The sequence below is a fragment of the Rhinolophus sinicus genome, linkage group LG02, assembly GCF_036562045.2.
Source record: "Rhinolophus sinicus isolate RSC01 linkage group LG02, ASM3656204v1, whole genome shotgun sequence".
Taxonomy (NCBI): domain Eukaryota; kingdom Metazoa; phylum Chordata; class Mammalia; order Chiroptera; family Rhinolophidae; genus Rhinolophus; species Rhinolophus sinicus.
In genome coordinates, this window is record NC_133752.1 from 50,240,580 (window position 1) to 51,179,494 (window position 938,915).

The following is a 938,915-nucleotide window of genomic DNA, read 5'->3' on the forward strand; positions in this document are numbered from 1 at the left end:
TTTGGAATAATAAACCTTTTTTCGTTGACTCTCAAAAATCGCAGGACACTATGATTCTCTACTTATATTCATGTTTGATCAATCTGTTTTCCTTTTCACGTCTACACCTCAGTTTTTCCCACCTTGTTCTGTGTCCTGGCAGTTGGACTACTTTACCAGGCTACCTCACCCTCATAGGTTGGTTTGGCTGGCGGGAGCTCCAACAGGGATTAGAGCGGGGAGGAGAATGAGGCCTGTGCTTGCCCCTCCCCTCTCTTTGTGGTATCCAGTGCCTTGGCTGAATTTCTGGACTAGTTTCAGTTTCTGTAACATGTCTCTCTCCACACAGCCTCTTTCTTTCCAAAGTCCAGCAGCCCCCGTGCCCTTTTGGGCTTACGGGTATTAACAGGGACCACTGATCCCAACTGCATTGTCCCTTGAGGTTTCCCTGCTCTCTGCCCACCTCATTCTAGACAGGCCCTTTATTAAAGTTTCCTCAAGTTCTGTAGTTGGAATGTGCCGTCTGTTTTCTTTTGGGGCCTTGACGCCTAAAATAATACAATGACTTCTTCTGTTGCTGGGAAGAAGTATGTATAATGGTTCTTTTTCATTTGGTGTCAGATTGATCTAGGTTTGAGTACAGCCCCATCACTTGATTATTTAACCACCCCACGCCTCCTTTTTCTCAAATTTAAAGTGGGGATAATATTACCTACTTCCAGAATTGTTACAAGAATATGAGGACTCAAAAATGTTTAAATGTAAATATATGTGTGTGTTTGTATACACATGCATGTATATATAAATGTTTTTCATTTCCTCTCAATTTACACTGAATAACTTCCTCACTGGTAAGGCCTGAGCAATTACAAAGCAGTAATTTTTAGTTCCTCTACACTTCGTGCTGTTGATCTTTGTGTTTTAAGTTATGTGGACCCCCTGCCTCTTTGTATTCCACAAGTTCCTGCTTATCTAAATGACATTTTATTTCCCATTGATGGTCCTGGCTGCTCTGGTTATCTTACCTCAAGTCTGAAATTTCCTCAGATGGAGAGTGCTAGAAGCAGGGGGTCCCTAGTGAAGTGAGAATTTTTTGCTGGCCTTTTGACTCTGAGGGTTGGCTGCTGACTGCTCAGGTGCTATGCATCATTGGGTAATCCGGCTGCTTTTTTGTTTCTGTTTTTTTTAGAAAATGCTCGTATCTCTAAACTGTTATGAGAGCATTGGCTAAGCCCAAGAGGTGCTGCAAGGATTAGCTAATTGATTCTTTTAAATGCTTTCACACTGGCAGAGTTTAGTAAGAGGGATGGGCTAAATAATTTTAGCAGGCTCAGTGGGAGTACAAACTCTATCAAACGACTCTTGTAATTTGCTTTGGAATCTAGTAGGACTTGCTTATTGTACAATATGTCCCATTAAAATGAGTTATACATGTTTTATTAAGATTTTTACTAAAAATATAGTGAACATACAATATTATGTTAGTTTCAAGGTACACCATAGTTACTTAACATTTATATACCTAAAGAAGTGATCACCATAAGTCCAGAAACCATCTGGTACCATAACAGGCTATCATAACATTATTGACTATATTCCTTATGCTGTACATTACATCCTCATGACTTATTTGTTTTATACCTGGGAATTTGGACCTCTTATTCCCCTTCCTCTTCCCCCCGCCCTTTTAAATTTATCAATTACAGTTGACATTCAATGTTATTTTATATTACTGCATTTCCCTGAAAATAAGACCTAGTTGGACAATCAGCTCTAATGTGTCTTTTGGAGCAAAAATTAATATAAGACCAGGTATAATATAATATAATATAATATAATATAATATAATATAATATAATATAATATAATATAATATAATACCAGGTCTTATTTTACTATAAGACTGGGTATAATATAATATAATACCGGGTCTTACATTAATCTTTGCTCCAAAAGACGCATTAGAGCTGATAGTCCAGCTAGGTCTTATTTTCGGGAAAACAGGGTAGTTTCAGGTGTACAGATAGCGGTAGACATTTATATCATTTAAGAAGCGATCCACCTGACTAGTCTAGTACCCACCTAGCACTATGCATAGCTATTACCATTACCATTGACTATATTCCCTATGCTTTAGTATACATCCCCATGACTGTTTTTTAACTACCAATTTGTGCTTTTTATCCCTTCGCCTTTTCCATCCTGCCCCCAACCCCCTCCCATCTATCATCCAAACAAATCTAGTACCCATCTGACACCACACATAGTTATTACAATATCATTGACTATATCCCTTATGCTATACCCTACATCCCCATGACTACTTTTTAACAACCAATTTGTACTTCTTAATCCTGTCCCCTTCTTTCACCCACACCTCCAACCCCCTCCCATCTGGCAACCATCAAAATATTTTCTGTATCTATGAGTTTGTTTCTGTTTTATTTGTTAATTTTGTTCTTAGATCCCACATATAAGTGAAATCACATTGCATCTGTCTTTGTCTGACATACTCCTCTCAGCACAATACCCTCCAGGTCCATCCATGCTGCCACAGGTGGCAAGCACCCATTTCCTTCCTGGCCGAGCAATATTTCATTGTATATACGTACCATGCTGTTTTGATTGGGTGTTTTCTGCTACCTTGTCTTCTAAATTGCTGATTTGATCCTCTGCTTCATCTAGTCTGCTGGTGCTTTCTTCTAGTACATTCTTCATTTCTGTTACTGTATTCTTCACTTCTGACTGGTTCTTTTTTATAGTTTCTATATCCTTTTTTGTGCTTGCTCTTTCTTTGTTGAAGTTCTCACTAAGTTCCTTGAGCATCCTTATAACCATTGTTTTGAACTCTGTCTCTGGTAGGTTGCTTGCCTCCATTTTGTTTAGTTCTTTTTCTGGATTTTTCTCCTGTTCTTTCATTTGGGATGCAATTCTTTGCTTCCTCATTTTGGCTACCTCTGTGTTTATTTCTTTGTATTAGTTAGATCTGCTATGTCTCCTCATCTTGGCTGGGTGGCTTTGTGTAGTAAATGGCCTGTGGGACCCAGTGGACAGTGTCCTTGGTCACCTGAGTCATGTGCTCCATGAGTGTTAACTTGTGTGGATTGTGTATGCTTTTCTATTATAGTTAAGCCTTAATTGCTATTTGGCTTATCATTGTGTGGGATTGATCCTCAGGCTGACTGGCCTCGTCCACAGCTTATGGGCTGCTGTGTGGGAGGCTTACCCCACTGAATGGGATTTGCCCCAGTGCGCTCTGTTTCCTGTTGAGGCCACCCTTTATGTGTGCCACTCGTGAGGCTAATTAGGCAGTTCTCCACTATGGACTGAAGCTAACCTCCAAGTATGTTGGTTCTGGGGGCTTTTGGGAGGGGCTCCAGTGCAGGCCCAAGTCAGCCACTGCCTGTGACTGGCCAGGGGCTACCTGGTAGGAGCTATAAAGGGATCCATATGCTAAAACTGGAGGTGCGTAAGAGAGGCCATGCTGCGAACTGAGGATGTCTGCCACCAGTACCAGGCCTGGGGTAACTTTGCAAAAATCTAGGACACCTGGAGGCCTGTTGCCATCTTCCAGCTCCCATAAGGTTCAGCCACTGATAAATCCTCATGCAGTAAGCAAGTTAAATGAGGCAGGATCTCAGGGAATCATTAGTGTAGTCACCAGGTTAATGTAGACTCTGGTTTGATGCCAGTGCTGAGCCTGGAGTGACTCAGCAAAGGTCTCCGAGCACACTGAGGCCAGTTGCCGCCCACTTGGGGCCCATGGACTCTGATAATTTTACAAGAAAGAGTGTAATTTGTGAGGAGCTGACTGCTCTCAGAGAAAGTGCCTCAGGTGGTGTGCGAATCAGATGGGGCGGGGTCCCAGTGAGTCAGGAAGATGGAGCAGCTGAGCTCACCTGGCCAATCAGATTCAGATTTGGTCTGTGGGGACAGGCTCAGCACAGGAAAGATGGCTCCTGCCTGCTGGCTGCACAGGATGAGGATCCCTCACCAGAAAATGCAGCTGTCCTCCAGTCCTCCCTGAAGCCACACTCCTCAGTCTGTCCCTTATATGTCTCCGAGGCCCCCGAGTCACCATCCCTATGCTGCAGCCCAAGGTAAGTGCCTGAGAGCGAGTGAGTCTGTGTGCAGGCAGTTTAAGAGGATGTGTGGGTTTCCCGCAGCCTTCCGTACCAGCCAGATGGTCAGAATGCCCACTGTTTTTCACAGTCAGATGTTGTGGGGGCTCCTCTTCCTGGTACCAGTACTCTTGGCTGGGGAGACTGGTGTGGGGGGCTGGAGTTCCTCTCTCCTCCTGGAGGAACCTCCTTGGCTGATTCTCAGGTTTGGGCCTGTTCTGCATCTCCATCCCTCCTCCTACCAGTCTCGACATGGCTCCTTTATCTTTTTAGTTATAGGACTTCTCTTTGGCTTGATTTCAGGTGGTTCTCCAGGTTGATTGTTCTATAATTTAGTTGTAATTTAATGTGTTCATGGAAGATGCAGACAGTGTTTATATACTCTGCAATCTTGGATCTCTCTGAGTTATATATGTTACTGCATTTACAACATGACCTGGGGAAATGCTTTAAGATAAGAAGAGGTGTCTGGAAAATACACAAAGCTTTTGTCAAATGCAGTTGTAGGTACTGAAGCTACTTGGGTTTTTCTGACTCAAGCTTTGTGAAGCATGGTTTGGTAACATTTATTTTAAGGGCCTGCTGTGTGTCAGGGTTAGATTAGGTCACCATGTTTCTCTGCCTCAAAGCCCCATAAACTAGAAAAGGAGACAGATACATACAGTCAAGACCCTTTGATAGGGTGCAATAAGGGCTAACATGGAAGAATATACAAGGTACAGAGTGATAAAAAAATCAGGTGGCAATTAGCTCAATATGAGGGAAATCAGGAATGATTCATAAAAGAGGAGAGGCTTGAGTTGGTCTTCAAGAATAAGAGAAGTTTGCCACATGATAAAGGGGTTAAGGATATTCCAGAGAGGGAACAACATATGAAAAGTCTCTCTCTCTCTCTCTCTCTCTCTCTCCCCCTCTCTCCCTCCTTCCCCTTCCCTCCCTTTCTCTCTCTCTCTCTTTTACTTAAACACTTGTTTTTTTAAAACTTTTATTTATTTTAAGTATGTTTTTCCAGGACCCATCAGCTCCAAGTCAAGTAGTTGTTTCAATCTAGTTGTGAAGGGCGCAGCTCACAGTGGCCCATGTGGTGATCGAACCAGCAACCTTGGTGTTAATAGGACCATGCTCTAACCAACTGAGCTAACTAGCCGCCCCTCATTTAAACACCTTTAAGAATTTCTACTTCCTCTGTATCTAGCTCTTGGCACATAGTGGATATTCAATTATTAATAATACCAGTAAATGGTTAGTAGTAGGTGATAGGATTATAGGTAATGATTTCAATATTATTCATTAGTTTTTTAATTAATTTTCTATAATAAACATGTTTTCCTTTTGTTTTGTTTTTTTTGTTTGTTTTTTTTTAAATTAAATTTATTGGGGTGACAATTGTTAGTAAAATTACATAGATTTCAGGTGTACAATTCTGTATTACATCATCTATAAATCCCATTGTATGTTCATCACCCAGAGTCAGTTCTTCCATCACTATATATTCGATCCCCCTTACCCTCACCTCCCCCCCACCCCCCTTACCCTCTGGCAACCACTAAACTATTGTCCGTGTCTATGAGTTTCTGTTTTCCTTTTGTAATTAGAACATCCTAAAACATTCAGAGAGTGTTTATCAGAGTCTGTGGCTGCATTGGGGTTAAAGACTGTTGTAAAAAATGTCAGTGAATTTTGGGATTTGGCAACAGTTGTTAACCTGGTGGGGCAAAGTTTGAAGATTGGGGGGTTATCACTGGAAATGGAGGTGGAATGATATAGGTTGGGGACACAAATTTGGACTTTATGTTGGGGACAGTGGGAAACCGTTGAAATTATTGGGCAGGGGAGTGCCATGGTCAGAGTCCTCTGGCAATATTGTAGAGTATGAATTGGCTTCAGGAGAGACTGGAGGGTGTGGGGACAGAGTCCCAGTGTGGGGGCAGAGCCCCAGAAAGTAGTTTTCAGGCTCTCAGCCTCACATAGACAGGTGCCTGGCTCAGGTAGTAAATGGCCATCAACTGTGATTGCATGGCCATCAGCTGTGGCTAGTTGGCCGTCAGCTGTAACCAGTGAGCCATTGGCCACTAATATAACTGCTGTGGCTACGCTAGGAGAGAGAGGAGAGGAGAGAGAAAGAATGGGGCTAGCAAGAAGATGGCGGCTGGGCTGGCAAGTGTGGATGGCGGTTTGCGGACAGTGTGGATCCAGCCTCCAGTGAGAGTATAGTGCCGCCAGAGAGAATATAGTGGTATGACTCCCCCATCTATGGCTCCGTGGGTGTTCCTTTTTGGCCTCACCATATCCTGCGTTCTTGTGCGGGGAGCTGGAGCTGAGACCCCGCAGGCCTCCCAGCACGACAAATGGCGCAGCGAGCAGGGTCTCCCGCATGACACCCAGTGAGCAGTTTCCAGGCTCTTGGCCTCACATGGAAAGGTGCTGGCTCGGGTAGTAGATGGCCATCAGATGTGACTGGGTGGCCAGCAGCTGTTACCGGTGAGCCATTAGGCACTGCTATAACTGCCGTGGCTGCACTGGCAGATTGCGCATCGTGCGGCTCCTGCTCCCTGTGTCTCCAACCAGCCGCCAGCGAGAATATAGTGGTCTGACTCCCCTATCTATGGCTCCGTGGGTGTTCCTTTTTGGCCTCACCATGTCCTGTGTTCTTGTGCGGGGAGCGGGACCAGAGTCCCTGCATGACAGAGGGAAAAGGACCAATTGTGACACTTATAATCCAGGTGGAAGGTATTGAGGGTTGGGGAGAAGATAATGAGTTTGGTGTTAGGATAAATTTGAAGTGTCTGTGGGATAGTCTGTGGGAAGTCTAGTAAGTACTTGGAACGGCCCATGGGGAAGATTCAGCCCCTAAAGCATCACTACCGCCAGGGAGGGTGGAGAACTGGAGGCGAGGAGGCTCTCTGGACACCCCAGGAAGCAGCGAGGAGCATGGACAGCGCGGTCACAAAGGCAAGAGAAAAACAGAAGAAAACGGTGCTGTCAAAATTGTGGGAGAAAAGGAGGGAGAGCTGGTTCATAAATGAGCAAATTATCTAGTCAGGAAGTACACTATTTTCCTTTCTCCAGACATTTCTTCTCCTCCCTGCTTCGGGTTTCTTCTCAAAAGACATTTCTTCAGAAGTGCCTTCCCAGACCACCTATTTAAAACAGCAACCTTAATCACTCCATATCACCTTCCCTGAGCACTGTTTTAAAACATAGATTTTATCATTATTCAGCTAGAGTGAGGCCAACAGATCAGCTGATTGCTGTTGAACAACAGCTTGTTATTTGCTGTTTCCAAGAGGAGGGGGCAGACCATGCCATGCAGGGCCACATGGTGAAGCACCAGGGTCCGCCAGGGGGCAGAAGGCGATGGGGAACATGGGCAAGGGCCCTTATTGTGGTTTCCATGGGAAGGAATGGGCAAGGCAGGATAAGCAGGTGTAGGATTGGCTAGTTTGAAGAATTTTGGTGAGCTCTAGAGCATAGGGGCTGCTCCTAGTTGTCTGGTACCTGGCCCTGGAGTGACCAGGGCAGGGGAGTGAGGTGGTTGGGGTATGGGTTTCAGATTGGTTGGTTTGCATATGAAAGACTCACTGGAAGGCAAATTCCTTTCTATCTCTAGGAATTGGCTTATCCTGGGAGGTTCAGTCTCCTCACGGTCAGTAAGGCCCCAGATGTGAAAGCATCAGACTAGAAAGATATGTTTCATCCAAGCAACACCTGACATAATACTGCATGTGGATTTGTTTATGGTGCAGTGCCCCGGCTGGGACTAGGGTTAGGTGGATGAGGTATTCATCTTGGGCACAAAATGTAAAGGGGGTGCCAAAAAACTCGCTAATCAAGGTAAATAATATGCTAATGCAGTATTTTAAAAAATCAAAATCGATGCAAAAATATACCTGATGAATAAAACAAAATTTTAAAAATAAAGACAGGATCAGTAACAGTGCTGTGAGGAGTCATATTAGAGCCTGAAACAACAGGAAAAGTCAGTAATTTGATTTTTTTTTAAACTATTGCATTAAAATTACTCAGCCTTAATGAGGAAGAGAATTCTGACACATGCTACACATGCTACAATATGGATGAATCTTGAGGCTAAGTGAAATGAGCCAGTTATGAAAAGACAAGTAGTGTATGGTTCCAATTACATGAGACACTTAGAGTAGTCGAAATCATAAAGACAAGGGCTGGGGGAGAAGGGAATGGGATTTATTGTTTAATGCACGCAGTTTCGGAAGATGAAAAGAGCTTGGGAGATAGATGCTAGTGATGCTTGTACAACATTATGAATGTTTTTAATACCATTGAAATGTACACTTAAACATGGGTAAGATGGTAAATTTTATGTGTATTTTGCCACAATTAAAAAAAACGAAAAAAAAAAAAAACTATTGCATTAAAATATTGCTTATCTTGATTACTGTTTTTTTCTTTTTTCTTTTTGTTTTTTGCATCCCTGTATGTTTTGCACTTGCCCCATCCTTGTCCCAGACCTGGAGAGCCCTGTGGGAGGAGCTGTGTGTAGGGAGGCAGGTAGGGAGGGGAATCGGGAGCCAAGGTTTGGCTGTCTTCCTTCAGGGGAGGTGTGCCTTTTCCACTTACCACAGGCTTAGAATCCTTTAGATTAAAGGAGAAGAGGAACTGTTTTAGTTAAGAATGTGTTTGGCTACAAATAACAGAATACTCTGGCTTAACCATAGTATTATTTTTCTCACACTGCCAAAACTTTGGAGGTGACCACTGCTGGGGAGGTTCAGTGACAGTGTGGTTGGATCCAATGTCTCTCTGGGTTGTTTTGTTGTTTTGTTTTAAGGAGAAGGAACAGATATGCATCTGTCCTTTACATCAAGGAAGCTCAGACCTTTTCAGAAACACACCTCCCAGTAACTTCTTTTTATGCTTCATTGCTCAATCCTGAGTCAAATGGCCCCCACCCCCACCAGCCATACCTGCAAAGGAGTCTGGGAAAGCGAGGATAGGATTGTTAAGACTGACTAGGACAATCCTGATTCACTGTATGTGTCTGGGCACAGTGCCCTTTGCACAAGATTGGACTTCTGTTAGCAAGGAAGCAAGGGGAATGGACACAGCGAAGGCAATTAACTATGTCTGCCACGGGGTTCTTGATTATGGACATCTTTCCACAGAAACAGGGATCTCGGTACCTTGGCATATTTACCTATAGTTTTGATCTTGTAAGTTTAGTAAGCATTTTCTCCATTGTACTGCATGGCATCCAGACCATTGGTTTTTATGGGTTTAAAACCCTGAGCTACTAAAGGGTGAGCTTATGGTATTGCTGGGGGATTTATCACTCTAGCCTTGACGATTGAGTAACACACAAAGCATTAAAAGATGGCCCATTTTCTTTTTAAATAACTTAGAATTGTCTGAGTGTTTAATTCGTTTACTCTGCTGGGCCTTCTGTCCAGTGTCCTCACCTCATCACTGGAGATGGATGACTTTCTGGGGGTAGAAAGCCAGGGAAATGAATCATTACATTTTTCTCTTTAACTACACACCGGACAAGTAGTCCGCGATTTATTGATTTAGAAAACTTCCTGTCTTGGATTTAAGATGCAGTCAAATGGGATGGAGATATCTGAGGTTCTGATAAGATCTCATTAAAATAAAGATTATACCAATTCCCTGGTCTAGATGTATCAAGGTCAAACCTGTATCTGGCTACCCTCCAAATATTTAATGTGGAAGAAATAGGTTCAATAAAACTGGAAGGGGAAGAGAAATGGAGAAAATACCCCAAAGAAGTAACATGTAAGTTGAGAGTGTATATGGAAAGGGAACCCTGCCTGCGTGGTTTGCAAGGAAAAGTCCATGCTGTGGGTGGACAAACGTCTTGGGTCTCCATATCAGTGTGGATTGCTACTTGTTTCTTTGCTTTTTTTCTCTACTTGTCCGAGTCACAGTGAATCCAGAGCCTCCATTCCTGGTTCCCATGGTTGCCCTTTCTAGTAAGTTTGCAGGGAAGGGTCTTCGTTTTATGCCCATAGAGCACAGCTGTAAGTTGTACCATGTTTTCCTATAGTTCCCTAACGTTAGATGCATCATAAAGAAGTAACTTAGTCTAGAACTTCTTGCCTGATCCTTTGAAAGATTCCTCCCAGAGACGGATGGTGTCTTTCTATGAACAGTCAGAGACTTTGGCAGTGCTAATCCTAACTACATTCACTGCAAAGTAAATTTAAAAGCCCTGATAAATGTATAATTGCACATGGTAGTTTTTTTTTGGTAAAATTCAAAGAAAGAGGTCCAGACCTGTCCTCTGGATACTTAAAATTCTAAGATAAAAAAGTCTGGAATAATTTATGGGAGTGACTTTTAGTTCTTGTCTACAGTGCACAGACTTTTATGATTATGATTCAAGAGAGAGAATGCCTTGCTTCTTGCTCAGACCGTTTCTTTTTTGACCTTCATCTTAAGAAATCAACCAATCCAAAGATGCATCTGTTTATGATATCCTAAGAAATCTAAAATCTGACCTGCAAACTAAGAAACACACTCACTTCCGCCTAATGAGACCCTATTTCAGAATCTGTGTGGTGTTCTCTCTTGCTTCAGTAATTCAAAAAAACTGAAAATAATTAAAAAAACAAAAAACTGAAAATAAAAGTTTGCTTATATCCTTATAGGGGCTTCCCTACATAGCCAAATTTAAACAAATGCATCTTTTGAGGATCTGGAGGAAGGTTGCTGGTGAGGGTGAAGGAGGAAGAGCAAGTTTACAGAAGTTCAGATCCAGTCTGGATCTGCTGACCCGGCAGCATGATTGGGTGCTTTGGAATGCCTAGCCTTCCTTAACTGGGGCACCTACTTCTCCAGGTTCTCCCTGGTGTCCCCAAGGGAACTCCTTCCAGTTTTTTTTTTTTTTTTCAGTATAGTTTCATAGTTCTGGGCATAAATATTTGTTGGATGATCAAATGCCTGAATGCCAAGATTCTTTGAGCCTATAGAGGACCCTTAACATTCTTGAGGTATTTAGGAATCCCCAGATTTGCAAACACCTCTGTAGCATATAATTCCTTAACAAAATGGTTGTTTTTTCTCCACTGGCCGGAGCAGTCACTGAAATAGTTTCAGGATTCCCTTCCCGCCTGTTTTCACGTAGAGCATATGGTGAACTCTTTCAAGACCTAGATCCAAGTTCATTGACAAATTTAACATTCTACCCTTTAATGTATCCAAAGTTCGTGTGGCAACTCAAGCCTCATTCCAATACCTTTAAGGAATCCCCAGGTAATTCCAAATCATGCACCAAGTACTAGGTCTCTTTCATTCGTCTTGTGGCATTTCCTCTGATGACATAAGATGGCACCTCGTCTAGCGTGTGGCACCCGCTCGGGTCCACTGCGGCAATGTTCCTTTTGCAGCTTGTCCTGGGAGTGGCTCCTATAGGGCTGATGGCCACTGAACGCACTGCTGGAGGTAGTACCTCTGTTGCAGATGCCAGCCAATACCTGTGCCCAGGATGCCAATGCCTGGTGGTGGGGCCCTGTTATCTATACCAGGAACGCTGGGTCCCAGGCCACAGAGCTGCTGCCATCAGCCCTGGGATGCCTTGGGATGATGCCCATCTCAGAGATTATAATTGTGTTGTTTTTCCTTTTCTCATGCACCCTTCCAAACCGAAATACAAAATGATTCAAGATAGAAGAGTCAGAAACTCTTGTCGTATAAAAATGCACAGGAAAAATGTTAAGGAGAGGTCCACGTGGGTCAATGTGATAGGTCTGGTGGTCTTTATAATCACCATGTCTCCAATACAGCAAACTTGGGGAGTTTACTGCTTCTTTGATTTTAAGAAGGAAGTGTGGCTTTCACAGGAATTCTATACTGCGGCTAAATTCTAAAGCCAGCATGTAAAAAAAAGAAAATAGATGAAGTGCCTCTTGAAATTCCCTTAAATTGTTCATAGACTAAGTATACATGGCCGTATTTACACTTACAGTGAAGACTGGCGTGCTATCTCTAAATAAATGTAACACAGCTGGTTTTTCTCCGAGTATTGAAACAAACCATTATTTCTTTGTCTGATGGCTAAGAGTAGTGGACTTGTGTTTAGGGGCCATGTTGTATCAAAAATATGGATCTTTAAATCCTGGAATCCCATGGAATCCTGTAAGATTTCACAATGTGAGAGGCATAAACATTAAAGTCAACTAAGGGGGAAAATGGGGTGTGTCCACTCCTTTAATGGACTAATAAAAATCACATTTATTGAAGACGTATGCTGTATCAGGCACTTTTTAAAACACTTTTACATGTATTAACTCATTTAATCCCTACAACAATCCCAGAAAGTGTTTGCTATTATTATACCTATTTTTCAAAAAAGTAAAACCAAGGTCCAAAGAGGGAAGTGACTTGTATAGTTAGTAAGTAGCTGAGCCAGAATGTGAACTCAGGCAGTCGGCTGAGTGTTTTTGCTCTTAACTACTGTGCTCTACACTTTTAAACATGATTGCACTATTGACAATCCTTTCTCTTTTCACTCTGGGCAGGGGTGGAATTTAACAATTTAAATGGCTTATTTTTATTTTTAAAATTTATTTTTTAAATTGAGGTGTAATTCACATATAACATTATGTTAATTTCAGGTGTTCATTAAATGTCTCACTAAATCTTTTTAATGATGTGACTCCATTGTACTTTCTTGCTGTAGTAAAAATTCAAACTATCCTGAAAAGCATAAAGGATATGAAAACATAGTGTTCCATATTCTCATCTCTAGATAGAGCAAATGTTAATGGTTTGTGCATTCTCTCACTACCCCACCCCCCGCCAGGATTTCTGTTATGCACGCATTCATAGACATATTTTGTATTTTTTTAACACATACTTTTATTTCGTTTTCTACTTTTCAATGTCATAGGCATCTTTCTATGTCAGAATATAGCATTTCACCTCCTCCTTTTTTTTTATAAGTATATATATAGAGAGAAATATTTTTTTATTGGGTAATATTGGGGAACAGTGTATTTTTCCAAGACCCATCAGCTCCTAGTCAAATTGTTTTCAATCTACGATGTTTCCCCGAAAATAAGACCTGGCTGGACAATCAGCTCTAAGGCGTCTTTTAGAGCAAAAATTAATATAAGACCCGGTCTTATTTTACTATAAGACTGGGTCATATAATATAATATAATTCTGGGTCTTATATTAATTTTTGTTCCAAAAGACGCATTAGGGCTGATGGTCCAGCTAGGTCTTATTTTTGGGGAAACACGGTAGTTGTGGAGGGTGCAGCTCCTTGTGGGAATTGAATTGGTGACCCTTGTGTTATGAGCACCGTGCTCTAACCAGCTGAGCCAACCGGCCACCCCTCACCTCCTCCTTTTAAAGAGCTGTTTTAGTAGCCACGTATTATGCTACTGCATGACTAAACCATAATTTATGTTTGCATATTCCCTTCCGGGTGGATACTCAGGTTTTAAAAATTTTTGCCAGGATTTTACTATTATAAACTCTGTGGCAGATATACTCATTTGTTCATGTATTTTGTGGATTTATTTTTTAGCTTTAAATCTTTAATCCACATGGAATTTATTTTGTGCAGGAGGTGCGATGGGAATTACAGTGATTTCTGGACTTTCCTCATTCAAATGATTACCCACCTGAAGAGATTCAGTCTCCAGGCCCCCAAGTAAACACGTTGCATCTGTTGTATAAATATATTGAAAATTGTAATAAGGGGAATCTCTATGGTGGAAAATAGTACTTAGTGTGCTGGGGAGAGGTAGCAGGTACAGCAGGCTAGACCAGTGTGGACTAGAGCAGGGAGCTCTGCCTTCAGGATGGAATGCTGCATTTTAAATAGTGGTATTACTCTCAAATGTTTAGCTGCAACAGTGGGGGGATTAGAGACCCCTGCTTGCTCATCATAATTCAGAACCTGCACATCAGAGTGTCTAATTAGATCTTCTTTCTTTTGAAAGGTCAGTCAATAAAATTGTCATGTTGTGTCATTCAAGGTCTAGAAGTTCCTCTGCTATAAGCTTGATGGAGTTTTGATTTTTTAAGTTAAAAATTGTCTGTTCGTGTCTAATGTCTTTTAGCAACATTTGCTAGACTAAGATTCTGGCACGCCATCATGCAAAGGATCTTTGAAATCTTTCAGCCACTCAGAACAATTTTTGTTCTTTGTATTTTTTTTCTTTATCGCTTTGGACAATATGCCAGAGAAAGTCTGTATCTTAAGTCCTTTGGTATATTTTCCTGTTCACCAGGAAAACAATACTCAATTCAGTCTTTGTTTTGGGTCTTGGATTCTGTAATTGAATGTTACTTTCAATTAATTTTCATGGGAAAAAAATAAGCTGTGCTGTTTTGAGGATGTCTTCATACAGATATTAATGAAGCTAGATCTTTTTCATTTTTATTATTTGTCTATAAGTGAAATAAGTTAGGGAACTATCTTAATTCTTTTAAGCCAGTATGATCTTAATTAGAATTCTGTATGGGGTGACAAGTTCAGGGGGGGAAACATGAATTATGGGCAACCCTTTTATATGACAGTTGCTGCTGTTTCGCTTCACTTACTTGGCCCCTATGAGTGGGGCCACCTCCTGCGTTCATCAGACCTCACACCAGCTTTCCTAATACTCAGAGCTGTTGGGCTTTTAACCTAGGGATCTGAGACTAGGAGGAGGGGCTATGCAAAGCTGAAAATACATTACTCCTATTTCAGTTACAGTTTGGGTCAAATTAGCTTTAGTGGGATATCAAGAAAATCTTATCACTACTGACAGTATTTTCCAAAGTGCAGTTGTATCAGAATCACATGAGTATTTAATCAAAATGCTGCTTGTTGGATTCTATCCCAGAATCAGAATCTCTGGTGGTAGAGCTCAGAGAATCTATTTTTAACAAGACTCCTATACTATTCATTTGTACACTAACGTTTGAGAACATATGATTTACAGCATTACTTCTATGGGAAAAATGTACTCCTGATTCCAACCAATTGGCTTTAAAGTATACCTTTGGAATTTAGTATGTGGGTGTGCCGGGGCTTGCCTGTGTGTGAAATCAGTGGTCTAGATGACAATGACATTTTAAAAGTGTAGTGCTAACAACTGCTAAGCAGATTATGGCTCAGGATATTCAGGTTAATTAAGTTCTACGGTCTGGAGCTGGGGACTACACAAAGGGAGAATTCTTGCCAGAATTAAAGCGTAGAATGGATATGCAGCTAGAAGATGAAGCTACAAGAATAGTTTAAACATCTGCACCCAGATGTCAGCTGGTTACTCTGCCCTTTGAGATTTGGAGAAGATTGCTCAAACCCTTTTCTACATCCTCTGGAATGTCGAATGCCCTTTCCAAGATTTCCACAAACCCTGGGGGACTTACTTTCCCAGAGCTCCCTTTTTCCTGCTTTGCATTTTGTGATGGTCCTTTATCTCTGTCCAGTATGGCAGGTCCTTCCTGATCCCTCCAGCAACAAAGAGTGATTTCATTAGAACCCTTACAGAAGATTGTGGAATCAAAGAGCAAGAGTCACATTGCCACATCACACATCACAGAATACAACTTACAATCATGTCTTAAACATCTCTGTCCTTAAAGGTGTTTTTGGCCACACTGTCACAGGAGTATGTCTCGCTGGTCAAGCCACTTCATCTCATATCCTGGTCTCTCTCCATCGTGCTGGCTCCTCTGTCTCCTTGGTCTCAGCCATCTCTCCAGTCTTGCTCAGAACTCCAAGTTCTTCCCTTTTATTTAGAAAATGTCAACTTTCTTGAACCTCTTTTCCTAAACTCAACCCCCTGCCCCAGGACAACACCAACCAAGGTGCTTGGCTGGGCAAAAGGGTCACCCAGTCTTTTCTTTAACAGCACCCATCCTGGTTAGAATACAATTTTGGGAGAATTTCCCTAAGATCTATTATATATTTCTTCTGTGGAAAAAACGAATTCTATCTAGCTGTCCTGAATGCATAAAAGCTGAGAAAGAATCTATTCTTCCTGCATCACTAAAGAATCTTTTTTTTTTTGTTGGGAGATGCTTATCTGGAAAAAGTGAAGCAGGATTTTTATAACGTTTTAGAAGGCAGGTGCATCCCAGTGTGCTCCCATTACGTAACCTCACCGGTCTTTTCAACACGTTTGCTAACGTATTTAGGAAGAGATCATCCGTATTTATAGCCAAGTAAATGCAAGCAGAATTATGTCCCACTTGCCAGCAAAAAGTGCTACTGACGCCAGGTGAATGGCATCTGTAAGGCCACTTAGGGCATTCTGTGTCATAACTCACATTTTGAGACTAAAGCAACAGAAATTGTTTTCAGGATGGTTTACTCTCTTGCTGTCTTATCTTTTGTAATATGTCTGAGAGCTTTTTGTTTTGCTTGAAATGGAAAGTCATTTCCCAGATGAGAGATTATTTCATTTAGTGCTCTTATTTTCTTGGTAAGTATTCTGAATTTTTTTCCTATTAATTTCTATTTTTATGCATAGTAAATTCTCAATTGGTGAGAAAATTATGATCTCCTAATCTCTTTTTCCTTGTACTTGCTGAATGATTAGCCTCATTTGCTGTGTGAGTTCCACTTCACGGTTGTGAAATGACTCTCCCTGACTCTGGCTAAGCATGCCAGCTTGAGGGCTTTGACCTTTTCCATGAAAACAAGGGAGATGAAAAGATGTGACATGTGTGTAAATTGTCACTCAGATGAGGTTATTTTGGCTAACAGCTCAAAATACATGCTTTGCTAAACTCCTAGAAGGTACCAGTGGAAGGTTTTGTGTTTGGGGTTTTCTAGGGCCTTCGAGAGTTATTTTTAAGCAATGAGAAAAAAAATTCTGTTGGCTGTTAAATACAAACAATAAGTTTACATCATGAATCACAAGCTATGTGAATAAATGCATTATAGATTCCCAAGGAAAACCCTGTTTTCAAATGGTACAGTTAAATTCGCTTCATCTGCTCTGTGATAGATGTTACTTCCACTGCACTCAATTGGGATCACTGACAAATTTAGATTCAGAGCTTTTCAGTGACTCCAAGGGATGTATAAATATCTCACCAAATCCATTTAAATGGTCTTCTGGATTTGGTCAGGGGTCTCACTATAGTAATTTGCAGGTGTGACCGATATTAACTTATAAATTTCCCATGACTGGTCCTTTGTTGATTTCAGGCTCCCCCCCGGTTCAGTAATGATTGCTCAGCAAGCATATTTTACCTTCCTTCTCTGCAGGCCCTTTATTGCTTTGAGACATGCCTGTGCGTGTGCGTGTGCATGTGTGTGTGTCTGTGTGTGTGTGCATGTTTTTAATAGTAATATATGAGACAATGTTTCCCACTAGAGCATATTCATACAAACGTGTGGAGCCGTTTCTTACCTGACATATTTCTCTCTTCATGTGGCTGTGCTTTTAGTTCAGGGGACTTGGACTCTGGTTGACTGGATAAGCAATGATGAAACAATAGGGATGGTGTAGAAATATACACGTGCTCTAATGATCTGTACAATATCACACTTGGTTACTGACCCTGTGATACGGTTTTTAGTAATCACCATCAGAGCGGGTTTGAAGTCCCGCATAATAACCCTAATGTGTTGCTGTAATGGAGCTGATAAATTTACATATGGGTGAAAATGAGTAATTTTTAAAACTTGTTTTCTTTTTCACTTTTGAAAAATGAGACTCTCATTCCTTGGCATTAGAACATAATCTTTCTATCATTGGTCTGTTTTTCTATCACTAAAATTTTGAACTGTATTGTATAGGGTTGAATTTCTCAACGGTTAGTTTTTTGCTCCTTTCGGAGACTTGAAAAAAAATGAATTGTGCTACAAACATGTCAGATTATATCATGCGGGACTGTTTGGCTTGTGTTATTAGTGATCATTGTCCTCAGCTAGCATATCTCTGTTTAAACAAAGAACTTTAGCGTATTTCTTATTAATTACTTCAGCTGGATTTGAACCATGTCTTTCATTAATTCATTCAAAATATATTTGTTTATAATCAACTTTATCTTTTTCAGCTTTACTGAGGAATGACAAAAATTGTATATATTTAGGTTGTACAATGTGACATTTTATGGTGTATAATGTGATGATTTAATATATATATATGTATATATATATATATATACACACACACTTTGTGAAATGATTACCACAATTAAGTTAATACATCTGTCACCTACCCTTGTTTTTTTTAAGAAAGAGTTTAGTCATTTTGGGTAAAGTGAATTAGCAGTAGAAGAGGTACTTGCATGGTTCTGTACATACGGATGTATCTTTTTTGTTAATAATGAAGGAAAAAGACATTTATAACAGTCAGTATTATTGATTAACATTAAGATGGGCGTAAAATCTATATTAATGAGATGAGCATTAAGATCAGGATAAAATTAATAATAATAATAATAATAGCTATTATGTAGCAACAGTAGTTAATGTTGAGAATTTATTATATGACAATCAATGTTATAAGTGCTTTGTGTGTGTATGGACTCTTTTAATCTCCATAACAATCCTATGAGGTAGATTTTTATTAGCCCACTTTCAAAACAAGAAACCAAAGGACAGAGAGGTTAATTAACTTGTTTGAGGTCACACAGCCAGGAAGCCTCAGAACCGAGGTTTAAACCTACGTGGAATACTGGGTGGAATTACTAGGTAGGACTTACTATCTTTGATAGTGAGACTATGTAAGTTAGCACATACGTACTTTTAATTTACTCTATGTTCAGCATTGTGTCAAAGATTAATGTGACTTGGTTTTGCCGCTAAGAAAGCGCACAACCTAGTAGATGAGATGGATATGTGAAAGGCTAATTCTGTTACCATAGAATAATAGCTTTGTTGGACTAAGAGCTGTTAACTGTCCCCAGGAAATATGGGGAAAGCATCAGAGAGTAGGGAGCATTTGAATTGGTCCTTGAAGGATGAATAAGAGTTCATAAGGAAAGAAACTATGGGTAGGAAGGAAACAATGTGAGAAAAGGCAAAGCTATGTGAAAGTACATGGTGGAATCATGTGTTTTAAACGTAAGGTACATGTGCTCTGCCTGGTAGTGGATGATGAGAATTGGAGAGTAGGGTATGGATGTGTCTTCAAGGACTTCAGTGCTCTACTCGGAAATCTTATTCTAGACAACTGGGAGCCAGTGAAGATTTTTAAACAGAGAAGTGATGTGATCAGAGGTCCTTGAGGGTTCCTAGGGTCTGCAAGAGGGTATGGCCTAGCATGGCACTGGACAAATTAACCAAATGCTTAATCCACTGCCATCTGAGTCTTGGTCTGAGTCTTAGTACCTTAGTGTGTAAATATTATTTTGTTAGAGGTGAAATAAAATTAGAGAAAATATGAAAAAACAAGTGGAAGGTAGTTCAGGAATGTATATTTTAGGGTATGTCTTATAAATCTGGGAAGCAAAACAAGCTGCATAAGCAAACATATGGAAGGAAAGATCTGGATTTGTCAATAAAATAAAGACATTGTATGAAAACTAAACACCCATTCGTTTCATCACATGATATTAGAATATGCAGAGGGATTATATAACATAGGCATTGAGTAGAAAACAAATATATGTGAAACATTTTGCAAACTATGCCATCCTATGTAAATGGAAGTTATTACAATAGTAACCCTACTTCTTAATATTATACAATGATTAGGATACTCCGTCTCCTTCTGCTTTCCAACTTTAATTCTTTTAAGGAAAAACAGGAGGGCCATTTCTTGATCAAAGTAGGAGGGCTTAAATTTAATCTCATTTGCTACAAGGACTTTATGACCTCCTGCATTACCTTATAACTTAATGCTTCTGTGAGATGTAGGACATAGAATGCTTTAGCTCTTGAAAGGAAATCTGAAGTACATTCTAAACATCACATTTTGATCCTGATAGTGATAAATTTTGAATTTTTTGGATAAGAGGATCTGAAAGCATTGTGAATAGAATAAGCACAGAGAAGGTCAAGTAAAAATTATCGCCCTGCCATCTTAAACACATGGAGGCCTTAAAGGCATACGTTATCCACTCCTGTAGCTCTTCTCAGTGGAGCTTCATTCCACCCCGCCTGGTAGAAAAGGAAGTAGGAGCTCTGGGTCCCAAAGCCAGTGCACATAAAACTGGGACTACAATCCAGCTCTCCTAACTTGCACTTGATGATTGGCTGTCCCAGCTGTCACTCCACAACTCTAATGGGAAGTTTTGCAAGCATGTTGAGGGAGAATGAATCCAAGAGCCTGGGGCACTCTGCCATTGGTCTCTTAAAATTTTGTGACTTGCGGCTGGTTAGAAAGAGTTAATTTGGCAACAGAGCCACCATAGGTTATATTCATCTGAGAACCATGTCGCTGGAATCCGACCCAGTGTTATAAGGACCAGACCCAACAGGCTTCCTATCTGGATGTCGGAGCAGAGGATAGATGTTGCATTCAGAGGAGGAAAGCTGATTTACAGCCAGTGTCTCTCTCTCCCCCGCTCTCTAGTTTGTTTTCTTAACTTTTGCCATCAATTCAGCTGTATTTGTATTTGATAAATTGACTCTTACTACTTTAAAGTGCTTCAAATGATCAAACCATTATTTTGACCTCTCCTTGGAAATCTTCTGTAAACAAACAGAACTCCCAGACCCAAATGAATACTAGTACTCAGTTGTGACATCTGATATGGCGAAACTAACAATTATAGCAACACTGCCATCCAACTCAAGTGAATCAATAGCTTCCCAGTTGCATCTGTACTCGAATATCATGGTGGCAGTGGCAAAAGTGCTGCTATAAACTTGAACTGTGAAGAATGAATTCCAATGGCATAGTACGTTATAGATGCAGCTCTGGTCGCCCAGCTGGAGTAGGATAAGATGCTCCGGTGCGTTTTCATGGTGAATGCAAATTAGCCAATAGTTGTGGGAATAAAGTTCTCTTCTTGATCTATGGCGGGAGATAGATACTCTGCAAGAGTTCATTTCAGGCTGTAATTAGTTTATTCATTAAGGTTGGGGAATTCAATGACACAGCTGCATGAGGTACCATTGAAAACTACCTGAACATATGGCAGAAGGATAATGTAAATTTAGTTCCTAAAAGAAAAAAGCAAAATGGTACAGCTTTGTGCCTTTATTTTACATCCTGCTGTGATTTCCTGAAGGGGGGTGGTGAGTTGATTACACTCCAAACCTTCTAATATGTATTGATTTTAGATGCTACATGTAGTATATATAAATGCATATAACACATCCCCACACACATCGCTAGACATCTAGATAAATGCACAAAAGAAAATGCTATTCTTTGGTTCCTAGCAAGAAAGACTAATACCTACATCTATTAATAGTATTTCTAGCTCCCCTTATGTTTTTAGAGTTAATTATTAATCTAACGAGGTTTTAAGTCTAATTAGATGTGCATATACAGGGGTGAAATCAAACTATTGGCCACATCTGACTTCTGTAAGACTTATGGATATTCATACATAGATATAAAATTCAAGTTTGCTTGTGAAATGCAAGCACTGAATACAAGAGATTCTCTTAAATTTATTTTTCGTACTGAAAGACTAATCTGACTTTAGACACAGCCATAATTCTGGAAGGTTTAGAATCCATATAGTACTTAACTTACAAAAAGTAAGGCCTGTGATTCAAGTAGGTGATAGAAAGAATCCAATATGCGTTGTTAGGAAGAAGGCCCAATAGGTTGAAAAAATTGATTGGAGCAAAGCAAAACTTGATTTGAATCATTACACCCAACCATTCTTATGTCTCTCTTCATAGTCTTCACATGTCACCTGTAAACATTCTACGTGAGCATGTTATTAAGTCAAAGCGTTCAACCCGGGGAATAAACAGGTGTGGAATTGTGACAGATCCCTCATACCTTTGTTCTTGGCAATTGATTTACTCTGTAATTAGTGCCAACAGCTATTATTGACTACATCACGGACTCATAACACTATGGTCTCTTCTTCTCGTGACTCTCAATCCAAAGAAATGGATAACCCAGATGCAACAAAATTCTTCTGCCAAAACTAAGGTGTTGAATTAGGAAGGAACTCACAGGAATGCAGTGAGATGATGCTAGTGATTGTTCTGTGGGTGTCTGATAATAAGGAAGCTTTGCATTCTATTTTGTGGTTTTCTGTATGATATAAGTTTTGTTAAAATGTGCGTTGTGTGTTACTTTCATAATAATTGAAAGCCTTTTATTTTCAGGAGTGTGTGAATAAGTTTACTTCTGTGCAGAACCTAGTGTTTGTGACTGTGGCTCTGTGAGAGGTGGTGTGCAAGGCAGATGGTTATAGGTACATGGACAGGAAGGGGAAGACCACAGCTGTAAGTGGGAGGTTAGGAATCAGAGTGAGGACGGCGTCTGAAACTAATATGCCTGTCAGAGCAAACCCAGAAGCCAATTCAGCCAAATAATGGATCGAATTTAGTGAACATATTAAGAATCAAGTGATGATAAAATCAAGGTGTCAGGCCAGTAGTATAATCCAGGATCGAGTCTGATGGCGGTTAATAAGAGGTGCATTTTGAAATGAATCAGGAGTCAGATGGTACAGTGCTGGAATCAGGAGATCCTCCTAGGTAATGCAGTTTTCTACCTCATCCCCCCAAACTTCCATATCTTTAGATAAAATAATCCCCATGACAGAGAGAAATCTACTCAAATACCTGGATAGATTAGGGAGCACAGGCCTTGACCCCAATTACATTTATAGTCCCTGGTGTTAACCCTGTGCATAGATTACCGTGGAGAATAACAAGACATTTCTCTGACAGTCAATGGAAAATTCTGCCTTTTTTTTAAATTTAATTTTTATTTTTCAATTACAGGTGACATTCAGTATTAGTTTATATTAATTTCTGGTGTACAGCATAACGGTTAGACATTTCTATAATTTATGAAGTGATCCCCCCAATTAGTCTAGTACCTACCTGGCACAATACATAGTTATTATTACAGTATTATTGACTATATTCCCTATGCTGTACTTTACCTCCCCTTGAGTGTTTTGTGATTGCAATTTGTACTTCTTAATCCCTTTACTTTTTTCACTCAGCCCCCCAACACCCCTCCTATACTTTTTCCTATGGGAGTGAAGGGAGAAGCCTTCTGGAATCACACTAATTTAGCGAGGTTGTGTTGTGTGTTTAGCGTCTGGACTGTTCTGTTGTTTGTAATGGGGGTTGGTGAAAGCTGTTCTTCCCCAGAAAATGTGTTGGTTAAGTACTACCTACTGACAGATTCCTAACTTCTCAACCCTCTCTTGATGTTTTGTGTATGAAGAAGAAATAAAAATTACAATGTTTGAGAATTTTATAGCGCTTTTGAGGAAACAAAAGGTACAATTGTTCATTCATTTTTACATTCATTCACGCAGTAGCTATGCTAGACGCCATGCCTGTAACAATACATGTGGTAGAAACATCATTGCCTTCATGGAGATTACAGTCAAATGAATGAAATGATGTAAAACTTTAATCTTGCCTGCTCTATATGCCCTACCTTCTTGCTAAATCACTTTTTATTTTGCAAATGCAGAATAGAATTAAACAAGGCCTTGCAGTGTTAAAGCTTTGTTAATTTTATAGGATGGTTTCAGCACATTTACTAGTGTCTGGTGAAGAATTGTGATAATTAAAATTCAGCTATACTAATTAAAACAAGCGAACAAAGTCTGTTTAATGTCCTTTTCCTCACAATTTTTAATTTCCTTTTTGCTTACTCCTGACTTTGCAGAATTCTGTAATTCTCACTGGGGTTTTCCTGTCGTTAGAGAAATTTATGAAGTCACACAGCTTAGGAAACCTGAAGGAATTGTATAACAGTAATATTTGAATAAGTTTAGGTTCCTTTAGGTCAACTCTTTTAAATCGATTAATTTAAACCTATACGCATTTTGAAAGTCAACCTTTCATAAAAATTTCTGACCAGTTTACTGTTTTAATATGCTAAGGTTAAAACTGAATCCCCACATGCTTTCCAAATCTCCTCAGAAGTTAAAAACTATTTGCGATATGAAATCAACTAAATAAGAACTGCAGAGAAAACAGGAAGAAGGAAATTATGCAAAATACTAGTAGGAGTTGTCTCTGGGTGCCAAGATCAAGAGGTTTTTATTTGTTTATGTTTTTCCTAAATTTCTCTGTAAGTGGGAGGTTAAAATTTAGCATATAAGATATTTTAAAAAACTGCAATACTAACAAGTGCTAAATGCTCTCACGGATTGAGATTTCTGCTATAGATAGGACTTTTCTTTCAAAGGCAGGTCTCAACTTCCTTTCAAACAATCCATTCACTCTTAAGATGGAGGTATGGAGGTATCCTTTGATTCATTTTATAAATTGGTGTTTATTTCTTTAGAATGCTAACTCATCAGCTCCTTTCTGAGTTCATTTGATCCAATGGAGAACTCAGCTTCATCCTTTGAATCTAGTTCAACTTTGAAAATATGGTGCTGCCGTGTGATTTAGTGGAATAGTAATAATGATAATACTACTACTAATAATAATAATAATAAAAATAGTGCCTTTACAAAGTGGGGCAGGGGGTTGAGGGAAATCAGATTTCTTTCTGTCAATAAAATTCCCAATCTCATTCCCCACTCCAAGACTCCAAGAATAGTGAAAGTGTTTCCAAATGAAATGAAAGAGTTTTCAAGCCTGACTTGATGAGTGTGGGATGGTTTCAGGCCATGAGATTTGTACCCAATATGGTCAGAGGCTTTTGAATCTAAGAGCTATTGCCAGTTCCTGTCTCTGCCACTGGATAGCTGTGTGACCTTTGACAAATTATTTGACTTCTCTGAGCTTCCTACTTTGTACAATGTAGAAAGTCATTTCTACTTTTCAAGGTTGCTTTGAGCAGGTAATGTGCATAAAATATTTACCATTGTGCTCGGCACATGTAGTTACTGTTGGACCAAGGGGAAACATGCCTGTGAGTGGAAAAGTCCTCATGGAAGTTAATATCCCTGACTATCTTTTTTTGGGAAAATCAACCTTTCTCAACAATAATTGTCAACTCTGACAGGGAGTTATAGACTTTTGTAATACAGGCTGTATTACCAAACACTACTGGCGTTTAGAATCTTGTTAATGACACTGAGTGGTTTGCAAGCCAGGAATCAGTACTGTTGCCCACACACCAGTTAACCTCGCCCCTCATTAGTAATGTGTGCCGGCAGACATTATTTCTTTTGCTCTATCTTATCTCACTAGGACGCCATCCAAGAGAACACTTAAATAAAAATCCAGTTGTTGTGTCTTGCTGCTAGCTGAGCAAGTGTAGGGTAAACACCATTAAGGTTAAATGTATTACACTAGCTTCAGTTGAATGAGTTACTAGAGAGCCAGGAAACAGTCCCTCAGCGTGGAGGAGCAGCCAAGTTTGAAGGATACAACGGAACCTTCTAAACTTAGACATGGGTGTAATTAGGGGTGTTAGGCAGTCTTACCTGAAATCACAAGAGGAAAACTGTTGAACGTTTTTCCTTCATTTGGGGCCAGTTTATTACCTATAATTATTCTCCCTATTCAAGATTACAATCGAGGATGGTTTATATCCTTTTCTTGTTCCTTTTCCTTTTTAATTCTCATTAAGAATTATTTACTGAGCATTATGGCCAAAACACTAAGTTAAATTTTGAGAGAGCTAAATGTGTAAGACAGAATTTATGCCATCCATATGTGTTTGGGCAGTTTACTTACATACAGAAGGGACAGAACAGCCATAGTAGAAGGTAGTTTTTGAGGATGAATGTCAGATGAGTTTCTATATAAAATAGTCTGTGTTGACAGTTTAGTAAAAGTAGCCATTGAGCCGTTAGTTCCCTCCAGCCCTAATAGATGAAAACACTTTATTTACCTCCAATTTTCCCAGATTGCAGCTGGTGCTCCTGCCTTGATCTACCTTTTCTACTGGCAGTAAAATTCCTAGGTGTCATCTGGAATTTGAGGGCCACGCTCCATTAACACTGATGAGTGACTTATGGTTAAATCTTCATGGATCAGGCTGAACATGTCCCTGTAGGTTCTGGTTCACATTTCATTTCTATGGGCATCACACCAGCCTGCACTAAAATTGCTTGCATCATTTAACCCGTAAGGGTGCACAACAAACGTATGATTTATGGTTTGGAAAGTAGTCAGCTTGTTATCGAAAATTTCCTGGTTTCTTGGTACAGTTTTATATTCAGTTCAAATACAATTATAGATTTCCAGGCCCTCATCATTTCCTGTAGGACTTGGGTCCATTTACTTTATATGTGGAATAATAAAGACTTTAAAATGACTATTCTAACAATAATGGAATCATATAAATTTACTTCTGAAAGCTAGAGGTTTATGTTAAGCATCCATGACAATTGAGTTGCCAGACTGTGTGTCTTTGTCATTGTAATGATTTGTAAAATAACCTTCAGATTCACAGGCATGTGAGTGACCAATTTTTAAAATATTTTTATGAAAAACCCAAGGGACCAAAAAATCCCCCATATTTCTATTTTCTGTATAACTCTGAATAGTTGTTTATTGTATCTACCTTGATTGCAAATTTAATGTCAGGAAACATTGTTGAGATGTATAATTCAAGGTTAATGAGAAGGTTTCTGTTACATGATTTAGTCATGAGCCACAGCTTGAAGCCTCACCCTTCCACCACTAATAGTCTCCTCTACATTTTCCTCTAAAGCTAAAAGATTCTGAACCTCTGAACTTCTCTCTCTCTCTCTCTCTCTCTCTCTCTCTCTCTCTCTCTTCTTTTTGCCTGTGTGTTTGCCCTTTCATTTAGGGAACTGGTCTTCACCAGCATTTCTTAACAAATCGTGTCTCTGTTGCAGTCTGGCTGTTAGATTGAAAGCCATTAATAATTGGCAATTTATAGCTGTCATAATGATGCTGGGGATTTTCCAGATGGCTCTTCTTTTTCTCTTGAGAAGGGCTAAGACTTATACTTGTTTGCTTTGATGGGGTTTTAATCAAGCAGACATTGGTCATGCCCCTTGACCCACAATAGGGGCAGGACTTGGTTGGTTCCTCTCTGGCCCGAGGACAGGCCTGTGTCTTGTTTTATCTAGGACAGTCTAGCGAGTTTATTAGAGCTTTGGCTTTCTGATAAAGGGATAAGGCTTCAGGAGGGTAAGAATAGGGTGGATTAGGATGGAGGTGGTAGAAGTGCTGGGGTGTTGCAAGTATAAATTGAAAAAGAGAAAAGAAAAAAGATATGCCTGTTTGAATTTTTAAAATAACTAAGCTAGTTGTTGAAGGAATAGAAAGTAGGTAGATGAGAGCATTATGTTTCTTTTGGGTCTATCTCAGTGCTAATTGTAGGCCACACACTTAACACAAGTTTAAATTAGGAACGAAATGGTGGTATCTGCTATTAAGCCTTATAGCAAGTAATTTTCTTACCTCCAACTTTGTTCCCCTTCTTGTCCCACTACACTTCTCACTAACCTTAAGAAAAGGAGAAAAAAGTGGACTTTTCTGTAAGGTGTTATAGTTAACGTCATCTGTGCAGCATTTTGTTTTAGAGTGGGGAGAGTGATAGTTGGGAACTATCTGTCCTGTGGAACTAATGAATGATCCAGCATCAAGCTTCTTTCTGCCTCACGGTCCTTGGGGTCAGGCTGCCCTTTGTCTAAAATCCTGTTCTTTTTGCCTTCACTGAAATCTCTGCATCAACATTTCCTCCTGACAAACCTGCTCTGACCTGCTTGCAATCCTCAGTCTCCTTACTCTACTTTCTTCTTCCTCATGGCCCTCATCACTCCCCAGCTGACTGGTTACTGTCTGCCTCTCTCACCAGAAAGTGAGCTCCATGCAGGCAGGGACTGTGTCTCTTACTGCTGTACGCTCGGGGTCTAGTACCTGGTAGAGATTCAGAAAACATTTACTGAATTCGTGTATTCATTTCTCACCTTACACTCTGCGTGTAGAGCCCGAGCCTCTATAGAAACGCAGCTCTGCTATGCTTGTTGCATTATCATAGATGCTGTATTCTGAGATGGGCAACTTTTTACATTTTAACATTTCTGAAATCAGGATACACGTTAAAAAAATATACATTTAATGAGGTTGTGGTTATCACCCGTCAAAGCTGCTACTAAATTGATGTACATCTTACAAGGAAATGTGCCTTAGAATCAAGGACATTGTGGTAGATGGAATGGCCCCCTCACCCCGCAAAGATGCCCATGTCCTTATCCCTGAAACCTGTGAATATGTTACCTTACATGACACAAGGGACTTTGCACATGTGATTCAGTTACAGATTTAAATTGGAGAGCTTATTCCGGATTATTCAGGTTGGCCCAATGTCATCCCAAGAGTCAGTATACGAGGGAGTAGGAAAGTCAGAGTCAGAGAGGAAGATTTGATGATGGAAGCAGAAGTTGGAGTGATGTGGGACCACACGCCAATGAATGTTAGAAGCTAGAAGCTGGAAAAGGCAAGGAAATGGGTTCTCTCTGGAGCCTCCAGAAGGAATGCAGCACTACCGACCATTTCAGACTTCTACCTCCAGAATTATAAGATAATAAATTTGTATTGTTTTAAGCCACTAATTTGAATTGATTTGTTATAGCAGCCATAGGAAACTAATACAGGCTTGTTATTATAGGCAATAGCATGTATTACATTCTGGAAAGTTTCATAATCTTCTTGGGCATTGCTAAGGTATGTCATTCACTCTAGCTTTCTGGTAACAAAATGCCATTGATATTTCAGGATTTAGATAAGGTATAGTTGTAGAATCTTTTGATGCCATTTTGCAAATACTGTCACTGCTTCCATATCCCTTTGACCTACTCCGGAGGTCAGCTGCAGATAGTTCCTATATTAGAGTGACCAGTCACCTCAGTATGCCCAAGACTTAGGGAGTTCCCAGGATGCAAGACTTTCAGTGCTAAAATTAGGAAATTCCTGGGCAGGCCACGATGGGTTGTTTACCTATCCATGGGGCTTCTATCTGCATACGATGAGGACATTCTCTGACCATAGATCCCCTCCTCATCTTATATACGTGGTGGGAGTTAACACTGCAGAGGCACCTGTCAATCAATGAGGGGTGAGAGTTGGCAGATGTGTGTCCAGCTTCCCCACCTTCCAGTGGGAATTTTCTGAGGCATGTTCCACACAATCTCCCAGTGGGTCCCCTCTAGGATAGAGCCCTAATTGTCCACCATGCTCACTAGTGACTTTCCTGTCAGCTTTCCTGTTACCTTGTCTTCAGCCCTTACCAAGCTTCCTAGATAAACCTTTTTTGCACCCAGTCTTTGCTTCAGTGTCTGCTTTTGGATGCGTTCAAACTGGGACATCACCCTAGGCTCAAGAAGAGTCATATGTGGTAAACTCCGAAATCTCTCACATGGCCTCAAACATCTGGACACTGTCTTCCCCTCTGGCTTTATCCCTGTTTCCTTCTGTCTTGCTCACCAGCATCCAACCACACCAGCCGTTATTCAGAATCTGTTCCAAATTCCTTCCTCACAGAACTCACTTGCACTTGTTCCTCCTGCCTGAATGCACAGAAGTTGCGTTCGTTCTTTAGGTCCCCCACTCAAATGTCACTTCCTCATGGAGGTTTTCCTGTCTCTCTTGCACTTTTCCTTCATGGCACTTACTACAAATGACATGAGTTATTTTATTGGAGGAGATGATCTGTTTGTATATGGGTCTCACAAAGGACTTGGACACACTAGTATCACAGGGTGTGGGTGTACAGTAAGGTTTACGGGAAACATCTCAGGCAGAAGTGTCAGTGGAATGCGTGTGTCCCCGTCCTCTGGCCAGCTAGCTGAGAGGTGGTGTAGCCTTGACACAGCTGGACCAATTGTGGAAGTGCTCCACGAGAAGGACCCTGCTGTGTACCACTGTGTATACTTATACGTCAACTGGGTGGAGGCAGGGGACATCTGGTCAACCCACGATAGTGGCAGCTTCCCGAACAGAGCGTTAGCCTTATTAGACCAGAGCTTAGCTAGAAGTAGCATCTCAACTTTTAAAACTTTTAAATGGGAAACCCCATCAGTTAAAAACCTCTTGAGTCCACACTTCCAACATATGTATATTTATTTATAAGTCTGTACAAGTGCCACTGTCAAGCTAAATATCAAATAGTAGAGAAACTGAATTTCTTTTTTGAGATAATCATAAACAAAAATAAAATAAACAAAACTTGAAAAATAGGATTTGTAAATTTTCTTTGTGCACCTTAATAGGTCATTTTGTGTGTGCCCTGAAGTGCACACACTTCTCAGTGGAGATGAGTGCTCTAGACGCAGTGCTTTCCTGAGCAAACTAATGTCCTGGGGGAGCTGGTTACTAGGCAGACTCTGCGTCAGTAGGTCTGAGTGGGGCCTGGGAGTCTGTATTCCTAATCAGCTCCCAGGTGGTGCCATTGGAACTGGTTTGTGAACCATACTTTGAGTATCCAGGCTCTCAAGCATCTTGCTGTTCAAATATTCATAAGCCGCTGAGATTTAGATGCTCAGGTTAAACAGAGTGATACGGCATTTCTGTTTTTTGGAATAATTATCTTCTGTCTCATGGTTTGCCATTTCCAGATGGAATCAGTAGAATGTATGTGACCTTCACCTTGTTGTTGAATGATTGCCTATTGGAAAATACAAAAAGTGAAGGACAACTGGGCAAGGCAAATGTTTGTTCATTTCTCCTGGCCTTTATAATTGAACGATCTGTTGTCATTCCTCTGACAAGATGGAAAAAAACACATTGAGCCCCATGCACAGTCTCTATGCTGGGTGCTTTTCATGTGCTACGTATTTCATTTCATATCTGGCTCTAATGGCAGAAACCAGTCTGAATACAAAGAGATGCACTGTGTGTGTATGTGTGTGTGTGTGTGTGTGTGTGTGTGTGTGTGTGTATGTGTATGTGTGTGTGTGAGAGAGAGAGAGAGAGAGAGAGAGAGAGAGAGACTCAGCCTTCTCTTCTGCCCCATCTGACCTGCTGTGAGGGGCGGGGCAAACCTTGCTCCCTGTGCTCAGGGATGGGGTGAGGATTTCCCAGTGTGAGACAAAATCTGAGTGATTTGTAGGCATTTTTGTGTTGATTGTCTTGCCCTCTAGGCATGAGCCATGTTGTATCTGGAGGGCAAAAGGGTTCCAAATAGATTTAATATTCCTTGAATGAGCTTCAACCATCTGCCTGCCAGCTCTCAGTGTGAGCATAATATATGTTTCCAAAATCAAACACAAAGGGCCTGTTTTTTTCTCTTCTTTCTTTTTCCTTTTTTCAAAGGCTTTTAGTTTTGATCATTTGTGTTTTCCTTATCTTTAGAGTGGGTTACTAGGGTCACCCTCTCTACAATTTTATTTACTTTCATTTTGTTTTCTGATACCTCTGGCGTATTTAAATAAATGGTTTCCCCGTTCCTGATCTCCATGTACCTCCTACAAAATAGTATCCTTGAAATTAACAAATATGGATGAAATCCTGTGATGCACCCATGAGGTGGTTGGGATTAAACTGTAGGCCTTCCCACTGGGCGCAGGTTAGACCCTGGACATCTGACAGTTTTTCCCAGGTTAAATCCAAATGCTGTTTTCTGGAATGATGAATTTTTTTTTTTTATTAAATTTATTGGAATGATGAAATTTTAATGTCTATTCCCCCTTCAAGATCTTGTGGCTATTGATGGGCCTGGCCTAGCGGCCAAAGTTATTCGGGTGTTGTGTGTCTTTGACCTGGAACCCTGTGTCACTTAAGGTAATTGACATCTTAAGCTCTGAAAGAGATGAAAATAAGTTAAGCCAATCAAATGGAATTCTTAACTTAAAATCTCACTAAAGTTTTAGAAATTTGGCAGGAGATTTGGAAAGCTCTTTAATGTACATGAAAATTGGGTGTGATCACAACTGGAACTCTCTTAGCATTACTCAGCAGTCAAGTGTTGGGCAGGAGGTGGCTCATGGAAGATGAACTTGGAAGACACTGTGAAGGCTTGGGGGCAGAGGGGTCAAAATTCTTCAGTTCGGCTCATTTTTATTTACTCATCAAACTTTGCATTGTGTTGTATTGGACAGTGTATATTTAAAAACTGCTTCCTCTTTAAACTCATTTCGCGTTCAGTTCTCCCCACAGCGGGAGGCTGAAAGAGCCCAATCCCTTGCTGCCCTCCTGGTCTAACGACGATGGGAGGTAGGGGAAGGATGTGGGCTCGGGAGGACTGTCTGGATGCCGGGCCAGGCTCCATCTCTTTCTATGAGGTTGGTGCAAACATAATTGTGGTTTAAAAAGTTAAAAAATTACAAAAACCGCATCACGTTTGCACCAACCTAATAGCTGCATGACCTTGGGAAGGTAATAAGCATCTCCACGCTGTATATTCCTCAATTGTAAAGTAGGAATTCAGACAGGGTTACCTGAAAGAGTTGAAAAAATGATGAAATGTAATAATGTATAATGATATATGCAATGTGCTTGGCGACGTGCCTCCCACCAACTATCCAGTTGGCTATTGTTACTGTCATCACCACAGGAATGAAGGATGGAGAAAAATGGGAGTGTGGATGCCACATCATGACTTGTGCCGTTTGGCTGTGGAAGATGTTTCTGACACATACCTCTGCCCGTAGAGAATGGAGAGGGCAGGGCTGACCGGGGAAGAAACAAAGAAAATGGAAATAACATTTTTTTTTAAAGCTTTGGTTTAAATATGTTGTTTTTGGTTTACACATGTCACATAAAACGCATGGAGGTATTTGGTTGGATAGGAATTGTCCCTTCCTTTCAGGGTGGTGCAGGATTAGCCTTGCTCGCTCCTCCCCACCTCCCCACCCCAACCTCCAGGTGTTGGGATTTGGTCTGACTTTGAGTGTCTTTTGAACGTACTGGTTGTGAGACTGATGGAGCCCTAGGGGGTGACTTTGTCTAGAACTCTTTAATCTCACTCGGTACCTAATGCAGAGCAGATCTGGGCCTCTGTGGATTGTTAGAACAGAAGCAGCCTTTGGGGAACGGCATGCTTCTGGCCAGAGCCAAGAGCCTGTCCATTCACTTGCCCCAGCTGTCTTTCATGTGGGTTTTCACAGATGTGGGCCACACCGATTAGGATGGCAGACCAGCCAAAGGAGGGGTGGGAAGCAATGAAATGCAAACAGAAATGGTATTTGCCTCAAGCCCCTCCCGGGGTATCTTTTGGATCTTTAGCAGTCTCTCTGTTTGCTATAGAGTATCCAGGCTGTTACTTGTTCAGCTCTCTCCCTGTAGCAGCGTTGCTTTTTAGTGCTGGCTCCCTCTCTCCGCTCCATTGTTTGTGGCCTCTGTGGCCACCCTTGCCCACCGGGTGGTGCCATGGTCCTCGCCCTAACGTTCCCCTGCCTGGCATTAGCTCCAGCGGTATTTGCTGCTGCCCATTGGTGCACTTGGCTCCAAGGGCTCCATACTGGTGCCCCACTTCTTTCCCAAGTGACGTCGGCTCTCTACCCTGAGCCATCGTTCCTGGGGGTGTGGATAGCCTTGATGCCACTGTGGGATGTGTTGTTGTGTAGTCTCAGTCCCTTCATTGTCATCCGTGTTGACCTAGGCATTCCCACCATCACCACGAAGAAGCAGGTCCTTTCCCACAAGCAGAATGACTCTTATATTAAGACCCAAACAGGGAGGTGTAGCTTATTCTCTTAGTCTCTTATACCTATAATATTGCAACTTTTCCATTTATTGATTCAATTTCTCCAGGCTGCATCTCTCTCATGAGGCATAATGCAAGTTCCCTCCAGGGCTGGGTTGGAAGATTGATATCATACTGAATGACTTACCCCTTAAACGGCCTAACTTCATTTTGTACTGACCATCAACCAATCATATTGGCCCAAACCTTGACTCTTTCCCACATTAGAATATGTCTCCTTCCCATTCTGAACAATCAGGGCTGGGCTGGGAGTGTCAGGTGTTGTCTCTTTATTCATTAAAGAGCCTCTGGCCATCAGCTTTAAATATCCTGATTCTGCCAGGGAGCCCCATTATAGCTTTTCAACTAAGTAAACCTTGGCAGCTCACTGTGCCAGGACCGAAACCTGAAAATCCTGCATCAGGGTAGTAAGCTTGGCTGTGATGTGGGAGTGGTTCCTCAAGGACTTGATGCTGGGTTCTTCTCCCTCCAAATCCTACCCTCTCTCCCTCCGTCCTCCCTCCCTCCCTCCTCTCTTCTTCCATTTTGCACCAAGCTGAAATGCTTTTTTTCAGGCAGAATCTCAGCCCTCGCACGATTTAGAGAAGATGTGGTTTCACACAATGGATATTGAGGAAATGACTCAATGAAAACAGCAATGAGCCATCAGGAGACTTAAAATCTGGCCCCAGCTCTACCATTATACTCGCTATGTAAACTTGGGTAAAAACCTTAACTTCTCTGCGCCTCTGATTCTGTAAAGTGGGGTGTGGGGAGGGAGAGTGGTAGATTGGACTAAATTTTTAAAAACACTCTTGTGGGGACAGAGTCCCAGAGAGCAGTTTCCAGGCTCTCGGCCTCACGTGGAAAGGTGCTGGCTCGGTTATTAGATGGCCATCAGTAGTAATAGAATGGCCATCCGCTGTGGCTGGGTGACCATCAGCTGTTACTGGTTAGCCATTAGCTACTAATATAACTGCCGTGGCTACGCTAGGGGGTTGGTTGGTTGGCAGAGAAGTGGACTGCGGATTGCAGCTAGCGAGTGGGGTTGGTTGGTTGGCAGAGAAGCAGATGGCAGATTGCGGCTCCTGCTTCCTATGTCTCCAACCCAGCCTCCAGCGAGAATATAGCGGTATGACTCCCCTATCTATGGCTCCGTGGGTGTTCCTTTTTGGCCTGACCATGTCTTGCCTTCTTGTGCAAGGAGCGGGACCAGAGACCCTGCATGACAGCTTTCTTTTTGATGGAAATGGGCTTCTAGCAAATTGTGATGGGAAAGGCCTGGTATATATTATGCTTTCCTGCCCACTTTCTTGGTGAGGTAGAATGGGGGGCCCAGACTGAAGCCATGTGCTCACTTGTTGTACCAAGAAAGAAGTGAGGCAAATATTGAGTTAAGTCAATAGCACTACTTGAACACAGAAGATGGAACTATTTTCCTTCAAATTGTTTTGATTGCTGCCAGTAGCTGTGATTTGGTATGAAATCCATTCAGATCATCAGAAGCCAAAGGAATACATAGTGCATGAAAACATGCAATTGGCGTCATTGTAACTCTGTGCGGTGTCTGATCTTACCGGGGAGGAGGGAGTTTGTAGGATAACTTGTAATCTAGTTTTCTTTGTTATAAAATAGATTGTTACCATTGTATTCCTGTGGAATAATAATTATAACATCTCAGACAAATAGAGTGCCTTTCTCAGGAGGTGCTTAAAAAGCTCAACAGACACTCAGTCAGCCTTGTAAACATAGTAAAACCTGGCTGGCTTACATTTCTCTCAACTGAAAATTCCTATTAACCAGTGTCTGCCCTCATCTGTCCTATCAGGATAAATGATTTTTATGCTAGTGAATCTGACAACCTGAGAGACATTGAAGGGCCTCTGAATCACCAAAGAATTATGAAATCTTCAGTAGAGTTTCAGTGCTAATCGCAATTTATGACAGCCTAATTTTTTGAGAAGTGGTAATTCATGTGTTGTACAGACTATAATTAGTTGGAATAGTTGATTAAACAGCGCACTTTGTTTTCTGACCATGCTGAAATACAGTATTTACAGTTATTGCAACACTGGCTCTCCCTGAGACCACAAAGGAAGCCAGGTAAATGAGAGTAGTTTTCCTTATGGGTTGGCATAGAAAAATTATCACTCACTCTGGGTGAATGATCATTTCCAGAGCTTTATTCTTCAACTTCTGCATTAGCTTCTAAATTAGATGAAAAGATAGGTAAGTTTTAAAAATAGGTCATTTGCTTTTTATGACTGCCATTCCCAAGGTCATGGCTATTGTTGATAACTAGACATTCAGCTCTTATAGCAAAGATGAGTGTCTGTAAAATCAAATTTTGGATGATAGTAGAGTGTCTTCATGAACAGATTTTTTAAAGGAGAGTATCAGTGCAGATTTAGTTGTGTTCATTGGTCCATTTTAAATGTTTTATTAAAGGGACAGATCTTAAATCAGTTAAGATTAATTTGATACCTATTTTTTTAATGTGCAAGTTCTTAGTGATGGGATCTTAAAAAGCAAAGAATTAGAATTGGTGTTTTGCTCAGGTTCGCTTCAAAGAATAGAACATTTAGGAATATGTGAAGAAGAAAATAAAAATAATCCATTCTGTTACCAAAAGAAAACTATTAACTGCCTTTTCACGTTTCCCTCCACTTTCTTCCTGTATATATGTACATGAGCATTTTACAAAGTTAGCCTGTACTATATGTACTGTGTGCTGTCCCCCACCAACATTACATAAAGGAAATATTCTAGGTCAGTAAATATTCTTTTGGAAGCTACTGAGAGCTGACTGTACTTAGGAGCCATAATGTTAAAACAACTTGTTTTAACAATAACAACTTGTTATTGTAGAACTTTAGATGGTTTATAATTTTTGGTATATAATGCTGCAACAAGGCTCTTTGCTCATTTGTTTGTCTATCTATCCATTTTTTTCAATCAGTTTTTACCGAGTGCTGTGTGCCAGGCTCTGGGCCAGCAGTTGAGGATATATCATTAATCATAATCCTCCTACTACTTACCGTGTTTCTCGGAAAATAAGACCTAGCCGGACAATCAGCAATAATGCATCTTTTGGAGCAAACATTAATATAAGACCCGGTCTTATTTTAATATAAGACCGGGTATAATATAATACTGGGTCTTATATTAATGTTTGCTCTAAAAGATGCATTAGAGCTGATTGTCCGGCTAGGTCTTATTTTCAAGGAAACACAGTAGCATTTGTTACTAGTACTTACTAGGGACTAGGTACTTTATTCATATTAGTATATTAATTATATGAATATATATTAGTATAATTATCATTCTAATAAGTTAGTATAATATAGCATTAACTAATTCGAATCTTATGAGGTAGGTATTTTTATCATTCCTATTTTCCAAATAAGGAAACAGAGGTTTAGATAATTGAAGTGACTTGCCCAAGAGCACTCAGCAGGTGTGTGGAAGAGCCAGAATTCAAACCCAGGCAGCCTGACTCCAGTGCTGCTTTTTTAACCATGGTGGTTATTGTTTCAGTAAAAAAGACACTCAGTTGCCCCTATGGGCATGAAACAATTTTAAATGTAATCATCTTCCAATGATTCTCTGATTATTTTCTTAGGATAAATTCTAGAAATGGGAATATTAAGTCGAAGAGTATGAACACCTTTCCTGGTGAATAACACTGTGGTCAAAGTCCTAAAGCGGGGAGGATGAGATTATTTATTTATTTGTTTGCTTTTTTTTTTTTTTTTGCCTGGGTTTCTGTCCTTGCTCTACCAGAAAGGTGGAGCAAATAGGCGTGGTAGTGGCAGGTCCTGGAGAAGATCTGGGCAATGTTCTTGCTCTCAAGGCTGGGTCAGTGGGTGGCTGCCTTCAGAAATGTTTATTTCCTCTCGACACTGCAAGATCCAAGGTGGCAGAGGGAGGAGGGATGGAGAGGAAGAGCTCATCAAAGGAAAGAGTCTAGGTGGCAAGTTGGCAAGTGAATGTATCACCTCTTACGATGAATATCACCACAAGAAAATGTCTCTGCTCACTAAAAATCACCAGTTCAGCTAGATTTTCTCATTTCAGTCAGTATTTAGGACAGCTTCTTTTGCACCTAAACCATCAATTATTCACATGTGGCAAGTGACTATCTGTAAATTATTGCCACACTCCTTCTCAAGTCCCACTTCTTCAAATGAACATTACCTGTCCTTTGCCACCTTTCTATGATGCAGTATCATGTAATAACAAAAGCACAGACTTCGTTGGTGGCTGTCTTAGGGTTGCTTCCTGGATCTGCCACTAGCCTGCTATGTGGTATTGGACAATCTTTTTGATTCTCAGTGGTCCCACCTTTAAAATAATGCAGAGCTGTAACGACAATCAAATCAGGTGACATGAGTAGAAAAGAGTAACAACTAACCATTAAATTCTTCATATAAAAATAACAAAATAAAACACTGCTCTAAGTGCTTAAAATGCACAAATTTACTTACTCCTCAAAACAATCATGGTAAGCCTGATTCTAGATAGCTCTCATGGCTTTCATCCCTGGCGTTAGTGCTGTGATTATGTTACACTGTGCAGCCAAAGGGACTTTGAAGATATAATTAAGGTGACTAATCAGTTCACCTTAAGCTAGGTAGATTATCCAGGTGGGCCTGGATATTACACTTATATAATCACACGAACCCCTTAAAAGCAAGAAGTTTCTCTCTGGCTGTTGGCAAAAGAGGAGGTCAGAGAGGTTGGAAGCATGAGAAGGACTCAGTGCAGTTGCTGCTTTGAAGATGGAGCGAGGGGGTCACATGAGAAGGAGCCTGGGCAACTTCTAGGTGCAGAGGCTAGTCCTCAGCTGACAACCAACGAGGAAACTAGGGCCTCAGATCTACAGCTGCAAGGATCCTGCCAACAACCTGAATGAGCTTGGAAGGGGATTCTTCCCTGAGCCTCCAGATCAGAACCTAGTTGGCTGTTATCTTGGCTTCAGCCTTGTGAGTCCATAAGCAGAGAACCCAGGTGAACCCACCCAGACTTCTAACACACAGAACTGTGAGATAATAAATGAATGTTGCTTCAAGATGCTAAGTTGTGACAGCAATAGAAAATGAATACAAGCCACATATAGTAGCTTCCTTTATTATTATGTGCACTTTGCAAATGAGGAAACTGAAGCACAGAGAAGTGAAGTCACTTGCCTTTAAGAAGTGGGATTTAAATCGAGGTAGTCTGTCCCCAGAGCCCATGCTCTAACCTAGGGATACAATGCCGGAGACATTTGTAGGTACTCATTGCGTATTAGTTTCCTTTCCCTTTTTAGTGAGGTCCAGAGGGCACCGAGCAGCCACTTTTTTAGATTTTGCTGCTGAGGGTTATCTGGTGCTGTGGCAGGGGGTTCTGGATAAAGATAGCATACTGGGAACATTAGTTTTCCTCATGCGAGGAGGTCTTTACATATTATCACAAACCTAAATATTTCATAGCCTAGAATGCAAAAGATAATACCAGACATTTCAAAGAAACTTGGGTTTTGATAATCTCTTCACTGCAAAAAATCCTTGACTGAAAAAAGTTTGAAAAGCACTGAACTGATACATTCAAACTAATTTAACACCCTTCATTCCCAATTTATTCTCTAAATTCATAGTGAGTTTGCTGTACCAGCTAGAATTCTGAACAGAATCAGGAAATCTGGACCCGACTATTCATCACCATCTATCCAACCATCATCCATCTTCTATTCATTCAGTCAAACAAGCATTTATAGAATGCTCCTATATGCCTCGAGTGTCTCTAATACAATCTGACTTGATGAAGTATTATGAACTTTTCCAGTTCTGTTTCCTTGCCTATGAAATAAGATGATTTGACAAAACGTTCTCTAGGGTCTCTGTCACCAATCTAATGCTTCCAGAGTTTTTTGTATGGGCCGACCTCTGGATTTGACAAGGTAGGGCACTGTTTCTCAATTCCAGCTTGGTACTGCCTGCATCAGAATCTCTTGGGGTGCCTTACAGAAAAGCAGATCTGGTTTTAAACAAGCTCTCTAGGACTTCGGCTTTTAAACAAGCTATCCAGGTTATTCTCATGCACACTAAAGTTTGAGATGCACAACTATAGGGATGCAGCATAAATATATACCATAGGTCTTGTGTCCCAGAAGTACCTCCCTTATTGAAACACAAGCCTTACAGGTTCGGAAAGAACAACAGGGCTACGCTGGTCTGTATCAGTCTCCTGGCCACACCCATCCTCCCCCACCACAGCCAAGGCCAGGGAGGGAGCTGTGACAGTGCTTATGGAGCACACCTGGCCTAGCCCCTGTGCCTACAAAGTCACCTTGCCCCTTCTGGGGCTCACCTGTGCCTACCCTTTTCAATAACAGGGGTTAATGTGAGAACAGAAGTGGGAGTTCTTCCTCCCTAGCTTCAGGAGCCTTTTCCCTTCGAAAGGGAGGGTGGCGCTGGTGCAGGCTGGTGGGGGAGCCCCTCTGGGCAGCTGGCACCTTGCAGCAGTAACTCGCCTGGATTAGGCAGCGGCCCGAGGCAGCACCTTTCCCACCTCCATCAGCACCGAGCAGGGGAAACTGGGTGAGTGGGTCAGCCCCACCGGCCGGCAGGAACAGACCCGCCCCCGCCTTCGCTTGCCCATCTCCCGCTGAACATAAGGCCTCGGCTCCGACCGAGCGGTGTCGCTGGAGTGTCGGTGCCCAGGGTTGGGCCGGCCTGTTCCTGCGCCCCGGCGCTCTGCCCGCCCGCTGCCCTTGCCCCAGCACGGCCGTCAGTCCTGCGGCGCCGTTGGCCCTCCCACCACCCCCTCGGCGGGGCCCTTCCCTTACTATGGTAATAGTGACATTCAGCGCGAAAGGCTAGCGCTGACGGCGGCGCGGCGGCTCCCGCAGCGCGGGAGGCTTGGTCGGCGGACGGGGCTGCGCGCACCTCGCACCCCAGAGCTGCGGTGCCAGGCAGCAGGCGTGCTCACGCCGCCGCCCTCGGCCCGGCTGCTGCCGGGCAGCCCCCTGTCACCCTCGCGCTGGCCCGTGAGCCGAGGGCAAGACCTCGCGGCTCGGGCTCCTACGCGGGGAAAGGACCGATCCAGCGCTTCTGGAGGGACCCCGCCTCACTACTCGTATATGGCAAAGTTTCTCGCCGAGCTCCTGGGCTGCACATTGCCGAGCAAGGGCGCCTCTCCCATGTTTGAGGTAGGTGGAGGGTGTGTCCCCGCAGCGACGGCTGTCGGCGGGCATCCCCTGACCGGGGCCCTGGGGGTCCCCAGGAATTGACAAGCGTGCAGTCTCGCTTGCCTGGTTTCCACCTGGATGTCTGGGGTGGGGCAGGGAGAGGATGGCGAGAACAGAAGCCTGCATTCCTGCGTCCCTGAACCTCATTGAATCTGTTTTTTTCTTTTTCTTCCCTAGTTGACAGGCGAGCACATTTTCTGTCAATCTGGATGAGGTTTTAGAGTTGATCTTTCCCTAAAATGCCAGGAATGTCTGAAAATGAGCAGTCTCTTGCGGTCCCTCTCTGTTGCCTACTCTGTTCCTTCCTTTTCTCTTTTAATCTGAAAACATAACAATAAAATCATTAGGTCAGAAGGTTTCTACCTTTCTGCCTCCTCCAACTACTGCCCTCTCCTAACCTCCAGCACACCGCAAACTCAAGAAGTTTAACTCATTTCTTCTGTGAGTGAGACACGTTGGGGATGAGAAGGGTTAAAGTAGGATTTGACAAATCAGGTGAACAAGTCACAGTTCTGAAGGGGCCTTCTAATTGCTCACGTCTGCACGAGATGGCAGTGATCTGATGTAAGCATCTTGGCAAGCAGTTGTTTATGAGAAGGCTGACTTGCTGTCCTCTTGGGGGCAATGGTGGCATCAACTTTTAAAGTAGGAAATCTATATTGGTCAGTCAGTAGGGACAGCTTTACACTATGCACAGTCCCTCCTTTACCTCTACAGTGTGAACTGTGTTTTGTCTCTGCCCACGGCTCTTCTCCAGTAGGCTGCCTGATACTATAGTGAGGCCTGGACCAGAGGGTTTTGGCCGCAGCCCTGGCCAGCTTACCCAGTGCTGCAGTGTGTGCTTGCACAGCACTCACTCAGTCCAGGGCCTGACACCTTTCCCTGCCAGCCACAGGGCTACTCCAGGAGCCGCCCCAGCCCTGTCTGTCTGCAGTTTCCCCACTGGCCAGAGAGAGCAGAACTTGGTCTCTTCTCTCCTGGGTGCAGGATCTTGTCCTTCTGTAAAGCAGCTCTTGAGGATTCAAACTCTTAGTCTCTTCCCTGACTGCTTGGGAGTCTCTCCTCACCTTTGGTAACTGTAGGTGTTCTTACCTTCTGAGATCCTATGGTCATATTCCTTTGATTTTTGGAGCTCAGATTGCTCAACCCATAATCTCTGCTATGTGACAAATTGGTTTTTAAGCAGGGAGATCCCCATAGGAGGTGATGAAGAGGAGCTGGGAAAACAAGAACAGACTGGGAGAAACCAGACTGAAATGCCTGAGCACATGGTAGCCTGGAATCTAAAAAATAATGAGGAGCCGGAAAAGCAAAGTTTTCCAGGCCTGCAGCTAAAATTAGCTGTCTCCTTTGGTGTGTAACATCTCTGCCCCTTTGCTTCTCCGTAATGTAAATATTAGGCAGCATTTGGGAGGTCATTCCAGACACCTGAGGTACTTCTTTATAATTGTTTTTCTCTCTGTCTTACTCTTCACTTGTATTTGGATTTATGTTCTTAAATGACCAAGACCCATGCCAAGTGGTTTTGGTTGTATGCACTGCCTTTTGGTTGTATATTTCTGATTGTTTTATCTTCCAGTTAATAGACAGCCCACCTTTGTTTCTTAGAATGATTAGCTCTCAATCATTGCTTGTTGGAAGGAGCCTTAAACACTAGTCAGAGACATATTTAGACAACTAAGAAAATGAGTGGCTGTTTCGTCTTTGAAGAGCTCCAGGGAAAGGGAATTCCCTCAGTCCTTGGTAGCTCTATCTTGCTTTGTGTTATTTTCTAGGCATCTAGAGGCAGTAGTTGCTGTAGCATTTGCTCTCTCCTTTCTACAAATGATTGATACAGTGTTAACTCAAACATTCAAAAACATTCCGCCAAGGTATCACTTTTAATCAGTGTTGCTGGAGAAGTTAAGTGGTCTTCCCTTTCCTACTTAAGGGGGAAAATCTGCACCCAAAGAGGTGAATAATTGAGTCAGGAATGTGTTTTGAGGATGTTTTCTTCTCAGGTAAGAACCCCTTTAAAACACTCTCACTCATAAATGAAGAGGCAGTTGCTGAGCTTTCTACATCTGAGGGAGAGAAATGTGCAGGAAAGATATTCTTAAACCTTTCTAAACATTCATTTCCTAAAAGTGAAAGTGCTAGGATGCAAGAAATTTTAGGCAGCTTTTCATTTCCACCAAATGCTCTAATTCTAACTTTGGAGGTTACCTTTAGTTTCAGGAAGGTCAAGGGAAGAGAGGAATGTTTCATAATGATTGGCCTTTGGTTTCATTTTGGTTAGGAGTGGCCAAGAATGCAGTTTCTTCCTACATAGGCCAATTAGATTTGCACCAAGGAGCTTCTCCCCGAAAGAGTATTGAATCCTGACAGGACGACTTGTGTGTTTGCAGTTGTCCGACAAGGGAGAATGGGTGATAGCATGTGGAAAACACAGGGCAAAAAGTCACTGGTTGAAAACCAATTCCAACCGGTGCCTTGCTGTATCATCTTCAGAGGCTAAGGACAGAGGGTGTGCATTTCAAATGAGTGTCTTCATGATCATTTTGTTAAACTTTCCTTTCCTTTTTCTTAGTAAAGTACTTAAGTTTACAAACCAAGTCCTTGAGAAACAATTTTGAAATTTCAGGAAAAACAAATATGAAGTTTACCGTAACCATGGCAGTGCCTGAGCACTGGGCTAGATTTTTGGAATAATGTGTGGGCCACACCAAGGCAGAGCTCCTGCAGAAAGTGGGCTTGTTGTGGATGCTGACAGCTACAAAGGCAGGACATTCTAAGCACACAGATTCATGGTTTAAGACCAAGCAGGTCGTACTTATATGTGTCCTTTGAGCTTGGGCGGATGGTTGTGTGGCCCTGGCATCCATTCCTTCCCCCTTTAAGCTCTGATATATTATGAACCTGGCCCCACTTCCAGCCTCAGTGTTGTTTTACACTATGTCTTGGTGAGAGTGATATAAGTCTCCTGTCACTCCAGGACAGGAAGTGGCAGGAGAATTATATTGTCAGAGGCGATTGCTTTTTGTTCTTCCAGGCCCCTCTTCTCTTAGTCCACAAACCTGCATTTTTAATACTGCCATCCTTCGTCATCTAACCTGGTGGGGTAAGTTTCAGGAGTCATATCCATTGGGCAGAACACGCCTGGTTCTGTAGAAAAGGGATGTTCAATCCATGCCAGTGTTCATGGATGTGGTCTGTAGAATTGTCACACCTCATGTATATTCTACTCATTTCCGCATTCTGTGTCCCATCTCTACCAGTATTGCTGCCTAACTGTAACTATAGCTTAATTTTAATTTATATGTAATAACTATCATTTATTGCCTACTCTGGGTTAGGCATTGTTCGAAGGGCATAATATACATGACCTTAACTGTCCTCCCAGTAGCTCTAAGACATAAATGTTAACAACCATGTTTTATAGATGAGAAAATTAAGGGTTAGAGAGTTTTAAGTAATTTGCTTAAGGTCATTCCAGTAATGTGTGCTAGAGTGAGGGTCTCAGAGTTCATCTACCTCTCTCAACTATGGTTACTTGGTATTTTGTTTTTTTTGTTTTGTTATATTTGTTTTCTGCCCCAACTTCACTCCTCGGTACATTCTTTCCCTTTGAAAATAGGGAAGGGAAACCCCACTATTTGACATTTTCTTTTATTCTTTCACCCTCACTATATTACCACCGGAATGGTGTGAGTACCGTACTCCCGGGAATGTTCAATCAAAGGCTGATTGAACTCAGAGGAATTGTCAAGGGAAAGATTCAAGTTCAGTTGCCATGACTCTTTACAGAGAACGTCCGTTTGCAGAGCATTTCCTATATGGTGTCCTGTTTTGTTCCCCAGTCACATTATGAGGTAAGTCATGTTTTCATCCCTGTTTTAGAAGCAAGGAAGCCAAGGCTTAGAGTCATTACACGAGTTGTCCAAGGTCACTCACTTACTAAGGGTCTGATCTGGGAGATAAATCCTGGACTCTGATTCCACAGTGCTTCGCTAGCCAGATACATTGGCTTACCTGATCTTTTCCTGGCCTCTGATCTCTGTCTCATCCATTCTGTCTTTTGGACTATTGCCAAAGCCATCTCCCTTAATAGCCCAACTTAACACAGTACACATTTATACACCTCACATTCTTTGGTGGTTCACTGTTGCATGCGGATTCAGCAGGTATGCAATTCCTCTTGACAGTGCTGTCGCTGCCTAATTTTCTTGTCCAGTCTTTCCTTCTTTCTACTATATTCCTAGTATTCCAGCAATTACTCCCATTTCTTGATCATGTGCTCTCACCTCCAAGCTGTTCCTCTGCCTAATATTCTATTGATGTTCAGCTCCAATCTCACCTCCAGATCCATGCCCTCGGACGACAACTAGCCCACTGAATATTATTTGCGTTTGTTTCTATATGAGACTGTGGACAACTTTCTCTTATGACTTCTCTATGCTTCCATTTTCTGTCCTCAGTGGGGATAATAGTGCCAAATACAGAGCAGTTAATGCCTAGAATGAACTTAGACTAGTGCTCAGTACATGGTTACTGCTGAGGCCCTTTCCTGTGTGTCTCTGACCTCTTCTGCCTCAAGAAGTAAGTATGCTTTCCTTCTACACCACCTAGCGCTGTATTTTATACCTAGCACAGTAGTTTTGCATCAAACAGATGTCTGATGGATGGAGTTGATATTCCAACCCTGATGGTTCATTATTTTATTTGCCTCTAGATTATTTGTTATCTGAAATTTGTGTTTTTCACTTGCTAAATCTGGCTGTCCTATCTTCTATCTTACCTTCCTCCTGTTCCCTCAGAAACCAGCTCCTAGAGTCCAGTTCCATTCAGCTGTGAAAGCCTTGTCTCCATCCTTCCCTCTTTCTAGCCCCTAATGTGTCAGAAATCCTGTCCCAGGCCACAGGAGCCACCTACAGGGAATTGCAGCTGGACCACTGTCTGTCCCCACTGCCTCACTGGTATGGAAATGCTCGAGTGAGCAAGCTTCCCACTTCAAGTGCAGGGCTGTGACTGAGAGAGGCATATTACTGGCCTCCTATTTATTCATTCTTTATGTGTTCACCAGCTCATTGAATTGTTCATTCATTTAACAAATGTTATTAAGCACTGGCTTAGAGCTAGGAGCCCCATGGAAGCCTTGCTAAGAAACATTCAAACTATTTTGACCCACAGTAAGAAATATATTTTACATTGCAACCCTGAATCCACATAGCTACTTATACCCATATAACACTGAAATAAAGTTTCAAGAATAACACTTTTCTTTATCATAGAGGATGTATTCCAATCTTTGCAATTCCGTTCTTTCCTTTCCATTCCATTTCTTCCATTCTGTGGAAGAATTAAATGGGGGGAAAGACCCATTGAATTGATTTCGTGAGTTGTGACTCAATTTGAAAAGCACTGCCATATAGGATGGTAAGATTCTCTTTTAACAGACCAATTTGTATTACCTCACTATCCCAGTACTATACTTCCACCTTGTAATAGTATACATTAGGAGATTTTTGTGCTCTATCTTGGGAAGTCAATCACCATGCATAACATTATTTTTAGGTCGAAAATATTTTCAGGGTTTCAAACAACTAACTTACCAAATAACTTTTGATACATGTCCTCCCTCTAAATTGGGTAAAAGGTTTGGTTGTTATCTGAACGTGTTTTATGACATGGTTTTTTATTTTGGACACTGTTCTCAAATTTCAATGTATTTCTCTCTTTGCATCCACTAATAACACATGTGCTCCACCGGTTGAATTGGCCCCCTGGGCTACATTTTATGGATCTTTCCAGTTTTATATTTTAATTGGCCCTATCCCTTGTCTTGTGATGGAAGTTATACTTTCAAGCAGTTTTTCTCCCTCTAATTTTCCTGATAAAGATCTTGATTTTATCCATTACAATGAGCTCCTTTGTCTGTTTAAATGAATCTTACTACACACTTTCATCTCATCATTCTGATAGGCTTCAAGCATCTAAAGAATGAACCATGTGGTCAGGCTGTTTTGAAGGCAGATAACTTGGACGCATATGGCTGTATCTTCAGTGATTGGATATTGGTGGATGATCATAAGAGAGAAGTTGACTTTGAGAATAATAGCTCCTGTTGCCACAGCTGGGCTTTCTGTGGGGGCCATTTGAATTATAAGCTAATGGATGCTGAGTTTGTCTTGTAAATTCACAATTCAGTTTGTTTGAGGGCCAACTGAATGACTCTACCACATCTGAGCCATTGTATATACACTGTCAACTCTATTTCCCTTTGTGTTAGCTGCTTTTAAACTCTGTGTGTGGTCCTAAATGCACGCATTTCATTTATAGGAATATTTGGTCCCATTATGATTACATCTCTCTAATGGCTTCTTGCTGAGAAACTGTTACATGATTTTTTTCCTTTTTATATTTTGATAAGAAAAGGCTGGTGTTTTCTATCTGTCAAATGGCTAGTGCTGGCTGCATGTCATAGGGAGCAGGGATAGGAGCTTAACTCTTTGATTTATTTCCTTTTGCTTAGTTCTTTTCAATTTGTAACAGTGTTTTTGTATATTGTGAATTTCTTTACTTTGCAAATCTTTGATGAAATACATTTGGTCCAGTAGTCACGTTTATATTAGAAAAGTTGTACCTACTTAGAGTTACCTATGAAAGCAGCCCATAAATAAAAAGACAACTTTTATTTATCTGAATTTTGTGAACATAGGACTGTGCCTTCTACCTTTGGAGAGTCTTAAATATATTCTAGGCCTATTTCTCCAAATACCTATAATATATTACAGTATTTTATGTCCCTTTCAAACTTCTACATTTTTTCAAACCAAAATGGGGGACTCATCACCCTCCCTGCAACCACCTGGAACCCACTTCTTTCCAACTCTATCATCAGCCAAAGCACCACACGTCTTCTTTTGACCTAGTAGCACCGCGGTGCTTTCTTTCTTTCCTTTTTCCTTCATGAACAACCTGTCTGTGACTCCTGCAGATTCTGTTTTGGTTTTGTACTTTTCTTTTTTTATCCCTACTAGTCTTTATCCACTGGTCTGACAAACATTTATTGAGTTTACTGACCAAGGGGCAGTAAGGTCTGTAGGAATTTCACAATAGGACACTAATTGGTTCACTTCCCTGCGGTCCCCCTCCTCTCCATTTGTCCTGAATCTGCTGCAGTATATATACCACAACGCCTTTTCATCGTCACTTTCCTACAGAAGAGTCTCCCTGACTTTCTACTTCCAAAGGCTCACATCTCTAAATTCTGCATAAGTTATTTCTAAGGTTTTCTCTGAGGGTCTCCCGGTGCCTAGCCAACTTTGCTTCTTGCCATTGATTTTTTTCCGTTGATCCTTACATGTCAAATGCAAATTCTTGCCCCTGTGTCTTTGTTGTTTATGCTACTCGTCTATCCTATAATATGATGACCTATCCTTATTCTTTCCATTTTTCCTAACTAAACACTACCTAACCTTCAGGGCCATAGTGAAAACCCACCCAGCCTTTTCGGAAACTCTCCTCAAAGCCACAGCAGAGACTAAGAGTACAGAGGCTGGAGAATCAGGTATTTGGCTTCAAATCCTGGCTCTCCCACTTCTTAGCTGTGTGACCTTGAATAAATTATTTCTTTGTGTCTCATTTTTATTTTCTGTAAAATTAGTATAATAACAGTAGCTACCTCATTGAGTTGTTATGAGGATTAAATAAGAATTCAAATAAAATACTTAGCATGGAATGTGGCATGCAGTAATTGACAAATAATATATAATAATATTATTGTTATTGTTGTTATTATTATATACTTTCACCTTGATCCCAATAACCCTGACTTTTCTCTCTTCTCTGAGTATCTTAGAAATACCTTATACTTTCCTGAATTCGCCACAGTGTGAAGCACAACGTTAGGTACTCAATCAATACTTATTAATTTTGAATACATGCCATATGCTGTTTTAGCAAAATCTGGGAACCAATTTATTTCTGGATATATTTAATTGTATTTCATGGAACTGTGACAGCCTCTGTCCTTTAGTGACTTTCCCTTAATCTATGGGACATATATTGATGCTAACTTAGGCTACAGTCGTAAAAACGATGATAATGTACTTTTACATACAACTCTGGCAGAGGCAGTACTCGAAAAATGTGCCAATTATAAATGCCATTTCAATGAAATTTAACTTTAGATTGCAATGTAATTAAACAGAGTTTTTTTTTCTTTCTAATTTTTCATTTGGTTTGCAAACATGTATCCTCAAAGCAAGTCAAATGAAGCAAATTCATGTCATAAGTCAAAATGTGACTGGTCAGACCTTTGTGTTCCATGCTGTCGGTAGAGAATTCCAGCTGGATGTCAGCCAGATTATTCCAAAATTAATTTACTCTGAAGAACACTTACCCGGTGGGCTTCCTTATTATATTTCCAGTGGGAAAGAGGGAGTAATGATGCCCTGCTTCTCTGGAAACTCTGTTGGACGGCCTGAAAGCCTGGGAATTTACTTTCATGGAGATTATTTGAACTTGGCTGGAAGTCAAGTGAGGGTGCCTACAGAGAGACAGAAAACTGAAGAGCAGCAGTGTTATGAATTGCAAAGCACCTGCACCAGGGGTCTTAAGATCTGAATTCTGAGCCTGGCCGAATCCTCACTGGCTGAATGCTACTGAAGGAAATCACCTTACCTCTGTGAGTGTCAATTTTCATAGCTCTAAAATGAAAGTATCAATATTCGATTTGCTTTACTCACAGAAATGCTGTGAGGTTCTGTTGTGGTAATAAACATGAAAGTCCTTTATAAAATGTCAAGCCTTACACAAATGTGAGTTGCCATTACCGATGCTGGAGTGAAGAGGACAGAAATGTAAGGTGCACACTTGGCATCCTGGGCCTGCAGGAGCCTGCTGGCGGACGGACTGTTGGGGATGGCATGAATGTGTAGAATAGAAATGCTTCTATTTGAAAGGTAACAGAAGGAAATATAAAACAGTCATAATTTACAACTAGAGCTTTAGCCCCTGTGCCATAACCCCTGGAATCTATTTTTAGAGATTTACTTAGGGAATAAAGCACTTAAAAACTAAACTAGAATTAGGTATATGAATGAAATTCTATCACCATGGGGAGGTGGAGGTAGGGTAGGCATGCAGGTATCAGCGACTGAAGGCAAATTGCAAGGAGGGTCTGCTGGGTCAGACTCAGAAAGCGGGTCTGAGAGGCTAGGATTGTAGATTGTGAAAACATATAGTGGCCATTGTTTGAACTCCCTCCTTTTCCCCTCTGTTCCCCTGAGCCTAGCCACCCTGTGCTAGAGAAAAGAGCTTGATGTATGATGACTGATGCAGATTTGCCATGGGGCCATTTCAGAGAGCAGAACTCAGGGGAGGGAGCCTTTTCAATGCATGGGGAGCAGTAATGTCCTGGCAGAGCAGTCATGGGTAGTTTGCTGCAGGAGCAGTACAAGCACACGGGTAACCTGGAGCCAGCACGATGTCGTGGTTGCTCTGACTGGTTCATGCGCTCACATGATATAAGTTTCCCCAGAGGACGCCAGCTGACCAAAGCAAGGAGAGATCCTTGGAAGAGAATCTGATGTCCTCAGGGTGGGGGTGGGTTAGATGGCTATACAATTTGGGTATAAGTGATAAGATGACTTCATCGATAACCACATTTGGGTACATAAAATGTGTTCATATAATCTTGTCCATTTTCTTCTTTTCTGTTTTACTCTTGAATCAGTGTGCAATCTAACCCACCAAGCCTTTTTTTTTGTTTGTTTTTGGTGTTTTTTTTTGGCCCAACAAGCTTGCTCTTGATGTTCATTTTAACCAAATTTCATACACATTAAAATGTGTTGTTGTGTCTGTGAGGAGCAAGTGGGGTAGTATGGGAGAGGTCAGATGGACATACAGAGCCACACACAGACAGAAAGACATACAGACACACAGTGACTCGCTCCTGGAAGGACCATAATGATCAGACCACCACATCATGGTCAGTGCTTAAAATGAGTCCAGAAATATCACTGATTTTATTTATCAACTTTGCTCCAAAATCTTACATGTGTTTGTATATGTGAAGCCAAGTGCATGGGACACTTCTCAGGGGTTAACAAATTGAGCTCACTTCCTTTCCTTGCCCTCCTCCAGCTTAGGGAGGTCCTTTCTAAGAGTCTGTAACATAGCTGTGTGCGATTTTCAGTTTTTCATCTCATTCTGCAAATAGAAACTGATTTCATTTTTTTTTTGTCATGTATAAAGAAATAGTGCATCTGATTTCACAGGCCAGAAATAAATGATTGGCAAGCATCCAGCCAGGCCCTGGGGAAGCCCCTAAAATTATCCTCTACCTTATGGACTGTCCAGATTGTATGTGTCGCTGGGGAAGATGCGGGAAGGAAAGTGGGATTTGGGAAATAAAATTTTCTTAGGCCCAGATGCTATGAATAAGTCAGAGGGCTGGATGTGTACCCTGACGCCTACTGTGATTTTTAGGGGTTCATTTGCTCGGTGCCAGGTTTGGCTGTCCAAGCAGCTGGGCAGACCCTCTGGGGTTTCTAGTTAATGCCCCTCCCTCACTCTGCATGTTGTATGAACTTCCGTTACATGTGAATTATGCCTAGATAAATAGAGGGACTTCTCTTGGCTTACCTTGCATTGCATCTTTGGTTTGGGATTGCTGTGGGTTACAGTGACTCACACATATGCCCTCACTTAGCAGAGTTGATGAATAATAGACAATAATAACAGTTCTTTAGAATTTACCAAAATACCTTACATACAGAATTTTATTAGAAATCAAGAAACAGTATGGGGTTATTTTACTCTATTTACAGATGAAAAAACTAAGGAACAGGGAATGAAAAATATTAGCTATTAGAAAACAGCTTGGGTCTAAAATTGTCCAATGGCCTTGGCAGATAATAAAAATAATTTATCACCTTTTTCTACATATATGTCTTCCTCCTTAATAGAATTAAGAAGATAGCACTATAAAAACTCCATCAACAGAAATCAACAATATGAAATTCTTTGGAAATTGTAAAGTGGTACAATAAAAGGGAAGTTATCTTACCTCAAATGCAGTTTGGAACAACAATGCAGGGTGTACCTAAATAGTATAAAATAGTATTACTATTTAAATGAAATATCCCATCCTTAAGATCCTTCCTGTTTCTGGCCTTGCAGATGAACATGGGAACAGCCTTGATGCTCTGTTTTCATAGGGATTTCCAAGCCCTTCTTTGTTCCACAAAATTAGCGTAAATCCCACCTGCCATCTCTCACCATTGCCATCTCTTCCTTTGAGTTTCTTATATCACTAGATAAAGAGCTCCCAAGCTGTGCACTATAGAAAACGCATAGATTTTTCTCTCTAGACCAAGCGCTCCTAAGATACAGCACGTTGGGGTGATTGCACAGGATTGTGTTATGAGGTCTCCTGTCCTGCTGGTGGCCGAGAGTATTATCAGTAGAAGAGAATAAGCGACACATTTCGTGGCATGGTGCTTTATCAATGTTGAAGCACCTTGACTGGATCCTCTTCAGCGGCTTTTGAAGCATCATCCTCCCCATTTGACAGATTTGGAAGCTGGAGTTCAGAGAGAGAAAGCGAATGTCCCAAGATAACCACAACCAACAAGTGATGGAGCTAGGACTGCAGCTCTAGGTCTTCTGTTCCCAAGTTCCCTCACACTTTGCAGGGCAAGCTGGCTGCTAACTGTGATGCCCTCACCAATGTAAGGAAGCAGTTGAGTCTCATACATTAGTTATCTCTATAGGGACTCACTCCACCATCACCAAACCCAAGACATAGCACTTCCCACTCCCTGTATCTTTGGTGATGTTAAAGTCTGCCCTTTAATGATTATCTTCTAAAGTTTAAATTACATCTCTACTCTGTCACTTGTCACTTATTATTTGTGTGACCATAGGCAAATTACTAAACTTTGCAGATCTTCAGCATCTTCATCTGTAACATGAGGGGAGGGTGGTTATTATGAGGATGAAATGAGAAAACACGTGTAAAGTGTTAAGCGTTTTGCTGGTATCTAGTTAACATTAGATATAACATTTCTTCTTTTCGTTTCACTTTTCACTTGATTTACATTTAGCCTGATTTTTCCTGCATTAATGTTTTTAGAGTGAGGTGGGCATTAAATGGACATGTGATAGCAGTGGAAAAGGCCTAAGAGAAAGCACCTACTATATACTTGGTCGCTGGCCCACATGAAAATGAACCTAGATGCCATAGCACTAGTGCTGATAAAAGATTGGTCTGCTTATTTTTTATGGGTAAATAAATCAGTGTTTACTCTTTTTCTAAAGTCTCTTGCCTAATGCATACTGCGCTGTGCTCACTACTCATTGAATAAGTATTTAATCCCAATCATGTGTCCTATTCCTGTGTTTGGTGCTGGAAAGATTACAAAAGGAACAACACGCAGTTTCTGCCCCAAGTTTACTTGAAGAGGCTTGATTTCTAAGCACAAAAACAGAGGACTATTCAGAGCAGAGGTCTGGTAGGAAACCACTATTCCTATTCTAGGGAAAAGATTTCACCGGCTAACTCTTTTGTCTAAGATGCTTCCAAGCACTGTGACAACCATTTAAAATATTTTCCAAAAGAAGGAGTTGATTTCAGGAGAAATTCTGTTTTTCCAGATTGATGCTATAAAAAGGCAGAATAAGTTATCATTTGTGGAAAGCTGACACTTTCCAAGACACAAGCAATGATTAAAAATGGTGAAAAGGTGGGATTATGTTTGAGGTCACATCCGATGTAAAACCTTTTGAAAACTATGCCTCTTTATTGGACTTTCTGATTTTGTTTTGTAGTGCTTTAGGCAAGTTACATTCCTCATATGTAAAATGCTCTAAATAAAGATATCTCACTGGGCTTTCATGCAGATTGCATGAAATATGATGAGAAAGCACTTAGCATAGTGGCTGGTACATGGCAACAAGTATCCAATTAGCAATATGTTTTTTCCTACATTGATGAATATACTCCTCGCCTTTTCTAGACTTGAGGTTTAATTTAAGTCCTGCTTTGAAGCGCCTACTCCTGTTATCCACTTTTATTTTGCTGTCCCCTGGGCATGTCAATGTTTCAGCAGCTCAGTGTGGCTTTATATGCATAACCCATCAACATGTTAATAATACTGGGCTCCGCGTTTCTGGTTTGCTGGAGCTACTTAATCAGACAAATCACTGTGGCTCTTTTTGTGCAACTCGTTGATGTCCAAAGTGACTAATTAGAGAGAGGGAGTAAAGAAAATCAATCTTTACTAACATTGACATTTCTTCCCATTTAAGCAATTTACATTCCTTGTGAAAACCTGTTGAGATCTAAACTTCTCCCAGATGACTACAGTAGAGGGTTCTAATAAGTTCCTAGTGTTAGAATAAAGAGTATTGGAACATTAAATAGTCAGAATTTGGAAGGGATCCAGTACATTTCAGGAACTCACTGAACAAGTAGTTTGTATGCATGATACCACTAAAGAAAGTACAACTCTGAGAATCTAGCCTGCTTAGAGGGAAGAGGATTGTGTTAGATATTTCCCTTTGTACCTCCTCCAGTTCTTGCTCTTTCTCTACTCTGTACTCTAGGAAGCCAACCTATATGAAATATATCTATGCTGACGGTCCCATGGCCTCAGCTTCTAACTGGGTTTGGTCAATTAGGAGCACTGGTGAGAGACTGGAGGGAGTGGAGATTGTGAGAACAAGACGTTTATCACTCCAATTCCCTATTTGCAAGGTCACTATAAACTGGCTGTGTCCCTTTGCCTGAGATCACAGCTCTTATAAAGTCAAGTGGTCCTCTCCACACAGCCTGTCTCTAGCTTCCTGTGACTTTCGCTTCTTCTACTACTTTAGTGGGGGTAATGGGGCATGTTACTAATCCCAAGATATTGTACCATGCTTGTGGTTTTTCTGATACCCTTCTTGTAGCTTTGTAAATATTTACAAACCTTTCTTAATTACCCAATTTGAATATGTTACCTGTTTCCTACCAGAACTGGAATGATAGAGGAGCAATAGCAACTTCTTCATGAAAGATCAAAGTGACCATCTGAATTATTGGTTTGTAAAAAGTTCTGTCAATTCATAAAAATGCTGTGTGCCTCATTACATATTCAGGTAAAAGGGCATGAATTCACAAGAAGGGTATGTAACGATGTAACTTGTGTTGGTTGTGATTTGTGGTTACATGGAATGTCATTGGGGTCAAATGAGGGTATTATTAGCACATCAATAAATGCCAACATCTTAAAAGAGTAGTCTACAGAGATGGAGTAGGATGCTGAATGCACTTCAGCTCAACTTTTTGATTTGCAGGTGACGAATCTGAATCGGCAACAAGTTAGATGAGTTGCCCAAAGTTAGACGATTAGTATTTGGCAAAGCTGCGTCTTGAACCACAAAAGTGACTGACTCTAAGGCGAGTGCTTGTTTTAGTACATTGAATTGTGGAAAACAGTTAAATTTAGTTTCCATAAAACAAAATACATGGATTTGACTTTAATTGGTCAGCTTGCAATGAGCTAGAAATGTGCTTGAGAGTGGTGTTGTGGGTTTTGATTTGTTTTTAAACAGAAAATTAAATACAAGTGAGGAATTTCACTTTACAATAATTCATCTGTTGCATCAGCCTAGCCAAATAGAACAATGTTATGAAGATGTTCATACTATAGGAAATGAACCTTAGAATTTGTTTATTCATAAGGAAAGTTTTTGCTGTATAGAACTATTAGTTTTATAAAATATGATTTATACTTGGGCTGAGTGATGAATTAATTATACGAGTGCTCAGAAAACAATCCTAATCCCTGAATATATTTCATTATTAAAAGAGTTTTTGGGGAACTGATCTGTTCTCACTGTTTCATACCAGACATATACTTGATTTTCTATTGTGTATGTGGTGTGTACCCTGAGAATGGGAGTAGTTGTTACATGGAAGGTGTCACTGTTTCTGTCCTTAAGATAATGATGGCCTAATGCAAGGTATATGGGATAGAGATTATATCCAACTTGGAAAATAGACAGGATAAAATTTTCTGCTTAAGTCAACTATTAGGAGGACCTACAAGATAAACCCTTCAATTAAAGTGTAAGCCCCTGAAGTCGAGGGTGAAAACTTACATTTCTTTTATAGTCTCTTCTACCTCTTTGTATGGTAGACAGGGAAAATAATAATTACTTAGTAAATATTTGACAAATAAATAAATGAACTCACAATAGATGTTCTTATAGTATTTCAGGAATAAGAAAGGGTGTTTGGTCTAATCTGTTGTTTTATCCAGTTTGTGGTTGCTGGGCTAGATGGCTCACACATTGGGAATATTACTTTGCTATACATTGTGTGTGAGTGTGGTGACAATTATTTTTTCTATTTAGGTTTGCATGTAGAAAAATTGGGTTGTCAATTCAATATTATCTTTTTAATAAATTAAAAAGTGAAACAGTTTAGTGAAATCGATAACAGGATGATTTAAATCAATGTTACTATGAAACATCATCAATTTTCTTGTACATAAAACCTTGAAAGTTAGTAAGTATAAGCTGTTTATTGGCTTCAGTTTTTGTGCTTTGATACTGATCCATAAAAGCAGTGATGCACACCGGCTAGATGTGTTAGTTTTCCTGGCACTTTTATAATGCACTAAGGTGCTCTTTGCTCTAATTCTGCTTTCCTGGAAAATGCTGTACATTACTACATTACATGCATATTTTAGAATTTGGGACTATTAGTTTTTCTTCTGTGTATGCAAATGTATGCCATTCTCTTTAAAATGTCATAAAATGGGTCCTTGTTTTCTAAATACCAAAACTGGCTTAATCATCTTTTGAATGGTGGAGTTTTCAGAAAAACAGATCCGTTGAAAAGATAATCGTTAACTATATGCTGACTAAGATGTAAAAATTATATTTTTATAGTGACATTTCCTTCATATAGAAAGTTACACCATAATCCTCTAGGACATGTACTCAATGCTCCTTTATTACCTATCCCATCAAAGTAGTTATTTTCCTCATTGGATCCCAAGGTGGAGGAGTACAATCTGACTGGTTTCCGGACTCAGAATGGGCCATAACTGTGAGTGGGTAGAGTCTCTGTGTGCATACATCTGTTGCCTTTTCCTTCTTTCTTTCAAAATAGTAGGACCAGGGAAAACTTCCACTTGTGAAAAGCTACAGCTACTTGTTTTTTATTTTTATTTTTGTGTTTTCTCTATTTCCCTTCTAAATTGTGAGAGTAGAAAGCTGTTCCTCAGAAGAGGTTCCACAAGCTTTCTTACCATCTCAAGATTCATTCTCTTCATTCCACACTGCAAAAAATGTGGAGTTACTGTCCTAGCTAGAAGTTGAATATTATTACACAGTGGATAGAACTATGTTTATGTCTTCACTATTATTTGCCCAGAACATAGCAATGTTTCCCAAATAGCAGGCTTGTAGGATTAACACATGAATGAATAAATGCATAAAATCACACCATACCTTTTCACAGACCTTTCTCTTCCCCTATGACGAGGTAAACTTGGAAAGCATGGTATTCCACAGGTGTACATACTTAACGGATATAAGATACTTTTTTTTTTTTTGATGGACTCCTTTTACCTGCCTTGAAGGCTTGAGGATTTGACTTTCATATTAACCTGACTACATTTGCTTTCAAATATTGAGAGTGGATAGGAAGAGATGTTAGCACCACTTAATATGATTTGCCCCTCGTTGGGGAAGGCACAGGACCCTAAAATATTTTAGGATGACATTGATTGTAAATTCTAAAATATATTATGATAGCAATTTTAAAGTTGTTTAAATTGATTAAAATATTTATATGTGACTGCCATTTTTAGTTGATATAGTTGAAAAGTTCATTCTTTTCAAGTTACTAGTATAATTTAATTGAAGAACCACAGTAGAAGCATAAATTTAATGTACTTCTTCACTTTTGGTAATTTTTTGTGTGTTCATATACATATTTTGAAGTATTTTTTGTATAAATCTTCAATCATTGTTAATTGGAACATTCACATGATATAGAGATTTTTCTTTACAAGGCAAATTGTTATATTCCAAGATGTTCACCATGCAGAAAAGTGGTTATAAAAAAATGAAAATGGAAGGTCTCATTACTATAAACACCAGATTAACTTGAAAGACTAGAACTATCTGTGGATATTTTGTATGACCACTTAAAAACCACTATTGGCTTTTCTACTGGTGTCCTTTTCCTACTTGCAACTGTCCATGGTGCTGAAAGCATGCTGTCAAAATGATGGCGACATGAGAAATCTTTAGATTAATCCCCCCATTTTTAATGAAGAATTGTGGAGAGCTGAACTCATTTACCTAATTTGATACAGTTTGCACTGTCTGATCAGGACAAGTATGCATGTGTTTTTCCCATTATACCAGGCTGGCAAGCCTGGCTTAAAACCTAGAGGACTCCTAGTAGAGTTAAATGAACAGAACTCTAGGGTTCAATTTGAAAAAAAACAAAACACTTTCTGTATTATGAGTCTTAATAAACCATTTGGATACAGAAGAATATATAGAGTTTTTTTTCCTTGTTGGATACACTGATGAAATTTCATCAGCTTGTAATAATCCTATTGGTGAGGGCTTTAAATCCTGTTTTTTTGTTTTGTTTTTTTAACATTCTGAATCATTTCTTGCCTTTGAGTCTTTTGAAATCCTTCTCAAAATTCTCACTGACTTTGGAGTACTTTCCAAAGATGAACAACTACCTCATTATCTTAGGGCTAACTATTTAAATTCAGTATCCACTCATGGTTTTAAAAAAATATTTGGGAAAGGTAGGAAGATTTAGAAGACCAAATCTTGAGACTACTAGGTAAAAGTTCTGAGATAAAATATGAGCCACCCTTATAAATTATGCTTAGAAGAGTTTTATTTGGTAAGACTTTATTTCTCTTCCCTGAGATGCTGCTTAGTATATTCTTGCACATTGGATTGCTGATTTTATTTTCCCTATGATTTTTTTGTCTTGGTTTGACTGTCTTTCAGAAACATTTGAAATCTGTTTTGGTACGTCCTTTGGAAAAGTTAATAAGACTACTTATATTTTCTTTAGAATATGGGGGAAAATTTTTAGAATAACTTGTATGTATCTATAGGGAACATAGCAAAAATCACCCCTTAAATCTATGCATTCATTTTATTATGTAAGTGTGTACTATTTGCTCATAACTGTACTAGGAAAAATTAACTTATGACATTGTCCTAGCTTACCCTTCTTATCTTGTTAGTTTAAAAATGAACACTCATTATTTTAAAAAAGCTTTATTGGAGCACGCTTGGCATATAATAATTTGCTGTGAAAGTGTACAGTTGCTGTAAGGTATACCACTTGATAGGTTTTGACATATGCATACATATGTGAAATTATAATCACGATAATGAACATATACAGCACTCCCACAAGCTTTCTTGTGCCCCGTTATAATCTCTCCACCTATCCCACACCTCTACCCTCAGGCAACTGCAGACTTGTCTTCTGTCCTTAGGGGTTAGTTTGCATTTTCCAGAATTTTATATCAGTGGAGCCACACAGTTTGTACTAATTTTTCTGAGGTTTTATCTTGTTTCTGGGTTCCTTTGTTTCTTAATTTTCTTTTACTTTGTGTTGGTTTCTGTGCATTAAATAAAACAGCTATCTCTCTGAATATTGAAGGAATGGCCTCATGTAGGAGATGAATGTTATCATTTAACCCTGCCCTACTTCTTGGTTGTCTCTCAAACCTTTGTGATTGTCCAAGCAGCCTACTATTAATATGTTCTTAGTGGCTCCCCAGTAGTTGAGAGTGTTCCAAGACTAGTCAGTGTTCCGAAGGGGAGGATTTCAGTCAGCACCTACATGCAGGCTGAATAGAAGCTAGACCCTCCAGCAGCAGCTTTTAAAGTTTGCAAATATACTCTTTCAGGGAAAAACTGGGAGATGGGTATTTCTGTCTTCTCTCTCTGCAATGAGTTTGTACCCTATTTTTTGGTTTGCTTCTTTCTCTCATGATTTTGTAATTAATCCATTTTATTGGTGTATAGTCATTCTTTATTTTTCTGAGTATTTTATTATATGGACATGCCATAGCTGGTTTATTTATTCACCTGTTGATGGACATTTGGATTGTTTTACAGTTTTTGGCTCTTACAAATAAAATTGCCATGTATATTGATGTACAAGCAGACATATACTTTCATTTCTCTTGGGCAATACCTGGAAGTAGAATGGCTGGATCATATGATATTGTATGTTTATTGTCCAAGAAATTGCCAGTGTTTTCCAAAGTGGTTGGCCCATGTTTACATTTCCATTAGTAGTGTATAACTGTTCCAGTTTCTCCACATCCTGATTAGAACATGGTATAGTCAGCTTTTTAAATTTTAGCCATTCTAATAGGTGTGTAGAGGTATCTTATTGTGGCTTTAATTTATAGTTCCCTGATGACCAAGGATGGTGAACAGCCAATCATGGACTTATTTTCCATCCATATATCTCCTTTGGTGAAGTATCCAAATCATTGCCCATTTTGACTTTTTTTTTTTTAATTGAGATTTGAGAGTTCCTTATTTGTTCTGGATACAAGTACTTTATAAGATAGATAAATGATTTACAAGTGTTTTCTCCCAGTCTGTGGCTTGTCTTTTCATCTTCCTAACAGTGTCTTTTGGAATTTTTATGAATTTCAATTTATCCTTTTTCCTTTTATTGATCCTACATTTGATGTCATACCTAAGAAATATTTATTTAATCCAAAATCACAAATATTTTCTTCTCCATTTTCTTGTAGAAATTTTCCAGTTTTTTATTTTACATTGATCCATTTTGAATTAGTTGTTGCACAGTTTGAGGTGGATCAAAGTTGTTTTTCTTTTTTTCTTTGCTGCGTACATATATACAATTATTCCCACCATTTATTGATGATCCATTGTCCACTAAATTACCTTTTTAACTTTGTCAAAAATCAGTTGTCTATAGGAACTCTATGTACGTTTTACTCACTTTTGCTGTGAATCTAAATCTGCTCTATACAAAGTCTATTTAAAATAAAAAGAAAGAGAGAAGGGGCAAAAGCGAAAAAAGGAAAAATCAGTTCACATAATGTAAGTCTAATTCTGGACTCTTTACTGTGTTCCATTGACTTGTCTGGCTTTGCACCAATACCACACTATCATGACAATGGTGGCTTTATGATAAGTCTTGAAATCAGATTCTCTCTTTGGTATTTTTTTTCAAAGTTGTTTTGGCTGGTTTAGGTTTCTTCCATTCCCATATACATTTTAGAATCAACTTACCAATTTCTTTTAAAAAGCATGCTGGGATTTTGTTTGGGATCTGTTGATAATTTGGGGGATAATTGACCTCACAACAATATTGTATCTTCTGACCCATAAGCACAATGTATTATTCCATTCATTGAGGTCTTTTAAAATTTTTCTCAGAAATATTTAATAGTTTTCAGTGTATAGCTTTTGTACATCTTTTGCCAGATTTATCTCTAAATTTTTCATATATCTAATGCTATTGTAAATTGCATTGTTTTTTGAATTTTAATTTTGGTTGTTCATTGGTAGTATATAAAAATACAATTGGTTTTTGTATATTGATCTTTGATCCTGCAACATTGCAAACCTCACTTCTTAGTTCTAAGTGCTTTTCCATAGATTCCATTATATTGTCTACTTAGGTAATCATATTGACATATTTTTATTTCTTTAAAGATATTGCTCCATTATCTTCTCCTGTGTCTTGTTTCCAATGAGAAATCTGTTGTTATCCTTATATTTGTTCTTGTGTATGTAATGTGTCTTTTTTCTTTTTAAGTTGATTGGGGTGACAGTGGTTAGTAAAATTACATAGGTTTCAGGTGTACAATTCTGTAATACATCATCTATATCTCACATTGTGTGCTCACCACCCAGATTCAGTTCTCCTTCCATCACCATATGTTTGAGTAATGTGTCTTTTTTTTCTGGCTGCTTACAAATTTTTTTCTATCACTTTTTTGAATAATTTGGTTATGGTGTGTTTTGGTGTCATTTTCTCATGTTTCTTGTGCTTGATGTTAGTGTACTTCTTAGTTAATTTTCATTAAATTTGTAATATTTTCATCAATTATTTATTCAAAAATTTTCGCTCCCTAACTCCTCTTCTTCGCGACTCCCAGCACACACATATTAGACCTCTTGAAGTTGTCCCATTACTCACTGATTCCCCATTCATTTTAAAAATTATTTTTCTCTCTGTTTCATTTTGGAAAGTTTCTATTAGTATGTCTTCAATTTAATAATATTTTCTTTTACAATATCTAATCTGCCATTAGTGCCTTCCAGTGCATTTTTCATTTTAGGTATTGTAGTTTTCATTTCTAGAAGTTTGACTGGGTCTTTTTCATGTCTTCCCTGTCTCTATTAAAGTTTTTGAAAATATGAAATATAGTTATAATAACTATTGTAATGTCCTTGTGTGTTAATTCTAACATTTGTGTCAGTTCTATGTCACTTTTAGTTGATTAATTTTTTTTCTTTATTAACGTTCATATTTTCATGCTTCTTTGAATGCTTGGTAATTTTTGATTGGATGCCAGACATTATAAATTTTGCCTTTTTGATTGCTGGACATTTTTCTATTCCTATGAATATTTTTGTGCTTTATTTTGGAATGCAGTTAAGCTATTTAGAAACAGATTATTTCTTCCAGGTCTTATTTTAAAGATTTGTTAGGCTCACCTCGGCGTGTACTTTGTTAGGGCTAATTATTCCCCATTTCTGAGGCAGCACTCATTTGAGTACCTATTCAGTGACCCATGCATTACGGTGTTTTTCTGTCTGCCCTGTGGGAACAGGCACTATTCCCAGTCCTAGGTGAACTCTCAGTTTTGTTCTTTCTAATCCTTTCAGGTGGTTCTTTCCCCAGACTCAGATGTTTCCTGTCATTTGTGTGCAAATCAGTAAGTACCCCTGTCACGTTGTTTAGAGAGATCCTCTGTAGATCTCTGGAGTCCTCTCTCTGAAAATCTCTCTTTGGTACTCTGTTGTGCAAGTTCTAGCTGCATTCATTGGTCTCTCCAGGCTCTCAGCTCTGTCTTTTCAACCCAGGGAGTCAGCTGGATTCCCCTGATTCCTCTCCCTGGGCTGAGACCTAGAAACTATCTCAAGTCATATACTGGCACAAATGTAAGCCTCTCCTTGTTTGTTTCTTGTCTCTCAGCAATCACTATTTTTTATTGCCTGCTATCCAGTGTCTTGAGAACCATTGTTTCATATATTTTGTTTATTTTTTTGATGTTTTCAGGCAGGAGGGTAAATGTGGTCTCGGTTATTTTAAATACCCCTGTTATAATTGGGGAATAATTATATGCTAAACTATGTGTTAGATACAATAACTATAGTTGTAGGAATCAGGTAGAAGTAATTTCCAGAGTGATAGGAAAAAGACACCTGGAAGAAGGGAACTGATATTTGAAGGTTAAGTAGGATTTAGATACATACAGTAGAAGTCTCAGTCCCTGCAGTCAGAAGTCGTCCTCCTCTTGTCACAGAAAGAATTATGGAGACATAAATGAGTAACATCTTTCTTGTTGACTATTTTAGGGGACCAGTCTACATATTTATCTCAGGGAATTTTTTTTTTTTTTGCTTATCTATGTCTTTGGGATGGAAACTATTAAGAGATACAGTAAAATGTGAGGTTTGCACATTTGGGAATATGTTGTTTATTAATCTGAGGTCTTAATTTTCAATATCAAGTCATTTTACTATATGAGATTTTATTGTAAATAATAAACAAATGTTAAATAAATGGGTTTTTGGAACCAAGCAGATCTGGATTTGAATCCTGGGTCTCATTTATTAGCTGTGTTTCTTTAGACCAGTTACTTCTCTTAGTTTCCTCATTTTAAAATAGGGGTATGATAGTTGTTAATCAGGATTAAGTGAGATCATTCATATAAAGTACTTGGAACAGTGCCTGGAATGGATTGAACCTTCAATAAATGTTGGTTGCCATCATATGTTACACTAAGAAAGTGGAATGGCAGTTGCATTAAAATATTTTGTGGTATTCAGCTTTATGACGTAAACTATCTGTTTGTTTTTCTCTTAGACTCTTATAGCTAAAAACAAAACAGAACAAACAAAAAACAATATTCAGGTGTAATATTCCACAATTTATTTCTTAAGTTTCATTTTATTTAGTGCCTCAGTCTGCCCACATGATAACAAACATCTGGATAAAAATTGAAAAAGCATTAGATTTGGATGACTGGGTTCACATCAGTGGCCATGCTGGATTGACCAGATGACCTTGACTGAGTTAACTGTATTTATGAGCTTCCCTCCCCAACTTTTTTTCTGGATAATTTCTTTCTTTGTCTCTGCTTAACTTGGCATATCCTTCCAGAAGTTGATCCTTTGTGGGTTTTGTTCTGGCAGGGAGCTTTGGCTGGTTACTTTGTTTTTAAATTATTATTATTATTATTATTATTAGTTTCAAGTGTACAAAACAATGTATAGTTAGACATTTATACCCCTCACAAAGTGATAACTCCCCTCCTGACATCATATATTTCCACTGACTCTATTCTTTATGCTGTACTCTACATCCTGTGACCATATATCTATATCTATATCTATATCTATATCTATATCTATATAGATATATATGAAATTATAGTTGGCATTCATTATTATTCAGCTTCAGCTTCAGGTGTACATTGCAGTGGACAGGCACCTAGTTTTGAGAGTTTGTAGGAACCAAGCTCCCCCAGCCCCTTCAGACCTTACTGAGAACCTCTTGCACTACAAATGGGAATGGTCTAAGTTCTGATATTCCAGCCATTGTCCTCACATTGCCCCCCCCACCCCGTGCTTTCCAGTGAGCACTTGTTGGCAATTTTTGGGTGTTCCTGTTCTCAGATCCATTGTACACTCTTTGCTTCTTTCTCTTTCCTCCTATATGGCAGGGAGATGATAACACATGGGTCTTGTGGCTGCTGGTGGTTTATCTCCATCTGCTCATATTTTCAGGTTCTTGGGGAAATCTTATCACTTAATTGTCACCATTCGATGTAAATATTGTTCCTGAGTTTTTGGTTTTGATATCCTAGTTGTTCTGTTTTAATGGGGGGACTTCAGCAGATTTAAATGCTAGATTGTGGCTGCCGTTATTTTCCCAGAACTCCCTCCCTGATCAGTCTGTTTTTCACATTTATCACCCCATTTGAGATAGAGCCAACAGTTTTCTGGAAGCTCTGACCTAAAGGTTAATTAAATGGAAACTAGATTGTGATAAAAGAAACTAGTCTAGCTGGAGGTGGCTTGCTAGTGGGATTTTTTTAATACAGGCATTTAATTTTTCTGGATCTGTCTCTCTCTGACTTAGGATCCATTACTTCCTTATTAATTAATTTGCAAATACGATAGTGTGTATAACTTTTTTATGCATTTCATATATGCCATGAGTCAATTTCTGTACTGCTGCCCTATAAACATGAGAATTACTACAAAAATTTTGATACAGCCACCATTAGCTTAAAATTCAGGTAAAGGTTCTGTTCCCTGGAGATTTTACTTCTTGCCATGTTGAGCATTTCAAAAAAATTTTTATTGGGGAATATTAGGGAACAGTGTGTTTCTCCAGGGCCCGTCAGCTCCAAGTCATTGTCCTTCAATCTAGTTGTGGAGGGCGCAGCTCAGCTCCAAGTCCAGTTGGTTGTTGAGAGCTCATGTTCTAACCGACTAAGCCATCTGGCCTCCCCTCAGAGGCAGCTTGGTGTCTTCAATCTAGTAGTTGTGGAGGGCGCAGCTCACTGGCCCATGTGGGAATCGAACCAGCAATGCCGTTGTTCAGAGCACGCGCTCTAACCAACTGAGCCATCCTGCTGCTCTTTGAGCATTTTTTTAGTCTTACTGGTAAGCTGTGGTTGCTTTCTTTTCTTTCCCTAACCTCTTGTTTTTCTTAGTTTTAAAAATCATTCAGGTTGGAAATGCAGGACATGAAAATTTGTTTAGGATTTTTATTGGCTTCAAACCTAGAGTGTATCAATTAACCCAATCCAATTTCTTTTGGAACTTTGCCTTTTTTTTTTTTTTGAGGAAATTAATCACTGCAGAAATAAACATGTCATCTGGTCATTTGAAACCTTATGGATTTTTGTTCAAGTTTAAAATTGATTAGAAGTCATGCTGGTCGTAGTCTGGGGAGAGTGAGAAAGGAAGGAAGCAGAATTAATTAGCCCCCAAAATCTATCACACTCCAAGGGCATTTTCTGCAGAATCATTATTATGAGTGTATTGTTAGACCTCACCAGCAAAGGTGAGTGTATTAGCAGTTTTACTGGATCTACAGGAGAGGAAAATAGGAATGTGAGAAATTCTTGAAAGTCCAAGAAGATATAATTAATTCCCCAACTTCCTCCTTGCGTTCTATGTTCTGCTACAGAAATAGCTGAGCTTTTAACAGCATTCGTAACTGACACTTTATCTAGTAATAACAATTTTCACTTAATTTTCAGAGAGGTTGAGAAAGCTCTCGTTTTGGAAACAGTAGAGATTACTACTTATCATACACAGTTTTGTGGACAAGTGGGCTTCGAAGTGCTTGAATGATTTACAGCGAGAGGCTTTCTCCTCATCTGATCTCACTTCTTTGTCCCTGGTACAGACCATCTGCTCCTCTCTCAGGTCTTGCTGTGTGCGATACCCAGTTCATGACAATTTAATTCCCAGTTCCCCACCCTTTCCAGGCCTTGTCTGCTGTCTGAAAAGCCTCCCAGCATCAGCTCCGTTAGTAAGAGTTAATCTCTATTCTTATCTACCTCAAAACTCAATTCCTGTAGGAAGTCTTCTCCTATTAAATGCTATTTATTCTCTCTGATGGTGCCATTGGGGCAATATCCCCTCAGCATATATATATATATATATATATTTGATTTGAATAATAATGCTTCTCACTGCACTTAATGTAGTTTTCAGTCCAAACTTAGCTCTTAATAAATGACTACCATAGTTTCCCTTTATCCACGATTTCACTTTGCTTGGTTTCCTTTACCTGTGGTCAACCGTTGTCTGAACATATTAAATGGAAAATTCCAGAAATATACAATTCATAAATTTTAAATTGCACGCCATTCTGGGTAGCGCGATGAAATCTTGCACCATCCCGATCTGTCCAACCCAGAGGTGGAATCATCCCTTTGTCCATTGTCTCCACACTGTGCACACTACCTGCCCATGAGTCACTTAGTAGCTGTCTCGGTTATCAGATCAGCTATCATGGTATCACAGTGCTTGTGTTCACGTAACCCTGTTTTACTTAGTAATTGCCCCAAAGTGCAAGAGTAGTGATGCTGGCAATTTGGGTGTGAAAAGGTGAGTATAATACAATAAGATATTTTGAAAGACAGAGAGAGAGAGAGAGAGAGAGAGTGAGAGAGAGAGTGTTAGATCACATTCACGTAACTTTTATTACAGTATATTGTTATATTTAATAATTATTCAATATAACTATTATTATATTTTGTCATTCGTTATTATTAGTTGTTAATCTCTTACTATGGCTAATTTATAAATTAAACTTTGTTATAGGTATGTATGTATGTGAAAAATACAGGTTCAGTACTATCCATAGATTCAGGCATCCATTCCCCATGGGTAAGGGGGGACTAGTGTGTTAACTAACTTGTCACCTTTGCATGTAGGAAAACCAGTAAGTGAGCCTCATGTATCAAAAGCCTGTATTTATTCAAGCTTTGAGTATTTGAGAGTAAAACAAATGTCCTATGAAAACAAATGTTCTATGAAAACAAGGAGGATGAGTTTAGATGAATTGGGTTGTCTACTAAAATTTGGTTATTTGCATACCAACACTTAAATATAGCATGTAGTAATAACTATAAATGGTTTTCGAATTCTAAAAACAGCTACTTGATATTACTATGTACTGGGCACTCTGCTGAGGAACCTACATTATTTTGTCTGATCCTCCCCATGCTATGATTCTACTTGTTTTACAGGTGGTGAGTTTAATGCTTAAAGAAACTGGGTAACTTGCCCAAGATATCCAGGTAATAAATGGCAGAGATGTGGTTTTGTTATAGGCAATCTGCCTCTAGAATTTACGTTTTTAACCAATCCTTTCAACTCCTAATGCCAAGAATAAGAACACGATAGTGAATTATTTTTTTCCTATCCATTTTACCATACCTAGGCAAATTAAAGTAGAGCAGTGTTTTTCAAAAACTTTTTCCACACAACCTGTGTGATAATCACTATATTGTATAACCAATTCACTGACTAAGCATTTCGTGGGGGATGTAATCTAAGTGCAGCTTTAGTTTTTTTCTAGCATTACTCTGATTTCATTCAGAGGTCCACTCCACACAGTTCTTGCTTTAAGAGGTCTTCTTGGGCAAAACCTAAAACAATTTGAGGCCTGCTCTTTCACCTGTGTAGCCTAAAGGAAACACACATACATCCTTTGTCCCTATGAATTCTGGGAGCACAAACTTGTTTTAGCTCACCTGCCAGCTAGATTCTGCTGCCTCAGGGCACTTGCACTTTTTCAGAAAAAAAGTCTAGCCTGCTGTCTTTTAATGACCGGGAACATATTTCAGGCTCTGGGAGTGAGCTCATGAGAGCCCCCTCACTCTTTTCACACTCTGATCCTTTTTTATTTCCTTGTTCAGATAAGGCATTTGATGTCATGGAGCTGGCTTGAAACATTTTGTTTGTAAATTCTGCACATGAAGGTGTGGGAGTGTGGGTGTCTTTTACACTCACTTTGATATCTACTGTCTTGGCGCCTGTGCAAGATATCTTCATTTTGCTCCTTCAGAATCACTGTTCGTTCTTATCCATTTACTTGTTTGGCCCAAGAGATTGACCTGTGTGAACTTCTCCAATGGACTTCCTTGCCTCTGGCTTCTTGTAGAGTTTGGTCACTGGAGAGTATGGGAAGAAGCTAGGAAGAAGGGAGCAGTAAGGTTGGGTTAGTAATTCTCTGGCCCCCTTTCCCCTGGGCTTCCTTGCGCTGCCTGCATCCCTCAACAACGGCCACAGCTTTTATCAAGGAGTCCTCTTCAGCCAATTCTTCCCTCTGATTCTGGTAGCAATTCTCTTGTCTTACAGGTCTAGGGATGTTAATATACACCTCGCTGCTATTAGACCTGGGCACTGCATTACCCCTTGTGGTTTCCCTACACTCTACCCACACCGTTTGTAAATACTCCCTTTGTTAAACGTTCTTCATGTTACCCAGCTTCAGTGTGCCACCCGTTTCCTGCTGGGATCCTGTGACACCTCAGTTGAAATTGACATAGGAATGCTGCCATTTTAACATCCTGTTACATGCATTAAAAATATAGATTCCTTGGATCCCCACTAGCTAGACCTATTGAATCACAATCTCTGGTGATGGCTTTTGGGATTCTGCATTTTTAACAAGTGTCTCAGGTGATTCCAATGTTCATGAAACATTCAGATTTAACAGTTTACCATCACTTAAGGAAGTAGAAATCAAGTTTTGAGTGAGGCCCAACCTTTAGGGATTGAACCATTTTGCCAGCCTAGAAGGCTTCCTGAGTTCCAATTGGCAACATGCTTAAAGATTCAGTAAGGGAAAAATCCTGTGTTCATACTATGCATGTAGCATTTGTTTTCTTATATTTTCCCTAAAAGCTGGCTTAATTCTTTTAAGTGCATTGATTAATATTTTATGCCACACATAGCCCTATGCGTGGTTATTTTTTATACTTTTGTTGAGATTATAGACAGGGTTTACCAGTATCAATTTAATCTTAGCCTAATACATAGATTTTATACTACTTATTAATACTTCAATTTAATAAACCAGTGTTTGAAATAACTATTACTGCTACATGCTTTCAAGAACCACATTTTTTAAAAAGGAGAGTTTTGGAATTTTAATAAGGATGTGGCAGGCATAATAACGGAACAACAAAAAAGCCTATGTCCTAGTTCCTGGAACCTGTGAATGTGTTAGGTTACATGGCAAAGCGGATTTAAGATTGCAGATGGAATTCAAGTTAGTAATCAGATTTCCTTGAGATTATACTGGAATATCTGGGTGGTCTCAGTGTAATCACAAGGGTCCTTAACAGTGACCGAGGGAAGCAGAAGTCAGAGTGATATGATCTGAGAAGGCCTAGACCTGTTGTTGGCTTTGAAGATAGAGAGGGGACCATGGGCCAAAGAATGAAGACTGCCTCTAGAAGCTGGAATAGATAAGGAAATGGATTCTCCCCTACAGCTCCTGGGTAGGAACATAGCCCTGATGACACCTTGATTTTAACCCTGTGAGAATCACGCTGCACATCTAACCTATAGAAATGTAACACGATACATGCATTTACACGGTGGGAAGTTCACAAACTTAATTGTCCGACCTTTTGTATATTGTTTTAAGCCACTAAATTGGTGGTAATTTGTTACAGAAGCAATAGAAAACTGATGCAAAGGGTTAAAAGAAATAAGGGGAAGGACATTTCAAATAATAAATCAATACTTTAACTAGGGTCATTTCCCCTGCAAACCTTGAAGCATACAAAGGCTGTAACTGTCATGTCTGAATGTTGGAAAATTGAATTCATTCCTTTGGAGATTTAGTGGGTGACATCATGACTTTTTGATATTTTAATTATGAGGTTGGCACGGGAGCAAATTATACACAGAGAATGAGAACTGGGAACTTCATTCTAAATCAGGGCTCGACTACCTAGAATGTAGCTGATTTTCAATGAATGGAAGACCAGCCCCCGAGAGACAATAGTTCTACAGAAACTCGCTCTTTTGTGTCTCTGGGAACCTGTCCGCCTATCACTGTGCAGGTAAAGGGCAAGGAGCAGGGACACCTGTGTCTGATTACCTTTCTTTTCATTTTCTATTGTGTTTTTTGTTTTACGTATCTCCCAATTCTCATATTAAAATGTTTACATTTGCTATCATATATTTAATTCCCAAGAATTAGTTTTTGATTTCTGAATGATGACAAGGGCTCCCTCACTGACCAAACATTAGTCAGGCTCCTGCTGACCTCTCTTCTTGACTATTCCTCTCCTTGGCCTGCCAGCCCAGATTTAGCAAGAATCCTGCTAAACCAGTTTAGTGAGAATCCCCCCACCCTTGATATCCAATCAAGTTTCTCATCTCCTTACCTTAGATACCTAAAAAATTTCCTTAGTAATTTTTAATTTGATGCCTCCTCCATCCAGCCCATTGCCTGTAAATCTCTAGTTGTCCCCATTGTATTCAGAGTTTAATCACTCTCTCCTATTGTAAGTAGTCTTGACCCCTAGTGCAATAGTCTTGAATAAAGTCTTCCTTGCCTGTTCAACTTGTCCAATATAATTTCTCTTTGACAAAGCTTCTTTTATATAGACTGTTTTCCTTATTTTGTTTTTTTAAATTCAGTATTTTCTCTTAGCAATCAGAGAACATTAGTGATGGCTTTATTTTTTTTTTCTGAAGTTTTTTTTTTTTTTCCTACAAATTTAGAAGCACACCTCCAGCCCATTTTTTTCTTTCTGTTTTTCATATTTAAGAATGGGGCACTAAAGTTCTGAATGGAAGTTCTGTGTGTGACTTGGCAACTGAAGGGTTTTAGTGTAGAATGACTGGACTAGGCCATTTCATTGCCTCTGCCTCTTCCTGCAATCCCCCGTTAGTATCTGTGGGTTCTTTCTCTTGAGCTGGTGAGTTTTTCCAGAGAGAAATTCCCCAAGCTACTGCCAGTTGGGAGAAATATAAGTATGAGGCTACCTATGTGAGTTCTGGAAGCAAGGGTGAGAAATTGGGATTCTCACTTTTCAGTATGTGGTGTTTTTTGTTTGTTTGTTTGTTTTGTTTTGTTTTTATGTAATACCCCTATTTTTAGTGTGATACCCCTTACTCTGTGTCACTGGTGTTCCCCAGCCCATAATCCCTTCTATTTGCCATCTCCAGAGAGGAAATCGAGAGTCTCCTGCAGGTTGAGGAGGACAGCTAGATGCCTTATGCAGTCTAATGCAGACTCCTAGCCAATCTTGCTGTTTTAAACCCTGCCCAATTTCCCACTCTTTTGGAGGTACATAGTAACCCTAATTACTGAGTGTTGTCATCATTCTAAGGAAGTAATTGGTTGACTTCTTTCCCTGCTGGTTTAGGATTACATTTTCTCAGGTATGCTAAGTCAGAATCCCTTATCTCTCTGCTTTCCACTTCCCAATATTTTGTTTCTGTCTTCTAACTTTGTCTTTCCTAAAAGTGGAGTATCAAAAGGTGTTCAATACATCATATCTAACTGGAAGTACATGTGTACATTTTAGAAAGGTTTTCAAGGTATTAGCTGATAATCTTTCAGTTTTCTCGGTCAGTAAGAAATTAAATTCACCTCACTGTCCCAGTCCCTCCCTACAAACTCAGAATTAATAAATGGTGATGGAACTATTGATTTATTATGTAAATAGATACACCATATTTTCCTGAACTTTTTCCCCCTGACACTTTTTAAAGAATATAAAGCAATACTATAGTAAATCTAATTGAGCAAAAGAATTCACAACAGAGAATAAATTATATAAGTGAAAACTACCTCATCCACCATATTGCATTAGAGCTGAGGATTAGCTCAGTAATCACCTAACCGTTGGGGTCCATATTGATTTTAACTGCTAATTATGTCAGGGATGTGCCCTGAGTTAGAATCTGAAATCTAATTCTGTTTAATCTGAAAGTACTTCCTGAACTCTGAGTTGTAATCTGAACAGAAAAAAATTACAGACCATGGCAAAACAACCACTCTGAATAGCTTATCCCGCGTGAACTGATTAAAGGCTTTTTCTTCATCTTTTATCATGGTAGGGTCTGGCCTTGTATTTTCAATCAAGGAGTCATAAATTGGGATATGTAAGGCCAATCCAAGTGGAATAAAACTCCCCCAAAACTCAGAATTAATAAATGATGATGGAACTATTCAGCCACTAAGATTGGGTCTTTCACTTGTTTCTCAAGGGCATTAAAACCTGATTAGAATTTAAGGAGGCAAGTAAAGAAAAGAAGAATCAGGAGTAAACATGGAGGAATATAATGAGTTTCTGTTTGGTAAACTCCAGGATTCATCTTACTCTGGAACAATGCCTTAAGTCTCTATCTTCCTTTTAAAGGGTATCGAAGTAAACACTGATGACAGCTTTTTCTCAAAGCAAAGAATAATTCTTGGATCAATCTTGGTCATGTTCTTCACTTATATAAATTGAATTTGGTGATGGCTGAGGTGTTTTAGATCATTATTGATCAGGTCAGCCACCAAGGAGTCCTGTTTAGAGTAGAGTCCTGAAACGTCACATGAATAGTACATTTTCTTGGGTGTTTGGATCCAACACAGGGTTTAAAATGCCTTCTTAGTAGACATATATGCATTTTTGGCTGTCAAAGAGATGTAGATTAGCTGATTTGACTCCAAGTTTACTCCATTCCAAACTCATGTTCTAGAACATTCCCAATTAAAAAAAATTGCTTCTTATTGAAAGCATAGCTCAATAACTTGATGCCAGGTGGTGAGGAGAACGAATTTCCAAAGAATCCTTTGGCACATTTCTGTTTCGATGAGTAACATAACTTTTAAAAATTTTATTTCCATAAACCTCTTCTACCTGTAAAATAAGATTTATGTTCAGATACTCTTCTAATAGAGTGAAATAGTTTTCCATACAAGGAAAGGGATACTAGATAGGTCTTCATGCTATGCTTTACTTTCAATACAATTAAAGAGATTAAAAAAAATTTTTTTTGAACTATTTTTGTCAAATATCCAGTTAAACTATTGTATTATCAATTTTTCAATCTGTAAGCATACATTTATTATATGTTTTAGCATATCCTGGACTACAGAAAAATGTTTTTGTTTAATTTTATGAAAGCATCTACCACAGTGAGTGTTACATGATAGATATCTATTAAACATTTTCTGGACTTCAATACCTGTTAAATTCGTTGACTACACACTGTAAAATAAAGGGTCTTCAGAAGTAAATTATTAAGCCTGACTTAAGCCTTTTAGGCAAATGAAGACATGTTCAAATGATAATATTAAAGTAAATAAGTTACTTATCACTTACCAATAGGCACAGTTGATATTAATACTGGATAGAAAATATAAATGGTACCAGTTGGTATATAGGCACTTTTTTGAGTACCTACTCCTCCCATTGCTATCAGCACCCTAGACCTCCCTACAATTTAACGATTAATGAATTAAAGCCTGACACAACAGGAGGTCTCCGGGGACCAGAGTTCATTCTGATTGACAAATGTGTAGGATATACTGTTGTTAAATATATTGACTATCACCCTTCTCCACTCACCAGGTGATATGTGCTAGGGAATGCAAATAAATTTCAGTATTATCTGGATACAGATTTTATTAGTAAAAAAAAAAAATTAGTTTTTTGGGGTGGAGGGAATAAAATGCAACATTTCCCAAGCTTTCTTTCATGGAAATATTGTTCATTTACTTTAAAAATGCTGGATTGAACACAGGACTTTTCAGAGTTTTTATTATATGACTTTATATTTTAACTCTCTAGGAAGGGATATCTATACTTCGTAAACTTACTTGACTCTGGAACAATTTCCCCTACCCCATGGGACAATTGATATAATGCGTACTAAAATCCCAAATATTTGGAATAGTCCTTCTCATTTATATAAAAAAGTAGCATTATTCACTCTAATTTTGAATTATCAATTTTCTGGCAAGGCAAAAGAAAAGTTAGAGTTGATTAAGGCAAAAAAAGTTAGAGTTGACTATTGTTTTAGTCAGACTGGGCGAGTTTACGCTGTGGGAAGACACGACTCCTAAATCTTAGGGGTTTAACACAACAGTTGCTCATGCAAAGGCTGGGTGGAGACACACAAGTGGTGACTCAGAGATTGGGCTGCTTTTTCCTCATGTTGGGGAGCAGATGGAATGTTTGTGAGGCCTACTGTCTCCATCAAAATTGTATTGCAAAATCAAGAGTATGTAGTTCAGTATGTTGATTGTTCTTCATTTTTATTTTGGTAAATAAATAACAAGGTATATGTATTTCACCTCCCTCTGAAAATCTTTTCTTTTTCTTTCTTTCTTTTTTTAACACCATTCTTCAACTTTACCATTGAAAAATATCCATAGGCTTTGCTTAGCTCAGTCATGTAGTGTATATCATTTTTACCATTACATGTTCAGGCATTTAGTTCAAGTTTTTAAATAGTCAATTTATGCTGTAAAACTACAGAGTTCAGAATTTGGTTATCAGATGTCTGTGCTTTCTGGCATCTTGTTTACACATCAATATTATTCATTTCAGTGTTTCTTATTTTGTGTGTCTGTTTAGTTAATTTGTGTGTAGCTACTCAAATAAGAACTCTACATTTTTTTTCTAAATATCCAAGTTACTGTCTTTTTACCGTGATTATTTCCTAAAAGACACTTGCCAAGTGAGAAATCTTCCCTGATTTTGTCACAACTGACAGTCTCTATTGAAGAGAGAGATACTTGTTGTCAAGGGGATAGTGGAAAAGATGTGAACACCAACAGAACTTCACACGAGCAGCTTAATGTAGTATCTGGTGGTGTCTGGTTTAAATCAGTTGTTATTAATTTTTCAGTTTTGTGAGTCGCACATTCACTCACATTTATTCAGATGTAAAAGCCTCCAGGAGTCCCTCCTGCGCCTTGGCTCTGAATTATCTCCCTGTGTTTGAAGACATTATTGGAAGGAGATGTGCTACCTTAACCTGGCGTAGACCAATGCTGACGGATGCTGTGATAAGGGAAGGAATGAGTCCCTTCTACTCATGCCTTAAACATTTTTCCAAAATTATTTGGACTTAAAATGGTCCGCAAAAATAGTTTTTCTTCAAGATGCTGTGGTGGGGGAAAAATATCTTTTCCTTTCTTTTACCCTTCTAAGTTCTCAGCTCGGGGCCTTATAACAAGACACATTAATAAGAGAAAAGCATGCAAATGTATTTAATATAATTTTTACATGACATGGAGTCTTGATAAGGAAATAGAGACCTGAAGAAGCGATTAAACCTGAGTGTTTCTTTGCTAAGTTTGATGAACAGTGTCAAGTCATGGAAAAATGTGATAGGACGAAGAAGAGTCTGAGGGAAGTGTGGTAAACTGGGGAACCAGCAAGGCCTGTTTGTCCAGCTTCCTCCTAGCATCTCCTTACCTTGGAGATAAGGACGTTCCTTTCCTCCCAGTATAGGGAGGACACCTTTCACACGAGAGCTTATGACATGCTTCAGGGGAAGACCAGAAAGCCCTTCCTGCACGTGACACTTCTCATGTTCCAGCAGCTTAAAATACTCAGTATGTCAACGTGCCATACTTTGTAGCAGCGTGTTCTGAACCCCATCAATGATATGAGTAAACACCCAGGAAAAATCAGTGGCCCCATCTGTACCTGATACTGTCCTTGGGTTCCCTTATTCTTTCTTTTTCTTCCCAAGTTGTCCTGAGCAGGTATGGCCTGTGCCAATTTAAGAAATTCATAATGAACAAGTACTGGGGAGCAGATAGACTGAGCCCTTCTTGGTGGTGTTTTCTCCTGGCCTTATGAGTGCAGTGCTTTGAGAAAATAATTTTCTCTACAAAAAAATTGGAGATGGGGTTTAGAGCCTTCAGCCGCTTGGCTTTTTAAAATTTCTTTTCAAAATTTTAATTAAATTAAAAAGCAAGATGTGCTCCTTGTAAAAATATTAGGAATGACAGAAAAAGAAGAAAAAGAGAAAAATCCACCCATAACTGCTACCACTCTTCTGCACAAAAATAACTATTATCCTCATATCTGTGTATATGATGGTCTTTTATGAACTTTTCTCCATAGATATAAATAATTTCTCAAGGTGGCAATAATGGTATAGATACCATTCCATGTTTCCTTTTGCTTTTACATTTTATAGATCTTTTCCATGTTTTTTTCATAATCTTCATCTTGTATTTATCATTTTAGTGCCTGTTTAACAGTTTACTGAATTAACACACCATCATTTGAAAATAAGTTATGGTTAGAAAAACCAGATTCTTTGAGCAACATTGTCCCTTCTTATCCTTTTTGTTTGATGAAAGTTCTGGAATAGATGGGCCATTCTCCGCTCCCCCTGGAGCATATGCTCACTGGCTCCCTTATTGTCCCTATTGCCTCCTTTTACTTAATACCAGAAACATTTTTTCATCTGGGTATGTGAATAATATTAGCAATTTATTTGGAAAGAAACGCTAAGTGAAAGAAGTATTCTCAGAGGAAGATTGTTTTGGGTAGAGGTGAAGATGGGGGCTTTTCATTTTTTCTGACATTGGCCTCCAAATGAAAATAGAAGGAACTGCAGCTGCATTTTAAGGACAGAATTGTGTATATACATGTTTGTGTCTGAGGAAGTTTACGGAACAGCTTAGGAAATGACCATCAATGCCTGGAATCGATTCATTACAGTGTGTGTACTTGTTTGAGCATATTCTTGGGTTCTCTGCATTCAAATGGCCTGATTTGTAATATATGCTGTTCCTTCCCATGGTTTACATATCAGAGATGATGCTTTTTTTTTTTCCCTCCCCTACTGCTGCTGTCCTCTACCTGGGATTATGCAGATTCTGGCTAAACCTCTTTATTCTCTTTCTTCTGCAAGTGCACAGCATGGTGTGCTTCATTTCTGCGTCTAAATGATAATGGCTTTCAGCCATCACCAGTGACATTTGGAAACTACATGACTTAAATAATATTATGTGCCACACAATAGAGTGGTCACCCTGTCCCAGTGATGTGAAAATATAAATAAAAGAGGACTGCTGTGAATAGTAGAGGCCAAATGCTAAACGGAGGTGGGAGTGTCCTAAGTGTTTTAACGGAGCCAATTTTATGGTTTTGCAAACTGGATGTAGAGGACAAATCTTACTGATAGTGGGTACTTGGGAGAATCAAGAAAAGGCACTTAGAATGAGTCTAATTTATTCTGTTAGACATTCAAGGATATAAAACATTTCAACAAATCAAAGCCATCGTTGGAGAAATAAGAAAGATTAAAAGCCAGTTTGCATCCTTCCTGCCCTTTAATCTTAGTGCCAGTTTTTTTAAATTAAATCATATTTATCATTGATTAGCATTTATATCTATCTCATTGGGTGCATGGTGTTTTTTGATGCTCTAGATGTTTGTTTATAAAGTTAAACATCATGTGTGAAGGGCAGGAAGAGTTTTGATATATCTGTCAGATCTGGGTGTTAGGGCTGTTGTCTGTGGATGGAGGAGACAGAAGGCCACAGAAAAGGGCTTTTGGGGCAGGGTGTTTGAATAGAGCAGAGGTATTTGTCTAAAGAGCAGTGACCTTGAGGATAAGATTATTGAAACCTCAAATCCCAGTTCTGGTTCTTGAGGCAAAAAACCCTTTGCCTTACTTACCTCCTCACTCCTCTTTACCTATTCCCATTTCCCACCAGCAGAAAATCGGAATCACTTTCCTGCCCGAAGAAAACATTTTATTGAGCTTCTCACTTCCATGCTCCCTATTCTGGGAGAGACAGGAGGAGGCTTTTCTGCTGGGAATGCCCAGGGAGGGCCCTTCTTCATTTCATATTCCCGCATCATCTAGGCGCTTGCACTCGCTGTATCGACTTGTGGCAGTGACACCTCCACCTCTGTGTAATATGTCTTTCAAGTGAGAAGTCTTTCCTGGTCAATACTGAATCAATTTGCTCTGGCAGTCTAATTGAATGCCTCCCTGAGACAAATGGGTCGCAGGGGAAAGGGTAAAACCGTGATATGCAGATCTGCGTCGAAGCCCTGAGGAAGGCTGTTTTTAAAATGTCTGTTCCTCGTTTGAAGTCGTGTGTAACGAAAGCAGTGATTTGCTAGTTATTTGCTCAGCAAAATGAACAGAAATTAACCTATTTACATCCTCCTTTTTGTTGCACTGCTATTTTACTTTGACTTGATCCCTGCAGAGAGAGGGAGGGAAGACAGGGAGGGATGGAGAGAGACACCAAAACTCCAGAATAACCCCAGGGTAAGAAATTTCTTGCTTTAAAATTTTACTTATGTAGATTTCTTTTTAAAAATGCCACACCATTTCTGTTTAGCAAATTACATTGATGTTTAAATTATTTGATATCCTTAATATTCATAAAATACAGCTGTTTTCTAAGATGAGCTTGTTTTTTCTCAGTGTTCCCTTAGGGGGTCATGAGATGAAAGGGACAGAAAACATCCTGTGAGTACTCAGCATGGTGTTAGCTTCTTTCTGAAAGCTCTGTCAGTCCTTACTGCAGCCCTATGAGATGTAATAGTCCATGATGTACAGAGGAGGAAACTCAGAGAGCTTGGAGAGCTTGCCCAAGGTAAGGTAATTTAGTTACTTGTTGGTATGAACCACATTGCAACTTCAAGACCAAAGCTTCTTTTCTGATAGGGTTAGATTTTATCACTTAAATATGGTATCCTGGGGACAGCTCCTTTTATTCATCTTTCTACCTAAATGATGTGAAAATCTATACATACTCTGTATATGTTTCCCATTGTTGCTACAGCAACAAATTGCCCCAAACTTAGTAGCTGAAATAAATTTATTATTTTTAAGTTCTGGAGGCCAGAAGTCCAAAAAATGGGATTCACTGGGCTATAGTCAAGGTGCCAGCAAACTTGCATTCCTTTCTGGAGGTTGTAGGAGAGGATCTGCTTTCTTGCCTTTTCCAGCTTTTAGAAGCTGCCCTCATTGCTTGGCTCATGGCCGCTCGTTTCATCTTGAAAGCCAGCAATGGCCAGTTGCGTCTTTCTCACATTGCATCATGCTGACTTCTGCTTCGGTCGTTGCTGTGGCTACACCGGTCCCGAGTGGACAGTCCAGGGTAATCTTCACATCTCAAGGTCAACTGATGAGGACTTCTAATTCTGTCAGCAGCCTTAATTCTCCTTTGCAATGTAACCTAACATAGTCACAGGTTCAGAGGTATAGGATGTGGACCTTTAGGGGACCGCTCTTCTGCCTACCGTCTGCTATGCAATGTTTTAACAGAATAATACAGAAGTGAAAGACCTGGGGTTTGAAGCCAGATTGGCTGATTCAGGTCCTAAACTGCTTTCTCACTGTGTCATTTAGGGCAAGTCAGTTGCATTCTCTGTGCCTTGGCACCCTCATCTATAAGACGGGAGTAATAATTTGTGGTGGAGATGGAAATAATGTACACAAAATGCTCAGCATGTACCAGCACATGCATATAATAGACGTCCAATAAATGTTGGATATTATTTTTTACAAAACATTACATGCATATATGGTGCTTTGTGCCACACAAAAGGTTTCACCGATGTTATTTTGTTAGCTTTTTTACCACTGTGGCATTTACTTTGAATACATTTCTAGTTTATTGTAAAGTTCTTTTAAATCAAAGTTGTAATTGTATACAAATGGACTTAAAATTAAAAGAAATTTAGGGGGAAAGCCACCATATTAATACATTATCATAATCATTTCATTTTTCAGTACTTCAAAGTCTTTGCCTACATGCATTCTGTAGTTATTTACAAGCTTCTAGAGAGTAGAGACACTGTTTTTGTTCCTTTTAGAGGGCTGGCTTAAACATAATTAGCATGCGCTGAATACAGATACATGTTGGAAGGAATCCAAGAGGCTGAGCTGTCTAGAGGTGAGGGCAGAGGCTGGGAAGTGGTGAGGCTTTTGCATTCTCTCACTTCTTTTGCTGCATTGAAAGTTTCCTAGTGGGTCCCTTAACCTTGATGTGTTTACATCATTTTAACTCAGTGAGGACATAGCAACTTACTCAGAGCTGACTTGATTAATTCAGTGAGTTTGGCTTTAGCTATGGGCAAGTAACAGAAAACTGGTCTCAAATTGGCTAAAACAATGAGGCATTTATCAGGTCTTGTAACTGAGAAGTCACCGGAGGTAGGTCAAGCTTTAGGTCAGTCTGGAGCCAGTGGTTCACTGATGCCATCATTTTGTCTCAATCTTTCTCTATTTTCACTAGCACAAGTTTAGCCTAAGGCTGGCTTCCCCGGTGGTCACAAGACAGCTGCCAACAGTTTCAGGGCTTCATGCTTTCTTGCTTATGTCCTGTGGGAGGAGATAGCACGACTCTCAGTAGCAGTTGCAGAAGAGTAAAGAACTGTCTTTCTTAGATGCCCCCAAGACACACATTTCACTGGCTGAGATGCAGTCTCAGCCTCCAAGGGAGAGGGATGTGCTGATCCGCTTATGCCAGTTAGACTTCCTCTGAGTGCGTGTGCGTGTTCATGCATAGCTTTTCCCCACCCAAAGTGGAGTTCCCAGGTAAACTATAGGGGGAGAGGTGGATTCTGAATGGCTAGGCCCAGGCAATAATGAATTACATCCTCAGCATATCTGGGGACGTAAAAGAAACTCTTTTCCTAGGTAATGAAATCTGGCTGAGTTGGGGTCCTAGTCACTTACACATTTATGAGCAGGTCTCTTTCATCATCCTTCTTGCTTATCATGTTGTTAATTTATGGAACATTTCTTAAAGGTTTCAATGCAGAGCTTTCCTTGTAAAGCGTGAAGCACTTCATTTATTAATTTGCAAAGATTTATCAAACACTTGTGCCAGCTGCTCTTCTAAGCACTGGGGATTCAGAAGTGAACAAAACACAGCGCCACACTTTAAGGTCATGCCACCAAGTAGAACCCCTTAACTGCCAGGGTTCTTGGTTAGTTTCAAGGGTTAATCCACATAGATTCTCAGTCTGACTGTCATTGGGTCAAGAAAACTAAGTTTTCCCATCTGTACAATGAGCATAAAGAACCCTACTCATTTATCTCAGAGGGAGTGATTTTGGAAAAGACAACAAGTAGTCTGGATGGAAGGTGTACAATCAGTAAGAGAGATTGACACAATTTAAGCTTCTCATATTAAAGTTGTAAACATAGGGTGCTTGGAAGGTGGGGCAGAGTATTTGGATTGGGAAAGAAAATGAGGTGGTAGCCTGGAATTCATTTCATAGGAGCCTGGTGTGAACTGAATTGAAAGTGGTTTGAAACCATGCAGTTACTACATCACAGTTCGTGACTGTATGGGGAGGCCCTAGAGAGGAACTGGGGATCGAATCTGTCAATTAAAATCCTATTTTCTGTCCAAGAAGGAGGCCTTCTGGGTCACCCTGAGAGCTTCAATGATGATGAACTTAACATTTTAACTGCTCTCTCTCTAAATAACTACCTCCCTAGGGTGGAAGGCACAGGTCCCTTGGTACGTATAAAACTTACTTATTCAATGAATCAACTTCCTACAGATCAGTGAAAGAAATCCTCCAGGGCAAGGGTCTAGGCTAGGGGCAAGGACTAGGGTTAAACCAAGTTGCTTGAACTGTATCCACCCATGGTTGCCATTCTCTCTCAATTTTCTAATGTTTGAGTGCTAGAAGTCCAGAGGAAGCCTAAGTATATTGAAATACATTTAGCATTGTAATTAAATAAAATTTCAAAGAAAAATAAGATGACCCACATTAATGATATTTTTAGTAGTTATTGTATATGACAATTAGTCATAATGATATTTTCTGCCAGTTATACTAATCAATATTACTTTGACATAGCCAGACAAGTTTTGAGTTTTCCCTTTGCTTTGTTAATATTCCAGTATCCATAAATAGCATAAGGCTTGTTGGGATCCCTGAAGTGGGGGCCCATTAAATAAATCCCTCTGTCTTGCCTGAGGGCTAAGAAAGGCAAGAAGTAAGAAACGGAGTAGAACAGATGAGAGTTCAAAATACCACTTTTATTACTCATAAAAGCTCAGTTGGAAGATACACTTAATCATACTTTCCCGCCCAGTATGGCTGTGCTGGGCCAAGTCTGACTCTCTTGGGTGGGGGAGGCTTAGGGGTAGAAGATACCAGGGGATGACTTGGGGTTACCCCGGAGGAACACAAAAGAACGAAGAGGTAAAAAGGAAGAGCCGCGGGGAGCACGTTCAGTTTATTCCTCCAAATTTATCCATCAGATAGGGCGCTCCCAGAGAGAAGCCATGGGTGTTACACGAAATGAGCTCCCTTCATCAAGTGTAGAGAAATGTTCCCTTTAACTGTGTAAACAGTTTTTCTAAATGTCTTATACAATTTATCTATATACTGGATCAACTGTACTGTCATACAGACAAGCTCTTGGATTCAGCACAACTATAGGACTTCCTTTATTTTCTGTCATGCCCTCTTCTACCCTGTTCCGCCTCGTCACAGACTAAATCTGGCCCTTGGGCTCAGGCTGTTTGAGGTCCTCTTCTATATTTATTTAAATTATTTAATTATATTAAATGCCATATTTAATCCTACTCAGTAGGCTCATAGCTCATCATGTGCTCGATTATATACTTTATCCCATTTAATCCACAGTACAACTGTGGAATCGGATTTATTCTCATTTCTAGATGCTGAAACTGTCTCAGGATGGGTAATTCAAGGCTAAAGAGAGAGTTAAGTAGTAAAAAGAGAATTCAAACCCGTGCTCCTTCACTCCAATGCTTATACCAAGGTCATGGCTGGGAGAAGTTGATAACCGCGAGCACTTATTTTTCCAGTTTTGGCAGTAGTGAAGAGTCGGTTTGAATCGGGATGGAATGCATCCACCGTGACCTGTGAAATGAGCCAATTCACGTAGGTCTTTGATGGAGGTGGGTATGGGAAAGAGCACCGTTGGATAAGGAACTCAGGGAAGGTCAGAGAAGAGTAGCTCACACGTTTAATATGGGCATCTGTCCTCCTAGCTCCACTCTGCATGGAGAGAGGTTAAAGCCAGGTGGGCTGCAGGGTTAATTTTTGTAGCTTCCCTGTATACCTTAGGACATGGACGTGGGAAGGGCTCGGTTTGCCTTTGGGTGGGAGCCCAGGAGCCGAGAGGTGGTCTGGTATGTAACCAGCTGAATAGTTTCTTGAACTGCTGTTCCCAGGCGGGCACCTGTTGTCAACTGTTGGCCCACAAAAGCCTCCTTTCTTCTAGGTCACCTCTTCCCTTTCCTTCTCCCTTTCCCCAGTCCAGGGAGCTGGCCGGAGTGGAGCGCATAGCAACCTGCACTGCAAAGAACTCTTGTGGTTCCATGGTCAACAAGGGCTTCTCTGTTGTTGATGAGCAGAAAAAAAAGAAAGTGTGTTTTCTATTTTTCTTTCTTGGGGCGCGGGCATCTGTGCCTAAGCTTGCCTGTTCTTGAGGATCCATGACTTGCTGACCATCTTTGTCTCTGGAGCAGAATGTTTTCCTTCACTTTCTTCGTGGGGGTAATGTTGTAAACCTAGTCTTGCTTTCTTCTCTGGGAGTGCTGTGTGTGCCTCTCGCCCTCCCAACCTATTAATCTGTTAGGTTGGTGCAAAAGTAATTGCAGTTGAAAAGGTTAAAAATAATTGCAAAACTCGCAATTACTTTTGCACCAACCTAATATTAAGACAACCAGTCATTTGAATCCCATCTACCTATAGAGGACACTAGAATTAGTCATCAGATCGATGTTTAGTACCTATGTTTAGTGACTTGCTTTTTTGATTTAAGAAAAACTTGGAAATCTTACAGCTCAGGAATAGTGTGCTGGTACATTTATAGTGACTAGTTTTCTTATTTCCCACTTATCTGAATACCTGATAAGCATAATAAACAGCTCACCCAGAACTATGGGCAAACCCCCAAGCCTATGATGTGTGAATGACTAAATATTTGGCTGAGACTTGTAGGATCTAGTAGTGATTTATTGGCCTATTATGTGGTGTGGGTCTGAATTATATCATGAAATCCTTAGTTGCAGAGGACTGGCAAAAAGAGATTTTAGAACATTATTAATAACGTTTCTGAAATACTTAGGATTTCCTGTAGCAGGGTGTCATATGGTCAGATCTCTGGTCCGTTGGTAATTTACTCATTTCTTTATTAATACTAAAAAGTAAAATAAATGAAGTAAAGCAATACAAATCCATTCTCGTCATTTCTGCACTGCTCAAGCAGACTACACAATAAGTACTTGAAGAAACGTAACTTGATTTTAAATTCTATCAGTAAATGTGAAAAAGGAAAAGAAAACCATGTTTGATTGATTTCTCTTGCTCTGCGTTTATCTCCTTTACAAAGAGACTAGAAACTGACAAGATTCTATTCCATTGATTTCTTTCTTGTTTGGGTTGATGAGAGAGTCCATTAGTCATGTATTTAAAATTGTGCTTTTGAGATATATGTATTGTTCATGGAGTTCTTAAGAGTTGTCTTTGAATTGATTCCCAAGCAGGGACTCATGTACAGACTTTAACAAAAATCTGTAACCCTGTGTTCTTGAGGTTGGCAGGATCACTGAAAACGTTCTCTCGTGTTATGTACAATATATTTTTTATAAGGCATCTTAGTGCCATGTCAGAGATTGAAATGGGGACAGGGTAATTCGGGCCAAGAACATATAGATTGTTGAAGTTAGCTAAGGGTAGGGAAATTTGGTTTATGTTAAGCTTGGAGTTTCTCCATCACCAAAAAGTAATTTGACTCAATTTTTGTGTAATTGCAAAGAGTTGTTCTCGGTGAGGAAAAGTTGGGGGAAACTCTTTAATTTGCCAGAAGGTTCCTTCATCACTTTTTCCATGAATAATAGCTCTTATTTCTTGAGCATTTACTATGGGCTAGCCCTTATGCTAAATGCAGTGGTACACTGGTAAATGTCAAATAATCAGCTCTCCAAAACAAAGCAGAGCGAAACAAAATGAAACAAAACAAAACACCAGTTCTAATTTGTAGCATCTGCCAATTTCTGTGGTTTAAATACTCCACTCCCACCATGGCCGATTACAAGCCCTTGAATATGATGTCACTGGAGGGGGAGTTGGGAAGAGATGCTAACAACAGGCGCCTGTGAGCCAATAGGAGTCAACTCTAGCACCCTACTGGCTAAAAGATTTATATGTACTAAACTTCACAATAACTCTATGATTTAGGTATTGTCATAGCATCCCTGCTAAAATGAGAACACTGAAGCATGGAGAGGTGAATTAACTTACCCTACTTACGTAGCTAGTCAGTAGGACAGCCAGAATGTGCATACAATAATCTGGCCCTCGACCCCATGGCACTTAACCACAATGTCATATTACCTATGTAGTGCTTTCACCTTTAGTCCAGAAATTTGGTGGAAATACTGTTTAGGAATATGAGGTTGTTGAGTGTGAAAATTATAAAGTAGAAAATATTTGTGTTAATGTATATATTTATGTCTTTGTAAGTTCATCTCTGTCAATTACTTAAGATAATGGCTATGAGGGGCCACCAGTTGGGGGCTAAGATAGTGTCCACATGGGGAAGTATCACTAAGAGTAAGTAAAAACCATCTCAAGCAGAATGCTTGAGTAGAAAGATGGTGGATGGGGGGACCCTGTGGACGCATGGTGACAACAGGGAGCAGAGCTCTGTCAGCAGCGACACATAACCCAGGCACCTGGCTGTGAGTAATATGCCACAGGCAGCTTCCTGGACCACTTCCATCTGGACTTCTTAGAGGTCTTAGAGGACTTCTACTTGTCTGCTCATCTGCCAGTGAGCTCCAGAGAGTGGCTTGGACTTAACATATCATAAGTGTGGGTTTCTCTGTTATTCGATCTATGAACTCAAAGAAAAGCTAACATGCCCCCTCAGTAACCCCTCTTTGGCTCCTTGATGTTGCAGTTTTTTCTCTGGGTATAGTTATATATGTAGGAATAAATGATCTTTTTAAAAAGAAGCCTAAAAGGAAACACTGCTTCTATATTCACAAGATTTCTGGCACCAGATGTGTGTTTTTTCCCCCACAGCTTGCATTAGTCCAGTCCTCGGAGGACACTAAGCAGGTATCCTGCAATTTAACTCAATTCTGACACTAACTGCCTAGAATTAGCAGACCCCACAGGTTACAGACTCAGTCCCACAAGACTGCCCCTGTTTTGGATGCCAGTCGCAAGTCCCAAGTTGTCACCTGTACTTCTGACCAAGGGGCTCTAAATTGGGAGTACCCATAACCCCCTCCTCAGGTTTGGTAATTTGTTAATGGCTCACAGAACTCAGGGAAGTGCTTTACTTACTATTTCGAATTTATGATAAAGACTACAACACAGGAACAGCCAAATGGAAGAGATGCATAGGGTAAGGTCTGGGGCAGGGGTCCGTGGAGCTTCCATGTCCTCTCTGGGCGTGCCATCATCCCCGTACGTGAATGTGGTCACCAACCCGGAAGCACTCTGAATCTCTTCAATTAGGGTTTTTATGTAGGCTCATTACATAGGCATAATTGAATATGTCTTTGGCCATTGATTAACTCAACCTCTAGACCCTTTCCCCTCCCTGTAGGTCAAGGGGTGGGGCAGCCAACCCCAATCCTCCAAGAGTCACCTCCTTAGCATAAACTCAGGCATGGTTGACAGGGGCTTATTATGAATAACAAAGACACTCCTCTCATTTCTATCACTAGGGAAATTTCAAGGGTTTTAGGAGCGTTGTGCCAGGAATAGAGGATGAAGACTAAATGTATATTTCTTATTATGTCACAATATCACACAGAATCTTTTCTCTGATTTAGGCAAACACATTTGTAACAAAGAAAATTATTACTAATTATAATTACTATTTTTAACATTTAAAATTAATGCACCCACATTGGTATTATCCACATGTCCCTTGAGGGAGGTTGTTTCCTGGTCACCTCTGGCTTCTAGTTCTGTTTCTCAATCAGCTCACCCTTTCACATGTGCTATCCAGTACTGCAGAATCAACACAAACAGAAAACAAAAAATACCTTTTTTGATAATTCCTCACCCCATATCCCACCATCCTCAATGTCTAACAAACAAACAAACACCAAACACACCAAAACCAGTCACCTGAGATCATTGTGTATAAAGAAGACCTTAGAGAGAGTCAAAGAGGGTTTACATTCTGCAACACCGCTAATAATCTGAAATTTAATTTTGATATTCCCTTTCACAAAAGGCCTCTTGGCCATTTTCTTCAACTCCAGTTTTCTTTCATTTTCTTGGATTTTTGTTTCTCAATTCTGTACTGGCCCTAGCTACTCTAAAAAGCGCTCGCATTTCTTTGTCTGGTTTCCTTTACCTACTACCTTCAAAGTCAGTTCTAGGCCTCTTTCGGCAAATTAAAGCCCCATTAATATACTCTGAAAAACTTGGACCTCTCTTCCTCCTTCAGTCACGTTTAACAGAGGGACGATAGCTTCACTGGTGTGAAACGTACACCCCTGCAAAAACCGCACCACCTCTACCCCCTGAGTGGAACTGACTCACTCAGTTTTGTTTCAGGTAACATTTAATTTGATTTTTCGTTTTCACATAGGACAAATAAAATTCTAGAATTTGCTCAAATGCATTTGGTGTAGAATAAGTAGTAACAACATGGCAAGTGAAATCATTGTTTAGTATGATTTTTTTTAAAGATTTTGATTAAAAATTAGCTAACATGCAATATTATATCAGTTTCAGGAGTATGTCATAATTATTCAACATTTATATATTTAAAGAAGTGATCACCATGATAAGTTGAGCACCCATCTGACACTGTACCACACTATCACAGTATTATTGACTGTATTCCCTCTGCTGTATATTACATCCCCATGACTTACCTGTTTCATATCTGGAAATTTGGACCTCTTATTCCCATTCACCTTTTTCCCTCTTTTTAAATTTATCAATTGCAATTGACATTCAATATTATTTTTTATTAATTTCAGGTGTACAGTTTAGTGGTTAGACACTTATATAATTTAAGAAATAATCCCCCTGACTAGTCTAGTACCCACCTGGCACTATACATAGTTATTGCCATTTCATTGACTATATTCCCTATGCTTTACTTTATATCCCCATGACTGTTTTGTAACTACCAATTGTACTTTTTAATCCCTTCACCTTTTTCACCCTGTGCCCAATCCCCTCACATCTATCACCCCAACAAACCTAATATCCATCTGACACCATACATAATTATTAGGGTGGTGCAAAAGTAATTGTGGTTTTTGCAATTATTTTTAACCTTTTAAACCACAATTATTTTTGCACCAACCTAATATTACAATACTATTGACTATATTCCTTATGCTATACCTTGCATCCCCATGATACTGTGTAACAACCAATTTGCAATTTGTATTTCTTAATCTCTTCCCCTTTTTTTCACCTATATTCCCAACCCCCCCTTCCCCGTCTGGCAACTATCAAAGTGTTTTCTGTATCTGTGAGTCTGTTTCTGTTTTGTTTGTTTGTTTGTTTGTTTATCTAGTTCTTTAGTGTCTACATATAAGTGAAATCACATTGCATCTGTCTGACTTACCCCGTTCACCACAATACTCTTCAGGTCCATCTGTGCCACTGCAAATGGCAAGACCCCAATCCCTTCCATGCCTGAGCAATATTTCATTGTATATATGTACCACCTACTCTTTATCCATTCATCCATTGACAGACACCCAGGCTGCCTCCACATTTTGGCCATTGTAAAGAATGCTGCAATGAACATACGGATGCACATGTCCCCTTGAAGTAGCATTTTGGATTTCTTCAGACAAATACTCTGAAGTGGGATTGTTGGGTCCTTCCTTGTCTCTTGGTATAGCCTTTGTTTTAAAGTCTATTTTGTATGGTATAAATATTGCTACCCCAGCTTTTTTTTTTTTAATTTCCATTTTAATGAAATATCTTTTCCATCCCTTTACTTTTCATCTGTGTGTGTCCTTCAATCTGAAGTGAATCTCTTATAGGCAGCATATGTAAGGGTTTTATTTTCTATCCATTCAGGCCTCTAGTGTCTTTTTTTTTTTTTAAGGAGGGCACAGATCAGTGACCCATGTGGGGATCGAACCCACAACCTTGGTGTTATTAGCACCACACTCTAACCAACTGAGCTAACTCCCCCTCAGATGTCTTTTGATTGCAACATTTAATCTATTTACATTTAAAGTAATTGTTTATAGGTTTGTAGCTATTGCCATTTTACTATTCATAACTTTGATCTTTTCCCCCTCCCCCCCATCTTAAAGAAGTCCCTCTAACATTCCTTGTAATACTCCTTCCTTTGGGTGTGCTGTTTGTGGTCCTGTGGTGATGAGCTCCTTTAGCTTTTTCTTGTCTGGGAAGTTCTTTATCTGTCCTTTGATTTGTAATGATAGCCTTGCTGTGCAGAGTATTGGTTGTAGGACTTTACTTCTCATCATATTGAATATTTCCTGCCAATCCCTTCTAGCCTGCAAAGTTTCTGTTGAGAAATAAACTGACAATCTTATGGGAGCTCCCTTATAAGTTACTAGTTGCCTTTCTGTTGCTGCTTTTAGGATTCTCTCCTTGTCTTTCACCTTTGCCATTCTAATTAGAATGTGCCTTGGTGTGAGCCTGTTTGGGTTTACCTTGTTTGGGACTCTCTGCCTTTCCTGGACTTGTAGGTCATTTCCTACATCAGGTTAGGAAAATTTCCACTAATTATTTCTCAAATAGGTTCCCAATACCTTGCTTTCTCTTTTCTTTTCTGGTACCTCTATGATGCGAGTGTTGTTACACTTGATGCTGTCACAGAGGTCTCTTAAACTCTACTCATGTTTCGGTTTCTTTTTTCTTTTTGCTGTTATGATTGGGTGTTTTCTGCTACCCTGTCTTCCAAATTGCTGATTTGATCTTCTGCTTCATCCAGTCTGCTAGTGATTCCTTTTAGTGCATTCTTCATTTCAGTTACTGTATTCTTCCCTTCTGACTGGTTCCTTTTTATGGTTTCTATGTCCTTTTTTATGCTTGATAGCTCTTGAAGTTCTTGAAGTTTAAGTTGTCACTAAGTTCCTTGAGCATCTTTATAACCATTGTTTTGAATTCTGTTTCTGGTAGGTTGCTTGCATCCATTTTGTTTAGTTCTTTTTCTGGAGTTTTCTCCTGTTCTTTCATTTGGGATGCATTTCTTTGTTTCCTCATTTTGGCTGCCTCTCTGTGTTTGTTTTTATGTATTAGGTAGATCTGCTATGTCTCCCAGTCTTGGCCAGATGGCCTTATGTAGTAGGTGCCCTGTGGGGTCCAGTGGACAGTCTCCCTGGTCACCTGTGCCTGGTGCTCCAGGAGTATCCCTTATGTGGGTTGTGTGTGCTGTCCTGTTGTATTTCATCCTTGATTGCTATTGGCACATCAGTGAGTGGGATTGACCCTCAGGCTGATTTGCTGTGGGGTTTGGCCACATCCACAGTTTACATAAGGCTTCTGTGTGAGGTGCTTACCCCACTGAGTAAGATTCATCCCAGCAGGCTCTGCTGCCTGTGAGACTGCCCTTTGGGTCTGCTGCTTGTGGGATTAATTGGGCAGTGCTTTGCTGTGGTCTGAATTCAACCTCCAAGTATGTTAGTTCTGGGGCCTCCTGGGAGGAATTCTGGTGCAGGCCCAGGTCACCAACTGTCTGAGACCAGCTGGGGACTACTTGGTAGGAGCTACAAAGCAATCCATAGTTGTTCACTGCCTGTGCTAAACCTAGAGGCACGTGGGAGAGGCCATGCTGCAAACTGAGGCTGTTTGCCACCAGTTCTGGGGCTGGTGTAGCTCTGCAAAAAGCCAGGTCAACCCAAGGTCTGCTGTCACCTGCTGGTTCCCTTAAGGTATCAGCCACTGATAAAGCCTTATACGATATGCAAGTTGGGTGGGGTAGGGTCTCAGGGAGTCACTAGAATGGGAAGAGTTGTGGCTACCAGGTTAATATATATTCTGGTTCGGTGCCAGTGCTGAGCCTGGAGCTACTCAGGAAAAGTCTCAGAGAACACTGAGGCTAGTGTCCCCCCATCTGGGGTCCATGCATTCACATAGTTTTCCAAGAAAGAATGTAATGAGGGCATGGCTGACTGCTTTCAGAGAAAGTTCCTCCAACAGTGGGGGAGTTGGGTATGGTACGTTCCTAGTGAGTCAGCAGGGTGGAGCAGCAGAGCTCACCAGACCAATTCAGATTCAGATTTGGTCCTGGAGGGGGGGGGGGTGCGGGCAGGGCTCAACACAGGAGAGATGGTGCCTGTCTGCTGGCTGCATGGAAGGAGGACTCTTCACAGAGAAAATGGTGACTGTCTTCCAGCCTTCGTCCCATAGCCACACATCTCAGTCTGCTTCCTGTATGCCTCTGATGGCCACCAAGTCACCATCCCTCTGCCTGAGTCTAGGGTGAGTTTCTGTGAGTGAGTGAGTTTGTGTGTGGGCCCCTTAAGAGAATGTCTGGGTTTCCCCAAGACTTCTGTCCCACCCAGTCTGAATTACCACTGTTTTTCACAGCCAGATGTTGGGAGGCTCCTCTTCCCAGCATCAGTACTCCAGGCTGGGGAGCCTCGTTGGGTCTGGGGTCCCTCACTCCTCTGGGGGGAACCTCTGTGGCTGAGATATCCCTCCTGATTCTCAAGCACCTCACAGAGGTTTGGGGCCAGCCTATTTCACGTCTTTACCCCTCCTACCAGTCTCGTCGTGGCTTCTTCTTTATATCCTTGGATATAAAACTTCTGTTCAGCTAGACTTGAGATGATTCTCCAAGTTGATTATTCTACAATTTAGCTATAATTTTAATGTGTTCATGGAAGGAAGCAGGCACAGTGTTTATCTGCTCTGCCATCTTGGATCTCTCTAGTGTGATTGTTAAACTGGAGAGTCTGTTATGCCCCCTGGGGTTCAATCTCCTTTGTGTCTTCTTATCTCATTATTGGGTTTTTCCTTTAAATCCACCCCATTAGTGTAAGGGTGGATTTTGTGGAATAGAGACTATAGAATAGTCTGGCAACAAGCAGGGCGTCCAGGTGTGTTTGGAGGATGGGTGCCTTATGTAAACAGGACTAAGCCAATTTGGATATGCCTTTGTCAGTCTCAGTAGTCCCCACTAGTTAGAGGGGTATGATGATTAATTACCCCTCCACCCCCACACACCCCTAACACACACACACACACACACACACATTTTTGGTGTCAGGTTATAATGAAAGCAAGTCTTAGTCCAAATTTCTCCCCTCATGAAGATGTTTGTTAGCAAGCACAGTCATATAACTTGTTCTGCAGGTGGCTGAAGCCCTAACTCTTTCCTTTTTGATCTCCTAAAAACATCTGGCAAGAAAGGTTCACATGAGGCAAATGTGGCACTATTCCAGTGTCGGGATTCAGTGAACTACTGGAAAACCAAGAGTCCTCAGACCCACTGGCTGGGCACAGGATGTTTAGAGATTAGGCTACAACTACAGTGCACTTTATATTATTGTACTGTTTTCATGTACATCTAGAAGAGTGTCTCAATCCACGTATTTTGAATATCCCTAATTTCACCAATGGTAATTTATTTCTAGCATCTATTATGCTAATTAACAAGCAACTAATTTAATCAATGAAAACCCTTTTCAACATTTATTAAGCCAATTGTCAAAACCTCTGGTGTTGATCAGAGATAAGAATAGCTGAAGGCTTTTGTAGTAGTTGCCTCTGATTAAATAATGGTGGTTGACTACCCTAGAGTATGAATTTCCATTTAGGGCAACTGTAGTCAGATTGTAGTTTAAATTAATAATGATGTAATACCATACCGCAACCAAACAGGAGTTGTGAAGAGAATATCTTTTGTCTGAAGACATTTCAGTATTTTAAATGTTCTTTCTAATCATAGGGCATCCTTACTCCTCCCTTCCAAAAAGTATCTTCAAGATTACAGAGACAAACAACAGCTTTTTTTTCTCTGTGATGCAAGATTACAAACAAGAGCAGAATGCACTGTTCAATAGATATGAATAGATGCAGTCTGATTTGGTAGAAATACATTTTGCTTTCATTGTGATAGGTTAAACCGTAGAACTTTCTAACGGGGTAGATATCCATTTTTCTGGTGCGTAACCTTTGTTTCAAAAAAAAAGGAAAGCAATGCTAGAAAAATGCAAAAAGAAATCCTCAGAAACCTCTATGCACATTCTTGTTTTTCATTTCTTTGAAATTCAGTGTGGTAAATATTGTTCATGACTTGCAGACCAAACAAAATGCATAGCAACGCAAAACTCTGCCCACCGTTGTCTGTTTTTTTTTTTCTCCCTAGTAATTTTGTGTGTCAATTCAGACAAATTGATGGTTTGTCCCATTAAGGAGAAAAAGACAAATAAAGGGAATAGACAATTAACCTTCCTAACCAACATACAGAATAAAATATTCATGGAAACTAGGCTTCTTAATTAGCCAAGGGGCCATGGAAAAATGAATTTATGAAACGCCACTTGAAAATTGGGATTGCAAACATGTGAATGTTTACATTGTTCAGGGTAGATGGCAAATTAATCTCCCTAATTAGGATCTCAGATATCTCATTGATAAAAATCTTATATCAAGTTCCTTGGGAGGATTTAGATATGAGGTAATGATTTTGTTGATACCTCTATTCTAGAGACCAGGGTGAAAACTTTGATGTGCAATATTTTAAAGACAGATTTGAATGAATAGGTACTCTTACGTATGATGGACTGCTCATACTGGAAATAATTCTACACTTCCTGGCTGTCACATCTTTGAATTTATTTCCCCTAGTCTTCACTCTCCTCTTCTTGCTCTCAACCCTGACCTCTCCAGTCTGAACTCCATCATTTTTATTGTGCTAAGTCTGGGATTTCTTTAGCAGTAGGAGAATGAAGCCAGAGACTTGGATGTGGATCTGGGTGCATTCTGGGTCTTTGAGGTGGGGTCAGAAAGACAGATCCAACTGCCAGTGCTAGGAAGTAAATAAGTGTGGGAAGTTAAACATGGTACCTAGTGAGGAGGGTAATTAAAAGATAATGGCCCGTGAAATGGGTAGGAAGGATGCAGGCGCTGTGCCCACCAGGCCTATCCTTCCACGCCAAAGATAGTCATCACTAACTGATCATGACATCTTCAGATCTTAGATAAGACCTTGGACTTGTTTTCAACAAGGTATTCTAGGCAGCCAGTACAAAATTTATGGTTTAATTGGGTGACCCATCTGGGGGATAAGAAATCACAGAGCAGGCAATATCAGGAACAGCAGTTGAACAGGCCACAGCCATTGTTGGAGCAGGCCCTTAGCTGCTAAATGGCCTGAAACTCTAGTCCTTTGGAGAATGCCAAGCAAAAGCAAGGTATGAAGCACTTAGTTGTGAAGGGACTGGGATGTGGGCAGCTTACGAAGATGGGGAATAGGACAGAGCTCCAGAACTGGACTATCAAGTGGGGACTAGGGCTCCAAAAGAAAGAAGTCCTGTATCAGGAATGGGGAGCAAAGTTGAAGCTGGGTTGACTGGAGGGAGAGATTGATGCTGTTCCCTGGAATAATGGGACAGAAAGGGGAGACAGAAAAAAACAGTCTTCATTGGGTACCTGCCGTGTGACAGGTACTGTTTGGTGCTGTACAGACTTGATCTTATTTCAGAGGCAGCTGGTATAATCCCTTCTGTCTAAGAGTAGATTTGTTTCTGGGTTGGATCCAGGCCAAGCTGCAGAGGCCTCATGCTGGGCCACAACCATCACTTGCCACCTACTCTCATTACTTGTCTTTTTAAATCCCCAACTGGATTTTCAGCTCTTGAGGCAAGACACTTGAGGCAAGAGCCTCCTGCTTCTTTGTATTCTCCTCAGGGTCCTACTTGCCTTAGGTACTCAGTAAATATTTGTTAATTGATTGCAATATCCTGGTACATGCAGCATCTGCTTTAGAAGAAATATGTTTCTGGGGATTGTGTCTCAAAGCAGATCTCTTTGTGATACCAAATCCTGATTGTCCTTCAGTCTTGTGTTGTCTTTAAATGAGCAGATAACAAGAGTAGAAGTAAAGTCTAGATCTAAATATGTCATCAATGATTGTGAGGTATGTAAATGTCTAATCACTATGTTGTTTTGTACACCTCAAACTAATAAAAAAATTAGAAAAACAGTATAAGTGACTGGACAGAGTTCACTTAGTAGGATGCTCTCCACACTGAACCTCTATGTGAGGAAGAGTCTGGGTGAAAGCTCTGAAAGCCATGAAAGGGAACAGTACAGAATTTTTACAACCTCTCTCGGATGGACTTCGCGAGTCCCAGGATATGTCTTCCAGAACCCGCTATTCAGCTCAGTGTGCCTTTCATGTGGTCTGGAACTCCCATAATAGTTAACCTGCATCTCTTAGTCAGGTCCATGAGAGTGTATGTTACTATACAGTCAGCATCTGGAAGATTGAAATTAAGTCGATATCAGGTCTCTGTTTTGCACAATTTAGGGCTGCCAGTTTAAGCTTGATATAGCAAAATAATTTGAGAGGAAACTTGTGTCTAAATTAAAAATAGCCCTGAAAGACAGGCCCAGTCACTATTTCTCAATACAGGTTATCTACCTCCCTTTAGATTTTAGATGTTCATGTTGGATGCTGAGTCATGCAAGTGAAATAACTTGGGCTTTGGGGTTAGATGTTATTTTTACTCTGTTACTTACTTATTTGGGCAAGGTAATAAACCTCTCTGGTTCTCAGTCTCTTCCTCTGTAACATGAGGACAACGATGCCCGCATACACAATTTTTATAAGGACTTAGGAGAATGTTCATAAGCCATGCAACAAGGAGTAGATGCCCAATCAAGTATGGATGTTAGTATTACTAATGTTTTGTTTGGTTTTTGGAAAGTAGGAGATGAACCTATTCTTATCTGTTTTTAATCTTTTCTGACTTTTCATTTATCCAATAAGCAAACCAACAAAACCCAAAGTCATTGTGATGCATCACTTTATTTTTGGTAATTTTATTCATTAGATATGGAAGCGTTTGACATTTATTATTTTATCACTCAGGCAGCAGATACCGTAATGTATATGCAAATGCAAACATTCAAGTACATGCATGTTTGCATAAGAGCATTTTATACAAACCATTATGGAATTCACAATATAGAGACGAGAGCAAAGTGACTCTTTGATCTACAGGCACTGCTGAAAGAATCAAACATGAATTCCAAAATGTAAACACTGAGGATGTCTCCCCACCACACCCCGCTCCCCGCCTGTTCTTCTTTCAACATTATAGTTTGGGGTATTTGTTCTAGTTATCTTTCAATCCTAAGTAATATTCTTATTTGGGAGCTGTCTCTCATATCTCTTAAGCAGCGTGGCGAATCAGAGTGAGATATACTAAGGCAATTCTAACCCAATAACAGCTTGGTGCACATTTTTAACTTAAGGAAAAACATTTAAACTCATGATAAAAGGGAGCTTACTACGTTATATGTATGTATGTGTGGCCCTAGTCACTATAGAACTGTTTAATATTCTGCAAAAATATTTTTACAAGCTCAGTTTCAGTGTCTACGATCATGACAATAATTTTTCACACGCTGGCACCTATTAAATTAGCGACCAAGTTGTATTTCTGAGCCATTATTCAAATGGATTCCATCTGCATTTAAATTAATCTCAAGATCATAGAAATTAACAATGGGAAAGGTACATTAAATCACCTAGTCCATTCCTTTGCTGGGGGAGAATTGATCTTTACATCATAATCTCTAGTGCTCTTTTCTAGTCCATTTTTAAATGTCTTGAATAAGTGTTATTCTGATTCCGGGTGGTCATCTCATCAGATTCCAGGGGAAATTCAATTCACAGCCTACTGGAATATATATGGATTTTCTGATGCTGTACAATTTGCCAGTGCTCAGAGCTGCCAGGAATCGGGCAGTGAATTTTCCAGAGTGTGTGTGCTCGTGCACGTGCACGTGCATTGACAAGAGCTGGGTAGGTCACACAAGGGAGAGAGAAAGACAGAAAGAGGGCAACTTGAGAACTATATGTGTGATTGTATTTGAGATTTCACTGTTGTTTGCTTTCATTTTGTAATGCTCTGAGTGGCTTGGGGAATTGAAAGGAGAAATACGCATAATCACTAAGTCAGGAGAGAGGCAATGAAAAATGTGGGTGAGTCTGATGCCAATATGAGTAGTAATTACGAAATTTTTATGAGGTCAAATGTCTAGAAGCTAAGTAAAACATTCTTTAACTTAAGTTTATATGTTATTAATCTTGCATATAGATAAGTTAAGTTATAGGCTCTAAAGTAGAAAGTCAGTCTAGGCATTCTAATGTTAGCTATTTTTCTTTCTTTTTAATTCAGTTGCAGCATTCCAGTTAGACAAATTGGGTAGGTAGGCAGATAGGTAGCTAGATAGATAAATAGACAGGTAAGTACAATATGCATCTATAAACACCATCCAGCTCAAGAGACAGAACATTATTAATCTGATGAGCCCTTTGATTGCTGTTTAATTTAACTCAAATGATCCTCATTTTCTTTTTTTATAAAATGAGATAAACAGAAGGCATGAATCAAATCCTTCATATATGTTAAGGTACCACAAAAGTAAAGCAAATTTTATGATCTTATTACAACATATTTGTTACTCAAATTAAACATGTTTAATAGAAGATGGACATGAAGTTGGTGCTTTAGAACCGATGTGAAAGCGTAAGGATCCCTTCTCTCAGAATCTCATGGAAAATGAGGCTCATAAAGGACTTTACATTCATTCACCCTCTGTGGTGCTGCTTGAATCCCCATTTTTACCTCCAGAACAAGTATTTGTTCAACCTCTGTTTGAATACCTCTGTGTTGAAAAAATTATTAGCACACAAGTCTTCAATAGTAACGGGATGAAGGCTTTTATTTCCACTGAGACCCAAACTCTACCTCCTCACCACTTCCACCCTTGGATCCTACACTTAAGGGCTGTGCAGAATGAGTTTCATCTGCTGTAACAGCTCTTCACACATTTGAACACAGTTGTCATTGCCCCTTGCCTTAACCCTCTAAGTGCTCCCAACCTCAGTTTATTAAGATAATTCACTTTTCCCAGACACCATCACTCCTTCTGCTTCGTTTGCACATGACTGTCAGAAGTAGTAGCTTCAGGCAAACCCATTCTTCACCGCCTTCCTGAAATACATTCCTTCAGTGTCTGGAACATAACAGGGCTTAACATATATATTTGCTAACTGGACGAGCATAGTCTAGCCCACCCTGCTGCATAGTTACGTAGTATTGTAAACCTTGTCTAGAAGAAAAATTTTCTTCAATACCTCCCATATCGTTCTCTTCCCAAGTCTCAGTCTTCATGAGAAGGAAAGGTGAAAACATTACCTTTGCTTCCAAATCCGGCAATCTCTCAGGAACTGATCCATATTTTTTGATAAGCCAAAACATAGGGAGAATTACTTTAAGCCTTTCTCTCTTACACCTGTTCTTCAAAAAACAAACAAACAAACAAACAACCTCAAAAACAAAAAAAACCCAGCTTGCATTTAACACATACAGAATTCTCTCATTTGCCAGCTAAAATGTATTGAGTCTGTACTATGTGCAAACTGCAGCGCTGCCTATATCCTCTAGAGGACGTGGCATAGATTTTACAGCAGTGGCAGGGTTGTGTCACTCGGTCTACTGCTGGTGTTACGTGAAGTCCTTGTGCAAAGTAGGAAAAGGAGAGGAGCCCTCTCTGATGGGCCTGTCGGCAAAGCCTCTGTGTGCTCTCGCAACCCCACTCCTTTCTCCACCAAGTACTTCTGGGGGCCAGCACACTTAGACAAGCGAGCAAGTCAGATGACTGATAATAGAAAAGCTCTTGGAAATTCTTGTTGGTTGAAAGATGATGTTATGAAAATAAAGAAACCAAATACTAATGATTACTTTAAGGGGACTGAGCCAAATGAATTTGTTTAAATTTGGCCATGCCTGCAAACCAAGTCCACTTTGCTCAGGTATGTGCAATTTTATAGACAGATATTAATAGAGCCCGTAAGAGTGAGGAAGGCTTGTAATGTGCAAGTAGACTGGCTGTGGTTCCGGATGTTTTTGAGTCCACCGACTACCTAACTGTTCATTAGCTTTGCCTGTTGCGTGGTGCTGCCCAGACAGAAGGTGGAGAAACCACCCCAGCAGGTTACCTGATGCTTGCTGGTCCCAACTCTGAAGCCTAGATATTTGGTGATGAAAAGCTGAGCTCATAGGAGGTAGAGTGTGCTGGAAGAAAAGAATTAGCACTTCCCTCCTAGGGAGGTCAACTGTTCCATCAGTCATGTCCTCTAGCCAGTGTAGGGACTGCAGCGGATGAGATGTTAATTTATGTGCATTGCCATTAGAAGCCTAGGAAGTGATTCTATAATCTGAGTCTCAAGCCACCAAGCTGCTACTCTGTAGCCTTTGGGCTCCAGTCAGTTGCAGACCCCTCTGCTCCAGTGGTCACCTATGGGATCAGCACATCAGGCCGTATTTCTTAACTTCCTCTTCCTCCCTGCACCCCCTACTCTTTCTTCCTACTTTCTGTACAAGTCTGAGATGCCCTGGTAGAAGGACAGTAAGGAAAACTTTGCACCTACAAAGAACAGTTGGTGACTGGTTGAAAATGCTTTTCTACAACCCTCAGGGAAACAGTGATACGTGTAAAAATGAAATAGGTTTATTTCATGTGTTTTTGGAGAGGCCATTTTAAGCCATGGAAAATAACACCTCCTCTGCAGTACTGGCAAGTTGACTTTGCAGTTTGTTTATGATTTTTTCCCCCCAAGAAAGCCCACAGTGTGTCTTTTTTTGGGAGGAGGATGGAGAAGAGGTAATGGAGCCGTCAGCAGGAAAAACAGAATTCACCCCCAGCAATATGAATAATTGGAAGTTCTTAAGTGGAAATTGTCATGGTTACAGATGACATAACATTTGTTGATGTAAAATGGGATGTCCCCTGAGGCATCGATAGCTTTAATTGTTCCTATCCCAGAGCTTTTATGAATCCAGGAATAAGCTAGATTTTATAGTGTCTTTGGGGCAGGTGCCCTGAATTGCAACAAAGATGTGTTTAATAAAGTTACCTTTCTAGACAGAGCCAGAGGACTCACAGAGCAGTACTTTATAATGCATTGCAAGTATATATGCTGGAATTAATGTCCATTTGCTTTCTGTTTGTGTTCTGTCACGTATAGGACATCAGTAAGATTTAGCCATGTGTTTAACCTTGATGAAGTTCTCTATTCGTTTTCTAATTCATTTCCTCATCTTTGAGAGTGTTTTTATTCGGAGGTGCTGGGAGGAAAGATGACATGATGGGCTTTTGGAGAGGAGAACGGGAGGTGTTTTTGGTCCAGCATGTAGGTAGAAAGATGAGACTGAGCAGACTGAGTGAGGGAACTCCTTCTGATGGACCTCTTATACTGATGGCTCCTGCTGCCCTCCAAGAGCTTGGAAAAAATGTTATAGCACTGGGTCTTGGAGAAGAGGTTTGTGCCATTATGTCTGAGGCTGGTTCGTTCTTGATGTCAGCCTGCTGTGGTTCACTGATTATTCACAGAATCCCAGATGAAAAAGGCCAACTTCAAGGGACTGTCGCTGCCAATGTGTCCAAGTTCATATTCACTGATTTCTAAGCCTTCCACAGACCATGTCTCCATTGTAGTTGTCTTTGAGCATACTGTATCCATTTTACTGTGCATTTGTCTTCTCAGAAACGTGTTTTACACAGCTCTGGCACAGCAGCGAAAACATTCCTGGGTTGCGAGAAGTGCAACCTACTTCCTTGGCTCTACCCTGGGCACAGACTGCAGTGAGGACTGATCCGTCTCTGAGGCCTGGACACCATACGTTTCACTTTTACCCACTTGCTTTGCATTGCTCTAAATCTCACCATCTTGGCTCTTTGATCTCACTGAGATACTATGGTCTTTCTGCCACTGTTCTCCACTGCTTACTCTATCCAGGCCCTATTTCATGGCTTGTCCCTTCATTCAGCACTGTTCTAAAAACAGGCGAAGACATCCCTGCCCTTATTGAGCGTACATTCTAGTTGGGAGAGAGAAAGTAAAAAACTGAAAAACAAAACTATAGTCCTATCTATCTATCTATCTATCTATCTATCTATCTATCTATCTATCTATCTATCTATCATCATCATCTATGAAGGTATATGGGAGTGTTGGTGGCAGGGTTAGATCTTGTGATTCTAGGTAGCTAGGGAGCCATAGAACTTGCCTTCCTTATCCCTGTGGGCGTTCTTTTATGAGCCCCATAGACATTGGGTTAAGGGGGAAGTGGTGCTGAAGGTGCACCTGCTTGAGCAATGGCACGGAAACAGACCCAGTGGAGTCATCAGTTAATGTGGGGCTTTGACTTCATCTAAGTCCAAGTATTTTATTTGTGTTGATTGACCTAATTAATTGTAGCGCTGAAATGTTGTACTCATTACTGCTTATTTCCAAAAGAAATGGACGTACATATAAAAAAGATATATATGGTACTTTGCTGTTTAAATAAAATGTTCTTACAAATACAATCTCATTTTACTTTCAAGGGTCTTGGGAGACAGAGCAGATACCATCTTCCCCCGACAGCATCATACCCATAAACTGCAGTCCTACTATGTTTCCCGGAGCCAGTTCCTTAAATTCACAAAGCCTGTTTCTTCATCTCCAAAATGGGGATAATACTACCTTGCACCATTTTGGTGAGATTTTAATGAAAAAAACAATGTAGGTTAGGTACCTAGTTAGTGCCTGACAAATCACAGGAATGCTAAATGACAGCTATAGTTCATAATTATTACTATTTACAGTTGAGGAAACTCAGGCTCACAGAGGAAAGCAACTTGCTCAAGTCTATTAATGATGGGCTGGAACCCAGACTCAGTGGCTTGTCATTTCCCCCTCTAGCAGTAGTGTCTGTGAGTCTGTCTGTGCGACATCCACATTAAATTTCAGACAAATGGACTTTTACGCTCACCAAATAATTAGGGCTGTCGATCTTGTGACATGAGGCTCATTTCAGGGGGAAATGAAATCTGTACTCAGGGACAATGATTTTGTGGGATTGAGGTCGTCTCTTTAGGTCCCCAAGCCTCATCATGGACTTGGGTGAAGAAAACGCCGGGATAAAGGAAGGAAGAGGGTGTGAAAGCTCCCGCTAAACTGGGAGGTGAGGAAAGTGACCCGATGCCTTTTCAATTCATTGGGAGCATCATTTATTTGCTCCCAGAGGATATTTTTCTAAGCTGGGGTCTTCCATCTCAGGCATCTAAATGAATTGATTCCCTAAGTGTGAATGATTGAGATGTATTCCCCTGGGCTCCTCTGCGAAAAAATCATTGGAATGGATATACTGCTTGACCAAAATTAGAATTAAGAAGTATTTTAAAACCACGGCAACAACCAGATTTTATCTATCTTCAGACAAAACTGTTGTCTCCAATAGAGCATATATATGGACATGAAAAAATAAGGCTTAAATGTCCTGTGTTTCAAGTAATCTGTCTTGTTTTGTAGTACTTTATGATTTATGAAGTACTTTTACAAACATGACCTCCTGTGAACCAAACAATTTAGCCGAGTTGAAGGGCATATGTTCTTCTGCCTGCTTTAATGGTGGGCTGAGACCCAGGCAGGGTGATGGGGGTTGCAAACTCAAAGCCCATCAGACGTGAGACAATAGGGAGTAGGAGACAATGGAACACTGCCTGGTCTGAAAGTATTTACATGTAAAACTTTAAAAAACCCTGTGCTGGCCTATTTCAGCATGTCTATGGGGTTGGTGTGTCTTGTGGCTTGTCTCTTATTCACATTATTTATAAAACTTATAAGTGGCAGAGTTTAGGCCACTATCTCTATGTCTGCTTTCAGTGCTCTTTCTGTAGAACCTCATCACTTCATCACTTCATATGTTTATATTAAGTCCCTTGTGTTTCTTTAATCACAATGGCTAATATATGTGTGTGTGTGTGTGTGTGTGTATTTAAAGATTTTATTGGCAAAGAGGAACAGGACTTTACTGGGGAACAGTGTGTTTTTCCCAGGACCCATCAGCTCCAAGTCCAGTTGTTGTCCTTTCAATCTTAGTTGTGGGGGGCGCAGCTCAGCTCCAAGTCCAGTTGCCATTGTTCAATCTTAGTTGCAGGGGGCACAGCCCACCATCCCATGGATGGAAGTCGAACTGGTAACCTTGTGGTTGAGAGCACGCACTCTAACAAACTGAGCCATCCAGCCGCCCAGGAGCTCAGTGGCAGCTCAGCGGCAGCTCGTTGTCTTCATTCTAGTTGCAGAGGGTTCAGCACGCTGGCCCATGTGGGAATCGAACCAGCAACCCTGTTGCCCAGTGCTCATGCTCTAACCAACTGAACCACTCATCTGCCCAACAATAGTTAATATTTATTAAGCATGTTACAGTTGCTAGGCCCTGCTCTCCCACCTCTTATTTAAATCTCTCAACAATCCTACGAGGTGGGTACCAGGTTGCACCCCTACTGCAGAGGATGACAGTGAAGTCTTGAGAAGAGCAGTGACCTGTCCAGCAACCTCACATAGCTCAGAAGCTCAGGCCAGCCCTGGAAAGCAGGCAGTCTGGCTGTAAAATGAATGCCATGTGCTTTTAACCACTGCATAGCATTAGATCCCTAATTCATTCTCTGAAAATCAAAAAACAAAAATTTGTTAACCAGAGTCACAGGCACAACATCCTCTTAGTAAAAATATGCTGTTTTTGAGAAATCTCTTTTGGGTCTAAAAGGCAAAGTAGAGACTAAGCACCTTTCTCAGAGCCCTGCTGGCTACTCAGGCATTGGCAAGCCGAGCGTCTGGAAGTCAGGATTGTCTGCAGTAAGAGAAGCCTTATGTAGCAGGGCTGGAAAGGAGGCAGAGAGCCCTGAGAGGTACACGCTTCTCTCTTTGGCAGGAAATGTGATGAGGGTGTAATGGATAAATGTCCTCAAATTAATTACATATTTTTTCCTATCTTTCCCCTCTCGATCAAATGTTCCACTTTGCTTTTTACAAAAAAGCATTAAAAAAAATGGTTCCACCGCTTATTTGCTGTGATTAGCTATGTGGTCTAGTCTCCCTGTGGCTTTCCCCCTCTGTAATGATAAACCTACATCAGAAATAATGTGAGGCATAAACGAGTGTATGCAAAGCACTTAGCATAGTTTTTGGCAAATCCATTATAAAGACCCAATAAATGTTAGCCATCATCATCATTATTGTTTTAAGAAGTGATGGAAAAATCCTATGACTGGTATATTTCAACATCATCCAAGTTAGAAACACATAAACTGATCACTTGGGTTAGAGATTTATTTTGTTCCAATTTAAAAATGTAAACAAAACGTTTGTTGAGCTTCACCGTACATCAGGCCCTCTGCTGGAAGTTTACGGATACCCGTTGTTGACTTTATCCTAGTGTCAAGCCCATGGGACAGCTAATGACTAATTTGTTTCCATTTGGTGTATGTGGAAACTGAGGCTCAGCGAGAATCAGTGATTTTCAAAACCATTCAGCTAATAAAAGGCAGATCAGGACTAAAATCCAGGTCTTCTGACTGCAAACCCAGTGCTTTCTCCATAGCACCCCTTAGTCTCTCTCCCCTGACCTGCTTCTGTCCATCTCTGCTGATTGCCGTGCTTCCCCCGAATTCTGGCTTGTCATATTGGCAACCCAGATTCCTTGCAGTCTTCAGGATCTGCTTTCACTTTCCTTGCTTTACAAAAATTTTTAATGATTAGAAAACCTTTTTTTCTTTTATGAGACATTTTAAATTTCCTGTCTTGCAATTTCCCAAATCCACAAAATCAGTGTCCTACATCCTATATCTCCTTAAAGAATTGGCTGATGGCTCTATTGAGTAATCTTCAGAGCTTATGCTGAGTAACTTGAAAATGATCATATTAGGAGGAAGATAAATTCAGCACTGTACCATCTGTGAGAAAGACTCAGAACCATCGTACCTAGATGTGTGTTTTAATTAATGAGTGAAAATTTGCCGAGTTATTCAGTTGACTGTAGGAAAAGAGTCAATGGGATAATGTTTCTTTGTAAAACCAGCACTTAGTTTTGTTTGGTTTTCAGCTTGGTTTTAATTTCGTCCTTGCCTTTTCCCCTTCTCTAGATCACTGCTTCATCCACTGTAATTCCCATTGTCTCAGTCTCTCTGACAGTCTACTTGAATGAATACTGCAGAGCCCGAGCAGGTCCAGTGGCAGTTTGCATCCACTCTGCCGGTGCTGTGTGCTGCATGGCTACACAGGCTGCAGAAATGCAACAGCTTAAAGGAGACTCCATGTCAATTGGGTCCTGAGTGGATGGGATTAAGCCCCTCACATCCCCTTGCCATAGGCTGAAGCCAGAGAATTATTTAGTAAGCTGGACGGTTGACAGTTTCTAGCCTGTTTCTGTGGGGAACAATGCCAAGGATCAGATAACATAAGTGAGTCGTTCATATGTTCATCCATTCGTCAAGTTTATTGAGACCTTCTATGTGTTTTTCTCTAGAACGTCAGCTCCCAATACGCAGCACGGTGCCTTACATGATAATTTTCTCTTCAGTCAATGAATGAATGAATGAATACGTAAGTGAATGAAGGAAGGAAGGAAAACACTGTGCTAGGCTAGCTTGTACAAGGGAGACTTAATTCCTCAGAGAAGACTCCAGGAGGAAGAGATATGTAAGAGGAGACCTGAAGGATGGGCAGGCATGAATTGTGAGGGAAAGAAAAATATTTATTTGAGGATCTGAACCCAACAGGTGTTCTCCAGAGTCCTGATCATAAGAGAGGACAGAAGGCAGCAAGGATGGGCACAGCCAAGCACAGAGGGAGACACGCCAGAGTAAGAGCTACTGGCAACACAAGAATATAACTGGACGTGGGGAAGGCGCTAGCTTGATCTATTTTTATTGGTTTATTCAAGACATATTTACCAGCACTGACTATGCAGTGGGTACTATTCTCCATGCTTTATAAATTCATCTTCATAACAAAGCTATTTCCATTTTACAGATGGGACACTGAGTGGAAGTTAAATAGCTTACCCACGGTCGTAGGGTAAGAGGTAGGTAGAGCCAGGGTCCAAACCTGGCAGCCCAGCCTCAGGGCCCAGTCTCTGAATCCCATCAGCATGTTGACTCCCGGTGATGAGAAAAAGGTGGTCCGAGACTTGGTCTTTAAAGGCAGGAAAGGCGCAACTACACCTGGATGCCTAGAGGCTATATGTTTATACCCTGGAAAGGAGGCCTCCTCTACCAAAGCACAGAGATACTTTGCTTTGTGATGATACAGTAACCTACATTCTTGTTATATTTAAAGAACAAAAGGTTCTTCTTAACCTTTTCTGACCTTTGCTGTTGTGTGTGAAAAGAAGGAATAAGTAGGGAGAGAGAGAGGGAGACTGGGCCTATAAATGCGGAAATTCTAGTTCTGCATTTTGGGTATTTAGCCAGACTCTCTTCATTCCCAGAAGGTGATCACTGCCAAAGCTGCTCCTGTGGGCGCAAATCTGCTTATTACTAAGTCCAGACGGTTACTATTGCTCTACATCGTTTCAGACAACAGTCAGAATCTCCAAATAATTTTTTATTGTATTGTGGTAAGAACACTTAATATGACATCAACCCTCTTAACAAATTTTCAAGTGTGCAGTCAGTATTGTTAACTATAGTTACAATGTTATATAGCAAACCTCTACAACTTATTCACCTTACATAATGGAAACTATTTCCATTGAACAGCAACTCCCCATTTCTCCCTTCTCCAGCCCCTGGCGCCCATTACCCAAATAATTTCAAGTATCTGAAATGGTGATGAGCAGAGTCTAATACAGAGATAATGTGGGATTTCCTTCTCCAAATTACCTAGATAAAAGTTTGGTGGACATACTTGAAAAGTTTTAATAGATATAGTTGTAATTATTACCCAAAATAAAGAGTGTATATATTTCTGACATTAGAAAGATATTAAAATGATTTCTATGTTTAAATAAAAAAAAAAAAAAACCAAAAGAACTGATGGCCGATTTCTGTTACAAACTTTTCCACACGGAGCTCTTCTGGTGTCCTGTGTTTGCCAGTGAATATAATGCCTGTGATGGGGTCAGGCGGAATCCATGAAAGGCCAGTGTGGATAAGATTCGTGATATGAGCCAGTTGATGGAGCACTGGCAGGTCAGATTTGCTAGGCTGGATGGACAGAAATGACCTCGGTGAGAACAGTGTGTAGCTATTGTTTCCCATAGATTTTGCTTCTAACCCGTATTTAGTGAGACGTCCCCACAGCCAGTTGTATATGGGCTTGTGGACCCAGGAGCTCAAGCTCATTTTTCTCTCCCTAAAAGCACTATCGTTTCTGGAGGGCACTGCATGTCTGAAACCTGTTCCTGGGGCTGCTTTGTCAGGAGAGGGAGATATAGTAAGAGGCTGTCGGGAACAAACAAAGACATCCTTGACAATGGCGATTTATCTTGCTACCTGCAACATGCCCTTTGGTTTGATAGCTGCCTGGGCAGGCTGGGATTATTCATCTTGAGTGCACGCTGATATATGGAAGTGTGCCCCTGGCAGGCTTCCTTCCTTTCCTGCCTGGCCAGTCTCCTCCATTTACTCTTCCATATCAGAGGGCTGTCAGCCAGCGTTGTCCTGGGGAATAAGAGGGGAGGGCAAGTGCCTAGAAATATCTTAGGAGAAATGATCTTCTTTGCAGGCAAGAATTGATCCAGTTTCTTTTTCCCTGTCAGGTAAGCCTTGGGAAATCAGAGATGCCTAGGAGAGTATCTGGCAGGTGCAAGGAATGTGGGACTGTGCTTCTTTCCAGCAGGGATCTCTTTTAAGCACATCCTCCCTCATCTTCTGCCTCAAAGAAAGGCTTCCTTCTTGCTTCTGTCTGCTGCTTGGGCTTGTTCCAGGCCAGGCTAACATGTGACAGTGGCAGGAGAACCTCTGGCAGCAGCTCCCCCCTATTTCTGCCTTGGAAAATGCTGCGTCCTCTGTTAAGAATCTTGCCTCCCCTGACCCCTGACTTCCTGGGCTAACTCCTGCTGTTTATTTACACATTCAGCTCAGGCATGACCTTTTCTCAACATCCCTGGCCCAGTTTCCTATCTTAGACTGTGCGGAGAGGTTTTCAGGGACATGGAAAGCCAGAGAAAGAGTTATTGTTCAGGGTCCCTGGCACTGCCTCTGTTATTTTCCCCCACTCCCAACACAAGTGTACAGTACACACACACACACACACACACACACACACACACACTCACACACTCACACACACACACACACAATCACACACTTGCACTCTGCCCCCACCCACCCACCCACAGAGCATGTAGTCATATCCTTAGTTCACAAATTAGGTGAGCCCAGTGTCTGTAAACGGAGTCAGCCTGGCAAGAAATGGAAGTTGTTCTCCAAAGACTTTAGCTGAGAACTTAATGATTGTTTCCAGCAGGGTGGGCAAGTTAAGGAACCAACAATGGGTAATACTCAGGGACTAGCAACAGCAGGAAGGAAGGGACACGACTCAGGAATAAAGCTCCTGGGGCCTTCAGACGGAGCCGTGGAGCAATGCTGACCCATGAGAGCTGTGGCCACGAAGCAATGCAGCCTCTACTGGAAGCCTAGTGAGGCAGTCTGGGAAAGGGAAATCCCTCCAACTCCGTGCTGGACGGACAGAGGGAAGCCTGAATTACGCGTCCGTAGAGGTCATAGTCCTGGGGCCCAGAGCAAGGCAGAGGGGTAATAGTGCAGGCATGTGGGATAGGGGTGTGTGTGGGGGGGGAAAGGATGGGGGCTGGGGGGGCCGTGTAGATGGCAAATAGTCAGCATATGAACATTCCTTTTGTTCTGTCAACCCCTTTGGCAATCTGGAAAGCTAACAGATCCTTTTTCAAAAATATTGTTTCTAAATACAGAAATAGAACACATAGGATTACAAAGGAAACCAATGATGTTAAAATACAGTTATCAAAACACTAGAAATACAAAATTGGGATAAAATAATATATGAGCTTATTTATTAACACGTAGGGCTACAAAATCGAGTGGCAGATTTAACAATTACCACACTTTCTAAATAATGATAGTGTAAATGATTTTTCAAGGTACCTGCAACAGCAGAAATGAACATGAAAATATCTGTGATGTTTTTATTGATGACCAAGTCAGATACTTCTAATACTGCTATGCTCTGTTGCCTACATTCATCGTTGAGGGAAATGCTAAATTTCAGTTGAGTGGAGTTTAGTGATATAGGTCAATATAAAATTTTCCCCATTTAAGTTCACGGACCTCTGAATTGTACCCAAGGACCTATCATGACCCCAGGTTAAGAACACGTGCCTTAAATATAAGTGCAGGGGTGTTATGTCCCAGTGCAGTGGTGGTGTAAGCCTGAGTGTGACAGGGCACCAGGAGCCAGAATCCACTTCCTTACCAGTAGTGGACCCTTCCTGCATCCTGCTCCAGGGCCCTGGAAGATCCATGCTAACAAATGATGCATTTGCGTAACTCTCTGGTCGCCATCTACTTCTGTTAAGTTTTATATCCTTGGCTATGGTGGAATGTAAACTTCATGAGGACATGAGTTTTTAAAAACTTGTTTTTGAAGTATATTACACACACACACACACACACACAGACACACACACATACACATATCGAGTGTATGGCTTGAATTTTTATGAACTGAACATACTGGTGTAAGCAAAACCTGGATTATTACCAGTATCTTTGATGCCTCCTTCAGGTCCCATTTCCTGACACCTCATCTACCCCAAGGCTTAGCCACTATCCTGATTTCTAACAACATAGAGTCATTTTGCCTGTTTTTGTCCTTTTCATAAATAGAATAATGCACCATATACTCCTTTGTGGCTGGTTTCTTTCTCTCAACATGTACTTGTGACATTCACTCCTATGGTTCCCTGTAGATGTAGATTATTCATGCTCATTGCTGTAGAGCGTCCCATCGTGTGAATACACCGTAAGTTATCAATTCTGCTGTTAATGGGGATTTGGATAGTTTTGAATTTTGGGCTCTTACTTGTTATAAATATTCTAGTACATGCCTTCTGGTGAACATATTGAAATATTTCTATTGAGTATATATTTAGGAGTGGAATTGCAAGGTCATAGATCTGAGTATTTTCAGCCTCAGTAGATATTGTTAGTTTTCCAAAGCTATTGTTTTGGTTTATTTGTCTACCAGTTCCAGTTGCCCCAGATCCTCTCTGGCTTTCTCATTTTAGTCCCCTGGTGGTTATGTAGTGGTAGCTCCTTGTGGTTTTCATTGGCATTTTCCTGGTGACTAAGGAAGAAGAGCACCTTTTCACCCAGGTTTTGGCCATTGGATATCCTCTTTTATGAAGTGTCTGTGTAAGTCTTTTGATCGTTTTTCTCATGTCTGTCTTTCGATATCTTGAACAAATTATTTAATCACTCTCAGTTTTCTCATCTGTTAAATTAGGGTACTAATTGAACCAATTCATAAGGGTTGTCATGAGGATTAAGAGAGCTAGGCATATAAAATGTTTAGCCTAGCATCCCGCATCTGGCCCACGTTAAGTGCTAAATAATTTGTACCAGTTGTTATTAGTTAATTACTAATGCAGTGCACAGCACGGGTGCTCCATCTATGTTTGCTGCAAAACTGAATTTTAAGCATATCATTATAACAGCACTGTACTGAGACTTAATATTGGCCAAGTCTGTCTGGGACCCTCAGTGGCTTGAGGATGGGATGAAGGAGACTTACTTTTTATTCTCTTTTGAATTTTGTACTATGTGTTTCTTATTAAAAACACACAAAGTTGAAGTCCAAAAAGAATAGCTGAAATAGACATGGAAATAATCTGGAGTTAAATTGCATTTTGAGCTCTATTACCTATGTGGCCACATATGCCCAGGATGTATATGGAGATTCTGTGAGACAGTGAAGGGAAACCTTTGAAAGAAACAGACTTAGCCAGAAAGGTGTGGTGTCAATGTATTCATGTAAAAGTCGTGAGAAGGGACTGACAAGTAAGTTGTTCATATCTGATTAGTATTGGAGTGTTCCCAGAACTTAGTGAGATGGGATGTGAATTTAATATTGAGGAACAAAAAATATCAGAAGACAGAAGGGAAATGAATGGAATGCTTTAGTCGTGCTCAGTCCAGCCCCTCAAGGTCTCAAGGAGTTTGAGAGGAAATATTTTGGTCTAGGGTTCCTGAGGATGGAGGTAAACATCTGCAAGTTTCTTGGAGCTTTGTTATTTAAAAAAAGGCATTGGCCTCTCTTGGTGAATTTTATGTTGCATTTTTCTAGGTGAGTCACTTTTGGGTGACCTAAAAGGAGAAGTAGCAGAGTTCTGTCTGTGTGTCTTTTTAAATTATTATTATTAATAACTGTACTAATAGTCTTAATTTGCCCAATTTTTCCCCCAGTATCCCAAGCACTGTTAAATACATGCTGTTATCTTCTCTTCACACTGACTCCTGAGCAGGTTAGCTATGCTCGTATTGTTATCTCCATTTTAAGGGTGGAAGGACTAAGGCTCAGAGGGGCTAAAGGAAATGAGGGAGCCGGGACTAAAAGGCAGTTTGTACTGGAAAAAACCCAGAATACAACCCACGTGGTGACTGTTATGCCTCTGACAGATACAAGGTCTGAGATGAGAAGGAGCATTGATGAGATGTTTGAATGGAGAATAGTGACTGGAGCGTCATGAATGGAGATGTTTGACATGGAGAGTTCCACGACTGCCACCACCCGGGGAGTGCTAGCCGTGTCATGTCACGTGGCATGCCGCTAGGTTGTGTCAGTTCTCAGCTTTGATAATGTCTCAGGACAATGGCTTTGCAACAACATTCAAGTTAGTGACTTTTTTACATGGTTCTGTTCTCTGGTTAGATGGTATTTGTGTGCGTGTGATTATTCTTAAAATGTATCATTTTGATCACCATTCGTGGAATCTTCCTTTCCTTTCAGATTCTGTCAATTATAACATCCCCCCTTAAAAGGTAATCACATTTCTTGCGACTTGAGTCCTGAGACCATTTACTTAGACTTATTAAATGGTGGACCTGAGAAACAGCTTTAGTGTCACCTAGAACAACCTCCTCATAATTTTACAAATGAGGGAACTCAGACCCAGAGAGGCAAAGTGACTTGTCCAGTGTCACAAAGCTGATTAATATGGAACATAGCGCGACATAAGCTGGAGGAGAGTTAGAGGGCAGAGCTGACTTTCAACAGGGAAGATTTGTAGAAGGTGATTAAGTTGAGTTTTAAGGGAGGTGAAAGTTTTGAAAGTTCTGTGGAAAGAGAAGGCTTGCTTTTTAGACTACCAAGAATTTTACTTATTTAGCTGTTGGGCAATGGCAGACGGCAGCCACAGGGTCACTGTAGCTGTGCACCCATAGAACCTTCAGTCATGGTGCTGACTGATACACCTTCAACTCACTAGTTCAATCCCGAGCCAGTGCTGAAAATGGAAACTCATTCTGAAAGGACATAGCACATGTGGGCAGAACACTGAGAAGGCCCCCCAATCACCCCCTTTGTGCACACTCTTTATAATCCCCTCCCCCTTGAATATGGACAGATGGGTGAATATGACAGATTTCACTCCCATGATTAAGTTACATTGCATGACAAAAATGAAGGGATTTTGCATTTGTACACTCAAGTCAGTTGAGTTTGAGTGAGTCAAAAGGGAGATTATCCTGGATGGGCCTGACTTAATCAGGGAAGAGTTATTCAGAAGGGACTGAGATTCAAAGTAAAAGAGCTTCTCCTGCTGGCTTTCAAGACGGAAGCCTTATGTTGTGAGAGACCCACATAGCTGGGAACCAAGACAGCTCCTCTGAGAGCAGACACTGACCTCTGGCTGCAGCCAGCAAGGAGACAGGGACCTCAGGCCCACAATCATAAGGAAGTGGATTCTGCTAATGACCTGAATGAACTTGGAAGGAGGCCTCAAGCTCCCGGTAGGACCACAGACCCAGCTAACATCTTAAGACCCAGTGAGCAGAGGACCCAGTGAGGCTGTGTCTAGACTTCTTTCTAAAGTACAGAAACTGTGAGATAATCAATTTTTGTTATTAAAAAAAATTTTACCTATCTACGAACCACTTTCTTGGAATGCCCCCAAGTTCAGGAGCATAAATTCAGGCAGAACAGCCCTTTTGAGGATACTTTATTTCCTCTTGTGCTTCAGGGCTTGTGTGTTTCTTCATAGATAACCTATTAGTTATGCAGGCCAATAACAGCAAATTTTCAGAGAACTGGCTCATAATAATTTCTGTGAATCATTTGACAGAAAAACAGTTTTCTAGGGAGTCCATTTAAGCTTTATTAAAAGCTTTACTTTAGGGAAAATCATAGCCCTGGAAGCCTGTCAGAGATTCAAACTAGGTCTTCCTTTCTCCTAGATAACAGCTTTTCTTCATTTTAGGCAAATCTACACTTACTTGAAGAAAAAAGTCTTTCTGATATACGAGAGGGCACAGTGGTTTTTTCTTCTCTGTTACTTTGTTTTCTAGCCTACCTCTTCATTCTTTCCTGTTAAATGCTAAACAGTCCTCACTTCTGTTTGGTGTAGGACCTCCTGGGGAGAAGAGGACATGGATGTTTAAAAGGGACCAGCATCTTTCTTCCCTTGAGAAAATCCCCCCTTGTTGAATGAGGCTCAACTGCATTTAAACTTAATCAACTGCGTTTCTGGTGGTTCCCCTGCGGTGCAGCTTCCATGCCACAGCATTGGGGCTTCTCTGTTGTGAGGGGAAAAGTGGAGTTGGCAAAATTCTTGCTGAGGAAGAGCCACTTGGTGGAATTTACTTGTGACACTTCTAGTACACAGATTCAGAACCATAATTCTTTATTTCAGCTTTCAGTCATGCCTGAACACTTGTGAAGAAAAGATTGTCCTAATAATGTTCAGCTGTATCCTTCAAATTACTCTAGATTTTGCAGATATTCAGTTCAGATCAGAATGGCTGACAAACTTCCCACTTTGTGGGTAGCACAGAAAGGGGCTTTAAGGGGCTTTAAGGCATCATGTCTGTAATCAAGGGATCCCGAAGATGTGGGGGCACTACATGTTTCTACAGCTAGCGTATGCAGGCTCCCCTGAGAGCTGCAAGGGATAAGGGGCAAAGGGATGAAGTGACATCGCCTCTGAGTAAATATGCCAGATGAGTTCGAGCACTTTCTAAATTCAGAAATAAATCTCTGACAGAGCTTTTGCAAGTGACTGAGGAAAGCAGAAAGAGCTCTGGACTGACTCGGACTCCGTTCCTTGCTCTGTGACCAACCAACTGTGTAACTGTGGCTAACTCATAGAACTGTCCCAATCCTCAGCATCCTCAGATGTACAAGCAGATACTCCCATTAGAGTTCTTAGTCTACAAGGAGGAGAAATGCACTCGTAACCACTTTAAGCAGAAGATGATTGTTTGCAGGGTGCTGGGCTGCTCACAGGACCTGCAGAGGCTCGAGACCCAGGCTGGGGAAGGGCAGGAAGCAGAGCAGTGTGAGTTCTGTGGCAGATGTGACTGTGCTCAGCTGTGGTGGGTTTTTGTTAGAGGCATACTTCTTTCCCTGGTGAATACAGACAGTCCTGGGCCGGTATGCAGGCTTCAGGATCATCGTGGGTCCTCCTGGCTGAGTCCCTGGCCTTTGGCAGAACTTTGGATTCATAATAGGAATATTTAGTTTAAAATAAAAAAGTGATGGGCATTTCCAGGCTTCCTCTTCTGGAACAGTTTCTCTTCTGGAATATATGCATTTATTCAGCAGGATTTTGATTTGATTGAAGTTAATACACTTGCTACTGACCTGAAGCTTGAAACATTTAATTTTACCATTTAATAATATAAATGAGGTGGAGAAGGCTCTCATCTTGACATACTTGACATTTAAATCGAACTTTGCAAAACAATTTACTGGGTGAGAAAAGTATTTGCTATGCTTCCTCAGTCTACCTGCTTATATTGTTATAGGAGAATAATGAGCATCCCTAGAAGGGGTGCAATGCATATTTGCAGTTGCATTTTTATTTTCTATTTCATTGAAATAGAGTCTCTAGGCCAAAAGCCTTTCAACTTATGTTTTTCTCTGTGCTGGCCACACATTAAGCCATAGTTAGGATAAGAATTAAGATTTGGGAACTATTTATATGGAAATACACTGTCATTGAATACATTAGAGCCCCCCCCCTTCTGAAAGTCATTTGGAACTCAATTTAGAGAAGTGCCAGTTTTAAAGAACCAAAATTCATCAGTTTAGTGCATTTTAATCACTTAATTGGGAGCTTAACCATTTTAGAACTTTTTCTTCATCTAAAAATGACAGAATGTTTTGTGCTGCTGCAGAGATATTTTTAATCAGCATAATCAGATACTTTAATCAGCAAGTATTAACTAAACACAAACTATTGACCCTGTGTGGGTTTTTTTTCATGCTAGGAGATAGGTGAGGATTGCAAGAAAGAGCCTCAATCTTGGCTATACAGTCAAATTTGGAGAACATGACCTATCTATGCTCATATATCTAGCACTCAAGCACAGCTGCCCTTCCCATCATCAGTGACAAGAAGGAAGTGTGGAAACGGGTCCTATTGTTCTTGGAGAGCATCTTCCATAGGCACAGACGGTCATGTATACCTGAGTGATGGAGAAGCTCACACAGTCCCCTGGGAAGAATGTGGCAGAGGTGGCTAGCTGTACCCCGAAGTTCATGCTCTCCTTTCTACACTACTGCTTGTCCATGGGAACTAGCTACTCAGCTGGGGCTAGATTGACCAGCCCTTCTAGTATCTATGTATGGCCATGTAACTATTTCTTGCTATTGGAATGTGCATGGAGATGATGTGTGTTACTTCCTGGCCACAGCGATTCAGAAGCATGTTCTTTCTTTCCTCCTCTACTGGCTGGATGCAGATGACTACACCTGGGTCTGGTGGAGCCACAGGATGAAATCATGGTGAGGAGGAGTTCTACCTGTGAATTAGGAATATCCGCCTTGTATTCTTACCTGAACAAGAAATACATTTTCATTGTGTGTGAGGTTTTGTACATCCGTAGATCTATTTATTATATCAACTAGTATTCCCATATTATATGGAATACATTCCCTTGAATAAGCCTCTGATTTTGCTACTCTGTTTATTGTATCTTTGAAATTCTTTGTCAGTCTGAACGTATAGTGGAAAGAAAATATTAGTCTGCATTACCTTGTTTATCAGATCTACAAGAGGATGAGAATATATGATGGAAAAATTGACACTCCTTAGATTTATAAATCACCTTCCTAAATTCTTCTCCTACATTTTTAGCCTACTGAGAGATGGTATGACCTACTGGTTAAGTATATAAGCTATGGAGCCAGAAGGCCTTGGTGTAAATATTGCCTGTGCTTCTTATTATCTCTGTGAACTTGAGCAAGTTGCTTTACCTTTCTGTATCTCTGTCTTCACATCTGCAAAATAGGGGTAATGACACCATGCACATCAGAGGGTTGTTATGAGGATTTAAAACACAGCTAAGCACTTACAGTGTTTTCTAACTTGTAGTAAGCACACAATGAATGCCATTTTAAAATAATTATTCAGGGATCTTGTTGTGGTTTAGCTTAGGACTTCTAAGGACCTTTGAATTTGCGTTCTTTCATATTAGTGTCAGGAGAATACAAAATGCTTTTCCACAAAGGGCGATTCCATTGTTAATGGGACAGAGGCAAACCTAATATTAAATAAAATGAACTACAAATACTAGGTACTTTGTGGGTTAGAAGATGTAAGATGATGATGATGATGATGACAATGGGTTATACTTTCCATTACTATGTGCAAGGCATTGTTTTAACTTACATATATATTAGCTCATTTAATCAGCACAATGGCCCTATGAAGTAGGTAGTATCTATGATTTTCCCTCTTTAACTGATGGGGAAAATGAGGTTAAATTACCCCAGGTCACACAACTAGTAAGTGTCAGGGCTGTTGCTTCAAATACAGTCAGTCTGGCTGCAGAGGGCATGCACAGGAAATACCTAGTCATCTTTAACACCTAGTCAAGGTCCCCTCTTCTGGGAAGTCTTTCCTTTTCTGTTCAGGAGGGTTGTTCACTGCTTTCTGTGCCAGACACCACTCTAACTTGGACTAGTTTGAGTGCAGCTGGAAACATGCAGTATTGTAGTTATTTGTTCATGTTTCTGTGAGATCCTTGCACACATAGAGTAGGCTAGTGCTTTTCAAACTTCAATGTGCGTATGAAACACCCGTGAAACTTATTAAAATGCACATTTCAGTTTAGTAAGTGTGATGGTTAATTTTATGTGTCAGCTTGGCTGGGTGACCAGATATGTGGTCAAACATTATTCCTGGGTGTGTCTCTGAGGGTGTTTTTGGATGAGGTTCACTTTTAAATATGTATACTGAGCGAAGCAGATTGCTCTCCCTAATGTGGGTGGGACACATCCAATCAGTTGAAGGCCTGAAAAGAACAAAAAGGCTGACCCTTCCTCAAGTAAGAGAGAATTCCTTCTGCCTGAGTGTCTTCAAACTTGGCTTCTTCCTGCCTTTGGACTTGAGTGGAAAAAATCAGCTCTTCTGGGTCTTGAGCCTGACAGCCTTGGACTGGAATTACATCCTTAGCTCTCCTGGGTTTCCAGTTCTCTGACTCACACTGTAGATTTTGGGACTTGTTAGCCTCCATAATCAGGTGAGCCAATTCCTTAGAACAAATCTCTTTATATGCATGTGTATTTATGTATCTCTCCCTCTCTTCATCTCTGTCTCTATCTCTTATCGGTTCTGTTTCTTTGGAGAACCTTGACTAATGCAGTAGATTAGGGGTGGGACCTGAGATTCTGTATTTCTAGCAAGTTTTCAGGAGACGCTGATGCTCCCAGGCAGTGGGCTACACTTTGAGAAGCAAAAACCAGACTATCTCATTCACCTTTTTGTCCTTGGCCTCTAACACAGTGTGGGAACCAGCGAATTACTTTGGAATGTTTTAGATGAAGTTTTCTTACCAGGTGGAAACTTTTCTAAGAGAAGAGTCAAGGAAATAATGATAAGAAGTGATTTTGAAAACTAACTTTGACTTTAACGTAGACCAAATTTGACCTAAAAGAGAAGTGAGAAGAGAAAATCAGGAAAACAACAGATTGTAAGAGCTAAACATACAGGAAATGGAAAGTAAGATTAATGAGACTGATTGGGACTGACTGGATCTATCAGTGATTAAATATAGAGAAGATGAAATTAGTTTTAGCACTTATGGTTTTAATAACATGGATTTGAAACTATGCACTGCCTATGTATCTTAATGTTAATATAAAATTTAGTTCCACACATTCATGCATCGAAAGTCATTTTAATCATTTGTAAGTATGATAATGTATCCATGAAGTTGGAGCCAGATAACCTTCAGTTAGTTTCATGGGTCATTATTTTTTGCTACAGAGATGGTGTGGTTCATTTGCTGTTTCCTCTTGGAACTTTGTTCCGGGAGTTTGGTTATACTATAATCAGCTCAACAAATTCAGGGTTTAATTTCTGTATGGCGAGTGTTGACAGTATGTTTCATCATTGACTTGGCTTGTTTTCTCCTAGTGACTAAGGTTTATTTACCAGATTTATAAACCTGTGACTCTAAGATGAAAACTATCTCAGGAAACACATAAAAGATAAAAGTGCTAAAACAATAACAACAAAAGAAGACAGTAGCAATAAGACACACACAGAGACATACACATGCAATCTAAAATATTGTTGATTGTAAGATGTATCATTAAGATATGTACTGCAAAAATTGAGGAAAAATGCCACACTATAACAGTTATATTATTATGTTACAATAATGTCACATTATTAGATTATAAGATGCATCCCAATTTCAGAGCTGTTAACGTGAAAAAATTTGCATTTTAGAATTTATGAAACACATTGTATATTTATGTATAAGTGTGTATGTATATATGTAAATAAATTAATACATATATTTATTAATTCATACTCAGATATATAGGCAATATTAAAAGCTGTGTCTCTAGCTTTTAATATTGACTCTGAAAGGCTGCAAATATTCTATACAGAGTGTAGAAGAAAAATATGTTTTTTCTGGTTCTCTAAAACTAGAATATGAGACAACTAGTGATATTTTTAGCTTGTTTTAAACATTGGGAATGATTGAAACAGAGTCCCACTGTAATGTTTCTAGGGCTTAAGCTATTTCAGGCTTCAAAAAGAATACTTATTATGACCTGTGAAGTTGAGGATTTCTCATTAACAAAGAAAGTGATAATTAAAATAAAAGCTATTTGGTTATTCATATTTGCCATATGAAATATATGCTCTGTAATATGTCTTCATGGTATCTTGATTTTTTCCCAGTTTAGTTCAGATCTGCTGCTTTTTAAAATCTTATTTGATCTGAGGTCTCACTCAAATTGACCCTGTTAATCAAACCAATTGGCCAAGACTTTTACTTGCATGACCTTGGTTAAAATTGCATGGCAAGTTCAGAATTGCTTCATACATCCGGAGCTCCCCAAAGTTCAATAATGATCTTTAGTGTATGTGGGCTTTGTGACGAGTAGCAATGGACTTTATGTGAGAAACAATTAAAATAGCATCAACACCTACTAATGTCTTGCACTGAGGGATCAGAATGGTGAAAAAGTTATGAACCCCAGGAGCATGATGGATATCGTAGGCCAACCACAGTTGTCATGGAAAAGCTAATGATCGTTATTTTTCATGGATAAAACTTTCACACTGCTAATAAAACCTTTCAAGTGGATGGACATGTATCCCTCAGGAAAAATGTTTAGGCATTGCTAAAATCTGTTTTCTATCCTCCCGCTCCCCAAAGTACCTTTAAGAGATTGATTATTTAGTGTTGAGCCTTGTTTTATTTCGCGTTGCTTTCCTGTTGATATCTTATACTAGAACTAAGAAGCCTGGCTTATTCACTGCTAAGGCAGGAGCCAGAAGAGGAACATTAAGGGGCTACCAAGATCGCAAGACTATAGTGGTTAATAACAATAAAATCTCATTTTAAAGGAGAGAACAACCATGAGCATTCTGTAAAATATTATTATTATGCATAGTAAAGGGCCTTTTTTCTTTTTCTGTCTTGAAAAAAGTTTCCACGCTATTTAAATAGTGATAGGAGATACAGTATACTTGCAGTTAACAGAAATTGAGAGTTTCTTGTGAGCCAGACACTCTGGCAACAATACTATAAGGCAGATCCTCTTTACTAGACTGGTTTTATAGATGCAGACACTGAATCACAGCAGTGTTAGATAACTTGCCTAAGTGTGTCAGTCAAGGTCCTGGCAAGAAACATTCAAATTGGGTATTTGGAAGAGAGTTTGTTAAAGGGACTACTTATCAGAGTATTGGCAGGGTTTAGGGAAACCAACACAGAGTTAGCAACATTGGGGACTATTTCTACTCCAAGGATTGAGGAGATTGAGGAGGGAACAGTTCCTGGATCCAAAGCTATATAGTGAGGACTGCCTGACAGGATCTGCATATTTTGGGGACAATATGTTGCCAGACTCAGAGACTTTGCACGAAGGGAACTGGGGGAATAAAAACCCAAACTCACTCTCCTTCTACCCTCGGATATCCTGCTGGTGGCTTCTCCCATTGACTGAATCCCACTGGAAGTCAGAGGGCAAAAGAGCCCATGGGTACAGTCCCTATGGCCCAGCCTCCTGGGGCCCAGAATAGGATGGTCCAGTTCCAGCCTAATGTCCCCAGCCACTGCCTCATGCCAGATGCCTTCAGTTCACCTCCAGAATGAGTCCAGGATTTAAATAAAATTCCATAGAAATGTCTTAACAGACCCAAACATCATTTATTTGTTCTTTATTATTCACTTAAAATGTCACTAAACTTCCATTTCTAGTATTACATAGTTCTGGAAGAACATCTTGTCTTTCTTTCCCTGGGCTGCATGAAGTTCAGGTTTATGTTTGGCTCTTGATGACTATGTGTTTTGTTACTTCACCACTCTGTGTAGAGTGTTCTTTTATTTTTGGAAGTGCTTCTGCTATAATTGTTTTACTTGAGAAGAAATAAGTTCTTATCTTAAAGTGCTCTTTAAGCCAGGTAGATTTGGGAGTATTTTGTGGTGTCAAGAAAGTATCTGTTTCCAAAAAGGACAAGGAAATTGCCTTTTAGTGTCTGTGTCAAAAAGCCAAATTGTCTGGAGAAAAAGAATCCTTCTTGTGAACAGGCAGATAAATGAATAAGTGATTATCTGTTTTTATATGGAAATGTAGTTATTTCCATGGATACATGATTCATAAGGATTAATTATTCAGTTGTGTTTCCCAAAGTCTATTTGAATTATATATAGCCATGATATAATAAGCTTCTTATTCAAATACTTTAAATTTTTCTTTCAAAAATTGTTGATGTTCAGTGCCTTAAATAAAGATTAATGTAATAGATCAGCTTCTCATTTTTATATTCACTGTTACAAGATATATTTTGGAAATATATTAGAGCTTATCAGTTATACTGATCTTGATTTTTAATTTTTTGTTGAATAAGTCTATGTTAAAAATGGGGTGGTATTATGATGATATTTTGATCATAGCAAGCTATTCTTTGTAGGGAGGAGGGAACCCCAGTTTTCCAGAAGTTTACACCCGGCCATGGGGGGTGTGGTGGTCATAGAGCTTAGCATGGCTACTAGTGGCCCCGGTGGACAGTTTGTTGAATATCCCATTTGATTATGGTAACAACTAACATTTATATACAGCTTTACATGTATACATTATTTGATCTGGCCTTCGGCCTTATGAGGAAGTTATTTCTCTTTATCATCAACACACAAACAAAAAAAAATCAGTATTTAGTTTCACAGCTAGTAGATAGTAAAGCCAGAATCCAAACACGTTTTCTGACTCCTAAGTGTGGATTTCTTTCTGATTGTCTAATGCCAGCTCACAAGGTCTCAGCAACTGAACCAACTGACAACACAGAGCTGATTGTTTGCTTACCACAGTGAAGGAGGACACCATCTCAACAGAGCCCTGGCAGAGTCTTAGGGAGACAAGGCTGGATTTTACTGAGAATTGGAAGTTTGGTTTAAGATGGTTCTTCCAATGAGGGGATCTGACTAAGATTGAGTAAGGATGGCAATATAAGTTTAGGATTGCTAAAACAGTGAGATGAGCGGATTCCAAGAGTGTTGATACTGAAGAGTTGATGATCTTTTTGGAAGTGTCTACTGGGGTATTATAGTAAAATAATACTAATGAAGACTGTGTGTGTGTGTGAGAAAGTGGGTCATTCCAGGGTAGTTCCTTGCTGGTGTCCAAGCTGTGTATGGAAGAAGATGGTTTAGGTTCCTAGTGTCCCCCTTGTGGCCGTTTTCAGCCTGAACTGAAGGGTAGATCATTGATATCTGGGATTATGATCAATTCAGATCGTCACCAGATTTGAGCTGTCACAGTTGCATATCAGGTACCCGAGGATGGTTGTTTCGACCTCTGTAAGTATCAAGTTTTCCTGCTCTTTTTGCTCAATGATTTCTTGTTAGATCATTTGATGGGACAGGGGCTGCACAGCACCATTTGAGACCGGAGATCATACATCTGAACACTGTGACACAAATTCTAAGAGAAGGATTATGATCAGAGTTTACAGTCAGCTCCTCGGCCAGAAGCGGGGAGTGCCCAGATTAAACCTAGAGATTCCATCCCGTACCAAGTGTGAGGAGGCCACAGAATCAGATATGGGGTAACCACATTAGCCAACTTTCTTTGTTTGCTTCCTGGATCATTTTAGTGCCTTTAAAGATCTAAGAGAAGTCTGTGGGGATATAAGTACAAGTTCCTCTAGCACAGCACACGACCTTCTTGAGAGCAATATTGTATCTCAGGCAGCTCTATTCTGAACTATTGTCTGTCCAATTTGTTCTGTATTCTTGGTGTCATTGTCTGACTCACCTGCCAGTCCCTGCAGCATGGCATCTAGGATTCTTCTTCCTTTCCTGGCGTCTTGTAAAGCATGACCTAAAGAGGTTTGTGAAGAGAAGAAAACAATTAAAAATTTCCCTGAGCAGTTTTGATTTTGATTCTCATATCGGGGTCCAGTTTTTCTCCTTTTTCTTACAACACAAAATGATGGGTCAGAACGGGCCTTGGGTGACATCAGGAACAAACCTGAAGCAGGCATTCACTTACCAAAGAAAGACTCTCCTTTCGGTTATGGGTAGTATTCAGGAGGCTTTTCCTCCACCAACTCAATACCAGTCATTAGAGGCTCCACAATGATCTAGTTTGGCCAAAATACTCCTATCGGATTGTTGAATAGTATTATAACATTTTGGTGCCACTCATCAGGTAGAGTTTAGCATCACACAATGCAATTGAACTATTGAGATCATTAGGCAGGTCTGAAAGAAAAAAAAGTAATGTGTCATATTTATAAAATCTGTGAAAGGGAGACAGCTTCCAAATACACCCAATTTAATAAACCAGAACTATCTGTCCAACTAGTGAATACTTTCTTAGAAAATGAAGTAATTTTCCCCCTGAGAATTCACTTATGCTTTCAATTAATTTGGGGCTTTTTGAAATGAGTCAGGCATTGCATATGTTGCAAAAATAATCATTGAGATCTTTTCTTTTTTTTATCATACTGTAAATAAGTAGTATATCTAGTGAACCCTGCATCTAATGCAAGATGCCTCATGGCCACTTCTGCTGATTTTGGGGATCCTGATACATCCTCCTCTCCCAGCCCCGTTTGTTCCTATGGCTGCGCATGTACTTCAGAATCCTGGAGAATACTTGTGTGGGTCTCTGACCTGTGAAGCTGTATGCATTTTCTTATACATGTTGATAATTATTTGGGAAATGGAATTAACAGGGACGGAAAAGAGTATCAAATGAAAACCAGTGAGGTGTTAGATGTTTTCACAATACAGCACTGAGTCATAGAAAGGAAACAGAGGTTTTGGGACAGTATTCTGCCTTTTAGGACATAGCCCACAGAAAGCAACCCATTGAATATCTTGCTGTATTTTGATGTGGTCTTAGATGAAAGTATCTTGGGCTGAGTTACAGCTAGAAAACCTTGTGTATTGAAGAGTTGGCAGAAGAAATATCATGAGGGCATATGAAGATGATGCCTTAGCTAATAATCACCACCACCACCACCACTATCACCTCCACCTTAACAACTAGCATTTCTTGTCTGCTTGCTCTATGCCAGGAAATGTGTTAAGTGATTCATGGCATTTTCTCATTTAACCCTATAGCAACCCTATGAAGTGGCTATTATTAGAACCACCATTTTATAGATGAAGAGATCGAGGTTTAGAAAGCTTAAGTAAACATGGGTAAGCACATACAAGTAGAAATATGGTAGAGCTTGTGTTTGAAGACAGGTTTCTCTGACTCAGTAAAATATGTTAATAAAATTCAAATTTGAGCATCCAAGTGATTATATGTGGGAGAAGCCCCTATGAGATGTGAATCTCAATAACTTGACATAACTAAACTCATAGCACGCCTACAGTGGTGTTATAGAAGCACCAGGGGGGCCTTCTGGGAAAAGAGAGGTTTTAAATATACATAATTGAGGAATTTCCATTAGGGGCTAAAATTCCTCTGGGAGTCCTTTAAAGAACTGATGTCTAAATGGGGATGGATAAAGGATAATTGTGACCCCAAAGCCAAGTTAACATTTTGAATCCAGGAAAAGTAGAATCATTTTTTTAGGCCCTTGGAATAGACCAATAAGCAGAATTTGTAGGAAGTGATGGACACACATCAGTCTTAGAAAACTGCCATGTAGGTAGGAGTGGAGGTCTCCTGATAGTGAGACTTACCATTGGAGAAATCCAGTTTGACATTTTACAAATATAACAGAGTAGATAGCAGAGCATGGGATGTATTCAGACCATCAGGAATTTATACTACTTTGGAGGTCTCCAAGCCCATTTTGTGAAGTTTATGGGGTGACTATGACTTAGGAAAAGATCTTGTGAAGAACATGAGGTGTCTCTTATTAGATATTTTCAGAGTCTAGACTTCCTATGTGTTTCTTTCCATCATCTTGAGAGTGGGAAGGGGGAACCAAAGTAGCAAGGACATGGAAATACTGGCCCTAACCTTTTATGCCATCTATCATTTAAAAAAAGCGTAGGTTTTTATTATTTGGTACTCATATTCTCCAACTAATTAAATAGGCAAATTAGAAGATCAATAACTACATTACAAAGGATCCTGTACTTTAAAGAAAAGATTCACTGTAGGATTTTGTTTTTTATACAGTTATTCCCTGGGCCTTAAAGTACACATTTCTATAGCATTAATTAAGTCAAAGTGACTAAGGAGAAAAAGAACATAAATGTGAAGAGTTAGGAGCCATATAAAATCAGGAAAAAGATAAACTTCTCTTAAGGCAAAATGTGAGTCAACAGGAAAACTGGGTTTGATTTACAAGAATTCTACTCACAGACATAGGTTATCAAGCATACTTGTGCTGGCTTTGTGTAATGCTGTTGCTGACAACCTTTTTTTGTCTTGGTGTTTTTATATGGTTGATTCCACAAACTATTGTTGTCAGGCATGGGAAATCAGCTTTCAGTGAGAATTATTACTATGAGAATCTCCTCCTTCAGCAAGGAGACTGTTCCTAAGATAGTCGTAGATCTGTCATATGTTTTTATAATTTCAGGTCAGCATTCATTATTGACAACCTCTGGAGTAGAAAAATAATGGTGCTTTACTACTATATAATCTACATTTATAAAATTTCTACTTAGGATTCTCTGTAGATGAGTTCAGTGTTGTATTTGGAACTTTGTATTTTTATATTTTAGTGATTAATAAATAACAGAGAAAGTGATAGTCACTTGTAAATAATACAGAAGCTATCCATGAACTTATTTCTTTTTATTACAGTTATCCCTATTTGGAACATTATAATATACATTTGAATGAGAAATGAAATTAGTCCCTAGATTTTTGAATGCCTTTTATTTATTAAATGTCACAAGGGAAGACATGAAAAACAAAGATAAGGGCTGAAATAGCCTTAACCATTTAAGAAACAAATGAAATAACTAGACAGTGAGGCAAGCGGCCATCTGTTTACCAAACATTATGTTCAAAAGGTAATCTGCCTGCTTAACTTACCCCCTGAGATGACTCACAAACATCTCAAAAGGAGCATATCCTAAATGGAACTCTTTATTTTCTTCTACAAACTTATCCCTTTAGTATCTCCAGTTTCCCCCATTTCCACAGATGGCGCCTCTGTCTACCCAACTATTCATTCCAGAACTCTATGAATTGTTCCTGATATACTTCACCTACAATCTATAAGCAAGTCAGTCCTGTGGATTCTGAAATACCCTGAATCCATCCACTTTATCCTGGACATTGCTGTTTTCTTAGTTTAAGACATTCTTATCATTCACCCGTACTATTTCAGTAATATACTACCTGGTCTCTCTTCTTCCACTCTTGGCTCCTCCCATCCATCATCCACCCAGAAATAGGAATGATTTTCAAAAAAAATTTGTCAGACCATTTTATTCCTCTGGTTATAATTCATCAATAGCTTCCCATTGTACTTGGAGTAAAGTCCAACATCCTTATAATGGGCTACCAAGTCTTGCATGATAGATCTCCTGCTTCCCTCCTCAACCGCTTGCGTTCTGTTCCTCAGCCAACACTCTTCAGCTTCTTAAACACCCAGTACACTCTCTGCCGTAGGGCTCTGCTGTATCTTTGCATGCACAGGTTCACATGGCTCGCTGCTTCCCATCCTGTAGTTCTGGCTCAGATATCACCTCTTTAGAGAGGCCTTGCCTCATGTTTCTCTGGTTGTTCTCTTCCTCAATTTCTTGCTTGTTTTATTTATAACACATAACACAAATTTGTAATTATTTGTCTGTTTGCTTATATATTTCTCTCTTCCCAACCAGTTTGTCAACTCCATGAGAACAGAGACAATTACTCTTGAACAAGTTCCTTTCTCAGTGTCTTACACACAGTAGGTCACCAGTAAATTTTTGTTGAGTGAATCATCTTGGAATTCACTGTTCCACAGAAATGTTAAACATAATGGTTGGTTTCCCAAGTACCCCATAAAAGTCTATTTATTTTAAGGATGTAATTTAACTTCGGCTCTAGGATTAGCAGCTTGAGTTATGGGTTCTGAGAGTAGGGACACAGAGTGGGAATCAAGAAAGGGAGAAGGAATAATTTGCTCTCACTTACATACAGATTTAGCTGTCAGCAAATTATAAAACTGATAATGTTTGTCTTCAGCATCTTTATACTTCCTTTCCTGTAGCGTTTTTTATTTTATTTCGATTATTGTAGGAGACAGAGATCCATTCAGCAAAGGCCAAGAAAAAGGAGATTATGGGTTACCAAGGACAGGAACTAGATCTCACAGAAATAGGAACTGGGACGCCATTGAGAATAAATATAGTAGATCTCTCTCTCTCTCTCTTTTCCTTTTCCTTTTCCCTGCCCCCTTTACCTTTTTTTCCCCCTTTTCCCTTTCTCTGTCGCTGTCTCTCTGTCTTTCTCACTAAAGAACCACGTGATTTCTCTCCTGAAGTTTCTGCTGTTCTATCATATGTCCTATTCTCTGCTGTCTGGTTTACTCATTGGATCACTTATCTATCCTTGACCCAACCATCTGTGCCTGAGGTGAGGAGTGAGGTGATGGGACATGGTCATGGAGGCAGCAGGTGAGTGGGTTGCATTGCCTTAGAAAGAAATACGTATAGGCAACAAAGATCTACGTCTCTAGTACCATGTTTCAGTTCATGATACTTTCTACTTAACTTGCCAGCTCCCTCACTCTGGCCCAAGCATCCATTCCAAGCCCCCAACTTAAAATCTGCACAACACATTCCATAAGTACCCACCATTTTTTTGTTGTTGTTCAGTTAAAGCCCTTTACTAAAGGGAGTGGTTACAACCCCTACATGTCAGGCACTGTGTTAGTCACTTGAGATACAAAATTGAGTAGAATATGGTCACTACTTTCAAGGTGTTGCAGTCTAGTTAAAGAGATGGACCAGTATACCATCACTAATTTTTAGTGTATTCAATGCTATTACAGGTTGGTATAACTAAAGTGTGTTCAGAGTCCAGTGGTAAGGTTAATAATTCTGTTTGAGTAGAAAGAGAGCTGGATAAGACTTCAGAGAAGATCTGACATTGTGAGTGGGTTTTAGAAGATGAATTAGAGTTGAGAAGAGAGTGAAGGCGTTAGCAAAGCCATAGGGCTATGTCACAGTCTATCAGACAACTGCTCTGTCTGATGCTTGACATACCTGGGAACAGGGTTCTGCTGAGATATGGGCTGGAAAAGTAGGGTGACACCTGGTCTTTTCCAGGTGTCACCTGGTCTTTTGCAACTACTGGTCATAGTGCAGCAATGGGTAGATAGGGATTCATATAGTTATGGAGAAAAGGGTGAGACAGAAAGACATGGAAGAGATGAACTAGGCAGTAACACATTCCATACACATTCTTACTTAAACTTCATATTAGAAGAACACAGCCATTTTATGTTCAACTCAATTTCATAAGCATTTACTGAACATCTCACATGTGGCAAAAAAGAGCTCAAAAGAGAGCTATATTTATGTGGCATCATAGTTAAACCCATGGGTGTGGATGATAATCTCCTAGGAAGACCACACAGAGATAAAAAGACCTGGTGGTTGGAGGTCGGCTGAGGGACTGACTTAAAAGATACCTCCAAATAGTATGATTGATAAAGTAGGAGGAGAGCCAGGGGAGAGTAGAAGTAGAGGCCAAGGGAAGAGATACAGGAAAATTGGAGTGGTTAGCAGTGTCCCAAGCGGCAGAATGGTCAGATAAAATGAAGACTGCAATTTGGCATGTAGGAACGTTATTTTGAGTGAGATATACAGCAAGGTGACAGTGGGGGTTGTGGGGGTAGAGGGTAGCCGATGGTCACCTCCCAATTTCACCTAGAGCTGAGTCTGCACAAAGGAGTCTCATTTAAGTCAGTTTGAATATTTTGTTAGCAGCGCTTGGAAAACATTTGTTGAGGAAGAAGATCGGAGCTCTTCCTTAAATGAAGGTTCTGGATTATTCATGGATTTAATTTATCCCTGTGATCCATGTCCCCAGTTGACATAGGCTACCAAGAGTTAGTTGCATTTTACTCTTCTTGAAAAAGTAGGAGGAATATTTAATCGTAACTGAGTTGCCCTAATAGAGATTTTAATAGAATTGGGCTGAGCTCGGACTGGGAGGTTGAATAAGCAATTGGCAAGTGAACGTTCCCTCTGGGGGCTCTCTGTGCACTGGCATCATTCTTAGGACTGAAATGTAGTATTTAATCCAAAGAACGCACAGGTTTACATAAATGCAGTTTAAAGTCTATGCAAACAGATGCAGTCCATAAATAGAAATTTCTGGGAATTTTAAGCCTCTCTGTAACTTAGAAAAAACTTAAAAAGAAAATCTTTGATAAATTTGATGGCATGTTCATTTAAATTCGTTTCCCTTCCATGGAAATTAAGGTAAAGACTGAAATGCTCACCCTACATACTCAGCCTTTCCTTGGGGGTGAGAGGGCCTGAACAATTACCATCACCTGGAACCTAGAGAGCATCTTGTACAGCTTCTTTGTTTTGCAGTGAGGAAACGGAGGGCCACAGAAACCATTTGTCCAAGGTGCCTGTTTCATGCCAGAGCTAGGAAAGGAGCTGAGTTTAGGGTACTTGCTAAGGGGAAAATGCACATTACAACTAATGCTAGCAATAAAAAGCAACACAACTAATCCAACCAACTCTTCTAACTCTGCTCTAGACCTCTTTAATCCTACCAGAGTTTTCTTTCTAAAAACAAATCTGATGATGCCATTCCTTCCATGTAAAAGTCTTCAATGGCCTGCTATTGCCTATGGTGTAAAGTCCAGATCCCTTTGGATAATAACCAGAGCTCTGCCTATTTCTCTGGTCCTATGTCTCCACCTCCTGCCCCTCACGCTCTACCTTGCAGACATACTTACCCACATGTAGTCCCAGACTCATGTTCTCACAGCTTTTCACTCTTTCTTCCTGGGATTCCCGTCCCTCCTCCCAGCACTTAACAATGCCCGTTCATCCTCCAAACTCAGCCTCAGCATAACCACCTTCAAAAAGCCTTCCCACTCCTCCTCCCTTTTTGCTCTCATTTTAGGAGGCTGCACTCTCTGTTATAATATCTGCCACATTGATTGGCAGTCATTTGTTTATATGTCTGAATATTCGATCCTTCAGTTCAGAGAGACTGTTACTCAGGTTTACATCCTGACCGCACGATGCCTGCCGTGTATAGATGCTCAGTAAGTGCTTATGGAATTGAATCGAACAACAACAAGTCCAGATAGTTATGAGCCCCTAATAGAAAATGTAGATGAAATCATTCATGAGCCCTTACCAGTTTGAAACTGCCCTCTTGGTCAGCCTCTTCCTTTTGTCATCTATAACCTTATGGAGAAATTGTTCGAGGCGTTGTTCCTTGAGGACACTATCCATGTTTATTCCTCCCACTGTGCCGCTGTCAATGGCTTTAACCCTGCCTGGCAAGCCCTTCCTCCTTGTTTATTTAGAAGCGATGGACAACCTAGATATCTGACATTGTGCTGGGCTCATATCTTTACCTGTCTGCACAGGACGCCGCCATTCCAGGCCCCTTCAAGTCCTACTCACACTGGCCTCCTCGTCTAAGGAACACTCTCAGCTCTCTGGATCACGTTAGCACTTCCTGTAGGTAATGCACACTGGAATATTTAGTATGTACTGCCTTTTGTGGTTATTTTTCATTCCAGGCATATTATACACTGATCCGACTAAATTATAAGACTCCTGAGGATAGGGACTGTCTCTTCGGCTACTTAGGAAGTGCCTTAATAAATGTTGGCCAATGATCGAAAGGACTCGGAAGACTTTTTCATGTTGAGGCTCTGTGATTTTGCTACTGAATCAGCCGAGTATGTTATTTGTGGTAGTACATCAGGCTGGCTGTGGTCAGGGATTCTGGAATTAAAGAGTTGGAAGTGTAATTGTCCAAGTTCATTAAAAGTAAATATCTCCCAGATGGGATCATGTAAAGATTTCCCCAAATTGCAGTGATTTATAGATTTAATACAATAGCAATTAAAATCTGATGTTCCCCCCCAGTCAGTGTTTAATGAATGAGTAAATAATGTCTCATTGAAAAGGCCCCCACCCCAATGAAAGGCCCCCTGCAGTAACACTTCAGGGTTTCAGCCTTGGTTCCTTCCTGCTGGGAGGTGCCATGTCATTTATTGAAAGAAGAGAAAACAAAGTAAAACAGGGCAAACACATGTCTTAATAAGTGCAATTTGTTAAAATCCTGTTAAAACAGATGGGTCAAGGGGAATTTAAAAATAATCAGAGGATCACTGTAGGGAAAACCTTTAGGTGTGGTGTCTGGGAGACCTCTGGAGAAGAGACAGTGGGAGAAACTTCATGTTCTGAAGGGAAGGAGCCCTTCGCCTCCCCTTCTTCCTTCTCCCCTGCTTAATACCACCAGAAACTACCAAGATATCCAGAGTAAAAGTTTTCACGTTCAGTAGTCACACTCTCTACAAATACAGAAAACAGTTACAGTTCAACTCAACACAGAAGCTTGTGTGCAAAGTTGCTGAGACATTGTATATACAAAGTTAGGTTAAAGATGATTCTGTGGGAATTTGTGTGTGTGTATGTGTTTTGTTTTGTTTCAAGGTTATCTGAAAGTGTATTTTGAGAGGCTATCCCTATTAGATTTCAAAGCATAAAAAGCTATAATAGTTAAAATATTTCAGTACTCCTCCACAGATCGAAAAATGTCATTTTTTTGTCGTTTTATGTATGTATGTCTCATATTAAGCTATACTGCATATGTAAATAGTGCCTGTAACCAGTATCATTTTTCTCTCAGTCTTCACTGGAGCTAGTGGTGGAAAAAGCCTTTAAATATGCCTTAAATATGCCTTTCCCTTGTCCCTTCCCAGGGACAGCTGGGAAAAAACTGGATTACCCTCAAACAAAAGGCATTTGGAAGTGTTTCAAAAAACCATGGTGCTTGCACATGAAAAATCAATTATATGATTACACGATTCCAGAGATAATACAAAACAGTGGCAAAGAGCAGATTTTTTCCCCCTATAAATATTGTTGAGATTACTAGTTAGCAATTTGGGGAGAAAATCAATCTAAGCTTCTAATAAATAAATACCAAAATAAATAAATACCAAATCTGAAGTGTAAAATTCAACCACAGTCTAGCATGAAGATTTATCAAACTTTAGAGGCGGTGTACTTTGCATGCTTGCGGTTTAGCCAGGGCTTAATGATGACTTTGTAGCACATAGAGATTTACAGTGACTGTACTGATTGTATAGCACAGTCCCTAACAGCATCTGGCACATAGTGGTTTCAGTAACTCCTTGTAGAATATAAGGATGCATGGGTGCCTGACCCTTCAGTCTGATAGGCGTGGAGAGTCTTCTGTGTGTGTGGGCATATCTTGGCCGTCTTTGAACCTGGAGAAAGGAGATGAAAAGACCTGAAGGGGCCATCAGGTGCCACTTCTGACACTTCAGGGCTATGCTAGTCTTCATGTTTTATGGGAAGAAGGTACAGAAGAAGATGAAATCTCAGACCCAAAAGAGAAAAATACAAAGTTATTTCAAGGGTGTAGGATTGGGGAATGCGTGTGTGGAGGGGTGGAGCGGGGGTGAATTTCTAAATGTTTTTTGAGTAATTTTAATCCTCTTCCGCTTTTGGTGGTGGCAAATAAAATGGCTGCCTGGCCTGCTTCATGTCCCTTTCTCTAGCTAAAAAGTAGCTAATAGAGAGTTGGAAGCTGAAAAAGAAGTTCCTTCATCTGGATTATTATTAATTTCACATTATTCGTGCCTACTATGTACCTTCAGAGATCTGTGGAGAACTGTAAGACATAAAACCCTTGCCTTGGAGTTTATCATGTGAAGATATCTGGTCTTTATTAGTGTTTTCCTGTGGCATTGTGTTTTCAGACAATGCTCAATATTAGATTTCTGCACACTAATAGCCTTAGAGACATACAGATCCAGAATACATTATAGTCATTTGTCTTGGCCTTGTTCGTGCACTGAGTTTTATTTTCAGCACAGCTCCTCCCCCCCCCCCCTTTACTGCGGAGTTATTAATAGTAATAGGAGCTTCCCGGCTTTAGTTAGCGGCATGTCTGAGAGGGATGTTCAAAAGAGATGGGAAGGTTTCATCTCCCAAGTAATTTGTATGCCGGGGAGTACCACTCCCTAGAAACCATGTTCTTTATAGCTGATGTGGCTCATAATAGGGCTGGCATGGAAGGGTGAAGCAGGGCAACTGGGACAGACGGGGAGAGACTGGAGCCGAGAACTAACGTCCTCCTCCTCCCCCCCAGGGCTAGATACGTGCTAAGGGAGGGCCAGGTGGAGGCACCAGCCAGCAGGGGGAGGAAAGAACAGGCAGGTAGGCAGAGCACAGCACCTAATCAGTCACGGAGCCGTCCTGGAAGAGGGTCTGAATATAGAGAGCTGAGAGCAAGGCATATGGGACATGATTCAGTGTAGTGGTGAAGAACGGCAGCTTTTGGAAACAACCCGTGTTCGTCAACAGACGAATGGATGGGTAACGAAGTGCAGTATATACATACAATGGAATATTATCCAGCCTTAAAAAGGAAGGAAATCTTGCAAATGCTGTAATATGGATGAACCTCGAGGATGTTATACTAAGCAAAATGTGCCCGTCACAAAAAAAACCCAAATACTGTGTGATTCTACTTATATGAGGTTCCTAGATTAGTCAAATTCATAGAGACAGAAAGTAGAAGGGTGGTTGCCAGGGGCTGGGGGAAGGGGAGATGGGGAGATGTTTAATGGGTATAGAGTTTTAAATTTTGCAAGATGAGAAAATTCTGAAGATGGGTTGTGCAACAATGTGAATGCACTCAACATTACGGAAATGTATACTTAAAAATGGGTACTATGGTAAACTTTATGTTATGTGTATTTTACCAACAATGAAAAATGTTTTTAAAAATCAGAGATGTTCTTAAAAAAATAGAAAAGAAAGGAAAGAAAAGAAAGGCAGTTTTAAAGATAGGCTCTCTCAGTTCAAATCCTGGCAGACACTGGATAGAGGGTACTTTTGGGCAAATCAGGTAACTTCTCTGAGCTTTGATTTTCTTTCTATTATGGGAGTGACAATAGCATTGTAGTGAGGATTAAATGAGATACTATAATATATGCAAAGCCCAAAGCACTTAGAAGAGCACAATAATGTTAGTTTTTACCATTGTTACCAAGAGACTATGTAGCATTTCCAGTATACAAGTAGGTGATTTGCCTTAAGATGTTTGTGAGCATTTTAAGGGGATAGGGTCCCAGATATCATCCTCAGATTGAGGGACATGACCTCAGTTCTCAGTGGGGTCTGTAAAGAGCAAGGTGTGGCCTTACAGCAGATGTCCGGCAGGAACTCATGCTGACCCACCACTGCTTCCAGATTAGAACATCCAGTCATCTCTCCTACAGATGGGATTGGGCCCATAGCCGTCAAATGACCCAAGGTGAGTAGAGAATAAAATCAGACAAAGGGAATCTAAAAGGGCCTGACAGCAGCTTAGTGACCAGAGAGGAATGTGTCCCAGTTATTTATACAGATACTCCTCTAAAAGGAAGGCCTCTTTGCGTGTCTGCTGGAGAGTCAGATACTTTCCCTCTCTTTTAGTCAGAAGGTGGTGGCCCTACATTATGAAAGAATTGCAGTTCAGAACATCAGAGGCCTTTTAAATTAAATTGCCTTCTTGATTTCTTCCAAAGATGATCAGATTAAAAAACAACCACAGGTCAGGGGAATATCTTCTTTCAATGTAGTGCAGTCTGTTATCACCCGACAAATCATTAAATGGCAGACACTCTTGTTTCTGGAACCTTTGCATTGCAGCCATTTCTTCTTGTGTCATTTGGAAAGCAGGCACAGGCAAGGACATGAAGTAGACAGCTTTCTTAATGTCCTATCAGCTCAGAGGGGTCCCTTGTTCCAGTGTCTGAACATGGGGTGACACGTCTAAGTATAGCCTGCTAAGAGAATGGGCAAGTACTCCCATGAGTTATTGGGTTGCTAATCACCCCATTTGCAGAGTGATCCCATTAAATTACCCCGTAGCTCCAATTAAGGGAACTCAGACCAGAGCCCATATATAAGAGCTCTCCTTGTCAGTTTCATCCTGAGGGTTTAAATAGAATTTTTAATGTCGGTAGAGCAAACCGAAACATTTCCTAATTCTGCTGAAAGTAGCAGAGCAATTAAAGACTAGGGCTCCCCCCTGAGCCTCCCCCACGCACCTTCCGATGTGGGCAGGATCAGTGGTGGGGAAAATGGGTGATATTTGCTGGGAGAGGTCACTTTTAAATTCCCTTTTGGTTTCCATTAAAGTCCTGCATGCAATGTATTCAATCACAACTGCAGACTTAGATGTCAGAATGCTCATTTTCATAAATAGGTCTGGAAAACGTAATCACATTCACCCCTTGCTGTTTTCAACTTTGGAGTAACTTTTCAGAACACACTGTTTTAATTAACCCTGACTTATAAGAGCTAAGGTCAGAATTCCAAGGAAGCTTGGCATCATTTGATTATAGAAGAAAATCATGAATTTTTAAAATACTGTTTTCTGCTGCTGCCTCTTTTTTGTGTGTATGTGTATGTGGGGGTGGAGGGGTAGCTTTGTTAGGTGGACTATTTGTATTTGAATGCCTTGAAGCCTACAATTAAATACCATGCAGGTATTCCCCTGCACCTGATTTGAGAATGTTCTTGGCTACATGGTGCCGGTGACATAAGAACTCTCCCCCACCTGCCTTATTGCAAAGCCACTCAGCTTTCTTTCCCCTCCCACCATTTGCTGCCCTCAGAGAAAGCCTTGGGGTTCCTTGGCCACTGATGATGCCAGCTCAAATCTGACTTGGGGGAATTTCCGATCTGCTATTCTTTTCCATGACTTCTTTTCTTTATCTTGAAGCAATTATTTGTGCAACACAGTTTCTGTGTATTCCCCGATTTTCATTGCTCTGGACTCTGCTAATTCTTTCTTGGGCAATTTTTCTCACATAAATAGTATAGTGTTTAAGACCCTGGGCTTTGAATCAGAGGGACTGGTTCAAGTCTTAGTTGTACCATTTATCAGCAGTGTGACTTTGCGCAAATTATTTTGCTTTCCATGTCTCAATCATCCCATCTATAAAGTTGAGATAATAGTACAATTATACTTATCTCTTAGCCAAGTTATAAGGATCACGTAAAACAATGTAAGTTGGATGGTGTGGTGGGAACCCATTCTGTAAGCGCTCAAAAAAATGTGAGTTGTTGTTGTTTGTTATTATTTTTTATTTTAGTTTCTTCTTTATTTGTCTCCCTTGCCTTACCTTTGCTCTTTTTTTTTCTAATTTTTACTCAGTTGCTTAAGGAAAAACAAGTTTTTGTTTTCTTTTGATTATCTCCTCCCATTTCTGTGTTTTTCAAGCTGGGACACAGGTGACAATAGGCAGTGGCCCATCCTCAGTGAGGGCTAGCCTGGGCACAGTGTGCCACAGGGAGCAGCTGCCTCACAACTGGCTTTGTTCTCCTGCTATCCTCCATTTAATAGTCCTAAGCGACCCTATTTATAGCTGCTAAAGATCAGAGTAATGCAGGGGATGCACTTGAATCAAGAAAGGCAAAACCATCTGCTTGGGAGGGAAGGGTGAGGGGCATCAGTGGTATTAGCAGTGAATACCATGTCCTGAGAATTTTTAACAAGACCTCTTCAGAATTCCAGATTTTCTACCTTCGACTCCATCCTCTTCAAATTAAAAATGTTTTTTGATTGACATTATTGTTCAAGATATATGGAAAAAGCAAAATGGTTTCTTAGTTGATTTTATTATTTTTCTGCTTTATATAATTGTTAGCATTGTGATAGCATACTATATTTTTATTGAAATTGCATAGCATTTCAGTTATATCAGAGGTTAAATAGGCTTTTGTGTTGATAAAATTATTTCTATGAGAAAAATACGCTCTACGTCCTTAACACCTAACTAATGAGAGAAATGTTTAGAAGGCTACAGGTTTGTAAGTTGGGGGCTGAATGCATAGCATGCTATGTAAGATGTAGGTGACCTTTTACTAGGCCCAACCGCCGTTCTGTCTAGATAAGATGTTTACCAGGAGACATACAAGAACTCATTTAATGTCAAATGCAAATGGTATTTCTCTGGAATTGGATTGGCTTTTCTATTAGTCCGGGTTCTCCAGAGAAACAGACCCAAAATGATGTATATAGATACATATGATAAGAGATTTATTATAGGATTGACTCATGTGGTTATGGAGGCTGAGAAGTCCTACAATCTGCTGTCTGAAAGCTGGAGACTCAGGAAAGCTAGTGATATGATTCAGCCTGAATCTGAAGGCCTGAGAACCAGGGGACCAGTGGTGTAAGTCCTGGAGTCCAAAGGTCTGAGAACCAGGCCCTCCGAGGTCTAGGGCAGGAAATGATGGATGTCCCAACTCAAGAAGAGAGAGAATTTGCCCTCCCTTGGCTTTTTTGTTCCATTTGGGCCCCCAAGGGATTGGATGATGCCCGCCCACATCAGTGAGGATGGATCTTTTGACTAAGTAGTCTAGTGATGCAAACGCTAATCTCTTCCCGAAACGCCCTCGCAGACACATCCAGAAATAATGCTTTACCAGCTCTCTGGGCATCCCTTAGTCCAGTCAAGTGAACACCTGAAATTAATTATCACAGCTTTTAATCTCCTTTGTAAGTGGAAGTCTTGTCCTTTAGGTCATATTTGCTATAATGACTTTAAGTTGAATACAAAGGCTATATCCACGGATGTTATGGCACTTACAATGGTATTGAAACCCAGTTGAATTTCTACAAATATAAATAGATACAGAATTTGTGTGCTTGTTTTTAAATGGAAAAGTTAAAGAACTGTTGCAGATCTGCTTTTGGACTACTTTGAGTAATTTGCCAACATTCATTCTGTTTCAGTTATCCTGGCCCATCCACTGGTTCAGTCAAATTAAGAATTTTAACACCAGGCATTTAAAAGGGACAGGAAAGAGATTTATTTGGATTCTTCAAAGAGAAAGAGAGAGAGACTTATAATGTGTTTTCATATCGTCCTACTTCTCATCCTGTTACCACTGTGCTTCACAGGCAAGTGGTCCTCAAATTGTCGTTCTTGGACCATATATGTATCTGTTTGAATTCCTTGAGAGGCTTGTTAACATGCACATTTCTGGGAGCCACTCTAGACCTCCTGACTTGGAATTTCTGGAATTGGGGTTTGGCAGTTTGCATGGTTAACAGCCCCCTAAATGATCTTTATGACCTCTGAAGTCTGAGAATCACCGATCCAGACATTCTTCCTGGGGATGTATGTGATTGACAATGAGTATGACGGTAATGGCCCCTTTTGATTCAGGACTTGGTTTTGCTGGACCTGTATTTTTTAGATTATTGACTTATTTGGGGTGGATTTGTCAGGGTCTGTGTAATATTAGTTTGTTAGGGCTGCCATAGTAAAATGTCACAGATTGGGTGGCTAAAACAACAGAAATTAATTTTGCGCACAATTCTGTGGGCTAGAAGTCCAACATCAAGGTGTCAGCAGGGCTGGTTTCTGGTGAGATCTCTGTTTTTGGCTTGCAGATAGCCATCTTCTTTGTCTTCACATGGTTTTTACTCCTTGCATGTCTGTTGTCTATGTTTTATGTGTTACTCTCCTCTTCTTATAAAGATACTGGTTGTACTAATTAGGGCCCATCCATATAACCTCATTTTACCTTATTTACCTATTTTAAAGACCCTATCTCCAAATAGAGTCAAATTCTAAGGCACTGGGAGTGAAGACTTCAACATAGGAATGTGGGCGGCAGGGGTCAATTCAGCCCATAACAGTCTAAATGGATCTCAAAATATCATGAGTAAGTGCAAGATGAACATTGCAGGTTTCTTATAAAATTCCTTTCGCCATCCCAGCTTCTTTCCAACAGTAGGAACCTACCCCTCATTGGTCTCTTGGTCTCTCTCCTCTAAGGCAGCAGACAGGAGGTAAGGATGATGACAACTTGCTTTTCATTGGTTCTATTCCTTGTAAGCTCCATTTCTTTGAAGGTAGGACAGTCTAATTGCTGTTGACTCAACTGCTTTCAGTACTTGCGAGTGATGGTTCTTGAAGGGAATCTGAGAAGCCAAAACTCTTTTCATAATTAATATTAACAAGATATTTTTTTGCTTTTTTACTGAATGACATCCGCACCGATTTTGCAAGAGCAATGGTTGCTAAAACTGTGGGTGCTTCAGCATGAGTTAAGACAATAGCTGCAGCCTGTACTAGCAGTAGTCCTTATAATTTTACCACTGTGTTTTTGGATTGCAGAAGAAAATGCCAGTTTCACTTAAAAATGCCCTTGATAAAAGAGCAAAAATTAAGTTTATGAGATCTCAACCCTTGAATACACAACTTCCCAGTATTCTAGTTGACAAAATGGGAGGTGTGCAAACAGCATTTCTGCACATAAACATTCAGTGGCTGTTTTGAAGAAAAGCACTTATGCGATTGAATTGTGAGCCAAACTAGCCTTTTTCCCCCCATGAAACCCCATTTTAACTTCAAAGTACAAGTGATAAATGAGCTACGATTATTCAGACTCATAGCTTGTAGACATATTTGCAAAAATGAAGTAAGCCTATTGCTTTCAGGAAAGCAACTGCCAGTATTTGCTGCTCATAATAAAATTCAAGCTTTCAAGTGAAAATTAGAATTTTTGAAAACTTGTATTTGTTACTGTGAACTTGATAGCTTACTAACTGTTGAAATTTTTTTCTAGTGAGGTTGGTTGTTAATAAATGTGATTTAAAAAATATTATCCAGAGAATGTGTCAGTATTTGTAAAAGCTCGATAACTCACTGTACCATGTTCTAAATGACCAATGAGGATGCTATAAAATCGTGTATGAGTAAAAAGATCCTTTCGAAGTACAAGATAAACTAACAAATTTTTATGTAGCAGAGTATAAAAAATTCATTGACAGGATTTCAGATTCTACATTGCAGCTAACGTTTAAGGAATTACCAATTGTCAACTTTTGGCATATTATTAGAGAAGATATCCACAATTATCTGAAAGGATTATTATAAACTCATTCCTTGTCCAGCTGCATATCTGAATAAAGCTGAATTTTCTTCCTTCACCCAAAAATATATCATAGCAAAATAGATTAAATGCAGAAGCAGATAGGAAGATCTATCTATCTTCAATTTAAACGAACCATTAGAGATTTGCAAAAATTTGAAAAAAACAGCATCTTCTCACTAATTTTTTTCTGTTTAGGAGTGTACACAAAATACATAATATGTTATTTAACATATTATTATGTTAAATAACATGTTATTTTAAACATATGTTAAATAACATGTTATTTTAAACATGTTAACATGTTATTTAACATATTATTTAAATAACAATATTTAACTAATATGTTATGTTTATTATTGATATTTTAAAATGAATTAATATATACATATTTTTTAGATTTCTCAGTTCTAATTTTTGTTTTTAGCTGCTTAGTCAATAAGTTTATTATTTGTCTTTATATAAAAATCTTCATAGAAAATTGTGGTTTGGTTTATTAGCTCTCGGCAGCCTGTTTCTGAGCTTGGAGGCAGCTTGCCTTCTTCTGAGCTACCCAGTCCTTTTTTTTGGGCAAGAGATGTTTTGGGACAGTTCCGTCTCTTCTTTCTTTCTTTCTTTTTTTTTCACAGTGAAAAAATTTTATATTTAGAATTAGCCAGCTGGACTCAGTTTAGATGATCCCAATTTTGTTGCAACATCCAAAGCATCTTAGTCAGGAGCCAGTAGAACATATGCCTTCTTCTCTCCATCGGGCCTGATCAGGGTATTGACCTTGGCCACATCAATGTCATAGAGCTTCTTCACAGCTTGTTTGATCTGGTGCTTGTTGGCTTTGATGTCTACCATGAACACAAGTGTATTGTTGTCTTCTTCTATCTTCTTCATGGCTGACTCAGTAGTTGGGGGGAATTTGATGATGGCTAGTGGTCAAGCTTGTTTCTCCTGGGGGCGCTCTTCCGAGGATATTTAGTCTGCCTTTGGAGCCGCAGTGTCCTGGGCCTTTAGAAGGTGAGTGATGTGCAGATCTTCTTTTTTTTTTTGTGGTTGTGGATGCCTTGCAGGACTACTTGCTTTGCCTTCAAAGCCTTTGCTTTGGCTTTGGGAGGGGCGGGGGCTTCCTTCTTCGCTTTCGGCACCATCTTTGGGAAAAGATGCCTCTTGTTTTTAACTTCTTTTATAGGCTTCTTCTCATAGACTGAGAAGAAGTATACATCTCCTCCATGTCTGGAGTTACGAGGTTCTTTATATATTTAGAGAATTGTTCTTATAAGCGTCTTCATCTTCTTCCGTTAGCTAATGCATATGCTCTGCAATGTTCTGACCCATGAGGTACGTCCGATGTACTTATGCACTGAATTCCCTGCTTTCTGAATCATAACCAGGGAATCCTTTGGAACTGTGAGCGCTAGACAAACCTCCTTCCACAACTCCCTTCAGGTCCACCAAAACTTTATTTCTGGTCATAATTCTGGCAAGCCCTACATCCAAATAGCAGGTGAAGGCGCCAGGTTTTGCCATCAATGGTTTTCACATTGTATTCATCTCCAGTCACCTCCACCTGACCTTCATAGATCTTGTCCATGCCAAGCCTATTGAGAAGCCTGCCAGCCAGCAGCAGGCCAGTACACTATGCGGCACCATAATTTGTCAGGCCAACCTTCACTCCATACTTTGGGAGTTCATGAGTGTAAGCTGCACAAACTGTTATATCTCCTATATGAGCATAAGCAATCTGACAAATGATATCTCTGCTGGTTACATGAGTTATCGTCCTATATTTGGGTGTGTTATACTTATTTTTATCCTAGACTACCAAGCGTTTCTAGCCATAGTAATCAGTTTTACCCTCTCGTCATCTTCTAAATTTCACTTGGTATCTCTTGAAGTAGGCCTTATTCTTGACAACTTTAACAAACCCCATCCTGTGGAACAGAGACCTCTTAGTTCTAATTTTTAATAGTGGATGTCAGTGGATATAAGCCACATAAACAAAAGCTCTTTAGGGGCCCCAGTAATTTTTAAGAGTGTAAAGGGATCCTGGAAACGAACCATTTGAGGACTGCTGATTTAGGGAGACATTTTCCTGGCTACGTTGTAGTAATTGGATGAGTTAACTTTGATTCATGCTGCACTTAAAGCCAAATACATTCACTACCTGAATGCTAAGCATAGTAAGCTTGACTGTTGCTTTTTTCTCATTGGGAGAAAAGTCATAATGGTAGTCTATACCAAAACATTCTCATGCATGCATTAATGCCTGTTTTACCTTTCCTAATTCCAAACAAGTTTAGGTAATCATGAATAAACTGGAAAACAAAAAAGCCCCCTATAAGAACTCATGCTTCTGAGAGATTGGTTTCAATCCAATGAAAATATATTTAAATCAGCAGAGGTTAAAATCCACCCTATAGAAAGACACTTGGAAATCTTGTCGTAACAGTGCCCCTATTTTCTTGTTGTCCAATTTATAGAACACTTGTTTCTTTCCTTCTTTTCTTTCTTCCTCACCTCTTCTTTTATTCATTTCCTTCTTCTTTCCTTTTGCCTTATTATAGCTGGAAGTATTTCCTCATGTTTGCAGTTTTCAGTTTCTGCTAGTGTCCTCTAAGAAAGATGCTGAATCGGTACATATGAGCAAGACATTGACAAAGTGTAGGTGTGTCTTTGTGTTCTCAGCTCTAGGCTTAAGCAGACTTCCATTCGGTATGTAAAATTCAACACTGGAGTCTGTGCTGGGCTTCTATTCTTAGATTTCTAGAGGCTGCGAAGTAGGATTAGGGGGAAGATTTTAAGATTTATACCTTCTAGAATAAATGACTCCAAAATAAGTGCTACTGTTATATTGTGTTCTTCATAGATTTCTTTCTCATTTTTCCTCTAGTCCAAGAGTCACTCCCGAGTTGGCCTCAAATCAAGCACAAAGCAAAAGGTATGTTTTAACCCTTTGTGCATTGTTTCTTTAAAAAAAGTTGTTTTGGTAGGTGCTTTAATTTTTGTTCCAGAAGAGAATGACTTGAGAGGCAAAGATACACCCAGAAACAAGGTATTTTTGGATTTTCATTTACTTTGCCTACATAATAGCAAAACTGAATTTGGAGAGAAATCCTTGAACTGAAATGGAACAAGATAGTCTGGAAACCCAAGGACAGAATCTGAGAGTTTCCCATGGCTTATAACCAATTTTGAAAGCAAAGTCAGAAGATATTCTTCCAGATTCAGCTCTTTTATTTTCTAAGCCCTTCAAAGTAAAGGCATTTCTTCCGATTTCAGTTCATATTTTCACTAAACTTTATTTTCTTATCATCTTCTATGGAGAATAACCCTCACCTGTGACCTGTAGTAAGTTGGCTGAAGCATGAGCTTTGAGAGTCAGAATGAGTTGGTTTCAATTCCTGGTTCTGTCACTTTACTAGATATATGATCTTGAACATATTTGCATTAAAAAGATGATTGTAACTACTAGTATAATTTATTTTAGGGCTAAAATGAGATAATACGTGTGAAAGCACTTGTATCCTAGTGCCTAGCACAAAATAGGTGCTTAATAATAGGGGCTTTAAATTCTACAATATTCTGTTGATACTTTAGATATATAAGACAATAGGATTTTGAAATTCCAAAATCTCAAAATCTCAATCTTCAGACAGGCACGCACACACACACACACACACACACACGCGCGCACACACACACTTAAATTATGCGCATTCCTGGTGATACACAGGGCAATATAGATTTATTATATAGATTTATTATAATTTGGAGTTCATGTTAAAATTATTCTTCTAATGTAGATGTTTGAACTGTGTGAAGTACTTGTCTAATTTCAGGATGATGGGCATATTAACTCAGAATACCATTCTTGATGTCAATTGTTAAGGAAATAACACTTCAAGAATGCAAAGCATCAAAGAGATGCTTCAGAAGATTAAAAGATGTAACACCTATGAGAGTACTAAGCCCAGTGCTTAAGTAGGCAGTAGTTATTTTGATTAGCGAAATATTATGTTGTTTGAAAAGAAGATGGACAGACCTGGTTTCCAACCCAGCTTCAACACTTACCAGAGGATGAGCTAACATTGATATAGCAAGCACTGTGCTCCAAGTACAGTTATGAGCACTTAACGACCATCAACTCATTTAATATTCTCAGTAGCCCTCTGAGGTAAGTGTTCTTTTATCCCTCAGGGTCCGTCAGGAGAATGAGATCACATCAATAATTTCAACAGAGAGAATTTAATATCATGAATTGTTAGCTGGTTATAAAGTTGTTAACTAGGTAAAGGAAAGAATAAAAAGAGAACTTTAGGATATCACACGAGTAGCAATTGCAGGCAGTAGCTACCACCCCCAGGACTGAGGGAAGATAGGAGAGTGGGATTATTAAAACTTCTTAGATACTTAGAGGAAAGGCCCACAGAGTTGAAATTCAGACTTCTGAGGGGAGGGTTCTGGCCAGCACACTGTGAGGCTGATTCTGCAAGTACTGGGAGAGAATTGCAAACTGGCTGGGCAGGAAGGTGGGAAGGGTGGTGCTACTGAGGTGAGGCTCAGAGGAAGCTCTCAAGAAGCAGCCAGTTCCTTCTTGCTCCACCAGCTCTGCAGCCCCTCTAGCGCCCCCTACTGGCAGATCTAGCAAGACACCGGCTGACTAAGCAGGGATGTGTTTTGCAGAGTCCCAGGCTTAGCATTACAAAGCTGGTTCCAGAAAGATAGGTTTATAGGTGAGAGAGAATAATTTAATTGGTATAATTATTAACTCCATTTTGTAGACAAGGAAACTGCGGCAGAGATGTGATAAGCTGTGTTTGCCTAGTGCTGCGGTCTGAATATTTGTGTTTCCCCCAAATTCAATCATTAGTAACCCCCAGAGGTAATGGGATTAGGAGGTGGGCTCTTATGAATGGGCACTTCCACCATGTTAGACACAGTGAGAAGTCTGCAACCCTCACCCGACCGTTCTGACACCCTGAGCTCGGGCTTTCAGCCTCCAGACTGTGAGGAATAAATTTCTGTTGTTTAGAAGCTACCTAGTGTGAGGTATTTTGTTATATAGTCACCCTCCCTTAGCTGCAGTTTTGCTTTATGTGGTTTCAGTTATTCCTGGTCAACTGTGGTCTGAAAATATTAAATGGGAAATTTCAGAAATAAACAATTTATAAGTTTCAAGTTGTGCGCTATTCTGAGCAGCGTGATGAAATCTTATTGTTTTGCTGTATCCCACCTGGAACGTGAATCATCTTTTTGTCAGCATCTCCATGCTGTACATGCTCCCCACCTGTTAGTCACTTGGTAGCCATCTTGGTTATCAGATTCACTGTCATGATAGTGTAGGACTTGTGTTTAGGTAACCCTTATTTTACTTACTAATGGCCCCAAAGCGCAAGAGTAGTGATGCTGGCCAAAGAGAGTAGGATATGCCAAAGAGAAGCTATAAAGTGCTTCCTTTAAGTGAAATGGTGAGTACAGTACAATAAGATATTGAGAGAGAAAAAGAGAGACCACATTCACATAACTTTCATGACAGTACATTGTTATAATTGTTCTATTTTATTATTAGTCATTCTTGTTGATCTCTTACTGTGCCTAATTTATAAATTAAACTTTATCATATGTATGTATGTACAGAAAAACATGGTATATGTAGGGTTCAGTACTGTCTGCGGTTTCAGGCATCCACTAGGGATCTTGGGACATGCTCTGTATATGGGGGGCAGGGGCTGTAGTAGCCTGAACAGACTAAGATACCCATCTAGAAAAAGGCAGGATCAGAATTTAAACTTAGATAACCTGGCTCCAAAGTTCAAACTCTTAACTTTTTGAACCAGTGACCATGGGCAAAAACACTTCTGTATGCCTGACTTTTAAAATCTGCAAAATGAGGATGGTAATTCCTAACTTGTTGGGTTGTTCTAAGGATTAAATAAACTAAGGATCCTTATAAATGATGTGCCTATCATATTTCCTGGTACATAGTAAATTCCTAATAAATAGTAGCTCTTACTCAATATAGCATTTTTCTTGTTTTGAGTACAGATAGGAACTTCATTTTGCCTCAGTGACTCTATGTGTTTAGAAAGTATTGCCTTTGCCTTGGGGTTGCTTATTTAGTTGATGAGTCTCTCTCCAGCTTAGCATATTTAAGCATTTATGTTGGAAAGTGAACAGTAGAGAGAATATAATGCTGTGGCTTGATCAATGGAGGCTTTATTGATGATGTCCTTAAAATCAGAATTTATCAGGGGCTGCATCAGAGCACTAAGTCTTTCACTTCAGACTGTAAGTGGTGGGGGAATCATTGTGTTAATTCATTCCTCCTTTAGCACAACAATTATTTATTGGGTACCTAATTGCACCAGACACTGTGCTATGCATCAGGGATGATATAAACAGACGTACGGACCCTGGCATAGAGACTGTTTCTTTCAATCTAGGGGGAGAACATGATGCAAACACCCAGCTGCGTCTTCTCCCTCCCTCCTCCTTGACCTTGACACGTAGGCATGTTTCTTGCTACACAGATATAATGTTATCCTATAGATAAAATATCTACTTGGCCTACTATGGAGTCAACCCATATCTAAGGGAGATTGTATGGGAGGGAGTAGAGAGGTCTGTGAGAATGGCAACTGCTTCTCCTGAAGAACAAAGGCATTGATTAAATGGGGAAGAGGCAAGGCTCGAGCAGATACTGGGAACAAGTGGGAAAAGGCCGAAAGGCAGCAGCCCTGGAAAGCTCTTGTGTCCCTGGTGGTAGGTAGGTCAGAGACGTTTGTGTACAGGGATGTGAGAGCACAGCTGGGTGCTGTGATACTGTTGGGCCCTTTTGCTCTTGCATGGTCAGTGGATTGGGATACAGAGCCTGCAAGAGGCAGGGCCTTACAGCCATGGAGGTAGCTAACTGTGATAGGGTCAGGGACATCTTCTGTATAAATCAGACTGTTTTATGCTTTATTTCCCCTCTGTGTTTACTCTCCTTTTGCTTAAAAGTGTCAAATATCCCAGTATCCTTAAGGAAACTAAGGGAAAGGCTTTATGTATGTGCTTTGGCCAGGACCTTAAGAAGAAGTTGGCCTTAGAGACTAGCATGGTAGTGGTGGCATCCAGGATGCTCATGAGAGAACTCCAAGGTCATAGAAATGTGGTCAATATCATACTAAGTCTTGTCGATCTTTGTAGAAATTCTGGTAAAAATTAAGGAGGTTAGGTTATATTGAAGTCTTATTTTGTAGGACATGGGGATACCCAAAACCCATTCTTGACCACCCTCAGCTCAAGGGAATCAGAAGAAAAGAAATGCAGAGAAAAACAAAGACAGGCAGATGACTGTTCTATTACCGCAACGCAGAACTTCAGTGAGTGATTCTGAAATAAATAGAAGACTCTTTTGTCTCTTTGCCACAAAACCCACTTTCAACTCCCTAAGTATCTTTTCAATATTAATAGCAATATTATTCATAAAAATAGCATGCAATCACTGTTCTGGTTGCTTTGCAAGCATTCAGCGCATTGTACTGTTTTCATTTGATTTCAATCAGAATGAAATTAAATCACCAAAGCCTTCAGTTAACGGACTATTTTAAATATTCCTAGTCTCCTGCCCAAACATTTCTTGGTGTTCAGTAATCTTGAGTTTATTATATCCTTTCTTTTATCAAAGCCATCTTCTTAGATCTGGTAAATAAATTCACAGTAAGTTACACTTGAATTATGTGGTTTGAAGTTTAATCTCTCCTAAAGGTATTTGCATTTTAATAGGTGACAGAAGCTAATGAAATTGATTTGAAGGGGTGGAATTTCTTGTGTTAGCAAGCCGGGAACAATTTTTGGTTAGTAGAAAGATCTTATCCTTGCTCCTAAAATTACATTTTTATCTGTAAGATCAATTCAGATGAAATATTAACTGATTAGGTGACCCAGGGTCACAAATGTATATAGTTAGTTGGTAGGGAGCCAGTACCCAGTTTGGAGTACTGAGCTGACACTTTTCTATTCAGCCCACCATCATCTCCTCCCCGTCCATTTCCCATCAGCCTCCTTGTTTATGAGTGTAATGTCCCTCTTTCCCACAGAACTACAAGCATTCTTCCAAACAGAAATTGTGTTTTATTTTCTCTCTGGCACCCAGTATCTGAGACCTTCCTAAATATTGATAAGTATATTGAAAAAATACCCCATGCCCCCTTTACACCTAAGCAAATCATGCCATGGATGGTAATGGAGCCCAATGTTAGTCTCAGGTCTCTGGAGAAGTAGCTTTTAGTTTTTCCTGCTAAAGACTATAAAAGGCTCTTGAACGTTTCCTGTGGTTTTATTTTTATTTGTTAATTCTATCCTTGTGCTCCATCAGTAGTGTTCTTCTGCTCTTCTGATCGCTCCGTTCAATTTTTTTCCCCACTCCCGCAGCCTCCCCCACTGTCAACAACCCCGACCAGAGTGATGCATTTGTTATGATTGATGAACCTACATTGATGCCTCATTGTCACCCCAAGTCCACAGCTCGACATTATAGTTGCCATGCAGAACAGTTTCACTTAAAATCCTCTGTGCTCCACCTGTTATTCACGCCTCCCTCTTCCTAAGCCCTGATCTTTTTACCTTCTCCATAGTTTTACCTTTTCCAGAATGTCTTATGATTGGAATCATACAGTATGTAGCCTCTTCAGATTGGTTTCCTTCACAAAGCAATATGCATTTAAAGTTCCTCCACATCTTTTCATGGCTTGATACCTCAGTTCCTTTTAGCACCGAACACTTTTCCATTGTCTGGAGGTACCACGGTTTATTTATCCATTCACCTACTGAAGGATATCTTGGTTGCTTCCAAGTTTTGGCAATTATGAATAAAGCTGCTATAATCATCCATGTGCAGGTTTTTGTGTGAATATAAGCTGTCCAGTCATTTGTGTAAATAACAAAGAGTGTGACTGCTGGATCAATTTTTCTGTTTTCATTTTCTTCCCATAAATGACTCAGAGCCTTTGCTTGCTTGTCAAGTAGCTGCTGCAACTCGTGTGTTTTCCCACGTGTGTTTCATGTTCTTGGCCATTTGCTTCCTGCATGGGGCCTCTAGAGTCTCCAAGAATGATCTACGCCCCGTTTGGGGGAATATAAGGAAAGAGAGAAACACGATGTGACCACAGTACACTGAAGTTTTAATGTAGCAGCCAGGTATGGGCAAGTGAGGAAGTAGAAAAGAGGTGTTTATAGCACCCAAGAGTTAAATTCTGTCCACTCATGCAGTTCCTACTGACATGAAAAAAGTCATTTGGGCCTCTTCCATCGCTGTGAGGATCTGAATCTAGCTTAAGGGAAATTAAAAGTCACTGCTTTCTGGTAGTGACAATTCCCCTTGAAGTTCCTGACAGGAGATGGCGAGGAAATCAGACTCCCTGAAGTGGAGTCCATATTATCTTTCATCCACGTTATCTTTTCATGGCTTAGGAAAGATGCCTAGTGGCTTTCTGGAAGATGCAGCCTGAATAAAAAATGACAGAACCATCAAGATTAATTTAGAGGAGATGGAGATCCCAACAGGGATTCTAGGAGAGCCTGCTAGTTTATTCCAGAAGCAAACTAACAAACCTGAATTATCAGTTTTATATTTTCTCTTTTAAAAAATACTATTAAGTTTTTCTAGAAAGAAGGAAGCTTTTGACACAAATATTGTTCAAAGGATCAAAGGCTGTGCGTCAGAAACACTGATGATAAAAGTTTTACAATCATCTCATTGCTGAATTTTAACCATAAAAGATCCAGAAACATAAACTGGGCATTTCAGCAATGTAGGTCAAATTCTGTTGCCATGAGCTCCAGGGACTGGCTGTCTAGTGCTTTTTTGCCCTTTAAAACTTGTGTTATATTAAACACTACTTGGAAAATAGGAGCCTTGGGCTGAGGCTTTGGGAGAGTACCATGGATTTTTAATGTGATGGCATTTGTTACATGAGTATGGGAGTCATTTTACTTTTCACTTACTCCTTTTCTTTTCCCTTGCCTTGGTGGAGGGCAACCTCAGTGTTACCAAAGCTGGTAGCCCCTCTGCATCTCATTCCCCTGTGGCTCTGGTCAAAGTCGCCATTGTTCCTGTCTTTTCTCCCCTAGTTTCCCAACACCCTGAGACATTCCAGAGATAGAATGCATGCTCACTTAAGTTACAGCCTAGCATCTCAAACTCAAAAGAGTTGGCTTCAAGGGTGGTGTGGACCAGCGGTTTTAAGAACCCCCTTCATCAAAGAGCAAATGGATTTGTATAAATCCTGTGGGAGGTGAGGTCTGAGCTGGATTGCTCAAAGCATCCACCTTGTATTTCTGAATTGAAGGAAAAATAATCATGCCTCCGAATACAGCTCTCCTTGTTCAATATTAAATATTGTCATGGCTCAATTCCCCTGTGGTTCTTCGAGTTTCAGTAGGTTTCTTCGAGCTGATCCTCTAATGGGCGTTTCTGGCCTGAGTTGAACCAGCATTTCGGAATGACAAGGAGAACCAGTGCACTAGGAGATGGAGACTAATTGAGGTTTTGCTGGGACATGTCACAAAGGATCTATAAAGCAATCCAAATACAATGCAATTTCTTCTATCCTCTCTTCCCTCTCCTCATTTTTTTTTTTTTTTTGGTTTATATTTCATGCTAAACAGTTGAGCTTCTGTCTTGTTTTGAGGTCTCCTTGCCTATGGCTTTGCCTACCCCTTGCAGAGTAGCCTTTCAAGAAGTTTTCTGCAAAGACTGTTTCCTCCCTAAGGCTCTGGCTATTAACATTCTTGTTCAAGCCATTCTTCCTTCAGCCTAAAATGACCTTCAACCGCCAATCCCTCGGTTTGATTGATGCATGGTGATCCATCAAACCTCATATTTCCAAGCAGCTTCTTTGACCTCCGCTGTCGTGGGTAGGTTCTTCTCTTGGGTTTTCACTGGTCTCCAAACTTACTTAGCTTTCACCTATCACCTGTTTTGTTTTATCTGTGTGCAGACACTGTGCTAAGCACTTCATATGTATTTTGTCACTTACATCATATATCAATCACATGTGTTAGTTATTATTTAGCTCCATTTTACAGATGGGGAAATTGGGACTCAGAGAGTAAATATTCAAAATCTAAAGACAAAAACAAAAAAGGATTCTTTTTCTTAGAATCCTTTATGTTCACAAAAGATTAAATTTCGATGGATTGCATTTTAAAGAGTTAAATATTCATAACTTTTTATACTTACATGTAGTATATAGAGAAAAGTTAGAGACTATGCCGCAAACTCTTCAGGATGCCTGCTTTTAGAACCGATTACTCCTGACTGAACACAAATATGCTGATGGTATTTGTGCTAGTGGGATTATGACATTTTGGGTGTTTTCCAAGTTTTCTGCTTTCCACAAATCTCAATCATTCGTAACAGTTTCTGATTATATTTCAGTTTCCGATGATATTATCTTTGAAATTAAAACAAACAGGAAAAGTAATGTTTCAAAGAAATCATTGTACTGATCACATTAATGAGTGCTTGTTCGGTTTGTACAATAGATTTTTCTCTGCCAAATTTAATTTTTTGCTTCAAAGATTTCATGCTTGAATCAACTTTTTCTTTTCTCTTAATGATGAGTATCATTGCAAGCATTAATTATAATATCTAGTGCTCACACTATGATTTTCAGCCCCAAATGTAGAAACACATTTTTGAATTCAGTGATCCTTTCAATTTAAGCCTCTCATAGGAGAGAGGCAGCAAATATTTACATTTTGTAGAAGGGCTTGGAGGTTAGGTGACTAACACAATAGCCACAACAACAAACTGGATACATTTTTCTTTGATCTGATTGGAAATATACTTTATTGCCAAGCTGCCTAGTCTGTCCCCAGAGCTGTTTCCAAGGCTGCTAGTGAGGTTTGGGAAACAGCCTACATGCTGCTCCAAGCCTGAGTCAGAAGGCTTTCCCTGTGGTTTTGATTTCTAATTTCGTCAGCTGCAAAAGCAAAGACTTGATTCCCCCTTGCTTTGTTCTTTGGTGTTAGACTTGCAGGCAGTGTGTGATCTTGGTAAGCTATTTCTCACACAGGGACCTTGGATGGTTCTGTTGCAGTGTGCGGGGTGTGGATGTGCTGGTCCTGACCCTGTGGAAGGTCCTGCCGTGCCTGTCTTGCCCTCGCTCTGCTCAGGCACCAGTGATGGGGATGGAACCTGGCATGTTGCATTGATTCCCAGGATCCTCATTGTCCGTTGGTCTCCGGCAGGGGTCAACCAATGCGGGGGCACTGAAGGGTCGGAGGGTGGAGGAAGCCAGGGCACCAGGTCCCCCAGGGGGCCCCAGCTGTTGCTTCCTGCCTTCTTCCTCTGGCCTAGGGCTGTCGTGCCTTTCTGCTGTTGCTAATTTCTGAGCGGTGTCACTTTCCTGTTAGGCTTCTCAACAGCTCTTCCTTCGCTTGGGCCACTAATTCTCTGTTACTAAAACCCCTCTTTTAGGTGTGTGAAGTGGCTTCTGATTTCCTAGTTAGACCCTGACTGATACAGGTGTCACTTCTCAGGGGTGATTGCCAACAGAATGAACCATTGTCTTTGTAAGAATTTTTGGAAAATTAAATTTTACAAAATTTGCCTCATTATAAGCCTCAAGAAACAGAATAATGTGCGAAAACAGGTAATAACTTTATCATTTTATAGGCAGGTATTTCTGTGCTGATGGATTGTTTTCATGTAGTGCTATAAAATGAGACATGTTGTTTACATAGATCTTTGAATTTCTTTGTATATCTTGGATTTCTAGCATTTTGTAATTACCCAATGATATAATGTTACTAGTAATATAGTATATAAAATTGCTAGTTATATATACTAGTTACTAGTGAGTAATATAGTAATATAAAATTACCATAAGTTAGGCTGTGAAGTAAGGTTACATGATTTTCCTGGATGGAGGAAAAGTGTCTATTCTGGACGAGTTACTGGCATTAATAAGTAAGGGGCTAGTATGTAGTAGCTCCTGCATTTCTTTAACCACATGGCATTCTGCAGTGGGGAAACCACAGGACTAGGAATCGGAAAGCATAGATCTTATCTTAATTTGGGTTCACTAGAGACAGGGATGCACAAGTGATTTATTGAGGGAAGGACCTGTAAGAAAGTGAGGGAACAGGACCGGGCGGGGGAAGGAGCTAAGCAAAGATGTGTTGCCACTGAAGTCTAGCTTAAGTTTGATGACATGGGGAGCTCTGGAGCATGAATGACGTCCTACCGTGAGACAGGGAGGCTGGGCTTTGGTACCTGTGTCGGTCAGTCATTCACTGTGGGTTGCCCCTGGTGGGGTAGAAGCACATACCTTCCCAGGCATTCGTATCCATGGGACGGCAATTCTCTGGAGAAACGTATGGCTAGGAGCTCTTAGCGGCAACACTTATAGCAGCAGAGAGATAGATAAAGGAGATATGTGTGCACCCATAGCATCTACTACAGATATCAGCACACGGCTTACAAACCCTTCGGCGCTGGACAAGACACATAACTGCTCTAAGCCTCAGGTTTCTTATCTGTTTAAATAATGACAGAGACAGGGAGTTGGTAATAACAACCAGCCTATCACTTTTTCTATCACTCACAAATGTGCTTTCAAAGAACTAAAGTGCTGTGGCAGTAAGTGGCTAGTCTGTTGGGAGAGAGGGCCATGCAAAGTTATAAAGCTAGTGTGAACACTCCAGTTTCGGCACGATTTCAGTCTCCCCTTGGATTCCTCTGAAAACATCGTCCGAGAAAAGGTGAAGGCAGTTTATTTGGGAAGTGATCCTAGCAGGCAGGGTTGCAGCAGTGGGAGAGTGAGGCAGGGGTGAGGGAAGGCTAGTGTACTGCTATACCATTGAGGTCTCTGCAGGGTGTGGGCAGGGCTCCGGCAGGTGCATCGAGGCACTTGAGTCAGGGCCTGCGTGGCACTGCCGGCATGGCACCCCAGGGCCTGAAGTGTGCCCTTTGCTCCACTACACTCTTGGCACTGCTCAGATGCATCGATGCTCTTCATTCATTCCATTCCATTCCATCACTGATTCTTCAAAGGGTAGGCTGACCCCTGCCTCTAAGAAAAGATTTAGCAGTGCCATAAGCTACAGTCCCCCTTGCTGCAGCAGATTCCGAGGCCACAGTTGATATCCATCACTTCTCTCCTCCACAGCCCATTCTAGACTTCCCTCCACCTCAGCCAGAACTTCTGGAGTCACTTGGTCAGTAGGTGACCTTGATCCTCACCCTGAGGGGTCTGAGACTGGGTTGACTGACTTCCTGCAATTGCCCGTTCCCTGTGATCAGTGGATATGGAACCACCAAGAGAGGCGCCAGCGAATCCCCTGAGATCCAGACTTACTCCTCCTTTCCCCCCATTGTGTAGCAGCAACCTCCAATATGAGGCCATTTAAATATCTATCAGGCAGGGTCCTTCTGGATGATGTCATATACAATAGGAGCAGTGGATCATGGGCCCATTGTTGCATCTTCTCTAGGAGAGAGGTCGTTACCATAAAGTAAGTCTAACTCACACAATTGTCCATCCCTGCCATGGCAGAAATCAGAGGTGAGCCCCACACAATCTCAGTTGGGGTACCAGGTGTGTCTGCTACAGTTACTATCACAGACCTTTTGTGAGAGTCCTCTTTGCATGGGATGCTGGCCTAGGAGCTGTGCCCAAGAAGTACACAGATACTGGTTCTGCCCTCTTTGATCTTCTGTACACATATTATTCAGGAAACTGGGTAGCTGTTATGTGCCACGTTCTGTGTTAGAGATACAAATAAGAGTAAGTTTCTGTCTTTTGGGAACTCACCACCTAGCACAGGAAATAGATACATAAACAACGAAATAACTGTATTTCGTAATTGATGCTTTTAATATAGGGAGCACAAAAAAGAGAGTAATAATCCTGCGTGAAAAAGTCTGGAAAGGCTTCATATTGGAGGTGATATTGGGGTTGACCATTCAATGATGAAGATGAGTTTTCAAAATAAGTACTCGTAGATAGAAGGCATGCTCGGTAGAGAAAACACCATCAGCAAAGGCATTGAGACATGAAGGAATCGGGCATGATTAGGGAATGACAGGAGCTTCAGGGACGAAAGCAAAAGATGTGTGCAGCATGGGAGGAGGAAGAAATGGTTGAACCAGATCACACTGAAAAACCCCGTATAATATTCTAAGGAATTTGGACCTGACAGACATCTCCAACATCGACATATGTGTACAGACCCTGCAGTCAGCATCATGGAAATATTAAACTTGGAGTGAAGCTCTCAGAGCCTATGCCACGGCACTACCAGAAAGCTGAAGCTGGAAGTAACTTCCTCCGCCAGCTTCGAATGTGTTTCATATGAAATCCTACAATGGAAACCAGCATGATCTAATAAAGTCAGAGCTGTTCTGATTGAAGCAGTGAAGGCAGTGCGCTCAGGGGAGTCTGAAGGGAAGGGGCCCTGAGACTTACCTTACTATCTCTCCTTGCTTTCTTTGTTTACCATGTGAAAGAAGAAAAAAACCCAAAAAGTCATGTGAAATCATGTATGTCTTATCTTAGGCTAGAACATGAATCTTTGATAGAGACTGAAACCCTTTCTTCTTATGGTTATATTCAGAAATGTTATGCTATGAACAGAATCTCAAATGACGTAAGTGAAATTTTATTTCATAAAATGTTGGGTGGTAGTAAGAGTCTGAGCGATGTTGGCTATTCTTATTATTTTAATTGTTAAACAAAGCACTCAAACAAGTGTATTTTGGAAGCAGGAAGGGGAAAGGTGAGGAAGAGATGGGGTAAGAATGTGCTGAAGTCCTTATTGGATTAGGACTGGGGAAGGAGTCCCATGTCTGGCCTAGTGATGGGAAAGTTGTCTTTGATGTGCCACATTCCTGCCTTCTGAAATTATTCTACAGTCTCAACAGTAAGCTTGGGAAATTAGCAAAAGACTTGGAACTGGAGGTGGTGGAGGCAAGTTACAAAAGATTCTGTCTCCAGGTTGCTCTGAGCTCTTATCTTTTGTACTATGATAACACCTATAGTCTTCTTAATGTGATCCCTAACTGAGTTATTTCTGTTGGATGAGAGGATCAAAGTTGGGTGCAAAAGCTGGGAGTAGGAAACACACCTATGAATAGAGGGTAGCAGGACCTAGGGGCCTGGTAGAAGTATCTATGGAATTTTTTCTAACTACCCTCCTCTCTTCTTCTACTAGTAGAAATGCTCATATGTCCCTCTGTGGAAGAGGGGAGGTGACTGGTGAGTCACAACAGTATGTCCTGTCCCTTGGGCATGTTGGGGAGAAGATGTTCAGAACCCCTGATTTAACCTTTGCTTTTGCCTCATCTTTTGAAGTTTGAAGAGAATCATTTCTAATTTCATGTTCTTCACGACATCAGAAAATTGCTAGTTCCCAGTATTTGTTTATTGCAGCCCTTAGAGTTGATAATAAATCCTAATTAATGTTAGCATAATAAAAAGGGTAACTATCACTGCTCAAAGTCTTAGGCACATATGGTAGATAGTTCAGGACAAATGTCCAGATTTCTTTCCTGTTTTAGCAATGGGGAATGGAGTAAGGGAAGAGGTTTCATATGTGTCCATTGTGATACTCTGTCTTAAAGACATTCCCAGGGTTTGGAGTCACTTGTCACTTCCAAACACTTCCAGTTTGGAGTGAGTAGTAATGATATGAAAAAGAAAAATGAGTGCAAAGAGCTTTGTTTTTTGGTAATTTGGAGGCCATAGGATGGATGAGGGGGAGGAATGAATACTTTATAACCAAATCTTCTAAATGAAGTAAGTTTAGTACAAATGCGTAGCTTAGTTCTGTTAACAGAAAAGATTTCTTATTTCCTCGTATTTTAGAAATATTTAAGTTGTAAAGAGAAAGGGTACTGGGTTAACTGTATTGTAATTTCATCCAATTGTTTTTACATATAAGTATCACATGAGTACATACATGTGTTTTTAAAAGTCAAATGATGCTAAAAGACTTGTATATATTTAAATAAGTAGCTGTCATCCCCTCCCTTGCACAATGCTATTCTCCAGAGCCATTTAACTGCTTACAACTCCTTTCTTGTTATATGGCTTCCTATTTTGTGAAGCCAGAACTTTCAGTCTCATCCCCTGTATTCTCACCTGCTGTATCCTTTCAATATCGTTATTTCACAGTTTTTGATTAATTCAATTTTTGTGGTTTTTATTTTTACTAAGTAAACATTATTTTTGCTGAGCCAAATAGTAGGCTATGATTATATTTGCTTGATTTTATAATCTTTTATTTTTCCTGAAATTAAAAATTGCCTCATTCATTGTTTTTATTTTCTTCACTGCCTTCAAATCTCTGCTCAACTCTTCCCTTACCCTGCAACAGCTTTGTAAAATGTCTTTCTTAAAAGTTTTCTCATCTCAAACCTATCAAATAATCTATCATATCTGCCCCTACCCTTTTTTTGAGAAATATCTTCTTTAGCCTCAGTTCTTCTGTTCGGCCCAGATTGGTTGCTCCCAGGGCCTGCTACAGAACTGCCGTCCTTTGCCTCATTCACTTTGCTTCTCTGTTTTGTGTCCAGAATTAATGTCATCTTCTTTCTTAGTTTAGTTCTTCATTCTCCTTCGCTTCCTGAAAAACCATGGGAGGTAAATTTTCTGAGACTTTACATATTTGAAAAAGAGCATTTATCTTACTTTGTGAGAGTTTGGCTAAATCTAGAATCCTTGGTTGCAATTTTTTTTTCTTCAGAATTTTGAAGATAATACTACATTGACTTCTAGCTTATAATGTTGCTTTTGAGAAGATGAATGCTTTTCTTATATCTGATCCTTTGCCTGTGACCTGTTTTTCCATGCTGGAAAACTTTAAGATCTCATCTTTGTTATTCTCAAATTTTACAATGCTATCCTCAATACAGGTTCATTTTTCATTCATTTTGCTATGTCTTTTAAGCAAGAAATTCATGTTATTTAGTTCTGGTAAATTTCCTTGAATTGTTTCTTTGAGAGCTTCTTCAATGATTTCTCTGTTCTCTCTTTCTGGAGCTCCTGTTGGTTGGCTTGAACCTGTTACTAATCTTAAGTTTTTTTGTCCTATTTTCCATCTCTTTGTCCTTTTGTCCTACTTTCTGGTTGAATTCCTTGGCTTAATCTTGCTGCCCTCTTACTGTTTCTTATTTTAAAATTGTAACAATACTTTTATATCTAAAAGAATTTTTTAATGTTTCTTTTTATAATATTTTTTTAAAATTTCATAGACGTAGTTTAAACAATATTTTAAAACTACCTATTTCTTTTTTTCCACCAGTAAAAATGCTAATATGTCCCTCCTGCCACTCCCAAGAGAGTAAGGGACTATTGAGCCTCGTACACACAAGTATGTCATATCCCTTGGGCATGTTAAGACACTCCAGAGAATAGAGTGTCTTTGTAGTTTTCTTTTCCTTCCTGCATTGTATCTGTTTCTCCTGAGTTCCTTTTATTTTCTCATTATTTGTTTGTCTCACTTTAATGTTATAGACTTTCCTCAAATGCCTGCAGTCCTTGGCTGTCCATTCATGTTTATGAATGAATCTTTAGAAAGCTGATTGGAAGTTCTGTGTCTATCGGACTTTTCAACTGGTGAACTTCACTGTAGGGTCATTAAGATGACAGGGCTTTTTCACAGGGGACCTTCACATGTCAGAATCTGCAATATTTTGTGTGGGGGTGGTTCAGTTTTTCTATCTTCTGGGTGTTCTCTCTGTTCAGTCTACAGACTTTCACTTAATCTCCCCATTTTCATTTGCCTGCCTTACTTCCACTATCCCTTTACCTCTTGTCTCTGAGTCTGGACCCCCACTTCCTCCTGCAGAGGTGGGGGAGGAGTAGTCAGACCCAGCTTTACCCCACCTTCAGAGTTACTGGTGCTCTTTGTCTGGATTCTGTAGGTATTTTTAATTTGCTTCTCATCATTATCTTCCTTTGCAAGCACTTAGTTGTACCCTTCCTCTCTGGCAGATCATTTACTTCTCTATTCCTGCTCATCATCTTACCTTTTAGTTCAGAATTAAAATTGTCTCCAAGGCTGATCAAAGGTTGAATTTGTGTTTTTAATTCTTGTTTCTGTTACCGGAGAGTGGGCTCTCCATTGCGCAGTGTCCAGGTTCTTGGTGTCTCCAGCAAAGAATTGAACAAGATACTGAGGTAAAGTAGTGAAAGAGCAGTTTATTAGAAGAAAAAGTACACTTCAAAGGGACAGAGGTAGGCCTGAGCAGAAAACAGTGGCTCAAGGGCCATTATTAGAAGAGAAAGTATACTCCAAAGGGATTGGAGTGGGTCCAGAGCAAAGGAAAAGCTAAAAAAGGCACTGACTGGTGAGGACTTGGAGTTTTTATCTCTTTTTCTCTCATATGGGCTGTTTCTTTACATGGCATGGGACCACTTGATTGACACCTGTGATTGACAAGAGGCTATTACCTCATTTTTTTTTTTTAATTTTTTATACGGAAATATTGGGGGACAGTGTGTTTCTCCAGGGCCCTTCAGCTCTAAGTCGTTGTCCTTCAATCTAGTTGTGGAGGGTGCAACTCAGCTCCAAGTCCAGTCACCGTTTTCAATCTTTAGTTGCAGGGAGCGCAGCCCACCATCCCATGTGGGAATTGAACCGGCAACCTTGTTGTTGAAAGCTGGCACTCTAACCAACTGAGCCATCCGGCCACCCCTCTGGAGGCTCAGTGGCAGCTTGTTGTTTTCAATCTAGTCACGGAGGGCACAGCTCACTGGCCCACGTGGGAATCGAACTGGCAACCCTGTTGTTCAGAGCTTGCCCTCTAACCAACTGAGCCATCTGGCCGCCCTTATTACCTCATCTTTTTAAACTGTGCATATTCCTTCCCAGAATTCAGTCTGTTGTGATGATATTGATGAAATTCCATGCATATGCATATTATAATGATAGTATAATGAGGCCCAGGTGAAATGAAGGTCGTTGTGGCCTTTGCTGCGCAGGTGTGAGTGACTGGTTTAACCTAGTTGGGTATTTTGTACCCATTTGTTTCCTCATAGGGGTAGATAATTGCAGTGAAAGGGGTAAGTTTTGGGCAGAGAGGGGAGGTCTTTCGGGCGGTTGCATTCTATGGGCTGTGTTGGACATGCAGGAATGCAGAGACCCAATGCCTGTCTCTAACTGCCTGCCCTGTTTTTCCCTTGAGAGACGTGATCCACATAAAATCTCTATGGGAAGTTGAGGGACAGGTCTTTTCTTATGTATCTGCTTCCTGCTGGTTAGGGACGTAGAGCTGTCCCTACCTATTGAGGGATTCACGGAATTCTTGCCCTAACTGATCTTAGATAAGAGGAAGGGATTGGCTGTGTTGGCTTCTTTGGTTGGAACTAGTAATCTTGCTGGGGTATCATCTGTATCCCCAATGCCCCTGAATGAGGAAAAATAGGTTTCGGTTAAATAGAGTTAAAAGTGTTGGCCCAAGAAGTAAGACCCAAAGTCATCGACATAAGGTGGCTGTGTGATAGAAATTCTGTTTAGCTTCCTGGAACCTGTGGTGTTTTCCTCTGGTTAATCCGGTCATTCTGGTGGTGGTGTTCACCCAGGAGCTGGGCCCGGAATGGCCTAGAGCAAGAGGCAGGGGACTTCTATGATTCAGGCTAGGAACAATCTTCTGTTTAAGATTAAAAAGCTGATTTGAAAGGTCATTAAGATCAGGAACTAGGGAACTAAGAAACTGGGGGAAAGGAACTTAAGGAAAGGGAAACTTAAAATCCCAATAGGAAAGAAAACTTAAAGTTTTTCAGTGGGGGGCTACTTGTTGGCCTGTATCATTTCCATGAGTATTAGAGTGATTTTAAGATGAGAGCAGTTGGAAAGATCTACCATCTTGAAACTGAAAATCCAGTAATCTGATGATCTTTAATTATAATGGGGAATACTTAGGGTAGTTAAATAAGTTGCTACATGGAACTTCTTTTTTTTCTTCTTCAGTTTCCCTTCTGACAAAAGCTGAAACACTGATCTTATGAAAACATATATTGTTCTTAAATTTGTTAGGTTAGATGGAGAAACAATCAAATTGATTATGGCTGAAAATCACATTGCAGCATTTTTTCCCATCATTGATAGGATTGGGATTTCTTCCTTTCTTTTCATACAACCTCATATTTTCACACCCATGTTAGAATACAGTGGAAGGAAATTGTGAATTTTCCAGGTGGCCTGTGTACTCTGCATTTTTGTACAGAAGTTCCAAGGACAATCCTAACCTGTGGCAATAGTGCTCAGTATTCTGATATCATCTGAACTGATACATCATGTTTCAATTAACAGAGAGAATAGAAAAATAGTCAGATGACTGGATTAGGTTGGGAGAAGGATGTTAAAGTGTTTCCTGAGAGAGTGATTTTGTGGGAGTAATGCAAACAGGAACCAGGGTATAGGTGGTCAGAGGGCAGTTGGTGATAATTGACATTGAACACTTACTATGTGGCAGGGACTCGGACATGCTTCACCTACATTGCCATGTAATCCTCTTACAACCCTATGTGGAAAGTACTGCTACCTCTATTTCACAGGTTAGGAAGCAGAGACTGAAGTGACTTGTCCACATTTACACAGAACCAAGATTCAATCCCTGGCAGTCTGACCCTGGAGTCTTTGCCACTAACCTACTCCTTAGTGATGAAGAGACCTTGAAGATAGTGCGTATAAAGAAGGGAGGCAGTGATCAGGCATCTACATCTTTCCTGAGGTGGTCTCCCTAATAAGACAAATGTCCATTGGATACCCTACAAAATCTTTACAACATTATTGATTATACTGCACTGTACACCTGAAGCTGAAGCTGAACAATAATGAATGTCAACTACAACTTTATACACACACACACACACACACACACACACACACACACACACACACACACATATATACTTACAAGAAGCGGAGTACAGCATTAGGAATAGAGACAGTGGAAATGTAATGGCTCTGTGTGTGCGATGTCAGAGGGATAGTGGATGGGGCGAGAGGGATTGACACAGTGTGAGGGATATAAATGATAAACGTCTAAGTATTACTTTGTTTTATGCACCTGAAACTAATAAAAAAAAAAGTAAAAACCAAACAAAAAAAAGAAGGGAGGCAGAGGTATAGACGAAGCAGGCAGCCTGTATTGACAACATTAAAGGAAACTGTGCCCCAGGGGTCTTGTGAGTATTGCTGAGAAGAGGGGGTGAGGAAAAGAACTGTGTAAACATTTGCTTCTGCTTGAATACGTACCCCCCAGTGCCCCACCACCAATTAGGAGAGCCTTCTTGAAGAATGCTGCCTCAGCTTCTGAAAAGGAGACTCCAGGGCATGCATTAATGAGAGGAGGGGAGTTACAGCTGACAGAAAAATAAAGCTCTCAGCGGGAGCCCTTGGGTCCCTAGTGAGGCCTGGAGCAAGTTGACAGAGCAGCAAGAAACCCCTGCTGTTGGGCTCACCATGACTCCTCAGCCTCCCTGCTGCATCTTGGAACAGAGCTCTCTCCCCCATGAGTCACCTTATATGGGACAATTAATGAGTAGTGTGATGACAGGAGACACCTCCCCTGATTGTTCATATCTTGGGGTTGTGACCAGATAATTCGCCATTGCCCTCCTGGTTCCATTAGAGGAGAAGTGCCTTTTCAGCAGTTTGCAGAATTAGGATGCAAAAGCAAAGGGCACAGAGTTAACTGCACACATCTTTCATTTACTGAGTCAATTGCTTTTGGAAGAAGCGTGGATTTAGAAGGGTGTCCTCTTTTGTTCCGAGATGCAGTCCCTCTTTAATCAGCATTAGGACGCTTATTAGAATCACTTTGAGCAAGAGTGACTGGACGCTGTTATCCACTAATTCAACACAAATGGAACTCCCTGAAAGTAGAGTTTTTGAAGGGGCTTTCTTGTACTTAATCTGATTCCCTTTCTAAAAGTGAGGAAACTGAGACTCAGAGATGTTTACCTAATGCCCAGGGCCACGCAGGAGTTGACACAGAAGTGGAACTACAGTTGACTTGCTCCCAATCCTGTGCTCTTTCCTCAGCACCACTTGGGTAGAGTTCCCTGTAGCGCAAAGTTTGCTAAAGCCAGTAACTCCTCAAGGCTTTAAAACACCTCTTGTCATGAGGACCCAGGAGATCATGCAGGAAGGTCATGTTAGTCAGTTGCTTATTAGCCATTTCTTTTTTGACTATGAAAGTGCTCAGTACATTTCTAGGCACATGGAGAAAAAAAAAAATAGGTCCTGCTTTATGTCTTTAAGTTTTCAGTCACATTGGAAGATGAGTAAGATAAACAAAAAACTTAATTACAACTTAGAGATAAATGCAGAGTTGCTCAAAAAAAGGAAAGGGATGGAGTAGGCTGGAATACTTGGGGAATGGAGAGGGTGGTATATGAGTGCATATGGAAGGGTGGGTAAGGATGGAAAGATGGAGGAGACATAGGAGGGCAAGAAAAGGGTTTTTTTGTACCAAGGGAAACATAGACTTAGAGTAGAAAAGAGAATGTTCTGGGCCAGCTTCAGAGTGTGAGGTAATGGTGAGGGATGTGTGTGTAGACACACATTTCTTTGATCCCTTTTGCTCTACTTGGTTTTCTTCCTCTCACAAGAATGCATAATTTAAAGTGAGACCAAAAAAGAAAAAAAGTGAGACCAAGAAAGAAAAAAGCCACTTTTTCTTGCACCTATACTTATTGTATTTCTTCATCTATCCATTTACCAACTACTTTTTGAAGGCAGAGGACAAAAATGGCCAACATTCAAAAAATTATTTTTAGGAGAGTTACTAGGAATCACTGAATATATTATCGACTAAATTCTAACCATCCCTCTCCAGAATTGATTTCAGGGATTTTTGTTTTTGTCAAAACAGTCCTCTATGTTTATCAGAATATCCACGTGGGAAGAATTTGTATTAATCTAATAAATTTAGAAAAGATAAGTGAAAATAAGATTAGCATGTATATGTCAATACCTACACAGGGGAGAAACTCCATAAATAAGGACAGGCAGAAGCAGTCATTTCCCCCTCAGCATTGCCCTAGTGTTGTGAACAATCTCTCTTATTCACCGCATCATGAATTCCTAGAAGGAAGGGACTATGTCATGTGCACATCGCCAGTGTGTCTCATATACACCTACCTGGTAGAGGTTAATAAAACAACCTCTACCGTTCATTTAGTTGAATGAATAAGTGAATATATAAATGTAAATCTAGCTTTCATCCTATGTACTAATTAGGGTAATGCTAGCTGCTGCAATAAGTAAGCCCGTAAACTTTAGTGGCTTTGCACAACAAAATTGTAGTTATCACTTATAATAGTCTAATGTGGTATCCATAGTTGATGGGTGGCTTTTTTCTAACTGGTGAATCAGGGCCTCAGACTCCTTCTATCACATGGCTCGGCTTTGCACGGGGCTTCAGAGCCCTGTGCAGGTGGTGGGCAGACAGGGAAGAGACCAAAAATAGGGCACAAGTAACACATATCACTTATGCTCACATTCATTGAACTAGAACTACATGACCCTACCTAGGGGCAGGAACCTGGGCAGCTTTCTCAAAGAGAGACTCAACATCAAGGATGAGAAGTATGGATTTTAGTGCACAGTGGCCATCTCTACCACGTCTGGCCTTTAGCACTTCCTAGCTGTGTGATCTTAGGTAACTTCATAGCCTTTCCAGGCCTTAGTGCCTTCTTATAAATGGGCATAATATATTTATCCTGTAAGGTGGTTGCAAATATTAAATGGCACATGTATTTGAAATAGCTAGCTTTAGTGCTAAGCATATGCTTAATAGATGAGCTATTATAATACTGTTACTTTTCATATTTCAATTCAATTAAGATACTTATTGTGTTAACATTTATTTTTCTTCAACCATGATCATGGCACATGCAAAACTAGGGCAACTCAAGGAGAATGTGTAGCTGCATGTCTTAAGGTAGAAGAAGAGGTAGAGATTTCTAGTAATAACTCCTGCAGGGGTCATGGCACATACTAAATCTAGGGTAACATATGGTACCCATTTGGCAGTGGACTTTAGATAAGAAGGAGAATTTTCTCTTGAAAACTTACTCCAGATTTGCTAAGCGAAGGTACATATTGTCAGTGTAAAAGGCAGATTGTCCCTTAGACACTCACCTCATCCTAGTGGAGGTAGATGGAATGGGATTATTAATGGATAAACCTGTCCCATAAGTGAAAGAGAATAAGAGACAAGACCCTGGGAAAGGGGAGCAGAGGGGTGTAAGGACTCAGGGCCATGGGCAGAGAAGAGGAGGGAAGAAAAGAGAAGGGTAAAGAGAGGAAGGGAAGGGAAGTGGCACTGTGGTGGGCCACCTGGATCTCCTCTTCAGGACTGAGTTACTCATTCCTGGGTTGCTGGGAGCATATTTTCTGCTGAGGGCTCATAGCTGAGACCTCACCTAGAAACTGTCCTTGTTTGAAGGGCGCTTCCTAGCCCAAGGTTACAACCTCCCTTCTCCCTCAGTCAAGGTGACACTACCAACCTGTCGTAGACCCTCTGTAGGAACATCCCAGCTTTGCCGTTCCCAGTGGGGTTGGCTGAGGCCTCTGTTGCGATTGAGTTCAACTGCTCCTTTTGCCCAGTTCTGCTGCCCAAATCCCTTCACAGCTGTGGTACCCAGAGCACTTCCCGGCAAAGTTTCTCATAGGACTCTCCACTTCAGAGTCTGTTTCCTGGAGAACTGTATCTACTAGAGTAGAGAAGAAAAGGGGAATGATGGAAAGCAAACAGAAGAGGAGAGGACCCACAGGAGAGGGAATTTTTCCTTATGGATTGTCATATGCAGCAGTCCCAGAAGGCATCCATATGAAAGGCCTGCTCCTTGTTTACCTCCAGGAAAACTCAGTGCAGTTAGACAATATGACTGCAACTGGAAGTAAAGGGCTCTTCGTACATTCTTCCAAAGTGCCTCCATATGCTTTCCCAGCTAACAGTGAGTTTGCTTAATAATGGCTCATCCTGCTCACCTTTCACTGTCAATGGCCTGTACTCGTGTTATATTCTGTACACAGAATGCTTCTTACAAAATCTGTTTTCTCCCTTGCTCCCTATTCCCCACCAAATCTAGTCTAACTTATCCAGCTCTGCTCTGAAAAGAGCAGCAATGTGCCTTGCAAGTTCATTTGTTAGGTGAAAAGGGGAAATGTCTCTATGGCTTCTGTAGTGAGGGGTTTTGACCAAAAGGGCTTATGTTGCTTTACTCTTCTTGCCGGTGGGGTGTGGCAGCGGGTTTCATGGTCTTCAGTGCCAAGCACACAGTGGGCCTGCAACAAGTACATTTTAAAATGAATTGCATTGCGCCTGTAATCGGTGTGATTTCACTAGCTGAGGTGATAAAGGATTCCCTAGAAACCTGACCTCCCGGACTGCCATTCACCTTCAGGTATTCTCAGTTAGAATTATATGTTTGCGGCCTCTTTGTGGACTTGTTCCCTAACAAGAATGCTACTTTAAGGGTACTGTGAATATTCTAAAGTTTCCCTCTATTTCAAGGGGTTCTATTTTCTCTGTGGGTGGGTTTGCCAGTATGAGATTCAATTTCCCTAATAGAAGTGTGTTTTCAGGCTTCCATTGTGATTAATTCAGAGGGTGCATTTATCTGTTGTGATCTAAATGTGTATTTGTTTTACCCTTAGCCAACAAGACAATTACAAATGTTGTCTTGCCTGCAACTATAGGTTAGGAAATGCAGTTGTCACTGTGAAACCCACAGAGTCTATGAGTTCCAGGCTCTGTGCTGACACGTGACTAGCTGAATCCATGTAGGAGCCAGAAAGTGGAAACATGTTTTATGGGCTTTTCTGCCCTACAGGATTGGCCCTGGGCTTAGCTTAAGCCTCAGCCTGACACACAGTCGTCCCTGAGTGTCCAGAGTGACATGACTCACTTCCCACCACTGTATGCCCATGGGCACTCCAAGAATATTACTGTGTGGAAGTGCCCTGCCTTCCTCCTGCCTCACACATGGGAACACTCTAGGATGGAGCATTCTCCACTGTTCTCCTGAAGAAGGTGGAGCCCATGAGGCCATCAATCCACGTCTTCCATGCTAATTGACCTAAAAGCATTAGTCCTGCACTGTCATGTGCTTAGCATTCAGAATAAATACTTTTTTGCCCATAGTCCTAAAGACAGAGATGGTAATGAAAATATACTGATAACTGGATCATTTTTGTTAGTAAAGCTGAAAAAAAAAATAGGACTTTGTGCACTTCCTAGTGAAAAGCCAGAGTATCTGATGCTATCTTGGGATGGTTCCTTAGGGAGCAGTTTCATGTCAGTTTCTTGTAACTGTCACTCTAATGTGCTGAAGGGAAGTTTTATTGTCATTTGCATATTCTGAAAGTTTACAGAATTTTAAAAGAGTGTGCCTGAGAAATAACTTGTCTTAGTATATTTGAGAATTTGGATTTTTTTTCCTGGTTGGAACTGCCAAACCTGGCTGTGACTCTGATCATTTATTTAGTATAGCTGCAGGTGGATTTAATCCCAGCACTTGGGATTTAAAGAGGTATGAGCCGTGATTCCCGTACATAGTAAAATGAGTCAGATACGTAAGCAAATACTTCGAGTCCAGACCCTTCCGTAGAGCTATCTACCAAGTACTTTGAGAGTCGCGAGGAAGGAGGAGGGAAGAACTGACCAAGTCAGCTTGGGGTACTTTCACAGTGGAAATGGCATTTGAACTGGGTTTAGAAGAATAAGTAGGAATGTGGAGGATGGGGAAAGATAATGGAAACCACCCAGCAAGGGGCAAAACATGAAGATGCAAAGGGCTACAACACAATGGGGGAGGCTTGTGGATTTGCACAGTGTTCTGTGGGCAAAAAGGCACATACGGATTATGTATAAGCTTTATGTGATAGTCTGAGGGCATTGGAACTGGGACAGATGGAGCCATGGAAGCTTCTGGTCAGGAGAATGAGAGCAAGAAGTGGCAAGAGTCAAATACTACATGGAGGCGACTAAGATGAGAATTGAGATGATGCTGTAAACAGGTCCGTCAAGGGCCCTGGTAGCGTTTGAGGGAGCAGTTTCAGTAGAGTGGTGCTAATGGAACCAGGATGCAAGGATTTACAGAGTAGGTTGAAGGTCAAGAATATTAACACTAATGGGAAAGGGAGAGTGTGGACTGGTAGACACGATGAAAGATGGTTGGGGAAGATGTATTGGTTAGGATGCAGAAGATTGTGTAAGAGTTGCCACCTTTATGAATAATTTCTTATTTGTATGTTCTTCTGGATTTATTTATTATGTTTGACCCCCTTAACTCCCCAGGTAGAAATGAGCATTGCTTGGACTGTCTTCCTGGCTTCTGAAATACTAGAGAAAACTTGGCTGCTTATGCATTTGACTTCCCTTGCTAGATCATAAGCAGTTTGAGGGCAGGGATTGTGTTTTATTAATATTTGTATTCCCCGTACCTGACACTTAGTAGGTGTTCAATTGGGGTTTGTTGAAGAGTGATTGAATGATGACATAAATATTATAGTTTGAAGGGAAGGAAACCATAGCAGTGGAGATGTTGAACATAACAGAGAGAAGAAGGGAGATACTGATAAGAGGAAACTTCAGAGGTTAGAAAGAGATGGGTCCTCCAGAATAGGAATCATCACACTTTTCTATAAAGGGTTGAATAGTAAATATTTTAGACTCTGTTGCTCAACTATGGCATCACGGTGTGAGAGCGGCCACACACATTGGGTAAAAGGATGGGCTTGGCTGTGTTCCATGATAACTTTGCTTGGGAAAATAGGCCCTGAATCATACTCTAGAATATTTAGAAGGGGGGAGAGACTGGTACTACTTTAAAAAAGTGTAGGAAACTTCCCCAGAGAAGGTGGGAGAAGAGGGAAAAGAGTTATAAGTGGGAGGACAGAGTTTTACGGAGAATGGAAACCTTTCTAAACAAATTACCTGACTAATCCTGTAGGCAATAGACCAGGAAAATGTTAGGGCAGCCGTGGAACCAGGTATAGAGGATACCACGGTCTCAGCGAGCATGGCCATGTAAGTTTCCCCACTTTAATATGAGTGTCCACCTTCCCCTTCCCTCTGTTTAGTGTGCACCTGAGTCAGGCTATGGATACGGATTTTTCCAGGCCATGGGGCATCAGTTGCCATCCATAGCTCATGTGAAGGTCAAGGGAATTAATGAATGCCTCTCCTGCAGTGGGCAGCCTGGTGAGTGCTGACATCAAAGTAGCAGTTTGCTTGGGTTCTCATTTCTCGCATTAGGGTTAGGAATTCACCATTTTAAGAACCAAGAGTCCTGATTCTTTCCCAAGAGGTCTGGCATCTCCAATTGTTTTTTTAATTTTTTTAAATTGGGGAATATTGGGGAACAGTGTGTTTTTCCAGGACCCATCAGTCGTTGTCCTTCAATCTAGTTGTGGAGGGCGCAGCTCAGCTCCAAGTCCAGTAGCCATTTTCAATCTTAGTTGCAGGGGCGCAGCCCACCATCCCATGTGGGAATAGAACCGGCAACCTTGTTGTTAAGAGCTCGCGCTCTAACGAACTAAGCCATCCGGCAGCCCCACCAGGCACTAAGTGGCAGCTCGTTGTCTTCAATCTAGTTGTGGAGGGCGCAGCTCACTGGCCCATGTGGGAATCAAACTGGCAACCCTGTTGTTAAGAGTTCGCGCTCTAACCAACTGAGCCATCCACCCGCCCCTGGCATGTCCAATGTTTTGACCCTTGGATGTAAGGGATTTACTACATCACGTCTCAGGGAATAGAGTATTCCACTTGCCCACCTTATCAAGAGGAGCTACTAGGATAGTCTTCAAGTGATCTCTGTACCTTCTCTTCTTTGACCTAGAAATGTCCATTACATTTCCAATACCAGACATTTGCACTAACTGCCTATTTTTCCACTGGTGACTATTCTGATTTTGTCTTCAGAGCTTTAAAGCTTCTCACTAAAAACAGAACAGTAATTACAGTAAGAACCGCACAGGTTTAATCCCTGGCAGGGGTTGTGTGGTGTTCACTGTGGACCGCTGTGCGGGGCCTCCTCCATTCCAGCCTCTCTCTCATCTGCCCTCCACAGAAGGAGAGGCCGGAAGGTTAAAACCTTCAGAGATTCTCTTCCAGGGGTGATCCGGATTCCACACATAGGACCACTAGTAAGAGACATGATGGCAAAGGAGCCAGAGGCAAGGTGTGAGGTTGTAACTTCTTAATTCATTGTCTCCTGCGGCCTCAGTGCGCTCCCCATCCTGGTGGAGGAGGCTGCTGCCATCAGCAGCTGCCTGATGGGCTGTGCTTCAGCACTGGTGACCGGGGAGTTTCAGGTCAGCAACAGAGGCGGTATGATTCTGGTTGCTGTGCGTGGAGGCTTCACTTAGTCTATTTGTCTGTTTCTTCTAATGATTTGGTTAAACACCTAATACCTGGCAGTAAAATATTTTTTTGATCAAACCCGTTACAGGATACCTGTTGTCTGCAGCTGGCCCTAACTGGTGCAGCATCCCCCCAGGCCTGTAGGCCAAGCTAGGAAGTCAAGAAAGAGATGGCTGAGTTTTTGTCAGGGTTGATGAGTGGGAGATGGGATTCAGTGGGGAGGGGGCAGGCGCTGGGACATGGAGATGCACATTGAAATGGTGAAGCGAGGTGGAGACTTCCCCCAGAAGCTCATGAGCAGGAAAGGAGGGAAGCCTCCCAGCACTGGGAGTCTTCATGAAGGTGAGGACTGCTGTCACTTGGTGGCCACAGGTGAGGTATACCTTGGCTTTAATAAGGAAAACACACCAGTACTTTTGTGAATTTCCCAATATGCTATTTCTAGGGTAACATTTAAATTTGGTCACAGAGTGCAGCAAAGTGTGAATGAAAAATGACCCTCTTTTAAACACTTAGTAAAAATTTGTGTGTGTGGATGCATGGAGAATGATAAAACTGTGGTGAGAGGCACATGCGAGACAGCTGCTCGGTTCACTCACCAAGTTCATCCTCAACAAACTGATGGATCTTTGCACGTCATGGCCCATTAGGGGTCACTGCAAATGGTGAAACCACAAATACTAATGGCTTTTGTTTTGTATGTTAGTTTCTTAAGCTCCTTTTTAAGTAAAACTAATAGATTAGGTAGTAAGTATGCCAACCACAGCTTTACTTTGCTTTTTAAATTCTTCATATGTTGACCAGAATCTTGTGGTTATTTAATGAACACCCGATAACTGAATTATTGCCCATACAAATGTAATTGAGACATTACGAGTCTACAGATAGCAGTGAAATCATCTTATCTTGAATGTCCCATTTATAAAACCTTTAGCCATTATCTTATGTGGGAATCTCAGATTTTCCTCTGAGTTTCCCTCAGTTATAACTAACAAAGACCTGGGTTTGTGTAGATAGCCAATATTTTCATGGAATTTGGTCAGATGATTAGAAACTAGATCTACTTCTTCTGCCCTTCCAGTGGGTTTTAATTTGAATAATTCATAAGCGATCACAAACTGAAGGCTAATGGTGGCTGCAAATATGTTTTGTTTGCATGGCTTTTATAAAAGGTTTGAATTTGTTGCCCATGATAAAAATCAAGAGCTCTTACAAGAAAAACCCAGGTTTCCTAACAGCATAGGTGCTCATCCTAGCTGAAGCTGAGTGGCTGCAGTCCCAATGGGGGGAGCGTGGCGGCCGTCTCCAGGCAGCCCCGACCTGACTTCCCTCATCCCTCATTGCTTGCCTGACTCCCATGGGCATTTAAGTTTATGACCCATGTAATAGCTTATGATTGAATGAATAAAAATTGTCATGTAGCACTGGAACATGGGTCCTCTGAAAAAAAATCATGATGTTAAGAATATTTAATCATTGGTCATAAAAATTGTGTTAGTAATGTCATCTTCCTTGAGAAAAAAATTATTTGGATTTCTGTTCCGGGCTATGCCAGTTTTGAAGATTCACCACTTAATTTGTATACTACACTGTCATTAACCTCTTTATCCAGCATCCATTGAGCACCTCCTCTTGCTAAGTTATTATTTATGCAACGTACAAAACATTTTTGCAACCATTTGTCTGCTCCCTCTTTGTGATCCTCCTAGATCGCTCATTTATGCCATCATTTAGGAGTATCTATCTCTGCCATGTTCCTGGGGGAACTGGTTCTGCTCTATTTCCTTCGCTTTCCTCCAGTGCATTGTTTTGTGCACTAATATCTGTATCATCTTTTTTCTCTTTTAGCTTGAAAAATGTATCACTTAATAATGAAACATATGCCTAGAAAATGAACATAGACCTACAGTCACTATTTTGATAAAACACACAGAAAGTGAATATAGCTACTTTAATATATGTCAAGGAATTAAATTGATTCATTTATTCATTCAGTCACTCACTCAGCAGATACTTCTTGAGCACCTAATGTGTGCCTGATGTTTCCAGATCCTAAGGATGAAATAGTGAACCAAAGAGAACATTTAGCCAATTCTAGGGGAGAGGCAGGCACTAAACATCTTATACCATCTTGTCAGAGAGTCCAGTGCTATGAAGAACCATGCAGGAGGGGAGGTGATCCAGTCATGTGGTGGCTGTTCTATGAGAAGATGGCAAGGCAAGTAAGGCCTCTCTGAAGAGGTGACGTTTGAGCAGAGCCCTGAATGAAGCAAGGGGACAAGCCATGTGGATGTTTGTTGGATCCTTTCCTGGCTGTAGAACAGCTCTTGCAAAGGCCCTGAGGAAAGAAGGTGCTTGCTGTGTTTCTGGAAGAGCCCGAAGGCCGGTGTGGCTGGAATGGAGTACCTGAGAGAACCGGTAGGAAAGCTTCTGGGTTCAGGTTAAGTAGGCTTTGTAGGCCATGAGAAAGAACTTGGGTTTTATTTTCATTGTGATGGGAAACCATGTAAAGATTTGTTTGTTTGTTTCTTTTCAAGATGGGAGAGCCTTGAGCATCCATCTATATGCACAGTGGAACTGGCCATGGATAATGCCTGATCACTCGTGGGTTCGTTCCCAGAATCAAGTTCGGGTTTCACATGACTGTGGCAGTACACAGAGCTTGACTGTTTAACTCGGTGTCATTGCTCTTGCTCTGCCAGTGCCCCTGGGCTCCTTTTCCTCTCTCTGACCCCCTCCTGGTGCAGGGTACACCCTGCAGTATTGCACAATGTGAAAGCGGTGCATGCAGGCTTCTCATCATTTTTGATTTGCCGTGTACCTGCATCTGTGTTCACTGGAGTCTTCTGGGAGAACACGGATTCCGGGAACGATGGTCTCCATTACTTTTTGGATATGTGATGAATGTTTACTGAGGGACATACGTGCCTATGTTTATTGGAACTGACAGTGGAAGCTCTGGCAGCTTTCTGTACAAAATCCCCCAGAAGCACATTTGGATGGATATACATTTAGGCAGGTGCATCCATTAGGAAGGATCATTTTGATAGACAAACTAATTTGTGATACCCCATTGATCAAATGACAAAAGCATTCACTTTCCCATACTCCAGTGCACCTTAGTAATTACTTAACTGTTTGGAATTATCATTCTCATGTTAAAAACCTTATTACTTTTCCTCTTGTAATGCTTGTCAGAAGAACACTGATTTACCTGTTTTTCTAGTAGAGGCTGGTCCACCAGTGAAGCACTAAAGCCCACTGATAATAAGCGTTCCTTCCCCTTGTCAAAAGTTCATTTTCATCATATGTTAGAATAATTTTTATAGTATTGTTTTTTTCCTGTTTTCACTTTGGCATGATTTTAACTCAACCCTGCAGTGCTACTTAAAATGTTACCTCGTCTCTTACTGCTCTGCCCCTTGCTCTTGATATCCAGGACCCTGGCTTTCTTATTTTCAGCTGCAGTTTTTGAGCTTGCTGTTTACTCTGCCTTGAACACTCTTCTGCAACATACCCACATAGCCCTGTCCCCAGTAAGGTTTCTGTGCAAATGTCAGCTTATTATTGAGGCCTTTACTGACCACCTTTTGTTAAATAAATACCCCACTACGGTACTCATCTCTTTTGATCAGTGTTATTTTTCTGTACAACATCATCACCCCCTGGCGTGCTGTTTATTTACTTGTTTATTTGTTTATTACCTCCCTCACTAGAGTGTAAAGTCTGTAAATGTAAGGACTTTGTTTTGATCACTGCTTATATCCTGAGTTCCAAGGACAGTGTTGCATAGAGAGTCAATCAATATAAAAATGAACTATGGTGATTAATGGTTGGTGAAGTCAAATTTGAGTTCTAGACCTCCATTCTCACCAACAGAGCCACTTTCCATAGAGATATTGAAAGCCCGAAGTAAGTAATTTTTCTAGCCAAGGATTTCTACAGGCCTGTTTTCTTTGGATGTTGGGTTGTTTTCTCTTAGGACAGAGCAATCGGCACGTGTGACTGACAGACCATATGGGAGTGGGTCTTTGAATCCTTCCTCTTCAAAGTGCGGTCTGCCAACCAGCATCATGGGATGGCCACAAGCTTGCAGGATCTCCAGGCCCACCCAAGCTGCTCAATCAGAACTGGCATTTAGTGCAGGCGATTCCTATGTATAAGTAAAGTTTGAGAAATACAGCTCTAAATCACCTGACTTTGACCTAGAAACCAGAAGAGATCTTCTAGAATTTGGTTACTAAACTTGGTTTTGGAAATCATCATTAGTAAAGGGGCCATTTCAAGTACTCACATTCTTGGTTTTTCTTTTTAAGTTGAAAACAGATATGGAATTGTTAAATATGGAGGGGCTCACTTAATCTCTCTGTCCTCAAGTTCTTTCTCTTTATGAGGAGGTGGTCGATCTAAGTGTGTGTGTGTGTGTGTGTGTGTGTGTGTGTGTGTGTGTAGACCTGGGTATATCTTCACTTCCACTTCCCCCTCCCTGTTTCCTATGTCTATCCTTCTCATAATCTGTAGAGCCACAGATGGAGAAATTGACTTATTGAGGAAAATGGTAACCACATTCTATTTGAAGAGAGCAGTCCGCTGTCCTGATCCCTAGAAAGAATCCAACTGAGGTGTTAGTTAGATTGGGGAAGAAATGCTTATTTGAACTCTTACTCTGTGTCAGGCACTACCTATGAGTATGTGCCTTACATCATAAACTCACGTAATCCTAGCAACAACGCGGTAAGATGAAAGTGCTGCTATGTTGTTTCCATTTAAAGTTGTGGAAACCAAAGCCTGGAAGGGGTCAGTACTTTGTCAAGTTCACACAGTTACTAAGTGAAATAGCTCGGAATCTAATCCAGGTGGTCTGGCCATCATAGTGCTTCACTATTTTGGGGGGAGAATCTTGCAAATTTACTAATATCTATTAGAGAAAAATGTGGAGTAAATGTTGCTGAAAAGCAATTGTAAGCAATTCAGTGGGACTCATTTGAAAGGCAAAAGTATGAAATCCTGAATTTTCAGCCGAGTGATCAAGCTTTCTTTCTTTTGAGGCTCATGTTTAAACCTTTTGTTATGCAGAACTGATAATGTGATTTTTCCAAAGCACAAACTGTCTGGAATGATGAACAAGTGATATATATTATTCATTGTAACTACTAACAAGTAGCATAACTTGAAATTGTTAAAATTGCTCCCAATCCACCTTCAGGCAATCATTAGCATGCGAGTGGAGTCTGCACAAGGGCAATTCCACCATGACTTGGTGAGGGGGAGGGGAGGAGCGAGTGAGAAGGAACCCATATGTGTGCTAACGCCTTCTACCCTTCTACGTGTGAGGTCTATGCTGGTGTCTTACATACATTATCTTATTTAATCTTCATAACACACTGATGGGTAGACTCATTTCCTCCATTTTATGAAAGAGGAAATCCAAGGTTTAGAGCTAAGTACTTGCTCTGAATCGAACAACTAACTGCTAACTGATGGGGGCAGGATTTGAATCAGGTTTACGTGATCTCAAAGCTCATCTTCTTCCCAACTTGGCACTTTGGAGAAAACCTGGGAGGTACATATGGTGATATCTTTAAATTATTAGAAATACAGATTTTGGGTCAACATATTTATCTAAAAATAGATGTTGCCCGATCCTAATTAAAATGATGCTATTCCCACTGCCTCTCAGCTCAGATTACTTGACAACAGTAAATTAAAAAAAGAATAAATAAACAAACAAACAAAAAACAATTGGTTTCCAAAGACCTCCCTGAAGGTCTAACAGTAAACAAGAGTAGTGAACAATTGGTCTACCTGTATGTAGTCAGGCACATTATCTGTTTTATCTCCAATCCTGGTAAATTATCCATTTGTTCATTTTATTTGAGGGAGAGGTTGGCTTTGCTTAGAGTTAGTTGAAACTATAAATATATACATGTCTCCAGCCAGCTGCTTAGCATTGCACATCACAGCTGGCGTGCATTGATGTGTGCTGTCAACACGCTTGGCTGGAGATCTACCCCAAGTCTTCATCCTAGTGATTTGCTTCACTGGATGCAGTTGCCCTAATGCTGGCGAATTCTCCAAATTAAAAATCCATGCTGATTTTACCTATCCTTGTTCTCAGCTCCCACGAAGACATAAAAGACTTGGATGCAAACAGGTCAGCACAGCCATCTCTGTGAGGCAGAATTTCTTGACGTATTTCCTGGCCTGTTGAAGGCAAAGCCTGCAAAGAAGAAGAGAATCTCTTTTTACTGACAATGCATGGTGATTTTGACCTTCCAAATGGAAGGCAGCTGAGCTTCTCAGTCACCGTGGAAACAGGCTGGCTGTCTTGATTCTGCGAAGTGGCTGTTGTAGCCTTTAATGAGGTAGCAGCCCCAGAAATTGCTGGGAATCAAGCCTATTTCCCCATGTCCAGTGTAAGTGATTTCTCCCCCTTAAAATCAAAGACTGGCTGGAAGTCCTCAAAACAGCTCATTCTTATGCTGCACCTTCTTGTGGCCTTTCTTACGTAGAGCTCTTAAGTTTAGTAATTCGGGGGAATCGTTTTTTTTGAATGTAGAGTTATCAAAGCTTACAGAGTGATCGTTCCAATTTGAGTGACCCTTGCAATATCTGGTGCACAATGAAAGGGGAGGCCAGTCATGTCGCCTGTGCCTTTCCCTGGCTGGGGTTTCTTAAAACCCTCCCAGTGATTCTCTAGTAACAGTATATTTCAGCTTCCTGCGGCAGCCAGCAAAATTCTGATGTAAAAGGATTTGTCATTTTGATTCTAGTCGAAATGAAGCATTTTGTACAGTACATGAAAAAGTATAGAAGTCTTTTCAGTGGATGAACAGCCTATTATCCATAGCAAAACTGCTGTGTTTTATGTCTGTCTGAGAATTACTGATTACAGCGACAGCCCAGGCAGAAAGCAACTAAGCTGCTGCTGAATTGTCGTGGCCTGGAAATGGATGGGAGCTGTATTTTTTTTAAAGCACTTTCAATTGGTGCCATAGTCTCCATTTTCTAAACTACAAATGAGCTCTTTGGTTAGAAATCCTGAGGGTAAAAGGCAGCTGCCTAAATGGAGGAGACATTCTCTGACTGCCCGGTTGGTTTTCGAGTTGGAGGAGAATGATGGATAACCAATTCATTCCAATGATGACAAAGCCTGCCTCTTTGAAGCCTGTTTACTTTTGTAAGATGATCTGTCAGCATTTCCCAGTTGCATCTGTGATGATCAATTTGAGAGGAAGATCAGTACCTTTTATGACTAATGTGCCTTGATTTTGGCAAGAGTAGAAAACAGTCTTTTTCGGAGACTTACTACAGCTTCACTCTTCAAGCGTCATGACCAAGGTTTGAACTTGCCATTTGTGCTTCTTGGATATAAAACCCTCCAGGAGGGGGAGACAGGAAAAAAAATCTCCACAGAGGGTTGTTTGATGTTTTGAGGAATTTGTGGCAATCCTAATCATACCTAGCACATTTTGTTCTTCTACTCAGGGTCCACTGTATGGGTGGGCAGCCCACGTGGCTGCACAGGGCAAGATCTCCGAAGAGCCCTGTGCTTTGTTTAATGCTCTGCTGTCACCTTCTTGAAATTCTTAAAAGTTTTTTGAGCAAGGAATCCTTTATGTTTATTTTGCACTAAGCTCCATAAATTATGTAGCCAGTCCTGCTTGTAGTTTACTCTTAAAAGATGGTAAAATAAACAAACAAAACAAAACAAACATCCACAAAGACTGCACAAGGACATAGTTCTGCTTCTAGGTTGATGAGCATGTGGAAATTTGGGGAGAGTGACTTGCCTAGAGAGGGCAGCTCCATGCCCTTTCCCCACACCTTACTCTATGCATCTCTTCCATCGGGCTGTTCCTGAGATTTATCCTTTTATAATAAACCAGTGAGCTAGTTAAAAGAAAAAAAAAAGATGTTGAAGCAAGGGCTCTGACCAAATATTGCTATCTCTTGTTTATTAACAGTTGAACTTGCTTTTCTTTTTGACTTTGTTCTGTTTCTTCTCCTTCTGTTTCTTCCACATAGAGAGGAAATTTGTATAATGTATAGTTAAAAAACAGACTGAGCTGAAGTCATTTCTCATTTACTTGCTGTGTGACCTTGGGCAAGTAACTTTATTTCTTTAAGCCTTAGGCTAATTACTTGTAAAATGGGAGTGATCACAGCATCTAACTCAGCATGGTTATAAGGATTAAATTAGATAACGCTTCTGAAACATCTAGCATAGTACCTGGCAATGGTAAGCACTCCGTAAATTAGAGGTGTACATTTTATTTTTTACTGACTTTCTTCAACTTTTTATTATGAAAATTATCAAATATGCCGAACAATTAAAGAATTTTGTAGTGAACTCGCATATCCATGTCATATATTCTATCGTTAACATTTTACTATATTTACTTTCTCATATCTCTTTCCATCTATCCATCTCCATCCATTCACCAGTCCGTCTTATTTTCGTAATGAATTTCAAAGGAAGTTGCTGACATGAGTATACTTGCCCTAAATGTTTCAGTAAGTGAATCCTTAACTGGAGTTCATTATTTATTTACTTGCTTTTTCTTTTGAGGTGATATACATAGAGTGAAACACCCAAATCTTAAGTGTGTATTTACTGAGTTTTGACAAATGCTTGTAGTTGTTTAGCCCAAATCTCTCTTAAGTTATAGAACTTCACCCCAGAAAGTACCCTCATGCACCTTCCCAGTCAGTCCCTGCTCCCGTCCTCCTCCCCAGAGGGAACCTCTGTTTCGTATTTTTTAAAACATTAAATTAGTTTTATCACTAATAATGTTATATAACTTTATATAAAGGTAACCATACAGTATATACTCTTATGTAAGGTTTCTTGCTCTCAGCATAATACTTTTCAGATTTATCTATGTTAGTGTTCATTTGTTTGTCTTGCTGAGAACTATTCCATTTATGACTATACCATAGTTTGTTTATCATTCTCCTCTCAATGAACACCTGGGACGTTTCAGGTTTTAGCTACGTATTATGAATGAAGCTGTTATGAACATTCCTGTAGACATCCTCTTTTTGTGGAATTGCTAGGTCAGGGAGTAAGTATATATTTAGTTTTATAAGAAATTGTCATAAATGACCCCAAAGTGGCTGTAGCCAGTGGTGTGCTGATACATTTTTATCAACTGGGTTTCCAAAAAAAGGAGAAAAATGATAAGGAGGAGGGAGGGAAAAGAAGGGGGGGGAAGGGAGAGGGAAAGGGAGACAGAGACGGAGCAGGAGAAAGAAGATAAAGAAGGCAAGGAGAGAAAGGAGGGGGAAGGAAGCAGGAGGAGGGGGAGGAGGGGCAGGAGAGGAAGGAGAAGAGGACCACCCAAAACCACAAGTGCAAAATTGTCAATTCCATGTGAATACTCCCATCACGGCCAATTTCAAGCTACCAATGTGAAGTCATTGAGGACTAAGATAGGAAGAGAGATGTACACAGTCGGCTCTTGTGAGCCAGTGAAAGCTAGCTCCTGTACACCACCAGTTGTACTATTTCATTCTCACCAACACTATAGGAGAGTTTCAGTTGCTCCACATCCTTGTCAACATTTGGTGTTGTCAGTCTTTTTAATTTCAGCCATCTTGGTGGATATTAGTGGTGTGTCATTGGGGTTTTAAGTTCTCATTCTCTGATGAGAGGGCAAATGTGCCTATTGAGCTTTCATATAACTGCTTTAATGATGGATCTGTTGGAATCTACCTGGTTGTTGTTTTTTATTGGGAAGATTCATTTACCTACCTCCAAGTGTTGAAGATCTTCTCTACCTTTTCTTATAAAAGCTTTATTATTTAACTTTTATAAGAAGTGTATAATTAATTTTAAGTTGTATTTAGTATGAGTAGAGGTCAAAGTTCATTTTTTTGCATATGGATATTCAGTTCTTGTGGCAACATTTGCAGTGACTTTTCTTTCCCTGTGAGATTGTGTTTGTCAAAAATTAGAGTGTTTCCATTTCTTCTTTCTATACTGTTACAGTGCTTTGTTTGTTGACAGCTATGCTTGTAACACATTATCTTGATTGCTATAGCTTAATAGTTTTGAAGTCAGGTAGTGTAAGTCCTCCAACTTTATTTTTCTTTTTCAAGATGTCTTTGCATCTGAAACTAATTAAAAAAACCCCCAAAAGACAAACAAAAATGAGGATCAATTATATTTATATGTGTACGTATATACTAAATTAGATTGATGATATAGATAGATACAGATACAGATGTACATATAGATAATGATAACCTACTGGTTTTGTTTCTCTGGTAGAACCATGACTGTCAGAGGCAGTATATTGCTTATTCTGGATATGTCTAAAATATCTGAGGTATTTTTTATGGAATTCATAATTGCATCTGATTAGTAGGTATTAAATATAAATAAATGTTTGTACAATTGAAAAAAAAAGATGTCTTTGGGTATTCTAGATTCATTACATGTGTTTTACTATATTTTCCACTAATCTTAGTCTGAGAACATAGCAAATTATTATTTTTTTACAATAACCTTACTTTTAGAAGTTAAATTTTCCCTTAAGCATTTAGCATATTATTAATATTTTATAAATACTGAGTTATCTGATCGGCAGTTCTCCAACACTGTAATAAAACATTGTCATTATTCATTTCAGGCAAAGAGTGCTGGGGCAAAGGGGTTAATTGATAAGTTCCTTATGGCTGGTGGAGTAGAAATCAAGTTTTCTGCCTTTAAGGACAGTGAATTCCATTAAATCACGCTGCTGAGGCAAATAGTGTCAATTCTCAATAAAAGAAAGATGCTACATTTTCTAATAATCTGCCATCACATAAAAGTCTCAGGCTATTTCTGAAGAATAAATATGTGCCAGTAATTACTGGCTATTTTCAGTGATCTTTTTTTGCCTTATATAACTAGTGTAATAGTTTGGAAGGAAGTCTAGTGGACTGTTCCAAACAACACCCTCATTCCAACACCATTTCTAGTCCATGTAGGAATCCCTTCTAAAAAACGTTAGAGTTTAGGGGAGCCAGGTAACCACACTTCCCTTCCTTTCAAATTTTGAACCACTTGAGAAACACATATAGAAGTTAAGTAAGAATCAAACACTGATGCTAGTGCTGGTGAAGTTGGTTCAGAATCATTGGTCAAAGTGGGCTTCTTGTTATCTCCTGGAGTGAGCCCTCCGCCCAGATGCAGACTATACAGCTGGGGTTCTCTCCACCACCATAGAGTCAGGATCCGTCCTGGGAGCTTTCCCATAAAGAGGAGGCAGAAATGGGGAGGAGAGTTCATATGAACCAAGTACAGGCAGCTCTGAAAGGGAGAGAGTCCAGCGAGAGCCTTGGTTAAACTTGAGCATGGAGTCTGTCCTCTGCCTATGGGGAAGAAGAGCATAAAAGGGTGATTACAGAAGGCAGAGCAGAAGGTTTTCCCTAAAAATGAGAAAGGTGGGCCCAAGGCAGGAATGTTGGAAGGATCTCTACTTGTTTTTTTCAGTCATGGGAACATTCGCATTCTCAGAGCAGCCTACTTATTTTTAAACATCTCTTATGATAAAGTTCTTCTTTATTTTAAATTGAAGCCACCTCTTTATAGTTCCGCCTTTTGGTTCTAGTTCCATTCTCTTGACACTCATGGATAAATCTGCATATCATTGCAGCAGACTGGAAGTACTCGAGGTGCTTGGTGATACATCTTTACTCCTTGGCCTACATTTAGCAGTTCCTAACTTTCTCAGATTCTGAAATGTACACCAGATGTTTTCACCAGCATCCATCCTTCCATCCTCTCTTCTTCTGGTAAATCCCTCCAATTTTTCTTTAGGGAACCTCCTCTTTCTTGCCTGAACTATTTAATTGGATGGGAGGAACCCTGCCTGCCTCCATTCCCTTTGCCCTTAGCTCCATGAGTGGGTCATTGATCCCATGGCCAGTCAGTGGATTTGAAATCACCAAAACCAAGAGCTCACAAGAACCTTGACTTTCAGGGAATTAGCTGCATGCCTACAGCATTTATCTTCTGGTATAGTACAACATCAAAGAATTACGGGTACTCTAAATATTTGATTGATGCCAAGTTTAGCATCTCGTCAATTTTCAGGAAGAATTAGACATTAGCTGAATATTTCTTCGTTTCCATCAGTTTGCCATTATTGGAGCGACTTCTAAAATGGCTGGAGAGACAGTCCTTGGCAGTTTATATCTGGATCCACTGTACCTTGATTGCACACATCACTATGAATATGCAGGCAAGACCCTTTCTGCTGGATGAGCTTATCTAGTGAAGCTGAACTGTTCTGTTCCATAAAATAAAAATAAATAATCAGTACTTCCCTTTGGATTCCTATAACGTACAGTGAATGATGACATTTCTTTTTATTTTGCCCTCCTTATTTTCCATAATTAAGAATGAAATTTATTTAGTGAACTGTACTGGCTACTTAGCGTTTCTGCATTACCCGAGGTAATTGTTACTCAGAGTGAGTTCTTTATTGCCTGCATTTAAAGGTTTATTTGTTGTTGTTGTTGTTGTGGTTTCTTGGCTTTGCTCCTGGCAGTGCTGACAAATTAATAGGCATCAGGTACTAAAAGTATTTGCAATTAAAGCAAAGTGGTAATAAAGGTTACCTGTTCCAAGAAAGCTTTTATTTAAAAAAAAACCCCTGCTTAAATCAATGCACATTGTGAATGGATTGTTCTCTTTGCTGCAACCCTGTGTCCACAGTCAGGTTTTAAATATTTTCTCCTACTTTAAAAAGGGATGATAATTGCAAATGTTAATCTTTAGCTTTAGTGCAATTCCTTGATTATTGTCGGTTGTATTTTATATCTCTCCGATATAAACAGAGTCAGAAACAATGACATCTACTGTAGCCTCTATTCCATTCACTTATTCAAAAAATATTGAGTATATTTCTTATGTGCTCATAGCTGGGGATGTAAAGATGTAAGGCTATAGACTGTCCCCCTGACATGTCACAGTCCCGTGGAGAGATAGAGGCATAAGGGCTAAGCAGTGTGGTTAGCTCAGCAACAGAGAAATGTTGTAAGGGGAGGCTGTGATTAGTTTCATCTTGAAAGTAGAACGGGTAGTCTTTAGGACAGAAGTATGTTTTAAGGGATGAGTAGGAGTTCTTGAAAATGCTCTCCCTTAAAAAGAGGGAGAGCATGTCAGGTGGAGGGAGGAGCCTGTGCAAAGCAAAGCAGTGTCAAACAGTCTTTCTCCTTTTGAGAACCAGAAACAATTTGATGTTTCTGGAATATAAGGTCTGAGGTGGGAAATCTAGAAGACTGAGCTGGGAGATTTGCTGCATAAGAGCCTATGTTCTATCTGTATTGAATTTTACCCTTTAGGGATAAAAAGATTTTTAAAGCAGGGGAATGACATGATTACCATTAAATTTGGTTAAGATCCTCAACAAGCAATCTCTGAGTAGAAGTTACTTGCTAATTTTAATGGAACGTGCAGTCAGCAGCCAACTATTTAAGATAATATGGGTATAGGAAAGCATAAATAATGGAAATCCTTGGATGAAAATTATTTGGATTATTAAGTAAAAAATAGATATCAGGCTGGGTACCATTCCAATGACAATAAGTAACTGTGTGACTTCAAGAAATTTATTTAATGTTTCTTGATCTTGGCTTCCTTCTCTTTCTTCATCTGACCAATGAGGCAATTGAACAAGTTTTCTGGTCTCCTCCAGTTCTAATGCTTTATGGATATCACCCAGTGAATTTACTTCCCTTCCTCACCATACCTTTTAAGAGAGCTTAAGGGGTAAAGGAGACTGGATCGCCTGCTTTGTACTGTGCATAAAAGATAGGGCATGTTATATTCAGTAGTAATAGCATAGATTACTTTGATTAACAGACAATTGCTGGGCCTCATTTATGATTTTTTGTGCTTTGATAAATGTGAAATTTCATATCCTGGGTTCCAACTAGACGTTAAAAAATTTGAGAATAATAAAGGCAGAAATCGTGTTTTATTTTTCTTAGTATCTCCACAGTTACTTTCTAAAGAGGTAACTGGTAGAAATCTTTTTGAGCCCTTTTAATTGGCTTTTTCCATGCTCATCATATTTTCTGTGCATCTACTTTTCTATTTCTTCTTTGTTTGAGGAATTATATTTTCATTTATCTCAACGGTTACAGATTCAACAGAAAAGGTAGTGAAACAGCTGTTCATTGTTACTGGAACAGATCGAAGAGTAGGCTTTCTCATGTAATGGTCTTCATCCAAAGTCGAAATAATATGGTGTCAAATGGTTGTTCCCAATTAAAGGAGTTAGTCAATGCCAATGACCTCAGAGAATGAAATACAGTTTGTTAGAAACCAGTTCATTGGTGTGTAGGTTAGGCTATATTTGTGGTCAGATTGAGTCTTTTCACCTGTATGATACCAATTCTGGTGTGACATACTTAACTTTTGATGTAAGTGATACTTCTGTCTCGCAGTACTGGTGCAAAAGGGAGATGATATACTTTATGAAAGCAGAGATCTGGAAATAGAAAGAATCCTAGAATGGACTTAAAAGTCATTTTTAAATAACCATAGTGATAAAGGGATTCTGACATTTTCTATAGCATTTACCTTTTTGAATATGTAGTTAATTCAGTTTTCTATGAGCTAGACTTAAAGTACTTAGAAAAATCATATTATTGTGAAATTTGCATTCAATACCCTCATTATTCATTTCAGAAGGTGTTTATATAAGGCTTAAAAAGAGAAAGACAATTTCCAGTCAAGATGGCAGAGTAGGTAAACGCTGTGCTTACCTACTCTCACAACGACATCAAAATTACAAGTAAACTACAGAACAGCCATCATTGAGAATCACGTGAAGTCTAGCTGAACCAAAGCCCTGAAATTAGTACGTACAAAGAAGCCATCTTGAGACTGGTGGGAGGGGTAGAGACTCGGAATGGGCTGGTCTCACACCCGTGTATGACCATTAAAAATCGGGAGGGATATCTCAGTTACAGAGGTCTCCCTTGGAGAAGCAAGGGATCCCAGCTTGACACCAGCCTCCCCAGCCCAGGACTTCAGTGCTGGGGAGAGAAGTCCCTATAACTTATGATTGTGAAACCCAGGGGAGATTGTGGTTGTGTGAGATGGAGGGCAGCTGCAGCACCATTCATTCCTCTTAAAGGGCTACACACAGACTAACTCGCTGACAGACTCACTCACTCTGAGCTCCAGCACTGGGGCAGCAGCTCAAAAGATGCTAGGGACATGTGGTGAGGAACTGAGCTGTCTGGGTTCAGAGAGAGGGCTGGAGGGGCAGCTTTCTCCTGGAAGGAGGAACTGAAAGAATCCAGTGTTTCTCTGTTGAGCCCTCCCCCTTTTCCACCTGCAGATGAAAGTGGCCACCATATCTGAGTCTCCATCAACCTTACTAACATCCTTCGTTCACCCTTCCCTGGTGATTCTGAGATTTTGCCCACCCAACTTGCAGGCCTATCCAAGCAATTTTCCATACAAATCGTCTGCCTTGGCTCATGCTGCAGACATTCCTAAAATCTCTCAAAGGTTCACAGAGCCCAACCAAGTAGCTTCTGGCTTCAGCATATCCCATACCTCTGGCTGAGCAGCCCTAAACCCAGCACTAGCAACAGTCACCCTTGGTTAAGGCTTGGGCTCTCAAAGCACAGAGTGGGCAGTGGCTATTTTCAGATTGCTTTGTGGCTCATGGCAGGTGGCCCCATGTAGAGCACATGCTGTGGTTGAACTTGGCCTATAGCGGGTCCCCACCCATCAGGCCCTGGGCTGGCACGTCCAGTGGCCAGCATCGGACTGAGCCAGAGCATCACCAGGCCACCTTCAAGGATGACACACCCAAGGACAGAGTGGGCAGGCACCAGAGCCCCACTAAAGCCAATCCTGCTCCATAGGTTCAGCTCCTGCACAACAGCTCCTCCACTATATTCACCGCCATTCCTCACAACCAATGAGCCCAAGGGTCAATCCCTCCCATTGACATGCAGACAGCAACCAAGGCTCAACTACAACAGGAAGACACACATAACCTACACAAGAGACACACTTGGAAGACCCTACTCTGGTGACTATGGAGACTCTACCAGTTGGCACCACAGGACACCTACCACATAAGGCCACTCTACTAAGACCCAGAGACATAGCAGCCCTACCTAATACATATAAACAAACACAGGAGGCAGCCAAAATGGGGAGACAAAGAAACATGTCCCAAATGACAGAACAGGACCAAGCTGCAGAAAAACAACTAAATAAAATGGAGACAAGCAATCTACCAGACACAGAGTTCAAAACACTGGTTAGCTCAGTGATCTCAAGGACAAAGAGATCTCTTCAGCAAAGAGATAGGAAACATAAAAATGAACATAGAAAACTTAAAAAAAAGAACCAGTCAGAAATAAAGAATACAATAACTGAAATGAAGAATCATTAAAGGGAATCAATAGTAGATTAGATGAAGCAGAGGATCAAATCAGCGATTTAGAAGATAATGTAGTAGAGAACACCCAATCAGAACAGCAAAAAAAAAAAAAAAAAAAAAAAAAAAGAATAAAAAAATGAGGACAGTTAAGGGGCCTCTCAAACACCATCAAGTGTACCAACATTTGCATCATAGGGGTACCAGAAGGAGAAGAGAGAGAGTGAGGAATTGAAAACCTATTTGAAGAAATAATGACATAAAACTTCCCTCACCTCGTGAAGGAAATATATATTCAAGCCCAGGAAGCACAGAGAGTCCCAAACAAGATGAGCCCAAAGAGGCCCGCACCAAGACACATCATAATTAAAATGGCAAAGTTTAAAGACAGAGAAAATCTTGAAAGAAGCAAGAGAAAAGCAATTAGCTGCCTACAAGGGAACTACAATAAGTCTGTCAACTGATTTCTCAATAGAAACTTTGCAGTCTAGAAAGGATTGGCATGAAATAGTCAAAGTGATGAAAAGTAAAGACCTATGACCAAGATTACTCTATCCAGCAAAGCTATAATTTAGAATCAAAAGACAGATAAAGAGTTTCCCAGATGAGTAAAAGCTTAAAGAGTTTATCACCACCAAACCAGTATTACAAAGAATCTTAGAGGGACTTTTTCAAGACAAAAAAACACACACACAAAAAATCAAAAATATGAAAAATAAAATGGCAAGAACTGCACATCTATCAATAATTGCTTTCAATGTAAGTGAATTAAATGCCCCAATTACAAACATAGAGTGGCTTATGGGGATATGAAAGACAGTTGGGGGAATATAATCAATAATATTGTAAAGATTTTGTAGGGTATCCGATGGACACTTGTCTTACTAGGGAGACCACTTCATGGACTGTGTGGGTACCTGACCACTGCACTGCACACCTGAAGCTAAAGCTGAACAATAATAAATGTCAACTATAATTTTATATATACATATATATATTTATATCTAGATATATATACTTATACTTACATATATATATATATATATATATATATATATATATATATATATATGGTCACAGGATGTGGAATACAGCATAAGGAATAGAGTCAATGGAACTGTAACAGCTATACGATGTCAGAGGGGTGGTAGACTGGGGAGGGGGCTTATCATTTTGTGAGGGGGATAAATGTCTAAGTTACATTGTTTTGTACACCTGAAACTAAAAAAAAAAAAAAAAAGTGGCTAACTGGATAAGAAAACAAAACCCTTACATATGCATATATGCTGCCTATAAGAGACTCACTTCAGATTGAAAGACATGCACAGACTGAAAGTAAAGGGGTGGAAAAACTTATTTCATGAAAATGGAAATTAAAAAAAAAAAGTTGGGGTAGCAGTACTTATACCAGACAAAACAGACTTTAAAACAAAGGCTATAACAAGAAACAAAGGACAGTAATCCCACTTCTGGGTATTTATCTGAAGAAACCCAAAACACTATTTCAAGGGGACGTGTGCATCCATATATTCATTGCAGCATTGTTTACAATGGTCAAATGTGGAGGCAGCCTGGGTGTCCATTGATAGAAGAATGGATAAAGAGGAGGTGGTACATATATACAATGGAATATTACTAAGCCATTAAAAAAAGAATAAAATCTTGCCATTTGCAACAACATGGGTGGACTTAGAGGGTATTGTACTGAGGGTAGTAAGTCAGACAGAGAAAGACAAATGTCATATGATTTCTCTTATGAATGGAATCTAAAGAACAAAATAAACAAAGCAGAAATGAACTCATAGATACAGAGCACATTTTGGTGGTTGCCAGATGGGAGAGGGGTTGAAGGGCAGGGTGAAAAAGCTGAAGGGATAAAGAAATACAAATTGGTAGTTACAAAATAATCATGGAGATGTAAAGTAAAGCATAGAGAATATAGTCAATATGGTAATAACTATGTATAGTGCTAGGTGGGTACTAGACTAGTCAGGGGATCACTTCTTAAATTATGTAAATGTCTAACCACTATATTATACCCCTTACATTAATATAATATGATATTGAATGTGAAGTTTAATTGAAACATTTAAAAAGGGGGGAAAGGTATAGGGTAATAAGAGGTTCAAATTTCCAGTTATAAAACAAATAAGTCAGGGGGATGTAATGTACAGCCTTAGGGATTATAGGTAATAATATTGTCATAGCATGGTATGGTGTCAGATGGTTGTTTGGCTTATGGCGATCACTTCTTTAGGTATATAAATGTTGAATAACTATGGTGTACACCTGAAACTGATATAATATTGTATGTTAGTTATATTTTAATACAAATCCTTAAAAAGTAGTAAAAATAATAAAGACAAAAATAAATAAAAACCCATCTCCTTGTGCAAAAAAGAAAGACAGCCAGAGCTTCTCTTTATTTTCATGCAGATTTGCATAGTTTGCATATGATTTACATAATTTAATGTCAAAATGAGCAGAATCTTCTTAAATCTTTTCAATTTTCTCATCAGTGTCTTTCAGTCTTTACTTTGTTTTTTAAAATAACTTAAACTTTGTTTCTTGATTACATATACTTGCTCTTTATTTTCTATAAAAGGATAAAATACCTATAGCTGTTGGAAATCCAGTCTTCACTTTGTCTAATAGTAGTCTTTTTATCTGTGCAAGTTTCAGTTATCAGTTTACTTAGGACTGACTTGTTTCCTCATTATCCCAGGCTTTTGGGTGTATATCTGCCGACTGAAATAGACTACATAAAAACAGCATGATTGGTTTCATTCACGTGGAAGAGTAATAAATGGCTTCCATTTAGGGAAAACATGTACTGTATCTTAACAGCATGAGGCAGTGGAATATGGCAGTTAACAACCTGGGCACTAGATCTCAACTGCCTGGATGTGAACCCCAGCTCTGCCACTTATTATAAGGTTATATAAACTTGAGGAATTATTTAAACTCTCTGTGCCTTAATAGAGATCATAAACTGTATCTGTCTTACAATTTGTCTTGAAAAGTCAACGAGTTGATTAATTTTAAAAGCTTAGATCAAAGTGTTAAAATATTAACTATTATCTTTATTTGAGGTGTTACTCATTCCTTTTCAACTTGGTACTAGAAAGGGATATGGGAAGAGGAATCTGAAAACTCTGTATTTTTTAATGTTAAAAACTGCTCTACACAGTTAAATGTAACTATATGAAGCTTAGCTGCCTTTAAGTTGATCTCTGAACTATGTCACTTAAAACAAGAAAAAAAAAAAAAGCAAAGCACTCGTCCAGCATTGCATTAAAAAGTGCTAAAAATAATTAAAAATTTTAAGTGTGTCACAGTGCCTATACTCTCCTTTATATAGTGCAAAGAAAGAAATAAAAACCCTTTACATACTCATGTTTTTCTTTCAATTCTATATTATCAATATATACAGTAATGATTTCCTTTATGAGCAATAGCATCTTACAGTTAATGAAATAGAATATCTCACATGGCATAGCACATGTTCCTAAAACTCCTTTCCTCAGGATACTTTTCTGCAAATATTTTGCAATGGTTTTTGTCTCTCTCATTGTCTTCTTTGAATTTTTGGATCTCGTCTTCTCTCCTCTCCTCCCCTCTTCTCTCTTTTTCTCTCCTGATACCGTGTTTCCCCGAACATAAGACCAAGCTGGATCATCAGCTCTCATGCGTCTTTTGGAGCAAAAAATAATATGTAAAATAAGACCAGGTCTTTACAATAATATAATATAATATAATATAATATAATATAATATAATATAATATAATATAATATAATATATAATATAGTATAATACCGGGTCTTATATTAATTTTTGCTCCAAAAGACGCATTAGAGCTGATGCTCCTTCTAGGTCTTATTTTTGGGAAAACAATGGTACAAATCACTTTAGCTGTTCTGACTCTTTCTGTTCTCCTATTCAGCCTGTATCTTGAGTCATTGTAACAAAAAATCAAGGCTTGGTAGCTGTCTTAGCTACAAAGACCCATTTCTCTGGTAAAGTGGAGGAAAGGAAAGTGTTATGACTACATTCATTTTGGGGCCATTGTTTTACAAATATAACTGAAGAAGCATGTTTCCAATCTGATAATCACCTCTCAACAAGATTTATCTGAGCCCATTACCACTTATCTCTACTCCCATTTCTTACATATCATGAAGTTAGAGAACTTGACCGCAATCTACTCTTGATGGAGAGTGTGACTCAATAGATTTACATGATGGCAGGTCTTGGTGTTCCTCAGATTTCTTTTGGAGTTGAAATGACTTATGATTTTCTGCAGCCTTTTTGCCCATATGGTTGTAATGCTATTCTCTACTTCATTGCTAAAGTGTTTGGAACATGTAGGGGTCAGTGAGAAGTCACAGGAGGAGTGGCCATCTATCTGAGTGGGGAAAGGATTAACAAAGAGGTAATACTTGAAATTTTTCTTGAGAGATGAGTGAGTGTTGAATCGACCTGTGGCTGGGGGAAGAATTAGGACGGGATTGGATAATAGAATTAGGAGGGGATGATAGAATTAGTTTAGGCAAAGATATAAACAAATACATAGAGTCAAGAGACGTTCAGAAGTGCCCATTCAGTGGACAACGAGTAGTTTGGTTTGTGTGGAGCATGGCTCAAAGAGAAGGCAGGGTTCATGGGGAAGTGTGATGAATTTAATTTAGATGAGCTGTGTTTATATGTCTGTAAATTACCCCGTCAAAGAAATCTAAGAGGATTATATGCAAGTTTGGCATACTAGTGAGTCTATGAATGGAAATACAGATTTGGGAGTTTTGAACGTTTGAAAGAACAGGAATTGTTTGGAGAATTGAAATCCCAAAGATGAATGGACAAATAGTTGTGGTCAGAGATCATTATATTACAGTTTAGGACTTTTAGAAGTAGAGCAAACCTTTTATAACTCTTCAAATTATAGTTATAGCAACCCCTAGGATGAGAAAATTAAAATGATGCAAAATAGGATATATTATAACTTGGTTGTTTACAGAGTTGTTTTCAAGTAAAATAACAAGGGGCATCATAATGAAAACACTAGGGATCAGTAGTGAATGTTAATATGTCCCAATGTAGGAAAGGTAATCAACCAGACAGGTCTTGAAGTGGTTGTAACTACAGATGGGATTGGGCCTTCTAAGAACTGCTCCCAGGTTCTGTTCCTACTCATGGTGAAGTTCACTTGGGTCATAGGTGACTTCGGTACCTGATTGTCATCCTCTTGAAGGTATGTGTGAACTTTATGCTACTGCTTGTTCAGAGACTGTATGTACTCTTATCTTGTTCTCAGGTCTAGTTTGCACCCTCTCCCCCATTTTACTCAGTTTTACAGTGATGCCCTATAAATGTTATATTGTGTTCACCTTTCTGAGGTCTTTTGGAGCAGTAATGGATTCATCCCATTTATTTCAAACTATTCTTAAATATTCTATATTTATGTGTTAATTATGTCAAGATGACTTTGACCACAATCAAGCACTTTAAATGCTTAGCTAACCATTTACCAGAAATTAAGAAGCTATAAAGACAGACATATCAATAAAAATCTTTATCGATATATGTTTATACATAAAGATATATAGGTGTATATTATTTAGATATATAATCCTCATATATCTCTCTATATAAATCTCTATCTATCTATCTATCTATCTATCTATCTATCTATCTATCTATCTATCAGTTTTTGCAAAAGTTAAGGCCAGACAAATGTATTCTCCTTATTACGGTCTGAGGTGTTAGGTCACAAGCCATCCTGTAGTCTCCAGTTCTATAGCACAGAAGTATGCATGACGCCTTTCCCCAAAATAGGTATGAGGCTCAGACTGAAAAATGTGCACTGTTTTTATCTCGGCCTCTTTTCTTGAGTTTCACTCTGGACCATTGTGTCCACCCTGGTGGTTAGAGGAAGCAAGGAAAGAGGACTAAAGAAAAAGGAGGACACATCTCTGCCAGCACACCAAAGAAGGACTAAGGCAGCTTCTGTAGAACTTATTTTTCCTGGGTCTAACCCTACTTTCGGCTTGCCTTTCTAAAGAGAGGATATGAAGTGATGAAGGAAGAGAACAAAAAGGAGGAGGGTGGAATGGCACTCTCTGCTGTGGGGCAGGAGTTGGGAATCAATCTAACAAGAAGCGGGCAGGAGGGGAAATCCTAAAAGTGAGGATTCTAAATTACCCGGAAGGCAGACCTTTAACCCTTGTCATACCCAAAACTTCACCTTCTGTGACCTAATACTGTCCTTGCCTCCACCATCCCCATTACATGTTCTTTTAGGAGTAGAAATAGGAAAATGAGGAAAGAGCCTTGGGCTCCTTCTAGAGAACAAATTTGTTTATTTGTTCATTCAACATATATTAACATTGAGTACTTATTTGTGCAGGCATTTTTCTGGATGCTGTGCACAAATACTCATACATGGCGAGTGAGAAACAGAGAGATTGAGAAAGAAAAACTGAAATTTTATATTGTCTCTGAATTTAAACTGAAGAACAAATGCTTTCAGTCACTCTGATATATTTAATCTTCGTTTTGAAAAGTATTATATAGCATGTGGGTGGGTAGCTTCTATACTACTAACCTATAAGATTTTAGTGTCTATTACTTTTTTCCTTTTATATATTATAAAAGAATTTATTAACATATTGAATTACAGAAGATTGGAAAATTATCCAAGCCTATTTTCATTCTGCGTTAAGAAATTATTTGGGAGACATACCAATTTATTGTCTTGGCAGTTTGCTTGAAATGGCTCGATGGTCTTTAGTCTTCTGAAAGCCAAGATGAAGAGTGCCAGGTTATTTGGCAAGATTTCTGTCCCACTGTGCAGTCAGACAGATATATTCTGAACTGTGGAATAAACCCAAACATTTTTTGAACTGGGGACATATGGACCCTGTGAAGATGCAGGTTATGGACACGAACATATAGAGCTTTACATTGAAGACCTGCCAGTACATTGTTGAGATAGTGAATTTGTGGCTTTCTGTTGGTTGGGAGCAGACATGAGCCATTCTGACTGAACATGGAGTTTCTGGACTGCTGGTAAATTAGCTAGAGATTACCAACACAGAGATGTCTCCATGCTGATATTTGGCCAGAAAAGTTTGGCACCAAAGAAGACTTCCTTGGCCAGCACCCCCATGAACAAACTGGCCTAGAGTCTGACGGTGGGAGTTGACAATAATCCAAGGCTAAGGTATATCTTTTGGATAACATATGAAGTCCTATTTTCACTCATCTTATTTTTATTTCTTTTCATAATTTCTCTGTAAATAATTGAGTAGAATTAAGTAAAATTTATTTTCTTTATGAACTTGTCTATTAATAATTATATTTGAATTTAGGTAATCTGTTCTACTACTGTAACACTTTCTAAGTGCAATCATCAGCTATTTGTAAAGAGAGAATTGATACAGTGTTCCCTTTATTTTTAGTTAAGTTTAAGAAGTTAAACTCTATATCTTTGGGTAATTTAGGAGGGTCCATACATTTCTGATGATGGGGTTTGGAAACCTCTTTCTAAGTACTAGGGAATAAAGAATCTGGTAGTTATAACTGGATATAAAAATGTAAAGTTAATAACCAAATTTATCATCTTTTAACAAGCTTGTTTCCCCTTGTGGTGAAACTCTCTGGTCCTTAACCTTTTTTTGGTGAAAATGGGGAGATTTTCAACAGGAGAGCAAGGTCTGCAATGTTGGTGTGGAATGCTGGAAGCTGGGCAGCCTGACCAACCAGAATTACCTGGTCTAACCTTTTTGCTACTTGTTCCATGTTTTGAATAGATTAGTGTCCCTCTTGAGTGCATATGTAGTTAATCATCCATTCGTATTTGACTTTCTTCCTCTAGGTCTTCATTTTTGTCTTGTTTATTTCAGGTTTTCATAGTATTGCTTTACATGGAAACATGATTTCGATGCATCTTGTTTAAATTTTTTCTCCAGTTACAAATTCTGTTTTCTCTAGCAGACATCACTGAATTTTGCTCTAAATTTCAAATGATGGCTTTTATATTTTAGTAACTAGCCATGAGCTTTATAACATTGGTGTACTCTTGTAAGTTATGTCCTCATTTGACTACCTTCCTTTACCACTGTGTTAATATATGATAAAAAGCTCTGAATTAGTATGATTGCCTCTTTTCAGACAATGCATTCTTGAAAATATGCATGAAGCTGAATGCATCAAAGATGATCAATGGACTTTAAAATTTCAAGGTGTCATAGGGTAGGATGGACAGCTAGAATATACTTAAAATATATTCTAATATCCTAATTACTCCTAGCCTTTTAGATACTATTCTCATTGGTTTATCTTATTTCATGCACATTCTGTATTTTTTTCTTTCTCATTGAACACACAATCGACAAGCTTAAGTTCCATCATGGCCCGACTGAAAGCTGGGATTTGTCACTTTTGATAGAGCTAAAATTTGCTTCTGTTTCTTTTTTTTCAGGAACATGAAATTTATTGCCATTGATTCTTATGACCTTCATTGAAGTTCAGTAGTTTACTTCATATACATCAGACATATTTCTTGTTAGATTTACTTTTTTTTATAACTAATTTTTTTAAAAGATTTTATTGGACTTTATTGGGGAACAGTGTGTACTTCCAGGACTTTTTTCCAAGTCAACTTGTTGTCCTTTCAATCTTAGTTGTGGAGGGTGCCGTTCAGCTTCAAGTTGTTACCCTTTCAGTCTTAGTTGTGGAGGGCGCAGCTCAGCTCCAGATTCAGTTGCCGTTTCTAGTTGCAGGGGGCACAGCCCACCATCTCTTGTGGGAGTCGAACTGGCAACCTTGTGGTTGAGAGGACGCGCTCCAACCAACTGAGCAGTTCAGGAGCTCAGCCGCAGCTCAGCTCAAGGTGCTGTGTTCAATCTTAGTTGCAGGGGGCGCTGCCCACCATCCCTTGCAGAAGTCGAGGAATCGAACTGGCAACCTTGTGGTTGAGAGCCCACTGGCCCATGTGGGAATCGAACCAGCAGCCTTCGGAGTTAGGAGCATGGAGCTCTAACCGCCTGAGCCACTGGGCCAGCCCTAGATTTACTTTTAAGAATTTGTCTATTTCAGTAATTTCTAGGATATAAGAAATCTATTGATTTTTATACATTGATCTTTAGTTAGTTACTTTAACAAATTCTCTTACTAGTTCATAGAGCTATTGAGTTTTTGAGCACATCATATTACTAATCATGTGGTCTGTAAACAATGACACTTTGTCTCTGATTTCATTCCATGTATCATTCTCATTTCTTTTCCTTTCATATTACATTGGCTTTTAGTAACATAAACAGTAGTTATATGGACATTTTATCTCATCTCTCTTTTGTGTCATGATTTTGATGAGATTTTTGTTTCTTAATTTTAACACATGAATGAATTAATTTGTGTTTCATTTTGGTTAAAAACGGGGGGACAGAAAAAGAAATGATATATTGAAAGAATTGTACATAAAAGATACTATGACACAGGAAAAGATGGTGTCACTGCTGGAATTAAACTGACGGCCAGCTGGCAGCATCACCGTGCAATAGTCTGAAACAGTCTCTGAAACTACTTCAGGATAGAAAAAGTTTGTTTTGGGGTATATTTATATGTGTGAGTTGTATCAAAGTCCAAAGTTATAAACATAACATCTTCATATAATAAATATGGCTGTGACTGTTAAAAATATGGTCAGGATTTGAACAAAAATTGATTGCTGGGATTAGATTGCTAATTTTCAGGAGTGGAAGAAGGTATAACTCCCCTTCTCATTACCTCATAAGCAAAAAGTAGAACATGTTTTTTTTTAACAGTCTATGAATTTAGGCTGAAGTACATAAAAATATAAAATAAAAAGGAGGGTACTTCATTCACAGAGAATTAAATTAGTTTCATTCAGTTAGATTATGAAGCTCTCTGAGTAAAACTTAATAAACTTAGAAATACAGATAACCAAGCATTAAGATATTCTCTATAAGAAATCATCTTATAATGGTAAAAAAAATTACCATCTTATAATGGTAAAAAAATACAATGGTAAAAAAAAAATATATAATGGTAAAAAAAAAAAAAAATTTCTAGAAATACTAAAAGATAACTTCATAGAAATTTAGCTGATAAAAAGTTTAAAACTTTTTTCCTGGGGAGGTTCTTTTTGTTGTTGTTGTTTTAACTACCATGTTTCTCCAAAAATAAGACCTAGCTGGACCATCAGCTCTAATGCATCTTATGGGACAAAAATTAATATGAGACCCAGTCTTATTTTACTATAAGACTGGGTATAATATAATATAATGTAACGTAATATAATATAATACCGGGTCTTATATAAATTTTTGCTCCAAAAGACACATTAAAGCTGATGGTCCATGTAGGTTTTATTTTCGGGGAAACACGGTATAATGCAATAGTATAGTAAAAGTAACTCTTTGAAAGAGGTTTGAGAATCCCTCTGGGACATCTGTAAGGGGTCAATGGAAAAGCAAATGCATCTGTAGTGGATAGGGGCCCCCAGCATTCCTTATGACATATCCAGAGTTGTATGATGATCTCTGGCAAGGTCAAAGTTACTGTCCCTATCCTAGGGTGTCTTATTTGGAGGGTGTAACAGAACAGGAAAATGTGCTTCCAGGTGAGTTTGCCATTCCAGCATTGACTTCATTAATCCTTTTTATACATCCAATGCTCCAGTCCAACTAGATCAGCACTGTTCCTCAACGACTGCCACCACCCTCTACACCTCTGAGCCTTTACTCTTGTCTGTAACATTGTCTGAAATTACTTTCCTACCTTTTCATCAACCAAACTACAACCCAGTGTTAAAAGACTAGCTGATCTTCAGTAGCTTACGCAGGAAATTGTAACACCCTTCATCCGCCTTCTCCTCTCTCTTTCCACTTTTCTTCCACCAACCAAACTCAAAACCAGCAAAATTATCTTTTCTCTGAACTTCCACAGTACTTTATACTTCTTTGTTATATTCTAATTTGTACAGCAATTATTGTACATTTTGATCTTTCTACCAAATTATAAACTCATCAAGGAGAGAAGCATGTCTTATTCATTGTGTCTTCTCTTCTGCCCTCCCTCTTCTCACTTTTCACTGTACTTTGCACATAGTAGATATTCAAACAAGATATTTAATTATCTTGAAGATGAATTTCATTATTAAGATGAAATAAGGTTAATGTACATGGCATGCACCATTTAAAACTCTCTGAAAAGGGAAGTTAAATAAAATAAGGAAAAAGAGTTAAGGGACTTTGTCTTTAAAGTCTCTTAAACCAAAATAATGATAGGAATGTATCTAGCAGAATAGTAAGAGGGCTCTTATTTGGCTCTTATGTCAGATTCCCTGGCAACACACTCTGACACAAAAACTTGTATGTAGGGAATTTATTGGGGAGTGTCACCAGGATAGGACCAGCACCTGTGGGAGGGTGGTGGGAAGGAAGCAGGACTGGGCAGTTCCAACATAGTCCTTGACTGATCCTTCGGAGAGCTCTGGATCTGGATGTCACTTCAGGATCAGTGGGCATTTGGTCCTGTTCTAAAGGTCCGTGGAGACATTTGGTCCATGCCAAAAGGTCCTTGAAATTTGGTTCTATCCAAAATATTCATGAGCATATTTGGTTCACACCAAATGGTCCTTGATATTTGATCCTGTCAAAAATGTCCATGCTTATACAGAATTGTACACCTGAAATCTTTGTAACTTTACTAACAATTGTCACCCTAATAAACTTTAATTAAAAATAAAAAAAAATGTCCATGCTTAGAAAACTGGGATCTCTTGGTCTCGGGATTCAAATAGCCCATAACATTTGTTTCTACTTTTGGTTTACAGGATTAACACATGAAAAATACTATCATGTTTTATTAGCCCGATAATTGTGTTGTGGCTGTATTGCCAATAATAACCCTTCCTGCCTTGGTAGCCTCGCTGATAATGGCACATGGGGTTAGGTAGATGGGTTGGCATGGATCAAATGTCTCTGTGGACATTTTGGACAGGACCAAATGTCCTACAAAGCACTTGAGAGTTGTCCCATCTCGAGTCAAAAGGGCCGAGTCTTTATACCTCCATGTTGACCATTATTGGAAAAAGATGAGCTAGGTAGCGCTTTTTGCCTGAAGGTAATCACTACAGAGTGATTCAGCTGAGAACCATCAGCTGACACTCGCAGTAGCTGGGGCCAGTGAGAGCCTCAGTTCTGAAGAGGGGATCTGGGCGTCATACCACAGCACCCGCTAATGTGACTGAGATACTGGTTAGTTAATTCAAAAACTTATTTAAAGAGGAGAATCACTAAAAAAACAATACATACACCCACAAATACTTTATTTCAACTTAAAATATATCAATGTGTATTTATTTGCCAATCTTTTAGTTATAGGAATAAGGTTTTTATTTGAGCATGTGTGGGGACAGAGCCAGGAGTACAGTTTCCAGGCTCTCGGCCTCACATGGAAAGGTGCTGGCTCAGGTAGTAAATGGCCATCAACTGTGATTGGATGGCTATCAGCTGTGGCTAGTTGGCCGTCAGCTATAACCAGTGAGCCATTGGCCACTAATATAACTGCTGTGGCTACGCTAGCACCAAATGGGGGCTGGCAAGAAGATGGTGGCTGAGCCACCAAGCAGTGGAATGAGGGTTGCGGATCGTGTGGTTCCCGTTTCCTATTTCTCCAACCCAGCCTCCAGTGAGAGTATAGTGGTATGACTCCCCCATCTATGGCTCCGTGGGTGTTCCATTTTGGCCTCACCATATCCTGCGTTATGTGGGGAGCGGGAACTGAGACCCTGCAGGCTGCCCCCCACGACAACACCTTATAATTAAAAACAGTACTCCATCACCCCCCCTTTGAGCCTACTCTCCATAGGCGACTACTTCAACTCTCTTTTATCTTTTTCATCTTACCTCCATATAAATATTTCTGCGTTGTTTTTGTTTTAATTTTTCAGTGTAGATAATTTCTATTGATGTCTACTACAGAAATTGATGATTTAGTATTCTTAAATCCCATATCTCTGCCTCCTTGGCCCCATTCTTCAACATACGTGTCCCTTCTTGTCTTCCAGATATGGTTATTGTGGGGGCAGAGCCCCAGAAAGTAGTTTACAGGCTCTCGGCCTCACGTGGAGGAGTGCTGGCTCGGGTAGTAGATGGCCGTCAGCTGTGGCTGATTGGCCGTCAGCTGTGGCCAGTTAGCCAATTAGCCGCTAATATAACTGCTGTGGCTACGCTAGCAAAAAGAAGAGAAAAGAATGGGGGCTAGCAAGAAGATGGTGGCTGGGCTGGCAAGTGTGGATGGCGGTTTGCGGACAGTGTGGATCCAGCCTCCAGTGAGAGTATAGTGCCGCCAGAGAGAATATAGTGGTATGACTCCCCTACCTATGGCTCCGTGGGTGTTCCTTTTTGGCCTCACCATGTCCTGCGTTCTCGTATGGGGAGTGGGAGCAGAGACCCCACAGGTCTCCCGCACGACAAATGGCGCAGCGAGCAGGGTCTCCCGCATGACAAATGGCGCAGCGAGCAGGGTCTCCCGCACGACAAATGGCGCAGCGAGCAGGGTATGGTGCCGGCCAAAGCTCCCCGAAGGGCGGTGGAGCAGTTTGTGTGTATGAACACTCAGTCTCAGGAAGACCAGGAGGAGCAGCTGCCGGAGAGCTGGACCCCCGTGGAGGGGTGGGAGGATGTGGACGGTTCTCCCACCAGCACAGGAAAAGCCATGCAGCTGCTGCAGAGATGGAGCCCCGTGGAGAGGTGGAAAGATGTGGACGGTTCCCCAACCAGCACAGGCCGGAGAAAGAAAAGGTCGTTGCAGCCCTGTGGGCCGGGAAGTTCCTGCTCAGGCAGCCCGGATGCGGGACTTGTCCCAGGAGGTAACACTTGCTGAGTCCTCCATGGGAGATAAGGGTGAGGTCAAGGTCGTCCCTCACCCCCAGGACAGCCCTGGCGAATGACTATGGACTATGGGGAATTGCCTTCCATCCCTAATTTAATGGACCGCTCGACTGTTTGTTTGGGAACTGTTGTTAGTGGAACTGGGGGGATATTTGCTTTTGTCTCTTGACTGGCCGCCATTGAGAATATGTAAGCACCTTGATTGTGAGTCGCTGTTGTTCCAGCAGGGTACCCTGAGAGGCACAGAGAGAGTGGCAGTGCCCTGAGAGCCCTGGCTGAGTCCAGGAAGCGTGGCTGTGCCCAGGAAGTGTGGCTGTGCCCACAGAAAGTGGCAGTGCCCTGAGAGCCCTGGCTGAGTCCAGGAAGTCTGGCTGAGCCCTGAAGATACCCTGGCTGTGCCCAGGAAGTCGGGCTGTTCCCAGAGAGAGTGGCAGTGCCCTGAGAGCCCTGGCTGTGTCCAGGAAGTGTGGCTGTGCCCACAGAGAGTGGCAGTGCCCTGAGAGCCCTGGCTGTGTCCAGGAAGTGTGGCTGTGCCCACAGAGAGTGGCAGTGCCCTGAGAAATCCTAGCTGTGTCCGGGAAGACAGGTGGTACCCTAAGAAGTCCAGGAAGTCTGGCCGTGCCCAGAAGTACTGGTGGTGCCCTGAGAAACCCTGGCTGTGCCCAGAGAGCCTGGCTGTGTCCAGGATATTGCATTCACCTTCAGGCTCCTCGCACAGGGCCCCTCGCGGAAGACGCTTGTCGCGTAGATTGTGAGGCGAGAGCCTGTAGGGGTGGAGTGTGGGGGCAGAGCCCCAGAAAGTAGTTTACAGGCTCTCGGCCTCACGTGGAGGAGTGCTGGCTCGGGTAGTAGATGGCCATCAACTGTGACTAGTTGGCCATCAGCTGTTACCCGTTAGCCATTAGCCACTGATATAACTGCTGTGGCTACGGAGGAGAGAAGAGAGAGAATGGGGGCTAGCAAGAAGATGGTGGCTGGGCTGGCAAGCGTGGATGGCGGTTTGCGGACAGTGTGGATCCAGCCTCCAGTGAGAGTATAGTGCCGCCAGAGAGAATATAGTGGTATGACTCCCCTACCTATGGCTCCGTGGGTGTTCCTTTTTGGCCTCACCATGTCCTGTGTTCTCATGTGGGGAGCGGGAGCAGAGACCCCGCAGGTCTCCCGCGCGACAAATGGCACAGCGAGCAGGGTCTCCCGCACGACAGTTATGTTCTAAAGTTGTGGTTTATATTATTGAGCCTACGGTATGGTACTATCATTTACAGCTGAACCATGTAATACGTTATGATTGCATTTACTTTTCTGTGTAACTTTTAGGTTTGTTTTTTTACTTAGTAATTACCAGAAATTCTCTGTGCCTCAATTTCTTTAACTGTAAAATGGGAATAATAGGGTAGTCAGAGCTATGTAAGTGTTAATTATTAGTTTCTATTAACTTTGTTTCCTAGGTATGAGTCCCTAATTCATCTCAGACTTTCTAACAGAACTGTAAATATCCTTTCAAAATATTTCATCACATGCGAAATGCTTACTGAATAAGTGTTGAAAAATATCCATAGCGAGTATTCTAATCTGCATTTTATTAATGGCCAAGTAGTTTAATTGAGAGAGCAATGCATTTGGAGTGGGAGTCCTGGTGAAGGCCTGGACCACCCCTACTGAGCGTTATGACCCTGCGCCAATCAATTTTATAATCTGCAAATGAGAGAATTGGATTCCGTGACCCCTAGGGTCTCTTCCAGCCCTGTGATTCTATTATGAAGTAAAGGTATGCATGAAACACCAAACTATAAAATATAAGATTGCAATGGTATTAGCTGCCACCACTGCTAGCACCACATACAGAAGACGTTGTAATAACCTCTGTCAGGCAACATTATGGAGATACCACTCACACTGTCTTAAAGGAGAATTTTGCTTAGTCATTCCATTTGAACAATTGTCCTACCCGTTGGACACTGGGTTGTAATTTGAGGGAGCCACCACTAAATGTCGCTATAGGTTACATAACTAGTGGTCAGGACAGCTCTAGGGTAGTGGCATTCCACAAGCCTCAAAACTACTGTGTAGTCTTCTTGTAGATTTGGAACTACACACTTTAAATACTTCAATTCACACATAAAAAACACTAAGATGGTTTTAAAAGAAAGGTAATAAAACCTTCTAAAATGCTCTTCTTCCATTTGCCTTTTCCTTCAAAGGCTGTTTCTGCCTATCTAGTTACGGGTGTAAACTGGGTAAACTGGTATTTAAAGGAACTCTCAAGTGAGCAATTGCTTGACTCTCTGGCCTACATCTTTATAATTTTGTCCCCCTCAAGATAAGGAGATTAAGTCACTGAAGGAAATATGGATCTCTTTGTTTCCTGGTTTTGTCTCCAAACTTATCCGGAATCCTAGACACTTATTTACTGTATCTCACTGGTTTTGTGAGAATATGTGCATGTTGGCGTATTTTAACATTTCTGAAATTGTGATGCTTCGTGTAATTGATGGTGACATACCATTATAATTAGCAGCACTTTTTCTTTGTTAGTGGTATCTTATAATCTATGATGTTTTATGTGATAAAACACTGTACCTGGTATTGCGGTATATTCATCCATCTTAATTTATTAGAGTTCAGTCTGTGTTGAAAGTCGTTTGACAGATTAACCTCCTTTTCTTCCTCTCATTTTTTTAAGGATCTCAGGTGGAAGAGAAAGTACTATTTACTGAATGTCCACCAGGTGTTTGAGCGATGTGCTTTGCATAGTATATGATCGTATTCATCCTCATCACTCTGTGAAGTGCCCTTTTTTATTTCCATTTTATAATTGAGGGAACGAAAGCCCGGAAAGCTCAGTAACTTGTACGAAGATATTTTGCTAGTATGAGTCACTGTTGAAAACAGTGTTTTTATGTATTTTAACCACAAATCTCATACTTTTTCTACTCTGTTACTTTGATATTTTAGGGTACCTGACTTCTCTTTAACACTAGAAAGTTTTTCTAACTTAGCCCTCTTTGAACAATGTACAGTTGGTTTCTGAGAGCCCTTTAAAAATGTTAGGATCTCCAATTAATCAATATGGAAATGTTTTTTTTCCTGTACTCCAGCCTCAATCTTTGTGATTGAAAGAATGGAGTGAGACTAGATGTCCCCGATACGTGGACTGCTTCTCTGTGGGGCGTGGGCTCTTGAGAGTAAACTGCTCCCCCAAAGGCAGCCTGGGGCATGGCACAGCTCACTCAGGGCTTGTGTGTTCCCTTAGTCTTCTGGCAGACCAATCTAGGAAATAGCTTCAAAATGCCTATAATTAAAAATAAAAAATAAAAAAAGAAAATATTTTCTTCAGGTCTCTAACTTACAGAAAGCTGGTTTATCAACTTCAGAACCTGGTTCCAATCAGAGTTTACAAGCGCCCTGGAGATCCAGGCTGTATGCAAGACGTCTTTTATAGGAAGGATTTGGTTGACCTCCCTTAACTTGCCAACGGGCAAGGCTGAGAAAGGAAGAGCAGATTCCTCTCATACATCTTCCTTGTTTGACAGTCCCCTGTATGCAAATGACACTCACTGGCAAAGTCAAGAAGGGCTGAGAGGGAAGACGGCAGTTTACTGATCGTCATTGTGTTTGTACAGACCCAGGGTAGCTCAATTTCAATTCCCAGTAAATCTCAGAAATTGCTGAAATACATTTCCTTCTAATTCCCCACTTCATGTCCTGAAGGGCATTTGTTGTCCGCAGGCTGTACTTATGTTTCCATTTCCAATCCTCTTTATTTCAGGTTTTCCTCACTTGTAAATCTAAAAACAAAACATTAGCAATCTGTCAGAGGTTCTGTTTCATTCATTTGTCTAGGAATTTATTATCAAATTACTCCTTTTATATCAGCAACTTGGGGTTTTATGATGATAAATAATCTGTTGTCCTATTTTGCAAGAATTCCTCAAATAGAGGGCATATGATGATAACTTGTATGGGATATAATAGCCAAAAATTCAAGGTCACTAAGAGATGCATTGATTACAATTGTTTAAAGTTTTCTTGGCTTGAAGAGAATACTCTTTGCTGAAGCAATTTTGAAATGATGTATTTAACTTTCCATCTTTTCCATCCTTTCCCCCCATATATCTGGGTGAAAACCGTGGATAAAACCTAGTTGCACCTCTTCAGAGCCATCCATCTTCATAGTGATAGCTCTGAGAGGGAAGGACAAGTGACAACCATGAGGCTTTTCATTATATCTTCAATTCTAGAACCTTCTGACATGAAACCAGTGAGAATTATATGGGTATATGTGGTAAAACACAAGACTAGAAGTCACCCAGGATAACCTGAATACTAAAATTAGGAGGTATCTTTTAATCTTTATCTTATGTGATTTCTTGACTGCGTTTCACTCATTTATTTAACCATTCATCCCTTCAATTGTTCAGCACTGGCTATGTGTCATGCACTGTGCCGTACACTGTCCAAAAGGCAGCGTCCCTGCCCTCTATGAGGGTTGCAGTAGGTAGTGTCCTGTGATAAGCCTTCTGATAGGGGTAAGTATGGCAAGAGGTGGGAGCACATAGAAGGGGATTCTAGTTCTGATCTGGGAGATCAGGGAGAGTTTACTTGACGAAGTGCTATCCTAGGTTTCTCTAAGGCAGTGCTATTCTGCGGCAACTCTTCTACTGCTCGGATTGCTTTTTCTTAATTTCCTTAAATGATTCTTCTTTCTCTTCATAAACATCTATGCTCCCTAGAGGTTTGTCCTGGGCCCTTATTTCTTTTTCTTTTTCTGTTTTTAAGTAAATTTTATTGGGGAATATTGGGGAACAGTGCGCCTCTTCAGAGCCCATCCAAGTTTTTGTCCTTCAGTCTCAGTTGCAGGGGGCGCAGCCCACCATCCCATATGAGAATTGAACCGGCAACCTTGTTGTTAAGAGCTTGCGCTCTAACCAGCTGAGCCATCCATCCGATCCTCTGGAGGCTCAGTGGCAGTTCGTTGTCTTCAATCTAGTTGTGGAGGGCACAGCTCACTGCCGATGTGGGAATCGAAATGGCAACCCTGTTGTTCAGAGCTCGTGCTCTAACCAACTGAGCCATCCAGCCACCCTCAGGCTCTTATTTCCTATAACTGTACATTTTCCTAGGCACTCTCAATCATAACCGTGGCTTCAACTACCCTTCTACACAGTTGGTGCCTAACTATATCTCCAGCTAGCCTTAGATGATCAAATTAGTGATGCATTTATTATTTTATGAAACATTCACTGACTGTCTGCCATGCACCAGGCCATGTCTGGGGTACTAGAGATTAACGAAGCTGACTTCTTTAGCACCTACTGAATTTTCAGTCTAACTAGCAAGAACTCCAAGCTAGACTGAAAACTCAGTCTATAAAACTATGAAATATATGAGAATTAAGGACTTTAGGAGCACAGATAGGGAAATAGGGAAACCACCAACTACTTTTCAGGGGTAGAGAGAGGGAGAGAAGTCTTTGCAAAGGTAAGTAGGAACTAGCCAGGTGATTAGGGGAAGGGGTTTCAGGCAGAAGGAATATAATGGTAAAGGAGATCTGACAATTAAGTTGGTAAACTTGTTGCAACAACGTTGCTAACCTTTTTTGCTCTCAGAGGGATAATTCATTATGAATTTGTACTAAGTGGGCAAACAGTTAACCAAGTTTACTATTTGGAAGTGCTGAAAAGGCTGCGTGTAAAAGTTAGACAACCTGAACTTTTCGCCAACAATTCATGGCTCTTGCATCACGACAATGCACCAGCTCACAGGGCACTGTCTGTGAGGGATTTTTTAGCCAGTAAACAAATAACTGTACTGGAACACCCTCCTTACTCACCTGATCTGGCCCCCAGTGACTTCTTTATCAGAAGATAAAGGAAATACTGAAAGGAAGACATTTGGATGACATTCAGGACATCAAGGGTAATACAATGACAGCTCTGATGGCCATTCCAGAAAAAGAGTTCCAAAATTGCTTTGAAGGGAGGACTCGGCACTGGCATCGGTGCATAGCTTCCCAAGGGGAGTACTTCTAAGGTGACTGTATCAATCATCAATGAGGTATGTGGCACTTTTTCAAGGATGAGTTCGTGAACTTAATTGTCAGACCTCATATGCAAAGACTTGGAGGTCTCCCTGGCTTGTCTAGAGAACAACCAAGCATGTAGTTAGTTGGTTGGCTTATCAGATATGTAATGGAAAGCATCAGAATCTTATCCAATGAAATAAGGTGTAGTTAGATTGTCAACAGGTATCATGCTCAGAAGCAAGGACATTCTCGTGTAGGCATGGAGGAGCCAGCGAAGATATTGAAACTGCCAACTTGCGGAATCAAATGTGTTTTAGGTGGATATTCCAGTGGCAGTGTAGAGGATGGATGGGGGCATGGAAATGCCCCCAGGAATGAACATACGCATTTAGAATAATCATTGTATAGCAGGTGTTTAAAGCTATAGAAGTGGATGGATTATGTTCATATTCAACAAATTAAAAAAAAAGGTGTCTACTGTGTACCAGCCATTGTGACATTTAGGATGGGAGTGTGAGTTTGGCTTGGCCTATGCTTCCAAAGAGTAGTGTGGAAATAGGTCGCGTGCAGTATAGGTAGTGTGGAAAAGGTTATAGGAACAAGTACAAGGTGCAACAGTGGCACAAAGGAAACAGAGGCCGCACAGGAAGAATGGAAGACACAGAAGAGAAGAAAACCAGGCCAAGAATTCCGTAGATGTTCTCTAAAGAATATGGGAAGCTTCACAGATTTGCTTGTCATCTCTTCAAGGCAAGTGTCATATCTCATTCATCTCTATACCCAGAGCAGAACCTGGCTTAACGCCTGCAATGTAAATGCTCAGTAATGTTTGTTGAGTAAATGGGCCCAGGGCAGTAGGAAAGAAATGCAAGGGAAAAAAAAATAAATTAAAAAATAAATAAATAAATAAAGCATGGGATTTCCCCAAGCCCTGGGGAATACTTTAATCATCTCTTATTAGCCTTTCACTTGGAGAGCTTGTGCAGGTGGAACTCAAAATAAACTGAAGAAATGAAGATGTAGCAATTTAGAACTAGGATAACGACTACATCTGTCAGTGCTCTAATTATGAAATGTGCTTATGGCAAACTAGATCTTTTATTTTTACTTCTGGTGTTCAGTAAAATTGTGTAGCCATCGATTTTCTGCCAAGCCATCACTTAGAGTGTCTCAGATAATGGCACATCACCATTCATTTAGTAATGACAGTACTGGACTTTAAACAGAAACGCATCACACTGGGCCTTGCAGCTTCCATTCTTGTGCGTTCATTTAAATGATTTATAATAGCCAGTCATTATGAAAATGTCTTTCTTCCTTGACTTTCTTCCTCCCTACCTACCAAATTTGCATGTTAGTATTTCATCAGCTTGAATTACAAATTAACATAGTTGGTGTTTTTTAAAGATGGATCTGTTTAGGTATATAGTAGTACATGGAATTATTATAAAAAAGGAAAAGAAAAATATTGTGTTAAAGCCTTATGATAAAAGATATTCCCAGCACTCCAAGAGTAAAACTCCCCCCAAGGGCTAAGCGCTTTCAAGTTTGTTGCCCAAGGCGGGTCTTCAGTTTCATTCCCATCTTTCCTGAGAAGCTTGAAAAAGGGAATCTGATCATCAAGCACAGATAGCGATGCTTGAGACTAACATACTTTTTAATTCCCCCCCAAGTAACTGTGGGTATGTGTCATGTTTTCATTGTCTTATCTGGCTGACATGCAGTTTTTCAAGTTAAAAATTTTTTTGTTGTTGTTCCTGATTGTATTCTCTCTCTTGCTGTAGGAAAGGTCATGCTTTTCTGGACGGTGAGCTATGGAATCTCCTGGAATGCTTTTTCAATAATTCAGATTTGCAAGCATCTCTCTCTCTCTCTCTCTGTTTGTGTGTTGAAAATGATCATTCATACCACTTGTATTTCCTCTCAGGTACTGCGTAGTATTCACAGTATACGCCCTCATCCATCTAGTTTAATGAGGAGCATGACAAGTTGCCAGTATATAATAATCTGAGGATCATTCAAGGGAGGGAAAGGCTCAACCCCTCTTTCTGCTCCTAGATACTTGCTCTTCTACAGCCCAGGCTTCAAGGAATCCTGTAGCCTTTTCCTTGCATCTCCATCTACTAGAATGGGCTTTAGTGGCTCGGATATATTCCTGTAAATAGGCATTTGTGAAGTCTGTCGAGTGATGTGGTTGGAGACAGAGGTGGAGAAGAAGTTCATAATTCTCAGAAGCAATAATAATAGTTACTATTTATTGAGCACACACCCTCTTACAAAGTACTCTAAGGTAAATGGTCTTCCCATTTTACAGATAACAAATTGAGGCTCAGATAATTTAAGTGATGAGTCCCAGTCCACATAACAAGGGGCAGAGCTTGGATTGGAGCCCAGGCCTTTTTTCATTAAGTTACCTGCTCCCAAGAGAGACATCTTTGGCCTGTTTATGTAAACAAGAGTTCGAGTAAGGGTGTCAAGTTGATAAGAGATATTCAGCAGCCATGGTTTTTTACTCTGTTCTCTTGCAGGCGGGTGGAGATGATGTGCCAGGGTGGAGGTGGGAGTGGGGAGGAGGGCAACACATGGGGAGGATGAGACTCCAAGCACTGGGAGCAGCCAGGAGCTGGCGAAGGATATGGACGCTCTTCTGTGCACCTGAAACATAAGTGTGAGGACTCAGGAGCTGAGAATAAGTTTAGTGACGTCACGTTTGTCGACCTCCAGGAAATGCACAGTCTTATGGATGAAAGAGAGATGGAGTAATTAATTTGGAGTAAAAATTCCTACTTACTAAGGACTTAGGACCGTGGTGGGTTATGCTAGTAATTTGGAAGGGTCCGTTCTCAGTTACTTCAGGGCACAAGTCAGTTCCAGGGAGGTCTGTACCGTTCTGCGGTTTGAGCAAAATGACATTCCCTCCTGTGAACTGGTCTCTTTATTCCCTGGTGCTTTCTCTGGCTTTACCTTGTGCTAGACCTGAAAATCTGGAGCTGTCAGCTCAAGTGCAGCCCCCAGAGAGCACTCACGGTGGCAGTGTTCCAATTCCTTATGGCGATCAGTGTGAAGAGGTTCTGTATGCGGGGTAGTAGTTGTGGCTTTGTCAGCTGTTGGCACCGTGGAAATGGGCTCAGGATGGCCAAAAGAGCTTTAGTGATTGATGAATGCGTGTTGAGAACAATGATCCAGGGAGCTGAGTTGCAGTACAGACTCCCAGCAGCAGGCCCGTCCTCGTCCAGGACATTCCCTAAAAGAAATTCTTGCTTCTGCAGTAGCCCACGGTCAAATGTGACCAAAGAGATGAACATTTTCCTTGGAGTTCCTGTTTATGTCAGGAAGCCCTCTGTCTGCCCACAGTTTTATCTGTGGCATGTATCTCCTGGTCCTCTGTCCTGATCCACCTGAAGATGTGGGTGATTAAAGGGGCGTCTGTGTTTGTTTCCCCGCTGCCCTGGCTCTGTGACTCACAGTCCATTGATCAGCACCCTGGCCTCAGTGTTATTATAATACTTATTTCTGGGCATAAGACAGAGCTCGATATATCAAAGTATCAATACCATTACCATATACAAAGTATTTTAAAGTGTATGATTTTCTTATTATGCTCATAATAACCTTCCAGGTGAGCAGGGAAATGTTTATTATGCTCTTTTGAAGACGGAAGCCAGTGATTTAATCAAGGTTACAAGGATAATAATTAGTGGACCCAGGATGAGAGCCAGGATGTTTCTGATTCCTAGATCTGTACCCAACGCTAGACAAACTATAGCTTGTAGGCCAGATCTGGCCCACTGTCTTGTTTTGTTTGGTATGGCCTGTAAGCTAAGAGTAGTTTTTACATTTTTAAATAGTTGGGGGGAAGAAAGCAAAAGAAGAGTAATATTTTATGACATGAAAATTATATGGAATTCAAATTTCAGTGTCTATAAAATAAAGTTTTATTGGAACACAGCCACACTTATTCATCTATGTATGGTCAACAACTTTTGTGGGACAATGACAGAGTTCAGTTGTTGAGACAGAGACCTTATGGCTCTCAAATCTTAAAATGTTTACTTTCTGTCCTTGTACAGGAAAAGATTGTCAACCCCTGTAGTAGATGATTAGTAAATAGAGACCCCTGGTACATATTCTTTGTATTAGTTTGATAGGCCTTCCATAAAAAGTACCACAAGCTGCATGGCTTAAAACAACCGATATTTACTGTCTCACTGTTCTGGAGGCTAGAAGTCCAAGATTAAGGTGTGAGCAGAGCTGTGCTCCCTCTGAGACTCCAGGTAGAAGCCTTCCTTGCTTCTTCCTCGCTGCTGGGGGCGGCCTCCAATCCTTGGTGTTCCTTTGTTGCAGATGCATCTGTCCAATCTCTGCCTCCATTATCAGATGGCTGTCTTCACCCCATCTTCCCTTTGTGACTGTCTGTGACAAATTCCCCCTTTTAAATAGGGACACCATTAAATAGGGACACCTAATCCAATTAAGATTGGATTAGGACCCATCTTAATAATTTCATCTTAACTAGATCATCTGCAAAGACCCTATTCCAAATATGGTCACATTCACAGGTCCTGGGGTTTAGGCCAGCAACGTCTCTTTTTAGGGGACACAATTCAACTCATAACACTTTCCCACGTTGTCATGCGAGGCGGCTTGTAGGGTATCTGGTCCCGCTCCCCACATAAGAACGCAGGACATGGTGAGGCCAAAAAGGAACACCCACGGAGCCATAGATAGGGGAGTCATACCACTATAGTCTCGCTGGCAGCTGGATTGGAGACACAGGAGGCAGGAGCCACACGATCCGCAATCCACACTCTGCCATACTAGGCGCTTGCCAGCCACCATTTTCTTGCCAGCCCCCATTTGCTGCTAGTGTAGCCATGGCAGTTATATTAGTGGCCAATGGCTCACTGGTTACAGCTGATGGCCAACTACCTGAGCTAGCCATTTACTACCTGAGCTAGTACCTTTTCACGTGAGGCCGAGAGCCTGGAAACTGCACTCCTGGCTCTGTTCCCACACAAATATTATGTTGTCCCCACATTACCATCACTCTTTCTTCTTTTCCTGCTTTTCCCCTTTGTACCTCCTTCCTCCTTTTTCCTCCCTACCTCCTTCACTATATCTTCAATAAATATTTATTGAGTCCCTACTGTGTCCTCACCCCTATGACCATCATTGTGCTCACATATAGGGTACAAAAATGACTAAGAATAATTTTTTGCAAAATTTGCTATGAATGCAACGGCTCCTTAGCTTTTATAAATGATGCTGAGTAAGAAGAAATTAACAGTAATTTGTTAGTAAAGCACCTTTAACAAGGATATTATGAGACTAATGCAAACTCACACTGTTAGTTTTTACCTGAACTGTACTCTGATGCTACCAGAGTACAATTCTCATAGCACATTCTACCCTGGAAATACTTCTGAAGGCAACAGCCTGAGTCTCGGCCTGACCACTTACTAGTTAAGAAAACTGGCAAGCCACTTAACCTCTCTGTTTCTTAGTGTTATAAAATGAGTATAACAAATACTTTGTAGGGTTGTTTGGAAGCTCAAGTAAAATAATGTGTTCAAGGCGCTCTAGAAATTGGAAGTTTTACATAAATGTCAGTAGGTATTATTAGTATTGTTACTAATTAAAATTATGCTGTGAAAATTCCAATCTTTTGTGAGGTCAGAAAAGTGTTAATACTGTCACTTGCTTTGGGTAGACCTGAGACCATTGGTCCTCAAGGTATGACTCTCAGACCAGGTGCATCACCCTTACCTCCAAATGTGTTAGAAATGCAAATTCTTGGGCCCCACCCCATGCTTCCTGAATCAGAACTTTGGGGGAGTTTAACAAGACCCCCGTGATGCTCGTGCCTCTATCATTTGTGACCCACTGGTTTTGATAGTTATGCTCAAGTGGGTATGTGTCGCTCTGATTTTGCTGATGATTTTTTACCTGGCCTTCCTTTCAGACATGGAAGTGATTCTGAAAGACACAAATATGTGCACCTAAGATGGAGTTGTCACCACCATCATTCGTCGTCCCACAACATGCCTGCCAGATAGGTGTGCCATTTTCAGCATTGACATAGATCCTAGGTTTGCAGCTCTTTGAAGCATCACCACTGTTAAACACAAACTTGTTGGAGATTATGGTGGGAGTCCAGAGAGTGGGTTTTAAGGTGCTCCCTACGTAAGTGGGATAATAACAGTTGAAGGACATGACTGGTGAACAATCCAGTGAGATGCAGTAGAGCTGCACTGAACTTGATGTCTGTTCTGGCTACCTGATCATTAGGTGTTGTCTTTCCTCTAACAGTCTTTAGTTTTTGTTATGTGAACACCCACCTATTAAGGAATCTGAGGCTCACCCCATAGGTGCTCTGCCAGGTCTCAGGATAAGCCAGGAGCCCTGTTTCACACCCTGTCCTTGCTTGTCATGCCCTGGATTGCAGCTCCGCCATGGCTGTCATAACAGACAGGTGGATGGCAGTTACTTGGGGAAAGTGAAACCCAGAGCTGTAAATTTAATTAAGGTGGAAGACGGAAAGTGGTGGGAAAAACATTAGGGAAATCATGGTGCTGTCATGTTGATTTACAGCGCAGAGGCACATGGTAGGAGTTCAGTAAGTATTTATTAAATGAATGAATGAATGAATGAATGAATGAATGAATGAATGAGTGAATGAGGAATGAATTTTGTGTTTTGGGAGCTAACCTGCCTACTTTGCTTATGAGCATCAATCTTATCCCAAATGAACAGACATTATGCCTTGATTGAGTGCACTATTAGATATGTTTAGTTTTAAATGCAGACATAAATAGATTTGATCTTTCCATGGTTCAAATTTCCTCCCATCAGCTTTCCCTTAATTATCCACAAGTGTTCCAAACCTTCATTATCTAAATAGGATGCAGATGATGGTCATTAGTCTGGGATATAAATCCTGCTGGCACACTCAATGGCTTTTCACTAGGTTAATTGAAATTTTCAGTGTTCGTGGGCTACAAGAAAACACTATAATTTTATCATTTATTCAGGGGTATAATTTTTTTCTTGACCCGGTTATATTTTATAATTATGCAGTTTTAAAAAAATAAATATGAATTCCACACTTTGCCTGGAGGGATGCCACTCTTTCCAGGGTACCTATATCAATACGAATCTACTACATATGAAGACCAAATGGAAATTCATACTAGACATCCTAAAATTGGCTGACTAAAATGTCTAAGAAAGCATCCAAGTAGTATGCACTTTTGGGACCCATCGATTCTAGTGTAAGAGACTTCCAAATTGTTAGTAATATGAGTAGGTTCACTCCTGACATCTATCAATGCGTAAGAAATCATCCACTGTGTCTGTGGGGTGCAAATTGCAGGTATCAAATGAAAATGCTTTACGCAGGCATCATTCCTTTACATGGTTCTTAGCTTTCAACTGCATTCAACCATTTATCAAAACTAGCTGGCTACTGTTTGGTGGTATCTGGCTGAGAGTGAAACACACACATACACATACACACACACTGGAACAACTGGTGCTTGAAATAAAATTTTATAATATTACCATCTATCTCAGAGATTCAGTTTCTGCATTCCTTTTTATAACCCAATACTTAACTTAAGCAATTCTCTTCATTTGTACCCTGCTTTGTTCCAGTTTAATCAAGTAAGTGTCATATGTTTGCTGTTTTTAAAATATAAATCTTAGTTATAGACATTACATGGCAGAGATTGGCTCAATAGACATAGGGTGTATCTATTTCTGCTTCTTTTTTAAACCTAACTTAGTAGGAACAAAACAACATTGTAATAACTCTCAGAGGTAAACTCTCCCTTAAAAAGGAGTATAGAACATATGGAGTCTCTTTTCAGTGCACAATCACTTTGCAAAACACTCCCACCGGTGAGACTTGGGTAAGCATCTGCCCTTCCAGAACTTTCTTTCTGTAGACTGGACTGGATGAACCGTCAATTACTGACCCTCCATCTGGGTTCTCTGACCAAGGCCGTATCAGTGTCAGTTGTTATCCCACATCACTCTTCCTTCTGGGTTGCTTTGGCCTTTCTGCTCACTTGGAGTATTTCTACAAATGGTTGTTAGTATTAAATTAAGGGAAACATGTTTAAGCACCTGAGTCTTCTTTTTTGCCATTATTTAATGTAAAAACATCTTATAAGTTACAGTTTTGTGGATTGTCTGTAAAACTCTCTACCTCTGAAAATAATCAAGAGCTGACCACATCAGTCAGTCAAATTTTCTTTCTGCGTAGGATGGCGGGAAGAAGTAGGTGGTATACTCACTGGTTTTCCAAATGTGTACCTGATAAAATTAGGCCCATTTTCTTCAAATTAGCCAGGACTCTCATGACCTAAAAGGAAATGTATATAGGTTTCCTCCTTTCATAATGAAGTGCGATCCATCTTAAGCTCACAAGGAGGTCTATTAAGAAGCAATAAAAATTAAACACCCAGATTCCTGAGCAAGTGGTCCATTTGTTTATCTGTCCAACTACTCTATCATAAAGTCCAGCAAGATTTTAAGTTATAATAAGGGGTCCAGTTCAACTGGAGTAAACCAGCCACAGCCAGTATCTGCCCGTGACAAGGCTGTGTCAAAGTGAAGTATGTTGTAGTGGATGCAGTACTGCTCCACACAGATCTCCCTGTTGCTTGGCGTGCTACCTGCCAACCGCCCTCAGCTGTCAGCCCGCTCAGGAAGTTGCCTTTGGCTGAAAAGAGTCATCTTGCCAAGTGTCATGCCCACTCCCCAGGGCAGTCCTTCCTCTCACCCCAGCTTGGGACAAGTCTATCCCAGATTCAGATTTCCCTGTTTGGTTGGCTGAGAGCTTTGTTGAATTTGTACCATAGCCCAATTTCTTCTTTTGCTCAGACCTGCACCCTTCCCTTTCCTTCTACACTGGAGATCCCAAGAGCACTCCCTAACAAACCTCCTACCAGCCCATCTCCATCTCACAGTCTGCTTTATAGGGAGCCTAACCCTCAATCTGTGTCTTTGATCTATTCCCATCACCACCGAGTGTCCAGTAAACCTCATGGTGTAAATCTTCATTTCATTAAATCTGCTTTTAAAATTATTAAAAAACACACAAAAAATGTCTTCTTGTAGGAAAGGATTTGATAAACTCATTCCTTCTAAGGTGTAACAGACCAATGGATTATAATGCATGAAATTTCTAGTTTTCCTCGAGGGTTTGTCTATTATGTTTCAAAGCCTTATGCTAAAAACAGAGCTCTAATAAGTGAAATTTCAGGCATCAATACATAAGTGGATGACAGTGGAGCCTCACCTTTCTATATTCATTTTGAGAAACTGTGACAACTGTCCATGTGTAATACTGTTCAACTTGTGCTGGTCACCCTGGCAACAGGGTTAGAAGCCAGTGTTCTAAAAATGTCCTGTGCGTCATTGTGCTTGTGCTTCTGTGACAAATGGAGAATCCAACAACTTTGGTGGAGGGGCCTCATGAGGAGTTTCCTCTTTAGTAGAAAAATATTGATGCAACAATCAAGAAGGTCACAGCGTGGGTAAGTCATCGTCCTCTGAGTCTTTCATTTTCAGTAATTAAAGTGAACATGTTATGGAAGGTTTAGAAAGCCCACCCAAAGTCATTCACAATTGCTGCAATTAGAAAACTGGAATGCCAGTTAAAGTCTTTAGACAGGAACGAAATGAGACTGACCAAGCATGTAAGTAAAATCCCCTTAGAAAATGGCCAAATTACGGTTATGGACTCTCACTGACCCATGCCATGCCTCTTTTACACTCATTCGAGGTATGGAGATTTCACCGTACATTTGTTACTTGGCTCAAGTGGTTCCTTTCTGCAAATGTTACATTTAGAGCTAATAATCATATTAATTTTTTTTAGGGAGGACAATTTCACCCATCTCTGACTCTCATTTCTCCTTCAACATGTTTTCTCAGATTCCCTGTCGCTGTTCTTGAAGGTAGAACGATATTGTTTAATTTCAAAGACCATTTCCCCTGGGGCTATAGCCCAGTAATGTCTGACTTCTTAGACATGTTCCTTAATTTACTCTCCCCAGTGGTGTATCTTAAGCTTAGTTAAAAATGCAGTTAAAGTTTCTCAAGTTGCCCCCACACAGTCTTCAGTTGTCGGAATTTAGGTCCTCCCTGTATTTTCACGTCCATTTAGGACAGAGAATGGGACTTGAAATCATGGACAAGAAGAGAAATTCCACCATTAGACTTTGGTTTCCTGGAGAAAAATGTGTTGCATTAGACAGGGAATTAGGATCATTTCCATAACTAGCTCCTTTAGAGTTGAGACCACTTGTTCTCAACTGGGGGTGATTTTGCCTCCCCCCACCCCCAGGGATTTTTTGGCAATATCTGGAGACATTTTTGGTTGTCACAATTGACATGGGGAAGCGTATGATCTATTGGCATCTGGAGGGCAGAGACCAGGGATGCTGAGAACATCCTGAAGTGCACAGCACAATACACACAACCCCACAACAAAGAATTATCCAGTCCAGAATGTTCATAGACCTGACATTGATTTAGCCAAACCAGGTGGATAATGGAAAATAGACATATGCTAAATACAAAGAAAATGTATTTTACTACCATCCAGGATTCTTTTGTCTCACTCTCTTGGCTTTACTTTGTAATGCTGTTACATGTGAGGCTGCTTTTCCATCATCATGCTTCCAGAAGAGTGTTTTGAGATAAGAACTGCAGTTTTACATGGTGTCATTTTTTTTATTGCATTCATTCAATGCATATTCATTGGCTATCGTGTTTATCTCAGGCACGGGGCTAGGTACTGGGGCCAAGGCTTGTTGGGTGTTTACCTCCCTGGAGCAGAACTCTGAGAGTGAACATTGAGGAGGGCTATTTTATGCCATGATGCGCAGGTGGACAAATGTGTAAAGTGAAAGGTCATGAAGAAGGCATTTGATGCGAAGATTGCAGGTGGGGTGGTTCACTGTAGCATGTGAGAGCTGCCTGCTTCTTTGGTTTTTCTCTCTCTCCTACTGACCCAATGTTTGAACAACAAGCAAGAATATCTTTCTTTACATCTCCAAGGAATGAGAGAAACTAAGATACTCCTGGCAACCGCAAAGACAAGATGGCATGGACCTTCTAGGACTATACCTGGTCCTGTCAACAAGGGCAGATGTTTGTCAAGGTTGAAATTAGGTTGGTGGGATCGATTATGATAAAAATGAGTCACGTGCCCTCATTCTCTTTGTGTAAAGATGGCTGTTTGTTTATGGGAATCATTTTCTTCCTTTCCTTGAGAATTCTGCTGTGTCTGTTCTTATGAACTTCTTTTCCTTCTTTGTTTGAACTTTGCCTTTCCTCTTTTTTCCAACACCAAAATTCTTCCTTCCTTTCTCATTTTTTCTTTTTAATCCAAACATTCTGCATAACACGTATCCTTCTCTCATAAAAAAAAAATGAAAACACAAATAAAAATTTCCAGCAAACCAAATTTAAAGATCACACCCAACCTAAACTTTACACTTACTTTTTCTTCATTAAAGATGCTTTTTTTGGGATATGTATATCCACACCTGTGTTTTCTTTAATACTGAATATTATTTTGAGCCAGAAGGCCGGAATATGTGTTGGCTCAGATTCTTTTTTTTTTTTTTTTAACAGCTTGGTATTGTTTATTGATTAACAAATTTTATAGTGGAAAATTGCAACTAAGCTTTACAGTTACATAATTGTTTACTTTTATTCTCTTATAAAGATAGCAACAGGATCATTAACTCAACGGAATGATTGATAGGGAAAAAAATCTTAGTATTTATCCTATTTTGAAGAAATAGGCAATAGTTTTTTATAAAACACACATTGGCTCAGATTCTTAACTTTCTTGTCCCCAAACAAAACAAAAGTCTAGGTGAGGTGATAAATATTTTTATGATATATTAGGAGAGAGTGGGATAAAGTTTATGTGTATATATACACACGTACAAGGATATTTATTGCAGCATGGTTTGTAACAAAAAAACAAAACAAAAGAAAGCAAACAAAACCAACAAAAAAGAATCAAATCCTGGAAAGCACCAAATATCCATCAATAAAGGAAAGCATACATGAAGTATGGGATATCCATATTATGGAATGCTGTGCAGCTAAGAAGAATGAATCAATCTGTATGAACTGACCTGGAAGGATGTTGATAATATAGTCTTAGTAGAGTGGTATGATCTCAAGAAAGAAAGAAACTGTGTAATATAATACATATAATTAATATGTAATACATTTAATTACATATATATATATATATATATATATATATATTTCATAAAAATAGAGAAAACATAGAAGGATAAGTATAAATTATTACTGGTTACCTCAAGAGGGTAGGTTTAAATGGGGAATAACTCATTAAGAATATGTATTAGTTTTGTAATTAAAGAAAAAGAAAGGTTTACTGAAAAATATTTCAATACTACTGGAGGTGCCAAAAAAATGTATACAAGTGGACACTTTGGTCAACGTTGCTCCAGCAGTAGTTCCTCGCAATCAGAAGTATCTGGATGCTGATGGTAACCACTTTGAGCACCTCTTGTAATTGCAGAAGTCAAACCTGACTTGTATTCATCTTTTGTTATCAGCATATATTGAGTATTATAATTTTAATAGTTTTCTTAAAATGTATATGTATTTTTTTGGCACCCTCTGTATTTATGTGGCTGGCCATGGATAGTTCCATTGAACTCTTTATAGGATAATCCAAAAGAAACAAATTGCTTGTAAATTTCAGGTGGACTTACATGCCAGAATAACTTTTTAGCGGTGTATGAGGCCAACAAAACACACACACAAATATGTCAATCAGAGGGAGGCTGAGAAAGCTAAAGAAAGTAGAGATGAGGTGGCCAGCCCAGGTACTGCTGTTCAGACTCACAAACCTTTTGAATGGGGAGAAGCTCCACTACCTCACTCAGGCTCATAAAAAGGTGTCATTTGAAAGATTTTGGCGTTTCACATTTTGGACATATTTCTTCAAGATAAAGAGAGTACCATGTGTGATTGTCAAGGTGGGTTTTGGAGTCAGACTATTTGTCTTTGATTCCTGATCTAATTATTTCCACGGTATATGATCTTTGACAGTTAACCCAACTGTGCTATATCGTGTTTCCCTGAAAGTAAGACCGGGTCTTATATTTATTTTTGCTCCAAAAGACACATTAGGGCTTATGTTCAGGGGATGTCATCCTGAAAAATCATGCTAGGGCTTATTTTCCGGTTGGGTCTTTTTTTTCGGGGCAACATGGTAGTTACCTTCTTTGTGAAACGAAGATAAATAAATAAGTCTTTACCTCGCTGGATCATTGTTGACTCATATTAAATGTTCCAACTTGTGCTGGGTGGCAGTGGGAACAGTGAAGGGCAGACACTTTCTAAAATTCAGAGAAATCAGTGGGGTCACAAGAAGTGGTACCCACCTTGGATTGGAGATGCACAGGGCCAGGTCAATGTCATTACACTTTGGTGGTTCTAACGTGTATCTACCTTTCTGTTTTACAGACCACTGTTTTCAGCACATTGGCCAGTGAGAAGTCCTTTTCTGACTGCAAAAAGGTAAGTCAGCCTCTGAGAATTCCAGGCTGTTATTAGAGTAGTAAAAGCTTCAGTGTTGATGACATTCAATTGAAAAGCTGTGGCACCAATGAGAATGTTCTGATGGCATATTGTCACCCTCTTTTTTCAGAGATGGAAATTTGAATGGTTCTGTTTAAGGAGTGTTATCATTTGACAGCCTTTTTTATACAGAAGCTCTGGTTCCATATATTTCTATCTTGCTGTTTTATCTGACATTTTATTCTACAAGATGAGCCTCAAGGGAGTCCAAGGACAGCTGCACTGCAGGGATCTATAACTTTGTTTGCAAATTTAAATCTAATAAACTTAACACCCAATACAATATAAACATGATTTTGTATTATTTGGAAAGAAAACTGATCATCTAGCATAACAATATGGTTTGGATTCATCACAGTCAAGTTTGAGAAGCTGTCATGCTTTGCAGAAGGATTAGCCTCGCTAGCATCTGATGGAAGATGGCCCTGCAGTGGCTCACTTCTGAAGATTGCCTACTGTAGCAGCAGTAGTGTGTCAAATTCCTGGCCTTTACCATCCAGGGGGTACTTTCATTCACCTTTTTGATCTCAGGTTTAACTAGATCTCCTTCTTGAGGGGAAAGAAGTGATTTCACAACCCAAACAACTCAAATAAATTCTTTGACACTATCTATTGATATAGCAAACCAGGTGCGTAACGAGTTGACCAGTGCCTCATATATTAGTTACTTGGCTTTTCTTAGGATTTTATGTTATGACATTGTTTGCTATGCTGTTTCCGTTCCTGAATTTTCTTGAGAGAGAACTAGGTAGCAGGGATATTCATCTTGAAAGTGGTGTGAGGGCCCACTGTTCTAAGTGCCATCCATTTTATTATCTTGATAGTTTTATTTTTATTGCTTACTAAATCTCCATCTTGATTGAGTTCTGCTGTGTTTGTCTTGTTCTCGGCTCCCCTAGAGTGAGGACCATGTAGTGCCCTTAGAACGAAGGGACTTCACGGATTCTCTAGTCTCACCTTTCCCCAGAGTGGCACTGCCATTGGTATCATTTGTAGATGGACTTCTAGCCTTTCCCTGCGTATTTTATTGACAGGAGACTTAGAGCCTAAGTGTTCACTAGTGAAACAGTGTTAGAGTTCTTCATTTTACTGAGCCAGTATCTGTCTCCTTTTGATTTCTACCTATTTATTTAAGTATGAAGTCAGTTAAATATGTTCTTCTGAAACTTCTCCCCACTCCACCACTAAGCTAATGATTTTCCTTCTTAACAGGACATTGATATGGTTGATTTCCCAAAGCATGGACTGTTAGGCACTGGCTGTGTGGTTTCGAAACGTGGCTCTGCCACTTACTACTTACGTGACTTTTGTCATCTGTAAAATTAGGATAGTAATTTTACTTACCTCATATGGTGGATGAGTTAATGTACTTAAAGTCTTAGAACAATGCCCAACACAGTGAGTGCTATGCTAACTATTATCATTGTTATTGCTTCTAGACCAAGTTATCTTTTTTTCCCCACAGTCTTTATTACCAAAGTCAAGAATTATGTATCATTCTCCACGTTTTCCACTTGGCAAAAGCTCTGTGGGACTTTTTCCTCGTCATTCAACAAACTTTGTCTACATACTTGACATATACCAGGCACAGTACAAAGCATGGGCTATGATGAAAGCTGTAGACTTTCTTGAGTATAGTGCTAATATTCTAATATTCTAGTAAGATGGCATCAGTTTCTATTCATAAGCCATAACCTTCTGTTGGCCATGTGAAGTCTAAAGTCCTTTTACATGCCCTTTAGACATTTTTGCATGAGTTGCTGTTAAAACATGATCCACTTTTCAATTTATGTAAATAACTCTTTGAGTATGAATGTAGGCCATTATGTTTATTTTTATTCATTTAAAATTTTTGATGAATCAAGGTAATTTATAAACCCTGTTGTATCATCCAGTGTATTTACTACCTCTCTCAGTTGTATGTCATGTACAAATTAGAGCAGCATAGTCAGTCTCCATGACTTCACTTCCATGCATCCATTCATCCCCCCAGTCAGTTAACAAATGTTCACTGAGTACCTGCTATGTGACATATAAAATCAGCAGCGTGTGGTAATAGTTTGGATATATGGGAGAGGAAGGAATTAAGGATGATGCCCTGGAATATCATGGTGAACAAATCACGTATCGTCGTACCCTCATAGAACTTACAGTCGTTAAACATGTAAATTCTGATGAATGATATTCTGATTGTGATAGCAAAATTGTAATGAATAATACGATAGTTTTAAGTTGGGAGTTTATGAGACCATATCCTAGGAGACTCTCACCTAATCTATAGTTCATGGAAAACTTCCCTGAAGAAGTGACCTCCTGCATATACCCAAGGAATGAATAGGATTGGGCCAAGGTGGAGATGGTGGAGGCAGAAAAACAGCAAGTGTGAAAGTCTGGAGGTGAGAGGTGGAGAACTATAAAATGTTCAGAATGTCTGGAAATTAATTTGAAATAGAGAACGGCGAACAGCGAGGCTAAAGGAAGCCTGATCGTGGAGGGCCTTTTAAAACCACATTAAAAGTTTAGATTTATTGTAAAAGTAACATGAAATTTTTAAAGGACTTTGAATTTAGGAAGGTAGGTGTGTGTGACATGGTATGATTTTCATTTTATGATTACTTGGCTACTGGAGGACAGAAGAAGCAAGATTTTAAATATGAAGTCTAGGTGTAAGGCTATAATCTGGGTGAGAGATGGTAGTGGCCAGGATAATAATGGCAATGAGAGCAATTGATATTTAGGTGAGAAAATCAATAGCATCTATGGTAATAGTTTGGATATATGGGAGAGGAAGTAGCTAAGGATGATTCCCTGATTTCTGACAAGGGCCACCAACAGTGCTATTTTCTGAGATAAACAGGTTTAGGGAGGAAGTTGATGAGTTTAGACTGATACATGTCCAATTTGTGGTGTCCGTAAAACCTCCTAGTAAGGATGGCCAGCAGGCATCTGAGCATGTAGATTTATAGTTCAGGAAAGCTGTCGGGGCTGGAGATATGAATATAGGAGGAATATGCATATAGAGAGTGACTGAAAGAGTAGGAATGGATGAGATCACGCAGGGACAGTGTGTAGAATGAAGAAGAGGAGGGTTTGTAAGAATCCTGAGGAGCACTGATCGATAAGGGCTGGGTAAAGGCTATGAACCTGTGATAGAAAGTGGGAAGATAGAGCCACAGAGGTTGGAAGAAATCAGAAGAATGTGATGTCACAGAAGTGAAGTCAATAAAAAATAGTCAGTAGTATCAAAACTGTTGCTGAGACGTTAAGTAAAATAAGGATTGAAGTACATCCATGGGGTTTATCAATATCGTAGGTCATTGTTGGCTTTAGTGAGATCAAAGTGATGGGTGCAGAAGCCAGACTGCAGTGGTTTTAGGATTGAGTGAGGAAGGAAACAGAAATGGTAGAATAGAGTCTTCTTTAAAGTAATTTGTTTCAAAAGGAAGGAAACAGATGAGTATCTGGAAGGGGGTGAGGGGATTGAGGAAGGGTCCTTAGGATGGGATAGATTTGAGCACGTTTGTTTAAATGCTGTTAGAAATAAGACAATAGAAAGGGAGGGGGTAAGGATCCAAGAAAAGAGAGGGGACAATCCCTTGAGTGAAGTCCTTAAGAAGTCTTTAAGAAGATTGAAGACTTTGGATTAACCTGAGATGGAGAGATACATCTTGCTCAATAATAGAAGGGAAGGAAGAAAGGATAGAATTCATATGGGAAAGAGTGGTGGAAGCAGGGAGCCAGAACCGGGCCATGCCATTAGATAACTTTGGTCAACTCATCCACCTTCCCTTTTTTAAAATTTTTTTTCTTTTTTTTGTGTTGGGGATGTGGGGTGATTATTCAACTAACTCTGAGTCCACACACTATACTATTTCAACAGTATTTATTTACAGATACTCCCCCACAATATTTTGTATGTGTAGGTCCACACATATGATCAGCAACCTCTGGGCAGTCTCTCCTGTTCATCCTCAAATTTGTGTCCCAAGTAATGAAGTCTCTTCTGAGCTCTAAGTCCGTGATGCTGACTGACTAGAGGTCTTTTCCACCTTGGTGTCTCACAGACCATCTCTAAAAGTGAACAGACCTTTTTCACATATTCTCTCCTATCTTGAACTTTTTTTCCTTATGTTCACCACCTCAGTTAATGGCTTCATCATTCTAAGCTAGTAATCTCAGTGTCATCCTTGATTTCCCCCTTTCCTTTACGTTCTACATCCAGCTAGCTATCAAATCCTATAAATTCCGTTTTGAAATGCCCCTAGAATCTGTCCATCATGTCTTTCCTTCCATCCTTATCCCTCCTTTGGAAGGTTGTAGCAACTCTTTCCTTGTTCTTTCCTCATACCAAGTTTTCCCTTCTCCACTCTATTTTCCAAAACACTATTAGAGTTACTTTCCAGAAAACGAACAACAGACATCTGTTCCTGTCAGACCCTTGCTTAATAACATCTAAGGGATTTCAGTTTTATTCAGACTTGACCCCAAACGCCTCTATATAACTTGAGAAGTCATCCTTGTTATCTCCTTCCTCATCTCCTGGCATTCTGCTAGGTGCTGGAGTCTGGAGACCTTGAGCAGACTGCTCCTGAATGCGAAACTCTTTGATAACTTTGTGCCTGTGTACAAACTGTTTCCTCTTCCTAGAGTGCTCTTCTCCCCCTCCTGTTGGCTTGGGAAACTTCCCCTTCCATGGAGAAACCCCTTCCAAAGGAAGAGACATTGTCACTTCCTTTTCAAAGACTTCCTTGGTTTCTCCAGGAAGGATGAATGGTTTTACCTCCTGGGTTCATTACATGTCGTACTCCAAGTGTAACACCTAACAGCAACCACACAACTCATCAAATGTTGACAATGTTCTCAGCCCTGTGAGAAGGGCTTTACATAGATTATTTCCTTCCATTTTTATAACAGCTCCACAGGTAGGTAACATTATTACCACCATTTACAGATAAATCATTAAAGCACTTGCTTGAGGACACTCCAGCAGTAGGTGTTTGAGCCTGGATGTGACTCCAGGCAGTCGCCACCAGTACCACGGCTTTTAGGGTTTTGCCGTCTCCTTCTGACGTTAGATTTGGATACTTATGGGTTCAGCTTCCCCCTAAACTGGAAGCTCTTGGAGGGGAGGAACAATGACTGATTCTGTCAGGAATAGTAAAACAATATGCCTCAGTTAGTGAGAACTCAATAAAGGTTTATTTAATAAATGGATTTGCTGCATACATGATTGTTCATTAGTATAATATCATTATGGCACACTTTTGTTCTAAAAAACGGCTTTTTTCCTTTTCATAGGAGTTGAGAAAAGAATATTTATATTCAGGTTTTATTTATGAAGGTAAATTTCTACACTACATTAAGGTGTTAATGGCTAGTGGGGGTTGGGGAGGGGAGCAATTGAAGTGTTTAGCCAAATGTGCAAATATCCTAAGGCCTACTTCCTAAGTACCACCTTATGCAGGTGTCAGAACCCCTGTTCTTATTTTCAGCCAGCAACCAGTTCACTCCTTAATTTGGAAAACCTAAAAACATCTAGAGGATGTACCTGAATTCATTCATGATTATTTATTGAGTGACTCCTATGGCAAGGCAGTTGTTATTGTTAATATGTTACAGACGACGAAAAGCGAGTATGCCCAGGCATGAAATGACTTACTCTAGGACACACAATCAGCTCAAGGCAGACTCATAGGGGATAGGCCCATTGCACATCTTTTGATTTTCTTCCTCTGTAACCTCTCCAGTCCGCACTATTTAAGTAGAGTTGACACGTGGGGGATGTGTATTGGGTGGATGAGCAGCAGAGAATGAGCCTCAGTCATGCTCTGTGACGTTTCCTACCACCTATTTTATGTCCTTTGATATTTATATCTTTGTGTCTTGATACTTTCCCATCTCTCAGTGCGAGATATTTGGACTCTGGTATGTTGGCTCAGCACTTTGTGTAGGGACAGTCTGACACAGCATATTGAACTTCCAGCATTTTAATTTGAAGGTAATGTGCAAAACAGATATATCCTCATCTCTTCCCCAAGGCTCCTTGCTCTGACCCTGACTCCCACCCCTGGGGCACAGGTCAGAGATGGGCTGGGGCTGATGGACAGGTGAGGGTGATGGATGGAGTGAGGGTCAGGGATAAGTTGAATCCCAGGGATGGGTTAAAAGTTAGCTATTTCTGTTTCACAAATTACTTGGAAATGAAAAACAGTGGTTTTCCAGTTTGCCATCAAAATGCCCTGCTTCATCCTGCTGTAACTTCCATGTACATATGGTCACCTAGAGCCCCATTTGAAATCCTTGTCTGTCATAGAAACAGGTTTCTCAGATTGGAGAGATTATTTAAAAAATTCAACTACCGTTTTGATGGTTTATTGTACCTTGGTTTGGTGGGGTGACAGCTCTGTTTTCCTCTCTTTATTTCTCTCTCTATTCTCTCACCTTGGACTTCTGATATCTTAACCCATGTAAATGACAACTTTTAAAAATGAGGGTATTTAGGAAATATATCCCTATTATCTAAAAAGTACTGGTTTTAGAATATGTAGGAACCTAAAAGAGATCCACTGATGGTAGCTGTAATTTCTGGGATTTTTTTTTGTGTGTGTGGCCATGTTGACTTCTGTCTCTTCCATCTAACCGTTGGCTTTGACTTGGTCCTCTCTACCGTTACCAGTGATGTATGAGTGTACAGAGCATGTGCTTGTGTCGTCTCAGCCCACTTGATGGCATTTTATTTTTTAATAGACATAAGTGATGCTTCACTCACATAGACAAGGTCATTTTCCTTCAGGAAAGGGTGATTAAGAATATAGAATATAATGGGCTTCTGGAAGAGTCAAGTTTTTCATCAGTATTGGGTAAACACAGCCAGAGAGAGTATATCAGCGGTTAAGATATTTACTCACATTTGGTTCCTCAGCCTTTTGAAACTATGTCATATCTGGCTTCCTCTTTTAAAGACCAAGACTTCATGTCTCCATGGCGTTCATTGACCTCCACGCAGCTGGCTGGGCAAATTCCCATGACTCTCAGCCTCTTGGCAGAATTTTCAGGCTGGTAGGTCACGGTGGCTTCTTCCCATGCCCTGAGAAAGGGCAAAAAGTCCAAATCAACCCAGTCAGCATTGAGGAAATTCCTCAGTTCCCCCTAGAAGGACAGAATGCCATGTTCCGGAGCAGTCACAGTAAGGAGTATCATTTCAAGTAAATTTTAATGCTGTTTACTTTTTAAGCAGATTTTTTGGAAGCTATGAAAGTTCATTTTTGGCAGAGTGCTGTTTTTGCTGACTTGCTGTAGGGCTCTTTGGGGATAAAGGAGGATATATACACATTTGAAAATTTTATCCTGTTTCCATACGTGCCAACACAGGCCACTGATTTATGGAAAGGAAAGTTGTATCTCTTTCAATGGAGGGGACGCCCTGTATTCCTCCCTCCCTCCTCCTCTCAGTCCCCCAGCAAAGCTCTTAACACTCACTTGCAACATTAGGGATAAGGAGAGATGGTTCTGGATCCCACACACTCTCCTTTTAGCTCTTATTGCCCAGTTTTGGGTTTTATTGTTGCAGTTTCCAATCCCACTCTCCTGAGAGGCAGTGTGGGTAAGAGCACAGGCTCTGGAGACCAATTTCTGGGACTGGAGTCCCAGCTCCACCGCCCATGAGCTCTACAACTTTGCCCAAGTTTCTCAGCCTCTCTATGCCTCACTTGTCTCCTGTAAAATGAGACAAATAATGGTGTCAGGCTGTAGAATTGTTGTGAGGATTGCACAGGTGGATCTATGTAAAGTTCTTAGAACAATGTCTCAGTAAGAGATGTTCATTCTTATTCCACCCCTGTGTTTGTAGAGAATAATTTGGGCCTTGGTGCTGTGAGTCCCACTTTACCTCTTTGCTCTAAAAGAGGAACAATATCAAGGAAAGCACATCAGTTGACTTGGGCTAACGTCAGCATTTAGAAAAAAGCAATCTGCAGTTGCATAGGAGAAGTACCCTTGTATAGGTCTCTAATTCTTAGTAATTCTAAATCTTAATAATTAGAATGCACTCAAGTTCAATATTGTTATAGGGTCTAGCTCCGTAGGAGCAAAGCATTTCTTCATAAATGAAACCTAAAACCTTCCTAATAGTATAATAAACATTTCTGTATCCCTAGCATCTGACACAATTTTAAGCTCATAGTGGACATTTAATGATGCTTGTTAATTCATAAGCTTGGCATAATATTAATCCTCCAAAAGTTTCCAGAAGAAGGCTTGAGGTAGAAAAGAAAGGAAGAGCGAGAGTCTACCCTTGGTATGTTTTGTTATGCCAATGCCTAGAACATTCCCAGGTAGGGAAAAATAACTTATTACAGGCTTAGAGGTACAGAATAAAATGTAAAATATACCTGTCCCTCAAATAAATATATATTCATTGCCTTTTCTAAATGTGAATATGAGCCCCGTTTGACCGTTAGCATGATCACTATTGGGGGAAGTATCCCTTATAATTGTGATTTGGGCCAGATGAAGTGAGTACTGTGGGTCGAATGAGTTTGTGGCTTTTCTCTTCCTTGAAAGGAGGCATCTCAATGGATGGGTTGGTGAATACAAAGTGCTATGGAAATGTGGACTTCCTTGCTTTCAGTGCAGTGGCTGTAAAAATAATTAAATAGAGTGAATATTGGTGATTCCTCCACAATGTTATTGTGTTATATCCCTAGTCTGGGAATTCTTTTATTCTTTGACTTGTGATTTTGAGGTTTTCAAAGGGAAAGACACAGACACCCAAGGTCAAACCAAGTAGTCATAGTTTACAGGATTAAAATTGGTTGTGGCAAAGAGTCTCTAGACCAGGAGAAATGTATTTCCTGGTTTTGTGTCTCTCCTACCCCAAGTAAGAATCAAAGAATACATTATAATTATTTTGTTGTTGTTGAGGTATAATTTACAGCAAGTAAAATGTCTTAATTTTATAGTAGTGATAAACATTTTTAAAATCTAGTAACAGAATCCCATCAGTAGCATTACCTCATGCCTTTTGGAGAGTATTTTCATGAATTGGGCCTCACTGATAACTACACCACTGCCAATGCTAGAACACCCATTCTTCTCTCCAGCAGCTGCTATAGTTGTCACTGTCACTTCAGAATAAACAGCACATTTAGATCCATAGATTGCATAAGAAGGTCATTGCCTGCTGAAGTAACACTGCTAATACGGAGGAAGGTAGTTAAGGGCAAATGTCATGAAATACGTTGCTTTAATCCCCTTTGAGCTCTAATTACCCCAGCTGCGTCTGCATGAAAACAAGTTTCTAGAAGATGACCTTCGTAGTCTGTGGTTCAGGCATAACCGCCCATGTAATGCACATTGTAGGATATATTTGAAACAGTAATAATTAGCAGCAGCCCCCCACAAATGCACACATGTACACCTGAAAAAAAAAGAAGCTACTTTGAGCTGCAAATAAAGCATGGATTTTTGTCACAGCAATTCTAGACTGCCAAAATAGTTTAATGGAGTAGCAGAAATAAAGGGACGTTGACAAATATTGCAAATTATACATGCAAAGGGACATTTAAGAATCATACTATATATACTTTTTCTTTCTTTTTTTGTGTGGGTAAATGCCACACACTGTACTCTGTTCAGCTATATAATTACTACCTTGATTTCACTATTTTTTTTCAAGTACTAAAGATATTATCGTGAACTTTTGGCTGTAAATTGTGTTTGCCTTGTGATTCTAGAGCATTTTCTTCTTGGCTCTTATGTTACTGAGTTTCAAGGGCACCGTGGCCACTTTTTCTCCCTTTGTAACCCATTTTCCTTTCAGATTTTCCAGTCTTAACGTAATCAAGGCTGGACTATAGTTATTTAAACATAGACTGTTGTGTTCATGCGTACATAAGTACACATTTAATTTTGCATAATGTGTTCTGAAAGATGAGCTTTCAGAGATAGTTATCTTGTTTTCTTAGTCTACAGAGAAGTGTGCTGGATGTGAAAAGAAGCAGAAAAAAAATTAAAAGATTAATCAATAGGAAGAATGGAGAAGAGTTCCTGTAATTTGGATCTCTGTAGTGGCGTACAACTTTTTATAAAATTGGAGTCCTCAGAATACTTAATTTGCCTCAATTAAGAGTGAGTACTCTTGTTATTGTTGCTCAGAATGGGGCCAAGTCACTCTACAATTGAGCTAATTGCAACCTCTGATTTAGCAGCTTAACTCTGCTTTTCCTTTGTTTTCATAAATGATCCTCACAAGCTAAATAATCCCTCCCCTCTCTTCTCCCATATGGATTGCTTTTCTTTATTATTTTAATTCTACACTCTGATGCTGGCTATAATCTTCTGAAATCATTGCTTAGGCCAAGCACTAAATAAGGCAGCTGTGGAAATGGTGAGGGTAGGGAAGTCAGTCAGGGAGCCAGTGTGGTCCAGAATCAGCTTTGCGGCACTGCTCCAAGAATTTTACATGCCTCCCCCCATTCAGTCCTCACCACAATCCTATGGGTTGTTTTCAAAAACAAAATTCAACTGAGTAAAATTTAAAGCTCATTCTAGCTTTATTTAACCATTCATGAATCAGACAGCATCTCTTCTAGCAAAGAGAAAGGAGTTTCGGAGGGCTGGACAAAATGAAAGCCTCTTATAGGCAGAAGGGGGTGGGAAAAAGGAAGTTGATAGCAGAGTGGATTGTTTCAGGCAAGGTCACCTTCCTATGGGGGACAGAAGGAGTCTGTCGGGCAGATTACCTCACTAGTGCTGACCGTGTAATTCCAGATTCCAGGTTATGCATTACTGGGAGAGGCTGAAACTGCAATTAGGTTAGATATTAAGTCTTGTTTTGCTGACATGGGGCTTAGCAGAAGGGACTCCGTTTTGGGTCTGTGGTCTCTTTTTTAGTAGTCGATACCACTATTTGTCTCATTTTACGCAGGAGACAAGTGAGGCACAGAGAGGCTGAGTAACTTGGGCAAAGTTGTGTAGAGCTCATGGGCGGTGAAGCTGGGACTCCAGCCCTAGAAATTGGTCTCCAGAGCCCGTGCTCTTTCCTCCTGCACCTCACTGCCTCACAGGCGAGTGGGATTGGAAATTGCAATGATAAAACCCCAAACTGGTCAGTAAGAGCTGAAAGGAGAGTCTTTGGAATCCAGAACTACCTATCCTCATCCTAATCGTTACAGAGGAGTGCTAAGAGCTCTTTCTTTGCTGGGCGAGTGAGAGGAGGTGGGGGGACGGGAAGGCGGCACCTCCTTTCCTCGGTTCAGTAAGGATTCGACTATATCATCTTATCAACACTTTCTCAGGGACGCCCCTATTTAAAATTGCAATCTGCTCCTGCCCCAAGCACCTCCAAACTGCCTATTTTTTCACCTCACATTCTATGATACTATATAATTTATTTTATGTATTATTATCTCTTTTTTTATTTGCATCTCAATAACTTTCCATACATTTCTTTTCCTTTTCACTTCCTTCTACTTTCTGTTTTCTTCATTTCTCTATTTAGTTTTCTCTCCCTTCATTCCTCCATTTCCTCCTTCCCTTCATTCCTTCTTTCCTTGACCTAATATATCAGATAACAAAGGTCGTAAGTTACTAATGTAAGTTGTTTCCATCGTCCACCCTACTCCCCACAGGCACATCGAATTTATTCAAATCTTTACCCTGACTGAGAAGGTAGTTTTGACTCACTTAGACCCGATTAATTAATTACTTAATACATATTCAAAGTCTCCCATGATTATTCGGATGATAAAAGACAAATGAATCCCTGTCGTAAATGAGCTCATGGTTTAGTGGTGGTGGGGAAGCAATATTATACTTGAATAAATCACAACAGGGTAAGTTCTATAGTAATTGCATAAACAAAATGCTTTGAGAGCAGAGAAAAGGCTGTAAATAACCATCCCTGGGAGAGCCACTAACCCAGTGTACCCTTCCCATTCTAAACTCTTACCAGGGCCGTGTCTAAATGGACCTCTGGGTTCTCTCACTTGATGGCCAGAGTTATTTACCTCCTGAATTAGGGGCTGGAGGATGGTCTTCTCAAAGATGTACCTGCCCCATGAAAATGAGTGGGGTAACCCTCCCACGTTGCTAACACTTTAAATATTGCCATGGGAGACCGTGTGCTCTGTCCTGTTCTGAGTTTGAGCCTAAGTTGAATGATATTTAAAACCACAGACCGTGCAAGCTTGCGGAACTGCCTACATATGTTGAAATAAAGAATGGTGCTGCTGCTGTGGAATTGCAACATAAGCAAAGAACCCTGTAAATGACTCAGTGGGAGTTTTCCCCAAGAGAAGTATAAAGAAAAGAGTGCACTGTTTTTTGGCAAAGGAAACTGGCACTTAACATGATTATTGCCACTCCAGGCACTTGGTTTTTCCCGCTGGGGAGATCAAACGTGATAAAAGCAGAGCTGCTCTTCCAAAGCTGAACCTTCATGAGCTCCAGTCTCCAACTGAAATGTCAAAATGGCCAATATTCTTGGCAAGAAGAGCCCTTTAATTAATTAGATACTTGAGCTGGCAGCTTGCCACAAAAGCACCTGAGTATGGTTGGCTGTGCAAGCAGAGGGCCACTGCAGGTGACTTGCTGCCCTCCCCCCAGAAGCCTGCCACAAGTGTCCACCTGTCTCTGTGGGAAAGACGGGTGCCATGTCCTCCCAATGAGGGGTCTGTTTCCACTTTGCGTTCCTTAAAGAGCGGTTCCCAGCAAAGTCTTTCCTCTCAAGGAGTTCTAGAGGTGGGACAAAGACGAAAAGGAAAGAGCTGTTTCCTATTTCTGTTTGGAGAGCCTTGAAAGTTGGCATCTGGAGCAGAAGATGTCTAATGAGAGGTCGCACTTCTGGCTGAATCAGAGCTTGTCATCTTGCATTAGCTCTGGAAATCCCAAGCTTATTCAAGTAGGAAGAAGTCTTGAGGCTCCCTGGTGTCATCAAGGTGATCTGGTATAGTTTTGAAGGCCATCCCCCTGTTATCTCTTAAGGGGATTTGGGACTCCGTTGTCAAAAGCAGCGTTGCCAGGTGTCTCAGAGGAAGCATCCTGGCTGCTTGCAAATGTTTGCATGCCCTTGATGTGCTTCCATGCAGCACCTTCTGCTCATGTGCTACAAGGGATGGGATGCCCTTTGGAAGACTTGTTTTGGTTAATTTAGAAAGGACAGATGTACTGGAGGTGAGCTGTGCTCACCTTTCCTTGCAGAACTGTGCTGAGGGAGAAGTCATATGACTGTAATGAAGACCTCGGATTGTGCCACTTATGGTCCTGATTTACCCAGGGCTTCTGGCTTCCTTCTTCTGGTTTTAGTCCGGGGCCCTCATAATCTTGCTGTGGGAAATGTGTTGTATGCCTTTTTCCTCTCTGCTCCTCCTAGCTCTCTAAAGTATTTCTAAAAATCTTTTAAGCCTCTAAAGAATGCAATAATGTACGTTCACACATCAAATGGAGTTATTTATTTACTGGTAAATGTAGGTGGGGTAATATGTAGAATAATAGCATCAGGAAATATAATTTGCAATTTATATGTAACTGCTAAATGACTCTGGAGCCAAACTGCCCAAATTGAAATGCTATTTCCAGCATTCATTAGCCCTGTGATACTTACCAAGTTACTAAGCCTCTCTGTGACTCCATTTCTCCTTTTCTTTTTCGGCAGTCGTTTGTACTTTAATAATTTAGAAAGGTCTGTATCTTTCATTGTAATCAAAAGTCAATAACAAACTTGCAGACTGTGCTCAAGAACAGCTCAAAAAGCATTTTATACCATATATTACTATTATAAGTCAGACTGAAATCCAGTGTTTACATGTGCTTTGTTTTCAAACTAGAAAATACAAAAATATGAATTACAATTAAAATATTGTGTTACTCAGTACCTCAGCAAATTGTTTTCTTCTGAGGGAGAAAATAAAATCTGGCGATACGTGGGTTTTGTGTTTGTTTTCCTTATGATCTCTTTTTAAAATCAACATTTTTGTCTACTTTAGTGTTGCTATTAAAGTAATACTAAAGTCGACAAAAATGTTGATTACTATTAAAGTAATACGAAACTAATACTACTAAAGTATTAGCATAGTACACTATACTGCAGTGGTACTACTTTAAATTTAGACATGGGAGTGACCAACTAAGGATATGGTTATTAAAGCCTTAAAAGTAAATGTAAACCCTTAGACAGACTGTAAAGAGCAAGGTAAGAAATGAAGTGAAAGGCGAAAATTGGGGGAACACTACAATTTTGGGGTCAAACAAAACAAAAGGCAGAAGAGAAGAGAGGTAATGAGCCAGGAGAGAGGGCCAGAGCATTTGAAGATGTTGAGAAAAAAGGAATCAATTGTTGCAGGAATGTCTTGGAGATGGAGAGGAAAGGGAGACAGGGGATACGTACAGAAAATAACCTCCACTGGAAGGAGAAACACCTCACCTGCACAGAGAACATTTCACTATGAATGGATTTGGATGCGGCATTTCTTCATTTTTCAAATGGCGATAATAACAGTGATGACATTAAACTCACAGTCCAGGACCTTATGGGAGTCTTGATGTCTTTTTTGGATGTTGCTTCTCTTAATCTACTGACAGATCTACACACCCCCTCTATGACAAATTATCTACCCCCACACATGCAACAGAAAGTGCTGAAACAGAAATAAGATAACCACAGTAATTCCTCCATCAGAAAGAGGAAACTTACACTCACAACAGCCGTTGCTTGTGCGATCCTCACATCCGTGCAGGCCGCATACCCTGGGGAAGGCCTCCCCTCTGTTTCCAGGAGATAATTTCCCAGGCTCGGCCTCTCCCTTTGAGAGGGTTTTCTTTAACTGTTATTCTCGTTGGCCGCAAGTGAAGATGTCATTACAGAATGTGCCCTCCTTGGAGAAGGAGCTGCTTTCTTAGCCTACTACAGCCACAGCCCCTTTTAGTCCCAGGCTCTTTAACTGGCTCAAAAACTTACTTGGCTTCTTATTTGATTCCGTCAGTTTCGTGTGCTAATAGGCAGGCCTATAATTATTTAATTAAAAAAAATACATCCACCCTGCTTCTTTTCTTTTTATTGAAGTATGACTTACATATAGAAAATGCACATATTTTAAGTACACCAGCTTAGTTCATCTGGTTGATTCCCATGTGTCCACCATTCATATAGGACTTTCCAGCACCCTAGTCGACTCTTTCATGCCCCCCACTAGGACCTCTGTCACCATAGGTAAGTTTTGCCTGTTATTGAACTTTACATAAATGGAATCATGCAGTATTTACTCTTTTGTTTCTGGTTTCTTTTGTCCTACATTGTATCTGTGAGAGTCATCTCTGGTATTGCATAGAGCAGCCGCTGTTTTCCTTTCCAATGCCATTTAATGTTGTATTGCAAGAACCCACCACAACTTATTAATCCATTCAACTGTTGGTGCACTTTTTAGTTGCTGCCTCTTTTAGGCTGTTGTGAATAAAAGTACCATGATTATTCCTGTATGTGTTTTGTTTGGTGTCCACAAGCACTCTTTCACCTGGGCGCACACACAGGGGTAGAATTTCTGGGCCATGGGACATGCATATTTATGCTTGGCTTTAGTAGAGACTTCCTAATCTTTTCCTAAGTGGTATACCGCTTCTTTCCGTAGTTTGTAAGAGATAAGTTATTCTAATCTAAAGCTCTGTGAGGTTGCAAGCTCTATATCACTTATAAGGTTTGCCCCATCCTCCAGTGTTGTTCACAGAAGTGGGTTGAGGAATCTTTTTGACCACATGAGCTGCTTTAAATCCTTCTGTGCCTCTTCCATTCAGGGGATGGAAAGGCAGAGTCTGCTTAGGGTCCCATGAAGTGTGTTGGTTCCTGGTCCTCTTTCTTAGGGTCTCGATTGAGCTGCCTCTCCTCAAGGGCCATCATCCACCTCTTGGACTGGCGCCTTCCCTCAAGCCCAGAAGGACCACCAGCTCTCCTTGCACACCCTAAACATCGTCAGTGAGATCCTGGGAGTCTCTCTTCTACCTGAACAGTGATTCTAGAATTTCCATAAGAACACTGTTTACAGATCAGCGGTCCCTTTGTTCAGAGACCCCATGGGGGAGGAGGGACACCATGTTCTCTCATCCTTGGAGCTTGTTTCCTGTTGGGATGTAGAGGAACCAGCAGCACTGACTTTGTGCCCAGGAAGCAACTAGAACCTCACCTCATCCTTCTCATCTATTCAGTGTTTCCTCCCCCAGGAAATACTGCCTAGAGTGACTGTCAGAGCACTTCATTCACCCTCCAGTTTACTCTCATGAAGCACTGGATTGACTGAATTTAGCTCCAAGGTCAGAGTCTGAGAAATCCTGGCTAGGATTCTGGCCTTGGCTTGTGCTCAGGGTTTGGGAGTCCTGGGGAGGGAACTGGATGAGGGAAGGAGCAGACTGTGCTTGGTGGACTTTAGTCTACCTGGGGCTTTAAAAATTGTTGCTTCAGTTTTGTGTGATATGATTGGGTTTAACTGACTTAAAGGCAGAAAGAGTAGACAAAAAGAGGAAAGTCAGAACCCAGAATCTTCATGCTCAAGCTGGATTACATTTATTCCTTTCACTCACTATCCTTTTATTTCAGTTGAATTCTTCCTATTAAAACATTAAAACCATCAACTATAGAATTATTTGCTTTATCCATTACCTTTTGCCTGAATGTCCCAGGTCTTACCAGGCTATGAGTACAAATGTCAACCTTGAACACTATACTTTTCCAGCTCCTGGCACCCACCTGCTGACATAGACAACTCAATTCTTGGCTAAGTTTCTCTCACCATGTGTTCCTGGAAGTTCCTAAGAGTTTTTCTCATGAACTTCTCAGGTTTCCTAATGGAAGTCTGCTAAGTACAATCACCTGAGGGAAGCTTGTGACTGCCTTCCTGGCTGTCAATCTGGTGGGTATGTGGGCACCACTGCTGTATACCTCTGCTCCATACCCTGTAGGGGGGCTGCTATGCTTCAGTGATGAAATGGGAGAACGCCCCTCTCCCCAGTTCTTGCAAAGGACTTGGGCCCTTAGGCTTCAAAACAACATTGCTTGTTCTCAGAGTTTCACAAAGTCTTTCCTGAACCAATACCTTAAGGTTCTGGTGTTACCACCCTCCCCACGGGGCTCAAGACCTGTTCCTAACTCTAAGAGGAAAGGTACACGCCACAGTATTCCCCATCCATTATGCTCATCTGCCTCCTCCTCGTCTGTATCTTCCCTTTCTTCTTGCTTGCACCAAAATGTCTGCCCTCTCTTTTATCCAGCAATAGCCCCTGAATGTCTTTGTCTGAAAACATATGTGCTCAGATGGTTGCCAACCCAGCTGCATATACAGAGAACCTTAGAATCCCAGTCTAGATAGCTAGGATGTTCTGATAATCTAGTTTTTCAAGCTGGTGAGTAGCCCAAAGTCTATGCTCCCATGACTTCTAGTTCTAGAAAAGCATGAAGGTTAATTAAGCAAAATATTAGTCTCTTTGTTTCTGCAGACACCAATCAGTTGCTAGAGGAAATCCATGTTTATGTTTCTAATGCTCCTTATCTCTGTGACGTGCATTTCAGTGGTGTCTAGATTTAGAGGATTGAGAGAGCCACAGTGTCTGTAGATTCTTATCTTGACCTCCATTCATAAATAAAGGAAGCTAAACCACTTATTGAACAACCCCTTCAACATCCGTAGAACCACACTTGCTACCTCAGCATTTTAAACGTTGTCTTTTGTCTGTAAACTCTTTCTAGTAGGATCAGTGAACACCTGGTAAAGTCATAACCTGGTCAGGAAAACCTGCCAGTTTGGTTTCAACTTAATGTTATTTTATTGCCATTTCTAATTGTGAAGTAAAAAAAAAAAAAAAAAAAAAAATATTTTACATGAAGGAATAGGCATAATTCCAGGAATAAAGGAAAACTGAAATTAGATTGATTTTATGTATGCTCTTGGAGGATAATAGTGATTGATTCAGGGGAGATTATGTTGGAGTTAGCATGATGTAGTGAAAAGATGTAGATCTTAGATCTGGTTTCATCATGGATTTGTGTGGTTTGAGGGCAATATCTTAATTTCAGCATCTATTTCCTCATTTTAAAAATGGTTCCAGTAGCATTTAGGCCCAATATACAAAGTGTCTGTAAGGATGAACTATATACCTCCTGGAATGGCACGAACATGGATCCCTTGTGTGAGGGTGGAGAAGAGGAGAAAAAGGAGGGGAACAGAAAGAAGACCATCTTTGCTGTCTGTAAGGTCCAAGGGAGAACAGGAGGGGAAGGTTTTAAAAATTGTGCAGTTTTTATGAAGGGAAGAAGAGAGAGAAAGATCCAGTTAGGGGAAAGTTTGTTATGATGTTTCAAGCCTCACTAATGAGAGAAGCTGGGGCAGTGCCACTCTTTATGAATCTAACTGTGGTGAGCCCTGTATACTTTTGGCTTCTCAAGGGCAGGGACCACTATGTATCATTTCTGTCATCCTAGTACATCCAGATCAGTTGCTGGAACAGAGCAGTTTTCAATAAATGACTGTTGAATGATGAATAAATGAATGAAGGGATCCAGGGTACAAGTCAACTACGTGAGGACACAAAGCCATCTCCAGATAAATGTGTTGCATGAATGAGTAAGTGACAACTCATATGTGACAATTGTGCACTCAGGTTAATTTGAAGGCTGTGAAGGATACAAATGGGTGAGTACCGAACAGTTCAAGTGCAACCCCCAGTGAAACAGCGGGACATTTAAAGAACATTTTTAATCCCTGCTGCTGCTGCTGTTAGGGCTAGTTTAGGAATTTATTCATATGATAGAGGAAGTGGCCATGTAAACACAGTTTGGGGACTTCCAAGTGATAAAGGAATCTCTTTTGTACTTTGATTCTAAAGATTTGCCTTCCAAAAAACGAGGGCCATTTGTAAAACCTTTATCACCAAAGTGATCTGCAAAACATGCACTGGAAAGTAGCAGCAGGCGAATTTGTACGATGTTTCCCCGAAAATAAGACCTAGCCAGACAATCAGCTCTAATGTGTCTTTTGGAGCAAAAATTAATATAAGACCCAGTCTTATTTTACCATAATATAAGACTGGGTGTTATCTAACATAATATAAGACCGGGTCTTATATTAATTTTTGCTCCAAAAGACACATTAGAGCTGATTGTCCAGCTAGGTCTTATTTTCAGGGAAACAGTAGATACACGCAGAGCTATGTTAAGAAAGTACTGAAAAGTCTGACCTTGAGGCATTTGCCACAAATTTAGACTTTAAAGAACTGTGAACCCACCAGGGCCTCCTTCATACACTGTCAATGCTCTCTTTACATTTGTTGCATGAATGAAGGAGTCAAGGGAAGTTGGATCAGAACTTCTAGCACCTTCTGTTCTTCTCTGTAGCTTACCAAAACACAAACTCCTAAAGAGATTGGAAAAATAGTGGATTGAGTTCATGGAAGATTGTGATATTTAAACAGCTCCATTCACAGATATGTTTAGGACATGGCATGGGAGAATGAGGTTATCTGCAGGCCTGTATTTTTTATTTGGGAACAAGGAAGGACTTTAGCCAGTTTACGGAACAGCCAGCGATAAGCAGGATATAGATATAACTCTAGAAATCATGTAAGTAAGCATATGAAGTCATGAGCTATGCTTTAGGGGTAAAGAATGAGAATAGTTGCATTTCTTGGGTTATCTCTGAGGGAGGATATTTTTTATGCCAGTTGACAAGAAGAGTTTGCCATATTGCTGTATTACTAAACGGGTTGACCTTTAAAAGCCATTCAAGATCTCAAGCACAGCTATACGGACTTCTGATAGTTATGACGATGACAGAAACTATTCCTGCATCCACGGGTTGGAACACTTGCGCTTGGGCCTGATACGCCTACAATTCCAAAGGGGAAAATAGATCTGCTCTTAATCGACAGGAGGGATAGACTGCTATTACTAAGGATTTCCTCATGGAGCTGCCCCCCTCCCATGGCTGCAATGAAGGTTGTTACCCTCACCAAGATGGCAGGCCACGGAGTGCATAATGGCCAGCCCTACTAAGTTCATTAAGGAATTTCTTGCCTCCACAATTAATAAAACCTGACTTCTGATTTCAGGTATCAATTTATATCATGAATCTAGAAGACATAATGCAAAGTCCATCTGCCCTCTGCATCCTGTCCTCACACTAATGGTACAATAGAACATGCTGCAGCCCTTTCTACATGAAACCTGACATGCTATGTATCTTAACACTGCCAACTAATTCTGTGTCTAATAATTTACCACAATCCTCCCTTCAGGAAACCCTACAGCTTCTCTCCCTATTTTTTTTCTTATTGCACCTCCAAATACTACCACAACCCCAATATCTGGCAGGTATCTGGAAAAGCTACCAGTTACTTAAGAAGATCTGCAAGGTACCCTTTTCTAAGTCAATAAGCAACTCAGTGCCAATTCTTATAGACTCACCTATCAAGAAAACATCTGAATGGAAGAAACTTTATATTCCCAGATACAGATTCCCAAATACAGAACCTGTCCCAGGCAAAATTGGGAGGACCGCTCTTTGGAACTATTTAAAAGCAAGAAAAATAATGACATTTCATTGCCGCCATCCTGTGCCTGTGGACCCATCCTGGCTTTCACTGCTCACTGTCACATATGGCCCTCAGAATCTTTGCTCCCACTCGCCATTCTCAATCTAGCCGTCAGAGCCTATGGTAGAGAAACAAAGTATACGGGAGCAGACTTTGCCACCACAGAGAGCAGCAATACCTTCCAAAACTAGATTCCAGGGGTTGATATGGGCCACAGCCCACCACTCATCTCAGTAATTCCTCAGTCATGCCAGTGTGTGCCATCTAGCAAATCCAGGGTGGTCTCAAGACCCACTGCCCAGAGAAGGGTCATGGGAGAAAGGCATGCAACAACTTTCACCCCATCTAGCCTTTTAAAATAGAGCCAACTATGAACAAAAGGAACAAAGGCTAGCAGGTGGTGTTCAGGATTTCCACTGGCACCCTCCTCAGATTCTGACCACTTGCCTTCACTCTGTCTCCAAAATCTGCCTCAGATCTGATTTCAACAACCACCTGCACCCCTTTCCAGATTTGTCATGCTTTCTACCTGTTCCACCAGGATTTTGGACTTCTGTCTTTTAAGTCTTCCAGCTTCACTCACCCACCCCACTTGTCTTAGTCCACTTGGGTTGCCATTAGGTTGGTGGAAAAGTAATTGCAGTCTCGGGCCGTGAATTTTAAATCATTATGACTAGGCTCAAACACATCTTTATTAATCAAAATAGGAACTATTACAATCAACACATTTTTGCCAACGAGAAATAAGTTTGTTTATTCCTATAGTGTAAAAATCTGTGCTTCGGGATTTGATGAACTCTTGGAAAGCATTTTCTGCATCCTGCTGGTTGTGGAAGTGTTTTCCCTGCAAAAAGTTGTCGAGATGCTTGAAGAAATGGTAGTTGGTTGGCAAGAAGTCAGGTGACTATGGCGGATGAGGCAAAACTTTGTAGCCCAATTTGTTCAACTTTTGAAGCATTGGTTGTGCAATGTGCAGTCAGGTGTTATGGAGAAGAATTGGGCCCTTTCTGTTGACCAATGCCAGCTGCAGGCATTGCAGTTTTCAGTGCATCTCATCTATTTGCTGAGCATACTTCTCAGATGTAATGTTTTCACTGCGATTCAGAAAGCTGTAGTGGATCAGGCTGGCAGCAGACCACCAAACAGTGACCATGACCATTTTTGGTGGAAGTTTGGCTTTGGGAAGAGCTTTGGAGCTTCTTCTCGGTCCAACCACTGAGCTGGTTGTCAGCAGTTGTTGTATAAAATCCACTTTTTGTTGCATGTCACAATGCAATCAAGAAATGGTTTGTTGCGTAGAATAAGAGAAGATGACACTTCAAAACAACGATTTTTTTTATTTTCGGTCAGCTCATGAGGCACCTACTTATCGAGCTTTTTCACCTTTCCAATTTGCTCTAAGTGCCAAATGACCATAGAACGGTTGACGTTGAGTTCTTCGGCAACTTCCTGTGTAGTTGTAAGAGGATCAGCTTCGTTGCTTGCTCTCTATTGGCCGTTGTCAACTTCCCGTGGCGGCCACTGCGCTCCTGTCTTCAAGGCTCTCGTCTCCTTTGCAAAGCTTCTTGAACAACCACTGCACTGTATGGTCATTAGCAGTTCCTGGGCCAAATGAGTTGTTGATGTTGTGAGTTGTCTCTGCTGCTTTATGACCCATTTTGAACTCAGATAAGAAAATTGCTCGAATTTGCTTTTTGTCTAACATCACTTCCATGGTCTAAAATAAATATAAAACAAATAGCAAGTAATAAATCATTAGCAAAAAACCATAAAGCGAGAAATCTGCATTAAAAGGATGTATAGCATAACCTCATTTTAAAAAGAATGTATTCCAATATCAAATGGCAAATTTCAACAATGCAAAAACTGCAATTATGTTTGCACCAACCTAATATAATGAAAATACCATAGGTTGCGTGGCTTAACCAACATTTATTTCTCATGGTTCTGGAAGCTGGGAAGTCCAAGATCAAGGCACTGGCCGGTTCCATATCTGGTGAGGGCCCATTTCCTGGTTGATAGACAGTGGTTTTCTTGATGTGTTATCACGTGGCAGAATGAAGGTAAGAGAATTCTCTGGAGTCCCTTTTATAAGGGCACTCATCCCATTCATGAGGGCTTCACCTTCATGACCTAGTCACCTCCCCAAAGGCTCCACCTAGAAATACCACCCAATGGGGGTTAGGATTTCAACATATGAATTGAGGGGTGGGGTGCACAAACCCTGTTGTCCATTGCAGCTCTTGCCCACACAGACCTGTACATGCATGCACAGGCGTGCACATAGCACATATATTCACATGCATACACAGGTACAGGCCAATAGAATTATGATGCAAGATGAAGCAGGAGTGGAAATCAGGGGTCAGATGATGAATGACCTCCTAAGTAGTTTGGGTTTCAACCTTCAGACTGTGAAGAGTCACTGAAGAATTTTAAGCAGGAGACTGATCTGATGTGCATTTTAGAAAGATCTCCTTTTGTAAATGCAGCGTGGAAGATGATTTAGAGCCCATTAACACTAGAAGCAAATGCTACTGTATTAGCCCAAGCCTCTCCTTATTACCTGACTTTCAGCTCTTTAATTTACAAAACACTGTCTGCCTACCTCTGCATTCTGTATGCCATATACTTGTTGCTCAATCACCATTTAAAAAACTAAGCCAAGAAAGCAAGCTGGATCTGAACAATGGATGTAAATAAGATGTTTGGAACCATTAGAGAAGGAAGAGGAAAACAGGACCAAGAAAGGGGGTGGGGTAATAAGAAGATGGGCCTTTACTTGGGACAAGGATAGATGAGAGTGGATAAAACATAAAGTTGCTTGGGAAAAGTAAATGCTAGTTAGAGTAGGCACATATGACACAAAAAGAGTAAAGTGAGGGAGAAAGACAATGCAGATTATGTGGCTGGAGAGAAGAGCAACTTGATGTACATTTAGTTCTAACAGTCAAGCTGAGTACAAAGGGGAAAGGCGTTGTTCATAAGGGAGGACAGGTGAGCTGTACCAAGGTGAAATTTCTCTTGCATGGTGAGTGGGAAGATGTAGTTCATGAGAAAGAAGAGATTTCTGAGTTTATGTCTTCCTCAAAAGATACCTAAAATGAAAAGTTATTTAAGGGCACGCACCTTTCTACACTGTAAGAATGACAGTCTGGGGGAAGAAGTTAATTTATACCTTGTGAAAACATGGTGTCACCCAAAGCAACCAGTATCTGACATATGAAGCCAGCGACTTAGAACAAATTGGCCAGAATATGGGATTGAAGCACATCATTCAAATAGAATTTAAAATATGAACATGAAACGAGAAAGGTGATTAGTGGAATCCACAAGAGTTATATGCTACAAGTTAACAATAGATGTGAAACGTCAAGTGAGTAAAATACCTTTTGAAACTTTAGCTATGGAAACAATTGATTTTTTTTCCCCCTAAAGACATGAAGGAAAGTTGGCAGGTAAAAATTTGAACACAATAGAATTATTATAACAATGGCGATAAGGGATAGTCAGCTTATGAAATGAAAGGGAACAATCCAGGTGACACTGAGGAAAAGCTGTGAAGCTAGAAATTTATATTGTGGAACTGTCTCATGGGCAAGGAAAGTGATAAAAATGGAAAAGTGCAAACAAAGCTAAGGCACCAAATATGAAGAAAAAATATTTAACAGCAGACATAGTAGCTCAGGAAATGAATAGCACAATCAAGTTTTGAAGAGTGTGAACACACTAAGGTGTATGAATTCACTGTTGTGCTATTCAAAGCTTTTGGAGGACTATATGGGAGAACCTTTGGCAAGTAGGGTGAATGAGAAATAGAGAAATGAGTGTGAAAGAGTAAGAAAGATATTAAAAATAAGAGGCCACTGCCGTTACTGAAAATTTATTACAGCAAATTTTCCCTGCAGTGGTTGGCTAGATTAACAAACAGCATGTCACAAGCATTATGTGCTGGGGAAAATATGAACTGAAGGAAAACCCCAGAATGTTCCAAAGGAAAAGACAGAATGTATGTTATATTTGAATTAATGATAGCTTTTGTTTGATCCAACAGATTATGATTACTTTCCTTTAAGACCATGCAAAAATTTATGATGCTGGTAAGATGTGTTGATATATCTTTAAGTTATCCCCAGCCTATGTGGCCAGTTCATGTGGCCATTTCTAAAACCACTGGTTAGAAAGGGTAGGGAATGAAAACAGGAGGGCAATGAAACATGGTAGCCAGTATATAGCTTTAATTCTGTGCGTGGTCTATTGGTAATCATTCTGTTAGTGGGGGTCACCCAGTGAATCAGAACAGGTAGGAGACACATATCAAGAAATGTATTTCAAGGACTTGGGCACACAGTTGTGGGGCTGGTTAGGCAAGTCCAGAATCACAGGGCAAACGCTCGGGAAAGGAAGACAAGAACTCGCAGACAGGTGCTGAAGCTGCCGACCATGCTGGCATTTCTTCCTCTGAGAAGCCTTAGTTCTGCGCTGACGGCCTCTCAACTGACAGACTCAGGCCCACCTTGATTATCTAGGATGATCTCCCCAATAGTCAACTGACATGGACTTGAATCACATCTACAAAATACCTTCACAATAGTAGCTACATTCGTGTTTGAATGACTGGGGTGTTGGCCTGGCCAAGAGACTATCAAACTCTCTTAAGGAAATTTGATGAGAATGAGGTGTTAAAAGAAAAGGGATATCATTATAGGAACTCAGCCAAGAGGCCTGCTGGGCACTTATTCTGACAATAAAAGAAGGGCAGAATGCATTTAAAATATATGACTAGAATAGGGAAATGCCTGGATGGAGCAGAGTCATTAATTCAATCATTTACTTAATCATTCCGTTGCTCATTCATCAAACATTTGTTTCTAGCTGATGGATGAGACACTGCAGTTCTAACAATAAGGCACAGCCTCTTCCAATACGTAGCTCCCAGCCTAATGAGAAAGATGCAGAAGTAAAAAGTCATTTACAGCATGTATGTTTTAGAATACAAAATGATGGACGTATGTATATCCTATGGGAACAGCAAGGAAGAGCAATGAGGATGGTAGATTGACATGAACTTATACTGAAGGTGTAGATGTGGGTGATAGGCCAGTGAGAATTCTTAGCATGTATGAGAAGAAGATGAATAAAGAAAATGGGAATAAAAATAGAGGCATAAAAAAAGTTACCAAGCATGAGAGGGTGACATTTCTTATGCTAATTTTCCTCTTACATATTCATGACGTGGCTCTCCCCAAGAGTATGTGTGAACCCACCAACAGTAATGAAGATCCTTTTAGGGCCTGTGGAAAAGTAGCACAATCTCAGAGGGCAGCTGTGCGTCTGCTAGTCTAGAGGGGAAAGAACATGCTGTATAGCATTTTTTCACACTTCAAGGTTACTGAATTTCAACTTGAAGAAGCCAGAAGAAAAGAAGGATCATTCAGTAGGCTAACTGAAATACCAAATGCCTGAGTCAGCTCAGAAGGCTCCACTGGAAAGAAATATTTTTATAGTCACTATATCTATCCCTGAAGGCACCAGGTTATATCCTCCTTTCTCCCCTGCCCTCCAAAATAGATCCCCATTGTATTAACTTGGACTCTTGTTTGTAAATAACAGAAATCAATTTAAACAGGCTGAACAAAAGATGATTACTTGTAAGAATGCAGGAATAAATCATAGGATCAAGGGATGGTGGGGATGTAGCCAGATCTCAGAAAGGGTCTGGGCCTGGGACTTTCACCCTGTTCCGCCTTCTCTCCTTTCTGCTTGTTAGCTTCGTTCTTTCTGGGGACCAGCTGTCTTTGGTCTCCAGTCCACATGGTGGACTGTCTGCTGTGTGTGGAATATCTGCTCCAGAGTTAACGATTATAGCTGCAGCCACACAGAGACTTTCCCAGTTCCAAATCTGATTGGCTTGCTTTGGATCAGGTATCTGTCCCGTTCACCGGTTATGGCTCAAGGCTGGGAGTAGAGAGACTGGTCTGTAGTGAGAGATGCGTCATGGGCTAGTTAGATCTCTCCAGGGAGACGTCTAAGTGAAAGGAGATAGGAACAACATTGTACACTTTTAGTTCGACCTGTGAAGTTCTTGACTCCTATATTTATTCTTTTTCATCATGACCTGTGGGTGGTCAGGATAATGGGTGGGCCTTATTTTCGTAGCCCTAGAAAATTATGATGCCTGAGATCCATAGTGAAATCTTCAGGAAACAACAGCCAATGGGCTTCATTTGTTTTTCCATTTTAGTAAAACCGTAATAATGTAATGACGTAAACAGCAACCCTTTCCTCCTCTCGACTTCAGACCACCTACAACAGGAATTAAAAAACAAAACCCAATAGATTGTTATGTTTTCACTTAGCTCGTCCTATGTGCTCGGCATTGTGGAGCTCACTGCCAGGGATACAGAGGAAGCGTAAGACATGAGCCTTGCGAAATAAAAGGCTTATTATCTATTGTAAGACTAAAAGGAAGGATTGAGAATAAGGCTGTATTCTATCACATTCACATTCTAATATAACATGTTACTATGATACGTATATTATCACTAAGTACTAGGGGAATAAAATACTGGGGACACTGTTCTCCCCAGGCCTCATGTGTACCTGCTGGATCATTCTTCCAGGCACAGAAAGGAAACGCTCCCCCTGTGCACCCCTCCTCCTTCCTCAGGGAGCGGAGAAAGCCTGGCGGGGGAGCCCTGAGAAATGCCTGGGTGGGAAGAAGGTGATTGTGAATGCTGAAATATTTCTGAACCTGACTAGTGGGTTTTGAAATCAAATTTATTAGACTTCTCTTTCCATTACGCCATAGTGCCTCTCCATAGATCTGTAAGTGATGGTAATTACTCTATTTTTCTGAGCTTTAGCCCTTGTTATAGTCTTATAATGATAATATATTTCACAGGGTAATACCCTTAATAAGAATACTCCATATAAGATTAGGTGAATTGTCTTTGACAAATTTGATTTTGAAAAGCCAACAGGAAAAACCACAGCCCAATGAGATTAAACGCTGACTTAAGTCCTCAAAGCGGGAAATTGCTAGAAGGTTAATTTTGCCTTTATCGCTGCTCCCCTCCCTACGCCCAGAGCCCTTTGCAGCCGCTCTCAGAGCCTGCATGCAGAGCCTCTGAAGAACCTACGGGCTCCTGGGTGAATGGCGGCGAATTCCAAAGTGAGTTTTTTCCACTTACTGTTATTATCTCTCAATGGTCCTTATGAAGATCAGTTAAGGAGATGAAATTTAAGTGAATGAATTTAGCGTTTTGTGGGGAAAGATGATCAATAGATTTAAAAATAATTTAGTGTCTCCTGGCTCTGGATCATTTTTCTTCTTTTACAAATAGTTCAATAGAGCAAAATCTCTATTAATTTTTGGCAGGAAGAGGCTGTTCTAAATTTTTGGTGTATCAGTAGTTTCAGAAGTGTGGTGTTGCAAAAAAATTATCTCAAAAATGCCGTTAAATTTTTCAAGCTCAATTTGAGGTTTAAAAACAAACCTGTCACATCATACTTTTAGGGAAATGGAATGAAGTCTCCCTCAGAAATAGTTCCAGAAAGGCAGATGGATCTGATTGTGGTTGCTTCCTTAGCGTGTGAAGGAAGCAACTTTTGTTATATGGACTCACTGGAAAAATAGCCACAATTATATTATAATGAAGTAAATATAAAATATAAATTTAATGGTAATAGAAAATGCAGTGTTTTCCCTCTTGTCTACAGTTGTACCCAATGTAGTACATATAATATTCTGTCTGAGGTTATAATGGTTAATTTTATGTGTCCACTTGGTTAGGCTACAGTACCCAGACATATGGTCAAACATGGCTCTGGATGCCTCTGAGAGGGTGTTTTTGGATGGTATTAACATTTAAATTGGTGGACTTTTGAATAAAGCAGATTGCCCTACATCTAATCATTTGAAGTCCTGAAAAGAACAAAGATTGACCTTTCTCGAGCAAGAGGGAATTGTGACAGCAGACGGCTTTTGAACTTGAACTGCAACACTGGCTCTTACCTGGGTCTCTAGCTTGTGGCACCCCCGGCAGATTTTAGAATTATCAGCCTTCATATTTGCATGAGCCAATTTCCTAAAATAAATAATCTCTCTCTGTCTCTGTCTCTGTCTCTGTCTCTGTCTCTGTGTCTCTGTGTCTCTCTGTCTCTGTCTCTGTCTCTCTCTCTCTCTCTCTCTCTCTCTCTCTCTGTCTCTCTCTCTCTCCTTCCCTCTGTCTCTCTCAGACACACACACACACACACACACACACTCCTATTGGTTCTGTTTCTTGGAAGAATCCAGACATACAAAGGTTGAGTTCCATTATTTTTTTTTGAAAACAGGAAGAGAGAAAATGAAAATGAGGGGAAAAAAAAGGCAGCTCTCTTTAAGAGTAGCACCCCTTAAGAATGTATCTGAATAGTATAGACTCTATTACTTCCTTTAAAACACTGCCTCTTGAATACGTAACTTTATAAATCATTTAAAAGGTGCTTTATTTAAGCAAGCACTTAATGAATTGGAACAAAAGCTGCAATAAGAAGTAGATTATGTGGGGAACATTTTAACAAGTATTAGATAGTGAACTCACGGAAGACAAGGTCATTTGCATCATATCGGGTTCAATCTCTGATCCATTGTATTGAAATTGCTGATATTTGAGTGTGTCTGACCTATAAAAAAGCAATTAAATGTGGTTCAATCTAATAGAAGTACATTTTTTATATGATAATGGCCAGAAAAGAGCATTTCTAGATGATTTCCCATATAAATAATTTCCTTGATTTAGAAGCAGGTTTGTTTGTTTTTTAGGACCAGTAAGGTAAGTATAAGATGGAGATAAATATTTTATGTGAAGAATACACAAACTTGGGCAGGATGATTGATTCTTTTAAATATTTTTCACCAAACATTGAAATTTCAGCTCTCTCTTGAGTACACTGCAACGCCTCTGAAGTCATGGATGCAATCTAGTCCCCCTCTTAATGTAGCTTCTCATCACCTAAGGCACCGTTTGGTGCAAGTGGACTGGCTGTGTGCCAGGTGCTCATGTTGGTTCTGTTGAAGTGCCAGTTGATGCTCAGTGTGTCTCTTAGGTGGTACTGATATATCTGCACAAGGATCATTTATGACATCCCCGGTGATCCCTAGTAGGGCAAGATCCATAACAGTCCCTTACATTGGGGTTGCACTTGAGAGTTTAGAAAGCTCATTCTCCTTTCATCTTCACATAAACATCATAGATTGAATACATCATCTTCCCCATATTTATAATGGAGAAGATGCACCCCAGACAGCTGAACTCACCTGCTGAGGTTCCATGACTTAATGGAAAGAGCTGAAACGATCAATCACTCTGGGCACTGTTGCTTTTCCACCTAGAGATTGATTTCCAACTTGCCTGCAACTTGCTCTCCTCCTTCCACTTTGGTTCTACCCATTATGTGGATGAGTTTGCCACCTGATCCTACTTATGTAACAGGATCATGTGAACATTTTCAAGGCCATGTTTCCAAGGAAAGTCTCAGCAGTTTCCTGCTGCATTCTGGCGAATGGCCTCAGCTTGTTCTTCTTCCAACATACATCATCTGCTGACTGTGCAGACTTCCCGTAAAGCATGTGCACTTTGAAAGCGCAGCCATCTGCATGCAGCAGAGCTGGAAATGTGGCATGGAAGCAGTCGGCTGTTTGCAGTAGCATCTCACTTGCCTAGTGTATTCAAGGAAGAGACAACAACAGGATATCCAGGTAACTGTTGTGCAGTCAGCTGAATTCAGAAGCTGCAGAAAATGTGGGAAGAAAAATTTGTGGGGGACTCCTTAAGGCCCTGCCTCACGTGCTAGGGAACAGCAGGGAGTCAGTGGGAAAATGTGGCCGTAGTCCAGCCTGGCCGAATGGAAGAGTCCTCCACCGGAGAAGGTGCTGAGGGATGGCTAGTCTCAGCAAGAGCTGTGCCTAACTCTGCCTTGTGTCTGCCGGCGGATTTTGCATAGGGCCCAGACACACACACACACACACACACACACACACACACACACACACTCGTGCACGTTAGAATCAGCAGCGTGTTCTTTGTGGTCACAGAATAACACTGAATCTCTAGCTAAGAAATAGTTATCTTCTTCTTTCTTTCAATATGTTTTAGCACCCTTGCTGGGCGCTTTAATTCTTTAAATTAAAAAAAAAATTGCTGTTCTCTTTTGCTATTAGTTTATCTAAATCTGTTTTCACTACTGTATAAGCTCACAGAGTTTGTGAATATACCTTTAAATTTAATTCACAATACCCTTAATAATAGATTTTCTTTCTTGTGAATTTATTTTTCAGGCTTTTACCTAGACGTTTATAGTTGCTGTATTATTTCTGGCTGAGTGCCACAGGGAAAATTCTGGCACAAAACAGACATTAGCCAACTAGAATACAAGGTCAATCTCTTATCTTCCTAATTACCACCCATTCCCACTGACAAAATAGTCAGATCTTCAAGAAAAAACAATCTACCTGAAAAGTAGAGGTAGTGTTACCTGGCTGGGTGTGCTCTGTCAGAGGAACTTTCAGTGCCGACTTTCTGGTCGGTACAGCTGCAATGATAAAGTGACCTCTGGCCTTGAGTCTCACAGCTAGTAAATTGAGTCTTGGTTCCCCCATCTGCAAAATTGTGATGATCACAGCTACTTCATAGTGTTCCAAGATCAAATGAGATAATGAATGAGAAATGGTTTGTAAGCTGTAAAATGCCGTAAGAGCTTCAGTTGTGATGATGATGCTGGGTACAGTTTTTGGAAGTTAGAGTCTCTGCACTATCAATTTTAAGTTGTTCTTTCCTCGTTTTGTTTTCTTAAGATGAATGAACTTGTTGATAGGTATTTGAATAAGAACACACACACACACACACACACACACACACGCACTCACACACTATGGGTTCTTGCAGATTTCTTTCTATGAATTGTCAGAAGATTAGTTTTAAAAATCATGACTACGCAGAGTATTGAGAGGGGCTGGCAAACTGTGACCCATGGACAAAATCTGGCCAGCTGACTGTTTGTGAGTGAAGTTTTACTAGAATACAGCCTGCCCATTTGTTTACAAATTGGCTATGGTTTCTTTTGAGCTATAGCAGTGCAGTTTCCTTGCAATAGACTGTATGGCCTGAGCAACCTAGAATATTCACTCATTGGCCCTTTACAGAAAATGTTTGGTGACCTCTGAATTGGGTTAAAGGATTTAGCAAAATAAAAGAAATTTTAACTTCTCAGTGTGAACATACCCTTTAATATCCTCAGTGGTTCAGTGAAATGGACATTTTGATACACTGGTGGTGAGAATGTAAAATACAACAGGTGTAGACTTTCTAAAAGGCAATTTGGCAATAGGTATCAAGAGTTTGAAAAACTCTCATCCAATTTTAGTCACTGAATACAAATACAATGAATATTAACAGCATTTACTTCTGAGATATGGCACTTCAAATGCTTTTAAAAACACACAAACAGAAGCTCTTCTAACTTAAAATTCTCTGCTGTGATTTTAGAATCTTCATAAGAATCAGATAAGGAAACAAACATACCAAGGTGTTGCGGGGAAAATATGCCCCTAGTTCAATGCCATTTTAGTGGTTGTTGTTTAAGGAGCTATAGAGTGAAGATTTTTGGTTGGTGGATAGGCAGCCTGTGTTTTACTTTGCAAGTTTGAAACTTTTCTTAGGTTTCATTTTAGGCTCTAAGTTCCTCTACTTACCCTTGATCAAATGTTTCAGCTTCTCTTGTAATTGGTACACACACACACACACACACACACACACACACACACACAAGTACACACATATACACTCCCAAAAGGACAATTCAGTATTAGTAACAAAAATATTATTATCTGTGTTTTCAACTTCTCTTTTAGGGGGGAGCAATTAATTTAATGTGAAACCTCCTTATGTTTAACCAACAATCTTTTTATTTTTTTTGGTAGAAAGGAGTTACAATGGTTGAATATCTTATTTTAAAGATTCATTTAAAAAACTGATGTTTCTGATAGGACAGCTAGAGTTGCAATAGCAAAACTTTGCCCTCTAAAAGGAAAAAGAAGCAGAAGTGGAATACAAGTTTAGTCTTTGCTATGGTTTAAAATGACTTTCTACTGGAATCTGTTTGCATTTATTATTGTCTTGTAGTCAGTGGTAGTTCCATACATTGGTATCTTACATTTTTCTTCCAGTGATAAATGCATCAGAGAAGGTGGTAACCCATGGCAACCAGTCACTGTGTGAGGGGGCAAACTAACTTAATTGCACTTAATATTTTCTTGGTGAGGAAACCTTGTGGAAATGATTTTCCTTTTCCCTATTTTCATAATTCACAAGGAATGCACTGCGGAATGTCATAATGAATGCGGTATGAGATATGCTACTTGTGGATAGAACCTAGTTAACAAGTTCTGAAGTTCAGATTCAAGGCTGTGTAACTGTATTAGAAGGTCTGGGGGTTCCTAAAGTACACATGCAAAAGCTAAATGAGTGCTTATCAAAAGCATGTGTATTCTCACACTTAGAGGTCCAATTTTAATGATTACAAAGTGAATTTTGCTTTAAGAAAGAGCCAAAAACCTGGCTCATGAAAAAAAATAGACTGTCTTCTGTGAGTATATTGATTGAAATAAGCATGCATGCACAACTATGATTCATCGATAAACATACCCCTGAGTAGAAATGGAGTGCTACTTTCTTGGAAGGACTAGATATCCTGATGAAAAATTCTAAGAAAGACCTGTCCTTTGGCACTTACATACATAAACACACTACAAGGTGTAATTATTATTTTTTGTATGAAAAAGGAATGAGTATTGTTTCTATTGTTGTTAGTATATTTTTCTAAAAAGTAGGAAAACTTGACAAACTGATTATTAAATCCAAGGTTATAAACAAAAGCATGAAATAGGATGTAGGGGAAAGGGCTCATTGTACTTCACTCTCTAGAACAAAACTTAGTGATAACTCTTCTCAAATAAAAATAAACTATGAAAACTAAAGAAATCAATGGTGATTCTTTGCATTTGCAGAATGTACCGCCTTCATTCCAAGAACTTTATTAATTGCATTTTGCCTTGTGAATTAAGTAGCAGAGCAGTTTTACCACAGGGGAAAAATATTATAACACCTATAAGGGTATATTTGCGATATGTGTGTTGTGAGATATATGTGTGTGTATGTGTGATATATGTATGTGTGTATACATTTGTGTCATATGTGCATACATGTATATGCAGCAGCATTATTTGCTATAGCAGAAAACCCTAGAAACAATCAACTTTAATGTGTATGAAATGAGAATGGGCTAAATAAATAATGATTTTATGAAGCAGCCTTTAAAAAGAATGAAGTAAATCTCTCTGTGCTGCTGTGAATGTTCTCCAAGATATAAAATTAAGTATAAAGAAAGTAATGCTAAATAGTGTGAATGATCTCTTTTACATAATTAAAATGATACACACTTGGATACAATACACTAATCAATTATAACTTTTTCTTTTGGAAGAATGCACACAAAACTATTAATAGTTCGAGTTGGAGAGAAGGAGTGGGATTTGGAGGACAGCATCTTTATATCTCATGTCTTTCTAAACTGCATGAAAATGTTCCTGTGTGTATAATAATTTTATCATTTAAAAGTGTTAAGATTTCTCTAAAAGAGGGTAGAAGTTTTGTTTTGTTTTATATGCCTTTCAGCATTTGAAAATATCTGTTATTGAAAACAATATTTGTTAGCAGTAATGGCAGCTGACAGCCTATTTAGCTATATTGAATATGAAGAGAACTTTAGAACCTTTGTTGCCTTTTGTTCATTATTAACTAATAATGAAGTCAAGTAGAATCTAGTGTCATTCCCATCCCTCAGGTTGTTTCCACTACCCACCTGCCTCTTGTAGAGAGGAACCTCAGCCGAGGATACCCTCTGCATTCATGTCTGAGACATGTGTTTAACTACCCCGGTTGCAGTTATAATTTCACATCCTGACAATGCACAAAGTTGAACAGACCTAATAGCTGATATTCTGTTAATTGAAAACATCAGGGCTTATAATTTAGGGTTTAAGTCTTCTAGTGGTTCCAAATTCAATAATCACAAGAGATCAGATTTCTGAGCTGTGAACCCTCTTACATAGAAGAAACCAGAGAAGGGATAGAGAGATCAATCCAGTGAGGACCATAAATCTGTATTATCACCTGTAGTGTCTGATTTCTAAAATTTATGTAGATAGTATGTCTCCAGTAAATATACAAGTACAGCTTTCATCAGTGTATAAACATTTATTTGAAATCATACTTTGAAACAAATCAGGGAAGATATCACTAATACCTCTAACTTAGGGACTTGTGATGCAGGTTACTTGGGAGTTAGCCCTCTTTAGGTTCATTTATGGAATCAATATTGTAAGAGAGAGTAACCTCGAATCCATGCATATTAAATAAACGGAGGGAATTATCGACGCCCCCATCAGGGAAGTCCAACGGTAGACTGCAGATGTAGGTAGATGGCTACATCAAGGGACTCAAACAGTGTTACCTTTATCATATTTCTCTTCTAATTTGCTTGTTGGTATAATTCTCTCCTACTGCCTACTTGCCTTTTTTCTATATAGCAGAAAAGATTGTTCCTGGAAACACTCAGCTCATAGGGTTTTACTTCTCTATATACTAGGATAAAGACAGTCGTTTTCCTAATGTCCGTTATTAAAATAGTCAAAGGAGGACTCCTGTTGGCCTCTTGAGGATAATGTGCCAGTTTCGTAGCCCGCCATTGGTTCTAGAAGCATGTATTTCTGGGATTGGTATGGCTTGCTTCATCTGCCCACTTCTGTAGCTGGGGCTGGTGATTGAGGGGATATCATGATTGGAAGCCCCAATAATGTTCTCCCAAGGAAACCAGCATAAACATGATGGAGAGCATTTTGGAAGTGAAAAAATGACATCTTTTGTAGTATAGGTGGCATCAAACGCCCTCACTTCCCTTTCATGTTTACCCTAAATATAACTCTGTTCAGTCCTGCTAATATCCACAAGCGGACTGAGGCGAGGGATTAAGATGGAGTTTGGGCACTACAATTTTCAAGTATCTTTCATTAATAAAAGACATTCTTTTTTTTTTTTTTTTTTTTAAATTAAATTTATTGGGGTGACAATTGTTAGTAAAATTACATAGATTTCAGGTGTACAATTCTGTATTACATCATCTATAAATCCCATTGTATGTTCATCACCCAGAGTCAGTTCTTCCATCACCATATATTCGATCCCCCTTACCCTCACCTCCCCCCCACCCCCCTTACCCTCTGGCAACCACTAAACTATTGTCCGTGTCTATGAGTTTCTGTTTCTCATTTGTTTGTCTTGTTCTTTTGTTGTTTTTGGTTTATATACCACATATCAGTGAAATCACATGGTTCTCTGCTTTTTCTGTCTGACTTGTTTCGCTCAGCATTACTCTCTCAAGATCCATCCATGTTGTCACAAATGTTCCTATATCATCTTTTCTCACTGCGAATAGTATTCCATTGTGTATATGTACCACAACTTCTTTATCCATTCATCTATCGAAGGACATTTTGGTTGTTTCCATGTCTTGGCCACCGTAAACAAAGCTGCAATGAACATTGGAGCACACGTGTCTTTATCTCTAAATGTTTTCAGATTTTTTGGGTAGATACCCAGGAGAGGGATTGCTGGGTCATACGGCAATTCTATTCATAATTCTTTGAGGAACCTCCACACTGCCTTCCATAACGGCTGCACCAGTCTGCATTCCCACCAACAGTGTATGAGGGTTCCTTTTTCTCCACAACCTCTCCAACATTTGTTACTATTTGTCTTGTTGATGATAGCCATTCTGACTGGGGTGAGGTGATATCTCATTGTGGTTTTGATTTGCATTTCTCTGATGATTAGTGATGTTGAGCATTTTTTCATATGTTTATTTGCCATTTGTATGTCCTCTTTGGAGAAATGTCTCTTCAAGTCCTCTGCCCATTTTTCAATTGGGTTGTTTGTTTTTTTGTTGTTGAGTTGCATGAGTTCCTTGTATATTCTGGATACTAGCCCTTATCGGAGGCACTGTTAGCAAAAATCTTCTCCCATTCAGTTGGTGGCCTCTTTATTTTGTCAATGGTTTCTTTTGCTGTGCAGAAGCTTTTAAGTTTCATATAGTCCCATTCACTTATTTTAGCTTTTACTTCCATTGCCTTTGGAGTCAAGTTCATAAAATGCTCTTTGAACCCAAGGTCCATAAGTTTAGTACCTATGTTTTCTTCTATGCAGTTTATTGTGTCAGGTCTTATGCTTAAGTCTTTGATCCATTTTGAATTAACTTTGGTACATGGTGACAAATAGCAGTCCAGTTTCATTCTTTTGCACGTGGCTATCCAATTCTCCCAGCACCATTTATTGAAGAGGCTGTCTTTGCTCCATTGTATGTTTTAGCTTCTTTGTCAAAAATTATCTGTCCATATTTATGTGGTTTTATTTCTGGGTTCTCAATTCTATTCCATTGGTCTATGTGTCTGTTTTTCTGCCAATACCATGCTGTTTTGATTATTGTGGCCCTGTAGTACAGGCCAAAGTCAGGAAGTGTGATACCTCCATTATAGTTCTTTTTTCTTAAGATTGCTTTGGCTATTTGGGGTCTTTTGTGGTTCCAAACAAATCTGATGATTTTTTGTTCTATTTCTTTAAAATATGCCATTGGGATTTTGATGGGGATTGCATTGAATCTGTATATTGCTTTGGGTAATATGGCCATTTTAACTATGTTGATTCTTCCAATCCATGAGCACGGAATGTCTTTCCATTTCTTTGTGTCTTCTTCAATTTCTTTCAAAAATGTCTTATAGTTTTCAGCATATAGGTCTTTCACATCCTTGGTTAAGTTTATTCCTAGGTATTTTATTCTTTTTGCTGCAATTGCAAAAGGAATTGTTTTTGTATTTCTTTTTCTGCGATTTCATTGTTAGTATATAGGAAGGCAATGGACTTTTGTGCGTTGATTTTGTAGCCGGCAACTTTACTGTATTCGTTGATTGTTTCTAATAGCTTTTTGGTGGAGTCTTTAGGGTTTTCTATATATAGCATCATGTCATCTGCAAAGAGTGATAATTTAACTTCTTCATTCCCAATTTGGATGCCTTTTATTTCTTTCTCTTGCCTGATTGCTCTGGCAAGGACTTCCAACACTATGTTGAAAAGCAGAGGTGATAGGGGACATCCCTGTCGTGTTCCTGAACGTAGAGCAAAGGGCTTCAGTTTTTCTCCATTAATTATGAGATTAGCAGAGGGCTTGTCATATATGGCCTTTATTATGTTAAGGTATTTTCCTTCTATACCCATTTTATTAAGTGTTTTAATCATAAATGGATGTTGTATCTTGTCAAATGCTTTTTCTGCATCAATTGATATAATCATATGATTTTTGTCCTTTATTTTGTTTATGTGATGGATCACATTGATGGATTTGCGTATGTTGAACCATCCTTGTGCCCCGGGGATGAACCCCACTTGGTCGTGATGAATAATCTTTTTAATGCATTGTTGTATTCGATTTGCTAGAATTTTATTTAGGATTTTTGCATTGGTGTTCATTAGAGATATTGGTCTGTAGTTTTCTTTTTTTGTGCTGTCCTTACTAGGTGTTGGTATCAGGGTAATGTTGGCCTCATAAAATGAGTTAGGGAGTACTGTCTCTTCTTCAATTTTTTGGAAGAGTTTGTGCAGAATTGGTATTAGATCCTCTTTGAAGGTTTGGTAGAATTCACTAGTGAAGCCATCTGGTCCCGGACTTTTGCTTTTGGGAAGGTTTTGGATGACTGATTCAATTTCGTTACTGGTGATCGGTCTGTTTAGATTTTCCAGTTCTTCATGGTTCAGCCTTGGAAGGCTATATGTTTCTAAGAACTTGTCCATTTCTTCTAGGTTGTTGAATTTGGTGGCATATAGTCCTTCATAGTATTCTTGGATGATCCTTTGTATTTCTGTGGTGTCCGTGATAACTTCCCCTTTTACGTTTCTGATTTTGTTAATCAGTGTCTTCTCTTTTTATCTTAGTAAGTCTAGCCAAGGGTTTGTCAATTTTGTTAATCTTTTCAAAGAACCAGCTCTTTGTCACATTAATTTTTTCTATTGTCTTTTTGTTCTCTATTTCATTTATTTCTGCTTTAATTTTTATTATTTCCTTTCTTCTGCTGACCTTGGGTTTTACTTGTTCTTCTTTTTCTAGTTCTTTAAGGTGTAACATGAGGTTATTTATTTGGGAGTTTTCTTGTTTCTTGAGATAGGCCTGTAATGAGATAAATTTCCCTCTTAAAACTGCTTTCGCTGCATCCCAGAAATTTTGGTAGGATGTATTTTCATTGTCATTTGTTTCTATGTATCTTTTGATCTCTCCTCTAATTTCTTCTTTGACCCAGTCCTTCTTTAAAAGTATGTTGTTTAATCTCCATGTATTTGTGTTTTTCCGCTTTCTTTTTACAGTTGATATCCAATTTCAAAGCCTTGTGATCAGAGAATATGCATGGTATGATTTCAATCTTCTTAAATTTGTTGAGACTGATTTTATGTCCCAATATATGGTCTATCCTTGAGAATGTTCCGTGTACACCAGAAAAGAATGTATAGTCTGATGTTTTAGGATGAAGTGCTCTATAAATGTCAATTATGTCCATTTCATCTAATGTGTCATTTAGGGCTACTATTTCGTTATTTATTTTCTGTTTGGATGATCTATCCATAGCTGTCAATGATGTATTTAAGTCCCCTAGTATAATTGTGTTTTGGTCAATTTCTCCCTTTAGTTCTGTTAGTAGTTGCTTGGTGTATTTGTGCTCCCTGATTGGGGGCATAAATATTGATGACTGTTATGTCTTCTTGTTGTACAGTCCCTTCACCATTATGAAATGTCCATCTTTATCTCTTGTTATCTTTTTCACCTTGAAGTCTGTTTCATCTGATATCATTATGGCTACACCTGATTTTCTCTGGGTACCATTTGCTTGGAGTGTCAATTTCCACCCTTTCACTTTGAGTCTATGCTTGTCCTTGTAGCTGAGATGTGTCTCTTGGAGACAGCATATGGTTGGGTTTAGTTTTTTGATCCAATCTGCTACTCTGTGCCTTTTTATTGGTGAGTTCAGTCCATTTACATTTAGGGTGATTATTGATATGTGAGGATTTCCTGTCATTCTATCTTTAGTTTTCTGGTAAGGCTGTGTCTCCATTGTTTCTTTGCCTTTTTGTTGTTGTCTATTATTTCTGTGTGGTGGTATTCTATGATGTTTCCCTCTGTTTCTTCTTTTATTTCAGTATATATTTCAATTCTGGATTTATTTTGAGTGGTTACCCTTAAGTTTATGTAAAAGAAAGTTTGATATTTAGAGTATTCCATTTTCTTCAGCACGCTTACTTTCTCCATTCCCAGATTCCGGTTCAGGCCTTTACTCTCCCCCTTTCTGAGTTTTGGTTGCCACAAATTGTCCCTGTTGATGGTGGTCGAATAGCCTCCTTTAGTATTTCTGGTAGTGCAGGTCGTGTATTAGAAAATTCCCTCAGCTTCTGTATGTCTGGAAAGGTCTTTATTCCTCCTTCATATCTAAAGGATATCTTTGCTGGATATATTATTCTTGGCTCATGATTTCTCTCTTTCAATAGTTTGAATATTTGGTTCCACTCCCTCCTGGCTTGTAGAGTTTCTGCTGAAAAATCTGATGATAATCTAATGGGCTTTCCTTTGTAAGTTACCGTCTTCTTTTCCCTGGCTGCCTTGAGGATTCTTTCTTTGTCGTTGATTTTAGACAGCTTCAATACAATGTGCCTTGGAGAAGGCCTGTTGGGATTGAGGTAACTAGGTGTTCTATTTGCTTCTTGGATTCGAGGGTCCAGTTCTGTCCACAAATTTGGGAAGTTCTCATCGACAATTTGTTTGAATATATTCTCTGTTCCTTCTCTCTTTCTTCTCCTTCTGGTATGCCCATTATTCTTATATTGCTCTTTCTGATGGAGTCAGAAAGTTCTTGTAGAGTTCTTTCATTTCTTTTAAGTCTCAAGTCTCTTTCTTCTTCTCTCTGTGTCATTTCCAGGTTTCTATCTTCGATGTCACTGACTCTTTCCTCCATCTGGTCAACTCTACTACCTAAGCTGGTTATTTCATTCTTAATTTCTTCTATTGAGTTCTTAATCTCCAGAAATTCTATTTGGTTCTTTTTTAAGATTTCAATCTCTTTCGTAAAATGCTCATGCTGTTCTTTGATTGAGTTTCTGAGTTCCTTTAACTGCCTATCTGTGTTTTCTTGTATCTCGTTGAGTTTTTCAGAACTGCAATCTTGAATTCTCTGTCATTTAAGTCACATATTTCTGTATCTTTAAGTGCCTTCTCTGGAGATTTTTCACTTTCTTTCTGAGTTATCTTGTTGCCTTGGTTATTCATGGCGATTACTGGTTTACTATTTCTCTTCCTAGACATCTACAGGAGTGGCTTCTGCAACAGGTTGATAGAAAGCGGTCTTTCTTTTGTTTGCCAGTACTTGTTGGTAGAATGTTTTATTATTTCTCCAACTGCAACTTATTTTCCTTCTCCCACACAGTAGTGCTATGTTTTCTCTGCACTATTCCAACTTCTCACACAATGGGGGGATTCCCTGGGAGACGGGCTTCTCCTCTGTTAATAGTTCGTCTAGGTCACAGGGCGCAGTGTCCCGGTGGGTATGCGGAGAGCTTTTGATGTTCCAAAGCTCTTCCAGCTCCTGATTCAGAGCCCGTAGGTTTCAGCAGTTCTGTTTACTCCTGCAGGGATCCGCCCAGATAGGTGGGGTCAGAGGCGGGGTGAGTTGTGAGAGGTGGCCCAGAGCAATGGCGGCAACCACCACCACAGCCGGTCCTGCTTCCACAGCTCTCTCCCCTTTGCTGGAACTAGTTGGGCTGTGAAATTGTGTTTGCAGTCCACAGTTCTCAAAACAGCAAATTTTCTGTTGTTTTGATCTGACACTGCTACTGTTTCGCTTCTAGCACCGGGCAGGTGGGGGCGGGGCGAGCTCTGGGAGGGGAGGGAGGGGGCGGCTAGTCTCAGTGCCTAAGGCTCCGTTCTCTGCTCGGCAGTGCGGGCTTAAACCACCGTTTTCAGCCTTTTTCCCTCAGTCTTTTCTCCGAGGTCTCTGCCGTGAGCGTTGGGTTCAGCCGTGTTATATGCTGTCCCCTCAGCCCTGTGGAGCCCTGGCGGAGCCCTAGCAGTCCGAGTTCTTCCCTCACTCGCAGCTGCGGTAGTTCCGGGAAGCAGCGAGCTCGGAGCACTGAGCTAGGTCTGCGTCCTCCGCCCGCGCGTCTCCGTCTCCGCGCACTTCTCCTCCCTTTCCTCCTCCCTCCACTCGCGCGAATCTCCCACCTGTAGGTGATTTCAGTCGGTAGTGGGCCTCTTCGTGTTGCCTGTGTGCTGTGCAGGGAGTCCTTTGTGGAGTTTTTGTTGTTCGATTCGTTGTAAATTCCAGGGGAGCTTTACAGAGGCTCACCTCACGCCGCCATTTTTCCGGAAGTCGAAAACATACCAATAAAAGACATTCTTAAATACGCTTGTAATGGCCTAACCAGAAATTTTTTCTCATATTTTCAATGAAGTATTGAAAAATTTAAAAGCCATGACTATTCTGTGTTAATTAATTTAAATAAAGTCTTTGTCTTCCTAACCCCTGAATTAATAAAGATTGTTGAAAAATCATACCAAAACAAAAGTAGGCTTAATACTGTTTTTCCCTGAAAATAAGACCTAGCCGGACAATCAGCTCTAATGCGTCTTTTGGAGCAAAATTAATATAGGACCCAGTCTTATTTTATTATAATATAAGACGAGGTCTTATATAACATAAGACCCGGTATAATATAATATAATATAATATAATATAATATAATATAATATAATATAGTATAATATAATAATATAATATTGTAAGACCAGGTCTATAATATAATATAATATAATACCAGATCTTACAGTAATTTTTGCTCCAAAAGGCTCTTTAGAGCTGATTGTCCGGCTAGGGCTTATTTTTGGGGAAACACGGTAAATTATCTGGGTGGCACGTCAAGCGAAAGTCAGAAGTTAAGTAGCATGACTGAATAAGATGTCCCTCGTTCGAATCCTTCCCTCAGCAGTAACAACTTGGCATCTATCCATGGACAGAAGTGCCTCTGTGGGAGCTGTGGGACCCAGCACCATACATCAAGGGACCAGGGAGGAGTCTCACCCACGGGCATAGGCTGACAGGCTGACAGACCTTGGTCAGGGCTGTGGACCACGAAACGGCTCCAGCTCTCCTTGACTGCGGCATGGCAGTCCCTGGAAAACCCTGCCTTAGACGATCACCCACACATGAGAGGGCTTTTGTGGAAGCCCAGGTTTCCAGCAGAGAAGTTCCAGCACACTGTTGGAGCCAAAACCAATACAAGTTTGGATGCACTCTGGAGGGTAAGAGATGCAGATTGCCTTTACCAGAACCCTCCCTCCCCCCAGGCAGGACATTTTAGTGCCAAGAGAGCTCTTCTCAGCCATGATTTCTTTTGCAGGGTGGAAAGTGAGAGTGTGAGAGTGAGTGTCTGGCTTCTCCAGCTGTGCAGGAGGCTGCCAAAAAGGCCCATTTCTCACATCCAGACTCTGAGTCATGAGCGGAATGGCTGAGGGGTGAAAAGAGGCTGGGAGAGTGGCAGATAGGATTCTCTGGAGGTATCAAAGGAATGTGGATCATACTAACTGCATCTCAAACTCCATCAAGAAGCCCACCCACGAGTTGCTGGGCAAACCTTGCCCATGGAGCCTCTCAAATGGCCCATGGCCACGCCCAGTGCTCTGTTAGCCTCACGCACACACCTCCTCACCCTGTGGCCCACTCTCTGTGCACACTCCTGATGGTGGTGAGAGCGAGCTTTGGCAGATGGCTAGTGAGCATAGACAGATGGCCAATAGGTATATGAAAACATCACTAATCAGCAGGGAAATGCAAATCAAACACTAATCAGCAGGGAAATGGAAATCAAAACCACAATGAAATATCTATCACCTCACACCTGTTAGAATGGTTGTTACCAAAGGTAACAAGAGGTAAGTTTGCGAGGATATGGAAACAAGGAAAACCTTGTGCACTGCTGGTGGGAGTGTGAATTCGTACAGCCACTATGGAAAACAGTATGGAGATTCCTCAAAAAAATTAAAAACAGAATTACCAGATGACCCAGCAGTCCCACTTCTGGGTATATGTGCAAAGGAAATAAAATCAGGATGTTGAAAGATATCTGCACACCTATGTTCATTGCAGCATTGTTCACAACAGGCAAGATATACAGACAACCCAAGAATTCACTGATGAATGAACGGGTAAGAAAATGTGGTATATATAATGAACGGAATACTATCTGGCCACAAGAAAGAAGGAAGTCCTGCTATTTGCACCTACATGGATGGACTTTGAGGGCATCAGCTAAGAGAAGTAAGTCAGACAGAAAAATACAAATACTGTATTATCTCACTTATACGCATATGTGGAATCTAAAAGAGCCAAACTCATTGAAACAGAGTAAAATAATGATTGCCAAGGGCTGCAGGGTGGGGGAAATGGGAGATATTGGTCAAAGAGTAGAAACTTCCAGTTATAAGATAAACAAGTTTGGGGGAATCTAAGGTACAGCATTAGATTCCATTAGACTGTAGTTAATAATACTGTATTACATACTTGAAAGTTGCTAAGAGAGTAGATCTTAAATGTGCTCATCACAAAAAAGAAATGGTAATCATGTGAGATGATAGAGGTGTTAGCTAACCCTACTATGTAACCATTTTACAATAGATAAGTGTTTCAGATCAACACGTACACCATAATCTTACACAGTGTTACATGTTGATTATATCTCAATAAAGTTGGGGAGAAAAGAAGTTAATCATGAATATAAAGTTTATATCTTACTATGCATACTTTTATTACTTTAGGGATAAACCCCTCAATTCGAGTATAGCAAATCCCTGTGGGAGACATGGCTTTTAGGACCAATAGTGATGTAATCAGGGAACCATCATTACTTTATGGCATAGCAATGGTTAGAGATGATGTGGAAGACATCTGAAAAGTCTATTTCTTACCAGAGAAATCATTAAGATTTCATACACACTGGGTTCTTTTCTGAATGGAACTTTGTAATCAGCTCTTTGATACAGCAATTCAGCTAATAAGCTGCCTGGAGCTTTAGGGGAATATTTATTCCAAAATCGTTTCAAGGCTTATTCTAACTAGGAAGCTCTGATTCACAACAAGTTCCTTCAAGTAATTTTTCAGGTATGATATCCTCTAAATGGCCTCAAAGTATAGTTTAGACAATAAATTGTAGAACATTAAAGCTGTAGAATCATCACTTTCCTAAATATACTTTCAAAGTTTATTTGAAATACATATTTGAGTCTGTTGGCCCAGTATTTTACATGGAAAAACAAGTGGGTTTCAGGCAAAACTGTGTTTACTAAGGGAGGCAGGAAGGAACAGAGGTTACAATTATAATAGTTTGGAGTCAAGGAATCCTGAGATTTAATTTTCACTTTGCTGCATAATGAGTTTCTTGGACGAAGTTTCTTTACCTTTCTGAGTCTTGATTTTCTTTTTACTAAACATCAGAAATACTTATTAGTATTCCAACAACATTTGCAGTGTTGTTGGAAATGTTAATGACATAATATTGGCAAGGGACTTAGTCCAGAATCAGGTATATGGTAAATGCACATGAATGTATGTTTGTTTAAATTGTTGATATTGCTTTTGACTAATATCATACATTTTTAATATTATGGGGGGAAAAAATCTGTCAATATCTATGCAAGATTGGATGTCCCCTTTATTGATTTCTGATTCTGTGTACTCATTTATGGACCAACCTGTGTGCACCTAAAGTTTTCTTGCTAAGTAAGATGACTATTTAACTGTTGCTTAAACCTCATCAGGTGCCCTCTTTTTGGATGTTTCTGCATTGGCCCTGAAATTATAAAGATTGTCCATTACGTCACACAAGGATCCCTGCTTCCTCCTTACATGAGAAGTTTCTAACAGAGCTTGGTCTAGGAAAAGCTTTATCTCCCTTGGGAAAGTAGTCAGTTTCCTTTTCTCAGATCAAAATGACTTATGTGACTTATCACCTTTTCCTCTTTGTCTTGTTTGTCAGGAAGATTATAAATGGTCTTTTCACTCAATCACAACTACTTGATTCATTGTTATATTTTAAGTATTTACTTTTCTCCTCCTGTTTCCCATTAAAAATCTTAGTTTATTGATTCATTTCATCTTTCTTGTACCAAGTGCCTCATACCCTTTCGGAAAAGAGGAGAGGAAGAAATGTGTGTGTGTATATATATATATATATATGTCTTTATGCAGAAATATTTTCTTACTAATTTTTACTTGGAAGTTTAATGCCCAAGTTTAAGTATTGCAAGTTTGACAACCAAGTTTAAGTGTTGATAGTAGCAGCTTCTTTGATCCAACCAGTGCTCTCTTCACCGTTTGTTCATTTTATTTACATGTTTGTCCAACAAATAATTCCTGGTGTCCAATGTATTGAATTTTTATGTAGGGAAGTCTCTATGAAAATGAATCAAATTGTCATCAGCAAGCATGTGTCCTTCTAGGATACGTGGACTCCTGAGAGAAACAACAGGGCTAATGAAGTCAGAGCTGCTTTCCACGAAAAAAATTTGAGATTTGAATACCATGTTAATTCTGATATAAAATGATTTCCCTGACATTATTATTGAATCTAATGGGATTCTACTAGTTTGCCCGGAGCCTCAGGTGTACTTGTTTTTTTTTTTTTTGTTCATTTTCTTGATACCTTTCCTACAATACCTACAAATAAAATATTCTTTCATATCTGTGAGGAAAGAAAATGAATTTTGTTTTGTCACATCCCTGATTGTGCTCTTACAGACAGGGAGAAAATATGGCTTAAAAGGCCCTGGTTGTTGAAGCTCATTTTCTTGTGATTTTATGCTATACTTTTTTCTCAGGGCAACTTAACTACCCTTGCTTAATGTTGCCACATTTTTCTTTCTGTGGATGTTTAAGGCAACAAGAGAACTTTTATCCTATTTCATGAGGAAATTCAATGTGTTATTAATCATGATCATTTTATTCATAAGTCAACACTACCTCAGCAGAGCCTGGATCACACCAAGGAGAACTCTTCCTGTGTGAAGGGACACTTTCAGGTCATGGGCCTCTTCAGGGATGTTTCTTTCATCTCAGAGTATGTTTTTTGACTTTAACATAATGGTACATGTCATTTAGGAGAGCTGCTCCCCTCTGTTAGGGATAATGATACTCATTTTGGACTTATTTTCTCAATGCCTAGTGAAATACCATTGTGAGTTTTATGCCATGTTGGGACCTGGACTGGACATAACTGTGATATTCTGTAGCTAAAGCTTGGAAGTTAAGACTGTAATGTAGCTTGTAGGCATATAATTTTTGTTGGGCTTCTCTCAAACTTGGATTCTGAGAACACCATATAAAACACTGGATATGGCAGGGATTTTATGAATTTGGTATAGACCATGAATTTGGTATGAAGTTGGGGTGACCAGTGGTCCTAGTTTTTAACACTGAAAGTCCTGACTCCCAGGAAACCCCTCAATCTCAGGCAAACTACCAGGTTTCTCCCAAAATAAGACCAGGTCTTATATTAATTTTTGCTCCAAAAGACACATTAGGGCATATGTTCAGGGGATGTCATCCTGAAAAATCATGCTCGGGCTTGTTTTCCTGTTAGGTCTTATTTTCAGGAAAACACGTAGGACAGTTGGTCACACTAAATTTAAAGCTCAGACAGAAGCTGTACCATAATATGACCATAATTGGTTTGTACTCTAAGTTTTTTAATTTCTACTAAGGCTATCTTAAACACAGAATTTTATTTGCAAGGAAATTACACTGACTTATTAGTTTATAGTAAAGAGGGTTTATTATAAGGATTCTTGTGGAAATCAAGGAAAAACTGAGCAACCAGGCTTCAGGAAAGATGAGACTCAGGTAGCTCGGAGGACCTCAGCAGCTCAAATTCAAGGAATTTTATTCTAGTATGCTGCCATTCTTATGAGCTAGTTTTCAATTCCTTGAGGCTTTATGCCCCTTCAAATTTTTGAGAACAAGACTCTAAGTGACTCAACTGTAGATTGATTTCTCTTTGGTCTTGTGTCCAAGCCTGGTCTATCTAGCAGTGGCCCAGGACCCAGGTAAAGATTATTGCACCTGACTACCCAACATTCATCCCACCCCAGATCATGGTAATTCTGGTCCACTTGTCTGTGGTTCACTTAGGAATGGATATGTTACCCAATTCTGGTCAATGAGACCTAAGGAGACTCTTCTGGAGGGCTTCTGAGAATGGCTCATGAAAACTCAGAAGGAGACACAATGTCTTCTGTGTACTGTTGTGTCTGTTTTTTTTGCTTGGAACTAAGGCAGCCATTTTGCTACTGGCCTGAGGATGAGGGCAACACAAGAAGGACAGAGCAGGGAGGAAATTCCAGAGTCTTTGATGATATCTTTGAGTCAGTGAATCAACCTAGAATGTGCCCTACCTCCAGACTTCCTGTAATTAGAGAGTTAAAAAATTCTTTCTTTGTGTAAGCCATTTGAGAAATGTGTAATGTATTCTGTATCTTAGGGTGCATAATGCATCCTAGGATAATAATAAAGCATAATAATAGTAATAAAACAATAATAATAATAATAATAATAATATCAACAAACATCAACTGGGTCAGCAGGCAGAAGCTGGTAGAGCTGCTCCTATGGGTGAAATATGTTTTTAAAGAAAGCATCAGAGGAAAGAAAATGAGGGCTACCATCTCTACATAGGTAAATCAGAGATATACTGCTCATCCTCTTCTTGTTAAACTTCTGCCTAATCACTTGATTTCTGTTTTGAGTGTGCTGGATGCATGCTCCCTCTCTCTTTAAAGAAAATGAAAGATTCTACATCTTTTGACTTAGAAATGTAGTGACTCTAGTCACAATCTAAGAAGGGCCTCGATAAGCAAAGAGCTGGCTACCTATTAATTGCTAGAAGGAAGTATTTCAAAAATAGAGTCATCACGATAGGTGAGACATCTTCTAATATTAACTCTATTATAATTAACTCTATTCAGGAAAATATATTATCTAGTTACCCAGGATACACCTTGTAAGCAGTTCGTTTTGGAATGTGTAGAAGGAAGTTTCATTTCTCAAAGGTAAATATTGTTATGCTACACACACACACACACACGCACGCACGCACGCACGCACACACACACACAACCCTACATACAGAGGGTGCCAAAAAAATATACACACATTTTAATAAAGGAAAAAAACTATTAAAATTATGCTCAACCACTTTGAGCACATCTTGTGATTGCAGAAGTCAAATGTGACTGTATTTATCGGTTGTTATTGGTATATATTGAGTATTACAGTTTTAATATAGTTTTTTCCTTTCTTAAAATGTGTATACATTTTTTTGGTACCCTCTGTATGTGTGTACATATATATTATATATATACATATATATGTATATATCTCTATCTATCTGTCTATCTATCTATCTATCTATCTATCTATCTATCTATCTATCTATCCATCCATCCATCCATCCATCCATCCATCCATCCATCCATCCATCCATCCATCCATCCATCTATCCATCCACACATATAAATGGTCAAGCTAGCTAGGCATTTCATAATATCTATTTTTATAATTGTCCAAGCTTATAATGTTGCCATGTTTGTGTCATTGAACTCTGGATGTCACAGTTGTTGATTCATCTGTGAGTTAGACTGGAAGAATCTTGGATTTCTCCATGGTAAGAAGGACACTCCGTGGGAAGGACAGTATTCCTTTCAGGCCACCCAAGTGAATATCTTAGACTAACCTGACTGGCTGTTAAAGGATATGGTCAGATCTGGCATCACAGGTGTGTATTTATGCAATTACACAGTGCCCTGCCTTCGGGAGGATCTTGTGCTTGGTTTAAAATTCTGCTGTCGCCATCTTGAAATTTCTAATAATTTTGATCCAGGGACTCCGCAGTTTCATCTTGCATGGGTTCCTGCATATGATTCTGCACTCATCTGGATCTGGTACCACCAAATAGTTATATTTTTGGTCCTGATCAGAGAACAGAATTTTGAACACACCCCTTAGTTCTTCTCAAAAGCTCATAGAACAGTGTTTGTGGAGACTGGCTGAAGGGTGTGTGGCTTTTCTACTTTTTTAAACATGCTAAAATCAATTTCTGGATTAAGCCACTGATCTCAGTGACTGGATTCATCATTTGCTGCTCATTCTCTTGGCCCCCATTACTTTATTGAATTGGTCTTTGGTAGTGAGCCCCCATATTAAAGGATGTCTAAAATGTCCATATGGCACTCATCATTGTATTTACCAGAGGCATTGTTGAGAATGTTGTTTATAACGTTATGCACTATCCTTATTATGAGGATAAATAAAATATATCTCTCTTTTGTTCTTAGCACCAAGAATGCTTTTCCTGACCAGTTTAACTGGTTTGCCTTTTGGATATAGAATCACACGGTTGTGTTTCCCTATTTGTCTTGGTTGCAAGAAATCTTAGAAGTGACTAAGAATTAAATGCACAAACCTCATAATTTTCATTTTGTGTAGTAACTTTTCTTTGCTTTCATTGTATCTTCCATACCTCAGTTTACCTCTGCCTTCATTTTCTCACACATTTATTTATTTTTTAAATAGCAATCTATTGTTGTAACGTGTTCAATATTGTAAATTGCCTTAAATTCTTCTGGAATATGGTGAATAATAACTATTAACAAAAATTATTTCTTATATATACTGTGTTTCCAACTGGGACCATATAAGGGAAACATTTTTAAGGAGTAGCAAGATTTGAGGGATAAAGAACAATGACTATTTTTTACTATATAGAGATACAAAGGAGTCATTTTAAAATGGTGTCAATGAAAAGAATGATAAGGAAAATGGTAATAATAAAATATGGCTTTGAAATAGAAAGACTCTTACCCTGAAAATCAATTGTATTTGAGTATTTACTTCATGGTGACTCTTGAAAGATCCTTCATTCTCTGTGTTTCATTCTTATCTCTGAAGGGTGGATATTACATACTATACGTTTCCAAATATTTAGGAGAGGGATTCATCTTACCAGAGTTAAAAGAAAACAGAATTGCCTTTAATATAGGTGTTTTATAAGCAGAAATAATTTATCATTGTGGAATTTTAGTAAAGCTACTTTTATATCAGTGCTCTTTCTTCTAGGTATTTATTTATTTTTTTGTAAAGAGTAGAAAATTGCTAACATGCTGAATATGAAACAAGTTTAGGAAGAAATACTTGAAATTGTAATACATTGCTATGTTTTCTCATTTCACAACTTGCAGTCTCATGTTTTTCTCATGACATTTTTGATCTAATAATTCATTCAGTATTCTTTCACAAATGTTTACTAAGGATCTATCATACTCATATACCAGGCATTGTTCTAGGTGATAGAAATATATCAATGAACAAAAAGCGCCCTGTCTCCATGGTGCTCACATTCTAGTGATTTCCCTCAAATTGTTTTCATGTATTTCTTGACTTTCTGCCCCTTTTCCAAAATGCTTTATTTTATTTTCTTATTGTCATGTTAAAATCAACTTTGCCTGAGGTACAATATCTACCAATGTTCTGGGTTTTTCTCTTTCTTTTTTTACTGATCAAATAGCTGGAAATTTCACTTGATTTGCTCGTGAACTACATATTTTGCTGATTATGGAAGTTATATGATGTACTTGATTTGGGCTAATTTACATAATTTTCTGATTAAGCTATATATTAGCCTTTTGACCTTTGCACCTCTTCAAAGGTAGTGAATAATTAGCCTGCACAATTTGATAGAAAGAATTCACATCTGCTAATTTTTTGTTCTTTTGCCTCAATTAGCAGGCATTTCTTATATAGATTTTCTTCCAGCTAAATATGAATGTTACTTTCATTCTGTTACAGACTATACCACGGAACATTGTCCATATTTTAAAAAATACTATGCCATTTCTTGTTCAAAGCAAGTAGAAAAAAAATCAAGGAATTTGTCAATGGAGGACAGCAATTTCTTAGACCCATAGCTTCCTTATATTACCAATTTAGAATGAACAAAAAGGGTGATGCTATTTGCAAAAACAGGCGACTTTGTACTTAGCCCTCAAATGAACATGTAGTACAATACCTAGTTAGCAGAGGGTTTGAAATTTCTTTTCTGGAAGGAATGCCATTTAATTCTTCAAGTCAGTTCTCTGACTAGATGAAGAAAACCCACCTTGAAATAACTTTGTCCTGAGGATAATTATTCTGGAGAAAAGGAATAACATGACCTTTTTTGTATTGTTTGACAAAGGCCAAGGAGACTGTAAACTGTAACCCTATACTTTTTGAGGCTCACTGTTATCAGAAGCTCTCCAGGAGATTATGGTGGATTACATTGGCTCTGGGATGTTACTCTCCCTTCCCTAGCCCAAGGGAAACTTGTCATGAAGAAAAGGGAAGTCTCAACGGGCAATGCGATTTCAGCATTAGGATACAGGTCTGGGTGAAGGGCTGATATTAGCCACAAAGTTCACTCTAGGTACCCATGTTGGCATTGCTTTAGGTACACAGGTTGCTTTAGGTATACTGCAGCTAAAGAACAAAGACCTTGGAAGTCAAGGGGTTAAGCTTGAGAGACCAGAATCTCCTTCTCTTAGTAAACCAGCTTGGGTTGTGCAAGGATGTGAGCCCCACTGGAGCCATACACAACAGGCCTTTTGGGCTGTGAGATTTTTAGTGTGACTTTGTGTGTCAGCCATGAAAGCAACATCCATTGAAAAATGGAAATCACTGGTGGGCTGAGCAGAGTTTCCAATATTCTCAATTCGAGGCTTTTGGAATAAGGATTTTTTAGTAAACTTCCAAGGCTCTGAAACAAATCGGGGGAGGGGGATTCTTTCTGCTAATCTGTCATACTGGAGTGGGTGGTGGTGGCTAGAGGTGGTTATTTTTACATTTGAAAACAAAAGAAATGAAATGGGATAATCTAATTACATATATAATATTAGGCCATGTCAAGATGTTTGCAAGTGGATTGCCTGTGACTGCCTTTCTAAAGCGACGAAGCTGCCTGTGGACACTGTACCACGGAGCGTGTCAGCCAAGCAGCACGTGCTGATCACATGGTGAAATAACTAGTTGGGCCTTTCCTGTAGGTAATGTCAGTAGTATCATTTCCAGTGAAATGGTTCCCACGTCGCTGTATCCATGAATCTTCAAGTGGGCCTCCTTACTATTGGAGAAGAAGACTGTTCTATCATTTAACAATGCCTCATGAGCCAGAGAAGATGGAGTGAATTTTGTCTCTTTTCTAGAACTACCTCAAACCACTTCAGTCTATGACACTTTTCTATTCTTCTTGGTACATAGAAATACTTTTCTTAGGTGCTAGAAGGAACTTTATTTGATTCTCTCACCAAGCATAGTCTCCTCATAGGGCTAGAGTATGGAGCTTTCGTTTTTTTCCTCTTCCCAACACTGCAGTAGACATTATCTCTTTTTCTGTGTTAAGACTGGTTGGAATGCCCGCAAGACCCAGCAAAGCTCCCCAAAGGCACGTTGCACAATAGTAGTTCAGCAGAGTGTGAGCATTGGTTTCTCACAGATCTCAAATATGTCATAGATCACATTTCTCTTTGTCATTTCAGGAATGGTATTTTAAACCCTCAACATGTAATGGCCATGTAAAGCTATGGCAGGAGTAACAGGTCTCATATTGCCTAGCACAATGTCTAGCATGTAACAGACACACAGTAAATACCCTTTGAAAAATAAATCAATAACTGTTTATGAAGAAAATACCATCTTTTTGGAAGGAGGCACAAATGAGCAATATTGACAAGTCACTGTCACATTTGCTAACTTACATAAAATCCCAAAGAATCACTATTTAAAAGAATCCTGACTAATGATACTTAGGAAGAGTGTGTGGCCTTTTTACAGACTATCTTCTATCTGATTGGTGAACATAAGCAGGGTGAGCCATCACAGAAACTAATCACTAATTTTGTTGCTCAGGAATAAGGATTGTACACCTTCAAATTTTTGTCAACTTTCAAGGCTCTTGAACAAGTCATGGGAAGCAGAAACCTGAAATGTATATTGTACTTTCTGCAGGCCCAAGGTACAAGATTATTTCAGTAGTCCCCCCAAAACCCTAAATCACCCTGTACAAATTGCTCATATAACCACTTTTATGACATATAACAGGGTAGAAAGAGGATTTCTCAAGATACCAATTAATTATGAGCACAGTAACTTTGGTTTCAAAGTAGTAATGTCAAGCCAGAGATAACAGATACACAAACATATTTGATGTCTTCAAAACAGATGCAGACTCTATGAGTACTGCATTATACCTTCTCTGTATAAAACAGTCATGGCTAAACTACTACTTAAATTGGAAGCTTCACCATGAATAAAAGATGCCCAACTCAGGCAGTGATTCCAGACCATCAGTTGGTGGATCAGCTGCATTAGAGGGAGCTCAGGAACTTGCCGAAAGACTGATTTGGGGGCCACACTCTTGACATTATGACTTAGTAGATCTTGGGGAGGCTCAATTATGTGTGTGCAATAAGGATTTTTTATTTCTAGTGATAGAATGAATTCAATGATTAGAGAAACTTTTCCTGATGTACATCTAAAAATGCCCAGTAAGGTATTTTACACACACACACACACACACACACACACACACACACACTTTGTATGTAGCTAAGTTGGAGGCAGATTAATGGGATTCTTTGTGTTCTGGTGTGATAAGGAAGTTTGACTCTATAGAATGAAACAGTTACCAAACCTGGCATTGACCTGACATAGCACGTGGTCTTCAGCCTGGGTGTTAGTAGGGCACGTGAGCCCTGAAGGAGAAAACAAAGCTTAGAGCCCCAGGCAGACTGGGAAGTCAGATCAGAGTTTGCCCACAAACCCAGGACTCCCAGGGATAGTCTACTCAGTGGGTGTGCCAGAATGTTGTCTGCCCCAGGATAATGGGGATATGTACCTGCTTTAGTTTTGGCTCTGATTGAACAAAGAAATAAGGAAATTTCCTCCTCTGAGAATACCCGAAGACAAGGTCACACTCATGCAGGATTGTGGCTTGAATTCACACTGTCTTGTAGGTGCCAGAACACTCTGAGCTATATATTTAATGTGAGATGGCCCTGGTTGGTGTGGACTCCAGGTGCAAAGCAGAAGCCAGACAAATCCTCCCTGAACGTATACACTTTAAACAGGGCCTCAGAAAATCCCACAAGTTATGTACCAAGTAAATGTACTTATAATTTTAAAAATCCCTATAGACATGAGGAAATAAGCTACTCTAAAATAGAAATAGCAGTAATGACCGCAGAAATAGATATGCAGAAACTATAGATATTGAAATTATCAGATAGCAAATACAAAGTGTGATAAAAAACTATGGGGAATGTTTAAATAAAAAAATTATTATAGTAAAAGATACATTGCCATTAATCCTCTCAAAATAGCTCCCCTCGCTTTCAACACACTTATCCCATTGTTCTTGCCACTTTCTGAAGCAGTTCTGGAAGTCCTTTTTCATGAGTGTCTTTAGTTGCACTGTGGTGGCTGCCTCGATATCCTGAATCATTTTGACTTTGAGGAAGAGCCGGAAGTTGCACGGTGCCAGACTTGGTGAATAAGGTGGATAATTTTTTTTTAAGACCAATATTTATTTTTATTTTTATGGGGAATATTGGGGAACAGTGTGTTTTTCCAGGACCCATCAGTCATTGTCCTTCAATCTAGTTGTGAAGGACGCAGCTCAGCTCCAAGTCCAGTCACCATTTTCAATCTTAGTTGCAAGGGGCACAGCCCACCATCCCATGCGGTAATTGAACCTGCAACCTTATTGTTAAGAGCTCACGTTCTAACCAACTTAACCATCCTGCTGCCCCTGTGATGTTTTTATTGGACAGAAATTGCTGTACCAGAAGCGATGTGTGACACAGTGTTGTCATGATGGAGGATGATTTACAGCACACTTTAAAACACACCTTCACTCAACTATAGCTCACACCCGATTGACTGCACTGAATAAGTTGAAACCTGTCACACACTGTTACTAAGGTTCGACACGCCACTTCCCGTATTGAAGATCCCTGCCTTTCTGTTGGATGGCACTCAGCAGCAGCATTCACCGTAGTTTTTGATCACACTTCATATAATATATAATAATAAAAAGTTGAAGGTATTCATTTTGCAATCAAGAATAAGAAGATACCTACTATCATTCCTTTATATACTCCACTAGGGCTGAAATGAATCAATGAACTGTGGTTTATGCTTGTATTTTTCTGACTAAACAACAGAAATATATGTCTGCATTAGTTTGCTAGGGCTGTCATAACAAAGGCACAGACTGGGTGGCTTAAACAACAGAAATGATTTTCTCAGAATTCTAAAGACCTGGAGTCAGGAATCAAGGTGTTGGCAGGGTTAGTTTCTTCGGAGGCCTCTCTCCTTGGCTGGTATACAGCCATCTTCTTGTATCTTTACATGTCATCCCCCTGTGCAGCACTGTGTCCAGATGTCCTCGTCTCATAAGGATATCACTCATCTGGGATTAGGCCCTATTCTAATGGTCTCGTTTTAACATAATTATCTCTTTAAAGACCCTGTCTCCAAATGTAGTCACATTTTGAGGTACTGGAGGATTCGGATGTCAGCATATGAATTTGGGGTAGGAGCATAATTCAGCCCATCGCAATGTGCAAGGGTGGTAAGTGCAATAGGGAAAAATAAGTGAGAAAGGTGGAAATACCTAGAGGCTGCAGTTTTAAATTGGGTTGTCAGGGAAAGCCTTGCTGAGAAAGTGACACAAGCAACGACCTCCAGGAGGTGAGGAAGCAGGCCGCACATATGTCAGTAGGTGTCTGGTGTGTTCCAGAAAAAGCAACAAAATACCATTTTGTAATATCTGTACCCAGGGTGTTAGCAATAACTAACAGGTCTGAGGATACCAGTTTTTGGCGAGGTTGTGGAGAAATGGGAATTTTTATATACGCTGGTGGGACAGATATAGATTGATGTAAACATTTTGGAAAATATGTACACATCTCCAAATAAGATAAAAAACGCCTATGTTCTATGATTTAGCAATGGCATTTGTAGGTATGCTCACAAAGAAACTTGTACCTGAATATCAGGAGAGGAACATAAGAATATTCATGGTAACATTCATAGCAGCAAAAAGTTGGAAACAGCACAATGCTCATCAACAGAAGAATTAATAAATTTCACGTATTAATAAATGAAATACTGTGTAACAGTGGAAGTGGATGAAATATAGCTCTGTGTCAACGTGCATGACTATCCAAAAGTAATGTTAAGCATATATATAGCAAGCTTCTGCGTAAGTAAAGTTCATAAACAATCAAAACTAAATTATTTATTTTAGGGATATGCTCGTGCGCGCGCGCGCACACACACACACACACACATCTATCTGTGGTAAAGTCACAGAAAAGCCAAAGGATGATTAACAAGCCTTCAAGCAAGGAAATCATTAATAAATATTGACGTTGGAGTTGACCTCTGGTGGAGAGGGAAGGAGATTGGGTTGGGAAAGAGTACACAGAGGAACATAAAGGTGTTTTTGTTTTATATGTTAAACTGGTTTATTATTACATAGGCATTTAGATATTCAAATGCAAAAACCTTGACATGTGAAAGTTAGTATAGATAAAGTATATAAATCACAAATTAACAATAGAAGATGGATTAATAACAGATTATTTTTCCCCATATGTCATTTTATCTGGTAATCAGGATTGTATATTCCTGCTTAAATCAGTGCTAGAAAATAATGTTTTCTTTAAATACAGCCTTAAGTCTTTCATAGTGGGTTTTTGGGTTTTTTTTCCATTTAAGCAGACATTTTCTGTGAGAGTTGGGATAATTCTACATAATCCTTTATGACAACATTAACACTATATTTATTAATGTGTTTTTTTCTTTTCACACATTAAAAAAAACACTAATTTTCTATTTCTTAAAATGGTGAAGCAGATTTAGCACTAGGTAGAGTCAGGACTACAATCTAATTCAAAACAGGCAATGCTTTACTTAAAGCACTGAACAAGCATGATTAACCCTTATTTAAACATTCACTTCCTTTTTCTCGACTGACAGGACCACAGGGCTGTTTAGCTTGTCTGACTAGGTACTCCTTTGGATGACCCAAATAAACTACCAAGGGAGGGAATGTAAAATAAATTAAATGAATATTCCCCGCATTGGAATATTGAATTTGTATGATTAAATTTGAAATCATTTTCCTTCGTAGCACGTCTTTAATCATATTGCTACATAAGCTTTAGAGTGTATTTGTCAGCATGTCCACTAGTTGCCTGATTTGAGCCTTAAACAGCCCTAAGAAGTAGGTAAATAATTGGAACTAAGGAGGAAACAAATGATCTTAATGCCATTAAGTTCTCTTGTTAATAAATGGAAGGATCAGAATTTGAGTCCAGATCTTTTGACTTCTAATCTTGCACCTTTTCTCTTATAACATGTTGCCTTTTGTTAGTCCCCCAGTTTTCAGTTTGTGAAATATATCAGTTAGGAAGGGTTTTTGTTAGAAATAAAACAATAACTGTGGCTTACATAAAGAGTGGTTTATTCTTCTCATAAGTACAGGGCAGAGGTAGGCACTGCTGATATTGGTTTAAACGTTCAAAACTACTCTCACTAATGTCTCTGTTCTCTCATAATCACAAGATAGTTGTGACAGTTTCAGATGCTATGTCTATATTCAAGACCAAAAAAAGACAAACATCGGAATGGTGGTGCCAACAGATTTCCATTTATGTCCATTTTGCCCAGAGTTGTCACATAATACATTTCTCTCATTGAAAGAGGTGTTAGGGGATTATTTTTTATTTTGTTTTGTTTTCAATCTCTGTATGTATCTACCCTGTTTCCCCCAAAATAAGACCTAGCCGGACAATCAGCTCTAATGCGTCTTTTGGAGCAAAAATTAATAGAAGGCCCAGTGTTATATTACATTATATTATTGTATTGTATTGTATTGTATTGTATTGTATTGTATTGTATTGTATTGTATTGTATTGTATTGTATTGTATTGTATTGTATTATATTATTATTATACCGGGTCTTATAGTAAAATAAGACTGGGTCTTGTATTAATTTTTGCTCCAAAAGACGCATTAGAGCTGATTGTCTGGTTAGGTCTTATTTTCGGGGAAACAAGGTAGAAGCAGGCAAAGGAGAATGGGGTTGAGATTGAGTTGGGTTTTGCATAGTTTTGCCACAAGAAATTGGAGGCATAGCTCAGATGCTGATGTTGAGTACTTTGATTAATCAATATCTGCACAGCCATTTAGTTTTTAAGTTTAGGAAATTCTTTGAAAGCCCTTCTTTATGGGTTGCTCCACAGTGGACCATACGTAATTACTCTGTCTATTAATGAAAAAGCAGATTACTGGGAAAGTTAACACAACCATTAGCAGTGGTCATGTGGCTTCCTAATCAATCTCTTGTAATTGTAGCAGCTGGTCTTGCCCTTGGGCACTCATAACTTTGCCTTTTGCTTCCACATAGCTCCAGACAACTGAGACTCAAGAGATAAAACCAGGGTCCAGATGCTAAGGGCTGTTGTTTTGTTCTTGTTCTTGTTTAATTCAGGAAAACACAACTATAAAGAGTCATCATTACTCTCTTTATACACATTTATCTAAACCCATGGCATATGCTCTAAAATAGGGGCTGGCAAACTTTCTGTAAAGAGCCAGATAGTACATATTTTAAGCTTTGTCGGCATTGCCTTTCTGTTGCAACTAATCAACTCAACTCCACCATTATCGAGAAAGAACAGCCATAGACAATATGTAAGTGAATGGGCATGGCTTGTTGCTCCAATAAAACTTTATTTACAAAAAAAGAGGTGGAGGGCTGGATTTGAACCTGGGCCTAAGTTTGCGTACTCTTACTCTAGAGAGGAGCTCTCGAATAATGATAATAATACCAAATAATAGCCAAACTTACACAGTAGTAATTATGTGCGTGACCTTGTTCTAAGTCCTTTTTAAATATTATTCCATTTCATTCTCATAATAATCCTATGAGGGAGATACTTTTATTAGCTCATTTCACATATGAGAAAACAGGCATAGAATTTATTTTATCTTGCCCAAGATCCCCAGCTAGTAATGAATCTTCAAAGTCAAAGTCAGAGAGTTTGGCTTTACTGTGTACATACTTCAATGATGAGTTTTGTACTGGCGTAGAATTAACCGCGGTCATTCGCAGAAGGTGAAGGAATTCACAGGACTCAGAAAAGTAGGAAAGCACAGAAAGTTTTACTGAAGGTTGGGCGGAGAGACTACCCATGGTGGTGTCTAAAGAAGACCGCTACCACGGGTAGTAAGGACCGAAACACTGGCAGGGGGGTTTGCCGAGGGCAGAGTCTCTAATGGACAGCTGTAGCGGGTTGCTATTTAGCTGGCGTTTTATATTTTTCGATGCATGATGCAGGGGGCTAGTCATTTTGCAGTTGTTTACCGTTGCTGCTGGCCCCTTTTGAGAACTGTTATCGCAGTTGGCTTCCTCTGAAAATTGTCCTGGTGTTTGTCAGCCTGCAACTGTAGTGCTAGCCAGGAGACACTGAGCAAAATTAATCTTTAAACCTATTCTTTTTAGCTCCCAGACTCATTCTTATTAACTCTTTCTGACTTCATCAGTTAATCTTTAGGCTTATCCTGTTAGCTCCCAGACTTGCTTTCATTAACTTTTTCTGACTCATTAATTTTTGTAAATGTCTTTTGAGGAAAATTAGATAATAAGGCAAAAGAGTGTTTTTCCATAATCCAACTGTCCACCCTTTGATCCATCCATCCACCCATTCAGCCAATTAACAAATATTTATTTATTACCTCTCGTGTGGTAGGCACCATTCTAGGAAGTGATGACACAGCAGCAAGCAAGACTTATAAAATCCCTGTTCTCATAAAGTGAAGCCGGACACATAATCAAGTAAGCCAGGAAATGAAGAAGATGGGCCAGAAAGTGGAGAAGAAAAGCCTGGATGAGGTGACAGTGACTGGTCTGAACAGTGAAAGGCTCCCTGAGGAGATACTGAGACACAAATAATGAAACCAGCCACATGAAGATTTTGGACAAAAGAAATTCCTGGCAGAGAAAAACTAGTACAATATGCTGAGGTGGGAATGAGCGGCTTTCTGCACAGAAGGGTGCAGAAAGGGTCTTACAAATAAGTGGTGTGAGGGGAGGTTGGAGAGTTAGGGGGCAGAGCACATAGATAGGGCCTTTTAGGCAAGATGAAAAATTTAAGTCTTATTCTAGGTTTTGTTTTGTTTTTCTTTACCTGGCTTTTTTTTTTTTTTTAGTTTTAGGTACACAAGACAAAGTAATACTTAGATGTTTATCATTTATATCCCTCACACTGTGTGAGCCCCCCTCCCCCATCCACTATCCCTCTGACATTGCACAGAGCCATTACATTTCCACTGTCTCTATTCCTAATGCTGTACTCCGCTTCTTGTAAGTATATACATACATATATATACACATATATATGTATATATATATATATATATGTAAATTATAGTTGGCATTCATTATTGTTCAGCTTCAGGTGTACAGTGCAGTGATCAGGCATCTACATCATCCCTGAGGTGGTCTCCCAAATGGGACAAGTGTCCATCGGATACCATACAAAATCTTTACAACATTATTGATTACATTCCCCAAATTAACTTTCGTAACCCTGTGGCCATCTTGTGGTTACCGACTGTTTTCTAATCCCCTCACCTTCCCCCTTGTCCCCACCCCCCTGCCCATCTAGCAACCCTCAGTTTTTCTTCTATGTCTCCAAAACTGTTTCTGATTAGTTCATTCACTTATTCTTTTCTTTAGATTCCACATATAAGTGAGATCATATGGTATTTGTCTTTCTCTGTCTGACTTATTTCACTTAACATAATGTTCTCTAGGTCCATCCATGTTGTTGCAAATGGTAAGATTTCTTTCTTCTTTATGGCTGCATAATACTCCAGTGTATAAATGTACCACAGTTTCTTAATCCAGTCATCTACCGATGGGCATGTCAGTTGTTTCCATGTCTTGGCTATTGTGTATAATGCTGCAATAAACATAGGAGTGCATACATTTTTTTGAATTAGAATTTTGGATTTCTCCAGATAGATACCTAGGAGTGGAATTGCTGGATCATAAAGTAGTTCCATTTTCAGATTTTTGAGGTACCTCTATACTGTTTTCCATAGTGGCTGCACCAGTCTGCAATCCCACCAACAGTGCACAAGCGTTCCCTTTTCTCCACATCCGCGCCAGCACTTGTTGTTTGTTGATTTATTGATGATAGCCATTTTAACTGGGGTGAGATGGTATCTCATTGTTGTTCTTATTTGCATTTCTCTGATGGTTAGTGAGGTTGAGCATTTCTTCATATGTCTGTTTGCCATCTGTATGTCCTTTTTAGAAAAATGTCTCTTCATGTCCTCTGCCCATTTTTTAATTGGGTTGTTTTTTTTGGAGTTGAGTTGAGTGAGTTTTTTATAAATTTGTGATATGAAGCCCTTATCAGATATATCATTGGCAAATATCTTTTCCCATTCAGTAGGATCCCTTTTTGTTTTATTGATGGTTTCCTTTTCTGTGAAAAAACTTTTAGTTTGATGTAATCCCACATGTTTATTTTTTGTCTTACTTCCCTCGCGCGAGGGGATATATCAGTAAAAATCTTACTCCAGGTAATGTCTGTGAAGTTTCTTCCTATATTTTCTTCTAGGAATTTTATGGTTTCAGATCTTACATTTAAGTCTTTAAGCCATTTTGAATTTATTTTTGTATATGGTATAAGTAGGTGGTCCAGCTTCATTATTTTGCATGTGTCTGTCCAGGTTTCCCAGCACCATTTATTGAATAGACTGTCTTTATCCCACCGTACATTCTTGCTTCCATTGTCGTAGATTAAATGGCCATATAGGCATGGATTTATTTCTGGACTCTCTATTCTGTTATATTGATCTATCTGTCTGTTTTTATGCCAGTACCATGCTATTTTGATTACTGTAGCCTTGTAGTATAATTTGATGTCAGGTATTGTTATACCTCCCACTTTGTTCTTATTTCTCAAGATTGCTGAGGATATCCGGGGTATTTTATGGTCCCATATAAATTTTAGGATTATGTGTTCTATTTCTGTGAAAAACATTGTTGGTAGTTTGATAGGAATTGCGTTGAATATGGATATTGCCTTAGGCAGTATGGACATTTTAACTATATTAATTCTTCCAATCCATGAAAATGGTATGTGTTTCCATCTATTTGTATCTTCTTTCATTTCTTTCTTCAGTGTCTTATAATTTTCTGAGTACAGATCTTTTACTTCTTTGGTTAAATTTATTCCCAGGTATTTTATAGTCTTTGGAGCAATTGTAAATGGGATTGTTTTTTTAATTTCTCCTTCTGATGTTTTATTATTGGTATATACAAATGCAACTGATTTCTGAATATTAATTTTGTATCCTGCTACTTTACTAAATTCATCTATCAGCTCTAATAGTTTCTTGGTGGAGTCTTTAGGGTTCTCTATATATAGTATCATGTCATCTGCATATAATGACAATTTTACTTCCTCCTTACCGATTTGGATGCCTTTTATTTCTTTTTCTTGTCTGATTGCTGTGGCTAGAACTTCCAGCACTATGTTGAATAGAAGTGGAGAAAGTGGGCAACCTTGCCTTGTTCCTGATCTTAAGGGGAATGGTTTTAGCTTTTCCCCATTGAGTATGATGTTAGCTGTGGGTTTATCATATATGGCCTTTATTATGTTGAGATATGATCCCACTATCCCACTTTCTTAAGGGTTTTTATCATAAGTTGCTGCTGGATTTTATCAAATGCTTTTCCTGCATCTATTGATATGATCATGTGATTTTTATTTTTCATTTTGTTAATGCGGTGTATCACATTAATTGATTTGTGGATGTTGAACCACCGTGCATACCAGGGACGAATCCCACTTGATCATGTTGTATGATCTTTTTAATGCACTGCTGAATTCTGTTCGCTAATATTTTGTTGAGGATTTTTGCATCTATATTCATTAGCGATATCGGCCTGTAGTTTTCTTTTTTTGTGGTGTCTTTGTCTGATTTTGGGATCAGGGTGATAGTGGCTTTGTAAAAAGTGTTTGGGAGTCTTCTTTCCTTCTGGATTTTTTGGAAGAGCTTGAGGAGAACAGATGATAATTCTTTTTTGGACGTTTTGTAAAATTCACTTGTAAAGCCATCTGGTTTAGGGCTTTTGTTTGTTAGGAGATTGTTGATTACTGATTCAGTTTCTCTGGTGGTAATCAGTCTATTCAGGTTTTCTGTTTTCTTCTTGAGTTAGCCTTGGAAGGTTGTATGCCTCTAGAAAATTGTCCATTTCTTCCAGATTGTCAAATTTGTTGGCATATAGTTGCTAGTTGCTCACAGTAATTTCTTAAAATTTTTTGTATTTCTGCGATGTCTGTTTTCACTTCTCCTCTTTCATTTCTGGTTTTATTAATTTGGGTCCTCTCTTTTTTTTAATGAGTCTGGCTAAAGGTTTGTCAATTTTGTTTATCTTCTCTAAGAACCAACTCTTGGATTCATTGATCTTTTGTATTGTTTTTCTGGTTTCTATTTCATTTATTTCCGCTCTGATCTTTATTATCTCCTTCTTTGTACTCCCTTTGGGCTTATTTTTCTGTTCTTTTTCCAGGTCCCTTAAGTGTGAAGATAAACTGTTGATTAGTGATGTTTCTTGTTTCTTTAGGTAGGCCTGCAGTGCTATAAATTTCCCTCTTAGGACTGCTTTCGTGGCATCCCATAGATTTTGGGTCATTGTGTTTTCATTTTCGTTTGTCTCAAGATATCTTTTTATTTCTTCCTTGATCCCCTTGTTGACCCATTCATTATTTAGTAACATGTTATTCAGCCTCCATGAATTGGTGTGTCTTCCAGTTTATTTCCTGTAGTTCATTTCGAATTTCATAGCACTGTGGTCAGAGAAGACAATTGGTATGATTTCAATTTTCTTAAATTTATCAAGACTTGTTTTGTGGCCTAACATATGGTCTATCTTGGAAAATGTTCCATGTGCACTTGAGAAGAACGTGTGTTCTGCAGCTTTGGGGTGAAATGCTCTGAAAATATTGGTTAAATCCAAATCACAGTGTATGATTTAACGCTGTTGTTTCCATATTGATTTTCTATCTGGAAGACTCCCAGTTATGGAGTTTGTGTCCTTTGTCTAGCCTAGGGCCCAACTGGAGGTCTCACTGAGGTTATTGCCTCAAATGCTGGATATGCTGCCCCCTCGGCGGGAGAGATAGCTGTGGGATGCAGGGAAAGAGCCCACCTCCTGGCTTTTGTGTTCTCTGTTCCATCCTGGGATCCCCTGCATCTCTGAAGCTGCAGATGCGGGCTGCGTTTCCACAGCCACTGGTGCAGACCGCGTTTCCACAGCCGCAGATATGGACCGCATTTCCACCGCCACAGATGCAAGCCGTGTCTCCACTCTGCTCCCTTCCCTCTTCCCCTGCTCGCCTAATTTGCCCACCTTCAAGTAATCCTTGCACGAGTCTCTTAGCTGTTCTGCGTGATGAGCAGAGAGTCCTTTGATGGGTTACAGATGTCCCGTTTGTGATAAGATCCAGAGAACTCAAAAAGTGCACCCTGCTGCCGCCATTCCTATGACGTCCTCAAGTCTTATTCTAGGTTTGATGAGAGGTCATTGAGGGTTTGAAGCAGGACAGTGAATGATCTGATTTGCTGTTTGCTATATTGTTATTTATAAGAAATATATATTTGGTCATTCAGATGTCCAAAATATATTTGTCTTATATATTTGGACTTCACCCACAGTTCCTGGCTTGCAGTTCCTGGAACTCTTGGAATTTCCTAAGCATTGAGAGTGGGGGGAAAAAAAGGTATCTTTTGTTATGTTAATGAGGTGACTTTTGGGAAGCACCTAAGGATGGGAACTGGTTGCCAGGAGACCCCACCTTATGATTAGAGGGTTGGAGCTTTCAGTCACACGCCCACCAACATCCCCTCGCCACCCCCCACATACTCCTGGGGAAGAGGAGAGGGGCTAGAGCTTGAATCAGTCACTACTGGCCAGTGATTTAATCAATGAAACCTCTGTAACAACTGAAGAAGACAGGGATTCAGGGAGCTTCTGGACTGGTGAACATGTGAAGATGTGGAAAGAGGGGAGCGCCTGGAGAGACCATGGAAGCCCATGCCCTTCCCAGAGAGCTTGCCCTATCTCTTCCATCTGGCTGTTCCTGAGTCATATCCTTGTACAATAAACCAGTGATTTAGTAACATTGCTCTCAGTTCTCTGAGCCATTCTAGCAAATTAATCGAACCTGAGGAAGGGGTCGTGGGAATCTCTGATTTATAGCCAGTTGGTCAGAAGTGAAGAGAGCCTGGGTTTACAGCTAATATTTGAAGTGTGTGTGTGTGTGTGTGTGTGTGTGTGAGAGAGAGAGAGAGAGAGAGAGAGAGAGAGAGAGAGAGAGAGAGAGAGAGAGACTTCTTCACTTAACCTGTGGAATCTGAAGCTATCACCGGGTAGATAGTGTCAGAATTAAGCTGAATTCTAGGATACCCTGCTGGTTGGGAATTGTTTATGGGTATGGAGGGAGCTGGGTCTGAGAACCCAATTTACTGTTTGATGTAATTAATTGGCTGCTCTAAAGAGATTATCAGAGGAAGTAGGAGGGTGATGAGGAGGACAGTGCATGAGTCCAAGTGAGAGAAGGTGATTATTTGGGGTTAGAAGCAAAGAGGAGAAACATACAAAGTTTGGGGATTTTTATTTTTGTAGGTAGGGTGAGTAGGTAACTGGTGGGTAGATTGGCTATGGGGCCAGGGGAATGGGTCATCCAAGACAACACCTGTAGTTGGGCTTGAGCATGGTAACATTTACAAAGGTAAGGAAGCCTATGGGAGAGATGATTTGGAAGGGAAAAGGGTAATCAGGAGCAATTTTTTTGGACATGTTAGTTTTATATGACTATTCCATGTCTAAGTAGATAGAGCTATCAAGTGGGAAGTTATATATATGAATCTGGATTATAGGGCAGATGTGATGGCCGAGATAAAAATTTCAGAGTTGTGTGCGTATAGATGATTGTATCAATTAGAATATTTCCTGCTACATGTAACAGGAAACCCAAACAGAACTAGGTTAAATAATAATTACTCATAAGAGTTAGCCGAGATGTAGGTCAGGCACCTGGCTTCGTTCCAACACTTCAATGATGTCTTCAAAGACCAAAGTATTTACTTCTCTTTATTGTGCTGTACCAGTGTCTTCTGTATGCCAAAATTGTTTTTTGTACAGTTGACATCAGAGGTACGGGCTTCCCCATTCATATGTGAAGGGGGTGGGGGTGGGGGCCCAGAGAGAGACAGGGAGACACATACACTGACTGACAAACTATGTATGCCTCTCAAGAATAAAATGGTGCTTGCCAAGGAGCCCTCAACAAGCCTTTGCTCATATCTTATTGGTCCAAATGAACTTAGGCTCGCCCAACCCCGAAGCAGTCACTGCAGCCATCACAGGATTGCTACTGCTGAAACAGAACACCTGAATGGGAACCAATTTGGGAAGTTCACTTCAATGACCATTATTTAGACCCATGAAATCACATCAGGAAAAAGTAGAGATACAGGATTGAAGAGAACCCAGGTCTGTACCCCATGGAATTCTAATATTTAGAAGCTGACCTGAGAAGTCGGAGGAGACAGCAAAGGAGACTAAAGAGCAGTGGCCAGTGAGGGAATAAGAAAACCAGGACAGCATGTCCCAAAGATTGAGAGGAGAAAGTGGGGGCAACTGCGCAAAATGCTACTGAGGGAAAATAAAATGAGGCAGAAAAGTGATTTTTGGATTTTATTACAGTCAGGTAAGGCCATTGTACTGTAGAGTATTCATTCTCTATTGGGTTGGAGCTGGAAGCAAGGTGCTAACTCCAAATTCATAAAATTCCAACATTGCAAAGTTATTGTTTCTGGAAGAAGGGTAAAGAGTGGTAAGAGTGTATGGTTCTTTTTCCCACTAATTATGAATTGGCAGTCATTAGGAATAGTTCTTGCCCATAATTGGTCTTGTTATGCAGGTCAAAATGTCTCTTTTTCAGACCTTGAAAAATAGACCGAAGATCATGTTTCACACACCAGTGTCCAGGTTTATGATCTTTTAATATGCTGTAAGCTGAAAAAAACAAAAGAATATGAAAGTGTTAAAATCTGATCTCTTTATCCTCCCTTTTGGATTTCTGCACATTCTTTTTTATTTGTACATGCTGGAGCAGACCACAGCTGTGCAGAGGACAGGTGGGTCAGATTACCTGTGATTACATATGTGAAATTTGCATGGATGTCAGTGATAATTTCATGTTCCCTTATGCTGAGAAATAAAATCATGAATACATGGATGAGGGATAGATGGAATGCTGGAATGCTTCATGTTCAAAATCATTTAATTAAGCCTAGGGTGAGATGAAGTCAGAAGTCATGGAGATGAGGTGAGGGTCCAAAAGGAAAAGGAATACTGTGTTTCCCCGAAAATAATACCTAGCCGGACCATCAGCTCTAATGCGTCTTTTGGAGCAAAAATTAATATAAGACCTGGTCTTATTTTACTATAATATAAGACCAGGTCATATAATATAATATAATATAATATAATATAAGACTGGGTCTTATATTAATTTTTGCTCCAAAAGATGCATTAAAGCTGATTGTCTGGCTAGGTCATATTTTCAGGGAAACACGGTATTACATTATGTTATATTATATTTTATATTAATTATATTATATTATATTATAAAGACCTAGTCTTATAGTAAAATATGACTGAGTCTTATAGTAAAATATGACTGAGTCTTATATTAATTTTTGCTCCAAAAGACGCATTAGAGCTGATTGTCTGACTGTCTTATTTTCGGGGAAACAATATGGAAAAATGATAACATAGAGAGTTTTTCATGGCATTTGAACTTTCTTGTATCTATTTGTTTAAAAGACTGTTTCCACTGCGAATTTCTGAACACCTTCAGGAAAAGGACTGTGTTTTATTTTTTTTGTTTTGTTTTCAGGGCTTAAATCGAGTGCTATTTCTGTAGAAATGTGAAGTAAATGTAAGGAGGAAGGTTGGATGGAATGGGATACGTTGGCATAGAATTAACGTTACTTAAAGGAAATCAATAGTTTCGCATCTTTGTGTGATGCTATTAAATTATGCTGTGAAACCTGACAAGAAGATCTCCATGTTAAGGAATAAAAAGTTTCCTAAAGGCCCCATCAGTCCAATTAAGCCAGTGGTTCAACCAGGGGAGATTCTGCTCCTCAAGGCACATTTGGAAACATCTGGAGGCATTTGGTGCAGTCTTCTGCACACTAAACTGTGCATTTACTTCCTATTCCCTTGTAGAATAGAGCTTATAATTGTCCAGGTAATGCTACCTGGGGAAGACCAGAACCAAGCCTAGATTCTGTGGTTATGTGGAGCTTTTAAAAATATTCCATGTGATGTGTTTGTGCAGAATTTTGAGATAGACACCTTGGTTGTAGAGAAGTTGAGCTTCACTGGCTTTTATCATTTCTCTGGATCATTCTTTACATAAGAACCTAATCAAGCACGCCTAGAGTGCTCAGCAAAGATTAACCAATGATCAAATGAATGGCAGGGTGTGTAATGAGACGAGCCATGTTTTGCATCTCCACATTTCCCACCCTGCTCTCAAATGGCACAGCACTAAAACATGTAACAATGCTGCTGTGTCCACTCTGAGTTTCTCATTTGGCACTGAACAGCAGGTGGTGTCTGACAAGCTGAAGGATGCTGAATAAAGGCTCCACACAGCTGTAAATAGTAGGGAGCTCCCCAGGATAAGGCAGGGAGTGTTTGGACCCTTCCAAATCTGGCAGGCTTCTGTGCAATCACATCTGCCTGCATAGTTGTGATGTCTGTCATTATAATTTTAAATGATGAGCTTGTTTTTAACGCACATAAATTGCCTTCAATAGACGTAGTGATTGAACACAGTAAATATTTTTCTGTGGCGCTAAATATAGTAAGAACTCTGGAAAGTGTTTCTCTTTCTTTTTCTGTGAACTCTTGCCTTCCTGTAGAATATGGGCACTTGAACACCATCGTTTCCACACGCCCTTCTCACTGCATCTTTTGCCATCTCCTTTACTAGAGTGAGCTCTGTCAGCACTCCGTCAAATCCCCTGCCCTTAATAAAGCTGAGCTGGCCTGGGGAATGTGTTGCCCTTGGTGTGCGTGACTGTGGGGAGGGAGTAGGGCAATGGCTTTGGGAGAAGCTGCTGGATTTGGGACAGAAAGGGCCCTTTTCCAACTGGCTGCCTTGTCACATGTCTGGGCTGCTGCACCTCTGTTCCTTATGGCAAAAACCCAGCTTGCTCTTTCTGCACATTTTCAAGGGCTTGCCGTCCCCTGAGGAGCTGCTCATGCAAATGATGTGTGGCAAAGCTTGTCCTTCCCTGTCTTGTGTTTTCTGTGAGCACTCATCCTTACGTTGCTGTGTTAGTAGGTTTGATGTCAGACTAAGGGGTCTCCACAATCCAGGCCCCAAGAATGTGTTTCTGTAAAATGCTGTTGGTGTGGGGGAGGGAATTTGTATTAAAAAAATGCTTATGGTTCCAAATATCACTGCCTAGGCAAGTACTGAATAAAATAGCTTTTCTTCAAATTCATGTAAAGTACAAGTGGATTGAAATGAAAAATAAAAATCTACAGCCCAGGGCAGAGTTCACAGCTATGCAGAGGGATAGCCTTCAGACATTTCACTTTAAGGTCGCTCCGTATTTCCAGAAGCTGGTGCATTTCTATCTTGCCTAATAGTTTCATAAAAATAAAGTAAGCTACGGTGCAGGAAGAATGGGTTTCTATTGATTCTGCCACTTTCTCATGTTATCCCCTAAAGTCAGTATTTTATATTTTGGTAATCCTATAGAGAAAATTATTGCTAGTATCTTCACTTAACATTTGAGAAAGTTCTCATTACATCTATAAATCGACTTTTGGGGGCCTGGAAGGTGCCACTTGGATGAGCCATCCCAGGTCAATGGAAAGAACTGAGCACAGGAAGTGGATACCAGCTCTGCCTGAGTCTCTAGGCGTCAGTCTTCCTTTGACTCCTAATACTCTGCTGAGTTACTTCACTTATAAAAAGAGGAAAGCATGATCTGTTCTGCCACTCCTTCTACTTGTAGTCCCCGGGCTCCTGAACTGTTTATTGGTGAAGATGCAGTAGGCATGTTTTCCTGATAACACTAATTATTTGTCTCAGTTGACTCCATCCAAAATGAGAAGGGAGATGCTTTTAAAGTCGCAGAGAAACTGGAGTGTCTGTTCTTTGAGGGCAAGACACTGGGTGTTCTTTCCTGTCTGATGTGTATGTGTGTGCATTTGTGTGTGTATGGTATTTTGTGAATGTACATGCACATGTTGTATGTGTGTGTGTCCATATGTATGGATGTGTGTGTGTGTGTCAATGTGTATATGTAGAGGTCACTGAAAGCTGCTGGAAGGGAGCAGATCCTGGGCGCAAGTGACAGACCATAGGAGCAGGGTAAGGGCTTTTGGTCTTTCAGCTCTAAGGTGTGGTTCTCACCACTGTGTTACAGTGCCAGCAGGCAAGGGGGTGCCTCAAATAAGCTGCTTGGAGACCAAAGGGGGTTCTTGCCAGAGACACTGCTGCTTGACAATGAGAGAAGAGCTGTGAGTCTGTCACCCTGTTGGCAGCGGGCCTGCTGGTTACAAAGGAGCAGGCTTGATGCACAAAGCAGAGGGGCCTCTGGCCATGATTTCTGAGTGGACCCCTTCTGGCAGCCCTCCCTCGAGCTTGAGCTGCAGGAATGACATAAATGCTCAAGTCTCTTGTGAAAACAGGTCTACGATTAGTACACGCACAAATAAGATGAACGTATTCATCAGATTGCTAGGAAAATGACATCCACATGGTTACATTTTATTTTCTAGTAAATATGTAAAACACTCCATTGTGGTTTTTTTTTTTTTCTTTTAATTTCAGGACTTTTTATAGTGTTAGATTAAGACTACAGGTTTAGAAACTAGCTCACTTGAAATACATCCTTCAGGGATTATTGTGAGGAATGCAAATAAGGATGCTTCTCAAGAAAGGGAAAGGGTGGAATGTGTGATTCCTAGCATACAGCTCTACATATTTACCTACTGTTGTGGGCTGAATTGGGGGTCCCCGCCCCAAATTCATATGTTGAGGTCCTAACACCCAATAACTTAGAAATGACTATATTTGGAGATAGGTCTTTAAAGAGGTAATTAAATTAAAATAAAATTATTAGGGTGGGCCCTAATCCTATGTGAGTGGTGTCCTTGTAATAAGCGAAATTGGACACAAGCACAGAGGAAAGACCATGTGAAAACAGAGGGAAAAGATGGCCATCTATAAGCCAAGAGAGAGACTTCAGGAGAAGCCAACACTGCTGGCAGCTTGAAGTTGGATTCCTAGTCCTCAGAGCTGTGAAAAAGTAAATTCCTGTTGTTTAAGCCATCTAGTCTGTGGTATGTTAAGGCAGCTCTAGCAAACTAAGATGCCTACCAATTCAGTTGAGAGTGATGTGAAATAGGCTGCAAATCTTAGCCCAAAGAGTCTTCCTTTGCCCCTTATGTAAAAGAAAATATGATTAGAAGGTGGTTTTTCTAACCCACTCCGGCCAGCAAAGCAAAGAAGCAGGATGAGAAATACTAGCTAAAAGAGTGTTCCTCTCAGTAAAGAAGAGCAGCTATACTGTGGTCTGTCAGCTAGTCCTCTGAGCATTTTCCTCTCCCTCTCTGTCCTCTCCTCTCCTTCTCCTTGCTCTTCATCCAACCAACCATACATGATCTTTAGGCCTGGGTGGGAGGGAACATTCCACTTCATTGGAGAACTGAAGGAGGCCTGTGTGCCTGGAGTGTTTGAGAACAAGGGAGACATGCAATGAGGTGGGAGAGGGAGGCAGGGAATAAACAGATGATTGTGGACAATGACAGGAATTTTTATCTTAGCCTAACAGCAACAAACAACCATTGAAAGGTTTTAATTTGGGAAGTAATCAAATTTATATTTAAAATAATAGCTCATCTAGAGTGTGGACAATGGGTAAGTGGTACTGTCATTAGTTAAATGCCAAAATTTAGGAGGCAGACAGGAGGTAGAAAGGCATTATACGTTTTGAACCTGTTGAACATGAGGTATTTATGGCAAAATCAAAGTTGAGACACGTAACAGGCAGTCAGATAATTAGTCTGTGTCTCTGTCAGGAGCTCTGTTTACAGAGACAGATCTGGAAATCAACAGTGTATAGGTGATAATGGAAGCTGTGGGAATGAGCTGTATAGACCAAAAGAACTGTAGAAAACAGGAAGGCTGAATACAGGACCCTGGGGACACTGACAGGGAGAAAGGAAACCCAAAAGGAGAGTAAAATTAGAGTAGAATGAGGTAAGAATATTATTATAGAATTCAAGGGAGAGTTTAAGAAAGAGGGGGCTGCAGATTGCTGGAACATTGGGTACAGCAAGGCTAGAGCGTTTGCAATTGGGAAATGTCAGTAGACTGGACAATAAAGATTCCCTTGGTTAACCTGAATAAGAATAGTTTCAGGAAAGTGGTAAAGGACTGCAACAGTTTTAAGTGGATAGAAAAATGAATTTACAGTAAAGAAATGGAGGTAGGATCTATAGATTATTCTTTCTAGAGGTTGGCTAGAAGGAGGGGAGAGTGAGGGAATTGGCTAGAGGAAGACACTGATTTAAAGGAAGGTTTGTATTCATCTTAGAAAGTGATGTGAAAATTTGTTGACTGAGAGGAAGGAGCTATTGAAAACAAAGGTTAAAATACAGGAGGAAAAGTCATGGGGAAGCCCCAAAGAATATGGAAAAAAATACAATTGATGCACAGAAAAGGCGATGTCTAGTCTTCCACTATGACAGGAAGTGAGGCCAGGAGAAGCATCAACTACTGCTAAATTTGGTGAGAGTGAGGAGGAGAAAGTTAAGGGGATTCATGCCTGGTTGCCTCTATTTTTCTGTGAAGTGAGAGGCAAGCTCACTTCCTGAGAGCAGTAAATAGGGGCTGGGATAAGGGGCCCCAAGGTAGGGATGAAATATTGAAATAGTCTCTTTGTGAAATGCAAGACGCAGTTTACTAGCTCAGGCCAAGGAATTGCTGGGTGATACTATAGTCTAGCAGAGCTTGGAAACCATAAACTTTTAGTGGACCCAATTGATATGATGGTGTCACCTTTTTTCCAAAGTGGTCCATGGCCTGGGTAGGGAAACACGAAGGACAGATTGGTCCATGGGTTAAGGAATTTGAAGGGCAGGTGCAAAGAAATAGTTTAAGTTTGAAGATGCAAAGGAAAAGGTTAAGGTGAAGATGCTAGTCAGTGATGAGATCAAGTAATGGCTTATGGAGTCAGTCCTGCAAGAAGGAAATGAAGCCAGGAGGAGAAAAGTGAGAAGTCAAGTCACATGAAATCTAACGGCAAAGGTATTTAGAGATAGGGATTTGAGAGCTGGAGTGATGATATTTTGTGGTTAGAAAGTAAAATTTTGGAGTATAAGATTTTTGAGTTGGAGCAGTAACCAGGTGAAGAAAAGATCATGACCCGGAGAAGGAATTATTCAATTAAGTGTAGGCAAGAGTCACTGAAGGTTAAAACAAACAAACAACAAACAAGCAAATACATAAAAATAAGGCAGAGTTTCATTTTCATCACAATTTATCACAAAAAATAAAACAAGGTAAACTCTCTGTGAGGCGTGAGCAGCCAGGGCTGGGGTGGCAGAAGATATGCTTAATGATGATTAATCATGAGACCTTTTCCCCTTCGGAAAGAGCATTTGCTTGCTTATTTATTTTTGTGCATGCTTATTTAACTAGAGGGAGTAGGCAGGCTGGGTTTTTTCCATTTTGAATGTCAAATAAATCCCTAGAAGCTGGAGAAAAAGCAACACAGATGTGATTGATGCTCTAAATAATGAATTCTCCCTCAATGCCATGAAATTGCAAATGAGTTGTGATATGCTCATAATTATTTCTTTAATGAAAATGTGGCATTCAGCTATTCTAGCAACATAGTAAACTTCTGCTTGCTGATACACTTAGCTTTTCATTAACCTTTTCACACACTCCATAGGATCCATTTTCTGTTCATAAAAGCTTTACATTCAAATCCCTTATAAATGTTATAAGAGTACAAATGAACTTGGAGAGTTTTCCTTTTTAGCACATGAAAGAAGAGAGTAAGAAGCTCTACTTTCCAGTCCTACAAGCACCAAAGATACTAAAACCAAGTTTGATGACTGGAACAAATTGAAATCTTGATTGACAGTTGTCACAGAAAGTTTAAAATCCCTGTAAAGTTCTCAGTGAAATTCTGTTATCTGACTAGCTCAGATTTAGCCTTTGCGTTTTATGTTATATGTTATTATATTATATTTTATATTATTTCTTGTTCGTTGCTTTGAGACCAAAGTTGATAGAGATGTAGAAAAGAGGTAAGATAAGTTGAAAAAAATGTATAAAGGTTAAGAAAAGTCCACAAGGCAGATCTGTTTGGGTTATAAGACTCAATTTCTCACTTTTAAGTGATTTGTTAAGCGTATCAAGTCTCAGGCTGTGCCCTGTAAATTGTCCATCAAGAGCGTTCCAAATTATGTATCGTGCAGTTTTATTCTTCATAGCTGTATCTTAAACTGCTGCATAGAAAAAGCTATAGCAAATTTACCTGAGCATGGCTTACATCAGCCGGTAAGCCTCGACACAGCCAGGGTGCTGTGAAACACGCATTTCTCATGCTTCATTTTAAAGGGCTGTGATACTCAGTGCTGTTGTTTTCTTCTGCGCAGTTTCATGCTCTATGTTGTCAGTGATGCCTCTGTCAGGAAGTTAATTGTGCTGGTCTGGATCAAAGAGCTTAGTCAAACACTGTGGGCAGGAAAAGCACTGGAAAGACACTGAAATGGTATTTGACAAAGCCAGAAATGAGTGGTCGACAGCAAGCAAGATTGTTCAGCTGTGCCATGGGCTGCTAAGGGGGCAGGTAGCCCAGCGCAGGCTCTGTAAGCTAAGTGGAACTTTCCTCTGCCCAGTGCCCCCCTCCCAGGTATCTGAGAGTCTGGAATATTTCCAAATGGAGTCATATTCTTGATGGCTATTTCAATATTTTCCTGAAGCTGGCTCTTAGTCTCACGCCCATCCAGGCCACGGGCCAATGTCAAAGCTTGTGGATGCGCTTTTAAACAACGTCACAGATTGTCTAAACTTGACTACTTGATCTTTTTCTGATCCAATCCCTATCAAAATCTTGATTATGAGGCATCATAATTACAAAGGGGCATTTGCAGATGTCACAGTCCACCCACGCTATATCAAATTTTCTTTTGAAGAAGACCATTGGACATGAGTCTATCTTGGTCCTCACTATTGGTCCTTTGTTGAAGTGCTTTAACTGAATTGCACTTCAGAATTTGAACTATTCTTGGCTTGCAGTGCAGGTTTTCATCAGCAACAGCTAAGCGTCCTTTGTTATTGACTTTACTATGGGATGTGTTTCTTCCATTGCCCACCACATCCCATAATGTCCCCTGTAGGAGATCCCAGGACACATTACTCTCCGGTCTCAGTACCAGGAAAAATCCTGTTACTACTAGGTAGTTGGTTTGTTTTCCTCTTAATGACGATTCATCTTGTAACATGTTTTTCCCTCTTTGCTTCAGCCATTAGAAAGTTTGAGTTCAATTTGGGACATAGGTCTAAGAAGTGTCATGCTAATTTTACCATTAGCTTTATTATATCCCCATCCATTTCACCTTATGTACTATCTCCATCAGGGATTTTTGTATCCTTTTGTGATTGGTGTATTGAGAATTACATAAAGTTTCTACCAATTTGAAGAAATTAAGATACACAGTTTCAAGGGTTTACAAGTAAAATAGTAAAAATATAGCTCTTGATGCTCAACGAAAAAGAAAGTAATGAGCCCACAATGAGGGAGCCCATGAGAGGAACAGGCTCAGTTCAAAGTATATGAGTATGCAATACTGCAAAGAACATCTGCCATGCAGCTTCACGTTACTTAAGTCTAAAAGGTATGGCTAGAATCAGTGTTCCCTAAAGTGCGTTCAGTAGGACATTAGTTCTTAATGGATTCTATGTTCAAATATGTTTGTGACATTCAAGAAATATATTTAAATTCTTTGAACCTAAACTGCAGTATTTATAGAAGTTCTTAATATACGTTCATTGTGAATCTTCAGGAGGCAAACTGTGTGATTCAGAGTTTCTAAATTTATTTGACCATTTATTTTTCCTGGAGCATGTCCAAGAGCTAATCTTTCTTGAGAAATGCTAGGTAGAATAATACCATTATAATTATTATTATTAGAAAGGATGTTCTGTTTTCTCATAAAAAGTATAGGGCAAAGGCTTAGATATTTATTGCTAGTAATCTTAATTTTTATTTTATTTTAAAATTTAAAGTGGCAGTGGCTAAAAACAAAAGTAATAAAAATCTTTATAAGCCATGTCTGGTGTTTTGTGGATTTATTTAGTGGAGACTTTTATATTTAGATTTTTTCTTCTTAATTTAATGTTTAAGTTTCTTAATTATAGGGTAATGTGATGTTGAGGTGAAATCCTTGGCGACGGGTTGACTTTATGACATAATTATACTTAAGGAAGGCACAATAGTGAACTGGTAGGAGTCTAGAATAAGACATCGTTTCCATTTATATCTCTATCACTTACTGAATATGTGACTTACTACATCTGTGACCTTGGGAAAGTTACTTAAATTCTATAAGCCTTGATTTCATTGTTTGTAACATGGGTATTATAATATACCTACCTTACAGACTTGTTGTGAGGATTAAATTTGTGTGTGTGTGTGTGTGTGTGTGTGTGTGTGTGTGTGTAGCATAGTGATTTTCATATGGTAAGTACCTAATACATTGTAACTTATAATTTTTTGTTTATTCAGCAGGCATTTATTGAGCAACTGCTAGATAATGGGTACTGTGTTATATGTGTGGATATAAATACGAATGAATCACAGTCCCTGCCCTTGAAAATCAGTCAAGTAGACAAATAACAGTTATATAAATGTGTAAAGTGAAAGATTTATGGATTCATTATAAATATAAATACAGAAAGAGAAATGAGAAATGCTAGGGTAGAATAATGCCATTATAACTATTAGATAATTAAATAATTAAAGAGTGGAGTCATAGAAGAGAGAGTTGTCAGTTTTGGGGGACAAGGTGGAAAGGTGCCTTACATGGGGATCCATAGGTACATGAGAGATGAGTTATAAACTGTGATTTGGTGTTTGTGGTGGTGGGGGTGGGGGTGGCGGGGGTGGCGGGGGGACGGGTGACAGCGAGGCCAGGGGTGCTGGCAAGAGGGGCACCAGGGTGGCTTATGAGAATGAACAAAGGAGGCAGAGTAAATTCAGGAAGCTGCGGGTAGCTCAGAATAGTTGTGAATGGCATGTGCAGGGCAGAGGTGTGACTGAGAAGCACGGTGGCCAAAGTCAGCAGTGACTACGTCACCAGGGTCTTAAATCCCAAAGGGAAGCGTTTGCAAGTTACACTGTAAGCTATGGAGAAGCACTGAGGTACTTCAGTAGGGGAGTAACTGCTGATTCGTTTTTGATCAGCTGCTCCAAGTGTGGCCTGTGTACTTGCTGCATTAACATCAGAGGGGAGCTTTATTAGAAAAGTGAATTTCCAGGCCTCACCCAGGGCTACTGAATCAGAGTCTGAGCAGTTCATGTTTTGGCAAGCTCTCTAGATGATTCGCTTGTGACATTAGAGTTGAAGCACTGTTTTAGATAGATAACCCCGTGTGCTTTATAGAGGCTAGACTGGACCCTCTCCAGTCTATAAGGTAGGTACATTCTAATACCCAAGTTATAGACGAGGAAACCAAGGCTTATAGAATTAGGGTACCTTTCCCAAGGTCACAGATCTAGTAAGTCACGTATCCAGCAAATGATAGAGCCACAAATTGAAACGATGTCTTATTCCAGCCTCCTACCACTTCACTACTATGCCTTCCTGAAGTGTAATTATGTCATCAAGTCAGCATGTTGCCAAGGATTCCACCTCAACATCACATTATCCTATATTTAAACATTAAATTAAGAAGAAATAACCTAAATATAAAAGACTCCACTAAATAAGCAGGAAGATTAATGAGTGAAGAACCATTTCCAGGTAAGGAATGATGGCGGGGTCTGAACTAAATCAGAAGTGGAGAGAGAAGAGCAAGAGATATATAATAGAAATGTTAATGACATTTATGTTATGGAACCTTAGTTACTGCCTGGAGTCTGTGTTAGGAAAAGGAATGATTCAGGGGTAACTCCTAGGTTTCTTGCTTTATTTATAGACTGATGTTATGCGTTGAGATAGGGACTATCGGAATAGTATATTTTGTGTCTGTGTGTGTTTTGTCGTATTTTGTTTTGTTGGCAGTGAGAGCAATGTGCACACCAGTCAAACTAAACCACTTGAGGTTCTCTGAACACACATGTGATCTTAACTCCAAGGCCTTGGTAAATGCTGTTCCTTTGCCAAGAACATCCCCTGCCTCATTCCCTTGCTCAACTCTCTGCATCTAGCAAACTCCTATTCATCCCTCAAGACCTGCCTCCAAAGAAATCTTCTCCTCAGAAAAGTGCTCCTTCTAAATGTTTCTTAGGGTTACTACACTAAGTAAAATGGACTCTTCGTTTCTCTGTTTGTTTGTGTTTAGGTCCTGATGGTAAGTTCTGTGTCTGATTCAACATTTTACCCTCGTCCCTGGCAGGATACCAGGTGCTTAATAACGAATTGATAAATTTTGAAAGAAGGGTCAGAGGAAGAGGAGTTGTCAAAGGAGGACTAAGAAAGCGCTGTATTACAGTAGGAGTGCGGGGAGGAAGTGGTGGTATGGAAACCAATGAAGGAAATGTTAGAAAGGAGTGATCAATCGTGTCCAAAGCTTCCAAGCAGTCACATAAGGTAAACACTGAAAATGTCCTTGGGATTTTATAAGCAGGGCAGTGGTACCCCTTGCCAGTGTGGTTTCAGGGAGTGAGCACTCATAGTAGAAAGCAGATTGCAGTGTTTGAAGAACAGCTGGTAGGTAAAAGAATGGAAGCTGAAATAATGAGGAATTGGATAGAAAAGATGGGAGGAGACATGGGGTTAAAGGAAGGCTCTTTGAAATGAGAGATGATTAAAAAAAAAGAAATGAGAGATGATTTCATATATATGTGCTGTTGAATAGGAGCCTGGTATATTGAGGAATCTCCAGGAATGAAGGAAGGGAAAGAATGATAACCAACCATATTCCAGCTTAGAGGAAGGGACCAAACTTCATGTGGAAGGAGTAATTTTAAACTGGCAGAAGTCCTGAACAGGAATGGAAGTGGGTGTGGACATAGACACGTTTATAGGGATGGGGAAGGAAGCTTTAAGAGTTGAGGATTGGTAGCTTAATGTTCTCACTGACATAGGGGACAAACCAGAAGTTCCTGTTTAGGAGTACGTGCGTGTGCGCGCACAGGTGGTGGTTTGGACAGGCCTGGGGTTGTGATCCTGGAGACGAATGCAGGTTCCAAGAAGTCATGTAAGACCTGACAGAGTGAGCTGTCCAGAAATATGTTATAGTTTTCTTAGAAAAGGAAGTCCTATCATGTTGAGGTTAGTGCCTCTTAGGAATTTTAAGAGTTTATTGATTTAAATGAGAACTTTTCATTGAGTATATAGGGAGCATTGTAAGGTCCGTATTGATGTATGATATTATGCTTGAGAGACTATCACTGAGGAAATAATCTCTTTAAAGGGCTACCCTTCCATAATTCAAAGAATCTTATTTGACTCACCACCTATATTTACACAGTATATTTATATTCTATGTAAATGACCTGAACTTTTAATAACAGTGTGATCCATGTGAACCTCCCACATTACAAAAGGGAAAAGGAAGAATCCAACCATGTTATTACTCTGGTTGAGTTTGTCATACCCTTAGTTAAATGCATGAGCAAACCATGCTGTGCTGCCTTGAATAAGCTATTAATCTGTATAAAAGTATAAATATATGCACCTTAAAATCATGGTTTTATGTCCCAAATGGCTCTGTAATATTAAACATGAACATTTATTGACTTTTTACGTAGCACCATAAATTATGCTACAAGCTTTCCCAGTATAATCTCATTTAAATGTCATAATAATTCCAGGAGGCAGGAAATATTTTATATATGAAGAAATGGAGGCTTAAAAATAGGTACCTTGCTTCTCTTTTAGCTTGCCATTCAGAGGGGAATATGTAAAGTTCAGAAGGCCTGGCTTTAGTCAGTTTAGAGTTCTGTATTTAAGCTGCAATTTTACAACTTTTCTAATTTTACAATTTTACAACATTGAGTAGCCTAGGTAGGGAAGTTTAAAAGTCCAGGCTAGCCTGGACTAGCCTCTGTGCTCATGATGAGCATATACATGGCATATATGTCTTCCCATCCCCTCTGTGCCCATTGCAGACATTGATAATCAATCACAGCACACTTTTCTCAAGGCCCAGACTTGGTCTCAGAAACCCTTACGAGACAGTGATCCAGGCAACTGCTACTAACTGATTTGTCATCCAGAGCCTAATATACTCAGTTATTTTGTGAAACACATCTCATGGACAGGAGTGTCAGTTCAGGTCTTCCGAGAAGCAGCCAACATGGGATAAGAACTACAAGAGCTTCATGGAGAAAATGCTTGTGGAGTAAAGGGTCTTCAGACCACAGTGCAGGTTTGATACCTGTGAAAGGACACAAGGAAGAAGGATGGGGTAGGTAGGACCTCTGACTGTAGTGCAGTTCTGAGAAGGTCTCAGCCAGGATGATAGATTTCCTGAGTAAAGGTGTCTTAGGAGAATCCCCCATTGGACATGAATGGGCTAGCTCTCATTTCTGCCCCCTTACCATGCTCAGTCCCTGGCTGTGAGCAGCCTGGGGGAAGCATGGCCTTGGAGCTGGAAGCCACAAGTCAGCTAAACCTTTGATGAGGATTTGAGGGCACACTTCCATGGCAGCCATGACAAGTATCCCTGGACACTTCTTAGCTGATTCCTATAGATCATCTGGGAACTATGTTTGTGCTACCAATGCTGTCTATTCACAAAGCCACTGAAAGTTTCTTAGCAGCTAGAAGGTTAGAACTCTATTTCTCTTCCCTGGAGTTGTGTCTCATCTTCCTGACTTTTTAGGAGTTGTATGTGGAAGAAGTTTCTGTGTGTTTGTGGAGCCCTGGTTCCTCCCCTCACCATCAAACTCTGGGGAGGAAGAGGAACTGGAAGCCACCATTTTTTTTATTTTCATTTGCCAACTGATCCCTCGTCTTATCACTTCATACAGTTGGAAATTATGTTTTATTTTTACTGGTGAAAGACATTCCTCTTTGTTACAAGGGTTATGAAATAATAACATATGATTTATAAAGTATTGTAAAACATTGGTATCTACAGAGAATATGTTTGAGATCTTCAAATATTCCCTGAAATTACAAATATAGAAATGTTTATACAGTTGATTGGTTTCCTCCCAAATTATATTTTCACTGAAAAATATGCATTTATCTTTTTTTTTTTTTTTTTCATTTTATTGGGGAATATTGGGGAAGAGTGTGTTTCTCCAGAGCCCCTCAGATCCAAATTGTTGTCCCGTTGTGGAGGACGCAGCTCAGCTCCAAGTCCAGTTGCCGTTTTCAATCCTTAGTTGCAGGGGGCACAGCCCACCATCCCTCGTGGGTGTCGAACTAGCAACCTTGTGGTTGAGAGGACACACTCCAACTGAGCCATCCAGGAGTTCAGTGGCAGCTCAGCTCAAGGTGCAGTGTTCAATCTTAGTTGCAGGGGGCGCTTGCCCACCATCCCTTGTGGGACTCGAGAAATTGAACTGGCAGCCTTGTGGTTGAGAGCCCACTGCTCCAACCAACTGAGCCACCTGGGAGGCAGCTCAGCTCAAGGTGCCATGTTCAATCTTAGTTGCAGGGGGCGCTGCCCACCATCCCTTGCGGGACTCAAGGAATTGAACTGGCAACCTTGTGGTTGAGAGCCCACTGGCCCATGTGGGAATCGAACTGGCAGCCTTCGGAGTTACGAGCATGGAGCTCTAACCACCTGAGCCACCGGGCCGGCCCTGCATTTATCTTTCTTGTATGGTGGACATTTCTTTTTTCCTTAACAAAGAAACAAAGATTCTGACACTTCAAGAGTTACTAACAATAAGTTCCACCTCAGCAAAACCGCTGGACTGGTGACTAAATTTATTCAACAGGTCAGTGAACTGGTCTGCACACCACTCTTAGAGCATGTGAGTGTACTTAGAAGGTGTACTTCTATAAAATTATACATTATCACACGTAACAATGACATCAATCACAGTAATTACCTAACATGTATTGATTGTCCATTGCTAAGGCACTGAGTCTGAAATACATCAATATCAGATATTTATAACAACCTCATGAGGTGGATCGTATTATCCCTTTTAGAGAAGACAGGAAAATAAAAGGATCAGAGAAGTTAATGAGGTCACCAAAGTCAAAGAGCAAGTGGCAGAACTAATATTTAAAGCCACACACCCTTTGGCTCCAAATCCCAAGCTCTTAAGTACTATTTGGGGTTACTCTCAATGAGTCAGAAACTGTAGGTCAAATCAATTTACACCAGGAGTCTGCTGCATATACTACTATACCCTCTTCCCCCCACCCCCCGACCCCCGCCATTTGATCTGATTTGCCTTTAGGGCTAGATGCAAACATTATTAAATGCCTGTAGTACATATCCAGTTAGTAAGGCAACCCTTATCTAAATATATTAATCATGCCTCACACCTTAAGGCTAGCTTGAGAAAAAGGAGCTTAGTACAGGGATTTTCTAACGCACATTAAAAATAGAGAACGATCTTCTCAAAGTTATGAGGAGACCAAGGATAGTGTTCTAAGCTATGGGTGAACAGAGGCCACGTCCGGCTTCTCCCTAGTTCCTGGCCCTGTAACTGGAACATAAAGGAAGCTCTGTACAGACATTGCATGAAGGATGGCTGGCATATTTGGCTGCTGAAAAATGTGATATTCGTCGAATAGCAGATCACAAGCAGGAAAATAATATTGTAAGTTCACTTAAATTAAGATGGAAAGCCATCTAGAATGTTGTGTGCTCCAAGTCTAGTCAGTAGCCTACTCTTCTTTGAGGTTGAAGGTGGTTCTTTGTGGACCTGATTTTCCTAGAAGACACAAAAAGGGGCAGCCATTGAGAAGAGAAAATAAAAAGGAACATCTGACCACCATTTCTTTTTTTAATGCCTTATTACAAGTCCTGAGAAAATCTGTGCCACAGATCAAAACAGCCAGGTGTTTGAATAACAGCCCTGTGGGGCCAGCTGGCAGAGGGCAGCTGGTCATCAGAGTAGATGGGGGGAAAAACATCTAAGAGATGAAGAGTTAGCCCCAGACAGGTCACAGGAAAGCACCCAGTATGGGAGAGGCTATGGACGGACCATAAACTATGTAGATGAAGAAGGATTAAGGAACATATTTTAGAAGGTACCAGTGTCTAATAAAAGGTCTCTAATGAGCCGAGGCAGATGTCCAGCTAGGAAGTCAGTCGTCTCATCAGATGTTGGCTGGTCAGAAGACATGCGCAGCATTCAGGAGCTGCAGAGACTTACTTCAACGCATGCTCTGATGAACCAGCAAGCTCAGGGGTCTAAATGACAAGGCAAGTCTCTTCAGGTGAAAGGCAGGGGATGAAATCCTCCCCAAATTTGGACACGTACCATGTCATTAATGGCCTTATGGGGAAGCAACCCAAAATATATATGCCTTGGATTTTGAATTTCTCGTCTAATGAAATGATGGACTGTATTTATAAGGGAAACATGCAAAGTGTTGCTGTAGTCTCCACCTGCCACTCTCCTCTGACCCCATTCATATTTCCAAGCCAATGATATATTGTAAATAACAACAACTAACACTGTTTGGCACTTGCCACATATAGGCACTACTCCAGATGTAAATTAATTTGTTCCTCCTCACAGTCTCCCTCTAAGGTGAGACTTTTATTATCCCTGTTGTACAGATGAGGAAACTGAGTCAGAGAGAGAGACTTGCTGAAAAAAAAAAAAAAAAGAGTGCCTAATACCCAATAGGGTAGGAAAACATAGTCCGACCATTGTTAAAACAAGCTGCTGGTTAAAGTAACCGAGAGCTGGAGATGAAAAGTAGAAAGGGCAGGTAGGAGAAATGGGCGAGAAACTAGCCCACCTTTTTAAGGGGTTGGGGGAGGTGAGGGTGGGGGTGAGGGGAGAGGCTTGTCTTAAAAGACGAAGGTAAGAAATAGGCCTAAAGCCTATACAATTAGAGCAATATTTATTTATTAAAGGGACTTTAGAGCTGAAGCATGATCTCTAAATCTTGAAAATAAACCATTTGGTCTATATCCTCAAGTCGGCCTAATGATTGCAAACCTTGAAAAAGCACTGGAAATAAAAGGAAGCAGAAGCGAGGGGAGGCAACTGCAGCCGAGGAGATGCAGGAAGACACAGAACAGTGCTTGTTGCCTGGACAGTGATGGCCATCTGACACTGTCCAGAAACCCTCAGGGCTTTGGCTTCCAAACCCCACAACTCTCGTGTCTCCCATGGGATCCCTGGAGAACAATTAAGCAGGCTCTACCTCCCCTGGCACAGCAGCCTGTTGTTATACGTATGTTCAAACGGAGAGCCTGTCTTCCAACAGAAGCTGGTTTTCACGTATGCGTACATAAGCGGAATCAGCCAACTAACCAGTAGAGGTCCAAGGCCATGCTTACCTGGTGTCTTTACTTGACCGCACTTACCTGCCCCCCACCCTGGCTTCCATGCTGACTTCGAAGCAGATACCCAGACCCTGAGTCCTAGAAGCTGAAAGAGTTAATGTCCAGGGACTGTTTCTGCCTCGTGAAGCTCAGCTTGTCAGCAAGAGACACTGTTCCAACAACTAACCAGAGAAAATACAAAGATGTTTTCAACCAGGCAAAAATAGGCCAACAGCCTGGTCTGAAGGCAAATCCAGAGTCTTAGCTTCTGAGCTGGAGCAGAGCAAGAACAAAGGAATTAATGCAACTGTCCGTGGCTCAGAAGTAGAAATGTAGAGATTCCATTGCTTTCAGTATTCTTGTTGAGTCTGAAAGCTGAAAAATGAAACATGAGTACTCCAAACTTTATTATCAGATTGGAGTCCTCAGAACACAAGATTAGATTAAAATCTCTCTTCTCTCATTTTATAAGACCCCTGATGTTGTTTATTTGAAGTCTTCCCATAGCAAATATGGAATGGGTTTGCTTTCCTTCTAATTTCCTCTCTGCTCTGATGTGACTTGTGGAGTCCCTAGTTCCGGGCCACTCAGCCCCTCATCTACTGTAGTCAGGAGAAAATTCCCTCCCTGACTATTTTTCTGTATCTCAAAAGTTACTATCTCTTCTGTGAGGATTCACTTAGTCTCCTAAGCCATCCTGTAAAGGGTTTGAGGTGGTGCAAACAGTGAACTACTTGAGAGGCGAGAAAGACAGGAATTCCTCTCCCAGCTGGAAATCATAGCAGCCTGGGCAGGCAGAAGGTTGTGTGTATTTGTTTGCCTGTGTGTTCTTTGGGATTAACTGATTATGCCTCTATTTAGGCTCACTTACCCTGTTTCCCCGAAAATAAGACCTAGCCGGACAATCAGCTGTAAAAGACCCGGTATTATATTATATTATATTATACCTAGTCTTATATAAGACTTGGTATTATATTATATAAGATTCAGTATTATGTTATATAAGATTCAGTATTACATTGTTTTGTATTGTATTGTATTATATTACATTACATTATAATATATTATATGAGACAGGGTCTTATATTAATTTTTGCTCCAAAAGATGCATTAGAGCTGATTGTCCAGCTAGGTCTTATTTTCAGGGAAACACAGGACTTGTTTTCTCAATGTGCTACTACACATAGGGCTATCTACCCTGTTTAGTCCAACAGTGGTGCTTAGCATTGGCTGTCTACTGTCATTATGTGGGGAGCTTTCAAAGCTCAGATTCAGTTTGGTCTGGGTGTGGCCTGTGCATCAGGACTCTTAGAAGCTCTCCAGATGATTCTAATTTGCAGACAAGGCTAAGAACCAAAGGTGTAGAGTTACATCCTAATAAGAAGCCTGAGTATTCCTCAGCCTACTTGGCTAGATGGAAGGATGGTTAGAGTGACACCATTAGTTAAAAGAAGGAAAAGACACTGAAAATAAGTAACAAAATGCAGGTCTTTCTGTTTACAAAACAGCAGCACCAGCAGCTATGAGTCAGCAGGTGAGGCCACAGAAAACACTTGCTGTCTTCTGAGTTTCATTCTTGTTGTTAATCCATTGGCATCAAGGTATGCTATGGCTCCCCTCTCTTAAACACTGATAGATGTTCAAGAAGCCTGGAGGCCAAAAGGACAGTTTTGTTAGCAATGTGTCCACTGCTTCTCCCAGGAGTTCAAGTCGCAGAATAATCTCTACAAAGGAAAACCACTGTTTTTGGTACATATCAAGATAGACACCAAATCAAGTCATTCAGATCTGTCACCCTGATCTCCAGATGACTAGACTATGAACAAGAAAATTATGCTGCTGGGGGTTGGGAAAAGAGAATGTCAGTCAGATTCACATTGTCTTTCTACATCTTGGACACCCAGACAACTTTCAAGATGTGACTTGATTTTTAGTCAAGGAATTCTTTTCCTTATTTTGTCAAATGCTATCAGTGATAACGTGTGACCTTCACTGAGCACTTCTGTGGACCAGCCATTCTGCTAAGGACTTTCTATGGATTATCTCATTTCATCCTCATATTCTCTGCAGGAGGAGATGCTGTTTTTCTCATTTTACAGGTGAAGAAATGGAGCCTTAATGTGGCCTTATGATGTGGTCATTATCTGGTGGCTACTAAATGACAGAGCAAGGATTTCAACTAGATCTGTGACTTCAGAATCCAAGCCTTTATCACTGAGTTTTTGCCCTTGGTTTATAGGCTTCCAGGATCAAGCAATTCAGTTTGGCTTGTTTTTCCATCTCTTGCTTTATTATTCCTCCTAGAAGCTGAACCCTCATAATTGTAATGATGAGTAATCTTTTTTGTTATTGATTTATTTAAAAACGAGTCTCGAAGAGTTTGCCAATGCATGCATGGACTTCAAACAATAGCTGACTTTATAACTGAGGGTTGAGATGTTTCTCCATGCAATCTGATTAATCATAAGAAGGAAGCAACCAACAGTAAGGATTGAATGAAGAGCTGCTGAATATGCTTCCGTGCTGACTCATTCCATCGGTGCCGCTATGTTGTCAGCATTGAAAATTGGATTTTATCCTTTTATACTGCTCCTTTTCTGCTGTCGCTAATGGTTGTTATAACATTTTGCTCAGTCTGCCAGAGATACTTGAAAACCTTCCCAAAGCTATCATTAGCAAGTAATGAAACAGGGCCAGCCAGGGTTTCTGTGCCTACCTGTACATGGATACGTGGATGGAGATGTAAGGCTTGATGATGCCTGAGCTTTCCTAACACTGACTGTATTGCTACAAAGTAATAAACAGAGAAAAAAACAAATGACGGTTTGGTGAACCTGCATTTGAATGTGTATATATGTAGGGATCCCCATGTACATACATGTCTTCTTCTAATGTCTGTCCTGCACATGTAGTGGGATGCCAGCTTCTGAGAAGGCCTGTAGAGGATGCTGAGTGACTAGCTTAGGCTTAACTACTGTCTGAGCTTGCACTCCTCTTCGGAGGGCATAAATGGAATGGCTTTTCTCTGATAGGGACATTCCAGGGGCTCTTCACTTGAGCTCACAATGTCAGTGGGCGAGGGCTGTCCGTGTGCATTTAAGGAATCTCTAGCCCCTCTAAAATCTGTTGTAACTTCTCAGAGTCTTCTGAGGCCAGAAAGCCTAGAATAAATAAATCTCAAAGATTGGTTTAATTTCTTTTAAAGATTTTATGAGGCCAAGACTGTATTTTTTACCTCCCTAAATAAAGCATGTTAACACTTTTTTTTTTTTAATGCTGTGGGCTCCTCTATCTTCTGGACTCAAGGACAGAATGGAGTTGAGGAGGTGAGGGGAAGAGGTGATGCTCTTCCTCGTTCACTGGCAGAATAGACTGTGCATTGTCTCCTTGAACCATGGGAAAGAGGCTCATGGCAGAACATTGGAGATGGGGAGACCAGGTTTTGCTTTCTTCTGATTATAATATATATTACAATTTATATAATTATGTACATATAATGACGTATATTTATACTATGATATAAATTTTAACTACAGTGAGTTTTGGAAACAATGCAAAGCTATACTCATATGCAAAACCTCGAACGGTCAGAAAGACATTGTGAGCTTCACAAGGCTCTCCACAGCTCTCTTGCCTTCCAGGCCCGCAGTAGGATTTCACTTCCCCATCATCCCCTTGAAGTAGAGGTGGCCTTGTGACTGCTTTGGCCAACCAAGTGTGCATGGAGGGGAAGCACTTCACTTCCAGGTGGAGCTTTAAAGCCAATGTGTGTTTTCAAGGCTCACCTTTGCTGCATGGTGGATGGCTGCTCCATCAGACCTGGTTCCTGATGGGATCTTCTTAGGGATCCACTATGGACATGTAGACAGAACAAGAAATATTCTTTTGTAATTTTGAAGCTACTGAATTTTTTGACGGGGAGGGTTATTTGGATTGGCAATATAGTCTGACTGATAAGAACATCATCATGTAAAAGCCACCATGTTGAGGGGTAATAAAAATAGGACACAGGAAATTGCTCAAGAACAAAGGACTTGAAAATTGTTTCTTTGTTTTGAACCTTAGGAACTGCTGGCCAACAAATGTAGGAAAGGATTGAAAAGAGAATAAATTGCCCAGGCCAAGCCCTACAAAGCTTCTGTATTTTAAAAATTGTAATAAAATATACATAACATAATATTTACCATTTTAATCATTTTTATAAGTACAGTTCAGGGGCATTAAGTCCATTCACATTGTTGTACAGTCATCACTACCATCCATCTCCGGAACTTTTTCATCTTCCCAACCAAAACTCTGTACCCATTAAACAATAACTGCCCATTTTCCCTTCCCTGGCCTTTGGCAACCACCATTCTATTTTCTGTCTCTATGAATTTGACGACTGTAGGTACCTCATATAAGTGGAATCATACAGCTTTTGTCCTTTTGTGTCTGGCTTATTTAAAGCCCCCCCTCCCTTTTGTAAAAAGATAACATTCATTTTAGTTTTTGCTAACAACCCTCATATCTGGTGATTTCTAAGACAGTCTTTGCTCAAAGAAAAGAGAGGGATGACAGGAATCTGCCCTAATCACTGACTCTGGCAGTGGCTGGAGGTGGCCACATGCTCTCCAGGCCAGAGGTCAGCAACCTCTCCAAACTGGAATGCCAGAGTCCCAGCCCAGTGCTTCCCTTGGGTCAGAGGTCAGGAATGGCTTCCAACCCGGAGTGACCAAGGTCTGCCTCCTGCTGATACAGGAAAGGCAGATTGCTGCATCCTGCAAAGTGAGGCGGAGAGACAGCTTTGATTTCTTTCAGTTGTAAAGTTTTAGCCCAGTGACAGCTTTCAGAAGGGGCTGTGACACAGGTGACAGGCCCCAATGACATAGGAAACCATCCACTGTACCATCAAAGAAGGAGGGAGCTTTTTTTGAATCATTCTTTTTACCTGAATAAAAGTAAGTTGTCAGAAGTTATCTGGGGAAGTTATTATGTTACCCTTTTTGGTAATTGCCTTTTTTTCCAGAATTACACTTGTTAGACATGTGTGGATAAGGTGAACATTGGAGGGGTGAGGGATGATGGTGGGAGTGGGTCAAACAACTTAAATTTGGAGGATGCAAAATCCACTGCATTGATGTGGCCCCTGAGTGCCTATTCAGGGAGGTGGGCCAACCTTGGAGGACACCGGTGAGCCAGCAAGACCACCTCTGAAATCTAGCTTCTGCACGCTCCCTTAGAGGGCCACATAGCCAGAGTGGTGAAATCCCTGTATTCTGGTCATAGTGAACGTTTTGTTTGGAAATCAGCAGAATCAGAGGTTTATTTCTGTTAAAGAGTGGTCGGAAATTTCAGTAATTGCCATAGAGATAATTAAACAGTGCTCTGGTTTATGTATTTGCTCAGTAGGTATCTCTGTGTGTCAAGCATTTAACTGGGTGCTGAGGATACAACAGAAACAGAAACACACATGGTCTCCCCCTTCATGGAGCTCCCAGTTTAGGGAGCAGACCAATATTATTCAATACATAAGTCAGCCAATAAGTATTTATTGAGCATGCTTTATGTTCCAGATACTGGATACTCCAGGAAGCTACGCGTATTCAGACGCAAATCACGTAAACGAGATGTCAGGTTGTAACTTTAATGAGGGCTGGAAAAGAGAGGTGTTCTCACCATGAGGACCTACAATCAGAGTTTAAGATAACTAGGGAGAGCTCATTCAGAGATCTGAGGGACCGAAGAGCTTCTCCAGGTAAAAGGGGACAAAAGTGCATTCCAGGTGGAGGGAATAGCACGTGCAAGCGTCCTGTGGGAGGGAGTTTGGTGAGGAAAGATGGAGGCCATTTGTGATTAGAGTGGGAAGAGAGGATTGGTAGACAAGTTAAGTTTGGAGGGATAGGCGAGAGCCAGTCAGGAAAGGCTTCCTCATAGAGTGAGCGGAGTCTGGCTTGTCATTTTCCTTGTTAGAATGTGCATACCCTCTTCTTTTCCTCCTCAGCGTAGTAGCATGGCTAAGAGCATGGATTCTGGAATCAGACTCCCAGGGTGGATCCTTGCTCTCCCACTCACAAGCGTTATGACCATAAGCAAGCTACTTAACTACTCTGTGCTTCAGTTTCCTTCTCTGTGAAATGGTGACTATAATAGAACCTGCCTCATGAAAATGAAATGGGTTTATAGATGTAAAGTGTTCAGAGCAATGTCAGGCACTGAGTATAAATGCCACATACATAAGACCTATTATTATTACTCTATATGGGAGAGAGCACACTATTCACCAGATGCTCCCCAGTCAGTTTATGAGCAAGAAATCCACACCGAATAATATCCAGAATGTGTAAATGTTTGCATCACAAACAGAAAAACCTAAAACCAAAATGTGTGTCTATTCAATGTCTATTGATGATATGGAAAAAATGAATTTTCAAGTAAACCATCTTGGAAGAGTTCTCTGTCAAAGGTGAGGGAATTAAAATGCCTCCTACTTTGCCCAACATGTATTTGAGATTTTTGATACTGCTTCAAGTGATGCTTGGAACTAAGGGCAGAACTCACCTCAAATCCTTTCATCATTTTCTCATTGATGTAACTGAGCAATCTTTGGATGGTAGAGCCAGAGTGACCTTAGAGATCAACTAGTCATTTGTTCTGATTTAATTGGCTGTTGGTTTCTGCATGAAGTGATCACATTAGAAAAAAGAGCTGCCAGCTTAAGACGTTAATAGACAAGTAATTAATTTAACTAGGATGCTTCTGTGAAAATCATCAGTCATTTGCAGCTTCTCCTTTGGAAGCTAGTAATGCATTTTTGCCAAACTTAAAAAAACAAAAAAACAAACAAAAAAAACTATTTCTGAAAAATAAAAATAATGAATAGCCTTACTTTGAACCTATAGGTTTGGTAACCTTGTAAGTCACTAGACCCGCCTGTGTAGGGTATTATATTATTAAACAAACAAACTTTTATGGAAAGCTCACTATGTCGGGGGCCTTGTGATAGATACTTGTATATGATGTCTGGTTTAATCCTCACAGTAATTATATGGAGTCTTGAGCGGGTCTTGGGCCCACTGGCTCTTAGATCCCATCTCACCCTTCCTCTGCTCTGCTCTGCATTTCAGGAGACTGACTCCTGCATCTGCCTTTCCTAGCCTCTCCTGCCCACTGGTTCCTCTCTCAGGTTGGGTATTGGGAGACACTAGTGGAGATGCAGGGTGGAGTGGAGAGGGAAGCCAGGGTTTCTCTCTCTCTCTCTCTCTCTCTCTCTCTCTCTCTCTTGCTCTCACTCTCGCTCTCGCTCTCTGTGTCTCCAGCTCCCATGGGACTGACAGGAGATGGTTCAACTTCCACTGCATGACTACACCTCTAGGCTCCCATAATATTGTCTCCTCCCCCGGTCTCTCCAGCCAATGGATGGTAGAACTTCCTGCTCTCACTCATCTCTGGAATTACCCCACTGTCTGCTGTTTGGCTTGTAGCCTCCATCACCGGTATAACCAGTTCCCTGCATTGAAGTCCCTCTATTAAAAATATGTGAAGTAATATTTGTTTTCCTATTTAGTCCCTAACTAATAGACTTCAGTATAATTATACCTGTTTTTTTTTTTAATGTATGAGGAAACTGAGAACCATATAAGCCGTATATCACAATATTAAGCTGCCAGTTTCGTCAATATCCATATCATAAATGTACTAGTTAAACCAAAGTCCTTGCACTCCTAAGGTCACATATGCGTTTTCTACTATTATACTGTAGTGCCTTCATAACTCTCTAGGAAAGGGAACCCTTATTTATAGGGGAGACCCTTCTTGGATTACCAGTATCATGGGTTTCACCACAGTCCTGTTTCAGTTCGGTTGGATTGACGGCTTACTGCAGGATGAATCTGAGGGTGAGCATCTTACATCTCCCCAGAGACAGAATAATTAGGCCCTCCAGCAGCAGATCAGAAAGACATCTTTTTATGTGTCCCTAAATCTTGGTTCTTTGTGAAATCCTCCACAGATCCATGAAGCCACCAAGCTCTTCTAGGCCAGATGATGAATTCTGTTTGTTTCAGTTCAAATAGAAAGTTGAGAATTTTTTTTAATTCCTTACCTTGAATTTACCCAGAATCACAATCAAGATACCCTTAAATTATTGTTAAGTCCCACACAAGATCAAAGACTTCAGACTTTACCATAATTTTAGACTTAATTTTTAGATTCTTTTCATATGAATAAATCATAGGCTAAAATGTTTGTGGTCTGAAAACATTGAAGGGATCTTAGGATAGCATCGATTTACGTGTAGAGACTTCTCTTTTGAAGAAGCTGGCATTCTAAAAAGGACAAATAAAATGCTAAAGCAGCAGTAGAAAAACAGCCTGTGCATTTTCTCCTTCTGTTAAATAGTAAGAATAGATAGGTGGGACCAAGTAGCGGAGAGTGTTGAAGTGTGTGTGTGTGTGTTTGTGTGTGTGTGTAGGTAGGTAGGTAGGAGGAAGGTTGAGATGCCAAGCTGTCAAAACAGTAAAGCAGTGAGTGATTGGACTATGTGTTTAGGAAAATAGGTAAAATTGTGGTGGTTGAGCTTAGAAATAGGGAAGAGGGTCTGGATGGAGGGTATTATTATGTTATTGTAGAATACACGCACACACACACATAGGAGTATGTATACTGGGAATGCCAAAAAATGTATATAAGTGGACACTTTGGTCAACGTTGCTCAAGCAATAGTTCGCCATCATCAGAAGTGTCTGGATGCTTATGGTAGCCACTTTGAGCACCTCTTACAATTGTAGAAGTCGAACGTGACTTGTATTCATCTTTTATTGTCGGTGTATATTGAGTATTACAATTTTAATACAGTTTTCCTTTCTTAAAATGTGTATACACTTTTTTGGCACCCTGTATATGTGTGTGTGCGTGTGTGTGTGTGTGTGTGTAACATATAATATATGTTATAATGCTATTATGATAGCTAAGAAGAAAACTAACGAAGATTTGAACTAACTGACTTGGAAATAGAAGCCACAGGTGATATGATGTGCAGAAAGAATTGGTAAGATCTGATTACTGGTTGGGGTAGGAGATGAGGGAGGAGAGAAAACTTGAGGATTCCGTTTGGAGTCTTCATGACTGTTCTTTATTTTCATATAATATCCAACCCAAATCACTTTTCATCCTACTGTGGAACTTTCGTATTACTATGGAAACTGGTTGGTAGTCATTCTTCCTTGATGAGGACAGAGAAGCGTGCCAGGTGGCTTAGCACAGCGCTGCACTTCCGGGGGAGGCAAAATGAGAGCAACTAAGAGATTCTGAAGTTATCAGTACTGCTGACCATGGACTGAGATCGTGGGATGTAAAGTAAACGGGGCACTTTCCAGTTACTCATCACAGAGACGGGAACTGAGAATCCCTAGGGTTTCACAGTATTTTTAGATCCCTAGAACATCCTTATAAGGCAAGAATTTTGCACAGGGTCCGGCAAGGTATGAGGTAATTATGTACCTCAGATTCACTTGAAGTCAGAAGTAAACCTTGAAGGGAAGTCCCCATACCTAGCACACCCCTCCGCTCCTCGCGGGCTGGTCTCCGCACTGCTGATGACGCCTTTTCTCATCGTTGTGTCCTTGCTTCTGCTGGTCCTCTTACCTGCAGGACCCATAACTTGCCACCATTCAAATCCTCCCCATCCTTCAGAGCCCGAGTGCCTCCTGTTGCCTCATCCCCTCCTAAATCATTTGTTTTCCTTTACACTATTGCAGTGTGCCTATTTCACATTATTTTGTACTTCACGATATATTGCACTTTTAAATTACCTTTTAGTATCTCCCATTGTGTTAGCCTTGTCTTTCTAAGGAGATCACAAACTCCTTGAGGAAGAACTTACTCTTCATCATCCTCTCCAACACCTGGTACAGAGTGAGTATTGGTTGATAATTGATTTAGTATGAAACACTTGCCCCTGTCTCCTCCAACCCACCTCGTCTCCTTAGTTACTTACTGCTTCCCTCTTCAGCTGTTGGGCTGCCACCACACACACGAACAGGCGGTACAAATTCTGAACGCTAAAATATTTCTTCCACGCAAAAGAGTACTGAAACAGAGAGAGCTCCAGACACGGTGGTGTGGAAGGAGGGGGGAGGGGGAGGAAAGAGGGAAATGTATTTAGAAACAGCTTGTTCTTTGACCAGGGAGAACTTATGAGCTGGAAGTTACTGAAAAGCAAAGCTGCTCAAACAATTATCAGTCCACCTTCAGACTCTGGTTTGTCTTAAAACAGCAATACAATAAGAATGACAGAAGCCATGAAATTCTTGGTGGGATATTTGGATAAAAAAGGTTTTCTGCTTTAAGAACATTAGCTTCTATACCAGTAGGAAAAACCAGCAGGTCATGTTTCAGTAACTATTGAGCTGGGACTATTATGTCAACTTATATCAAGATGTTAAATTTTTCACCATAAATGCACATAAATGTACATAAATGTATTCTAAATTGCACTAAAAAATGAGAAAACTGAGATCCAGGGAGTTTAAGGAATTGAACATCAATAAATTACCTCCTCCAGGAAGCCTTTCCTGCACCTTCAGGATGGGTTAAGCACCCCTACATCTCCCATAGCAATCTGTGGCTATTTTTATCATAGCCCCTCTGTATTATTTTATATGGTAAATACAATAATCTGCTTTATATAGCTTTCTCCTCTATGAGATTGCAGCCTCCTTGAGAATAAAGTTCAGTTTCTAAGTCCAGTGCTTTTTCTCTCTGTACACTGCCATTTTAATGCATGCCATAGACCTTGGGGTTTTAAAACACAGAATGCCCTTCAGTTACTGAGAATAATTACTAGCTTTATTATATAGTCAAGGTTACTCCGTGTGCCTTCCTTCTCTGAGGAAGGGAGTACTTAGAATGTTTTTTTTCTTATGAGACCCTCCCCACCCCCACTGCATTTCTGTGGCCAGGGAGGCTCTGTTTCTGGAAGTTAACATCAAAAGAGGATAGCTGATGGTTATAATTGCTCCCTGGCAGAAAGGTTGCTACGGACACTAGAGAACATTCACGGTTAATTTTGTAGAACCATGGCTAATGGGACAAATCACTCGGCCATGGAGACTCCTCCAGCTGAAAGAGCATAAAGAGATGCAGAGGGGGAAGCAGGTCATGGGCTCTGCCCCGGGCTTCTGAGGGGTTCATGGCAAAGAGAAAGCAAGCAGATATGACTCACTGGGGCAGCCATGGGTGGCATTGGACTCAGCTGTCACAGCTGGGCTGACATCAGCAGCACATGATTGACACCAGTGCAAAGACAGCACCAGCCACCCAGGGGTGTGTGGTGGGGACAACTAGGGTTTGAATCCTCTAGAAGAAAATATGTAGGGGGACACCAAATAGCAGCAGTGAGCCCTCTCTTGCTGTCCGAAGTCTCGCGAGGCTCAGCTGACTTGGAGAACTTGTCTAGGAGGTGCTGTGACTTGGCTTAGATTGCACAGAACATTAGAGGCCAGACCGGGGCTAGCATCTGGATGGTCAGACTCCCAGGCTGGTGCTCTTGCCATAGACCACACAGAAAGGGAGACATTCGCACATTTTTAAGAAGTTGTGAAGTTGGGTTAGGAATAACCTGACTCTTAGACAGCTTGTCTCTTCAAAGCACAAAAGGTCTTCCGGGTGTTCCGTGACTATAGTGATTTGACAGAGCAGCTTGTCGTTATTTTCTGGAAGTGATTCTTGTAGATTAACCTGGAGAAAAGCTACAGTCATGCAGTCATCATGCACGTACTGATCCTGATGGATATATATGAAGCAACAACACGGACGCGTGATGCGTGCAAGAAAGAGATGCTGGGGATCCCATCCTGTACAGGCAACACTGTACTTTTCAAACAGGAAGCCATAAACCATAATTACAACTATAATAATCTTTAAAATAATTTTTAAAAGATAACAAACAACTTGAATTTGCTAAACACTTCACTTATTCAAAATGCTTTGATGAATCCCATCTCATTTGATCTTCACATCTACTTCTGCATAACTGAGCAGGCAGTAGCAGTCACCCCCTTTGTAGAAGAATCTGAAACGAGGGATGTCTGGTGATGACTATTTGCCCAAGATCACAGAGTCATTACAGTCAGAACCAGGATGAGAACTTGGTTGTGTATCTAGTGTTTTTGTGTAGTCACGTTCACAATACCTTTTCTGAAATTCTGAAATCCAAACAAGAACAACATAAGACTATTTTTTCTTTCCTAACTTGTTTGGTGGCAAAACGTTACCTGCCCTGACGTGCTTTGGCAACAAAACCCATTTTGAGATGATGTGAAGCTCTTTATTGTTCTCTTTAGGGAGAATATCCATGTATTTTATTGCAGAGATTTTGATGTGTTCAATAACTGCCTGAAACTGGTGTGTTCTATTTGTTGCATGAGCTGTATTGTCTTTATAAAGGCCAAGAAAAATTCTGATTACAAAGCACATCTAAACAGAAGAGTTTTGGATAATAATTGTAATCCTGAAGTAGACTGCTTCTGCCATCTTAAGAGAGTCAGGAAATGAAGTGTTTACATTGACCAAATATTCTGGTTAATTACCAGTAGAGGTGCCATACATGTGGTGCTAATGTTGAACAAATTAGACTATAATGAACTACACTTAACATCGATTCAGCAGTTGTGAGGGCTAAATAAGTTATTTCCAGTAAATCACTTGGTAGAATGTCTGGCTCATAGGACACATTGCAGAACTAGAGTATTGTCTATTTCCTTTTAAAATAAACTTTGTATCCCTATGTTGCCGAGGAAACAATGACAGGGTGAAAGGTTAGGACAGTTGTCCAAGGTCACATGGCTAGGCTGGCAAGTGGCCGCCAGGACTGGACACCCAGACTGTCTCTTCCACTCACAGCATATGAATAACCAGTAGGGTAGGTATCATTCTTGGATCTTCAGGGGTCTTTAGAAATTCTTCCAGATCATCATTATGAAAATTAATTATGGAATCATTGGACTGTAGCATGTGGAAGTGCTGTTTAATAGCCTGCTGGTTAAGCCAGGTTTTGTTGGCTAGAGCCAGGGTGGGGGAGGGGTGGGAGGGAGAAAATGACTGTGGACGGGGAAACCTCTATTCCAGAGAACTATTACAAGTCCCTGCTCCCTTGGATGCATTAGATGAGGTCTTTCCGGGAATTAGAGCAAGAAAAAGGCACTCCCAGGACTTTCTCCCAAATTCTGTGAATCAGGCCAATGAAACCTATGGTTTGGGGGGAAAATAATCGCGCCTTGTGTTGTGCATCTATTAAGAGATTTCACTCCGCTCCTATTCTCCTCCCAACTCCCCTCACAGTGGCTATTTTGCCTTCTTGATTTCCTTACTTTGAATGTAGGACTTTTCATTTTCAGTGCCTGCTGGAGGGTGGGGGAAGGTGAGTGGGCCGAGAGCGAAGCCTGCAGTGCAAATACCAGAGAGGAGAGGAGAGCAAGGCTTGGTGCTCATCCCGCAGCTCCCTCCCTCTCATAACTCACATCCCAGATGGTGCGAGGGGAGCCCCAGCACTTCATCCTTGTGGTCTGTCAGGACAGGCTGGCAAGAAAGTGAGCGCTGGGCAGCTAAGCCTGAGATTAGGAGGCCCTCCTTACGGGTGTGCAGCAGCTGCTCCCACTCACCGTGGGCCGGGAGGCGTCGGCACATGTCTGCCGGATTTGCTATTTGGGATGCGGCACTTGAAAGGTGCCCCCTCCCCCAGCCTCCTTGACATTTGTCCAGAGATTAATTGGGCTAATCCCCTTCTTGGAAGAATGGGTTGGAGCGTATGTGTTCCGGGGAGGGGGAGGAGGCCATCCGGGACTGAAGAGGCCAGCATTCAGGACGGCGCCGGGGCTCGCTGGAGCCTTTGAAGGAAGAAATGAGCAAATTTCTCTGCTGTTCCTGGACAAGGCTGACAGGTGGGCAGGGAGACTGAGGCTCTTCTGTTCTGCCTGGCTTTGCCAGAAGGTCTGTGCACACCAGCAGTAACGACTTTTGACAGCGCCAGCTGTCACTCCGGGAGGAAGTGCTCCCAGCACACCTAGGCCTGCCATTCTCCCGTCTCTTGTACTGAGGGCAGAAGGTGAGACAGAGCCCCAAGAAAAGCCATCCTGACTGGAGAACAGATATTGCATGGGTACTCATCTGAGATACTTACAAAAGTACTTTCCAATTTTGTTTGGAATCAGGCATTCAAAATAAACATTTATTATTTGAGATTTTTGGTCAGTGGAAGGCAGGGGACCATGGACTGTGTTTTCTTGTACTACATGCGGCTGTCCCTATTTGGGAGGGAACACGAAGCTTCACCTTCTTGTCGAATAAAAATAGCTAGCGTTTATTGGCACTTACTATGTGCCAAGGCACTGTTTTAAACATTTTACATGTATTAATTAATTTACTCTTCTTAACAACCCATATGAAGTAGGTGCTAATACTGTCTCCATTTTATAGCAGTAGTAAGCTGCTCAGGGTCATTTGTAAAAGGTGGCACCAAGATTCAAACTCCTATAGTCTAGTTCTTGGCCCCAACCCTCATAACCACTGTACGAGGCTGCATTGCTAACAGAGAAATATTTTCGAGTAAGCATTTTGCCTGGGCCATTCCCCCGATTAGAACGTGACTTCAGTGAGATTGAACAATTAATTGAAGATAATGCATCCCAGGAGAACTGAGGATAAAGAGCCATGGCAATACTTTGAGGTCCCTGGGAACCTCTGGTATGTGCCTAATTGTACTATAGGTGGAAGATTTTCCTCCAGCTAACAGGATTCTAATCACGTGCTGTGTTTCTTTGTAAATTACTGCAGACACTGGCATAACAAATATGAAAGGACTGGTGGGTAATAAAATGAACTTACAGGAAGAGAGTTCTTCAGGTGGGATTTATATTGATGCCCATTATAAAAACTAATAGTGAGGAACTTTTAAAATGTCATTCATTGCAAGGTGAAAGGAAATTTGCAAAGGTATGAATATCTGTTCATCTTTTATCAGAGGTAAGGTAACTAGGTCACAGCATTTGCTTTAGGGGAACTGAAATGGCAGAAGATACGTCAAAGTAATGGTTGGAGAATTTTTGGCACATCTTTGTGATTTTTGAGCAGAACAAGCAGTCTTGGACTTAGGAGCATCTAATTTAAATTGGTTTCTCCCTTCTATGTAACCTCTGTCCACCTGGCAGGAAGCACAAGCACACACAGCCTCTTTTCTTCCAGCTATGTCTTTTTCTGTTGTGAAGATTGCTCTCCCGACCCTCGAAGTAGTACAATTTCTCAAGTGGGGTAACTCATCTTGTATTTGATCTTCAAAACCAAGCTAAGAAGGAATGCCGTCTTTACTTTATCACTTTATCGTGAGGAAACTAAACATCAAAGCAGTTGCTAACCCAAGACCACACCATAAGTAAGTGGCCAAGCTGGATTTGTGCCCAGGCAGTGATATCCAGAACAGTGCTTTCCACATTGTGTACACTCGTACTCCTCACCACGTCTCCAGCACAAGGCGGTAAAGGTGGTGAAGGAAGGGACAGGAAAACTTCATCCCGCTGCTGCCTTGGTGCCAGCCCCCTTCTCTTCTCTGCTTTGTGGCCAGAGTGTTTTGCCACACCCTGCTATAGAAAGGCAAGGGGGGAAGGGAATGAAGATAGGCAGGCATCCCATTTTGCACCTTTCTCCCAGTTTAACAACAAGGGCCCTCTCCCCTCCTAACTCTGCTCTCATCCCATGCGGGTCCTCACAGCTCTGTTGGAAAGGAGGGCAGCTACCCTGCTCTTGACTCTTTAAGATACAAGATGACTTTGGTAATCTTCATTAAACTCCTCAGCCTGACAAATCTGAGGGGTAACTCTTCTGTGCACTTGGGAAGTTGTTTCTCAGTATTCATCACCAGTACAGGGTTACACCTGAAAGTTCACTCACCCAGAAAAAAATTGAGAGTTTATCAGAAGAGAACCTGTTCCAAACCAGATTTCCAAGCAAACTATTGAAACAGGCTCTTTTTACAAGTTGTTGATCGCTGCAAAATTTTTTTGCTCCTTTGTATAGACTCTTCAGTTTCTGAGAAAATGCTCAGTGGTTTTCAAGTCATGCTACTTTCAGCATGATCAATGTATTAATTATACCAGGTCATGCCATCTATATCCATCTCACTTTATTTTAACATGGCGTAATATGATAGGTGACAGGATCAAAGGCAGTGTTTTCTTCTTGGTGCTGCGATAGCACCTTGGGCACAAACACCCACTGCATGCACTGAACCATTGTCATACCCTCATAATTTCTTCACTTGTCTTTGCCTCACATGGATGTGAACTCCTTGGTTGCACACACAATGTGTTAATTTAAATCTTAATGTAATGTCCTTCCACTCTTACCCTGTCCTATCCATTTTTCACACAGTGGCCAAAAAGAGCTTTTGAAAACATGAATCAGATTGGGTCTTTTTTTTTTTTTTTTTTTGCTTAAAACCCTTCAAAGTCTTCCATTGCCTTCAAACACAACATGCATGTCTGACTGGGCCTGACCACCGCTCCCTGGCCTGCCTCTCCTCTCCAGCTTTCTCCAGGCCTTCTGGCTTTTGCTCAGTGCTCTGCTGCCTCCGGGCCTGGGAGCTTGCTCTTCCCTCCTTCTGGGATGCCCTCCCCCTGGCTTTTGCGGAGTTGGTGCCTTCTCATGCCTTAAGTCTTAAATGCTTAAATGTCACCTTGAATGTCAGAGAGACCTTTTTCTGAACACTCCATCTGAAGTGAGTCTTGCTTGTTACTTTCTATCTCTGTACTCTGTTTAATTTCTTTATGGTATATATCACAATTGGCAATTACTTTGTTTATTGACTCCTTTTGGGTTCTCTATTTCTCTTATTAGTATGCAGGCATCCTGAGGACAGGGTCCTCATCTGCTCACAGATATATCTTCAGCACATAGAGCAGGCTTGGCATGGAGCAGTGCTCCATGTATATGCATTTAATAAATGAATGCATGAATGAACAAAGGAACAATCAAAGAGATTTTCTTACGATCATTACCCAAAAGGAATTATGTGTAAAGATTCTACCAATGGTTTGTATCTTTTGCATTTACCCAATTGGGTGGTGTGAGCCCTCTCACCTGTGAACACATCAACCACAAGGAACCAAGAAAAAGTCAGCTTTTATTATCCTAGAGCACAGCCTGAGGGTCGAAATGAGGTCCACGGGTCCCAATGCTATTCTGCATGCCTGCTGCTCACGTTCCGTCTGCCCACCTTCTCCTGCTGAATCCTGTATCTTTCTGAGCCAGAGATGGCCAAACTGCCTTTGGACACTAAGGAGGAATAAGGAGGAAGTGAGAGGTTCTCAGTCCTGAATTTGGGAGATTCTTATTCATAGCTCTTTAAATAAGTACCTGTGTTTACAAGAAGCTTTGAAATAAATGATAGTGGATAATTTGGATCTAACCACTCTTAAGACTGCTCCCCTGAAGACAGCATCACTCCCTCTGGGAGCTGACCGTCCTCAGAAACAGGTTCTTGGAATGGCCATATCAAAGCCTTGTGCCTCTTTTTTGGGTCTTGTTTTAGCATCCTGAGGAGCGAGGGAGTGAGTCTCACCAACTCTACAAGGATTTAGGGTTACTTATTTTTTGGCTCAACTTGACAATCCCCAAATTTATCTTAAAACAAAGGAAAGGTGACCAGACCCCAACAGACCAGGCTGTTCCCAGTACCTCTGTTGCTCCTCAATTTATGCAATAAGGTCCTGGGGGCACATGGTCGAAAATAACTCCTCCAAGCATCCATGTTCTATAGGTCATTTGAAATATATTTTGTTAGACAAAGATGCAGATTTGCTTTACAGTTTCTATTTGTTTATATTTACAAATCGAAATCTATTTATATTTACAAATATATTTATGCTGACTAGGATTTCCAGTGTGGCATTTTGGTTAAGTTCCTGTAGCACTGTTAATGATAATGTGGATTCAAAATAGAAACCGACAGGGATTGTTCTAATACTATTCAGGAAACAATTATTTCATCCCTGCATTATCAGCTCTTTTGAGATTAAAAAAATAATTTCCTGAATTGTGGCCTAAGGTGATAATCTCCTAAACACAGTCTCCTCTCTCCGTGAAAGGTTTGGAGTCCTTGTTTTGTTTCTTGCCTTTGAATCATTTATGGATTTAAAGCCACCCCACTGAGCACCAACTCATCTCTGCCAGGTGCATTGGGCCTCAATGAGTTGGAAGTGAAATGTGGGTCCCAAGCAGGGAAAGAGATGAAAACCACATTCACAGTTTATTTGCTCACAGATGTTCACATAATAGGAGCCGAAATTTAAGAAGTAGCTTCCTTCTCTTTGTATTTGACAAGAGACAAAGAACAACAGTTGTGTGGGGGTTGGGAAGGCAAGGGGCAATGAAACTAGGAGAAGAATTAGGAATACTCATGTTGATCAGCCCTGGAGAGAGAATACATTCATTGACAAGAGTATTGATTTTTATTCCCAGGACACAGACTAGGGCATTTGGCTCTTGATGAATCATCAGCAAGTGACTTTTACGTGAGGAAGGAACCAGGGCTTGATCCTGGATAAGGCCTCGAAGACCTGACATTGATTTCTCTCCTCTTCCAATACCTTTAAGAGCTGTGAGGGAATCATTATGCAGTGTCAGGGCCACGACAACTCCTAGTGCTTTGTGAGGCTGCTAAGGTATCAGGCACAAATTTCCCTTCTGCCTGTGTTAGTGCAGTCACTTTTGTCTGTGTTTATTGCAATGACTTGTCACCTTGTGTTTTCTGTTCTCTCATGCAAAAAAAAAGGTGGGACAGTGTCAGTGAAAGAGAGACGTTTGCTGTGACTTTCTAAGCTAGAAGTTTAGAAGCTGCTCTGTTTCCTTCTTTGTTCGGTGCTCCTTTAAATCATCACCAATGGCCAAATGAATAATCGCTTCTGAATTTTGATTTTTATGGTCTGAACAGCTAGATGGTGTTTTTTTATTTTATTTTTTTTGTTGTTTTGTTTTTAACTTTTATTTATTTTAAGTGTGTGTTTCCAGGACCCATCAGCTCCAAGTCAAGTAGTTGTTTCAATCTAGTTGTGGATGACACAGCTCACAGTGGCCCATGTGGGGATTGAACTGGCGACCTTGTTATTGAGAGCACTGTGCTCTAACCAACTGAGCTAACCGGCCGCCCCTGTGTTTTTTTTTTATATTTTTTTTAGGTTTTATTAAGTGAGTCAATGTTTAAGATATATTATGATATTATGATTCTTTGAAAACTTATATTTATTACATCATATTTTAAATTCATGTTACTCTGAGTTGTCAGATTGGGAAGTATTTTACCTCTCCCTTACCCTAGAAATCTGTGCTTATCTCGATGGAAACAGCAATACAGATAGGATGATGTGAGATTTTCCAGATCAATAGATATTATTTTACTGATATCTCCAAGTATCTTATTTTTACCAGTATGAAACTTGAACTTACATATGTAATTTATATCATATCCCTCACTTTCTCTAAAACATTCACTTTATGAGTAGTAATAATGATAATACTTATTAGTCAGGGCACACTAACTGCTGTATGAAGCAGCCACCACATTCCAGTGGCTCAGCACAATGCAATTTATTTTTTATTCAGATGGGAGGGTGGGGAGATGTTCCATTCAGCCCTTCAGAGGCTCAGTTTCCTTCCATCTTGTGGCTCCACCTTTGTCTAGAGCCTTGATGTCTTGTTTGTTCAGCTGGTGGTGGGAGGAGAGAGCGAGCAGTATGCATTGGAGATGTTTATGGGTCAGACCTGGAGGAGTCCACATTACATCCACTTGATTTTATGGACTGGAATTAGGTCGCACAACCACACCTTAGTGAGAGGGAGGTTAAAAATATAGTCTAGGCTTGACAGCTGGGTGAAAAAAGAACACAGATATTGGTAAATACTAGCAGTTTTTGTCTTATCAAAAAACTAAAACAAACAAACAAAGAACTTTAAAAGCAAACAATTGTTCATTGTTTAATGTAAGGTACTACAGGCAACCCCCATATAACACGACACTTCTATAACACGGTTTCGCCCTAACATGGTTCAAAAATTGGGGGGAACCCTCGTATAACTTGGCATCCTAGAACATGGTTTCACTCTAACATGGTTTGACAATTAGAGAAATCCCCTAACAACACAGAATGTAATAAAAGCTTTTAAGAGCAAAGGATCTCATTTGAAATTTTTCATTCCAGTGTGGGTGTCATATCAGATTTGACTGCAGAATTTTAAAATTTATTAGAATTTTAAATCTGCAAAGTTTAAGGGAGAACTTCACAAGTGCTTAGCACCATATAACAGAATTTATAAAAATCTCTCAGCTAAAAGTAAGCAATCTAAAATAACAGATTTTTTTTGCAAAAAGTACAGAATAGAAGTCAAGATAATGCTGAAGAAAGTTCAGAGGATGAAGATATCTTATCAAAAAGAAAATGCCCTCGGTTAGTGGTGGTTACTAATGATGAAGAAAACATTATTTAATACATATTATTATGTTACACTTTTGGCGAAATTGCTTTAATAAAGATGTTTCTCTTAATTATAAAAATATAGTATGTTTTTTAAACTTTTGGAACCTAACCCCCTTTTTTGTACTAGTTCTTTATTTCATATAACATGGATTCGCATAACGGCATTTTAAGGAACCTAACAACTGTATTATACGGGGGTTACCTGTACACACATTTTTTTGAAAAGATGATGTCAAATTACTGTACATTCTATAAATTTGGTTATAGCTGCATCTGCCATTGGAACATTAACTACAAGATCAGATTGTGCAGAGTAAATGCTTGCTGAGTGAGCACACGTGTCGGCATTATCTCCCCCAGCATCTCCGTCCAGAGTTGACTGGGAACACACAAAGGTGAAGCAGTAGCCAATACAGATGTTGTAGGAGAGTGTTTTATTCCTTCTCGATGTTGTTCTGACATCTGCTTCTTTTGGAAGTCGGTTTAACAAATAGCTATTTTGTTGATTGGCTCATAACATTGAATATGTAAGTTAGCGATAGATTAATTTACTTAGCATTTTCTTCTCACTTGCCTATTTCTTGAGAGGTTTCTGAGTTAATGATAGGTTTACTTGACGGATTAAAGAAATTCATCCTAACAATCTTCTCGTGACTACCAAGGTCTGAGGACATTAGGATGTTCTTTATTACTCTACCTTTGACTGAACCATCAGGGTATCCAGGTAGCTGGATCGTCAGACATTTGCTCTATAGTAAAATGATCTGGATTACATCGTTTTGGCCTACTAGACTTTCTCACCAATTAGCTCCTTGAGGCCTGGGACTCGGTTTGTGCATATTGCACCCTGGGCTCCTGGCTCATTGTCTGTGACATAGTAGGCCTTCAAGAAATATTCTGCAGTGGTTCTCAAAGTGTGGCCGCTGGACCAGGAACACTAGCATTACACAGAACCTGTTAGAAATGCAAATTCTTGGGCTGACTGCAGACCTACTGGGGACAGAGCCCGCAATCTGTGTTTTAGCAAGCTTTTAAGGGTTCTGATACACGCTGAAGTCTGAGAACCTCTCCTTTACTAAACTGAAATGGAAGATCTTAACAATTATATGTACATATTGACAATATTGGGTACTTCATTGTTGTTCACTGTTCTCAATCATGTTTAATCTATTCTTCGTTTTAGCACAAGTTTAAGTAAAATACGTTGAGAACCTTTTCTAAAATTGGACATTTCTGGGATTTATCTAGAATAATCAAACTTTATTCAGTTTCACCAGATGTCCCATAAAATCCCAGCTGATGCCTTGACTTTGGCCTGGTGATGCTGACTTTGGGCTTTTGGCCCCCAGGACTATGAGAGAATAAATTTCTCTGTTTATGTCACCAAGTTTTTGGTAATTTGTTATAACAGCCACTGAAAGCTAATATAAGTAGCATTCTCCAAATGTTTTGTTTTTGTACCTATTGGTAAAATATTTTGAGCCTATCATCCAAAATATGTTTACTCATAAATATTTGCACATAACATTATATATCATACACATTATAATATATACAACATAAGAATTTAAAATGATGCACAAAGGAGGGAAATAAATAATATCTTAAAGGTTATTTTATATTACAAATGGTATAAAGATCTTGTATTCCAACTAAGATTAATTATGTTTTAGTGAAAGCAATGTGATTGAATATGCTTCATTAGTTTGAAAAACTTGTTTTTACCACTTTGTTAAAGATCTGGTTCAAAAGTTCAGTTTATTTAGATATTTATTAGAATAAGTGGTTATTGTAGCTGAAAAATAGCTCATAAGAATATGCAGATTAAAAAGGAAGAAGTACTCCTTGACTGTACTTACTAAATCAGAGCATTTTTTCCAATCCCATTTACTATTTATTTAGATAATTTTTTTTAATCTCATTCAGCTAATACACACCCACCTTACCCTTGTGCAGCACTTGCTCTTATAAGCTAATCAGATGATGTCAAGTCCCTAAACTTTTAACAAATAGGTTCAAACCCCGCTGAATGTCTGTATTTGGATGATTTAAAAATCAATGCAAGTCTTTAAAGAGAGCAGCTAAAAGAATATTTTCGGTGAGACATAGTGTTTTCAGGCAACAAGTTCACATAATCATGGAAATTTTTCCAGACATCTGTTTTCAAAATGTTCTCTTTTTTAAAAAGCAGTTTTTAAAATTCATTGTTAAAACATTCCTTTACCATGGAGGGGCAGAGTAAAAAGAGAAAAAAAAGAATTAAATCTTTAGAAAGTTAATTAATGGATATATTGTTTAAAATATATATATATATATCTTCTAGATACCTACCAGAGTTAACAATCTCTTATATTACAGAAAATTTGAACACTTGCATTTTTGTCAAAAAGGAATATGAAATTTATCTTTAAGTTTGGCAGCTCTTTATTATTGCTGTGAGATAGTTTCATGGATACTGCCATCCCATTGCAAAATACTCTAGACAATTAATGAATAGTAATTTTGTGCGTGGGGTGGGGGATGGGGGACAGGGGAGTACTCTGAATATTTTTATTAAAATTCATAGAATTCAGGCCAAGAAAGACATATGCAGGAAGAGAAGGTTTCCCAGAGAAAACCCAGAGATCTTAAGAAAAGCCGTTTTCCTCCCATAACCTTTAGGTTCTTTCAAACTCTAAGGCATTTGTAAATCAAAGCTTGCATCTTCTCTATGCTGCTGGTGATCAGTCTTAAAGGGGCAGGTGGCCCCTTGTTTATCAAAGCACTGGGGTGGTAATATCCATTTTCTATTAAGGAGAAGGAACTCAGGGACCAGAGGAGACACTCAAGCCACCAAAGGTCACATGAGTCAATGACAGTTTAGGACCTAGAACATTAACTGGAGTTTTATTCACTTGAACACCCAATTTTCTAAGACAGAAAGCAAGCTGGTTTCCCCTCAGAGATGGATACTTTTTCTGTGGCAGCTGACACTCCATTTTTCTTAATTATGTAGTTGTGGTGCTCGAGAAGGTATGAGTATGTCTTTGTGGGACTAAAACAGAAACATCAGACTGTTCAAATATGAAACATTGTGTCAACTGAAAGGGACACCTTATGATCAACAAACTGTCAGAAGAAATCACAATGAAAAATTTCATTCAAAGAAAACGAAATTCTTTATTGAAAGGAATCAGAGTTTCCAAAGACTGTGCCATGCTGCCTATGAACTAGACTGGGCCTTAACCCATACCTTCCAAAGGGGCATGAATTACACACACCACCTTGAATTGTATGGTACAGAAGTCCTGGTCCCCCATGAGGGTAGTGCCAAGCACTTAGAGGTTACTCCATAAATATCTGATGGATGGATAAGTGCGCTGACTGCTCTCTTCAACTTCCAGAATCATTTTCCTGCTAGACTCTACCAAACCCTCTTTGAGTCTTCCTTGTTGGGATGTTGAAACACAGGTGGGGTGACGTGACCTACTGTGTTCACGATAGGTACCATTATCATCCTCCTTTTGAGGTAAGTGTGTGAATGGCTAGTGTGCTGAGGGTCACTTTTGTCCTATAGCCCTCAGTTGCTCTATTGTCAAATAATAGAGAATTGGCCTGCACCTACAGAATAGTGGCCATCCAACTAGCCATTCAGCAGGCAATTTTTGGAAACCTACTGTGGCCAAGCACTAGGCTATACTGAGAGGTACAAAGATAAATGATACAGACTCTGCTGTCAGTTAGTTCATTAGTTTGTACGTCGCAGTCCCTAGAAGATTGGGGTTTGCTGCCAAGGTATTAGGTTGGTGCAAAAGTAATTGCAGTTTTTGCAATTATTTTTAGCCTTTTAAACTGAAATTACTTTTGCACCAACCTAATATTTTCCCTTGAAAGAAGGCGGTGCTGTTGTCATATTCTGCGGGATCTCTGGGTAATGGTTTAAGATGGAGATGTCAAAATTGAATCTTAATGATATTCAGAAAAGAGGAAAAAGATGGATCTTCTGTGGCTCACTCTTACCCTTAGCCTTTACTGTGGCAGCCATATGAGAATGGCAAGGAGGGTGCAGGTGAAGTTTGAAAAAACACAAGGCTGACTTGGAGGCTATGGTAGTTAATTCGAAAAGACTGTGTATAAAGATGTAATTAATAGTAACTAACGTTTATTGAGTGTTCACCATTCGTCAGGCACTATTCTCAGCACTCTGCATTCATTATTTCATTGAATCTTTACAACAAACTTGCGGTTGATATTATTATGGTGTTTTTCAGATGAAGAAACTGAGGCATGGAGTTGTTAGGGACACAGCTCAAAGACACACAGTTAGTAAGTGTTAAAGGTAGATTCTGAACTCTTACCCGCCACTCTGTGCTCCACTGTACTTGACAGGTTGCATGTGAGAAGGGTGACACTCAGGTTTTTGGTTTTGGAACCATTCCTGGTGATGTTCTCGCTATGATGAGAAAGAGCAGCTGAAGAGCAGATTTGGGACCAGGGAAGAGTGGGATTTGGGACAATTTGGGATTGAGGCATCTTTGGGACCTTCAGGTGGAGATGTTGGTTTAGCCAATGGTACGTGGTTCTGCAATTCAGGAGAGAAATCTGAGCCTAAAAGAATTGCAGTTAGATCTAAACAAACAAGCAAAAACAAAGAAACACAAAAAACCACACAGAGTAGGAAACTGAAACCAAACATTGTTAATAATACTTGAAAATTTGACCTGGTATTTTGAGCAGCTGATACCCAGAGTCACTAGATATTCAAACTAGGCCTTCTGCAAACTAGGCCTTCATATGTAAAGTTGATTTCTATGGCTCTTCTCATTAGGAGACCAAGCTTTGAGTGACAATAGCAGTGATGATTTGTAATTATTCACCCAGAGTCTTTCACTCAGCTTTTGTGACACCATTGGCGTCTTTGGTACAGTTTGTGTTCATGGAACTAGTTGACATATACGGACATGAGATGCACGTTATTGGTCCCAGTGGCACCTTATACCCACCAGAGGAGCTGACTGAGAGAAATACCGAGAGAAGAGAGATGCTGCTGACAGTCTTATGAATCCGTAAAAATAATGTTTTCGGACTTACGTATTCAATAAGTCAACTTGCAAAAGTGACGGGATGCTCTATATCATGGGGAGGAAAACTTAGCCTAATGCTTTGCAGTTCTGTGTTCTCTGTTCAACAAAAGAGGGCTGCCCACCTATAGCTGTTGCTCACAGGAAACTGTGTTTCCGTTTTTAATGAAAGATGTCCTTCCTGGGCAACAAGTGCACCCTCTCCAACCCCAAATCATAGTGTGCCCCATTTTCTGACCTTTGTTGAATGCCTACCAGGGAATCAGTTTCGTGGAGATCTTAGGTGATGAGAGGTTTAAAACCAAAGGTCTTGGGCGGTAGATTAGTGATGGCTTCCGGTGGCACAAAGTCATTTTCCATAAACTCACAAAGCTCGTTCTCTTCGTCTTTCCGTGGGGTGGGGCGGTGGATAGTTCTGTTCCACATGAGAACTTGGAGTCTGCTGAGGTCTTACTAGTTAGAAAATGAGCAGAAAATACAAAGAGAAAGAAAAATGGCAACCAATACACGAAGCTCTGCAAAGTCACTCTGAAGAAAAGCTGGGTAGGCAGATTTCTGAATAAGCAGAATGGTGGGTGCCCCAGGACACACCTCTAATTTTCCCTCTCTAATAGGAATTGCCTAAAGGACCCTTCCTTCTATTCGCTGTGCCCAGGACAGCTGTTGCTAAGTTTTCTTGAAAGGGGCTTAACATTATTCTCCCTTCTCTCTTTAAACTTTTTCAATTGTCTTCCCTAATTGATAGAAAAAATTTGAGTAAAGACTGTCAATAAATGTATGTATTCTTAAGTGTGTGTGTGTGTGTGTGTGTGTGTGTATGCACATGTGTTACTGGCTGTTAAATTATGAACATTATAAAATTATATTCCTTGCCCACTCAAGTTAAACATCTTGGAATGTACATGAGTGAGAATGGCATTATTATTTCAGTTATTTATTATTAGTTAAAAAGGAAACCTTTGTTGTAATGCAATATGTCCATATATCTCTCTGTATCCCAAACTGAGAAAGCCTGGAATGAAGGAAGAAAAGACTAGAAGAAACTTCTGCTAGAGTCCAGCAGTGAAGTGGTTATGGAAATCAGCACATTTGTCCATTTAACAGTTATGCATTGAACACCTACTTTGTGCCTTTGAACAAAGCAAGTGCCTAATTAATGAGCTTCTGTTCTTCTGAGGGAGCCCAGCTGCCCTGTTGCTCAACTCAAGTGGGTGCCATTTACATAGGCTACATAGAGGCCTTGCAGGGGTGGTGCTGGTGAGGGAGATAAACATGTCTGCTGGGTCAGGTGGAGATAAGTGCAATGCGAGAGAATACTGTAGAGAAAGGGGTAGAGAGTGAGAGGGGCTGCCCTTTCTGATGGGAGGAATCTGCTTTTGAGAAGGTGGAATTGAAGCTCGACCCGACTGCAGGGGGGCATCCAGTTCTGTGAATACCGGAGGAAGAGCATTCATCCTGGGTCCCATCCTTGCATCCCTGGTTACAGAGGACCACATCCCAGTGGGCCCAAAAATGACCTCCTGAGGGGCTTGCCAGCTCCTGGGGAGCAGGAGGCCCATCCTCAGCAGCTGTGAGCTGCCACATAAATAAGGTACCAGAGCTTTGTTACAAGAGTCTGCTCCCTGTCAAGCCTGACAAGGCAGCACCCTTTGTGCTCGCAATAATGGATGTCCTTTCTGAGGCACCATCAGGTTTGAAACTGTGAATTGGCAAGCCCAGCTCCTTTTCCCTCACTTCTCCCTCTATAAGGTGGGAACTCAGAAGCTTTTAGACTTTTATGAACATGGATTGCCATTGTCTTATATATTATAAAATGAGTGTCCAAGCTATGCAAGCAGTCTAATCACCCGCTGGCTAGACCTTAGCCTGTAGTTACCACATATTTTAGAAAACTGGGACTACAGGACACACTGCTTGTGAGAAGAGGCTGAGGTAGGATGTGTGAATGTATGTTTTAAAGACAGTTGGGAGTCTTTGCAGCCTCTTCTCCCTATGTTTCTACTGAACTGCTTTTTAAATTATAGAAATAACACATTTCTTAATAGGTCTGACAATATAGTCATATAAAAGATTAACAATCTTTAACCCTATTCTTCTCTAATAACTTGTAGAGTAGAATAGTGCAGAGGTCTAGAGTGTGGGCTGTCAGCCAGGCTGCGTAGTATACATCCTGCCAGCCACTTGCTAGCTATGTGACCTTGTATAGGTTAATCTATTTTGGCCTCAGTTTCCTTATCTGTAAAATGGGAGTGATAACAGTCTTTTACTTGCCTTATGAGATTGTTGTCAGTATTGAATGAGTAGTACCTAGTGCACCTAATAATACCTGGTAAAGGGTAAGTGCTATATTCACATTAGCTATTATTAGTATAGCTATTATGAGATGTCACTCTTTTCTTTCTTGTAGCTCATCATATGAACTTGGCAACTCGTTTTTATTTTTCTCTTAATCTATCACAAATACCTTTCTAGATCCAAATCCAAACATATGTAGGTATTATTATCAATTTGTAACAGCTGCATACTACTACTTAAAATGGATAGCCCTTTATCTGTTTAAACATTTTAGTAGGCATTTGATTGCTTCTAAGTTTTCACTCTTACAAACAATGTAGCAATAAAGACTCTTGTGTATATATCCTTTTGTACTGTTGCTTTGTTTCTAAAATATTCTTAAAAGTGAGATTGGTGGATCAAACAAAAGTCATGAGATTTTAAAATGGTAATACATGTCCCAAAATATCGTAGCAGTTTGCACTCCTACCAGAGATATATGTGTGCTCATTTCCCCATGTGCTTACCAGCAGTGGGTGTTATCAATCTTTAATTTTTTTCCAGGCCAGCAGGCAAAAAATAGAATCTCATTGTCCTTTCAAATGATATTTCTCTGACTACCAGTGAGATTGGGTACATTGAAGGGTTCCATGCTGGGGCATTAAATAGGAAGATGTCTAGTGTAAAAAAGTCACTGGGGCTATAACATGGAGAACTGATTAGGGTGGGGGTGGGGAAGGCTGATCTGGAACTCAGGAGGATGGTTAGGAGGCTGTTTCTGTTCTCCTACCTTTCCCATTATTTTGGCAATAACCTCTACTGCCAGATGTCAACCTCTAACCCTTGGTCTTTGTCCTGGATTTCAGCACCATGTTTGTTTTTCTGCATTAGACGTTACCACACGGATGTCAGTGGTAGAGACAACTCAAACTCCAAATGTCTACAACAGTTCCTATCTTCTGTTTCCCAAACCTAGCCTTTCTCTTCTTCTTCCTTTTTTTTTTTTTTTTTGATTTAGTTAATGGCCTCACTATCTCCCTAACTAAATATAAGATTGGGTTCAGGTAGTCTTGCCTGAACTACAAAACTTGGAGTCACTTTTCAGTCCTTACCCGTTACCCCCCACAGCCAATTCATCAACGAGTCTGTGATTTCACCTGTCTCTGGTCATTCAAGTGTTCTCTGCCTGTCATTCTTTCTGCAGCTGCCATTGGATCGCACCTTCATCATAGTTTTCTCAATTATTGCACACTGTCATCATCTTTTTCTCAATTGTACCTTCATGAGTTCCCAGCCTGATCATGTTCCTTCATTCTGTTCTCTCAGCGTGGAATTTTCTTCCATCATTTACCCTAGACAGTGAGGTGAAACATTCTCCTAAGCTCAGCTTGAGTGTTCCCTTTTCTGTGAAGTCCCCTGTTATTCACACTCTACTCCAGGCAGAACTCAGGACTCCTGGTCTCGTGCTCCTACTGTTGTACTCTCTATATGCTTAGGTTGCAGCATTTACCCCATCACCACCACTTGAATCCATAGCACCCTCCTTCTCCCTCAGTGATCTGTGACTCTTTGACAACATGGGCCATTGACTTTCTCATCTTTTTATCCAACAATCTACCTGGCAAAGGGAGCGGTTAACAGTTTGTTGAAACAAGGGAGGCACACTGATTTAAACTTTTGCTGCTGAGAATTAAGTTATTAGTAAAATAAATGTCTTATCTTTTTAACAAAAATTAAGTTGTTAAACAACACTTGTTCCTTCTGTCACATTTGGAGAAAATAATTGAAAAGTAGAAGTGAAAAGTTATAACAAATCATCTGTGTTCCCATTTATAATTATATCTTGCCTTTCCCCCTCTTAGTCTAATGATTCCGTAATAATCTATAGTGGGGGGAGTTCCCCTCCCGCCTCTATGTCCCCACTCCTAAAGTCTGGAAACTTAGACTTAACTAAGAAGAAGGGGGGCTGCTGTAATGTTAGTTAATACTGGGAAGAGAGGGGCAATCTAATATAGATAAAAAGATAAAATAAAAGATAAAAAGTACGTTAGCAGAAGGTTCTTCTTCACAGTGTTTTGATAGACGTAGTATTTTCCAGTGGGTGCCATGGAATCTAGAGTGAAGTTCTTGGATGCACTGAGCCTGGGATGAATTGAATAAATTATGGAGGCTTAACTTGAACCCCTCCCACATAATGCATACTTTATCACTCGTCATCATCTAGTTTTTGTCTTAACAGTAGAGTTTCTCTGGTGAGATTCTGCTTCTCTCCCTACTTTATTATCAGTGACCAACTCAAGCAAAGAGCAAACTAGGATTTGTTGTCTACTTTATAATAGGGCTTGAAAAAAGCCATGGGAGATAGAACAAATCTCACCCCACCAGATCTCTGTATCATTAGTCTCAGAAACAAACAAACAAAGCAGTTGAACTTCCTTTGGGATTTCTGTTGTGTGCTTCATCAGCTATGACAGTAAATCTGTTTTGTAACTGACTCTTCTCCCTCTCGCTTCCAGGATGAGGGATGTGGTTGCAATTTCCATTTCTTCAATATAATATCATAATTTACATACTCAATCCCGTGATGCCGGGCATTTATGTTTTTCCCTTTTTTACCATTATAATAATTATAGTTAACAAATATTTGAGGCACTAAACATTTTGCTGTACTCAGCTTTATATCCTTAAGCCAGTTTTAGATATAGAATTACTAAATCAAAGGATAAGAACAATTTGAGGTTCTTGATATATTTCGCACAATTTTTTCCAAGAGTCTTTCAAATTTATCCTCTCTCCTGTAATATATGAAAGTAGCATTTTGGACACATCATTTCCAAGAGTAAGTGTTGAAAATCAAAAAGTAAATCCCTGCTAATTTGCTAGGTGATAGGCTGTTACAGAACTTTTATAGATTGTGTCCTCACTGTTTCAGGAAATCTTTAGATTGAACAAGACTGTTCATCTGTTTGTAAACATTTTAGCTCCATTAAAAGTCTGTTATAGATCATGTTAAATGTTCTGATAGCCCATAATTCTTGTCAACACTGAGCATTACTCCCATTTACAAAGTGTACAGTTGCACTGCAAAAATGGATAGTTATAAATAACATGGGCTGTGCCATCTTTGTGCCATCTTACTCCTTATGAGAGAGATGGCAGCTGGGGACCCCACGAAGAAAGGAAAGGAAAGAAGATGTTTGATCAGGGTTAGGTTGGGTAATCTGGGAAAGGATGAGCTCACTAAAATTTGCTCACCATAAATCATAGTTTTAAGACCAAAGGACTGTTTGACAATGTAACTAGGGCCTTGCTTTCTTTTGCAGTTAAAGGAACTACACACATATTCCTCTAGGTGCAGGCAGGAGATGGGGAAGAAAGAAAGACATAAAAAATCTTGTGAGTCTTGCCTACCTTTAAATGGACACTGAACACTCACTGGGGTTCATTGAGAGTCCCAGTCTTTTAGGCTATTTGGTTTCCTTTCTATAGCTGTATGCCCTTCCTGGGCTTATAAAATGCAAAACACAAGGTTTGGATTTCGAATCGCCACTTAGAAACCATAATTTCAAAGTCCCCAGAGTAGGAAGTTGTTATTTGTGGTAAATGCTTCTCAAACTATTTCTAGCAGTTCATAGATATTTTCTCACTAATCACCATGTATTTTTGTTGCTGTTCCTTACTAGGAAAGGGGGTCTGGTGAGATGAGATTCTGCTGCTCCCCCTTATTCATTCTTAATGCCCAACTAAGGCAATGTTGGGCATTAAATGTGTATTGTTGCCTACTTTCTGCTGTGTCTTGAAAAGGACCAAGAAACTCAGCCAGATCTCATTCCTCCAGATCCTTCTGTTTAGGGAAAAAAAACTTTAGGTGATTAATAACTAAGGTCTGCTTTCAAATCAGTTACAGTCAAGTTTGGTAGAGATACATGTGCACCAAAATGGAATTGTTTGAGTGAGTAATAGTTAGGTGCCAGATGCGGGGGTATAAGTGTGAATGCAGACCAAGATTAATAAATAGCTGAACTTTTCTAGAGCCTAACAATTTAGAAAGAACTTGAAAATAAATTATTCTTATTTGAGCTTCACCAAAACAGAACTCCACAAAGCCCCCATTTTATAGTTAAAGTAACTGAGGCTCAGAGATATTAAATAAATATCTTGTCAAGCAGAACCCCGTGAGTCAGGACACAGACAGGAATAAACATTACAAGTTCCTGACTCAGTGAGAAGATTTGCCTGTCTGGACTAGAGGATTCTGCACAGTGATTTGTAGCAAATATGATTTCAGAGGAAGGGTGGAGCTTTGGAGCTAAATTTGATATCTTTGATTTTTTTTTTCTTGAAAAGTTTTGAGCAGGAATATGATGTATTAAACGTGATGCCTGGCATAGGTACACAGGTTGAATTGGGATGGGGAGAAGCTGATTTATAGAGGTTGGCTAAATCGCATTGTAATAGCCAATGTATGATACACTAGACTTAGTTTGGGATGGGAAGACGGAGTAGGATGGGGAGAAGACCCAAATGAAGGACATGTCAGAAGAAAAACATGGAGGTCTCAGTAATGAAATGGACATGGTTGATGACAAAGAAGGGAGAATAAAGGGTGATTTGGTTTTGAGATTGGGGGCAGTTCAGTTCACGCAAACCTGATTCCTTGAATTCCCAGGCAGGTAAGCAGTTCTCTGAAAGCATTTCCAGTGCTAGGGGAACACAGGGTTGGAGGGGAGTTACGTAGCAAGGGTTTTCTGGCTTGTTTATAATCATCAAGTAAATTCAGTGAGGAAACTCTCCAATGAGCAATAGGGAGAAGTAACTTTCATCAAAATGTTTCCAGTGTTAATAAGTGGGTTTCTCTGCTACAAAAGCGCACTTTAAACCACTTTATCCAGTTTCCTGCCTTGTTTGAGGATGGTGTTTCTTCAAGGTGCAATATGGGACAGGTAGAAACTAGAGTTCTTTAATAACAAGGTTGCCATTTGTGAAGATTTGTAAAGTTTTCAATCTCCTTGCAGAAAAATAGATATTATTATAACAATTTATATGTCTCTGGCTTCCCTGATTATCACAGCTTCTGAATGCACCTCTGGAAGAACATTACTGCTATTTTAGTAATGTGGGCATTTGAACAAGTCAGTGATAACAGAGGTGTCCTAAGCAGATGTCAATATAATTAGTAGCTCATGGAATAATTATATTCTTATATTCCAGAGTTTTCCTTATTTCAATGATAAGGAATATTATATAAGAGGAATATTATATAACCAGATCTCACAGCTTTGGGTCATAAGTGAGAGGAGGCTAGGTTAGGCATCTTTCATGGACATAGAAGAATCAGAATTATTTAATGGCCTTTTAATTTACCTGAGTTTCTGTGTGAATGAGGCAATAAACCATATGTTAATAGTTTTCAAGTCCTTTTGTTCCAAACCTTTTTTTGAGTGTAAGACCTTGAGCCAACAGCTGTAATCAGTGGCTTCCAGATGTGGACTCTGATCTGAAATGAAAAAGAAGAGAGTGTGACCAATGGCCTTTCAGGGTCTGGAATGTTTCCTGCATGTTCCTAACTTTGTTAGGTTATCTATATGGATTTTCTACTCAGCAAGTTGTCATACCTTGTGTCCTAAAAATTATTCCAGGCTTTTTGCAGCAAGTTGTCAAACATTTCCTGAAAATCTATTCTATGCCCTGTGCTAGTTCCTGTGCAAAGCAATTTCCTCCATGTTGACTGAGTCTGACTCTTTGTCTCAGTGGTGACCTTAGTAGAAAGCGAAGTAATACTCCCAGTTGGATGCCATTCGGTTTGGGATTTGCACAATGTTGGGACAAGAGCTCCTTAGTGAATTAGTATCAGATGTTACTGAGATGTCTCAATGCTAAATTCCTTTCAGCAAATAAGCCTTCTCTGAGATATAATGTCTACAGGATGTAGTGAAAAGAGACCTGAATTGAGGATTTCTAAACTGGAATTTTCTCAACCTGCAATGAGGCTTTGCCCTGGTTGTCTGACTTTGGAAAAATCCTTTGGTTTCTCTCTACCTCAGTTTCCTCAACTGTAAAATAAATGGTTAAGCTAGAGGCTGCTTGTACTCTATACTGTTTCCCCCCAGCTCTAACATGCCACTGTCATATTTTATTTAACTTTTGTTAGGAAAAAGTGGTAACTTCTCTACCCTCAGAGTGCTCAGTAAGCTGATAAAAATTATATTAAATTGATAATTTTAATATAAGATGCTTTGCTTGCCATTCAGAAACACACTTTTTTCCATCATTGGAAAATAAATTGACTTGAATGGATTATTTGTGTAACGTTACTGTCAAGCTTCTTTTAACTTGGGTGTTTCATATGGAAAATAAGTGTAACTTTTTTCAAAAGGCATAAAGCCTCCGAGTTTTATCAGACCATTTTACTGCCTCTGCTGTCTGGAGGCAATATTTCTTTAATGGAAAAATGACTTTTTTTTCAGCACATTACAGTGAAAGCACACCATATTTCCATGGTGGGAATGAGGAAAGGAGTTGGGATCTAGAGTTGGAAGAATATAGAGGAGAGAGAAATAGGTCGAAACAAAATAGATCCTCATAAAGTCTGTGTTTCCTTTAGAAAAGAACAAAGGACACAGCTGCTCCTGTGAATCTAAAATAAGTGAATAAAGACGTGTTGTTTAATTATTCAGTTACATACTCCCTGTTAAGTGATGAGAGCGAAGGGAACTGAATCGTCTGTTTAAATTAAACTGTCACAGGCGTTCTTTTGGGCCTCAGCTACTTCTCTGGCTCACCCTGGGAAGTTTGCTTTCTGGGCTGGCATCAGCCCAATCGTGATGGTTTGTTGTCCTTGACAGCAGTAGAAATTAAGGGGTGGGGTGTAAGTGGGGTGCAGGGAAGGAGCGAAACTTGGGACAGCTGAGCTGTGCTTTTCCTCCCCGACACAATCAGGGAAACACATGCCCTGTGAGAAGGCAAACCCTGCCTGCCCCTGTGATTTTTGTGCCCTGTAATTCTAGGGCAAATCTTTGGTTGCTTTTAAGACGTGTGCTTTTGAACCACAGTTGGACTCTTCCACAAGATTCCCTACCCAGAGTTTAAAGCTCACTCTGATCTATTCCCAATTCACTGCAAGCTTTTGTTCCGTTGCCAAGGTTCTGTAGCCCTCAGTTACAGGACCCAGGTGCCATCTTGCTAGCAGCTAAATCTGGTCCCTTGATAACTACCAAAGGCAGTGGCTTTAGCAGAGGCCACGCTGGCCTTGGGCTGTTGTGTGGTCAGACTACTAATTGCTGCCTCTGATGTTTGTCACAAATGCCTAGGAATGAAGATGTTGTAAGATTCTTTTTTTTTTTCTATCCCTCATGTGAATTTGAAGTCGCACCTGGATGGTCCTAAAGGGGCTGACAAGTAGTTTGCCTGAAGTCATGGTTCCGCTCTGCGTCTCACCTTCCCCCTCTGATAAAAGAGAGGATTGTCTGAGGTCATTGCCAGCTCGAACACATCAAGATATCACAACATCCACGTCTTTATTACTGTTTTCCTACCAAGTTCCTGCTCAAATCCCATTCACTCTGGGAAGCCTTTTTGTCCAGGCTCCCCTGCCTCCATCAAAATTAATTTCTCTCTTTGCAATATTGTCTCACTATGTTCTGTAACCTTCACCACAGCCCACTCTGCCTTGTAGTGCTTGGATTGGTGGCTGCCTCCCTGACTGCACTGTTGACTCCTGGGAATTCGGCCTGCTCATGTATTATTTATCTTTCCATTTCTCATAGTGCTTTCTGCATGGCAGGCACTTGAGAAATGTCGGAGTTGAACAGAACTTCTCACGTGCAGTCAGTCCCAAGCAACCCATCTGTAAGCAAGTCCGTAGGAATACAACAGGTAAAGTCTCAGTTCCTATCAGCCCCTTCAGAAGCATAGCAGTTGAGGAGATAGATAGCTCCTTGAGTGCAGAACCAAGTTTATTCAAAGGACAGCTACCTCCAAGAATTCTAGTCCCCTAATGCATTTTTAAACTTCTGTAGCAAACACGGTGATTTCGGTTCCTGCCAGATTAACGACCCCACACAGAAGCAGCCTGTACACATATTCCAGAGATAACAAGTCTTGGAATCCACTGAAAACTGAGACCAGTCCGAGCTCTTTTTCACCCCGAGGAGGCAGAAAATCAAAACAGTATCATTTCAGTGTATTCCTCAAAGATGTATTGAGTCCATAGTATGGCCAATGTATTGCAGGACATACTAAAGCTGAAGAGAATGCAGCTTTCGCAATTAGAAGCTTGCAGCTTTATAAAAGGTTATAAGAAATGTAATGCAGGGCTGAGTTTAATATGTGCAATTAGCAAGTGGGAAAGTACCAGTTATGGTATTCAGAGTAGAAAAAACTCACATCTGAATTGCATAATTAAAAAACAGCTTCTTGGACAGTGTAGAGTTTGAGAATGGCATTGAAGGATAAATCCAATTTTAGTAGGTAGGGGAACTGTATGACAAAGGTAAGGAAGTGGGAAAACCTGGAGCACAGAAATAGTAGTCCATCTTATTCAGAATGGAGATGACGTATGTCAGAGCAATGGGAGACAAGACGGGAGGCAGGGGATTCATGCTGTGGAGGATATTGAATCTTCTAAATGAATGGCTTGTTCTTAAATTGGTAAGCAGTAGGGTGCTAGGAAAGGATTTTGATCAGGGGAGCGAATATTTTAAATCAGAGGTTGGCAAACTCCTGCCAGTAGGCCACATCCAGCCTGCTGGCCTATTTTATGAGAACATGGCTATGCCCCATGTGTTTATGTGCTGTCTGTGGTTGCCTTCGGGCTACAGGGGAGGCTTGAGTAGTTGTGACAGAGACACATGGCCATATGGCCCTAAAGTCTTAGCTATTTACTATCTGATCTTTTATAGAAAAAGTTTGCCCGCCCCTGATATAAACATCATTCACTTGTTCAGCCATTCATTCATTGACTCACTTATTGACTAATTCAGCAAACATTCAGCATTCATAGAATACTAGGGATATGCCCTGGTATTCTTTCCCATTATTCAATTTAAAGTTGAATCCTTATTCAAATTGTCCTTCAAAGAATTTAAATTCTTGTGTAATTCATTATTCGATATGCAGTTTCTTCAGATGTCATAAAAATGTTCCTTTTCTCAAGCATTCTTGGCTAATCTTATCAGGGCTAAAGTTCAAGCAATATTTATATCAATCATGCGGGTGGAAAGTGATCATATAAGATTATAAATTAAATAACGCAGCAGAGAAGGTTACTATAATGTAAGTAAAAGACAGGGAGGCCTCCTGTACTATATAAGTATAATTAGTTTGACCTCTTTGTTGATAACTGCTTAACTTTTCCTCTAAGGAAAGACAGCAGCAGAAGGGACAAGTGTGGACCAGTTTTGACACAGCCTCACCAGCACCACCACCTCTGCAGCTGTTACCACCACTGTCTCTGCCAGTTCTGCTATTACTTCTTGTGGTGCTCAGCTATGGAACATGAAAGTAACCTTATGATGGCTGCGTTAGTTTGCTGGGGCTGCCATAACTAATACTAGAGACTGGGTGGCTTAAACAACAGAAATTTATTTCCTTACAAATTTATTTCCTCTGGAGGCTGGAAGTCTGAGATCAATGTGTCTGCAGGGTCGGTTTCATTTAGAGACCTCTCTCCTTGGCATGTAGATGACCACCTTCTCTTTCTGTCTTCACATGGTCTTTTCTCTGTGTGCCCACATGTCTGTGTCCTAATCTTTCCATTTCTTGTAAGGACACTGGACACATTGGGTTAGGGCCCACCCTAATGAGCTCATTTTACATTAATCACCTCTTTAAAGATTATCTCCAAATACAATCAAATTCTGAATCACTGGGAGTTAGGACTTCAGTAAATGAATGGGGGTGGGGGAGTGTCTCAACTCACCACATAACAATGACCATTTTATTAGATAAGTGCTTTGTTTATATTTTTGAATTTAATTCCAATGATCACTATTTATGAGAAACTATTACATTTTAGGAAGTTCACTAATTTCTGTTCCATGTATAAGCAAAAATTGTGACACTGTGGCTGTGGAACAGAGAGAAGTCAGTCTATGCATGTATTAAGCCATGATTTCCATCTCTTTCGTACCATCTTTGCCCAGCTGACCTCCAGCAGAGAGACCTCCAGTCTTCCTCATACCAATGATTCCTCTTTCTAAAGGGCAACTCTGATCATGTCTCTCCCACTCCTGTGAGCATTTTAAGGGAGGGGATTGTGTCTGATTCACCTATGAACCTTAGGAACCTAGCCCATTGCCTGATGGATAGCGGATACTCAATAAATGTTTATGGAAATGAAAGTGAGATCCTACATGCAAAATATAGGTGCTGTTTTGGTTACTTATGTGGTGTAATCAGTGACTCCAAAATGTGGTTATTCAAAACAGCAACCGTTTTATTATTCATGGATTCTGTGGGTCAGAAATTTGAACAAAGCACAGCAGAGATAGGTTGTATTTGCCCCATGTGTCTGGAACCCTGGCTGAAGAGATTTGAAGGCTTGGAATGACTGAATAGGTGGGACTTCTTCACTCACATACCTTCCACCTGGGCAGGGCTGAGTAGACAATCCCACCTAGACCACCTATTTGTGGGTTTTCTATGTGCTTTGAGGGTAATCACAGCTGCAGGGTAATCAGACTTCTTACCTGCTGGCTGGGGGTACCAACCACGACTGTTCCAATGAACAGGGCAGAAGCTACATCTCCTTTTATTACCCAGCCTCTGACATCACACAGCATCATATCCACCATACCCTATTGGTCAATGTGTCACAGGCCTGCCTAAATTCAAGGACAGGACCACTTGATGAGGAGTGTACTGTTACATAACATAAAAATATGTGGGATGGGAGTTATTGTGGTCATCTTAGAAAAGGAAATCTGCCATTAAAACAACATCAAACCTATCTAATAAACAGATAGTATACAGAATTCTTCGTAGTCACCAAATGTCAAAGAGACTTGGGGATGAATACTAAATTACACATTTACTGTGAACAATAGAGAAATGGTTGAATAAACCCTCTCATTTGGTTTTATACACCTATTGAAAAAAAAAACTATTCACAAAGATATATAATAACATGGAAATGTTAGTTTCATTCCTGGTTAAGCTAGATTAGAGAAAGCAACTTGACTCATGTCCACTATCAGGTTTCCTATTAATTCCCTTCCTCAATTAAACTCTTTCATCCAGAATTATAAGCCATCCTGCTCCAGGATAGAGGAGTCAGAATATATACTTATGTACTTATGCAGATCCTAGAGGAAGATTAATTGTGTGTTGAGGTTTTTAACCCATTAACTCCACCCAAATGGATATGTGCAATGCAACAATGGATGTCAGATTCACCAGCTCACCAACCAGACACATCTCTCCTGCCCTCGAGGTGGAGAGTAAGACTGGAAGTGTATCTCCTACGTTTTCCCCATCACAGAGAACTTTCCCCCTCTCTGAAATTACTTATGTAATAAGCACATAACAAAAATATGTGATTATAATTGTATATATAACATGCCTCTGTTATATATAACTCTGTATCTGTATATATAGTTATATATATAAACTAGATACAACACATACCTGCACATACGCACGCACACCTACACATTTAAGCCCTATGTATATAAAAAGGAGACTGAAAGAAAAGATACCAAAATAATAAACTAGTTATCTTTTAGTTGTGGGATTATGGATACCTCCTTTCTTTTCTCCATGTTTTAGTATTTATCACGTTGTCTGTAATTAATATGAATTACTTTTTAATGAAAAAGTATACTTTCTAAAATTTAAAATGTAAATTATGAAATTATTAACCTCTAGACATGTTATTTATACAAAACAGTTGACACTTACCACAATCTTTTTTGGGATAAGCTCAGCCATAGAATTATTGCAAGAATTAATGAAACATTTTGAGAAGGAATATTCTTTTTTTTTTTTCTTTTTAGTTTCAGGTGTACAAAACAATGTAATAGTTAGACATTTCATCCCTCAAAAAGTGATAACCCCCCTCCTCCAATCTATTACCCCTCTGATATCGTATATAGCTATTACAATTCCATTGACTCTATTCTCTACGCTATACTCCATATCCCGTGACTATATATATATATATATATATATATATATATATATATTAAATTATAGTTGACATACAGTATTATTCAGCTTCTATTCAGCTTCAGGTGTACAGTGCAGTGGTCAAGCATCTACACCGTCCATGAAGTGGTCTCCCTAATAAGACATGTGACCATCTGGCACCCTACAAAATCTTTACAACATTGTTGCTTCTATTTTCCAAACTCTTTTTCATATCCCCAAGGCAATATTGCAGTTATCAATTTATGCTGTCTAATCCCTTCCCCTTCGCCCTCATCCCCACCCTCCTCCCACCTAGCAACTATCATGTTTTCCTCTATATCTCTGAGACTATTTCTATTTACTTTGCCCATTTATTCAATTCTTTAGATTCCAAATATAAGTGAGATCATATTGTATTTGTCTCTCTACGACTGACTTATTTCAATTAGCATAATGTTCTCTAGGTCCATCCATATCATTGCAAATGGTAAGATTTCATTCTTCTTTATAGCTGAGTAATACTCCATTGTATAAATATACCACAGTTTCTTAATCCAGTCATCTACTGATGGGCATTTTGGTTGTTTCCAAGTATTGGCTATTGTAAATAGTGCTGCAATAAACATAGGGGTACATATATTTTTTTTGAATTAGCATCTTGGATTTCTCTGGATACCTAAGAGTGGAATTTCTGGGTCATAAGGTGATTCTATTTTCAGTTTTTTTACATAACCTCCATATTGATTTCCAAAGTGGCTGCACCAATCTGCAATCCCTCCAACAGTGCACCATGGTTCCCTTTTCTCCACAGCCTCACTAGCACTTGTTGTTTGTTGATTTATTGATAATAGCCATTCTGACCAGAGTGAGATGTTATCTCTTGGTAGTTTTTATTTGCATTTCTCTAATGATTAGTGAGGTTGAGCACTTTTTCATATGTCTGTTGACCATCTGTATGTCCTCTTTAGAGAAATGTCTCTTTATGTCCTCTGCCCATTTTTTAATTGGGTTGTTTGTTGTTGGTCTTGAGTTGAATGAGTGTTTTTTAAAATTTGGATATTAACCCCTTATCAGATGTATCATTGACAAATATCTTCTCCCATTCAGTAGGCTGCTTTTTATTTTATTGATGGTTTCCTTTGCTGCGAAAATACTTTTAAGTTTGATGTAATCCCATATGTTTATTTTTTCTTTTACTTCCCTTGCCCGAGGGGATATTTCAGTAAAACTATTACTCAGGGTAATGTCTGCAAATTTACTTCCTATATTTTCTTCTAGGAGTTTTACGGTTTCGGATCTTACATTTAAGTCTTTAATCCAGTTTGAATTTGTTCACGTACATAGCATAAGGAGGTGGTCCCGTTTCATTTTTTTGCATGTGTTAATCTAGTTTTCCCAGCACCATTTATTAAGTAGACTGTCTTTACCCCAACGTAAATTCTGGTTTCCATTGTCATAGATTAAATGACCATATATAAATGGATTTATTTCTGGGCTCTCTATTCTGTTCCATTGATCTATGTGTCTGTTTTTATGTATACTGTTTTGATTACTGTAACCTTGTAGTATGATTTGATGTTGGGTAGAGTGATACCTCCCACTTTGTTCTTATTTCTCAAGATTGCCGTGGCTATTTGGGGTCTTTTATGGTTCCATATAAATTTTAGGATTATACATTCTATTTCTGAGAAAAATATCATTGGTAGTTTGATAGGAATTGCATTGAATCTATATATTGCCTTTGATAGTATTGACATTTTAACAATACTAATTCTTCCTATCCATGAACATGGCCTGTGTTTCCATTTATTTGTATCTTCTTTGATTTCTCTCTTCAGTGTCTTCTAATTTTCTGAGTACAGGCCTTTTACTTCTTTCTTATTATTATTTGTTTTTTTAATTTATTGGTGTGACAGTTCTTAGTAAAATTACATAGATTTCAGGTGTACAATTCTGTATTACATCATCTATAAATCCCATTGTGTGTTCACCACCCAGAGTCAGTTCTCCTTCCATCACCATATATTTGATCCCCCTTACCCTCATCTCCCACCCCCCATGCCCCTTACCCTCTGGTAACCACTAAACTATTGTCTATGTCTATGAGTTTTTGTTTCTCATTTGTTTCTCTTATTCTTTTGTTGTTTTTGGTTTATATACCACATATCAGTGAAATCATGTTTCTTTGCTTTTTCTGTCTGTCTTATTTCGCTTAGCATTATACTCTCAAGATCCATCCATGTTGTCACAAATGTTCCTATCGCATCTTTTCTTACCGCCAAATAGTATTCCATTGTGTATATATACCACAACTTCTTTATCCATTCATCTATTGAAGGACATTTTGTTTGTTTCCATGTCTTGGCCACCGTAAACAAAGCTGCAGTGAACATTGGAGCACACGTGTCTTTATGTATAAATGTTTTCAGATTTTTTGGGTAGATACCCAGGAGAGGGATTGCTGGGTCATATGGTAATTCTATTCGTAAATTTTTGAGGAATCTCCAAACTGCCTTCCATAGTGGCTGCACCATTCTGCATTCCCACCAACAGTGTATGAGGGTTCCTTTTTCTCCACAGCCTCTCCAACACTTGTTACTATTTGTCTTGTTGATGATAGCCATTCTGACTGGGGTGAGGTGATATCTCATTGTGGTTTTTATTTGCATTTCTCTGATGATTAGTGATGTTGAGCATTTTTTCATATGTCTATTTGCCATTTGTATGTCCTCTTTGGAGAAATGTCTCTTCAGGTCCTCTGCCCATTTTTCAATTGGGTTGTTTGTTTTTTTGTTGTTGAGTTGCATGAGTTCCTTGTATATTTTGGATATTAGCCCCTTATCGGAGGCACTGTTTGCAAAAATCTTCTCCCATTCAGTTGGTTGCCTCTTTATTTTGTCGATGGTTTCTTTTGCTGTGCAGAAGCTTTTAAGTTTCATATAGTCCCTTTCGTTTATTTTAGCTTTTACTTCCATTGCCTTTGGAGTCAAATTCATAAAATGCTCTTTGAACCCAAGGTCCATAAGTTTAGTACCTATGTTTTCTTCTATGCAGTTTATTGTGTCAGGACTTATGCTTAAGACTTTGATCCATTTTGAATTAATTTTGGTACATGGTGACAGATAGCAGTCCAGTTTCATTCTTTTGCATGTGGCTGTCCAATTCTCCCAGCACCATTTATTGAAGAGGGTGTCTTTTCTCCATTGTATGTTTTTTGCTTCTTTGTCAAAAATTATCTGTCCGTATTTATGTGGTTTTATTTCTGGGTTCTCAATTCTATTCCATTGGTCTATTTGTCTCTTTTTCTGCCAGTACCAAGCTGTTTTGATTATTGTAGCCCTGTAGTACAAGCTAAAGTCAGGGAGTGTGATACCTCCAGCATTGTTTTTTTTTTTTCTTAAGATTGCTTTGGCTATTCAGGGTCTTTTGTGGTTCCAAACAAATCTGATGATTTTTTGTTCTATTTCTTTAAAAAATGCCATTGGGATTTTGATGGGATTGCATTAAATCTGTATATTGCTTTGGGTAATATGGCCATTTTAACTATGTTGATTCTTCCAATCCATGAGCACGGAATGTCTTTCCATTTCTTTGTGTCTTCTTCAATTTCTTTCAAAAATGTCTTATAGTTTTCAGCATATAGGTCTTTCACATCCTTGGTTAAGTTTATTCCTAGGTATTTTATTCTTTTTGCTGCAATTGCAAAAGGAATTGTTTTCTGTATTTCTTTTTCTGAGATTTCATTGTTAGTATATAGGAATGCAACGGACTTTTGTACGTTGATTTTGTAGCCGGCTACTTTACTGTATTTGTTGATTGTTTCTAATAGCTTTTTGGTGGAATCTTTAGGGTTTACTATATATAGCATCATGTCATCTGCAAAGAGTGACAATTTAAGTTCTTCATTCCCAATTTGGATGCTTTTTATTTCTTTCTCTTGCCTGATTGCTCTGGCAAGGACTTCCAACACTATGTTGAAAAGCAGAGGTAATAGGGGACAGCCCCGTCGTGTTCCTGAACGTAGAGCAAAGGGCTTCAGTTTTTCACCATTAATTATGAGATTGGCTGAGGGTTTGTCATATATGGCCTTTATTATGTTAAGGTATTTTCTTTCTATACCTATTTTATTAAGTGTTTTAATAATAAATGGATGTTGTATCTTGTCAAATGCTTTTTCTGTATCAATTGATATAATCATATGATTTTTGTCCTTTATTTTGTTTATGTGCTGTATCACGTTGATGGATTTACGGATGTTGAACCATTTTGTGCCCCAGGGATGAATACCACTTGGTCGTGATGAATAATCTTTTTAATGCATTGTTGTATTCAATTTGCTAGAATTTTGTTTAGGATTTTTGCATCTGTATTGATCAGAGATATTGGTCTGTAGTTTTCTTTTTTTGTGTTGTCCTTACCACGTTTTGGTATCAGGGTAATGTTGGCCTCATAAAATGCATTAGGGAGTACTGTCTCTTCTTCAATTTTTTGGAAGAGTTTGAGCAAGATTGGTATTAGATCCTCTTTGAAGGTTTGGTAGAATTCACTAGTGAAGCCATCTGGTCCCAGACTTTTGCTTTTGGGAAGGTTTGATTCAATTTCGTTTTTCGCTTTTGGGATGACTGATTCAATTTCGTTACTGGTGATCGGTCTGTTTAGATTTTCCAGTTCTTCATGGTTCAGCCTGGGAAGACTATATGTTTCTAAGAACTTGTCCATTTCTTCTAGGTTATTGAATTTGGTGGCATATAGTTCTTCATAGTATTCTTGGATGATCCTTTGTGTTTCTGTGGTGTCGGTGATAACTTCCCCTTTTTCATTTCTGATTTTGTTAATTAGTGTCTTCTCTCTTTTTATCTTAGTGAGTCTAGCCAAGGGCTTGTCAATTTTGTTAATCTTTTCAAAGAACCAGCTCTTTGTCACATTTATTTTTTCTATTGTCTTTTTGTTCTCTATTTCATTTAGTTCTGCTCTGATTTTTGTTATTTCCTTTCTTCTGCTGACCTTGGGTTTCATTTGTTCTTCTTTTTCTAGTTCTTTAAGGTGTAACATGAGGTTATTTATTTGGGATTTTTATTGTTTCTTGAGATAGGCCTTTAATGATATAAATTTCCCTCTTAAAACTGCTTTTGCTGCATCCCAAAAATTTTGGTAGGATGTATTTTCATTGTCATTTGTTTCTATGTATCTTTTGATTTCTCCTCTAATTTCTTCTTTGACCCAGTCGTTCTTTAAAAGTATGTTGTTTGGTCTCAATGTATTTGTGTTTTTTCCTGCTTTCTTTTTGCAGTTGATATCCAATTTCAAAGCCTTGTGATCAGAATATAAGCTTGGTATGATTTCAATCTTCTTAAATTTGCTGAGGCTGATTTTATGTCCCAATATAGGTCTATCCTTGAGAATGTTCCATGTACACTACAAACAATGTATAGTCTGATGTTTTAGGATGAAGTGCTCTATATATGTCAATTATCCATTTCATATAAGGTGTCATTTAGGGCTGCTATTTCTTTATTTACTTTCTGTTTGCATGATCTATCCATAGCTGTCAATGATGTATTTAAGTTCCTTAGTATAATTGTGTTTTGGTCATTTCTCCCTTTAGTTCTGTTGGTAGTTGCTTGGTATATTTCAGTGCTCCCTGATTGGGGGCATAAATATTGATGACTGTTATGTCTTCTTGTTGTATAGTCGACTTTACCATTATGAAATGTCCATCTTTATCTCTTGTTACCTTTTTCACCCTGAAGTTTGTTTCATCTGATATCAGTATGGCTACACCTGATTTTCTCTGGATACCAACCTTTTACTTCTATGGTTAAATTTATCTCTAGGTGTTTTATTGTTTTTGAAGCAATTGTAAATAGGATTGATTTCTTGATTTCTCCTACTGATAGTTTATTATTGGTGTATACAAATACAACTGATTTCTGAATATTAATTTTATGTCCTGTTACTTTACTAAATTCATTTATCACTTCTAATAGTTTTTTGGTTGAGTCTTTGGGGTTCTCTCTATATAGTATCATGTCATCTGCATATAATGACAATTTTACTTCCTCCTTTCCAATTTGGATGCCTTTTATTTCTTTGTCTTGTCTGATTGCTGTGGCTAGAACTTCCAGAACTATGTTGAATAAAAGTGGAGACAGTGAGCAGCATTGTCTTTTTCCTGATCTTAAGGGGAAAGATTTTAACCTTTCCCCATTGAGTAGGATGTTAGCTGTGGGTTTATGATATATGGCCTTTATTATGTTGAGATATCCTTCTATTCTCACTTTGCTCAGAGTTTTTATCATAAATGGCTGCTGGATTTTGTCAAATGCTTTTTCTGCATCTATTGATATGATCATATGATTTTCATTTTTCATGTTGTTAATGTGGTATATCACGTTAATTGATTTGTGGATATTGAACCAACCTTGCATACCGGGAATGAATCCTACTTGATTGTGGTGTATGATCTTTTTAATGTGTTGCTGAATCCAGTTTGCTAGTATTTTGTTGAGGATTTTTGTGTCTATGTTCATTAGGGATGTCGGCCTGTAGTTTTCTTTTTTGGTAATGTCTTTGGTTTTGGGATCAGAGTAATAGTGGCCTCGTAAAATGTGCTTGGGAGCCTTCCTCCTTCTGGATTTTTTGGAATAGTTTGAAAAGAATATGTGTTCATTCTTTTTTGAATGTTTTGTAAAATTCACCCGAGCAGCTATCTGGTCCAGTACTTTTATTTTTTGGGAGCTTGTTGATTACTGATTCAGTTTCTTTGGTAGTAATGTTCAGAGTTTCTGTTTCTTCTTGATTTAGTCTTGGAAGATTGTATGCTTCTAGAAATTTATCCATTTCTTCCAGATTGTCTAATTTGTTGGCATATAGTTGCTCGTGAGAGGGAAAATTATAAGAAAAATTTTTCTTTCTGGAAACTGAAAAAAAAATTCAAAATTAAAAACTTGACTAGTCTATGAAGAAATGATAAACCAGTAAGGAAAAATCAGAATACAGAACAGGTAAAAATATGAAGTTCTAAACAAATGTATTTTAAACTTTATTTCTAGAAAGATTATGCTAATGTGTTGCTGTATTACTTTAATAAAGTGTATTACTCTAATAATTAGGGGGAATAAAAGAGACCGAGTGAGTTCAAGAGCTAGTGTGCCAGTGACAGAGAGGTCAAATCTGTGTACTGATTTGAACTTGGCTTTGGTTAGCATAATTTTTGCTAGCAAACTAAGGAAATTTCTTCCAACAAGAAAGGTAGCCACACTGAACATTTTTCCCCCAAACTGAGCTTTGTCCCTGGCCTGGGTTGGTACTCTGCAGCCTGGGGATTCTTGAAAGTGGAAAACAGCCATTGTCCCCACAAGGCATAAAACAAGGTGGGCATGATGAATGCAGCCCACCCATGTTTTCTTTGGTGTAGGTAGTGTTTAAAAAAAATTGAGAGATTCAACATAAGATCTAGAATTCTGGCTTTTAAAAAAATCTGAAAATATTTGGTATGCATTCCACTATGGACACCAGCTATTGGTGTAAGGTAAGGGGGTTGTAGCTGCCACTCATCCTTGTTTTCTACCCAACACCAGTCAGAGCTATGGTTGCAATTCATTATCACATGTATATTGCTCCTTTGAATAGAAAGCCAGGCCATGAGCACTTTATATTTCAAAAAAAAGAGTTTTACAGAGGGAGAGGCATGAAGCTTATAAACGTTTGATATGAATGTGTTAGCCTGTTTATTCATTAGGTCACCTGCGTGGCCCTGGAATCATTTGAAGTGGTAACCTTCCTGTGGACGCTGGAAGTAGAGTTGAAATCTCTTGAGTGATAATAGAACCCAAAGAAAACAGGTGTCACAGCCTAGCACCAGGCTGAGTGAGACTGAGAGAGAGTGAAATTGTAGGAATTCTACACATATCCCTCTCTCGTCCTCCCAGAAGTGCTAAGGAGATCTTTACCCTGGTGAAAAGCTGAGCCAGAAAGCCTTGGTTATGCTATGGAAACAAATAGCACCCAAAGCTCAGTTCTTAAGGCAGTGGGATTTATTTCTTCCTCATACTACACATGTCCATTGTGTGTGAACTGGCGGCTCTGTTTCATGCCATTATCACTTTGGCACCTCAGCTGACACTGCAGACATTGCCTAGAACATTGCCAATAGCTGTGGTAGAAGGAAAAGAGAACTGTGGCAGATCGTTCACAGACCCTTCAAACTTCCACTTCGAAATAACACACGTTATTTCTGCTCCCATTTCATTGGCCAAAGTAAATCACATGGCTATGCTTAACTACAAAGATTATAATTCATACAATCCTACCATACCCAGAAGTCAGAGAGTTGACAAATGTTTCGTGGATAGCACTAAGGACTACAACATAAACCTCTAGAATCTCTGAATTTATTAGTACTGCAAAGGAGTTTGAATCAGTCCATCTTAAAGTGAACTTTAGAAAAGAATGACAAGTACATACTCACATGACTGGTCATTTTGACAGCCAAGGAATCAGAGACTATGTGCTTGGACATGAACTTTCAGGAGATGCACCCTGTTTGTCTAGTCAGAGTTGCCCTTTGGCAGACTGAGTCTAGTGAGATTTTTAAGAGTTTCTGACCCAAAGCATTAAAAACCAGTCCCACTCTGACAGCATAGCAGAAGAACTGAAGCTTTTGTTTTCTTTCAGAAAGGAAAAAAATAAAATAAAACCATTACCTTGGCCCTTCATTGCTATCTTTCCCATCCCACCCTCAAAATGAATTTCAGCATGCTGTATATACTTGGATATGACATGACTTGAATGTACAGAAAATTTAGTGTGTTCTTTTAAAATTCCATAAAACCTACACAGCTATGTTTGTATAGTGGTGCATAGTGGTAGTGAACAACTTGCTAAGCATTTAAAGTTAGATAATCAAATAACCAAGTATGATTTGAGAAAACTCTTAGGATGTCTAATCACTGAGTTAGTGCACTTGAATGATTTCTATTTTCCTAAGCGAATGCATCGGTGTTATTCCCTGAAAGATTTTGGTGGTACAGAGGGATTCAAACAGACATCTGAATCTTTTAGGGGAATTTTAGCTACTAAAAAATCACATCTACTGTCATTAAGATTAATACTACTTTTTATTTTTGAAGTACCTCCATATGATTTGTCTCTGTGGAGAAAGGAAGGTTAATTATTGAAAATGTTCATACAGAAATAGAAGTACACTGTCCCCAAAATGTGACCAGCAGCTGGGAGTAGTGTGGTCTGACTGGACATTATTTTGTTTAATCAAGGAGGGATGATGAAGAATATTTCTGTATATTAATGAAACAGAAGATATAGAAGAGGCAGATAACTGAAGTTCCACATGTTTGGGGGAAATAACTGCCAGAAAAGCTCTATATTGTTCAGGTATGATTTGAAGTTCTTTTTTTTTTTTTTTTCTCATCAAGGAATCAAAAACCTTTTTGTGGATCTCTTTTTGTTTTACTTAGTCTGTTGAAAAGGAGAAACGAAAAATGTAGTTAGAATTTTTTCTTACAAAGACCTTCTCTTCTAAAGCATGTAATCCCAATGACATAATTATTTGATTTCCCCAACTCAGGATCCATGAAAGACCCAGTCTCAGGGCTCAGAAAGCAAGATCACACAGCTCATTTTGTTTGGTTATCTCATAATACATAAAAGGTCATAGTTTGAATTGCATGTATCAATGGATTTCTAATGACTGGCTTTGTGTAAGTATCAACCCTTTGGCTTAAAAGCAGGAATGAAGATGCCCTCAATAAAAAAGACAGTAGAATGAACTGACCCTCTGAGAGACTGGAATGTAACCACGCTGAACGCTGAACGCAAACAAACCCCCAAAAGTCCTCATGTAGCATCTTGGCTTCCTGCAGACTGGCTATTCTCAGTCTCTCCTTCTGCAGGGCCAGGTGACATCTGGCACTCTAATTTACCCCAGAGAAAAGCTATTCCATTCATCCCAGCAGCAGGAGGGTGCATTTCTTTTTCTCATAGCAATGTGTACCGCCTTTTCATCTCAGGATCCCTGAAGGGCTTTGCAAAGAATAAAGAAATACTTGCAGATTCTGGAAAGCATGTCATCCCATTTTGCAGGTAGGGACGATGAGCCAGAAAAAACTTAAAAATGAAAAAAGGCCATTTTTTCAAGTATAGCAGAAGCCAGAAGGCATCAGTCATGACTGTGATTCTAATGGAGCGGTCTGATTAAATCACAATTCATAGGCTCCTCTTTTTTTTTTTTTTTTTTTTTTCCCGCTTCTTCAAAATCAACCCTGCAATTAAAATGTAATTATGCTTTACTCTTTCATGGTACCTTTCACCCAGGGAACAGAAAGTGCTTTACAAACATTAATTAAGCAGCACAACACCCCTGTGAGGAAGGTAGGAATTATCCTACTCTGTGATGGCATGGAAACTGAAGAGTTTAGTACTTTATCTGTGATTACATTGGGAATTTTGTCCAAGGTTCCATATGGCTGAAGTCTCTCTGTGGTCTTATCATTCAGTTAGACGTTCTTTGAAATCCATTAATAATCTTTTGTGAAAAGTATTTTCAACTGCTTATTGTTATTAGCATTTTATATTATTTTTTTATTTGTGCTTTTGTGAGTCCTTTTCATTATGTATCTGTTTTAAATTTTAAGTCGGAGCTTAAAATTACAGATTAATTTTGCCTATTTTTGTAAGGAGCTTTTTGGTGTTTTTATTGGTTACTCTAAACATCTAGGTCTCACCTGAATTTGAAAGGCATTTTCAATATTTTTATCTTCTAGGAAACTTTTTGTTGAACTATATTGAAATAATACCTAGATAGATACAGAAAAGTGCAAAAATCATTAAGTACGAGGCTTCATGAATTTTCGCACAGTGAATACGCCTGTGTAGCAGCCCAAAGCGTTAACAGCACCCAAACCCCCTTGCCCGCTTCTAGTCTCTGTCCTTCCAAAGTCACCAGTTGCATGCGTTTTAACAGCACAGATTAGTTTTGCCTATTTTGTACTTGAGATACATGGAATCATACTGTAGTTATTTATTTGTGCCTGTCGTCTTTCATTAAGCATTATGTTTGTGAGATTCAGCCATGTTGCTGCTTGCAGTTAGACTTAAGTTCATTCTCATTGCTGTCGAGTCTTCAATTGTTTCCAACACCACAACTTATCTATTCTACTATTGATGAATAATTGGGTTGTTTCCAGTTTGAGGCAACAGAAGTATGCTTTTAAAGATATGTTGCTGTACACATTCTTCTTCAGTTAGGTTGAAATAAATCAAAGATGTCCTTTTCACGTGCTTTGCCACGAAGGCATTGAGATACATGAGTGATATATACTAAGCAGTTGCTAGATATTATTCATATAAAGAGGACTGAGAGTCTTAAGAACTTGTTTCCCAACTGAGGGAATGGTAGTCTGACTGACCTGGAGTATAGTTTTGGATTATTGAGAATATGTACTAGAAAGATTCAATAAATAACTGTGCAGTGAGTGTAGAAACATCTGTATTCAAAGGTACCTCCACTGTGAAGGATCTCTGTATGTCTTCCTGAAAAATACTAATGATGAACTACAGTGTGCAAATGATTCAGTCTTAGCCTCCCTGAAAGAGTGTAGCATAGATATAATAAAAAAGCAGGTCAAAAGTCATTACAGACATACTCTGTAAACAGCTTGATTTAATGTATGGTTTAGATTGGAAAATAGTTGGCTTTAAGCTCAGAATTCTGTGGAAGTGGAAGTTTGGGCAGAAAATTACTGTGGGACTTTCCATTTGTGGGATCCTAGATCAAGGAGCTTCATGTTAAATGATATTTTAGAAATAACAATTGGAGTGAACTGAATGGAAGGGGTGAGTTGTTGTGGTTTCTTTTGTTTTGATTTGTTTTGTTTTGTTTTGTTTTGTGTGCACGATTCTCATGTGGCTAGCTGTCAATTAAATACATTTCTCAAATTCTTGAATTTCCACTACAGAGTGATTTATCAGATCGCTACCTTGTCCTCATCTACCTTTTTTCCATCTGAGTAAATGGGACCCAGTTGTTCAAGCTAGAGCCCAACCAATCCAACAGTTCTGCCCGTCTACCTCCTAAATGTTCTGTGAATCCATGCACTTGTCTCTGCCCCATTGACACTACCACAGTCCAGTCTGCCAGTATCCTACCTGGATCACTTCAGGAGGCTTATACCTGCTCTCCCAGCATCCATTTTTGCCCTTTTATGTTTCTATCCCTATGTTGCAGCGAGAAGTGATCAGTTCAACACATCAGTTCTGTCTTCTGCTTCAAACCCTTTAATAGTCTCACATTGAATTTAGGGTAAAGTCCATAATTCTTTCTTTCTTTATATTTTATCTATTTATTTTTAATTAAAGTTTATTGGGGTGACAATTATTAGTAAAGTTACATGGATTTCAGTTGTACAACTGTGTAATACATCATCTATATCTCACATTGTGTGTTCACCACCCAGAGTCAGTTCTCTCTCCATCACTGTATATTAGACCCCGTTTAACCTCTTCTAGAATCGCCCTCCCCCCTTACCCTCTGGTAACCCCTAAACTATTGTCTATGTCTATGAGTTTTTGTTCTTTCAGTTGTTTGTCTTGTTCTTTTGTTGTTTTCAGTTTTATATACCACAATTCACTGAAATCATATGGTTCTTTACTTTTTCTGACTTACTTCACTTAGCATTATAATCTGAAGATCCATCCATGTTGTCACAAATGGTACTATTTCATCTTTTCTTACCGCCAAATAGTATTCCATTGTGTATATACACCACAACTTCTTTATCATTCATCTATTGAAGGACATTTTGGTTGTTTCCATGTCTTGGCCACTGTAAATAAAGCTGCAATGAACACTGGAGCACACATGTCTTTATGGATAAATGTTTTCAGATTGTTTGGGTAGATACCCAGGAGAGGGATTGCTGGGTCATATGGTAATTCTATTCGTAATTTTTTGAGGAACCTCCACACTGCCTTCCATAATGGCTGCACCAGTCTGCATTGCCACCAACAGTGTATGAGGGTTCCTTTTTCTCCACAGCCTCTCCAACACTTGTTACTATTTGTCTTGTTGATGATAGTCATTCTAACAGGTGAAGTGATATCTCATTGTGGTTTTTATTTGTATTTCTCTGATGATTAGTGATGTTGAGCATTTTTTCATATGTCTATTTGCCATTTGTATGTCCTCTTTGGAGAAATGTCTCTTCAGGTCCTCTGCCCATTTTTCAATTGGGTTGTTCGTCTTTTTTGTTGTTGAGTTGTATGAGTTCCTTGTATATTTTGGATATTATCCCCTTATCGGAGGCGCTATTTGCAAAAATCTTCTCCCATTCAGTTGGTTGCCTCTTTATTTTGTCGATGGTTTCTTTTACTGTGCAGAAGCTTTTAAGTTTCATATAGTCCCTTTCATTTATTTTAGCTTTTACTTCCCCTGCCTTTGGAGTCAAATTCATAAAATGCTCTTTGAATCCAAGGTCCAGAAGTTTAGTACCTATGTTTTCTTCTATGCAGTTTATTATTTCAGGTCTTACGCTTAGGGCTTTGATCCATTTTGAATTAATTTTGGTACATGGTGACATATAGCCGTCCCATTTCATTCTTTTGCACATGGCTTTCCGATTCTGCCAGCATCATTTATTGAAGAGACTGTCTTTTCTCCATTGTGTGTTTTTTGCTTCTTTGTAAACAATTATCTGTCCATATTTATGTGGGTTTATTTCTGGGTTCTCAATTTTATTCTGTTGGTCTATGTGTCTATTTTTCTTCCAATACCATGCTGTTTTGATTATTGTTGCCCTGTAATACAAGCTAAAGTCAGGGAGTGTGATACCGCCAACATTGTTCTTTTTTCTTAAGATTGCTTTGGCCATTCGGGGTCTTTTGTGGTTCCATGCAAATATGATGAGTTTTTGTTCTATTTCTTTAAAAAAATGCCTTTGGGATTTTGATGGGGATTGCATTAAACCTTTATATTGCTTTGGGTAATATAGCCATTTTGACTATGTTGATTCTTCAAATCCATGAGCACAGAATGTATTACCATTTCTTTGTGTCTTCTTCAATTTCTTTTGAAAATGTCTTAGAGTTTTCAGCATATGGGTGTTTCACATCTTTGGGTACGTTTATTCCTAGGTATTTTATTTTTTTTGTTGCAATTGCAAAAGGAATTTTCTTTTTCTGAGATTTCATTGTTAGTGTATAGGAATGCAATGGACTTTTGTACATTGATTTTCTAGCCAGCAACTTTAGTGTATTCGTTGATTATTTCTAATAGTTTTTTGGTGGAGTCTTTAGGGTTTTCTATATATAGCATCATGTCATCTGCAAAGAGTGACAATTTTACTTCTTCATTCCCAATTTGGATGCCTTTTATTTCTTTCTCTTGCCTGATTGCTCTGACAAGGACTTTCAACACTATGTTGAAAAGCAGAGGTGATAGGGGACAGCCCCGTCGTGTTCCTGAATGTAGAGCAAAGGGCTTCAGTTTTTCACCATTAATTATGAGATTAGCTGATGGTTTGTCATATATGTCCTTTATTATGTTAAGGTATTTTCCTTCTATGTCTATTTTATTAAGTGTTTTAATAATAAGTTGGTATTGTATCTTGTCAAACACTTTTTCTGCATCAATTGATATAATCATATGATTTTTGTCTTTTATTTTGTTTATGTGATGTATCACATTGATGGATTTGCGTATGTTGGACCGTCCTTGTGCCCCCAGGATGAACCCCACTTAGTCGTGATGAATAATTTTTTTAATGCATTGTTGTATTCAATTTGCTAGAATTTTGTTTAGGACTTTTGCATCAGTATTCATCAGAGATATTGGTCTGTAATTTTCTTTTTTGTGTTGTCCTTATCAGGTTTTGGTATCAGGGTAATGTTGGCCTCATAAAATGAGTTAGCGAATATTGTCTCTTCTTCAATTTTTTGGAAGTGTTTGTGTAGGACAGATATTAGATCCTCTTTGAAGGTTTGGTAGATTTCACTAATGAGGACATCTGATCCTGGACTTTTGCTTTTGGGAAGGTTTCGGGTGACTGATTCAGTTTCCTTACTGGTGATCAGTCTATTGAGATTTTCCAATTCTTCATAATTCAACCTAGGAAGGCTATATGTTTCTAAGAACTTGTCCTTTTCTTCTAGGTTATTGAATTTGGTGGCATATAGTCCTTCATAGTATTCTTGGGTGACCCTTTGCATATCTGTGGCATCAGTGTTAACTTCCCCTCTTTCATTTCTGATTTTATTAGTGTCTTTTTTTTTTTTAATCTTAGTGAGTCTTGCCAAGGGTTTGTCAATTTTATTAATCTTCAAAGAACCAGCTCTTTGTCACATTAGTTTTTTCTATTGTCTTTTTGTTCATTATTTCATTTAGTTCTGCTTTGATTTTTATTATTTCCTTTCTTCTGCTGACCTTGGGTTTAATTTGTTCTTCTTTTTCTAGTTCTTTAAGGTGTAACATGAGGTAATTTACTGAGATTTTTCTTGTTTCTTGAGATAGGCCTGTAATGATATAAATTTTCCTCTTAAAACTACTTGCGCTGCATCCCCAAAATTTTGGTAGGATGTATTTTCATTGTCATTTGTTTCTATGTATCTTTTGCTCTCTCCTCTTATTGCATCTTTGACCTGGTCGTTCTTTAAAAGTATGTTGTTTAATCTCCACGTATTTGTGGTTTTTCCTGCTGTCTTTTTACAGTTGATATCAGATTTCAAAGCCTTGTGATCAGAGAATATGCTTGGTATGATTTCAATCTTCTTAAATTTGCTGAGGCTTGTTTTAGGTCCCAATATATGGTCTATCCTTGAGAATGTTCCATGGACACTAGAAAAAAATGTATAGTCTGATGTTCTAGAATGAATTGCTCTATAAATGTCAATTATATGCATTTCATCTAATGTATCATTTAGGGCTGATATTTCTTTATTTATTTTCTGTTTGGATGATCTATCCATAGCTGTCAATGATGTATTTAGGTCCCCTACTATAATTGTGTTTTGGTCAATTTCTCCCTTTAGTTCTGTTAGTAGTTGCTTGGTATATTTCAGTGCTCCCTGATTGGGTGCATAAATATTGATGACTGTTATGTTTTCTTGTTGTATAGTCCCCTTTATCATTATGAAATGTCCATCTTAGTATCTTATTACCTTTTTTATCCTGAAGTCTGTTTCATCTGACATCAGTATGGCTACACCTGATTTTCTCTGGATACTGTTTGCTTGGAGTGTCAATTTCCACCCTTTCACTTTGAGTCTATATTTGTCCTTGTAGCTGAGATGTGTCTCTTGGAGGCAGCGTATGGTTGGGTTTAGTTGTTTGATCCAGTCTGCTATTCTGTGCCTTTTTATTGGTGAATTCAGTCCATTTACATTTAGGGTGATTATTGATATGTGAGGATTTCCTATCATTCTGTCTTTGGTTTTCTGGTAAGACTGTGTCTCCATTATTGCTTTGCCTTGTTGTTGTCTATTGTTTCTGTGTGGTGGTATTCTATGATTTTTCCCTCTGTTTCTTCTTTCATTACGTTATATATTTCAGCTCTGAGTTTTTGTGTTTTTTTTTTTGAGTCTTGACCATTAAGTTTATGTAAAAGAAGGTTTCATATTTAGAGTATTCCATTTTCTCCAGTACACTTACTTTCTCCATTCCCATATTCCGGTTCAGGCCTTTAGTCTCCCCCCTTTTATGTTTTGGTTGCCACAAATTATCCCTGTTGATGGTGGTCGAATAGCCTCCTTCAGTATTCCTTGTAGTGCAGGTCGTGTATTAGAAAATTCCCTCAGCTTCTGTATGTTTGGAAATGTCTTTATTCCTCCTTCATATCTAAAGGTTATCTTTGCTGGATATACTATTCTTTGCTCATAATTTCTCTCTTTCAATAGTTTGAATATTTGGCTCCACTTCCTCCTGGCTTGTAGAGTTTCTGCTGAAAAATCTGATGATAATCTAACGGGCTTTCCTTTGTAGGTTGCCGTCTTCTTTTCCCTGGCTGCCTTGAGGATTCTTTCTCTGTCGTTGATTTTAGACAGCTTCAATACAATGTGCCTTGGAGAAGGCCTGTTGGGGTTGAAGTAATTAGGTGTTCTATTTGCTTCTTGGATTCGAGGATCCAGTTCTTCCCACAAGTTTGGGAAGTTCTCAGCGACTATTTGTTTGAATATACTCTCTGTTTCCTTCTCTCTTTCTTCTCCTTCTGGTATGCCCATTATTCTTATATTGCTTTTTCTGATAGAGTCAGAAAGTTCTTGTAGAGTTCTTTCATTTCTTTTAAGTCTCAAGTCTCTTTCTTCTTCCATCTGTGTCATTTCCAGATTTCTATCTTCGATGTCACTGATTCTTTCCTCCATCTGGTCAATTCTACTACCTAAGCTGGCTATTTCATTCTTCATTTCTTTTATTGAGTTCTTAATCTCCAGAAATTCTATTTGGTTCTTTTTTAAAATTTCAATCTCTTTGGTAAAATGTTCATTTTGTTCTTTGATTGTGTTTCTGAGTTCATTAAACTGCCTGTCTGTGCTTTCTTGCATCTCGTTGAGTTTTTTAAGAACAGCAATCTTGAATTCTCTGTCATTTAAGTCACATATTTCTGTGTCTTTAAGTTCATTTTCTGGAGACTTTTCATTTTCTTCCTGAGCTGTCTTGTTACCTTGGTTATTCATGGCAATTATTGATTTATTATTTCTCTTCCTAGACATCTATAGGAGTGGCTTCTGCAACAGGTTGATAGAAAGAGGTCTTTCTTTTGTTTTCCAGTAGGTATTGGTAGAATGTTTTATTTTTTCTCCAACTGCAGCCTTTTATTATGTCTCACACTGTAGTGTTATATTTTCTCTGCATTATTCCAGCTTCTCACAAAATGGGGGGATTCCCTGGAAGGCGGGCTTCTCCTCTGTGAACAGTTCACCTGGGTCATAGGGCGCCGTCTCATAGGGGGATGTGGAGAGCTTCTAAAGTTCCACAGCTCTTTCTGCACCAGATTCAGAGCCCATGTGTTTCAGCAGCTCTGTTTACCCCTTCAGGGATCCGCCCAGATATGTGGGGACAGGGTCATGGTGGGTTGTCAGAGGTGGCCCAGAGCAATGGCGGTGACCACCACCACAGCCATTTCTGCTCTCATGGCTCCCTCCCCTTTGCCGGAACTAGTTGGGCTGTGAATCTGTGTCTGTGGACCATAGTTCTCAGAATTGCAAATATTCTGTTCTTTTGATCTGACACCGCTACTGTTCTGCTTCTAGCACTGGGCAGGTGGGGGCAGGGCGAGCTCTGGGAGGGTCAAAAGGGGGCGGCTAGTCTCAGTAACTACGGCTTCCATTCTCTGATTGGCAGTGAGAGCTTAAACCACCGTTTTCAGCCTTCTTCCCTCAGTCTTTTCTCCAATGTCTCTGCCGTGAGCGTTGGGTTCAGCCATGTTATATGCTGTCCGCTCAGCCCTGTGGGCCATAAACGGAGCCCTAGCAGTCCAATTTCTTCCCTCTCCCGCAGCTGTGGTAGTTCCGGAATGCAGTGAGCTCACAGCACTGACCTAGGTCTGTGTCCTGCACCCCCACGTCCCCGTGTCTGCATTTCTCCCTTCCCTCTTCCCCCGCTCGCATAATTTGCCCACCTTTAGATGATTTCAGTAGTGTGCCCCTTAGTCTTGCCTGTTTGCAGTGCAGGTAGTCCTTTGTGAAATTATAATTGTTCAATTTGTTGTAAATTCCAGGGGAGATTTCAAGAGGGGTCACCTCACGCTGCCATTTTTATGATGTCAAGCATTCGACTTCAAGTCCATAATTCTTAACCTAAAAATTGGCCCTTTTCTCCTTTCCTGCCCTGCTGTAGAGATTTAATGCTACAGCCACACAGACCTTCTTTCTCATCCTTAATTGTCATGCATCCTTCCTTCATATGCTTTTCTCTGTACCCTCTCTTTTGCCAGCAAACTCCTACTAATTCTTCAGGTCTCAGATTTAGTGTATTTCTTCAGGAAAACACTGCCTGATTCAGGCATTAAATTGTTAAGTCCCTCCACTGTATACTTCCATAGCACCTTCTACTTGTATTTATAATATTGGTCATCCTTAGAATTTGCATTTAATGCTTCCTTTCCCTCTAGTCTATAAGCTGTACGAGAGTAGGGATTCTGTCTGCTTTGTTTACATAAGTGTCACTGTTGCTGAGTGCTCAGTAAACATTATAGACTGATTGAGTCATATATTTCTATAGGGTAGGATTAGGATGTTAATAACTCTATAGGAAAAAGTGGACAAATTTTTGTCTCTTCAGAAATGTTGAAATGATATTTTAAAACAGTGAAGGAAATTGTCAGTGTCGTTTGTGAAACTAAAGAGAGTGAAGTATGCTGATACTTATTTTGACCATTTTTAAAATTTATTTTGTTAACAATAAATAGGAATTCACTTCATAATGTAAGTTAAATAACAACAAAATACAATGTATATGGTCTTTGATGTCTCAGTAATAAAATACAACAGCTAATACACCTCGAAGGAGCTCCTTTTCCAGCCGACCTTTTTTAAGTTGACTACTTTTCTTCTCCATGCATTCAGCATCTGCAACAAGGCTATCTGCAAGCTCAGAGATGATGTCTCTTTCTCTTCTGTTATATCAGCTGAGCACTGTGATAGTTCCTCAGACCAGAGAATAAGAACTATTTCATTTAGAATCACCTGGGGTTTTAACTACAAGTGCAGATTCCCGCTCCCATCACAAACCTGGGAATTAAAATCTCTGGAGGATGAGACCTAGGGAACTACATCTTTACCAAAAACCCAATGTCAGAAAACTTTTGGCCTAGTGCCCACATACTCAATACAGGTTTAGGAACTGACAACAGGCATATATGATGCTAACTTTGGGGAACAGAGAATTACAATTTTTGCATGCCTTTGTCAGTAAGGTCACTCTGTCAGCCTTAACCTTGAAAAAGCCTGAATCTCTAGCACGAATGATAAAAGGACCTTAAAAGACCATTTGGTTAAACTTTGTGCATCAGGTATATTTATAATCAAAGCACATAGGACTGCTAATGGTCTGTTTCATTACTAGAGATATTTAAGACCAGAGAATCCATGAATATATCTGGGGTTTATCAGTGAGACAATCAGATAATCTTAGATGATCGTTAAAAATTTCTTTTTGCCTGGGGTCCATTTTTTTCTTGTGTGGGACTTAGTAAACATGGAGAAAATCTGACATAGTCACCATCTTAAAATATTTACATATAGACATGTCATCGTCCATCAGGACTAGAGCTCAACAGCACCTCCAACACAGACTCATTGAGTTGGAAGCAATCTGAGTCACTACTTAAGTTCAATCTCCTTGTTTTATAGATATATAAACAAATGCAGGGATTAGACGTCATTCAGTTATAAATCTGACAGAATAATGAGTATATTTCAACACCTTGAATTAATTTTTCTCTTGGGTTATATTTTTCCATGGTGTAGTTGGAAAGCATCTGGTCCATCTAAATTCAGATCTGGTTCAAATCCTTCTCTATCACTTACTACCTGTATGATTTCAGCACATTATTTGACACACCTGAGCTTCATTTGCATCACATGGTATATGAAGATAAAATCTACTTGATATAATTGTATTGAGAATTAAATGAGATACAACTGGGTGCCTGGTACATGGTAGGTGCTCCATTAAAAAATTCATGTGTTTGTTGTTGATACAACTTTTGGAAGGCAGGTTAGCACTATGTTTCAAAATATAAGATATGCATGCCTTGTGACTTGGCAATTCCAGTTATCATAGTGAAATCAAGCACCGTGTGCAATGTTCAGAAACCTGTAAATTAGCTAGCTCACTGTTACAGGGCTTTAGTTATATAGTGGGTCAGAGCTTATTTTCTTAAACAAAGATCCATAATAAAATATTGAAATGACCCAAATATCCTAGAACAGTGATGCTGTTTTCTGACAGCCTTCTAGAAGAATTTAACTGTACCCACTTTAGTCATAGGAAGAAAAATCATTATGATAAATAATAAGAGTTAACTGTTTATTTAATATATTATATGTCAGCCCTAAGCTTATTTACTTAATCTTTGTCATACCCTTTGATGCAGATACAATATTATTCATATTTTAATAAGAGTAAGTAACTTGTGCATCTTGTGGGGAACGGTAGAGTGGCAGGGGTTGTTATGTATTTGGTGATTGAATCAGGATTTGAACAGAAGTTGCTTTGATTTCATAGCCATGTGCTCAACTCTGTAAGTCTTATCTGTCAAGATTCAAACAAACAGCAAACAAACAAACAAATCCAGTAGTGTGAGGGTCCCTTTTCAGAGTTTCTGAGCTACAAAAGTATAAGACAGGCGTGGTTGAGGACAACCTTAATAACCAATTACTTTCATTTTTTTCATGTGCCATGTATATGGTCTGATTATTAAAAAGAAAACATACTACTATACATGTGATTACCTTAATCACTTATTGTGACCCCATTTTCACCTATCAAACCCTTCCTACAGAGTCTTTGAATTGCCTCAGGGAGTGGGGTTCGCATTTGAAAGATCTTGATGAAAAAACCTAATTAAGTACAGATGCACTTGAATGTTTGTTTTACTTACTAATGGTTGGGTGTAGGTTTCCTTCTTTTCCCTCTTCAAGGAAGCTGAGGTTCTGAGACAGCCACAGACGACAACATAAATATGGGGAGGAAGGGAGGAAAAAATCTTGGAAAACTCAAAGCCTGATATTTCCCAGACATGCCCCAATCTGCTTTTGACCTCGCTCCAAAAGGAGTGGTTTCGATAACAGAATGTGTGTAACATAATGTAACCCTACAGGAGCAGTTCTCTATTAGACATTAGCCTTTGCTTTCTTGTACCTGGGACTCTATTCTTTGCTTTTAGTTGCTCAGAGAGGGACTGGTGCTTGGGCCCTGCTGTCTAAACACCTCCGTGGCAGCTCTGGTCTCAATGCTGCTTCCTTCTCTATCACCATCGCCAGGTTGGGTGGAAATAATTTGTGCTCCAGGTTATATATGTAGTTGCCAAGGGTTCATTAATTACTTCCGATTACTTCTAACCAGCCCTGCCTAGCAAGTAATCCAAAATCTAAAACAGTTTCTCCTTACATTTGATAGCAGAAAAGATTGGGAAAGATCTGGGAGGTGATAGAATCTGCCCAAAGTGACATGGGGATAGAAACAGAGCCAGACAGAACTCAACTCTGAGCGTTTCCAATCTATTAGGCAAGATCACCTCCCAGTCTGACATGTGGGCCGTCTCATTCTCTTTGTATCTTATGACCCGAGTTTTCCTTCTGAGACTAACAACAAGGTTAGAAGAAGGGTCAGCTGTCTGGGTGACTTGGCGATGGCTTCCATTAGGACCGCTTCTTTCTCCATAATGATGAAATTTAATCTCACAGTTTAAATGCTTGGCCCAAAATATTTCAAAATGTGAAATGCATGCAAGCCAAATGACAAAAATGTTTTTTCAAAAAACAAAAACATGGGCTTCTTGTCATCCACCACACTGGCTGTTTCAGTGTCTGTTCAGTCAGTAAATTATTCTTTCTGATCTTCATTTCTGATGACATCCAGATGGTCTAAAAGTCAATCTTTTCTGCGAGAGAGAAATTCTCTGTGAAGTGAGTAGCCGTCATGTTCAGATAGTGTGAGCAGGAATTAAATGGAGTGACATAAGATTGTTTGTACCCAATTAACAGTAATAATTGATATTTAAATAATCACAGTGCTTATATATTCAACTTGGGGTTGAGTTTAATTATTAAAGTTTTAACTCTTAAAGGGAGACGTATCTTTTTCCCTAAATTATAGGACACTTTGTAAAAGCCAAAATTGCTAATGTTAACTTTTCTATTTCCTCTAAATCTTCTAGAATTAAAATTCTGTTTTGATGGGTTTTAAGATGTTCTGTAGTCAGCCTTCCACAGGTAGATTCTGAGAGCTCAGAATGGTTCTTGCTGTGGATTATAGTGTTTAAGTTTTATTCTGGTTTTAAATGTAATCTTAAAATGACTAATTAATAATAAAGACATAATGGTAATGTAGTTTTTAAGTCACCATTGTTTATGTGACTTTGAAAAGAAAATGATAATATTCTTTTTCAGAATGAAAAGAGCAATGTTAGCTTCTATTTGTTGAGTCTCTATCCCTTGCTAAACACTGTAGTAGATGCTTTCATTTGTTGTCTCATTTTTAAAGCCCAGAAGATGGACATAATCATCCCCATTTTATAGATGCAGAAACAGAGGCTCAGAGATTATCAGTGATTTTCCCAAACTGCAAAGGACAGAAAACCAGTAATGTTAGGCTGAAAATTTATGCACTTTCTACTTTGCTAGATGGTTTACCAAATTAAAAACGTCCACAGACTATGTTCACATACAATGAATGAAAGCTAAGCTTTGTTACACCAGTTGCCCATTACTGCTAGAAGCCAGATGAAAATAGATGATACTGCATTTCCCCTTTCTCACACACAGATATGTTCACAGTGGGTTCTAGAATTCATGTTAGTGGTCATTGATAGTCTTATTGGCTGTGGTTGTTAGGAGAGAATCCTACATAATTGGACATTATATGGAAAATACTTAGATACAGACCTTCAAAAATGTGTTTAGTTGTAAAAATCAAATAATAAAGTATAAGGCCTTGAAAAATACTCTGGGGGGAAGAAAAATGCAAAGTGGGTGTTCTTATACAAAACTGAAAATTCAAAGAATGTAAAAGACCTAAAAACTCCCACTTTTCCTTTGTTTCTTCCCTCTCCCTCTCTCTCTCTCTTTCTCTTGCATTTGTATTTATTCTCATTCTCATGCTTCCTGATTATAAACAATTTTCTTCTCTAACTCACTATCACTGTAAATGGAGGTAGCCTTGGGTGTTTGAAGTGGCTCCCTAGATCTTTGCTACCCATTGTGTAATCTGTGAACCAGCAGCATTTGGCTTTACCTGGGATTCTGTTAGAAATGCAGAATCTTGGGCCCTATCTCAGACCTAAAGAATCAGAACCTACCTTTTAACAAGATCCTTACAGAATTTATATGCTCAGAAAGTTTGAGAAGCACTGGCCTAGAAGAGTGTAATAGGTCTTTCCCTCCAGAGCAGAATCACCGCCCTAAAAGGAAAGGGGATGGTGAGAGAATATTGCTTCCAGGCTCCTTCTACAGTGACTGTAGTTAGGACCAGGGCTCTTCTGTGGGTGGGGAGACACGTGTTACTGCAGGTAACAGGTTAGGACAACCCTGCATAGGTAACGAAATGTCCATTGGGAATTCCGGTTCCCATTTTCCTACCGCCATTGATAAGGTTGCCACAGTGCAGGTCCTTTAGGGCACCACTATCAGCAAATACACACATACACACAGGCATGATGAGTGCTGCCACCCACATGAGAATCAACCATGTATGCACCTGTGTGCCACACATTGCAGTAGGTGCTTTCATCTTAAAGAATAGACAGCATATAGAAAATCAGGTTATCGTGAGCACACCTTCAATTACTAGCCAAACTTCATTAACCAGAGCCGCCACACATTAAATAGATCTATTTAAAATAAAACTTGTGTTTTTTAATGATGACCTTGTTAAATGATTAAATAAGATCCTAAAAATCTAAATCATAAAAGAATAATTAAATTAATTAGAGTTCTCATCTTAAAAGTCAGTTTCCAATGACTCCACATACAAAAAATATATTCTAGACTAAATATTATACACTTAACCCCAGATGCTAGTCGTTTGAAAGGGACCCTCTTTCCCAAGAGTAACTTTCTGGAGTTGTAGACTATAATGTGAGTACTGTAATTTAAACAGTTGTTCCCTTACCAATCTTCAGGAAGCTTGTCTTGTACAACATTCCTTTTGTTTATAGCACCTAAAAGTTCCTTAGAGTTTACCTGCCACAAAGATCAATGTTCCTAGCATGGGAATATGCAAAGAATCCTTGAATGGAATTCTAGTCCTGTTACTGCTCTGATTGGCCGGGAGATTTGGGGCTGTCACTGAATCCCTTTGGCTCTCAGGTTTGTCCTCTGTAAAAAGTTGTGAGCTTGACGGAACTCTGAGATCCCTTCCATTCCACATGAATATTCGACAGTCCATAGACAGAATATTGTAAATTTGAACTTGTCAATGAGTTAAAACCATTCAGTTGCGTCTCATAACATGCTTCCAGAGTTTCCAGACATCCAGAGTGCATCTCCCACACCACATGTCTTGTCACAGGCTGGCTTTTCTGTCCAATGGTAGCTCAGCTACTGGGCAAGAGGCAAGATAGCTGATGGCCAGGTACTAACTGGTGATCACTGAACAAAGAATCTTGGTCTTCTGAGTATATATACCATGGCTTCAGAAAAGGCTTTGAGGCTGTGTAATCAATTCATGGGTTGCATGTTTAACATTTTCTTTTCTTTTTGAAATTTTCACCATAAAGTCAAGACAATGCAGAATATTCTAATGCCTTGAAAATTATCAGCCCATTGATAGCTTAAGGGGTAAGTCTCTACAGAATCAATTTTTTGATTGGCAACCTATACAAGAGAAAGAACATCAACTTTGAAGTTAGTAGGACCTGTGTTTGTATAGTGCCCCTTACGGGCTGGGTGACTCTGGTCATGGTAATTAAATTCTCTGAAACTCAAATTTCTAATCTCTTAAATGGGGGTAATTATATTTATTTTGTAGAATTGTTATAAGGATTCGAGATAATGTACACAACACTTCTGACATATGGTAGATGATCAATAAATGTCACTACTATCTGAGACTAGAATAATCGTTCCCAAATGCCTGATTGTAAATCAGTGTGATCTTTGACATCCTTTTCACCATTCCATGACAAACAGTATAAAATAATTACAGTGGAAGCAGTTTTCCACAAATTTAAATTTAGATGGTGTTTCTTTTTATAAAACGATGTTTACAGTAGACAATAATTAGTTTTTAATTTAGCAAAATAAAAAACAACAACCACGTGCTAATTCTAAGCTAACAGCCCATATTTCTTTGTCTACTTTGTCTAATCTACAAATCCAAAATAATAGGACTCACTGAATTAAGACATCCTAATCAGACTGAATATTAGGGTCAATTGAATCAAATGATTTTCACTTTCAACTCATTTTAATTGGGGCAGTGGGATTCTGGGCATTCCCTAGCCACTTCATGCCACAACCACTTACTATCTCCTGAATTCTTATGATACCTCTCATCAGGATAACTCAACTTACACCCAGTGTGTGTGTGTGTGTGTGTGTGTGTGTGTGTGTGTGTGTGTGTTCTTAGCATCAGTGTTCGATATAGTCTCGGTGTGTCTTGTATCTTTCCTAAAAGATTTTGGAGTCAGACACAGCAATGCGAGGAGGCCATATACTGTTGTGGTAGAGTCTGGGTTCTGCAATCAAACTGCCTTGGTTCAAGTTCTAGGTTTACTGGGTAGGTATAAACTCAGTAACTTACCTTTCCTGTGCCTCAGTTGCATGATCTATCAGATTTCAAAATTAACATCACCTCCGTAACAGGGTTGTTCTGAAGATTTACTGAAATAATCCATGTAAGCATTTAGCATAATGTCCGATACATCGTACGTTCTCAATAAATAATAACAAAGCCAACAAACAGACAGAGAACAAGCAAACAAAAACCTCTTGGGAGTCAGATAAGCTTGAGATCTGATACACGCCCTTCAATCACCAACCCCTCCTCGATTTCATCACATAGCTTTAGGCAAGTTACTTAGCATCTCCGCACCTTATTTTCCTCATGCATTTGTTATCAGTATCAAATAAGTTATTATATGTATTTAATTATTATATGTATTTAATATTGCGCTTGACTCATTGTAGTTGCACAATAAATGTTTTATCCACTCCTTCCCCTTTTTACAAAGCTGTGCACACAGCCCTACCGCTGCACTTTGCACATAATTATAATTAGTAAGCATTTATTGCAGCTCTGTTCCTACCTCTTATTTTACTGCCTCTCACCTGCATGGTCAGTTTACTCTACAAGGAATTTCTGACTGACACCAGTGCACTGGAAACACAGAACAAGAAATCTTATTGGTTGGGAATCGGGTTACCTAGACCTTTGGCCGTTCCTCTGCTTTGGCTAAGAGTGCCTCCTGAGAGACTTCTCTGGCGACAAGAGAACTTATCAGGAAGGACACTAGATTGGGACATTTTGTGATATCTTATCACAGTTGGAAGGGTTATGGACCCACCACATTGTTTTAAAAACATGCTCTACCTTAAGTTTGTGGTTGGATGTCTTTCTCTTTCCTGAGTGCTCCAACTGTAGCCCCTTCCCTTATGTGGTTCTTGCATTGTCAGCTCATGGGGCAAAGGTGGACTGCCTTGTTGGACTATACCACAACGCCTGGCACGCACGGGGGACACTTGTGAGAAATATTTTTGGATTACACTGATATGTCCCTCAAGTTAGATAAATTCCATTGCTTTTAAAAAAAGAAGGCAACACCCTTTTAAGAACCATTTTGGAGTGCGATAATGTTTATTTTCACTGTTGGAATGAGGAAATGAGGGAATGAATTTATAGAATGAATCATTAAAGTAGATTTTAAATATATATATTTTAAAACCTGCTTTGACATTAATGTTTTAATGTATGAGCATGCAATGCTCCTTGCAATAAGTCCTGGACCCTTTTTCTCAACCTTTATTCACCTGGAACATGTTTCTTTTCCTTTTAACTTTTTTTTTCCCCCAATGAATGCAGCATTTTAGGAGAGACTCCTTCTAAGAGTGAGAGTTTAGAAGGAATGGTTAAAATGCTGACTTTTCATGATTTGAAGATGTACTCTAAAAATGAGGGGGTTATAAAGTGGAGGGTGTGTTCTGCAGTGGGGCTTCTGATCAGACAGCAGATGGCCGGGAACAGGAAGGAAAGCAGTGTGACTCAAATGTTCACTTTGGGTGCATTTATTGCCATGTGTTCTCAGGTGTCTGCCATTTCCACTGCTCAGAATAGAATGTTCCTTTACTACAATTCGAGCACCTACACGGCTCCAAAAACAGTACTATTTGCAGCTGTCGGGGAAGAGGCTTTGTAAAACCTCATTACATATTTACACTCTTGTTCTGCTTTGTCACAAGAATGAATTTAGACTCATTCCCTGGCACACTTTTTAACATATCTTTTTTTTTTTTTTTTTTTTAACTGCATAACACTGTCTTGAGTAAAACAGCATTAGGATCTTGAAGAAATCACCCCCTATTAGGGGGCCAAAGGGGCAAGAAAACAAACATATGTTAACATTAACCAAGACTAGATCAGCTTTTCCCAAATTTAAGTTATTCAAAGACTGTTCATGATTTTTTTCCTTACCTATCTATCACTTCTCTAATTACTTTGTAGCATTTTTTCCTTTAAATTGATGCAGTTTTCAAAATATAGCTTTGTCATAAGAAATAATATATATGAAATTATAGGTTTTTGCTCTAGTTTTCTAACATATATGAAAATAAATCCATGACAACTAAAATTAAAGTTTAAAATGCCTGTATTACCTAAAATCAGCCCCATGTAACAGTAGAGATAAGCATACAAAGCTTTGGGAAACTTTGAACTGGGTTGTCCCACAGTAGAAGTTGCAATCAGAAATCAAGACCACATTCCTAATATGTGATTGGGAATGTAGGAGGTCAATTGCAAAGCCAAGGTAGGTGGAAATACCTGAGGTGTACCCAGGTATTTAAGGCCTCCTTCCCTCTCTTGTCTGCTCTCAACCTACTCTATTCTAATCCTGTGTACCTGAATGTTAGGACTCTCCCTCTTCCTCTTTTGGGTTCTTGACCTCCATCTGAATCACTACCTCTGCTTCACCACTAATTCTTTTTTTTTTTTAATTTATTTTTAAAATTTATTGGGGTGACAATTGTTAGCAAAATTACATAGATTTCATGTGTACAATTCTGTATTACATCATCTATAAGTCCCATTGTGTGTTCACCACCCAGAGTCAGTTCTCCTTCCATCACCATATATTTGATCCCCTTTACCCTCATCTCCCACCCCCGTCCCCCCTTACTGATTCTGATACGTGAGTTGCCAGCCTCAGACTGAAGACTTGATGCAAACATGTAGAGGCCCCTTTGCTTTGGTTTCATTTTGGTCTTTTTGTCTGTGGGATTTTCCCCAATTTCTATTATTATGGAGTTAGTAGCAGCATATCAGTACAAAACAGCAAAGGCGAGCTGAGAGTGCTCAGAGTGGAACCTGATCTGGAAGGACTCGGTAAGACTAGGAATGGGGCCATTACCAATTAAAAAATAAAATCTTGTGAGAAGAGAATTTATGAGAAGCTTAAAGGAAAAATAGTGTGTCTGCCTATATTTCTCATAAATATTTTATATCTTAACTGTGAAAAATGCAGACCACCCTCACTGGTTCTCTCATTATTTCCTGAGACAAAATGGTGTTCATTGCTGCAAGAGTAATTCCCCAAAATTCTTTTTTTCCCAAAAAAATTATTAAATGTGATTTCACCATTCTTCACATGTGGGATATCTCCTGAGACCATTAACTGTTTTAGAGCTGGAGGAATAGAAGTTCAAAGACACAGGAAATTCACTAGGGTTAAACTCAATCTTTTGCCTCCTGATTGAGGATTCTCTTCACTGATCTGTGTTTCCTCATTTGTTTGAGCTGAAAATATGTATAATTTGGCATCAAATTAAAAAATACCTAAGACTTTTCCTTTAGCAAGATATTCTGGAATGAGATGAGGTTTTTTCTTTTAAGGGACAAAGTCTGTAAATAGCACTGCTAAGTAATATTACTACTGTAATTGGTATATTAAATTCACAAGAACGCCTTTGATAAAAATACCAGCTGAATGCTGTACTTTTGGTAGATGGGATCAAGTTCTGGGGTCATGAGATTCCGCTATCTACATTAATAGTTTTTATCTGGAATCTTATTTATACTGAGGCAATTTTGCAAGTCACCTTTTGGGCAAAGAAGGGTCACACCATCTGCTGAAACACTAAAATGGAGGAATATATAGAGACCCCAACATTTCTGAAATCTTCTTTCTCTAAAATATTTGAATTTTAACTAGATTTTGCAAATAGGAAATTCCTGAGTCATACTGACCAACGTATGCAAATTTCAGATCAAAGTGACACAACCAAAAGACGCCTATTGCCCAGCGTGGAGGCAGAAAACAGGTCAGTGTACAGGGTATTATTCCTGTTGTGTGGGCAGCTGTTACATTAGGCGTCCTCTCTGAGACAGCAGAAAGTGCTGTGCCTGTGATACTGACTGCATTTCTCTGTCCCAACCTCATAGTTGCGTGTATCTGATAGTTGCAAGCCCTTTGTGATAATATCTACAAATGATGGCTCTTGGTTTGCTGGACACGTTCATCAACATCTGAATGTCTTCAAACCTAAAACAGCTGAAAAGCACAGAGAGGGGGAAGCAGAAATAGCAAGTTCTCGCCAAGTGTTTCTAATGATTGTTTGAGAATTGTTAACAATACTGAAAGTGTTTACTAACACAGCAGCATTAAAAATGGCACTGTAGATTAAAAATCTCAGCATCACAGAGAGTTGGACTTGACTGATGAGACCCACCCCAAAATGAACAGAGTGCTTCCAAGGAAAGCTAAGCCAAATTTCCCTGTTTACTAGTCTGCATTTCTGTCTCTCCTCTGTGATATTTCTTCCAAATTCCCTGTATATCTACCTTTTGTCTCCACAGTGTGTAAGGCAAAGACGAAGCCCTTTAAGATTAAAATGGTTTGCTTATTCATAATTCAATTCATAACTCTCCTGAAGTAAATAAACTAAAAGGTAATTGCAGAGTTCCTTAATCCTGGAACTCTATCTTTGGCATATTTTGTTTCTTCACTGACTTTTATAACATAAACACTGATATTTCATGTGTGGAAAGAAAATGACTAAAGTTTTTTTTTTGCTGAGCAGTAATTCATAAGCAACTCTGTTTACTGCATGTCTGTCGGTGCCTTTCAGAAAGAGTCTGCCCCATCAACTGGGTCTTAGACTTATGGGTGGGAATTCCAGGTGCATCATAGACCAAAGCCTTTGTGGTTTAAATCGAGTAATACATCACAGTGGAAAGAGCACTAGAAACCTGGTTTCAAATACTGCTTTTGCTACGAATTAGTTTCGTGACTTTAAGCAAGTTATTTATCCTCTCTGGCCCTAATTGTCAACAAAACGCAAATGTTAGATCAGACATGAGCTTGTCTCAAGTGCCAATTCAGATTCATTGCTAGTGGTATCTGGAGAGTGCTGGAAATGATTGTAAGACTATATCCAGACACAGTGGGAACGAATATCCTCATTGATTGGTTCAGATTCAGGCTTATCCTGATCAGTAATGACAGGAGGGCCTCATACTTGTTAACCCTATCCAGGAATGCACTCTAAAGTGCGTTTCGTCTCTGTTTGACAGCGGTGTAACACATTTTAGAAGGAGCAAGGTTATTTTATAATTTTCAGAACCAGAAGGAGAAAATTCTCTTGAACAAGACCGAATTTTTAGAGACTTGATTCTTTCTAATGCCTTGGCGGAGCCACTCATATTTTCCTTTTGACCATTAATAACCAGTTGGAACAAATAGAGAGATGATACATCCTGTTTGCGGAATGAATGAAAACACCCAGAAAGTTCTTCCTCACTCATGTTCATCAGGCAGGACTTGGAAGGTTTAGTTTGCTTACCAGTCAATCAACTCATAATATGTTAGTATGCAGTGCTTAGAGCTAGTTGTAAACCGGAGACTTTGTATAATTTTCATTTGATGGGATCCACTCCAAGAGGCCTTGAAATCAGCCAGAAATCACAGAATTATTCAAGCCTGCACAGAAGTTTGCTTTATAATTAATTGTGATGTTGACTTCTATACTTTGGAATTTATGGTAACTGGCCCAAACAGCTTCATACACACAAGCCTGTCTTTTCTTTGTTTATTTAATGATTTTCCTTTTTCCTAAAAACCTCAAAATTTGAAGGAGACTTGGATCACTGTTTATTTATCCATTAGAGTAATTCACTTGAATTACAGCTGAGGCTTTGGAATCACCATTCGTTACCATCTGGCAGCATACTTTGTATTAGACTATGAATCAGAGTTTGGGGGTTCTGGTCCTTCTTTGTTTTATTGGATCTATTCCTAAATTTAGGAAAATTGTTGAAGCACGTATGTCTGTTTCCCTCTTCATACAATTGGATATTTGCTTTTTCCCTTTGCCTGTACCTCAGGGATATTCGAGGAATCAAAGAAGGTCCAGGAGGTCTTGAGGCTGTTTGGTGGAAGTCAGTCTTGCCAGAACCATTGATTATTGGCTAGGTTGTTACTTACCCTGTGCCTTCCTGTTACATAGCTCTGCATGTTCGCTTAAGCATAGAGATGCCGTTTACATGCCATTTGTAGTGCAGAGGCTCAGAAGACATAATTTTGACTATGAAATACTAATATAATTTTTACCATAGCCAGAAAACAAGTTCATCTACTTTTTGATTTCTCAAATGTCTGGGAGAACTTATGCAACCAAATCTGCTACCAGGGCGTATGGGCGTGTTGGCAGATGGCCCACGCAGGTTTTATGCCCTCAGACTGCTGTAGTCTCTGCTCTCACAGTCACTTGTTCTGTGAAAGGCAGAAAGGATAGGCGTAACATGTTATGGCTTTATTGTCCTTAAAAATCTGTTAACTTGGAGAGGATAGATGCATACATCTTCAGAGAATATGAAGAATATGATTTTATTCCAACCAATCTGCTTTTAGGGTACAGAGCAAGTAGCAACCCAGCCAGTAACGACAGTGATAATGGTGAGAGGAACTTTCACCAGAGGGCCTGTCCTAGACTAGACTACTGTCTCCTAGACAACTGGATCTCTGAAGGGAAAAAAAGGAGTCCTGCTTTGTAACATCTACCGATTCTGTGGTGTTAATACTCCATCATGGCCATTGTCAAGTTACCAACATGACATCACTGAACACAGAGTTCAGAAGAGATGCATAGCAGCACACCATTATATAGTATTACCATCACCCCAAAACAATAGATGTACATGAACTTGAGAGTATAGAGGATAGTAAAATGTAGTAAAATAATTGGGAAGTAGTGAGTTTTGAGTGTATAGTACCCTTGTTTTAAACATTATTTGTTGGTGCATATAAGTGAATATTTAATAACAGCTGTATTTAACCACTGGCTCACAAAGTTCCTGAAAATGTAATAGTCGGTTCTTGTGAGCAGGTATAGACTGGTTCCAGCTCACCATTACAAATGAGATATGTAGAGACTAAAGTTTATTAATTCCCTGGGGATGCTAAAAAACCCGGGCAGGGAAATGTGAGTGATTCTAAACTCCCATCCTAAGCAGAGCAAATTAAAGAGCAGAGATATGTCCATTTAACATGCTTTATTCGGTGCCCGCACAAAGGCCGGGCCATTTGTGCACTTAATGCATAGATCGTATCAACAGCAATGAGTGGGGAGACCAGGCTTGCCAGATAGGCCACTCCCACAAACATCAAAAAGACTCTTTTAAAATTTGAAAGTAATATAAACACAACTGAACATGAAACCAGAAGAACGTGGAGAGATATATTTTTACAAAGTTAGTTTAATCTAGACAATATAAACACTTAGAGATAGTATTAAATCTGTCTGGGAAGGCAATACTGTAGATATCATTGTTCATTGTGTATGAAATGAAGGAAGTAAAGAAGACAGGCCAAAAGGAAACAGAGACTTAGAGTTTGATGTATGTAGGTAGATTAAGAAAATATCATTTGTAGTTGCTTTGGCTACATGGGAATGGATCTGAGACCACCAGAAGTCAGTCTTCAAAGCTTGGCTGCTTACTTAGACTAGCTAAAGGTGCCAGGAGGAGGGAATATGAATCCTACTGGATCTAGCAATAGTGGGGGAAGGAAGTGAAAATGTTCCTCTGTTCTACAGATCTTTCTTCTCCTTTTCCAGAAATTGCCTCCAAGCATCCCACTCCCTCACTCCCCACATCTTGTTGATTCTACTTTACCAACTTTTGCCAGGCATTTACCTGGAAATCTCTTTATCAATGTCTTGCCTAGTCTCGATTCCTATCTCCTCCCAACTTCTGCTGTTCTTGGAATTGCAGTTTGAGTGTCAGTTCAGGGAAACCTTCCCTGAGCCCCAAGTCATCACTGGAAGACACACTGAGATAAAATTACTTATTGGTATGTCTTACCCCATAAACTTAAAACTGTTCAAGGATGGAAATGGGTCTTATTCTATTGTATACCACATGCTTAGAGTAAGTCCTAATTATGTAATAGGTGCTCAATACATACTTTTATCTGAATGAGTAAAATAAATGAATCAGTCACCACAGAGGAGACAGAACCCAAAGGAATTTCGGAGGCTTTCATTGCTTAATACACATAGTAACAACTGTATTACTAGATGATTACACTGCCTTTACCACCCTCTCTGAATAAATGAGCAGAACAAAGTCAATTAAGAATTTTCCTTCGATGAACATGCCTCCTGTTGCCCTTCTTCATGTCAGTCCCTGTTATTCTCCCATCAGCTACGTTAATAGCCTTGTCCCTTCTCCCCCTAATTGCCCTCTGGGGCTCTTTGCTCCTGGTACCAAGTATAATAGATGGTCTGTAATTACCTGGGATGAAATGAAGGAGGATAGTAGAGTCTAATGCTAGGGACTGTCCACCTTTGAGCACCTGTATTACTTCTCACCTCTCTTTCCCTCTACCTGAATCATCAAATGCATGCTTCTTTGTCTTGCTCTTCAGTGCTCTGGCAACCACTGCTCTCTGCATATTCATGGAGACAAAATAAAATGGAGTAAGGAAAAATTACAGGTTAGACAAGTGTCTGGTGATAGCCTAAATTATTATCTTGGCAGAAAGCTAAAGGTTGACATAGGCCTTTTACACACCTCTAAAGACATGAAATTCAGGTTCTAAATTAGAGGAAGAATTACATTGTGTAGCTTGCTATTTTATTCTCAGGTGCATAGGAGATGTCTGGAAGTAAATGGCTTTAGCCCCTGTAGACTGGGGCTATTTCAGTTACTATTTATGTCATATTCATGCTTTTTAATAGGCAGATCCATATGACCTGCACTTTGACTTTTCAGAGATTCCCTCCTTTTAGTTGAGTAGAGTTAATATGGATTTTATTCACTGCCCTCAAAGCCATTTAGGCACAACTGATAACAATCTGTCAACAGTAAGAACTTTTACTTCCTTTGTGACCATGAAATTATGGGTCCTTACCTGCCCCTTTTCTGCTTGATCTACCAGGTATGAGAGGCTCAGTCACTCTCATTACTCCTTCAAAGGCATCCAGAGCACCGTGAACCAGCCTTCAGCACTGTGGTTTAGTTATCTCCTTCGCCACTGGAAATGGCCCCTTTGGAGCTCTGGGGATCTGTTAATGATCTCTTCTTTCTGTTGAATTAAATAACAGCTTTTGTAACTGGCAATACTTTAAAACCTTGACGTTCCAAAAGATATTTATATTCAACCTTTTTAAAGGATCCAAAATAGTAACTCTCCCTCCTAATTTGCTTACTGTAGAACTTTGTCCCTGTCATTCCTTTAGGACTCCACCAAAAAGTTCAGAAGAGTACACATATTGTCACATATTATTTCCAATGAATTACGTCTCAGGAGTATTGGTTCAAGATATTTTATCTGCATGAAAGTCATCAAGAAAACGTAAAGTGGTACATTTTCAATACAGTCTTTAAAACATTGTTTCTCAAAGTGTGGACTAGTCTTCTTGCATCTTATTGGAGAACTTGTTTAAAAGGCAGATTTCCTAGGCCTCACACTAGATATTCCAAATTAGAATATGTGAGGGTGGGACCCAGGAATCTGAATATTTAACAGATTCCCAGGTGATACTGATATACTTTAAAGACTAATGACTATCAATTTAGAACATTAAAAAAAATAAAATATAATGCAAGAAATACTCTGTCATTTCTCTTTAAACACAATGAAAATGGCATCTTCCTCATTACTGCTGTGAGTTGATAAATGTATATTATAGGGCAGCCATGTAGGTGAGTGTGTATGGCAGAACCTGAGCTGTGGTGGGTAGAAGTTTGGTGTCAGCTCTAAAAATTGGTAGCCTCATGAAACAACAGTAGATGGCCTGTGATTGAACATTATACATTGTGCATGAAATGGCCTATGTAGAACAATCACACTCAATAATTCAGGTGGGACTGAACGAGTAAGTTTCCTGGGCCCCAAATAATGAATACATTTCTCCTGAGGATGTCTGTAAATTAGGTGAGACAGAACAATGATTTCTTAGGCTCATTCATACATTCATTCATTTATTCATTCATCCATCCATTTGACATAATTATTGGGCAATTACTTTGTCTTAGGCACTGTGCTAGATTCTGGGACTATAAATGTGAACAAAACTGATGTGGTTCCCTGCACTCATGGGACTTATAGCAGAGTGGAGGGAAGATATTAAATAATCCTAGAACCACAGAAACAAGTATAATGTTACAATTTGTTGTAAAGGTTTTGGTCCAAGAAGGGTTCCCACCATGTCTTGGCTTCTAGAGCACTGGAACAAGATGTTAAGAGCAAAGCTCTCTCTCTCTCTCTCTCTCTCTCTCTCTCTCTCTCTCTCTCTCTCTCTTTCTCTTCCTCCCTCCCTCCCTCCTGCTTGTGGAAAGAGGAAAGAAGCAAATAGTAGGTGGGAAAGATTGGACCATGGGAGAGAAGCTTGGGAAGCTAGGAACTTTTGAGATGTGAAGGGTATGAAACAAACTGTTATAACAAGATCAAGGTTACTCTTCCATCTTACTGCTTCCTTTCAAACACTAATTTGTAAAATGTTAAGGAAACAATTGGGATATGATATTTTTCTCCCCCAGACATTTTGCTTTAAATGTAGTCTCTATTTTCTTCACATCTGTTGCAAGACTGATATTATTTGTGATGTTGGGATGAGAAAGTACATTGTACCAGAACTAGTGAGACTTAGATTTTGCCTTAAATTTGAACTCTGATTTTCTGGTTTATTTTCCCACTTCCTGTTTCCAAGACCAAGAGCTTTAAAAAGATCAGAAAATAATTATCACACAACATTAGGCCCATAGGAAAAAATGTTTTTATGAGTCAAGTGCAAATTCATCAGAATTATATAGCTTAAAATATCTTCAGCAGGCTATATATAAGTTTATAGACAAAAAAAAATAATAAAAACACACACACACACACATAAAAAAACACACCCTTGGATTCAATTCATTCAAGCTATGAAAACTCTACTGTCGGTTGATAAAACCAGCCAACAAATTCCTATATTCTGTATGCATTATGCTTGTAAATGCCCTTCCCCATACACCCATAGTGCACAAAGGCCAAAACAACCATTCTGTAGAGATCCACCTGCAGTCTAGTTGTTCCAGGGAAGAAGTTAAGAGGGGGCAATTGCTCTAAAGATACGGATTTTATTCACAACATAGAAGAGTGTTGAGCTTGGCTGCTGGCCAGGAGGAAGTAGATAGAATGAATTTCAGACCCTCCTCCAGAAAAGATATTCTACCCACCTCTGTTCTATCCCAGTTGACACCCAGCTCACTCCACTGAAATCTCACCACACTCCTTGGGAGCTAGAAGATAAAGGTTCCGTATCACCTACTCTATAGAGAAGACAATTTCCTGGTCACTGTCTAAAAACCAGCAACATCTCTACATGTTAATGGATTAAACATATAAGGAGTTTTAACATCTTGGTACTTTTTAAAGAATTTGTAATGTTATTTCTAAAAGTAAAAATACCTAAGAGAAATAAGAACCTCCCACATTTGCCCATGGTTCTGTCACACCCCTTGCTCCAATATACGTCTCAGGGCCTCTTCTCATTGTACCTTTTGAGAATATTCAGAGACACCTCTCCCTTTGAGGAATCAGAAAAGGTAGAGGTGACAAAGCTCTCAGAAAAGCTTACATTTTTTCCTTCCCTGTCGAACATCTCTGAACATTGCATCACTCCCAGATCTATCATGGTAAATTCTTGCCTAGTTTGAAGGTGTCATTGGCTGGCCTGCTTTGGAGAGAAGCTCCACTGATCATCTCCGCTGTGTATGACCAAAGCCGAGAGGAAGGAAAATGCTGACAATTTTGATTAAAGATAGAGATGGCCTGAACTGGATGCCCCCAATTCTCAGGACTAAAAGCAGAGGGCAGTGAATCATAGTTGCTTCAGAGATGTCATAAGTGGGGCCTTAGGAACTTGTTTTGCTTTGTGGCACCAGGATAAAATGAAAAGAGAAGATATTGAAGGGATCCTAACAAGTACCTTTGAGCATCAGCTTCCAAAGAAACTTCTGGGTATTTGATTTTCAAACAGTAAAGAATTTACATAATTTTCCTTTTCTAATCAATTGACTGTCATTTTATAGACACAATCACAATTAGGAATGTTTGTTTTCATAACATGTACTTTCAGGTGACAACCATCAGGGCAGAGGGTTAATACTATGAATTAACTAAGATCAAGAGCATTCGGCATGTGGGATGAATTTTTGTTGCCTGTCTCCCTTTCAGTAGGAGAGGGAAGTTTAGAATCTGAGGCTAAGTGCAGGCTTTCCTGAGACTCTTCGTAGCCTTGGGCAGTTATCGCCAGATTGTGGTATGTGGAGCATTTCTTCATTCCACAAATATTTATTAAGCCAGGCACTATGCTAGTAATTGGGAGAAAACAGAAGAGGCAAGTCCCTGCCCTCACGGAATTTATAGTCTAACAGGAGAGAGGCACATCAAATATTTCCATGGGAAGCTGGAACCCCAGACCTCCCATGGCCCCCACCAGCTTCAGTAAGTACTTTGGTTTCTCAGTTCTCTCTCAAGAGTATCCTTCAAGTCTGGCCCATGACCTGGTACATCATTGTCTCCTGGGGAGTCTGTTTATAATACATATTTCTGAGATTTACCCCAGTCTTACAGAATAAAAATCTCTGGCTGTTAACAAGCATCCCAAACTGTTTCTGAGGTCATGAATTATCTGCACATTTTAACAGCGATGAGGTTTTACCATGTTTCTGTAAGAGGGAACACATGACAGGCATGTTGGTTTGTGGTGGGATGAGCACTAAATTTGTGGCTTTCAGACACGACTTTAAATGTTGGTTCCCTCATTTACAACTTTGCTTTTGAGTCTCAGTTTCTTTATCCCTCAGCCTACTAAGGAATTATATGTGACAATACCAAGTCCACAGTCTGCGATCACTTCTTTAGGCTGTTTTACCTAATTAGCAATAAGTTACTCGTAAACACTAGCCATGGATGGGGAAGGATAGTTGTAATATTTATATATAATACGTAAAGTTCTGAATATATATTAAAAAAACAATTCCTACAGATCAGTAGACAAAAGACAAATAAAAGCATAGAAAATTGGCAAAGGATGTGAATAAGCAATTCACAAGAAAGAAACTGAATCAGAAAAAACTCATAATCAGTTACAAGGAAATGTGAATTAAATACATGAAGCATCTTCTGCTGTAGTCTGCCATTAGCTAAAACTAAGAAGTCTGACATTACTAAGAGTTGTCATAATGTGAGTGAAATGGCACTTTCCTCCATTGGTTTTGAGAATAGAATTTGATACACCCACTCTCAAGATATAGTGACAGCATCTAGTAAAATGCAAGATATAATACGTAGGCCTCAATAATTCCACGTCTGTGTATATATCCAACAGATTTCTGGTGTATGTGCAGTCATGTCATGCAATAGAATGAGTATTGCAGCATTGCTTGTAAGAGTAAGAAATATTGGAAAGAATCTAAATGTCCATTTATAAATGGATAAATAAAATGAACAGTTAAAAGTGATCATCTAAATTAAATGGTCAGTTCTCAAGAACTTTATGTTGAGTGAAAGCAAGAAGCACAAAACACTTAATATAAATAATTTATATTAAAAAAAAACCCCAAAATATTGTATCTTGTTTTATATCTAATGCAAGTTTATGCATGTAAAATTTAAAAAAATTGATTAGGAATCAAACCTCATGAGTTGTTGCCTGAGAAAAATAATGGGCCAGGGGATAGGTGGCTCAAAAAAGATAATTGACTATAGTTGTCATTTAATTCCATAAACACAAAATAGTAAAACCTGGAAGAGGTATAGCCAAATGTTAACAGTTGCTAAATCTGGATCGTAGGACTATGAGTGCTTGTTGTTATATATTCTTTATAGTTTTCTGCAACATTAGTGTTTCTGAAAATTAACAAATGAAAGCGATTACTCTTCAATATCTCATAGTTGAAGAAACAATTTGGATAGACAAGAGGTAGTTGCTAAGCACCTGAGATGCAGTGAGGGGTCCTGGTATTGCTATACCTACCAGCTGAAGGATCTGGGATTGGCTGGGGAGTGCTGGAGATCCCCAAAAGAATTTCAGGCTCCCACATGGAGGCCCCAAGAATGTGAACTATGTTTGTAGTATAATTGTATTTGTTTGTTTTTAATGCTCTCACCTACACTTTATGTAGACAGTGAAATTACCACTCAGAGATTCAGAGAATAAATAGCTCTCTTTCTTCTCTTCCACCCCACCCCCCCGCCCCCACCCCCACCTGCGGTTTGGCAGCCACGCTTAACTGCCTTAAAATTGCCCTCTCCTCTCTATTTCTATTTTATCTTCCTGTCTGGTAGGTGGCTGCTGTGGGCGTATGAAGGAGACAAGGCAAGGCGAAAGCAGAGAGGGAGGATGTAATTGACTTTGGATAAAGGAAGAACATCTTTTGGTTTGTCATCCAAAGGGTCAAGTTCCATGGCCTGCTTTTCCACACGTGATTTTAGAGATGAGGGCACCTGGGATTCTAACTTCCAGGCCCCTCAGCAATTCTCTAGTGACCCTTAAGTTTCTTGCAGCCTGTCCTCCAGAAATGTGGCAGACACATACAAATACAGAGACACACACTCGTACATTCAAACCCCACCTCTACCTCCCATACTTTGGTAAAACCTCCAGCTTGTTTGAGCAGCCCCTAGTCCCATGAAAAGAAATCAGCGTATTCCAGAGAGTGGAACACAAGGCCATCACGTTCATTTTAATGTGCTTCCCCGTGTATGCATTCAACTTGCAAGATCCAAATGATACAAATCAAAGGAAAAGAGGGTTTACTTTTCTTTACAAATAGTGTGTCATCATTTAGCTTTGATATACCATCTAGGATTTTGTCTTCTTGGAAAGAGGATAGATATTTGTTGGTTCTGTCCTGCTAGGAAAGAACTGCCTTGGCATAGTAGCAAGCAATGATTTCCAAAATGTGTGGTCCCAGTACCAGCAGCATCAGCATTACCTGGAAACTTGTTAGAAATGCAAATTCTTGGGCCCTACCCAGACCTACTACTGCGTGAAGGCCCAACAGTCTGTCTTCTTTTTTTTTTTTAATTAAAGTTTATTGGGGTGACAATTGTTAGTAAAGTTACATAGATTTCAGGTGTACAATCCTGTATTACATCATCTATAAATCCCATTTATCAGTCTGTCTTTTAACAGTTCCTCCAGTTGATTCTGATGCACTAAACTTCTAGGATCTCTGTTACCCAGAAACAGCGCTGAACCAGACGTTCAGAGATAAGAGTTCAGGTCTCAACTCCTTTTCTTACCAGCTCTGCCACCTCTGGCAAATAATTCATTAGGATCGAAATGTTCTTAATAAAATATAAACAGAAACTATTTACTGTTGAATGAATAATGTCCATAAAAGTTCTCTAAAAACTGTGAAAGATCATATAACTTAATTGTGGTGATCTCATCTCGGGAGTGATTTTATTTGCTAAATCAGATGCTCTGATTTAAGCGTCTGTTCTGCTTCTCTTAGAAGCTGCTTATCACTATTCCTGAAGAGTTGCCAGATTTAGCAAATAAAAATACAAGACATCCAGGTAAATTTGAATTTCTATTGAACCACAAGTATTTTTTTTAATATTAAGTATGTCCCAAATATTGAATGGACATACTTATGCTGAAAAATTGCTCATTGTTTTTAACAAGTCCTATATTTAATCTGTATTTACTCCAGCAAACCTTATTTGTAAGGGCTCTTTTTTAAGGTTAGGGACCAGTTTATATTGATTTCAAAATGGTCATGAATAAGAAGGAATGCTTTAAGCTTCAATTAACAGAAACCCCAATGTTTTTAACAAAGAGTTTGTCTTACAAAGCAGGTAGTCAGAGAGAGGTGATTCTCGGAAAGGTTGAATGGCTCAGAGACATCTGGGATCTGGTCCTGGGTTCCTGAGATTCTTTTGGTCTTTCCTTCATCATCACAGAGTAACGGCCGTAGCATCCTATCCTCACAGAGCCTTCTGGTCAGACAACTTTGTAGTGTCAGGAAGAGAAATGTCTTTCCCAGAATCTTTGGAAAACTGGAATGTCACCTCGCTTTTCCAGTCTCTAGAGTGGAGGTAACCAAGGAGGGGTGGGTGAGGGAAGCATTTGGGGTAGCTACATGGAGGGGTCTGCTAGTGATGAGCAAACACTTACTGAGTGTCTACTCTACGCCAACCTCTGTACCTAGTGTTAGAGACACAGGGATGGATAAGACAAAGTTTCTGCGCTCCAGGAGCTTATACCCTATTCAGGAAGGCAGCTATGAGTCACATGAATTTCTATTCCTAGCTGTGTGCTTGGTTAGAGACATGTGCCAGGCGTCCTCACAGGAGGACCTCGCACTCGGGCCAGGTCACAAAAGGCCTCCTGACGAGGTTCTCCTCAGCTGGTAGAAGATGCTTGGGTTTGTGAGGATTAAATCAGTTTATATATGTACAAATTTTGTGGTTTCTGGCACATAATAAGGATACAGTAGATGTTAGCTCTTATAATGATTATTATACTAGTGGGAGCCGGTGGTTGGTCTGTCCCATGGGTGCCCACCTTTCATTGGCTGATCTAAAATAGTGGGTGGGAGCTGCCTTACCTGATACAGGGTTAGGAAGTTGAACAAGGAGTCGTGAAAATGAGCAGAAACTAAGCAGATGGCAGAACCAGGGAAATGAAAATTCATAGATCTACAGAGCTACCTAATCAATGTTTCTCAAAATTTTTACAGCCTTTGTTCCTTTATGTATAGGACTGTGCTATCGTCATAAGATTATTGATGTTAATTGAAATTTAAAATAAATTCAAAATTGTAACTAAACACAAAGCAAAACAATGGGACAACCTGCTGCTCTATTTTTAAGCTGTATCACATGTACTCTTGCCTCACCAGTGCCATTCAGATACCCTTCCTTCTGCCTACCCTGTTCATAAATTATTGCTTTGAAGATCATATGGACGGGTGGCTTTTCATTCTGTGATTCTCCAGGTCCCTGGACAGTGCCATAGGGCTGCCTCACTGACGAAAGAGAAGGCCAACTTTTCTGGACTCTGTTGTATTAACAATTTTACATATTGTTATACACACACTCACACACACACACACACACACACACACACACACACACACACACACACACACATTTCCTGCCCTCTACTGGCTGTGAAACCCCTTGGGAAAGTTTCTTAACTTCTCTGTGCCTCAGTTACCTCATCTATAAAACAGGTAATGACAATAAAATTTCCTAGCTTATAGCGTAAAAGTGAGAATTAAATGAAGTAATCTACTTGGAGTGCTTAGTACAAAGCATGGAAGATTCTAAGTATACAATAATAATGAATTAGTAGTACCATTTTTATTATTAGTTATTGAAGGTTTGAATATGATTTATCTCAACAGAGAGTTCCACTGCTTTAAAAAAAAAAAAAAGTCACTGTTGTCATCAAACAATCAAACCCCCTTCTATAGCTGCAGACACTGGGGTCTAGAGAAGTTGACTTGTCTGAGGTTGTTCAGTTAGTGGTAGATTTGGATCCAGATATCAGGTCCCCAGACTGTCACTGCAGAACTCGTATAGAAACACAGTTCACAAGGTTTTGACAGCTCAAAAGAATTTTACTTGAATTATTGTAAAACTGGCAGCAGATAACAAGAGTCCTTATGAATAGATTTCAAACACTGGCTTCCATGCTTCAAGGTCTGATGCAACAGCTGATATACATATCTTCACAGCAAGTGTTAGCATCCACTTGGGTCACTGATAGGATTCCCTCCCAAATCGCCTTTCAGTTGCTACCGCCAACTTTTCTGGACTCTGTTGTTCCACCTGGGACTCTGGACCCAGTTCCACCTTCAGCAGTTTCAGAGAACAACCTTTCTTCCGAAGCCTGAATCCTCACTGAACTATTAAGCAAACTCAGACAGATGGCCGTAGAAAACTAAGTTCTTCCATCTGGAGGAGAAGGTTATCCACACTCCTTATAGATATCCCCCATTCTCATGAGCTCCCAGTCTACAAACCTAGAATCTACTTTAATTCTTGTTTCTCCTCCCCTCATGCTTCTGCTCATTTCTACAAAATCTTCAAAGGCCTTTTCCCAAAAACCTGGGTCTACATGGTCTCACTAACGTAATCTCTTTCATTAGCCAGGTCATTCTCCTCACTGGACCCAGCAAATAATAAATCTAATTTAAAAGGGCTTAGACAATAGGAATCATTGTCTTACATGACAAGAAATCTAAGGAAGGCAGTTAAAGAGTTAAGGCAGTGGCTCAATATTGTCAAGGGTGCTGGGGCAGGTTCTTTGTAATTTTCTTGTGTTCATCTCATAGTACAAGATGGCTACCACAATGCCAGCTGTAATGTCCTTTCAGGACAGCATCCTAGGCAAGATTTGCCCCCCTGCCTGTCTCTCCTTTTTATGACAGAAGAAAACCTTCCCCACAGTCCCTGAGTAGCCTTTCCCTTCCGTGCCAGGATGGGTTCCGTTATCCATACCCTCGCTGCAAAGGCAGTTGGATGACTAAGGTTGGCTGGGCTTTGCCCGGTAGGAAGAATGGGGTGGGGGTGGATGGCTGTGTGGTAGGTGTATTATTTTGCTAAGGCTGCCCTAACAGAATACAACAAATTGGGTGGCTTAAACAACAGAAATTTGTTTTTTCACAGTGCTGGAGGCTGGAAGTTTATGATCAATGCACTGCCAGGGATGATTTCTCCTGAGGCCTCTCTCCTTGGCTTGCAGATGGCCACCTTCTCACTGTGTCCTCATATGGTCTTTTCTTGGTGTTCACATCCCTGGTGTCTCATCTGTGTCCAAATCTCCTCCTCTTATAAGGACACCAGGCATATTGGATTAGAGCCCACCCTAACGGCCTTATTTTCCTTAATCACCGTTTTAAAGGCCCCTTCTCCAAATACAGTCACATTCTGAGATACTAGGGTTAGGACTTTAGGACTTCAATGTATGAATTTGAGGGGGGCGGGGGCACTATTTAGCCCAGGCAAACAATGGTACCTGTCATATAGCTAGTGATAGGTTTCTTTCTACTTACCCATGAACTTTTGCTTGTTCTGTCCCTCTTATTCAGAATCACTTTTTCCTCTCCAGATATCCAAAACACTCATTTCCCTAAGCAAATCCGAAGCCCACGTCTCCCAGGATTCCCTTTACTCTGTGCTTGTTCATCTTCCCAGCCCACTTCCAGTGAACTCTGCCTCCATTCTCATGTATGCATATTTATCATTGAAGATGCGTCAGCCTGGGAATAACTTGATTAGCGCTGAAGAAATATTATAAACAAGTCATGACATCACTCACTGTGAATGCTTGTTTTGACATAACCTGGGTTATAATGAACTTTGGCTGAAGTAGGGGAAAGAGTTATTTTGCTGAGATGGGAACAGCTCCGAAATCTTTTCTAAAATTTTCATGTTAGTTCATCAGTGTCACATGTTGAAGTGGGAATTTGAGAAGAACTTGGAGTTCAATCTGGGATCTTTCAAGGGGACTTTAGAATAAGAAACTGAAAAATGAGATTTTTTTTTTTTTTTTTTTTACAAAAGGGAAATTTTTTGGGTACTGTTTTAGATACTGTTGAATTTCTGATCAGGAGATTGTTGACAGAATTATAGTCTCATGCTGTATACTTTCTCCTCTCTAGCTATTATCCTTATTATAATGTGTTAGTGTGGAGATGGGAGAATGGCAATTTCAAGATTAAAAATCTCAGCTCATCGACTTTTATAGCAGCAGCCATACCTCAATTTGACTTGGAAATGTGCAATTAACTTCTTAGTCCTCCATAAAAAGAGTGTATTTCTCAGAGGAGGGATCTGGAGTCCCTTATTGATAAGATCCTCCTGGGTGTGGAATTCTTATTTGTCACAGTTTCTCTGGGTGCTTTTAAATGGACTATTGCAAGATTATTTTGAATCTAGAATTTAAAAAGGAGAACTGTTACGACATGGGCCTGCTTAAAGCATTATACTTTCAAGTTTGCTCCCCTCGGTCAATGCCAATGTCTTTTTAGTCATCTCTGAGTAGTGACGGACTTCAAAAAGAAGGAAACGTTTTGCACATCTTGCCTCTCTACCAGTTCCTTTTTTTTTTTTGGTAAATTTTATTGAAAGGAAAGCAGCACACACCTACACCCATGACATGTGCACAAAATCACAGGTGTCCTGAGCCAGAGCCTTCCAAAGGCCAGCCCTGCCCGTGAGGTTAGGAGCCATGAAAACAGCACTCTGTTGTCAGGCTCATAAGGAATATACAGCATCAGAAGTTCGGTTTATGTTTGAATAATCCACTGTTTTGTCACATGCACGTTTGCCATGCTTTCTTATTTAAAAGCAGGGGAGGCCTACCAACTCTCATGCATTATGATATGTTCTAAATGACTGGTATGACACTAAATAAAGTGCAGTAGGACCATGAAGGAAGATACTATTAGTTCTGTCTGACAAGGGAAGAATCATAGACAAGTTGATAAAGAAGGAAGCCTTGAAAATGAATCAAGTTGTATTTTGCCAGATGGGAGAGTAAAGAACTCTGGGCAGAGGCAAGAGCCTGGGGGTATGAAAAACGCAGGGTCTGTTGAAGAAATGGAGAGTAGAGGCACAGAAGCTGGGCACCAGGACAAGGATGGACAGACAAGATGCTTGAATGAGGGAACAGATACACAAGTTTGGTATTAAAGCTGCAAGGTACTGAGAAATCAGAAAAGGGAACATCAGTGGAAATACAGAGTATACAGGAAAAGATCTTGGCACTAATGTTTTACACAATTGGAGGGACTATAGACCAATACTTGTAGTTGAAGAGTAAGAAAAAGTATTATATGATCATGTTTTCAACTACACTGTCTGGTCTGTAAGTGCATATTTAGATACGGGGTTTGTTCAGAGGTCAGCATATTCAAGGACCTCTTCCTGGAGTGGGTAGAGACGGGCCAAAGTCTGGCAGGTGAGGGAGACTTGAATTGTCAGAGAGCAGAGGAGAAGGCATCCTCCTGAGTCAATGAGCAGACTGTGGGAGCAGAAGAGGTAGATGTGAAGGACTGGAAAGAGATGAGCCTCGTAGAGAGGGGGGAGGTGTAGCTATGGAGTCAGTTCAATGCTTCCCAATGTGCTTGACTGCACATTGAATCACCTAGGGAGATTTGAAAGCTATTGATGACGAGGTCCCGTACGCAGGAATTCTGACTTAATCGGTGTGGAGGGTGGCCTGAGCAATACGACTTTTAAAAGCTCCCAGTGCTTCTAGGGTAGAGCCAGATTTAGTATGGAGACCCACACATTCCAGGTTGAGGGATTTGGATTTGGTTCCCCAGGCACTGCATGTTCTTAAGTGGTGGGGAAATAGAAATAGTCTGTTAGAGGATGCTGGTGACTGAAAAGTAAGATTGGAGAGAGGGTGACTCTCATAGAAATGAGTCCAGCCAGAAATTCATAGAAAAGTGAGTTCTCAGAGCAGCAGACTAGCATTGTATCTGTGGGAAAGGAAGGAACAGGGAAGACTCCAGAGATGCATTAAAAGATTATCCTGAGAACCTGATGACAGGGACATCATGATTTAGCAGAAAGAATGGTAATTCTGGGAGTGGATGGACCTGGGTTCAAATTGCAGCTATTCCCAGTTTCCAGTATTAGGAAGTGGATACGGCCTTTAACTCCTCCTTTGGCTCATCTCTCCACTTTAGAGATAGAAATAATAATACCGACTTAGCAGAGGTGGGGCGAAGAGCAGTAAGATAATGTGTACAAAGTACCTGGCATGGAGCAACTATTCATTAAAAGCAATCTGTGGTGTCATTCTATAGGGAATAAAGAACCCTGTAGACAGACCAAGGAGCTAAACCTAGCTCAGCCCTGGAATATTGTGTGGCTTTGAATATGGGATGCAAGAACTCTAAACTTAAATTTTCCTGTCTGTAAAGTCAGCACTTCCTTTTTATGCTGAGTAATATTCCATTGAATGAATATGCTACATTTTATTTATCCGTTCCTCAGCTGATGGACATTTGGGTTGTTTCCACTTTTTTGGCTCTTAGGAATAATGCTGCTTTGAACATCTTTGTATAATTTTTTGTTTGGACGTATGTGTTCACTTCTTTTGGATATATACCTAAGAATGGAATGGCTGGATCATATGTTAACTCTGTATTTATCATTTTGTTTTCTGCAGCATCTGTCCTATTTTACATTCTTATCAATGCATGAGGGTCCCAATTTCTCGACACCCTTGCCAACACTTGTTTTTAATCTGTGTTTTTTATTATTGCCTTTCTAGTGGGTGTGAATGGTATCTTACTATGGTTTTGACTTGCGTTTTTCTAATAGCTAACAATGTTGAACATCTCATCATGTTCTTTTTAAATTTAAGCTTAGAGATATTGCATTCTTGGCCATTTGTAAATCTTCTTTGGAGAACTGTCTACTCAAATCCGATGCCTAGTTTTAAATTGGGTTATTTGTCTTTTATTTTTGAGTTGTATGAGTTCTTTATATGTTATGGATGTAAATCCCTTATCAGACATGAAATCTGCAAAAAATTTTTTTCCCATTCTGTAGTTCATCTTTTCACTTTTTAAATTTTTTTTTATATTAGTTTCAGGTATACAAAACAACATAATGATTAGACATCTTTTCACTTTCTTGATGGTATCCTTTGAAGCATAAAAGTTTTTAATTTTGATAAAGTCCAATTTATCTATTTTTTTTTGTCCCCTATGCTTTTGATGTATCCAAGAAGACTTTACTTAACCAAAAGTCATGAAAATTAACTTTCGTGCTTTCTTCTAAGACCTTTATAGTTTTAGTTCTTACATTTAGGTCTGTGATTTATTTCCGAGTTAATTTTTATCTACGGTGTGAGGAAGGAGTCCAATTTTATTCTTTTGCAAATGGATATGCACCATTTGTTGAAAAGACCATTCTTTCCCCCATTGAATCGTTTTGGCACCCTTGTCAAGAATTTATATGTCTAGCCTTATGTTGCCTTATTGTTTGAATGAGAAAATAATCCAAGTTTGGGAAAGCTTATAGGACATACTGCTACTATTCTCTGTTGTTAGATTTATTTTATGTTATTGAAACATTTAAAATTATCTACCATTGTCTTTTTAGAAATTGATTGATCGGATTGAGACTTTATTCTATATGTCACATTTTAAAAATGGTGGTGAGGAAATTATCAGTTTTTTTGTTGTTGTTTGTTTTTTCATTTTTCTGAAAAAAAGGAAAGAAAGAAAGCAAAGCTTGGAGAGCTGGCTTGAGGTCACAGCTGTGGTGCACACACTGTTCACTGTCACACATTTCCCCAAACACATCTCTCAGTTGGCATTCTTTCCTTACTGCATAACCCGTCGGCACCAACTGTAGGTTTTGTGGCTAGGTAACCGTACTTAATTCTTTCTTTATGTTCATCACTGTGATTTTCAATACAACTCTAGCAGTCTTGTGTATCTTCCCCAAATATCTCAAAAATCCTTTTAAAAACGTGCATTGTTTCTCTGCCCTGAAGGTAAAACACAGCAACCTTGTTTCACAGTAAATCTCACGTGGCCTGTAGTTTAGAAACAGAAGGATTGATTGTCCTCCCTCCTGGTCTCGGGTCTCATCCTCATTTGTTCAGCTAAAGGATGAGGAGCAGAGCTGAAAAGGCGCGAGCAGACGGGCCAGTCAGAGTGGCTCTCTATTGAAGAGTAAGCCAGCATATGGAGCTGCCTTTCACAGGATATTCTGCTTGCAGAGTGTGTGAGAGGCAGACGGTGGGCAGCAGGGAGATAATCTGTATCCTCAAGGGCATAGATGATTTCCAGTTCTTCAAGCTGCCCAGGTAGTGATCTCGGGATGCCAGACTAATAAAGCAGTGGGTGATTTGGATCCAAAATGGACAGTAGAAAGTGATTCTGTAATGGAATTTAGAATCTACCGATCCCTCTGTGGCCTGGTGTCTCAGTGATTATCTCCTACATGACATATGCTACGGTATTTTGTCTTACCCTTGTATGGAGGAGCAAGGTGGACATATGGAGAAATGGCGTTTCAATGCACCCAGTAGTAACACTGAAAAGACAGAACTGATCAGCCTTGAATCTTTTTTGTGAGATGATGGAAGGAATTCATGCTAGGTTTTGTTTTCTCTAAAGCCAGTGCCTGGAAAACTCTTTAAAACAGCCTGAGAAATTAATTTGCTGACAATTCTGAAACATAATCATAATTATGCCATTCATATAATTTGTACCAACTTCTGCTTCATTCTGTGTGTTTGCCAGAGATATATAATTGGTCTAGTCTACATCAGAAATGAGAACTTGCTGTCGTTACTGAGGTTATTTTTTCTTTGTGAGTGAATATAGGATAGAAAGTTACAAGTAACATGAATATTATTTACTTACTTTGGATTTTCCATTGAAGAACTGTGTATTTATCAATTTGTAATATATATGTGTTCTGAAGCACTTACCTTCAATACAGCCTATTCTTTGACGTTCTAGATAACCTCTGTAAACCTTGTCTAGGCTAAGAGTTTCCAATCTTCCTTGACTAAGAACTATTTTCATATTCAGAATACTCGTGGTTAAAAAGCTGGCTGTGAATGGCGGGCCATCTAACATGGAGGGTGATTAGAAGTGTTGTTTTCACAGAGAGTAGGGACAATTGGAATATAGTGGATGGGGCAAGAGATGCTAAACGTCTTGCAATGTGAGGGACAGTCCTGCACAACAAAGAATTTTCCCTCCCAGAATGTGAATAGAGTCCCCCCACCTCCACCCCCACATTGAGAAACTGATCCACTCACTTGAGCCTGAGTTTCATTCCTGTGCTTTTGAGTGGACTGTGTACTTATCATCCTGAGCTGATAACCAAAGGTGCAGCCACAGAAAGATCTGATGTGGTAATAAGAAAAAAATTCTGAGATGTTCTAAATTAATTTACAGTGGCTGGAGAGTGAGAGAAAAATACAGAGCTGCTAGTTTGTTAATGGCTGCTGACCCATTAACAAAAGATTTCTCATATCCTTGTTTTGCCTGTTGGAACTTCAGATTGATTTCCACAGATTATTTTAGCCGGACACCGTCAAACTCCAGGAGCTTCCCCTTGTTTACACGTGGGCTTCCAGGACCGTAGCCCCAGCCAATCTACAGGAGTGAATATTTCTTTATGCAGATTCTGGGGCCTATCCCAGAGCTGGCCCCACTTCATCTTCTCCACCCCTTGTCTATAGCTCATGCAAATTCTTTCAGGCTACCCCTTTCTTCCCCCTCCCCCCACTTGATGTATAAAAACGTTTGCAAAACTCTGGGGCAGTGGACATGCTGTCTTTCCCACCTAGCCATGCTGCTGGTGGTTTAGACTCCATGCCCCAGGACCAGTCTTTGGGCTACCATGTTTGGCTCACTAAAACCTTACTTACAAAAAGACTTCCAGTTAAAAACTTTAGTTTAACAGCAGTGATAGCATCACCTGGGCCTATGGAGCTCATTTCCCTTCCTGCTTCCCCTGTGATCTAGACTCAGCCAAACCATCACAGCCTCATTCCTGCTGTCGGAAGCTACTATTCATCTTGTTATTCTTATTAATAGTAACAACAACTAACACGTACTGAGTATTTACTTGGTATCAGAGAAGATGGCTGGATCATTTTTTTATGTATTATTTCATTTTGTCACCACAATAATCCCAAGAGGAGGATATAATATCCTTCAAACAAATGAAACTGATGTTTTGAGGGGTTCAGAAATTTGCTTAAAGTCGTATAGGGGGACAGAGAAGATTATGGAGCTGGCATCTGACCCCAGGTCGATCCACTTACAAAGCCATGTCCTTGGGGCAGCTGCACTGCACTGCCTCCCCTGGCCTTTGTCTCCTGGCTGACGGACTCTGCGTTGGCTCCTCTGTCAGCTCATTCGCCTTATACTCTGTTCCCTTGCTAGGAAACTTCTTCCTTGCTCATCCTCATCCCAGCCTCCTTGGCCTGGCTGATGCTCCTTAGTCTTCCATCTCATTTCCTTGGGGAAGCTCTGGGTGACTTTCCCCACTGTAGGCTAGGGGCTTCACCTGCATGCACCCTCTATTTTCCCAGTCATGGGCAATACCGACAATGTTATACATTCACGTGTCTATACCCACTATTAGACACTAGGGTGTGACTTGTTCAGCACTCTGTCCCTGGTGCCTAGCCCTGGACCTGGCACAACTCAAGTACTACACAGATGTTTGTGGAATGTGGAGAAGGTGGCCTGGGCTCACCCACTGGCTCTTGTCATTCCAAGAGTTGTTCAAGTGGGTTTTTCCTCCAGCCCCAGCATTCTGGTCACAGCTAGCATTCCTGATTGGGACCCTCTGCCAGGCCAACTCTAAGGGGGGAGCATAAGCAGAGCTTGGGTGGGAAGACCAGAACTTGTGCAGTATGGAGGCAGGGGTTTTCAGGAGAAAGCTGGCTGGGGATTTGCAGTCCTATAGTAGGACCTATCAGACAAGTGGGACAAACTGTCATCATGTGGACTCCCTGGGCCACATGAGAAATTAGAAATGGCTTCCTGATCCACTAATTTTCTCTATCTTAGTGCAATTAAATGAGAATCAATCTAGATCTACTGGGATCCCCACCCCAAAAATTCTCCAAGCAACTTGAGAGGAGAAAAAGTCGTGGGTTTTATGATAAAAACAATAAAAAAGGAACGTTTCTTGAGTTATGCTTTTGGCACTTAACATTCAATAAAACTAGTTCATTACTTAGAAGTCAACAACTCAGGCACATTTTTATAGGATTATCTAGATCCTCAATACAACGATTACATTATGATGGTTCTACTATGTGCCAGGGACATTCAGCATGTGTATGTGTGGGTCCATTTGTTTGTTTATTTTTTCCCCTCTAGTGTTTACCACCATCCTAAGACTTGGGTACTGTGTTCCCTGTTTACACATGGTAAACAAAGTAATGTAACTTGCCCAAGGTCATGCGCCCTGTGAGCAGCTGAGATGGAATTTGAACTCAGTTCTGTCTGAATCCAAAATCTGGTGAATTGCTGGTTGTCTCATGTAAAAGCATCACCGCTCTTCCTCCACACGGTCCTTTCACTTCCTCATTCTTACAGAGGCGATGTTCTCTGTCACCTGGGAGAGACAGGTAGCCCAAGAAAGCCACCTGAGGAGAAGACTCAGGTATGACAGGGAGGGTGAGTGAAGAGGAAAATACTTGGTCTTTCTTTGCCAAAAAACGAGATAAAACTTCTGCCAAGTTGCAGGTGTAAATGATCTGTGATATAAATGGGAAGTTTTTCTTTTCCTTTAGGACTGCTTTTCATCAGGCAGAAATGATTGAAAATGCTCCAGGTCAAAGAATTTACCTAAGTTTGTGTATTCGTATCCAAATTTTATTTTTGAAACCCAGAAAAATATTCAGTCTGACTCAACCAGGAAACCTGTACTCATAAATAGATCCTCTAGAACATAATCAAAATGATAATTTCCTCCTCTGGGCTAGACCAACCCTGGTCGCCCGACTGCAATCATCATCGACCTGCCAGTCTACTGTGCTATTTCATTTTGTCAATCCATCCTCATTTCCAGGCAGTGCAAAGACTTGGGTGTTTTTTTTTTTTTCCTGCAGCTGAAATCCTCCCAGTCTCCAGAGGCCAGTGTGGCTGCTGTAAGTCAAATGGAATTTGCAATTCCCAGGGTAGCCTTTATGACTGTTGTGCAAACACCATCCTCCTAAAAGCCTGTCTGAGGAGCAGCATTTGACACTTCTGTCTCACCTGACTCCATGAGGCCAAAGTTAGAAAGCTTGCTTTTCTCTGCACATATTCTTGTCAGACCAGCAGGGATCAGGCCTAGTCATATATGAAATAGCTGCTCATTTCTGAAGGGCTCCCCATATCCAGCTTCATTAACAGGGTAGGTCATTAGTAAATAAAAGAAATGAGTGGGGAGCGGTAGGGGGGATATACTTGTTCCCTGGAGGTTAAACATTTTAAGTGTGTACATGTGTGTTCATTTATGACCGGGTCACTTCCTGTCTTGGATCGCCTCCGGAGACATAGGAAAATGTCACGCGGTGTATGACGTAGATAATTACATGGCGGGCTGCAGAGACATGTTTAGAGCTTGTTATCAAGAGGACTTTTGATGATAGGCAGATGAGGACTCTATTTCCATTGTCCAGAGAGAGAAGCTGACGAGAGTGAGATTTCAGCATCGCAGCCTGTGTCTGTCAGCAAAGATGTAATCAGCTTTTGATAATTTAGAGGCTGTTTTTCTGCTCAGTGAATGATTTAGGGGCTTTTATTCTGTGATTGCTAGCACTTCTTTTACTAAAAAGGGCAGTGGGAGGGGAAACGAGATGAAAGTCAAACACGTCCATTTTCCAACTCTTTGGCAGCTTGGCTGAAGGGCATCCTGTGGGGTGGCGAGCATAACACTAGAAGCTGTGATGCCTTGGGATGGTTTTTATTTTTTATATTAAAAAAATTTTTTTAACTACAGTTGACTTTCAATGTTATATTAGTTTCAGGTGTATAACATAGTGATGAGACACATATAACGTACATAGTCATTACCCCATAAGTCTAGTAACTATCTGACACCATATATAGTTATTATGGTTGTCATGCGGGGACTCCGCTCCCCACATAAGAACGCAGGACATGGTGAGGCCAAAAAGGAACAACGGAGCCATAGACAGGGGAGTCACACCACTATATTCTCAATGGCGGCTGGTTGAGACACAAAAGGAAATGTCTGCCAGTACCCAACACAGAGTCTTCCTGCACCCCAGTCTCGCTGGTGGCCTGGTGAGACACAGGAAGTAGGATCCACATGGTCCACAATCCACCATCCGCACTTGATAACCGCACTTGCTAGCAGCAATCCGCAGTCCACTTCTCTGCCAAACCACCCAACTCTACTTGCTAGCATAGCCACAGCAGTTATATTAATGGCTACTGGCTAACTGGTTACAGCTAATGGCCAACTAGTCACAGCTGATGACCATCTACTACCCGAGCCAGCACCTTTCCACGTGAGGCCAAGAGCCTGGAAACTGCTCTCCTGGCTCTGTCCCGACAATGGTATTATTGACTATATCTCCTATGGCTTTGGGATGGATTTTAGAGGAAGGCATAGTATCTGTATCACTCTACTCCTTAAAGGTGACACAAATGAAATTAAAAGAAAAAAACCCAGGAAGTTGGAATTCACATTTCTGTGCCCCAACTCTTAAGATAGAAGAAGAGACATCCAGGTCACTGATTAAAGATCTTGCCCTGCATCTACACCATTGTCCACACCGTGCTTCTCGAAACTGCCTCTTCCTCTCGTTTCCCTTAGTCTGCACTCTTTTTGCTTCTCCCCTACCCCTTAACGCATTCTCAACCTCCTTTGCTAATTCCTAATTTTTCCACTGAGCTCTGTGATGGGGGAACTACCTTAGGATCCATGTCATCCCTTCTCTGCTGCGTTTTCTTCCTCGGAGCAATTCCGTCCACTCCTGTGTCCTCACTCATACTGAGACCATTTAGTGCCAGAGCTAAGCGTCTCACTGCCTGCTGGGTATCAGCATACAGCTGTTCAGTAGGCATGTCAGATTTAATTAGCTGAAAATCAAACTAAACGGCTATTCCCTTCCTTCCCCTGCACCACCCAGGACCCCAATTCTCACAGTTGCTCATCATCACCAAGGATTTCCATTTATTGCTGGTAGAGCAAAAATTGCTTCACATTGCTTGAAAAGACATTTGGAAGACTCAGTTACAATGAAAAGTACATATACCCTTTTACCCAGCAATTCCACTTTTGGGTTCTATTTTATTGAAATCAAAGCACCTTTCCATACAAGAGTATATATGTAAGGATGGTTATTGTTTGTAGTGGTGAAAACTTGGGAACAACCTAAATGCTGATTAAGGGAGAATAGATGACAGTGACTTACAGCCATTATGCAGCTCTTTGATGTGACAAGATATATCCTCGATATATTCTGAAGTCAATAAGCAACTTACAAAGTAATGTACATAATATTTTCTCATTATTGTACAAGAAATCACAAAAACAACAAAAAACCCTATATGGATCTATATATATATATGGATGTGGGAAAGAAGTGGAAGGTTGCTGAGCAGACTGTTAGCATTGTCTCCCTGGGTGGGGCCATGGCGAGGAGGAGTGAATACTTGTTGCTTTTATAATATTTGAAAAAAGATATTTAATTGCTCATCCTCATGTATTTCTTGCTAGTCACTCAAGTAAGAATCTTAGCATCATCTTAGGCACCTCCCCCCTACTTCCTCTTTCCAATGATTCATTATTTTTGTGTTTGCATTGTCCACCTGACTACAGAGTCATCGAGGCCAAGAACCTTCTGCATAGCACATTGCACGTTTCTCAATATGTGATTATTGACGTGAAATGTGCCATCGCTGCATATTTCTACTACAGGTATATCTCTAATCTTTTATTTCTAACTCAGAGGAGTACCAGCGCTTTCACCTAAACCCACCAATACACATTGCCTCCCCCCACAGTGCTTTGGCGAATATGCCCTTGGAATGTGTACTCTTCCACCCCAGGTTTTCTTACACAGATGATTCTCTTGCACATATTTTTACTCAACTGGGCATCCTGCTTTTAGTATCATGTAGAGTGTTTTGGTCAGGAGGCAGGTAAAGGCGGTAAACAGCATCCTGAAAGGCTGTGTGCATCCGTGCACTGAAATGAGCAAAGAAACATAATAATGAAGAAGGTAGTCAAACCCCCAGGGGTCTCCCAGTGTCAAATATTTGGCAATATGAAACCACAATATTCAGACATTTTAAAATCAATTCTTAAAATAGTCCAATCTCTATACTAGAGATGAAGTAAGGAACATTTTGCCACACCCAAGGGAAACTTTCAGCACACTCACAACCTTCTTCCACACACCCCCCCCCATACACACACAGACACACACACACTGCATTGAACTTTACCTGAACCCCAACTTGCTGAATCATGATTTCACTGGCTTTGCTCCCAAGGCTTTCCAGGACTGATGGTTAATGTCTGAGTGGCCTGAACGGGGCGTGGTACATGTTCAATCAGATTTGATGGATGAATTGCTCCACCAGTCTTTCAACCAGTCCTGCCTACACTATTCAGGTGTGCATTCCAGAACCTTAAACAAATTCTGATGCAAACATATTCAGCTGGCCACCCTCATAGTTTGTGGGATTGCACAGCACATTGAATGACCAGGCATAGTGTTGTTTTCATGCAAATAAATCACTGAACGAAGATTGAGTAATATCATCAACATGCTATTTATATGCCCAACACTTTTCAGGCTGAGAGCTCAGCATAATAGCAGCCATCAATCACAATGTTCCTTTATTCCTGGAAGTTGCTATATATCACTATTGCCATTTTACTAATCGTGGAAGTGGGGACACTGTGAGATATACCCATAAAAATACTGCTCGTAGGAGATAGAATTTGGCATGCCATTAAAGAATAAAAACTCTGCAAGTAGTAAGACTCAAGTAGTTAAAAATAACGGACATGAAACAAATTGTGGTTGCTACAGAATGCCACCCTTTGTGATCATATCTGCACACAGGTAGGACGTATCATTAGGGTCTAAGCCTAACATAGCCAGCGGATAGAATGCCAGGCAGAAGTTATGCTTCTTGAACCCTACTGTGTGTGTTCTGCATTTTTTAAGGATAGATGTCAAACTAGTACCTATTAGGGGGCTGCGTTTTCCTCTGTTGGTACAGAATTCTGAATGTAGCCTCCTCACTTCAATCCGTTGACTATTCTGATTGGAGTCAATTCCTCGGAAAGATATTCTTACACATCTTGGCTCTTTATTGAGCCCTCTTTCTCTGCCTCTGTTCTCCCGCAAGCAGCACAATGTTCTCTGAATAAGCATAATCTCTCAGCATCAGAAGTTAGTGAGAGCTCTGCCCAGGGAGAGGAATTAGAAATCAGCCCATAAAAATAAATGAATCTGTTTCCATAGTGACGAGAATCTTTCTCTCCATAGTTTTTACCCTGTGTTCCCCCACAGATCCCTTAGGCAGAATAACAATAAACTCGAAGAAAACATTTTATTATCTTAATGGATTCTTAATTTAAAGCCAAAAGCCTTTAAATTATCTTCCCAAGGATACTGTTGGCCATAACTTTTGGATTTGAATATCTGAGCAGCACTGCAGGAGGAATATCACCTCCCAGAACCCCCAGCCAAGCGGGAGGAAGGGAATGGGGAAGACCTTATGGGTTACACATGCATTTTGTATGCAGCTCTCCTGATGGGTAATGCACCTGTCATGTTTAATATTTCATTGGTGGAAGAAACGTGCATCTGTCTGTGTTCATCTGCCGAGTGAGATTTTATACTGATGAAACCTGCATGTGGTGAGCACGACAGCCCTCCCTCATTATGCCCCTAAATCGTATTCAACGGCAATCAGGAGGAAGAATCCATACTAGCAGCAAAACCTGAGCCACTGCTCTTTCCCCACCAGCCAGCTCCAGGGGACCTTTACCTTTTCCTGCAGCTGGGCCTGGACCAGCCTCTGTCATTCACACTGAAGAGGTATAGAGAAGACCAGCAGCTGAAGTGTCAGACCGTGGTTGCAGAGACAAAGGACCCATCGGAGCAAATTCCTGGGCAGAAATATTTTAGGGTGCAGGTGAGAAACTGGCAGCCACCCCAGGAAGGCAGAACTGGTGGTAATGTCCGGACATAAACCTGGAAAACTCCTAAGACAGGTGACCCATGTGTGGAATGGGGCAAAGGACATGAATGGAAATTATTTCAGCATTGTTGCAAAATCGTGAAAGGGCTGAATAAATAAATACCTTTGACTTTTTGCGAAGTCATCTCCGTAGGAAAAACATCTTGACTCCCTTCCTTAATCCCTTATGAAGGTAATTATATATCCCAGTTTTCTTGGAAGGTTTAGGGTTCATGCCTATTGTCTGAGGATAACTATTAATGCCACCCCTTTCCATTCTGTCTGCATGACTTAATTTAAACTTAAGAGACAGAGAACTTAGTTGTCCCAGCTCATCTTTTTTTTAATACGTACTAGCAAAGCAAAGGATTAGCTTAGGTCAGGTGCTCACCATTAGTTAAATTACCTGAAGCCTGGATGGGGGTAGGTGGAGAGAAATAAAGAAAAGGGATTATGTGGTCTAAAATGTAGTTGCTTAGATATCAGGGGATGAGGATGAGAAAATTTCCTTCAAATTTTCCCCCAAATGATGAACAGATATCAATTGACATCTCCAATTCAGTGAATGAGTCAAGTTCTTGAGGGGGAATTGAGAATTACCTGGGGAGTTTAAATATCATTACTAAGTTTCGAGAATCAAGAGTAGGCTTATAAGGGAAAAGTGAAACCAACATTCAGCACACAGACCAGTTTGGACAGGAGAAAACAGTGAGCAATCAGAGAAGGAGTCTAAAGAACATCTCTAATGGAGGCTGATCTATTTCTTTTCAGAGGTTAGCACCTGTCATTTGTACTTACTGGGCAATGGAGGAAATAGGGCAAGTCCTTAAAGAGAGATGTGTAAGACTAATCCAAGAAAGGAAGCTGAGAGTTCATATAATTATACCATGTTTCCCCGAAAATAAGACCTAACCAGAAAATAAACCCTAACATGATTTTTCAGGATGACATCCCCTGAACTTATGTTAGACACCCTAATGTGTCTTTTGGAGCAAAAATTAATACCAGACCCGGTTTTATTTTCAGGGAAACATGGTAGTGAGTATGCTCCAGTGCTCAGGCCCTCATTCACTGCAGACTTACTTGGTGCCAGACATTGTCACAAATACTGGGAATGTAGCAGCCCTTCCCCACCCTTGATACTCCCTATCCTTCTTCCCTGACTTATTCTTTTTTTAGTAACGCTTTTAACTTTTATTTACTTATTTTGTTTTGCCCCTGGAATCTAAACTCCATGGAATCTAAGAGCAGGAATGTTCTCTGTTTTATTCAGTGCTATATTTGCAACATCCAAAAAGTGCCTTTCTCAAACATAACTTGTTGAATAGATTAATGAATTCCATCATCTATCTGTGTTACCTGAGCAAAAGAAAAGAGGGGTCATATTCATAAGTCAGAAATTATCTGAGTGTTCCATGGAACAAATGATGAAGCATGTACGTGTTTCTGTATTTGAGGATTTTCCTCTCTTATTGGGCATAAATGTCTTCAATATCTTTGCCAGCATATTAGTCAGTATAGGCTACATGATGCTGCTGTAACAAATTAGCTCCTGAATCTCAGTGGTTTAACACAACAGATGCCCACGCTGACAAAGTCTCCACCATCACCTCAGCATGACACTTTACTATTGCCTACTGCGAGATAATAGAGAACAGGGATAATTCATAACTCTGCTCATGTTTGCTCAGAGCTTGCTCCTTTTTCCAATATGACCCAATCTTTCTCTATCATCACCTCAAGGGAGACTAGGAAGACTACCCATGTATTCAGGAAGGAGAGGAGAACCAGTTGTAGTAAGCACACTCACCTCTATCATAACCAAAGACGAATGCTGTGGAACTATACTAATATTTAACATGAAAAGCTCTTGGAAAACACAGAATTGACTTTTGGGTTGAAATGTTTGGTTTAATAAGGTTTGAAATACAGGTTTAGAACTAGATAATGATAATTATATGAATGTTATTGCAAATGTATGCAACATTTTTTCAGTAAATTAAAAGAAAAGAAAACCCACACAAGTGATTACTGATGTACTCATTCAAGTGATTCAATCAGGACCCTGGCCTGTCCTGAAAATTTGTATCTGAATCAGTACTTCTGTAGTCTTTCCCCTCACTGGGAGGGAATTTATTTATTGTTACCTATTAGTGTGAAATTGCTGCAGCAGAATCCATCTTTCTGAATGGAGATGTCTATTTGGACCTGATCTTCAAGGCCCTATTAAGCAGGAAAAGCAAGTGCTTACTGTCTTCTAAACACAGCAGATTCTGGCTTTTTATCTTATTATGAAGGAAATGCCATCATCCCAGCTCAGTCACTGACCTTGAACACTCAACTTGGCAGAAGAAGTTGTGTGCAGTGTCAACAAGCCTAGTTTTCAAAAATTCACCATCCTCCTCGTGGGAAATGTTTGCAGAAAGTGGTTGTGTGAGCAGGCAAGAAAAAGCAACCTATTCCTCTTAAATTCTTCTAATTTTTGTGTGGGCTAGTTGACAAATTGGCTCATGGAAGTAAATATTAAGCATTATAAAAATAACATTTATTTTCATTATTATAAATGTATGTTCATTGTAAAACAAATTTAGAAAATGCAAAAATGTGTGGGGACAGAGTCCCAGAGAGCAGTTTCTGGGCTCGGCCTCACATGGAAAGGTGCTGGCTCAGTTATTAGGTGGCCATTGGCTATAATTGGATGGCCATCGCTGTGGCTGGGTGGCCATCAGCTGTTACCCATTAGCCATTAGCTACTAATATAACTGCCATGGCTATGTTAGGGGGTTGGTTGGCTGGCTGAGAAGTGGAGAGCGGATTGCGGCTAGCAAGTGCCGTTAGCAAGTGGATTGTGTATCATGTTGATCCTATTTCCTGTGTCTCATCCCGCTGCCAGCAGGACTGGGGTGCAGGAGGACCCCTCGTTGGGGCACTGGCAGATGTTTGCTTTTGTTTCTCGACCGTCTGCCATCGAGAGTGTAGTGGTATGACTCTCCTGTTTGTGGCTCCATTGTTGTTCCTTTTGGGCCTCACCATACTCTGTGTCCACCAGCCGAAAGCCGGGCCGGAGACCCTGCATGACATAGGTTCATAGCAAAATTGAGAGTAACTTACAGAGATTTCCCATGTACACCCCCTGTCCCCATGCAGAGCCTCCCCCACTATCATCACCCACCACCAGATTGTTGCATTTGTTACTATTGATGAACTTGTGTTTACACATCATAATAACCTAAAGTACATAGTTTACCTTAGAGCTCACTCTTGGTGTTCTACCTTCTATGGGTTTGTACAAGTGTATAATAACATGATAACATGTATCCACCATCATATAGTATCATCGTATAGAGTAGTTTCACTGCCCTAAAAATCCTGTGTGCTCTGCCTATTTATCCCTTCCCCCAGCAACTGGCAACTATTGATCTTTTTACTGTCTCCGTAGTTTTGCCTTTTCCAGAATGTGATAGAGTTGGAATCATACAGTTTGTAGCCTTTTCAGATTGGTTTCTTTCACTCTGTAATATGCGTTTAAGGTTCTTCCATGTATTTTCATGGCATCATAGCTCATTTCTCTTTAGTGCTAAATGATATTCCTTCATCTGGATGTACCATAGTTTATTTACCCATTCACCTACTGCAAGACATCTTTGTTGATTTCAAGTTTTGGCACTCATGAATGAAGCTGCTATAAACATTGGTGTGCAGGTTTTTGTGTGGACATAAGTTTTCAGTTCCCTTGGGTAAATACCAAGGAACACAATTGCAGGATCATATAGTAAGAATATATTTTGTTTTGCAAGAAGTTGCCAAACTATCTTTGAAAGAGTCTATATTATTTTCCATTCCCACCAGCAATGAATGAGAGTTTCTGTTGCTCCACATTCTCACCAGCATTGAGTGTTGTCAGGTGTTCCAGATTTTGGTCAGTCTACTAGGTGTGTAGTGGTATCGCATTGTTTTCATTGCATTCCCCTGATGACATATAATGTGGAGCATTTTTTCGTGTGCTTATTTGCCATCTGTAAATCTTCTGTAGGGAGGTGTCTGTTAAGGTCTTTGGCCCATTTTTAAAACGGATTGTTTGTTTTCTTATTGTTGAGTTTTAAGTGTTCTTTGTATTTTTTAAATAACAATCCTTTATCAGATATGTCTTTTACAAATACATTCTCCCAGTCTGTGGCTTGTCTTCTCATTCTCTTGCCATTGTCTTTCACAAGATGGAAGTTTTTAATTTTAATGAAGTCCAGCTTATCAATTATTTTTTTCATGGATTGTGCCTTTGGTGGTATATCTAAAAAGTCATCACCCCACCCAAGGTTATCTAAGTTTTCTCCTATGTTATTTTCTTGGAATTTTATAGTTTTGTGTTTTACCTTTAGGTTTGTGATCCATTTTGAGTTAATTTTTGTGAAGGGTATAAGGTCTGTGTCTATATTCATCTTTTTTTTTTTTTTTTGCATGTAGATGTCCTATTGTTCTAGCATTGTCTGTTGAGAAGATTATCTTTACTTCATTGTATTGTCTTTGCTTCTTTGTCAAAGATCAATTGAGTATATTTGCGTGGGTCTATTTCTGAGCTCTCTATTCTGTCCTATTGATTTATTATTATTTTTTTATTCTTTTGCCAATATCAGACTGTCTTGATTACTTTAGCTTCCGTCTAGTCATTTTCATTTTTATTTGTACACACACACACACACTCATACACACTTACTCACTCTTCAGGAGACTGGAGCAAATGGGCATGGCCACAGTTTATAGCTGCTTTGAGTGTAACCTACTTTAAAATCAAAGTCATTCTCAGAGTGTATGAGAATTCTCAGGCACATGCATTGGACTAACATTGTAGATTACAAAAAGCAAGTAAACATCTGCGTCTGACACATGATTTTCACTAAATTAACACAATTCAGAGCTACATTTCAAATGTGTGACTGGCACTTTAAAAAAGAAACTAAGCAAATGAATCCTCTCCGTCCATTACAAGGTTTAATATTAAGCTGAATGCTTAATGTTAAGACTAACACTGACCTTAGCTTGGTTCCAAATTTCAGCCAAAAAATAGATTTTCTAGAGACTTGGAATTTAAATTCAGCCAAAGTTAGTGGCGGGAGTCTCCTGAATAAAATTGGTAAAACATCTCTTTCTTACTGTATGAATTCTGTCATAATACTTTCTGTTACACTGTCATTTATTTGGTGTTCAGATACTAATAGTTCTAACTTCTTAACCTGCCAGGTCACGTACAGTCCAGATATCGATGAAATGTAACAATAAATTAAGGTGAATCAACTTTTGTTTTCCTTTTCTTTTTATTATGTATATACATACACTAATATTAAAGGGTAAACCCTGAAGTTAAAAAGAGAATGCTAAGAAGAAGGTAGTAGCTGTGTTGCCATGTTTTATTTGTATTTTTGACATTTGCTAAGACTTTAAGTAAAGAAAGTCCATTAAAATCATACATTTAGGAATAAGAAATAAAAGAGAGGGTGACTCAGAGAAACTAAACACCAGGTTGGCAGGTGAAGCACCTAAAGACCAGGTTCCAAACCAACCCTGGTGGCTCAATCTCTGAGTTTCTTAGGCGGATTTTTTTTTTTTTTTTTAATTTAGACCAGGCGTGTCCAAACTTTTTTGCACGTTTTTCACCAAGGGCCATATGCGGTAAAATACACAAACAGCCGGGCCACTCACTCGAGGTGAAGTACGTATTGCCTCACCTTGTTTATTTAAGTAAACTAAATATATTTTTGGAATTTGCTGTGGGCCAATTAACAATAGATTGCGGGCCGCAGTTGGCCCGCGGGCCCCTGATTTAGACCCTAAATGGATTTTTCTCCACCAAAGAGCTCAGTTCTTCTTCAGTTTATCTTTAACTACCAAGTACATTTTCACGTTTCAGAAGTCATCTTTTTTTTTAATGATCATAAATTAAATGGTGGAGAGACTCAGAAAGAATAAACTGTCCATTCAGAATACTGAGGATTGGAAAGAGTGTTACTTGAATACTATTAGTGCGGTTTCCATTTTCCTGGTGTTGTGCAAGTGGACTCTGCACCTGCTGTGTGTCTGCCCTTCTCTGAAAGAGGTTTCCTTTCCCTGCCTGTGAATATGACCGAGGATGAAGTGCATAAAGGTGTTACATCACCTGGTGTAATGTATGAAGGACTCAGCTGCCCGCATTCTGAAGGTGAAGTGGCCCCAGTGGGAGTAACAGCTGGTATGCATGTGCTCCCATCAGCCCAAGCTCCAAAAATAGAAAGCACCAACACTAAAATGATCTGTGCATTTGGATGGAGGGCACAGTTTTCACTTCTCTTCAAGGCTGATTAATTAGACAATTTTCATCTAGCAAATTTTCATCTAGCAATCACTTGTCAGTTATAAGCAGCAGGCAGCAGATGATACTGTAAAATCTCTGCTCAATAGTAATTTTTAGGAAGGAGGGTTCAGAATAGAATCGGTTTAGGAAACAATGTAATTAAATAAGCAGCCAAGAGAAAATATTTCAACTCTTATTATTGTCCTACTCTGTCCCCTATTTGGCTAAGGGAAATCTTTTCTTAGGGGTTCATTGTTACTAAATACCCATTTCTAAGTGGATTCCAATGTTGCCTTTTGATGTGACATGACTTTATATCTGCAGCTACATGATATGCAGAAATGCCCTTAATGTGTGCCAAATCTATTCAATTTTTAAATTTAGAGAAATTTTAGAAAAATAGAAACCTAAACAAAGAATTGAGGGAAAGTCCGCCAAATGGAGGAATCCCCTTTATTTGAATAAAATGTCCCTGAAGCATTTATCAGGGGCCAAGGACCAGTAACACTTTATGCCAATCAAACATCAAGAAACTATCGTCAATGAAGCAGCAGCAACAGGCCAACCAACCAACCAACCAACCAACCAAAACATATCTGTCTTACAATCTGTAAAATTCTTGCAGATTAAATCAGTTCAGTGTTTTGATAAGCTGGTTCCAATTTAGTATATAGCTGTAAGAATGAAATAAAATGAAACACAACAAAAAACAAAATTATATTCCTTCTCTACTCTGCATTGACCCTGAAAAACACGGCATATTTTAAAGAAAGACATGAGTGTAATAATGAAGAAACATCGCTCTTTATGACCTAACAACATTATGACCTATAATGTTTTAGGGATGCAAAACATTTTATAAATATGAGTTACCATTATTACCTGTGACTCTCCTTTTAGCATAGTTGGAATGCAGCATCAGTGGCCACCTGTAACTGAAGAATATTGGCAAACAATTTGTCATGCCCTCCATTCCCTACAATGTTCCTTTCCTTCCATGACACATCTACCATTTTGCCCGGCATACTCTACACAGATACTGGGAAAATAAAGAACGCCGGGAGATGGTTGGTGCTGTTTGGTGTCATTTCGAGTTGACAGAATTTGCTCTAAATACTCTTCATAAATTAACTCTTTCCTTAGCTTTAAAAAGAGGCAATATCAGTGTGGTATACTGGTGAACAGCATAGTTTTTGGAGCCAGAAATCCTTGGGTTCAAATCCTGCTGTCATTATATGTTGATGATCTTAACCAATTTATCTCAATTTATTAAATGTTAGTTTCCCAATCTGCATAAATATAAATCAGACTTCATAGGATTTTTCATAACAGTGCCTGACACACAACTGCCAAGTAAGAATAATTAACTGAACTATTTCTGGCTGGCTGGCTGGCTGGCTGTCTATCTATCTATCTATCTATCTATCTATCTATCTATCTATCTATCTATCTATCTATCTATCGATGTAGCTATGTAAACACTTAGGCACAATGTTCGCTTAGTAAATAGGCAATACACGGTAGTTATATAATGGCCTCAGGGACTTTCTCCTTGCTATTCTCAACCTGTAATATTCCTCTGCAGGTTTTTCACATGTCTTGTGAAGTTCTTATTTGCAAGCAGCAGTAACCAGCTCTGGCTAATATAAACAGAAAAACACATTATTAATAGATACTGCTGGAGGATAAATTTGGTGGAGTACATATTGGTACAACCACTATGGAAAACTAATAGGCATTATCTATTAAAATGGAATATTGTATATGCAGAGTCTGTGATCTAGCAATTCTGCTCCCAGCTACATGCCACGTAGAAAGAATACACATCTGTGCACCAAAAGGCATGGATAAAGGTGTTCATAGCAGTATTATGTGTAACAGCCCCAAACTGGAAACAATACAGAGGTTCAGCAGCGGTAAAATGGATAAATTGTTACAAATGGAGAAATTGAATGGACTACTACACAGCAGTGAAAGTGAACCACTTACAGCCATACACATTGGCATGACGAATCTCAAAGGCAGAATGTTAAGGAAAAGAATGCAGATCCAAAAGGATGTGTTTTGTATAAATTCATTTATATGCACTTCAAGATTGTGGTGGTTGGGACCTTTGGTGTTAGGAAACAGGACCGTGGCTTCCTTTAGAGCAATGACTATGCACAGTTTCCACCTGGACGTGGCCTTGTTTGGCCTCCAGGTTGCCAAGCAGGAGACCATCTGTCCTAAAGGACGTATAGAAAACTTGTATCCTCCTTGACCTGAGAGGTCTGGGAAGCCCCAGTCTGTCTTGACTAGGGATGGGAAAGGAAGGTCAGACCCACTAAGAGACAAGGGACAGAGGTGACTCTGTGTCCTAAAACATATCTGCTTTTTTATTTTTACCTTGTATACGGTGATTTCAGATAAAAATGTCGTTGTCATGCATCCTTTGTAGTAAAATAATTAATATGACTATAAATGCTTTTCTTTGTTTTTGTTTGAGAGAACCTAACAATTGTGTGGTACTGTATGTTCTGCTTTGTAAATCATGCTCGTGGGCCTCATCTTGCATGGAGTTTTGCCCTGAGAATGAAAGACAATGTCAGAAATGCTTCTATCATGGTCTCTGATCCGAGTGGTCATTCCTAGCAAAGCTGAGGTGGGTAGGGCAGGGAAGAGGAAAGGTAGCAGGGCCTTTACTTTCTTGTTGAAGGAATCAAAAAGAAAAATGTCTTAAATCCAGGTCTTTTGACACTAAATTCTGTTCTCTTCAATCTGAATACCGTTTGGATCATGGCTCACATCTAATAACGAAAATCAGCTGATTTAACAATTGAAATGTAATGAGCACACAATGCTGTGCCATGAACCCCACACCAGAGGCTTCCTTGGGCACATCCAGGAAGGAGTCACCTCTGGTTTTGTTCTAAAGTCCAAGCCAGAGTGGACTCTCCTGTCAGCAGGAGGAGCTCATCTATTGGTGAGTCAGTAACTGCTTTCATAAGACACCATTCCTGTGTCTGAGAATTATAACCATAATCCCATTTCAATACCTAAAATTATGTAGATAACATAGTGTGGAATCTACAATGTGGACAATATTTTTAGGAATGAATATATATATATATATATATATATATATATATATATATATATTCATATATATTTATATTCATATATATTTATATATATTCATATATATATGAATATGTTCATATATATATGAATATAATATATTCATTCATTTATTTATTTTTGCCCTATTACAGTGGAGAATAAAATGGGGAGGACTGCTTTTGGCTCATATATCACTGTAGCATAGAACATGTGATCCAGGAACCCCCAAACCCAGTGATGGGGCAGATGCCATATCGTGTACCTCACTGTACATCCCCCCATTTCAGTTGCAACCATTGGTTACTCCCCTTGGCTCCATTTCCTATCAAATCCTCATCTTAAGATATTATTCTCCCTCAGTCATTTTCCCCCTTACTATGAATTAAAACCAACATTCCATCTCTCCCAAGGAATTTTGCACATTGAGCTTTTTTTCTAATTTTTAAAATCGTTTTTTATATTTAAAACAATTGTTTTTAGTTACAGGTGACATACAATATTATTTTAGTTTCAGGTGTACAACTTGTGATTAGACATTTATGTACCTTATGAAGTGATCACCCTGGTAAGTGTGTTAAGTGTAGAATGAATGTTTTTTCACCAGGAAAGAAATTTCAGGTGCAGATAATCAGTGGGTGGGGCATCCTTAACCTTTGCACTTGAAATGCACCACCTCTGCTGTCTGGGAGAATTATGACCATGGGTTATTGCTCCTTTGGTCATCTGCCAGCTGACCTTACTTAATTTCTAGTAATACAAGAAATTTTGGGGATAACTAGTTAAGGGCTATGTTGTTGGGAAATTTTATGACTGTACATACTTAGAAATGTTAGAGTACCTCTGTGCAGTCTTTTAGCTTCCAGGAGAGAAAATTAAGGTATCTTTCACTTTACTATGTTCTTCATGGAATAAAAGCACACTTTACTCTAGAAGTTAAGGTGAGACTCCGCATCCCCAATCAATGTGCAAGTTTTTAAACCTTTTGAATGACCCTTTCCTTTTCTATTCCCCACCAAAACTCTAGGGGCACTTTCACTCCCTTCCTCTTTTATTTAGGAACACAAAGACACAATGCTACCGTGTTTCCCTGAAAATAAGACCTAGCTGGACAATCAGCTCTAATGCATCTTTTGGAGCAAAAATTAATATAAGATCCGGTCTTATTTTACTACAATATAAGATTGGGTCTTATCTAACATAATATAATATAAGACCCGGTCTTATTTTACTACAATATAAGACTGGGTCTTATCTAACATAGTATAATATAAGACCCGGTCTTATATTAATTTTTGTTCCAAAAGATGCATTAGAGCTGATTGTCCGGCTAGGTCTTATTTTCGGGGAAACACGGTAATTCAATATCAAGACACACACACACACACACACACACACACACACACACGATGGAGTGAGGGCATTGCATAGCACAGGCAAAGAGCCAAGTAATATAACAATTATGGTGTCAGATGGGTATTAGATTTGTTAGGGTGATAGATAGGAGGGGGTTGGGGGGGCAGGGTGTAAAAGGTGACGGCATAAGAAGTACAAATTGGTAGTTATAAAATAATCATGGGGATGTAAAGTAAAGCATAGGGAATATAGTCAATAATATGGTAATAACTATGTGTGGTGCCAAGTGGGTACTAGACTAGTTAGAGGTATAACGTCATAAAGTATATAAATGTCTCACCACTATGCTGTATACCTGAAATTAATATAAAATAATATGAAATGTCAAGTGTAATTGAAAATTTTTAAAAAAGGTGGAAAAAAGTGAAGGGGAATAAGAGGTCTAAATTCCCAGATATAAAACAAATAAGTCATGAGGATATAATGTACAGCATAGGGAATGTAGTCAATAATATTTTGATAGCGTGATACAGTGTCAGATGGTTGGTTGCTGGACTTATCATGGTGATCACTTCTTTAGGTATATAAATATTGAATAACTATGGTATACACCTGAAACTAATATAATATTGTACATCATTATATCATATATTTTATATGTTATATATTTTAATATTTTTCATAAAAATGTTAAAAATAAATACATAAAAAAAGAAAAAAATAAGAATTTTCAAAAAGCTTTACTATTCTTCAACAGTTGTCTGTGATGAGGGCGATAGATTGATCCTCTTAAATCCAGTTCTTCATATCCCCAAATGTCACCACCTTGTTTCAGCTCCAGGATCTGGCCTGATCTCTGGGCCTTCAGTCTCACACTCTTCTACCACATTCTTCGCTATGACAACAAAGTTATTTTTATAGAGCATATAGCCAGTCCCAGTGCTCCTTGCCTAAAATGTTTTGCTGGCTCCTTCATATCTTCATGGTAATCAGGGTCCTTCGTGGCTTGGCCCTGCTCATCTCTCCAGTCTCCTAGGAACCCTGTGACCTCTCAGACAATATGCAGTTATTCAAATACATTTGCTCTCTCATCTTGCTATATATGTATATTAACCTACTGCCTGGAAAACTCTACCCCATTTTCTTTGCCTGTCCCTCTCTTGTCTTTTAAGAATTATCTTAGGAATTCACCCATGTGTTCATTTACCTATTTATTTATTCACTCAGTAAATACTTGTTAATGCCAGGTACTGCGCTGGAGTTTGGGGACATAGTGATGGATGTGAATAGTGAAGGTCCTGCCCCTTGGGGAGCTTAGAGACATAGGGAGTGGAGACAAACAATAGGTGCTTTCTTATTAAAAATCACACAAATACCAGGGGTGCCAAATAAATGTATACACATGACTTGTATTCATCTTTCTTTATCGGTATATATTGAGTATTACAATTTTAATACAGTTTTTTTCCCTTTCTTAAAATGTGTATACAATTTTTGGCACCCTCTGTATATGTACAAGAATGCCTAAATCAATGACAACATGATAAGGGCTACACAGAAGAACTGCTTTGTAGGATGAGAATATTGAAGGAGGTGACTATAGCCCAGTGGAAATTACAACTGCGCTGTATACTGAAGGGAGCATTGGAGTAACGGAGAAAGAGTAGTGAGGAGGTTGGGTGGGATGCCAGGAGGTGGGTACCGTATCATTCTGTGGCAGAAGAGAATCTGATATTCAAGATACCAAAAGGAGGGAAAAGGTGCGACTGAGTCAGGAGAGGCAGGAAGAGGCTTGACCAAGAAGGGCTTTGTAGTCCCAAATGAAATTTTAGTTTGCATCTAACAGCCATAGGAAACCTCTGAAGCATTTGATTTAAGAAGGAAAGGAGTAGAGCAGGAGGATCACAATTCAATTTATTTTTTAAAAGATCTCTCAAACTCTCATGTATAGTGTGGAGAGCAGGTATGAAAAGAACAAAAATGGAGAATCTTCTAGAAGTCCAAGGAAGAGATGTTCATGAGTGAAAGTAGATAGACCTGAGGTTACCACTTTTGTGAACATTTCCTGATTTCCCTAACCCTCACCCCCTCTCCATCCTCAAGCCTGGGTTAGAGCTTCTTTCCTTGCATTTCCCTGGGATCCTGTGGGTTTTGTTTTTGTTTTTGTTTTTCACTTAATCTACACAACAACTTTGTTGTGGTGGCATCTTGTTCACCTGAGTATCCCCAGGGCCTGCTCAGTACTGATGTACAGAATGCTACCTATCCTGAGGTACTGGAAATTAGGACTTCAGCATATGAATTTGGGGAGGACACAGTTCAGCCCATAACATGCCTCGTACCCATTGGTATCTTTCCCCCAATTTGCTGCAGGTCTCCAAGCAGGCCCCACCTGAAGAGATAGGGATTACAGCATCCCAGCTCCCTCCCTCTCTCTCGTTGAAAGTTCCATTGTGATCACTTTAGATTTGGACCTCTTTGAGCCCATATTTCTGGGGTCATTTGAGGTATGAGGTTGACCTCCAGTGATGTATGGCAACTGTGGAGTACTATTTCTTCTCCGATGTGGTGTTTTTTCAGGTTTGAATAGGTGACTTCCCATTTTCCTTCCTATATTTTCTGAACTTCTGGAAAATTTAGAAAACAGACCATTGTGTGGTGTAACTATCACGTCTTGTTTTGATGGTCCAAAGAGATGTATATTTTTTGTGTATTTTTTATTGTTTTCAGGTACATTGCTTTATTGGATCTTCTTTTTTAAAAAAAGCAAATTATATACTATACTTTTTATTGGTAAAGAAATGAGACCCCAAAGAGCTCACATATCAAGTGTCAAAACCATTCTCAAATTCAAGTCTTCAGAATAGGCGGCCAGGGCTCTTTCCACTACATTGCGATCTTATTTACAAGGTCCTTGGAGCCAGACATACACTTAACTGTAAAAGCATTTACTTTTATGAGTCTATTGACAGCCTTGCAAGCAGAAGGTACTTTAGGGCTATTTCGGGCCCAATTTAAAGTAAAAGAAAAGGTACAGAGGTTAAGTGCTACTCTTTCTTCCTCTCAAAAGAGAATTACAGAACTGGAAGAGCAATTGGTTCATCTTCAGAAGGAAGCTGCCAAGAAGGTAGGTGAAATTGAAGATAAAATGAAGAGAGAATTAAAGCATCTTCATCAGGATGCAGGGATAATGCGAAATAAAATGGAAACAGTGGAAGGGAGGATGGCAGAGCTGGCAAGAGACCTGGTGGAGATGGAACAGAAATTACTCATGGTCACCAAAGAAAATAAAGATCTCACAGCACAAAGCTCATAGGTCTATGAATGCCCTATAAAACAGTAGAGATTGTGCCAGTGAGGAGCTTAACGAACTGAAAAGAAAATATGATGCCTGCCTGAGGAAGTTGTCACCGCTGAAAGAAGAACAGGGCCTCATAAGCAGAGATAGAGAAATGTTCTTGGGTCTGAAGCTGCCTTTCCAGTGAATTCCACTGAGGATAACAACTTGCCTCCCCTTGAGAAACTTAACCAACAACTTCTATCTAAAGATAAGCAACTGCTTCTCTTGACTTCACAATTCGAAGATTCTTATAACCAAGTGTGGCTATTGGCCAGTCTACAGAATGAGAGATCACCTGTTGAATGAACTGGAGAAATTCCACAAGTCACAGGAAGGGAAGGAGAGGTCTGCAGCCCAGTCTGCAACCAGCCCAGCTAAAGTACAGAGTTTGAAAAAAAGCTACGTCATCACTCCAAAATGACAGAGACCAACTACTAAAGGAAATGAAGAATTTTCAGCAGCAATATGTACAGATTAACCAAGAGATCACGGAGTAATCTCCACTGACGGCTCAACTTCAGGAGTATCAAGGTAAGACCAAAACATTTCAGATTATGCAAGAAAAGCTCAGGCAGGAAAACCTCTCCTGACAGCGTCAGCTCAGGATACAGAAGAGTTCCTGGGAAATTCCCGAGAGGAGAACAAAGGAGCAGTACCTTCCAGCTGTCTTAGAGAGAGGTCAGCATCTGCAGAATATTATGAGGGAATAGAGATATTCTTCCTCCCAAACTGAGACCCTCAAAGTATAGTAGTACCAAAGACAGCCATCCCCAGAGACACCAGCTTCCTCACATGGGTCACAAAACTTAGTTTATGAGACAGTATTTCTTAGGATTCAGCTCAACGAAAGGAAATCCATCAAAAGGAATTAAGAATTCAGCAACTGAACAGCAAGTTTTCTCAACTACTTGAAGAGAAAAATACCCTTTTGGTTCAGCTCTGCGATAGCAGCCAGAGCCTTCGTGAGAACAAGCAGCATGACCGTGACCTTTTCAGTCACCGTGCAGTCTTGGAGAAGCAGGTTCAAGAGCTACAAGCAGGATGGCTGAATATACAGATGTTGCTCCAGGAGCTCTCCAGGAACAGAATGGAGCTCACAGGAAGTCTGACCCTGAATAGCTGAGGCAACCACAGCTAAGCTTTTCGGAAGCCCAGTGGCCCTGTCTACACCACATAGGAGGTGAACTAGTTGAGGAAGCTGCTGGAAGGAGAAGGTGACCAAAGAGTGGCTGTTGAGACTGCCCTGTCCATGGCCGAGGGGCAGGTCAGGCAATTGGAGCACAGTGACCTGGACCCTGCTGCACTCCTGTCATTGGCTGCCGTGGCACTCAGGAGCAGACACTGCTAACAGGCAGCAGTTGTCCAAGGTCGCAGAGTGGTGATGGATGGAAGCGGGTACAGTGTCCACTCTGTCATTCCCGGACCCGAGTGCCACTGCTAGCAGCCATCTACTTTCTAGGTTCATGTCCTACTGGTTCTGTGTTTCAGGGACCATCTATAAATTTACTTCTCACCTTTTGGACCACTCCTCTCGGAACTTAGAATTCTCTCACCTCTAATGTCAAAACCATCAATTCTAATGGAACAGTCTTCCCACTTGTAGGTCCTCTCTCCAACTCTCCAAGGAAGGTGTCTGCAAAACAGAGTGAATGTGAGCACAGGTGAGAGCTGCAAGCACCAGTGAGTCTGCTTTCTTCTACTGCCCGGCACCTGAACACTGTTGGGTAACCTGAGGAGGCCCCACAGTTGGTTGTTGAGCTACAGATTTGTTCAGATTTTATAGGTCCTGTGAAAGATGCTGAGGAATGTTTTTCAGCCAGGAGGCTGGTTCCAATAAACCTAACAATCTGGAAAAAAAAAAAGCATTTACTTTTATGAGCCTATGCTTATTTTGTTAACTCACAATTAATTACTCTTTAAAAATATTTAAAATATTTGCTTATTTTAAAGACTTTAATTGTATGAGTTATTTTAAGTAAAATTAAATTTATAATTATGATTTATAATGGAAAGTTTTCAATATATTGTACATAATAAATATACCTATTTAAACTTATGTAATATACTTCTAAATAACTTATTTGTACCTTTTATGATTGTTACAATCTATAATTATTATAATTTTTATTGAAACATTTTTATAAACCTTTATATTACTTACCAATGTTTTTATATAAAAATTCTTATAAACTTAGCACAGAGCTAAGTAATAGTACTCAGAGGATAATTTTTTGATTGACGGTAGGGAGGAAATTTATTTATTAAATCATAATATTCATAGATGTCTGATATTTCATTCTGGAAAGGGCACCAAGGAAGAATAACAATAAAACATTTGTCGTTAACATGAAACATAATATTAGTGCTTTTTATGTAAGTGTCTTTGGCTAAGCCAAATTTTAATTTAAATCCTGCAGATGAACCTATGATGTCAGTATTATCCCATTTTACATTTGGGGAAACTGAGGTCTAGCAAGATTCAGAAGCTTACTTGAGATTTCAAAGCGAGAAAGGGCTGGAATTGGATCCCATGCCTCTGACTCTATGCTTATTGTTTCACTGTGACACAAGCTGAAAAAATTACAGGATAGAGACATAGTCAGCAATTACTCATTGAAACCAGGGACATATTGGGTACAAACACTTTAAGCCAATAAAGTCCATAAAAAGGGCGTCACATTGTTTTGGTTGGTCATCTGACACTGAGTTACTTAACCTCTGTGGCCCTGTTTTTCTTCTATAAATAGATGACATCTTCCTCATAAGTTTGCTATAAAGAGAAAAGGGTTGTACGTGTGTACATACACGCATGCATACATGATATGTATATGTGGTAGCTATATAAACCAGTCCAATCCTTTTGAAAAGCAATAATTGGATACTAAGTAAGAACAGCCATAAAAATGTCCATATCTTTGGCACAGGAACCCTACTCCTGGAAAAATATTCTAAAGAAATGATTCAAAAGACCAAAAAAAAAAAAAAAAAAGAAAAAAGAAAGAAAGAAAGGTATTAATTGCAAGGAAAAAGAGTTTGGTAGTTCCTCAAAATGTGAAGCATAGAGTTAGTTACCTTATGATCTAGCATTTACACCCCTGTATGTATAAGCAAGAGAAATGAAAACATATATCCCCCACAAAAACTTGTACATGAATGTTCATAGGTGCTTTACTCATAATAGCCCCAAAGTGGAAACAACTCAAATGGATGAACAGATTTTAGCCATTCAATGGAACATGTTTGGCAATGAAAAAGGATGAAGTAATGATACGTGCTACAACATGGATTAACTTTGAAAATATTATGCCAAATGAAAGTCATAAAAGACCACATATTGTATGGTTCTGTTTATATAAAATATCCAGAAGGCAAAAATATAGAGATAGAAAATGGGCTAGTGGTTGCTTAGAGCTGGGGGAAGGGGCAGGACGGATGATGAATGACTACAATAGGGAAAGGGTTTCTTTTGGCGGAGGACAAAGCTGTTCTAACATTACACTGTGGGGGGTGGCTGCACAACCCCGTGAGTATACTAAGGAACACTGAAGCATTTGGATGAAGGCTGGCAGGAAACTCAGACAAGAGAGTATGGTGAAGGGAATGTACTTCCTACTTTCAGAAGTCCCATTAATGCTCATGAATGTTTCGAAAGCACTTGTTTTAATGTTCTTTGTAATGATAGCCTTGTGGTAGGGGCAGGTGGTACTGAAGGCGCATAAAACATAAGGAAGGAAGGAAAAAGCACAAGGGACATTTTTAAAACCAGCATGTAAAAATCCAAGAAATGGAAATTTAAATGCAAATATCGAGTGGAGCATTTAAGGGAAATGAGTATGGAGGGAGATGCTAAGAATGCATAGGTCGGGCTCTAACAGCATTCTGCCCAGAAAACTGAAACATCGGAATGCTTGTGAGTATGCTCTTTCCTGTGACCTGCTCTCTGCTTACAAGTTTTGAGGGCAGGGGATTTTAATATACCGGAGCTCGTGCAGGTCTGTGATAATAACCCAAAAGGAAATAGGAAAGCTTAGCAGTATGCACAGTTTACTTAAGTTCACCAAAATTGTACTGGAGTGTGAAAGAAGGGAGGAAGTCTAGTCAAGCCTGAGTGAGTCAACATTTAATGGCCCTCCACCCAGGTCTCCTCCCTTTCCAGAGCCACCTCACCTCCCTGTCTGTGTGCTTGACCCTTGCAAGGAAGGAACTATGGCTGCAATGGGTGGGGCAACCCCAAAACCCTGTTGGTTGGCCTCCATCAATAGGTTGGGGGGAGAGAGGGAGCAGGGGCCAGAGCAGTGGCGATGATCCATATCACATTCTTTTCCAGGAACTTCTTCCTTCCTTGGTTCCCACTGAAGCTTTGAAACATTCCAGCTCCTTTACATCCTAGGTCCCAGAACCAGCTTGTGGCTTTTGTGAGGGGTAACCCCAGTGCCATGTTAACAGTTCTTGAAAAGCACGCCACAGACGAACGTGCAGTTATTTATCTGGATAAATAATGAGTCACAGGCTGAGGTTGGATAGAGGGATGGCAATCTTCAAGGCAGTGTCTGCTTTTGCTTCTATTTCAAAACAGAACACGTTGTCCCTAGCTCCAAGGTGTGGGGAGGAGGAGCCGGCATCATCCATGTGTTCTGTGGAGCACTAAAATCAAGATTTCTGAGGGAGGACGCATTCTTTCCTTCAGAGTTGTTAGGAATGTTTGAGCTGCCCAGTGGTGCGCCCTTGAGCAGATGCCAATCTGATGGATCCCACGGCTCAGTCAGTTAGCTGAGTCTGCCAGAGGATCGCTGCATCTGTCCTTCTTCACCCTGGATTATTTCTGACCCTAGATTATTTCTGTCCTTTTGCACCAGGAGCTGCTCTTATAGTTCAGGCACCAGAATAGACACTGAGGGCTGCAATTATAGTTCAAGGCCTTCACCACTTCTTTGTTCTCCTTTTAGGAATCCAGTCTTAGAAAAGTAACCCCAGGTATCTTTTATGAGGAGATCTCTGAGCAGTTCTGTAGCTTCTCAGGAGTGCTCTAAAGTGATCGCATGAAAGAAGATAAGGCGGGGGCGGGGGGGGGGGCGGGACAATATTACCCTCATTTTGCAGACAGCTGGAGAGGATGGCTGACTTGCCTTTTCTCTAATTCTCTGTAATTGCACTCTGTCCAGTCCATCCTCAGCTCCCCCACCCCACATTTAGCAAATGGAGAGTTAGATGGGAACAGTAGTTAACACCAGCCACCCAGCCACTTGGCCACCCAGACAAGTGACAAAACCATATGTGAAAAGCCTGAAACGAGGAAAAGCGATAGGAAAAGGGAAACCCTATTTAGTAATAATTATATGCCCTTCACTATTCTGTGTTTTATATTTGAACCCATTTTTTCAGAAAGGCCCTTTTCATGGATGGCCCAGAAGTATCACATATTTCCCACTTAAAAAAAAATCTAGATGAGAAATCTCTGTTTTGCAGCTGCTGGGTTGTTTTAGTCTTAAGGACACCCAGTGCAAATGTAGGAAGGGAATCTTTAGTCTAAAGAAAATCAGGCTGCCCAACAACCTAAGAAAACTAGTTACACGTTGCCATAGCAACCAGACCAGCCTCAGAGTGAAGGGCAGAGTTCTTTAGATTCATCTGCTACGTCTGCGGATTGACTTCCTCAAAACAGAATCATGTGTCCTGATCACCAACACGGAACCTTGTATTTTCATTAAAAAAAAAAAAAAATGTTGCTGTCTCAAGTGGATCTATTTTAGTCTTTATCCTGGTGCCATTCAATGTCTTTTTTATCTCAGAGAGGTGGGATTTGGTAACTGGATCCTTTGGAACTTGTATTCATGCATTCACTAATATGTTAAGGACCTGAGCCAATGTGGTTTGATAGTAATTACACTTTGATGGCTGGAACATGACCTGTGAAATGAGTTGCTAGTCTCAATTTAACTCCTAATGGACAGAAATCCACATCACTCAGAATTCAGCCATAACCCCTGTTTTCAGACCATGGGAAGAAGGGAGAGGTTTAAATGGCTTCTCTTGAAGGTAAACTGCAGGGTCTCGTCCCCAGGAAATATATTTTGCCTTTGTAGGCCGCAGATATCTTCACAATTAGTCTCAAAATACCCTGCAACATGTGTGTAAATAACACAGACCACATTTACAGGCAGGGCCACCCTGGTGGAAAGGCCAAGTAATTTGCCCAGGGTAAGATAATTAGTAACAGCAAGGTAGAGATTCCAGAGGGTCATACTCCATTCCTTTGCTAAGACCACTGGGAAAAATCTTTCTTTCACTCAAGAAACATGGCAATTAATGGACAGCAGGAGGTGGGGATGGGTCAATACTAGCCAATTCATTTTTTAAAGGTCATTTTCATTCTATGGGGTTATTGGTACCTACAGTTAATTTTTTTTCCAATAACAAGTCTCTTGCTGTCTCCTCTAACAAGACTGAGAGTAAAAAAATGTGTGTAGTGAGAATGAGAGTTGGGGGTTGGAGACAGCTAGATCTGGTGAGGTGTTGGAAATTAGTGACTACATAAAGATTCAGCTGACAAAAGCAAAGAGTCTTCCAATAAAAAGCACCTACATGTATGTCTTAGTGCATTCCAGCTACTATAACAAAATACCCCGGACTGGGTGGCTTAGAAACAACAGAAATGTATTTCTTGCAGTTCTAAAGATTGGAAGTCTGAGGTCAGGGTGCCGGTATGGTTGGGTGAGGACCCTTTTCATTGTATCCTCACTTCTCATTGAATCCTCATGGGAAAGGGGGGAAGAAAGCTCTCTGGGACCTCTTTCATAAGACACTAATCCCATTCAGGAGGGCTCTGCCATCAGGGCCTAACCACTTCCCAAAGGCTCTTCTCCTAACACCGTCACCTTGGGTGGGGATTAGGATTCTAACGTACGGACTTTGCAGGGATACAAACATTCAGACCATAGCAATATGTGAGACGTGTGTTGGATTGTGAAAGATACAAAGATAACTAAGACCTGAGTCCTGTCCTCAGCTGCTCACATTCCCAGCAGAGAGTGGCAAGGACTCTAATAATCGTACATGGATCCTGTGGTAGGAAGAAAGCGATTCTGACTCGAGTCAGAAGTGGAGAAAATTAGCCAAGTGTTTCTTAGGGAATCTGAGCTGGGCTTTTATAGCACAGGTAAGAAATCATAGGCACATACTGAGGACAGGATATTTTAGGAACCAGGAACAACAAAAACAAAAACATAGACTAGAGTCTGTTCAAGAAAAACACACTGACCAGATATGGCTTGAGGTTTAGAATTGTGGGACAGAATTGGAGCCGACACTGAAAACGTGGAGAAGAGCCACGTTTTTCAGGGTTCTGAAAAACAGGTACAGAACTTTGGATATTATCCCATATAGAATCAAATATTTGAAAACCAGAAGTTTAACTGGTCAGTTACATGCAATGAGATATTAGGAAAGTTATTTCTTAAAAAAAAAAAAAAAAAAAGATTCACATAACCTGATCTATCTGTGTTGTATGAAGATACGTTAACAGATTAGGCTGAAAATATTCTACATTTATGTCAACATGAGTATATAAATCCCTTCAACATGTCATAAATGGTTTTGTAATATGTCCCTGCACAAGGTTAAATGAGTTTGCACAGACGGCAAAAATGCTGACTCGGGTATTTCAAGTGACAACTATTAAGTTTAAGTGCTTGAGGCACTATTGTGAGAAACAAGGCAATGGCTCCACACAGCAGGAAAGCCAGCCACATCCCTGAAATCTCTCTGTGTTTCCTTTCTTATAGGAACAGCAATGGAAAACTTCAATGTACAGCAGCATAACTCCAGTCTGCTTTACAAGCCCTCTGATTGAGAAGCCAATTGGCAAAGTAAGAATGAATCCATTTCTTGTTGAATGGTATGATTTGAGCCTGTTAGCTGTTATTTCTTTTTGTCTTAGCTGTTTGGGTGAAATAATCGAATAAATCTCATGAAAGTGGCTGGTAAAATCCCAATTTTGAACTATTTGGTTGGCGCTGGTGGCTTTTGCCCTGGGCAAAAGGTTGAGCTGAGAGATGTTGATCCCAGAGTCTCTTGTTTCAGCTTCTGCTTCCACTTCCATCCCAACGATGTGGTCCCCAACCCCCATAACATCCTGGTTTCTCAGCTCTTTGACTCATCATCTTCCATTGCCTATCAGAATTTGTTAGAAGGAAAGAAGGACTTTTAGTCTTTTATACTGTAGGGGAGGAAAACAACCTTTTTCCTCTCTCTCAGGTTCAGTACCTGGGGCAATGCAAATTAAACTGCAAAACAAAACAACAGATAAACAGGAGAAAAGGTTTATTGCAGTGAGTAGGAGGCCTTAATAGAAAAGAAGTAAAGACCCAAAGAAGCAGTTATATTTGAGGCTTACTAAAGACTGATAAACTTTGGAGAAGTGACAAGCGAAAGGAAAATGAGCTTGGGCTTCTCAGGGCCTTAAACTGTGAGAAGGTGAATATGTGGGGGAAGTTAATGGAAGATGCGAGTTACTTAGTAACGTTTGTTATGCAGACGCAAGTTGGTACCTTTTCTGTTGATAAGAGTCATCTTCAGTGATTGAGGCCTCCTCCTGGTGCTGGAGAGAAGAGACCTTTACACATTTATGTTACCTTCACAAAGGGAAATGTATTCCCGGCTTTTAGACAGAATGGGGGAGTGCAGAGAGTTTTCCCTGTATCGGCTGCTTCTCTGTTGCCTTTGTTACCAAGCAAGGGCCTGCTGCCCAATGCGCATAGGAGCCAAAACTATGACACTGACCTTCAAGAGAAGAAAAAGCTTTTTATTATTGCTGAGTTGACTTGCAGGAGACAAGAGGCACCTCCCAAATCTGTCTCCCTGATCTGGGGTCTGGACACGTTTTAAGAGTTAGGGAGAACATGAGGTAATGCTGGCAGGGCAAGTTTTGATTGGAGGGTTTTGGAACTCGGCCAATGATGGTGTAGGGTCGAGGGTCAAGAGAAAGCACAAAGGAATTCCAATCTGGCAGTTTGATTGGTCAGTCCTATATTTGTCCATATTTGGTTTCGACACTGGATCATCCTTACTGAAGGATCTCTCGCTTCCTAAAGGGCTCCAGTAGCCACACTTCTGTTACTTGAGTCCCATAGACTGAAGAGTCTTGGTTCCAGGTCTGTCCTGAGGACAAGGGTGGCACATGCACAGTGCTGTCCGTAAAATAACTCAAAGATTGTATTAATCACCAATCTGCTTTAAGGAAGCAGAACCGGTTTTAAGCTGGTCAATGTGATCTGTGTGCTGTTGCACCTTCATCTCGAAATAATCCTTATGCCAAAGTGGCATATTTTGGGGTGGTATATGCTGATCCCCTTTAACATATTGGTATGAAATTCAGCCACAATACGACCTCTTTCAAACATATTAGTTATATAAACTACCTTGTGGAAGAATGACTTTGCCTCTGGAAGAGAAATTACAGGTTTTTGCCTGAACCACTACTCTCCTGAACCTGAAATCACACCCAGTGGTCCCACCAGGGAGTGTAGAGCTGGATGGTTGAAAGTGTGAGCATTATGGAAGCAGGCTGCCTGGGTTCAAATCCCAGCCCTACCGCTGACTGGTTATGTGACTTTGGACAAGTCACCTGTAAAAAAAGGGCATCATAATAGTACCTGCCTCATAGGACTATGATCAGGATTAAATAATTCCATATCCATTCACAAGAGCAAGAATTTTTTTAAACATGTTTTTTTTTACTATGTATCTAAGCACTCAACAAATTTAATGAATTTAATGAATGAATAAATGAAAAGCAATGCACATACCGTGTTTCCCCCAAAATAAGACCTAGCCAGACCATGAGCTCTAATGCATCTTTTGGAATAAAAATTAGTATAAGACCCAGTATTATTATATTATATTATATTATACCCAGTATTATATATTATGTTATGTTATGTTATATTATATTATATTTTACCCGGTCTTATATTATAGTATAATAAGACTGGGTCTTATATTAATTTTTGCTCCAAAAGATGCATTAGAACTAATGGTCAGCTAGGTCTTATTTTTGGGGAAACGTGGTAGTGAGCTTAGAAACACATCCTCAATTTGCTTATCTCAAGACATAGGAGTTGCAGAAGGCAGTGTTATATATTAGGAAGAGAAGTAAAACTCCGGTGAGTATATCAAGGACACTTCCCAGGCACACCTTAACAGAAGGACCACAGTCTACCTGGGATACCCACTCCCTTCCTGTTCTTTGCAACAGCAGTGCATCTCCAAGCCACGCAATCCATCAACTAGGATAACAAATAGTCACTGTCAGGACAAGTCAAAAATGCTTTCAATAGGGCTTTTCTCTCCAACTTATCCATAGATGTGGGCAGAACCAGAGATTTTAAAAGGAAATTAATCTATTTTCCTGGCAATTCCTGGTAACATTGCCTTGGCGGCAAGTCCTGCCAAGGCAGTTATGTGCAGAGTGTGAAATCCTGGCGGAACAGGAAGCCTCCTACCCACGCTGTCAGCACGCTGACGTTTTGCAGGCGTAGCAGGGGAACAACCAAAGCTTCTTGGGACCGAGTTTCTGTGAGGTCTGCACTTCCCCTTTGCTGACTTCAGTTCATGGGAGAGGAGTATCATTTGGCCCAAAGATTAAAACAACAAATAAAATACACCCTGAACATCTCGAAGCATGTTGGCAACTGCTGCAGCATTCACTGTCTTGCCCCTGCCTCTGGCCCCTCCAGCCTCATTTATTTTATTTATTTATATAGGTTCTAAAGAGACCAGCACTTTGTCTGTGGGGACAGAAAGAAGGCCTTTCAAAGGCTGACGTCAGGAATCGATGAACCCCAGAGGGTCTCTTTTGACTAAATTTCATTTAAATCCAATAGACAGCCCTGAGTTTACACAATGTTTTCCTAAACCTGATCAGAACCACTAACAATAGTATAAAAACCGGTAGAGAGTGACTTTTGGGAATGCTTTTTAGAGAGTAGAAGAGAATCAAGTGTGGTATGATCATTCTTGATTTGGTGATATTTTGCTCTGGGATTCTCAGATCTCTCTCTCCAGGCTGGGCAGAGTCAGCAGTAAGTGTCTGGACAGTGACACAAGGACTGTCTTGGTTTGAGTGGGATGACTCCCAAAGGATATTCTTGCTCTCTTTCCATATCTCTGGCTTCTGGGCTTAATACTCTTGCTGTCAAATATGCTAATGAACTCACTTTGCAATCTGCTATTATCCATTCACCTGGAGGGGAAAAATGATGTTGAAACTGTAAGCAAAGTCAAGCTTTAATTATAGGGGTCAATGGAAAGCAGCATTTGGGGTGGATAATTGAAACCTGTGGTTAATCTGCCCAGAATTAAAACTCTCTTCCTCACTGCCAAAAACCTTAACTGTTGGGCGAAAGGCTGTAAGCTGGACCCAGAGGTGATTTCTACTGCCCAAATTATGGTGCCTCATGTGGACCAGGGACCGATGTTTCCTTGCTACCGGGAGTGGAAAGGTGTTGTGAAAACCCTGGCTGAAAAACAGGATTCCAATGTGAGCTCATATTACAAAAAAAGAATATTTGAGAACCAACTCCAATTTTACAACTAAATGATAACTCTTTTCATTAATGGTTATGATTCGTGGATAAGAATAAATGAAGGAAACTTCATGGAACAAAGAGGGAGAAGCTGGAGAAATCACTGGGCAGCAGACAGGCAAGCAAGCCTGGAATGTATGGTGATCAAGAGCAGTTGTGTGTTTTATTTTACACAATTGGAGTCAGCACCTTTTGAAGGGAGCATACAAATTTATGTAAATCAGAATGCAAATGTTAAAAATATGTATCATGGCATTTCCAAGAGATGACCTGGCAGCTCTGATTTCCTCGCCTTTGCAGCTACAAAATATTGGGTTGTGAAAGAAAACTTGAGATGAACCTATTTCCCCAAATCCCACAACGTTATAACCAGAAGAATTTCTTTGTAATTTATAGGAGGAGGCACTCTGGAGAATGAATTAAGACAGAATGTATATTTGACAAGAAATGTGTTACCCCCAAGAGGATAACTATAGTTGCAACAGAGATTTCAAGATTTCAGTAAATTCAGGGCAGATCCAAAGTGGACTACTGAAATGTAATTAGACAGCAATGATGGAGACAAAAGCAGGGATTTACAGAGATAGGTAACATTAGACGATGACATTAAATTCAACTACCAGGCTCTCCCACAAAATTCTCTTTGGTGCTACTGGCAAAACAAGAGACTGGGCTGAAAGAAGCATGATTTCAACTCAGCAAAGCATTGTGCAGATCATGCCAACGCAGAACAACCCAGTAAAGTGCCGTGGCCTTGCCCAACTGCACAGAATCCACAAGTAGATGGAGTTATTTTAGATTAGGAGCTGCCCATGACCATGGCTATGCTGACCCACCTTTCTCAAAAGAATTTAGGTGACAAGTAAACTTGTCCTCAATAAAAAGAGGTGTAACTTTAACATATTATTGGATTTAACCATAAGGAAATACAGAGATAAATTGCCTTGAACGATAGCAGTGTTATTAAATGGAAGGGTGGATAAGAAAGTAAACAAGGCCTTCTGTATTTCTGGGTGAGTGAAAGGGAAACTGGAGGAGCTAGGTGGAAGTAACTGGATAAACAACAGATAACAAAGGAACTGGTGAACTCAGAATCAACAAAATATAGAGCTGCTTTATTTCAAAGTTGGGAGGCATCTGTGGGAAGAAAAGAAATGGAGATGGCCCTTTTTGCAGATTAATTGTTAGCTCCTTTTAGCACTGGAGAATTTTTCTTACCAAAGGAAAGTTTAGCCTAGCAAACATGCCATTTTAGGGATCGTCTTCTAAGTGGCGGCCCGTTGAGATGATTGAATGTTCCATCATTACATTGTGGCTGGGTCTGGGAGACAGCGCCAATTCTATGAGAAATACCTTGGAACTTAACACTCAGTATTTAGGGCTCTCAGGGACCCAAGAAGATGAAGAAGCCAACCTATAAACTTGTCTGTGACCTATTTCTACTTCCAAAAAAACACCGAAAGTCAGTAATGGGATAATCAGAAGATAATAATAATTCTGAGTAAAGCAAGCCATTATAATTACTACAGTTGTAGGTAAACATAACTTTAATTTTTTTAGTGTGAGTGCCCTTGATTTAGCTGAATCTCTTTCTCTGTATAGTTAGCTTCTGGTCACTGAGAGAAAATGCATGAAGCCAAGTATTTTTCTTCTAAGGATTTTAGTAATAAGGTGAAAGAAACTGTCAAGTTAAGGGGTCAATTTTCTTCTTCTAAGATAGTGGAGGTTTTAGTGGGGCATATGTCCGCACGGCTAAAGAGAACATTTTGCAGCTAGATCTGGCTGTATGCCGAGATTATGGCTGATGGGATATGAGTGGAAGTGATGTATGCAATTTCTGAGTCATATCCTCCATAGGAAAGGCAGGTCCCTCTTGCTGGCTGGAATGCCGATATGGTAACAGAAGCTGGAATAGCTACGTTAGATCAAGAGAGGATGACAGAGAAACAGCAATGAAGAGTTGGGGTCTCTGAGTCTATGGAATTGTTGATTGCTTCAGACCACTATCCCCTGAGATAGAAACCAGCTTCCATCTTGTCTACATCACTGCTATTTGGCCATTGGTACAGTAGCGGCAGTAGTACCCTAGTGCACAGTTAGAGCACTGGGAGACAGTGGACCACGTGCTCTGTGGGAAGTCACTTAGAATCCAGTGAAGTTGGAAGACAGAGGCTGGTACGATAATTATCAGTGAATGGAATTAAAATGCTGAGTCATGACACCTACCTCCCAAATCAAGTCTGAATGAGGAAGGAGAGATACAGAGGCTAACTTCTGACTCTGTGAACAAGGTGATGAGCAGAACTCTAATGCTTAGCAGAGAACCCTACCTTTGAGTTCTGAACGTAGTAAACCCAGATGTCTATCATATACTGAATTTTGATGAAGTTCTCCTTAGAACTGAGGCAAACACATTTTTACTGAAAATACTCAAACTCAGCACTGTAGTGGAACCCATTATCTTGTCAAATAACATTTCTATTGATAATTATTGTATATAGGAGGTGTCATTAGTTTGAAAATATTTATAAATGTATTTATGCATATATTTGGCATTATATTCCATGCTTTCATTACCTGAAGCAGGTTTAGATTTCCTGGGGCAAACATCTTGGGGTCCAGCTTTTGTTATAACTCTATCTCACAAGAATTTATGGGATGAGTGAATTGTTACCTCATACCTCATCCTAGATCCATTATCCTTTTATTCAACATAAAATAACACGTATTATTTTGGCTTATTAAGTTAACCCTCTAAAACATCAACTGCTGCACCTATTAGAGTCCATATCATTTTTTCCCATCATCTCTTTTCTCAAACTGCATAACACAATGACAAGCACATAGTGGTGGTGCTTGTCCATTGATGGTTAAACGAATACGGATATTTAGTTTGTTATTCAGTCAGCTATTTTCATTTTTTATCCTTGTTCATAATGTTATTGAAATAGTAGTCTATTAGGTTGGTGCAAAAGCAATTGCAATTTAAGAGGTTAAAAATAATTGCAAAAACTGCAATTATTTTTGCACCAACCTAATATGTGAGTGGCCTACTATATTTACTAAAGACAAAGAATTTTTAAAATCAATATCATTAGCACTCTCCTGTCAATATTAAATAACAAGAGGTGGGAATATATATCCCTAACATTTAGATTCCTGGATTCTCACTACCACTGAAGCACAATGTAGGCTGAAGTTTCTACATTTGCTCCATTTGGGTAAGAAATGCAGTCTGATGCACCAGGACAAGAAGTCTACCCATCCCAACATTTCTAAGAGGCTAGAAGGCTCCATCAGCATGCTTTCTAAGCTCCAAAGAGTTGTAATGATTTGACAAATATACTTATACCACTGGCAGTTCATTGTATGTCCTCTTATAAGCATAGAAAAATATTCAACAACTGCCCTCAAAACCTACAGAAAATAAATGAAATACGAACAATTAATATAATATATTTTATTAGGTTTATAAAATTCATTAATTCACAAACAAGAAGATGCCTATACAGTATCAAAAGGAGAAACAACAAACTTTAAAAACTATTTTTGCTCTTTTGATCTTGCTTTACAACTTATCTGTAAAGGCTAATATAGATGGTGCATGTATGTCCTAAATGTATAGACACATCACAATGTACTTGATGTTTAAACATGAGATAAATGTTTTGTTAACAGTGCAAACACACACACACACACACACACACACACACACACACACACACCGTGCATGCACACACATAATCTCCAGACCCTTACTGTTGAGGACTCTGCACCATATCAAAGGTCATGGAGTCATATTTGCATTACAGAACTATTGTTTATTCTTTTCCTGTTTCAGTATGCTGACATTTTCCCATTAATACTGCCCCAGTTTCTCTCCCAGAACCTAGCTGAAAAATATCAAGTAGAACTTCTGCTGGAAAAATGCTGAGTAAAAATATGGCCTGCTCTGTTATTGACTAAAAGAGAAACTTTACTTTTGTCCCATCTGGGACTAAGACTAGCATAGTACACATATAGTCTCTATTCACATAGATCAGAAAAAAATAATATCACTAACTTCTGAGAAAGAGCACAACAGAATTATCAGCAGAATCAATACAGAATTTATGGTTTTACTACCTTCCCAATACTCTGGGTACCCTTGAGAAAAACCAAAGGAAGCCCTTCTTAGAAATATTGCATTCTAAGCATTCTATCCCAGCAAGCATCCACTCAGAAATAAACAGACATTGAATGCCTTCCATGTGTGAGGCAGTGTGCTATAAACAGCAATCCAGGGCAATTTGGTACAAATGATAACAGCAATAGTAATTATTATAATACTACCATTGTTTGAGAATTCTGTGCCAAGCACTAACATAAGTTCTTCATATCCAGTCTCTCATTTAATCGTTTTACAGATGAAACCTAGAGAGGATAAAGAACTTGTCCAAGGTCACAGACTAATAAATGGTAGAGTTGGCATCCCAAACCAGGTATGCTTGACTCAAGAACCTATGCCCCGACCACCTGCTGGAGAGATTTTTTTGTGTGTGGATGCTCTCTTTTCTATTCCTAGTTGAAATATAATCAAAGTTTCTTGAGAAGAAACAGAAGGATGCCCAAAAAAGTATGACCTGGCTTATACTCTGGGCCTCTCTGGCTACAGTTTTTTATTTTCATTTTCCAAAAGGCCCCAGTTATAAATAGCAGCCCTGCACAAGTGGGAAATATGTGTGAGCATGCAGCATTGTCCCTTTAAAGGCAGTTTCAAAGAACATTAAAAGGGCCGTGAACTGTGAAGATACCACCATGAGGTTACTCAGATCAAAACAGTATTCCTTAGAAGCCATTCTGGATAATTTGGTGTCCCAGTTTATCTCCTCTGGGAGAAAGATGCTTAGGGCTCATCTAATCCATGAGGCTACGCATTTAATTTTAAGAACTGTGACACTTTCAATGAAAAGAGTCAAAGGGGTATTATTAAGTTCAGTTTAACAAAAGAATCAGAATAAAGCTTAGGGTACAGCTGAAATCTCCACTCTCCGCCAGTGCCTGTTAAGTTTTTCATATAGGCAATCTGGTGAAATAAAGAAGGACAAATGAAGTTGAACAGAGAGCAGATTGCATAAAAGTTTATGGTCTGAAGAGTAGGGAGGTAATTAGTGGTGCGATGAACTCCCCAATTGTGTCTATGTTTTTAAAGGTCATTTCCTGCATTTTATGAGAGATGGGAAATTACATTTGGGCCCCCATAGAACTTTGCTTTTACTATTACGAACATTTACTTTAACCTGCCTCTCTTTAGGTTTGGCTGAGTGCATGTCTGTCTTTTGCAGGTTCTTGTAATCAGCTTGGTGGAGCAGGATTGTGCCTTATTCATTATTTATGTCCCCAAAGCACCAAGCATAATTCTTTCCATATTGAAGCTGCCTATTACGAAGGAGAGGGAAGTGGTAGAAAACGAAAGGGAAGGAAATTCTCATAGTGTTGTATCTGTGATTGCCATTTTCTGATCACCTGGGTTCAAGCTGCTTTTCTTTAAATGTCTTTTGAAACCTTTCTAGTGAATAGCTTAGTGAATAAATTCAACTTTAAAAGATATTTGCTTACAGAATAACTCTTAGAAGGCTCTATTCATTTGCAAAAGGCAGAAACTGCAATTTTTACACTAAGAGCTTTCAAAGATAATCAGCAATAAGAGACAGACATGTTGAGATTAAAACGAGAGAGAGAGAGAGAGAGAGAGAGAGAGAGAGAGAGAGAGAGATATTTTCATGCATTGTGGCATGGAAGTTGTTTCCTTCATTCGCTACACCAGTGAAAGTGGTAAGTGATCTTGCCAAGGTCAGTAGGAAAATCCTAACTGCTAAACCCAGAATGCATTTCAATTCTTCTCTAACTCGATGCAATTGACCTCTTCTTGAAAGTTGTTCCTCTCTTGGCTTTTATGAGAGCTGACTTCTAATTTTCATCTGACCTCAGTCTCTTTTGCTAGTTCATCTTCCCTCAATAATACCTCCAATTTTGTATTTCCCAGTGTTCCATTCTTGGTACAGTTTTTTCTTCCCCCCTCTTTTTTTTTTTTTAAATCAACCCTCTGTTACTGAAAAATTTTCTTTATTCTCTCTTTTCATTTGTTCAACATGTTCAAACCTAAATGTAGTTAGCTTTTCTTTCCCTTCTTTGGATACTCTTGCTCTACAAATGTTTCCTTCTTTCATTGAAAGTTCCTACTTTCCACCTAACAATTCAAGCCAGGTACTTGGGCATGGTCCATAATTCTTCCCACTCCTTCCTCCATTCAGTCAACCACCCAGTTGAGATGACTCTAAAGCCTTAACATTCAACCTCTCCTTCCCCATTGTGATGGCTGTAATTAAGGCCTTTGTGATGTCTCATCTGGTTACTGATAAACCCTCTAACTGGTTTCCCTAGCTTCACACTCACTTTCTTTTCCCAATCCCTCACCAATGCCCCTAACAGAGTTATCCTTTCGAGTTGCAGTGATCAAATTACTTACTTGACTAAGAGGTAGAGTGACTTCCCATTGACTACTGAGTTAGTCTGAATCTCTGAATGGTAGAGTGAGGCATGCGCGATGTGCCTACCCCTCAACCCCAGCCTCCGCTCCCATTGTTCATGTCCTCGATTCCTGCACTCTGCGACTTCGTGCCATGGTGCATGCTGTTTCTTCTACTTAAATCCTGCCTAAATCTCTTCTCTTCTTCAAGTCACTTCCATTTCCACTTCACTTCCTCTCTTCTTCCACCCCTCCTACAACCTCTCCTCTAAGTTAAAACGGTACTTTGTATGCTATTATAGCATTGCTCTTACTTTGTTGAAATTGTTTGCTTCTCTGTCTGTCTCCTCTTACTAATGCAGCACGTTTCTTATCTTTGTGTTCCTCAATGTGTGGTGCAGTGTGTGGCATGCCTTAGGTGCTGAGTGGTCTGGAAATCCTGTTTGTGCTGCTGAATGCCTTGTCTGTTCATTTCACCACACAGCCAGAATTCAGAGCTTGCGCACACCCACAATTTAGAACTCTTCTCCCCACTTACGCATTTTAGGATTCTCTTGGCCAGTGTACCTGACTCTAAACTTTCATTGATGAAGAAAGTAGAATATTCCTCACAGATGATTAATGCCCATTATTGGTTTGGACTGCATCATAAGAAAAGGAAAGATTTTTTATCAGTCAGAGACCAAGAAGACAGCACCCTGGCCAATGTGAATTCCTCCTCACTGATAACAATGAGATAATTGAGGCAGATAGGAGTGTTACCATTTAGGTCGTTCTACTAGATCTATTTTATTAAAGAGAATTGCAGGGGGAGTTAGAACTGCCTCTGTGCCTGTAGGAGCAGAGTGATCATGGGCGCTGTTTTCAGATGCTGTCTGTCCAGGGGGAAGAAAAAATGGTGCTGACTCCAGCTTGGGCTTTTGATAAGAGGTCAGTCATGAAATTAAAGATCAACCCTTTGCCCTTGAAAATGTCAGACCAGCTTAAAATTAGACATTCTGATAGTGAAATACTAAGTATGAAAAGATGAGCACTTTGTACACGCAAATTTAAATCTCCCACAAGAAGCGTTTGTAGCAATAAAATTTATATTCTTTAGTTTTAGTCAATACTGGTAATTATAAAAATAAAAGTTTGTGGTGTACTCCTTTTAGAGGAGATGAGATACAAAAAAATCAAGAATCCTCACACAACTTCTTACTATGAGAAAAATATACATTTATAATTACATAATTGAAGATTTTTATTAAATATAGTAGATGAACATCATTTGATCAATAGTAGTAAGTATTCTGGGCGATATTAAAGAAGTGGTTTTTGTCTTAAGGGATATAGAATGACTTACTCAGCATCAGAAGGTAATTTAAATGTTATCGAGTCCAGTGTCTCATGTGATGCTTAAATCTATGTTACAAACACCTACCAAACCTCCTGTGGATATCTCCAATTAGAGGGAGCTTTCTACCTCCTGAGGCAGTTCATTTTGTATTTATATTGTTCTTACTATTAATGATAGTAAATAAAATTTATTCAGCGCTTACTATCTGCCAGACACTGGGCTAAGCAATTTATCTTCAAAATGCTTGTGTAATCTTTAATCATAACCTTATAAAATGGTACTGTTCTTATTTCCATTTTATAGATGAGGGGGAAACTGAGGCTTAGTGAGGTTGGTCAACTGCCCAACATGACACAGCTGGTAAACAGGGGACCCGGCTTTGAATACATAGTTTGCATTCATTTTTAAAATATTTTTTAAAATTTTTCAATACAGTTGACATAATATTATATTAGTTTCAGGTGTACAACATAGTGGTTAGACATTTGTATAACTTACGATGTGGTCACCCCATTAAATCTAGTACCCAATGGAAACCATACATAGTTATTACAATATTATTGACCATATTCCTTATGCTATACCCTACATCTCCATGACTGTTTTGTAACTACCAATTTGTTCTTCTTAATCCCATCCCCCTTTCACCCATCTGCCCAACATCCCTCCCATCCAGCAACCGTCAAAATGTTCTGCGTCTGAGTTTGTTTCTGTTTCGTTGGTCCATTTTTTCTTTAGATTCCACTTATATGTGAAATCATATGGCATTTGTCTTTGTCTGACTTAATCCACTCAGCACAATACCCTCTAGGTCCATCCACGTTGTAACAGATGGCAATATTTCATTTTTTATGGCTGAGTAATATTCCATTGTATATATGTACCAACTCTTCTTTATCCTGTAATCCATTTATGGACACCCAAGTTGCCTCCATATCTTGGCTATTGTAAATAATACTGCAATTAACATATGGATGCACATGGCCCTTCAAAGTAGTGTTTTGTGTTTCTTCAGATAAATACCCAGAAGTGAGATTACTGGGTCTGTTTTTTCCTCTTGTTTGTCTTGTTTTAAAGTCTATTTTATCTCGTATAAGTATCTCTACTCCAGCTTTTCTTTTTTCTTTTTTGTTTCCATTTTCATGAAATATCTTTTTCCATTTCTTTACTTTCAGTCTGTGTGTGTCTTTCAATTTAAATGGGGTCTCTTATAGGCAGCATGTATAAGGGTCTTGTTTTCTTTTCTGTTCAGCCACCTATGTCTTCTCATTGAAGCATTTAATCTATTTACATTTAAAGTAGTTACTTAAAGGGACTCTAACTCAAACTCTTCTCTATATTGACCTGAAATCCACTTTCTTATAGCTTCTATTCATGGGTCCTCATTTTTAATGAGATGACACTAAATGCATCCATTTTTTCCCACATGATAGCTTTTCAAATAGTTGAAGATAGTAGTTTTATCCACTTTACCCCCTCAATCTTTCTACCGAATACACAATTATGTTGCCTTGCATTTTTTCTTGTGTGAGATGGTTTCTAGGCCCCCTAGCATCATGGTCATTGTCCTTTGGACAAACTCTACTTTGGGGTCTTATACATTTAGCATAGCATAAAGACATAGCTTTGTTGGAAGAGTGGAAACACAAGGTTGAGTCATATGCTTGTGTTTTGCATATATGTTGGTAAGCTACATCTCTGCTATCTTATATTCACAGTTGGTTTTTTGAACTTGAATTATTTCCTTTGTATTTACCTCAGTTATATTTTATCTTAATAGTATAGTTTATAGTTCTAGAATGCTAAAATATTTTAAGATCAAGTTTCTGCCATCTAAAAATTTTTTTCCCTTTGCATTCATTAATGTTTGCCATGCATTAAGCCATCCCAAACTTAGTGGATTAAAAATAACAAATTGGCTCCTAATTCTGTGTGTCAGGACTTAGGTTGGGCTCACCTTAGTTGTTCTTTTGGATTTGATGGGCTTATCATACATCTGTGGTAAGCTGCTAGGTTAGCTGGGGGCTGGCGGGTAGAAGAACCTCAGCTGGGATGGCTAGTCTCTCCTCTACATGGTTTCTCATCCTCTTACAGGATAGCCCAAGCTTGTCCAAATGTTGGAAGAGGGGGTCCCAAGATGCAAATGAAACTGAGAAAGACTCCATCGTTCTTTCTATTTATTTATTTATTTAATTATTTATTTAGTTTCAGGTGCACCAAACAATGTAATAATTAGACAAAGCTCAGGACAGTGACACCATCATTTTCATTCTATTGGCCAAACAATTCCCAAAGCCAGCAACCTTCAAAAGCTAGGGAAATAGACTCCATCTGTTGATGGGAGGAGCTTCAAAGTAACTTTACAAGGGCATACATACAAGAAAACATGACAATTGTGTCCATTTTAAAAATCTGTCACACTCTTAGGGTTGTGCCATTTGTGGATTTTATAAATACATAATCAAAACTGTCCTTTAAAAAAGTCATAGGAATTTCAATTTAATAAGGTCTAAGAATAAAGTTCTATATAGCATAGTACTTTTGCTCTTACAATCTAGTAAGACAACCATATCAAATACAGTGTAAACAGTGAAAGAAAGATTTACATGCTAAACTATACCATTCTATTTCTAAAGAGGCGGAATTTAAAGAACAAAGATCTACAAGGGCCACCTCCAGGAAAATGTTTGTAGATGTGTTTAAACTCAATCTGGATTTGAAAAATAAAAATAAATAAGGCTAGAATCTGTATTGGGCAAGAGAAATGAGAAAGCATTCAGATTAGAGGTTAGCATGTGCAAGAGCACACAGAGTCAGAGAGTAAACTAGAATGACAATATTGAACAGTTACTGAGAAGAATGAGTGGTAAGAGCAAGGATGGCTGGATGGTGGGGGATCTGTAATGAAATTCAGAACGTGAAAGTAGAAAGTTGAATTTTTAATCAGCATTGAACTATATATAAATGGTTCTTGAGCAGAAAGATAATGTGATTAAAATTTTTGCACAACCAGACCAACATTAGTTTGAATGGGACACTTTTGGAATCAGTGAAATCACTGAGAAGAGCCTTTCAGCTTTTTTATTCCTGATTAAAACCAAACCAAAACAAAACAAAACAAAAAAACACGACTTAAATAATTACCCTGTCAATAAGTTTCATTTCTGCCAATTTAAGGAGCAGACAGAAGGTGCCAACATCTGGAAAGAGGTAACTTTTTTTTTTCTCTTAAAGAAGAAAAGGAAATATAACGATTTCTGCTTAAATTTGAGTCGTGTACAAATTTTTCAAGGTTACTTCCCTCAATGGCAAAATGATTGTTTGCAGAAATAAAAAGTTGACATTTTCAAGATCAAAAACTTAGTAATTGAATAGAACCTTGAGTAGTTACAAAAGTCTTAGTTTTCCATTCTAGTGTAGAAGTATGACTTCTGTAAAAGGACAGAACAAACACTCCAATATTCTTCAATATTCTTAGTCTGAGTCCTGCTATACGGTCTCTGTAAATAATGAAATCTTTCTCTAATTAATGTTCCAATGCCAGGTCACCAGAGAGTGTCGGGAATGCCAATGTCAATGCCAGAGAGTGTTGGGAAAATTATCAACTGTTGGACAACAGTTTGGGATCCCAGTCAGAATTCCATTGTTAGGTGTGTGATGTAATAAAGTCCATCTTGACTACTTGTCTGGAGACCTTGGAATACATCCTTTCTAGAAGAAATCAATTTAAATTCTCATTTCCCTTGTATACTGAATTGTATTCCAGATTCATCTAAGATATCAATGCTTTAAAAAACAAGCACAATAAAATCCTAGGAAAATATTTAATGATCTGCTATTGTAATAGAGTAAGACTTTCTAAGCTTAAAAGTACATATGGAATACCAGTGCTCTAATGAATCTAGGAAACAATTATCAATGACCGTGAAAACTGTTAGCTCAAACATAAATTTATGAAGGAGAGATTGGGCTGACAATACTTGCAACCACTAATTAATTTTAATATCACTAAAAGTGGCACACTCAGACATTATGTGTTTCATGACATGATGCAAGAGGAGGTTCACAGCACCACCTATGAAGTATTCTGACCCCCAAAATTAAAACAGAAGTTCATCCAATCTGTGGCTCTAAATATCACTTGGTAGAAAATTCAGGGGATAGAGGAACATGGAAAATGACATCACAAGGATGCAGCCATCCAAATCTAGAAAGTGGGAGATTCCATCGGACAAATGACCCAGTTTCTTCGAAAATAAATGGCATGGAATATAAAAGGAATGGGAAACCTCAGTTAAATGTCAGCTAAATATCTTATATAGGCCCTATTTGAATCTGGATTCAAAATCCAATTATGAAATGACATTTTTTTAAAAATAAGAGAAAACAACCTGATTGGATATTAGATAATAAAGAGTTATTATAAATGTGGATAGGTGTGTTATTATTTGAAAAGCTCTTATCAGCTGGAGATATATTCTGAAGTACTGATATGTGGCATGGATTATATCTGAGGTTTACTTTAAAATACTTCAGCAAAGGAACAGTGGGGGATGGGAGAGAATAGATGAAACAGGAATTGCACAGTGTTGATATTTAGTGTGCTGCCTGATGAGTACATGTGGGTTCATTATAATATTCCCGTTGTTTTTGTGTATGTTTGGAAATCTCTGTTCAAGTTATTTGAAAGTTATTGGTAAAAAGGTTACCAACAACCTTTGGTAAAGGTTACCAAAGGAAAAGATTAATATAATCTACTACATAAACAAAATTAAGAATTGCTATGCCTTCTTAAACAACAGGCTGGGGAAAATATTTGTTACAAATATGGCAGAGTTAACATCTATTTTCATATACACACACGCATATACATATACGTATACAAGCTGATAGAGAAAAGACTAAGAACCCAATAGCTAAATGATATAAACATAGAATTCAAAAGGGAAAATGCAAATTGCTTAAAATATCCCTTTAGACATAATCATAAAAAAGCAAGTTGAAATTGTTTTGAACTGTGAAAGCAAGCTATTCTCCAGAACATACATGCCTTTTATGTACTGGAAAACAGTCATTTCCTCTGATCAATAAAGACATTTTTAAAAATAGTAGCAGCCTTTTACTTAAATGCCAAAAAAGTGTCATGTGCTGTACAGTAGGGACTATTTTTGGAAAGTCTTTTTAACACTTCTCCTGTGTTGATAAAATCCTTGCCAAGAATCCTCGCTCAGGCTGAAGAGGGAGTGCGTCAAAAAAACAAACTCAGGGAGGGAGATGTGACAAGGAAGGGCTCTACAAGGTGCTTCTAGGGCTGTTGACAATGTTCTTAATTTGGTTGACAGCCATATGAGTGTTTCTTTCTAACTGTGTCCTAAGTCGTACATATGTGTTTCATGTCCTTTTAATAAGTACGTTATATTTTATAATGCAAGTTTTTTTCTTAAGTAAACTCCCAACAAGTGTGGTCGCCCACGTGCCTTGAGTTGCTTTATGAGGTTGTTGGCCTAAAACCACCCTGAGTGAACAAAGAGAAATATAACTGCCTTGGAAGGGGGTTCAGCATGGGAGTGGACTGGAGGATCTATAGTGGTAGAAGCTATTTCCCAAGGGGAAGTGCTAACTCACGTTTCACTATAGGGGCTCCCCGGAGGTATAATTGGCTACTGAGGGAATGTTCAGGTCTGGAACTACCCTAAAATTGGAATACCACAGGAAAACCCAAGAATCCCCTGAGGTTTTTTTTGTGTGTTTTTTTTCCTTTTTTTAATCCCGTTTACATGGAGTGTTTTTAACAACCAGAAGAGCTCCATGTATATTATACATGAAGATACTTGGCATCAGAACTTTCTAAGAATGGGCAAACTCTAAGATGGTTTTCTAATAGTGAAAATGGATTTATCCTTAATTATTTTAATTTTTTACCTAGTTCCCCTAGGTGACTAACCCCACATGTTTGCTAGATGGAAAGCGGGGTAAAGAAGTGGATGATTGGTTAAGCTATAATCTTATAAAATCAACCAAGTTTATTCTCCATTGTTAACCTTTCAACTGTCAGATGCTGTGCACATTTTGTAATTAATGTGTTCAGAAGGCTTTTGTGTTAAGCAATGATATCTGGTCACTATGAAATCTTATTCTTAGCATCAGGTGCTCAAGCATGATTTATTTGTGGTCATGTAATTTTAAAAAGATAAATAATAAAAACAACCCCAAAACATCAAAGAAAGCTGTGACCATTTGTTGATCAAATTGTAGAGATGATACATTAAAAAGTGCTTTTTAAAAAAAACCTATTGTCTCAGACAAATGGGAAAATGTAAATTCAACAGTAATTCATCTTTAATGGCTTATATTACTTCATTGCCTTTATCATTTGGAACAAAAAACTAAGGCTTTTCATAAAACCATGCAATGGATATTTTGCTCTATAATTCTCCCCACTTCTCTTCCTAGTTCCCTCCAACTTTATCAAATTACCTGAATGTTATACCTGAATGTTATACCCTAGCCTCAAGAAAGTCTCTCTCAGGGACAAGGGAGTTAGTCTTTAAATTTCATCCATGAGTTTGAAATGTTAATTAATGAGAAATAGGAGTGGCGTTTGATTATTTACAATTGATTTTGGGTGTCTTTTCTTGGTTCTAAAAACAAAAATCCTCTTTTTCTGATTATGGAAGTAATACTCTGTCATTCTTCCTCTTTACGGGTAATTTGGAAATGTCAGGGAAGGTCCAAAGGAAACAAAAATTTCCACAATCCAAAGATAACCACAGTTGACATTTTGGTGTATTTTCTTCCTACTTATGCATACAGCTGTGTTAGGTAACTGAGATTATTCAACATATGCAGTTTTCTATTCAATAGTTTTAACCTCACACTATTACAGGAGTATTTTTCAATGTCATTACATATATAGATTCCAAAAATCTCAATAATAATAATATCTGACTGTATCACTATAGCTTAAATTTTTTTTACCAACAAACCAAGTCTGGACATTTTGGTTGTTTCTAACTTTCGTCATTATAAACAATGCTAAAATAAATAATGAATCTACTTATACATAGATCTGTGTATGTTTCTCTGATTATTTCTTTATAATTATTCCTAGAAATGGCAAAGATTAGAAACTTTTATATTTTCACAATATTTACTACCTAATTGCATTTCAAAAAGATTCTTCAATCTATATTTCTACTCGTATTACGTAAGAATGCCAATCTCATTATGCCTCCATCAGCATTGAATTATATATTTTTTATTTTTGATAGGTTAAATCATGCTATGTCGTTGTTTTGATTTGCTGTTGTTTGCTAGCGGGGTTGATTTTTTTCCCTATGTCCATTTGTTATTATCGTGAATGTTCATATATTTGATCCATTGTTCTATGAGAACTTTAGTATTTTTATACAAAATTTTTAATGTGTAACAGGGATAAGAACAAATTATTTTAAGCCACAAATGTTTGTAATCCCTCCACCTTTCTCCTTCTCTCTTTTTCATTTCCCATTTTTCTACTCATATGAAGGCATTTTGAGCCTTTAGTTCTGCTAATTGGAGTGAAGTGTGGTTGGGAGACTACAGGCTAAATTTATGTACCTAAGAAAAGTCAGGAAATATATAAAAAATATGTAGAAATAAGGAGATAATTGGTGGAGGGTAGTTATGAAAATAGGAAAAAGTTGGAGACACTTGGTAGGAGACACTTAGGAGGAGGAAGAAGAGAAAGACAAGAACAAAGATCAGAATGGGCCACAGTTTGGGGACAAGATTCGGGGTCTGAGCAACTGTTCTGGTTGATGAGGCTTCGATGAGAAGGATAGGCAAAAAGAATTTTTAGTAAATTCTACTGTGTTTAATGCAGTGAAGCCTTGTGTTTGCTACCTCTGCCCCTCAAAACAAAATAAAACCATCTTGCATAAAGTATCTACATTATTCTTCAAGGTCATGGAGTTGGGTTTGTGTTTCTTTTGGCTGTGTCCCTGGACTAGGATGAGCTTTAATAGAGAATAAGATAACCCAGGTTCATTATTAAGGTAAAACTCACATGATCCTGTTATAGTTTTAAACAAATCTTTTTCCCTGTTGGCTGTTTCATTTTGTTTGTGAAAATTTGTGCAGACGTTCTACAAGTAGAAGGTGGAAATAGCAACTTCTAAAACTCTGACTGGAAAACAGTCCTCTCCTATCTGGGCAAGGTATTTTCTTTAACCAAATGTGTATGTAATTCTAGGCTCACATACACTGCAGTAACGTCAGAGAGAACATCCTCCTGACTAAGCAGATAACTTGGCCCCACCTAGGTGACCAGTTGTCACAGTCAGGGAGTCTTCTCACCTCCGGTTGTATTATTATGATACCTTTTGAAATTTAAGTATCTATAGTAGCTATATATCTCTGTCCCTCTGTGGTTACTTTTACAAGTGTGTGTGTGCGTGTGTGTGTGTGTGTGTGTGTGTGTGAATATCATCACTTTCTAGTTTTTCTGTAGCATCAGTGCTTACATTTAACACAAGTAATTATGGGATGAGAGACTTTTGACGTAAGGATGAGATGAGGATCTAGGCTGATTTTTAAAATTATCCAGTTTATTCTAGTATCATCATTGGAGAGTTAATTCCTTCCTTGTTAGTATGTACCATCTAGGACCTGATATTATTTATTTATTTATTTATTTATTTATTTATTTATTTATTTATTTATTTTTACTAAAGACAATCATGACATTTCATGTTCTTTTAATCTTTCCATTAGAAAGAAAATGTAGGTTTAAGGTTTAGGTACATGTGTTGTTTCTGTGTGCCGAACCTGTTTGTCTGGACTTCACAATGGCCGTTGTCCCAGATTTTCTTGTCCCGTGACTAAGATCAGGTTAGGGTAGGGCTATGCCTGCCTTATTCTGAGTTACACTGACGGGCAAGCTGAAAAATACCCACTGTGTCTTCATAACAACATTTGTAACTGGTTCAGTTAGGAAAACAGTAGTTAAGGGATTTTTTTTTTTTTTTTTTAAATCAGGTTAGATTTCTCCATACTAAATTCTACTAAGCTGGTGTGTATATGTGTGTGTGAGGTGTGTGTGCTGCCACTTCTGGTAGATAGAAGGATTCTTGAGAGAATATTGGAGCTCTTCCTGAATCATTTTCATTTGGGCAACCACAGGGCTTAGATTTCTTAATACCCAGGGAATAATCTTAGTAGTATTAACAATAATCAATTTTGTTGTCATTTAGGTATTTTATACAGTATAGCTATACTATGAAATATTATTTAGCCATTAAAAATGAAATATTTAAAGTATACATAGTAACTTGGAAATATTTTATAATAGTTAATAAAATGTGTCAATTAAAATTTGAATTGTTTGAGTCAAGTCTCTTTTGGTTTTCTATAACATTGATCCAGCTCAGATAAAAGGGGCTTGAAGTATATTCTAGAAGTCTCCTGAGAATCAAAGCATAGGAATCAAGGATAGACAGATCTCCTGGAAATTGAATCTGGAAAATCACTGAGCATAAGGCTCCTCTGTAGGACTCCTGGATTTCCATGTTGAGCTTTCTCCCTGCAAACCTGCTCCATATTTCTCTCTCTACCATACCGACTTCCTTTCCTTAAACATAGTTTTGCTGTCTTACAACCTCAGCTTACACAGAGTCCAAAATGTTTTCCTTAGCTTCTATTACATCTCGTATGTATTCATCTTCATTACTCTGTCAGGGACAGAAAGCTGCTCCCTCGCCCCTTTAGTTCTCCTGGCTGGTCAAATAATTCAAACAACATACAGCACATTAACAGGAGAAAATCAAATTTTAATGCATGCACATGGGGAATTCACAAAAGCATGAAAATTCTAAAGACAGTGAGGCAAAGTGAGGTATATAATGTCATTTTGGAATAAGAAGGGAAGGTAGGCAATTCACAGTAGATGACAAAGAGCAAACATTTGGTTTGGTTGCATGGACACTTAGAAACAACGGGACAAAGGGGAGTCTAGAGGAACAGGCTGTTTCTTCCACACACCCTGTCTGCCACACTTAATTCATACGTGCTCAGGTGAATATGCTAACGTTCCTTTCCTGAAGCAGGTCTTTCTATCTGAATATCTTTAGACAGCAAAGAGGGAGGTATAAACTCTTCCTGTGTTTTTTGGGCTCTAATTGTTTTCAGCTCGAAATAATCTGCGTGCCAGTGTGGACATTGAGGGGAGACTCACTCTCAACCCCCACAACTCCCTGGCTTCACCTTTCAGTCTCCCAATTCCAAATTCCTAAACGGATTGTCTCAGTTTGTCTTTCTTAGTCGGACCACAGCTCATAGGCCCTTAGTCAATCTAAGAATGGGTCATCTTGTGTCTGGGGGCCAGAAAGATCAGATGACTTAAGCATGAGCTACATGCATTTAGTCTAGAGAAGTTCTAGGTCAGAAGCGTTATAAATGTGTCTGGTACTTAAATATTATGTAGACACATGTATGAATAGAAAAAGAATTAGGGAAATCAGCCAAAATAGTAATGGCAGTTATCTTTGGGTAGCGATATTGTAAAGATTTGTTTGTCTTCATTTTGTCTAATATTCCTTCAATAAGCACATTATTTATTTTATTATCACAAACATAATAAACTTCAAAATAATAAAAAGAATATGCTTAGAAGAATGATGATTTAAAGTGAAACGAGACTTCACTTCAGGGTGCTGTAATTCAACATCACTTCAATTTACAGAAGTTGAAACAGGCCCACGTAGTAAAGTGATTTACCCATACCCACAGAACATGGGAGTGAGTGACAGCCAAGTCTCCTGACTTATTCCTGAATGAGCTCAGCCACACATGGTACTGCCTAGTCTGAACCAAATGAGATAAATGCTTCTGATTGCAAGCCAGAGCCTGTAGGTAACGTATCTCTAAGTGTGACATCTAACTGTAAATCATGCTGTAAATCTTTAGGACTTGGGCAAGTTTGTTAAAATAATACCCACCTGACTTGAACTCTAATTTCCAGGTTTCATTAAACCATCATTTTGCTATGAGCTGTATTTGTCTAAGAGCTTCTATTTACACACTTTAAATTGTCAGCTCTGCTTTATGTTAAAATAATACCAACAGTAGGGAAGTAAAAGAGGAATTAGGAAATTTCCAGACATGAAGTACAGTCTCCCTCTACACTTGTGTTTGTCTCTCCACTCTGGTGGTTTTGGCTTTCTTCCCTCCAGTGTGTTTTCTCTTGGTGGATTAACATGATCTCTTAAGAACAAAATAAAGCCTTTGTAGAGGGGGAGAGGAGGGGTTGCAGGGTGAGAGAGAAGTAGTCACTAGGAGGGGCATAACATCAGATTTACGTAAGGGAGAACAGGAAAGAAAAGTAAGAAATCTCTTAAGGTTTCATCTAAAAACAGGCCTTCAGTCTGAAATGAAATACCATGCCTGGCAGGAAAAGGTTCCCACACAGTTTGAAACTGGCTCCTGCTTAACCTGGAGGAAACAAACGTCCTGAAGGATTTAGTCAGTTCTGGGCATCAAAATGCTCAGAGGTAATCCCAGCTCTAATGCACTTACAGTGTATAAATTCCTCCTGCATCGAGCCTCAGAGAGGCTCATGATGTGATTCAGATAGGAGTCCCTGGTCCAGTTAGTATTTCTTTCACTGTTGGCTTAGAAGAGGATGAGCTAATATGATATATGTCACATGAATGACAGACTCAAGATTCAAAAAGACTCAATAGTCTATAATGGTAGCTTGAAAACTCATTCCTAAAAAATGAGATGAAAAAATGTACAAAGCCCTAAACTCAGAAACAAAGAAAAATTAACCACACAAATAAAAGATAAGCCCGTGTTGCTTCTTTGACACAAAAATGGAGGTGTCAATTTTAAGTTTAATATGAGTGAAATGTATCCAAGACAATATAGAAAAAAATCCAAAAAAAATTGTTTTAGGTTTTAGTATTTTATGGTAGAAAAATGGCACAAGCAGACTGGAACATGCCCAACGTAAGAAGGACGTCCTGCAAACCATGTCTTAGGGAATCAGGGATATTTATCTTGGATAAGAATATTCAGTTTGGGGGAGGGAGGAGGAAGAATTTATAATAATGGTTTTCAAGTGCTTGAAGGATCCTCATGGAGTTAGAGGTCTTTGATAAAGGACCAAAGCATTGAGTTTACAGGAGGCAGAATTCAGTTCAAAATGAGGAGGGTCTTTCTAATGGTCTGAGCTATCCCCAAGCTGGAGAGAGTGCCTTGTGAGGTACTGTGTGCTCTGTTATTAGAAGAATTTAAACAGAGGTTAAAGAATGTGCCAAATGTTGATGGGGATTCTCCTAAGACTAATTATATGAATCTGTATATTAAAAAATTGAATTCATGTTAAATTACATGAAATGATATTTAAAAATTAAGTCATTTAAATTATTTTTTCTGTTTTCACACCATCCTGTGCATTAACTTAGTGCTGTCCTGCCCTTGTTATTTCAAGGTAGAAATTGAGAAAATTAGGATGTTAAAATGACTTAAAATAACAGCAAAACACCAGCAGTCAAGGTTGCCCCACGCATTCTTTAAGCACTGTTCTTAAAATTCTCTTTACAAGCATTTATTGAGCATCTACCATGTGCTAGGCAGGCACTGTACTAGGGTCCAAGATACAAACATGAAAAAGACATGGTTCCCCGGGACGCAGCTATAGTTGGGGTTACAACTACAACTATAATGTGCAGGGTGATATTTTCTTAATGCCAGAATGATCTTCTTCTGTTTCACACTCTTGACTTAATGCTCCCCCATTTTGTTAGGTTCTTTCAATGTATGCAAGCTACGAAACTGGTTTTATAACAGTCTGTTTAAGTGAAGTAGAAAACATATAAGTGTGTATTTGTTTTAAGGATCTTCCTTTATGCTACTGTCCTTGAATGCCTGGCAGTTTCATTCAATACTTATACCTAAGGTACCTTTTTATCTTGCAAGTTGAGCTGGTGAAATTTAAGTTCTGAAGAAATTCTATAATTAGAGGCCCTTTGATCTGGAGTATTCCACAGTTAATGTGTGAGCAGATGTTGACCCACATTAAGCATTAAGATAAAAAAAGAGTTAAATGGGAGGTTAATTTTGCAGAAGTCTTCAGTCGTTTCCAACAGTTCTTTGGACTTCTGCTTAGACATGAGGCAACTGGCAAATTAGGTTCCAGTGTTACTTGCTTCTTGACTGCTTTTCAACTAGCTGCTTTCTTTGTATTTTTTACAAATTTATAAAGTTGTTTACAATAAGAAAAAAAGCAACCTCTAAAGTTGCATTCAATTTGCTAAAACCACCACAATCCACTTGTGTGTATAGGTGAGGAGGGTGGGGAGAGGGGATCCTTGATCAAGCCTGTATTACTTTGGCGACTGAAATGTGATCCTTTTCTACAGAAATAAAAGGCAGATTAATTCCCCGAATAGAGACCAGCCAAGACACTTAGCAAGCTGACCACATCTTTATCATTGCTTGTTGCTTAGGTTCGGTTGTCTCATGAGTCTCTATTCTGAGGACTTAAGTGTAAGAGTCATGTTCTTAGAAAGACTCATATCCCCTTTTCAGAATACACAGTTCCTTACACAGATAGGACAGCACAGTTGAGGGGAGGTTACTTTACTTCAGAATGTCCAGCTATTTTAAAACAATAATGATAACCTATGACTGTTTTTGTTTTAACATGTGCCAGCACTGAAACAGAGCCACTCTTGGTGAAACCCACACTGAGTCACCAAAGGTACAGTTGTAAGAAATCAGATGGAGCATAATAATAATAGTGAACCACAGTATCGCCAGATTATCTGACACCCCCCTTCCTGCTTAGTTCATACACTCTCATGAAATGCAGGAAGGAGCCCTTTTCAAAATTGTTTCTGTATGTACTAGTGGGAATGGAAATATTAGACGTCTTCAGCAGTTGCTGGGATCTGAGAATCACGGATCTGTATCTTACCCATCCTGGTGATCCTTAAGCAGAGGTGGCTGAAATATCCATGCCTGGTGGCCTGGTGACCCTGAAAAGAGCACATTCACAGGACTCCCTGCTGTCACATTGGACCCTGGCCCTTGTAATCCTGTGACTTTTCTCATAGTAGCAGGAACTCATATAATGATCTGCCCATGGTTCCTTATAATATGTTTTAATAATTTTTTTTTTATTTTTCAATTACAGTTGACAATAAATATTATGAGTTTCAGTTGTACAACATAGAGATTAGAGATTTATATGCCTTATAAAGTGATCACCCTGATAAGTCTAGAAGCCACCTGACACCATACATAGTCATTACAGTATTATTGACTATATTCCCTATGACTAACTATGTAACTGGCAGTTTGCACTTCTTAATTCCTTCACTTTTTTTACCCGTCTCCTCAACCTCCTTCCCAATTTGTTCTCTGTATCTGCGAGTTTGTTTCTGTTTTATTTATTAATTTATTTTGTTTTTTAGATTCCACATATAAGAAATCATATGGTACTTGCCTTTCTCTGCCTGACTTATTTCACTCAGCATAATACCCTCAAGATCAGGGGTGTCCAAACTTTTTTCAACGTTTTTCACCAAGGGCCATATGCGGTAAACAGCGGGGCCACTCACTCAAGGTGAAGTATGTGTTGCCTCACCTGGTTTGTTTAAGTAAACTAAATATATTTTTGGAATTTGTTGTGGGCCAATGAAAAATGGATCACGGGCCGCAGTTTGTACATCCCTGCTCTAGATCAATTTGTGTTGTGGCAGATGGCAAGATTTCATTCTTTTTTAAGGCTGAGTAATATTCCATTGTATATATGTACCACTTCTTTATCCATTCATCTATCTATGGACACTAAGGTTGCTTCCATATCTTGGCTGTTGTAAACCATGCTGCAAAGGACACAGGGCGCATATGTCTTTTCGAGTTGATGTTTTGGGTTTCTTTGGATAAATACCCCAAAGTGGAATAGCTGGGTCCTTCTTTAGCTCTTTTTATAGCCTTTGTTTTAAAGTTTATTTTGTCTAATATAATTATTCCTACCGCTTTTTTTTTCTATTTCTATTTGCATGAAATATCTTTTTTCCATCGCTTTACTTTCAGTCTGTCTGTGTCTTTTAATCTGAAGTGAATCTCTTGTAGGCAGCATATGTAAGGGTCTTGTTTTCTTATCCATTCAGCCACCCTATGTCTTTTGATTGGAGCATTTCATCTATTTACATTTAAAGTAACTGTTGATAGATATCGTAATTATTGCCATTTTATTATTCATATTTTTATCTTTTTTGTTTTTTTCTATTCTTCTTAAGGCAGTCCCTTCAACATTCCTTGTAATACCGGTTTGGTGGTGATGAACCCCTTTAGCTTTTTCTTGTGTGGGATCCTTGTGATGTCTAACAGTTGGGTCGTAAATGAGCAGAGAGGAAGAGCAGACTCAAAAGCAGCCATTTTACCTTTATTTGTTTTACAAGCTTTTATCTAAGATCACTTAAATAAGTCTCCAAGACTGACTTGTCTTTTTCAGAGTGTAATGAAGCATGTTCACTGTTGATATCCTTACCAGGCCATTTCATTCTTTCAGCATGCTTTCATGCTCATATCATAGAGCGTGATACTGTCGACCCAGGCAAGTTTCAATTGGCCACACATACCTGAAAGCCAGCAGATCTACAAAAGTCATTACCAGAAATTCCCATGTACCACTGCTATATATATAGTTGTGACTGTTAATGTGAAGGATGGAGTGAAAAATACTGATGCTATTTTGCATCATAATTAAGAAAGTTCTACAATCCTGCAAAATTAGTATAGGTTTCTGTCTAATGATTCTTAATCACTTTCTATGGCTTTACTATAGCCCCGGCCTTTATATTTTTTTCTCAAATTCTATTCCAGACTACTAGACATCAATTCTGTCCAAAACATTTTCTTCTTTTAATAGTTTTCAGGTATTCTGCATATAGTGTGGCTAAGATAAAATATGAACTGTTCACAAGCCATCAGTATAAATGCCTTGCTCATAGATGATGCATTTTAGGGAGGAAATCATGCTATTATTTTAAGAGGCTCTGACTTCTCTCGTCTCCCAGTTTGACAGGAATCAATCTGAACTCCTACAAATTAAATGTGCATTCTTATTCTAATAACAAGGTGAATCAGAGAAGGTTTCAAACATCAAAATATCAGTTGGAGCTGGCATACAATAAATTAAAGTCCACTTTAGTAGATAGTTTAGGATATCAACATTGGGTATAATAGTTCTCCCAGCTTCAATAAAGCATTCAACAAAAGACTGCCACTTAACATCCTAGACAATGAATCCAAGTAAGCCATTGATCATGGCCTAAGAAAAAGGCACCAGCTCTGAGACTATATTAAAATATACAAATGACTTAATAACTATTAATGGTCGTGTTCCATTTAAACTCCACCGAGGCCCCAGGCCAATGAGAGCCAGAGGGGTGTTGTGTGTCCCCTCATCCCTGCAGCCTAGTGCCCTTGTGTGCCCTGAGGCACAGACTCCCTTTCACTTTTTTTTTTCCCATTTTTTAAAAACTGATTTATATTTTCTGCTCTCGTGATGCAAGTTTTATTAATAATGAACTAAGAATTCCAGATGTGGAATTGCTGAGTCACAAGGTAGTTCTATTTTTAATTTTTTGAGAAACTTCCATACTATTTTCTATAGTGGTTACACCACTTTGCAATCCCACCAGCAGTGCACATGGATGCCCTTTTCTCCACACCCTCACCAACACTTGTTTGTTGATTCACTGATGATGGCTATTCGGACAGATGTAAGGTGATATCTCATTGTGGCTTTAATTTGTATTTCCCTGATAATGATGAGTGACATTGAGTATCTTTTCATATGTCTATTGGCCATCTATTTCTCTTCTTTGGAAAAATGTATATTCAGGTCGTCTGCCCGTTTTCCAACTGGATTGTTAGTTATTTTGGGTGTTGAGTTGTGTGCAGACTCCCTTAAATTTTATGAGCATGGTGACTCTGCATGCTTGGACAATCTCCTAGGTCCCTGGAACCTAGTTAACTCCTTTAACTCTTTAGCTCTAGATAACTTGCTCACCAAGTTTCTATATGACCATTTTCTGTGGAACTGGGCCTTGCTTCTCACCTCCCTTACTGGTCTCATTCTGGGCTTCCACGGTTAACCGAACATTCATACCATGATCAGCTAGAGCCAAATACTTCAAAACCCAGACAAGATGATCTCATAAAGCCCCTCAGATCTGTCTGCTCTTTGACCGCTGAGCCTGACCCAGGTTGGGTTGGGGTTCCTCACCTTCTCTCAGCACTTGTTTTGATGCGGCAACCCTTCCCAGCTTTTCCAACTTGGTACTGGTCTTTTCTCCCAGGCAAAAGCTTCTATCACAGCATGGCGTTGGCTAAACCACGTTTGAGATCTAGAATTCCAGTGCATGAGTATTGCATAACCCAAAGGAAAGGGAGCTTTTCAAGAGCATTGACGATCTAGGGAATTTCAGATATTCTTACTGATGAGAGACTACAATAGGTAACCACTAACATTCTGTACGCAGACTCAAAGGCGTTGCAAGCTTAAGAAACTATGCCTTTCAAAATCCATTAAATTGTGAACAAGGAGGGTGTTGTTGAATTCACATCACATGGAATTAGTTGATCTTTATTATCTCTATAATAAACTATATAAATTGGATGTATTCAGCTGGTATAGAGTAATACATGTCAAAAAAATTTAGTAATAGCCATTAAATGATTCTATTGCAATGAGTGCCAGATGAATTTCATTTTAGTTACAGTTTATTAATCATCAGGAAAATAATTTACCCTAAGGCCCTTTTCTAAAGTTGAGAGACTATATAACCACAATTGACATTGCTGAAAACGCTATGAAACATAGAGAATGACTTTTTCACTAAAAAGCTTCCACCTAATCTTGTGAGAGGCCTAGGAAAAACTCTCAAAAAGGGAAACAGTTCACAGAGAGAATGAATGGTCAATGTAATCATCATTGTACAACTGTACAAAGTTGCCAACATATGAGTTCTGACAATTAAGTTTGCGAACGTGTTGCAACGATGTTGCTAACCTTTTGTTAATATTAGAGTGATTATTTATTATGAATTTGTACCAAGTGGACAAACAGTTAACCAAGTTTACTACTTGGAAATGCTGAAAGGCTGCGTGAAAAAGTTAGACGACCTGAACTTTTCGCCAGTAATTCATGGCTCTTGCATCATGACAATGCACCAGCTCACATGGCACTGTCTGTGAGGGAGTTTTTAGCCAGTAAACAAATACCTGTATTGGAACACCTTCCCCTACTCACCTGATCTGGCCCCCAATGACTTCTTTCTTTACCCGAAGATAAAGGAAATATTGAAAGGAAAACATTTTGATGAAATTCAAGACATCAAGGATAATACAATGACAGCTCCAATGGCCATTCCAGAAAAAGAGTTCCAAAATTGCTTTGAAGGGTGTACCTGGCACTGGTGTCGACTCATAGCTTCCCAAGGGGAGCACTTCGAAAGTGACCATAGTGATATTCAGCAATGAGGTAGGTACCACTTTTTCTAGGATGAGTTCGTGAACTTCATTGTCAGAGCTCACATATACCTGATTATTATCTAAGAAAAATGAAGCTTACTAGTAAGATCTGTGCTGGTTTTTTTGGATCCCACTACTTCATTTGAATATTGCAAAGGCATATTCTTTTGTTTGAAGAAATAATTGATGGCTGAGCTCTGAAGGTAGTAAAATCTAAAACAGTGGTCTTCAAGTGTTCCAATGCATGAGAATTACCTAATGAGTTATTAAAATGGTAGATATACAGGCCTTACTGCAAGAGATTCTGGTTCAGTAGTTTTGGGGTGAGGCTCAGTAATCTGCATTCAAAATAAGCACTCAGGTGATTTTGATGCTGGTTCCATGAAACGTACTTTGAAAAATAGAGGAAAGAACATGGATTTTGAAATTAGATAGAAGTTTTCAAATACTAATTCAACCATTTATTTGTTAGTAGACTTAGGCAAGTTATTGTGCTCTCTGAGTCTCAGTTTTCTCATCTGAAAGAGGAGGATAGACAGTAATACTCTCATAGGATTGTTGGAAATATAGAATGAAATGTGTATAGAAAACACATGGAACATATACTACCGTGTTTCCCCAAAAATAAGACCTAGGCAATCAGCTCTAATGCGTCTTTTGGAGCAAAAATTAATATAAGACCCAGTCTTACATTACATTATATTATATTATACCCAGTCTTATATTACAGTAAAATAAGACTGGGTCTTATATTAAATTTTGCTCCAAAAGACGCATTAGAGCTGATTGCCTAGGTCTTATTTTCGGAGAAACATGGTAGGTGCTCAAAAAATGTTCGTTTTCTACCTAAGGTCCTTGGTGGATTATATCAAAGATCTAATCATAAGGTGAGACTTTGAGGGGAACTCTAAGTCCACTATTCATAGCTGACAATGAAAACTATTGCCCAAATCTGGACCTTTTTGAAAGTGAAAGGAGGTGCTATTATTAATTACACTGAGACAATAGTATTAACCCAGGACTGTATAATCACCCTATTAGTTAGATAAAAGACCACATTTTTGCATTGCCTTTCCCAATCTACTCTACATTCTTACACAGAGTTGGATGTGGTCTTTGTAGTTGTTTTCTCGGCAAAAGCTTTTCAACCACTGTTGGTAATCTTCCGATCAGAATCTGCCCTTAATACATTTTTACTGTCGTTGCAATGCCTGGTGTTAGTACCATTTACTTAACATAGTAGGTACCTCAGAAAATAATTTTGAATGATTAAATGATATAGTTTCTCTGTTAATACAATTATCCCCAAATATAAACCATTCTAAGTCAATTCCCATTTTCTACTGTGTCTGAAAAATTCCAAAGAACCAAAATAATGAGGATCATAGCATAGTTCTATTAAAATTCCTCTATGGTTTTCATTCTATATAAAATATATAGAATAAAATTGTCTCAGTTTATGAATCTCAGAGTACAGGTCAGCTGGCATCTTCATATACCCAAGGGTGCCATTTTAACAACAGAAGGTGTTTGACCTTCCATTTTAACAAGATCTCATAATAGCTGCCAGTAGATACTTTGGTATTTGTAAGAGAGACAGAAAATAAGGAATTTTTAGCTCGTTTAATACTGTTGGAGCTTAAATCATTTTACAAATGGGATATCGAAAAATGCTATTTGAGGGTATTTATTATACAACAATTTGTATTAACATAGGACTAGAAAAAAAGCTAAATGTCCAACTGGTTAAATAAGTAATGGCAGCAGTTCCCAAAGTGTGACCACAGATCCATGGGATTGTCTGTGAGGTCAAAGCTATTTTCTTAATAATACTAAGACGTTATTCATCTTTTTCGTTATTTTAACATTTTCACTGATAGTGTAAAAGCAATGGCAGGTAAAAATGCTGGTGCCTTGGCCTGAACCAAGGCAGTGGCACCAAACTGTGCTAGCGGTCATTATATTCTTCACAACCGTGTGTGTCCATTATAAAGAAAAGAAAAGAAAAAGCCAGTTTTACTTAAGAATGTCCGTGATGAAACAGTACAAATTACCAAGTTCATTAAATCTTGACGACCCTTAAATACTTGTCTTTTAATATTCTGTGTGACAAAATGGGAAGCATACAAAAAGCATCACTGCATACTAAAGTATGAGGTTTATCTCAAAGAAAAGCACTTATGCAATTGTTTGAGTTGTAAGTTGAACCATAATGGAACACTTTACTTGAAAAATTGACTGACAGGTAAAATGTAGTTATTCAGAATTGGGTATTTGGCAGCTACTTCCTCAAAAATAAATGAAGTGAACTTATCACTTTAAGGAAAACAATGGACCACAGTTCTTGCCAATGGTAAAATTTAAGCTTTCAAGAGAAAATTAGAATTTTAACAAGCTCCCAGGAACTTGACAAGTTCTCAATACTTAAAGACTGTTCTGGAGAGATTGGTAGTGATGTTATGAATATGAATATTATTGAAATTATTTTTTGATGTGACAAAATAAAATATGTCAACATTTGCAAGATCTGCATAACTCAGTGAATTCTATTTTCCAAATATTAATAATTAATGCATCACACTACAAAATCCTGCACAGATAAATGATCCAGTTAAAGTGTGGGATTGACCAATAGTTAATAGTACTGTATTGCATATTTGAAAATTGCTAAGAGAGTAGATCTTAAAAGTTCTTATCATAAAAAAAAATTCTGTAACTATGTGTGGTGTCATATATTAACTAGACTTATTGTGTAGATTTCACAATATATACAAATATTGAACTATTGTGTTGTACACCCAAAACTAATATATTGTTGTATGTCAATTATTGCTTAATTTCAAAAAACTGTAAGCTAGACCAATAGATTTTAATGTAACAAAGAAGGAAAAGTTTATTAATGTGGTTTCAGATTTTATATTATAATTAACCTTTAAGAAAATCCCACTTTGTTGAGTTTCAATGTAGTCAGAGAATAGTCACAATTATCTGAAATGGTTATGAAAGCATACATTCCTTTTCCAACTACATACCTATGTGAGGCCAAATTTTCTTTTTATGTTTCAACCAAAACAACATTTTGCAACAGATTGAATGTAAAAGGAAATATGAGAATATGTTTGTTTTAAAACACTAAAGAGATTTACAAAGTTATAAAGCAATGCAATTTTTCACACTAAATCTGGAAAATATAATTAATTTTCACAAAATGCATTTATGTTAATATGCAGTGGGCTTATAACTCATTTTAAATTAGTTTATATTTAACACTTTTCAGAATTAATTTCTAAAAAATAGACACTCATATAATAAGTATTACATAAGTATCAATAAAATAAGAAGTCTTTGGACTCTTCAGTAATTTTTAAGAGTGTAAAGTTTCCAGAGACCAAAAGTTTGAGAATTGCTGAGTTATGGTATATTAATAAAATGTAGTTCTATGCAACAGTGGAATTTATAAGTGCTTACTGGAATTCACTCCATTGTATATTGTTAAGTGAATGAAGTGAGTTGTATTATAATATATATATATATATAATGCTTCCATTTGTATTAAAATGGAATAAAAATGTATAGTAATGCAACTTCATATATATGTATATATGTATATACATGTGTATATGTATATATGTATATATACATGTATATACGTATATATACGTATATATATGTGTATACGTATATATACATATATATGTGCACACACACCAGGGGTGCCAAAAAAATGTATGTGCATGATTTGTATTCATCTTTTGTTATTGGTATATATTGAGTATTACAATTTTAATACAGTTTTTTCCTTTCTTAAAATGTGTATACATTTTTTGGCACCCTCTGTATATATGACAATAATACACATTATTATTTATGAATGGAGATTTCTTATATATCCTAAACTGTGGTAACATCTGGGACTGTGGCCTGGGGGTTGCGTAAATGGGAGAATAACTTTTCATGGTATATCCTTTTGTATTTAAAAGAAAATTTTACAATGGACTTCTGTTATTAAGAAAGCTCCTTAATAATTTAAAAAACAGAAATCTTATGAAGAAATGGTAAATTGTCCAATATTAGATAAAAATACTCAATAGGACAGAATTGGTAATAGACCCTCAGTATATTAACATTGAGTTTATCAACGTTGGCTCATTATCTATTAAAGAAATGTCTCCTTTTGAGTTAACAGTTTCAAATTTTAACTTCAACCATTGCAAATGAGTACTTTTTGTCCTGTTCCCTATCTTTCTGCAAATATTTATTTTTCATTAATGTTAAGCAATTTTACTGGCAGTGCTTATTTTTGTTAAAGTGGAATGGCAGAATTTCACAGGCAGGAAATGTCTTTTCTTCTCTCCAGATTCAGTTTATTGGAAGAGGAAAAGAAAGACAAAGAACATGAAGGACAGAAAAGATAAGAATCACGGGTGGAAATTACCAAAAAGAATAAGGGAAAAGATTAAGATGAGAAGGGGAATCGGTTACAAAGGGAGGTGGATGAGGCTAGAGAAAGTGACCTGGGAAAACGAGTAAAGAACATCATGGAAAGAAACCAGAAGAGGAGGAGACAGAATTAGTCCAAGGTCAGAGAGCAAGCACTTAGAGATAAGTGTAAAGAGGAGAGAAAAATAGAAATCGAAACAAGGAGGAACTGAGTTGAAAATAAAAAAAACAGTTTACTGAAGAGAAATGGCCCCCTCCCTCAGCAAATAATTAAGGGAGGGCTGACTTTGGCTCTAAGAGAAATGGGAGTGAAAATCACTGGACAGAAATTCAGTGGAAATTGAGAAATTAAATAGGACATGACCCTTGACAAGAGGGGATCCAGAGTATTTTGATTGATTTAGAGGACACTTTTTTTTTTTTAAAGGTATAAATTCTGGGTAACTAATTTCCAGGTGCAAATAAATAAATGATGGGTCGCCTCAAGATTCTATGTGGGTAAAAAGGCAGAAATGGTGAAACTTCTGTGATTCCTTATCCTGTGAGGAGGAGCAAGAGAGCGGGTGCTGAAAGAGTCCTTTATCCACTGGGCGTGCAGCTGGAGCTGGCCTCCGTGTCTCCAGCTCGGTGTCAGCCCCGTCACTTCTGACCCAGACAGTCCCTGACAAGCAGTGTTTCACCCACCAGTCTCGGGCTGTGGTCAAAGTTGTGGGAGGCGGGGAGTAAGCACAGCAACCTCTAGAATATTAGGGAACTGGAAACTCTGAGAGAGAAGAGGAAAGAGGGGATTGGTGTTAGCAAGAGTGAAACCGTCTCAGTAGAGAAACTTGGGTGCTGAAATTGGGGAACAAAGCTAAGAAGAGGAGCACTAAACAAACAAGTATAGAATACACTCAACTGGATTTTGATTTAAAGGTGTGCTTCTTATTCATTTTAAGGACTATTCTTTATTCTGTGATGATGAAGAATTTGGGGGGTTTGGGTCAGCCATTTGTTGGTGTTGTTACCTACCGTGTCCTGGATCCTACATCCCCCGATTTTATCTTTTAGGCTGAGCTTTGGACATCAGATTATTCTAACCATGATCTGCACGTTGCAAGCAGCTGTTTATGTCAAAGGGAATGCTATAGCAAGTTACACGACGCACCAAAAGTACTAGCCACACAGAAGCAGTTTACTGAAGTACTAGTCTAAAACGTTTTGTTAGCCTACAATAGATATCAGGATTAACATCCATAGGAAGCAAGGATGGGACAGTTTAGTCACATTTTTGTCTTTAGGTGCAGCTCCTTCCTGTCTAGATGCTATCAGTCTGTATAGGAGCTAGTCATGTAATCGTCTTAATAATGGGCCAACACTTGCCAAGAAGAAAGTGTTCCCAACTAATGAGAAAATGGAGCCAAAGGTTAAAACATTACAATGAAAATAAGTCATTCAGAAACACCTGAGATGAGTCATTCAATATAGTTGACAGTTCGTCCTTTGAAGCATGAGCATATTTTTATTATAGTTGTTTTATATGGAAATCATATTAATATAATTCAGTCTACTCTTTCTCAAAGAGTATATTCAGCTCTATTTTTGCCTTTCTTTTATTACTCAGTGTTAATTATTGTTAAAATTAAGTTACTTTCCTCTACAACTATATAGTGATCATCTGGATCCCATGAAAGAATGTAAGCTTTTTGCCCTTATGCTCAGTCTTTAGATCAACTGGGGGTTTCAAGGTTCTCTCTTGAGTTTCCTTTCTATCCCTTTCCTTGTTGCCAGGCTGTCAGCAGCTTCTCCACTGTCCTCTTCAAACTTATTGTCTGTAATCTAGTAAGGGCTTGAAAGTCAAATAGCTACATGTACCAAAATTATGGATAAGGTACCAGGAAATAGGTTCTGAATCAGTACAGGAAATAGTCTCTGAACTCCAGTGTATCAAATTTGTCAGTCTGTTGGTTTTAGTGTGTGAACTTTGTGACATTGTTTGGATGCTCATACTTATTTTTGTTTTATTTTATATTCTTATCTATGATCTTGTTAACAGAGACTGCCAGGCAAATTCAGGGAAATGAAGTACTTTGAACATACATTGAAGAAGCCCCAGTTAATTGTTAAAGCTTTATTGAGCACAAACTGACAGTGAAAATAATATTTATGGAAAGAGAGGACAGATTCCTCCTCCCCAAATAATCAAAACACATTTATTGCTCTCAAAACTTACATTCATGGTTATGTTACAAAATTTCAAAAGTATAGAAAAAGGAAAAAAACAAGTATCTCAAAAAAAAACCCCACTATATTGATTATGCAAAGATACCTACTATTAATAGTAAGACCTTTCAAGAACTACCATACCATTTAAATAACTGCTAGTTTTCTTTTCCATAGGAATAATTAGACAAAGGAGTATATTGCTTCCCAGCCTCCAAATGGACCAAGGAAATTGTTATTATAAAATGTATATGCTGCGGGGAAATCTGCTCATTATTATTTTTCTTCACAGATATCTTGGGAAAGGAAGTATAGCTTTTACTTCTCTGCTTCTGAAATACATGAAAAAAATTGCAAGGAATTTAAAATCAAATAAGAGGACTTACCAAATTCATTAGAATTTATTATTTTTAACAGTCTAGCATGAAGTTCTACAAGAGGATAAACTTCCATTTGGAAACTCAATAATAGATTTAAAATACTTAAGTCAGGCATTACACCTCTCCCAAAGATTTACAGTATCCTTGAGAAAGAGTCTAAATACAGTAAGTGAAAGTAACTTATCTTCTGTGGGACATTTTAGCCATCTCAGGTCTGCCAGTAACAGGCTTTCTGACCTTGGGCTAGTCACTAGTTTCCTTATAAAATGAACTGGCTACAGGAGGAGATCTCAGAGAATCTCAGGAGGCTATACCTGAATGGAATCTCAGAAGAAAGTCAGCATTAGAATCTGATCCATCTGAAAAGCTAAGCTAAGGATGTCCTTCAGTTAAGACACTGGCTCAACCACTTACAGAGGTTGTAGGGAAAAAAAAACACACACACAATATTTTCCCACTGTCATTGTCACAGCTGCTGGTTTCATTTCTTTGTAGGAACCCCCTACTGTGACATACAGGAAGGATGCTTGAAATGGCCCCAAAAGCAGAAACTCCAGGCAATATAGGAAACACCCAGTGAAACCTATATACCTGCAAAGGGGCCCTGGCTATTTATTGTTCTGAATACTTTGGCAGAAAAAGAATTTAACAATATCCACTTCTTCAAATAATACCTTCCTTAATTGAATGATCTCCCTACACGTAATAAACATATGAGTGAAAATTTCCAATGTGGAACCTCCTTAACAATTTTCTTACAATAGAAATAAATGTTGTCGCCAACTGTCAGAGGTCAATTGGAATTTTTTTTTATTATAAATGCCTGTGAATGTACTAATCAAACAAAACAGGAAGCTATCAAGTAGAAAAAACTCTTGAATAAGGATGGTCATAAAGATAGCTTGCAAAGAGAATTGATTCATCACCGACTTACGGCTAGTTCAAGGCCATCCAAAGTATGTGATTGGGATGGATAGAGACATGCCGTTCCTGAGGGCCAAAGATACTGCCCCAAATTCAGCATTTCTCTGCTGGGTTGCTCATGCTTCAAGCTATTTTCAACAGAATCTGGCTGGGTCTAGATTAGCATTTTCAGATCTTTTTTGACCACAATCCACAATAGAAATACATTTCTTTGATATAAACCATGAACTCACGTATGAACTCACATGTGCATGTATGTATATAAGTAAATACATCCAAAAAGAGTCTCAGGAAATGATACACTCACCATATGGGATGTACTCTGAGACTTTCTATTTTAGACTCTGCTGTTTGATTTGTGAAAATGCTATGGCAACCCACTATATTGACTGCAATCTACAAATAGGTTACAGTCCACAGTCTGGCCTAGATTAATGATAATGATAATGATGATGACAAATATTATAATGGTACATAATAACAATACAATAAAAGCATCAACCAACAGAACCCTGAGCCATATTTAGAAGAAGCAGAGTTATTTAGAGAAGGAGAAGATGTGGAGGAACTCTCTTACATACAGTTCAGGAGAATTTTCTAAGATACAGTTGACAACAACTTTGGAGACTCTGTCCCATTCCACCTGTGTTTCTGACTCATCTAAATAGTGTGGCTATAGATGTTTGGAAGATCTACTTCTATATATACTATAACATTAGCCGGATTTGGGAGTTAGAAGAACATTCAATTGTATAACACGCCATTATTCCATGAACTGCTAAGAAAGAAAAAATGACTTTTCAATTATGACTGTAAAATGCCATCAGTTATGTGACATAGGTCAATTTCAGAGATGTTAAAATATGAAAAAAATACATTTCAAAATCAACACTGGACTAATCATTCACGCGGAGGACCCTCCTTAAGCCATTTAGCTCCCCTGTTTTCCCCTTGATTGAACCAACAGGAGTTTTCTTATCCATGGGGAAAATTGGCAGGATTGAATTTTATTAATTTTATGCAATTTCATAGAACTCTAAAGTTGCAAGGTATCCTCGGTGATCATCTGGATTGTACCGCCTCAGGACGTTACAGTTGAAGAATCTGATACCCAGGGAGTTGAGGTGACTTGCCTCAGATAACATACCAAAGTAGAGATGAAAAGAGGTGAAAAACAAACAAACAAACAAACAAACAAACAAATAAAAGATCTAGGCTGTCAGGCTGGAAAGGAGACATAGTAGCACAGAGAAAACTAGGTTTGAACCAAAACACTCTGGTCCATTCTGTCTCCTCAGCTCTTGGTATGGAATTGATCATATCAACACAAAGAGACCATAGGTCCCTTGTGTCTTATACGTCTCCATTCTGTGGAGAGAGGTAAATTGTTGCCAGACGCTGTCTTCCTCAAACATCTGTTCAGTCATGATATTTTTCCCTTGTCAAAAACTCAGGAGCTACGTTGGTTTCAATTCAATTATTTATTTTCTGTCCGACCATCAGATCTTACACTATAACTTAATTTGTTTGTTTATATTTTATAACCACCCATTTTCCATAAGTATTAGTTAGATCAGCCTTTTCACCTAGTTAACTTAATCCAGTCATACTGTCTTCCTTCTCATTGATTCCCGACAAGTCCCAATCTACTGTGTAAGTAAATCTACGTGCCATCATCCACTCGTGGTGTGAGGCTTCCCACTTCTATTACTTTATAAATAAATGTTCGTCATGCCAATTCCTGGCAATCTTTTTTTAAAATCCAACATCCTCCCACCCCACCAGAAGCATTCTTTAATGAATGTGCTTTCATGCTCCCTGTGTGCTTAAAACATATTCTGCATTCCTTACAGTTTCACTCAGCAATTTACTTGAAAGATACTTCCTAATTTATCTCAATTTTTACATGTTGTGTTCCTTTAAAGGGACCACCTTTACACCCCCTATAACTTTGAGGATGATGCTCAGCCTGGAACTTTCCCTGAATTCATATGGCCCCTATCTTCAAGGAAATAACTAACCACTTAGTAGGAAGGAATATTCAAGTACAAACACACACTCCAAACCGAGATACAGGAAGGAACATATGAACAAAACAGCAAAGCTGTATTAATGTTTATTCTTCAAGAGTTAGTTCATCACCTAATGAATAGCCAAAGGTACAGAATATTTGACCAAATTAGAAACGCTGACCTCCTCTCTCATCATTTACGATCTGTATCATAAGCCTTCATCCATTCTTAACTATTTCTAGTTCCTCAAGGATGCTTGGTCACACCTCTATGCCTGTATTTGTAGCCTCCTTAACCGAGAACACTCCTCACCGCTTTCTTTACCTGGACCACATGTGTCCTTACTGACCTCTCTCAAGAGTTATTTTTGACCACTGCTCTGTCCATGTTCTCCTACACTGTGCATCCGGGGAGCCACAGAGCCCTGAGTGACTATGGCCATCCTAGCAGCTGCCATTGTATCATAATTGTCTGCTTACATCTTTCCATCCTCGACTAGCCTGAGACGTACTTAAGGTGCCAAGGATCCTCTTTGAACCTTTGGCATCTAGAATAGTGCTGACAACTACAATTTGTGGACGATTCATAGTGTCCCAGGAAAACAAGAAGAAAATAAATTTGATAGAAAGGCTATCCCTCCACCACTGGAGAGAATGACCCTTTCTGAGGTTAGTGTGCAAACAGCACCACAGTTAGTCCTCCTAGAGACGAGATGTTATTTTTTGAGTCAGGTTGCTCTGTGGAGTTCATCTTTGATGTGGAATGAGTCACAGAAGCTTGTTAGCAATATGTTAGGGGAAAAAAATCAGCTTCTAAAAGGTTAGAGCCAGCTGGACTTGTGTTCAATGACTCATCGGGCAGCATTAGAAATGCCTTTTTCTCTTTATGCTGCAGCAGTTTTATCGCTGCCATAGTATTGTCTGGGTCAGATAATGCACGTTATATCAATTTGCTTGTTTTCTCTTGAATCGTGGTTTTCTTTACCCTTTAAAACTAGTTATATGTGTACTAGCTTTAATAGCATTCTATTAATTTACTTTAGTTCACTTTATTTTCTGCTATTACTGCCACTGCATTTACAGTGTGTTCAGAGATACTCTTAAGGAAGGAGATGGCTATTGAAGTTTATTTTCAAGTACTCAGTAAAAGACCTGAATATCAGGCCATTGGTATTCTGGGATTCATAATCTGACAGGTATGCCTTTTACCTTGAACCTCACAAGAAGGGCATCTCTGGACAGCCCATTGATGGGATTCAAATATGAATCATATTAGAGTTTCTCACTTCCTTGCTTTGCTGGTTGTCAAGAAGTTTAGCCCAGTGGAAATGTAATAGACTCTGGAGTCATACAAACGTCTGTGGAATGCGACATGCATTGTAGTGATGATGCAAAGGGCATCTGAGTCACATAAAGCTTGATTTACACTCCTCTGCCATTTGCTACCTGGGCGATGTTGGGCAGCCTGCTTAACCTCTGTGCCTCTCATAACTCATCTGTAAAATGGGATTTAAAACACCTGCCTCATAGAGTTGTGAAACATGTATGTGAAATACTACATTTAAGACTCGTATATATTTAATGTCAGATACATATCAAATCTTTAAAATGTTGGTTATTACTAGTATAATCAATTTCGAGTTATTTTATAAAATTGTTACCTGATAAATAATTTTTAATTAGTAGCTCATGTTAGTCAAAGATTTAAATGTGAAAAACACAGTCAATAACCTATGGGGCTTGGGCACCAACCAGCATTGACATTGTAAATGTAGGATTTCTTATGTAGCTTCTTCTGTTTTGTTTATCATTGGTACTTACTGCTGGCTTGCCCTGTGTCAGGCCCGAATATTATAAAGTCAATCATTCACGGACCTAGATGACCATTATAGATATTCATCAGAGTTCCTTATATGTGGAGTCCTTGGTAAAGCTCTCTGGTTGTTCCTCATGGCTGAATCAATTACTTTGGAAATTTTCATGGACCCAGGAAAAGCCTGAGGTGGGGAGGCAGCATCATAAAATGACACATAAATCCAAACAGCAGCTTCCAAATTATTTCTTCCATGATATGTAGGAAGACAGCTCTTGGTAAGTCAGCAGAAAACAAAAGGAACTTATTCCAAAAATATAGCCATGCCTACTTAGGCCATGAGGGATTACCTCAGAGTTCTGCTTATAGATTCAAGGTTGTGAGGTACATTCTGTAAGCAGCAAGTCTATTTAAAAGAAAATGGCATTTTGGAAAGTTGTTCACAATTTAGTTTTAAGTGAAAAGACAGATTCCAAAATACAGAAAATCTAGATATGTAAACATTAAAATGCAAAGAGACAGTGGTGGGATTGCAGGTGGATTTTCTTTTATTTATGTGTCTTTCCAATTTTTAAACAGTAAGCATATAAGGTGTAATAAAAAAATATGGTGAATGTTTAAATAACACAATTTTATTGCAGTAAGAGACACATTGCCATTAATTCTCCTCAAAATACTCCCCCTCACTTTGAACCCATTTATCCCATCATTCTTGCCACTTTCTGAAGCAGTTCTGGAAGTCCTCTTTTGTGAGTGTCTTTAGTTGTGCTGTAGTGACTGCCTCGATGTCCTGAATGGATTCAAAACATTTACCTTTCATGGTCATTTTGACTTTGGGGAAGAGCCAGAAGTCACATGGTGCCAGATCTGGTGAATAAGGAGGATGAGGACACACTGTAATATTTTTATTTGACAGAAATTGCCAAACCAGAAGTGATGTGTGACACGGAGCCTTTCCTATTGTGATCAATAAATTCAGTGAATGCTGCTGCCAAATGCCATCCAACAGAAAGCCAGGGATCTTCAATACGAGAAGCAGTATGTGAAACCTTAGTAACAGTATGTGACAAGTTTCAACTTGTTTGGCGCAGTCAGTTGGGTGTGAGCTACTGTTGAGAGAAGGTGTGTTTTAAAGTGTGACATAAATCATCCTCCATCATGACAATGCTCCGTGTCACACATCATTTCTGGTATGGTAATTTCTGTCAAATAAAAACATTATGGTGTGTCTTCATCCACTTTTTTCACCGGATCTGGCACCATGCGACTTCTGGCTCTTCTCCAAAGTCAAAACTTCAGGATATTCAGGATATTCGAGGCAGCCATGACAGCACAAGTAAAGACATTCACGCAAGAGGACTTCTAGAACTGCTTCAGAGAGTGGCAAGCATGGTGGGATAAGTGTGTTCAAAGCGAAGGGGATTATTTTGAAGGGATTAATGGCAATGTGTCTTTTACTGTAATAAATATTTTAAAATTTAAACATTGACCATATTGTTTGATCACACCTTGTACACATCTTAAGTAATAAGATAAAAGTCATGTGAAAAAGAAAGTGAATGTGGTTCAAAATTTATCTGCATGAAGTTCAAGGGCTTCCACAGCAGTTCATATTACCTGGTAACACATCATTTAAGTATTCATATAACAGTGAAAGCAGAGCTATATTATATTTAAAGGATTAAGGCTTGAAGCAATACCCAAGAATACAAGATAAGTGTCTACATTTGTTTCCTATTCCTATGGGTAAGAGCACCTTCCACAAAATATTTTCAAAGGCACTTTTGCCAGGAACATTGAGACCAACATGTATCCTACAATATTTCAGAAAAGATAGTTGTTGGAAACTGTTACTTATTTAGTAAAATTATGATCCCATCATAAAAAAGAGGAGTCTTCTTGTCATTGCAAGAGAGTAAAGCAGAAGCCTCTTGGTAAAGAATTGGTTTATTCTACTAGTAATAAACTTGCAGAGCTTATTCTAAACCCAGAGGATTAAGAGGAACTGAACAAGCAAATCGAATTTTATTAAAAAAAAACAAACACCTATATTCATAAAAATCAATGTTAACCATATGAAGCAGAGACTTTCAATAAAAAAGTAAGCTTGTCTTGCCTTAGTAATTAGACTTCAGAAAACAGACAATACCAAGAATTGGCTGTATAATTGCTCACCACTAAAGAACAGAGATGCCAAACGTCACACCACAGAATCTCACAGAACTCAACCTTTTCCTAAACCAGGAAGGATAAAGGCAGTCATAAAATAAAGAAGGCTTTGTGTTTTCAATTTTGGTTTAGATATGAGGTAGCAAGATAAAAAGTGTCTCTTTTCTAAAATGAAGTCAAACAATCTTGAAGGTGAACTCTGTTGGCAAGAAGCCATTAGACAGTGAACTTTCTGCTGGACCTCAGTTAAAACAGAACTCCAAGTTAGAGAAATAAAACCTAGAAGCAGCCACCTTGAGAGAGACAGCCAATAATTCCACACCTTCTAGTGGGTGAATCTCACCCTCTTTTTGACTAAAAGCTCATGTTGGTTGAGGGCAAGGTGATCTGAGGGAGAGGAAAGATACTGGGTGATCCTGCGAAATATGGTATAATGTTGGTTTGTTCGTTTTTGTATGGCTGTTCCTTTCACATTTGAGTGTTTCATGATTGAGGAAGTGGAGTGTAGGTTAATTACATACTTCTTCATTCTAATAATGCTGTATGATTAGCCTTTCCTTTTTTCCTGCCACTCTCAACACTGCTGATCTTGAATGACAAATTATGTGTTCTGTGAGTCATTGATCTTTCTTAGTTATTAATGCTTATTTATCCAGAAATCCATGGATATGTAGACCCCTCCAGTAGACTGTCCAAATAGAGACAGGTAGTGATATTTCTAGTCTTCCATTTGTAGACTGTTCAGGGGTGGAACGTAAGGGGAAGTTTCAAATTGTTAAATACATATTTAGTTGAATAAAGGATGATTTCTACCATTATGTTATAGTTATCACCACCCTAACAGAGTTAAGGAGAATAAAGTAAAGCTATATGTCAGGATTCTTATATATTACATAATTTTGCAATGTATTTATTAGGCAGGCACAGTAGGAAGTAGATTGTGGAACTCCATGCAAGTATCTATTCAGTCTGTGCTTATAATACTAGTAACTTTAGTTACAATAGAAAGTGTTGGTTCTCGCCACATATGTATTTTTTTTGCAATTCCATAGCAGAAATTTTGCAATTCCATAAGCAGAAATAAAGTGTTTCCCCAGCATTTTTATACCAAGTACTATCCCATTTCCTGCCTAGAACATAGTAATTTGGTCATTATAAAATCTATAGCTGTGTGATTTTTATTTTAAGGATAGATTCTGACTTGTTCATTAAAGAAAAAATTGAGCATCTGTTATTTGCCAGGCAGTAGGGAATTTTTATCTCCAGGCATTTACAATTTAGTGGAGGAAACAGAGAAGAGACAACAAGAATTCAGTGTGATAAATGTGAACTTTAGGCATAAGGACAATATGCTACAATAAATTTAGTAATTTATTTACTCCCTTGTCTAAAACATATAAGGTTATACTAGACTCAGTGCCAGCTAGATCTAGGGGCTCAAACAATATTATCAGGACCAGGGTGTCTTTCTCTCTCACCATCTTTCGTCATTTTGTTTTGTGACAGTGTCAATCTTAGGCAGCAGGTTGGCTCCAACAGCTCCAAGCTTACTCCCACCAAAACAGAAACCCCATCATTAGTTCCTGCTAAAGTCCCAGGGTTGGCTCTGATTAACCCTTCTTGAGTCACATGTCCACTTCTGATGTAAGCACTATGGTCCTGTGATATACCATTCTCAGCGGCTTCCTAATTGTATGGACTGAGTTAGGGATGGGTGAGTCTCCAAGGAAAAATCAGGGTGCTACTAGCTGGAGAAACACCAGATATCCACCATATATGATCATCAATTATATTACATGAGCTCCCATAAGCACTAGATTTCATGACTCTATGCGATTACAATTTCTACCTTACACAAAATATATCTATTCTGCATTTGAATATAATCTTTAAGGAGAGTTCTGTACTAAGTTATTCAAGATAAACACATAGAATTACTTCCTAAAACAGGTCCATCAAAGAGCTGAAAAATATTCAAATGTACTACTCAGAAGCCTGAGGCATGAACAAACAAGGTTAAAAACAAGAAACTATACTGGAAAGTAAGATGAAATAAAGAAAAGGAAAGGAAAGCAATGCAAAAATAAAAGAAGTATGGTGGAGTCAATAGAGTGTACTCCCAAATCCTTCAATCCATTGATATTTAGAAGCTGCCTGTATGAATGGTTTTAGAGATTTATCCCACCAGCCCAGAGAGATAATATAGATCAAGTGAGCTAGAATGGCTTCCAAGTAATTTAAAATTCCAAACTGAAAGAAATGCTTTTTAAATCTTTAATTTTTTCTAAGATAACTGAACAAAAGCGAGAAGCAAACCAAAACACTTGAAATCAATCCTTTCTTTATGGGGAAGGATATTTGTTTGATTTTTCCAAAATGTTGCTTTAATGTGGCAGGTCAGTTACATAAGCAGGAAATAATTTATCAGTAAACACATAACTGTGTTTTTCCACAGGACCAAGATGTGCCAATGGTTTTCCAGTAAATGAGTTTACTTTATTAAAGATCTATTTTCATAAGCAAAAGTTCATTAGTGGTCATTGCTACCATGAGTATATCATAAATAAATCAAAAATATAATCTCATTACACAAATACTATCATAAAAACCCAGGCCTGGGAATAGTCATTATCAAACAATTAAGTATAAGGATTTATCATCTTTTATATGTTCACAAATATTCTCAATTTAGAGAAGGCCTAATGATTATATGAAATTAGTTGTCCCTTGCTCTGTACTTCACAGGACTTCATGTGTCTGTTATATCATTTCTCGTGTTGCATTTTTATTAAATATGCTGGGCCCGCCTTTGTATGGACAGGATTTATGACAGATGTCATGTGCCTCTTTGCATGTCTGCCTTTATATCTGGACTGTGAGCTCTTAAGGACAGGGACTAAATATTGATCTTTTTGTCTCCAGACGTTGTGTTTGGCACCTACATTATTACTAAATAAATGCTCAGTAAAACAAAGAATGAATAGATCAAATAATGGACTCTTCCATTTAAATGACGTTCTGAACTCCTGTTTATCATTGTCTTTATTAGTTTCATGTTTTAAGTGCCTCAAAACTCAATTCTATGTAAGTTAGCCAGTTCCCAAGTAGATTATGACTTAAACGGAAAGTGGGGAATGACAGCTTGGGCCTGGTCAGGTCCGCTGCTGGAGTACAGGCAGGGTTGGCAGGGTCTGGTTCACTCACAGGACAGACCAGCAGTTGCCTTTTTGTGTTGAGTGAAGAAAAGACTCTTGGTGAAAATACTCTTACTACGTTTACTGCTGGGATTAGATACATGTCGGTATGTTTGGCAAATTCTTGAGTCTTTTCCAAAGAAGATTTTCAGGTTGGGGGAGGAGGGTGATACCTTCTGGAAGAGAATTAATTTTAAGGAAAAGTGGCCAAGCATGACAAGCCAAGCCAATGGCACACCTTTCCTTACTTTGGAAGGAAAGGGAGATTTTGTGCTCAGGCAGGTCTGGCACTTAGGTTGTCTTCTCTGCCTGCCCATTTGACCCAGGGAACCCAGGGTGATAAGCCAAAGCGGGAAGAACTCTCTTCAGACACTAACATTTGGGAGTACTTTGAGACCCCTCAAATAGAGTGCAACACAAAGTAGGGTCAGGCATTCTCCCTCTGCTCCTTAATTACCCACACTTTATCACGTTCTACTACATAGTCTTACGGGAAGAAATTTCATCTCCCATCTTCATGTTTCCTTCCCATCAGGCTGTGGCTCTGAAAGAAAGCATGTAGCTTCTCTTCCCATCCTGTACTTGCTTCCCCACAAAGGAGGAAGGGTAGCTCATTTCCGGGAGAATGTCCCTGTGTTGAGAGTGACTGCTGCTACACAAGTCCCTTGCTCTCTAGGACCAGCATAGGAGCAGTGGGCACTCGGTTCTCTAGCTCTCTGTTTCTGTAGGAGAAAGCCCAAGGGGAGAGAGTGAACTTCCGACTTTTCACTCTTAATTTTCCCATCAGCCAGTAACAGGGTTAATGACACAGACCTGTGATCTTCCAGGCCTGAAGACTTCTCTCTCCCTAGTGTGCCCAGCCTGCCCGAGGCTCCAGATGGCCCCCGGCCTGCATTTAGGTAAGGATGGGATAAAACACTTTGGCTTTAGATCCAAATTGCTTTCTCCAATCCAAAATTTATCAGAGTTTATAGAGCATCTTGGGCATTTGCCGAGTTCATTAATAATTCTGGTTCATTAATAAACCCACAAGTAGTCATCAATTCCCTATCAGTTCCTAGAGTCTGTACGTCCTCCATTGAACTCTGGTGTGGAATCAGGGTGGAGTCTGGTGTGGAGTCAGTATCCTCTCCCATACACCCGAGATACTGCCCTGACGCTGTCAAGATCCAGGGAATCAGTGCCCAGCAGGGAGTGGCAGAGGCGTGACATGTGCCCCAGAAAAGCCAGCATAGTGAGACTGATGAAGCACTGGTGAAGCATGCCAGGAATGGCTGGGCCTGGGGGAACAGCAGGAGACGCTGAGCATTGGTGGAGGGGCTGCAGTGCCCAACAGGAGTCTATTCATAATTATACATGAAAATACGAGACACTGACTGGTGGCTTCCAGAAATGTTTGAGGATGAGGAAGCTTTATATGGCGATTGAGGACCTACATGGTGTAGGTGAAGCCATTGAAAATTAAATCACTATTTTAGGTGATCTCATTCATATTCACAAACTGATGGCTGCTGGGAAAATCATGGTTATTCTCATTTTTCTCTCCATCTGAGCAGTCATTCATCAGAGCACCTCGTCCAAAATGGGTGATCATAGTAGGGACATGAATTGATTAATTCACTTGAAATGCTGACCATTTCATTTCATATGTTACTATTTAAAGAATTACCAGTTGAAATGAGAAAGCCACTATTGTTATGAAATGTTAATGTGCTAATTCAACAATTTGACATTATTTTTTGTTCATTTCTCTGTGCCCTGACTTTGGAATATGGTGAAAAAGCAAGCCTGCAAACAGAAAATGAGGTTTTATTCCTTACAATTTTTTTTTTTCAAAACTGATTCTCTGTCCTAAAGAACTCCCTTTCTTGCCACCTCAAAACCATCTTGCACATCAAAACTGTTTGGTTTCAAAGTACATTTCTTTCAGCTAAGTTATTATTTCAAAAGATAATGCCAAATCTGCATACAGATATACATTTGAAAACTGTTCCAACAAGTAGATTAATACATTTTAAAAGTTTTGTTTTTGACTTAGCACTGAAATGTATACATATATACACATGCATATACAAAACTGTACTTTGCTATAAAATGCATCTTTTCATCTACAAATATTAGGGTTATAATTTTAAACATTCCCCCAATTTTATGACTTTTTTGCTTTTTCTATCATAAACAATTACTTATTCTCTTCCGGGTAGTGGCAATATTTGTTTCCTATTTTCACTGAAATGGAAACTAATATAATTGTGAAACTATAGAAATACTTTTATTCGTGTTATAATAGTCATAGGATTTCTATTCTTAATCCTCTCAAGAATAACATTTATATCAGTTAATCTCTGTAGCCTGGATCAGTATTAGGGTTTGGGTTTTTCAAATGGCAAATTCGTATCTGAATTGAGTTTCGTAAACTTTCACATCATTAATCTACTCCATGTATTTAAGGGATTAGTTATAACATGACATTTGTTCTCAATATTCTCACCAATTAGGCAATCCTTAGAATGTTTTCCCTTCGGATGTTGACAAATTGACAAGTAGATATTTTTTCTGCAATCCTGCCCCAGTAGCTTTATCTCAAAGGTAACAATAACAATGGTCTGATCATCAAAGGTAGTTCGATGTGGTGGAGGACAGGAGTGGACTTTTGACAAAAGTCTCTCTGGGCGCTGACCTCAGCTCTACTGCTTACTAGCTGTGTGATTTTGAGTAAGTTACTGCATGTCTCTGGACCTCCGAACGGATTAACCAAGACAATGTTTGTTGAGTACTTGTAACATAGTAGGCTCTGAAAACTGCCAGTTTTGTTAGCAAGTAACATATTTCTCCCTGCAAGCTCAGCTATCTGGGTTTAATATAACATGTTCTTAATGGTTATAAAGTCATAAGACATTGAGGCTAGATGTTACCTTACCGATCAGTTAGTGGTATTTCGCAGATGGGGAAATCATGGCATTGGAAAGTTCAATGGCGTAAAGAGTCTTTTTTTCTATATGTTTTGTATAATAAAGAACTTGGAGGCAGAATCATTACTTGCTCACGTTTCTATCTGAAAATGGTAGGTAAAACCAACTCTCAAAAAGGTGGTAACAGGAATGAGGCAAGCCTCAATGACAGTTCACACCTAAAGTAAGACAAACCCAGCCTGTTTTGAGAGAGGGGCTTCTTCACTTTACTGTCAGCATGCGTCTGAATTCTTTAGCATCCTGAACATTGTGCATAGAATTAGTTGTCCAACATCTGGGGAGGCAGACATTCACTGCGATCGATAGCTCTACATCCCAAAGATGTTGCAGATACACTTCAGGCACTTTTATCTGAGAGACTCTTCCTATCACTATCAACTTGATTCTGAGAAGTAAGAAATTCTAGTCTCTAATTCCCATGAACTTACCACATATAGAGGGCTTCATAATTATCAGCAGCACAAAAAGAGTCGATTAGGGGAGCATCTCCCACATTGCAATCCTTTATATTGCCACAGTCACAATGTTTATTGTATACACACCTGTAATATTATTTGCTTTTTTAAAAAAGGCCTTACCTTTTCAACTTAACCTCATCCTAAATGGTTGTATCTAAGAAGTGGCACATTTGCTCTACTGATTCTATTTTTTCTAACATAAAGGTAATTTCATGACTCCAAAATAAAAGATGTCTGTATATAACCACCTAAAATTGTCTCATGTACACTCTGGCTTCCTTTCAGTCCTACTAGTAGCTTGCACCTTCTCATCCCCTAGGTCGGTCAGAATAAAGGAAGATTTGCAATAGCAAAGCTCTTTCTGTTCTCAAGTGTATAGTCACTGGGATAACATTGAAAAAGAGCCACCATCCTGGATCCATGCAGTTGTTTTCGGTGCGGGGAGGGCAGGGTCGGGTAGCATGCATGTCCTTTTGGATAGGCAGAAGAGCACACGATGCCAAATCCAGTGAAATTTCCTGTGTAAAATATTGTTTACAGGATTAAGCCACCACCATTAGGAAGTGTTATTTTTTTTCAAACTTCCAGTAACATCAAATTAAGTCCAGATCTTTCATGTCAGTCTGTACATACTCAAGAAAACTTCATCTAAAAGCTAACATTCTTTAATAACATTCCTAAGAGCCTCTGGAAATGGTAACAGCCCCCAAAACAACATTCCTTCAAAAATAAAATATTTGAATAGGAACAAGTGGAAGAAAGTGCATAAAAAATTAGCCCTCATTAATAAAGAATGTATATTTTGGAAAAGATCTTGGAGAGTGGAAGGAAATCCCAGCCCCGTATCAATGTCCCCCATAGACACTGACCTCTTGATTGAACTGGTTCATTTTCACAAAGTTCCTTCTCTTCACTAAGAGCTTAACATTGCATTCCACCGTTTCTTTCTAATCTAAGTCCATTTTCCTTTTTGTTTTCATTAATGTATAAATAGAATTATAGTTATTTTCTATTGCATAGATAGGTGTGTAGCTAGATAGATACACATATACATATGTATGCATATTTAGATTTATGTAATTAACACAGACAAAGAATGCTTTATTTGGATGGACTTTGGTGTTCATTCAGCTCATTATCACCCAAACTGTGTTTCACAATTTCCATGTGATGTTAATTGGGTGTCCTTTGAAAAGGGGATCCATAATCCAGTAACTTTCGTAAACATTTGATTAAACAAAATTTAGCAAGTTCTAACACCATATACATTTTAATTTCCAAGAATAGCATATAGCACTGGTCCTCAAACTTTAATGTGCATATGAAATTACATATTGATGTGACGTTTATGGTCCAAAGATTACATTTTGAATAGAAAGAGTGTCTTTCATCAAATCTTATTTTACCAGTGAACTATGGCCCTTTACACACAGTTGGTATTTTGAGACTTTTGGTTGGTTGGCTGTCTGGCTTGTTGGTTGGTGTTTGTTAGTTTTGAAAATAAACATCAGTGATCTACAATTTTTGAAACTGTTAATATAGCTGAATCTCCTCATTTATAGGATGGTGGGTGTCATTTTTTTAAACCACCCTAAATTTACCTAATTAATTTTTACCTTGTCAGTGGCTTTGCCCTGTTTCACTCAAGTTACACTTGGGAAAACTTAAAGTCCTATATCATTACAGGAAAGGATAAAAGAAATGAAAGAACACATCTCTTGAGTTGTATTCCTGTGTGCAATGAAGGATGTGTTCACTTTGCATGCACACTAAATGTGTACTTGACTCCAATAGCCAGAATAAAATTTACTAGCAAACAATTGTTTGGATTTATATTATTGACATTTTTTTGTCAGCTGTCAAACACTTAATCATGAAATCATACAGCAAATCATCCAACTGCTTTAGGTATTGAGCAAGCCAGCCACTCAGTATTCTTCCACCTACTCATCCACCCACTACCGTTCACCTATCCATCCCCCTGACTCACTATGCCCTCATCCACTCACACATCCAATCTCCACCCACCCATTCTGCCACATGTCTAGCACATGTCCACCTACCTACAACCACCCACCCATTCTTACACATTAATTTGTTCAACAATATTTATGTCACATTGTTTCTTTGCAAACAGGAAGTAAAAGCAAAACTAATCTGTGCATTTAAAGTAGGTAAAGAGTCAATGAGATATTATTTTACAATCTCCTAATATATTTTCTTATGTGCTAAACACTCAATCTGTGAAAAAGAATTACAGATGGTCCCAGAATTGCGATGGTTTGACTTATGATTTTTCGACTATTCAATGGTACGAAAGCAATATGCATTCAGTACAGATGGTGCTTTGGATTTTGATCTTTTCCTGGGCTAGCAATATGTGGAACAGTGCTCTCTCCTGATGCTGGACAGTGGCAGAAGCCTAGCTCTCAGTCAGCCATGTGATCACAAGAGAAAACAACACTCTATAGTGCACTGTGTTGCCAGCATGTTGGAGGTGTTGTGTTTTGTGTTTTCCCATCCCATCGCGTGTACAAAACACCCATCTGTCTCTCCTACTTCTGATGAGAAGAAGAAGGCAATTGCTCTTGACATGCAACTCAAGATAATTGCTCAACTGTAGGCTAACATACGTGTTCTGAAAACATTTCACGTAAGCTAGGGTAAGCTTGGGGTTCTGTAGGTTAGGTGTATTAAATGTATTTTCGACTTACAATATTTTCAACTTAGAGTGGGTTTATTGGGATGTACCCCATTGTAAGTGGAGGAGCTTCTGTATTTCAGTGGTAAATTTTTGAACAATGTCTGAGACACTGCTGGCATAGGAAGCTTCCTGTGAGCTGCAATCTGAGCTGTCCAACATAGCTCCTTAACCTGAAATTCCTAATCCTTCATTTCATGAAATTGCCCAAAGCATGCCTTTGATTATGCTTTTCCCTCACCTGGACTATGCTTCCTGTTCACCCTAGATGTCCAGTACATCTCTTTTCTCCTTAAGTATTCCCAGATCTGCTCTCTGCTCTGTCACCTGCAATTCCCCTGTGACATTCACCACTTTTCCCCTTATATTCTAGTTATTTGTGGGTATTTTCTTATATTCTAGTTGTCTGATCTCACCTATCCAGCCACCTGTCTTTATGCCTATAAAGCTCCCTAGAAAAACGTGGTCTATATCCGATTTACCTTTGCATCCTTCAGAGAATCTCAAGCAGAGCCACTCAGTAACTGTTTCTTGAATGAATCAATCAAACCATTTACACTTCTGATTGAATGAAGACTTTGAGTGTGCTGATTTCATGAGTAACTGAAGAGTGTGAGGCTAAGAAATATCCTGGTGCCTATAAAATTCTTAGTTAACTCTATTAGTGGGTTGGTATTGCTGAATCTTTTGTAAAGTACTTTAACATGCCTTTACCTGAGCATGTTTGCATGTTTCAAAGTGCTGGTATAGTCTTGATTTAGTTAAAGTATTGACTTTCTGGCGAATAAGCTATTAAAATAATATATCCTCACTTATAGATGTATTAATTATTATACTATTTATTTTTCCCTCAAAAGCTTTTCTTCGATTAATAGTTAATTCAATATCAAACTTGTAAAGAATCACATGAAGTTGTAGTTTGGAACTTATTAATCAATGATAGTTTCTACTGTTTCTTTGGGTTTTCAGATCACCTTGGAGACGCACAGTCTCTTTACAATCAGCAAAATTCTTACCTACTCTGTTCCATTCAAGAAAATGGTTTTAACTTTTCTTATTGTTGCTATTCATCCCTTTACATTGTCCCCAACACTGTATGAATTCTCAATAACTATTATATGAAAGAAAGAGAGCGAGAAAGAAGAAAAGGAAACAATGCAGTTGGTAGCTCAAAATAATAGTCCACAGAATAGTCACAAGGCCCGAGACGAAAGGGAATTGGTGTTAAAACTCTTACTTTCCTACAAACAGGTTTCTTTAAAATGTATCTAACACATCAGGTCCTAATTTTAGTTTCTTTGCTAATTTGTATGATTGTGTTGAGATAGACTTAGATTATCTCTTGAGGGTTTTTTTCCCCTTTACTATTAAACCTTTGAATTTTAGAATGCCAATTTTGAAAATTATCTAATATATCTATTTTTACTTTGACTAGTGGGAGGAAAATACAAAAAGGGTTTCATCAACATTGATTCAGTTGTCGATGAAAATCTACCTGGACCATTTCGGATGAAACCGGCAAACTCTGAGGGACGAGCTGCTTCCCAAATGCCCGGGATCCCCGGGCATTGTCACTCAGTGGTCATATGCATCAGGCCTGCCAACTAAATGAACTCATTAGTTGGGAAGAAATCGTTTCCTTTTGGTGACAATGAAGACTAGTATTGAATGCACATACAAAGTCTCCATGGCCTGTCGGTCTTCTCCCTGGGGTCCCCTGCCAGTGTCACTCTGGTCTCCCTACTACTGCCATGCTTCCATCTGCCTCTAGGTTAGGCCTGTGGCCTTCAGCTGTCTGACCACCAGGAATGGAGTTGTTGTGGCATTAGACACACAGGATATTTGTCCCTTCATTAAAGAGGAGCAAAAGGAAAACGGATAAGAAAAGTCCTCAGCCAATCATAATAGTTTTCCCTCTCTCTGAGCCCTGAACAGTTTAGTAGACAAACATTTGGGCATACTTTTTAATTTCCAACACTCCTGAAGTTTGCTTTGTCTTTAATATGTACACATGGGTCCTCTATATGCCTGTTGGAAGTCCCATCTGGCCTGCGTCTCTTTGAAAGCCTCCCTTGATGCTGGCATCTCTCACTGCAAGGCCCTCCCTTCCTTATCCCACCCCACGGTCACTGTCAGCTGCCCAGGATAGAGCGTCACTGAGAAGGGGGACCCTCCCCAACCTGCCATCCAACAGATTCTCCCTGTTGGATGTTTCTGCTGATTCTACAGTCCTGCCCCTCAGTGTTTCCTCACCAAACACTTCATGCTTGACCCTCACCTTGGAGGCAAGAAGGACCAGGGGAGCTTTCAGTACTTTCTCCTTTAGAGACCTGAAGAGAGAGCCACTCCGTCGTTTCTAACATGGTCTCCTTTTGAACGGATAATTTAAATTCCAAACAATCAAGTTGCCAATGAACTGGGAACATAGACTATGTACATACTTGTATTGAGGAAGTGAAGTGAGGTTGCGGATACAAACTACTGTCTGACTGCTGAATGAGCACTTAACATTTTTTTATAATTTAATTCTCTAAAGACAGATAACTGCACGCAGCTGGTTTCCTGCCCATTCAGGAAGCACTTTGCTCCTTTATAGCAAAAGAGCTGAACTATGAAATGAACTGTGCCGTCTGAGTTGGGCCTAGATATTTTGGCAGCCATTCAACAGTCTTTTTTGATGGTGTGTGTATCAAATAGCAAGTTTGTGAAGTATTGCTTAGAAATACTTGGTCTTATTTTTTGAAGATTAGAGCATGATAGAGAGGGAGTGGGAATCCAGAGTTATACGTATTTTCTTCTTTGTAGCTGGAGAAACTGAGGCAATGAAAAAAGAACATTATGCAGGGTCACAGAGGGGAGCCTCCAATTTTGAGAAAATGATCTTCATTTATTCTGACATTTCCAGGCAGCTGGTTGAGAGCTAATCTTACTTTTAGATAAGCTTAGTTGTCTGGATAGTGTTGGCTACTCCATCATTGGGAAAGGTGGTGTGTTTTAGGAATAAAGTTAGTTATCAGAAGTCTCCCAAAGACAAAATGTAAGAAAAAATACTTTATTTTCTTATAAAACTATTGTAACAAGTTCACTTTCTATTGCATACAAGCAAAAAAAAAATTAACGTAATACAAATTGAGTAATATATTTAAGTTATGAAACATGACAAGCTCGAACCCCAGCTTAAGAACTAGAATGTTAACATCACCTTTTGAAATAATAGAAACTTCTTGTATGTTCTTCCCCAGCCTCTTCCACTGTCCTCCACCCTTCACACAGCGGTAACCATGCTCCCAGATTTTATGTTTGCTTTGTGGCTTTATTTTAACAGTTTTATTATGTAAACATATATCACTAGACACTATAAAATTGAATTTTGCTTGGTGTTTTGGACTTCATAGAAATGGTATTGTATGCATCTTTCTGCATCTTAGTATTTCTTTCCAATACTATGTTTTTAAGATTCATCTGTACTGTTGCTTAAAGCTGTGGTTTACTCATATTCACTGCTGTATAATATTCATTGTGTAACTATATCAAAATTTAGCTAGTCACTTGTGACAGTGGATTTTGGGGTTTATGAGTAAAGAACAATCAGAACTGGGCTTGTCCAACCGTCTCTCCAGATTACTGGCTTTAAAAAAATTATTATCAAAAGCAAGTACATTTAATACTGTATCTCAGTACACATACACATATGTATAATTGAAACAAAGTTTCATGAAATAATACTATTTTTACCATCTGTGATGTACTCTACTATTTCTATTCTAGTCCATTTGGTTTCATTTTTACTTTTTAATGCTTAAGTAGCCTTTGATGAGGCCTACCAAATTGATTTCATTATCCTGTGTTGCAGATCACAATTTATAAATCACTGCTCAAAGCCTTACAGTGAAGAATGAACTAGTAGGTCAAAATGTATAGCATGCTTATGTTTAACATTATGAATTTTATTGGGGTCAGGAAAACAATGTGACAAAATCCATAATTTTGTCATTAGAAAAAGCAAAATACTTTTTCCTTTCCTTTGTCATAGTAGGTAATAGATGGTTTTCCAGATTAGGAGCCAGAAAGCTAAGCACCCACAGACCTTGGGCATCTCCCCTGGACATTTCTAACTCTAAGCAGCAGGCAAGAGATACCAATATCATGAGGTCTACACCTGTCTCTCTTTGACAGCATAAAGACACGAGGAGAAATTCTGTACTTTAACCTTTGCAGGGAACATTGGAGAAGAGTCTCTTCAAATGCAAAGCAGCCCTAAAAATACTCCATTTTATACTTTATCAGAGCTGATGGGATTTGTCATTTTCCACTCCAAATTACAAATATCTTCAAATCTCAAGGGATAAAGTTTCCTTCCTGTTACAAGAGAATTCTGGAAAGCTGGGTTGGCCTACATGCCAGGTATCCTCACCCCCAAAGAGGACAAAGTCAAAAGATCAATTCTTTTGTCACCTTCCCCGTTGCACCTCTCACATCCAGTGTAAGGAATGGGTTAAAGAGTTTGGGATATTCAATGAGGTACCAAGATTTCAGAATATTGTTTGTCTCTACACCTCTCTTGCTTGGTAATGGAATTATTCTATATCAGAAGAACTACTAGTGTCCTCTCCAAGTAAAGCAGGAAATATTTCTAGAAAGGATTAAAACCATATTTTTGTAATTAGGGTAACATTGGGTTATTCATGGATCATAAGTTAGTCTCTTCCTTCTTAACCTTCCTTTCTCTTTCTTCAGAGACTAGTCAAAAAGTTAGAAATATTTCAATTTCTAATTCTTTAAGCAGATTTTTTTTTCATTATTTTTCTTCCTTTCTATATAATTCTGTTAAGGAGTTTTGATTAGCATTCACAGTAGTGCCTATTACTTTTTTCCCATTATTTCTCTTTGTAAGTCACTGGCTGTTTCACAATTCTTATTTAAGAAATAATGTTCATAAAAGAGACAATTTACATTTTGGAAAGAGTCTTTAATGATTAAGAGGGAGAGCGCTGGAGCCAGACTTTTTGGGTTCAAAGCCTGGCTCTTCCACTTACAAGGTGTGTGACGTTGGCAAGTTACTTAAACACTTGTGCCTCAGTTTCCTCATCTATAATATGGAAATAACAATAGCATCTTCTTCATGTACTAGGTACATAGCAAAGGCCCAAACCACGTTATTCTTATCACTGTCATCATTACTACATTATTACGCATGTATTATATTATTGGCAACCCATGACCTCCTTCTTACTACTGCCTAAGAAGTGTAGGCTAATTTTTTTGTTTCTAAATTTGTTAAAGCCAACACATGTTTTCCTCTTTGGGGAACTACATATCCAACATAATTTACTGATGAAAGTTTAGCTTTGCATAGTTACCAAATTAGATAAAGTATATAAAGTACTTTGCAAATCATAACCTACTATTCAAATGTCAGTTATTATAATACCTTCTGCCAAAAAAAAATTCTATTTTACAGACGCCATTATTTAAGAAAGGTCTTATCTTTCCTTTTGGAAATAAACATGAGGTGATTTTTTTCCCATGAAGAATAATTTTTATGGAGCCTCAAAGGTTTTAGAGTAAGATTTGTTGATGGCATTTTTCATTAGTGGGATAAGGATTTAGATTGTATCAGATTTAAACGTATTTGCAACTTCAGCTTTTCCTTCAGCAAAGATATGAACAGATTACTGTCCGTTGTCTATCAGAAAAAAGTAAAGCACTCTTGGTTGCAGGAATTTCAAAAATAAATGTTAAATAAAATAGGTTCCCAGAAACGTCAACTCTCAGACCATTTAATATGTACTTCATTTAGCTAACTGTAATTAATTTCGTATCTTAAGAAATTTCCTGGGAAAAAGACTTCCAATCTTCAGCTGCTGGAATTTCTTAGACCATCACCACACAGTATTCTCTCCTTCTTCAGTCTCCTGTTGTACACACAATGCAAGTCTCCCTTAAATAAGACCTTATCATGATATATATTATCCTTTCTCTGTTTGTCAGCCATACAGTGTCTGGCATTTTGTTATCAGCATATAATGTTATCACATGTAAAATTATTTCCTGAGTGTGTTTGCCTCCTCAACTAAATTTTAAGCCTCTGAAATCAAGGGTCATATTTTATACTATGTATAATCTTTTTTATAATGGCCAGCAAGATACTAAGTGCAGAATAATTTCTCAGGGAGTGCTGATTGATTGATTAATTGAAACTCACGTGAGTCAATGTGATTCTAGAATCCAATGTGACAAAGCCTGTATTTTCCCAAAATGAAACAAGACCTCATAACAGAATTTTTTTCTTTTTTCCTCAACCCCTTCTAAAGGCTTCTCTGTTGCTTCTTTGATACAACAGTACAAAAGAGAAAGAGCTCCAGTTGAAGTTAAAAATGTCAGGGTTTTGAGTACTGAATGTAAAGCAAGATATTTAACTTCCCAACCCTCAGTTTTCTCATCAATAAAATGAGAAGAATAATGTCTGCCTTGGTAGTTTGAAGATTGCAGAAAATATTGTATATACAATGGCTAGCACAGTGCCTTGCTGGGGTGCGATGGAAGTAGGCTGTAGACACCTACGTAAGTGTGGGTGCCGATTTGACACTTAACAGCTGGTGTTCTCAAAGACAGGATGTCCAAAATCAAGCTCAAGGTTTTTTCCAACTCCAAAACCTGGCCATCTTTCCGTGCGTGGCACCACTACCCATCCACTTATGCAAACCAAAATCTAGAATTGATCTCTAACACCTCTCACATGCTATTCTGCACCTCCCATGTCCAAACCCACACAAACTCCTCCTTACCTCCTGAGTCATCCCTGACCCCCCACCCCCACCTTCACAACCACCACATCAGTAGTTGCTACCGTCATCTCTCCCTGGGTCCACCACAACACCTCCAACCCAGCTTCCTGCATCCTTCACGAGTGGCTCCAATCTGCTCATTTTGTATGAGTGACCTTCCTTTGTGAATACACATCTGATCACATCTTTCCCTTGCTGTCTGTCACTTTAAGAAAAACAAATACCCAAGTCCTTCACTTGGCACGACCTGGCCCATACTCTGCAGGATGTATTCCATTTGCCTCTCTAGATCCACTTTATCCTTCTCCATCCCGCTCTGTGCCCAGGGAGCTGACATTCATTGGCTGCATCAAAGGGCTCCCTCACCATCTGACTTACAGTTCATTCAATAAAGAAAGGTGGGAGATGGGAAGGTGGCCGGAGATGGCAGGACAGTATTTATTCCTCTGAATCTCTCCCTGCTGTGTAGCCTCAGAATGGCTGCACAAAGCTACTGTAAGGTCTCTCCTGTAGCTGTTTTCCCTGATAAATATAGGCACAGGAGCAGCTTCTGATTCTTGGATACTGTACATCCCTTGTTGATTTTCCTTAACCATTATACACCATTGTAAAGAGTCCCTTTATTAAATTGTCCTCAACGGCCCCATTTGAGTGTGCCCAGTTTTCTGCTAGAACCTCGACTGAATCTCTTCCCTCCTTAAGCCACTGGCTTTTCAGTTCTCAGATATTCCATGCGTTCTTCCACCTCTGCCCACAGGACTCATTCCCTTGTCCTAGTTAACACTGGCTCATCCCTCAGATTTCAGCTCAAATATCACTTCCTGTCTTCCAAAGTCGTTCCAGTAAACTCTATAGTACACTATGTTACTTCTGTGTAATTTTCCACAGCACTGATAGTAAGATAGCAAATATGTCATTTAATTAAAGTACATCTCTGCCAAAAATGTAGGAATCCCATCTCCTTTGCTCATTACTGTACTCCAACTCCTAACACAGTGTCTGGATATGTGATTCTCAGAACATAAATCATAAAAGAATGACTGCATTCGATTTCCTAACCACTAACTAAAAATATGCTGATCTTTAGGTGTGTACAAGTGGACCATATTTATCTGTTTATTTTGTAGATCCATGTCGAATATGCTAATCATATTTGGGACAAAGAGATTATTTTTTATTATTTCTTCCAATCACAATTTCCAAAGCCAAGCATTTCAAAGTTACATTATGTTAGGAATTTCCTAGCTGCCTACTTGCCTCAAATGACTGTCCCTTTCTTCTTCTTTGCATATTCTGCTCTTTCTATTTTCCTCAATGAACAGTTTCCCCTTTCTGTTATCTGTAGTTTGTGGCCTGGAATGTCCTTGTCCCCCACCTACCCATATCCATGTGACTAACTCCTTCCCCTTCATTAAGGCTGCACTTAGAAGATTCCTTAATGGAGCCTCCCCTAACCACACGATTTAGCATTTCTGAAGCAACAGTCTCCAAATTTTCCTGTGCCCTGCTCTATTTTTAAATAACTTTTATCATTATCTAGCATCGTTTATGTTTTTATGATGCTTATTGTTTATTGTCTGTCTCCCCGAGTACAATCCATGTATCTCAAGTGCCTAGAACATAGTAGGCCTTCAGAAATATTTGTTGAATGAGTTAAACTGGTGTCCTTTTGTCAACCTTTGATTGGCCTGTACCTTTTCATTCAAATCTACTCTTTTCCCATAAACCAAAAAGGCAATTATAGATTTAAAGCTTCTCCCTGTCCCTTACTTCTACCTAGACAAAACTTTATGAGGCAGAATTTTAAAAGAAGTCTCATGCGATTTGAAGGACATGCCTTTCTCATACATCCTTTTTAAATTATTAATTAAGCAATGTGAACACAGGAATCATGCTTTTTGGATTAAATGTCCCACACTCAGTAAATATTTTGTTATGAGAGCAATAAAAATGAAAGCAGGTGTTAATGAAAGTCCATAAAGGTGTGAGTACTAATCTCTATTTGCTAAGCAATTAATTTCTATCTCCAGTTTATCTGTCAGTTGCTTTAGAAATATTGCATGAAAAGCAAATTTGTCGTATAATCTAGCAAAAGAAATTCCTTATGAATTTGTACTTTTATCATTCTGTTATATCTGTCATTAATATTCAAAATAATTAGTCAAGGGCCTACAAGATCCCAAAGTGTCTTCTGAATCATTAAACATTAAATCTTCAATAGCATTTTAGGCTCATCTTATTTACTGAATATTGGTTATTCATGCCCGTTACATAGTTATCCTCTAGTGACTAGAATATACCAACCAATCAATCTGACAAGAAGTAGCTATTGAATGACTAACATGTGCTCATCCTAGCAGTGGTTTATTACCCAAGAACACTGCCTCTGCGTATGCTCAATGCTAAAAATGTACTGTATCGCTAACAACTACAAATATCTGTTTGTCTGAAATGACTTTTACTCAAGAAGCTGCTAAATGGCTGAAGAAGAGAGGAGAAGGCTGGCTGACATTCGTGTCACTTCTCTTCATGACACTCACTGCCTCTTCTCTGAGGTCTAGACCTCCTACTTGATTGATCACGTTGGAACTCTAATTGGTGTTTCTCCTTTAAGGGAAACATGGTAGAACATTTTATTTGAAATATTTCATGTCTTTTTTTCTCCCTTTTACGTTGCATTTTAATAAAAGAGCAATTAGGAAGTACAGGGGGGAAACAAGGAAAAATTAATTCCCAGTTCCCATATTTCATCACTAAAGGTAACTATGATTAATTTGGGGATATATTTTTATGGTTTTTACACACAAACTCACACACACACACACACACACAGTGATCTGAAACATGTCAGTAGTGGTGAGCTAGAAAAAGAACAGCCCAACCCTATAAAAGTGACATCTATAAAAAACATACCTACAAGAAAAAAGGAATGAAAACCTAGCCTCTAGGGTAAAGGTTAACAGCTCAACTGTCATTTAGAGTTGATGATTTGCTTTCCCCTAAGCTTGGAGCTTTCTGGGAATTAGTTTATGATCCCAGGCAGCTTTCTTGGTAGGGGGGAGGGTTCCCAGTTAACCCTAATTATTACATTTTGTTTCACATTCCCACTTAAACAGCTAACCTTTTTTTCTAATGTGTCTGGACTCTGGCAGCCACAGCTTGAAATGACTGAGCTGTTCTTTCTCTAAATGGCCTTTTGTGTGTGGATAATGACCCCACTCTCTTGAATAGGGTTTTTCTCTACTTACTGTAGCTAAATGCATCATTGGAAAAAACAAAACAAAGAGAAATTGCAGTAAAATGGTACATAATGGCCCTTTGGGTTGGGGGGTAGGCTTGGCTCTCAGACTTTCACACTTTCCTTCTTCTAAAGTTTCATACAGAATAACTATTATACCTCAGAACGGGGTAGCCAGGGGGAACTGTGGTAGACTGAACCCTTTGGGATTTGAGCCTTTTTCTGGGCTGTGATTTGAGAAAACAAGCTGTCACTGAATCAAGGGGTGCCTGGGATCTCTCAGTAGAAATACTGCTCTGCTTCTTGACCCAGCTTAGAGTCAGAGCCTGTCGCAGAATAATTGCTCAGAAAAATGAATTTCTTCCTGGTCAACCTCAGGTTTCTGAGGGACGGCGATCATTCTTGTCCTTATATTGTGTTTCCCCGAAAATAAGACCTAGCTGGACAATCAGCTCTAATGCGTCTTTTGGAGCAAAAATTAATATAAGACCTGGTATTATATTATATTATGTTATATTGTATTATATTGTATTAAATTATTATAAAGATATAATATAAATATATTGTATTAATTTTTTATCAAAAAGACGCATTAGAGCTGATTGTCTTGCTAGGTCTTTTTTTGGGGGAAACAGTACTACAGTTCTATTGTGATACCTGAATTTAGCATGTCCATGATATGGGGGAACCTTGTGAAACAGATGCATGAAAGCTCTTGGAAACCCCCTTTATGTACCAGGATTTAGAATTATAAAAATTAAATTTCCTTGTCATAGAAAGAGTAATGATATCAAAGTTCACAAAATTTTAAGGCAGATTTTGATTCACCTAGTTTACATTTAAAATTAATTAAGGGTTATCCAGATTTCTCTGTAGTCCCAATATGTCTTATTACCTCTTTGTAACTTAAAATCACAATACAGCAATTTTAAGGTCTAATGATTGTATGTGTTAGTGGAGCCTCCCTACCCATACTAGTTCACTACCCTCTTCTCCACTCCTTCATTTCTTATCCTCTTGTTTGTAAATTACCAGACATTATACAAATACCAGTCAGTGTGATCTAATCTCTTACCCTTCTCTCCTGCACTGAATTCCCTCCATTGCACCTTATTTACTTGGTACTTACTAATTCTGACCAATCCACTTCTCCCACTTCATCCCTTGGGTATGTTAATAGTTTCATTTAATAAAGTAATAACCCATAATGGGTTAATAAAGGGCAGTTAGGGATGCTAGGGTGCAGCCCTTTCAAGATCTGTAAGGTACTTCCCTAAGGTGATTCATTCACTCCCACTTCTGGGTGCTTTAGGTACCTTATCTTAAAAGGGGGGAGTAGTCATATAATACATTTCTTCTTTACTCAAACAAGGGGAGATACAGGTGTGCCATGGGTATGTGTGCTTAACATTTTTAAAGTTCGACCTCTGCATAAGCAAGAGGGCAGGAAAAAGGACTGGACCTGTGGAGAGAAGGAGCTGAGGCGGTTGTTTCCTACCAATGACTAACTTTGAAGAGCGACAAATATTAGCAATCACAACATCTATTAACTGAACATGATCATTTTTGTTTCATCACAAGAAATTCTGAATAGGTTTTAAGCATGTAACACTTTTGTAAAATACTATCAGTTTTAAAAATCCAGTGAGGTTTGGAGAAAATTCAGGCACACTCATAGTGTATGAAGGTGTAGTCCCACCATTTATGTATATTCCTACTCTTCCCAGAAAATTTTTGAGGCAAATGCACCTTTTCCCAATAGCTTTGAGCTGCAGTTGCTGAAAAGGAGAGTGATATCAAAGAGAAATACTGATTGGTTTATAAACCTTATCTTTACACATGCATGGACTAAATGCCTTTTGACTCTATCAAACTTACACTTTAGCTGTGACCTAGTCTTAGATGTGACCTAGAAAAGTGACTAAAGTTTCTAACACTAGGAAGGCTGTTATGTTGCATGTAGAGTACCACTCTCCTTAAGTCCTCTTTGTTGGTCTGTACGTGTGTCATCATGAGTGAAACCATTCGCTAGAGACCTGGATCAGTGCACACAGGCTTGGGATACTTCCAGAGCAGATGCTCGACAGTGACAACCCAAATAAAGGTCATAGACTAGGGGTAGAACGATTCCAATTAGATCATTACTGATGAAATAATGGCATTCGATGTCACTTTATACTACATGTGAAATTCTTTCATTCATCTATCCACAAATCTTTATTGAGCATCTCTTATTTGCTAGACATGGTATTAAGGTCCAAGGATACAGAAGATAAGTAAAGCAGGATTATCACTGCCCTCAGTAGGTCAGACCTACTTGAAGAGTTTGAATATAAATAACAAAATAGTAGGTCTCACTTATGTATCCCAAGTGAGTTCCAGCTACTGTTCTAACTGATTTACATGAACTCTCTCAAACTCACAACTATATAGGGTAAATATTATTATCCCTTTTCTACAGATGATTGAACTGAGGCACAGAGGTTTTTGTACTTGTGCCCAGACATGCAGTTGCAAGTAATGAAGCCAGATTTAACCCAGACCCCATGTTTTTCACCACTGCCGCCAATACGATATTCTTAAAGAAAGGTGAAAAAAGAGTGTAAGATCAGATTGGGAATCCCTGGGAAGGGGTTAGTACTGTTTTCAAATCTTTGTTTTATCTCTTTCTCCCGTATATAACTACTGTCAAGAGTTTGGCGCATTTCCTTTCATCTTTCTATGCCACTGGTTTTGCTATGTTGTTTTTTTTTTTAAACACCGTTGTAATTATATTGTATGTACAATGTTTAACATGTAATTCTGAAGTGTGTGGCCTTGAATATTATTAAGCAATCACAGGAAGTCCTTGAAAGTCTTTGCTGAAGGGCTTTCAAGGCTTTCGTGACCCATTTTTTTAGGTACATTTAAGAAACTTAACTCCCTGGGAAAGTAGTCATTTACTTGTATGATGTGCATATTATACTAATAAGCAATTTATATTTAGGAGTCATCATGAAAGCTTACCTACATATTGAAATAACTAGAAGTCTCAAGTTCAAAATGATATTTAAATACTTTTACATGCTCTTGTTAATTACCTATGCAAGTAAGTTGCTGCATCAGAATTGTAAATGAATTTACAATTTTAGAAATTTCCACAAGTATTCATCAAGAACTCAGTAAGAATAACGTTTCTTTTATAACGATGCTAAACATTAAAAATGGGGAGGGGATTGAAAAGTCATGATTATAGCGAGTCTTTGCCTAAAGTGTATGTCTGTTTAAACTTGTATGATAGTCTAAGCAGGAGTGTGTTGCACACCAGGGGTTACACCTCTCACCTATTAAGAAGGCACATGACACTCTTGTTAGAAAAATAAGGAAGTGGGTGGGGGAAAGGGTAGAAAATGTGCTTCAGACATTTTAATTGTAGCTACCGCCTTTCATATCAGAAGCTAATTCTTACATTTGAAACCCCAACTGATTTAAGCATATTTTTACCTTGCCAACTAGTGAGTTTAAAAACAGAGCTCTCCTGTTGTTGCTTGATTTTCTTTCTGCTTCAGTTTTTTCCAAATAAAACGCTGAAATGCCAAGGAAGCAATTTTCAGAAATGCATTGGTAGCTACATCAGAATTCTGTGTTTCACATGTGGCTGAATTTCACTGATGTTACTTGAAGCCACAGTAACACTCTCATATTGTCTAAAGGCAGAAAAACCGGAACCTATGGAAGGGAACTTCTTAGCCTGAGTTGACAGAAGCAGAGTAAAATTGCTTAGTCATGAAGTCATAAAAAGAATCTAGTCTTTTTTTTCTGATTGCCAAATTCACTAAAGCCTGACTCTAGCATCGATTTGGTAGTAAATTCCTCAGTATGAGGCATATTTGCTTAAACCTGATCCAAGATAGGCTTTTAAAATACAGTAGTGTTCGACCGAAGCACATTACCTAGATTGCCCTATTTGATCTTCATAAAAACCTTATGAAATAGCTACCATAATTTCTGTCATTTTATAGATAAGGAAATTGAGGCACAGAGATTTTAAGTAGCCCATGTTTACAGTTAAGGAGTGGCAAGGCTGGAATGTGAACATAGATAAGGCTTTCCAAAGCCTTGTATTATGCCACTTCCTCATCCAAAATCTTCAGTGGCAACTAATAGCCTATCAATCCAATTGACGAGAGATGAATGGGCCAGGATATATATTTGGAGAGTAGGGAATGAACGAAGGCATAGGGAAGTGAAGACACGAAAATTTTTAAAACGAGATTTCTGTTTCAGTTCACATTATGAGCTGGTGATTCTGTTTGCCCCCCATTCCCAGATCTATTCTCCAAGCTTCTCCATAGCCACTCTCGTGCTCTCTCACTTCTAGTTCAGTACGGCCAGTAGGAGGCACTGGCAGGAAAATGGAGGGCTGGAGGAAAGAGAGTTCAGTGGATTTCTTCCTCGTGCCCTCCCTACTTCAGTGCTTGTCTCAGGTAATAATTTAACTGCATCTTTTCTGCCAAGCTCCTGCCATTTCAGCCATAGTGCTGCTGTCACTTTGTTGTTGCTAGTCTCTGGGTTACTTTAACATCCCTTATTTCTTCCTTTTACCATATCTCTTTAAGTCAACCCTTCATTAAAGTCACACTTGAATTATCTGGGGAATTATGTTTCCCACTGAGACCTGACTGATAGACTGTCTTTTCTAGTTTTATTCCTCCCCCCATCTACATAAATCCATTTATTCATTAGTCCAATATTCACTGAGCCAGGTACTCTTCCACAGGCTGGCGGTGAAGGACGTCAAGGTGAATAAGACAGACAAGGTCCTTGCTTTCTTGGAGCTTAAAATATCTCATGCCTTCATTTCCCTATGCGTTGTTTATTTCCTACTCCCCGCACATCTCTTACTAATTGTAATTCTTTAAGACCCTATTTAAATATTTCTTCTTCAAAATTCCCACATTTAGGCTTCTTTTGATGACTGTGAAGGGCTAGGTTTTGTGCTAAAAACAAAGAACCTAAAAAGAACTCTAAAAACATTCACTGGTCAGCCCAGCAGCCCAGGTCTCCTTTCCAAGAGTCTGTAACTCTGAAAAATCCACAGGAGCCAACAGAATTTTCCTGCGTGGACTGCAACTGACTATTTGCCCCTTTGAAATGGTTGGCTTCCCAAGATGATAAAGAGATGCTTGTGTCACAGGATAATTTCTGGGATTATGGGAAATATTTTTCCCTGACCATTTTCAGTTAGCAGAGCTTTTGGACTCCTTTGCCTTAGGATAAGTGTATGTTGCAGAAAGCAAAAGTTTTCCACAATCTGCCTTCTTGACTTTTGTTTCCTCAGCCTGAGCTCCTGAGGCAATCAGGGTGGTGGGAGGGGAGAGAAGAATGTGGGTGGAGGCAGGAGATGGAGAGGTAACTGCTGAAATCTCAAGAAGGGGCAGAGGCTGCTGCACAGCATCCCAGAGAGGTAGTACTGGCTGGATGTGTCCCGGAGAAGCCTGACTTCCAGGCTCCCATCCAGGACAAAGACCCAGGGAGTTTCTGAGCTCCCCGCATCCACCGCCCAAACAGGCACTGCAGTGCAGAACCTTCTGCGTACAAAGGACACAGGTAGCAAGATGCAAGAAAACCTTAATCTCCTCTAAGATTTGACTTCAAATAAAGATTACACACATTCAGGTCCAATGCTGCATAGTTTCTTAGCAGCTGGATATACTGTCTACTATTGGTTTTCCAGTATTAAGTTCATGTTTCGTTGACATCATATATCTAAATTTGTATATGAGTCATTAGATTGTATTTACAAAACCCTAAGCTGCTTATGAGAGAAATAAAATTGTAGCTCCCTGGGTGAGTAGTTTTCATCCAAAAGGGCCTTTTGTTTTCTCTGTTGGCCTGTTCCTCCCTGTGGGGGGAGAGGGAAGGGAAGAATGAGAGAGAGAGATTCAAGAGATATTTTATCAAATCATAGTCATGTATGCTAGGAGTTGACAAACTATGTACCACAGGCCAAATCCAGCCCACCACCTGTTTTTTTATGGCCCATGAGCTAATTTTAATATTTTTAATATTAAATATTTTTAAATAGTTGAAGAAAATCAAAAGGTAATTTTAATATTTATAAATAGTTGTAGAAAATCAAAAGAAGAGAAATATTTTGTGGCACTTGTAAGTTATATGAAATTCAAATGTTGGTGTCCATGATAAAGATTTATTGGAATATAGCTATACCAATTCATTTATGTGGCTGCTTTGGTGATACGAGGTCTACAATTACATTCACAAACTTGTTGCAATGACGTTGTTAACCTTTTTTGATATCGGAGGGATTATTCATTATGAATTTGTACCAACTGGACAAACAGTTAACCAAGTTTACTATTTGGAAGTGCTGAAAAGGCTGCATGAAAAAGTCAGACGACCTGAACTTTTCACCAACAATTCATGGCTCTTTCATCACGACAATGCACCAGCTCACATGGCAATGTTTGTGAGGGAGTTTTTAGCCATTAAACAAATAACTATATTGGAACACCCTCCCTACTCATCTGATCTGGCCCCCAATGACTTCTTTCTTTACCTGAAGGTAAAGGAAATATTGAAAGGAAGACATTTTGATGACACTCAGGATGTTAAGGTTAATAACGTGATTCCCTGAAAATAAAACCTAGCTGGACAATCAGCTCTAATGCATCTTTTGGAGCAGAAATTAATATAAGACCCAGTATTATATAATATTATAATATAATTTACTATAAGACTAGGTCTTATAGTAAAATAAGACCCGGCATATATTATATTATATTATATTATATTATATTATATTATATTATATTACATTATATTAAAGACTGGGTCTTATATTATAGTAAAATAAGACCAGGCCTTATATTAAGTTTTGCTCCAAAATACGCATTAGAACTGATTGTTCGGCTAGGTCTTATTTTCAGGAAAACACGGTATGATGACAGCTCTGATGGCCATTCCAGAAAAAGAGTTCCAAAATTGTTTTGAAGGGTGGACTTGGCACTGGTGTTAGTGCATAGCTTTCCAAGAGGAGTACTTTGAATGTGACCGTAGTGATATTCAGCAATGAGGTATGTAGCACGTTTTCTAGGATGAATTCGCAAACATAATTGTCTGACCTCATACAATGCAGAGCGGAGTAGTTGCAACAAAGACCCAAAAAGCCAAAAATATTTACTACCTGGACCTTTATAGAAGTTTGCTGACACTTGATGTAGAGTAAATGTTGTAATTCTTGTTCACAGGCTTTAAACTTGGCTGCCCAGGAGAATATCTAGTCACCTAAAACCTAGATTTATTTCTATTACATAAGGAATAGACAAAGGTTATTACTCACTCAGGGAGATGGTCAGCATCACAACAAACTAAATCCGAAAAGGGGGCCTTCTGTATGAGTTAAACAGAAATCAGTACATTTTTAATGAGGTTATCCTGACAGAGAAAGTTCTCTCAGAGGCATTATAATAACAGCTTCCATTCACATCATTAACAACTTCGTTTAATCCTCAAAACCACCCTGAAAGGTAGGTATTTTTAAATTGTTATGAAGGTGGGGCAGTGAATTGAAATTTAAAACTCAAAAGGTGTGTTTAATCCATATAAAACACTGGAGGTTGGAGAGTAAAGAGAAAGTACAAAGCAAAGAGCTGGGTTTTCTGCCCACCTGACATGAGGTCTGGCCTTGAGGTTGATTAAAAGACCAACTTTACAGACTTGTTACAAGGAATTAGTGACCTAACTTATGGAAAAACACCTACCAGTGTCTGGCAAGTAGTGGTTGCCCAGTAAAGATCGGTTTATTTTCTTCCTCTTTTTTTTTTTTTCTAAGTACATTTCACATTTATCAAAGTGTACGTGGATTATGCATGAAGAAAGTGAGAGAGTACAAGCAGGAATTAATAAAAATGGTGAAAATGGTAAGGGCTGGAGAGTGGTTATGGGGTAGATAGAAACAGGAGTGGGAATGTTGCTTCTCTATATATTATTTTCATTTTGTTTTGATTTTGAAACATGTAAATATATTAGCTGCCAAAAATTAAATTAAAAATCTATAATGAGGCTTCATTTGAGACCTATAGATTTTAAAGCTACCCTAGTAGACAAGCCTACCCAATTTTATGATAGTAGTTTTCCCCCACATATTGATTTTATTCCATTCTGTTCTTTTTTAAATCTACTTTGGAATTAATTTATTCCTTGATTTACACACATAATAAGTATCCCAATTTCTTTGTTTATACAGATAACGCCTACAAATAACAGTAATTCTTCAGCCAGTGGTTCATTTTTATAACCAAAACTTAGCTTCTGAGACCTTGTTCTACCTGGTTTTCATTTACTTGTTTATCTACTATTGTTTCAGTCCAGTAGCATTATTGGTACAAACACATGTATTCTGTAGTAGGCAAAATACTATTTACGAATGCTATATCAAACTAAATAATGCGTACTTAGAAGTTAAAAGAATTGTTTCAAAACTTACCAAACACTTCAATGGTACATGCCTGTACAGAGAATCAAGGCCTAGCTTTTTAGCAGAAAGCATACGGCCGTCTGGAGACACCCTTCCCGTCTCCCGACACCCTCTAACATCACTAAACCATGTGCAGGTCTGTGTTTCCATGCTTTTTCTTGTTTAAGTGTCTCTCACTTAGTAGATGCTTACTAAATGTTTCATACATTGATGAATGTATACCAATAAACTTCCTGATATTGATTTAATTTTCCAGAATGCTGTTCCTATTAGAGAGGAACTGGATAGGCTAAATTGCCTGACATACACACACCCCATTCTTCTTAATAAGCATCTGTAGCTTTCTAAATTATTACACTGGTTCTTTATGAATCATCTCTCCTGAGTTTAGTTAATATGGATCAAATCACCTATGGGTAAATTGGTGAAAACAAGTTTCAAAACTTACTGAGTCTGTGGCTTGGAAGAACACTCCAGAAAAAAGCACTTGTGAAGCACACTTTCTTCACCTGCACTCACATGACTCTAACACTGTTCCTGTGGCTAAACTGTGTCCCCAGTTTATCCTGAATAGAAATAACGACTCAGAACTCTGCTTTCATTTTCTTTCTGAAGACCGCATAGATGAGACTCTATTCTAATAGTTGGGAAAATATTCAAGGCTCCTAATCAATTGGTCCCAATTTACTCTTTTTGAACCATTTTTCCCAGTCAAGCTTTCTGTTCCAGGTCCGTCAGTGTCCTGAAGACATATTCTCTGTTCATTTCTACCTTCAAATCTTAAACCATATTCTTCCCATTAAAAAAAAAAAATCCCCTAGGTTTGTTTGTTTTTAAAGTGGCTTGTTTTGTTTACGCCAATTAAAATTCTATATGTCATAAAAGCTTAACTCAAACTCATCTCTTTCCCATAATCTTTCTTCACACCTGCTGTTTATATCATTACATCTAGTACTTGTCTATGTGTGCCCTAATTGCTTCCCAGTTACATTTTATTTATACATCTTGTCTCTTCAACTAAAAGGAATGTTCTTGGTTTTCTACTACTTTACTGTTTCTCATAATGCCTTCCACAGAGCTAGCTGGACTGAGTAGGTGTTATAAGGGGACCAATTAAATGGGATCTTCAGAAAGCATTTTTAAATTGGGAGGAAGAGAATAAATAAAAGGAATACATAAAATCTGCCATTGTAGATGTTTATTCTTTAATGTAATCGTCACAAAATGCTGCCAAGTGTATATTATTAGCCTTATCTTTTAGAGATGAAGCAATAGATGTTCACAAATATTTAGTGACTGACCTAACCTCACACAGCTAGTATGTGGCAGCACTGGAATTTGAAAACACATCTACGTGCTCCTCTCTCTCTCTTTCCATGCAGTATTTTACTAGTAGCTAACTGTAGTAACAGTCTTTAAGACAGGAGAATATAAAATTTAGTATGCATTCTTAGTGGGTAATTTGATGAAAATTTTTAATTTTGCCTATAAATTTTTATCTTTTTTATCTTTCTATTAAAAGTAAAATTACATAGGGGACAAGCTTCTCTTTATCAAATAAAATACAGAAACAATGGAGAATCATTAGAGAAACAAAGTCAATAGTGAAATAAAGCCTTACCCATCTTAGTTACTCAACCAAAATATTCAGAGTTTAGACAAACATCAGGCTCCCCAATTTCTTGGAGAGACAGCAAGAATATCAAGGAATGGCAAAGACCCAGATTTTTCCTTCCCCTCTCTCTCTCTCGTGTAACTTTAGAAAACAAAGATAGTAGTACATGTTTAATTGTAAAACTTTCTAAAATAAAATCTAGGCCCAGTATGTCAAGAAGGCAAAATGATTGGGAAAAGAAAAAAAGATTCTGTCTTGAAACTCAGATCCTCTTTCCACCTCTAAACCTCAACCCTATTACCCGCTTTCCCTGCTCCTGGGCCCCACCACCTACCTTGGAAACAGAGTATGTGTTTGTTTTTATCAGTTTTTCTTTGTTGGGTTTTTTGTTTCTCTTGTGGTTCTCACTAAATGGGAGACACAGGTGCTCTGTAGTGGGCATGCTGGGTGAAAGTCAACTGTGCCTCCAGAAGCTGCCAGACCCAGGCAGGATGGTATATCGCAGACAGAAGGAAGGACTCAGCCCATCTCACTGCAGGGCAACCCCCCTGAGAAACCTTCAAGCCCCTTTTGTGAGATAACTACAGAAAAATACATTTTATTGGCATCTCTCATTTCCGATTGTTCCCACTGCCTTTCCTTCCGGTGAGATCTGGCAACTCATGTGATAAGTCATACCACTGGAAGTCCTCTGGCTGACAGATATCATTCTGAGGCTGGATAGAGAAGAGGAAGAGAAGGCTGAGGGGGAGGGAAGGGACTTTTTTGAGGAGTTTGATGCTTTCCTTATATAGAAAACCCATTTCCTTTTATTCTAACCCCGGGCTTGTTTTAATTTTAAGCTATTAATTTGAAATAGCTAATCAGTTGCCCCAGGCATACACACATTGCCAAGGCTGCAAGATACTTGCCCTTTTCTAATCAACCCCAAAGCGATAATGATTTATATGTATGATGTACACTTGGCCTGCAAAGCCCAGGCACTTTCTACAGGATGATTTGCGGGGCTTATTCAGTAGGACTGTCTAATTCATACTAATGGCAGAGAGGCCTATGGAGGGTTGCAGCGTTTTCACAATTGAACAAGAGAGCAAGAGAGTGAATACACATTTTTTATTTTTTTCAAAAACACAAACTCTAGGAGGACATTTCACAAAGCTTATTTTCCCCATTTATTTGAACAAATGTCATTGTGTTTTGAATATTTTTCATTTTCAATGGGGTACTAGTGGAAGTGTCCTAGGAGTCCCTAGAGAGAAGAAAGGTTTACGTAGCATAGGCTTTCATTGCTGCTCTGATACCAAATATTTACTGGGAAGCAGAATGGCTTTCTTTATTTAAATGAGAATTATTTGGTTTGTCTTTAATGAAGCAAGAATTAACTGCTAGCTGTATCACTTAACCCACTGCTGTGCTGTATCTGTCTTTATTAAGGAAACCTATACATGCTTAGCAGGTCACAGCAACACTACCCATTTGAGGGAACTGGTAAGAAAGAAGACCACGGATTTTCATTGAAATGGCAGCAGGAATTTGGGCCGAATGCAATAGTCTGCACTGATGTTACCGCCATCCCAGTTAGAGTCTGTGTTCTGTCTTCTACCCAAATGGCCAACCAGATCTTCACTGACCTTGCAAAGCAATGTCTTCACCACCTTTAATCCTACTCTGGGGATTCCATTTCCATAATGGGGTGCTCTCTCAAGGGAAAGCTGCCCAACTCCAGCATCATTAAGTGCCAAACTTCCCTTGGAGTTCCGCCCTTCGAGCCAACTGCAGTGTTGACCCAATTGAGATTATGAAACATCTTGGGAACATTATAATCTTAGGGGACATGGTGGCAAAAAAAAAAAAAAAAAAATTGGTTTACACTTAATTGAATTTGACTCTTTTCCAAAAAAGCATTTCTTAAAGTATATTCAATATCATAATTAAAATATATTTTACATTCAAATGAGTATATTTCTGAGGCAAAATACTTTTATTATTGGGGTCATTATAATATTAGAGATAGGGAGTCATGAGAAAAGAGACTGTGGGAAACAAGAGAAGTAACTGAAGATGTCTTTTTCAAATAGAAATTCTACTTGATGTGCTACTTCACAGTAGTGCTATTTTATTTTAGTGCCTGCTTCTCAAAGATCTCAATATGTTTTACCAAAAATATCCTTTTATATGTGTGTCTTATTTTCTAAATCGTGCACCTTCAGAAATATACCTTTTCCCATTAGTAACAGAGAATCCTTCTATTTTTTAAATAGCAGATCCTTGAAACATCATTTTCATAGAATAATTTTTCTGCCCTTTCTATGGATCCTTATTGATGTTTCCTAACCTAGTATTTCAAGAATGAATAGCAACATGAACATCATCAGGCCGCATTCTCTTTACAGAGTTTGTTTTCAATTCAGTATTGGAAACAGGGAAAAAGAAGCGGAGTACTTAATTAATTTGTTGTATTGTCACGAAGGTGGCCAGTTTATAAAATGAATCAGTGGGACCTCTGATCCAATACTTGCCCAATACTATTTGGATAGTTAGAGATTGAGCAATTATTTGGTGACGATATGTTTGCACAACACATAGATACCTTGGGAAGAAGTATCAATAGTTCAATGTTCCCCCGCCATCTTTGAACGAATCCCTGTATATGCTATTAAAGGAACTGAGCATGTTCCTTAAATATTCCCTGTAGTTCTTCTCTCCTTGTTATCACAATCATATTCTAACTGAGGTAATTCCATCCTCATGTACCTATTACCTATCAATATGGATGTCATCGCACATTTCCTCACAAGAGATAGCTTCTGTGGATCAGCAAGGAACAGATATCTGGAATGTCACATATTCTAGAAACCCATTGGGTTTAAGCTTATGGCTGCTCGTTTTAGGATGTATGAATAAGTGGGACACTGTCAATGAAAAATGGAGCTTAACATTTACTGTGACTTTGGATAGTGAGGTACGATTCCTTTTTTTCCTTTGCTGTAAATCAGAAATCGAGTGGCATAAGTCAATTAAAACATTAATGACTTAATACTTTTCAGCTACTGATAGTTTCCAGTTAGCACTTCTCTGGAGCATTCTTTGTTATTGTGAAGCTCATCTGCAGCCAGTAGAGAGAGTCTTTAAAAAACAAAATAATTGCTTCTAAGCTCTTTCTGCCCTCTTTGTTAAGATCTGAAGGCAACAATTTGTGAACTGTTCAGTAACCCTTTAACCCCTCTATGATATCATGGAAGTATGGGGGGACCATCACATTTTATAAGCACATTTCTAGATAATAGCTTTATTAGCAGGCATCAGCTTTTCTTTACCTGTGCACAGACGTTGAACAGTCTGCCCACCAGAAATCAGCTGAATCCTGAGGAATAAATAACAACAAAATCCTTCATAGGTTTTTAAAGTTGTTTTTGGCCCTTGATGTCCCAGATATAGAAATACACAGAAAGAGATTTATTTCTATGTTGAACTCTGCTCTGTGTGGAATTATTTGAAGAATTATTTTAAAACTAAAACATTTTACTATACAAGGAATGAGAATACAATCATGGAATGTTCCTCTTTCAAAAGTTGCTAACTGTGGCCTACAGGCCACATCCAGCCTGCTGACATACTTTTTGTGGTCTATGTGTTTTGTTTTGTTATTAATTGACTTCAGAGCCATTTTATGTGAACTGGAAATTTCACATAGAAAGAGATTTCAGGATTAAAAATAAAAAAGAAAGGAAAAATCGGGGCTGGCCCAGTGGCTCAGGTGGTTGGAGCTCCCTGCTCCTAACTCCGAAGGCTGCTGGTTCGATTCCCACATGGGCCAGTGGGCTCAACTCCTCAAGTTCCGCAAGGGATGGTGGGCAGTGCCCCCTGTAACTAAGATTGAACACGGCACCTGGCATCTTGAACTGAACTGCCGCTGAGCCCTGGATGTCTGGCTCAGTTGGTTCGAGAGCGTCCTGTCAACCACAAGGTTGCCGGTTGGACTCCCGCAAGGGATGGTGGGCAGCGCCCCCTCCAACTAGCAACAGCAACTGGACCTGGAGCTGAGCTGCGCCTTCCACAACTAAGACTGAAAGGACAACAACTTGAAGCTGAATGGCACCCTCCACAACCAAGATTGAAAGGACTACAACTTGACTTGGAAAAAAAGTCCTGGAAGTACACACTGTTCCCCAATAAAGTCCTGTTTAAAAAAAAAAATCAAAAAGAAAATCTGAATACTGGGTCTTCACTACCCCTATGTAGGAGTTAAGTAGCAACTGCTCCCTTTAGATGGGGCTAAGGTCCTCCAGTAGATGTGGGTGGACCCCTTTATTTCAGGCATAAATCCTTTAGTTGCCCCCTTCAGACGGGACATGGGCCTTCCGGTCACGCCCTTTAGATAGGCATGGGCCCTTCAGTTTGCCAGAGTTCTCTACAAATCATAAATCCAATCCTACTATAAGTTTACCAAAGGCATGTGCTTTTGTGATCACTGCTTTTGACAAAGAATTTTTTGATATCATAATCTTTGTTATCAGTAACAAGAGAGACCCTATGATAATTGCTTTTTTGAGTTCCTTAAGTAACTAACTTTCCAAGAAGATAAACCATCATTCATTAAGCACCTATCACGTGTCAGGCACCTTTCTTACTACATCTCATGTGATCATCACAACTTCAGCAAGTATTTTACAGAAAAGGAAATTGGAGCTCAGAGAGACTGAGTAACTTGCCTAAGACCTCACAGCTCGTAACTCACAGAACTAAATTGTATTTCTAGGCCTACCTGGTTAAAAGGCCAGGTTCCTCCACTAAACCTTCCAGAGACTTCAGATGACTCCATATAATTTCTCATTTATCTTACCACATCCCTGTTGAGAGTAAGAAGTTGAGTCAGAGAAGTGGAAAAGAAAAGGGAAATTTTAAGCTTTTATTACTCAATTGCTACGTCATCATTTCCTTCTTAGAACCACAACAAAATTACCGATTTGACTTTTGTAATTGCTCAAAACAAGGTGTAAAACTTATGTACAGCTCTCATAGGGTGCTAGAAGGGTGGCATCCACGTGGCTTTATTTTTTCATGGGCCGTGTATTTTCCCCCCTCGATTGCTGCACAGCTGTACAGAGCTCAAATTGCAATAAAAGTGGTTTAGAGCAAACCATACATATATAATGGTCTTTGATTTCCCCCTAGGCTTTGAAAATCTCTCTTAATTATCTGCCTGGAGGCTTGGAATTTCTTTGCCAAGTCTATCTTCATTTACTGAAGTATCTCCAGAGCACCACTTTTAGAGGAATTTCTTCAGAAGTGGAAACTGGCCCCAAGCCCTCATGCTGATGAAGGTCAGTACAAGTGATACAGTTGACTTAAAAACCTACCTAGTGAGGAAGTCACTTAAGAAAAGACACTCTAAGAAAAGTTGTAAAAATGGGAGTAAGAGAAGCAAAGAACACTCCACAACCCAGAGCTGGGGGAAATAACAGTTTAATTGAGCTGATTCCCTGGGTGGAGGAGGAAGCCTTCCTTCTATTCTGTGTAGCTCCAAATTCCTGCTTGCCCCAAACCTCCCTGATAACTTCATTCACAGTCTTTCATCCATTCCATTACCCATCTCTGAGCACCTGTGTAAAATGATACCTCTCCATCCCTCTCTATCCTCTCACCTGCTTTATTCTTCCCTTTTCACACTTATCACTGCCACATTATATTATATATTCAATTGTTTTATATATTGTTTGTCTCACCTAAATGGAAGCTCTCTGAGCACGAAGACCTGGTTTTTTTTTCACTGCTATACCAATAGCACCTTATGCATGGCACATAGTAGGAACTCAATAAGTATAAGTTATTGAATTTCCTCTATGTACTGAGGCTCTAACAATGAATAAGCCATGGTTTCCCCTTCAAGGCATTCATAGACTTTTAGAGAGACAGATATAAATATAAATGCAACTCATACCATGAGAACTTGACTTGTATTCATGACTTTTTAGCAAAAGTGATTTAACTGATTAGCTGTTGGACTCCACGGGTTGATGGCTAATTTTCTGTGTCAACTTGACTGGGCCACAGAGTGCATTGATATTTGGTTAAACATTATTCTGGGTATGTCTGTGTGGGTATTTCTGGAAGAGATTAACATTTGAATCAGTAGACTGAATAAAGCAGATTGCCCTCACCAATGTGGGTGGGCCACATCCAATCAACTGAAGGCCTGAACAGAACAAAAAGGCTGACACCACACCACCACCACCACCCAGGTGTACGAGGGAACTCCTCCTGCCTGACGAGTTTGACATTGGTCTTTCCATTCCTCAAACTCAGACTGAAACATCAGCTCTTCTTGGGTCTCAAGCCTGCCAGCTTTCCAACTGGAGCTTTATCATCGGCTCCAGGGCTTCAGATTCCAACTGGAACTACACATTGGCTCCCCTGAGTCTGTAGCTTGCCAACTGTAGACCTTGGGGCTTCTCAGACTATATGATCACATGAACCAATTCCTCATAATAACGTATATATCTATATAGCTGTATCTGTGTATACTTATATATGTGTGTATATATAGAATATATCCTATTGGTTCTGTTTCTCTGGAGAACCTTGATAACAGTGTGCCAGGCACAGAAACTTTTGAAAGTGTCATGCCCTGCTTCTCTTAGAAACAGATGCCAAGTGGAATTAATTGTGCCAGAGCTTTACTGAGGGAAGTGCCTGTGAAGGATAAGGGATAAAGTGGGAAGGAGCAGGAGTAGGCACGTGGAGCCTTCAGCCCATGATGCAAGCCTGAGATCTGTGAAAAGAAAGGGGGAGGGAAGGATTGAGTAGGAAGAGTTTCAGACCACAGCACAGTTCTGAGAAAATTTTGGCCATCCTGATGGAGAGTCCCCAAGCCATGAGTGTCATTCTAAGAAATCCCCTTTGAGACAGGAATGGCCCAGCGCTAGTCTCCCCAGTGTGCCCAGTCCTTGGCTGGGAGGAGCCCTGGGGAAGTGTGGCCTGGAGTGAATGCTTCAGTAGATCCAAAACACAGCAGCCGGAGGCTACCAATCAACTATGCTCCACAACAGCTTCTCTGAGCAGGGTACCTTCATGACCTATTCTTCAGGAATGCCCTTCTGAGACTAGGGGTGGGCTTTCACAGGTTTTCGTAATCATAGAATCTATGTGGGAGGGACAAAATGTTTTTATGGGGGTATGCTAGGGACTTAACTTAGAGCACACGGTCTTACTTAGAGTGTATATTTACCAAAGTCAATCTTGGCACCATCTCTGCCCAAGAGCAGGCATGGGATGGGCTGACAGAGGATGGTGGTGGGAATCTAGGGGAAGGGGGGCATGGAAGCTGGACTATCTGCCAGCTCTGCCAAGGCCAGCAGCATGAGAACAGTAGACACCTGCCATCCCAAGTGATGGGAGGAGGACCCGGTTTTTGAAACCAATAATACATCAATCAATGGACCAGCTTTGGTACCCACACTCTACTTGACAGACCTTGGCTGAGACTTTGAGGATCTGGATACATTTCAGTAGAGCTGGGAAGAATATGGCAGAGATGAGCTTTCCTTTGTTGGAGCAGAAAAATCTCCTGTAAGTGGGCAGAAAAAGATAGTAAGCCACCTGTTCTTCTGGCAAACCAAATAGTGCTTCTTTTGTTAAATGATTATAAATCAGGTTCTTTTATTTCTCCTTTAGGATAAAAATTTATTAGCAATTCAGAAGATTTACGTGGGTTGAGCTTCCCCTGTAAACATTTCCCTTCCTTAGTGTATTTCCCCATCTCTGCAAATTAAGAAAATTGCCACTTAAAGCTTGTAAAAAAACAACCTTGCCAATTAATTTTGATGGAATCATAGTGATAAAACATTAGCAGGAATTTGGAGATCCTGTATTGTTACATATAGGAGACTTGAAACCCAGAGAAATGAGTGATTCCCCAAGGTCACCTGGCTGACTACTGACAGAAAGAAGGATACAACCCAAAACTTTAGTTTTCAGGTTTTCAGGCTAGAGCTTTGCCCACCATGGCAGCCTACCTTTCTTTTCTGATTGTACCCTGCTTTTTATTTAAGTCCCATAAGTTAAACACATACTTAATTAACCAAAGATTTCTTTTATAATCCCTTTTCTAGGAAATCACTTTTTTCTCTAGCTGAGAATTTTATGACCTAACAGTGTTAGAAAAAACACACATGTAAAACCCAAAAAAGACTATACTATGCGTCAGGAGCCTGTACAAATGCCACTCCCTTGAAAACTGACAATGACAAAAGCCTAACACAAGCCCTGTGAAGGGAAAAGAAGATCCCCCAAATCACCCAGCTTTGTAACTGGTGAGCCAGCGCTTGTTAGTTCATGTGTAAGATTCCAGCAGCTGCTTGTCTGTAGACTCTGAAACTTCTTTGAGCGGGAAGGAACCTTGATGATTATCTATGAAGAAACACAGTTTTAGAAAAAGCAAGTTAGGACTGGAACCCACACCTTCCGACTCTTAGCCAGATAATTGTCTACAATAAACTACTTTGAAGAGTCCCAAGATAAGGCTTTTAATTTAAGACAAGTGAGGGCAAATTAGGAATTCCTGTCAAAAGTCACAGTACGTTGGCAATCATATCCCTGTTGCTCTCTACTGATGGTACAGGCACTGTTTCAAGTGCTTTCCATGGATGGAGTACTTTTACTGGCCGATGAGTCAACTTCACCAGGTTATGTCCCAGCAACAATCCCAAAATCTCAGTGGCTTTCAACAGAGGCTTATTTCTCATGAGTTGTATGTTGGTTGTAATGACCGAGGCTGGCCCCACATGGCTTCTTCAACAAAAGATCCAGAGTGAATGAGAAGACCCATTTGAGATATGTTAATCTTACAGCAGAAGAAAAGGGGCAGCTTCTGCTCAGTACTGGCATATGTCACTTCCACTCAAATTGCATAGGTTCAAAGCAAGTCATATGGCCAAGCCTGATGCCAATGAAAGGAATACAGCAAGTCATGTGACAATAGGCAGAGATGTGCATGTGTGTATGTGTGTGTGTACACATTTAACATGAAAGGCAGAACAATATTGGAAATAAAATTGCAATCTACCACAATGGGAATCACCACTTCATATTTAATAGCTCCTTAAATCATTAGAAAAATCCTATGAGGTAGGTAAAAATCTCATCTGATGTCCAGAGTTTATACAACAATTAAGAGACAGCTGTTATTTGAACCCAAGCAGTCTGGCTCAAGAGCCCACAGTTATTCAATAGGCTATAATCAACACGTTGCTTTTCATAGCCTGCTGCCTTTAATCTGATAACCCTCTGACACAGCTCCCCTCCCCCCTCCTCTGCCAACTAGTAAAGTCTGCCTAATGCCTAATGCCAAGACCTCTGCCATGTTATTTTCACCTGTCACATTCACTTATTTCTTCCAAAAAAAAAAAAAAATGTGTGTATTGAGCATCTGTGAGCATGATATGCTACAAAGTAGTAGGCGGAGAGTGGTTACAAAGATAAACCAGAACCAGATGATGGTCCCTGCTCTCAGAAACCTAGTAAGGTTATATGTATAACTAAAATGCATGAAATAAACTGATAAGTTCTAAACACATAGGAAGCTACCATTAGAGTGCTATGGGGAAATAAAAAGAGATTTCTTCGGAGGTAGGAGGGCTAAAAAAGAATGAGAGAGGCTGGGAATGAAAATGTGCAGATGGAGGGGAAGGAATGGAATGTATGAGGACAGGGCCTGAGGGGATGAGCTGGGGGCAGCAGAGCCATCAGTGCAAGGCACACATTCAGCAGGGGCCTCAGAAGAGTATGCTTGTCTCAGCAACATGTACTGGCAAGAGTAAATAAGACCTTTGTCACCCTGTTTCAAACTGGTGTCCCAGTAGTGGGTCACATTGTGTATAGTAACTAGGAATGACTATTTTTATAACTCCTGTAATTATCGTTGAATAGCACAATTATATTACATTATGTTTGATAAACACTAAAACTATTAATTAACATTACCTTCTAAAATATAGCAAATATGTTAAAAGCCTCTTCTGGCTTTTCTTCATTTTAAAAAAAATATACCAGCAGCTTCAAAAAATGAAAGCAGATTTCGTGTCTGTCAATGTCCAACAGGCCCTACAATAAAACACGGTGGAAAGAAAGTACAGTACTTTTGGCTGGGAAAATTGTTTTCATTCATTCATTCATTCAACCAACAAATATTTAGTGAGCACTTACTACAAACAAGCCATTTTTCTAGGTATTGGTGATGCAGGAGTGTACAAGAAGCACAGATTTCTGCTCCCATGGATTCTGCATTGTACTGAGTACTCAAAGAGAAGTAGTGAGAATCAAAAAGCTCAATTGCACATTTATGGAAGAAGTAAACCTTGATTGTCAGGCTGACTCGTATAATTTTTCCTTGGAAGAATTCGGGGAGTCATTGAAGGTCTTCTGAAGGGAAGACATAATGAGAGCTAGGCTTTGGAAGGTTGATCAGTACTGAGTGTGTGTGTGTGTGTGTGTGTGTGTGTGTGTGTGTGTGTGTGTGTGTGTGGACCAGGGTAGTCAGAGTGAATGCGAAGCCTGGATAAGATGTGAAAGAGTCCCATGAGGTGAACTAGCAGGAGAGGAAGTCCTGATTGTATGGATGGGGGACCAAGATAGAAGATAGAAGCATCGAAGTTGCTGTGGTTTGCAGCCTCCTCTCGGGCAGGGGCAAGGTGGTTTAGCCCAGAAGTATACGCAGTGGGCTTTGGCATCCAATGACCCTAGCTTAGTAGTCTGCTGTGACACTTACCAAGTGTAAAGCTTTGGGTAGGTTGCTGAACCTTTCTATGCTTCAGTTGCCCCCTTTGTGAAAGTGAAATATAACCCCTAGCTTTCAGGATTAAATAAAATAAATACAATGCACAGGACACAGGTTAAGCTCTCAATAGCTTTTGTTATGATTATTATGGTTACCTGGAAGATAAACTGGCTTGGGGCATACATTTGAAGTAAATGCAGGACATTCCAAGAGGGGTGTTGAGTGGACAATCACAAAGGTGGTAGCCTTAGGTGGGCTTCTCTCTATCACAATTATAAATAAAAACGTATTAACATTTGGTTTTGAGCGTTTAGTGTGCTAAACATTTGGTGAGCTTTAGTTCAATTAGTCCTCACAACAAAACTGTAAGGAAAATATGGTTGTCATCACAACTTTATAAACAAAGAAACTGAGATTTCATTAACTAAACTTAGACCAGCCTACCCAGCTAATGAGAGGCAGAATCTGAGTTCATGCCCCCTTGACTCTAAAGCCCATATACTCTTAAATATTCAAAGTTTGGAGTAGCAAAACTGGAGGTGGCATTTACAGCCATGTGCTGCATAATAACATTTTGGTCAACGACGAACCAAATAAATAATGGTGGTCCCATAAGTGTATTGCATGAGGAATATAACCAATAATATTGTAATAACTCTGTATGGTGTCAGATGGGTACTAGATTTATCAGGGTGATAGATGGGAGGGGGTTCGGGGGAAGGCTGAAAAAGATGAAGGGATTAAAAAGTACAAATTGGTTGTTACAAAATAGTCATGGGGATGTAGAGTAAAGCATAGGGAATATAGTCAATGATATGGTAATAACTACGTATAGTGCCAGCTGGGTACTAGATTAGTCAGAGGGATCACCTCTTTAGGTATATAAATGTTGAATAACTATGCTGTACATCTCAAACTAATATGATATTATATGTTAGCTATACTTGAATAAAAATCTTTTTAAAAACTGATTTTAATGGAGCTGAAAAATTCCCGTCACCTAGTGATATGGTAGCCATCTTCACATCATAGCGAATCGCATTACTCACTTGTTTGTGGTGATGCTGGTGTGAACAAACCTACCGCCAGTTGCATAAAAGTAGAGCACATGCAATTATGTATAGTACATAGTACTCGGTAATAATAAATAACTGTTACTGATTAATGTATTTACTGTACTATACTTCTCATCATATTTTAGAGTGTCCTCTTTCTACTTATCTATAAAAAACCTTTGCTATAAAGCAGTATGCTGTGTTAGGCCAGCAGCAGCCTCATACGTCTGGTGTTTAGTGTGTCTCTTGGTTGCATCATTTTCTCCTGTACTTGATTTCATCTCGGGTTGTATTGTACAGTAACACGCTCTATAGGCTCATAGCCTGGGAGCCAGTATGTGCCCTATAGCCTAGGTGTGTAGTCGGCTATACCACCTAGGTTTGTGTAAATGCACTCTGTGATGTTCAAAGGACAATGAAATCTAACAACACATTTCTTAGAATATATCCCCGTCGTTAAACAGCAAATGACTGTAATTTAGTTTAAGAACGGTAACTGCCTCTGCTTGTCCACACCAGCCACGCTCCCCTCCTCCACCGTGGGGCTGGCCCTGGTTCTTCTGCTGTGCTTCTGAAGGAATGAGTTCAGTCTGAAGGGAACCACCCTGCCCACCTGAGCAGCACCTTTTTGTAGACTGGAGCAGGATTTGTGGTTCCACCCAGACACCAGTCAGTCAGCCTAATTGCGATCACAGACCGCTCTTTTGGCTCTGGAGAGCTAGTCACCGTCCTTCTAGGTTTACTGTCTCTTTCTCTAGTAATGTTGACCAAATTCCCTGGTCTGGGAGCTAACGTGATAGAAACACACCAACCCAGGAAGGAATCAAGACCCAGGGTGAGTTTGGGCCTCCACCTTTCGCTACCTGTGTGGTTTGGGGAAAGTCCCTTGTTCTTTTTGAGCTTCTCTCTCCTTCTCATTTGCAAATCAGAGATAACGACCCCAGGCTTAGATCAAACAACAGGGAAATGAGGCGTCTGCAGAAGGAATCACTATGTCAGTAGCTGTTCTCTGCTACCTCTCTGTCCTAACAGTGGGCCAGTGGGAGGAGTGGGAGATTCGGGGCTCTTAGCCCCCAGAGAATGTCAAAGCCTTGAGCCCCAGAATGCTCCCAAGGGCAGCATCTTGTCTGACCCTTTAATTAGACTATTTTGAACTTATGTAAAACCTATTTTCACTTTTCTTTTGTTTCACAAGTGAAGCCATATTGAGTCATTTTTCACTCAAGAAAAAGTGTCATATTCACATTTCTGCCCCTTCTATTTTGATGTTAATGTTAGCATTACCTATGCAGACTACAGGTTTCTGATCCAAAACGAGCCCTACTTAAAAGAGAATGGAGGCAGCTCTCTGACTCACTTAACAGTTTAATATCAAGCATGTTAATGGCTTTGCCATTTCTCAGTGAACAGAACCTGGCAACCAAGCCTGCTGTAGTGTTCTTTCTTAATAATTTTCTGTGTGAGGATCTGAAAATTGACATGCAAAAATCTATGATACAAAGATAGCATTTGCCAGCTAGTATTTGGGAAGAATTTGATATTATCATAAAAAAAAGCATAATGCAAATTGTTCTATGTGTAAGGCAGGGGAGCTTGACTTTGCTTCTTATTCTAAGTCAATCCTTTCAGTATCTGTGGCGTAGAAGCAAGCACAGAGTCAACCCCTTTAAAATATTAACTCATCCCAGTGAGCAAAGACCTGCCTTTTTGTGAACATTCTCTTCTCACTTAGACTGTCTCACAAGTAGGCATTTTCTTGTTTTTCTTTTCTTTTTCTTGAATGTGCGATCTTCCCTAAGGAGACACCAAAATGCCAGAGCAGTGGAGCGAATAATCGGCATTTACTCTGGGCTCTGCCACGTTTTCTAACCAGAAGGACGGCAGAGTTGAATGAGTGGGGGGGTTTCTTTGCATGTGGCTTTGTGCAGCAGTCCTGCCAAGCATTACTATTCCAGCCCTTTAAACTTATGCCAGACTGTTAATGTCTTAATGCTTATTCAAGTGTCAGGGAGTGCTGGCAGATGTCAGAGAGAATGGGAGGCTGTCAATAAGGAAATTACTTACATTCACAGGGTGAGTGCTGCAGTCTGTCAGGTAGCGTTTGAGAAGATGTCAAGTTGAAAAGAGGGAAGCAGGAAACAAAAAAGAAGGTGGCAGCAAACAGCATTGGGGAGGTGTCCTTCTTTTATATATATATATATATATATATATATATATATATATATATATATACACACACACATATATGTATATACACACACACATATATGTATATACACACATATATGTATGTATATATATGTATATATATACACATATATGTATATACACACATATATATGTATATATATATGTGTGTATATATATATATATATATATATAAATTGTTCAGAGATATTTTATGTTCCTTTTATTTCTAGAGCCGAGCTCCAGATACAGCAGTCATAGGTAAAGAAATAGAGAAGCGGTTTCCTATTTCTGCAGACCTTAGCCATAAGAACTGTGTGATGGGGCCTTTTGTTTTTGACACACGACAAATAATTCAAGTTGTTTTTTTCCTGAGAAGGCAGCGGAAGTCAACTCCTTGGTCATCAGGAAACACCTATGGTTTTTCCATATATTATATATTTCATTCAACAACTACTTACTACCTACTAGGTGCAAGGCATGGTAAATAACCCAATGATTACATGTACAGAGAAATATATTTTAAAACACATTCTTTAAATTCCAGGGAGGAAAAGGCATCCTCTTTGCTATGTGGTTTTAAGATTAACAATTTGAAATAAGTAGAGTCCCACCATTGTAACTCGAACAACACCTGTCTTCTTTGCCTGTGTGGTGAGGAGACTTGAAGAATGAAGCTTCTGGAGAAAGAGGCTTGCTTGGAGGTACTCTTGCCTTTAAAAGCTTCTCTCAGATCCGGATTTGCCATGGTGATTCTATTTATTGCCACCTTATGCCTGTATAGCTCTATTCCTGTCTCATTTCTTTAGTGGTCTTTATACCCCCAACTCCACCCTTCCAGAAGGTGTGCATATATGTGTGTGTTTGGAAGAGGAAAGGGCAAAAATTCTGTTGTCGTTGGTCCACCCTCAGATACAATGGTCTAATTACAAGGGGGAAAGAATGCACATGTAATTACAAAACTTACCTTTGCAATGAAAGGTAAGTTTTCTAGGAATCACCGTAGAAACGCAAGACGCTGCCAGTGTTTATCCCTGGTGATGAGAAAAACACCATTTCATTTAAAGGGAACATGGCAATTCCATTCGTAGTTAATGATGGCTTTTTAGGGCTTTCTACACTAAATGTCCCATATCTCTTATGGTAACCTTGCTCTTTAATATTTTAGAATTTCTTCCATAAGGAATAAAAGAGAAGTTTAGGCACATTTGAAATTTGCTTTTAGACTACTTAAAGGAAAGCAATTTTTTTACTGAGGGAAACTCCAGGGTTAAAGGTCCCCAGGAATAAAGGAATCAAGGACAGGAAACTTTTTCCCCAGCGTACCTGCCTCAACTAAACTCCTGAGAGATGAAGCTTCAAAGATTGGTCTCCATGGGGACAAACCCAGCTGGGCTAAACTGGGGAGGTGGGGGCGGTGAAAACTAAAGGTCAGACTTAGCCTGGACAAAGAGATGGCCCTGGATGATTCCCGTGGACCCCCTTCCCGAGTACCCTTCCTGTCTACACAATTCCTCCCCTGCCTTAGATGAAGCCCTGTGGAGTCTGGTTTCTGGATATGAATGTGCTCATGTCCACATCAGCACAGCCCCCCACGAGCACCCCTCCTCCCTGCTGGTCTGGCTGTGTACTCGTGGATTTCCAGGCACATACCTCCATTGTGTTTAACACTAGTCGTTGATGAGCTTTTCCAACTGTCCTCGAAACCTTTGAATGCTCTCCCCAAGGGGGCATAAGCAAATTTCTGTCTGAAAAAATGTGACGTTACTTAACTCATCCTCCCACTACCCCAGAGATTCCTCCAGGAACACCTCACATTTCAGAAATGAGTAAATGAGTTTCCCTCAACTTAACTCACAGCTTTGCTTCTTTTCCTTGCTAAGCTAACGCAGAGAGAAATCCGGCTGGAAGCTCTCTGTGCTCCATTTATTAGCCTGGAAACATCTTTCCTCATTGGAGCTACAGGTTTGCAACAATCACCCCCACGGCCCATAACCCCCCCCCTCCCCCCCCAAGGAAAGTCAGTCTAACCCTTTCTTCTATATGCGGCAATATTCAGCTCTGGGTAAAAGAGCATTTCAATCAATCAGTCCATCCAGGGCTACTGCTGAAAGAGATACTTAAAAAACACTGCTATCAGCAGACATAAGCCATATCATGACAAAATCCTGGGTGTCAGAAAACATTAACAAAGCATTAGGTTTCCTGTATCCATTTATTTCCCCATTTGGTTGCTTACAATATCCTGCTCATTTTACTGAAGCACTCTTTTCTAAAATTAAAATCCATAGCATTTTCAAAATGTTTTCTTTTTCTCCCCTATCCTTTCTACTTTTAGGACTGCTAGTTTTCCAAATCTTTGTTTCTTTTATCCTGTTCTCTAACTGGATACTGGTCAAGGAATAAGGAGAAAAGTAAAAATTACCAGGCCCAAAACTATCATTAATTATTTACTAAGTGCGGAGATAACTTCTGCACTACCTCACTAAGCCTTTAGGACAGTCCATTCCCCTATTTTACAGGTGTGGACCGAGGTTTAGAAATGTTCAACAAGTCAAGGTCTCTTGTTTTGTAATCCCAGCTCGAAGGTCATTTCCTCAGGAACCTCCCTCAACTAGGACAGATGTTTCTTTAAAGTTCTTTTATAACATCTTGTATCTTTCTTTCATGCTTCTTATAAATCTGTAATTTTACATTTATTTGTGCAATTATTTGATTTAAGTGTGTCTCCCCAGTAGACTCCGAGTTCTAGGATAACAGAAACCACATCTATTTTTTCCTATTACTGAGCCTGATACATAGTAGGATTATAATACCTAATGAATAAATGAATATTCAAATAACTGAATGAACAAATGAGTCCTTATCTGTCCAACTCCGTAATTTGAAAGTTTTAGTTTAGGCAGCAAGATTGCTTTTTCAATGAAGTCCTAGATGACAGACTGTGCAAAGTGCTGCGTAACGTGCTACACTGAATAGTGATAGCTGAACTGCTTGGTTTGGAACACCAGCTCTGCCATTTTTTTTAACTATTTGGTCTTGGACAAGTTACTTGACCTCTCTGAGTCTCAGTTTTTTCATTTGCAAAATGGAGGTAATAATAGAACTCATGTCATTTAGTTACGAAAATTCAATGAATGTGTAACTTCTCAGAACAGTACTTAGAAAGTTCTGTATATGTATTAGATATTATCACCATTCGGAAACTTACTTAGTACAGAAAAATAAACCATCCCAGGCTAATTGCATCCAAAGACTACTATGTGTTAGTATGTCTTCATGGACTGAAACCCCGTGTTCTGATCTTTCTGAGAGGAGGATCCTGAAGTCATCAATCTTAAAGAAGTGACCCCCAGGGTGGCTGGTTAGCTCAGGTGGTTAGAGCATGGTGCTAATAACACCAAGATTGTCGGTTCTATCCCTGCATGGGCCACTGTGAGCTGCACCCTCCTTTAAAAAAATAAATAAATAAAATTAAATAAGTGATCCCAGGTTCTTCACTCTCAAATAGAAAATACACAACATGAGTCCATCTTGAGATTTTTTACTAATGTTTTACCCTACGAGTTCAGAAAGAAACATTTAGTGAGGATATTTTTAAATTTTGAACATATATTATAAATATTATTTTAAAAATATCTAATACTCTCCCATTGGGCTCACCTCCTCTACAATCTTTATCGATAATTGTGGAATGAGGCAGAGTGATCAGGGGCCTGACCTAGAGTTCCCCAGCCCCAGATTACATCACAGCCCACACATCTATTATCTCTCTGGACTTGTGTAAGCCTGTTAAATGCTTCTTGTCTTGTTTCCTCACCTACAAAAGGGAGATGACATAAATTATATTGTAGTGATGGATAAATGAGATAAAGTTCTAAAAACTCTGGTAAGTCAGAAATTACTTAGTAAAAGTTTCTATTACCCCCTACCTTCCTTTTTATAACTATCCCAACCAGAACTTGACCAATATCTGCCATCCTTTGGCGCCTTCTCTGATCACTTCTTCAATGTTTCTCCAGCCTTCCCAAGACCAGGGCCATCACGTGGCCGTTTTCCTTCTAGATGTTTTCCATGTGCTCTCAAGGCTGTAAGAAAAAAGTAGAGTAGTAGGAAAATGAGACGTTCAATCAAAACACCTGAATGGGAATTTGTGTCTAGTTCTGCTTCTGACTGGCTACTTGATTTTGAGCAAGTTATTTAACCTGCCTAGTTTTCCTTTTGCTCATCTGTAAAAATGAGACCAATTCTCCATGAAACATTCTGGAATCACATTTTTCTTCCTCTGCCTTTTCTTTTCATATCTGTGTCATAATTGCAGTAACAATAGTACTATGTTCAATTTTCACTTTCCAAAGTCTTTTATATTTATTGTATTATTTAGTCACCATATCAAAGTTCTAAGGTATTCAATCAAGTTAGGCACTATCACTCCATTTCCAGATAAGGAAACTGAGCTAAGACAGGGAGAGGATATAAGACTTGGCAAGTTCACAGAAACCCTAGAACACAGATTTATTTTATTGTGGTCCATCAGACTTTTACAATAAACCTATTCTATGCATTTCAGTGGGCAAAGTGCTAGCGATACAGCAAGAGTCCCATACTTTTTTGTAATAGAATACACACACAGAAAGATAACTGGTAACTGAAAGTAATAGATGCCAAGAGCCAAATGAGTAAATCACAATTTCTTTTCATCTTATTGATTTATTTGTAAAGAAAGAATCCCTTCTACTTTTTAGATGGCATTCCCCATCACTGTGTCAGGTAGCCCCCCCCCCCCCCCAATCTCTTGTAGATTCCATGAATAGTCCATGGGAAAAAGAGACTAATTTTATTTTGATATCATTACTTCAGTTTTATGTTAGCACTAACCTTGGGGTGGATATCTTTCAACAGTGGTCTATTTGGACTTTAAATAGCACATGTTTAAATGTATTCTAAAATTCTGGATTTCTGTAGAACAACAAAACTCAAGATTAGAAATTATCATGATAAATTTTCTTCTGAGTTTTTTCCTGAGTCCATGTTTTAGGTCTGGGTATATGAGAAGTATGCAGTTTCAGTTTCATTTTTCGTGAACCTGAGAAGTAGTAGAATTGACTCTGAAACTCCACAACAAGAATAAAGACTATAAGAACATCTGGGATCTTTTCTACCTTTAAAAAAATACATTTTCCTAGGACTTTTGATAGTGCTTTTAAGGAATATTTAAATTTTTGAATATGTTATATATTCACACACTTCAAAATACGATCACGTATGAAAAGGTATCTGAGAAGTTTCCTTCCTGTGTCTCCCTCTCACTGTCTTCTCCTCACCCAGTTTCCATCTCCTCCCCCAAATAGCTAGCATTTACCATTCCTTGTATATCTGATACAAATTCTTTTATGTAAAAACTAATACAGTACACATATATATTTCTTATTGTTTCCTTTTATATACATTAGAGTATATACTACATAATAATCTGTACTTTTTTCCACTGAACATTATATGACTATTCTATGTCAATACTTAGTTTCCTTATTATTTTCTATTATACTTGAAAAACGTTTGATTCTGTGAGTGTATCAAAACTTATTTATCCAGTTCTCTAATGGACAGTTAGTTGCTTCTAATTGTTTACCTGAAGAAATGAATAACTTTGTTCACATGTTATTTCACATAATGTGTGGAGTATATCTGTAGTATAATTTTCTTCAGCTAGTAATGCTGGATCAAAAGGCATGTATGTTTGTAATCCTCCACAACACTGGATTTTTGCTAATCTAATGAGTTAAAGGAAAAGATCTCAGTATAGTTTTAATTTACATTTTGGTTAATATGAGTCAGATTGAGCATTTTTCATCAGTGTAAAAGCCTTTTTGGATACAAATTGTGTGTTTATGTCCTTTACTGATTTTCTCTTACTGTGTTTCCCTGAAAGTAAGACCTAAATCAGCTCTAATGCATATTTTGGAGCAAAAATTAATGTAAGACGCAGTCTTATTTTACTATAAGACCGGGTCTTATATAATATAATATAATGTAATATAATATAATACAATATAATATAATATAATATAATATAATACTGGGTATAATATGATATGATATAATACCCGGTCTTATATAAGACCGGGTATAATATAATATAATATAATATAATATAATATAATATAATACCGGGTCTTATATAATATAAGACCTGGTATTATATTATATTATACAATATAATATAATACCAGGTCTTATATTAATTTTTGCTCCAAAAGACACATTAGAGCTGATTGTCTGGCTAGGTCTTATTTTCAGGGAAACATGGTAGGTTGTTGATGATTTCCACTTAGTAGAAGTACAATGAATAAGTGTATATTCTCTATTGCCTAAGTTTGCTATGGGATAGGCTTCTTTTTTAGTAGAATGTGGCCATTCTTATCTACTTAGTGTTTGAAGCTATAGGTGGTTCATTTGGCAAGCCCTAAGGAATCATACATCTTTTTATTCTTTTTAAGATTTGGCCAAAGTTGAATTTGAACAAATAGAAGCATAACTATATCTAAAGTCATTCCCTTTGTATTGCATGCCTCCACATGGTTGAAATTTGCTCAATATATTTGAAAGAAACAACAATTACAACTAAGACAAACTCCCAGTCTTTCTTCCTCTGTAAGTAATTTTAGAATAATTTCACCAGTCTTTACAATAAGAACTTGAAGAACTGGTAATGTGAAAAGAAAAAAAAAAGAGGGGGATTGTCTGCAACAGAATTAATCTAACACTATACTATAGCTACATGATTGTTTGTACTTTTTCCTCTCTCAGAAGTTTGAAAGTGATTCTTGAATTTCAGTCAATATATAGTTTTCAGAAATTAGAAATATAGTGCCATGTTCTCATTAAACCTGCTATAAAATTGACCTATTGTCTTCATAGTACACCATTTAGAAAAAAAAGGGAAAGCTAGAGTATGAATGGAAGGTGAGTTTCCTATATGCTGAAAATTAATTCAGCATGTGTTGTTGAATGGTAATTATGAACCAGGCATTCTACTGAACACTGAAAATATGTAGTAGCAAACAAAAAAGGTGTGCCTCTTGCCTTCTCAGAGTTTGTGTGAACCAGTCACTCTTTACCCTGATTACAGTGCGAATCACCTGAGGAGGCAGGACAAAAGTACCAATGCCTGGGCCCTAGGCCAGAAACTATAGGGGTGCAACTCAGGAAAAACTGTAGGGGTGCAACTCACGAAAACTCCCCCAATGATTCTAAGTGAAGCCAGAGTGGAAAACCACTGGTCTAGCCATACCCCAGAGAGCGCGACAAAACCACAAAATATTTTGAAGAGGAAGTAGTCATGGAAATTTTTATATTATGTAATATGAGCGACCTAGCCCTGACTTTGAAACGTTCTTGCCACAGTGTTTAACTTTAAAAGCAATAAGGCTTTAAGACCTGCATTCCAATGTGTAGATAAGTTAGAGGGTAGAACAAGTTAAATGGCACCTTGAGGAAAAATATCAGACAAATCCAGAAAGTGGTACTTTCTCCAAGATAAATGGACCGGTTTCTTCAAAAATAAAGCAATGTCAAGAAAAGCAGAAAAGGGCTGGGAGCAGAGTTGGGACTGACATTAAATTAAAAGAGAAGAAAGAAACAGCAGCTATATATAACACATTAACCTTGATTACATTCTTGTTCAAAAAAATCCTTCAGAGTAATTTTTGGGGACAATTTAGGAAATTTAAATATTAAATGTGTACTAGAAATGAGATGGTATTAGTTAATATTGTTGATTTTTCTTAGGTGCTTTGGTATATAAATATGTATGTACGAGAATGTCCTTATTTTTAGGAAATGCATGCTAAAGTATTTAAGGGTATCAGCACTTGCAAATGGTTCTCCAACAACACTAAATGAAATCACACATATAGATAAGCAAATATAGTCATACTTTTTAAAGGAGCTTGGAAGAGGCTGAGGTATTAAGGATGAAAGAAACTGCTGACAAGTGATGATAATTATATTTAATTAACTACCATTTATTGAGTGAATTCTAGGTTCTAGATACTGTCCTATTGCCTTTATATGACTTTGTATGCATGATATTATTTCATTTTTAAAACAAGCATTATTTTAATTTCACAAATGAGAAAACAAAAGCATGTAATAATTAAATAACTTGTTGAAGTTCACACTGAGTCAGGATTTGAACCGAGTTCTTCCTGTTTCCGCTGTGGTTAGTCTTGATCATTACGCTGCATCGCCTTGCCCCCAAGTTATACCATGACCACTTATGTGGTAATGGAAAGCAGGTAAGCTTTGGATTTATTTCAGTAACAGTACTTTTACAGTGGTGAGTGGGTGTCTGCTATATAGACTGTGTCCTCCTTGCCACGCAAAGACCATGGTCTTTTGAGTCAGGCCCACCTGGGTCCAAATCTTGGTTCTGTCATTTATTAGATATTTGTTCTTAGGCAATTTTTATAAACTTCTCTCAGCTTCAGTTTCCTCTTCCATGAAGATGGATATAATATTAAGTGCTTTATAGGATTGTCATGCAGATTAAATCAATATATGCATATAGAAAGCATTTTGCATAATCCCTGACATGTAATACATACTGAATATATGCCAGTCACCCATCACCATCTTCCCTTAAATTTAATTTGGATGGCCACAAATGACTCCTGCTTATATGGAAAACCTCTGATGCTCCAAGTGATTGCCAATGCTGGATCCTTCAATCATGTCCATTAACTATAAGGAACCATAGCTTTGAACCCCTAAAACCTACAACAGAACTCAACTAGCATTCAAAACTGTGTTTGTACTTGGAAATCATCAGTATGATATCATTATGATTCATTATTAAGGCTGTGCCAGATAGGAAAAGTTCCTTCTAGGAACTTAAAATTAAGATATTTTCAATGGATTTCTAATGCAGGCAGAAACAGTTATTTGTAATATATTTGGGAACTAAAGTTCATTCTAGATAAATGGAATAGTATGAGAAAAGTCACAGAGATGGGAAAATGTAGACTTTTTTTTTTTGAGACAGTCCATTCAATTGGATTATTATGTATGTAAAAGCAAACATAAGAGATAAGATTGGAAAGTTTGGTTGAGAAGTTTGACTGCTTCAACACAGCAAACCACTGTCAGTTTTGGAGCAAGTGAGCATTTCAAGTTCCTGAGATACCATCTATCAGGGAGAGTCTATTCTAGCATATATTATATGTGTATCTGTATATGTCTTGGGGATGGGGGTGAGGGTGGCAATAAAGTAGGTGGTTGTTTTTCTAATCTTTGCTGCAATGGGACCAGAAATGGCAGCAAAGGTAAGGAGAATCTGGGGTGTAGAAAATGAGAGGATATAGCTGCTGGCTGGATGTAGGCGTCAAGCTCGAATTAAGAGGCCAAGAGGACTGAGGCCTTAGGCTGAGAATAAAGGTTCCATGATCAGAGATGAGAAGGTCATAAGGGGGAGCTGTATAGGGGAGGTGAGAAATTTCTTGATGGAAATGGTGAATTAGTTAGACCTCTGCCCTCTTTTAATTAGTAACACCACAACCCACTGTTGGAGGCCAGTCATAAAGCTAAAGGCTTAACACTGAGGTGAATCTCTCCTCCACTTAGGTAGCAGAGCACCTAACCTCTTATGAGCTGATATATGGGCACAGAGCAATGGAAAGGGCTTCAAAAATCTTGCTTGGAGCCGGTAGACACAGATTGTCTCAGAATAGCTCTAGCCTAAAGCTTACATATGGGTATTCCATGTTCCATAGGATCTACAACTCCATCTGTTTTTATGGACAGGCTGGTTGAGAAAATGTGAATAATTCAGGGAAAGTGAGTTTGGGGAGCTACATAGTAGGTCAAAAGGTAGCAATATTTTCACTCTTTTACTTATTCCGTGGCTCTTAAGCACCTACTAAATACCAACTATTGTTGTGGGCATTGGAGTTACATATAAGGTCTTTGCTCAATTGTACTTTTATTCTAATTATTCTGTTAGAATTTTTATTCTAAATATAATTATAATCATGAATACATAACTGGATAAATAATATAATTTTTGAGAGTGATAAGGTCTTCTTGAAGTGCCTCTTCATTCTTAGTAATTACCTACATCTAACCTTTCCTGGCAGCATTCAGAACTGACTCCTCATCCTTCAGGTCTTCCTTTAAGAGAAACCTTCCTTGCCCCCTCAAAGCAGGGCCCCACACCTGTCCTCAGTCCCAGTAATGATCACTCTGTAATGACTGGTTGTTTATTTGTTCCCTTATTTAATCTGTCTTGCCCACCTGAATGGTAGTCCCATGATAGCAGGAACCTTGTCTGTTTTGTTCTCACTGGGTTTCCAATGCCTTTTCTGGAGCCTGGCACACAGTAGATTCTCAGTAAATATCTGTGGAATTAGGGTGACCAACTATCTCAGTTTGTCTGGAATTGAAGGTTTGCCCAAGACATAGGGTTTTCAATGCTAAAACCAGGATGGTGTGGGGCAAATTGGGATGGGTGGTACCCTATATGGAGGCATATCTGTTGGATAAGAAATTAGTCCCAGAAATAGACCTTCCATCGTAACAGTTAAACCTCAAGTCTCATTATACAAACCCAGTGCAGAGGTATCACTTACCACGGTACACTTAGTTGTAGCCGCTACCTATAGTACAGGCCAAGCCTTGGGGAAAAGTGAACGCAGATCCCTACAGACTCTTGTAAGCATCAGAATCACTATAGTCATGCAGGCACTGCACTTCAGGGAAAGAATATGCCAAGAATCACAAAATCAGTGGGGTTGGGTCAAGTCTATCACTTCTGGGCCTCCTCAAGACTCTTGGCTGGCTGCTAAGGTATCCAGATGGAACCGGTCTAAAAACTAACAATTAAAACAGTCTTAATACGAAGTAGCATTTGACAACTAGACGACACCTCTGAAATCATGTAATCCAGTCCACCCTATATTTTACAGTTGAGGAAACTAAGAATCTGAGATGTTAACTTCTCCAACGGAGAGCCAAGTTTTGCAGGATCCTTCCTGTTTCGTTCCTACACTGACCAGAGTCCCTTTGAAATGTTGGCCAACTGCTCTTGTCCTAGAGTCCCTTCCATTGTTTGCTCTCAACAGGCTATCTGTTTTGCATTTCCTCCCTCTTCTTATGTGCTCTGGAACAAGTTCTGTGAGACTTTTTGCAAATGACTTATTTCAATATATGGGTTGCTTCTTTCTAAAATAACTCTCATGTAACAAGTTTAAACAATCCTTCTTCCTTGAAGTGTGGGTTGATTACTCCGAGATTTGGAGTGAAAAATTTTCATCACTGTGTAGGTTGCAGATCTTAAAAGAGAAGGCAAGAAAGAAGAAAACCTAAAAACTGTAAAAATTCATGAAACCTAATGAGTACCTTGCTTGTCAGATGAGATGTTCCTGGAGTTTATGTCACTGTGATATACCTTAAAAGATTGGTTCTGGCAATGTACATGGGTATTTTTCCTCACCAATGGAAAGACACAGACCAAACTTCACATTCATTTTTACTTTGTTATGTGTTCTAAATAAAAAAAATGACAATATGTGTGCCATTAGTCTTAATGCAAGAGCAGTGGTAAGGTTAATCAAAATTGCACCTGTTTAGAGATATTTTCAAAACAGTATGTCCTAGTTAAACTATTTTGGGAACAATATACAGCTTGTTAGTATTTTGGGAGGTAGAAAGTTTGGGTTCACAACTGCCTTTTGTAAGAGCTGGGGTTGACTTTTAACTTGGGAAGGCAGGACATTTTAAAAAGAGTTCGGTATGAGTTGTTTTTTTGTTTTGTTTTTTTTTAAAGAACAAAACAAAACAAAATTTAAGCCATACGTTTTATGTACCTGGAAAACTTTATCCAGGGTGAGACCTTTTATTTTACCTTTGTTATGAATTTCTTGCGATGAGAGGTGTTAAATTCATACCTTTGTAGAAAAGCTTTGTTCTTGCTTAAGCCTATTTCTTTACATGCTTTTTTCTCAGGAGAAAAATCTTTCTAAAAATCATTGAGTAATATTCTGGGCCAGAAAATTCCTCTTTTCTTTTCTTCCAACTCTTTCCAAACTCTACCTCTCCAAGCAAAAGCCATGTCCTTCCACCCCACCTGCTCATCGAAACACATCTTGAAACACACATCTTGACTCTCTTGACAGAGAGAAGTAAACGGATCATTCCACTAACAGGGAAACCCTTTATCCATATATCCAACCTCCATTTTCACTTAGTTCTTCATCACTCTACAGAGACAGCTAGTTATAGACAATTATGTGAATAATTATAGATTCTAAAATTATTACCAGTTATTTCCAGGCCCTAGAAACATTAAACATATGCCAGTGGTAGTAGTCTGTGGGAGATTAGACTGCAAAGCAGGTTTCAGTCAAGAATCAAAGTTCTTTTGTTTGTTAATTCACAATACACATCACCGTCTGAGAGGGGATACACACAGTCACATCAAAAAGCAAGAGAGGGGCTCATTTTCATAAACTATGTGAGATACATAACATTGTTTCATAACCTTTTCACATATTATAATTTTGTGTAGTGGTACTAAATAAAATTCTCTGTACTTTTGATTGACAGTTATACTTTATAAATGAGCAGAAAAAGGTAAAACAATAACTTTAGCAGTATATATTGCCTTAAAATGTAAGCTTTAAATATAGTTTAAGATTATGTATATGAAAATATCCACTTTTGATTATAAATTTCTTTTGTTTTTTTGAAGAAATTTACAAAATAAGAAGTATATACAGCTGTGTACCCACCACGCGCAAATGGTAATAATAAACATTTGTCACATCTACTTTGTCTCTCTTATGAAAGAAATCAAATTGAAGTTCCCTTTGTCTTCCATCTTCAGTCTCACCTCCACCCCTTCACAGAGACTGTCATTCTCTCTAATTTGCCAGAGAAATACAGTTAAGCTATATAATTACTCCATTTGTTTTTGTGCAGAAAATATATTTAGCATTATGTTTTTCCATAACAATATCTTTCTAAATACATTGTACAGATATTCTGGTTTTACTATGAAAATGATTTCCATGTGTCAAAATGTATGTTTGGACATTTTACAAAATTAAACTTCCCAGAATCATCCAGAAATCACAATACTCTAATATATTTTTTAAATGATATAGTCTTATGAAAATCAATTATTTTATTATATGAAAGAGAAAATACCTTAGGGCTATGTCTTCATGATGACAATGGTAAATGCTTACTAGAGAAGCTTTTTTGATCAACACAATTTCTTGATATACTTTATGAATTCTGATTAATAATCTAGACCATGTTACTTTAATGATAAAGCAACCAAGAGAGTACCATTTTACTATCTTGAATATTAAATAAGATAAATAATATTAGCAATATTTAGTGGATTCTAATAAAAGGCAGTAGCAACATCTAGAGAATTCTTTATCATTTTATCAAGAGGTATTTAATAGAGAATATTTGTCACCAGTATTTGAAAACACATTGTACTTCTATGTCAAAGTAGCTCCATAGATTCCACCCCTGCAGAAATAATTAGGAAGTAAAATCATGTAGTGTTTGAAGTCAGGCTTATCATCCGGGGCTTATCATCGTTTGACTCCTGTACCTTTGTGATTATCTTGTTGGATGGCCTTGGAGAGAGATCATTTAATCTCGCTAGGAATCAATTTCCTCATCTCAAAAATGCCTTTAAAAAAGTGCCTTGGCTGGTGGCATTGGGGCCAGGGGACGGGGGAGATTAAAAGAGATGATCATTATTATTTCTCCCAGCTTTAAAATTTTATTATTCTATTATTCATTTTATCCCTTCTCCCTTCCCATTCAATGTTCTAGGACATATATTGGTAGTTAGTCAAAACTAAGGGGATCTTCTAGCAAAATAATCAGACAACATTAAAGGCTATAAGAATTTGAAACAGAAAAGCCTTTTCTTAATTCATTATTATAAGATCAACTCATTCACAAGGAACCAGACAAAAACTGCTATAAAGAGACATTAGAAGTAGAGAAATATATTTATCATTCACTATAAAGATTTTATAGAATGAAGAATATTTATCTAAATATAGTTGTTAAACACAGTTGAATTTCTACTCTAAATGGTGATAATATCAAAATGATGCATGTTTAAGGTTATGAAATATTTCTTCGTCAGTGAAGGAAAAATAAGTCACTATGCTTTATATAATCAACGAAGATGATGAGATGATCTCATGACTCTGTGGTCAGGCCAACTTATATTTAATTTTTCCATATCAGTGTCCTTCCCAAGGATAGTATATATAATTACTCTGCAAGAATAAATAAGAATTGACAAGTGAACGAAATAATAAGGCTTACAAAGGGAAAATAATAAATTTGCCTTTGAACAGTTCTTGTCTACTTTAAATGAAGACATAGTGATTTTTTTACATCTTCTTAGAGGACTTTGAAAACCTACTATATCTGTTGTGGAATTTTCCATGCAATTGTTACATTCTTTTGCACAACTTTAAGGTCTGGGAGATAAAATGTGACAGTGATAAAGGATCACATGGACATGTGGAAGAGACTTCCTTGAAGTTATCTTTTCTAGTCAATGCCCTTCTGTTTAGCAGTATTTTCTTAACAAATTTAAATGAATGGCTATCTATGATATTTTTAGTGATCCCAGGAAAGGAAAACATATGCCTCTGTAATGACCACTGTTAGAACTGACTGACCCTCACAGACCCAATGTTCTCCCTACATGAGGTAATGGATGTGCAAACTGTAACAAACGTTGGGAATACTATAGAGATGACCATTTCAAGGCTGACCCAATACCATTGTATTTCATCACAAAAATTCCTTCTAAGTGGCAGGGTCCATTTTATAGTTATGAAAGGATTGATGTGACATGGCAGGGACTCAGGATCTTGAATATCTACATCATCATGTCCTGCCTTCATCGTCCTTCTCTCAGGTTCTAGGGAAATGTATGTACAGAGGTCAATACTAAACACATACATGCTTTTTATTACTATAAAATTCCAACATGGCGCCCTTGTAAGCCAGGTTGGCCCATGAGCACAATTTCTTTCACTCCGGCCAGAAGCAGGAAGAGGGCATGAAACCAAAGCACACCAAGCAACCTCCTTCCCTCTTTCACTCTAGGCTCTCAGATGATGAGGAAAGGGAAGTCAAGGGAAAGCACACTAAAAAGCAAGGGGAAGACACGGGGTTTCCTGTAAGGTCTGTTCTCTGTGCATGGGATGGAGGTGGCAGTAGAATAGTAGTATTTTCTTCCTCTTCCTTTAATTCTATTCTCTGTGCAATAGCAATTATTTTATTTTTGCTTTATATAAAATAGATACTTTGGTATCTGTGGCATACTCCTAGGTGTTCTAGATTTTTGTTTACTGCTTAACTGTTTTTAAAAAATTGGGTTTGTGTGTTCCAGAGAAGCTGATTAGATCCTCTGATCTAATGGACAAGATGCTATAGGACAATTTAAACAGCTGCAAAAGCATATTAATATACCTTGCTTACTAACTTGTTAAATGATTTTCTTAACAATTTATTCTTCATGTTTTTGCTTTATAAAATACTCACAATCTTTTATCAACATAAGAGTGGAAATATGCATCATACTTATAAAAAATGGGCTTGTCTTCCTTGGTTTTGAAAGTGAGAAAAGTCTTAGGCTATGGTCTATATTGAGTGTTGATAAGTAATACAACCAATGCCTTTGTTTTTTCTTATAAACTGGTCTAAGATTCCATATCCTTGGAGTGTTCATCTCCATATTCCAGGCTGATATTGAGAAAATAAATAAAAGAGAAAATCTGGAAGTGTTTTAGAGAGTGGCTTGGCCATTTCACAAGATCCTTTAAGATTACAGAGGTATCTCCATGCTGAAAAAGGCTGCTACTCCACTTCAGACATCTTCAATGATTTTCTTACGCTGAAGCTGTGATCCATTCCTATACTTTTCCCTCTTAGTTCCTATCTGGTGTTCTGGAGCCTCATTTGCCTTTCAGATGACAAGTTTTAAACATTTGAAAGCAGTTATGCTTTGTGAGATTTCCATTTAAGGTTCAAGTGTTTTAAGAAAATTATAAACCACAAATAATGATATTAAACTTATGTCTGAGACAAATAATAAACATTGCTTTGCAATGAAAACAACTGGCCTCTAATTAAATATACTACTAGTTTTAACAGCAATATCTTAGACATGTAAAGTGAATCAAATTAATGGTAGAGGGATTTTTCCGGCATTATTTCATAAATCTTACAGTAATTAAATCCTTTTTATAAAGTGGCAAGATGGGTATATTGGAATTAGAGAGATATGGGTTTAATTCATGGCTTCTCCAGCTAAATGGCTTTGGTAAGTTGTTTACCTTCCTAAGCCTCATTCCTTTGTCTCAGAAATGGAGAGAATAGCACCTATATCTCAAGATTTTCTTGAAGATAAAAATGTAAGTAAAAAATATAACACATACATGGTGAAATACTCAACAGGGAGTAAAAGGAGTGAACCACTGTCAACATATGTCAACATGGGTAGATGATCCAAATGAAAAGCTAGAGGGAAACTAGTGATAGAATGAGCTGGATGCTTGCACAGTAACATTTTGGTAAATACACTCATGTGGTGCTCACACAAAACGATACCATCATTGTTTATGAAAAGTGGATTGAAAAACTCATACTATGTACTGTGCGAATGAGTAAGTGCAATTGGCATGGTGAAAACGGGTTTTAGATGGGAAATGAAGGGGACTGAAATAAAAGGAAGAGTGATGGACATGGGTCAGTCATGACACTTGCTGTAGTTTTGTGCACCTGAGGTCCAAGAGGAAAGGAGAAGAATAACAATGTTTAGCACAAAGCCTGCCATGTAGCAGAAGCTCAATACAGGTAGCTATTTTTGTCAGGTCCTACTCAGTAGGGCTTTATTTACATCAAGTTGACTAGTATTATTGAGCTTACCAACATTTACAGAGATAAGACTTGAGGCGATGGAGTCAAAAGGCCAGAAAGAAACTATGAGAAATAAAGAATATCTTTTCATGATAGAAAATAATTGATACATAAACATAACAGCTATTATTTATTGAGTGCCTACCATGTGCTAGGTATTAATTATTTTAATCAACATATGTTTATTGAGTGCTTACAATGTGTGAGACACTGTTTTAGACATTGGAAATACAGCAGGAAAACAACTACAATGTCAACAAATCTGACTTTTATGGAGCTTATAACCTAGTGAGGGGAGAGAGGTAATAATGAGTAAAAAAGACAGCCTGTTAAATGGTGGTAAGTCCTGTGGCGGAAACAACACCAAAACAAGGAAGGATGACATGGCGTGGGGGTCACTGCAATTTTCAATAGGGAGGCCAGGGAAGGCTTCTGTGACGGACATTGTTCCAAACCCATGTTATGTATTATCTCTCTTACTCTTCTCAACACCTTGGGAAGAAGTTGCTTCTATAAATCATGATGGCTATTTTCAGATGAGTACACTGGGGCCTGGAATCTTTTAGTGCCATTTCTAAGGTTTGATTGTTGGCTAAGCAATAGGGATAGGATTAGGGTTTGGGTCACCTAGCTCCAGAGCTGTCCCCTTAACATATCACCTCTCATATAGGGAGCTGGAAGGGGCTCTGGGGGGTCCACCAGAATGGGCAGCAGGAATGTGATTTGGTAAAGCATTGAACAATATTTTCATAGTATCCATTTTATAATTTGAGAAAGTAAAATAAACATGTTTTATTTTGGTGGGGAAAAAACTTCAGAAAGTCAAACTGGGCAAAATCTTCTGGGCTGGTGGGTGTATCCAATGGTTACAAAAGGATATGTCAATTATTTCCCATTTAGAAATCCTGATTTAGTTCAACCCTATTAATTTATTGCTGCAGGACCAGGAATCAAGATTGTAAATGACTTGCCCAACTTACTATATAGCTCGTTTGTTACAGAACCAGGATGGAAAACTGAGTGTGAAAGACCAACCAGTACAACCACAACAGCTGGGCTGGACTGCCCAAGCCTCTGCTTTACTCTGCATGGCTGACCCCAGCTAACCTCTCTTGGCTATATGACTTTTCCTTTAAACTACAGAGAGGTGCAGATGGGTGAAAGTGAATTACTGAGTCAGGGAGACCCACCTGCAGAAGAGAAGGACAGAGTATAATTAAAGGAAGAGAAGTGAGAGGAGGCACAGAATGAGAAAATGAGGGTAGGAATCTGCTAAGAATAGGCAAGGTGAACTTCAAGATGACTATTTCCACCTAAAGAAGGAGGAGGGAGGGAGAGAAGATGGAGCAGGGACAAAAAAGGTTTCTGTATCGCAGTGATCCTATTTACAGTCCTATAAGACAGGTATATGCATAGTGTTGTTTTATATATAGGAAAACTGAAGCTCAGAAAAGCTACTTTACTTACTTAAGGTCACATAGTGGGCAAGAGAGAGTCTCCTGATGTTTTCAGTTTTTTTTTCTTTTGTTGAGTCTCTTTCTTCCCTTATTTGTTTCCATTGTTTCTTCCCTCCAGCCTCCTTTTATTTGTACAAGGTGAACTATTGAGATTTTTCCCTTTTTTTCTAAAATAGTTATCAAGTATCCAGTGATAGAGTATGTAGTTACCATGACAACACAGCCTTTACTGAGGACTTGACCTCCCCTCTTTGCCTCCAGAATCATGCTTCACAGCACAGATTACCTTCTTTTGTGGAAATTGGAACAGCCGCAATTTTACATTTTGTTTGGGTGACCATTCATTTAACGTTTGTCCTCCACTAGACTGTGAGCTTCGTAATGGCAGGGACCAGCCTACTTTTGCCTGAAGTGTGCCCCCAGCGTTTTGCACAAGCCTTGCACTCTGTAAATAATTGCTGAGCAAATGTTCTTGTGATTGCTCTCAGCTGTCTTCTGAAAGTTACATGGACAGTAAGCCTTAGCTCATAGTTATGTTAATAGCTACTGTATAACGAGTTGGGCCGGTATTTACAGGTAGTACACAAGTAAATGAACACACATATGTACACACACACACACGACTGCACAAACAGCCCCGGGCAGGTGCACTCAGAAGGAAACCCACGCTGTCGGAGCGAGCCCAGTCAGCGCTGGTAAACACCGCTGTGCTGGGCTCCGCCGGCCTCCGCAGCGTGGGAGGGAAGCCGGGTGACCGCGCCGCAGGAGTCGCGGTTCCCCGGCACTGGAGGCGGTAGCGGGGGTGGGCGGTGAGCTGCGCCATGATTGGTCCGCGCTTGTGGCTGGGCGGGGCTGCGGTGGGAGGCGGGCACCCGGAGCCAAGTGGGTGTGCGCCGGGGTTGGGCGGTAGTTTCAGTATAAACAAGGAGCCCGACTGGTTTCTTGTCTGGGATTTTTCGTCCCTTCCTGCGCGCTTTCGCTCCCTGTCGTTTGGTTGCATTTGTGAGCGCGCGGCAAACAGCTAGGAAGACGAGGACCTGGGTCCATCTGCAGGTGGGTTGTTCCCTGGCCAGGCTGTTTTCGGGGGAAGAACGGAGCCGGGCAGCGGCAACGAGCGATAGTGCTGCGCGCAGGCTGCGCTCTCTCGGGCGGCGAGGGAGCCGCGCTGCGCTCCCTGCCAGCCGGGCTCTCAGACTGCGCCTCCACTGCCGGGTGCGCCCGGGGCGGCGGGAGAGCCTGGGGCGGGCGAGCGAGCTCTCACTGGCGCAAAGCGCCCGGCAAAAGCCAGGGACCTAGGGAGCCCCCCTGTCCGTCCACCGAGGGCGCCAGGGGCTGCCCCGAGCGCAGACCCGGTGCCAACAGGTGCGGGGCCCAGCCTCTGGGGCCGGACGGGGACAGGTTTGGGTTTTGCCTTGCTTCTATCGCTCGGATCCCGCAGCCAGGCTTTCTGCTTCGAGATCTTGGTAATTTTTGAAGATTTGTCTGAGCTCTAATCGCGTCCATCCGTTCTTTATCCTCTTCCCCTGTGCACAGCTAGGTTGGTCCCTTCTTCTTGGCTAGTTTTCGTGTGTGTGTGTGTGTGTGTGTGTGTGTGGAATTGTTTACTTTTTAATGTCGGAGCCTATAATCTAGGGTCTGACTCTTATGAAGGGACAAGGGAACAGAAGCCATGTGCTTGCGACCGAAGAGGTGATATTCTTTCACCGTTCCTCCGACCCCCGAGTCGAACTTGGGACACACCGAGTCGCCTTGCTCTGGCCTGAACTCAGGTGAGTCGCTGCGTGTGACCTGGCTAGGCGATAATAACGTGAACTGCGGGTACCTGGGAGCCTCGCGGGCACCTAGCGTGAGAGAGCCTCCTCTTTCTAGGGAAACAGTTGGAGCAACTTCGGTGCTGTATAAGAAGAGCAAAGGGCGAAACGGAGGTGGGGAGGCGGGTTGCGATGTGTGTGTGTGTGTGTGTGTGTGTGTGTGTGTGTGTGTGCCTGCCTGCCTCTTGAGTATTGCCACCTTACCAAATTGGCGCAGTTCAGGCGAGAGCAACGTAGCTAAGTCCTCTGACAGTGCAGACGGTGGCACAAGTGTGGTAAATTGAAGGAAGAGATCTCTAGGGAGCGACTTTCTTGGGTGAATATAGACATGTCTGTCATCGCTGATTAATTCGATTAATTGATGCGTACAGTGTGTAGAGATGAATATACACGCGAATTTGTGTCAGTGTTTGGGTCGAGCTTGTCTCCAAGGAGTCTTTCGTCAGCAGTACCATGTGAGGATCATCACAAACTGCTGGTTTTCGTGATCTATATTTAGCCCTGGCTGATTTCTAATGGCAGAAGCAGGGTCTCTGAACTGGGTGCATAAAAGGGGAAGAGTCCAGGGATCAGAGTTTTGCACTCTTGAATAATGTCTGGTACAGTCAGACTCAGATGGGGTGAATAATTATTCTTTCCTCTCAAAAAAGAGTAGCTAGCGCTTGGCATGTGATGGCTGTGTCTTAATTTAAAACATAGTTGAACCGTGGTGAGAAGCCTGTGCTAAGAAACAGGGAGGTTACAATTAACCAGAGTATATAGCTGATGGGAGATTTGGGAGGAAAATAGCAGGTCCGATGAAGTTTACAGCAAATGTGGAGTTGATGTCTCAAAAGAAATAATAAAAATAAACCTTGTCTGATGAGATTTTAATAGAAGAAGAAGAAAAAAAAAGAGTGGCAGCTTCTTAGACCCTATCATTAATGGTTTTTTATCGGGGGTGGGGGTGGGGCAGGACAATGGTTGAGCAATTGAGGACCCAGGGCACTTTTGACAAAAATCAGGGTTCATAAGCTGTGTTATATTATGTTTTTCCAGCAGATTTTATGGCAAAGATGAGAAGATCAGTTACTGATTAGCAAGTTTTTCTTGGCATTCTTCTACATGTCTGTCAATCCTTTTGTTTTCCTAGAGGTGGCAACATTTCTGGCTATTAAGCATACTGGCTTTCCAGTTGGACTTTCCAGTTGTCTATGGAGTGTTAAATTCTTAGTTTATTTCTCCCATGTGCATTTAAAGTCTTGCTGCATTTTATGTGTGCCTTTAGACAGTTAATCTGATACTACCACACCTGATACCCGAGGAGCATACTGTCTTTTGGAATAGGAAATCACCAGAAAGAGTTTACATTTGTCTTTTTCCCCCAGCTTAACATTGAATTTATTCTTAGGTATATATTTCCAAATATCTCTAAATGTTTATCATTTATCATAATAATACTTATATTATTACTAACGTATATTTCTAACATTTTTATTTTTTATTTTATTACTAATAGTATTTCTTATTTCTAACATTATCATTTCTTATATTGTTGCTAACATTACATTCTTATGGTCTAAAATTAACTACTGGCTAATAAACCAAAATAGGCCAAAAAATTAACTTAATAATACCTATCTAGGAAAAAGAGAAATAGTTAGAAAATTGAAGAGGAGAGCTGGGTGACTGTCAGTATTAGGCAAGGTAACTCATGTCTCACAGGAAGTGATGGGATCAACTGTATCCGTCTCCAAAGGTGACCTGGAAGAACTGGACTTTGGAGGAGCATTTGGGTGACCCCAAAGAAATTATCACCTTGGACAGGCGTTGGGGACAGGAGGGTGTTTTTGCTAACTTGGGAGAAAAATCTGGAATCCCTATAGCAGGGATTGAGAATCTTGATTCTGGTACCACAAATAATAAATAGAAAGGCCATTCTAACATTTTGTGAGATTTTAAAGAGACAAATTATACTGTTGAAAATACTGCTTCAGATTTATGGGATTTTTGTTGTTAGTGATTGAATTCAGGTGTTGCCTCCCCATCCTCTTTACTTTTCAAGAACCACTGTTGTCCTTTTTGGTTCTGCAGTGAAATCTACAAAAATTCTATCTGTGCAACCTTTGGTTATTCTAAAATGACAGGTATTGTAGCCTCGTGCTGGGGGCAGATTTCTGTCTTCAGAATATAGAGACTAAGGTTCTAGCCGATCTGATGCCCTAGCAAGTTACTTAGTCTCTCCTTATACCTTCAGTTTCTGTAAAATTAGATGGAGTGTTCAACTAGGTGATTTTTGAGTTTCTCTTAGCTCTGTGGTAACTGATTTATTTTGCTGTGCTATCATTTCATGCATTTGTACCCTATATTAGCAGTGGAAGAATGAAGAATAAAGTGATCTGCAGTTAGATGTTCAGCTACTTTCTGGGTGCATGCAAATGAGGACAGAAGAGTTTCTATTGATGAAAATTATGTAGAGTTAATGTTTTATTTTTGAACTGCTTTTTGCTTTTGTTTTTTTCTCCTGCAAGTGTATGTAAAAATGCTAATTATTAAGAAGGTTGAGTCAGGAAATTTTTTTGACCTGTTAAGTCAATGTTACTATTTACTACATTTTTAACCAGTCTTCCAACCAGTCCTGTTTTCTTAGGTTTATATGTTTACTATTTAATTTCAAGGTGTGTCTATATCTGGGAAATCATTCAATTGAGGGAAACTTTATTTGGAAACTGGTACGAAAATTAGTCTAACACAGGCAAAGGACAAATAAGCCTTGCAAGAAAGGAAGAGACTTTACTGTATAGACTACCTGTATTTTTCTGTTTATCTAAAAGAGAACAATGGAGGTGGAGGCATAAATGTAGTTTTTCAAGAACTTGAAGCCAAAAAATAAAATTATCCCAGTAACCATGTTTTATAGTAAAATGCAAATAGAAAATTCTACTTGTTTACTAAATGTCCTCACTAAGTATCAGGTCATTTTCCTGTGAGATGAATTGCGTTTAGAAAAATATACCCTTTTAGTAAAGGATTCTCCCCATAGGATATTCTATAATTTGGCTTGAGCTCTATCACATATAAATGATTCAGCTACTTCTTTGTTGTTCACTATGAGAGCCAATAGCCACATGGGGATATTTAAACTTAAGTTTAATTAGACAAAATAAAAAATTTAGTTTCTCAGTTGCAGTAGCCACATTTTAAGTGCTCAATAACCGCAAGTGGCTAACAGCTACTGTATTGGACATTGCCAAAGAGGAACATTTGCAATATCCCAGAAAGTTCTTTTTGACAGCACTTAATTAGATAATGATGATTTTGATTATCTGGAAGATCACTTTTATTCCTCTGGGAAAAATGAAATAATTAAATCTCATTATAGACGGGCACCTAAGACATAAGGAAATAAGAGTCTTAACTGGTTTTATCAGCCTGGGTTGTTTTCAACTGTATGGAATGAGAAATGCCAGTTTCTTAAGTTCGATAATATACCAAAATCACAAACAGTAATCATTCAGTTTTTTTCCCCCCAGAACTCTAGTTGTCCTTTTACTTTCTCAAGTAGCACTGACATTGCTGGAAAGCACCAGCCTTTTCAAAGACGAGGCACGTGAGGCCATCTACTGTTAAACTCAGGAACTGCATGAAAGTTGTAGACAATTAAAAACAGTTGATGCATAAAGAATGTCAAAATGTTCTGTGATCAGTTCCCACACATTAAAAATTTATCTCATGGAGAAGTTTTTGATGACTGTTCAGGTCCATTGAGAGTTGTCATGTAGTGAAATGTTGTTTTGTGTTTTAAGAAACTGCTAGGAAGATATCCCCAAGACAAAAGATGGCACATGTTAGCTTTGTTTTTCTTCCAGGAAAACCAAAGATAGATTAGTAAACAAGTTTTTGAAGTAGCATCTAGGACAATCAAGCAAAATGCAAATTCATTTTTTATATGGAACACTATAGAACACATCAGAAAGTAATACCATTTTATTGTTGTCGAGAGAAATATTACCTTCTTTCCTCAAAAATACTGATTTTTATCCCCCCCAACTGTGAAATCTACTAACCATTTGGGACTCAGTCCCAAAGAATGTACTTATCTGGGAGTTGCTTACTTTTTGTTCAAATGCCAGAGAAGTGAGTTGATTCTGAGTTGTTGGCGCTGTATGTTTGCACTCTCAACACAATACCTCTTTTTTCCATGGAGGTTAGCAGAGGTGTAGCATTTCTCCAGTTTCCAGAGCTGCTACTAGAAATACCAGTTTTTAGGACTTCCCTCGCTGAGGAAAGAAATGAGAAGATAACCTTTTAGACATTTTCAAGCTCAAGATAAGCCATATTTTAGATAGTGTCAGAAACTTGACTTTCACCCTGACTCAAATCCATAGTTAGATACACTCTGTTAACATGCAGTCAATACTTGTGTTCTAAGATCCAGCATTGCCAGTGAGATACCAGCTGCTGTAACATATGAACTGACCCATTCAGATCTCTGGGACCTCAAATGGAAATACGAAGAAGATGCATGTCACCGATGTGCAAAGTTCCTTTGGAATCTAGATAGATATTGGTGAAACCAGTAATTCCAGGATAGTAAATTAAGCCTGTCCTCACTAAACAAATATGCTTTCGAAGTGCAGCTGTGGAAGGGAAGCCATTCTCCACGTCAGTGGGTTTGTTTGTTTTTAATTGGGACATACGTGTAGCATTTGAACAGAAGCTAAAAGACAGTGATAAATATAAAGGCATTGGATTTATTAAGTATTTCACCAAAACACTCTGATGAAATAAGGATTGAAAAAACACTTTTTTCCCCCTTTGACTCCTACCTTTTCTATCTCATTTTCTTGAGTGTGAAGGAAATGCTGACTTGACATGCTGGTAGAGATTTACAGTGCATCTATAGCAGATGTTGAAGGATAGCTTTTGATTTAGTTCCCACACCCATCTTTTCCTCGACCTCTTCTCCAGTTTGAATTGTCACCTGAAACCACCTTATCCGGGTGCACCTGCCGCATCATAAATAACATTGTGCAAAAGCAGTTGCTAATTCAAACACAGTCTGCTGTTTAGAAAAAGGCGGCTTTTCATCTGGTGCTTTAGTTGGTTTGAAACCATTAGGCATGCCTTTCAAATCCATTCATCCCTTAAATCACCCAGCGCTTGCTTCCTTGCTGCTGGATCAATGTCAGGCTGAACTTTTTCAGGGTCCTTGGAAGAACATGATATTTCTTTGTGACTGAATTAGCTGCTCCTGTAAGATACCTTGTCTGTCAACCAACTTTTCAGCTTACCAAATTAATTTTACGAAAGAGCACTCATCTTGTATACCTGAGTTGGATATATCTTTTACTTGGCTTTGGGAAGTTTTCCAGCATGCTGATTTCGGTGGCACTAAACTTTCTTTTAGCCTGGTTCATTGTTTAAAAAGAAAAAAAAAATCTGTTTCCCATTGTCTCACTGCATCTTCCCCATCCCAAAAGGCTGCCTCAATTTAGGGACAAAAATGTCTGTTTAAATATCTCGACCCAAACCAAAAGAAATGTCATTTTTTAATCCTCTTTAACTCTGTTTGATTGGTACTACCTGAAAATAGAAGTATTCCTTGATTTCTAAGGAGCCAGTTTTGAATGTGTTAGACCAAGTTTCCCTTCAGAATCACCGCATTCTCCTCCTTTGAAGCAGAGTAAAGAATATCTAGGTTCTGTACAGGCCAGCACATATGCTGCCTAATCTGGGGTCTGAGCTCCCCGAAAGTATATGTAAACTTGTTGCATCTCTCTAGAGGCAATGTGGGGAGAGGTTTGTAATCTCCCTAAAAAGCTAAGAGCCACTGGCCAAATAGAATATATTCTGAATCTCCAGGAACTGGTTTACTAAGGACACTTTGTAAGGTGAGTGTTGCACCAGAGATTAAGCTGCCCTCTGCCTGTGTTTTACTGGTAGTGATTTGAAGCAAGTCAGCAGCTTTTGCAAGTGTCTCATATAAATCTTTCTCCAAAGGAATGAACTACTTTGAAGTTTGATTTAACAGTCAGTTAATGCCAGTATTTAACTTTATGCTGTCACACATTTTAATTTTGGAAAGAGTCCATTTTTTTTCTAAACAAGATTTGGGGTTAGCAGGTCCCCCCATAGGTAGGTATGTTAGGCTGGGCACAATTTGTGCCATAGGAGAATGGCAGGCCATGGAGAAGTTGATTTTTGAGATTATGTTGGAAAGGGCAGAGAGAAGTAAATTGAAAGTTTATAGGACCCCAGAGACAGAAAATATTAATTATGAGCACTGTAAAGAGGAGGTTTTGCTGCAAATAAAGAGAAATCAGAACTACATTGAGATTGAAAAATAAATAAGTGGAAGGTATGGGCTAGGAGCCTCCCACTGAGCCCTGCTTCCACTGGGAAATCATTAACGGATGATTCCTAGAGTTAATAGCGCCCAGGGATAAATACTTCTCTGGATTCTCATGTCCAGTACTTGGATATTGTATTTGTTTTCTTAGACAAGAGCCGAGCCCATATTTAATCTTCGGAGCCTCACTTCATGTCCACAGCTGAAGCAGGGACGTAGAAGTAAAGTTCTGGGCGTCAAATCGGAGGGATGCTGAGCAAAAACAGTGGTTCTTGATATGGGTGATAACTTGAGAGAAAGAAAAAGTCTGTTTATTTTCTTAGGTATTTAAAAATATGCTTCACACAGCACTTTCTGTACCATTCTACTGACCTTTCCCCTTGTTTATCGAATGCATCTCTGACATTAGGCAGCTGATCTTTCCGGAACAGGGCTGAGCGGGCCGCTTGTTAGAGATTGTCCAGAAATGGGTGATAAACGCTGTGACCCATGATCTTTCTTTTGGTCGTTTGTCTCCACATTTTTACTAGAAATCTATAAAGTATACACAAGCAAATATTACTGTATTTCATTGACTTTAAGATAGATGTATTTCATTTGCATCTATTGTAAAATGCTCTTTTATTTCATATGTGGCTAAAAAAGACTTAATTAAACACATTTTTTTATCATTTGGCTATTGATGGGCATCCCAATTTTAAAGATACTAAAATATAAATAAATGTATATTAGAATATGTGAAATTTCTGTCTAGATGGGACTATGTTTTAATTGCAAACATCAGTAGCTTAAATATTTTTGTTGACAGTATTGCTTTGTAATAAGAGCAATTAATGGCCTTAATATATCTTTGGAGCAAGGATTTATGTAGAACATGTAAAACATAAATTTTTCTAATAGCTTACAATTTGGGACAAACTGACAGGCTTTTCATTTTATAGTTAAACATTAGAAGTTCAAAGAATACCATTTGCAATATAACATGTCATGTAATAAATTTTGAACCTGACATCTGAAGACTGAGGTTTGAAACTCTGCCCTGTCTGTTGTCCCTTATCTGATGTGTAACCCCAAGTGAGTTGTTCGTTTTTCTGAACCTCAGCGTCTTATGCAGTCAAAACCGTGAGAATGCGTCCCAAACAGGGTGGTTGTAGAATCCAAAACTGCCTTGGTAGGCAGTAAACCTTACACAAATGGGAGCTGCTGACATTCTCAGAGCCTTCCACACCGTGCTTCTCAGGTGAAGGGCCTTGAGGGGGAACCAGAGAAGTAAAGGACTGTGGGATGTGGAGACCTTTTCCAGCATGCAGGCTCCTGTAGAAGTACAGCTAAAGATAGGAGAGGGCCTACGGAATTGAAAAGATGCTAACTTGAGTATATGGCAAGATAGAAAAATGTGACCAGTGTGCAGAAATAAGGTGTATGTGGGGGCTGGGGTCTCTTACACTGTGCAAATTCAGCAATCAAGGTGACTTATGGGAAAATCAAATCAGCTGATTAGCAACAAAACTTTGGGGTAATTAGAAGGCAGAGAAAATGACCTGTGCCATACTCGCTTAAAAGTTACTTTTCAATAGAATAAGCTATAACTCCAATTAACTTACCTTAGTTTGGTTTCCATTGCTATTTGCAATATTTTCTTTTGGTGCCTGGTTGGAGGGGGTTTTCTAAGTGTTGCGATTTATGTACCTCCTGAAACAAATCCTGTGCGTGACACATTTCCAAGGACCAGTGCAAAAGCCTTTTGCCATTGCTCTAGTAAGGCTCTAAGAAGCACTTCGCTATAAAGAAAATCAGTAGTTTGTTATAATTTAGAATTTTGGAAGGGGTGAGCAAAATTAGAAGTAGTTTTCCAAATGAAAAACATACTGGTGGGGGGCGGGAGGTGGGGGGATTGTAAATGACTTTCCAAAGTTTTCATGGCTATGATGCGCCACATCGGGACTTCTCTAGCTATGAGTCCTTGTCTGCTTTGTGGGAGTAAATAATTCAGATGTACAAATACTTGGTGGCTTCTGTTGCAGTTCCTTAAAAGGGACCTCTGGGTGACCCATGACTATTTTGTGGTTTAGTGCTTAGTGTTGATAAACTGAAGGCAGCAGGGTACGAGATTCAGGGGAGCTCCACTGGGCTCACTTGGTGCAGTGGCCACGTCACCGTGTGATCTCTGCCACACGGTCACGTCACTTCACCTCCCAGGGTCTCAGTTTGCATATTTATGGAAAGAGGAGACCGGACCAGGTTGTGACCACACTGGGCTTTGGCTTCTTCCAAGACTGTCTGAGAGTCATTCCTAACCACTCAGGACACCCACCTGCCCACCTTCTTACAGCCTCTGAATCCTTCTGGCTCATCCTCAGGCTTCTAGGCAACCACTTTGAATTGATCGCTGTTAGAAAGTGAAATGAAATCTGTTTGCCATGCTGGACCAGGTGGTTTCTATGGTCCTTTTAGACTTTTAACATTTTCTGGAATTCCCAAATCCTGGTCAGCCATCTCCCAAAGCACTTCGTGAGCGTGGTTTCTGTAGTGATGAATAGTAAGTGGAGAAATGGAGGAAAATTCATGGCACTTGGCAGAAGAAGAAACACACAAAAAACTGCAGGGCATGATAGAGTGAGTTCTGCTTGTAGTCCTGTACACAAAGGGAACTGTGGGGACAGAGCCAGGAGAGCAATTTCCAGGCTTTCGCCCTCACATAGAAAGGTGCTGGCTCAGGTAGTAGACGACCATCAACTGTGATTGGATGGCCATCAGCTGTGGCTAGTTGGCCATCAGCTGTAATCAGTGAGCCATTGGCCACTAATATAACTGCTGTGGCTACGCTAGCAGAAAATGGGGGCTAGCAAGATGGTGGCTGGCAAGCGCAGATTGCAGTTAGCATGGCAGAGTGCAGTTAGCAAGGGGAGTCGGTCGGTTGGCAGAAAAGAGGACAGCAGGTCGCACGTTGTGTGAATCCAGCCTTCAGTGAGACTAGTGGTATGACTCCCCTACCTATGGCTCCGCGGGTGTTCCTTTTTGGCCTCACCATGTCCTGCGTTCTTATGTGGGGAGCGGGACCAGAGACCCCGCCTGATACCCTGCATGACAGAAACTGTGTGGTTTTAACCGTCTAAAGCCGGAGGCAGAGAGTCCAGTCCAGAAGAGTGCCCCCTCCAGGCTCTCAACAGTAACTTTCAGATGCCCCTCATCTCAGATCCCCGTATCTCAGTGTTTGAGTTTCTCCTGGCAAAGGTAGACAGAATCTTATTTTTCTTCCCACCAAGGACAACCCATTTGTAGAGATTATATTGCACATGAATCATCCTCAGAAAACTGGCAATTTGAAGAAGACAGAAACATACCTTGTCCATTGCCTTAGACCATGTTAACACTGAGTGACTTATTTAACCAGGGATTCCGCGTGTGAGGTCTTACCAGTGAAGTGTGGAGCACTTGTGTTGACGTTTAGATTCCACGTTTCCTGATCCTTTGGCCATGACCATGCCCTGCCTAAGCGAGACGCACAACAATGATGACCCTGATAATAGCAAACATCCCCAGATAGAGTGATTCTCAGTAATCACTTTCTGCCCATTTGTGGCTATGTTTTCAGGGATCCTTTTACATTCTCCCTCAGCGTTGGTGTGTGGATGGGATAGACTACAAAATGGTGAAGCTTTTTCTCTGTCTCCTTTTCTTGATGCTTATTTCCCTAAGTGCCAAGTTCACCTGTCAGGTCAGCTTTATACGGGATTTTTTTTTCCAACACCCCATCTGAGTGCCACCCCCGCCCCGAGACACTGCACATATTGTGAGGCTTGTTCCCCATTGGGTGAAGCTGGAACTTAGATGCTGGGGGTGAGATCTGTGTCTTCTCAGACAGGGCTCCACAGCCCTACGCCATTCAGATGCAAATATCTTTTGGCATCTTGAAAAGAAGGATTAGCCCAGGTTGTAGCCTCATGCAGCCTCCACACACCCTGTCCCTGTCAGCCCAAGGCTGGAGTTTGGCTTCCTCTCATTGTTTGACTGCTGAAACCTTCAGTCTGGGCAGCTCCTGAATGGCTCCATTGTCCAGATCTGCTGCCAGAACCCCTGAGTCTGTTCTCAGGGCCTCTCCCGTTCCTAGGAATCCAAGTGATAACTTAATAGCCTCTGGCCTCTGCTGAGCACACTCTGACAAGGCTCTGTGAGTTGTAAAGCACACAGGTGGAGAGGAATGTCACACTGCTCCTTGTTCTCCAAATCAGGTACCTTCTCAGCCTGTGTGTTTCCTGAGAACTGAGGCTTTATAGAGCCCTCCACCTCCATAAGAATTTAACACAGAGGGGTGAAAAGCAACAGCATCCCATCTTCCAGGGAAAGCTAGGGAGTCAGCAATAAATCTGATGCATTTATATATCTGTACACACACACACACACTCACTCACACTGTGTACTTTAATTCTAGGCCTCTTTTACAATTTCATTTTCAACTTTTGTTTTTGTTATCCTCTAATATGCCCTGTGCTGGTCTGATATTTCTTAAATGTTATGTAATACATATCCCAACGAACTTGGAAGGCTTACACATTTCCTCCTTAGCATAATAGTTGCCTCAGTGGGGTAAAGCAATTTGAAGCACAGTTCCCCTCCCTACCTTCACAACCAGATGTGAGGGACTGATATCTGAATATGGTAGCCAGAGACCCGAATTTAAGTCCAGATTGGATTCTTGGATCTAAGCATTTTATGGCATTTAATGTAAATGAGATTGGTACTCAAAAGTATGCATACATGTGTTACTCAAAGAACAGTTTGCTTCTTGATGGATTCTGTTACTGTAGCAGAGAGAACCTAACCTATTTTTAAAATTGCCTGTTTCCTCATTACCGTTAAAGCCTAATACCTGTTAAAGCTTAATTTTGGTTTGGATTGCATATTACTGATACTATGTGTTCTCTTTTTTCATTTATTTTAGGAAAGCATGCCTCAGACGCCTCCCTTTTCAGCGATGTTTGACAGCAGTGGTTATAACCGAAACCTCTATCAGTCTGCAGAGGACAGCTGTGGAGGGTTGAATTACCATGACAACAACCTCCTCTCTGGGTCTCTGGAAGCACTCATCCAGCACTTAGTACCTAATGTGGATTACTATCCGGATGTAGGTATCAGTATTCATTTGAAACACATCCTGGGTGTTCAGCAGAAATCATAATGTAGTAGTCAGGGACCCTAATACGACCAAATTATATCTGGGTGGCTAAGAATTTTTCTAATACAAAATAGCATATGATTATTGACTGCTTTGAGATCAGATTGAGCTTGGGTGTGATTCAGATTTTGGTGGTTGTCTGCATATCAATTTCTTTCCAGGATTGGTACCACACTGTAGGCAGTCAGAGGCCATCTAAATGAAGCATCTGTAGTATACCTTGGTTCTTAAATGGATAAGCCAGACAACATTGGATGCTACCATAATATTTAATGCCTTTTTGTTTCCGGGACTGTCACTATGCTGAGAAAAGTGAAGTTAGACAAACTTCATAGCAAAGGGAACAAGAGTTACATTCAAGATGAAGTTCTTTATAGAATGGACCTCAGATGACATGCTTGCTAATGTTTTACTTTGATAACGGACATTTGTATAGATAGTACTTCCTAACCTAGGCAATTCATTTACATCTGCTCAGTCCTTACAGCAATTCCAAGAGGCTAGAGAGGAGAAAACTGAAATTCATAATTTGCATATGGTCTCACTCCCAATTAGAGTTCATGAAAGTATCTAGACACTAGATTCACATGCTTTTATAAATATAATAATGACCTTGGTGTGTAAAGGATAATTTGTGCTTGCCACTGTAATTCACCATAATGTTTCTTACTGAGTTATCTCTGTATATGATTTGTTACATAGAATGCTCAAATATGTTGCCACACAGGGAAAGCTTGTAATCAAAAGTAAAAGGAGTTCCTTGTTCAGCTCTCTTAAGTGTTTATGAGCCAGTAAAGGCGCCTAAATGGCGGCGGGGGGTGACCCATGGAATTTTTCTTTTCATTGGAAGTCTGAAACTGTTATAACAAATAAGCACTGCTTCATTACTGGCTTCTTGGGAGACAGTGTGGTTAAAGAAAAATATAGTGTGATACTGTATTTTATCAAATTGTTTAACCTTTGAGCAAATAAATAGATTACTTGAAAGCCTGCCTTTGAATGTTGTGACACAGCACACAAACACTTCAGTGTGTGACCCTCAACACACTGGAGGATTCTTGAGCTGATGTTGGTTGGGTGTTTTGGCTTCCGTTTAGTTATCATCCTATTTGGACACAGAACACGATTCTGTCTGGGTAGTACATTTAAGTTAGATTTATCTGTCAGGGCTGAATTTCATTCTTCTTCACTAGAGTGAGTTATGCGTGCTGGTATCCTGGCTCTCCCAGAGGATAGACGTGAAAATGTGCTGTGAATAACTTCTGTAGCTAAACTTATCTTGTAGTTTTGTTATTGTTAGTGTAGTTTAAAGGAAAAGATCCACGAGAAAGTAAAGGAGAAATCCATCTTACGGTGTTTTATTACTAGGAAGCATCACTTTGGAAACTGCAGCATGTTAACTTTGATCGAGAGAACTTAATGAAATAAGGTGTATAATATTTGGAAAAATAGTAGTTTCAGAGAGAATTAACCTTGATGTTTTTTTCTCTTGCCACAGAGAACGTACATATTTACCTTTCTACTCAGTTCTCGGTTATTTATGCATCCGTATGAGCTAATGGCCAAAGTTTGCCACTTATGTGTTGAGCACCAGAAGCTAAATGATCCTGATGGTGATAAGGTAATGATATGTTTTGACCTTTACAGTTTTTTTTCTATTGGGTTTGGTAACTCTATGGCTTAGATTTTGTGAACTTGGTGTCCTTAAGTAGCCCTAGCTTATCCCCAGGCTGAGGTGCATAAATGATATCATGGTTATGCAAAGGGAATTGGGAATGACATAAAGAACACAATGCAAATCTAATGCCATGAAAGATCCCTAATCCTTTCTTCAGTTGGTGGCAGTTGATTTAGGGGAGGGGGACTGGAGCTTCTTTAACCCCAAAGACTTGGCACTTGAAGTTTATCAGTGACGCTGTTTGTAATTATTTATTTGATATAGTCCATGGTGATAGATATCATTGAATTAGATTTGCTTTTTTTCCCTAGAACCAGATAAGAAAAATTGCACCCAAAATCCTTCAACTGCTGACAGAATGGACAGAAACATTTCCTTATGATTTTCGGGATGAAAGAATGATGAGAAACTTAAAAGATCTGGCTCACCGAATAACCAGTGGTGAGGAGGTGGGTAACCTGAATTTAGCATGACACCTGAATTTCCACGTAGAACCTTGGTGGGAAATGATGCTGAATAAGGCATCAGAATCCCCACTGCTTCCTTTCTGTTTTACCTTTGGGCAAGTTCTCTACAAAGCATATTGGTCTGTTTGGTGTGTTAAATGGGCATGATTATACAATCCCACTTCAAAGGGGTTGGATCTAGAGTTTTATGTGATTAATTTGGGGGAATGTTCATGTCCATTCATGCACAGGATACATGATGCAAGTGTGCTCTTTTTGGGTCTCTTTTATTTTTTTAATTTTATTTTTTAACTTAAATATATTGGAGTAACATTGGTTAATAACACTATGTAAGTTTCACCACCCAAAGTCTAGTCTCCTGTCACCATATATTTGACCTCTTTGACCCTGATCAACCTTACCCTCTACCCTCCTTGCAAGTGTGTTTTAGTTTTGCTATACTTTCTTTAGTTTTTCTTTCTTCCTTCCAGAAAGGTTTGACATAGCAAGTTAGGTAATAAATAGCATATTTGTAGATATAAACACTAATAGACATAAAATAAATAACAATATATTAACAGGTAATAAGTAGTATACTAATATATTATAAATCAAAATGGACAGTTTGTACCATGGAAAGGAGAAAGCAAATGGGCTAATGTTGAGAACCAACTGAGTGGGACAGGACTGCTATGATTTGCATGTAAGCTCCCGATAAAAGGGAACTACAGTTGGTTATATAATTTTCACGATCAGAAGAAGATTAAGCATACTAATTCTTCAGGGCATTAAATGAAATGAAATTTTAAAAGACTTTTACATGAGAGACTTTGTATAGGGGGCATAGAATGAGATCATGGAAACTACTCTGTATAGTGTTTATAACAAATACTCCTTGATACAAAATGGAGGCCATACGATTAAGGTCTAAATTAGCAAAGGTGATTCTTTGTGAGAGGAGAAGACAGAGAAAAGGATCCAAGTCATCTGGTGCCAGAAGTAGACTCAAGGCTAGTGCCTGATAGGTGGAGACGGAAAGTAAGTCTCTGAGATAATCTTTCATAAATATCGCTTCCCTCAGGTGAGTCTTTGTTAAGAGCTAACTAGCTGCGACATAGTCAAGCTTATCCTCTTTGAAGGAGGCCTGGAGGGCTGGTATTCTGTGTTGAGGCTTGTTGGGCAAGGAAGTCCTTGTAGATTCTGTGTTGCTGGTGAGTTCTTGGGAGCAAGTGACTTAGGCACACATATAACATTTTCTCATAAAAAAAGATAGATGAAGCATTTGGCAGTTGTAGTGATGTCTTGTTTCATTCGCCTTAAAATGCGTTTTCTAATTACAAATAACCTTCCCCGAGAACTTATTCTTTCAGTGGCATACTGGAAAGTACGTAAGAAGATACCCTATCTATTATGTCTACTACTGGTGAATACATTTTAATACCATTTCCCCTAACTTAAAAAAAAAAAAAAAATAGACTAAAATTGTATAAGATTAGTGCTTGAAAAAGTTGCACTTGCTTTCCTGAATTATGTTCTCATGAAAATGGAATTAACCCTTTTGCTGACATTATATGGAACCCTGATGCTCAAGAACAGCCATATTTCCATAAGGCGGAATGAGTGCTTTCCTGACTCATTTTGCAATTTATGTCTATTATAATCATTTTGCCAGTTTGTGTGTGACAGATGCTAGCAAGGTATGAATTGGTAAGTCCCTCACTCACTAAGGCCAAAGTTAAGCATCATGAAGCAGCTTTGTAGGAAAATCCTTTATTAGAGGGGTTGGCTCTTGGGTTGCTTGGCAGGGTCAAAGCTGTCTCAGTGTCCTTAGTTTATGACAAGCTGCTCAGAAGGTTAGTGGCTTCATAAGAACTTTTTCTTGTATGGAGGCTGAGCCCTAAGCCAGTCAGTGCTTTGCTTTAGGTAAGTTGTGTTTAGGGTCTTGATATGGCAGTCAGCTTACCTTCCCTCTCTTGCTTTTTTAAAAGGTAGAAATGGTGACTTGGTCCTTTCCAAAAAGAACACCTTCAAAATCTTTAGCTAATAAATATTAATAAAAAGTTAATGTTCTCAAAATGCCAAATGGATGGATTTTTGCCCTTCTTGTCATGGGAGAGAGGGTGATCATTTCTATCTGTGCTGGAGAGATGGATCTTTTTTTTTTTTTCCTTTCTTTTTTTTAACAAGGTCAATCCACTTAAGTATTGGTAGAACTGTGCAAAGGGCCAAACAGCCTTCTGACCTGGCTTCTTATCAGCATTTCTGTGTTAATAAATCCTTGATAAACCTTGAGATTTTCAGACGGTTTTGAGTGTGACAAGAGATGAGAACATAAGCCAAGTCTAACTAAGGAACTGATGAACCTAGAGGCTGAGTGGAGAGATGTCACCTGCCTTGATCAGGTTGGGTTTTACAGGGAGATGTTGTTCCTTCTACTTCTATCCAGTATTCATAATCGGGTCCTCACTTGGCAGCTGCTTGATGTGAGTGTGCTTTTGTCAAGTTCCTGAATTCTTTGCTCCTTCTTTATTTCTATAGTTACCTCTATAGGTAACTGCCCTGTAGCTATGTCCCTTTCAGCTCTAAAATTTTGTTGTGGATGCTCTTTCCTCAGTTATTTGCTTGGCATGCCACTTACCTGTCATGTGCTTAAGCGTCTCTCCTCAGAGAGACCTCCCCTCACCACCCCGACCACAACCATATCCCACCCCAACCCCCATTATTGACTTTCACCACTGTTTCCTTCATAGCACTCTGTGTTAGTAATTACTTGCTTTTTTTATGGCTGGTTTTCCCCCATTAGACTCCATGCTGTTCCCCCTTGGCGCACCATAGCTCCTTAACTTCTAGCTCAGAACCTGGCACTTAGTGGTGTTTTTGAATGAATGAATGAATGAATGAATGAATGAATGAATGAACAATTTGTTTCCTATTCAATTACTGGAGTAGGAAAAGTTTTCCTTTACTGAAATATTATTTCTCTCCACGGGAAGGAGCGTGGGCTTGGATTAGGACTTGTTGCTTCTTGCCTAGGACTTTATGGATTTGTTTTTTGGCAGTCGGTGAATCCAGGTGTGCCCCATATATAATGTAGTCAGGTTCTTCTGAATCTGCTAGGACAGTTCCACATAATTTGGCTTAATATTTTTCACCCCTGGGGATTTGCCTAAAATGAAGTGGTTTATTAGGACTTGCCTGCAAGAAACATGAAATGAAATTAATGATTGAATTACATGACAAATGACTATAGTGGGTAGAATGCACTTTTCTTTTCCTTAAGGGGCTGGTCTTTATCTTTATTTGCCAGGTAATGACTGTCACTGGCATTTGAAGTTATAAAAAAGAATAGGTACATATTTAGCAATTCGTGACTCAGTAAGGAAGCATGCTTAATAACACAAAGCTTTGTTTCTTACAGAATCAAATGGCAGCAGGAAACTTTTAAAAGAGGTCATACACACACATATATATATATATATATGCACACACACACACACACACAAGTTCTTTGTTATTTGAATAGCTTTCCCCCCTGTAGTCTTTTGTATATATTTTCCTCTTAATATTTTGCTGCTTTTGTACACTAGCTGAATCCTTGACTGTACATTCCTCTGCTACCTCTTCCCTAGAAAAGCATTTTTTTACGGTGTAGAATAAGAATCTTTCACCAGCAATACTAGTAGAGCATTGGTTCTAACACTTTGCTGCGTATCAGAATCACCTGGGGGGAGCATTATGACATTTGAAGCAGAAGGATGAAGAAACCATTTTAAGTTCATAGATTTTTAATGTAATTCAAGATCATGAAAGTAGAAGAGGCAAGGGGAATAGGGATGAGGGATTTATTTTTATTTTTGTTGAGGTATAATTGTTGTAAAATATATTAATTTCAGGTGTACATCATGATTTGATATTTGCATATATTATGAAACAAGCACCACAATAAGTCTAGTTAACGTCTGTCACTAGACATTGGTACAAAATTACTTTTCTTGTGATGAGAGCTTTTAAGATCTCTTTTAGCAACTTTCAAATATGCAATACAGTATTATTAACTATACTCACCATGTCATGCATTATATCCCCAGGCCTTATTTATTTTATAATTGGGAACTTTGTACCCTTTGACCCTCCTCACCCCCATTTCATCCCCCATCATCCCCATAAGGGATTTAAAACAGCTCTCAATTCAGCCTTGAATGGCTTTGAATTCCAAAGAAAGAGGTGTTTTCTTTGAGTGACAAGTGTATTACCAAATAGATAGCATCTTCTAAACTGATAACCTTAATGTTGTGTGGAAGATAGGTTTTTTGAAGGTTCAATTTTAAAAAAAAAACATGGGTATTTCATTATTAATTTTATGGTAGTCTGTGAATGTAGAGAGAAAAAAATGGTCATCTAATGGGCCAATTTTAAAGAACTCAGTGGAATATACCAGACAAGTAGAGAAGTAAAGAAAAAAGTAGGCTGGTTATATGTTTTTTGCCTTGACTATATGAGAATTGATCATTTCCAGATGTGTTCGTCATTAATCCTCATCATAAATATGAAAATGTCTAATCATTTGAGTTTTTTTAATATGCCCTCATAAACAAATTACTTCTGGAAAATAATATGGTTCTTACACTTGTAGGTTAGACACCATTTAATTTTCAGATAATTAATTTTGGAAAATGGTATTGTGGTAACTTTTACAAAGAGCTGTTTAGGCAGTGAAGGGTAAACAGGCCTTTCTACATCTCTAAATTCACTGAGACTGTCCTTTTTTGGAGCTCTCAACCTAAGGACCATGCTAGCATTGAATCGGCCCATGTGCCTTCCTCTGATAGGGGTCTCATAATTTACCAAGAAGGATCATTATTGTTTGTTTGGCAATTTGGGGCTAACGCAGGAAGAATTAAAGAACTCCATAACTTACATCATGATAACTGTACCCCAGGGACTGATGGATTGTGAAGTTATTTCTTGGACTCAACAAGTCTTTTAAAAGTCAAGGAGTTGACGTTGATCTATAATATATACACAGCTTTTAAGACCAATTTTTCTTCAGGGTCATGGCGGTAGCATGATGCAGTAGCAAACAAAGTTGCAGATGGTAATAGCATTACAGGGAGAATTGCCCATGTGGAAGAGTTTGGTTGTGAACTTCACTACCGACTCCTGAATGCAAAAGAAATGGACATGAGCCAAGTGTAGGGCAGATACCAGAAAGGAATATCCACTGCTTCCTGGGGTCACCCATGTTATGGGTAGAAGTCTGGAACAGGGTTGAGGGGTGAGTGGGAAGTAATGGTGTATTTCTGCGAGGTGGCTGTCCATGCCCTTAGACTAATAAGACAGGGAATGATAAGAATGGGGAAATCAAGGGCAGCCCTAAAGAAAAAGTGTTAGGAAAAGGATGCCCTGATTCGAGATCAACGCATTTTAACCCACCAAAATTAAACCAGTACATTCCTATGCCAGCCCAGAGAACATTTAGTTATATGTGGTTCTTATTACATGGGATTCCTTCAGTAACTCATCTCAAATGTCACTGCAGTTTTTTCATGGCCCAACTTGAATCATGCTCTCAAGCAGCCCTTGAAAAGAACTAAATCTTACAGGTCTGAAAAGACATCTTATGTGTATGTGTCTCTTTGAAACTGCTAGAGCTAGGCTGAATCCTCCTGTAACTTCCCTGGACCAAGGTGGTTCTCCACCATCAAGGTAAAATCATTTAAGTATATAGTCTCTGAGTTTGCATCGTGGTAAATGTAGACTTACAGAGCGAGGGTGTAATCCTTTGCTTGTTCTCTGGCAGACATATAGGAAGAATGTCCAGCAGATGATCCAGTCTCTTATCCGCAAACTTGCTGCACTCAGCCAGTATGAGGAAGTCCTGGCAAAAATCAGCTCCTCAACTACAGATCGGCTCACAGTTCTCAAGACCAAGCCACAGTCCATACAAAGGGACATCATTACCGTCTGCAGTGACCCTTACACGTTGGCCCAGCAGCTGACTCACATAGAGCTGGTGAGGCTGCCGGCATCCTTGCTCTTTACAACCACAGGCTTGGTTTGCTTTGGCAACCAGACAGTGTGCTTGTCAGCAGTAATGTTGTGGGAGAGGTTAAAATACTCCAAATGAGAAATAATCTGTGAAATAGCTGGAACTGGTTTGGTTTACATATTTGAATATACATGTTTCTGATATTCTGGGAATTCACTTTAAAGTAAATAGTAAGCAAGCCTGAAGAGCGAAGAGTTGATTGACCTTCCTCCTCTTGTCCCTCGTCCCCCAATTAATTTTTCTGTGACTCATTCAGCCTTTCACTATCTAGTGTAGCACTGAGCTAAGCAGAAAATTGCCCTGCTTAGGGTTAGAGGCTCATTTTACAAGCTGAATTAATGTGGGGGTGGTGCCAAAAGTCGATAGACAGAGTTGACAGTACATTTCTTCTCCTTTTCTTTAATCCTGTTGACCTTCTGGGTTTGTGTTTCAGGAAAGGCTCAATTACATTGGACCAGAAGAATTTGTTCAGGCATTTGTGCAGAAGGACCCTTTGGACAATGACAAGGTAATCAGTCTACCCAGCGGTCAGCCCTGAAATCAGAAATGGAATTTCTTAGCCTGTGGGCACAAGAGACAGAAATTAGAACTATTTTGTTTTAGGTTTTAAAATGAGACAGGTTTTTTTTGGTTGTTGTTTGTTTGTTTTTTTCCCCCTTTCATTAGCCGTGTCTGATTCATCGTAGTTTTTCTGGAGCCAGGTCTCCAAGTGCCTTTACTGTAGTCTTTCCCTATTACCGACTTTGAGCCTCCTCTTCCTCCTTATTTGGAAATATAATAAGCAAGTAGATGCAGGCATTTGTGGTGATGAAGGTGGGAGATAAAGCATAATGGTTTTAGCAGATTAAGTCAGAAAGAAAATGCTCTGCTTGTGATTCAACAATAGCAGGGGCGGTAAAGACAGGATGTAGGTCCATCGTGGTGAGGAAGAGTCTTTACCACTTGGCCTCTTGTTTTAAGGTGAATCCCTCATGGTAGGTTTATTGCCTGAGCGATACCTGCATTTAAAGAAAATAACACTGGGCATGGACTGTAAAACCAATGTACATATGTAAGAAATTTTGGCCCCAGTGATCTTCAGAAGCATTTCAAATTACTAGGCAAAGACTAGTGAGTTTTCACCCACTGATGAAAATTCCACTTTGGGAGTCGGGGCAACAGCTGTTTTCCGGCCTTAGAACAGTTTCCCTTCGTACAGGAAGTGAAGATTAGGTTGTGCAATCAATGGAAGGCCAGTGGCCTTTGTTTATTTGTTCCTTTTGGAAGGAAGGAAAGAGGGATATGATTAATCTCTTCAGGCTTGGCCTAGAACTCCGAGATGAGCTTACTTCGGCTTTCCAACGATGTGTCATTCCCCCTACTAAGGACCATGACGATGTAGACGTCCCTTTGTCTACTGTGGAAGATATTTCTTTTCTTGCTACACGATGCTCCAAAATTTTGTCCTAGACTTAATTTTAACAAAAATTTTTCTAGTCCTCTGTACTCCCAGCTTCTCCTTGCTGTGCTGATAGCAATTGGTATTCACATCTCATCCATCTGTCAATTATTTTAGAATGTACTTGTGCTTCTGAGGACAGTTCCCACCGAGAGTAACTTAGTTTCCTGGGAGGGAAGGACACTGTCATGCATGTATCAGAGGACATTTCGAGACCCTAAGGATTCCACTGCACTATGCTAAGCTCTTGATTTCTGTAAGGAGAGTCCAGTATGTTAGTCCCGCCCACCTTCTCTCCCAGTTCCTCGCTCCCACCCCATCCTAGAAAGCTTTCCTAATCCATAAACTGAGAGTTAAGGCCCATATATGACAAAAATGAGAGCCTAGCACACGCTTTGCTTTTCCTTCTCCAACTCATCTGTTCACTTGGCCTCCCCTTTAGAGTTGCTACAGTGAACTGAAGAAAACACGCAACTTAGAGGCTTATGTCGAATGGTTCAACCGCCTCAGCTACCTGGTTGCGACAGAAATCTGCATGGTGAGGAAATGAGTTTTTTCTGTCTCTAGGTCTCATCATTATTCTTTCATACTTATTTTACTGCATCTATTGTGCCCACATGTTGGATAACTTTCCTTTTTTTTCTTTTTCCATGCAGCCTGTAAAGAAGAAGCACCGGGCAAGAATGATTGAGTACTTCATTGATGTCGCTCGAGAGTGTTTTAACATCGGCAACTTTAATTCCTTGATGGCGATAATCTGTGAGTGTTTACTGGAAGATGCATGTCCTGTATACGTCCTGTGAAATGTAGTCACTGAAAATTTTCAAATAGTTGTTTTGTGAATGAAAACTGTACGTTATGATCCTGAATTGCTTCAAAATGTTCAGAATGCTTTACATGACCCAATCTGGTACCAGTGTAGGTAATCCCAGTAAAGTATACAAGACTTCATGGAATACATTTAGTCAATTTATCCTCATCTGAATATTTATCTGCAAAAGCTTATAAGTGAGACATGTGTATAAGTTAAGGGTTTAAAAAGTATTGGGGCAGCTTGTATATCAAGCATGATAGAAATGTTTGATCTGAGACTAAATTACATGATTCCGTCACCTTGAACAAGAGGGTAGCTTGAGAAACTGGAACACTTTCTGCCCATGCTTCTAGTACTTGTCACCCTCAGACCTTATTATCCTGGAATACAAACTTTGCTCGTCATCTATGTCATGGGGATTTAACTGCCAGTGACCATGTGTCTTTCCACTCATTCTATAAACATAGAGCATGGGGTAACCGTGTGTCTTAGTTTCCCCAAATTATACCTGTTGTCCTGCCACAATTTATAATGACTCTTTCGTTAAAACGCATCCTAATTTATAGTATATATGATATGGCTGTCGTACACATTGTAGGTACTCAGTAAATATTTGAATATTTACCTGGCTCTTTAGAATCAGGGTCAATTTGAAGCCAGAGAATCCACCAAATTTAATTCAGTAATCTTGATCCTACTAATCCATGTCCCCTCTCAATCATTTGTGTTTTCCATTTCTTTTAATATCATTTCCTCTTTATCGCACCACAAAAAATACTGGCCAAATTTCAGCTCTTTATATGGCTCACTTCCTGAAAATAGTGAGTAGAATGATATCTAAATCAGGAACCTGAATGAAAGGTCCCCCGTCTAGGTGATAGAAGATGACTTAAGTATACAAGAATTCATGGACTACATTTAATATTTAATTTCCCTCTGATGCCATTAAGAAAATGTCAAGGCAAGCCATATCATGGGAGAAAATATTTGTAATATATATGTAGTTGAAAAACAACTTGTATCTAAGTAACCCTATGCATCAATAATAAGACAAACAACCCAGTGAAATGAAGGGCAAAATACTTGAACAGGCACTTCACAAAAGAAGATACAGTAATGGATAATAAGCATATGAAAAGGTGTTCCACATCATTAGCCATCAGAGAAATACAAATTAAAATCACAGTGAAATACCATTTTACGCACTGGAATGACTAACATGAAAAAGACTGGTTGAACTAAATATTGGTGACAATGTGGAGCAGGTAGAACTCTCAGACATGGGGGGAGGGGTATAAAATGGTTCTACTACGTACTTTGCCAAACTGTTCGGCAGTTTTTTATAAAGTTAACTTACTTATACTTAGTAATGAACGCTTTTTCAGAATATAAGTGAGAATGGCTTTTCTTATTTCTCTCTTTCATTTTTCTTTTCCCCCTCCCCATTTTAAATGGGAAGCTGGCATGAATATGAGTCCAGTCTCGCGACTAAAGAAAACCTGGGCCAAAGTGAAGACTGCAAAGTTTGACATTCTTGAGGTATGTGAAACTGATATTTTGCTGTTAAATAACATTTTATACCTGGAAAGTGGAATTCCTTTATTTGATCTTGCCTCTCGATCAGATAGTACTACAGAGAAAAAAACCACCTCTTCTTACAGATCCAGGGACAGGAAAGGGAATAGAATTGGTCAGAGGGGTTGGGGGATGGGGGTGGATAAATCAGGTTGTGTACTAGTCTTTTCATAGAGAGAGGTGTCCATTTTGGGGTGAATTGACTAAGAAATGGTGACCTGTCAGTCACATCACATCAAATGCCAGGATGGAAGTTGAGTCCTGAACAGTTTGGAGTTCTCCTTCAATGTATGCCTACTAACTTTATTTATTTACAGTGTCCCAGGGGAGGAATTCCCCATTCCTACAGAAATTTTCATTCATCCTTTCAACCAATTTAGCTAGCCTATGAAAAAGCCCTCCCAATATGATCTCAGGGTAGTAAGACTTAACACATAAAGGCATTTGTGTTTGAATCATATTCATGTCATGATTACCTTGGTGTATTGGTGCTTTGAATCTACTAACTTGGGAGATAATAAGAAATTAGTTTTTCCTAAGTTTTCCCCCAAATTGGGAATTATCATTGGGTATATAACATTTTGCTTTATTCAAATTGTTTGATAAATTTATTTTCCTTCTTGTAAGAGAGTATGCTTCAATTATTTGTGAGTGATTTGTTACCAAAAGCAAAGAACAAATTAATTATAGTGTTGGGTCACTGTAGGTGGCTAACCATCAATTGACACAGTAACCTTGAAATGAAACCAGGAAATGGTTTCTGATGTTGGCGTTTGACTCTTTGTTATCAGTTTTAAGTCTAATCTCAACAGTGAACCTGGAAAGAATTTGGTCTGGGTTTAATATTATCAAAGCTGACATCAGCTTAGGTAAATAAAGCAAATCTCAGGAAAGAAAACATTTGTGCTCTAATGTGTTTCATGCCTGTGTATGTGTATAAGAGGGATAAATCCTATTCTTAATGAGTTCCTTAACTTACTTTGAATTTTTTAAGTACAGTTAAAAAAAAGTGTGATCTTACAAACTTTCTGCACGTGAGAAGTAAATAGTTCATCCTCTCCTCTCTTTTGTCTACAGCATCAGATGGACCCTTCGAGCAATTTCTATAATTATCGAACAGCTCTTCGTGGGGCAGCACAAAGATCTTTAACTGCTCATAGTAGCAGAGAGAAGGTATGTCCTTAAAGGAGTCTGATTCATGGGAGAGCGACCATGGTTTGTACTGAAATGCAATGTGAACTGCTCCTGAGCTTCTTTTACCTATTCAGTTCTAAGAAAGAAAGCTGATACACTGTAGAAATTTTATCACTTGCCACATTAGGAAGGGGAATACTAAAGGGAAGCTGGGCGGCAGAAAGGGAGCGGTAACTTGATGTAGAACTTTGCAAATGTACATTATTTGTTATTACTTAAATGATTATTTTGCAAAGTGTCTTAGTTGTGTTTCAAGCAATAAATTAAGTCGTATGTTAAGATGACTAAATAGCATTAGAGAGTAATTGAATTTAATGGAAAATAGACATTTAAGCTCTGCACAAGGTAGCTGACTTAATGTAACCTTTTCTCTTAAAAGGATTAGCTTACCCCCCATGGTTAAGTCATTTATTTTCAGAAAGTAGGTTAGTTACTGTAGCATTAGGCCTGCTGTTGCTAACTGGATATGTGAGTGGCAGAAAAATTATAGGAATCATGTCTGAGATATTAATGATCCTTGCTCTATCCACCCTACCCTTAAACAGTTTCATACTATCCTAGCTCCATCATACTCTTGACTCTGAGGGTCCTTTCTTGGCAGATTTCAGTGTTGTATTTCTTCATATGGGAAAGATAAGTCTTTTCAACAATTGGAGATCATGTTATCTGAGAAGTAAATACCTGATTATAGTAAAGGGCTGATGAAGGTTGCTTGATGAAAGTTATCTTCTGCATAGATTCTGTCCATCTTTTAACTTACACTGTATCTTCAACAGAAATTAAATTAAAGAAAATGAAGGTAAAGAACATTTTAGGGTGTCTCAATTGCTTCCCCCCAGAAAGCTTCAGCATCAGTGATCTGAAATAAAAACTAACACAAAAAGAAACCCCACCTCTTTTAAATTAAATTTATTGGGGTGACATTGGTTAGTAAAATTATATAGGTTTCAAATGTACATTTCTATAATACTACTTTTTAAAAAAGCTAAATTGATTCTCAGCAGAATTTGAAATATCAATTCTGATAATGTTTGAGAGATATTATAAATTTGTTAACTTTTTTTAAAATAAAAAAACAAGGTCAGAGAGGGGATGAAGGAGAAATAAGTTTCTCTAACTTAGTTCAATGAAGCTTACCAGCTTTTCAATTTTACTTGCCCATATCCCAGTACTCCTGTGACTAGATTGAGAAAAGATGTAATCTGAAGTTTTTTAAGCTTTGGAAAATTATCACATGCATGGAAGGAGCCCAGCACCCTGAAATGTGAGGATCTGTTGGAGGCTGTCTACGGCTTCTCATTCACTTCTCCATGTTGGATGCAAGACTCCCTTTGCACGGCTGCCTGGTCCCCAGTGAGAGTTTGCTGGGCTCTGCCTCAATGAGGTGGGCGGAGAATTATATCTCTTGCTTAGTAGAAAGCTGCAGCATCGGCCAAAATGCTCCTGAAGTCTAAGCCCCTGAAAGCTCTCTTTGAATATTATACTTGTGGAGCTCTAATAGCTTTCTCCAGAAATAAACACAAAGTAATTACCCTTTACATCATTGAATAAATTCTGTCGGTTTTAGTTTCATTGTTTTTGTAAACCAGTTCTGTGTACACGTGAATTGTACTCTCTGGTTCATAAAACAAATGAAATCACCAGCATTTGGAAAACTAGACTGTTTCTTTTCCACCATCAGTCTCAAAGGCTATGAATGAAAACATTACTAGATAAAATCCATCTTTTATTCAAGACAATTGGGATTCTTTTTTTCTGTTTTGAAGTGAGGGTAAACACTCTTTATTCGTAAGTAATTTCCTATTTTAAAACCTTCCTGGTAACGTGACTAGGGTAATAGAATCTTTGGTAATCGTTCAAATCTCGAGTTTGTGGCCAAAGTGGCACATCTAATACCATGTTATAGAACAAATCAAATCTGTTTTCCACACAGGGGCCTTACATGATCTTTAAATAGTTTTCTTGTTCTTTTCTTATGGGAACGAGTCTCCAGGTTTTTAACCATTCTTCATATGATTAGATGGTGTTAAATCCTTTTGCCATTCTACTTTTGTTCCCGGCAACTTGCTCCTTCTCAGCATTCATTTCTAGGTGATAATACCTTTAAGGTACAGTGGCCGAGCCTCTGAATGAAGAATATTTTGAGAGGGAATTGGAACACATTATTTGAGAGGTTCTCCCACTACAGGCATCATTGGCAAGACCTCCTAGAAACCAGACTTGCTTTGCTCTCTCCTGTCAGTAACCCATCACCCGTAGCTCAGAGACATGCACCGTCCTTAGAGTCGCCTCATGTTTCCTGTGGGGCTAGAGAGCTGAAGGGAAATGTCCATGAGTGAATGAGAAGCTGAAGAAGCTTATTTTTCTTGCATACGGGCGTAAGGAGCAGAGCAGGGAAGTGTCTGAAGGAAGATTGCTTATATTTCGGACTTCTTGGAAGAGTGAGTCAGTCACCAGTGGGGCATCTCACGGGCACCATGGAATGCACAAATCACATGAGGCATCGCCCTGGCCGCCCCACTAGAGGCACATGACATGAACTTACGAAAAGTTGAGATATCAATCTGAGACAGGAAGTGATCACCACCCCGTGCATCTCAACAAAGCCCAGCACAACAGAACAGAGCACAGAAGTCGAGATCTTGCCTAAAAGCTGTGACACTACTGCCTCATTTCCCTGGGGCTGCCTGATGATGGTGTATCCTTATTATCTTTTAAGAGCATCAGTGATATATCTGTCCCTTTCTATGGGGCCCATTTGGTTTTTTGGGATGCTTAATGGAAGTGAAGCCTGTAGTATTTAATTTAATCCTCACTACAACTCAGTGAGGTAGTTACTGCTGTTTCCATTTTCAGGGGAGGACACGAGGCTTCCTTAGTGTGTTAGGCTTATACCAAGGGTTGGCAAACTTTTTCTGTTAGGGGCCAGATCATAAATATTTTAGGCTTTCTGGGCCGTAACGTCTCTGTTGTAGCTACTCAACTCGGATATAGTAGCACAAAAGCAGACACAGACCGTATGTGGCTGAACAAGCGTGGCTGTTTTCCAGTAAAGCTGGGTGGCCACTAGAATTTGAACTTCATATAATTTTCCTTGCTCATGAAATACTATTCATTTGATATTTTTCCAGCCATTTAAAAATTTACATTATGTGGCTCCTAGGCTATCCCGAAGCATGTGATGGGCCAGGCCTCGCCCATGGGCCACAGTTTGCAGACCCCTGGCTCTTGCTGCCAGTAAATTGCGGAGCCAAACACTGAACTGATGTCTGGCAGAGTCCAAAGTCTAGCGCTTCCCAGTCACAAGGGGTCTTTCAAAGAAAGGAGGCTCAGGTGTACTTTTATCATTGGTACTGTCTGTTTAATTCTAAAATAACAGAAGCACTAGTAATGTTTGAAGGTGAGGGGTATCTTTAACAGTTCAGCTTAAGAGCCTTCCACAGACAATAGCAAATGATTAAAAGTATATTAAGGGGGATCAAATATATGGTGATGGAAGGAGAACTGACTCTGGGTGGTGAACACACAATGGGATTTATAGATGATGTAATACAGAATCGTACACCTGAAATCTATGTAATTTTACTAACAATTGTCACCCCAATAAATTAAAAAAAAAAGGATATTAATGGGGGTGGCTGGTTAGCTCGGTTAGAGTGTGGTGCTGGTAGCACCAAGGTTGCCAGTTCGATCCCCGCATGGTACACTGAGCAGCACCCTCCTCAAAAAAGGGAAAAAAAAAAAAAAGTATATTAAAAGGGCTGTCAAAACTGAAGATTCACTTTGGCTATTTTCAGAGGGCAATGAAACAAAAAATTAATCAAAACTTTTTTTTTTCAATGACTTTAGAGAAAAAAAAATCTGAATTTTTCTCTAGAAGTGGAAATTGTTATTTAAGATTGTTGTGTGTGTGCCAAAATATTAATAGATGTTTTCCAGACCTCCCATGCATTTAGTATAGACATACCGCATGAATCATAAGCTTAGGGAAACTTGAGAAACCTGCTCTTGGGTAAAATACATAGGCGCACGATTTGTGTTTGGACCATTATTTGCATTGTAGCAAATTTAGGATCGTTAAAAAATGCTGGCATTTGAGAGAAAGGGGAAGTTACTGTGTCTGAGCTTCGTTCTTTGTTAATTATGGTTTTAGTAGGATTTCGGGGACTTTCGTTGAGATTATTATTTTAGGTTAATTAATTAGATGCCACCTCATAAAACCAAAGATGTGAGGCAGGGAAGTCTTATTAAAGAAGGCTTATTGTTTTTTAAACCACCATTAATCTTAATGTGCACATTTATATTCCGCCTTCACTTAGGCACATCTCATAACATATTGTGCAAGGTACGGTTCTTCTTCGGTGATTTCCCATGAGAACAGGTGCTAACTTGTTCTGACATGAAGACCAGGTTTACTCAATAGGAAGATTGTAGCAGCTAAAGCCCCAAGCTCTCACCTTATCTTGAGCAGTGTCTTCAGGGATAAAACAAAACGTTCATCTGAAAAAATTATCTAAAATGTAGAAATCTAAATGATATAACAGTACCCATTCTAGCAGGGATATGGGTCACACATCTGAAAATTTTGGTACCTGCAATGACAGGTATTGTATTAATATTTTGCTGTAAGTAAGGGGTTGCTAAATGAAAAGCAAGAGTTCTATTAGACCTTTTCCCTTTGATTATAGTTAGAACATTCAGATTTTACTACAGGCAGACCTCGTTTTATTGCACCTCGCTTTATTGCACTTTGCAGATATTATGTTTTTGTTTTTATTAGTTTCAGGTGTACAAAACAATGTGATAGTTAGACATTTACACCCCTCACAGATATTGCATTTTTTACATATTGAAGGCAAGACCCTCCACCAGCAAAAGATTGCAACTTACTTTATTGCGATACTCACTTTATTGTGGCAGTTTGGAACCAAACCCACAATATCTCCAAGGTATGCCTGTATATACCGTGTTTCCCTGAAAATAAGACCTAACCAGAAAATGAGCCCTAGTATGACTTTTCAGGATGACATCCCCTGAACATAAGCCCTAATGCATCTTTTGAAGCAAAAATTAGCATAAGACCTGGTCTTATTTTTGGCGAAACACGGTACTATTGCATTGACAAAAATAAGGAAAACTGTAGGAACAACATGAAGCCATCCATCTCCCCATGCCACTTGTCTTTGCTGTGTTTTGGTTATTAATAGCATTTGTGTCTTAAGCAAAATTATGTAAGGGAGGAAACTGCTGTCATGGGAGGTAAACAGAACACTGTGTCTTAATTCACTGGCCTTTTATGTAATCCAGAGTTCAGGTTGTTTGTTAATTTCTTGTATTGTTTGATAAGAGGCTAAATGTTTTATTTGCTCAAAACAAACCAGAATCTTCTGTTTTCTTTAGATTGTGATACCATTCTTCAGTCTTCTAATCAAAGATATTTATTTCCTCAATGAGGGCTGTGCCAACCGCCTTCCAAACGGCCATGTCAACTTTGAGGTAAGGATAGGCTGCAAAAATCTGAGCATAGAGAAAGGCGAGTTTCTCAAGCATTGCATCCCAGGCCAGGCAACCAAAGCTGATTCTGAAGTTCTAGAACCAAGTTTACTCCTTCCCTACTATTTTGTGAGAAAAAAACAATATTGAGTAGGATAAATTAGCTGTGCCATTATTATTAATTATTTGGAAGCACTTGAGTATATTTTCACCTATGCCTAGCACTATCTATACCTAGTTTTTATTACATTTCAAAAATTAATGTAGTTCAGAAGATTAGAAGCTAGAAGGAAACATTAAATGGAATTGGCTCTTCCAAGCTGGTAGTTTTTGATGACTGCTTTGAAATTCTTTTCTTTTATTCTTTTCTAGAAATTTTGGGAACTAGCCAAACAAGTGAGTGAATTCATGACGTGGAAACAAGTGGAATGTCCATTTGAGAGGGACCGGAAGATCTTGCAGTATCTGCTCACAGTACCAGTCTTCAGTGAAGATGGTGAGTAGGCCATTCAGCTGGAGCTGCCACCAGTGTCCCCAAACCCAACAGTTCGGAAATTAGTGTATAAATGCTCGGTGCCTAGTTCTTCGTATAGTAGGAGGCCTGTCTTCTGGCCTAGTCTGTCTTAGGAGTTTTCTGTTGCACAGAAAACTGTATAATTTATCCCTAAAATATTTATCAGGCACTCACTTAATATTCACCCAAAAACCATACGTTTCTGGGTTTAAACATTCTTTATACTACTATATCTGCAGAGCTTTGGGCATCAATGGAAAGTTATTAAATAATTTTCTTCCTTGTTTGGGCTTGTTTCAATGGAGGAAAAAAGGTGTTTTGTGGTATGTTGATATTCAAGATAATTGGAATAAAGAACAAACAGTTAATTGCTATCCCCTGCTGTTTGAAAAAGTAGTGGAAAGTCTTCACCTATTAAGATGTTAGGGAATTTGAGGCAAAGTGGTTGACGATGTACAGAAAACATTGACCAGAAGAGAGTTAGATTTCAAAAGACTTGGGGATTTATTCTATTGGTTTGTTATATCCTAACATTATATAAATCAGTAGCATCTGTCAACTAATAATTTCCTCTAGTAGATAGATAGCGTTCATGATAATGACTGAAGAACATTTTCAATTAATATTACCATTCTAGAGGGGACTTGATTGTTTTAAACGTCTACATGGGATTAATAACACTCTTTTAAATCTTTAGATGAAGATGCTTTTTGATTTAAAAATAAAAATATATTAGAAGGATGAAAAATATGCCTAGAAAAATCTGGCTTTCTCCTAAGAGTTTTTTTTTTTTTTTTTTTTAATCAAGGCTCTTGGGGAAGGATTCCCATTCCATCCCCTTCTTTGTAAAGAACATAAATGTGAGTGTGTGATAGCATAATGTAGCTATCAAAGGCATTAGTAAGGCTTTTTGCCTCATAAATTGCCTTAGTTAATTGAGTTTCATTTTGACCTAGAGGCCCTTGGGTTTTTGTTGTTGGTCAGTCAGAGGCAAAGTGATATTCTGTGCTCTTCATGAAACTATGAAGCTTCCCAGTTAGGTGTTTTTAAGGAATGTGTTTTGCTATAGGGTTTGGCTTAGGTTGAACAGGGGATGGATGGTGGTGGATACTCAGGAGATGGCTTCGTTGTTAACACATTCTTACTTTTGGTTGATCATAGCTCTGTACTTGGCTTCCTATGAGAGTGAAGGACCTGAAAATCATATAGAAAAAGACAGATGGAAGTCTTTAAGGTGAGTCTCATTGCTGCACAAATCTAAAGGAGATGTTGGCCCTATGCGAAGAGAGCCACATGCCTTCTGCAGGAAGTCCCTGTCTGCGTGCTCCAGTCCTCTGCGTCTTGTCTCCTGTTACTGAATCTTTGTGGCTTGGCCATCATTCAGTTGTATTGCCTTTCATTTCTTTATATTGGCAGCTATATACAGTGCCTTTGTTTTTCTTTCTGTCTTCCATTATTTTATGGAATGAGGAACTGAAATTACCCCATGGTGTGGTGAAAAGAGCACTGAGTCACTCTCTTCATCTAAAAGATAAGAAGTTCAGACTATATTTCTGAATAGTCCTAACACTAAAATTTTATTTGACCAGAGATAAAAGAGACCTAAGTGCCAGTTGGTTCGATAAATTCGTCATGTCACTTATTGACCGTATCTTGGTCCCCACTTTGGTGAGAGAGAGAGAGAGAGAGAGAGAGAGAGAGAGAGAGAGAGAGAGAATTTAAATGTAACCCAGAATATTTTCAAGTTTAAAAATTTTGTTCATCTATTAGTATTTTCAAATAAATGTGTTTTCAAACAAAACTAGGATAGATACATTTTAACCATTTAAAATACTTCAATAGGCAAAAGCAGCTCAGGATATAATAATACTATAACCAAAATTGCTATATTTGTATTTCTACTAAGAAACTCTGGGAACATGTACCTTTTTGTACCAGGGTTGACAAGCACACTTACCCTTCTTCCCAGTCATTTGGGAGCCTTCATTAAACTATACTGGGCTAGGTTTCATGTACCAGGACATATATCTAAGATATATTTTCTTTTGTGTGATTTTGTTTGTACTTCTCAGTGAGGAGGGGTGAGGTATATCGGCACTGGAATTATTATCCTTAGAACAAGTTATGGTGACTGGTGAAGAACTGGAGGTGTTTCTTTTATCACAAACACAAACCTAAGAAGATATGACCTGTGACTCGAATCATGGGAATGTAACAGCTTGCTGGGCTGACGCCCAATTTCATTTTTATGAAATTTAAAAGTGTTCCTGCTAGTGGCACATTTATATTAAAATCTTGTATTACTTTGTGTTGGTGTTAAAAGATATTAACTAAACTCTTAAATAGTATTCATGTGTAAAACATGAGCCTTAGAATATACATCGTACTAGATAAAAGATTTGGGAATTACTCCTTTGAGTCATCCTTTTTAGATGAAATGTGCCTTCCATATATCTCTTTTTAATCCTCCCTTTCTATTTTTTAAAAGCATTAAGTTGGTACGGTCTCCGAGTATAGCTTAGCTGTTACTTTCTTTATAGATTTGTAAGAAATTGGTAAGCAGATAAGTTCACTATACATAAATGATACCTGCTACCTGTATTAACCTATGAAATCCAGACATACTGAAATGATGTAAACGTACCACATACTTGTCTGGTTGTTATTCTTTTGTGATTGTTACACTTTTATATTCCTGTTGAGTAGTGGTTCATTTGGAAGGGTTTGTAAGTCAAAAGTTTGATAGTAAAAGCTAAAGATTGAATTATGTAAGTTCCATATTCGTATGTACTGTACACACAGTATACAATAATATTTAACATTTGACTGGTTGATATGTGACCAAAGAATTTAGTGGAGAATTTAGAAATGAGAAGAGAAAAAATGGGTGCATTGTACTGGCATAAATTTCAGACACGAATCCATGAATTCATCTGCAGTTGTACTCAACTCAAATGTGCTCAATAATAATCCTTCTGATCATAATTCATTGAGGTACTATTAATAGAAGTGGCACCAATAGAATGGATGATACATGAAGAAATATGTATTTCTTCATACACACACACACACAAAATGAAGATGTCGTCTTGGTATAAAAGACTAGTTTCCATATTAAAATTGTTTGTAAGGGGCCCTAAAGGACACTCTCCTTTGAATCTGGCGTTAAGCCATGAACTCTGCCTCTTCCATATCCTGTCTGTCTCAAGATCCAACCCTAATGCCTGCGGCTCCCTGACCCATCTGTCCCCAGAAGGAGTCCCTCCTGAACTCATGCAGTCTAAGGCTGTCTTCCTCTCCTGTGACAGACCCCGTGTTGTTTTGTAATGTGTGTGCTTCTTTTTCCTGTGTAAGCCCCTTGGGGGCAGGCATAAGGTCTTCCCTCGTGTTGGCCGTAGCACCGGTCACAGCCTCCTGCAGTGCTGAGGGATGATGTTGGACACTGCAGGTAGCTGGACAAGGTATAGCAACCACAGAGAGGATAAAGAGAATGGGCTATGATCATTTGCAAAACCACATATGTTAAGTGGGTACTAACATACTGATTATTCTGGAATGATAGATAGTAACTACCTGATATATATACGTTATATACGTTATATATACGTTATATATACGTTAGCTTTGAAGGTAATATTTTTACGTAGATACTTTTCCCTCTGGCCCTAGAGCCATTCATCCAGACACTTAGGTTCAGCAGTGGCAATGACAAATATACCTCTTAGGGTGGATACCTATCTTGTCACCTGCTATTTAAACGCTCTCAATGGGCATGGAATGGGAAGATGCTTATAGTTACTGAATAAACCAATCTGTGATAAGACTATTATCTAAAAGCTTTTTATCATTAATGACCTTTGTTTTTTGTTTCTGTTTTAATATAAAGCCACTCAAGAGATAGATTTCCCTATAAACAAAGGTTTTGGCCATTTTCAGTAAAACATGTTTAAGTGACCAGCAGTTCTTTCCAAAAATCCAGGACTTCAGCACTTAATATTTTTTTCTTCCTGTCTTTAACGACAACAACAACAAAAACACTTAAAGCAGGAAAAATGAAACTAATATTAGGCAAGACATTTTCATCCTATGTCAGATAATCTGACCCATTCGTTCTTACGTTGTCTTTTTTATTACTCAGGTCGAGCCTCTTAGGCAGAGTTTAACGAATGGGATGCTGACTGCTGCTGCTGCCGCTGCTGCTGCTGCTGCTGCTGCTGCTTCTGCATCGGGCAGATCACTGAGGGGCTGGCCTTGACTGTCGGCATGTAGCACTACAGAAAGTCACCAAGTCCACGAGCAAGCTCCCTCAGCAGCAGATGGTGAACGTATTTCCCACAGCTGACAGATTGACTCAGATTTTGAGACTGAAATGTTCACTGAAGACACTTGAGAAAGAATCCTCTAAAGATCCCAGCTCTGCACATGATTCATCTCTTGGAATTTCCGTGTGAATCACAGCTCTGCACCTGGATGGAGCTTTCGTGTGTGTGTGTGTGTGTGTGTGTGTGTGTGTGTGTGTGTGTGTGTGTGTGTTTATTTGGTTGAACATTTGCTGCTAATGGGACTTGCCCAGCTGAGTGCTGGCTCTTAGGAAGCCCATGTTTCTTTGTTAAATGAAAAAGGGAGAGGCAGGAGAGGGGAAAATACCCCTCCAGTTAGATCCCAGACTTCAGCTCAGCAGTATTGCCAGGAGGGAAAAAGACTGGTTGAAACCTGACTGTGGACTTTGTTTCCCTTAGTATGTGCTGTGTTGTGAATTCCTCTCCTCCCTCTTCCGACGAGGTTTTGAGTTGGCTGCTGGTTAGCAAACTCCTTTTTACCCATATAAGTTATTTAATATAATAATGAAGCTCAACACTGTGGTAGGAAAATAGCCACTAGGAAAAAAAAAAAAAGCAGAGTTTGTCATTGGACTGCTAAACATTCTAGAAGGACTTTTTGGGTTTTTTGGGTTTTTTTTTGCCCTTCCAAGCTGTTTACAACTGACCACTATGTTCTACAGATGTATTTTTTCAGTAGTTTTTTGTTAGTTTTCCATGACGCCTATTTTTTTTTTCTCTTGTAAATTTAAATTATCTGACTTTAAGGGTCTTGGAAAAAACCCATGGCCTAATTACAATTTAATTTTTTGAACAGACTGTTATGTTTTATTGCCTTTCGGAGGCTGTTGGTGACTAAACATGTGAACAAAGAATAAATTGGAAAAGTTACCACCATCATCACCACCACCCCCACTATAGCAGTGAACAAAGCAAATGAAAAACATCTTGCTATTAACTCAAAAGTCGATCTAATTGTGAAATAGTTCACCTTGTTAAACATCTAAAGTCTGTAGTTGCTCTGCAAATAGCCATTATATTTATTTACTCTAGGAGAAGCTGTAGAGTAGTAAACTGTGCTAATGAAAAGAACAAAACATGTTGAAAACACAGATGTATTTGAAAACTTAATGACATGGTTTCAAAAAACAGAGCATGTATATATGCAACCCGCCATCTCAGCAGACCGGAAATGTCTCCAAGTTGTCCCTTTACAACCATCAATATATTTCACACTCTGCGGCCAGGAGTTGTGGCGTCTTTTCTTTTATGGATGGGATTGTTGGGCGGGGGTGGCTGTAGTCGCAGAAGTTCAGCTCAAGTGGCTGGCTAACAATGTGTGTGTGTCCATGAGGGAAGTCGGCTTAGGAATCTGTGTGTGAGCACTGATTTTCTGAAAATGAATCCTGCTCAGCATTTAATAAACATTACTGGCCAGGCACTTTCAAAGTGTTTAGCATAGATCATGATCCCCCACTTTTTAGGTGTCGAAACGCATATTCATAAAAATAATGACTTGTCCGAGGCCCCTTAGCTAATGAGAGGCCCAGTGATTAGAAGTAGGCCTTCTAATTCCTGAGCTCAAGCAGTAAACCACACTGCCAAGCCATTTCGAACTTCAGTACAACCTTCAAACTTGCAAGTAACTGTGGGTCTTACGTGCAGTTTGGATTCTGTAGGTCTGGGGTGGGGCCCAGGTGCTGCTGGTCTTGGAATCTGCTTAGAGTAACAAGACCCCCCCAAGTCCTGCCTCCTTTCTTCTGCACTGCCTTTCCCTGAACTTGGTGCCCCTGTTGTTGTTTTGGTGACAGAAGCAATGTTTATCTTTAACCATCTACGTCAGAGGTCTGCAAACTCTGGGCTGCTGGCCAAATCTGCCCATTTCATATGGTCCATAATGTAACAGTAGTTGAAAAAATTCTAAAGAAAAATAGTATTTCCCGGCACATGAAAATTCTATGAAATTCAAATTTCAGCATCCATAAATAAAGTTTATCGGAACTTTTTCTTGTGGCTGCTTTTTTCTTGTGGCTGCCTTCTGCTACAGAGTCTTGCAGTTGTGACGGAGATTGGATGGCCTCCCAAGCCTCAAATATTTAGTCTTTGGACCTTTACAGAAAGTTTGCTGACCCCTGATCTGAGAGGTTATTTTGAGCATTACAATGAATTTGCAAAAATGCTATCAGCTCTTCATTGTAGCATTTGATACCTAAATGTGGCTACTGGAAGAAAATTTGCTAAAGTGGTATTAGACAAAAAATGTGATTCTGAGGCAGTTTAATCAAAAAGTTTTCAGTTACCACTCTCAGGCATAGCCTCTTGCTTTAATGTTCAGATAAGCCAGAGGTTTAAACCATGTATTAACTCGTTTGTGGAAATTATTTACTGTCCTCCTCTTAGTGCTGTGTTGTGGATTTGGACTCCCCAGCATGTTATAGGTGCATTTATAATTTATGTGGCTGGCTGGAAGCCTGGGTAAATACAAGCGTAAACAGCAGCAGGCAATGTCAGTCAGGAGATTTCCATTCAGAATGTTCCAAAGCTGCAGGCTTTGAGTTGAGACCTGGAGGGAGCCTCAGAGCACACTGGCTTTGGTGGAGGAAGAAGAGTGCACCTTTCACTATTCGAAGCATCCCTTGTTTCTGAGAACCCAGGCCCAAGTTCCCCAGGGGAGGCCTGCCTTTCCTCCAACAAGGAAATGGGTCTTAGAAGGTTTTCTGCTTTGCCTCTCCATTTTGCCTGGCTGTGGCACCCCTGCCAATTTCCTCACCTCTCTTGTACTTCTAGTACACTTTAACTTTTTCCTGTACTTTCTTTCTCCAATTGCTACCTATATGCCTCCTGTGATTAGAATCTCAAGAAAGCACGGCCCTCTTTGGAAGTTGAGTTGCTAAACTATATAAGAATGTTGAATTACAGATTATTAAGCTTCTCTACCTTCTGCTTGGGTGCATTTTGGTTACCCTATGGCCTGTCTCAACAAAAGACAGTGCCTTCCACTATTCCAAACGTATTTTACTATTCTGATGACGAATGCACAACTGGGGCTAGAAAAGAGGGTTAGGCTAATTGTCTTTTGGAGCTAAGGGTTCAAAAGAATTCCTGAATTCATTTCCTGGTGGGGGGGAAATATGTTTAGTGACCTGGGAACTACTAACCAAACATATAAAATTTGAAGGTATTCTAATGGCAACTCTATTAGCTTTACCCTTAAGATATTTTAAAAGAAAGACTTCTATCAGACTTGGTCTTCTAGAGGTTTAAAAGAAAATGGGCACTTTTTCATGGGGCACTTTCCGGAGAATTCAAGCCAAAGATTTTTTTCTGTGAATGATCAGACTGTTGCCTCGATTCTCTGCTTCATGTAATCAAGAGCACTGGACTCTGCTCATTGCTAACAAGAGATGTTGGGGTTTTAGGTTTACATATACAATCCTTATAAGTTAGGGACCTGCCATTCAAAACTAGCAAATAAGGCTGGCTCTATGCAAAATAGAGCTCTGCCTTAATTCTGTTCTTAAGAATCAACTGTTCTTGATGGAGGTGTGTACATACTGGGGGGGGGGGGGTGCCAGAAAAATGTATACAAGTGGACACTTTGGTCTATGTTGCCCAAACAGTAGTTTGCCGTAATCAGAAGTGTCTGGACGCTGATGGTAACCACTGTGAGCACCTCTTGTAATTGCGGAAGTCAAATGTGACTTGTCTTCATCTTTGGTTATCGGTATATATTATTTCAATTTTAATACAGTTTTTTACTTTCTTAAAATGTATATACACTTTTTTGGCACCCTCTGTGTGTATATATTTTTATTAACTCAATGAGCTAATTCCCAAGTAGCCAATTCCCTTTTGAGTGCTAGCAGCCTTCAGCAGATTTGAATCCTACCCTGCCAGCCTAAAACCCTGCTTCACTTCTGTAAGATTCCATCTAATAGGAGAGAAAACATCCAAATGTGTGTAATCACATTCTGGACACGATGAGGCAGCTGTCTTAAATATCGTTAACTGTTAGCATACTTAAGTTTAAATGGGCACATAATCCAACATTTTAGGACTTCAAAATCATGATTTGTAGATAATAATTTAGGGAATTAAAGAGGAAGAAGGGAAATGATATTTCTTAGAATAAACAAAAAAATAATGTATTCCTTGACAGTTGCCAAACCAGTGGGCTTTCTACTGTGAAAGTTTGCTTTCTTTCCCTCTTTCCACCTGCGCTGCTGGGAGAAAATGAAAGTTAGTGTGAAATCATCTTTCTCTGGGTGAATCATCGTGGGAAAGTGAGTTCAGCAAACTGTGCTGTTAGCTTGGTGGAGATCAGCTGTTGGAGGACCGTGGGCATTGTTATCCTTTTTGCAACGTGATTACGAATCCTCATAAGTGCAAGTGAGCTGTGTGGGGAGTGAATGCATTGAACCCATGGCAGCCAGTTATTAGTCTGGGTATTGGACAGTCACAGGTTTTTGCTTTGAATTGAGTAAATTTCAAATGTCCACCTACGATATCTGGATTTGGGGAATGAGTATACATTTAAGTGATTCTGATCCCTTCTTATGGATGGCACTACCCCCGGAGATCAGCAAAGGAAATCCAAGGCTCTTTTGTACAATTGTGATTATTAACTAGACTGGTAACACTCCCCATAATTATTAGTGTTTACTAGTGTTTTTCAGTCGTATGTTTATTAGTACCAATAATCATGATAAGAAATCCATCTTCTAAAATAATATAAAAATCCATCATTAAAAACAAAACAAAACTGGAATCAATATTGTTTAAGGTCATGGGATAAGTTTGAAATACATTCTATGAGAGTAGTAGATATGGAATGTGAGAACTCAGGGCTAAACCTCACTCTCCCTAGATTTCTGGGACTTTAGGGCAGTCTCCCCTGCTTTTTCACCTCAGTGTCCTCGTCTCTAAGTAATGGGTCTGGACTAAGTGATGTGCAATGGCCATTCCGGATCTAAGAGTCTGTGGTTGGGGAAAGCACTTTCTCAGCATGCTGGACTGAAAGGTGAATTAGCAAGTAAACACAGCATCCTGCATTTGTGCCTTCAACATTCTGGTTTTTCTGCCTGGCTCTTTGGTGTTTACTATCATTGTGTTTGAAGAGGGAAGGGATAAGAGGCTAATTGCTACTAGATAGGAGACAAAGGAACAATAAAGGCTCAACTCACTCCTCCAGTTGTAGCCCATGTCACACAACAGCACAGAGTTCTTTGTAGTAAAGAGTGATTGCTACCCAGACCAGAAACCAGAAAACATATTTCATGCAAAACCAGTTGGATGATTTCAAGGGAACTAGTTAAGAAAGCATAGTGTCCAAAGACTACAAAAATAACTTTCTTCTGTAGATTACATCTTTGCCATAGTAGCTCCATTAATTGCTCTTGTTTATATAGATAAAATCACATATAAAGTGCCTGTTCATACCTAGTCATTTATAAATGAGTCACTAGTTGGTTTTAAAAGACCAAGACTCAGACAAGTGTTGATCAGAGAACACTTCTGCATTTTGTCAAGTTTCATTCCTTGGACCACAGGATCACCGCCTCTGCAGGCTGCCCAGACAGTGGTCAGCTACTGAATTTGATGTACCTGCAGAGGAAGTCCTACTAAGGGCAGGACCCAGTCCCAGGAAGATGGATACCTTCTTTCCCAGGAAGATGGATACCTTCTTTCCTTGGGCTACAAATGCTCTTTGAATCCCAATCCAGGAAGAGAAAAGATCAAAGGAATAAAAAGATAAATAACTTGGAAGAGGAAAAAAATGTAGAGGGACATGTAAATAACAAAACTTTTGCCAAGTGGGAGAGTTAGTTTAACAAGAGTTAGGACTTCAGCAGTGTTAGAGCTTCTGAAATACATAAACTCATTTAAAATCTAATAACACAACAATGAAGCTAGAAAATATGTTGTCTTGGGAAATTACAAACTTTGCTATACAAATAGATATTAGGTAAGTGAATAGAGCTAGGTAACCAGGAGAATTATTTTCAGTGACAGTAACTTACTGAACCAACTCCATAAAATAAACTTTATACAATTCTGGGAAATAGGCATCACCAATCCCTCTCCACCTATTCAAAAATTAACAAGACAATGAGGAGCTGGCTGGAGTGCTTGCTCTCAGCCAGTTTGGACTTAGACGGAAACTAAGAATAACCCAAGAGGTCCTTAGTTGCTCCCCAAAAGTCTCAAGAATTGTACAATGCTTTCTGTGCTTCAGGATATTCTCTTGGCTTATAGATAAATTCAGTCCTGCTGTGATGGTCAAAAACAAATGGGAAAGGAGGTGAGGGTGCAGGCCTATTACCAAAATATTCTTACTAATAGAATTTCCTGTGTTCAGAGAGTTCAGAGTACAGGGCAAACAGTTCTTTGGTTTTGTTTTTCCTTGAGTTATTTTTTCAGTCCATGCTCTGTCAAGATGGAATGACCCTGAAGGGAGTTTTACTCGGCCCTCATCCAGGTCCGGGTGTAGGCTGTTGCGCTTTTCATTCCCAGACACTTCCTCCTCAATTGCACTATCAGTTCTAGTGGAGATGGAGAGAATAAGGGAAGACACTTCTGTTGGCTGCCTCTTTCAGCACAATTCCCAGGTGCTGTTGTGTCTGGAGAGTCTCTCTCGTCTTTGCTTTGACAAAGAGTCCTGTCATTTATCCTTGCTTGGAATGGGCCTGGTCCCCAAGAGGTCAGTGGTCACTTGCCCCACAGCTGCAGGGGACTGGGGGATGAAGAGTGGAAACTCAGCCCTGCCAGTAACAGACAACACTATTCCCAGTACCGTTGCTAAGTTCCTACATCGCATCCTACCTTCTCCACACGCTCTGCATCCCAGATCTTCGCCGCACTCTTCTCGCAAAATCAAGATGTCCATTTCTTCATTTTAGCTAGCAATGTAACACACCTAAACTTGTTAATTAAGTCATACTATTATGTGATTGGCTGAGAATGGTTTCATGCTAGCTTTCTAGGGCATATAATACAGTGAAATTTAAAAATTTAGGCAGCGAGAGGAGAAACGTGGACAAGAAGCCCTTGTAAAGCCATACAAGGATAAGAGCTTTAATAGTATTATCAAGTGATTGATTTATTGAGCCATCTAACTGGCTGGTGACTAGGCTGGGACTAGAACCACAATCTAAGACTGTTCCCCTGGCACTAAGCAGAATCCTTCTAAAGCAAGCCAGACTGCCTGGGACTCTCTCTGCCTGGGTTCATACCCTTCAATTATTCGTGGAGTTTTTCAGCCATTCCAACATTTTTGAATTCACAGATTCTTTAATGGTCAAGAAAAAAAAAAAAAGGAAAAATCTCATTAGAGGTTACATTTACTGAGTACCAAGGTGTGCTACATACTCTGTGAAGTGCCAAAGCTACTGACATGGGAATAATTCCCAGCATCTACACTGAAGGAGATCATCTTCTGAGGTAACCACCCTAAGAGTACAAGAGATGCTGGGAGTAGGTCTGTCATTGGTGCTCCCATGAAATCCTTATTCTTAGCTAACCAGCTTGGGAGAGCAGAAAATTGTTCATGGTAAATGCAAACCTGAGATTTTTATGAATTTTTACCTAGGGAACTTCTACTGCATGCGGGTACAGGGCCGGGCAGACATACACAGATGTATCATTTTATTCTGCTCTGAGGAAGGTGACAGGGGACTGAAATCCAGCCAACCCTCACTCACCAAGCTATGTATGGAGCCTGAACTGAGGTAGCCTCCACCCAGAGGAAGGGGTGCTTTGTTGTAATTCATCCTCCCTCATAAGCCACCTTTTACTAGTTGGCATAGAGGCTCTTGATATGCTGGCAGCAGACCTGCAAAAGGGCAGAGACAAAATGTTCTATTCAAAGAACAACCTCATGTTTGTTATGGCTGAGTTAGGGTTAAAGCTGAGGCTTGAGAGGGAGTCAGCATCCAGATGGACTAAAGAGTCAGGCTCTGCCTTGAGAAATTGCACTTTATGCTGAAGGTGTATGTGGAGCCACTGAAGGATGTTTAAAGGGAGGTGCCGAGGTCAGGGGTGCATTCTAGTAGCAGGAGAGCACGGGCTACTCAGTAGAGGATGAATTAGTGTGGGGGTGGCTTGGGGGAGGTTAACTTCGAGGACCTGAGTAGGAGATTCTTGTCTTTGACCAGATGCTAGAACAGGAGGACTGATGGAGAGGAGGACAGGGATTTGTAAAGTGTTTAGACAGAGATGAAAGTCCCAGGTGGAGGTGACTCAGTGTCTGGCTGGAGAATGAAGAGGCACTGAGGCTGGGAAGCAGCTGCTGACAGTAAGTCTATGTTATGGGCTGAAGATTTGTGGGAGTCCTAACCCTAGTACCACAGAATGTGACCTTATTTGGAGAGAGCATCATTACAGAGATTGTCAAGTTAAAGTAAGGTTATTAGTGTGGCCCCTATAACAATACAACTCATATTCTTCAAAAGGGGGCAAATGTGGACACAGACAGACATGCACATGGGCAAAACACCACGGAAAGATGGAGTTATACGGCCACAAGCCAAAGAACTACCAGAAGTTAGGAGAGAAGCCTGGACAAGATCCTTCCCTCGTATCTCCAGAGGGAGCCCAGCCCTGCTCACGCCTACATCGCAGACCTCTAGCCTCCAGGTCTCGAAGATGATCCATTTGTGTTGGTTAAGCTACTCAGTTTGTGTTCCTTTGTTACAGCAGCCCTAGAAAACTAACAGTCTGTCTCTTCTATGATTGAATTATTTATTAGCTGAAGTCTGCTATTAATTAAGTAAAGAGGTTTATAAAGGGATTAGATAATGCTTCTTACATGTTACCTTGAACTCCACAACCATAATCATTCCATTTTATTGCCTAATAACCTTTTTGGTTCCATACTTCATTTATTTATCACCTTACATTGTATCATACCTTAATCGTTGTCAAATGCACAGAGAACTTGAAACGTGTACACAAATCAGTGAATGCAATTAAAAACATATCGTGGAAGCTGATGTGAGCCAGTCCTGAAGCCCAACCCGTGGTGAGATGGAATTTGTGGGTCAAATAGTAGAGTCAGAAAGGACTGGAGAAAAAAAATATACACCCTCATTTCACAGACGCATACACTAAGGTCCAGAGAATTTATGTGACTTTGATCTAGTGATTTAACAAATTGGTGACAGGAGTAGGAGTTAAGATGTAATCTCTTGACCTGTAGTCAGTTCTTTCTCCTGGTCCTGCTGGTGCAACGCTGTGTTTCCCTTTGTACTGAATTGGTCAGATGCTATCCTAGTTTCTGAATGTATTAAAAGTCAAATGATCTGAGACTCTCCACCCTGCAGACATTCAAGAAAAGAGATATAACAGAAGTAAAGAGCAGCATATAGAAGAGCAAGCACAAAGTGCATGTAAAGAGAAAGGAAATTGTTTTGTTGTTGATTATGTCTGACTGGCTGCGTCTCAGTCTCTTTGCTGATTGCTTCTCAGCCTCAACGCTCTGGATTACACGAGAGTTCAGGGACTTCTTTATTTATATTCATTTCATAGGGGACTTCATTCAGTCCCGTGGCTTTAAAATCCTCTACAGCCTGGTGACTTCCCCATGTTTATAGCTCTAGGCCTTCTTTCTCAGGTGGAGTCACCGTAACGCTTATGAAGCTTAAACTTTAAGGCCTCTCCCTTGTAAAATTGAGTCTTTAATTCTTTATCTTGAAGAACATTCCCCTAAAATGATATAAACTCTGGGCCCCACAAGCCTGGATCCATCTCTTCCTGTCATCCCCTAGACTTCCACTTTGTATACTACCCTCCACTAGGATGGTTTTGTCCAGAAAAGAAAAACAAAAAGCCTCCTGATTTTTCCACTATGGGTAGTCGTGGGTGCTAGTCACCAAATATTTCCAGCACTCTGATTTCCAGGTATGTGGTAGCATTGCACTTCCCACTGTCCCCTTTGGAGTTAGGCAGAGCTTGGTAATGGCTTTGTCTGAGGAAGTGTGAGTTGAAAGGCCTTCACTTCCTCCCTTCCCCCACTGCTGTGGTGATGGCAGAAGAGGGCTAGGATGAAGCCTCAGTCTCCCTGGGTCCCTGAGTGAATACTCTGAGTAGAGCTCCTCACCAACCGGCAACAGATGTATATTGTGAGTGAGAAAGAGATTTTTGTGGCTTAGGCCAGTGTACCTTGGGGGTCTGTTTGTTACTACAGCATAACCTCACCTATCATGAGTGATGCATTTCCCAAATCTCTGCCTCTTCCCATCTTCCTGTCTCAAAAAACATCAATTCGGTCCTCTGAGTTGCTCAGGCCAAATCGCTTGGCCTCTTCCTTAATTCCTCTTTATTTCACTGCATGTCAGTAGTCCTGTAGACGGCACCTTCAAACATATGTAGAAACTGACTGCTTCTCACCATCTCCACCACTTGCACCACATCAAGGCACCATCATCTTTTGCAGGATTATTACAAAAGTCTCCCAAACCCTTGCCTTCCTGTGGCCTATATGCCACCTATCAGCTAGGTGATCATTTAGAACACATCTGCTTACGTCATTCATCCCATTACTCACATTCCTATAATGGCTTTTCATCTCACTCAAAGTGAAATCCAAGGTCCTATAAGGTCTAACCCTGCTGCCTTTCTGGCCTCATATCCTACCATCCTCCCTCTTGCTCATTCAGATCCAGTGTCACTCTCCTTGCTAGTCTGTGCTCACACTAGGTCTTGTCCTAACCCATTTCTTGGTCTGGAGCGTTCTTCCCCAGACAGCCCCACAGCTCATTGCCTCTTCTTCATCGGCTCTGCTGAGATGTCTCCTTCTCAGATGAGGCCTTCGGATTGATCCCCCTCAAATCAGTAACCCCCTGCCCAACATGTCCAGTGGTTTGTAAGAACATATATTGAACTTACTACTGTATACTAGGCTCTCTGTTAAACTCTTGATACAGATAAACTCATTTACTTACAACTATACTATGAAATGAAGCTATTATTATTATTATTATTATTATTATTATTATTATTATTATTTAAGGGGTAGAGAAACCATGGCATAGAGATGTTAGAAACTTAACCAGTCACAAAATCAGTAAGTGGTACAACTCAGATTTATCTGTGTCAGACTCTAAATGTCATGCTCTTAATTTCTATGTAATTTTGCCCCATACTCATAGATTAGAGAGATTCTCAAGACAGGTTAAAACTTGATTTTGGCCATTTAAAATGTAAGTATTTATGTCATCCTATTAGCAAACAAGTTCAGGCTGAATCACAGCACAAGAAAATTCAGAGCTCACTGAACAGTGGTTACCACGGACTGTGGATTAATAAGTCAGTGTCTGCCTGGATACAGGTTTATAGTGGAATGATACCATTATAATTCTGTTCTGGTCTTGCTCTCCTTTTTATCATAAATCAGCATGAAAACTGAAAAGTTCATAAAACTGATATGGCATCAATATTCAAAAATGTTTTGTTTGGCTGCAATAACAAATTAAACCAAATCAAATGGAACTTGACAGACTGAAGTTAGGTTCAAAGCTCACTCTTGAAAATTCAAGTGGAAGAAAATGGGTCTTACAAAAGTTCATGTAAAGGGCCCTAGTGATTTTACCTGACCCCTCTCTCCATTGAACATCATATAGATGTTTTTAACAGCCATCTCAGTCTCATTAAGAAAAATTCTGCATTCAGATGGAGGAAGACTAGAAGTCTATAGTCAACTGGGCTGCTAAATCACATCTGTTTTATTTCATCCAATTTTTTTTTTGTCATTCTATTGTTTTTAGTTCTGAGTGCCAAACTTTAAAATGGATATTGACAAACTTGGAAGCACCAAACAGACAGTCATAAGTATAGTGAAGTTTTAGGAATCAAAGCCGTGTGAGACTTTGGCTGGATCCAGAGTTATTAAGCCTGAAGGAAAGACTTGATGGGAAATAACCATTGTCAGGGAGCTGACTCTATTGTGTAAAATAGAACAAGTAGGGCCCAAAAGTGAAAATTACAAGGAGGCAGATTTCAAGTCAATGTAAAGAGTTTTCTAATCCACACATACGTACTGTGTCCCTAATTGCCACAGGAGATACCCAGTGGATAGTGACATAACGAAGCTCCTGCCTTCAAAGTACACAGAGACCAGCAAGATGGACAGCCTGCTGACTTATAAATGTGACCTATTTAAATACAGCCATTGACGTTGCTGTAGAACTCAGCAGTGGCAGAGGAAGGAGCGATTGATTCTCTCTCCCGAAGTGGTCAGGGATACTCCACAGAAGGATTATTAAGCATAACTTAGAAGCGCAGGTATGAGTTTTCCAGGGGGAGGCATGCCAGGGGAGTACTCCCAGGAGAACCCAGCGAAGGAGTTAAGGAGCTCATGTACAGATGGGAGGGAGCCAGGCCAAAATGTAATTGCAGGGGAAGTCTCTGGTTCGGCCTCATCCCTGTTCCTGTGGGGAGCTCTGGAGCATGGATTATGCCTCAGAGTTTGTTCCCCTTGAGGCAAAAGAGCTGGGCTTTTGTACTTCCACATCAATCCTTCACAGGTTATGTGCTACCCTGATGAAAGAGCAGGTATAGGCAGTGCGCCTCCAGAACAGTCCTCTGAGGGTTGTAGGTGCTGCTGTGAGCCAATAGCAGCAGAGCATGGAGAAGTTGGAGGAAAGGTACCATATATGGTTCAAGGATCACATATGGTTAAGGGGATGTGGTTCCACACTAACAGTTCCTTCCTCAGAAACCTGGAGATGAGGGCCTTCTAGCAAAAGAACTAGCTGAGCAAAGGTACAAAAAATGGTGCATGGTTAGAAGAACAGGTGCAGTATCATTCAACACGAAAAGTGAATAGAACATAAGGAGGAAAAGGCACAAAACTCGGGTGGTAGACTTTTGTGGTACCAAAGGGAAAAAATCCAGCAGACTAGCTCGAGGGAGGCAGGAACCTGAAGGAAATCTAAGAAAAAGAACTGTATTATGTTGATGCTCCTTGGAGGCTGATTCTGGAAGGTGATTCAGGATTCAAGAGTGCTCTGGGGATCTCATAGGCAGGAGTTAATGGATTATTACTTTAGTTCTCTGACGGATGTTTTTTACCTTTCCTGACACAAAATCCAAGGTCAAGACTCTTGGCCTAGCTAAACATCACTGACCTTGTCGGAACGGAACTTGTTGTATCAGCACACTCCTTACTTTGCTGCAAAGCTTTGGGCAGGTACCTTACCCTGGTACCCATCAGCTGTCACTGGAGTACTGGGTAATATATCATAGGACATAGCTACCTGGACACATGTCATAAGACACAGCAGGGAGATTAAAAGAGTGGTCGCCACAATACAGGGGCTGTGATTGTCCAGAAGAAACTTTTCAGGAGCCAAATCAAGAAGATTTTTGTATGAGTTATCCACAGCTGTGTAACCCACTACCCAGGACTAAGGCAAGGCAAGTCAGACACATAGGACCCAATTTAAGGAAGCGCTCGCTCTCAGCGTCAAGCCCTTCAAACAGTTTGGAAATTTTATACAAACAAGGTGTCCAGGAATGAAGTTTCTTTGTCCCTGGTTCCAGTTTTGGAGCTGTACAAAAAGGGTTAACTCTCCCCTGAGTCGGCACACCATATTTTTCTTCTGGGTATCTCTGGTATTTTACCTGAGACAATAAGTTGTCAGTGAGGTGCTCTGGGGCCTGAAAAGAGATTCAAATACTGGAAGAAGATCAGAGAGTAAGGACAGACATGACTGAAGGAGTGGGAGGGATTCATTTGTGTGGAAACATGAAAGTAGAACTAACGAGGCAATGACTAATGATATGATAACTGTCTACAAACACCAAGAGTGTATGATGTGATTGCCAAGAAGGCATTGCTTCATTTGGCACAAAGATACAATCTGAGCACTAACACAATAGGCAAAAGAAATAGCACATCCTGAATTACAGTTACAGAAAAAAGAAGAGTAGAGATTGGAATGATTACATGAAGACTACTTCCTTTCTCTGAGGACAGCTGCATTCATTTGTTTCTTTCTTCAGCAAACTTTAAGGACCGGAGGAGTTATAGAGAAGCCATCGCTTCTGCTTTCCCCATACATACCTCAGAGGACCCAGCCTTTAGCCTTTCCTTCACTTCCTATCTGACTTGAATCGTCTCCATTATTTCTTTGCAACAATGTTCAGCCAAGAAATCATTGCTAAAAAGAGCAAAGTGATAGCATCGTGATGTATAATTTAACTCATCTCAGGAAAACAAATTCCACAGCCGGCTTGACATTGCATTCTAGCTGACTACTGATCCTGGAGGGACACCAGCTTACAGAGAGGAGGGTTCAGGGTGGGCTGTCACCACTACTGTAAAAGCCACCAAAAGCTGTGTGATGGACTCCAGTCAGTATACTGTGCTCACGATACTCTCCCTTCACTCACTAATCCTCCTGTTCTCCGATGTGACATTAACTCACCCCTACTACCATCATCTTCATGGATCACCAGGGCCAGTAGTAGGCCCACGTCAAAGCAAAAGTACTGAAAGTGTCCCTTTCCCAGGAAATGGATCATCAGTGTCACTGAAGCAAAGGAACGTGCAATTTCACGATTACCTGTTCATTCAACAACCCCCCATGGAGTGCAGACATTGTTGTGCGAGGCTCCTTGCTGAAAGCTTAAAGCTGACCTCACAAAGAATGCCCAAGACATGGTCTCAGCGTCAAGAAGCTCTCTGCGGACTGCTTGCACCACTAGATACAATGAGTTAGGGACCACGTTTCACAAAGTGTCAGTGTCTGAGGCTCTGTGTGGAATCATGGGTAATGGAGGGTCAGGGGAGGTGCATGGGTAGATGCAATAGGGCCAAACAGGAAGGAGTTGGTTGTTCAGAAGCTATTCGAAGGAGGAACCCAAGAAAGCTGTTAATTGAGGCATGGGGATCAGAGGTGGAAAATTACTAAACTTATCAGGCTAACCGCAGAGAAAGTGTGAGTCTGTGAATCCCCACACTAGGGCCCAGTGACAGCTCAGAGAGAGGCAATAGGCCTAACACACTGTCAGGACATCCTATCCACAGCATCTTGAATAACATGGAACTGGGAACTATGGATAAAAGCATAGACTGCAGAACTTTTAGAACAGAATTACCAACTTTCAAAAAAATTGATATTAGATATTTAAGGGGTCTTTATTGCCATCAAGTGGTGGAAACAAAGATAGCTCTTAAATAATATAATGGGAATTAACTCTTCTAAGCAACGGAGAGGCTGGAAGCTATTAAATTTGAAAGTAATGATTGGGTTTGAAAGCTTTTATTTTGTTAGGGACCCATCACAATTTTAGAACTTTTTAATATATTCTGTATCAGTTCCCTGATTTCTACTTCTAGCTGTTTTCTGATTCTTCTAGCTTTAGTGGAGAAATGCTGCCACCTCGTGGGAGATGTGAAAAGAAGCACTGAGGGCAAGCAAGAAATGGTTTAACTTTGTGCAAAGAAATGGAGAAATCTGGACCCTTTAAGGTAAGAATTTAGCTCTAAGCAAAATTGTGAAGTCAGCAGAATTCATCTTTGACATTTCTGTCCTCTTTTTTTCTAGGGAAAGGGCAACATTATTTTTGAATTGTAGTTTGGTCACTTTTGTGTGACTATAGGTAAATTAATTTGCTAACCTCAGTTTTCTTATCTGTCAAATGGACATAATAACACATATAGAACACAATAAATATTAATTATTTTCCTTTATTATTTGCTCCCTTTCTCAGAGGAGGTTCTTGTATTTTTTGATCGCCTGGATTAAAAAAATGCCCTGTTTACATAAATTCACACTAAAGCATGTGTAACTGCTGTGCTGCTTTCCAGTTACGGCAGTCCATAAAATGCAGGGATATAAAAATAAGTCTTTATTTTTATAACTGAACACAATTTTCTAGACCTTGCATCCTCCCCATTCCTCTCTTTGGCAATTCCTAGTTTTTCCAGTTCAACTTGGTAGAATTCCAGTCAAATTTAAGATTCATTTAACTCGTTCCTGTTTCAAGACTCCACTACCACTTCCACCCACAGGTCATAATTTATTGTGACACTTGTCCTACACACAAGGCAGATCTTGAATGCAGGGGAGCCCACAGGACACACAAAACACAGTTTTCCAGAAGAGTCCAAAGACACTGTCTTAATCTTACCAAAGGATGTGCAACCCCTGCTTATGTATTACATTTCTTCCTGTTTCTTTACATTGGTAAAGGGGGTAGTAGATAATAAGCTGGAAAAATACTTTTTACGAAGTCGTATTTTTAACAATGAGTAAGAAAAACCGTCATTGTTTTCAGTTTTCCAAAGTGAACAACTCGAAAGATGGTAACTTGTACACTGGAAACCTAGGAAGTTTCTATATGACTTGAATTTCCCGAAAGATTTTGCTCATTCTCTGCAGGTCCCAAGTGTGCCTGCCTTCTTTGGTACTGCAGTCGTTAAGGAGAAACAGATTCCCAAACTTACCCTGTCTGGCAAGTCATGGGGGCTCTAGATTTTCTGGGGAAAGGTTCCCCACCTCACACTTGGCCAGCAGGGGGCGGCCTGCCACTTGCGTGGTGAGACGACGTTATCCTCAGCCTGGAATCTCTTAGACCCATGCTCCTTTCCATTTGCACAGAACTTTGTTCCTTTATGATTCTTAACTTTGTTTATCTTCAGTTTACAACACAGAAGAACTACAGCATCATAGATTTTTCAGCGTGAGAGGGACCAGCCGTATTTACAAATATATTTCTTAGGAAACTCTTCGAAGGCCTCAGCCTTGAGTTTGGGTAAATGCAGAAGAAAGAGCAACTACACATTAAAGCCATTTCCATGTCACGTCTAGTACTTACTGAGAGGTGAGGAATGTATCTAGGTGAGATTTCCAAAAAGTCTTAACAAAATTACTTAACAAAGTTTAAGCAAGGTGGGGGGGGTATCGTGGTAGTGTGTTGCTACCTGTTACCTGGTAGTGTTTCTTTAGTACATATAGCGGGTATGACCTTCAGAGAGAAGAGACCTAGTCTCCATTACTGCCTTGGATTCCCGCTTTGTTTCCAAAAGATGTGTTGGAATATCTCGATGTGCCCACCCAACAGGCCAGCACAGCTCTCTTTCAGCCCCAGTCGCTCACAAGTCGTATGGGGGATCATCCCTTAGAGCACCCCCTTTCAGTTGGTGACAAATGCGGTTTGCCTCCCACTCAATTCCATCTCTCTGAGGCCCAAGGGTCTTCTGGATCCCTAGACATATTTCAATCAGATGTGGGTCATCCAAGCGGGGGTATAGACAAGTTTTTTCTTATGATGCAGGGGCCGGGAGGTCAGCAAAGCACATCAAACTTGTACACACACACTCATACACATGCCAGATTCCTGGTCACACACTCGTAGCCCTTGGGTCAAATCTACCTGGCAGATATTTTTTATAATGAACAGTGTTTTATCAATATTTAGAGACTAGAATAATTCATGTAAAAGTTTGGATTTCAAATTGCTTTGGAAAAATCAGAAGATCTACATGCTTTCTTGATAAATGCAAACTGGAGCTGAGTAGACGGGCACACGTTCTCCAGTTCACTGCCATCGTCACTGGGCTCTCCTCTCTGGCCTGTGTTTCACTCTCCTAGGTCATCTGCTGGGGGCCTTTGGAATCTGGATGTTCAAGTCCCGACTTCTCCCTTCTCTTCCTTTCCTTTTTTCCCTCCCTCTGCCTTCCATACTCACCCAACTATGGGCTCTCCCTCCCCACAGTAAACACCTATTATTTCTACCTGGTTTCTTTGCCCTTCTCTTTCATGCTCATCTCTGCTCTCTTTTCCCCTGTGCCCAAAGAAAGAACTAAAGGCAAAGAGAGACAAATGGAGACAATGCTGTCTCTCTATTAGTATGTCTGAGCTTGGTGGGGCTCAGGTACTAAGTTGGGCAAAATGGTCAGTTACTATCTCTTTTGTAGTGTTTTCCCTTCAAAAGAAAAGGGAAACCTGACATACATAGGTGTCTTAGATGCCAGTTTTATTCCAACTGTCTTTCCTCTCAAAACAAACAAACAAAAAGAAAAAAAATTGCAAAACAGTCCAGTTGGATGTACTGAAGAACAACTGTGGGTGCACTGATTTCCTCTGTGCCTCTCCCTTCTTCCTGACACCATGCGATGCACAGATACTGTGGTTCTTATGCTGCAGCAGGCTTTTTCTGTGACACTGGACATAGGCTTCTTTGGTTTTCAACATTCTGCTCTCTGGGTTATGCTTCTCAAAGCTAGTCGGATTGTATGTTCCACTGAGTGGGCTCATTATATGGACTTTTTAAAAATATAAATTATGCTGAAGTTCCAACATGTCACTCTTTCTCTTTTGCAAATTGGAGAGGCAGGAGATGAAGGACAAAGATGCCCCTCAAGACATGGAATACTATTAAGGGTCCTTCTTGATGGCAAAAGTGCATTTAACAAGTTCTCTAGGATTAGTGCTCCCACCCAGTTCAGTGATGTTAAAAGGGGAAGGTCAAGTTCCACGGGAGAGAGGGTGGCGCATATTATTTGGGAAGAAACCCACAAGGCCCTGCAGGTGCCTATCATGTGTAAGAGTTTTGTTTTCTTATCCATTCAGCCATCCTATGTCTTTTGATTGGAGCATTTAGTCCATTTACATTGAAAGTAATTGTTGATAGATATGTAGCTATTGCCATTTTGTTATTCATAATTTTGATTCTTTTTTTTCCATCTTAAAGAAATCACTCCAACATTCCTTGTAATGCTGGTTTGGTGTTGATGGACTCTAAGTTTTTCTTGTCTGGGAAGCTCTGGGTAGAGTAATCTTGCTTGCAGGTCCTTGCTTTTCATCACGTTGAATATTTTGTGCCAATCCCTTCTGGCCTGCAAAGTTTCTGTTGAGAAATCAGCTGACAATCTTATAGTCAGTTGCCTTTCTCTTGCTGCTTTTAGGATTTTCCCTTTGTCTTTAAACTTTGCCATTTTAATTATAATGTGTCTTTGTGTGGGCTTTTTTGGGTTCATCTTGTTTGGGACTCTCTGCACTTCCTGGACTTGTACGTCTATTTCCTTCACCAGGTTAGGGAAGTTTTCAGTCATTATTTCTTCAAATAAGTTCTCAATCCCTTGTTTTCTCTCTTCTCTTTCTGGTACCACTATGATGTGAATGTTGTTATGCTTGATGTTGTCCCAGAGGTTTCATAAACACTTCTCATTTATTTTTTTATTTTTTATTATTTTTTCTTTTTGCTGTTTCAATTGGGTGTTTTCTGATACCTGTGTTTCAAATCACTGATTCGATCCTATCCTGTACTTCATCTAGTCTGCTGGTGATTCCTTCTAGTGCATTCTTCATTTCAGTTATTGTATTCTTCACTTCTGACTGGTTCTTTTTTATGGTTTCTATGTCCTTCTTTATGCTTGCTATCTCTTTGTTGAAGTTCTCACTGAGTTCCTTGAGCATCCTTATAACTATTGTTTTGAACTCTGTCTCTGGTAGATTGCTTACCTCCATTTCGTTTAGTTCTTTTTCTGGAATTTTCTCCTATTCCTTTGTTTGGTACTTATTTCTTTGTTTCCTCATTTGACTGCCTCGCTATGTTTGTTTCTCTGTATGAGGTGGATGGATCTGCTACGTCTCCCAGTCTTGGCTGGGTGGCCTTATGTAGTAGGTGCCCTGTGGGGCCCTCTCACAGTCTCCCTAGTCACCTGCTCTAGGTGCTCCAGGAGTGTCCCTTGTGTGGGTTGTATGTGCTCTCCTGTTGTAGTTGAGCCTTGATTGCTATGGTCATGTCAGTGGATGGGATTGGCCCTCAGGCTGATTTGCTGTATGGTTTGGCCACGACTACAGCTTACAAGCTCCTGTGGGGGTGGGGTGAGGCCTTACCCCACTGAGTGGGATTCACCCCAGTGGGCTCTGGTGCCTGTGGAGACCTCCCTTTAGGTGTGCTGCTTGTAAGGCTATTTGGGCCATGCTCTGCTGTTGTCTGAAGCCAAATTCCAAGTACGCTGGTTCTGGGGCCTCTTAGGAGGGGCTCTGGTGCAGGCCCAGGTCACCCACTGCCTGTGACTGCATGAGGACTACCTGGTAAGAACTACAAAGTGATCTGTGGTTGTTCACTGCCTGTGCTAAGCCTGGAGGCACATGGGAGAGGCCACGCTGCAAACTGGGGGTGTTTGCTACCAGTACCAGGCCTGGAATAGCTCTGAAAAATGCCAGGACACCCGAAGGCTTGCTGCAATCTGCCAGCTCCCTTACGGTTCAGCCATCAAGAAAGCCTCGTGCAATACTCTAGATGGGTGAGGCAGGGTCTCAGGGAGTCACTAGAGTGGGAAGTGTTGTGGCTACCAGGTTAATGTAAATTCTGGATTGGTGCCAGTGCTGAGCCTGGAGCTACTCAGCAAAAGTCTCAGAGCACATGGAGACCAGTTGCCACCCACCTGGGGCCCACAGACTCAGATAGTTTTCCAAGAAAGAATGTAATATGGGCAGGGCTGTCTGCTCAAGAGAAAGTGTCTCTGGTGTTAGCAGAGTTGGGTAAGGCGGGTTATCAGTGAGTCAGCAGGGTGGAGCTGCAGAGCTCACCAGACCAATCAGATACAGATTTGGCCTGTGAGGGCGGGCTCAACACAGGAAAGATGGCTCCCACTTGCTGGCGGCTCGGAAGGAGGCCCTCTCACAGGGAAAAATGGTGAGTGTCCTCCCATCTTCACTTGGAAGCCATACTCCTCAGTTTGCCCCCCTGTTTACCTCTGATGCCCCCTGAGTCACCGTCCCTCTGCTGGAGCCCAAAGTGAGTGCCTGCGAGCGAGTGAATCTGTGTGCGGGCCATTTAAGAGGACGTCTGGGTTTCCCATAGCCTTCCATCCCACCCAAATGGTCGGAATCCCCACTATTTTTCACAGCCAGATATTGTGGGGGCTCCTCTTCCTGGCACCCATACTCTGGGATGGGGAGCCTTGTGTGGGGCCCTGGGGTGCCTCGCTTCTGGACGGGGGAACATCCACAGCTGAGATAGCTCTCCTGATTCTCATCTGCCACACGGAGGTTTGCGGCCAGCCCGTTTTGCGTCTCTGACTTTTTCTTTTTATCTTTAGTTATAAAACTTCTGTTCACCCAGACTTCAGATGGTTCTTCAGGTTGATTGTTTTATAATTTAGTTGTAATTTTTAATGTGTTCATGGAAGGAAGCAGGCACAGTATTTATCTACTCTGCCATCTTGGATCTCTCTAAATGGATATTTTAAATTTAAAAGGGGTTGAGAATCACTGAGATAGCACAATGTATCTTTTCAGAAATGGGAGCTCTTGGTTGGGCTTATCTTGTGTGAGAACACAGCAAGGTCACAGTGGGGCCCAGTGCTTCCAGGCTGAAGCTCCTCCTGCAAACCCTATCACCTGAACCAGGAAAAGACCCCATCGGGAAATCCTTTGGCAGTGACCCCATTAACATGTCTGCAGTAATACAATTTGTGGTATTTGTCTGAAAGTGCTTCTTGTTTTCCTTCTCTTAATTTTCCAGTGTGGTATAAAAATGGAAGCACAATGTGTGTAGGAGTAGGAAGCGATGGAGAGTTATCTGTACTGTTGTTTCTTCTTATCTATCTTAAGTCCTTTGCCCTTTGCTTGTTAGCCACAGTGTGGACAGTAGCTAATAAAATGTACCTTTCAAGTATTGCAGAACCTGTCTCTGTTCTCCTAATGCCTTTGACTGAGGCCATGAAGGTGGTGTGTGGTGCATCTAGGAATTACATTAAGTTTGATAAAATTTCCAAAGTACCTACTATCTGCCTGCTCTGCTCTGTTTCATGATGGACTGTTGCTTACTGTGAAATCAGATATTTACGGGAACCTTTAGATGACCTTGAAGAGCTCATCTGAGATTCAAGAGTCTTGATTTTGTCCTGGGACATGACAGCAATGTCATGGTTTATCAGGTTTCTCTAGTTTTCTCTTTCACTCATTCATATGTAGGATTGCTAAATATAACATTACCCCCTTTTGAAAATGTTAGCTGCTTATTTTGAAGAATTCATTATAAATACTTCAAATATCTACCACATCCATGTAAAACACTATAGTAGACACTGGAGTGGGGGGAAGGAGACATAACATAAAGAAAGGAACTAAGAACTTTATGGTGAGGGTGTTATCCCCATTTTACACATAGGTAAACTGAGGCTTGGAGAAGCTAACTAAATCACACAAGGCCACCAACTAGGAAGATCTGGTATTCAAACACAAGTCTATGTCCTTCTCGTTGTCTTGTATTTGCTACAACGATGATTGGAACATGGCTTCTGTCCCCAAGGGGATTTCAGTGTAGAATGGGTAATAGTACATATACAATAACTATAATTCAAAGAATAGTCTTTAAATTCTGCATAACAGAAAAAAAAAACAAAGGACTACAGGAGAATGGTAAATGCAAAAATTATTTGGGGTTATGTTTGGGTCTTTGTTATTGGTAGTGTTGTTACTATAGTTACAACTTGAACCTCTTTTATAATTCTGAATTAAAAGTGGTGCAGATATCTATGAGGATACTCTGACATTAATGGGTAAATCCGTGCTACACATCACAGCAAATGCTGGTGTCAGAGATATTCAAGGAGCTGTAAGCATTCCAACAGCTGTGAGGATCAGGCCATGGGGCAATTTCCCGACTCTACCCCACCCTATCTACCCATGGTTTGCAATGTAGTTCTGTCCATGGCTCTGTGACAGCCAATTCCTCCAGGAATCAGTGCTGATCTGAGCTTGTCTTGCCTGTGCTACCTAAGGGCAAGTTAACACCATTCCCCAAATGTGGGAATGAAAGATTTCAGAAGTCCCACTGCAACGTTTTGTAAGGAACCAAACACTCAGGCTCAGTGAAGGTTAAACCCCAGGCCAGATTCCAGACTCATAGCCTCTGAAGCTCTATGAGAGAGTTATTACTGTATTCAGAGAATAAGGGTCTGGTCCAATAAAAACAAAGCAATTTATAACTGTGTTACAGACACATTCCATTTGTAACTCTCAATTAGCAGACATTACATGCTAGATGTGCAGTGCAGTGAACATTGTTAATGCCAGACCCAAGGCAGATTCATTTGAGTTTTGGATATGGCGTCCTTGAGATCAGACCCACCGAGTTTGGATACCCGGAAGGCTGCTCAGGCTGAAACACCTGTAGCCACCGCTTTGGGGATTGAGAAGCACTTGTTTCAGCTGTAAGTCTTGCCAAATGTCTCCACACCACAGAAATGAGATCAGACCAGCTTGTATCACATTCTTCTAGGCTTAATCTGCTCAGCAACCAAAGTGGAAACAGCTTACCCCTGCTCATGGCCAGCTGAGTATACAATATAGTCTACTGTTGTCATGTGGCAGGCTTACCAGTAACTAACTCTGCCCCACATCCTCCCAGAGAGCAACCTAGGGCTTCCCTGAGGGCATGAGTTTGGGGATAATACTTTTGTAACAAATAGGAGAATCACCTACTATGCAGCTGGAAAAAAGGTGAAGCTTTGAATGGCAATAACAGGTTAGTTAATATTTATCTTTAAATTGCTTCCTTTATTCAGCTGAACAGGTAAGAAGTTATGGAAGTGGCAGGACAATACAGAACAAATTGTTCTGGAACTTCTGTTTAAGACCACCATCTTGTCCTTTCAAGTGGGGCCCAACTAGATAGGCAGACATGTAGACTCTGCAGTGGCTCTCTCCGTGTCTTTATTCCTAGGAGCAGGAACTGGGAAAGGCAGCTTGGAGCTGACTAACAAAGCATGCCCACTGGAACATTCTGAATTGGTTTTAGGAAAGGTAAAGCCCTGATTGTGGTCTGCATGCTCATGCTTTCCTGACTCTCAGCCAGCCCCCAGAGGAAGCCCTCAAAGATGAGTGGCAAATGTCATCTAGTGTATGTTTAGTAGTTTTTGACACTAAATCCATCATTTCAAAACTTATTTCCAACACAGGCCCTTTTGCTACTCGTCTCACTTTCATTTCCTACGTTCCTGCCTCTTCTTTCTTCAGAGGTAATATAATATGGTATCCTGGAAGAGACTTGGGCTTGATTTCCCCTCCCCACCCCAAACTCTGATTGGGGAGAATCCAAGAAAATTTTTATTTAAGTTTTTAAAAAAAGTATTTTCTGCCATATTAGAAATGATGCATTGAGTTTACCTTTGGGACATACTTATCCTTTTGTTCTGGGCAAAACTAAAACAAAAGAAATACTTTATTTGTAGACCAGCTTAGTGATGCAAAAGTATCTATCATTGTTCTTGGAAGAAAAACTAAATGCAGTGAAGCAACCGAAGACTGAGAAATTAAATGTTCTCTTGTTAATATAGCCAGTGAACTTGAGGTTAGTACCATTGCCTCTTTTATTTCTTGCTGTATCCAGATGTGGAGAAGGGGTGGTATCTGGTGCAGAGCTGGCACTCGACATGTTATCTGTTGACTGATGGACTAATTTGTTGCTAGGATTTTAGAAATTGTGGAGGTTCCTTTGTTCCAGATTGGGTTGGTCTCATCTTGGACTGCAACAGGGTAGGCCTTACCTTAAGCAAATGGAATGAGTTTCTTAATTTGTATGTAACATAAGTTGTTATAAAATAATCATTTCAAATGCACCAGGGAAAAACCATTTAGAGGACCCCACTGTGAAACTCTTACGGTGGTTATCTTAGAAAGATGAAGGTGGAATATGTTTTATTTGTTTGCTTTTGTTTTTTAAAGCAGACCCCTTTTGCAATTAGTAAGGACCACTAAGGCTGATATAATTGATACAGTCTCCTCCCCCTAAAAGAGTCTGTGTTGGTTTTGTTTCTTACATGTGTATTGTTGGAAATGGTCATATCTCACCATACTAATTTCCCTGGATATCCCTGCTAAGTTTTTTCAGGAAAATCTGTTCTGTATGTATGCAGTTGTTGTTCAAAGGGAATGATCTCCTTTAACCCCCCCCAAAGAACATTGAGAGGGGAAAGTTCTATAAAGAGATTGTGAGTTTTGGTTTGTCCTGTTCTCCAAATAGCCCCTGCATGAATATAGTGAGCAGCAGAGGGCAAGCAGGTGGAAAACAACTTTAAGTTGGAAAAACAATTCCTCAGCTCTTTAAGGAAGAGAGAAGAAGTAAAGAAAAAGCCCCAGGACAAGTGAAGTCATCATATGTATTTTAAAAATCATCGCATTCATGCCTAAAAGATATGATGCGTTATTGAGGCAACGTACTGCTGTCAAATATGTAGCATCTCAATTAACAGAAAGAACAGGAGGAGAAAAAAAGGCCTCAAGCCAAAATCCATAAAATTGTTTGGTTACATAGTACTTATAGTTGCCCAAATGTGTTTGTTTTTAAGCACTATTTTTGGTCAGGTACAGAAGACTCTTACTGTAACAGCTGTTGATTATATGAGTTCAATACCCTGGAGGTCTAAGCATGTTTCTGGAATCACTGCAATTATAGATGATAATAGCCTAATGGATCACAGTTGTTGAGCTCCTAAGTTAAGTGTGGATCTAACCCCATTGTCTGTGATATAAAGGGTTTCTACTGTGTCTGTCACTTAAAAATAGACAGCTCACACAAGGCTGTAGCTAACAAAAGGTCCAACAAGGTAGGTGAAAAATAGATCGATTTAATTCCTCTGAGCTCAACATCAACATGTTTGGGGCTGACAGGTAAATATTGACTGAAACAGACCTGAGAGCTGACAGAAGTCCAGCATACAGAAGGAATCCTTTCCTTATTTGTCAGGCAAAGGTCACAGTTTTAATTTTTCTTAGTGATAACAAAAGGCTGTTGGAAGTCAAGCATGGCATGGAAGTAGCTATGTACTCCTTTGCACCTCTGTAGGAAACGTAGATAATTCTGTCACCTGCCTGAGGATATGACATAAACTCATGAAAACAGGCAGAGAGAAAAATCAGGGAGTGTGTGTACTGGTTATAATAAGACTGCAGCTGAATAACTGGTAGAGGAGACTAGAGATATGGATAAGGGTAAAATTTTAAGCCAGGAATATGGCAAGTTAGTTCCAAAATGACCATTCTGTGCTCGTTCTTAACATATTTGGTTTTACAGATTCAGCTCCAATATAGCAAATTGTCTCTCTAATCTGTCCCTGAATATAAATTAATTTTGTGGTCTGCAGTAGGTACAACATAAAGTAGATGCAGTAAGTGGAACAGTAACATTTTACAGCAAATTACGTTTTGCTTCTTCAGGAAATGAAGACATGATTCCCAGACTGAATAATGAGTAACAATAATAGAGCACATTATTCAGCCACAAAAGCAAACTCCAGTATGTGTAACTAGTGAAAACAATAGCTAACATTTATGCCACATTTCTTACGTAACAGGCACGGTTCTCAGTGGTGCATGTATTGTGTCAGTTCTCTTTTGGTCCTATGACGTAAGCGGCGTAGGTGAATTGGTCTTCCGTGCTACTGCTCATTGTCCCCTGGTCCCACTGGCTCCGTGCTATTTCAGCCCTGCCTCCAACCCATTGCTTTCCTGGAGCACTGATGCCATCTCACGGGTCTTCCTGCCTTTACTGTACATGCTTCAACCCAGCTGATTTCCCTGAAGCTCACATGTGTCTTAGCTGGATTAGGGTGGATGCCTGCTTAAAACAGGTGAAGAGTCTAAGCTTGCCCAGAAAGTGGAACCAGCTACTGCTGACACTTGGTTTTTCACAAATGAGCAGAACTAAGCAAAAAAGATTCTTGAGCAGAATTGGGGAGACAGAGTCCCAGCTACATTATGAGGAGAAAAGAAAGTGATTTCATAGGCAATTCAGAAGGACTGTTTTGGGCTAGAAGGAAAAGTGCCTTTCTTACCCAAGTGATAAAAAGGGAGACTGTGCCAGGAGGTTGGTGGATAGAACATGCAGGAACGAAGCCTGGCTTAGCTCAGAGCTCTGGATGTCTGAGGCCTAACCTAAGGAAGAGCAAGCTTGAGGTGGGGTCTGCACAGTTGCTCAGAGGAGAGTGCAAATAAAAATGGCACAATCATTTGGCTCCCTTTGCTTTCAGGTCTTACTTTTACTTATCGAACATCATTTTTTAAATTAAGGTTTATTGGGGTGACAATTGTTAATAAAGCTACGTAGATTTCAGGTGTACAATTCTGTATTACATCATCTATAAATCCCATTGTGTGTTCACCACCCAGAGTCAGTTCTCCTTCCATCACCATATATTTGATCCCCCTTACCCTCATCTATCACCTCCCTCTCCCCTTACCCTCTGGTAACCACTAAACTATTGTCTGTGTCTATGAGTTTCTGTTTCTCATTTGTTTGTCTTGTTCTTTTGTGGTTTTTGGTTTATATACCACATATCAGTGATGTCTTATGGTTCTCTGCTTTTTCTGTCTGACTTATTTCACTTAGCATTATAATCTCAAGATCTAATATCTATCTTTTTAACATGGGCTTAAGAATAGTTAATGTCAACACATGTCCTCAAGACGTTTATTCAGAAGGCCCCACTTTGGATAAATGTTCCACTCCCAGACTTCCACCTCACCCCTAGCCTCAGCACTGATGGCTGTAGCCAAGCTAGAGAAAGCAGCTTCCTGAATGGTCTGAGAACCTGCCCAGACCTCACCTAGCATGAGTGCCTAATGCAAACTAACCATGGTCCAGCCCTGGTCCCAATACGGTTGACCAGAAGGAACCAGAATTTACGCTTGAAAAGACATGAGGTAAAAACCACTTTGTGCTTCATTAGCACAAGTAACCCACACTTTATGAACTCATCCATTGCTATGCTTTTGTATTTTCCTTTTTCATTTTGCTTGCTCTCCCATTGTTGTTTTGTAGAGAAATTCTTTTAGAAATATTGTAATCTTACCTTTGTTGAACCGAGGCCCTGGGTCCAAGCCAGATGTGGCCACAGAAAGGGAGATGCTTCTGTTATCCTCGCCCTCCCTGCCTCTCTTCCACATTGTGGTGCCTCCATGCAAATGGGGTCTTAATGTTTAGGGTCAAAGGAAGTCCATTGCTGGGACTCTAGTGTCTTTCAGGAGCACTTTGTCAAACACTCGTGGAAATAAGTGTTGGTAGCATCGATTAAAATAGGTGAGGCAGAGGGAGACTGAAAAATCTGACTCTTGACCATTTCCTGGGTCAGGGGTCACAGGAAGTTGCCTGGATCTAAACCCAGCCCTCAGGACTAATGTCAGATTTCTTAACCAGTTTACCAGACACGAGCATCCTGAGGAGAAGAGCAAGCATGACAAAGGAAGTAAGTGCACTAGTTTAGAGTTATAGGGACCTAAGTAAGAATTCTGTCCTTTAATAGTTATGTGGCCTTGAAAAAGTCATTTAATAGCCCTGCCTCAGTTTTCTCAGTGGCAAAATGAGGGTAGTATGTCACTATGTAAACATCATAATAATTAGATGAGATAATATAGGTAAAATTCTTAGCACAAGCCCTGGTCCATAATAAAGCCTCATACATGGAAATATTATTATTTTTTTTATTTACCTAATTACCTAAAGGTATATTATTATTTACCTAATAGAGTGTTTGGAATATTGGGTATATACAATTAATTAATTATTTGTTGAATTTAGTTGAATTCTCAGTTTTTAGTGGACATATTCATCAAGGATAGTGAAGTTGTGGAAATTTAATACAAGATTCTAGACATGCTTAGGGTTAATCTAGAGCAATGAGGAGCTGTCACTTGCTCTGTTGGCCCATGAGTCACAGGATTTAATATGAAAGCAGGAGTAACCTGAGGGCATGATGGCCAGGATTGGTGCTGCCAAGGAGGTACAGGTTCCCACCTTTGCTAGAAAAAAACCTGCAAGCTCCAGGCTGAATGACAGAAGGGCAAAGACCACTTAGCCAGGCTAGGGCCATATAAGCTTCAGCCCCTGCCACCTCCTCTACCTCCCCCCAAAAATTCTCTACCTTTTCAGAAATAGTTCCTTCTTGTCTTTAAAATAGCAATCTATTTAAAATTAGTGAAGTTAATTTCATAGGGAAGTGGAAATATAAAGCTTCCTTAAGAAGATGATAACTAATCCATGAGTAACACTGTAACAATGAAATGACTGTATTTTAGAAATATTTTATAAAAATAATCTCTTTAAAATTTAAATGATTTATAATGTCATTTTATATTAAGTGAATCTAAAACTGAAAGAGAAAGATTAGCTTCATCAAACAAAATTGCTTTCTGGCCTTCTAAGCATTCTAATCAAGTTTAACTTATATGAATACGGAAATAAGATCATTTTACAGTTTGAGATAATATATATATATATATATATATATATATATATATATACATATATGTGTGTATATACATATATATATGAAGATATAACATTAATATCCTAATGCTATAATTTTGGGAATTTTCTAGGCAAAACAAAGCAATTAATTCTAATTTAACTGTACTCCTTAAGTATAACTAAATCTGGAATCAGTCGTATGGCTAATCATTGGTTTGATAAATATATGTACAAATGTATTATCATGAGTTTTATAATTCTACTCTTGTGTGCCTAATTGCTACTGGAGGTAAGTTTTGAACAAACTTGAGATTTTTTTTCAAAAGTAAAAAAAAAAGTAGTGAAATTACTTCTTACGTAAACGCTACAATCTAAAAGGACACAAATAAAGTGCCAATAAAATAATAAGTAAAACAAATAATTCAAAAGGGATTTTCCCAAGAGAAACAACAAGTCAATCACCCAGTCAGTGATAGTTTTTGTTTTCTTTGTGCTATGAATATGTAAATCTAGATAAAGTGGAAAAATGACTAAATAGACAATACATTCTGTGAATTTAGAGGAGGGAGAGATGGTAGAACAAAAAGGGAACTTAGAAAATGATCTAGTTCAGCGCTGTTTTCCTGCTTCTCTGCTCCTCTGCACCCCATGAATCCACACGCTTCAGCCCAGATGCCTAGAGAGCACCCCTAGATCACAGCCAGTGAGTGAGAGGACTGGTGACCCACCCCATCCAGAACCCAAAGTCCTGGATGCCTCCCCTGTCCCTTGGAGTGGGTGGGGGAGATTGACACAGGCTCTTTGGCCAAGAAAGGACTTGACATGAGTTTTGAAGGATGAATGGACTTTGGGAAAGTAGGAAGGTGGGAAAAGTTATTCCAGCCAGGGGAAATAATATAAGTAAAGTTGGAGAAGTGGGAAAATGAAAGATACATTTTGGGAATACTGAATACATGAACTTTAGGCTGGGGAAAGCAGGATCCAGGTATGGGAATTGTCCCCATCACGGTCTTTGTCCTCCCTATGCTACAGACAAGGGGCCTATGAGAGATTTGCATCAGTTTCTTCCTCATGCCCTGCTTTCCTCAGGGATCCATGCTGATTTCCTTCCTGCTTTCTCAGTTTGGGGAACCCCGATCAGAAAATGCCCTTAGGTTTGGTATTGCCAGGTTGTTCACGTAGAAGCAAAGACATGAAGAGAGCTCACTGTGCAGAAAAAAAGGAAAAGAGCGTTAAAAGAAGACGAACACATTCATCCCAGTACATTTCTGTGGGTAATCCCTTCTCCCCTGCTAACGTATCCATCCTCTAATTGATGCCCTTGTGTTTCCACGAGATGCTGTCTTTGGTTTTGGTCAGTAGACTGAAGAAAGGCTGATGTGTCCGGGTCAAACATGTAATGATTCCATGAACTAAGAAATAAATTACTCCCCCAATTTTTTTTTTTTTATGATAGCTGATTGGGTTGTGGTCACCCAGTTGGAGGTGTGTGTTTCTCCCCACATCTCCAACAAGCAATTCTCCCCAACACCAGGGGGATTTTCTATAATTCAACTCAACTCTCACACAAGCTACCAGGAGATAGCATCAGGTGTCACAGGGTAAGGGCTCAGACCTCCCTCCCCTTCAGAGACTCCCATGACTCCCTCCTTGATTTCAATTACTTTCCAGAGTGGCTCACAGAATTCAGGAAACCTGTTTACTCACTAGATTATCATTTTATTGCAAAGGATACTGAATTATACAGATGAGTATCCCATGAAAGAGATGCCTAAGGTGAGGCATCAGGAAAGGGCATAGTGCTTCCACGCCCTCTCCAAGTGTGCCACTCATCCAGCCACTCACTCCACGTGTGCACCAACCTCGGAGCCCTCTGAAACATGTCGTTTTGGTGTTTTACAGAGGCTTCATTATACAGGCATGATTGACCAAATCATTGGCCATTGGTGATTGGTTCAATCTCCATCCCCCCTCCCATTGATGAGCACCTTATTTGAGAGCCGAATGTTTGAGACATAGGTGGCCACAAAACCAGACGTGTAAACTCACATACAAGATGATCTTATTTATTTTTAAAATTGTATTTATTTGTTTTATAAGCGGTACATCCATAGGATTAAAAATTCAAAAGATATGAATGGGTACAGTAAAAAAATCTCCCTCACTTTCTTATCCTAAGCCAGTCAGTTTTCTTCCTCAAAGACAACATGTTTCCATTTTTTGGTTCATGCTTCCAGAAACATTTCATGTGTGTATATGCCAGCAAATGTGTACATCATGATCTTTAGTTCAGTTATGTATATGTACGTGGAACTAAAACACAGGCCACTTCTCAGAATAAAAGTAGGTAACATTTCAGAGCCAGTTTTCAAGAAATCATCACTCCAAAATCTTTTCAATTTCGCCAGTCAACTCTGTGTATTTCCACTTTAACTGTATTGCAGTTTAACTCAAGTGGCAACATTACTCTCTGCTTTGAGAAAAAAGCTGATTCAAGGAAAGGAATTCCAGAAATAGGTTTACTAAGATGCAGTAAATAATATTATGCCATATATGCTTCATTATCTTCATTGTTTTTCCTGAAGCAATTATTTCTAAGAAAACTTAGGTCTCATGTCTTTTCACTCATACATATTTAAGGACACATTATAAAATATACAGATATTTTCTTACATCATCCCAATGTCATTATCATGCCTAACATGGCATCAATCGAATACCGAAAACATTTCAAATTTTCTTAATGTCTAAAAACCTTTCTTTTCTTATAGTTAGTTTAACTCAGGTTTCAAACAAAGTCCACTCATAGCATTGAACTAGTTAATCCCTTTTACTCTGGAGCTGTCCCTAACCCATCCTGAATGTCTCACCTTCTGGTTTTGTCTGTGTATTTTCTTATTATATCATTTAATTTGATTCTTTAATTCCTGTAGTTTTTGTAAACTGGAAGTTAGTTTTGATCACATTAAGTTAAACTTTTTTTTTCGGGAGGAGAGTGTTGGTGCAAAATACTTTATAGGTGGTGCTGTGTAGTTCCTGTTGCATGACCTCAATAGGTATGTGATATCTGGTTGCTCTACCTCCATGGTGCTTTAATGTGGTTTAATGCAGATGTCACAAATTAAGGTGTATGTGCCAAATCCACCCTGAGGCCTGCTTTTGTATATAATGTGTTCCTGGAACACAGCCACACTCATTCCTTTAAGTATTATCTTTGACTGCTTTTGTGCTATAATGGCAGAGTTAAGTAGTAGTGACAGAGATGGTATGGTCCACTAAGTTTGAAATATTTATTATCCGGCCCTTTACAGAAAAGTGCGTTGATCCCCGGCTTAGTGTTTTCATGTAATGACAGACTTATCCTCCAAATGAGGAACCTAAGCTCTAAATGCTTAGGTTGGTTGGTTCAGGCTTCTTTCAGTAGATCCTGAGATAAACAGCTTCACAGAAACACCCTTATTTCTTTACTTTTCCTCCTGTGATAACAAGATACTTATTTATTTGAAAATTAGTTTTTCCCTTTTGTCTGCACTCTAATCAATATTAGGCCCTCCACCCAGGTAGTTGTTTTTTCAGACCTGCCTTTAACATCCTTTGTCAACACTGGTTTTAGGTAGTCATTACCTGCCTTTATTGTATAACTTGAGGGATGCTGAGAAGTTTGCCCTAGACAAAATCGCTATCCCTCATCAATACCCAGACTTTAATAGGTAGAATTTTTTACTGTGGGTTAAGGTATAATCATTGGATGCTGTTCAATATATGCTTGACAAAGATAGTACAGTAAATATCTCTTTCACCATGAATAACTTAGTAAATTAGTTTATTGGACTATTTCAAGTGTGTGGTTATCTGAAGATAGGATGATTTGGGAGAAGGGGAGGAAGAAAGAATAGGGAGATATGTCCAAGGCATTGGTATGCTGGTATATGTTTAACAACTGGCTAGATATCCAGGGAGAAAAAAGCCCTGAACTATACAGCATTTGCCAGTTTCCCTTCCTAACACCTGGGGGAAGTTTCTCTGATAGAAGAAATACAGTGGGACCTGTGAAAACTCTTCAAGAGACAGAAAGATATTAGAGCACAGTTGGGAGAAGAAAAGGCTTTGTGGCTTCCTCAAGTCTGTGGAGGACAGCCATGTTTCAGAGACAGGTCTTCTCTCTCAGGGAAGATTTCTCTTCCCAGTTTTTTAAGTATAATGGACACAGAGCTGTAGTCTCACCATTACTTTTTGTCACAAATTAAAAAAAATTTATGGGGTGTTCTCATGACTTCATAGTTCAATGGAGAGTGGTTTATTTCTCCAACGAACATCTGTAGAATTGAGCTGTAAATCTGTGTATCTGGAGTGTTCAGTTACGCCACTCACATGGCCAACATGCAAGTATTTTTGGCTTTTGATCAAATAAATTTGAAGATTCTCATATTTGTGATATATATATATATATATATATATATATATATATATATATATATATATTCATTCCCCACCATTTGTGGGGAAAATGGAGATGCCCAAGTTCCAATTACATTTTTTTAATCTGTCATTTTTATCTTATTAGCAATTATTCCTTAAAAGAGAATGTCTGTTATGCTTTGAAAGAGAAGGAATCATTGGGAGGTTTATGAGGTGCCAGATATTTCAAACTTTGAGAAAAATAATGATATAGTACTTGAAAAAGGCATTTAGACTTTAAAGAAAGAATACACTTTTCTTAGAAAGAGACGTGGGTGAAAGGCTGCCTTTGGGATTTTTTTCCCCTAGTTATTTCTAATTTGTTATGTGTTGATATTATGTGCGTCCCATGTCAACCACTTAATTCCTCCCCTGAGAATAGGCCCTCAGTCATCAAAAGTCACGATCCTCTGGTTTGGAGAAATAGAAACAATTTTATTTATAATGACATAGTGAATATAAAAGATGTAATAAAAAGAGAGGATTTTAAGTAAGAGAGTTAGAGAAGTATAATATAATCTCTTTACCATTTTTAAACAGAAAATGAATTTTTAAATCTATAAATTTATGATTTTACATGAAAATTACGTATGGCCTCAGATTCGATAATTTTTGTTGGGTTTTTCTCATTTCATGCTTTTCCCTGTCCTTCCAACTCTCTCCTCTCTTGCTGAAGATAAGAATCTCTGTCTAAGGAGAGGCTTATGGATGGTCAGTAAATGAAGGCTCTTCTGCACCTTTGTTGTAACAGTAATGATTTGTTCATTTAACTGTCATTTAGTGCTGTTAGCCCATCAATAAGCTTTGTTGAACTTGGAAAAGTATCAGGATTTTAATGAGTTTCAAAAATAATTGTAACACTAGTATTTCCCCCGTTTTTTTTTTTTTTTAAACAAAAAATGGCATACTCCAGTGGCCATTTAATAGAAAAATAAAGAAACAAATAAAAGCCCCGAAAATATATATTTTTGTGGAATCTCTAATTTGCAGATTGTGTGTCTGAGTTGAGTAAATTTTTGTTTAGCTAATCAAGTAGAGAAAATTGAACTAGGAGTTTTCTGCAGATAAATTAATTTTTCTTTTAATTTATTTTTCAAATTTATTGGGGTGACAATTGTTAGCAAAATTACATAGATTTCAGGTGTACAATTCTGTATTACATCATCTATAAATCCCATTGTGTGTTCACCACCCAGAGTCAGTTCTCCTTCCATCACCATATATTTGATCCCCCTTACCCTCATCTCCCACCCCCCACCCCCCTTACCCTCTGGTAACCACTAAACTATTGTCTTGTCACTAGTATCAGAGATACCTGGATCCCTCTCCCTCCCTTCCTTCCTTCTTTCCTCTTTTTCTGTCTTATTTTGTTTTCGGCACCACTGAGACTTGCCCTGAATGTGCTGGTAAATCCATACCTGAATGGGTACAGTTAGTGAGGACTGGGAATCACCCAAGCTTATACCACAGACATCATCATGTTGGCATTCATCTTGTGTAAAAGTTTCTTTACTGATTCAAGCGTGGGTCTTTGGGACATGTTTTTTTCTCTGCACCTCCTAATCAAATGATGATTTTAATTCTTTTTTTAAAATTAAAGATATAATTGACACATAGCATTAGATTAGTTTCAGGTGTACAACATGATTTGATATTTGTATGTATTGCAAAATGATCACCACAATAAGTCTAGTTAATATCTGTCACCATACATAGTTACAAAAACTTTTTTCTTGTGATGAGAACTTTTAAGATCAACTCACTAAGCAACTTTTAAATACACGACACAGTATTATTAACTATCGTCACCATGTTGTACATTACATCCCTAGGACTTAATTATTTTATAACTGGAATTTTGTACCCTTTTCCCTCCTTCCTCACCCATTTATAAATAAGTAAAATTTAAAGCAATATTTGAATGCCATATGTATGTGTATTTCCAATCATGCGAGTTTTTTGTATGAAATAGTCTCGCTGGCTAGATGAGTTGGTGAGTACTCTCCACAGCCCTGATTTGCATGCAGGATAACTTCCTTGTCCTCTGCTTGGAAATGTTTGTCAATTCTTTCAAAATGTAAATACAGCAACTTGTAACTATGTGAGTGTGCATATAGTTACACTATATGTGTGCATATCTCTTATATGAGTGTGCTTGCCTTATGACAACAAAGCAGAACTCTTCCCGTTGTGGCTGACTTCTAAATTCCCAAGGTTTTCTGGTACCATGACTGCTTGTGGGACCTACAGACTTCATAGAAGGCCAGGGTTGACTGTTCAAGTTTGCCTTTCTGAGTTGGGTCAGTGTTTTATATTTCTCTTTCTTCCCAGGCCACCTCTTACTCTCTTCTCGAGTTACTAGCCCTCTCGGCCACCAGGTCCATATGCTTCCAAAGTGTTTATGGGGTACTGCACCTGAGAATTTGATAAGGAATTCCTGCTGTGATAAAAAGTGCTCTTAGGTCAAATGTGTAGTGGTAAAATTAATTGTTCTGAGACTGTATGTCTCAAGCCATCTATAAAAGCCATATTATTTACTGCCTAGGATACCACCTGTGTAATGCAGCTGTCTCAACCATTTTGCACACACATACACACCCCCACACACATACAGAACAAGAGACAGAAAAATTATATTCAATGGGAGGTTTTATTTGGGTTAAAGTCATAGTCTCTGGAGGTTTTGTTTTCCACCTAATTGAAAACATCTACAATACTTCTGCTAAAGAAACCCGAACACAGGCCAACCTGGAGATGGGGCCCTCTCATCTCTAAACCATGAATCATTGATGATCTTGCCTCAAATCTAGGCCCAAGTATAATGTTCTGCTTATCAAATAAAAATAGTAGCAAGCAGCAGGATCACTGAAGCGACAGCTACTTGATTCTCAGCCAAAGAATTGTCATTAGGCTTTTAGTCCCAAAACGTTTCATGGAAGTAGCTGAAGTAAGGCTAATTTTAAATATCTCAGGGAGCTCAGTGAAAGGTCTTTCCTACTTGTACTCCCTGATGCAAGGTTTATACTGTCTTTGAGAATTTTTTTGCTCTCTATACCCCACCTTCATTTCTCTTTACGGTTGGAACAGTAACAAGGACTTGCTCAGGCAATTTATCTCTATTAATTTATGAATCTTAAGTTACTTTATCTCTGAGATCTAGTTTCCCTCACAGGACACAAATAGAGAGAAGCAAAGACCATTTTGAGGCCATAAGAAGGGAGGCTTAGGAGGCTACTGATTTTTTCAGTATTGATCAAGTCTTGGCAACTGTAGACCACAGTACAAATTTGGCCCTTTTCCTATTTTTGTAAATAAAGTTTTATTGGAATACAGCCATGCTCATTCATGTATATAGTGTCTGAGGCTGCTATCAAGCTATAACAGCAGAGTTGAGAAGTTGTGGCAGTCCTCAAAACTGAACATACTAATTTTCTGGCTCTTTTTAGAAAATATTTGCTGATCTCTGACCACCAGGGGTTAGTGTTTGAGGACTTTCTTGGGTATTAGAAACAAGCAAGCAAGTGGCCAAGACTCCTGAACCTCTGGAATAAAATGTAAGATAATCCTCATGAAAATGATTGTAGTAGGAAAAATCTGGCTTTGGTATATATCAGTGGTGAGCTGGTGGTGAGAACTCACCATGCTGGGTATATTTAAATGCGAAGAGGATAATTTGGATGATATTTCCCAAGCGTTGTTGCGTAGAACACTAGTGACCTACAAAAGCTAAATTATTTCAAAAAGGAATTCCCTCTGGGAAACAAATTTGTCAAATACTCAGGCTAAACAAAGCTCAAGAGTTTTCTTTACTCCAGGACTTGTAATTGACTAATGTGTTGTGGAATACAAGAGGAGTGTAATACGCACAATATTTCTCAATCTTATTTGACCATAGAAAGTCTTTCTCTGGGAATATCTAGAAATATCTTATGGGCTATATTTTCTCATGGAATACAGTGTAGAAATCCTCTCCAGGGTCTCAGCACACATGAAATCTGAGTGTTTTCTTTTTTCAATATTAATTGCTCCAATTCTCTTTTCCAGCTGGCAGTGACAATATTCGCTGGGTACACAAAAGTACAGCTTGTGCAGTTGTTAAATGTTTTGAAATACATCTGTACCAGTTGGCAAATGTACCAGCTTCTCTGAGGCCTCATGTATCCCCTGCAGCCCTGGTTACCCTGGCTTCTTCCCTGATATCTTCCAGACTTCTGCTCATTCTAATAAAAAAAAGGTTATTTTGCCAAGGAGTAGGGGGAAAGAGGCTCTAGAATCATGCTCCAGAACTACGTGCCAGTGTGTGTTCTGACTGGCCACTGCCCATACACTGTGAATTTGCTGAATATTTTGAATATTGCTATCCAAATTCCAGCATGTGTGCCTCTATTTTCTAGTCCACTAAGAAATGTCTTGCTTACCATGATGTAAGTGTCACAGCTTTGCTGAAGCCAAACAGATTACGGTGGTACCTCAAGTTTAGCAACATCAAGACCATTGTACAAATGGGGAGTTGGGAGATTAGAGCGATGTCTTAAATTCTCACATAGGCACCTTATTTCTCCCAGCCAAGTACACACAGTGTAACATTAGTGATGACAAGGGAGGATATTGTGGGAATACTTTGAATAGTTTATAAAAGTGAAAATTAAAAAAAAGGGTAAAGTTTGGTAGTTGAGTGATTATTAGTAACAAGTTGGTGGCACATCTGAAAAATAATTGATCCACATCAGTATGTTTGGAAGTATTGGTCTGATGGGGGACTTAACAAATAAACGGCCAATGTAATATGATGAATAAATGCTGTGATGGGGAGAAACAGAGCTGAGCACCTCAGCCAGACTTAGGCAGAGGATCATAAAATGTTTTCTGGAGGAGGAGACATGTGAGCCAAGTTTTAAAGTAGGAGCTGGTTAGGTTGAGAAAGAGGATGGAAGAAGGCATCCCAGGTAGAAGGAACAGAGTATTCTGAGCTCAGTTCCGCATCTCATTGTCTTTCCTCTCACATCCCTGCCTCAGAATCTACCTGCTGTTAAAAACCCAGCTTAAATGCTGTGTTTGGCTTTCAATTCCCTGTGCCTCAACCACGTGTGATGGCTCTCTGCTGTGTGCAACTGTAGACCTAGGTACTATAGAGGAGGAAAACTTATTTTAGAGTTCTTCGCTGAGACCCCTGTGATAAAAGACAGGTTAACAAGAGAAAAAACATAGAGAAGGCATGTCTCAGTATACATTCATATGCATACCTCGTGTATACATGGGAGACACCCAGGGAAAAATGAGTAAGTTGCTGAAGGGTTCTAGAATTCAGGATTAAATACCATCTTAATAGGGAAAGGAGAGAGATGTAGACCTTACTAGGGATGTCGACCATTTAGGGGAGAGTGAATGGTTTTTAGGAAAGATGACTGGGCCCTTAGAAGAATAGATGGGAGGTATGAGAGCTTGTGACAAAGTATGACTGGGTGTGGTGTTGACTTCTAGTCTCTTCTCTCGTGATGAGAGTCAATCTTCACTGGTTGATGAAACTCCTGGGGAGGGGATCTATGACAGTTGAGGTCCTTTTGGAGGATCTATCTTTAGGCTGGTGGGAATGGGATACAGAGAAAGCCTCACCATTCATCTATTGCCCTTCAAATACCTTCAGTTCAAAATAATCAATATGCCCAAGAGGCCCATTTTAGGTACCATGTTCTGCTACCTTTGAGTACTTTCATTATAAGCGTACATAGTCTTCTTGGAAGAATTGTATTTGTACTGTATTTGTATACTTGTCTTAGCTCTCCTATTCCACTGCAAGATCTTTGAGGGCAGTCTTGATCATCTTTTTACACACTCACCCAATACTTTGTATGTTGTATGAGTTTAAAAAATTTGTCAAATGAGTTGGCAAAAGTCCCCATTCATCTGATATTCTGCTTTTCATTTCTTTCTTCATTGTGTGCTTGTTTCTCTTGCCATATTCCTTTTGGAACTCTTTGAGATAACTAGGGGATGCCTTTTATTTGTAGGACACACTGTGTAGTGCCCTATAATACAAAGCAAATGTGTCCTTGAAAGGGAAGTACTATGATCATCTGCATCATGAGAATCTGATAGAATTTCAAAATATAAAATATAAATATAAAATATTTTTGGATAATTTTATTATTCATGATTCATTACATTTTACCCATGTTGTTTGGTTAAACCTGAATTTGGCAAACAACGAAGGGATAAATCCCAAATTGGATGAGTCAACATTTCTATTATAAACTTGTTTTTATTATCTTGTTTATTTTTATCATCTGAAAGATATATCTCTGTCAATTGTTTTGACAGGTCCACCGAGTAGCAGTAAAAATGATATTTCAGTTCAGTCTTTGGACTTCCTAAGAAACCTCTTAAGGATTTCCAAGGACTTCATACTCAAAGCACAGGAAGTGGTTATCAAACAAGCTAATTACCACATGTTAGGTACTGTCCTAGGGACATTAAAATATAGTTGTAGGCAAATCTCCTTTGATTGCCAAGTGACAGAAATCCATTCCCAATGATTTCATGTGTAAAGGAATTCGTTGTGAGCCGACTAAATGCACTCATGGGTGTAAGGTCAGGAATTTAGCCGAATATTGTGAAGAACAAGGGCCAGGAACTGGACAGTTATCAGGAATGCAGGCAAGGTATTGTCTCATTTTCTTTTTTCTTTTCTTTCCCTCTTGCTCTTACTCTTCAGGCAGCTTTTACAGCTTTTGCATGTAGAAGGCTGAATGCCACTGCCTACATTTTATCTCCTCAGGGCAAGTAACCAACCTAGATCTCCTGGTGTTTTTTAATTCTAGGACAAGATTGTGGGAAGATTCGTTTGGGTATGTTACTTTCTATTCAGTAATGGAGATGGACTAATGTCACATGGTACCCACGTGGCTACTATGAGTGATTCTTTTTGCTCCTGTGTGGATGGAACAGAGAGGTACAAAATTGTTTACTGTACACGCGCCATTCAGTAAAACAGCAATTCTATGAGACAGATATTATTTCCATCTTATTGAAGAGGTAACTGAGGCTCAGAAGCACTAACTGACTTCCTCTAGATCACAAAGTCAAGATTCCAGGCTGAGCCCATCTGACTCCAAACCTGTTTTCCTTGTCTATTTTCTTTCAGTTCCTGTTTAGAAAACAATTTGCTTCAGACAGCAGATGACGGCATACTTGGGCAAAGTAGACTGATCACTCGTCTGATATTACAGGGGTTGCAGTGGTCACTTTATCCCTTTTTTCAGTGAAAAGTATAACCAGAGGAAAACAAAGAGCATTTTTCCAGGACTTGTCTCAAAAAGAGGAGGCAGAGCCTTTGGTCTAGATTGGCATGGACTGGAGTAAAGTTTCTCAGGTATCCACAGCACCTTCTGATTTCAGAAGCTTCCTGTAGCTCTCAGAGACTGACTGAATCATGAATATATTCAGGAACACAGAAACTTAAAAAGATATTATCTGGAAGTCAAGGCTCAGGAATCATCCTGATTTTTTTCTTGTTCATGTTAACAAAATATACTACTTTCATACATAGAAAAAGTAGAACCATTTTGTATTATTTAACAGTGCAAATGGGCTCCTAAGATTCTCTCGATAATACATACACTCTTCAGTCCTTGAAAAGCCTAAAAATAGGGTTACATGTGGTTTGAATTATGGTTCTTCCTCACTCGAAGATTTTGCTCCCTTTTATGTGAACAAGATTCTTTAGCAGGGTTGTGACTCTCAGCTAGACAAAGAACTGCACCTTCTTGCCTGCCTTCGTCTTGCCCTCAGTTTCCTCTCTTTTCCCATGTTTCCTCAGAGGAACCTCTAATTATTTTTTCCTCTCTTCACTGGAAATTTTCTCCTGTTTATTTCTCGTTTTTGCAATGTTTTGTTCTTCATTCTTTTTTAATCTAAGGGGTCATAACGCATTAGCTTCCCCATAAATGTTACACTTAGTTATTTGTCCTCACTTAATTAGAGATTGTATAAAGTTATTCAGAGATGGCATTTGGCCATGCTGTTGTTAGGCACATTTCTATCATTCCCCCAATAATCTCTCAGGCTCCCTCGTGAGGTGTTTTTAAACATGGTCAGAAGTTCACATTGGCAAATCTTCTAATGGCACCTCACCACTTCTGTGATATCTCCAGACCCCTCATCTGCCTTGCAGAGCATGTAGGCAGCATATCACAATCACCCAACTATTGCCAAATGCAGACTTTTTCATCTGTGTGGTCTGGGAATGATCAATCAACAACTATTGGTAAAGCACTTACCTATATCATCCTCAGTTCTGTGTAGAAAGTCTCTGGTGACCCCCCACCCCCCAAAAAAGAATAAGACATAGTTCTTGTTCTGAGGAAGATTACAATCTAATAGGGACACTACACTAAGATACACAAAGACAACTAGCTATAAGGGGCAGCAGAGAGCAAGTGCCAGAAGAGAGATGGTGATCTTTAGAAGTTTTTAGAGACTGGAGGAGGATGGAAGCACTTCTGCTCAGGGTGGGTGGAGTTGGTGCAGGGGAGACATCAGTAGAATGAAGATCAGAAGACAGAAAAGCATGGACCTTGTTCAATAGAATGTACTGAACACTGCCTATCATGGAAGGAACTGGGGGAGATTAGTTAGAGAGGAGGCTATGAAACTATTTGGGACAACTTGGGAACAGGATTTAGATTTAAAAAAATAAATAAGGATTTACACTAAAGGCAACCCCACATTTAAATTCATGAACACTCTATAATATGGTCTCTCATTCCCCCACCCCCTTTTATATAAGTATAGAGATCTGGAATAATATTCATCAAACATTAAAAATGTTGATTTTTAGTCATTAAGATTTGGGATCATCTGTAGTTTTCTTTTTTGTACTTTTTTGTACAAAGAGTATTAAGCCTGAATGTATATTTTAAAATAAAAACAAGAAGTCATCAGTCTGAAAAATCACCAATGTGAAGTCACTTGCAAGGAAGTTGTGAAATGACACTTAAGTCATATGTGCCGCATACCATGCCCCATCTGATTACTCACAATGACTCTGGGGGACAGTGGCAAAGTCTTTAGGTTGAATTCTTTGTAAGAGTTTTTCAATATTTTCATCTCTGAAGCCAAGTCCAATGACTGTGTGGGCTGAAAAGTGAAAACTGAAGTCTAATTCTTTAACATCAGGAAATCAAATAAGTGTCGGTCGTTTCACTAATTTTCCAAGCTTTTTGTAACAGGTCTTGGATTTACCCACCCAGCAACTTTCTATTAATACTTGGCCTCTTCCTTTCCAAGGGAAAAATAAAAACAATTAATAGGCAAACATTAAATGACATGCAAATTTAAAACATTCTTAACTACACCACTTTACTTGGGACTTCTCTACCTGCTCACACACACTGTCTTGCAAACGTGCTGAAGAGGTCCTAGGAATCCCAATAATGTGTCCGAGGCAGAGACTGGCTGCACGCCTTCCTTCAGGGAAGTGAGCAAGCACATCATTCAGCCAAAAACTAACCATTACCGCAGACACTGTATTGTGTGTTGAGAACTTCAGGTCAAAGGGAGAGAGAGGTTAAAGTAGAATCATATCTATTATAAGTCAGAAGGCATCTTAGGATTTTGTTTTAATCATAGGCATTGACAGTTCAATGGGTTTTTGAAAAAAATATACATTTGTTTATAAAAATTGCCATTCCTGCCCAGTTTCAGTTACACCGACAGTCAAACCAAGACATGCCTTCCTAGATTACTACATAAGTAAAAGCCTGCTACACATACCACTGTCCACCTATAAGACTAATTCGTCCTAGATCTCAGTGCTGGCCTTTTGTGACACTGTTAATTTTAACACTTGAGATTTGTTCTGCTTTCTTACCAACATTTAAATTTGTATTAGTCAAACAACACTCATGTGATTACAAGATTGAGAAAGGAGAAAAAAACACAGGTTTGGAGCACACACAGGATTGTAAAATTTAATTCCCAAAGGATCAGTATATAGAAGGTTGAGTGAGTGAAAACAGCAGGTATTACATAAGCTGCTTAAGGAGATTGTTCACTCTCTGAAAACCTTTTATAAAGAAAAACTCTACTCTGACTTTTAAATGATTATCTGAATAGTTGTCACAATTCTTCAGTTTGCTTTATTATTAAAAACTGTCCAAATTATTGAATAGTTGCATCTTAGAGCTGGAAAGGACCTAAGAAAGATTTTCATTCCACTTTTCAAGAATGCAAGCAAGTGACACATTACCTATGACACTTTCCCAATTCCCACATGGAGAATTAATCTTTTATAAAAATAGTTATTTATGATTATACAACTATTAGATGTTTACTAAAGAAAATTTGATGAATACAGAGAAAATTTTATTTAAATCTGGTCTATTTCCTTCCAGAATTTTTCCATATACTAATTGCATGTCTTATCACAAAAACCTTAAAAATGTTTTTTAAAGATTTTTATGAGGGCGGCCAGATGGCTCAGTTGGTTAGAGTGAGAACTTTACCAACAGTGTTGCCAGTTCGATTCTCACATGGGCCAGTAAGCTGTGAGCTCTTAACAACAAGGTTGCCGCTCCCCCTGCAACTAAAGATTGAAAAAACGGTGACTGACTTGGAGCTGAGCTGTGCCCTCCACAACTAGATTGAAGGACAATGACTTGGAGCTGATGGGCCCTGGAAAAACACAATTTCCCAATATTCCCCAATTAAAAACAAAGGTTTTTATGAAAATATAGCTAACATACAATATTTTATTAGTTTCAGGGGTACACCATAGTTATTCAACATTTATGTACCTAAAGAAGTGCTCAACATGTTAAGTCCAGCAACCACCTGACACCGTATATGCTATCACATTATTATTGACTATATTCCCCATGCTGTATGTTACATCCCCATGACTTATTTGTTTTATACCTGGAGATTTGACCCTCTTATTCTCCTTCACCTTTTCCTACCTTTTTAAATTTTAAAATTACAGTTGACATTCAATATTATTTTACATTAATTTCAGGTGTACAGCATAGTGGTTAGACATTTATATAATTTAAGAAGTGACCCTCCCCTGAGTAGTACTCACCTGGCATGTTATTATATTATTATTGACTATATTCCCTATGCTTTACTTTACATCCCCATGACTGTTTTGTAACTATCAGATTGTACTTCTTAGTCCCTTCACCTTTTAGACCCTGCCCCCTAGCCTCCTCCCATCTAGCACCCCAACAAATCTAATACCTCTCTGATACCACACATAGTTATTACAATATTATTGACTATATTCCTTATGACATACATCCCAGCTTACAGGCTGCTGTGTAGGAGGCTTACCCCACTGAGTAGGATTTGCCCCAGTGGGCTCTGGTGCCGTTAAGACCACCCTTTGGGTGTGCTGCTCGTAGGGCTAATTGGGCAGTGATCTGCTGTGGTCTGAGGCCAATCTCCAAGTATGTTGGTTCTGGGGCCTCTTGCGAAGGGTTCTGGTACAGGCCCAGGTCACCCACTGCATGTGACTGGCTGGGAACTACATGGTAAGAGCTACAAAGGGATCCATGGTTGTTTGCTGCCAGTGCTAACCCTGGAGGCACGTGGGAGAGGCCACACTGCAAACCAAGGATGTTTGCCACCACTACCAGGCCTGGAGTAGCTCTGAAAAATGCCAGGACACCCCAAGGTCTGCTGCCATCTGCCAGCTCCGTTAAGGTGCAGCCACTGACAAAGCCTATGCAAGTTGGGTGAGGCAGAATCTCAGGGAATCACTAGAGTGGGAAGACTTGTGGTCACCAGATTAATGTAAAATCTGGTGTGGTGCCAGTGCTGAGCCTGAGGCTACTCAGCAACAGTCTCAGAGTACGCCGAAGCTGGTCACCACCTGCCTGAGGTCTGTTGGACTCTGATAGTTTTCCAAGAAAAAGTGCAATGTTGGCAGGGCTGGCTGCTCTTGGAGAAAGTGCTACCATGGTTGAGGGAGTTGAGTGGGGTGGCGTCCCAGTGAGTCAGCAGGGTGGAGCTGTAGAACTCACCAGGCCAGTCAGATTCAGATTTGGCCATAAGCATAGCGGGTGGACTCAACACATTAATGATGGCAGCCTCCTGCTGGCTGCACGGGAGAAGGACTTCTCACAGGGAAAATGCCAACTCTCCTCCAGCCTTCATATTAAAGCCACACAACTCAGTCTGCCCTCTCCCTCCCACTTCCCCCCCCCCCCCAGTATATCTCCAAACCCTTCAAGTTACTGTCCTTCTGCTGGAGCCCAAGGAGAGTGCCTGGAAGTGAGAGGGTCTATGTGTGGGCCCTTTAAGAGGATGTCTCGGTTTCCCAGGTTTCCCGCCACCTTCTGTCCCACCTGGATGGTCGGAACCTCTACTGTTTTTCACAGCCATATGTTGTGGGGCTTCCTCTTCCTGACACTAATATTCTGGACTGGGGAGGTCAGTATTAGGCTAAGGTTCCTCACTCCTCTGAGGAGAACCTCTGTGGCCAAGATATCCCGCTCAGTTCTCAACCACCACACGGAGGTTTGGAGTTAGCCAGTTGTGTGTCTCTGCCCCTCCTACCAGTCTTGATATGGCTTTTTCTTTATATTCTTAGTTACAAAACTTCTGTTCAGCCAGACTTCAGATGGTTTTCTAGGCTGATTGTTCCATAAATTAGTTGTAATTTTAATTTGCCCACTGAAGGAAGCAGGCACAGTGTTTATATACTCTGTCATCTCGGATCTCCCTTTAAAAGTGTTTTTTAATTGCTGCATGGCAATCCATTATGTGCATGAACCATAATTAATTTAATAGTTTCATTGCAGTTTTGGACATTTTGATATTTTTTGTATTTTTATTATGATAGATAAAGCTGGGATTACTTCTTTTTGTGTGCGTCTCTGGTTATATTTCAGGATTAATTTCCAGAGGTGGAATTTTTGTTGAAAGGCAGGGATTGCTAATCTGCTATCCAGAAAATATGCTCAATAATAGCATACATGAATGTCAATTTATCTTTCTTATCTGCAGTACTTTACACCATCATGAATGTGCTAATAATGTTGTTTCTGGTGCTATAATTAGTTGAAGCCATGCCTACATCATTATAGAGATAAGGAAACCAAGATCCAGACCATGTAGTTGAGTTGCCCAAGTTCAATAATTAGTGGCAGAGCTAAAGTTAGAACCAGACTCTTTTGACCCAACGTAGTGCTCTTTTGCTGTAATACTTTACACACTCCTTAACCAACGATGCTTATTATAGCTCTAACTATATTTGTTATCCATTTTCTTCTAAGTCATTTCTAAATGGCTTCTAAGATAGCAAGGTGTTAAAGGTTTTATGCTGTGTTTCTTTTCTTTACTTAGGAACTTCCCCTCTCCCCCATCCAAATCCTAGGAATTCTAATATCTTGCAAAATCGGCATATCTTGTTAGAAATGCAGAATCTCAGGCCCTATCCAAGTTCAATTAATCAAAATCTGTATTTTAATAAGATCCCCAGATAGTTTATAGGCACATTAAAATTTGAGAAGTATTGTTCTAAAACATTTGGGTCACTTTTCCTGCAATGTGGTAGACATTTTTTAAAATTGTCATAACAGAGGGAATAAAAACATGTATTAATACCTTGAATTGAGTTGATGGATAATACCTTTAACCAAAATATGACTAACTAGTTCCTGGACAGTCATTATAAGTTGGGCCATAATAATAAAACCTTTATTTCTTATTGTGAAATAATATACTTAAGGATTTTGTCCCTGGAAACTCAGTTTTACCACAAAAGTAACAAATTTGATCACAAAATAAAGGAACATAATATTAAACAAAAATTTTAAAAATTTCGATTATTAGGAACAAATATTTATTTGGTAAATTCAAGCTTTTGCTGTCTTTCGAGGATATTTCTGAAGAGACTTAGTTGGCCATATTTCTTAAAATGCACATGCAGTGAAGTTAGAAATATAATAGGTTTTCCCCTCCCTGGCAAACATTTGTATTACAAATGGAGGTATTCTTTCTTGCTTTGGACTTCTAAATTTTATTTAAAATTATTGTAATTTCTCTTTAAAATGTTGTTGTCAATTTGATTCATAAAAATATTGGAGAAACTTTTGAATGAGAAATGATAGGGGAGAGGTGGTGTCCTTGGCAACCTTATTATGGCTTCCTTCATTCCACTCTGTTTAAGACGAGTTTTGGTTTTCCTTTTCATGGCTTATCTGTGATAGGAAAAGTTACAAATCCAGATCTCCGTTTTGACCTACCTCTAGGGGAGGTCCAATGCCCATTGACTTCAAACGCAGTTCTCTGAGAAAGACTGAGCAGTTGGCTCTGATGGAGAGAGTGTCTGCTGTAGAATGTACAAATCCATTGGCTAAAGATTGTCCAGATTTTCAAGGAGTCCAAAGAAAATGCTAAGTTCAAAGCTTTTGGCTTTCAAAGCATTAGTGTAAAAGGACCCTTGAAATTTAAATAATAAAAAACTAGTAATACAGAAATCATAGCACCTTCCAACACTTAAGAAAATTTTTTTTTATTTTTAAAGTATGAGGTCACTTTATAAGATTCAATGAAAATTTGCTGTAAGATGCAAAACTATAGTTGAAAAAAAGTTTTGTTTTCTAAATATTAGATTCATTAATTTAAACTTTTTGAAACCAAATAAGTCATTTGATTATCATCCACTTATCTCCCCCCATCAACCCTCCCCACCCCCACTAAATGTACCACAGGACATTGATTCAACCTTAGTTGCCCTTTGGAGAAAAGCAAGTTAAACTGCTTGCCTACAAAAACCATATCTTTTCTATTTCAGCTCGAACTTCAACTTACAAAATAATATTTCCACTTTTCAAAATGCTCTCAGAGAAAAAAAGAATAAGTCTAACATAATTTTTTAAAATTATAGCCAAAGGGGTTTTTCTCCTTTAATCCCACTCTTTGTAAAAATTGATTTCTTCTTTACAGTGTTGATAATCAATAAAAGCCTTTACTTAAACTCCCCAAAGTGCACGTAGTAACCCAGTCCTTCGATAAATCTAGGGACTCTCCCAGGGGTTTCCAGGCCAACCCCCCCTAACATTTTTATGATGATATATGAGGGTCATATACAGGGACTTACCCGACATCCTCTAAATTAAAAGTCACTAGAGCAGGTAGTTTAAGGGACAGATTTATAACAAGTTTCAAATGAAACAAAGGTATTCCTCACAGCTGTGAGCCATCTGCAACCAATTTTCTCATACTCAGGGTATATTGAAGATAAATATTATCCCCATACCCCCACCCCCCCAATACCCCCCTCAGCACACACAGAGACTCATATAATCTGCCACCCAGAGGAACCTTAACATTTCCAAAATGTACAGCTGTTCAGCCTCCCTTTGGCCTTTCTCTTATAGTTCATATCACTTTTAAATCATTACTACACTTACTTTGCAGAACCTTACATTGTTGTTTAACCTGAAAATACTGGTTAGAAAAGTAAGGATCCTTTAATTGCCACAAGGTTCACAGCTATGGCTGATTATTTAATGTGGTCATGAGTAATGTTGGAATCATAATCTGGATAATTTCCTGTAAGTGTGCAGGCGAAAATATGAATACAGAGCAATATACCCTAGTGGTCCAGAGCAGGGCTTGAATCCTACCGACATGGGGCTAAGGCCGTACTCGCTATGTACCCTGACCTCCAATTTCTTAACTATAACCTGGGGATGTAAATAGTATCTACCTCAGGGTTTTTGAGAAGATTAAATATGATAGTTATGGAAAATCTCCAGAAGAAAGTTAACACCCAATAAAGATTAGTTATTCTTATTATCTTTATAAATTATAATACATTCAAATTTACTTTTCTTAACCATGATGAACCTGTGAATACCACAGGTAATCTCTTTGATCTATCACCTCATGGCACTGTATCCTACACGACACAGTGTAAACTAGTGTTTATCCCGGCATTCACATTCATTTCCCAAACTCTATAGACATTAGCATTCCATAAAATGTAAGAGTGCACTGTCTCTCTCTCTCTCCACAAGATAGAGAACTACTGGGTTGAATACAATTAAATAGTCTTTCCTGAAGAAACTCCTGGAGTCTTTGATTGTCACTGTCAGTTTCAGCATGATGGTAGTGGTTATGGTCATAGTGGTGGGGATTATAGTTACATTGTTTCGCAATCTTATTGGACCAAAGAACACACATTTTGTTGTTTTTCACAGAATACCTATATATGGTATTTATGGATTTATTAAATGGTCTGAAGTTGGTGTCTGTCTTAGTCTATTTGGGCTGCTATAACAAAAATACCATAGACTGGGTGGCTTAAACAATAGAAATTTATTTCCCACAGTTTGGGAGTGGGGAAGTCCAAGATGAAGAAACTGGCAGATACAGAGTCTGCTGAAGGCTTATTTCTTGTTCTATAGATGGTCATCTTGCTGGGTCCTCACATGGAGGAAGGGTCAAGGGAGCTCTTTGGAGTCTGTTTTTTTATAAGGGCATGAATCCCATTTATCAGGGATTCAGTCTCATGACTTAACCACCTCCCAAAGGCTCACCTCCAAACACATTGCCCTGGAGTTAGGTTTCAACATGTGAATTTGGGGGTGGGGGACACATTCAGTCCATAGCAGTGTGATATAAACATGAAATAATTATTTTCAGTTAACTCTTTCAACTACATACTATGTGCAATAATGATGTGGTCAGAGCCCATAACTTTCTGGCCATTCTAGTCCAATCGAGTCCAGTTAAAAACTTCAGTCTCATATCCAGTGCGGCATTTTAGATCATTCTCCTCCGCCAGCACAGGCAAAGTGGGGAGGGAGTGTCATTTACCCTTTCACCTATCCTCTCTAACTTTTTCTGGATTCTATTTTAACTGTGTTGGGATAGGAAATAAAAATTAAAGGTCACAAAGAACAAGCACCCTTTTTTTTTGTATAAATGGGAATGCAATTTAATAAAATGTTGCATGTCACTTTTGGGGGATCTGGTTACTGTGAAGACTTATGTGTGACTTGGCATGACAGGACTCCAAATGCTAATGCTCTCGTAGGGCCCTTGTTTACATTCCCAGATGTGTGGCCCTTTTCTACATAATGCACCAATGAGTTTCCGTATTGATACCTTCCAATGTTCCTCAGTTCCCACCTGCATGGTGGACCCTATAGCCTCTTGCCTCTCGGATCCCTTATTAAACTAGCTGCCATCTTAGGTGGGGTACTGGCACTATGGCTCAAATCCAGTGATCTTCCATGGGTATGTAGGTTGTTCTGCTGCCACTCCTCTCTACCCTGCCTCCTCTTTCTAATTCTCTTTAAGCTCAGATAGCCACAAGTGGTAGACCAGCCAGCCTACTGCATAAGGGAATTAAATGTCTATCTTTTAAAGATACTGCCGGTTTCTAAGAGGGTCTCAACTAGCACCTCTTCACTTGGTTTTTAGGGTGACGAAGCAACCTTTCTCATCACACGGAGAGAGAGAAAAGCTTTGGTACTTCAGGCCCTTAAACCTATGCCTTCCCCTTTCGCCCTCCTCCCTCCCTATTCTTCATGCTCAGAAAATGGGGTTGGGCTTGGGTGATGATGGGAGGTATCAAAGATAGTTCAGCGGCCACTTACTAAGCCCTGGAGATAGTGAGATTCTGGTCTCCAGTTACTTACAAGTCTCTTTACTCTTTAGAATGTGGATTGTTCCTGGATTTGGGTCCTGTTTGGCAGAAAAGTCTGCTTAACATTATGTAACAACTGTTAAGTTCTTGCAGGACACTGGGGGTCTGTGAGACCGTTCAGCAAATGCTGAATTCTAAGTTTCATGAGGACAGGGACTCTGATTGTCTTGTTTATTTTTATATCCCCCAGTAATTAACAAGAGCTCAGTCAATGTTCGTTGAATGAAAAAAATAAATGAATAAATGATCAAACGTAGCCATTCTTTACATTTTAGTGTGGGGAAGAATCACTTGGGGAACTTGTTTTGAATACAGAAACCCCAGCTTCAATGGCAGAGACTTTCATTTAATACAAGTGGGGAGATGGGACATATTTTGAGAACTACTTGCTAGTCCATAGGTAGATTAACCTGGTCTGGTTCTACACCTTCTGGTTAATGTGATCGCTTAAACACACATATGTAACACTAGTATTGGCCACTCTGTCTTGACTGCCTATGGAACAAAATATACAGACACATGCAGGCACAAATATACACATCGCACATTGGTAAGAGAGGAAATAATGAACAGAACTGATGTCTGAATCAATACTTTGAGACTCCTGACTATATAACTTCATGCAAAATGTCATTGGGAAACCAAATAAACATTTTGACTTGTGCATATGGGTAAAAGTTCCTTTCCTGATTGTGATTAAATCACATGTTTGTATGCTGCAAATCAGGATTCCTTAATTCTCAGGGTCCTTGTCTGTAGTGAAATCCAGGAGCCATGGGTGAGGCTGTGCTGCTTCCACTTTGCAGGTACTACCACTTATCAAAAGAAATTATAGGTTGGGCTCTCTAGAGTTGCCAGTACAATGTATTTCACAAGCACAGAATAAAAATTGTAACCCCAATACTTCCAAAAAGTGGTCATCATCACTGCAGATGAAGAAAATCTGTTTAAACAATACACCAGCAGTGTGTGAACCCCAAAGAATCTGATTTAACTGAGAAAGATTTGAATAGACAAGGGTAATATTTTTAACAGAAATGAACTCAAATAGAACTTGTCTTATTTCATATATTTCCTTTAAAGATGTTTTTATTGAAACATTCATACAGCAAAATGTACTTCATATATTATTTTTTATTCTCAAGTTGCATAAGTGAAATTCTTCTAGAAATGGAATATTCTAAAATGTATTTGTTATTTGAAATGAGGTTTCTATCATAATCATATAATACATAGTTGTAGAGGTTAATTTCACCAGATTAGGTTATTATTTTTTAAGTCATGCTATTTTCAGATCTTTTCTAGAAAGAGGGCATTGTATGAAATTTTACTATCAGATAAAGATGAAGTCTCAGATAACAATCAGGCAAGACATAAGTGAAGGAGGACACAATTTTAAGGGCTTAAAGTTATGAACTTTTCAGAACAAGCGTGAGGAAGAACCTACAGTCTTCAAGTTTATGAATTATGAAACAGGCCTTTTGTCTCAAAGGTACTGCTTAGAATGACAGCTATGACTATAAGAAAGGATTTCAGGGGAATCAAGACCAAAACATTTTTAGATACAACTAGAGATGCAAAGATTCATGGCATGATGTAAATTATGGGATTAAAAAAAAAAAGCCTACCTACCAAGAAATAAATTGACAAAATCATATCTTCTATTGTGAAATGAAATTAGTCATTTGCAGTTGGATATCCTGCTGTGCCCTCCTTGCTCCCTCCCTCCCTCCTTTATTTTTTCCTGCAACTTCAGAATATTGATTTGGACAGCCTTAAAACACTTATAAAGGAGAGACTATATTCCGGATAATCAAAATGGACCACTACTTCATCCCTAAGTGCCTAAGTTCTATAAAGAGAGGTTGTTTTTCTTTTGAGAGCGTCTATATTAATATCTCGTGGTCCTTTGGGGATATGTGTGGGAGTGGGAGGGAGAGAGGGGACTTAGGGAAATAGATTGGGACAGGCATTTTCAATCACCTATGACATTTACTCAGGGCCAACCTGTTTATATGTCTAGGGTTCCTGAAGTTTTAATTCCTTTCAACATAGAGCTCTAAGTATTTCTAAAGTGGTCACAGAAAACCTAGTTTGACCTCGACCCCAAGGATAGTCTTCAGACAGCAACAGGAAATCTGGACAATCTCTCCAACGTCTCAGAGAAAGAGTTGGGGCAAAGGAGGGACTAGGAATCCTTGTAGAGCAGGACATGGCTTCTAGGATCACTTACCTCTGGCTGTGAGCCCTGATGGCTCATTGGCATTGTCTGAAGCTCAGCATTGTTTATTGGCTGTAGGTGGTGGCATTTGGCACACCTATGTGGTATATTTTGACCTAACTGTTCCCAAATATGTTATGATAAAAAATAAATTGTTTTTTACTCTCGCAAAAAGACTGCCACATGTCTAAGTGTTGTCAGTCTCAAAACAGCCATCTCTCTGGCTGGGCATAATTTCTAACACTGAAACTAGACATACTCTCCACCTCATTACCTTATACTGTGTTCAGGTCCCTGCCAAGATCCCAGCTGGAACTGCAGGAAGGTGTTAGCTTACCGAGCAAGGAAAGAAACCAACCTCTTGTGGGATATAAAGCCATAGTGGACAAATCAAGGGGATTCTTATATAATGCTGAGTGATTTATGGATGTGAAAGGAAATTTTTAAAATGTAGCCTATATTTACGGCTCTCTGTGACTGTGAGGAATGAAAAAACTTCAGGAGTCCAATGAAATAGTTTTAAATGTTCTTACTGCTATTTTTTTATTTTGCTTTGATCCTTTAATAGAAGTACTCATACAACAGAAAACATAGAAACACATAACAATGCAAGGCATAATTATGATCTAAAATGACAACTATGAATCATTATTAGGCATACATTTATGTGTCCTGCATGATGCTAATAGCTCTTTTTTCAATGATACCCAGATACTTTTCTGCTGAGTGAACACAAAGACATCTTGCATTTTGCTGCCAAATTTCTTTTTCAGGTGTGGTACCCAATCCATCCCTTTACAATTTTTTTTTTATGTCAAATGCATTTACGCCCTCTTCAAGGGCAGCAGCCCCAAGTGCCCCTCACTACTGCATTCCTCCAGGATGTCCAGGTGAGACGTAGATCTCCCTATCAAGTCTGTGTGTGACTCCATGGTCCTAGGGGGTTCATCAGCCCACGTGAGCTGCCCTGACCACGGAACGCCGGGTGTGCCTTGCGGATGAATCCAGGAGGGGGCATCCGCCAGCAGCATCTCCCCATTTGCTGACTTCACATCATCTATAACCTCTGCACTGCTAGCTGCTTTGGTAATAAAACCTGAGCGAAAGCAACCTGGAACAGAGTCCAAGTCAGAATTCTTGCAAAGTTAGAGCAGACTTTGTGGTCTGGCTTAACTCACTGGGCTGGTTTTGCTGTGTTTGAATCGTCAAAACAACTGGTGGATTCAGTGAAGAAAATAATCAGTTAAACCTGTTTGACTGAGCCGTGGGTGACTTCAACCAGCCTGGTCAATCCTGTGAGCTAATGTAGACACAACTTCAGAGAGTTTGTTTGTCTGACACACGAACTCTAACAGGAGCCACAACAGCCTTTTGAATATACTTAAAATTTTCACCTGTACCATCCTTCTCTCATGAGGCTGTTTAGAGAATTATTACCAACCTGTCCATTCTTCCTGCAAAGTCCCCACTTCTTTCCTCAGATTCAGGAGAAAATGCTGGAATTCCTAAGAAGTGGGAGGCATCTCACACTTAACGCTTCATTGTAAAAACGACAGTGCCATCTGATTTACGTTCGTTTGTGACATGTCAAAGGAAGCCCTGCTTGGAGAGCACACGTCCAATACTACCACGGTCTTCTCTGTGAACTTCACAGCTTCTGTCTCATTTCTGATGGATGGGGAGGGACCCAATAATACTTACGAAGCGATAAACTCAGCTACAAATGCTTCTGCACCCGACACCGATAAAGGGAAACATGTTTCATTTGGAAGTGTCTCTTAGTTGTTTTGAACTCCTATTCCAGTCCTGGGTTACTGGGCAGAGACAGCAAATGGTTTCCCATGAGCTATTCAATAAGTTCAGGTAAATTATTTTAAAGAAGCCATCGAATGTGGGTTTGGCCCTACGTGTGTTTATCTGCGCGTTGTAAGAAGAGGTAGTTTAAAATGTAAAGGCTGCTTGAACCGAAGCTGCATTTACTTTAGCCACTAGAGGGCAGCACGGCACAGAGAGTGGCGCAGGCAGGGACATGCCGGGTTTAAAGGGTGTGAAGCAGCTTTCTGGGTGCCTAGAGCAGGCAAGGAGGGAGTCCTCAAAAAGCAAACAACCAAAAACTATCCTGCACAATTACCCCCGTGGAAACATAATTAAACAGATAGGCAAAGATTGACACATTTCTTTGGAATTCATGTGGCTAAGTAGAGAAAAGAAGACGATTGTATTTAGCTATTCATCTTCTATACCAGTAACGGAAGAAGAAGGAATCAGCTATTCAATTAAACTAAGAACAAGGTGCCAAAGTCAGGAAGAAAGTTTAAAGTATAATTTTACTTATTTGGAGGTAATTAAACTTATAAGCATTTAGAAGCAGTTTGACTGAGGTTTATATGCCAGTTCTATCATTTACTGAACCTGGTGATGCTGGACAGGTTGTTTAATTCTCTAAGCTTTAGTTTGGTCATCTGAGAAGTGGGGATAATAATAACAGCTACTTCACAGAGGTATTGTGAGCTTAAATGGAATAATGTATATGGAGAGATAAACTCAACCGGTTAGCCCTCATAGATGTAAGCTCTTGACTGAGTGAAATAAGCTCACAGCTCATTGTTGGGAATAAACTTTGCCCTTCTGAAGTCTTTTGAATTCTGGGCTCAGGCTCCTAAAGGAGGTAACAGAGCCCAAGAATAAATGGGTCCAGCAGGGGAAACAGGGAGAGGTGACAATGCAAACATTGTGGCCAACATTCTCAACCTCCCAGGGGCTGCAGCAAGCTGCCATGCTCCAGGCAGGATGCTGTGGCCACCCGTGGGCTGGCTGTGTCCTCCAGGCTCCTTACAGGGAATGAGGGAGCACAGGGCAGGGGTGGGCTGGAGGGAGCCACAGCTGCTGAGTCCTACCACTCGTCCTTTAAAATCTTCTGCTGGGAAAAACATCTATTTAACTCCTCTACCCAATTTTTAATCAGATTGTTTTTTTGCTGTTGAAATTGTATAACTTCTTCATAAGTATTGGGTATTGACCCTTAAGGGACACATAGTTTGCAGACATTCTGTCCCATTTTTGTCGGTGGCCTTTTTATTTTGTCCACTGTTGCTTTGGCAGTGCAGCAAATTTTAAGTTTGAGGTAATGGTGAGATAAGTCAGATAAAGACAAATACTGTGTGATATTCCTTATATGTAAATACAAAAGAAAGAAAAGAAAAGAAAAAAACCCAAAATTGAAAAAAAACAAGAGTGGAATGGTGGTTTCCAAAGGTTGGAATGACAGAGAGGTTGTTTAAGGGTGCATACTTGTAACTAGTATGTAAATAAGTCCCAGAGACCTAACTAACACACGGTACAGTGATTATAGACAACAATACTGTATTATACACACTACGCTTTCTAAGAGGCTAGATCTTAATTGTTCCCACCACTAGAAGAAGTGATATACAGTGACGAATGGAAGTATCACTTATTGCTACAATGGCAGTCATATTGTAGTATAAATGTGTCAGATCAATATGTTGTACACCTTAAACTTATACAATGTTATATGTCAATTATATCACAATTTTTAAAAGTACAGTTAGTATACAATATTATTAGGTTGGTGCAAATGTAATTGCAGTTTGGAAGGTTAAATATAATTGCAAAAACCGCAATTATTTTGCAGTAACCTAATATATTAGTTTCAGGTGTACAATATGGTCATTCAGCATTTATATACCTTAAAATATGATCACTTCACTAAGTCTAGTAATCATCTGTCACTGTGTAAATGTATCACAATATTATTGACTATATTCCCCTTCACCTTTTTTCAAAAAAGGGGAGGTTAGAACTGAGCTTGAAGCTGCAATGACAGGAAAGGTAAAAAGCGGGTAGTTGAGCAGGCCTGGCCAGCTGTGGAGGAAATCCTGCTTCCTGATTTTATTCTTACTACCCTTGAGATTCTACTTCCTAGTTCTTTTCTCTCTTGCTTTTTAAAGTTTCACTTCTAAGCTTATCAAAGTCATCATTTTGCCAACAAGCATCTCTTATTTATTTATTTATCCATCCAAAAACACTTATTGAGGACAAACTGTGTGCCATATATTGGGACTACAGTGATAGATGGAGGTCAGAGCCCTGTTCTAATGAAATATACCCTCTAGTGGGGAAAGCAGACAATAAACAAGTGAACAAATAAACAAGGAAATACCTGATAGTGGTTAAGCTGCAGATAAAGGTGACAGTTGAGGTATATTATAAGATGGAGTGGTCAGGGAAGGCTTCTCTGAGGAGGTGACGTTAAAGCTGAGGCTTGAATGATGAACGCAAGCCATCCATGTGCAGGTTACAGCATTCCAGGCAAGTGCAAAGGCTCCAAAGTGGGCTTACTGTGTTCAGGGGGCAGAACTAAGGACCACGTTGGGAAAGGGGGGTTGTGGTGAGAGATGACATCAGAGGTTGGCTCATCATGTCAGGCTTTAGAGGTGAGGATAGAGTTTGAATTTGCTTCTAAAGCAAAAGAGAGGTGCTTTCTATGTCTTAAGAAGATGTTCCCACTTTCAATGTCATAGACAATATTCTGTTTTCTTCTATCTGTTTTGCAGTTTGGGTTTCCACTCTGAGGGCCCTATGGATAAGCTACCCCTTTCTCTCCTTGCTGTGGTTGACCCTTAGAGGAGGCAGAACTCTGGATAAGTGGGGCCCACTCTGCAGTTGGATCATTGACCTCTCTGATGTCAGCTGGGCTAGGGCCGCAGCCCTGGTGAACAGGTTTCCCTGATTGTGGTGAGCGTCTGGGATCCCACTCTGAGCACCAGGGAATGTAAGGAGGCAAGAACCTTCCATAAAACTAAAGCACAGTCTCTTATTTTCTCTGTTACCAGTAAGATTTATTTTTTTTAAAATTAAATATCCGTTATTAGTTGAGCAGTGCTAATAGCTAGCATAGGGGCTGCATGTGGGAGATGGAGGATGGGAGACAGCTCAGTTTCCCGGCATCTGGAGCTGTACCAAATGACTTGCTCAAACCTCAAGTGAGTGCATTTTTCTTTTACAAGGTGCAATAGGTCACTTTAGCCTCATTATTAACGTATTATGTGATCTGGAAGGGGGAGGCTGTCCAGACTCTCTGTGAATAAACTCAGCCCACAATCACTTTGGTCATTCCCCTCTGCGTCCCCCAGCATGGTGCTGGTCACTTTAGTCTAGAATCAAGGTGAGGGCTGTGAGTTATGCAAAGGTATAAAATCCTACCATTCTAGAAGAAGTAGAATTCTCATAAGCCAAGTATCTTATCCTGCTGCAGACTAGATTTAACCTTTCCTTCATTCATTGAACTCATATTCATTGCACTTACTATATGATAGGTACTGAATGAACAAGGGTAGACAAACATACTTTCTGTCCTTGTGAAACTTCCAGTCTCTATATAATAGAACTGGGATTTCAAATCCCATCAGGGATTAGACATCTCATACAAATGCATGTGGGTGGTTGAGTGCTGTTGTAATCAAAGTGGTAGCTGACACTGGGCGCCGGGGTTGGGTAGACAACAGAGAGTAGTGGGGTCAATGGCAAACTGCGGAGTGCTTACCTGATATAAAGAGCAGATGTTACTCAGCATAGGGTTGCTGTATAATGAGGGCCCAATGTCACTGAGCCCTTTAACCTGGGAAAGAAGTAGGAAATCTATATTGTTACACAAAATATGCTATTACTTTTTATTAGTTTCAGGTTTACAAAGCGACATAATAGTTAGACATTTACACCCCTCACAAAGTGATAACCACACCCCCCAGTCTACTATCACTCTGACATATATAGCTATCACACATAGCTAGTACAATACCATTGACTCTATTCCCTATGCTGTATTCCACCTCTTGTGACTATATCTATATCTATATCTATATCTATATCTATATCTATATCTATATCTATATCTATATCTATATCTATATCTATATCTATATAGATATATATTTATCTATATATATATCTATATCTATATCTATATAGATATATATTTATCTATATATATCTATATCTATATATATATATATATGTAAATAGATACATCCTTTCCTTATACTTGGCATACAATATTATTCTACTTCAATTTCAATTATACAGCACATTGGTCATATAGCTATACAGTCTATCAAAATATGCTATTTTAAAAAGTAGGTGGTAATTTAGCTTTTTGTGAGGAATAAACAGAACAGTAATTTTAATCAGTCACCTACATTAAAAATTAGTGTAGTCATTAGTAAAATTACATAATAATATAGATTTTCTATCTATATTCATGTAGATAATTCAGATTTTTATCAGGACCAAACAAAACATCTCTCTCTCTGTAGATATGGATATACATAGATATAGAGATGGATATATCTATATATATAGAGAGAGAGAGGGTGCCAAAAAATGTATACACATTTTAAGAAAGAACAACTATATTAAAATTGTAATAATATATACTGATAACAAAAGATGAATACAAGTCACGTTTGGCTTCTGCAATTACAAGAGGTGCTTAGAGTGGTTACCATGAGTGTCCAGACACTCCTGATTATGACAAACTACTGCTTGAACTACGTTGCCCAAAGTGTCCACTTATATACATTTTTTGGCACCCCCAGTACATATTTATATCTCTATATCTGTCTATATCTATAACAATATCTATATAGTAATTTGAGAACTGAGCTTCTAGTTTACAGCCTCTGATTTAGAGGAATAAATTTAGTATCATAGTCTACTTCTGAGAAAACACTCTAATTTATCTTTGACTTATTAACTGCCTATATGAATTTGAAGGGCTTCAGTAAATAGGGCAGGGCAGATTGTGGCAAAGCAAGGAAGAACAGATGAACAGACAGATTCATTAAGAAGCATGTGGGAAGTGTCTCTAGTGTGAAAATGCCATAAGGAGACATCAAATTTCATCTACTGCAGTGTCATTAAGTCCATGGGACTATCACAAATATGAATCTCAATACCATGGCCTTACTTTCCTTAAATAGAATGTCCTAGAAAGATTAGCTCCTGTGGGGCAGGAAAATGATATTTGTTTGGTAAACTGGATAGATTTATAAATTAAAGAAATGTAGCCAAAATAATTGGGACGCCCTCCATCCCTGCCCAAGGCCACATCACAAGTGAATAATGATTAGTGAATAATGTTTTCATTCTAGTCCAGAGCATCGTCATCAGAACTCTTCAGTTGCCTTGCAATTTCCTTACCTTCTAAAGAGAAGGAATATGGAGACTAGCATTTGAAGGGTTGTCTTGGCATCACTGGGACTGGCTTACCGTGTTTCCCCGAAAATAAAACCTAGCCAGACCATCAGCTCTAATGCATCTTTTGGAGCAAAAATTAATATAAGATGCAGTATATTATATTATATTATACTATATTACAAAGACCCAGTTTTGCATTATAGTAAAATAAGATCAAGTCTTATATTAATTTTTGCTCCAAAAGACGCATTTAGAACCAATGGTCTGGCTAAGGGACCATTTTCGGGGAAACGTGGTAGATGTGAGGTGGAATGACGCAAAAAAACACAAGGAAGTACAAAGACAACACATATGTTATTACTGGTAATTTTCAGCATACCCCTTTCTAAACAAAAATCCCAAACACTACCTAAAAGGGCAAAGCCAGCTGAAATAGCCCAGATGTTCCCCTGCTTGTAAAATAAAATACCACACTATAAACTGGGAGACATGACATCAAAGTAGTCTGCAAAGCTGGGTCTTAATGGACTCAAAGATATTCCTACAGCATCTGCAATTGTCTGCTGTGGCATGGTCTCCTCTGGGTCTGGCCAGACTATAGCTGGAAAGCACACATCTGGAAACAATGTCACAAATGCTCCAAAAGTTAATTCTTTCATTGATATGAAGTTTCTTTCTTCAGAAAAAGATGAAATAGCACAGGCTTCTCAGTTAGGCAGATTCTTCACCTCCAAGAAAGGCAAGGAGTTTCCATGTATAACCTAAGACAACAAAACAGACAGGGAATAATCGTAAATACCAGCTGGAGATTCTCATATGTCAAAGTCCTTAGTCTGATTTGTTTTGATTAAGCAGGAACATGGATGTGAGCTCTGCTGACATGTTGTGGGTCTGTTCTACTCATATCTTTGTGGATCCCTTACCATTTCCATGCACATCAGCCTGACTTACAACGGCCGATACCTGCTCTTGGGTTGCTGGAACCCACTTTGCCTATTGAAATGCCTGGAGATTAACGACCCCATAAGGGCCTCCTTGCAAATTACTTTAGAGGGTAGGAATATAAATATCTCAATCCCCTTACCCTTTGGCAGGATAATTCTGATGTGTATGTGTTTATGCCTTTCTCCAGAGCCTCTCAGTTGGATTAAGCTCCTTCCTCCCACTGAGGACCTGGCTTAGTCATGTGCTGCTATTGTCTGCCTTACTTCGTCTGTCTCATCTATCCCTGAACTTCCCAAATAAACAGCGTGCATTCAGTCCACGTATCAGGGTCTGCTTGTCAGAAGAACCCAACCGATACATACCCGTCCTGAAATAACTTCCCTCTCTTTAACACTTATCTGGACAGGAAGCACATCTCACAAGGGAGGGGTCCTGCACATAAAAATCATCTGAGGTCTCCTGTCAGCTATGCAGCCACATACTGGATGCATATCTGTGCTGACTTTAGGATTATCAACCCTCCCCTCATTCAGTCCCTTGTACCTTCTCTTGTCCTGTGTTTTCTTTGTAGTGTGGGAGGAATTTAAGTTTAGAACAGGCCACTTACCATTGTCCCTTCTCATCCAATGAAGTGAGGTGGTTGTGGATATCACAAAATACTCCCAGCCAAAGAAACATGAGGGTGGGGTAGAATTTTTATGCTAAAACAGGCGGTTTTAAGGAGATATAGAAATCAAATTTGGGTATGCTTAAGAAAAAGTTGGCGTGTTTTATTAAAACTAGATTCCCAGTCTCAAGCTTCAAAAATATTGATTCAGTGGGCCTGGGGTGTAATCTAAGTATTTGCACTTTTAGTAAGTATTGCAGTTTTAAGACATGGCCCCAAATTATTTGACACACCTGGCATTGAGTGCTGATTTCTCTGTCCCTTATCCTTGACTCTGGGCATAGTCGACCTGCCCAATAGACTACAGTGGAAGGGATGCTACGTAGGTTTCTGGGACCAGAACTTAAGGAACTGGTGGCTTTCATTTCCTGTCTCTTGGGATGCTTATTGTTGGAAGCAAGCCAATGTGCTGTAAGGAAGCCAACCAGCCCTATGGCGAAGCCCTTTATAGGTGTTTCTGCCTACGACCCCAGCTGAGGGCCCAGCTGACACCCAGTCACAACCCCAAGACAAGTGAGTGAGCCAGTCTTCCAAACACTCCAGTCCTTGGGTATGGGTCACCTTCAACCAGCACTTCCTGATATCTCTTGGAGCAGAGGTGAGCCACGCCTGCCATGCCCTGCCCTGCCCAAACGGATGAATGATTGTTGTCTTAAGCTGCTATATTTTGGGGTGGTTTGCTCAACAACAAACTAACCAGAACAGTAAATTCTCCAGGTGATGCTTAAGTATAGCGCTCATGCTCTTTGAAAAATACTCTTTCTGATAAAAAGGTGTGTCAGAAGATTATCCAAAAGTGAATGGGGTAAACTATTAAAGGGGTAAAAACTATTAAAGAAAACAAGGGGGTCAGTAGTTAAATACGGAGGAAACGTGTTTTTATATGAGGCTTCCTTCGATAACGTGGATAGCTTGGATCTCAGTCTGCATATGCAGGTATCTAGGAGAAATAACTTTTTCAGTTTTTGATAAGTCAGCTTAATTTATTCCTCTCCTCATTGCATTCCTTTGCAATGCTGAGGTACTGAGGGCTTTGGATCTTGGCCATCATGTACTCATTCTTTGGCAGCCACTGACAACTCCTTGGTCCCATGCCTGTCAACGCAGATCACTGCTTAAGGTTTTTAGTGGTAGAGTAAGTGAAGTGGACCAGCTTTAAGACAACAGAGGGAGCTGTTACTTTGCTCTAACATTGTTGCCAGGAGGGAATATGGGCTGGGGTGCCAGACATCCTGGTATTTCAAGAGAATCCTGAACTGAGTGTTATTATGTAGAATCTCCTGATATTAACTGTGTGTATCAAAGGCAAGATTTTAACATATATTGTAAAGGTCAAACAAAGCATATCTGTGTGCTGGCCCTGTAGCCTGCCAGTTTGAGTGTTCTGACTTAGTTAATTTTATGTGTGTGGGGATTGTTGGGGGGACACAACGGGCAAAGCGGAGCAAAGAATAAAAAGAAATATTGAAAGCAAAAACCTAGGTGTGCGTTTTTCAAAAAATAGTATCCAAGTAAAGGAAAAGAAATAAGAAACAATATGAAACTTGAAGAAAAAGAGATTTCAATTTAGTTTCAAGTGAGGGCAGTTTCTCTCTGTGTAAAATAATCAGCCTTGAATGAGCACCTGGGTTGAGAGCTCAGCGCCCAGGGCTGAGAGTAAGCCATCTGAAGAGGAGAGGGGGAGTGGAAAGCAAATGCAATAGGAAAGGACTGTGAAGCTCAGAGAAGTCAATCTGCAGAGACTTAAGCAAGCGGGTTTTCTGATAGCCATTTTGAACAAGAGGTTCCTCTTCAGACTCAAAAGCAGAAGCAATTGAAATGCACAATCAGCTTTACACTTTGACTGTGATTCTATTCCAAGAGTAATCAGGAGCTCTCTCACTCAGACATAATCACAGCTCTCTGAAGGGTTTAGCTCCTAAGATGTTAATTAAAACACTGTATTAAATTTAGGGGCACAAAAAATGAACAAGGGCTAGAGGAACGTAATAGTTTGCTGGATGAATATAAGTCAATAGGGATCCACTGCGGAAGAAGAGTTCAATGTGGGTGTCCTGTGTATAGTTGGGCTCCCTGATCAATGCTGTTGTTTTATTGGGAAAGGCCCAGAAGGAAGATCATATACAAATTGGGAGCTAGACCAGAGAATTGGTCTAAAGTTCACCATAGTATGCGTTCTACCTTCCCTTTTGGAAGACATGGATGAGGCTATTTGGGGACTGTATAAGAGTAAAACAGTATTTATAGTTAAGACTCCCATTGTAGGTGACAAATCAAAACCAAAGTCTAATTGGTATAAAGCGGGAAGGGAAATACTTGTTTCCAGAACTGACCAGTCCAGGGATAGAACTGACACAGGTCTCTCCACCATCTCAAATGATGTTATCAGGACTCAGTTACTCTTCTCTTATGGCCCTGACGAGACACCAGCTCAGAAATTCCAGGCAAATGTCTGAGGCCCAGGGTCAAGTCCAATGGAGAAGAGAGCATCTCATTGTGGTGGTTCAAGCCCCAGCTCCAGGATGAGCGCTGATTGCACCTAACTGAATCAGATGCCAGCTCTTGAGACAGTCACGTGGCTACGGGAAGATGAGGGCTCTGAAAGGTTGGTACTAAGGCAGGTCTTGCAATCGAACATCAAAGCTTTTCTGTTTTGTTTTTTCCCCAGTCCTTTTTCTCTCTGTGCTTCAGTTTAGGTTATTTTATTAACCTTTCCATTAATGATTATTGTCTCCTAGTGTGTCCCATTTGCTGCTAAACCAACCTATTGAGTTGTTACTTTAATATATCACATTTTTCAATTTTAAAATGTCCATTGATTTCTTCTTTTTTATGGATTCACCCAAAGCCATGCACAAGTATGTTTAAAGAAGCATTATTTGCAGTAGCGAAACAGGAACCAAAATAATTTCTATCAAAAGTGAATGGATAAGTAGGGTTATATTCATAGAATGGGACACCATGTAATAATGAAATGAATGAACTCCAACTATATCCAACATCAGGAATGAACGTTGAAAACATAAAATTAATAAGACAAAGAGGTCAGGTGCAAAATAATGTCTGGTCACATTTATATAAAGTTTAAAAACAGACTAAACTACAGTATTTAGGGATAGATATTTAGGTAGTAGAAGTATAAATAAAAGCAAGGAAATAATTACTAATAAAACCAGTGTATGTACTTTTGGGTAGATGCATTATATTTTGCAATAAAGGAATTATAAGGAAAAGGAAGGGTAACCATGGGTTTTGACAAACCCACAAGAACAGCAGTTGGCCTTTGACCTCTATAGTCACCTTTGCCTCACGCCTCCTTTAAATACCATTGCAAACTTTCCACAGTGACGGCTTGAACTTTTGTCCTAGAAAAGTGGTAGATAACATTATCTCTAGAAGTTATCTGTTAAATTTTATGTTGTCTAGTCAGATAGGAGTTGGTGGGCACTCTAGAAAGAGTTATATTACCTGTCTCTACCATCAATATGGTAGGTAGTAGGTTCCAGGAGCAAACATGAGACAGGCAAAAATAACAGAAGGTGGAAATAAGAGACATGAGATTGTACCCTGGGAGGTAAACTATAAAATCAGATAATGAATTAAAGCAGAGATTTGCAAATTCCTACTAAATAACAGGTAAGATTTGTTTAGTATTTACTAAAGTTAATGTACTAAAAGCATTACAAACATAATACTTACAACAACCTTGCAAATTAAATGGGATTATTTTCTTTATATTGCAGTGGAGGAATGATTTTTAGGGCATTTTCAATAAAGTCCTCTAGGTCAGGTGGCCAAGAAGTGAAAGAAATGAGATTTAAAATGAGATTTTCTGGTTCCAGAGCTCCTGTTCTGAATTCCCACATTATAATCTCTCTACTAAAGAGGTAAAATGGCTCCCAGATCTTAGCAAGGCTGGAGGGTTCCTTTGTACATAGTGTTATTTAGTGACAGAAGTGTGGAAAATTAGAGTAACTTGGATGGCCAATTCAGTCACTCTTCAAGGAGAGGAAGTTCCACCACTAAATCCTGTGGTTTGTTTGTCTTTTTGTTTTTTGTTTTTTTTTTTAAGGAGGGCACAGCTCACAGTGGCCTATGCGGGGATTGAACCGGCAACCTTGGTGCTACTAGCACCATGCTCCAACCAACTGAGCTAACTGGCCACCCCAATAAATTCTGGTTTTCATGATCCCTTTGGTTTGAGGCTCTCACAGTGGGACTACATGTATTAGGCTTTTCTAGCCTTACAACACTAAACATTTTAATTATGCCAACAATTTCTTATCATCTGAATTCTTGGTTAACAATCAGCTTTCTGATTTTAATTCGACCTTTCAAAAAGAACCCTTTTGAATTTGGAGTCCATGCCAACTTGAGTTTTCTGGTATGTGTAACAGCTTTTATTACTCATTGTCTACCAACTTGTTTTTCCTTCTATAAGCATATCATTTCACTTTATCTGGTGAGTAATTGTCACACTATAAGGCAGAATAAAGGAAGAAGCTGTTAAATTTCAGTGAAGCGATATGATAAGAGGTTCAGAGGAGTGTAATGGATTGAGTTGTGTCCCTCCTCCCAATTCATATGTTGAGACCCTAACCCCCAATGTAATGATATTTAGAGATGGGACATTTGGGAGATAAATAGGCTTAGATGAAGTCATGAGGGTGAGGAGGATGGGGTGTCTCATTAGGGGTTACTGCCATTATAAGAAGAAGCACTAGAGCTCTCTATCTATCTATCTATCTATCTATCTATCTATCTATCTATCTATCTATCTATCTATCTATCTTTCCCTTTCTCCCATACCTTGCACAAAGGTGGCGGCCATCTATAAGCCAGAAAGAGAGTTCTCACTAGAACCAGACAATGTTGGCACCCTGATCATGGACTTCTAGACTCCAGACTGTGAGAAAATAGATTTCTGTTGTTTAAACCACTCAGTGTATGGTATTTTGCTATGGCAGAGTGAGCAGACTAATACAAGGGGTCCATGGAAGACAGGAAGGCAACCCTTTGAGTGACTGAAAGACGTTACGATGGGGTAGGTCAGATTCAAGAAACCTGAAAGGCCATCCCAAGAAAATGAACAACTCAGAGAGCATCATCTTAAGGAGAAGAAATCTGAAAAAATAGCTTTGCTTTCTTTAGGATTGTGTTACACCTGGTATTCTGTACCAGGCCTTTCATCTTAGATTTTTCTTTGTTTTCTGCATCTGTTTTATTCAGTAGAAGAGTTGCAGTAGTGTCATCCACACTTAGAATACTTTTAGAAAGTGAAAAATTCAACTCACTAAAAATGTTTCATTACATAGTATTTCTTTTGCAGATCATTCTTTCCTTTCTGGAAAAGAATCAGGTTATAAAACCTTAGGAATGCAGTTAGCAGGACTTTTAAATGGTGTTTGATTTTTTAAAAGTTTAAGCATCTGACCATGGTTTTTCCAAGTCAAACAGCAGTTTAAAAACTAAAAAGCTTTGAAGTCCAAGGCCTGTTCTACCGTGGGCTTCTTCTTCTCTCTCTCTCCTGAAATAGTAGGTGAGATCAGATGAGAACATTCGTACAGATATTGTTTGTGTTTCTCTACATAAAAGACCGTTTCTTAAGAGTCTGCCCTATAAACCTTACTTAGGTTCTATAATGCACTGAGCCACTTTTTTGAAACGTATAAGGAAAAATTCAGTGTGCTGAGGAAAACTTATTTAACCACACTGTTATTACTTTTAAACATGAAAGTGTCATTTTCTCTTTACTTTTCAAATAATGAACAGAAAGACCCAGAGTTTTGGAAGGCCACTTAGCAAGCCATGACCAATCTGATTTTAAACTCACAATGACAGAGGCCTCTTTAAAGAATGTAAATGTCTCGGGGTGGCCGGTTAGCTCAGTTGGTTAGAGCACGATGCTTTTAACAACAAGGTTGCTGGTTTGATCCCCACATGGGCCGCTGTGAGCTGCATCCTTCACAACTGGACTGAAACAACTACTTGACTTGGAGTTGATGGGTCCTGGAAAAAGCACACTTAAAAGAAAAGAATGTAAATGTCTCAGTAATAATAGCTGTCCTTTACATTGTACCTAAAACATGCCAGTCACATTTGTTGTTATCTTGCATTGTTTTTCAGTGTTGCAGGATACTAGCAATGGAAATAATTGTAATAGATGAAAAAAGAGAGGCTCAAAGTAGTTAAGTAACTGGACCAAGATACATTACTAAGGAGAGGCTGGGTCAGAACTCTCCAACTCTCTGATTCTAAAATTCATGTTCTTTCCACTCTCATGCTATGTGACATCCATAATTGTATCTGCATTCATGGGAAGACCAGATACATCTATTAATAGCTACTTTTTCATCCTCAAATAGTAGAAAACTCTCAAATGAGAGTAAAAATAGATATTAGTGGGCCAGTAACATGAATGTCATTTCCTTTCTCTATTATTGAAATTCTTTTGGAACAAAGCTGATTAAAAAAAAAAAAAAATATGGTGGTAAGTTTGTGCTGGAAGAGAAGGAAAGTCAGAGAGACTGAAAACCATGTTTTACTAGCAGGTTCTAATCATGCCATAATGACTGGCCATCAAGATATTGATCTACAGAGCTTACAGTGATCATAATAATTCACATTTATGGAGAATTCAACATTTTAGGTCAGAGATAAATTGACTGGAAGAAGACAAGGCAACTAACTGGATCAGAAAAGAAGCCATACCAAGTAGATTAGATTAGCTTTCTCTGGGAAACCTTGATTGGATCAATGTTTTTGTGGGGAGAGTGGGGAATTGCAGGTCGTAAATAGTCACCAGGAAGGCAGTATATCTGCAAAACACAATAAATACAAAAGAAGTTTGAAATGGGGAATGGCTTTGTTATAACAATGAGTGAAATGAAGAAAGGTGATGAAGTTGAGACTGTTACAAATACCCTGAGTAAGAGGAGGGCTACCTGAAAAAAATAGGGTTGAAAGGATATTTTTCTGAGCAGTTTTCCGCAGTAAGTAGGAAGGATGTCTAGTTTGCTTGACAGATCTATTCCTGTAGAGAAGGAAGGGGACTCATGAGTTTGCTGTAGCTTCATAATAATGTTCCCAGGATAATCCAACTCCCCCAGCTCTGATTCTGTATTCTCCAAGCAACCTTTCGATGGTAATTGAGTTTCCCAAATAGATTTCTCTCCTGGGAAGGAAATGAGTGGACAGGATGACACGACTATCCAATCTGCTTGGCAGTGTGATTTCTCACTGTAAATTAAGACCCTGGCTCCTGCATATGAGGTAGTTGGATGATGTGAGTCAGGCCTCTTTGGGCCTGACTTGTAAACTGAAAATCAAGGCCCTGGGTCTGCAGAACTGATAATTACAACCATTTCCATTTGTGGGATGTATACTTTATAAGCCTTTTGATCCAAGGCGTCTCATTTAGCTCTCACAATATGTCTGCGAGGTAGTTATGATGATCTCTATTTTATTAAGATTTGAAATGGTCAAGTGAATTTTTCAAGGTCATACAGCTAGAGGAAGATAGGACACAACACCCAGGGCTTCTGACGCTGAATCCAGAATTCCTCCAGTAACAGGAACAGGTGAGTACGCAAATGTACGGAAACTTTTGAGATGGAATTTCCAACAACTTGCAACCTTACCGATATTTTGCTACAGCAGGGCCTGGTGTACAGAGGGTGGTGTTTTTTTTTTTTAAAGGTTTTCATCCTCAATTTCTCCATCACCTCCAGTCCTAGGAAACCATCAACCTATTTTTCTGTCTCTATAGATTTGTCTAATCTTGAATTCCACACAAATAGAATCATACAATATGTCATCCTTTGTATCCAGCTTCTTTTACTTAGCATAATGTTTTCAAGGTTCATTCGTGTCATAGCAAGTATCATTACTTTATTCCTTTTTATTGCGAAATGATATTCCATTGCATAAATATGCCACATTTTGGTTATTCATTGATCAGTTGATGGATATTTAGTTGTTTCTACTTTTTTATTATTGTGAACAGTGCTGCTACGAACAGTTGCTTACAAGTTTTTGTGTGAATATCGCTTTCCATTTCACTTGGGTATGTAAGTAGGAGTGGAATTGCTGGGTCATATGCTAACTATATGCCTAACTATTTGAAAAACTGCCAGACTGTTTTTCTAAGCAGTTGCACCAGTTTATAGTCTGACTAGCAGTGTATGAGGGTTCCAATTTCTCCTCATCCTCCAACACCTGTTATCATCTGACTTTTTGATGATCGCTATCATAGTGGGTATGAGGCGGCATCTCACTGTGATTTTGGTTTACAGTTCTCTGACAACTAATGATGTTGAACACCTTTTCATATACTAATTGGTCATTCATATATCTTCTTTGGAGAAATATCTATTCAAATCCTTTGTTCATTTTTAAATTGGGTTATTTGTCTTTTTATTATTGAGTTATAATAGTTATTTATATGTTCTAGATGCAAGTCCCTTATCAGATATATAATTTGAAATAATGTTCTCCCACTTTGTGGGTTGTCTTTTCCCTCTTCTGATGGTGCCCTTTGAAGTGCAAAAGTTTGTAATTTTGGTGATATCCACTTAATCTATTCTTTTCTTTGATTGCTTGTGCTTTTGGTGTACAGATGAATCTTCTTGAATAATGGGCAAAACTGATTAGGTGTCCCAATAATATTCTTATTGTGAAGTAAAGTATAAAAGAAAGGACTGTTTCAAAGGTTAAATGTCTGCTTTCATAGAATTTGCATTGTGATGAAAAGAAAATCTAAATAAAGAAAAAGGGTAGGAAATAATAAAAGAATGATAGGTTAAGTGTTGGTAAGGGATAAATATAGAAACTAAAATTTCAACAATAGCATGTTACTAGCAATGTTTATTGTCTTGTGTCTTTATAGTACAAACATATTACATTAGCAAAGTATATCCATTAAATAATATATTTTGCATTTAGATTTTCAGATGTTTTTCTAAAGATGAAACCAACCACGACTGTATTGCACATTTGCCTTCAAACTAGTATAGGCCAAATGAGTTGTCCATATATATTTGTATAAGATTAACTGTTTCTTTAAACTGGTTTACTTTTACGTATATATCATTACATAAATAACACCTTGGTTTACACAAAACTCTTAAACTTACTCTGAAACTCTTATTTAACATAGTATAGTCTCTACACAAACCAAGATATATATATCTTCGACCTATTACACAATCAGGTTTCCTTGCTGGTCTGTTGGCAGGTATTTTGTAAGTGACATCTGCAATATCCAGTAATCTGCTGCAAGAAATAGTGCTGATTTAATTAGAATATAATTTGCCATTCAAAACACTTTTTCATATACTCTAAGCACTCTCTAATAATATAAATTAAAAGTAGATCATCAAGGAAAATTCTGCGTATAGTAAAAAAAAAATAAGTATATTTAGTTCAATGTTGAAAGAAAAAGTGAGTGGAGAAACTACCTGTGCTTTTGCAAACAAACAAATAAATAAATAAACTTATATATTTATATTAAATATATATTTATCTATATTATTATGATGTTTATGGTTGCTCTATACCTAGGTTTAGGTTTATTTACTCATTAAAATTAAATTTTGAAGTGTCGGTGGACTGCAAACTCCAGGAATATACTACTGTGGTCATAGAATTCAAACAACAGGCTTACGTGCTTAATTAAAGGTTATTAAGCTGTTAATTAAACTGTTGTTTTGAAAAAAAATCTCACTATTAAATCACTTGAACCCAAGCAATATTAAGCAAACACTATATTAAGAATGAAGTTTGAAGGTAACTTTAAAATAAACCAAGGGCAGGTTTTTATTTTTTTATATTTTTTTATTGGGGAATATTGGCAAACAGTGTGTTTCTCAAGGGCCCATCAGCTCCAAGTCGTTGTCCTTCAATCTAGTTGTGGAGGGCACAGCTCAGCTCCAAGTCCAGTCAACCGTTTTCAATCGGCAAACTTGTCTTTAAGGGCTCACGCTCTAACCAACTGCGCCATCCGGCCGCCCCTGGTTTTGATTTCTTACCTTCCCCATTTACTTGTAGTTTTCTCTTTAAACTAATTCCAATCATGTTCTGATGCACAAATTCTCACTAGAAAGTTCTTCCATGGTTGACCCTGCTTGTCTAATATAAAATCCAAATCTTCCTAGGATTTGGGCCAGTTTCTCAGATTTTAGGATATTTTTGTAACTTCAGGGATTTTGAAGGATATTTTTGTAACTTCAGGGATTTTGTTTTTCCCTTTCACATCTGATTTTTTTTTTTAAAGTGTGTTGGGGTGACAATTGTTAGTAAAATTACATAGGTTTCAAGTGTACAATTCTGTAATACATCACCTATATATCACATTGTATGTTCACCACCCAGAGTCAGTTCTCCTTCCTTCACCATATATTTTGATTTGTTATGTTTTTAAATTTAAATCTTTCTTCTATCAGAAACACGCATGCAGAAAAATTTAGGTTCATCCATTCATGGCTTTCCAATGGTTTTGTTTTTCTTCTTCAGAGGAGCAGGAGGAGCAAAGCTTACTATGAAGAACAGGGCCATCGTGACTTTAAAAGGAATCCTGTAGGCAAAGTCAGGTTGCGTGATGCAAGTCAAATCAGAGCTCTCTTAACTGACCTCCACTTGAGCTCGCTTGCTCTGTTTTTCCTAAAAAACGCACTGACTAATGTCCCTTGCATGTTGATGCTTACTGCCCTTGGGCCACTTTCTAATTCGTGACCTCGTTTTTTGTTTCCACCATTGAGTTGTATGCTTTTCTAATAGTCTGTTATTTTAAAACTTGAGCCTATTCATGTCAGTTGTACTTGTTCTTGTAACTTTACAATTTAGTTGAATATTAGGTAAATCAAAGAAGTGAATGCAACAAAAAAACCCAACATTTTTGTTTTCATGAAAATTAAATTAAATCCTTTGGAAAGAGTCTAAAATTGAGTCACCTGGAAAAATGCTGTTGAATTAGTATGTAAAATGAACCATAAAAATTTGAGGAAAAGGTAATAAATATAGAGTTATATAGTATCTAAACTAGAAAATGGCCTAAATTCATCCATTTATCCCACATTTATTTAAGTATTTATTATGTGTGCTAGATAGCTGAGTAGCTAGGAACATAAAAGTAAATCACAAATCTTAAGGAAACAAAGTGTAGAAGGAAAGAAGCTATGAAAACATATGTATTGCAAGAAAATATGATGGCTGTATCAAAGGAATATTTTGTAAGCTTAGAAATGTTTAAATAAATATGTGCTATCTTATTGGTTTCCAAGGGATATTTTAAAAAATAATTTTCTCTTGATAATTTGAAATATGTTATTAATATTGAACATTTAGAAAACAGAGGAAAAATGTAAAGGAGATAAAAATCATGTCTAATTCCACTACTCGGAGAATTACTGTGCATTTTGGTGAATTTTCTTCCAGTCTTCTTTCTCTCTGTTCTTTTTACACACACACACACACACACACACACAATATTATTTTCACTGTTAGATTACCTAACACTAATATTATATAATAATAATATATTATATATACGTACTCACGCACAAAGTATACCTTTTAAAAAATAGACTTAAAAACATAATAGTGAAAACACAGTGTTCAATATTAAAGTATCTTTTTGATGTATTAAGCATCTGTAAGGAGGATAATTAAGTAAACAATATTAAATTTAAACAAAGATGCCAGTTCAGGAGAAAATAAAGAAAAAATTAGGTTGTTGTGTGCTACACATTCTCAGTTACAGGTGCCAAGTGTTTCAACTACTTTGTAGAGAGGCCTCTGATATTTTTCCACATCAGTTGACCATTTTGAAATAATCTGAGCTATGATGACTTGGCAAGATACCGTAGATTGAAGCAACTCACAGCATTTTAGGATTTCAGAAAGTATTTTTCACATCTACAAAATGGATAAAATATACTGAGGGAAAGGTACTGCTAGTCCTGCAGGTAAATGTCCATCCCCTTCCTACATTTTCTGCTGCATCTTGCCAAGGAATGGCAGCAGGAAGAGGAAGAGTGGTGCTGCCCACAAGGCAGGGTTGGGGCCCAGAGGGGATGGGCTTGGTGAAGTTATGGTGGCCAGTGGCCAGTCTTCTCAATTTTTGTCTCTCAGAAAGGGGGCCCTGGATGCGCCCATCCAGCAGACTGTTTTATCCGAAACTCAGCCTTGTGTTTCTATGGGCACAGATGCCATGTCTGTGAAGTAATGGATGTAGACTTGCTTTGGAAAGTCTGAAGTCCTACGCATTATGATCCTTCTTGCCTATTATTACTAATAAGGAGTAGGAAGATCAGGGATTTCCCCTCCTGCCCTTCTTCATCAGTCCTCCAGCACTCCATTTGCCTTTTGTTTTCCTGCATACGTAGAATTCACTGGGGCTTTGGTCAGGGACCCTGTGTCCACAGGGAAACCTAGGCAAGGTCGACAGGAAGACTGTCTTTCACTCTTCACCTGGGCGCCCAGAGCTCACCTTAGATACCTGCACACTCATTTATGATCGGGCCGCGTTAGTGGTTTTATTAACCAGTTCAGTGCGCTTCCAGTCTGTTTCTGGGAATCCTTCAGCCTCATCTTCCTGAATTACTTCCTTCCAGCTTTCTTGCTCTGGACTTTGTTCTTAGTCTCCACCCTTGCCTGGAAACAGAAGTGCCAGTTTTTTACGTGATTTCCTGTTACAGTCTCATCCTGGACTTGCTCCAAGTTCAGGGTTGGCTTCATGGGCTTATGCCCCATGCGGTTTCACATGAACAGGTGCTCCAGAAGACCCCTGCTTTTAATTTAATGCTCTGCTGTCACTGTCATGAAATTCTTAATCTTTTTTTTTAACAAGGATCCTGTAATTTTATTTTGCACAGGATCCCACAAATTGTGTAGCCTGTCCTGTCTATGACATGTGGCCATGACCCAACCGGGTCCACTCCCATAATTCCCAGGATACACCAACATGACCTAAGTCTGTGCAGAGGGAGGCCCGACTGACGTGGACAAGGTTCCTATTATTTCTCTCCTTGCCCCAATAGGCACAGTTGTAACCACACCAGCTGAGGCTGCCATTGGGAAGTCAGGATTTGAGAGGTAATTTAATAAGCTAATATGAATGGAAGTGTTGGGAACTGTAACTGACTTAATCTTTCCTTCTCCCAGATAATGTTTAATGAGGAAGAGGGAGAGACGTAGAGAAGCAGCCACTGCCCATCTTCTACCTCCACAGTCTTGCAAACCTAAATGAGACCTCAGCGGGTAAGGTGAAGATTTAAATTGAACTTGAGTTTGGAGTTCAATGGCTATTGGATATGATTAAATTTCTACGTATTTAACAGTGACTTATTATCTAACAGTAACCAGGAGAGCTCTGAGACCTGCCAAACATTCATCCAGGGGCAGAGAAAGAGCAAGTTGAGTGGTTCAGAGGGATCGTGGCAAAAAGAAAAAAGTTGCTTTTTGCGTGCACTCTATTGATCTAGCTTATTTAATAAACTAGATTCAGGAGCCTTATTGCCTTGAGGCCAGTGGGTGAATGAGCAAGCAGATCATGAGGACATAAGTTATATTAAACCGTAAGGCCTACTCTTTTAATTCACAAAGCTGACCGCCAAATAATGCAGGGACTTATCTAGTGCCTACTAAAACGGTAACTACCAATTGTTAGGTGTTTACTATGTGCTAAGCTAAGTGCTAAGCGTATTTTATGTATTACATAATTTCTACCTCACAATGAGGTATTTTAATAACCACGTTATATAAATGAGGAAATTGTGTATTAGAAAAATTAAAGTCACTAAGTCATATATGGTGGATAAGTTAAGGAGCCAGCACTTGAAGCCAATCCCGCCTAAACTCCAAAGCTCATGATCTGAACCACTAACTTATTCTGTCCTTAATGGAGCTAAAAAGAAGTGAGTTATTCAGATTTTATTGCACACCTTTCTGCATAGTCTTCTTTGCAATTCTCACATGTGGTAACCATTAAAATAACATCGTTTTCAACCAAACAAAAGCAATGAAATATCTTTCTCACCTCCCTTCCCCTATCCTCTTGCTCTTTCATATTTACACATATAAACTGTAAAACAAGGCCAAAATACCCAAATTGATTGATTACACTAAAATTAAAACCCAACCATTTACTTAGTTTTGAAAGTCCTGTTCTGCTTAAAACAAACAAATGAACAAACAAAAAAACAAGCAAAAAAGCAAATCTTAACCTAGTTTCTTGCTAGGGTCAAATTCAGATGATGACGGAAACAAATAAGAATTACTATTCTAGATCAAAATTTGGTGAGCAAGAAAGAGGGCATGAGTGCACACGGAGAGAAGGCTGTCCATAGTCAGATGTACGTACCCTCAGAATTCAGCAAAACAACATCAAGATAAGGGCATAGAATTAGGATCTCAGATTTGCAAATGCCTGTGTAGAAATGAGGACAGTGTCTGAGGGTCAGAAGTAGCTGCACAGAGCTCTCACTATCAGCCTGGTTTACATAAGAACAGGAATAAGATGGGAAAGGAGGAATGCTTGAACCAGGAATTGCATGAACCTAAATGAAGAGTATGAAATTAGGTGATATTTAGAATAAACAAAGGTTTATACAACCAATCCCTAATCCTGGTACAAGTACGTTATCCCAACAGATATTTAAAGGACTCTATCCCCATCCCTGGACTGGGGTTGAAGGGGAGGCTGCAAACTTTGGGGATAGGAGAGACCAGACTTACCTTCCCAGTACCGTGGACAAGAGGGACAGCAGGGGGCCTGGATGACCAAATAATGGTCTCCCACATCGGTAACGTTGACCTGACTCTTTGATGGTTCTCCTACAGACTTCAGGTTGTCTGGGCCAGAAAAAGGCTACACTTTCAGAACACAGAATAGGATTTTAATAGGATTTTTTAACGGTTAGAAAAGAAGCCTATTTCCCTCCATCTGCACTTCATTTTCTATAGTATGTGTTAGAAAAAAATCGTATTTATCAGAATTCCTTTCTAGCAGAAAAATGTGATTTTTCAGAGAAAATCTTTAATTAGCCCATTAGGAGAAGGGGAGAGCCCAAAGAACCTGCCAGGGACTTTATCTCTACCTACCTCAGAGGGCTGTTGTGAACATGAAATGTTAAGGTATGTTTAACAAATGTTAAAGCACTGAGAACAATGCCTGTCATGTAGGAAGTATAATATCAAAAATTTCTATTATCATTTTAAAAAAGATTTTTATTAAAATATAGCTAACATACAATATTATATTAGTTTACCTGGCACTATGCATAGTTATTACTATATTATAGATTATATTCCCTATGCTAAAGAAGGGATCACCATGATAAGACCAGCAACCATCTGACACTGTACCATGTTATCACAATACTATTGACTATATTCCCTATGCTGTACATTACATCCCCATGCCTTACTGGTTTTATACCTGGAAATTTGAACCTCTTATTCCCTTTCACCTTCCCCCCTTTTTAAATTTTTCAATTACAGTTAACATTCAATGCTATTTTATATTAATTTCAGGTGTACAGCGTAGTGGTAGGACATTCATATAATTTATGGAGTGATTCCCTCTGATGAGTACCCACCTGACACTATACATAGTTATTATCATATTTTAAAAAAATAATCCTAGTTTCTTTTCTCTTTATTTTATTTATTCATTTATTTATTTTTTAAAGAGGGTGCAGTTCACAGCAGCCCATGTGGGGATCAAACCAGCAACCTGGTGCTATCAGCCCCCTGCTCTAACCAACTGAGCTAACCGGCCACCCACCATATTCCTGATTATATTCCCTATGCTTTAAATCCCCATGACTATTTTGTAACTACCAATTTGTACTTTTTAATCCTTTCAGCTTTACACCCTTCCCCCAACCCGCCTTCCATCTACCCCAATAGACCTAATACCCATCTGACACCTTACATAGTTATTACAATATTGTTGACTATATTTTTATGCTATATCCTACATCCTCATAACTACTTTTTATCAACCTCTTCTTAATCCCTTCCCCTTTTTCACTCACATCCCCAATCCCCATCCCATCTGGCAACCACCAAAATGTTTTCTGTATCTATGAGTTTGTTTTTGTTTCCTTTGTTTTTTTTGTTGTTGTTATTTAGATTCCACTTATAAGTGAAATCATATCACATTTGGCCTTTGCAGTCTGACTTACTCTACTCAGTACAATACCCTCTAGGTCCATCCATGTTGTTGCAGATCGCAAGATTTCATTCTTTTTTTTGGCTAATATTCCATTGTATATATACCAAGGTCTGACAATTAAGTTTTCAAACTTGTTGCAATGATGTTGCTAACCTTTTCTGGTATCAGAGGGATTATTCATTATGAATTTGTACCAACTGGACAAGCAAGTTTACTGTTTGGAAGTGCTGAAAAAGCTGCGTGAAAATGTTAGATGACCTGAACTTTTCACCAACAATTCATGGCTCTTGCATCATGGTAATGTACCAGCTCACACAGCACTGTCTATGAGGGAGTTTTTAGCCAGTAAACAAATCACAGTATTGGAACACCCTCCCTCCTCACCTGATCTGGCCTCCAATGACTTCTTTCTTTACCCAAAGATAAAGGAAATATTGAAAAGAAGACATTTTCATGACATTCAGGACATCAAGGGTAATATAATGACAGCTTTGATACCCATTCTAGAAAAAGAGTTTCAAAATTGTTTTGAAGGATGGACTAGGCACTGGTGCCGGTGCATAGCTTCTCAAAGGGAGTATTTTGAAGGTGACCATAGTGATATTTAGCAATGAGGTATGTAGCACTTTTTCTAGGATGAGTTCATGAACTTAATTGTCATGAGTGTACGTATATATATGATATATATGACACATCTGTCATATATATCATATATATATAATGGAATATTACACAGCAATAAAAAAGAATGAAATCTTACCATTTGCGACAACATGGATGCACCTAGAGGGTATTATGCTAAGTGAAATAAGTCAGGCAGAGAAAGACAAATACCGAATCTAAAAAAAAACACAACAAAACAACAACAAATCAAATGAATAAACAAAACAGAACCAGACCCATAGATATAGAGAACACGCTGATGGTTGCCAAAGGGGAGGGGTGAAGCGATAGAAATAAAGAAAAAAAATTTTTTTAAGTAATAAAAACTTCAGAGCTGTTAAAAAAAAAAGATGAGGAAATGATGTGGAAATGAGTATCTGTCCTGAAATGGAGTGACAGTTGAGTATCATGGGGACCAGCACCTATGTGCAGTGTGATGTAGTGGGTTATCTTCTATAATCCTTCACATATCATGGTTAGGTAGATAGATAGATAGATAGATAGATAGATAGATAGATAGATAGATAGATAGATATAGATAGATAAAAATTACATGTATCATAAGTATGTATCTATTGCCCTTTTTCTAAGTGTGTAGTAGTTTAATAGTTTTCCCACTGAAGTGAACAAGGAAAACATATTGCATGCTGAGCTGCAGGTCATGTGCTGTCCAAGTCAGATAATGAGGACAGATAGAAACTCAGACACCTGATCTCACATATTTATTAATAATTTTTTTTCCTTATTAACCCTAGGCAGCTCTTGGCAGTTAAAACTGTCTGTATTATCTCCTTCATAATAAATGACTGAACACAAACAAAATGTGGATACATTTTGACACCACTACTTGTATGTCAAACATCTAGATGCTACAGCAAAACAAACAAAAAACCTAGTAATAAAGCATCTATTTTGAGCACACTATTTATTATTTCATTTACTTTTCAAAAAACCATGAAAGAGTCTTTCCATTTCACAGAGTAGGAAGAAAATTCTCACATTATTGCAGAATTGGGATTTAAATCTACCCTGACTATTTTTTGTCATAGCTCATGTCGTCGCTAAGTGCCGATGCATAGCTTCCCAAGGGGAGTACTTTGAAGGTGACCTAGTGATATTCAGCAATGAGGTATGTTGCACTTTTTCTAGGATGTGTTAGGTCATCCTATTAGCTCGTCCACTGTTTGTTTGACCCAACAGCCCAGCTCACTAACCTCCTGTGTTGTGTTCTTTTGTCTGGTGGCTGCCAAAGTTTTTGTGTCTGAATGAAGAGTGGCTGAAAAATTCTGCTTCTGTGTGCCCTTGTGAGATAGACAGAAAGTGAGTGGAGAGGCATGTGGTCACCCTCCTCCAAGAGGCAACACTGAAATCTGGATGAGCATGCAGCCAAAAATACCTTCGATGGTCTTGCTAAACTGAGCTCACAGGAAATGTGCCTTAATTACCACTGGCCACAGCTAGCTGGAAGATATTTTGCTGTTTGTGACTGATTAGCCTCAGCCTTTGTTTAAAAAAGAAGGCTGTGTTCCTGATCGCGCTTGTCAGCCAGAGTTTCCTAATTGTCTCCAGTTTTTCTGTTTCTTGAAGTTGCGCTTCACTGAATCCGTAAAGCATTTCCTTTGCCTTCCAGCCCATGATTGTCACACTTTAGCTTACCATACAACAGCTGTCTGGGATCCAGCTGTCACCCTCCAGTGCACATGAGCAGTCCAGCAAAACGACATTACTGTGCATGCTGGCTTTGCTCCAAGACCGGGGAAGGACACTACTCCCCTCAGATGATGAAGAATTGAAGAGGGGAGGAAGTTAGGACCAAGTTCATAGTTGTAAACACCCAATCCATCAACAAGGTGTGGTCCCAACAGGTGACACACATTTGAACAAGGGAAAAAGCATGCATTTTTATTTTTATTCATTCTCTCCCCCAAGGCTTAAAGACAACAGTAAGATAGGACACACCATGGCTGTGAAGCATGCTGGGAATAAGGGATTCAGCTGTAGATAGAAGGTGGGCACTAGGGAACCACACAACCTGGCACGAAGGGTGGGATTGTAGACAGCAGAAGGAAGTGCACCACAAATTGGCAAAGACCAAGACCAAGCAGAAGCGAAATGGATTCAATTTGGTTTCAGATTGGGCTCAAGGAGGTCTGTGGAGAGATTAATTAAAAGATTGTAAATTTAGTTACTATTGTACATTTTCATCATTATAATTTAAGAAGTATGTGTCATCAATTCCATTTTGCAGATGAGAAAGTCACAGCTCTGACAGTTTAAGACATTTGTTCCAGGTGTGTTATTAGTATGTGGTAGAGCCAAGATATGAACCAGCGGAAGTGAAAACCATTGCCCATTTATGCTCCATTGTGATGAAAACCAGTATCAAGAGCAGCAGTATCAAGGTGAAGTTCCCAAACTGAACTCTTTATCTACTCCCAGAGATAAGTCCTCCTTTGTTTATTCCCTATCTTGGTTAATGGCACCTAACTAATGAGCTTGCCAGGTCTGAAACCAGACTTCGTCGTGATGCCTGCCCCTCCTTCACTCTTCAAGACTCAACTCAGGTATCACCTCCTGTCTACGTGTCTTCCTTAAACTCTCCCTGGTTAAATTCTTCCTCCCTCCACTATGTGCCCACCCCACCTTTAGCATCCAGTGACATATTCTGTGCATATCTTCCTCCTCTATTACAACAGCATCTCCGGAGGTTAGGGACTGTGGTCCACAAATCTTTATGTCCCCAGTGCATAGCTAATGACTGTCACATAGTTGGTACTTTAAATGAATAATAAAGAAAAATGAATGAATTAATGAACGAATGAATGAATGAAAACCAGAATATCAAGGGAAATACGTTTCTTTCCTTTTATTTTGAACTTTTTTCTCCCCTTTAGAACTAACTGGTAGAAAATTTTTCACCCAGGAGTATTGAATATATAGTAGGCATTGTATTAGGTGGCAGTTTTACACAATGTGCAGGAGGGAAATGACAAGTGCGCAATATGTTTATGGTTTTAATAATCACTAATTAGGTACTTTGGATGGACATAAGTCACCAGATGTTATTAACAAAAATGGCTTTTCCAAGATACTTCATCTAACATTCCATTATGGGAAGCTACTTTAGGCGTTAAAACAGGATGTCAAGATGCATAGTGAATATCCTTTAGGCGTGGCCTTTTTTTCTTTTTTGCCTGAGATAGAAACTAGATAAATGTGCATCCTGGCTCCTCTCCCTTCATTTGTATATATCTTAGCAGAAGTTTCGGATTAATTGTGTGGCTGATCAGCTGTTTGATCACAGTGCCATACCAGAGTCCCCTGTAAGAGTTACTACTTGTTTCACAACCTGGGGTATAAACACGGTCTCATCTCTTGCATTGTTCCAGTCTTTTGAGAAGACCATTTTTTCTTATTAACAGGAAGTCCAGAGTCACTTTCTTAATGCCTTCTCCACCCCCACTGAACTGTCCAACAACCCTGAGGGTTTCATTAATTTGGGGAGGAGGGGTGGGATTGACTCAGCTTCTAAATGCCAGGTACAAAGAAAGTCGGAAAAGGGATCAGTTCACAGCTGCCATTGCTTCTGACTGCCACAGTCGGTGTCAGATGGTGGGTAAGTGGCTTGCTGTCTGTCCGGGACACACTGATGCCTTAGAATCCTAGGCTAAAGCTCTTTTCAGTTCAGACCCACATAGGCAGTGGCTGTTCCTCCAAGTACAGCCACTGGACTAGGTTACAGAGTGATTTCTGGCTTCGCTTATCCCTATGTTAGAACCAGTCCTTCCCCCAGTTCCTGAGACCTTGTGTGGAATGAAGGTGATCAAAATTGAGTTTCCTTGAACAATGTGGAGCCTTTGACAATCATTATTGCTAGGAAACCCTAGTCTAAGCCACTTGGCCCATCGGTTTCTGTAATTTACACTCTCAGGTAACTACAGGTTCAGTCTTCCTCCCTCCTTGTCCCCAAATCCTTAAGGCCAATATGCAAATAAATCCCATCTTTTCTTAGAAATCTTCTGTTTTTCAGAATATTTTGAGGGGGAGCTTGTCTTGCTCTCTTTTCCCAAAGCAGTTTCAAAATGAGAAGGTCAACTCCAGGGCTCTACATATTTTAAAAATCATTCTGTTTTTCTCTCTCTGTCTCTGATACATATATATATATATATATATATATATATATATATATATATATATATATATATATGTTTGTGTGTGTGTGTGTGTGTGTGTGTGTATCTCAAACAATACTCCTTTACTCAAAGGGGCAACAGTTGCTAGATGCATCCTTTAACATCACTATTCTATGACATACATTCTATCACCAGTATCACTAGCCCCAGAAGAATTGGTGCCAGGGCCAGAGGATAGACTGAACCATGCTCTTGTAATTACTACTATAGAAGCATAATAAACTGATTAAACTACAGGCCTGGTGCTGATGAGCTAAGCTTCCATGAGAAGAATATTTCTTAGACATTTGTATGTAGTAAAACCTGTATTTTTCCTCAACTGGTTAATGTTTATCTGATGGACACAATGAATGATACATTTGATTGTATTCTTGGCTTGAAAATTCAGAACTAAATGGATAGGACCTTACAGTATGCATGCATTTATTCCAATATTTTCCCTAATTTATCAAAAACGGTTTACCTATACTTACAAATGAACTCTGCTTTCTTTATTCTACTGAATGGATACATTTCTTTAACGTAACTTTAAACCTGAATAGAGATTATGTTAAAAACCTGAGGATAGGTTTATAGTATCTTCTCTCTGTACAATGACAATTGTTAGTATTATATTGATCAGATGCATTTCAGAAAAATAATCAGTTTGATTTATATCCTGTGTCAATTTTTATTACACAGTGTAATCATATACCTTAATGGACAAAATCTAACGGACAAGATAATAAACTTTATTTACATATCTGAGGGAAGCAAACAAGGCCATTTGGATTTCAGTATAGAAATATCTTTTGCATCCGCTACAGAAAGTACTTTTTAAGGCTATTTAAAATACATTCATGCATTCATGAGAAGATGACACCTGATATGTAATGTTCATTTGCTTTTCCTAGAACTGGTCATAAAGTCATCTCTATGCATAGACAAAATTAAGAACCGTTTTACTTTGAAATTCATCTCTCACATGCCATATTTGGAGCATGTCTGACTATTAATTGCCATGTTCACTAAAGGGTTGCATTACAATGGTAGTTAAAGGAATGAAAAGGGACTCTTGGTATTTTATCTGCTACAACTTAAGCAATGTTAAATAAAGAGTTGAGTAACTGCCCAGATAATTCAATACAAAGTTCCCTCCCAATCCAAGTACTAAACTCTGGTTAACTCATTTGGTTAGAATATAGTTCATTTAATGTCAAAACCATCCTTAATCACTTCAAGGGCCAGATAACTATATGGAAAGAAACATTTAGTGCCTCAGCCACAGGCTGTCCTCCCAAAGCCAACAAGCAATCTTACAGATATGTTCTCAGGATCTGGAAGAGACACTGCAAGAATGGCTGGCTCCAAGCTCCCTGGCCTGCGCCTGTGCTAACCAGCTCACATGTGAAGGACAGGAGGTCCCCTCCCTATACTCATCATTTAAGTGTACACCCGAGAACCGGAGTTTGCTTATACCACAGCTAAACTTCATCTAGTTTGTCAAGGGGTTCATCTTATTAGCCTTATGAAGTCTCCTGTTGTTTCTCTTTGGTGCATTGTTTGTCACTCCCAACTTTGTGCCATACAAAACTGTGATAAGCAAATCTGTGTATTCCCCTATATCAGGTGACTGAGCAGCCTAGGCCCAACTTGAAAATCGTGTGCCCAGCACTAGGGACCTCCCTCTATATTGACTGGGCACCTTTCCCCTTAGCTATAAATCCTCCTTTCTCCATCTGCTTCACAAATATCATCTAGCATGGAAAGACAATATGAGGCCTTCTCCCATTCCCCCTGCCCCACTCCAAGCTAAACTGCTATCATATATAAACTTTCTTCTCACTATAGCGTTTGCCACTTTATTTTCCACTGTGTTTTTAGATGAGGAAATTCTCTAAAACATTGTGTGTAGGAGTCATCTTTATGGGGATTGGGTCCCTGTGGAAGAGTAGATCCCAGTCTAATATAAGCAATGTGAGCAAATTAGCCATCAGAGAAACAGGGAACATACTGGCCCACATTAATTGTATCTTCAGGCTCCTTTTCAGAGAGGACTGGTCAGGGGGATTGTATTCTAACCTCAGCCCAATAAGGGCCGTGTGCTGAGCACTGTACCATGAGCTTTGCTGTATTATCGTATTCTTTCAGGAACTCAGAGGGGAACTAGGAAAAAGGCTAGAGGCCAGGCTGGGAAGAACAATGCAAACAGGAGGAATCTTTGCAACTGCCTCATATGCTTATCTGATTTCTTCTGACTTTGTAATAACATTGATTTGCTTAAAATGATAAGATCTTTCTTTTCTTTTTTTTTATGGGTCACAGAAATCTTAGGAAACCTTTCTTTTCCTCCAGAGCCTGTTTTGTGGATAACAGAGTGCACCAGAGAAGGTAGTAGCAGCAACACGAAAAATGAAAAGCAAGAGACTCCCTGAGGCAGTGGTGTGCCAGTGTTTCAAAACTGTGTGTGCAGTGTGGGAAAGCCCCGATATGCAGCATTTGCCTGTTCCCTTGGTGTAAGTTCCTCCTCTCCCAATATAACCAACATAATGTCACTGAACATGGCGTTGGGAAGAGCTGTACACACCGCTTCTGTGAGCTCGTTGGGAGCCAGCTTCTGTATATCCTTACAAAGAAACTTCCCAGGACCTCCCATGGACCTAGAGATTACAGCCATCTGGGGTCCATTTAATGTCTCTTACTAAATTTTGAGCTTCCTAAAGCTAGACTGTGAGTATTCATCTTTGTGTTCTCAACTTCTAGCACAGCGTCTGACACACAGCATGCTTGTGAATGGTCTGAGAGACAACAGCCCAGATTTCAAGTTCCGTCTCTCCTACTGTTTGAGTGTTTGACCTTAAGGCTATCATTTAAGCTCTCTAAACCTCACTTTCCTCATTTGAAATATTGGATTTAAAGTGGTTCTTCTCCCAGACCACTTTTGTCTCTGAGTTGCTATGAAAAAAAGTATTGATTTTCATCATTCAAGATACATGCTGATAGTTTTTCCCTGATTTCTCAGATTTTTTTTAACTTAAAAAATCGTGGATGGTTGAATAGGAGTTACTATTGGTAAACTCATGTGAGTTCTTAGTGATAAATGCTTCCTTTTCTAAGTGCTTAAAAGGCTGTTGTATATTTATCAGGTAAGAATTTGTAGGCCACAGCTTAATTGTAAAAAACAGAGCATTAGTTTTCTAAAATTAAGCTTCACTTCATTCTTCTTCTTTTTTTAAAATTAAAGTTTATTGGGGTGACATTTGTTAGCAAAGTCACATAGATTTCAGGTGTACAATTCTGTAATACATCATCTATAAATCACATTGTTTGTTCACCACCTAGAGTCAGTTCTTCCATCACCATATATTGCTTCACTTCATTCTTGAACTGCTCTCCAGGAGAAAACATAATCTCACAAACAAAACAAAACAAAACAAAACAAAACAAAACAAAAACAACAACAAAAAAGAAAACTCCACTAAATTCTGCAATTTTTCAGGCAAGTCGGGGCATTTTCCCTCATCTTGGCACATCCAAGTTTGTGACTTACCATTTTTCACCTCAGCAAATGAGGATTATTTAGAATTTATAGGAACAACATAAATTTGCTCTTAAAGCTGTTTACAAACACACATTGGAATGGAGCATGTTATCCTGAAATAATCAAATTAGCAACTCCTGTGGTCTCTCTGAGAAGAGACCCTGGACCTTGTGCGTATCTCAGGCTGAAGTTGATGGGGATTTCCTAGACTCTAGCAGTAGCCTATCCCCCTCCATGTGGTCCAGCTATGTTGCTAGTGGAGGGGGCAGTGTCCATTGTCTGCCCTTGAGGACCTTCTGGGATGATATATATGTATCATGTATCATTCATATATATATGAATATATATATATGAATATATATATATATGGAGCAGGAGGCTCACACAGTAGGCAGATAGAGAGAGCTCCAAATATAACCCACTCCCTCCTGACTGGGAAGGGAGACAACATGGAAGTTTCTAACATATCCTCTAGGGCTTAGAATCAACCTCAAGGAGGAGAAGGAGAGAAAAAACACTGAGAGAGGAGCTCAGTCCTTTCTGAACCTCAATGATTGAGAAAATGGCTGACTTACATCGAGTTTAACTTAGACATGAATAGATTGATTTCTTTATTAGCTAGAATTGTAGCTAGTAGCCAGAAATCAAATTTGATTATTGAATTAGTAATTGTGGAATTCCTACTTAATAAAATAATAATCTACTTTAGCATTTAGCTAGAAATGGGCACCAAGATCGTCGGTCTTACGTTTTCCAAATAATGTCTATCTCCTCTTTTTTGGCGTGGGCAACATTTTTACTTCTAGATTCTCAACATCTCTTTTTCTGTAATTATGCAAAAGTTATAAAAATGAGCAATTTTCACGATTGCAAATTCAGTAGTTTGGGAAGGCATTCATCTCTGTCTGGAGACTTGGGTTTAGTAAAAGCCACTAAGAACTTTATTTCCAACTGCTTTACAGTTATCCTGGGTTTCTATTACCTGGCCATCATGTTCATTCAAGCCTTTCCAACTTGAACATGACTGCTCCTTGCAGATTATGATGACTTCATACTGAATAATAGATAACACTTATTTACTGTTAGCATCAGTCGTAGTTGATAAATGAAAGGCTGTGCTATAATTAAATGCAGCCCTTTAGATTACACAATCCCAAGTGAAGTGGAGAATTAATATAAATATGCAAATGAAGTTAGCTAAGAACACTTTTTAATTGATCTAGATGAAGTGGTTTTGCAGCTTAAATTATTTCGATACTCTAAGTGCCCCGGTTTGACCCTTTAGAACCCAGTGTAGATAAAGTTCATTAGCAAGGAAAAGGCATTGTGGGCAGATCCTTAGACAATTAGAATTTTGATTCTCTCCTGACTGGCCAAAGAAAGTCCAAGTCGAAGAAGTAATAGAAGCTTTTGGGATCCTAATAATTGTTCAATCTTTCTGTGGGACTCTTCTATACCATTCTTTTCATGAAGACAGAGGTGGTTCACCTTGATGTTAATGAAACTTAAACCTCAGAGCCCCTCACTGGGACAAGCTCCTTCCTTGGCCCTAGAAGGTTTCAAGAAATGTCTTCATATGGACATGCGTTTTATTTTTTGTGTGTTTTTTAATTTGCAAAACTATGGTATTTAACTGCAAACTGTTCATACCTCTGTCTCGTTCCTCGATGACTTCCTTTCTGTCATATTGACTCTCCTGTCAGGAGGCCTTGGCGTGAACATTTTGGGCATGTGGAGATGAGAATAGATTTAAGTTCGTAGATATCTATGGTGTTTACAACCAGTTAAATTATTGCTGGCTTTTCCACTGTGATATGGTTTTCAGGTACTGGTATGTGATACCAAATTGCAGGACCAGAAATGTACTGTGAGACACCAGTTCCCAGCACGGGAAGTAGGTGGGCCATAGAGGAGAAGCAAGACTTAAAATATATAGACTCAAAAACCAATCTGTGGAGGATCATTTCAATCATTGGATGTATACAGTCACAAGCAGAGGATTCGGTTCTCATCGATTCCTAGTCAAAATAAAGTTCTCTCATGTCCAGAGCATATTCAGTAATGCTGTGTATATAATGATCCACCCACCATACGATTGATAGGAACTACTGAAATAGAATTTATTGGAATTCCTGTGTTTGTGGGATGTAAACCTATAGTTGTTTTACAAATAGGGAGAAGGGCTGCATATGAGGTTCATGTGTTTTATTTCTCTCAACTATCAGTAATAATAAGACAGGTTCCAATTGGTCGTGTTAGAAGAAAGAATGAATTATCTTTTTATTCTTTCTATAGAATGTTATTTTCTTTTTTTAAATCATTGTCTTATAAAGAGGTGATAAACAAGCATGCAACCAAAAATGTCGGGAAAAGCTATCACACAGTTATGTTAACAGTTATTTCATGAAAATCTTTTTGTTATTTTCTGGATTTTTGCAATGTCAGAGATATTTTTCAGCTTCTTAAAATTTGTAATTTATGATGATTTGTTTTCTCATTCTGAGTGAATACTCACTTTAGGACCTAATTTTGTATTTTCAGTCATATATTCTTTTTCTTAAAAATGTCCCCTGTAAAACCAAAATTTCTCTCTTCACAAGGCACCAATGGATACATTCCTTATTGTAGTCATAGAAGAACACATCTCAAGTATTATTTATTGAGAAGCTGTGATGTCCAAAAGTGTTTCATAGGTATGGTTTGACTTGGGGAAATTTGCTCAGACTCCCTGAACTGAACTTCAGGGAACTGAAGATTCTTCTATAAAACAGAAAGAACAGCCTGGCTCACAGCATTGCTTTCCAGGTTCAGTGAGGTTAAACGCTGCACATGGAAGTGTGTTTTAAATTGTCAAGTGCTATTTACACAGCCAACCTGGCATATAGGCTTTACGAATAGGCCACCCTCTGCTTTATTTGGCTGTGTCCTATTAGTGACATGTCCTTTCGCCTACTCATTTCTTCACCTGTAAAATGGGGGGAAATGTATCCAACTCATGCAGTTGTTGTAAACATTAAGTGGGTAATCATTATCATTATTATTGAGTTATATAGCTGTTATGCATTACCAAGATTTATGTTAAACAATACCTCTAAAGAACTACAGGGTTACAGAGACCTTTCAAAATTAACTTACTGCTTTTTATTAAAATGTATTAATTATTATTTTTGCACTTTCATTTATATGAGATTCACTTATTTTGCAGCCATGAATATTATATAGGCTTTTAGTTTTTTACTTGATGGTGTTTTGATTTTGTAGCTTAAGCAATATAAATAAAAAATGCAGCATGTAGCAAAGTCTTAAATATTTTGTTACATCACTTATACTGTAAAGCTATGTCAGGTCAAAGAGAAAATAGCAGGCACTATTAAATATCCAGGACCTTGTAGACCTCATAAGATTTTGTGCATGATTTGGCAAGCCAGATTTTTAGAGCATCTTTTTTTTCTACAAGGTTTTAAAAAAGAGTTTATGGGATTTTTTTTTATTCTTTCACACCTCTATCATTTATTTCAAAAGAATAGAGTTAAAAAGAGTAACCCTTAGAAAAAGAACTTTTCCAAACTTACGCCCCTTTCCTTCCTTACCCCAGAAGAAGAGAGTGCTCTTTCTCTCATATTTGAAAAATTTCTTCCTACATGTAACAGCATCTTATATATAGTTAATCCAGAAAATTGCCTTGGAGTCTATTTTGGAAGTGTCTAGCATAGCTTCAGAGATCTGGCAATGAGAAGCAGAGAATGAGGAGAAAGATGACAACATTAGCTGGTACTAAAAAGATAAAGACAGGAGATGCAATATATCTGCACGGTAAGCACTCGAGTCTAGTTTCCTGGCAACAATGTCCTTCCACTCACATTACTCAAATAGTGTGTCTCTTTTTTGCTGTGAATTTCTACCTCTATGGGTTCCCTTGTGGTTCACGTTAAATGTTCTAGTTACTATAGCTGCATAACAAACAGCCTCTAATTTAGTGGTATAGAACAACCATCATTTTACGATGCTCATAGATTCTGGGGGTGAGGGATTTTGACAGAGCATAGCAGAGATCCTTTTCTCTGCTCTATAAATCTGAGGTGTTGGCTGGGAAGAGTGGAGCAGCTGTGGTGACTTGAATAACTGAGAGCTGGAATTATCTGGATGCTTCTCCACTCACATGTCTGATTCCTGGGGGGAAGTAATTTAAGTTTGGCTTCACCTGGAAATGTTGACCAGAGAGTCTACTTCTGGCCTCTGTATATGGCTTGAACTTCCTCTTAACAAGGCACCCCTTGGCAATTCAAGTCTCCAAGAGCAAGTGCTCTAGTGAACAAGGTGGAAGATTCAAGGCCTTTTATGACCTAGCATCAGAAGTAACATAGCATCACTTCTGTCATATTCTATTCGTCAAAGCAGCCATAAACTCACCCAGATTCCAAGAAAGAAGACATAGACTCCACTTCTCAATTGAAAAGTTGTCAAGAATTTTCAGCCATTTTTAAAAACTGCTTCAGTATACAACTTCACTTTAACAACTGAAGATCAGGAGTGCGTGTGCATAACTGACTTCCCTGGACCACAAGTCTCAAGATAAAAATCTTGGGGAGAAAAGTGAGGTGAGATATTATGCAATCTAAGAGAGGAGGTATTCTGTAGTAGAAAGGAATTTGGTGGGGACTGATGAATTAAAAATCTGATATTCCATGCTCAAGCTTTTTGACTTCAAGGATCAATTTTCTTGTTAGAGCTAATAAAACTTAACATCCATAGTTGGCATGAAGATCCAACGAGATAATATGAAGACCAACATATGGCTTCTATTAACATACCAGATCTCCAAGGCAAACCAAAGGCAGAAAAAGATCAAAATTCAATAGCCCCTTAATACTCAGTCTTGATTTAGGCTAATGAAGCATAGGTTACAGCTAGAAGGGAAACTATGACAATCTGATGGGCATTATAAAGTTTAATTTTGTTACAAGCCTGTGACTGGCAATTTGGAATATATTTCACTGTTCTCAATACCTAAGCTACCCTTTAGGCCAATCATGTTTTATGACCACATAGCAGATTTATCTATGACATACAATATCTTACATGCCAGGATAGAGAAACTGAGGCTTATGGGGATTATGTACTTGATGAAGGTCCGGAAGCTTATAAGAGAAAAACTAGAATTTGAATCCAGTTAGTATATATTATACTGCCTAATGATCCAAAGCTTACGTATTTGATAGCCCTTTTTGTATTATGCCAAAATGACATTAAATTAAGTTCTGATTCAATGTAGTTAGTTTTTTTCAATAAATATTTATTGGACCATTCTTCAATCTGACTGAACTAATATTTAATGAGTGGTTAATATCAACAAGGCACTGGCATATAGAGTTGACAAGATAAAAAACTTTACCTTTAAGGAGAAAACATAAACAGATAATTGTAATACTGAGTGGTAAATTCCAACCTAGCTTTAAATATTATGTGAGTGCTATGGAGGCTAGAAAAACAATCTAGACACAATATCAGGCCTCAAATATTTCTGTTACTTAAACAACTGAATTCTATTAACACAATAAACTTCCTCAGATAATCCAAGCAAATATTCACTCTGGGTCCTGATTTGTGGTTACTGATGATTATTGATGGTTTCTTTAGATTTCAAGAAGGTGCTGCTTAATGGAAATCTTTTTTTTTTTTTATATATATATATGTAAATGTAGCCAAAACTGTCAGAAAATAACTAATGATGTTTTTAATGAAAGAATAGCCAACAGTGTGTAGATGGCTATAGCCAACCACACAGAATGACTGTCATTGTGGGTACATTGCCTTCAAGTTTCAAAGTGTCTCTCTCTATATATATACATATACATATACATATACATATACATATACATATACATATATATATATATAGAGAGAGAGAGAGAGAGAGAGAGAGAGAAACAGAGAGAGAGACAGAGAGAGAGACAGAGAGACAGAGAGACAGAGAGACAGAGAGAGAGAGACAGAGAGAGAGAGAGACAGAGAGCAAGAGAGAGCCAGAAAAAATGAACACACATTTTAAGAAAGGAAAAAGCTGTATTAAAATTACGCCAATGGTAACTACTTTGAGCACCTCTTGTAATTGCAGAAGTCACACGTGACTTGTAGTCATCTTTTGTTATTGGTATATATTGAGTATTACAATTTTAATAGTTTTTTCCTTTCTTAAAATGTGTATACATTTTTTTGCCAACCTCTGTATATTTTAAAGGAGTTGCTATTCTCACTATTATAATATTGTTTTCCTCTGGAAATAATTCTCCAATTTATAATGGAAATCAGTAGGGGAAAGTAGACCTTCCCAATTTAGTCCCATTTTGGTTTTTTTTTCAGATTTCCTTCAATCAGCCTGATGGAGGGAATTTGAAATCCCATGAGCCTGAGCCAAGTTCCCAGCTCAATATCCCAGTATTTCCAAGTTTTCTCCTTCAAAGTAATACCTGTTTGCATACCAAACAGTTTAGAAAAGAGAGATCTAAGATTATTTAGATTTGACTTTTGTGGATCCAAAATGATATGCTCTGTAGAGTTTATTAAGGTTTCTTAATTGTTGAATAGTTAAGTATCACTTATAACTAGGCAGGTTCTGGGCAAAGTCCCACTCAATTCTCTCCAGGATCCATCTAGAAAATTCTCTCAATTGTCTATCTCTTATTTCCTTCTTTCATATTTCCTTCATTCCTTCATGTTTAGATGAGAAGGGACAAATTCATCCCTGTCTTTGACAATTTTGCCATCAAACTGTCCTGGTTTTCCTGGCATTTGACATAGTCTGATGCAGTAACAAGGAGAAGCAAGGAAGTTGGTCAGGAAGGGAGAGTGAGGTGAATGGGTTGCATGTGTGCCAATCCTCAAAAGAATAATCAGTAGTCCGTGGCAGGTCTTGGTATATAGCTTATTAGGAATTTAAGTGGACATTTCAGTCTAGGGATAGCCATGTGGTCCTAAGAGTAGACTAAAAGGGTTTTGAGATCACATAGTTAATCATCCTGTCTACTTTCTTTCCTTCTCTTTGAACACCATTCTGTGCCAGACACCATTCTGGGGAACAAAACAGATGAGAAGATACTGACAATGATGTGATATACACACTAGATAAGTTAATTCTAGTATCTGAGAAAATGATAAGTGTAGTAAAGAAAAGGAAATCAGGGAAGGCATTAAGGAGTGCTGGGAACAGGAAGTGAGATGATAGGCTCTATCCAAACCTGCTGAATCACAATGCCCAAAGGAGGGTGTGAAGAGATGGTCTGAATTATGAACAAGCTCTCCAAGGGCTCATGATGCGTTCCAAAGTTTGAAATCAATGATCAAATAAATTTCCTTGGGCTGCATTGTACCTCATAAGTAAAGCAAAAACAAACGTAAACATTCTTCTCCGAAAGTTTTGTAGATGTTATTTGTTGAAGCTGTCTTTCTCCGTTTGCATTTCCTTCGAGCAAATATTGAAAGTTTAACATCCTCATGCCCTTTTCCGTGGTTCTCATGCAGATATCTGAAGGTTGGTTTTCAGAGGTGAAGGCAAGAATACCAGAAATATCAATCTGTAAGGAAGACTCACTGATTGATTTCAATAAAATAAACCAGAGAAGATAATACTTAGACAACAAAGAGTTATCATAGCAAAATAATTAACTGTCACATTACTTTATTCAATTACATAGCAGTGCTTAAGTTTGGACTTGAAGATACAATTCAATTTTCTTCTGCTAAAATCATGCATGATCATAAATTTATATTATCTTTATCTGTGGAAACAGACTACTCTGAATGACTCTAACATCATATTACCTGTTGACTAAACATTTGGAAAGGACAGTAAATCTTGATGAACTTTGTCCAGTGCTCTTATTAGGCAAAGATTAAAAGCTGAGATATAAAGGAAATGATTTAATAAGTAATCCCTGCTCTTCAGAGAGAGAATGGGAATGAGGCTTACTGTAGGGAAACACAATGGCCGCACAATTCTTTCCTTTCAGCTTGGCTTAGCAACTTCAGGTTTCTGTCTTAGTGAATCCTAGATTTCTGACATGAGCTGGATGTTGGCAGGACACAAAGACATTCTTTTTTCCTGACCTCTATCTCAGTCTTGGGAAATAGGATAGAAATGAGGGCAGGAAATGAGTAGGACACTTCCCATTAGTTTTAGTGAGAGTGGGTTACTAGTTTGACTGTCTTTTAAAAATTACTGAACACCAACATTATTTCTATATTTTAAGCATACAACTTGAATACACTCCAATTTAACTTTGGCTCTAAGCAAAGAAGGCATACTGGGACTTAAACTGATTAGGTAAATATATTCTCTTTTTTGTCTGCAGAGCCTGGTCCTTTATTGAAGAGCTCTTAATTTTGAAATTGTTGGTATTTTGTTATAGAGCTTGGAGGGCTTAATAAATATGTGAGTGACATCCTGTTATGTTAAAAAAAATTCTGGAGTTTGGTTCAGAAGACCTGAGTTTGAACTCATATTACCACTAATTACTTGTGTAGCCTTTCTGATCCTCTATATTTCATTGACAAAGAATTAGAGTAATATGTAAATCCCAAGAATCTTGGGACGATTAAATAAAATAACATGTAAAAGCAGCTGGCATAATGATACATAGCTATAGAGAAAGGTCAACTGACTCTAGTTCATATAATGTGCTGTGACATGGCATGATGTTTCGCCCAAGGGTCAATGCACATTATTCAGTTGGTGAGGGTTTCCATGCCTGTAGGAAGATTTTCACACAGGAAATGACAGCAAATTTATTATCAATGACCTTAGTAGAAATTTTACACTTACTGGGAACTTTTGGTATGCTGCATTTGCTAGACATAACCATACCAACCAAATGCCAACACCTCTGGGGAAACATGCCACCAAATAGCATCGTTGCCTTTTAATAATGTTCTTCATAAAGTGAAATTCTGCCTCAAAAGACAACCCCAGGACTCTGTATGCCTGTGTCCGTTGGTTCCCAAGATAAAAGAAAATGCTGGTCAGCTTGTGTGGGTAGATATTGGAAGAGGCTGGAGTGTGTGTTTGGAGGAGTGGAACGTTTACCAGAACCCTGGGTTTAAAGGTTTATAAATATGTGAAGAACGAGAACAAGGTCATAATGCTGATGCGAGAGCATAATTGCTCTGTGTGAATTTACTTCTTCAAGTCTGGGAGTCTCTTAGCCACTTGGGTCCCTGACCTGGACAGCAGCAGGGTTACCATCATTAGATCCTTTAGTCTCTGGCTGCCAGAATATTGGTGGGAGCAGCGCAGAAGTTCATCTCTGACTTCACAGAAAAAAGTGAACCTTATCAGCAATAGCCATGACTTCCAGAGAATGTAGGACGGACATGCTCTCTTGTTTCTCTCATAGTTCAGAAAATATTCTTGTTCCTGGGAAAGACCACATGCTTGCTTGTGGTGCCTTAGAGACCACCAGAACCTAAGTGTCCTCATCACTGTCTGGCCATGGTGCGTGCTCTTCTATGCAGCAGGTCGCTAAGCTTGCCGCCACCTGGTAAACTGAGAAGACAGAGGATCTGTAGTATGAGAGCAATTTATACCCTGTTTCCTTATACAAAGGACAGATTCAGAGGGTCTTGCATAAAATATAGTTCCTTTTATTTTAAGTGCTACTTTTACATAGAATTGAGCCAGCAAAGCTCTTTTAAATTAGTCTTCACTTATTAAACATTTCATCAACCCTTTCCACTGGAAGGGATATAAACTCCAAATGATTAGAAGTAGAAAATGAGGTAGTGTAATTCTAAAACAGTAATATTAATCCCAAATCAAATTTTGGCTATGTCACTATTTTATTGTCTTTAGCCCATTAGTGAGACGGAATTGTGCATTCAGATTTGGTTTTTAATTGCTCCTTGGGAAAAATGTTAGAGTTGGGCCTTTTTTTTTGGGAAAAATTTGCACATGGGTCTAGAATATAAACTTCTAGTGTCACAGAATCAGTTTGTCTTAAGGCATTTTTTCCCTAGGAATATAGTCCTATTCAATAAAGTGATTTATTTCAAAGCAGTTTACTCAAAATGTACATGGGATAAGGCACTGTGTGGGGGTGAAGTGGAGGAGGTACAAAGTACCAATGCTGGTCAAGGTCAGACCCCACACTTGATAGGCTCTCAGGCTTACTGCGGAAGGTATTGCATAAATAGGATACAATTAAACCCTGAAGCAAGACAGGGTTGCAAGATTCTGCGCCAGATGACTCCTGTAGGCAGAAAGAGTTCTAGGAATGGAAGTTTCGCCCTCCAGATCAGGCTCCTGGTGTGAGAAAAGTTTACATACCTTTGCCTGAGGCCTTTGGACATTACTTACAAGTAAAGAAGCCATCCATTAAAAAGCGGTCTGAGTTTTATAGACTTGAATTTGGCCGTAGCAACAGCTCTAGGGCTTGTCGATCCAAAATGCTATGGTGATGCTTAACATTCCTGAGTCTCCCAGGCACCTGACACAGTCTCCTCATACACCTAAGTGGGGATCTCTTTCTTTAACTAAAGTCAAATCTGTATCAGTGATGAACTGAATAAGTGTAGTGATTGTTTCTTTGCCTCATATTACTAACAGGGTGAAATTAATAACTCTAAGTCCAAGTCATGAAATCAAGCAATATCAGACCAGACAGACTTTGTTTACTATCCCAGTGAGGATTATGGATGGAATGTACACTCTGCCATCAATTATTGCAGTCTGCACTACAATCCATATTTTCTGTTTCCAGAGGTAATGTTTATTACGGGAATCAAAGCATATACTGGAGACTTACATCTGGCCCTGGCACTCATTATAACAAAGTGTTATGGTGTTTGGGGTTAGATATTGGGTTAGATCTAAGGATGCCCTAAGTTAAAGAGTATTCTTAGAACAAGTAGGGCCAATAAATTAATTCGATCTCAACCCCTTTCACTAAGGCCTCCTTCATCTTTAAGTTCTCTTTCTAAAATATGTTTAAGTATTCAAAAGTGAAAAATGATTTCTTGGCATGTTCTTCCTGGTGCCAGCCATCTGGCAGTACTATTCCTGTAACAGAAGCATATTTTAGCTATTATTTGTTAATGTTGGGCCAACTGTCACTATCTTCCAGCATCCTTGGGGATGTGAGGGTGAGATAACAGGGCCTATTCTCATTTCCTTCCATCTGTGGGGAGAAAAAAGCATTTTCTTTCTACCCTTCTAAATTCTTCTGGTTGGTCTAATAATCAAATTGAGATGAGACAAATTAACAGGAGAATATAACCAAATTTATTATGTATGTACATATGGGGGTTCCGTGAGGGTATGGGACCTGAGAACAAATAAGGCAGTGAAAGCTTATATGTCATCTTGAGCTAAGAAGAAGGTTGTGGTGTTTGGGACTTCAAAGGGCAGGAAGGCAATTCACATGGAGATGGAAAGCAAATGTTTGGTAAATAAATGTTTGCTGGGCCATCTTTAGCAATGGGACACAGAGAGGGTTTTGATCAAAGGGTCCTTGCTAGTTGCTCCCTACCACACATTTGCTTATATTAAACTATAGTTATCTGTAATGACAGCTTTCTTCCTGGAGCAGGACCCCTATCTAAATTCTTTTAGGTAGTTTGGGGGGGGAGGTCAAAGGTTCTTCCTGAGTCTTTTGTTTCCTAAAACTAGCAAGCTTAAAAAAAAATCAATATCCCAAAAGACTTATTTTGGGGGTGGCAAACACTGCTTCTCACAGGCCTAAAAGCAAGGATGCAAAGCTATACATAATAATACAATGTGAATGAGGTAAAGGGCTCTGACAGAGCCCTTTAAAAACAAATGAATTAACCTAAATTACTCTCAATGTGAAACAGAAATCTCACTTACTTCATTTCTCATTAAAAGAAGTTTCCACAGACCAGATCTGGAAGAAATGTTTCATTGTCTTCAACTCTAGAGTTGGTAAAAGAAGATCTATTATTAGATCCATTGCAGACATTGTTACAAATAAAAAATATCTATAAAGCACATAGGATCAGAACAAATTCAAGATTCTGTGGTTCAAATACTTGTAGGTCTTTGAAGGCTGCTTCTTTTTTTAAAAAATAATTTATTAAAATATAGTTAAAATACAGCATTATATTAGTTTCAGGTGTACGCCATAGTTATTAAACATTTATATACCAAAAGACGTGCTCATCATGGGAAGTCCAGCAACAGTCTGACACCGTACCACGCTGTCACAGTATTATTGACTATATTCCCTACACTGTATATTACATCCCCATGACTTATTTGTTTTTTACCTGGGAATTTGAACCTCTTATTCCCCTTCACCTTTCCTCCCCTTTTTAAAATTGTCAATTACAGTTGACATTCAATATTATTTTATATTAATTTCAGGTGTACAGGATAGTGGTTAGACATTTATATAATTTAAGAAGTGATCCCCCTGACTAACCTAGTACCCACCTAGCACTATACATAGTTATTACCATGTTATTGACTATATTCCCTATGCTTTACTGTACCTCCCCGTGACTAGTATGTAACTACCAATTTGTATATCTTAATACCTTCACCTTTCTCGCCCTGCTCCCCAACCCCCTCCCATCTATCACCCCAATAAATCTAGTTACCTATCGAACACAATACGTAGTTATTACAATATTATTGACTATATTCCTTATGCTATACCCTATATCTCCATGACTACGGTGTAACAACCAATTTGTACTTCTTAATCCTTTCCCCATTTCACCTACCCCTCCCCCCCAACCCTTCTTCCACCTGGCAACCATCAAAATGTTCTCTGTATTGATGAGTTTCTTTCTGTTTTGCTTGTTTGTTTATTTTATTCTTTAGATTCCACTTGTAAGTGAAATCACATTGTATCTGTCTTTCACTGTCTGACATACTCACTGTCTGACATACTTCAGCACAACACCCTCTAGGCCATCCATGCCGCCAAAGATGGCAAGAACACATTCCCTTCCATGGCCGAAAAATATTCCATTGTATATATGTACCACCTCTTCTTTATCCATTCATCTATTGACAGACAACCAGGCTGACTCTACATCTTGGCCATTGTCAACAATGCTGCAATGAACATACTGATGCACAGATCCCCTCAAAATAGTGTTTTGGGTTTCTTTAGATAAATACCCCAAAGTGGGATTACTGGATCTTTCTTTATCACATGTTATAGCCTTTGTTTTAAAGTCTAATTTTGTAAGGTATAAGTATTGCTACTTCAGCTTTTTTGTTTATTTGTTTCCATTTTCATGAAATGTCTTTTTCCTATCCCTTTACTTTCAATCTGCGTGTGTCTTTTGATCTGAAGTAAGTCTCTTGTAGGCAACATATGTAAGGGTCTTGTTTTCTTATCCATTCAGGCACCATATCTTTTGATTGGAGCATTTAATCCATTTACATTGAAAGTAATTGCTGATAGATAGATAATTATTGCCATTATATTATTCATATTTTTTATTCTTTTTTCTTTTCATCTTAAAGAAATCCCTCTAAAATTCCTTGTAGTATTGGTTTGGTGCTGATGAACTCCTTTAGTTAGCTTATTCTTGTCTGGGGCGTTCTTTATCTGTCCTTCAATTCTAAATGATAACTTTGCTGGATTGAGTAATCTAGGTTCTAGGTCATTGCTTTTCATTCCGTTGAATATTTCCTGCCACTCCCTTCTGGCCTACAAAGTTTCTGTTGAGAAATCAGCTGACAGTCTTACGGGAGCTCCCTTGTTGGTAGCTGTCTGGTTTTCACTTGCTGCTTTTAAGAGTCTCTTTGTCTTTAATCTTTGGCATTTTAATTATGATGTGTTTTGTTTTGGGACTTTTTAGGTTTATCTTGTTTTGGACCCTCAGCACTTCCTAGGCTTGTATATCTATTTCCTTTGCCAAGTTAGGAAATTTTCTATCATTATTTCTTCAAATAGGTTTTTAATTCCTTGCTCTCTCTCTTCTCCTTCTGGTATCCCTATGATGAGAATGTTGGTACACTTGATGTTATGCCAGAGGTGCCTTAAACTGCCCTTAACTTTTGGGGTTCTTTGTTCTTTTTGCTGTTCTGTTTGGGTGTTTTCTGCTACCTTATTGTCTACATCATTGATTCGATCCTCTGCTTCATCTAATGTATTGTTGATTCCCTCTAATGTATTCTTCATTTCAGTTATTGTATTCTTTATTTATGACTGGCTCTTTCTTATGTTTTCTATCTCCATTTTTATGTTTCCTATCTCTTTGTTAAAGTCATCTCTGAGATCATTTAGCATCCTTATAACCAATGTTTGGAACTGCATCTGGTAGATTGCTTGTCTCCATTTTGTTTAGTTATTTTTTTCTGGAGCTTTGTTCTGTTCTTTTATTTGGGACATGTTTCTTTGTCTCCCCATTTTGGCTGCCTCCCTGTGTTTGTTTTTATGTATTAGGTAGGACTGCTATGTCTTCCAGCTTAGTAGAGTGGTCTTATGTAGTAGTTGTGCTGTGGGGCTCAATGACACAGTCTCCTTCATCACCTGAGATGGGTGCTCCAGGTGTGTTTCTTTTGTGGGTTTTTTTGTGCCCTCCTCTTGCAGTTAAGCCTTGGCTGCTGTTTGTATATCAATGGGAGGGATTTATCCTTGGGCTGATTGGTTTAGAAGATTGGCCATGACTACAGTGGAGGAGCTGTGGTGCAGGGGCTGACCTACAGAGCAGGATTCACTTTAGCAGATCCCTGGTGCCTGCCCATTATGCCCTTTGGGGGTGTCTTCCCTGGAGGTGGCCAGGTTTTGCTCTGGCTGGGTCTAGAGCTGGCCACCAGGCATGTTAGTCCTGGAGTCTCCTAGGAAGGTCCTCATTGCAGCCTGCAGCCATGTAGAATGAGTCACAAAGCAATCTGCAGATGGCCTCCACCCTTGCTGGGCTTGGAGGTGCCTCAAGAGGCCAAGCCACAAACTCAGGCCAGCTGTTGCTAGTGCCATGCTTAGGGCTGCTCAGCCAATGGTATGGGACATGCAGAAGCCAGATGCTGCTTGTTTGGGTTTTGTGACTCTTTGAGAGATTTTATGAAAGTCCACAGCATGAACCAGAAAGGCTGTTTATGTGGAAAAGCTACTGGAAGCAGCATGGTTGTGCCGCAAAGTTGGGTGGGGCAGGGTCTCTGGGAATCAGGGTGAATGAATAGTGTTAGCCAGGGTGATGAAGACTCAGATATTGTGGTCACCTCTGTCTGCACACCAGGAGGGTGGAGGGCTCAACAAACAATGGCTTCCACCAGCTCCTCAGTCTGGGAGAATGCTGCCCCTCCAACCTTTGCCAGACAAATGAAGCCAGACAAATCAGTTTCTCCCCGTGCATATATCCCTGGCACCCTTCTAGCTGTTGCCCCAGCGCTGGAGCTTAGAGGAAGTGAGTCCATCAGTGAGTAAGTCCATGTGCAGTACCTTTAAGAGGAATGACTAGGATTCCAGCTGCCCTCCATCTCACTCAGCCCCAATCTCTGCTGGTTTTCCCAACCAGAAATTATGGGGACTTGTCTCCTGGCACTGGAACCATGGTCTGGGGAGCCTAGCATGGGGTTGGGACCTCTTGCTTTTCATGGGGGGGGGCTCCACAGCCAAGATATCCCTCCCAATTTTTAATGGTCACATGTGGGTGTGGGACCAGCCTCTTCTACATCTCCACCCCTCCTACCCATCTCCAGGTGGCTTCTGTATGTCCTTAGTTGTAGGGCTTCAGTTCAGCTAGACTTCAGGCAGTTCTCATTCATGGTTGTTCTGTAGTTTAGTTGTAATTTTTATATGGCGATGAGAAGAGGTAATCATAGCGTTTACCTAGTCCACCATCTTGATCTTCCAGCCTTGAAGACTGCTTCTGCATGTGTACTTCATCAAGGTAAAAGTTTTTAAGCTGCTAAAAGTTCATTCCTCTTGGCAGACCTATCTACATCTCAGGGCTTAGTGAGAAAACCATAAGACCAAAAACATTTTGTCAGCTGGAGTCATGTTATGTATAGTCCTCACCCCCGTCCCTCCCGCCTTTGACACCATGTGAAACTGTGAGTCTTTCCCATGTGATTTAGCAATTTCATAGAAAGGTTGATGGCCATTTCATAGGCAAGATGTGAGCATGTCACACAGCCCATATTCAGTGATCCAAAGAGGCACCATTTTATTTAACACCTTTCAGACTCTTCTTTCTCACTTGTTCTCAGTCCATAACCTGGTGTTCCATTAGATGACTAGGTCATCTTGCCTGATGTTTTTGATAACAGAATTTATTTATTATTTATATCCCATCTACTTCAAACAATTTTTTGAAATGGTGTGTCTCCCAGGTTCTTTTATAGATGGTTTCTACTGAAAGGTGTAGACAATAATCCTTTTTCCCCAATCTGCTATTGCTTGCCTTGACCTTGACTCAAGAAAAAAACCATAGACTTTTTTTTTTTTTTTTTAATGTAAAGGAACATGCTTCAGTGTCATTCTGGAATAACAAAGCGACAATGTTCATAATCATTAGATAATAACTGTAAGTAATGAAAAGTCCTTTTCAGTAAGCTATCTCCTTTTAAACAGAGTAGTCACTATTCTTCTCCTAACGGTCTGAAATGCTTTGTTGTTGTTTTGCATTTAGAACTCTCTTTATGTTTTCCTTCTTTTAGACATGGTTTCTACTATTAATAAAGTCCTCTTCAATTTATTCATGTAGTATAACACATAATAAAGAGATATTTACTTTCCTGTGTTTAAATAAAGAGACTTTCCCCAAAATGAAGAAAACTGAATGGAATTCAGTGTCCTATTTAATTGAAATGAAAAAATATATATTAGAATTTAGAAAGAGATTGCCAACAAGTAAATTCTATTGCTAAGTTCTAGACATATCATTTTGCTCACAAAATTTTGGGTCACAAGAAGAGATTTGAAAGGAAAAAAAACAAAAAAGAGAGAAAGGAAAAAAATGTTACTCAGTAAATTGCTGAAAGAAAAATCCATATTTCACATCTGGTTATGTGAGTAAAACACCTATTCTCTCCCCTGTGGACCATTGAAACAAATTGTTGGGAACAGGACCTTGTCTTTGTACATGGAAAATATATATTCCACACGTTAGGTAGAAAATGAACATGATAAACAATGTGTCTGGGGGAAAAAAGCAGGAAAGATTTTGCTGCTTCAATATGAAGGGAATGCATACCAGATTAGGTGGGTGGGGGGCCGGTACAAAAGGAAAGAAATTCCTCTAGTATCAGGGGCACACAGGGTAAGAGGCATGCCTTGGGTCTCTCTAAAGATGCTGATTGATACAAATATTGATGATGGGTATGTTGACTCTATGAGCTATACTTCTTGGTGAGCCCAGTATATGCAGCATTTCTATGTGCTTTTGCCCCTAAATTTCGGGAGAATTTACATCCAGAGATGAATGATCCATCACATAATCTGTCAGCTCAATGGATTTATTTTTTAAAGACTTGCTAGATGATCCTGATTTAAGTCATCTACCTAAAAATCTGATTCACAACCTCATTTTGACAATTAGGATATAACCATTGCATTGCCAAATGACTTCATGGGTTGCCTCTAAAGAGAAGGCCAGTAAGATTCTTTTCCCTTTCATTGTTTCCATGTCTACTGATACTACTAAGTATTCTAGCCAGGCTGACCAAGGATTGATTTTTCTCTTGCAATGATACACAGTCCAATAAACTCAAGGGACTGTGGCTCTTCCTTGTGAAATCTGTGATACTTCAAACCCTTACCTGTCTGTATTATAATAACAACATGTTACAATTATTAATATATTAAAATTATTAGTATTTCTTGTAATTATTAATATTATTAATAACTATAATAGGATATTAAAATTAAAAGTAGAAGGCATTAAAATGACCATATATATATATAATATATATATTAATCTTATGTGTTATCTATTATTAATAATAGGTTAGTTATTCATTTAGTAACTAATTTTTGAATTATTATTTGCCAGACATTCTTTTATATCTATGAACAAAACCATTAACAAAACATGCAAATCCTTGTGAATATAGATAGTTACATTCTACTGGGGGAAAAGAAAATAAACAATAACCATAATAAATAAGTAACTTAAATAGTTAACTGCTGTGAAAAAAATTAAAAGTAGGGCAAGCAGGATAAAGGAAATCAGTAGTGATGGGGGATGTGGGGGACAGGTTACAATTTTAAATAAGTGTCATTGAGAAGTTTTTGAGCAAAGTCTTGAAGAGGAAGTAGTTACCTGAGGGATAATAGATCCAGGTAGACGGAATAGCCAGTGCAAAGACTTGAAGGGAAATGTTCAACAAAGAGCAAGAAGGCTACTGTGGATGGCAGAGAGGGAGCTGGGGGAAAGTGAAAGAGATGAGATCAGGAACCAGAAAACAAGGGGTGCACTGTGAGGGAGCTAATCATGAGTGCCCCATAGGACATTACAAAAATTTGAGCTCTTACTGTGAGTGAAATCGGGAACATGATTAGAGTTTTAATCAGGGGAGTAACATGATCTGATTTACATTTTAAAAGAATGACTGGCTACATGGGAATAGAGTACAAGGGGGCAAGGATACAATGGGCTGGAAAACCAGTTAGGAGGCTGCTTAGTAATCCTGTACCAGTTGATGTGGTCTGGGCCTGATGGTAGCTGTGATGGCGGTGAGTGCTATTCTGAACTTACCACCAACAGGATTTCCTCAAGGACTTGATTACATCAGACCTTGCAGGACTCCTGAGAGGCATCATTTGGGGTCCACTCATGTAGTGCAATTTAGCTTTGGCTATGTCTGTCAGTAGCTCAGACTAGAGAAAACTATTCTAATATTTGTTGTGCATATTATTTCTTGTTATTGATCTTCTTCCTTTGACACTTAGGAAAAGAGAATGCAAAATAACATCTGTTTAACATTACGCAAATCAGACCCTGTGCTGGGTGCTTTAAATGCATATAATGAATTAACTAACATTTTTTGAGTGCTTACGAAGTGCCAGTCATTGTGTTAAACACTTTTATACAGATCATTAACAATCATGTGAAGCTACTGTTTCTGTCCCTTCTTATAGATGAAGATATTGAGGCTTAATAAAAGGTAAGTTACCTCTCCAAGATAAATCACCTGCCCATAAGCAGTAGAGCAAGGAATCAAACCCAAGTTTGTCTGGAGTTCATAAATATTTTGCTTCCAATTTAATCCTCAGTCCCAATTTCCCAAAAGGCTGTGAGGTAAGAATTATGGTCTCCATGTAATTTCCAGTCAATTAACTGTTATTTTCTATTACTAGTATATATGTATGTGCAGACTCTTTCCAATTGGCTTATTAGTTCCTTGCATATAGAAAAACTGAGTACATACCATAGCACCAACTACGATGCCTTGAGCATAGTTAGGGCTGAGTAAATGCAAGTTGATTGATTTTGTGCTGTGCTGTTTCATGACATCATCTTACACCACATGCAGGGTCAGATTCTCCTTTTCTTTATGCTCCCCAGAGTACACATTGCATAGTGTGTGCTCCAGAAATGTTATTCACAGCATATGTTTGTTACTTAATCTATTTCTATCTTTGTGATTCTGCAATGACTCTTTCAGCTCTCACCCAGCTATTTTGTCTGCTATGACTCTTGTGAAAAGAAACAAACACTGCTTTTTTTTCTAGAAGTTTTTTATTTTACTCCCATTTTGGCAGATAAAAATGAATCTGACATCAGGGCTCAAACAACAGCAGTATTCACATGCACTTACTTTTCCTATTTTTACCAATCTCATGAGATCTGTAAATTTAGAGTATTTTAACTCCTTCAACAGGTCCTGGAGGGGAATCAAAAAGAGAAAGAGAGTAATTCTAGCCAGGTCAAGGAATCATGAACAGGTATCACTAGTTGATGTCAAGAGAGATACCAGCCTATCTGCTAATCTAGGAGTCAGGATGTCAGGTTGTGCTCCTAAGAACATAGGAGATTCTGTAAAGGATTATATGTCAGATACACAATAGCTTGCTTTTCATTGAATAATCTATTCTCGTACCATGTTGGGAATCTCCATTTCTGAAAAATAAACAGACAAGTAAACATGAACTGCAAGAAGACACTAAAAATTGCATTCATCCATTACTTAACAAAATATTTTTCTCTTGTCCTACCTTAAGAATACTGATTTTCTTCTTTCATCATAGGGTATATATTAGTCAGCACAGGCTACCATAACAAAATACCATAGACTAGATGGCTTAAACAACAGAAATTCATCTCTCACCTTTCTAGAGGTTAGAAGTCAAGATCAAGGTGCTGGTTGATTCACTTCCTGCTGAAGACTCTCTTCCTGGCTTGCAGATGGCTACCTTCTCACTGTTTCTTTACATGGCAGAGAGACAGAAATCTGGTCTCTCTTTCTCTTTTTATAAGCTTACTACTTCTATGTGATCAGGACCCTATCCTTATGACCTTATTTAACCTTAATTATTTCAGTAAAGGCCCTATCTCCAAATATAGTCACATTGCGGGTTAGAGCTGGAGCATATGAATTTTGGAAAGTACAAATTCAGTCCAATGTAGGTTCTATCTTTGTGATTAATCCTAACACTGGAAACTATTTACTGAATAGTAGAATATAAATTTTCTTTATCTATAGAACAGTGCTCTCATTAGTGATTGTTTAGGAGTGATAGATCTATTTCTGGAATAGCTGAATGCCATTTTATTCCTCTTTTAGATGAAATGAACAATAGCTTCAACAGTGAAAGCAGATGTTTAAAACCAGCCTTGAGGACTTGATTGCAACTATTCGTGTGTCATCAGAAAATCTCATTAACTAGAAGATCCCTAAAAATGATGAGAAAAATCTATTCTACTATTCGCTCTGGGATACAGATAATCCTTGGTATAGTAATTTCCTTTATTGAGTACAGATCATATAATAATAATAATAATTATTATTATTGTTATTATTATACTATTCTAAGTTAACTTTTAATATCCATATTATTAAGACCACCATATCCTTTGTTTTATAACTTAGTCAAAATAAAATTGTGTCGTTAAACCAGCAATGTTAGGAGAAAAAAGAGTATTGTTGATCCATATTTAGAAACTAATGTATGAAAGCCATCTTCACCTCGAATGTGACGTCATCTAATCTATGCATACATGCCTTTCTAAACAACAGATTAATTTTAGTCAGTTTAGGGAAATAGCAGGCCAAACAATAAAAGAGAAAATCAGAATTGTCAAACTAGTTTTTTTGACCAAATACATGTATAAATGACTGTACTGTTTATTATTCTACTTGAGTCAAGCATATAAAGTGTGATTTTGAAGCACATTTGGACTATGGGCTGCTAAATTCAGATCTTTTTGATAGAATCCTAAAAGAGGGAGGAGCTTTGGAGATTTTTCAGCTCTTTTTTGGTGGCCGATGCCATTGCTGCAGAAGGGATGTAGGAACATACGAAAGACCCCACCATGCCAAGCAGAACTTGGACTAGAATTAGGGGCCAAGTTTTATCAAGTTGTATCAAGCTTGTCACCAACATCACCTCATTCCGGGTTTAGGTTATTTCCAAAATATACCTCCATGTTCTTTCTATACCTAATGAAACATTCCAAAACCAGCAATACCTGAAACATTTCCCAATGAAAAGGGTTTGAAATCCATGAAGTATTCTTAGCAGAGTATGAGAACTAGCCTTTCCTTGATATCCTAAGATCTGTGTGGGCATGATGTCTGTAAATTGCTATATTAAGGTTGCTTTTTCTTATAAACTTACAGTTTTTAAAAAGTTATGATTTTTTGGTTTAAAGAATTTTTCTGGCAGAGTGTCTTAAGTTTTCTTTTACTAGCTCCATTCCTCCATCTCAACTATTTTACTTTATTATACATTCATTTCTTGAATTTGTGAAACTTCCCTTCCTTCTCTCACTAGCCCTGAAGAATCTATTCTTACTAAGTAGGTATAGGTGAGAAAATCATGTGTGCTTATGCATATATCTTCAGCAAGGAATTGGTGAATTGTTACCATTTTTCTGGAAAGCTATGGAAATACAAGAATATATCTGCATATCATATTTTAAAAACATATTGCAATCATTTCCTATTTCTAAGTGGCATGTGATGTGAAACAGCTGAGACGTTTCAAAAATGGAGCAGATATATTAGAAAACACATGTATGTGAAAGACTTAAATTTGTATTGGCTTTGATAAATAGCATGAGAACTTTGGCGAGTCTGAATATTTTCCAGTGTGTGATATGCTGAGAGTGCTGTCATATTTATGTGGCTGTATGGTCAACCTCAAGCATGACAAACTGCTTGGTTTTCTCATGTAGAGTGGGCAGAGTCAGATCATTGTGTTATTAAGTGGAATTAAGATATAGCAGATTTTATATGTATATAATATATGTGTATGTATAAACTATAAATATAAATATAAAAATAAACTTACATATAAATATATAAATAAGAGAACCTATGTAACAAATCAGGGGGCTCAATTCTGTGAGAGCTACAAACACAAGTCAGCGTGTACTGGGGGAATGAGGCATGCAAACATTTAAACAACATTGATTAGAAAATGATCAAGACTATGACAAGAGATCAGCTGAATTTAGACTTTAGGTCATGAAGTTATGGAAAAAGTAAAGAGACATTGAGAACAACTTTTAGGAGTTTTGAATTCCAGACCCAGGTTGCATGGGTTTAAGTCCCTTCTCCATCTTTTACTAACTGTGTGATCTGGGGAAATTACTGAACTTAGCTACTGTACTTTTATTTCTTCATCGATAAAATGAAGATGACGATAGTGCATCTCTCCTGGATTGTCATGAGGACTAAGTGAGTAAATGTATGTAAAATTCTCGGAAACATGTAAGTGACATAACTCAGAGGGTAGGCTGGGCCCAAATACACATGATGGCAAGAATGTAGGGTGAGGAGGGGAAAAGAAGGTACTTTCTCTTGTTATTCCTAACACTATATGTTTTCCAGCTTTAAAGTCTGTAAAAAAAATAGAGTGGAAAATACAAGTATTCCTTACGTTTCAAAAGTTTACGCTACTTTGCTTTTACGAAAGACCCACATTAATACTTGCAACTGAAAAAAATCCAAAAAGGATTTTTCATTTTTATGAAAAAAGATGAAAAGCAAAAATGGTGTTCAGCATTTGTTTTGCAGTGAACCTTAATAAAAGCAGCGCCTATCCCATGCAAGGAGAGTGGCCCCGCCAAGCTCCTTCCCCCGGGAACCACACTCAGCATCTCAGCATCAACCTGCCATAACTGTGAACTGTGACTGTGAGCATCTCTGCTTTATCTAGATTTATTTTGAGCATCCATTAGCAAGATGTGTCCTAAGGTATCAGAAAGGCCTAAGAGAGCTTGTAAGGGTGTTATGATTAGCATAAAATTGGATGTAATTAAGAGTTTCAATTGTGACTAATGACACAAAGGCTTTGAACTTAGCTGCGTCCACCATTTGTACTATTTAACACAGACAGAAAGAATCTCAAAAGCTGCCAAAGTTAAAGACATACCTGGTTTTATTACACTTTGCTTTATTGTGTGTCACAGGTGTTTTGTGGTGTTTTTTGTTGTTGTTGTTGTTGTTTTTACAAATTGAAAACAAGACCCTCCACCAGCAAAAAGATGATGAGTGGCTTTATTGCAAGGGCCTGGAAATGAACTCACAATATCTCCGAGTTATGCCTGTACGGCTGGTTCTGCTGGTAGAGAAGTGGTCTCTTTCAGTCAGCATCCAGTAATGGATAAAATGGAAAACCCATTGCTTGAGTGGACTGATGAGTGTACAAAGCATGGTGTTCTGTTATCTGAAAAATGTGTGAGACTACTACTAAATATGTGTTATCTAAAGATGTGTGAGACTGTCGTATTTCAAGCCTTTCACCTCAGCTACATCAGTCACAGCAGACGATGAACCTTAACCTTTGATGTTGAGACGGGTAGATGCATAAGAAGGTGTAGAATTAGTGACCTGTCCGTCCTGATGATTCAGATGACAATGAGATATTATAGACCCTCTTCCTCTCTCTCCTACACCCCAGTCTCCTGTACCTCCCAACACCCCAGCCTCCCACCCCTCAGCCTAACACACCATCACCACCACCTCTCAGCCTCCCAGCCCTGTCCTCCTGATTCTGGGGGGTGAAACTGTACCATGCATACCTTGTTTCTACCGTATAAAGTCTGCGTGTTTATCAGATCATTCCTACTTTTACCGTATATTAGTGTTGGATTTTAGGTTTTATGTGTAATTTAGTACAATTTGGTATATTTTGTTTTTAGGAAGGCAGAGGTTTAGGTATTGGACTTAGAAAAGTCTGATTACCTCACATTTAATAGCAACAAAGTGAATTATAATTAAAGTCAATATGAAGAGAAAATGTTTGTGGGTACTTAGGTGGTTCAAATATTTTTCCTGTTTGATTAATTACCAAATGGTTAATGCAACCAAGTGAATTAAATTGAATAGCCCATCAGGGAAACAGCAGTGGTCAAGTTTTCATAGTGGTTATCTGGTTGTTACCAAAGATTATTCAAATATGTATGCTTGTGAAGAAACTAAAGTTCCACCAGTAATTCTCCATTTGAGATCTAATTGCATCCCAGCATCTTAACAGAGTGCAATGGGTACAGGAATAGAGTGTGGAGGGCAGTGAACCACACCTAAGCAGCAACACAAGTAAGTGGGCCTGAAGGATCAGGTAGACAGGTGAGCCTCAGGCTATTCTAGAAAAGTTTAGAAGAACTATAGGGATTAAGGGAAGAACCCAAGCATAAATGAAGGTGAAAGAACAAGCCATCAGGAAAGACAGAAAGTAACTTTGTAGTAAACAAATTACCAGTTCTATACTCCCAGGCTTTCAGCACCATTGATTCTTGGCCGGGAGGCTCTCTGCCTGCCAGGTGAGGCTGGAATTTAAGGGGAATTATTGCCCCTAGGAAAGGGGAATTATTTCCCTTAAGCAATCACTGGTGGGAGTTGGTGGGAAAAATGCCCAGCTCCCTTGAGGGATGGCTCTGAGGTCAGTGCCCTGCACTGATTCCTGGAGCTCCCGGTGGTAACAAGCGCCAGTGGTTTCAGTGGTAACTGGCTTGATCACGCCCTCTCCATTGGCTTCCCGCCCTTCTTTGTCTCTCTTCTCTATACCCTTCCACAGTTTCCTGGTACCATCTCTCAACTAAACTGTTTACACTCAAGTCTGGTCTCAGTGTGGCTTCAGGGAGAACCCAAACTAAGACAACCCAACCCAGCAAAATTCTTGGAGAAGAGGAAGACGCTTTTTGCCAGAAGATAGAAAATGGCAATGCCCATAAATTTCCTTTTCTCTCCACAAAGGCTGCCTGTGGATACAGATGGGAGCAAACTGATACCCTAACAATTCTTTTCATCCCTAGTTGCCCTTTTAATTCTCTCCCTTTGGAACAAAAGGACTGATGGTCTCTTATTGTCATTCAACTTTTTCCTTCCTTCTGTGTCTACTTGGCTGTGGTATGCTTCAGGCTGCCTGCCCTGCTACCACCTAGGAAATCCACACCTTTCTGTCTTTGTTCCTTCTGTTCTCTGGGTGACCTACTCCAAGTGCCAGTATCTGCTGCCTTGAATGACAGCTGGACACTATGCAGGATTCCCAAGGGGTTGTGTTGCCATGAGAAGAGATTGCCTCATACTTCTGCCACAGTGTTGTGTGGCCCTCATTCTCTACAGCCAGGCCACCACTGCTCAGGAAATTTTCCCTGATGTTCTAGAAGCTGGAGATGCCTTCTGCTGCTCCTGAGCCAAATAGTCAAGGGTCTCAGTGCTCTCCTCTGACAGCTCTGAGAAACCTGGTATCTGGCAGGCAGGGCTTCACTTCTACGTTCTTAGCATGAGGTTGACTGTAGTTTCCTCACAGACCGGAGTAAAAGTTCACTCTACTTTTCCCTAAGGTACCTGTTACCTGGCCATAAGCCCAGTGTGATGACATTGTTTGGAAGGCACAGATGGCTCAGGTGATGATGGCTGATCACATCATTTTACTAAGTATTGACATTGTCACAGCACAAAGAGAATTGTGACATGTTTCATGATTATTTACTTGATTTTATGTAATTTGACAATTTTTTTTTTCTTTTAATCAGATAAAGAAAAGTTTTCCTTCTTTTGGAACTGTGGGTGGGAGGAGTGAAGGAGGCTGTGCTCTTCTTCCTTCATTATACGTAAATCATCAAGTGACTCGCTGTTGTATTCCCTCACCTCAATTCCCTCGGGCAACTTCTCCACATCTATACATGGCTTTCCTTTTGGAGTCCTAGGCAAGGAGGAGATCTCCTCCCCGTGCATGACGATTGGGATTCAGAGTGCAACCAAGAGATGAGCAGATAGCCAAGGACATAATAGAGGCCGAAGTTCCTTTGGGGTCCTGTAAGAGGAGGAAATAAAGTGGCCAGATGGGATCTCAAGAGGCTGGGGAGTGTGATAAGGGTGTGGGTGCAGCAGGGCACCATGTAAGGCATGAGCCCAAGTGAAAAGACTCCACAGGAGTGAGAGGAAAGTCATTCTAAAGTGTTGAGTCTATAAGGGGTCCTAGTAAATAGCACCTCTGTTTCCTGCCTGGTTACTAAACAAGTTCAGAAGTGATAGAGAAATCAGAGAGACCAAAATATCACTTTTATGTCTCGTAGAATTTGATGACCACCTTTCTTGCCATATAAGAATCTGGATACCATGAAGTGTCCATGCTGGAGAGTCCGTGTGGAGAGACTATCCAAGGACACAGAGAGAGGGTGGAGGTGACTTGCTCCAGATGTGTAAGTGAGTGACACTATAATTGATTCCAGTCTCTGATATTATCTCATTTCAGCCAGGTGAGAGTCCCTGGCTCTCTGGGACAGAACCAACTAGCCAAGCCTTTTCCACATTCACGATCTGCAGAAACCATAAGCAATGTTAAATGAGTGTGGTTTTGACTCACTAAATTTTTCTGTCTTTTTTGTTACACAGTGATAGATAAGTGGCATCCTACGTTCTAATTTTGAAAAACAATAGTTAAGATTATCTCCCAGGAGATATTGATGCTGCTGACCAGGGACCACACTTTGAGCAGCAAGGCGTTAAATTATATTGCTTCTCACACCAGCTGCTGGCCTAGATTTCCTCCAGGTTGTGGTCATGGTCCTCTTGGGATAATGAATTCTTGTTGCTCATTGGACTTCACTACAGGATTTGCAATTGGATCTGAACCTCTCTGCAACCAAGTACTGATCCGGCACCAGTGGGCTTTTCAGGCCTTGTTTCCTCCAGGTCTATCTGTTCTGTTGTCAACCCTCGTGCGAGGCTGAGTTATAAGGAATGGCTACAATGTGACCTGGTTCTGAATTGTGGCCAATAGCTTCTCTTTTCTTTGTAGGTGGTACATATTTAAAGTAAATCAAAGGGTTCATGCTTATTAGAGATTTTTAGGTCTTTTGGCAATTGTCAGAAATCTCCATCAGATTATAGATTTTAGGAAACTGTAATTAAGTTTCCACTAATCCTTATTAATGGGGAAAGAGTTATGTTACCAACATCCAAGTAGCCAGTTAACTACATTAGGTTTATACCCATTCTTTTTTCTTGTTTTGATTTAGATTTTTGTTTTTCTTCAAGCTAACGTCTAAATAACCATGCATGCCTGTTTCAGGTGTCAGCAAGATAGTGGAGGGAAGCCAGGCAAGGATTTAAAACTATTATAGTAATTTAATGCTTGAAAAATGACTTTCTTATGCACCTGTTTGGCAATGGATTATAATAAAAAAGCAGGCAAGGTAAATTTCTAGTATGCCAGTCCAGGCAGGGCTTTAGCTATTCAATCAAATGTACAAAAACCCAAGACTCTAATCCTTCTCTCTCTCAGGCCAACATGGATGATATTGCAAACCTCACAACTTTAGCAGCTCTGATAGGCAACTGGAAAAGCATTTCTTGAAGTGTTCCATGGCATGACAAGAGCTGCTATGCTATAGAGAATGAAAGGAAAGAAGAAAAGGTAACTAATTAAATTTTGGGAAATACCCAACTAAAGAAAGTTAAACAGAATTCTTTCCTAAAGGTTGATGTAAATGTGCAATATGAATCTTCAGGTTAGCTATTGTATGCATTTACCAAATATTTTTAATAGCAAAGCCATTGTGTGTGTGTGTGTGTGTGTGTGTGTGTGTGTGTGTGTGTGTGTCTGGCTTGAGTTAGGAAAACATGGCTTGGGGCCATTCTTTAAAGTATACAGCTTCCATTGGCTATCTGGTGAAAGTCTTACGAGTGTTTTCAGCTCAAATGTTTTTATGAACTGGATGAAAGCCTGAGGCAGGTAGTGGTAGCATTTGTGGCAAACTGAGAGACATATTTCCCAATCTAAATACATTTAAATTCAAATTTCTAAAAACATTCTTCAAGCCAGGCATATTAGTTGGCTATTGCTGTGTAGAAAATTGTCCTAAAGAAATTAGCATTTTAAAACAAACATATTAAATCATAGTTTCTGAGGTTCAGGAACTTGGGAACAGCTTAGCTGGTCAGTTCTGGCTCAGGGCTATAGTCATCTGAAGGCTTGACTGGAGCTGCTTCATATGGCTGTTGGCTGGAGGCCTCAGCTCCTTGCTATGTGGGCTTTTCCAAAGGACTGCACAAAACCTGGCAGCCGGCTGCCTCCATAACTAGTGATCCAAAGAGAGACAAAAACAAGCAGGAAACTGAGATGCCTTTTATGTTGTTTCCAATTTTCTGCAATTATAAAATAGACTGCAATTAACATCTTCACAATTAAATATTTTAGACATTCACGTCATTTCCTTAACATATATTTTTTAGAGGTAGAATTGCTCTCATACTGCCATCATGACTCAAATGTCATCTCCTCTGAGGGGCTTTCCCCAATCTGTCTAAAATAGACCCCTCTCTTATCACTCTTTATCCAATTATCCTATTTTATTTTTATAGGATTAGCATTATTTGAAATTATTTTAATAATTTATGACTTTCTCTCCTCTTATAGAATGTAAGCTCTATGAGGACAAAGATTTTGCTTGATTAGATCATTGTTATATTTCTAGTATCTGGAATAGTGCTTGGTATGAGTTATGTGCTCAATAAATATTTAATGCATAAATAAATGCATGTGAGTCTATTTTCCTGCCATCTGCCTAACACTATAAATTTAAAGAAACTTCAAATAGATGAAGATTGATATCTCGTTAATGCTATCTTTTGTCTTTGATCACTACTTAGGTTGAACTTATTTTCACATATTCACTGATGACTATTGTTCTACTTAAAAAAATTGCTCTTTCATATTCTTTTTCAGGCATTGTTCCTTTTCCATTGATCTGTAACAGTTTTTTATATATTGACTGATTGCCTGCCACTTGCATTGCTGAGGCAAGTTGTTCCAAATCAATTTTTCTATCCAGGCCAGATCACTTGCAGGCATAAACTTTTCAGTTCCAATATGACAGTGACAGAGACTGACCCTTTGAATAAGTATGGCTGAAAGGACTCCTTCTGTTCTTAGAAGTGTGGTTGCAGGGCTGTTTGCAGAATCTAAGCCTTTTACTTGCTCTGTCTGAAGCCTAAGGTTTTTAAAAGTACTTCCCTATCAGACCAATGTGACAAAACCAGGCCTCATCATTTGAAGCTGTGCTTCAGGGAATCCTTAAAATAGTCCTCATGCCCCATCCTGTTTGTGGCTGCCCTACTTTAGCTCACAATTATGAAAGTTCCTTGAATGTCTGGTGGTCATCTGTTTCCCAAACCAGGTCAGTTCCATGAAGCTATACCAAGGTGAATGTCGCTTTACTGTTGGAGTCCCTGGTTGGCCATTTCCTGTTCAGTAGGTTCATAGGGAATGCTGTTGGATATATATATATATAAAAGCAAGAAGTGACTTCCAAAACAGGTACAACTCTCAACATGTTCAGAGTTGAGCTTTAAGCATTTTTTTTTCAAGTATTTATTTATTTATTTTTATTAGTTTCAGGCACACAGAACAACATATTGATCAGATATTTACAAAACTCACTAAGTGAAAAGCCCAACAAGTCTACTACCCACCCAACACTGTATGTAGTTATTGGAACATTATTGACTATATTCTCCATACTGTATTTCACATCCCTGTGACTCTCCTGTAACTATCAATTTGTACTTCTTAATACCTTCACCTTTCTCACTCAACCCCCTAACCCCCTTCCCATCTAGCAACCATCGATTTGTTCTCTGTATCTTTGAGTCTATTTCTGTTTTGTTTTGTTCATTTATTCTGTTCTTTAGGTTCCACAACTAAGTGAGATCATATGGTATTTATCTTTCTCAGTCTGACTTATTTCAGTAAGTTTAAGATTTTCTAAGTCCATTCATTTTGTCGCTAATGGTAATATTTCATTTTTTTATATAGCAGAGTAACATTCCATCGTATATATGCACCACAGTTTCTTTATCCAATTGTCTATTGATTGACATTTCGGTTGTTTCCATATCTTGACTACTGTAAATAACACTGCAGTGAGTATAGGGATGCACATATTTTTTCGAATTAATGTTTTAGATTTCTTCAGATAAATACACAGAAGTGGAATTGTTGGTAATAAGGTAGTTCTATTTTTAACTTTTTGAGGAACCTCCATACTGTTTTCCATACTGGATGCACCAATTTATAATGCCACCAACAGTACACGAGGGTTCCCTTTTCTCCACATTCTCACCAAAACTTGTTTTTGGTGATGTATTGATGATGGCCATCCTGACAGGTATGAGGTGATAGCTCATTGTGGTTTTAATTTGCATTTCTCTGATAATCAATGATGTTGAGCATTTTTTCATATTTCTATTTGTCATTTGTATGTCCTCTTTGGAGAAATGTCTATGTAGGTCCTCTGCCCATTTCTTAATTGGATTGTTTGTTTTTTTGGTGTATGAGTATATATATATATATATATATATATATATTATTAACCCCTTATCGGATGTATCATTAATGAATATCTTTTCCCATTCAGTAAGATGTCTTTTCGTTTTGTTGATGGTTTCCTTTGCTGTGCAAGAAATTTTTAGTTTGTTGTAGTTCCATTTGTTTATTTTTTCTTTTGTTTCCTTTGTCTGTGGAGAAATATCAGTAAAAATATTATCAATACTAAGGGTAATGTCTAAACATTTACTGCCTATGTTTTCTTCTAGAAGTTTTATAGTTTTAGGTCTTAAATTTAAGTCTTTAATCCATTTTGAGTTTATTCTTGTATATGGCCTAAGAAGGTGGTCCAATTTCAATTATTTTGCATGTATCTGTCCAGTTTCCCGAGCTCCATTTATTGAATAGATTTTCTTTATCCCAATGTAAATTCTTGCTTCCTTTGTCATAGATTAAATGAGCATATCAGCATGGATTTATTTCTTGGCTCTCTATTCTGTTCCATTGATCTATGTGTCTGTTTTTATGCCAGTACCATGCTGTTTTGATTACTATAGCCTTGTAGTATAATTTGATATCAGGTAGCATGATGCCTCCAGCTTTGTTCTTCTTTCTCAAGATTGCCATGGCTGTTTGGAGTCTTCTATGATTCCATATACATTTTAGTATTATTTGTTCTAGTTCTGTGAAAAATCCCATTGGTATTTTGATAAGGATTGCATTGAATCTATAGATTGCTTTGGGTAATATGGACATTTTAATGATATTAAGTTTTCCTATCCATGAGCATGGCATATGCATCTATTTATTTGTGTCTTCTGTAATTTCTTTCTTCAATGTCTTATACTTTTCGGAGTATAGGTCTTTTACTTCCTTGGTTAAATTTATTCCTAGTTATTGTATTGTTTGATGCAATTGTAAATGGGATTGCTTTCTTAATTTCTCTTTCTGATAGATCATTATTGGTGTATAAAAATGCAACTGATTTCTGAATATTAATTTTGTATCCTGCTATTTTACTAAATTCATTTATCCATTTGAATAGTTTTTCATGGAATCATTTGGGTTCTCTCTATATAGTATCATGTCATCTGCAAATAATGATAGTTTTACTTCTTCCTTTCCAATTTGATACCTTTTATTTCTTTTTTCTTGTCTGATTCCTGTGGCTAGGACTTCCTATACTATATTGATGAAAGTGTACATCTTTGTCTTGTTCCTAATATTACATGGAGTGCTTTTAGCTTTTCCCCATTGAATATGATGTTAGCTGTGGGTTTGTCATATATGGCCTTCATTATGTTGAAGTATGTTCCCTCTATTCCATTTTGCTAAGAGTTTTTATCATAAATGGATGCTGGATTTTGTCAAACGCTTTTTCTGCATCTATTGATATGAGCATATGATTTATAGTTTTCATTTTGTTTATGTGGTGTATCATGTTAATTGATTTGCGGATGTTGAACCAAACTTGCATACCAGGAATAAAACCCACTCGATCGTGGTGTATGATCTTTTTAATGTATTGCTGAATTTGGTTTGCTAATATTTTGTCGAGGATTTTTGCATCTGTGTTTATCAGGGATATCCACCTATAATTTTCATTTTTTGTAATGTCTTCGTCTGGTTTTGGAATCAGGGTAATATAGTGGCCTCGTAGAATAAGAATGAGAGCCTCCTCTCCTCTTGAATTTGTTGGAATAGTTTGAGAAGAATTGGTGTTAATTCTTTTTTGAATATTTGGTAGAATTTGCCTGTGAAGTCATCAGGTGTAGGACTTTTGTTTGTTGAGAGCTTGTTGATTACTGATTAGATTTCATTAGATGTAACTGGTTGGTTCAGATTTTCCGTTTCTTCTGGATTCAGCCTTGGAAGATTGTATGCTTCTAGGAATTTATCCATTTCTTCCAGTTGTCCAATTGTGTAGTATAATTGTTTGCAGTATTTTCTTTTCTTTTTTTCTTTTTGTTTTGTATTTCTGTGGTATCTGTTGTCACTTCTCTTTCATTTCTGATTTTATTTATTTGGGTTCTTTCTCTATTTTTCTTGATGAGTCTGGTTAAGGGCTTATCAATTTTTTAAAAATCTTTTCAAAGAACCAGTTCTTGGTTTCATCAATCTTTTTAAAAATCATTTTTCAGCTTCAATTTTGTTTATTTCTACTTTGATTCTTATTATTTTCCTCCTTCTACTCACTTTGGGCTTTGTTTTTTTTTTCAGTTCCCTTTGGTGTTAAGTTAGATTGTTTATTTGAGATTTTTCTTGTTTCTTGAAGTAGGGCAGCATTGCAATGAATTTCCCTCTTAGTACTGCTTTCACTGTGTCCCATAGATTTGGGGTCACTGTGTTTTCATTTTTGTTTTCTCAAGGTATCTTTTGATTTGTTTCTTGATCTCATTGTTAACCCATTCATTGTTTAATAGCATGTTATTTAGCCTTCATGTGTTTATGTGCGTGTTTTGTGTGTGTGTAACTGATTTCAAGTTTTATACTATTGTGGTTGGAGAAGACACTTGGTATAATTTCAACCTTCTTACATTTACAGAGACTTGTTTTGTGACCTAATATGTGGTCTATCTTGGAAATTGTTCCGTGTGCCCTTGAAGAGAATGTATATCTGCTGCTTTGGGGTGACATACTCTATAAATACCAATTAAATCCATCTAGTTTAGTGTATCGTTTAAGGTCATTGTTTCCTCGTTGATTTTGTCTCTGGAATATCTGTCCATTGGTGTCAATGGAGTGTTAAAGTCCCCTACTATGATTGTGTTACTGTAAATCTCTCCCTTTATGTCAGTCAATATTTGTTTTATGTATTTAGGTGCTCCTACGTTGGGTGCATAGATGTTTACTAGTGTTATGTCCTCTTGTTGGATTGATCCTTTTATCATTATGTAATGTCCCTCTTTGTCTCTTATAATAGTCTTTGTTTTAAAGTCTAGTTTGTCTGACATAAGTATTGCTAACCCAGGTTTTTTTCATTTCCATTTATGTGAAATATCTTTTTCCATCTCTTAACTTTCAGTCTATGTGTCTTTTGATGTGAGGTGTTTCTCTTGTAGACAGCATATATGTGGGTCTTAATTTCTTACCCATTCTGCTATCCTATATCTTTTGATTGGAGTGTTTAATCCCTGTACATTTAAACTGATTATTGATAGGACCCTAGTTATTGCCATTTTATTATTTATATTGTTGATCTTCTTTTGTTCATTTGTTTGTTTTCCTCCTTCTTCTTCTTAAAGTAGTCCCTTTAACATTTCTTGTAATACTGGATTGGTGGTAATGTATTCCTTTAGCTTTTTCTTGTCTGGGAAGCTCTTTATCTCTCCTTCAATTTTAAATGATAGCTTTACTGTGTAGAGTAGTCTTGGCAGTAGGTCCTTTCTTTTCATCATGTTAAATATTTCCTGCCACTCCCTTCTGGCCTGTAACGTTTCTGTTGAGAAATCAGCTAAAAATCTTATAGGACCTCACTTGTAAATAACTAGTTGTCTTGCTGCTTTTAGGAGTCTCTCTTTGTCTTTAACCTTTGCCATTTTAATTATAATGTGTCTTGGTATAGGCCCGTTTGGGTTTATCTTGTTTGGGACTCTCTGTGCTTCCTGGGCTTGTATGTCTATTTCCTTTGTCAGGTTAGGGAAGTTTTCTGTCATTATTTTTTCAAATAGATTCTTGATCCCTTCCTCCCTCTCTTCTCCTTCTGGTACTCCTATGATGTGAATGTTATTACACTTGACGCTGTCCCAAAGGTCTCTTAAGCTATCTTTGTTTTTTTAATTCTTTTTTTTTTTTTTATTAGGTGTTTTCTTCTACCTTCTCTTCTAAATTGCTGATTCGATCCTCTGCTTCATCTAATCTACTGTTGCATCCTTCTAGGGTATTCTTCTTTTCAGTTATTGTATTCTTTATTTCTGACTGGTTCCTTTTTATTGTTTCTATGTCCTTCTTTATGCTTCCTATCTCTTTGTTGAAGTTCTCACTAAGTTCCTTAAGCATTCTTATAACCAGTGTTTTAAACTCTGTCTCTGGTATGTTAGTTGCCTCCATTTCAGTTAGTTCTTTTTCTGGAGTTGTCTCTTATTCTTTTGTTTGGGACATGTTTCTTTGTTCCCTCATTCTGGCTGCCTCTCTGTTTGTTTCTATGTACTAGGTAGATCTACTATATCTCTCAGTCTTTCTTGGGAGGCCTTATGTAGTAGGTGTCCTGTGTGGTCCAGTGGCACAGTCTCTCTGATAACCTGTGTGTGTTTGTTCCAGGAGTGTGTTGTGTGTGTTCTCTTATTGTAGTTGAGCCTTAATTACTTTTCGAGCTTTAGTTGGTAGGATTGTCTCATACTGACTGGCTGTGAGGATTGGCTATGCCCACAGCATATAAGCTGCTATGTGGGGGCTGACGCCTCAGATGGGGATTCGCTCAAGTGGGCTCTTGTATCTATTGATACCATCCTGTGGGTGTGTCACTTATGGTGCTAATTGGGTAGTGCTCTGTTGTGGTCTGAGGCCGACCGCTGGGTATGTTGCTTCTTGTACCTTTTGGGAGGGGCTCCTGTGTCAGCCAATTTCAGACTTGCCTGTGACTGGCCCAGAGTGACCTGTTAGGAGCTACAAAGCTATACACTATTGGTTGCTGCCTGTGTTTGACCTGGAGACATGTGGGGGTGGCCTTGCTGTGAACGAGGTTGGTTGCCACTAATATCAGGCTTGGGGCAGCTTAGCAAAAGGCCCATGGACCCCTTAGGCCTGTTTCACCTGCCAGCTGCCCATAAGGCTCAGTGGCTGAAAGAGCCTTCTTAGATGTACTGGCTGGGCTCGTTAACCTGGTGTTGACAGTATCTCCAGTGATGCCACCTGAGTTGGGTGGGGTGGGGTTCCAGAGATTCATGGGGTGTGGCTGGTGGTTTTCAAGAAGTTAATGCAGATTCAGTTCTTACACTAGTACTGAACCTGAGGCCACTATGCAAAACTCGAGAACACTGTGGCCAGCTGTTTTTCACCTTGGGCCCACAGAACCTTGGGAGCCACCCTAGAAAGGATGCAGAGCAAGCTGAGGCTGACCAGTTGCCACTGAAAGCTTCCCTGACAGCCACGATTTGCCCACTGCTGTACAAGCTTCTAGCAGTTTGTGGGGTGGTGCTAGATGCCCAGGAGCTGAGAGTGCCCCCATCAATGTAGTGATAGCTGGGAGGAGTGGGGTCTCATGGAGTCACAGGGGTAGCCAGTGGTTTTTACAGAATTAATGCAGATTCAGCTCTTGCACCAGTGCAGAGCCTGTGGCCACTCTACAAAATGTCCAGAGAACACTGGTCACCCACCACTTGCCTCAAGCCCACAGATCCCTGAGATTTGCCCAAGAAGGACTGCAGCACAAGCTAGGGCTGACCACCTGACACCGAAAGTTTCCCAGGCCTCTATGGGCCAACTCCTGCTGTATAAGCTTCCTACAGATTCCACGGTGGGGCTGGCCACACAGGAGCTGAGGGTGCCCCTGGTGATGCTGCAATAACTGGGTGGGGTAATTCCAAAGGTGGTTCCACACTCATGGATTTTGCCAGACCAATGCAATCTCAGATTTGGCCCTGTGAGAATAGGCTCAGCACAGGAAAGATGGCACCTTCCTGTAAGTTACACATGAGGCATGCTGCACACAGGAATAATAATTGCTGTGCCTCTCGTCCTCGCCCTGAAACCCCATAACTCAGTCTCCCCCTGTATGTCTCTGGCACCTCTCAAATCACTGTCCTTCCACCAGAGCCCAGGTTGAGTGCCTGCTAGTAAATGAGTCTAAGTGGGCTCTTTAAGAGGAAGTCTGGGTTTCCAGCTGCCTTCAGTCTCAGTGGGAAGGATGGACTGAATCCTCACTGATTTCCACTGCCAAATATTGTGGGAACTCCTCTTCCTGGCACAAGACCTTTTAACCGGGGATCCTGTATGAGGCTGGGACCCCTCATTCTTCAGGGGGAACCTCTGCCACTGAGGTGTCCCTCCTGGTGCTCAATCACTACCTGTGGGTTTGGGCTCAGCCCATTTCATGTCCCTGCCCCTTGTACCAGTCTCAATGTAGCCTCTTCTTTAGATCCATACTTATAGGGGTTCTGTTCACCTAGTCTTCAGATGATTCTTGAGGTTGATTGTTCTATAATTCAGTTGTAATTTTAATGTGATCCTGGGAGGTGGCAGGCATAGTATTTAGCTGTTCTGCCATCTTGGACCTTCCTCCAGGGCTTTAAGCTTTGAAGTCACATTCTGCCTGCTGACATCTCAAAGGGGTTAGCCTTCTTGGTTCAGGTTTGTTTATTGTGAATCAGTGAGTATTGAATTGACAATTTGCTGACACGTTCTGGGGATTGCTTATACCTCTGCATTACTGAAGAAATTCTTTAAGTAGTTTCCCCTGAGTCAATTTATCGTATATTAACACACTCTCTCTCTCTCTCTCCCTCTCTGTCTCTCTCTCTCTCTCTTTCCTATCTTTCTCCCTTACTCTTTCTCTCTCTATATTTCTAGGGAGAATGGATTATGACAAATGATAAAATAGGAATAAATATGGTACTGTAACTCTGACCTATCCCTTTGGTGATGAGGGACAATATTATATTATCTATGCTTAGAATGGGTTTTAAATGAAGTCATTATAACAGCTTCTTGTAAAACCTCTAAGCTTTAGCTCCATACTAACCTTCTAGTTATTACAGAATGAGATGATTGGAGTTGAGCAAGGACAGAGTGGGGGTGAAAAAAGGTCTTCAAGCTGCCATTTAATTGGGTTGAAACCATGCTGCTCACTGAACTTTGCAAGGGTATAATTGGAATGTGTAAATGTAACATATCAAAATCAAAGTGAGTCTTCTATAAAAGTTCTGTGTGAAAATTCAGAAACTCCTTGCTATGCTTTAAAAAAAAAAAAAAAATTAGCCTCAATTCAACATGTAATTGAATCGGGCCAGTAATAGACTTTTCTACTCATAGAGGATTGCAAAATTGTTCTTCTTGAATTGTTAATGCAGATATGATATTGAGGTCATGCTTTTAAAGCTTTTTTTGTTTTTGTTTTTGATTGAAAATGGTATGACTTTTTAGTGTTTTCCTCTAAGAAAGAGCAGTGCAAGTCATAATATTTTTATTTTATTCTCTGAGAGAGTACTTTAAATGGGCTGTGGTCATTTTCATCTCCACTTGGGCTACAGCTGAGAACCTGAATGTGCACAGAGTATAACTCCAGAGGCCCTGGTATAAATCTTGTTTTGGAAACTACTAGCTGTAAAGGATCCCTGGGCTTCCTTGGCTGGTTGTGCGTATACCCTTCCATAAGCTTGGGGGACACAACCCCTTCTTTAGTAAATGAACTCTACTACCTTTATGACACAGGCCTTTTCTCCTTTGCAGAGAATAAAGAACTGTGCCTCTGCGTGTGGCTGATGAGCTAACTTTTAGTACAAAGGAAAAGCATGTTATGCAGGTACCCCAGTGCCAACGTACTTCATAAGCCACATTATTGAATCAACCGAAAAGGCCTATGCTTTAAGATATGCTACCAATGGTTGGTGCCATTATGGCAAGAATCTCAAACCCAGTGGGACTATCATCTTGTCTTCTTTTTTTTTTTTTTTTAATTTATTGGGGTGACAATTGTTAGTAAAATTACATAGATTTCAGGTGTACAATTCTGTATTACATCATCTATAAATCCCATAGTGTGTTCAGCACCCAGAGTCAGTTCTCCTTCCATCACCATATATTTGATCCCCCCATCTTGTCTTCTTAAAAATGAGATTGGTATCTACAATGCTGTGCACAATTAGCTCCTTTACCTACCAAGGCTTTTCTGAAAGAAGCTGATATCTTTCATGTTCTATACAAATGGTCCCCAACTTATACTTTTTTGACTTTATGGTGGTATGAAAGTGACACATGTTCAGTAGAACTGTACTTTGAATTTTGATCTTTCCAGGGCTAGTGATATGCAGTACGATTGTCCCTCATGATGTCAGACAGTGGCGGTGAGCTCCCAGTCACCACGCAATCACAGGGGGAAACAGCTGACACTCTATAGTGTACTGTGTTGTCAGTAGTTTTTGGATATTGTGGTCTGAGCATATTTAAGGTAGGCTAGGCTAAGCTGTGACATTCAGTAGTTTAGGTATATTAAATGCATTTTCGGCTGACAGTATTTTCAACTTATAATGGGTTTGTTGGGATGTAACCCCATTGTCAATCAAGGTGCATCTGTGTTTTCCTTTCATTCTCATTCTTGCTTGTACTTGAACACTATATTTGGAATTGTTTGAGGAAGGACATTTAACATAAAATAAACAGTAACAGTACAACAACATTTTAAGTGAACCAGTGGTACAGGTTGAGTGGACATTACTGTCACATTGACTAGTTCAGTGACATGCTTCAGACAGCTCCACTGGCTCCTGAGAGCGGACCCTGCTCCTCTCTGCCTCAAGTCCACATTTAATGGTGTCACTTTGGTAGCTTGAAATTTACCATGGTGGCTAATCATGTGTGATTACACCTGTACGAATCAGATGTGTCCCCCACCCCACCCACCACTGCCCCACCCAGGATACTCAGTTGTTAAACATTTCTCAACACCTCACTGCCTATGGTCAACAAATGGAAACAGGAGGACAACCGTGAATCATAAAAACCCACCCTTGGATGATTCATGGGAATGTTACAGCTGCTTCAGTTACATAACAATCCATGTCACTGAGACTATAAATGAGAGAGAACAATTCTTTGGAGTGACTGTAACAAAGTATGTGTACATAAATGTGTGTTCTTTCAAAATTTCCACAATGAAAATTGACCTATTTGTTCCACTTAGTCGTCATTACTCAAATCAGTTTTGAGGCCTCTTCTTGAAACCAGTTTCAGAGAAATGTTTGTGAAGCATGTACGTGTTTTATTACTCCATAGTCTAATATGTAAGACACAGAAAAGCTAATCCTGTCTTAATCCTTACCACATTCTGACATATAGGATTCTCGGAATTCCTGTCAGGCTGCCCTCGTTTGGATTCAGGGAGGAAAAGTCCTCTCTTCCCAGTAGGGGGAGCTGAAGGGAGGAAATGCTTTCTTTTCATAACATAGTGTATTTCTTTAAATGATAAAGTCTTTCTGGCTCCCCTTTCTCCTCTTCTGTTGTTGAGGGGTGAGAGGAGGGGAAGTAGAAATGACTTGTCCTGACACTGCAAGCCTTGGAGAGGTGTTTGGACCCAGCTTCTCACAGTTCTCTTTGGAACTTAGCACCTTTTTTTCTCAGCCAGAGCCATAATTGCTTTGAAAAGCAGAGTCTCATCCAACACCGAATACCAGGAACCTGTGGCAAAAGTAGATTAAGTTTTACAACTTGTATGCTTGGGAATTCAGTGTGTGAAAAAAAAAAAATGGAGGCAATGCAACACATTAGATTTTTAAATGCTGTGACAGAAGAGTAATGGTGAGTTGTGTGTTTATGAGCATGTACACGCTTAGGATCAGGACTTTGCTCTTTTTTTGCATCTCAGAGAAGTCTCCTCCGGGCTGTTTATATTACTGTTCATTCATTTTTAGATCTATGACTTTATCTGTATTCCCTAGTCTTTTGAGGAAAACTCTATCATATTTTAAAACCATATCTCTTAGTAGTCCTCTTGACACTTGGAAAGAAAAATGTGGAAGGTCAGGAAGAGAAGAAAAGCTTTGAGAAATTGTGTGATAAGTAATATCTACTTATTTTTAGTCTGTTGGGAGAATCACATTCACTTAACATAAGCCACTAAGTCAAAATAGGTGGACGCACTGTTAGAAAAATGGTAGGAACACTAGAAATGTGATTCTTATCACAGTTTCACTCTCTCTGTGAAGTCAGTATCAGCGTCTGAGGGCATAGATAGTTGCACTTCATATAGAACTGGCTTAAATTTGAAGGTGGGGTGAGAGCTTCACTGTAGAAAGATTGGAGTCAGGAGAGGGTAGGAAAACAGATACAAGACTGGAGTAGATTCTGAGGATGGCAATGATGAAAGCAAGAGCCAGTAAGATGGACTTGAGGGTCTCCTGGACTACAGGTCAGTATGAGAGGGAGAAAGGGCACTGCTGAGAGGAAGGTATTTAATTAAACTGAATTCTACTGTAGTTATCCCTGGGAAGTGCTGACACAGACCAAAGGATGATTGGCTCGGGGATGCAAACCACTGTATAAATTATATTAAATGAATAGCACATGGGAAAGGTCTTAGAAGTATCCCTGACACATAATGAAAATTCACTTAATATTAGTTTTCCTTCCGTTCCTACTATTGATGCTACCAGGTAGCACATAAAACACACTGGGTGAGTTTGGGCCAAAGCATCATTGTGACAATATTGTCTCAGCAGCATTTCCAGTACAGGTAACAGTTGAACTCAATGTGTGAAATGGCTGAGTGAGAAAAATAGCAATCACAGATCAGGAGAGAAATAAAACTACAGCCTTAGCTGGAGTTGAGAAAGAAGTAATAGGGGTCTAGTTTCCCTTGGGGAAAGCAGGAGTATCCGGAGACCCAAATCTAATATTCCTAGAGGTCAGTCCCTGAGCTACTAACCAAGACCATGAGGGGGAGGCTTACTCATCCTAGGGAAGAATGTTGGGAAGCTATTAAAAAAAAAATAAAAAAAAATCAGGTTGTGTGGGAGTCCAGGGATAATGAAGCTTAGCACTTGGTATGTGTTCAGGAATTAAATTCAGTTTCTAGCTAAGGAGGTCAGGAGGTATAGGGCAATTATATGGGCAGAGACAGGAAGATGCCTACTTATGTGTCCTCTGGGTAGGGCCTAGAGGTATAGAGGCTGGGCTCTTGGAATCTTCTGCTAGCTAACCGGGGTCTATAGTGTCTCAATTGTTTGTATTGCCTTTTTGTGGTTTCCTTCTAATTATGAAATTTACACCTATTTGAGAAAAGCTCAAAATGAAAATTTCCCCTTTACTAATTAATTGAACCCTCATCTTTAGATAACACACACACACACACACACACACACACACACACACACACACACACCAAATTAAGTTATTAATTTCCTACTACCTAGAAAGCCTTCACATCTACTTGAGCCTTAAGACCTTGATCAGATGTCACTTTATGTAAGGTCCTCTGACTTCTTCCCTTGGGATAGCTAAGCTTTTGTAACGTGTTGTAACATTTCAGGACTTCAGACAACTTTGCTTTGGGCCTGCAATACACTCTTGAAACAATGTTGACTTAAGAACTTTGTATCCATTTGCAGAATGGTTGTTTGTTATTCTCTGCTACCCACAATCCATCACCCCCTCCCCACATTTTTTGGTTTTTTTTTGACAGGCAACTTACTTTCTTTTGGGAGAATTATCCCTTTTGCATTGCGTGTGGGTGTGCCAATCATTATGTCCTACCTTCCACTAGTTGTAAGATGGGTGTATGAACCACGATGACCAATTGGACTCTAATGGAGCTCTCTCTGGATATTTAAGCAGAAAGGGATTTATTATAGAGAACAAGGCCTCCAAGAATTACTGGCAGTACAAGACTGGCATGCAAAGAGAATGACGACTGTGAGGAAGCTGAGGAATTGGGAAGCCATAGTACCAACTTCTAGTGACCACTGCAACCATTGGCACCAGGAATATGCCACCTTAGCTGTGACCTGGAAATTAGAAACCACTGTCAGAATTGTTAGCTCCAGAGTTGTGACATGTCTTTCGGGATTGCACCAACAAAATGGATGATCCATGCCATGCCTTTCGACACCTATTAAGCTAGTGGCCAGATATTGAGACCTCAGCTAGAGCTCTTGCAGGAAAATCAAACACACTGACATCCATGCTCTGGAGCAGAAATTGCAGAAACAGCACAAGTGTAGTATCCACCTCACTCCTGCCTGTCCAGTCTCACACAAGCACATGTGACTAGCTGAGGAGTAAATATCTTTTGGAACACTGGCTGCAAGGAAGACTGGGGAATATTGTTTTGTTTTAGCTTTCTAGCCTTTACAATGAGTGAAGAGACCCTGGAATAGGTCAGAATGAATACTGAACATCAATCCCTCACATGAGCAATGGACTCTCTTCCCCATGATTTGACTCTTGAACATAGTGGCTGGAGAGCAGAAGAAAAATGGTTGGAGCCAATCGGTCCTGTGCAGTGTCCTGAAGATCTGCTACTTAGATTCCCAAATGGCCTTGGTTCTTGTCCTTTCAGGCATCTGCAGGTTTCCCCTTGGGTCCGTGAGCTCACCTTGGCCACGGAATGATTTCCCTTTTCCCTGTAGTTAGACAGAGTTGAGTTCTGTCATTTATAACCAAACACCCTAACTGATACATTTATGAACACAGGTTTTGCAATGTCGACAATCCTCAGATTCTTGCTGAATGACTGATGAATGCATTAGCTCTGTGTTTATTGCTAGCTGCTCCTCACTGGTGTGAGTAGAACTCTTGGAATTCTAGTTTCCTTGAACTCAAAAGCGGAAGTTTTCAGAGATCAGCTAATTCAATCTCCTCCTCCTCCTCTTCCTCCTCCTCCTCCTCCTCCTCCTCCTCCTCCTCCTCCTCCTCCTCCTCCTCCTCCTCCTCTTCCTCCTCCTCTTCCGCCTTTTTCTCCCTCTTCTTCTTAGATGCAGAATTTGAAGCACAGAGAACATCTAAACTCATTTATTTTTTTACCAGATACATTATTATTAACATGATAAGTATTCTTCTTGAAATATTTCATCTATATAACAACCAAAGTCCTTTTAATGGGTGGAAATATCCTTGGAAGAAAAAAGGTAGACAAACGATTCTTTTTTGAAAAAGAAAGTTTTAAACAACATAGGTTTTGGGTTGCTCTTGTCGTTAGCTAAGAATTTTATTATAGAATTTGTAGCCAGACTTGTGAAAATCTATACACATCTTAAAGGAGGGGTTTTTTGTGATAAGGCAAATCATGCACAGTGGAAACCTTTTGGGGTTTTTAATGCAGCCATTGATCTCCCCTTCTTAAATTTTAAAACTACAAGGAGCCCGTCTGTCAAAGCCTCCTGAAATATAAACTTTGCAAACAGTCCAGCCACAATCTTACAGCCTGTGACGATTTCAAAATTCACTCCACGTCCTCCCTGCAAAAATACTTTCTGATGAATAATGTTTAACTAGCTTTTTTTTTTTTTTTTAATATAGCTGTGGCCCAAAGACTTTGAAAAACATCCTCAAGAAGCTACTAGAGGAACTTCCAATTTAATAAATTTTAACAGCTGTTTCTGCTACTAGGCCTATAAGTGGAATTTGATTTCCCTTGAGTCAATTCCATTAATTTGTTATTATTATTTTAGGATAGCTAATACGCTGTAGCTGGCTGGGTTCTGACCCTAGGAGTGGTGTGGGTGGCATGCAGTTCTGGTCCTCAGTACTTGCTGAGGGCTTCCTCTAAAGACCACCCAGGTGGGTGGCTGGTGCAGGAACAAGCACGGCCGAGGTGTGAGTAGTGCCACGCGTTGCCCCCACTCTGCACTCAGGGGAGGAGCACTCCTGCCAAGCACTCTGGAGAAGTTCTCAAGAGAGCAGGATACTCAGCAATTTCCGGAGGTGGTAGAGGAATATTATTCCTGCTCAGCTTTTAAAGTGCAGACCATCCCTCAGACGTTTAAGCCCTTACCTGTTGGAATGCACTTGCAACAGGAGGTCAAGAGAGCTGTGCTTGAAATGCAGCGTGGCTTCAAAAGGACTCAGTTGTGCTTTCAGATTCTAGACCAGAAAATTAAGGCTAATAGTATCTGTCCTTCTGATTTCTCAGGGTTTATATGCATAAGATGTGGAAATAAAGGTAAACACATTTTAAAAAAAATACTGGTATGTACTTATCAAACTTTTTCTTTTAGATTTTGAATCTAATATTAAGCTCACCTAGAAACTTAGTGCTTCGTAGATGCTTTTCCTTTTCCGTACAGTGAGGAGATTGAGGTCAATTTTTCCCCCCCATAATTTTATTGTCAAAGGTGAATTTCAAAGTGAAAGAAGTTAGGACATTTCCTTGAAGAATCTAAACAGTTTGGTCAATAGGAATTCTCTGAATGATTTATCTCTGATTTAATAATTTTAGTCCATTGAAAAAATATTTACATGATCGAATAATAATAATGCACGAGTATAGTATGCACTGGTATAGTATGACCAGTGCAGTTCTTTTAGCCAAATTAATTTGTTAGCATCTAACATAATTAATTAAACCAACAATGATGCATTTGAATTGCTAACTAAATTTCAAATGGTTGAATGAGTGGATTTTGTCATAAGCACATGGGCTTTGTATGTAAAATGCATACATACATGAGAGTATGTAAGGAAAGAATCAAATTGTGCCGTTGAACCGGCAACCTGTGGTTTATGTTGAGTTATCCCTGTATTATAATAAGTCATTGCTTGGGTTTGCCCGATTCATAACATAAAGCTTTAGAAGCTGTTACTCTGCAAGTTATTGAATTATAAATAATTTCTCAAAGAGCAAAATAACTCTTTTATTTTCATTTTTATTTCCCTGTGTACAAACCTAAGTTTTTGATTATTGTTGTTGATTTCTAGAATATACAGGTCAGGAAAGATATGGATATATGGCTAGAGACTTCTAAAAATATATTTGTTTTCTAAGTTCAAAAGTTGTGCATATTCATTGTAGAAAATGTGAAAAATCCAGCAAAGCAAGAGATGGAAAATAAAAACCATGACAAATGGCACTATTCAGAGTCAGCCATTTCTAACATTCTGGTATAATTGTTTTCTTTTTTAAAATTTCCTATTTACATACATATTTTACTATTTAAAATGTGTACTACTCTGTGACCTGTTTTTTTCTTGACATGAAACATTATTTATTTGTTCACCTGATAAATATTTATTGTCTTCAATCATATGTTTTTAAAAACAAGGTATTCAACATGGTCCATGCTATATGTGTTACATAGAAGGATGGAAAATGTGTGGCTTTTTTCTTTCTATTGTGTGTGCCACCCTGATTCAACTCAGTGATATATCTGAATCATCCCAGTTGAATTTCTAAAGATTCTAAAGTTTGAAGAAGTCATAAAAATAAGGAAGTATTGCCATTGCCATTGTCAATGAGTATATGAGCCATTTTTTAATGTTAATTCTCTTTCAATTTAAAGAACTGCTATCCATCATCACTGAATACGGAAAGAACCTATAGTACAGTAAATACATACCTTAGGACAACAAATTCTCTTTTCTATAATTTTAATAACCTTAAATCATTGAATATTTTATTAAAAATGAAAAAGTCATTATGTCCATGCTTTCCTTTATATTCAAGTATATTCAACAAACATTTTAGAGAACATGTAACACACCAGACATTGAGCAGGAAGATACCAAGGTGAGTATGACATGATCCCTACTCGCAAATAACTCACATGCTAGTTGGGGACCTAGTCATGAATATAATTGTCTAACATTTACTTGGTGCTATACTAGACATAGTAATGAAGTGTCATGGCAGTTTAGCAGGATTAGAGATTCATTCTGATTGGGGACTTGAAAAGCTTCACAGAGAAATCAGCATTTTACTTTGTCTTAAAATTCCCCAGACACTGACCCTGAAGCCTTGATATGAGGATTTATGTGCAAGTGATTTATTAGGGAAGTGTTCTGAGGAGAAACTAGTAAGGTCGTGGGGAAAGGAGGACAAGGAAGGAAAAGAAGCCAAGCACAAGAGTGAGATTTCTGGCAAAGTCCAGCCAAAGGGAGCATCAGCCTGATGCTGTGGGGAACTCAGGAGTGTGAGTTCCACCGCAGAGTTGGCCTGAATTGAAGAGCGCCGGCTTTTCATTCTCCTGCACCTGTCAGTCCGTGGCTGAGGGATGACTTGGAGACATAGGTGGGAAGGTGGGACAGGACATAAACCCCCAGGTTCCCTGACTTCTATCCCTGCATGCACAACGGCTGCAGTAGATTCAGGACAATTCTCTGAAGAGAGACATATGTACAGGGTACTAGAAGCAAAAGCTGAGAGGTCAGGAGGAGGCACCAGATACGGTAAAAAAGAGCTGAGATGGTCTGGGTGGAACACTATTAATATTTACTACAATGTTGGACATCAAAAGGAAAGGAGTAACATTTCAACAGATTTAGAAATAGAGAAGAACATACTAGACCTGTGTTGTCCAATATATTAGCCTGTAGTCACATATGGCTAGTGGCTACAGTAGTGGACCATGCAAATATAGAACATTTCCATCAACAGAGAAAGTTGTATCGGACAGTGCTGAGAACAGTGTTAATAAAATCATGAAAATGTGAGGGAGCAAATACTTGAATGGGGCTATAATGGAGGTAGATGGCTAGAATACAGGCTGTGACCAAATTGTAGAAAGCTTTGGAAGCACTGATCCATTGATTGTAGCATTTAAAACATAGCTATTGTTCAATGGAAGTTTACTATTTTAAGGACCCACCTTGAAAACATGTAAAAATTTGGCAGGGCCCATGTTTATATCCTATATCGCCTCCATATCTTACATCCATATTGCCCTTTGCTAGGTCTCTTTGCCCCTTTATCTGAAGACCTTGTCTCTAACTTGGTTTCTGGCCTCTCTTTTCCTTTGGCCCTCTCCAGCCTTGTCTCCAACAATAGTTCCACTGCCTCCCCTCTCATCTCCAGGCTTGAATCTTTAATCCTGACTCAACAGAGTTTAAACTGAGCATTTTGAATTTCTGACCTCTCTCATCAACTGCTTTCCAGTAGCCCCAATTAGTACATAAAGCCCCATTTGGATATACCAGGGGTGCCAAAAAAATGTACACAAGTGGACACTTTGGTCGGCGTTGCTAAGCAGTAGTTTGCCATAATCAGAAGTGTCTGGATGCTGATGGTAACCACTTTGAGCACCTCCTGTAATTGCAGAAGTCAAACGTGACTTGAATTCATCTTTTGTTATCAGTAAATATTGAGCATTACAATTTTAATACAGTTTTCCTTTCTTAACATGTGTATGCATTTTTTTGGCACCCTCTATATACAGAATTGGGAAAGCTGGGAGGTAGTAGACTAAAGCAAATCAGGTTAATGGATTCAGGAGTCCTCAGCATGGGGGATAGACTGTGGAAAAAGAGTCAGTGGAGATGGAAAAATGAAAGAAACAAAACAGAGGGGAGATCATTAATGGAATAAGAAAATTTAAGGGAACAAGAAAGTTTTAAGAAGAATAATCTCCTCCTTGATTTCTGGTAGAAAGAATGTATTCCCCATCAATACCATCTGCTATAACAGAGAAACCAAGGCTACTGTATTATTAAGTCCTTATGCCACGTGTTTCTTGTAGAGTAAAATCTTAGCTCTATCTTTTTATCAACCTACATTTTTTTCTACGTATGAATTTATAAAAGAAGAAAATGACAAAACTACAAGCTCAAATCATAGAATATTTTTAAATTATTTTTTAATTGTAAAATACTCATAACAGAATTGACCACCTTGACCATTTTTAAGTGTACATACATTTCAGTAGTGTTAAGTACATTCACATTGTTGTGCAACTAATCTCTGTAATTTTTTCATCTTGCAAAACTGAAACTCTGTACCCATTAAACAGTCATTTCCCATCAACCCCCACCCCCACTCTTGGCAATCCTCATTCGATTTTCCCTTTCTGTGAATTTGACTACTCCAGATATCTTATATAAGTAGAATCATACAATATTTGTCTTTTTGTGACTGGGGCTTATTTCATTTAGCTTAATGTCCTCATGGTTCATCCACGTTGTAGCATGTGAAGGGATTTCCTTTTTTTTAAAGCTGGATACATTCCATTGTATGAATAAGCTGAGTAATATACCATTCTATGGATATATCACATTTTGTTTATTTACTCATTGGTCAATAGATATTTGGCTTTCTTCCCACTTTCCAGCTATTATGAATAATGCGACTATGTACATAAATCATGAGTTTTTATAAATAGATCTTTTAGAATATAGCCTTCGCTTGGTACAAGTCATCATCTTCTTCAGCATCACTTAGGATATATATTTAATAACCATAATGGCAACCAGAAAGCATACTTAATCATTACAAGCATCTTTTTTTTTTTTTGAGGCAGGATTCCTATACTGAAATTTCCTTATTTATATTAGATATCCGGGGCCTACAGTCACAGATTCAGAAAGCTAGTTTTTAAAGACATTTACTATCTTACTCTACTTCCAGGTTATTGTTATTTAAGAAATAATTAAATTATATTCAGTATGCTATGATTTCTATAGCACAGTAAACTCTTCTAACCCATATAAGCATGATTCTCAAGAAATAAACATTGAAATAAAAATTGATTGTGAGTAACATTTTATCTATCCAGAATATTCACTTAATCAGAACACAATAAGTATTCCAATGTTTATTGACTATATTGCAGCTATGAAGATTTGTGCTTCAAAGGATGTGAACCGTTGTCTTGGTCAAATGTTGAAAGGCTGAAAATGGCATTTGTGTGTGGTAATTTGGGGTAGTATGTCCTCAGTCAGATGCAAGAACAACATGATTTCAAATAGGTTCTTTCAGGGCTGATCTTAACCCCAAGCCATGAGGCAAATCTTTTTAGAAAGATGAAGAATTCCTCAGCCAATTCAGCCAAGTTTCACCGACCGTAATTTTCACTGTTATGAATGCCTTCTCTCAGGATTTTTGTTCCTTTTTTTGGAATCTGCTAAATTGCATGGTGAGGTCTTTTTTGCACCACACACTCAGTCCCAAACCAAGTAAAGGCCTCACAGTGCATCTGTGTGGCTGATAAACAAGCTCACAAAAAAGCACAGTGAACAACAGACAGTTTTGATTTTTCTGAGTTACAGTGGTTTCTTCAGTGGGTGGGGAGAAGGAATGTGTGATATTGGATGAAAGAGCAAATATCCAGGCATTTAAAAGCATCATGGTTTGGAGGGAAAAAACTAGTTAATCCTGTTAACTTCATTAACCCAAAGTGATTCCAGTATAGCTTGATTCACAGTGTTATTTCTTCAGTCCTTTGTAGATTGTCAAGGTATTTGTATCCGACCTGTAACTCACACATTGTTTTTCTCCGTCAAGGAGTAAGTGGTTATTATAGTAGCCTAATCTTCTACCTCTCTGTTTAAACTTCACAATGTGAAAAGCAGCAAGGCTGCCTTCCTGGATAAAAAGACTTGGTTTTATATTTTCTATATCTCAGTAGTCTTTAAAAGGTGCATGACAGACATGAGAGACCAAAATCCAAAATTCACAGCCTGTTGGCAAAGCTTGTGATCATGGCCAGCTAGTGTGCATGGCTTCCTACCCTAAACCCCATCCCTGAGTGGGTAATATCTGTTCGCTTTCATTCCAGCTCCTTCCAGAGGGATATAATTTTGTCACATGGGCAGCGTCCACTAAACCAGCCCGAACAGACGATGAGTTGTATGACTGTGTACATGGGCAAAGGCCTCGGGAGGAATTTGAGGCTGTGGTACACAGTGACCCCAAATGGGGAGAGATTTCCTGGAAACTGAACTTCAGCTGAAACCCAGGAGTTTAAAAAAGGTAAGAAAGTAAATGTCAGCTTGTACCACTGGAATAAGTTATTGACAGTGGATTAGGGCACACACACACACAAAATCATAGTAATTATCTACATGTCCCTATCAACTATGTCTTTTTTGTAACTTCATAATATTTCTACTGGGTTTTTAAATGGTTTCTCAATGTTCATGTTTCTGTGTGTATGAAAACAGAATATGTTTTTAAAATCAGTGAAAACATTAAATACAAACAGTTTGGTTGTCAGCCCAGTTTATTTTCTTGCCTACCCTTTTTTTGGGTTCACAAATCTCAGTGGGGATTCTGTGAACTAATTTGTCACATGATTCTTACTGACTTGAGGACTGCAAAGGAAAGATGAATCATATCTTTGAATTTCTTTCTCCTTTTCTCTGTTTTGAAAACTATTGATTTGCTTTTAGTAAAGGCTTTCTTTGTTTCACTTTGGCCAATGTAAATTACATGGTGGAGGCATGTATGCTGGCCTATATAGCTTCAAAAAATTCTCCTGAGAACATTCAGGAGAAAGTAGGGGGACATGAAAATCTGTTATAGAAGGCTTTACTCAGAAGATTTGGATTCAAGTTCTGTCTCAATTACTTACCAACTTTGTGATCTGGGGTAAATCTCTGCTTTTCTCTGTAATCTAAGGGTAGAGATACCTGTCTCACAAGGTTATTTTATGTATTAAATGAGATGATGAATGTGAAGCAGTGAGTAAACTGTAACACACTACACAAATCCAGGACATACTCAGTATGAGATCTCGGTAGGTTTTGCTCAAAAGACACCAAGCAAGGGAATTCCTATTCTGGGCTTAAAAGTATTGAACTGATATGATGAATACATATATGAGTAAATTCTTGAGAGCCTTTAGATATTGTTTCTAGCATGATTTTATTAATCTGTTCTATAGCCCTGTGAGGTAGTTACTATTCTCCTACAGTGTTTCCCCGAAAATAAGACCTAGCTGGACCATCAGCTCTAAGGAGTCTTTTGGAGGAAAAATTAATATAAGACCTGGTATTATGTTATATTATATTATATTATATTATATTATATTATATTATATTATATTATATTATATTATATTATAAGACCTGGTCTTATAGTAAAAATATTTCCATTAATATAAGACCCAGTCTTATTTTATCATAGTGTGAGACCAGGTCTTATATTATAACTTGCTTCAAAAGACACTTTAGAGCTGATGGTCCGGCTAGGTCTTATTTTTTGGGGAAACATAGTATTAAAAAGATGTGGAAAAATGCTCAGTGGGTTACTCTGGTTACATTTCTACCAGGTAGGAGAATCAGGATTCACATGTTGGTCTGTCGGGACAAGTGGCTTGATGGCCTGCCATCTTAACTACTGTTCTATACTGGTGCCCTTCCAGTTGCTTATGATCTAGGTTGTGTTTGCAAGAACTCCACGAGATATCTTGGGAACTTGTGAGGCAATCTAATGATACCACCGTGAGTTCTGATGACCAAAGTTGTGACAGAGATTTACAGAATTTTTGAGATTCAGAGCATAAGACAATAAGAGGCAGCATGCTTTAAGTGCTACTGTAAGCCAGACACAGCTCTAAGTAATGTGCATGAATTGCTCATTTAGTCCTTTTAACCCAACAAGGTAAGCTGTTCTTTAAAACCATTCTCATGTTACAAATGAGGAAACTACAGCACAAAGGGGCTAAGTAACTTGCCCAGAGCTCTCAGTTGGTGAGAGGAAGAGGGAAGAGTTGAACATGGGCAGCCCGGCTCCAGACGCCCATGCTCTTAACCACTACACAGTGTCTCTGATGGCCTGTGAGCTGAAAGCAAATCCACAATAGTACTCGGTTCATATTACTTGATCCTAAGAAGTATACTTCAATTTTAATGACAGTGTTTTCAGTCACCATTCACCTGTGCAGAAAACATATACATTCAGTGTTTCCATGTTCACGAGATGCTGTCTTTCATAATATATGCACCATTTTCCCAAGGTCCTAGTATATGTGAAAAATAAATTGTGTAGAAAATATGACTAAAATATATTCATCCTATTTCCTTGTCTTTTCTGCTTCTTAGGAAGCCATCTGAATAGAGTGAAATAAGCATGGCCTTTGGTGGGAGACCTGCTTATAATTCTGGCCCCAGCAGATAAGCTCGCTAGTCAGGGCAGAGTGTAACCTTAGTTAGGTAGCTTAACATCTCTAAGTCTTAGTTTTCTTATTTATAAAATAAAGGATTATTATGAGCGATAAAGAGATCTTTTTGTAAAATGTCTCCCCTAGACTAAATGCCTAATAAACATTGATTCTTTCCATTTTTTACTTCTATTGGAATGCATTCTAGTCATCTAAGCACTTTTACCTTCTGCTTTTTAAAAACCCTAAAACCACTAATTTATCTGAGTTTCTCAGAATATCTGATGCCTAAAGAGGGTTTTAGGACATTCAACTATTTAGCAATCTTCATATATATAGTGATATGGGCAGTCACAGTTGGTATCTGATGCCCCAGAGGGTGGCCCCATGACAACAGCTGCCTTAAGATTGTTCTGACCTTCTCAGTGACTGATTAGTTTATCTGACATGAGTTATTTATCATTAAAACTGTCAAAATCATTTGTTTAGATTAAGAGTATAAGTCCTGGCCCCTACAGTCATAGTGATCACAGATTCAGAAGGCTATTTTTTCAAATAGCAAATCAAGGGATTGGAAAGGAACAATTCTGGCTGCTTTTACTAGATGCACCTTTTATTTTTTTGCCTGTTTTTAGACAAACTGATATTCCTGGACAGAGAGACATTTCTCTCCAATTCTCTGGAAAATTTTCTGAGTGCGGAAGTATTTTCTGAATAGGGGAGGCTTCCGGAAGTCTTGAAAAGGGGGATTCCAATGGCATTTTTTGCAAGACTGTAGATATCACTATCTCTTCAACTTAGAAAATTCTGGAAAAAAATTGTCTAATATGGTCTGGCACACAGACTTTCTGCTTAGGAGGGACTACAACAAGAAATACTTCCTTGTTGGTTCTGGCAAAGTCAAGGAAATTAGATTATGAAAGAGACCCCTAAGAGAGCTAGTAGATCATTTCCAGGTTGAGGAGAAAAGCAAAGCAAAATTGGAGAACTCTCATGACCTCTAACATGCAAAGATAAAAAGAAAATTTTTTAAAAAAAGAAATAAAACTGTCGAGAGGTTATTACATTACCAGAGATGAAAGACAGAAAGAGGCCTCAAGCCAAAGAAGAGATGCTTATATGCCAACCCAATTTTCCACAGATACAGACTATTAAAATGAAAGGTCAAAGCAGAAAAGAATTTCTGGGCAGCCTAATGTTGATATTAAGGATCTTATCTGGTAAAGTCATTTGCAAACATAGATGAAATTATCTAGGACTTAATCTACATCCATAAACCAGATAAACTTTGAGTACTAATGAACTGAATTAGAGTCAAGTAGAAAGAGCAGGCTTCCTGGAACATAGGAAATGGCAGACACCCAGCTAAAGCCAATGCACAAATGAAAGCAGTGTGAAGATCAAGGAGTGGTAAAACCTCGCCATCTCCCCACACAACCACAGGGGAAAATGTTGACACTTCGAAGCAAAACACTAACTAGACCTCAATATAGTGAGAAATTGTGGCAGTGGGAGCACACTGGTACTTTTGAGAGTGGGATTGTCCATGATTTTTGGTGGAGAATCTCAAAGAAGGTAGGTTTGTGAAAAAAAATATTTTTAAAGGGAAAATTAAATTGCATATAACATTGACTTAGGTTTAAATTACATTTTAGAGTATGAGCAATGCTCCTTTAAAGGCAAAAATATCTCAATTCTCAGCATTTTTTACATAAGATTCTTAAGTTGGGCAGTGAGAGGTGTAATATGCATGGCAGGATTTTGAATGAGATATTCCAGTAAAAATTAAAACCATAAACTATCAGTTTCCCCACATGAGTGTAATAAGGCTTCTCAACCAAGTAGGACTTTTAAAACATTTCTTGGTCACAATTTTAATTATGCTTAAATACGTAGGAAAAATTGAAAGAGGAAGATATAGAACTCTAAGTAAAGGTGAATTAATTAGAAAAACTTCCTGCTAGGTGAAGAAGCTGCCCTTCAAAGCGAAAGTTTACTGGGAGATTTACAAGAGTTTCTAGATATTGCCCAAAACGTTAGGATACCCTTTGGAATACTAAGTCATATTTGATGACCAAACACATTTAACACTCTCTGTCAAGAAATAGAATTGCTCATTTCAATATTTACTCAGTTGGGGAAACATTTCTGACATGCATGAAATTTGACTTCCCACCACTCAGCTTATTCTGGGGAAAATACTAGTATTTAGTGATGCAATATTACACATAAAAAACAAACCATGGTTTCTACCTATGTGAGGGTGTTATGAGGTGTGCTTGATTTGACTTTTTAGAAAATAGGTCATGTTAAACTTGGACAAGAACATACTTTGAAGACCATACTTTCAGCAGAGATATTAATGGGAAAGTACTAAATCTGAGTTTGAGGTGATAGTGTGATCATTGCTATTGGACTTCCCAAAGGACAATCTGAAAGAAACAAATTAAATAGTTGTGGCAAATTACATGTGGCTCATCCTTGGAATGCTAGAGACGAAGTATGTTTCCAGTGAATGTTTATCTCAGCAAGTTTTCCAAGTAACCACATAGCTCCTGTAACTCACTTAGTAATATTTGGAAAGTCTGCTGCTATGGACAGAATCTTTGTATCTCCCTAAAATTCCCTTGTTGAAACCTAATCCCCAAATGATGGTATTAGGAAGCGGGACCTTTGGGAGGCTATTCGGACAGAGAGTGGAGCCCTCATGATTAGGATTAGTTCCCTTATACAAGAGAGGCTAGAGAGCTCCCTCATCCTTTTGCCATGTGAGGACACAGGGAGAAGACAGTCATCTTATGAACCAGGAAGTGGGCTCTCATTAAACACCGAAACTGCCAGTGCCTTGATGTTGGACTTCCCAGCCTCCAGAAATTTGAGAACTACATGTTTGTTGTTTAAGCCACCTATCTCTGGTATTCTGTTATAGCAGCTCAAATGGACTATGATAGTTTACAGTCTTAAAACCATGTACTAAACACACTGAAATTCAATTAAAGATGGCTGTATCAGTTACTTAGTAACTTAGAACAACAGCTATTTATTTAGCTTTCTGTTTGATAAGTCAGCAATTTGGGCTAGACTGAGCTGGGCAGTCTTGTCTTGGCTGACCTTGGCTGGTGTTATGAGCAGAATTATGTCCCCCCCTTTTCTCCCTCCACCCACATCCTGCCCTTTAAAATTCATATGTTGAAGTCCTAACCCCCAGTACCTCAGAATGTGGCCATATTTGGAGACAGGGTCTTTACTGAAGTATTTAAGGTAAAATGAGGTTATTAATCCAACACAATTGGTGTTCTTATAAGAAGAGGAAATTTGAACACAGACACAGAAGGAGGAAAATGTGAAGCTATAGGGAGGACACCAAGTGAATATGAAGACAGCTGTCTATAAACCAAGGACAGATGCCTGGGACACAGGTTTTCCTCAGAGACCTCAAAAGAAACCAACCCTGCCAACACTTTGATCTCAGATTTCTAGCCTCCACAACTTCAAGAAAATACATTTCTGTTGTTTAAGCCACCCAGTCTGGTACTTTGTTACAGCAGCCCTAGCAAACGAACACAGCTGGGCTCTCTTGTGCCTCTGCAGGTAGCTGGTGGGTTGGCCATGCTGGCTGATTATAGTGGCTTCAGCTTGGATATTTGAAAGAACTGGGATCTCTCTCCCTGCATTCTCTCATCCTCCAGCAGACTAGCCAACTTTGTTCATATGGCATTTGCAGATTTCTAAGAAAGCAAGAGGAGGAGCTATAAGGCCTTTCAGGCTGAGACTTACAGCTGGCACAATATCACTCTTGCCATATTCTATTGATCAAAATGCGTCCTAGAGCCGGCACAGATTCAATCTCTTTGTGGGAGGAGATACAGGGTATTGTGGTCATTTTGCCATTGACTACAACAGCCTTTTGACACTATGGCACTAAAACTTTTCTACAAATCAGAAGGGTGGGTCAAGATTATGCTCCAGCATCAATTCTGGAAACTTCTTAAATGGAACTTTCTATCAAAATTATACTGAGGCCAATATCCAAATAATAAGGACTGAGTTGTGAAACATTGATACTTTAAGTGCATTCTGTCCCCATAAGCAAATAGTCTGTTTTAAGCAGATGCTAACGTACAAGACTGGATCATTGATTTATAAAAAGAAAGTGAAATCTCTATCCAACAGTCTGGTTATTAGATCTTAATTTTTAATGGGTAGAATTAAGCAATAAAATAGTAAGTTATTACTTATTGAAACCTGTCTTTCCCAAGTTCAGGTTATTAAAAGCAGAGTTCATTGGCTTTGTTTTAACACAGTAGATTGTCTGGTCCCTTTAATACTGCCTTTTTAAGTGTCTTCCATTGATTGATAATTATTTAATGCATCCTGTTATGAATAAATGTGTGTTCAGGGCTTTATTACTTATAACATCCCAGTAATATATCAATAAACAAAACATACTTGATCTTTGCTCTCACAGAACTTTGGTAAAGAAGAAGATATTAAATCAATAAAAGCACACAAAACTCTAATTAAAATTGTACAAATTTTCTATGAATATAACATAAAGTGAGCAATAAAGGACCACTCATTCAATAAAGATATATTGAGTGGCTTATTATGAGCCAGTTACTGTGCTAGGTACTGGGAATACCAACGTCAATGAGTCAGAGATATGGCTTTCATTATGGAACTCACTCTAGGATGAGAGACAGACCAAAAGACCAGTTAGTTAGTTAATTAAAAATAAACAGAGACTTATGAATAACTTGTGACAAATGCTATGAGAATACATATAAACAAAGGAAAGGACAAAAGTGGTGTTATCTTTAGGAGCTGTGATCTGATAAAGCCTTTAAGAGAAGGTGATATTTAAGCTGAGACCTAAACATGCTGTCGTTTTTTAAGAAGTAGAAAATTTCCAGGCCGAGGAAACGGAAAGTGCAAAGCCCTGAGGGGTGAAAGATGGTGACATGATGAAACTGGAATCTTCCTGAGTCCAGTGGGCAGTGATTTTGGAGGGTAGTGAGCCCAGGGGGGCAGAAGCCAGGGCATGCAGGACCTCGTAGGACAGGAAAAGAAGTTTGGATTTTACTCTAATGAAGTAGGAAGCCACTGAGGGATTTTAAGCAGAGTGACATGACTTATTCTAAGAACAGTCCGCTGCTGCGTGGAGAATGGTTTGAGAGGATTAGAAGTAGTAGTGACAGCACTTATAAAGTTGCTGCAGTAGTCCAGGTAAAGGCTGATGGTAGCCCGACCAGGGCCATGGAATGGAGAAAGAGGAACAATGTGGGATTTTCACAAGATGGTGTGGTGTAGAGTAGGAAGGTCAGGGAAACTTTTCTTAGCAAGGTTAAAGGTTCATTCACATTGTGAAGGCAGGACTGAATTAAAACCTAAAAAGCACTTAAATTCTGAAAAGGTTGTTGCTCTCCCCTTCTCCAAGATACATGTAATACCTATGTAACTCAAAATCAGAACAGGACTAAACCACAAAATAGGTGTAAGCAAGTTCCACCAGATTAAAGCTTTTCCTACCATGCCTATGTTCATGCTTTTACTTTCGAAATTTCAAATAATTTCAAGATAATTTTGCTGCTGTAGATATGCTGACCCTGCTTGTTTAACCTCACCTTTAAAAGAGTCCCTTAGAAGGGAAAGTGTTCGGCCTGTTTTAGACCGAGAGCAGGCTTCATCCTGTAGGTCGGGGGGGCAATAACCTGGGCAGATCATGAAATAGTCTGCAAGCTAAACTGAGGCCCGGATCTTCTTCTCTCTTTTATTTTTTTAATTAAAGTTTATTGGGGTGACAATGTTTCTTAAGAACAAAGAAGGAGCATGTGAGAGAGTGAGAGGGGTAGGGAGCTCAGTTAGGACATGATGACATTAACCCCTGTGAGAAATGAGTGCGGTGGGATTACAGGTATTGGTGGCCGTGGAGTAAATATTTCCATCAGTCAGAGGCCAGGTCAGAGGTTTGTGGAGGTCAATTCTGATCAGAAAATGAATAGATTAACTACCTACTATGTTTTAAAACATTTATTTTATACCATTTTTCTATTTTGACCAGAGAAAAGCAGAGCCAAGAGTTGCTTTAGTTGGTGCAAATGAAGTGTCAAAGGCAGTGTATCGGTCCACTGACTTCTTCAAAAGAACTGAAAAATGTCATCATTTTTCATATTTGGAAATTCACTTTTACTTTGTTCTTTTTTGATCTGTATGGTTTACTTTTAAGATAATATTGTAGCTACTCTGGCCTGTATGTCTTGGTTAATGTGTTTTAACCAAACACATTAAAATTCTGATCTGTAATAATTCATTTCTGACTGTACCAACTTATTTTACCCATCTTTTTACATTTTCATTTCCCTTGACTCTCCTATTAAGCTATAAGCTCCTTTTTAATATTTGAATTATCCAATTCATTAGTCCAGAAGTTTCATATACTTGAGAAGAGTAACCCATTTATTTTTGTATCTTAAGCAAAAACATGAATCAAAATAGATACTCAATCTGCTTGTGGAATGGAATTTGGATCGTTCTGCCCTCAGAGAGGCTGCAGGTTACTTGGAGTTCAGCTGCATCCAACATGACGCATAGTGTTGTAAATGTGTCAGGGGAATTACATCTTGAGACAAAAGTAGGAGAGAAAAAGAGAGGAGGGTTATTTGTGTACCGACGTGTCAGGGAGAGCAGGAAAGGGGAGGTGATTCTAGGGGAGCAGGTGGGGAAGGATACCCAGGAGGAGAAACCACCATGCAAAGAAGAAGCAAGGGGTTTTCAGAGATAAAGTTCCCAAAATCCTTAAATGTGCTAAATGTGCCGAGAAGGTAGCAATATAGAAAGAGACAAAGTCAAGAGACAAGCAGGAGCAGAAACATACAAGTCTTTGTAGGTTATGGAGTTTGGACTTTACTTGGCAGGCAGTGAGTCAGGGGGCAGGGAAAGGTCTTAGCATGGATAAGCTAAGTCTCACAGTAATATGGTCATTCTGCAAAGAGCACTTTGGCTGTATAGTTGGAGAGAGTTCAAGTGCACTGCTGGAGTGCCCTGGGGATTTCCTATGGCAATGGAGTAAATGAGAGAAGACTAGGCCCTTCAATAAAGCATAGGTCATGGAAATGGAAAGGTAGGGTAGATTCAAGAGAGTTACAAGATGGAATGAGCAAGACTGATGACTAAATATGAAGGTTTGGGGAGAAGCAGTCATTGGGGAGATTCCAGATTTGTGGCGTAAATAATGGTCCTACCCATCAAGGTACAGAATACAGAACTAGTTGCAGTGGAGCAGGCAAGTTGACAGTAAAGGGGGAAAATCAATCCTTTGGGACATTTTGAGTGTCGGGTAACTGCAGGCATTTAAAGGAGAGGACGCCGCACCTTAGTGCCCTTATAACTCCCCAGACAAAGGTGGTTTTTCATAAATGTTTCTAATAGTACTCATGCCTTTGTTATCTCTGCATAGCATTTTCTGTATTGTATTATTATTCTCTTCACCCCTTAGAAAATCTGCATTTTCTCCTCTGCTTTCAGTCCTAATTAATGGTGACACGTCCTACACTCTTAGCCAAGCTCATCACAGTCTATATCAATTCCTCGGTCTTTCTTACTAGTCACATCCAATAAGTGACTCAGAATGTCCCTAATCACTCCCATCCTCCCTCTTTATGGTCATTATTTGGCCCAGTGTCTTTGTCCACTGTCTTATACACACATATCCCCAGGTCTCCACAGCCAATTTCTTTCTCCAGACTCTTGCAACTATTTCCTAATTGCTATTTCTCCTTTAAATTTCCCTGGACCACTTGTTACACTATTGCTAGAGCAATCTTTCTACAACACAAGTTGAATCACATCACTTTGTCACTTAGAAACATTAATAGCTCCTAAGTGCCTAAATGGCCATGTACAAATACCTTGATGTTTCATAATATGGCCCAAACTTACTTTCTAGACATAGCAAATTACTCTTCACTTCACAAATGATATGTAACTTGACTTTAAACATTGTGATTCAAAGACATTTTGATATATTGGTTTTATGACTGCAATATTTCAGGTAGGTTTTAGACAGGTGGAAAGAGGGACTCTGTCTTACTCCCATCACCAGCAGTACACACACACTGTTAGATTCAGTTCCAGAATTACCTAGCCAAGGATACTGTTATGGGCTGAATTGTGTTCCACCAAAGAAATATGCTGAAGTTATAACCTCTGATACCTGAGAATATGACCTTCTTTGGAAATCGGACATCGGTCTTTGCAGATGGGACCAAGTTGAGATAATGTCATTAGAGTGGGCTCTAATCAGATACGAGTGACATCCTTATAAAAAGGGGAAATTTGGACAACAGTCATATAGGGAATATACTATGTGATGATGGAGGCAGAGATTGAAGTGCTGTAGCTGGAAGATAGGGAATGCCAAGGATTGATGGCCATCAGCAGAAACTAGGAAGACACAAGGAAGGATTCTTCCTTTTAGATTTCAGAGGGAGTTTGAAACTGCTGACATCTTGGTTTCAAACTCCTAGTCTCCAGAACTGTGAAACAATATAAGCACTCAGTTTGTAGTAGCTTGTTACAACAGCCCTGGGAAACTAATGCAGACACCATGTTTCAATGGGATGCAAAGTGGCCACACAGCCTAGCTTCTGGTGGGGACGGCAGCTCTGGTAGCATTGTCTCTGCACAGCAGAAGTGCTGAAGATCTGGAAAAAATGTCAGTCCCACTACATTTTTATGTGTAAATTTATAGCATAATCCCTGAAGAATTTATAATCTATGGCCTTCTGTTCAGGAAAATGTTTACAAATGTAGCATTCTTTTGGTACTTGATCCAAATTCAATATTGACAAAGCCACAACTTCTAAGAGGAGAAATGACAGTGAGTGTCAGGCATCTCTTAATCATATCTCTGTCCTCAGCTCCCTGGAAAGCCTGTTTCCATGCAGACTCACCTTTTGATTAAAAACTGTAAAATGTTACCTAAACTTACTCTCAGAAAATTACTCCTCTATCTTTTGTTATCATTGTGATTTACTTTATCAAAGGCTTTCTATCTTATTTTTTTCTCTATAGATGTTACAGCCAGTGCTGTTGGAACAAAAGCAATGAAATTCTAATCTTATCTCAATAAGGACCTTGTGGTATTGTACTCTACCGACTTGATCAATTTTGTTTTATGTCATTTTTCCCCCCCCAGGATACGCTATGCTCTTTATGTCTCCTTTCTTTTGCATGTGTGGATTTCCTCACCTAGAATGTATGGCTGAAGAATTTCTCCCAAAAGAACACAATCACTTCTGTAATTCTGATAGTCAACGATGTTGTAGGTACTACACATGCATGATAATCACAGGTTTGTGCTCACAAAGGTGTGATTTAGGCTTCCACAGATTAGGAAGGGGTGGAGGTGGCATTAGAACCTGGTTCTTTCAGTTCACAGAAACAATCCTCCTGTTTCTTGGCCTCTTGCGGAACCAGAAATCTTCCTTAGCTTCCCTAGCCAAATTTGCACTTTCTCCTTCAAGTTGCTATAGAGTTTGGCACTTACTTAAATTTACGGAGACTTAGTATATTTCAATTACTTATTTAGATCTGTAGCCTCAATTGGTTGAATTCTACAAGTCAAGCAATGGTTCTTCTTTCCACCTGCTCCCATAATGGCACATAATAATAATAGGTGCTCAATAAGTATTTGTTGAATGGATTAATGCATGCTGAGTAAATGTGTGTATGGATTATAGAATTACAGCATTCTCTATTTGACTGTGAACTTCTAGAAGACAGAGGCTTTGTCTTCTTAAATTTTGAATCCCGAGGTGAATAAGAGTGTGTTGGTTGAATGGATAATTTGGTCAATGAATTAGTACTTGAATGATTGATTATAGCTGATTAGAAGCCCAACATGTGGCAGGTTTCCTTCCATATTATACAAGGTTTAGGAGCAAGTGACAAAATATCATAACCTCAGATTGAATGCAGCTAATCTGTCTTCATGATGGGGACTACAACCTAACTTCTAGGTCAAGAAAATGAAAATATTAAAACTGAGGAATAGTTTTATTCTTTCATTCATTTAATCCTTCATTTACTTACTTACATTTGGGAATTGAGAAAGCACCCTAGAGCTGAGTAATTCACAGACATCATTTTTTTCCCCATTGTTGGAAGTGTGAGTTTGGGGGAGCCAGTTGGGCCATTGGGCTGAATCCCAAAGACAGCCGTTGTGGTAGATGCATTTGGGACCATCTATGACTTATGAAGTACTATGAGGCTTATGAATTAGAGCAGTGGTTCTCAAAGCATCATTTGGGGACCCACGGGAGTCCCCAAGATCTTTTCAGGGAGTGACAGATCAAAACAATTATAACAATATTGAGATCTTATTTGCCTTTTTAACTGTCATTTCAGTAGAGTTTCCCAGGTACTACATGATATGTGACATCATACTAGACTGAATGCAGAGTCATGCAAATCTAGGTAAAATATTAAGGTAAACATAAAAAAAAATTTGCAAAAACATAAAATAATATTTCTCTTCACTATTTTTTTGGAAATAGTTATTTTTAATAAAATGATATGTAGTTAATATGTAATGGTTTTAAAGTAGTTATTTTAAAATACAAAAATTTTCAGTTTTAATTTTAAATATGATAAATATGGATAGATATAACCCACATAAACAATAGTATTACTATATTGGGGTCTTTGTTAATTTTAAGGCTGTAAAAGTCTTCTGAGACCAAAAATGTGAGAACCACTGAATCAGACAAATATGAACTCATAATAAGTTCCAAAACCCACTGCCCCTCAGGAAGTATTTATTGCCTAAAGAGTGTTTCCTTCTAGCCTGTGTGTAGGTTGGGCATAGAGGCAGAAGGTGAATCACTACATAGTTTAGGACATCCACCCCCTTTCCTACTTTATTCCTCTGAACCAACTCCCTCCCCAAGGGTGACACCACTTCTATTTTCCCAGGAATCTGCAACTGAAACTGGATATTTAATCTCTGGCCTGAGGCCAAACTCTGGCCTCCATTCTCCCTAGTGTCAATCGTCACAGCCTTCTTCTAGCACCTGGAAGCCTCAACTCCTACATGAAATCTGTCCAAGGCGAGTCATTACAATCAGCTACTGGAGAGCACGCTCATTATGTAGTTTCTGAAATGTTCTCTCAATAAAGGAGTCATGCAGTAACAGGGAAACATAAAATAACTCTTAATTATAGTTGCAGAATTTCTAATAAAATGCTATAATTAAAAATATTGATCCTCAAACATTTTCACTTTTATTAAATTGCCAAAAAACAAGTGGTGTTCACCTCTGGTCTTATGGCTAAGTAGCCTAGCAACATTTATACTCAAGAAATATTTATTGACTACCCACTCTGGGTTAGGTACACTCTGTGAATGTTTGTAAATACAAGTTGTTGTGTATCCTGTGACTAGCCCCTGATAAATAGTCACTGAACCTTGGCCTTTATAAAAGGAAATTACTAATGACCAGAACAAACTATGCATAACATTTTTATTGTGCACCATTAACATAGGAGTCTGTTTTAAATGGACCACACTGACAATTAAATTGGTAGTTTATTCTAAATTAGGGTCTCCAAAGAGAAGTTAGACGTGTACATTGCAAAGTCAGTAACAAACAAAGTGGTCAGAGAAAAAGAGTAGGTCCACTAGTTTAGGTTAATTGGTGGTTATCACCACTGGCAAGATCATAAAATAGAAATAAGCAGTGACATGTGACAATGTGCTAAGATGGAAAACTATGTAGTTGTGTTTACTGGCTTCTTCATGCAGCATGCTGGCTAGATACGAACTGGAGATGATTTATTATTTGCTGTCTTTGAGCAGATGGCTCTGTCTGGTATTATGGCGTCAAATAAGCTCACTTAGTGGTACACTGTTTACATAGTCCAAGCAAACTCTGAAAAACAGTTTGACCCATTAAATTGCTGAAACAAAACTAGATTCTCAATTACCCTTATTTTAGGAAAATAATACTGCTGATGGATTAAATGAAATCTTTGGTGTCTGAAGAACTTTCTGGTAAGAAGAATCAGTTACACACAGTTCAGGTTTGGGAAATAAGACAACTTTGCATCTCTAGTGAGGTCCTAATGGATTTAGATCCTGTTGAATGATTACATGAAAAGATAAATGTAACATAGTTCAAGCCATGTTTCTGCTGATTAAATGACAAGAGGGGCACGTAATAGCCCATATGTACATGGCATAATACTCTAAAAGAAATGGAAAAACAAATAACATTCACGTTGTTTTCTTTATCTTTCATTACTTGGAGGCAAAGTTATCACTACTTCAAATACAAATTAGTATATAACAATCACATAAGCAACAAATAAAACAAACCAACAAGCAAAAAATGGCCACGATAGACAAACAGCCTATGTCACCCTAGCTATGGCTAGGTAGGCATGGGTGTTCTTTTTAAATTTATAGCTAGGGCTGCCATTTATAGAGCTGTCTCTACGTGCTATTTCCATTAGTTGGTTACATAGCATCTGAGCGCCAAAACAACGAGCCCATCTCCAGTTATTTTACAGAAGCTTGTCCTGTAGGGTGAAATTATTTCCTGGCATTCCAGAACAATGTTGCCTTCTGGCTGGAAGTTATATGTGAGTAGGTATTTAATGTCCTTCTTCTATTGATATCCACTGAATGATTGGCATGAAGAGGAGCTCATCCTGGCTCCACAGGTGTTTAGAGAATAATCCTGAAACAGGCACATGAACATACGATTATAAAACTGCTTGATTAAAGGTGTGACACAGGCAAAGCCTCCCCTTGATTCTAATGCTAGGGAAACAGGCTTGGGAGCAGCCTAATGCCGTGTGAGTGGATGTCCAGGACGCAAGCACATATAAAGGAAAGTGTGCTTGTTTGCTCTTCCTGCTATCCCACTCCTTACACTCAGCTCCAACACTGCATAGAGGAGAGCATCGTGGTCTCTAGTATTCTAATCCTCAAATTCATATTCTTCTCCCATCAAGATTTTCCATCAGGCTATAAGCACCACCTAACCCTTGAACCTCCAAACCAATTTAGACCCTGTGGAGCTCTTAGCATTATTGGAGTGACCAGCAGAAAGAGGCAGGATTGCCCTGTGGGGCCTTGCCAGTCTAAGTGTGATTCATGGACCAGCAGCAGTGGTATCAACTGGGAGCTTGTGACAAATGCAATGTAGCATTTCAGCCACCTTCCAGACCTACTGAATCAGAACCTACGTCACATTCTTCCATGTTCAGGTGTTCCAGCCATAATGGTCTGTTTTTCTGCCCTTAAAGCTGATCAAACACCTTCGAATCTCCAGGACATTTGCAGTTCTCTCTGCCCAGCATGTTCCTCTACTTGGTCACCCTATGGCAGATTTGCTTTATCATTTAGGATTCAATCAAATGCTCCCTCTTCACAGAGGTCTTTTCTGACCACTTCTTAGAATCAGTTCATACACAACCTACCACATTCTGTTTTATAGTCTCTATAACGCTTGTCAATATTGGAAAATGTTTCTTAATTATTAATTTTCTATCTCGACTTCCCCAGAGTTTTTCCTTTTTTGCTTGCTATTTCCTTTACTCAAAAACTCCACTTCCATTCCCCTTCTCCCACAATGTATTAATTTTGTATCTTTTGATTTGTATGTGTTTTTATAAAATGTGTATTGTATTTTATACATATTTTTAACTTATGCAAAAGGTATTTATTGTGAGATATATATATATATATATATATATATACATATATATATATAATTATATTTCTTCCATTTTCTACAAGATATTACATTTTTAAGGTACAAGATTTTGCTTCATGAATATCAAATCTGTTGTATAATATTCTGTGGATATATCCACCAGTAATATTTACATCCATCCGCACAAAGATGGACACTCAAGTACTCTCTAGCCCTTAACCATAACAACATAAAAGAAGCTTCAGTAAATATCCTTGAACATATATCTGTAAGGACCTGTGTGAGAATTTCTTTGGGATACACATGTGGTATTCCCTCAGAAGTGAAATTGCCATTGAGCTGTATGTATTCTTAATTAGATTAAATTGTACAAGATGGCTCTCTACAATGGTTTTACCAGTCTAATCTCCTACCATTGGCCCAGAATTTAAGTTCCATGAGAACAGCCTGTATTTGCTTTTGCTCCATCAGCACTCACTGTCCAAGTATAAGAAAGAGAAGGGTTTTCTTATATGAAAAGTGGGCTTCCTTTGTCTGGCCATTGCAGGATACAATGTTGGGGTAAGTTAACAAGAGTACAAAATAATGCACTGCATACTTTATTTTTTAAATATAGATGTAGATGCAGATATAGATAGAAATAGAGAGATACACACACACACACACACACACACACACACACACACACACACTGGATCAAAAAATATAGAGTGAATTTTTAGACAAATTTTGTTTCTCCCACCTCTCTGCCTCTGGCAACCATCAATCATCTGTTCGTTGTATCTATGAGTTTTTGTTTTGTTTTGTTTTGTTTTTGTCCAGATTCCACACATAAGAGATATCATATGGTATTATTTGTCTTTCTCTGTCTGACTTATTTCATTTAGCATAATGCCCTTGAGGTCCATCCATGTTGTTGCAAGTGGCAAGATTTCATTCTTTTTTACAGCTGAGTAACATTCCGTTAGAGATATATATAGAGGGTGCTGAAAAATGTATACACATTTAAGAAAGGAAAAAACTATTGAAATTGTAATACTCAATATATACTGATAACAAAAGATGAGTACAAGTCACGTTTGACTTCTACATATACAAGAGGTGCTCAAAGTGGTTACCATCAATGTCCAGTCACTTCTGATTATGGCGAACTGCTGCTTGAGCAACATTGACCAAAGTGTCCATTTGTATTAATTTTTTTTTTTTTTTGGCACCATTGAGATACACACACACACACACACACACACACACACACACATACATGTATCTCAGGGGTCCCAAAAAGAAAAAAAAAAGCATATATACATTTATATAGAGAGATACAGATATAGATATATAGATATATCACATTTCTTTATCCATCAATGGACAATTAGGTCCTTTCCGCATTTTAGCTATTGTAAATAATGCTGCAATGAACATTGGGGTGCATATATCATTTCGAGTTAGTATTTTCGGTTTCTTTGGATAAATACCTAGAAGTGGAACTACTGGATTATATGGTAATTCTTTTTAATTTTTTGAAGAACCTCCATACTGTTTTCCATAGTGGCTACATCAATTTACATTCCTACCTATAGTGCACAAAGGTTCCCTTTCCTCCACATCCTCACCTTGTTATTTCTTGTCTTTTTGATCACAGCCATTCTAATAGGTGTGAGGTGAAATCACATTGTGGTTTTTATTCGCATTTCCCTGATGATTAGTGATGTTGAGCATCTTTCATGTACCTGTTGGATACCTGTATGTCTTCTTTTAAAAAATGTCTATTCAGATTTTCTGTCCATTGTTAAAGTAGATAGTTTGGTTTTTCTGCTGTTGAGTTGTGTGAGTTCTTCATGTATTTCAATATGAACTCCTTATCAGCTATATTATTTACACGTTTTCTCCCATTAGTAGGCTGACTTTTCATTTTGTTGATGGTTTCTTTGGCCCTGCAGATGCTTTTTAGTATGCTGTGGTTCCACTTATTTATTTTCTTTTCAGTTTCTTTGGTTTTGGTATCAGATTTAAAAAATCCTCACCAAGCCATATGTTAAGGAGCTTAATGCCTATGTATACTCCTAAGAGTTTCATGGTTTAAGTCTTTTTTTTTTTTTTTTTTTTAATTTTTATTGGGGAATATTTGGGAACAGTATGTTTTTCCAGGACCCATCAGCTCCAAGTCAAGTCATCATTTTTTCACTCTAGTTGCGGAGGGCACAGCTCACTGGCCCATGTTTGAATTGAACCGGTGACGTTGGTGTTATGAGCACTGCGCTCTAACCAAATGAGCCAACCAGATGCCCAAGTTTAAGTCTTTAAACCATTTTGAGTTAATATTTGTGTATGTTGTAAGATAGTGGTTGAGTTTCATTTTTTTCACATGTGGATGTTTAGTTTTCCCAACACCAGTTATGAAGAGACTGTTCTTCCCCATTACATATTCTCGGCTCCTTTGTCATAAATTAATTGACCATATTTTTATGGGTTTATTTCTGGACTCTCCATGCTATTCCATTAATTTATGTGTCTGTTTTTAATGCTAATACCATACTGTTCTAATTACTATCACTTTGTAATACAGTTTGAAATATAGTAATATTTAGTATATTATTATATTCAGTATACTAGCATATTTAGTACATATTCAATATAGTACATATTGAATATTTAGTACATATTCAATATATACTCAGTATAGCACTGCATACTAAACTGCGTAGAAGCAGAGTAAAGGCAGAGAGGAAGGAAATAGAGGGTCAAAGAACTAGAGGTTGCTTTAAAGTTAAAAAAAACATGAAGAGAAAGTAATTGAGCAAATAAGCTTGAGGGGTGGAAGGTGGTGGTCATAGAATGTGCAGTCTTATCTTTGCCTAGGTTCTCTAGAAAACAGAGCCTGAGGTGACTCTCCTATGCTGAATCTTAATTAGGGGACATTATCCTCAGGAAACAGGAGTGAGGGGGAAAAGGGAAATGAGGGAGAGAAAGAGAAAAAGCAGATTCGAGGTGCTTTACCAATCTGTCCATAGCTTTTCTAGAAAATAAAGTCATGCTAGAGCTGCAGATGTACAGAAGCACTGCATCTTTGAATAGCTCTGGGGTGGGCAGGAAAGCTGAGCAAATATCTGCTGACTTCTTCCTGGCTCCCGTTTCTCAATGGTCCAAGTTGGCTCCACAGAGCACTAATTCCACTCTATTTCTGGGGTATGGTGTGGGCCCCTCCAAGCAGTCACTAGGGAAGCCAGAGCTTCTGTGGGTCCGGTCGAGTCAGACCTGGGAACTGGAGCTACTGAGGCTTCCTCTGTTATGGAGGCCATGCTGCTTTAGTTCTCACTCTAGTGGAGGCTGAGGTTGGTGACAGCATTACCCTGGGCTTTACAACCATAAGGCTCTGCTGTGACCATTGCAGGTGAGACGCAGGTGGGGCCGAACTGATCTAGGGTGTACATACATTATCTGAATTAGTGATTTTAGGGGCGATTCCAGGTGTAGCTGTGGGAGTTGATGGCTGAAGCTGAGTGGAAATGAAGGATATTGGATATGAGGTCTAAGGCGTTGAGAGGTCAAAGTACTGGATTAAACAGTCCACAACGTTGAAATGTCAGAGGATGCCAAATGAGTCTAGTGCATAGTGAGTGTACACTGGCTACATTATTTAATAAGCACCCATAATTAGGGGAAAAAATCACCATTTAGGAGAGTCAGTGCACTATGGACTGAAACTCAGTACATGAAGACCGAAATAGAAAATGAAATATATTTGTATATTGTCTTTATAGAGCAATTCACTATTACCTAATTAATTAGGCAGATTATTAATTTCTGAATTATGTCGTTATTCCAAACAATTATCTATATTCCAGAAGGAAAATCAAGAACATACTTCAAATTCTTTCTATCGAATTTCAGAAACATATGTACGATTCTTCTGGGTAATGAGTCATGACTGTCTTTATCCCTTGCATCTGGACCTGTAGTAGGTGCTGTGAGAGATAACAGCAAAGATAAATCAGTGAACCATGTCCTCTAGGTATTTACAGTCAAGCAGGAATGATAAGAAATGTACATAGATAACAATAATACAAATAGAAAGTGATAAATACGGTCAGAAGGGCTGAGATAAAATGCAGTTTTATGGGAATTCTGAAGAAAAGGTACCTAGAAGTAGTGAGTGAAGCTGAAAAGAGAGAAGGAGCGAGAGAGGCAGAAGGAAGGGAGTAGAGGAGGGAGGACATTCAAGGAAAGCATGGACAAGAGACCAGTCAATTAAAAATGGGGGACACTTGTAGGTTCTGGCTACTACCTGGCAGGGCTGTGAAAACCTCCCAGATGTGCTGTGAATCAGCGCCCATGGGGCTCATCCTCCTCTCCCCAGGGATCAGCAGGGAGTGATTTGCAAATGAGAAGCCATTGTCTTCTCAGAGAGACAGGGGTAGGATGGAGAATGTGCTCCCAGAGGTAAGCCTAGTGTGATGTTAGTAATGAGCTCCCACAGAGGAAGTAGAGACACTGAGCTAGGGTCCTCTCTCAAGTCTCTAGTATCTTGATAAACAGGTTTTGTTTTATATTTTAAAGAAAATAGAGAGAGTAGATTGAAGAGTGAAAATATTTTTTTGATTTTTTTTTAAAGACTTGAGCTATAAATGTTCTGAAGATATGAGTCAATACAACAAAGTCCCTGCTCTGAAGTCCAATGAGGGAGATAGACAAGTTAACAAGTATTTGTGACTTGGAATCACAGCGGAGAACCACTATCCTGCAGAATCAGTGAGACTTCATGAAAGAAATACATAAATGGCTTTGATATGAATAAAGGGATTGTTGGCTGCCGGGAGGTTAGCTAACAGAAGAACTGTGGTAGAATCAATTGGCCCAGTTTCATAACCATAGAGAGGAATGCTGGCACTGGAAGCAGGAACACCAAAGGCAAATGGTGGTATTTATCCTGGGTTAGGGTTACAGCAAAACTAATGTATATGAAAGAAGGGCACAGTAACCTATGGTTCTAGCCTTAGCAATTGAAATGGCTGCCCATGGGGTCTATGTGGTAAGACAAGCAAGTCAGAAGACAAATGAAAGAAGAAAGCAGGGAAGGGAGCAAAACCAGAGAGACGGTGAGAAAGTGGAGTGGAGTGGAACCCACCAGGAGAGTGGTTTTTTCTGTCTCGTGTCCTCAGGGAATCTTCTGATGACACATGGAAAAGAGTTTGGCTTGTGCCTTGGGGTGCTCTGAGCTGAGGTTCAAACATGAGCACAAAGGCTAATCTGATGAGGTGGACTGACAGAAGTCTATGTCAGGGCAACTGTAGAGCCTTCTGTGAAAGAATTTATCTCAAGAAAACAGAGTTCAGGCTGGAGGGCTTGAACCAGAACTTAGTGATCCAGAAGCTTGGGAGTCTGAGTTCAACACGGAGGTACTGTTCCCAGCTCAGTTCCTTAGATGCAGGTTCATGTAAGAAAGAGAAAGTAGAAAAAACTGTGTGGTATCTATCAAACAGGCTCTTTGGGGACTTCTCTGTGTGTAGCATGAAGGTGGGCATTTTACTTGCCACTTTTTAAAGGCCCTCTCTGAGCTTGGACATCCTGAGAGCCCGCATGCTCTGGCCACAGTCCTTGGGGGAGACCATGGTGCCTAGTGGACCAGAGGCACACCCTGTGGGGATTTGTTCATGAACACATGTCCTGCATGACCAGTGGACCCAGAGAAACCTTGCAGAGGAGATCTGGAGGGGGGCTGTGTTCCTCAGGCAATGGCCAGGAAAGGCCAGTGGATTTCGGCTTCCCACTGTCTCCATACAGGCAGAAGAGGTCAAGATTATAGGTTCTGGAGTTAGATGGGCTCCACAATTTATTAGCTCTGTGAACTTGATCAAGTTGTTTAACTCATTGAGCTTGTTTCCTGAGGTGCCATTTAACAACTCAGGTTGACAGAATAGATAAGAAATTGCACATATGCCTTTAACACATGGCACAGACCACATACACATAATGCCTTCTGCCAGAAGGTGCTTACTCCTCACTCCTTGCTCTTACTCATTTTGAATTTAAATGCCATTTTTTCAGAGGAGTCATCCCTGGGCCTCCACGGCAGACTTTGGATTGCCTACCCAGCATCGATTGCTATCTTCCCTTTCTGTTCCGTGTCAGCTCCTCAATCCTGAAGAGTTCAGGAGCAAATACTGAAGTATTTAAGCCAGTTGCAATAATCCCTGCTTCATTCTGAGTCTTTAGGTGTGGGCATGTGATTCAGTTTGGACTAATGACAGGTAAGAAGACAGCTACTGGAAACTTCTGAGAAAGATTTCCTCACTCTTGAGAAGGGACACAATCTGCTACCATGAGGTATTGTCAGGATTGTCTGTGCCAACAGGGACTGCTGCTGGGAGCCATCCTGGGACCACAGGTGGCGTAGTCCCAGGTACAAAGCTGGTGGGCAGGAGACGGCAGGGGGAATAACGGGGAACAGCCCGGGTGGGGCCTTCCCTGACATCGCTGAGTTTCTGAATTCACCTGCTACAGCCTTTCGACCTTGGAACTTCTAGCCATATGAAACAATAAATTTCCTTATCATTTAAGACATTTTAAATTGAGTTAATTATTAATGTCAGCCTCCTACATCTAAGTGATAACCCCATAGTTTTTGCTTTCATATTTTTCTTTATAGCATTTACCATGTATACACTAGTTACTTTTGTGTTTGTTTGTTTAATATCTATTTACCCCCACTGAATTGTAGATTTTAGATTGCTAAGATCACATGTTAATTTTGTTCACCATTGAATTTGCAGATTTTAGCACCAGGCCTGAGGCGTAGGATCTGTTCAAGCATATTTGATGAAAGAATGAATAAAGGGCTCAAAAATGGTCACTTTTCTCCTCCTCCTTCTCCTCAACCTCCTCCCTGATCTCTACAATTCAGCATAGTATTACTGACAGAGCACAGATCACTGGGAAGGAACTGTGTTCTCCCCTCAAACTCTGACTAGTTGGGTGGCCCCGGGCAGCAGCCTTCACCACACCAATGGCTTCCAAGTTCTTACCTTGAGGAACAATAAGAAAATACAATTACGTGGTTGACCCAGGACACACATATTTAACTGAAATGAGAGATTTATAGAGCATACTTTTACCATGTGTGATGTACTCTGATATTTTTATTCTATTTCATTCAAAACATGCAAGCTTTGACCCAATACATCAATTTTTGGACCCATTACTTAGCAACCCACAGTTTAAAAAACAAAAAGAACTGGACTAAATGAAATGTATGGACTTTGAAACTCTTTGTTTTTCTTTTCTTTGCTGTTAAACTCTCTATATAAATAGCCAGTCCATTGACTTAAAAGGCCATTATTACAGTGACTTAACAATGACTTCTTTATTTTCCCTTTTCCAGTGGAATTCTTCCCTATCGCCATCTCCTCTAGTCGTTCTGTTCTGAAGGCCTGCACAAAATGGCATATGTTCATGAAAAAGTACTTGGTATTTTTTCTTATTTTCCCCCCCAATTACCACGACAACAAACAGGACTGCATTCTTCCTCCTCTGAAATGTAATGGCCCCATTGGACATAGTATTTACATGGGCCTCGTTTCTATATGTTTATGTATGTACTAGTGCAGACCAGTGTTACATGAGCTGCCACCACGTGGCTTAAAACTCAAGAGAGTTGGGTTCTAACATTCTCTAGAAGCACAGTGAAGAATAGACCTTCACTGTACTTGCCATTCCTCAACACTAAACTGCCCTTGTCCTCGCGGATTTGCCAGTGAAATTCCTCTGGGGGCAGGAGGGAAGGGGGAAAGCCACACGAAGATCTTACAACTCCGGAGCACAGCAAATAATGTGGTGGGGTATACATATATTTAGAAAACCATAGTGCAAACCTCAGGGAAAAAAACATGTAATCAAAAGGCGACGGGGAGAGCTTGGGTGATCAAGAAAGTTCCCTGCCAAAAGACTTTCAGATTCCGAAGGAAGGTATAATCTCTGTACCTTGAAACTCAGTTCAAACCACTGCCCCCAGCATCACGTGAATTGGCGGCAAACTGGACGCAAGTTACAGCTTCGGAGTCTAGGAAGAGGGCATCGCCAAGCTGCCCTGGGGTCACGTGTCTTCCAGAAGGGCGCTGGTGTGACAGAAGACTGCACGTCCAGGATACGTGCTCTAGTTTGCGCTCTGGGAAGGACAGCGAGGTGGGAGAGAGCCTGCCGCGAAAACAGACTGGAGGGGTGGGGGAAAGGGAGGGGACGGAAGAGAGGAACACCTCCCTGAACTTTCCTCTCCGCTCGTCTCACACACTTGAAATAGAAATAATAACAACATGGGAAAAAAATGCTTACAACCACGATGTTATCTCCCTACTTAAGTTGCCTCACTCTGGACGGTGGACGGTGTAAAGTGCAGACTGCGGTTGTTGCCGCCGGCTGGTCTCGGAAGTGAAGGTGCGCGCGCCGGTGACCCCACTTTTAGGGAGGACGGCTCCCTGCGCTTCCACACCATTGCCCCGGCTGACCTCTGCCCCCCTCCTTCTCCTCCTCTCCTCCCTTCTTCCCTCCCTCCCTCCTTGCGTGTCTGCTCTGCACCGGCCCCCGCGGTGGAGCTGGGCGGCAGCACCGAAGCCGCAGCTTCTGCCCGCAGCGCGCTCGCCTGCACCCCCAGCTTCTACAGAGCCCGAGCCGCGGCGCCCGCAGCCCCGGGTCGGCGCGGCGCGTCCTGCTCACCGCCCAGGAAGGCTGAGCCGACCTGAGCTCGGCTCCAGCGCCGCAGGCGGCTGGGGAGGGCGGCGTGGGAGAGTACGCGGAGACGCAGGGGCGGCTGCGCGGGGGTGACAAGCTGCGCACCTGGAAAGTTACCCGGCTGTCTGGTGAGGTTCGAGGGTTGGGGGCTTGGGCGTAGGGGGTGCGCTGGGAGGATGAGGTCGGGGTGCGCGCGCGTGCCTGCTGTGCGCCTCTGTTCCACACCCAGCTGGTCTTGTGCGTGTGCTGTTTGCTGTGGACTTGTGCACACATTGCGTTCGCTTGGTGTGACAGCGTTTCGCGAGCTCCGGGAGCCAGAGGAAAGCTGCTTGATTTTAAACAGCTCGGCTAGTGGTGGGAGTGGGGGAGAGTAGGGAGTGCGGGGGAGCGGGGGGTGGGGAGCTCATCTCCAGTGGGGATTCCTCAGGGTTCTCACGCCTTTAGCCTGGAGCAGCCCTGGCTGGGGGCTTGGCGCGGCTGTCAGGGCGTGCGCTCCGGCTCCGCTTCGCCAGGCTTCGGGTAGCTGCTAGGAGACGAATACGCTGGCAAGGACTTTAGGAGTCCTTGTAAAGTTGTGTGGGTGTACTGAGGCACTCTGCACCGTAAGGCGCCGTCACGTCTTGTGCTCTGTATTTCCTGGTGATGAAGAAACAAGAGCAAACAAAAACAATACATCAGCCACTTCGGGCATGAGAGAAAAATCAATGGGTTCCAGTTTGGGAAGAACTCGAGTGCAAATCCAAAGCAGTTGAGGCCAGGGTTTAGAATAGAAAGAAACAACGCGGGCAGCATTAACGGGTAGAAAGGTCTGACAAACTCCTTGGTTTCCTTACCTTCATTTTGTTCCCGAAGTTCCCAGGGATTTTTTTTTTTTTCTCATAAAGGAAGAGAGCAACCACACACCTGCCCCGCCCCAGTTCATTAGAAATTACTGTCTCTTTTCTTTGCAAGCGTCTATTTAATGCCTACCTAAGGTTATCATCCCACTTACATACAGTATCTGTTGCCAGTACTCCTGTTTACTTTTGCACAGGAGGAGCTGCTATGGTGGAGAATTCTCTTTGGAGAATTGAAGGCTATTCTCCTCATTGGAACATTGTGCACCTAAGAATAAAGGACGTAAAAAGATTATGCACAGAGATTTTTCTCTTTTATGTGAAATACTTCACTCCTCTGCAATTCTTACACGTGAGGCTAATTCGTCTCACAATGAAGGCATCTATTGCCTGGATATTACCCAAGTCTGTTGATCCCATATTGTCTTGCGTCCTCTAGACGATTCTCCTATCAAGTATCCCCTCTTTTCCCATGTTTTTATTTTCTCTGTCTTCACTGTTTCATTATTCTGAGTTTACTAATAACCGTCAGGTTCCCACTATTCTAAAAACCCATTTCATGAACCATGATACCATCCTGAGCTCCCTACTCCCAGCATCTGCTCTTTCCATGGTCCTTTGTAATCAAATTTCTATCCTAACTGTTACATGAAAGGCAAAAGTCAGTGCTTTCCCCTCTGATCTCGTTGGCTTTCATATGTCTGTGGAATGTGAACTGCAACCCGCTTCGTTCTGGAAAAGCTTACCTTCATGGCCTCTGTGGTACTTCTCCTACATCTCTCATTTGTACACTTCTTTCACCATATTTGTTATTTGCTTCTCCTCATATTCACCTATAAATGATATCCACAGGTATTTATTATCTAAATGTCCATACATGGTGATGGAGGCATTCCTTTCTTTTGTCTCGTAGTGATCTCATCTCATAATGGGACTTCAATTCTTACCTCGGTGAAGAGGTCTCTTGCCTTGACCTTTCTTCTTTGCTACTGTCTGCTAGACATTTCCAGCTTGACGACCCACAGGCACCTCAAACTACTCAACACGCCAACTCCTGATCATCTCCAGAAAGTGTGCCCATCCCCCCGACTTTGGTCAGCGTCACAGTCACTATGAGCTCATAGTACTATCTTCTTCCAAGCCTTCCTAGATCAAAACATTGGAACCACTTTTGACTCTCCTCTTGGTTACACCCATGTAATTACCACATTTAGAGATTGTGCCCCTGCAGTACTCCTCCCGCCATGCTTGTCTTTTACTATGAATCCCTCCACATCCTGTCTTACTTTTACCAAAGCAATAGCTTCTTCTTACCCTACCTCTAGTTTTTCTTTCAGACTTCATATAGGCCTAGATACTGTTCCTCTCCTAATTGCCAATCTCCTGGCACTTTCATCCCCTTCTTCAGCTTCTATTTCCATATCAGTGATCACTAAATATTTTCAGTTCCCCTCTTCTGATTTTCTGATCCCTCATTTCTTACTGCCTACTGAACACCTCTACTCTGAAGTTTCCCTCAGTCCCTCAAACTGAGCGTGTTCAAAATTAAACTCACTGTCTTATCCCTCAAATCTGCTCCTCAGTTTGGTTAATGACATCACTTCTTACCCAGGGGCCACAATGGAAACTTCTAAATCTTTATTTCTCCTTATCACCACTCAAGTTCTATAAGCTGCAATCTCCTGACCTACATCTATAAAATCACATTTCTGGGTTTTTAACTGTTTATCTGATATGGTATTAACCAAAAATAGTTGGATGGAATGCCACCAAATCTGGCAGTGAAAATATAAGTTATCTGGCATTTATAAAATTTGCTGTGAACATTCTGCTGTGGGGAGGGGCACTTCAAAGAGATAGTCAACCTCTGGAATAACTGAAACTGGTACAATAAGTAGCTTGTATGACTGTCTAACAAGAGAAGATTACTCTCTAAATTAAGATGACGTGGACTGAGAAAACAAGCAGTAGATTCAAAACTGAGCCTCCGGTCAACAGTCACAAGAGCAGATGGACAGATGCTTTCAATTGTGGCATTCATATGGAATGGCGCTGTTTCTCACATGGACTTCTCTGTGGTTTACCTCTGGGAGGAGAAGCAGTGATTTATATATTCACTGATGGTTAATTGTTTTCTAAAATGACTTGGGTGAAACAAAGTTAAGGTTAACGCCAAATGCATCAGTTTCATGTATACCTAGAAGACTATAAAAGCCTATATAATTCCCTCCTCTAGTTTTAGGCTAAACTGCCCCATATCATGAAAAAGAATCTATTCTACTTTTCACGATTTGTTGAAGGGAAAGAAATTGCAGTTACCTGTAGCCATAACTTTTACCTAATCCCCTATGATAATCTTTTTCTCTTCTGGCTACTGGAGATGATATATTTTTTCTTGAGTTCGAGAAGTTCAAGACATTAGACTAGGGTTGGGACTCTGGTATTCATCCTGTTCTCATTACCTCTTAGTTGGCTTGGTGCAATAGCCTTTTACTTAGTTTTTCTTCCTCTAAACTCTTTTCACTCCATTCCATATTTATTGCCAAGAAAATTATTTTTCTAGAGGACAAATATGCCCATACAACTTGAAAGAAACTTCACCTACACTAAAATGCAGATACCATAACATAGCATATGAAGTTTTTCAGTATCTTACTCCAGTATCTTACTTTTTCAGGCTCGTTTCTCATCACTCTCCTTTACCCATCATGCATTTCAGCCTGTTCCCTGGATGTGCTATCAGCTTTCTTGCATTCATTCCTTAGTATATCTCTTTAATTAATAGGCTTTATTTTTTAGAGCAGTTTTAGGCTTACAGAAAAATTAGGTAAAAAGTACAGCGTTTCCGTATACTCCCCTTACCTCAGCCCTTTCCATATTCTTAACATCCTGCATCAGTGTGGTCCATTTGTTACAATTGAACCAAGACTGATACATTATTATTAACTAAAGTACATAGTTTACAATAGGGTTCATTCTTTGTGTTGCACATTCTATGGGTTTAGACAAATATATAATGACATGTATCCATCATTATAGTGTCACACAGAATAGTTTCACTGCCCTAAAATTGCCATGCTCCACCTATTCGTTCTTTACTCCCTCTCTGCAAGTCCCTCACAACCACTGACTTTTTTTTACTGTCCCCAAGTTTTGGTATCTCCAGAATGTTATATAGATGGAATCATACAGAATGTAGATTTTTCAGATTGGCTTCTTTCGCTTAGTAATATGCATTTAAAGTTCTTCCATGTCTTTTCATGGTTTTATAATTATTAGTTTTCATCACAGAATAATATTTCATTGTCTGGGTATACCACAGTTTGTTCATCCATCCATCCATTTGAAGGACATCTTCATTGCTTCTAAGGTTTGGCACTTATGAATAAAGCTGCTATAAACATCCATGTGCAGGTTTTGGTGTGGACATGTGGTTTCATAGCAGTTGGATAAATTGCAAGGAGCATAATTGCTGGATCATATGATTATTTAGCTTTGTAAGAAACTGCCAAATTATCTTCCAAAGTGGTTGTATCATTTCACATTTCCACTAGCAATGAATGAAACTGCCTGCTGTTTATTATCTCCTCCAGCATTTAGTGGTGTCAGTGTTTTGGATTTTGGCCATTCTAGTAAGTATGTAATTGTATCTTGTTGTCTTAATTTGAGATTACCTAATGACATATGATGTTGGCCATCTTTTCATATCTTTATTTACATGTGTGTTTCTTCTGTAGTAGGTGTCTGTTTATAGTTTTGCCCAGTTTTCAGCTTGGTTATTTGTTTTCTTATTGTTGAGTTATTTGTATATTTTTGGATACTAGTCCTTTATTAGATATGTATTTTATAAATACATTCACCTAGCTTGTGGCTGTTGTTTCATTCTGTATGTAGAGTAGACATTTTCAATTTTAATGAAGTCCAACCCATCAATTTTTCATGGATTATGCTTTTGATATTTTATCTAAAAATATCACCAAATCCAAGATCACTTAGATTTCCCCCTATATTGTCTACTAGCAGTTTTATAGTTTTGTTTTACAGTTAGGTCTTTGATCCATTTTGAGCTAAGGTTTATGAAAGATATAAAGTCTGTGTCTAGATTCATTTTATTTTCTTTACATATGGGATGTCCAGTTGTTCCAATACAGTTTGCTAAAGGGACTATACTTTCTTCATTGAATTTCCTTTACTCCTTTTTCAAAGGTCAGTTGACTGTATTTGTGTGAGTCTATTCAAAACCGTTGATCCATTTGTCTGTTCTTTTACCAATACCACACTGTCTTGATTATTGTAGCTTTATAGTAAGTCTTGAAGTCTGGTTGTATCAGCATTCTGACTTTGTTTTCCTATAATATTGTGTTGGTCTAGTACATATTTTTTGATCAATATGTTTTTCTACTAAGACGAGTTATTTTATTGGGTAATGTTACAGTAATAATAATAATTATATTTAATATTTATTATACATATACTATTTGTCAAGCACTGTGCTAAATGATTATTATGGTTTATCTTATTTAACCCTCTAACAGCTCTACATGACATGCAAGAATATTTTATCTGTTTGTTGATCTATCTATGTGTCTATCTCCCTCTTCTATTATTGATACTCAACCCCAACGTCATGCCCAAGGACAAATAAGTATTAAGTGAAAATGCTTGATAGGGACTCTTAGTCATCACTATTCCATCTCCCATATTTACAGATATATATGTATATATTTTTATATTTATATATTTATATATCAGACTCCAGATGGGTAGAGAAATAGATATTTTCTAGATCAGAGCCAAGATTTTGGTTTCCAATTACTTAAGGGCTGGAGGAAAAATAGACAATAAAAGCCTAATTCCTCCCACAGTGGTTACCAGGTGTTAATCTACCTGCAAAAGCCTGCAAAAGTAAATTTTGCTTGTGCTTAGTCTTTTCTACTTACCTCTTGTAGGTGACATTTCCTAAATAGTGATTAAATTTTAATGTAATAATAATTGATAATTTTATATAAGTTTCCTCTCTTCTGGCTAAATGCCACCTCTTGTTCTATTCCTCTCTCCAGTTCTAGGCCGTAGAATACTGCTTTCACAGTGAACCGTGTTTTTGTTGCCTTCAAAGATAATTAGGTGGGTCATTTTGGATTAAGGAGCTCATTGTAATGCATGTAAATTGATAGAGGCTCCATGAGGGAATTACAAAGGAAGAGTCCTTGTAGCCCTGGAACGTGGGCTGAGTGATTCATGATTTCTCATCTCCATCTTTTGGTGGGCTTCCCTTAATAGGGAAGGTTTCCAAGTCTCTTTGTTTCAGAATGACCTCTTTTCTTACTCAAAGATATAATTCAGACACATAAAAGCCTTCTCTTCCAGGGGAATAATTTGCATCTTTAAAGACCTCCCATCTGGAAGACTTCCAGTTTATTAGACTTCTATCCTACCCAGCAATGATCCGCCCCAGGCATATCCTCACATCAGGACACTAAGTGCCTTGTCTAGTCACATAGTGTAAGAGCTACTTGGTACTTACTACATGCCAGCCATTGCTCAGGATGCCTTTCTAACAAAATCTTCATAATAACCCTATTAGATGGATATAATTATATCCATTATCTGGATTAGAAAACCAAGGATTCTAAGTAATTCATAGCTGGGAGAGGGCACATTATTTTCCTACCCTGGATAGCTACCCTCCATTGTTCATGTGAAATTCTGATCTTTGTCTCCAAGCTGATTTCTTAGTGCTTTAGTTGCTGCCTTCTGATTTTAAGAATGATTCTAATAACCTATAGTTGCTAGATTGATGGAGCAATGTCCTGTGGTTCAGTTCTCCTTGTGGCTAGCAATACATATTTGAGAAATAGTTTATCTGTCTTAGGGACTATTACAGGAAACAGAGTGAATCCAATTGGGTTTTATGAAGCCAGTAACTTGAAGCTTTGGCTTGAGGGGCAACAAAATTTAAATGGGTGAACTCACTAAGAAATCAGACTTAGTATTGAGCCATTCAGTAACTTACTTCCATATCTTAAATTAGTGACTTGAATGATGAGATAGTTATTCTTGTTTCACCCCTTTTTGGAATTTTAAGTACCTTGAAAGATTTATACAGCTTCCAAACTGACTTTATAAAACCAGAGAACAGTTGGTGTTTTGGGAGAGGTTAACATCTACTTAATTGTGCTTCAGGTTGGTAAAATTATTGGATTGGTACAGAATGTTTTGAATACCAAACATAGAACAAAAATGATTCTAAGCCTTTTCATATTTAGTGTGTTAGAACTGTTTTCTGTGTCAAATTTGACTGCAAATTTGGAGCTATGCCCCTGATACAGGACGTGACAGGTGCTATAACAATTAATAGTACCTGTTAGTAAACAATTGTTCGATGAATAAAGAATGACTTGTTAGCTTAATATTAGATTCTAAAGTTTTGTCCTCACTTTTGTTCTTTATAAGGCAATTTATTTCCTCTGACCACTCCGCTCCTTTCCATCCTGGCTTGGTTTAAGAATGCTTGTCCGTAACCCAAAAATGTGCGTCTAGAAGATGGCTCACAGCTGCATGTTAAAAGCTTGTGCACACATTAATTTTAGATACCTTTGGGGGCACCCTTCTCATGCTTGTCATTCAGAATCTCATTCAAGTTTATTCTTAGGTCCCAATCTAACATCTTCTGAATTGTTTATTTGGGATACAAGGGTGACCAGGGCTGCTTCTTTGAATTCTAATCTCCTTTTTCTTAAATAGTTTTATTAAAAATATAGCTAACATACACATTACATTAGTTTCAGGTGTATACCATAATTATTCAACATTTATATACCTAAAGAAGTGATCACCATGATAAGTCCCGCAACCATCTGACACCATGTCATGCTATAATAATATTACTGACTATATTTACTATGCTGTACATTACATCCCCAAGACTTATTTGTTTTATACCTGGGAATTTGAACCTCTTATTCCTCTTCACCTTTTTTTGCCTTTTAATATTGTTTAGTTACAGTTGACATTCTTTATTATTTTATATTAATTTCAGGTGTACAGCATAGTGGTTAAACATTTATGTAATTTAAAAAGTGATCTGTCGGACTAGTCTAGTGTCCACCTAGCACAGTACATAGTTATTACCATATTATTGACTGTATTCCCTGTGCTTTACTCTACATCCCCATGATTATCTTGTAAGTACCAATTTGTACTTCTTAATCCCTTCACCTTTCTCACCCTGTCCCTCAATCACCTTCCCATCTATCACCCCAATAAATCTACTACACATCCGACACCATATTGCAATATTGACTATATTCCTTATGCTATACCCTACATCCCCATGACTACTGTGTAACAACCAATTTGTACTTCTTAATCCTTTCCCCTTTTTCACCCACCCTCAAACTCCCTCCCATCTGGCAATCATCAAAATGTTCTCTGTATTTATGAGTTTCTTTGTGTTTTGCTTGTTTGTTTACTTTGTTCTTTAGATTCCACTTATAAGTGAAATCACATTGCATCTGCCTTTCACTGTCTGACATACTCCACTCAGCACAATACCCTCCAGGTCCATTCATACCACCACAGATGGTGAGAACCCATTCCCACCCATGGCCGAGTAATAGTCCATTGTATATATGTACCACCTCCTCTTTATCCATTCACTATTGACAGACATCCAGGCTGCCTTCACATCTTGGCCATTGTCAACAATGCTGCAGTGAATATACTGATGCCCAGATCCTCTCAAAGTAGTCATTTGGGTTTCTCTGGATAAATACCCAGAAGTGGGATTACTGGGTCCTTTTTTATCACGTGTTTTAAAGTCTAATTTTATAAGGTCTAAGTATTGCTACCCCAGATTTTTTGTTTGTTTGTTTCCATTTTAATGAAATGTCTTGTACAGGAAGCAGAGTGAATCCAATTAGGTTTTGGATTCCAATTAGGTGAATCCGTTTACTTTCAGTCTGTGTGTATCTTTTGATCTGAAGTCAGTCTCTTATAGGCAGCATATGTAAGGGTCTTGTTTTCTTATCCATTCAGCTATTCAACCAACCTGTGTTTTGATTGGAGAGTTTAACACATTTACATTGAAAGTAATTGTTGATATTTATGTAGTTATTGCCATTTTATTATTTATTTATTTATTTATTTATTTATTTATTTATTTATTTATTGGTCTTAAAGAAGTCCCTCTAACATTCCTTGTAATACTGGTTTGGTGGTGATGAACTCCTTTAGATTTTTCTTGTCTGGGAAGCTCTTTATCTATTCTTTGATTCTAAATGATAGCTTTGCTAAGTAGAGTGATCTTGGTTGTAGGTCCTTACTTTTCATCACTTTGAATGTTTCCTGCCAATCCCTTCTGGCCTGCAAAATTTCTGTTGAGAAATCAGCTGATTGTCTTATGGGAGCTCCCTTGTAGGTAACTAACTGGTTTTATCTTGCTGCTTTTGAGATTCTCTTTTTGCCTTTAACCTTTGGCATTTTTATTATGATGTGTCTTGGTGTGGGCCTCTTTGAGTTCATCTTGTTTGAGACTCTCTGTGTTTCCTGGGCTTGTATGTCTATTTCCTTCACTATGTTAGGGAAGTTTTGCATCATTATTTCTTCAAATAGGTTTTCAATTCCTTGCTCGTTCTCGCCTCCTTCTAGTGCCCCTATGGTGCGAATGTTAGTATTCTTGATGTTGTCTCAGAGGCCCCTTAAACTCTCCTCATTTTTTTTTTTTTTTTTTGCTGTTCTGATTGGGTGTTTTCTGCTACTTTATCTTCTGAATCACTGGTTCCATCCTCTGCTTCACCTAATATGCTGTTGTTTCCCTCTAATGTATTCTTCATTTCAGTTATTGTATTCTTTATTTCTGAGTGGTTCTTATGTTTTCTATCCCTATTTTTATGTTTCCTATCTCTTTGTTGAAGTTTTCCCTGAGATCATTGAACATCCTTATACCAGTGTTTGGAACTCTGTGTGTGATAGATTGCTTGTCTCCATTTTGTTTAGTTCTTTTTCTGGAGTTTGTTCTGTTCTTTTATTTGGGAACTGTTTCTTTGTCTCCCCATTTTGGCTGCCTCCCTCTGTTTGTTTCTGTGTAGAACTGCTATGCCTCCTGGTCTTAGTAAAGTGGCCTTATGTAGTAGGTGTCTTGTGGGACCCAGTGGTGCAGTCTCCCTGGTTACCAGAGCTGGGTACTCCAGATGTGTCCCTTATGTGGGTTGTGTGTGTCCTACTATTGTAGCTGAGACTTGATTGCTGTTTGCATGTCAATAGGAGGGATTGCCCCTCAGGCTGATTGGTTGTGAGGACTGGCTGTGACTACAGTGGATGAGCAGTTGTGCAGTGGCTGACCCTACAGAGCAGGGGTCTGGTGCCTGAGCAGTCTGCCCTTTGGGTGTGTCATCCTTGGCGGTGGATGGTTGAGTCTCCAGCCCAGTCTGAAGTTGGCCACTGTGGCTGCCAGCCCCAGAGCCTCCTGGGAGAGAACTTGCTGTAGGCCAAGTTCAGCTGCAGTCTGTGCCCCGCTCTGGGTCAACTGGCATGAGCCACAAAGCAATCCAGAGATGGCCACCACCTACACTATGCTTGGAGGTGCCTTAAGAGGCCAAGGTGCACTAGTGGTGGGCTTAGGACTGCTCAGCCAAAGGTATGGGACATGCCAAAGCCAGATGCTGCTTGGTAGATTTTGTGAACCTTTGACAGATTTTTAGGAATGTCTGCAACATGAGCCAAGGCAGGCCATTTATATGGAAAAGCCACTGGAAGAGGCTTAGGTGTACCCCCAAAATGGGTGGGGGCATGGTCTCAGGGAATCATTAGGATAGGGAAGACAAAAGGTGATATCCAGTTTGATGGAGACTCAGATATGGCATCTGCCTCTGTCTACATGAAGAGAGTGGGGCGGGCTCAACAAAGAAACAATGGTTTCTGCCAGCTCCTCCATCCGGGACAACACTGCTCCTACAGCTCTCAAACTGCAGCCAAACAACTCAGTTCCTCCCCATATGTCCTTGGAACCTTTTGAACTGATGCCCTATGGCTGGAACTCAGAGCAAGTGAGTTCCTCAGTGAGAAAATCCCTTTAAGAGGATGGCCTGGGAGTCCAGCAATTCTTTGTCTCACTCTGCTGGTTTTCATAGCCATAAGTTATGGGAACTTCTCTCCCTAGCACTGAAACCCTGGGCTGGGGAGGGTCTGGGATCCTTTGTCCTCAGAGAGGCTACCTTCACAGCCAAGATATCCCTCCCTATTTTTAATGGTCATACATGGGTGTGAGACCAGCCTGTTTTGCATCTCTGCCCCTCCTTGCCATCTCCAAGTAGCTTCTTCTGTATGTCCGTAGTTGTAGGGCTTCATTTCAGCTAGACTTCAGGCAATTCTCAGTAATGATTGTTCTGTGGTTTAGTTGTAATTGATGTAGTCCTGAGAGGAGGTGAGCACAGCATTTACCTACTCTGCCATCTTGACCAGAAATCCCTCACCTCTCTAGTCTCTTTTTTGAATTCTAGTCTCCTCAACCTTTGTAAATATTCTTAGTATCTTAGAAGAGTAAATGCTGCCTAGTCAACAGATACTTAGAGGTTAAACCTGCCACATCTTTTAATATATTAAGGCAATTATCTGGAGGCTAATATTTATTAATGACTATTTTGAACCTGATTTCTCTGAAGAATATCTGAGTTGAGTATTGCAAGATTACTTTTATAAGTACATTTGTTTTTTGTTTGTACCATCCATCTTAGGCAACCTGCCTTGGCTATTTGGTTGCATTTATTTGGAACTTAGAAGCTATTTTACATTTATACCTTTGTTGTAGGGGTCACAATTATTCCAGTGGACCTAGTAAAATCAGTCTGAACATCTCATTTCTCTCTGCATTTGAAATTTGGAGGGAGAGAGGGGCGAGAATGTGTGGCTTAATATAACTTCAAAATTTCATTTATCTCTTCTGGTATTAGATAATGAGAGGTAATTGAAACTTCATTTATAAGTGTTATATGCTTCTTGGGTTATAGCTGTCAAAAACTGCACACGCAAAAGTATAGTTTTAATAGGCAGCCTAAAAAGACTTCAACTGATCATAATTAATCAAAGCGACACTTCCCAACTTCACCCTTTCGAGTTTTTTTATTTTGCTCATGTGTGCTTATTATCTACATGTGATTTATTTTCCAACAAATAAATTGAATTGATTCAGTAAACCTAAATACCAAATTCAACCTCCATTTAAGCAGTAATATCAATGAAATCACAATTTTGTGGTGCCCATAATTTATATTTCTAATGAATACTAAAACAAATACATAGCTCTTGAACTAAAAAATATTTCTAAATCAACTAAAACCATTCCTAATAATCCTGATTTGCGTGTCATTTCTTGAGAATGACTGGATTAGTGACCACTTTGGGGCTTACACTGCAGATATTCTTAACAGGAAAAGAATGGAGCTTTGGGCCATCAGTCATCCTTGTTCGGACAACCTTGGCTTTAGGATGTATAAAGTAAAGGATGGGGAAGAATCCCTGTACCTCTATCCTACCTTCTAGTAGCCACATATCCAGAAGTTTTAAACAGGCAGCATTATCAGAAAGGCAAAACATAACAAGTACATATGGCAGGAGAAAGTGCTAATAAAGCAACACCAACTCTGCCTCCTCCTCCCGAGGAATGCAGATGTGTTATTTTCCAAATGTGGGGAAAGTTTCCTATTGTCACTGCACAGGGAGCTGTGAGAGTTATGACATTTCCAAGCCTCTGCTGCTGTAGCTGCTCATTTGCATTTTATCTTTGCCATGCTGACATCCAAATTGTAGCTCTGTTGTGGTGCTTTTGATAGCTGTCTGGAGAGAATGACCACAGACAGCAGCAGGTAACACAGGACGTTTGTGCAAAAAGCTCAGGTGTGATACTTGTGCCAAGAAAGGGGTAGGGAACAATGAAACCAAACACTGACCCTCCTCATGGTGGGATAAAAGAAATGGATCAATAGTTTTCCTTTTGGAAGTGTGGGGAAAATAGTGCTTATGAAGCAATGATATCTGCTATGCTTTTATTTATGAAACAGATCAGAATGAGAGGAGTGGCGGGGGCTGTTGGGACATGAAACTCCACTGGGTAATTCCCAATTCTGTGCTCTTTCTCAGGTCCTTGAGCAAAATGGGAAATGGTTCTGTGAAACCCAAACATTCCAAGCACCCAGATGGCCACTCTGGGAACCTCACCATTGATGCCCTGCGGAGCAAGGTGATAGAGCTAGAGAGAGAGCTGAGAAGGAAGGAAGCTGAGAACCAGGAGCATGAGTACCATTTGAAGGAGCTGCGGGAACAGATATCGAAGCAGACTGTGGCCATCGCAGAGCTCACGGAGGAGCTCCAGAACAAGTGCATCCAGCTGAACAAGCTTCAGGATGTGGTGCACATCCAGGGAGGAAGCCTGCTTCCGGCCTCTCCAGACAAAGTGCCTCTTGAGGTCCACCGGAAGACTTCAGGATTGGTCTCTCTCCATAGCAGAAGGGGAGCAAAGGCTGGGGTGTCTGCTGAGCCAACAACCCGAACCTATGACCTCAACAAACCCCCTGAATTTTCATTTGAGAAAGCAAGAATTCGAAAGGACTCCAGGTAAGAAGTTCCCATCATTAAAGCCAACCCCTTCCACTCAGATGGCTTTACTATTGTGAAACACTTGGAGTGATATTGGTTAAACCTGCTCAATGGTGAATAGCATCTTAACCCTTTCAGATTTTGGGATAGAGGAGCTTCTGAAATGTTGTGTTTTGCAAAAGGGTCTCCTGCTAAGGAGAACTTTTCTTTATAGCAGGAATTACACTTTACCTGGACTTTGATTTGTGTTGTGTACAACTGAAGATCTGAGGTTATGAAAGCCATTTCCAGTATTTCGAAAACCCTAGGGAATAAAGAGGTAGCTTTCTTAGGAAGTCCATCCTTTTCTCTTTCCATAGGAATGGATTTAAAAGTGTACAGAAATCACAATGAATTATGAAGACCACTTCCTAGCACTTAGTCTGTAGGTGTCACGAAAGAGGAATAAGCTAGAGCCTCCAACCAGGGTGAATTCATTCATTTACCCCACAGTTTAAATTGAGCACTAGCTTCTTCCAACCAATGTTAAATGCTAAGTATGTGTCAGTGAAGATATAGACACAGAACCTTTGTCAGGGAATGGAAACAAGTAAGCATTGTATAATTATTAATTGGGATAAATGATATAAAGGAAATCAACAGTATAGTGGGTGGTGTCTGGGATTAGAGGGAGAGAAGGGCAAAGAGGCAACAGAATTGTATTATTGTGGAGGCCTGGCTGAGGAGGTGACCTTTAACTGAGACCCAAAGAAGGGAAAAGAGCATAGACTAGGTAGAAAGGGTGTTTCAGGCAGAGGTGACAATTAAAAGCTAGAATTAATTTTAAAAATAAGGATTTTTAAAAGAACATGTAAATATTTACCACAGAAGTGTGTGTGTGTGTGTGTGTGTGTGTGTGTGTGTGTGTGTGTACATTTCCTTTCTGGCTAAAGTTTGAATTTCTTAACCAGGAAAGATTGACTAGAAACATCATGAGTTAGGGTCTCCTTTCTGCATTTACTTTTAAATGAGTAAATATTTATTTATTGAAATTAAATCTTTTGCCTTGATAATGTTCTGGCTGAGCCTGGATCTCTCTTGCAAAATGCAAGTTTTGTGAAATTTTTTAAAAAAATTTAATTTATTTACCAACACAAGTATTATCAATCAAGATAAAATATCTGACATAAGTGATTAATTTTGACAACAGATATAAAGGGAGGTTTAATTCATTAATTTGTTGACGGTACTTGACACTTAGTGAATGATCAATAAATATTTGTTAAGGAAACAAGTCATGCTGGATTATTAATGATAATACTCTGTGGTTGAAACACATGTGATTAATATTAGAATTCAGAAGAGAGTTTTTAAGCCAAGAGTTTTATTATTATTTATTCCCTTTGCAAAAGTAATAGTTATTTATTTTTAATGGTGCAAATTCAGAAATTATAAATGTTATAAACTTATGCTTGTTTTTCAAAAATTGTACATCATCCAGTATTCTCTGTTGATATAGCAGAGATATATGCATACATAGCAATATTACATATTATGCATTATATTATCATATACCTATAATAAGCAAAATATCTTATTTACCCACAAAATATCTTTCAAATAGCAATGAGCTTGTATATCTAGGAAGAATGTGAGAGAATTTAATAGCAATTCATCTTCTTTGACCCTCTGCCTACATATTTCACCAGATTTCTCCTCTTGAGTGAGGATTATGCTCAATTATTTTGTTCCAAATCTTAAGTCCATCTTGCAGCAAAACACTATTCTCCTGGTGTTAGGTAACTGAACAATCCAAGAAAAGCATATTCCTTTGTATTTCTTTACTAACTCTATTATAATCAGGCCAAGAAAATCAGTAGTTATGCACAATTTCTGGGCCAGACCACTTCTCTGTAGTCAATGGGACACAGGAGAGGAAAGACATGGTAGCTGTTGAAGCCACATGGGTATAAGTCAGTGTTGCTGTCATATCTCTCCTTACCACTAGAATAACTGATTAAGCACAGATACTTGACATCATCAATTCAGAGATTTTAATTTTCCAGTTTTTATAAAGTGCTCAATATCACAATTAATTTTCCATTTTCAAATAGTTTCAGTTTTAGAGAAAAGCCATAAGTAAATGTGGGTTGTTTTCATATATCTTTCATACATTCTGTCAAAAAATTTATAAGAAACAATTTTCTAGAAGTTAAAACATTAAAAAAGATGAGACCATCATTCACTGATAAAAGGATGATGTCAGTATCCATTGGTTTGGCTACTTTTCCAAGCAGTTCCTGCTAGAGATTAGAGTATGTAGGATACCAGTCAAAATGGTTGCTTTGGTTATCTTTACGTTCTCATGCTTTATTTATAAACTTTTATAACATTTCCTGGTTAAATTTATGACTGAATTTTTTCCTACTACTCTATGTCAACTGTGTTTTGGATAAAGTCCTCCTCTACACTGGATCAGGAAGCCAGAAGGCTTTTCAGGCTTGTGTGTGTGTGTGTGTGTGTGTGTGTGTGTGTGTGTGTGTGAAAAAGCTGTTTCTGATGACTATTTCACTGCAAGCATGAAAATGAGGGGATCCTTTCCACCCTCCTGCAATCAACAACATTAGGAAGACATGAAGTACTGACAGAAACCAGAGAATAACTCTTGGGGCAATGATAGATTCGAAATTTGAGGGTTCAGACTCAGTAATGTGCCAGAAACTTTACCACCCATGCCACAGCAGTCTGTGAGTTTGGGGAGGCCCCCATGCTCAAACGTACTGTAGATGGCAGGTGAACCTCAACTGCCAGGCAGCCTGCTCATGCCTGCTTTGCTGTCCTGCACCTACCAAGTATACTTGTAGGGCCTGAAGGAAAAGCTCAAACTATACACATATTTAGACCTCCCTGCTTTATAGGGAGGAATTTGTATGCTCTACTGGCACTGGGGAACTCTTGAAATTTGTCTCTTGCAAGATTCAATGGTTGACTTTCTAAGATCAGGTTCTGTAGTAACTCAGTGCTGCCCAGCAGAACTTTCTGCAAGGATGGAAATGTTTTGTAATCTGTGTTGTCCAATGTGGAAGCCAATAGTAAAATGTGGCTGTTGAGCACTGAAAATGGGACTACGGCCCCTGAGGAATTGACTTTTTCATTTTAATTAATTTTGAAATTAAATAACCTCCTGTGTCTAATGGCTACTGTAGTGGATATTGCAGTTCTACGTCATGTGTTTTTGACTGTAACCGCTAACCACTGAGATAGGAATTATGACCTAGTGAAGTTTGGGACAACTTTATAGACAAAATAAGACCTGTGTTTGGTTTTAGGAAAAAGCCTTTGAAAATGAGACTGTGCCTGTCAGATTGAGGTGGGCACAAAGTGGAATAATTCCAGGGTGCTTTAAACCTGCAGCATATGATAGCATTCTGTAGTGACTTGGCTTTGTGCCCACTGACCATGTTAGATGCTCAGAAGCATACAACTCTGCGGGCACGTGGCCCGTTTCTATTATAGGTACTCAGCCTCACTGAAGTATCATAAATCATGATGAATCAGAGCACAGCACTATATCAAATACTCAGATTTGCATTTATTATGGTGAACACCAGAAGACTTTAGGACTAGGAGAAACTTAGAGATTGTTTCATGCTACCCTACTTACTGGAGAAGTGAAGAAACAGGTGCAGGGGAGTTGCAGAACATGCCACGGTAAATGGCAGACCTAAGATTAGAAACTAAGATTCTTGACTTTGAAACCAGTGCTTCCCCTCTACAATCCTAGTGTTCCTACAACTTGCCACAATGATCAAAGGCCTCGAGTCAGGCCAGTGTGGGCACCAGTCAGCTTTATTTTGACGTGCCTATTGATTGGTAGAAAGAACAGTGGGGCTTCCTGGCTTCTCCAAAGCAGAGCTGAGTAGAGCTTACCCATTGCATCAATGTTTACCAAATGCTGGGTCCCCAAAGCTCAGGCCTATGTGAAAAGGACACAGAGGACGGGTTTGATCCATCTGATGGCACAGACTGTGATATAAGTGGAGGGCCACAAATGGGTTCCCAAAAGAGCACAGTGCTTCTCAAGGCTGAGAACTGATTGCCAGTTCAAAGGATTGTGGCAAAGGAGGGAGAGAAAGAGCTCAGATAGCATTTCTGTTCATGTCTGACTCTGCCTTGAGCTCCAAGACAACCATGCATCCAGAAGTCAGACCTTTTACTGAAATTAAATTTTCTCTTTATGTAGACATGGTTTAGCAAACTTCAGCACCGGCAGAGCAAAATTACAAGCTTATGTTTAATGTCTGGTGGAACACAGGCAAATTAATCAGAGACATCTGGCAAGTCCCTGGTCTGCTTTCACTAAGAATGCTTGAACTATCATTTGAAACTATTGTTCTTCTGTGAGAAGGAAAGATAAAACAAAGACTTGCCATCTGACTTCAGAGGTTGACTTAGTTTTCAGAAGGGCCATTAGTTTCATCTGTCATTTCCACCCCAGGAGCAGAATAGGTAAAAGTGGAAAACGCTAGTGAGTCATCTATTTAAATAAGACCTGGAAGAGGAGAGAGGAAGAGTATGTTGTTATTTTTTGTGCTTCCTTTCTAAAGCAATGCTGAGCATTTGAATATACATTGTGGAAATGTGTCTCCTTTATTGAATAGGAGGGTTTCTATAGAATAATAATAGTAATAATAACAATAACATTTATATATCACTGATTCTGTGCCAGGCATCACTCTGAATGCTTCACAAATATTGGATCATTTCATCCTCACAACTAATCTGTAAAATAGATATTATCCCTTCCATTTTATACATGAGAAACTGAAGCATGCAGAATTAAATAACTTGACTAAGTTATACTTTTATATTTTGATAGTTTTAATATTAGAATCGGGATCGAAAGCCATAAAATTTGCTGTCTAAAGTCTATTCTAACAACTCCTACTTTTCCACTTTTCCAAGATGAAAATTAGAGGACTCTTCACATTTTAGCTGGGGAGCCTTGTAAAAAATTAAATATATAATTAGAAATAGATACTTTTCTAATAATTTCTTTGTATGATCACACACAACTCCCTTCTGTTGTTATTTCTTCCTGAAAATTATGCTTCCAGAAAATGCTGCCCTGGTATCAGTTTGCAGTAGAGGAAAATTTTGCTGGGGATGGGAGGGAAATAAATCTTGCCCCCCACCATGAAATACTGACTTAGATGTGACTCTGAGAGGTTCTAGATCTAGATTTTACTACAGATAATTAAAGATTTTTAAGAGTGTATGTATGAGTATGTACTCTAAATTATCAGTTGCATAGTTTAAAAAATTCATACATATGCTTATACATACTATTGCTTTAACCTGGGTCTTCAGAAAAGCGAACAATAAGATACATAAGGGAAGGAAGAAAAATTCAATTGTGTGGTGACCTGATAGCCAGAAACTGTGGGTGAACGCAACTGGGAGATGTGTCTGGTGAAAGTTGTCAGAGTGTTTGAAAACACAAGGTTATGTTTTATAGCAATAATGTGCATGTAGACATCCAGACCAGAACTAGTCACTCAAGGCTGGGGAAGAAAACCAAGTTATCAGTTACCTGCTGCATGTTTGTTCTTTTCCGTACATTATCTCATGGAGGCTGGAGACTTGTGTAATAAGAAGGGTGTTGCTGTTCCAATGTGCTAAAGGTGAAATGAAAGCTGTTAGTCAACAACTTGCTTGAGGGCATGCTGTTGGTAGTAGTTTCTCGAACCAGGTTTCCAGTCTGAGTGGGCCTGATATCAAAAGTGTGTTCCCCATCAGGGCATATGCAACTCTTACAGGCGGTGCAGCCTGCAATGTGGATGGCTCCCCGTGGAGTGGGAGGTGGGAGGGAAATGGGGTGGGCAGTGCCTTTCAACTTCAGAAAAAGGAAGCGGGGAAGGAGCACAGAGCAGTCGAAGAACCTGCCTGGAATTAAGTGGCAGCTGTCTTGCCATCTTGGTGGACTTAAATAGGTTTCTACAGACATTCTGAGTCCTAGCCTCCCCTCCCCTCTCATTCCTGTCCCTGCTTTTTCTTCTTTCTTTCTGGGGAGCCCAAAACTCCTGGGCTCCCCTCACTCTGTGCCCCTACCCGGGCCCTCTCTCAACCTCTCAAATTATCTTCCGCTTGGTTTTTAGCTGCCCTTTGCTCCTTCTCACTTTGGCCTCAAATCTTCCAGTCTGTCAGTTGCTAGGTGTTAGGAAAAGTGTTTAATTAAGCTTCGGAGAACACTCAGGACTCAAGGACCTATTGTTTTGAATAGTCAACAGCCTTAGTGCTCACAAACATTTCATATCATTCAGGACACTGCCCATTATTTATTTTGCTAGATTCCCAGGAAAGAGTACAGTGAAATAGCATAGTTGAGAAGACAGTGGCCTTTTCCTCCTTGCTTGTCCAATCAGAGGGAAGCTTTGTCACTGACCTTTGCCTCCTAATAAGAGGTGCAGTTTCCAGGGGAGCCTCCCTTTTCTTTCTGGAAATCTGAGCAGCTCAGCTCCTGTCACCTGACATTTTCTAGGGTTCAACCTGCAGTAAAATTTTCATGAAGGGGAAAAGATCTGAAGCCAGGAATAAAACTTTTCAGTTTTTAGACTTTGAAATTACCGTGTTTCCCTGAAAATAAGACCCAGTCTTATTTTAATATAATGTAATACCCGGTATAATATAATGTCATATCATGTCATGTCATGTCATGTCATGTCATATCATATCATATCATATCATATCATATCATATCATATCATATCATATCATACCATACAATAATACCGGGTCTTATATTAATTTTTGCTCCAAAAGACGCATCAGAGCTGATTGTCTGGCTATGTCTTATTTTCAGGGAAACACGGTACCTCTTATGTGAAAGATACGTTACTTGTATTTATCCTTTGACTAAAACTGTTTCCTTTCTTTAAAGTTCTCATTTTAAAATAATTTGTCTCCTCCTCTTCATGATGACTCCCCTTAGAATATTTGTTAGTTGTAGATTTTTCAAAAATTGTTTGACAATTTTTTGGAGATATACAGAGCCAGGAATGACCAGAGGGTATCTTATATATAATTCATATTAAAGTGTGAGTGATCAGGAACTCCCAGTTTCCTTTTAATCCTAGCAGTAGTATTTTTTTTGTCATGCTGAATTAATTTTAATTGGTAAATTAATTGATCATTAATTTTAATTTCAAGCATCAGTTTTGATCGTCTTTTGAGGGTTTATAGATCAAGCTCTGGGAAATAGGAAGGAAAGAAAGATCTGTAGCTTCTAGTTCCTTCTCTGCAGGTGAGATGAGAAAAAGCGAGGTAAAAAATGATCAGAATAAGATACTACTTGAAAGTCCTAGGAAATAGAAACTCAGAGAAACCCACGTGTATTATTTTTCTATTGCTGTGTAACAAGTAACCAGAAACTTAACATCTTAAAACAATACATATTTGTTATCTCAGCATTTCTGTGGGTTTAGAGTCTAGGCATGGCCATGTAGGTCGTTTGCTTAGGGTTTCACAAGGCTGCAGTCACGGTGTCAACTGGCTATGTTCCTCTTTAGGGCTTTCTAGCAGGTCCTTCTCGAAACTCCTGTGATTGCTGGCAGTATTCAGTTCCTTGTGGTTGTAGGACTAAGGTACTCAGTTTCTTGCTGATTGTCAGCTGGGGGCTCCGAGAGGCTGCTCAGAGTTCCTTACTCTACGTTCCTCTCGCACACCCTCTCACAATATGGTAGATTACTTCTTTAAGGCCAACTGGAGAATCTCTTTACAGTTGGCTAAGATGAAGCCATAAAGAACATAGGAGGTTTGCTCATAAAGAACTTCCTCTTTTCTGTATTTATTAGTTATCTTGCAAAGCGTTGTGACAAACAAATATTAAGTTCGCAAACTCATCCTAGAAAAAGTGCTGCATACCTCATTGCTGAATATCACTATGGTCGCCTTCGAAATACTCCCCTTGGGAAGCTATGTGCCAACGCCAGCTCCTAACCCACCTTTCAAAGCAATTTTGGAACTCTTTCTGGAATGTCCATCAGAGCTGTCATCATATTAATCTTGATGTCCTGAATATCATCCAAATGTCTTCCTTTCAATAGTTCCTGTATCTTTGGGTAAAGAAAGAAGTCAGTGGGGGCCAGATCAGGTGAAGAGGGAGGGTGATCCAATACAGTTATTTGTTTACTGGCTAAAAACTCCCTCGCAGACAGTGCCCCGTGAGCTGGTGCATTGTCATGATGCAAGAGCTCCTTTGGGACCATTTTTGCACACACCTTTCTCATGAAGAGATTTTCAGTTAAGATTTTCCTAGCTGTTTCTCTATTGATGTTTATGTGGTCTGCTATGCTTCTCGAAGTCAGCCAAAGATTTTGATGCATAATTCCAAGAATTTTTGCAGTGTTTTTTGTCAGTTCTGCTTGTTACAGGCTGCCTTGACGTCTCTTCTTCAGTGATGCATTCTCTCCCCTCAGAAAACATTTTATCCATTTGTACACTGCTATTTTCTTCATTGCATTATCCCCATAAACTTGGACTAACATGTCCCTGATTTCACGTCCACTCTTGCCAAATTTAACAAGAAATTTAATGTTTGTTCGTTGCTCTAATTCAAGCTCAGACATTCTTGCAATGACACACAAAAATACACAACAACAATAATAAACGCCACTCAGCAAGACACTGCCACATGTTGACACAAACAGAGCTATAAGACACTGATATACGGAGATTATAAAACCTTACCAAGCTGTTTGTACAGTGCTGCCAATGTAAGCATATGGTGGCAAGTTTGCGAACTTAATTGTTAGGCCTCATACAGTGGGTAACTTTCCCATCACCATTGCCATATTCTGTTGGTGAGGAGTAAGTCACAGGTTCATCTACACTCCAGGGTGATACAAGGGCATGACACCAGAGGGATACAGATCATGGGGCCATCTTTAAATTCTGTACACTATGCCCTTTCACTTCTCTGGTGTGAGATTCCTGGCTAAGAATCTTGGCTGTGCTGGATATGTAAAGCCATATATAAAAAGTCCAGAATCTTAAACACACATGTCCATAGAAGCATTATTCACCATAGCCAAAGGTGGAAACAACTCAAATGTCCATCGATGGGTGAATGGATGAACAAAATTCAGTACAATACATACAATTACTTAGCCTTAAAAAGGAAGGAAATTCCTCCCTTTTGGATACTACAACATGATTGAACCTTGAAGACGTGATAAGTGAAATAAGACTCAGAAAGACAAATTGTATTTTTCCACTTATATGGGGTACTTAGAACAGTCAAATTTGTAGGGATATAAAGCAGAATGGAGGTTGCCAGGAGCTGGAAAGAGAAGGGGACAGGGACTTAGCATTTAATGGGTACAGAGTTTTAGTTTGGGAAGATGAAAAAAATTCTGGTGATGGATGGTAGCAATAATTGCAAAATAATGGGAATATTTTTAATGCCACTGAACTGTGTACTTAAGTGACTAAAATGGTACAGTTTATGTTATATATTTTACCACAATTAAAATAAAAATCCAGAGTCCTGGGGCTGATTGGACAGCATGCTCGTAAGTCCCAGGCATGCTTTAGGTTCTATACAGGATGTTGGGAAAAGGGAGACTAATAACTTCCTCTTTTCTGTATTTATTAGTTAGCTTGCAAAGCGTTGTGACAAACAAATATTAATTGATTATTGCTAATTAACCAATTATTGTTAATTACATAATAGTGATTGATTGTTTGATGAACCTTCCATAGAGGCATATTCCCAGTGCTGTGGGAATACAGAGGGACAGGACAGCTTCAGAGGACCTTGCATTTTTTTGTTTACAGCTGTAATTCTTAACCTTAAGTACACACTGTAGTCACTTGACATGCATTAAAAATATACTGATGTTTCAGTCCAACCCCCAGGGAGTCTGATTACATTGGTTTGAGGTGAGGATGATGGGCATCAGGATTTATAAACACTCCCTTCACATTCTAATGTGCAACAATAATTGAGATCCATTTTCTTTTTTCTTTAATAATTTTTTAAATTTATTGGGGTGACAATTGTTAGTAAAATAACATAGATTTCAGGTGTACAATTCTGCATTACATCATCTATAAATCCCATTGTGTGTTCACCACCCAGAGATCCATTTTCTTATAGGAACAGGCTTCCCTGCAGCTGAATCCACAAATACTCCGTTTGACAATCTAAGAGCAATACTCCACACAGACATTTAAGGGAATTACTTACTATTTCTATCTAATTGCCATGCAGCCGAATGGCGATTATGCACATCACTGAGTGTGTCAGATTAACTTCCTTGTAAGTTTTGGTTGTTTTCAACATTTCATTGTTAAACTCTTTTTTTTGGTGCTCATGGGAATAGGATCATCTGCACACATTTAAGAAAGGGAGAGAGAAATGTTGGTTGAAGCATGAAGTAGCAGTAAACGTGATTAAATTACAACTGTGTTTAATTACATGGGCAATAGGGCAAGAGAGTTGACAAGAGGATGTCATGCTTAGTTTGTTTACCCAGGGAATGACCTCATCTTTTTCATGTTAGTTTCTCAAATTATAAACTTGTGCATTTATTAGTTTCTTTTTTTTTCTTTCTGGTTTATCACTCAAAATGTTTTTAGGAGGAGGAAATAGATGTGTATCCTGCTTATTATCTGTGCCTTGTTTCCTAGGTGACTGACATTTCCACCTCTACTCTTGTCTCTGTGTCCATGGTTTTTAAACTAGGAGAAAGAGTTTGCATGTCTTTTAGCGTTAATTTTGTTGAGTTCCTACTATGTGCCACGTACAAGTCTAGATTTTAGGTAACAGGATGAAAAAAGCATAGTTACACCCTTGAAGATCATAGTCTCTTTAAGGAAATTAAAATTCATTGCAGTCTTGTGTAATTAATATTCTCAGTAGTAGGTGTACAAAGGAAGGACAGAGCATACCTTGTTTAGTGGGATCACGGAAACCTCCATAGACGAGACGACCTTGAACTGGGTTTTGAATGGATAGCAGGGAAACAAAATGTTCTGGCACATTTGGGGACCTGTAAGTAGTTCAGTGGGCCTGGGTGGGTGTGGTGGATTGTCAGGAGTTTTAACAACACTGTGAAGGAATCTCCCTAAGTAAAGGCAGGTGTGAAGTATGGAATTTTTAAAGCTGTTCTAACTTGAAGGTTTTTAAGTTGCTGGTAACTTGCTGACCGATAACAGGAAGAGCTGTCCCTTACGTAACATATTTTATGTGCCAGGAGCTGTTCTTAGTGCTTTATATTGTTAACTAATCTAATTCTCATAGAAATCCTATGACCCATGGACTGTGTTTATTGTCATTTTATAGCCGAGAAAACTCAAGATTAAGTGACTTGCCCAGGGTTCCACAGTTCCTAAGTGGCAGAATTCAGAATCAACCCTGGTATGACAGCTCCAGATCTTGTACCCTTGACAAACATGCTTTACAGTATGATTTCTAATGGTATATGTAATTAGACTGTGAAATGCCATGCACGTAAAGTTGCCTTGGCCTCTGTGCTCACAAGAAATCCCTGCTGGATAAGACGTGCTGGCTCCTGCTTTGCACTAAGCCTTATGCAAAGAAGATGGCAAGACACATGCTATGACCCAACCAAAGCAAATAGTGAGAGCACAGGCCTTTAGTACACAGGACCAGAGAAAGAAGACTGAAGGCCCAGCATAACAAGAACTGTCAATGGACTTTGACAAATTAAACTTCCTGAAGTAATTTAGAGGACAAGAATTTATTGCTTCAAAGAATGTTGATTATGTAAATCGGGGATATAAAAGGATTCCAAAAGGATTAGTGATGCTGCCAATAATGGTCATAAATCTGAGATCCAGCCCGAGTGGAGGAACTTTGAACTGAGCAGAGGGGCTTGGCAGTGCCTCTTTGTTTCTCCATGGTCTCCAGAACTTTTCCCATCTCACTGTTCTCCACAAAAAGTATTACTACTACAATTGTCAACTGCGATTACTGCCATTTATTAAGTATTTCCTGGCACCTTATCTTAGTTAATGGACATTATCCTCCTATGAAGTAGGTATGATTACCATGTTCTATTCACATAGAAGAATCTGAGATTCAGAAAGGTTAAGTGATTTGACCAAGGTCATACAGCTAGAAGTGTGGCAGACCTGGGATTTTAACTTAGGATTTTCTGACTCCAAAACCACACACATCTTTTATTTTTTTTAATTAATTTTTTATGGAAGTACACAAATCATAGAGTGAACACACCCATGTAACCACCAAACAGATCAGGAAATGGAACATAACCAGCACCTCAGAAGCCCCTGCTCTCTTCCTACCAATCCCTACCCATTATCTACCTCAAAGATAGCCACTATCTGCACTATTATTATCATGGATTACTTTTTCCTATTTTTGAACTTTATTTTAATGGAATTAGAGAATCTGCGGAGTGGAGTCTGGCTTCCTTTGTTTAGAAGTGAGATTCATTTATGGTATTGTACATAGCCATGGTTCAGTAATTATCATTGCTATATAGTGTTTGCTGTATGACTATACCACAATTTATCAATTTACCATTGATGGGCATTTTGTTGATTTTGGTGTTTAGCAGTTTTGAATAAAGCTGCAATGAACATTTTGCACATTTTTTGGTATATTAATATGATTTATGATGAATATATACCTAGGAGTGGAATGGATGGATAGTACATTTTATCTAAGTTAGTTAATTTTTATGTCCAAAGTAAATTCTTGGTAAGTTTGTTGAATTGAATGGACGTGAATACAAGTACTCTAGGAGTTTACAGTAAAATAAAAAAATTTGTATGAGCTACGGTACCCAGGCAGGATGAACTAGAGGCTTCTTGGTAGATGTGTAAGGCTTGGGTAGGTTGAAAGGAAAAGAAACTAAGTTAAGTTAGAGGAGAATGTGCGTACCAAACCAGAAGGTAAAGCCACCAAGCATAGGCGACAATGAGAATACCAGTCTACCTGTAACAAAGGATTTGTTTTAAGCAGAAAGTACTAGATGGATAGAGTGGAGCCATGTGGTGGGAAATGGGGAATATCAGATTGTGGGATGTTTATATTCTTCTATGGGTAAAAGGGTTTTCACAGTACAGTTGACCCTTGAACTATACCGGAGTTAGGGATGCCGACCCCCTGCACAGTAAAAAATTAGTATATAATCTTTGGCTCCCCCAAAACTTAACTACTAATAATATACTGTTAACTGGAAGCCTTACCGATAACATAGTCAATACACATATTTTGTATATGTATTACCTACTGTATCCTTACTGTAAAGTAAGTTAGAGAAAATGTTAGTAAGAAAATCATAAGGAAGAGAAAATACATTTACAGTATTTATTTTAAAAAATCTGCATGTTAAGTGGACCTGTAAGGTTCCAATCCATGTTGTTCAAGGGTCAACTATATTTCCATGGAACGTTAATAGAAGTTAAGCCAAAATAAATAAATAATTAAGACACTGAGGTTGGGAAACATTGATTTAAACAGATTTGTTTACTGCAAGATTTCTTTGAACCTTTAAAGTATGCATTGCAAATTCCCAAAACTGTTTAAACTCAGCACACTTGTGCTTATAAAGGAACAGTGCTTCTTGGAACATATTTTGAGAAATTTGGATATGTGGGCTTTGAGGAAACACTTGTTGGAATGGTACACTGGCATGAAAGGCCCTTGAAGGCTGGAGCTTTTTCGGTAACCACAGTTCTACTACTTGCACTGAGAACGTCCAGCAAGAGTATTTTCTCAGCATCTATTAATTAAACGAATTGTTTGTTTTAGTGGATGAAGGCAGAATTAGATCAGAGTGAAGTCAGTTTTTTAGCAATATTAATCTGATAATATGGTATAGGATGGACTGTACAGGAATGAAGCTAGAAGCTGAAACACCAAAAAAAGAAAGAAGCTGTTAAGGTTGCCCAGGCCTAAGATTTTTTTTCTTGGATGGTGGTGACATCCTTGAATATGGAAACTAAAATGGATAACGGTGATATTTTGTAAAGAGACTTGACAAGATTTGGTGATAGATTAGACGAAGGAGGAAGGAAGTTCTCAAGTAACTCAAAGAGTTTGGATGGCTCTGAGGATGTTGGAGGTACTGTAGGCAGGAAGGGATTTTTGTACAAGACTTAATTCTCTTCCCTTCATGTAGTCAAATGATCTGATGGATGTGGTCATGAAGGAGGTATCCAATTCCATGAATTTTTACCTTGTGTTTGAGAACTTTCTGTGTAGAAAAGATCCCAAGTTTTCAAACAGGAAAGTTAGTGATGGGAGAGAGTTTGAATGACAACTACAGGAAAAAACAAAGAAACAAATCCTATTTAAAAAACATCACACTGAGTTTGAGTGGGAGCAAATATATTGTGCAAAGATTCTGACTTAGCCCAAAGGCAACATTTTTCCAGTTTATTAAGTCTATGATATCTACATATAAAGTATGTTAATTAAAACATTTGAAATTTGTGGCAATGAAGGTTGGATAATTATTTAGAGCTTCTTCTTTTCCAAAAGAAAGTAGAGTGTTCTAGGATTATGACAAGTGGGTCTTAGATTCATTTGGGGAATGAATAAGCTGTGAGATTTAAAATGTAAGTGGTCTAGTCTACTAAGAGTCAAAACCTAGACAAACACCGGCTACCACCTTTATGTCTGATCAAATCTAACAAGGCCCAAAGAAGTTGACTTCTCCAGCTCAATGGAAGAGGCAATGGATGGAATGGAAGCAGCACAGACTTCAGATTCACAGACTTAGATTTAAATCCTAGGGGGGAATAAGTTGTTTCTTACCTTTTAGTTTACTTATCCATAAACTAGGAATAGTAATTATCTCACAGGATAGTGGTGAGGATTAAATAAGATACGAAATAACTAGTACCATAGGCACTATGCATACCTGCATACATCAATGAACGAACTGTGCTGTAGTCCCTTAAACTCACCTCTGCATTCCAACCAGATTAGCTTTCCATCTAAAAGTCATGTGTCCATTAATAGTGCATCTAGGGAACTTCAGAGATGCTACATTTGTGACGAGGATAATTAGGAGTAATAATAAACTTGGTATAATCATGATTATCAGAAAAATGTTCCAAGATGTTTTGAAAGATTTTAGGTGTAACACATGGTAGTTATAAGGGTCAAGTGTTGGTGGGGCTCGAAAAAAAAATTGTCCTGCTGGAAAAATTGTAGGTATGTAGACAGTTATATCAAGATTCAAAATGAAGTGACTCTAAATAGCAAAACATGGTTTTCATTCATTGTAACTAATATCTCTTTTCTATTACACAAGTGAGAAGAAGCTCATTACAGATGCTCTCAATAAAAATCAGTTTTTGAAGAGATTGGATCCTCAGCAGATCAAAGACATGGTAGAATGCATGTATGGAAGGAGCTACCAACAAGGGAGTTACATTATTAAGCAAGGAGAACCAGGAAACCACATCTTTGTGCTGGCAGGTGGGTTTCACAGATTTTTCCAGTTATCGCATAACAAATATTTTGCCTGTTGTCTTGACAATTTTTGCAAAATTTATGAAAATGCAAAACAGTTTGCTCTGTTTATAGAAAATGTAACAGATTGAGCTCATGAAATAGTAACATTGTTGATCTAATCATGATGATAATACTTCATATGTACTGAATGCTTTCTATATGTGCCAAGCATCCTATTGAGAACTTAATAGATCTCATTTCAGCTTCTCATCAACTCTATTAGGCAATGCTGTTATCTTCATGTTATTAATGTGGACAGAGAGGTTAAATAACTAAGCCAAGGCCACACAGCCTGTAAGCCCCTTAGGAGATCTTACTTAAGAGTTCATACTTTTAATCACAGTGCCACTCACTCAACGACTACAAAAAGATATTTCCATTAAAATACTGCTGCTTATGTTGATATTTTGAGGTGGTTGTACTAGAAAAAGAAAACAGTTCTTTTTTTGGTTTTGTAAAATATTTTGGTTATATACCAATGATTTAAAAAGATAATTTAGGTACACTTAGTCAACAGACAAATCAAATGGAATATCTGAAAACTAAAACTGCTGTTTTTAGAACCATTTAAATGGTTTCCTTCATATATGATCACTTGAACAAGCTTACATGCTGGGAAGATTATAATAGATAGGCAAAGTATTTATTTCTCAAATGCATGTCCAATACATAAGTCTTACAGTGGTACATAAAAAAAAAATTTTGGATATAGAAGCAAGCATTTATCTGAATAGGGCTTATGGTTATTGAATACTCTGTGAAATTTTGAATTGCCCCTACTTTTTGCGTTTTAAGGAAAAAGTTAAACTGGTTTACCCAGATGGAGTGGTAACCTGAGATGTGCGTGGCCTTCTGTTTTGCATTACAGTTCCTGGCAATCTAAGCAATGCTTTTTTTTTTTTTTTTTAATTCATTTAAAAATTACTTTTATTATAGCCTTGCAATAAACTTATACAAACATAATACAAGCTCGTTTACACATATCTCTTAAACAACATGAACACCAGAATAAATGTACAAGCTGCATATTAACTAAAATTACAGACTAATAAAATTTAAGTTAACATTAATGTGATGGGTGATGTTTAGTTTACAGAAAGTCACTTTTTACAGTTAGGCTCTGAGTTTGGCATGTTCTAGTGAACAAGTGTTAATTCAAAGATCTTGCCACTTCTTAAGCAATGCTTTTATGATTCTTGTTTACTTGGGGTCTTAAGTGTGGGGCAGAAGTTGTCTATCCAAAAAAAATTAATAAACATGTATTATTCTATTCATAGTATATAAAAGATTGTTTTTATTTATTTTTAAAAAGATTTTAATTAAAATATAGCTAACATAAAACATTATATTAGTTTCAAGTGTACACCGTAGTTGTTTAGCATTTATATACTTAAAGAAATAATCACCATGGTAAGTCCAGCAACCATCTGACACCGTACTACGTTATCACAATATTATTGACTATATTTCCTACGCTGTACATTACATCCCCATGACATTTGTTCCATACCTGGAAATTTGAACCTCTTGTTTCTCCTTTTCCTTCCCCTCCCTTTTAATTTTTCAATTTCAGTTGACATTCAATATTATTTTATATTAATTTCAGGTATACAGTATAGTCGTTAGATATTTATATAATTTAAAAGTGATCCCCCTGACTAGTCTAGTACCCATCTGGCACTATACATTACATATTATTGACTATATTTCTTATGCTTTACTTTACATCTTCGTGACTATCTTGTAACTACCAATTTCTACTTCTTAATACCTTCATGTTTCTCACTGTGTTCCCGAAATCCCGTTTCATCTATCACCCCAATAAATCTAGTACCCATCTGACACCATACATAGTTGTTATTACAATATTATTGACTCTATTCCTTATGCTGTACCCTACATTCCCATGACTACTTTGTAACTACCAATTTATATTTCTTAATTCCTTCCCATTTTTCACCCCGCTCCCGTCCCTCTCCCATCTGGCAATCAATAAAATGTTCTCTGTATCTATGAGTTTGTCTCTGTTTTGTTTGTTTGTTTTGTTTTGTTCTTTAGAGTCCACGTATAAGTGAAATCACATTGCATCTGTCTTTCTCTGTCTTACACTCCACTCAGCCCAATACCCTCCAGGTCCATTCATACCCCCACAGATGGTGAGAACTCATCCCCTTCCATGGCCGAGCAATATCTCATTGTATATGTGTACCACCTATCTTTCTCCATACATCCATCGGCAGACACCCAGGCTGCCTCCACATCTTGGCTGTTGTAAACAGTGCTGTAATGAATATATGGATGCACATGTCCCCTCAAAATAGCATTGTGGGTTTCTCAGATAAGTATCCAGAAGTGGGATTACTGGGTCCTTCTTTGTCTCTTGTTATAGTCTTTGTTTTAAAGTCTATTTTGTCTGATATAAGCATTGCTACCCTAGCTTTTATTTCTCTCCATTTCCATTTTCATGAAATATCTTTTTCCTATCCCTTTACTTTCAGTCCGTGTGTGTCTTTTGATCTGAAGAGAGTCTCTCGTAGGCAGCACATGTAAGGGTTTTATTTTCTTATCCATTCAGCCACCCTATCTTTTGATTGGAGCATTTAACCCATTTCCATTTAAAGTAATTATTGATAAATATATAGTTATTGCCATTTTGTTATTCATATTTTTGGGGGGATCTTAAAGAAGTCCCTCTAAGATTCCTTGTAATACCAGTTAGGTTGTGATGAACTCCTTTAGCTTTTTCTTGTCTGGGAAGCTCTGTATCTGTCCTTCAATTCTAAATGATAGCTTTTCTGGGTAGAGTAATCTTGGTTATAGAAGATTGTTTTTATATACTTTGGTTTTTTAAACAACCCAGTTTCATAATTATTGGTTTATTATTTCCCATCTACATCTGTGTAGGCACTCTTAAAATTATAGTCGTTCCCAAGTAGTTGTTTTACCCAAGAAGTGGATTATAGTCTTAATTTAGCCAGCCTTCCATTTTCTACGGCAGGTGATCCAGAACAATTTGTCCCTCTTTTATTTTTTTTCTTGGCCATTTCACTCTTACTTTAGCAACATTAGAACATTCTGGCAAGAGAAGATAGATCATTAAGTCAAGAAATATGTATGGAACCTGCTAAGAAAGGGTGAGAAACTCACGTCAGCCCATCTTGTTCCTTGCCAGTCAGTAATTCCAATGAAAGACTTGATCAGAAGTGAGTGTTAATACGGTCATTCAAATCAAGGCTATAGCACACATGAAAATGAAAATGGATAGTTTTTTATTTGAATTAATTATGGTGTTATCTAAGGAGTGAATTGCCTGATTTAATTGATTGAGCAAATTGATTTGTTAATTAAAAATATTCCCTTTATAAAATATCGAATGAATAGCAAATAGTCAATTATATTTAGCTTAAATGTTTGATATTGCATATATTTTTTCAGTCCGATCAGCCAAGACCTATCAGCCATAACCAATTAGGAAAAAAAAAATTGGAATGCATTAAGATCCATGACACCAACTTGACAGTCCCATTAAGTGATTTCAATTGAATTTAATTTAGTTGTAATGAGAAACTATTAAATTTTTCATATCTAATTTGTAGGATTTGGAACCAAAACAGACTTTGTTTATTATTAGAATATTAAGTTCCACCAGAACCAGGATCTTTTCTGTTTTGTCCACCCTGTCTCTTCGGCACCTGGACCAGTTCCTGGTAGAACACAGGTGCTCACATCAGATTTGTTGAATGAATAGATAGATGGACAGAGGCCATCCAGAGCCACTTCATGGTGAATTAGGAGGAAATTTTTCAAGGCAAAGAGAATAACTCCACCATTTGTTTTCCTTTAAGAATACATCTTTTTTGCGTATGATTTTGATTAGGTAAGGTTTTATTTGCCTTTGTTCAATGGGAAAGGAGAATAGAATTTCCAGGGTAAAAAGAATTGTGAGGTTGCCTGAAGTACTGCATCTCCTTCCCCCAACCTTTGCCTAAATAAAGATTAGTGTTAAACAGTCTTCTTTTTATTTTTTATAAAATTTTAATTTTTTAAGAGTAGTTTTAGTGTTACAACAAAATTGAGAGGGAGATATAGAGATTTCTCATATATCCCCTGCTCCCACACATTCATAGCTTCTCCTATTATCAACATAACTCACCAGAGTGGTACATTTAAAAAAAAAAGTTATTTATTTACTTATTATTTATTTTTTTTAATCTATTTATACCAAGGATGGTACTATATTGACACATTATAATCTCCCAAAGTTCATAGTTCATCTTAGGGTTCATTCTATAGGTTTAAACAAACATATAATGATATATATTGTTCATTATAATATCATACAGAGCATTTTCATTGTCCTAAAAATCCTCTGTACTCTGCTTATTCATCTTCTCTCACCTCACCTCTGACAACCACTGATTTTTTTATTTTCTCCATCGTTTTTCATTTTCTAAAGTGTCATATACAGTTGGAATTAAACAGTATGTAGCCTTTTCAGATTGGCTTCTTTCACTTAGTAATATGCATTTAAGATTCCTCAATGTCTTTTCATGATTTGATAGCTCATTTCTTTTTAGCGCTGAATAATGTTCCATTGTCTGGATGTATTACAGTTTATTTATCCATTCACCCACTGGAGAACATTTTGGTTGCTTTCAAGTTTTGACAATTATGGTTGAGCTGCCATAAAAATCCATGTGCAGGTTTCTGTGTGGACATAAGTTTTCAGTTCTTTTGGGTCAATACCAAGGAGTATGGTAAGAATATGTTTCGTTTTTGTAAGAAACTGCCAAACTCTCTTCCAAAAGGGCTGTACCACTTTGCGTTTCCACCAACAATGTATGAGTGTTCCTGTTGCTCCACATCCTTGCTAGCATTTGGTGTTGTCCATTTTCTGGATTTTAGCCATTCTAATTAGTGTGGTTATCTCATTATTTTAATCGGCGTTTCCCTGATAACATATGCCGTGGAACATCTTTTCATAGGCTTATTTGACATCTGTATATCTTCTTTGGTGAGTGTCTGTTAAAGGCCTTTGGCCCATTTTTCAGCTGGGTTGTTTGTTTTCTTGTTGTTGAATTTTAGGAGTTCTTTGTATATTTTGTACAACAGTCCTTTATCAGATGTGTCTTTTGTAAACATATTTCGCCCAGTCTGTGGTTTGTCTTCTCCTTTACTTGATATTGTCTTCCTCAAGCACTCTTTTTAGTGACTTCCACTTATTAGTTCATTTCACTGAATGAGGGGTTAGACAACCACTGGGGCATAGGAAACTAACTTGCCCAAAGCACACAGCCAATGACTAGTCCGGGTCAGGCAGCCTGACTGCAGGGCCAGTGCACTTCGCAGTCATGACGATTCATCCCTCTGTCAGTGTGAACAGCTGTGCTATGTTTTCAAGACATACGTTAATTGTGTTTCTTATACAAGAGAAGTCATTTCATGTGCTACATTTTTCATGGGACTGAGTGAATTTTAAGTAAGACACTTGGCATCCACTGCTCCAGAGAAAGAATTTTGTAACAATGATAATGTTAACAATAGCTAACACGTACATGGCATTTACTCTGCTAGCCATCGCTCTACGTTCCTATAGTAACTTATTCATATCTGACAACAAGTGCATAAAGTAAATATTAGTATTATCCCCATTATCGACAAGGAACCTCAGGCAGAGAGGGTAACTCTCTCAAGGAGAACCAGCTAATAGTGTGGCAGAGCTGGTTTCAGTCTGCACTCTTACCCACTTTATTATCATGAGAATCATAAGATAACTGTATTCTTTGTTTCTTTTTCTTTTTTAAATTCTACTTGATAGAGGGCCGATTAGAGGTGTTCCAAGGTGAGAAATTGCTATCAGCCATCCCTATGTGGACCACATTTGGGGAACTAGCCATTTTATACAACTGTACAAGGACCGCTTCTGTGAAAGGTAACAGGAGATGAAATGCTATATTTTGGAATTGTTACACAATGTTAAGGATAGCCTAATTCAGTTACTCTTGCACCCTGATTTAATCTGTTTGTCTCCCATTGTGTCCCATATGCTCTTGTTAACAGTTGCAATACTATGCTTATAAAAGGATTTTCATTAAAGAACTTGTCTAAATAATTCAAGTTTAAAAGAACTTTTCCATCAGATACCTGTATATAAAATATGAAACATGTCTTTAAACCGAATAATTCCAGTATTTGTCTTAATTGCCATTTCACTTGTTACTGTATAGACATCTGCCTTAGGCTCATCCAGAATGTTTGCTTTCCATTCTCTATGAGGTTCTGACCATATTATAAATGAAAAAAATTAATTAAACCAGTGAAAATGTATAAATGTCAAAAGAGATGTGAATTAGTTAATGAGAATTTTCATGAATAATTGTTGAGATTAGTTTAATTGTTTCTCCTTAAAGTTCCTGTTTTGACTTTATTTAATCTTAGGTTTTCTTCTGAATTACTTAGATGTGGTGTTTCTCAGTGTTTGGGACTGGGTTATGTGTCTCAGCTTTGCTGCAGTGTTTGATAAAAATTTAGATTCAGGGCTTCACTTCAAACCTGAATCAGGTCTCTGGCAATGGGGCTTAAGGATCTGCATTTTTAACAAGAATGTTAAGATAATTCTAATTCACTCAGAGATCCTTAAAATATATTGGCTTTCTTTAGCTACCATGCCTAAATGACACAAAAAGACACTCATACACGCAGTGAACTTTAACTTTCAATTATTTGCTTGTGAATTCTTCACTGTCTGGATTAGCTCCAGGCTGGCTGGCTTTCTCTTGTATCACAGCACAAATCTGAAATACATCCTGATGATGTCGTGCATAATTGGGAATTGCAAAGTAATTTTAATATCATCCTAAGTAAAACATAATTAGAAAGGAAATCTTTTGCTACTCACTTCCAAACCATGGTTCATATGAAAGCCAAAAATGATTGTATAAAATTACCCACTATTTACATCACTACTTCCTTTCATTTGCATGTTTAAATAATGCATTTTTCCCAAGAAATTTTATTTTATGAGAACATAAAAAAATTATTAACATTTTTCGATGTTTTCTTAATGGGAGGAAACATGGTATTTTATTATTTTCTTGATTTTTTTTTCTCTCCTAAAGCTATCACCAATGTTAAAACTTGGGCACTAGATCGAGAGGTATTCCAGAACATAATGAGAAGGACAGCTCAAGCTAGAGATGAACAATACAGAAACTTCCTCAGAAGGTAAGGCTAACACATTGGTAGAAAGAGAAGAGATGGTATAGCCTATTGTGGATATGTTGGTTTTATTAGAATAATTTCTTCACTATAGCTTCTCTTACTTAAGCATTTTCCACATGATTAAACCAGAAGTATTCCCTTACAGTAAATGCCACTATATGTAAAATTTTATATTTAATTCCCATTAGCCTTGTGCCATGATTTATTTATCCTGCTAATTTTGCCCTTGTATTGATGGAGTCATTGCATATAGTGTAGAAAAGTGCGCCAAAAATCCAAAAATATTCTCCTGGGGTTGCCCAGTTGACTTTGAAAGGTACTCTATATTTTGGGAGAAGATAACAAAAGATAATCTTTCTAATAATGCTTTGCTTAGAATAATATTAACATTAATTTATTTTGCTATCCTTACTTGCTTTACCTGAGACATTTTATTTCTCATTTGCATAGATACACCATCTTCCAGATTACTATATTTGTGGCAGATTAACATGCCACAATGGTACTGTGCTTGCCCTGATGGCACGGATCCTTGGAACATGCTCATTTTGTGAACTGTTCTATACCCCCAACTATTTGGAAGCATCATATTATAGAGCATCAAATACCTATGTAACTGAAAAGTTAGTCCCACATTAAAAATGTTTTTAGAAAGTATAAGTTCCCTATTTCAACTATTTCTGTCTCTTTTGTGGGAGTTTTGACAGTCTCCGAAGTTGTAATACATACTGTAATGAACTGTTATCTATGATAAGTGGTAACAATAAGAAAATACCTCACAGTTTCCAAAAATAAATTCTAAGTTCTTTATAAGCATAACGATTTTCTCTTGCACGCAGAGCTAGCCTGCAGAGCCAATGATTTTAGGGCTGTACAGTGCTTTGCATAGAGGGAAGACTCAGTACCTATTGAATGAACACGTGTTAATCAGTGGAACATTGTAGATGTTAAGGTTTCTCACATAGAATCTTGCTGATTTACTCCCCCAAAGTCAATAATAGCTCCTGGCAGAGAGCTGCAGTTTTGACAAGCTGGTGCCTTACCTTTATGCCAACCAATGCCTTAGCAATTTGAGGTCTACCTGAGTATAGGTTATGTCAAAATCCAACAACTGAGCAATGCAGGTCAGCATTTAAAGCTAATGAACCACACTTACGCAAGGGCAAAAAGGGATAAATAAATAAACTAGTGCTGGGGGTTGCATTTTAATGTGTAAAGTCAAAACCTGAACCTCTAGGTATAGCTGTTCCTTCCCTTGGAGTCTAGTATGTTCTGTCTTACTGGAAGGAGCTGAGAGAATTTACTAGTACGTCTTCCTTCCTTCCTTTTTTCTTTCCTTCCTTCCTTTTGTTATCTCATTCCTGCATTCATTCGACAAACACTGCCAAGTCCTAACATTGCGGGTTCCATGGTGAACAAGACAAACCTGCTGTCTGCTTTCATAGAGGGGAAATAGACAAAAGAGTTTTCCTCCCATCAATTTCCTCACCAGTCTCCAAAGGTATTCATTTCCAGGGGAGAATTTTCACTAGCGTTGTAGATTCCAGTGTGAACTAGAAGTAGATCTTTCAGAAAGGTCATGTTAACCAGTGACAAAATCTGGTTACCCTTTTACCTTTTTATAGATAGGGAGACTTATTAGAGAAAGACATTCTCTTTGTTTCATAATACACCGTAAGCTCTTTCTTTTTCCCATTTATATCTTCTTATTATGAAGTATGTGATGTATATAGAAGATACATAGTACAGGAGTACACCAAGAAGACTCTCCTTGGGGTAGTCTATATTCTACTAAGTTTCGTACTAATCATTCCCTTGGTATTCTTTATTATTTTGCCTATAGCTTGAGTTAGCCTATTTTTCAACTTTATAAAAATGGTGTTATTCTTGCAACTTCATTTTTTTTTTTTTTTTAAGATTCATCAGTTTGGTTAGTTCAGTCATTTTTCTCTTGTAGAGTTCTGTTATCTGATTCTACCACAGTGCGTTTATCTGCCCTCCCACTGATGGGCGGGAAGGGGGAGGGTTCCAGTTTTTGGCAATTACAGACATTCTTATACACGTCTGCTGGCACACATGTGCAAGGGTCAGTCTGGAGCTCTCTTTTCAAAAATCAGATTCAATCATGTATATTTGGAGTAGCATCATTTTTTCCTTAGGCATGCCAAATTTTAGATGGTAAGAAAGATGTATTTGTCTTATAGAAATTCTATGAACAGTCCTGAGTAAAAATGGGGAAAGTGGAGAAGAAATTTCTCTAATAGAATAATTTATATCACATTGATTGGTTAATCATACTGAGTGGAATTTCTGGTTTTTTTCCAAATAGTTTCAATATTCTATTTCATTCTATTTATATTATTATTATTATTTGTAAAAGTGTTTCTATTACATACCTCTGGATATCATTAATTTTAAAAGAGAGGATAGTATGACTAATAATCAAAGATCATTTCCATGCTGATTCCTGCATTTCCCCCTGGATTCAGTCTTCACTTAATTATAAGGATTTAGATGAAAATCTGATCCTCTTCTGGAAGCAGAGCTCTTCACCCAAGCTAATAAAAGAGGTATTGAGATGTTGAGAGAAACATGTATCCGGAAGTGATTCACTTTGAAAACCATCAATAAATGTAAAATGTTTTTTCCCTGAACAGACAAAATTTTATTTTTTCCCTTTACAGTATCTTACTATTTTTATTTGCCTATGATAAATATCTGTGATTATATGTGTTTATATAATTTCAATGCATTTGAAATTCAGTTATTTATGTGTGATAAATTTGGAGGTTTACTTTGGAAAAATTAAAGTGCCTTTTTAAATGCATGTAAGGATTTTTGAATTACATATACATTTGTATTTAGAATTTAATTCAGGAAGATAATGAAATAAATGTTTCTTTTTCATTTTGAAGTGTATCCTTGCTGAAGAATTTACCTGAAGACAAGTTAACCAAGATCATTGACTGTTTAGAAGTGGTAAGAAATTTAAAAGCAAAAAATACATTTTGTTAAGAGCCACCATTAGCATTGTAGATAAATAAAAAGGAAAAGATGGTACATTGCCAGTCTACAGAGACCAGGAGACTTTTTCTATTGTAAAAAACGTTAGGCCAATTCATACTAAATTAAGGGATTGGGATGGCTTTAGGCGACTCTTCTGAAATGTATAAAAGGAAGTTGGATTTGCATGTGCAAAATGGCATTTGATTTACATATTTTAATCTTTTTAGTATATTTTATAAAACTAATCTGCCTTAAGAAGCATTTGATTTTCTGTGATTAACTTCACAATCTCTTACAGTGTTCTCATAATATAAAGGAGTCAGTGGTGCATAATTAGGAAATGGAGTAGAGAAAGGGATATTGGGGCTTTTGGTGACAGACTTTTGAATCATACTTGAAAACTCTAGTCCATGAAACAACATTAGGAAAACAAAAACAAAAACAAAGAAACACTGCATTTAAGAAGCACTTTACCTATTTTAAATCTAAGGGAAAATGGCATGTTGGAATGTGTTCAAAAACTTCTATTATATTAGGCATCACCCAGATGGTTGGTTCTAGTCCAAGACTGGTCAAGTCTTTTTGTGAATAATGCTTTTATGACATGTACCTTGGATTCTAATGATATGCATTATATGAAAACCTCTTCAGATGTCAGAGGTTAAAATTCAAAGCGAATAACCTCTCCCTAACTTTGTTGGAGGTCAATTTCATTGAAACCAAAATGGCTTTTCCGGAATTTAAAGGCGGTAAGGCATTGTAAAGGAGTCACATATAGACTCTAAGCTTTTATAAAGCTGTTCTCAGCGGGAGAAAAAACAAAAAAACAACAAAAAAAACCGGCGAGACTGATTGTTGACAGATTTATGCCTCTGTCAATCACAATATGCAATGTAAACTAATATGTGTTGAGAAGGGAGCACTGACCATTTTATCCGCAAGTGTAAGTGACACCAGTAATGTTTCCACTTACAATTCATGGACCCCATCCAGCAGCTTATCAAGGACAGGCCATGATGACACAGTGCCTGGCCTTGTGTCCCAAGAGCGTTCATATATGAAGTCATTTTCAAGAGGACTGCTTGCCCTGCATCTCTTGGGATTTTCCCAATGTAACCTAACCCAATCACAGATGTTACAAATTAATAATTCATCCTAATTTCTGAGAGTGTCGTTCTTCTTTTTAAAGCTGGAGAGGCTCTATATTTTTTTTGTTAACTGAGGAAATCTGTTTTTAATATAATACTAATAGAGTAGATTCACCAGAGGGGAATTCCATGCTGACAGCAAATATTAAAATGTAGTATCATTAAAAATAAATGGTAAATTAAACATATTTATAGCAGCCACAGGCAACAGCTACAGAATATATAGATGGGGGCCCTGCTCCAGTATTAATTAACACACAATTTGAGTTTGAAAGTCTCATCTTTTAAAAACCCTAGAAAGGCTTTACTATATTTCAGCATTTGCAGACAGCAGCACAGTTTATAAAGGACTCTTTATTCATACCTGGCAAACAAATGCGACTCTGTAACGTGTGAAAATTCCCAAATGTGAGAAAGTGATTAACAAGGGAGTGATGGGGTCTACTTAGAGCTAAGAAAAGCACAGTATTTACCAGCATAGCTTGTATTAATGACCCATCAACAGGGTCCTGACAACAGCCAATCACTAATGCATCCGAGCTGTGATAGAATGCCACCCCAGTGAGTTACAGGACCAGCTGTGCCACAAACTGCACTGGCTCCATAATTTTTGAGAAAAACAGGCTGAATCTGCCATGCTGTTTGGAGTTGATCTGGGAGTTTTTAAAATGTTTGTGTGGGGCGGGGTAAGAGGATCTGTGTGTTTGTTAAGACTTTGACTGTTGAACTCCTAGACCAAATGGCCCCAATTGTGTAGTGGTCCAGTAGCATTTCTTGCTTTAGCTTAAGTAACCCAGAACATTCAGTCCTAGAAGCAGACGTGGTCACCTTTAAGCTTCTTCTCGTGTTCTGATGGAAGAAGGAGAGTGCAAACACTACCAACACATTCATTGGTGTGCTCTAGAGTTATTAGCAAACATCAGAAAGCATGATATAGATTTTGAATGCACTGCAAAACTATTAATGATAATGTGACGTCTGAACCTGACAGTTGTGAAGTACAAAAGACAAGAGTAAAAAGTGTTTCTGCTTCCATTCGTGGTGATCATCCCAGGAAGCATGGGATTTGACTGTGTGGTTGATGGAAAAGTCACCTAACTCTTTGTTACAGAGCTTTGCTATTTGACTCAGTGACCCTCTGTGCTGTGACTCTGACTCTGGCATGTCATCTTTCACAAAACTGGCGGTGTGGTGGAGTGGGGTGGGGGTGGGGTAGTGTGGAAGGTCCTTGCCTTTGCTCAGATTACCTTTGGTGCTGCTTGTAAGGCGGATGCCCAGGTACCACCTCACACTTACTGAATCAGAAAGCTCTGGTGGAGAAGGGGCCCAGAAATCCACATCTAAAAATTTTAGCTATGCAATCCTTATGTTTATTGAAGTTTGAGAAGCACTAGTTCAAAGTGATGAATAGAATACATATCTATATGTAGAGTTTGCTGCAGTCTCTCTCTTTCTTCGGGAATTTTCCTTTTTTCTTTTTAAATCATTTTTTAAAAGTGTAGCTTTTCTTACAGTTCCTGCTAACTGTGGGCTAAGCCAGAGGATCTTTCTTATTTTAATGATTACATACAGAGCCATACGAAAGTTGAGATAACTGTGGCTTTTGCCACAGTTTATGGTCCTCTTGGTTAAAGGTGGGGCAGCTGGGGGTTGTAGAAAGTCCACTTGTCCAAAGTCCAGTGATTGGGGTTTGTGATCAAGCCTCTGTCACTAGCAGCTGTCAGCTAATTGTGGTGGGCATTTGTGTCTTCTCGTCTGCAAAACAAGGGGGTGGTGGGCCTCATCTCCAGGGATTATTTCAATGCTTTAAGTTCAGAATTCTATTCCTTTGGCCCACCCAAATCAGAGGAATTTCTGTTGGTTTTCATTTTGTACGTTCTGGTTCCTTGGAATTTGACAATCAGGTACTAAATTATGGCTCATAGGGTCCTCTGGTCCAGGTGTGTTTGCTTTAAAATTCCTAAGTTATTTTAAGTATTGTACTTGGGCAAACAAAACATCTCTGGTAACAACCCAAATAAGTGTATACAGTTTTTTAAGCAACCAACTTGAGTACAAAGTCACATGGTGCACAGTGTGAGTGTGTGTGTGTGTGTGTGTGTGTGTGTGTGCCCATGTTTTACATCTGATTGTATATCATCAATACTTCTTTGTAATGAAGATTTCTAGCCATACCCTAAAGGCTCTAAGGAATTCACAGGCTTGCTTCTTTGTCTTTGTCCTCCATCACCTTGGGTTTTTCTTCTGGTTTTATGTTTTCTATTTAAAGGCACTCAGCCTCTAGCATTTTGTTAGACTGTCATAGAATGAGCATTTTCTTTACAGGAAAAAAAAAAATCTTTCCATCTTTAGCTGTCACTGTTTGTATAGTTTTTTTCTGATCTCTACCTCTCAGTCTGTCCTGGAATTAGTTCCTTACTTTCTTTCTTTTGCCATACACTCAGCAGCTACTCTTCAGATTTCTAGACATCTTCTTTTAAAATATCTTTTTCAGAATGTGGGTCACAACTCATGAGTAGGTCATGAAACCAAATTAGAGGAACTTTTTTTTTATATCAGAGTAGTAAGTATAAATATTGTTTTGAAATATGTTTCCATTTTATACAAATGTCTGTATGTGTGCATAACAGACGTGTGTATTTGGGCGTACATGTAAAATGTATTTCTCACTGTAGTAGGTCAGAGTGAAAAATGCTTGAAAACCATTGCTCCACAGGATAAGGCCTATGGCTTCTTGGTCCACTAAGGGACCCCTTTGCAACGTAACCACAGGACAATAACCACACTGTTTGCATTTCTCTTTTTGGTCTTGGTGACTACCCTGGCTAGACTGGCTGCACTCCCCACTTGACAAACACTGGCCAGTCTAGCATCATAGCCAGTACTTACCACTATATATTTTTGGTCTGACCTATATCCACAACCTTTTCTGATCTATGAAGTTACTGTCAACACACTGGGAGGTATTATTTATCTTCCTTCCATGGTTTTGGGTGACAAAGAATCACTCCTGGAAAAAATACCACTAGGAAGGTTGCTCCTTAGGAAACAACAAAGCTGTTTCTCACTGTTCCCTTTCAAGCTTCTCCCTTTTAACTAGTGTGACAGGAATTAAAGTCGCACATCTACACACACCAAAAAAGTCTTTACAATAACTGAAGAACAACCTAACAGCACTTGAGTAATTCTCCACATTCCTCTGCTCCGTGTGGTAACGGGGACACAGATTGAGATAGGAACAGGAGAGACTTGAAGAGCAGCCTGAAACAGGAATATCTCATGTGACACCAGCAGTTTTAGTGAAGAGAATTGAACATTAGCTATGTAATGAAGATGCCTGGACGGTGGTGGCTTAGTCATTCACTTCACCTCCAAGGGTCATAGTCATCTCAACTGTGAAATGGAGTTTGTTTGTTGTGATAAAGAAACAAGTCAGAAATAATAAAGAGTTGGAGTAAGCAAACTGTGATGCAAAGGACACAAAATATTATTTGCCAACTAAAATAAAAGATTGTCCCTTGCTTAAGTAGTATAGTCCAAGGAGGATGGTCCCTGTTGGTTCCAAAGAGTCATTCAGGAACCCAAGCTGATGGCTCCTCTGCCATTTTCAACATGGCCCCTCTTCCAGGATCTCTTTGGGCCATGCCATTATGAGTGGGGGGAAAGTATGGAGACGCATGCCTGAAACGGTTCATGGGCCTCGCATGGGGATAGCACATCACTGCTGCTCAGATTCTTTTAACTAGAAGTTAATCATGTGGCCACAGCAGGGAGGCTGGGGAGTATGATTTCCTGTGGGAGATTTTGGTGACCAGCTCACAGCCTCTTTCATGGGAATTCACAGTCATTAGGTGCCTTGTATGTACCAAATGTGCCCTCAGGTACTTCAGATACAGTATCTCACCTAGCCTTTAAATAGTATTACTGTATACTGTACAAATAGTATACTGTAAATAATACAGTATTAATTTTACAGAAAAGGAGACTGAGATCCAGAAGATTTAAGGAACAGCTAAGCAAACCATTATCATCCTCCTTAATAAGGCAAACATTGAATATTTACTGTTTCAGATGCTTTTAATGCTTCAAAAACATTGTCTTTAATTGTCTTATTGTGGTGGACAGAATGGATCCCCCAAAAATGTCCAGGCCCTGATCCCTGGAATGTGTGAATATGTTATGTTACATGGCAAAAGGGACTTTTCAGATGTAGTTAAGGTTTTGGACCTTGAAATAGGAAGATTATCCTGAATTATTTCAGCGGGCCAAATACAATTCCATGAGCCCTCAAGTGCCAGGAATTTTTTCTGACTCGTGTCAGAGAGATGCAGCAGAAGTGAAAGTCAGAGAGATTCTAAGTAGAAGGAGAATTCCCCGCGCCATTGCTAGTTCTGAAATTTAGGGTGCTCTGTGCAAGGATTATGTGCACAGAGGCCTCTAGGAACTAAGGGGCAGTCAGCATGGAAATGGTACCCCGCAGCTGACAGCATGGAAATGGGACCTTATCCTAAAACCGCAGGGAACTGAATTCTGCCAGCAACCTGATAAAGCTTGAAAGTGGATTTCCTCCCAGATTTTCCAGAAAGGAACACAGCCCTGCTAACACTCTGAATTCAGTCCTGAGTGACCCAACACGGAGAAGTCCAGTTGAGCCACACTGTGTCTGGACACTGTGACCCACAGACGCAATAAATGGGTGTTGTTTTAAGCCACTAAGTGTGGTTATTTGTTTCACCAGCAACAGAAAGCTAGTGTGCTTCTGTTCTCTAAATCTTTACGTAAATGTTCTTATTTGAACTTCATGGATTGATGGAAGTGAAATTCAAAGCAGAACTGGGATTTGAATCTAGAACTGTTTGGCTTCAAAGTAATTTGTCCCCTAAGATATTATGCTTCCTTCCATAAGAGGTTTAAATGTATCATAAAGTGTACATAGTGCTATGTAAATAAAAGGTATGTTTAATAGTATTAGGAATAATATTGATTCCATAAATGGAAAAAGGATTTGAGAATTAATGACCAAAAATATATTGAAATATAGTAGACACAAAAGTAGTTTTGTTTGAATTTTACTTTCAAGTCTAAAAGAAAAAGAAGAGACAGTTCTTAACTATAGTTGTTAACTCTACCTATTAAAAAAATTAAGCCCATTATTGCTTGTATAAATGATGAAGAGATAGATCTTTTTTAGTTCTGTGACTTTGAGACAGAATCACATTAAAGTAAAGTAGGGGTGGACAATTTAATCCATCTTTTGTTCTCTAAGAGACTGAATTGCTCTTTTGGTCTGGCAGGTGGATGAATTTTTCTTACCCAAGAATTCTTTCGTTATACACACATATAGGAGGGAAACAAAGAAAAAAGTAACAGTTTGAGATTTCATTTGGCTAAACCTACACGGAAGAACACAATTTACATGTAAAAAAATCTATTGTCAATCTTTTATAATGATAAATCTTTGTGAAAAATCCATATGAAAGAGCTACTTACTGTGTGTGTAGAATTTTCCCAACCTTTGCTCATCAAGGAATTAGAAATGGAGGCTGATACTCCTAATAGCCATTGGGGATAATATTTTCAGTTTATTAGATGATCATTTGTTCTTGTTTTGAACTCTTTGTTCTTCTTTTAAACTTTAGACCTAGTATCAGACTGTTGGAGATCACTAGGCAGTTTATATTTAGATTATTTAGGTGAAAGCCACCTGTATATCAGTGATTATTGCTCTGCTGTCATTTCTCTTCATGTTTTCAGTCTCCATGCCTGAAATTCAGCATTCCAGGTGATTTTTTTTTCTGTGAAACATAAACATAAACACAGATAATAAAACAAAAATCCACAGCTTATGACTGCAGTGTTCAAGGTTGCAGATACAATCCCAAAAAGTAAAAGAGACAGATGTGAATGATCATTTTAAAGACACGATAAGTTCTCTTTCATGTAGGTCTTCTTCGGTGCGTCTCCACTGGATCTAACCTTTTTTTCCCTCTCATCCCAATAGGAATACTATGACAAAGGAGATTATATTATACGAGAGGGCGAGGAAGGAAGTACCTTTTTCATTTTAGCCAAAGGAAAGGTAAATATTATTTACTTACTTCAAAAAGTCTTTCCAAATCAGCTTTCCATAAATGCAGCAGTGCTCTGCATTGTGGTATGAGAAGTCTGCACTGAACAGGTAACGGTGCTTCTGTTCAGAAGAATCTGGTGGGGTTTGGTCTGAGCGCTGGGTTTGGGGACATAGGAGACTTGTGATGGGTTCCAGCTGAGACAGTAACTTCCTAGTGACCTTGGGAGGTCACTTTGATTTTTTGGGACCTCATTTCATTGTGTATAAAATGACTGGATTATTTCTAAGGCCCCTTCTAGCTGTGAGTGTGTGATTTTCTACTAGCCCCAGGGTCCAAGATCAGGGCTGGAATATTTTCCCATCCATCAGCTACAACAAGCAGCTGGTAGAAGAGAAAGGACTCGGCAATTGCAGACAGCAATGGGCAGGCATTGAGCTATAGGACAGTTTGGCTCAGGACTTTAATTCATATACGATAGCTCAAGTTGATTTAGCTGCTGATGAAAATTTTATACTAATATATGCAGTAGATCTTTGTCTTTACCTAGGTATTGAGTGGATCGCATGTTGACTCTTTACAATGGTCCTTGGAGATAAAAAAGCATTTGTCAAATACTGAAAGACAGTAAAATCTTGAGCACCTGTGTCTATAAACTGTCAGACTTTTACAAATGTTCTTTCTTTCACGGAAAATTTTATCATCAAAGAGTCAGGCACTGCCCTTTGTAAAGCGGTTTGTGGTTGAACTTTGAACTGGGCCCCCAGTGAAGGAAAAAAAATTAACAAAATAGTTTCAAATTTCAGAAACTCTTTAACACTGAGAAACACTTTTATCATTTCTCCCCAACCTGGACCCCATGCTTTGAAAGAATTCTGGCTAATAAACAAATTGCATTAAATTTTTTTTAATTCATTGTGACTTTGATAAATGCTAATCAGAATTTCTAATCAGCATAAAGCAACCCTTGTTACCATGTTGAACTGGAATAATTCTAGCCACAAACAAGGAATATTGAAGTTTTTGTTTGGCTTTAACATGGGGGTTCTTAAACCTTTCTGGACTGTGGACTACAATGACCCATGAAAGTGTATGGACCCTTCTCCACATCCACATTTTTCATCCAGCGAGTCAATTGTAAATAACAAAGTCAGAATTCCTGATACACAGCCTTGTTCTTGATTAATTTGTCAACTCTGTTTGGCGTTTTGAAACAATCAAAGTTCCTACAGGACAGTTATTTGCTTTGAGGATCCTTAGGAAGGATTAACTGGATTCACATAAATATTTTTAACATTGGAAGGTGGGGTTTGAAAGGAGCATCTTCCTCTTACAGAAGAAGTCATTTGATCGTGTTAAATCACAGAATTTCTCAGCCCATCCATATTGTCCTAACTACTGCAAAATTAAACAAGGGCTGTCTTTTTCCTTGTTTAGTCAATTTTGTATAGAGCTGATTCTTTCTTTTTCTTCTTTCTCTTTTTAATTGTTTGACATCATATAGGTAAAAGTCACCCAGAGTACAGAGGGCCATGATCAACCACAACTGATAAAAACACTGGAGAAAGGAGAATATTTTGGAGAAAAAGCTCTTATCAGGTGAATCCATGACTTTATATACCATACTAAAATAATTCTTGGATTGTTTTGTATGTGCAACCACTCATGTAGAGTTTGACAACTGAGCTACCAAATTAATGGTAGCCAAAGTCCAGGAATTAAACAAAAATTATAAACTGAGGTCTAAAATAATTCATTGCTATGCAGGAAATAAGTGTACTATTTTTGCACAGGAAATAAATTGGAAAGTCTTAAGTTTGTTAGTGAAAATAAGATGCTCTCTTAGAACTTTTAGTTTAAAAAAGAGAGAAAAAGATTAAAGAAGTGAAAATTATATTTTCCCCTTACGAATGAGTTTTCCTATTTCCAGGATTTGAAATATTGTTATTTTCTCCCTTTAAAAAAATATCAAATAATGACTTTACATATTTTGTGTGCTTTTTAATCATCATAACAAAAGTTATATTTTCTTAAGAGTTTTTATCAACTCATTTTGCAAGTTTCAGCAACAACTTAAAAGAATGTATTATATTTGAAATTTCTACCTAAACCTTAGGTCTTTGGAGGTATGAGTTTTTTTATTGTTGATCTGCCTTATGGAAGAAATGTTTGTAAAGGTTAATCAAGTGGCTCAGGAGACATTTTTGTACTTCCTGGAACTCAGAAAACAAACTTAAGTCTGAAGAAATACATTTTTGTAAATGTAAATAACTTATTAAAAGATCAAGTTAAAGTTTTGAGCAATACCTTCTTTTGGAGTCAGATGTTTTTAAATAATACTTGAAATTAGTTAAGAAATCCCTTAATATTTATATTATTACTAAATGCTTTCATTTCATAAGTAAAATAAAAGCATATGCTCGTAAAAAGGAGAAGTATTTCTCTTCATTTTCTCTTATCTTCCTCTTAACTCTTATCTTCCTCTTAACTCTTGTCTAGAAAGCCTCAGTTCCACTGATTTGTATGTCAGGATTACATAAGGACAGAACAAACAAAAAGTATTCATAATTAATATACGCAGACAAATTTTATTATTTAGAAATGATATCTTATTTTAAAAATAAAATCCACTATTTAAATTTAATAAGTTATGGTTCTTATGTAAACCATGTAAACCATTTAAATTTAAAAAATGAAATTTAAAGACAAGTTTAATTTTTCTTTCCCATTTTCTAGCTGGTAGTGAACATATTTCAATAATAGATAAATTGTTTCTTTGTTTAGAATAAAATACATTTATGGAATAGAATCATGTAATGTCATTATTCAAGACATCAATGTATTTGTTCTTAAGATTTATTGGTTATTCTTTTCATACCTCCAAGCAAAACAACTCAAAATTGAAAGTGCAGAGAACTTCATAAATGTACTATAGAGTCAAAGTAGCTTGTGAAAGGAAATAGGCTGTCTAGTTTTGCTGGATCTGAAATAATTTATGGTGTATGTTGCAGCTAGCCAATCACAGTGTTTTCCCATGAGAAACATGGGAATTTGTATTTAATTTAAAGACCCAACTCCCCAAAGCATTTAAAAGCATAAAGCAGAAATCAATGAGAAGGAGAGTTAGATACAAATATTTTTTACATTTTGGTGCATTTTTATGCTATCACTTATTACGGCCACTGACTGTGACTCAATACTTCTTATATTGTGTATATTTCCATCATTCGACACTAAATAGTCCCAAGAGTTATTTCAGAATTCTATGTGCAAAAATAAATCTTTGGCACTTACACAGTTATTATGAAAGAACATGTATGTATTTACAAATTTCTAATACTTACAAAGTGTTTGCAGAGAATATTCTAGTCAAAATGATGACACTGAGAGGTGAAAAGGATGCCATACCTCTCTCTTCTTTTTGAATTCACAAATCAAATAGTCGGCCCATATCCACGGTCATATCTATCTCTGTATCTCTCTCTATACTTATAGATATGTACACACATACAAGTTGAGTACAAACTAACCAGCTCCCAAGTTAAGAGCTCATCAAGCTGAAATATTGTCACTGATGTCTTCCAGCAAGGACCCTGTAAAGTTGGTAGGGACTGTGGGTCATGTCAGAAGGTCCCTGGATGCCAGTTATGTGGATAGGGGACTTCTTTGGAATGGAGTGGTGGGCTGTCAAGGTTTCTTCTGCCCCATCATTAAGGGAAGATGAAAGGACTATACTTTGGGTGATGCCACTTTTGATGAAGTTGCTTGGTGCATTATCAATATGCTTTCTATTCCATGTTACCTTAAATAAATTTCAGAGCAGTGGGTACTATAAGGATGTACCTTTTTTCAGTGTCTTTAGTTATAACTAATAGAGGAAAGAAACTAGTATAAATCAAGGTCTCTATAGAAATAGTTTAGCCAATGCTTACAAGATTGGTATTCAGTAGGCTTTAAATTTATCATCATTAGATCATATGCCATAATTCATTGTATTTAAGGTATCAGTTATAAGATGCACTGTTATATTATGAACCCCTGAAAAAGAAAGACAAGGTTGTTAATTACACAATGACTCAACATCAGTTGTAAGACATACTCTGATTTCAGAGATTTTACTGGAAAATGTACATAGTAGATTCTATGAAATGAAAATATTTTAGTGTTATTTAATTGATTGGGTGTTAGGGCACTAAAAACAATTCTTTAGGTTTTATTCTTGATTGGTTTATTATATGTTAATTACTTAAATGTTTTCCCAAGTTAATTTCCCAGTGAATTTCAGTTTTGCCTGCCAATTAATTAGCAATTCCCCTTTGATCAGAAGAGTGCTATTTTATTTTGGCAGACACAAGCACTGAATGAGATTCCGTACACAGTTGCTGTCACTGATTCTTCTCTGTTCCCAGTGCAGTTAGATATCTTCTTTCCCTCTGAATTCCTTATATATATAACCTTTATTGGAACACATTTCAAATCCCTTTCTTGAAAAGGAGTTGGAGTATAAATAATGATGTTAAAAAAACGCATAGTGTTTGAAAGGTTTAAGTGATAGTGTTTCACACCAAGTAGCAGATTCCCTAATAAAAATAGATGTTGAATTTCTAACTGTAGAAAATTGACTTTCCTGTTTTTGTCTGCAGTGAAGATGTCAGATCAGCTAACATTATTGCTGAAGAAAATGATGTCGCCTGCCTGGTTATAGATCGAGAGTGAGTATACTGACATTGTTGGAGAAGGCAGGCTACTGTCACCTTTGAAGACGTGGCCTTCTGTTGCTCCAAGGGCCCATCTGTCTTCTCATTCATTTCCACTTGGAAATGCAGCCAATCCTCAGCTGCAAGTACATTCTGTTAAAATTCACGGGGGAAAAACGGGGCCTTCTGATCTGTCTGTGGCAGTGGCAGATGCTGGCCGACTAAATATTTTGTGTGCAACGTTCGTACATAAATATCAGTAATAGATTTAAATTTTGCATCTTCCAGAGAAATAAGCTTGTTAGTGCTCATGGATTCTTTTTCCCACACAAGATAGTAAGCAATTTCATAATTTATTTCTAAAATGCTCTACGCAGTCATAAACTTTTTTGAACAAAACCAGTCTCTCTCAGACAAAATATAAAATACTCATTAGCTATATATATTCCCAGAGCTGTTTTAATTTAACATTTCTAGTAATTTGCAAATGATGTGTATCAATATTCATCTCTGGATGTCTTAGGTTATTTTTCCGAATAAGTCTCATTTTGTGTTCTTAACTCCCTTCAAATCATGTTTCAATCTGGCCCTTGGATCTCATTAATTATTTGAATATTTATTGATTATCTAGTTATAATAAAGAAAATTCAAATATACCAAAGCTAGGCCATTGTTTAAGAAAAGTCATAGTGTAGTCAAAGAAATAGGGCATACTTATATGAAATATTAACAAAGAATAGTAAAATGACAAAAGTATCACAAGGGAGTGTATAGTTGATCGCTAATTCAGTACAACATTTATTGAACATAGAATCATAGAGATTTAGAGCTGGAAAGAACTTTAGAACATTTAAAAAAATCTTTTCTTTATGGAAAATTTCAAATATATTAAAAAATAGGCAGGATGGTATTCTGAACCTCATAATGCAAATTCAACAATGTTCACTTAATGCTTTATCTGTATCACTTCGTCATCCCCTCCCTACCTTCTCCACACTACTTTCAAGCAAATTACAACCATATAGTTATTTCATCTGTAAATTTTAGTCACGTCTCTAAAGGCTTTGTATTACTTATAATGCATGACCGCAATAACATTAACATGACTGGAAAGTTAATAATACTTCTTTTCTTATTTGTTATTTTTTATGGAGATATAATCGACATATAACATTATATTAGTGTCAGGTGTACAACACAATGATTCAATATATGTCTGTATTGTGAAATGATCACCACAATAAGTCTTGTTAACATTCATCACCACACAGAATAATAATTCTTAATATCACTTCCAGTTATTTTAATTTTTCCATTACAGATAAAAAAAATGAGTCCCAGCTCCGTTAAAGAACTGCCCCAATAGTGCCATCTGTGATGGAGCAGGGACTCCTGCCTAGTCCTCCCCATTCCTCAGCATCCTTTCCACCATGCTGTTTGGCTCCCATAGTATGTGTTCTGAAAGAGAAGCAATCACAATGCAGTAAGCGGGCAAGGTTTTATTTTATTTTTTTAAGTGTGAAAATGGGCTTAAAAATTAATAGGGATTTTTTAGGCAAAGAGGAGATGTGGAAATCACTCCAGGTGAAGTAAAATTTAAAAGCAAAAGCATGGAGCTAGGAAAGTGCAAAGCATGTTAAGATAAAGGTAATCTTTGGATGCCAGCTCTCAAATGGAATATGTATTGATACAGTGTTGTCCCAATAATGCATTGTTTTGTGTATGAGTTCCTTAAAAATATATGTATGCACTAATGTGTATGAGTTCCTTAAAAATATATGTATGCAATAATAGCATTAGCTGTGTGGTAAACTCTTATAAATTGCTCCAAAATGCTAGGACTAAAAATATGATAGAAAGGAAAAACTCCTTTCCTTTTCTTTCATTGTAATTGCATAATCAAATATTTATACAATATCCATGAAAAGGATGCAATGGTTTTATAGAGTTTATAAATTATTTGAAAGTTTATGATTTTAAAATATTTAATTTCCATGTGAATAGTTGAGATTCTATAATATGCAAAATATTGTATCAGGCACGATAAAACGTAACAATTTATTTAATAAATTCTGTGGGTTGGGGAAGTTGAATATCAGGTATGACTAGGTTGGCCTACATCCTGGATTTTCTGAGACAGTCCTAACTATATTTATTATTGGTACCCCTTTTCATTCTGAAAAGTATTCAGTTTGGATAATAAATTATATGTCACCCTAGCTATGACTTATAGACTAGATTAATATCCCATGATAATTCTCCAATAGCATCCTATCTACCTTCATCATATCTACACTTTATTCAATTGCTTTATTTAACATCTGTCTTACCATTTTTCTGTAAGCTCCAAGCATTTATTTGTTCACTGCTGTTGCAGTGTCAGCATTGGACAGTCTTTGGCATACCGGAAGTGCTCACCAGGTATTGGCTGAATCAGGTGCACTATCCTTGCGATGAAATATAGTGACCTAAAGCCTATGGCTTTTTGTTTCTTCTTTCCTAATTTATTATTTTTAAAAATGCACAGAATGAATACATTGCAAAGAGGACTGTTAAAGTTTGAGCTGTATTTCCTATTTTTAAAACATAATAAAATGTATGAAATAATTGTAGGAAATAACATTAGCTTTACATGAATGGGAAGTGTCACTTGTAATATTACCATTACTGTTTGGTTGTTGGGACAAAGCTCAAGGGAGTTGATGAATTACCTCTCAGGCTGTAACATCAGTATGCATACAAGCTGTTTGTTTTTTATTTTGTTTTGTTTCGTGTTTTTTTATTTATTTTTTTAAACATTTTTTATTAGTTTCAGGTGCACAAAACAATGTAATAGTTAGACATTTATCATTTATATCCCTCACACAGTGACAACCCCCCTCCCCCCATCCACTACCCCTCTGACATCGCACACAGCCATTACATTTCCATTGTCTCTATTCCTAAAGCTGTACTCCGCTTCTTGTAACTATATATATATATATAGTTTTACATATATATTTATATATTATAAATATATATATTATATATATAACTATTATATATAGTTTTATATATATACATATATATGTACATATATATAAAATTGTAGTTGACATTCATTATTGTTCAGCTTCAGCTTCAGGTGTACAGTGCAGTGATCAGGCATCTACATCATCCTTGAGGTTGTCTCCCTAATGAGACAATGCAGGCTGTTTGAATGTTACAGGGAGAATGTTGTAGCTGCTTAAACTTGACTTTAAGTTTAGTTTTCAGAGAATTTTTAAGGGACCTGTGACACCAGTGTCACCTACATTTAAAAATTAAGATTTGTTTAAAACAACACTTCAATTAATTTAATAGGAAACAAAATAATGGTGATGTATAGCATAAATAAAAACAAGAAGCATAAATAAAAGTACAGGAAGTATTTCCTTTTTACTTGAAAATTTAGCCATTGGAAATTAGAAATTTCATGGCAATACTGTTTTATTTCTCACCACTCTACACTCAACAAAGGACAGTCCACAGAAAAGGGTAGAAAAGAGTGGAGAGTAGATCTGGAAGGGAAAATGGAAAACACCCAGCACAGTATATGGGATACGCTTAATAATGTAAATATAGGTTGGTTGTCAAATAATTGTGGGTAGAGGTGTTCAGGGCTAGACAGGCAGTAAGTTTTGACAGTTTACTAATGAGGTGGCTCTGGTTCATTCATTTTAGGTATTTTGTGGTAAATTTTCATTCCTTTCATTTTTCTACATTCAGTTGCTTAAGATGTTACCAAGATGATTGGAACAAAGTTTTGAAAAGGATACTATTTTGACATAGGGAAACATAGAGATACTGTTTTGTATTAGTCCTCTAATAATCACAAATCAAGGTAGTTGTCAAGTGTGGGGGCAGGGAAGCATTGGAATAATCAATAAGGATAATCAAGAACACATATTTCACTGATGAGGAAGATTATTTTTTGTCATAGGCAGTGCTATATGTAAGAATTCCTGGAGACAACGGACTGGGGACAGGGAGATTAGATGGGGTACACAACAAACCTGTGATTATTGATGGGTGAGGGAGGTCAGGGGAGGATATTGACTGAAACTCAGAGAATTACTAAGTTAAGGTTAAAAAAAATTGGATTCATTTATGAAGGAATGTGGAATGAGGAGTAGTATCTAAGGATAAAGAAATTCATCTTTGATTTTTTAAGTAAATTATTTGATTGAGCAAACTTAGAAAATCTGTTACCCATGTAATCTATTGATTCCGTGAACAGATGATGTAGATTATTTCCTTTCCACTGTCTTCTTAAAAGAAAGAGAGAGAGAGAGAGGGAGAGAGGGAGAAGAGGAAGGAAGGGAGGGAGGGAGGGAGGGAGGGAGGGAGGGAGGGAGGGAGGGAGGAAAAAGAAAGAAAGAAAGAAAAAAGAAAGAAAGAAAAGAAATGGTGTTGGTAAACCTGAACTGCAAGGCAGAAAACTACAAAAATGTTTTCTTACTGGTAGCCTCTTTGCTTTCATAAACTCAAAGGATCAACTGTATAACTTCTAATAACTGTTCTACATATTATGGAAACACTAGTATACATAAATTACTGAAAAACAATTTACAAAGCCTTTAATAACGATACAATTAGTCTTGTATGAGCTTAAGAAAAATGTCAAGTTGCAATGGCAACTATTAGCACAGAGCTTTTGATTTAATTTAATTTTATTCATTTAGAACGTTCAACCAAACAGTCGGCACTTTTGAAGAACTCCAAAAATACCTTGAAGGGTATGTGGCAAACCTGACCCGTGATGATGAAAAAAGACATGCAAAGTAAGTGGAGGAATATTTTCCTAAGCTGGATATGACTTCAGCAGTTGATGAAGAAGGGGACAAATTGGTGTGATTCATTCTGTTGTCATGTTTAGTGTGCTTTCACTAGAAAATTTGGGGCAGGTCTTTTAAGTTGTCTTCCACAAAGAGGATACCACTTCCCACTAGTATGGATATTATTTTAGTTTATAAGTAGTCAGCTCCTTATTTTGGGTGATGAGTAGTAATGGTAGGGAGAAATTTCCTGATAAGGGGTCTTGGAAAAGGGATTCTTTATATTGTCTGTTGACTTAGCTCAAAAGGACATTAATTCAGAAATGATGCCGCTCTTGCCCATGGAAATCAAATAGGAATGCCAAAGTACTAGAGTAGCTCATTCACTCTGATTTCAGGTTAAGAACTAGCAGTATATTCAAAATTATTTAAGATACAAGGGAACTATTGTCCAGGTGTGTGTGTGTGTGTGTGTGTGTGTGTGTGTGTGTGTGTGTAGAGAGGAGTTGGGTAAGGCTCTAAATGTAGTAATACTGAAGAGACATTTTTTGTTTAATAGAAAAATCTACTTTGTAAAATTAAAATTATTTGCCAGTTCTTTGTTAAAACATTTTGTAGAGTAAGTACTTAAGCATATGTTCATCAGACAATACAATCACAGCTGAAGACTCAAAGGTCTAGAAAACTGACATTTGAGTTAAATCAGAGGATTCAATCAGGACCTCATAAGGTGTTTTTTTTGTTGGTTGGTTGGTTGGTTGATTGTTTTTTTGGCAAGAAATGTATTTATAATTTTTATGCCAAAGGCCTTTTTGTAGTAACAACAATTTATGAATAGCTAATCCAGAGCAGCAAACCTTAAATAAAAGAGAAAAATGAGTATTTCCAAATAACAGTACTTAGACATAAAGTAAGAAATGTATTTTTTTATGTTTCAAAAAATAGTTATTCTGGTTTAATCATAGAAGGCTTCAAGATCTGACAAAAAGCAAAACACAGGAAAGTTTCTCAGTGTAGCATTCTCCTGTAGGTGCCGCAAAGAAAATGGCTCTCAGGTTCTAGTTCCTCTCATTGACTCTTTATTTAACAGCTTTATTGAGATATAATTTAAATACCACACAATTCACCAGTTTTTACCTCTCATTGATTCAGTTTGACATTCGTCTATTTCTTGTGTGTGTGTGTGTGTGTGTGTGTGAGTTTTTTTTGTTTGTATATTCTATTGCTTTTCTCCCCAGACCTGACTGAGTCTGATCCTATAAAAGTTGAAATAGTCTTTGTGACAACTGTGGCCAGTAATTACTCAGAAATGAGACTGTTGTAAGAGTGGAATGTATGTGTGGCATGACCCCCGGTTGACTAAGGGAGTGTATGTAAAGTGTCACTTCTCTTGTGCAGGAGGTCCATGTCTACCCGGAAGTTGTCCAAAGCTCTCTCTCTGGAGATGATTCAACTGAAGGAGAAGGTGGCCAGATTCTCCTCATCATCCCCATTCCAGAACCTTGAGATTATTGCAACACTGGGCGTTGGTGGGTTCGGAAGAGTTGAGCTTGTAAGGGGTTTACGTTTCAAGCATCTGAGAGAAGCCTTTTGACTTTTTTTTTGTTTGTTTTATATTCCAGCATATCTTGGAGGAATGTATGAATTTTTATTGCTCACTTAAATGTTGCTTTGACCTGAAATTAAGAAAGTACACTTTCAGTCTGTATTTTGTATAGTAGCAGGTCTGTGCTAGTAAGTAACTTATAGCTATTTCAAGCTTCTTGCATCACATCCTTTGGTGAATTCTTTTCTTGATGGTAGTTATTGGAGAATGTGCCAAATAGCATTGCCAAACACTATAAAACATTAAAAATACATTTCCTAACAGCAAAATATGTGTATACATACACTCATGACACATGAACTGTCTGTACAGTAAAGAAAAGAAGAATGTGTCCAATGGAAGTGCTGTAGAAACAAAATCTTCAATATTATGGGTCCATCTCTTAAACAACTTCACTACCAAGACTGTCTTTGGCTTTCATTACTCTATTTTTGGTTGCTCAAAGTTTTCTATCAGAGAAAAAAGAAACAAAATATGAATGCAAGGGAATGTTCGAAGCCGTTTGTAGCGTTGATCAGGACAGCTGGGAGCGTATGGCCTGATTTCGGCTGGATCTTCCTCAGAGTGCTACCGTCAGATCAAGTGCTCTGAGGAAACTGTAGAATGGAAATCTGTGACCTTATTAGATACAGATGGTTCTGAACTCTTGGCAATTACCAAGTCCTTCTTTGCCCAGCAGATTTTTAATGATTCTCTGTACATTAACCTCCGGGAACTATGCTGACACTTCTGTTTGCTGGATAGCTCTGGGCATGAGCAGATCTGAAGTGCAGCCAGGAGACTATGGATAGTACACTTCACACCCAGTCAATACTTCATGTCTGATGGGTGAGGGGGAAGAAACAATTTCTTAATGGGCCGAAGAATATTTACAATGTTTCTTACTCCATATGGAGAGATGAGAGCAATATCCATCTGCAGCGATATTCATCAAAGATCTTGGCAAAAGGATTGAATGAACAGTACCGAGATCTGTTTTTTTCTATAGTTAGATAATAATAATTGAAACAATAATTCCACCAGTAATTTAAAAGTCATAGGCAGCACTAATGGCGAATGTGAGAAAAATATGAAGTGCAACCATTTCTGCACAATTTAATTACATGTCAACTGTAATCTGCTTATGTAGTTTTAAGCCTATCTGAATAAATACCTATTAAAATATTTTAATTTCCTTTTAAGGGAAAATTCTGTGTGCCCATCTAGAGCAGTGCTCTCTAATAGAACTTTGTGTGCTGAGGAAAATGTCCTGTATCTCCATTGCCTCATCAGGTCTCCAGTAGCTAGATGTGGCTAGTGCCACTGAGGAACTGAATGTTATTTTTAATTAATTTAGAATTAAATAACTTATTGTGACTAGGGGCTATCACATTGGATAGTGCAGATATAGATCTTGATTTAATATGTTTTGTTTTGAAAATCAAAGAAGTGAATGTTAAGAAAGAACAATTTGGGACAATTCAGGTTGAAGTTTTTCATGTCACATTCAAAACAATAGATTTTTAAACCGTAAATCTTCTAACTAGAGTTGTTTTTCTTTTTTCCTTGTTTCCCTACAAACGTTTTAGAACCATGTTTGTTATGTGAACTTTTTTGGAAATTACAATGAAGGGGAAGTGTGTACACCTCAATACACTCAGTTCTCAGAGGGAGAAGTGGTTAAAGCTTACATGCTATTCCAATGTGCAAGAATTTTTTCTCTCCTTAGTTAGCAGGCTTTCTATAGATGTTGTAAATCTTTCCTCGTAAGATCATTTTGAGGGATCTTTCTCTTCTTACATAGGTTAAAGTAAAAAATGAGAACGTTGCTTTTGCTATGAAGTGTATAAAGAAGAAGCACATAGTTGACACTAAGCAACAAGAGCATGTCTACTCCGAGAAGCGGATCCTGGAGGAGCTGTGCTCCCCCTTCATTGTAAAGTAAGTGAGCGTTTGGCTTCCAGAACATAGGACTTTAGGCCCTTCCCTGACGTGTTTCCATGCAAGAGGATGCACAGAGGCATAAGAGCAGACCCCACTCTGAATTTCCCATGCTAGTCACAGCAGCAATACATAAAATGTTACGAGTTTGAGATCTGGAGTCAAGCACCTAGATTTTTTTTTATTCTTGAGTAAATGTCAAGAAAATGTGTGTATGTGAGTGTGTGTGTGTGTGTGTGTGTGAGAGAGAGAGAGAGAGAGAGAGAGAGAATATAAAATTATTGCAAAATGTTTGAATTGATTATTTAATCCAGACCTAATGCAGAATTTGGGAAGTGAGAATCCATTTGAAACCCCTCAGGGACTATGTTGCTGTTGAATTGCTGGAGTAAGTAGCATGTGGGAGCACATGAGCTGCCAAGGAGCAACAAGCTGTGGTCCTGGCAGTACCTAGATGCTGACAGGTCCACCTCCTAACAGTTACTGTCTATGTGTAGCTATCACCAGAGTTTTAAAAAGAAATGATACTCTAGGTCACAGCTGTCTTTACTTGTGAATTCATGGGTTAGTGGTGTAAGCCAGTTTATATTTTCGGATATGTCTTAGTGCCCCAGAGTGTAGCTTCAGTGATTTCTGGGTGATATAAAGTGCCCTTTCAATGAATAGAATTTATACTGTGTGATCAAATGCCTTGAGAGAATCTTCTTGCCAATCCATATTCCTGATATATTTTTTCAAAATTGAAAAAGAAGGCTGAAGCCAGGCAATGCTGGCAATAAAGCCATCCGATTATCTTTATATTAACTATGTCCCAAAATACATCTCCCTCTTTTTTTTTTTTTTATCAACAATTCATTAACAAACTATGACAAGTGGCTGCAGGGCATGGGTTAGGTTTTATTCATTTCTCATATCCAGCTCTTTACAAGGTTCGTTGCATATAGTAAGGTAGTAATGATACTAAGACTAAATATTAACGACAGCATTTATTGAGAAATCAACATGTGTCAGGCAGTCTTCTAAGCAATATATTAATATGTAACATACATATAAAATACAAATACAGAGGGTGCCCCCAAAAATGTATACACATTTTAAGAAAGGAAAACTGTATTAAAATTGTAACACTCAATATATACTGATAACAAAGATGAATACAAGTCACTGCAACTACAAGAAGTGCTCAAAGTGGTTACCATCAGCGACCAGACACTTCTGATTACGGCGAACTACTGCTTGAGCAACATTGAACAAAGTGTCCACTTGAATACATTTTTATGTCACCCCTGGTGTATTATTTATTTTATAAATTTATATTTATTTTATATATAATAGATATATCTAAAATATATATTAATTTAATATATAATCAATAATATATAATTAATGCATAGTCAAATGACTATATGTATTCATTTGATCTTCATAATAGAACAATGAGGTAAATGTTATGATTGTCCTCATCGAAGAACAATAAGAAAAGTGAGGTTGCATAGCTAATAAGTAGCCAATCAGGGAGTCAAGCCTAGGGAACTGATTCCAGGGCCCACACAGAACCCCTGTACTAGACCGCTTCTGCTGTCTGTATATGATGTAACCTGGGCATGGTGCTAGGGAGAAAAGGGTTTCTTTTGATTAAGACCCAGAAGCTGCTTTCACCTAATGTGGAAACATAGTACCCTGTCCAGGTCTCGCATCAGGATTGAGGTTGTCATTTCCTGAGATTCTGGGAGTGCTGCCATCTGAGTCATTTGGCTCAGTCTCTCTCTTGCCATTGCTCTTAGATAAGAGAAACTCCTTGCCCAAGATCATACTCTCTCTCCAGGTACATCCTGGCATCCAGTCACAGCAGAGCTCCTTGAAGCTGAGCCTTTCATTGAAACTAGATTATAATCCAACTCTCTCTCTGTTCAAATCTACATCCTTCCTCCTCCATGGGTGTCGTTCTCAAGTGCACTTTCCACTAATCTTATGGCTTACAACCCTCTGTCTCAGAGTCTACTTCCTGAGACCAGCTAGAGGATATAAGACGTGGGTATGAATAACTGTTATGCGAGGCAGATCTTGAGGGAGATATACGCAGAGTTCTCTGGGTTTTTGGAGGAAGAAGGGGCCATGTTTAGCGGGTGGGATAATGAGCTGCTTTATCAGGAAGGTGACCTCTGAGGTTGGCCTTGAGGAATGGATAACACTTTTACAGTGAAATAGATGAGGAAGTCGTCTGTGAGTAGAGGGAGGGCAATCTAAGTAATGCGGTTAAATGTGAGCAAAAGCAAGGCAGTAGGAAAGATCAGAGTACTCAGCAAGAAGCCCAGCATAGCTGTACGATGTTTGGATGTTCAAAACGTTATTGATGATGCTCTTAAGCAACTTTAAAGAGATTTTAAAACTAGATTTCTAATAATAACCATGTTTTTATCTGTCTCCACAGATTATATCGTACTTTCAAGGACAATAAATATGTATACATGCTTCTGGAAGCCTGCTTAGGTGGGGAGCTATGGAGTATATTAAGGGACAGGTAATGAAAGAAGATTACAAACAATAACTTTAGTCTACTCATAATTGGTCTAAACGATCATATATTCATGATCATTTAAAGAAACATGAAGGAAGTAGTTAAGTTATGATTCTAAGAAAATATTATCACTTAATAAAATATTAATAAAATAGTAGTAATAGTGATATTTTCTTAGCCAACATTATAATTGTGTCATAGGCACACTTTGGCAGTCATTGTCATTCTCATATTACAAATTAAAGAATCCCAGGCTTAGAGAGATTGTGAACTATCCGTGGTCACATAGTATGAAACAAAGTAGGTATAAACCCGAATGTTTCTGATTTTGAATCTCTAAGAAGGGAGTTGAAGAAAAGGGTGGGGAATGGTGAAGCCCTTCTGAAAAGCAGAGTAAGATGTGTGCAAAGATTCAATTTTACAAAAGGGGTAGTTTCTGAACAATCAAAACCATGTATGCATAGGGCTCCAGAGTAGACAATTCGGGGTTTTCTAGACAATGCAGATTTTTCTCACCAAAGAGTAAAAAGTATAAACTTTTCCTCCAGTGAGTTTTGAGTTTATTCAGGGATACAATGTATGCACTTTAAAAACATTTCTTTATTTAATGTGAAAACTAAATAGGACAAAGAATTTGCAATTTGTAATTATTAATAAATGCCAAATGAGTGTGGTAGATAGTAAGCTCGGAGGCGAGGAGAGATAGAAAAATGTGATGGTATATGGAAGGACTTGAACTAAACTCTAAAGATGACCAAACTGTGGAAAGACAGAGAGGAAGGGAAAATAATGTAAGATACAGCAGAAATGTTGGGATGAGATTAGGTCTGTTTGTGGATGATCAACAGTAGAATTTAAATAGAAGACAAGGGAGCAGAAAAGGAGATGGGAAGGTAGGTTTGCACTAGGTTGTGTGCCTTAATGCCAGGCATTTAGAAAGTGTTACCTGGGCCAGTTGTTCTCAGCCCAGACTACACATTACAGTCACCTGGGGGTTTTACAAAGTAAAAATGCTGAACTTGACGCCAGAGATTATGGTTCAGTTCATCTGGGATGGGGTCCAGTGAATGATTTTTTAAATGCTTCTCAGGCAATTCTAAGACATTCATGGCTGATAATCACACACGAAGGCAATAAGAGACCACCGAGCATCTGAGTAGAAGATGAATGTGTTGTATTAGAGCATATCATTGGATAGAACATATCATTGAATACAGAGAGCCTGGAAGGATGAGGAGACTTGCATGATCCCTGCAAAAGCATTTGCATCTGCCATCTTTGTTTCAACAGGCTAATCTATTGAAAAATCTAAATCTATTTAGAAAAGGGAGTTCCCACTTCCTGTTAAGCACTGTGTCTAATCCTCTCAACAACACTGTGAAGTGAGTAGTAAACCGTTTTATAGATAGGAAACTGAGGGTCAGAACAGCTAAACAACTTGCCCAAGGACACAGTGAGTGGAAAAAGCAAGAGTCAAAGCCAGCCTTTCACCCCAAATCCACATTTCTGTTATACCATGCAGCAAATCGCTGCCGCATTGCAATCATTCAGTGTGTAAGCCTACACACAATGCTAACACAGTGCAACTCCAATATCATGAAGGTACACCAAATAAGAAAGAGTTATGACCTCATTTTTACTGCTATTGTTACATGCTTTACAAACAGGAAATGCAAATGATCACTTGAGTCATTTTTTCGTCAAGCAATCAATTACACACATCTGGTTCAGGCTTGCCATTGAAATAGTTGCATTTTCTCCAGTGTTGCATTTCTCCATAAATATCTACAAAAAATTACCTTTCTATGTTCCTGTGTAATTACCAGAAACAATTGTTTGAATGTGGACATTTTAATTTTAGTGAAGTAGTTATCGTTTGCATCGAGTATCCTGCTAAATTTCTTTATGATCAGCAGTCTAATTCATTGGCAGTATAAAGTACTTTTTAGTATTGATGTCCTAGAAAACATTTATATTGCATAAATCTACCAGTATAATAATTGGCACCTAGAACAGACAACAAAGATATACATCTACAGTATTAAAAGGGAAAATGATTTTTTTGCAGAGGCAGCTTTGATGAATCCACCTCCAAGTTCTGTGTTGCTTGTGTGACAGAAGCATTTGATTACCTGCATCGACTAGGTATTATGTACAGAGACCTGAAGCCAGAAAACTTAATACTAGATGCTGAAGGTTACCTGAAATTGGTAAGACAAATTCTCTTACTTACAGTATCATATGAGATATTTCCAAACACAAAGTTGTGGTATAGTTGCAATTTCTTTTAATTTTGGTACACCTGTTATTTTCACTTTGGGGGGTAGGGCCTTTGAAATTGACACACACAACACAGGGAGCCGTGTTACAAGCACACTCTTTTTGGCCTAGGAATTTAATGTTTCATCCATATTTATGACCCCTATTAGGGATTCACATAACAGAATGCCTTTAAATTTGGATTTTATTAGTATTTTTTGACTAATAGTCTTAACTAGGTTTTAATAGATTCCTGCTACATATAGGGACTGGCTATAAGGGATAAGGAAAGAAGATAGCATGGCTCCTGCCCTGAGATACCCACGGTCTGTACAGAGAGAAAAGATACACATATGAATGTTGGTAGTTTTTTTTTGGAAATCTTTCTAGGTGATCCTGAAAGTACAACCAGGCTTGAGAATCACAACACTAGGGTACAGGCTCCTTGGCGACCGAGTCTTTCCTTGCTGTCATCTTTGTATCCCCTCATGCCCAACATGAATCCTCTTGTATGTCACACTAAAGAAAAAAATGCTACCAGTCACATAAACTGCTTTCCGTGAGAAACTGTATTAGAACTGGGCAGTCATATTTAGGAGAAGCCAAGACACTTTAGTCCTTAGGAGGGGACCCCATCAGGATGGGGTGCCAAACTGAGTTTTCCTGAGTCCATTTTGTAAGTACCTCAAGGACATTAAAGTGTCTCTGAACTTAACATTTGCAAACATATTAAAAGTTTTTCACATCAAAACTTTTATATATGGGAATAATAATACCTACCATTTCATGATAGCTATGTGTAAAGCTACTGTGCTAAACATTTTGCAATTGAAATATTTAACAATTGATGAGATAGTTTTTGTCATCCACATGTTACCATGTATAATTTAGTCTTAGGAATTAAATTATGTGTAATTGCTAAGGGATTGCTCTCCATAGTAAAGGAGTAAAGTCCTCTCATGTGAAATATGGCTGACTTCCAGGAAACATTTTGATCCATTCAAGCCTTATCTTATCCATGAAAGACAGTTTTGAGATTGGTGAGGTACTAACACAAGCCCTCAATCACTCCTCTTCTTCACAATTCCTTCATTGGCTCTGCCTCTCACAGCTCTTTAGGGAAATCCTTTGGAATATTCTAGAAGTAAAAAAAATATCATGAGGGGTCCAGATATCCATTAGGTTCATTTCTTTTTTTATAGCTGTTTGTTTTTAAAATATTAGATAGCATATTCAATATTTATAGTCATGGAGATCAGTAAATATCTCTCCTGTTAGTCATGGTTATAGTCATAGTCACCCTGCTAACTCATTTGCCAACCAGCTAAATGAAGGTTATTAAAATTAAAGAGTAAATGTTGGCTATTTGCATTTCTAGCTGTATATCAAATTAGATGTCCTGATCCTCTCACTATAAAATGTCTAAAAATACTGGATGAAACATGAAAAACAGTATTACATGCAGGGCTGAATTTCTAAGACAGCATTGGGATTCTCCTGAGGCTGGGAACCAAGCTTGAGCAGTAGCGTAGGATGGAACTCAAACATTGGAGCTGCTGTCTTGTGGGCACCCAGCAATTCTAGGTGGCCTAGAGGTTTGATTTTATTAGCTGCACCCTCTGGAAACAGGAGACCAAGGTTTGGACCTGGGCAGTGTGGGCAGTTCAAACAGAGAACATTGTACAGAGCCAGGAAACACACAGATCACACTCTCAGAGAAATAGAAAACAAGAAAAAATATTTACAAACACAGAGTAAATGCAAGAAAACATGCTTTTCTCATTATTGGGCTCTTGGTAGAGAAACAGAGGTTACCTCTAAGAGTTCTTGGCCACAAGCTGGTCTTTGTGGAGATTGGGTGCCCAGTCTTCAAGGATGGAAAAACCCAAGCAAGAATTTGAATGGAAATGGAGCCATGTTGGTAGTATATTCAAGTTTCCAAGAATAAATGTATATTCTCTCTGGAAGAATGTACTCTCAACTTAGGACTCTCAGAGATAAAGTTCCAGGGAACATGAGCTCATGTTTAAAAAATAAAATTTAAAAATATATAAGATAAAAAGGTGCCATGAATATTATATGGCAGACACATAAGTGTTTCATATATTGGAGTAATCAGATAAAAACTGTAAAATAAATGCATCTAACGCACCTTATAAAAATAAGAGAGGAAATAACAAATGAGTAAGGAACAGAGTCTCTCGAAAACGATCTAACAGATTTAGAAAAAACTAACAAATAAAACTTCTATTAAGAAATTAAGAACATAATTGAAATGTAATATTCAATAGAAATTTTCATGAATGGTGGAATAGCTTGCAGTGGAATGATCTTATTGACATTAATTATAATATATGTATAAAATGTGTGAAGACATTGGAGAACAATAAAAAATAGACTTTGAAACTTTGAAAAAAGGGAAGGAACCCAATGTGGGTCAAATCCACATTGATACAGCTGTTTGCAGCTGTTCATTTCAGGACACTCCTTATTGTATAAGGCACAGGGGATAAACCTTTAGTTAACATCATATTTAACAGTGAAATATTGAACATTTTCCATTAATTGTGGACAAGGCAAGAATATTTTCTGTCACCACTATTATCAACATTGTAGCAGAGATCTTAGCAAATGAGATAAACCAAGAAAAAGAAATGAAAAGCCAAAGATTAACAAGAAAGAAGTTACTTATCTTTATTTGTCGATGACATGATTGTTTATGTAGAAAAGCCTAAAGAATCTATCAAAAAAGTACTAGAAAGAATAAGTTAAACATGATTACAGCTACAAAGTCAATATATAAATAAAAATTCTATTTCTATATACTAGCAATAAATTTTTATAAAGTAAATAAAAATACCATTTATAATATCAAAAATCAGAAAATAATTTTGAACAAAATTAATGTGTAAAAATGTGGAAGACTTCTACATTGAAAACCAAAAAAATATTGCTGAGAAAAAAAATAACTATATGGTAAGATACCCTATGTTCATAGATTGGATAACTCAATATTTGATAAGATGTCCATTGTCCCCAAATCTAACGATTGAAGGCCATTGCCATAAAAATTGGAGCAACCATTTTTTAGAAACTGAGATGTTTATTCTAAAATTTACACTTACATGCAGTGTTCAAAAGAGTTAATAACCACTTTGAAAAACGAAGTTGATAAATTTATAATATCTTACATCAGATTTATTATAAAGTTATACTAATCAAGGCAGTGTGATAATAGTGTAAGGACAGACAAGTAGCTTAATATAACAGAATAAAGTCCAGAAATAGATATATGTAGTCAACTGATTTCTAGCAAAAGAGGAAAGACTAGTAGTCTTCCCAATAGGTGTTGATGAAACAACTGGATATGGATATGTGGGGGAAAAAAATGAACCTGACTCACCTCCCAGTATATACAAAAATTAATTCCAGATGAATCCTAAACCTATAAAGCATCCAGAAGTAAACGTAGGGTAATATCGTCACAACATGGGGTAAGCAGAGATTTCTTAGGACACAAATAGTAGCAATCTTAAAAAGTTTGGGCTGCTATAACAACAATACCATAGGCTGGGTGGCTTAAACGACAAACATTTATTTCTCATAGTTTTGGAGGCTGGAAAGTCTAAGATCAAGGCTCTGATAGAAGTGGTGTATGGTTAGGGCCAGCTTCCTAGCCCATAGACAGCTGCCTTCTCACTTCTACATACAGGGAAAGATGGAGAGAGAGAGGGAGGGAAGAAGATAGAGAGATAGAGACAGAGAGCTCTCTCCAGTCTCTTCTGCAAAGGGCACTAATCCCATCATGAGGGCTTTACCCTCATGACCTAATTACCTTCTAAAGGCTGAATCTCCAAATACCATCACACTGGGCATTAGGGTTTTAATATAAGAATTTGGGTGGGGGACACAAACATGCAGTTCATAAAACAAAAAATTTCTGATAATCAAAATATTGTATTGTTCAGAAAATGAATAGTTATGCCATAGACTGGGAGAAAATATTTGCAATATCTATTTATGACAAAGGACTTGATTGTATCCAGAAATGTATAAAGAACTCCTACAGCTCAATAATAAAAGGACAACCCAAGTGGAAAAAAATGGTCAAAGATCTCGAAAAATCAATTCACCAGAGAAGACAGGAATGATCAATAAGCCATATCAGTAGTCATCAAGAAAATGCAAGTTAAAACCACAAAGAGTTATTATTTCATACCCACTAGAATGATCAGAGTTTAAAATATTGACAGTACTTTCTAGTGGGAAAAGAAAATTGTAAACTGTTGGAAGAATAGTTTTGTCATTTTCTCGGATTCAAACCTATGCCTGCTCTATGACAAGAAACTCTGCTTCCTGGTAGAAATTCCATTCCTTGTATTTATCCAGGAAAATTGAACTTATGTTTTAAAAAATCTTGGGCAAGAATGTTCATAACAGCTTTATTCCTAAAAGCCTCCAAATCAGAAACAGCAAGTACCCATCACCAATTGAATATATAAACTTATAGTAGTACATTCAGCAATGGAATGCTGCTCAACAGTGTAAAGGAATGCATTACAGCAAACAACAGCATGAATGAATTTTAAAAACTATGTTGAGCAAAAGATGCCAGACACAAAAGAGTGTCTTCTGTATGATAACATCTATTGACATTCTAGAATAGATGGTAGAAAGAAACACAATGGTTGCCTCTGGGAGGGGTATTTGACTGAAAAGGGGCATGAGGGAACTTTCCGAGATAATAGGAGTGTCTGTATCTTGACCGTCAGGTGGTTGTAGTTAACATGAGTATAATCTTCATTAAAATTCAATGAACTGTACACCAAAAATATGTGCACATTTTACTGCTTATATATTATATACATCAATTTGAGAAATGTAATAGGTTAAATAGCAGATGATTCACAAATAAAGAGAAAAATCAGTGAACTTAAAGATAAATTTCAAGACACAAAAAGGTGGAAAATAAGAGTAATAAGGAGACTTGAAGAACAGAGTGAGAAGTTTTTAAAACGTTTAATTGGAGTCCAAGCTAAAAATAATATAGAAAATGAGGGAAAGCAGTATTTAAAGATATAATGGCTGAGAATTTAAGAAAACACCAATCATCCAGTAAAGGAACCCCAACAAATCCCAATTGGGACAAATTGTATTTATTATAGCTCCTCTCTTTGCATAGCAAATCTCTCCAAAGCTCAACGGCTTAAAACAACAATCATTTACAATTTCACAGTTTCTGTGGGCCAGGAATTCGGAGAGTGGTTCAGCTGAGTGGTTCTGACTCAAGGTCTCTCGTGAATTTTCAGTCAGATGTTGGCTGGCGCTGCAGTCACCTGGTGGCTTAACTAGGGCATCCAAATCCAAGGTGACTTGCTCATATGGCTGGCAAGTTGATGCTGCCTGTTAATTGGGGGCCTTAATTCTTTTCCACATGTGCTTCTTTATGGGTTAAATGTCCTCATGGCATAGAGGCTGGCTTCCCTCAGCATGAGTCATCTAAGAGGCTGAGTAAAAGTTACAATGCCTTTTAAGACCTATTCTCAGTCACAAATGAAGACTTCTACTGTATTCTGTTGGTCACACAGAGTCAGCCCTGATTTTTCTTGGGAATTATTGTGAGAGGGACACCTGTGCCTACCAGGAGAAGTGGATCACTGGGGCTAACTTGGATGTTGGCCATTGTGATAGCAAAAGTACAGAACAAAAACAAAGGGAAAGTCTTAAAAGCTATTAAAGACAAGGCAGTTTACATAAGCAGGAGTAAAAATTAGTCTCTCAGTTGATGTCTCAACAATAGAAGCCAGAACACAATGGAATAATATGTTCAAAGTTCTGAGAAAAAAATAACTGACAAACTTTAATGATAAATTCAGGGAAACTCTTTTAGGAGGGTGAAATAAAGGCATTTTCAAACAAAGATAAAGGGCAGACAAAGGATGTGGTTAAGGGAGAGATAAAATGATCCCTGAGGAAGGATCTGAGATACTACTGGGAGAAGTGACTGTAGAAAAATGGTAAACATGTTATTAATCTATTAAAATTATGGTATAGCATAATAATTATTCTATTATGTACTACTGAAAATGATACAATGCTAAATACCTGAACAATTGCAGCATGTAAACTGAGAGTAGGTTTAATTGAAATTAAAGTGGGAGAACACGTCATTCATTTTAAAAGAAGATGAAACAGGAAACCTAGAAAACAAAGAGAAAGCACAAATTGGGAGTAGAGAGACATGCAAACAGACTTAACACTTCAGATAAAAACCAAAGATTGTCAAATAAACTTAAACCATAAAAATCAGTTATATGTTTACAAGAGACAGACCTAAAAACATGAGGATGCAGAAGGGTTAAAATTAAAAGGATGGAAAAAGATATGCCTGGGAAATATTCAACAAATTTAAATGCAGGTGTTAATGTTGGTATCAGGGAAGAAGTATTACTAGAGATAACGAGGGTTACCATATAATGATGAAAGTTTCGTTTCACCAAGATGATACACAAATCTTGATTTTTTATTTACCAACAAATGCTTCAAAAATAAGAAGCAGAATTTGACAGAATAGGGAGAAATGAACAACTGTAAGAAAATTTAATACACCTCTCTCAGAAATTGATATAACACCTAGACCAAAATCACTAAAGCTTTAGAAGATGTGTACAACACAATTAATTAACTTGATCTAATGATTTACAGAATATGGTTCCCAGTAATTAGAAAATACACAATAACAAAATTTGATAATATATTGAGCCATTAAGCAAGTTTTAGCAAAAATCATAAATGGGAATTGGGCTATTGGTGGGCAGCCCAGCAAAACTGCTTTCACTGAGGGTTTCTGAGGGGATTGCAATAGAGGTGGCGGTGGTGCGGGTACCTGGTGACAGCACAGCAGGAATGCACATCTGGGTGATGGACACTCGGCAGTGTAGCCTTGGACACCAATGTCTTTGAGGATGACAGACTCCTTGTTAGAGTGACCTTGACCTCATTCTACAAATTTCGTTAAGTGATATTTTTATCTTCCTGCATTTTTTTTTTTTTTGGCACTATCGGTGAGGGGCCAGATATCTAAGGATGGCAGGAAAGTAAAGGTGGTTTTTCTGAGCAAAGCATAACCAGTCCTGGAATAAAGCTGTAAGAGAAAGGTGTGGATTTTGAATGTGTCTCTCTAGAGGCTATAGAAGTGTGCCCTTCTCTTATAATTACAGAAAATGAATTTGTGGTAAGGAATGAAGACATCATTCCACTTTTCTTCCCCAATTCATCATTGATATTGCCACCCCGATTAGTTCCTAAATGAATCCCAACTGGTCCAAGCGGTCTGCATCAGGAAACACACTGAGTAGTAATTAAGGGTTAGGCAGGTATTACTACTAATGGACCATGAAGATTCACATCATTTTCTCTCAATTGCCCATCCAATAATTTCCAAAATCTCCACTTTCAAGGCCAAGGACGGCTGATGAACACAATAATCATTAAAAGCCCTTCTTCTGGTTATCATGAATGAGTCCAGGACAATATTAAGATGTAGGACAGTACTTGAAGAGTTTAAAGAAACACCCACCTTGTTCTCAACCCAAGCAGAATTTATATACTAGCTAGCCTTCTTGTGGTTGCTCAGCAGAAAACTTGGTTGTAATCCAATAAATCTCAGCTGTCACTCATCAATAAGCATTCCATATGATTGTGGTATTACTCCTGTGAGTAATATACTCTATGTAGTAGCAGAACAACATCGTTATACTTATACTGAGTATTATATAAGAAAATACAGTGTAAAACATATTAAATGTTGACATTGTTGAGTGCTTCTTTAGATATATCTGCCCCTCTATGCTGATGGCATCATGATGGCAGAAACTGCTAAGCTGTTTTCTGCTTCACTTAGCACATGGCTTAGTATATAAGAATGAATAAAACGTCAATGAGGCAGCTTCATCCTCACTCCCAAAATAGGGACATTAACTTTTTGGACCCTGATATCGATGTATTTAAAGTAGAAGTCAATAACAAAAATTTAAAAACAGGAAGCAACCACTAACAAAAATTGTAACTCATCATTGAAATTTTAAGAATATTTCAAAGGAATTCAAGGATCAGTGAAGAAGAAACTTTAATGAATTTTAAAAAACAGCATTATACAATAAATAATATACTGCATACTTGTATATGTCACCACAAGTGGGTTGCAGCTAAAGTAATAGCTAGATTAGTGGTTATAGCCTTAAATGTTTCAACTAGGCAATAAGAAAAGATAAGTATTAATGAGCTAAGCATCCAATTTAAGAAGTTGGAAAATGGAGAAATAAAATAAAACCAAAGAAAAAATAATAACATTAAGAACATTAATTAATGAAATCTAAAATAAAAGGAATATAGAACGAAGGTGGGTATTTTGAAAAGATTAATAAAATTAACAAATCTGTGGAAATACTTATAAAAGTAAAAGAGAATAGGTACAGATATATACTATCATAAGTGAACATAATTACAGTTAAAACAGAGATTTACGTGGTGTGAAAAGTATTTGGGCAACTCAACTCTATACTATCTTATTCTATGAGGCTAGTGTAAACTTGATTCTCCAAAGAAAACTCCTAAGAAAGGCAAATTAATGTCCAGTCTCATTCATGAATTTAATCCAAACAACCATAAGCAAAATATTAGGAAATGGAACACTACAAGGAATACAAATTATGACAATAAATCATAACAAGGTTGGCTATATCTCAGGAATGCAAGCATCATTTAACATTTAAAATTTTATTAAAACAAGTCACAGCATTAATAGATTAAAAAAAAACAATTATATAATCACCTCAGTAAATGCAGGGGAATTTTTCATACATTTCTACATTCAATTATGATAAAATCTCTTAGTAGTCTAGGAATATAAATACATTTTATTAACCCAGTGAAGGATACCTGACAAAAATTTAGAGCAAACATTGTACATAATGATGAAACATTAGAAGTATGCTCTTAAAAGTTAGTGGGGTAGGTGCTTCTATTCAGTATTTTACTGGAGGTCCTACCCAATGCAGTAAGAAAGATTAGAAAGTAAATAACAAAGCCTATTTCCCCATGTGATATAATTAACTCTATAGAAATCCAGAATGCAACAACAAATTACTAAAATGACGTAGAGAGTCTAGTGTGGTTGCTGAATGTAATATTAATAATACAAGACCTCAGTGTATTTTTAAATACCAGAAACATAGTTGATAAATAGTACTATACATGCCATTTACAAAAAGCATAAAAATATTATATATGTTTGTGTAATAAAGTAAGTATATAATGAATCTAGAAATACATCTAACAAAAATATGTAAGAGCTTTGAGGAACTTACACAAATGTATAGCAAAACATGAGGAGACCTAAATTAATAGGCTCATTTCTCTTCTTCCGGGCACAGAGCTAGACAGCATACCCCAGGCTTTTTTGTGCTATGATCGTGTGTGGCTCAGTTCTAGCCAGTGAAATGTGAGCCCACTGTCTGTGCACCACCGTCAGACCTGGGCTGAGAGTGAACTAAGCAGCTGATCTCTATGCAGGCTTTCCAGCTTGTGGCCAAGAAACAGCGGATTTGAAGTTGGCAGGGCCATAAGATGGAAGGGGACTACATGTTTGGAGGAGAGTTCCCCGCTGCTCAGTCAAGCCCACTATGTGAGGAAGAAGAAAATTCGTGTAGAGTTTAAGCTTTTATATTTTCATGGATATGTTTGTGGCAGTAGCTAGCATTACCCTAACTAACTCAGAAGGATGTATCGCCTAGGTTTAAAAATGGGAAGACTCAACATCCCAAAGGTATCAGTCATCTCCAAATTGATCTACAGGGTTGATACATTTCAGGTGGAATTCCAGCAGAGCTTTTTATGAAGCTTCACAAGCTGAATCTCAAGTTTATGTAGATTCATAACCAAGGGCCTAGAATAACCAAGACATTTCTGAATACAAACCAGAAGGGTAGGATGGGAGGGCACTCTCTCAGATATCAGAACTAATTGTAATGCCATAGCTCAACCTAATTACTAATGAGGGGGGATGTAGATTAAAACCACAGTGATTTAATAATTACAGATGGCAAAAAATAAAGGTTAATACCACTAAGTGATGGTGAGGATGTAGAGCAACGGGAACTCTTATACACTGTTGCTGGTGAAGGGGTGGTAATATAGCACAGTCCCTAAGGAAAATAATTTCACAATATTTAGTAAAGTCGAAGGTACCACATCTTTGACTCGGCAATCCTACCCTCTTACATGTATCTACTAGGCTACATGGAAAATAGTATTAATAGAAGCATTTTTATAATAACACACAATTAGATATTAGCTTGGTGCAAAAGTAATTGCAGTTTTTGCAATTATTAACATTTTAAACTGCAATTAATTTTGCACCAACCTAATATAATACAAATGTCCATCAACACCATAGTGGACAAAAACGATCATGGTGTGTCAATTCACTGGTATATGATACAGAGTTAAAATAAATGTACTACAATATGGATTAAATTCATAGATATGATTTTAAGCGAAAAGAGGCAATTTGCCCAGGAATAGATATATGATTTGTCTAAACATTTTACAACTGTGAACTATGTATTACTTAAGGATATCAGATATATGGGGAATCAGAAATGAATGCAAGCCAATGATAAACACCAAACTGCAGGTGGTGGTGACTTGTTGGCAATGGGCAGGAGGATACCACGGGAGGAACACATGGATTTCTGCGTCGGTTCTGTTCTAAATATTAAGCTGGCAGAGGCTAGTGGAGTATTTTTATTCTCATGCTTTATAACTTGCGTGTATGTCACATTATTTTATATATATCAAGGATTTCTTATCTTGAAAATGAAAGTAATCATTGGCTCCATCTATATTCTTTTTGCCAGACCATTATTAGCTGTTCTTATTAAGTGACAATTAAGTTTTTCCCACCAATGTGTTAACATAGGCTGCTTCTTTTCCCTTAAATATCTTCTACTTCTTCATCAACTTATTTATAACGGGAATATTCCCTTTGAAACTGGTTCAGCCTCACCTCAAATATTCGTGACCTTCCTAGATTTAATTTTTTTCATCTTTGACATTAGGAAAATAGTCCCTAGCTCACAAGTTGCATTCAGGTTTGTTTTTTTTCACCAAATGTGCTGAACATTTGCTGTGTTATGAATGTTGTAGGGGGTGCAAAATGAATAAGATATAATGCCTCTTCTCAAGGAGCTAGACACACAGCTAGACAATACTGCCACAAGGGATGTAATTGTGGAATATAAACAGTGTTAAAGAACCTCATAGGAGAAGGGAATTTGTTCTGTAAATTTTGCTTAAAGAGGCGGTGGTATATAAGATGAGCCTTCAGTGAGTTTTTTTCAGTTTGTTCTTGTGTATGCAGAGTTCCTCTTTGTCTTGCCCACTTCCTACTAAATCCTCCAAGTATTTCAAAGGAGTCATCATGCCCCCATAAAGAATGGGTTGTTGCTGTAAAAGATTCACCCATCCCATACCTTAGTGTCTCTCATTCTCACTTCCATCCAGAGGGGAGCCATCCACTGTTGCCTATTGGCGGACCAGACCAACAGATTCCATTTTACCCTTGTCTAGACTTGGGCTAAGTAAGTGCCCTAAAAATGCCACATAAATATTTTTTTGGAATGTTATGTCTCCATGAATCATCTGGCTTAATTAGACTGGTCATTTTGATTCCATTTTTTTATGTGACCAAGAGAACCAATATCTGACAAATTTACTGACCCAGAGAGAAACTTCTGGGAAAAAGCTAATACTTACTGGACACCAGATCCAGTAAACCACAATGCTAATTTTTCTATTTCTGCATGATGTAATCATCACTGCAGATTTAGAAGCATCTTAAAACCTTCTAGTTTGTTAAAATCTTTGGAGACAATGTTTTAAAGCTTCCAACATAATATCAGCTATCCTTAATAATGGGGATTTAAGAGAGACGAGAAAAAAAACCTGTGTGTAGCTGCTCCAGAATCTTCTTAAAAGCTCAGTTTTGCTAGTAGAATTTTTAAAAGGGTTGTGTCTATTTTTTTGTCTTATAGAATGATCCCTTTAAACCATTAGGCCATTCATACCCCTTCTCTTAATCCTCCAATGGCCTCTTAGAAAAATAAAAATCTAAAGTCCTTTCTGTGGCTTACCAGACCACTATGTATGGCCCAGCCACACTTGGCTTCCTGTCTGTCCTTGAACTTACTATGCATGTGCCCAAAGTCTAGGGACCGTGCAATAGCTCTTCCTCTGGCAGAATCACTCTTGCTCAGATTTTTACTGAGCTCTCTTTCTTAATCTACTCAGACTTCTGCTTAAATCTGTTAAAATGCTACATCCTCAGAGAGATTTTTCTTGATCACCCAGTTTAAAGTATAATTCAGATATGTTTCTTTGTAGCATATGTCACTATCTGACATTATTATGTATATTATATTTTTATGCTTGTTCTAGTTCTCTTGAATATAAGTTCTAAGAGGACTGGGGCTTTCTCTGTATCCTGGTACTTGGTATATAGTGGTTTTTAATAAATATTCATTAAATGAGGAAAGAAAGGAGCTTCCATTTCTGTTGCCTAGAAGGAATTGGGTTAAACAAAAAGATTGAGGATTTCTGGTGGTAGCCATAGTGGTACAAGACAAAGAGTGTGAATTTTTACAGAAAATGCACAGAACTTCATACCAGATGATCTGAGACCTCCTATATTTAAGGCTCATGACTGGGTAGGTCCGAGTGTCAATTTCCTCTGACTAAATAGGTTAGATAAGTTGACTCTAAGATCGAAGGAGATAGAAAACGTGGTAACTTTTCATAAATCTTAAAATCTTATTGTAATTATTGCGATCTCTTTAGGCCAACATACAAATATTGCAAAAGCAAAACCAGCTATTCAAATTAAAATTGATCACTTCAACACTAGAAAAACTCTCCTAAACATCTAATGAACTTCCAGTCAACCTAAAAAGAAAAAAATACATGCAATAAAAATGAGTTGAAAAGCTGTTATAAAACAAAAAATTATATTTCCATATATGCATGCATTAAAAATGCAATTATAAGCATTGCTTTCTTGTCTCTTAAATTTTAGTCTTTATAAAATTAGATTTTCATATTGGTTCTTTCTCTGAGGAATAAGTAGATAGGCTACTCTCAGCTGGTTACAAATTTTAATTTCATAATATCCCCAGCCATCTCTTAGATATAATCTTTGTGAGTCATTCTGTGTAGATAAAAGAAAATAGTTCAAATTAGGTTGTTTAAATTCCCTTTTTCTAATAAGGAAATTTTTGCTGTTGATACTAATACTAAAGAGCATTAGCAAAATGGTAAATTTCTAAGAGATTTATTTACGGTAAAGCAAAGATTTTTATATGTCAATATTTGAATAAATAAATGAGGGCTGGATTTTATAGTTCACTGATTCATACTTTTTTTAGGTGAGGACCTATTTTGATACGTTAACCTTATTTATTCAGGTTTTTAGCCAAGATTATTGCTATACTATTGAGATAGTGTGTGTAATGAAGCTGTTAAAATGAGCATGTTGAAGCCCAGGTATAATTTGTGTGTCTGTTTACTTGAGGGAGGTGGGGGCAGTTTTATTAAAATAGTATCTGTATGCATTGGAGATGAAAGTATGTGCTAAATAACCACTGTGGAAGGAAACCAACTGTTTGTTTTGCAGGGCAGGGTGTCATTCCTATACACTGCCTCCATTCAATGAGCGGGTCTTCTGTTGCTCCTGACTTTTTTCCTGTCTCTATTCTGTGCACAGAGTTCACTGAATAGAGTCTCAGAGAGTGGAGGGGCCTGTGCTGAAAAGCCAGAGGAGGGTAACAAGGTCATTACCCGGGGAGACTTCCTAATCGTCAGTCAGGGCCAAGCTCAAATGTCTCCTCCTAATGACGTGTTCCCCAACCATCTTCCTCCTCATGTTCCAGAAGTATCTGTTTTTTGGCCCTCTGAATTTATACTTTCCATAATCCTCTATTATATCACATGATATAATATTAATCACGTAAGGGGAAGTATTCCCAACACTGTGAGCTTCTCTCCTAGTCAGCGCTGTATTTATAAGGCTAGCGCAGAGCCTGGCCTATAGTGGGTGCTGAGTGAATAAATATTATTATACAGAAGTTACTGCAGGTGCTATCCACCACCCACCTCCCTGAGAGGGACCGAAAGTGTACAGAGTCCAGCCAAGGTTGAGATGGAATGATCCTGGTTTTTTCTTTGGACTGCCAGAATTCAGAGGGTGCAGACATTGTGCGTAACGGTGTTTAAAGATTGTCCAGTATTTTAACTCCCCTTCTTCTCAACAATGGTCCCTTGACCAAGGGAAAATGGTCCCTTGTCCAAACTTTCAATTCTGCTATTATTTGTTTCTTTTGTGATGGAGCTTTAAGTCCATTGCTTCCCGCTTCTCTCCTCTTCCCAATGAATACCACCATTGATTTGAAAATTATTTTAGTCTTGCTTGTTCCGAGCTTCACATGTGTTGTAATGGCCTCCCCTTGCTAAACCATTCTTCTTGTCCTCTAGGGGTCGTGGGTGTAGAGGTGTGTGCATGGAACTTTCCCCAGTGTAATTGGATTTATACCTGACCCTACAAAAGAATAAACAAGAGGGTCAGTGTGTGCATGTGTATGCATGCGTGTGTGTGTGTGTGTGTGTGTGTGTGTGTGTGTGTGAAGGAAAGGGTGGAGGTGTGGAAAAAAGATTGGGGAAGTTAGTGGGAAACTTAAAGAGTAACATGAAAATTTGTCTCTGAAAAATTTCTTGACATTCTTTTCCAGGTTGACTTTGGATTTGCTAAGAAAATAGGATCTGGACAGAAAACATGGACATTCTGTGGAACTCCAGAGTATGTAGCACCTGAAGTCATTCTCAACAAAGGGCATGACTTCAGTGTGGATTTTTGGTCCCTGGGAATTCTAGTGTATGAGCTCCTAACGGGCAAGTAAGTACCTCCAGGTTGTGTTCAGACTCTTCTTCAGAGAAGTGCAAAAATAACTTACTAAGGATAAAAAATATGTGATTTAAGAGTTTCACATTTGGAAATGTTTCTGATAAAGTATGATGCCTTTTCCTCTTTAGGTTATTGCACATATACTATGCTTACTAGTTTATAATGTAAAGAAAAGATTCAGGAAGGTGAAGGAAAGAAGTACAGAATGCTACGGTTCATCTAAAATGGCAAGCCCTGTTATTATAGGTAACATATTAAGTGTGTGAAGGTTTTGATAATCCAGCATAAGAGACGGAACTGAAGTTGCAGGCTATGTTATTATTTCCTTTTACATATGGTTTGTAATTGAAAAAATAGCAATCATAGTTCAATTAAATTCATTAATCAATTAAACTAAATTTAGCCATCTTCCAAATAAATCATTAACCAGGAATGCTAAGAGAAAGCAACATTGCTGGATTTAAATTTTATTCCCCTTCTCAGCGGCTTTCTGGAGGTGCTAATGAACAGCGACAAGACACAGCAGGGGTTTTATCAGTTAAAATTGAATTGTCACTCCCAAAGAAATTAAAGAGCCATATTAATGAACCCAAGGTCCAAAATGTTCAGCATGCATGCGCGCGCATGCACACACATACATTTATATGCACACATGAGCACACACATATATATATAGGCTATATGTAATATTAACTCACATTTGTAAAGCATTTTGCAGTTTACAGAGCACTTACATGTATATTATCTAGTTTTGTTTTCACAAACTTGTGTGGAAATTAAAGCAGGAATTTTTATTATTTCTTTATAATTTAAATTTTGTTATGATTACTTTCTGATTTAACTTTTATAGGTTAGAAAACCAGGGCAGTGAGCTACCTGCCAGAGTTCAGTGATTTGATCCCAGATCTTCTGACTCTAAATGACAAATATGACAAGACATATTTTCCATTACACACATATGCCATGTAGTATAATGCATGGACACACACGCACACTACACACACAAGATTCACATCAGTTTCCTTTTCAGTTTTGTACCTCCATCCCTCATGAACTGATTTATCTTTATAAACCTTTAAAACCAGATATTTTCAGGGAAGATTTGCATTTGGAATGGCATAAGAAATTCTAGAATGAGACCATTGATGGAGATTCAAGTCTCAACACATATTTTACATAAAAAGAGTTTCATAGAATCTTCTTGAACTTTTAACACTTATAAATTTAAATGTTAGATTATCTGTGACGACATTCTACTTCCTATTTACTTCGTTGAGCAAACAGATATGAAAGATTATAGTATCTGTAATCAATTTCAAATATTAATTGCTTAAGAGTTTGAAGGAAAGAAGAGAAAAGTTTCCAGTCATTTAGACGGAAAGTTGCTTAAGGCCTTGAACACATGGAATTCTATTTCATGAATTTGTTCCTCATTCCTGGGAAATTTGTTAACTGCATTTCTAAGAGACACCTGAAGTTTCCCGTAGGTAACTGGAGAATATACATTTCGGTCTTCACCAGTTGGGATAAATTGTTACAAGGAGTAAAGAAATAAAATGAGGGACTAAAGAAGGGGGAAAAAACACAATAACTTGGAGTTGCTAAGGTGACTTGAGAGCTGTCATAAAAAAGTTGGAAAATTGTTTGTAAAGGTTTTCAGGGTAGGGCACAAGAAAAGTTAATTTTAAATGCCCTGAACTTTATAGAGTCAGGCGGTAAATGAAAATGAGAAAAGAACTCAAAACAAAAACAATATAGTTGTAAATATAAAAATCAGTTGGAAATATTATAGCAATGTCTTTGTTTCCTACCTCATTTTCTTTACAAGTGAAACATAGATTATTGAACAGTTAGTTCACTGACCTTATTTCAAGTTTATTACCAAGAGTGGGAATTCGCTGTATCAAAAGGTCTCAAGCATGACCAAGAAATAGTGAGTAGTTCATGAATTTTCAAAAATTAAATGACACAAGAGCGTAGATATTGAAGTATTTTTAAAAGCAAAGCATATGCATTAAAATGTTATCTGATCCAAGTGGCCAATTCCCAGTGCTTTCTTACTCATCTTAGCAACACTTTCCTTGAAATACTGTCTTCACAGTATTTCTCTCATTTCTTTTCCCACACTCGTGGCTCCATCTCACTATCCATTGCTGGGTCCTTCTCATCATTCTGACCTCTCAATATTGGGCCACTTCACTCTTTGATCTCTTTTCCTTCTACTTACTCCCTGGGTGATATCATCAAGTTCCATGGTCATAAATACTGTCTGCTCCGAATCGTATCTTCAGCTCTAACCTCTTCCCTGAACGTCAGACTCATAAATTCAACTGCCTTCTTTGCATCTCTGTTTCATGCTCAAAACATAACTCTTGATTCTCTTTCCCATAACCTGCTCTGTACTCCTACACTGCTCTAGTCTTTTATCCCTTCGTAAAGGTTGACTTCATTCTATAGGTCAAAACACTTGATCACCATTCTTGAATCTTTTCTTTATACTGTACACCACATTCACCTCATCAGCAAATCCTGTTGACTTTTCCATCTAAACAGATCAGAATCCAGCCACATCTCACCACGTTCACCACTGCTATCCTAGTCCGGGCTACCAGGCCTTCTTTCCCCCACCACTTTCACCATCACTGTTTATGCTCCACACATGAAAAAAAGCTTCCTCTGGCTGCTGTAAATTAGATCATTTGATTCACAACATATTCCTAGGTCCTCATCGTGGCCCACTAGATCTATTTGATGTTTCATCCTCTCTTACATCCCTCTTTCTTGCTTACTTTCTCCACCAGCAACACTGCCCTCCTCACGGCTCCCAGAACAGCCCATGCCCATTCTTGACTCATGGCCTTCGTACTTGCTCTCTTGAAAACCTCTGCATTTTGTTTTGTTTGCTCATTTGTTTTCTTTTTAGAATCCATATGTAAGTGACATCCTACAGTGTTTGTGTTTCTCTGTCAGACTTATTTCACTTGACATCATACTCTCAAGGTCTCTCCATGTGTGACTAATTTACTCTTGCTCTTCATTCAGACCTCTGCTTCATCTCATCATCTTGTGAGAGATTCTTTTCATATCCACTCTGTCTAAAAGAAGTCACACCTGTCTGTCAATTTCCACCCCTCTCCTTCATTTTTCATGTTAGTGATGATCTAAAATTACTTGTGTGTGTGTGTAATTAGTTGTGATGTGATATTAATGGAATGATTTTCTACTGTGTATCCAGATTTATCATAAAACAAATAATGAGACAGAGGGAGGGAAGGAGGGAAGAAGAAAGGAAAGAAGGAAGGAAGGAAGGAAGGAAGGAAGGAAGGAAGGAAGGAAGGAAGGAAAGAAGGAAGGAACTTAGTTGTAAATGTGTCTCAGATGCTGGTCCTAGTGTCCTATTTTGTGTTTCCTCTAGCCCACCCTTTTCTGGGATTGACCAAATGATGACCTACAATTTGATTCTCAAAGGAATTGAAAAAATGGATTTTCCCAAGAAAATTACAAGACGACCTGAGGATTTGATTCGGAGGCTTTGCAGGTGAGAATGACAATTAGAAACCCCTTGTTCTTGGAGAAAGTGTGAAGGCTTCTTATTTCTGTTTCCACACATTTTAAATTAGGTATATGTTTACTTTTTGAACTTTTTTATGTACCATGTTTCCCCGAAAGTCAGACCAACCCTGCAAATAAGCCCCAGTTAAGATCGTCAGCCAGACGGATGCATTTAGTACGTTATGATGATGTTCCAGAAGAAGATGACATGACTGTATTTGAATAAATGTCGATTGTTGTACATGAAAAAATAAGACATCCCCTGAAAATACACCCTAATGCGTCTTTTGGAGCAAAAATTAATATAAGACCCGGTCTTATTTTTGGGGAAACACAGTAAATTATATTTACAAAAAATCATTTTCTGTATTGCAGTCTATGTTGGGAGTTTGAGTTTATCTTATGTTATAGAACCACAGTACTTAATGATAGTATAAAAGAGATGTAATTTTCAGATTATCTTTAGGAATTATCTGTTATAGAGCAAAATGGAACCACAAACCCTAATTTGATAAAGGAGTAATCAATTTACAACCTTGTTATTTTGAGAGAAAATCAGTGGTGATGATAAAATGTTACTATATGCCCACTTTAAATCTTCATTTTTAAAAAAAGTACTCCTCTGACCTTATTTTATTTCATTATTATTTTTAGAGGTATAATTGTCATATAACATTACATTGGTTTGACATATGCAATGATTCAATATTTGTATACACTACGAAATAATTACCACAATAAGTTTTGTTACCATCCAATACCATACAAAATTACAAAAAAATGGTTTTCTTGTGATGAGAACTTTTAAGATTTACTCTCTTGGCAACTTTCAGATATGCACTACAATATTGTTTACTATAATCGACATGCTGTACATTACATCACCACAACTTATTTATTTTCTAACTGGAAATTTGGACCTCTTGACCCTCTTTACCCATTTTGTCCATCCCCTCCTCCCCCTCCTCCCTGGCAACCACTATTTTGTTATCTGAATCTGTAAGTTTTGTTTTGTTTGTTCATTTGTTTTCTTCTTAGATTCCACATATAAATGATATCCTATGGTATTTGTGTTTCTCTGTCAGACTTATTTCACTTAACATAATACCCTCAAGGTCTCTCCATATTGTCATAAATGGCAAGATTTCATTCTTTTTTATGGATGAGTAGTATTCCATTATCTATATCTATATCTATATCATCTATATCTACATCTACATCTACATCTATATCTACATCTACATCTATATCTATATCTATATCGTATTTCCCCAAAAATAAGACCTAGCCAGACCATCAGCTCTAATGCATCTTTTGGAGCAAAAATTAATGTAAGACCCAGTCTTATTTTACTGTAATATCAGACCAGGTATTATATAATATAATATAATATAATATAATATAATATAATATAATATAATATAATATAATGTAATACTGAGTCTTATATAATGTAATATAGTATAATATAATACCCAGTATAATATAATTATTATATTAACATTAATATAATAATTAATTATATTATATTAATTTTTGCTCCAAAAGATGCATTAGAGCTGATGTTCTGGCTAGGTCTTATTTTCAGGGACACATGGTATATCTCACATCTTCTTTATCCACTCATCCATTGATGGACATTTAGATTGTTTTTATAGCTTGACTATTATATAGTGCTGCAATGAACATAGGGTTACATATATCTTTTCAAATTAGTGTTTTCATTTTCTTTTGACCAATACCCACAAGTGGAATTACTAGATCACATGGTAGTTCATTTTAATTTTTTGAGGATATTCCCTACTGTTCTCCATAGTTATTGCACCAATTTACATTCCCACCAACAGTGCACAAGGGTTCCCTTTTCTCCACATCCTTGCCAATAGTTGCTTGTAGACTTTTTGATATTAGCCATTCTAACAGATGTGAGGTGAAATCACATTGTGATTTTGATATGTATTTCCCTGGTGATTAATTATGTGGAGTATCTTTTCATGTACATGTTGGTCATCTGTATATTTTCTTTGGAAAAATGTGTACTTAGATCTTCTGCCCATAATTAATTGGATTGTTTCTTTATTTGGCTATTGAGTTGTATGAGTTTTTCTTATATATTTTGGATACTAAACCCTTATTAGATATATGGTTTGCAAATATTTTTCTTATTCAGTAGTTTTCCTTTTCATTTTGTTGATGGTTTCCTTTGCTGTGCAGAGCTTTTTTGTTTGATATAATCTCCTTTATTTTATTTTTTTCCTTTTGCTGCCTTTGCTTTTGGCATCAGATCCAAAAAAATCATCTGCAAGACTAATGTCAAGGAAATTACTGCCTATGTTTTCTTTTAGAAGTTTTATGATTTCATGTCTAACTTTGAAGTCTTTAATCCATTTTAAGTTACTTTTTGTGTATGATGAGAGATAGTAGTCTAGTTTCAGTTGCTTGCAGGTGGTTGTCCAGTTTTTCCAGCACCATTTATTAAAGAGACTATCCTCACCCCATTGTATATTCATACCTTCTTTGTCATAAATAAATTGTCCATATATGCATGGGTTTATTTCTGGGCTCTCCATTCTGTTCCATTGATCTATGTGTCTGTTTTTATGCCAATGTCATACTATTTTGATTGCTATAGCTTTGTAATATATTTTGAAATCAGGGAATGTGATGCCTCCAGCTTTGTCCTTCTTCCTCAAGATTGCTTTGGCTATTTGGAGTGTTTTGTGTTTCCATGCAAATTTTAGGATTATTTGTTCTCTTTCTATAAAAAAAAATGTCACTGGGATTTTGATGGGGATAGCATTGAGTCTATAGATTGCTTTGAATAATATGGACATTTTAACACTATTTTTCCAATTCATGGGCACAGAACATCTTTCCATTTATTTGTCTCTTCTTTAATTTCTTTCATCAATGTCTTACAGTTTTCAGTGTACAGGTCTTTTACCACCTTGGTTAAATTTACTCCAAAGTTATTTTATTTTATTTTTTTGATGCAACTGTAGATGGTAATTGATGGTAGATGTTGGGAAGTTTTTGATTACTGCTTCAATCTTTTTACTAATAATTATTCAGATTTTCTATTTTTTCACTGTTCAGTCTTGGAAGATTATATATTTCTAGGAATTTACCTATTTTTTCTAGGTTATCCAATTTGCTGGCATATACTTATTCACAGTAGTCTCTTAAGATCCTTTGCATTTTGTGGTATCAGTTATAATGTATCCTCTTTCACTTCTGATTTTATTTGTTTGATGCCTCTCTTTTTTCTTGGTGAGTCTAGCTAAAGATTTGTCAATTTTTTAATCTTTTCATAGAACCAGTGCTTAGCTTCATTGGTCTTTTCTGTTTTCTTTTTAGTCTCTACTTCATTTACTTTTGCTCTGACCTGTATTGTTTCCTTCCTTCTATTAACTTTGGGCTTTGTTCTTTTGTAAAGTTAGATTGTTCATTTGGGTATTTTCTTGATGTAGACCTGTATAACTATGAACTTCCCTCTTAGAACTGCTTTTCCTGCACTCTGTAGTTTTTGAGAAGTCGTATTTCCATTTTCATTTGTCTTAAGGTATTTCTGATGTATACTTTAATTTCTTCATTGACCCATTGGTTGTTCAATAGTGTGCTGTTTATCTCCACATATTTGTGATTTTTCCAGTTTTCTTCTTGTACTTGATTTCTAGTTTCACATACTATTGTGGTTGGTAAAGACACTTGATATGATTTCAGTCTTCTCTAAATTTGTTGAAAGTCATTTTTGTGGCCTAACATTTAATCTACCCTGGATAATGTGTATTCTGCTGCTTTTGGATGGATTTTCTGCATATATCTGTTAAGTCTACCTGGTCTAATGTGTCTCCTATGTGGACTGCATGTGTCCTCTGGCATTAACAAGGCAGTGGGAGAATGCAGGACTGTGGTGCACCCATTGGCTTTTGTGGGGCCACAGGGCAGCACTGGGTTAGGACATGCTCACTGGCACTGTTGAGGTAGAGGGAGAGTACAAAAATGGCAACTGCTGGCACCTCCTTTCCCAGAGAGAGTCTCAACAGGCCCCTGCTTCTCTGGCAGACACTTTAAGATTAGTAAATGAATCTCCTTTACATGTAGTCTAGGTACCTTTCAAACTGCTGCTTTGGCACTGGGGTAAGTGAGTCTGTGAGCCAACTCTTAACAAAAGTATCTCAGTTCCCTACAGCCCTCTGGTTCTCCTGAACATGAGCCTTGTTGTTTTTCAAAGCCAGACATTTTGGAGGCTATCTCTTCATTCAGATCCCAAGGTTTGGCATTCTGATGTGAGGCATGAACCACTTGGTACTCAGGGAGAAGATTTGGATTTGTGAGATCCCTCCCGGTTGTGGGTTGCCACATGGGGGTGGGAATGAATGGTGATATTTGGAGAGACTGTGTCCCTGCCTCTCCTACCCACCTTGATGTGACCCTTTTATTATTTGTTGTGAAGGAGCTGTTCAGCTAGTTTTCAGGTCTTTTTTCAGAGGGAATTGTTCCATATGTAGTTGTATATTTGGTGTGTTCATGGGAAGAGGTGAGTTTAGGTGCTTCATGTACCATCTTGGACCATGCTCCTGGCTTTATTTTAAATTACTCCAAATTTCTATTTACCAATAAAACTAATTTATTGGAGAAGAGAAGAGTTATAGAATTTTGTTTGAACTTCATTTTGCCACTGTTTGTTTTGCACATTTGAACTTTTAAAAAAAACAACATTAAAATTTAGTAAATTTAGAACATGAAATTTAGCTGTGGGTTGTCAACAGAAATTTCTGCATGCTTCTATGATTCTAGTTGAAGTGTAAATAATTCTCTAAAGCTTTCCCTGGTTTTCTCAGCAGAGTTTGTAAGATAGCACCCTCCTGTTCTTTTAAGCATTTGCTTCTAGCGCATTTAAAGCACTAAGAGATATATAGATATAAATATAGATATAATATAAATATATTCCTAACTCTAATTTGACTGTGGCTTTCCTAGAGGGGGGCATGTGTTTTTCATCTCCCTCTACTCAGATGCCTAATCTACGAATATTGTTGAATGAATGAATGAATGAATGAATGAAGAAATGTTAAATTTTAATTTAAAATTCATTCAAGCATAATTATTATAAACTTTCTTTTAAAAAATTATTATTTTAGGCAAAATCCAACAGAAAGACTGGGAAATCTGAAGAATGGGATCAATGACATTAAAAAACACAGGTACCTAGTTACTTCTTTGCTCAGAAAAATATAGAAATTTATAGAAATTGTGGTGATCTTGAAGCTTCTCTCAGTAGGCCACAGAGTTCTTTTACAGATTCTCAGTTTTTCCTCTTTGGTACTTTATATTTAATTTGTGTTTTACTAGATGAGTTACAATAATCAATCTCAAAATGATTTCTCTAACGCTGGAAATTCATATCAAGAATGGATGAAATTTCAAAGAAGTTATAAAATCGCATCTTCAAGTTATAGCAACTTAGTTTTTTGTTCACTACTATCTATATTATTATTTTTAAATATCAACTTGGAATCTATAGGTGAATTAAATTCTGATTCTGACATTTTATTTGTACTTAAAGTAGAATATAGTTATTATTGTCAATAGTCAAGAGAAGTGTTCAGCTAAATCAACTATTAAATGGTATTTTATTTCAATTTTAATTAACATTTATTTAAAATATAATTTTCCTTTGACTAGCTCCCCAAATTCTGAAGCCACATGTTGTATTTCACTTTTTGGGTAAAGTACATTGATTTCTACAAAACCTCAATGTTTTATCCTTATGCAGTAATCTAAAATGAACCTTTTCAGTTCTGTGAATTTCTAAATCTGTCCTTCAGAACCATGAATAACTTCCATAAGATACCCTCTCTGAATTGGTTACATATGTGGAAGTTCAAGCCTTCGAGATTTTTTTTTTTTAAATTAATGCCTGACTAAATCCTGTAATCCTCAAGATGTTTTAATTTTGCTTATGATTTACAGATATAAAATATCACCTCTTGATAGCACAAAAAAATAAATTTGAGAATTTCATTATTAAAAACCTTGGAGCACACTGATATCACTTTTAGAAATCAAAACACCTCAATATTGCATTCCTTTCCGGATGTTTTTACTGAAGAATTAAGGGCACATCAACTGAGTTTAAAAAGAAAGGGAGAGATGCTGCTGAAAAGAAACACTATTCATTTTTCTTAACAGTAGTTGTGCAGCTGCCAACCCTGCTCTATCTATTCACGAACTTTCTTGAAATAAAGCCATGTATTCAACATTGTAAATTCATAGAGGGCTCTGCCTTGAGGGTGTATTAGGGAAAGAGAGGAAGGGAGGGAAAGAGGGAGGGGGACACATCTGTGGATTTTATAGACATTAAAATGTTTAGAGTATTTTATTGTTCTTTGTCATCCTTTGAGTTGCCGTCAATGTAAAGTTTGTTATTTGTCTTAGATTCCAATTTATCTTTCTTTCTACAAGCTATTATCACAATTTCTTATCTCATTATAACATGACATATAAACACACCATTCATATTGAACAAGCAAGAGCCCTGTCAATTAAAGTCATTCTTTCAATATATTTTCCTCCTTTCTCTCATTACAGAGGCATCTTCATGTTTTGCTTTGAGATAGTTGGTAAATAGAGTGATACAATTGTTAACAACCTCCAATTTTGTCTTTTACTTCTTAAATACCTGAGACTCATTTAAATATAGCTGTCAAATTGGGATTGAATACACATGCAAATTGATGCCACTGAATTCTCTCACCTCAGCATGGTAATAAAGAATTTTGAATTTTCTTCCCTGTAGGAATTCATTTGCCTACTCTTCTTAACAGGTGGGATGTTCTTTGCCACATAACTATACAGTCAGTGTACAGTGTGTAGGGTAGAGTTCGCTAGTAACCTGTGCCACACTTACACAATGCCTTCCGGTGAGCCCAGAGGACTCAAAACATTATTTTGTCCTATTTTCACAATGTTTTTTAACATATGAAGCTGGGGTGGGCCCGGCCTGAAAAATAGATCTCTGTTTGCCTTCAAATAGGAGTATTCTAAAACCTTTCACAAGTCCCTAAAATATATAGCTTCTCTACTCAGTATAGTCTTGGAATTAAAAAAAAAAAAAATTCTCTCTAAAATTTGCCATCAGATTTTCTCACTCTTCTCTAAAGTAAAACTTGTTTTCCCTTAGAGAACTATTCACTGTAACTTTGTATTTAAAAACAATACAGTTAAACATGGCCTACTGTTTTATGTTTGCCCATTCTGTGTTAAATTATCTTTCCTAATAATAGAGTTCCTCCCTCCCCTATTTTTGAGCTAACTTATAAACTAGGCACCAATCATGTCTCCCAACATGCCTCTGAAAAGAGAGATAATATACTTCTAGGGGACAATTAAATCTTTCCTGCTAGGTGGAGGAATAATATGTTTTGAGTGTCTTCACTTTACCCTGAATATTTCTAGTCTCTAAAATTACTTTTAAGAATAGCTTCTACAAGTCTTCCAAAAATGAAGAAGCAATTTATGTGCCATTGCTGCTAATATTTCTTTGGTGAATATTTTTCACATGTGAGTGCATGCTGCCAATTGCATTACTTAAACTGTGGTTAGTGTCAAAAGGCCAAGTATTAAGTGAAGAGCCACTCATGTTAAGTAAATATTGCCATAAGTCAAATTGTAACAAGTACTCAGCAAGAAATGCATAGGCTCTTTGATTAAGTAGAGTAACAGCAGTGATTTTTATTAATATTTATGGAGTAGCTTCTGGGTAGAGAGCATTGTAAAATATGTTTAAAGGAATTGTGGCAGTGTTTAGTGTTAAAGGAAAAGAATCCAGAACTGTGTGCCTAGAAATCCTAAAAGTGGAGCATCAGCCTGTGCAGAGAAGCTGGTGGGTAGATCAAGGAGAGGACTTCTGTGGTTTCACAGCAAGGACAGGGGAAACCGTGCAGCTGGGGTTGCTGTCTGACTCCCACTCTTTGACTAGAGTCTCAGCAGCTTATATCAAAAAGGTACTTTGGGTTAAGAATGGCACCTGAAATGGATTGTACTAGAACCTGCACTCTGTTTTTTGTACCCTTTGGGAAATCCAGTCACGGACTGAACCCAAACCAACCCCAGGGATGAGAGAGATTGAGAAGGGTGGAAGAGCATAACTTCTGGCCTGGCCAACGGACAGCCTCCTACAGTCTTCCTGTCTCAGTCACGTACACACTGCCCCACCTCCTGTCCCATCCTGGCCCCTATTCTCCACAGAACTTTTTCATGGCTTCCCGTTATGCATAAAGTTCCGATCCTTACTGTGTCCTACAGAGCCCTACATGATCTGGCCTCTGGCCATTTCTCAGACATCTGTTTTTTTTTCCAGTTTCCCCAGCACTCCCCACACTGCAGCTTATTCCTTTCACTTCCATCCACTGGGAAGGCTCTTTCCGTGGCTTCCCCCTTCTTTTCATTCTGGCCTTAATTCAAATATCACTTCTTCAAATACCAGCCTATCTAAAAGCAGCCTCTTGAACCCATCTCCAGCCCAGTGATCATCTGTGACTTTATTCTCTTTAATCTTCCTTGTACTTATTAGTGTCTGAAATTAATTTAAGTATTTGTATCGTTTACTTGTTTTTCTGTCAGTCACGTTCCACCAAAATAAAACATTAAAGGCAGGGTCTTTGGATTGTTTTTTGTTGTTGTTGTTGTTTTGCTTTGTTTTTTGTTTATTTATTTGTTTTATGCCTGGGACCCATTTGACTTTCTATAAATGTTGGTTGGCTGGCTGACCTGACCTTAATGTCCCAGTAGAAAAGGTCAGTGGATATAGAACAGTAGTATTCCATGGTCCTTATAAGACACTGAGAGACCAAGCACATTGTTTGTGTCTGAGACAAGCAAGGCATCCTCACTTCTGGTGGTATGTTTCGAGCCACCAAGCTTGATATGTATTCTGAAGACCCGATCAGCCCTTTTAGATTAATGATGCAATAAATGAAAGAATTGTATGTGGCCATCAGCTTATTCCCATTGCAGATTAATATAAAATCCTTTTTTTTATCTTGGAGCCTTTGAGATTCATATCACCGGGAGTAGCACCACCATGGTGTGATATGACAAGACACTATAATGAGAGGTTCTATGTAAGTTTGGTCTCTTGCAGAGTCATTCAGTTATTGAAAAGACAAGTACTGAGCCCCCGTTCAGTGTCAAGTGTTAGGGACACAGAGGAAAGGAAACTGACAAAAACAAAAAGTCTTACCCTCAAGGAGCTTACGTTCTAGTGGGGAAGACAGAAAATAAACAAGATAATTCAGTAAAGTGCTTAATAGATATGTTAGATAGCAGTAAGCAGTAGGGAGAAAGAATAAAGCAGGGAGAAGGATAGAACGCATGTGGGGATGGGGGTGGGGAAGGGCTTGCAATGTTAGATTGGACACCCAAAGAAGGCCTCACTAAGAAGATGACCTGTGAGAAAAGACCTGAAGGTGTTGAGGGAACAAACCATGTAGAAATCTGAGGAAAGAACACTCCAGCGAGAGGGCCTAGAGTGCAAGGTCTTGAAATGGGAGCACCCCTAGCTTGTTGGAACAGGATGAGGAGATAAACGGGCAAAGGAAGGAGAAAAGTGGAGGACAGGGGTGAGTGGGGAAGGGCGGTGGTGGAAAGGCTGTTTTATAAGCCTGGTGGCTTATGGTAAAGAGTGAAATGGGAAGCACTGGAGAGTTTTGAACCAAAAATCGTGGTGAGAACTTACTTAGTTTTAAATGATCACTCTTGCTGCTGGGTTGTTTGCCAGGGACAAAAGCAGAAGGACACATGAGGAGGTTGTTGTAGTAATACTGGCAAGGACTACTAGTGCTTGGCCTGTACAGGTAGAGTGAAGGTGTTGAGAATTTGTCATATTCTGAATGGAAGCATATTTTGAAAGTAACACTGACAAGATTTGCATATGGACTGAGGCAGGGTGTGAGAGAAAAGATAACTCCAAGGTCTTTGCTTTGAGCAACTGCAAGAGGTGAGACAAGTTTGTTGGAGGACATTTGGAGCTCCAGTGTGACCTGATAACATGCTAGATGCCTGGTAGACTGGATGTCTAACTGGATAAATAACAGTTGTACATATTAGCCCATAAAGCAATGTGGAAATCTTGGTTGGAAATAGAAATCTGGGAGTAATCAGAATGTAAATGCTATTAAAAGCCACAAGACTGAATGAGATTACCTAGGAAATGAGAGTGTTGAAAAAAGAAGTGGTCTAAAAACTGAGCCCTGGAACAGACCAACTTCCTATGGAAATAGCAGTGGAAAATGAGGGAAAGCACCCAAGAAGGTAGGAAGAAAGCCAAGTGAAGAAGGGTTTCAGGAAGTATGAGTGATGAACTGTATAGCACATGCTACTAATAGTTTAAATAAGATGGAAACTGAGAACTGATGTGATTCAGTGAATGGACAGGATGAAATCTGATTGTAGTGTGGTCAGGAGAAAATGGATAAATAGAGTGATTAAATAACTTTTTCAAGGGGTTTTTCTCCCATGGGAGGAGAGACGTGGAATGAGAGCTGGAAAGGAGCTCAAGTCAAAGGAGAGTGTTTTGTGGTTGGAAGAGATACAATGTTTCCATACCGATGAGAATAATCCAGCAGAGAATATGTTGAAGATTCAGGAGAGAGAACTGCGGGAGCATGACTTTGAATGGATCAGAGTCTATGGGGTCAAGTACACAGTAGAAGAGTTGACCTTAGCGAGAAGCAAAGGCAGTTCATTCAGGGCCTAAACAAGGGAATACACAGTTGCAGGTAAGTAGGCAGGCACGCTGGTGGAAGACTGTGGAAGTTCTCTTTTTTGTTTTAGTTTTCTCAGTGAAAAAGAAAGCCAGGTCATCATTGAAGACTGAGAATGGGGAAAAGGTTCTGGAAGTTTGAAGAGAGAAGACAAAATATGAATTATGACTCTAAGACAGTGTGATGATGAGTGGGATAGCAGGGAAGTCTAAACTGATTACTGGGCAGCAGTAAGTGCCCCTCGTGAGGGGGTATGGGTTCAAGGTGAGACCAGACAACAAGCATGGTCGAGTATTTTCCTCCAACCACTGGCAGCTGCATAGTTGCATACAGGGAGCAGGCAACCAAATGGATGGGCAGATAACTTGACAGGCTAATCGTTTTCAGGCAAGTGACATTTCTCTGTACTTTGCTCATTTCTCAGGTGGTTAAATGGTTTTAATTGGGAGGGATTGAAAGAACGGACCCTTCCATCACCTTTACAAAGAGAGGTATGGTTTCTACTATATTGCTACTATAATTTTTTGTGTGTATTTGTTTTTGTAAACAGAATTTAGGGGTGTGTGTGTGTGTGTGTGTGTGTGTGTGTGTGTGTGTGACAGATTTTAGATTTTTAAAATACTGGGGGTGCCAAAAAAATGTATACACATGACTTGTATTCATCTTTTGTTAGCAGTATGTATTGAGTATTACAATTTTAATACAGTTTTTTCCTTTCTTAAAGTGTGTATACATTTTTTTGGCACCCTCTGTGGTTTTTCAAAATTAAATTAAAATGTCGTAAGTTGTGATTATAGGGACTACATGTTGTTATCTATTTGATGGGCATTAGTTCAGCTCTCAGGAATCAATCACATGTAAATCTACGTCCCCAAGGAGTCAGTGTTAGTTAGGCTGACAGTTGACTGTAGAAACATAATATGAACCATATAGGTCATTTGAAAATTTCTGGTAGCCACATTAAAAATGGTAAAAAGAAATAGGTTAAATTAATTTAATTAATATTCAAGTATTATCACTTCAATATGTAATCAATATAAAATATTAATGAGATGTTACAGTTATTTGTTTTCATCCTGTTTTCACAAGTCCAAGTGGATTTTACACTTTCAGCACATGTCAGTTTGGACCAGCTGCATTCCAAGTGCTCAGTCACCACATGTAGCTGATTGGACAGGCAGCTCTAAAGAAAGCAGAATATCTGCTAGCATTGGGGGAAAATGACTCAGGAATGATGTAGGTCAACACCCTTTATACTGTGTTCTCTCTAGAGGAGTTTTGAAGATCTATGTCTCCTCTTGTACATTTTTTAGATTGATGTCTGAATTTTTCATTGTACATTTAAGTCATTGTGGAGAATATAATTTCTAATATGTTGTAAATTTTGACTTTTTAAAGTTAAACACTACAGTTACTTTACTCCTTTAAATATTTCCAATGTAATCTAAATACCACTGAGATTTGATACCAATCAACCATTTAGCAATACAGACAAAAATATTACATGACTCCTTTTTCTCTCTGAATTCATATTTCCATTCTATTTTCCCTACAAAATTTCATCCTAATGTAAAATATTTTTTATGCTTGGCAAACTTGAATTGATCATTCTTTAAATACCTTTCAATTATAGTTTTATAAATTTTAAAATCCCTGTGACAACAGAAATTTCTGTGACAACATAAATGTTTCTTCTGGATTCAGTTATAATTATATTTTTATCGTATGCAATATCAAACAACATAAATAAATTACAAAATTTTGAAGTAATTATTAAACATCTTTTGAAAAGCAATTATTTAATTTACCCGTGGATGAATGTTATTTATTTTAAAAATAGGATCAGACTCCACATCAATTCTATTCCTTTTTAAAATTATGTTGATGCATGTGCTAAGAGCTGTGTTCACAAAAATAAGCACATGGGAGTGGATGGTTTCGTAATAGCAAAATGTCATTTTAAATGCCTTCTGAGTGATCTCCCCACCCTCCTAAAAAAAACACATTATGATCTATCATAAATAATATTTTTAATGATCTATCAGCTGATAATTCAATTAGGTACTTCTTAAATTTGTTGGAAAGCAAAGAATTCGAAACCACCTTATCTGCAAAATAGTTTTAATTCCAGAGTCATTTCACTCTTTCAACAGTCAATAATATTTTGAGTTGTCTCTTTGGCATTCTGGAAACTTTATATAGGTCAATTAACCATATAAAACGTCAAGATTGGTGAGAATCTTTTGTAAAATGGAAGAAGAATTTTAGAAATTTTGTATTTTTTTGAAGTATTTGCTTTTAAGATTTTTTTACTTGAAAAATATGGACATAATTTCTGTCACTTTTTCTTTTAATAATGACTCCCAAACCAGGTAGCTTTTATTGAATGTAATCCAGTGACCGAATTCATTTGATCTAAAGGGGAGATCTCATGAGGCTGGTAGTCTGACTCAGAAATGATAATTAGCCATCTTTTCCTTATATGTAACTTACCAGTGTTTGTAATATAAAACCCGTGTTCAGATATAGAAAGTATTAACCATATGTAATAGCATGCTTAGTCAACCTCATCCTTACCTTTGCTTTAATCCTTTCTCTATTAGCTCAATGGACCCACAGATCACAGCTACTTTGACAAGTATCCTCCTGAAAAGGGAGTGCCTCCAGATGAGCTGTCAGGCTGGGATAAAGACTTCTGACAGAAAAAAACAAAAACAAAACAAAACAATGATTACTGCGTATCTACTACAAAAGAGGACTATGCGAACCAATAATCTAGCATTGATTATTTCTCTCTCTGGAATATTGTAATATCTTTTGGAAGACCATTAGGGAAACGAAAGCCCTGCCCATGAGCTGGGGTGGGTGATAGTGGGTATGAAGGTGGTTCTGAATTATAATGTCTTATTTAGACGCTGTGAATTGTTCATGTATTCTATTCTTTGCTTTTCTCAAATGTTGAAGGTTATTCTATTCTCCTTTCCACAGTCAGAACCGTTTTTTTTTGTTGTTGTTGTTGTTGTTGTTGTTGAAGGGGGCATAGTTTTCTCTGCAATCTATTGCTCCATTCTAATCATGCTCATGTCCTTTGAGTCCTAATGAGGTTTAAGAAGCATTGCCCTTAAGCAACTAAGTCATGCAAATAGTATCAAGACCAAGGGTGAATTTTGGAAGATTTCCCCTGCTCTTAACAACTCTGTATAAGCATTATGGCATCTTCAAGTGGTGATTTGCAGAAATCTTGGTAGTCAGTAGAGGCCCTTGACTTTTACCTGCATTTAACCTAGAAATGTATTAATGCGCTTCTGGTATTCATCTTGGAAAAGGCAAGTTTGAGTCATTAGTCAGTGGTACCGCTCCCTAAAATAAAGGACTTAGTTAATCCAACCAGGTAATTATATTCTATTGGGGAACTTAGAGAAAATAAAGCAAAAAATATTTTTCATTCTCCTGCCGCCAGCTGCGATACCTTCGAGACTTTCCAAAGCCTTGTTGAAGGTGATTATAGTGTGTGGTTACATAACGGGCTTTTTGAAAGGTTTTATCTTATATACTAAATGTTTTCACAATCTAAATAGAAAACATGCAGAAACAAGATTGTGAAGGCTTTTCTCTCCCTTTAAATGTGAAGGAGAATAAAGTCTGATAGGTAAGGTTGCTGACTCTTTGAAACCCTGGAGGTATTTTGGCCGGTGTTGTGATTGTTGCTATTAGTAAACCCAGAGTATAGAATAACCACAGTTAATTTTTAATGAAGGTCCCATTGGTAAATGTTCATGCACTGTAATCACCGCTATGTTAATAACTTTTTAAAAAGACATCTGAGTCATGGCTGTGTTTATAATTTTAGATTATTAAGGCAGGCACGCTGCTGCAGAAGTGATGGGACTTCAGAAGTAAAAGCATCATCTAGCACCTGTCCTCCGGCCTCCTTGCTGTTTTCCAAATAATGAAGAGAGTAGTTTCAATAGCTTTGGAGGCCAGTACCTAAGAACTTTACTAGTAAATGTTTTTATGTATTAACCATGATCCTTCCCTTACCCTCCTTCCACAATGGATGGGAAGCAGACTTTCTCTGTATCTTTTTGATCTAGCAGAGTTAAAATACCATCTAAGTTACTGCATTATTCAAGCTTCTGGTTATATTTTCATATGCTAACGTTCTATGGGAATAGGAACCTCTACCCACCCCTCGCCCACATTTTTTGCCTTCAAAGAAAGTCAGCGCCATGCTTCCAGAAGAGTTAAACCAGATAAGAGAGGCCCAACTCAAGAGGTGCCTCCTTAACAAACTAAATTTCCACATTTAGAATCCTTTTGCTGAACCAAAGATTTTTTTTTGTTTCCTGGAGTAGTATTTTTAAAGATTGTGTATTGTACATAGAAGAACCATTTTTAATAGGATCAACATAACCTGCTTAATGAATTTCTAAGATTTTTAAAAGATTTTTATTTGCATTTGATTTGTAAGCACTGTATGTTTTTCATGTATATATTTTTAAATTACCCACCTAAATGTAGGAAATTTATGTACTGGGTAGATATTAGAACTGTACAGTATAATCACAATAATATTCTCAAAGGAGATCAAGAGTTGTAATTCAAGAAAAACCTACATATATACAAATAAAAACCGACTTAGACTACTACAGGTATTTTGCCTGTGACTGGCCATATCAATATGTAATATACACATCTGATTTTTACTGTGTTTCTTTGCAATAGAAAGATGAAGAAATGAGCCATTGAGCCATTGTATAATCTCAATTTCACTATTTCCTAGCTGGGTGACTTTGGGAAGATGACTTCACCTTTTAGTGTAGTAGTTTTCTCACCTATAGAAAAAGGCACAGTAAAGTAATACCTGCTTTAGAAGCCTGTTTCGGGGATTAAATAAGATATCTATAAAGTCCTTTGCTGAAATAATCAATGCTACATAGGTGGGAGCTACTGTTACTTATCTCTATTAAAACTAAAGGAGCCTTAATAGCCATTCAGTCGTCCACTTTATCTACCATTGGTATCTATATGTACAATTGTACCACAAAAAATTCAGTATCTATCTTTTTCTTTTAAATCATGAAGATGGTTGATCAAGCTCTATTACATAAATGAAGATTAACCCTTACCAAAATTAAGTGCTCTATTAAGAGCTCACCTAAATTTCTAAATTTTAACTTTTTTATGAATTAAAGGCATACGTTTCTTTTTTTTCCCCCTTAGGACATACTGAAAATTATTCCTCTACATACAAACCCATCATATTTGTAATCATTAAATCATTCTTAATCTCTTTTCTAGGTGCAAAGTTAAGTTTTCATTCTTGAGCCTCTTCCAACTTTTCATAGTTGTATTTTCTTAATATTTATATTTAAAATGTCTGGAGGGAGCAGAATATAGTGGTGAAAAGTAAGATATTTGGAATAAAAAAGATCTGGGTTTGAATTCTAGATTTGTTCAGATTTGTGTCACCTTGAACAACAAACCACATCTTTTTTTCATCTGTGATTTGGAGATATACATGGAAAGCTTTGAAACATTGGCCAGTATATTACTCATAGATCATTGAAAATAACCATTTGGAAAGTGATATACACATATTAATATATTTCTTTTGGCATAATAATGAATTCTTGTTCTTTATTGCTAGGCATTGCAATAGGAGTATTTACACATCCATTATCTAATTTGTGTAAGGTTCTAAAATAATTATAAACACACTGATGGTTTACTGCCCTCAAAGCTAAATATTGACCTCAAATATGTATATCATTCACAATTTAGCTGTGATGTATTTACATGGCTCAGTCCCAGTTATTATGAGTATGTAACAAGTTACCCCACAACTTAGTCACTTAGAACAATTGTTTTAATATTATTAGATTTTGTGGAATTAGGACAACATATGCCACAGTGTCTGGGGTATCAGGTGGAAAGACTAAAAGATTGGGTGACTCAAATGGCTGGGTACTAGAATCACCTGAAGCCTTGTTCACCTACACGTATCTGGAGCGCGGGATGGGACTACTCAAAGATTAGAATGGCCGACCAGGTTGCTTACACGTGTCCTCTCTATTGCTTGGATTCCTGACATCTTGGTGTGCTTAAACTAGTCAGACTTCTTTTATGGTAGCAGAGGGCTCCAAGAGCAAGTATTCCAACCAACAAGGAAAAGTTGTACTATCCTTTATGAACCAATCTTGAAGTTCCAGCATCACTTCTGTCACACTCTATTGGTAGAAATACAAGCCCACCCAGATTTGAGGGAAGGGACATAGATTCAATTTCTTAATGAAGAACATTTCAAAGAATTTGTAAGCAAGATTTAAAATTGCCACAACCCACTTTCTGTCCACAGATTACTTATGTTACAGCCATATGCAAAATAAATTCACTCCTTCCCAAGAACCCCCCTAAAAATATCATCTCATTATAGCATCAAGCTCAGGCTCAAGGTCCAAGAACTTGTCATCTAAATCTATTCAGGCATGTGGAGGCTCCTCAGGTATAATTCCTTGGATACTTTCTTGTAGGTCTGAAAGCCTGTGAACTAAGTAAATAAGTCATCTGTCCACACACAACATTGAATGAGGAGCAGATCAAAGGATAAACAAATTCTTGCATTCAGTAACGGGGAATGTGAGAGGCACAAAGCAGTCACTAGTCTGCTGAAATTTGGTCTGATGCAGGTTGCCATGTTTTTGCTTATGGCTCAATCCTAGTCCCTGTGAGTTATTCTCCATAACTCTTGACTCCACCTTGTAGAACCTTGGTTCTGCTTTCTGAGTCATCATTCCTTTTTTGTTATACAGGATATGGCTAGTATTTGCAACTAAGTAGACATCATATCCTGTTTCCTGCCTGTAAAGGTTTGGTGGTAGAGATGCCTCTTTTCAATTTATCTATCTATGTCTGTATACCAAGCTGATACATTTTCTTTAAACATTTCCTGACTTCCCCTGTATGGATTCATGATCCACTCTATCAGACAAAAGTTACACTCACAAATCTTCTCTGTGAAGATTTTGTGGGAAAAATGATTCCTACAAGTTCTATTTTTAAAATATTTTTATTAAAATATAGCTAACATACAATATTATATTAGTTTCAGGTGTATATCATAATTATTCAATGGTACTCAGCTGGTACCATACATAGTTATTACCATATTATTGATTATATTCTCTATGCTAAAGAAGTGATCACCAAGGTAAGTCCAGCAACCATCTGACACCGTACCATGCTATCACATTATTATTGACTATATTCCCTATGATGTAATATTACCTCCCCAGGTTTTACTTGTTTTATACCTGGAACTTTGAACCTCTTATTATCCTTTATCTTACCCTTCCACCTTTTAATTTTTCAATTATAGTTGACATTCAATATTATTTTATATTAATTTCAGGTATACAGCGTAGTGGTTAGCCATTTATATAATTTAGGAAGAGATCCCCTGAATAGTACCCACTTGGCACTATGCATAGTTAGTATCATATTATTGATTATATCCCCTATGCTTTACATACTCATGACTAATTTATAACTGCCATCTTGTATTTCTTAATCCTTCATCTTTTTCACCCTGTCCCCAACTCCCTTCCCATCTATCACCCCCATAGTTCTAGTACCCATCTGACACCATATGTAGTTATTACAATATTATTGACTATATTCCTTATGCTATACCCTACATCCTCATGACTACTTTGTAATGAGTAGTTTGTACTTCTTAATCCCTTCCCCTTTTTCACCCACTCCCAATGCCCCTCCCATTTGGCAATCATCAAAATGTTCTCTATATCTATGAGTTTGTTTCTGTTTAATTTGTTTGTTTGTTTTGTTCCTTAAATTACACTTACAAATGAAATCATATAACATTTATCTTTTGCTGCCTGGCTTACTCCACTGAGCACAATACCCTCTAGGTCCATCGGTGTTGTTACAGTTGGCAAGATTCATTCTTTTTTATGGCCAAGCAATATTTCATTATATATATGCATCGCCTCTTCTTTATCCATTCATCCATTCAGGGACACCCAGGTTGCCTCATATCTTGGCTATTGTAAGTAATGCTGCAATGAACATATGGATAAGCACTTTTCCTCAAAGTAGTATTTTGGATTTCTTTGGATAATTACCCAGAAGTGGAATTACTATGTCCTTCTTTGTGTCTTGTTATAGTTTTTTATTTAAAGTCTATCTTTTCTGGTATAAGTATTGATACTTCAGCTTTTTTGTTTGTTTGTTTCCATTTTCATAAAATATCTTTTTCCTATCCCTTTCCGTTCAGTATGTGTGTGTCTTTCGATCTGAAGGAAGTCTCTGCTGGGCAGCTCATGTAAGGATCTTGTTTTCTTATCCATTCAGCCACCCTATCTTTTGATTGGAGCATTTAATCCATTTACATTTAAAGTATTTGTTGATAGGTATGTAGTTATTGCCATTTTATTACTCATATTATTTTTCATTTATTTACTTATTTTTTCATCTGAGATACATCCCTCTAAGATTCCTTGTAATACTGGTTTGGTGCTGATGACCTTCTTTAGCTTTTTCTTGTTTAGGAAGCTTTTTATCTGTCCTTTGATTCTGAATAATAGTTTGCTGAGTAGAATAATATTGGTTGTAGGTCCTTGGTTTTCATCATTTTGAATATTTCCTGCCAATCTCTTCTTGCCTGCAAAGTTTCTGTTGAAAAATCAGCTGACAATCTTATGGGAGCTCCCTTGTAGGTAACTAGCTAGTTTTCTCTTGCTGCTTCTAAGATTCTCTCTTTGTATTTCACCTTTGGCATTTTAATTATGATGTGTCTTGGTTTGGGTCTTTGGGTTCTACTTGTTTGCAGCTCTCTGTTCACCAGGTTAGGGAAGTTTTTCGCCATTATTCCTTCAAATAGGTTTTCAATTCCTTGTTCTCTCTCTTCTCTTTCTGGTGCCCCTATGATGCGAATATTGGTGTGCTTGATATTGTCCCAAAGGCCCCTTACACTCTCCTCATTTTTTGGATTCTTTTTTCTTTTTGCTGTTCTGATTGGGTGTTTTCTGCTACCTTATCTTCTAAATCGCTGATTAGAGCCTCTGCTTCATCTAATCTACTGTTGATTCCCTCTAATGTATTCTTCATTTCTGTTATTGTATTTTTCATTTCTGACTGGTTCTTTTTTATTTTTCAGATCTCCATTTTTATGTTTCCTGTCCCTTTGTTAAATTTCTCTCTGACATCATTGAGCATCCTTATAATCAATGTTTGGAACTCTGCATCTGATAGATTGTTTGTCTCCATTTTGTTTAGCTCTTTTCTAGAGCTTTGTTCTGTTCTTTTTGGGACACGTTTCTTTGTCTCCCTTTTTAGCTGCATCCCTGTGTTTGTTTCTGTGTATTAGGTAGAGCTGCTATGTCTCCTGGTCTTAGTACAGAGGCATTATGTAGAAGGTGTGTTGTGGGTCTCAGTCTTCCTGGTCACCTTCCTGCCATGCACTCCAGTGTCTATTGTATGGGTTGTCTGTGCCCTCCTCTTACAAATGAACCTTCATTGCTATTTGTACATCAGTGGGAGGGGTTCACCCTCGAGATCATTGGTTGTGAGGACTGGCCATGATTACCGTGGAGGAGTTATGGTGGAAGGGCTGACCTTACAGAGCAGGATCTGCCTCAGCAGGGCTCTGGTGCCAGCCCAATCTTCCCCTTGAGTGTGTCGTCCTTGGAAGTGGCCGAGTGATGTTCTAGCTCATTTCAAAGCTGGCCACTGGGCATGCCAGTCCCAGGACCACCTGGGAAAGGACCCACTGCTGGTCAAGTTTAGCTGCAGCTTGTGCCCCACCTGGGACCACCCAGCAGGAGCCACAAAGCAATCTGGAGATGTCTGCTACCCATGCTGTGCTTGGAAGTGCCTGGAGAGGCCAAATCAAGAACCAAGTTCAGCTGCCTCTAGTGTTCAGCCAAAGGTATGGTACATGCTTAGGCCAAATATTGCTTCTCTGGGTTCCACGGACCTTTGAGAGACCCTAGGACAGTAAGCAACATGAGCCAAGGCAGGCAGCTTGTAGGAAAAAGCCACTGGAAGTGGCTTGGATGTGCCCAAAAGTTGGGCAGGATGGGGTCACCAGGGCATAATGAACAAAGAGTGTTAACCAGCTTGATGGAGACTCAGATATGGCCTATGGCTGCATGCTGGGAGGGGGGAGGGCTCAACAAAGAAACAATGGCTTCCACCAGCTTTTCTGCCCTAGAGAAAGCTGCCGCTCCAGCTCTTATCCTGAAGCCAGACAACTCAGTTCCCCTCTATATATCTCTGTTGCCTCTCCATCTGTTGCCCCAGTACTGAAGCTCAGAGCCACTGATTGCATTTGGAGTACATCCAGTGTAACGCCTGGGACTCCAGCCACCCTCCATCTCACTCAGCCACAATCTCCACTGGTTTTCACAGCCAAAAGTTATGGGAACTTCTCTCCCTGGCACTGGAACCCTGGGCTATGAAGGGGCTGGGACTCTTACTCCTCTGGGGGTAACTTCTGGGAGGGAGATATCCCTCCCAGTTTTTAGTGGTCACTGGTCACATGCAGGTGTGGAACCAGCCTGTTCCCATTTCTGTCCCTCCTACCAGTTTTGAGGTGGCTTTTATAAATTTTTTTTAAAATTATTATTGGGGAACAGTAGGTTTTTCCAGGGCCCATCAGCTCCAAGTCATTGCCCTTCAATCTAGTTGTGGAGGGCGCAGCTCAGCTCCAAGTCCAGTTGCTGTTTTCAATCTTTAGTTGAAGGGGCTGCAGCCCACCATCCCATGTGGGAATTGAACCAGCAACCTTCTTGTTAAGAGTTTGCGCTCTAACCAACTGAGCCATTTGGCTGCCCCTTGAGGTGGCTTTTTTTGTATGTCCTTAGTTGTAGGTCTTTGGTTCAGTAAGATTTCAGGCAATTCTCGATGATTTTTTTAATAGTTTAGTTGTAATTTTGATGTGGCCATGAGAAAAGGCATGCACAGCCTTTACCTACTCCACCATCTTGACCAGAACTCAGAAGTTCTATTTTTTTTTAAGAGAGGGTGTGCATAGCACAGTGTCTAAGATGGTCAGAAGGCCTTTTGTCTCTTTAAACCGTGTGGTAGGCAGCTTCAAAGATGGCTTCTAGTGATCCCTGCTTCCGGTATTTATGCCCTTTTATAATCCCCTCCCCTTGAGTGTTGACTGAGCCTCATGACTTCCTTCTAACCAATAGAATATAATAAAAGTGATGGGATGTCACTTTTGAGATTAGGTTACAAAGTGACTCTGCTGTCTGTCCTGCTCACCCTCTCTTGCTCTCTCATTTGCTTGCTCTGATGGAAGCCAGCTGCCATGATGTGACTCTTCTGTGGAGAGGCCTATATTGCAAATAATTGAGGGAGCTTCTGGCCAACAGCCAGTGAGGAAATGAGGCCCTCAGTCCCACAACCTGTGATGAGCTGAATCCTGCGAACACCCACAGGAAGAAGCTTGGAAGCAAATCCTCCAATGGTTGGGCCTCCAGATGAGACTGGAGTCATGGCCAATACCTTGACTGCAGCCTAGTGAGAGTCCATGAGCCCAAGGAGCCAGACAAACAACTTCCAAGTTCTTGACTCTCAGAAACTGTAAGGTAAGAAATGTTTGTTGTTTTAAACTACTAAGTTGGGGAGAAAAGATGGGCATGCAGTAGGGGAAGCAAGAGCAAACAAACTGGAATTCTTGAGGAAAACAGGAATTTGTGATGACAAATCAGAACCCATGAGGGCAACCTGGAACATGGATTTGCTTTTCTTGGTTGCTAACCTGGGTCAGATGAGTGGCTTGCAGAATAAGCTGGCACCTTTACATATTCCTAGCTTGGGATTTGCAGATGCCTGAGGAACAATCTGGCTAGAGCCAGAGGAACTATAGACCTGGCTGCTGCCCTTCACCAATAAGGTGAGCCAGTAGATCAGCAACAATGTGTATCAGTGCAACAGTGCTTGGTCTTGCACTGACTTCCAGAGTATAAATATGGCTGCTTCTCACTTCTGCACTTCAGAACTTATGCAAATTTCTCCTGTGGCAAAGCCAAACTCAGAACCATACAGAGAGAGAATTCTGGGAGACTTATTTCTGGCTTAGCTAAATTGACACAGTACAAAGTCACTCAATTTAAAATCTAGTAAAATATATCATATATATTTATTCTTATGTGATTTATTTAGCTTTAATTTTTAAGTAATGAGATGCACTTCCTCTCTTTCTACCCAATATTTATCAAAGTGTACATAGAACACAGGCTGTATGACTCAGTTGACTCAGCATAATCATTTGTCTCAGGTGACTTACAGACGAGCTCTAAATTGAATTAGAACTGGAACATTTTCAATTTTGGAAGTTACAAAATCAAGATATTTTTGTTTAAGTTTTGGTTACTAAATTAGAAATGGTATAATGAAAAGTAACATGCAATTTGTTTTGATAAGTATAAATTTCCTCAGTGAGGAAAACAACAAATAGACATGCGCCGAGAAATAAAATAAGGCAGAAGAAAATATGATGTGATAAAAGAGGAACACAAGCAATGCATCAGTCTTAGAAACCAAGTAGAACAATGGGACTCACTCTCAAGGGAGAGGGGAGCAAGCCAGGTGTCGGACTAAAACACAAGCCAACTATAAGTTAACTACCCTGTGCCTGCTATTTAAAATTCTGGAAGAAGCTCTGATTGCTAAATGGATTATAAAATGTAAGATCTGGAAAGTTGCCCTTTTCTATATTCTGTTTGGTCAGCCCCTTTTAAAGTCTGTGTTCAGTTTTGCATTTAGGAAGGATAGTCAAAACATTTAAAGTATGCCTAGAAATACTTAAAATTCAAACCACGAGTCAAGGCCAAAGAAAGTAAAGAAAGTCTAATAAAAAAGTTTTTTAAATATATTTTTCTTTTTGAGGGCCCATAAGGGTCAAAGGGAGTAAGGAGAACCCTCTTATTCTGAAGGATAGTGAATGTGAAGTAAAATATTTAAGACATGTCTTAATTGATTCCTTCAACAATCTTTATTGAGCACTATTCCTGACACTATTCTAGGTGCCGAGGATCCAACAAAGTTACAGAGATCACAGTCCCAAAAATACCCATATTTATTAGACAACTAAGTTAACAGTGACAACTGCCAGGTGGTGCGATCATGGATTCTTTTCCTTTATCTCTATTTTCTAAGTTTTATACATTGAACTTATATTTTACAATAAAGAACAAAATTTACTTTAAGAAATAAATCTGAATCAGAGAGATAAGCTAGACACCAGAAAGATCATCGAAAAAAGGTCTGTTGAACATCAACTACAAATTTCACTCTATTAAATTTATTTATAGGCAGCAGGCGGACAAACCCTCTCAGGCCTCTCCAGCAATAAGTGCCAATGTACTTAAATCTTGGAGTCCAACTTTGAGAGACTCTCTTTGTTCCTTACCCCTTGATTCTGTTATATTTTCACATGACCAAATGAAGCCTTGCGCTTGATAGCTTCAGGTAATTTACTTCTTTAGGTGTTTTCAGGTGTTTTTGAAAAATGTTTAGTTTTGCTTCTGCCAGACATTCTCCACCTTCTCCCTTGTCCCCATATCTTCTCCCTCACCCCCAGGCAGAGCACCTCCTGACACCAAATTCTCTCTGCTAAATGCATACACATTTATTAATCAGTTAACTGTTATAATTAACTGTTTGATTGATTCTATGAAAAAAATATCTATCTGCCTGCTTGTGCCACTCACAGGTGTACAGCAAACAACCTGCACAACCAGTCACGGAGCATACAGCCTGCACTGACCCTGGAATAACATGGGTTTGAACTGTGTAGGTCCACTTGTACCTGGATTTTTGTCACTAAATAACTGTACTGTTTTGATCTGCAGTGGGGAACCTGAGGATGTGGAGGTCCAATTGTGTGCATCCATCTAGGCCGTTTTATACAGGGGACTTAAGCATCCTTGGATTTTGGTGTCCGTGGGAGACCTGAAACCAAGCCCCTGCTAACACTAAAGCTAGTTAAGTTTTGGAGAATTAAAAGTTGTTTGGGGATTTTTGACCACACAGGGATTGGTGCCCCTAAACCTGATGGTGTTCAATAATCAACTACAAGTGCAAGATGATGACAGTAACTAGTTAAATAAATGGACAGCATTAAAAAACTTAACCCAACATAAAAATTGGATGTGCATTGAAAAAATATAAATTAAAAAGAAGTATCTGTAGCTTATCTTGTCTCTTTTGAGTTTCCACCTACTGGATAATGGGGGGTGGGGAATTAAAAATCTCATCCAGTTCGAAGTTAATCCAATCAATTTACCCTGTCCCATTAAGGCGTTGGTTTTCAAGTTTTGGTGGGTATCAAATTTTGATACGCATTCCCCCATTCCACTTCGAGGAGCTGGGGCCTCTGTGGGCTTTATTAGCTCCCCCCGATGGTTCTGCTAAAGCACACATATGCGAACTATTGCTCTATATAATGTTCAGTCTCTCTTAGACAAAAATGCTGATTCTCTTTTAGCCTCTCTTCTAATTACGTTCCTGAGCAAGATGGAGGGTTAGTCAAGGCTCTAAAGCCAGATACCTACTTGGTTGCTGTTTGTTTGACTGATGTCCATGACAGAAGTTTATGGCTGGAGAAGCTCATCATCTATCCTCTGTGGGCTGAGACTGGGCCCAAGGCCTCCCTCAGTGACTCAGGTTCCCCTTGGTTACTGCTGGCATTACACACTTTGGGGTTTGCCTGTGGTCCCTTCCAGCTCTAGCTGAGACTTGCTTTGCAGAACTCACTATAAAGCCACCTGCTCCCTACTAAGGGAATCCTACCCAGGCCTTCAGAGAATTATAGGGCCTGTGTTTATAATGAAGAAGCAAGGGGACTCAGGATAACTATAGCTCAGGGCCTCAAACTAGGGGCTGTGCTGTACCCCCAAAGTTACTAGGCTGCCTTTGCTCTAGTGCAGCCTATGATGAATCCCCAATGTGGGGAGCAGGGGCTCCTTCACCTCCCGCTTCCCTTCCACACTTTCTTGAGGGTAGAGAAGGTCAGGCTTTCTCCTCTTTCTCTTCGGTCTGGACTTCTCTTATACACAAAAAATTCTCTGGTCTCTTCTAGAAAGCCTGATCCTTTATAAGCTAAAGGAGATAGAGGAATTTAGATAATACTTTCTCAGGACCAAAGCTTGGTTTTGAATTTCAAAAATGTACTTTCTTCATGTACTTTCTCAGTACAACCCCACTGGAACTAATCCTACCCGGCAGGTAAATGATTCTAGAAAAGAACCAAGATTTATTCTTAGGAAGACAAAAATAATATCACATTAAGAATGTAAAAGAGAATTATTTTCCCTTTGCAAAAATAGATAAACGAGAAACTTTCATCGCAGTGGTAAACTCTATTCATACAATTAAAGAGGATAATGTAATAGAGTAGGGCTGAGGAGAAGTGAGAATGGCTTTGAATAAGTGGTAAGGAAATGCTTTCCTGAGTAGGTGACATTTGAGCTGAGACCTGAATGGTGAAAAGGAAACAGCCTTGAGACAGCCTATGAAAAAGTGTTCCAGCCAGCAAGATCAAATGCAAAAGCTGTGGGGTAGTAATGAATTTGGCATGTTTGAGAAACAGAAAGAAGTTGTGTAAGTTTGCAGAATATTGAGAGCTCAGAGAGGTAGGCAGAGCCAGACAAGGAGAACCTCATAGGCCACAGTAAAGAGTTTAGTTTTTATCCCAGATGGAATATGAAGCCATTTGATTCTTTTTTTTTTTTCTTTTGGAGCAGGAGAATAACTTGATCTGATTTATGTTTTCAAAATATCACTCTGGTGGCTGTGCTCTGATGGAGCATAGATCTCAGAATAAAGAAAGCAGGTAGACCATTCAGCAGGCAGTTGAATGAATTAATTCAGGAGAAAACTAATGGGAGCTGACTCAGATTAGCATGTCAAATGGGTCAAGGCATGATTGGAGCTGTGTTGTGGAGAGAAGTGACAGGAGTGGATGTGAGGAATGAGAGACAGAGAGGAAGCAAGCAAGGATGATTCTTGGGGTTTTCAAGGTTCTAAGTGAGTAAATATATGTAAGTGCGCGTGTGTGTGTGTGTGTGTGTGTGTGTGTGTGTGTGTGTGTTTAATATAAAAAGTACCCTTTCTTCTTTTAAGAACAGTTTGCAGACTGTGGTCTGAATGATTTTTCAAGTAGGGTTGCCAGATATTGGTGATTACCACTGCACAAGATAAACAAAAGAAGGAAAGGGATTAACATTTTAAACATTTATGTGACAAGCAACATGCTAAGTACTTTAGAAATATTATGTCGCTTGAAATTTATGCCTTAGCTTTTTGAAGTTATCATATCTAATATTTAATTCATAAGGAAACTTGACGCTGGAGGGAAAAGAAACTAACATATTTCAAAAATTTATTCAACCAACATTTTTAAAGGACCTACTGAGTGCATTAGAGTCACAGTTGATGGTCCAAATGGGTAACATCATTACCATTACTATGGCCATTTACTAAAAAAAGAAAGAATTTTAAGTCTTCCTTGTTGTGTGGTATATTTTCTAGGTGTGAATCTACTTAAAATGAAAGATCTTGCTTTCATGCACCAATTTACACCAGACATCGCAGCTGTGATAAAAAATAGTCTCAAGCATACGCTGTACCAGAGTATCAGTCAAAATTCGTATATTATGTACAAATAATGGTTTTAGACAGTGGAGTGTGACTAGGGTGGGAGTGTTTTAAATTTAACTTTTTATCTCTCTTCATGTTAAGTTCAACTTCTGCTATGTTTTTAGTTTTCATTGGAACAAAGCAGAATTGGGGTTACCAGCTCTTTTATGCATCTGCTCTAACAATTGAGTTGCTAGTTTTAGCATGTCTTTCTTTTGTAGAAGTCTAATATACTTACCCTTCTATGGAATAGACCCAATCCACAGAGTCCAGGGAACTTTTTGTAATCTTCCTTGGTTAGCTTTTCTGCATTTCTTTTTCAAACTCAAGTTCAATTCTTATTATCCCCAGCAGGTTTAGGCCATCAAATTTATCTTCCATTTTTCACTTAGGACTCACTGATTTTATTGCTTCTATGGCTTGCATTCATGGTGTGCAAGTATGAAAATAAATGAACAAGATTATGTTTAATGGTAGTAAGTCTATATTCAAAAGATTGTTGGCTACACAGGGAAGTCACCTACTCAGGGAAATCATGTAATGAAACAATGTATCCTTTACTCCAACTTCTCTCTAGATGGAAAGGGCAACCTAAGGTTATATGGAAACAAATCAGAAATCCATACAAGCCAAGTCAGAAAACATAGAGTAGTAGGAATAATAAGCTATACAATTTTGGTTCAAAATAATGTGCTGCTATCAAGAGAAGAAATATACTTTCTTATAAACGGAGGATGTGAAAATTTTTCAAGTAAGTACGTAGCCTCCCAAGGAAATTACTGTAAGCATGAGGACAGACTCAGAAGAGTAAGTTCTAATATGCTTGCTAAACATTGGGTCATATAACCCTACTCACACCTCTTCTTCCACTTGCCAGATTTTATTCATCTCTTAATTTTTCACTACATGAATTTAAAGCTCACCGCTACTACTACTACTATTCTTTAATCAAACTCTGGGCATTCATAGTTTCAACTTTTACTAGTTTTTGTACTTGTTGCTAAACAGGTCTAAAACACAATTCCTCATTTTACATTCCCCAAATCCTGCTCCTCTTTTTACTTTTCTATGGAGGAGGCCAAAGAGCTGTCAAACTCAGCTCCCATGGCCTAGACAGGCCAACTAGCCTGTAGAAAGGTACAACTAGAAATTCAACACTTTCAACTTAATATTCTATTCAGGACTCTGGTGTTCTCTCTCCTCATTCTTGACGAACTCCTCTATATCAAATCAACCTTCACCACTTTTGTGAATGCCTTTGGTCCATCAATCCTGACAAATGACTCCACTATATACTTTGTTTTAATATCATCTATGTAACTGTAATTCCAAATCCCTACTTACAAACCTGAACTCGCTGCTGGGCAATAAGCCTCTCTGCAAGTATCCACCTAAATTTTCTAGTTACCACAAACACAGTTCAAAACTTAACTCTTCCTTCTGCATCTCCCATCTCTGTTCAGGCTAATGCCCTCTCTTGCTTGGATAATCTGAACTCTTTAGGATTGTTCTTTGCCTCCAGCCTACATTTTTGTCAGTTACCATTTGTATTTCTGTTAGAGTGTTATTGTTGTTTTCCCCAAAAAAACACTCATTTAATGACAGGAAACCAGTTTGTCTAAATTTATTTTGCTTAAAAGCACTTCATCCAAATTAAAATTAAGTTTTATGTTAAATTAAATTTTGGATAAAGGGTCTTTAGATTCATCAAAGAGGCACTTATTGTGTTCAAAAGTAGATTGGAAAAAACTACTAAGCACACAATGCAGTAAAACTAGAACCAATAGAAGGATAGTCCTCAAACAACTATTCAGTAGGAAATTAGATAATGTTTTTCAAAGTGACTCTGAGTTTTAAAGATGACTTTAAAATGAAAAAAGTCATGCTAGAAATGAATAAGAACATAAGCAATACATTTCACAAACTTATGGGATATAATTAAATAGTATTCAGAGAAAAACAGTTATTCTTATATGAACTTATTAAAACACTAAAAATTGAAAATAAATGAACTTCATATTTACATCAAGAGGTTAGAAAAAGAAAAAATAAATCCAAAGAAATTAAAAGAAACTATTTTATTGATCAAAGCATTACTTGATGAAAGATGAAAATACCTTAGATCCTTACTACAGACAAAAGCTGATTTTTGAAAAAGATCACCACAACAGAAAAAATATGGAAGATTGATCCAGGAGGAAAGAGAGAAAATACAAATGATGTCAGGACTAAGGAAAGGAATAACTACAGATTTTAATTAATTTAAATGAGAAAACAAATTGCAAATGTATATAAAAAGGATAAATTGTAAGAGCATGTAAATCACAAAAAATCAACTCATAAAGAGATAGAATATCTAAATTGACCAAAATTAAATAGTAACTGTCTACCCCCACAAGGCAATCAGCCTAAGTAATATAACAGGATTCAGATAATTCCTATAATATTTAAACTCTTTCTGTACAAAGAAAGAAAAGTACTTCCCAATTTATTCTCTTAGCTAATATAAACATGATATCCAACCATAGTATACGCTGTTTCCCCAAAAATAATACCTAGCCGGACCATCAGCTCTAACACATCTTTTGGAGCAAAAATTAATAGAAGACTTGGTCTTATTTTACTATAAGACTGGGTCATGTATAATATAATATAATATAATATAATATAATATAATATAATATAATATAATATAATATAATGTAATATAATAATAATATAATACTGGATCTTGTATAGTATAAGACCCAGTCTTATGTAATATAAGACCAGGTATAATATAATATAATACCAGATCTTATGTTAATTTTTGCTCCAAAAGACACATTAGAGCTGATTGTCCAGCTAGGTTTTATTCTCAGGGAAAATGTGCACTGATGTTACTTATAAAAATAAATGCAAAGTACTAAATAAGATATCAGCAAATCAATCCCAAAACTATTATAAGATTCATTCATTGTCACCAGGTAAAGTTTAACTCTTAGCGATTTTCAAATGTTTAATGTAATTTATAAGATGAATGGATTAATGGAAATATATATAATCATATGGATAGATCATTTAAAAAGATAAAATTTAAGCTTCAATTTGGAAAAATATCTTTGTAAAACAAGCTAGGTATTTTTCAAATGAATTTGACAAATTGTTTCTAAAGTTGATCTGGAATAGTATTTGCAAAAGGATAGTCAAAATCTTTAAAAGTAAGAAAATTATTACTAACTTATATTTGTGAACAAATTTACAGCTTCCAAATCATTCTTATCTGAATTATTAAATTTGATTTGAGATGTAGAGAGCACCTGAAACTGCTACCCCCTAGTTCAAGTCACCATTATCATTTATCTAGATTATTGAAATAGTCACCTTGCTGGTCTCACAGCTTCTACTTCTGTCCCCATTTCATCTGTTCCCAATACTGCAGCCCAAGCAATGTGGTTAACTATAAGCCAAACAGTACCACTTCTCTCTACAAAACCTCATGATGACTTCTCATCTTATTTAGAGGAAAAGTCAAAATCATTCATTCCCAGCAGTGTAACCCACTCCACCTCTATCAGTTACCTCCCTGACTTCCTCTTCCACTTCTTCACTCACTCCATTCCAACCACAATAGCCACTTTCTTCTTCCTCACACATGGTGGTTACACTGCCACCTTTGCACAGGTCTTTGCAGGAATGCCTTCCCCCTGCCAAATTTACCTTCCTTAGATTTTGATTCAAACCTTACCTTCTCAGTGTCATTTTTCTTGATGACCTTACTTAGAATTGCAAGTGCCTGGTACTCTTTATCCTTCCTCCGCTCATTACTTTATTCCATAGCATTTGCCACCCTCTAATATAATATACATTTTATATATTTTATATATTTACCTACGTATTTTTTTCTTACGTTCTGTCTCCCTCCAGTAGAATGTAACCTTGATGAAGACAGATGCTCTACTTCTAGTATCTAGAACAGTGCTTGTCATCGGTAGGCATTCAACAAAAATTTTTAGGATGAATTAATGAATGAATGCATGAATTACAGATGAGGTAACTGAACCCAGAAGAGTTAAGTAACTTCACCCATATTACAAAACTTCACTAAAGCCTCCATCTTCTGACTCCCTAATCCATATATTTTTCCAATATATTCTTTTATCACTATGATATTCATATACTGAGTTAAATATAAATTTGTTTTAATTTTCTGTTACTTTTAATATTTCCAAATGAATAGATTTTGTTTTCTTATTCAAGAACCACAGAATTTAGAGTATGGCTGGAATCTGTTGATTTTTCAATGTGGGGCTCTGTCAGAAAGTAGTTTACAGGCTCTCGGCCTCACGTGGAAGGGTGCTGGCTCGGGTGGTGGATGGCCGTCAGCTGTGGCTGACTGGCCGTGGGCTGTGGCCGGTTAGCCGATTGGCCGCTGGTATAACTGCTGAGGCTACGGAGGAGAGCCGAGGAGATGAGAGGAACAGAGTGGAGGAAAGTCGTCAGTTGGTCGGTTGGTGGAAAGGCGGACGGCAGGTCGCGCGTCCGGTGGGCCCAGCCTCCAGTGAGAACATAGAGGTATGACTCCCCTACCTATGGCTCTGTGGGTGTTCCTTTTTGGCCTCACCATATCCTGCGTTCTTGTGTGGGGAGCGGGAGCAGAGACCCCGCAGGCCACCCCGCCTGAAAAATGGCGCAGCGAGCAGGGTCTCCCGCACGACACTCAAATATTTCCTTCTTTAGAATTTGACTTTTTTAAAAAAATCAGAGACGTCATCAAAATGACGGCGTGAGGTGAGCCTCTGTAAATCTCCCCTGGAATTTACAACGATTCGAACAACTATAACTCCACAAAGGACTACCTGCACAGCAGACAGACAAGACGAAGAGGCCCACTATTGAATTCACCTAAAGGTGGGCAAATTGTGCGAGCTGGGGAGGAGGGAAGGGAGAAGTGCGGAGACGGGGACGTGGGGGTGCAGGACACAGACCTAGCTCGGTGCTGTGAGCTCATTGCATTTCGGAACTACAGCAGCTGCGGGAGAGGGAAGAACTCAGACTGCTAGGGCTCCATTTATGGCCCACAGGGCTGAGGGAGCAGCATATAGCATGGCTGAACCCAACGCTCACGGCAGAGACCTCGGAGAAAAGACTGAGGGAAGAAGGCTGAAAATGGTGGTTTACGCCCTCACTGCTGAGCAAAGAACGGAAGCCTTAGGCACTGAGACTAGCCGCCCCCTCCCTACCTTCCCAGAATTCGCCCCGCCCCCACCTGCCCGGTGCGAGAAGCGGAACAGTAGCAGTGTCAGATCAAAAGAACAGAATATTTGGTGTTCTGAGAACTGTGGACCACAGACACAAATTCGCAGCCCAACTAGTTCCAGCAAAGGGGAGAGAGAGCTGTGGAAGCAGGACCGGCTATGGTGGTGGTCGCTGCCATTGCTCTGGGCCACCTCTCACAACTAACCCCGCCCCTGGCCCCACCTATCTGGGCAGATCCCTGCAGGAGTAAACAGAACTGCTGAAACATACGGGCTCTGAATCTGGTGCAGGAAGAGCTTTGGAACTTCAAAAGTTCTCCACATACCCACACAGGACACTGTGCCCTGTGACCTAGATGAACTATTAACAGAGGAGAAGCCTGTCTCCCAGGGAATCCCCCACATTGTGTGAGAAGCTGGAATAGTGCAGAGAAAACATGGCAGTACCATGTGAGAGAGAAAAAAAGGCTGCAGTAGGAGACAAAATAAAACATTCTACCAACAAGTACTGGAAAACAAAAGAAAGACTTTTTCCTATCAACCTGTTGCAGAACACACTCCTATAGATGTCTAGGAAGAGAAATAATAAATCAGTAATTGCCATGAATAACCAAGGCAACAAGACAGCTCAGAAAGAAGTGAAAAGTCTCCAGAAAAGAAATTTAAAGATATGGAAATATGTGACTTAAATGACAGAGAATTCAAGATTGCAGTTCTGAAAAAAACAAGATTCAAGAAAACACAGAAAGGCAGTTTAATGAAGTCAAAAACACAATCAAAGAACAACATGAGCATTTTACGAAAGAGATTGAAATGTTTAAAAAGAACCAAATAGAATTTCTGGAGATTCAGAACTCAACAGAAGAAATTAAGAATGAAACAGCCAGCTTAGGTAGTAGAGTTGACCAGATGGAGGAAAGAATCAGTGACATCAAAGATAGAAACCTGGAAATTAAACAGATGGAAGAAGAAAGAGACTTGAGACTTAAAAGAAATGAAAGAACTCTACAAGAACTTTCTACTCCATCAGAAAGAGCAATATAAGAATAATGGGCATACCAGAAGGAGAAGAAAGAGAGAAGGGAACAGAAAATATTTTTAAACAAATTGTTGATGAGAACTTCTCAAACTTAGGGACAGAACTGGATCCTCGAATCCAAAAAGGAAATAGAACACCTGATTAACTCAATCCCAACAGGCCTTCTCCAAGGCACATTGAAACTGTCTAAAATCAATGACAAAGAAAGAATCCTCAAGGCAGCCAGGGAAAAGAAGATGGTAACCTACAAAGGAAAGCCCATTAGATTATCATCAGATTTTTCAGCAGAAACTCTACAAGCCAGGAAAGAGTGGAACCAAATATTCAAATTATTGAAAGAGAGAAATTATGAGCCAAAAATAATATCTCCAGCAAAGATATCCTTTAGATATGGGGAGGAATAAAGACCTTTCCAGACATACAGAAGCTGAGGGAATTTTCTAATACACGACCTGCACTACAAGAAATACTGAAGGAGGCTATATTCGACCACCATCAACAAGGACAATTTGTGGCAACCAAAACATAAAAAAGGGGGAGAGTAAGGCCTGAACTGGAATATGGGAATGGAGAAAGTAAGCATGCTGAAGAAAATGGAATACTCTAAATATCAAACTTTCTTTTACATAAGCTTAAGGGTAACCACTCAAAAAAAAAAAAAAAAAAATCCAGAACTGAAATATATACTGTAATAAAAGAAGAAGCAGAGGGAAACATCATAGAATACCACCACACAGAAATAATAGAAACAACAAAAGGCAAAGAAACAATGGAGACACAGCCTTACCAGAAAACTAAAGATAGAATGACAGGAAATCCTCACATATCAATAATCACCCTAAATGTAAATGGACTGAACTCACCAATAAAAAGGCACAGAGTAGCAGATTGGATCAAAAAACTAAACCCAACCATATGCTGTCTCCAAGAGACACATCTCAGCTACAAGGACAAGCATAGACTCAAAGTGAAAGGGTGGAAATTGACACTCCAAGCAAATGGTACCCAGAGAAAATCAGGTGTAGCCATAATGATATCAGATGAAACAGACTTCAGGGTGAAAAAGGTAACAAGAGACAAAGATGGACATTTCATAATGGTAAAGGGGACTATACAACAAGAAGACATAACAGTCACCAATATTTATGCCCCCAATCAGGGAGCACCGAAATATACCAAGCAACTACTAACAGAACTAAAGGGAGAAATTGACCAAAACACAATTATACTAGGGGACTTAAATACATCATTGACAGCTATCGATAGATCATCCAAACAGAAAATAAAGAATGAAATAGCAGCCCTAAATGACACATTAGATGAAATGGACATAACTGACATATACAGAGCACTTTATCCTAAAACATCAGACTATGCATTTTTTTCTAGTGTACATGGAACATTCTCAAGGATAGACCATATATTGGGACATAAAATCAGCAAATTTAAGAAGATTGAAATCATACCGAGCATATTCTCTGATCACAAGGCTTTGAAATTGGATAACAACTGCAAAAAGAAAGCAGGAAAAAACACAAATACATGGAGATTAAACACATACTTTTAAAGAATGACCAGGTCAAAGAAGAAATTAGAGAAGAGATCAAAAGATACGTAGAAACAAATGGCAATGAAAATACATCCTACCAAAATTTTGGGGATGTAGCGAAAGCAGTTTTAAGAGGGAAATTTATATCATTACAGGCCTATCTCAATGTACGAGAAAAATCCCAAATAAATAACCTCATGTTACACCTTAAAGAACTAGAAAAAGAAGAACAAATGAAACCCAAGGTCAGCAGAAGAAAGGAAATAACGAAAATCAGAGCAGAACTAAATGAAATAGAGAACAAAAAGACAATAGAAAACATTAATGTGACAAAGAGCTGGTTCTTTGAAAAGATTAACAAAATTGACAAACCCTTGGCTAGACTCACTAAGATAAAAAGAGAGAAGACACTAATTAACAAAATCAGAAATGAAAAAGGGCAAGTTATCATGGATACCACAGAAATACAAAGGATCATCCAAGAATACTGTGAAGGACTATATGCCACCAAATTCAATAACCTAGAAGAAATGGACAAGTTCTTAGAAACATATAGCCTTCCAAGGCTGAACCATGAAGAACTGGAAAATCTAAACAGACCGATCACCAGTAATGAAATTGAATCAGTCATCCAAAACCTTCCCAAAAGCAAAAGTCCGGGACCAGATGGCTTCACTAGTGAATTCTACCAAACCTTCAAAGAGGATCTAATACCAATCCTGCTCAAACTCTTCCAAAAAATTGAAGAAGAGACAGTACTCCCTAATTCATTTTATGAGGCCAACATTACCCTGATACCAAAACCTGGTAAGGACAACACAAAAAAAGAAAACTACAGACCAATAAATCTGATGAATACAGATGCAAAAATCCTAAACAAAATTCTAGCAAATCGAATACAACAATGCATTAAAAAGATTATTCATCATGACCAAGTGGGATTCATCCCCACGGCACAAGGATAGTTCAACATCCGCAAATCCATCAATGTGATACATCACATAAACAAAATAAAAGACAAAAATAATATGATTATATCAATTGATGCAGAAAAAGCATTTGACAAGATACGACATCCATTTATGATTAAAACACTTAATAAAATAGGTATAGAAGGAAAATACCTTAACATAATAAAGGCCATATATGACAAACTGTCAGCTAATCTCATAATTAATGGTGAAAAACTTAAGCCCTTTGCTCTACGTTCAGGGACTCAACACGACTGTCCCCTATCACCTCTGCTTTTCAACAAAGTGTTGGAAGTCCTTGCCAGAGCAGTCAGGCAAGAGAAAGAAATAAAAAGCATCCAAATTGGGAATGAAGAAGTTAAATTGTCACTCTTTGCAGATGACATGATACTATTTATAGAAAACCCTAAAGACTCCACCAAAAAGCTATTAGAAATAATCAACGAATACAGTAAAGTTGCCGGCTACAAAAATCAACATACAAAAGTCCACTGCATTCCTATATACTAACAATGAAATCTCAGAAAAAGAAATACAAAAAACAATTCCTTTTGCAATTGCAGCAAAAAGAATAAAATACCTAGGAATAAACTTAACCAAGGATGTGAAAAACTTATATGCTGAAAACTATAAAACATTTTTAAAAGAAATTGAAGAAGACACAAAGAAATGGAAAGACATTCCGTGCTCATGGATTGGAAGAATCAACATAGTTAAAATGGCCATATTACCCAAAGCAATATACAGATTTAATGCAATCCCCATCAAAATCCCAATGGCATTTTTTAAAGAAATAGAACAAAAAATCATCAGATTTGTTTGGAACCACAAAAGACCCTGAATAGCCAAAGCAATCTTAAGAAAAAAGAACAATACTGGAGGTATCACACTCCCTGACTTTAGCTTGTACTACAGGGCAACAATAATCAAAACAGCATGGTATTGGCAGAAAAACAGACACATAGACCAATGGAATAGAATTGAGAACCCAGAAATAAAACCACATAAATATGGACAGATAATTTTTGACAAAGAAGCAAAAAACATACAATGGAGAAAAGACAGCCTCTTCAATAAATGGTGCTGGGAGAATTGGATAGCCACGTGCAAAAGAATGAAACTGGACTGCTATCTGTCACCATGTACCAAAATTAATTCAAAATGGATCAAAGACTTAAGCATAAGACCTGACACAATAAACTGCATAGAAGAAAACATAGGTACTAAACTTATGGACCTTGGGTTCAAAGAGCATTTTATGAATTTGACTCCAAAGGCAATGGAAGTAAAAGCTAAAATAAACAAATGGGACTATATGAAACTTAAAAGCTTCTGCACAGCAAAAGAAACCATCGACAAAATAAAGAGGCAACCAACTGAATGGGAGAAGATTTTTGCAAACAGTGCCTCCGATAAGGGGTACTATCCAAAATATACAGGGAACTCATGCAACTCAACAACATAAAAAAAACAAACAAAGCAATTGAAAAATGGGCAGAGGATCTGAAGAGAGATTTCTCCAAAGAGGACATACAAATGGCAAATAGACATGAAAAAATGCTCAACATCACTAATCATCAGAGAAATGCAAATAAAAACCACAATGAGATATCACCTCACCCCAGTCAGAATGGCTATCATCAACAAGACAAATAGTAACAAGTGTTGGAGAGGCTGTGGAGAAAAAGGAACCCTCATACACTGTTGGTGGGAATGCAGACTGGTGCAGCCGTTATGGAAGGCAGTGTGGAGGTTCCTCAAAAAATTACGAATAGAATTACCATATGACCCAGCAATCCCTCTCCTGGGTATCTACCCAAAAAATCTGAAAACATTTATACATAAAGACACGTGTGCTCCAATGTTCATTGCAGCTTTGTTTACAGTGGCCAAGACATGGAAACAACCAAAATGTCCTTCGATAGATGAATGGATAAAGAAGTTGTGGTATATATACACAATGGAATACTATTTGGCGGTAAGAAAAGATGATATAGGAACATTTGTGACAACATGGATGGATCTTGAGAGTATAATGCTAAGTGAAATAAGTCAGACAGAAAAAGCAGAGAACCATGTGATTTCACTGATATGTGGAAAGAAACCAAAAACAACAAAAGAACAAGACAAACAAATGAGAAACAAAAATTCATAGACACAGACAATAGTTTAGTGGTTACCAGAGGGTAAAGGGGGAGGGAAGGTGGGAGATGAGGGTAGGGGTATCATATATATGGTGATGGAAGGAGAACTGACTCTGGGTGGTGAACACACAATGGGATTTATAGATGATGTAATACAGAATTGTACACCTGAAATCTATGTAATTTTACTAATAATTGTTACCCCAATAAATAAAAACAACAACAAAAAACCCTCAAAAAATCAGAGCTGTAACCTAACACAGATCCTAATATGTTCAAGTTAGTAATTTAAATAGAAGAGCACATCAGATCAAGTTGTGCAGAATTACATAAATTCTACTTTTATACATATGATGAGATGTAGATAAATTATCTAGAAATGCCAATTTTTACAACAAATTTAGGGGATTTTAATTTTTATATGAAGCAATCAATATTATCCACAATTCTAACCTTTATATAAACTGTAAGACACAATCTATCCTCATACATTTTTGTCTGAGAATTTTAGTGTTTATCGGGGAATTAGGGAAGGAGAAAATAAAGGTGGTAGGTTATTTTTCTGCCTGAACTGCATATACTAAAAGAAAACCTATAAGGGTAGGTAATATTATGTTTCTTAAAGTATCAGAAATATACCAGGAGACTTGTGCTTTAACCTGAAAGCTTCCTCTTTTTTGCAAGTCCCACTTAATGGTACTCTATTACTGTCTGGTTAAATGATTGGTTATTTCCCATGCCTGTCTTTTAAATATGTCAATCATTCTCAAGGTAAGTTTTGTGAAGGTTGATGCTGGGTTGCTCTGTCACATTTGTCATGAACTTGAACTGTTTAGAGGGTGACAATATTAGATATATTAGTATAAGTCTATAAGCTAATATTTTCTCTGTTTCTAAATGAGGATTAAGTTAAATTAGCTGATAGTGAGCCTCCTGGAGAAGCTGGGGAGATTAATTTTTGTACAAATGAAGTGAATGATCTTCAATTTTTAAAAGTGGGATTGCTCATGGTTATAATTGCCATTCTTTTTTCTATTTGTCTTCCTCACTTGTGTTTTATATTTGATGGGTCAGGGATATGTCAGTGACTAAAAACAACTGCAAATTTAAGAAGTATTCAAAGCATAGGAAAAGATGACATTTGCAAAGTTTGCCATGTCCTCTTTGAAACTGACTGAACCATAAATAAGGGGACAAAAAGCACTCCTGAATAGTATTTCCTAAAAACGTTGTAAGTGAACATGGGATCAAGATGAATTCCATTCTAGAGCCATTTGTCATTTAATACTTTAGATTAAATTAAGAGGTGAAACTATTTCTTGATTTTTTTTTCTATTTCAGTGCAGCAATATTCCCCCACCAGAAACTAATAGCTCAGCATGCTTTGGGGACAGAAATATGTGACTAAGAATAAGGATGAACTGAATACCCTTCCCCTTTAAAAACAGTAAAGATAAAGGAGAGAGAGGAACACATAGATGCAACATAAAATTCCACCTGAAGAGCCTCATGATAGATAATCCATTCACTTCAGAAAGACAGAACAATTCTAGCTTTATCTAGAATCGTTTCTGTTGGAAGCAAGGGCCGCCTACGAACCGTTGTTGCACAGTGGCCTGTCCCAGTCTGGTTAACCCGAGGGTCACTTGGTTATACAGGAAAGCTAGGCGGCACCTAAGCATGCAATCTTCTCCCTTCAAGCTAATAACTGGACTCCATCTAGTGGTCAGAATGCTGAACTGGGATCTAGCCGCCTACACAAAGAGACTTGAAAGGAACGCAAATAGATGGGTACTACTAGTCTTGAGACTGCTCCTGTTGTCAGAGTCTGAAGGTGACTAATACAACAACAATAGCAAAACACATATCCTCTAGGCCCTCTGTATCAGGTGCTCTGAAACCTCCCTTTGCAGGTAGGTTCCTGATTTGGCTGAGGCCCTGCAGGCGGTGCAAGGCATTTACTCCCTCTGATGGTTTTGTGTGATGCATTTTATTCTTCTGTAAAACAAGGAAGGATGGTGGAAAGAGTAGTCAGTGGACTGGAGTGTCAAGAGAATTGTGTCTGCTATGTGACTTTGGGCAGGTCCATGGAGCTAGACCTTAGACGCAAGGAAACTTGTGTCTAAGATGACAGGGTGAGACACAGAGCTTCACTCATCTGTTTAATAGCTGCCAGGTTCTTTGCTGGGTGCTTTGTGGGGCCAAAGGAGTTTAAAGTTCAAGAGAAGAGGGAAACATTTAATGTAAATATCAAAAATACATGATAGGAGGTACCAGGTTCCATACCAGAAAGCTACAAGAGAGTTCCACGTAGAAGTCTGAGGGTTAGATAGTTACTCATAGGTGGTAAGAATGAGGAGATGACATAGTGTATTAATCTGTATCTGTGTCTGTGTCTGTGACTAACCATAGCTGTATGTTCATATCTACTCTCTGTGTGTATACATATATAAATATATACTGGGGTGCCAAAAAAATGGATACAAGTGGACACTTTGGTCAACGTTGCTCAAGCAATAGTTCGCCGTAATCAGAAGTGTCTGGATGCTAATGGGAACCACTTTGAGCACCTCTTGTAATTACAGAAGTCAAATGTGACTTGTATTCATCTTTTGCTATCAGTATATATTAAGTATTATGATATTAATACAGTTTTCTTTTCTCAAAATGTGTATACATTTTTGGTACTCTGTGTGTGTGTGTGTGTGTGTGTGTGTGTGTGTGTGTATGTATGTATGTGTGTGTATAGATATATATATAGATATCTATATATCTATATATCTATATATATATCTATACATACACATGCATACAAACATATGAATACATACTTGAATAGTCAATTTAAAAACTTAATACTCAGTGAAAGACAGATGACCACCTGGGGAAAATATTTGGAACATGAGCAACAGATAAAAATTTCATATCGTTAATGTGTAAAGAATTTTTACAAATAAACACATTTTTAAAACTTCCTAAGTGACAAAATGAGCAAAGGATATGAACAGGTTACTAAAAAATTAACTACAGACATTCAAGAATTTGGTAAAAATATATTTAAACTACCAACAATTAGATAAATTGTCAACTTTTAAATAATTAAGTTAGCTTTAATTACTATTTAATTATTCAGTTAACTAAAGTTAATTGTTAATAATAATACATTAAAAATTTAATGTTAGACCAACGAAGTTTAAAAGGGTTAATAATCACTAGTATTCATGAGCCATGGAGAAAATGGACTTTTATACACTGATGATGAGAGTGTATATTGCTAATCTATCTTGGTAATATGAATCAGAATGGAAAAGATTCAATTTTTAGGAGTATATCTAAAAGGAACAGCTGGACAACTACAAAGGAATCTATTTGTAATAATCTTCACTGCAGCATTTTAAATAATAGCAAAAGAAACAGCAAAAGGCAAACAACAAACCACCAAGCCTAAATGTTTTGCTCTTTGGGAGTGATGAAATAATTGGAGTATAGCCACATAATAGACTATTATACTCTAATGAAAATTTATATGAATCCACATTTATACCATAAAAATATTTATGTTAAGGAGAAAATAGCTTACAAAAGAATATATATAATATGTCACAATTTTATCAAAATGGTAAATTGTGTGTATACATGAATTAGCATGAAAAAATATACAGAAAGATATAAATTGCAACATTAGTAATAGTTGTCTCTTGGTGGCAAAATTACAGACAATTTTCACATTCTTAATATACCTTTCTCTTTCTCTGTATTTCCTACAATTATAAATTACTTTTATTATAGGATAAACCAATTGAGCAATTTTTAGTGAAGATGGGAATAAAGCCTGAGCAACTGCAGTAAATTTCCATGTAAATCTCAAACTACCCCTTCCACTATGTTTCCTAATCTGAAAGTATAATTTCCTGCTTCAGTTTATAGTACTGTGGAGGTAAATAAAGGGACTAACAAAAGCGATGTATCTTTTTATAGACCATAAAAGTTCCATTTCACTGGTGAAAAATTCTCTCTTCTCATATCCCTTAGGCACTATATTAAGGCTCCATATGGAAGCAGGTAAAAAGGAACCTTGCAAAGATGCAAAGTCTCTGAAGGAGACAGGCAGACAAAGAGAGCTTGAGTGGTCAGGACACATCTGTCTGCCTGCAATCCTCCCTCTGTGTGCTGATGCGTGTGCTGTGGTCAGAATCAAGGTGTCAGGGCTGAGGACATGGTCACGGAGAGCTGAGTCTGGACCAGGGGGAGGGTGAGAAGGCCTTTCATGGGCTCAGTCTCTAGATAGAGATCTGCTGTCTCTATACTGATGGATGGTCCAGGTCCTGATTGTCTCCTATCAAGCAAGTAGCATGTTGTTCGAAGCTTTCTATGAGGATAGTCTGCTCTAGTCCTTAATACTGTTGTCAGACTTAGTCCATCTGCTGCTACCAGGAGCTAGGCACCCATTTTTGAATCCTAGTGTTACCATTTAATATCCATGGGCAAGTTACTGAATTCTCTAAAATTTCAATTTCCTCATCCATACAGCAGGGATGGTACCTTTCTTGTGAAGGGTGAGGTGGCATAAGTGGAGCACCTGGTACTATACTTGGCACCTCCTCAGTGTTCCAGAAATGAAAATGAAGCCATTCCTTGTATATTAAAGCAAAGCAAGTATTAATCTCCACTGGACATAAGTGGGGTGATCATATAACTTATCAAACAAATGAGATTGCTTCCAAGAGTGAAAGGTAGGGTGGGGGGTGTCCTTTAGTTATGCAGTTGCAAGATGTAATCTGGGAACTGACCTGGGCAAATTGAGATGGATGATCATCCCGGTTTTCAGGTTCTTAATTAAATTCTCTTGAACCGTACAATATTCTCAATGGTTGGTGCTTTACTATCAGCACTGCATCTGATGGTTTCCTAATGGGACGTGAGTTGGGAGAATCTGATGATGCCCGGAGCACATATCTATGATGCGCTGATATTGCATCACTATTATTTTCTTATACATTAGTGCCCCCATGGTGTGTTATGTGACTTTACATCTCTGGTGCCTAACATATTGTACATGCTCAATAAATGTTTATTGAATTTATAACCAGATGCCCTGGAGCTAGTAGTCTCAGATGCCAGGAAATGGCTCCTGCACTTTCCGGGTGGTTCCTGGCAGTAAGCCCAGCTTTCTAGTGGTTGGAAAATTGTTCTCTGATGGTCAGCCCAAGGCAGCAACAATCTTTTCTACTGCCTGTTGGGTCAAGAGTGGAAGTTGCTGACTGGGAATTTCTGAGGTGGACAGGACACTAGCTACCCTTCTTGGCATCCTGTTGTGTCACTCTACTTTGCCTGCCAAGTCACCCGTTGAGTCCATTTGACTGAGCACTTTGATGGCAAGCGCCAGCATCATCTTGTTTGTTTGTATGCCCAGATCTTACGGTGTGCCCAGCACAGAGCTCCATAGACATTTGTGGAATGAATAAATTAAAATGATAATGATGAAAAATTATTTTCAAAGAATCCAAAAATAAAAATTGGGAAGAGTATTTTAATTTGTCATGTGAATTTAGAAAATTCACTTACCATCTTTGAGCCTCATTTATACCGTCTATAGAATGGGAATAATAATATCCCAAAGTGTGGCATCATGTATTCCAGTCATCATAGTAAGTTGTGAGCGCTACTAATAGAGTAAGTCTGTCAATTATAGTGGCTACACGTATGCTATTAGCTTTGGATTCAGATGAATCAGAGCTAAAATGTAGTCAGCCTACCTTTTATTAACTGTTAGATCTTGAACATCTGCTGAGTTTCTCCAAGTCTCCGGCTCTGCTGCTATAAAGATTAAGCTAGATTTTTGTGAAAAAAAATTAGTATTGTTTATTGTTTAATAAATGAAAGATATTGTCAATATTATTATTCATATTTAAGGTTACTTTGAGGTTTTAGAATTTTATGATTTTTGTTTCTATGATCTACAAAACACCTATAAAATGAAATAATACTATGAACATTCTTATTCACAATTAGAAAACCAGGAAGATTTATTAGGTTTTAATTATTAGGAATTGCAAATGAATTGATAGATGCAATGCATAGAAACCAATAATATCTAAAGGTTTTATAAGACTTTATGGTGCACAAGGTACGTATTTCCGCAACTACAAGATTCACAGTGGTAGAGTAAACTATGGGTGTTGGTAGGTTTCCATGCATTGCTGTGGATTGCATTTATTCCTCACTATATTATTTGGGAGTTCCCATGGACATTAAAAGCCATATGTAACTCATTTACCTGGCTGATTTAAGAGAAGTTTGATAGCTTCCAAAAGTTTCCACTCTCTCTTTCCTAGCCAGAAAATCAGAATGCAGGTGCATCAGAGAGACTGGAGGGAATTTAATGTAGATTTGTTGGGTGGGGAGAGTATTTGGAGAAACACTTTCTGTAAGTGTGTGTGTGTGTGTGTGTGTGTGTGTGTGTGTGTGTGTGCAGGCACCTCTGTCTACATTGCACACATGAGAAAGAGAATGGAATGGGGAGAGCTATTCCTGCATTCAATGAGCGAGAGACTGTGACAGAGAATCATAACAACTTATTCTGAGCCATGGAAGAATTCCAAAGCAAGTGCTTAGAACTCTTTACTCTCCACCCTTTAGAAGTCTCTCATTTACTAAGTCTATTTAGTTTGCTAAATAGATAAGTCCACTTATTTACTGGTTTCCAAATAGAATTTATGAACACTTCTCAACCTTAATACTTTATTATCCACGTGTTATTATATCATCATCTTGATGACATAATTGCTCACACTTTGCAGTCCAAAAATCTTACTTCAGTTATTAAATTTTTACTCAGAAGTGGCTTGTAAGCACAAATAAATAATTCAGTACTCATTTTCATTTATCCATTCATCTCTGTAGATGGAATGCTGAGAAAAAAATCCTAGAGCTGCATACACATTTTGAAAACATAAGATATATTTCACACACATGACCCCATTTTTAGTCCAGAAACATTAATACTTCCAGTCAGTTGACACAGACTTGTGTATCCTGGAAAATTTTTTTTTAAATTTGAAGGTTTTAGAGAGACGTAAGTCCTTCAGAAAACAGAAAGCAACTACATTTTCTGGGTTACAGAGACTGAAGATTTCCCCTCTGAAACTGCAGCTTCTCTGGGCAAACATCCAACATCACACAGAGAAGCGATTGGAGAGTCTGAAACTGCTTTTGTTTAGTTTATACCCACAACTTTCTATTTTAGCCTTGAAAATAGCTACTTTTCTGACAGGATTATTTTAAGTATTTATTACTTATTTTGACAACAATCTGTCTATCTCAAAGGAAGGAGTACTGATGAGAAATTTGGAGAAACATTTTACCCTTTTATAAGATATAAATATATAATGTAATCTCAATAATACTATAATTTTTATACATTTTACATGGCTGTGACTAACTCATTTGTCAAATCATTCACTTGTAGAAAAATTAATGAACAGAGTTATTATCAAACAGGAATTGAAATCACTGTTGATGAAAAACAGGGTAAAATGGTTTATCAATATTTAAATTTATCTCCCTATCATCTACCCATCCACTTATCTATTTGTCATCTACAAATATTCCAAATGTTCAGAAAGGTCAAAACACTAGTTTCTTGCAAAAAGGTCTGAAGAAATTAGGAATAACTGTGGACAATTTAATGTTATCACGAGAAAATGTTTAGAGTCAAAGAAAAGGTGTTGGGAACTTTCTGTGGCGTATGATATAAGTCTGGAAAGAGTAACACAGCTGTGTTTGGTAATTAACATCTGCATTATAAATAGCAAGTGAGTAAAGACTGGACTGAGTGCCAGGAGAAATGACCTGAGGCAGCATTTAGGTTAGAGAGTGATTAACATATAATCTTAAATAAGTGTGGGTTATAAATTGCATCTGTAATAGTTTTTCAATTTTAATCAGCCATGAGGGTGCTGCATCTTTTATTGCTTCCAGAGCCTCCATATTGGCCAAAGATCTCCCTCTTTGATAGTACACCTTGTTTAGCTGAGGGACATAAAACAGACATTTTTCTATAGAGTCAAAGTGAACTGACTTCTTGTTTACCCCTTAGACCCCTCTGTCCAAGAGAAATTTCTGTGATGATAGAAATGTTGTATATCTGTGTTGTTCAACAAGCTAGTCACTAGCCACGTGTGGCTACTGAGCTCTTGAAGTGTGGTTTCTTGGACTGAGGAACTGAATTTTTCATTTTATTCCATTTTAATTAATTTGAAGTTAAATAGCCCAGATGGATAGTGGCTACGGTAGTTGTGCAGCCTTAGATTTAAGTTTTCCTAATTCTTTTGTTTGCTAAGGACATTTTTCTGAATGTTTTAGTGTTATGAGATGCTGCACCTTTACACCCTAAGCCAAAACTCAAACTCAAGCTGCCTGTCATTCAAACTACTGAAGAACCTCTTATCTGGGGTCCCACCCCTTCCAACCACTATTTATGTTGATGAAAGAATAAATTACTAAAGGGCCTCTTGTCTCTAGCAGTGGTCACAGTGACATTCTTCAAATTCCCAGTGGTTCAACACTGATATTTTTCTTGTCTTTTCTTTTTTTAAGTAAGTGTCTATGTAATCACGCTAATTAGTTTTCATCAGTTATGAGTGTCTAGGACTTGGCTTTGTCATTTTCCCATAAATTCAGTAAACTTGAAAAAAAATCCTTTCAATAAATAAGTGTTCACTGCATAGATTCAATGATTCCATTTTCCACTTGCTTTATTTTTTCTTTGCATCCTAAGTTAGATTTGTAGACCATCATCTATATGTGCCATCTATATTGAGCCTTCTCACAGATTCAGATTTTATTCCAGAAAACTGCAAGAGACCTGCGAAAGAATAATGATGAAGTCCAAGATTTAAGATTCTTAACTTAAATAAAATATGACATTTTAATTTAAATCAATATAGTCATGTTCAGGTGATTTCTCCCTTGTTCTCAGAGCACAGGGTCATTTCCTTGTGTCGAGTAGGTAGTTCAAAGCAGAATGCAGCAGAAAAGTCAGCCTGCCACAAGATGGAAATGTCTCATTTTGATGGTGAATTCTGGACCTCAAATCTGTAACTAGTTGGACTGAGATGGAATTTAAAAACAACTCCTATAACACTCTGTTAGAGGAAATGGGACTATTGATGACAGCAGAGGCAACTGTAACTTGAAAATGCTCTCAACCCAATCCATCAAACCTGAAACTTCTCTTTGTAATATGTTGTCATCCCTTGGAAGTGTTACAAAGTGAGCTCCAGATCAAAGGAAGTAGAAAGCATAGCTCCAAAGTGTTCAGTTGTCTCTCGATGCACACACCCTAGCCAGGCACGCCATCTACCTCTGCGCTATAAAATCACACAAACATGACAAACAGCTCTGAGTTTCCCGATTCAAGCTATTGACACCAGAGTGTGGGCTCCAACTTCCATATAGCATTTGTCCATGTAACGGCTTCAACTGCCAATATTTTGATAGTGTCATTAATTTCCCCCATTTCTAACCAATAAGATGACTTACTGAAATTACATATTCTGGACCCAATTTTAAAAGTCCATGTATGTTCGTATGTATATCAATGTTTAGAGTGATGGAAAATCTCCAGAAAGCAGGGCTGCAGTCCTATAAACACCAAAATATTTCTCTTAAATAAGTCCATTTTTGGAAAAGCTCTGTCACATGGTTCTTGCACATATTTGGCTCACCTCTGGACGGCTGCATTCACATCTGGCCTGAGCCCCCATGAGGTGGGGGTGGTTTTGATTGTAACCTAATGGCAGTTTGCCTGTGTTTCCAGTCTGAAAATTCAGTTGGCTAATATTTTGAGTCAGGGGTTGGAATATAATTGTACCTCCCTCCCTGTGACACTGCATTGGAGCCAGCATCTGTGTGTGTGTGTGTGTGTGTGTGTGTGTGAGAGAGAGAGAGAGAGAGAGAGAGAGAGAGAGAGAGAGAGAGAGAGAGATGGATTGGGTGTGGGGGCTGGGATGAAGGGAATGTAGGGGAGGAAAACACCTGCTACTCTCTGATTTAACTTTTTCTAGAACTGGATTTCTTATTGCCCTTGGAGCAGTGTTTCAGTGCTCCAGAAGGAAATGAGGACAAAATGAAAACCACTTTGTCGCAAAGTAAAATTGGTCAAATTAAGGGTGGGAGGAAGGAGTATGTTTCATGTTCTAACCTTAGAACATGGTTAGAACATTGCTGTTAATCAGTAGCCTCCACTGTCTCACAATAAACTTTTCTCTCCCTGTAGGCTGCAGCTCAAATACCCAGATAACTATGGCCTTGGACTTGAGGTAAACCAAAGGTGGATTTTCTTTCCACACCCTCTAATGGGCCTGGAGAAAATAGGCCTAGTAAATAGGGCAGGGGAATTCTTACAAAAACAAATCCCAACAGCTACCCTGAAATGATTACTATATATCGTGCTTGCCATTTTAGATTCATAATAAGTGTTCATTATAATTTAAAAAGGGACAGGAGACAGTTCCTATCACAATTTATGTTAGGGGGGTCATTTTTACCCCATTGCTCACTTTGCCATAAATGGGGCTCAACTTCTACCCCACTTGCTAGGAGGGAAGAGGAATGGAAGACGTATTATCCTGTTTCCCCCTGTGTTCATGGCTCTTCATTCTGTCACATCATCAAGCACATCTCCACCAACTAAGATAGGGTCTTGTACAATGTGAATAACCTTTAGTAATACTAAATAACGTATAGGATGATGTGGAGTTGTACTCAAAGTTCTTAGTCTCCATGCTAACCTCCCCATATCTTCTAATAGATACAAAGTCCAACCCTATGAGCTATTTCAAGGCAACCCTCGGCATGAGTACTGAGTCATCTATTACAACAGTGACTTTTCTGGAAGTCTGCATTAGTTACAGAACTGACCACCCTGATGGTATGATGGCCTGGTCAATATTCCTCAAAGGCACATATCACCTGGTACATGTCACCCGGGTAGTAAATGGCAACGTCGGGATTCACATGCAAGACTCTTTGACTTGAAGACAGGCCATCCTCTCTCCGTTAGGTTACAAAAGCTTCAAATATCAGTTTTTCCAGAAGTTCATCGTATGGCCTTGGGCATGCTCAACAGTTTAGTATATCATAGTCAAGATTCTTTTGCTTGCAATTTACAGACATCAGCTCAAATCCACTTAAGTAAAAGTGAGCACTTCACTGGGGTAACAGGGATATCTCATGTAATCCAAGGCCAGGAAGCGTGGTTATAAAAGATGGAAACAGAAAGTGGAATATCATCAGGAAACAAGGCAGCTACTCTCTTTACTCTGCAAGGCTCAATGCTCTGTTGGTGTCCGATTCAGTCTTCTCTCTCTGAACATTGGGTTTTCAAATTTTTTCACATGCTTGGTGGAAAATAGTTACAGCCCTCCTCGGCAGCTCTGCTGCTATATAACCTCCCAGCTTTACCAGCATTGTCCAGCTTCTCTCAGGTGCCCATATTTGTTATGTGTGAAGGACCCATCCCTGCTGGAGCCAGTTTTTAGAGTAGGGCATGATGAGATCCAAATAGCAGTGAACCACAACATGTCTACATTTCCTCATTTGGAAAACAGGAAGACTGGATTAGATAATAATAATAATTGATAGTCATGAAGTAGTTATCCTGTTTCAGGCACTTGGCAAAGTAATTTACATGTATTATCTCATTAAACCTTGTAACAAACCTATGAGGCAGGAAGTTTATTGCCCCACTTTACAGGTGAGATAAATGGGGCATGGAGAGGTTAAGGAACATGCTCAAAATGATCTCTACAGTGTCCTGCAGTTCCAAAATGCTATGGTTTTTAATTAAACATCAAGTCTGCATAAACCTAACAGAGATAGATTAAACAAGTGAAAATATACGAAATCATATTTTATTTCATAACCTCAGGTCACTTTTTTAAATAGAAAGCTACAGGCTAAAACAAAGCCAAATACATCTCAATGATCAGATTAATTAAAATTAGATGTTTATTATTCTAAAATGGTAACCATGAGTGATGAGATAAAGTTATATTCAAAATAGTGAGTCAGGCATCCAGAAAAAAAATCTCCAGGTAGGAAATGTGGAGTTTGTGATTAAAGAAGAAATCCAAAAAAAAAAAAAAAAGAATAGATAAGTAAAGAAGAAGAAAAAGAAAGAAAGAAAGAAAGAAAGAAAGAAAGAAAGAAAGAAAGAAAGAAAGAAAGAAAGAAAGAAAGAAAGAGAGAAATGAGTCAAATTGAATTTTTCAAGTTTAGAAGACATGAGAATTTTCCCCTTATGGGTGTGTTTCAGTATTATTGTAGTGTTAGTCATGTTGTGTTGACAGTATATCATGATGCTCCATTCATGGTGCCATTTGAACTTGAAATGTCCAGCTCTGTGCTCAAACTTTATTAGCTCTTTACAAGTGCAGCCATTGAAAAGTTTTGAAAACGTAGTCTTTCCCGATGATAAATAGAAAAGAATGGGGAAATGTTTAATGAAGCAATTTTTTATTTTCATACTGTATAATGGAAAGCTCTCCATTACTGGAGGAAAAGGATACAAATTCAGCAAAGCTTATACGTCAGTAGTGAAGCGTCCTTCACAGTTTCACTGCAACGCGCCCCTTTAGTGGATTTGAGTAAAGAACCAAATTTCATTTTGCATGTAATAACTAAAGTAAAAAGAATTTTTTTCTCACCATCTAAGGATGAAAATTATTACCATTATAGAAAAGCAACAGTCATTAAATAAATTAAAAGCATCTTTAAAGTTTTTCCATATACATATATAATATATATATTTTAAATTGCCATTGACTGTACAAAGCATTGAATTCTCAACTAAAACATTTACAGAAACTAGGTGGAAAGCTGAGGAAAGGCTTGGTTTTTAGAAAAGGGGGATCATTTAATCACCTATAAACTACATTAAAATACAGTTCGTAAGGGGAAAAGAGCTACACTGAGATGTCAGACTTACCCAAGATTTCTTATTTAATCTCCTATTTACTCTTACACATCAGGTGTGGTTATTATAGCTATTCTTTAACCCAACTTTGATTCAACAGGAAGTCAACATTCAGACATTAGTTACTTATTAGCACAGAGAAAAGTGAAAACAGAAAGACTAAACTGGATAATGTAATTATGCAAATTTTTTATGTCAGACTGATAATAGCATTATATACACATGACTGTCTATAAAAATATTAAATGGGCAACGAGATTTTTTGCAGAAATATTAAGGTAAAAATCTTACCTTAATGATCATCAGTTAATATATACCTAGGTGAATTTAAAAATGTATCTGGAATATTGTAGTCCTGAGCTCTGGGGAATCCAATCTTCCAGTTTCAATTCTATAACCCCAAATTCTGTAAATTGTATATTATTTACACAGGTTACAAGAAAGTACTTTGAAAATACTATATTGACATTGGCAGGTCCTTAATTTGAATTCAGTGAATAGTTATTGAAAAAAGAATTCCTTTTTAAGTGACTGTGCTTGTGCATGTGTGTCTCACATCTAGGAGTGGGGGTGGGGGTGGGCATTGGGAGAGACAGAGACCAGACAGAGACAGACAGAGAGGGAGAGTAAGGGGAGTGGGGCGAGAGACAGAGAGACAGATGGAGATGCATGACTTAGGAAACGGCATTATAAATGTAATTTCTCCTTTCACCACTGCCACTTTTATATCAGGAGATTTATAAAAAGTCTATGTAGTAAATATACAAACACTAGTACCTAACAAATTGTACTAGTAATTTGTTATTACTAGTAAAATTGTAAAACAGTCACTTAATTTTCCAACTATTTCACGTAAATTTTTATTAATTAAAATATTAACTCATTTACTTCAATCCCCACTACTGAAAAGTAATCTTCCTTTATTCTTTGGGAATAAAACTTTTCCTGTTTATACCATAATATGTCTTCAATGCAGGAGTGACAAAGCCATGATTACAAAGCCACCCAAAAATAACTACTGGTCAGAAAGTATTTTGATTGCCAAGAGACGACCCAAGCTCTTTCATAGTGCTTCAATTTTGTCATATAAATTGCTACTTAAAATAAAATCTTAATTAGTTTGTACTTGGAAATTTTTATTATTTAGAGAACTTTTGGGGCCATTTTAGGATGTAATTTGTAATATGTAATCAAGTCCAATTAAAAAAGGTAACAAACAGACATCTGGATAAAAGAAGGCTGAGAAACAATACTGAGAATTATTAGAAGTTTGGTTGATATAGCTCTAGAAAAAAAACTAAATTAAGATTTGATTTAACCAAATCTACCAATGAAAAAGAAGTTTTATTGATTGAAAAACATAGGCTCTGGTGGCCATATGCTGGCTTGCTCCTATTATGTAATTTTGCTTTCAAATTTTGATAAAATGTGTCAAACAGTAATTTCATCACCTATGTCATTGTGAATCTTGACCCTTATGCTATCAGAACAAATAGTAATGAACATAAGAAACCTAGTAACTCAAGCACCAGAACGTAATTCATTATTTAGAACTGGAGTGCCTCATTCAGAATTACCACACAAGCACACCAGCCTTTGTGTAACTCCAAAAGTGTCAAGAGCTTCTTTTCATTGTGATTTTTTTTTTTTTCAGTGGGTTTCCAATAAGATAAAAGTACCACTTAGGGAAGTCCACACTCACAAGCACTGAAGAATGGAATGTTTTTGCCTTTGGTTTCTGAACAGAAGTACTTACAGTGTTTTTAGATCTCACTATCACCCATTCAAGGAAGATGTGTGTGAAACAGCCAGTATAATAAACCCACACTTTCAGTGCCAGAAGAGAGTTCCAGTTCAGCTACACAGCCTCTTCATTTTACCAGCGAGGACACTAAAGACACATGGTTAACAAAGTGTCTTTTACAAAATAGATTCTCAGTAAATATTTATGAAATGATGAACCACGACAGATAGCTATAGACAGAGACTGAAAAACAAAACAAAATAAAACAAAACAACAAAGCAAAAAACTCATTCCTTCTGATATGTCACAGCCTCTGAAATGGCTTAGTTGCCTCTAATGAGGTGAGACTGAACTAAGGTGAGGAAAAACCATAGATACATCAACAACAATCCATGGTCTGAAAACATTTCTGTCACACATGTCAATATAGTGAGTGACAGGTTTTCGAGACAATATTCAAGGGCAAAAGTATAAGAGTAGGTATTTATAACAAATAAAATGGGAAAAAAACAAAGTGTCTATATTTGACTCCCTTTCTTGGTGGATAATTTTTAGTGAATTTTGCTAAAGAACAGCTTCCATCGCTGAGTCAAAAGCCTTGATCCACGAGAAAAAGTGCCTGGAAATAGATGTGGCTGATTGTGATTAAATTGGTCATTTAAAGACATCTCTAATGTTGCATCAATTTTTGAGCCTCAGTATCTATTGATTACTTCACAGAAAGTAAAGGCATAGCAAGAGAACTAAAAATTTAATGGCTTCAGGAAGGATTTTTGAACTCAATTTAAAAGAACAAATGAAAGTACTTGTGAAAAAGAGGTATAGAAGTGGAATTACATCTGGGTTTTGGAAAATTGGGTTGCTGGTTTCCTTTTCTGGGAGGCAATGAAATGAAAACAACTGTATTTCCAATTAAATGGCTGGGCCAAGTGGTAACTCTCTGCATATGCTCTTGGATCACTCTATCCTTTTTGGTAAAGTTCTCATAATTGAATGGTGCTTGCCAGAACATGAAATTCAAAAAACAAAGAATTCTATGTAGACTGAATTATAAAACCATGTTAAGCAAACCTTCCTACAGAGGCACAGGCACCTGGCAGTATGTACACTGGTACATAGATATATACGCACTAACACTCAGCACATACTGTCTCCACTCAGCTACTCACACACTGCCGTGTGGAGAAAAACACAGGTAAACAAGAGTCTCAAACAGTTTTAAGATAAACATCAGAGTCGATCGGATTATTTAGCACTTGCTGAATTGCTCAGGAATCTAAGGCAATAAGCCTACTTCGAAATACGAAATTATTCTATTCTTAATGAGTAGAGATAAATGATAAGCTATTATTGTTTTTCCAACCTCTTTTCCAAGCCCATTACAAAAATAAATCACTGTGTTCTCTAACAGTTCTAAAAACAGTTTGTTACCATGTTTCTCGTATGATTAAAAGAAGTAGTAGATGTCCATATTTACTAAAATCTTGTTTTTAGTTACATTCAGAAACAAATACATCCCAGTTCTCCATGGTGGAAATTGTCTGTTTGCTCATTCTCTTTCGACTATTAAAAAATCTTTTGGAATGAAATGCATTGGCAGTGCAAAAGAAAAAAAACAGTCCATAAAAATAAACTGATTGAATTAAGCATTCAAATGAGTTCTTTGCCAGGTTATCTGCAAGCACAAGACTCTACTGTCATGTTAGGATATACTTTAAGTACCACATTCTTATTTTCATCAAAGAATAAGATGCTGAGCGAGGACATCTTTTCTGGCACACAGCAAGGCTCAGGGATTCCAGGGACGACCCCCACAGCTCTCACTATACTCTGGATGGTGGCATGGTTTGATGGCTTCAAAGACTAGAAAAGAAATGGGAGAAGAACACATACATTAAGTGGAACTGCTTTTCCATTCTTCATCCCTCATCCTGAAATACATACATAATAAATTCCTTTCAGCAATTTAATAAAGCCCTGGCATCATTACACATTTAGCCCAATCTCCTACACCACCATCACCAGAATGGTTATCATTTATTAATGTGCCAGGCATTTTATATGTAGTATCTCTATTCTTACAACAAGACTACCTTTTCTTACATTTTTACAGGTAATGAAATAGACTGAAAAAGTTAAAAACATGTCTAAAATCAAACAGCTGGTAAGAGTGAGGCTTTGAATCCAGTTACCTAAATAAAAATCATTTAATTAAAAAACAACTGAGTTCTCAAACAGCTTTAATACATCCTAGGATGTTTTCAATAATAGGACTGCAACACAAATGACTTCCTAGGGTTCCATAAAGAGCCCTAACAAGCACCCTACTTAACGCTGACACATTATTGCCACGATTGTAGTGATATTTACACTATTTTGTAAAACTAAAACCAAGCACGTCAAAGGGCATTGATTTATTTCATAGTGGCCACGAGGATAGATTGGATGATTACTCCAGTATATATTCACCTGTCCTTAGAAACAACAACGGGGGTTAAGAAAACCGCACCATTGGCCACTGGGGGTCACTGTTGCTCCATGGGTTCAGACTTCAATGCAGTAGAGTTAAAAGTGTTCTAAGAGTGGGCCATGTCCTCTGGGAATAACGTAGGGGGCCTAAGGTTATCCCATGGATGTCAGAAGTTTGACCAAAGAAGCCTGGGTAAAATCTGTTCCTGAGAGAATGCCAAATGGGAACATTAACATCCATGTGAAACATGTGGTTTCATTTAGTAAGCGCCTTACAGCCCTGCTGGGCACTGAGAACAGTCACTGTTCCAAGCCCAGAACGCTAGGTATTGCCAGAGTGGTCAGAACGTCTTCAAGAAGTGCCACACTTTGCAACAGGATTTTTCCCAGTGTCTCTTTTAGGCAGGTGAAAACATTTTTGTTTTAAGCATATTTTGAAACAGAAATGTGGTAACTTGCCAGAGATCACATGTGAATTCAGGAGTAGGATTTAGGCCAAAACTCTGGCTTTTAAATTTCAGGATTTTGAGCCATGTTTCTCATAGCTCAAGAGGCACCTCTGCCCCAATGAATTGGTATTTTAATTTCATACTCCTAAAACTCCCACTATGGGAAACTGGAAAAAGTTAAAAGGTTAAGGGCACATACAAGCCAAGGGAGAAGCAAATAATATAGAAATCTGGCATACTATAAAAAAAAATATATGTAGAATTCTTTTTGGCAGAGAAAGGGCAAATCTGATTTGTCTCATCCCATCTTTTAATTTTAACGAAAACAATTATCCATATGTTAGCCTTCAACTTTTTTGTGAATAGGCATAAATTATTTAAAAACTTTTAATGATGGACAACTGTTTTTTACCCTTTCTTCCTAGAGACTTTAAGTATGTGTTAAAAAGAATGCTAACTTTAAATTAATTAGCTTTGCAAAGGAAGGTATTCTCCCTTTAAAGAAAGGAAGTCTAGTTGTTTTATTTTGTACATCATGTGCTCTGCAGCTTCAATAAAATATGTGTAACTGACACAAACTGCAGTCGGTATTATATAGTTTATGTCAATAACCATTGTTTGTTATTTCATCTGTATTGTTAATATCCAAAGAAAACTTTTGCAGCCATCTACTTTTCTCTATTGATTTATTCTTGACTCAATCATCCAAATAGCTTACGATAATGTCCCAAAGAGTTTTTTTAAACAATACATTTCCCCGACATTATTCTGTTATTGTTAATGTTTTAATGACTCCTATAATATTTAAATTTCATATGACTAGGATCATATGATGAGGTCTCGATCGATAAACACTGCGATGCACCAATATTCCTCAGTGCCTAGAACAGTGCGTGCTTTATGCACTGAATAAGTACTTGCTAAGTGGATGAAATACTTATAAAAAATAGCATACCCTCCATTTTACCTATTTCTATGGAAATAATTCCCAACAACAAAAATAAAAGTTTCTGTGCAAATGACCTGGAGTAGATATGGAAAATATTCTTGGGTGTTTCCCAGGAAAATTCCAGCCCTTTTTTTTAAGCTCTAACTCACAAATGATAGATTCAGAAACTATGAGCTGTCTCTGGTGGGCTCCTGGAATTAAATGCAAACCCGTGATTCTGGGTTGGTATGTCTTATCAGGAACCTCTCAGTTTTCCAGGGAGTTTCCCACTTTTTTTTCTCATTATAGAATCCTCTGAACAAGCTGCCACTACCAAGAATAATTATGTCATGCACAAAAGATTCATGTACTAATTTGCTTATTTAAAGCATATTGCCAGTCTTTAATTTTTGTTTGTTTTTGAGTTCTGGTCATATTTCTCATGATTTTCTTTACATAACTTGGGAAATCATTCAATCTGTGTTATTTCCCTCCCCAGTCTCCTTTTTTAATGAGTGTGAAACATGACTTCATCATCAGTTCAGGCGGTTTTTTGCTTAGGTAACTCAGCACATCAAGAGTTAGGGTTTTTAGAGTTCATAATTGTGAGCAAAATATGGAATTGGAAAACCCAGGAAATTAATCCAGGGGTATCATTCTGAACTCATTAAATGCAAATTTCTTCTTTATATTGGATGCTTGGTTCAAAGGGTTTACATTCTGTGCTGCCTAAGTCTGTGTCATTGCTGTTTCTAGCGTTTGCATCATTCCATGCAAAATAACTTCATTCCTCTAATCCTTGTTGGTTTTCTTGGAGCTCTGTCAGTGACAATGGCTCTATCATTTTCATTGGAAATCTCTGTTTTCCATCTTTGCTAAAGAGATAAGAGAGAGAGGCAAAGGCATACGACTTGGCTTTAGCTATATGGGTAGTTTTCATCTCATGGCAGAATTCCAGGGATCTCTCCCTAGGAGAACAGATTGGCTGTAGGGGGCTAGAAATCAGAAAAATCCAAACTGCAGCGTCTGTGAATGAAATCTGCAGTGGTCAGGCCCGCATCTGCCAAGCTATGTATGATGTCCTTGAGATGAATTTGATTACAAATGCATTAGCAGGGAAGAGTATGTCATCAGCTAAGAGCCCTCATTCCTGACCAGGGCCGTGGGGTTTTGCTCCACACTCTTCTAGTCCAGCCCACATGGGTGTGATAGCCCAGAAACTATCTAATTGGAATCAGTGAAAGGGCAAAGCCTGGAATTTGGGAAAGGCAGAACACAGCTGTTCTGAATTACAGAACAGGTTGTCGACTTTTGCAGACGCAGAGCCCCACCATACAGAGCAGGCTTTTTCGCTCAGGAGGCCAAAAAGCAGGAGGGCCAGCAGAGGAGTCTGGCCTGGGAGAACTTTCCTCTGGGGCAAAATGTATATCTAAAGTCTGAAAGTTCTTTGGCGCTTCAGTTATTCCACATGTGTTTGTACTGATCTGGTCAGAGACTTTATTTTCCTCCATTGCTCGGACTGTATTTCCATTTAAACAGCTCGCTCTGGTTACCGCGTCGGACACCGTGCTGATAACGGCGATGCTGATTAATTACATAGCAGCTTCCTGTCGCTTCACGTTTCCCATCATTTTGGTGACTGTACCACTTGAAAGCCACAAAGCCTGGAAGGCTTAACGGGAACCACTAGAATCCTTAAAAAGTTAAGCGGATCTACACTAGGTGATGAGAGACTGAGAACTCCATGTAACAGCCAAACTTCCACTCTCAATTTGGCAAAAGGAAATCTCAAGCTCAGAAAGAAACTCCACACTTATCCCTGTTATGTCTCCGTGGAGTTCTGATGCCATTCCAAGTTTTGACAAATATTATTATGAGTTCAGTTGCTGCAACCGATGCTCTCCTGATTCTATTATTCTCCAAAGAAACATTACTGGAAGAGCTTACGGGCTGTTGTACCCATAGGGAGAATCCTATTTTAGGCTTTGTGATGTTCAAAAAGAGACTAGAAACATTTACAGAACTTCTTCTTGTCTTACATCTTTTATTCTCTTGATCCCTTTCCCTATGTGATCTTTCTTCAGCCCCCTGCATTTAATTCTCTGTTCTCCTCAGTCTCGACGATGGTCATTAATAATACTGTCACCAGCAAATATTCATGGAGTGCCTATTATGTGTAAGGTGCTCTAGTACCTCACTCTCCCATTGTTTTTATTATGTAGATACTATTATTTTTATTATTTACTGTTGTACCCCTTTCAAAGCTGAGAAAATGAACACACAGAGAGTTTGAGTAACTTCCCCAAAAAACCATAGCTGGTAAGAGGTGGAACCATGATTCAAGCCCAAAGGACTGGACTCTCAAATTTGCTACTGATAGTGTGATTTTTGGACCGTCATCATCAGCAACATCTAGGAGCTTGTGAGAGCTGCAGAATCGTAGGCTCTACCCCCAGAGCCACTGGATCAGAACCTACATAGTAACATGATCCTTGGGCAATTTTCAGGCATGTTATGGTTAAGCAGCCCAGCTATGACCAAGCATGTACATTTAATCATTCTGTTGCACTAACATACTTCTCTCCTTACACTTGTCTCTGCTGTTCTTTACTTATCCCTCATAAGTTTTAAAACTATTATTCTTTAGGTCACTGAGAACCATGGTAAACTTGTACTGAAGTAACAGCAAAGTTTTTGAACTGAAAAAGCAGGCTGAGCCAACAGGAGATGGGTTAATTTTGGGGGAGTGGAGACGAGGCCATGTCTCCAAAGTTAGAGGTTGAAAAGCTAACCGACTGAGTATCGCTGCATTTTCATGGCTCCCTAGGCCCTGAAATCGGGAGTCAGGAGGGAAGAGAAACACTCCTCCCCCAGGCTACCCAGAGAAATTACAGTTTATGAGAGTGAGAACAGTTATTTGGAAGACACAGAGAGGCCCACTTAAAAATCAGTCATCCTGGGTTTAGAGAGAGATTTTGAATCCATTTCTGTCTCTCAACGCTACAAAGCAAGCCACTCTTTAAACTAAAGATTCATCACTGCCTGTTATACTTGCATCTTTGCTGTGTGTTCTTAAATGCTATCCCACTTTGAAAAACTTTGTTTGATCACTGAAATGTCCTTTATGAATATTAGGCAAGATAAGGCTTTTACATAATTGTGAATGTATATAATCTTTACTTTGTATTTCAGTTTACAAAACATGGAATCAGCAAAAATTTGGGGGAATCAGCAAAAATGTTAGAACATGTAGAAAGCTCATGCTTCTGAGACATTCTAACAAGAAAATGGAATTTCAGTCAAATTCCTGGCCCTGAGGCTGCCACAGCTTTGTTCAGTTGGTCCTTTGCTTTGTGCGTGTGTTATATTTAGCATCCCAATGATCACAGGACTGGAATATGAACATGCTACTTTAAAAATTTATAAGCAGAAGTTGCTTACTCTTTGAAGCAATTTTTTTTTTATCATAGAGCAGCAAAAGTTGATTCACTTCAAGTTTTGCAAAAAACCAGAAAACCAAAAACCCCTCTATTCTTCCTCTGAATTCTATTTCTAGAACCACTTTTCATTGTGTAACAGAAATTCAACCTGTTACAAGCTAACAATGCACGTGCAGCAATAAGCTTAACTGAAGGCCAGAGGGCACTGGTATATTTCACTAACTCTAAATTAGAAGAGACTAATCACTTGGACTTGCTGGGCAAGGTGGGGGGAGGGGTGGGGGGGCTTTTGAAAATATATTTGTCAGGATACTGAGTACTGATATGATAAAGTACACTCCCCATTGATTTTTAAATAGACACAGTATGGGGACAGAGTCCCAGAGAGCAGTTTCCAGGCTCTCGGCCTCACGTGGAAAGGTGCTGGTTCAGGTAGTAGATGGCCATCAGCTGTGACTGGTTGGCCATCACCTGTCACCAGTTAGCCATTTGCCACTGATATAACTGCCATGGCTGCGCTGGTTGGTTGGTTGGTTGGTTGGTTGGCAGGCAGACATCCAGACGGCGGATTGGGGATCGTGGGGATCCTACTTAGTGTGTCTTGCCCGGCCTCCAGCGAGATGGGGGTGCAGGAAGACCCCTTGTTGGGGCACTGGTGTATGTTTGCTTTTGTATGTCCAACCCAGCCACCAGCAAGAATATAGTGGTATGACTCCCCTATCTATGGCTCCATGGGTGTTCCTTTTTGGCCTCACCATGTCCTGAGTTCTTATGCGGGGAGCAGGACTAGAGTCCCTGCATGACACATGGGTAAGCACTGACCAGTTGAAATGTGTCTTGGAAGAAGTTTACAGAGTCATTGCATACTATTCTGCCTTCCATTTTGATGTTTATCAGGAAAGCAAATGAAATAAACATCTGGTGAATTTCATGAGGTGAGTTTACCTGGCTCATCCCTTATCTTGACCCCCTAGGGGATAATTCATCTCACAAAAGACTATCGAAAAATATTCTTCATTAGGACATCAATCCAATTAATCCTTTCCTTTGCTCCCATCACGTCCACTCATTTTCTGAATACCCCTCCAAGAGCAGCCTTCCTTTATTTGGGGCTTGCTTATCGTGAACAGGTGTAGCTTCACCCACAGCTAAATTAAGACCACGTAGCTAAATATGCACCTTGTTTGGAAGCAACACAAAAAGCATATTTTACACATACATTTTTTCTCATATCTTTCTTCACACTAATACTGACTTCATATTAGTTTAACAACTATTAAAGAAAAACCAAGCATAACCATATTACCTATTACACTTTAGAATGTAATAAAGAAGCGTCCAGGTGGATTTTGTAAATGAAATCACACACTCAACTTAGTGTGTCTTTCTATTCTATGGAAACAGGAAGTACAGGACAAAGAACCATGGCTACCTTTGGCATGGGGAACTGGCATGCTCCAGAGCAATAGTAGGCATCAAAGGACTTGGGGGAGATAATCCATTCACTCCAGCCAATATCTGCAAAGTCCACTTTAAGGTATCGCCTGGCACAATTCCGAGGTTCAATCCATTGCTTTCTTCTTGCCTTCTTCAGGGTCTGTTCATCAAACTGGAGTGTCTGGCTATTCTGGTGAGGTCCCTTTCTCTGTTTCTTCTTGTTCTTACTCTTCTCAGGGGGCTGAGTCTGAAGGGTCTTATACGGCTTTCTCTCCTCCCATACCCCATCCTCCTTATACTGATATTCTGCCCCAGGAAGCTCATTGTTCTGCAGAGGCAGCAGGACCCCAGCAGAACGCTTCTTCCTCCGTTCAACAGAAAGGGCAGCCCTAATATGGCTATCCAGTTTGGGCACAGCTCCAGTGGGAAAATGCCGGTGACCTTGGAAGCTCGATACCACACTCTCTGGCTCAGAAATGGCAGCATCATTGGCATATACCAAGATATAAGGTTCAGGAAAGGCTAACATCTTCTTTGGCAGCTGGTGTCCTTTGGAGGTAATGTTAACTCCTATGAGGAACTCCTCATTTTCCTTGGCCTTCCTCAAGAGTTGAGTGATGTCTTTAGACAGCCAGGGTACAAAGTCTCGATGAGGTTTGGTTACATCTCCTGAAAGATGACCCAGGAGTTGGCTTTGGTTTCTGTTGGAGCTGAGGATCCAGGCAGACAGGTCAATCTGAATATGTTTTCTCTGAGCATGGTGTGAACATCCTCTTGACACTGGACAGCTCAGGCTGATGTTTATTAGCTCTCCAACATAGAAATACAGTGTGGCAGATAAAATGTTTTCAGACTTGGTTAGAGAAGTCAGGTTAAAAATATGCAGTCCCTTGTTTTCAAGGGTTCCTAGGAAGAAAAAAAAAAAGAGAGTAAACAGCAGTAAACAGGACTTCTACCTCACACCATATACAAAAATTAACTCAAAATGAATGAACTAAATGTAAGAGCTAAAACCATGAAATTTTTAGAAGACTTGGGGTAAAATCTTCATGGCCTTGGATTTAGCAATGGATTTATCTAAATTGATAAAATAGATAAACTGGACTTTATCAAAATTAAAAACTTTTATGCACCAAAGGACATTATCAAGAAAGTCTATACAACATACAGAACGGAGAAGATATTTTCAAATCATGTATCTGATAAAATCTAGTATTCAGAATATATAAATTACAAGTCAACAACAAAAAGTCAAACAAAACAATGAAAAAAAAAAATGGGCAAAGGAATCAAATAGCCATTTCTCTAAAGAAGATATACAAGGGCAGACAAGCACATGAAACAATGCTCAACATCAGTAGTAGTTATTAGCAAAATATAAATCAAAACCACAATGTGGTACCATTTGACACATACTAACTAGGCTGACAATAATAAAAAAACAAAATAACAAGTGTTAGTGAGGATGTGGAGAAATTGGAACCCATTTACATTGCTGGTTAGAATGTAAAATGCTTCAGCTGCTATGAAAAATAGTTTGGCAGTGCCTCAAAAAGTTAAACGTAGAAATATCATGTGACCCCACAATTCCACTCCTAGGTATGCAGCCAAAAGAACTGAAAACAGGTACTCAAACAAGTACATGTGCATGCATGTTTATAGTAACACTATTCATAATGGACAAGGGAAGAAACAGCTCAAATATCCATCAGCTGATGAATAGATAAACAAATTGTGGTCTATCCATACAATAGAATATTATCCAGCCATAAAAAGGAATGAAGGACTGATACGTGTTACAGTGTGGATGAACCTTTAAGACATTATGCTAAAAAAAAGAAGCCAGGAACAAAGGTCACATATTGTGTGATTCTATTTACATGAAATATCCAGAATGGGTAAATGCATACAGACAGAATGCAGATTAGTGTTTGCCAGGGGCTGGAGGTGAGGAAGAATGGGGGGAAACTGCTTAATGCTACACGGTTTTATTCTGGAATGATAAAAATAATTTGGAACTAGGTAGAGTTGGTGGTTGCACAACATTGTGAAGGTACCCAATGCCACCAAATTGTTCATTTAAAAATAGTTTTATGTCATGTGAATTTCACCTCAAACAAAATACAGTAGGAATTTTATTTATTAGAAAATTTTTTTTTCTGGATTGTGTTTTATAAGCTTTGTCTTGTTTTATACTTAAACAACTTGATTTGTTTGGTATTATTAGTATTATCATTATTAGGTTGGCCCTGCCCTCCCTCAGTGGGCCATTTGCCATGAACATTTTTCCATTAAAAAAAATTTATATATATATATATATATATATATATATATATATATATATATATTCATTTACTTATTTAATCCACCACCCCCCCCTTCTCCCCTTTGGCAACCATCAGCTTGTTCTCTATATCTACAGGTCTGTTTCTGTTTTGTTTTATTTATTCATTTGTTTTGTGTTTTAGATTCCACATATAAGTGAAATCATATGGTGTTTGTCTTTCTCTGTCTGACTTATTTCACTTAGCATAACACCCTCTTGGTCCATCCATGTTGTTGCAAATGGTAAGATTTCATTCTTTATTATTGCTGAGTAATATTCCATTGTGTGTGTGCATGTGTTTGTGTGTATATCACCATTATTTATGAGACTACCAAGAACTATTACTATAAATTTGGCAAGTATTGTAATAGTTTGTTATCTGAGGCAATGTATATAGTCTATTGGTGACAAGCACTGATGCAATTAGACTCACCTGATTCAAGTCCTGGCTTAGCCACTTTGGACAAGTTGGTATTGTCATTTATAAAATGGAGATAAAACCTACCACTCTTGTCATCAGAATTAAATGAGATGTGTGTAAAGCAGTTTATAAAGGGTCCAATAAGTGTTTGCTAATATAAATTATTATTGTGATTAGTGCTGGTTTAACCATGTAACAGGGATTACATCTTCTTCTACCTGACTCACAAAATTTACAGTGCAAGATGAGGATGGGTAAGCAAGACCCTGTATCTCACTATTCAGATAATATATCTGAAAAAATGAGCTGAATATTTAAAAGTGTCATAAAGAATTAATGTTGTTTGGAGCTTGTCTGAAGTTTATGACATTCCATGAATTTAAGAGTTGAATTTCATCTATATAATTGAAACTGGTCAATTGTATTTCCAATTCTTCAAATCCAGAAATGAGAGAGTGTGACAGAATGGGAGATTGATTAGTGAGGACAGAAGTTGATTCCTTCCCTTCAGATCATCTAATGCGTTAGCAATAAGGCTGAGGTTAGACTTGAGTCCCCAGTCCTGGGATGGGCCAGAGCTGGGGCCCTCCTCTGTGCACTTGCTCCATATACATGTTTGTTTCAGAAACACCCACGCAACTGTGAAATTATGCTCTTGATCAAAAACATATTTCAATAAAAACAAAATATTTTTATAAAGACGCAGAAACTTAAAATGAGTTCATTGAATCCCCAAGCACAAGCGAAGTGCAATGAGAAATATATTTTACTCATTTTTCACATTGTGTGAAGGAAAAAGGAGGAAACTGCCATTTGTGTACATCTGTATAATCCATGACACCAGCGTAATATTTTACAGAGCTTTATGCCATCAGGATTATTCAGACTCTAGTCTTAATTCATACCAGCCACCAAAGCATATATACCCAAACTTTGTAGCAGATGGAAGTTTAAAATGGAAGGAAGAGCAGTCACTCGGTTCTGAGTATGTGGCAATCGAACAGTTGCCAAAGGAACATCCTGGCAGGGAAGAAATGAACTCTGAGGAATATGGGTGGTGTGTCTTAATGGGTAAACAATCACGCTCCCTTCCCCCACATTTTGCTTCAAAATGTTTCTTTCTTTCAAACATATTTCCAGACACCTTGTGACCTGCTGTTAAATGGCCTTCACCCGAGTCTAATCTTCAATATCTTCCCATAAATGTCTCAGAAATCTGCCATATGGCCTCTTCTGATGACTTTCATTTTAATTCAGAGCATTATTTTGAAGTTAAAGCCCTATGGCCCAGTCCCAACTCCACCATGCTCCACAGCTGTCCTCAAGTAAATAACTTAAGCACCGTAAGCCTCAGTTTGCTCACCTGTAAAACGAGCCTGATAGTATCAACTGCAGAATTGTGAGAAGTAATTGAAGGGATGCAGGTAAAGCACATAGTGAATGTTAGCTAACCAGATTTGCACTGTCCACTGTGATAGTGATTAGACACTGAATTTCTAATTGCAATGTTCTGTAGGTGCAAAATACACACTGGATTTCAAAGACTTAGTACAAAAACGAATGTAAAATATCACAGTAATATATTTTATATTGATTACATGTTGAAATGGTAATATATGGATATATTAGGTTAAATATTGTAATATTGTGATTTATAATAATAAATGTATATTTGGTCTTCCTCTTTTTCTGGCAGAATTCCTAAAACCCTTGGAATTTCCTAAGTATTAGAGCTACAAAGGTGTCTTTTGTTATGTTAATTAGGTGACTTTTGGAGGTCAGGTAGTGATGGTGGCTGGTTGCCAGGGGAACAAACCCAGAGATTAGAGTGTTGGAAACTTTCAGTCCAAGCCTCCTGACTTCTCTGGGGAGGGGAAAAGGGCTGAAGGTTGAAGCTAACACTAATGCTTGATGATTTAATCAATCATGCCTATATAATGAAGCCTCCATAACAACCCAAAAGAAGGGGATTTGGAAGGGCTTTCAGGTTGGTGAACATGTGAATATTTCAGGAAAGTGGAGCACCTGGAAAGGGCATGGAAGCTCCACACCCTTCCCATGTACTTTGCCCTATGCGTTTCTTCTATTTGGCTGTTTATCAGCTATATCCTTTTATAATAAACTGGTAATTTTGTGAGTAAATGGGTTTTCTGAGTTTTGTGAGCCTCTCTACCAAATTAATCAAACCCAAGGAGGGGTCACAGGGGCCTCCAATCTGAAGCCAGTTGGTCAGAAGCATAGGTAATAACCTGGGCTTGTGATGAATGTCTGAAGTGGAGCGAGGTCTGAGCCCTTAACCTGTGAAATCTGATGCTACCTCCAGGTACATACCGTATTTCCCCAAAAATAAGACCCAGCAGGACAATCAGCTCTAATGCGTCTTTTGGAGCAAAAATTAATATAAGACCCGGTCTTATCTTATATAAGACTGGGTATATAATATAATATAATATAATATAATATAATATAATATAATATAATATAATAAACACAGTACCTGGTCTTATTTTACTATAAGACCAGATCTTATATAATGTAATGTAATGTAATATAATACTGGTCTTATGTTAATTTTTGCTCCAAAAGACGCATTAGAGTTGATTGTCTAGGTCTTATTTTCGGGGAAACACGGTAGTATCAGAATGGAGTTGAATTCCTGGATACCCTGCTGGTGTCTAAGAATTGCTTCTTGGAGTGGGGAACCCTTCCCCTTTCAGAATCAGGTGCAGACCATTTAAAATATAATATATTATTAAAAGTAACTTGATGCCGTTTGCTCTTGTACCATTTCTACCCAGGAATGCAGGATCCCTGCCTGTTCTAGATTCCCTCCTCCCCCAGTTTTTCAAACAATAAGCTCAAAATCTTAACCATTCCACAAAACATTCCTTGATTTCTCTAACACACACACATTATTTTTGCCTTCTCTGAACTTAAAGCACAGAATTTCTGGGTAAGTCAAAGTTCTTTCCCACCAAACAACCCAACAAATAGTTTTTACAATGGACAAAAACAGTAATTAGAGGACTGCATGGAATTGAGCAAATGAGTATGGGGAAATAAATAAAAAGGAGATAGCACCTCCCTGCAAGTAGAAATATGTAATGATAATATCTATTCAATTATTCTCATGATTATTTTTCAGATTTTATATTAATATAACTTTTCAAATGAGTCCCTTCCTATGCTTAATAACAGTTTTTCAGTAGGATCCTCTCTTCCCCATGAATTGTAGCAGAGATTTATCCATGGACATAGATATCCATGTTCAAATAGTAAATAAAAAGTACTTTAGTGTTCACTTGCCCTATTCTTCTGAAATATTGTGATATATATATATATATATATATATATATATATATATATATATATATATGGAATTATTGACTCAGAAACCCAAGTTGTACTTTCTGATTAATAAGAACTGATACAATAATAATATAAATAAATGATGAGTTTTTCAGGTTACAAAACAACAGCTTATGCAGTTTTAGGCTGTTTATAGTCTTTGGGTACCAGAAAATAACACTAATTGTACACCACACCAATCCAATTATATCTAGAGTTACATGCTTAATTCCAGGTGCTCTCATTTTGTTAATATAGAAGAGAGCAACTAGGAAAGTAATCAAGATGTTGGAGAATCTAGAAATTTTCAACGAAGTCTGAGTTGAATAAATAGAAAATACACGGCCTGGAGGGATTAAAAACAGTTTAGTAATGACATGTGAATGGTTTGCTAATACCTGAGGGGTTTCAGAAAGGTCAGTGTCTCCCTTTCCAGTGTCAAAGATGAGACTGGGTTATAAAGGTGATAGCTGAACGGAGGCAGAATCCAGGCCAGTGTAAGTCATGACCTCTTAAGCATCTAGCCTGACATTGAGACCCGTCTGTGGGACTAGGCCAACAGAAGATAGATTTTCATAATTCAAGACTATTACAGAAGGATGTCTTTATGGTAGGACGGGTGTGAAAGGTGACTAGATAACCTCACAGATCCCTTGCAAGGAACTTCAACAGGCTTTATTTCCAGCTCTTACCACGGAAATGTTTTCAATGCCAGAACGTTAACTACCAATAGGTGGTGCTGTTTTCTCACGGTTGCTGGCATTGGCACAAACTTGGATTTTCCTTGTTGGGGATACACCTACCGCAGTCTAGTTAGGGTTTGCCATTGGCGTTATAATCTTATTTTGAATTTTCCAGAGTCATAATATCTGTGAATTGAAAAGGGGTTTAGAAGTGAGGTGAGTTTCTGAACAAGCCGTACTCCCCTTTGCACACCTGTTAGGACTTTTGCACCTGCTACTGCTTCTCCCTGAAAGGCTTTCATCCAACCCTGTTCTCTTTAAATTCCAGATTTGGTTTTTAAGGCAAAAGACAGGCACCACCTCTTAAAACAAGCTTGTCATGACAACCCACTCCTTTGGTTTGGATCCTGCCTCTATTACCATTTTCATCACACTGTTGCGCCTTCCTAGGACCATAAACTCCTTAAAGACAAGACCCTGTGGTAATTAACACCAGGCTCTTCAGCCCCTAGCATAGGGCTTAATGCTTCAGCTATGCTCAGTAAATGCTTCTTTTATGAATACACAGATTTAGTCTGGCCCACACATTAATAGAAAAGCAAAAATGAAGGACCACAGCAGTTACCCAGTTAGTTAGCAATCAATTTTGGAGAGGAACCCAGGTCTTCAACTAGCTAGCTGGAACGTTTTAGGAGTTCAATGACTAAATAAAGACAGAAGCCTTATTTCCGGTTTTATCTGAAAACAAAGGCACCTGAACCTAAGGGCACCAAGGACTCAGGGAGGAAACTGCGACTGAGGACCAGCTGTACTCTTGCAACAGTTCAGCTCCTCTCGAGGAGTAGATGGTAAGTGGAAGTTCACCTTTGCGCTAGCCCACACACAACATTTTCAAAGGGAATTAGAACATACAATGGGAAGCTTTCTATGTAAAGTCTGATTTTAAAAGAAATAGGCTAAATGAAATCCTGATGATTACTTAAATCCCCAGGAAGCAGGGAAAACATTTTAGTCACACAGAAAATATGTAACTAAGAACAATGTTTTTCCCACTTCTTTCTCCAAACAAAGTACAGCTGCTAGAAATGCCAGGGGTGCCTAGGATGGGGCCATATGCACTCGAGGTCACCTGCAAAATACTTGCTGCAGATACTGAGTCACGACTGCAGTTTCTCTATCCCACCCCCAGCTTTCAGGCAAAGGCAAAATGGAGTGTTTCTACAAAGTACACCGAGTCATAGAATTTTGCTGTTCTTGCAGAGTCCCAGTCAAATGACTGAGTTTTATGGGATCTCAAAACAACCATTCTCTACGTCCAAAGTAAAACATGGCCAAAGATGATATAATGTATGTTTTTCTAGAAGAGAGCAAAATGTTCATTAATCAGTTTATCTACTCAGCCTCCACCCAAGGGCATTCCAAGACTGTGAGCTTGTGGAGGGCAGACCCACGTCCTATAAATCTTTGAACTCCTAGTATTTCGCACAGAATGGAGCATTTATATCCTGAAAAATATTTGTTAAACTTGTTGAATGAACAAATGTGTAAATTTACCAGATTCAAAAGTGTTTCCTACTTCACACCGAAGTGAAAAAACTTTCAAGTAGTTTCAAGTTCCCAAAGTCAGCAAAAGCCCTTCTTGGGTTTAAGTGCTGTGTGGAGTTTCCTTCCAGTTCAACAGAAAAGAAGCATTATTAGAACAGTGTATATAAAGTAGAATAGTATTTCCATTCAACATATACATAGTAAAATGCCTCGTGAGAAATTCTTTCATGGTAAATTAAATTTTAAAGGATCCTGTGCCTGGCTGATAGCTTTTTCTACTTATCTTTTCTTATCTAGCCCCTTCAACATCTAATTCAGCTCAGCTGAAATATTTACTGAGTACCTGCCATGTGGCAAACTATGCCAGGTCCTCAGAACGCAAGAAGGAAATGAGATATACTCTTTGCCCTCCAGAAACTAGCTTTACAGGCCCCGGCTCCCATCCTCCTCCTTCTAGCAAGTCAATTAGGCCTCACACTTTCTGCAGCTGTGAAAGAAAGGTAAGAAGTCTTGATTAACTTACTTTGAAGCCCTCTCCAGGGCAAAAACTGTCATAAGGATAGTAATATACCTTCCAAAGTAAAAGAAGCTGACCATTCTATAAATTCATAAACCATTTGTTCATGAGCAGGCCCACTAAAAAGGCCAGGACTTGCATGTTAATCAATCTTAGATTTTAGACGCTGGTTGTGATATGATGCTCAAAACTCTAATGACATGAGCATAGAGCATTGTCTCTCAGACACGCATCAGAATCACCTTGATTGTCACAACAGAGATTTCTGTACTCTACCCTTAGAGTTTCATCAGGTGGTCTTGCGTGGGCTGGAGAATTTCTACCAAGTTCCCAGGCAATGTCAAGGCTACTAATCCAGAGGCCATACTTTGAGAACAATGAACTTCAAGAGCTCACTGTAAAAAGGTGCAACTCTGCAACTCACCAAGGTCAGGACAGAAAGAGTAACTTCTTGAATGTAGTTTTGGGATGTCATAGATTGTGTTACAAGAGGACTGCCATCTCTTTCTATTTACATTGCCACCCAGATGTGTCCTTTGTGCTCTAAACAACTGCACATGATTAACATGTTATTCATGTTTAAGGTGTTGTGGGAAGCTAGAAAGAGATGCAATATTACAATATTATAATCTTAAAATATTAAGAATATCTCATTTACATAGGGCTTCTAAACTTTTAGTGCATTTTCACATTCATTTTCTCAAATGAGTTTTGCCAACTTTCTGTGAGACTGGTACAGTAGTTATGACTTAACCCATTTGATAGATGGAGAAACCAGGCCTAGCAATATTATACGACTTGATTAATTAGCAGTTTAGCCAAGATTAGCATTTAGCTCTCTTAATGCTTAGCCTCAGGTAATTGAAAAATTGAAACTCCAAGAATCTCTTCTCTACTTGAAAACCATTTTTCTTAACCCACTCCAAAGTACAGCAATTACACTCAATTCAAACAGTCTTTAGATTAGTTCCATGCAATAACAGTATTCTTTGAAAGAAAAGCAAATAACATCATGTTGGGCCTCATCTGTTTTAACTGTAAAATCAGAGGACTGGACAAAGAATTCTGCATTTCTAAAACCATTGGATACAATAATTTTATAAAAGAAATATTTGACAGAACCATACTCACTAAAGTCAGAACTTACTGAAGCTAGTGATACAGTAGGATCAGTTTGTCCAAAAACTTTTTTTCACAGTATGCCCAAATAAAATCAAGGCACTGCACTTACTGTGGTTCTGTTATCAAGAAAAGATGGATTTTAAAGGAAGGTCGATCATTGAAGGAGTACCAAAACACACCATGATCAACTGGTTCTATGACCTATGTGTGGATGTTGTACATAAAGAGATAGCCATGCTTTTAAAAATATTACCCCTGAAAATGTGTGTTACTGGGAGTACTGCTTTATGTACCAATATGCTAGGACACAACCACTAGTAACGTGAATAGACTAGCAATTTTCTGGATTTCTAAATATATTCCACATATGAGGGCTCTTCAGTTACATTGTCATTCTTTACTACTGTCCAAAGTAGATATTATCCTGGTATACTTGTGTTACTTGATGAATATTATGTCAGTGTTTCCATTACAAAATTCTATTTTCATGGGTTCATAACATAATCTTAAAGATTCATTCTGAATTGAAACTTGGCATAGAAAAGCTCAAGATGAGACTATTTGTGATGCCAAACTTCTTTCCACTACTACCACTGAAAAAAAGTTATTAAGATACTGATTACTAGGATATAGAAAATGAATAGATGGAGAAACCATCAAACTTTGGGGAGAAAAGTTCTCATGTTGTACCACAAAAATCCTGAATAGTGAATAGAAAGTATGTGCAAAGTTAATCAATAATTTTCAGTAGGCTTTTTGATAGGTATGATTTTTATTATATCTAAGAAATACAACAAACAATGGGGATTATATAAGGGATTTCACAGGTGTATTGAGTAAATGTGTCTTTAATCAAGGTATTCATGGTGATGAAACATTAACCAAGGGATGTGTATGATCTCTAGTGAATTTTTCCACAAATAAAGTAACTTTTCTTTTGAAGGAATAATGCTAGTTGTAAAATAGCAAATATTAATCCTATAGAAGAAAACAATGAAGAGTAATTCATAAAAAAAGAGGGAAAATGAAATGTAACGACAGAGAAACTCGTAAAGTTACCTGCACAGTTTAAAGCGTAAAAACAGGAAGATGGTACAATGCAAATTGGACCCCAGTCCAAAAAATAACCATGTAAATGAGACAGTTTTCACTTGAATTTTGCATATCTTCTTTCTTGAGAAATTAGGGGTAACCAGTGTGTCCCCAACTAGATATCTTAGAACCACAGTTCTCTAAGATGCTCCCTTGGGAAGAAAGTGAGCCAATCTTAAGGGGACTCGTCAGCATTTAAAGGACCTGAAAGGTCCCATGGGAAAGAAAACTGATCATTTTTTCCAAACTTATTTGACCATGGCACCCAATTTTGTGAAATGTGGATATCTTCCAAAGACCCCTTTTTACCAAATTTTCTCCTAGAAAATTAGATCAGAATATTAGAAATAATAAGTTTTGAGATGAGTTTAGGATGTTTGAAAGTTGTTTGGCATATACATCATGATTACACATTTCTTCTTCTATATAAGAAAGGGGTTGGAGCCTCTTCCAAATATAAAAATTGTATAATTTCAAAATGCTTACAAGCATATTTGACATTCATATCCCTATTTAATTTTGAGAAAAACCTGATTTGATTGAATTAGGTCAATCAAATGCTTATAAACTTCTACTGCTTAGGTAAAATGTATGTAATCCTTTTACTATATTCTTAATTATGTATATATTTTTAATGTACAAATATTCCCTGAGTGAATTATCTGCTTAAGGGATTTTTTTCATTGACCGGCATGGTCTCTTGGTCTCTTTGAGTGTGTCTAATTATACTAAAGAGCTAAATTTAAATTATTTTTTATGTAACTTATTCTCTTTCTCCTTTCCATTAGCATGGATAATCAAGAATTCATGGTAGTATGGATTTTTAAATGTCAGAGATTGTAAAGCTGTCTTGCCTATTACAGTAAAAACTTCATTAAGGGCTATCATGTATTCAAAGAAGTGTATAATTCAAAGCAGCTGTACATCCAGTTCCCCCTCTCCAGATGTTCTATTGTCTTTTGAATAAAAATGTTAGTAATCTAAGTACGCTTTAATTTCAAGCCTAGTTTCTAGGTGCCAGAAATTTCAACTTAACTATGTTTTAATAAAGTTATTATATCCCCTTACCATCAAACCCATCAAAAATGATGCTTTCCTACCAGGCCATGTATTTTACACGAATGGCTCCTATTGGAAGTCAACATTCAGCCCTTAATTATGCCTTTCGTAAAGCCTTATATTTTAGCCTTGTACTTCAGAAACATGTCAAATGACATTTTTAAAAACATTTTTAGTCATCGACTCTTCCCTTTTTCACTGAAGAAAAATATTCACTATTGGGTTGGGATTACCTCAATTTTCTTTGCTTTTATCTATGAACTCTGTGTGATCTTTTTTTTAGAAAGGTGACACATATCCACTGAAATGCAATCTTTTTGTAGTTATATGTCATAAGTTAAAATAATGACAGTTTCTTAATAAGAACACGTGTGCTTTAATTACTTTCCTGAAAAGGTTAAATTTATGATTATGAAAAATAAGATGAAGTGAGTATGACAATGATGAGAAACTAAGGAACACAAAGTATGTATCTCCAAAGATCAAGCCAGGAGAAAACTTCATGTAAACGACTCCTCCTTAATGATACAGTCGCCAAGGACAACTTAAATTAAGATGAAAATAAAAGCTGATTTCATAGGCCTCTTGTCTTCCTTCAAGATGGTATGTTGTTTTCAAGCTGAGCTTCTCTGTCATCAGTACTTTTGTCAATTACCTTTTACAAAGGCAAGAGAAACCTATCTTTATGTAAACCCTTACACATCACAAGAAGACTTATGAGTGTTCCAAACGTACGGTTTTGGCACAACAACTGCATAGCGTTGTGGGAGGAGAAAAAGGGGTTGGCAGAAAGTGTATTTAGGATGAATGCCACCCACCATCAAGTAATGGCTTAAGTAGAAAGTAATCAGAGGGAGACCACAGCAGCTAAATTTCAACCAAAGATATTCTAGGTTTAGAACAATAAATAATTTTAATCAGGTATGTTCCAAGGAGCAAATAGGGGTCTTAGGCTATAACTCAGACTGAACAAGCACTTGGCAAGTCTGCCAGATCAGCAGCCACTCCACACACACCGCACACCACCTGACCTGCCATTACAATCTGTAACACCATTGGTACAGAGAAGCCCATATGTTGTGAAATCTAAACACTATGGACAAGAAAACATATCTAATTTATTAATGGAGGCAGCATCTTTCACCTACATCAGAACGTGTGTCACAAGACGAAGGGTGTTATGAAAATGCTGATACGGATAAAGGAGAGGGGACACACATGAAAGCCTTAGCACCTTCCTGGAGTCCTGCCTTATTAGAGCCAGAACTGCCTTATAATAAGGTCTTTTTAGTGTGTTAGTAACTAAACACTCTTGGAAGAGGTCCAACACGAACCACCCCTCCAGGAGTCTCCCATGTAGTAACATGACACTTAAGCTTCCACAAAACCCAGTGTCTACGTTTGATGAATAAGTCATTAAGACAGTCTCTGGGATGCTAAGGGGATTACTTTGCTTATCAGGGCACACAGCCTTGTATATAAGCTCGAAGCTGCAATTCATCATTTCACGGGAACTTCTGGCCTCTGTATCAGAGTTTATCATTTGATGGCATACGACTACAGTGAGGCTGATAAGAGACATTGAAATCATAGTGCACGGAACGAGTTGAAGCCAAAAAGCATATGGAGCCGGAGTCACTCAAATCCTTATCCATCTCCCACTCATGGTTCACTCAGCCCAAAACAAACATACAAAGAAACTATACAATATGTGTCAATGAAACAAACTCACATTCTACCTCTAAACCCTGTGATTCACAATAAAAATGAAACTTGTGGATACAAAAAATACTCCCTAGGAATATAACCAAGAAAAAGGAGTATCAAGGGAAGAGTGATTTGAGTATTTTCATGTATCCACCTGCCTTGCCCACCCAACTTCTTCCAATTCTTGTTGGTCCCACATGCCTCTTTCATGTGAGCTCTGCCCTCAGAGCTGCACTAAAGTAAACAGCATTCAGTGGTGTGGTCAGCTGTCAGGACAGCCTCCTCAAGTGGCTGGCGTACTGTGGATAACCCAGAACAGGTTTCTGTTTCCTTAGCAGAGGCCAGCTCCTCACAGATTATGCTCACAGCTTGAAGAAGAAAGTGAAATCTGGTTCGGCTCAGATTCTAGCTAAAGACTTCTGCATCAGAAAGCATAATTCACATTTATTGTAAATGTCATCATGCCTATGAGCTCTAGAGTGTATATTTACAGTGTCAACTTAGGGCTTTCCTTGATGGATGCTTTGGTTTTCCCTTTTTTCCAGGAGTCCTACATATCAAAGCTTTGGGAGATTTCTTTCTAGTGATTCTGACAGACTTGATAGAGAATGAGGCATGGCCTCCGTACTTGAAGATTCTTGGCTATTTTTCAACCATTCACTGAAGACAGGCTTTGCAGTTATGTTTCCCTTTATCGTGAATGCAGTGAACAAAAAAGCCTGGTGCATCCTCAAAGCATATAAACTGAGTTAGTGTCCAGGAAACTTTCCTTCAAGCTGTTAGCACAAGGGAGGCAGGTTGTTAGCATAAATTATTCCCTTCACCACAGGGGCCAGGAGAAACCTTGTTAAGCCATGAATTTCAGTCCACAGTGATCTGTGTGTTGAAAAATGGGATGAGCAGATTTTTCATCGGCAGATTCCAAGAGGTGTTTACACCCACGGCTGCTTCCCCCACCCCCACTCCTCCCAGGGTGGATGGTACACCTCTATTTGCCCAGATGGGTTTTAAAAGATACAATGAGCACCTGGTTTAGTTTGTGTGTTTGCCACCAAGTGTGTGTGTGGGGGGGTGTCAAGTAGAAAGTGTCAACTATAGTAACACAGAGGACGCGAGTTAATTAGGGTGCAAGATCTAGAGAAGCGATTGTCTAAAAGGCTAGGGGAGGACGTCTAGTTTACGTGTGACTTTTCTCTCCCGTATCCTGGGGTTGGCATAAAATGACATCTGCCTCTAGGTAAACATGGCTAAAGCCCAGTTCCAGGGAATTTCCGCTGACCGACTTAGGAAACATCAACATAAGCACCCCAGAGGTGCTCCTACCCCCAGGGCAGGAAGGCTACGCTGGGCATGGGAGGGGGGTAGCCCTTTCCCTGCCCCACGCTGTTCCTCCAGCCGACCCCTCCGCCGCTCCGCGCCCTTCTCTCTACTTCTCCTTCCCAATTCGGACTCTCAAACTAGGCTTACTCGCTGGCGAAGTGCGGGGTGTGACGGGACCGAAGGTCTCGAAGGGCAGCTGAGAAGGGTGAGGGAAGGTCTCTAGGTAGTACTATAGAGCCTAGGGTAGATGAGGAGGCTGGGGGTGGGGTGGGGGTCCAAGGAGAGACCTGGGACAGCGAAAAAGAGTGCTCTTCCGACACTCACCTGCTGCTCCCGCTCGAAAGCTGCGAACCGTGTTGCCTTCGCGCAGCGGCTGGGGGCGCAGGGGCTGCGAACCCCGCTCGGAGGACCCTGGTATCCGCGCCGCCTCGGCTCTGCCGCCGCCGCTGTACCTGTCATAGAGCCGCAGCATGTGCTCCGACACCTTGTCGTGCGGCTGCAACAAGGGGCCCGAGCCACCACCTGCCGTGCGGTCGCCTGGCACATCCTTGCGGAGCTCCGGGAAATGCTGCTTCAGTCTCTCTCCCTGCGCCAGGCTCACGCAGAAGCACCCCAGCCACAGACACACCAGCCTGCGCGTCCCGGCCATAGCGAGGTCCCCGCAGCGCGTCCGCTCTCTGCGTGGCGGGGGATACTACAAAGGCGCCAGGGGCCGGTGGCCGAGCAGAGGGTTGAACTCCAAATTAGCTGGGGCGAGGGCTCCCGGAGTCCGGACACTGCCTGAGCAGGACAGTGAGGAGCCCCACTTTTTGCGCTGGTAGATCGCGGACCTGCAGGTGGGCTCTTCCCGGGCTGCGGTGCGGACCTCACAGGCGCAGGGCGCTGCAGGCGCCGTCTCCACTCGGGCGCGGAGAAAGAGCTAAAGTCACGGCGTGTGTGGCCAGGGTGTTCTCAGGATCTGTCTCTATCCTCCCTCCCCTCTTTGCTTTCGGGCACACCCGGCCTAAGCGCGGCACTGGGGGACGGGAACTAGCGCTGCGTCGGGCGCAGTGCCGGAGCGGGGAGCGCGCGGCGGGCCTGAGGGCGCTCGCTCGCCTTTTCTAGGGATTGGAGCAGCCGCGCTGCGGCCGGACCGAGTTTTGAGTGTGTGTGTGTGTGTGTGTGTGTGTGTGTGTGTGTGTGTGTGTGAGAGAGAGAGAGAGAGAGAGAGAGAGAGAGAGAGAGAGAGAGAGAGAGAGAGAGAGAGAGACTTCGTTCTCTGGCTGATATGTACAGTCCGCAGCCAATCTCGCCCTCTCGCCCTCTCTCTCGAAGGCAGTTTGGATCCTGCTATAGCTGGGAAAGAAGGGAAGGGAAGTAACCCGCAAACCCGCACGCGGAGGGAGAGAAGAGGAAGTAGGGGTGGAGGTGGTTGGGGAGAGGAGGGGGAAAGGAGAAGATCAGGAAGAAAGAAAGGGTAGGAGGGACTGGGTATTTTATTTTTTTAATCCCCTTCAAGAACATTGGCTGTGACTTGGCCAGCAAGAGGGCAGAGCAAAATAAACTTCTTCCTGGCTTCTTTTTCCTCTGATTCCAAACAGAATCAAGATGAAAACACCATGCTCTCTTCCTTTCCTGAGCCTCCTCCCTTGATGAACATTGCGGACCATGCACAGGTGCCTGTGAGGGTGTCATCCCATCCTATCTGTCTAAGAAGTTACCCATCACAGCTCCTCCTCCTCTTCACTTTGCATCCCCCCCACCTCCAGCGCAAACATATTACGACTCAATCCCATCTTAGAAACTAATAAATAAACAAGCAAACACACCACAAACATGCATCCCACTCACTCATTCCCACTCAAGAGGTTCCTCTGAAGATTGGTGGTGGGTGGTGGTGAAACACAAGGGCTTCTGGGAGACCCCAGAATCCAGGGCAAGCTCTTAGAGTTGCTAACTCTGAGATCCTTCCTCGCCCTCTCTTTTCCTGTCTGTAAAATGGTGATTAAACTACTGGCCAATATTTCACCCCACATTTATGTCCTAGGCCTTTGTTAGTTTTCATTTTTCAGCGTGTATTATCTTTAAAGAATTTTCACAAGGAAGCCCATTTTACAGATGAAGAAACTGAGGCCAAAGGACACTGGTAGATGACAGAGCTGAGCTCCAAACTCAGTGAGTCTGACTGCTGGGCTCAGGCCCTCAATCACCACACTAGTATAATAGTAATGACATTAGCATTTAAACTGACATTTCAGTGTAACAATTCATGTAAATGTTCTTAGCACAGTGCCTGGCCTGGTGCAGTAAAGCCATCAGTAAATGTATGTTGCAGCTATCTAGTCCCTCTTTGGGAGCAGAGTGGGGTTTATTGAAAAGAAAATAGGCAACAAGACCATACTGGGTTTCCAAATCTCAGTTTCTTCCTAGAAGGTGAATAACAACACATCCCTTTTAGGAGTTTTGTTTGGATGAAATTAGTAAACAGTGCTAATGTGACTGGCACACTGACTTGCTTTTAGGAGGGGCTCAATCCCTATTATTCCAAATGCAGACTACATCCTCAGTCACTTCTCAACCCACTGCAGTTTAGGTTTTGCTCATAGCCACCTTCAGATCTGTTCTGCAGATAACAACACATACTTCAAGGGTGGTTGCTAAGATCACGTGTGCAATCTTTGCTTGGCATAAAGACCATGATAGCTTTTGTGATTAATAATAAAGACCCAATTGCAAAATTCCATAGGCCCTGGAAACTTGCTCCATCTTTGATTTTTCCCTGTGAAGCTTTGGTTCTTTTTCTTGCCTTTCTGCTCTCTCTCAGTTCTGTGAGCCACCTCTTCTTTCTAGGCCTACCTCCAATGTTCCTCACATCTTTATACTCTGCCCTGGCGGGATGCCAATTGAGAAGTAAAATCTTCTTCTGCTTTGGTGGTCACCACTGACCTTAAACATATAGTTCTGGGTCTCCCCCTGCCCCAGTCTGCATTACCAAAATTTTATCCTTCTCCCCTTTGAAACCATCCCTGTGACTTCCCTTTCTTTAGCTCTGGTGCATATCTCTATTGCAACCTTTGCCACTCTGTACTCGACATAATTCTTCATTTGTAGACGCTGTGCTGTGGGTGCTGGAGTTGAACGTATGTCTTTAGTGCTTACTTTCACTTCTTCCTAGATGTGTGTACTTTCCCTTCCTTTTGCTTCCAGTTTCTTATTTGAGCCATATATGTCCAATAATAGTTCCTGTGCGTCACAGGGTTGTTGTAAAGAATCATAGGACACCCCAGGTCAAGAGATTAGTACAGCACATAGCAAGGACATAGCAAATGCTTAAGAAGAGTCAGCTATGAGCTAACAGAGTCACTTTTATGTTTTTGTCAAAAGCAGCAATAAAGCCATTCCCATCTTTATATATTACTGATCAGTCATTGCATTCAGAATAAACAACATAACAAGAAGATGTTAAACAGGTAGAATAGACCCTAGCTGGGACTGTCAGCTGTAATTGCACAACTGGAAAAGAAAGTATGGATGGAAGATAGTTAACTGAAGAACATTAGTAGCAGCCAAATTCTGGACCAAAAGTAGCTCCTTTGCAACTAACATATACCCAAGAAAATGGAGCAAGGGAGAAATAGATGAAGCCAACAGCATCAAGTCCAGCAATGACAAGTAAATGGCACCCATGTCAGACTCTCTAAGTGACCTGAGGAGTTGAATTGAAAACAAACTGAATTGGAAATAATAGTTCTCTAAACAGAAAACCTGGAGATGCCATCTTGTGATATTCCAAGACAAGAGCACAGGGCTTCTTTTATCAAAGGCTACAGAATCTCAGATCTGGAAAGATTAAATTTTCTCAGAATAGAGGTGCCATCCCTCACAAGGAATCAATAATCACTGGATTCATCATTCTGGCTGAGTATGTGGCTTACTTGATGTGTGGAGGATTTGCAGCTATTCAAAAAGAAGAACTTCAGAATTTAAAAGGATGTTGGTACAGGTGTCTTGTGTCTGATTTCTTATTGGTGTGGTTAATTAAAATTTGTTTTATATTTTAATAAAAGGAGTTTCCTATTTTACGCTAGAGGGCAAGTGTTACTGTTACAACCAACCGCTGACTCATAGAACACTTATCAGTCTCTTTTTCCTGAAAACAAGGAGAGTTAAAGAAAGACATTTCTATAATTAAAAATAACAGCAAAATTCCAAGTTGGAATTATAGTGGATTCTATTGAGTTGAGCTCTACTTTTGACCACAAAATCGTGTGTGTGTGTGTGTGTGTGTGTGTGTGTGCGATGCATGTTTTTATTAGCCCTTTTATGCACTATATACATTTATTTTCTAAAAAACTACCATCAACAATTATTGAATATTTACAAAAGGCTGCATAAGCAGTTGTGGAAAAAATATATAAGGAGAATATATCTTAGCCTTGGAGTTTACCTTTCAGTAAATGAACCAAAGTAACCCACACAGGACAACGAACAAATAATGGGAGAAGTATTATACAGAACTCAACCATGTTTTGTAGATGATGTCACAATTTATTGTGTCAGTTGAAAGAAGGAGATCAATGGGAGATGCAGTAACCAGGGTAGATTTCTGGGAAAAGGTGGGGCTTTACATAGTCTTGAAAATGGGTAGGATTTTAAACAAGTCAAACATAAAAGACTTGTAATTTAGGAAAGAATAACAGTAAGCAATAAGTCTCCGAAATGAGAATGAACTTTCCATGTTAATAAGGCAGTGTCTGTTGGGACAAAGGCTGAGTTCATTTGAATAGAGTATGTATGCTGGAGAGCACAGGGAAAGAGAAATGGAATGTAGGGTAGAATGAGTTTATGTAGGATCTTGAATGCTAGATCAAGGGGAAAGTAGGGAACCATAGAAAGTTTTTTGAGAAGAGAAGGCTATCTAATTGTCAAAACTCTCTAAAAGAGTCTGGAAAGTTTTAATAACTAATAAACTTTCTGCCTCTGGAAGTATATACACATAAAGTAGATGACAACTTGGAGAAATTTTAAAGCTGATTCAAATATCAGAAGGTTGATTGAAGGTCTTGAAAGTCTTATTAGTTGCAAACTTATTTGGCTGCAAATAAAAAACAGTGGCCTAAACATATAGGGATTTATTTTTCTTCCTATTGTAAGAAGTCTGCAGTTAAGGAGCTGTTGGTATTTGTTCAGTGGCTTGGCAATGTCTTTACCGATGTTTATGTGACTCACTTATCATTTCCTTCTTTCTTGCTGACTCCTGCAACTCCAGCCATTGAGTACTTGTTCATGGTGGAAAGGAGGAAAGAGGAGCCACCAGCTATATCTTTCCCTTTTCCTCAGGAATAGCAAAAGCTCTCTTTGAGCCCAGGCAAGTATCTCATATATCTCACTGGTCAAAATTTTATTACATGGTCACCTCTATGTGCAAGGGGATCTGGGGAATCAAGTATCTTGTCTGGGCCTGGGCACAGTGCCACACAAATAGAACCTGAGTTCAGCTGTCAGGGAGGATGGGGCAATGGAAAACGTGAAGCACCTGACAGAGTCTTATATAAGGATCCTTCCAACATTGAGAGTCTATGAATTTTCACTCCATTTATTAGTTATTGTCATTCTGCCTGTGAACTTGCTTAGATTTTCTCCATTCTAAACCAAAAGCAAACATGAAAACTCTTTTCTTTATCTATCTCACAAATTATCATCTTATCACTTTCTTTTCTTTGTTCTCTGAACTTCTTTAAGAAGCAGTCTACACCTAACATTTCACTTTCTCACTACCTATAATTACGTCATTTCATTTTATTTCGTACCATCTCTAATATGATCTTCGTACTCTACTGAAATTGTTCTTGCATTAGGTTTTAAACTTCTAATTACCAATCCAACAGCCTCCCACCCCATCAAGTCTTCATCCTTATTTATCTTTAAGTGTTTCACACTACTTACCATTCTCTGCTGGAAACTCTGTTCATTTTTCTTATCTTATGTATATGACACTATTCTGGTTCCTTCCTATCTTTTTGATTCCTCCTATCTTAGCTTCATTCACTCAACAAATATTTACTGTCTATTGTGTTTTTGATGCTTAATTTGGTGTTGAGAATAAAGATGATATGAAATGGTCCCTATCTTCTGAAAACTTAGTCTACAAGGGAGATAGGAATAGTACCACTTGAGAAAACTTAAGATAATTTTGAGTGGCTGAGGCAGGAAGTGCTGCATGGAGGAGATGATATTTAAACTGAGATTTAAATGTGGTTTTCCAGGACTCTTTCAGATAGGATATTCAAGGCAGAGGAAGTGTCAAGAACACAGAGGTGGGAGATGTCTTTCATCTGGGACCCTATTCAAATTTCATACCAATCTTTCTTTCCAATTATTTCCTCAGCTAACTCACTTTAGTTATATACTTTTATTTACTTATCAGGAACTCCAGAAGTGACATTTCTAACCTAAGCTTCTCTATAGAATTTCAGATTCCCATTTTTTATAAACTTGGGGCTATCTGGTTGGCGTTACAAATTTTGTGCATCTGAAACGAACTGATCATCCCCTACCTTATTTTTGGGTTCCATTCTTCTATGAACGGCACCACTAGTATCCTTTCAGTCATGCAGGTTCCAAGTCTTAGACTCACATTCACCTTCTCCCTCTCTCTGACCACCGTATCTCATCCAATGCTATGTCATGTAGAGACTATCTCTTTATCTCTCTCTCATCTGTCCTCTTTATTTTTATTGCAATCTCTTTTATTTAGTTACTAATTTAGTATAATCTAATCTGGTTTTATAGTCTCCTAAATTGCTTCCAGTTCCTCCTCACTCCAACTCTTTTTGATTTCTATTGCTGCATAACAATTTAGCACAAACTTAGAGGCTTAAAACAGCACCCATTTATTATCTCACAGTTCTCTAGGTCAGAAGTCCAGGAGGGTTCATCTGGGTTTTTTGCTCAGAGTCTCACACTCAAGGTGTTAGATGGTGTTCTTATCTGAAAGCTCTGAGTAAGAATCCTCTTCTGAGCTCATTCATGTGTTGACTTACATGACATTTTAGGACTCAGGTCCCGTCTTGTTGCTGGCTATTACCAGTGCTTGTTATCAGCTCCCAGAAGCCACCTGCCATTTCTGCTGTGTGGTCTCCTCCATTTTCAAACCAGCAATGGAGAACTTCTTGCATGTTGAATTTGGTACATCTAATCTCTTTGTCCAGAAAGCGTCCCCATTCTTTTAAGGGACTTGCCTTAGGCCACGCCCACCGAGGATAACCTTCCTTACTTAAACTCAGTTTTGTCATATAACATAAGCTAATCACCAGTGATACTCCATCTTATCCATAGCTCCCTCTTCCAGTGAAGATGGAAGGGATTATACAAATTACTGAGTTTCATTTAGAATTCTGTCTACCATAGTAATCATCTAAATACTGTCACTGGATTTATCCTCCTAAAATTTAGTTCAATAATATTATAAGCTTTCTCAAAAAACAATAAGTAGTTGCTTGTTACCAACTAAATTTAAACAAAACATAACAAACCCTGTTTTGTATTCATATTCTGCCATAATGTGTCCTAATTTTCTGCTGTATCTCTGTTCTTTCCCTCATATACCCTATACTCCAGCCATAGTAGATGTCCTTTCCACTTTCCTCACTTGCTGTTTTCCTTTGCCTGGTCTGTGCTCCTCGAGACCCACCTGAAAATGCTACTTTTTTCATCAAGTGATTCCTAATCAGTTCAATGGCTTGTGAGCTCTTAATCCTTTAAATCCTCACAGCATTTCATACCTCTCAGAGCACTTAAGACATTCTGTCATATGCTGCTTTTGTTTGCTTTTATAAAAGACATGCTGCTTCTCTAATAAAATCCAGCTCTTCAGGGTTGGCAGTAATGGGAGAACATCCACCTGGGGAAGAAGAGGCTGGACTCTTGTCTGGTTCCCCAGAGATTTTCCATCTGCCTGATCTCTCTCTGGTTTATTCCTTTTCTTACTACTGCCCTGCACTAAGGGATACTACCACTCCTTCTCACTCATTCTGGCTAAGCTTTAACACATAGCTCATCCTTAATTTTCGTCACATAGTTGAGGCAAGCCTGGAACTTGCAAACAATAATTCACTAAAGGTTCGTGGAAATAAACACAGAGATCAACATAAAACTCCATAATCTGGTTTACACAACATTTTTTATCTCGATTTTCTACCTTTTGCGGTCTTTTCCTTCCTGACTCCTGTACTACCATCAGTTTTGCTAATTTTTTTTTTTTTAAATTGAACATCCACTATGTACCAGAAATTCTTCTAGGTGCTGGATGGAGACACAGCTGGGAACAAAGTGAATGTTTGTCTTTTTTTTCTTTTTTTTAAATCTAGGGTCAAGATGTAAGATCTAGAGAGGCAGAGACAGGTTTTTCCTCTTTCATTTGTTCCTAAATATTCATTGCATGCATATTGTGATCTATGCGTTATTCTAGAAGCTGGGTATCTAGCCATAGAAAATAACTCTGAAATCCCTACCCTCATGGAGCTTATATTCCAAGAGAAATGGACACTAAACCCAAACAAAAAGTACCACGAAGACAATAAAACCAAGTAAGAGGATGAAAAATAGTGAGTACGTGTGTGGAGGGAGGTTGGGAGGACACGGTGGGTGTTCCAGGATGGTGAGGTGGTCAAGAGGGGCCTCTCGGAGGATCCAGCCTTTGTACTGAGACCTGAGTGATGGGAAAGACAGCCAAGAGAAAGTCTGGAAGGAAAATATTCCAGACAATAGGAAAAAAAATGGAAAGGAGAACCTGCTGAGCACTGTCCAGTGACTGAGGCTCTCCCACGTTCTTAATGATTTACATTGAAAATAATCAGTCATTCAGAGAGTTTTATCCAAAGGCTTCGTTGTGTTCTCTGTCCTAAATAGGAAAGTCAGACACAAATCCAAGGCATACAGTTGGGGTTGGGTAGAGCTGGAAGTGACAGTACCCTGATTTGACTTCTTAGTGGACGCAAGGACCTAGAAGGCAGCAATAGTTATTCTCCGTTTACCCCCGCTGCCTTCCCCTAATTTCCTTACACATCGTTACATGCTTAACAAACATTTTCATAGCTAAATCCAATTGAATAAGGATAAGATGAAGGGGTGTTACATTAGATATCTCCCGCCAACATGTTTGTTTTCTTACATAAATATATAGAACAAAAAATTATTATCTTCCTATAACACAAAATAATTTTATTTTAGCCTTTGCTTATTTCCTTTTACTTCTGAATTCATTTCAACTGCTTTCCACTAAGACATTCCTTAAAATTTTAATGATATGAAAATTAAAGATGACTAAACAAATATAATAAGTAATAAGAATAGTAATAAGAATTAATCAGCCCCTTGGGGGCAGGAACTGTATTTTATATATTTTTGCATCACCCGTAGTCATAGGACCCAAACAAAACTGAAATTAGCATCTTGGGTTATATTTTCTGAAGTCTCCTTTTTTTCTATGCCTCGGGCATACATATTTCTTTGTATTAAATACATCTTGATAATCATACATTACTTTGATTTTTTTCTGTTTAATTAAAAAATAAAGAAATATTGTGAGAGAGAGTGGACCCTTTTTGTGCCATTTTATACACTGCTACATAATGAACATAGCAGAACAACCTGCCACTAATGTTTTATAACTAATTGACATACCTGGTCATATTTTCCCTTATATTCTTCAATTCCACCTTTACTGAAAAATTCTACTGATAATGGTGCTATGAGAACTACACCTCCTCTCCCTGCCACCCCCCCCAAAAAAAATGTTGCAAAGGATTTTATCTGTAATAATGGATATTTTTCTCCTTAGTAGAGTGTCATGCTTGAAGCACAGTGTGAAAAATTTTGCAGGCCTACCTTGAAGGTTTTCCTTCCACTGGCAGCTTAGTCCTTGTGATTTGGTCACTGGAGGGTCTCCTCGGGGCTGTTCCTATTGTGTGCCCCTTGTGGTCTGGAGGATCTGCCTGTGGAACTACCTGCCGGCCTGCTCAGTCTCTTCCTGCAGGCACTTCAGGTGCCTTCCTTCCTCTATGATTTGTGTTTAAATTTTTAAGGCCCGCTGAAGACCTTTTTACCAGTAGATTTCTCTCTCTGGGATCTAGCCATTTCTGTACATGGATGGCAGGGTATTGAGTCTGATTCTTGTCTCCTGGGAAAAGTTGTTACATTTTCAAATCTTTTCTTCTTAGAATCCACCTCCCTTTTCCATCTCACCCCTTTCGTAATTGTTTCTTGCGTTTCTAAAAGCACGGTACTTAAATTATTTCATGCCCTAGCAATTGTGCCATGCACACGTCAGTGAACATAACCATTCATATCTCTATAGTACTGTCATGCCTCCAAGCCCCCATAGGTAAAGATCAGCTGGGTATGCTGAAATATTAATACATGCAGCTTCCTCTTCCTGCTGCTCTCAGGCTCAGACCCCTCGCTCCACTTCTCTCGCTTTTAAAATCCTACCTCTTGTCCCTCTTCCTTCCTACCAACCCTGCCCCTAAATGCAATATAGGAGATGGTTGGCAATGGGACTGTAGACTGAAGAGGTTACTGACCCTCCAGTGTCTGGAACTGAAAAGCCCTGGAGGGACGTGATCTCATTCGTCATCTCAGCAAGCCAGGGATACAGTCATTGGCACGGTTGCAAGCATCTATCTGCCTTTGCACCCTGCAAATTTCCAGGTGTAGCGCTCAGATGACCCATGTAAAACCTTAACAGGATCAATTAAAGTTGCTTAGGTATGGTGACGGATGCTTTAAAAATATGGACAGATCGGGGTGTAGAAATGATAAATATCACCACTGGGAACTAATTTGATTCTTTACTTTTGCTTCAGGATTTCCAGGTGTTTTTCTGTCGTTTCTTCCTTGAGGGAAGTCATTTTATACCGCCCCTGGAAATCTGCCCACAGAAAAAGCAAACAGCTTTCTTTGACCACAAATGATCACCACCAACAACTCCTCCACCCTCTTTTTCAATTTTTGAACTCTGGGGTAAATTCTTGCCTTATAAAATTAAGATCTGGATAACTCTGGCAAGGAGCCAGGCCCTGAAAACCAGTTTTTTTTTCTTTCTTTTTTTTTAAACTGGGCAGTGAAGAGTGATTGCATAAACACTATATAAATATTTCAAGTATCCATGTTGTCAATCATGGTAACTATTGCTGAGCTGTAAACAGAGCAGGAGTATCTGGTTAGTTCTGGGTGAGCTGTATAGAATTTGGCTGGATAGGAATTAAAACTGAATGGAAGCTGACACATCTTAATCTCCACAAGAGAAAAGGTTGCTGCTTTTCCATTTTTGTAATCCCTACATTTATATTAAGTGTGCAACACATATTTATTGAAAAACATATTTTGGAGGAAGTACAAATAATCAAGAAGATATTTGTGATTATCTTTGTAGCTAGTCCAGTATATATTTTTGAATGCAAAAAAACTGATAAGGAATACCCTCAAGGAATCTGTTGCTGTCCTGTGGCAGTTGTTCTTGCTTTAAAACCCTGTGGTGCAAGTTTCCTCATAATACAACACACTACTCAAACCAAACTGTTAATCCTTTGTAGAGCAGCAAACTTCAGATTTCATTTTTCTTTTTCATAAAGCCTTCTTGGATGACTCGAGGTCATTTTTATTTGATACACAAATGTATGAGAAGTTAACTGACCATATAGAAATGGGCATTTGGGTACATCGGCCCTCTATTTAAAACGTAGCTTTGTAAGGCCAAGAATCATGCATACCCACCTGGCAGAACACTGCCTACAGTAGGTATTCAGTAAGTACCCTTATAAAAGACACTGGAAGAAGAACGCTGAGGTAGAAGCTGTGATAGACTAACTCTCTCACCTAAGATGGCAGAAAGATGAAAAGAATGCCTCCTTTGTTTCTAACCTGGGCATAGTTTATCATGTCTCCGCAGCCTCCACAGAGATATACAGAGGAACTTCATGTTGATAGCAGAAATGTGTTTTTTAGCTAGAGAAAGGCAGTGCTACTTCTTTTCCAGCAATGAAAGGATTGAGAGAAAAAGAAAAAAAAACCACAAAACATTTTCAGTATGGTACTCTGTGCATTCAGCACTTGTACATAATGTAAGTGTGACTGCCTTGTCCAAATCTTTTGAATGATGCCTGTCATAAAAGATACGCAAGGGACCATGCAGCAAACCTCAGCCCCTGAGTGCCTAGTTCCCACTCTCCTCTTGAATCCTACTTAGTAGACTGGTATTTGACATTTGTTCAGGAAATCATATGTAAGTTCCAGCAAAGGCCAATGGGCAACCACGTATTTTCCTGATGGTTTCAAATTGTTCCACTTCCCCCCGCATCAGGTAGAAAGAGATCTTAAATGTTCATCTCAGAAATGCTGTGAAAAATGTTTGTTGTGGGTGAGAGACATCTCACCTGGTGTCAATGTTCAGTCTGTGTTCCCAGCAAATATCAAGAAACAATTCACTTACTACAAAGAATGGAGTTACAAAATGTTTTCAGAGATCCAGCTGCCTAACACAGAGATGGCTCAGACAGATCCAGATGGCTCCTGGTGTCAGGTAGTTTTGGACACTCAGATGACCCTTTTGTTCCCACTCTGTCCTTAAGACAAAGTAAAACCTCAGTGTACTGGTCGATGTCGTAGGGGAGGAGGTTTCTCTCTGGGGATGGTCTCTGGGGTGGCAGAGTACAGGTGTGAATAGCCGCTGGGTTGCACGCTTTGTGAGCTCTGAGAAGGGAGCAAACTCTCCATCAGGGATTCAAAGAGCTCCTTTCTTTGGTTCTTGAAATTCAGCCAGCCTTCAAGAGCCCCCTAATAAAAGGTAGATATCCCTGGGAAGGCTAACACCTTGAGCATTATCAACTGGTATCACCTAACACCTTAAGGGGAACTTAGGAGAGTTGCCAGAAGTTGATAGAGAGAAAAAGGGGAAGTAGAAACAGTTGTTGGGATAAAGGAGTGCCTACGTCACCTTCTGGTCCAGGATCAGTTCTGCTTAGGTCTCCAGAACAAGTGGACTTCTGTCTCACCTCAGTGGCCTTGGGCAAGTCACTCAGCTAAGCTAGTTTCTAGTTTACCTGTTAATTGGGGAGAGTAATTATTCTTTATCTCATGTAGGGTGTTGGAAGAATTTATGGTCTATAAAACATTTGCGATTGAGTCAGTTCATAAGTACAAAGTGTTATTACTGGTTTTATTACAGGATTGTAAAGGTGGTCTAAATAGCATAATAATAATAATATTCTGTATAAGTACTTATCTCTAGTTCTGCAGAGAGGTGGACCTACCATGTTTTACCGAAAATAAGACCCAGCCAGACCATTAGCTCTAATGCGTCTTTTGGAGCAAAAATTAATAGAAGATCCAGTATTATATTATGTTATATATTATATTATACTATACTATACTATACTATACTATACTATACTATACTATACTATATTATATTATATCATATTATTTTATAAAGACCTGGTCTTATATTATGTTAAAATAAGACCAGGTCTTATATTAATTTTTGCTCCAAAAGACGCATTAGAGTTGATGGTCTGGCTAGGTCTTATTTTCAGGGAAACACAGTATTTGTATGGTTTTACCAGGCCCTGGTAGAAGTCCTACTAAATATTGATAAATATAGATTGAGTTCTGATATAGAGGAGATGCTGTTGGCTTTTATTACCTAACACAGGTGTTTTATGGTATTTCTTATCAGAGAGTAATATCCGAATGCGTAGCTGAGCCCTGCTCAAAGTCAGTCTAGGTAGGATTTTTTTTTTAATCTTGTGAAAAAGTGGAAAGGCCTTCCTTTTCATTTCTACAATCATTACTGTTATCCTACCCTGCAAGGGCAGGCTGCACGCATATTTATGCCAGTTTAGAACAGTTGCTTGTTCTCTTTACACTGTCACAAATGGAACAAGAACAACCAAGGATAGCCTGGTCATTTCAGGCTTCAGGAATCTACAGTGACTGTCCAGGACCCAACATATTAACATTTGAACTCCTCAGTTCAGAATTTCAGGGCTTCTATCGTCCGTACACTTCATTTCCATAAACTCAATACATCCAATCATTTTGCCACTGATGGCCTACCCTCTGAGTAAACTCTATAACTCTGAGGACAGTTATAGCCTCAATACTATGAAAAGCATCTGGTTTATGGTAGCCGTTCAATAAAGAGTTGTTGAATCCATGAATAAATGATTTAAATTCTGAAACACTTTTTTTCATTCTGTCTTGTAATCTATGTTCCTTGAGTGGTCAAGGTCTGGCTCAGAACTCAATTCCTTCAGGCAACCTGCTAATTCAGTGTGCTTTCGTCATCAGGCACACACTACATGCCTAACGCTCTGGTCACCATGACTGAGCCCACTTTATTATGTTTGTCCTTCTAGTTAGATTCCACTTAGGTTTAAATTTAATTCCTCTGATTTGCTGTTTTATAAAAGTGAGTGTTTAGGGTTTACTATGTTTTATAGGTAAGAGAAAGGGCTAAGGGATGAGAAACAAGACTCACAGGAACTTAACCTTGTATTACGCCAGGAGCAATGGTTCAGTCTCTGTTAATACAGTGTTTATAGTGACTTTACATAAACTAGCTTCTGTGAGTAACAAGAGCTGACTCTATTCCTTAAGAGTATTATATAGATTAAGTAAGATAATGTATTATGCTTGGCACAAAGTAGAAACTCAACAAATTATAGCATGATTTTTTTTCTCTTTCAATAGGCTGTATCGCTTCATTCTAATTTAGAGATCATTTAGTGCAAATTTTACTATGTTGTTCCAATACATCATTTCTAAAAAGTCCCTTAAAAAACACATTATAACCTATACCTCAAAGAGACAACAGAAAACATTTTTGGAATGTTATAATTGGAAAATATATAGCAAAAATTGTTGCTTATTAGATCGGCAGTGAATCCTCATGTGTAGATACATACAATTGTGGAATAGAATCAAGCAATTGCCATTTCAAAAGACAAACTCTTGTTGCTCCAAGTCTCCCAATCAAAGAGTGAAACATTGATTAAAAAAAAAAAAATCAGGAAGCTTCTAAATGCTCATACAATGGAACAGAATATTGTGTGTGTGTGTGTGTGTGTGTGTGTTTGTGTGTGTGTGTTTTAATTAAAGTTTTTAAGGTCTTTCAGTAGAATGAAAAAGAATGAAACATATTGAAAAAACCTGTCAGAACTCATGCACTTTGTAAAAGTATTGAATTAATAAGACACTAATTTAAAATGTCCTTTGTCTGTGTTACTCATATAATATGGAAATGCAACTCTTCTTAATTCTGCTTGAGGCTTTCATAAAATGTCTTAGTAATTTCTTCCATAGAGGGTAACTTCTTCACTTCCTCTTACTCTTTTAACCTCTTCTCAAAAGAATATGTATTCTGGAAAGAAATACTTTTAAGATTAAGATTTACAAGACTGGTTTCAAAATATAACATTTAAAGGTCAATTCAATGGGTTTTAATTTGCTGATAACTTGTCAGTTCTCTCCACAAGGAAAGTCAACCTCAGTGGGTACATGTGGCAAGCTCCTACTCAACCCTTGAGAGAGTTCAGATTTACTCCCTTCGCAAAGTCTCCATAGCCATGGGGAGCTTTCCTGCCTTCTTTGGTAGCACTTTCATCGCACTGTGTTGTCTTGTGTTTCACTATTAGTACCTTATGTTTCTTCTCTGTCATCCCCACAGGGTCGTGAACAGTGTCTAGCACAAAGAGGATGTTCAATAAAGCTTCTTGAATAAATGAATGAATGCCACCCAAGTTTCCAGTTGTGTGTGTGTGTGTGTGTGTGTGTGTATTTAGCTATAGCATATTGTCTTTTCTTATTCAAGTCACATAACTAGTAATTGGCAGAACAAGGTTAGAAAAACAATTGTTCTTTCTGATACAATATTCTTTACACTTTACCCTTAATATTTACCCACTAACCTTAAATTTGAGATCCTTGAGATCTAATGTGCTCTGACAAGATCTTCTGGTCTGTGAAAGGAGGTAAACCGGCAAGTCTAGGTACTTAAGACTAAATAAGGGGACATTCTCAAATGTGTTTTTTTTTTCCTCCAACACTTACCTTTTTTTTGGCATAATGAAGGATATCTCCATCAATTGTAAAACAAACTGTTAACACTAATGCAGTATATGTTAACATTAAGGATCTTACTGATGAATTTCAGATAAGTAACACAGAAGTCTAAGAACCACTCTTGACCCTATAGCCTGAAGAGAGCTGTGAGCATTCTGACGTGTCTTATCAGTTGCCACCAATTTGAGGAAAACTTACTGATTTCTCGGTTTTCTGTGGTGTTTTAGAATGAACTACGTCATTTATTTGGAAATTATTCTCTATCATGTGGACTTTCTTAACTAAAAACTTCGCATCATTTTGTAGTCTTCCCTTCCTCTTCTATCCTCTGTCTGATTGTTTCCAGCTTTGGCCAGTTTCTAGCAAAGATCCAATCCTTTAAAAAATATTCCCATTGATACCACTCTAATTCACATTTCTATGTATTTAGAACTACGTAAAATCCAGTAACCACATGAAAAGTTTCCTAACTTTTCAAATTTTTGATCCTTCTTCCCATCCATCCATTTGGCATAGCGAATACATTATCTTTCTGCTGTGTAAATTGATTCTGCCTTTCCTTGACTTGAATTTATCTACTAAATGAAAATATAGTTCTATGTCATTTCATATCCATGTACATACAAAGGCATTTGAGTTTATAGTAGACATGAAAGTAGAAATTTAGTTCTAGCTCTGCTTCCTAAACAACCTATGCATATTCAAGGTTCCTTAATACTATCCTTTATATAGTAAATTAACCAGAAATAGCAATGATTCATGGATGATTTTGTATATGTCCACATAGATATGCTGTTGTTTTTATTCATACAATAGTCTAGTATGACTTAAAGTGGGGAAGTGAAAATAAAACTGAAGTTTATTACTTGGCTTTTTCCTTTTTCTTCCTGATCTAGTCTTAGTAATTCTTCAGTTTTCTCTCCTACCACAATTCAGTGGGTAAAAAATGTTAGTGGGAAATCTCTCACACAAATTCAGCTTTTTCTGCTCTGTATTTAGGTTTTCTAATGCTGACTCATTTTTAAGCCAACTTTGACTACATGAAGAAGGGATATCTATCTGATCCTTATCTTACCAGATGCAGTATCATTTCACATCATTAAGGCTGTATAGATCAGCTTTACCATATTTACTTCTATTAGGAAGAGTCTTTCAATCCTCACTAATTGGGCACTCTACCCATTAAATCTTGCCAATACTTTCTTGTATTGTGACAAAGGCTGGGTTCTACTGTGAGTTTTTAATCTGCTATAGAGGGATATTCATGCTGGCCTTTTCTACTTCGTTCTGGCCCCTTTTTTCCCCTGCCCCTCCTCCCTTCTTCCTGTCCACTCCGCAAATTTGTGCTCTTGCCCAACATCTGCCCTTGGCCCAGGGGGCAATTTCCAGCTCTGGGTATTGTCTATTTTTTTTTTTTTTACAACATCTCCTTCAGGGCAATAAACACATTTGCATTTCAATAGTAACTCCTGGCTTTGTTTAAAAAGTGCCACCCACAAATAATTAATATTTTAACATGGGGAAACTCTGGTTCTTCTTTCTAATCTGTCCCCTCCTCTCTGCCTTCAGAAGGGTTGGGATGGAGGGGCTACATTTCTCACATGTTATGAGTGCAAGTGAAGCTTAAAATAGCCATGCTTGACTAATTGTGCTTTTCACACTTTGAACCTGTGATGACTGTTCTTCAACTTATGGTTGTAACTGCCATCTCTCACCTTTTTCCTCAGGGACACACCACACTTTGTTCTATATAAAGCATCCAGTGCTTGACTTACAGAAGAAAACAATGAGGACCTCCTTCTCTCATTTCACACCTTAAACAGACAATCCCTCTAAACCATCTCAGAGAAAGATGATCGATCAAAGACTACAATTTTCTTCTGTAATGATGCTCATTACTCTTTTTCATTTTACCCTTAACTTTAACTCTGCACCTCTAGATATGTAAAGGTCTATTGAGAGGGACAAAATCTGTGGAAATACACCGGTGGCTTTTCGTTTTTTTCAAGGAAGTGAAATAAAAATTATTTAATTGTGTATAGCATTTGTAAATTCCAGAGTACTCTCATTTGAAATTCACAATAGCCCTTTGGGGTAGGAAAGATTATTAAATTATAATATTATTACTATATCCATTTTCCTGAAGAGGAAATTGAGGTTTAGAGAGGTAAGTCAATTGATTGCCATTCTGACAAAAAACAAAACAAAACAAAACAAAAAAACAACAACAAATAACACACACACACACATTATTCTGCATTTTCTATCCTCTATAAACAAGGATCAAACTCAATCATTTATTCATTCATCCAGCTAACATTTCTTGAATTTCTACTATGAGTGAGTCTTAGTGTTGATTGCATATTGCATGTGAATATGTTAGATGGTGTGATTTAAAGTTGTTCTCAGAAGTCTTAATAAACCTTTCTTTCCACCCCCTCTTGATGTTTTGACTCAACTTCAGCACTGTGCAATTGATTGTTACATGTTATGCCATCCATCCTTCCCATAGTGGATCCATGAGAACTTGTTTTCTGCAATCATCATTAGGACTTTGTACTATTATAACATTTACTTTTCAAGAATTAATGGATTCTTATTTGTTGAACTCAGATTCATCCTGCTTATATACATTTTTTAGGTTATTCCTTCTATTTAGGTTGTCTTTTTTTGGGGAAAAAAAAAGGAGTCATTTTTAAATATTTCCTATCCCAAGTTAAAAAAAAATGCCATCTAGATATTTCACTTGCCAATCTCTTATTAGAATTGAAAATCAAATACCTGATTAAAAAAAATGTATCAATACTTAATAATAGACAAACCAAAAAAAAGAGAAGAGCAAACAAATACATCTTTTATGCAATACTTGAAATAATTTGGTCTTGATGTAACAGGTAGTTTCATTCATTTGAAAAGTTATGGAGACAGATAATGAGGATGATGTAATACTGTCATCCTGAAGGGTTTTCCTTTAGTGAGCAATTAAAGTAATAAAATATTGGCACTAAGAAGTTGACAATAATATTTTTTCACATTGTAAAAGTACTTATACAACAATACAGTAGTTATATATTATAAATACATAAGCCAGGTAGAAGGTTAGACAATTTTCTAGGAATGGGTTAAATTATATCAACAAATTCATAGCTCTAGTACATATTGTGTACCCTTCTTATTTAACAGAGCTGTTTTTGAGGTAAAATGGCAATATCTCTGTATTGGCTTCATCCAATGGTCAATTAAATTGATTAATAGTTAGATAAAATGCCATGTTAACTTTTATTGAGAAGTTAGTATGTGCTAAGGACTATTCTAAGAACTTTACATTTATTGTCTTATTAAATTATCTTAACAACCCAATAGAATATGCATTATTATGATTTGTTTTGCAGATGAGGAAACTAAGGTACCATGGGGGTGCATTACATTCCCTAGTTCACATAGTAGGGGTTGTATTATGAACCCCATCTGGTTTCACATGAACTCTTTTTTTTTTTTTTTTTTTAAGATTTTATTGGGGAAGGGGAACAGGACTTTATTGGGGAACAGTGTGTACTTCCAGGACTTTTTTCCAAGTCAAGTTGTTGTCCTTTCAAATCTTAGTTGTGGAGGGTGCAGTTCAGCTTCAAGTTGTTGTCCTTTCAATCTTAGTTGTGGAGGGCGCAGCTCAGCTCCAGGTCCAGTTGCCATCGCTAGTTGCAGGGGGCACAGCCCACCATCTCTTGCAGGATTCGAACCGGCAACCTTGTGGTTGAGAGCCCACTGGCCTATGTGGGAATTGAACCGGCAGCCTTCGATGTTAGGAGCACGGAGCTCCAATCTCCTGAGCCACCAGAAACATGAACTCTTGAAATTAATTCCTTCAAGCCCAAGTAATTCTATCAGATACACTTTGAAAGGCCATCCTCATAAAGCCCACTGATGGTAGAGGAAGTAAAAGCCTATTCGGATCATATTTTCCAAACAAACAATTAAGACACATAGTCTGACAAATAGTAATATACTTTGTATGGCACATAAGAAATACTCAATAATTGCCTAGGGTCAACAGGGCAGGATGTTTGTAATCAGGGTTATCTTGGAAAACCTTGGGAGACTTGGTATTGAATCCATGCTCATCAAGGTGTTAACCATAGACCGTGTGAATCAGATGCATACTTGATATTCTTCCTCTGTGAGAAACTATTTGATATTCTTTTCAAGGGCTCTTGGTGTCCATCTAGTCATTCGCTAAGAATTGAATCATTTAATCTTTTGTTTACCTGGTTGTAATATTTAATCTCGGTAACACATGAACCAATTGAACGCTTGACTTCCCTGGTAGAGCAGGACATCTAAAATGGTCTTTGTATTATTTATAATTAACTTTAATTGAGTCTTAATACAGCATTATAGTATGTTTTGCCTGTTCAATTGGGATAAGTTTGCTGAGGTTTTCTTTAAAATGAAATATTGTACACTGGTTGCTATTTAGCAACCAAACATACAATCAAAGCAATACGAGGGGCAAAAACAGGGAGAGAAATTTTAGCTCCATTGTTTATAAAAATAAGACAAACATTTCAAGAAGAAACATTGTGCAGTTCCAAACTCCAGTAGAGATTACAGCTTCCTAAATCACTTCTTTGGAAAATTCAAATAACCCTGTCTCTATCTGACAGACCCAGCAGCAATATTGGTGAGTACAGAGTGGGAATTTCAGTTACGTTTTATAAATCAGGTCTTCACACAAAAGAGAAGAAACAGTAGAAACAGAGCTTATATCTGGCCTGTTACCATTCCTGCAGATCTCACTTTCTGATGTCACTGATCTTCAAAGGAGTCTTTTAAAAATAATTGCAAAAAGTATAATCAGTTCAGTTTACTTGGAAGGCGCCTTCAGCATCACTGTAGGGGTAGTGTTATGAAGTAAGAAGTCTAAATTAACTTAAGTTTTGGTGATTCTGAAATAATTCATCAGTAAAAACATCCAGACACTCATAGGAGGGATGACATAGGAGGAGAGAAGTGATATATTTACATCACACTCTTTTATCCAGTTGGCTTGATATTCCCAGTGACAATTTATGTGTAGAATTTAATTATGTAATCTTCTTTTTGGGGCAATTGCTTTATTTAACTTTTTTTTTTTCAATTGCAGTTGACATTAAATGTGCTTTATATTAGTTTCAGGTGCACAGCATAGTGGTCACACGTTTATACTACGTTATGTAATTTTAAGATAACCACTGAATGGGGATGGGTGCTATGCTTATGGAAATATGACAAATGGATATTATAAAGATAATTTTGTTTTTTCAGGTCATTCTCCTGTGTGTGTGATAAATACAATGTTGTGTCAGCCATATCTTTAACTGTCACGTTCACAATCTTTCCTTTAAAATGTCACTTGAATGTAGATGGTTTGTCACCATCCAACAATAACACTCACAAAAACAGCGTATAAAAAATTCTTAAAAGCATTATAGCAGGGTAGATAAGAATGTGAACAGGGGCTCCGCTACAGTGTCCAAATCCCAGCTCTGCTGCTTACAGCTGTATGACTCTTGGAAATTGACCTAACCCATTTGTGTCTCAGTTTCTGCATCTGCAAAATGAGGGCAATTAGCAGTACTTCCTTCATAGGCCTGTTGTGAAGGTTAACTAAGATAACACAAGTCAGCTTCTTAGGATAGTGCATATAAGTGCCAGCTATTTAAATTACCTGCAAAACTATTTCCTTCTGAAGAACTAGTTTGCAGGTAAGCAATCAGGAAAGTGCCCCATTCTAACTGAGGTATCTAAGCTGTTTCTTCAGAAGCTGAAAACAAGAACCATAGTCTAGTCAATGCTACTGCACCCTGAATGATGAAAAGTATGTCAGTGAGAGATTGGAATCAGCCAAAGGAGGCAAAGCACATGAATTGATCAGTGCAAAATTAGAGCTGGCTGACATAGAGGTGCTGTGCCAACTGGTTCTCCTGTCAGGTTTAGGCCCATTGCGGAGACAGACATGATGATGTCCCTCTCGATGAATCCAAACCCCTTTGAAGTTACTCCATGCTCTCTCACCAGTCCCCTTCTGAGGGGAGTTGAGTTTCTCATGTGCGGGGGAAAGAACAGACTGGCCAGACAACCTGCATATTACAATGTTGTTGGCATCTATATTTCTTATTACAAGGCTTTCTATAATTGCATTTTGGGTCATATCAGGTTCTTTTGAGTTTTACTTCAAAGGACATATGGTGTTGTGCCATGTGTAAATTTGAGTGTGTAAAACAATCACTTGAGAAACTTGTTTTAAAAACAATCTAGATTCCTACCTCCTTTGCCCCACCACACACACACACATCTGGCCTGGGGTCCAGGAACCTACATTGTTTTTAACAGATACCCCAAGCAATTCTGATGCAGGTAGTTTTCAGACCACACTTTGTACTGGGATATTGGGGGGAAATTAACTTTATAATTAGAGAGACCTGGGTTTGAAACCAATTTCTATTGTTTTTTCTAAAATCTGTGTATTTGGGGGCAAGTTACTCTATGTTTCTGAACTTCCATATCCTCATGAAGCTCGAGTGAGTCTACAATACACAGTGTAGGGAAAGTAACCAGCGTGGTCCTTATGTGGTAGTTACTACCTCGTCAATGTGACGTAGGCTCCTGGGATCTATTCATCTCCAAGTGAGGCATATATTTATGCTGCAAACCATGAATGCTCAAAACTAGACCACAGAATATAGTCAGTCCACCAAGATGCTACCGCCTTCAAAAGACCTGGCTTTTCTGTGTCCTTATTTCAAGCATCTAACCCACAGTGGGTGCGAAATGGAAATCAAACCCCTTCTCTCCTACATAGGCAGGTGGCATCCTTTCCTGAGATCTTTCACTTATATAACCTTTGTTTCAGAATTTCCAAGATGATCAAGCAAAGTTCCAAAGCACACACACTTTGGCTGTTTAGGGCACACAGCTCAAAAGTGAAAATACTATTTTCTTTTTACTTGTAGAATCTTGTAGTCTTATGGATGCAGTTAAAAAAGTAAATCACAGCCTGGTGAAGCTTTTATGTATGTTATAGTGATTTTATGTTAGAAATGACCTTAACTCATCTGGCCCGGATCCTGTCTATTGTAAAGATGAAGAAACTGAGGCCTGGAGACCCTCAGGGACAGGTCTCACGTCCTGTTTCTTGTCCCTGATGTTCCATTTTCTTAGTGGTGCTCTAGCCAGACATGTAACAGCTAGTCAGAGGGCTCTGTATCATGAATGTGGTTCAGGAGTGGCAAGTTTCATGTAGGTTGGGTTCTGTTCATTGTAAGGAGGTGGCTGTGCGAGCGACTTTAGACAGCTTTCTTCGCTTCCCAGATGAAAATCTGACAAAGTCCAGGCACTTTGGATACTGCTGTGTGCTGACAAATGGCTTGACAAATGGGAGATGGGAAGAGGGTGCTGGTGGGTGGGAGAGGGGGCTAGTTCTCCCCTTAGACAAAAAGCAAGGGGTTCAAAGTATTCCTGAGTACGTGACTTTTTAAAAGCCTCATTTGATTTCACTGGTATGCTTCTTTTTGTCATGGGTTGTTTTGTATTTTACTTGATGGGCAATGTCAACTATCACAGAATTGGTCTTTTTATTTTAAAGGCTAAGTTGGAAATTCATTTTAGTGTTAAACAGTGTTCAGGCAAGTTCATTATGGAAATAAAAGGAAGTGTGCTGTGTCCATTCCTTATAGTACTATAATCTTTTTTCTCAGGGAGATATTGGGATCTGGGTGTTATATGCATAAACATTTAGACCTTACCCTTGTTTTGTACCTACTGAGAAGAACTAAAATTCAGCTTGATACACCAGAAATTAGTTTTTCACTCCAAACTTTTAATGGGAGTGTTTTATATACTTCTGGGTAAATCTATCTGACCCTCACAACACACATATGTTCACCCTATTAACAGATCCTGACTCTGTGACTACTTTTTAATAATCTATTTGACCAAACTACTTTCTTGATGATTCAGGATAATTTATGTGTGATACACATTGGGAAACAGTGTCATGTATTATTTCAGACCCTTCATAACTAAAGAACAACAATAAAATAGTATTAGGAGAAAGAAAGAAATGAGGGTGAAGGGCAGGAAGGATGAAGGAAGGGAGGAAAGAAGGAAAATAGGAAGGAAGCAAGGAAGGAAGGATGGAAGGAAGGAAGGAAGGAAAGAAAGAAGGAAGGAAAGAAGGAAGGAAAGAAAGAAGGGGGGGATGAGGGAGAAAAACTACACCCCAAGGAGAAATTCATTGTGTGACTAGGTTAAGGGCTAAAAGTGGGTTTCTATGAAGGTGAAACACTTGGGTAAGTAGAGGGAAGATCAGTGTAAAAGCTAAAGCTCTCTTCTGCTCACCTCTATCTTCCTGAGAATCATCACTAGATGCTACCATACAGGTCTCCCCTGTGAAATACTTTATTGAAGACACACCCACCATGGGACTATTCCTTTGTGCTCTGCTTCCCTACTCCTGGTAGAAGCATCAGGAGACTAAGGAGTGTCTGTGTTCAATTTCCTTAATTCAGTCACTTGACGCTGTCCAGATAGTGTTCTCTAGCAGACAGAGTAGAATTTGTAATCTTACTTTCAGACTAAAAACACGTCTCTTCCTTATACTTACAATGTGACCTTTCCCAAGTTAGAAAACTTCTCTGACTTCTCAGTTTCCTCATCTGCTTAAATAGGGTTAATAACTGGCTTTTGGAGTGTTGTGCTGCAGGGGGCTTTTATCAGCTTGTAAGAGCCTGGAGTGACCATCTCTTCTAACTCCATGATGAGCGATGTCACATTAGTAGCTTGAAATTGAAGTATTAGTACTGGAAATATTTACACTAAAGAAATTGGTAAAGACTACAGACAAGACCCCCGCCCCCCCCTTTTTCAGAGAGCCTATTATTAAACATTTATTAGTTCATCTCTGATTATATACTATAAAATGAGACGATGAATAGGTTCTCAATTAGGAATGCAATAATAATTTTCCTTCATCTGAGCCATCCCTATAGAATATATGTTTCTGAAAACTTTTGATCTCAACACATCTAGATAAAACCGAATGACAATAGATTTTCACTTGGAAACTTCAATTTCATATTATCTCCATACTTAGTTTATGATATTATGTAACTCAGTTCTCTTTCCTCTGTCTTTCTCTCTTCCAACACAGCGCAGCAGAAAATTTGCCTCTTGTCTCTAACTCTCCTTACATGGTGCATAATAGTGTCACTATAATATTTTATTTTGGTGATGATTTTAAGTGTGCACATAGATACTTCAACATCATCTTTACTAGACTGTGATAAGTGTTAAAAGTTTAACATAATAAGAGTTATAATGGGTTTAACACATATCAAAGGCAGGAAAAAGTTTCATGAGGGAGATAACCTTTGTGTTGATCTGCAAAATCTGGTAGGATTTTCCTGGGATAAGGGTGAGGATCAAGGGTAAAATAGATGCGTCTGAGAAGTCTAAACTGCATGAGGAAGGACAGAAACCTAGAGTATAGCTGGAGAGATTTGTGCCAGCTGAGGAGTTGAGCTATGGTTGAGACTACAGGCTGAGACTACATCTTCAGAGGCAGACAGAGGAGTTTGTACTTCATTGACTAGACAAGGAAGGAACTCTGGAGTGTGAAATAATCAGAAATACATTTTAGAAAGAGTAATCAAGTAATGCAAGAGATGAAATGGGGAGAGGAGAGATGAGAGTGTCCTGGAGTATCAATCTCCTCTAGCCTCAATTTCCTTGTCTGCCAAGTGTGAACAATAATATTCTCTTCTAGGGAATATTATGATGATCGGATGGAGCCATGACTATAAATGATGGACACGAACCTGGCATAGGGTAGATATCAAGAGGATCCTCCTCTTCTTCCAAATACATCTTCCTGTAGTAGTTGGCTTTCAAATCCCAAAATAATAGCATATTTCAGACATAATTAGGAGCTGATAACCTACAACTGGATGAAAAAGTTGCCAGTAATCTGGATAGAAACAGATGTAAATTGTTTTCCTTAAATAGACAAGAGAAAGATGTGTGGGAGGCAGACAGGCTATAGAAATACTGTTCTTGTATGCAGGCTCTGATTCTCAGCATTCAAGTAATTAGCACATCTTGACAGGGTGAAAGCGGCCACCCAGCCTCTCCCTTTGAAGGGGCAGAGGTCATTGACAGCTGCTGCTTGGGCCTTTGGAAGGATATTCTGCTTGAGACCAGCTGGGGGAAATAGATCCCCAGGAAGAGTGGTCACTCAATGATCAGAGCTCTGTTCCTTTTTCTTGTAAACAGTGAACATCCTTGAAGGCCCATCTGCACTGTTCCAATACATTCTGCACCTGGGTTTTTGTTTTCTTTGCCGAAGAACAGTTGCCTGGTGTGCATCAGGACTTCCCATCTGTCTCACAGATAGTCATGGAGCTCTTGACTGTGTGCGTTTTATCTGAGCATGAGAGCCTTAATTCATTCCACGCTAAAGCAAAATCTCACCCTGGCCCCAAATCTCAATATTATGAATCTTGCAGTGGCAAAATTCACTGCAATTGTGGCGTAAAATAAAAAAAATATGTATATACCTACACAAGACTTAGAAATGATATGCTTCTTGCCTGGTCATTTAATTGAAGTCTCATACTTCTTCAGATTTCAACTTTGGAATTTCTGGCAAACTGCAGTGTCTGCAAAAATACTGTTCCTCTGAAAATTCCAAAACACTTTACATTTGTCACTTGTTCACTTGGAAATACTGAAATTTGTATTTTAAAGTTAAAAGAGCAGGAAACCCAGGAGTAAAATATTTGCCAATACCCTTTTTGAAAACTGGAGAAACAAAAGAGCAGATACTTTATGAATCGTTAAGCACCCAAATTCTAATTTAGTCTACTGAACTCTTTGCATTGTTTCTTTGCAGGTTGTGTCTGCATGGTTTTTGTTGCAACCAGAGCATTATGCTTTTCCCCAAAGGCAGCGGCATTTGATTAAGAGGTGCACTTTTGTCCTTTCCTCAATGAAGGGAGAGCCAAAGAGCTTTCTTGTCACCCTTAGAAATTCTGCATAGTAACTTATTATCATGAAAATATGTCTGCCCGGATCATTGGAAGTTGCTGTGTAAAGCTGGGACCTCTATCTAGAGCTAATAAAGATACAATTTAAAGAAAGTTGTCTTAAATAGAAAACAAAACATTTTGCTGATCTTTACCACTAGGTGGCAAATCCTCTAGATGTGAGTAAGGTGATTCCTATTTTCTCTTCGCGGGTTATAACAGCACTGGTAGTAGAGTTGGAAATCTAACTAAGCAACCTCAGTCAAAACACAATGAGTGGGGTGCCACTGAAAAACAGTTCCAAACAGGTTTTGATGTCTACTACCCAGTGTGCTTAGAGGAGCAACTAATTCCATGAAGACATGGATGACACAAAGCCTGTCATGCAGTGTCTCTAGTTCTGCTTCCCACACAAGAACGCAGGATATGGTGAGGCCAAAAAGGAACACCCAGGGAGCCATAGATAGGGGAGTCATACCACTATATTCTTGCTGGCGGCTGGGTTGGAGACACAGGAAGCAGGAGCCACACGATCCGCAACCTTCAGTCTGCTTCTCTGCCAACCCACCTCACTTGCTAATTGCAATCTGCCCCTGCTAGCCCAGCCATGGCAGCCACACCAGTGGCCAATGGCCAACTGGTAACAACTGATGGCCAACTAGTCACAGCTGATTGCCATCTACTACCCGAGCCAGCACCTTTCCACGTGAGGCCGAGAGCCTGGAAACTGTTCTCTGGGACTCTGTCCCCACAACATGGATGATGCAAAACCTTTGTATGTATGCTTTTGATAGAATTTTACTTGGTTTGTCTCTATCCAGGTACTTTTATCCTTAAAATGGGAGAAAATGTGTACCTCATAGTGTTGTCGTGAGAGTTAAATGAAATAACCCTCGAAAGGTTACCTAGTTCCTAAATAAATATTTGTTCAAAGAGTGACTGAATCAGGCAACAACCAAAATAGAAGTAGATAGTTTTTCTGAAATGCCTTGAATTGAACATTGCTTTGTGCAAGGAAAGGGAAATTAAAAATTATCCTACAAGAAAATAGACAAAATCCTTTTATAAAATACACACATATGGTTTAAAATATACTCTTACAAAAGTTTCTGCTAAAAGGTGACTCACTGTCTGGAAATACTACAAGAAAAGAGTGGGTTATCACTCTAGGTCCTGGATGAAGTTCTATTACAAATGCATGGGCCAAGGTAATTCACTCTCTATATATTCGCTTTCCTTCGAGCTACCATTAAGTTTTTTTGAGGACTCTGTAATGTCCTCAAAACAAAACAAAACATGGAAAATAAATTGTAGACTGCTCAGTATTCTTTAGATGTTCAAAAATAAAAATGTGGGTAATAATGTAAATCCATGTCTGAGTATTTTGAACAATTAAATAAGTCCAATCCATTCTTATGATAGCTTTCAGGATTCACATGGTAGGAAGCTTTCATTTTATCATGAAAAACAAAACAAAACAAAAAACTATATAAGCGGAAAGAGTAGGATATATGATGAACATAGTTTTTTTTTTTTAAATTCTTCAATCTCTATGAATCATGATCACATACTTACATTTCATAACAAAAGTCATTAGAATCAAAATAAACTTCTGCAAAATATATCCCCAACTATCTCAAACCCAATTTAATTGATTTTTGTAGAGGACTCAATTGCAGTATAAATTTTCATGTATTTCAAAAATAGTCTCCTAAAACATCTCCTGATTGAATCAAATTTTCAGTTTATTTGTTCCTTTGATGATATTATTCCCTTTTGTTTGACTCTGAATTTTATATATCATTTTCCCTACTTTTCTCTTTTCAACACCCCTGCAAAATAGGTTCATTTTCAAGATGAAAACTGAGATTCCAAGATGCCATTTGTCCTCAGCCACACAGCAATCAGAATCAGATCAGGATCAGAATCCAGATCTTCTGACTACAAGTTCAATACTCATTGACTCCACAAGGTTGTAGGTTTCTTTGTGGTTTTATGTAAATGAATTTGGATTTGAATTGAGTTTTCGTTATAAAGAGGACATATTGCTCAAATCCTATGTCAATTTCAACTGCAGAAATAGTAAAGGAACTAATATCAGGTAGGTTGGAGCAAGAAAAAAAAAAGAAGATATTTGGAAGATGATAAGAAAGAGGAAAAAGAAATAGAGGAGAAAACAGGGAGGTAGGGGTAAGAAAAAGCCACATATCAGCTTTCAGATCACTTCCTTGGAGTCTGTTCCCTTCCACACCCACAGATCCCACGGCACCTGTAGTTGCTTTTGCCATATATTTTTATAGAATAATGTAACTGTAATTATAGTTCTTACCGCCTTATATTATATTACTAGTTTAACCATTCTTTGTTATTTAGTAAGCTCCACAGAGGCAGGAAATAACTTTCACACCATTAAGACTGGTACGTGACATGCGTTTACAAGATATGTATGTTGAATGCATTAATATATAGGGAATGGTATGCCTTAGAATGCTTGGATGCCATTATTCTTTGCTCACAGCTGTTCTATAGGCAAAGAATCTTGAAACTAGAATGTTTGCTTGAAAGTGGATCAGAAATGGTTGTATCCTTAGGGAGTTGCCATTTGGACTGATTAAATACTTGCTATTATTCAAAAAATGTAATGTATACTGAACACTTTAAATGAATTGAGAGGACAAGTGCTTCTCTATGGAATTTTGGATTTTTTTCTGGATGATAGCTGATTGTACTGTTTCTTACTGGTAGGTAGTACATAAGTGGATGTGATATCATTTTATACTCATATTAGAAAGTGAGTTTGTTTTATAATACTTAATCTGCTTGGCAGTGTAAAGTTTATTTCTTTTTCTTTATTAATTTGATTAGGAAGCCCCTATTTTGCTCTCCTATAATAATAATGGCTGTCATGTTTTTGATCTGTGCCTGAGGTCATTCATACCACAAGAGCTTTTAATGTATCTTTTCTATTTTGTTTCACTTCCTGAGTTTTAAGACTATCTCTATTAAAATATTAGGTAATTAAATAAGAAAACGGGTAAGGAAAAATAAATGTTTCCCCGAGGACAAAAACAATTTCTTTAATTGAGCTTTATGTTATAACTTATAAGAAATATTTGAACTTTATAGAACCCTAAAAAAATTCTTTAAGAGCTTCTCTCTTTCCCTACTATTTAAAGTTTACTTAAGCTGGAAAACAGGCACATGTTTTGAGACCACAGAAAATCATAAACCGCAACTCCTCAGCTTACTTTATGTGTTAACTTATTTGACCAAATTGTATAATATGGATCATGTTATTAACATCAAACTCAAACAAGTAGATGTTTTGTTTTTCTGAAGCTTAGAACCCCTTTAAAATTCGGAGTTTCTGAGACACTGATCCTTTTTTACCTGGTAAATAGTCCAGAAATGATCCTAGTTAATGAATGAATCTTTAAATTATATTAAATTTGAATTAAAAGACAGCTGTGTGCATGTCTGTGTGTTTACCTGTGTGTCATATTCTTTGACAATGCATTTTGGTTGTAAAAATGTGTTTCAATGGGCACCTTGTGACTGTGGGTGCTAGCATGGAGCCCTCTACACGGGGCAGGACAATCGCTAGGCTCTTTCTTTTATCTAGTGTTTTAAATCCTTATTTGATTTAGTGTTTCTTTCCTCTTCCTCTTCTTTCTTCTTCCTCTCCCCCTCTCCCTCCCCCTCCTTACCTCTTCCTTCTCCCCCTCCTTTTCTCTTCTTTCATTTTCTCTCACTACACCTAAGTATTTAGTAAAGTCTATTTAACGCATTGGCTTATCTCCAGCCATGCCAAGAACAGGCAAGGGAAGTCATGGATAGACACCAAGGCCACCTTGATAAAGAGAGCAGAGGCCTCTGACAATGCCGAGGCCATTGCAGCCATAATTAACAGCCATTTTCCCCTATGGAAGAGAATGTCAAGGGAACAAAAGGCAAGGCTACAATGCCTAGTCACTTTGTCCCATGTGAAGATTAATTTGTATTGCCAAGTTTGAAAAATTTTAGTTTGTATTCAGGAAATGAAGACAATAGTCCCATAGGTACTGAGCTAATCAGGTACTGAGCTAATAGTTGGGGCATATATAAAGAATAAAGTATGGTCCCTGAATTTAAGGAATTTGAAATAAGAAGAAAAAGGCACTTTAACACATGTCATTCCATACTGGTTATATGATCACTATCTTCTTCATTTCACAAATGAAGAACAAAGTAATGATATAAAGTCCAAAGTCCCTGGTGACTCAGCCTGGGTGACAGAGATAGGGTAGAACAGATTTGCTGTTGTTGTTGTTGTTCTGACTTCACAGAAAATGTTTCTAAAACTATGTCACGTGGTAGTTTTATTTTCTTTTCCTTAAAAATTACAAAATGTGAAATATTTAAACACACAGAAAGTTCAGAAAATACACACACATGCATGCATGCACACACACACACACACACACACACACACACACACACAGACACACTACTAAGTCAAGGAAAATGTTAATTTTTTCCCTGTATTTGTTTCAGCTTTCTCTTTTTCAAAAACTCTCATTTTTTAACAATGTAACATGCATTGTTCATCAAAAATCCAAATAATATAAACAAATATGCATTGAAAAGTGTTCCAATTCCTATCCATCCCATACCAAAACACTATAGGTAACCACTTCTATTAGCTCCTATTTTTCTCTCCTGTTTGCCTCAACAAAGAGTGTCTACCAACTGCTTAGTTTCAGGGATACTCCAGTAACAAATATAAACATCCCTTGGACATTACAATCTAGAGAGTGAGAGAGATAGTAAAAATACACAAAAATAGCAGAATTATTACAAATTGCAATAAGTTCCTTAAACAAAATAATGGGTACCAAGAGGTCAGTGGTTCTCAAACCTGAATGGGCAACAGAGCAATCCTGTTTTTGTTTTTAAGAATATGCCAATACATCCACACTGTAAAAATAAATTACATAGTACAGAAACTATATAAGAAAAACCATATACATCTTCCAAATGCTTTGCCCTAGAGGTTAAGTTGTAATATGGACATGTATTGCTCAAGAGAGTTTATATATAAATTCAAACATAATTATAGATACATATATAATAAGATATTAAATATGACTTTTCTAATTATCTCAGAATTTCTGCTGAGGCTCCAACAGCCTAGAACAATAAGGTAGGTACCAAATGCTCCCACATTGTAAAGCAAAGTACTATACTGTTTATACAGGATGTGCTCAGAAATTGTAAAGCTTGTGGCTGCTACTGGCCCATTATTCATCACAAGGCTATAACAAGAAAGTTGGAAGTACAACATTTTTGGAGAATTGTTTTTCTGCTTTATGCATTCCTTTCCCCAAGAGGGAACTTGGGGGATCCGTCCTCTTCATGTTGGCCCCAGGGGGAAGGGATGCTTCAAGATGATTACTTAGAGATCTTGACCTGTGTTGTCTGGAGTTTAGAAGGCACGGGGATCCACACTCATGTTTGCTATGTCGAGGGCAAGAGATTCCTGAGGAACAGAGTAGATAGAGGGCGGCAAGTGTCTATGTTCTGAAGGAGAAGATGGGGGGTAGGGTGAATGTGGGCAGCAGGAGCCTACTGGGAGTCATCTTAAAAGGAATCTCATCCAAGAGAACTGCCTCAAGGGGCCATGTAACTTCGACAGAAGGCTGGACCTCCTGAGTCCAAAGGCTGAGGTAAGGAGCTAAGCAGTCAGCCAGAGGAGTAGCCAGGGACCAGCAGTCTCCAACCTGAGAACTCTGACCTCAAAAGAAACCCAGAGACGAAGAGCACAGCAGTGGGCATCCACTACAATCCACGGGAAACCAATGCCAGGTTGTTATCCGAGGAAGTCTAACCCTAGAAAAATCAGAAACAGCAGCTACTGAGTGGGAGAGGGGAACTACAAGAGCAGGAAAGGAGAGTAGAGAAGAAGCTAGTTATGTTCCTCTGTTCTTCTTCCCCTTTTCAGGCTTCTAAGTCTGAAGCTAGCCATAGTCTTGACGTTAAGGGAATGAGGAGTTATTTTAACTTTTTTTTTTTTTTTTACTATTTTACTTAAAAAACCTCTTTTAAAAATGTTTTCTTAAAAAATGTAATATCCGTACTTAGAGTGCACAAATTTTAGGGAGGGAGTAGTTATAAATTATTACTCTTGACTGGTGCTAGTAAAACTGGATCTCCCCTTAAAAACCCTGATCTTTAGCATTTGCCAATTTTGTGATGTAAAGATTCCCACTGCGGTCAACAACAAGCTATCAAAACTTTAAAAACTAGCGTGAAAAATCTCTGAATAGTAGGCAATTTAAAATTTAACTGAGTTGGTGCAATCTAGTTGAGATTGTTTTTGAGTAAGCAGAGAACAGAAAAGCTATGGGATGAGATTCTCCTCATGAAGTCTTGTCTGGGGGCTCATGTGAGGGAGAGAACAGGCACACAGAATCAGCTAAGCAGGAGGTGGTGAGAAACAATTACATATATGTATCAGGGTTCTCCAGAGAAACAGAACCAACAGGATCTCTCGATCTCTATCTCCATCTCCATCTCTGTATCTATCTATCTATCTATCTATCTATCTATCTATCTATCTATCTATCTATCTATCTATCATCTATCTATTATCATCATCTATCATCTATCATCTATCTCTCTACATATCTATCATAAGAAATTTAGAAATAGGCTCACGTAATTATGGAGGCTGAGAAGTCTCGAGATTTGCGTTTGGCAAGCTGAAGACCCTAGAAAGCGAGTGGGGTACTTCCAGTCTGAATCTGAAGGCCTGAGAACCAGGACAGCCAATGGTACAAGTTTGAATCTAAGTGCAAGTCCAGAAATAGGAGAAGATCCATGTCCCAGCTTGAAGACAGTCAGGCAGACAGAGAGATAATTTTTTCTTACTCAATCTTTTTGTTCTATGTAGGCCTTCAATGGATTGAATGAGGCCCATCCACATTAGGAAGTCTGCTTGACTCAGTCTACTAATTCAAGTGTCAGTCTCATCCAGAAACACTCTCATGGACACACTAGACATAATATTTAACCAAATATCTGGGTGTCCTGTGGCCTAGTCAAGTTGACACATAAAATTAACCATCACAATATTTTTATTATTGAACTAAGCTCACTGAGTTTAAATATCTATGGAACAGGATGTTAAAAGTGACTTTTCCTGAATGTTAGCTAAAGCTGAAAGCTGAAAACGGTAAGATAAGTATTCCCATATTCTAAAGAGAATCACTAAATTTATCTCCTCCTTTTACATGGTGAACAAACTTGTCTCTCAACTGGCAGGACTCAGCTCCAGTATATAGGAGAGAAAATTATAATTTAGAAAGATGAATTTTCTAAAGAAAGTTGTAGGTATAGAACATATTTTGACTTGTCTCTTCCCATAGGGAAGAAGAGGATGCTTCTTTTCCCAACCAAATGAGAATCTCTAAGTCAAGGAATACTTATGGAGACTGGGCGAGCATGTACTAGATACCGACTGGGCTGCAGGATTATAGGCTGAGGTACAGCCAGGGGCCTTGAGCACAGCATTGGGTGTGGCCTCAATGCATGTTCCCTTGGGGTTGGCACTATATGTGGTTACAGGGATTAGTGATTGTTTCCCACTGGGAAAATTCTGAAAGTGGAAAGCTAGTAGGGTGAGAGGAGAAGGCTGCAGTTGGGTAAGCTGCCCTTTCATCCATTGGCAGGCAAATAAAGTCTATCATTTTCAGAAGATCAAGAGGCATTTAAGATGGTGACTAGGTCTGAGCCAAGTTGAAAGAAGCCTACCCCAGAGAGCTGCCCGCTGGGCCATGGAACCCCAACAGAAAGGGGTCATCTCATAATTTCTAATGGACATATATGAGCATGCCACTGCCTAAAGATTCTGATTCACTAGAGCTGGGATGTAGCTTAGAATATGTATTTTTAAAAGACTTTCCCAGTTATGTCTAATATTGAGCCAAGTTTAGGATCCACTGGAATTTTAGATAACCGCTGTGAACATCCTGCCATAACCCCTTGCCTAAATAACCTTCTCCTGCCTCTCTATAAATACAATAAACAATTTAGAAATAGTAGACTTTCCAAGCTTTTTGGAAACTGCATATATACAAGTGCAAGTGGGTATATACATGCAATTGTGGAAATGATTTTTTATTTCCCTTACAACTCAAACAAGTACATACTCTATTACTTCTAAATGTAATCTTTTTCTTTAGTATATTGTTGTTACATAGATGTATACCCAGAAGCTGACAATCAGCTCTTCAGAGAAGATATCATTGTCCTTAATTCCATCCTGTTTTAGAAATCAGAAGGGTTAAAATCCAATAAGATATATTGTCTGATATTTTCTTTTTAAGCTGTAAGATGATTTTGATCTAATTATTTCAGCATCTTCCGTAATTTTCAGCAGTCTCAGTTAAACAAGGTTTCACTGCTGGTGCTTTTTGTTTGTCTTAAGGTATAAATTTTTCCGTGTGCTTCAAAATATCACTTGTACTATGAGGAGAACGGCAGTGGGTTTTTAGCAGAGAAAGCTGTGATAGATGAGAATAAATCCCTCTGGCCCGAGTATATACCTGCACCTGAAGCCAGTTCAGCTCTAACAGCCGTCCCAAGAGCTCAGCTTCACAAGATGCTTTTAGGTGAATGTAATTCCTAAAATTACTTTTCCTTATTACCATTTTGAGACACTGCCCAGGGAAATGGCCAAGATCTGTGCTATTATGACACATGGCTGGCTTCAGTAATTTATTCTTCAGCTTTGATTTCAAACTATTGTTGAGGTCTACCTCTGAAAAGCTTGAAGAAGTGAGAAGCTTTTCTAGAGTTTAGCCTATGTAACCTCTGAGGGACCTGCCATATGACTTATTGGACAATACAAGTCTGGCTGCAAGTTTCATCCTTGAATCTCTCAAAAATGAACAACAACAAAAACAACAATTACTACTACAACAAAAAAACCTAAAAAACAAACAAAACAACAACAACAAAGAAACAAAAAGATCAAAATACACACACAGCTGTATATTCTTTCTTTTGGTAAGGGGAAGTCTTCATATTTTTACATGCAGAAATATATATCAGATAATGACCTCCCTTATTTCCCCTTTTGTGTTACTACCAAATTGCAGCGAAATGACACTGTTCTCCTCATTTCTTCCCCTTTACATTCCTAATCTGGTGTTACGCTGCCTTAAACAGACCTGCATAACAAAGCGTTACATAGATCCCCCAATTTGGGGGACAGCGAAACATTGTCACACCCAGACCACTTCCAGTTCACAGTATGTTCATCAGATGTGGATGCTGCAGAATTCTTGATGTTCACATTTTCCACTGAGACAGAAATTAGTTGGATGTGTTCAGATTCTTAATTTCACTATAAGGAAACTTAACTTTAGTCCTTGGCCTCTTGGAGTTAATTTACTACATGTGTTTTTTCATCATTATCCATCCATGACAATATGATTGACCTGTTGCAAGTGTTTGGATGAACTGGATGGAAGGGTTCACCAAACTGCCTTTATTTTTCTATTGGCAAAAATACCCTACAAGGCTCACAAAGCCAGAGAGTAAAAAGGATTTCAGAAATGAAGCTTTGTTATGCAAACCCAATGTAAAACTGTCCCCAACATACAGAAGTAGACATTAGCCTATTTAGAATATTGCCATCCAGTGTCCAAATAATATATTACAGTTTTAATCTATCACACACCACAAAACCAAATGGATTACTTTACCAAAGATGTGCAAAGCTAAGTGCCCCCAAAATATAACGTATTATTCTACCTATGGCCTACTTTTGTGCTCAGAAATATAAAGCAATTGCTAGTCTGTGGCCTTGAGCACAGACTGACTATAACTTAGAAAGTTAAGGTTTAGGCTTTCGATGCAGTCGGAGGTGATTGCCTCTGAGTTTCCTGATCATCATCTTCTTCAGATTTTGTGAGTTTTAGAGGACAGAATGTGAGGAAATACTCTAAAACACGCCTGCATATAACAGGTATTCAGCAAATATTAATTTATTTTCCTTTTGTCATGTAAAAACACATAGAAACATGTTAGGAAATACTTTAATGAAACATCATACTGAGTTACAAATTTTCAGCTCTTGGATAACTTTAAGCTACTCCATGAAGATGCTTGCCTAATATGTGCAAGTCAACATAATAAACCAAGCTTTTCTCCGACCTCCACAGTGAACCGTGTGCCGCTTTCACTAGGGTTAATATCATTTAATGCCATCATCACTTTCCCAGTTTCCCAGGCTAGAGATCACTTAGCGCATCTGTTAATTTCTTCCTCCACCATAACCAATAGATCTCTAGCTCCTGTTAATACTACTTCCAAAATGTTTCTCATATTTGTTTCTGTCTTTCTAGACCTCTATCACTGCCTTATGATTCTTGCAGGAATTATTGCAATTGCCTCCTAAGTGATCCCCTTGCCTCTCATCGTTCTAGTCCAATATCCATTATACTCAGCAATTGAATCACATCCGTGCAGAAGCTCAACAACCAACCAAGCCTTTTTTTGTTTCTCTCCAAGCCCATGAAATCTAATCTAAAAATAATGCTTTTTCTCCCATTTTGCCTTACCTTAATCCTACTGCTATCTCAGCTTTTCCTGTCTAGTCTTCCTAGGTTTGTCAAAACAAATAACAATGCATGGGTGAAATGCAGGAGGCCCTTTCATGATCTGGTTGTTGTTTACTTCTCCCTCTTGATGTCTCCCCACTCACATCCTACTTCAGATATTTTGGTCCAGCTACTTAAGAGTTCCTCCGACACATCGTGTTCTCTCTCTAATTCCTCTTTCGTTGTAGATGTCTCATCTCTGCCTGGCTATTTTATTCTTCTTCAGGACTTATTTTAGGTATCACCTCATTCAGAAAGTTGTCTATATGCTTCTTACTTACACGATCAAATAATCTCATGAAAACTTCTGCCATACTCTTTATTTCACTTAATTAAAATCACTTAATTATCTATTACTCCTACTATATTCTTAGCTCTCAGAAATTCTTAGAAGTTCTCAGAGGCAGGTCAATTTACCAAAAGTCAAATCGTTGAAAGCAATCATTGAAAGCTAGTTAGGCCCTTAGTGAATTAGTCAAGCATGAATTGTGTTAGAATTTAAGCTTATTGAGGAAAAAGCCTTATATTATTAACTTTGGTGTCCCGAATTTGTAGTCTAGTGCCCAGCAGAGCAGGCATTCAATAAGTGATCTCCCCAATATAATTTAATTATTGCTCCCTGTGTGTCTCCAAATGTTGTTAGTTCCAACAACAGTGATTATATTTTTTCCCCAACAGTGCCATTTTAGAAGTAGAGTCAATATTTTATAGGAATAATTAAGATGTTTTCTATGTCAAGATGGTGATTCTCTTTTCTCAAAATATTGAACGTCTTTTCTTATTCCTTTTCTTTTTGTTTGACTCCCACTTTAGCCCATATAATTTGCATTTTCTATGGCTAAAGAGTCCCAAAGCCCAGGAGGTCATTCTGAGAACTTTCATGTGGTTATCATTTCTGGGAAAATCATTTCCCTGTCATCCATATGTTTGGCACATTTGTCTCACTCTGTCGCCTAGGGCTCTGGGATAATATTGTTTAGAGACAACAAAATGTTGTTTTCAAAATATGGCAAAATAAGCAAATCAGGAAATGGAGACACAGACATTGGAACATCCTTAAACAACCGTATCAACCATAAACATTGTCCTCGGATCACATGAGGAAAGACACTCTCATTTTAAGAATTTGTGACGCGGTTGGTCCACCTGTATAATCCATGGTGCTTTCCCCATCTCAAGGTCCTTAACTTAAATCCCATCTGCAAAGTCCCCTTTTGCTATGTAATAGGTTCTGAGGATTATGACATGGACATCTCTGGAGGCCATTATTCTGTCTTCCACAATGTAGATGGATTGAAACTGGAAGGAAGCTGGTCTTGAACACCTAACTAGGTGGCTTTTAATCTGGTCTAGGTAAGGGACAGTACAGAACTGAGCTAGGGCAATAGTAGTTAGATGTAAAACAGGGGTGATATAAGATTGGAGATCTAATAGACTGTTTTGGAAACTAAGTAGAAGTTTCGGGATATTGAAAGATGGTAATAGGAATATAAATGTCTAGAAGAGGACACGATTTAGAAAGAAAAATTATGAATTCCATTTTGAATTTGTTGAAGTTGATGTGCCAGTGAATTATTCAGGCAGAAAAATTCAACAGGTAGTGGAAACATACATCTTAATTTTGAGAGACAGACTGAGACACAGAAATATTATAGGATTGACATAGGCCTGCATCAGGCTCCTATGGACTGTGATAAAACATCCTTATGTAATGTTCATTGTAAAAGTAAAAAACAGATTGCATTTTGTCAAATGAATACAATTAATGGAGCAAAACTGGTAGTATATATCTAATTCTAATTTATAATATAGTCTCACTTTATTTTGTCAGATTTCACACTGAAATGTCAAAATATGAGTTGGCATTTAGTACTTCCTCCCTAAATTTTATTATGCTTAGCAATTTTTTTTTTTTTGCATTTTAAAAAAGTGTTTACATTTGTTTCAAAGAAACATGTCAAAATATCAAAGATTGTTATCCTAGTCTACTATCGGGGTATTGAGGCTTGCTTTGAAAAATGCTAAGAGTTGAGACATCTGTATTTAATTTTGGAGTTAAGCCACCTTTTTCCTGGCCCTTTGCCTGTGTTGTTCTGCTATTGCCTACTGATGTTCCACAGAAGTTAATAGAACATCAGGATATGTTTTTTATTGGGCAATAGGAAGAATTCTGCAATAATATTTTATTGCAAGGAATTGTTTCAGGTATTATATCACTTAATTCTAACAATAATGGATATTATTATCTTTATTTTTCATGTGGAGAAACTGAGGCTTGGAAAAATCAAATGGGATTTATTTAAAATAATTCAGCTAAATGTAAATACACTGGCACACAAACGTAGATCTCTTGAGGCCGAGGCCAAAATCATTGCTCTTTATAGTACACTACAGGTCTCTCAGTCTTAGAAGCACAGTTTAAAATTATAGGCTAATGTTATTCTTGGCTGTTTCTTTGTCTACTGTCTGTATTCCTTACTGGGAGGTAAGGTTGCTGGGATCAGGGGCTTTGACTTCACCAGTTATTGCTCCAGGCCCAGGGCTTAGAAGATTGCCTGGCACACAGTAGGTGCTTAATAAGTATGTTTTCATTTTTCTAGGCACATCATGATATGTGACAGTTTCAGATACATGTCTTCAGGTGCTATGAGTTGCATGCTGACTCTCCTCAGGTGATAACTGAAGGAGTGGTCACAATCCATACATGTGGTAGGCCCTTGTACAGTATTCTAAACTGTGTTCGACAACAGTCAGAGAATTATGACATGCTAGAGTTGCACAACTGAAGAAGGGCCCAGAGTAGTTAAAGAACTAACTCAAATACACTTAATGGGGTAGAACATCAGAAGATGAAGTTGGATTTTCTATCGCTAAGGCTGGTGAAGGGTTCTGGGATGTGCTGGCACCTATGGTGTGAGAGAACCAAAGCATATGGTAACTTCTTACTTTGCATTATAACTGACTGGATAATATGTTACTAAAGTTTAAATGCATATTAAAACAAACAATATGCAGTTTTTTTCAATCATCTGTGGAATATAAATTAAAAAATAAAACAAATTGTAAGCTAAGTTACAAAGAAAATATCAAAACCCCCCCAAACTAGGAACTGTAAAGGCAAGCTTCTTTGGCAATAACGCAATAAATTTAGAAATCACCAACAAAATAAAGAGGCAACCAACCAAATGGGAGAAGATTTTTATAAACAATGCCTCAGATGAGGGGCTAATATCCAAAATATATAAGGAACTCATACAACTCAACAACAAAAAAGCAAACAATCCAATTAAAAAATGGGCAGAGGACCTGAAGAGACATTTCTCCAAAGAGGACATACAAATAGCCAATAGACACGAAATAATGCCCAATATCACTAATCATCAGGTAAATTCAAATAAAAACCACAAAGAGATATCACCTCACCCCAGTTAGAATGGCTATCATCAACAAGACAAATAACAAGTGCTGGAGAGGCTGTGGAGAAAAAGAAACTCTCATACACTGTTGGTGGGAATGCAGATTGGTGCAGCCACTATGGAAAGCAGCGTGGAGATTCCTCAAAAAATTAAAAACAGAATTACCATATGACCTAGCAATCCCTCTCTTGGTTGGGCATCTACCCAAAATAATCTGAAAACATTTATCTGTAAAGATATATGTGCTCCGATATTCATTGCAGCTTTATTTCTGGTGGCCAAGACATGGAAATAACCAAAGTGTCCTTTGATAAATGAATGGATAAAGAAGTTGTGGTGTATATACACAATGGAATACTATTCTGCCATAAGAAAAGGTGAAATAGCACCATTTGTTACAACATGGATGGAACTTGAGATTATAATGCTAAGCAAAATAAGTCAGACAGAAAAAGTAGAGAACCATGTGATTTCACTGATATGTGGTATATAAAACTGAAAACAATAAAAAACCAAGAAAAACAAATGAAGAAACAAAACTCATAGACACAGACAATAGTTTAGTGGTTACCAGAGGGTAAGGGGGGAGCGGGGTGGTAGATGAGGGTAAAAGGGATCAAACATATGGCAATGGAAAGAGAACTGACTCTGGGTGGTGAACACACAATGTGATATATAGATGATATGTTACAGAATTGTATACCTTAAATCTATGTAACTTTGCTAACAATTGTCACCCCAATAAACTTTAATTAAAAAAAAAGAATTCACGTTCACAAGCTTAGAGAAAAATATTTACGGTTACTTTGAACGAAAAGTTTTGGGCTAAAGGCAAATGTAAATCTACATGTATGGAGTATTTGCAAAGTAAAAAAAATGAGAACAGTGATTCTCAAAATTTGTTGATTGTGGTCAAAGCTGTTCTCAGAAGGAGAGATTTTGTTAAGTGGTTTTATTATTTTTAAAAAGCAGAAAAAAAATAAATGACTACTCAAATCTCAAGGAGTTTGGGAAAAACAACAAAACACATCTGAAAAAGGTATGAAGATGGATATGATTAAGAATAAAAATAGAAACAAAATTAATAAAAAATAATCATAATCAATTCAAAAATAAAACGATAGTCACTTTAAACCTAAATATCTTATAAATATGGTTATGAGAAAAGATACAACACAAATTTTAAAAATAGGAATTAGACATTTGATATCACAAGAAAGTATAGAGGAATATATTACAAAACTATGTACCATTATATGAAAATATATTAGAAAATTTCAGTGAAGTAGATTATTTTTCTGAGAAAAATTTAACAATTCAAAATTGGCTCAAGAAATAGAAACATCAATTACTCTCATAAAAACAATAAAATTTTCTTTCTTCTGAAAAGGTTTGAAATGTGGTTTTACTGTTGAGAGTTACGTCAAACTTTAAAAAAAAGATAATCCAAATTCTACATAAAAACTTTTCTTGAATACAGAAAAAGACAACTTAAGTTTTATTAAAAAGGATCTGTTAAAGATAGTATGGCATTAAAAAAACAACAACAACAACAAAACCCCAACTATATACTTTAAGAGAATGAAAAGAAAAGCCATGAACTGGGAAAAAACATCTGCAAAATTCATATCTCTTAAAGGACATGTGTCTAAAATTTACAAAGAACTCTCACAAATCAACAATAAGAAAATAGTTCCATTAAAACTGGACAAAATATTGAACAGATACTTCACCAAAAAAGATATACAGATGGAAAATAATCATATGAAAAGATGCTCAACATTTGTTATCAAGAAATTACAAATTAAAGCAAGATTCCACTGCATACCTATTAGAATGACTAAAATCTAAAACACTGACAAACCCAAATGTTGACAAGGATGCAGAACATTAGGAACTGTCATTCATTGATGGCGTACAGCCACTTTGGGAGACAGTTTGGAAGTTTCTTGCAAAGCTAAACAGTCTTGCCATATGATTCAACAATCACGTTCCTAGATATATGTGTATTTACCCAAATGAGTACAGGTGTTTATAACAATTTTACACGTAATTGTCAAAACTTGGAAGCAGCTAAGATGTCCTTCGATAAGTGAATTGATAAACAAACTGTTGTACATCCACACAATGGATTATTATTTAGTGATAGAAAAAGCCATGAGTTATCAAGGCATGAATAGACATGGAGGAAACTCAAATACATATTGCTAGGTGAGAGAAGCCAATCTGAAAAGGCTACATACTATATGATTCCAACTATGTGACATTCTGGAACAGGCAAAACTACAGAGATAGTAAAAAAGGTAAAGTGGTGGCCAGAGGTGAAAGAAGGTAGAGGGGGAGGGATGAGTAGGTGGGACACAGAGGATACTTAGGGCTTGGTGTTTGCATGTTTGCTTTGATACTGTCATGGTGGACATAAATAGTATGCAGTTGTCAAAACCCACAGAACTGAATAATACAAAACGTGATCCCTAATGTAAACTATGGAGTTTAGTTAATAACTAAAATTTCAATATTGGTTCATCAATTGTAACAAACACAGAATGCTAATGCAAGATGCTAATAACAGGAAACTGTAAGTGTGGGGAGAAGACACATATGGAAACGAACAGTACTTTCTGCTTAATTTTTCTGTAAACTTAAAACTTATCTAAGAAAACAAAGTCTATTAATTTAAAATATTGCATAAAATTCAATATCCAGTGTCCATACATAAAGTTTTAATGGCAAAGAGAAAAAAACTACATACATAGAAAGCACTCTCATAAATAGAGTTGCAAAAATCTCAAATAATAGATGAGCAAACCAATTTGGACAGTTTATTAAAGAAATCATTCAAGAAGCATTTTTATATAGAATGCATCTCAAAACGTATATACATAGCAAATCATACAACTTAATTTTACTTATAATAATAATTTCAATTGACAGCAAAATTGCACTTGGGAGGAAACACTGAAATCCATTCCTGGTTAATTCTCAAAACAGAATTAGGAATATAGGTGTATATTTCATAACAAAATTAAAATATTAATACTAAATCAAGAGTCAACATTACTGAATAATTTTTGACACATTGTGTTGTATTATCCTAGTTTTAAGAGATTTCACAGTAGATAATTATTGGGGTGTATTCTCAACTCATGATAGACCCTCTCTCTAGAAATAGCGCTTGAGACACAGGGATGGATCTCCAGGTGTTATGTCTATCATCTGAACTTGACCACTGCTGACTGATCCAGGGATGGACACCGATCCTCCTGTGGCTGATCAGGTTTCCTCTCCTGAGAATTTGATATTTAGGGTTGGGAGACAGAGACTGGGGAATAGTTGCAACTCAGCTTTATCACTGGCAGTGTTTGACAGACAGGCTTCCAGCATTCCTCTGTATTCTTTGTTTACTGAATCTTGGATATCAACTCTTACTTGCATTCAAGGTCATTCCTCTTTCTGCTTAAATGTGTGAGATTTGTTTTGTGTAGCTTGCAAGTAACAACCAAAAAACCTTAAGCAATGCAGACACTGATAGGTATTTCATGTGAAAAGCAGTGGGTGTTAATCAATGGACAATTTAAGAACTCAGATTAAATAAACTTGTAGCGCTCTCCTTACTTTAGAACTTCTCAGTCAATAATATGTCACATTGTGAATCTCTAGGAGAAAGCTATGGTATGCATTTTCACAACCATACTTAACCAAAAATTTTTTTTTTGGCAGATACATTTGGCAGTCTACCTCCTGTAGACTAGTGTGCTACAGAACATACTTTAGGAAATACTTCCCTAGTGGCATTCCCAATAAACCAGCATCATCACCCTCATGATTTAACATGGTTCTGGAAAATCTTGGCCAATTCATGTAAGCTGTTTCCCCAAAAATAAGACCTAGCTGGACAATCAGCTCTAATGCATCTTTTGGAGCAAACATTAATATAAGACCCGGTCTTATTTTACTATATAAGACCGGGTCTATTACAATATGATGATATGATATGATATGCTATGATATGATATGATATATGACATGATATCATGTAATACCGGGTCTTATATTAATGTTTGCTCCAAAAGACACATTAGAGCTGATTGTCCGGCTAGGTCTTATTTTCAGGGAGACATGGCAGTATCTGCAACAATCTATTGGTAGCTGCAGTGAAGGGGAAATCCATTCACAATAGCAGAAGCAACAGCAACAACAATAAAAACATAAGATCCCTTAGATTCCGTTTTTATTCCCAACTGGTGAATTTCTTGAGGAAAGCACTTACTATTGTGCCCTGAAGGAGTGTCTGGATCACAACTGGTCCTCCATACATGAATGGGCAGCTATTATTTCCTTTTAATTTCCTTGAGATTAAGATAGTTTATGGCTATAGTCTATTGTTTAAATCACATTATTCTGGGAGATATAATAAAATTGAAGAGGCTGGTCATATATCAGGTAGTTTGATTATATAATTGCTTATCTAAGAAAATTGTATTATAAAACAGGAAACACACAAAGAGAATATTCATCCAGTCAACATTGCCACTACTGCTTTTCCTTCTATTGTCACCACCAGTGAGAAGAGGAAGAATAAATTGCTGCCCCAATGACAGTACCTGAGCATTCTAGACTTCCTTTCTTCTCTCCTAAACAGTCTCCCTACCTGCATTGAACTGGATGCATTGTTTTGTTGCACAATTACCTTCTCTGAAGATTCTCATTCATTCACAAAGTTATCATAGTTGCCATAATTATGGGGAACGTAACTCTGCACAGCCTGACCATTTTAGATTTTAAGTTTCAGGGGGGGACCGGGCTCCTGATTAAAGCTAAGTCAATGTCCCTTCTCTGGGATTCTGGAGTTGGGGAAAAAAAGAGTGGGTAAGGGAGGAAAAGAAAGAGGGTGGGAAGTAGGGAGAGATGAGGGGAGAGAGAAAAAGAAAGGGGAAGAAACGGGAGTGGGGTGGAGAGAGAGATGTGTGTGTATGTGAAAAATAGGCTGTTTTGTCAGAAGAGAATAATGATGCAGAGAGGAACACACAGTAATGAATAAAGGGGGAGTTCTAAAAGTGTTCAAGTGTTTGATCATGACTATTCCGGAGATGCAGACATATTCCTTTCTTTAGTTATGGGAGACACCCTTCTGTTTTTATAATAAAGGTTCAAA

The 938,915-nt window shown here is 38.9% G+C and overlaps 3 protein-coding genes, 4 long non-coding RNA genes and 2 pseudogenes across 18 annotated transcripts; 2 read left to right on the plus strand and 7 right to left on the minus strand.

Annotated features, from left to right (window-relative positions):
* Nucleotides 1–40,182: 40,182 nt before the first annotated feature.
* RASGEF1B (RasGEF domain family member 1B) lies at nt 40,183–572,119 on the plus strand. Of its 6 annotated transcripts, XM_074324372.1 has the most exons (18): nt 40,221–40,913; nt 143,886–143,933; nt 221,257–221,310; nt 428,029–428,112; nt 506,767–506,915; nt 547,120–547,302; nt 548,852–548,974; nt 549,343–549,480; nt 555,278–555,490; nt 555,960–556,034; nt 557,407–557,502; nt 557,621–557,723; nt 559,238–559,317; nt 560,431–560,526; nt 565,948–566,043; nt 566,413–566,536; nt 567,716–567,788; nt 570,693–572,119. In XM_074324372.1, the coding sequence occupies exons 5-18, from the start codon at nt 506,904–506,906 to the stop codon at nt 570,715–570,717; spliced, it is 1,437 nt and encodes a 478-aa protein (XP_074180473.1). In that variant the 5' UTR covers nt 40,221–40,913; nt 143,886–143,933; nt 221,257–221,310; nt 428,029–428,112; nt 506,767–506,903; the 3' UTR covers nt 570,718–572,119. The 6 variants fall into 6 exon arrangements, with proteins under 6 accessions (XP_074180469.1, XP_074180473.1, XP_074180472.1 ...); XM_074324368.1 differs by lacking the exon at nt 506,767–506,915 and having other exon boundaries at nt 40,183–40,913; XM_074324371.1 differs by lacking the exons at nt 428,029–428,112; nt 506,767–506,915 and having other exon boundaries at nt 40,588–40,913.
* On the minus strand, nt 141,501–142,925 carry LOC109437890 (large ribosomal subunit protein uL18; annotated as a pseudogene).
* Nucleotides 141,671–142,143, minus strand: LOC141568475 (large ribosomal subunit protein uL23-like; annotated as a pseudogene).
* On the minus strand, nt 205,206–236,743 carry LOC141569830 (uncharacterized). Of its 4 annotated transcripts, none has more exons than XR_012493614.1 (3): nt 236,063–236,743; nt 228,279–228,457; nt 205,206–205,486 (listed from the first exon to the last, which is right to left on the minus strand). It is a non-coding gene; the product is annotated as an uncharacterized LOC141569830 (long non-coding RNA). The 4 variants fall into 4 exon arrangements; XR_012493629.1 differs by lacking the exon at nt 236,063–236,743 and adding an exon at nt 235,793–236,049; XR_012493626.1 differs by lacking the exon at nt 205,206–205,486 and adding an exon at nt 210,000–210,378.
* LOC109439863 (uncharacterized) lies at nt 368,180–374,378 on the minus strand. The gene is made up of 4 exons (XR_002136563.2): nt 374,277–374,378; nt 373,488–373,567; nt 368,626–368,677; nt 368,180–368,276 (listed from the first exon to the last, which is right to left on the minus strand). It is a non-coding gene; the product is annotated as an uncharacterized LOC109439863 (long non-coding RNA).
* LOC141568275 (uncharacterized) lies at nt 402,458–406,137 on the minus strand. Its single transcript, XR_012491385.1, has 3 exons — nt 405,942–406,137; nt 404,382–404,463; nt 402,458–404,121 (listed from the first exon to the last, which is right to left on the minus strand). It is a non-coding gene; the product is annotated as an uncharacterized LOC141568275 (long non-coding RNA).
* LOC141568276 (uncharacterized) lies at nt 508,162–510,050 on the minus strand. Its single transcript, XR_012491386.1, has 3 exons — nt 509,889–510,050; nt 509,065–509,158; nt 508,162–508,363 (listed from the first exon to the last, which is right to left on the minus strand). It is a non-coding gene; the product is annotated as an uncharacterized LOC141568276 (long non-coding RNA).
* Nucleotides 572,120–708,090: 135,971 nt separating the features above from the next.
* PRKG2 (protein kinase cGMP-dependent 2) lies at nt 708,091–833,413 on the plus strand. 4 transcript variants are annotated; one of them, XM_074324384.1, is made up of 19 exons: nt 708,091–708,265; nt 745,810–746,283; nt 761,562–761,728; nt 767,583–767,696; nt 768,883–768,988; nt 771,901–771,964; nt 779,141–779,218; nt 780,712–780,806; nt 783,851–783,919; nt 788,608–788,706; nt 790,099–790,252; nt 792,090–792,226; nt 794,658–794,747; nt 796,813–796,954; nt 811,844–812,007; nt 815,432–815,554; nt 820,713–820,775; nt 826,762–826,828; nt 828,941–833,404. In XM_074324384.1, exons 2-19 carry the CDS (start codon nt 745,823–745,825, stop codon nt 829,034–829,036), a joined length of 2,289 nt encoding a protein of 762 aa, XP_074180485.1. In that variant the 5' UTR covers nt 708,091–708,265; nt 745,810–745,822; the 3' UTR covers nt 829,037–833,404. The 4 variants fall into 4 exon arrangements, with proteins under 4 accessions (XP_074180485.1, XP_074180483.1, XP_019575670.1 ...); XM_074324382.1 differs by lacking the exon at nt 708,091–708,265 and adding an exon at nt 732,342–732,544; XM_019720111.2 differs by lacking the exon at nt 708,091–708,265 and adding an exon at nt 732,552–732,966.
* Nucleotides 833,414–867,480: 34,067 nt separating this feature from the next.
* BMP3 (bone morphogenetic protein 3) lies at nt 867,481–893,924 on the minus strand. The gene is made up of 3 exons (XM_019720129.2): nt 892,862–893,924; nt 877,393–878,303; nt 867,481–870,537 (listed from the first exon to the last, which is right to left on the minus strand). Exons 1-3 carry the CDS (start codon nt 893,184–893,186, stop codon nt 870,346–870,348), a joined length of 1,428 nt encoding a protein of 475 aa, XP_019575688.2. The 5' UTR covers nt 893,187–893,924; the 3' UTR covers nt 867,481–870,345.
* Nucleotides 893,925–938,915: the final 44,991 nt, after the last annotated feature.

Coding starts and splice junctions, on each gene's coding strand:
- PRKG2 (XM_074324384.1), top strand. CDS start 745,823: ATGGGAAATGGTTCTGTGAAACCCAAACATTCCAAGCACCCAGATGGC. Junction 767,697..768,882: donor AAGGACCGCTTCTGTGAAAG/GTAACAGGAGAT, acceptor TCTCTCCTAAAG/CTATCACCAATGTTAAAACT. Junction 768,989..771,900: donor TACAGAAACTTCCTCAGAAG/GTAAGGCTAACA, acceptor TTCATTTTGAAG/TGTATCCTTGCTGAAGAATT.
- RASGEF1B (XM_074324368.1), top strand. CDS start 40,845: ATGGCAAAGTTTCTCGCCGAGCTCCTGGGCTGCACATTGCCGAGCAAG. Junction 428,113..547,119: donor TTGAGAAGCCAATTGGCAAA/GTAAGAATGAAT, acceptor CATTTATTTTAG/GAAAGCATGCCTCAGACGCC. Junction 559,318..560,430: donor CAAAGTTTGACATTCTTGAG/GTATGTGAAACT, acceptor TTTTGTCTACAG/CATCAGATGGACCCTTCGAG.
- BMP3 (XM_019720129.2), bottom strand. CDS start 893,186: ATGGCCGGGACGCGCAGGCTGGTGTGTCTGTGGCTGGGGTGCTTCTGC. Junction 878,304..892,861: donor CTTTCGAGCGGGAGCAGCAG/GTGAGTGTCGGA, acceptor TTTTCTTCCTAG/GAACCCTTGAAAACAAGGGA. Junction 870,538..877,392: donor GCCAGTTCCCCATGCCAAAG/GTAGCCATGGTT, acceptor TTTCTTTTCTAG/TCTTTGAAGCCATCAAACCA.